Source organism: Lissotriton vulgaris, chromosome 4_1 (genome assembly GCF_964263255.1).
Source record: "Lissotriton vulgaris chromosome 4_1, aLisVul1.2, whole genome shotgun sequence".
In the NCBI taxonomy this organism is placed as follows: Eukaryota; Metazoa; Chordata; class Amphibia; order Caudata; family Salamandridae; genus Lissotriton; species Lissotriton vulgaris.
Window position 1 is genome coordinate 1,537,434,289 of NC_141691.1, and position 1,153,433 is coordinate 1,538,587,721.

The 1,153,433-nt window shown below is 45.6% G+C and overlaps 2 protein-coding genes across 2 annotated transcripts; one reads left to right on the forward strand and one right to left on the reverse strand.

The window, feature by feature from the left end:
- Positions 1-33,958: 33,958 nt before the first annotated feature.
- Positions 33,959-210,132, forward strand: SDCBP (syndecan binding protein). Its single transcript, XM_086965780.1, has 9 exons — positions 33,959-34,213; positions 66,485-66,550; positions 76,484-76,562; positions 102,468-102,568; positions 103,022-103,186; positions 117,423-117,598; positions 166,510-166,681; positions 178,268-178,359; positions 208,993-210,132. Exons 1-9 carry the CDS (start codon positions 33,974-33,976, stop codon positions 209,045-209,047), a joined length of 1,146 nt encoding a protein of 381 aa, XP_086821906.1. The 5' UTR covers positions 33,959-33,973; the 3' UTR covers positions 209,048-210,132.
- Positions 210,133-354,221: 144,089 nt separating this feature from the next.
- On the reverse strand, positions 354,222-960,596 carry NSMAF (neutral sphingomyelinase activation associated factor). The gene is made up of 31 exons (XM_086965781.1): positions 960,200-960,596; positions 915,042-915,131; positions 876,540-876,618; positions 863,712-863,779; positions 861,150-861,180; positions 856,909-856,959; positions 852,414-852,485; positions 841,022-841,069; positions 840,866-840,918; positions 805,587-805,716; positions 758,428-758,499; positions 728,480-728,588; positions 726,504-726,680; positions 656,532-656,611; positions 645,529-645,619; positions 585,570-585,633; positions 551,284-551,335; positions 551,070-551,190; positions 534,655-534,786; positions 505,139-505,181; positions 489,452-489,615; positions 484,066-484,174; positions 482,347-482,405; positions 452,503-452,570; positions 448,911-448,978; positions 448,552-448,675; positions 439,624-439,707; positions 401,127-401,277; positions 400,712-400,814; positions 373,125-373,234; positions 354,222-356,201 (listed from the first exon to the last, which is right to left on the reverse strand). Exons 1-31 carry the CDS (start codon positions 960,244-960,246, stop codon positions 356,107-356,109), a joined length of 2,745 nt encoding a protein of 914 aa, XP_086821907.1. The 5' UTR covers positions 960,247-960,596; the 3' UTR covers positions 354,222-356,106.
- Between the last annotated feature and the right edge of the window lie 192,837 nt (positions 960,597-1,153,433).

A 1,153,433-nucleotide genomic window follows, 5' to 3' on the forward strand; every position in this document is an offset into this window, starting at 1 on the left:
TTTAGGTTGCAATTACAGTTTTTGCTATAAGTTTTAGCTTCGACTTATTTTATGTTTTTATAAAAATCTTTGGACAATCTTACTTTGTTAGTTGTATATTGGTTTTCTGAGTTCTGTTCTCTGTTCTTTGTCAGTAAAGTATTCTGTAGTGGTAGGAGAAAATAAAAAGTAGATATGCATTAGTAATTGGATCATGTTTGTTATTTTTTACATTTTAGCAGTTAGTTTCATTTAGTTTATTTTAGTTACTTACTTTTAATTCACTGAATTTTAGTTTGAATCTTGATGTTCTTGTAGGTGTAGTCGAATTTATCCACAGTATTTTCTCCTGTCGTTTTATTTTTTTTGTGGTTTGTGTTTAGTGTTTAATTGTTTATATAGTCATTTAGAGTTAGTAATTCGTTTGCTATTGGTCGATTTATATTTGCAGTGTTTTTATTGGTTAGTTTGTATTTTTGAAAATATGTTTGGGTATTTACTTTCCATATAAGGCAAACACTAATTAATATTTTGGTGAGTTAATTTTATATTATTTATTTAAATAGTTTTAGTTAAATTTCTATCGTTTTTAATGTATTTTATTTGTGAAATGTAATTATATTTATAGTTTGTTATGAGAGATGTGTATTTTAGTGTTAATTTTATTTTTAAATGTTAAAAAGTATTATTATATATTTCTAATAATTTTCGATATTTATAAATTAACGATGTTATTGTTGTCGATAATTTTACTAACGATATTTTTTACTTAGTGTGTATATTTTTTAGTATTCGATATTTAAACATTTCGATATGAATGTTGTCGATTTTAGTGGGATCGATGTTTATGTAGGTCGATATTGTGTATCCGATATTTTTGTATGTTTTTTGTTATGTATAGGATGTCGATATTATTGTTTTCGATATTTTTGTGTCGATATTTTTGTAGGACAATATTGTGTCCTTCGATATTATGTCAGTGATACATGATATTCAATATTCACTGCTACCTAAGTCAGACCATGTTTTGTTTGTAGATTGGTCTTGCTTGAGAGATTTAGGAGGTACCATGCGAGCTGTCTATGCCATTTGTACCATGGTGGGTGTGTTGGAAGCATCATGGTTGAAAGCAGTGTATTCAGCACAAATTGCTGAACTAATTGATTTCACTTACCAGAACTTGCAGCCTCTCAGACCAAATGAGAGTAACCATATTTACTGACAGTCAGTACGGATTTGGGGTCATACAGGACGTTGGGCAGTTGTCATCTTAACGTGGGTTCATGACCTCTTCAGGTTCACCCATACGAAACAGAAAGTGGTGAAAAACCTATTGATGGCACTACAGCTGCTGGCACAAATTGCAGTGGTAAAATGTCCTGCTCATCAGACTGGTCATGATAACGTGACAGTAGGAAATTGATATGCTGATGAGATGGTGTGTTATTGTGCACCAAATTTGTATGCATTCAATGGGGAACCTTTGAAAGAAAAATCTGATGACTAAGAATGCAGCCTAATGTTTTCAGTTTTTGAGACTTTGGAATAGATCAGAGAATTGGAAGATACAATGCCACAGGCAGAAATAGAAAGGTGGATTAAAGCAGGCTATAATCGAAGAGAGGAAGATGAGGTGTGGGTGTACATAGATGGGAGACCAGTTTTACCAGACAGCTATCACCTATGGCGAGAAATTATCATGGTCCTGCACATATGGGGAGAGATGCAATGCTGCGCCTCTTTCGCCAAATATGGTACAACCCAAAATTAAAAGCCATTGCAGAAAGTTTGTGTCAAAGGTGTGTGACATGTCAACAACAAAATGCAGGAAGAAAAACGGTGGTTAGTATGAGTCACATTGGATAATCAGGAGGAACTTTTAATCGCATGCAATTGGATTTTTTTGACATGCCTCTTTGTAATGGTCTGAAATATGTCCTTGTGGTTTTTTGCTTGTTTTCTCGTTTGGTGGAGGCTTACCCAACAAGACGCAATGGCAGTCTAATTGTGGCTAAAGTGCTTCTTCGAAAACTTATACCACGGTTTGGATTTCCACATTTTAAATGTGGTGGTCTGCCTAATTGTGTACATGCTGAACACACTCGTCGAGTCCCATGTCCTCTTGAAAGTGCAGGGCCTGTTGTGGACGTTGCTGGTGGTTACAGAGAGACGTCCTAATCATACTAGGCATGAAGTAGAGGGGGTGCTAGCTACTGGGTCTCGAAACACTGATTCAGACAAGAGTCAAGGAGAGTTAATCTCGGGTGGTAACGAGGGTCACAGTGAAGGGGATTTAACTAGGCAAAGTATTGACTCAGATAACGTGAACAGTGAAACAGAAAAACCAGTGTGAAAAGGAGACCAATGGCCCAGAAAATCTGAAAGACTGAAACACATTTTAACCACAGGAACAATACAAGAGACGGTGATAGAAGTCTCCAGTCAGTCAAAGTGACACAGACAGAGAAGAAACTGCAGTGCGCTGATCAAAAAGAGCCAGAACACCAAGTCAAAGATATGCAGCTCCAGAGTGGACGTCCTTAGATGCTTTAAATGACTGAGAAAAAGAATAATACTCATTTTGTTTCAAAGATTGCAACTCACACAAACCACCATGAGAGTAGATTAGATTGATACTTGTATAGCGCACTACTCACCCGCAAGGGTCTCAAGGCGTTTGTACGAATACCACTGTGGAACCCATCCTGGCTTTCCCTGTGAGGCGTCCACTCCTGGGCACCCCCAAGGTGGAGGCCAGGCATCCTTAGCGTTGTGGGGGCCGTTGTGGAGATTAAGCAAGCTATTGCCCAGAGTTGCAGAGTGGGACTCCATGATTGGAATAGGCACCGAGGCAAGAATTATCAGGTCCATGGAATTTTTTGAGCCCAAGACCCGCCGAGGCGGGGAATTGATCCCTGGTCCCGGGCTAGACCTCTGCATCAGGGTCTGCCGCTCTAATCATTGAGCCACACTTCTCCTTCTCCTGAGAGAGAGTGGCTGAAGAAATAAAGGCCAAACAAAAAATAAAGGGACAAATGCAATGTAAATAAAGCATTGAAATAACTTCTTTGATAATTCTTATGATACAAAGCTTTATATAAAAAAATTTAAAAGGAGTATTTCGAACACTGAGAAGGAAAATCCAAACCTGTTATCACTAAGACGTAAACGTATATGTGCTTGCTCCCTAACTGCTTTTATTGCTAATTATACTAAATTTATTGCTAATAATCCTAAATCTACCTCATCATGTTTACTCTAATACTACAGAGCTAACCAACTATCAAACCCCTCTGCTTTTTCTGCCTCTGATTACTGGCTTTGTCTTGACTATAATCAACTACTTAGACTGAGCCACTCCACATCCCGTATGGATGTACTTTTCCCAGGGGATGTGTAGTGTTCCAGTCCTCTTTTTTTGTCACCCAAACAGTGGACCTAGTCATGACCACTAATGCATTTTTCGACCGTATCCAACCACTGAGTTACTCACTATCCCTTAAGGATATGTACATATCTCCTTTTGGGCTCTGTCTGCCTCCCAATCAATTCCAAAGAGATAATTATTTTACTATCCTAGACCACCTGATTTTGGTTTCCAATAACCATTATGCACAGCTAATTATTAAATTTCCATACAGGACCCACTTTCCGGGTTCCTTCTTATTGGGCTTTTTGCGCTTGCTGCTCATGTGCAATTTTTAATGTGCCTTTTTAGTTTCTAGTACATATTTGTCCCCGCTGTTTTCACCCCAGTGTTTCTCAGCGTATTACACATTTTGTAACGGCCTACAAGCACACCCACCGACTTTGTTGTCGTGTCTTGTTTGTTTCCACGGAAACCATGGTTTGCATCCCCGTGATTTTACTGCGGCCCAGGCAATATCGGTAGTTTCTACTGGTCTTCCATGGTCGCGTCACCAACGCTTGCGTGCTGGCGCTTTTATCTGATTCCGTCTTACACTTAGCCATTCGTCTTTATTCCGGCTCATGGAAAATGAGCCCTGATGATTGGCTTATTCCCTAAGTACTTTCCACGTCATTCTGACAACGCCGTTTCCAACGGGTAACCGCCCCCTTTAGGATCGGGTTTATAGGCACTACCGGACCAGCGCTTTATTATCTACGGGGTCCGGTTAAAAGAGGGTGCTCTCAGGTTCCAAGCGGGTGCCTGGCATCGTGGGCATGAGTCAAACCATTTACCAGCAGCTAAGTATCTTATTCTACTGCAAGTGACCACAATGTTTACCCCATTTTCTTTTCTTTCGCCTTTCTTTTGTGTTTCCAGGGTGTGCCATGTCGCCACCACCCCCGTTCCGTGACCCATGGCACAATGAACGATTGTACTGTTTGTAAGAACCTTATATCTCTTTCCAGAGACAATGATTTGCCCAGCAGCACTATTTTGTATGTTTGTACTGAACCTTTATTTTTCCCTAGTTCACATGTTACCAAGTAATGCTAGTCGGGCATTATGTACACCTTTTGCACCCTAGTCGCTTAGCTATACAACCACGATATATGAGCTAGATAGGGGACGGCTGTCCCTTTTCACAAGGATTTCGATCATAGTCCTTTATGTGCACGAGTTCACTAATGGCAGCACATGTGAACTAGATATTGTTTATAAAGTGCATCACGAAGAGCACATTTGCATGGTTTTTCAATTGTGACAACCTCTAGGAACACATTGACCAAACTCTTCTTTGTCTTTTTTTGTTCTCTGTGTTTGTTTGTCAATGTTTGTCACATTTTTAACCAGAATCAACTCGGTTCCTCTCTAATCCTGAGGGAATCTGAACTCTAAGTGTTTTTTAATCTTTTTTACACTAGTAACCCCTGGTTAGGGTGGGCCTTAGCGCGCCCATACAGCTGGGGTTCACCACTACACCTTGGTCCTGATGAAAGCCTGATTAACAATCACACATAGGCAGAAACATGTTGACCAGACCTCCAAGGATAAAACTGAACTTTTAATTTAGTTCTTTATCCCACACGATATATATTTTATAAATGTCTGATTGGCAAAACTAATAAAATAATTTTTTGACACAGTCTAGACATTTTTAAACTCACTATTCACTCTTCACCGTACACCAATTACCAGCTCCGCAGTAAACAGGCATTGAAGCACACTAGGGTAGCATTCGGCCACTCCTGGTGGGGCCTGATGATGAAGCATGTCACCAACCAGGTTGGTGAGTGAGGGCTTTTCTAGAAACCTAATGGGTCTTTCTCAACAGTAGAATCTCACTGTTACTTTCAACATGCTTGCTCTTCTCTTACTTTGATTGTACACTCCTTAGTTGATTTCATGATACTCTAAATACTAATCCACATGTGACTACGACAGTTGGAATAATAAGTGTGCAAGAAGAAAAGGTGGTGACTAATGAACTAACAGATACCGAACTACACCATGATCAGTCTATTAACGATTTTTCTTTAAATGTGTTTACTAAATTGCTTTATGGGTATGTAGATACAATGGATGCTAGGGATTGTTATGTGTGTATGTAATTACCTACTTCTGTGTCGGAAGGTGTTACTTATCACCATCTCCACTTAACCAATGGTATATCCTGTAGTGTACTAACTAGTTTGTTTTATGGTTAAGGACAATTTCAGTATTATTACTCAAACTACGACTTAAGGGCTGATTATGATTCGTTAGGAAATGGCTCCGACCATCGGTCGGAGCTGATTCCTAATGCACCACAATCAGTCGGTCGGATTCCTTTCCAATCGACCCATTTCGATGGTGTTGGTCGGAAAGGAATCTGACTCGTCATTCCGACTGGCCTACTACACGCTCGGTGGGCCCGTCCACCAGTCAGAATGACCTCAGTAATCCCAAGGAAGGCTCTTTCTGCCCGAGGGATTACAATGTTGGATTACAACAGCCTTTCTGTATAGGCCTTTCCGACACAGAAAGGCTGTCAGAAGTCTACTTTGGGGGCCCCCAGCAGGGCTCCCATGGGTGCACGGCCTCCGGTTGGTGGCCGAGGAGGCACCTATGGTGCCCCCTGTCGATTCATGCAACCTATGGCAGGTACCTTGAGGTGCCTGCCATGGGATGCAGGGATGAAATGCACCTCTGTCTTTGTTTTACAATGAAAGCATGCATTCTGATTGGAATGCATGCTCCCATTGTAAAGAATAGGAGTGCGACCAAACACTGTTCGGTCGCATCCTAATTGGTCGGTCGGGACCGCCGACTGGCTACCGGGCCGTCCCACGACCGAAACCATGTCAGGCAGACTTAAGTCCACCTGACATCGTAATTAGGCCCTCATTCTTTTCAGAAGTTCCAGTAAAAATAAATTTAAATGTAGTGCCTGATGCACACGATACTGAAATAATGGGGGAAGTTTTCCATCCAACAACACCAATTGATACTGTATATGCACATCAACACAATTTGACATGTCTTTTACACAATGTAGAAAAGGATTTTATTAATTCAGTAGAGGATCGGTAGGAGAAGAAAAAGAGAAAATCTGAAAAGGTGGCAAAAACACCACCTTGGGCACACAGAGAGGGTGATTATAAAAAGGGGGATATTTACGCTGCAATGACTCTGGATTGGCAACACAAAGGGAAGCATTGCATATTAAGCCACAAATCAGATCAAAATAATAAATTAATTGGCTCCAGTGAGTGCGACCATACCTTCCTATTAATGGGAGGTTGGGGATTATTTTTGTCTGGCTTGGATCCAGTATTTCCGTGAGTATATTTTGTTTGCTGAAAAAATGCATATATTATAAATTACCAAGACATGGGAGCTGTTATATGGGAATAGTATTTTCAAAGATATAAATGTAAATGAAAATGTTTTTGTACTTGTATAGCGCACAGCTACGCAGCGGGTTTCCCGGCGCTTGTACGAATACCGCAAGGGAACCCTTCCTGGCTTTCCCTGTGAAGTGTCCACTCCTGGGCACCCCCATGGTGCAGACCAGGCATCCCTCACGTTGTGGGGGCTGTTGAGACTAAGCAAGCTATTGCCCAGAGTTGCAGCGTGGGACCCATGATCAGAATAGGCACTGAGGCGAGAATATCCGGTCAGGGGAATTAAGGAGCCCGAGACCCGCCGAGGCGGGAATCGAACCCTGGTCCCTGGCCAGAGCTCTGCATCGAGGTCTGCCTGCTTTAACCATTGAGCCACACTTCTCCACATATACCATGTGAATGAAAACAATGGAATTAATGAAAGGAAACCAGCACACTTAAAAGGGGAGTAAGTGCTGCAGAAATTATTGGGGATATTTTTGGTACAATTATACCCTCAGTTGGGGTGGTATTGAACTCACATAAAATTCGACAATTGTTAACAGAAGTGGATTGGGTATCTACTGACACTGCTGGCGTATTTTTAGTGATTGATACTGAATTGGGGGCTATTAGGTCTATGGTTTTACAAAATCATCTTGCTTTAGATGTACTTTTAGCCAGAGAAGGAAGAGTCTGTTGCATATTAAAAGTTCAACAATGTTGCACTTATATTCCTGACAAAAGTAAAGATTTGAGGGGTTATATTAGCAACACTACTAATCTGAAGAAAGGATTAACTGAACTAATAGCAGATGGTACTTGGGAGGACGTTGCAAAGGGTTTTCATCCGTGGGAGGTTGGTGTGCAGCACTGAGAAGGAGCTTAGTAGGTAAAATACTGACACCACTAATAACCATTGCCTATGGCTTATTGTACTAATATATCAATATTGTATACGTAAGGAAAACAAAGAAGAAACTAGAGGAAGAAAGAGAAATAAGGCAGAGGTTGAAGTAGAGGATAGACAATTTGAATTTTATGATGACATGAAAAATCTCGAACAAGCTAGATTAAAAAGGATGAAGAAAACTGCATTTTAATGTGACATCAGATAAGATCAAAGGATAAAATAACAATTGAGTGATGGCTTGATTCAACATCAAAGGGAGAACTGATGGAGCGTAAATTGTTGAAAGACGTTTGCCTCTATCAATTCTCACTATTAAATATGTTTACGACAAATATTGCATATTGATGACATGAAAGCTAGATAAGAGGAAAAAGTGAGGTCTTAAACTGCATTGTAAAATCATGCAGAGTGCTTGAAAAACCTGATTTATGAAATACAAATAAGAGAAACAATGACATTGAGAGTATTTACATGATCTGAGAAATAAGATGAATAACGTAGAGCATGACATGATGCAAATAAATAAGCTTAATGTGTTGAAAATAATGATGCTTATAAAACGCTAAAGAAGGCTAAATTAATAAAAATATTTATACTGATATGCTCCGCAGCTGCTAAAACGAATACGAGATTTCTGTAATGTTTTACTGAAAACGGGAACATCAGAAATGACATGTTAATGGTGTACTTTGAAATGGTATGTTTATGAAAGTTTTTCTAAATAACGCCTAATATATATATATATATATATATATATATATATATATATATATATATATATATATATATATATATATATGCATCTAATGCCTTAAGAAACGATAATCTGAATCTCATTGAGAAAATATTGATTTTGCCTTTATTACTATGAACTGATCATAATGAATAATGTGACAGTGATTTAGCTAATTTTTATGTAGGCATCAAATGCTTTTCTCTTTTGTTCACATGTAAAGATCATACAATGTAGTCACTCTAGACGCTGTGGGACATTTTTGTGAAGTTTCTTTTTAACCAAGGATGCTTTTTCCTATCGGACAGTACATGGATCACATAGTAACAATCTAATAGCGAACCCAGGAAGAGTGCTTAGGAACGGATAAATTGTAATCAAAACAAAAGTTTCTTTAACTTCTGTGGAAAGGGTGAAAGTTTATTACAAATAACCTTTAATAAATCGGATGTTTTACAGAAACGATTACTAAACCTTCCGGATTTTTTGATTATGTATTGATCACCTCATGAACGGCCAATAGTAACTGACCAATGAAAGCTCAAAAATATGACTAAAGGAAACATTTGTGGGAGTAAACCGTGAACATTTAAAAGTATATTTGCTCTGTGGAGGAGGAGTCGGGTGTCTTTTCGAATTCCATGCCTAGCATGCTGAAGGACTTGTGCCAGAATTCTAAACTGACCTTTCTTGGACTGCGATGCTAACCTGCAATTTGCCGGCTGGTAAAGTTGAGCAGGAATAACCTTTCAGCTGAAGGGATACTGACTCCTTCTGTGGCACGCTGTGCTACAGTTTCTGACAGACTGAATCTTCAAAATTGCTTTGGTTTGTGTGATTCGAGATCTGAAAATCGAATTGTATTTTGTTTCTCTCCCCTTGTTTCCTACAGGCAAGCCGCTGATGTGTTGTTTTCTTGTAATGTGTTATGAGGCTACACGTGTTTATTAACCGAAATATTAAAACTGACAACAAATGCATTTTCCTTGTTTCTGTCCATTTTTTAAAAGAGGCTTAGATAAATGTTTTACATGAGCTATCTATATCGGTTTTGTCTCATTGTTTTGGTCATCTTTCTTGTCTCACGGTTTATTTATCGACGTTTGAGCACAGTGGTCTTGAAATAGATGTTGTGTTGGCAATTTCTTTATTCCAGGTCCTCATATTGAAATTACGTCACATTCTCTGAAATTCCTAGTGCCTATTAGCTCAACAAAAAGATCCTTCGGAGACCAAGAGTAAGTTGTAAATGCACACAAGGTTTATTATGATAAATAAAGTTGATGTTATTGATATTGGCCCAAACTGAATTCACTGATGGTGAGAGTGAATGAGAAAATTGTAAGCTTCATGCTGGATCAGGGTCAATACAGTCCGAGTTAAGTTAACCACTGAAGTTTTACCTTCTCAAGTTTTGTGCCAAGAGTCCTGTTCGCATGGAAGAGAATCATCAGGAGCAACTAGAGTGTCACTGGCAGTGGTCAGCGTGGCACAAGGAGTAGGCCAGGCATTGCAGGTGAGCGGCTGGAGCGTCATGTTGATGGTCCACACTGGCGATTGTTGCTTGCTGTGCGAAGAGATGTACTTGCAGCAGGTCACACTAATTTGACATGCAATCAGCACTGTTCCGGTGCGAATTGGCACCTTCACAGACACGAGGAGCCCATAAGCTTGAATTTAAGAGCTCAAGAGCCACACCAAGGGTCAGGGACCTGAAAGGAGCCTCTCGGGGGCCATGAACTCGCCAAAGACAAGTCTAGTAGCTGTGGGGGAGCCTGTTGTGTTCCTTAGGCTCAGATCAGCAGGCCAACAGACAAGCCCTTTAAGCCAGGCAGCATATTACTCTTGTCTTGTGCATAATTTGAATTGAGTCGCATCCAGGTGTTTATAGAGGGGCACAATTGGGCTGTAGCAGTTGGCAGTGCGGGTTTCTCTCAGTGGGGTAGTATGGTGTTCAGTGAGGGAGAGGATGTGGCACTATGGCCCAAGCTGCCGGATTTGGAGCTGGGGAACCAGGTTCAGCCTTCGTGACCAGTCCACCAGACCACTCTCCTGAGGGAGCACATTCCCATGCTAGACATTGGAAGACCTAGCTAGACCTTAGAAGCCCTGGTGTCTCAGCACCTTAAAGGTCTGTACACCACAATTCATACTGAAGTTCACCTCCAGTCTAGCGGGCAGGCCTACAAAGCAGTACTCCTTAGAGCAACAGTAACTGCCACTGAGGTCACAGGTCCCTTGAGGCCAGTCCACCTCACCCAATGGTACCTCCATTGACCTAGTTTCAGCAGTAGTAGTGCAACTTGTTAGGATTCGGTCCCCAGTCCTCTTTTGATGACCATGTTCTAACCGTCACATGACACACCAGTTGCATAAAAGGGAGTCCTACTATAGTGTTGATGCTTGTTATTGCTAACCTGTGGGTTCCTGCATCCTGGCTCCTGTGTATCCTGTTGGCTGTTGCTGTCTTTCACCGGCTCGTGAAGATACATTGGAGTATTCCCTTTATTCCTTTCTTTTTGCCTATTCCCGTGTCCTGGAGCTCCGTTATTGTACTTGTCCTTACCCTCCCTTTCCTTTACTTAGTGACTGTCCCTTGTAGGTTGTAGTTAGTCAGATAGCGTGCCTTCGTTTTTGTCCCGTTCCCCCATTTCCCTTTATTCTGAATTGTCAACGACATCCAGGGGCTCCTGTTTGTTCGTTGCTTTTTCCGCGTCTTATTTCATGTTTTCTGAGACGCTGAGAGGTTAGCTTTTGTACGCGCGGTAGTGCGCTGTACACGCGTTTAGATTGTGACCGGTCCGCCTCGTTTTGGGCGGAAGTGACGATTGCGGCCATTCCGCGAGTGGAAACCCGGCTGGGTATTGCCATTCGAGTATTCTGGAGAGAGAGCCATCACGTCCCCCGGATTCCCTTAGACCCTATCACTGTTACAAGAAAGACAGGGGTTTTTTGTTCATGCCATCTATTTCGGCGTGTTTTTTACCCTGCATTTCTTACATGCCCAAACCAATCACCCGAAAGATCAGTCCTGATTTTAATTCAGCCCAAGAGAAGTTATCTTGGGATAGTGTTCCTCTGGACTAGAACCTCCCCGAAGCAAACCCTGCATTCGCTTCTGGTAAGTGTATGTGTGGTTGTTGTTTTTGGATATGGTCATATTGTACAGAGGTAGGATTGGGGACTGAGAGATTACCGTAAGGTGTACTTTTGTTTCACTGTTCATGCAGGTGCAGAAGGAGGAGGAGGGTGTTCATCAAACTGCGATTCATAGGGGTGGAAGGTTTGGTGCCTTCATATATATTCCACCCCCTTTTCTGGGTCATCAGCTTACTCATATGTACCATCTAGTGAGTGGCTGGTGAGTCGGGGAAGTGGACTGGGACATACCTCGTTCCTGCAGTGTGTGGGTTGGGCAGGAGCCTAACAGAATAACAAGCCCACGTTTACTTACACTGCCCGAACTTGGATGGATGTGGATTCAGGGACCATGGCAGGGGCTGAAGCCCCCACCATGCTTGATGTAATGGGTGCCTTAGCTGCCTTACAGGCACAGGTGCAGGATTTGAGACAGGAGAACGTAGGGTTGAGACAAGAGCTGGGTGCAGTAAGGGCGCGTGAGCAGGTACAACAAAGAGGTCCGACACCCATTATACAGCCGGCTACGTTCCAGTATGGAGGGGCGGGACAGAGTAATCCTGGAGGCGGGACCCCTGTCGCTATAACTGTGACATCCCCTGTTCCTGTTCCCCTGGCTCAACCTGAACGATTCTATGGAGACAGTGGGAAATTTGGGATGTTCATGAATCAGTGTCAGTTACACTTTATGTGTAGGCCTGGTGCCTTTCCTGACGATGCGGCAAAGGTAGCCTTTACGCTTTCATATTTGGCTGGTACTGCTGCCCAGTGGGCTATCCCTTTAGTTGAAGGCAAAGATCAGGTGTTGCGTGATTATGATGCTTTCAAGGAGTTGATGCGGGGGTTATTTGCCAAACATGCTTTCATGCAAGCCAGTGACTCAGAATTGCTGAAATTGCGACAGGGCAGACAGGACCTCCTGACATATATAGCGACCTTTAATCGGTTGATTTCGGAGACTCATTGGCCTGCAGAAAAGCGGACCTCATTGTTTTACCAGGGTCTTAATGATGATCTGAAAGATGTGGTGTCACAGGTGGTGGATCCACCAGAGGAATGCGCTGCATTCATAGACCTGGTGGTTAAATTGAACCATAGGCTGTCAGAACGACGCGGGGATCGTGTACGTTTTCAGGTGTCCCGTGGAAATTTTGTGAAAACTGACATTAATACCGACGCTGGGGGAGCCGAAGTCTGTTCCGGAACCGATGGAGATAGGGGGAGTAAGGGGGCCTCTGACTCCTGAAGAAAAGAAAAGACGAAGAGATAAGAATTTATGTCTTTATTGTGGACAGGGAGGACATTTCGCAAGGGAGTGTCCCGTTAAACCGTCAGGCGTAGGGTATGGAAAAAAGGTGGCCTATGTACAGGTGGGAAGGTCGCAACTTACTGAGCACTCAAGGGGTCAGTATGAGGTGTTGGGGGCGGTGGATTTGGCGCCCAGACATTTTGTCATTTCTGCCCAGCTCTTGTTGGCAAAGCAAAGACGGGTACCAGTATCGGTGCTATTAGATTCGGGTGCCACAGGTAATTTTATAGATATCTCCCTAGCAGAGAAGTTGGGGGTTCCTTGCCATTATAAGAAGCAGCCGGAGCCTGTAAGAGCGATCGACGGAACCGAATTGTCATCAGTGTGCATCACCAGACAGACTGTGCCTCTGCGGCTGTTGTGTGAAAATGGGCACTTGGAGCGAGTGGTGTTTGATTTGATTGATGCGCCTTCTTTCGGTCTGGTGTTAGGGGTGCCTTGGCTTCAGGAGCACAATCCCAGGATCGATTGGGTACAGCGTCTAGTAACGTTGGATTCACATTACTGTTTGAAGCATTGTTATAGTGTGGCCAGAGAGAAGGTCCCTCCGCTATTCTGTGCAGCCATGGATGAAACAGGGGTCCCAAGACAGTATGCGGATTATGCCGATATCTTTGATAAGGGCTACGCACAGAGTTTACCACCACACCGGTCGTTTGACTGTAGGATCGATCTAGTGGAAGGGGTTCCTTTGCCCTGTAGTCGGGTCTATGCTCTGTCCGAACCTGAGGAGAAACACCTCAAGGAATACCTGGATGAGATGCTGGAACTGGGGTTTATCCGTCCTTCTTCTTCGCCCGTGTCTTCGGCGATATTTTTTATACCGAAGAAGGAGGGCACGTTGAGGGCGTGTGTGGACTACAGGACATTAAACAAGGCTACAGTGAAGAACAGGTACCCTCTTCCTCTCATCCCCGTGTTGCTGGATCAGCTCCGCAAGGCCAAGGTGTTTACAAAACTGGACTTGCGCAGAGCCTACCATCTGATTCGTGTGCGACCTGGGGATGAGTGGAAGACGGCTTTTAAAACTAAACATGGCTTGTTTGAATACTGTGTGATGCCGTTTGGCCTGTGCAATGCGCCAGCGGCATTCCAGTATTTCATTAACGAAGTACTGAGCGAGTACCTGGATAGAACAGTAATTGTGTATTTGGACGACATCCTTATCTTTTCAGAGTCAGGAGTAGAACATCACAAGCACGTACAGCAAGTGTTGCAGAAATTAAGGGAACATCGGCTATATGCCAAACTCGAAAAGTGCCAGTTTGATGCAGTAGAGGTGGAATTTTTGGGGTTCATAATATCAGCAGAAGGAATACGGATGGACCCAAAGAAGATACAGGCGATTATGACCTGGCCTGTACCATCCACGGTTAAGCACATACAGGTGCTTCTGGGGTTCGCCAATTTTTACAGGCGATTTATCGCTCGTTTCTCTGATATTGTGGCGCCTATGACTCGGCTTTTGCGAAAGGGGGTTCCTTTTGTGTGGTCCCATGAGGCTCAAGGTGCCTTCCGGTTGTTGTTGACGACCTTTACAACCGCTCCGGTGCTGGCCCATCCTGATCCTGCCTTGCCGTTCTATGTAGAGACAGATGCTTCCGCTGGTGCGGTAGGTGGGGTTTTGTCGCAGAGAGAGGAGGGCACGGGCCATATGCATCCCATTGCCTATTTTTCGAAAACCTTGTTGCCTGCCGAACGCAATTATACTGTGGCGGAACGTGAGCTGTTGGCTGTGAAATTGTCCTTTGAGGAATGGCGTCACTATCTGTGGGGGGCTAGACATACGGTTACGATCTATACGGATCACAAGAATCTGGAGTTCTTTAGATCAGCCCGGGCATTGACACCAAGACAGATGCGATGGGTTTTGTTTTTTAACGAATATGATTTTATCATAACCTATCGACCCGCGTCACAACAGGTTAAGTCTGACGCTCTGTCGGGGATTCATATGGATCCAGAGGAAGTGAAATCGGGGAAAGAGAGTAGGCCCATGATTGATAGTGGGAAGATTGTTGGAGTGGCATCTGTGGAAGAGTTTGCGTCTCAGGTGCAGGATCTGTTGCGTGGGATGGATTTGGGTCCATGGTTGCAAAGATCTGAAGTGGTGTTCCGGGATGGGTTGTTATATCAAGGTGACAGGTTGTTTGTTCCACCAGAACTAAGAGAGAAGGTGGTGGAGTGGTGCCACTCCTCCTCCTTAGTCGCACATCCTGGAATGGGTAAAACGAAGGAGTTGTGCTTGAGGTGGTTTTGGTGGGAGACAGTGGCACAGGATATTCAGCGCTTTGTGTCAGCCTGTCCTGTTTGTGCCATCAATAAGCCCTCACATAGGAAGCCCTCTGGTCTTTTGCAACCGTTACCGGTTCCTCCTTCCCCGTGGCATACTGTTAGTATGGACTTCGTCACTGATCTACCTTTGGTGTCTGGTTTTACAGCCATCCTTGTAGTAGTGGACTTGTTAACCAAGATGGCACACTTTATCCCACTTAAAAAGATTCCGTCAGCTAGGGAGATGGCCTTGGAGTTCATGACTTCGGTTGTAAGGTTACATGGGTTGCCTACAGCAGTAATATCAGACAGGGGGGCGCAATTTGTGTCCCATTTCTGGACGGAGCTCTGTCTGGTGCTCAAGATGGATGTAAGATTGACATCTGCGTATCATCCTCAATCCGATGGGCAGACTGAGCGCACCAACCAGACAATGGAACAATACTTGAGGTGCTTGATTATGTCTCTGTCGTGTGATTGGGTGACGGCGTTACCCATAGCGGAATTCGCCTATAACAACAGTGTACACACGGCCTTGGGAATGACACCGTTCTATTGTTCGATGGGATACCATCCTCGAGCCCTAGCTATCCAACCCACTGGGCGCATGCCAGCTATTGACGAAGTGTGTAAACGATTGAGTGACATCTGGGAAGTGGCAAGGGGTAGGCTACAGGAAGCCAAGGCAGCTATGAAAGCACAGGCTGATCGTCATAGAGTCTCGGCCCCTGGTTACAAAGTGGGGGATCAAGTATGGTTGGTGTCACGTAACCTGCGGCTCCAGGGGTCACGCAAACTACAGCCCCGGTATGTAGGCCCTTTTCCGGTGGTTCAGGTAGTCAACCCTGTGGCAATGAAGCTGTTATTGCCATTGGACTATAAAATCCATCCAGTATTCCACACCTCATTGCTGTACCGTCAGATCAGGTCTTGCCCCCTCCCGCCCCTGTGTTGGTGGATGGTCAGGAGGAGTTTGAAGTGCAGGCTATTCTTGATTCTAGACGTAGGAGGGCAAGGTTGTATTACCTGGTGGATTGGAAGGGCTACGCCCCGGAAGATAGGACATGGGAACCAGCTGGAGGGGTATATGCGCCGCGGTTGGTGAGGCTATTCCATAGACAACATCCCCGGAAGCCACGGCCTGTGGGGAGGGTCATTGGGGGGCGGTACTGTTAGGATTCGGTCCCAGTCCTTTTTTGATGACCATGTTCTAACCGTCACATGACACACCAGTTGCATAAAAGGGAGTCCTACTATAGTGTTGATGCTTGTTATTGCTAACCTGTGGGTTCCTGCATCCTGGCTCCTGTGTATTCTGTTGGCTGTTGCTGTCTTTCACGGGCTCGTGAAGATACATTGGAGTATTCCCTTTATTCCTTTCTTTTTGCCTATTCCCGTGTCCTGGAGCTCCGTTATTGTACTTGTCCTTACCCTCCCTTTCCTTTACTTAGTGACTGTCCCTTGTAGGTTGTAGTTAGTCAGATAGCGTGCCATCGTTTTTGTCCCGTTCCCCCATTTCCCTTTATTCTGAATTGTCAACGACATCCAGGGGCTCCTGTTTGTTCGTTGCTTTTTCCGCGTCTTATTTCATGTTTTCTGAGACGCTGAGAGGTTAGCTTTTGTACGCGCGGTAGTGCGCTGTACACGCGTTTAGATTGTGACCGGTCCGCCTCGTTTTGGGCGGAAGTGACGATTGCGGCCATTCCGCGAGTGGAAACCCGGCTGGGTATGGCCATTCGAGTATTCTGGAGAGAGAGCCATCACGTCCCCCGGATTCCCTTAGACCCTATCACTGTTACAAGAAAGACAGGGGTTTTTTGTTCATGCCATCTATTTCGGCGTGTTTTTTACCCTGCATTTCTTACACGCCCAAACCAATCACCCGAAAGATCAGTCCTGATTTTAATTCAGCCCAAGAGAAGTTATCTTGGGATAGTGTTCCTCTGGACTAGAACCTCCCCGAAGCAAACCCTGCATTCGCTTCTGGTAAGTGTATGTGTGGTTGTTGTTTTTGGATATGGTCATATTGTACAGAGGTAGGATTGGGGACTGAGAGATTACCGTAAGGTGTACTTTTGTTTCACTGTTCATGCAGGTGCAGAAGGAGGAGGAGGGTGTTCATTAAACTGCGATTCATAGGGGTGGAAGGTTTGGTGCCTTCATATATATTCCACCCCCTTTTCTGGGTCATCAGCTTACTCATATGTACCATCTAGTGAGTGGCTGGTGAGTCGGGGAAGTGGACTGGGACATACCTCGTTCCTGCAGTGTGTGGGTTGGGCAGGAGCCTAACACAACTGACCAGGGATCAGCAATGCAGGATTTGCTTGCACACCAAACTAAGTTTGCAAGCTTTACAGTCTCTCTGTTTCATGCACAAACACTTTCAAAATTGGAGTTGGACAGTGCTAATGATGAAGGAGAATGGAGTGGGATGGAACACAAACAGTATGACAGTATCAGTAGAGTTGAGGGAGTGACGGTGTTGAGGGTGTCATTTTCCTTTCTGCTCCGTGAGCCTTGCATTCATATGTACCCCAAACAAACACATCTGCTGCTTGCCAAGACTAGGAGCTTTAGTCAAGAGCTTGCTGCAACACATTGAAAACAACAATGTCCTCTATACTTTTTAGTGCCAGAGTAAGTGGTCACAGGAATGACTTTGGAACGAAGGGCAGGGAATCAGTCAGAGTACGTGACTGTATCTCTTTTCCGGCCTTTCCTTACATTTTAACTGGAAAAATGTGGCACTCTCGTCTTACTGTAGCAACCCTCAGTTTTCACACTGTTGCTTCACATTTACGTACACTTGATTTGCACAAAAACTGTTTCAGATTTGTCTGCTACGGTTTATTTTGCTGTAGTCCCAAACTGTCATTGTGAAGGAGTTTTTTGTTGTTCAATATCTTCAGACAATAACATAGAATATTAGGCCGTGCCAAACAAGCTGTGTTGCAATTACTTTAATACAAGGTAATGTTTCTTAACATGTAGTTCATTATGTGATGTTAATTGTGAATAACCTTTTCAGTATTTTTTTGGGGAGCCACATTGTTGAAATAGCATTGACATTCCTATTCATAGACATAAAGTGGTTTATAATCTGCTTTTGTAAAGGTAATTCATGAATGGAAGGTTCAGGTTTGGTTCTGTGGTGACAGAACTACAAGATGAAAAGTCAAAGTGGTGACTGGTCTTGAAAATGAGTAATTATAAACACAGGTGCCCAGTTAACTTTCTCCCACTATCTGTATATTGATAGAATTTAGATTCCTCGTTAAAATGTTTTCTGAAGACTACTTTTGCAAAATGTGAGAGTTCTGACACTGGTCTGCGTTGGGCTGAATTTGGGCATATCCTTGAACTTCTTTGGGCTTGGGATGGGTCTAAAAATCTGGCAAAGCTGGTTCTGGTTCAGAATGTTGTAGATGTCAGTTGGAGATTGCGGTCCTCTGCGTAGGACCTGTTCCTGTGCTCTCCCTTCTTATTACTTGAAATAAAGAAGTTTAACTTACTCACCTGCCTGCCGGTCCTACTTCACACGTACACACTTTTGATGGAGCAGATTTCATCTGCAGTCAGGCATTGTTTTATTTTTTGTGCTTCAGACAGACTGCATTTAAATTGCCACGCACCTTTTGATGCAAGTTAAAAACATGGCACATGAAAAACATGAAAGTGAGGCCTATTCAGTATGAAATGCTTTTGCTGAATTAACATGTGTTTTTGCAATGTAGAGAAAAGTGGCCTTTTTAGCTTTGAAGATTAATAGAATATGTTTCTCTCTTTCCCAGCTCATCCCTTATAATCTAAATACACCATTCCTGTCTTAAAAGACTTTGACTTGTTGCATATTTTGATAAATATTTTCAGTTAATAATACCTCTTTTTATAATGTGTGTGAATTAATAATGCACCAAACACTACACAGGGGGCTAAATGCTTTTTTGCATGAAAAGCTATCTAAAACACTAAAGCATGTTGCTGTGTGCGCTGTATTAACTGTGCGCGCTATATTAACTGTGTGTGCTTTTAAATTTTACACTAAAGCATAAAAATGCTATGTTGCACATTTATTTTGCATGTTGTCATAAATAATAGAAAAGCTGCTTTACACTAATAGCTTGGCTAGGTAAACATTTATAAGGGGTATTAGTATGGAGTTGGGAAACATAATGGGCTGATTTACATGAAATTAATATTCTATTTGTGTGTGTTTTATTGTTGGGCCTACCATTAAATGGCTGCCTGTGAAACCAGCAAGGCTATGGCTTGCTTTGAAAGAGAAGATAGCATGCGCAGACACCAGCTTGACTCAAACTGCGGAAGGAGTCAAGGACATCTTGAACTGTACATTCTTGTGATTGTGCCAATGTACCAGTTTGATAAAGTATCCGTCCTGCTGCTCTGTGGCAGGAAGGAAGGAAAACTATAGAAACATTTTCCCTAGCAATTGTTGCAAACTTATAAAATGTATTTATCATGTATGCTTCTTTTGTTAAAACTGGTAAAGTCAGGTTTTTAGAATGAGTCAGGGTAGTGAGAACTCATGCCATCATGACTGACCAATCACGTACAGGTTTTCCTGAAAATGAAACATTGTGTGTAGTCTGCCAAGGATTAGAGTATAAATATTGACCTCTCTGGATGGGGGGTGGCTTTTCTTAGCTCAGCTGGCTTCTTGCTCATTTTGGCTTAGGCTTTGCTTCATTCTATGGGTTAGGTACGAGAAACGTCCCGGGAGACTGTGAAGGGCGGGCTTGCGTCCGAGGAGAGTCAGGGGGAGGGTTCTTGCTTTCACGTCATATTTTGGCACTGCAGGCCACATTCCTTTGAGGTCTGGTGAAGGAGGGGCTGTCTCGCTCCTGTTTGCTCTTTAGACACAGAGATGCACAGAGCAGCAACAGGTAGAAAGGCTTTTTAGATTTAGATGCTAAACTATAAGTTTATGCTTTGACTAATTAATTAGGTCTGAAAAGAGTTATTTGACTTATGCATTTATTTCTCTTAATGGGAGATTTTTGCAAACTATTTGATTTTTGATTAGCCTTGCAAGACTATTTTTTCCTTAGAAACTCTTTAAGAGTATTGAATGACATTTGCGCCACATTTTCTTTCCTATATGTAATGCTTATATGCAGACTGTAATATGTTCTGTATTATTGCTATTTTTCCTGTTTTCCAAATTCTGTAACCTGATTGATATTTTACTAATGAATAAACTGTCAGAGAAAACGTAACTTTTGACTAGAAAATAAAACCCTTTAAATACTCAACAACTCTCTTTATTGGCTTAAAATAATAATTGCATTTATTTTTGACTGTTCATCTTTATTTAAAGTCTCCTAATACATGGTGTGAAGGGCCCAACACCTTTTGAGCTGTAAATTAGAGGTAGCATGAAGCTTTTGCATTGAGAAACTACCAGAAGAGATTACCGCTCCATCAGTTTTTGGTAATCAGAGGATGGTCATTATTGATTAGTTTGGTGATTAATGATTATTGATTTCACCATCAACTACTCAACTAATGGATCATTGACCTTAAGAGGGAAGTAAAATAATTGCCCAAGTTAGATAAATGTCCAAGTCCTGCTTCCTGACTCCAATGCTCAGAACCTGAAGACTGGCAAAGCAGTACTGGAAGGTGATGCAAGAAGTGGTGTGAGTATCAATAGGGTTGTGAAATGTTGTTAATATGCTAGGATGTATTTTTGAAGTGTTGAAAATATTACGTTTTTTTTACTGTTGGTGACATTTTGCTCATTTTGAATTGATGGTGTTATTGATTATATTGGTAATTTCATAGGATATAATTTGTTGGTTATTGATTACATGTTTTAACTCTTTATGTTAAGTTAGTGTCTTGTTCTATGTTGTCTGAACACGCAGGTATGCACACCTGTGGAATCCTGGGAAGGAATAGCGGGTGGTAAATGGAAGCCACACTGCACTGAGGTTACTCGTCTGTTGGAATAACACTGAGAAGCTAGGTAGGGCTGGCAGTGTTAAATTAGAGACTATTTTCTGTGTGAGTGATTGATAGCAAAGAGTTCGCTGGTGAAACTTTAGTCTATCACCTAAAAAGGGTCACACTAAAGGAGTAGCAGGTTCTTCTGAGCTTGATTGATAGCAAAAGGGTTCGCTGGTGAAACTTTGGCCTAAGATATATCCTGAAGGATAAGTCCAAAGGAGTAGCAGGTTCTTCTGAGCTTGATTGACAGCAAAAGGGTTCGCTGGTGAAACTTTGGCCTAAGATATATCCTGAAGGATAAGGCCAAAGGAGTAGCAGGTTCTTCTGAGCTTGAGTGAAAGGTAAGCGGAAGGGATTTACCTGTAGTGTTTGAAGAGTAAACGAAAAGTCTTACTTTGTGAAGGGTAAGCGGAATGTGTTACTCGCAGTGAATATAAATCTATCCTTTATTTAGCACAACAGACGGAGTAGCGAATGTATTTATGTTGTTACTAACAGAGTTATTGATTAAGAGAAATAGTACAGTAAGATTTTGTGGAGGGTCAGTAGTAGGAGTAAAACTGACTAAAATTGAGACTGACAGCTTTGGAAAAAAGAAATTGCATTGAACTATTGCAAAAATGAAATTGTTTGAAGGTTTAAAGAAGCTGTTAGGAGGTAAAGTGAAAAATTCGTTTTTTATTGGTGATGCTCCTGAAGGAACACCTGTGCATTTTATGTCTACCAATTTGGGACAAAATACATGTATGTGGGTTCACCAATGGTGCAAGATTACTGAAAAAGAGGGTGTTTTGATGTTTCCAAAGGATGGTACTTTTGAATTGCAAATTATTGACAAATTAAGGGAAGTCTTATGTGAAATAAAGACACCATCTAAAGCTGCACAATTTGAGGCCTTAAGCTTGTGGGAAAAGACAGCAAGAGAGAAAGCAAGTGAGGATAAAATGGTAAAGCACCAAATGCAGAAGAAGAGAATTAATGATGATAAAGAGCTTCAAATAAATAATGATTCAGGGGATGAAATAATGGATGAATTGTTAACTGAGTGTCCACCACTTTATGTGGTTCCCATTAAAAATACTGAAAATAGTGTACCAGTAAGCACTACAGTGGCTACTGCTTCTGTTGAACAGAGAAAAACACAGATTGAGAAAACTGTGCAAATATTTCAGATTGACCCATTACCTGTTGATTCAGCACTGACAGTGATACCTCCAGGTGTTACTGCTTCAAATGTGCCTGATTCAGTCCTAGAATTGCTAACTGCAGATGCACAGATAATGCATAGAAAAATTATGACTGTCCCAATTAATATGGTCCCTACTGAAAAGGTTCAAAGAGCTGCAGAAGGAGTGATTATGGCAGAGTTTATTTCAGAAACTCAGAATTCACTGATTATTGAACAGAAATTACCCCAAGCACTGAAAGGTGAGGGAAAAATGGCCTTTACAACATCTGCAGCTCAGGATAAAATAAATATATTTGAAAAGGGGATTTCTGAAACCTGCTTTGAGGAAGCAGCAGCGATTAAAAAGATAGAAAACATAGGAGAACATATTAACACAGGCCCTGAAAAAGAGAGACAGCTTAGTGTTTTAAATTCAGCACTTGAACATGGAGAAAATAACAGTCCATGCCGTTTAAATAATGAAAATGTGAACCAGTGTCAGGAAAAAGAATTAATTTCCCTGAGTAAGGAAACAGTTGCATGTGCATTAACTACACAAAGGGGTCGATTCCGATTCGGGAAAAACCGCTCCGAATAGCCGTTCGGAGCGTTTTTCCCGTACCAATCGTACCCTGCAACGTCCCCCGTACGTACGACGAAGTACGATTCGTACCAGGAGCCGTACTCCGTACGAGTCGTACAAGACACCGTACTACTCTAATCTCCGTACGATTCTCCCTCGGAACCTGCTGTACGCGACATCTGTACGGTTCGCGGCTGGTTTTTACGACCCAGCAAGTACGATACGTGTTGGGTACGCACCGTACGACTCTTTTTCTACGGGAGCTGAAAACAGCCGTAAAGGCAGAGTTCGTGCCGAAACAGGTACGGAACGCCCCCCCCCCCGGTACGGTGCGTATCCCCCATGATCGCAGGGGTACGCACCGTACCCCTGCGATCATGGGGTGTACGAGCCATACCCCCATTGTACGATCGGTGTACGAGCCGTACCCCATGTACGATCGGTGTACGAGCCGTACCCCATGTACGATCGGTGTACGAGCCGTACCCCATGTACGATCGGTGTACGAGCCGTACCCCCATCGTACATGGGGTGCGGCTCGTACACCGATCGTACATGGGGTACGGCTCGTACACCGATCGTACATGGGGTACGGCTCGTACACCGATCGTACATGGGGTACGGCTCGTACACCGATCGTACAATGGGGGTATGGCTCGTACACCCCATGATCGCAGGGGTATGTGCCGTACCCCTGCAATCATGGGGGGTACGCGCTGTACGGGGTGTATGTAATTGTGCGCTTTCCGTACGAATCGCCCTTACCTGACGTGGACCGTACGAATCGCGTCCTGATTCCTCGGTCCGGATCGTACTCGTTGGGTCGTACGGCGTGTGTACGAGTCATACGGTTCACAGTCTCAGCCTTGCAATACGTACGGATCGCGACGATTCGGACGGATTCACGGAATGCGGATCGTACTACGCGACTCGGACGGACGGGTACGATTCGTACGGAAAGGGCTACGAATACGAATCGTACGGTGGATTTTTTTACCGGATCGGAATCGAGCCCATAATGGCCTGACAGATTTGGCTCAAAAATATGAAACTGATGGTTCAGGAAGTTTTCCATGTCAGAAAGGTTTTAGGGTACATATGGATGATGAAGCAAATGAGAAAATATGTTCTTCTGGAATGCATTTGCACATTGCAGAAATAAAATATATTTTTAAATGCAATGGGCTTTAGCAAATAGGAGACAAATTGGCAAGAAAACATGAGAAGAAAAAGAAACCACCAGACCTAGCAAGGAAACTGGAAAAGGAAAAGAAGCCACCAGATTTAGTTGAGAAAAATAATAAGCAGAATGAGGGAGAAGCTTTTGCTTACTCATTGAGAGAAAAGGTGGGAGAAGTGCATGTTCCTATGCCACAGAATAAAAGTGAACTTGCAGCATTTCTGAACACATTCCCACAATTGAGAGACAGACATATGCTGTGTACCCACAAGTTGATGGATTTGATGACATTTTAAAAGAGCTGTGCATTAATTTGGAAATATTATTTTACATTGCCATGCAGAATGAATTGTGGTTTGAATCTAAAGTTATTCAAAGGCCAAGTGAAGAGGCAATGAAAAGGGTTTGCATGAATGCACCATCATTTTCTGTTGTTATGGGGGAATATATAGCAGTGATTATTTTCCTGAAGGGTGGAGTGCCAGTAAAGGATGTTGATTGGGTACAGATTAAAAGAACACAGGATCGAAGTAAAGGTGGTTTGGTTTGTGCAAATTCAGGTATGGATGTTGTACTGCTGGAAAATGTGTCCTTTTGCCATCTTTATAGCAGATTTGAGAATTGGAAGAAGAAATATACATTTAAACATGATGCGCAAAAACATGGAGAAATGCAGATGCAAAATATGCAAGCTAAGCAAATGCAAATGTCAGTTCAGAAACAGGTACCTTTGGCAGGAATTTTTCAAGCAAAGATCCCACAAAATATGGAAAATGCTAAAATGAATTTAAATAAGATGTCCAGAGCAAATGTGAATTATTTCCAGAGACAAAATCAGAACCCAGTCCAACAGGTTGCTGTGTTTGAAAATGAGAGTTTTAACCCTGACAATTCAGAATTTACCAAGTGCATTGTGAAGGCAGTGGAAAGTCCAGATTTAAATGCAGGAGTTTTAAACAAAGAAATTACAGTCCCAGTTTTAGAAAAATTTGCACCAAAATTAGGCCCATTTGAGGAAAACTGCAAAACTGTTGTCAGTGACTCTGGCCTAGCAGAAAAACAATTATTTTGCAAATTAAACAGCACAGATTACTGTATATCAGATAATGTTAATTTTCCTGATGAGGATGCACATTTTAAAATGGCCCAACAAGAAACAGCTGTAGCATTGTTTTCAGAAAAGACAGTTGAAAAATTACCTTTTGATTTTGAAAAAATAATAAACACAGAAATAAGAGAGTTCACAGAGAAGGATGCCAGATTAATAAAATGTGCAGAACATGTCTTATTAAAATTAGAACCAAGTGACATGTATTCAGGAACACCATCAGTTGCAGGAATTTTACCAATAAAAGGATTTTTGATGGAATTGATTAGAAGTTTATGTAACTTTCTGATCACAGGTTCACAGAAAATAAATGAAAAGAACAGAATAGTGCAGGAGATTAAAAGCATATTTTTTTCATGTTGTCCTGTGGTACCGAATCCAGCCAATATGTTTTTTCACATTCCATGTGCTGAAGAATGGCTTACTTTTATTGATGTTTGCAAAGCTCATGTCACAGTGCCAATGCATGAGAATAGTAAGGAGTACTGCCAAAAAGAAGATGAATATCTGGGACACAAAATTGGAAAGGGAGATAGAAAGGTGTCACCAGAGAAGGTGGAAATAATTTCCAAGAAACATCCACCTCAAATTCAGAATGAAGTCAGGAAATGTTTGGGAATGGTTAGCTGCTGTAGAGAGTAGTTACTAAACCGTTCCCTAGCGGCTAAGCCTTTACTGAGGCTGACACATGAGGATGTGTCTGATCCGCTTCCATTGGACAACAATTGCAGAAAAACATTCCTAGAGTTGAAAGAGAAAGAATGTCGCGCCCCAGCACTAGGAATGAAAGTTTATTTGAAAGAAAATACACCAATTTGCAGTGAGAGGGAGGGCTGCGCTCTCTCATTGCCTATTGAAAAAGATGACTGTGTTCAAAGGTCTGTGATGTATTGCCCAATGACCTTTGACCCTAACTTCACAGAAATGTCAGCAAATGAATTGGATTGTGATGAAACTGAATATGAGTGTCTAAATATCATGAAAATATGCATAAAGCCAAATTCAGACTTTAAGGATGAACGTCTGAGTCAGCCCAACAATGTCCATTTTGTAGATGGCCCATGTTTGAAAGGTGACACATTAAAAGCAGCACATGCTGTGCTCCTTATACATTATGTTGTCAAAGCTTCATGGCTTTCAGTAGTTACCTCAGCCCAAAATTCGAACTTGATTGCCCTTACCATAACATGCAGTATATCTGCTCAAATGAGAGTCACTGTTGTCATGGGAGAGAGAAATGCTAATTCAGTTGCACAAATGTGTGTTCTGTTAGCATATACATTCAATGGAATCTTCACAGTTGAATTAAAAGAGGCTCAAGAAAATGTTTTTGAAGCAGCACTACAGGATTGTATCAGAACTGTTTTTGAGAAAAGTGACAACTGCATAGTGGCAAAAGTGTTATTGCAAAGACTGATGCCCAGGTATAGATTCCCAGTTTCTCTGAAATCAGATCATAATGTGGTCTCAAAGATAATGAGTGCAGAACAACAGATTGGACAAGGAATGGATTGTAGCTATCTGCCTGAAGTGTCAAGCATAATAAAGCAACACAATGGCAGCACAGAGTTACCTTTTGCAAAAGACGGTGCTTCAGCATCACCAAAGTGGCTTGAAAATGCATATGCAAATGCACTTGTGGAAAACAATGATGTGAACACTAGCCATTGCTTTGTAGGTCTGGTTGATGTACAGTGTCCAGTTTCTCACCAGATTACAGCTGCTACACAAGATCTGCATAATGGATGGTGCAACAACTTTGATCTGAGAGATGCTGTGCTGAAAATTCTGAATCTGATCAAAGTGAAAATAAGAGTGAAAGGCCTAGGTTGAAAAAGTGCAAGAGATTGATGGTGCTCTGTCAGAGTTTCTCAGCATCTAAGTAGTCTAATTTGCATTGAAAATGTAGAGAATGCCACACTGTATGAGCCATTCTGATGGCAAGCTGATGACAAAGAGAAAAGAAATGCTGAAACTGTCCTGTTTAATTTTCTTTTTTAATATTTTAGTTACTTATTTTAAAGAAGACTAACTGTTCCAAGAAGCTACTTACAGAACTCTGCACTAAAACATTTGAGCTTGGCAATATATGATCTGATTACAGATAGACTTGTGTTTGCCTTAGAAATAGAAGTAAAATTGTTATATGCTCAGCTTTTGCAATTAAAAAAAAAATGTCACTTTAGAAAATGAAATATGTGTGATGAATTATAAATCATTTTATTATGATTTGAATCATCAGAAGGGTGGATTGATGGAGCAGATTTCATCTGCAGTCAGGCATTGTTTTATTTTTTGTGCTTCAGACAGACTGCATTTAAATTGCCACGCACCTTTTGGTGCAAGTTAAAAACATGGCACATGAAAAACATGAAAGTGAGGCCTATTCAGTATGAAATGCTTTTGCTGAATTAACATGTGTTTTTGCAATGTAGAGAAAAGTGGCCTTTTTAGCTTTGAAGATTAAAAGAATATGTTTCTCTCTTTCCCAGCTCATCCCTTATAATCTAAATACACCATTCCTGTCTTAAAAGACTTTGACTTGTTGCATATTTTGGTAAATATTTTCAGTTAATAACACCTCTTTTTATAATGTGTGTGAATTAATAATGCACCAAACACTACACAGGGGGCTAAATTCTTTTTTGCATGAAAAGCTATCTAAAACACTAAAGCATGTTGCTGTGTGCGCTGTATTAACTGTGTGCGCTATATTAACTGTGTGTGCTTTTACATTTTACACTAAAGCGTAAAAATGCTATGTTGCACATTTATTTTGCATGTTGTCATAAATAATAGAAAAGCTGCTTTACACTAATAGCTTGGCTAGGTAAACATTTATAAGGGGTATTAGTATGGAGTTGGGAAACATAATGGGCTGATTTACATGAAATTAATATTCTATTGGTGTTTGTTTTATTTTTGGGCCTACCATTAAATGGCTGCCTGTGAAACCAGCAAGGCTATGGCTTGCTTTGAAAGAGAAGAGAGCATGCGCAGACACCAGCTTGACTCAAACTGCGGAAGGAGTCAAGGACATCTTGAACTGTACATTCTTGTGATTGTGCCAATGTACCAGTTTGATAAAGTATCCGTCCTGCTGCTCTGTGGCAGGAAGGAAGGAAAACTATAGAAACATTTTCCCTAGCAATTGTTGCAAACTTATAAAATTTATTTATCATGTATGCTTCTTTTTTTAAAACTGGTAAAGTCAGGTTTTTAGAATGAGTCAGGGTAGTGAGAACTCATGCCATCATGACTGACCAATCACGTACAGGTTTTCCTGAAAATGAAACATTGTGTGTAGTCTGCCAAGGATTAGAGTATAAATATTGAACTCACTGGATGGGGGCTGGCTTTTCTTAGCTCAGCTGGCTTCTTGCTCATTTTGGCTAAGGCTTTGCTTCATTCTATGGGTTAGGTACGAGAAACGTCCCGGGAGACTGTGAAGGGCGGGTTTGCGTCCGAGGAGAGTCAGGGGGAGGGTTCTTTCTTTCACGTCATATTTTGGCACTGCAGGCCACATTCCTTTGAGGTCTGGTGAAGGAGGGGCTGTCTCGCTCCTGTTTGCTCTTTAGACACAGAGATGCACAGAGCAGCAACAGATAGAAAGGCCTTTTAGATTTAGATGCTAAACTATAAGTTTATGCTTTGACTAATTACCACCCCCTTTTCTGAATCGTTTTTGGCCACTATAGGTGTGGCAGGGTATACTCAGACATGAGTCCCTTTCTCACTGCTCCATCAGGATTCAAGCAAGCCGGGCCGAAGACGGCTGAAATGCCAGAAACCGGTCCCCGGTAGCTTGTCTCCTTTCTGGTGAAGAATTGGCTTGGTAGTTTAGTCTGCCCTGTTCCCATGATGCACTGGGCCAGGGACAGACTGATTTGCATATAGCCAGGTTCTGAGCTGGGATGGGGCAGTGAGATAAATAACGGTGATGGATCAAGCCCTGATCTTTGGACTGGGTAAGAGTGGTCTGCTTAATTCAGACACTCTGTTCATCACCACCCCCTTTTCTGAATCGGTTTTGGCCACTATAGGTGTGGCAGGGTATACTCAGACATGAGTTCCTTTCTCACTGCTCCATCAGGATTCAAGCAAGCCGGGCCGAAGACGGCTGAAATGCCAGAAACCGGTCCCCGGTAGCTTGTCTCCTTTCTGGTGAAGAATTGGCTTGGTAGTTTAGTCTGCCCTGTTCCCATGATGCACTGGGCCAGGGACAGACTGATTTGCATATAGCCAGCTTCTGAGCTGGGATGGGGCAGTGAGATAAATAACGGTGATGGATCAAGCCCTGATCTTTGGACTGGGTAAGAGTGGTCTGCTTAATTCAGACACTCTGTTCATCACCACCCCCTTTTCTGAATCGTTTTTGGCCACTATAGGTGTGGCAGGGTATACTCAGACATGAGTCCCTTTCTCACTGCTCCATCAGGATTCAAGCAAGCCGGGCCCAAGACAGCTGAAATGCCAGAAACCGGTCCCCGGTAGCTTGTCTCCTTTCTGGTGAAGAATTGGCTTGGTAGTTTAGTCTGCCCTGTTCCCATGATGCACTGGGCCAGGGACAGACTGATTTGCATATAGCCAGGTTCTGAGCTGGGATGGGGCAGTGAGATAAATAACGGTGATGGATCAAGCCCTGATCTTTGGACTGGGTAAGAGTGGTCTGCTTAATTCAGACACTCTGTTCATCACCACCCCCTTTTCTGAATCGTTTTTGGCCACTATAGGTGTGGCAGGGTATACTCAGACATGAGTCCCTTTCTCACTGCTCCATCAGGATTCAAGCAAGCCGGGCCGAAGACGGCTGAAATGCCAGAAACCGGTCCCCGGTAGCTTGTCTCCTTTCTGGTGAAGAATTGGCTTGGTAGTTTAGTCTGCCCTGTTCCCATGATGCACTGGGCCAGGGACAGACTGATTTGCATATAGCCAGGTTCTGAGCTGGGATGGGGCAGTGAGATAAATAACGGTGATGGATCAAGCCCTGATCTTTGGACTGGGTAAGAGTGGTCTGCTTAATTCAGACACTCTGTTCATCACCACCCCCTTTTCTGAATCGTTTTTGGCCACTATAGGTGTGGCAGGGTATACTCAGACATGAGTCCCTTTCTCACTGCTCTATCAGGATTCAAGCAAGCCGGGCCGAAGACGGCTGAAATGCCAGAAACCCGTCCCCGGTAGCTTGTCTCCTTTCTGGTGAAGAATTGGCTTGGTAGTTTAGTCTGCCCTGTTCCCATGATGCACTGGGCCAGGGACAGACTGATTTGCATATAGCCAGGTTCTGAGCTGGGATGGGGCAGTGAGATAAATAACGGTGATGGATCAAGCCCTGATCTTTGGACTGGGTAAGAGTGGTCTGCTTAATTCAGACACTCTGTTCATCACCACCCCCTTTTCTGAATCGTTTTTGGCCACTATAGGTGTGGCAGGGTATACTCAGACATGAGTCCCTTTCTCACTGCTCCATCAGGATTCAAGCAAGCCGGGCCGAAGACGGCTGAAATGCCAGAAACCGGTCCCCGGTAGCTTGTCTCCTTTCTGGTGAAGAATTGGCTTGGTAGTTTAGTCTGCCCTGTTCCCATGATGCACTGGGCCAGGGACAGACTGATTTGCATATAGCCAGGTTCTGAGCTGGGATGGGGCAGTGAGATAAATAACGGTGATGGATCAAGCCCTGATCTTTGGACTGGGTAAGAGTGGTCTGCTTAATTCAGACACTCTGTTCATCACCACCCCCTTTTCTGAATCGTTTTTGGCCACTATAGGTGTGGCAGGGTATACTCAGACATGAGTCCCTTTCTCACTGCTCCATCAGGATTCAAGCAAGCCGGGCCGAAGACGGCTGAAATGCCAGAAACCGGTCCCCGGTAGCTTGTCTCCTTTCTGGTGAAGAATTGGCTTGGTAGTTTAGTCTGCCCTGTTCCCATGATGCACTGGGCCAGGGACAGACTGATTTGCATATAGCCAGGTTCAGAGCTGGGATGGGGCAGTGAGATAAATAACGGTGATGGATCAAGCCCTGATCTTTGGACTGGGTAAGAGTGGTCTGCTTAATTCAGACACTCTGTTCATCACCACCCCCTTTTCTGAATCGTTTTTGGCCACTATAGGTGTGGCAGGGTATACTCAGACATGAGTCCCTTTCTCACTGCTCCATCAGGATTCAAGCAAGCCGGGCCGAAGACGGCTGAAATGCCAGAAACCGGTCCCCGGTAGCTTGTCTCCTTTCTGGTGAAGAATTGGCTTGGTAGTTTAGTCTGCCCTGTTCCCATGATGCACTGGGCCAGGGACAGACTGATTTGCATATAGCCAGGTTCTGAGCTGGGATGGGGCAGTGAGATAAATAACGGTGATGGATCAAGCCCTGATCTTTGGACTGGGTAAGAGTGGTCTGCTTAATTCAGACACTCTGTTCATCACCACCCCCTTTTCTGAATCGTTCACGTCATATTTTGGCACTGCAGGCCACATTCCTTTGAGGTCTGGTGAAGGAGGGGCGGTCTCGCTCCTTTTTGCTCTTTAGACACAGAGATGCACAGAGCAGCAACAGATAGAAAGGCTTTTTAGATTTAGATGCTAAACTATAAGTTTATGCTTTGACTAATTAATTAGGTCTGAAAAGAGTTATTTGACTTATGCATTTATTTCTCTTAATGGGAGATTTTTGCAAACTATTTGATTTTTGATTAGCCTTGCAAGACTATTTTTTCCTTAGAAACTCTTTAATAATAATACAGAGTTTTATAAAGCGCGAACAGCTACCTCACGAGGAGGTGTCCCGGCGCTATAGCAACAGTGTTGTGCCCGTTTAGGTAGAAGGGCTGGAGTCTAACGTGGTGCCTAGCGTGGTTGGGCAAACAGCCAGGTTTTCAGTAATCGCTTAAAACATGCTTCGGATGGAGCCTGTTGGACAGCAGGGGGTAGCGAATTCCATAGTACCGCCACATTGGCCGAGAAGGTGCGTCCACCTAACCTGGCTCTTTTTGCTCTAGGGGCTGTAATGCGAACACTGTTGTTGGATCTAAGGGACCGGGCTTGGGTGTATCTTGGTAGTCTAGCTTTCAGGTAATTTAAGAGTTTTGAATGACATTTGCGCCACATTTTCTTTCCTATATGTAATACTTATATGCAGACTGTAATATGTTCTGTATTAATGCTATTTTTCCTGTTTTCCAAATTCTGTAACCTGATTGATATTTTACTAATGAATAAACTGTCAGAGAAAATGTAACTTTTGACTAGAAAATAAAACCCTTTAAATACTCAACAACTCTCTTTATTGGCTTAAAATAATAATTGCATTTATTTTTGACTGTTCATCTTTATTTAAAGTCTCCTAAAGGTAATACATGGTGTGAAGCGCCCAACACCTTTTGAGCGGTAAATTAGATGTAGCATGAAGGTTTTGCATTGAGAAACTACCAGAAGAGATTACCGCTCCATCACTTTCACTTTCAAAGCAGCCACAGTCGGCCGTTTCTTTGAAGTGAAATAGGTCTCGCATTTACAAGACTTTCAACTATCAGCAATGTAAATGATGCCTTTTCTTTGTGTTGATTATAAAAACAGATGCATAAAAGGTATTGTTATTTACAATTCCAATAGCTTAAAGTCTCGCAAATGAGAGACCTATTACATTGCAAATGCTTGTTAATATATAGCTGGCTGTCTCTTTAATTTTGAATCATCGGCAGAAACAAAAGAAGCATTATGACAATTTCAGTGATGTCATCCTGTAATAAAAGCCCTCGACACCGGCTCCTAAGCCTCTTTCCTGTCACTAAAGCGAGAAGAGTAGTTGCCACAGGATGGCGAAACTTTTTAAGACCTACAATAATTGTTTTAATCAAGAAGCAAGGCCAGGACAGCAACTCCTGAGAGACCTGTGGGTAACAGACTCCACGTTTTCACGTTCAGTAGTGTATATTGCCTCTTTGCCCCGAGACTTCAGCAGCACAGACATCACAGCGTACATCAAAAGCATTCCTAATAAGGAACAGTATCTCTCAATAGATAGTGGAACCGGAACCCCCGATAGCAGCGGGGGAAAAAAGGCACCCTACGAGACTTTGCTGAGTCCTGCAGTCTGAACCCTTGCCTTTGTAACATCTTGCGCTCTTTGGAGATACGTCAATGCCTGGACATGGGTGAAAGTGACCCAGTATCGTGCGTGACAGACAGTTCCAGAAAGTCTTTGTGATTTAGCCAAATACAATATAAGCATGATGGATTTTTAAATTCCAGTCTTAAACGGAAAACGTGAAACTAAAAGCAGCATCATTCGTAGTGTTTTGGCGCACACGCCAGGACTGGCTGAAGGTGTAACTCGTGGCATGGATATTATTCTCTTGACTTGGTATAGCCAGTCATCCCTGCCCATAGCATCACTACCCGGCTTTTTCTTCAGTAACTCCAGAATACCAAAGACGAACCACTGAAAGTGAAACCCAACAGGTAATAAGAGTTCAATGAAATTAAAGGAGTGGCGCGACGTGTTTAAACTAACGGATTGAGTTATGGCGCTGGTGTGATATGTGAGGAGCTACCCCAAAGGGAAGCGCGTTTATCATCCACCTTGAAAGATCGCACCTCACGATAGGAAAATACTATGCTAAGGACCAGATGAGTAACACCTCTGCAAAATGTTCCCAAGCAGTTCGTTAAACGAAGCAGAAATGTGTTGTTTCTGTCGGGATCACTGCCAGGGATATTCTAGCTATACAAAGATTTTACCATTATCATACGGCGAACCCAAATCTTCTCGTGCCACCCACCAGGATTACAACCAATCATGTACGAGTAAACATATTCTATTAGTGGCTGGAACCTGTAGACGTCATGGATTGGCTGGAGATTACTTGTGGCAGGATTGGCCAACTGTTTTGGTCGCGTCATTCATTGGTTGAAGTGGCTCGAAGACTGTACTCTAGTTTTGGATTGGTTGGGAAAATCCTGCCAACTGCTTCTCAAGAATGCTTCTTGAGTGAACGTGATCGCGCACGTCACGGGCACCGGATAAAATTGCAGTGGAGCCGTTCGAGCCCTTGGCCTCCTTCGACTCAGCTAAGTCTAAGCCAGGTATGAAGGCACGGGGAATAATGTATCTGGTTTCCAGGAATCATAGGCTCTTGTTTTTATTTTGAGTAATTAAAATGTTGACGGGCAGGAATGGTAGCTTCCTCTTCCCTAGCCCCAAACTCCGTTGGTTGCTGTGCCCCCCCTCTCCATCACCGAAGGAACTGTACTTAAAAGGGAAGGCGCATATTTGTTTGCACCCTTCCAGTGTATGCGGAAACAGGTGACTAGTTTAGTCTTGTCATTGCCCTCCCTTTCCTTGAAATGGACAGTATTCTAATTATTTGTGTGTATACTTTCGTTTTGTTCCTCGTGGACCTTTCATTTGCTTCGAGCACAGTAAACCGCGTTACGGAGGCCCTCTGAATAATTTATTACAGCTAATGTGCCGTGTTTGCAGTACGGTCTGTACAGGAGATGAGAACAGTATGCTTAAATATTTTTTCTGGCATAGCAGAGCGCCTTGCAAAATGTATAACGGTTTCCAATGGAGTGAGATCAGTGACCTAGAGTTACCCTAGTAGAGTACCTGTTTGCTACTTACAATTCCTGCTGCTATTCGATTAAATGTCAGGTACGCTAAATTAGGAAAGAAATTAGTGCAGGTAATCCCTCGGTTTAAAGCGCTGAGTGTTATAGAGCAGCTCTGCCCAGGTACTGCAACGGCAGACGAGTTTGAAGCGCCGATGGTCCAAGATTACTGGCCTCTCTGACTGTCCCAAAGGTTGCTGTGTACCCGGCTGGCTCGTTAACTGATTAGATAGCCCCTCATCAAAAGCAGCGCAGAGAATTCCATACCTTTGCTCAGGGCTTTAAGTGGGCTGAACAAACTGGAGGGTCTCTGATAGGGACGTGGATGCTCTAATTAAGGGCGTGGCTTAAAACACAAAAGCAACAAAAAGTGTGCCGCCCAATTGGTATTTTGATGCTTCTGTCCATTCATCCAGATATACAACACAACAAGCATCATTACACCTACAACAAGCCAGGGCTATTGGCTTTGTCAATGGATGTAAGGTGCATAAGATAAATAAGCAACAACTGTCACTTTTGTTGTATGTAATCTTGAAAATGCTACTTGCAGGCAACATTGTGGCGTAAGGCTAGAGGAGCTGACCTGCGAGCTGAGAAAGCAGGTTCAAGCCTCATGTTGGCTCAATCAACATCCTGTGGTTCAAAAAATGAATATGCCTTTGTATAATGTAACCAGTGCTCATGTAAAGCGCTCTTAAGTTTGTGCTATATAAAACTGAAAAGCAAGTTGTTGTAAATGAATCTCCAGACTTCTCAAGCTTCAACAAGAGGTTTAATCAGGAGCACAGCAAAGTATAACCCAATGCCTGCTGACCGGTCTTCCAACCAGGCGCGCAACACCCATTGGGCTCACGGGGCTTCAGCCCCCCCGTCATGTGTGTCAGCCCGGGCTGACACAGCTTTGCGGGCTGGCGACTATCGAATTGCAGCCGCACCCGAGTACTTAACAGGTCTTTAAAAGACCATTATGACCATTTACTTGTAAATTAGGCTTTTGTTATGTTTTCACCCCTTCCTACAGCCACTATTTATTTATTTATTTACTTTAAGAGTTTTATATAGCGTTGGCTAGACCCGGAGGTATCAGAGCGCTTTACATGAGGTTCCACAAAATTACAAGATTACATCAGTTCCAATTTACATCATTTGCTAGACAAACAATTACAAGAGCCTAGAAAGCGAGATAAGTGAAGTGTAGCGGGGAAGGGGGTAAGGGCAAAGGGGTGGGAGGAGATATGGCAGTAAGACGAAGGAAAGTCTGCACAAAGTCCGGCTGGGTAGGTGACGGTCGAGGGGGAAGTCCCAAAACCCATCTCCTCTATAGCTATCAGGTAGCTCCACCGGGCTTTGGCCAAATAGCTAGGTCTCAATGGGAAACATTTAAGGAACATGGAGGGCAAAATAAATGGAGCGTAGAGGGGAGGGGACAGGAAAGGTGTTAAAGGGAGGATAGTGGAAGAGACAACAAGGAGAGACTAAATGAAATTGTCTAAAGGCCGACTGGGTAGGTGACGACCAAGGAGGGAGTCCACGGTCCATCTCCCCTATAGCTAAACCAGGTAGCTCCATCGGGCATCAGACAAAATAGTTCAATCTCAATACATTGAGAGAGGAGAGACGTAAATAGAGGGAGGATGCAGGAAGAGACGACAGGAGAAATGAAAGGAAGTCTGGCTAAAGACCGACTGGGTAGGTGACGTCCAAGGAGGGAATCCCCGACCTGTCTCCTCTATAGCTAAACAAGGTAGCTCCATCGGGCATGAGACAAAATAGCTAGATCTCAAATGACTAGGGAAAATTCACAGGTAAAAAGGGAGGGGACTAGGGCCAGGACAGGTGAGAGCAGAGGTCAGTACCCATGTGGTTAATTCTAAGAATATAATACTCCACGCCACTGTCATACTTGCCCTAGTGGCATGTACGGGGATACCTACTCACCAGTCGGTCTGCACGCTTTAGCAAGGCCACTCACCTTCTGCAGTGAGCAAATAGACAAACTTCTAGCATGGGCGAATCTCCTGTGAGTATCTCCGGTACCCAGTATTTAGGGAAATTATATCTTTCTTGTTAAAGAATTGTGGCGCATTTCTACCTTAGTACCACTTCAAAGGCAGCTATTGTCCTTTTAACAATGAAGTGCACCCACATCTAACCTATCCTTGCCCTTCTGAGCTGATGTACCTGTAGTGTGTAACCCTATGTTTGTTGCTGATGAACTTCTGAGATGCACTCCGCTATGAACAGGAACATAAATATGTACTATATGAAAAGGGATAATGTTGTGTTATTTATTGCTCTGTACATAATTTCACGAAAAATGCAAATCTTCACTGTATATAACCTTTATTAATGTAATCTGCATACTGTTCCCCACCCTTTGCCATATCACAACTAATAGGAACATAGGCAATAATTAGGTGGCAAGTGATGTCCTGTCATTGGCACATTTTCCATAGAGTGAGCGATGCTCTGCTAGACGCTTGATTATTGGGAAGACGCCGTTCACAGTTCTGGCGGTATCATTCCCTTAAGTATAGGCTTAACTATCCATTGTATATGCATATGTCCGCGGACATTTACTGCGAACACAGGCTTTTCTCCTCCCGATATATTCACGAATACTGAATCAGAATTTCCGCCTCACAACCTTTTGTAATATACCGGTTCCAATTTAAACATAATTGAAGCGCTAACCTCTCATTAAATTACGAAGCATACAGTAGCCGCGAACACGGGTCACTCTCATCCCCGTTTTACTAACGATGGTAGAATCAACCAATAATTGTAATTGTAATTTGTAATATACAGTTTTCAATTTAAAGATAATTGAAGCGCTAACCTCGCATTGCATTACCATATTTACACTACCAAGCGGACAGCAGCCACGATCATGGGTCACTTTCATCCCCGGGTTACTAACGTCGGTAGATTCAGCCACGTCACCCCGCGTTGGTTGCTTCGCAACCGACAGAGTGTCCGGAATGCGGAGCGTCCTCGGGCACGTCAAACTGGATTTAACCAGTGCTTTCCCTGACCAGCTGCATAGCGGATCCCAGCGCTACAGCGGCAGGAAGTAATTGTATGCCACGATGCATAAAGAAAAGGTGAGCAAATCGTATGTAGAAGGGATCTCACAAAAATAATTAACCCTGTGGATAATGTTAGGATGGATCCTAAAAAGCCATTATTCTTTTTCCCAGCAGATCCCATGTTGACCAATTGTTGAGACTGGAATTACACAGCCTCTATACAAATTGAATTTAGGTGAGTTTTATCCTGAACAGCACTGATCATGACTATATGGTAGCTCAATGAATGGGAGAGTAATCACTGTGCCCATTTCTCACCCAGCCTGACTTTGTGTAGGAGACACCGGGCTCCTGCTAGGATAACAGCCCCATCATTGAAAGTGACCCCAATGCTACCCCATGAGCCCTCCTGTGCTTGTTTAGGTGAGTCCTTACCCCTAGGTGCGCCACACCAGTATTCGGGCACCACACTGTTGAACACAAACCTGACCGCCAATTTTAATCTTAACAGGCTGTCCAATTTCTGTCCGAGTCCTAATGAAGACACGCACTGACACCCCAATAGTGCAGACCCTGGGTTGAAACGGTGACAATCGGCAGGCATCACGGGTTCAGCGAAGGATCTCATTGCCTCATTTCTCACCAATCGAGTTCAATCTGTTACCTTCGGCAATTTCAGCTCACCTTCTTTCACTCTTCCTTGTGGTGTACCCCAGGGATCTTCGCTAAGTCCGACATTATTCAACATCTATGTGTCGGACTTAGCGAGGACCATAAAAATCCATCACCTGGCGGTTACATCCTATGCCGACGACACCCAGATTGTCCTAGCCATAAACAAAAACGGAGAAGAAGTGGCCTCCAACTTCAATCTGGGAATGCTGGCAATAAGTAACTGGATGACACAAAACTGCTTGAAATTGAATTCCGATAAAACGGAGGTAATGTTGTTCGGAAATCTTTCCCCTGCCTGGTCTCCCACATGGTGGCCTGTCGCCTTGGGACCCCCCCCCCCCCCCCCCCCCCCCCCCTGTAACCAAGGCCAGGAATCTGGGAGTCATACTGGACACCAAACTCACCTTCATGTCTCACGTCAACACGGTAGTATCTTCCTCATTCTACACTTTGAGAATGATAAAAAAACTTCTACCTTACCTTCCAATGAATATAAGAAAAACTCTGATCAGCGCACTTATCATGGCCCGCATTGACTACTGCAATGGCCTGCTAGTCAATGCTCAAGAAGGTGTCTTAAAGAAATTGCAACTGGTGCAGAATGCGGCGGCCAGATTGATTACTGGATGTCCCAAGTACGCCTCTATCTCCGGAACACTCCGGGAGCTCCACTGGTTGCCAGTGAAGAAAAGAGCCAAGTTCAAGGCTCTCTGCATTGCATATAAGGCAATTCATGATCAAGGACCAGCGTATTTGAAAGACTCCTTTTGTCCTTACGAACCTACCCGATCCCTACGATCATCAACCGCTGGACTACTTCAAGTCCCCAGGACTAAGAAAGTTTCCTGGGGAGACAGATCCTTCATAGTGACCACCACTAAACTTTGGAATAGTCTACCATCCTACATCAAAACCTCCACTTCTCTGCTCGCCTTTCGCAGACAGATAAAAACCTGGCTGTTCAAGCAATAAACTCCTCATGAGCTAGTTCTCTCACCCAGCGCCGAGACACCCACGGGTAGTTGAGCGCTTAACAAATCGCCTAAATAAATAAATAAATAAATAAATCTAAACCGTGGACCAGTTAAGATACCCTGCGATGAGACTTAATAAACACGCAGAGTGTTTTTAAATATTGTGTTCTCTGGCCACCACCTCCACCACTCTTCCCCCAATCACCTTTGTATATACTACAGTCACCACAGCACTGAGCACCAGATGTCATCTTTGTCACATACTACTTGTCACAATGTATATATTCTTTGACAGCCTTGCAAATGTAAATTTGGGTATTTTTATGAATGAAGCAATTTATAAAAGCTCTTAAATATCCTATATGGTTTGTGTGTCTATTATAATTAATTTTTCATTTTATGTGTAGACTTTTTAGTAATATGAGTACCTCAAGAAATATTTCGCACCCGACAGAACCAATTGCATTCTAGTACATGATTGCCCAGGTTCTGAGGGATACTGAGTTACCCCGTTGTGTATAAACTGGTCTTCTTAGGTCAGCCAGGAAATCCTCGTTCGGCTGCTTCTCACGATCTCCAGCCATGTATTAATTTGTAGAAGGTACAGTGCTTGGGATATCTTGGGCAATGTGCTTGCTTGTGGGTATAGCAAGCTTGGTGCTATCCTTTCCAGCACCAGCATGTCCATGTATCATGGCTCACTCCCCCCACAAAGCTGTCCACTTTCTGTCACCCAGTCCTTGTGCCACTCATTTGTATGCTAACTTAAGACACCACCCACTTACCACATGTTCTCAAACAACCTTTCCCACAAATCCTGTTCACTGCAGCCACATAACACATCACTCACTTGCAGTCAGTGACACGTAAGGCAGATCCCTCCTGCCACACAGCAACGACTATGCCCCTTTCCCTATCGATGCACTAACTGTAGCACCACGTGAAAGGCGTGCATTGGGCCACATTAATGGCAGGCTGATCGTGAGAATTTCTGTCCAGTCACACATGGGCCTTTATGGAAGAGGATCCTACATGCTTGCTTTCTCTGTATCCTGTCTTTCTTGCAAGACCCTTTCTTCTGCCCATTTCGCTCATACTTAAACTGTTTCATCTCACCTTTCACAAAACTCGTTCCCCATCTCTTTGATGCAGCTATACCAATTCCTCTCACTTTCCATTTAGAGAAGTAAAGACAATTTGAGGCAATTTTGCTGGGCTACAGGGAGTGTGAAAGGAAATGCTGTAGTATGGCATTTTTTTAACTCGACAAAATGTAAAAATACCTTTACATTAACTGTGCACAATCAGCAATTAGAAACGCTAACGTAAATCATGTTTTTTGCAATTCTGAAGTGAAATGGAAATATATTTTAATAGGATCAAAGCAATCAAGTCACTTTGAGTGATGGACAAATGGTAAATATTTAATGGAAATTATTATGAAGGAATGGTGCGTGATAAAGATATCACGACCCTACCGAACGCACAGCATAATGTTAAATAATTCCTCCTTTTCTAGTTGTTTGAATAACTTTCTGTTACACACTAGTAGCAAGTTTTTCTTGATTCTTACATTTATTTTAAATCATTGTTTGGATTACCCATAAACTGTGAATAATCGTTTTTACAAGTGCGTATATTTCATTTTAACATTTCAATAAATCTGAAAATGCATTTGTTGTATTAGAAATCATACAAATAATATTTCACATTTCGACGATTGTTGAATAGATTGGCCCGTTGCATTTTGGGACCCTCGTCCCTTCCTCAGGGGCCTCTGCAAAAGATCATGTGCATAAATTAATTTTGACTTACTGTATTCACCATATCTATATTTTACATGTGTGCACTACTCAGTTCTGAGTACACCGCCCTTATCTTGTATATAAAAATACCAAACTGCCGTATTAACTGAAACTTACACTTGAAGTGACTAGAGAAATATCCATAATATTCTTCAATTCATACTATGTGTAAAAAGAACGAATCTAACATTGGTTACTGTTGCATCATGGTGGTACATAAACAGGTGACTAAACAATTGTAAATTAACCCTGCTTAAAAAATACATTGTTGCATGACACTGAATTATAAAAACAAAGAACACTCAGTGTTTGCTGAGGTTTGAATGTGTACACTTCTACGTGTGAAAATTCGTCCGAGTGAGTATTCTAATGAAAAATGAGGGAAAAGAAATAAGAGACCGCTGAAGTGTGTTGACAGATTTACATAGTGGCTAACCTTGCTGCCCTGGGGTATAAGTGTCATTACCTGCACTGCGTGAAGAGCAGCGACGTGTCTGTAAAAAACGGTAAACAAGGCTAATGTTAAAAACGGAGCTGTAAGAGATTGAGCGCAAAGAGCGTGTACGGACCGTCTGATGCTTACAAGAAGAAAGCTTACCTTGGATGTTCTCACGGGCGGTTATCCTGTGCGTATGAAAGTTCGTCCGATTGAGTGTTCTAATGGAAAATTCTTCGCGTCATGTGCCCTATATAGGACATCTCCAGTTATCCTTCTACTTCCCTAAACATCCAAACAGTTAATTATTCGGCACTCTAACATGGCCGACGGAACTTTAAGCCGCTTTCTTTGTTTGATGTTTAAGCCAGGTTCACGTAGCACGTTAATATAGAATGCACTCGCGAGAACAGTTTAAACAAACCGGAAACTCTGAAACCTGCCGTCAATCCGACTTACGAGCAGGATAACCGCCCGTGAGAACATTCAAGGTAAGCTCTCTTCTTGTAAGCGTGCGACGGTTTGTACACGCTCTTGGCGCTTAATCTCCTACAGCCCCGTTTTTAACATCAGCTTTGTTTAGCGTTTTTTTACAGATACGTTGCTGCTCTTTACGCAGTGCAGGTAATGACACGTATAATCGAGGGCAACAAGGTTAGCTACTGTGTAAATTTGTTAACACACTTCAGCGGTTTCTTATTCCATTTCCCTCATTTTCCATTAAAACACTCAATCGGACGAACTTTCATACGCACAGGATAACCGCCTGTGAGAACATTCAAGGTAAGCTTTCTTCTCGTAAGGATCAGACGGTCCGTACACGCTCTTTGCGCTCAATCTCTTACAGCTCAGTTTTTAACATTAGCCTTGTTTACCGTTTTTTACAGACCCGTCGCTGCTATTCACGCAGTGCAGGTAATGACACTTATACCCCAGAGCAGCAAGGTTAGCCACTATGTAAATCTGTCAGCACACTTCAGCGGTCTCTTATTTCTTTTCCCTCATTTTTCATTAGAATACTCACTCGGACTAATTTTCACACGTAGAAGTGTACACATTCAAACCTCGGCAAAGACTGTGAATGTTCTATGTTTTTATAATTCAGTGTCATGTAACAATGTATTTTTTAAGCAGGGTTAATTTACAATTGTTTAGTCACCTGTTTATGTACCACCATGATGCAACAGTAACCGATGTTAGATTCGTTCTTTTTACACATAGTATGAATTGAAGAATATTATGGATATTTCTCTAGTCACTTGAAGTGTAAGTTTCAGTTAATACGGCAGTTTGGTATTTTTATATACAAGATAAGGGCGGTGTACTCAGAACTGAGTAGTGGCACACATGTAAAATATAGATATGGAGAATACAGTAAGTCAAAATTAATTTATGCACATGATCTTTTGCAGAGGCCCCTGAGGAAGGGACGATGGTCCCGAAATGCATCGGGCCAATCTATTCAACGATCGTCGAAATGTGAAATATTGTTTGTATGATTTCTAATACAACAAATGCATTTTCAAATTTATTGAAATGTTAAAATGAAATATATACGTACCTGTAAAAACGATTATTCACAGTTTACGGGTAATCCAAACAATGATTTAAAATAAATGTAAGAATCAAGAAAAACTTGCTACTAGTGTGTAACAAAGTTATTCAAACAACTAGAAAAGGAGGAAATATTTAACATTATGCTGTGCGTTCGGTAGGGTCGTGATATCTTTATCACGCACCATTCCTTCATAATAATTTCTATAACCTTAGGGACAGGCAGCCCTCAGCCACCGAGCAGCACGCCAAAGGAGGACTAAAATTTTGCTCAAATTTTTCAACGTAGAAAACATTGATAAACAGGAGTGCCAAGAGCCAACTTTAACTCTTTGTAAATATTTATTTAATGGAACCTGATTTCCACACACCATTTGTGTGCAATATAATTTTATCAGTAAAAGTGATTGTGCAAATTTAGTGTCCATTTCAGTGGAAAATGCCAAGTCTGTAAATGACAGTGCATCATCACACGATGCATTAGTAACATTAAAAAATAGCCCACTTCATGTCCAATAAAATTAGACGGGTCAAAATTGTTAGATAGAATAATATTAAAAATGATCATTTACGTATTGCCCACCATAGCCTGAAGGGTATCTTCTGCTTCAAATAATATTAATCCCAAACTTGGCAGTGTTTATCTTTAGCAAACTGTAGAGTGAAATGATAAAGCAGCTCAAGTTAAATGACAGGTTCTGGCTAATAGTGTTTCACTATTGAGTTTTCAAGCTACAGAAAGTTGGTGGCAAAAACGCTTAAAATCAAGTAAAAATAAACTACAATTATGGCACTGTTGTCTAATTTATGCAAGACTATTTTAACTTTATTTTCTGCTTTCCAGTAAAGCTTTTTTATATAAATTGTGAAACTGCAAACCCGCCATGCCCTTGAGACTCTACTCTTTATTTGTGAGCGTCTCAATTGTCTCTTTATCAGCTGGCTTCACTGTGAGTGACAGCGTTCTGCTCTTTCACAAGGAGCATATCGGCACACAAAGTAGTTTTGTTCAGTGCCAGTAACTACTGTGGCAGTGTGCGCTATTTAAGACCAAAAACAATGTTTTTCTTTTGCCAATGTTTGTAATAAGGGTGATGGCCCGGCAGCACCCACACCAATAAGGTTTTACAAACCCCATGCCAAAACAATTCACACATTGACAAAACTAAAATGCTGACCACCAATTTCAGACCTACTGGCTTTGCCATTGTTTGTTCATTTTTATTTCCCATAATCTTATTGAAACTGGTTACACTGATTTTTTTCATTATGAATATTTTTGGGAAATACTAGCATGTATCAACACGTTACTAAATGATACTGCAAAGAAATGGTACCTGACATTTTAAAGTAGTTTAGCTAAATGCTTTTTCCTGCTTTTATTATTTTTAATGAACATTTTTTTTTAATGCAAAGAATTCTCTATCTTGCTTTCAAGCTTCTGCAAATATTTGCATCAAATCAGAGAGCATTCTGGGAGTATCATACAAATCCTCATATTGCTAAACTTTGAAAATGTGTGTACACATTTTTATACTGGAACCACTGTCCGTTTAGCAGTCAGCGCTTACAACATTTACTTAGAGCTCGCTCTCTAATAATCAAGGACTTAAGTTAATGAACCATGAATACAAGTTTGAACAGTGTTTCCACAAATAGACAAAAATATTACATTAACTGACAACCGTGCTCTTCCTGGATCCCTAATGTGGTACTGCAAACTGGCAGCCAAAGGGTTTGTGCTGCAGGGGGTTGGGCCTACTTGTCCCAAGGACAGAACACACATGAAAACTTGTTTCCCTTGACCCCAAACAATGTGTCCTGGGCTTCGACCTATAGTAATTCCACATCCATGCCCCCATATTTTGCCAAAGCCAATAGTCCTCATAAGCAAGACCTATTGGCTTTACCAATGCTTTTGTGTTTTTGGTGCCCAGCATCAGAAAAGTAGTGTCTCTGTCCATTAACCAGTAAGGGAAAGTGGAGCCTGACTTAGTTAATATATCTGTCCACCAGCTCCTATAGTCTTTCCCAACTCCTGGATAGGGCCACAATAATGGCAACTTGCTGTAGGTGCAGATACTTAGAGGCACATTAGGATGGCGGGTGGACTTTGTCCGCCCGCTATCCCGACGCAAAAAGGGACCGCCCGCCATAAGGGAGGGGGTCCCGTTTGGGCCATTAGGATGCATCCGCCACAGTGGCAGGCGCATCCACATTTTTAACATTGTGGCGGGCGCTGCTGAAAGCACCGCCCGCCGCAATGCTAAAAATGCACATCAAGCAGTTCATTGTACAACGTGACAGACACCGCGCGGTGCCTGCCACTTTGTATATTGAAATGCAGGGAGGTACCATAGCTACCCCCCCATGTGCACCCTCTAGAATCCCTGGGGGCCCGCAACGGGTCCCACAAGTGAATCCCTCATGCCTTAACGCAAAGGCATGTGTCCGCCCCATCATAATATGGTTGGCGGGGGCTAACAGACACCGCCACCATATTAAACTCTTCAAGTCGACCGGGCAGAAAAGCGGTGGACAGAGGTGGACGGTCTTTCTGTCCGCCGTGGTTCCCCCCCCCCCATAGTAATATGGCAGGGGGGAAATGGGTGGTGGGCGGGGGCGGATGTTGGGCGGATTGCCACTGCCATGCGGGGGGTGGCGATCCGCCCGACATCCTAATGGGGCCCTTAGTGTTAACAGTTATCTAGCATTATTGTCTTGATCACTCTCACACAAATGTTCTTATAAACTTAAAGCATGACAAACATACACCAGCAAAGCCAATAGTTCCTGCCTTTTGTGAGCAGTTGGCTTAGTCAGTGTTTTTTAGTGATGTTGTACACCACTGGTACTTGCAAATATTTTTCCAGGGACAAAAAACTACTGTCTGTGATGTGGCCTAGGGCGGGGCAGAGGGGGACGAGTCAGAGGACAAGTGGATGTACGGTAGGTGTCTGAAGCGAAGAATGTACGTTGTCTGGACTGTGAGTTGTGGAGTTGGGTTTCATTCCATACTGCCCTCTAACTTATGCCATAAGTCTCCATGAGTCACACCGAATTGACAATACTGTGCTATGCTGTATCTGAGTCAGTGTCTCTACCACACCCTGGGATGAGCGGTCTCTACTTGCTGTTCTGTCTGTAGTGAGTCAAGGGAGCAAAAGAAGCAACTTGGGTATTTGAAATGAAATTGAAGCTTTGGCCTCACTGTCTCCTCACTCCTTTAGCCTCTTATGTGTAAACATTAGGAATGGTTAGAAACCAACTCGGTTAAGGTAGCACATGGGATAAAAACTCCCTGCTTTGTCGAGACTTACACCATAAGCGTTGCTGGTAAAAGAAGCATATTCGGTAGTTCTTCTAGTTGTCTTTTGTAATATCAGTCACTTTCTCTATAGCTTTTGATTGGATCACTGACATAATATAGAATGACAAAATATAGACTTACCAAAATATAGTCACCAAAATATAGAATGACAAAATATCGAATTCCTATCTACAAACAGGTAAGTACAAAAATATCGAATCCAAAATATAGTCTGTAAAAAATATAGTCAGTCAAAATATCGCTTTAAAAAAAAAAAAATGTCTTAAAAGTAATTTAAAATTAATGAAATAATTAACTGAAACATACTTAAAAATAGTCAACCTTAAAATTAAGATATAATTAATTTAAGTTATTAATACAAAATGTACAATATTTTACCGTAGGATAGCAGGAGGGTAACATTTAATATTACCACTCCAGTGAGTGCAACAGTAGGGAAAGCGTTGGATAGCGTAGGGGTAAAAAATACTATTCCCACTCCAGTGAGTGCAACAGTAGGGAAAGCGTTGGATAGCGTAGGGGTAAAAAATACTATTCCCACTCCAGAGAGTGCAACAGTAGGGAAAGCGTTTGGCAAGCGTAGGGGTAAAAATTACTATTCCCACTAAGAGAGTGCAACAGTAGGGAAAGCGTTGGATAGCGTAGGGGTAAAAAATACTATTCCCACTCCAGAGAGTGCAACAGTAGAGAAAGCGTTGGATAGCGGGAGGGTAAAAAATACTATTCCCACTCCAGTGAGTGCAACAGTAGGGAAAGCGTTGGATAGCGTAGGGGTAAAAAATACTATTCCCACTCCAGAGAGTGCAACAGTAGGGAAAGCGTTGGATAGCGTAGGGGTAAAAATTACTATTCCCACTCCAGAGAGTGCAACAGTAGGGAAAGCGTTGGATAGCGGGAGGGTGAAAATTACTATTCCCACTCCAGTGAGTTTAACAGTAGGGAAAGTAATGATTTAATAAATTAAATATCAATCCCAATAAAACATTAATTGAAATTAATAACCAATTTAATATTATGTAATAATTAATTAGAAATACAACTACATATTAGTTATTAAAAATTAATAACCTATTCATAATTATTTAACTAATTAATTTTCAATAACAAAAACTAATACAAATAATACCAATTAAAAATTAACAGTAAATTAATTATCAATACACAAAGTATTTTTAACATGTAATTAATTACATTACTTCCCACCCTATTCCCCTATACACCCACATCCCACTACAGAAAATACATTAATACAATTATCATAATTATCAAATATTTAATTAATACAAAATAATTACCAATTAAAAATTAATTAACAATAAATTTAAAATCTATACCAATGAATGAAAAAAATTATTTACTTAATTACAATTAAATTACTTCCCACCCTATTCCCCTATAAACCCACAACCCGCTACAGAAAATAAATTTAGAAAATTAACGTAATTAACAATTAATCAATTAATACAAATTAATTGGCAATTAATAAAAATTCATTACCAATTAAAAAATAAGAATACATTCAAAATGAATACCAATAAATAAATAAAATTATTGAATTAATTACAATTAAATTACTTCCCACCCTATTCCCCTATAAACCCACAACCCGCTACAGAACTAAAAAGCAAAATGTAATTAAAAATTAATAATAATTGCTAAAAATTAATATTTAATTTAATATAATTAAATTACTTCCCACCCTATTCCCCTATAAACCCACAACCCGCTACAGAATTAAATCACGCAAAAATTAAACATAAAATTCATTACTTAAAATACATTAAACATACATTACAAAAATTAATATACACTTTTCACACATATACTAACATACAAAACACTTAAAAAAATTTATATTTAAAAATCGATATATTTAATGCCTATATTGTATACTTCGATATTTTGACTTCTATATTTTGAAAATCGATATTACTTACCTTAAATTCGATATTCTTAACCACTATATTGTGTCCATTCAATATTTTGTCCATTCTATATTTTTACTTCGATATTTTGTCCATTCTATATTTTGGAATCGATATTATGACTGTTTACCCTTTTGATTATATCACTGTAGTTTTAGATTCTTGTGAAACTGCTCCGAGTGTGTCCCTGCACTGTTGCCAGCGGATCCTATTGCAAATAATACTGTAATCTGTATGTATGGTTCATTGAGCAAGACTAGTCTTTTTCAGCATTTGTGTGTTAACATACTTTAGTGAAGTAAAAGCATAGAAGTACACACAGAACATTTGAGCAAATGCTATTTGAATTACTCTGCTTCCTTCAAGATCTACGTAGACAAAGGATAGTTGAAAAAAGTGTACAGACAAGGGCTCTACTGTGAATGACATTTCGCAATTGGAATGAGCCAGTGGTGTTGGAACAATTTTCAGAGTGGGGTGCTGCCATTATTGTTACATCACTGAAGTCCTAGGGGTTGTGAAAAATCCATGTCTCACACAAAATAAGTGTAGCAAATTTATTCAGCATGAGGGTGGTAAAGCTGTAATATGTAGCAGGTGGTATATTTTGGAGCACAATTTTGAGCATATTACTTAAGTGTGTTGTAGTAGCACACTGCTCTTTACAGACCGCACACTTCCATTGAAATGATCACTAGATTTCCCAGACCTACAGTTTTACTGATAAAACTATTAAACGCTCAAACAATGTGTGGAAATCGGCTTCCCCAAGTGTATTGATTTGTTTTGATTGTATTAAAATCTTCACTTCCACCACGCTTCAGAATTACAAAACATGTTCTGTGTACCTTCCTAATTGCTGATATATTTTGAAATATTTGTACAGTTCGTTTACAGGCATTTCAGTGTTGTTGTGTGCTAGAAAACAGTGACATCCTACATCCTTCCCTTTCACATTCAAGTACCCAGCAAGATTGTCACATAAATCCTTTCATTTTGTAGTCTGAGAAAGAAAACTGAACACCATGCTCCCCTTTTTAGGTCTGCGATTGCAGGGGTGAAAGCCCCTGCTGTCGCAGAGCGAGTCTATTGTAATCGTTTCAGTCCTTTCAGCTACCCAGAGGTGACAAGAGACTGTCACGCGCACGCAGCCTGCCGGAATCCGATCAGGTCGCGCGCATCAACACGCGCTCCGATTCCGGCAGGCTCTTCAGTCACCAGGGATCACTCACGCACACAGAGACACACACACGAGCACACATACAGACACACACCACCCCCCCCCAGCCCCCTCGCCGCCCCGCCCACACACACACGAGCGCACACACAGACAATTCCCCCCGCCGCCCCGCCCACACACACACACACACACACAGAGGCACACATACAGAGAGACCCCCCCACAACTAACCCCACTCACCGCATTGCCGGACTCTGCAGCCTCCGTGGAGCTCTCCCTCGGACATGGGAGCCCCGCGTCACCACTCCTCTGGCCAGGCACTCCGTGTGCGCGGGCTTCGGAAGTCCCGCCCCACACCAGGTTTCAGTTTCGCTCATCTTCAAGCGTCTCTGTAGTTCAAAACCGGGCCCCGTCGAACAGCCGCCTCTACAATCACAAGCCGCCCTAGGGTAACAAGGATCACAACCCCTACCCCTCCAGACGAAAATGAGGAGGAAGAAGAGGACGAGAACAACGAAGACGAGGAAGATGTGGGTGTAGAGGAAGTGTTAAACTGGAGCCAGCCGCCCTCAGGCGTAAGATTTAAACTATTGAGCGAAGAGCCGGATTACCATGAGAAATACTACAAGCAAGTCCTAGACCACTTCAGCTTCCTGGAACATGGCAGCAAGACTTTCTTCCAAGATACCTCATCACAGGTACGTGCCCTCTCTTTACATCAATGAGTGCTCCATTGGCTGGTCAGAGTTAACACGCTCTTTCTCTGAGTGCAGCCTTCCAGCACGTGTAAACTAACTGTTCCCAGGGCATGATTAAAATATGTGCCAGAGTTGGCTAAATTATGCTGTTAGAAAAGGCAGATTATGCGTCACATTTGGTGACAGTATTGGGACTGAGGGACCGCTTTTGGCGCGTTGCGTTTGCGGAAAAGGCTGCTTTATTGAAAGAAAGCAAAGGCCAGACAGACTGCAACCCAGCCTTAAGAGTCGCCGGCTCTGCATGCGGTAAATAACAATACGCGTCTTACACGTCTGTGCATTAATAGGCTTAGAGACAGTAATGCGAGCTGCGGCCGGGGTGCTGTGCCTGCGCTCATCTAGAAGCCGGGGTGTGAGGGCAGCCCCAGTGCGTGCGGCCACCTAGGAATGCCCGGTGCATGAGGGCACTGAGACGCTGGTGCGCGTGGGCACCGAGGCTTCAGAAGTACTTGGGGGCACCAAGGCAACATAGTATATGTTTTGAGGCAACGCTACGGCACAAGGGCAAGTTCACGGGGGCACCGGGGCAGACTCAGTGTATGAGGGCTCCGAGGCAGCGCAGGCACACGGGCACCGAGGATGCATCAGAGTATGTGGCCAGAGCTAGTTAGTGCTCGAGGGCACCGAGGCCAGTCTCAGTACATAAGGCACAGAGCATAATGGTACCGAGATAACCCCACTGCATGAGGGCACAGAGGCAACTCCAGTGCGTGAAATCTCCGAGACAGCGCAGTGCCAGGGCCGTAGCGCATTGTACCCGTGTTTCTTCCACCTCTTTCTTTTTTCTGGCAAACACAGTGCGTGCATTGCGGACTGCTCTGTCCTCCTGCTGCATCCAGGTCCTATCTCGTACAGCCCTAGTGAGTGCACTTCGGTTTCTGCTCACAGGGAGGCACATTGACTGCAGTCCTGCCTGAGAACCAACGTGTCGCTGTGCAAACCGTGCTGCACGAGGCAATGCTTCTGACACTGGCCCCCTGTGCCCAGTCAAGGACCAGCTCTGGTGCTGTGGCGCCTCCGGGAAAGTGGTAATACACATCAGTGGTAGTGCACTGGGACACTCTGCTTCCTCGAGCAGCCAGCGCCTCCCTCTCCACAACGTGCTGCCTGACGCAGTCCTGCTTACACGAGCCCATCCAGCTGTTGTGCTGTGGTACCTCCAGGATGTGGGCATGAACACCAGGGGCAGTGCACTAGTCCAACCAAGGGGTAGCTGCACACTTGCCCGTACAGCACTGGTGCCAGGAGGGGTCCTCCTCTTCAGAGGGGGCAGCGGGTTCCATTCGGGGCATGTGTTCCAAGAGGTCATTTAATGATTTCCCATTACAACTGCAGAAACTACTCTCGCAGCGTGTGTGCCACACATTCAGCGCAGCCCAAGTTTAGACCAGGCAGGCAGGGGTTTCCCTTTATAACCGGCCCCTTCAAGCTGGCGATGACACTGTTCGCCCACAATTTTCTGTCACGTCCAGGACTAAGCTTCCAAGGCCTCCAGTCTATCCTGCAACACTTACTTGTTTTTTTAGAGGGAACACTGAAGGATTAAAGCAAGAGTAATTACTGGGCTTTCAGCTATGAAGGGGCATCATAACTGAAAGAATTGGCTCAGCAACCACGCTGAGGAAGGAGCGACCTTAGCAGCAAAGAGCTCTCCAACACCCTGGCAGCACACTGCAGCCATAGCAACAGAGCAGGGCTGTCCTAGACAGGGCCCGCTGTACAAAAGCATCCATAGTTTGAATTTCGCATACAAATGGACTACATTATGTACTGAAAAATTGCGGAGGGAGTCAAAGTTCCTGAGGTGTGTGTGCAATTAATCAGCTACTGTGTATTACTCTTTACCTTCTGTCTTTGCACACCTCACAAGAGAGCTGGCAGTAAGCCACATGCAATGCTATCCCTGCTACACCCTCACGCTCACACACACCCTCACGCTCACACACACCCTCACCCTCACACACCCTCACCCTCACACCCCTCACCCCCTCACCCTCACCCCCTCACCCTCACCCCCTCACCCTCACCCCCTCACCCTCAAACACCCTCACCTTCACACCCCCTCACTCCCTCTCGAACTCGCACACCCTCACTCACCCTTACACCCTCACACGCCCACCCCCTCCCTCACCCTCACACACCCCGCACCCCCTCGCCCCCCACACCCTCACACCCCCTCGCCCCCCACACCCTCACACCCCCTCGGCCCTCACACCCACTCGCCCCTCACACCCCGTCGCCCCCCCATACCCTCACACCCCCTCACACCCCCTCACCCTCCCTCACCCTCCCTCACCCCCTCTCACCCCCTCTCACCCCCTCTCACCCCCTCTCACCCCCTCTCACCCCCTCTCACCCCCTCTCACCCCCTCTCACCCCCTCTCACCCCCTCTCACCCCCTCTCACCCCCTCTCACCCTCTCTCACCCCCTCTCACCCCCTCTCACCCTCTCTCACCCTCTCTCACCCTCTCTCACCCTCTCTCACCCTCTCTCACCCTCACCAGCATTGCAAAACACAGCATAGCATAGCAAAACAAAACACAGGATAGCATAGCAAAACAAAACACAGGATAGCATAGCAAAAAAAAACACAGGATAGCAAAAGATAGCATATCCTAATTATTCCCAACTCTCTTTATTATTAAGCAACATCTGACAGTTTGCAAATCATCTTCATACACTAATTCAGAGTTTTCGAAAAATATTATGCAACGCATTGTCATACACAATGCCAATAACTCATACTTTAATGCTGCGAGACCTATTGCATTGTAAATGCTTGTAAAATGTATAAGCAGCCATCTGTAAGAACGCAGAGCCGGACGTTTGACTTGTCTTTTGTACTGCTAATGTGACTAGATAAACTACTTTTGAAAGCCTCTGTATTGGTCCTTCGACTTCTGAACCACAGTGTGCTTATTTTGGGGGGTGCTTCAGCACCCTCTCCCCTCCCCTACTTCCAGCGCATGTGGCATTGGGCATGAAATTGAGGTAGATGATTATTTAAGTTGTGCTACTGGCAAAGAACACTGACCAAGATAAACAAGCTTGTATGCATAACTTTGTTCCTCACAGGCATGCATGATTAATGAACTAACTGGTACTGTCATAAATGAGTAGAATCACTCTTGCAAAAAGAAAAGAGGCAAGAAACCTTTTCAAAGAAATACAGCACATTTACGTCTTCCTGAAGTAGTATATAAAGGAAAACGCATGCATTCTAATGGAGTGCCTCTCGGAAAAGAGAGTTCCAGGCAAGCAATCACTTGTGGAAAAATAGTCCATCAGATAGGTGGAAAATGGGCTGTGCTCAATGGGAGTGACAAATCCTGCTTGAGGTCCTACAACAAAGAAAGCAAGTGAATAGAAAGCAAGGAAATTATAGACAAAAACACAGTGCCAATGGTAAGCGATGATGGCATGCATTTTTGGTAAGCTTTCAGCACGTCCCCAATGCAGCTGCAGGCTCCGACCTGAAAGACTGAACTCCTCCAGTCCCACTCCTCTATCTAGCCAACACTTCTTCATGCAGAATGAGAGCTGCCAGTCCTTATGAGTTTTTTCTGTCCTTTCCAGCCTGGCAAATAGATTTTGTATTTTCTTTTTATTATTTAAATTTTTTGTTGTCCGTCCATAATCTCTTAATACCCTCACAAGTCAAGACTAGTGTAAGCTGGCAAAGTCTCTGCTCAATCATTGCAAATACTTGTAGTTCAAAATCCTCCTATTTAGTTTGACCATAATCAAAATAGTTATGCTTGGTTCCTTTTCTCCCCGATTTGGCGCTACTTGGCAGGTGCGTAGCTCTCGCGGTTGAACCAAACCGCTGACCAATCCAACAACGTCTCCAAACAAGACAATTAAGCCGCAACTCCAGCCATTTTGTTTCTGAAATTTAATTTATTCTTGAATCCATTTTTAGTCTTTGCACAGACTTAACCAACGCGTTTCGGTAGCTCCGTCTACCTTGTTCACGGTTAATTAATCAGGTGATTACACACAGTTTAAAAACACTTCTCTACAGGAAGCCATGATCACCCAGCTTCCTGTTTGTCACGAAAAGGGGAAAGGCTACCCCCAAGGATTCTTGGCTCTGTAGTTTTATCACTTTTTTTGCGACCTTAATCATTTTAAATGCAACAGTTAATTATAATTTTTCAACACATTATTTCTTATTCAGTTAAAAAACACCATTGTCAATATTGTACAATTATTGCCAGAACTTGATTTTCAACTAAGCGCATGTTGTACATATAATTATACAACCAATATCAATAAAGTTTATCAATAAAGTTTTTTTTCCCCTCTCATTTTTTCCTTAGTGGGTTCTTGCTATTCTCTTTTTGCAAAATTGTAGGGACTGGTACGCAGATGTGCCTTTGCTACATTTGCTGAAAATTGCTCCAGTGGTTTTTGAAAATTAACTTCAAAAACACATATATATCTATATGCGCGCTTCGAGCGCTTACAGGTACGCGTACCGGGGAGCGCACCCGGCGCGCTACGGGAGTGCGCAAGCGGAAAGCTGATTGGCTGTCGGGTGTCTGTCAACATTCTAAACAGTCCGGAGAGTCCGCCATCTTGTGTCTCGGTAGAATCGAGACACAAGAGGTGAAAAAGAAAGGGGGAAATAATTAAAAGGGGGCAGAGTAGACACACCCTGACCCCCTAGGTTTTCTGAGGGGGGCTTAGAAGGGGTAAGCGCTGGGTGCGTTCTCTGGTACGCGCACCCTGAGCGCACCACGGGGAAAAACAATGAAAAAATAGTTTTTAATAATAATTTGGATTGCTTAGAGGTAGGGTAGCTCTAAAAAGAGCTGTTTGTGTTTTGTGAGTGATTTCAGTACCAATAAGTAGGTACTGATACAGAGTCTAAAATTGAAGAGCAAAATTCTGTTTTCCTCATCTGAGAAATGTATATTGTTTCCTCTGTAGATATCTTGCATGTTGTAATGCAAGTTATTGTGGTATATTCGAATCAAACCATAGTCTCTCAGGAAAGCAGAAACAGATCCTTTTGGGACCTCCTGAGAAGGTCTAGGGGGTGAGGGTCACTCTACCCTGCTCCCTTTTCAAGTTTTGAAGTATTACATTTCACTCTTTTTGGGAGAAGGGAAGTAAATGTTGCACTCTATACTAGAAGTCTCACTTTATACCGCAATCATTTCGCTACTATCTCATAAATTACAAATAGAATAATAAAAAATGTCTCAAACAATTTTTATAATTTCTAAATATAAATTTATTCTTCAGAATTTTCATAATTTAAAAGAACTTCTAACATTAACTGATCTGGAATCTCCTCATCAGAAGTCTCCATACATGAGTCCTTGAACTCAATATAGTTCAAACATTCGATTAATTCAGCATCCAAAGTTTCATCATTAAAATCCTCCATGCCATCTCCTCTCAAAAAAAGGTCTTCATGGATGGTGTTATCAACAGGATCATTCAAGACCTCAATAAAACTCTCCTCAACAGAAGTCGCAGAAATTTCAAAATTAATATCAACGGTTTCCTCATTCAGATCCATATTCTTTTCAAATTCCTTGCTGTAAATTGCAGAAAAAAATCACTTTAATGTATCGTTTTTAGTAATAGATAATATAAAACTAGCTTTATCAAGTATTAAATTCCCCTTACAAATTAACAACTCACCTTTTAGAAAGCAGTAGAAGAGTTAGTACTGTGTAAATTTCACACCAGAAATAGAACACCAAAAATTTCTCACTAATGTACCTCAAAGAGTACTATCACAAAATGGCTGTGTTTCCCTCTCATTTTTCATGTATATTCATGTAGAAAACCAATGAAACTTCATCACACACAAATTCAAAACCAAAGAAACATTTTAATTGGTTCTAAATTTCAAAAGCTACTTGGCTCTTGGGTGTCTGTAAACATTCTAAATGGTCTGCATAGTCCGCCATCTTGTGACTCTGAAGAACAGAGACACAAGAGGTGAAAACGTTGATAGGGGGCAGGGTAGAGACACCCTGCCCCCCTTATGTCTTATCAGGGGGGCCTAGGTTGACTCCGAAGAGCAAAAAAAGTTTTAGTCTTTTTAAAAATAAATTGCGGAGTAAGCTCAGGGTGCGCGCACATGGGCGCTTACCGGTACGCGTACCCTGAGCGCCGGGGAAAAACAGTGTAAAAAATTAGAGTAAAAAATATAATTTAGAGTGCTGTTCCCTCACTACCCTTCATTCTCTATCCTTTATTCCCCTTACTTTCATCCCCCAGTCACCTGATCTTAGTACCTGTGGTTCAGTCCTGTTCCCCTCTGTTCCCCTTCTTCGCTCCCTCATTCTTTACCTTTCTCTCACTCACCTTACTTAGCTTCACTCACTCCTTCTCTCACTCCCTCTGTCTTCTCACATCCTCACTCCCCTTTCCTCACTCCCTCTCTCTTAGCCTCACTCTCTCTGTCCCCTCACTGTCACTTCCCTTCTCACTCATCTTCAAACACTGACTGTCATCAACTCACTCTCAATCAGTCCACCTTCCTTCTCCCTCACTCCCCTTGCCTTACTCTCAGTCCCATTACTTTATCGTCCGTCACCCACTTTCTCTCAATATCAATCCCCTTTTTTCACTTGACTACTTTCTTTCCGTCACTCCCTGTCACTCTCCTTCGTTCTCTCCACTTCAACTCACTCTTGTTTACAACTCACCTTCTCTCACTCGTCTTCTGTCACTTGATCCCTCTATCACTTTCTCCCCTTCTTTCACTCATTTTATTCATTCATTTATTCAGTACACATTCTCTGAAAAAAAGAATTGTACAATATGTAAAGAATACAGCTCTTTTTTGAGAATTGGAGGTAGTTCTGAAAAGAACTTATTTTTTTTCTATTTTTTTTTTTATACTTTTTTATAACGATTTTATATACTTTTTTTTGTTTTTTTTCAGGGGAAAAACAAAACCAGGGATTCCAAAACTGCTCAACAGGAGCAAAAAAAAGGTGAAAAATTAGGGACGGGGAGGGCAGCGGTGTTCCTCTCTCTTCCTAGCAATGAGTTCAACGCTCTGCTCCCCATAACAGAGTAGTTCATCACAGTCCACGCATAGAAATTTTATGCCTGCAAACACCGGCTGCAGTGAAAAAAAACATAGGTTTCACAATCATTATAGTTAGGAATTAGCATTTAAAAAACCTTTGAAATTCACTGAAAAAACCATAGGTTTCACACCAGTTATAGTTAGCTGAACATTTTACTCACACAAAACCATTGAAATTCCCACGTTATAGTTAGTTGGACTCACTATAACTTGCGCGCCCGCAATCCACTGCTGATGATATCACATATTACATCATTCATGACATGGTCAGTGACATCACTGATGACATCTCAAATGACATCACTGATGACATCACTGATGACATCATTCATGTGACAATACGATGCACCTCCTCACACTCTAATCTAACCTTTGATACATCCAGTGTTAAATACAGACTACCATTCCAAAAACGATTGGCACACCAATACCAGTTACTACATACGCACTCACTGATTCCTAAGTCTACATACATATCCACTCATTCACACATACAATCACTCATACATACATACATACAGTCAGTCATCAATACAACACTATTATATGAACTCATACACCTATACAGACACTCACACACTGTCACTCATCCATGGAGTTACTCACACACCTAGTCAGTCATGCAAAGAATCAATCACACTCCCATTTTCTCATCTATACAGTTATACACACAAAACCTTACTTATTCAAACATAGATTAACACATAATTACTGTCTTTTAAATCACTGATAGAACTACACATTAATCCATACAGTCACTTACGCAATCACAGACTTTCATGTATAGTCATTTATATATGCCAACTCTCACATGCACTGTTTTTTAGGTCGAGGTACTATCCGGTTTGTCAGAACCGGAAGTAGCGAGATCTTATGTTTCTTAGAGGGGCTCTTCATCCCACCTCTAATTTTGGCTCTCTCCCATTGGCTGGCTTCCTTAATGGAGGCCAGCCATTGGAGGAGAGAGCCGTCACTCCAAATAGGCTCCGTCCTTTTCGGATTTGGAGGTGTGTTCGGTGTTCTTCTTTCCACTTTTTAGCCACGCCCACCGAACACGCCCCCAAATCCGAAAAGACGGAGCTTGCCGGCCGCCATTCAATGAAGGTGAGCCTCGCTGTCCTCTTGGGTTTTAAAAACCTTGGGTTTTAAAAACCGATGCCTTTCGTTGCAGTCGGCGCTTTTAATATTGTAATCGTGACTACAAATCCGAGTCAGACCTAATGGTGAAAGCTTGTCCCGCTAAGAGACTATGGGGAAACAAAAGCTGCCTACAATTACCTGGTTTCTAGAGAGCACTTGCCCCGTAAGCATCTGAATCCGTGAATTTCTATCTGCACACAGATTTTTGGAAAGCACACATCACTAGTAGCCGCCTCGCCCGGGGTAAGCGAGGCCGTGCAGGGTGAGGGCGGAGCGGTTTCGCTTGGCAGCCGAGCTCGGTCTGGTTTCAGTTCTTCATGAAGGGGCTGACTGGCTCCACCCCCACCCCCGCCTCTCACGCCCGGTGGGCTGCTTACAGTATACAAATTAAAATCAGAAAAAGAAAGCGAGACAAAGAAGGGAAATGTTTTCCGAAAACACACACGGCAAACGCTTACTGAGTGGGCTTGTGGGACCCGCCTGCAGCAGCGTGGGCAGAGTAAGAGGGGGGTGGGGGGGGTCGAGAAGACAACAGACATGGGGGAAGCCGTCTATTTATCCCTATGTGTGTAGTTAAAGATACCTCGACCCAAGGAGGGCTGCTTTACATGAACACCATTAGCTACATGACGAAGGCACACGCAAACTTTTTGTTTTAGATAGGGAAAGAATAAGTGATTTGCTCAGAATCACAGGATCTTGAGCCGACGCTGAGACTTTAACTTGGTACCCTAATTCCAAAGCCGGCTGCTCTGGCCGTGACGCCATATCCTGTTCCCTCTCACAGCACCCCCTGACTGCGAGTGTGTGTGTTTCCTGATGCACACCCAGAGACGCAGCCAAGGGGCACTTGGCCCTACTGCATTGAGGGAAAATGAGGCTTCGTGGGGTGCAATGGGCTCTTCACACCTCCGGCGCCCAGTGCTACTGCACCTGCTGCATGATTGCTAGCAATACCCAGTACGGGCCCCTCATTCACAACCCTTCTTACACACTGTGCCTTGACGTTGAAACTGCAGCAGCAGGAAACATGACCTTTACGCCACAGTCCACATTTTATAAACCAGGCTGTTTATGTAAAAACACCGGCATCAGGCCGAGGTATGTGTGCCCCCCACTTCACCCAAATCATGACTTTGGTTTACTCCCCAACAGGGGGAACAGACTCCACAGTTCTTCTTTGCATTGGAGAGCTTGTCTTGCTTCCAGCGCCACTGTCCTAGACAGGTTCTGAAGTGTACAGGACGATAATCAAAGCCTGCACTTTATACCACCCCAGCATCCCACTCGACTCAGAGAGGCGCAGTGTAACCCCTGGACACCGTGGGAGCCACAGCATGGTAACAGGACCTCTCTCTGGGGCATTGCAGGGGGTCGTGCTTAGCATCTGGTGAGCTCCGAACCATCACGGCGCGCGCAGGGGAGGTGGGATCGGGGCGCTTACAATGACAGTGTTGATCATGAAGGGAGAGCACCACTGCATGCTAATGAGTTGCTATAATATTCATTAAAGGTCACGGAGCAATCCGCGTCTTTATGCATCAAAACGCCTGACTCCGCACACAGGAGAACGTGGCAGTGATTTATGAATGTCTCAGAGCACACCCGCTTGCATTAAAAAGGAGAACATAAAATATGAATGTTTACCAGCATTTTGTGTGCGGGAGAGGATTTGGTGTTTTTGAACGCATTTAACTAGAATCTAATTGATAAAGTCAGTAGGTCTGCTGTGTGTTTACAGTGACATCATTTTGGGATAAGTGTTTTTAAGGTGTGCTTTAAGTGTGTAAGATTATGTTTGTGGAAGGGAGGTATTTTCAAACCACATCATTGATAAAAACGAATTGCCAAAGCCTGTAGGTTTGCATCTAGTGTGCTAACGTATACAGAAAATCACCTTAAAACCAGACAAAATGTAGAAACGAAAACCAGTCCCTATTGAGAACACTCTTGAATTCAGATCAATCCTGTTTTTATTTCTATGTAGTCCAATAAAGGTTGGGAGGAAAGAAAAGTCAGACAGCGAGCTATCGGCATGTACATGGAATGTAATTTTCTGGCATTTCTCATTGGTCCACTACATTGTCGCTTTCAGTTAGGTGTCACTGGATGTTTCACAATGTGTGCATTCACGTCACCAAGGGGCCATGTACCCTGAAATACAATATTTACAGTTACCTGCTACCACGCCTCGACTGTTTACAGTATCTCCAACACGCTGAAAAACACCAACAAATGTACGAATTCAATTGTCCTATTTGCAAGTGTGGGACCCTATTTAGCTTTCGGGTGCTCCAGGTGCACGTGCCTTTTTCGGTCCCAGTCTCACTCCGCTTAACAGAGGGCATGCAAGATACAGTCACAGCACCCTGGCTGCCCTTGCTCTCCTGCCCCCTGGCTGCCCTTGCTCTCCTGCCCCCTGGCTGCCCTTGCTCTCCTGCCCCCTGGCTGCCCTTGCTCTCCTGCCCCCTGGCTGCCCTTGCTCTCCTGCCCCCTGGCTGCCCTTGCTCTCCTGCCCCCTGGCTGCCCTTGCTCTCCTGCCCCCTGGCTGCCCTTGCTCTCCTGCCCCCTGGCTGCCCTTGCTCTCCTGCCCCCTGGCTGCGCTTGCTCTCCTGCCCCCTGGCTGCGCTTGCTCTCCTGCCCCCTGGCTGCGCTTGCTCTCCTGCCCCCTGGCTGCGCTTGCTCTCCTGCCCCCTGGCTGCGCTTGCTCTCCTGCCCCCTGGCTGCGCTTGCTCTCCTGCCCCCTGGCTGCGCTTGCTCTCCTGCCCCCTGGCTGCGCTTGCTCTCCTGCCCCCTGGCTGCGCTTGCTCTCCTGCCCCCTGGCTGCGCTTGCTCCCCTGCCCCCTGGCTGCGCTTGCTCCCCTGCCCCCTGGCTGCGCTTGCTTCCCTGCCCCCTGGCTGCGCTTGCTCTCCTGCCCCCTGGCTGCGCTTGCTCTCCTGCCCCCTGGCTGCGCTTGCTCTCCTGCCCCCTGGCTGCGCTTGCTCTCCTGCCCCCTGGCTGTGCTTGCTCTCCTGCCCCCTGGCTGTGCTTGCTCTCCTGCCCCCTGGCTGTGCTTGCTCTCCTGCCCCCTGGCTGTGCTTGCTCTCCTGCCCCCTGGCTGTGCTTGCTCTCCTGCCCCCTGGCTGTGCTTGCTCCCCTGCCCCCTGGCTGTGCTTGCTCCCCTGCCCCCTGGCTGTGCTTGCTCCCCTGCCCCCTGGCTGTGCTTGCTCCCCTGCCCCCTCGCTGTGCTTGCTTCCCTGCCCCCTCGCTGTGCTTGCTTCCCTGCCCCCTCGCTGTGCTTGCTTCCCTGCCCCCTCGCTGTGCTTGCTTCCCTGCCCCCTCGCTGTGCTTGCTTCCCTGCCCCCTCGCTGTGCTTGCTTCCCTGCCCCCTCGCTGTGCTTGCTTCCCTGCCCCCTCGCTGTGCTTGCTTCCCTGCCCCCTCGCTGTGCTTGCTTCCCTGCCCCCTCGCTGTGCTTGCTTCCCTGCCCCCTCGCTGTGCTTGCTGTCCTGTGTGTGGCTCTCTCTGTGTGTGGCTCTCTCTGTGTGTGGCTCTCTCTGTGTGTGGCTCTCTCTGTGTGTGTCTCTCTCTGTGTGTGTCTCTCTCTGTGTGTGTCTCTCTCTGTGTGTGTCTCTCTCTGTGTGTGTCTCTCTCTGTGTGTGTCTCTCTCTGTGTGTGTCTCTCTCTGTGTGTGTCTCTCTCTGTGTGTGTCTCTCTCTGTGTGTGTCTCTCTCTCTGTGTGTCTCTCTCTCTGTGTGTCTCTCTCTCTGTGTGTCTCTCTCTCTGTGTGTCTCTCTCTGTGGCTCTGTGTGTGTGTGTGTGTGTGGCTCTGTGTGTGGGGGGGGGGCTCTGTGTGTGTGGGGCTCTGTGTGTGTGTGTGTGGGGGGGGCTCTGGGTGTGTGTGTGTGTGTGTGGTGCTCTGGGTGTGTGGCGCTCTGGGTGTGTGTGTGTGTGTGTGTGGCTCTGGGTGTGGCTCTGTGTGTGGGGGGGCTCTGGGTGTGTGTGTGTGTGTGTGGCTCTCTGTGTGTGTGGCTCTGTGTGTGGGGGGGCTCTGGGTGTGTGTGGGGCTGTGTGTGTGGGGGGGGGCTGTGTGTGTGTGTGTGGGGGGGGCTCTGGGTGTGTGTGTGTGTGGGGCTCTCTGTGTGGGGGGGGGGCTCTGGGTGTGTGTGTGTGGGGGGGGCTCTGGGTGTGTGTGTGTGGGGGGGGCTCTGGGTGTGTGTGTGTGGGGGGGGCTCTGGGTGTGTGTGTGTGGGGGGGGGCTCTGGGTGTGTGTGTGTGTGGCTCTCTGTGTGTGTGTGTGGGGGGGCTCTGGGTGTGTGTGTGTGTGGGGCTCTGTGTGTGTGTGGGGGGGGCTCTGGGTGTGTGTGTGGGGGGCTCTGGGTGCTCTGGGTGTGTGTGTGGTGCTCTGGGTGTGTGTGTAGCTGTGTGTGTGTGTGTGTGGCTCTGTGTGTGGGGGGGCTCTGGGTGTGTGTGTGTGTGTGTGGCTCTGTGTGTGGGGGGGCTCTGGGTGTGTGTGTGTGTGGCTCTGTGTGTGGGGGGGCTCTGGGTGTGTGTGTGTGTGGCTCTGTGTGTGTGTGTGGGGCTCTGGGTGTGTGTGTGGCTCTGCGTGGGTGTAAAGGCAATAGGTCATGCATTTGCAAGCTATTGGCATTGTAAATGACAATGCCATCTATTTAACGATTAAGCTATTGGCAATGTAAATGACAATGCCATTTATTTATGATTAAAAAAAAAAGCCATGAGCAATGCCAATAGCTCTACCTTTAATAATGCCGAGACCATTGCATTGTAAATGCTTGTTATATATGTACTTACTTGGACGTGTAGCACTGAGAAATCCATTCACTCACCAACACACACAGTCAACCGCCCATACAGCTCTTTCCACATGCACTCTTGAACCCTTATACCAAGTGAATCAACTGCTCACACATCTATGCACAGTCACACACCTCCCAGGCACCCCACACACTCAGCCTCACATACAAATACTTGCGCAACCAATCAATAACCCATGTAGCCACTCGTATAGCTACTGATCAACACATGCAGCAGCTTACACAACAACAGACATAATGATGCACACATTCAGACAGTTTAGTCATTCAGTAAGACCCATTTAATCTCCCACTCATACAGTCAGTCACGCACCTACTAAATCCATTATCCAGACACTCGTACATACACTCATTCTTCAATATGTTAAACACATTTTAACTTTACAGGAACACACAGACACTGGATGATGTCATCAGTGATGTCATTTGAGATATCATCAGTGATGTCACTGACCATGTCATGAATGATGTAATATGTGATATCATCAGCAATGGATTGCGGGCGCGCGAGTTATAGTGAGTCCAACTAACTATAACGTGGGAATTTCAATGGTTTTGTGTGAGTAAAATGTTCAGCTAACTATAACTGGTGTGAAACCTATGGTTTTTTTCAGTGAATTTCAAAGGTTTTTTAAATGCTAATTCCTAACTATAACGAGTGTGAAACCTATGGGTTTTTCAGTGAAAAAAAATTATATATATATATATATATATATATATATATATATATATATATGTTTCACAGTTGCCCTCAAGCGAGGCGCACTCCTCCTTGGCGTCGTCAGGTCAAGGAAGGTTGAGGTAACACCAGCGTCATGCAGCAACCGACGCGTTTCACCCTTCTTCCAAGGTTTATGCTGCTCCCCACAGATTACCAACACACAGAACTGCCAGTGTACACCCTTCATTTATTAGATCCAAACGGACTCAGGTGAGTTAATGTCACTAAGGATTCTGGGACTGGGAGTTCTTTCCATAATAACACCCAAGTGGGTTGCTGGCAAACTGTGAGGCAATAGTCCAAATCCATCTCGTAGGTATGCCCACACTACCTTCCTTCATGCAGCCTTTCACCGGTTTAGCCCGCAACGCTGTAATGCAAAAACAGCAGCGGGACCGCCTCGTGCGCAGCAGTGCGCCTCCCGACCAGACCGGCCGGAAATATTTAAAGTTCACAGTTGCCCTCAAGCAAGGCGCACTCCCTCCTTGGCGTCGTCAGGTAAAGGAAGGTTGATGTAACACCAGCGTCATGCAGCAACCGACGCGTTTCGGGCATCTGCCCTTCTTCCAAGGTTTATGCTGCTCCCCACAGATTACCAACACACAGAACTGCCAGTGTACACTCTTCATTTATTAGATCCAAACGGACTCAGGTGAGTAAATGTCACTAAGGATTCTGGGACTGGGAGTTCTTTCCATAATAACACCCAAGTGGGTTGCTGACAAACTGTGAGGCAATAGTCCAAATCCATCTCGTAGGTGTGCCGAAGGGGAATGTTGTATTTTCAGTTAAGCCTCACATGTAGTTGGCAATTCTTTCAAAAGTGTCATTCAAAAAATGTAGGCAATGATACATGCTTTATTTAACAAGACATTCAAAGATTGCCGCCGCACTGTGGTTTGATACTCCTCTGTGAAGGAACTAGTAGTCCTACTTTTATGTTTGATTAGTTCACTTTATAAACTTTGAATGAAAGAACTGTTGTTACCCGTGACCAAGGTGCGGCTGCACCGAAACGCGTCTGGTGTTTTTGACATCCCTGTTCAAATAAATCTTCACGCTAATGAATTTGGGCTCGAGCTGGCTTCTTTTGAATGGAAAAGTTGTTACTCGGAATGAATAAATATATATATGCTTTTGCAGCCCTCCTACATTGTTTGTAAAAACAATTTCGTTTATGCATGCCACTTATCTAGATCATGCAGCATTTCACCTGTTTCTGTCCTACATCATTCTGTTTCTACTGTAGGACTTTTACAAATGCCCAGGCATACACCAGCCCTGCGAGAACTTTATTATAGGCTTGGTTCTCCTTTTCGAATTCTCATACCTCATTAGACCTTAAGCTGACGTGAACTCATAAATAAGAAGCCCAGACACAACATCTTATTATCTTTCCACTAAGGCTCATAACAGCGGAACACCATGGTGAAACCTCAGGCTGCATCAGACTCTGGAGGCGCCCAAATCCAAGGATCTCCATTCCTGTTCTCCTTTACCACTGCCACCCTCTGCGTCCCTTAGGTAGAGGCCTCCAGGTCAGGTATCTGCACTACTAAGGGCGAGTGATCATTGCAAATGCAATCTTAGTGAAATATCAATAGTTCATAATGCCAAGAAGTAGTGTTTCATCAACAAGAAGTAGTGTTTCATCAAGCCCGAGCATTCATGTTATTTTTAATTCTGTTGTCTTCTGCACCGTCTACTTCTGTTCTCCACGTTGCACATGTGGCTGTCGACTGCATGCTTCTGCCTTATTACTCCTTACCAGAAGAATGCTTTTTAATTGAAACTTCAAATTTTCACTATTGTATCATTATCAGACTCACTGCTTTTGAAAGTTTGTGATAAATAACACTATTAATTATCTAGTTGTCAAAAACACTTTAATTGTATTACAATGTTAAGTGCGTTCCTCTGAAAGTTTGAGGACAGGCAGATAGATGAATAAACAAAATGATCACAGCTATGTGGAGAGCAAGAACTTTTTTGAGGAAGTGAACAACCTCTACAAATCAAAACATGGCTCCGAAAATGTGGGTGGAGACAAAGCCCCTCTCCAATGATGCTCAAATAAGTTAAGCCAGATCATTAAAAACGATTGAATTTCTCTTGCGTCATTCGTAATTGTTTTTATAGTAAAGACTTGCATTAAAATAGATTTAAAGGAAAATCTCTGCTTTCTTAAGCAGTATCCGTGTTGAAGTATAAAAGACGCTAATTGAGCAGTTGTACCGTGGCAATAATTAATTCATCTGTGTAGCCCGAGGCAAAGTGTGCTTTATGGGGAATGTTTGTATTGAGTTTAACAATGCCCCATTGTTTTTCACAGGTACCCCTTTTCACCATGTCCCTGTATCCTTCTCTGGAAGACCTGAAGGTCGACAAAGTAATCCAGGTAAGTGGAACCAGATATTCTCTTTCCTGAAAGTGTATGTAAAACGCACTTTGAACTGTCTGACGTTTTGTGAAGACTATTTACTAGCCTGAGACTCTACCTTTTTTTGGGGGGTGGGTAAATCTTTTTATTGGAGTTTTAGGCATTATCAATAGACCTCAAACCGTGAGCAAATGATGGTTGTTGTCTTTCCATATATCCTAATTCTTCGCATGATAACCTTGCGGAATACTTCAACAAGAAACTGCCACTCCAAAAATCAAATGCGTTTTCAGCATTTAACTTGGCAGCCACCACCTTCGATTTGGGAGCCACCTGTTTGAGAACCACAAAAATCATACGAAGGTAATAGTCATTGACCTATGGGTGATGACTCTGGATTAAATAGGGGAAATTAGCTGCTCTAAATAAAGAGAAAGTAGTCACTCTGGTTTTTGCTGCAATGTTATTATCAAAATTCAGAAGGAATAGGTCCTATATGATGTGCAGAGATTGGGGTCCTTCCTGGATTTAATAACCGTTTAATCGCCCCCTCTCTCATTGTTGGCAGCAGCGCCCCCTGCTCAAGAGATTGGGCAGATAGCTCTAACAATATGGGGGCAAATCAGCGGCGGCCGCTCAATTAGAGCATAGGAGCGCTGCACCCCCATCTAATAAAACCGTTTTTAACCAGTTTTATTTGAATCCCCTGGATGTGTCCCCAGGACTCTGACATGTCTTGGGGGTGGGTCCAGGGGATGACTGCTGGTGTGGGAGTGAGGCACTCCCTTCACTGCGCAATAGATATTTGGCCGGCCGTCACAGGCTGGCTAAACACCTCATGTATAGTGAACCTCTCTCCAGCCCCAGCTGTATTGCTGGGGCTGGAGAGAGCAGGCACAGGCTCCCAGTCTCCCTGGGAGCACAAGTTGCAGGCGCTCGGGCCAGTCTTGACACTGCTTCCCTGCAGCGTCAGAATTGGATCCATTGTATTCTAGGAGCCTCTACCTAGAACTAGGAATAGCGCACTGGGGCAAAGACAGCGGCGTGAAGGTAAGATTTATTCATTTTTTTTTTTTTTTTTTTCATCCCCCAAATTAACTCCCTTTCCATCCTCTGGTTCGGCTCGCCGCTTTGGCAGGGCAAGGGCCGCTACTGCGGCTAATGGGCTAATATATACTTGTATGCCCTATAAAATCCAGCAGTGAGGTTGTCGGCTCCTGGGGCTTTATTTCCAGCAAGACTTTCAATAGCCGCCGCTCTCTTCCAACACAATGGGATTTTGTAGGAACTGGCAGTGGCTGTCTTCTAACCATTGTGTAAACACGTTTTTCCCTTGGCTCAGTTCAATAGCTATTGAAGCCCAAATACTCGTCTTGGACACAGGCAACTAAAGGTTAAATCATAAACATGGCAACATTCTTTGTATGAAAATATATAAAATATTTTATTAAAACAATTGTCAATACCGGACCATATGGACACAACACTTCATAAAAATAGAGTTGAAGAAGACTCTATGCGTAAATTATAAAAACATCATCACATAATTGTATTAAAAAACATGAAAGAAACATGTATATGTAGCATTAAACAAACAATTAATCAAAAGGAAGACCTACTCAGGTTCAGTAAGGACATAAAGGAAAGAGGTTTGGGGGAGAGAAACAAAACAAACACAGACAATCACAATTTGTCATTAGATGTTGCACATTAAATATCCGATCTAACTCAAACCCAGACCCGACTTGTTCTCGATGTTCGTGGGGCGAGTTTGGTTGTTTAATTGTGCATTAGTATGCGTCGACGCGTTTCGATGGTCTTTTTAGATGAATGCCATCTTTATCAAGACTTGTGAATCTTGTTTATTGCTCTCCTACAGTGGCACTGGATGGTTGCCTTTGTACATAGATCCTTAAATCATCTTTCTTGTGAGATATACAGCTTTAGGCATCTTATTATACTAGATAATACTCGTGGACGGACTTGGTCTGAAGCTTATATTCCTTTCGAGAATTATTGGTCACGGTCAAAAATTCTTGATCTTGGATCAGAAGATATGGAGGCATAAATGCAATCACACCTCAAATATTATTGTCCCAAGCTTGGTACTTCCGTTCCCTTCTGCTTACTGTTCACTGTATGATGGGATTTCCTCTCTTTTTTTACTTCATGTCCTATTGGTAACAGGCAAAAGAGTCTCGGGATCGGGTGGTAATAACAGTGAGGGGCGCCGTATTTCCTCGTCGGATTAGCCAGGTGTCCCCTATCGCTCTGTTTCTCCTGTCGTCCCGCCCGTCCGTATCACATCTGTCTTGCTCTCCGTCTTCCGAGAAAGTCTTCTAACTATACCAATGGAATTTTAGCTAGATTGTACTCTTAATGTATCACCAGTTTCTGTTGAGTGTGTGGTATATAATTGCTGACAGTAACTGACTGACTCCATAACAATATTGTCATTACTTGTTAAGATGTCTCACTTCTCCATTTGCAATTGAATTATGCGAGTTTGCTGTGTGGTACCCTTCAAGATCCAGGCAGAGGTTCTGCCCGGTCGCCTGTCCTCTGTAGTTTCTAACCAGAGCCTATTTGGCAAGATGAGAAATTTCTGTATCTGCTGGAACTCTATATTGCCGTAATAACTCGTGTTGCTATTGAAGTTTAAAGTTCTTTGGCAGTTCTATGATTTTAGGTCTCGCCTAGGCAGCGCTTTCGATGTCTCTTTGAGACGTGCTGTTTTCAGGTATGGACCTTAAGCTCCGCCCATTTTCCACCCATCCTAACAATTGGCTCCTCTTCCTGTTCTTTGTAAATGATGGCTTTTGGTTCGTGAGTAGGCTTAGTAGTGCCTCCTTAGTACCTCTGTCTCGTCTGTTCTTACCTCCCAATTTAGACAGCCCCTCTTACATGTGTCCTTACTCTCTAGCTTTCATTAGGAGTTAAGGAGCACTATTTACTTAATGTCTTGCTGAAGCAGGCACAACATGGTGTCTGAGCGCAGTGGCCGGCGCTTCTTTTATATCCCGCCCCAATTTTTACTTATTTTCTTTCAACACACTGGAGCTATAAATATGCATCTTTGGTTGTTCAAATTCATGTAAAAAACAAAATCAATTAAAGATGCACAACCAGGTAAAGAGCCACACACATGTGTGGCTCTTTACCTGGTTGTGCATAAAAAAGTTTTTTACAGAAAAATGAAATAAAATAAGTAAAAATTTAAATTTACGTGTAGACATGGTTTGTGTATGCCCTGTGGTTGAGAGGTAACTCCCATAATAAAAGTATTTATAGGTCAAGAGGGAGTCTTTCAGTTGTCTTGGTATCTCTTTCACCCTCTACTCCCTGACCTGAAACTAACCCAAAGAGGGGGTCCACCTCTCCAGAAAGTTTGGGCAGTCTGTCCTCGACTCCCTTCAGGAAATCCTACAAAACGGAGATTACACCTCCTGGAGCGACCCACTGGATCCATGGCCCTGCGCTCCAAGGCCACTGTTTTGGCAGAAACGTAAATGCTTCAGAGTGGAGACCTCGCCCTGCAGTTCAGTTACATTTTGTTCTGTGGCCAGGGATCTTTCTGCCACTACACTGAGATCAACTCTTAAGAGTCTAACATCCATTGAGACCGCGTCTATTTTGTCCTGTATACTGCAGCACTCAATGCCTTTATAGCAGCAAGTATCTGCCCCGGTGGGGTTCCTGCGGGGGCTCTTGCTCCTCTGGCGAAACCCCTCAGGCAGGGTCACCCTTCAGAGGGCCCCCCTGCATGTATTGATCCATTTTAGACAGCTGTGCCCCTTAGCGCAAAGGTGTAGTTGTCCCAGGAAGGTGAGCAGTCTGATGCTAATCGAAACTGACTGCAGATGCGACCATTGGGCAGCAAGAAGGCAACCCTCCACCAGAATGACAGTTCCAGGGGGAGAAGGCAGTGTGCAGCTCACAAGGTATCAGGCAAACTGCCCAACATAGGCAGCCTTTTGAATGTCCCCATGGCTATATGCTGTGGGAAGAGGGTAGGCACTTGCATGAACTGGGCCACAAGTCTGCACTCAACTGCTGACCTCTTCTGTGCTGGCCACTGCACCATAGATGCGTCTGGTTCCTTCCCCGTTATCACTGGTTGTTGCACCGCTGTCAAGGGAGAGTCTCAGTTCTCCGGTCCCTTTCTTCCGATGGCAGACCTCACACCCCACCCCTCCACTCAGTAATATACAGATAACAGACTGGCAAGCCAATCAAAGGGATTCTGATTACTCTTGGCAAGGGGGCACTCCCTCAGGGGGGCTGGGCTCACTTCCAGCTACCCACATCCGGACCGCAAGGTTTGGCTACCCTCCCGCCAATAACGCGGCCGCATGGTTCCAAGGCACAGAAGACAGAATCAGAACTTGGCAGCCCTCCTTCAGTTGTTTGGGCCGTTCACAGGGCCAGTGGGGTGCCTGCTTTTTGATATTTCCTCGGCTCCTAGGATCACAGAAGCAGCTCACACAGCGAGTCCTGGTGCAGCTCGCAGTAGAAAGCTGGACAGGGCAGCAGCGCCTCTCTCCAACAGCACAGACCTATCCAGCCCAGATCCTAAGGCTGCCAGTCTCTGGTCAGGTCCATCAGGGGAGCCACCACCAAAGGGCCCTGGCACAGATTAACACCTAAAGTGTCGAGAAGGGGCTCCTGGTGATCCTCCGACACGAGGTGAGTACTACAACACCTCCAGGACGTATATGTGGTGTCAGACATATCTGTGCACCGCAGGATCAGCTCTCTGTGCCCAGTGCAGTCTGTGTCTTTCGGCCCCCTCAGCAATGGCCCTGGGAGATTCCGCCTACTGCAGGGAAAATAATGTAGGCTACGGCTGTCCCCATGCGAATCTCTACAGTCACTGCCTAAAAGTTGCCTCCTCGGTCATCCTCTCTCCACTTTAGGGTACACTCACCCCCGAATGGAGATTTTTTTTGTTTTGGTCATTCTACATGGGTACTTTTATTTGGTGAATGTGCTTCCTTTGAAGATGGGCACCATGTTGGAATTGGGAGATCTGAAAGAAACACATAGAAGGGGAGGAAGTAGCCCCTTCGGACAATTTGCAGCACCCACTTGTCCGAGGTGATGTTGCGTCAGTAGAGGAAGATGATGGCGAATTCTGCCACCCATTGGTGTTTTTATGGGCCTGAAATTCCGGACTAGGAAGGCTTTGCAGTGGATGCTGCGGGGTGGACGTGGAGTGACCCGCCCGCTGGCCCCCAGAACCGCATGTCGGGGATCATATTGCGCTTCTTCAGAAGGAAGTCACTGACCTCTTGGCCAAGGGGGCCATCGAGCACGTTCATGGTCCAGAAGTAGGTCGTGGTTGTTCTCACAACTTTCTGGTCCCCAAGAAGGACAAGGGCCTGCATCCTATCTTGGATCTCAGGAACGTCAACTGCTTCCTCCGGGAGCAGAAGTTCAAGATGTTGACGCTAGCTCAGGTCTTGTCTTCCCTCGACCCTGAAGACTGGATGGTAGCGTTGGACTTGCAGGACCCATATTTCCACATCCCCGTCCAGCCGGCCCACCGGCGTTAACTGCGGTTCACAAGCATTTTCAGTTTACTGTGCCCCCCTTCGGTCTTACCAGCGCCCCTCGGGTGTTCACGATCTGCGCAGCTCATCTGCGCAGATCAGGGGGTTCCAGTCTACCCCTATCGCGACGACTGGTTGTTAAAGACGGTCTCGCCCCAGGTGGGCATCTCTCTCTCTCTCTCTCTCTCTCCTTCAGATCACGGCCGACCTCCTGCATTTGCTGGAGTTTCCCATCAATGTGCCGAAGTCGCACCTGATTCCCTCTCAGAAGCTCCTCTTCATCGGAGCGGTTCTGGACTCTGCGCAGTTTCGGGTTTATCCTCCCGAACAGAAAGTCTGGGATATTCGGGCTATGATTCCGATCTTTCAGCCTCTATCCCAGGGCTCGATCAGGATGACCATCCGGCTCCTGGGCCTGATGGCCTCCTGCATCCTGCTAGTGAATCATGCCAGATGGCATATGCGGGCTCTGTAGTGGGGCCTGAAGTTCCAGTGGGCACAGCATCAGGGCAACCTGTTTTCATGTCCAGATCTTGGAGGGCACTGCTCGACAATTGCAGTGGTGGCTCACGAATCGCGATTGGGCCAATGGCATATCCCTCTCCCTTCCCCAACCGGAACACACAGTTGTGACGGACGCGTCCCTTCTGTGGGCGGCCGCATGGGAGAGGTGGAGATCAGAGGCCTCTGGTCTCGGGCGTAATCCCGGCTCCATTTCAACCTTCTGGAGCTTCGGGTGATCCGACTTGCACTGAAGGCATTCCTTCCCTCTGTTGTGGGGAGGGTAGTGCAGGTGTTCACAGACAACGCCACCGCCATGTTGTACTGCAACAAACCGAGCAGGGTGGGGTTGTAGACCCTAAGTCAGGAGGCTCTGCGCCTCTGGACATGGCTCGAACATCAGGGCATTTCCCTGGTGATTCAACACCTGGCAGGTTCTCTGAATGCCAGGGCGGACAAACTCAACCGCCGGTGCATGATGGATCACGAATGGCGTCTGAACTCAGATGTGGAGCACGGTCTCTTTCTGCAGTGGGGAGAGCCTTTGTTAGATCTATTCGCCCCCGCAGAGAATGTTAGATCTATTCGCCCCCGCAGAGAATGCGCAATGTCATCAGTTCTGCGCGTTTTTTTTTTTTCCAAGGCGGCACTTCCTAGGTGACGCTTTTCATCGCGGGTGGAGTTGCGGTCTACTGTACGCCTTTCTGCCTATGCCACTTCTACCCAGAGTGCTGAAGAAGATCAAGCTCGACTGGGAGCAAGTAATTCTTGTGGCTCTGGACTGGGCTTGAAGAGTATGGTATCCCGAGCTACTCAGCATGGCGATCGATCCCAGCTTCGACTGCCTCTTCGGGAGGATCTTCTGTTACAGCAGCCGGGGAGAGTCCTCCACCTGAACCTGTCCAGCCTCCACCTCCTTGCGTGGAGATTGAAAGGCGGCAGTTGACGTCTTTTGACCTGCCTCCTGAAGTTTGTGATGTTATCTTGGCAGCCAGGCGTCCCTCCACAAAAACGATAAACACCTGCAGGTGGAACACGTTTGTGGAATGGTGCACAGCAAAGGCTATGGATCCCCTTTCTGCCCCTCTTTCAGAGGTTCTTCTATTTCTCCTTTCTTTGGCCCAGTAGGGCTCTGCTCTGGGCACTGTCAAGGGCTATCTCTCAGCCATTTCAGCCTTTTTACGGCTTCCAGATCATCCTTCCCTTTTCAAGTCCCCTGTTCTAAATAGATTCTTAAAAGGCATTACTCCTCTTTTCCCTCCTATTCCTTTCATAATGCCTCAGTGAGACTTGAATCTGGTTCTGACCTATCTGATGTGTATTCCCTTTGAGCCACTTCACAACTGTCCTCTTCGTCTTCTCACTTCAAGGACTGCTTTCCTGGTTGCTATCACTTCTGCCCAAAGAGTGAGTTCCAGGCTCTTTCTTCTAAACCTCCTTTTCTCTCTGTTCATCCGGACAAAGTTGTTCTAAGGACTCGTCCATCTTTTCTGCAAAGGTTGTCACTGCTTTTCACATCGGGCAGACCATCACTTTGCCCACCTTCTTTCCGCCTCGCATCCCTCAAAGGAGGAAGAGAGGCTCCACCGCCTGGACTAAAAACGTGCGCTCTCATGCTACCTGAACCGCACACAACAGTTCAGGGTAGATGACCAGCTCTTTGTTGGCTCGGTGGGCGCCAAGAAAGGTCGGGCCTTGCACAAACGGACCATCTCGAGGATAGGATGTTTGTCCCTGGCTTAGGATTTTCTCCTTGAGGATAAAGTTAGTATGTCTGGGGAAGTTCCAGCCGAGGGTCTCCTGGGACCAACTCTATGAGCACGGAAGATCTTAATCCCTTAATCGGGGGCATCTACAAGAATAGTTCTAAATAGCTCTGACACTAAGGCGACAGTGTCCGATCCATCTGGCTCAGGAGCAAACCCTCAGATGTGTATGTGATTGCGCCGGTGCCTATTCTGTAGGTTCTAGGCGTGGGTTTGAAGGTCCTGATGCTGGTCTCTAAGGCTTAGGATCTCTTGCTGGAGTTGCACTAGTTCTTCTTCACGCCCCTGCTTGTGATCCTCCAGAGAAGAGACTATCTTCTAGGCTTTCCACGTCCCTTCAAACCTCTCAAAGCTCTCCCGCCAGTTCTTTTTGAATAATTAGAGGTCGTCTCACAGCAATATGAAGAGTGTCGCCAGGTATGAAAGGGTACTGGTGCCTCCGCCTGTGTAGCGTCTGACGGGTACTCCATGCTCTAGTTTGAGGCTGGGTCTCCAGAGTGGGCCCCGGTCTGTTTAAGAAACATTTCTTTCACAGTCTCTTCCACAAAGCATTGGTGGGGGGGCCAGGAGGTCCACCGCCTTCCTCTGCAGAAGTCCGCGAACGGGGTGATCCCAGGGGCACTGGCGAGCAACTGTTAGTTTGTGGCGTCTGATCTCTGCCTCGGGGGTCAGGGGCGTCCAAGGGTATCCAAGATCAAAGCTAGACACCGGCAAGTTCACCCCATGTAGAGAAGGCAGAGAGAAGCCAGCAATAGGGGGGTGGGGCAGCCCCCACAATGGCCACGAACCAGGGGTGCAGACCCCCGCATCCCCCGTCTGGGACTGGCGATGGAGTCCAAAGCCTAGGCCAGGCAGCAGATCACGCGGACGCAAAGGGCAGAGTCCTCCAAGGTGCTCCCTCCAGAACTGGCCTGGACATATGAGGGCTGTGGTGCGATGGTATCCTCTGGGTTCGTCCTGCCACCAAGTCCGTTTGCGACCTCTGGAATGCCCCACAAAGTCCCCTGCACTGCCCCGCTTGTATCAGGAGGGTGCAGAACAGGGGGAGTGGGCTCACACAACAGGCTTTGCTACTGCCGCTCCCCTACCCCTCCTCACCACTGTGTCCGGCTTGGCCCTCCCACAGCTTCCCGCAGTAATGCCTCGTCCTCTTCCTTTCCTCTTCTGGGCCCTCCGTTCCACTGGGTCGCTGGTCCCACAGGCCCAGAAGCTTTATCGGCCCGGAGGGTGGTGTCCCTCTTGATCTGCAGGTGGGAGATGGCAGGTCCTCCGCTACACACCCTCCACTACACACCCTCCACAAAGCATACACTATCTGAGGAGGACTGTGGGTCTGCAGATGAGGCACCATCTCAGGCTCTTCCCACGGTCCTCCCATGTGTGCCCCAGCACCTCTAGGAGCCACGTCCTGTCTCGGGCTGATGGGTGACAGGGCTCTGGGCCACACTTAGCCCCCTACTCACCTGGGGACTCAAGATTGGGAGCGTGCAGCTTCTGGTGCTTCGGTCAGGTTCCAGCTGATGGCTGCCAAATGCATGACCGCACCCTGTACCACGGGCGTGGTAGGGCCGGAACAGCTGCCAAAGCGGCCCACCCCGTTCAAAGCAGGGGTGCGACTTCCGCGCTATAGAAGCTGCTTTCGGCGGGGAGTGGAGATGAACGAAATGTATCTCACCCATCCTCCCATCTTGGCCACGCCCCTGTTCTTTTGCATTTATTGCAATTTTCTTAGCACAAAATACAACCCTGTGCCCATTTTGGATGGGAGGGTGCGTATTGTGCTTAGTAAATTGTGGTAAATGCCGAGTTACATGAGGCAATGCGGAATCATGTGAGGAATGTAAATTTTCTGTAATTTTGCACCATTATGCTACCATAAATTAAATCCACTCCTATTTGACATAACCCGCTGATCAAAAAAAACTAAAAACACTTTCGTGATTTTTGTAAACTCCGGACAGGCATTCTGAAAAAGTAGGCTGCAGAAGTAGCCCTTATGTGGGTTTTTTTTTTTCATTTTATTTTTCAACTTATCGTTTTTCTAATAATTTCTGATAAAAACAAAATATGATTGTGCCTTTAATTTCAAAGATGTTAAATAGTGTTTTACGTTATTTTCTGATATTATATAGGCCCAAACTGCATTTTCTGCCAATCCTGCCAACCCAGCAATTCTATCTGAAGCCTCCGCTCCAATTTCTCACGATGGGGGTAAGTGTTGTGAGCTGGCAATGAAAAGTAATTTGATATGTCTATTGATGCTATGGTTAATGTAGTGTTCTTCTGTAAAGCAGTATAAAGCGGAAAAGTGAAATTTCATATCTGCAAGGCTTTGTTAATCGTTGTTTTGTGTCTTTGAAGCCCTGCTTTGTGATCCTCGTTTGGCATGCATTTTTTTTCTTTTTCTTTTGGGTATAATTATACACTTTACCTCCCATGTAGAAATGCCTTTAAAGACAAACCATTTGATCTCTGAATAAGGATGTTTGATGATAAACTGTCACATGGAATAATTAATCCTTTTCCTGGTCGTGGGGATGGTTTATATGGATCTCCATGCTAAACTTTATTAATAAACTCCCTTTGGCTCTAAATAAATCCATTTTATTGTGAAGGAGGGAGGTATTCCAGGCTATGTATTGTCCATTGCTGCTAAGTGTTGATGATATTTTTCTTTAGAAAGCGGTCTGAAATAGTTTAGAGTGAGGTATGGCTGTGGGTTGTACATCTTGGGTTTACAGTAACATGCAAACATAAACTTTGCACCAAACTAGTTGTGTGCTGGTTTGTTTTATTTGTAGAAAAAGAGTACATTGACTGAATATTTGAAGCTAAATTTATTGTGACAATTTGCCAGGGACTTTTTTTGTATATTCACAATTATAAGTGAGCAGGCGTTTATAGAGGTTGATTATTTGCAATGGTTAATGTCAACTGCAGGGACCCTTTTGAAACGTATATGAATTTCCAAAATCTCTTGAGCCCCCCATGACATTCACGGTATTCTCAACCATGGTCAGAAGAACAGTGTGAGAAACTAGCTTTTTATCTAGAGGGAGTGCAAAGTATGATCTCTCATCCAGTAAAGTAACCCAGTACCCTTCTAAGTCATGCTTTTATTCGACAGCCCTGGCACCTTAGCCTCTGCCGGTCGAAAAATCTCTCAGCCCGACTGTTAGAAATTCTTGCTGAATGCTCCCCAACTTTAAGGAGCTCTCCTGGATGGCATCAATCCATGGATGAGACATATTTGTCTACCCCTGCTTCATTATTGCAAAAGCCAAATGTTAAGTTCCACTACATGTGCGGAGTCCTTCAAGTACCCTGTCTGAATGAATGATCACAACCCAAGTCAGAGGGAGCCGTCACTAACTTAACCACTCGTCACCGGTTAGCTAGGACACAGAGCAGACAGGCTCCATTCTCCATTTAGCTCAATGTGTAAAGTATTTATGAGGTATCAAAACAGTAATCAGGACTAAATACAAAACCATAATCCCGAACCAAATTACAGAAATGGAGCAAAATGTAAAAAACTAAAGGACAAAAATCCATTATGAGAATCCAACACGAGAAACTATATATATATATATATATATATATATATATATATATATATATATATATATATATATATATATATATATTCGCTCCTTTTGCACCCTTACAGACAACGGGGCACTCCTAGGTGGGTGCCGTGTACACGGTGGTGCTCCGTGTTAATTATGCAGCTCCAAAGACCCCCTCTCCCAGCCGGGAAAGAAGAACCGCACTCACGGGGTGATCGTCAGTTGTAGTTTATTCACAACGCTTCACAGACTCGTTTCGGGAAACTCCCTTCCTCAGTGTGTTAACGATATGTGAACTGAGGAAACACTTATTTAAAGAAGTTTAGAATTCAGGAAGTAACAATAGTCGAGGTAGGACTGATCACCACTTTCATTTGGTGAGCACCATTTTGTAGTGTGCAAATGTCGCTTTTTTGACAATAAAACCAGTGTAAATGTTTAAATACATGGTCGTTATACATCCATTTAGAAAATATACATTAAGATAAAGGACATATATTAAAACCTGGATAAATAGCATACAAATCTTATATTGCACATTAGTAAAAAACGATCTAGCCGTGGATCAGCGTTTGGCGGTTCCATGCTATGGAGCCGCCATGTAACCTCTAAAATTAAAGCTGTATATCGGCATATCATGTGTACTTCACTGTTTATGACATCTTTCTTTAAGACATATTACTCACAAGTGGTTTATATAAAAGGATGGTCTAATTTCCTAGGTGGACTGCTAGTTCTTCTCCGCTGTTCAAACCTGTAGGATTTTTTGTTTGCAAGTCCATAATATACCTGGATTCTAACCTTCTGAGTTTTAGTGTCATATCCCCCCCTCTTATATGTACCGGGATATAATCCAATCCAAAGTATTGAAGTAAATCACAATTGCTTTGGTGCTTGATGGCAAAATGTCTCGCCACCGGGTAAGTCATATCTTTGTTGGCAATGGCACGCATGTGCTCTAGAATTCGTAATTTGACAGCATTTATTGTGCTCCCTATATATTTTAGCTGCATGGGCACATTAGACAGTAGACTACATGTGTTGTTTGGCATGTAATGAATTGGTTTATGGACCTTCGATTTTTTTTTATTTATTTATTTATTTTTTTTTTTTTTTTTTTTTTTAGGCCCGGAACCTCATATCCTAGCACTCTTCTGCTGAATGCACACGCTTTACACTTCTCACACGGGAAGAAGCCTTTCATTTCTGCAAGGGTGTTGGGTCTTGTTGAAGGAGTGTCTAAATGACTATGGACCAACTTATCTTTGAGGGACTTTGCTCTCTTCTACCGACTGAAATAGAAAATGATCTATAAAGATTGACAGATTTTCAGTAAGGCTTCCCATGGAAGACACTATAGGTCTACGTGGCGGAGCCTTAGTGTCTTTTTGTGAATTTTGGGTAATTGATAGAATGTCGGAATAATAGGGTTCATAGTTCTTAAAAACAGATATTCCTCTGTGCTTAACATGGTTTTATTATGCCATTTTTGAATCAAAGTGTGATATTCCATGATACTTTCTTGGTATCTCTTAATGGTTGTAAGTTCATAATGTTCTTTGTCAGTTAATTGTCTTAGTGCTTCTCCCACATATTGGTCTCTTGATAGTAAGACTATAATTCCGCCTTTGTCCGATGGTTTGTATATCACATTGGGATCATCTTGTAGTCCTTTCAGAGCGATGGCTTGAGCCTTAGTAAGATTTTTCATTTTTACTGATCCGGGCTTGGCTGTGTTACCCTTTGACCGGAATTTCACTAAATCTTTTATGACTGCCTCCGAAAAGATGTCAATGGCATCCTGTGGTGTTTGGGGCAGGAATTGTGATACTGGTTTAAACGGGCTGTGAAGAGCTTCTTGCTCTACTCCAAATTCTCTACTTCTTTGTGTTAGGGTCTCGGTGTTACCATCTTCCTTAGGAGTCCCGTGTCTCATTTCTTCAAGTAATTCCAGGGTTGTTAAGTCGTGAAGTGAAAATAGATCAGTGTCTTTGATTTTTGTTTTTATTAATCTTGTCTCTTTGATGGTTGGTTTTGTCTTGAAATGTTTATGCAATTTTAATTTTATCGTGAAATTAAAGAGATCTATTCTAGTTTGTGTGAACTCCAATTTTGTTTGTGGGCAGAAAGAAAGGCCAAGCTTCAGGACCGATTCTTCTGTCTGTGTTAGTTTTTTAGCGCTCAAATTCACGATTGTGAGGGTGTCTGATTTATTTACCATCTGCCTCTTCTCATGCTTCTGGTCACTCTTGCAGGCGTATTTCCTCTGTCTTTTCCGGCCTCCCCTCCTTGTTTTACGGTGTCTTGCTCCGGGGGTTTGCTTTTCCCCCCCCCCATCAGCCAGGATAGGCGGATTAGGCCGAATTCCTTGTGAAAAGGAGTCTTCTTTCGTATCCCAGATGGGCCAGCTACATCTTCTCCGGAGAGTTCATTTTCTGTTACTTCAGATTCTGAAGTCTCTTCTCTCACAGGCGTTTGCGCTGGGTTTAGTTTTTTCTTATTCATTTCTTTTCTGGGGCCGTCGAATTTTTTGGCGAATGTTATAATCCAACCCATAGAATAGTCTCTCTCATCTCGATCGAATTTTTCTTCTTTTCTTTGACGGATTTTTAGCTCATATTGTTGTAATCTTTTCTTCATTTATCTCTTAGTTCTTCCTGTTTGTCTTTGTTCGTATTGCTTTCAAGTTCATCTTCCAATGTTTTAATCTCTTCTAATGCTTTCGGTACGGTGTAGATACGCAAACCGCGTGGGACTCTCTCCTTCGATGTAATTTTGGAGGGAGGTCGCCTCCCACCATTTGCGGATTTCTCGTTCATACAGCCTCTCCAACTTTGTGTATTTTGCTGTCAAAGTGTCAGATGTTTTGGTATTTTCTGCAGCCTTGCTGCGCGTGGTACCATCCTTTTTCTTTTTGAATATGCCTGTGGCTGCTTCCTCTCGCGCTGACTCACTAAACATAATTGCAGTTTAGTAATGGAGTACCGATCCCGGTCTCCGTAGTAATGACGATCACCCCTCACCAAGCCCTCTCGATATCAGTGATATTGCGGCAGATAAAATAATGTCCTGCAAACTTGCAGCTTACCCGGCTGTCTTCTAGACTGATAGGTCTGCCACTTTGTCACAAGGATGGTATCATCAGTGATGTCATGAGTGATGTCACTGACCATGTCATGAGTGATGTAATATGTGACGTCATCAGCAGTGCATTGCAGGCGCGCAAGTTATAGTGAGTCCAACTAACTATAACGTGGAATTTCATTGGTTTTATGTCAGTAAAATTTCCCGCTAACTACAACGTGTGAAACCTATGGTTTTTTTCAGTGAATTTCAAAGGTTTTTTTAATGCTAATTCCTAACTAAAAGTCTCACTTTATAAGTAAGACTGTTAGCGCTCTAGTTGTTCTTTAGAACACTCTGGTACATACTATCATTGGGCTATAGTTGCGCTACATCTGGCTGATATTTGGGCTACATTTGTATTTTTTTGTGTCTGGTGGCCATCTTTGGGCTACATTGGGCTACATTTGGGCTCTAACATATATATATATATATAGCCCAATGTAGCCCAATATATATTTTTTAAAAGTTAATTTTCTTAAAAACAACTGGAGCATATATCTTGAGACATAGCAAACGCACATCGGGCTACCAGTCCTTACAATTTTTCAATTTTTTTTTGTTGTATTTTTTTTCCTTTTTTTTTGCCCTGGAGCGCTCCTGGTGAGCGCCCTTGAAAGCTTAGTATTTTGAAGCGCCCCGGTGCGCGAACCGGGAAGCGTCCCGTTAGCGCCAATGTCGCGATCGAAAACAACATCGTGACTCGTCGCGTAAGCGTGACGTATCCAAGATGGTTTCTTTCGATATGTGCTTACTGCAGCTTGCGCCTATAACAGTTCAAGGCTACAATGGCATTCAAATGCAATAATTCTATACACTGCATCCCACATTAGGCAGCTGACTTTTATGGCACTCAAACTGTTTCTTTGCTTGCTTACCCTGGCCTAACCCAAGTCAGATACACCAATTAGGGTTAGCCAATCTAAACTTGCTAGGTTTTAGGGTTCAAGCCCTTGCACTAAGAGGCACGTTATCTTCCCTGGCCCCAATTCAAATTATGTTTGCAAATCCAGTACTAAAAAAGTTAAAAAACAAAAAACCTAGGGAGGCCAAGTGAAAAGGCACATTTGTCTACTGAGTATTGCACTTAAGAAGAACATTTTCAGTGTTGCATACACAGGCTACTATGAAGGTAAATTTGGAGGGTTGGGAAGAGGGAGGCTCAAACCTGTCTGAATCCCTTTGACAGTAATTTTTGCCACACTAAAAAAACAGGAATTTTTTACAGTTTGAAGTCTCGATTAAATGCCTTCATTTAAAATTTTTGTGTGGGGTCTACAATGAACAATTGTCTCCTCCCTTCACTTCCTTCCCTTGCTACGCTGATCAAGTTAGACTAGCTGTTTTTGACGATTGGCAGGGCCCAAGATATGGCTTCTTTTGGTGTTCCATCATTTTAGGGATTTATCTCAGCCTCACATTTCCTTCCTAAAATGGTGGAATTTGGTTCCATCTTCACTCTTTTTCACTAGGATAAAAATCAAATCCTCGCTCCTTTGCCCATGCTGCTGAAGACTTACTTGAGGCGGTGTACAGGCTATGGTGAATTCTTCTCGTCAAATAATTCAAAGCAGTGCTGACATTACTGTTTGATTAACTTTGATCATGTATTTAGCTGTCAGTTCTGTGAAGGAATCCAGCTGAAGCTGCGGAAGAATTATTGATGGCTAGCGTTGCAGGAGACCATATACTTTGTGCCAGAACACCACATCACCTCCAGATAATAGGGATTTGTGAACTACACAGTACCCATTTGAGCATCACCCATCGATCCCAGTGTGAGGGCTGCTTCATATTGTGGCTCCCTTAACCACAAGTTTATCCTATTCTTGAGCAGATTCAGCAGAAACTTGACAAAAGGCAAACCTGGAAGATTATCCTCACCCGCACCAGCAAGATCTTCACTACCCCCTGACCGACTTTGCCTAAGGAGAGGAAACTCTCCTTTGAGAAGACTCTACAGCTGAATGCTCCTCCGCACCCTGTGCCCACTAAAAAGCTTGAGGATAAAGCTACAGGGGTCAGGCCTGACTCGGTAAGGAGTAAGCCGCAAGCAAGTGGGGCTCCTTGACGGAAGCAGCACTAACTCTAATAATCTCGTTCATCCCCAAAGCGAAGTTGGCCCTCACCACTTGTATTTTCACCCGGAACTGGTGTAGAGGTGACAGGGGGCAGATCCGGCGATAGCGGTGGTGACGGAGTGTGGGGGCGCCCTGTTACCTGGGATGGGCGATATCACTGGAGCTGTGGCTCAGCATGAGCAGACTTACCACAAGCACAGCGACTGTGGGAGTTTGGACTTGCGGGCTGTGGCACTCCTCCAGGCAGCAGAGGCTGCCTCAATTTAGAGGTAGAGGTAGATGAGAGCGGAAGTCCACTGTGATCCTGGAGCAGTAATAGCTCTGGTGCTGCAATCTGATCCCACAATAGCAGACTGGCAAGCTACACTCAAGTGTGGTGTTGGGTGAGGGGCGATCTAGGGGCTACTCAGCCTGCACACTAAAGACAACCCGCAGCACATGACAAACAGTCAGCTAGAGCTCCAGTGCAAATTGTTGAGCCCGCTTTGGTATGTGGCTTCAATGACTCTCTGGGCAGGAATGCAGGTTGGGGCAACAAACCCTCTTTATGATAGGCTACGCATCAAATTACTTGGGTGCTTCAGTGATGTCCCTGCAGATTCCCATTTTCATTGCTTTAGGAAAGAATGGTAAAACCCAAAGGTGCCCGAAGCTAGTGATACACAGGCCCCTAGATTTGCTGAGAGCACTCATTTACTAAAGACAGTTGGCACTGCATTAGACGGTCGCCTGGAAAATATGATGCTATCCTACAGGCCATCTGAGATTGCCCTTGAAACTACATTGATAACATCACGTTCGAGGTCAAATGGTTCAGTGCAGACCGTAGAAAGCTCTCAGACAGGATCAGTGAGAATGAGCACACTTTGACCACACTAAATCCCAATGTCCTTAAGCTTCAGGGTTGGGTTAAAGCATTGGAATACTCTATATTCTGACTTCAGCAAAGGATGTAAAAAAACCAAAGGACGCTCGTGCTGCAACAACATGCATCCCGTGGGAATATTCGAGCGGACAGAATTAAAAAATGTGGCTGAATTTCTTGAGTCATGGTTTTGGACGCATCTAAACAAAGGACATGTGTGGATGCCCCCACTAAGTGGCAATAAATGGGCAGTAGCTCCAAATGTAAGAAATCCTCTCCCACAGATCAGTTCACATACTGTTTATTTATTTATCATCATTTGTGTTTTTTAGATGGAGTATAGAAAGGAGAAAAAAATATTTTATGGACATACATCTTACAAACATTAATGTATAAACTACATCAATAATCATAAGACAGAAAAACAACCGGCAAAATATACAAAAGAAGTGCACACTATACAGAAATCCAGTTAACTAACAAATAAGTCAAAAACATACAACATTCACATAACAATATAAAGCTGCAAAGAAACATCACAATGCAAAACAATACACGATATAAATACAATACATACATCACATATAGAACAACCAGGGTGAAAAAGCGCTGACACGCGTTTCGGAAAATACCACTGCTTCAATCTTCCTTCATCAGGGCACAGCCTTCATAATTTTTAATTTCTAAGTGGCCAGAAGGTAGCCATCAACCATAAAAATACATAATATACATGTATAGTGTGTAAGCAGGGCAGAACGAACTGTCTGTGGGGAAAAAATAAAACCGTATTTACAAGGATTAGAGAAACAGAGGCTAAAACTAGTCACACTGAGCAAGAGATTCAGTACCACAGAAATGTACGTAAAGTTAAGAAACTGGTCCTCACCTAAAGTGCAAATAATTATTCCAGAGCACCCGAGGGGTGTCCTGGTGAATCAGCCTTATAGCCCAGAAGTGTGAAGAACACACAAAGTGAGATATAAATAGTATCTAGTAAGCACAAACCTCAACAGCCAATATAGGATAAATATAAGAACATTTATAACCAGTCTGCATTAATATCGACTTCAGGGGCTGAGTATTCTGGAACAAGTAAAGTAAGGCACCATGCTACCAGCAGTAGTTGGCAAATACTAACATCGCCAAAAGTGGAAAAAGGTAAACCCCAACATTGGTTTAAAAATCCACAGTGCCTAATATAGACGGCAAATATTGCAGGTATCGGTGACCAAACATTGTGTGCAGGCATAGGTTGATATCTGCACACAGAAGAAAAAGAATAACGCCAAAAGGTCATGAAACAGATCTACACTCCATTTTCCAATCAAGAAAAGTGAAAATAAAAGAAAGTGGAAGAGAAAAAAAACTTGAGACAATACTCACAATCCAAGGTGGTAAATCCTATCACTTAAATATGTCCAGCGATAAAACGCTGGTAACTTCCAAAGAGTGCCCGGGGGTCCGCAAGGTATAGGAAAAAGTATGTCAACGAACCAAAGCTCCGGATCTCTGGTCAACAAGAAATCATCAAAAGCTTAAAGAGAACAAACAAGAGATGATAAACCACGAAATAACCGCTGGTAATACAACAGACAGAGTGCCGAGATGTGTGAGAGAATAGAACCTACCTCAAAAAACTCTTCCACAAGGACGTAACGTGGGTGACACTGTAACTCGTACCGATGATATGGGCCGAAAGGCGAAGGAGGCTACTATAAATACACAGGCACCAAGTACTCAGTGCCCTGAAATAAGCAACACATGCTTGTGCTTAACAGAAGCTAGACCGCATAACAAATGTAAATGAGAACCAACTCTGTCGACCATCTTGGAATCCGGCCCCAGGCAACAGAGGAGCAAAGACATGCAGAGATCTAAATGTATGAGTCTAAATCGATAGACAGCAAAAAATAATAAGGAATAGAAAATAAATAATAAATGAGAACTACACTACCTAATTCCAAAACCGATACAATCCAAAAACCGTCCCGGAGCTAAATGAACCAGAAAGCGGATGGGCCCGCAATGTAGGCGGCACTGGTATGAACATAAAAAAGCAACAACACATAGGGCGAGCAATTATGAGGAACATCTGTCGGCCATCTTGAGGTTTGGACCGGGCGGGCTGGATGACAAAAACAATGCTAAATGAAGCCAGTAAGAATAAAAAAGAAAATACGTCAGCCCAAGAAACTGGAAAAAACCTACAATGGCACCATGTGAAAAACAAAATAATTAATTGAATATTTACAATAATGCCCCAGTATTAGAAAAATATCCCACTGCTGAATATTGCAAACCGCCACCCTTGACCCTTCCAGGTAGGTCGCTCCTCTTCCACACAGCACCGCATGTGTGTCCCTGCCCCAGCTGCCGCTGCTGAGGAAGTTCGAGGCCCTCCACCACCCGCAGGCTACCACTTGCGCCTCATCCCTGGTGGCCAGTGGTAGGGCATAGGTTTGCTCATCCTCCATTGTATTGCCTGTATTCTCTTTCATTGCTCCCGTTGTAGTGACTGCATTTTCATTGTTGTGTCTGTGGCTGCTGTTGTCTGTCTCTCCCGCTGCCTGTACGTGGTCTGTGCCCGTTCTCTCCCTCTGTTCCCCTCGCTGCCTCGTGTCTCTCTGCCCGGTTTCCCTTCTGCTCCCCTCGCTGCCCCCGTGTCTCTCTGCCCGGTTTTTCCTTCTGCTCCCCTCGCGGCCCCGTGTCTCTGCCCGTTTTTGCCTTCTGTTGCTTAGCTGCCCCTACATTTCTGTGACCTTTCTGCCCTTTCTTGTGACCTTTCTGCCCTCTGTGCCACTCGTTTCCCCCGTTTTTGTGACCTTTTTGCCCTTTCTTGGGACCTTTCTGCCCTCAGTGCCACTCGTTTCCCCCCGTTTTTTTGTGACCTTTTCTGCCCTTTCTTGGGACCTTTCTGCCTCTGTGCCACTAGTTTCCCCATGTTTTTGTGACCTTTTTTCTGCCCTTTCTTGGAACCCTTTTTTGCCTCTGTGCCACTCGTTTCCCCCGTTTTTGTGACCTTTCTGCCCTTTCTTGTGACCTTTGTGCCTCTGTGCCACTAGTTTCCCCCCGTTTTTTGTGACCTTTTCTGCCCTTTCTTGGGATCTTTCAGCCTCTGTGCCACTCGTTTCCCCCCGTTTTTTGTGACCTTTCTGCCCTTTATTGGGACTTCTTTGCCTTCTGTGCCACTCGTTTCCCCCTCAATTGTTGTGCCCTTTGACCTTCTGTTTCCTTCATCGCCCCTCGCCGCTGCATCCCCTACGGCCCGACCCCCTGACTGCCCATTCGCTGCTCCCGCCTCCCAGCTGCTCCTCCCTCCCACCCCCCCATATAGGCCTGCCGCTGTGTGGTGAGGAGAGCGAACCTTGACCCTTCCAGGTAGGTCGCTCCCCCTCCGCACTGCACCGCCTCTGTGTCCCTGCCCCAGCTGCCGCTGCTGAGGAAGTTCGAGGCCCTCCACCACCCGCAGGCTACCATCTGTGCCTCATCACTGGTGGGAAGTGGTAGGCCGTAGGTTTGCTCATCCTCCATTGTATTGCCTGTATTTTCTTTCATTGCTCCCGTTGTTGTGACTGCATTTTCATTGTTGTGTCTGTGATTGCTGTTGCCTGTCTCCCCCGCTGCCTGTACGTGGTCTGTGCCCGTTCTCTCCCTCTGTTCCCCTTGCTGCCCCCGTGCCTCTCTGCCTGGATTTTTCTTCTGCTCCCCTCGCGGCCCCAGTGTATCTCTGCCCGTTTTTGCCTTCTGTTGCTTAGCTGCCCCTGCATTTGTGACCTTTCTGCCCTTTCTTGTGACCTTTCTGCCTTCTGTGCCACTCGTTTCCCCCCGTTTTTTGTAACCTTTTTGCCTTCTGTGCCACTCGTTTTCCCCTGTATTCTTGTAACCTTTTTGACCTTTTGTGACCTTTCTGCCCTTTGTGCCACTCATTTCCCCCCTCAATTGTTGTGCTCTTTTGCCTTCGGTTTCCTTTGTCGCCCCTCACTGCCCACGCCGCTGCGTCCCCTGCTGCTCCGCCCCCCTGACTGCCCATTCGCTGCCCCGGCTCCCAGCTGCTCCTCACTCCCATCTCCCCATACATGCCAGCCACTGTGCGGTCGCGCCACTGGCGCAAAGTAAGCCTGTCTGCGCCCGTCTGCGCATTGACCGCGCCCAGCGCCAAAATCCCTGGCACCCGCCATGATGACGACCGCCGCCACTACGACGCCAGCACTGTTCACGCTCTCAACCCCGGACAGACCCACAACTGCTTCAAGGCCGCCCCGAAACGCACACACGGTCCTTTCACCTGCCGGAACTGCAGCTACACCAGCCAGAAAGCCGACGAACCACCCGCCAAGGAAGACCTCAACCACCTCCGATGCGTACTACTGAACACCCGTTCCCCACAAAACACGCCGTCGAGCTCTGGGACCTGCTCTACACAACCTCCCCGGACGTCACCTTCCTGACAGAGACCTGGTTGAACAACTCCTCTGCACCTGACATCGCCTTAGCCATCCCAGACGGCTACAAGATCACCCGCAGAGACAGCACCGACTGAGTCGGAGGAGGAATCTCCATCGTCCACAAGAACAGCATCAGGGTCTCGACTAGCACCAACGCCGAACACATGCATTTCCAGAGCCACACTGAACCCAAATCCACCCTCGGAGGCACCCTCATCTTCTGACCCCTAACCCCCCCCCCCCCCCCCCCCCCCCAGACCCCACCCCCAGTTCAGCGACTCCATCGGCGACTTCATCAGCACGCACACGCCCTGACTTCCACCGACTACATCCTCCTCGGAGACCTGAACTTTCACCTTGCGAACAACAACGACCGCAACTCCACCACCCTGATCAACAACCTCGCCAACCTCGGACTGAGGCAACTCGTCACAACGCCCACCCACTCCACCGGCCATACGCTCAACCCCGTCTTCTCCTCAAGCCCGTACGTCTCCGTCAGCCACACCACCGAACTCCTCTGGACCGACCATCACTGCATCCACTTCACCTTCCAGAAACCCACCACACACCACTGTACCCAAAAGATCCCACGCCGCCGCTGGAGCAAAATTACCGAAGACCAACTACATGCAAACCTCGCTCTCAGCCCACCCATCGAACCCTCAAACACAGTCACTGCCCACAACCTCAGACACTGGATCGAGGACTGCGCCAACACCCTCGCCCTGCTAAAGAACCCCCCCCCACCCCCCCCCCGCGGCACCAAGAGGGCCAGCTGGTTCACCCCAGAACTCCTAGATTCCAAGCAAGCCTGCCGGAAACTAGAGAAGAAATGGCACAGTGAACAAACTCCGGACAGCCACGCAGCACACAAGGACGCCGTCCGCAACCACCACCACCACCTCATCAGGGCTGCCAAGAAGACCTCCTTCAAAGACTGCCTTGACAACAGCACACACGACAGCAAGGAACTCTTCAACATCGTGAAGGAACTCTCCAACCCCACCTCCAACACCAACGACATCCGGCCGTCGCAAGCCCTGTGCGACTCCCTTGCCACCTTCTTCCACCGCAAGATAGCAGACATCCACGACAGCTTCAACACTCACACAGCTCCACAGACAGCAACACAACAGACCCTCCGCACATCATCGACCACATCCCCTTGCTAGCCTGGACCAGCATGAGCGTCTATGACACCATCAAGACCATGAGCACAATCCACTCCTGCTCTCCGTCAGACCCATTCCCGCACCACGTCTTCTACTAAGCAAGCAGCGCCATTGTACCCCACCTACGCAACGTCATCAATCTCTCCCTTGAGACCGCGACCTTCCCAGAGAGCTGGAAACACGCCAAGATCCACGCCCTACTCAAAAAACCCAAGGCAGACCCAAGAGACCTCAAGAACTTCCGACCCATCTCTCCGCTCCCCTTCCCGGCCAAGGTCATCGAGAAAATTGTTAACTGACAGCTAACCCGAGACCTCAAAGAGAACAGAATCCTGGACCCTTCCTAGTCCGGGTTCCGCAGCAACCACAGCACCAAGACCGCCCTCATCGCCGCCACCGACTACATCAGGACCCTGCTAGACAACTTGGAGTCTGCAGCACTCATCCTCCTACACCTCTCCGCCGCCTTCGACACAGTCTGCCACCGCACACTTCGCGCACGCCGCAGGGATCCGAGACCAGGCTCTGGAATGGACCACCTCTTTCCTCTCCGGCAGAACCCAGAGTGTCCGACTCCCCCCGTTCCGAAGCCTCCAAGATTATCTGCGGCGTACCCTAAGGATCCTCCCTCAGCCCGACACTGTTCAACATTTACATGGCCCCGTTCGCACACGTCACCCGACAGCACACCCTCAACATAATCTCCTATGCCGATGACACTCAACGTATCCTCTACCACACCAAGGACCCCATCACTGCCAAAGCCAACCTCCATGAAGGAATGAAGGCCGTCGCCGATTGGATGAAGCTGAGCCGTCTGAAGCTGAACTCGGACAAGACGGAGGTCCTCGTCCTCTGCTCCAACCCTTCAGCCTGGGATGACTCCTGGTGGCCAACGGCTCTGGGGGCAGGTCTGACCCCCACCTACCACACACGCAACCTGGGATCCATCCTCGACTCAACACTCTCAATGACCAAGCAAGTCAACGCCGTCTCCTCCTCCTGCTTCAACACCCTCTGCCTGCTCCGCAAGATCTACAGATGGATCCCGACGGATACAAGAAAGACGGTCACCCAGGCCCTCGTCAGCAGCAGATTCGACTACGGACAAGCCCTCTACCCGGGAGCCCCGACCAAACTCCTCAGTTGACTACAACTCATCCAAAACGCCTTGGCACGACTGATCCTCGATGTACCACAACACGGCCACATCACCCCCCACCTGAGAAACCTGCACTGGCTCCTCGTCAACAAGAGAATATCCTTCAAGCTCCTCATCCACGCACACGAGGCACTCCACAAGACCGGCCCAGCCTACCTCAACAGACTGCTCTCCTTCTACCCCCCCCAGACCGCCAGCAACGCTCCGCCGACCTCTTACTGTCCACAGTCCCGCGCATCCGAAGAACAACCACTGGCGGGAGATCCTTCTCCCACCTCGCCACCAAGACCTGAAACACCCTCCCACTGAGCCTACGACAGACCCAAGACCTGTTGACGTTCAAGAGGATACTAAAGACCTGGCTGTTCGATCAGTAGCGGCCTTCCCCACCCCCAGGGCCTTGAGATCCTCACGGGTATGTAGTGCGCTTAACAAATGATTGATTGAAACGGAAATACCAATAAAGGCACTAAATAGACAAAGGTACGATTAAAAAGCCCTATCAATGCCTGAGGTGCCACAGACTCCTGGACACAAAGATACCACCCAAAAAAAAAAGGGGGGGGGACTGGGAAACTATACAAAGGTTAAATAATGGCATTTTCCCAGGGTAGGCATTCATTAAGTCCATAGCTGGCAGTCTGAGTGAAAATCCGAAAAACCTCTTACATATCTGTGCATCCACATTTCCATCCTTCGGGCTGACCACCTGTTCCAGAATGAGCCATTTTAATTCCTGAATTGTATACTTTTGAACATGCCAATGAGCAACCAAAGGAGCACCAGCCCTTTGGTTGCGGATAGATGATTTGTGCTCACTGAATCGTGTTCTGAACTCTCTGCTCTTTTCACCAACATACCCTTTCTGGCAGGGGTCTATACAATAACGCTCCCTTAAGATTTGTTAGCTGGGGAATGTGCACATAGGATAAAGTTGTGGCCCTCTGAGCCCCTCCCAGGCCAATGGTGGCTTGTATCCTTGACTTCTGGGATAGAGACAAAATATTACGATTGACAAGATGATAGATGTTAGGCCTGGCACTATTGGTGTGGGTCTCCCTTCCATTTTTGCTGTTGCCTCATATGTTTTTGCTGGTGTGAGATTCTTTTGGGCACTGTGCCACTGCTCTCTCGTCTCCTTTCTTTGGCAGTCAGGCAACCACTGCAGGCCAATCCCCCCCCAAGCAGCACTTCAGCTTAGGGATAGTCTCTCCTCAGTTTCTTCAGGTTCCTCTCCTCCGCAAAGGTTTTTTCTTGTAGTCCAAAAGTGATCTAAATTTCTTGGGATCAGGGTCCCAATATTTGTACCCCAAAATCCTTTGTCCTCGGAGGGCAGAGGGGCCTTTGCCTAGTCCAAACCGGTTCTGGAGCACTCTGTTTGCAAGACTCCTTCTTTCCTTTCACAGTGCAGGGCAGAAACATCAGACGCCCCACAGGAGGTGAAGCCAGCATTGTGGAGGGAAAGCACAGCCTTGGAGCACTTTGTTGACCGGATTCCTTGTCTAATTTCGCTGTGCAGGGCAGAGATATCAGCAGCACCCCAGGAGGTGGAGCCAGCATTGTGGAAGGCAGGCACAGCCCTATTCAGGTCCCAGGTGCAACTCCTCCCACCCATTTAGATGCAGATCTCTCTATTCACCACTGGGCTGACTCATTCTCTCTCTTGGAATCCCCCAGCCCTGTCACTCAAACTCCAGGCAAGGAATACACAACCTAGCAGAGGCAGGCTTTGGATAGTTAGACAAGAAAATACCTGCGTTCTAAAAGAGGTATTTTCAAACACAGAATGTTAAAACCAACTTCACTAAAAGATGTATTTTTATCATTCGGAGTTCAGGCATACTAAACTCTAATTTCTACCATGTTCCCTGAAGTCAGTTAGATTATTACATTCTTATAATCCTAACTCTCCATTCTGGCCTATGGAGAACAGTTAGCCTTGCAATAGTGAGAAACGAAAATGGCTGTAATTCACTATTAGAACATGCTACACACGTCAGAGCATGTCCTACCTTATACTTACAATGCACCCTGCCCTTGGGCCTACCATATGGGTGTCTAATATGAAGCAAAGGGAAGGTTTAGGGACTGGCAAGTGGGTGCACTTGGCCAAGTCGACATGACAGTGCTAGACTGCACACAGGCCTTGCAATGGCAGACCTGAGACACACTTTACAAGCTGCTTTTTATGGGTTGCACAACCAGTGCTGCAAGCCCACCAGCAGCATTTGATTTACAAGCCCTGGGCACACATGGTGCACTGTACTAGGGGCTGACAGATAAATCAAATAACCCAATCCTGGAATAACCAATTAGTACATTAATTTAACATAGAGAGCACTTTCACTGTGGCACTGATTAGCAGTGGCACAGTGCTCAAAGCATAAATCCAGCAAAAACATATCAAAACAGAGGAGGCAATCCGTCAAAAATGGAAGTAGACTCACTCTAATGATGTCGGGTCTAACAGTCCTCACCCTTTTTCTACAACTCTCTCTTCTTGATGAGTGGGTGATAATTTACACCCTGCTCTTGGAACAGTGTCCCCACTTGTTATAAGGTCTAACAGTCACCAAGGGACAGGTTCTCAGCCTCCCCCTGAGAAAGCAAGGGGTCCCAGCAGGTAATCCTGTTCCCCAGGGACCCCTGAGATGTAACAAATGTGGGGACCTGGGTCACAAGGAGAGTGACTCCAGGTGCCGCCTATTTGGAAAAGCAGCACCCACTGGTGCTCACCCCGGCAGATGGTGAGTGTAGCCTTGGGGGAGGAGATTGGTGTCCAAGGTGAGCGGGGTCTCGCAGAAATGACCCTTGTCTCTTTAGGAGACTGTGAGGTGGTCCCAGAGACCCAACTGCCCAGGAACACTAAGTAATCTGGGCAATGGGTGACCATCAATGGCCACAAGGTGGAGGCTCTTAGAGATACAGGAGCCAGTGTGACAGCTGTCAAGTGTCACCTGGTGTCTCAAGAGCAGATTATCCCTCATGCATTTTGCAGAGTTGTTGCCGCTGACAACACAGAGAGCCATTGCCCAATGGCTCATATTCCCTTTGAGTGGGGAATGGGGGGGTCTCTGGTACTCTTCAGGTAGCTGTGAAACCCGCCATGCCTGTTGACTGTTTGTTGGGGAACGATTTAGAGAGCTCACCTTGGGGAAAGGTGGAGAACAGCACTCACTTGGAGATGGTGGGTCTGCCTGACTGGGCGTGTGTGACCACCCGGTCAATGGCTGCACTTAGAGGTGCTCAAGAGGACCTGGAGCCTGAGAGGGAGGCCCAGGAACCTGCCTTAGAGAGAAGTGGCAGGGGGCGCGGGAAACCAACCCCCAAAGTTCCCATGGCCCAGGAGGAGGTAGACCCTGAGGAGGATGCCCTGGAGCCTACCGGGTAACAGGTAGCTGAACTGGGGGACCTGCCTTAGCTGACCCATTGGCAGCAGGAAGGAGGTCCCTCCAGGGAAGAATTCTGCTGGGAGCAGAGAGCATGCCCCTCTCTTGAGGGCTTGCGGCGACAGGCTGTAAGCCAGGCATCAGGCATCAGGTGATCAGTCTGGATGACATTAAATCTACTGGGAGAATGGTCTCCTGTATAGTGAGCCTAAGGTTGCTCAGCCTGGGTCAGCCCGTGTGTTGGTGGTACCCCGGAGCTTCACAGCCTTCCTACTGAGGCTGGCTCATGATGTACCGTTGGCAGGACATTTGGGGCAGAACAAGACCTTTGAGAGGCTTGTCACCCACTTTCATTGGCACCAAATGCGCAAGAGTTCAGACACTCATTGCTGGACATGTCAGACTTGCCAGGCAAGTGGAAAGAGTGGGAGGAAGCAGAAGGCTCTTCTCCAGGCAGTCCCTATGGTCAGTACCCCCTTTGGACGGATGGGGATTGACATTGTGGGGCCTCTGGACCCCAAGACAGCCATGAGCAACAGGTTCATCCTGGTCTTGATGGACCATGGTACCCGGAAGCCATACCTCTGAGGACAGTGACGCCCCCCGTGGTGGGACGAGCACTGATGGGAATTTTCTCACGAGTGGGATTCCCTTGCGAGGTAGTGTCTGACAGGGAAACCAAATTCATCTCTAAGAATATGAAGTCCCTGTGGCTGGAGTGTGGGGTAACTTACAAGTTTACCACTCCTTACCACCCCCAAGGAAATGGGTTGGTTGAAAGGTTTAACCGAACCCTGAAAGGCATGATAATGGGTCTTGAGGAACCCATGAGGCGTAAGTGGGACTTCCTCTTAACATGCCTACTCTTTGCATACCATGAGGTGCCAAAGAAATCTCTAGGGTTCAGTACCTTTAAGCTTCTCTATGGACACCCAGTCAGTGGACCTCTGAGTCTGGTCAACGAAGGCTGGGAGCAATCTCCCAGGATGTATATAGCTACGTGCTGGCCTTCAGGCACCAGATTTGGCGTTTTAGGCAACTCGCTGAGGCGAATCTGGAAGCCAGCCAGGAGGAGATGAAGCGATGGTATGTTCAGAATGCCACTCTGGTAGAGCTTTAACCTGGTCAGAAAGTGTGGATCCTGGCCCCAGTGGAGCCCTGCGCGCTCCAGGATAAGTGGACCGGACCATTTTGAGGTTGTGGAGTAAAGGAGTCCAGTAACCTACTTGGTGGACTAGCGGTCTCCCAGGAACCCCTTGAGGGTCCTGCATGTCAACCGCCTTAAACCCCACTTGGAAAGGTCCGAAATGGGCATGCTCTTAGCAACAGATGCTGGAATGGAGGAGGAGACTTTAGCCTCTTCCTGACCTCCTGTCTGCAACAGAGCAAGATGGGTCAGTGGATGGTGTTAACCTCTCTTCCACCCTGACCCCTGGGCAACAGAATGACTGCCGCCATTTGCTGGGACAGTTTTCTGACCTGTTCTCCCTGGTGTCTGGTGTCACAGATTGGTGCGTCCATGATGTGGCCACAGGAGACCGCTTACCTGTGAAGCACAAATCTTACAGGGTAACTGACAGGGTGGGGGCTTGCATCAAAGAGGAGGTCTCAAAGAGGCTTACACTAGGGGTGATTGAGTCCTCTAGCAGTCCTTTGGCCAGCCCAGTGGTCTTGGTCCTGAAGGCTGCCGTGCCGGGTGCCTCACCCGAACTTTGGTTCTGTGTGGACTACAGAGGGCTCAATTCAGTCATGAAGACTGACGCGCACCCCATCCCCAGAGCTGATGAGCTCATTGATCAGCTAGGGGCTGCACTATACCTCCGCACGTTTGACTTGACGTCTGGTTACTGGCAGATCGCCTTGACTGATGGGGCAAAGGAAAAGGTCAGCATTCTCCACAACAGATGGGCATTTCCAGTTCCGGGTTATGCCCTTTGGGATGAAGAATGCCCCTGCCACCTTTCAGAGGTTGGTCAACCAGGTGTTGTTTGGACTGGAGGATTTCAGTGCCGCCGACCTGGATGACATTGCAGTATTCAGCGCCAGTTGGGAAGAACATCTGTGCCACCTCTGGGTAGTGTTGTTAGCACTGTGGAAGGCAGGCCTCACGATCAAGGCGAGTAAGTGCCAAATCGGGCAGGGTTCTGTGGTGTACTTGGGACACCAAGTTGGGAGCGGCCACATGGTGCCCTTACAACCCAAGATTAAAACCATCCTGGCTTGGGAGCCCCCAAAACCCAGACAGAGGTGAGAGCCCTTTTAGGACTCACAGGGTATTACAGGATGTTTGTCAAGGGGTATGGCAACATTGTTGCACCCCTGACAGAGCGGACTTCCAGGAAGGAGCCCAAGAAAGTGATGTGGACTGACACCTGTCAGAAAGCTTTTGAGGCCCTGAAAGCTGCCATGTTCACGGCGCCCGTGCTCCTGGCACCCAACTTCTCCAGAGAGTTTATCGTTCACACAGACGCTTCAGAGCATGGTGTGGGGGCTGTTCTGTCACAGATGAATGAGGAGGGCCTAGATCAACCTGTAGCCTTCATCAGTAGGAGGTTACTTCCACAGGAACAGAGGTGGAGTGCTATTGAACGTGAGGCATTTGCTGTGGTCTGGACACTGAAGAAGCTGAGACCATATCTGTTTGGGACTCACTTCCGGGTTCAGACAGACCACAGGCCCCTAAGATGGTTAATGCAGATGAGGGGTGAGAATCCAAAGCTGTTGAGGTGGTCCATTTCCCTACAGGGTATGAACTTTACGGTGAAACACCGCCCTGGTACAGAAAACGCCAACGCTGATGATCTGTCTAGTCTAGATTTTTCCGCCTTAGTGATGAGAACTCCCTGGAGGTAGGGTAGTTCTCCCCACATTTCAGCTGGAGGGGACACGTGTTAGACCTGGCACCATTGGTGTGGGTCTCACTCCCATTTTTGCTGTTGCCTCATATGTTTTTGCTGGTGTTAGATGCTTTGGGCACTGTGCCACTGCTGTCCAGTACAACAGTACAAGTGCTCCCTACTATAAATTAATGTATTGATCAGTAGTTCCATGATTGGCTGGTTTGGTTTACCTGTCAGACCCTAGTACAGTGCACCAGGAGTGCCCTGGGCTTGTAAACCAAAATGCTGCTGGTGGACTTGCAGCACTGGTTGTGCCACCCACAGAAGGTGCCTTGTCAAATGTGTCGAAGGCCTGCCATTGCAGAGCCTGTGTGCAGTCTGGGACTGTCATGCTGACTGGGCAAGTGCACCCACTTTCCAGTCACTAAACCTTCCCTTTTCTTCATATCAGACACCCCTATGGTAGGCCCAAGGGCGGGGTGCATTGTAAGTATACGGTAGGACATGCCCTGGTGTGTGTGCGGCATGTCCTAATCGTGAATTACAGCCATTTTCGTTTTTCACTATTGCAAGGCTATCTGTTCTCCATAGGCCAGAATGGGCAGTTAGATTATTACATTCTTATAATCCTAACTGACTCTGGGAACATGGTAGAAATTTGAGTTTAGTATGCCCGAACTCAGAATGATAAAATACATCTTTTAGTGAAGTTGGTTTAACATTCTGTGTTTGATAATACCTCTTTTAGAAAGCAGGTATTGTCTTGTTCAACTACCAAAAGCCTGCCTCTGCTAGGTTGTGTATTCCTTGTCTGGAGTTTGAGTGACATGGATGAGGGATTCCAAGAGACACAATGAGTCAGCCCAGTGGTGAATAGAGAGATCTGCATCTAGATGGGTGGGAGGAGTTGCACCTGGGACCTGAATAGGGCTGTACCTGCCTTCCACAAAGCCGCACCCCATGAGGTGGAGCCAGCATATGTCTCTGCCCTGCACAGTGGAAGAAGAGAAGGAATCCTGTCAACAAAGTGCTCCAAGGCTGTGCTTTTCCCTCCACAATGCTGGCTCCACCTCTTGTGGGGCGTCTGATGTTTCTGCCCTGCACTGTGAAAGGAAAGAAGTAGTCTTGTAAACAGAGTGCTCCAGAACCGGTTTGCACTAGACAAAGGCCCTTCTGCCCTCAGAGGACAAAGGATTTTGGGGTATAAATATTAGGACCCTGATCCCAAGAAATTATATCACTTTTGGACTACGAGAAGAAACCTTTGCTGAGGAGAGGAACCTGAACAAACTGAGTAGAGACAATCCCTAAGTTAAGTGCTGCAGTGGTTGCCTGACTGCCAAAGAAAGGAGAAAGAACTTTGTGTGCTTTATTTTCAACTTGTAAAGGATCTCCAAGGGCTTGGAACAGAGCTGGCCTCCTGCTGAAGTCTCCGGAACAACAGACTTCAAACCCAAGCTCCCCAGAGTTCTTTGGAAGTGCCTGCTACTGTTTTGGGGCCTTCTGAGGGACTGCATGTCGCAAGGAGCTGGAAGTGCGACTCAAGGTGGAAAAAGTGCGTCGCCGTCTCTGCTGCTGCTGCAGTCGCATCTTGAATGTCGGCGCTGTAGCTGCCGTATTGCACCGCATCGAGAGAAGCGTCTCACAACGAAGAGGAATCGTGTCGCCGTCGCTGCTGCTGCCGTTGCATCGAGAATGTCGTCGCTGTAGCTGTCGTATTGCACCGCATCAGGAGAAGAGTCTTGCAACAAAGGAAAAGCGTGTCGCCGTCTCTGTTGCTGCCGTCGCATTGTGGATGTCGGCGGTCTAGCTGTCGTATTGCACCGCATCGAGAAAAGCGCCTTGAATCCCCCGGAGAAGCGCGCTGCCGTCGGAGCTGCTCCAGTCGCATCTTGGATGTCACCGCTGAATCTCATCGTGCGGAAGCTTCTCGCAAATGCTGGAGAAGAGTGTCGCAGCTGAAGCTGTTGCCGTCGCATCGCGGAACAATTGTCGCCGCTGCAGCTGACCCATCGAACCGTGACTACTCGCTTTATCGGAGAAGCGTGCCGCATCTGGAAGATCTTCACGTCTTTATTTCTTTGCACCAGAACTTTGCTGCATTTCCATCGCTGCAACATTACTTGTTGTGGAAGCGCAACGCATCATAAGGTACATTGAACGCAAAGTGTCGCATCTTAAGAACTGAACTAAGCTAAAACTGCCATTTTTAAGTATAGTATTGTGGATTTCTGTCGTTTAATGGTCTTGTGTTTAAGTCTATATAAAGAATACTTATTTTTGATATAAACATTGTGTGGTATCCATTTGTAGTGTTGTCAACTAGAGACCCCCAAATCTAACAATAGATAACAGGCATGTCCGCATATTCCCTTGCATCACGGCTTCAGTGAAGCAGCAGCGGTCTTTTATGGCTCTCAAGCATCATCTATGCAGCGAGACATCTAGTACTCCCGCATGTGGCCCACCAGACTCAGGTTGGTGATTGATACCTCCCATTTCTTTGTGACCCTGAATGAGTCCTGGAATTGGCTAGAATCTAAAGGCCTAGTGACCTAGGAGTACGAATAAATGATATCGGCAACTCTTTTGAAATGGCAAGCAAACATACTGAGGTGGGCCTGGAGCACTGGGTGACCGATGAAGGACAAATTTGAAGGCTTATACATGCATAGGTAAAGACATAACACTATCTCTGGATGCCCTGGCTGTTACCACACACGTTGAGCACAAGTCATTCAGTGAAGACGCCGGGTCGGAGATCACATTTCACAATTATTTATTGGGAGGACGGCCTGTTGGTACCCTGAAGACTACAGATCCTGTGCACTAAGGTAGTTTGAAGTACTGCACATGCCCTATCCAGCTCAAAGCTACTACGTGAACAGTTTGATAGGTTATTGTGGAGAACAGGGGACAGCTATTGGGAAAAATCATATCCAGTGCATGATGCATGAACATTCCTCAGGGTGGAACCCTGCCAGACCCCGCGCCATGACTTTGATTGTGGTTCAGGCTAGGCGCACACCTCACAAGAAATGCACAATTGTGAATTGTTTGTTTGATTTTCTTTAAAGTGGTGAGGCCCTTTTTTTTCTCTTTTTTTTTTCTTTTTCTTCCAAACCTCACCTGCGGGATTTATGGGCAGACATCTCGTTTTATGTAGAATTCAAACTGTAAATACCTAATGCTAACGCATGTAAGACATATGGAGGACCTGGTTCCAATGCTGGTTGGTGGTGGGAGGATTACGTGGGTACAAGGGCCAGGACCTACTCCCACATGACGTATGTCCAATATAACTACCTCACTGTAAACATTAGGTGTAGGATCGCGCATCAGGCACTTCAAAATTTATCAATACCTGAGACTCAGACTAATAGAAGTATTATGCTTTCATGAGACACATATGATCCAGGCAGAGATATTGGTACTGAAGTAATGTTGGGGGCGTCCGGTCGAAGGCACCACATATTCCGCTTTCTCCAGAGGCACTCTGATATGGGTTACCCCTAGTGTACTTTCTACTATACATACTAAATGGATAGACACAGATGCTAGATTGACTATCCTAAAAAACAGTTTAGACATCCTGACCTTACTATTGTGTGTATCTTTGCATCAAGCACTAAACAAGTACAAACTACAAATTCCTGACTGCGGATGTACTGAAGCACTAGAACAGCAAATATCTGTGCGGGTTTGCTGGTGTTTGGTACTACAAGACAGTGATTTATGCCACCTTAGACCAATCATATACACCATTTCAGGCTGCTGTCACCAGAGCGTTATCCGGGAAACTAGCTACATGGCCATATCACTGCGGATTTCATTTTTGGGATTTCCCAGGCTATGGACTATACACAAGATTTAACATGTTCCTGATTAACTTGGGATGGCACACATGGCTAGGGTCACAGAATAGTTAGGTAAGACTGTATCAGATTGTAATCCACATTGAACTGAGGTAGACCACTCCTTTCTATTCCAACCTGGAGACTCCTGATGGAGAAGCTGGGAGATATGGCCTTTTTGAACCACTATTCGGGAACACCTAGGCCACTGTTTCAAAGAAAACGAGGGGGCAGCCCTATATGATGCAAGTTAATGGGGTGCCTTTTGAAGGGGTCATCGAGGGGGTAAGACGTTCTGTCGAGGGGTGTTTGCACACAATAAGCCCTAAGCATAGTGTTATCGCATACTATTCTGATGTATGTACTTCACTCCATGGCACTGACATATATTGGACATTCAAGAGTATTTGAACGATATACATCTTCCACAACTGACTAATGCCACAACTTTGGAGAGCCCTCTGCACAGGCCGAAATAGGGATTGCTATAGACCAGCCACCCTGGGGAAAGACTCCTGGTTGAGGATGGTCTGTGGCCTTCATTCTATGCTAGCTAAAAACTGGCTCTTAAATTCCTAAGGCTTATGAGAAGGGTATACTTCCAAATATTGACCAGAGAGGCAGTGATGGTGGTACTTCCTAAACCAAGTAGAGACCCCTTGCATATCCAGTCATACAGGCCACTTTTCATGTTGAACACTGAATACAAGATACTAGGTAAAGCCATAGCTAATAGATTGTTGCAGCTAATGGCCTTCCTCATACAGTCCTTGTCCGTGTAATCCCTGGGCATAACACTCATGCCAACATTGGATGCCTGTTCAGTGTATTGTACAGAACATCACTGATAGACCCAGGTGCCTCAGTTGCATCTTAGACCTAGAGAAAACCTTCAATACCCTTTATGTATGTAGGTTCTATGATGGCAGTAGCTCTAACCATACAGCTAAAGCTGTCTGGAGGTCATTCTTAAAGCTTTATACCTATTCATCTCAAACTCTGGGTCAGTGTCTTTGAAAGGACTAGTCCAATATGACCTTGGTCCATTTGTCTTGAAGCATTCTGTTGTAGCATGCATTGTAACCCAATAATCTGTTTTACTTACTTTCAAATGTATTCTGTCCAGTTAATGTGTTTTTCATTTCAACAAGTTGCTATCTCCTCCTCTCTTGACTCCCTCCCTCTTTCCAACTCTCTACCTTTACCTTTTCCTCAACAGATAGGAAATATTTGCATTTCTGTGATGTGATGTCTTTTTGCATGTGTTCAAGGGACCCTCTGCATACCATGCAAGCTGCCCCATACCTGTGTGTCGTTCATAGTAAAAGCCCAGGTTCTCTTGTATTTGCTTTGCTGACCATAGGTGGTGCTTCTTCAAACACTTGACCTCCACTTTGACACCTTTCCATAATTGAATGTGTATGATTCTGAGTTTTGCATCTACCCAAGCAATACTCGTTGCCTGGGACTTTGGTATTGGCATATGGTGAAAAAGGCTAGCTCTGGGAAGTGCTTTGTGATAAACTACTTTTGAAGTCTTTAACTAGAATTACGTTTGTAAATGTGTGTTCTGAAATAAATGTTAATTTATTAAAATATCTATTCCTTTGTAGGATTGTATCCCAAATTATACCCTGAGCTTGCTCAGTACATGGGATTGAGTCTAAATGAAGAAGAAATACATAGAAATCTGGCTATGGTGCCGTCACAGGGGGTATGAAAATATATTTTCCTAGAAGTTGTACATTTTAGTATGTTAAACCCACAGAAACTTATGTATTTTAAAGGAAAGTGCATTTTTATTTTGTGTTGCAAAATTCCAGACTTTGTGTAGTGTTTTTTTCTTTTTCTTGAAGATAAAAGCTAAATCATTTTTTCAGAAGAATTTCCTTTACTAGTATCAGTCAAACTTCTCTAGTGTCATGCATAGTACCATTATTCCTTTCTTAATATGACTGGAACCTTGCTGTCTTTTATGACTACTTAAGAGTATCTACTATAGGTCATTCAGTTTGGTTGTACCAGCTGAACAGTGTAGTTTAAATCCATATTTCAGCAATTGCTGTTTTTATTTTCCCACAGCTCGTTTATTGGGTATTTATTTTTTTTGATTTAGGGATATTTTATTTTCCATTATTTTGATGTGTTTCCATTTGTTGTTTGTTAGCAACAACTTGCAACAAGACCTTCCTCAATGAATTACATGGTAGCTCCGATAACTGCAAATGATGTTGGGATTCGCAGAGCAGAAATCAAGCAAGGTGTCCGTGAAGTAATCCTATGTAAAGATCAAGATGGCAAAATTGGTCTTCGACTTAAATCTGTTGATAATGTAAGTATTAGTTAAAAACATTTTTGATGCTGTAGGTAAAATGTATGGATACATCAACTGTGCCATATGCTGTTAAAAGGGAAGGTTAACATTTGGCAAAGACCAGCAATCTAAACATTGCGCTCAGATATTCCTAGGTTTTAAATCCTCAAACAAAGTATACAGTGAAAGCCAAATCTTAAGCCACATTAACAACGGGGCAACATGAACTAATTCTTTTGAAAAGGAGAGGCCAGACTCCCAAGTGCGTGATAAGGCTGGCTGTGCTCCTGTGTGTTGCTAAGAGCCTGCTGAAAAAATTATTTTACTCCAGTATTGGTACTTTCATAGATTCACATGCCTGAATCATTTCCCGTCGTCGAGCCGGGAGCCTCCGGTACTTTAAAAAGAAAGGCTTAGAAGTATAGCAAACTGAAATGAGGCCTAGGCCCATTTACCTTTTGCAACCCATAGCCTTTGTTATGTAAAAAGGCCCAAACATTTCCCTGAACCAATCAGAGCTCCTCACCCTCTAGAACACTCCTGAGAGAACCTTTGCCACTCAGATTTTCTACCGCACGTTGTGCTAGGGAGTCTCCTTTGAGCTCTGCTCAAACTCTTCATTCTGCTCATTTTGACTGGGATTTGAGGTGGTCTTTTTTCCAGATTTAATTATTTAAAACTCCTTTTTCTTCTGACATGGCTGACAAGGAGAAGAAACGTCTATTTAGAGCCTGTGCCACCTGCTCTAAGAAAAGGCTTTATACAGATGATCCCCATAAAAACTGCATATACTGCCTTTATCCTGACCATCAAGCAAAGGATTGTAAGGTATGCCGCACCTTCTCCAATAAAACCTTGAGGGATCGTGAAGGAAGGCTTCTACTTTGGCTCCAAAAGGTGAAGGCCACGAAGGATATCCTCTCAAGTGAGTGAGGAGGAATCTGCCTCATCCAGGAGATCTCAGAAAAGGAATAGATCTCCTCAGGCCCATACCTCAGGTGAGAGACCTGAGAAGGCCCCTAAAAAGACCAAACCAGGGTCTTCGGGCGCAGTCCGTCAAAAACTCCTTCAGGTAGAGCTATGGAGAAGAAGGGTCATGCTTCACAGGTGAAACAGGAAAAGAAAACTGCCTCAGAGCTCTCAATCTCATCCCAGAGTCAAAATTACCATCAAGAAGTCCTCTTCTACACCTTCTGAGGAGAAGGAGAAAAGGTCTGCGTCGTCGAAGAGGAAAATCACATCCTTGACGAAGACGGCGTCGACGAAGCCTGAGGTAAAGGCTGTGTCTAAAGCTGTATCGCCATCAGCCCTTCCACCGTCGATGACTGTGTCGACGACGAGTCCTTCGACGACAATGGCATTGACGACGACCATGACTACACTCGCATCATCGACGACTGCAACGACCATGGGACCGTCGACACAGACGGCGGTGACTACAACATCGACGGAAGCGGCAACTATTATGATTTCGGCGGCGACTATCTCGTCGAATGGCTCGTCTGAGGGAAAAAACCCTGGAAAAGCGTTTTTTTGGCCTGGAAAAGAACGATTACACCAGAAATTACGTCTCCAAGTAAGGTGTCTCCATTAGTTCCTTCTCACCTTCTGGAGGAAGAAGATTCAGAGGACGAAGATGATGGTGGTCCTTTTGGATATGCTAGTAGCCCATTCCAACTAAGGGTGAATTACCAGGAGGAGGATTTGCAGGATCAGTATGAAGAATTTCAGGATCATCCCCAACAACACCACCAGGAACAATGCGAGATGACAACTGTGCCATCTTTTTTATTAAAGGATCTTCAATTCATGCTAGAAGATTATAAGAAAAAATGTCCTACAACTCAGGCCTCTAAGGAAATTCCTGAGTTTACACCTCGACCACGCTCTGTACCAGGTACGCCAGTGCGTAGGCGGGAGATCTTGCCAGAGCCTCTCCCAAAATCTCCGCCACCAAGACCTCAGCAGGATCCTGACACTATGGATGATCAGGAAGAGGGGGAGATTACGGATCCTAGTAAGGAGTGGGACGATTACCTCATTCCTTCACCTTCCTCTCCCTTACCAAAACTTGTGGATTCCCCACCAGAGGACATTGGTAGTTTTCATAACCTGATGGAAAGGGCCACTAAAAGATTCGCTCTTTCCATGGTGGAGGATAAAGCGGAGTGTTTCCTATATGACTTTAGAGAAACCCATCGTAGATCTGTTTGGTCCTTGCCGATTGGAAGTCCTATTTGGGAAGAAGGCCTAAAGGTGATGGAATCACCGGCTACAGTGACTCTAGTACTCGCAAGACTGGATTAAAAATATAAAGCGCCTGCAGATGCTCTGGCCTGTCTTTTGGGTCACCCCAAACCGAACTCTGTTAGTACGCAAGCGGCGCACCAGAAGTCGAGAAATCCGTCCGCTCCGATTATGGCACCCCCAGACAGAGAAGGAAGAAGGCTGGACAGCGCAGGTAAAAGATTGTTCAAGGCATATGAGCTGCAGATCCTACATTTAGCAATAGATCGCCACCTTGTGTTTGGCTCGGATGATTGCAGGTTGTTGTTGTCTTCTTGGAAGAAGTCTTTTGTAGTCACGAGATAGGTGACTCCTCCCTTGGACAATACTGCGCCTGGTCATCGACTCCATCTTCAGATTGGTTTTTTTCCGCCTCTGGGTTTGGATGAAAGTTTTCCGCTCCAGCTAGAAAAGACTTTTTCTGCTCTTTCGAAGCGAGAAACTTCAAACAAACTTCTTTCGACATCGAATATTCTTTCGACACCACCAGCTACATTCCGGTGCGTCGACGCGGGCCGTTGGGCCCATCGGCGCCGTGCGGCCTACGCCTCATGGAAAGAACTCCATTCAAGAGATGCCCGGTATGTCGAGCAAAATTCCCTCATAGCGACCATCAGGAGGTTTGCAACCTCTGTCTCTCGCCAGAACACGACGAGTCGACCTGCACAGCCTGTGCCTCCTACCGATCGAAGAAAACAATTCGAGATTGGAGGGCCCGCCGACACGAAATGAGAAGATCAGCACCAGCACCGGAGGCCATCTTTGAAGAGGAGATCGACGAAGAAGACGTCTCAGAGGACGAGTATCCAATCGAAGATATCTCCAGAGACGAGGCTCCACTCTGCGCAGAGGAAGACTCGCCTGATCTCCAGATAATATCGGGGGCAGAGGATTCGGACGATTCGATCCCGTCTCGACAACCCGTGAGTACATCTGCCCCTGCACGACAGACTTTACCCAAACAAAAGGCAACGGTCCGCACTCCGCCCATGGGGCCCAGTCGAGACCGACATTTACCCTCTAACGCCCCGCCTTCGGGCCCGGCTCCGAAGAAAGACAGTACGCCTTCCGGTGCCTCGGCACCGAAAAGACACCATGTGCCAGTTGCACCTCCTCCATTGGCACCAAAACATCCTTCGGCACCGAAGGATTCGTCGGCACCAAACATAAAAAACACTTCGGCGCCCAAAGACACTTCGGCACCCGTACCATCGGCGCCAAAGACAAACACTGTACCAAACCCGAAAGCTTCGACCCCAAAACCTTCTGGTTCAAAAAACAAGGAGGGGAAGCCAATTTCCGGCGTCACAGGCCCAGCAAAACCTGTCTCCACGCCAAAAATTATAACACCGGTGCCGAAGACCCCAGTTAAGGTTAAACAACATTCGGCACCGAAATCATTGCCAAAAGACTCAAGTACTCCTCATAAGGCAAAAAGTACTAAACAACCTCTATCGGCTCCGAAAAAATCTACGCCGAAGAAGGTTATACAAGAGAAAGAACTGTTTAAACCAGATCCAAAACAGAAAAAAGTCCATATTAATCCAAAAACTGGACATGTGGAAGCAATTCCTCATAAGAGACCAGCAGAAACGCCACTTACACCTGTGGTCCCTGCCAAAAAGGACTGCAACTTCTCCAATGCACCCTTCCTCTCCTTCACCTTCTTCCTCTCCTGTTACTCCATATCAACCTATAACTTCTCCTATTCACTCTCCTGCATCATCACACCACACTGATGAGGAGTATGATCTGGGTGGAGGAGATGATGTTCCAGAAACACATACATACCCTTTAGATGAGGAGGCTAACACAGATGATGAGGATGCATATCATTTTTCACCAAATAATGCACCAGACATCCCTGATCCTCAGTACTACCCAACAAAACCTTCCCCTACAGAGGACAGTGTTGGCTTTAATCATTTGTTAAACAGAGATGCACTTTACCATGGGGTTCCCATGCACTCTGATGACATTGAGGAGGACTTCTTGTTAGACACTTTCGAACAGTCACAAAGAGCTACTCAAATACTACCAATGATCAAGGGAGTCATAAAACATGCTCCAGAGATTTTTAAAGATCCAGTAAGGTGTAGGGTGTTGAATCCTAGAATCGAGAAAAAGTATAGGCCAGCACCAGCTGATCGTGTATACATTAAGGGTCATCTGCCACTAGACTCCTTGGTAGTGTCTAATGCGCGCAAAAGGGCCAATTCTCAAACTTCTGGGGACACACCCCCGCCTGACAAAGAGTCCAAGATCATTGATGCGTCAAGGAAACTAATTGCTGCACAAGCAACAAACATATGGCGCATAGCAAACACACAGGCTTTACTCTCACGCTACAACAGGGCCCATTACGATCAACTAGAAAAGTTAATGGAACACCTACCAGATCAACACAAGGATCTAGCAGCGGAGCTTTTACAAGAAGGCAAATTAATTTCAAATGCCTCAATTAAATGTGCACTAGATGTAGCTAACGCTGCATTCAGAGCAGTAAACACTAGTGTTATTCTCAGGCGTCACGCGTGGTTACGCATCTCAGGTTTTAAACCAGAGGTACAAACTACCATTCTAAACCAGCCCTTTAATCCAAACCAATTGTTCGGGTCGGAGGTAGATAACACATTAGAAAAGATGAAGAAGGACACAGATACCGCCAAGTCTATGGGGGCGTTACAATACACCCAAGCTAGAGGTTCCTCTCGCCGCTCCTCTTATAGAGGAGGCTCCAAGCAGACCGGCGCAGACGCAACATCATCTTTTAAAAAACACACACAGACCTCCTCTAATAGAGGATTTTTTAGAGGAGGATACAGAGGCAATAACAACAAAGGAAGAGGTAGAGGTACTAACACCAACTGCTCATCTTCCGCTCCTAAACAATGACTTCCCTCTGCCTCCCCTACAGCACTCCACTCCTGTGAGGGGCAGACTTCCACAGTTCCTACCTGTCTGGAACTCCATCACAACAGACAGGTGGGTAAGACAAATTATCCAACATGGCTACTGCCTAGAACTCACAGCAACCCCCCCAAACATACCACCCAGGCAGCGTCCAATGTCGGCAGAACACATAACTCTGCTTCAACAGGAGGTTCTAGCATTCCTACAAAAAGATGCTATTCAAGTAGTTCCATTACAAGAACAAGGAACAGGAGTCTACTCCCTGCACTTCCTAATTCCAAAGAAAGACGGGACTTTAAGACCAATTCTCGACCTCAGGCCACTCAGTCACTACATTTATTTATTTATATTTATTTATTTATATTCTTATATAGCACTGGAAGTCAATCCTCGAAAGGGTATCTCCGCGCTTACGTATTACCAAAAGAGCCAGAAACTAGTAGTTGGACAGTGAGATGAGGGGGAACAAACGTAACAGGCGACAAATAAAATAGTTTTCAGGGACTTCTTGAAGGATTGAAAGTTGGTTGTATTTTGGAGAACAAAGGGCAATGAGTTCCAAAGGATGGGGCTTTGTAGGACAGGGCTCGCCCTCCCTGCCTGGCTTTTTTTATCCTAGGAACCTGGAGTTGTTGCTGGCTACTGGATCGCAGAGTTCGACTGGGTATGTAGGGTTTGAATATTTCTTTTAGATATTTGGGTCCATTGCCAAACAGACATCTATGAATTGTGCAGCAGATTTTAAGTTTTACACGCTGTCTAATTGGCAACCAGTGGAGTTTTGTCAGCAGGGGGAGTGAGGCAGACCTTGGCTGGGCGTTGAGGACTAGTCTTGCGTCAATGTTCTGGATCACCTGTAGTCTCTGTAGTTGTTCCTCATTTGCAGAGATCAACAGGCCATTGCAGTAGTCCATCCTACTTATAACAAGGCCTAAACGAGAGTCTTCCTATAAGAGTCTGATAAAAATGGGAAGACTCGTCGTAGCAGACCAATGACCTGGAAGCAGGAACCTGCTACTTGATTTGTGTGTTCTTTGAGCAGGAGTGTTCTGTCTAAGCGCACGCCAAGATTTTTGACAATCTGTTTGGGGCTCGGAGTTGGTCCTAAATCCAGAGGCCACCAATCCAGGGACCACAGAAGTGTGGCCTCTCCGAACAGCATTACCTCAGTCTTGCCTCCGTTGCACTGGAGGCGATTAATGGCCATCCAGTGGGATATTGCCCTCATTCCGTCCGCAAAAGATTTTTTTATTGCGGGTGTTAAGTTTTAAAGGGGAACAAAAGCTGGGTGTTAGCGTACGACACAGGGGTGAACCCATAAGATCTTACAATATCCGCCAAGGGAGCCACAAACACGTTGAAAAGTGTGGGGCTTAGGCAGGAGCCCTGTGGTACTCCCTTGGTGAGCTCCCTTGAGATAGAATGGTGGGAGCCCAATCTCACCTCTTGTTGGCGATCCGAAAGAAAGCTCTCCAGCCAAGAGAGAGCCACCCTTCCACTCTCCTCTCCTTCAGACGACCGAGAAGTATCTAAGGAAGTCCACACGTTAATTAGTGATGAATCTCCCTATGTCCTTTTCATTTGTGAAACGTGGCTGCGTGGCGATATGTCAGGGATTATCGGTCTATCTCTTCCGGAAGGGTACTTGATTAAGACTCTTAACAGAGACTCTAGGGGTGGCGAAATAGCGGTCATATATAAAGCGCAGTATCCCTGTTCCTTTGTGGTGGAGAACTTATGCGGTTGCGAATGTGCACGTTTTAGGCTTGAAATAAGCCCGCATTTTACATTCTCAGGGCTCTACATCTATCGCCCTCCAGGCCCTGCTTCTAAGTTTAGCGAAGCTCTGTTAGAGCTAGTTAGCTCACTAGTGGTGAGATCTGCTTATTTTTCTATTTTAGGAGACCTGAATCTCCACTTTGATCAAACTCTGGATCAGGCTATCTGTAATTTGCTAGCAGACTTGGCAGCCTTTCAACTTGATTTACTGGTACATGTTGCCACTCATGCAGCAGGACATATATTGGATCCTATCTTCTCCAATATCCCAGCAGTGCAGATTGACCAGCCTGTACCTATGGGCTGGACAGACCATTACTTAATTAAAGCTAGCTGGAAGATAGTCGAATCTCCTAAGATTGATAGGACTACTCTGGCGTTTAAAAGGCCTTGGCATAAACTTAAACTAAATGAATTTCACGCCTTTCTGAGAGAGTTTCCTGTTGGGGATTTGGTTGATCCTGAGGTAGCTTATACCGCCTTCTGTGATTGGAATGGGGAGGGGCTTGATGCTTTTATTCCAGCGAGATGGGTTAAGGGGCGTAGCATGGTCTCCAATCCATGGTATTCGGATGCTCTGAGAGCCCTCAGAAAGGAGTGTAAAAGAGCCGAACGGATCTGGAGAAGGAATTATGAAGATGGCCTTAAAACTGTTTATTTGGCCAAACTAAAATACTACTACAAAATGATCTGCTCCACACGTGCCAAGTTTTATGCCGAAAAAATTAGGGATAGTTCCAACCCCACGAAATGCATCTTCAAGATTGTTCAGGAGCTGAAGAACATCAAAACTTCGGGCTCCTATGTAAAATCGGCACAGCGATGTGAGGAGCTTGCTTCTTTCTTTATAAATAAAGTGCAGGAAATGTATGCTACATTCCCGCAGCTCTCCTCTGTCCCGAGCTCTGTCATGGTCAGTGAGGGGGTTTCTACCTTGACTGCTATACCCGAGATTCCTTGTGAGGAACTCGTGAAACTCTGTAAAAAGGTCAAATCGGGATCTCCATCTGACCCCATGAGGCTGGCGCAGTTTATGGAATCTATGGAGCTTGTTCAGAAGCCGCTAGGTCATATACTTAACCTATCTTTTGCCACGGCCAGAGTACCCTTGGCCTGGAAAACGGCTTGGGTCTCTCCTATCATTAAAAAGCCCACACTGGATCCTTCTTCTCCTGATAGCTTCAGGCCAATTTCTTTGCTTCCATGGGTTGCCAAATTGGCAGAGGCGCATGTGAACGAGGTGTTATCTCGGCACATGACCCTTAACATCCTGGACCCGTCGCAAAACGGCTTTAGATCGGGTCACAGTACCGAGTCTGCCTTGTTAGCCACCACTGAGCATTTAAGAACAATTCTTGACGCCGGTCAGAGTGCAGCGCTTATATTATTAGATCTTAGCGTTGCCTTTGATACGGTGTCTCATGACATCTTGTTGTACCGCCTGGAGGCAATAGGGATCACGGGCCAGGCCTTGGAATGGTTTTGTGCATTCCTGTCAGATGGATCCTTCCGGGTTTCGGCTCCGCCATTCTTATCTCAAGCCCATTCCATCGGCCAAGGGGTTCCGCAGGGCTCTGCGTTGAGCCCGACTCTGTTCAATCTCTATGTACAACCGCTTGCGGTAGTGGCAAGAGATTGGGGCCTAACGCTGGTATCGTACGCTGACGCTACTCAGCTGGTTATTACTTTAACAGAAGGCCCTTCTACAGCAGCCACGAGGCTCAGAGATGGGATGGCTGCAGTTGCTCAGTGGAGGGCTGACAACTGTTTACAACTGAATGCCAGTAAAACAGAAGTGATGCTGGTAGGGAAAAAAATCTCCCTCTGGAATGAGAATTGGTGGCCAGCCTCGCTAGGCACTATGCCAACATCTAAGCCACACGAAGAAGGTTGCAGCGACTTGTGTGGGCCTGTTGAGAGGTCTCCACCCTATCCTGAGGTTCTTTATTGCGCCAGTTCGGCAGCTCATTATCCAGGCTACGATTTTATCGCGCTTGGACTATGCGAGCGTTCTTCTTCTAGGCGCAAACAAAGCCGAGATTTTGCGGCTCCAACGAGTCCAAAACTCGGCAGCCCGTGCACTTGTGGGACTCCCACGTAGATGTTCCGCCAGAGCCACCATCAGAGCCTTACACTGGCTACCGATTCAAGCAAGAATCCAGTTTAAGTCTCTTTGTATGGCATTTAAAATCCTATACGGTACCAGCCCTGAGCTACTCCGCCCTCTTCAAATCCCATACATTCCCCAAAGTAGCTTGCACTCCTTGGGTCAACATCTGGTAACTATACCAAGGATTAAACTATGCCGTGCCGGGGACCGTTCATTTCGGCTCTTGGCGGCTAAATTGTGGAATTCTTTGCCAGTCTTCATTTGTGGTATAGAGGACATACTGAAATTCCGGAAAGCCATTAAGACCTTCCTTTTTCCACTGACTTAAGGATTTTGTCTCCTCGGCCTGCGTCTGCTATCTTGTACAATTAGACGGACAGCGCCGGGACGCCCCTTACCTGGGGCAGCTGTGCGCTTAACAAAATTATAACCTAACATAACATAACATGACTTGAACGGAGAACGTTACTTACTCAGTAAGCATTTGTTTATAACATGTAGTGCTGTAAATTCACATGCACCCACCCTACTCCCCAAACACCTGTGGCTGTTGCAGTCATTTTTCTTTCTCCTTTTCATCTTTCTTTTTATGGACATTTCTCTGTACATCACTTCGCTTTACTTTCCATCTTCTCTCGCAGTTTGGGAAAACAATCTAACCAAGCGCTTTACCAGCAGGAGGAGAAGTCACACTATCTCGAGACTCGAGTGACTTAGTCAAAGAAATACAACTTGCACACATCCGGACCCAGCACAAGATGGCAAGAGTAAGCACTGCATGTGAATCAAGAGCACTACATGCCACGAACAGATGTTTACTATGCAAGTAACATTTTCCTTCTCTATTGAAGTTTTTTCCCCCCCAGATAGATAACCGATTATCCTTCCATTGAAGGTTGAACATCTAATACAGAAGAAGGAACTGATGTGAAATGACTCCTAGGTTGTCAACTCTGAGTTGAAGTAAGCCAGACTCCCCTTAATCTTAGACTTAAGTGACACTTTTCCCTCAGGCCGCCGTTGGGAGTTTTTTTTCTTACAATCTATATAAAGGAAGTGAAAGAAGAAGCCAGGCAATAGGGACTTTTTCTAAAGGGTTTAAGGATGCTTTTGATGCAGAACTATCATTACTGGTAAGGAATATTTTCACTTTACTTTAAATGTCATGTATATCGCTTGCCTCAGCGACAAAATAGTTTGATAGGTGATCGTGTAAATATTGTGTGAAAAATTTCTGCTTATAAACAAAATATATGTAATGTAAAATAGCAGTAAATATGCATCATTTCAGCAAAGCATTGGCTATTGAGTTCCCTACTCCTAAAGTATCCTAACAGCTGTGACTTTCTTCTATTTTATTACACAGAAGAAAATTGGAAATACTCTTCAATGCTTGATGTTTTATCTTTTTTTGTAAAGGTCTGGTCTTTGCAAACGATTTAGCTGTTTCTCAAGACAAATATTTTTCTAATTATTGATGCATATTCTACATTCGCGGAGAGGCTTCGGGTCAGCAGCCGTTACACATTTTTGCTTCTGTCCACTACAGCACACAGCATGGGGAAACTGGTCAGTCCACTTGACCCATTGGCTTCCTTAACTTTGAGTGACCTCAAAAAGCCTGTGTACATTTTTCACATCTGCCTAATAATAGTTCATTTAAGTGGCACAGTTGCTTCAAAATGGGATTTTTGTTTGTTTTAACCTTAAATACCTGCTAATATTTTGCCTGCACTTCAATTGGCCTGCAAAAATGGAGATTTATTTTACTTCTGCTTTTATAAGTTTCTGTTGCAAAGTATTTAAGTGTCTTTGCAGATGCCAAAGGTTTGAGTGCTTGGTTAGGTTGTAATTTAATGGTCTCTAGGCCCAAGGTTGTGATTTAATCACCTTGCCAAAAACCATGTCCAGTATTTGTAAAGCGCGAACAATTACCCGAAGGTGTCAAGGCTCTGGGGGCCGTCGGGAAGATTAACCGAACTATTGCCCAGAGTCGCATGGTGTTGGGCAGACCCCTGCCGCCAGAGCCAGGGATCGAACCGTGATCCCCAGCGTCGAGCGTCCGTCACCCTGGCAGCTGTGCCACACCTCTTCCAGACAATAATGTTAAAAAGTGCATGGAGTAGTTTGGAAGGTTTGTTATTTAAAACATCCATAATAAGAGCCACTTCGATTATAATTTCACAAGTAAAAAAAATAAATGAACGTATGTGGGGTCCATGTTTGGCTGCAACATTTTTTTTCCTTTTTATTTTTGTGATGTATGCTTGCAATTTTTTTTTATTTTTTATTAACCATTGCACCAGCCTGCAGCCAGTTAACAGACTAAATGGCATACAATTAGTTGAGGTTCATCTAGGACAACTTGCCTCTTCTATTTACTTAAGAATTCATTCAATTGGTCTGTCTGCCATGTATAGCCATGGCATCCAATTAGTGGCCTATGGCGATGACACACAGCTGGTCATCTCGCTGTCAAGGGCACCCGATGTGGCGTCATCCAGCTTCAGTGCTTGCATGCAGGAGCTTGCATCCTGGATGTCTAACAACTGCCTGAAGCTGAATGGGGCCAAAACTGAGGTGCTCGTGGTGGGCGGTGGTCCAGATGTGTGGTCCTCGGCATGGTGGCCAGCATGCCTAGGCACCACTCCAGTGCCCTGTCGGCAGGCCAAAAAACTTGGGGTGATGTTTGACTCTGACCTATCGTTCACTCCCCAGATTGATCGAGTGGTTGGGATGTGCTTTGGAATACTCAAGATTCTGCAGAAGATTCTGGACCTGCTCCCCGTTGGTGTCAGGCAGACTCTGGTGCATGCCCTTGTGACATCGCGATTAGACTACTCCAACCTCCTCTATCTGGGGACCACGGTTAGAAGCTTCAATCGCCTCCAGGTGCTACAGAATGCTTCAGCCCGACTGGTGCTGAGGCTTCCGAGAAGAACGGCCTCTAAAGCGGCTCTGAAGGCCCTCCACTGGCTCCCTGTTAGGGAAAGGATCACTTTTAAAGCGCTATGCACGTGTCATCGCATCATCGGGGGCCGGGCGCCCGAGCCCCTGCATAGCCTTATCACTCCTTATAGACCTGAGCAGGTGCTTAGATCCTCTGGCACTGGCCTTGTAACTGTCCCCAAAATTAACAAAGCGCGCATGGGGGGCAGATCTTTCAGGCTCCTTGCCGCCAAGAGCTGGAACATGCTTCCGCTGGAGCTGCGTCTAGAACCTTATGAGGCCAAGTTCCGCAGAGCTCTCAAAACTCACCTGTTCCGGTTAGCACTTGTGTAACCCTCCCTGTCTGGCCACCTCATACTCTCTCACCTAGTGCGGGGACACGCCGGTGCGCGTAACCAGGCGCCTTACAAACTTCCATAATAATAATAGCCTGGTCTCAGGCAGATGAATTGGCCTCCAAGCTACATCGAATTACAGTAGGGCTTGGACAGTCAGTCAGCAAGGTACATGACTGTCCCAGCCTTTTCAGACTTCTCTTAGGACAGACAAGATCTGGCCATTTGTTCAGTCTTGGCAGGTGCTACTTTATGTGAGTATGTACATTCTAATGTCAGAAATGGCATAACCTCACGGAAAGTCATTTGACTCTTTACAGGGTATTCAGTTCCTATTGAAGTACAGTGTGACTGGGGCAGTTAAGTCAAGCGTATCATGTAGTTACTGCTATACGGGCAGCTTTTGAGAGATGTTGACCTATGACATTTGGCTGGTTTTGTTGATGTGTACTATACTTTCAGTCAGGTTCGGTCAGATGAATTCTTCATCTCTCCTGTTCTTTAGGATACAACAGCTTACCAACAAATCGATTCCTGTGGTCACTCTGTTTAGTTGAGTGAGTGTTGGCATTTTTACACTGTCTGTGGCAGAATGGCTTATTGGGAACAGTGAATTTTCAATCATGCTAAATTAGCCGCATCCTAGGCAGAGCATGACTGACACTCCAGCCATTACACTTTAATGAACGAATCTGCGGCATTTTTGCTAATTTGTATTTGCTTTGAGGACCAGTTTACTTCGGACACAAGTCTGATTGTACAGTTTTCACAAACTATTGCATTTAAACATTGTGTTGCATATACGTTTTTAGTCATTGCAAAACATGGGGCGTTTAAAATGTGATCCTTATTTGAGGAATTTCGTAAAGGATCCCTCAATAACAATTAGAGGGCAGTACCCCATCATTTTATTTGTGCACTATTTAACTGTCTGATCACTGTCACGCTTACATGTGATATTTTCAGCCCTGTGGTCAGTGGCTTCAACATAATTAATGCACTGTGCAACTAAATAAGAAATGTAGGTATCTTTAAAATTGATGTGCTTTACCAAGACTGTGGATATTTTGTGTTTTTACCTAGGGCAAAGCTGGACAGTGCCAGGCTATTGACTTTCCTTGCACATTTTGTGATTTTTTTTTTCCCCCCCATGGACTCGCTAGACTCTGTTGTGTGCCTCCATATAAGAGCTATTTGAGATCGGTGTTGGTGAAATACATGAGTTCTATCAGGTAGTTGTACTGACTTGTTAGGGTGGATAAAAAGAAAAAGTGTCCCTCTCTGATTATATTCCTCCTAGTAGACTATAATGACATGATCGTTAAAAGCACTGGAATCTGTCAATTCAATGGGGGCTGAGGGTTTTCCTGTTTATCTTTCCTTGCTTGCATAAGGGCCACACGAACCTTGAAATGATGTTGAAGGAACTCTGCTAGGACTTAGAGGATTTGCCTTATTGCAAGATAATGGAATTCAGGATAATTGAAGCATTGGAAATATCATTTTTTATAATAGAAAAATGCATTGAATTTATTTGCTGAATTACCTCCTAATAGGATAGGGCAAACGTTGCATCTTTTCTCTTACTTATCGTCATTGAGCAGTGAATTGTGTGTATTTTGCAACTTTTTCCGGAAACCACTGAATTAAGAAGTCCAGCACAATCAAAAAATCAATCTTCGTTATAAACATGTATGTGGATTTCAAAATGAACATTCTTTTTTGTCCGTTTTATTTGTCGCCATATTTGATTTGAGACAACCTGTGGACAAATGTATTCAGTCATGTTAGTTTGGGGTATTTCTGTGATGATAGTTGACTCAATTATTTTTTATATACTTCAGTATAGAGTATTAACTGCATTTTTTTGCCTTTTGAACAGGGAATATTTATTCAGTTGGTGCAAGCTAATTCCCCGGCATCTTTAGTTGGTATGAAGTTTGGTGATCAGGTTTTGCAAATAAATGGTGAAAACTGTGCTGGATGGAGTTCTGACAAGTCTCACAAAATACTTGCACAGGCTGCCGGAGATAAAATATCCATGGTGGTACGTGATAGGTAAGATGTCAGTCAACTAAAACATCATAAAGACTCCTGTGTGTCAAAGAAGGTTCAATGTTTTTGGCTGGATTAGTTTCACTTTTAATATTGCAGTATTAAGGAAACTCTCTACGCGACTGCACATCGTGTTTCTCTCAACTAGATTTCTTTCCAGCTTGAGAAATAACTTCTGTAGTTCCTGTTTCACTTAGTTTTTATGTTTTTTTATAATACATTTTATTCGCCTTTATAGTAGCAGTCCCAGGGAATCTGGGCTATGGGACTCACAATATATATTTAGGATATGTCAAGAACACCATAAGTCTCTCTGGTATATTATCAGTATACAATTTTTATCAAAACTGTATAAAACCCTCCGCAAAGCACTATTTATAATTTTCCGTGGGTTTATTGGCAAGCTATTCATGCTCGTATGTCCTTATCTCTTTGTCTATATAACGATCTGCTGTAGTGTCTCTCCATTGGTAGGTTTTTATAATTCTCTTTCACTTAGTTTGATCAGCCGCTTTTTCCTGTTCACTTCAGTTCAGTGAGGTGCATAGTTATTCAGGCAGGTGCAAAAACGAAGACACTTCAATGCACCAGGGACATAATTTGAATTAGGCGAGCCATGCAGAATTTAACAGACTGTGTGACATCTGCAGGATAGTGGACGTTGAAACCGAGAGCTCCAGTGTACAATATGGGAAATTAAGAGAACATGAAAATAAGGAAATTGCCGAGTTATGTTGTGGAACTTAGACACCATAGGTCTTCAGAACCTCCACCATAGTTTGTTTTTTATTTTTTGTTTTAGCTCAAATTATTAGTTTTCTTTGCTTTTGGAAAACTCTGTACACATAAGAAATCCTAAGCTTAATCAACAAAATACATTCTGAAAAAATACCAGACCAAATTTAGAAACTGCTAAAAGTTACATATGTATTAGATAAATTAAAATACTCCCAACATATACCAATTGCACTCATGTGGTTGATAACGTCAGCATTCATTAACCAAGCAAATATCATATTCACGTTTCTTACCACATCATCTACTATAGGTCATGGTACTATTTTGGCAGTTTTATCTCGCATAAGTCACAGTAGCTACAATGACTTTTATCACACAGGATTTAACATACAATAGCCTGATGGTCCCCTATTCAACTAATCTTTTGAAAAGAAACTGCTTGAGAAAGGTTTATAATATGACAAATGCAAGGATGGCACATCCCTTCAGGGCAAAGACCAAAGTAACATTTGTGTTCTGATTTCATAACAGGAAAGCCTTTAAAGGCTCGGAATCAAGCAGCCTATGAAGATATCTTCTCTTAAGCAGCCATTCAAAATGAGAAGCTCACATCATTGACGCTTTAGGACTCTTTCGTGGTTACCTTCACCTACTATGCCTTTTTTAAATCTGGCGCTTGTAGCTAAAGGACAGCATGGTGGGAAGTATGACGGAGACAGTTGGAAGACCGGGACAAACTCTCATTGGGTCATTCACTAATATAAGCCGATTAGGCATGTTTGGCTACTCAGTCTTTTGTCATTGTAGCATACAAAACCCACCAATTTCTGAAAACTATAGACCCAGGGAGTCCAGGGAGGTATGGCTTGCGTGGGTCCCCCAACGTTTTCCTACCCAGAATCCCCTGCAAACCTCAAATTTAGCTGAAAAAATCCCTTTTTTTCTCAAATTTCTGTGTGGATATGTTCTGGAATCTATGGGGATCCACAAATGTCCTACCACCCAGCGTTCCCCCAGGTCTCCCGAGAAAAATGGTACCTCACTCCCATGGGTGAGTCAAGTACCCGCGACAGGCAAGGGCCCAAAACGTATTGAGGAGACGTCAAAATGACCTATCGCAAAACAACCTGGTTTTGCAAGGGGAGTCACATGGGTTTTGGCTCCGGCTCGGCGGCCATCTTGGGCAACCTACCAAACCCACACATTTCTGAAAACTAGACACGCGGGGGAGTCCAGCGAGGTATGGCTTTCGTGGGCCCTTCAACCTGAGATAGCCCCACGAGCACTGAAACACTAAAACTGAAACTAAGTTTTCAATCTAATGACGACAGCGCGCCATGCGCTCGATCGTCATTAGATTGAAATCCAAGGAATAGCCTCGGGAGGTTGGGGAAGCTCTTCCCCCCCACCTCCTGAGGCCCCCCCAAAAAATGGAAATCCCTCTGCTGTTTACAGCAGAGGGATTTCGTGCCCCTGTCCTCATGACGGAATGGTTCCGTCCTGAGCACAGGAGCACTGGTGCTCATGACGGAACCATTCCTTCATGAGCACGAAGGGGTTAAAGGCACCTCTGCACCCGACTTCCCACAACTGACTGTGTCTCCACATCCCCAGCCATCCCAACTTACCTCTCAAACTGGTGGTCTCCTCCAGAAGATCTTCGTCCGGAGCTGCAGTTTTTGTTGCAACCTCAGAATCCCCATTGAAATCAACAGGTCACCCAACGCCAAAACAGCACCCTGTACCCAGCCACTCCTGTGCTGTTGCGGGTGCACTATGTGTGCTAACTCAAGATCCCCTTTGTCCTGAGCCTAACACCTGGAGCTTTGCTCCCAACAGCATTGTGGCCTGCTCGTGAGCAGCCACCAACAGGAGGCCCCCTATCCCCTATTGGAGAACACTGGGCCTCAGCAATCTGCTCCCATTCACCCTAGTGCAGCTGAGGGTGATTTGAGAGTGCATCTTCGACCCTAAGGGAACCCTGGTTCTAACCCCAAAAACCCAACTCCCACAAACAAGTACGTACCTGTAAACCAATAACTTCATTTCTTCCCATAAGATTGCATTGACTGCTTTTCTTTGGAAATTCTGTGTGGAGTTAGTTTGTAAAAAAAACTTGAAAACCTGCAAATATACAAAAACAATATTACTTACCTTTTTGTCTAGGAGATTCCCCAGTATGGTATCTAGACATATCACATGGTAGGCAAAAGTAACTTAAAAAGTAATCCAAGAAGTAACATGCACAGTCATCTGTCAAGTAACTGGAAAGTTATATTGAACTGTTGACTTACTTGTAAATTAACCAACTACATTTAAACCTACATACAACTGTAATTATTGCAAAATATTATTTCACTTACCTGCACCAGGCCTGGCTTATTTTAAAAATAAAATAACGAAATAATATTTTTGATCCAAACAAAGTGGTCTGAGTTCAGTCTTTGAGTGTGGGACATCATTTCTTGTTTGAGTTGGTACAATAAATGCTTAGCACTACCCTCTGATAAAGCCACACTGCTCGCCCACACTACCACAAATAGAGAGTAAGGTATTATCTTCTTTTACCTCTGCCTACCTTTGGGGGTCCACTGGACTCTGTATATACTATACCAAAGTGAAGTATAGTGTGCACAGACAACAAAGATCTGGTAACATCGGGCAACACCCATTTATTCTAAGTGACACTGGTATGGGGGTTTCTAACTCAACCCAACCATTGCTACATCAGTTATCAGAAAGAAACACGTAGTGATAGATTCCTTACCTTAGAATTTCCCTCAAGCGTCATTCTAGATCCGGAATGTGTTCGTCAGCAGTACCCCTGCACATCGGTAGGTGTCGTTGTGCGGCTCCGCGTGCATTGTTGGCGCTGAGATGACGCCGCTGGAGCTACTTAGACGTGCCGACGCACTCTGACGTTCTTTCTTTTTCTGCGCCAGGAATCTCACATCCGGGAAGAGCAAATACCCCCAGTCATTTTTTGACTGAGCTTTTTCGAGGCCTTTTACCTAATTTCTTATGTCGTTGGGATGCCCGGTTTCAAAAACTGTGGGGACTGTCACCGCATGATGTCGGTGACGGACCCACACCGCGTGTGTCTCTATTGCCTGGGGCACGACCACGACTCCAAGTCGTGCCCAGACTGCCACGGAAGACTTTGCGGTAGCAGTCCCAAAAGTTGCTGGAAGTCTGGCAATCGGCTCCACCCCGCTCGAGGGCCCGGTTGCAGGGCCTTCACCATCATTCTTCTGGATCGAAGTCTTCGCACTCTGGGTCAGTTAAGTCGAAGCATTCCAAAAAGAAGTCGAAAAGCATCGTCGCTCTCCGACTTCCCGTCGCGGGTGTGGGTGGTGCCACCCCTGTGGCCCCAGCTGGGCATTCAACATCGCCGCCGTCTACCCACCTTTTCCGGGTTAGTCACCAATGCCTGCTCAGGTGCAAGAGTTTCTTGCTGCCATGGCCCGACTCTTTGTTGATGGATGATTTAATAACTTGTCAGGAAAGGCTCGCTACATACGCAGAGCTGCTGCCAGTGGCTTCTAGGCCAAATGATATTTGGGCCCCCCCTAACGTGCTATTTACTTAATAATACGGCAGCTGACCAAAGTAGCGGAAACTCGGCCACAGTAGATGTGGGGACAGGAGAGCTTAACAGTAGAGCTTAACAGTGGATGAGGAAGAAGGGCAGGAGATGGCACTTTCTGTATACGGAATTCAGAGAATAGCGTAGTAATGTAGAAGGCATGTTTCTGTTGTTTTTTGCCTGTGTTTAATGTCAAACTTGGATAAACCCCAATAGGATCCGCACTAGAAGGTTTGAAGATCTCGGACATCTAGAAGGAACACGGGGGGCTGTACACCTATGCTGCAATTCCACTGATATATATGTTTTGATATTGAAATGCATATGTACCATGTTATCATTACAATGTAGAACACTGTTATGGACACTTGGACGGCTAAGATACTGTACTATGAGATGAATATTACTTAAACAATAAAAATAATTTAAAAAAAAAGTTTTAACAACCTGATCCCTATTGCACATTATACCGACCGATCGCCACAGACTTTACCATAAACATTTCACGGCCATATTGTCAGACCGGAAATGCTTCCATTAACCAATCCTGATTCAACACTTCTCCGTTCAAGGAGAAAAATGCAATTCAACGTCCTTCTTTACTAGGTGAGGCCGGGCTTAACCATGATAGTCTTACGGTTGTGCTTAAGTATTCTATCCGCCGCCTCCCATTCGTAAAAGATTGTAATTTCAAGTGTTCATATCCAATTATTACCGACTCAAATATAGACTCCATAATCGCTTTTTACACATTCTACCACCGATAGCCACGATTTTCCCATAAATATTTAAAGGTCATAATGTCCGACCAGAAATGTTTCAATTAGCCAATGCTATCAAGAAAAGAAATCAAAACTTCCTGCTTTTCATATGAATCAATCAGTTGAGATACCAGTGTTCTTTCCTCAACCTTATTCTGTAGCAGAACGAGCTCTACACACACTTGATGTTAGAAGAGCTCTACCATATTATGTTGAAGGAACAAAGGAATTTCGCAAAACAAAGCAGCTTTTTGTTGCTTTTTTGCCACCACACAAAGGCAATCCCATATCTAAACCAGGCATTGCAAGATGGATCGTGAATGCATCCAGACATGATATGTGAAAGCGAAAAGAACTTTGATAATACCCCCTAGAGCTCATTCCACTCGCAAGATGGGGGCTACTATGACCTTCTGACATTTGCCACACGGAAAGGGGCCAGACTGACCTGCCACGCTTGCTGCCACAATCGCCCCTGGGGACCTGATGCTGTGTGCTCTTCCCCGCCGCCGTTGCCTGCAACACAGCACGGCCGCAATGGGGGCAGACTACAGCTCCCAGCGTGCACAGGGGCCTGAACCGCCCACTTCCTGGCGGAGCGTGCCCGGAGGCGCTTAAAGATCAGCTGCCCCCTCGGTGGAGCGGGGACATTTGCCACACGGAAATGGGCCAGACTGACCTGCCACGCACTGCCAGCAAGTGCCACAATCACCGCTGGGGCCCTGACTCTGTGTGTTCTTCCCTGCCGCCGTTGCCTGCAACACCGCACGGCTGCAGTGGGGGAAGACTACAGCTCCCAGCGTGCACAGGGGCCTGAACCGCCCACTTCCTAGCGGAGCGCGCCCGGAGGCGCTTAAAGATCAGCTGCTACCTCCGCGTCGCGGACGCGGTGCCGGGCGGAGCCCGGGCAGAGGGCGGGCCGTCTGTGGCAGTCTGTGGCCATCCGGGGACGGCGAGTGACGGGACGGGCCTTTTCCCCAACATCTCTAGAACGCAAATATGGGTAAGCGTAAAATGCCTTCACCCACCAATGGAGGGGGAATAAAGGCCAAAGTACCCCGAAATGCATCTAGCATCATTTCCTATTTGACCACGGCAGTAGGGGCTTTGAACACTGAAATAGCGAACACTGAACGCGAACTGGGACTGGAAATCAATAAATCCCACATAGAGGAGGGGGGTAACTCAGCAAATCACCAGGTACCATTGGAGCCAAGGATTATAGTTGACCACCCCAACTCCACTGTTACTACAGATGTAATTTCTTTGCTAGACCCGGTCCCTGAAAATTGTGTAACTGTGCCCAGAAATAGCCCAGCAGAAGAGGTTTCAAATCCAGTAAGGAAACAGTGCAAAAGTCCATATAAAAAGGGGAAGACCCTAAAAAAGGATTTGATGGCTAAAGAATCTGTTACCCTGAGCCCCCTCGAATCTTCAATCAAGGACATGGTGGAAACTATAGTCACCCTGATTCCTTTGGGGGTTCAATCCTCCAATGAGTTTAGCGAACGGGTTGAGAGCCTAGTCCCATCGACTAACGTGGATATAGCTCTTGCTGAGCCCACCAGTAATCTACTACCCCCCCCCCATCTAGGTCTAGTTATCGAGGGACCTGAGCCACGGGGTCGAACTTTATTGTCCTGGGAAATAGATGTGAGGAAGGCCCCCATAATAAGTAAACCCCTGATCACCCAACCGACTATTACTTTGCCCCCGGAGGTTACACCGTATGTTGCTATTATTATTAACATTCCTCGCCTTGTAGCTGGTGAGAGGGAATCACCTGAGGCCCTGTTGAAAAACATAAAGAATTGGTGTGATGAAAACTGCTCAGGGGAAAAGAATCTATCTCGTAGTATATTAACGGGGAGACGGATGGGATGGTTGGGCCGAACGAAAAAAACTATAAAAGGAGATTGCCTTATTGTTAATTTTGCTAACCCAAAAGAGGCATCACGCCTCTTCTGGGATGCCTCACAACTAGACACTCTGGACCAAGGGATTCGAGCACTACATTGGGCTTTTTCTACCCAGATACTAGATTAGGCACTACGGGAGGGAGGCCTTTCCAGGCTAGGAATAGAGTAACCTGAAGCACCCTATGCACATTTTACCACCTTACCCTGGTAGAACACAAACATATAGCTGGGCTACCATAAATACGGGACTACGTTCAAAGACACTTAGCGATTCTAGTAGTAAGAATACAGGGGCCCTGGTCTTACAGAACCGTTTCTCCCCTCTGTCCCAGGTGGGAGAAATAGACTGACTGGTTGGCCCCCAGAGTAGGCCCCAAATAATTCATCCTAAAGAAACACCTGTCTGGGGGGGGGGGGGGGGGGGGCGGAGATAAAGGTAAAACTGCTGAGCTGGAACATTGCAGGGCTACGCTCATAAAGAGAAGATTACATTTGGCTCAATTTTTTAAAGCAATATGATATCATAGCTTTACAGGAGACCTGGGATAGGGGGTGTAATTTCTGGGTGACTGGATATTCCTCATATTTTGTTCCTGCGTGTAGCTCGGCAGCAGGGAGAGATAAAGGGGGTCTTATGTTCCTGTTATCAGTTAACATAGCTGGGACCGCCAAAAAGCTAGATACCGCCTCTGATTACTTAATAGTGGAATTTACTAGGAAAAATAATTCTAAACTTCTGTTAGTTAATTTTTATAATTGTATGCTAGATGGGCAACTAAATGAGCATCTTTGCTCACTAGGAACTTTTTTAAAAGGATACAAAGAGAATCAAACCACTTTCGTCCATTATATTCTAATGGGGGATCTTAATATTCATTTATGTAATTTGAAATGTCAATACCATGATCTGGAGGGCCCTGCACATTCAGTAGTCCAACACTTTGAACACAGTTCTAAAATGGAGGCGCTGGAGGAACTTATCTCAAAGATTGATCTGTATGAACCAGGATTTCACGATAATGAGGATCGTGTTGTAACGTACTCTGCTAGGGAGTCCGAATCAATTATAGACTATATATTTATTTCCCCGGGATTATTAAGTCATGTGATCTTCTATAACGCTGTTTTATCAGCTTTCAGCGATGACAACCCGGTAGTCTTGGAACTGGACAATAGCAATAATTTCCTTAACAAACCAACTAACAAAGTAGCAGTAACCGCCCTAAAAACCAAAGACCAAGGGAGGAGACTAAAGTGGAGCAAAGTCATTCCTGAAGACTTTTCTAATATTATCAATCAAAAGGCTGGCAATGAATTAAATATCTGCCTGGATCCATCTAGCCAGGGGGGGAAGTAATCTCTTATATCGAAGCCATTTGTCTCCTAGTGGACAAAGAACTTATGGTAAAAACCCGTCAAAATAAAACCCTTGATAAGGGGTGGTTTGACAGTAACTGCTCAAGAGCACATAGAATGCTTCTGGGGGCCCTCAAAAAAACACCCAGGGATAAATTGCAGGTTGTACGGTTAAGGAAAGAATATAAAGCTATAGTGCAAGCGCGCAAAAATGAACTAAAAAGGGAGGCATGGGAAGCCCTAATGGACAAGGCGACAATGAGGGATAGCTCCAGGTTCTGGGCCATTGTTAATTACCCCTCTGTTCTCTGGCGTAGATAACTGTATGTTAGAAGTTAACATCACAGAGGAGGATTGGTTAGTCCACTTTAAATCTATATATGGTAGTGACCTGGTTCTAGAATCTTTTGAGGCCGTTCCAATTATACCATCAACGCCGCCAATTTGTTTTTCGGTTGAGGAGGTCGAGAAGGGTATTATGACCACATCTGGAGGTAAGGCCCCTGGGCCTGATGGTGTCCCTGCGGATCTGTATAAAGACAATCCTAGCTACTGGGCCAAACTTTTAACAAATGTATTTAAGTCCGCAGTAAGCTCTGGGTTCCCTGCATAATGGTCAATGAAATGAAGTATAATGGTATTCATGAGGTAGATCCAAGTAGAGATTTATTAAGCAGTTACGGGATCAAGGATGTTGGTTACAGGATCAATTCAAGATGGTACAAAGTTAATCCAAGCTAGTACATGGCCCCACCAGGAGCTGATCTTCATAGCTCACCCACTCAATCCAACTGTCACTCCTCCAGTCCACCAGGCATACCAACATTCCACGCTGACATCTTGCACTCCAAGGTTCCATACACCCAGACACATGCACACTAGCTAAGCTGCTGTAAATGTAGTCACAACAGTCATGCTCAACAATTATTCCTGTATTTAAAAAGGGGCAAAGAGGGGACCCTAGATGCTACAGGCACATATCTCTTTTAGATTAGTCCTTCAAACTTTTAGGGAAAGTCATTCTGGCAAAACTAGATGACTGGGTTTCAAAGAAAGATCTCCTTTCTAATGCTCAATACGGGTTCAGGGCGGGTAGAGGGACCGAAGACCAGTGCCTCAACTTGCACTTAATAATAAACAAATACACGGTTGCCTCTAGAGGCTCGGTCTATCTGGGGTTCATGGATTTGTCCACAGCCTTTGACCTAGTTAATAGGTCAAGGCTGTGGACAATACTCCTGGACCTGGGTCTCGACAAGGCGCTTGTGTATTTCCTGGCAGAATTACACAGAGATCTATATGCCTCAATTAGAATGTCCCAGGAGGGTAAATGCACTGCAAGATTTAAGTCAGGGAGAGGGGTACGCCAAGGGTGTATACTAGCCCCAATTTTATTCCCCTTATATATAAACTCTCTGGAAGACGCACTGGGGAAGGCCACGCTTGATATACCGCGTATGGGAGGAACGCCGACACCCGTACTCCTGTACGCGGATGATACTGTTCTTTTAGCTCGGACACCACTGGGCCTACAAAGGCTATTAAACTCCTTTGGTGAGTTTATGAAGTCTTTGGATCTAGTGATCAATGTGGGGAAAATCACATGTGATGACAGTTGGAGCTAGAAAGTATAGCACAAATAACTTCCACTGTAATGGTAGTGTGATCTCCAGAGTTAAGGTTTTTACATATCTGGGTGTAGTATTTGACGATAGAGGCACTTGGGTCCCCCAAATTAAGTCTAAAGTTAACACCGTTAGAAGATCATCTGCTGCAATTTTAGGTTTTGCTAAGCGGTTAGGAGGGTAACCTTGCGAAGCAATCCTATCCATCTATAGAGCAAAAACCATCGCCATTGCCAGATACGGGGCTGCACTTTGACATGGGACGACCAGAAATCTTTACAAATCCTGATGCCCTGGTAAAAGCTGATTTAAAATGGATTAAAGAAATTTTTATTAAAACCAGAGAGCAGGAACGAGAGAAGGAACAAGTAAGAAAACCTATGGTTAGGGAGCACTACTTATTAATTTCGACTTTGTGTATCCAACCATATCTCACGATAGTGACGATTCCTTTCCATCGTTGGGTATTGACAAAGTTTAGATTTAATCAGATGCATATACTATTAACTGATTGTAAAATATGGTGTAAGCCAGAGGATGCTCCCCCCTGTAGGTTTGACGGCTATTCACTTCAGGATACTAGTCATTTCATGTTCTTCTGTTCTTTGTACAGACTAGCCAGAAGAAAGTTTATTGTTCCACTGTTAAAGGAAAAGGGATTCCTGCAAGTTAACCCAGCGCTACTTTATTTGCAGTTAATGGAATCCCCTGTAATCATGTATGGAGTGGCACATTTTTTGTGGCTTCCATTCGTTGTAGGAATCTGAATGCGATAGATTGACTGATATTGTTCCTGTACATTTATTTAGTCAAATGAAATATGTTTTTTAAAAACAAAAAATGCACATGTGTATATATATATATATGTTTTAACTGTTTTATGCGTAATAATGTAACCCCTCCATTTTCTGTATTGTTACTTTTATGATTTTTTATTAATCGAATAAAGTGGTATTGAATTGAATTGACCTTCTTAGGGATTATTCCCCTAGCTGACATCTGTAAGGCAGCAACATGGTCTACACCGCACACATTCACCAAGCACTATTGTGTAGATGTGTTAGAGAGGCAACAAGCTAGTGTAGGCCAGGCAGTCCTTTAAACACTGTTACAAACAACTTCAACAGTTACATGTTCGTTACCGCTTTGCTCTATAGTCTATGCAAAGCATGTGATCTACAGCTCACATGCCTCAAACGGATAATGTTACTTACCGAGTAAGCATCTGTTCTTGTCATGTAGAGCTGTAGAGTCACATGCGCCCACCTGCCTCCCCAAGTACCTGTAGATGTTGCAGTTTCTTACTTTACATATATACGTATGGACATCTCTATTCTACACTTACTAACTCCATTCTCCACCCTCTGCGGGAAAACAATCTAACAATAGAGTTTTAAAAAATATATATATTTGGATTAGCATTTTCAGCCATAAACACAGTACAGACTGCACATCACTTGCATTTCGCAGAATAAAACACAGTTTGGTGTCAGCAATAATACATAATCGTGGCCCGGACCACAAGTAGGGGCCCGCTGATATCCCAGTTCAATGTACATTCTCAAAGGTTGTGTCTACAGCAGTACATATTAACCAAAAGAGCATTAACAGAAACTTAAACAATATCCAACACCCACCTCCTTACCTTCCTTCTGTTTCATAACATTTCAGTCTGGTTATCTAATAATAAAGTTGATGCCCATGCGCACTATCAACGAAAGGAGTCACCTTACCTCATGACTGGAAAGACTTCTTAGAAGAAAAACATCTTGCAAACATCCAGACCCAACACTAGATGGAAGGTGTATGGAGAACATGTGAATCTACAGCTCTATATGCCAAGAACAGATGCTTACTGGGTAAGTAACATTATATTTCTTCCCATAGGATTGCATTGACTGCTTTTCTTTGGAAATTCTTCTAAGCTTTGAGTTGGCTTGTATGAAAACTTTAAAAAACCGTATTACTTACTTCTTGTCTAGGAGATGTCTCTGTGTGATATCTAGGCATAACACACTAGTTAGCAAAAGTAATCCAAGAAGTAACGTGCACTGTAATCTACACAGTAACTAAATAGTAATTTCGAACTGTTGTCTTACCTGTAAATCAACCAACTGCATTTGAACCTGCATTCAACTGTAATATATTGTATATGTATTGCAAAGTATTAGTACACTTACCAGCAACAGGCCTGGCTTGGTTCTAGAAATAATATTTTTGATACAAAGAAATTGGTCTGAGTTCAGTCTTTGAGTGTGTGATCTCATTTCTTGTTTGAGTTGGTACACTAAATGCTTAGCACTACCCTCTAATAAAGCCCTAATGCTTGCCCTTACTACCACAAATCGAGAGTAAGATATTATCTACTTTTACCTCTGCCTACCTTTGGGGTTCCACTGGACTCTGTGCACACTATACCTCACTTTGGTATAGTATTTACAGAGCCAGCTTCCTACAGTATGATTTTATTCCCCAGTATAATGAGGACAATTGGTATAAAGAATTGCAAACTACCAGTGGGCTGAATCCTTCTCTAGATGCTGGCCTCGTTTCTCCTCCGGGTTCTGCCACTGAGGAAATGGCTCATTCGCTGTGGTTTATGCATAGAGCAGCAGAATTATTAGATCTACAGCTCCCAACTATGGAAGTGAGACCTAATGTTTTGGCTGGTATTGCAGCATGGCCAACTCATACAGAACCTATCATTTATTGGGCATACCACTTTCCCTACTGCACACTGAAATGATGGTAGTGACGAAACCATTGCTTCTAAGTTGTGGAAGACATCTGGAAAAAAGCAAAAACTGACAGACTTTTAGCCACTGATTTCTTACTTCTAAATTTCCCAGGCGTTAGACTGGATCTGGAAGACTTTTCTTCTAACTATATCCTTGGGCGCTGGTAGGTGTCATCTGTCAGCACACATGTCGTCGGCGTAGTCTCTGCCGTTGTGAAGTCCGCGTCACCTATATAGGTGCCACCTCAGCGCGCGGATGTCAGTTTTTTCTTTCCTTGCCTGTTAGCGCAGATCCGTAAAGAAAGCTACACTCTGTCACTTTTTGACAGGCTTTTAAAAAAAAAACATTTTGTCGACTATTATTTGGCGTATAGAATGTCCAAGAAGGCTTGCGGACACACGCCATGTCTGTAACGGATCCACACATGGTGTGACATTTGCGTTTTGGAGCGCACTACAAAGTCATGCTCCGACTGCCGGGTCATAGCTCCGAAAGCTTTGAGGGAGCATTCCCTAAAGCTACTTGCGGCTCAGCAAAAATTATCAAGGCACTGCAGCTTTCCCTGATGCCGGGCCCCTCACCAAGACTCGCAACGCGCTGCCGGCCACCTACAGCGCCAGCCCCATTCTCGTCCTTGATAACCCGATCAGCGCCTGCCAGCACTGATTCCTGCACACCAGAACCAGTTTGTCCTAGGTCGATTCCTCGGCCTTAATCTGAAGAGCTAAGAATGGAGGAAGTTTGGAAGGGATCGCTGGACCCTTTACAAGATCAGTCAGAGTGCAAAATAGACTGGTACGAGGAATTGGGTTAGGCCACTGATCTGAACACCCCTCCAGGATCAGGGTTTGCTTTCTCCCCCCTACCATGGCTACAGAGGAGGGAGCTTCATATGTTATCGTGGTGTGAAGGACAGCTGAGGTTTTGGACCTTCAGCTCCCTGATGTGGCAGTCAACATCTTGACGGAGGTCCTGCAGCCAGGTACTTCCCCCTTGGAAACCCTCCTGCTAATCAATAAGGCCTTGACTGATATCCTGCTGGCAACCTAGTCTAAGCCCAGCCCAGGGACTCCTGTGAGTATGACAATCTCACTCTGCCAGCGCCCTGCAGCAACTTTTGCGTGTGAGTGGCTCTTTCTGACCTCATGGACCAGGCGGCCAGAGATCTGGTCAGTCTACGTCCCCCCTACCCTCACTCAGCCTTCAAACTCTCCTAGTCTGGTCCTTCAAGATCATGGGCGGCCAGTTGATGGCAGGATCAAAAATCACCTCCACCATTTGCAAACATCCCATCTGACATGTGGGATAGAGAGTAGAAGTTGATTTTTCCTATTTTTTTGCAGTTTCTTCGTACTTAGTTTGTGATGGAAATAGGAATGAAATCCATGGGTGACCCTAGAAAGGTGTACAATATGAAAAACTAGATACAATTCAGAGTTCAGCGTGGGGACATTTGCGTAGTTCTCTCATGTTATCCCCTAAGAAACTAATCATTAAAATAAAAAATGAAAATATGCAGGGAAAATGGGTAACCACGTTTTAATTTGTACATTTCTTTCTCCTGATTTACAAAAGTAATGGATAGTTCATCCTTCAGACCCTTCTGGTGGGAGTGATATACATAGTGCCTTGTTGTCCTAGAACAAGTGTTACCCAGAGCCAACAACTGAGCTGCGCGTATGATTTTTGATTGTGTACCAACCATGCATCAATTCATGTGGTAAAATCCAATTAGTGAAAAATGGGTATGAAGGAAACGTATGCTTTTAAAAAATCTGCCGAAGGTAAGAAGTTCAGGAATGATGGTTATTTGCACAAATCTGAATTTAGGATTCCCAAAATGCCATGCTCTTTACAGGGCATTTTGCTAAATTTGTTTGGTTTTTGCAGTGTAGCTTGGGTTTCTTGGCCAAAAATAGACAAATTCTATTGATAACCTATGGTCCATTTTGTAGTCCAACACTTCTCCCTATAAAAACAATACACCGCTTATATGGCTGTGCTTATCACCAGTGACCGGAAAACCTCAAAACACAACAAAGAAACATCAAGATTTCACCTTGCAAATTGTGGCTTTTCAGCTTCTGTGTGGAGCTGCAGTATTTGCTCGGGCTTGCCTACCATACAGTGCAACTAACCAAGCCCAGACATTTCTGAGATCAAGATACCCAGGGGAGTCCCTGGTGCTGCAACGTGCATGCAACTCTGTTTTCCTACCAAGAATATCTTGCAAACCTAAAACTTTACCTATATCACAGAATTTCATTACATTATTGCGAGGAAACATTTCATAATGTGCAGAGATCCAGAATATTAAGTCCAAGAACCTCTGTGAGCACAGAAATATCAGTAGAAAGTAGTTGCAAATCCAGGACTTCAGATGCTTTTCTTATAGCCATGGCAAAGGACAAGTGCAGTACACCTGGCCAGTGTCTAAGATGGTGTCTAGCTCACTTGCAGGTGGGTTACAGGGTGAGAGTGTAAGTCAGATGAGTGACGTGAACCCATGTGGTAGGCCTAGCTTGTGCAGTGTTGTGTTTAGAAAGGGCGAGTCTAAGGAGTCAAATCCTTTTTCGGCATCCAATAGGACCACAGCAGCAGGCTCACTTGGTGATATTCTATTCAGAACTGAAAACACAGTACACCTATTGAGTGAGGTGGGGCGATTAGGCAGAAAACCAGACTGCATGAATAAGAATTTGGTCCATTAGCAGAATTTTGGCCAATATTTTAAGGGGTGATATTAAGTATAATTGTGTAGATCCATACCATGCTTTAATAATGTGATCACTGCCTCGCGCAGAAATAGGGGAAGGGCCCTGGATCCATGGGCTTCAGCATACATTCCCAACAGATGCAGTGCAAGGAGATGCCTACAGGTAGTGTAAAAGACTCCTGTAAGGGCGTCCAGGCCAGGGGCCATTAAGCCATCTAGGGGTTCGATTCTTCTGTATGATTTCAACGAATACAGGTTCGCTAAGAAATTGCCTCTGAACATCTGTCATCCAGATCATAGCATTTTCCAATAAATATTCCACCCGCGCAGTGTCCTTGCTGTTTGTGTGTGATGTGTACAGATGGGTATAAAACCAAAGGGGCTCATCTTACATTTTACAATTATCAGTAATCCAGTTCTTGTGAGGCTGGGTATATAACCATTGCCTCGGGTTGGCCGTAGCAATCTCGCCACGGCCATATTTCTCCGGATTTGCCTGTTCGCACTCAGTCAACTCTTGACATTCTTCTAATAGTGCATGGTACAGTGCATATTCTTCTAATAGTGCATGTGGCAGTGCAGCTGGGGCCTGCAGTAAGGTTGAGCGTCTGCGTAATCACTATCTGTCAATTCAGTCTCAACACACACAAGCCAAACTGTTACGGATGTCAAGCAGCATTCCGGCATGTTTGGATATGCAAACCCAGCGTATGTACTCTTTAACCCCTTCGCTGCAGGGGTTAATCCCCCGCTGTGCTGGGGGGGGAGGGGGGCACGCACAGCATCCGCATGCTCATGACGAGCTGAGCTCGTCATGAGCTACGGTGCTCCTGTGCTCATGACGAGCTCAGCTCGTCACAGGTGTATTGCCTCCCGTGGAACGCTCAGCACAGCGGGGGAATTCTCCCCGCATCTGAGCGTTCCACGGGCCATGACGAGCTGAGCTCGTCATGAGCACCGGAGCGCCGTGGCTCATGACGAGCTCAGCTAGTCATGAGCATTCAAGGTGTTAAAGGTGTCCAACAGGCTAGCCTTATTGGTAACTAATCCCACTTTTAGCTCAAAATACTCAGTGACAGTAGTACAGTAGTGCATAGTTCCGAACAAAGCATTTATCTTGAAGGACTGTGCTTGTGAAGTGCTGTGGTCGCTTCACAGCCACCCATGACACCCCTGATAGAGCGCGCAGGTCACCCGACTGTGATTTACCAATACTAACCTGGGCCCATAAATTCTAAAACATAACCATTTATTTAATCCGGTAACCTGCACTCTACTACCAGTTTATTTAGTTCTACTAATTCCTATTATCATTGACTTACCAATCCTAAAACCACGATGAATCAGGGAGTTAAGTAAAGAAAGGCACTCAAAAATACCATAACATGTTCATTTGTATAATAACCACAGACTCTGGGTAGGTTCAAACTCTTTATCTAATCATCATCAAAAGTCATAAGCCATAAATTGAAAGCGATTAAACTATCAATAACCAAGATCAGAAACAGTGTATAGCTATGTAAAAGATAGATTATGCCAACCATTTAGAAAACTCGAAGTAAAGTGAAGGTAAGAACAAGGAACATGCTATTTCTAGAAACAGACTTTCGCAACTTAACTAAAGGAGGGTAAAGAAAGGGAACATACTAAACCTAAGAACTTTCGCAATTATTGACAGTTTAGAAAAAGCGAACTCGATATGCAAAATCAAGACTCAAATTTAGCACATAACTATAGGGAGGGTAAGAATTGGAACAAACTATAAATTCAGCTTAACTCCTTAAGGGGAGGGTAAGAAAAAAGGAGCATATACTATCATAAAAACATTTAGCATTGGCTAAAAGGTGGGTCGAAACGTGGAACACGCTAATAAACGGTAATACGTGAAAATATTTCATTTACCAAGGGACGGGAAAGAAACGGAACATATGCAATCAAAGCTTTGCAAAATCAGGGGAGGTAAAGAAAAGGACGCAAATTTAGAATGACAATTCCCCACAGATTATATTTACCTAGAATAGTGTGAAGACCAACCCTGGCCACGGGTCAGTTGGAAAGGACAGGAGAAACCCCAAAGACTTCAGTGCCAGTAGGCAAGCAGGTGCAGATCAAGAAAATCAGGACAGGATAACCCCAGAATTTGGATCAGGACCGGGCCACCAAAGGTTAAGACCAGCACCTGCAGTTTCGGTTGCAACGCCTGCGCTACTCCCTCTCTGCAAGGAATCACCCAAAAACCCCGATTGGGTTACAGCTTTCACCAGCAAAGTGCTTCGCCAGCACTTCAACTTCCCCAAAACCCCGATTGGGTTCTCGAACCTCCCGACAGAGTGCTCTGCACCTATTGAGTGCGTTGGGTCAGTGACAGGTCAGCTATTCAGACAAGTCGGACAGTTTCTCTAGCTAAACCTACGCTAATTATACTATTTTTCAGGTCAGTGAACTACCCCCCAATGTTGCAAGTGTAAGGATCCCCAATTTTGATTGGACAAAGGAGGAGGACAGGTAATCACACCACCTAATATTCTGAATTTTTCCATCTCCTATTCAAATTTTATGTTCACGCCCATCAAATTTAGGTTCTCAGGGTGTCTCCATTTCATATAACAATGAATGTTCTATTGACAAATACATTGTAGTCTTTTGACTTCTTCTAGTGGGGTCAGACACGAGTTCCCAGGCACATTTTGGCGGTGGCTGCCATCTGGCTCGGGTTCAATGACACAGAGTTCATCTTCTCGCTGCGGACTGTCATGCGCGGAAAAGACTTTCAAGATGGAGTAATAGGCACCTCCCAGGCCCAAAGATTATGATACATGAAAAGTAAAGGAAACACATTTAGAATACAGAATAAAATGATTACACTGTATACCATGAATATCTACACTATACCCATTACTCTATAATAAACTATAGCATTAGGATTAAGCAGAACGAACAGCTTAGCAAAAGCAGCAGAGCAAGCCTCTTGCATGTGAGAACACAAAGCAGCCATATTAACACTAGTGCGCATATGCGACAGACTTCCCTCCAAAACTGCGAGTACGTCATATCACGTGGTTAGGACCGACGCATGCGCAGTAGAAATTGCCGCGTAGCAGCAGCCATTTTAGACGCAAGCGTATTAGTATTAAAAAACACATAAGCAAGCTTCTCTCGGATACCCGATGTCAAAGCGAAAAGAATTAGTAAGACGTACATGTTGATTATATAGTTAGGGTTATTCGAGGCTCATGATACAAGCAAGTCGCTTTTCGTGCGAATCCTTGCTCCATCAATCCCCTCTTTGATGATATTTTATATCAGAACAAATTAATGAAACCGAAGCCAACTTCTCACATTTCACCCATTTCAATCGCTTCCAACTTTCTATTTTGCTTTTTCTCATTATCTTTATTCGGATGAGATTTTTTCATCTTTTTATAGATCTGACTATTCAATTCTTCTAATTCAAGTTCTTCAATATTTCCCTTCACTCCTCGCTGATTTACTGAATATTTCTTTTTATGTTTTCGACATTTGCAACAAATTATTATCCCTAAAACTAATAAACCTATTCCCGCCATTGGCATCAGTATTTTACTCACAAGACTTTTAACTAGATTAGAAAACCAACTACCTACAGAGGAGAGACCATCAGTTAGTCTCTTCCAGGCACTATCAACCTCCAGTGGTTTAAGCTCTCTTTCCAAATTAGTAATATTTCTCACATACCTCCTAATTTCAACACTTTTGTCTGGTATGTATGTGCAACAATGTTGCGCTTTCAACATTCTACAGACTCCGCCCTCTTGTGCTAATAACGTGTCAAGAGGAAGTCTATTTTGTAAAACCATAGATCTGATCGCAACCAATTCGGTACTGACCATCAAGAAACCTCCAGCAGTGTCAGTTGATAACCGATCCACCACTATTGACAATTTGCAAATTCTGTGTGTGTTCAGAGCCACTCCCACTGTAGGTATCAATGCACTAAATATATCCCTTATTATTTCTCCAACACTTTCTCTTTTACTACTTACTAATCCATTAGTTTATTCATTACTTCCAGTGATTTTACCCACATGGTATATCTTGGGGAAGACAATACCAAAATAACAGCTCCCATACCAATGGTCTGGTAGTTTGAAATAAGCCTTGTTCCCACATATATAATAAATTCCGGGAAACTCAGGTTCTAACCCATCTTTGAAACCCCAACCCCCAATTACCTTGTAATTGTGTTCACATTCACTAGAACCAATGAATACATTGTTATAATAACTAGTCTTTTCTCTGTGAAGACAGTTTCCCCTTCTTTCCAGCAACATAGCAGCATTAGCTCCATCATTTGTTGTGTTCCCTATACATTCAGCCCATTTTGGGGTTTTCTGATTCTTGTCATTTGCTTTTCTTTGGAAACTCTCTTCTTTTCTCTACCATGTTCAGAAATATCTTTTGTTTTTCGTGTAATAGACATGTTAAGTTATCTCTGTGTGCGTCATCTATATCTATTTTTCCTACAGTTAGAAAATATTCACTCATATAGCGTGCTACATCTCGAGTAGTATGGACAGGGTTTAGGTTTCTACGTATAGGAAGTTGAGAAAATATCACATCTATGTTAGAATAATAATACTTTCTTGTAAAATAAGCTAGCTAAAACACTACAGGAAATTCCATATGTTAGCGGCAAGTGGTGGTACGTCACACCCTCCGCTACCGAAGTAGGCAGCTTCATACAGACATAGCAGTCTTCTATTTCCATTGCTTCTATTTAGTGTACTAACAGGTTTGCAAACACATTTAAATGAGTTCTTTTGATTCTATTATAATGTAGTCCTTCCTCATCTGGTGCTTCGAAGTCTATTTTAGTTTGTCTAAGGCGAAGTGCTCTCTCTTGTGTATCTAATCTTTGTGGTGTATCTTTCATTTGCAGCTCTTCTGTGTCCATTGTCAATTGCTTAGTGGGGTACAGATTTGTATCTTTACTCTTCATGTAAGGAATAGCTATTGTTAGTCCTATCCAAAGTATAAGTACTATTGCTACACCACATAAACATACTTTGCAGCACGTCTTTAAACAATTTCTTTTCGGTCTTCCATTAAGTCGAATCAGCCATTGTCTGACTAAAGGAGTCTCAACCCCTCTTTGTACCTCTTGCACAGTCTTTACCCTGTGTGACTCAGCTGGGTCTCACTTCTTCGTCAGTTTGATAAGCAATTAATTCTTCATCATTTTCGTCACTTCTGTCTAGATTTTCAAAATCTTCCAAAGCTATGTATGTCCACTCAGGGCCTTTGTATTTGTTGTTCAGTCTCTTTAGTCGTGGACTTCTTCTTCTGGGTTGTATCACAGGTGGATCATTTGGACTGGTTACTTCATCTACTTGTTCAGGTTCTTCATTAATTCTCTTTAATCGCAGTCTCAGTCTTTTGACATATCTAGGCCATTTGTCTCCTTTTCTGAGTCTTTTAACTAGCACTGTACCTTGGCCCTCTTCAAATGCTCTTTTATTTTCGCTCAGTTGTGGCACATCGATTTCAGTGTTTTCTTCTTCTTCCCTCTCTATCTGACTAGTTCCAGGTCTTATTTCTGTTTCTTCTGCCTGGTTACTAAGCTGGCCTGGTTCAAGAATCTGGTGGAGTTGACTTTTATGTGCCTCACTTTCTTCGTCCTGAACACAATTTTCTATTCTTACCTTGTCCTGCTCAAGCACTTCGAACCCTTGATTTTCTTCCGCTTGAGCTTCCGACCTAATTTCTATTTGTCCCTTTTCGGATTCCGGAGTTCTGGGTGGAGTATCGATTACTTGATCTTTCCCTATCTGGTCCTCCTCAGCATCACTTTTGACATGGATTTCAATTATCTGAGTATCTTTTTCTACACCTGTCTCATCCTCGCTATCACTCTGTCTGTCTAGATAGGTTTGGATCCTTGTTCGAACGTATTCTGCAGGTATGTCAATTACTGGAATCCAATCATCTTGACTGGTGCTTGGTGGTTCTTCTTCAGCTACTTTAGGATCAATATCTTGGGACCCTTCAGCTGCGCAACCTTCAGCCTCAGTTTCCTCAGGTTCCGTCACCACCTTCGTGTGACTGACATGGATCCAGTGTGGAACTCCTGCACACTTTCCAGCTATGGTGGTAACCAGAATCACTTGACGTGGTTTACCCCACCTCGGTGCAAGGCAAGTCGTTCGAGTATGTTTCTTAAGTACAACCCAATCACCTGGGTTCAGGTCATGTGCTGGTGTTGCTGGTCTGGCGACAGCGCCTTCCCCAACCTGGCGAGAGATAGAACGCACTTGGTCAGCCAGTTCATTGCAGTATTCCAGTACTAAATCATCAGATATGTTTAGCAGTTTGTTTATGGGCACCCATGCTTGCCGCATTGCTCTTCCTATTAGTATTTCATGGGGACATAAGCCTGTGTTCTGGTCTGGAATACTTCTAAGTCCCATCAGAACAAGTGGCAGAGCATCTGGCCACTCCAATCGAGTTGACTCATACATTTTTCCCAATCTTGACTTGATAGTGCCATTCAATTGTTCTACCGCTCCAGATTCTTGTGGGCGATATGCACAGTGCACTTTTTGCTTAATTTTGAATGCTTCACAAATTAGACCCATTATTTCACTGTTAAAATGTTTTCCTCTGTCTGATTTAATTGTTACTGGAAATCCGAACCGTGGGATAAGCTCTCTAAGCAAAAGCTTAGCCACGGTGATGCTATCGTTCCTTCGTTTGGGGTAAGCTTCCACCCATTTTGAAAACAGGCAGAGCATGACAAGTCATATTTTAGTCCTCGACAAGGGGGCAACTGAATGAAATCAATCTGCAATCGAATAAAAGGGCCTTCTCCCTTTTCTAATCTTTCCTGGCAATACCACTGTTTTTTTCCCTGGGTTAATTTGCTGACCAATCAAACACCTCTGGCAGAGTGCCTCTGCTAGGTTCCTGAATTTCTTATTAAACCATGTTCATCTGAACAGACGTATCATAGCATCTCTTCCCAAATGTGAATCTCCATGAATCAACCTAGCCATAGGAGCAAGCAGACAGTTTGTTAATACTTCTGTTTCGTCAAGGTAAACAATGACACCATCTGCAGCCCTTCTCTGACACCCTAATTTCCTCCATTGTTCCTTTTCTTTAGGTTCTGCTGCATTCTGCAAATCTCTCACTTCTTCCCATGTATCCACACCATCCAGTAACATAAGTTGGCAGCTGTTCCGCCCACCTCAACCTTTTTGTTTACAGCCATTTTGTATTTTGCACAATGTTGGGCTAACTGGTCAGCATATCGATTATCAGCTGTCACTTTGTCATTGCCAGATTTGTGAGCAGCACACTTGACCACAGCTACTTCTTTTGGCAACTGGATTGCTTCCAGTAAATCTTTCACATATTGACCATTTCTGATGGGGGTGCATGCGGAAGTCAGAAACTCCCTTTGCAACCACAATTGGCCATAGTCATGCACAACCGCGTAACCATATTGGCTGTCGGTGAATATGGTTACTTTCCAATTTTTCCCAAATTTACAGGCCTTTGCCAGGGCAACCAATTCGGCTACTTGTGCAGACTTGACTCCAGGTAAATAGGATGCTTCCACTGGACCTCCCAAGGTACACACTGCGTAGGCAGCTCTTAAACCTCCTTCATGTCTCATGCATGAGCCATCAACAAACAGCTCAAAGTCCGACTCAATTAAGGGCTTCTCTCTTATGTCTGGTCTCGACTTTGTGCTGTATTCAGTCAGATCAATGCAGTCATGCTCAACTTCCTCCTTAAGTTCTGCACTATACGAATTTGGCAGTAGGGTTGCTGGGTTCAAAATGTTACTTAGCAATGGTTAAGTTTCCTGCACCTACAAGAATTCTCTCGTACTTAGTTAGCCGACTGGGTGTGAGATACTGAGTCTTAGTCCTGGTCAGCAAGATTACAACTGCATGTGGAACATACACGGTTACAGGATGTCACATAATAATTGAGTCACTCTGCTCAAGGCTCATGCAAGTTGCAGCTACTGCTTTCAGACATCCGGGCAATGCAGCTGCCACTGGGTCTAATGTGGAAGAAAAATAAGCCACTGGGCGTCGCACTAGTCCATGAATCGCCAAAATCGTGGAAAAACACGTACACATTTCCCTCTCCAATTTCCTTGAATCCCACAATCTGTTACATTCTACTCAATCCGACTTCCGTACCAACTTGAGCACCGAGACGGCGCTGTTGGAAGTTACGGAGGCGGTCAAGGAGGTATTGGATGTAGGAGGCAAGGCCATGCTGGTGATGTTCGACCTGTCGGCGGCCTTTGACACCGTCCCCCATGAGGCTCTCCACATCAGACTCAGTGAAATCGGTCTGCGGGGGACGGTGCTCAGCTGGTTTAGATCTTTCTTAGCGGGCCGCTGTCAAGCGGTCTGGGCCCCGCCTTGCTCTGCGACGGTGCCGCCATTGGAGGTCGGAGTTCTCTTTAACATCTTCCTGACCCCTTTGGCGACACTGGCGGAGTCTTTTGGGGCCCAGATCGTATCATACGCCGACAATACCCAGCTGCTCTTCACTTGTGGGAAGGGGTAAGAGTTCGACGGAGAGAGCATCCGAGATTGCCTTGGGGTGGTTTTTAAATGGTTCCAGCTAAACGGCCTCAAGTGCAACTCGGATAAATCTGAGGTGCTCTTTTTCGGTTGTCTGTCTGATCCGAGCTGGCAGGACTGGTGGCCTGTAACTATGTTTCCTCCATCGGCTGCATCTTTGATAGCTAAGAACCTCGGTGTTAAAAATCGATAATGGCTTGGCGCTGAAGCCCCAGATTCTCGGCATCACTGGAACATGTTTTGGCCTTCTCAAGACGCTCCGTAAGTTTCTTCCTCTGCTCCCGTTGGCGCATAGGAAAATTACGGTGCAGGCCCTTATTGGGTCGCGGCTTGATTACGCCAATGTCCTGTATTTGGGCCTGCCGGAGTATCTTCTCCAACGTCTGCAGGTGGCTCAGAACTCGGCCGCGCGGTCCATCTTTGGCCTACACAGTCGAGCCAGGACATCGGACCTCTTGCAGTCTCTTCACTGGTTGCCTATCCGGAAACGGATAGTTTTCAAAGCTCTTACTCTTGCTCACAAGGCATTGCACGCTTCTGGGGCCAAATACATTCAAAAACGTCTGGCTCTCTATCATCCTGTCAGATATTTGAGGTCTGAGTCGCCGGCTTTGGCTGCAGTCCCAGTCATAAGAAGAGCTCGGATTGGGGGTCGATCCTTTAAGTACCTGGCGCCTCAGCTCTGGAATACTCTGCCAATTGCTCTTCGCAGGAATACCAATTTGTTGGCCTTTAGAAAGGACCGGAAATCTTGGTTATTTGTTCAGTAGGCCATACCTCTTTCTAGCCTGCCCCTTGTTTCTGTTATAGGTCTCAAAGCGCCGGGACACTCTCCGGAGTAGCATTAACCACTAACATTAACACTCGTCTTTCCAGTGCCCCAACTTGCCACATCCGTGACAGGGGAACTTCTTTTTTGCATCTTCCCTATTGAACTTTCCCCTGGGCCTTCCCCCACTTCCATTGCCCTTATTTTGATTACTGGGCATTTGATTTAACTGTTCTTGTTGCTCTGCTAATTTCACTTGTGCCCACATGACTTTCTCTTTTAACTCTTTCCGCTTATTCTCTAGCTCATCTTCACAATATTTTGCATATTTAAGGACCTCATCTATGTGCTTAGCCTGCCAACAAATTTTATTGTCTTTAATCCATTGTGAAATTTCTGGTCTTAATCCTAACACAACTCGATAAATTAAATGCGTCATTTCTTTCATGTCAATGTTGTCTAATCCACTGTATTGCTTAAATGTCTGTAGTAGACGTTCATAATATGAATGCACTGTCTCGTCTTTATTTTGAGTGGTTCTATCTATTTTCATCCAGTCTGTTTCCTTTGCAGGCACCTTTCCTGTAAGGTAAATTATGACTTGATTGTACTTTTTCATTACATCTCGGAAGGTGCCCCTGTCTTTGGATCTCTTGGGTACTCATCGCTAGACCAATCCACAGCAATTTTGCATTCTGTCCACAAATCTACGGGGACTACAATGTTGAATAAACCATCTAAGTCTTTCAAAAGGCACTTTGATACTTTTACAAATCTCTCGACCTGTCTGTACCACTCTACAGGTTTTTGGGAAATCATTCGTAAATGACAAAATATCCTGTGGGGGCCATGGAACATGCACATAGCCTCACCTGGTACCTCTCGCATGGGACACAATCTTTCTACCTTTTCTACTTCTTTTAAAACATATTCTGAAGTCATTTGTCTTGATCGAATTTCTTCCTTTTTCTTTGCCCATCTTGCCTTCCATTTCTCTAGTTCTCCCCATTTTTGCATTAATGTCAGCAGCTCTCTTATCTGCACCTTTTTCCCTGACACATTCATGTTTTCTAAGTCTTTGTCAGATAATTCTACTCGGTAGGGTTTTTGCAATACTTTAGATTTACCAATGTCGATTCCCATGCTAGCTGCAGTGTCCATTAATTTCTCATGAAACACTTTTGTATTTCTAGTGATGCTTTTACAAATAAACAGTAATTCATCTTCACTAAGGGTATTTAATCTCTCCAATCCCACATCCCCAGCCATCATTTCTTCTATTTCAATCCTCAATTTGTATATATCTAGTGGCTTAGGCTGTGTCTTTGGTCTCTCTATTTCTCGTGTCCATCTGTCTATTTCTTCAGGAGTTACTACAGTGGCACTTCTCGTACCTGACGAAGTCTCTATCTGCACTTCCCTTGAGGTTGTAGGTGTGGTTTTTCCCATTGAACCACCTTCAGGTTCCCTTATTGGTAAATCCATTAAGGATATCACTGATTCGCACTCACTTGCCTGATCATCTACTATCAGTGGTTCTTTTCTTGACTGTACTACTAATGCAGTTATAACTGGAGCTTTTGGACTAGCTTGCTTATCTCCGTACAAAGGAACAACTGGGCCAATAGTCACTGGAATTGTCAAAGCCTCAGGACTTGTGTTTAATTGAGAGATTTTCTGAATCAATTCACTTCTCTGTTTATTTAAAGCCTCTCTTTCTTGTAATACCCTTTCAATGGAGGCCTCATGCATCACTTGTGGAATTAAAGGTGGCTTAAAAAACGGGGCAGTCGGATTTGCTGTACTTGACTCCTCATTATAAGGTGGTTTAAAAAAACGGGTTATTCGGATTCACTGTTCTTGGTTCCTCATTATAAGGTGGTGGATTTTTCATTAATAAATCCTCCAGGTAATCATCGTCTGAATCACCACTAGTCCTTAATAGTTTAGTTTTCTCAGTCCTTTTACCTCCCACAGGCTCCTCTACGGTTGGTACTGGTTAAAGCCCTTCCACTAGCATATTCTGTCTCCATTGTTTCATTTGTTTATCTTTGGAATCTCGCAGAACCTTTGGGTAAAATTTACTCCGACCTTTGTCAATTCTAGGTCTGTCTCGCTCAAAAGCCTCAATCTCCCATTCCTCTAATGCCTCATATTGTGTTAATCTGGGTCTGGGATGTTAATCATTCATTCGAGTCCTTAAATTAAACAAAATTCTTCCATTGGGTACCTTCTTAGGGAAATGCCAAAATTCTGTCCTTTTTGTATATTCCACCCAGTTTTCTAACCATACACAGGAATGGTTTCCCTTGTCAAACATCATGAATGATGCAGGAGTATTCGGTGGTGGAATAATAACTCCTTCTTTAGTTTTAATGGGCTTGTCTTTTTTAAAGTAAATCTTAACTTTGTCTACAAGTGACAATTTTCTCGTACTTCCGTACATTTTGTTAGGTCTGCCTCTTAACATCTGATCCTTAGCAAACCCTAAGTATCTTGGATCAGGTCGATTTTCTGGATGACTTGGATACCACATATACTTTGTAAAAATTCAAATCGTGCAAAAAATGCTTATTTCTGTTTACTAAATGGTTCCAATACTAGCGCGTCTTTTATTTTCTGACAACCAACCAGCACTGCGGTTTCAAGTAATTTCAACCAATGGGTGTGCGGCCTTTCTCGTTAGAGGAGTTCCCACGCTCCTGCGTTCACCCCTCCTTCACAATGCTATCTCAACTACACACCCGCTGTCTTGACCAATACCAGCGCGGCTCAGAGTGACGTCAGCGCAGCTCCGCAACTGACTCCCTCCTTCACAAGGTAATACGAAAACTGAATTCTTTTGAATTTTAAAGTGCAGATTTATTATTTAACGACGGAAAAACATTCGCCAATGTACCCGAGTGACTAGATGGGAAAGAAATATTTCACTGCAAGTAAATCCCTTCTGTTTACTTTTCATACACTACGAGTAGAACCCTTCCGCCTACCCTTCATACAAGCATTAAAGAACCTGCTGCTCCTTCAGACTTTATCCACTCCGAGATATATACTAAGACCACAGTTTCACCAGTGAACCCCTTTGCTATCAATCCAGCTCAGACGAACCTGCTACTCCTTCCGTGTGACCCTTACTAGGTTATATCACAATAGAAGTTTTGCTAGCAAACTCTTTGCTATCACTTATTCATACATTTACACAGAAACCCTAAATAGTGCTTCCGGTTCTGCCCAATCATGCACTAACTTCCTGCGGGTAAGTGACCTCGCAGCGATGTGGCTTCTATTTACCACCCGCTATTCTGCCCCCGGGGATTCCAGACAAAGCATTTAACAGGTATGAACAATTTTGGTTAATACATAAAATCCAATATAGCAGCATCAAAAAAACATTTCAATACTACCACATTTGATTGATCAATAAAATATGAATTGTAGCCAACTAACTAATTAACTACCTAACTTTAACTAATCCCTAATCATACTGCTGCTACCAAGAAACGAATACTGATAGAGCGCGCAGGTCACCCGACTGTGATTTACCAATACTCACCTAGGCCCATAAATTCTAAAACACAACCATTTATTTAATCCGGTAACCTGCACTCTACTACCAGTTTATTTAGTTCTACTAATTCCTATTATCATTGACTTACCAATCCTAAAACCACGATGAATCAGGGAGTTGTAAAGAAAGGCACTCAAAAATACCATAACATGTTCATTTGTATAATAACCACAGACTCTGGGTAGGTTCAAACTCTTTATCTAATCATTATCAAAAGTCATAAGCCATAAATTGAAAGTGATTAAACTATCAATAACCAAGATCAGTAACAGTGTATAGCTATGTAAAAGATAGATTATGCCAACCATTTAGAAAACTGGAAGTAAAGGGAAGGTAAGAACAAGGAACATGCTATTTCTAGAAACAGACTTTCGCAACTTAACTAAAGGAGGGTAAAGAAAGGGAACATACTAAACCCAAGAACTTTCGCAATTATTGACAGTTTAGAAAAAGAGAACTCAATATGCAAACACAAGACTCAAATTTAGCACATAACTATAGGGAAGGTAAGAATTGGAAAAAACTATAAATTCAGCTTAACTCCTTAAGGGGAGGGTAAGAAAAAAGGAACATGTACTATCATGAAAACATTTAGCATTGGATAAAAGGTGGGTCGAAACGTGGAACACGCTAATAAACAGTAATACGTGGAAATATTTCATTTACCAAGGGACGGGAAAGAAAAGGAACATATGCAATCAAAGCTTTACAAAATCAGGGGAGGAAAAGAAAAGGACGCAAATTTAGAATGACAATTACCCACACAGATTATATTTACCTAGAATAGTGTGAAGACCAACCCGGGCCACGGGTCAGTTGGAAAGGACCGGAGAAACCCCAAAGACTTCAGTGCCAGTAGGCAAGCAGGTGCAGATCAGGAAAATCAGGACAGGATAACCCCAGAATTTGGATCAGGACCAGACCACCAAAGGTTAAGACCATCACCCGCAGTTTCGGTTGCAATGCCTGCGCTACTGCCTCTCTGCAAGGAATCAGCCAAAAACCCCGATTGGGTTACAGCTTTCACCAGCAAAGTGCTTCGCCAGCACTTCAACTTCCCCAAAACCCCGATTGGGTTCTCGAACCTCCCGACAGAGTGCTCTGCACCTACTGAGTGCGTTGGGTCAGTGACAGGTCAGCTATTCAGACAAGTCGGACAATTTCTTTAGCTAAACCTATGCTAATTATACTATTTTTCAGGTCAGTGTACCACCCCCCAATGTTGCAAGTGTAAGGATCCCCAATTTTGATTGGACAAAGGAGGACAGGTCATCACACCACCTAATATTCGGAATTTTTCCATCTCCTATTCAAATTTTACGTTCACGCCCATCAAATTTAGGTTCTGAGGGTGTCTTTATTTCATATAGCAATGAATGTTCTATTGACAAATACATTGTAGTCTTTTGACTTATTCTAGTGGGGTCAGACACGAGTTCCCAGGCACATTTTGGCGGTGGCTGCTATCTGGCTCGGGTTCAATGACGCAGAGTTCATCTTCTCGCTGCGGACTGTCATGCGCGGAAAAGACTTTCAAGAGTAATAGACACCTCCCAGGCCCAAAGATTACGATACATGAAAAGTAAAGGAAACAAATTTAGAATACAGAATAAAATGATTACACTGAATATCTACACTATACCCATTACTCTATAATAAACTATAGCATTAGGATTAAGCAGAACGAACAGCTTAGCAAAAGCAGCAGTGCAAGCCTCTTGCATGTGAGAACACAAACCGCCATATTAACACTAGTGCGCAGATGCGACAGACTTCCCTCCAAAACTGCGAGTACGTCATATCACGTGGGTATGACCGACGCATGCGCAGAAGAAATTCCCGCGTAGCAGCAGCCATTTTAGACGCAAGCGTATTAGTATTAAAAACCACATAAGCAAGCTTCTCTCGGATACCGATGTCAAAGGGAAAATAAAAGAATAAGTAAGACGAACAAGTTGATTATATAGTTAGGGTTATTCGAGGCTCATGATACAAGCAAGTCTCTTTTCGTGCGAATCCTTGCTCCATCACCACCACCACCAGTGGCAATCTCCAGACTATCTGAATGGGGAGATATCTCATTATGTAAAAGGAAGTCGTGGCACAGACTCCAGCCAGGGGTTAACAATTGCTGATACAAACCAGTAGTCTGTGCTAGTCCTCACATTATAGGGTGCGGAGTAAAATGTATAGCAGGGGGATATGTGTATTCCAATCGTCTCTAAGTAGATGTGTCACTAAGATCTCCAAAGACCCTCCACGACTTGATGCTGTGCTCGTGAGTCCAATAGGGGGGGGGTCAAGAATCATGTTATCTCCTCCCATCACAACTAGGTCAATATCTACACGTCCCAGAACTGAAGAGAGATCCTGGAAAAAGTCTGGGGAGTCTACGTTCATGGCAAATGCATTTACTTGGATCATGCAATAACTCGCCATGGTCTCTGCCTCAAAAACATACCGTCCATCATAGTCAGTAATGTTAGCAGAGGGGTGAAAGTGTAAACTGTGTATGAGTGTACGCACTTCTCTAGAGTAGGTGATGTAGATGGAGAAACCTGTGGGCCCCAAGAGGAGGAAACTGTGAGAGTGGCCCCGGGGGGTTAGGTGCGACTCTTGCAAGAAGGGGATTGTAATGTCATGCCGACAGAGTTCAGCTAAGTGATCCCGACCTTTTCGTGCCACTGTCATGTATCATCATGTATGTTTGGGTACTTGTGTACAGTGATGATAGCAGCACTTTTCTGGATAACTCTGTCCGCAATCAAAAGCAAACACCCATTATCCTCCCTGGCCCCCCCGCCAACTCGCACTAGGCACCACTCTACAGAGTGACTCCCAAAACCTACAAGTTGAAAGACATATACCCAACATTATGCAAGTCGTATACATATCAAGATGTAAGCAACACACCGGTAGTTGGTATCCACATGCGAGAACTAGACAGTCTGGGGGATGTCCAGGTAAAGTAATGGGTATTAAGGTCATGGTGCACTGCTCAGTGGTGCATTTCAGGCGAGCAGAAAAACGTCCACCCTGACTGAAGGATAAAGATTCGGGGGGGGGGAATCCGGTGGGTCATGATGAGGAGGTGTCCTCTCTTTACCATACTGTGTACAGAAAGATGGGGTATCTGCCTGGCTAATACTAATCACCAGGTAGGGAGGAGGAATATCTGTCCATTCAGGTTCCCCATATAAACATTCAAAAATCAGAGAGAGAATGGACACTTGTAACTGCGTTACGTAGGTTTCACTTTAAAAAACCCTCATAAACGCAATGGTAAGATCGTTAGCGGTATATCTTGATTCTCCACTGTTACACATGCGTTATTGCATTATCATTGGGTTTATTAATTGTGCTGTATGCAAGCCTCAAGCTAGAGGCAACCTCTGGTTAACGCAATAGTGTCCAGAGATAGGTAATCGCCCTCAAAAATATTAAAAAACAAGCCTACTACCTAAAGTAATTTTTTTTGGTGCAAGACTTTATTAGCAGTTGTCAAATGTACATTACAATCCTTGTATGTCCGGAAACCATTTGTCATACATTTAGTGATTCGACTTCGGTGTTACACAGCTCTTCAGCCGACAACCTTCCTGTCCGGCAGCAATAATGGACAGTGTACTTAAGACATTTCAGTAACAATTAGAGAAAATTAAACGTCTTACTTTTTTTTTTTTTTATCTGAACACAACTATAGACTCATCTTTCTAGAATGTTCATCATTCCTAATATCAATATATATTCAACCTTTCACATCAGTGGGTTTCCCCGGACCACTGTTCTGTCTCTTCCCTGTGTGGGTAGTATAAACTAGCAATCACATGTGTACCTAAACCCCCTCCCGCTACTCTTCAGTATTCTAAGTGAGTCAGTCATCTAGCTCGTCCTCATCTCCGGAGCTATCATCGTCCTCTTCTGGAAGAGGTTCACACAGGTCACCCCGATAACTGTTTCAGGGTAGCCATATTCTGTTCCATTTGCGAGGGTTAGCTCTCATCTTGTACACCGCTCGCTCGGTTACCATCAATCTATCCATGTTCCTGCACCATTGTGCCAAAGTTGGTATTTCCGCCGCCGCCCCCCATTTCTGCGCTATATCACGCTTGGCTAACATTACACCCACTATTACCCACTGTTGTCCCTGACGTGTCAAATCATTCTTCCCCCCATAGGTTCAGCTAGCATACTCGCGGGTCCGGCGTGAGCGACACTTCTAGAGTTTGGGAAATGGTCCGCATAATGCGTCACCAATATTCACTGATAATCGTGCAACCCCAGAGTGTGTGTAGCAGTGTCCCCTCCTCTCCACAACCCCGCAGACAATTTGGATGGTCAGTCCTATGCAGTCTGTATAAGGTAGTTCTGGTATAATATACCCTGTGTAGAATCTTAAATTGTACCAGCCGGAAGCGGGCCGAGATGCCAGCCTCTCGTGGGGATGCCAGTGCGGCGTTCCAGTCTGTCTCATCCATTTCACCCAACTCTTCCTCCCATTTCTCTCTTAGTTTAGTTAGTGGATCAGGTAGGTTATTCAGCAATTTCCGATATGTGAGAGATGGGTCACCCGTTTGTATAAAATCAGTGAGCAAACGGTCCTCCAACAGGGAGGATTCGTGGACCTTTGATCCCGGCTCAATGGCCGTCATCAATGCATGTCGTATCTGTATATACCGGTATGTCTCGTTAGGACCTAGGTCATATTGCTGTTTGTAATTGCGAGAAAGGGGCCATACCAGTATTTGTCCACAAGTCCCCTACTGTGGTAATCCCTATATTGTCCCATTGGGTGAACCCCTTACTGCGTCTCAGACATCCTAGTAGCTTAGTGTCCCACAAAGGTGTAAGTTTAGTTATCACATCCCCCCCCATTTGAGTCTAGCCTGTGCTTTATGCCAGAGTACTACCGTGTGTTTAGTCTGGCCCATCAGTATTGCCAGAAGACTTTTATTGTACAGCGGTGCCAAAAGACTGTGTGTGCCTAACTGCGCTAGATAAGCTGGGTCCTCTTGTGGTGCGTGGATCCATTGGTTTATCACCTTGAGTTGCGACGCCCAATAGTACAACTGCATATTCGGTAAGGCTATTCCACCGTCGTACCAGCCTTGGTTGAGTTTTATATGTGCCACCCGAGCCGGACGTTCCCCCCCCCCCCCCCCCCCCCCCCCCATAGCAGACCTGTAACTACCGCCGTCACTTTTTGAAAATATGAGGGTGGCACTAGAGTTGGTGTATTTTGTAGAGTATATAGAAGACTGGGTAGCGCCTTCATTTTAAACAGTGCCGCCCTTCCTAGCAGCGTCAACTGTAGAGTTTTCCAGTGTCTCACGACATGAATTCCTAGATATTTGAACGAGGCGTCTGCAATCGCCAACGGGCAGTCGCAGGGAAGGTCTGGTAGCTGACCCCTCAGCTCATAGATGACCGATTTCGACCAGTTGATAGTATAACCAGAGTTAATACCATGCGTATTGCATATTTCTAGTTGTACCGGGATACCAGTGGCTGGGTCGGATAAGTAAATTAACATGTCATCTGCGTAAAGGGCGACCCTGTCTTCCCAATGTTCCCCCCCCAACGCACTCCTCTCATTAATGGGGTGGCTCTAATGACAGTCACGAACGGTTCTAGGACCAAGGCAAACAGTAGGGGGGAGAGCGGGCAACCCTGTCTCGTCCACCTGGCCAGTGGTATTTCTCGGGAGATGTGGCCATTGGCCACCACGTGCGCGACAGGATTTGTGTACAGAAGTCCTATCCATGAGATAAATGTAGGGCCGAAACCCATGTGTGCTAGGACTGCGAATAGGTATTGCCATTCCACCATGTCGAACGCCATTCTGGCGTCCAGCGATAGTATGGCTGCTGGTTCCGATAGTAAGGGGGCTCGTGCCAACGCTCCATGTACACGTCGAAGATTCAGTGCCGTGCTTCTATGGGGCATAAATCCCGACTGGTCCGGATGGATCAGGTGGGAGGGGTGGGGCATCAGCCTAGTGGCTAGTATTTTCGCCAAAATTTTTGCTTCAGAGTTGAGAAGCGAGATCGGACGGTACGATGTACACTCGGCGGGTGGTTTACCCGGTTTCGGGATGGCCACAATAGTTGCCATCCGTTGATCCAAGGGCAGGATCCCCGCTCTAATCTATCCTCTAGCATGGCCAACAAGGGCCCACCTAGTGTGTCTGCCATTGTTTGGTACCATTCGAACGGGATCCCATTGGGACCTACCGCTTTTCCTGTATGTAGTGCGTTGATTGCTACCTGTATCTCCTCTACCGATAGGTCAGCCTCCAATTCATCTACTGTTTCCTGCGGTAGAGTCGGGGTTCGTACATTCTGGAGGGCCAGTGTCACTGCTTCTGCTGTGACTTCCACTTCCGGGGTATATACTCCTTGGAAGTGGTCCCCTAGGATTTCTATTATGTCCGATGGGCGCGAGTGTAGCTTCCTAACCGGGTCTTTCAATTGCAATATGTTCCTACAACCCTCTTTCTTTTTATCCAACCAAGCCAGGAATTTACTGGCTTTGTCACCTATATCATACACTCTATTTGCTGTCGCAGCTATATTCTCAACCGTCTGCCGCCGTATGTGGTCATCGTGCAGTTGTTGGCAGAGATGAAGTGTGTGAAGTGCGTCCTCTGTTGGATGCGCCATGTGTGCCGCGTTTGCCTCTTCGAGTTTTAATTCTGGGTCCAGCAATTCTTTGTTGTGTGCGTTTATGCCCAGTTATCGTTGTAATTGCATGCCCTCTCAAAACAGTCTTATAGGCCTCCCATAGGGTCGTGGGGGATGATACCCAGGTATTTTCTGCAAAATAATGCCGGGTCGACTTTTTCAATTCCCTCCGGACATGCGGTATCTTAATATAACCTGGATAGATTGGGTAGATTCTATTGCGGGCTCTTTCTGAGCTCGAAAGGCTCAATGTTAGGGGGGAGCGGTCCGAAACACCCCTGGGTCTGATCTTCACGTCGTTTATGGTAAGGTGGCCATCACCCAGTGTAAGAAAGTAGTCTATGCGGGATAGGCTGTTATGAGTTGCAGAGTAATAAGTGTATTGTTGGCCCTCAGTGTTAAGATGCCTCCAAATATCTAGCAGTCCTTGCGCCTCGAGGAATTCCCTGAAACGGGACAGACCAAGAGTTTGTGACCGGACCGGGAATGTATCCTGTGTGTTGTGTGCCACTGCGTTAAAGTCTCCACCCCCACCACAAGGTCGCCCTCCGGGAGATCTAACGGTAATTTCCCCGAATCAGGAAGGGTAGTCTCATGTAATGCTGGAGGAATATATACTGAAACAATGTTGAGTGGTTAACCTTCCCATTGTCCAATAGCTGCCGCAAAACGGCCGTGTTCGTCAGTTCTAGTGGAATGTAAAATAAAACTGGATGCTTTTCTCATTAGGATGCCAGTTCCACGGGACCCTGAGGTGAAGTCTGAGTGCACTATCATGCTGTAGCCTCGTCTGTCTAACGCCTTACTGGCCGTACCCACTAGGTGTGTCTCCTGAAGAAGGATCAAATCAGGATTTAGTCGTTTAATACCCTGTAGAACCAACCCCCTCTTTATGTTGTCTCCCAGTCCCCTCACGTTCCAGGACATCAATTGTAGTGGAGTCACCGGCCCGAGCGAGCGCTCTCACCTAGGGTATCAGGTTGTACATCGTGTGCCATTGCATACCTGGAAGGACTGACATGGTATTCTCAGTGCATGGTTGCAGTTGTATCCGGCATATACCCATCTGCGTGTTTAGTTCGTCATGATGTGCGTTATCCTTATGAGTCAAACAAAACCAACAATGAAAAAACCCCCCTTTACCCTGAACACCCCCCCCCTCCCTGCCCCCCTGCTTTTCGGACATAGAACCGCCCACCCCCTCAACTTAGCAGAGTGCTTAACCCATTCCCCACACCAAATACTTGCTCGCGGGGTGAAGATTCTCCGGAGCCGGTGGCCCCTCTTACTCTCCTCGGATGCCCTCAGCCCAGTGTCCTGCAACAGACCTTCAGGCAGGTCACAAAGTTTAATAAAAAGTCATTAGTTGGCACCAGGAGGTTAGTGTTCCTTATTGGCGTCGTCGACCACAGTATCGCCGTCTAGTGAGAGTTCCTCTTCCGTTCTTTGAGATGTTTGTGAGCCCTCAGGAATTCCCGTGGTTTTGTTTTTTTGTGTCCTATTCGATCGGCGGGGCTGGGTCGACAGTCTCCATCCCTCCAGCCAGTCTCTCGCCACTTCAGGAGTGTCAAAGAACCAAGTCTCATTTTCTGATACCACTCTCAGCCTAGCCGGAAAAAATCATTTGAGTACGAGATCTCTTTTGCTCTCAGTTCTTTCTTATCTCCAGAAACGTCCTCCTGCGGCGTGCCACCTCTGCTGTGTAATCTGGAAAGAAGGCCAGCGTGGAGTTGAGGATCTTGACCGGAGGGGACACTCTCGCGGCCTGCAAAATGGCGTCTCTGTCCCGAAAGTTGAATAGACGGGCTAGAATGGGCTGTGGTGTCGCACCCGCTTTAGGTCTACCCCCGGTACTCGATGTGCTCTTTCTACCGAGAAAAAGGCAGACAGTCCCTTGGGTTGGAGCTCTTTTTTAATCAAGTCCTCCACATATAGGTCTGTTGCTCTATTGCCCTCAGATTCCGGCACACCAAGAATTCTGATCTTGTTCCTTCTTGAGCGACCTTCCTGATCATCCAGCTTCTCGCGTAGTGTTTTGTTCTCCACCGCCATTCGTTCCATCGCTGTTTGGAGACATCCTCTACAAGTGACTTCGTGACCACCTCCATTGATTTCACCTTTTCGGACATCTTGTGAAAGTCTGCCCTAATCAGTGTGATTTCCGTTGATATTGAGCCCACTGTGGCCTGCACTCGTGTTAACGCTCGCATGATGTCCTCCAGCGTTGTCTTTTGTGTGTTCGTCCCATCCGCCATTTTGCTGGCCGGGGTCCTCCCGTCCGATGGGGAGGAGGATACTCCTCCACTGGCAAATCTATCGATACGAGTCTGTGTAGTGCCTCCTCTCGAGTTCTTGCCAGCCATCTTTGCTTGTGTTGCACCACAAAAGTCTCGTAGGCTGCGTCTCTTAGCCTTTCAGAGTCCAGTGGACTTGTCCTGTAACTGGTCTGCGCCGTTCCCTCCGTACGATCAGTCTGAGTAGCAGGTCCACACCATCCGTATTGTGCGGGTTCTCGCAGTTTGTTAATCTGCAAGCTCCCGAACAAGTCGGAAGCAGGTATTACAAGGCCAGAGTTCCAGCTTCCAGGATGCTGATCACAGTTCTGTGGTGACGGCGCTCAGTGATGTCCCTTGTTGGTCTGATCGCAATGTGTTAAGATGGCGGACCGATCCTTTGTTTCACTGTGGTTTCGGTTTCACCTGTCCGCAGTCTGATTGTGTTTCTCCACGACCGTGGATAGTTTCCTTTCTTATATGCACCGAATTCCAATTAGGCCATACCGATCAGTCCGTGCAGTTATCGAACGCGTGGCCGCCTGTTTGGATCGTGATGGTCGAGTGTTTCCGGTGGTGTCGATCCGAGTTGCCTTCACTTCCTCTCGGACCATCAAATAGGATAGGACCTGGCTCGTCTCGACTGCGTAGGCCTCCGAGTCGCCACGACATAAGTCTAGCCTCCGGTGTCGGACAATGTTCAAAGTTGCTGCCCTGGGTTCTGCCCGGTCCTAGGCCTCGGGTCCCTCCGTTAGAGCATCTTTCCTGTACGGATAAGTAGTCGGATATTAGGAGAGGCCCTCCGATCTACGGAGCTCTTCTTTTAGGCTGCTGCCATGCTCGGCTGCTAGCCACGCCCCCCCTATAGTAACTTTAAATTAAGATTGGGTGAGGGTTGTAATTAAAACATATACATGGGTATACTGGTAGATCGTGTTACTGGATCCTATTATACCACTTAAAGAACGGTCGACATGTTTCTGCCCCACCATGCCCAGCCGGGTCTATGGGGCATTCATCAGGACATAAACAATGATACTCACACGATTTGTGGAGTAATTTAAGTGGTTTTTGTGTAGCCACTATGTTTCCTTTGGAGGAAATGATGCACTTGTAAATACAGAAACATAACCAAACAATGCGGAGTACGCATATATAACACAGCACACATTAATATGTAGTTCTTTGCTCAATTTGAGTTAAAACTGCAGTTGGCTCATTATAGCCTAAATTCTTACTAGAATAATGTAGGTATGGAGACTATCGTGGTTCAGCTATGTGTGGATGGTTGTTATAAAAGGTTCTGCTTCTATGATTGCGAGTGGTCCGTTGTCTTTGCCCACTTTGTCGGGGTATTCCGGTATTAAAATAAGTGTGTGTCTTCACAGTGTAAAGTTGCGTATTTTCAAAATATATTGGTGAATGGTAGCGTTTTCGCCTGTTACCGATTCTCCGTTTATTATCATGGTGACCATTATTACCTCTGTTAACTTTCATGCACGTTTCTTCAGGGGTTAAGGATACACTGATCCCAGGCTGTAAGTAAAGCAACAGAAACATAATTTAGTTAAAGCTTTACTTACGTGCTGGAAATCTCTCTCAGGTGTTCGTCTTACCCGCTTGCAGCGTTTCTGCATCTAGTGGAGAAGTGTGGCTCACTGGTTAGAGGAGGCAGACCTGGAAGCAGAGGTCAGCCCGGGACCAGGGTTCAATTCCCGGCTCGGCGGGGTCTTGAGTCCTAAAATGTCCATGGACTCGACAATTCTCGCACCGGTGCCTACTCGATTCACGGGTTCACACTCTGCGACTCTGGGCAATAGCTTGCTTAATCTCCACAACGGCCCCTCGCGGCGGGATGCCTGGCTTTCACCTTGCGGATACCCTGCCGGGGTTATCTCACAGGGGAATACCAGGACGGGTTCCCTAAGCAAGCGCTTAGAAACCGCTAGGTGATTTGCGCTATATAAATTCCTGTACATTTACAATTACATTTAGTGCTGACTCTGCCCCCGGACGTGGAATACACTTCCCGGGCGTCCTTTACTTTTACTACAAGTGAACATCAACATAGAAACAGGACTGGATACATTTGTAGTATTCTTTGTCTTCAGTCTTAAAAGTTTTTTTATCAGTAAAGGTGAAATTTCAAATACTCCTTTTTAAGCCTGCCACTACCTTCACTGTTTCGCAAATAATATTAGGTCAGTTATTTTACGTTCGTGTCGGTTGCGTGCCAATGAAGCATGAAACAATTGGTTCTTTCCAAGCAATGATAAACAGTGAGGACAGACACATGTGGTAGTCTGGGCCTTATTAGACATTAAGATCATTTCTGACCTGTTTTTCTACTTTCATAATACTCCGAGTATTCGTATCGTTAGAAGCTATATACATATTTCTCCTGATACAAAACCTTTGGACATCAGGCATCAAGGATTATATGATCTCTTATGCCACCCTTTTCATTTTCTAATTCATTTGGTGGTTGTGCGGATTATGATGGGGAACATTCGGTTGTTTTTCAAAACTGAATTTCATCATTTAGCAAATTGGTGCCAAGGCACATCGTCGTTCAGTCCTTCCATGTTCGTTTTTAGTTGGTCCACCCATCTCTGTTCCTTTTCGAACAGGATTCTTTCTGCGTTGTGGGTTTTATTTTGTAATATTTCTATTACAGTCCATCTAAGATCTTCTGCTTGATGTCCTTGTTCTACAAAGTGGGCACACAGTTTTGTTGTGTTCTTTTTTGTTTTGATATTACTTTTATGCTCTCCAATCCTAATCTTGATTTTTCTACAGGTCATTCCGATGTATTTCTTTCCGCTTGGGCATACAATCATATAGACGACATGTGACTAATTACAATTCGTATGTTGTCTTTGTGTCCAAAGCAATGATTCAGTCAGTTGTAATGTCTTTGTTACTGTAGTTAATTTACACACCACGCAGGTTCCACATGGGTAATGGCCTGTTATTGGGACCATACCTACATTCCTAGTCACTTCGATTTTTTTTTTTTAATGTTTCTGTGGTCGTGTGTGTACAAGTATGTCTCTTATGTTCTGGGTTCTTTTATTCGCGAATCTTTGTTTTGGCCAGTTAATTTTTCCAGATGTCAAAATTCGCCAGTTCTTGTTGACAATTTTCTGTACAGCGTATGACGCTGGATTATATGTTGTCACACATGTCACAAGGTCAGTGATTGGTTCTTTCGCTGTTGTTTGGAGCAGACATTCTCTAGGCTGATGTTTTGCCCTTTTCTAGCATTTCGCTATTATGGTTGATGGATAATCTCTTTTCCTCAATTTCTGGCTTCGTTCTCTAGCTTGCTTGTTGTAGTCACCTGTCTTACTACAGTTCCTTTTGAGTCTTAGAAACTGACTGTATGGTAGGTTTTCTCGTAATGGTTTTGGATGAAAACTCTTATAAAACAGTAGGCTATTTTTCGCTGTAGATTTGTAAAATGTTTTCGTTTCAATTAGTCCATTCTCAACAAAGATTGTTATGTCCAGGAAATCTAGACTATGATGATATGCTGTGAAAGTAAATTTCATGCAAGCGTCTCTCTGGTTGAGCCATTCAATGAATACGTTTATGTCTGTCATTTTTTCAAAGCATTATGATATCATCAATATATCGTTTCCAACACAAAATATTGGTGATAAATGGATTGGCATTGTTGAGAACATGTCCCGACTCGAACTCCCTCACATTTAATCCTGCCACCGATGGAGCGAACGCACTTCCCATGGCTTTGTACAAAGAGAGTTCCATTGTATTCAAAGTAGTTCTCTGTTAGAGCTAATCAACAGCACTCTAGTACAAAGTGGCGTGGGGTTCGATGGTTCCATTCTTCTAAAAATAAGATATTTTCTAGAGTTTGTAACGTCTCCTTTTGAGGGAGGCTGGTATATAACGACTTCACGTCTAGCCCTACCAGTAGCATTGTCTCTTCATTAAAGCTCATTCCTGTTAGTTGATTCAGCAGGTCTCGCGTATCTTTTAAATATGTTGGTGTTCGTTGAACTATTGGCTTGAGGAACTGGTCGGCAAATTTAGACAAGGGTTCAAGAACCGAGCCTATACCCGAGACCATCGGGCGACCAGGTGGGGGCAATCTGTTCTTGTGTGTCTTAGGGAGCGAATAAAAAAACGGTATCCTAGGTTCTCGTGCCACCAGGTACTCTGCTTCATGTTTCGTTATCCAAGTGTTGGTTTCTGCTTCATGTACCATTATACTTATGGTGTTTTGCAGTCTAGGAGTTGGATCAATCAAAATTTTCTTATAGAATTTCGTGTCTGAAAGGAGGGTGAGGCATTGTTGATTATACCCTTCTTTCTCTAAAATCACAATGCCACCCCCCTTGGCGGCTGGCTTTATGATCACATTCTCATTCCTCTGGAGTGCATCAAGAGCTTGTCGTTCCTTCTTAGTTATGTTCTGATAAAGTTTCTTGTCATTCCTCAGTTCGTCTGCTCCTTTCATTAGTGCTTGCTCAAAAGTCTGGATTTCTATTGGAACCATACTGCTAGGGGGTTGAACGTCAATTTTCTTTTCAGATTGGTGTCGCCCTCATTTGTTCGGGGTTCTGTGCCTGTAAAATATATGCTTTTAGTTTTAAAGTTCTGCAGAATTCTGCTAGTTCGCATTTAAGTCTGAAGATATCCAACACTGGTGTGGCGACGAATCCTAATCCTTTATTCAGAACTTTAATTTGGTCATCTGACAAGATGATATCCGTGAGGTTCACAATTAGTGATTCGTTTTGCTGGTCCCTGGTTTTTCTGTTGACATACTCCGGGTCATCCTGTTCCATTGTTGATCTTGCCACGTTAGGTTTTTTCGTTGTCCTCTTTGTTGATTTTGGCCTCTCGCTAAAAAAGAATGTTGTTGTTGTAAATCTTATGTTCCTGGCATCTGTTGTCCCATCATGTGAGGCGTTGGCGGCATTCCTTGATTTATACAGGTTAATCCACCCTAGATAGTGTGGCATATATGGCTGGAAGAACGGGATTTGATGTCCTGTAAAGTTCAATCTTGGCCACCTACTGGCACTTCATGGGTGTTGATAACGATAATTGTTTCTCCCTCTCTTGGGTGTTTGAAATTCTGAACTCCCTTCTGAAGTGTCGGATGAGTTCCAACCTCCAAATTCATTATCAGAGCCTGGGCCCGGTGCTGTATATTCCTCTTTGGAATAAGGATGCATTCTTTCTTGACTAAAACATTTTAGGTCTTTTCCCAGTTTCTGTAATTTGTTTTCCATTATGTAATCCTTTGTTTCGTTCATTTCTTTGTTAATTTCTTCAATTTTTTTTTATATCCGGTTGTATTCACTTTTTTAATTCTCTTTCACAAATCTGAATCTGTGCTAGTAGTTCATCAGATAGTCTCTTTGCAGTTTTTACTATCAGCACTAGGTAGTCTTATGTACACTTCCAGGATACTGATGACCAGTCTCGTCTAAACACCAAATTGTGCAGAAAAATTTGTGGGGTATTATTAACCCATAGACCTCTTGGTGCTGTTTTGGATCTTAAATATTCTGTCATGATTACGCCATGAATGGCTGTCCGAATTTGTTCTCTCTTCTTTTCTGTTAACGTATCCCAATCATCCGTTTGTGCCAGGGCTTGTGTTAGATCTGTATTTTGTAGTAGCGGTTGAGCAGACAAGATCTCGTTGATATCATATTCCGTATAGCTTAGTCCACAAATGTCATCCATACTTGCTTCTCCTAGTACTTTTCGTTGTACACCTTGGCCACTTCTCACAGTGGACCGAGGGAACTCCCGCAGCTGTGCGCTGCTTAATACTAATACTAATACTAATCACCAGGTAGGGAGGAGGAATATCTGTCCATTCAGTTTCCCCGTATAAACATTCAAATATCAGAGTGAGAATGGACACTTGTAACTGCGTTACCTAGGTTTCACGTTAAAAAACCCTCATAAACGCAATGGTAAGATCGTTAGCGGTATATCTTGATTCTCCGCTGTTACACATGCGTTATTGCATTATCATTGGGTTTATTAATTGTGCTGTATGCAAGCCTCAAGCCCGAGGCAACCTCTGGTTAATGCAATAGTGTCCAGAGATAGGTAATCGCCCTCAAAAATATTAAAAAACAAGCCTACTACCTGGAGTAACTTTTAATTAAGATTGGGTGAGGGTTGTTATTAAAACATATACATGGGTATACTGGTAGATCGTGTTACTGGATCCTATTATACCACTTAAAGAACGGTCAACATGTTTCTGCCCCACCATGCCCAGCCCGGTCTATGGGGCATTCATCAGGACATAAACTAGACTCACACGATTTGTGGAGTAATGAAGTGGTTTTGTGTAGCCACTATGTTTCTTTTGGAGGAAATGATGCACCTGTAAATACAGAAACATAAACCAACAATGCGGAGTACGCATATATAACACAGCACACATGTAGTTCTTTGCTCAATTTGAGTTAAAACTGCAGTTGGCTCATTGTAGCCTAAATTCTTACTAGAATAATGTAGGTATGGAGACTATCGTGGTTCAGCTATGTGTGGATGGTTGTTATAAAAGGTTCTGCTTCTATGATTGCGAGTGGTCCGTTGTCTTTGCCCACTTTTTCGGGGTATTCCGGTATTAAATGTGTCTTCACCGCGTAAAGTTGCGTATTTTCAAAATATATTGGTGAATGGTAGCGTTTTCGCCCGTTACCGATTCTCCGTTTATTATCATGGTGACCATTATACCTCTGTTAACTTTCATGCACGTTTCTTCAGGGGTTAAGGATACACTGATCCCAGGCCGTAAGTAAAGCAACAGAAACATCATTTAGTTAAAGTTTTACTTACGTGCTGGAAATCTCTCTCAGGTGTTCGTCTTACCCGCTTGCAGCGTTTCTGCGTCTAGTGCTGACTCTGCCCCTGGACGTGGAATACACTTCCCGGGCGTCCTTTACTTTTACTACAAGCGAACATCAACATGGAAACAGGACTGGATACATTTTTAGTATTCTTTGTCTTCAGTCTTAAATGGGGTTTTTTCGGTAAAGGTGAAATTTCAAATACTCCTTTTTATGCCTGCCACTACCTTCACTGTTGTTTCGCAAAAAATCTTAGGTCAGTTATTTTACGTTCGTGTCAGTTGCGTGCCAATGAAGCATGAAACAAAGAGGCACAGGGTCAGACTGATTTGCATATGGCCATGGCCATGTTTGAACTGGGGTGGCAGAGTGGGATAAAGAACGGTGATGGATTAAACCCAGATCTGTTGACTGGGTGTGAGTGTTTGATTGGTTCAGATACTCCGTCCATCACCACCCCCTTTTGTACCGCTTTGTTCGCCATAAGTTGGCAGGGTATGCTCCGACGTTAGTCCCTTGCTCACTTGCCACTGGATTCAAGCAAGCCGGGCTGAAGACGGCTGAAATGCCAGAAACCGGTCCTCTGAAGCTTGTTTCCGGTCCAGGGAAGGCATGGCTTGGCAGTTCGGGCTGGACTGTTTCCGTGACGCACAGGGTCAGACTGATTTGCATATGGCCATGTTTGAACTGGGGTGGCAAAGTGGGCTAAAGAACGGTGATGGATTAAACCCAGATCTGTTGACTGGGTGTGAGTGTTTGATTGGTTCAGATGCTCCGTCCATCACCACTCCCTTTTGTAACACTTGATGTAAGAGCCTTCAGATAAGGAGAGCAAACACATGGATCTTCCATGTAAACCTATAGCCGGGTGGTGAAGATCTTGGCGCCACTCTCAAGCTCTCCTTTGCCAATATGACCGTACTCCATGAGAAGAAAAGAGACACTTTGATTCATTTTAATATTTTGCAAAGAAAGAAAAAAACTAGCAGGTTTTAGAGATTCAGTATGATAATTTTGTGATCCGACTTTACGTTGTAGTGTAGAACAGCGTTCAACAGTCCTGCAGAATGGAGATTGGTAGAAATGAGCTTGTTTAAACTATCCGATCACCTGTAGCAGCTATGCAACCCAGGAAGCTCAATAACAATAGGTACAATTACAAGAAATGTGATTAAATCTAAATAAAAAGCCTCCCCAAAAAGGCGGGGATTAATAGTTTTTTTTCATGTATTTTTAGTTGTGGGAGCGTTGAGCACTCTCAAAGATCCCTCAAAAGTTAGGTGGTGGAAATCATCCCGGTAGAAATAGAGCACAGAGCTTGAGGCTCCAGGATCAACACCGACCTTGATTTGAGAGTGTTAATGAAAGAAGCATCATGAAAACCATTGCACAAATTTAATTTTTTTTAGTGAGTGATGTTGTTTATTCACATCCTCACTTGTATACACTTTTTATATATATATTTCATATAAGTTTAAAGTTGTGTCAAAGGTGAGGCGAAAAAGGGGGAAGGTGGGTAAGTGATTGTGAGGAATCAGGATGATGTAGAACTGTTTCAAAAGGCATATGTGGTCACATGAAACATTTTTTGTTGACATTACATGGGCGATTCGGTATAGCCCCATTCATTTCTAACAGTTATAAAGGCCTATCCCATATAATAGAAACACAGTGACAATGGTCTGTTGATTGTGGGTAGGTATCATTAGAGATGGAAAGTCGACGTTTCGACCCCTGGTCAGTGTAGGTTAATTGGCACCTTACTCTGGGGTCTTCATCAGGACTGGGGGGTGGTGGGCACCAAAAAGCCAACTTTTCTGAATGGCAGCCTCTGCGGCTAGTGGTAGGGCCAACAGTCTCCAGAGAAAAGAGTGTCGTGAACATGCAAGGACAGCAATTCCGGTTACTCCCCGGAGTCTGATCACAAGTTTTCAATCAACTCCAATCCATTGGGAATGGCAAACGTGTGTGCACTCCCAGCGATCCCCATCAGAATCCCTCAGGCTCACAGCAGGGGCAGCAGCTCGGAGCGGGTCACTCAAGAGCATTGATTTAAATTTACCGCCACGGCAGGCCGGGCGGTACGAGCAGCGCCATCACGCAGCCTAGGCTGACCACCATTGCACAATTTTGCGAGCTGGCTGTCTCTCAACCTTGGGTCTGTCAATTACAAGTTTTTCCAGAAACTTGTCTTTCATATCGGAACCATCTTGAACATATTTTGTTTTCCAGTATATCCAGTAGGTGAATACCTTCACTAAGCAACACAATCAAAGGGGAAATCAGAAGTGGGCAAGGTAATGTATAGTCTAGTTTTGACAGCTTAGCCCACACTTTGCTGCCTGTTCGCATGGCAAGAGCATAGAAGCGCTCGGATATGCTCGCAGCCGTTCAGACCTAGGCATTTCAGTTTGTCCCATTGTTTTCAGGTTCATGAGTGCATGTTGCTTAGCATATTCCAAACTAACATACTTTGATAGATCTATATCTACCACCCAAGTACCAGGCTAGGGATGGTTCGGTTTTGAGTTGTCCAGGGTGATCATGTGTAGATTGGCTGAATTGGAGGTAGCCATCAATTTTGTTGAATAACATTAAACCTCCATGTAGTGCTTGTGTCTAGTGTTTTATTAACCACGGTCAAAGATACTTGTGTAACCAAGACTATTTAAATTTCTTTTGTTTTCAGCAGGTGGGTGTTTTTTATCTCTGCCTAGGCTGAAAAGACAAAAATCCTCCCCTCAACAAAGTCACTACAAAAGGATACAGCTGACTGCCAGAAGCAGCAAAGAATCCACTTTGAAGTACTATTCCCTAAACAGTCGGGTAGAAGGATTCCAGGAATCCTGCAGAAACTGGCTACATCTCTGTGCCTTCCATTAATAGTTCAAAAGAATAATACTGTGGGGCATAATCCTGGCAGTAAAGGGCTCCAATCTCTTCAGTGCTCTTCCCCAATTTGAAATGCTGTAGGGCTATCAACTAATTAGATAACTGTTGAGAATTGAACTATTGAGTCAACTATTTGACTGAGAGTCGATCCCCCTTCAACAGCCCCCAGGCCTAATGGGGTACTTCTATTCTTCTATCCTTCTCAACATCCTCAGTATTAAATGCCTCCCTCAGATCAGCTGACCACTCCATGATAATGATAACGATCAGTGTGGTGGACTCTTAAAGCAGACACCTATGCAACCTTTTTGCTACTATAAGCAAATAAAAGCATAGCTTGCCTGCTGTGTTGGCATTTAAATAGCTTCTGATTTTGTTTTCACCTATTTCTTAAGCGAGTCAATTTGCATAGGCCAAACATTTGTCCTTGCTATGATTGATCTATATTGTTAATTGCTCAGTATTGTGGTTGTTTCCAGGAATTCTGGTTTCTCCTCTCTGGTAGGCCAGTATAGCAAGGTCACTTATGTAAAGCAAGTAAGGTGCAATCGTGATCTAACCACCTCCTGTCAAAGGATTTTCAGCAGTTGTTAAAATGATCTTATAAATCTCATTGTGCGAGTCTAGAAGCTGTATCGGCTCTGAGACCTGCCATGTTGGCCAATAGAACTTGGCAAAAGACCTGTTCTTTCACTTGCTGCTATTTGATTCAAGAGTAGGACACTCCTAATGGTAATCTCCTGACATTGTTCTCCAAATTGAATTTGTGTTTCATGATCTCACTGTGGAAACCTATAATAGACATGAATAACACCAACGTTTCAATTCTGCTGTGCACTGATGCATTACTAGAAAAATTAACCCAGTAAAGTAGGACCAGTGTATCAATCTGTTGAATATAAGCTGTAGGATATCACTCTTTTTTGTTTAACTTTGTTTTTATTATTGGTACAATAATCACTGTATACAGTACCATGAGGGTGTGTCACCATACAGATTGAATCTGTGTGAACAACTAATACAGTTGTGGTGTTCCGCAGTTCCACATTTCCAGCAACAACAACTTTTACAGGCTCCAATTGTGGGTCCTTAGCATGTTATCTTTGCATAGAGATTTAAACAATGAGTAAGTAGTTAAAAACAAATATACAACTCTAAACAATGTACCCCACCGCCTGGAACACCTACACTGAATCCCTGCACCGTTGCGTGCCCTACATCTGACCCACCGTCCGTGCCGTGGCAGCCCGCCTCACCATGAGTAGGATATCACTCTTAGCAACATATACAGCAGAAACTTTGCAAGAGTAGTAGCACTCAATGAGAATAGACACACCTAATCAATTTTATATTGTGAAGATTTTCAAATGCATGTTTGGTTTTTCTGCAACCAATAACCAGAAACACCAATGAAGCATTTTTTTCAAAGACCTTTGAGCAATAGCCCTAAATTTGTTCTGAGCCCAGTAGAGACATTTTTTATTCATTGTTTGTAGAGCACCATGCTGATCATAATAATGCAGCCCTTCATTTGGAAGTATAGTTAAATGGATGCTTGGGCATAAATACAGCAGGTGAATGCTTCCTTTCCTTTTGAGCCTGCTTTTGTCATGGATTTTTTTCCTTCAGTAAATCAGACCATTGACTAAAGAAATTATTCAAATCATTAGTTTTTCTACAATTATAACTTGTATAAAGCTGTCACTTTGTTTGAGACTGCAACTTTTATAGCTTGACGTTTTTGTTAATGTAAGTTTTTATGATAACAATTTATGAAACTATATATTGTATTTACAACAGTGGATGGTTATTCCAGACTTTCATTATTTCTACTTTGTTTTTTCACAGACCTTTTGAGCGAACCATCACCATGCACAAAGACAGCACAGGGCACGTTGGATTTATTTTCAAAAATGGAAAGATAACCTCACTAGTCAAAGACAGCTCTGCTGCTAGAAACGGTCTTCTAACTGAGCACAACATCTGTGAAGTTAATGGACAGAATGTAATTGGGTTGAAGGTACCTTTGTTTTTTTGTACTTTTGTGGTATTTACAATCGTAGATGCTGACTTCAGCAGTATTGATGCTGCCATCATTTGACATTATGAATACCCGATCCCAGTGTAGGTGAAGACAATTATGTTTACTCAATACTTTCAAAAACATTCTCTACACATTTCAGTGGTAATGCCTCTGCATCATTCTTTCACTTTTCTAGTTCATATCTTCCTGTGGTTAAGTGACCATTTCAGCTCCCCCAGTCTACTGCTTACCATGATGCCATGGCCTTTGACGGGAGGCTGATGGCTGATATCCTCGATCTTATGGCTAAAGCTTTTCCCAGTTTGGATTGTTGTCCATAGCATATGTTATTTTGTCTGCAATGACTTTAAATTTGATATGCCTTTTGTTTGAGTTAACTCAACTTTAGAAATCTGAAAGAGACACGTTAGTGATAGATTCCTTACCTTAGAATATCCCCAGGCGTGAGACTGGATCTGGAATTTTTTGCGTAGCCATACCCCTGCGCGTCGGTAGGCGCCGTCCGTCGTCGGCGTCGTTAGCGCCGGAATGACGTTGTCGGAGTACTTAGACGCGGCCCATGCGTGCTGACGTCAGTTCTTCTTTTTTCCGCGCCAGCTAGCGCAGATCCGGAGAAGCTCTACCCCTTGTAATTTTTTGACTAAACTTTTTGATCATTTCTTTCTTCGAGTCTTCGACTCTATCGGTGCCGGTATGGATGCCCGGGTTCAAACCCTGTTCGAAGTGCGACTGACTGATGTCTGTTACGGACCACCATTGCCAGTGCCTGAAGTGTTTAGGCCTAGGCCTCGACCACGACGACCGCACCTACTCCGACTGCCGGGCCCTGACGTCTAAAGATAGGCGGGAGCGGTCTTGGCAAGCGACTAGAGCTCCGGCAATCGGCCCGCGCCGTTCCAGGTTCCGCTCCCGGTCCCACGGGAGGTCGAGGGAGTCATCGCAGCTCCGGGAGTGGACATCGGTCGTCAGGATCCAAGTCCTCAGGTAAGAGGCATGAGAGGTCGGAGGGACGTCATCGCTCCTCCGACCCAACGCTCGCACAATGTGGCCGGGGGTTCGGGCGACACCGCCCACGCGGCTCCGAGGGAGTCGCAAGCGTCGCCGCCTGCCCCACACCTTCTGGTCCCTGGGCACGGCGCGACGCCGGAGGAGATCGAGCGGTACCTCATGGCCATGAGGTCCCTCCCTCAGTCTGGTTCCGTGGCGCCTCCGGGCCCAACGGTCCCGGCTGGAGGCCCTAGCGGGTCGGGTGCTTCGGCCCCGACGCCGTTGGGTGCTTCGACGCCGCCGGCGACTTCGGTCCCGGCACCGCAGGACCTCACCGGATCCGCTTCCGGATCCGGGTCGTCGCCGGTCGACCTCACCGGCGCCGGCCCCACGGATGTCGCCCCCAGCGCCCACTGTGGATGCCGTCCCCAATGTTCCCTTTGGTCCGACTCTGGCGCCGGAACGGCGCCGCTTCAGACGGCCTTTGAAGATTTTTATTTCCATGATGAGGCCCTGTCTGTTAATCCTGTTTTACAGGAAACGGGTGACGAGGGAGATTGGAAGGGGTCTGAGGACCCTCTGGCACTGGAGTGCCAGTCTCAACAGGACTGGACATATGAGCTTGGGGAGGCCAGTGGTATTGACACTTCGCCAGACACTGGATTTGTCTCCCCTCCGACCGTGGCTTTGGAGGAGGGGTCTACTTATAGTGTAGTGTTGACGAGGGCGGCCAAGGCCTTAAACCTTGAGCTCCCCGTCGCGGCCGTGAGGACTAACCTCCTCACTGAGGTCCTCAAACCGCAGACAAGCTCCAGCGAGCCTCTGTTGCCGTTCAATGAGGCCTTATGTGACGTTCTTGTGGGCACTTGGTCCAAGCCCGCCACAGGTCCGCCTGTGGATAGGAACGTGGCCAGACGCTACCGCCCGGCCCGGGGCGACCCTTGCTTTTTGTCCACCCATCCCACCCCCGAGAGTCTGGTTATCCAGGCCTCCACTTCCCAGACCGCATTCCCGTCGCCTCCGCCCGATCGGGAATCCAAGAGATATGAGCAGTTCGGGAAGAAGGTGTTGTCGCCCCTAAGCTTAGGGCTGCGGTCTGTCAATACCGCCTGTCTCTTGGGCCGCTACAACCACACCCTGTAGGACGCGGTCGCGGACGTGCTGCCACAATGTCCGGAGGAGGTCCGAGTTAAACTCGCCTAAACCCTTGTAGAGGGCCAAGATGCAGCGCAATATTCCATCCGGTGTGGGCTGGATTCCACAGACTCACTGGGCAGGGCGATCGCAACGACGGTAGCGGTTTGACGCCACGCCTGGTTGAGGTCTGCCAACTTTTCGGCCGATGTCCAGGCCACACTTCTGGACATGCCGTTTAATGGCCGTCGCCTCTTTGGCGACAAGGCAGACCATGCGCTTGAGCGTTTTAATGACTCCTGGGCTACGGCCAAGTCCTTGGGCCTCTCGGCCACACGCCAGCAATCGGGTGCCTTTCGCGGCCAAGGAAGGGGCTCCCCCACACGTGCTGCCAGCCACGCGCCGCAGAATGTTCAACAGCGCGGTGGCGGCCGTGGAAACCACCGTGGCGGCGGTCGGGTACAATGGCAAGGCCAGTCCACACCTCCCTCCGCAGCACCTGCCTCAAAACCTTCCTAGTCCGAGTTTTCAGGCCCATGTGACGCCTGTGGGAGGCAGGGTTCGCCATCACCTCTCCCACTGGCGCACTGTCACGTCGGACAGGTGGGTGCTGCAAATCGTCCGAAGGGGCTACTCCCTCCCCTTCGAGGCGACCTCTCCAGCCATGCCACCGCAATTCCACCACGTGTCGGGGGATCACTTGCAACTTCTGCAAGAGGAAGTCACGGCCCTCTTGGCCTCTTGCGCCTCTGGCAGTGGCTGGAACATCAGGGCGTGACCCTGGTGGTTCAACACCTGGCAGGCTCTCTGAATGCCAGGGCGGACGAACTCCGTTGTCGGTGCATGATGGATCACGAATGGCGTCTGAACTCAGACGTGGTGCAAGGCCTCTTTCAACAATGGGGAGAGCCTTGGTTAGATCTATTCGCCACAGAAGAGAACGCACAATGTCATCAGTTCTGCGCGTTGGAATTTCCAAGGTGGCACTCGCTCGGAGACACTTTTCGTCACGAGTGGAGTTGCGGTCTATTGTACGCCTTTCCTCCTATACCACTTCTGCCCAGAGTGCTGAAGAAGATCAGGCGCGACCGGGCCCAGGTTATCCTTGTGGCTCCGGACTGGGCACGAAAACACTGGTATCCCGAGCTACTCAGCATGTCAGTCGATCCCCCGATTCGTCTGCCTCTTCGGGAGGACCTTCTGTCGCAGCAGCAGGGGGCGGTTCTGCACCCGAACCTGTCCAGTCTCCACCTACAAGCTTGGAGATTGAGCGGCGGCAGTTGAGGCCATTTGACTTGCCTCCCGAAGTCTGTGATATCATTCTGGCAGCCAGGCGTCCCTCCACAAAGTCTGTATACGCCTGCAGGTGGAACAGATTTGCAAAGGCTGTGGACCCACTCTCTGCACCCCTTTCTGAGGTTCTCCTCTTTCTTCTTTCTCTTGCCCAGCAGGGCTCTGCTCTGGGCACTCTCAAGGGGTACCTTTCTGCCCTTTCCGCCTTCTTACGGCTACCTGATCAGCCTTCCTTGTTCAAGTCCCCCATTGTAAATAGGTTTTTGAAGGGCATCACACACATGTTCCCTCCTGTTCCCTTCGTGATGCCTCAGTGGTACTTTAATCTTGTGCTTACTTACCTCATGTGTGCTCCCTTTGACCTGCTCCATAACTGTCCTCTCCGTCTTCTTACTCTGAAGACTGCTTTCCTGGTTGCCATCACCTCTGCCAGGAGAGTGAGTGAGCTCCAGGCTCTTTCTTCTACACCTCCTTTCCTCTCTGTTCATCCGGACAAGGTTGTGTTGCGAACAAGACCTTCCTTCTTGCCCAAGGTTGTCACGGCCTTCCACATCGGGCAGTCCATTACTTTGCCCTCCTTCTTCCGCCTCCGCATCCCTCGAAAGAGGAAGAGAGGCTCCACCGTCTGGACCCAAAACGTGCGCTCTCTTGTTATCTAGATCGCGCACGCCAGTTCCGGGTGGATGACCAACTCTTCGTTGGTTACGTGGGCGCTAAGAAGGGAAAGGCGGTGCACAAGAGGACCATCTCGCGGTGGATCATCTTGTGTATCCAGGCATGTTACTCCATGGCCAAGAAGGAGCCCCCTGCTGGATTGCGGGCTCATTCTACTTGGGCCACGGCGACTACAACTGCTCTGGGCCGAGGAGTGCCCTTGCAGGACATTTGCCAGGCAGCTACGTGGGCCTCGCTGCACACGTTTGCACAACACTACTGCCTGGACAGCCAAGTCCGGAGGGATGGCTTCTTTGGCCGTTCCGTCCTCCAGGACTTTCTGATGTGATTATTGGTTCGCTGACCCACCACCGGGGTTGGTATTGTTGGGGTATCTATTCTAAGGTAAGGAATCTATCACTAACGTATCTCTTTCAGATGCACAAGTTACTACTTGTGTAACAATATATCTGGAAGAGACATTAGCTAGTGATAGATTCCTTACCGACTCACCCATCCTCCCCGTTCTGCGAACCGATATCTAGGGGTTCGAGGCATGTGGGCTGCTGAATTCATATCTGTGCATAGATCGCCGCCTAGTGTTGGGTCCGGATGATTGCACATTTTGTCCTGGAGGAGTCTTCGAAATATCACGAGATAGGTGGCTCCTCCCCTGGACTACAGTGCGCATGGGCATCGACTCCATCCTCAGATTGTTTTTTTTCCGCCATTGGGTTCAGATGTCTTTAATTCCCTCTTGTCGGAATCGATAGAAAAACTTTCTTGAGACCAAAAGGTCTTTAGTCTATACGTCGGTATTGTCTTGCGTTCGGCTTTACTTCTTCTAGCTCGGCTCCGAGACGGATTCTGTACTTCCGCGTGCTCTCGGCGCGGAAGGCCTAGTCGACGCTCTTGACCTATCGACCATCCATCATGGAACGAAGTCCATTCAAGAGATGTCCGGTCTGTAACTCGAAGTACCCCCACATTGACGTCCACCCGGTGTGCAACAAGTGTCTGTCGCCGGACCACGATGAGGACAAGTGTATGGCTTGTTCACGCTTCAGGTCCAAGAAGACGCTTAAGCTTCGTCGAGCTGCGCGCCTGGAGGCCCAGCAATCTGCTCCGGCGCCTGCGGACATCTTCGATTCTGGGGAGGTCGAGGACGAATATATCCAGGACGTTTCTGAATCAAACCCCGCGTCGGACGTCGAAGAAGGCTACGACGCTGATGCAGAGGTGTTCGAAAGCGAAGAAGTCGTCGAGGAGGTAGGAGACGACGACGGTGCCCTCGGGGCCATGGAGGATAGCTCGGACGAGGAGCTTCCTCAAACTGACTCTGGGGCCGTGCCTATTTATAAGGCCCAGGTCGAGGGATCGCCTTCGGGCCTTACCCAAGACCTCGATATTGGTTCCACGGCCCCGCCTTCGGGCCCGGCCACGGACATTGTTACCGAGCCACTCCCTGGCAAAACGAAACCGAAAGTGAAACCTACGGTCTCGACGCCAGATACTGCGCAGGTGCAAGCATCGAAACCGAAAGTGCGCATCGCTTTGGTCGGTTCAAAAACTTCGGAGGCTTCGGCGCCGAAGAAGCAGAAGGTGGCTGTCGAGCCGAAAAGGCAAGTCAAGGGCGTCGAGACGAAGTCTGCCGCGCCGAAGGCTAAAGTAACGGTGGTCGATACTGGCGCGTCGGCGCAGAGACCGGTCGACGCCGGCAAGGGCCTTGTCGACCTGAAGAAGGCTGTCGGCGAACCTAAGAAAAGTCTCGGTGACCCGAAGAAGCGACTCGATGACCCGAAGGTCCTCCCTACCCCGCGTCCGCACGACAAGGCCAAGGGCGCTGCGCCCCGTGAGTCGACTCCGAAAGTGGCCTTGAAGGTCTCTGTTGAACCGGCGCGTCCATCCACCTCGTTCACCAAGAAGGTGACAGACTCCCTGCAGCGCATCCGTGAAGGCACCGCGGCGGTCGAATCGGAGGACCCTCCGCCTGCAAAGCCTGTGGAGAAACCAGTTAAGGCGTCCACGCCGATCCACTTCACGTTGCCGCCTAAGACTGCGCCGAAGGCTTTCGCTCCTAAGGCAGTGGCCGGGCTGCCCGAAAAGGTCTCCTCTGCGCCGGAGGCGTCGTCGGTGGTTCACGGACCGAGACCTCGACGACCTTCGGGGGATGAGCGTCAGGAACACTTCATCGACGCCGAAACGAGCAAACTTTCCCTCCTGAAGCGGAAAATCACCCCGGAACACCAACTGGAGTCTTACAAGATCCCTCTCAAGAAGAAGTACTCTGCTTGCTCTCCAGTCTTGGTGGGACCCCTTTCACCACGGAATCATGATGTCGCCCACTTACTCAGATGTGGACGCTGGTGAGGGAGATGATGAGGATGAATACAGTTATCCAGTCTATACAGACCCTGAGGATACAAATGAGCCATGGGCCGCTGGTGGTGACCCTGGAGATCCTCATTCAGGACAAGACCCTCAACTCTTTTCTGCAAAGACTTCACCTACGGAAGACTCTGCTGCTTTCAATGCCCTCATTGAACGGGCTGCTAACAATCGCAATGTCCAGCTGCATGCTGACCCTGTGGATGTGGACTTCCTCTTTGACACTTTTTCAGTATCAGAAAAGGCTGTAAAAACTCTGCCTATGCTAAAAGGTGTTTTAAAGCATGCTGCTGAGATCTTTAAGGAACCTACCAGGGTGAGGGTGATAAACCCTAGGATTGACAAAAAATACAAGTCTGCGCCTACTGATCCTACCTACATTAAAGGACAGTTGCCCCTGGACTCCCTTGTCTTCTCGAATGCCCGGAAGAGGGCCAATTCTCAGACTACGGGTGATGCTCCTCCCCCAGACAAAGAATCCTAGGTCTTTGAGGCTTCGGGGAAGAGGGTGGCAGCACAGGCAGCCAACATATGGCGCATTTCTAACGCGCAGGCGCTTCTAGCGCGCTATGACAGGGCGCACTACGATACACTAGAGACCCTGTTGCAACACCTGCCTGATCAGTACAAGGAAGGGGCTGAGATGCTGATTCAAGAAGGGAAGCTAATCTCTAACGCTTCCATTAAGTGCGCTCTGGACGCAGCTGATACCGCGGCCAGAGCTATAAACACCAGTGTTATGCTTCGGAGACATGCCTGGCTGACAATCTCTGGATTTAAGCCAGACATCCAAACCACCATCCTGAACCAAACGGTTAACCCAGATCACCTGTTCGGCCCAGAGGTTGACACCACCCTAGAAAAAAATGAAAAAGGACACTGACACTGCAAAATCCATGGGTGCCTTACAGTCCCAGCAGTTTCGGGGTGGGTCCTTCCGTCGCTCCAGCACTAGAGGCGTCTCAAGGGGTCAGCTCTCCCAGTCCACGCAATACTACAAGGGCAACACCCAGACTTCTTACACCAACAAGAGTCGAGGTGGATATCGTGGCAACAGCGCCAAGGGCAGAGGACGTGGCAACAACAGCTCCAGGTCCGCTACCACCAGCAAACAGTGACACCTTGTCACTGCCCCCCGACCACACAACACCGGTCGGGGGGAGACTCCAGCAGTTCCTGCCCGTCTGGAAGTCCATCACCACGGACAGGTGGGTCAGAAAACTTATCCAATACGGTTATTGTCTGGAGTTAACATCCACTCCACCCAACATGCCCCCAAGGCACCGTCCTATGTCGGATGAGCACTTGCACTTATTGCAGCAGCAGGTCACCATCTTGCTGCAAAAAGGGGCAATAGAGCTCGTGCCTATGCAAGAAAGAGGCACAGGGGTCTACTCCCTGTACTTCTTAATACCAAAGAAGGACGGGTCCCTCAGGCCCATCCTGGACCTCAGGCCACTCAACTACTACATCCTGTCGGAGCACTTCCATATGCTGACCCTGCAGCAAGTGCTCCCGTTGCTCAGGCAGGGGGATTTTCTCGCAACTTTAGACCTAAAGGATGCGTACTTTCACATTCTACTGCACCCTTCACACAGGAAATACCTCAGGTTCACCATCCAAAACCAGCACTACCAGTTCAAGGTTTTGCCTTTCGGTGTCACCACGGCACCCAGGGTGTTCACAAAGTGCCTGGCGACAGTGGCGGCGCATCTCAGGAGACGGAACATCCACGTCTACCCCTATCTGGACGACTGGCTCATCCAAGCAAAGTCAGCCCAGCAATGTGCCGCCCACATGTCCCACACCATTCATCTCCTGCACGATCTGGGATTCTCACTGAATTACCCGAAATCCCACCTCCAGCCCGCCCACGTACGGCAGTATCTGGGTGCGACCATAAACACTCTGGCGGCCACAGCACAGCCAAATTCATTGAGGGTCAGCAGCATTCAATCGCTGATACAAAAATTCAGACCTCAACACTCGCTTCCAGCAAGAGTGATCATGCAGTTGATAGGCATGATGGCCTCCTGCATTTCCATAGCTCCGCACGCGAGGCTACATATGCGTCCGCTTCAGGAGTGCTTAGCACGTTAGTGGACTCAGGCTCACGGGCAGTTGAAAGTCCTAGTGTTGGTGAGCGGTCGGGCATACAACTCTCTGCATTGGTGGAATCCACGAAACCTTTGCAAGGGCCGACCGTTCCAAGAGCTTGTGCCACAGATCATCCTGACGACGGACGCTTCTCTCCAGGGGTGGGGAGCTCATGTACTCCATTACACTGTGCAGGGACTATGGACGCAACAGCAAAGGAAGATGCGCATCAATGTTCTGGAACTGATGGCGATCTTCATGGCACTAAAAGCCTTCAAAGTGCATCTGTGCAACAAGGTCGTGTTGATCCGGACGGACAACATGACGGCAATGTACTACATTCAGAAGCAGGGAGGAACACACTCTCCGCAGCTGTCTCATCTGGCTCAGAGCATGTGGAAGTGGGCCATTCAAAGGAACATCTTCCTTATGGCAGAACACCTCCCGGGCAAGGACAATCAGATGGCGGACCTGCTCAGCAGGCACAGCCACCAAATTCACGAGTGGGAGATGCATCCATCAGTACTCCAACCGTACTTCCAAAGGTGGGGTCATCCAGAGATCGACCTCTTCGCCACAAGGGAGAACGCAAAATGCCAAAGCTTCGCCGCCAGGTTCCCACACCCACTGTCGCAGGGCAATGCGATATGGATGAACTGGTCAGGCAAATTTGCGTACGCTTTTCCCCCAGCACCCTTGATACCGCTGGTGGCACGCAAGCTCAGGCAGCACTCAATGACTCTCATCCTGGTTGCTCCAACGTGGGCTCGCCAACCATGGTACACCACGTTTCTGGAACTATCCGTGGTGCCGCATCAGAGGCTACGTCTCACACCCAGCCTTCTGACGCAGAGCCATGGCGACATTCAGCATCCAGATCCGCAACAGCTCAACCTGGCGATCTGGCTCCTGAAGTCCTAGAGTTTGGCTACCTGCACTTGCCTTCCGACTGTATGGACATCATTCGGGAGGCGAGGAAGCCCACAACCAGAGCATGCTATGCGGCAAAATAGAAGCGGTTTGTCATTTATTGTGCAGACCACAACATTAACCCGCTAGATGCTTCTATTCAGAATATCATCTGTTACCTTTTCCATCTGTACAAATGTAATCTGGCCTATGCTTCCATTCGCATACATCTATCTGCGATGGCCGCTTATCTCCAGAATAGGCAGCACCTCTCCCTCTTCAGGGTGCCTGCCATTAAGGCTTTTCTGGAAGGACTCAAACGAGTCATTCCTCCGCGGACTCCACCAGCTCCGGACTGGAACCTCAATGTGGTCCTCACCCGGCTGATGGGTCCTCCCTTTGAGCCACTGCATTCCTGTGAGATTCAGTTCTTGACTTGGAAAGTGGCTTTCCTCATAGCGATTACGTCGCGACGCAGAGTTAGTGAATTACAGGCCCTAACCATCCAAGAGCCATTTATTCAAATTCATTCTAACAGGGTGGTGCTTCGCACTAACCCTAAATGTCTTCCCAAGGTTGTGTCTCACTTCCATATCAACCAGACTACTGAATTGCCTGTTTTCTTCCAAAATCCTGAGTCATTGCCGGAGAGAATGCTCCACACCCTTGACGTCAAAAGGGCCCTGATGTATTACATCGATAGGACCAAGGATTTTAGGAAGACTAAGCAACTCTGTCGCCTTTGCACCACAAAGGCAACCCTATTTCCAAATCTGCTATCTGAAAGCAAAACGTACTCTCACCATTCCACCAAGGGCCCACTCCACCAGAAAGTTGGCGGCCTCTGTGGCATTCCTTGGAAACATTCCTTTGGAAGACATATGTAGAGCAGCCACATGGTCTACCACACACACATTTACCAAGAGTTGATGTGCACTCCAAACAGCAGGCAGCTGTAGGGCAGGCTGTTCTCAAAACACTTATCCAGACTGCTGCAGCTGGCACGGGCGGCCGCCGCTAATGGAGGGACTGCTATGTATTCTATGCACAGATATGAATTCAGCAGCCCACATGCCTCGAACCGAATATGCTACTTACCAGTATGCATCTGTTCTTGGCATGTAGGGCTGCTGACATTCATATCGCCCGCCCTCCTCCCCGGCGCCCATAGCAGCTGAAGAATTCACATATACTTCTAGCATGGTCATCATTCACTGAGTTTCACTCCATCTTGGCCACAATGGCTAAAAACAATCGGAGGATGGAGTCGATGCCCATGCGCACTGTAGTCCAGGGGAGGAGCCACCTATCTCGTGATACTTCGAAGACTCTTCCAGGACAACAATGTGCAATCATCCGGACCCAACACTAGGCGGCGATCTATGCACAGATATGAATGTCAGCAGCCCTACATGCCAAGAACAGATGCATACTGGTAAGTAGCATATTCGTTAAGGTCATCCCCTTTCAGGGCCCTAGTTTCATGGCACCAGTGTTGGTTCTATCATGGCTCTGCGTATCTGGCGAGGAAAAGCTGTGTATCAGAACTGACGTCAGCGCGCATGGGCGGCGTCTAAGTACTCAGACGACGTCATTCCGGCGCGGACGACGGACGCGGAGCCACGAACGACGCCTACCGACGCGCAGGGGTATTGCTACGCAAAAAATTCCGGATCTAGTCTGACGCCTGGGGATATTCTAAGGTAAGGAATCTATCACTAACTTATGTCTCTTACAGATATATCGTTACACAAGTAGTAACTTGTGCTTTAAGTACTTTTAATAGCCACAGTATACATACCTCAGTCACTTTAGGGCAGCCTGTTTGTTTTCTCTTTAGTCTACTGTTCTGCATGAAAAACTGTTGAATATTCTGAAGATTGAGATGTCTGTTGATTGCATAATAATTGTTAGTCGCTCTTCTTCTGATCTGCCACAAAGTTAAAGGCTAGTGACCCGTTTCACAAATAATAGGATATTTTTGAATATTATAAATCTACCTTCTCGTGTAGAAATCTAAGTATGAAAGCTGTAAATGTGCACTTTTTCAAATAGAATGCAAATTTTCCGTCTCACCATGTGTTTATTTTGTTTTATCAGGACTCTCAAACAGCAGACATTTTGGCAACAGCTGGGAATGTGGTGACCATTACAGTAATGCCTTCCTTCGTTTATGAGCATATGATAAAGAGGTATGTGAGGGTGTGAAGTGAATTGCATTTGGAAACAGTTGACCAAGTTTTAATGCATTCTGGAATGTAAGAAATTGGGTTATTAGTTGCAAAAGATGTGAGTACTTCCCAAGTAATACGTCCACAGGTTTCCCGTTATTAGGAACCAAGTCCTCATTGTGCCCCCTTGCTGAAAAGTCTGATTTTGCTGCTCCCTTAGCGCCACACTCACCAGGTCTCACAGCCTCCTGGCTACTTCAAGGGCACCTGTTTGTGAGCAGAGTCAAGGGCAGTTCATATAAGTCCCAGGGGAACCATTCAAGGTCCCCCATCAGGCCCATTCCCTCAGTTGTTCGTCAGAGGGCACCAGGGGGCCAGCACTACTGACCTGAAGAAACCCGTCCTTGTCCAGGCTGCTAGATAAAAGTCAAAGTCCATCCTTGCAGTGGCATCAGTTGACTTCTCCTTTCAAATAGGTATTCTTTCACCATCATCACTCCCCGATGCAGTGGCTTATCAAATCTTTCATCCTTGTGCAGGAGTTTTGAAGTGGGGTGAAAAATTCAGGAAGGCAGAGACCTCTGCCATCTCCTAGGTAGCCATATCATCACTCCACCCCTGCTCCAGCTACCCTTCACAGCATTCTGAGCATTTAATCATGGCAACTTCAAGTGGTCTATGAAAAGATCTTCCCTAGTAGCCTCAGCTCCAACTCCAACTGAGAGCTGCCTAATCCCCTTCCACCAAAACTTCAATGAGGAGCCCCTCATGTTTGGTTTTAGAGGCCCGGCCTTACTCATTTGTTTTGGGAGGCCTGGACTTTCCCAGCCTTCGTTCAGTTTGAGGAGTTAAATAACACATGCAGACCTCCAACCACACATTTCTTTCATAGGAATTTGGTCAAGCACGGTTAATGGCTCTATTGTGTGGCGAGGACTTTGATCCTCCTGTTGGCCAGCACAGTAATTTGTAATACCCAGAAAGTAGGAAGAGGAGGCAACGAAGACCTGGAATTAAGTGTGGTTGAGCAAGGCAAATGTGCAGTAACCTTAAAGGGAAGACTCTGGTGGTAATTAGTGCACTCAGTCCATTTACATTGAATTTATTGTGAGTGAGACTGACTAACATTAAAGATCCAAAAACTGACCAGTGGGAAAAACAAATCCAGAAGGATTAAATGGGTAAAACCCATTAGCTACAGCACAAATGTATGACTGTAAACTTCTGCCACCATATCAGTGTGGACGTCTTGGGGCGGAGACTTGAGTACCAGATAACAGCACATTATAAAAAGTACCTTCCCTCATTTTAGCCTTCCGCTTTAGGGCATTTTGTATTGCAAGAATGAAATTGCAAAGTATTATTACATATATTTTTATAATTTCATTTGTGCATAAGCAGTATTTCCAGGTATCTTCTTAGTAATTTGGTACGGGTTGTTATTCATTTTTGGTGGTGGTGACTAGAATTGTTCATTAGGAAACTCACATCACCTGTAGCAAGGGTTGTCTTTTAGTTTTGCAACGCAAATCCTTTACTGGGTTCATATGCTGTGCATTTATTCCGCCATCAGGTTGGGTCCCGAATTATGTTTTGTCTCCTGTTTTTTTTGTTTGTTTTTGTGTGTATGCCTCGTCACCCACCATTTGGTGATACGTCCATCCCTTGTGCGATGCCAGACGGTGCCCCAGAAGTTCCTGTGTCACCGCCGCCATCTTCAGATTCTTTTTTCCAATGTTAGGTCTAAAAGCACACCGGAGGAGCTCAGTAGAATCTACAGGGATCTGCAGAGAAAAGAAAAAAAGGGCTCCAAAAGCATAGAGACCTTGAGGAACATTGTAACCCTCGAGGAGAGCTCCCCCTCAGGGATGGAGAACCTGGTACTGAATGGCACATGGCAAGAGCATGTAGAGGTGACAGATGAGTTATATGGAGAACCCCCCTTTTAAATTCTTTCCAAACTGCCACCACACGTGTGCAGAGGGATCCACACAAGGTTTGTAACCTGTGCCTTCCACCAGATTACAACGCCAAAAACTCTGAGGCCTGTGCAGTTCCTACCTAAAACGTTTCAAAGCCAGACCAAAGAAACGACTTGCACATCACTCCATGTTTAGCACTCAGAAACAATAGGAATCCCTAAAGTACTTGTGTCTCTCTAGCAACAATGAAGAAAACGTCAAAGAAGCTGAAACGGTGCAGGGGGGAAAATCCGACACCGAAGTGAGTGTTATTGATGTTGAAAAAACAGAAGCGGCGAAAGACGCAGAAAAGATGACCGTAACAAAACCACCAAAGACCCAGAATGCCATCTGCATCAACGTCAAAACATACGACAACTGAAGGTCGGCGCAAACACAAGGAGCTGCACGGGTCTCAACTAAAGGACACTAATGGAGGCATACCTTTGAAGAAAAACCAAAGGGGATGATGGACGGAGCGTGGACAATACAAACACTCACCCCCAGTCAACTGATCTGGGTTTAATCCATCACCGTTCTTTAGCTCACTCCGCCACCCCAGTTCAGACATGGCTATATGCAAATCAGTCTGACCCTGTGCCTCATGGGAACAGTCCAGCCCGAACTGCCAAGCCATGTCTTCCCTGGACCGGAATCAAGCTTCCCAGGACCGGTTTCTGGCATTACAGCCGTCTTCAGCCGGGCTTGCTTGAATCCAGTGGCAAAGTGAGCAAGGGACTCCCGTCTGAGCATACCCTGCCAACTTAGGGCGAACAAAGAAAAACCAAAAGGGGATGATGGACGGAGCGTTGGCATACCTTTGAAACAAGCCTCGATGCTGGAAAGGCACCAAGGAGATACCGAAGGAAAGGGCCAGAGAAGCAAAGTACACAAAGCAGAGTGCTTCAAATAGAGAACATCTTCCTCGACCGACGCTGAATACACGCTGAAGGGCGAAAGGAAAAGACGCTGACTTGAGGCTGAAACGGCCGCACTACTTAGGCGGAAGAAGGGAGTTTGCCGACTCCCTCAAGACCTTGGAGCCAAGGCATCTTCACACCAGGGTTGGACTTACCACCGAATAGAAGTCGATGATGACCACACAAAAAAAACTGGAGGACAAAACATGATTCCCGACCCAGCCACTAGATGGCTGAATAAATGCACACCATATGAATCAGTAAAAAACTCCTCAGGCTGCAATATTACTCCTTACTGGTAAGTAACCATTTCATTATGAAACCGCAACAAGAAATCTGTTTATAAATGGGAGTGTGCTTTGAAAAAGCAAATAACAAAAAACAAGATTCCTTTCTGTGTTGTTTAACGCTTTGTGACCTACTGGTCTACTTATAGTGTATTATACTACTAGCTAGACAGACAAGTTATATAGGTACTTATTATTACACCACACTAGAATAGTTTTCTTTCTCTCAACATTTTATTTTCATTTGTTAAAAACATTCATATAAAATTCATGACAGGATATTTCATATCCTACATATATATTTGAGCATTCCCTAGTCTAATACATATTCCGCCCTAAGTGCGCTGGGGATGCCCAGACGTGGGTCCCAGGCACTCCACACCACTGGAGTCAAGCTAGCCGGGCTGATGAAAGGTGTTACCTCGAAACCGGTCTGGTCCTCGGATGCTTGATTCCGTTCTGGGAAGGACATGGCTTTTGTAGTTCGGACTGGACTGTTCCCATGGGGCACAGGGTCAGAGCTGATTTGCATATCGCCATTGTCTAACCCAGGGTAGTGTGGTGTGCAAAAAAACGATGGATTTGGGCCCAGATCTTTGGACTGGGGTGTGTGTGTGACATTGATCCACATTCGGTCCATCACCTGTTGTGTTTGCATATTCCGCCCTAAGTGCGCTGGGGATGCCCAGACGTGGGTCCCAGGCACTCCACACCACTGGAGTCAAGCTAGCCGGGCTGATGAGAGGTGTTACCTCGAAACCGGTCCGGTCCTCGGATGCTTGATTCAGTTCTGGGAAGGACATGGCTTTTGTAGTTCGGACTGGACTGTTCCCATGGGGCACAGGGTCAGAGCTGATTTGCATATCGCCATTGTCTAACCCAGGGTGGTGTGGAGTGCAAAAAAACGATGGATTTGGGCCCAGATCTTTGGACTGGGGTGAGTGTGTGACATTGATCCACATTCGGTCCATCACCTGTTGTGTTTGCATATTCCGCCCTAAGTGCGCTGGGGATGCCCAGACGTGGGTCCCAGGCACTCCACACCACTGGAGTCAAGCTAGCCGGGCTGATGAGAGGTGTTACCTCGAAACCGGTCCGGTCCTCGGATGCTTGATTCCGTTCTGGGAAGGACATGGCTTTTGTAGTTCGGACTGGACTGTTCCCATGGGGCACAGGGTCAGAGCTGATTTGCATATCGCCATTGTCTAACCCAGGGTGGTGTGTAGTGCAAAAAAACGATGGATTTGGGCCCAGATCTTTGGACTGGGGTGAGTGTGTGACATTGATCCACATTCGGTCCATCACCTGTTGTGTTTGCATGTACCGAAGCCCGTAGCAAGGCCAGAAAAACCTGTTGACCCAAAGATAACTGCTCCAAAGACACCAGTTGATCCAAAAAAGAACATCGACTCCGAAAAGGGCACTCATCCAAAAAAGCCTACAGAGCACAAAAAACGCGTCGAACCGAAAGTTCCGGTCGACCCGAAGACACTCGTCGACCCGAAAAAAGGTCCCGAGCCGAAAAAATCCAACAAAACACCAAAACTCGTCGAAAAACCAGAAATTTAACACTCAACCCAGGACTGTAGAGGAAGAACTATTCTACCCAGATCCATCAGACGACCAGGCAAAGATATATAATAATCCAGAGACTGGTTAAGTTACTATCCTGCAAAGGAAAAAGAGGCCTTTGGACTTTGAACCTCAATCCCCTATTCCATTGAAGAAAAAGGACTTTGGGACTTCTCCCTCTAGACCCTTCATCCCTTTTCAACCTATCATGCCTACTACACCTTTTGCTCCTTACTCTCCTTCTCACCACGGGGACAATGAGGGGAACACAGGGGATGAGCCACAGCCTCTATATGATTTCCCACAGGATCCTGAACCACAAGAGGAACCCTGGGATGAGCCAACAGACCCTTACAACACCCATCCCATCCCTGATGTACCCACTTATCCTACTAGCCTTCACCTACTGATGACACCGTAGTCTTCAATCAACTCAGGGCAGCACAATTCCACAATGTGGACATACATAATGACCCTGTGGAGGAAGACTTCTTATTTGACACATTCCCTACTGCAGAAAAAAGTGTCAGAACACTTCCCATGTTAAAGGGAGTTCTAAAACACGCACTTGACATATTTAAGGATACAGCCAGGGCACGGGTAATCAATCTATGTAACAAAAAAAGGGAGTATCACCACTGAGAATCATAGATTCTGAATGGGATGTATCTTTGAGAAAAGGACAATTTTCCTTTTGTAAAAAACCCATCACTCACCAGCCTAGTGGTGACATGCTTCATCATTGGGGTCCACCCTGATGACCGGATGTCATCAGGGTGTGCTGCGACACCTGAACTACAGTGGAGCTGGTTATTGTGAGTGATAAGTGCAGAATATTTTTTTTTAATTGTCCTGGTATGACTTGTATGAAAAAAAAATATTTGGAAGCTACTGGACAATGTTAAAAAAGTGATGAGATACTTAGTAGGTGATTATGACCAAGAGTATCTATGTGGGTGGTCTACATGTTTCAACCTTTTTAGAACCCGCAAAACCTTTCCAAGGGGCGACTGTTCCAAGAGCCGGTTCCACAACTAGTACTAACAGCGGACGCATCACTGACAGGCTGGGGAGCCCATCTCCTTCAATACACAGTAAAAGGGCTCTGGACAACCAAACACAAAAAGCTGCATATCAATCAACTAGAATTGCTAGCGATATTTCTAGCCCTAAAAGCATTTCAAAAATACTTGTACAACAAGACGGTGTTGATCCGGACGGACAACCTGACCGCAATGTACTATATCCAGAAACGGAGAGGAACGCACTCTCCACAGCTGTCCCATCTGGCACAAAGCATATGGAAGTGGGCGATTCCAAAAAAACCTTTTTCTCCTAGCAGAACACCTTCCAGGGAAGGACAATCAGATTGCAGACCTTCTCAGCAGGCACAGCCAACAACTACAAGAATGGGAGATTCACCCCCAAGTTCTCCAGCCATTCTTCAAAGAGTGGGGTCACCCAGAAAATAGACCTGTTTGCCACAAAAGAAAACTCCAAATGCCAGTACTTTGCCTCTCACATCCGTTGTCACAGGGCAATGCGATATGGATGAACTGGTCAGGCTGATTTGCGTACGCTTTTCCCCCAGCACCGCTAATCCCGCTGGTGGCACGCAAACTGCGGCAACACTCACTCACGCTGATCCTAGTTGCTCCCACGTGGGCAAGACAACCGTGGTACACCACGTTCCTAGAACTTTCAGTAGTTCCTCATCAAAGACTGTGCCTTGCACCCCATCTTCTAACTCCGAACCATTGAGAAATCAGACACCCCGATCCCAATCAGATGAACCTAGCGATCTGGCTCCTGAGGTCTTAGAGTTTGGATAACTTAACTTGCCCCCAGATTGCATGAACATCATTAGGGAGGCAAGACGACCAACCACACGAACGTGCTATGCAGCTAAATGGAAGAGATTTGTTATTTCTCCAGTATTTGGGGTGTCTTTCATAGATTCACATGCCTGAATCATTCCCCGTCGGAGTGGGAGTCCCACAGTATATAAAAAAGCAATAATATGCCTATAATAACTAAAAAACCTTGGTAATAACCTACCAGGAAGTAAAGTAGCCCTCAGCTACAGGAGCAAAAGCTCCCACACTCATGACTATCCAAGTCATTATGTATAGACCAAACTGCAGCCAATCAGGCGACAGCACCCACCAGAATGTTCTCCCCCGAGGCTCAGGCTCTCAGATTTTCAACCGCACGTCGTGTGAAGGGAGTCTCCCTGAGCTCTGCTCAGTTTCTTCTTACTTTGGTTGGTTTTTTAACCTTCAAAGGATGTCTACTTCTAAATCCCTTTTTAGGGCTTGTGATTCCTGTGGAAAGCGAATGCTGTTCAAGGAGGATCCTCACAAAAAATGCATATACTGTCTGTATCCGGATCATGAGGCGAAGGAATGTAAGATCTGCAGAACCTTCCCTCAAAAGTCCCTCAGGGACAGAGAGGGTCGTCTTCTCCTGTGGCTGCAGAGGATAAAGGACAAGGATAAACCTGTTTCAGAGGTAGAGAGCATTGCCTCAGGGTCTTCTGTCTCCTCAAGGAAGAGAAAGACTGAGGTTGAGGAGGCTTCTCCTAGGGCGATATTGTTGAAGAAGGCCCAATCCTCTCAGGATTCTGGTTTGCCTACTACTTCCAAGAAGGTTTCCCCACCTGTGAAATCTGCGCCCACATGAAAATCTGGAGAGTCTACAGTTTCCTTCTGGCCATGGTAGAGTCAATAACAGCCTCATTGTCGCCAACTCTTCATGTGGCCACTTCTTCCACTTCAACAGTGACTTTCTCCTCACCAAAATGGTGATGTCTTCAGCCTCCTCACCGTCTACGTTGGTTCAGGTACAAATTAGACCCATCCCGTCGACGAAGATAGTTCCATCGATCGTCGACGCTCCACCGTCGACGAGAATCCTGAAAGTGCCGTCGACTAGCTCTTCAGGCGTCGATGAATATCTTGCCGTCGACGAAGGCCTTACCGTCGACGACATCCTCGACGGCGAAGTTACCGTCGACGACACCCTTGTCGACGAAGTTAGACAATTCCATCGACACCGTCGACGAAGAAGAAAACAACCTCGTCGACTAGTTCATCGTCGATGAAACCGCTACCATCGACCGGCGCTCTGTCGACGACTGATCTGACAACGCAGAGGGAATCAGGCTTGTCATCAGCATCGGTGGCTCCATAGACGCCTCCACTGTCAACCTGTACGGCAATGCAAGTGTGGTCAGCAAAAACATCCACAATACCTTTGTCATCACCAGCTACCACTGCTTCACTCCTACAGAAGCGTGGTTCATCCTCCACAACTTTGTCTCCATTAAAACTGCCAGATAAATTGTTGGATTCTGAGGAAGAAGAATCCTACGAGGACGACACTTTCCGTGCGGCCAGGAGCCCTTCGGACTTGTTCATAAAAATTCAAGATTTAGATCAGGAGGAGGAGGAAAATTTCCAGGAGCACTCTAGTCGGGAGACTGTGTCCGCACCTGGCATGCAAATGCCTATGGATTTGTTTCAGAATCTCCAATATATGTTGAGCGATTATTATCGCAGGTTTCCACCTTCAGAATAGAGTGATTCTCATGTCTCTACGCCTAGGCCAAGAACATCAACGGCAACTTTAGGACCTCAAGAATCAGTTTCTCAAATGACAACTGAAGAAGCACGGCCCGCACTACCTTCTTCACCAGTACCATCTCATCAGGCAGGGGGGTGATAATTTGTCGGAAGGCGAACAAGAAGACGGTGAATTGGACGACAAGTCAGAGTCGTCGGAGTGGGATGACTATCAGGCACAAACCCCTTCCCCAGCGGCCCCGTCTACGGCGGATTCTCCGCCGGTGGACATTGCCAGCTTTCATAAGATTATGGATAGAGCTACGAAAAGGTTCCTCATCACAATGGAACCTAAACAAGACGAATGCTTCCTATATGATTTTAAGGATTTGCCACAAAGACAAAGTTGGTCTATTCCAATCATTGACTTTATATGGAAGGAAGGTCTGAAAATAATGGCTACACCAAATTCTCTACCCGCAGTACTACCTCGGGTAGATAAGAAATATATAGCACCTAGTTGGTCACCGGCATGCCTGATTGGTCAGGCTAAAACGGAGTCCGTAGTTACGCAGGCAGCTCAAAGAAGGGTCAAGAATCCATCTGCACAGGTCTCTGCTCCCCCTGATAAAGACGGTAGATGTCTTGACTCAATAGGGAAGAATGTGTCAACTATTGCGGTAACCACGGTCCGAGCCGCAAATTCACTTGCAATACTTGGAAGGTATGACAGGCAGATGTGGTCTGACATATCGCCTTTCATCGAGAAGCTTGCAGAACCGGATAGATCTGAAGCAAAAAAGATCCTACTAGAGGGAGAGAGCGTTTCTTCTGAAATAATTGATGCTGCAGTGGACGTGGCAGCCACAGGTTTCATGCAGCTGGCGGGAACAGCTGTTCTCCGGAGGCAAGACTGGTTAAAGTCTAAATCTTTTTGTCTAGAGGTCCAGACAAAGATCATGGACATGGCCTATGATGGAGAGTTCCTTTTTGGTCAACATGTTGACATGGCATTACAAGCCATAAAGAAAGACAGACGGCACGGTCGCTGGGCTCTCTCCAATTTCGAAAGTCTTCCTTTCGTGGCGCAAGAGGAAGAGGCAATTTCTCTAACAGAGGAGGTTATTCACAGCAACGCTCCTACAATAACACCCAGGGAAATCAAAGATACCAGCCATACCGTCAACAAACATATGGACAAATGAGAAATAATTACTCTCAATCAAGAGGAAAAACCTCTTATCGAGGAAGAGAACAACAAGAGCAAGTGAGAGACACATCCTGCCACCACTTTGTCCCAGCCTGAAACAAATTGGAGGAAGAATATCCCGATATTACTCAAATTGGTCCAAGATTACCACGGACAAATGAGTCCTGGACGTGGTTTCCAGAGGTCACATTCTCTAATTCGTCAAAGCCCCTCCAAATTCTCCCCCAAAAGGACCACCTCCAGCTCATCTCAAAGAGCTGTTTTCCCAAATACACTCAATGATTCGGAAAGGAGCAATAGAAAAGGTACCTCAACATCAGAAGGGAACAGGGTTTTATTCAAGATTTTTCCTGATCCGCAAGAAGTCGGGGGAATGGCGCCCCATCCTCGACCTGCGTGCCCTCAACAAGTACCTAAAGAAATTATCTTTCAGAATATTGACGCTTCAAGAAATCCTCCAGTTTCTCTCAGTAGGGGATCACATGGCAACACTCGACCTTCAGGACGTATACTTCCATGTGCCCATTTTTCCCAGACACCGGAAGTTCTTATGGTTCAGAGTGGCTGGCAGGGACTTCCAGTTCAAAGTCCTCCCCTTTGGACTACGTTCGGCCCCCAGAGTTTTCACAAAAATGTTAGCCCCGGTGGCCGCACACCTGAGATTAGGAGTTCAAATTTATCCATATTTGGACGACTGCCTTATCAAGGCCAGTTCCATCGACTTGGCAAAAACTCACGTTCAGAGATGTCTATCACTATTCCAGAGCCTGGGTTTTTCGGTGAATTTCAAAAAGTCTCACCTGACTCCATCACCGAGGAAGTCGTTCTTGTGAGCCACGCTGGACACAAGACTCGCCCAAGTGTTTATATTAAAAGAAAGGCAGGTGAAGATTCGCAAGATGTCCTCATCACTACGAACAAGAAAGTGCGTTTCTGTTCGCAAGTTCAAGTCTTTCCTCTGGATGATCTCGTCCTGTATTCCTCTCACCCCCAACTGTCGCCTGCGAATGAGACCCTTGCAAGAGGAACTCCGTCGTCAGTGGGTATGAGTGGAACATGCAACAGAAAAAATGGCACATACATTTGCTGGAATTAAGAGCCATTTTTCTCGCCATGAAATCCTTTCAGGCGATCTTGGAGGGCTCTACGGTGTTGATACGAACGGACAACACAACCAGCATGCATTACCTGAACAAGCAGGGAGGCACAAGATCGGCCCGGTTGTCCCATCAGGCGCAGCAGATTTGGAATTGGGCCCTGGATCATAGCATCAATCTGTCGGCGGTCCATGTCCCAGGGGTTGCCAATGTCCTAGCGGACTCACTCAGCAGGTCCGCCGGAAGCAATCACGAATGGGAGCTACATCAACCATCCCTATATCAGATATTCCAAGAGTGGGGTCATCCCGACTTGGATTTGTTTGCAACAGCTCAGAACCGGAAATGCCAACGCTTTGCAAGCTGGATTCCCCGCAAAGACTCGTGCGGGATGCCCTTTCGATGAATTGGTGTCGAATATTTGCATACGCTTTTCCGCCAATTCCGTTAATTCCCAAGATCATCAGGAAGATGAGGAGTCAACCATGTCGTCTAATCCTATTTTGCTCCAAGGTGGCCCCGGCAATATTGGTTCACCGAGCTTCTTCTCAGAGTGCAGGCCAATACAACTGCCTCGAATACCGAATCTCCTGACAGTTCAGAGGGGCAAAGTGTACCATCCGGACCCAGTTTCTCTGAAATTATCAGCTTGGCTCCTCAACACAATGAATTTGCCCACTTAGGCATTCCTCACGATTATCAGGAGGTGCTAGCTAACGCCAGAGCACCATCAACGATTAAGACCTACAAACTCAAGTGGAAGCGTTTCTGTGCATGGTGCCAGACTGTTGATCTGCATCCCATTCATGCTAGACCAGAGCAAATATTACCCTTCTTCCTGCAACTGGCTAGATCGGGTTTGGCGCATTCAACTCTGAAGGTGTTTCTGGCCGCCATTTCCCGATTCCGTCAGGATGGATCGAACTCTGTTTTCGTCAAGAATAATCCAGCAATTTTTCAAGGGTCTATTTCGTATGTTTCCTCCGATTCGACGACTGCCTCCTGCTTGGCATTTGAATGTGGTGCTAGCCCAGCTCCTGCGTCACCCCTTTGAGCCGCTACATAAGGTTGACCTTAAGTTTATTACTTGGAAAGTCTCCTTGTTATTAGCTTTAACATCTACCAGAAGGGTCAGTGACATTCAAGCATTCACGTCTAAACTGCCCTTTTTACAATTTACCTCTGATTCGGTGGTACTGCGTACCAATCCAAGGTACATGCCCAAAGTCCCATCGGACTTTCATTTAAATGAGCCGGTAATCCTCAAGACCTTTTTTCCAAATCCACAAACTCCGGCTGAGCGAGCTTTGCACTCTTTGGACATCAAGAGATGCCTCAAGTTTTATCTTTCAAGAACATCAGATTTGCGCAAGACAGATCAGTTGTTTGTGGCTAATGCAGACTGCGCCAAGGCTGTACAGTGTCCAAACAGACTATTGCCAGATGGGTCTAGTCAGCAATTGGACTCTGTCATCAACAGGCAGGAAGACCCTTACAGGCCTTACCAAGAGCGCATTCTACAAGGGCAGTTTCCTCTTCCACTGCTCTGTTCGCTGGGGTGCCTCTTCTAAAAATCTGCAGAGCTGCAACATGGTCCAGCAGGCACACGTTCACGAGGCACTACTGTCTGGACTCAGCAAGTGATGCCGATGCTTCGGTGGGAAGAGCAGTTCTTCGCAATATTTTCCAATAAGGTGAGCCTCTGTTCTCCCGCCTCCTCTATGCTCTTTTTAGACGCTTTACCATGTCTTTTGCATTTTATCATTATGCATGTATACTATGATACTATTAGCGTTTATGAGCATTAGGTTATGTGTACTGCTGTCTATTCTGATTCAGGCATGTGAATCTATGAAAGACACCCCAAATACTGGAGAAGAACAATAGTTACTAACCTGTAATCTGTGGTTCTCCAGTATTGGTGTCTTTCATAGATTCACATGCAACCCGCCCACCTCCCCTCAAAGGCTCCCTCAGGCAATTATGTTGGTTTCACTCCTGTGCGAGAAAATCTGAGAGCCTGAGCCTCTGGGGAGAACATTCTGGTGGGTGCTGTCGCCTGATTGGCTGCAGTTTGGTCTATACATAATGACTTGGATAGTCATGAGTGTGGGAGCTTTTGCTCCTGTAGCTGAGGGCTACTTTACTTCCTGGTTGGTTATAACCAAGGTTTTTTAGTTATTACAGGCATATTATTGCTTTTTTATATACCGTGGGACTCCCACTCCGACGACCGGGAATGATTCAGGCATGTGAATCTATGAAAGACACCAATACTGGAGAACCACAGATTACAGGTAAGTAACTATTGTTCTTACTTCAACAATAACCAAATCAACCCTTTAGACGCTTCCATACAAAACATTGTATGTTACCTGCTGCATCTACAAAGATGTAACTTAGCATACTCTTCTATACGACTACACCTCGCTGCTATAGCAGCATACCTTCAAAACAGGCAACACCTTTCACTGTTTAGGGTACCAGCAATCAAAGCCTTCATGGAGGGTTTGAAAAGGGTGATCCGTCCATAACACCCCCCTTCCCCAGTCTGGAATCTAAATATAGTACTGACCAGACTTATGGGCCCTCCTTTCGAACCTCTACACTCATGCGAACTACAATTCTTAACGTGGAAGGTTGCATTCTTGGTTGCCATTACCTCACTCAGAAGAGTGAGCGAATTACAAGCACTAACAATTCAAGAACCTTTCATGCAGGTACATGCCAACAGAGTGGTTGTTAGAACCAACCCTAAGTTCATGCCTAAGGTTGTATCCAATTTCCATATCAATCAATAGAAATGCCAGTTTTCTTTCAAAACCCATCGTCAGTAGCTGAAAGAGCCCTACACACATTAGATGTAAAAAGAGCTCTATTTTATTATGTGGACAGGACTAAATCATTTAGGGAAACAAAACAACTATTTGTTGCTTTTGCACCACAACACAAAGGAAATCCTATTTCAAAGTCAGGAATAGCCAGATGGATAGTTAAATGCATTCAAATGTTATCAAAAGGCAAAACGCACTTTAACCGTCCCCCCAAGAGCACACACTACAAGGAAAATGGGGGCATCCATGGCTTTCCTAGGAAATATTCCTCTGGAAGTCATCTGTAAGGCAGCCACATGGACCACCATACACACGTTCACAAAACACTACTGTGTAGACGTGCAAGCAAAACAGCAAGCTGCTGTAGGCCAGGCTGTCCTCAAAACTCTTTTTCAAACTGCTGCAGCTGGCACAGGTAGCCACCGTTAGAGGAGATACTGCTATACAGTCTATGCACAGATATGAATTCAGCAGCCCACATGCCTCGAACGGAATATGCTACTTACCAGTATGCATCTGTTCTTGGCATGTAGGGCTGCTGACATTCAGCATTCATTTTGTTCTTTCAGTAGGACCATTCTCACCTCTTAGAAGAAGATTGCTCTCATTTTCTGCGTTTCTTTGTGAGCCTTCTGAGGAACACTTTCGTTTTCAAAGTTGCTTTATACTCATGCCTTTATTCATTCAGAGCAGTCTACCACCCTAGTCCGTAAACTGCACTATAGAGATAAAAAATCTAATTCTTTCAAACTGTGACTGCCATGCACCCCTGAAGAAGCTGGTCTGAGCAAATGGTGAGAGAACATCCAGTTTTCGTCTCTCAGAAGTGTGCAATTTTGAGTTTTGTACTGGTACAAAATATGTATGTGAAACCGGAGTATGACTCTGAATTTTTTGTTTGATTCATAGGTAGGCAGAGTGTGTGGACAAGTGGATGTCTTTTATTTTTATTTGTTGCTTTGTTCCTTTGGTTACATTTTAAAGCTTGTGAAACTTGTGTGTTTTGGAAGGCTGGCATAGTAATAGATTCCGTCCTGAAGTATTCCATAATATTCATAAATACTGAATATTTCCATCATTGTGTGAAATGAACAAGTTACTTATCTTTGGTAACAATCCTTCTAAAGGATACTATGTCTAACCACAGATTGCTCATCTTGTGAATACTCACAGGTGCCGATCTGGAGACTTTTTCTCAGCAATTCCCTTGTCCTCCGGTAGATGGCATTGTGTGGCTGTGCGCCGCATCCATCTTGCCCCAGGAATTGCGTCCGACCCACAATATAACTGCCACCTCCAGGCATCGATGTCCTTTTTATTCTGATATCTGTCTGCACCATAGAACATGGCTCCTTCAATGATTAGATGATTGTGCCTGTGTGCAAACTCCAGTTCGAATCTTTTTCAACTTGGTGCAAAGTAATCATTCCATAGAACATGGAGGAGGAAATATTGGTGTGGAATCTGTGGGAACCGTATCCACCAGAAAGATCATTTATGGAGGTAAGTAACTTTTACTTGTGACAGATACTTCTAATGGCAGATTCTTTACCTTATGAATAGATACCATAGCAGCATATCCCCAAGTGGTGAGTCTGTTAAATACCTTTTAGGTGCTGTGCATTAGCCTGGCCATAGCAGGTAGTAATACAAAGGATAATCCAACTGGAGATGATCAGTTTCTGTACTGCCTTTCCTTTCTTTGTTTCAGAGAACCATGGGGTAGTTCTACAATGACTACCCGATGGCCACTGGTACAGTCACTGTAGAACCTCACAGCTTTCTTAGAGGCCAAGGGATGTAGTTTTTCTCCTTGGAGGAGGAGGGCAAAAAACGCTAAAAAGGAATAAAATGCCTGTTAGTTTGAATTGTCGAACACGCTAGTCTTTATTTTCACCTCCGAACGAACGGGGATATTTTCAGTTTCTATCTTCCCGCGTCCATGTGACACATTACAATATATACGCCGTAGGCGGCTTGATCCGCCACTCGAACTGATGAACACACGGCGCGAGGAAACCTGGAATACTGAAACTCAGGTTAGTGACATCCTCCCATTATTGGGACACAGTATCTTGCTAGCGGTCAGTACGACAATTCAAACTGATAGGCATTTTATTCCTTTTTGCACAGCATTCGGAGCCTTCACATTCAGCGGCTCACACGTAAGTGCGTCACTCATAAACCATCATTGTACCGGCACGAAAATAGTCACGGGTTTAAAGACACCTCGCATTGCACCACAATTACCCCGATCAACACGAGCACAGTGATGAGATTTTTGCATGGTTTGCACCCCACTATTTGTTGTAATTTCGTGATAAACGTATACTATGACTGCAGATTGTGATTATGGTTATACTTTACGTTCTCAACAGATTTTGCTCCCTGAGGAAGGGCAAATAATGCCCGAAATGCATTGGAGCTCATAAAGCAAAATGTATCCAGGAATGAATTATGTTTAACCTCTTGGCTGCTAATGACAAGGGTAACTCGCCATGGACTTTCCATTGATTTCAATGGAAATTAAAGGAGAATTCAAATAATGCCTTAGCAGTAAAGGGGTTAAACAAACATTTGAAGAATATGTGAATATAATGAAAGAGGAATTACGATGAGAATAATCGTCAAAAAGTAAAAGTACAATCAATAAAAGTACAGAATTGAGAAATAGTTGGACTCTTCATTGAAGAGGAACGAACACTAGTGTGCCTGGACGGGATGTAACCAATGACCCATTGGCTACACATTTAGTTTATTGTCAAAGGACGCCAAGGCACGGAGAGCGTCACCCGACAGCAGCACCTTAACCCACGAACTATAACAAAAATAAATCAGAAATAGAGGCTGTGCATCAATCCCAATTCCTGAAAAACAAATCTTAGTGTAGCCGCCAGTTGTGATGCACTAGGCAATGGCAGTGAAGTTTGACTGCCCTGCAGTTTGAAGATTTCACCAGGTGTTGTACAACCAGGGAGCTGCCCAGTTCCAGTGGCATAATGCCTCTAGGCACAGGACCCACAACTCTAACTACCCTGCTTCTTGAAGTACCACATGGCTATGGTGTTGTCTGTAAGAACCTGTGCCGGCTCCCCTGTGAGGGACGGGAGGAAAGCCTTTAGTGGCAAGTATTTTGCCCGCAGCTCCAACAAGTTGATGTGGAGGCAAGTTTACACAAGAGACCAGGGTCCTCTGATCTCCATTTCTCGCAGATAACAGCCCAACAATAATGCATGTCACAACCCTTCATGTCGAGAAGGGTAGGCAAAGGTGTCTGTCCCGGTGCAATTACAGTACAGCAGCTACCAATGCAGATCTTTCACAGTTTCCTTTGACCCCTGAATTGAATCGGAGTTTCCCTTGGTGCTGAGACTTTACATCTCACTGCACAGCCTGCATATGCATCCTGGTGTGTTCCACTTGCAGGATGCAGGAGGTCTAGAAGCCTCAGAGCTGCAGTCACTGAGACCCAATTCAAAGGTTTAAACATAAAGATCATTGTAAAATCAATAAAGCATGCTTTTTTTAAAAGAAAATAAGGATTATAGCCCAAATATCCTGGACATGCTGAGGCGAAGGGAAAACTTGAAACATCATTGTGTCCAGGTTAGTACCAATGAGTGGAAGTCAGGTGTGACTTTGGTATGTTGAATGAAAATCCTAGGGAAGTCAACAGGTTGGCCATCGTCTGGAGGTACAAAACTGTTTGAGGTGAGCCCCCCTTTGGCAACAAGTCACCTAGGTATGGGGAGACTACTACTTACAACCTCCAAGTGTGAAGTGATCACCACTATCACTTAAACTAAGTGCTTGTGGCCTATCTAAAACGACAGGTAGCACCTGTGTGATTTCAGGAATGCGATGCGGAAATAGTCATCCGGCAGATCACACACCACCATCCTGTCGCCTGGATTCAAATCAGACAAAACTTGGGTCAGATTGAGCATTTTAAGCGTGTTATTCTTGAAGTTCAGGTGGCAGAGGTCCAGACTGTTCGAAGTGATCTATCCTTCAACCCACAAAAGCTGCCAGCTCTGACCTCTGATGCTGACACCCTCTTTTTGGCTCCCTTGTCCAAGACTGCTTGAATGTCTCCTCTTAGAATGGGCAAGTGATCTCTGGAAGTCGTGGCGTAGGAGGCTCATTTGCTGGGGTAAAAAGAAAAAGTATGGCGTAACAGTTTTGGGTAGTTTGAAGCATCAATCTGTCTGATGTGATGCTTTGCCACCCATGAGAATATAGGTGATCTTAGCTCCTACAGTGCAACAGAGCACCACTGAGGGCAACTTAATGTGCTTTAGCAGCGGCGCCAAAGGGGGAGGCCAGGGATAGGGTAGATTGATGCCTCTAGGGGCCTAGATGCTTCTGGCAGGATTCCTTGACCCTGGACTTGAAAGGTGAGAGAGAGGTGTGTTGCTGCTGAGGCAGACTTTGTCGATGCCTCTGCTGAAACCCTCTCCCAATACTTCAAAAGAGGTGAAATTGATGGTGAAGCTGTAGCATGTGTGGAGCTAGCTCCCCAGGGCGCACTGTTGCTTGGGCTGAGTCTGCCTTGACCCAAAGGAATGAGTGCCATCAAAAGACATGTCCATAACAAATTGTTGGACATCGCTAGAAAATCCAGTGGAGCAAATCCAAGTGAGCTGCGAAGCATCACGCTGGTACAAACTACCCTACTCAAGCAGTCTGTAGTTTCCAGGTCTATCTTATGTATTTCGCTGAATCATGGACTTTCATGGAGGATTTTCTGAAGGTTGGTTCGAGGATAGTAAGAGACCTGGTAAGATGTCTACTATCCTGCCCCACAGTGCATGCGGTTTAATGCTCCTGGATGCCCCTGGAATTCAAGGCCCTGAGGACTAGACTATCAGACGAAAACATTTGTTTGCGGAGTGCTTCTAGGCTTTTTTACTCTCGAACTGGCGGGGTAGTCGGAAATGTACTGGGGGATGAGCCTGATTGTAGAGGCGTGAACTACTAGGCTTTCAAGTCATGGGTGCTGTAGGAGCAAAGGTGGGTCTTCTGCAGCTGGCCTATGTTTCATAGTTCTTTACCCAGTCCCAGGAGCGCAATATTCTGACTTTGCCCAAGGTGCCCAGAAATATGGCTGTCAATGCCTTATTGTAAGGTAAGAGAGGTCCTGGGATGTCTGTCCTGGTAGTAGGACCTCTGTAAGACCACGTGGTTTTACTTCCACTGTTGAAAATTGCTAGTCAAGTATGTCAGCTACTCTCCTTATAACCATGGCAGATTCTTCAGTGAAAGGGCCAAATGGAAAATTGAAGCTAGTTTTCAGTGATGTATCAAGGCCACTTGTAAGTTAAGGAATGCATTTTAGCTGTTGTAATGTTGTGAGTTATCATTGACATCATCGTCCTGTGGCTCCAGGTCTCAGTATCTGTATTGTATTGTTGAGGAAGCGTACCTGAATCTGATTGGGTTTGAGTAGAGATCAAGAGGCTTGCGACTTCGGAAAAAGTCACATGGTTTCACCTGGAAACTCTGGTTGGATTGGGACTAAAGCTGGAATTGGTTCCAAGGTTTGAGATTGTAACTTGGAGTTACCCTCCAAGGTACTAGACTGTGACTTGGAGTTACTCTGTCCACGAACCTTCTCTTGGTGAGTGGCTGGACAAGGGGGAACTGTGTTTGGACTCTTTCTTTGCTTCACCTGAGGATTTTGACTGTGATGACAACCTCTCATGGGCATGAAAATGTGTCCTCGAGCTGGATTAGGTGTTTCAAGCCTTTCTATGATGCTTAGCAGCATAGAGTTTGGACTTGCAGTCCCAGATGGCATTTGAATGCATCCAATTTTGTTCGGTTCACGACTTGGGGTCTTTGAAGAACCCTAGACAGCAGAGACTGATCCTGTAACAGTTAGTCAGTGAAATCCTTTTGTGGCAGTCCTTGCAGCCTTTAAAACCTGTCATCCTTGGGAGAGACATAGCCCTTGCACAATGTAAAAAGGAGGGAATTGCTAAGGAAAAGATATTCAGATCCAGTCTGGCATGTAAGGGTATTCACAAGGTGAGGAATCTGTGGTTTGAAATATCCATTAGAACTTAGAAACCCTTAATTATTTGCTCCCAATGTAATTGAAAAGAATATTAAACCTGCTTACCAACTTCATCCATGCAACACACCCTTAAATTACCAAAGAGCACCAGCTCGAACTAAACAACTTCTGTCCTTACTGGAATTACTTGACAAGAAATTTCAAATAGAACAAAGTGTGTGGGGATAGCAAGGCTCAATATGCTGCATCTACACTTGGTGAGGTTCTGTGTGATACTAGACTAAGAAGAGGTGTCCAGAGGCTAGTATATATATATGGTAGATGTCGGTTTGTAGCGTACTCTTCCATCTAATCTTGGTGGTGGACGTTTGAGAGTTGTTTTTGTTCAACGTTGTTTTTACAAGACCTGTTGTGGTTTGACTTGGTCCACAGTGGACGACGACTCCACCTCAGATTGTTTTCTTCCGCCATTTGAATTGGATGCTCAAGTACCAGCTTTGGGACCAGTTACACTTCTTTAATATGACTTCAGTTCCAGCTACCAGGACTTTGATCCCTGCTATGAGGAAACTAACACAACCATCCTTGCCAGACACTTTTATCGACAAATGACCAGCATCGATATGGTGACCGAAGACTAGTCGCAGGACCCCAGCTGAGTACTTTAACCAAGTATTGGTGTCATTAACACCATTGGGGATTTAGGTTGCACTTAGCGAGTGCTTGTGAAGGAGTGTTATAGAGCGAAAACCATTCCAATTCTGTCATAGGTGCAAAACTAAATTCCCCTGCTCAGATCAACATAGGGTGTTTAACTTGTGCTTATTTCCCGACCACAGCTAAGCTGTCTGCACAGCATTCCAGTGCAAGAAGACCCTTTGGCACTGATGAGAGACCCTGTTTGCACTATAGGATGCAATGCCATGAATCGACCCAGGCACCTAACGTCTACAGGGTCGCAGAGAAGAAGCAAGGGTCCGTCTGACCTTACTGCTGCACGGGGGCAGCATACACCACAGGTGCAGTCTTCCGAGGCTTCTAAGTTAGAGCACAGAGAAGAAGTTCCTTGCCTGCTGGCCAATGGTTCCAAAGATAAAGATCACACCTAGAGAATCTATCGCTCCACACACACGTGTCAAGCCCAGATGGTTGAACCTCAAAAGCTAATGCAGACCGACTATTCTTAGGGGAGTCTGGCATTGAGTCTTGACCTTGAGCAGTTGAAACCACTCAACCACAAGTCATCCTCTACTTCAACCAAGCCGTCAGCAAACACCATTCACCACCCAAAGCATGGATAAATCATTGTAACTGAAGTGTATTCCTTTGTTGGCCTTGAAAGCACTCTAGACTCAGAGGTCACAGAAGCAAAAGGCCCACTCACGCTCCAGCTCTCCGATGTCTTAGACACAAGACAAAAAAGATATTCCACAGGGAAAGTCCTTACCAGGCCCCGACACAGGGGAACCCACACACCCTTCCAAATCCCCAAAAAGTGGAGAATAATATTAGAGGAGGCATTCTCTTTCTATATGTTCTTGCCCTCTTTCTTTTCCAGAGAAGATTAGAGACAAGGCTACCAGTTCATCGCTACTACCCCCTGCATTTAAAGTTCCTGCACCATCCCACTTACTACCCTTGCACAGTCCACACTGATTGAGTACCGCCCCAAGGACCCTTATTGTGAGCCTCTAGCACTTACGGTGGGATATGACCCCTGAGAGGGATGCCACACAGACCTACCAGATGACCGAGACCCATTCACCATTAAAGCTTCCCCCACTGGATGATACTACAGTATACCATGCAGTAATACAGAGGCCGAACAGCACCAGTGTTAACATTTTAGAGTAAGATGACTTCCTCATAAAGACCCTCTGACGAGAGGTCGGTGCATTACCTGTCATGCTTTGGGGCATGGACAAGACTGCCAAAGAGAACTTGAAGGAACCGATAAAGGCTAGGGCTCTCACCAACCCCCACCTCTTCGGTTGGAAAAAAGGGAAAATTCATACCCTGATGGTATATATTTGGGACAACACCTTGCGAGACTAACTGGTGGTCCACGTGGTGAGACAATGAGCCTAAGCACAGGCAGCTAGCATCAACTCCCCTCTGGAAATGGAGAGAAAACAAAAATATGCTGTGGGGAAGTGTGTAATGGCAGGGACCAACACTCAGTAGAGGATTGCAAAGTTTCTCAGCTTACCCTCCGGATACAGACGTTACCTTTGGGGAGAAATGGAGTTGATCAAACGCCTTCCTGAGGTTCACCGGAAAAGGGGCAAACAGCTAGTAGATGAAGGAAAGCTGATTGTCAATGACAACATTAGGGGTGCGTTGAATGCTCTGGACACCGGCTTGAGGAAAATAAATGCCAGTATCCTCTTGCAGCACCATACTTGGCTAAAAATGCCTGACTTACAGCCAGAGGTTCTGAAACTTCTTTTGAATAGGTTAGCATCTTTTTGGCCTGCAAGTCTATACCATTCTTGAAAAGAAGGACAGAAAACTACCAATGTGATGGGTTCCCTTCGGACTTCAGTTCTTGGGCCTACTTTACTTACATTTCAAAATAGAAGAGGTACAAAAAAAACGAAACCTCCCTCCCCCAAGGTAAGACTAGCAGCAGAGCTTCTAGGAGATCTCGCCAGCAAAGTATTTCTTTTGACAATGGTAGATGCAGAGGTAAATGGAGAGGAAGGGTTAGAAGTGGCTTCAACAGTGGCGTCTCTGCCTCAAAACATTTATTCCACGTGATTTTCCTGATCAAACACCTGTCGACTCAAAGTACTTGAACCCACAGTTCATTGGCAATGCAGTATGGATGAATTGGTCAGGGATATTTGCCTATTGTTTCTGACAGATACATCTGCCAGTGGGTTCCTCACCTTGTGAGTATCCCCTGCGTCAGCAGCATTCGGAAATTCTTTCTGTAGCTTCGCGCCGACGTCAGCTGCACGGCATCGCGCGCGACTCCGCTGACGTCACCAACACCACAATATGCCCACGCCGGCGTGATGACATCAGTTCCCTTTTTTCCGCGTCGTCTATGCTAACGGTTTCTGGGATCGTACAGTAGCTTTGTAGTAACTTTGTTACTTTGTGATTATTTTCACTGTATCTTCATCTTCTGTCGAGATGTCTTCGAAGAAGACTGGTTTTAAGGCTTGCGGGGAATGTGGCAAGACTATGTCCATAACTGACCCGCATGAGTGCTGCGTCTGGTGTATAAGCTCCGAACATGACGTCGAAGATTGCCAATCGTGCAAGAAAATGACTCCGAAGGCCCTTCGGGAGAGAGAGACAAAGCTCCTGGTTGCGAAGCTTAAGAACAAGAAAGAAAAGAAGTCTTCAAGGTCTCGAGTCGTCGTCTGCCCATGCTTCAAAGTCTTCTAGGAAGAAGCATAAGAAGAGGGGTCATGAGTCACGTCATCACTCAGGAAAGGACTCCAGTTTGCGACCGAAGTCGCAAGTGAGGCTTCTTCGAAAGGAAGTGGCGGTTTCGGCGTCGGAAGCTCAGGACACAGATGGTGAGGCTTTATGTCCGAATTCGCCAGGGTCACCGAAGCAGAAAGCGAATCCTTCTCCAAATCAGTCTAATCCTTCTGGTCGGGAGGATGAAGGTGAGGTGGAGGAGGTTGGTGATGATGAGTTGCAAGTGCCAGCGGGTTCGTCGACCCCGGTGCTGCAGGTCGACGTCGTGACGACTCCGCCTCCTCGAGAGCAACCAGGTGGACCTTATCCTGCCTTCCCGGCTCCTGGTCAGGATCCATCCCAGTTCCTGAACGCAATGTTTGGAGTATACTCCAGGGCGATGTACCCCTCTGGTGCACCTGTTGGTGGTCCCACGGGTCCTATGGCATTTAACTTGGGTGTTCCCCAGGCTTATGCTCCTGCGCCCTTCATGCCTTTTATGCCGGCTCTTACACCGCAATGGCATTTTCCGAAGCCGGCGACACCGCACCAGTCGACGACGATTCAATCGACGCCGGTGCGCACGACTCCGAGGCAGGATTCTGTTTGACCTAGACTTCGCCCGACTTCGGGTTTGATGCCGGCTCCGGCCCCGGTGGAGTCTGTTCCGGATCCGTCTGCTTCGTTTACTAAGGAGAGGTCAAGGCGTGACGCCCAGAGACTTCTGGAGGAAGAAAGGTATCAGTTTGCTGATGTTGAAGAAGGGGGAGTTACAGGATTCTGATGATCCTTTTGATGACCTGCGAGAGGCCAGTGGGCTTGAACTGTCCCCTGAGTGGGATTTGGCTTCTGTGTCCGATGTACCTTCCAAAGATGTGATGCCATATCATGTTGTTATTAAAAAGGCAGCAAGCTTATTGAATATCACTCTGCCCACGACGGAGTATAAGTCTAATCTTCTAACCGAGGTCCTACACTTACCTTCTTCAGTTATTGAGACAATGCTGCCGTTTAATGATGCTTTGGCTGAACCCATCTATGAGGTCTGGAAGAAGCCTTTGACAGCTCTAGCTGTTTTAAGGTCTGTGGCCAAGAGGTATAGGGTTGCGCCTGGTGACTCAGACTTTTTGTCAACACACTCTCTGCCTGAGAGTCTGGTTGTGCAGGATGCCTGCTCGAAGAAGTCTGTAGGGGCCTTTCCGCAGGTTACTGGGGAAAAGGAATCCAGAAAGCAAGACCAGGCGGCCAAGAAGGTCTTCTCTTCAGCCAGTATGGCGTTAAAATCTACCAACGCAACTTGTTGTATGGGACGGTACATCCATGCCTTGATGGATTCCGTAAAGCAGCTAGTGCCAAAAATTCCTGAGGTGGACAGAAAGGATTTTCAGGAGGTAATTGCGGACACTCAGGCTGCTGCGAGACAAGTTATACAGAGTGGGCTGGACACTGCGGATTCGGTGGCGAGAGTCATGGGCTCTTCGGTGGCCGCTAGAAGAGCTGCGTGGCTAAAAACATCGGAGTTTTCTGCAGATGTACAGTCTGCTTTGATGGACTTGCCATTTGATGGCTCAGGATTGTTTGGCAAGAAAGCTGACGCTGCCTTGGAACGTTTCATAGATAGTAGGGCCACAGCAAAATCTTTGGGACTTCAAACCAGGGGTACTACTGGAAGGCGCTTCAGAGGATTTGGAAGATCTTCCTTTTGTTCCTATAAAACATGGCAGCAGCAGCCACAACAGCAGAATATGCTGTATAAGTCCTATAGAGGAAGACAACGAGCTCGTCCAGCCTCCTCCTCCTCCTCCTCCTCCTCCTCCGGTTCGCAACCCTACCAGTTTGCGGTCCTTCCGTTTGGTCTTACTACTGCGACTCGAGTCTTCACCAAGGTGGTGGCTGCGCATCTCAGAAGGTCGGGGATACCTGTATTCCCGTATCTGGACGATTGGCTGATCAAAGCAGAATCTCCAGAGATAGTGCTGCATCATCTGCAGGAGACAACTCAGTTATTGCACAGGTTGGGTTTTTCGATAAATGTACCCAAATCTCACCTGGTGCCCTCCCAGCGCAACCTGTTCATAGGTGTGGTACTGGATACAACTGTGTGTCGTGCATTCCCTCCTCCTCAAAGGATTCGCGACATACAGGAAATGATTCCTTTGTTTTTCAATGGAGCGGTCATTCCAGTCCTGAAGGTCCTTCGCTTGCTCGGTCTGATGGCTTCTTGCATTCTGTTGGTCAATCATGCACGCGGGCACATGAGGGCACTCCAGTGGTGCCTCCGCAGGCAGTGGTATCAACACAACGGGGATCTCAGGAAGTCCGTGAGGATCTCCAGAGAAACTGCAGCGGATCTGACTTGGTGGGGCGTGGAAGGCAACCTGTCACAAGGAAAGCCTTTTCATCTACCTCCATCAGTGGCCACAGTGATAACTGATGCATCCACTCTAGGGTGGGGTGCTCATCTGGAGGTCAAGGGTCTTTGGTCTCCAGAGGAAAGGTTGCTTCACATCAACCTTCTAGAGTTGCGGGCAATACGTCTGGCACTCAAGGCCTTCCTCCCTTCCTTTCGCAGTCAGTCCAAGTCCTGACGGACAACACGACCGCGATGTGGTATGTCAACAAGCAGGGAGGAGTAGGGTCGCAGTGTGTCTGCATTAGAGTCTCTGGTCCTGGGTTCAGGACCATCAGATTTGTCTAATGGCAAATCATCTGGCCGGAGCGCTGAACGTGCGAGCAGACAGTCTCAGTCAGCAGTTCTCTGCCGACCACGAGTGGAGGCTTCACCCGCACTCGGTGGACCTGTTCGCCACTCACGAGAATGCTCACTGCCCGTCATTCTGCAGCCTCCAGTATCCAATGCAGGGAGCCTTTGGGGACGCGTTTCAGTTGAGTTGGGACTCGCAACTCCTTTACGCGTTTCCTCCCATACCCTTGATTCCTCGGATTCTGGGGAAGATGCGCCAAGACCGGGCCCAAGTTATATTGATCGCCCCGGATTGGCCAAGAAGGGTGTGGTATACAGATCTTCTCCACCTCTCCTCGTGCCCTCCGCTCAGTCTTCCTCACAGGCCAGATCTCCTCTCCCAGATGGAGGGGCAGGTTCTACACCCCCACCTCCAGACCTTACACCTTCATGCCTGGAGATGGAACGGGGCAATCTGATTTCCTTTTCTCTTCCGCACGATGTGGTAGATGTCATTTTGTCGGCCAGGCGTGACTCTACCAAGTCCATTTACTCTTATAGATGGTCTAAGTTTGTTGCTTGGTGCGGGGAGAAGTCAGTTGACCCTTTAAGGGCTCGTTTGTCCAATATACTTCAATTCGCACTTTCTTTGGCACAGCAGGGTTTTGCAGTGGCAACTATCAAAGGTTATTTGTCGGCCTTGTCGGCTTTCCTTTGTTTGCCAGACCAGTCCTCTTTGTTTAAGTCTCCTATTGTTTTGCGTTTCATTAAGGGCCTAACAAAAACATTTCTTCCTACACCATTTATTGTACCTCAATGGGACTTGAACCTTGTTCTTACATTTTTAATGGGTTCACCTTTTGAGCCTTTACACACGTCCCTTGAGACTTTTGTCTTTCAAGACTGTTTTTCTGGTGGCAATTACCTCGGCAAGGAGGGTAAGTGAGCTTCAAGCTCTTAGCTCTAAGCCCCTGTTTTTATCCATTCATGCTGAAAGAATGGCTCTAAGGACCAGGGCTGCTTTTCTGCCTAAAGTGGTTACTCCTTTCCATCTGGGGCAGTCCGTTACCCTCCCTACCTTTTATCTTCCCCCTCACCCTTCCAAGGAGGAGGAGAGACTTCATTGCTTGGACCCTAAGAGGGCGGTGAGCTTTTACCTGGACAGGACACATGAGTTCAGGTTGGATGACAAGCTGTTCGTAGGCTTTGCTGGCTGCAAGAAGGGGAAGGCGGTGCACAAGCGCACGCTCTCGAGGTGGATCATCCTCTGCATTAAGATTTGCTACGCCCTTGCGGGTAAGGACCCTCCAGAGGTTATAAGAGCTCACTCTACTAGAGCAAAGTCATCAACATCTGCTTTGTCTAGGGGTGTTCCGGTTGAGGACATTTGTAAAGCGGCGACTTGGGCCTCCCTCCATACTTTTGCGAAGCATTACTGCTTAGATGCCGAAGTGAGGAGGGAAGGCCTCTTTGCGCATGCTGTCCTCCAGGATTTTCTGGTATAGGAGAGTGGACACCCTCCTCCGGGAGTGGGGACTGCTGTGGGACTCTATTCACAAGGTGAGGAATCCACTGGCAGATGTATCTATCAGAAGAACAAGTTACTTACCTTTGGTAACGCTTTTTCTGGTAGATACAGTATCTGCCTGTGGATTCCTCACTGATCCACCCGCCTCCCCGTTGTCCACTCTTTTATACCTGAGTAACTATAATGTATTTACTTTGTTGTCAAGGAATTGTTTATTTCAAATGTTCAATTGCATTTGTTTCACACTGTGTGTGTTACCTTGATATTTGTGTATTGTGTATACTATGTATATCTCTACTGCCATTGGTCCGTCCGTGTGCCTCGAAGGCACGGAAAAAAGGGCGGAACTGATGTCATCACGCCAGCGTGGGCCTATTATGGTGTCGGTGACGTCAGCAGAGTCTCGAGCGATGCCGTGCCTCTGTGACGTCGGACCACGTTGGCGCGAAGCTACAAAAAGAATTTACGAATGCTGCTGACGCAGGGGGATATTCACAAGGTGAGGAATCCACAGGCAGGCACTGTATCTACCAGAAAAAGCGTTACCGAAGGTAAGTAAGTTGTTCTCTTCTCCACTTCCTCTAGTTTCTTGTTTGGCCAGGATAATGGGACAAGTGTCAATGACCCTCATCCTGGTGGGCCGAGTAAGTGAGAAATTATAGTAATCCATCATTCTAGAGTTCAGCTCATTCTCACAAAAACATCTCTTGAGGCTAGATCTTCCATCCCAAACAATGGGTCAGCTCAAGCATTCAGACCCCGAGACAACTCAATCTAGAGACCTGGCACATAGGGTTTTGAGAGTTTTTTTCTCTGTTTTTTTTATTTATTTATTGGCATTTCTTCAAACAGAATGACCTGAATAGCATACTGAGACATAGTACAGTTGCAGAACAGCAGGCTGCCATCCCATCCACTCCAGGTCAATGTTTCAGAACAAGACAAAAGAACTAATGCAGTAGTATGTATCACATAGCAAGGTCATAGTCATTAACAATCTTAAGTTAGGATACCTCAAACATCTGGAAGAGTGTTTGCCAGCCCTGCATGAAGTGCATAAGCCCACCAAGCACACCTGCTACGTTGCAAAATGTAAACAATGTGTCCACTACTACATAAGCTAGCACACAGAACCACTTAAAACCTCTGTTCTTGATATTATCTGCTACTTGTTACATTTCAACAAATGCTGTATTGGCATACACCTCTATCTGTTAACATCTGGATGTAGTTGTAGTCTACCTGAAAAATAGGGAACATTTGTCAGCCTTTAAAAATAATTATTAGGGCCTTCATGCCAGGCCTCAAAAGAAAGCTCTCTCCAAGGTCACTTAAAGCATCTGTATAGAACTTAAATGTAGTCCTTCCGAGGGACCTCCTTTTTCACAATTACAATCCTGTGACATGCAGTTCTGGTCACTGAAGATATTCATTTTTTTTTAATTTTTTTTGTGGCCATTTCCTCCCTAAAACAAATTAGTGAGTTGCAGCCCTTAACTATACAAGAAAATGTAATTCTAGTTCATAAAGATAGGCTAGACCTGAGAACTAACCAAAATTTCCTAACAAAGGTGGTTTGCCCTTTCCGTAACTACCAAACTATTAAGTTGCCCATCATCTTCATGCATCCAGATTCTGTAGGGAAAAGAGTGTTGCATATATTGGATGTTAAGAAGGAACTCATACTACATTGATAGAACCAAATCCCTTTTTCAAAGCAGTGCCACTGTCCGTTGCCTTTGCTAAGCCACGCTTAGGGAATCCTGTTTCCAAGGAAGGCATCGACAGATGGATTTTTGCATGCATTTAGAACTGTTATGCGAAGGCCAATCGTTCACTGCTTGCACACCCTAAGGTGCATTCCACATGTAAGAAATCAGCCACTATGGCTTTTTTGGGAAATATTGTTCTAACAAAACCTCTGTAAAGCTGCTACATGGTCAACACCACATACGTTCACCAAACATTATGTGGACATCCATGCCCCTCAGCAGGCTTTCTTGTCTAGACTCTGTATTATGAACTTTATTTCAAACATCTGCTCACTAGCCTCTTTGAACCAAAACAGCTTGTAGATGTCCACAACCAGCACTAAATGACCGGAGTATGTGAAGCATGTGAATCTACAGTGCTAGACGCTACAAATAGATGGTTACAGGGTAACGTTTTCTTTGGTGTATAAACACTCTTTAAGCAGCACATTCCTTCAGTGCCATTGTGCATAACAATGTCAAACATCAATTTCTCATTCTTTTGGTGGAAAGGGAAGGCAATGGCTCAATACCTGGTTGTGTCCTAACTGTTCTTTGAAGGACGTTCCTATCCACCCGAAATATATAAGACTAACTGTTGGTACATTCCAACAGGCCATCAGATTCTCTTTCCTTCCTGAAGCCTAACCCCAGTTTATGTCTCACTCGGGGTTTTCCCACTTACTCACAACATAGAGAAGGCGCCATTTAGTGTCCTATCCCAATTGTCCATCTTTTTCATGGTGGAGGGCTTCTGCTTATTCAGGGAGGCTACCTAGGAACAGCCCTTCTCTAACACCAACTATTATATCATATAAAATTGTGGGATAAGTATCCTTACTTTTCATTTAGTGTATTCTCTGTTAATTGGGAGTTGGCCAGATAATTTGGAAGCTGCTCCTCTGCCTGCTGTTTGGCACCTTGTCAGACCCTCGCTGAGACCGGAGAGAAAGGGGAAATGCCTTGTTTTGCACTATTTACATAGAAAAAGTAGTGTTTAACAATCTGGTGCCTTAAGCTATATTTGTTGTAGTCCTTAACTGTTGGAGTTTACCTACCAACTTTAAGATCATATGAACCTTAAATCATTTTGATGAGACCTGATAATTTGTTTTGAATTAAAATTTGGAGAAGCAATTGAATATTGTTCATGTTGGTCAACAAAGCCTGTGTGATGCCGGGGGGTAATTCCTTTGATCTGAATGATAGAAGCTTCTATTGGAGCTCTATGGAGCTGTGACCTGACCTATTCACTTTCTGAACAGTTGGGAAGCACTGCTTTTAGAATTGATGGGCAGTTTGTCTTGGTGGCATTGCACTTTTGTTTCCTTACCACCTCTATCTCCTTTTGACTTGGAGGCTGGACTTCATTTGTTTCAAGGATTACTTCATGAGATTAACAAAATGGTGTTCAGTACGCACCAAGCAACAAGGATCCGATTGTGATATGGTTACTTGCGCTCGTGAAGGTGCTTTAGCACCATCGATGCTCATGGTATTCTGCTGCTGTGCTGCAGATTTCTAAATCCCATTGTTCATGACGAGCTGGGCTCGTCATCAGTGTTTGAGGAGGCTACACCATGACGAGCCCAGCTCGTCATCAGCCTCGAAGGGGTTAAGAGCTCTTGAGGCAGCAGCCCATACAAGATTAAGTTTATTTGATTCTGGATCTTTGATTATTACTAGCAGTGGTTTATAAAGAACATTTGAGCTGATTGTCAATTCATTCTGTATTTGGACAGCAGTATTTAAATTATAGGTTTTTTTAGGCCTGTACATAGATAGTACTAATTATAGTCTCTTTATCCATAGAATGGCTTCCAGCATTATGAAGAATCTGATGGATCATGGTGTTCCCGAAGTTTAAATCTGGGGCCTTTTTTTCCACGTCTCTTGACATTTTGCTCATGGATAAAACGTATTCATTGAAACATTAAAAGTTGCATGATGGTATTTGCAATGTATAGAATGGTGGAATTACTACAGTTGAATACAATTAACCTATCAGTGTTACTCAGTATTAGCCATACAGCACTGTTTTGCAGCTACTAGTCTACAGCATGGGTTTTTGTACTGATTTGCTGCAAATCATTGTAATAGGTTGCACATACATTTTTCATTCATTTACCTGAAGGTATGAAAATGATTCCATTGTTAACATTTATGATGTAAAAAGAAAATACAAACGTTCCTATGATTTTCAACTGTTCTAACAATCAGAAAAGTAATTTCAAGCCATAAAAACTGGAACTTGGATGATACTGTTTTAACTGTATTTGGCTATACTCTGCAGGAGCAGACTTGTGATATTCACTCAGATAACTAATGGTTAAAGATCTTGGAACATTGTCATTTTTAAAATTATATTTGTGCTTCTAAAGCTTCGTATGTGGCACCTGAGATTGTTTCGAAAATGTTAAGATTTCTTGTCTTGGTTCTAAAACTGAATCATTGTGACTTACACACTGTATATTATTGGGATGAAATTTGCATCTGGTGTAATAGGACACTCTCAAAATGTTTCTGTTTCCTGGCCTAGTCTCGTTCTCAGAGAAAACCATTCATTCCAAACTCTGAAATAATGTTTTTGTTATTGCTATAGGTAGTAGTGTGGATGTTCTTCCAACACCCATTGGGCTGACATTTTAAACTTTAAATTAGAATAAAAAGCACCTTAATTATATGCTATCCAATTGACATTCAGCAGTTCTTGAATCACAAGTTGAAACCTTGAACAACATAATTATTGTATAGTCAGTATTATCATGGTTTTCATATTTCAGTAAAGTTTTATCATTTAAGGAGAATTTTGTTGTCATAATATGCCATTTTATCATATTTTGCATAACAAACCTCTATCATTCCAAAGCTTGAGCCAATCAAGTGTTAAACTGTAGCCTAATGCAGTGTAATCTGTATGTGAATGTTTCTATAAAAACCTTCAATACTCAATTTATGCTTCATTTCTACTGTATTAGCAGTGTTTAAAAAGTATTACATTTGTGAAGTACAGAATTGAGCATGCATATATTTTTATGCACGTTTTCGGAAATAACAAATGAAGCAATTTAAAACTGAGCCAACCATTAGCGCTTCGTAAAGTGTATCCTGGTATTTCATAGGCCATTTCCTTCATTCTTTAGGGGTTCTCCTCAACAGGTGTAGAGTTTACTTTTACGGGAAACCTAGATAATATCTAGCACTTCATACCACACTTCTGCCATTAATAGTAGAAGGATGGGTGACTGATATTGCTAAAATAGTTATGACACATAGTCTTTTCTACACATTATATATGTGGGCTTTATAATGTGGACCTAGATACAAATTAACAGATGTTCAAGGGAGGGAAGATTACAGAATTGGTGGTACATTGTAGAAGAAGGTGTTTGTGAATGTAGATTGGTATGACAATTGTGTGATATTAAGGTGGTAATGAGAAGTGTGATGAAAAGTGCCTTCATTTGCCCATTAAGGAGAAGGGTGAAGAGATTTGTTCTTGAATAACAATGTGCTAGATAACACCATCTCCTGTAACTAGAGGGTTTAGACTTTGTAGGTGTGATCACAAACAGATGTCTGTGACCGATCCCCACAAGGTGTTCTTTTGGTGTTTGGGTTTGATGCCCAACTCCGAGGGCTGTGCCCAAATGATCCTGAAGGCCATCCAAGAATGCAAGGCGAAGCTCTATATGGCAAAGCACTGCAATACCCCTTGCAGGCCCACTAATGGAGTGTGGACATTCTACAGAACTTGTTCAGGCCACATGACATGATCGCAGTCAAAGTCTTCAGGTAAATCCAAGAAAAATACATAAGCCCAAGCAGGACTCCTCCCCTTCCCACCACTCTAGACCACCAGAGAATTCATGAGGGTGTCATTGTTCCACTCTGCCTCGCTCCCTTTCCACCAAGGAGCTGATTCCAAACCTGGTCTTGATGCACCTGATATTTTGGGTCTGTTGATATTACAGCAAACAGAAGCCTTTAGGGAGGCTATGCTGCACATCTTTGGCATGCTTCTGGTTCCGCAGGGGATCTCTAGTCAAGTTAATGCGGGCAAATCCTTTCTATGTGCTATCTGTGCCCCTCGAATCCACTTTGGGGTCCGCACTTGCATCAGTGCTGACTTCAATTCCTGCACGAAAATCTGCAATAGTCCCTTTAACGCCAACACCAACTCCACCACTGCCAGAGGAGGATCCACCAACTATTGTGTCAGACTCCAATTTGAGTTTATCCAGACCGAGGCTGTACCCAGATCCTGACATTGTGCAGCAAATACACATTCATTCCACCACTGCACCAATGTTTTAATCTCCGAATCTGACCTAAGTCAGCCATATCGGAATGATAAGTGAGGATATTAGTTTTTACACTACACAGATTATATCCTTCAGTATGGCCAGGAACCTCTTCTTACAATGCGGCCCTCACTGACGACAAAGGATCTACCTCGGTTGACACAGCACCTGCTCCTGCTTCCTTCATGAAACAATATCCTTTCCAAACTCCCTGTGTGACACCAAAATGGTGCCTAAATTAATGTACCTCTTTCAGCTTACAGCCTGCAGATTCTGTATCCCTCTATGAATATATTCCTGTACGAATATTGATGCAACTGATAAGCCGACACAATCCACACAGCCTCTCCCCAGCAAAGGTTCACTAACAACTAATGCTTGAATCCCAGAGCCCAAAAGAGAAGCTTAGGCACAGTTTTCTATACCTACATAATTTTACATCATATTATACCTTAGCATATATCATATCATAGCACATCGTATCGCATCACAATACTACATAACCATACTATCCAGTAGGCTCGCTCCTCTATACTATCCGTGGATGTCCAAAATATGGTGTTTTTCGTTTGATGAGCAAAAGGATTACTATTAATGTTATGTGAGTTGATGGGCTTATGGCTCTCCTCTGCAACATACCTATGTAGCCTACAAGGCTTGTTTTAATTTTCTGTTTGCAAGTTCCCTTGTTAGTTATTCGTTTGCTGCTTGTTGCTGCCATTGATGGTGGTTCACACTCACTATTGTCTCCCTCTCTTACAAGGATTGGAGTAGATAGGGTTAGGGTGTTTGGGAGCTTGCAACTACTTTCTTGCCAGTTTTTTTCCATTTTCATACCTGTAGGTATACTGCTAATGCAGGTGTATACTCGCACTCAGTTGTTGCTTTTTGAAAGTATCAATTTCCTCAATTGGCTCTGACCACTTCCATTGTCGCTAGGTCACAGGTCTCCAGACCACACTCACTACTCGCTCCATTTTTCCAGTGGCTCTTTCTCATCATAAGCCATAGGTTATCACCTGCACCCATATAGCCATATTCACCCCCCTTCAGAATGAGTAATTCCCCCACTGTATACAAACTTAAAAATGGTATCTCTAAATGTGATGGGTCTCAATCACCAGATCAAACGGAAAAAAATCGAAAACTACCTTTTTAAGTTGAAACCGGACGTAATCCTGTTACAAGAAACAAAAATTACCCAAGGAGGGCTTGAGAGCTCTGGAAAGAGCTGGATCGCTGACATCATTAGCTCGTCCAGTGAATGCAAGAAAGGCGGGGTTGCCTCTTTAATTTCTAAGAATTCAGGCTTATCCACTGAATCATACTTGACTGATAAAAATGGAAAGTGGGCCCTATCTAAATTCATAGAAAACACGGGGCACTTCCAAGTCCTTAATGTATACTGCCCAAATGACCCTCAGTTTTGGGACTCATACCCGCCCCGAAGTAAATTACCTCGTTAATCTGGGTGGTGACTTTAAACTCCACATGGATGTAATCATTGATGGGCAGTCCAGGTCCATTCTCAAACCATATAGGGCACACACTACACAAACTCTGCGCTAGATTTGGCGTACACGACTCTTGGAGGCTTCTGCACCTAAACACCCGAGATTACACCTTCTTCTCCAACCCCCATAAATTCTATTTCAGAATAGACTAATGATCTCCAAACCCCATATTCACCTAATCGATCAAACAGACATACTAACGAGATTAGTCTCCGATCACTCCGCTATAACTCTCTCCCTCACGGCACTAATGTGAATACCCAGAGTAAGATCTGGAGATTCAACGATGAATCAAGTAGAGACCGTGCCTCAAAAGAGAGGATTGAAAAAACCATTTTAGACTACCTGGACGACAACATAATCACTGATACCGCCCCCTCCAATCACTGGGATGCCACGAGAGCCACAGTAAGGGTCACTGTAATAATATTTAAACTTAATACATATTGTCAAATTGTACCAGAAAAAAAGAATCCCATGGCATCTGAAAAAAGATAACGTGGACATGTGTTATCTCAAACGCTTGTAAAAAATAAATAATAATTGCCATTCTTACTTAGCACTTGATGCAATACGACATAGTTCTGATTATTTACACAGCAGGCTTCTTTCAAGTAATTTATGTTTTTATGCAGCTGGTGCAGGTAAAAGCGGTGGGGCAGTGGAGCCAGGTGGGGGTGATTTCGACGGACGATGACGAGGGAAAATTATTTATAGAATTGTCCATCATCATCAGTCTAAATCCCCCACCGCTCTTACCTGCACGGACCGCAGCTGCTTTTATGACCTTGTGCAATCTGTCCCAGGCATTTACTTAACCTAACCAACAGTAAGGCTTTTTTTCACATGTCAAGGGATTATTATTTTCTGTCCCAATTTAACAATATATATTCAATTAACTCAAGCCTTTCTGCTTTCAGATGACTATTTGCATTAGGAACTCAATGGATGTAAAGAGTTTGTCTATTAGATGGATGATGTCTTTTGATACAGCCAAGTTTATATAGTTTTTCGATTAACCCTACAGTTGGCACAAATTGACAACAAGGCATCTCCGGACTGCCACATGATTATCATATCTGAAAGAAACAGGTTAGTATTAGAATCCTTACCTTAGAATATCCCCAGGCGTCAGACTGGATCCGGAAACTTTTGCGTAACAGTACCCTTGCGCGTCGGTAGGCGTCGTCTGCGGCTCCGCGTCCGTCGTTGGCGCCGGGATGAAGTCGCCGGAGTATTTAGACGCCGCCCTCGCCCGCTGACGTCCGTTCTTCTTTTTTCCGCACCAGCAAGCGCCGATCAGGAAAAAGTGGTACCCTTAGTCATTTTTTGACTAAACTTTTTTGATAATTTTTGATCACTTTTCGAAGTCGAACGACTCCGAAGGTGCCGGTAGGGATGCCCGGGTTCAAACCCTGCGTCGACTGCAGCCGACTGATGTCGGTTACCGACCCCAATCGACGCTGTCTTCATTACCTGGGGCCCGACCACGATGACAAGTCGTGCCCCGACTGCCGGGCCTTGACGTCGAAGGTTAGGCGGGAGCCGTCCCGCAAGCAGTCCGGAAGGAGGTCAAGGGACCGGTCGCGGGGCCGGAGTCATCACGGCTCGGAGGATCAACACCACTCCTCGAGCTCCAAGTCCTCAGGTAAGAGGCACAAGAAGTCGAAGAAGCGACATCGCTCTTCCGACTCCCCCCGACGTGGTCGGGGGTTCAGGTGACACCAACTTCGGTCCCGACGCTGCAGGGCCCCGCTGGATCCGGGTCGTCGCCGGTCGACCTCACGACCTCGCCGGCTCCGGCCCCCAGGGTGTCGCCCAAGGCGCCGTCCTAGGACGTTGTCGTCCCCGGTCCTCCCCTCGATGCGGGTCCGGCGCCGAAGCGGCCCTGCTCGATGCCGCTTTCGATGCCGATGGGAGACTTTTACTTCTATGACCCGGCCCCATCATTTGACCCTGAATACCAGGAGATGGGTGGCGAGGCGGATTGTGAGGGGTCTGAGGACCCTCTGGCACGTGAGTGCCCGCCTTATCAGGACTGGGCAGGTGAGTTGGGGGATGCCAGTGGTTTGGACACTTCGCCAGACACTGGTTTTGTCTCCCCTCCTACCGTGGCTTCGGAGGAGGGGTATGCCTATAGTGTGGTGTTGACGCGGGCGGCCAAGGCCTTATCCCTTGAACTCCCCGTTGCGTCCCGAGTGACTAACCTCCTCACTGAGGTCCTTAAACCGCAAGCAAGCTCTTCGGAGCCTCTGTTGCCGTTCAATGAGGCCTTGTCTGACCTGGTCCAGGCCTGCTACAGGTCCCCCTGTAGATAGGAAAGTGTGCAGACGCCACCGCCTGGCTCCGGGTGACCCTTGCTTCCTGTCCACCCACCCCACTCCCGAGAGCCTGGTCATACAGGAATCTAACTCTCAGACCGCATTCCCGACGGCTACCCCGATCGGGAATCCAAGAGGTACGAACAGTATGGTAAGAAGATGTTCTCCTCACTGAGTTTGGGGTTGCGGACAGTTAACACAGTGTGCCTCTTGGGCCGATATACCCACTCTCTGTGGGACACGGTCGCGGACGTGCTGCCACAATGTCCGGAGGAGGCCCGGACTAAACTCGCCCAAGCCCTTGCGGAGGGTCGAGATGTGGCACGGTACTCCATCCGATGTGGGCTGGATACAAAGGACTCGCTAGGCAAAGTGATGGCAACGACGGTGGCGATTCGTCGCCACGCCTGGCTGAGGTCCGCCAACTTTTCGGCTGATGTCCAAAACACCCTTATGGACATGCCGTTTGATGGCCGTCGCTTCTTTAGCGACAAGGCAGACAGTGCACTTGAGCGCTTTAAGGACTCCAGGGCAACGGCCAAGTCCTTGGGCCTGTCGGCCCGCGCCAGCAACCTGCTGCCTTTCGCTCTTTTCATGGTCAAGGAAGGGGCGCCCCCACACGTCCTGCCAGCCACGGGCCGCAGACTAACATCCAGCGCGGTGGCGGACGTGGTAACCGCTGTGGCGGTGCCCGGGGACAACGGCGAAGCCAGTCCACATCCACCCCGCAGCATCCGCCTCAAAGCCCTCCTAGTCCGAGCTTCCAGGCCCACACGACGCCAGTAGGGGGCAGGGTTCGCCATCACCTCCTTCACTGGCGCACCATCACTTCGGACAGGTGGGTGCTGCAAATCGTCCGAAGGGGCTACTCTCTCCCCTTCGAGGCGATCCCTCCAGCCATGCCACCGCAGTACCACCATTTGTCGGGGATCACTTTGATCTTCTGCGAGAGGAAGTTACGGCCCTCTTAGCCAAGGGGGCCAACAAACGCGTTCCTGGGCCAGAAGTAGGGTGTTGTTGGTATTCCCACTACTTTCTATGCCCTATCTTGGACCTGCGGAACGTCAACGGCTTCCTCCTGAAGGAGATGTTCAAGATGCTGACACTGGCTCAGGTCTTAGCTGCCCTGGACCCGGGAGACTGGATGGTAGCGTTGGACTTGCTGGATGCTTATTTTCACATCCCCGTCCTGCCGGCCCATCGGCGCTACCTGCAGTTCATGGTAGGCCACGAGCACTTTCAGTTTACCGTGCTCCCCCGCGGCCTTACCAGCGCCCCACGGGTGTTAACGAAAGTGATGGCGGTGGTCGCAGCTCATCTGCGCAGATTAGGGGTTTCAGTCTTCCCTTACCTCGACAACAGGTTGTTGAAGGCGGGCTTGCCCCAAACAGTCGTCAGCCCCAAACAGTCGTCAGCCCCCTCCAAACTACGGCCAACGACCTGCACCTGCTGGGGTTCTCCATCAATGTGCCGAAGTCGCACATGTGTCCCTCTCAAAAGCTCCTCTTCATCGGAGCGGTTCTAGACTCGGCGCAGTTTTGAGTTTATTCTCCCGAACAGCGGGTTTGGGATATTCAGGCTTTGATTCCGATCTTTCAGCCGTTATCTCGAGTTTCGGTCAGGTTGACGCTGCGGCTTATGGGGCTGATGGCCTCCTGCATCCTTCTGGTGCATCACGCCAGGTGGCGTATGTGGGCTCTGCAGTGGGACCTGAAGTTTCAGTGGGCCCAGCATCAGGGCAACTTGTCCGACCATTTCTTGATCTTGGAGGGCACTGCAAGACAGTTGCAGTGGTGGCTCACGGACCGCGATTGGGTCATCAGCAGATCCCTCTCCCTACCCCAACCGGAGCACGTAGTTGTGACGGGCGCGTCCCTCCAGGGCTGGGGGGGGCCACATGGGAGAGGCGGAGATCAAAGGCCTCTGGTCTCCGGCGGAGTCCCGGCTCCGCATCAACCTTCTGGAGCTGCGGGCGATCCGGCTTGCACTGAAGGCTTTCCTCCCCTCTGTCCGGGGGAGCGTAGTGCAGGTGTTCATGGACAACGCCACCACCATGTGGTACTGCAACAAACAGGGCGGGGTGGGGCCGTGGACCCTATGCCTGGAGGCTCTGCGCTTCTGGCAGTGGCTGGAGCATCAGGGCGTGACCCTGGTGGTTCAACACCTGGCAAGTTCCCTAAACGCCAGGGCGGACGAACTTAGCCATCGGTGCATGATGGATCACAAATGCGTCTGAACTCGGACGTGGCGCAAGGCCTCTTTCAGCAGTGGGGAGAACCTTGGTTTGATCTATTCGCCACAGAAGAGAATGCGCAATGTCATCCGTTCTGCGGGTTGGAATTTCCAAAACGGCACCCGCTCGGAGCCGCTTTTCGTCGCGAGTGGAGCTGCAGTCTGTTGTACGCCTTTCCGCCTATACCACTTCTGCCCAGAGTGCTGAAGAAGATCAGGCGCGACCGGGCCCAAGTGGTCCTTGTGGCTCCGTACTGGGCACGAAGATACTAATATCCCGAGATACTCAGCATGTCTGTCGATCCCCCGATTCGTCTGCTTCTTCAGGAGGACCTTCTGTCGTAGCAGATGGGACGGTCCTCCACCCAAACCTGTCCAGTGTCCACTTCCATGCGTAGAGATTGAGCGGCGGCAGTAGAGGCTATTTAACTTGCCTCATGAAGTCTGTATTGTGATTCTGGCAGCCAGGCATCCCTCCACAAAATTGGTATACGCCTGCAGGTGGAACAAATTTGTGGCATGGTGCACAGCAAAGGCTGTGGATCCCCTTTCTGCACCTCTTTCAGAGGTTCTTCTTTCTTCTTTCTCTTGCTCAGCAAGGCTCTGCTCAGGGCACTCTAAAGGGCTACCTTTCTGCCATTTCCGCCTTCTTAAGGCTCCCTGATCAGCCCTCTTTGTTCAAGTCCCCAGTTGTAAATAGGTTTTTGAAGGGCATCACTCATATGTTTCCTCCTGTTCCTTTTGTGATGTCTCAGTGGGACTTGAACCTTGTTCTGACCTATCTGATGTGCGCTCCCTTCGAGCCATAACTGTCCTCTTCGTATCCTTACTCTCAAGACAGCATTCCTGGTTGCAATCACCTCTGCCAGGAGAGTGAGTGAGCTCCAGGCCGACGACTGACGCGGAGCCGCAGATGACTCCTACCAACGTGCAAGAGTACTGCTACGCAAAAGTTTCCGGATCCAGTCTGACGCCTGGGGATATTCTAAGGTAAGGAATCTAATACTAACTACTGTTTCTTTCAGATATATTGTTACCGAAGGTAAGTAACTTGTGCTTTAAATTACATTTAGTTAACCCGTTCAGCGCTGCGCGAATTTTCGCGCTGTGCTGAACGTTCTTAAGAACGGGCGTGGTCATGACGGAACGGTTTCGTCATAAGCACAGCCCAACCGGCGCTCATGACGGAACCGCTCCGTCATGAGCACCGAAGGGGTTAACATATAGTTAAACACAAGCCATCTAGAGCCTTGTGACTCTATAATGGCAAATTAATGCAACTGAGTGCAAATAGGCTTAGCTATTACGATTGATTAGGAAGCTAAATACCTTTTTGTTTTGCTTTGAAATATTCAAATTATTAATATCTATTCTCCAGATGGTTGCTTGTGAAATCAGTGAAAATATAAGGGTAGAGAGCGTCCCAAATACTACTTAAATCATGTCTTTCATGCTAGTATTTGAAGATGTGGTCCATGTGAAGACAAAACCGATTCCATTACTTTTCAGTTCATTTTGTGCCCCTTGGATTATGTTTTTTAGGGCCCCTAATTGCTTGATAGCATCTCTAGCACGCTTTCTCGAATTGGGCCACAAAGTGAACAGTTTTCTTATTAAATAGAATGATCATACTCAAACTAGATATAACACTGTGGTGGTTTACTCCAACATGCACTCTTTTTAGATAATATTATACTACTCATGGCAATGCCAAAAAAAGATTTTTGTAAAGTTGGGTAATGGTTCTCTATTTTTCACATCATCTCGAGCATGCTTAAGCTCTTTTTACAGCAGGTGTATATTCTTCCTTGGATCTTGAATCATGTTAGTTATAGTCTCTCTCTAACAGTTTATAGGAAGGGTCACCTATCTTGAAATATCTACAGTCCTGAAGATGGTCTCACCGATTTGTTAACGACCGGGACCGAAACATTGACGTACATCAAACTTCTTTTGTAGTCATTGTTAAATATGCCATATAAAGCCTAGTATACTTTTTGACAGGCGTAGCCCATGTACATAAGAAGTGGTTGTTTGATGTATTGCCATATGAAGTTAGATACGATTAAGTAATGACCAATGTCAATGTGTCATAAGATTTATTTTAGTGAACCCCAGTTATTGTATATGACTATTTGTAGCTTTTTCAATATAAAGACAATTTTTTAATATATACACCTACTTTTTTAAATGTTGTTCCTTTTTATGTTATTTGTAAAACGCCTTCAATTAACCCCTTTCTTGCTAGGCCTTTCCCTCCAGTGCTAAGCCTTTTTTTGGGCTATTTTGGGTAGTTTGCACTTCAGCCCCTCTAACCTTTTGTCCACATAAGGTATCCACGTCAAATTTGGGCCCTTTTTCCCTCCCAACACCCTGAGGATACTAAAGGTATCCAGGGTTTGTGGATTCCCCTGGAGTGGATCCAGAAATTAGCCAAAATACAGCTAAATTATGTTTAAAAATTAAAAGAAAAGAAAAATGGGGAAGAAAGTGCTGCAGAAGAAAGCATCTGGTTTTGTCCCTGCAAATTGCATCAACAAAGAGATTGTGGTGCTGAAATCACCATCTTCTCAGCTTTCAGGGACAGGCAGACTTTTGTCAGGAAAAAAACTTTTCTACACAGTTTTGGCCTTTTACTGGGACATAACCTAGTTTCCCTAATTGTTGTGCTTTCACCCGCCTTCCTTTTAGTGGTAGAAATGGGTGTGAAAGCAATAATGGATCCCAGAAATCTATACATTTCTGAAAAGTAGACAGAATTCAGCAAGGGGTCATTTGTGTAGATCCTTCAAGGTTTTTTGTTTAGAAACTAACATTGGAAATTAGAAACTATTGAAATTGAGTTGAAAAAAACAGCCATTTGTGGCAATGTTTTCTCCCGTAACTTCTTCTAAGTGTGACCGATTTTTTTTTTTTTAAGCAATATACCGTTACATCCGCTGGACCCTTCTGGTTTTGGGGATATATAGGACTTGTAGGATCACCAAGAAAGCGAGGAACCCAAAGCCAATAACTGAGCTGCATCTTGCAATAGTTTCCCATTATTTGCCAGGTATATAGCAATTCATTTGGTAAAATATAAGGGGGGAAAATAGGTACCAAGGAAAACTATATTTATATATATATATCTGATATGGTAACAAAATATAGAGTTTACAAGCAGTGGTTATTTGCACATCTACAAAATTGTGGGTACCCACACAAGCATGTGAATTAGAGGTCATTTTTCAAAATGACTTCTTTTTTAGAAATTGTCTTACATTTGGAAGGCAGAAATGTCAAGAAAATCCATTGGTAATAAAACGTGTTCTACTATTCTGTGTTCCCCTAAGTCTCCCTATAAAAATGCTACCTCACTTGGGTGGGTAGGCCTAGTGCCCGTGACAGGAAACAGCCCAAAACGCAATGTGGACACATCACATTTTTTCATTGAAAACTGACCCTTTTTTTGTAATGTGCCTAGTTGTGGATTTTGAACTCTAGCTCAGCCGGCACCTAGGTAAACCCAGCAAACCAATACATTTATGAAAACTAGACACCCAGGGTAATACAGGATGGGGTGACTTGGGTGGCTCTCACCAGTTTCTGTTACCTAGATTCCCTTGCAAACCTCAAACTTGGTCAAAGAAGCACATTTTCCTCACATTTCTGTGATGGAAAGTTTTGGTTGGAACATGAGTGGATCCACAAACTTCTATACATCCACTCCACACTTCCCAAAAGTCTCCCGATAAAAATGGCACCTCACTTGTGTGGGTAGGCCTTGTGCCCACAACAGGAAATGGCAGAAAACTCAAAGTGCACACCACATTTTTACAGTGAACACTGACTTTTTAGGTCTCGGTGAGCCAGCGCATGCGCTGCGAGACATTTAGTAAGCAGCTTTTGAAAGTGCCACCACAGGCTTTTGGTGGCCTCAAGCTTGCGTGCACACGCGCAGCTGCCATCACTTTCCTCCGCCACACAACTCCCGGTTCTCCCCCACCCCCACCACAGATCGCTTCTCGCGGCCGCTGGATCACTTTCGAGGCTGCGCGACCAATGCTTGTTGCCGTTTGCATGGGTGTTGCTTATTCTGTGCTCGGTTCTGTGTTAATAATGAAGCAGCTCTCTCTCTCCTCATCTTCGTCCCTCTGGCCCTCAACGGCTTCGGCGGGATGTGCATGACCTTCACATCACTCACCGTAAGTGCAAACTCTGTTACTCGTTACGCAGCCTGTGTGAAGTGTTTACTGACAGTGACTGATCGGAGCGGACAACGTCACAGCAGTGTGTTAAATGCAGAGACAAGGCTCATGCAAGCCTTCCCGCTCTCGACCGTAGCACCGGGGAGATGGCCTTGAGCTTTAAGGAGACAAGCGCATCTCCTTCCAAGCACCTCTCGAGGGCAGAGGTCCCCGAGGCAGGCGGCACAATGCAGTGCGCGTGCGGCTCTCGAGGGCAGAGGACACCGAGGCAGGCGGTATAATGCAGGTGTATGTGGGAAATACACTCCAATGGTGCACTTCAGTAAGGGGGGAGCTAATGGATTCTGGTATTGTGCCTCCACGTTTCTTAAAAGTGGATCGAGTAGTCAGGGATGTTAGCATGCATCGAGTCATGAGATTTAAATGTGAACCCTACAAAACTTTAGTGCCCGGCTTTTGAACTAGTGCATATCCTGCAGTTTGCTGTGGAAAGTTTTCTTCCTGAAATAGATTAACTATTTCTGCCAGGACATCTTTAAAATTGGTACCTACTGTAATCTCATGTTATGGTTATATTACAACTATCAATGTGTCCACTACCCCATTCCACTTAGGCGGGCACCTTGCATACCCTGGGTCACAGCAGAGATCACGGTAGACAAGAGAGGCCTTAGTAGGTGAATCCTCTTCCACTTCCTACCAACCCCCACACCAGGATAGCAACAGCACGGCTTGAAAGGTCATGCATACCTTGTGTGTCTATGACAGAAAGATGCTGCAAATGGTAAAGGTTATCCACCTGTAAGCATAGGTTTGCACCCTGTGCTCCTGTACGTTCACCTGGCCCTTCCATCTTCCCGAGCGAGAGGATAAGAAGAGGAAAGCAATCATAATACGTTTCACAAGAACACATACAATTCACAGGCCTAGGGAGGTTAAATCTAATAAAATTGGGTTTGTGCCACAGTATGTTGTGGATTTAAGGATGACATGCTCGCGAGTAAACAGTAGAAAGCCTGAATCTGACTCAAAAGACTTTGAAAAAAAACAGCTTGTAATATTACAGACCCACCACTAGATAGCAGAAGTGTGCTTAGGGTTGGATCTTCTGCATCCGCAAACTTGCAATAACAGATCATTCACACTTTCCTTACTGGTGCAAACTCCGGATTTCTGGAATCTTTGGTTTCATTTGTGATCGTCTCTGATCTTTGCTACAACTGCACACCTCTTTTTGTCTCCGGGCCTCCTGAACGGCCTTCACACTGCCTGACAGACCCCGAGAGATGAAGGGGGAGCTCCCTTGCTGCAACAGGCTCTCTAGCGTTTGTGCATCATATAAATATCTGAAAGAAACAGGTTAGTATTAGAATCCTTACCTTAGAATATCCCCAGGCGTCGGACTGGATCCGGAAACTTTTGCGTAACAGTACCCTTGCGCATCGGTAGGCGTCGTCTGCGGCTCCGCGTCCGTCGTTGGCGCCGGGATGAAGTCGCCGGAGTATTTAGACGCCGCCCTCGCCCGCTGACGTCCGTTCTTCTTTTTTCCGCGCCAGCAAGTGCCGATCAGGAAAAAGTGGTACCCTTAGTCATTTTTTGACTAAACTTTTTTGATAATTTTTGATCACTTTTCGAAGTCGAACGACTCCGAAGGTGCCGGTAGGGATGCCCGGGTTCAAACCCTGCGTCGACTGCAGCCGACTGATGTCGGTTACCGACCCCCATCGCCGGTGTCTTCATTACCTGGGGCCCGACCACGAAGACAAGTCGTGCCCCAACTGCCGGGCCTTGACGTCGAAGGCTAGGCGGGAGCCGTCCCGCAAGCGGTCCGGAAGGAGGTCAAGGGACCGGTCGCGGGGCCGGAGTCATCACGGCTCGGAGGATCAACACCACTCCTCGAGCTCCAAGTCCTCAGGTAAGAGGCACAAGAAGTCGAAGAAGCGACATCGCTCTTCCGACTCCCCCCGACGTGGTCGGGGGTTCGGGTGACACCAACTTCGGTCCCGACGCTGCAGGGCCCCGCTGGATCCGGGTCGTCGCCGGTCGACCTCACGACCTCGCCTGCTCCGGCCCCCAGGGTGTCGCCCAAGGTGCCGTCCCAGGACGTTGTCGTCCCCGGTCCTCCCCTCGATGCGGGTCCGGCGCCGAAGCGGCCCTGCTCGACGCCGCTTTCGATGCCGATGGGAGACTTTTACTTCTATGACCCGGCCCCATCATTTGACCCTCAATACCAGGAGATGGGTGGCGAGGCGGATTGTGAGGGGTCTGAGGACCCTCTGGCACGTGAGTGCCAGCCTTATCAGGACTGGGCAGGTGAGTTAGGGGATGCCAGTGGTTTGGACACTTCGCCAGACACTGGTTTTGTCTCCCCTCCTACCGTGGCTTCGGAGGAGGGGTATGCCTATAGTGTGGTGTTGACGCGGGCGGCCAAGGCCTTATCCCTTGAACTCCCCGTTGCGTCCCGAGTGACTAACCTCCTCACTGAGGTCCTTAAACCGCAAGCAAGCTCTTCGGAGCCTCTGTTGCCATTTAATGAGGCCTTGTCTGACCTGGTCCAGGCCTGCTACAGGTCCCCCTGTAGATAGGAAAGTGTGCAGACGCCACCGCCTGGCTCCGGGTGACCCTTGCTTCCTGTCCACCCACCCCACTCCCGAGAGCCTGGTCATACAGGAATCTAACTCCCAGACCGCATTCCCGACGGCTACCCCGATCGGGAATCCAAGAGGTACGAACAGTATGGTAAGAAGATGTTCTCCTCACTGAGTTTGGGGTTGCGGACAGTTAACACAGTGTGCCTCTTGGACCGATATACCCACTCTCTGTGGGACATGGTCGCGGACGTGCTGCCACATCACCACCCCCTTTTCTGAACAATGTCCGGAGGAGGCCCGGACTAAACTCGCCCAAGCCCTTGCGGAGGGTCGAGATGTGGCACGGTACTCCATCCGATGTGGGCTGGATACAAAGGACTCGCTAGGCAAAGTGATGGCAACGACGGTGGCGATTCGTCGCCACGCCTGGCTGAGGTCCGCCAACTTTTCGGCTGATGTCCAAAACACCCTTATGGACATGCCGTTTGATGGCCGTCGCTTCTTTAGCGACAAGGCAGACAGTGCGCTTGAGCGCTTTAAGGACTCCAGGGCAACGGCCAAGTCCTTGGGCCTGTCGGCCCGCTCCAGCAACCTGCTGCCTTTCGTTCTTTTCATGGTCAAGGAAGGGGCGCCCCCACACGTCCTGCCAGCCACGGGCCGCAGACTAACATCCAGCACGGTGGCGGACGTGGTAACGGCTGTGGCGGTGCCCGGGGACAACGGCGAAGCCAGTCCACATCCACCCCGCAGCATCCGCCTCAAAGCCCTCCTAGTCCGAGCTTCCAGGCCCACACGACGCCAGTAGGGGGCAGGGTTCGCCATCACCTCCTTCACTGGCGCACCATCACTTCAGACAGGTGGGTGCTGCAAATCGTCCGAAGGGGCTACTCTCTCCCCTTCGAGGCGATCCCTCCAGCCATGCCACCGCAGTACCACCATTTGTCGGGGGATCACTTTGATCTTCTGCGAGAGGAAGTTACGGCCCTCTTGGCCAAGGGGGCCAACAAACGCGTTCCTGGGCCAGAAGTAGGGTGTTGTTGGTATTCCCACTACTTTCTGGTTCCCAAGAAAGGCAAAGGGGGCCTATGCCCTATCTTGGACCTGCGGAACGTCAACGGCTTCCTCCTGAAGGAGAAGTTCAAGATGCTGACACTGGCTCAGGTCTTAGCTGCCCTGGACCCGGGAGACTGGATGGTAGCGTTGGACTTGCTGGATGCTTATTTTCACATCCCCGTCCTGCCGGCCCATCGGCGCTACCTGCGGTTCATGGTAGGCCACGAGCACTTACAGTTTACTGTGCTCCCCCGCGGCCTTACCAGCGCCCCACGGGTGTTAACGAAAGTGATGGCGGTGGTCGCAGCTCATCTGCGCAGATTAGGGGTTTCAGTCTTCCCTTACCTCGACGACAGGTTGTTGAAGGCGGGCTTGCCCCAAACAGTCGTCAGCCCCCTCCAAACTACGGCCAACGACCTGCACCTGCTGGGGTTCTCCATCAATGTGCCGAAGTCGCACCTGTGTCCCTCTCAAAAGCTCCTCTTCATCGGAGCGGTTCTAGACTCGGCGCAGTTTTGAGTTTATTCTCCCGAACAGCGGGTTTGGGATATTCAGGCTTTGATTCCGATCTTTCAGCCGTTATCTCGAGTTTCGGTCAGGTTGACGCTGCGGCTTATGGGGCTGATGGCCTCCTGCATCCTTCTGGTGCATCACGCCAGGTGGCGTATGTGGGCTCTGCAGTGGGACCTGAAGTTTCAGTGGGCCCAGCATCAGGGCAACTTGTCCGACCATGTCTTGATCTTGGAGGGCACTGCAAGACAGTTGCAGTGGTGGCTCACGGACCGCGATTGGGTCATCAGCAGATCCCTCTCCCTACCCCAACCGGAGCACGTAGTTGTGACGGGCGCGTCCCTCCAGGGCTGGGGGGGGCCACATGGGAGAGGCGGAGATCAAAGGCCTCTGGTCTCCGGCGGAGTCCCGGCTCCGCATCAACCTTCTGGAGCTGCGGGCGATCCGGCTTGCACTGAAGGCATTCCTCCCCTCTGTCCGGGGGAGCGTAGTGCAGGTGTTCATGGACAACACCACCACCATGTGGTACTGCAACAAACAGGGCGGGGTGGGGCCGTGGACCCTATGCCAGGAGGCTCTGCGCTTCTGGCAGTGGCTGGAGCATCAGGGCGTGACCCTGGTGGTTCAACACCTGGCAAGTTCCCTGAACGCCAGGGCGGGCGAACTTAGCCATCGTGCATGATGGATCACAAATGCGTCTGAACTCGGACGTGGCGCAAGGCCTCTTTCAGCAGTGGGGAGAACCTTGGTTTGATCTATTCGCCACAGAAGAGAATGCGCAATGTCATCCGTTCTGCGGGTTGGAATTTCCAAAACGGCACTCGCTCGGAGCCGCTTTTCGTCGCGAGTGGAGCTGCGGTCTGTTGTACGCCTTTCCGCCTATACCACTTCTGCCCAGAGTGCTGAAGAAGATCAGGCGCGACCGGGCCCAAGTGGTCCTTGTGGCTCCGTACTGGGCACGAAGATACTAATATCCCGAGATACTCCGCATGTCTGTCGATCCCCCGATTCGTCTGCTTCTTCAGGAGGACCTTCTGTCGTAGCAGATAGGACGGTCCTCCACCCAAACCTGTCCAGTGTCCACTTCCATGCGTAGAGATTGAGCGGCGGCAGTAGAGGCTATTTAACTTGCCTCCTGAAGTCTGTATTGTGATTCTGGCAGCCAGGCGTCCCTCCACAAAATTGGTATACGCCTGCAGGTGGAACAAATTTGTGGCATGGTGCACAGCAAAGGCTGTGGATCCCCTTTCTGCCCCTCTTTCAGAGGTTCTTCTTTCTTCTTTCTCTTGCTCAGCAAGGCTCTGCTCAGGGCACTCTAAAGGGCTACCTTTCTGCCATTTCCGCCTTCTTAAGGCTCCCTGATCAGCCCTCTTTGTTCAAGTCCCCAGTTGTAAATAGGTTTTTGAAGGGCATCACTCATATGTTTCCTCCTGTTCCTTTCGTGATGTCTCAGTGGGACTTGAACCTTGTTCTGACCTATCTGATGTGCGCTCCCTTCGAGCCATAACTGTCCTCTTCGTATCCTTACTCTCAAGACAGCATTCCTGGTTGCAATCACCTCTGCCAGGAGAGTGAGTGAGCTCCAGGCCGACGACTGACGCGGAGCCGCAGATGACTCCTACCAACGTGCAAGAGTACTGCTACGCAAAAGTTTCCGGACCCAGTCTGACGCCTGGGGATATTCTAAGGTAAGGAATCTAATACTAACTACTGTTTCTTTCAGATATATTGTTACCGAAGGTAAGTAACTTGTGCTTTAAATTACATTTAGTTAACCCGTTCAGCGCTGCGCGAATTTTCGCGCTGTGCTGAACGTTCTTAAGAACGGGCGTGGTCGTGACGGAACGGTTTCGTCATAAGCACAGCCCAACCGGCGCTCATGACGGAACCGCTCCGTCATGAGCACCGAAGGGGTTAACATATAGTTAAACACAAGCCATCTAGAGCCTTGTGACTCTATAATGGCAAATTAATGCAACTGAGTGCAAATAGGCTTAGCTATTACGATTGATTAGGAAGCTAAATACCTTTTTGTTTTGCTTTGAAATATTCAAATTATTAATATCTATTCTCCAGATGGTTGCTTGTGAAATCAGTGAAAATATAAGGGTAGAGAGCGTCCCAAATACTACTTAAATCATGTCTTTCATGCTAGTATTTGAAGATGTGGTCCATGTGAAGACAAAACCGATTCCATTACTTTTCAGTTCATTTTGTGCCCCTTGGATTATGTTTTTTAGGTCCCCTAATTGCTTGATAGCATCTCTAGCACGCTTTCTCGAATTGGGCCACAAAGTGAACAGTTTTCTTATTAAATAGAATGATCATACTCAAACTAGATATAACACTGTGGTGGTTTACTCCAACATGCACTCTTTTTAGATAATATTATACTACTCATGGCAATGCCAAAAAAATATTTTTTTAAAGTTGGGTAATGGTTCTCTATTTTTCACATCATCTTGAGCATGCTTAAGCTCTTTTTACAGCAGGTGTATATTCTTCCTTGGATCTTGAATCATGTTAGTTATAGTCTCTCTCTAACAGTTTATAGGAAGGGTCACCTATCTTGAAATATCTACAGTCCTGAAGATGGTCTCACCGATTTGTTAACGACCGGGACCGAAACATTGACGTACATCAAACTTCTTTTGTAGTCATTGTTAAATATGCCATATAAAGCCTAGTATACTTTTTGACAGGCGTAGCCCATGTACATAAGAAGTGGTTGTTTGATGTATTGCCATATGAAGTTAGATACGATTAAGTAATGACCAATGTCAATGTGTCATAAGATTTATTTTAGTGAACCCCAGTTATTGTATATGACTATTTTTAGCTTTTTCAATATAAAGACAATTTTTAATATATACACCTACTTTTTTAAATGTTGTTTCTTTTTTATGTTATTTGTAAAACGCCTTCAATTAACCCCTTTCTTGCTAGGCCTTTCCCTCCAGTGCTAAGCCTTTTTTTGTGCTATTTTGGGTAGTTTGCACTTCAGCCCCTCTAACCTTTTGTCCACATAAGGTATCCACGTCAAATTTGGGCCCTTTTTCCCCTCCGAACACCCTGAGGATACTAAAGGTATCCAGGGTTTGTGGATTCCCCTGGAGTGGATCCAGAAATTAGCCAACATACAGCTAAATTATGTTTAAAAATTAAAAGGAAAGAAAAATGGGGAAGAAAGTGCTGCAGAAGAAAGCATCTGGTTTTGTCCCTGCAAATTGCATCAACAAAGAGATTGTGGTGCTGAAATCACCATCTTCTCAGCTTTCAGGGACAGGCAGACTTTTGCCAGGAAAAAAAACTTTTCTACACAGTTTTGGCCTTTTACTGGGACATAGCCTAGTTTCCCTAATTGTTGTGCTTTCACCCGCCTTCCTTTTAGTGGTAGAAATGGGTGTGAAAGCAATAATGGATCCCAGAAATCTATACATTTCTGAAAAGTAGACAGAATTCAGCAAGGGGTCATTTGTGTAGATCCTTCAAGGTTTTTTGTTTCGAAACTAACATTGGAAATTAGAAACTATTGAAATTGAGTTGAAAAAAACAGCCATTTGTGGCAATGTTTTCTCCCGTAACTTCTTCTAAGTGTGACCGATGTATTTTTTTTTTAAGCAATATACCGTTACATCCGCTGGACCCTTCTGGTTGTGGGGATATATAGGACTTGTAGGATCACCAAGAAAGCGAGGAACCCAAAGCCAATAACTGAGCTGCATCTTGCAATAGTTTCCCATTATTTGCCAGGTATATAGCAATTCATTTGGTAAAATATAAGGGGGGAAAATAGGTACCAAGGAAAACTATATTTATATATATATATCTGATATGGTAACAAAATATAGAGTTTACAAGCAGTGGTTATTTGCACATCTACAAAATTGTGGGTACCCACACAAGCATGTGAATTAGAGGTCATTTTTCAAAATGACTTCTTTTTTAGAAATTGTCTTACATTTGGAAGGCAGAAATGTCAAGAAAATCCATTGGTAATAAAACGTGTTCTACTATTCTGTGTTCCCCTAAGTCTCCCTATAAAAATGCTACCTCACTTGGGTGGGTAGGCCTAGTGCCCGTTACAGGAAACAGCCCAAAACGCAATGTGGACACATCACATTTTTTCATTGAAAACTGACCCTTTTTTTGTAATGTGCCTAGTTGTGGATTTTGAACTCTAGCTCAGCCGGCACCTAGGTAAACCCAGCAAACCAATAAATTTATGAAAACTAGACACCCAGGGTAATACAGGATGGGGTGACTTGGGTGGCTCTCACCAGTTTCTGTTACCTAGATTCCCTTGCAAACCTCAAACTTGGTCAAAGAAGCACATTTTCCTCACATTTCTGTGATGGAAAGTTTTGGTTGGAACATGAGTGGATCCACAAACTTCTATACATCCACTCCACACACTTCTATACATCCACTCCACACTTCCCAAAAGTCTCCCGATAAAAATGGCACCTGACTTGTGTGGGTAGGCCTTGTGCCCACAACAGGAAATGGCAGAAAACTCAAAGTGCACACCACATTTTTACAGTGAACACTGACTTTTTAGGTCTCGGTGAGCCCGCGCATGAGCTGCGAGACATTTAGTAAGCAGCTTTTGAAAGTGCCACCACAGGCTTTTGGTGGCCTCAAGCTTGCGTGCACACGCGCAGCTGCCATCACTTTCCTCCGCCACACAACTCCCGGTTCTCCCCCACCCCCACCACAGATCGCTTCTTGCGGCCGCTGGATCACTTTCACTTTCGAGGCTGCGCGACCAATGCTTGTTGCCGTTTGCATGGGTGTTGCTTATTCTGTGCTCGGTTCTGTGTTAATAATGAAGCAGCTCTCTCTCTCCTCATCTTCGTCCCTCTGGCCCTCAACGGCTTCGGCGGGATGTGCATGACCTTCACATCACTCACCGTAAGTGCAAACTCTGTTACTCGTTACGCAGCCTGTGTGAAGTGTTTACTGACAGTGACTGATCGGAGCGGACAACGTCACAGCAGTGTGTTAAATGCAGAGACAAGGCTCACGCAAGCCTTCCCGCTCTCGACCGTAGCACCGGGGAGATGGCCTTGAGCTTTAAGGAGACAAGCGCATCTCCTTCCAAGCACCTCTCTAGGGCAGAGGTCCCCGAGGCAGGCGGCACAATGCAGTGCGCGTGCGGCTCTCGAGGGCAGAGGACACCGAGGCAGGCGGTATAATGCAGGTGTATGTGGGAAATACACTCCAATGGTGCACTTCAGTAAGGGGGGAGCTAATGGATTCTGGTATTGTGCCTCCACGTTTCTTAAAAGTGGATCGAGTAGTCAGGGATGTTAGCATGCATCGAGTCATGAGATTTAAATGTGAACCCTACAAAACTTTAGTGCCCGGCTTTTGAACTAGTGCATATCCTGCAGTTTGCTGTGGAAAGTTTTCTTCCTGAAATAGATTAACTATTTCTGCCAGGACATCTTTAAAATTTGTACCTACTGTAATCTCATGTTATGGTAATATTACAACTATCAATGTGTCCACTACCCCCATTCCACTTAGGCGGGCACCTTGCATACCCTGGGTCACAGCAGAGATCACGGTAGACAAGAGAGGCCTTAGTAGGTGAATCCTCTTCCACTTCCTACCAACCCCCACACCAGGATAGCAACAGCACGGCTTGAAAGGTCATGCATACCTTGTGTGTCTATGACAGAAAGATGCTGCAAATGGTAAAGGTTATCCACCTGTAAGCATAGGTTTGCACCCTGTGCTCCTGTACGTTCACCTGGCCCTTCCATCTTCCCGAGCGAGAGGATAAGAAGAGGAAAGCAATCATAATACGTTTCACAAGAACACATACAATTCACAGGCCTAGGGAGGTTAAATCTAATAAAATTGGGTTTGTGCCACAGTATGTTGTGGATTTAAGGATGACATGCTCGCGAGTAAACAGTAGAAAGCCTGAATCTGACTCAAAAGACTTAGAAAAAAAACAGCTTGTAATATTACAGACCCACCACTAGATAGCAGAAGTGTGCTTAGGGTTGGATCTTCTGCATCCGCAAACTTGCAATAACAGATCATTCACACTTTCCTTACTGGTGCAAACTCCGGATTTCTGGAATCTTTGGTTTCATTTGTGATCGTCTCTGATCTTTGCTACAACTGCACACCTCTTTTTGTCTCCGGGCCTCCTGAACGGCCTTCACACTGCCTGACAGACCCCGAGAGATGAAGGGGGAGCTCCCTTGCTGCAACAGGCTCTCTAGCGTTTGTGCATCATATAAATCGATCCGAACTCTAGGAACATAGGTTTATGAGGGTGGATATATTGTTGATGGACATATGGTGCATCATTCTGCCATCCTTTGGTAGGACTCAGTAAAGCGTCTTCTTTTCTTGAACCATTTTACTGGGCTTCCCCCTTAGACAGACAGCATGACTTGTAGTTATGCTGTCCCTAAACTTACAATGCGCCCCAAAGAAGGAGAGAAACGCAATGTACGGGAGACAGGAACTTCTTCAGCAACAAATGGGTTTGGATTCAAAAACTTGGGCTTATATGTGGTGATATTTTCCTAGTGATAAAACTCAGTACTAACATCAGAGCACCAAGATGACAGCCAAGGTTAAACAAGCATTGGCATAGCCAATAGGTCTCGCTTTTGGGACCTTTTAAGAGTTTAACCATGCAACAGTTGATGTTGCTGCACCAAGGATATTGTGCTGCATAACTAAATACTTATAAGGTCCCAAAAGCAAGACCTATGGCTATGCCAATGCTTGTTTTTTTTTTTTTTTTGCAAGTTGCCTAGCTGTAGATTTTGAACCCTAGATCAGCCGGCACCTAGGGAAACCTAGCAAACCTATACATTCGTGAAAACTAGACATCCAGGAAAATCCTGGATTGGGTGACTTGTGTGGCTCTCCCCAGGTTCTGTTACCCAGGATTCCTTATATACCGCAAATGTCAAATAAACACATTTTCCTCACATTTCTGTAATGGATGGGACCAGACTCTACGTGAATCCACAAATTTCACACCACCCAGTGTCCCCCTAGGTCTCCCAATAAAAGGGAATGGGATTCTGGGTAGGAAAACAGTGGATTCATGCAAGCCACACATCCCTGGACTCCTTGGGTGTCTAGTATTCAGAAATGTGTGGGTTTGGTAGGTTTCCCTAGATTACCGCCAAGCCCGGGGCCAAAAACCCAGGTGACCCTCCTTGCAACACCAGGTCTTTTTGTGATAGGTAATTTTGATCTCTACAATACGTTTTGGGCCCTTGCCTGCCACGGGTACTTGGCCCACCCACACGAATGAGGTAGCATTTTTATCGGGAGACTTGGGGTAACACTGGGTAGTAGGAAAATTGTGGTTTTTCTGATACCAAATTATGACACAGTAATGCAAGGAAAATCTGCGACTATAGCCACATTTTGAGGTTTGCATGGCATTGTAAGATAAGTCTGAGAGGAACACCACCCAGTACTCACCATTTTCTTTTAGTTTACAAAAATATCTAGTTGGTAGATTTTCTCTAGACACAAACTACACCTTAGCACAGAAAAACAGACAAGACAAATATAACTGCCTATCCATCTGTTCCTCAAGTACACACACATTCTGGTTGGATTTGGCACAAGGGTGAGTGAAAGGTTCAAAATGTATATTTTATTAACAAGAGATTTCACAGAAAGGCAATGCACTCCTAATTTAAAGGTTAAAAACCTGAACCAATGAGTCTCCGCTCGTGAGCTGTAAACCCACATCAATGATTCAGAAAAGGGGGTGGTGATGAACAGAGTGTCTGAATTAAGCAGACCACTCTTACCCAGTCCAAAGATCAGGGCTTGATCCATCACCGTTTTTTAGCTCACTGCACCATCCCAGCTCAGAACTTGGCTATATGCAAATTAGTCTGACCCTGGCCCAGTGCATCATGGGAACAGGGCAGACCAAACTACCAAGCCAATTCTTGTACTGGGAAGGAAACAAGCTACCGGGGACCGGTTTCTGGCATTTCAGCCGTCTTCGGCCCGGTTTGCTTGAATCCTGATGGTGCAATGAGCTAGGGACTCACATCTGAGTATACCCTTGCACTGGGCCAGGGACAGACTGATTTGCATATAGCCAGGTTGTGAGCTGGGATGGTGCAGTGAGATAAATAACGGTGATGGATCAAGCCCTGATCTTTGGACTGGGTAAGAGTGGTCTGCTTAATTCAGACACTCTGTTCATCACCCCCCCCTTTTCTGAATCGTAAACCCACATCAAGGCACCAACCTCTTTACATACCACACACATGTTCACAGCCCAGCTACGGGCCCAGCACATTGCAATATTAACATCAACAGTCAATTTAGAGGGTCGTGTTCTGGCCATGAGGGAAGATGGCTGCATAAGCTGCAAGCTCCGAGTCGGGCCCTGAGCAGATACAACTGCTTGCTAGATGCGGCTGGGGCCTCTTCCTGCACCTCAATCAGCTCCCGCAGACCCCTAGATGACAGCAGCACACTGAGGGCTGAAGTGTATGGTGGCTTGCCAGGGTGGTCATCACGATTGCCGAGAGCAGACAAGAGGCCTAAAGCCCATGCAGAGGCGGCGGCTCATGCGTAGTGACCTGGCCCTGTCCGTTTGCCGTGAAGCCTGAGCATCTGGGGCTCTGCTTTCGCGCCCCGCAGACAGCGACCGCCTGCCTTGGGACCAGCGGACCTGGCCTGCAAGGAGATTTCTCTCCCTCTAAACTGCCTGCATGGGAGTCGAAGCGAAGGCCCGACTGCAGGCCCGCACTTATTGGTGGCCGAGTGGGCCCACAGCAAGCAGACGCTGGCGGACATCAGAGGGGAGGCACCACACTGGTTCCGGACCTACCCTTGAAGCATGCGGGGTCCGTGTACAGCGGCCTGGCCTGGCCTTGCCCTTTACCCAGAGCCTGGAAACAGTGCACTTCTTGTTTTTGCAAGAAAAATGGGGGTATCCCCGACTATAGTTCCTAATTCGGGATAAACCAATCAGTTGAAGAAACAATAAATTAGGAACAAGTTCAATTGTGGACTAGGACTGACATCAGACAGTAATAAGTGTATCTAAACAAAAGATGTTGGTACAAAAATATGTGTTCTTTATTTATTGTTGTTCGATCATTGTTTAAAAGCAATCATTTTTAGCTGCTAGATATATATATATGTGATGAACTATCAACATATATAACATGCTATACATTTCAATTCATAAATGTTTGCATTACATTACAGTGGTTGTAGATCCAACTGAACATTATAATCTAAAACATGGCTAAAGGTTACAGGTTACTACGCGCGTTTCGGCTGTGAGCCTTCATCAGGAAGCCATGAGTATTCCAAGAAAACCTATACCGAAAAATATATACATAAAAATACATATCAGTATCAGTTTGTACATATCAGTGTCAGTCTATTGTCCTAAACAAATACATTCAACAAAAAAAGCCCTTAACGGTGTCTAATTATAAACGATATTTACAGATTTTTAGTCAAAGCAAGTGAGACAACAAAACTGCCTCACTTTCCTTATCTACATATATACAAATATACACATCCTACAACTTAGTGCGCATCTTAACTAGCTATTTACATGAACTAATACTTGTTCTAAGATCTATGTGTTCCATCAGGGAAGGGGGGGGGGGGGAGAGGGAGATAGAGGGGGGAAAAGGGGGGGGAAAGAAAAAAGGGGGAAAGGGGGGAGAGAGAAGGGTGTGTTTGGAAGATGGGTGGGAGAGAGTGGTTAATGCTGGTTGTATTGGGTACCTGAATGGAAGTTGATGGTATCAAGGGCGGCCTTAAAGTGATATATCGTAGCTGGGCAATAATGGCTGCAGGGAGAGATATCATTGGGTTCCAATTAGCACAAACTATTGGATCGAGGTTTCTAAACCCAAGAGGCGCAATTTAGTGATAGTATTAAAGAGATCTAAGTACCTTATTTGAAAAAGTATAATGTTGCCAGGTCCATTAATATGGATGTTGCCTGCGTGGTACACTATAAGATAAATGCTAAGGATGAAACAGGGAAAGGAAAAGGAAAAGGTTTTAGGATAAAGGATGCTTCAAATATGTTTAATCTCAGAAATAAAGTACACTAATGGGGCGGATACCTGTACACTGAATGTGTGACGCATTCCAATGTTGGGGTCTGTGAAGTGGATGGTGCAATCTACGAGAAGGATAAAACAGGAAAAGGGAAAGAAAAATGGTTTTAGGATAGAGTGTGCTTCAAATGTATTTAATCTCAGAGATGTAGTACACTAATGGAGCGGATACCTGTACCCTGAATGTGTGACATATTCCAATGTTGGGGTCTGTAAAGTGGATGGTGCAATCTACGGGGATAACAGGCAGTGAAACTTCTGTAGCCGGATGATCTGCAGATGGAGTGAAGTTATAAATGAAAGAAGCGTCAGAAGGCAGGTTGCTGGGAAGTGATGAAAAGACTGCCTATACATGTAGACACTATTTTAGTGTGGATTAAGTGGCCTAAGCGGTAACAAAAGCCATGGGTAGTACCTGTTAGGCGATCTGTCAGGAGGTGCTATTTGGGATCTGAGGATAAGGAGCTATAATCGCCACATTGTTTTTGAGTCGGGATTCCGTGATGAGATTATCTGAAAAGCCGAGAAAATATGTGGGCAAACATGAGACCGGCATACTCGAAAGAAGACTGGAATGGGCAGTGAAGCTCTATGTTAGCGGGGTCGGTATAGGTAAGGAGGTAAGGGTGGATAGGTACCTGAATGCGGAGTCCTGCGAGCGATCCTATGGTGGGGTCATCTGGCGCCTTGATGGTATGTCCAGGTCGAGCGAGAGCGCTGAGTGAATGGGCAACGTATTTATCTTCAGTTTGCGCGCGCAATGCAGCTAATGTGAAGGTGGAGTCCCGCTACTAGATGGTCGAAAGAGAGGAGGGACAAGGTTGAATATACTAGATGGCCCTGCGTCCGGTGTCGGACATCTTGGAACTGGTAGATAGAGTTCCGAGCTGAGTGTTAGCACTCCTACTAGGTAGGGATGAATGCAAATGGGTGGAATAATGTAACCTAACGTTCGGAGGTATCATTATTTTACATGACAACAAATGCATTGTCCAGAAAGACTATGATAAATTTAAATGATGATGGGGTGGTGAATAAAATGGAAAGAAAGGGAACCTAATGATGGCAAAGGTGCGGGGGGTGTGGGAAACTGGGGCAAAAAGAGGTGAATGAACGGTGAGTGATGGGTGGATACTGTGGGGAATGGAAAATTACTTAATATGTGGATATGCAGTTTAGGGAATAGCGGCGGGAAAAAAATATGGAAATGGATTAACTATGTATGATGGGGAACTAGCTTAGCCATGGTTATATTTGAGGACCTGATCCCAGGGTATTTTATTATTCAATCCTTTGGTATACGTATCCAAAGTGAAAATCCAGTACACTTCTCTGCATTTGCGTACTTGTGTACTGAGTGTCCCTGATGATTTACGGATTTTCTCCAAAATGTACCAGCGTATATCGTTTGGACTATGTTTTGCCTCAATGTAGTGTTTGACTAGAGGGGCTTGCGTTTTGTTTGATCGAATAGCTGATCTGTGTTCAGACCGACGAGTAGACATCATGCGGGCTGTTTCGCCTACGTATCCCATGCCACAAGGACATAGCAATAAATAAATCACATTTGTGGTTTTGCAATTCGTTAGGGTTTGGGATCGCAGGGATTTGTTGTTGAACATCCATTCTTTGGTCTCTATAGCAGAGTCGCGCGCAGTGCATGAGAGGCATTTGAAATTACCCACCACCGGGGTCATACTAGTGAGAGATCTAACTAGTCTTTGTGACAAGACATTCAACCATGAATGCAAAACTCCAACAGTTAGTCTTTGCTAACCGGCATATTCTGAATGCTACCAAATCCAAGGATAACCAGCTTCCAAAACCAGTCTTTGCCTATAGAAAAAACAAAAACCTCAAAGACTTAGTTGTACGATCTAGAATGGAAACAAAAAGCTATGCCCCCACCCAAAGATCTCTCACTAGTATGACCCCGGTGGTGGGTAATTTCAAATGCCTCTCATGCACTGCCTGCGACTCTGCTATAGAGACCAAAGAATGGATGTTCAACAACAAATCCCTGCGATCCCAAACCCTAACGAATTGCAAAACCACAAATGTGATCTATTTATTGCTATGTCCTTGTGGCATGGGATACGTAGGCAAAACAGCCCGCATGATGTCTACTCGTCTGTCTGAACACAGATCAGCTATTCGAACGAACAAAACGCAAGCCCCTCTAGTCAAACACTGCATTGAGGCAAAACATAGTCCAAACGATATACGCTGGTACATTTTGGAGAAAATCCGTAAATCATCAGGGACACTCAATACATAAGTACGCAAAGGCAGAGAAGTGTACTGGATTTTCACTTTGGATACGTATACCAAAGGATTGAATAATGAAATACCCTGGGATCAGGTCCTCAAATATAACCATGGCTAAACTAGTTCCCCATCATACATAGTTAATCCATTTCCATATTTTTTTCCCGCCGCTATTCCCTAAACTGCATATCCACATATTAAGTAATTTTCCATTCCCCACAGTATCCACCCATCACTCACCGTTCATTCACCTCTTTTTGCCCCAGTTTCCCACACCCCCCGCACCTTTGCCATCATTAGGTTCCCTTTCTTTCCATTTTATTCACCACCCCATCATCATTTAAATTAATCATAGTCTTTCTGGACAATGCATTTGTTGTCATGTAAAATAATGATACCTCCGAACTTTAGGTTGCATTATTCCACCCCTTTGCATTCATCCCTACCTAGTAGGAGTGCTAACACTCAGCTCGGAACTCTATCTACCAGTTCGAAGATATCCGACACCGGACGCAGGACCATCTAGTATATTCAACCTTGTCCCTCCTCTCTTTCGACCATCTAGTAGCGGGACTCCACCTTCACATTAGCTGCATTGCGCGCGCAAACTGAAGATAAATACGTTGCCCATTCACTCGGTGCTCTCGCTCGACCTGGACATACCATCAAGGCACCAGATGACCCCACCATTGGATCGCTCGCAGGACTCCGCATTCAGGTACCTATCCACCCTTACCTATACCGACCCCGCTAACATAGAGCTTCACTGCCCATTCCGGTCTTCTTTCGAATATGCCGGTCTCATGTCTGCCCACATATTTTCTCGGCTTTTCAGATAATCTCATCACGGAATTCCGACTCAAAAACAATGTGGCGATTATAGCTCCTTATCCTCAGATCCCCAATAGCACCTCCGGACAGATCGCCTAATAGGTACTACCCATGGCTTTTGTTACCGCTTAGGCCACTTAATCCACACTAAAATAGTGTCTACATGTATAGGCAGTCTTTTCATCACTTCCCAGCAACCTGCCCTCTGACGCTTCTTTTATTTATAACTTCACTCCATCTGCAGATCATCCGGCTACAGAAGTTTCACCGCCTGTTATCCCTGTAGATTGCACCATCCACTTTACAGACCCAAACATTGGAATACGTCACACATTCAGGGTACAGGTATCCGCTCCATTAGTGTACTACATCTCTGAGATTAAATACATTTGAAGCACTCTCCATCTCTATCCTAAAACCATTTTTCTTTCCCTTTCCCCATTTTATCCTTCTCGTAGATTGCACCATCCACTTCACAGGCCCCAACATTGGAATACGTCACACATTCAGTGTACAGGTATCCGCCCCATTAGTGTACTTTATTTCTGAGATTAAACATATTTGAAGCATCCTTTATCCTAAAACCTTTTCCTTTCCCTGTTTCATCCTTAGCATTGTGTTATAGTGTACCACGCAGGCAACATCCATATTAATGGACCTGGCGACATTATACTTCTTCAAATAAGGTACTTAGATCTCTATAATACTATCACTAAATTGTGCCTCTTGGGTTTAGAAACCTCGATCCAATAGTTTGTGCTAATTGGAACCCAATGATATCTCTCCCTGGAGCCATTATTGCCCCGCTACGATATATTACTTTAAGGCCGCCCTTGATACCATCAACTTCCATTCAGGTACCCAATACAACCAGCATTAACCACTCTCTCCCACCCATCTTCCAAACACACCCTTCTCTCTCCCCCTTGCCCCCCTCCCCCCCTTTTTTGTTCCCCCCCCCTTTTTCCCGCTCTATCTCCCTCTTCCCCCCCCCCCCCCCCCCCTCTTCCCTGATGGAACACATAGATCTTAGAACAAGTATTAGTTCATGTAAATAGCTAGTTAAGGTGCGCACTAAGTTGTAGGATGTGTATATTTGTATATATGTAGATAAGGAAAGTGAGGCAGTTTTGTTGTCTCACTTGCTTTGACTAAAAATCTGTAAATATTGTTTATAATTAGACACCGTTAAGGGATTTTTTTGTTGAATGTATTTGTTTAGGACAATAGACTGACACTGATATGTACAAACTGATACTGATATGTATTTTTATGTATATATTTTTCTGTATAGGTTTTCTTGGAATACTCGTGGCTTCCTGATGAAGGCTCACAGCCGAAACGCGCGTAGTAACCTGTAACCTTTAGCCATGTTTTAGATTATAATGTTCAGTTGGATCTACAACCACTGTAATGTAATGCAAACATTTATGAATTGAAATGTATAGCATGTTATATATGTTGATAGTTCATCACATATATATATATCTAGCAGCTAAAAATGATTGCTTTTTAAACAATGATCGAACAACAATAAATAAAGAACACATATTTTTGTACCAACATCTTTTGTTTAGATACACTTATTACTGTCTGATGTCAGTCCTAGCCCACAATTGAACTTGTTCCTAATTTATTGTTTCTTCAACTAACAGTGCACTTCTCACCTCTATGGGAAGTGGTGCCCCGGCCCTGATGTCCCTGCCTCAGCAGGCCCGGAGCCTCTGTGCCTGGGGAAGAAGGGTGCATTGATGTCCTACTGAACGTTCTTGGTTTGCTGGGCAGGGGAGAGCTCTGCAGGACCAAGAAAGTGAAGAGGGGACCCGGGGCGGTGGGGGGGGGAGGGTATTGCGGGCAACAGACTCTTCCTCCACTTCCCCCTCCTGCTTGGCCCTCCAGCCGCAAGAGACCAGGATAGGTGGTAAGGCTCTGGAACTCTCCTCCGCACTATGGCTGTCGCCCTTTAATGTTAACTCAGCGCCCTCTCAGAACCAGGCCATCGCCGGTGAGGCGTGGACCCCCATGCCAGACTTGAGAGTCTAATTATCTAATACGGGTGACAAATTGCAGCCAGTGAATCCTGGTGCCACCTGGCCTACAACAGGGCCACATCTCCTACATACCCCTAGGCCATATACCGTGCAGGGGTGGTGCTCTCCGCTCTACACTTTGCACTGTGAGGCCCCATGAGGGCATTGAAACTGCAGCAGTGGGAGGTGGCAAAGGCGGCTCTGTAGAGGAGGCCATACCGCCAAAGCCTATGGGCCCGCAAGGTGGCTGCAATTCTCACTGCTTCCCATAATCTGAGACCTTGTGGCAAACCTGTCCTGCAGCCACACTCCGACCCCACAGCACGGAGGTCTGGGAAAACCCTCACAGCAGAGTCACAGCCCAGCAGGCCTAGCACTCCCCCCCCCCACCTTCCCCCCCTAGATGCCGAGCAGGAGCTGACAACCCGGTCTCAGAGTACAGCTCCATTGCTGTTCCCTAGACGTTCCCCTCACTCTGAACACTGGGGGTACAGGAGCGCCAGAGCAGAATATCATACTATGACCTGGGGAAAATGTCCGCTAACAAGCCAATAAGCAAGTCCTCCAGACAGCTTCTATTTACGGAAGCACTTTCTGTGGGCAGTCCATCCCAGCCCCTGCCAGCATATTCACGGGGTGAAACCATGGATCACATACTGCAGGAAATCTCTGCTGTGAGTAGGCGCCTAGAAAGGATGGACACTAGCATCTCCATGTTAACGGAAGAGGCGAAGCCGAGCAGTGCAGACATAGCAGGGTTCCACTCGCGTGTTGAGGGGCTGGACCAAAGGTTGACGGCGGTGGAGGGCCACCTTGACCCGATGCAGTACGGAGACTGAGAGCTTCTCTTCCTCCGCAGTAAATTGATCAACCTGGAGGACCACAGTAGGAGAGACATCGTTTGTTTTTTTTGGCTTTCCGGAAGCAGTGGAAGGGTTAAATATCAAGGCGTTTCCCAGAGACACCCTTCTGGGTTTTGTAGTTGTCACCCTTGATCCAGCACTGGAGAAACAGCAAGCCCACCGCATCGGCCCCCCCACGCAAGGACTCGGATGCGCGTCCTCGACCCCTCATCCGGTTTCTTATGCTACAAACACACACAGCAATTGCTGACATCAGCACGTACTATAGGCCCCGTCACATATGATGGCCAGGAAACTCGCATGGCAGCGGATTTCTCCAGGGAGACCAACAAGCTCTGTAAGGTCTTTCTCTCCTTAAGACCCCGATTATGCTGATCCAAGACGTCCGAATACTACCAAGAGGTATCTCCGACCACTCCCCGCTGCTCCTTAGTACAGGGCTCCTCCCCCTTACTAGCGCCCAGTGAGGCGGCTGAACGCTTGGTTCCTTCAAGACAAGGAATTCAAGAAGGTGGTGGGATCAGAACTGCAGCAGTACTGCACCACCAATGCGGGGTCGGTTTCTTCCCCGGGTACTGTGTGGGAGGCAGGCAAGGCCACTATTCGTGTCTATGCCAAAGGCCACATCCAACGTCAGCGGCAGGCCCAAATGCTGCAAATTACCTCACTGGAGGCGCAGGCACTGCCCCTTGAACAATCTCCTTCTGCTGAAGGCGATGCCACTCAGGAGCGGCGCCTCACGAGCATTCGAGCTGAAATCAAGCAGCTCTCGTTGAAGGCTGCTAAGCTCCTGTGGAGATCTTCCGTAGCCAGAGTTTATTGCTGGGCTGACAAAAACTGTACAATCCTTCATAGGCTAGCCACGTACCCCAGAGCAAACCGCATCATCCCAGAAATATTGGATCTGGAGGGGTTGACACAACGGTCCCTGGTGGCTATGGCCGACGCTTTTGCCACCTTCTACCGTCATCTTTATGCCAAACAAACTCTAGTGCGGTCGCTCAGTGAATTGATGGACGCCGGGGGTGCCCACCTCCCTCAGCTGGACTCTACTGCCCAAGCTGATCTTGACCTCCCCATCGCCCACAATGAGATTAATGAGACTATTGCTTCCATCTTGTCGGGTAAGACTCCCGGTCCGGATGGCCTCCCCCAGGAATACTAGGCAGCGTACAGAGAAGAAGCCCTTGTGCCTCGCCTTGAGGACTTGTATGCCTTGGCATTGGAGAAAGGTTCCTTCCCGCCCGAGACGGAGATGGCCACCATCGTGGTCCTCCCAAAGTCTCAATCTCCATCCCCCCCAATCCTTGCCCAACGATTGAAGCCCTACCTTACCACGTTAGTCCACCAGTACCAGTGCGGATTCATGCTCCAGCGAAGCACCAGACACTGCCTCTGGCGGCTGCACCTGGCCCACCGCCAGGTGCTTTCCCCCTACCTGACGCTCCTTCTCATCGATTTTGAGAAGGCGTTCGACTCCGTGGACTGGACATACCTAGACGACGTGCTTAATGCAATGGGTTTCGGCCCCCGCTTCCGTCAGCTATTCGGGATTCTGTACACCCGGCCCCAGGCGCGCGTCTTGGTCAACGGGGTTCTCTCCGACGCCTTCCCCATTCAAAGGGAGATGAGACAGGGTTGCCCCATTTTGCCACTTCTCTTTGCTTTGGCAATGGAGCCTCTAGCAACCTAGATTCGGTCTGAAAGTCTTGTTCGAGGATGGGAATGGCCCAACTCCGCGGTGGACAAGATCCCTCTCTACGCGGATGATGTCCTGCTCTTTTTAACCGACCCCGCCCACTCTGGTCCTCGTTGTCTTCAGATTCTGTGTTCTTTTGGGCAAACCTCCGGCCTCCGAATGAATTCTAATAAGTCGGTCCTGGTCCCACTCCATCTCTCCAGAGAGTGCTTCGACTGACAGTCCACGATACCGCTTCAGCGTCAGTCTTTTAAATATCTTGGGATCTGGGTTGCTCTCCTCCTAGAACTGGCATGTTCCCTTAATGTCACCCCGCTTGTGAAAAAAGCTAATGCAGATCTCCACAATGGCAGACCCCTACCCCTGAACCTCCTGGGAAGGGGCACCTTGTTTATAATGAGGATCCTTCCCAAGTTTCTTTATGTCCTCCAAAATACCCCCTTCTGTTTCCCACGGACATGGTTTCGGGAGCTAGACACTATGGCTACTAAATTCCTCTTGGGGGGAGGGAGGGCCCAGCTGGCATTAACACTATCACTGCTGCAGCAATTCCCCCTCTGTGCTGCAGATCCATGGAATAGTACTGCATGACGAGCTGAGCTCGTCATGAGCATCAAAGAGGTTAAACACTTGCCAGATTCCACCATTCGACGGCGGCATGGGGATGACACACTTATACCTATACTACCTGGCGAGTCGTCTGCTGAGTATACATGACTGGTTCAACGGGGCTGGTCTGATCCAGCCTTTAGGCTTGAACTAAGTGAGCTTGGCTTGCCCAGAATCCACTCCCTACTGTACGGGGAACCCATCCCACCCACCTTGCCTGACGTCACGCACTCCGCGCTCTTAGCCTGGAGGGATGCTCTAAGACACACCCAGTGGACACACAAACTCACCCAGCACACGCCTTTATGGCATGGTACGTGGCTCAGGGAGGTCAGTGGGTTACAGGGGTTTCGAGCGTGGGATCTAATAGTGATCTCCCAGCTCGGTCAAGTGTGGGCAGGCAGCCACATGCGCTCCTTTTAAAGACCTTCAGTCCAGATATTCCCTGCACCCATCCCAATTCTATAAATATCTACAACTAAGACACGCCCTCCTTGTACACATACTGGCTGATATCAGGATCCCTGAATACAGTCCCCCTGAAGCACAGACAATGCTAGGCGACTTGGAGAAGGGGGGTATTTCCAGCATCTACCGGACACTGGTCAACAACACCCCGAGCTCACTGGACCACCTCAGGGATAATGGGAGGAGTGGAAAGGTCCTCTGGACGAGGCGGATTTGCGGGATGCCCTCATTGTACCCAGATTGATCACCACTTCCACTTGATCCAATTATATTATTTGCATGCCGCCTACTTAACCCTGAAATTGTTATTTTACGTGTCTCGCAACACTACTGGTACTATCTAATGTCGTTTTGCTGGTGCCTGTTTTTCCTTTTTGTAAAACAATAAAATTGGTTATCAAAAAAAAGACCCTGATTATGCTAACTGAACATCAAATATGGTCTCTTCGAGCTTGCCCGCTTCTACATCACTGAAGAGGGCTTCTATGACCTGGAGGATCTGCGCCGGTTCCTGGACACCAGAGGACCGCAGGAAATGGACACCGATAGTATTGCATCTATCCATGGGGGCCACAACTCCCCTTTCCCTTTAACTGAGGGCAGATGACAAATTACGAGTGGTTCATGGAACCGTGGGTGAGAGCAACACGGGGACAAATCCCACTTCCCCTTAAAGCCCAACTCTGAAGCTGACTGAGAGGATACGAACCATGTGCCCCCCCACCCCCCAATTAGAGGCAATCTGGTGAGCAGACGCTGCATCATGGAACCGGACGGCAACCAGATGTTGGACAGCTGAGTATTATCTTCACTTCGACTATTGCTTATATGATTGTCTGACTTGCATAATTGTTTAAGTTGCTCTACTGTTGCTTCATGATGACACAATGGCAATTTGTTGCTCTCACTACACTCAAAACAGTTGCTTGCTTGCTTGTTTGATTTGAGTTTGCCATAAGTCGTATGCCTTGCAATATGTTCCCACCCCTGCATGCCCCCTCCCCAGACGCACCAATGATGCTTTAATTACACCTCCCCAGTCACCATTTCATTATTACTAGTTGCCTATATCGCCTGCTGAACATGACCCCTGCCTGGTGTCTCTCGAGCCTGCATTCCTCTCCCCCTCGCGTCTCTCATTTGCTCCCTCTACTCCTCCTATGCTTCATCCCGCCCACAGGCTCGGTACCTTCCCCTCATCTCATGCTAATTGGGACTCCTTACCGGAGGCCTCCCCGCTGGAACCTCGACAGAGCAGAAGGGCTAGTTACCTCTGGAGCAATGGACCCTCAGCATGTGTCCACATTATTCTCAGAGCGCAGCAGCGCCTAACCCCCAGGCCCTCCTCTTCTATCCCCCATCCTATATATACATATATGTATCAAGTATTGGCATTATGGCTGCTCTGTACTGTATGCCCTGCAACCTGCAGGGACCCCACTGTAGATACTCTGACCCCTCCCCCCTGTTAGGATTATCCCCCAGCTCACCTTGCACCGCAGTACTATAGCAACCCCCCCCCCGCCCCCTTGATATTGCTCAGTACTCCCGAAGAGCCCTCCGCTCGGAGCGCTGCACCAGCTAGCCTAGACCCGCTGTATAAAGCCTAGAGTCCCCAGTGCTGCATAGACGATAGCAGCAAGTCGCTCACCATTTATCCCTCTTATATCCTACCCATTACATCCATCTTATCTCTCCTCCTATCTAGATTTGCACTCACCCCCTCCACCACCCCCCTTTACCTGCAGCTGCCCCTAATGTTTCTTCTATCATTGGTACCACAACTCAGCTACCACAGACACAGACAGCCTCCCCAAAATAAATTACACCCTGTGTGTGCCAGGGGGAACGCCTCTAACCATACCTTCCCCTCTCTCTCTGCTCCTCCTATCCAGGGCCTGCGACCCCCCCATCCTCTTCTTCCTATCTCTACTTCTACTCTGTCTCCAGTACCTGGCGCGTGCCTCTCTGTCCCACCCCCCCTTATCGCGCATTCTCAAGCACTCCTCACCCTACCAGCATGAAATGAAATGAAATGCCTCGCATTACTTCCCTTCTGCACATAGTTTTCAGCTGTCTTCCTCCCCGCGACCGCACTGGGTACGCACCTGATTTCTGCTGCATTCTAACACTGCACCCACCCTGCCCGGACCCTAACGGGCTCACATTGGTGCGCACAGCTCATTGGACAGCACGACCCGTGTCATGAGTGCCACACACCCTCTGCGTGCCATTACCTGGAACTTCAACGGCCTCACGGATTAGATATTAAGAGAAAAAAAGATGCTTTCTTACCTCCAATCCAAGCGAGTGGATGTGGCACTGCTGCAGGAAACACGTCTAGATGCTCTAGAGTCTGATAAGCTATGCAGGGACTGGTTGGGAAAGGTGATTCACAGCAGTGTGCACCGACTGACGAAGGACCCCCCTGCAAATGCAGAATGGCAATTCTCCTCCGCAAATCACTTAGTCACAGTGATAAAGGCAGGGTCAGATCTGGGTGGGAGACATGTGCTAGCCAAACTACCCCTAGGGGACAACCATATCTGCGTGGGTTCGGTTTACGCTTCGACAAGTGCGAAAAAAAAGTTTATCCTTCAGCTAAACCGCCTCCTAATGGAAATAGATGCCTCACAATATCTTATAGGCGGGGATTTGGAATTTGGTGAGGGACCCAGTTCTGGACCGAACTGGGCCCATTGACCGGGGTAATGCTGCAGACAGGGCATTGATGGACGACGTGCTGGCGGACAATGGTCTGGTGGATCACTGGCATCTCAGCCATCCAACGACGTCTGGACTAAGCTTGTGTCTCTTCAGTGCATGGCACACTCCAGGTTGGATTACTTCCTTGCCTCCCATGAAATGGTACAGCTAATCCGGGAATTCCACATACTGGAAGTAGCGCTTTCTGACCATTCCCGGGTTCTCATAATACTGGAGGTGGTGCTGGCCCGTCCAGGCCGTAAACCCTGGCGGATGAGCATCCAACCTCATTCGATACCCAAGGGTAATTCTCAGCTGAAGACGCACCTTAAAGACTACCTGTCCGACAGCCGAGAGTCTGGGAACTCCCAGAGAACCCTTAGGGCCACCGCAAAGGAAACCATCAGGGGCCAACTTATGAGAGACACAGCATAGGCCAACCGACAATCAGCTGTCTCACAGAAAGAGCTGGAGAGGGACATTGGGTACTTTACCTGCATCTACACGACCTTGCAGCATTGCAGCTCCTTGGAGCAGGTTCAAATGGCCCTTAGTAGTTGCTTCACCTGCAAAGCAGGATATGCCCTGCAGAGGATGAAAGGGAGACACTATGAGCAGGGGGAAAAAGCAGGTAGATTGATGGCGGCGCAGCTTCACCAGTGAGAGCCATCCATGGCTACCCCTGCCATACGATCAGAAGGAGGCATGACCCTTACGGGCCCTCAGGATATTCCAAGCGAATTTGCTTCATTTTATTCAGCTCTATACACCCCGGAAGACCATACCATGGAGGATGAATTGACATCCTTCCTCAGGGACGCAGACATGCCCGCTTATTGGACAAAGGCAGGAAGCTGCTGGACTGGGAATTTAGCAGAGAGGAGATTGCGCTGCGCTTTTTTTTTTCTTTTTTCTTTCCACAAAGCCCCTGGAAAGACTGCTGCCTAGCAGAATATAAGATGGGGAGGAGATAGTCAACACACTACAGACTGCATTCCAAGAGGCGGAACAAACTTCCTCCTTGGGCCTTTTCTTTAACAGGGTGGTGATTGCCGTCCTGCCTAAACCTTGGAAAGACCCCATGTTGTGCGGGAGCTACAGTCCTAGTTCCCTACTGAACTGTGCCATTAACATACTAGCTAGCGTCCTGGCCTTCCGCCTACTCAAAGTTCTCCCCTCTCTGGTGCATCATACACAAGTGGGCTTTGTACCTGGCTACTCCTTTAGGAATCACCTACGTACCTTAGCCCACACGCTCTGGTCAGCTAAAGATCTAACGCATTGGCTCTCTCACTAGAAGCCTAAAAGTTGTTTGACCGCATCAAAAGGAACTATCTTTTTAAGGTGATGAAGAGCTTCAGCCTGGGATAACAATTCATTGCTAAGGTGCGACTGTTCTATGATCATCCCACTGCGCAGGTCAACTGTGTGGGCTTCATCTCGCAGGCATACGACTACAGATCGGTGAATCCAAACTATCTTTATGCAGGTGATGTTCTGCACAACCTCACTGACCTGCACTGCTCATTGCCGTCCTTGCTTAAAATCATTGACGACTTTTCATCCTTTTCAGGCTACAAAATAAACTGGGACAAGAACAAAGTGCTCCCCATCTCAGCCGGCACTACCAAGGCGACCATATATGGGTATCCTTTTCGCTGGCAACCCTCCAGTCTTAAATATCTAGGAATACTGGTGAACAGTTATGGTGGGGATGACCCCGGACAATCTGAACCCATTGCTTACCCAGATGATAATAGGCCAAATTAGGACTCTATATGTGGGACAGAGTACAAGCGGTATGCATGGTAACCCGTCCACGCTTTGTCTACACTATTGGCATGCACCCTCAGATACCCCTTACCTCGCTTCGCCTCATCGATTCCAGAATAAGATCCTTTCTATAGGGCTCTTTGAAACCTCGCCTCGCTGCGTCAAAGCTCAAGTCCTCCTGCACCAGCGGAGGAATGAGTCTCTGGTCTATAGAACACTATGCCCTTGACCTCCAGCTTACTCGGCTAGCCTACATGATGCCGGGGGTCCCAGACCCACCGTAATGGGTGCAAATTGAACTTTATTAATTATCCTCAGACGTAGGCCTCACTGCTTTACACCGAACAGGGATGAGCCAGCAGTACCCCGACCATCTGGTACTATTTGCTATGAGCAAGGCCTGGCACCAAGCACATCACCTGCTAGCATCTAAACCCCACTTCCATGTGACATATGCATTAGCAGGCAAACCATATCCTGGCCCTGGTAGAAGGATGCAGGTATAAGTACTCTTGACCAGCTCCTCTACAATGGAGATTTTAAACCCTTTGCAGAGATCAGGGAGGAGCTTGGCCTACCTGTGTCACAAATGTGGCGACACACCCAACTGAGGCGCTGTCTGCGGAAACACCTAGGTCCGTGCCATGGTTCTTTTTGATCTCACCAGTGGTGACATACCTCCATACATGGGGTAAGCATGAAGGGGTGATGTCAGGTGTATGGTGTGCTCGCTTCTCATCCCTTTCTCATCTCTTCTCACAATCTCTATCCGAGCTCTTTATGACAGATGGCAAACTCGACAATCATTTGCTTAGGAGGAGGACGAGTGGGTGGAAGCCCTGGAGACCCTGGACAGAGGCACCATTGAGGCATGGCTGAAGTTCCCATGAGGCACAGGTCAAGACTGATTTGCATATGGACATGAATGAACTGGGGTTGCGTGGTAAGCAAAATAACGATGAATTAAACCCAGATCTGTGACTGAGGGTGAATGTTTTGCGAATGTGCAACATTCTGACCATCGTCTTGTGTGTTTTACGGCTGAAGTTCTGCCTTTTTAAGGTCCTAGATGACTGGCACTGGACACTGTTGAAGTTAAACAGAGCAGGCCTCCTTCCACAAGCAGACCGCTGGAGATGTACAAACAAACGCTGTGACACAACTCTCATCATATGTGAATGCCCACTGATGCAATCCTTCTGGTCATATGTAGGCCAGATTCTGAGTGCCTCCATGCCCCTGCCGCTTATCCCGTCTGCCATTATTCTCCACGAGCTGAGGCACTCACCAGAGCTGTCAGAACTGCAATGTTGCCTCTTTCACACAGCAATGGCCACAGCTAAAATTTGTATTCTTTGGCAGTGGAGGTCACAGACGCCACCATCACAGGAGCCATAGCTGGTGGCTATGATTCACACCATCGCCCATGAACATGAACAATTAATTTATAACCTACAAGACCGGTCTGAACAGTACCTCCAAACCTGGGCACCCTTCTTGCGCACGGAAGAAGACTGGGCAGGTGTGCATACGCTGGAGGTACCAGACCCTCCCTTTCATACTTGCCACGCACCCCCGTCTCACCCATAGTTTGCAACGCACCCCATACCGTATTCTAACTCCAATAGGTGATTGCCCCTTCTATTTCTTTATATCTCTATTATATTCTATTATAACCCTCTATGACCCTCACACTACCTTACCCCATTCCCCTCCCCCTCCCCCTTTCTTTCTCTCCTAGCTCCGTTCCATTCCCACCCCCTCTCCCCCTGGTCATGCAGACATGCAGCTCAATAGATCCTTAATCAATGGGGATCTGTGCCCACCCAGAGCTCTACAGGGGAGTCAACTGCTGAGGTCGAGTAGCTCCGTACACCCTGACCCATCCCCCCCTCTTTATTCACTCCCCCCTCCCCAGTCAGCACTCACCTTTGCAGCGTCCTAGGCTCCCATTGTCGCTTCTGAACAAAACACACCTGGATACAACCCATTGTCAGCAACATCCTCACCATACCATCCCACCACATACTCTGTACAGCCCCCTTTTGTCCCAGCAAATACAGAGGACCTTCAGACCCCCAACACCATCCCCGCTCCCCTGCTGAGCTCCACATGAGGCTGCCCTCTGAGGGGCATGCTCCTTCCTCCCCCCCTCTCCTCCTAAGCCCACGGACTTCCCGCCAGGGATCAACCGGGGGGATCTCGGGTGGATCGGCCTGCTCCCAGTAGCACGTACACTGGACTTTTGCCAACGTATCACCTCCAAAGGGACATGGTGGTAGTCAGTATGTAGACAACAATCCTGTCCCTAAATTTCACAGCTAGCAGTTCATCACTATGCAAGACACTAAACTGTCCCCTCACTAGCGTTTTGTAAACAAGCTCTTTGGGGTACCTTTTGAACAATTCCTTAAACCATTGCACAGTAGTGTAGAAGCTATGTAGGTACAAATGGTGACCCTTGTTAAAAAGACCTCTACCAAGATTCCACAGTTTTCTCTGAAACTCTAAAAGTGGCTGGAGAACCAGGGGGGTCAATAGCGGAATTCCTACCAGTGTACAACCGAAAAGTATAGACATATCTTGTCCTACTCTCAGACAACATATACATTCCAGAATGTGCCCTCTTGCTAGGAATGTTCTGCCTAAAAACCAAAAGGCCCTTGAACAGGACCAAAGACTCATCAACAAATATTTCTTTCCCTGGAGTATAGATCCTTGAAAATCGATCTACAAAGTGATCAAGGAGATGCTGAATCTTAAAAAAACGGTCACATACATGGTGATCTCGTGACAACGCCGAAGCATTATCCGCAAAATGCAGTATCCGAAGCAAAAGTAAATACCGATCACGATTCATAAGGAAATATGGCCATTGCCATCAAGGGACTGGTAGACCAATATGAAGACAGGGACGGCTTCCTTATCAAGCCCATCAGAAAAGTCAAACCCAAAAACCTCTTCATCTCATCCAGATTTGTGGGAGTCCACCGGGTAACTCTAGAGCGGGGCCTAAGTCTGGCTCTTTTGTCCCTCAAAAACTGTTCAGCATACAAATTAGTCTGCTCAACAATCTCAGTCAAAAATACATCATCCATAAACAACTCAAAAAACTGTAGAGGCAAAAGAAAATCACAATTCACTCTATAGCCCGCATCACCACTAAAGGCAGGCAACACCATGTTTTCATCAACCCAGAGTCCAGCACTTCCAAGGGGAAGCCTTGTAGTCCCAGGCTGCAATCCAGACGCCTCTTGCTGCACCATCGATACATCAGTGTCCTCCTGTAAAACAGGCACTTCATCCGCACTGAGAGTAGCTTCATCATCAGATGATTCCTCATGGACAGAAAACTCACTACCAGAATCTTGTACTTCCTCCTCTACCTCAGATGCACTGTCCGTCTCATAATCCTGGTCAGAGAAAGATACAGAAAGCATACCAACCACCTCCTGAGCAGTAATCCTGCGGCTAGCCAGAATTCTTACTAATAAAGGTAACTTGACAAACAAGTTAACAACAACAAATACTTTGTAAAATAAGTAATAAACTAAATGTGGCATTATCACAAAGGTATTCCAAAACTATACCACTCACTTGCCAGAAACATCTAGACTCACCATCACCTGCACAGACGCAGTAAGGACCAACAATACCCCGCTAAAAAAAAAAAAAGAACATTACACATGAGACAACGCAATACACCCTGCACAAATCCCAAAACAATTTCGCACTCAAAATATAAGCTAAATATACGGCTATTATGACACCACTTACAAAAAAATAATTCATGCATGACAATAATACTCATCTGGAGTAAACACAACAAAAATGTTTTTCGTACCAAACACCTGCAACTACGCAAACTCCAGTTCAGCCACTGCTGAAACCGCAAACAGGAATCAAAAGCTTTGCACTAGAATCAAAAGGAAAAAAAAACATTACAATCACATATGCAAATAATGCACCAGTCCACATACAATCTATCAGCCAAGCTGGTGGACAGATGAGCCTGAAAATAAAGCCAAAACATGCTCTCCCAAAAGGGGCCACTTCCCAAAAACAACCAGTGAAACCAACCACCCCGGTGTCTAGTGGCTTCTGCCCTCTTGGGGGCAACTGGGCCTAAAAGTATAAGGTTAATCTGCCCCTAAGGGGGGCAGAATCAGCCACCGTAATCACCCTCTGAAAGGGGAGCCACCCTTGCCCAAGAGGCCGCTCCCCAATAACAGCATTCAGTCATCCCTGATGTCTAGTGGCTTCTGCCCCCTTGGGGGAAAATGGCCTAAAAACATAAGGCCGATCTGGGCAGAAATGGCCAAAATAATCATCCCAGTAATGGGGAGTGAACCTTGCCCAAGGGGCCGACCCCCAACATTGCCAACATTGATCCATTAATAAATCCCTGGTGTCTAGTGGCTTCTGACCCCTTTGGGGTGCAGATGAGCATAAAAACATAAGACTGATCAGCCCCCAAGGGGGACAGAAATGGTCCCAAAAATAACCCCAATAAAGGGAAGCGACCCTTCCCCAAGGGGCCACTTCCCGACATCGTCAAAACTGATTTAAAAAAGAATCCACTGGTGTCTAGTGGCTTGTGCCCCCTTGGAGGCAGCTGAGCCTAAAAAAATATGGCCGATCTGCCTCCAAGGGGGGCAAAATAATCACCCTAGTAATGGGGAGCAACCCTTGCCCAAGGGGGCGTTCCCCGAAATCACTGACATTTATTAATAATAAATCCCACGTGTCTAGTGGCTTCTGCCCCCCTTGGGGAAGATGGGCCTAAAAACATAAGGCCGATCTACCCCCAAGGGGGCAGAAACGGGCAAAATAATCACCCCATTAATAGGGAGCTACCCTTGCCCAAGGGGATGCTACCTGATATCACCGACATTTATTAATAACTAGCTTACCCGTCGCGCGTTGCTGCGATCTCAGAAGAAAGGAAATTTAAGGAAACTTGTTATGATAACATTCAATTTACATTGTGTCATTTTTATTGAAACGTATTCATTTTAATATGGAAAACATTTTAAAGCGTTGTTTTAATTCTGTTTATTTATTCGAGTGCTTGTGGGTACACGGTATTTTTTGTTTTTCCGTCTGGTGCGTACACGAATAAATCAGAAGGTTTTCCAACGCGTGAGCTGGCCACATACAGTTGTCCATGTGAGAAGCACGGATTCTCCAAATCTAGTCCACACACTTGCAGCGATTGTCCTTGTGCTTTGTTGATGGTCATTGCAAAAGCAAGTCGCACTCAAGTCGCAGTAAACTGTAAACGTTCAGTATTGGAAAGATTATGAGGGGCCGGGGGGCCGATATTTAACAATTTTTTTTTGTTGCCAGAAACCTTAGCGGGAGTGTACTCAACAACTTTTAACAAATGTGTTTTGGGAGGGGGGGTGGGGGGGTTGCCAGAAACCTTCGCGGGAGTGTACTCAACAACTTCACAAAGTTTCATGGCGATCGGATGAATTGTGTAGTAATGCATAAAGGACAAACAGACATACTATCGTTTTTATATATATATTAAGATAAATCCCTGGTGTCTAGCGGCCTCTGCTCCCCTTGGGAGAAGATGGGCATAAAAACATAAGGCGGATCTGACCCCAAGGGGGGCAGAAATGGCCAAAATATTCACCCCAGTAATGGGGAATGATTCTTGCCCAAGGGGGCACTCCCCAACATAAAAAAAGAAATCCCTGATGGCCTAGTCGGGCACACGAAATAAAAAAAATCATGTGCCGAATGATCTGCCAACAAAGGGGGCAGAAACCGCTAAAATAATTGCTCCCCAAAGGGGAGCGACCCTTGCACAAGGGGCCGCCATCGCAATTACGAAGTTGATAAAAAAAATCCTTGGTGCCCTAGTAGGCAATTCGTCGCATGATCACGCCCCATTCGAGATCGTGCAGCAGGAATGCTACAAAGACATCAGAGGAAAGGAAAACCCTTTCCTTTCCTTCAATGCCTTTCTTTTAAACCCCCCTCCCCGAGGAGAAATTTACCTCCTTCTCATAGACGCACTGGAAGCAAATGGCTTCCAGCGCGTCCGACTTCATCTAATGACGTCGGTGCTTGGTGTGCAGTGATATATTTGATGACGTGGAGGGGTCAGGGGGAAAAGCAAAAGAACAGCCCACGGGGGAGAGCAAACTCTTCCCCCGTGGGTGGGTGCTAGGATGGCCCAGAGCCGTCTGACACACATGCCCACTGTGGTGTGGGGTGGCTCCCGGCCGTCACACGCATGGAAGGGGTTAAGTTTTAATGTCAAGCTTTGACGTATCGAAAAGTTTAGAAACTGACAATTTCTAAAAGTGGCATTTTGAAAATAGTAATAAAAAATCCACCTACACTAGTAGGTATGCTTTTTCACTACCATTCTAAACATACCAAGCATGGCAATGCTACTTTTTTCAGATCAGAAATTATCACTGAAAAACATATCCGGGAATTCCCAATGCAAACCTATTGAAGGAGCAGGCCTCACAGTAGTGAGAAACACAACATAGGCACATGTACTGCCTTTTACTTACACAGCACCCTGCCCATAGAGCTTTCTAGACCTACCTTAGGGGTGGCCTATATGTAGTAAAAGGGGAGTTTAAAGCTTGGCAAGTAGTTTTAAATGGCAAGTCAATGCGCACACAGGCCCTGCAATGGCAGATTCATGAGACCGGTTTTAAAGGCTACTTGCTGGGCCAATCTACGCTGCAGGTCTAGCAGTAGCATTTCATTTACAGGCTCTGGGTATATGGGCTACTGCTGTACAAGGGACGTACATGTAAATTAAATATGCCAAACAGGTGTAAACAATCATACCATGTTTTAGGGGTGAAAGCACATGTACTTTAGCACTAATTAGCAGTGGTAAAGTGCCCAGACTTTCAGGCTGTACTAGGGGTGTTCTTAGATACTCTTCTTTGGATCACAAGGGTCCAGTTGCTAACTAAAAATACATGGGGGTATACCATTAAGTATCCTTTTATCAGTGTGGTACATTGGGCATAGATAAAATAAATTACTGTAGGGTAATAGAGGGGTATGGCACGGATTTTGACTCCCCAACTGGACTCAGAAATTTGTAGAATATCTGAGAATTCCCTCGGGACAGCTCAACCTGAGGTTGAGTCCACCCTGATGGCAGTTTCCTACCAGGGTGGGACGAGGTGGCCTATGATGAAGAATATTACATTACGTGAGCCCACCTCGTCCAATTCTTGGGATTACCATTCTCAGGAGGAGACACACAACATAATACTGTTCTGAGCATAAGAAGAATATTGGACCCATACATCCTGGCTGCTGGCAATTTTCCTCAAAAGGCTTCTGCTGTAAGGTTACCACACCATTTTTGTTTTAAATAGTCTTTATATACAATCTTCACAAGGGAGTGAAGATATTTATATTGTTAGGTATTTGGTTGTTCAGTTCTACTCTTGGTTTTGTTCCTAACTCCAAGAAGCAGGTTCTGTTCATATTGCGCTGTGAAAGTCTTCAAATCAGGTGTCTTTCTTTTCATCTGTTTATCAGCAATGTTAGCCCCAAAACATTAATATGGACATTTAGAGGGAACCCTCTAGTTTGTAATGATCCTGTAACTTTTAAGACCCATTTTTCAATCTGAAAAAAACTTTCAGGGATCAAACATAACTATATATTCGTAGTATGAGGTTGCCTTTGTAGGAAACCCAACTCTCTGTGCAGAGAGGTTGAGGAGACCCTTACTGGTTTACAGAGACATAGGAAGATAATACTAACGCTCTATTTTGTGGTAGTGTGGGCAAGTAGTTAGGCTTATTAGAGGGTAGTGCTAAGCATTTGTTGTACTCACTGAGGCAATAAATGATACACTCAATAAACGAAGTCAAGACCAAATTAGAAAAATAGTACATCTTTTTATATAAATATTTGAAACAAAAAAATTCAGGTTAAAGGAAAGTATTTTTAGCAATATAGAAACATCACTGAAAATGCAAGATTCACAGTCTTGCACAGTTACGTACAATACATTTCCCAAGGAAGGAAAAAGGCAATTGGAAAATCAATGCAATACAGTTACTTTTGTGGTTCACCTTTTCGAATCTCAAGGTTATGGAGCCAAAGTTCCAAAGCAAAGCTCTCTAGAGATTCCCGGATTTCACTGGGAGCAAGGGGACTTTGCAGCTTATGCGCTACGAAGAAAAGGGGCCACATGCAAAAGTAAAGCAAAAATGCAAAGTGGATCTTGTAGGCAGTCCTAGAGCTCTCAAGGGAGAGTAGAGGTCACAAGGGCTGTGAGCCCACGAGAGCACAGCAGGTTCCATGATGGGCGGGCTGGGTTGAGTAGAGATGTGCAGCTGGGTAATTGCGCACACAGATGCACCTTGTGGTCAGGGGCTGGCACCTTGTAACTGCGATTCTGGATCTGCTGAGGTGGATCTCTAGAGTCCTGATGTCCCTGGTCAGGTGCTGGCTTGCTGTAAAGTTGAAGTCCTTCTGGGCTCAGTTTTTTGGGGCCTGCAGCTAAAGGGAAATACGTCTCTATCTCAGGTGAGCTCCTTGGAGATTTGCAAAGAGCTGATGATCCTCCGGGATTTGTGGAGCCACACGGTAATAAGACAATCTCAAGGATGGTGATTGTCAAGTTCTGTGGCAGCAGGCAGGAGTTTGCACCCAAAGTCCTCCACAAGATTTGCAGTACTCAGTCCAACAGCATTTCTTCGTTTGGCTTCTTCTTGTGTCCATGGATACTCTAATTCAGGGCCTTAGGATGCCACCTAAATACTAAATTTAGGGGCTTTTACAAGGGAGTGACAGGTAATGGCCAATGGCCCTTTACCTGGGGTGTCTACACCCTCTATTATGTCCAACTCCTGTGGGAGAGGAACAAAGCCCTATCTCGGATTAGAGAAGTCCCACCACCTTCAAGATGATGGGCACTAAAAAATGTGCTTCACCTCGCCTACAGCACCTGAGGGGTGGAGTTACCGGGGGGGGGGGGGGAAGGGGTACACCTCCTTCTTTTTCTGCATTTTCCCGCTTGTCTTCCTGCCAAAAAGGGTGAGGACAGGAGGGGGTGCTGCTCCTTCTATCAGGAGAGGCTGGGGTTGGGTTTCAAACGTGGCAAGGCCTTTGAAGTTTCCCGACACAGATTGCTTTTCCTGACCGGAGAGAGGTGTGAACAACTCTGCCTGAGGGCGGCATTGTTCTCTACCTCTAGGCACCCAGGCGCTCACCCCATGAGGTCAGAACCCTGTCTGGTGGTGACAGGCTAGCTAAGGCAAGTCGGTGTCCACACTAAGTGTTGGTAGGTTTCAGAGGACCCCTCTAAAGCAGTCCTCTGTGTGCAGTTATTAATAAATCTGACACTGGAATCAGTGCAGGTTTGTTAAGACAAGGAGTTTGGTACCAAACATCCCATAACACAGTGAAGCCACCATGGAACTAGTTAACTCATAGTGATGACTGTCCAGCCCATGTACTCCCTATGGCTTCCCTGTTCAGTTACAATATCCAGGAATCTACATAGATATTGCAGGGGCATATCTACACATGCAGATATGTCCGCACAGGAGATACATTGCACCCTGCCTTAGGACTCGAAGGCTGCTCTAGGGGTGTCTTAACTATATCCCATACAGTGTTTGTGGGCATGGCACACAGGGATGTGTGCCATGACGACTCTTCGGTTTTGTCTGAACCAAGGAATGCAGTCTGCAGTGGCAATGTGCATGGCTTAGGTGGAGGGACCTTAGGGTGGCACAATTTGTGCTGCTACCCTTGGGATCCCTCTTTCAGTGCCAATGCCCTAGGCACCGTGGTACCATTTACTAGGTATTTACAAGGGGCACTGAAGTTGTGCCAATTGAGAAACAAAAGATACAGTTTAGAGAAAGAGCTCTAGCACAGGGGACCTGGCTGGCAGGGACCCTGTGCACTTCCTGTCGAACTTGCATAATTTTCCAGGAACAAAGTGGGAGCTAACCATGTCCAAAAGAGGTACTTTCCTAAAACCGTAGATACATAGGCTTGGCATTATCTTGCCATCTAGTGTTGGGCTTGGACAATTACAAGTTGTTTTTCTTTGAAGAAGTCGTTGAGTCACGTGGTATAGTGACTCCTCCTCCAGTGTGCATTGCACATGTTGCTTGGCTCCTTTGTTAGATTGTGTTTTTTCCGCCATCAGGTTTGGACGTCGATATTGCAGCTCCAGGTCATTCCTTACTGAGGCCTTTGCAGGCACTTGTATTTTTCTCTCCAGTCCAACACATTTCATATATTCAAACGACAGCAGTGGGTGTGATCAATCATTAAGCATTTCAAGGTGTCCACCTGGGCTTGGGCCAGGCGTTCCACAGCTTCTTTGTCTCCATTCTACAAGACTATGTCCACGAGCGATGGAAAACATGCCCTTTAGCTTCTGCCCTAATTGCCACGCTAAATAAGGCCAACACGAAGTGTGAAATCTATGTTTGCCACCAGTTCACAAACAGACCTCCTGTGAGGCCTGTTTGGTGTTCCGATTGAAAACAACACTTTGGTAGCAGAGGGAGCGTTGTTGGGCCCATTTAACCATGCAGCGACACACAGAAGATGCACCCGATATCTTCGGGGATCAGTCACCAGACTCCAGTCAAGACATAGAAGACATGGATGAGCAGATGCCACCATCAGACATGCAGATACTACTTGCTAGCAGTGGGGACAGCTCAGACTCTGAGCGTGATTCTATATAGGGGCACATGAGTACCCCGGCGAAAGCCGCCCAGACCCCTCCCAAACCATCCAAGCAGGCTTTCGGAGCCACTCTGCCTTCGTGCCATATGGTAACCATCAAACGGCCCGCAAAAACAAATCCACTTCACCTGGAAAGCCTTAGACTCATGTCGAAAAATATAAAGCATTGACATTTGTATCTGAAAGAAACACATAGTGATAGATTCCTTTCCTTAGGATTACCCCCAGGTGTCAGACTGGGTCCGGAAAGTTTTCGTCAGCAGTACCCTTGCACGTCGGTAGATGGAGTTGTGCAGCTCTGCGTCCGTCGTTGGCGTTGTGGTCGATGAGATGACATCGCAGGCGCCGCCCATGCGCCCTGACGTCAGTTCTTTCTTTTTCGACGCCAGCAAGCGCAGATCCAGGAAGAGCAGGTACCCCCAGTCATTTTTAGACTGACTTTTTGAGGCCTTTTGTCTCATCGATTTTTCAACTCATGGTGCAGTTCGGATGTCCGGTTTTAAGTCCTGCGAGGATTGTCATCGCGTAATTTTGATGACGGATCCCACCGGGTGTGTCTTTTCTGCTGGGGCGCGACCATGACCCCAAGTCGTACCCCGACTGCCGGGCCATGGCGCCGAAGTCTTTGCGGAAGCGGTCCCGAAAGCTTCTGGAGGCCCAGCAGTCGGCTCCGCTCCTTTCGCGGTCCTGATCCAGTGGGAGGTCGATGGACCGTGCGCAGAGTCATCATCATCGATCCTCGGGATCCAAGTCTTCACACTCGGGGACAGGTAAGTCAAAGCACAAGAAGTCGAAGAAACGTTATCGTTCTTCGACTTCTCGCCGGTCGCGCAACGCAGCTGAGGGTGCCAGTGGTGCCTCCCCTGCGGCACCGGCGGAGCCTGTGGTGTCGCAGCCTGCCTACCCACCCTTTCCGGGTCCATCGCAGACTCCGGCCCAGATACAGGAGTTCCTGTCGGCCATGGCTCGCCTCTTTGGGCCGTCGGATCCCGCTGGTGCGCCTTCGGGCCCCGCGGTCCTCGCCTTCCAACGCTGGTGGCTCCGGCCCTTGCTTCGGCCCCATGCGCCGCAGGACCTCCATGGATCCAGGCCTGGATCCCGGTTGACCTCATAACACCTTCACAGACGCCGACCCCACCAGCACCACTTCCGACGTCGCCCGCTCCTCGAGACGACATTGCCTCTGGTTTCAGCCCCGAACGGGACGCGGGGTCGGGCTGGCGTCGGTTGATGCCGTTCTAGACGTTGCTTGGGGATTTCTATCCCCATGTCCCTGCAGCTTATTTTAGGCCTGTGGAACGGCCTGAGGAGGAAGGGGAGGACTGGGAGGGATATGAGAACCCTCTCACAGCTGATTGCGAGGATGACCAGGACTGGGCAGAGGCGTTGGGGGACGCCAGTGGTCTGGATACCTCACCAGACCCTGGCATGCTGTCTCCTCCTACCGTGGCTATGGAGGAAGGCGCTAGTTATGCTGTGGTGTTGCGTAGGGCGGCCGAGGCACTACAACTCATGCTCCCTACTGTGAGCATCCGGACTAACCTCCCGACAGAAGTGCTTCAGCAGCAGCTACTTCTGCGGAGCTGCTGCTCCCCTACAACAAAGCACTTTCCGACATTCTTTTGGGCACCTTGTCCAGGCCCACCACAGGGGCCCCTGTGGATAGGAACGTGGCCTGACGCCATCGCCCGGCTCCGGGTGACCCCATTTTCCTCTCCCATCACCCCAGCCCTGAGAGTTTGGTTGTTTAAGCCTCTGCTTCCCCGACCGCCCTCCCTTCTGCACCACCGGATAGGGAATCCAAGAAACTGGATCAGTTCGGAAAGAAGATTTTCTCTTCCGCCAGTTCTGCGCTGCGGTCCATGAACACTGCATGCCTCTTTTGCCGTTATTCCCACTCTCTGTGAGATACTGTGGCTCAAGTGCTGCCTCAGTGTCCGGAAGATTCAAAAGAAAAAGTTGATGGACCGAATGCTGGACAATGCAAACATTCACCCCCAGTCACAAGGATCTGGGTTTAATCCATCATTCTTTAGCTCACCACACCACCCCAGTTTGGACCCAGCCATATGCAAATCAGTCTTGACCCAGTTCCTTGTGGGAACAGTCCAACCGGAACTGCCAAGCCAGGCCATCTCTGGAATGGAAACAAGCATCCTAGGACCTGTTTCAGGGCATCACCCTTCTTCAACCAAGCTAGCTTGAATCCAGTGGTGTAGTGAGCACGGGACCCATGTCTGGGCATACCCTTCCCACTTAGGGCGAAATATGCAAAAGAAACAGTTGATGGACGGAATGCTGGACAATGCAAACATTCACCCCCAGTCACAAGGATCTGGGTTTAATCCATCATTCTTTTACTCACCACACCACGCCAGTTTGGACCCAGTAATATGCAAATCAGTCTTGACCCTGTTCCTTGTGGGAACAGTCCAGCCCGAACTTCCAAGCCAGGCCTTCCATGGAACGGAAACTAGCATCCTAGGACTGGTTTCAGGGAATCACCCTTCTTCAGCCAGCTTAGCTTGAATCCAGTGGTGTAGCGAGCACGGGACCCACATCTGGGCATACCCTTTCTACTTAGGGCGAAATATGCAAAAGAAACAGTTGATGGACGGAATGCTGAACAATGCAAACATTCACCCCCAGTCACAAGGATCTGGGTTTAATCCATCATTCTTGTGCTCACCACCAGATCTGTGTCCTGGGGTGAATGTATGACATTGTTCTGCAATCTGTCCATCAACTGTTGTTTTTGCATTTGTCACCCCGAGTGGTATGCTCAGACGTGAGTCCCGTGCTCTAAATGCCACTGGAATCAAGCTATCCTGGCTGATGAGGGCTGAAAGCACGAAACCGGTCCTAGGATGCTTGTTTCTAGTCCAGTGAGGACCTGGCTTGGCAGTTCGGTCTGGACTTTTCCCATGGGGCACATGGTCAAGACTGATTTGCATATGGCTGGGTTCAAACTAGAAAGGCATGGTGAGCAAATAAACGATGGATTTAGGCCCAGATCTCTGTACTGGGGGGAATGTATGACATTGTTCTGCATTCTGTCCATCAACTGATGTTTTTGCATCAGTGTCCGGAGGAGGCCCGGCCAGCTCTCTCTCAGGCTGTTGCAAAGGGGAGAGACGCAGCTAAGTTCATGATTCGTTATGGGCTAGACATTGTCTTGTCACTGGGCAGATCGATTGCAACGACGGTGGCAGTTCGACGCCATGCCTGGTTGAGGACAACTGGATTTTCGGGGGATGTCCAAAACACACTTATGGACATGCCCTATGATAGCCGTCGCCTCTTTGGCGACAAAGCAGACCGCGCGTTGGAGCAGTTTAAGGACTCACGGCCTATGGCCAAGTCCTTGGGGCTGTCTGCAGTCCACCATCCTCCGCCTTCTGCCTTTTGCTCCTTTCGTGGCACCAGAAGGGGCGCCCGCAGCGTTCGCAACGGAGCCACAAGCCTGCGCAGCAACAATGCGCATGCGGTTTCCGCCGTGGCGGACCAAGGGGCCAGCTGGCGGGCCAGTCCACCTCCACCCCGGCCACTTCTGCCTCCAAACCTTCGTAGTCCGAACTTTCATGCCCATCAAATGCCAGTGGGCGGCAGGCTTTGCCTTGACCTCCCCCACTGGTACACCATCACATCGGACATGTGGGTTTTAGAGACAGTCCGGAGGGGCTACTCCCTCCCCTTCAAGACTACCCCTCCAGCCATGCCACCTCTGTACCACCGCATGTCGGGGGATCACTTGGTGCTTCTTCAGCAGGAAGTTGCAGCCCTCTAGGCCAAGGGGGCCATTGAGTGTGTTCCGACGCCAGAAGTAGGTTGTGGTTGCTATTCCCACTACTTTCTGGTGCCCAAGAAGGACAAGGGCCTGAGTCCTATCTTAGATCTCCGGAACGTCAATCTCTTCCTCTGCAAAAAGAAGTTCAAGATGCTCACTCTAGCTCAAGTCTTGTCTCTCAATACTGGATGGTAGCGCTGGACTTGCAGGATGCTTATTTCCACATCCTAGTCCTGTTGGCCCACCGGCGTTACCTGCAGTTCACGGTAGGCCATGAGCATTTTCAGTTCACGTGCTCCCTTTTGGCCTTACCAGCGCCACTCGGGTCTTCATGAAAGTGATGGCGGTGATCGCAGCTCATCTGGGCAGGGGCTTTCATTCTTCCCCTATCCCGACGGCTGGTTGTTGTAGGCTGGCTCACCTCAGACAGTCGTCTCCCACCTCCAGACTTTGGCCGACCTCCTTCATTTGCTGAGGTTTTCCATCAACGTGCAGAAGTCGCACCTGGTTCCCTCTCAGAAGCTCCTTTTTACCGGAGCGGTTCTGGACAGTGGCTCAGTTTTGGGTTTATTCTCCCGAACAGTCAGTCCGGGATATTCGGGCCCCGATTCCAGTCTTTCAGCCCTGGTACCGGGTTTCGGTCAGAGTGACTCTGAGGATGCTGGGCCTCATGGCCTCCTGTATCCTGCTGATCGATCATGCCAGGTGGCATATGCGGGCTCTGCAGTGGGACCTGAAGTTCCAGTGGGTGCAGCATCAGGGGAACCTGTCCGATCACGTCCAGATCTTTGAGGGCACTGCACGACAGTTGCAGTGGTGGCTCACAAACTGGCATTGGGTCGACGGCAAATCCCTCTCCCTTTCCCAACCGGAGCTTACAGTGGTGACAGATGCGTCCCTCCTGGGATGGGACGGCCACATGGGAGAGGCAGAGATCAGAGGCCTCTGGTCTCCGGCGGAGTCCCAGCTCCATATCAACCTTCTGGAGCTTTGGGCGATCCGGTTTGCACTGAAAGCATTCCTTCCCTCTGTCAAGGGGAGAGTAGTGCAGGTGTTCACAGACAACACCACTGCCATGTGGTACTGCAACAAACCGGGCGGGGTGAGGTCGTGCACCCTATGTCAGGAGGCTCTGCATCTCAGGACATGGCTGGAACATCAGGGCATTTTCCTGGTGGTTCAACACCTGGCAGGTTCTCTGAACGCCAGAGCAGACGAACTCAGCTGCAGGTGCATGATGGATCATGAATGGCGTCTTCACTCTGAGGTGGTTCAAGGTCTCTTTCAGCAGTGGGGAGAGCTATTTGCCACCAAAGAGAACGCGCAATGTCATCAGTTCTGCGCGTTGGAATTTCCAAGGCGGCACTTGCTCAGCGACGCTTTTCATCACGAGTGGAGCTGCGGTCTGTTATACGCTTTTCCGCCTATACCACTTCTGCCTAGAGTGCTGAAGAAGATCAGGCGCGACCGGGCACAATTCATCCTTGTGTCTCCGGACTGGGCTCAAAAAGTATGGTATCCCTAGCTACTCAGTATGAGCATCGATCCTCTGATCAGACTGCCTCTTCGGGAGGATCTACTGTCGCAGCAGCAGGGGACGGTCCTCCACCCGAACCTGTCCAGCCTCCACCTCTTTGCATGGAGATGGAGCGGCAGCAGTTGATTCCTTTCGACTTGCCTCCTGAAGTTTCTGATGTCATTCTGGCAGCCAGGCGTCCCTCCACTAAAGTGTTATATGTCTGTAGGTGGAACAAATTTGTGGCATGTTGCACAGCAAAGGCTGTGGATCCCCTTTCTGCGCCTCTTTCTGAAGTACTACTGTTCCTTCTTTGGCCCAGCAGGGCTCTGCTCTGGGCACTATCAAGGGCTATTTTTCTGCTATTTCAGCCTTTCTCAGGCTCCCTGATCAGCCCTTTCTTTTCAAGTCCCCTGTTGTAAATAGATTTCTCAAAGGCATTACAAACCTTTTTCCACCTATTCCTTTTGTGATGCCTCAGTTGGACTTGAACCTGGTTCTTACATACTTAATGTGCGTTCCCTCTGAGCCCCTTCACAACTGTCCTCTTCATCTCTTGACCTTGAAGACTGCCTTCCTGGTGGCGCTCACCTCTGCTCGGCGAGTGAGTGAGCTGCGAGCTCTTTCTTGTAAGTCTCCATTCCTTTCAGTCCATCCGGACACGGTTGTGCTCAGGCCCATCCTTCCTTTTTGCCAAAAGTTGTTACAGCCTTTCACATTGGGCAGACTATTACCTTGCCCACCTTCTTTCCACCTCCGCATCCTTCCAGGGAGGAAGAGAGGCTCCAGCGTCTGGACCTAAAGCGTGTGCTCTCATTTTATCTCAATCGCACACAACATTTCTGGGTGGATGACCAATTCTTTGTTGGCTACGTTGGCACCAAGAAAGGTCAGGCAGTACACAAGAGGACAATCTCTCACTTGGTTGTGTTGTGTTTCAAAGCCTGTTACTCGTTGGCTAAAAAGGAACCCCCGGTGGGACTGCATGCTCATTCCACCAGAGCTACTGCAGCCACTACTGCATTGGGACGTGGTGTCCCCCTGCAAGATATCTGTCAGGCAGTACATGAGCCTCATTGCACACTTTTACTAAGCACTACTGCCTGGACAGCCAAGGCTTATTTGGCCGTTCTGTTCTCCATGACTTTCTGGTGTGATCTTGGTTCGCAGACCCACCACCGGGGTTGGTATTGCTGGGGTATCTATTCTAAGGTAAGGAATCTATCACTTTGTGTTTCTTTAAGATGATCAAGTTACTTACCTTCGGTAACAATATATCTGTAAGAAACATTAGTAGTGATAGATTCCTTACTGCCCCACCCATCCTCCCCGTTCTGCGAATTGTTTTCCAGGGTTAAGGGCATCCCTTTCAGGACCCTAGTTTCAATGCACCAGTGGTCAGTTTCTTGCATGGCTCTGCGTTACAGGTGCGGAAAGTCGTGTACAATACTGACGTCAGCGCGCGTGGGCGGCGTCTAAGTAGCGCCTGCGACGTCATCTCAGCGACCACGATGCCAATAACGGACGCGGAGCCGCACAACGCCACCTACCAACACGCAGGGGTACTGCTGTGAAAACTTTCCGGATCCAGTCTGATGTCCGGGTGTAATTCTAAGGTAAGGAATCTATCACTAATAATGTTTCTTACAGATCTATCGTTACCGAAGGTAAGTAACTTGTTCTTCAGTAACATTGAAACAAACCACATCTGCACAACCAAAGTCAAGCAAGGACTCTGACCCAATGCAATGTACATCGCATCCGAAAAAAAGCCTCAGAACTAAAAGACTGTCTATCTACAAACCTTTCAGCATCGAAACCGGTGCATAAGCTGTCGGCATCAAAACTACACATTAAAAAGACTGCAACCAGTACAAAAGGCTCTTCGTTGTCCTCCACATCTTTGATGTTGAAAAATACTAAAAGTAGCACAGAGCAATGGCAAAAACAGTAGCCCATTCTTGAATGCTTGCAAGACAAACTAGACAGAAGACTTTTGATACACCCAGACGCTGGTAAACTAGGCACTATGCCACCACCACCTGTTTCCCTTATGTTTCAAAAAAGGAAAAACTTGTTTGAGCAGGACATTGCTTGGCCTCAACCAAAGAAGAACAGAAAGGACAGAAGTAAAAGTCCTGTATGTTTCCCTCATTCTTCTCCTTCTCCTATTTGTTCACCTTCTATTCCATCTTCATCTACTCAACCTTCAAGGCCAGACACCCTCTCCAGAACACTTGCATTCTGTGCACCCACTTTGTTCACCAAATCAGTCACCTACTGGTGATAATTAACCTCAAGAATACAATATTCCTTATTTCACAGACCCAAAGGGAGATCCTAATACTGCCCCTGACTCATGGGATATTTAAGATTGTGATCCGCTGGATGAGACAAATCCTAGTATCTACCCATCCAAACCCTCACCACCAGATGATACTTCATCCTAGCATGATATTATCAGTATGGCTGCTGCATACCACAAAGTAAGCCTACACTCTATCCCACAAGAAGGTGAGTTCCTGCTTGAAACACTTAATAGGTCACAAACAGCAGCTCAATTGCACCCTATGCGTAAAGGTATACTATCATTGTTGGACTTGGCCCTTTTGGGCTGAAGTTCCTTGAACTTTTTGGCTTCCTCCTAGACCTTTTTCTGACATAATGTTGCAGATTTAGATGCGTTGGGCACTTTGTCACTGCTAATCAGTGTCAAAGTGCAAGTGTTCCCTGTTTAAAATGTTATGGTAATTGGTTGTCCATAATTGGTATGCTTGCCTTACTAGTAAAGTGCACTTTCTCCAGTATTAGGGGTGTCTTTCATAGATTCACATGCTTGAATATTCCCCGTCGTCGAAGTGGGAGTCCCACGGTAAATAAAATAGCAATAATGCTAATAAATATATATATATATAAATACATAACGTATCATATAAGTAGTAAAACAGATAAAATATGTACTGAAAAACCTTTACAAAGGTTACTACATAGGAATGCATTAGAGAGAAAAAACTAATTTGCAACATATCAGTGTCATTATGTTAGTCCAAACTGCAGCCAATCAGGCTCAAGCACCCTCTAGAGCCTTCTCCTCAGAAGCTCAAGCCCTCAGATTTTCTACCGCACGTCGTGTGAAGGGAGTCTCCCTAAGCTCTGCTGAGTTCTTTTCCACTTATCTACTCTTCTCAGTTTTCACAAGATGTCAAGTAAGAAGTCTTTATTTAGACCTTGTTCCTCCTGTGGGAAATTGCGTTTATTTGAGAAGGACCCTCATGACAAGTGTATTTACTGCCTGTATCCTGATCACAAAGCGGTTGATTGTAGGTTCTGTAGAACTTTCAATCCTAAAACCCTTAAGGACAGGGAGGGTCGCCTTCTATTATGGCTTAAGCGCCTTCAAGATAAGGACACGGTTGTTTCTGACGCAGAAAGCCTTCAGTCAGCTCCTTCTTCTGTGGCTTCTAAGCGTGGCAGTGTTCAGGAGTTTCCATCTCCTTTCCTAAAGAAAAGAAAGCTGGCTTTGACTGTGGCTGCAGTGCCACCTACTACTTCTGTGCCTGTAATAACTACGCCCACGAGACCTGGCTCTCAGGCGTCTTTTCCAGCTTCTATTAAAGTGGTTACACTTTTAACAGCGCGGTCGTCGACGGGCTCGTCGACGACCACTCCGACGACGAGATTGGCTGCTGTGGCTTCGTCTACGACTACAGTCACGACGACGTCGGCGTCGTCATCGTCGACGAGAGTCTCGACGACGGCTCTCACGTCGACGAAAGCCTCTGTTTCTTCAATCCCGTCGACGATCCCTATCATATCGTCGACGAAGAAGCCATCGTCGACGAAGAAACCATCGTCGTCAATTCCATCGTCGACGAAGACCTCGTCGACGGCTAAGCTCCCGTCGACGACGAAGCTCCCGTCGACGACGAGGATTCCGTCGACGGCGACGACGAAGATTCCGTCGACGGCGACGACGAAGATTCCGTCGACGAAGATTCCGTCGACGAAGGCGCCGTCGACGAAGGCGCCGTCGATGTCTAAGATGCCGCCTACAACACAATCACCGTCGACGGCCCAGTCGACGTCTACTACATCGTCGACGACAACAACGTCGACAAGCTCGTCAATGAGCACATCAGCGACAGTAGTGCCTAAGCCTTCTAGGTCTACGGAGACGCCTACAGACTCACCGTCTACGGCGACTGCTTCCAAATCGTCATCGTCTACGCAGGGCTCTGCGTTGACAGCAACTTCCAGTTCTTCATCCTACGCCAACATGCCTTTAGTGCCCTTGGACACTTCAGTTTCTGCTGTACAGTCCTCATTCAATAAGGAGGAAGATTCCGCTTTCCACTTTCAATCCCCTGCTCTACAACCGCCACTTCAGTTGTTCGTGTCAGACCATGAGACTGAGTCAGTTCCGGATGACACTGTTTATGGGGACGCCCGGAGTCCATCAGATTTGATAATTAAATGCCAGGACACTACTTCTGAAGAAGAAGAAGAAGATGGGCAGGTAGATCAGCACGAAGACCAATGCGTGCAAATTCCAATGACGTCTATTCCAATGACGCTTTTCTCTAACCTCCAACACATGTTGGACGATTACAATAGACGCTTTCCACCTACCCCCCAGGGTACTCCGGTTCATGAATCTGCTGATGTAGCAGTTTCGCATCAACCTCTACAAACACCTCCTAGACAGTCTGCTCCGTCAGTACATTTGAGTGCTCCTCTATCTCCTAATCCACATATGGACACTGACTCAGAGCCAGAGAGAGAGGAAGGAGAGGTTTATCAGGATTCAGATGGTGAGCAGGATCCTTATATGGCGGAATTCGATGACTATCGAGTTCAAACACCCTCGCCACAACAGGACACTTCAAGTGATTCACCTCCTGTGGACATCGCTAGTTTTCATAAGCTTATGGACAAGGCGGCGGACCGCTTCAAGTTGACAAGGGTCCAGCGAGACGAAGAATGTTTTCTGTATGATTTTAAAAATCAGCCTTATAAGCAGGTGCATACCATACCAATTATAGAATTTATTTGGAAGGAAGGACAAAAGATTATGAAGGCTCCTAACTCCTTGCCGGCCCAAATACCTAGATTGGAGAAAAAGTACAAGGCTCCAACAGGCTCGCCTGCTTGTCTGCTCTCTCATCCAAAGCCAGACTCTGTGGTGACTCAGGCAGCACAACGTCGTGCACGCAATCCTGCAGCGCCTGTCACTTCCCCTCCCGATAGAGAGGGTCGACGATTGGATGCAATCGGAAAGAAGTTTTCGTCCATGGCATCAACCTCAGCCCGTGCTGCGAATGCTCTCGCAATTTTGGGTCGTTTCGACCGACAAATGTGGTCAGACATGTCCATCTTACTTGCGCAGCTTCCAGAGTCATCCAAAGCGGAAGCGCTCCAGGTCCTTCAGGATGGTCAAAGAGCTTCGGAGGAGATTATAGACTGTGCTGTGGCGAATACTGCATTCCGTCCTTGCCAGTGCTGCGGCGCTCCGACGCCAGGGATGGTTAAAATCTACATCTTTCAGGCAAGAGGTCCAGTCAAAGATAATTGACATGCCGTATGATGGCGAATCTTTGTTCGGTTCCCAAATCGATGCTTCTTTGGAAACCATAAAGAAGGATACCGACACGGCAAAGTCGCTTGGATCCTTACAATTTAAGAAACAGCCCTTTCGTGCAGCACGGGGACGGGGCACCTCGTCCAATTTTTCCCGAGGAGGACAGTCACAGTACCGCCAGTACAATCAGGGAAACCAACGGTACTCAAATCAGCAATCTTCTCGTCAACAACAATCCAGACCCTATAGAGGAAAGTCCAATTATAGAGGTGCCAACAACGCCAACAAACGACAATGACTTGCCAGTTCAGCAGGATGTTGGAGGTCGAATCTCGCATTTCTATTCTCATTGGTCTCAAATAACATCAGACCAATGGGTGTTGGACATTGTGCGCAAGGGTCACGCCTTGGAATTCACAGAGTTTCCTCCTCCATCTCCGCCTTCGGGTCCGCCACCTCCCCATCTAGAAGAACTGCAACATCAAGTTCTACTATTATTAACAAAGGGTGCAGTCGAAGTGGTTCCTGTATCTCAGCGGGGGAAAGGCTTCTATTCGAGGTTCTTCCTCATTCTAAAGAAGACGGGGGAGTGGCGTCCCATTATGGATTTGAGGTATCTCAATCTCTTCCTGAAACAACAGTCCTTCCGCATGTTAACGTTGTCAGAAGTCTTGCGGTTTCTCTGCAGCGGCGATTTTTTAACGACAATAGACCTGCAAGACGCCTATTTTCATGTACCAATCATTCCTCAACATCGGAACTACTTGAGGTTCAAAGTGGGACACAATCACTATCAGTTCAAAGTCCTACCTTTTGGCCTCAGATCAGCTCCTCGTGTGTTCACGAAGGTTCTGGCCCCGGTCATGGCTTATCTGCGTCTTCAGGGAATCCAAATATTTCCTTACCTGGACGATTGTCTTTTAAAATCCCAATCCGCAAGCCAGCTGCATCACGACACACGTTTGTGCCTAACCCTATTCAATTCTCTAGGGTTGACCATCAATGTAAAGAAGTCACATTTCACACCTCTGCGAAGCAGGACATTCCTCGGGGCTGTTATAGACACGGACGTGTCAAAAGCGTTCATCTCCACCGAGCGGAGACAGAAGATAGTTCATCTGGTCTCCACCATCAGATCAAAAAAGTCAGTTTCAGTGTGAATGTTAAAATCATTTCTGGGGATGGCATCATCTTGTATCGCACTGATCCCGAATTGCAGGTTACGTACCCGTCCTATTCAGGAGGAATTGGACCTACAATGGCGACAGGTGTCGGGTTCGTTCAACGACCAAGTGACAGTCACAGCTTGCATGAAGACCAGTCTGCTCTGGTGGGAGCAACGAACCAATCTGAGCCAAGGGGTCTCCTTCCTTACCCAGCCTCCAGATCTGACATTGACCACGGATGCGTCCATGGACGGATGGGGAGCCCATCTCCTGGATCTTTCCATCAAAGGAAAGTGGACAGCGACTCAGAAAACCTGGCATATCAACAGGCTAGAATTGCTAGCAATCTTCCTAGCGCTAAAGGCTTTCTTACCAGTGGTGCACGGAGAATCGGTGCTGGTTCAAACAGACAACACCACCAGCATGCACTACATGAACAAACAGGAAGGCACAAAATCTCAGCCCCTGTCTTGTCTTGCCCAAAAGATTTGGGAATGGCACTTCGTCACCACATTTCTTTGACAGCAGTCCATCTGCCGGGAGCGTCAAACATACTGGCAGATTCCCTAAGCAGGTCTGCGTCATCCACTCACGAATGGGAGTTACACCAGCCGACTCTGGACCTCGTGTTCCACCAATGGGGTCATCCCAAGATGGACCTCTTTGCAACTCCAGTGAATCGGAAGTGCCAGACTTTCGCCAGTTGGCATCCACATCCAGAATCCAGCGGCAATGCCCTACTCATGGATTGGACCGGCCTATTTGCCTATGCGTTTCCACCACTCCCATTGGTGCCAAGAACGTTGTGGAAAATGCGCAGGCAACCCTGCCGCTTGATTTTAATCGCCCCACGTTGGCCCAGACAGGCGTGGTTTTCAGAACTCCTTCTAATGTCCCAATGCACACCCATTCGTCTCCATCCACGTCCGGACCTTCTGACAATGGACGGTGGACAAGTTTGTCACCCACACCCGTCAACGCTTCAATTGTGGGCATGAAACCTGAATTCATTGAATTTGCCTCTTTAAGTATACCTCAAGACTGTAGAGACATTCTAGCGTCAGCTAGAGCTCCATCAACCATCAAAACATATAGGTTAAAGTGGAAAAGTTTCTGTCATTGGTGCGCAGCATCCAACGTACACCCTATCAGTTCCACTCCAGACCAATTGTTACCGTTCTTTGCTCAGTCTGGTCTTTCACATGCCACATTGAGAGTCTTTTTGGCGGCCATCTCACGCTACCGTCATGATGGCTCTACGTCTCTCTGTTCATCCAGAATCATCCGACAGTTCTTTAAAGGACTTTTCAGGAAGTTCCCTCCGTTAAGGCGCCCTCCTCCAGCGTGGCACCTCAACGTGGTGTTATCACAACTTATGAAACCTCCATTTGAGCCAATTCATCGTTCACACCTCAAGTTTCTGACCTGGAAAGTGGCTTTGCTTTTGGCTTTGACTTCGTCTCGTCGTGTAAGTGACTTTCATGCTTTCACCATCAAACCTCCATATTTGCAGTTCAAACCAGATGGAGTGTCACTTCGTACCAATCCTTCTTTTCTTCCAAAAGTACCTACTGACTTCCATTTGAACGAGCCAGTTTTCTTAAAGACTTTTTTCCCGGATCCTAAATCCCCTGCGGAACAGCGACTACATTCTTTGGACATCAAACGTTGTCTAAAATTCTACATTTCTAGAACAGCCCCTTTCCGTAAATCCAATCAGCTATTTATAGCATATGGACTACTGCGCAAAGGACACTCAGTGACTAAACAAACAATAACACGATGGCTCTCTTCAGCCATATCATTTTGCCATCAGCAGGCTGGCAGGCCTTTACCTACTCCAGTGAGGGCACATTCTACGAGAGCGATGGCGTCGTCCATCGCATTGTTTGCCGGAGTGCCTCTACACCAGATTTGTCGTGCAGCGACATGGTCCAGCAGGCACACCTTTACCAGACATTATTGTTTGGAAGCGGTCAACGAAGCGGATACCGCAGTGGGGCAAGCAGTGCTTCGTCATCTTTTCAAATAAGGTGAGCCTCTTTCCCTCCTCCATTCTTGAGATTGCCTTGCTTTTATGCTATATATTGTTCTTCAATTGTTTGGAAATATTGCAATCTCAGCTCTAGGAGGTTACTGCTATCTATTCTATTCAAGCATGTGAATCTATGAAAGACACCCCTAATACTGGAGAAGAACAATTGTTACTTACCTGTAAACAGGTGGTTCTCCAGTATTGGTGTCTTTCATAGATTCACATGCGACCCACCCATCCTCCCCTCAGAGGCTTTTTTCTCCTCATGCGCTATTATTACTAGTGCTACGAAAATCTGAGGGCTTGAGCTTCTGAGGAGAAGGTTCTAGAGGGTGCTTGAGCCTGATTGGCTGCAGTTTGGACTAACATAATGACACTGATATGTTGCAAATGAGTTTTTTCTCTCTAATGCATTCCTATGTAGTAACCTTTGTAAAGGTTTTTCAGTACATATTTTATCTGTTTTACTACTTATATGATACGTTATGTATTTATATATATATATATTTATTAGCATTATTGCTATTTTATTTACCGTGGGACTCCCACTTCGACGACGGGGAATATTCAAGCATGTGAATCTATGAAAGACACCAATACTGGAGAACCACCTGTTTACAGGTAAGTAACAATTGTTCATGTGTACCAGGGCTGGTAATGCAAATGCTCCTAGTGGGCCTGCAGCACCAATTGTGCCACCCACACAAGTAGCCCTAAAAAGAGATCTAAGACCTTCCACTGCAGTGCCTGCACGCAGTTTGTTAACTGCCTTGTTGTCCTGATAAGTGCACCCGCTTGCCTGGCCTTACCTTCCCTTTTTATGCACATTAGACACCCTTATAGTAGGCCCAAGGTACACCCTGGGCATGGTGCAGTGTACGTGAATGGTAGGACATGTACTGAGGTGTGTACCATGTCCTGACAGTGAAATAATGCCAAATTCGTTTTTCACTTTTGCAAGGCCATCTTGCCAGTAGGACAGAATGGGGAATGCTGTGTCACGTTTCCAGCATATCTTCCCATAGGCAGAAGATGGAGAGATGGAATTTAGTGTGCCTGAACTCTGAATTTAATAACACATCTTTTAGCAAAGATGGTATTTGAATTGTGTTCTTAGAAACCACACTTTTAGAAGTGGCTGGTTTCTTGTCTTCTGTGTGCCTCTGCCTGTATGTGTATTGACCCTCTAGGTGGATGTGACAGGGTCTGAGGAGTGTCCTGCCCTCAGAGAGGGGTAGGTGAGACAGCAACAGGCTGGCCTACATTTGATGTTAGGGAGGAGGAGTAGCCCCCCTGGATGTGAAGAGGGCTGTGTTGCTGCCACAAAAGGATGGCTCCACCTCCTGATGAGCATCTGGGGCCCAGACCTACACTATCAAAAGTAGAGGGTGTGCACTGGTTGGAAGAAACCCTGGTCTGGTTCGGACTGGGGTCAGAGCCCCCTGAACACAAAGACTTCAAATGCATTTAGGGGTATAAGTGTGAGAACTGACACCCCTGAACTCAAGACTGAAATCCAGATTGAAAAAGGATTGAACCTACTTCGTGATCAAAAGGAACCTCTTCCAAAGAAGAACAGCTGAAGAGACTGAAGAGAAGGACTGCCCTTGCTGTGTGTTCTGGGGCTGGCCTGTAGTTTGCTGATTTGACTAAGGTGGGGACAAGGGACTTTGCTGTGTGCTGTGTCGCCCTGCTTGTGAGGACTTTGCTGTGTGCTGTGTGCTGTGTGCTGTGTCCTGAAGTAGCGTGTCTCTGAGGGCCCGAGGAGAGCTGTTCCCCTGTTGTGGAAACTTAGGAACATAAAAGTTTCCAACCAAGTCTCAGCGACGCTTGGTGCGTGGTGCTTTTGCATGCCTGAGACTGCTGTGTTGTCCGTTGTACTGTTTATGAGGTGCCCCGTGATCGCATTACCCAAGCAGGGTGAAACATCGTCCATGCTGCTGTATTGCTGTTTATGGCCCGAGCCGTCATCGTAACTAAGGCTGTGAGTGAGGATCACCGCCGCTGGCCAGAGCCGCAGTGTGCTGCAGGATTTCTGGAAGACTGCCATGTGGTCCGTGGTACTGTTTACGAGGTTCCCCTTTGATTGCATTGCCCCCGCAGCGTGAAATATCGTCCACGCTGCTGTATTGCTGTTTGTGGCCCGAGCCGTCATCGTAACTGAGGCTGTGAGTGAGGATCACCACCGCCGGCCCGAGTTGCAACATGCTAAAGGATTTCTTGAAGCTAAGAAAGCTGCAAGGTGAAAAGGATTGTGATCGTTGTTCACAGAGAGGAATCTGCCCAAGATCGTCAACGAAGGTGAAGGCAGCGCCGTAAACAATGGAGCTGAACGTCATCGGGCCGCCCAGCAAGACGTCCCACAAGCGGGGAGAGAGGGAGAGCGAGAGCGAGGCAGCGCACCCCCTCAGGTAAGGACTCCAGTCAAGAGCCGCAAGCGTGTGTGGCCTGGGGAGGCATGCAGGAGGAGTACAGGAGTGCTCCGAACCCTTCCCGCTGCTCTGCAGTAGACGCGCTGAGTCCCCGAGCAGCCCATACCTGCCCAGCAGTACTGGGGCCGCCCCTTTAAGCTTATGACCATTGTCTCTGGTGTTAGGGCCTAGTGGGGGCCCGAGTTGACAGCGGAGATTGTCGTACAGCTTTATTCCTTGCATTACGAACTGCCTGATTTTTGCATTACAAATTGGATTATTCTTGCATTATGAACTGCCTGATTCTTGCATTACGAATTGCATTGTTCTTACATTACGAACTCCCTGATTCTTGCATTCCGAATCGCATTATTCTTGCATTATGAATCTCATTATTCTTGCATTACGACCTGCATTATTCCTGTGTTACGAACTGCATTAGTATGTGCAGTAAGGACTGTGTTATTACTACATTACGAACTGCATTACAAACTACATAGCATTGCATTAGGACTGCATTAGATCATTGTGAACTGCTCATTAATACCACAAGAACCTATAAGTGATGGCTGGCCTAATCAGCAGAGTGATATATTACGAATACGCATGTGTTGGATTTCTATCATCTGGTATCATCATATTCCTTTTGATAAAGATACTGCTATTTTTATAAAAAACAGTGTGGGTTCCATTTGTGGTGTTATCACTGTGTTACTGGGAGTGTGGTTGCAAATACTTTACACATTGCCTTGGAGATAAGCCTGGCTGTTCGTGCCAAGCTACCGGGGGGTGAGCAGGGGTTATCTAAGAGTGTGTCCCTCCTTACCCTGACTAGAAGCAAGGGTCCCTATTTGGACTAAGGTACCTACCTCAGCCAACTAAAGACCCCAGTGCTAACAATCAATCATCCTCACACAACATATTTAAGCAGCCTGTGAAATCTAGGGTTGTCACCACTCGTATTGAAAAGAAATTTAAGGCATGTCCATTGGCCCCTGAATATATTACGGGCCAAGTCACACCAGATTCATTGGTGGTACACACAGCCAGGAAAAGAGCAAATTCACAAAGCACATGGGATGCGCCTCCTACAGATAAAGAGAAGGAAATGATGCCGCAGGTAAACGTGCTGCAGCACAAGCAGCCAACCACATTTGTATTGCAAATTCTATGGGCCTACTTTCCTGATACAATTGGGCCACATTGGTTGAAATGCAGGAACTACTGCAACACAACCCTGATCAATACCAACAATGTGCAACACAATTGGTAGAAGAAGGCAGGACTATATCTAATGCCACTATACAATGTGCCTTAGAGTCCACAGTCACAAGCGCCCACGAAGTTAACCCCAGTATCCTCATCAGATGCCATGCAAAGCTCAGAGTCTCTGCTTTTAAGCCGAAGTACAACCCCACCTTCTCAATTTACCTTTTGATGGGCAAAATCTATTTGGGCCACAGGTGGATGAAATACTAGAGAAGTAAAAAAAAATACACTGAAACCGCTAAAGCAATGGGGGCCCTACAAACATATCAACACTGTGGTTCCTTTCATAGAGGTCAATACAGAAGTGCAACCAGTCAAATGTTATATTGTTGTTGTTCGGCTCTGTTTCCCACTTTAGTTTGTTACGAGTATGGGCTTCACAGGGGTTCAGTAGAGGGAGTTTATATACCTTGGACTCTGTGTGTCCATCTTTGAGTATGTGCCCAATTAGATTGGATAGTGAGGGATTATCAGTCTGTAGTATGTGATTTGAGATCTGTACTCCTAGTCTCAAGAATTTATAGTAGTCCATGCTACCTAGTCTGAATCGTGCTTGTAGCATAGAGAAGGGTTGCGAAAGGTTTCCCCCCGAAATGTCCCTGATTAGATTGATTTCTTTTTTAGATGAGTCAGACCAGTATACCAGCTGGCTTTCTATTTTGAATATAGGTTTGAGCCGTATGGATGCCTTTGTGGAGTTAAACATTTTGATCTTTTAGAGGTAGATTATTCTTAAGAGAGCTTTTTCAGAAATGGAGTATGATATATTAGGAGTGAGGGAGTTGAGCAGCCAACATTGTCAGGAATACAGTAAGGAGTATATATGTTTAAAGGTTGATTTTTTCACTGCTACCCAAACTGGTTGATATCCCATTCCTTCATAAAACCAGTTAGTGCCCGGTTTAAAGAGATAGGCTGGTTGGTAGTTTCTGAAGTTGGGGAGGCCAAGACCCCTCCTGTCTTTGGCAGTCTGAGGTTTTTTGAGTTAGATTTGCGGTTTCTTTTCTTACCAGAGATATGTATTTAAGGTGTTGTCAATCTTCTCTAAGAAGTCTTCAGATAGGATCATAGGTAGCATACCGATTAAGTAGTTTACCAAGGGTGTAATCATAATTTTTTGTGTTTCAGCTCTCCTCCTCCATGAAAGGAATTTAGGAGACCATCCCTCAAGACGTTTATGTATTTTGTTTAAGGAGGGAGCTTTCTTTAACAAGTAAATTTGTGATAAAGTCATTGGCAAATTCTATTCCTCAATATTTAATGCAGCCAGGTTTCCATGCCAGCCCAGAGCTACCTATTTGTCTTTATTTCCACTGTTATTAAAAAGTTTGGTCCATATTATCGAGACAGGCGATAAAATTATCGCCGCTTTAGCAGCAGAAAACTGCAGCTAAAACAGCGAGAATGGGCTTCATAATATGCTCTATGTAATTCCAATTGAAGCCCATGTTAGATGTGAAGGACATCTAACATGGGCTTCAATTGGAATTCCATAGAGCATATTATCAAGCCCATTATTGCCGTTTTAGCTCCAGTTTTCTGCGCTAAAGCGGCGATAATTTTATCGCCTGTCTTGATAATATGCCTCTTTAACTTCAGAAATCTCAGAGAATTCTTGGATTGTTGACGTCATGACTGAAGGGGCCTTCTTGGAGACAACTAAGATATCATCTGCATAAGCGGCGATTTTGTTTGTGGTTTTTGCGAATGAGATGCCGGGTATGTTCTGCTCCTCTCTCAAATTATATAAGAGAAGTTCTAGTGCGAATAGAAAAAAAGGAGGCGAAATGGGGCAACATTGTCTGGCCCCTTGTTTCTAAGGGAGGATAGAGGAGATATTGCTTCCCCCTCTAACCTTAGCGACTGGTTTGTGATAGAGGGCCATGATCATGCGTGTTCTCTGAGGTTGAATTTTTCCAAGGTTAAATTTAGGTATGACCAATCAAATTTATTGAATGCTTTTTCCGCATCTAATGTAATCACTACAGTGGGTGACCGTTATTTTTGTGTTTCTCAAAGACATGGCACAAAATTCATGTTTTATCGCAGGATAGTCTGTTTTTCAGGGATCCCACTTGGGAGGGGTGAATGACTCTAGTGATGTATCTTTGTAGTCTATTAGATAACATCAAAGCACATATTTTACAGTCCATATTGTTGAATGAAAATGGCCTGTCTAGTTTTTTTGGGAGCAGGGTATCTTTACCCTCCTTTGGGATTACTGTTATAATCACCTCAGCTGGAGTGCCTGTAACTTGACCTGCCAAGGCAAAGTGGGGCATAGAGCTTTAAATGGGGTGAGATTATGGATGTGGAGAAAAACTTAAAAAATTGTGCATTATAGCCATCTGGGCCTTTGCCAGACTTCCGTTTTTGAATGGCTTCTGCTATTTCCTCATGTGTTATTGGACCTGCTAATCAACTCTTTTTCTTGTTCTGTTAGTGTAGGTAGTTTAGCTTCCTCTAGGTAACGCTTACATTTGTATAGTCTTATGTAGTATTATTTTCATATAGTTTTTGGTAGAAGTCTTTGAATACTTCTGCAATCGTATTGATATGTGTGAGGACTTTCTCATCTTTGATGACATTGATAGCATTGTTTTGTAGTTTACATTTTAGCTATGATGCTAGCATTTTGCCAGCCTTGTTGTACTCGCATAACCTAATACTTTTGTGTTTATTAACCCATATGCCTGTTCTAGTGCTTATGATTTTATTATATTTCTACTTTTTACTCACAATCTTCTTTAGAGCAAGGTTGTCTCTACTGATGATATGTTGTTTTTCTAGCTCTGTGATATCATTTTCCAGTTTTAGGAGTTTGCTGTTAACTTCATTATTCATATTCAACCTGATTTTAAGGAACACGTCTCTCACTGTTGCCTTTAGTGCTTCCCATCCTGGGAGGTCAGAAGAAAATGTGTCTTTTATTGTCTGTAAAGAAGTTCTTAATTGAGCCCTCAATGAGTTCTTTGCTGTTTTGATGAGATAGAATCTCATAATTAAATCTCCAATGCGTTTGTTTTGGGTTTTGTGAGGGGTCTGTTATAGAAATAGTTATACAGGAGTGGTCTGAAATGACTCTTGGCTTGATTGTGGTTTGATCTACCTTACTTAGCGAGTGTCCAGAAATGATTATATAATCAATGCATGAGCATAAATTATGGGTGGGAATGAGTCGAAGGTATTACAGGACTCTGTTTTCCATGCATTAATCAGATTGAATTTATTACACGGGGTTTTAAGTGCTTTATGTGATTTATTAGGGTGGAATACACACTGAATACCTATCTAGTATAAGATCCAAGGGTAAGTTGAAGTCTCCTGTCAATGTGAGCGTAGCAGAGTCAGGTTTCACCTTGATTTGAGTCAAAAGCTCATCCCAGAAGGGAGGGGTCATCTTTTGTGGGAACATATACATTGATCACAAATATCTCAGAATTGTTTTGAGATAATTTGGAAATAATCCCTCTCCCATGTGTGCCTTAGAGATTTCTGTTCTTGATTTCTTCATCAGAACCCCATTTTTCTTGCCAATTGTGGCGGAGCATGCAACGTTGGTTATTTCTGAGGGGAGTGATCTGTGTGAAATAAACCTTAGTTTCTTGAAGAAGGATGATAACCTCTTTCTGTTTGTATAGATAGTCAGTGATTTTCCTTTTTTTATCAGGTGGTTGATTCCTTTTCTATTCAGGGAGATTATCGCAATGTTTCGTAGGGGATATGTCATCAGAACTTTTGAGTTCATGCAGATGCATATCTGAGTTACCCGCAGTTAATAGTGTACTAAAAGGTTCTGTAGGCCAGGGCTGTTTGTGGGGTCTGGGTGGAAATTGAGTGTGGTGTGAAATAGGTATCATCTTCTCTAACGGAGAGACTGTGATGTCCATATATGAACCACCTTTGGCTCCCGAGTGTGATGTGAGATTTTTTGAACCTCACACTTACCCCAGTACAGGAGGACCACTTTATAAGTGTGTTACAAATTCCAATAATTGTAACCGTTCAATCAATGTTACCCTGTAGACTACAATTACCGGTGTGGTGGAATTAATGGCCTCGTAGGATTTGAAAAAATTAAAATCTGGGTTGGAAGCCTCTCAATGAGGAAGTGCTTCAGAACGTGCAGATGCTCTGCCTGAGCTGTTTCTTTCCGTCACGGTTACAAGGTATTGGTATTACCACTTCACTTACGATTCCACTATTCTCCATTGGTCCTTCTGAGCGTCCACCTGGGTGACCTTCCATGGCACCCTTTATTATTGGCACACCTCCTACCGTGTGGTGAGGTTCCACACCATCTCCTGGGTCCACATAGATACACACTTGTATATCATGCTCAGCAATTACAACTTATTTGTGTAATTGTTGTCCTGAAGTTGACTTGAAATCACACAGGTCGAAACGCAGTTGACAAAAACTCAGCATACTTATGGCTTCTGGCACATAGCTTTTCTATGTAAATTAGTTTCCTCCTCTTTCATATGTTATTTACTGTTTTTAAATCACGCCTTCTGGCTGTTTAATTTCACCATGTCATGTGCCTCACATGCGCCATTCACTTTTTTACAAGCACTATATGTGCACTTACGTACAAATAATATTGATATTGCTGTCTGAAATGTATTTCTGTGCCCATGATTAAATACAGACCGTGATAGTCAACCTTGGCGTTTCTCACATTTCTCTTTGTTAGCTTGTAATTTATTATATGGTGTAATAATTTGTCTTAAGAATACTACCAGTTGAGACATTGTTATATGCTGTTATAATCACCCAGGTCGCAACTGGATTTACGGGCTTCTCCTGCTGTGATCACTGTGACACATGGGTGGATAGCAAAATAAGTCCTCAGACTGTCATAAATCTAACTTCTGCTTCTTTGTGTGCCAGAGGAAATGACACTGGTAATGTAGGGCAGAATATTGGCTGTAAAATCACAGTTTGCCATGCTGTCATGCAGGGGGGCACACCCAACCTCACAGACTTTTACTGGCAGTGCGGAGAACTGCTGTATGCCCAGTTAATAAAAATTGTTGTGGAATCACCTCCATTGTGAACAATAACAACAGAGAACCTCTCCTTAACATTTAATTAATATTCGGGTGATACCTACATCATCAAAAAATGCATTGTCCCACTATTGCATTAGTTATTCCTCTTTTTATTTATCAAAAATATTTTTGTTTTATATTTTATCTATATATATATATATATAGTATTCTACCTGATCCCTAAAGTCCACAAATGTGTGTTGCCTACGCCTGGAAGACCGATAATATCGGCTATTAATAGTGTTTGTGAGAATGTGGGACAATACATCGATTACTTCTTGCAGGACATGGTAAAGAGCCTACCTAGCTACGTCCGGGATACAAGTGACTTCCTGCAGAAAATCAACGAACTGGAATGGCAGGAAGACATGTTATTAATTACACTGGACGTCGAGTCCCTCTATACAAGCATCAGGCACACGGATGGGCTGAGGGCAACCAAGTACTTTTTAGATAAAGGATCTGCAGAATTTTATGAGCACAACAAAGCTATTTTGAGTTTAATGGAATGGTGTCTTAATAATAATTTCTTCATCTTTGGGAAGGATGTGTGGAAACAGTTAAGAGGTGTGGCAATGGGATCCTGCTTCTCCCCCAGGTACGCGTGCTTGCACATGGGCTGGTGGGAGGAGCAGGTCCTTAACGCCACACATGCTGTATGGGTGAATGAAAAAATTGTGAGGTTTTTAAGATATATTGACGATGTCTTCATTTTGTGGCGGGATGAGAAAGAGGAGGCCCTGCTCTTTATTGAGGAGATCAATAACAATGCTTTAAACCTCAAATTTACATCCCATATCAGCAAAGAAGAGATCGAGGGGCATATTATCAAGGGGGTTTATCTCCGCTTTTTTGGCTTTAAAAGCCAAGAAAGCGGAGATAAAATTATCTCCCTATTACCAAGCTGTCGCTAACACCAGTTAGCGACAGCTAATAGGAGATAGCGACCATCTTGGGCCCCGCTTTGCATGTCAGTGATATTTATCACTAATGACATGCAAAGTGGGCGTGCCAAGATGTTAGAGACTGGAAACAGTCGCTAACATCGCTATCTCCTATTACCAACTTTTGGAGATATTCGCGCTAAGCGCGAATATCTCCAAAAGCTAACACCTGCCCTGAGCAGTTCTTAGCCATGTTATCCAATGGGAGGTGGATAACATGGCTAAGAGCATTTGCTCGATAATGCATGAATATCGCTGACTTTTCAGCGATATTCATGCATTGCGGCCGTTTTTTATCGTATTTGCGATAAACCTTGCTAATAGCAAGGTTTATCTGCGATAAAAATCGCCGATGTGCGGCGATAATTTTTGTCTCTAAACAAGTTAGAGACAAAAATTATCGCTCGAATTCCTTGATGTTAAGGTCTATGTCAATACCAACAGACTAGAATCCACCCTTTTTAGAAAACCTACTTCAGGAAATACTACGCTGCATGCGTCTAGCTTACACTCTAGGCACACCATCTCCAGCATCCCATATGGGGAGATTTTAAGGATTAAAAGAATTTGCAGCTCTCCTAGTGACCTAGAGACCTGTATTACCAGTCTCAGAGCTCGTCTGAAAGCACGAGGCTATTCTGATAGGATTTTCAATCAAGCTTTGGCTAAAGCTAGATTGAGAACTAGAGAGAGTCTGCGGCCTTTTGAAAACTATGACAGCAGATACATTGGAACCCGACTCCAATTTATGTGAATAATCCATAAGTTGTCCGAGATTTATAACTGCTTTTAGTAACGAAGAACACAAGATTAGAAACATCATTCAAAGAAATTGACCTATATTGCTTACTTACAATATATTGAATTTGGCCTTACCCAGTAAGCCTTTGGTTACATTTCGAAGAGCTAAAAGCATGGGCGCTACTCTGGACACTACCAGTCCAGAGCTAAAGCAAAAGAACACATGGCTGCAGCCCAAGGCTGGGTTCCGAAAATGTTCTCACTGCAGGGCATGCAAATTTGGTGTGAATAATCACACACCCTTTGACCCGAAAGAAATTCCTATCAAAGGAAATCACTCATGTAAGACTGACTTTGCAGTTTATGTCCTGACGTGCACCTGTGGATTAAATTACATCGGAAGTACAAAGGCACAGGTGCACGTCAGGATTCTCCAACACCTCAGAGCCATACTACACAATGATACCGCATATCCGGTAGCACGGCCCTTTGCCTCTGGTTGAAGCGGTCCCTGAGGGTTACTGCCTAACTCGATTTGACAGATTAGGCCGTGTTGGCGGTGGTCTGGCTATTTTATATCAGGACAAATTTCACTGCCACACTATACCCCTTTCTGACCCCAAGGACACATTCCAGGTCCTATATTTTTCCCTCTCCGATTCTGCTAATCCAGCATTTAATGGAATCTTGGTCTACCGCCCCCCTGGCCCAAGAGCAGGATTTGGGCTGAAATTGATGCAGGTTCTGGAACCCTATTTTGGCCGACAAAATCTGACCATTCTAGGTGATTTCAATTTCCACCTTGAGCTATTGGAGGCTCACGACACCATTTCCCTGGTAGAAATAATGTCAGCCTGCGGACTCACCCAGCTGGTGAACGGTCCCACCCACCGAGCGGGGCACACGCTCGATGGCATCTTCTCTAACGACCCTAGGCTGACAGTTGCCAGCCCCTTCCATCTCTCCTGGTCGGACCATCTGGCCGTTCCCTTCAATATGATGTATCCCTCACGGGGCTATATTAGAAGGGCCTCGAGCACCATGGAAGTGCGAAGGAACCTCAAAAAGATCAGGGAAGACTCCTTCCATCCATGGACAACCAGTCTGTCCATTCCTCGGGAGGCAGATACCTCCACTGCGGTCTCTATATTTGAAAATACCATTGCTGAGGCCTTAGAGGAGCTTGCTCCTGCAAGGTCTTGCTATTCTGCTAGGAAAAGACCTTCAGCTCCCTGGTTCTCCGAACAGCTCCGGCTTCGGAGACAGGAAGTAAGAAGGCAGGAACGCTTATGGCACTCTAGTTGGGCCCCTAAGGATAGAGAAGCCCATAGGGTCCTGCTTAAAAATTACAAACTGGAAGTTATTAAGACCAAGCAGGAATACTTCACGGCACTCACTTCCTCATTGTCATCTCCTAGAGAACTCTTTAGGATTGTCGATTCCCTTACGACCCTTCAGACACCGGATCCTGTGGTTGCCTCTCAGGACCTGTGCAACAAGATAGCTGCCTTTTTTCAGTCAAAAATCGCCGACATCTATGCTGCTCTGGAGGTCCAAAAATCCGTGACCGCCGTTCCTTTGCTGCCTGCTCTCCCTGAGCTCAGTGTTGCTGAATCCTCTCAACATCAGGATTTGATTTCCTTTCCTCCCCTTTCCTGTCAGGATCTTGAAATCCTGCTTGATAAAACCAAATCTGGCTCTCCGTTGGATGTCTGCCCGCTAAAGATCCTCAAGCAGTGCAGAGAATCTCTCCTTCCTCCTCTGGTTGACATCATGAACAGAGCGATGAAGGAAGGCATTTTTCCCCAGCAGTGGAAGAATGCTGTAGTAAAACCTTTGCTTAAAAAGCCTTCTCTGGACCCCGGGGTGTTAAAGAACTTTCGCCCCATTTCACTGCTCCCGGCTCCCGCAAAGATGCTCGAAGCCCATCTAAATAAACACCTGGCTGCATTTGTGGAGAGCTCGGGCTGTTTGGATCTCTCCCAGCATGGTTTCAGGAGGGAACATAGCACCGAGTCTGCCCTCACCATAGTGCTGGATACCATCCGCACTAGAGTTGATGAGGGTCAGACCTCCCTCGTGATCCTTCTAGACCTCACAGCGGCCTTCGATACCCTGTCTCCTGTGGTGTTAACATCTCGCCTGAGGGAGATTGGGGTCCGCGGGCCTGCTCTGGGACTCCTTTCCTCTTTTCTCGACCATAGAGAACAAAGGATAATGCTGGGACCGTTTCTATCTCCATCCCTGTCTGTGCAATGTGGGGTCCCTCAAGGGTCAGCGCTCAGTCCTACCCTTTTTAATATCTATGTGACCCCCCTTGCCAGACTCATTAGATCTTTTGGGATGGAGGTAGTTTCCTACGCGGACGACACCCAGATCTTAGTCTCTCTCTCCCAGCCAGCTACGTCAACTGCCGCCAATTTTAGATCTTGTATGGAGGCAGTTGGCCAGTGGATGATCCATAATTCACTAAAACTGAATGGGGAGAAGACGGAGGTGATGGTCTTTGGAGGAAAGGAACCGATCTGGTCGGCGGAGTGGTGGCCGAACTCGCTGGGCGTATGTCCCGAGCCCACCTTGTCAGCAAAAAACCTGGGAGTTATGATCGACCCCAACCTTAGTATGTGCCAACAGGTCAACAGGACTGTTTCGACCTGCTGGGGGATTATCCACATTCTGAGGAAAATCAGACACTTTTTGTCACCCCAGGCAAGAAAGCAACTTGCTGTCGCTCTTTTGGGTTCGCGACTGGATTACTGCAATGCGCTGTATGCAGGGCTGAACAAGAGTCTTCTACAGCGCTTGCAGGTGGTCCAGAACGCGGCAGCGAGATTCGCTCTTGACCTACCAAAACGTGCCTCTGCCACCGAAGCCCGAAAACAACTGCACTGGCTCCCCGTTGAATACCGGATCCTTTTCAAATCCATGTGCCTGGTGTATAAAGCCTTAGCTAAACCCAGCCCTACAAGCATGGGATCCATTCTTTCTCGGCATAACCCCAGTAGAAATCTTCGCTCCAGTCACAAACTTCTCCTCTCTGTACCCCGTGTCAGAAAAGCAAGATGGGGAGGTAAGGCCTTTTCCTTCCTGGCACCTAAGTGGTGGAATGCCCTCCCTTTGGAAGTAAGATCCAGTCCCTCTCTGCAAACTTTTAGATCCGCGCTTAAGACTCACCTCTTTACACGTGCATACCCGTAGTGGTGCTTTGTATATTCTGTTTATTGTTTATTGATTTTGATAGGCGCCTTGATACCTTCGGGTTTAGTCTGCGCGTTATAAGTTGCATAATAAATAAATAAATAAATAAAGCATAATAAAGAACTAAGTTGCCTGTCCTATTATGTGGTAGGATCAGTCCCCAAACCTCGGAGAGGAGGGAATAGGTCACTGTTACTGAGGCAATTGGAGACCTGTTTTATTTTGGAGTTCGACAGCAAGTGGCCTAATGGCCTTAATACCACTGAGGACATCCACAATTTTTTGTAGATCCTTCTGTCCAACTACTCTGTTCAGTCTGTCTAAATACATGGGTGTAAGCCTATTGACATGAAGAGTGACAGAATTCCTATCTTAGTTTGGCTTAAATAGAGTCTGGTTAAAATATGCTGTTCCTTTGCCGGTATTATTACTCAGGCTCCCGGTTTTATGGTATTTATTTTTTTGCCATTTCCGTCTGTATTTATCCACATTTATTTTTGCCACAAGCAAAAGATGACGCTACAGCTAGTATTTTTCCACATTTATTTAAATTGACCATGCAACGCGAGGAGCTTGTAAATAAGCCCAAATCTGTGATCTCTGTCGAAGGCCTGGAGGCAGGCAGGACACAGGTCATGTCGGGTCATTAGATTCCTGCTTGGGGAGAAAGGAAGATTGCTGTTGGGTAGAACTTAACCCCCACTCTTTGTTCCTGTTTAAAAGATTTAAGCCTATTGGCTTGAATTCCCTTGATACAAACGTGCAGAGCTGTGTTCAGTCAATAACCACAGCGTCCGTTGTGATTGATGCAGACCCAGCGCGCGTTCATTAGCCCTGGGTCTGTGTGTCACTGGACGGCCATGCTGCGCCTGGGACTACTCACTGGACTGGCGCAAGCCTAGAGGGATCCTATCACTGATACGCCTTGACAAACCCCCGAATTATGGTATCCTGCGGTGGCTCGCGGGTGAATTCATGAGCCTGCAACCACTGCCTTGCAGAGAGACGCTGCTTTAGTAATTAATGGAGCCGTCCTCGCCACACTCCAAGTTGGGACTCTGCTTCCGGCCCCGGCCCAAGTAAGTACCAGCTTCTGTAAGCTTCCCTTCCTCCCATTCCCTCACTCCCCTTCCCTCACTCCCCTTCCCTCCCTCCCCTCCCCTCACTCCCCTTCCCTCACTCCCTCCGTTACTCCCCTTCTCTCACTCCTTCCCTCACCATGCCTCACTCCTTCCCTCACTCCCTCCCTCCCTCACTCCCCTTCCCTCACTCCCCTCCTCTCCCCTCACTCCCTTTCCCTCTGTCTCCCTCCCTCTACCTCCCTCTGTCATCTCACCCTGCCTGTGTGTCAGCCCAGGCTGCTTTCCGGGCACGCACACACAGCCGCCCGAGCACTTCACAGGTCTTTAACCCCTTCGACGCTGATGACGAGCTGGGCTCGTCATGGCGTAGCCTCCTCGCACGCTGATGACGAGCCCAGCTCGTCACGTAAAGTGCGTTTTTTAAAAACCCAGCGTGCGAGCGGAATTCCGCTAGCGCGCATGCGGTTAAAAGACCATTTGCATGTTAATGGGGCTTTTGTATTTCACCTCTTCTTAGGCCCCCACAGAGCGGCAGAGTCTCCCAGAGTCGCGCTCCGGTCTGGTTGCAGTCAGTCTTTAATAAAAAAAATGTTCAGCTCCATCCTGACATTGTTAGAATCCATTAAAAACCTTTGACAGGGCAAAATGTTCTGTGTGACACTCGATCTTATTTGTAAGGTGTTGGTGTGATTATTGGAGGCGTCGTTTAGAGCTCAATGAGGTTGTGTTATCTTTGCTGCATTGAGCGGCCAGCCATGAATGTCAACTGGGTAAAATAACTAAAATGTGTAATATCGGTTCCAAGCTTTGCAATACTCATCCCTTTGCCACCGCTCTGATCCTGCATTGCCAAAAAGCAGGAAACTTCTCAAAACTAAAAAGAAAAAGCAACAAAAAAAAAGTTTTTTGTTACGGCCTGTTCAGCTGCAGCGCCTTTAAGCTTCCGCACACGTGTGATTTATAAATAAAATGAACATCACATCATAATATTATTAGAACAGAAAGGTAGACATAAGGTTGGCTTATGCACAGGATGATGGTGAATTATTTTAGCTGACAGTGTAGGGTTGACTAAACGTTGCAATTCATAAACTGTATTCACAGTTAGACAGTTCTTGTGGGCTCGTTATAAAACTGCGATGTCGATGTTGATCAATGGCTATGGAGACAGGTTAGAGGTCTCTGCAAAGCAATGTGGAAAATGTATTTGAAAACTTCTGTTCGAGAAATCAACGCATGGCTGTATATAGAACAATCCCTTTTAACCAATCCCAAATGCAGTGAACTCCATATTCATATGTCAGTCTTAAAATTTTTTTTTTTAAAACAAGTTTGCGATGACTGGAAGGTCTGCGGGCCACCAGGGAAGGCTTGCCGGGTCGTACTATGAGTACCCGTGTTCTAGAGGAACCGGGCCGTCCCGCCAACCTTAACAGTACGGTAAGGTTACAAGGGAAGTGCCCTTCAATTTCTGGTGCTCTGCTGCAGTTTTAAAATCTTCTTTTTCTAGTTGCTTAAATGGATGCAAATTCTGATACTTATATCCTGTCTCCCTATTATGCGTTGCTTTATTTTGCGTGTGAAAGTATCACTCATGGTAGTTGAAATGTCACGCTTATTTACATAGCAATCTGAAACCTTGGCAGCTATGAAGTCCGTCCTATTCTGACTCTGGCAGGGGCTCTAAAAGGGGTTTAACCCCTTCCATGCTCATGACGAGCTCAGCTCGTCATGAGGCACAGTGGAGCTGTGCTGATGACGAGCTCAGCTCGTCATGAAACTATGTAAATCTGAAGCCTTCAGCACCGGAGGGGAAAATGTGCAGCAGCGATGTGGTTAATAACAAAGCAGCCTCATTAACAAGTAAATGGTCTTTCAAAGACCTGTGAAGTACTTGGGTGCGGCTGGCAGCTCTGTGTGCACATGGGAAGCTGGGGAAGCTGTCACCTCTTAAGCCTCTAAGGAAGGTGAGACACCAGACGGCAGCAAAGCAAAATATACTAGTATTTTCCTGTTTTTATATATAAGTACAGATAAAGGAAAACTTGTTTTCCGTCTGTATTTATATGAAAAAATCCGTAAAACCGGGAGCCCTAATTATTACATATACCCCACCAGATTGGTAGTCAGGTTCCCTGTTGCTCATCTGGAATGTCTGTTCCCTAGGGGGTCATCACTCTTTGTTTGCTCTTGATGTTAATGGATAGTCAGGTTCCCTGTTATCTATGATATTATGAAATTCCTCTTATTAACAAGTTGTTCTATCATCAACCTGTCTGGACTTCCAGGTCCACATATTTTTTTCCCTCTTTTAGATAAGCATTCACTTGATTTTCGCACACTGTATATAATGATAATGGATTATTGGTTTTTAAAATGTTTTAGATTTACCTTTTACGATAATAATAAGGCTTAGTCCAATTTGTTAGAGAGGTAATATTCTGATTCATTTGCTGTATCCAGAGAATTATTGATTATTTATTGTATACTTCAGCACTTTATTGGATATAGATGTGTTTTGCACAGTATTGAAAGCTTCTTTGCACATTAGGTTGAGAAGTTTAGCCACTTGTATTGTAAATAATTTTCAGTATACGAGACACTTTACAGCCTACGTAATTCCCAGCGAATTAGAATTGTTTCTTTTGGGAACAATTGACTTTGTACTAATAATTATTTCTTTGGAACAAGTTGAGGCCTGTTCGGCATAATGGATTTATCCAGTGAGCCATTGAAAGGATAAGAAAATAATTTTTTTTTGTACATATATGCTCATTTATGCTAACTGTAAATGATGGGTTCATTTATGTGTAATTGCATTTATGCAAGTCATATTTGTTGTTATTTCCTGTGTGGTTCTATCATGTTTGAAACAACACGAGCATCCCAGTTTGAATTTGGCCTCTACTACAGTATTTTTACCATGTCTAGCATGTCACATGATCAAGGTGGAGGCGGGTTGTATAGCACTTTAAAAATAATGACATTCTGCTACTCTCTGCATGTGAACAAGGGCCGTGTGGCCCGAAACGCGTCATCGCTGATTTTTACATCTGACCATTTTTCTGCAGTAAAGAATTGTTACCCTCAATTGTGGTCCGTCTCCTGCTTCGCCGATCTTGTGGGATTGGAGGTGGCTGTTGGGAGTTCTCTTGGAATATATATATATATATATATATATATATATACATATATATATATTTATATTCATGTTTTCAAGTTAATTACATAATCTCAACAACATTTTTTGAGCCCAACGAACAAGTAAATTGAATATCTCACAGATGCACTCAAACACCACCAAACACACAACTAACAATCATACACAACACAGTCATACTCCAGGACATAACTAAACATATTGATGCACATCATAGTTCATTTCATAAATACATGCAATAAACAGAGGGGGAAGAGAAAGCAACGGCGCGCGTTTCGGAGTGGAGTCAAAAACCCCACAGTCCCTTCGTCAGGGCGCAGCAAATCAGTTATTCATAAGGTGGTCAATTGTATTCCAAAAACCATCCAGGTACTTTCTTATACGTGGTGCAACAAGGGCTCAATGTAACAATTGTTTGGGACTTTAAAAACAATCTTAATTTCAGAACGTAGTGAGGACTATGTCTTCCCAAACAAATGTACATTTCAGTTCCAAATGCCTAGTGTCTTTACTTCTAGGTATTGTGACCATGGGATAAAGTAATTTGAGTCCCTAAGGCAATCCTCAATGGCAGGGATAATACGGGTCAAATACAGTTTCTACAAAACAAAATGTGTTGCTGAAGCGTAAATACTCTCAGCAGATAATCAGGTCAATTTTGAAGAGGTTCTATGATATGTCAGCTGGAATATCCAAAAGTTACAATCCATATTGGCTATGGTCCTGCTCCACATAAATAAATAAGTACATCTCGGGGCAAGGTGACAAGGCACTGTTGCGTGCATTCAATTCAGCGGACGGGATATTGCCTCCATACCTTCAAAAATCAGGCACACCTATCACCATCAGTTTGTAGCCCATGTATGAACAGCCCATGAGCCATTCAACGACCTTGCTGTGCCATAGCTGAAGGAAAAGAACTGCAGAGTACTATTGCAAAAGCACTTGGAATGATGTTCCCCAAGAGTACCACCTGTTCAGCGATGCTACGCTCTTCTTTGGGATGTTTGTTCAAGGTAAAGCAACAGCTCATTGGATCCATATAACGAGGTGGAAGCTCTGGAAGGTCATAAATTCAACCAACAATGGTTTCAACGTCATAAAGGAAGAACTGCGTGCCATATGAATGATGGCAATGCAGCATCGCTATGTACTGGACCTCATGACAGCCATGCAAGGAGGGGTATGCAATGAAATTGGAGCAGTGTGCTATACTTTTATTCCAGAAAATGATGCAGACAATAGGACTTTATCAGAGACTATACAGACACTGCGTAATCTGCAATGAAAAATGGTAGATGAAGGAGGTGCCCCAGATAGTGGGTTTAGTGGTTAGGTTTCATCACAGCCATCCTGGATGACGGGATTGTTAGGGACCTTGTTGCCAACTATTGTGGTCTTACTGCTAATATATTGTGTTGCACAATTAATCCTAGCATGTTGTAGCAGAATAGGTGCAAAGGCGGGTGGGATGGCCCCACTTAGGACACCAATGCAAGAATTAGTTTCCCAGGGTATCTAGTACAAACTAAGGTATAGATGAAGTCGTTAAAATATCAACTAGAAAGGGTAATTTTGTAGGAAATACAAAAATAAACACACCATAGAAAATGTAACACATGAGAACATGACGCAACAACAAACCCAAACAGAAAATACACACCTATTCATGTTAAAAAACAGTTTAGGTCCAAATCTTGCACTGATATGAGTAAGGTGAGAAGTTCACTTGGGAACACAATGGAATAGGAAACTTAAAAGGGTTTCAGCTAAAGGCCAACTCGTGTTTAGCAAGCTGAAAGAAATGATGGTTTTGACACACAACTCTACCGGCACATACTTTGTGCTTCCAAACAGATCATGGCCTGATTAGACAATAGGTGTAGGGAAGTTAATTAGTTCAAAGAGGTCTTAGGTCCACAATGCTGAAAGCACACACTTCACTTAAATTACATTTACCATGGACACACCTGCATAATGAGCAGAAGAATGCTTCTTTTAGCAAATATTGTCGGGAATGCAGAATCTGGGTTTTTGGGGTCACAGCCCTTTGAGTGTTTTTCCGTCCTAAATTTGTAACTAGCAAGTCAATTATTATTCACAATTTGTAAAAAAGCATTGTATACCCATGTATAAAAACAGTTGCATGTGAGCAGCAATTAGAGAAATACTGAGAAAGGTTGAAGTACAGTCTGTGTTGTGTGTGTTGAAGGTTTTTATCCAGTTTTGGGGTATCTTTTATAGATTCACATACTTGATTCATTCCCCGTCGCCGAAGTGGGAGTCCCACTGTAATACAAATAAAGCAGTAGTAAAAAACTTTCCATAGGCTATCTTGGTACCAACCATTCATTTAATAGCCTATCTACCTCCTTTTTAAAAAATAAAAAAGGACCAAACGTTAGATATAATCAATCAACAACTAGCACCCTCTAGAAACTTCCCAATAGAGGCTGAATCCCTCAGATTTTCACTGCATGTCGTGTGTGAAGGGAGTCTCCCAGAGCTCTGCTCAGTTCTGTCTTATTTTTCACAGATAAGTGATATTTCCTTCTGGATATCTATAATGTCTGACAGGAAGGGGCTAATTCACCCTTGTAAGTCCTGTGGGAAGAAGAGGGTTCATATTGATGATCCCCCTAAGGATTGCATCTATTGCCTCTATCCTCCTCATGAGGCAAATCAGTGCGAAATCTGCCGCACTTTCTCATCCAAAACTCTGAGAGATAGACCAGGCAGACTTTTGTTTTGGCTGCAGAAGACAAAGAGAACATCTTCTTATGAGGAGAGCGACACTTCTAATAAATCCCATAAGAGACCCAGGTCGCCTGAGGGTAAATCTCAGAAGGTCAAGAAACACCCTAAAACCTCCCATCAGACCAAATAAGCTTTTAAAAAGGAGAAAGATTCTAAAGTCTCCTCAGAGCTAGTCTTGCCATCTCATTCTGGGACTTCTAAGACTAAACTGTAGTCTGCCAGCTCTTCAGGGTTTTCTCGGCATAAATCCAGTCACCGATCCCTCTCGGCGTCTGCATCACCGTCGACGCCTGCAACTTCAACGACGACAATGACTACCCACTCATCGTCAAGACAGTCTAATGCACCAACTTCATCTACTGCAGCCATCAATGCCCCAATATCGTCTATGCATCCAGTGGCATCAACAAAGACCTCAATGATGACAGTGCCACCGTCGACCTCTGCAGTAACGGCAAGGTCTCTACTACCACCGTCGACGAGCACACCACCATTGACGATGACATTGTCGACCACGGTTTTACCATTGACTAGGAAATCATCTTCGCCGAAGGTCCCGTCGACGATGGATCCTTGACACCGTTCTCGTCAACGAGGTCAACATCGGTGTCATCACAGACAATACTGTCAACACCTCCACGGCAGGTCTGACTTTTAATCACCAGGCAAGATTTCACCTAAACCCCCGAGCCACCTACTGGAGACAGAAGAAACGGACGATGACGGTCTTTTTGGGACTGCTCACAGTCCTTCAGAACTCAGCGGCAAGTGTCAGGAGGAGGATGAAGACTACTATGACGAAGTACAGTACTTCCAGTACTACTATCCAGTTCCTCCTAAACAATACCAACACTACAGGTATTATGTTGATCTCCCAAGACAGGAACCTGCTAAAATACCACCTTTGTTAATCCAAGATCTGCAGGCCATGCTCACAGACTACAGTAAAAGGGACCCACCCCAAGAGGAAGAGACTACTGCACTGCCACCTCAGCCCCTGTCATCTATGGTGCCACCTACGCCAATACTGTCTCCCCCTTCTACTCCGAGGCTGACACCACAACACATCATCCCAGTTCCTCCTAGGGATGATCTGTCCTCTTCTGAAGACGACACTGAAGAAGGAGAAAAATTCACGATTTTCCACCGCCCACTGATAAGCTGGGTTAGTTACACCCCCTCCTCCTTATCATCCTTCTGACTCTCCTCCAGTGGGCATTAGAGAGTTTCAGAATATGATGAACAGGGCTGCCTCCAGATTTTATCTGCCTACAATAGCGAAGCAATCAGATTGTTTTCTTTATGACTTTAAAGAACAATCAGGAAAATCAGGAAGGTCTATACCCATTATCGTCCATATCTGGCAGGAGGGCCTCAAAGTCATGATGTCACCAGCCACTTTGGGGCCTGTATTGCCAAGAATAGACAAAAAGTTCAGGGCGCCTGAGGATTACCCTGCATGCTTTACGGGTCAACCCAAACTGGATTCTGTAATTTCCCAAGCAGCACAGAGGAGATCAAAGAATCCTTCAGCCCCAATACCATCCCCACCGTACAAGGAAGGACGTTGCTTGGACACCATTGGGAAGAGGTTCTCATCCATGTAGGCAATTACCGTGAGAGCTGCTAATGCACTGGCCATTCTTGTCCGCTATGATCGGCAGATGTGGTCCGACAGCAGGCTATGCTGGAACTCATACCTGATGAAAATAAGCAGAAATTTTGGAAAGTCCTAGCTGAGGGGGAACCCACAGTGGCTGAAATATTAGACTGCATGATGGACATAGCCACAACAGGCTTTAGACCACTAGCGTTGCAGCTGTTTTAAGGCGCATGGGATGGCTTAGAACAACATTGTTTCCTCCAGAAGTACAATCAAAGATAGTGGACATGGCATGCGATGCCGATTGTCTATTTGAAAAGCACATCGACAAAGCTCTACTAGCAATAAAGACCAATACAGACACGGCCAAGGCACTGGGAACCATGCAGTATCGTAAGGTGCACTTTCGAGGAACACGAGGATGAGGATTCTCCGGATATAGAGGTGCTTTCTAGCCCAACCAACACTATCAGTCCTTTAAACCACAATATTGACAAGGCTACCAACAACATGCCTATCTATAGCCAACAATAGCTGGTTTCTATAGACAAGGCTCAAATAGAAAACCACCATCACCAGTACGCGCCTCAGGTCCCAAGCAATAACCACATCAGGGTACCAGCCACTACTCCTTCCAACCCCCCAGCCAGTACAAACATTTACAATCATATCCATCAGTGGCAAGATATTACAACGAACAGATGAGTCTTGGACTTGATATCTTATGGCCACACTGTAGAATTTGTCCAACGCACAACAAACACTCCACCCAGGAGATCTCACCCCCCTCATCTTCACTTACTAAAACAAGAAGCAAATAGTATGCTACTGAAGGAGGCAATAGAGAGAGTTCCAGTAACACAAAGAGGAAAGGGGTTTTACTACCATTATTTCCTGATACGCAAGAAATCAGAGGAGTGGAGACCTATTTTAGACGGCTAAACAAATTCCTCAGAAATCCAACCTTCAGAATGGTTACACTCTAAGAGATCCTTCAGAGCTTCAACAGTGGAGACTACGTGACATTGCTGGATTTGGATGATACTTATTTCCTATACACCCCAAACAAAGAAAGTTCCTCAGATTCACAGTGGCTTGTACCCATTATCAGTTTTGAGTCATTCCCTTTAGCCTGAAATCCGCTCCGTGGATTTTCACCAAGTCCCTGGCACCAGTGGCAGGGGCCTTTACAGAACCAAGGTCACAAAGTATTTCCATATTAGGACGACTGGCTCCTGAAAGCTCCAACGGCTCAACTATCTGCTACGGCTACAGATGACTGCATACATTTGTTCCACTGACTGGACCTTATCATAAAGCAACAAAAGTCATCAGTTGTTCTAAGTCAAACAATGACTTTCCTAGGAGCCGACCTAGACACCACTCAGAACAAGGCTTTCCTCTCACGAGAAATGCAGGAGTGGTTGCAAACCTTGGCTCTCAGACTATCAAAAAGACAGTGCACTTCAGTGAGGACATACAAGTCTCTTTTGGGCATGCTGTCTTCAGAGATCGACCTAACGCCTCTAGCTCATCTTCACATGAGGCAATTGCAAGAAGAACTTCAATGTCAATGGATTTAAACAATGGCATCCTTCAACAATGTGGTAACTATCACTCCATGCATTAGAGAGGCATTCAGATGGTGGACTATAAAGTTGCACCTTTCACAGGGCCTCTCCTTTCTGCCTCTTGTCCCAGATTTCATCGTCACCACCGATGCTTCCATGGAGGGATGGGGAAAGCCATCTTCAAGACCTCCAACTTCAGGGAAAATGGTCCTCATCCCAATGACAAATGTATATCAAAAGGCTCGAGTTAAAGTCAATTCTTTTCTCTATGCAGTCTTTCCTTCCCGGGATAAAAGGCTCATTGGTGTTAGTCCATACGGACAACACCACAAGCATGTTTTATACCACAAACAGGGAGGAACCAAGTCTCCTACTCTCTTTCAAGAAGCTGAAGAGCTTTGGAGTTGGCTGACGGTTCATGAAATAAACCTAAAAGCGGAATATGTTGGAATATGTTACAAGGCTTTGAAAAACACTGGCAGACACACTCAGTAGGACAAAAGACAACTGCCACGAGCGGGAGCCAGAGCAAGACCAACTGGACAGGATTTTTTCACACTGGGGGAACCGGCGCTGGACCTGTTTGCGACCCACACCAGTACCAAATACCGGTCCTTCGCAAGCAGATTCCCTCTCCCGAACTCTCATGGGAATGTCAACACCCTTTCAATGAGCTTGCGCCTTACACCCCCCTTTCCACTGATCCCAAAAGTCCTTACAAAAATGAAAACTGAACACTGTCGCCTTCTGATAGCCCCCAGGTGGCCCAGGCAGTACTGGTTCATGGAGCTCCTCCTCCTCCTCCTCCTCCTCTCGGAAGCCCAACCCATCCATCTGCTACAGACACCAACTATTAACCAAGAACCAAGGTCAGATGTGTCATCTGGAGCCAGCTTCTCTCTGATTGCACACATGGCTCCTGAATTCTTTGAATTTAAGGATTCTACTATTACAGAAGAGTGTAAAGACATTATTGCCAGGTCTTGTGCGAGAAGCACCAACAAGACGCGCAGGCTGAAATGGAAGCGATTCTGTCCCTGGTACCATCAAAACAATGTTCATCCATACCTCTCTTCTCCAGAACAATCCTACCATGCCTTCTGTCCTTGGCTAAATCAGGACTGGTATATTCTTCAGTTAAAGTTAATCTTGCAGATATATTTTGCCCTGCAGCCCCTCCTGCTTCCCACTGTACATTGACTTTTCTCCTTTTTTAACACATTAGTGTGCCTTGTCTGTGCCTTGCTTTACCTTTTGTGTGCCCTGTTTATTGTGCCTGATCTCTTCATTGTGCCCTGTTGTATTGTGACTGCCGTTTCTCCAGTTTTTTTCCCCGCTCCCCCACCCGCCGCTGCTGCCACCACGGCCCCTCCCCTCTGCTATTTTCCCGCTCCTGCCTTCCAGTTCTGCCCCTCCCACCTCCCCGATTTATGCCAGCTGCTGACCCCTTATCCCCTCACATTTACCCCTATCTTTCATAGATTCACATGAAACCCACCCTCCTCCCTGGAGAGGCTCCTCTAACATTTTGGTATTCTTATGCAGACGTGCTGGAAAATCTGAGCGATTCAGCTTCTCTTGGGAAGGTTCTAGAGGGTGCTAGGTGCTGATTGGTTATATCTAAAGCTTGGTTCTTTTTTTTTTTTAAAAGGAGGTGAATAGACCATTAAATGCATGGTTCTCACCTGGACAGCCTATGGAAAGGTTTTTTACTACTGCTTTATTTGTATTATCGAGGTACTTCCACTTTGACAACGGGGAATGATTCAAGCAAGTGAATCTATGAAAGATACCAATACTGGATAACTGCAGTTACAGGTAAGTAACTTATTTCTTCTCCCTGTTGCGACAGTAAATAGCTGTATTCAGATTGCCAAGAGGAATCAGTGCCTTTCTTCATTTTGGAGAGTTTTTGTCATCCCACAACACCCACTGGACCCCTAAAGAACAAAGCACATCTTTTGAAGTGCTCATTAGACATGTAGCTGAGGCACTAACCTACAGCTACTGTCAGTGGAAGTCGAAACCAACTGGTTTAAGTTTTGATGTTGAGGCCAGCTTCATTGAACCCTAACTCACATTTAATGAAGTCTTAATTGACACCCTATTGGGTACCTAGGATAAAACCCTGTTCTTGCCTACCAGTAAACAGACAGGTCACCAGAAGCCATCGACCTACCCCAGGTGATCTGGACATTCTCATGCAGCACTGGACTCCTGAGTGTATTGTGGTTCAGGTTTCCACCAGTAAGGTTAATGCAAATGCATTCATTACTACGCCTCTGGACAGAGAATCGAAAAAGGTTCGAGGTATTTGGAAAACTGATCTTATTATCTGCCAACTTGGCATTGCATTCAGTCCATATGGTCTGCCTCCCGGGCCATTATACACATGACATCTGGGATATGGCTAGTGACGTCTTGCTGGCAGTTCCAGAGGAGGAGTTCGGGCATCTTCGCTCAAACCATTCAAGATGGCCAAATATGCCATCCTAACAGCTTGGGGCGTGTAATGGGCAATAGTGTGGTGCTCTGCTGCCATGCTTTTCTGAGATCCACTGGCTTTTCTGGTAATGTGCAGGTATCCCAAATGGATTTTTACCTTTTGATGGGTCCTTCCTTTTTTCATGAAAAAATGGATTCGGTCCTCGAATGCTTTAAGGAGAGCAGAGCCACCAGTGTTCCTTGGGCTTCTCAACCCCGGCCCAACAGTTTACTTCCGCAATTTGTGTCCCTTTCGGGCTGTCCCAGAGGGCTCTCATATAGGCGCAACCACAGCAATTACCCCCAGCAAACAGCACACAGGTCACCACGAACAGCTCTCCAATCAATCCACTGCCCATGTGATATCAACCTTGAGGTCACTTAGTGGAGGCAGAATCAGACATTTTCTTCTAGGGTGGCAGGACATTACATCCAACAGATGGGTCCTATAGATAGTCTATGGGGCTATGCTCTGCCATTCCTTTTTGACCCACCTCAACTTCCTTCCACATCAGAGCAGCTTTCGGAGTAGCACCTTTCCATCTTGTGACAGGAGTTGCACGCTATATTGAGGTGCTATCTAGACAATACGTACTTCAGAAGTAGGGTCATGTTGGTTCGTCCTTATGCTAACAGAGGCCATCCTTTGAAAGAACAAATTCAAAACACTTATTTTGGCATAAGTTCAGTCTGCTTAGGATCCAGGAGACTAAATTGTTACCTTGGAACTGCTGGATGCATGTTTGCTTTCATGTGCTAGAACTGCAGAACCAGTTATCTGATAGAGACATCTTGCTTCATATTCCTTTCCTTAGAATATCGCAGGCTTCAGGCTGGGTCCGGAAACTTTTGCTTGAGTAATATCATTGCACACCGGTAGCTGGTGTCAGTCAGCTCCGCGTGACGTCGTCATTCGCACCAGAAGTGACCAAAGGTTTACTTGGTAAGATTCTTGTATGAGTTTCAGTGATGGTCAAAGCCAAAGACCTTTTGGTGAGATGAATTAGATATGTATTGGTGAATTGTACTATGAAGATACATATTATGGTGATGGTTTAAAAGTTATAAAGGGAAGTCCCAAAACGTTTTACTTTTGATGGTTAATTCATACCAAACTTTTGATGTGTGAAACGGACAAAAGGTCACCAAATGTTAACGTTTTTAAGAGACATGATATAAAATGTGAGTGTAGAATTTGCATGTGCCAATGCGGTCTTCTTCTTTGTTAGTTGAGTTCTCAGAGTCCACTGGGGAATGCATTGGGAAGGATGCTAAGAACAACTTATTTACTTTTGGGCATGCTCTTTCTGGTGGATACTCAGTTTTGCTCTATATTTAGTCGTCAACTTTGGATTCCTCCCAGGTGCCTGACTGGATCTGAAAGCTTCTTTAGCAGTTGCTCCATGTGTCTGAAGGTGGTGACCTCACCCAGCCTATGTAAGTGACAATGCAGATGCTTGCATAGGCATACCATTAGTTTTAAACTACACATTACACATCCTCAGACATGATGCAACAGTGATAGATTATGAAACATGACAGTGTCAAAGTCTAACTCATGACCTTAAGAACACCTAGAAGACCACACCACAGAACAGAGTGAAGGGTGGTAAGGAATCTGGGTATCTATAGCATATACACCAGAAAAGGTGTTAACAGAGGTAAGTAACTTATTCTTATGACGCATACTTTTAACTGCAGATTCCTTACCTTTTGAATACATACCAAGGCAGTTCCTCCTAAAAGATGGCGGGTCGAATGAGTTGACCTCCCACCAGAAAATTCCTCTAGAACAGAGCAGGCAACATGTCCCTTGCTGCAGATTAAAAGTCAAGGCAATGATGCCGGGTGAAGTTGTGGATGGATGGCCATGTAGTTGCCTGGCAGTTGTCTAGCACTAGAAAGCCAGTGGCAAGGCTGTAGTGGTGCATTCTAGTAAAATAAGTCTAAAGGCCCTCAAGAGACTTCTTGTTGGCCGAGGTCCAGCACATTTTTATGCAAAGAATGATCCATCTGGATAAGGTTTGTTTCTGGACTGCATTGCCATTGTTAGGACCAAAACACCCCATGAAATGTTGGTTATCCATTTGGTGCTCCATAGTACATTTGATGTAAAAACTAAGGGCCCTTCTGGTGTCCAACCAGTAAAGCTTTTTCTCTTAGAGGGTCGTGTCATAGAGAAAAAAGCAGGGAGTGTGTAGGACTGCCCCATAAGGACATGAGACTCCACATTTGAAAGACATTATGCCTAAGTCCTGAGCACTAATTTGTCTGCAAAGAAGGTTGTATATGATGATTGCAATGTATGGGCTCTCTGAAGTAATTAAATGCTCGAAAGGCATACATGTAAAGAAGGTAAAAGCCAAATGATGGTCCAGCTACAGCATAACAAAGGGCTATATATATATATGCGTGAAGGGGAAAAATTTGAGCATGATATATAAATATATATATGTTTTACTTGCTTGATCCTTCTGCTTTCCCTCGCCCTTGCAGTGGATTGTAAAAAGTTGGCGGAGCACGCCAACATTAAATTCCAAAATAAAGCTGCAATAATAAGATCACAAAGAGTTTAAGGTAGCCACCAGTGTTGGTAATTTATTTCAGGTTACGCGTTTCGCTCGTAAATTGAGCTTGGTCACACAGTGATACCTTGGAAAGTAAGGCATTACATAGGCAAACTTGAAAACTGACGTAGGACCAATACAAGGCACATTGTCACATAGCCAAATGGCATCCATTTTGTAGTGTGTTTCCTATGTAAACAGTTGGTTGAGTATTCACTCATACCCACACCCTCACATCATTTGGTTACTGCTGTTTAATCCATAAATGGTTATAGTATCAATTTCTATTAGCAAATCAAACTCAGGAAAACCAAATTTATAAATAACTAATATGCACTTCTGTATCATATTTTTAACAAATGTGAATAGATAAACATTTCAGTAGAAAAATATCCTACTATCTCCAGAGTTAACCTTTCTTTACGATGACAAACATTGCATTCGGACTAGTGTCCATGAAAGGTAAGGGGGGGAATGCTTTCTTCAGAGAATTTTGCTCAGCATAGTGCTATAGTCAATTTTACTTTGTTGGAACATCCCACCACTCAAATAACTAATTATAACAGAGGAATTTCACTGGTTTTGTATGAGTGAAATGTCCAGCTAACTATAACATTCCTAAAACCTATGTTTTTTTCGGTGAATTTTAAGTTTTTTTAAATGCTAATTCCCAACTATAACCTGCCTGAAACCTATGTTTTTTCAGTGAATTTCAAAGGTTTTTTAAATGATAATTCCTAACTATAACCTGCTTGAAACCTATGGTTCTTTCAGTGAATTTCTAAGGTTTTTAAATGACAATTTCTACTTATTATGTTGACCACTTCCCCATATTTTTAACCAGAAACCAAATCTGCAATGCTACGTAAAAAATCAGGCAATAGTTTCACTTACCACTAACAAATGAACATCAACATTTAACTACTGTAAGAACGTCGAACATGTACTACGTGAATTACATCGAACTCACACATGTTTAAAGAGCAATATGTGTTAGAGATTGTAATTATACACTTCCGACACCCAACAAAATAACAATACTCAGCCCCACTACCACTACAACCACCCCCATGGATCTCTCCTTCCTACTACCTCAAAGGCAGCGCAAAACAGGACAACGAACCTTTCCAAAATAATATATCCCCTCAACAGCACACTAGCTTAATCTACAGAGATCTGACAAACACATATGTATAAGGGAAAGAACTCTAACATCAACAATAATGTACACAAAGCTAAGACTACCGGTGAAATACTAAACACAATTCACTATAGAAATCAAAAACTTTTCAGTGTGTAGATATACCACTGATATGTGTAGTGTACTGAATAGTGGACACAACCATATTATCTCAGACACTGGGGAATATTTCGTCATGTAGCTGTGTTCACCCCCCCTTTCAAACAGAAGCGGAGTAGGCTAGTCCAACGTAAACAACATCAATGTACGACTATAAATAATTAGGCTAGGTTCACTTCTGTAAAGAGAAGAGACTGCGGTGCTGCGAAAGTCCACACCCTGCCACGTGGCTGCCGCCATGACCGCGTGCTTCCTTGATACAGGCCGATTGCGAACTCAATGCCACAGCACCGCAGACTTATGTCTGTATCGACTAGTGGTTTCCATCGACACTGCGGACAGCAGGGTTCACAACTTGAATTCAACTTTGGATCTAAATTTGTCTTCAGTATCTGTGCTGAGAACTGCCTTCAATCCATTCTGCGATAAGTAGAGTTGACAACTTGATACCAGTTGAATTCAGCTTTGCATCAACACTACGGACAGCATTGAATCCAGCCTTGCTTTATTTAAGGCAGAGACAATTGTACTGTGTCCTCAGATTCTGTTAACTGTGACAAAATAGCATTCATTGATCTTTGTGTCGACTACTGTCTTCAATCTACACTGCGTACAACAGGGTTCACAACTTGAATTTAGCTTTCCATCTACACTATGGACAGCATTCAAGATATCCTTGATTTATGCAAGGTAAAGATTATTTTGTTAAAGGAGGTCACAAAAAACATTCCTCTAACTGTAGTGAGTTACTTTTTCAAATGTACAATGCGATCAAAAGAGTTTACCGCTAGATACCAGTGGCGCATAAGCACAACAAACAACATAAAATTCAGTCTCGATTTATTTAAGGCAGAAAAATAGTACTGTGTCGTCAGATTTTGTTCAAGTATGTAACAAAAAAAAAGCATTCCTCGATGTCTGTGTCAACTACAGCCTTCGATATACTCTGCGGACAGCAAGGTTCACAACTTGAAGTCACCTTTGCATGTATACTACGGACAATAAGGAATTCAACCTCAACTAATTTAATGCAGAGACAATTCTATTGTATGTGTTCAGATTTTTTCAGATAGAATAACAATTGTACAACACGCATTCCAGTAGACAAGAGACACGACCACGAATCATCACAGGGTACACACACGCTGACTTCTTTCGGTACCACTAAATCACTGCACCACAAATAATTTTCAGTAGCCTTATTAAAGCAGAATTCACTAGGCAAGAAACATTGCTCCCAGTACAGCCCCCCTGCATTATGCATTATCGCAGGGTACGTACAAGCTCAGCGCCAAAGATACTACTAACTCAGTGCACCATAAATAATCGGAAAGAAAAGTTAACAGTTTTATGTCAGCAATGAGGCATTCTATCACTTTTAAGTGTCATTCATGCAGAATCCAATCGACAAAAGACATTACTCCAATTACTGTGCCCCCCAAGACCACGCATCATCGCAGAATATGTACACGCTAAGCATCAAAGGTACTAATAACTCAGTGCACCAAAAATGATTATCATGTGGCCTTACTAAGGCACCATTCACGACACAAAAAACATTACTATCAGTACAGCCTGCCCGGACCAAGCATCATCGCAGGCTCCACAAAACCTTCTTGTTTTAGATACCACTAAGTCAGTAGAAACCAAACTAAGTACAACACCTATCAAACCTCACACAATATCCCTTTATTATGCTTCCTTGAAAAACTTATTTTATATCACTTATACATTAAGTTGAATATTAAAATGCACGCTGCATACATGTTCGATCTTCCACTTCCACTATGATTGCTGATGATGCACTCCACCCTAAGATCTACACTGCGGACAGCAGGGTATACAACTTGAATTCACCTTTGCATCTACACTATAGACCGTAGGAAATTCAACCTTGATGTATTTAATGCAGAGACAATTATACTGTAGGTATTCAGATTTTGTTAAAATAAGTGGAAAAAACATTGTTCTATAACTGTACTAACTACTAGCTTCTATGTACACTGTGCACAGCAGGGTTCTCAACTTGAATTTACCTTTTCATCTACACTACAGACAGCATTAAATTCAGTCTCGATTTATTTAAAACAGAGAAAAAAGTAGTGCTGTTGCACTGCTAGTATGTACAAGCACCTTCAATAGCTGCATCATGTGAACTATGATAACAAACAATGTACAAGATTGCGCCAAAATGTACCTCCACCATCAGCAATACCAAGTACCTCTGGGGTATCACCTTCAACATCGCCACCAGACATACGTCCCCAATTTGTGAAAGTTGCAATGCACTGCGTGAAGAGGAATCGTTTAATTTGTTATGAGGAGCAATCAGTACACCTAGTTTTCACAGCAATTGATAACCATCGATGCTAGTTTTTTTTCCCCCTCAAAGTTCATATACTCCAGTATGCAACAGTGAATGATTTCAGTGCAGCCCGTTCAGACCACGCATCATCCTAGTGTGAGTACACGATAAACACCAGACGTACCACTAACTCAGTACACCGTAAATGATCACCACTTGCCCTTGTTAAGGCAAAATTCAATAGTCAAAACACATTTTTACCAGTGCGGTCTGCCTGGACCACGCATCATCGCAGGCTCTACACAAACTGCCCCTACCTCAGTCCACCACAACTCATGAACTCTTTGCGATAGAATCTTCTGTGTATTATTTGACATACAATGCTCCTACCTTTGTACAGCAGAAGTCAAACTGTGTATGATTAAATATCTGTATATGATATCATGATTACCATTCTACTTCTTACCAACAACAATGTAATAAAATGGAGTCGAGCACATGTGCCGGTACCCACTTCAACTATCTATCTGTGTCTGTGTATTTATTGTGTTTGTAAAATGCTGGTCCTCCGCCCTACCACATTATATTGTGCTATAAATAGCATATGCAACCATCTTAACCTGTGACAGTAAGTGTGGGCTATTCCTCTTTTTTTTTAGCATATTTATATAACGCAAAATCAACCCAACACTAATACATTTTCAGGCACACGTACATTACGTCATTACTCTACAATAACAGCATGTGGACGCAACTCCGAGGCTCAAACACTGATTTCCAGCACTAAGTTCTACAGTGTACCTGAATAACCACATACGTACGTATATATATATATATATATATATATATATATATATATATATATTAGCTGCCCTTCATGTGCCAAAAACTGCAACTTAAACCTTTCACAGTCCTGTATTACTACTGCTACAACACTCCACTGAATGTACAACAAAGATTCATAATCGCAGAATTGCGTCATGTCCACCATCTTTTATGTGTGCAACTATGAACGAATATAGAGTCAGTAATACCCCATACCTTCCATGTTGGCCAAGTTGTGGGACTTTACAGATATACTGACACATTTCTTTTTAAGACCCGGGTGACGTCAGCAATACAAAATGGACACCCGAATCACTTGATTTCTCATATAGCTCACGACAGGCCCACGACAATAGCTCCAGAATCATGGTTCAGAGCCTCGCGCAGCAGTGGCATACGTCAGGCCAGCCCACTCCACTTACGCTTCCAGGAAAATATAACAACGAAACATTGCCCAGATTTAATTGTAGTGATTTCTTAGTTCCAGGTCTAGTTGTCAGAACGGCACACATACACTCCCTCATGGCTGGTATATACCCACACCACACCCATCCAGCACCTGCGACACAACACACGTGACCCTACCAATAAAAAAGGACGGGGCGCACATGCTCTACGCCATTTTAGAGTTGCTCCTATCCCAAGCGCTGTGATGGCCCGTCCTAGTGATTCAAACGCCTCATGTTGACCCTAACCACCGAGTAGGGGGGCCGCCCACTACGTGTGTGGCCTCTTTGGTCACTGAGTTAGTGGTAACAGAAGCACTGAGTGGGTGAGGAACCTGCGATGATGATCGGAGCACGAGTACGTCGTTAGCCATACCGATATCAAGACTCTGCACCATATATGAGACTTCTTAGTGGCAGATCGGGACTACATGATGCAGAAGGTGTCCTGCCCATGAAAAGGTGAGTAGTGAGGCCTGGGTGTGCATCAGAGGGAGTCGATGGGCTGCAGCAGACTGGATACAAAAAAGCAACGCAGCAATTTAGACAAACGCAGTCCTATATAGTGTATCAATTTACATGTACATTTTTTTTCCAATAGCAGGAACGTTTTTATAATTGCTCCAAGGTCCGGAATATAAACTATCCAAATAGTATGTGAGAGGGAACGTGTGTGAAAGGCCAATGTTATTCAACTCCACATTAAGATATTAACAATTACCAAACATAACATCTTTCTTTTACTATCTTTTAGATGTAGAGCTTCAGGGTGCATTATGTCCCAGCACGTGGTGAAAAACACACTGTGACAGAAAGTTGAGTTGCGAATATTCTTTGCAGTCACTCTCTCACTTCCTCTCTCCTTTGATAAAAAAATTACACACAATGTTAACTTCCTTTTTATCTTACAGGTTGTGTTTCACAAATTAGCGTCCCCCCCCCCCCCCAACACCTCTAAAACTCAACGTTCGAGGATTCTGCAATGATGCGTGGCCATCGTAACAACGTTTGAGAAGGCTGCTACAACACGTGGTGCACCCTCTTTGAATCACACCAGTGGCACAAGGTGAGAAAAAAAGCTTCTTTCGGGAACAACGACAAGTCATCTGTGAAAGGAGAGAGTGGGTAGCTTTACTGCTTTGGAATGTACAATTACCTCTGAGCAGTGACAATAGATCGATTACAACAGTCGGAGAGGCAAATCTACAAGCCACTTACGACACTTTTGTATGTACTATACTATGACTAACCCTATATACTATATTTCAGATCACTAAACTGGAGGGTGCACTATGAACCAGCACATACTTGGACACACAACGAAGGCAAAAGGTGAGCTACGAGTATTTTCTCCACTATTAACTGCTCCATCTAGAACTTTCACTCTCTCACAATTTTAATGTTGTTTTCTCTCTCTTTCTCTCTCTCCCTCTCACATCATTTCTTTTTCTCTTTTAAAGTTATGGACGCTGTTGTCCACTCTGCCGTGCCAACCAAAGCTGAGTTCAAGTTGTGAACTCTGTTGCCCACAGTGTTTACACAAGGTAAGCAGAGCAACCTAGATATACAATGCCTCCGATTAAATGCATTAGAAATGAAAGCCTTATTTACAAGCCCCTTCCGCCACTTTTACGTCACTTTCAACATGAGAAAAGTAACACAAAACTGGCGCAAGAGTCTTGTAAATAAGCCCTAAAGAAAATTGTCCTACATAATGACTTGATCTCTCACCTAATTCTGTCTCATCTCTGAATCATTTTAAAGACCTGTTGATCTGTAATGTAAATCTCACGCAGTAGGCTCTTCCATACAGACACCGCTTGAACACAAGCCTATAAGACAAGTGAAATGTATCAGGCACACTGCACACGTTAAAAGAAGGAAATATCTTCAACTGTTAATTTGACTTGACCTCATTTAGTCACATTGATCTAATTTTAAACACATTTTCTTTTTTGTTCTGCAGATTACCTACCGTACTTCTATTGGACTCCATATCACATTTTGTTTATTATATTGTTTTGTTAAAGTTATGTTTCTAGTTATTTATTGTATTGTTATCTTTAAGTTACGTTTCCAGTTATTTATTGTTTTAATAAAAGTTAATTAAAAAAAAGTATATCGTCTTTTTTTGGGGGGGGGGGGCGGGTAAGCAGCCCCCAATAGAAATGATATTTATAATTTGAAGTATAATTCTAAGGCTAACTCTTTACCAAATGTTTACCAGAGTCTATACTTACGACTAGCGGTTCCTATGGAAAAGTTTAAAAACTCCAGCACAGTAACTTTTTTCCATTACCAACATAGTGTGGTGAACTTCTAACCTCTGTGCTCATTTAAGTGGTCCATGAACTGTTACTATGGTAACAGGCAGAACACCGTTTGGGGGGTAGAGTTTAAAGGTACTGGCTGTACAAAAAACGTTATATTGACCCTGGATCCTCTACAAGACCAAAAAGGAAAGCAAACTAAAACAAAACACTGTGTACCAGATTTACAACCCCCTTGCACCACTTTCGTGTCCAAGGCCCCCCCTACAAAATTAGAAGTGTGTGGGCCTCAACAACCCCCCTCAAGCCCCAGAAACCACCACGCCCGGAAATTTGTGTATTGTGAGAGACAGACTCCGTGACCCTATGCCTGAAGCCCTCGAGAGCCCTGGAGACCGCATCACCCGCCGGCCGGCTCATGCAATGGCGGGAGTCTCACGGCTCCCGCCCTCCCATAGCAGACTTAGTTTGCATTTTGAAAGACAGAGCAGAGAAATCTGTTCTCACTTTCAAAATAAAAAGCAGATTGCATTTCCACATACAAGTTAGCATCTTCCCTTGCGGAAAAGCAATGCTGACTCCCAAAGAATGCGGGAAGTTTGCGAGATCGTGGGGGCATTGTACCTCCCCTCACGATCCGCAACATTTTTTATAAGACCCGGGGGATAGGGGGTCCCCGAAGATATTAGAAATTACTGATAGGAACTATTTTTTATGGTAAAATTACAAGTTGCGCACTCAGCGCAGCGCTCAGTGCGGCCCCCTGGTGTGCACGCGCTGGATGCACGACTCATAATCTGTAGGGTGCACGACTCCAATGCCTTTGAAGCACAACTTCTACGCGTTTGGGACTCGGCATTACTTTTCCACATCACAAGCTACTAACATACAACTCCCCATGTGGAAAAGCAATCTGATTTTGAAAGACAGAACAGATTTCATTGCTATGGGAGGGCGGGATGGACACCCGGAACACTGCAGGAACCGGCCCTCCCACAATACATAAAGCCCCGGGTAGTGGCAGTCCCCGGGGCTTTGGAGACCATACAGCCCCCCTCTCTAGCCATACTTTTTTTTGTAGCCCCGGTGGGTAACGGGGCCCTCAAGTGCTCCAGGAGGTGAGCCACGTAGTCCCCCTTCCACAATACATAATCCCCCGATGGGTGATGGTCCCCTCGGCTTTTCAGGACCTACGACCCCTCCCCCCACCATTTTTGTTCATTTTAGCCCCGGGCGCTGACAATCCCGAGGCTGAGGGTCCCCTCTGGGCCCCAAATAAAATTTATTAATTTTGCCCCTGGAATTTAACCCCCTGGAGACAAATTATTTTAAAAAACCTCCTTTTTATTTTATTAATTTTACGGCACAGTCCATGCACCTACACACACCCCATTTTAAAAAGAAAAAATGTGGGCCCTGGGGGTCCTTCTAGGACCCCCTAAGCAGGTCTGCTGGGTAAAATTATTTCTACCCTGCCCCCTTTCTCCGTTTTGAACAAATATTCCACTGACTTCCTCAGCCTTGCTTCTACCGAGGCACCAAATGGCTGCCATAAGTTCCTGGTTTTGAATGTTTACAACCGCTTGACAGCCAATTAGCATTGAGCGCGTGATCAAGACGGTGCGCTTATGCTACAATGCCAATCCTCGCACAATCCGCAGATACACCACGCCCATAGATATATAAATGACTTTAACCGTAATTTTCTCAGGAACTACTGAACAGATTGACACCATATAAGCAAAAGGCACAAGTCGGAACTGAGGACTACCTACATATATATATATATATATATACATATATATATATATATATTACCGCAAAAGTTTCCTCAAAGACAGAGCCCGACACAGGTAAGTATTGCTCTCTGATTTATTCATGACTGCAGCACAAGTTCTAGGAAATAAACTGCACGACAATGAAGTCAGACGCGTTACGGCCTCTGCCCTTAATCATTGGCTCTTGAAAACTGGAACGCAACAAACGGCTGGTGCACCTGTGATTTATTTAAGTCCTGCGCCTCTGTGGGCGTGGTCGCATACACGGCCTCCTGGGACTCGTAGTGCACCTTGGTATTTCTCAAGAGAACTGTCTTGCATGCCAGTAAAGAATTCATAAATGTTCCCCCAGTGGGTGGTTATACAATCCTCGTGACATTGTGCTCACACCTCCATGTCATGAACAGCAGCTCCTGTCCTGCTGTGATGGCAACCTCTTGGTGACATCCAGGTCTGCTGAAACAGCAGCGGGGCTCTCTCACGGCTAGGAAGGCCGTTCAAATTATACTGCTAAAGTTTCCTCAAAGAGAGCCCCACACAGATAAGTATCGCTTTCCGATTTATTCATGACTGCAGCACAAGTCTGTAGGAAATAAACAGAACGTCAATGAAGCCAGACGCATTTAGGTCTCCTGCCCTTAATCATTGGCTCTTGAAAATTGGAACGCAACAAACGGCTGGTGCACCTGTGATTTATTCAAGTCCTGCGCCTCTGTGGGCATGGTCGCATACACGGCCTCCTGGGACTCGTAGTGCACCTCGGTATTGCTCAAGTGAACTGTCTTGCATGCCAGTAATGAATTCATAAATGTTCCCTCAGTGGGTGGCTGTACAATCCTCGTGACATTGTGCTCACACCTGTAGCACAAATGTCACCCAGATGTAGCCCAAGAATAGCCCAATGACAGAATGTCCCAGTGTTCTAAAGAACAACTAGAGTGCTAACAGCCTTACTTATGACAAACGTATAGCACACTTGAAGCCATCTTGATTGGAATAAAGTGGTAACTCTTAAAACATTTAATTTAAAAAGGAACAAAATGAGGGGGTTCATTTTGCCATATAAAGTAGGATTAGTGCTAGAGTGAGTAGTAGAGAGTGAGTAGTAGAGAATAGTAGAGAGCGAGTAGTAGAGGGCAAGTAGTGGAGAGTGTGTAGTATAGAGTGAGTAGTAGAGAGTAGTAAAGAGTGAGTAGTAGAGAGAGTAGTAGAGAGTAGTAGAGTTGTAGAGAGTGAGTAGTAGAGAGTAGTAGAGAGCGAGTATTGGAGAGCGAGTAGTGGAGAGTGAGTAGTGGAGAGTAGTAGAGAGTGTGTAGTTGAGAGTAGTAGAGAGTGTGTAGTAGAGAATGAGTAGTAGAGAGTAGTAGAGTGAGTAATAGAGAGCGAGTAGTAGAGAGTAAGTAGTAGAGTAGTAGAGAGTAGTAGAGTGAGTAGTAGAGAGTAGCCAAGAGTGAGTAGTAGAGAGAGTAGTAGAGAGTAGTAGAGTAGTAGAGAGTGAGTAGTAGAGAGTGAGTAGTAGAGAGAGTAGTAGAGAGTGAGTATTAGAGAGTGAGGGGTAAGAGTAGTAGAGTGAATAGTAGAGTAGTAGAGAGTGAGTAGTAGAGAGGTAGTAGTAGAAAGGTAGTAGTAGAGAGTGAGTAGTAGAGAGTGAGTAGTAGAGAGTGAATAGTAGAGAGTAGTAGTAGAGAGTGAGTAGTGCAGAGTAGTAGAGAAGTAGAGAGTGAGTAGAGTGAGTAGTAGTGAGTAGTAGAGAGTGAGTAGTAAAGTAGGAGAGAGTAGTCAGTCAGTCAGTGTCAGTCAATCAGTGTCAGTCAATCAGTGTCAGTGTCAATCAGTGTCAGTGTCAATCAGTCAGTGTCAGCTAGAGCATCTCTGCTGACCTGGTTCTCTGGCTCTAAAGCAGTTTCTGCTGACCTGGTTCTCTGGCTTTAAAGCAGCTCTTCTGACCTGGTTCTCTCCCTCTAAAGCAGCTCTGCTGACCTGGCTTCTCTGGTTCTACAGCAGGTCTGCTGACCTGGTTCTCTGGCTATAGAGCAGCTCTGCTGATCTGGTCTCTGGCTCTACAACTGCTCTACTGACCTGGTTCTCTGGCTCTAAAGAAGCTCTTCTGACCTGGTTCAACGGCTCTAAAGCAGTTCTGCTGACATGATTCTCTGGCTCTAGAGCAGCTCTGCTGACCTGGTTCTCTGGCTTTAAAGCAGCTCTTCTGACCTGGTTCTCTCCCTCTAAAGCTGCTCTGCTGACTTGGCTTCTCTGGCTCTACAGCAGGTCTGCTTACCAGGTTCTCTGGCTATAGAGCAGCTCTGCTGATCTGGTTCTCTGGCTCTACAACTGCTCTACTGACCTGGTTCTCTGGCTCTAAAGCAGCTCTGCTGACCCGGTTCTACGGCTCTAAAGCGGTTCTGCTGACATGGTTCACTGGCTCTAGAGCAGCTCTGCTGACCTGGTTCTCTCCCTCAAGAGCAGCTCTGCTGACCTGGTTCTTAGGCTCTAGAGCAGCTCTACGGACCTGATTTCTCTGGCTCTAAAGCAGCTCTGCTGACCTGGTTCTATAACTCTAAAGCAGCTCTGCTGACTTGGTTCTCTGGCCATAGAGCAGCTCTGCTGACCTAGTTTTAAAGCAGCTCTGCTGACCTCGTTCTCTGGCTCTAAAGCAGTTCTACTGGCCTGGTTCTCTGCCTCTAAAGCATCTCTGCTGACCTGTTTCTCTCTCTCTAAAGCAGTTCTACAGTAGCTCTGCTGACCTGGTTCTCTGGCTCTAGAGTAGCTCTGCTGACCTAGTTCTTAGGATCTAGAGCAGCTCTGCTGACCTGGTTCTCTGGCTCTACAACAGCTCTGCTGACCTGGTTCTCTGGCTCTAATGCAGCTCTGCTGACCCAGTTCTATGGCTCTAAAGCAGTTCTGCTGACCTGGTTCTCTGGCTCTAGAGCAGCTCTGCTGACCTGGTCCCTTGGTTCTAAAGCAGCTCTGCTGACCTGGTTCTCTCCCTCTAAAGCAGCTCTGCTGACCTGTTCCTCTCACTCTAAAGCAGCTCTACTGACCTGGTTTCTCTGTCTCTACAGCAGCTCTGCTGACCTGGTTCTCAGGCTCTAGAGCAGCTCTGCTGACCTGGTTCTTAGGCTCTAGAGCAGCTCTGCTGACCTGGTTCTCGGGCTCTAAAGCAGCTCTGCTGACCTGGTTCTATGGCTCTAAAGCAGCTCTGCTGACCTGGTTTTCTGGCTCTAGAGCAGCTCTGCTGACCTGGTTCTCTCCCTCTAAATCAGCTCTGCTGACCTGGTTCTCCGCCTCTAGAGCAGCTCTGCTGACCTGGTTCTATGGCTCTAAAGCAGCTCTGCTGACCTGGTTCTCCGGCTCTAGAGCAGCTCTGCTGACCTGGTTCTCTGGCTCTAAAGCAGCTCTGCTGACCAGGTTCTCTCCCTCTAAAGCAGCTCTGCTGACCAGTTTTCTCTGGCTCTAAAGCAGCTCTGCTGACCTGGTTTCTCTGGCTTTACAGCAGCTCTGCGGTCCTGGTTCTATGGCTCTAAAGCAGCTCTGCTGACCTGGTTCTCTGGCTCTACGGCAGCTCTGCTGACCTGGGTCTCTGGCTCTACAACGGCTCTGTTGACCTGGTTTTCTGGCTCTAAAGCAGCTCTGTCCACTCCTACAATCATCCTGACAGAAGCATGTCCTTAACTAATCACTCTGCTGAAACATAAGTGCTTATAAACATATCCTGCTGTCAACTACTAGCACTCTAGGAACACAGTCACTGTCTATACACTGGCAGAATGTCACATGCATTGAGACAAGCAGTGTTATGGTCAAATGTGCACAATATATGCGGTCCCTTAACCCCTTGCAGACTACTGATCAGTCCTGCAAAAGTCCAGTAATAGTCATGCTTGTCTGGAATCACACTGTGAGTCTGTGTCCACTCCTACACCATCGCGACAGAAGTATGTCCTTATCTAATCACTCTGCTGAAACATAAGTCCTTATAAACTTGTCCTGCTGTCAACTACTATCAGTCTGGGAACCTATTCACTGTCTATGCACTTGCAGAATGACTCAGGGATTGAGACAAGCAGTGTTACAGTCAAATGTGCACAATGTATGCAGTCCCTTAACCCCTTGCAGACTACTGAGTCAGTCCTGCAAAAGTCCAGGTAATAGTCATGCTTGTCTGGAATCACACTGTGAGTCTGTGTCCACTCCTACACTCATCCTGACAGAAGTATGTCCTTATCTAATCACTCTGCTGAAACATAAGTGCTTATCAACGTATCCTGCTGTCAACTACTAGCACTCTAGGAACCCAGTCACTGTCTATGCACTTGCAGAATGACGCAGGCATTGAGACAATACCTAAGAACTTATAAATTAACTGAGCACTCTGTTTGCAGCACTGTCATCATTCTAGTTACTAGTGATGTTCTTATAGAATGACCTTGGCACCAACACAAGTACACGTACAATATTCTGTGCACAATCCGTACGTACCTCTAAGCAGATACATACTATTGGTACACTCCACTGAATACTGAAGTAGTACTCATGCAGCCTAGGATACCTCCTGTCAGTCTCATGCAGTTCATCAATCAGCCATCCAGCACTATGCTCTTATTGTATCACTCTGCTAATACCTAAGCCCTTATGGGGCAGATTTACAAGCCCCCTGTGCCACCAGTACGTCACTTTTTGTAACGTAGGGATGGCTCTGGGGACTCCTCCATATTTACAGGGAGAGGAAAAGCCACCCTGCTTGGCTTTTCCTCTCCTTGAAAATTCGACCCATTCAAACGCATCACTTTGCATTGAAGGGTGTTCCATGGGTGTTGCTGTATCTGTTCCCACACAACACCCATGGAATAACCATCTCAAGACTTACTAGAAAGTGTAAATCTGTAGATAAGTGTGAATGGTGCGCCACCCTAGAGGTGGTGTAGCAAGGCACAACAAGGAGAAATGTTTTCATTTCTCCTTGTTTTTCCTCTTTCAATGCATGCTGCATTGCACAGCACACATTGAAGGAGGAAAATGCCTTTAGTGATTGTTTTTGTGCAGGTAGTAGTCCCTTCCTGCACAAAAACAATCTCCCCACGACACAGATATCCTTGCACCATGGTGCAAGGGTGCCTGCATCACTGCATGGCTGCAGTTTGTGTGCTAGTGCAGAGGGAGCACAGAATTGCGACATATTCATGGAAATATGTCACATCCCTGTGCTTCAGAAGTGCTGCAGCACGGTGCAGCTAAAGGGCTTGCAGTGTCATGCTTAGGCACTTCCTCATAGATCTGCCCCTATAAATTCACCATACAGTACTAATGCATGCTTTCAGTCAATCATGCTCTACACATACATTCAACCAAACGTTCAAGCATTACCATGCAATTATAGGTATTTTTAAAAATCAGATAAGGTAGTTCTGAACTTTTTTTTCTTCTGTTTTTTGTTTTCTATTTTTTTGTAGTTTTTTAACAATTTTGTACTTTTTTTTGTGTTTTTTAAAAATTGAACAAAAAAGGAACTAAGTAAACCGTTAGCTTTTGGAATTCAACATCATTCCAAAAACAAAAAAATACAAAAAATGTGCATTTGTGGTTCCTTTGAGCTGCACAAATAGTGTCTACTGACTGTTCACCATAACAGATGTTGGTTTTGCACATAGTGCAGTGCTGCTGCAGAAAAGCAAATTCTGGGCGAATGACTACTGGTGGTGCTGAAGTGGACGCTCCGGAGGTGCTAGCAATGCCTGGTGGTGGATTTTTTGCTGCATGCCTCATTTCTTCTCGTGCCAGATTCTTCGGGTGAATGGTTCGCAGATGTTTATACATACTCGCTGTTCCACAGGTGTATTTCTTGTCACTGCCTCGCGACAGGACCCTGTCACACAGCAAGCATGTGACTTTTCTTGCGTTGACCTTTTTTTCTCTGTCAGGAAAGGTGAAAAATGTCCATACCACTGATTCAGGCCTCTGCTTGGGTGGATCTTCCTCCAAGATATCTTCATCTGAAGAATAATAAGGAGCTTGCGAACCAGATGCCATTTCTCCAATACAATTTTTTAAAAACACCAAAAAAGTTTCAAAACCAGATCTGGAAAAAGAAGAGATGTCTCATCAACTGCTCCAAACAGAATAATTAAAATAGGTGGGGTCCTTCAATAGTTACAGTGGGAAATGTTATAAACCAATCAAATCTTTTTTTTTGAGGTTACATGGGATCCGTGCACCGTGCGCTCACGAAGCGCGCTCCCGACGAGACTTCGTGAAAATATATTTTAAAATAATATGTTTCTTACAAGTAGAAATATATTATTTTTATGAATACCTTAGATAATCTTTTGCCCTAATATGTACATTAAAGACATGTGCATATCATGTAAAAACATAAAAAATTTCACGGGAGTCGCGCGCCCCAGCACGTATATGAAGTCACCTGGGGCCCGCCACCACGCAAGCTTCGCATACCAGAATACGCATGTGTCGCGGAAGCAGGTGTCGCGGACCGGTTGCATACCGGTCGCGCACACCACGTAACATTGTATGCATATAACGTAACTGAAAAAAACACGCACTCGTCGCTCTCCATACATTGCAATTATCAGAAAAATAAATAATAATTAATAAATAAAATATTTATAAATAAACAGTTATAAAACTGTAGAAATTCAGTACAAAAAAAATAGGTATAACTACTATTGCACTTAAAAATTTGCATTTAAAAAACCTTTGAAATTCACTGAAAAAACGATAGGTTTCAGAGACATTATAGTTAGAAATTAGCATTTAAAGAATCTTTGAAATTCACTGAAAAAACCATAAGTTTCACAGACGTTATAGTTAGGAATTAGCATTTAAAAAACCTTTGAAATTCACTGAAAAAACCATAGATTTCATGAGTTTTATAGTTAGCTGGACATTTCACTCATACAAAACCATAGAAATTCCTCCGTTATAGTTAGTTGTGCTAACTATAACTTGCACGCCCGCAATGCACTGCTGATGAATATCACATATTACATCATTCATGACATGGTCAGTGACATCACCGATGACATCATCCATGTGACAATCTGATACACCTCATCACACACTAGTATAACCTTTGATCACTCACTGTAAAATACAGAGTACCATATTTGAAAGCATTGACACACACATACCAGTTACTACATACGCACTCACTGATTCCTAAGTCTACACACAAAACTGTCCATTCACCCACAGAATCACTTATACATGCAGTCACTGATCAATGGTAACACTATCAAATGTACTCATACACCTATACATTGACACATAAGCAGTCATCCTAGTCGGTTATGCAGTGATGCTACTCACTCATGAAAAGAATCAATCACACTTACATTTACTCACCTACACAGTTATACACACAACACCTGATTTATATATACACATAGTAAATCATAGTTACTATGTTAAAAAATCACTATCAATTATACACTCATTCATACAGTTACTCTCACAATCACGGACTCTGACGTATACTTATTTATATACACCAACTCTCATATACAATGCCTTTTATTTTTCTACTTTATTGGAGATGTACCACTGACACATATATTCACTTACCAACACACAAATAAACACACTCAGACACCCAAACAACTGTTTCCATATACACTCCTAAACCCATATGCCTGGGCAATCATCTACTCACACATCGATGCATAGAGTTACAACTACCCCACACAACCACAGATGCACTCAGTCTCCCTTATAAATACTCAGCCAATTAATCAATAACTAATATAGACACTTGTGTAGTTAGTGACCAATTGATGCAGCAGGTTATACAACAACAGAGACAGTGATACACACATTCACATAGTTTGGTTACTAACCCATATATTTAGTGAGACACATTTAATTACTCACTTAAACAAACAGTCAGACAGCTACTACATCCTCCATCCAGACAGTTATATATCCACTCAATCTTCAATACATATTGGTATATATATATATATTAGATATTAAAATTTAAAACAAAACCACAATCACTGGATGAAGTCATCAGTGATGTTGTTATTGTTAATTTGGATTTGTAACGCGCCCAATCACCTACAGGTCTCTAAGCACTCGGAAATCGATGTTATTACAATAACTTGGCTCAACACATCAGAGAGACACAGCTACCAGTTTACATTGCGCTCAGAACTTTACCAAACAGCAGTGTTTTCAACGATTTTCTGAACCGCAAAAGATTCACTTCCCTGCGTAGCCTCTCAGGCAGCTTATTCCATAGCTGAGGGGCCAAAACGGAGAAGGCTCTCCCTTCCTTGGTTACTAATTTGTAACGGGGGCAGACCAGCAAATGGGAATCCGATGATCTAAGTGTTCTCTTTGGGCTGTACACCTCCAGGCGGTCTTTAATGTAGACAGGAGCATGGCCGTAAATCGCCTTGTGGGCTATACATAAACTCTTAAATTCAACCCTCTCTTTAACAGGGAGCTAATGAAGATTTTGTAGTAGAGGGGAGGCCTTCGTTCTTCTAGGTAATCCAAAGATCAATCGTGCGGCGCGGTTCATCACGACCTGTACTCTGTTAGTCAGCATTTTTGGGAGGCCAAGATAAAGGGCATTCCCATAGTCAATCCTTGAGATGACGGTCGCTGCTACAATTGAGCGCATCATAGATTGAGAGAGAAAGGGGGCTAACTTTCTCAGTTGCCTGATAATATTCGTGCAGCTTCCCACAACGGAAGATATTTGGCTGCACATTTACAGATCACAGTCTAGTTTAATCCCCAAGCTCTTTACGTTCACACTTGGCTTTGGGGCTAGTCCTAGCTCTGAAGGCCAGTACAGATCACTCCAGGGTGAGGTGGTAGATGGAATTACCAATTCCTCGGTCTTATCCGGGTTGATCTTTAACAGGTTTTCCGTCATCCATCTTACGGTATACCTCAAGATGTTCTGGGCTTGAATGTGTGCTGCCCCTGTATTATCGACACTCAGTACAAGCTGAGTGTCGTCAGCATAGTTAAAGACTCTGCAGCCCATATTGGCCAAGGATGCAATCAGAGGTTGTAGGTAGAGATTGAACAGAAGCGGGGACAGTGCAGAGCCCTGTGGTACCCCGCACTCTAAGGTCCCCACCTCTGAAATCAAGTCCCACAGTTGTACCCTCTGTGTCCTTCCCGAAAGGAAGGATTGCAGCCATTTAAAGGCCAGGCCTCTGATCCCAAAGGCCTCCAGTCTTTCCAGGAGCAAGTCATGGCTGACAGTATCGAACGCCGCTGACAGATCTAATAAAATCAGGGCGCCCGGTTTCTTGCTGTCAGCCATGCCTCTTAATTCATCCAGCACCGAGAGCATCACTAACTTGGTGCTGTGATGCGCTCGGAACCCCGCCTGTCGCTCATGTAATAGACCATGGGATTCCAGGTACAGGGACAAGGACTTCAGCACGTGTTGTTCTAAGATCTTTGAGAGGAAAGGCAGCTGGGAAATCGGCCTGTAGTTCTTCAGAACAGCCGGGTCTGCGCCCGGTTTCTTTAACAGGGGCCTAACTGGAGCCTCCTTGAGTTCGTCCGGTAGATACCCTGTTTCTAGGGACCTATTAAGGAGAGAGATAGTCCGATCTTCCAATAGAGGACGTGCCACACGGAAAACACTCGGGGCACACGGGTCCGCTGGGGACCCGTGTCATTTCATTTGAGATGTCACTGACCATGTCATGAATGATGTAATATGTGACATCATCAGCAGAGCATTGTGGGCGCGCGAGTTATAGTTAGCACAAGTAACTATAGCAGAAGAATTTCTATGGTTTTGTACGAGTGAAATGTCCAGCTAAATATAACACTCATGAAACCTATGGTTTTTTCAGTGTCACTAAAAATAATATATATATATAAAAAATTATTAAATATATTAGGACATATTTTATGTTTATGAAATGAAATTACTGGCATTTAAGCTGTAACTTGTATACATTGCGATAGAGTATGTCTTCTATGTCTATGCTATGTCATGGAGTCAGGGAGTATGATTGCACTTTTAAAAATAAAAAAAGGGGACACTGCCGCCCATGCGCTGTCAAATGAACAAGGCCGGTTGCTTCCGGCCGAAACGTGTCATGGTGACAGGGTGTTAGCACAATAAAACCACTGAAAACTATTTGGGTCTGCACTTACCTTTCTTCGGGTATCCAGGGGATAAAGTGGCAAGCGTGTTAATATTGTTTCCGGATTGACTGCCTCTGGCGTAGCAGACCCCCTCTCCACAAGACGGCTCCGAGGTTGGTGGTCTATTCCTTCTGCGTATTCCCGATTGCTGGTGACTGCGGCTCTGGTGAGAAGCATCAGCCGGCAGCGGCAGTACCGGAAGGATTGCAAACGATTTCAGGGTCAGGAATCCACGGAGCCCCCTGTGTTTGGGGGACAGTAATAGAGAATCTTGGAGTGTGCCTGGGACCAAAAGGTGATTCGCGGACAACGCCAGCAGCGGCTCAGCTGAACAGCTCGGGAGAAGCGTTAGCGGCCACCGTTGATGGACTCAGACACCCGGAACCAAGGTATCTCCTTTGAAACATACACGCAACAACAACACACAGGTGGGGAGGTTATAGCTGTAATTCCGGTCCCGGGGACACTTTAATCAGGACTGTATCCTTTTCAGCTATTAATATAGAGAACACTGTTGTGCTATCACCATGTCGGCCGCAGCGCTTAGAGATCGGGAAAATGCGGCAGAGGAAATGTTTTTGGATAATCCTCTTCAGCAACAGCAAAGCAATGATCAAGGTGCCACAGTAACATCAACGGCGGTGAAGGGACTAAGAGATAATTTTCGCACATTGGAGAAGTTAATGAAACAAGAAACTGCCAAATGGTGGGAGGCTAAGTCCCTGCAAAAATATTTAGACGCAGGTAGAATCCCAAGGGGACTGAGAATTATGTTAGCCCCCAGCTACGACACACCCAATCCTTGTATGATGGCTGAGCGAGTAGAATGCAACCTGGACTCCTCGCGTAAACTAGTGGAAATATTGGTAAAATAAGCGAAGGAGGACAGGTTGGAATTATACCCAAAAAATAGAAGACCAAAGTGCGGAAATTGAACAACATGGTGACACACAATTAAAGAAAAAATATAATGAGGACATGATGACAAGATTAAATAAGGAGGAAGAAAAGATTAAACAAAGAAAAATATACAAATTTCAGCGAGACAAGAATGATTATGCCAACGGGCAGATTTTTACTTTTGCTCGCAAATATGATGTGTACAAAAATAAAACTTTGAGAGGCAACCGAATACAACAGCGGGAACCTAATCATTAGCGAGGAGCATCATCAACCTCAGCGTCTGATCCCAGTTCCGCAGCAGAGAGCGAGACTGATATAGAAGGTACCAGAAACAGACCGTTAATGGGTGGAATTAAACCTTCCATAGGAGAGGAATTAGGTTGTCTCAGAATGAGTCGCAGGGACACCCTCAGACCTAGGGCCACCCAAACGTCAAAAAACGAAGGACAAAGAAAAGAAGGCAACGAAGGAGGGCAACAAGAGAAAGGTGGCAACCGTGGAAATTCAAGAGGTACAAAGGGTCGGGGAACATGGAAGAAGAGATAATAATCAGAGAAAACCAAGACAACAAAGGGATAACAGAAGCAATGGGTCACAACACCACCATTATCAATTTGACAAACATGCAGTTGAACCCCTCTGAACAACAAATCCTTGCGCTTGGGTTATCTTACTGTCCCCCGACAGACTTTGACTATACAAATACCCGGGCCGACCTATACAGATTTGTCAGAAAATTAAAACTACAAAAATGTCACCAAATTATAGAAAGCACCCCACATTTGCCATTAATAACGGAAATTAAGGGGACAGATGGTCTTAAAGTATCTGACCTTAGCGCCTTCAAGGACTTACACTACCTGGGTGAAGAAGGTGCAACTTCAGATGAATGGGGTCCAGGTACAGGCACTGCAGCACATGTGGATCCGGCAACACAGGATTTACTTTCACCAGGTTTTTAAACATGTGCCAAACCAGATACCACCTTCAAGGAAAAATCAAAATTCACGCCTATAATGCCTCATGATGCCATTGATTTATTTAACCCCTTCCATGCTGATGATGAACCCCAGCCGTCATGCACTACGGTGCTCGTGTGCTGATGACGCCTGGGGTTCGTCACGGCCCGCCCCTGTTCGTGTTGTTAACAGCACACCAGGGGAATCGCGGCCGCATGGAAGGGGTTAATGAGCAAGCAGTGGTTGAGATCAAATCACTTTATATAGAGATAAACACAAAAAAGACACATCCCAACAATGAACAACGTAAATACCACCAACTGATGCAAAAAATCAATTAAAACAAAAATGTGTTGTGAGACAAGCGGACAAAGGGGGAAATGTGGTGTTATGGCCACTAGAAGATTATTCTGAAGAGGCAGCAAAGCAATTGAACAATACGAACTGTTATCGGAAAAGCTCTATGCAAAAATTCAAACAGATGCAAGACAATTTCTTTAGGAAACTGTTGGCATGGAAGAGCACAGGCCTTTTAAATCTTCAAGAATTTAAGTTTTTTTTAAAAAAAAGAACCCCACTATCCCCCAATTATATTTTGTGCCAAAGGTACATAAATCTATGACAAAACCACTGGGCAGGCCTATAATATTTGCTTGCGAGGGCCCATTGGAAAATATGTCTATATACATTGACTTGTTTCTACAACATCATAATAAATCATTAAAATCATATGTGCAGTACACAAGTGACTTCATCTGTAAAATTGAAAAGATTGGTTGGCAGAAGGACTATTGCCTGTTGGCCCTTGATGTAACAACATTATATACTTGCATCGGCAATCATGATGGAGTCAAAGCGGTGGAATATTTTCTAGCTAATCAACCCTTAAAATTTGCTAAACATAATCAAATGTTAATTGATTTATTAACATTTTGCTTGGAAAATAATATCTTCCTTTACAAAAATTAGGTCTACCAGCAGATACAAGGTGTGGCAATGGGGGCCAGCTTCTCCCCCAGTTACGCCGGTCTCTTTATGGGATGGTGGGAGGAGCTGGTCCTCATGAAAAAACATATCCACACCTTTACGAAGAATATAGTCTGTTGGTTACGATTAACCCTGGGCGTAGTGTGCGGAGTGGGGCTACGCGGAGCTACGCGAAGTGGGCACAAAACTACGCCCACCCGCGCACTCCACTCGTGAGAAATGCGCATGAGCGGGCGCCCGCGCATGCGCATTAGTATTTGAAATGGTGGCGCGAATCCAGGGACGGCGAGAGGGAGCCCCGGGGACGCGGCGGACAAGGTAAGTGTTTTTAAAAGCTTTTTAGCCGTTTATTGAAGTATTTAGGGAGGGCGGGAGGGAGGCGGGTGGCGGCCGGCTACGCACCGTCTGCGGAGCGTGTGTAGTGCCGCCTGGCTACGCCCGCTACGCAAAATGCGGAGTAGACGGCACTACGCACACTCCGTGCACGGAGCGTAGCTGGCCGCCCACCCCTAGTTACGATTCATTGATGACCTTTTTGTAGTTTGGGATGGGTCAATGGAAAGTGCAAATGAATTTGTTTCTGAGCTAAACGTGTACAATATGAATTTTAAATTTACATGTGACATTAGCCGAGAACATATCACATTTTTAGACACTAAGGTACATGTATCTCGAAATGGCCTGACAACAACCCTGTTTAGAAAACCCACAGCGGGCAATTCGATATTGCATGCGAAAAGTGCCCACCCCCCTCACTTAATCAACAGCATCCCCTATGGGAAGATGCTGCGAATTAAAAGAATTTGGAGTGAGGAAGAAGACATGAGGGAAAAGCAGGAAAAATGCAAAAACAGATTCCTGCAACATGGATATAAAAACCATACCATAGAAGCAGCAATATCGAAAACTAGAGCTCAGACAAGACAGGAACTCTTCATATATAAGACTAGGTCTAACACTGCCACAGATGCTAATGTGAAAGAACCAGCAAGATTGATATTGGGATATAACCGGCAGGAAGGACAGATAAGAGCCATTATAAGACGCAATTGGCCCATCCTTAGAGGAGACCCCCGATATAGGGGGAGCATTGCCCAGGAAACCTTCCATAACTTTTAGGAACAGTACTTCGATGGGCAACTCACTGGTTAAAAAATAACCCTGAGGATATAGAACCCAATACATGGCTGACTCCCAGATTAGGCTTTTATAAGTGTCCAAACTGCAAGGCTTGTCAATATGGTGTAAATACTAAGAATTACCAAACGGCCTTTAGTCTAAAAAAACACACCATATCTAAATACTTGTCTTGTAAAACTGATTAATCAGTTTATGCCTTGGTATGTAGCGCTAACCTTTCATACATCGGAAGCACCAAATTGCCTGTACACAGAAGAATCTTGCAACACACCAGAGCGATAGTGAACAAGGATCCAAGCTACCCTGTGGCGAGACATTTTCAAAAACAACATCAGAGCAGTCTCAAATATTTTAAATATTATGTGTTAGACACAGTACCTTTCAACAAAAGAGGTGGAAACAGAGAAGCCATATTACGACGTTTAGAGACCAGATACATATTAGAATTAGATACTAAACATCCCAAAGGTCTCAACACTTGTGAGGATTTACATACATACCTGTAAGCAATCACCAATGGTTTATATTCTTGTTACTTGCACATATGAGGCCCAGTGATTTTTTATCCGCTATTCAAATATGTATTTATTTATTTATCTACTTATCTATTTATTTACGTATTTATTTATTGGGTATTTGTCGACGGAGTCTCTTTGTACACAATGGAATTTTAGATCGTTGATTTGTTGAATAGTCTTAATTGTCTCTATCATGCGGGGATATCACTGGAACAAAAACTTTAGCCCCAGCATTGTTTATATTGGAAAAGAGATACCTCATTACTTGTATATTTTGCACTTTTGATTATGATCTGTACTTAGAAATATTCCATTTTTCTTTTCAAATTCTGAGTTTGGTTTTAGCAGGATTTTAGGTAATTTACTGGAATTTTAGATTGGAATGATTTTATACCCATTTTTATAGTGTATAGATCATTATGTGGGAACCAATCTATTGATTTGTCCATGTAATTATTACCTAGTTGTTCTTCCTTTACTTTAACCTCCCTCAAACCTAGTCGTAACTGGCACACCTAAGTTATTAGGAACTAGATATTATTTAAAACTTACACAATAGTTTATCTATTTGCTAACGCTGCTTGCACTGCCTTTGCACTAATAGATTTATCATTTTGCACTTTAGCACAAAAACTTTTACACAAGGGTCTCGTTTGTCTAAGACCATGGCGGGCATTTTTCTTTCTTTTTTTCTTCAGCACTTAGTCACTTTATCATGACACTAGCAGACATATCAGTATAAAACTGGGGTACAGGGTTTGATCATATGATGTCAAATATGACTTTACACCCACAATCAGACAAATGACCAATTATATCCATGCAGGATTTTTCTCAAAACTGATTAAATGTTGCCTGTATTTTACAGTAACATGTATATAATTATCATGCAAAATAGGTCATTTGGTTTGGGATATACTCCGTTTTCTAAAGTGAAGTTTACATGCATTTATGCTGTCACAAAAAATAATATATATATATAAAAAATTGTTAAATATATTAGGACATATTTTATGTTTATGAAATGAAATTACTGGCATTTAAGCTGTAACTTGTATACATTGCGATAGAGTATGTCTTTGCTATGTCATGGAGTATGGTTGCACTTTTAAAAATAAAAAAAGGGGACACTGCCGCCCATGCGCTGTCGAGTGAACAAGGCCGGTTGCTTCCGGCCGAAATGCATCATGGCGACAGGGTGGTAGCACAATAAAACCACTGAAAACTATTTGGGTCTGCACTTGCCTTTCTTCGGGTATCCAGGGGATAAAGTGGCAAGTGTGTTAATATATATATATGTTGGAATGTTGTGAAGTGCTAATAAAGGCTTCTTAAAAAGTATCCGGTTGTGCCGCCCTCCTTGTGTTCTATATATATATATATATATTAAGTATATATATGTATATATACATATATATATATATACCCTTTAAAACAAATGCATTATAGCTGAGACTTAACCAAAATGGGCTGATCAGGCAAACCGAAAAGTGGAACAGGCCAACAAATGATCCTAATAGTGCCCACAACAAGATTATTCCAGGCCAACGACAGGACAACTAGTAGAACATCTGAAAGTTTAGCAAGCAGTGTATCAACCCAACTGTCCTCTTGTGTTGCCACACACTTTGCCCAATGTCCAGAAGAGATAGACTTTGTCGATGGGTGACAAGCAGCCAAGATGACACCCATGACTTACTTTGCCAAATTGAATCTACTAAGCTGGTTCCACTCAATCTTCATTCATGGAGGTATAAATTGTGAAGGTTCAAGTAAGAATCCTGCCCTTTTGTTGGGAGAGTGGGTCCTTCCAAAGATGTCCAATGAACTGGAGACAAATGCTCACACTCAGGAGCTCAGAGTATCAGACCCTCCATACCTAGCCCCTCTTGACTTTCTTCAGAACCTGAGGAAGCAGCTCCAAAGTCAAACACAAGAGTTACACAGTATGCTAAATGTATCTCCCATGGAACCTTGAGGCAAAAGCTCAACAAGCATTCTCAAAGGTGGCAAAGAGATCTACCCAAGGCGTGCCCCTATATACCCTGAACACCCTCTGGATGCGTATAAGGGGCGGTATATCTACGCATCTTACAACATTTGCGGGCCATAGTAAATGCAGATCCCACCTATCCGGTGGCTAGGCATTTTCAATTGGTCCACAAACAGAATCTAAATCACTTAAAATACTTCGTGATAGATGCGATAATCCCCAACAAGAGAGGAGGCGACAATGAGAAACGCTTACGCCAACTGGAGTCAAAATATATAGTTTTGCTCAATAGTAAACATCCTGGGGGTTTGAACACAGGGGAAGATCTGCGCAATTTCCTGTAGGCCATTTCATACTCAGGTTACCTATATGTCATCAACACAAGTGCATTAGACATAGGGTTTGAGCTATAATGGGGAATGTGAATTTGTATGGCCGTACTAGAGTTCCAACATGTGTCCAAAGTTCGCATTGAATTTGTCTACAGGTACCATAATTTCTCTTATAGGTCACATGTGTTAGAAATGTCCAGTACAGCTTGTATTAAATTAGACAATCTGAGCAATTGTACATTAATAGTAACTGGGGCATTTAGATCTTTTTTTCTTGTAATTGTTTGTTTATACATTCACACTTCAGCACCTTATTAGTTCAAACGCACATTATCACGGCTCTCATGATATTTATATGAGTAGTACCGTTTTTAAGCCTTCACTTTTTTTGAGTGTTCAACATGTAATATAATGACCATCCCTGCATAATAGATGACGAGAAAAACTGATTTAGCGATGATAAACTCATTACAGTTGAATTATTGGGGAACACAATGGTTGGCTAATTCTTATACCATTGGCCACATTTGTGGGATCATCCCATGTAAGATATTCAAGTTTGAGGTATTATTGTAAACACATTTCATATCAAGTACCAAGGGGTCCGGTGTATATATGGAATTATATCTCGACCTATATCTTTTTGTCTGATTTAATTTATAGACAATTATTGCCAATAAATTTATTGTCTTAAGAATTAATGTAGACACATTTGGCTTTCGAGTTTCCAAACGTATTTGTACGGACATTGCCCTCTCGTCTTTAATTTTAATTTTAATAACATGCAGTGGCATTCACACAGTGCATCGAGTAAGTTGACTTAAACAGGACATGAGACTATCGCCTTGTCGTACAGTCATAGTATGAGGAGACAAATATACAACAATGAATTGTTCAGTTGCAATTGGTATACTGTGAGGCACTTATAAAAACTTCACATAGCATGTCCATACGGTTTTGCGAAATGTGCCAAAATGCTCTCCTCTTGTATGTATATATGTCACAAAATCATTCATTAATTTTTATGACATGTTTTTATTTTTATTACACTCGATGTAACCACAATAATGCAAATTATTTATGCATGTGATGGTCTGAGTACGCATTTATATTCAACTGAATACCATTACAAAATGGCGCCCATCATTTAGGGCTTGGTATATGACTTCACATGTGAGTCCACCAACTATGTTTAGCTTTTTGATTCAGGCGCGAAATGCAAATGTGTACTAACTCTGTATATATGGTTGACCTCCATTTCACTCGCTCATCAGTGAGCAAGGACGTAAGTCCGAAACGCGTCTGATGACTGGCGCCACCTTTACCATTTGATCGGTAATAAATTCCTTTGCAACAGAAGCCTGGTTTTGCGGTAATTATTGAAGCAGTCTGTGTACTTGTGTGTGCTGGCTGACGGCTGCCGCCGGCAACAGGTTGGATTCTATATATATATATATATATATATATGTATATATACATATATATATATATACCCTTTAAAACAAATGCATTATAGCTGAGACTTAACCAAAATGGGCTGATCAGGCAAACCGAAAAGTGGAACAGGCCAACAAATGATCCTAATAGTGCCCACAACAAGATTATTCCAGGCCAACGACAGGACAACTAGTAGAACATCTGAAAGTTTAGCAAGCAGTGTATCAACCCAACTGTCCTCTTGTGTTGCCACACACTTTGCCCAATGTCCAGAAGAGATAGACTTTGTCGATGGGTGACAAGCAGCCAAGATGACACCCATGACTTACTTTGCCAAATTGAATCTACTAAGCTGGTTCCACTCAATCTTCATTCATGGAGGTATAAATTGTAAAGGTTCAAGTAAGAATCCTGCCCTTTTGTTGGGAGAGTGGGTCCTTCCAAAGATGTCCAATGAACTGGAGACAAATGCTCACACTCAGGAGCTCAGAGTATCAGACCCTCCATACCTAGCCCCTCTTGACTTTCTTCAGAACCTGAGGAAGCAGCTCCAAAGTCAAACACAAGAGTTACACAGTATGCTAAATGCATCTCCCATGGAACCTTGAGGCAAAAGCTCAACAAGCATTCTCAAAGGTGGCAAAGAGATCTACCCAAGGCGTGCCCCTATATACCCTGAACACCCTCTGGATGCAGATACATCTCAGCTAAATTGCTCTTGCTGAGCTTGTCAACTCTGGCATTCAAGGACCATCTGATGGCTGACAATCGAGGAGGTCTCTCAAGGTTCCGGCCATTGTCAAAAGTCTCCGCACCTACCGACACAGTGTATGTGACTCCACTTAACCTTATGTGTGTCTGTCAGTACCCCATTGAAGCAAGGCATAAAGGCCTTGAGAGCTGACTGGATGGCATGCAGCTCCAAAAAATTGATGTGGTGCTTCTGTTCTAGCAGAGGCCAGAGGCCTTTGATCTCTATATCAAAGTGGTCTTCTCAGCCCAGAGTTGATGTATGCACTACCACTTTGAGCTTTGGATATGATAGGGAGTAAGGCCTGCCGAAAGTAATGTTGGAATTGTTCATCTCAGGTTTCCTGGAAAACATCGGTTGGTTCGATGAGGCACAGTTTGGCTTCCGCCCCGGGCACAGGACGGAGTCCGCGCTGGTAACCGTATTGGACAACCTTCGTTCGCCTGTCGACAGTGGCCGGGCAGCCTTTTTAGTGCTGCTTGACATGTCGGCCGCGTTCGATACAGTCTGCCACCGGACCCTTATCAGGAGACTGGAAGAGTGTGGGGTCACAGAGGATGCAAGAGACTGGCTCATATCCTATCTTGGCAGTCGGCAACAGGTGGTCTCGCTCCCTCCATTTTGTTCTGAGCCAAGGGAAGTAGGGCAGGGGGTCCCACAGGGCTCGGCCATCAGCCCATTACTTTTTAATCTGTACCTCCGCCCCTTGGTCCAGCTTATAAAATCTTTTGGTGTCTCGGCTTTTAATTATGCCGATGACACCCAGCTGGTCTTTTCTCTGGAGGGCAACAATGCGGTCTCGCTGGAGACATTCCATCGCTGCATGGCAGCCACAGCGGACTGGCTACGGGCCAACTCCTTACAATTTAACAGCGCAAAGACGGAGGTCCTCTACTGTTCCATAGATCGGATCTCGCGGGCACTTCCAGAGAACTTTTGGCCTGCCTCCTTCCCCGAGCCAGTGTCAGCTGCGGTATCTGCTCGCAACTTGGGGGTGATCTTCGGCCCAAATTTACAGCTTGACATGCACGTCAATAAAACTACGTCTACGTGCATGATGCTGTTACGCATGCTGCGTAAAGTTCTGCCCCTTCTCCCCGCCCAAGCCAGGCCGGAAGTAGTTCGCGGTACCATTCTAAGTCGCTTAGACTATTGTAATGCGCTACTTCTAGAGGCCCCAAAAAATCCTGTGGGGAAGCTACAACGGGTGCAGAATATGGCCGCCAAGTTGGCTCTCTCACGCCCTAGGTCTAGTTCTTCTACCCTAGCTTTGAGAGAGCTACACTGGCTCCCGGTACATCTGAGAGTGCTGTACAAAGCCGCCTGTTTGGTGTTTAAAGCAGTACATCAACTGGGCCCGATACCTCTGCAGAATATGTTCACCTGGTACTCTGCCCCGCGACTTCTCCGTTCCTCTTCGGCGCATTTGCTGGTAGTCCCGAGGTTTCAGAGAGTCAGGATGGGTGGCCGCTCTTTCAGTGTTGCAGCGACCAAACTTTGGAACTCCCTGCCACTCTCCTTGAGAAGCCACAGAGACTACCTTCCATTCAGGAAAGCGTTAAAAACGCACTTGTTTCCTAAAATTGTTGTGTAAGTGAACAGTGCCACCGCTCACGTTCAAGCGCCAGGATGCCCTGTGGGTGACAGGACTGCGCTCTATAAATACACTAAATAAATAAATAAATAAATCAACCATTGGAGGGCCAAAGCTGTCCCATCGACACAAACAGAGGTTTTCTGTAAGCATCCAAGCCATTGAGCCCACTTAAGACAGAGATTCTGCAGCAGATCCAGCAGGATTTGGGCAATAGCAAAATACAGGAGGGCAAGAAGTTTCAGATCTGACTGAGCCTGAAACTTGCGGATTCATTGTGGGGGCTTTGAACACTATTGTGTTCAGGGCAGCCCCTCTAAAGAGAATCTTCTGCACTGGGCGAAACTCGCCTTTAATAGCCATTTCTGTTATGGGTATAAATGAACTACTGCCTTCTGAAGATAGGTTGCAACTACTACCATGACCTTCATAAACATTCTTGTGGCTGACATTAGGCCGAAGAGCAGGACAACAAACTGAAAATGTTCCTTTCTTACTACAAAATGAAGGCTCCATCTGTGGGACTGAAGAATTGGTAGATGAAAGTAGGCAACAGGCAGGTCCAAACACCACCCAATCCCCAGGTTCTAAGGGGTGGAGAACCTGGGCCGGAGTCAGCCTCTTGAACTTTTGTCTCCGAAGGAATGTGTTCAAGAAATAGAGGTTCAACATCGGTCTGAGCCCACTGTCCTTTTTTGGGCATGAAGATGTAACGCGTAGCAACCCACTGGCTCTTTATAAGGACTCTATTGCCCCTTTGTCAAGCAGTGGCTGAACCTCTTTGGCAAGGATGGATCAATTTTCATGGTCTGAGTAAATACAGGAGGAATTCTAGGAAGGGTTTATAGAAAGTTATGGGTGTAACCGTGACTGACAACCTGCAGGACACATTACTCCGCGGTAAGCACACTGAAGCTGGGCAGGTAAACACATGTTCTGCTTCCAAGGGTGACTCGTAAAGTGGGAATAACAGCAGTTTTGCCACAGAAGAGGGAGAGTGGCCCTGTTGATTGGCGTAGTCCTCTGCTACAACCATGCGCTGCAGCTGTGAAAGGACTGGTCAGCCTGCTGCACAACTGAGATGGCTGCCTCTGGCAATAAGTTAAGCCTCAGTAGTAAACTGTGAACTTCCGGTATTATTCAAGGAGAATTGGGCCTTGGTGTTCCTATTTTTACATCTATGTAATGCTGAATCCACTTTGTCACAAAAACACTTTCAGCCTTCAAAGTTTATATTGCTGAAGGATGCCTACAGTCCCAGGAGAAACCTGTGGTGTGCATCTAGATGTGGCAACGGAACACCACACCTGGAGCCATTACCCACCCTACAGCATTTGCTGTGAGTGCGAGCTCTGGCTCGCCAGATCCCAAAGTGCATGCACGTATCTGCCCAGAAGGCAGACTACATTCAGAAAACGCAACACCAAACTGGTGGAAGTGAAACCCATCTTGGCAAGCCCATCAGTGTTCTTCGATTCTCCATGCGGCGGACGAGTATAGAAGGCATTTGGGTTGACTCTGCTGGCAAAAAGCCTGCACCACAAGATTTTCTGGTGTTGGGTGAAGGCTGGGTCACCTGGAGAAGGCCCATAGATCCTAATGATGGGGAGACTTACTGGCAGAGCCAAGCAAGGCTTTGCCGATGCTGCAGTTAGAGTGTCTGTCAAAGCCTCATCGCAAGGCACCAAGGGCTCAGAAGTTGAACGGCCAGGTTGGAAAACGTCAAAAAGAAGGTTAGCCACAATTTTCACCATCTGCAACTGCAAACGTTACCAAATAGCGAAGACCAACTATCATTAAATCGAGGCAAGTACTATTGTTGGTAAGTAAGCTTATTTTTTTATTTGAATGTAAAATGTGTTTATATTTAAGTGTTTATTATAGTTATATAATTAAGCAAATAAAGTATTCCTCTCTAAGTCATTTGATAACAATTGTGTGTTTGTTAGTTTAAAACAGTATGTTTTAGCAGGTCTGAATGTCAATGGTACCAAATGATGTGACTGACCATGTCATGAGTGATGGTATATGTGAGGTCATAAGCAGTACATCGCGGGTGCGTACGTTATAGTTAGCTCAGGTAACTAGAACTGCTGAATGTCTATGGTTTTGCACAAGTGAAACCTGAGCCTAACTATAATGTCCCTGTAACCTTTTTCTTTTTTCAAAATTTTATTTACCTTTTAACATACAGTTTACAAACCAAGGAGTAATAACAGATATAGCCCATGCCGTGTACACAATAGATCCCATATATAGCCGTTTGAATCCGTTAACGATATTGACATTTCAAACCATTTGCAACAGTAATTAATGCTATACCCGTTACTTTAGACACATGTCCGGTAAGGACATATATGTGTATGCAGTAGTGGCGGGGCACCGTGTACCTAACTGATTAAAGCTCGGAATCAGGAGTGTAGGAAGAGTCATCTTGTGCTTCTAGCAGATACAGGGCCGGACTGGTAACAGAACCCGGCCCTGGCAAACTGGTAAGCTGCCGCCCCTGGAATGAGGGGGAGTGCAGCTGAGTAGTTTGCGAGGGCCGGTTTTGGCTGATTTGGTGACAGGGGGCTGATATTGCCGACCCTCGGTAACAAAAACGGCCTCCCAGGGGCCCAAAACCGGCCCTCACCCTAGCGGCCTACTGGGGAAACGCCATTTGCATGCAATGGCCAGTCCGGTCCTGAGTAGATATGTCTGGAGTGGTTGCTAAATGTCCTTAGGGCGTTGAGGTTGAGAATAAATATCGCTATTGGAGCTACAATATGTTAAGCTAGCGATCCAGCTTTTCAATATCAGTGGATAGTTACCCCCCCCCCAGTGTATAGCGTTTTCCCGATTTGCTAATAGCAGAGCTATTGCCACGTATCTGCATACTGCTTTTGGGACAGTGAGGACAAATCCAAGCAATGCTGGTAGTAGATTAGGTGTGAGTGTCTGGTTTATTATGCGCGATAATTCAGTGTATATGGTTGTCCAAAAGCTGACTTTTTCGCTGCAGGTCCAAGACATATGGAGGAAGTCGGCATGGGGAGACCGGCATTTAGGACATGCGTGCGAGCGGGAGTTGTCTATTCAATGTACCTTGTAGGGAGTCATGTATGCCCGCCATATAAATTTTAAATGTAATAGCTTATGACGATGGCTCATCGAAATTTTAGCGGTAACAGCAGAGTATAAAGTTCCCCAGGGAAAGTGTGACAGAGTGGAGAAAAGAGTCGGTTTCACAAGTAAAGTAACTGGAAGGGTTCCCTTGTCGGAACTTAGAGAGCCTCACACACCCAGAGTATTAGGTGTGAAACACACCCTGACTGGAGGGTGTCCAGTGTCATCATCGACTCACTGCCCCTCGACAGACCGGCGCTGCAATGTCTGACGGAGCACCCAAAGGCACTCTTTTGGCGGGGTTCTTTTGTTCCTTGCCGATGGTGGGTGTGAGTGAGGATGAAAGAAAGTGTAGTCGGTGCAAAAGTGAGTGAAAGTTAAAAAGGGTGATCAGTCCACACTGACTTTTATTAACGTGGCTGATTCCCTGGTTAAAAGGGGTGAGAGGGGAGCTAGAGACCGTATAGGTATACAGAAAACTAACTCAACCCCCTGGTGTGGTCAACATGTTTCTCGCCAACCGACGATTCGTCAGGACCTCAACAAAGTACTACACAAAAACACATGCTCATTCACTTTGAAGAAGACAGATACAACCTCTCTGGGTCGGAGGTAAAGAGGGCCACGGGGTCCTGCTCTATTTAGGCGACCTAGAGATAGGGTAAAAAATGGGTTAAAGACAAGTCAAGTTAAATCTCACTTAAGTGACTTTCTGCTCAGAAGATATAACGTGACTTTGATGACAAAACTCCACACTGTGAGGGGTGAAGGGGGGTTTTATGTGAAGGGAAAACAGTCGTACCGGACATTGGGTGTAAATTCCCTTCTAAATCGGTCTAATAATGGCATGATGAATGTCTCACATTGGAGGTATCCCAGAGTGCTATTCAAACACAAAACTGAGGTGTGAAGCCAAAACTTTCAAGAGGACACACATTCCTAGGAAAAAAACAGGCATGTTCTTACCCTAAGGGAAATGAATAGGGCCTCGCAGCATACTCCCGTGAGGCCAGCCCTGATAGGTTGGATGCACCTGTGGGGTATGTAAGGGAGGTATAGGTTGGAGTATAGTCCAGCAGGGTAGGGTTTGAGGAAATGTGGTGGTGGAGGCTGGTTGGAAAAGTGACCTCTATAATGAAACCCCTGGATATCGTTAAATACAAGTGCCAAATAAAATGCCAAGATAAATTCAAAGGCATGGAGGCGGGGTGCCCACTCTATCAACCCCAGGGTTGTCTGGAGTATGATTCTAAGATCAAACTGCATACTCCAGTATCCAGCGTAGTGCTGAAACCGGCGCTATGGTGAAGGACTTCAACGCGTAGATCCCAGCCTAACGAGTGAACATAGAGGTGAATGGGAGTCAGTTCCAGTCATGCATAGCGTTTTAATGTCACTCGCGCTTTGTTAAGAGAATGACCCGTGCCGAATTTCGCCTTCAAAGGTAGAATCGACCCGGCGGCATGGGAGAAGGAGGGAGAGGAACCAACGAAGAGAGGGGGTGGAAACACCCCAGGGTACTGCCCTTACTCCGTATGGTTCTAAGCCATGCTGCGTGGAAGCGGGAAGTGGTGATGGTAGGGTTGGGCGTTAAGTGCACTGCTGCCAGGGCCAACTGACTAGCGGGACAGAGTGAGGTAGTGATAGAATTGCGGAGAATCGCAGCGGTACTAGTTAGATCGCCAGGAGCAATGCTGGGTGCTATCCGTGGAGCTGAGCTTAAGGCAACAGCACGAGGCTCGGGGATTAAAGTAGGAGCTTACCTTTAGACAGGCGCTGGATCGGCAGAACACCTACCCCTCACGCTCACAGCACCTGGTCAGGGTGCGGAGCAGCTGGTGAGGAATCCCTCTGGTGACCGCCTATATGTAGGTTTATGTCCTTTGACGTCGGGGCAGCAGCGGTAGTGGCGCGTCTGTCGCGCGTTCTGCGCATGCGCAAAACCGATGCATTAGCCTAGACCTGAATCTAAATTCAGATGGCACGGTGTGGAGGCCATCTTGGAGGAAGCGCTAGTGCTAAGGGGTAAGGTCTGCTGAGGTAGCGACAGACCAGGCGACGGGGGAATGCATATGGGTCTGAGAAATATGGTAATAGGAGGTAGGTAGGGCGGTTTGCCATCGTGCGCCTGTCTCGCAACCTACGCATGCGCACAATCGATACAGTGGCTTAAACCTGTATCTGAATTTAGATGGCAAAGTGTGGCGGCCATCTAGGGGGAAGTAATAATGCCACGGGTGAGGTATGGAGCCCTCATCAGTGTCATGGGGGGCCCCTCTATTTGGCCGGATTATGTGGTTCTTCTGGGAGATCGCAAGAGTCAGGTGTTTGTGGGGCCCCCGGGTAAGGACTTCATATTACTGATGGAACAGCGGAATTGTGGATTAATGATCCTCTGTTGGGGGAATTGTTATATCAGGTTCAAAATATAACCATCAGGGGCTGGAATGGGTAGTTAGGTGACCTAAAGAGCTGGCCAAGGATGATAGCTTGAGGTGTAAACCCCGGAAAAGTTACCGGAGAGCCCTGCGATTTTACGCTGCCAAAGGAAGTGTGATTGTGAAGCCAAAGGGCATGCCAAGAGCCCTCTTTCATGGGAAGAATAATGTCTGTGTGTGTCATATTATCTAGGTAGGGGAGAAGGGGAGCGGGGGAGCTGGCTTCGGGATCTTATCTTGAGACGGTAGCCCAGGGAATAGCATCATTGAGCCCTATTGTATCAAGCTGGAGACGGTGAACCCATCTCTGTTCAAGCCTGAACAGTGCTTGTTTGGTCATGGCTGGTTGGGACTCAAGCACTAACCATTGGATGCTATCAGCAGAGTGATTGTGTACTTGGTAGTGTTCATACAATCTCGTGTGGGTCTTTGAGCATCGTATGTTGCTTTTGTGCTCCGTTATTCTGAGCTTCACATGTCTCATGGTCATCCCTACGTAAAATTTGTCACAGGGACAAATAAGAAGGTAAATACACTTAGAGCTGTGGCAATTCGTATGTCTGTTAAGTTTCCATGTGAAAGAATCAGTTAGCTTGATTTCTTTGCATTGTTTAGACTGAGGACAGACCGCACAGCCCCCACATGGGTAGTGTCCAACAACAGGTGGGAGGTCCCACAGTGTCCGTTGTCCAGCACCGGGTTGTTTTTTAGGACGTGTGTGTATCAGGGAGTCTTTTAGGTTAGCCGTGCGCTTAAAAGCGAACCTAGGCTTAGGTAAGTCAGTGCCCCCTGAGTTGAGGATGTCCCAGTGCTTGTTCACTGTTTTTTTAATGAAGTTAGAGTTTCTGGTGAAACTTGTGACGCACGTTATTAGGTCATCACGTTCTTTTTGATGTACTTCAAGAAGGGCCTCCCTATGGTTGTTAAGGTCTCTCTTACTGGAGTCACGTATCAGTTTGGTGGGGTACCCTCCATCATGTAGTTTGTGTTGTAGGGTGTTGGCTTCTTGCCTGTAGTCATCCCTAGAGGAGCAATTTCTACGGACCCTCAAGAATTGGCCAAAGGGAAGGTTTTCGCGTAGTGCTCTAGGTTGATGGCTGTTGAACAGAAGAAGGCTGTTTCTGTCCGTCTCCTTACGGAACAGGGTGGTGCTCAGACCAGCTGGTCCCAGCCGTATCGTGAGGTCAAGAAAGGGCAAGGCTGTCTCTGACATGGAGCCTGTAAATTTCAAACAGGGGTTCTGTTGGTTGATCCAAGTGCAGAACTGGGTGCAGCTATCAGGTTTAAGCCACTGTATCGATTGTGCGCATGCGTAGGTTGCGCGACAGGCGCACGATGGCAAACCGCCCTACCTACCTCCTATTACCATATTTCTCAGACCCATATGCATTCCCCCGTCGCCTGGTCTGTCGCTACAAGCTCTTTAAATACAAAGAAGAGCCTTTAAGGTTTACTTGGCTAATTAAATTCGGTTGGAACCAGCGGCCATTCCTGAAAATTAGCTTCTTACATTTGATGCACCCAAGGGGTTTTTACTTTATGAAAAGCTTAGTCCTGATGATGGTCTGACAGATGAAAACATACAAGACCGAAACGTCGACCTAATACATCAACTCCTCAACATTATTCGTATTGAAGGACACCATGATGCATTTATGTTTTTGGTTTTCCTTTGTTATTATTGGAGTTGATGCACTGTTATGAACTGATTAGTTGATCCAGACATACTGTCTTTCATAACTTTTATGTTAAGAGTTTTGTCCCATATCTATCCCCATGAAATTTTCTAGCTGATCAATTTCAATATAAATAATTTTGAATATATTCTCTTCTTGCTGTGTGTTTATTCTCTTCTCTTAATAGTATTTGTTTACTGTTTGAAATTGGTGATGAACATTAAAGTAATCCTGAGGATACATTAGGTTCAATTTGTTAAAGAACCGATAAATAACATATCATTTCAGTGAATCAAATTTGAAAACAAAATCCCTTGTTACAATAGACCAACTCCCTCTTTACATTACTTACAGTTGTTTCTACTTTGTAAACGCCTATATTCAAAATATACTCATTCATGCGGGGAGTAATCATTAAACGGTGTACACAGCATTCCTCTGTTTTTGTTCCACGCCCCCCAAATCTTGGTCCACTTTTGTGGGCATCCTCTCCCCCCTTTGTTTTTAAAGTGAATTTCTAATGTTTCTCAATTTTATTTCCCAAGTGTAACCTGTAACCTTTGAGAGTGAGTGTGTGAATGAGTTCATGAGTGTCAGTGTGTGTGTGTGTGTGCATGTGCCAGTCCTTGGGTGTTGAGGGCCAAGAAGCCCTATTATTGCCACCAGTTAGTCCCTCACAGTAGGATTGTTGTGACCGCGTTGGAGGCCCACCCCCTTTGTCAAGCACTCTCCTGATGCGCCAGGTGGCACACTACTGGTTGTGGGTGGAGTCCCCTTGGCTGCTGAGGGCCCATGGGGGCCAAGTAACCCTATTGTTGCCACCAGTAAATCCCCCCAAGATTGATTGATGCGACCTCATTGGAGACCCTTGCCCCTTTCTCAGCCACTCTGCAAATGTGCCTCCTGGCACACGACTGGTTGGAAGATGAAGTCGCCATAGCTGCTAAGGCCTCTTTCTGCTTGTTTTTGACCTCTATTTAGCCTCTTTCAGCTCATTTCAGATCTCTATTTTTCTTCTTTCTGCTCTTTCCTGACCTTTATTCTGCCTCTTGCTGCTCTTTTCTGACTGCAATTCTTCCTCTTTCTGCTCGTTTCTCACATTTATCATGTATCTTTTTGCTCATTACTGACCTTTATTCTGCCTCTTTGTGCTTGCGTCTCACCTTTATTTTGCCTCCTGCTCGTTTCTCACCTTTATTTTTGCCTTTTGCTGATCGTTTCTGTCCTTTATTCTACCTCTTTCTGATTGTTTCACACTTCATTTTGCATCTTTCTGCTCATTGTTGACCTTTATTCTGTCTCTTTTCTGACCTTTATTTTGTCGCTCTGCTCGTTTCGCACCTTTATTTTGCCTCTTTGCTCGTTGCGGACCTTTATTCTGCCTTTTTCTGCTTGTTTCTCATCTTTATTCTGCCTCTTTCTACTTGTTTCTCTCCTTTATTTTGCCTCTTTCCGTTTGTTGCTGACCTTTATTCTGCGTCTCTCTGCTCATTGCTGACCTTTATTCTGCAGCTTTCTGCTTGCTTCTCAACTTTATTTCGCCTCTTTCTCATCATTTCCTCAAGGCCCCCACGGTCTTTGCCGGCTCCCTACTTTCTGGGGGAGCCAGCATTGCTCCTACACAGAGGGAGCTGCTGAAAGGCAGCTCCCTCCATTCAGGAGAAATCCTTTCATCTGTATCCCTCCCCACTTTTTTTTTTTATATCTTTATTAAGACTTTTCATAAAGGAAAATACAGCGAGATAAAACAGCACAGCTCTCAGAAGGCACTGACACTTTCCCAAGCACTACAGCAGATTAAAATACTGGTTACATAGCACCAAGCAGGTGTACAATTACTACAGCAGAATGTCGTGACCCCATGTGATGCGTCATCTCTTGATTCACATACAAGGCACATGGACTAGCCATACGGGAACTCCCAGGAGTACAATGGAAACGACAATGAGGAGAGGGCTGTGGTGAGGAAGGTGTGGAGCGAGGGAACATTCATCCGTTTGTGGACTGGGCGTCGGAAGTAGACGTCCCCGGGGGAGAGGTGTCCTCAGTCTCCGGTCCCTCCAGTGCAGGTCTACTAGATACATAAAGTGACCAAAGGTTTTTGGGCCTATTCCGGGGAGGGAGTAGTTCACTGTACGTCTCAGTCTGTGTGCAACAGAACAGCATATCCCTAGACCATACCGTCATTGTAGGGATCGGGCCCCTCATCCAGCACATGGCAACACATCGCCTAGCAACAAGAAACGCCATATCCACTAGTCTCCTATACAATTTTGGGAGTGGCTTAGAGTAACCCAACAGGGCCAATAGGGGGGTCAGGGGTGAGCGCCAAGTCTGTGATGCGGTTAACCTCAGTAAACACCGCCCCCCAGAAGGAAGCAACGCCCAGGCAATCCCAAGCCACGTGCTTGAAGTCTGCAATCTGCCTACCACACCTTTCACATTGCGGACTCTCGCGCAAGCCATAACGATGCAGGCGTTCCGGGGTGTAATACACCCTGTTCAGAAACTTAAAGTGAACCAGTCTATGTCACATCCCTCCCCACTTGACAGCGGGCAAGGAAACGGATGAAAGCTCTGCCTCCAGCAAGCAAGAGTATTGATCAGCTCTCGCTTGCTGGAAGCGGACTGTTTGCTCTGACTTGTCGGGAGCTATCAAACCTCCTACAAAGTCACAGGAAGCAGCTATGTCCTGGGGGGGTGGCACACCTGGGACGTAGCAGGAGTCAACCCTGGGGGGTGGTGGTCCGCAGAGCGCCATGTATGGCTCCAGGGAGGGGGGGCTGTGTGACCCTCCTCCTTTGTAGTTCAAGAGAGGTGGTGGTCCCCAGGGCCATATATGGCCCAGGAGGGGGTGGGCATGCAGCCCCGCTCCCATTATAAAAAATAGTATTTCAGCTCCAGAGAGGTGGTGGTCCCTGGGGCCAAGGGGGGTCCTGAGGCCCTCCCATTACCAACTTTTTAATGTGGTGCAAATCTGTACATTAGTTATATCTCATGCTGAGATCTGATTGGGTGCCAACACTGCAATCCGTTCAAGCTGTGGGCAGACATTTTGGAACTTTGCCTTAGCCGAATTCCCCAAACAAAAGTAGAAAAAAGAGAAGGGGGCAGGGTAGGAATACCCTGACCCCCTAGTCCTTGTGCTCGAGTCCCCATTAAAAAAACAAAACAATTCCCACGAAAAACCGAAGAGCTGCAAATCTCGTGGTATGGGAGGTAGGGACAACTGCGGTCTTCTGTCCTTGTTTATAGTTGAGCCCCCAGGTGTTTCAGGTCCTGGAGGCATATAGTTTAGTTATTTGGAGGAGGGGGTTCATGCGGCCCACGTCCCCATGGCCAATATCGGCCCCATGGACCGCCACCTCCCCAGGGCCAGGCCAACCTTAAATCAAGAGGAGGAGGGCTGTGTGCCCAACCCCCCCCCCCCAATTCCCAGGCCATTTATGATATCCCTAACAGAAAAACAGTTGCAGAGATTCATATGTAAAGAAATACAATATCTATACTTTGATTGTCCAACTGGACATCATTTTCAATGAAAAAATAAAGAAAACATAAAAGTAGGGACATGTGTATCAACAAAACGTAAAAAGGCTCAGGCAATACAAGTAAGCGTGGCCAAAAAGGATAATAGCTGTTAGGCCAACATCAAATATGTGACAGCACTCTTAGCACACATTAATACAAGGTATACATTTTATGTCAGAGTGCATATAGTCTGTATGTTAGGGACCTCTGTTCCTTAAAATATCACCCCAGGGCTGGCTCCCTATGTCCCACAGTGCCCACCCTCAGGACATATTAGTTTGCTGTTGCTTGGCAGGAGCTTTGACAGCTCCTGCCAAGCAAGACCAAACAGCAAGTCTGCTCCCAACAGGTGGGAGCAGGAAAACTTCTCTTTTTCGCTGGAGTGGACTTTTTATCTGTTTTCCTACCCGCTGTCAAGCGGGCTGGAAAACAGATGAATAAATTGCTTGCCGTGGGGAATTAAGGTTCCCCCCACGGTCCCTAAAACTGCACACTGGGTGCCCTAGGTGGGGCCAGGGCACCCATGAACAAGTTACCAGCCCGAAGGGAAGGGGGTTCCTGTGGCCAATATCGGTCCTCCTCACCTTTAACTAATTGGCAGGAGAAGGGGGTAGCCATGCGGTACCCTCTTCTTTCACTTATTCGCATGGACCCGGGAATGAGGTCCCCAGGGTCAAAATTGGCCTGGAGATAGGGGTGGTGGACACCCCCTTTAATTTTTGTAATTTGGTGGCCACAGAGGATCGAATCCTCAGGCCGTAATTGGCCGGGTGCGGGGGGCTGCTTGGCCCCCTCCCAGGTGTTAGAATTGAATGTGTTATTGCCCCATCATTTATGCTTTATACTGTGTTATGTTCGCAGTCATGAAGCTAATTTGCATTAACTATTATTGCACACACATGTGTGATCAGTTCCTACTAATATTGTGAGGGGTAAAGTTAGCATCTGTGACACCATTTTCTGCCATGTAGCCGCCATATTGCAGTGATCAAAACCAAGCATTTGTGCCCCTTTATGTCTGCCTCAGCAGAAAGCTGGTGTTCGGTTATTTCCTCTTATCATATGCAAGGCTGAAACTCAGATGTACTAATGAATAGTCTATTCTACCTTTGCAGGCCTATCCCTGGTCATAGCTACGCTCCCACGCTAGAGAGCTGAGAGCAAACAAGACGACCTTGGGAGTCTGATAACACGTACCCATTTTGCAGGTGGTAGCTCATCTTTCTGTGCCTTCCTTTGTTCAGCCTTTGCCCAAGATGTATTTTTCCACCAGGGATGGGACTTGGGGTGGTTGGAAAACGTAGTTAGTGTTACCAAGTGTTTTGAAGTCAGTTCCTCTACAGCTATCCCATGAGGCTGGTAAGACCGGACTCTGCTGCAGTGTATTACTAATAAAAGAGTTAGGTTGTATTCTCCACCGCCGTCCTGATTCTTCATTTCTTGGAAGGCAAAGAGGAGGTCGCGAGTGACCTGGGTGGCACGTTTCAGGTCACTTCCTTCAGTTGGCGCCCAAACAGGGACTCCATCAGGCTGACCATCTCGGCCGCAATCGGGTGTGGAGGACAGGGCCAAGTCGGGTTGGATGGGGGATCCCCACACGAGAGCTTAGTTCTCGCAGCTGCTCCACCTGTCTGATCGGGCGGTGCCTCGCCCAGCGGTCATCCCGGCTGGGATCCTGAAAAGGCGAAACCTTTGAATTTGACCGTTTGGTCTGAAGAGTTGGTGGTGGAGAATAACTTTGCTTGACCTGCGTGCAACAGGTGAGTTTGTCTGGGCTCTTGGTAAATATGGCGCAATCTTGAATAATCTTGACTATGGTCTGAGGACCATTCCTAGCTTGCTTGAACTTGGTGGGTCTGTGGACCCTTGAGTTACAGAGTGTTTGTGAACGCTCTGCCAGGCCACCTGCTGAATTTGGCTTACTCTTGAAAAGGCCTGGGGCTAGAGCCGATCTTCTTGTCTTGGTTCAGTCTTCGGACTGTCTTGTCTTGGTACAGTCTCCAAACTGTCTTGGTTTTGGTGCAGCCTGCAGGCTGCCTTTAGAATTGTCTTTGTTTTGTGTGGGGATTGAATGTGTCTCATATTAAGATGCCTTGTCTGAATAAGCTATGGTGTTCGATATGCATACCAAGCACAGCATTGACCCCATTATGTTTAGTACACTATGGCACAAATATACGAGGGACAATGCTGAGCTTCAGTGGCCACCATCTGGTACCTATGATGAACAGATATTGAAGTATTTACAGGATAAGCTGTTTGTCAGAAGAAGCAGGCAATCGATGTTTGATTATCTCAGGGTATGGCAGATGGAAGCTAGGCAGAGGCGCGTGTGAGCAGAGAAGGAGTCCTGGAGAGGGAAAATGCAAACAGTAACTCAAAGCAGTAGCCTACGATAGAGAGAAAATAGAGAAAGGTATAGAGTGTGCGGATAGGAAGTTCTGATTGCAATGTGACAAGTCCAATGTTGCCTCAGAGGAAGGTGATGCTTTTGTGGAGGAATTATTAGAAGCTCGACCTCCGCCTCCCTTCGCCCCACAGAGGATATATCCTGTTATTCCGGCATCCCAGTCTTCTGCCCCTCCTGTTTCTGCATCTGCTCCTTCTGTCTCTGAGTCGGCCGCTCTAGCTACGGCCTAGCCTGCCTCCTCCCTGGCTTTGCAAACTACAGGTTTCTGTGGCTGCAGGTCTTCCCAATGTATCTGCGGTCCCTGTTCAGGCTTCTACCCCTTCTATCACACCTTCAACACAACCATTGTTAACATTAGTGCACGCCTTTTCACCTGATGAGTCCTTTCCGAATATTTCATCCCCAGTATCGTCGGGTGCTGGGACACCAGTGCATGGGCAGGATGAAGGGAATTGGGCAGCGGCACAGGAGCGAATGGAGAGGGTGCTGATTTGATCTGATGTGGGAAATGAGGAGATAAATATGGTGGCTAATCAGGTTGCACAGTGGGCATGGAACAAGATTTTCAGTGTGGAGGACATGTGGAGTGTGGTGAAAGATGTTGAGCCATTTGTACAGTGCATTGCCCTCAAACATGTCGGCTACGTTAATTGGGGTTCGACAACAGTGTTTCGGTGGTGTAGCACCCCAGATAATTTATGACATCCAAGACCGCAAATATGCTAGTGACATGGCCGCTAATGAATGTCTTTAGTAATGTTGCAACTGTGATTGGTTCCTGGGGTAGGTTGCATCAGAAAAAACGGTGTCCCAATTTGACATGAGGGAGGTGCATCCTATTTTCCATCCTGAGATCCCAGAGTGGCGTAATGCACAGGACATTGTTGTTCAACAATGAGTAGAGGCTTGTTTTCAGGAACAATGAGTTTACACTCAATTGAAAAGGAGTGAGGTGTTAGCCCTTAAGAGTCAGCTGCCGGACCCTAGAAAAAAACAACTGCATATTACAAAGAATTAACGGAGGGCGCCTCATCGACAGTGATGACGCTGGCAGATATTGAGATATTTTTTGGGTTGTTGGTACCAGTGGACACATGGAGGCAGGTGCATATTCAGGACCATGTTGTGGAGTTGGGTGACACTTGGAATGAGATTTGGGCTTGGGATCAGGAGCGCAAGCCTGGTGAGAAGCCTAAGGGTGAGATACTAGCTTTGACAAGTCTTATCATTACCTACATGCATTCTCGCATCCCACCTAGGAGAGTAGATTGGGATTAGTTAAAGGCATGTCATCAGAAGGAAGATGAAAGTGTGTCTGATCTTTTCACTCGGTTTGAAGGGGTGTTCCTGGATTTTAATGGACAAGATTTGTCAGTAGAAGGAAGTGTCCGGTTGTTTGTTAACAGATTTGTAACAAATCCGCTGCCCAAGATTGCGACTCGGTTGTAGGCTTCTGAGAGTACTTGGACTACCTCCTCCCCTTCAGTGATATTGAGTATTGCCCAGTACTATGAGCATAGGGAGAACGAGGAGAAGGAAAGGGTGGAGAAGAAAAATAAGGAGTTGAAGACTAAGCGACTAATGCATGCAGCAGGGGATGTGGCACTGGTCCGGCCCAGTGGTCGCGTGGCACTGGCAGAAACAGCGTGCCTGTGGGGCCGAACTAGTGTGCGTATTGTAAAAAGGAGGGACACTGGCGGAGTGAGTGTCCAGAGTTGTTGCACAAAGTCACGCCCCCAGTGGTTGGGGTTCTAGTGGACGAGGTCGTGGTTTGAGTGCTCGCGATGGCAGTACTATCATGACGATTATGATCTGGATGAGGTGACCGGGATATCCCACAGCTAGGACAGCCAGGGACAGGGTGAGGGACCAGTTCAAATACTTGTAGATCAGCGTGGTCCTTCTGTCACAGTGGATTTGCATGGCTCAGCTAAAATGTTTTTGGTGGATACAGGTGAAATGAATAGCTCTGTTTCTCGTTCACTGGTCCCCGGGGCAGCTCTCCCTGGCCACAACAATGTCTCTGTAGGCTTCTCAGGTGTACCGGTTGTGAGCCCCATTTTCAAACCCCTTGCTTTGACTATTGACCCTTTCACTGTGGACTCACCATTCTTGTTGACGACAAATTGCGGAGAGAATCTGATGAGATTAGATTTGTTGAAGAAGTTGCATGCTACAATTTCATGTTCTCCGGATGGTGTTTACATGACTATAGGACCAAACGTAGCTAGTACCAAACAGTGTTTTTTAAAAGGATGTGCCGCTTTCTGCTGAATTTAAGGATGTGCCGCCCACGTTGTTGGGGACAGAAGATATGGATGTAGGGCTGTTGCGGATACCACTAGTCTCTATTACGATTAAGGATAACGCTGTGCTGCCTCGCATTCCCCAGTATATAATACCACAGGCGGGGGAACGGGGTTTGCTGCAGATTCTACAGGACTCGATTAAGTCGGGCGTGGTTTAGGAGACAATAGCGAATGTGTGTAATAGCCCTATTCTCTCCATCCTTAAAAAAGGCACCCTTTGATTCCTCTGATGCTCATCCTGATGTCTATTGATTTGTGATTGATTTGCGGGAGGTTAACAAAATACTGGTGCTTCAGTTTCCAGTGGTCCCTGACATTACTGCTCCCTTGACAATGAATACTTGCACAGCCAAAATATTTTCTGATTGATCTGAAAGATGCGTTCTTTAGCTTTCCCATTCATCCAGATAGCAGGCACCTTTCCGGTTTCACCCTGGCCGGCAGGAGTTTCCAATTCTGTCGAGCTCAAGGGGATACCGAAAGCCCTTGCATGTATAGTCAAGCCTTGAAAAGTCAGTTGGATTCCCTCTCCCTTCCCTCAGGTAATGTAGTACTAAAATACATTCGATATTGAGGAGGGTTGCAAGGATGCCATGGTCAAATTATTACTACATTTGGAACAGCACGGACATAAAGTGTCCCTTTTAAAGTTCAAATATTGTCGACAGGAGGTCACCTATTTAGGTCACCTACTGTTGAAGGCGGGAAGGAGGCAAACACCTGACCGAGTTGATGCCATAGGCATCACCTCGTATTGTCGTAATTGGTTATTCTTTACTTACAAAGCCTTTGCTTCGCCTAACAACTAAAGACATGCATAAACCCTTACCCTGGACGCATGAATGTCAGCAAGCTTTTGAGCAATTAAAAGTGGCGTTTTGCTCTGCACCTGTGATGGGTACGCCTGATTATCAGAAGCCTTTCGTGTTGTGCATACACAAAACGGCTGGATGTACACTTTCTGTGTTAACACAAGCCTTTAGAGGTAAGCAGAGGGTGTGTGCTTATTTCTCTGCCCTTCCTGATTCTGTCACCAGTAAGAGCAGCCGCGGCCGTGGCCGTCTCTATTCGACAATCGGCAGATCTCTTTCTTAATACTGATCTCAGAGTAATGGTACCTCATGCAGTGGACACACTTCTGACAAAGACGCAGCACCTTACCAGCGCTCGCCTGACTATCTATGAATTGACTCTGTTTGCCCCACATATCACCATTAAAAGATGTACCACTCTGAACCGAGCCACTTTACTACCCCTCCCTTTGGAAAGTGAGGACATAGAGGTCCATAATTGCTTATTTCGAACGGAAGAGAAGACGAACGGATGGGTAGACTTGACTGATGTTCCCTTATCTGACCTTCAAGGGGAACTATATGTTGATGACTCCTGTTTCAAATTGGCAGATGGCACCACTACCTCAGCGTATGCTATTACTACGCTGCACACTGTAGTTGAGACATCACGTGTTCCTTACCAATCAGCACAAGCTGCAGAGCTAGTTGCTCTTTTGCGAGCATGCAAATTAAGTGAGGGATTGGCTGGCAATATTTATACTGGCAGCCAATATGCGTTTGGAGTTGCCCATACTTTTGGGAGGCTCTGGGCGGAGAGGGGATTCCCCACTTCTCAGGGTTCCGAAATTACAACACTGCCCCTTGATACTCCGGCTTTTAGCATCTCTGACGCTTCCAAAACTTCAACTCGAAAGTTATTCGGCTGGTGTGCGACGGTCTGCACATTAAGCAAAAATGTCATGCAGAAAACCATCCCCAGTCTGCAGGCCTAATTGAGAAGTACAATGGTACTCTCAAGTTGAAAATGGCAAAGATAAAGGAAAGCAGAGGATTGCAATGGCCAGACGCTCTATCCCTCGCCCCCTTGTACACAAGGGTGACAGCTCATTATAAAGTAGGAGTCTCCCTTCATGAAGTGGTTTTTGGCTGCCTTGCAAATGTGTGGGGCGTCCCCAGGCCTGTCACTTTTCTGATATTGAATACCTGTTACTTGTAGATTACTTGTATGAGTTCACAATCAATTTGAGTTCTATTTATCAACAGATTTATGAGACACTCCCTCCAACACCTGAGGGGCCAAGGCACAGCATCCAGTCCAGTGATTTTAGTTTGATCCGCAACTATCAGGGGGGGCAGAAAGCGCACTAGCCCCCAGGACTGTCGAAAGCATGCTTTCTGAGCTAGAATCTTACACAGTATTTGAAATGGAAGATATGTATTTGAATTCTACTAATTATGGTGAAATGTTTTGTTATCATCACTATGTCCATGACTATTTGCACAATAGGAACATTACCCGACGCCACCAGTGGATAGTTCAAAAACTTATTTGAAAAAGTTTGAGTTTTTTTCTGGTCACAATCCTTTAGATCCAGTTTCTTAATATTAGAAGCTTACCCCTTCCCCAGAGAAGAAACATATGCTGACTCAAGCAAGGTTAATGTATTCACTTCATTTATTTCTCATTTGGTTGTACAGGGCTATGAATAATGGAAGAAAAACATTGATTTGAAATTATTTTGGGGAACATGACACCAGCAACTCAAGGGCATTAATGCTTTATTTAGGGCTTGTGTGATCCCCAGACAAATTATCTTTTTGAACAAAACAGTGCAGCAAATTACTCACTTAAGTTTTGCTAAAACTGGGGGGGGGGGGGGAGGGGGGGGGGAGGCGCTAGAGAGCCTGAAGCAAGATGGCCACACATTAGTGCTGCTCGGCCAGTTGGGGCCACAATCCGATTAAAAATCCTACATTAGAGCGACCATTAAGTACAGAACTGCACAGGGACAGTGCAGATATGTCCCAAAGGAAAGATTGACGGCCTGCAAACGCAAATCGAGCCAGCCATCCCTTGCTCCAGACAAGTGCGGGTACCTGATAAAATGGTGGCCTCCATACGAAGTTGCTGAAGCGGCGAGTGTGGGACACACGTGGAGTGTAGCCACGACTGCCGTGCCTGCCAACCGGACCTGCGGTGGGACTGGCCTGATGACAAATCATGAGTCGCATACCTCTAGCTTCTGTTTTTTGTAGTCAATACCTAAGGTTTTTTTTAATTCTATTTATGAACTATAACATACCTCTGACCTTTGGTTTATCAAGTGAGTATATATATCCTCATTTTGTATGTTCACCCCCAAAGTTTTGGACTGATGCTGGTATTTAGGTCGAGCCTTAGAGACAGGGTGCATGCGCTGCTCCAAGGATACAGTGTCTTGGAGCTGACCAGCACTTCGCGCACGAGAGAGCAAGCTTGTGCTCGAAGTCGTGACATTCCATTGGCCTTTGCGTGCGTCTTTGTAAAAGGACAGCACGCAATTGGCCAAAGGCGCATTTTTGTCCCACCTTTTTGTCCCAATGTTGACCCCCACAGCTTAATGCTTGCGGTTACCCGCACGGGCGGCATCTGGTTTGAATTATCGTGCCCAGACACAGGCGCAATAATTGAAAACAGATGGGCTGCTCACTGTCGCGCGCACCCTCTGTTTCCCTCTCGCTTGGCACTCTGTAATCTTGTTACATCCTGTTCGCAATTCTCCTCAAAACCATCAAATTCCCCGGCAGCTCTAATGCCTTCCACTTGTGTGATCTCCTATCGCATGATCTTAATAGAGCAAGAGTCAGCCAGAGGTGCTTCTTGGTAAAACAAAATCCAGTTTAAGCCCCATACATACTGTACCCAAACCTGTTCTGAATGTGTGTGGGGAAATTCCGCTCATTTGAAGGCATGCGTAAAGGAATTAAATGAGCTTTTAACACTTTCTTAGCAACAATCTTCCCTTCTTAAATGTAGAGACTACTGTTTATGTACAGCTGCACAAACACAATGTGCGGGGAAATTCCGCTTTTTTCATGTCATGCGTAAAGGAATTAAATGTGCTTGTAACACTTCCTTAGCAACAATCACTGAGAAAGCATGCATTACAAAGGGGTTTAGGGGCAGCAAGGAGAGAAAACGTGCGCCGAGCCCTCGAGCAAGTTTGCTTTAAGTGTGCGTCTCTAAACACACGGGAACAGTACATGGAGTCACCCCACATCTGTGCATTGTGAGTGTGACATGTTCCATCTGTGTGTTGTGAGTGAGCATCTCAAAACTCACAGACTGTGTAAGCATTATATCGACCTGTGTGCGTTGAGAGTGTGACAAACTCGAATTATACCTACATCAGTGCGTTGTGTGTGACAAAACTCACAAACTTTATCAGCATTATACCTACAAATGTGCGTTGTGTGACAAAACTCACACAGTGTATAAACGTTATACACACATCTGTGAGAGGTGAGTGTGACAACTCAGACTATGTCACCAGTGTACCTACCTACAAGTGTGTGTTGCAAGTGTGACAAAACTCACACATTGTATCAACATCATACACACATCTGTGCGTTGTGAGTGTGACAACTCGCAGGCTGTCAGCATTATACCTATATCTGTGCGTTGTGACTGTGACAACTCGCAGACTGTGTCAGTATTATACCTACGGTACAAAAGGGGGTGGTGATGGACGGAGCATCTGAATCAATCAAACACTCACACCCAGTCAAAAGATCTGGCTTTAATCCATCACCGTTCTTTAGCCCACTCTGCCACCCCAGTTCAGACATGGCTATATGCAAATCTGTCTGACCCTGTGCCTCATGGGAACAGTCCAGCCCGAACTGCCAAGCCATGTCTTCCCTGGACCGGAAACAAGCTTCCGAGGACCGGTTTCTGGCATTCCAGCCGTCTTCAGCCCGGCTTGCTTGAATCCAGTGGCAAAGTGAGCACGGGACTCACGTCTGAGCATACCCTGCCACACTTATGGCGGCCAAAAGCGGTACAAAAGGGGGTGGTGATGGACGGAGCATCTGAATCAATCAAACACTCACACCCAGTCAAAAGATCTGGCTTTAATCCATCACCGTTCTTTAGCCCACTCAGACTGCATCAGCATCAACCTACAGCTGTGCGTTGTGGATATAATATAATTACACCCATTTTGGGAAACATGAGTTACCCTGGGCCTCCGGGAGGAGGAGTTTACTGCTTGGCGAGAATCAAGGTGTAGGAGAACAGGCCACTTGTTCGAGCCAGAGTGGATTATATCCTTTGAACAACTGAAAACAGGCTATGGAATCTCAAAAAAGGAACAACGTCACTACTGGCAGATATGACACTGGATCTCCAATCCTGAGATCAAGCGGGTGGCCAATAGCTCACTACTACCGTTGTAGAGATGGCTCTTTACTAAAGCAGATACTTTCAGAACTATATAAATTCATGGGCCATGGAAGGGAAGACAACAGTTCATCTAAGATGGGAAAAAGAATTAGGCAGAACACAAGGGGAGCTGGAAAGGAAAATGGTTATCCAGCGTATATCCTCCACAGCACACACACGCCCCCTCAAAGAGTCTCTTATCAAAATAGCGTCCTACCAGTACTACACCTGAAGCGGCTACACCAAGCAAATGCCAATAAAGCTGGCACTTGCTGGAGGGGGTGTGGGCAGTCGGAATCAAGCTTACCAAATATTGGGAGAAAATATTGAACGATATATATAATATATTTAGCACAAAGATACTGAGATTCTCTGCCCATGTAATCCTGGGGGTGGATGACAGCCTTACCTACTCTCTACATGCCAACAGAGGCAAAGTGATGAAATTATTACTGGGTGCGGCCAAGCATGTGATACGGAGTACTTGGGGGCCTACTCATGCAGAAGATCACCAGCAGTGGCTATATAGGATATTTGAACTGCTGGGCATGGAGAAAAAAATTCAATGATACTTAACCAAAAAAAAGATTAATTTGCGGAAGGATGGCAACCCTGCATAGACTTACTCACGTCCAAGTTTAGAGAACTCACTTGTCTCCAGGGTCTTTAGACTTAGTGAACAGAGGAAAGGAGATCGAAGTGGACTGCATGGGCACAAGGGCTAACACGGGGATGTTGCCAGGATGTATATTATTTGAGTATTGGCAGTGGGATGAATGACGCACTGGGACAGGAGGGTGGAGAGGGAAGGAGAAAATACTTTTGGATTCCTTTGGTATGTTTCCATGGTTACACATATTCTCTCACACTTTCCACTCAATTTAGTTGAGCCACCAGTCTCCAGGATGTGGGCGGAGCATGCTGTTTCCTAGTTTCACTGAAAAACCAAATAAAACAAAATTGATTCTAAAAATACTCCTGTTCCATTTTATTTCTATTTCTCCATTTGTATGCTTTGATGAAGCAGACACTTTAAATTACAACTGCCAGCTTAAAAATTACGCAAAACACCACATGCATGAAAAAAGAAACACTTTTGGGATAAATGGAATTGCTGCTGGAAAACTGAAATTGCATGTGGCAAATGCAATATATGTTTTAAATCGAAATCTTAAATAAGGGTATTTATTTCAGTGTAAAAGAAAAAGTTCACAAAATACTGACTTGGTTTGGTGGATAAGCAAAGTATTTTGTTGATAGAAAAAATACAACTCGAACACAAAGAAATAAGAACTGGTTTACATGTGTGCAATATCAGCAGGATATGACCATAGGATTAAAAGTAGCTTGATTATGCTGCCTCGAAAATGGGCACTGGCTTTGGGCATTATACACAGAGAGAGTACCTATACACAGGAGAAGCCTGCAAGTTACACTGTAATTCTTTGACCATTCAATGTAAACACAAGAAGCGGCAGTACATTTATAATGTCTCAGAACTGCAAGCGAATATAACGATTATGTATATGGTTATGTTATACTACTCCAATAATAAATTGCCAAATGATGGGCATTTCTTGAGGTTTCTGTACTGTACTTATTTAGTCGGCTCTCCAATTAATTGCACGGCGAGGCTTTGGTTTAGGCATGTCGACTAGTAGTAGTTAAGAAAGGATTTCCACCAACTCCTTCTTGGGTGATGCTGGCTGTCGCTTTACACAGTTATCTTCTTCATGTCTTTCTGTGGGCTGTCCTGAGTTTGAACCGGTTTCCACAGTCATATACACTTGTTTTGTGCTCAGTAGTTCCTTCACCTTTCACATATTGCTTCCTTGCATTTCTCCCTTCTCGGGTCCAGGCATGCCACAAGGGTAGTGCAGGTAAAGGAGTATTGCTTTAGCAGCAACTGGACCCTCAAAATTCGAGTCTGGTGAGGCCCTCAGGAATCTGTGTCCCATGAAAAGTATTGCACAAACTATTACTGCTCCGTTGTCACATGTAGGTTGCAGTATGAAAAGTGCCCGATTCTAGATCAGTGCTGCAGTCACTCATACTTTAGCCTGCAATATTTGACACTTTATACTTGTCACATTACCAGCAGACCTTATGCACCACAACTGGGAAACAGCTACATTTGGTAACTGAAGATTATTTCAACAGATTTTCAGGGCACAGCTGAATAAACCTGACGCCGCTGATGGTCCTCATCTTAGTCGATAATTGAGTCCTCTGAGGCACCACCAATTGCCTAAGACATCTAGGTCTAGGAAAGTTAGATTCCTTAAGGTGGCAAGAATAAGTCCAATTTCCATTGTCCGTTATAAAAGACTTACACGAAAACTTAAAGACCATGATTAACGTAATAACAGGCAGTCTTTTCTTCAATTACAGTAAAAGAAAAGTCACGACTTTTCTAAGCAGGGTAATGCTGTGGACTTTTAACACTCAAAACTCTTGAGTCCAGGCCATTCGTCTCTGGTTGGCAAAGAACATCGTGGAGTAAACGAACACATTTCATGTTTTAATTACAAAAAATATTGCATTTACTTGCAGCATTTAAGGCATACATAATATTTCAAGCAGGTACACTTCCTAACAGTTCAAAACTGAACTAGAAACTAGTACTTACATATACAATGTAGTACACCCGAACGGATCGATCAAACCAACAATTTCAGTGCAATTGCTTAAAATACCTAACCAAGCAAAAACCAAGTGATTTGGCTAACAGTCATATTTGAAAATATGAGAACTCCTTTTAAAAATGTGATTTAAAATACAGTAACTTCAGAAAGCTCCTTTAGTTTAAATATTTCGATAAGGAAAAGGGGATTTGTGATTGGTGGAACTCAAAACACCAGTTTCCAGAGTATGACGTTTTTATCTTCTCCGCCTGTGATGATGGTGTTGCACTGCTCGTTCATCCATATACAAGTTACCGCCCCTGAATGAAACATGAATGAAAGTGATGATTATAAATACAAATCCTATTTGAATACTAATCATACTTTTTGAATAGTAATGTACATCTCAAATAGCAATGCCTATAGCCCAACAGTAGTTGAATTAGACCTAGGTTGCCTAGCAGCAGATGTTACATTCCTGAATAAATTACTCTCTTCCACATGCCTACATATTTTGACGTCTGATTTCTCATCATGCACTTCCTGTTAACACTACACACTGGATCCAAAACGTTTCTGCAATACCAATTTGACAGTGTCAGGTGAAATCAGTGAGACAACATGACCAGATATAATGAAGCATGTCCATAAAGGCACCAATTACAGATGTTCTGATTAACTGCCCCACAGAGAAGACAACAGGAAAATACCATGCTATTAAATACACACAAAAACCGAAATGAAAACATTACAAAATAATTAACAAGCCTTCAGCAGAAGGATAGTGGCCGGGAGAGCTCATTTATCCACAAAAATATTACTGAAGTGGCACAACATACCCGTCTGATAGATACACCTTCACGCAGCCCTGAAGATGAACAACTCACAGAGTTTCATCACATAAGGAAGAGGACCTGGACTGCACAGGGATCTCTAGAAATGCCCAGCCATATATTTCCAACACTGGATTCACAGCAAAAATGCAAGGTGAAAATATGAAGAAAGGACCAGGTCATAGCTTGACGGATGTGCGTAAATGGTAGCCTCTATTAGGATTAAAGTACCTCTTGTTGAATGAGCTTAGATACCCACTTTGGTGCCAGTTCACAACATGCTTTGATGTCTCTGAACTGCTTTTTCCAGTTGATCACCACTGAACCCACAGAACAACCAGTTGTCATGCCTACGTTCCTTGGCTCTCTCCCAAAAATACCTAAGGGCTATGCTATAGTCCAACCTGTGGGGACGTTCCTCTATCTCACTGCATGAGATAATCGATATAAAAATAGAAAATTATTGTACTGCATTATGTGGAATTCTATACCTACATCAGGAACTTTTAACACTTAGTGCCAACTCTGTCAGATTCTAAACAGTGTTTTTTTTTATTGTTTTTTTTTAAATATTTTGGAACGGTAACAAACAGTGACCTAGAGTGTAAATACCAAAGCCCCCCTCCCATCCCACAAATTGTCAGTGCATCCCCATGAAATCAATCGTGCATCCTCTTACTCTCAAGTGAATACACAGCCATTTAGCCAACAACCCATTAAGCAGGGCAGGCGGCGCCTACAGTACATAACATTGCTAACATATGTAATCCTGACAGTGTCAGCCAGCAACAACACCGACATCCATTGCGCCAGTCCTCTAGGTCAGAAGCGCACTCAGTGTCCCAGGCATGTCACCCCAATACCAGTCGGACTCAGACTCCCTGCGACTCTGTGTCAGCGGCACTGTCCCCTTTATCTGCAAGATAAGTTTGGTAAAGCCGCCAGAAGTTCTTGGGTCTACTGGTGGGGGGGAGGAGTTTGCTATAGTTCTCGGATTGCGTACAGCAATATACCATCTCGTGTGCCCATCTTTTAGAAGTCGGTGCAGGGCCTCTCATCCAGCAGCATGCTACTACTCTGCGCGCTATTAATAGCTCCATGTCCACCAGTCTACGCACTGATGTCGGAAGCTGTTTGGTGTATCCTAGCAGAGCCATCATAGGGTCTGGCGCTATGTCAATTTCTACAACTGCGCTAATTTCAGCAAAGATCTTATCCCAGAAGTCCCATATTCTAGGGCATTGCAACGCTAAGTGCAGGAAGCCGGCATCAGGAGCGTGACACCTCTCACAGTCCGCTGTGGCTCTAAGGCCATACCTGCAGAGTCTGTCTGGTGTATAATATATTCTATTGAGGAATTTGAAGTGTATCAGCCTATGTCGGCAATTTAATGAAAGCTTCCTAGTGTTGATGCAACAGTATCGCCACATGTCATCATCCAATACCGTTTGTAAATCTGACTGCCATGCCAGTCGTGCTTTAGTGTACGTGTTTTCTCTATGTGTTTGTGACAGGGCTTATAAGTGAGACAGTAGTTTCTGGGGAGAAGTGGCCTTGATAACGTATGTGAGTTCTCTCACCTCTGGTGGCTCCGCCATGTCCCCTCCCAAAAGCTCGGAAAGCGCGTGGCGGACTCTGTAAAACTGGTACCTCATTAGAAGCGATGGCAATTCAAGGCCAACTACTGCTTGCTCCCAAGTCTTGACAACTCCATCAATGAATAGGTCTCCCGCGACCTTAATGTTCAGTTTCTGCATTTCAGTTACCACCCCTCTCTCCCGGAGAGGAGGCAGCCATCGGGCCCAATCGATAGGCATAATGGGGGAATACAGCAGTGCACCATTTTGTACCTGCAAAAGACTAGACCATGCGTGATTCATGGTCGAAATTGAATCTAGTATTCCAGTCCTACGATCTGTCGGTTCGAAAATCGTGTGAGGGAGTGGGAGAGGCCGGGCAAACAGTCTCCATTTTCACATGAGGTATGTCTCGGTTCCCGTGTATCCAAGTGTGTAAGTGATTCTAAAACAGTGTTGTTGGAGATGTGGAAAGTGCTTGTAGCTCTTTCCAGTTTTCAGTCAGGTACCTGAGGCAACATGAGTGCTTGGGTGCAAAAGGCAAACCCTTTAAGAATGTCACAACCAAATCCCATGATAACACCACAAATGGAGGAGATGGAAAAGAAATCCATTCACCAATCAGATGTCGTATAGACATTGCTGAATCCTTTAATGAATAATTATGTTAGTAGATTGCTGTTGTGTGGGAATGACCAGCCACGTCATCAGTGTTAGGGAGAAATCGAAGCCATGTTTTCTAACAAGTCAAGCAAGAGGTGAAAGGTAAACATTAGTGAATTTCAGACTACACCGTGATCCCTGCAGACCACCTTCCGGCTCAGCCTGGAGAAAAAATTTACAAGAGATGAAAAATGCCTGAAAGCTGCCTCCAAGATGTTACCCAGTCCGGTACACTGCTTCCCATCTGTCTTCTGTAACATGGACAGTAGAATAGGTTGAGAGAGTCTCAAAAGAGGCCGACAGTTCTAAAACAATCAGGAAGGCAGGTTCTAGAAACCAGCAGATATCATTTAGTTGCTGCATTTTTATAATGCAGCAACTACTTTTGAAAGCCTCTTTTGCAGGCCTGGATTCTATGCGTTTTATATGGAAGAACTTACATGCATTTAAAAAGGCAGGTTTGTAGGTGTATGATGACATGTTGCTTCAAGTTCATTCAATCTACACCGGAGGCATTATTTTTACATTTCTGCAGATTCCCATGATACGTGGGGACCAGGAAGTGGCAGGGTGTTGTTTCTACTCCGCACAAAGGAGCTGTAGTGAGCCAGTAAAAATACGCTACTGCAGCGCCGGTGTGTTACCCGTCATTGTTGGAGGAGCTCCAACAGTACCCAACAGACAGACAGTGTTAATTATAAATCACTATCCCTTAGCAGTCGAGGTCTTGCAAAGGGGATTACCACTAGGCATGGGCAGAACAAGGGAAAAGCATTATTGATGAAATGATTGAAGTAGGTTTAGAACATGGCTAGGAAGACACTTTATTGCAGATACTTTATGTCACAACCAAGACAGCAGGAGCTTCAAGACAATTAGCTGTTTCAGCTCAATCAAATGCATCTGTCTATATAGTAAAGTCTCCAAACATATGGAAATATGTGAGTTAAGTGCCAAATCTACTATAAATACAATAAATAGAGTACGAAGGCAAGATGCTGAGTCGCCTGGATGGCAGTACACTTAGGAGAACGGGCAGTGGTCTGAGAAGAGACGATCAACTCAGCTATGCGGATTCTGGATGCTGTGTTGGGACAATACCGATTGTCAAACTGCAATGAAAAAGTCATAACCCGCCTCCAAGACCGGAAAGATGATCTTTATGATAAATATTGTAGCCTACTGGAATCGCTAAGAAAATATCAGATGGTGAGCAGTCCCTTTGCCATGTTTTGGATAAAAACCTCTAATTGTGTTCCAATAGCTCCCCTATTTCAAGTGCATGTTTGCAGAGTGGGAGGACATTCATTGGTGCACAACTCAGATATTTGTAAGTGGATTAATGGGTGTAATGAGGGTGGAAAACAAAATGGAGGTTCAACGTTATATTCGGACAATAAGGTTGAGGACATGTAGTTATCAAGTTAGGTTCAGTGTAAGCTGTTAGGGGGGAAAAGATAACTGACCAAAGGAATGTTGAAAGGCAGCATTCTGTATGCAGCGCCAACCATAACGTGGCCAGGTGCCGATGAGCTTGCCTTGCGTGTGCCCATGGCATGCCCACAAAGTAGCAACACCTGGATTGGGGAATTTAACTCCTTCAGCACGGAAGATGGCAGCGTGAATGGCCAACGTTGCTAAGGCAACCGATGTACAGTATACACTGTAATAGTAAGTTGCAGCAAAGAACAATAATATGAAAAGCCACAGCATCTCTGCGCGTCGGGGGACGGCACCACGTGACTCGCCCCTGACGTTGTCCGCGTATGTGACGTCAGCGAGGTCACATAAGTCCCACCCCGGCGCGCGGACATCAGTTTTCTTCAGGGAACTTTTCAGTGCCACAACGCGGAGCCATCACAAACAAAACTGTGAGAGAATGGGAACAGTGTGCGAAAAAAATCAGAGAAACAGGGAAGATGCGAATGGTGAGGAACAGCACCATTAGGGACAGTGACAGGCACCGTGTCACGGAAAGTCATGGAAGGAAAAGAGCAGAGCACCGCTCCGAGGAGCACCCCTGCAAAGCAAAGGCGATATCCTCCCTGGAAGCAGAAAAAACATGTGAAAAATGCCATGACAGAAGACAAAGTCTGCAAACAAAATCTATAACAGTGAAGGAGCCACAAACCCGAAACAGATGAGTAACGACAAGGTACCCCAAGACACCACCATCAAAGAGTGTTGCAGCCCCTGTAAAGAGCTAATGCCTGAGGCGCAGCCAAGAGACCCCAATTCAGAGGACTACAGAGGAGTCAGAAACCCTAAGCAATAAAACAGAGAGAAGATTAAGAGTAGCTCCGCACTGGAATGACCAGGGTGTAGAGAAGTAGCAGCACACATGAACCTACCATCCAATTACCAAAAAAGGAAAGAGTGGAACAATTAAACAGAACAAACCACCCTGCCAGGAAGGAAGTGAAAGAGGGCACTCGCAGAAGACCAAGCTGACGTTGCTCGCAGAACGGGGAGGAAGGGCGTGCTGTGAAGAATCTGCAGCTAGAATCATCTCTACCAGATACATCGTTACCGAAGGTAAGTAACTTGTACATATGATAGAGACTACTAGCAGCAGATTCCTTAACGTAGAATAGATACCCTAGTCATACCCGGAGGGGAGGAGGGTCTGCGAGAGAATCTCACCAGCTGGAAAAAACACAGGGCCCCAACAGGGGGATGTGTCATGGTGACAGGAAGGACGGCCCAGCCCCTACCAAGCAGAGTAAGTAAGAACACGAAGAAGGGAAGGCCAAGATACCACAAGCCTACCGAGGTGCAAGGGCGTCTGCCAGAAACCCTCGGAGGGACAGACTGCACCAAGAGAGTGCAAAAGGAAGAAAAGAACCACCCGCAAAATCCAAGGAGAAGAGGTGGAAACTAAGGCAGAGCCCACCGCAGGAGAACATACCCACATGAGGGGATAGCTGAACTGGCATCAGCCCCAAGGCTGCGGACAAGGCAAGAACGGCCCCACAGCCGAGAAGCGCAGACGTGAGAAGGAAGACAGTCGCGCAAAGCTCCAGCAGAGCAAGGGGCAGGAGCACACAAGTACACGCCGAGGACCACGGAGGTGGACCACAACGACCAGGCGTGCGCAGCTGGTAAATACTATGGAGTAGTGTGCTCAGAGCAAGCCAAGCGCAAGACGAAGGCAGAGGCAAGGGAACCCCAGAACAAGCCCCAGAGAAGGACCTTCCCAGTGGCACAATCTGACCCATGAAAAGAAGTGGGACCGGCCAGAAGATAAAGAGGAGAAATATGTAGTACGGACCTAAAGCCGTCAACTGAACACAGGAGAACACCAGGAGTATCCTAGCCCCCCTGGAACACAAGGCAGAGGACCAGGCCAAAACGTCATATAACAAGATGGAAACAACACGACACCATAGACGGCATGACAGAAGTCGGTCTGGTGATCCAGAGGCTGAAGAGGGAAGGCAAAACACACAGAAGCAGATATCGCGCAGGAACAAAGGACAAAATGCACGACAGGCAAGCCCTGTAGACGAAGGAAAGAAACACCATCGTATACTGAGCAGGACAGAACCTGGAGCAGCGCAAGCTGCGCTAAGATGGAAGAAAAAACACTGCACCAAGCGGTATAAAATGACGCGAGGAAAGGTGAGGAACCCGAGAAGGCTTATGACAGAGCTATACAATAGCTACAAGTACCCCACCTAGGGTATAACACGTCCCAAAACAAAACATGGGAACACCTCTTAGGGAAGAAACCCGCAGCAGATGTCAAGAACATAAAGGACCTGTGGGTAGCACTACAGGCGGCTTACCAATCAGCCAAAAATTACACAGATGGTCCAATCTGAGTGCCTACAAGGCTTCACTAACAGCCCAAAAACACACACAAGCTAAAGGGCTGTACCAACAGCCAACGGTACAGGGGAGGCAACTTAAGGACCCTGAAGGCTTTCCAAGTCAGACAGAACACACAGACTGGCCAACTGAAACACTAGGCTCAAAGGGAAAGGTGGAATAAACGCCTCCCATAAGGCACCTGAGGAGCGACAAGCCGAAGCTTATGGAGGGGGGGGGGGGGGGGGGGGGGGAAGGTCGGATGGAGCCCCGCAAGGAGTCGCTGAATGGTGGAGTTCTCGTGGGTGTTAAATAAAAGAATCCCATCAAAAGGCAGGTCAACAAGACGCTCCCTAATATTCTCCGGAAAGATGCCATCCTGCAACCAAGCATGGCAGCGGAGAGCCACAGAACTCACCATAGCGCGGACGAGAATCAGAAACATCCAAGGCCGAACGAAGAATAAACGCAGCTAACTCCCGACCATCCGACACATGGTAACGCAGATCATCGCAGACCCCTTCATGGGAGGAGCGAGACAGAAGGGACTTCACGGAATCCCAAGGGCCGGAGGTATCCCTGGCCAACACACAAAGTGTGTTGAGCGCGCGCAAAGCAGCACTAGACGAAGCAAAGATGTTACGCCCCCAGGAGTCCAACCACCGGGACTCCCGTGACAAAGGGAGCAACACTGAAGGCAACAAAGGAAAAGCAGACTGCAGGACAGAGCTCTGGGCCGAAGGGTGGGAAAAAAGGCAGACTGGATTGCGCGGGGCAGAACAGTGGCATTGGAGAAGCGGCTGAGGCCCCGGATCTCCCGTAGCAGGACACCCCCCAGATCCCCAGAAAAGAGTTGTGGAGCTAAGCGTCAAATGGAAGAAGCAGCTCCCTTCCACCAGAGCCCTGGTGGAGAACCTCCGACAAATGGGCTGGAGAAAGTAGATGGACTGGGGTGCCCGTTTGCAAAATGCCAGCGGCCGTGGAAATGGCCCGGACAAAGGCCGCACTCACCCCCGTAGGGCGTCGCGGGGGAGAGAGCAACTCTTCCGTGGGCGAAGGCTGCAAACTAAGCCGCCCATCCCGAGCCCAGTTGGAGGAAGAAACGGCCAGCCCCTGAATGATGGAAGACCCATGGGTCAGTGAGGGCCCTGAGTAGTCTCCGGAAAAGGCGGAGAAGACACGAGGTGCGGTAGAGAGGGTCTGGGAGCTGTGGCCGCGTGGACGGCGTAGAGCCCACCATTGAAGACGCCGGGGAAAAGGCAACGACGCAGCGTCCAGTCTCCGGTAAGAGGAGACAAGGAGATGACAAACCTCCGGAGAAGAAGAGACATCCAGAGACGAGTCCGCCGTGGGCACCGGTGTGTCCAGGTGTGACAAGTCGACCTCCACCATCACCACGTGCATGACAGGAGAAAGGGGCAGGGTCAGAGCTGAAGCGGGCAAATTAACAGCGCCGAAATGGCGCCGGCTCGACCTACGATGAGGCAGCCACCTACGCAGAGGACCGAGAGGGACTCGGGGAGGTGCCCCGGGGCTCGGCCTCCACCCGCGGTGCCGCCAGGGCCAGGGAGGAAAGCTGTCGGTGCCGGTAAGGCGTCGGCTCGGCCTCAGGTAAGACAGCCGCCTGCCCAGAGGACCGAGGGGGACTCTGGGACGAACCGAGAGTCCCGGTGACCTTCTGCGAAACCACAGGGAACCCGGCGGGGTTATGAGGCGAGGCAGGGACACACCTCGACAACACCACACCTCCAGAACCTGAAGTCAAACTCGTCAGCGCTGGGGAGTCCGTGGAAGGCCCCACGCAGGGCGAGGGATCCGCAGAAGTCTCAGGAAGAGGAGGGGGGCCCAAAGAAGCCTGCAGGGCCGTAGCGTAGGCCTCCATTTCGGCCCTAGTCACCCCCATGCCAGGAAACAGCGGAAAGGGTGGCGAAGGCGAGAGCGCACGTCCCGATAGGAACCAGCGCCCTCTGCAGAACGAGGACAAGGCCTCGGTGACCAGCTGTTCCCAACGCAAAGGCGTTAAAAGAAGGCCTTGAAACAGGTCAAGGGAACTCAGTCTGGATCCGCGTTGCACGAAGAAAAGGAAACTGATGTCAGCGCGCCGGGGTGGGACTTATGTGATGTCGCTGACGTCACTTACGCGGACATCAGGGGGGAGTCACGCGGTGCCGTCCCCCGCCACACAGAGATGCTGTGGCAACAATTTTACGGATCCAGTCTCACGCCTGGGGATAATTCCACGTGAATCTGCGGCTAGTAGTCTCTATCAGATATTATTGTTCACATCCAACTTATCTGTTGGTAGACGGGTATGGGTGCCCTGGAGAGTCTACCTCATTCTTTAAATCTACCAGAAGCAAGAAAGGGTGGGCCTTTTCCTCTGTAGTGGTTATATTAACAGCTCAAATTCGGTGGCACACAGTTCCGAAATTGATGTAAAAAGGAACCTAAATATTTTGTTTGTGCTAGCAATTGAGTATATTCAGCATTTCAGGTCCAGAAAGGCAGAGTGTAAGACAGTCCTCATTTCACACTCTTAATTTTGAAATCACAAGGCATCGTATATTTGCTCGTAAAGTGCCTGAACTACTAACAAATCAATACTGGATCAATTCGGATATTATCAGTAGTGCCAAAGAATTTAGGAGTCTTTTTTAGGAATAGTGGTGTAGAGAAGGGGTATGTGCATTGGGGCAGCCCTGTCTCTTGCTTAAAGACAGAATAACCTGCTCACAAGAAGATGGAATAAAGGCATTTGCATGCATTCCCTTTGTTATAATGGTTAGTAGCGGGTTCTAAAGATATTCAAACTGTTTTTAAAATTAAAATTCTGTACTTATAAACCATAAGCACAATGCCATATTACAGCTAGTGACTGTTACAAAGATGCCAAGTGCAGCACCTTTGACAAACATCATATAGGTAACCACTTGCTACTGCGCTGACTTATGGACATGCAACATTGTTGAAAAGGGGATGGAGCTAGCCGCCATGCCATGAGGAGCAGATAGCGTGCTTCTATAGTGGCGGGATGCAAGAGCCAGGTACGAGCAGCGATCGACTGGCAGCAAGATGGTGGATCCATGGTAAGACGGAGGGCATGAAAGCTCGCCAGAGCCACTGCGGGCTGAGATCGGGTTAGTGTGCCAGTCTTGATCGGCTGAGGCACGCTTGGGTGGGAGCCCAGACAGATGTGTGTCCCCCTCCCTTTCTATGTTGACCGTTCGGGTCTCAGATTGTATTGTTGCCGAGCCTGGGTCCTAGGGAGGGGCTTCCACCTCCTGCACAGCACCGGCAGATGTGGGAGACGACATGGCACACTGAGAAGGCTCCATGATGCCCGTCGAGGATCTACGGATGCTTCTGCTGGCCTAAGTTGAGGGGATAGTGGCTGCCAAGCCCGACCTCGGTCTTGTGTTTCCCGTTTCTGCCTATTTTTGGACACCGGCAGTAGAGACTTCGGGCCCTGAACACCAGGCCTCTCCAGTATGGGGCTTCTTTGGTCTTTATGGGGAACGGACTGGTTCGCCTGTAGGCCCCTTCTCTCCATGGGGCCCTTATATTTGCTGTGTTGGGGCAGGGGTCCCATGACCAGGTTGCCAGTTCTGCATGTATAAAAGCCTATGGTGTGCACCCCAGTTTCCGCTTCAGTGTTGCTTGTGATTAAAGGATGGCGACCTGCCCTTCCCCTGGATAGCTTGGGCATTGGACAGTAGGTACCTCTCTGGTTGGGACTCGAGGGAGAAACTACCCGAGACTTGGTTATCTCTGATGGCTAAGTCAAAGTCTTCCTCAGGACCAGCACTATTGTGGTTGTGAATGACTGTATTGCACATCTGGATTCAGCTGCTCTCATCTCTGTTGGCTGCAGATACTGGGCTGCTCTCACCAGAGTCCATCAAGGGTCACAAAGTTCTAAAGATGATTCCACTATGGGCACCCCTCCGGTCGGGACCAAGCAGTGTACAGGAGGCGGGGATACCTCCCGCACTGAAAGTAAATTTGAGAAGCTCTCGGCCACAATTGTTGCCTCAGGAGCGCCTGGAGGGTACAATAGACTCTACAGTGGCTGAACTGGGCCTCAACCGTGAGGATTCTAGGAAGATATCTAAGTGAGTCACTGCTCTGGGGTTGTAGGTGAAAACGCTGGTGCCTGATGTCCAAAATACAGACCACCATCTCATGGAGTTGGAGGCGCATACCCGGCTGCTGACAGCCAGGCTGGATGATCAACACAGGCGGGCCCACTGGCATAACATTAGGGTAATGGGACTGGCGGAGAGAGGGGACGGAGACTCACTGTTAAGTTTTCTGGCGGAATGGCTTCAAGAGGTGGTGGCGCTGGAGGGCTTCTCTAAGTTATATGCCCTGGAATGGGCACACAGAGTATCAGCTCAGACCAGGGGCTCCACCCCATCCAGGGGTGGCCCGTCTCAAGCATTTCCACAACAGGGACTTCCCCCTACAGGTGGAAACTCGGATGGCTTCATTCTTGGCAGTCAAGAAGATACTTCGAGAGCTGGGGCTGCTCTGTTCCCTGCTCTTTCCAGCATGTCTGCGGATACAGGCGAATGACAAGACTTCTTTTTTCATAGACCAGATTGTAGTGTGGGACTGGTTGAAACTGTATGATATTGAGAGGGTGAGACTGGATCAGGTAAAACATCATTGGCTGCAGCGCCCGAGGCAGGAGCGGTCCCATCACATCAGTCTAATAAGCAGCAGGTGGCCCTGAAGCCGATGAAGTCAGTTGAGACAGTGGCATCCCTAAGATCCGGCGAGAATTCGTTCCAGAGGGTGTTCTTGTTTTTGTTTGCCTAATGTTTTTCTGTTTGTTCCTCTACAAGGGTGTGTGCAACAGGTGGGAATACACTGTGCCTGGAGACTAGGGCTTTTGTGGTATGGCTGGAGCAGGGCGTTGTGGTTTGCTACTTGCCAGTGGGTTTGACCCGATTGCAGACTGGATTAGATTGATCGCACTGAATGTGCGGGGCTTGTCCACTCCCTCCAAGTGTTAAAATGTTCTGGCCTATCCGAAACGTAGGTGGGCGCAGGTTGTGTTTTACAGGTGACCTGAGGGTTGGGCCCGCGATAAAGATGGAGGGGAAAACTGTATAACACTACTTACTCAGCGTTTGCTGGAGGTCCCTTATTCGGATTAGGTGTGGGGTACCCTTCCAGCTGCACAGGTCAGTTACTGACCCAGATGGCCGTTATGTGGTGTTTGGTAGGTTGGATAGGTTGATAGGTTGGATGGTACGGATGTCGCATTGCTTAATGTGTACACTCCGAATGTGGATCAGTCCTCCTTCCTGACCAGCCTTGCACCCCTCCTCCCATTGATGCTGCCTTACTCGAAGATAGTGGGACAGGATTTCAACTGTGTAGTGGATCTCGCCTTGGATAGGTCATAACCCCTACTGCACCAGCACATACAATCAAGTAGTATGAAAAGCTACAGCCAGTGTATCGCCTCCCATCAATGCTTAACGCAGACAATAAAATCTTGAGTAAGATTCTGGCAAACAGGATTTTGCCACACACAGACACCCTGATTTACCCAGATCAGACAAGTTTCATACCTACCTGCAGCACTTTACCTAATATTTGCCAATTGCTTTATATTTTGGACCAACAGGGTGCCTTAATCCAGATTCTCTAGGTTAAGTTGTAGATATTCAGAAAGAGGGCGATTCACTCCGATGGGAGTTCTCATATGCCAATCTACTGGGTATGGGTCTTGCGTTGCCTTTCGAGAGGTTGACTAAGCCGTTGCACACTCACCCAATGTCTAGGGTCCAGACTAGAATATATCATTAGAGAAGTGAAAGGTAGAGCAGGGCACCCTGCAGGGTTGACCTTTCTACCCTTTATTATTGTCACAAGCATTAGAACCATTTGCACAGACAATTCGTCAGAATGGTCATTATCTGAGTCTGCAGGTCTCGGGAGACAGTCTGTACATTTCTTTGTATGCTGATAATATCCTGTTATACATGAGGGGTGGCACATCTGATTTGAAGGAGGCAGCTTTGTTAGAGTTTGGGCATTTGTGGGGCCTGGATATTAACTAGCACAGATCCTGTGCATACCCATTGGGAACTGATGCAGGAGATGTCCGGTCCAATGCTGCAGTACCACCGCTGCGGTCGAACCCAGTTACTATTTGCTATTTGGGACTCGCCATTTATCGTTCTGAGGAATTACTTTATGAGGGTAATTTAGCTCGGGCTGTTGCTGCCCTGAGGCAGTTGGTGAGCTTTTGAAGTACCTTGCCATTGTCAGTCGGTGGGTGGATAACCATCTCTAAGATGGTAGTTCGGCTGAAGCTACTTATTTGCAGCCCTGCCGGTGGTGCTTCCACTGGCGTTTTTTCGGGACATGGAAAGTATTCTTCTTACCTTATATTGGGGGTCCTTGAGGCGTCGGGTGGCGTTGCAGAAATTAAGTTTGATAGTTGATGAGGGTTGACTGATCGCACTGGATTACAAGCTTTATTATTTAGCCACCCACCTGCAATGGATTGCTTGGTGGCGATCGGATCACTGGGACTCGTAAGGACAATGCAACTCTGGGTTACTGTCTAAAGCCCTTTTGCCTAGAATTTTGTTAAAACCTGCCCCTGCTACAATGGGGTATGATAGGAACGTGTTGGTTAGAACAGTGAATTATGTGTGGGTGCAGGTGTTACAGAGAATGCACACCAGGGCCCTTCACACATTCAAACTTCCCTTGACAACTGTTCGGCACTGGCAACAAGAGGGAGGTTAGGATGGCCTTCACCAGTGGATGGACGAAGGGCTTCCTGTAATTGGATGGTCAATTTGCAGTGGGGTTGGGGTTCGGGGGGGGGGAGATAGGGAGAGGTTAGTTTCTTCCGGACCTGAGAGAAACATCGGGCATCTCAGTGAGTCACTTCCTGCTGCAAGGGACCTTGATTTCAGGGTCTGTGTGTAACCCCTGGAATATGAGTTCTTGCATTACTTGTCCTCATAACGAGGAGAAAGAGGGCTATCACATTGCTCTACTGAAGGGGGCTCGACCAGAATTGTCCTAGCAGTGGAGGTAGATTTAGGCCCTTTGCTCGATTAATTGGCTTCAAGGAAAACACCTGGGCGAATCCCAGGTGTCCCGAAATGCTAGATTTAAACTTATACAGTTTTACTATCTGTGTAGGACTTCTCACCCTCAGATGTTTATAAGCCATGTTTCCTGGTGCTGAGTCGACATGTCCCTGATGCCATGAGGTTGATGTGGAATTCTACCACATGGTATGGTCTGGTCCGACTTTGGCGCGGTACTGGGCTATGTATAAATTATATTGTTGTGCTACAGACAGTCTCTAAGATTGTGCCCCTCAACTGTGCCTGCTGGGAGTGCACAGCTGCAGTATGACCCGAAAGGTGACAGATTTGGTGCTTATACTTGCCTGTAAACACCTGATGATGAGTTGGAAACCTGCCAATGGCCCGACCTGTATAGATGGGGGAAGGAACAGATGACGTGGGCGGAATGCAAAAGGGAAACGATTTGGCGAGAAGAACACAGTGCTTAGGGTTCCAATATTACCTGCTTGGGATGCTATTTTAGTGGCTTACCCCAGAATTGATGGTACAGGACATATAACGGATGACGAGTTGCCCTCTGGGGCTTCCTCACTGGCCCCTGTTGCAATACTGTAACCCCTGGACCCTGCGGCTGTTTCTAAATGCTGGTGGCCATGTGTCTGACGTTGATCCAGTTGTCAAATGTGGATGGGAGTGGACGGGGATTGCTGAACACCTGTATGAGACTCTGCTTACAGTTAAATACTATTGTCTGACTTTATAAGTTACCCCGTCATTGTATTAGCATCTACCGGCTTCACTTCGCAGCCGCTTACTGCATCATCGGATGACTCTGTCCTGTCTGACTGTTCTCAAACACCTTTGTGACCTCCCATGCATGTCCTACTACGTTTTTTAGTGTAGAAATGTTTAGATTTAAAATCACAATAAAAATATATATATTTATAAAACACCATTAAACAAAAGAGGGGGCCCCCAGAGGCCATGGGAAGAAAGGATGTCTCTGGGATCAAGTACTACAGGCACAAATGGGAAGAGGGCAAAAATGATTCTATAAAAAAAGAACTCTAACAGACTCTTTCACAAGCATACCCAGTTTGGTAGTCACATTGACCACAATTAATAATGCCAGCTTGCACTGGAGCGGTCTGAAGGACAGATCCAGTTCTTTAACTGCATACCCAGGGAAGACGATGTTTGAGACCCAGGATGGTTTGAGGAGGAAGACAACGCTTTGAAAACAAAAAGGTGGTATACATTTTTTTCCTGCTGTTAACTAACATGTCTCAGGATAAAAAGTGGTTTCTGTCTTTGAAGGAAGAAAAGTATCCATAATTTACCTATTTTAATGGGAGTCTGTTTTACCTTCTCCTCGTTCGTACACGGCCACAAGCTCTGGAGGATGCATCCCACCAAGAAGCCTTTTTTTAATTGTGCTCTGATTCCTAAGTTATTATGCTCAGACCCGTGTGCTATATTTAAGTGCCATGGGCATCCATTCAGCATAATTATGCTATGAAAGCCTAGAGAGCACGTTTTACGAGTTAAACTGCTAAGACTAAAACGTTGTTGGCATGGCAACATAAGAGTATTACAACTCAATTTCAGCATTTATGAAAACGATATCAATGATTTATTTTGGCTGATCTCTTGGACCGGTTAATAAAAATACAACAAAGCGTTCCATATTAATTTTTTTCTCCCTCTTGTTCCTATGCAAAATACATATGTAATATGCCGCAAGAGTGTTGTCCCAGGCAATAAAGAAAATATCAGTTGTATGCATTTTTGCAGTTGTGCTGGCTTGCACGCAGGTAACACTGACGAATACTAAAGACCATTACGTCTACACACGAATTAAGATGCATTAGAAACTCACTGACTGGATGTTTTCCTTCTTGTGGAGCATTTCTTGTACCATGGGTAGCCTACGCAATCCAGCCCTAACCCTCAATTCCTTTTTCCTCGTGCACTCCCTGTACCCTCTGGCAATGCAGGAAGGGGTTTCTAGAACTCGGTGACCATACTTTAGCATTCAATGTCCCTGCCTAAAAAACAAGTTATTTTCCTTGGGGCTTTCTTAAACATTGCATGTAAAAAATTGTACTTTCTGTACAAAGTAAACATATCATGATACAGTATTCAAAGGATAAATGATCAACACATGAGTGTGGTCTAAGATGATAAACTACATAGCACAGTCCAAGTTAGAAACCGCGTTAAAATAATTTTCTTTAACCCTCCACGCATATGGAAGGTGATCCACTTGATACCCCTTTATTATCAGCAGCTAAAAGTGGACACCAAATTAAACTCCCACCTTGGTTACTTCAACAATCTCCATGCCAGTATCCAGTTTTATTTAAAAATCAAACTACACATAGCCCATAATGCTTGAGTAAAGATGGCGGGGGCATAGAAGGTTTGATATGAGCGACACAGATTTCTCTGTTGGTTTTAAGTGGAGGTTTAGGTCCATTTAAAAATCCTGAGCTGGGAAGGGAAGTAGCCAAATATTTGTTCTTTAAACTAGGCATAGTCACTCAATCCCGTAGGTAAAACGATTTTGGCTACCAACACATGCCATTTGGAATGAATGGGCGGAATGAGTCTTTCAGTTTGTTTCCTAGCTAAACTTCCCTGTTCAGTAACCGCTCACATGTTCAAATGCTCTGCAGTTCAATTGTTAATCCTTACTCAAACCAGATGAACTGTAGTGAATGCTAAAAAGGCTCCATCAATATTAAACATATTCAAGAAAAAAAATACAATGGAAAAAATAACCCTAGAAATACTTTAAGCTTTCCTTAACTGAGAGCAGAGTATGAGTTCCACTTGATATTTTTGGATCACTATGGAAAAGACACCTGGGAGAGGTGTTATAGAGAATATAGAGCTAGTGTGATCAAGTAGCCAGATTATGCAATTCTAAAGAGAGGGAATGACAGCACAGTGGCTTCATTGGTAGAGCAGAGATTTGTACACAAAGTACAAGTTTATCCCCAAGGAGTGCTAAATCAGCCTGCTACCCTTCAAATGGCATTAACCCAATTTCACTAGATTGGTTTAATATAACACAGTCTACTTGAGAGTCTTGAGACAATTCAGTTTTTATAGTGTGTGTTTTATAAAGATCAATATAATGATGTGTTCTAATGGTTTTTAAAAACCAAACATTACAAGCACAGGCTATTTTGTTCATAGCAGGCTAGAACATAAAAGTAAAACACCCCCTCATCAATTCTGCATAGTCTCTACCAATACCCCCCATAGCATCAGACTTTATTTTGTACCTGAGTGTCCCTGTATTTTGTCCACAACTTTTGCACCTAGTAGGTCCCACACTAGTAATTCACCAGAATGACTTCCAGATAAAACGACGTTGCCATCCCAACAAAAGCACCTGTGAAAACAGCAAACGGTTAAATTCTGCTACGTCATCATTCAAATCATGCACACAAAGATGGCCACTGTCCCCAACATTCAGCTTGATTAAAAGAGAAGGGACACTTTCAGACTCCGAATGCAGGGTGTTGCATTAGCATATGTTGTCACTAAACAGTGAGACAAGCCTATATAATTATTATCCAATATTTTTATAACAGCATTTGCAAATGGTTGTATTTGCCATTTTCGACTTAAACAAGGCAACATCATGTTAAATGCTGCAGCCTTGAAAAAGCATTGCATCTATTAAACATGTGGACACAGTAGCTGGATTTTGAATATGTAAACATTTGTGTATGTTTCAAAATAAATCAAGTAAGAATATTGAAGAATACAGCACATTTCTTTATTTTAATGACAAGCTAAGTCAAGCAGTTACTGGCAGACTTTTATCTATTTTCAGAAGAAGCATTTACAGTGATCAGAAATGTCTCGAGTTATCAAGACCTGTATTAGACATTTACTAGTTTTCCTTTGCTAAACATTGTTCTTTTCCAAGGATCATCAATATTGTAAGCAGTGTTCAAAACAATAAGCCATGTCGCCTTCCTTAAAGCAAATAATATGAAAGCTCTTATTTTCAAACCACACACAAACATGTCCATATCTTAGCAACAATAGACCAATATTGAACTTACTTTTATGTGGAGAAACTGACTCGCTAATACTCATAACAGATTTGTGCTCAGTAATTTAAGCTTATTTTACAGTGCACTTGCTCCTTTGGAAGAACCCTGCAGGAGGCTTCAAACACTGATGTCTCCAAGGATCTTATAGTGGTAGCAATGAAGAGGGATCTTGGGAGAGTCTGATTTATGCGTTGGTGTTATCAGCACATGATTGATTGCGCTGAGACGGCTGGTAGGTAAAGGTTTGCCATACAGGAGCCAAACTGATTTTAAAGAGGGTAATGGACAGGAAGGCAGCTTCATGTTCCCAAATGAGTATTAACTTATCTGGAAGCGAACGGGCCAAGGGTAATTCTTTGGGAGTGCGGCCATCAAATCAAGAGAAATCATTTCAAATGAGAATGGTTAGCATGACCTATTGCGGCAAGTCTCTATAACAAGGGCCCGCTGTACCAGATGTCGCCCAGAGGACCAAGATCTCACTCTCACCTTTCTTCCTCTTATTCATCCACTATGCGCAGGCATCATTTCCCCTTCAACCCGTCCGATATTCAATCTCCACCCCCTTTACTCTTCCTGCCACTATACTTCACCATCACTGTTCCATCGGTGCAATCAGCCACTCTTTGTACTCTTCATTCAACTCTTCCTCTACTCCCTCCTTCACCACATCGCCTGGCCTGTCCTCTCCTCTCCCACTTCACCACCTTTCTATTCTGTTCATCCTACCTTAAACCTTTCATCACACCAAATATCAACCACACAGCCCATGGTCTAACACTCATGTTTCTCACCTCACACCTCCCTCTGTCTTTTTTCCTCTCAAGGCTTTCTCTACGTCCTTCTGCTCACAAGTTTCTTCTTTCATCCTCTTTCCCTCTGCTATTCGTCTTCCAGAAAATGATGCTCAGTTATCTCGGCCTGAGTGGAAAACAAACTGCACTCTCTACCTCCCACCACTTCAGTTTCTCTTCATCCCATCCAGCCTCATTGCGAGCTCATTTAGATCATATACTTTAGTGCTTAAAACCCTGTCTCAGTGCATGCTGCAGCTCTACCACACACACAACCTTCTTTGTCCTCTCATTCTCCCCCTCTGCTCATCCACCACACACTGCCCGTCTCCTGACACCAATGCTTCCTCTCTTTATCATCTTCCTGTCCTTGGCCTTTTTTTTCTCATTGTTTGCCACAGTGGTTCTTAATCTTTTCAATTATGTGGACCCCTCTTAATCACTACAGAAATCCGGGGATCCACTGTATCATTATTGGAACTTAGCGACCCCCCCTTGGAGTCATTATCGAATCAGAGGATCCTGGCCTAAACAATTTCAATGATTTGAAAAGCAAAACAATAAACAAAATTACAGAAAGAAGCATTCATCAAATGAATACATTTATGATGAAATATTCTAATAAATTCTCGAAGAAATATTAAAATATTAACATTTTAAGGGGAAGTTTTGAGTTTTTCGAAATTCAATTCACGCCACCCACTTCCTTACTATATTTTGTTTGATGCACTTGCTCTGCTCCCACAAATCAACTGTAGAATGTCAATTGTATATTTGGACTCCAATTTCAAACTTCTTCACATTTACAGAACGTTTTAAAAGTTTCCTTCTTACATTTTGCATCTTTATTTATATATATTGTAGCAGTTGAGGACCCCCTGAGTGGGTGTTGTAGATCCTTAGGGGTCCCTGAACCACGAGTTAAGAGCTGCTGCTATACCACTTAACTTCGATTTAGGCAGCCTTTGCTCGTACTCTCCTCAGCCCATTGTCTGCCCCTCATCTTCCACCACACTAACCGCCCTTGCTCCAACGTTCTTCCTTCGATATTCACTCCTCCCTCCATTCTGATTCCCTCAGGCATACTTCTCCCTTCTTCTCCCAAACACTCCTTCCGTCACCTATTCCTCTTTTAGAGGGCACCAATGAAGTGCACCTTATTTAACTGTGCCTCTTCCACCCACTAACCCAGCTCCCTTCCACAAAACCGGATTACATACTACTCACCAGTTAGATCTTATAATATATTGGCTCAGTAAATGCTGCAGCTCAACTATGCCTCAGCAGGCTTATGCTTGAGAATAGCTAGCTCATGATCGTAAGCAATGACTAGGCCAAATGCAGTCAGATTGCACTATGCCTTATCTAGATCAACCAGACCTCAAGAAAAATAAGCACATCTGATGTAAAGGTCATAACAAAAAGCCAGACTAAACCTTTAAAATCACAGGAAACCATAGTTCAGGAGGTAGAGTGGTGTATATTTCAGATAGGTGCCACCAAATGTGGCAGACCTGCAGACACTAGTGAAAGTGGCCAGCAAGATGTGTGGCTCTTTGTAGGACTATCAAGGCCACTGCCCAAACTACATGAAGGTTCTAAGGTTTTTGATGCGTTGATGTGCCTCAACTACAGAACCAGAGTCTTATGCAGATGATTTACAAGCAGAATCTATGGGTGCTTTATGTGTTCACTGCCTATGCTGCAAACTGCTGCACAGGCATAACAAGGGGTTGCTGTTCCTGGAACAGCACTATACTATGACTTATTTTTAGAAGATGTTCTCCATGAATGGCTCTTGGCTGGACTCTGTATGACACACAAACATCAGCGTGAAATCAGGACAGGCAGGGAGGCTTTATAAAGAAGCTGCGTACATGATTTTTGTTTGATAGACTGGGCTATGTTATTGCCCTCAATTTCACTTTGACAAAGGAGTAAGAGACAACCCCATATTCTGCAATGGTCAAATTCCGTATGTTGTTGGTACTTGAGCAGGAACACATTCTAAAAATTTTCGAGTATTAAATAATTGCAACTGTCTATACTGCAGAGCCAGAATAAATGATAAAATACATTCTTGGTGTACTGGGAATCCCTGAAGATTGTGCTTGAACAACAGATGAAACACTGCTAAGGATGGACTCCATGTAAGCAAAGGAGGGGCTCTGTATTAATACTCAACACCCAGCACCCCCTTTATCAAAGACCTCAAAATAACATCTGGAGTGAACGGTCCACCTGGTTCCAAAGGGACTTCATAATGGTGTCAGCCAGGGAAAGGAGTCCCTCGCAAGTGAAAAATTAAACCAAAAGGAGGGAGATATTTTATTCTTGGAACCATCATCCTTTCCAGTCTAGGTATCAGGCATAGTGTCAGTAGATTAAGAATTAAAAGGGATGCCGATTTTGAAGTAAATGGAGGTCAGTCTTGTGCTGGACAGATACAGCTCTTACATCTGCAGCCAGAGAGATTGCAAAGACATCTAGCCAAACATAAAACCACTAACTACTTTAAAACACTTACCTACATTCGTTTACATGTTTCAAGCAATGAAAAACACAAACTGTTGCATAGCTTTTTGTACAACATTGTCAACAAATAAAATTGAAGTGTGATGCATACAAAACAATGGAGGGAAGAATAACTGTAGAAGCATTGGAGGCGGCTGATTCCATCGATGGACGGTGCTCATGAGAAGCATATTTTACCAGCAACTTCTTTATAGCCAAAAGCACTCAGCAAATATTTCCCACATGCCCCAGATATGAAACTCTGTCTTTGAGGGTGATGCACAAGTTACTTACCTTCGGTAACGATATATCTGTAAGAAACAGTAGTTAGTATTCGATTCCTTACCTTAGAATATTCCCAGGCGTCAGACTGGATCCAGAAACTTTGGCGTAGCAGTACCCTTGCGCGTCGGTAGGCGTCGTCTGCGGCTCCGCGTCCGTCGTCAGCGTCGTTGGCGCGGGGATGACGTCGCCGGAGTACTTAGACGCCGCCCTCGCGCGCTGACGTCAGTTCTTATACACAGCTTTTCTGCGCCAGAAACGCAGAGCCATGATAAAAACCAACACTGGTGCCATGAAACTAGGGCCCTGAAGGGGGATGACCTTAACCCTAGATATCGGTTTGCAGAATGGGGAGGATGGGTGGGGCGGTAAGGAATCTAATACTAACTACAGTTTCTTACAGATATATCGTTACCGAAGGTAAGTAACTTGTGCATCTGAAAGAAACAGGTTAGTATTAGATTCCTTACCTTAGAATAGATACTCCTGCAATACCAACCCCAGTGGTGGGTCTGCGAACCAATAATCACACCAGAAAGTCCTGGAGGACGGAACGGCCAAAGAAGCCATCCCTCCGGACTTGGCTGTTCAGGCAGTAGTGTCTTGCGAACTTTTGCAGCGAGGCCCACGTAGCTGCCTGACATATGTCCTGCAAGGGGACTCCCCGGCCCAGGGCAGTAGTAGCCGCCGTGGCCCGAGTGGAATGGGCCCTCAGCCCAACAGGAGGCTCTATTTAAGCCAAGGAGTAGCATGCCTTGATGCGCAAGACTTTCCTTCAACAATTCTATGTAGGTGGGCACAAGCCTGTCCCCTAACACATACAGATTGGCATGGTGAAGAAGGTCGCAAACAGTGAACACAAGGCTTTTAGGCAAAAACTTCAGATTCCTGTAGGTAATAATGCAACAGAAATTCCAGTCACACCATTACAAATATATAACACTTGGTATACGTTATAAGTATATGGTGTACAAAGAAGTCGACGGCGTTTCGATCCCGCTATCTAATCATGGGGATCATCATCAGGACATTAATAATGCCTAAACAATTTACACCTTTATAGCCTAGAAAGAAAATAAGGAGAAAGACAATTTTTACAATGGTGACACAAGAGTAATGAATTACATACAATAGTGCAGTGGGTGCCCGTGGGTGGTGAGTCATAATACTCCTAAAAGGCTATTGACTAAAGTGAAATGGCGGTGTTAAAATAAGTGCAAATCCCGGACCATTTGAATTGCTATGGCGAGCAAGAAAGTGGGGGAGAAACCGTGTCTGGATTCCGAACCGTGTGATAGGTTGGAACGTCCGAGTTGGGCAGTGAGCTAGGAATACGTTAAGAAGGGCATTTAGAGAATGACTAAAGGTGAGTATATATGGTGAAAATGTGGTTAAAATCGCGGGCAGGGTTAATAAAGTAAATTAGCGAGACGGCGCAAAAGGAAAGTGTGAACCTTACGTGGTGCAAGAGAGGTAATACCGGGATTGTGTGGCACGCACTCATATAGAAATAGGCGCAAAAGGGCGTGTGAGCCGTATACGGTGCAAGAGAGGTAAAACCGGGATTGCGCCTATTTCTATATGAGTGTGTGCGGTTTCTCCCCCACTTTCTTGCTCGCCGTAGCAATTCAAATGGTCCGGGATTTGCACTTATTTTCACACCGCCATTTCACTTTAGTTAATAGCCTTTTAGGAGTATTATGACTCACCACCCACGGGCACCCACTGCACTATTGTATGTAATTCATTACTCTCGTGTCAACATTGTAAACATTGCCTTTCTCCATATTTTCTTTCTATGCTACAAAGGTGTAAATTGTTTAGGCATTATTAATGTCCTGATGAAGATCCCCATGATGTTGTGACTGGAATTTCTGTTGCATTATTATCTACAGGAATCTGAAGTTTTTGCCTAAAAGCCTTGTGTTTTCTGTTTGCGACATTCTTCACCATGCCAATCTGTATGTGTTAGGGTACAGGCTTGTGCCCCACTACATAGAATTGTTGAAGGAAAGTCTTGTGCATCAAGTCATGCTACTCCTTGGCTAAAAAGGAGCCCCCTGTTGGGCTGAGGGCCCATTCCACTCGGGCCACGGCGGCTACTACTGCCCTGAGCCGGGGAGTCCCCTTGCAGGACATATGTCAGGCAGCTACGTGGGCCTCGCTGCACAAGTTCGCAAGACACTACTGCCTGAACAACCAAGTCCGGAGGGATGGAAATTCCTATTCATTTTTTTGTGATAAGTAAAAAGATTGAGACCTCTGTCCGGCTGGACATGCCTAAACCCATTATAGTAACCATTGTGTCTATATTGACTACTGCCTGAATTTTGATTATGCAATGGGACCATTGTTGCTTTCATAAATATGATCCTCGAGGTCCCTTGCTGACTCGTTTGGGTGCCCTTGTTGACTTCTAAATATATTGATGCACAAGACGACCCACTGAGAGATGGTCCGTTTGTGCACCGCCCACCCCTTCTTAGCGCCCACGTAACCAACAAAGAGTTGGTCATCCACCCGGAACTGGCATGTGCGATCCAGATAGTATGAGAGCGCACGTTTTGGGTCCAGACGGTGGAGCTGCTCTTCCTCTTTAGAGGGATGCAGAGGCGGAAAGAAGGTGGGCAAGGTGATGGACTGCCCGACGTGGAAAGCTGTGACTACCTTGGGCAGGAAAGAGGGTCTTGTCCGCAACACACCCTTGTCCGGATGGACAGAAAGGAAAGGAGGCTTGGATGACAGAGCCTGGAGCTCACTCACTCTCCTGGCAGAGGTGATGGCAACCAGGAAAGCAGTCTTAAGGGTAAGAAGACGGAGAGGACAGTTATGAAGCGGCTCAAAAGGAGCGCACATCAGGTAAGTCAGAACCAGGTTCAAGTCCCACTGGGGCATCACGAAAGAAACAGGGGGGGAACATATGAGTGATGCCCTTCAAGAACCTATTTACAATCGGGGACTTAAACAAAGAAGGCTGATCAGGTAGCCTTAAGAAGGCGGAAAGGGCAGAAAGGTAGCCCTTGATAGTGCCCAGAGCAGAGCCCTGCTGGGCAAGAGAAAGGAGGAAGAGGAGAACCTCAGAAAGGGGGGCAGAGTGTGGAACCACAGCCTTTGCTGTGCACCATGCCACAAATCTGTTTCACCTGCAGGCGTATACCGACTTTGTGGAGGGACGCCAGGCTGCCAGAATCACATTACAAACTTCAGGAGGCAAGTCAAATGGCCTAAACTGTCGCCTCTCACTCTCCAAGCATGGAGGTGGACACTGGACAGGTTCGGGTGGAGGACCGTCCCCTGCTGCTCCAACAGAAGGTCCTCCTGAAGAGGCAGACGAATTGGGCGGGGGGGGGATCGACAGACATGCCGAGTAGCTCGGGATACCAGTATCTTCGTGCCCAGTTCGGAGTCACAAGGATCACTTGGGCCCGGTCGCGTTTGATCTTCTTCAGCACTCTGGGCAGAAGTGGTATAGGCGGAAAGGCGTACAACAGACCGCAGCTCCACTCGCGATGAAAAGCGTCTCCGAGCGAGTGCCGCCTTGGAAATTCTAACGCGCAGAACTGATGACATTACGCGTTCTCCTCTGTGGCGAATAGATCTAACCAAGGCTCTCCCCACTGCTGAAAGAGGCCTTGCGTCACGTCCGAGTTCAGACGCCATTCGTGATCCATCATGCACCGACGGCTGAGTTTATCCGCCCTGGTGTTCAGGGAACCTGCCAGGTGTTGAACCACCAGGGTCACGCCCTGATGTTCCAGCCACTGCCAGAGGCGCAGAGCCTCCTGGCACCCACGCCGCCCTGTTTGGTGCAGTACCACATGGCGGTGGTGTTGTCCGTGAATACCTGCACTACACTCCCCCAGACAGAGGGGAGGAATGCCTTCAGTGCAAGCCGGATCGCCCGCAGCTCCAGAAGGTTGATGTGGAGCCGGGACTCCGCCGGAGACCAGAGGGCTCTGATCTCTGCCTCTCCCATGTGGCCCCCCAGCCCTGGGGGGACGCGTCCGTCACAACTACGTGCTCCGGTTGGGATAGGGAGAGGGATCTCCCGCGGACCCAATCACGGTCCGTGAGCCCCCACTGCAACTGTCTTGCAGTGCTCTCCGAGATCAAGACATGGTCGGACAAGTTGCCCTGATGCTGGGCCCACTGAAACTTCAGGTCCCACTGCAGAGCCCGCATCCGCCACCTGGCGTGATGCACCAGAAGGATGCAGGAGGCCATCAGCCCCAGAAGCCGCAGCGTCAACCTGACCGAGACCCGGGATAACGGCTGAAAGATCAGAATCAGAGCCTGAATATCCTGAACCCGCTGTTCGGGAGGATAAACCCGAAACTGCGCAGAGTCTAGAACCGCTCCAATGAAGAGGAGCTTCTGAGAGGGACACAGGTGCGACTTCGGCACATTGATGGAGAACCCCAGCAGGTGCAGGAGGTCGGCCGTAGTCTGGAGGTGGCTGACGACTGTCTGGGGCGAGCCCGCCTTCAACAGCCAGTCGCCGAGGTAGGGGAAGACTGAAACCCCTAACCTGCGCAGATGAGCTGCGACCACTGCCATCACTTTCGTGAACACCGGTGGGGAGCTGGTAAGGCCGAAGGGGAGCACGGTAAACTGAAAGTGCCCGTGGCCTACCGTGAACCGCAGGTAACGTAGGTGGGCCGGTAGGACGAGGATATGAAAATAAGTGTCCTGCAAGTCCAACGCTACCATCCAGTCTCCTGGGTCCAGGGCAGCTAAGACCTGAGCCAGTGTCAGCATCTTGAACTTCTCCTTCCGGAGGAAGCGGTTGACGTTCCGCAGGTCCAAGATAGGGCGTAGGCCCTCTTGCCCTTCTTGGGTACCAGAAAGTAGTGTGAGTAACAATCACAACCTACTTCTGGTCCAGGAACGCGGTCGATGGCCCCCTTGGCCAAGAGGGCCGTAACTTCCTCTTGTAGAAGTTTCAAGTGGTCCCCCGTCACGCTGTGGTACTGCTGTGGCATGGCTGGAAGAGTCGCCTCGAAGGGGAGGGAGTAGCCCCTTCGGATGATTTGCAGCACCCACTTGTCCGATGTGACAGTGCGCCAGTGGAGGTGGTGATGGCGAACCCTGCCCCTCACTGGCGTCACATGGGCCTGAAAGCTCGGACTTGGAGGGTTTTGAGGCGGATGCTGCAGGGGCAGGTGTGGACTGGCCTCGCCGTTGTCTCTGACCGCCGCCACGGCGGTTTCCACATCCGCCACCACGCTGGATGGTAGTCTGCAGCCCGTGGCTGGCAGGACATGTGGGGCGCCCCTTCCTTGGCCACAAAAGTAGTGAAAGGCAGCCGCTTGCTGGCGCGGGCCGAGAGGCCCAAGGACTTGGCCGTAGCCCTGGAGTCCTTAAAGCGCTCAAGCGCATGGTCTGCCTTTTCGGCAAAGAGGCGACGGCCATCAAACGGCATGTCCATAAGGGTGTTTTGTACATCAGCCGAAAAGTTGGCGGACCTCAACCAGGCGTGGCGATGAATCGCCACCGACGTTGCGATCGCTCTGCCCAGTGAGTCCGTGGTATTCAGCCCAAACCGGATGGAATACCGTGCCGCATCTTGACCCTCCGCAAGGGCTTGGGCGAGTTTAGTCCGGACCCCCTCCGGACATTGTGGCAGCACGTCCGCGACTGTGTCCCACAGAGAGTGGGTGTAACGGCCCAAGGGGCACGCAGCGTTGACTGACCGCAACCCCAAACTCAGGGAGGAGAATACATTTTTCCCGTATTGCTCATCCCTCTTGGATTCTTGATCAGGAGGAGCCGTCGGGAATACGGTCTGGGAGTTAGAGGCCTGGATGGATGACCAGGCTCTCGGGGGTGGGGTGGGTGGACAGGAAGCAAGGGTCGCCGGAGTCGGGCGGTGGCGCCTGGCCACGTTCCTATCTACAGGCGGACCTGTAGCGGGCTTGGACCAAGTGCCCAGAAGAACGTCTGACAAGGCCTCATTAAACGGCAGCAGAGGCTCAGCCGAGCTTGCCTGCGGTTTAAGGACCTCAGTGAGGAGGTTAGTCCTCACGGCCGCGACAGGGAGCTCAAGGCCCAAGTCTTTGGCAGCCCGTGTCAGCACCACACTATAGGCAGCCCCCTCCTCCGTAGCCACTATAGGAGGGGAGACAAAACCAGTGTCGGGCGAAGTGTCCAGACCACAGGCCTCCCCAAGCTCACCTGTCCAGTCCTGAGAAGACTGGCACTCACGTGCCAGAGGGTCCTCGGACCCCTCCCAATCCTCCTCGCCACCCATCTCCTGATACTCAGGGTCTAAGGATGGGGCCGGGTCATAGAAATAGAAATCTCCCATCGGCGTCGAGGCTGGACCCGAATCGAGGGTAGGACCAGGGACAATGTCGTCCTGGGACGGCGCCGGAGGTGACACCCTGGGGGCCGGCGCCGGCGAGGTCGACCGGCGACGACCCGGATCTAGCGGGACCCTGCGGCGTCGGGACCAAAGTCGCCGACGGCGCCGGGGCTGAAGCACCCGACGGCGCTGGGGCCAAAGCACCTGGCCCACGTGGGGACCCAGTCGGGCCGCTTGGCCCGAAGGCGCCGCGGAACCCAACGGAGGATCGAGTGACCTCATGGCCATGAGGAACGCCTCGATCTCCGGCGTCGCGTTCTGCCAAGGGACCGGCGGGTATGGAGCAGGCCGCGACGCCTGCGGCTCCAGCGGGGCCGCGGGGGCGGTTTCGCCCGAACCCCTGGCCATGTTGCACGAGCGTCGGGGGGAGTCAGAAGAGCGATGACGCCTCTTCGACTTCTTGTGCCTCTTACCTGAGGACTTCGAGCCCGAAGACTGGTGACGACTCCAGGAGCTTTAATGACTCCGACCCCGCGACCAGTCCCTCGACCTCCTCGCGGACCGGGACCTCGAGCGGTGCGGGCCGACAGACCGAGCTCGAGTCGCTTGCGGGACCGCTCCCGTCTAGCTTTGGACTTCAGGGCCCGGCAGTTGGAGCAGGACTTGTCATCATGGTCGGGGCCCAGACAGTGAAGGCACCGGCGATGGGGGTTGGTAACCGACATCAGTCGGTTGCAGTCGACGCAGGGTTTAACCCCGGGCATCCCTACCGGCACCGTCGGAGTCGATAGACTTCGAAAAATGATCAAAAAGGATCGAAAAAGTTAGTAAAAAAATGACTAAGGGTACAACTTTTTCCGGATCTGCTTTTGCTGGCGCAGAAAAAAGAAGAACTGACGTCAGTGCGCGAGGGCGGCGTCTAAGTACTCCGGCGACGTCATCCCGGCACCAACGACGGACGCGGAGCCACAGACGACGCCTACCGACGCACAAGGGTACTGCTAAGCAAAAGTTTCCGATCCAGTCTGGCGCCTAGGGATATTCTAAGGTAAGGAATCTAATACTAACCTGTTTCTTTCAGATATAACTAATGAAGAACTCTGGGCATGACAAATACAATACTGTGCCCTTATAGTGAAGTATGGGACTATCCTAAATAAACTGACAGCTATCGCTGCTAAATCACAACCTTTTTTTAGAGATAAGAATTGGTCTTAGCTGTTATTCTAGAAGTCTTTTGTGCCTTTGAGTGGAGAGGTGGATGTGAAAAAATTGCTTGAGTGTAAATATTAATACCACCAAAGCTTTGGTACTTGTAAGAGTAAGCCAGATGTCTTTTTACTACAAGCTCTAGCTTCAATAGGTATCTCCTCTGTGCTTGTAGACCACTTGAAATCTGTTGACGAGTTCCAGGCAACCCCACTGCACGTCAACACCTCTTTAATTACTCTGTTTTGTGTCCATCCACATAGAATCTATTCTGTCACCAAATAAAAACAATAAGATCATGCACTCAATAGCTACTAAAAGATTTGACAATTTTAAGATAATCTGTACCAAACATCCCTAACATGGCTGTTCATTATATAAGTTAGAAGTACTATTAGCAGAAAGTGGCTGTCTGGAACTCAATATAAAATAAACTGATTTAGGTTTCTCTATATTCGATACGGACCCAGGGGTCCGATAAGCGACAATCCAAGTAGTCTTTAAGACACATGGTCATTTTCTAAGGGCAGCAACTTTAATTTGTCCTGTGAACAAGGCTTGGAAGCAAAGCTGACACATGTTGGGACTGATCTTTGCAGGCTGCCCATTAATTGATTTTGTCAAATAAGGCGCTTGGATTCCTTGGAACTTTTTTTGTTGTACTTCTTAGCCAGAGGAGTGTTATGTTTTGAAAGGACAGCGCTATCTGTTGTTTGATATATATATATATAATCACCAAACCAAACTTTCCATCAAAATAAGTCGCTGACTCCGTGAATCATAATCCAAACGATATTTAATGGCTCATTTGCTGCTTAGACGCGTTTCAGCGGCTTTCTCCCGCCTTGTTAACTACATCTGCATGAACATTCTGTTAATATATATATACATATATGTTACATGGTCACATAGGCATTTATGTGTTACACAAGTTTCAATTGGCTGAGGATTGCTATGGTTACAGGTATATGAACCTCATGTATGGACATAGAAGAGTTCATGACTTGCACATTATTTCATCATGGCAGTCTCTTACACTTTTTTCTGAAACTTTGTAGAGTACATAGGAAACACAGTTCATAAAACGTCTCTAAGATACTTCATGTTTGTATAATTCACACCCGTATATTTTTTGCAGAGAGAACACTCTAAATTAACTTAAAGCGTGCACCAACACTATTTACAAGTTTAACCTTCATGCGTGTTATTCTGCCATTGGCCTGCTCCATTGCGCCTGAAGTTGTTGTGGTTGACATTAACATTGTGATCCCAAACCCGGCCAAGTGGCTGTTGGATTATGGCACGTGCGACTGAAGGTTGGTCGCATTCGGAGTTGAGCACTCCTGGGTGTAAGCCCATTTGCAAAACACACTGAATGGTGTATTCAGGTGATTCTACAACGATGTGAGCACCAAGTTGCATTGTTACATATTCAATCTATGTTATCAACTGTTTGCGGCATATACAATTGGATTGACAATGTTGCTAATAGTCATCTTGCGTACAATGTTATTTATTGTTAACATGATTTTGCGCATGCGTAAATATATCACAAGCTGTACTTCTGCCATAGTGTCAAACCTTTCTTAAAATCTCAGCATTAGAACATTGCACAATGGACACAAATAGTCTCCAAGTGGAGTAGGTGGCTAGAAACTTGTATAGTGTACCTTGGGAAGTGATTGGTGAATAATGGTGAATCTAAGTGAAGTGGTGAATTAAAGGGAATGTGGTCGTGGTGTCCTAATGTGCTCGTGATTTAAAACAATTAAGTAGTAGTTGAACTGCAGATGTTAAGAATGGGTATTCAGGAAAGAAAACAGTACAGACTGGTTACAGATGTACGTTCAGGGATTCATCCGCTTTCAAACCGAACGGGATTTTAGAGTTCAGAAGGATTATGTATCTGGACTCTAGGCGACGTAAGGCCAGTTTACGATTGCCTCCTCTTATGCTCCTGGGTACGTTGTCGATGACATAGTATGATAGGCTTTGGGCATTCCCTTCATGTAGCTGATTAATGTGCCTAGCTACTGGGTACGTTGGGTCTTTGTTCGCTATTGCCCTTAGGTGTTGTAGAATTCTAACATGTGCAGGGTGAATGGTGGAACCTACATATCTTTTCCCACATACACATGTCACATGTGGTAAATATTTAATTTACCGTCTTAATTTCTATGCAGGTAAGTACTTAATCAATAATAACTCAATCGGAAAGAAAGAGGCAGAGTCCGTGGTGTTAGAGTTCTTAGGGGTTTTATTCCTTAAAAAGGAATCGTTCTAGAACTGGATATCATGTTCCTGCAACCACAGGGGTTCAGGAAGGGATAGAGCAATATTTTATTGACAATACATAGCTTATATACTTGAGTTACATTATAGACACCAATGCAGGAGGCGTAACAGCTGAGAGAAACAAGATAACAGCATGATAACAGCATCCACGTGTTAGCAATACGTAATTAGAAGGCGTGAACTGGGCGTGAACACAGAGGTGTGTGCTAGAAACGTCACAAGTAGGTGGCGACAAAGCAGAATCTTGTAATGTCAGCAGAAATCAGAGGCATGGATGCGCGCGCAGCTGCATGACGTATGATTGACGTGAAACAGACGGGTGCAGGGAACTTGACATTTACACTGGCGGAAAGAGACAGAAGTCTGGCATGTCAGATCAACTCGTACTTCTATCATATCTGATATCTGATGTTTGGGAACCATACTATCTAGAGGGAAAGGTCTCTGGGGCAGAAGCTACTCTATACTGACTGTGAGTGCGTGTATAAGCGCCTGAGTGTCTGCATGAGATGCGGGGGCATGGGCCTTCCATGGAAACAGAGGCTATGAATTACTTGCGTGGAGACAGCGAGGCCGGGCCCTTCGCCCTGCAGCTGGGGGAATGTTTACTTAAACTAGTAGGCAGGAATGCATTTTCGAGGAGCGGAACAGATAATTCGAAGGGTGAATACAGTCTTGGCAGGCAGCAGGCTGAGCTAAGCGCCATGAGCCGCACAGGGAGTAAGGCAGAGTTCAGAGATACAGGTGGGGGCTGTGACTTCGGAGCGTTTCAGGAGGCTCGAGGCCTGGACTTGCATCTGGGCCTTGCGGAGCCTTAGAAACGGGTGCAATTTGACCATACATGCACCATATAAAGACGTTGGCATGGCATACTTAGGAACTGAATTATCGATCCATTCATGGTGGATCTGAAAGAGGACATGTTAACGTTGGACGCAAATGTATTTGCGTCTTCATAGCTGGCACAGGAGGGAAGTTACATGCACTTTAGGCTGGTACATGGAGACGGTGGGGTACACGTTAGGGAACATTACTTGACCATAAAATTTATATTTCCTCATTCCCTCCTTGTTCCCTACGGACCCTTCATGATATATCGATTCTCATAAACCGATCAGTCTGTTCTTGTAACATCATTTGCTCTTCTTTCTTCTTTTCGCGTTTTAAGTGAAAACTGGAATGTTCAATACATGAAGTGACGCACAGGCCACAAATCGCTGGCCCACACTGTAGGCACAGGCAGCAACTGAATACTATAGCAAGGGCAATGCCCAGGAAGGATAGGAGCTTCCATCCCCAAGCGGTTAACGTTGTCCAGAACCAACCGGACCAAGTCCAGGTGCCTGGATTCTGATGTATCAGATTTGCAATTTTATGAAGACGTGTAATAGCTTGATATACTGTTGGCGCGTTTTCTGGAATGAAAATACAGCAACTTGACCCGATGACCTTACAAGCTCCGCCTCTGTCTGCCAAGATGACGTCAATAACAAGACGATTCTGAAGAACAACAATCCGTATAGCGGACTGCTCCTCTGTTAAGTTACCTAGGGCGGAGGCAGTTTCATTCACTACTGCTTCAAGTGTTCTAGTTAATCTGCGAATTAATTTACTATTTTGGACGGGGCCTGTGAAGAAAAAGAAACCTTTATTGAAATCTGTGTATTGCTCCCATGCCGTTTCAGTATAGTCGACAATCGGGAGATCTCTTCGGAGTCTATTCTTTACTAGATTTGTATTTCTGTGATAGTCAGGAGCTAGGAAAACAGGTGGCAGAAGGAATGCAATGTAACAGGTACCATCCCAATCTAGAGGTAAACGTATGTATGCGGTATGACCACAAACAAAGTAGGAATGACGAGTTGCTCTGAAGGAAGACTTGCCTTGATCACTGAATTCGACCACAGTAGTACATTTACTATGACCTAAGTGTACGGAACCTTTCTTACTGACACATAATTCACCAGTGACTGGTAATACTGACATAGCAGAGAGAACTGGTGCAGTTTCGGATTCAACAGTGAGAATCATAAGGTTAATTGTATAATTACCTAATCCATATACTTCATTTTCTAGATCAGTTCCTATTCTAATGGGAAGTCCCTTCTTGTCAGGATAACAGGCATTAAGCAGAACTAAGTTCAAGTTTCCCCAAACCCAACTCCCTTTAAAAACAGCAATATCAGGATCTACGGAATTTATTATTCTAAACCAGGCTCCACAGGAGCCATTGTGAGTGAATGGGTACGGGAAGAGGGGCAGAACTCCCTTGTATTTCTGATAGGGAGGGAGTCGGCCACATATCCAACAGTTTGTAGCATTGTTAGTCTGATGGGAGTGATGTAACATACTAATGAATGTGTTGTTGCGCAGCGCAAGTCTGTAAGAAAGTTCATGGGGAGGTAATTTACTAAAAGAATGTTCAGCAGTGACATTATAAACAGATTGTTCACGCTTGAAAATAGGGTAATATATAGAAAGCAATATACTTGCAACAATAATCAGAAAACTTAGAAAAAACATAATCAATAATGTCACTATACAGTGACTACGTAGTGATTTACAATATGCGTGTTTCTTGAGTTGTTTCTCTCTCTCTCTATCTCGATCTAGGGGATACATGTCAGAAACTATTTAACCGATTCACCTAGGGGAGGACTTAAACAATTAAACTGTCTGACTTGCTAGATCGGAGTTTTAGTTTATATTCCTCTTGGGGAGTTGTCTCTTGTTTCGGAACTTTAAAGTCACTAGGTTCGATACAGTCTTTGGAAGGGGTGGACAAGTCTTTTCCTGGCATTAGTTCATTGTATTTTTTCACATGACTTGTGTGGATCCACCCCTTTCTGCCTTCGATCTTTATAGCGGTCCTCGTGGTGAGAAGGACGATCTTCGGCTCTTTCCAGCGGGGCTCCAGCGGACTTTTCCTGTCGAAGTTCCTAATCAGGACCAGATCGCCTGGACGGACATCATGCGGCTTTACATCAGTGTTGTCAGGGAAGGCTGCGGCAACCTGTGAACGACATGATTGGAGTGCAGACATCAAGGAGGCAAGGTAATCTGTCAGCATATTACAATCAACATCGGTAATTTTCTTCGGTATGGGCGTCCCCCACATATTCGGTGGCCTGCCAAAGACCACTTCATACGGGGATAGTCCTGATCGCGAGTGGGCGACCATCCTCATGTAAAACAGTGCAACTGGCAGGGCGACTATCCAGTCGACCCCTTTTTCTTTACAAACTTTAGCAAGACGGGTCTTTAATGTCTGGTTATGCCTCTCTACAAGGCCTGCAGCTTCGGGATGTCGGACACAATGGAATCTCCACTGATATCCTAGCAGCAAGGAAACCTGCTTCATCAATTCGGATGAGAATGGCTGTCCGTTATCTGAGTACACGACACGAGGCAAGCCGTATCGTGGGAAGAATTCTCGAACCAGCTGCCTGGCAGTGGTCGGAGCAGTATAATCTGGGACTGGATATGCTTCGGTCCAACGGGAAAGTGCACAAACAACTACGAGGACGTACTTAAAACCTCGACAACGGTCCATCTGGATATAATCCATCTGGAGGACTTCAAAAGGGTGATCAGGAGGATGAAATCCACCTTGCTCTACAGGGACGCTTTTACCTGGAATGAACTGACAACAGATCATGCACGTACGCACTTTCTGTTTTGCTGCTGCTCGTAAGTGTTTGTTATACCAGAGATTCTGTATACTGTCTAACATCGCTTTTTCTCCTAGATGTGCTGGACTATGTGCTGTATTGATTATGACTTGAACCATAGAGTCGGGGAGAAACCATGTAGATTTTCCCTTCGTCATCCATCCTTGATCTGTCTGAATCCCTCCTAGTTCGGTCCATTTCTTTATTTCATCTGTAGTAGCATGTGTCTGAATATCGATTACATCTAGGGCGGGATCCCTAACTGTCATACAATGTGTCGGTACTATTGTCTTTGTCACGTCAGTTGTCTGAGTGTGAGTCAATGCTGTATGTTTTGCTGTCTGGTCTGCCAGGTCGTTACCCTGGGAAACGGAATCAGTAACTTTAGTATGTGCTTTACACTTCATGACGGATATACCTGAAGGCAGATGTATTGCTTCTAACAGTGCTTGAATGAGGGGACCGTGCTGGATCTTGGCACCATGAGAGGTCAGGAAACCTCGTTCTTGCCATAACACTCCGAAGTCGTGTACAACTCCGAAGGCATAACGTGAATCTGTATATATATTAACATTTCTGTTCTTGGCTAGTATACAGGCTCGGGTCAGAGCAATAAGCTCTGCCGCTTGAGCGGACAGTGTATCAATACGATATGTTTCCTTTACTTCGGTTTCAGTGGTCACTGCATACGCGGCCACTAACTCTCCTGTATTTGTTCTCATACATGAACCATCCACATAAAGTGTCAGGTCTGGATTTGTCAATGGAACATCGGTTAAGTCTCGTCTGGGCTTTGTTACTGCATTAATGATCTCTATACAATCATGCGGGGCTGGATCTGTCATAATTGAAGGTAACAATGTTGCGGGGTTCAGAATACTGCAGCGTCTGATTTCTATGTGTGGCTGGAATAGCGTTAATTCATAACCTGTCAGTCGTGCTATAGTCAAGTGTTGAGTCTGGGTTCTGTTTAAAAGAACCTCTACAGAATGTGGAACTTGTACTGTTAATTGATGTCCTAAAACAATTGAGTCGCTCTGTCTGATTGCTAATGCTGTTGCTGCTACTGACTTCAAGCACGCAGGGAGTGCCTGGGCTACTGAATCCAATGTACTTGAAAAATAAGCGCAAGGCTTATGTGAACCTGCTTGATCTTGAGTGAGGACAGACAGCGCTGTACCATCACGTTCTGTAACAAAAAGTGTAAAAGGTTTGCTGTAACATGGTGTCGCTAAAACTGGTGCTTGACATAAAGCTTTCTTTAATTCTTCAAAGGCTTGTGTATGTTCCTGAGTCCAAGGAAGGACAGTCGAAGTCGCTGCCTCCTGTGTTGTCAACTGAATGAGTGGTTTAGCTAGAAATGCATACTGAGGAATCCATTGTCTACAGTACGAGGTGAGGCCTATAAAGGCCCGCACTTCCTTTTGTGTCTGGGGTTGTGGCATATTTACAATTAACTGAATGCGATCAGGAGTGAGCTGTCTCCCCACTTTGGACAGCAAGTGACCCAAGTACACAACTTGCTGAACACAGAATTGTAGCTTCGAAGGAGACACCTTGTGTCCCTTGTCGGCCAGAAAATGTAAAACTGTCAGTGATGCTTGCTCACATTCGGGCTCACTTCGTGCGGTGATCAGTAGATCATCGACGTATTGCAGTAAAGCGGTGTTAACTGGCATTTGAATACAATCGAGTTGTCTTTTCAGTGCTTGACTATAGATGCTGGGGCTTTCTGTGAATCCTTGAGGTGCGCGTGAAAATTTGAAACTTCGTCCATTTAAACTGAATCCGAAGAGATATTGGCTCTCTGGATCAATAGGCACACTGAAGAAGGCGTTCTTGAGGTCAATTACAGTAAAGAACGTTGCTTCTGGATCAATAGCAGTCAATAGGGAAGAGATGTCGGGAACCACAGGGTACTGTGGAACGATGCATTTATTCAGTTCTCGTAAATCAATCACCAGCCGATATACTGGCGGAGCATTGGGATCAGTACGTTTAAGAATCGGAATGATAGGGGAATTGCAGATATTGGAGTCGGTCTCTACGACCACTCCTTGGGCAATAAGCTCTTCAATGATTTTCAGTAAAGCCACTACAGCATCGGGCGGTAACTTGTATTGTCTGATTCTCGGTAAAACAACACCTGGTTTCAGTGTAACACGGTATGGGGTAATGTGCATGCAGCCTACATCGGTTGGGCCTTGTGCCCACAGGTGGTCTGGTACATTTCTCAATCTGACATCAAACTCTCGTAATACATAGTGACCTTTAAAGTCACGCAAGAAAAGTCTAACTCCTTCCGGAGAGCAACATATCACTGCTCCTAGAGCCTTCAATGTCTTTATTCCTAACAAATTTTCTGGACATGATTTCGTAAGTAATAGGTCTGTAACACATGATAATGGACCCACAGCCAGGGGAACTGGTTCTGATACCTCATTTACAATAGGCTGTCCTGAAAAACCAAGGGAAACATTCTGTGAGCCTGAGAGGGGTGCCCCTGGGACTTCGTCATGGCTGATTGTTGTGCGGCTTGCCCCTGTGTCAATTAAAAATTTTCTGTCTTTTCCCAATACTTGACTGTGTACATAAGGACCCTCTTGATCTACAGGAATCTCAATAAGAGGCAAGCCAACTTCCCTCTCTAGGCTGTTTCATGTGTATCGTGGATAATCGGGGTAAGCAGATTGGGCATACTGATACATTTGTTGTGAAACTTGCTGAGTCGCGGCAATGGGCTGTGGCTGTGGTACCGCTGCGGTCTGTGCTGTATGTGATGAAACATGCGTAGGCTGTGTATTCTGTGAAGTCTGTTGCTGGACCTGGTCTTGTCTAGGTGGATGCGGTCTTTCCTTAGTTTTACCTGTTGCTATATTATGTTGCAGGACTGGACATTCATGTACATAGTGACCTGGCTTCTTGCAATAGTTGCATGTCCCTTTAACGGGAGCTGCTGAATTTCCTGTCTGTGTCGTACCTTTTCTCTGGCCGTCGGCTGGAACCGACTGGGCCACTAACATTTTCATTTTCGTGTCTTTCATACGTTTCTGTTCATGATCCTGTTCTTCTCTAATTCTGTTCTGATGATATTGTAACATTTGTAACATCTGTGATGGCGTATTTGCTTGCCATGTACTCTCAACCTTATATACACGGTTTTTAACTGCTATCAGGGAATTTTCTACTAACTTTGATACAAAAAGGTGCGGGTACGACTCGCTACTCGGTTTTAGACCACTATTAATAATGAAACATTTCTCGAATATTGAATAGAAGTCACTAGTATCTTCATCTGGTTTCTGTTTACAGGCTGAGATTGCATCCCAGTCTTCCTTTCTAGTTGTCAGTAATCTTGGCAGAACTTGTACTATTAAACCTGGTAATGCTTTAGTTTTTTCCCCAAGGCCTAGCCCTGGGGTACGTTTTTCCTCCTCGTCTTCTATTTCTGCCCATACGATCTTTTTGTCTCCCACCTCCCATTCTTTTTCCTTGAGCTTCTCGTAGATGCCCGTGGGCAGCAGTACCTTTAACATTTTCATGATATCTTCATATGTGTAATCCCCCATCAGTAACATGTCTTTAAGTTCTCTGTGAAAACCTGCAGGGTCTTTATCGTGGCAGGGTACTAGCTTTTTCATTTCCAATAATTCTAACTTGGTCAGAGGTGTGTGTACATACACACGTTTCAGATTATTATCGGTACCCATAACTGGATGTACTTCTCGTAAAGGGTTCTGACTTTCAATACCATGTAGACGTTCCATATGATACATTTTTCTTTCTGGGGGCGGAGCGGAAACATATTGTGAACCTAAAAAGGTATTATATCTGTGTCGTTGTTCTAGAATTATTTGTATTAACTTGGTACTCAGACCTCTCCATCTATCCATGAGTAGTGCTTCTAATGTATCGTGTAAGGGACCTGGATCAGAATTTTGGTTTCTGTATAACGTGAGGAGGTGCTGAATCATGTATACACCTGCTAATTTCTGTTCGTCTGGGGAGAGGTTCAGAAATGTCTGTGCTACTGTGTCATCATTATATATATTAGGATTGTCAGCCCATAATACTGCTGACCGGGCTAGTTCTTGTTCATCCATAGAATTGAGTACGTGGTACCCCATTCGTTCTCGAAGCATTTTATCAGTGTCTTGGAACTGATGTTCAGGAGAATTCGGTTTTGATATGCCAGAGAGAAAAACTCTCTTGCTTTCTGGACGGATACTTTTCCTAAGATAAGTTCCCTTACCTACATACGCTATCGTATCTGTAGTTTTTTCTGGTTCTTCAGGTTCTTCCTCCTCCTCGGAGGAGGCTTTCTCTTTTTCTCTTTCATGTATTTCTATTACTTTTTTTCTTATTTTCTTGTACATACTGGCTATGCAACCCCCTTTGTCATGTTTTCCTTCGGATATATTTTTACCCCACTTATTTAGTGCTTCCATTTCATCCTGATCTGTCTCAGGCCTGTCTCGTTCTCTTATTAGGCAATTTATGAAAAAACGCAATATATGTGCTTGAGTGTCAACTTTCTGATGTGACATGGCCTCCTTAATACTGTCAGGGTCTTCCCCAGTCTGGACAAAATGATATATTCTATCTAGGTGTTCTTTCATTCCTGGGAATAATATTAGGTAATCTGTAGCTTGTCGCAATCGTAGTGATGCTATCAACATCCTATCGTCTTTGCCGGGTACTGGATCGTATCTGCAAACTGGAAGCGGTTCTTTGAGTATGTCGAGACGGGGTGATTGGAACGTGAACGGATTCTGTAGGTCCCTAAGGTGTAATCTGTGTGTTGCTGGCGGGGTCTGGAAACCCCCTGTTGCACCTCCTGTGGCGGAAGCTTGGACATTATCTCTCTGTGGAGTCTGTATGTGTACTTGAACTTGTCTTTTAGTAGGATCAGGTAGAAGCGGTTTCGGTATATCAATCTTAGGTGCAGGAAGTGGTGGAGGTGGGGGAACGACAGGCTGTCGGACGGGATAACCTGATTGCAGTAACGGTGGGTTCTGGTCTGGAGGCACGTTGCCATCTTCGTCACCGTCAGTAGGCGGGACGCGGACACGTGGATTGGTGTAAGCGGGTGCTACATCCTCTAGATAGGAATTCAGAAATATGTCTTTAGTAGTTCTATGATTTACTTTAGTTGGAACCAGTGGTGGCGGCAGATTTTTCGGTATTTCTGAAGTGGCCTCAGGCGAACCCTCGGCCACTAAATACATGCCATTTACGAGATTATTTCGTGCGCGGTCTATTTGTTCTGTTTTTACTCGGATTCCTTCATTAACTAATTCGTTTTCTTGGGCCTTATCTGATTCTTTAAGTCTGTCTTCTCTACGGAGTGCTTTTTCAGCACGCTTATGTGATTCTTTACGCCAAAATTCTATGGCGTCTTTCTGAGATTGTCTGGCTTTCTTTTTCCATAGTGCTTCTTCTACCTTCATGATGCACTCGGCATCCCATGTTCCTGTAACAGGCCATCTGTGTCTCTCGTCTAGATGCTTAGTATAATCGGCCCATAAATCTAGATACAATATGGCGTCTAAGCCATGCTTGTGGTACATAAAATTTCCAGGAGTGTCCCTAGGGGGGATCGGAATTTCTTCTTCTAGTATCCCTTTCCTAGTTCCTATCTGCTTTAACTTGTTGAAAAACGGCATCTTGTTTACTTAATACTGAATGCTCAATCTTTGCTACTTAATTCTGAATACAGCTAGTTACACAAGAACACAATAATGCACATAAAAAAACAGTCACACTCATACCACGACATTAATCACATGGAAACATTTGGAACATATATCTCTACCCTGGATAACTGATGTACTGCTAAACAGCACAGATACACTGCCAAGAACAGTGCAAAAACTTGAAAATAACTGATATACTGCTAAACAGTACAGATACACTGCCTAAAACAGTGCAGACCGCGTTTGTGTACCCAAACCCGTCTTGATACGACCCAGCAATGGTACTCACCGGGAAGCACGGAAATCGGAAGGCCTCGGAAAACTCGACTGGACTGGACCGGACTGGACTCGACTCGACACGTGGATACTTCGGAAAACTGGTGGGCCTCTTGACACCTCGGACCTTGCTTCTTTCGGCTAGGCTCTGGTCGGGATCCTCCGCACTCCTCACCGCCTCGTCTGGGTGCTGATCGCAGTCTTCGTCACCTCCGTGGGCCAGAGGGAGATACAGGAAATCCTGCCAGTACGCGTAGTTTCCGTCTAACTGATGGCAGGGGACAGAGCTTGCAACGCACCAACCGGCGCGTGGGGTGGGGGAGGGGTCCCTATTCGGGCGCCAAAATAATGTGGTAAATATTTAATTTACCGTCTTAATTTCTATGCAGGTAAGTACTTAATCAATAATAACTCAATCGGAAAGAAAGAGGCAGAGTCCGTGGTGTTAGAGTTCTTAGGGGTTTTATTCCTTAAAAAGGAATCGTTCTAGAACTGGATATCATGTTCCTGCAACCACAGGGGTTCAGGAAGGGATAGAGCAATATTTTATTGACAATACATAGCTTATATACTTGAGTTACATTATAGACACCAATGCAGGAGGCGTAACAGCTGAGAGAAACAAGATAACAGCATGATAACAGCATCCACGTGTTAGCAATACGTAATTAGAAGGCGTGAACTGGGCGTGAACACAGAGGTGTGTGCTAGAAACGTCACAAGTAGGTGGCGACAAAGCAGAATCTTGTAATGTCAGCAGAAATCAGAGGCATGGATGCGCGCGCAGCTGCATGACGTATGATTGACGTGAAACAGACGGGTGCAGGGAACTTGACATTTACACTGGCGGAAAGAGACAGAAGTCTGGCATGTCAGATCAACTCGTACTTCTATCATATCTGATATCTGATGTTTGGGAACCATACTATCTAGAGGGAAAGGTCTCTGGGGCAGAAGCTACTCTATACTGACTGTGAGTGCGTGTATAAGCGCCTGAGTGTCTGCATGAGATGCGGGGGCATGGGCCTTCCATGGAAACAGAGGCTATGAATTACTTGCGTGGAGACAGCGAGGCCGGGCCCTTCGCCCTGCAGCTGGGGGAATGTTTACTTAAACTAGTAGGCAGGAATGCATTTTCGAGGAGCGGAACAGATAATTCGAAGGTTGAATACAGTCTTGGCAGGCAGCAGGCTGAGCTAAGCGCCATGAGCCGCACAGGGAGTAAGGCAGAGTTCAGAGATACAGGTGGGGGCTGTGACTTCGGAGCGTTTCAGGAGGCTCGAGGCCTGGACTTGCATCTGGGCCTTGCGGAGCCTTAGAAACGGGTGCAATTTGACCATACATGCACCATATAAAGATGTTGGCATGGCATACTTAGGAACTGAATTATCGATCCATTCATGGTGGATCTGAAAGAGGACATGTTAACGTTGGACGCAAATGTATTTGCGTCTTCATAGCTGGCACAGGAGGGAAGTTACATGCACTTTAGGCTGGTACATGGAGACGGTGGGGTACACGTTAGGGAACATTACTTGACCATAAAATTTATATTTCCTCAAGTAGTTGAACTGCAGATGTTAAGAATGGGTATTCAGGAAAGAAAACAGTACAGACTGGTTACAGATGTACGTTCAGGGATTCATCCGCTTTCAAACCGAACGGGATTTTAGAGTTCAGAAGGATTATGTATCTGGACTCTAGGCGACGTAAGGCCAGTTTACGATTGCCTCCTCTTATGCTCCTGGGTACGTTGTCGATGACATAGTATGATAGGCTTTGGGCATTCCCTTCATGTAGCTGATTAATGTGCCTAGCTACTGGGTACGTTGGGTCTTTGTTCGCTATTGCCCTTAGGTGTTGTAGAATTCTAACATGTGCAGGGTGAATGGTGGAACCTACATATCTTTTCCCACATACACATGTCAACACGTACACCGCAAGTTCTGTTTTGCATGAGTATTGTGCTCTAATGGTGTACGGTTTTTGTCTGAAGGGTACACTGACATCAGTTGTGTTGATGCCATGGTTACACGCTTTGCATTTGCTGCATTTTTTGAAGCCTTTCTGGTTTTGTAACTAATTACAAGGCTTTTTTATTGCTGGGGCATTGCAAACCAACTGGCTGCGCATCGAATTGGCTTTTCTGTAGGTTACAAGTGGCGTTTTACCCACCGCCTGGCCGATCGTTGGGTCATTATGTACCAATGGCCAGTGTCTCCTAAGGATCTTACGGAGATTCATGTGGTGCCTGTTGTATCCCGTGATAAGTCTAGGTGGCTGCCGTTCGCAGATCACAGGACTCTTGCTGTTTTTGGGAGGGAAAATGAGTTCCTGCCTAGATTTCATATTGCATTTGATTTCTGCTCTCCTACACGTTTTATCAGTGTATCCCCTGTTCTTGAGCCTAGTGAAGAGGCTCTTTTTGGCCTCTGTCAAATCTTTTGGGGTGCTACAGGTTCTAGTCATCCTTAGGCATTCAGCATATGAGATGGATTGTTTCAAAGGTGTGGGATGAAAACTTTGCGCGTGCAGGAGGTCATTGCCCGCTGTAGGTTTTCGGTATGTGCGTGTCTGTATACTGTTGTTTCGGACAAATAACTCTAAATCAAGGAACTGTATAGTGGTAGGGCTAATGTTACAGGTGAATTTTAAGTTTAAAGCATTTTCATTCAATTCACTAGCAAACTGTTCTGCACTTTCAGGGCTGCCCTGCCACAAAATAAAAATGTCATCAATGAATCGTTTATACACCATAATGTTGTTGGTCATGGTTTCTGCGTGAATAACTTGCAACACCTGCTCCACCCACCAGCCCATATGCAGATTCGCATAGCTGGGGGAGAAGCAAGTACCCATAGCTGATCCCTGCATCTGCTTATAATGTAGTTTGTCAAATATGAAGGTGTTGTTGGTCAAGCACCATTCTGTCATATCAAGTAGCATGCAGGTATGTTTGTATAAGTTTATTGGCCTTTTTCCAAGGTAATGTTTGAGGGCGTTGAGGCCATCTTTATGCCTGATGCTTGTGTACAATGATTGTACATCTAGAGTCATGAATAAGTAGTTCTCTTTCCATTCCACATCATAGATTTATATATATATGCTTAATACTTACCTAATGCATTTAAAATGAATATGCCTTTACCAATCATGCCTCTATAATGAAATTCGCTGTAGAGGGATGCATGGTAAAGGCATATGCGTGGTAATGGTACCTGCATTGTAACAGCCGTGTTGCAATGGTAATGCGTGGTAACAGCCACGTTGTTATGGCTGTTTTCCATCATCTGCACCTAAAGGTCCCTGCAATACAATTTGCAAGCAAAGGTCACATGCTGGCTTTTAGAGGTGATGCTTCGGAGCACACTACTGTTGTTTCCACAAATAGAGCCATAATAATTTCCCCCAAAACTGGCAACAATGTATGCAGCTAAACAGGGCATGTTCTAAAAAGTTTTTTTCTGCCTTCAATCTGTCAATTTCACTTGCTGTTCAGCTCTTTCATTTGTCTTTAATGTTTTAGATGACTTTTTCTTATGCCTTCTCTCCATCAAAGGGCACTTAAGTTATTTTGATACTATGAAGTACTTTTCAAAACATGAAAAGAAAGCCTCTAGAAATGTGTTTTTGCATATTACTTAGGAAAGGTCACATAGATGCTGGTGCTGCCTGTAGGGAAGGACAGGAGCTGAAAGTAAGAGGGTTCCTTTTTACAATGAGCTACCCCTTAACATCCATCAGATAAAAACACATCCATTACCTCTGCGGTTGTTCTGTTACGATGGAAGTGATGAGTGTTCCTGTTTGTACATCAATCACTTTGAGAAAACCATCTTCTCCTGAGCTGAGTATATGTCTGCTGTCTGTGGGCAGGGAACAAAAACACATTTAAACTGACTGCTATTTGCCATCATGGGGGCATTATTTAAAAACAATGGAACATAAACAACCTACAACTACAAACATTTTTTTTACATAATTAATTGATAGAATTGTTTCATCTATGAATGTGCTTACACTGGCCAGATACCAACCAACGACAAAATAATTTTTATACAAATAATAAAACAATCTTTGTCCAGCCCAAACTGACAAAGCATTCTTTTACTGGCGAGACCAGTTATTTAAACAGTTTGCAACAGTAGAAATGGTAATAGCACAAATATTATTCATACCAGGACTAAAGGCAGTGTCATACACTATGCCAGAGTGACATCGAAGCTGGTGCAAGAGTTGATTTGAAGCAATGTCCCATATACTGACGGTGCCCTCCTTGGTGCCCGACACCAGCAGCGAGCCGACATAGTTCAAGTTCATGGAATTAACCTGGAGAAAACATGCAGGTGTTCATGTGATCCATGTGAGACAAAGGCATGGTGTGCACAGGTTTTTGAGTTACATTTGCACTCTACAAACAGAAATGCCATTTTCAAGGAGCCACCCAGTAAATTTTGTTACAATGGATATCCAAAGCAAAGCAGACATTGAAAAAATACACAGTATTCTAGAATGCCCATTGTTGATTATTGTTTGTGATAGAGAACCGGGTAAAGGAGCTGTTTCATCTCTACTCTTGATTGTCCCTTTAACTCTTATACCACATCTTGGCTGCACAAACCAATAGAACAGTCAAAATCATAACCATTAAGCTTGACAATTTGGCAGATTACCAAGTTTCCTCTTATTATCCCCATACTGCATTGTATGACTTTCAAGTACTTTCAATGAACAGGTCTGGCCTATCTCGAAAAGAACAAGTTACTTACCTTTGCCGACTCATCTTGTGAATCTCCCCAGCACCAGACTGGATCTGGAAAACTTATCAATAGCTCCTGCTTGTCAGTAGGTAGTGCCATTGTTCTACGCCACTCCTTTGTCCTGTCTCCGGACATAACGACGGAGCCGCTAACCAATGGCACCTCTACACGTGCTGACGTCAGTTTGTTCACTGACATTTTCTGTAGTCCCTGATGCGCAACATAACTAAAAAAATGAGAGCCTTGAAGGCGTGTGCAAACCAAATTGGAACCTTATGACTTCTGAAAGTGCACTCCAAAGAACAGGGAGAAGGATGGACAATCAGAAATAAGTCAGATCAAAGTAGCAAAAAAAGCATGCTTTACTGCCCTGATTGAAGAGGCCCAGTTTGTTTCAAACATTATATTTAATATCGCTAAATCCTTTTTACAATCTAAGGCATTTGCTAGGGACATTCCCCCTTACCAATTGCTATGCAACCAGATCTCTTCTTTCTTTGAAGAGAAAATACATGCCATTCAACAGGGTTTCCCATCCACCATGCCCCATCTGACTGTGCTTTATTAGAAACCCCTTCTTTAAAGGTGGGGATTGCAACTTTGGTAGCCTTTCAGGAGATTACACTCTCACAGTCACAAAAAGCCATCCTCTCATGCAAATCTAGTTCTCCCAATGACCCTTGTACCCCTACTATTCTTCCTAAGGTTGTTGACATTGTCAACCCTTTTATCAATAAAATTCGTAGCAACTCATCAATGGCTGATGTCCCCCCAAACTGGAAAATGGCAGTTGAGAAAACCCTACAAAACGAATCTCTTGCATACCCCACCACAATGTCGAAACTTCACCCCACCTCACTGCTCCCCGCATTAACCAAAATGCTTTAAAGCCTTTTCAATGGCCAACTAATTTCCTTTGTGAAAAATTCCAATGCACTTCATTCCTGGCAATCTGGCTTTCGGCCAAAACTTTCCACAGAATCGGCTCTGTTGGAAGTTTCCGATGCCATAAAAAGACCCTGGAAATAATGCGGTGTTCATTTTACTTGATCTCTGCGCCTTGTTTTCAAAACCAAGTTTATTGAGCATAGGAGTATCAAGAATGTGGTATCTCCACACACCAAGATCACCACAACAATATCAATGCATCTATGACATATGCAAGAAGAGTTGAAGTAAGTACAAAATAAGCTCAGTTTAGAAATGCCCCAGCAGCCTACTCTAACCCCCAACTACTCCTCCCCCCCGTACCAACACTCCCCCCCAACCCCCCCACCACACGTGTACAAAAAGGCAACAGAAAAGGAAATATACAAAGAATAAGCAGGTATAGTGCCGCCAGGGCTTTGCCGCTGCAGGCCAGAAGTGTCACTGTGTTCAAATGTCCTCCTCCTGCTCCGCCGGGGGGTCCAAGGACATGCCGCGGTAGTCGGCCCACCGCTTCCAGATATTGAAATGTTTGCGCGGACAGCCCCGCGCCTCAAAGATCGGCTTCTCCAGGCTCATGAAATAATCTAACCCAGCCTTCCAAGCAGACAGGGGGGGGGCCCGCACAGACTTCCATGCCCGAGCCAGGTCCCGTTTGGCCACCACCAGCCCCAGGAGCAACAGGTGACGCTTATATATGTTGCCCCCAACCCCTTCCATAATATGCAGCAGGCCCAGCCGGTGGGTACGAGGAAGATCCCAACCCCGGACCTCAGCCAGGCAACTCCACACGCCCCTCCAGAATCCAGTCAGGCGACCACACGACCACACCGTATGCATTAGGGAGCCAGGCACCGCCCCACAACGCAGGCATTCCGGGGACGCAATCAAGCCAGCCTTCCACAGACGTTCACACGTATAATAAGCACGGTGCAAGTACTTGAATTGAATCAGGCGGAGCCGGACCGCAATGGCGGTGCCGCGCGGGGACTCCAGCGCCTCCCTCCAGTCGTCCTCGTCCAGGGCGCCCACATCCACCTCCCACGCCTCCCGAAGGGAGCGGAGAGTGGAGGAGCAGTGGATAACAAGCGTCTGATAAATCTTAGAGACCTTCCTGTCTCCCAAGTCTCCCACAAACACTTTTGCCTCAATCGGGCTGAACTCCGGCAGGGAGTCGAGGCCGGTAATGCTCGAGGCGAGGGCATGCCGCAGCTGGAGGTAGCGGAAGAATTGGGACTGAGGCATCTGGAACTCCGCGCGGAGTTCCTCGAAGGACTTGAGAGTGGTGCCGGACACGACCTGGCCCAGTTGTGTAACTCCAATGGCCTCCCAGCCCTCAAACCCGGCCAGGGCCGCCAGTTCCGGAAGCAGGCCATTGTGCCATAGCGGCGTTTCAGCTGTTAATTTGCCCCACCAACCCATGCGGCGCAGGGATTGTCGCCATACCGCAAATACTACTTTAGTGACCGACGGCAAACCACGGCGTATTCGAGCCGAATAAAGAATGGTGTGAAGCGTGCGATCACCCATGAGCAGTCGCTCCAGGGCATAGGCCGGATCACCCCTGTCCCCATACCACCATTCATTAAGGACAAGTAGGTGGGACGCTTGGTAATAGGAGAGGAGGTCCGAGGTGGCCAAGCCACCACAGTACGTGGATAAAAAGCACGTCTTCAAGGCCACCCTGGCTGCACCACCATCCCATAGGAAGCGGCCCAGCACAGAATTAACCTGACGGAACCACTCCACTCCAATGGGGTGTGGGAAGTTTTGGAGCTGGTATAGAAGCCTCGGCAGCGCCACCATCTTGAAGATGGCCGACCTCCCAAAAATGGTGAGCGGCATTCTGGACCAGGTTTTAACATCAGTCTGGACCCGTTCCCACACCGGCAAGACACCACGTGTCCAGGCCACGGCCCGCGAGTCCGAAAGAAAAACGCCCAGATATTTCAGGCCATCTGCCGCCACACGCAACTCGGCGGCCCATGGGTCGGCGACCTCTCCGCCACCCAAAATCCACAGGGTCGATTTGTTCAGATTAAGATGGAGACCTGAGGCCTCGCCAAACACCCGCATGATCTCTAGAACCCGGGGACCCGAGCGCCGCAGATCAGTGAGGAATAGAAGGACATCATCTGCATACAGTGCAATCCTATCCGTCAGGTCATCGTCCCAGACAAAGCCACGCAGCTGGGCATCCGTCCGTATCCGCGACGCCAGGGGTTCCATGGCTAGGGCAAATAGGTAGGGGGATAGCGGGCAACCCTGCCGAGTACCGCGACCGATGCGGAAGCGCCCAGAGACAGCGCCGGCCACGCGGACCGAGGCCGTAACATTAGTGTAGAGGAGACGAATATATGACAGGAAGATAGGCCCCAGGTTAAGGCGGGTTAACAAGGTGAACAGATATGTCCAACTCACCGAATCAAAGGCTCGGTCCATGTCCGCCAGAAGGAGTGCCGCCTGTTCATCTCTAGCCCCCATGGCGTCTACCGCCGCCTGCGCCCGTCGGATATTGTGCCGGGTGGCCCTGTGCGGCATGAATCCGGCCTGGTCGGGGTGGACCAGGTCAGCAATGTGAGGCAAAAGGCGGTTCGCCAAGGCCTTCGCCAAGATCTTGGCCTCGATGTTGAGAAGGGAAATCGGCCTGTAAGAGTCGTGCCGGTCCGGCGCCCTGCCCGGCTTCAAGAATACCACTATTTCGGCATGACGCCAGTCCGGTGGCAACTCACCCCGAGCCCGTGCCGCCTCCAGGGCGCTGCGAAAGTGGGGTCCCAGCTGGACGTGAAACTTTTTATAAAATTCACTAGGATAGCCGCTCGGGCCGGGCGCCTTGCCAGTATTTAATTGCCCAAGGGCCTCCCCGAGTTCTTCGGACGTAAGCGGGGCTTCCAAGGCGGTTCTGGTCTCGTCAGGGACTGCCTGCGGGAGCAGGTCATCCAGGTATGACGCGATCTCGTCCGCCATCAAAGGATCACGAGGAGCGTATTGCGCCTCGTAATAACGGGCGAAGCTAGTCGCCAGCAAATCTGGATCGGTCATGACCGAGCCGTCGTCCGCAGTAAGGCCCGGCAACACTAGGGGCTGGAAAGTCGCCTGGCATAGCCTATGGAGCATGGTGCAGGACTTGTCGCCCCACTGGTATACCCTGCTGCGCGTGGCGAGCCACGCCTGTCGGGCCTCCTCGTACAGGACTGAGGCATACACCTGTTGGGCCTGCAGGAGCTGTCTCACGACCCCCTCATCACCACGGAGCCGACCAAGCTGCTCCAGTTCCTCAACACGAGCCGCGGCGGCCACAATGGCCTCCCGATGCTTTCGCCGAGCTGCCACACACCAAGCTATATCGACGCCCCGGAGTGTAGGCTTCAGCGCTTCCCATACAACCAGCGCGTCCACCTCCCCCACCAAATTCTCGCGCCAGAAGTGGTCAATCGCCTCGCGTAAATGGCTCACATACTCAGGCCGTTGCAGCTGCCAGGAGGACATACGCCAGCGAAAAGGTTGTCGTTTCGAAGGGAGGGTCACGGTAGCCAGGACAGGGGAGTGATCCGAGAGGCCTCTGGGGAGTATCGCGGCATCCCGGACACGACTCAGGCAGGCACCCGGCACAAACAGATAATCTATTCTCGAGAAAGACCCATGCACCGCCGACACATACGTGAATGCACGCACCGCAGGGTGAAAGTGCCGCCATACATCAACCCAGCCTAGACCACTCACAGTCGCACGCAACCTGGTGGGAGCAGCCGCGGGGGGGGGGGGGTCAGACACAACGGGTACTCGTCTCAGGCGATCCAGGCCCACATCCATAACCTCGTTCCAATCGCCCCCCACCATGGTCAGTACCTCCGGAATCTCGTCCCACAGCGCGAACAGCCGCTCAGACAAAGCCCACTGCAGGGGGGGAGGGGCGTACACACTACCAAAAACCACTGGCTCGGAACCCAGCAGGCCCTTGATAAAGACATACCGGCCCTGAGGATCAATCCATTGTTTCTCATGTACATAAGCCACCCTACGGTGTACCAAGATGGCCACCCCCCGCGACCCCCTTGTGAAGCCCGCATGATAAACCTGCTGATATCCAAACCTCTGGAGGCTAAGGGCCTTAGAGCCCAGCATGTGAGTCTCCTGGAGCAGGAGCACGTCCACCATCTCCCTCTTCCCCGTAGCACAGCCCCACGCTTGATTTTATCCAGGATACCCCGCACATTCCATGTCACAACCCGCAGGGTCTTTTGAGGAGGCATAGTCACAGTATCAGCCATTATCGTCACAAAGTCTAAAATCCGGTCCACCGTCCCACCCTGGCACAACCCACAATGCAACAAAAACCCAGACCTTAGACACGTGTGGTCCCACCCCCCCAACCCAAACACTCAGCAACCCCCCCCCAATCCAGATCCCCCCCAACATTAGCAACAAAAGAACCTCCCCCCACACCCCACACCCACCACCCCAATACCTCAGAGAACTTTGAAGTATCTGTCGCGGCATGGAGGGACCCGGGTCCAAAACAGAGAACCCAGGGCCCGCCATACCAATGGATCCCAACAACCCAACCATGACACACTCACCACCCCCCCAACCACACTCACATCCGTGAGGGTCTGAGGCCCACAAAAGGTACCCCCCGAGCCCCACTGCGTCCCCATGAAAACCAATAGGAGTCCTCACATGGGAACCGACTGGTATACGAAAGACACAAAAGAACAGTCTCACCAGCCAATGTAGGGCAACTCAGTGTCCAGCAAAAAAGTCCAGCCCCAGCAATGTTCAGCTGCCGGCATCAGAATGCTCCGAGTCCCTGGCACCACCCGACTGCGATGCACTGGCGGAGGCCGACCTCTTCTTAGAGCGAGACCTCCGATGGCGACCCTTCCTGTTCGAGCGATCCGTCCGCTCCGGTGACGACCCCCGGGACCCGCCCGGGTCCAGTCCCGGCTGGGGGTGCAGTCTGAGTCGCACCGCCTCATCGGTCCAGCGGAACACCTCCTCAGGTGAATCAAAGAAATGGGTCCGGGACTGATACACCACCCGCAGGCGGGCTGGATACAGGAGAGAGTATTTGAGCTTGAGGCCCCTCAGCTTGGCCTTAGCAGCCACGAAGGATTGTCTCTGCTGCTGCACCATCTTCGTGTAGTCCGGGAAAATCATGATGGTATGATTTTCGAAGGCGAGCGAGCCCTTGTTCCTCGCCTCCCGCAAGATAACATCCCGGTCATGGTAATTTAGCAGCCGAGCGATGACTGCCCGCGGGCGCTCACCCTCCGGCGGCCGCTGGGACAGAGCCCTGTGAGCCCTCTCAATCACGAAGCACGCTGACAGTGCCCCTTCAGGGAGCCAGCTCTCCAGCCACTGGGTCAAGAACCGCTCCATGTCGTCCTTCTCGCACCGCTCCGGAAAGCCGACGAAGCGGAGGTTGTTCCTCCGCGCGCGCCCTTCGGCATCCTCCACGCGGGCCGCCAGTGTCTTTTGGACTCCCTCCACCTCCGCCAATCGTTTCTTCAGGGCGCCAATGTCAGCCTCGGTCACTGTGATGCGGGACTCAGCCCCGGTGATCCGCTCCACCGCGTTGCGGAGGTCTTGGCGTAGCAGCGTGACATCCGCCCCGACCGCCCCAATTTTGGCATCAAGCATGTCCCGGGACTGGGTGATGGCCGCCAGTATAGCTGCATTGTCCGGCCCAGGGCCACCGCCGCCACCGGCCGCCCCAGAGCCGCCACTCGGTCCAGTGAATTTGTCGATAGGGCCATGTTTAGGCGGGCCACCTCCCCTATCCCTGGTCATGGCACACGCTGGGCAGGGCGAACACCACCCCCGACCAGGCTTAGGGACCCTTGGGCACTGTCACAAGTCCTGAACGGAACGGCAGCAATGAAGTCCCAAAGGAAAAGCGGGCCGGTCGGCACAGATCCGGTGTCGCGAAAATCGAGGTCCCGGCCTCACCCAAGCGGAGCAGGCCCCATCCACACTCGTCGTCACAAGCGGCCGTTCAAGGCTCAGAAAGAAGCTGCGGCTCCGCGACCCGCGGGCGGCCGTAGCCCGGGAGCCGGGCCAAGAGCGGTGTAGCGGATGCCACCACTGTCCGCCAGACCGCCACCGGTCGCCTCGAAACTCAAGGACCCCGGTCTGAAGCCGGTCACGAGGCCTCGCAGTGTCGTCGCCTCCTTTCGGTCACACGGGGGAAGAACCGTCCTCCCAAGGAGCAGGAGCAGGCGGCACCGTCCTGATCTGCAGGCGGCCGCAGCCGTAGAGTTGAGCCAAAGGCGGTGCCACCCGCACCCGCCAGACCGCAACCGCCACCAGGCGTCTCGAAACTCGAGGACCCCGGTCTCCGGCCGGTCACCAGGCCGCACGTCGCCGTCGCCTCCCTTCGATCACAGGAAGGGGAGAAATGCAGGATCGACACACCAAAGCAGACAGGAGACTTCGCCAGATCGATGCCAACCATTGGGTATCAACAGCGGGCTCGGGGGCCAGGATAAATGATCGGATTAAGTCCGGGCCGGCGGGAGCTCTACAAGGCTGCGACCGCCATCTTCGCCCGCCAAGCCACGCCCCCGCGCCTTGTTTGATACCATCTCACACTCCATACTCTTCCAACGAATCAAGGACTGTGACATTTTACACTTGTTACCAATACATAAAAGGATCCTCTTTAAGATCCTTATACTGGTCTTTAAAGCATTTAAAGCCACCAGACTTAAACACTAAATTGACAGATTCAATCACTATACAACCCAAAGAACTTTGAAATCTTCTCAGGCTAATCTTCTCAATCCCCTCCCTCTTCAGACTTAAAACTCAAGACGGCAAATCCTTCTCAGCACTTGGATCCAAGGCATGGATCCAACTCCCCAGCCCATTGGGGTTCATAAAGTCGGAAGCTCAATTAAAAAAGCACTTGAATACCTGGCTCTTCCTGGCCACTGATGCGCTATGTTATCCCCTCATCTAATTTATCCTACTTTCCCCCTCATCTGGGATTTGGATTTAAACTTTAGCACTAGTAAGTTCTACTGCGAGTGGCAGTGTACTTTATAAGTTTTAAATTAATTCATGTATGGATGAAAGTCCACGTGGGGGTTTGGACGGTGCAGAAAACAGGAAGGCACTTAGCTAGGGCCATAATTGCAGCATATGCCCCAGTTGAATGAGTAGTAAGGTCCTCAAGGAGGGTTCTTTTTGGTTAAGTCATAACTTGGTTTCATATATAGGACTACCCACTATGATAAGATCAGTTTTAGAACTGCCTTTTTTTTCTTCGTACAAGTGAATTGCAGAAAAAGCTGATCTGATGTGAAAGACAGCAGGCAGCGTGATAGACTGCCTCACATAAACATGTAACATTGCTTTCATAAGGAAAGATGCAAGTATTTAAAGCACCAACCTGTCGGAGAAAATGGTGGTATATGAATGCAGGACTGAAAAGGTCTGTATCTCACGGACGCAAGATGTAGATGTTATGGCAATGATGAGCACTGCCGTCAGAAGCAAGAGCGTCAGTGCACAACAGTGCATAGGCTCAAAGGTGGTACACATCAGAAAATTAAAAACCCAATTATAACCCACGGTAGCATAATAAACTGAGCAGGGGAACATGTGAATGCAGTTTAAAAACAAATGCAGCACAGCAAGGGAATTGAACAGAAAGGGTGGATCTGGTCAATGCATAAAGGCTGAAAGGGCTGATAAGTAGGTTTTAACTGGCACCCTGGCACAAACTTACCACGTCAGTGATAAAACACACAGTAGGACATCAAACATCTTCGCAACCTGCTTTTCCTTGCACTAGAGGACACATTTATACAATTTGCCAGAATAAAGTGGACTTGTGAAAGACATGCACCACCAGGGACTTTAGTTCAAACCCTCTTTGTTGTTCCTCTCAATCTCCATGCATGGAAGTGTACATTGTGGAGATTCGAATGCAGGAGCCTGACTTGCTCCTGGAATATCAGTCCCTCTCAAAGAGGCAGTCAAAGCAGAGGGCTTTATGCGGAGATTCCAGAACTCTGAATACCAGACCTTCTGAGCCCATTTAATCAGATTGAGCTGAGCTTTATGTAATTTGACATTCTTTATGGCCTGTGGGTAAGTAGCAGAAGAGCAAATGTGCAAAAGACACAAGCCCCACTGAAAATTGAAAACGTCTGCAAGGTACCTTCGAGAAGGAAACTAAAGGGTGCAAAATGTTGGGTACTGAGTATTGTTGCAGGAAATCAGTAGATCTACCACAGGCACGCCCACTGTAGAAAATACCCCATGCCACACCTCTGATGCATAGGACATTGACCACAGTACCTTGTTCTTCTTGGGGACCAAGAAGTGTAGGGAATTGCCCTGCTCCTCTCCATTTCAGGTACCACCTCAACTGTACCATTGGCAAGCAAAGCAACACCTGAACATATCTAGAAAGAATATTGGCATGATCTGCCAAGGTTTTGTTCTTGACAAAACTGCCAGGAGGGACTCAGTCAAGGCCTCAATATTAGATGCAGGTGTTCTGAAACTTGACTTGGTCTTTTTATATGTTTACTTATATAAGTTTTTAGAATTTGCCCTGAACGTATGCAAAGATGGCAGACCGGAAACTGGACCAGAAACAATCTTGCAACATAGAGCAGGATTGACCTGGCTTCTTATGTTTGACAACATAAAGTTTGGCTATCCACTCCCTGACAGAGCATTTTTAACAGAATTTGGAGGCGTGTTCGGCGCTGAAGCACCTGAGGCAACAACTGCTTGCGACAAGCGCAGCATGGCCTAAATCCTGTTATTTTGGAGTGGGGGGAGGGGGAGGAAGACATCCATGCACACTGTCTTGGAAGCTCTGGATCCACATCATAGGGCACGGAAAAAAAGGAATGGCGGTCATGTGAGGCTTCATGCTGTCATGTCAAGAGGTGGGATGAAATTGTACTGAATGCTGATGGTGCCACCTGCTAGCATGGGGCAGCTATTGCAAATACTTTTCCGGATTCAGTTTGGCACCAGGAGAGATTCACAAGATGAGAAATCTGCAGTTAGAAGTATCCTTCAGAATCAATGTATAGCAAACCACATGCAAACATAAGTGAAGCCAGCTGGCATTTTCACGTTGCCACGGTCTTGTTTCCACTGGCAACGAAAAATGCTAATAAAGATGTTAGGTCCTACATTTTGTTAAATGCATATTCACTACTTGCCAGACTTTGGTGTAATTGAAAAAAGAAAATGCTTTTAACTATTTGATGTCTAGATATCATTAGGTTTTTAGAGTGCAAACTAGAAAAAAAAAATATGCACCAAACACCCTAATACAGTGATTTGGAAATGGTGTAGCTCATCTTCTTGGCACAAGGCGTATTCAGAACACATCCTGTCATTTCACTTAGTTACAGGGGGCTCACCCTATTTATCAAACAAACATCACCTCTACAATATCAGGAGAAGCAGCCATTACGTAGGTCTACCATTACAAAACCATACAAACAGCATAAGGTGAACTGTTGTGCCAAAAGCACAAGAATGTTCTGGTAAGTTTTAGATGATTACAAAAAAGCAAAGGCTACCCTCAGTTAATCAAACACTCACACACTGCGCTAAAAGCACAAGTTACTACTTGTGTAACGATATATCTGTAAGAGACATTAGTTAGTGATAGATTCCTTACCTTAGAATATCCCCAGGCGTCAGACTGGATCCGGAAACTTTTGCGTAGCAGTACCCTTGCGCGTCGGTAGGCGTCGTCTGCGGCTCCGCGTCCATCGTCGGCGCCGTGACGACGTCGTCGGAGTACTCAGACGCCGCCTCCGCGTGCTGACGTCAGTTCTTAGACACAGCTTTTCCATGCCAGAAGCGCAGAGCCATGCCAAAAACCAACACTGGTGCCATGAAACTAGGGCCCTGAAAGAGGATGACCGTAACCCTAGATATCGGTTCGCAGAACGGGGAGGATGGGTGGGTCAGTAAGGAATCTATCACTAACTAATGTCTCTTACAGATATATCGTTACACAAGTAACTTGTGCATCTGAAAGAGACACGTTAGTGATAGATTCTTACCTTAGAATAGATACCCCAGCAATACCAACCCCGTGGTGGTGGGTCTGCGAACCAATAATCACACCAGAAAGTCCTGGAGGACGGAACGGCCAAAGTAGCCATCCCTCCAGACTTGACTGTCCAGGCAATAATGTCGCGCAAACGTGTGCAACGAGGCCCACGTAGCCGCCTGGCAAATGTCCTGCAAGGGCACACCTCGGCCCAAGGCAGTTGTAGTGGCTGTGGCTCGAGTGGAATGAGCCCTCAGCCCAACAGGTGGTCCTTCTTAGCCAAGGAGTAACACGCCTGGATGCACAAGATGATCCACCGGGAGATGGTCCGCTTGTGCACCGCTTTCCCTTTCTTAGCGCCCGCGTATCCAACAAAGAGTTGATCATCCACCCGGAACTGTTGTGTGCGATTCAAATAAAACGAGAGCGCACGTTTTGGGTCCAGACGGTGGAGCCTCTCCTCCTCTCTTGAGGGGTGCGAGGCGGAAAGAAGGTGGGCAAGGTGATGGATTGCCCAATGTGGAAGGCCGTGACTACCTTGGGTAGGAAGGAGGGCCTCGTTCGTCACACAACCTTGTTCGGATGGACTGAAAGGAAAGGAGGCTTACAAGATAGAGCCTGGAGCTCACTCACTCTCCTGGCAGAGGTGATGGCTAAGTGGCTTAAAGGAAGCGCACATCAGAAACGTAAGAACCAGGTTCAAGTCCCACTGAGGCATCACGAAGGGAACAGGAGGGAACGTGTGAGTGATGCCCTTCAGGAATCGATTAACGATAGGGGACTTGAACAAAGAAGGTTGGTCAGGCAGCCTCAGAAAGGCTGAAAGAGCTGAAAGATAGCCCTTGACAGTGCCCAGAGCAGAGCCCTGCTGGGCAAGAGAGAGAAGAAAGAGGAGAACCTCAGAAAGAGGGGCATTAAGGTGATCCACAGCCTTTGCTGTGCACCATGCCACAAATCTATTCCACCTGCAGGCGTATACCGACTTTGTGGAGGGACGCCTGGCTGCCAGAATGATGTTATAGACTTCAGGAGGCAAGTCAAATGGCCTCAACTGTCGCTGCTCAATCTCCAAGCATGGAGGTGGAGACTGAACATGTTCCGGTGGAGGACCGTCCCCTGCTGCTGCGACAGAAGGTCCTCCTGAAGAGGCAGACGAACCGGGGGATCGACTGACCTACTGAGTAGCTCGGGATACCAGTACCTTAGTGCCCAGTCCGGAGCCACAAGGATGACTTGTGCCCGGTCGCGCTTGATCTTCTTCGGCACTCTGGGCAGAAGTGGTATAGGCGGAAAGGCGTACAACAGACCGCAACTCCACTTGCGACGAAAAGCGTCTCCGAGCGAGTGCCGCCTTGGAAATTCCAACGCGCAGAACTGATGGCATTGCTCGTTCTCTTCGGTGGCGAATAGATCTAACCAAGGCTCTCCCCACTGCTGAAAGAGACCTTGCGCCACGTCCGAGTTCAGACGCCATTCGTGATCCATCATGCACCGGCGGCTGAGTTCGTCCGCCCTGGCGTTCAGAGAACCTGCCAGGTGTTGAACCATCAGAGTCACGCCCTGATGTTCCAGCCATTGCCAGAGGCGCAGAGCCTCCTGGCAGAGGGTCCACGACTCCAACCCGCCCTGTTTGTTGCAGTACCACATGGCGGTGGTGTTGTCCGTGAACACCTGCACTACACTCCCTCGGACAGACGGGAGGAATGCCTTCAGTGCTAGACGAATCGCCCGCAGCTCCAAAAGGTTTATATGGAGCCGGGACTCCGCCGGAGACCAGAGGCCTCTGATCTCCGCCTCTCCCATGTGGCCTCCCCAGCCCTGGAGGGACGCGTCCGTGACAACTACGTGCTCCGGTTGGGGAAGGGAGAGGGATCTGCCGTTGACCCAATCGCGGTCCGTGAGCCACCACTGAAGCTGTCTCGCAGTGCCCTCCGAGATCAGGACATGGTCGGACAGGTTGCCCTGATGCTGGGCCCACTGAAACTTCAGGTCCCACTGCAGAGCCCGCATCCGCCACCTTGCGTGATGCACCAGAAGGATGCAGGAGGCCATCAGCCCCAGAAGCCGCAGCGTCAACCTGACCGAAACCCGGGATAAAGGCCGGAAGATTGGAATCAGAGCCTGTATATCCCGAACCCGCTGTTCGGGCGGGTAAACCCGAAACTGCGCCGAGTCGAGAACCGCTCCGATGAAAAGGAGCTTCTGAGAGGGACACAGGTGCGACTTCGGCACATTGATGGAAAATCCCAGCTGGTGCAGGAGATCCGCCGTAGTCTGGAGGTGGCAGACGACTGTCTGGGGCGAGCCCGCCTTCAACAACCAGTCGTCGAGGTAGGGGAAGACTGAGACCCCCAACCTGCGCAGATGAGCTGCGACCACCGCCATCACCTTCGTGAACACCCGTGGGGCGCTGGTAAGGCCGAAGGGGAGCACAGTAAACTGAAAGTGCTCGTGGCCTACCGTGAACCGCAGGTAACGCCGGTGGGCCGGCAGGACGGGGATGTGGAAATACGCGTCCTGCAAGTCCAACGCTACCATCCAGTCTCCTGGGTCTAGTGCAGCTAAGACCTGAGCCAGAGTCAGCATTTTGAACTTCTGCTTCCGGAGGAAGCCGTTGACGTTCCTTAGATCCAAGATAGGCCGTAGGCCCCCTTTGCCCTTCTTGGGTACCAGAAAGTAGTGGGAGTAGCAACCACGTCCTACTTCTGGCCCAGGAACGTGCTAGATGGCCCCCTTGGCCAAGAGGGCCGAAACTTCCTCCTGCAGGAGCCGCAAGTGATCCCCCGATACGCGGTGGTGTTGCGATGGCATGGCTTGAGGAGTCGTCTCGAGGGGGAGGGAGTAGCCCCTCCGGCCGATCTGCAGCACCCACCTGTCCGAAGTGACAGTGCGCCAGTGAGAGTGGTGATGGCGAACCCTGCCTCCCACTGGCGTCACATGGGCCAAAAAGCACGGACTAGGAGAGTTTAGAGGTGGATGCTGCGGGGGAAGGTGTGGACTGACCTCGCCTGTTTCCCTGACCGCCTCCGCGGCGGTTTCCACGGCTGCCGCCGCGCTGGACGACAGTCTGCGGCGAGTGGCTGGTGGCACGTGTGGGGACGCCCCTTCCTTGGCCACGAAAAGAGCGAAAGGCACCCGTTTTTCTGGCGCGGGGCCGAGAGGCCCAAGGACTTGGCCGTAGCCCTGGAGTCCTTAAAGCGCTCAAGCGCGTGGTCTGCCTTGTCGCCAAATAGGCGACGGCCATCGAACGGCATGTCCATCAGAGTATTCTGGACATCTGCCAAAAAAATTGGCGGATCTCAGCCAGGCGTGGCATCTCACCGCCACTGTTGTAGCCATCGCTCTGCCTAGCGAGTCGGTGGTATCCAGCCCACACCTGATCGAATACTTGGCTGCATCTCGGCCCTCCACAAGGGTTTGGCCGAGTTTGGCCCGTACCTCCAACGGGCACTCTGGCAGGACCTCCGCCACCGTCTCCCACAGAGAGTGGGTGTAGCGGCCCAAGAGGCATGCGGTGTTGGAAGACCGCAGTCCCAAACTAAGGGAGGAGAATATCTTCTTACCATAATTCTCATACCTCTTGGATTCTCTGTCCGGCGGGGCCGGCGGGAATGCGGTCTGGGAATTAGAGGCCTGGATGACCAGACTCTCGGGGGTGGGGTGGGAGGACAGGAAAAATGGGTCGCCCGGAGCCGGGCGGTGGCGTCTGGCCACGTTCCTATCTACGGGCGAACCCGTAGCGGTCCTGGACCAAGTGCCCAAAAGAACGTCGGTCAAGGCCTCATTAAAGGGCAGCAGAGGCTCAGCCGAGCATGACTGCGGTTTAAGGACCTCTGTGAGGAGGTTAGTCCTCACGGCCGCGACGGGGAGCTCAAGGCCCAAAGCCTTGGCAGCCCTCGTCAACACAACACCATAGGTTGCTCCCTCCTCCAAAGCCACGGTAGGAGGAGAGACAAATCCAGTGTCCGGAGAGGTGTCCAGGCCACTGGCCTCCCCAAGGTCTCCTGCCCAGTCCTCATGAGACTGACACTCCTTGGTCAGAGCGTCCTCAGACCCCTCCCAATCCTCCTCTTCACCCATCTCCTGAGACTCAGGGTTGTAATTGAATGAGGTCGGTTCATAGAAGTGGAAATCTCCCAGCAGCGTCGAGAGCGGCGCCCAGCGGCGCCGCTCCGACGTCTGAACCGAAGCAAAGGAGGTATCGGGGGCGGCGCCGCCCGAGGACGGCACCGGAGGTGACACCTGACGGACCGACGCCGGGGGGGTCGTAAGGTCCACCGGTGACGATCCAGAGCCCGAGGAAGGCCCAGCGGCGTCCCGCGGCACCGGGCCCGAAGGCGCCGGAGCCGCTGTTCCCTGCGGCGCCGGGCCCAGAGGCACCGGCGGTGTCGGGATCGTGGGGCCCTGCGGCGCCGGCGGCGTCGGGGGCCGAAGCACCCGACGGCGTCGGGGTCGAAGCCCCCGACCCGCCAGGGCCCCTAGACGGGTCCACTGGGCCCGAAGGCGCTGCGGAGCCCGTCGGAGGAGAAAGGGACCTCATGGCCATGAGGAAGCGCTCAATCTTCTCCGGCGTCGCGTCCTGCCCAGGGACCGGAGGGTGTGGGGCGGAACGAGACACCCGCGACTCCGAAGGGGCGACTCTGGGCGGTGTCACCCGAACCCCCGGCCGCATCGTGCGAGCGTCGGGGGGAGTCAGAAGAGCGATGATGCCTCTTCGACTTCTTGTGTTTCTTACCTGACGACTTGGACCCGGAGGAGTGGTGCAGACTCCCGGAGCTGTGACGGCTCCGTCCCCGCGACCTGTCCCTCGACCTCCCGTGGGACCGGGACCGTGATCTCACCCGGCGCGGGGCCGACTGCCGGAGTTCGAGTCGCCTGCGGGACCGCTCCCGCCTGGCTTTCCTCGAGAGGGCCCGACAGTGGGGGCAGGCCTTGTCGTCGACGCCTAGACAGGTCAGGCACAGGCAGTGAGGATCCGTGACCGACATGGTGCGGTCGCAATCGTCACAATGCTTGAAACCAGGCATCCCTACGGCACCGATCGGAGTCGCAAGACTTCGAGAAGGATCAAAAATGATCTCAAAAAAGTTAGTCAAAAATTGACTGGGTTACTGCTTTTTCAAGATCTGCGCTGGCTGGCGCGGAAAAAAGAAGAACTGACGTCAGCACGCGGAGGCGGCGTCTAAGTACTCCGACGACGTCATCACGGCGCCCATGACACCGACGACGGACGCGGAGCCGCAGACGATGCCTACCGACGCGCAAGGGTACTGCTACGCGAAAGTTTCCGGATCCAGTCTGACGCCTGGGGATATTCTAAGGTAAGGAATCTATCACTAACGTGTCTCTTTCAGATTGGGCAGGACAGGGCTTAGTTTCTCCACCTACTACTTCTACACCGATTCAGCCTCTCTTTCCTCTTAACTATTTATCTGTCTACCTTTCTGGCTCACTTTTGTTTCTTCTTGCTTCCATGTGACATACGTTTCTCGCTCTCACTCATCAGTTATAGTTATCACAAATAACTATAACTTGCGCCCTAAAGTACCTATAACTCATGCAGTCACGTTATCAATTATGTCTATATCATGTCATGAGTGACGCACTATGTGGGGTAATTAGCAGTGCATGGCAAAGAAACGAGTTATAGCTACTTTAGGTCACAAGTTATAGTTACTTGACATAACTATAACTGGTGAATTTCAGTAGTTTTGTTTCTTTATTATGCTTTAACTGACGTGCACACCTAACTATAACGTCCCTTTCAAATTTGTTTTCTTCAGTGACTTTCTAAGGTTTTAAAAAAAATTTAAAGTAAGATATAACTACAATTCCTGACTATAACCTTTTTCTCTTTCAGTGAATTTCTATTTTTTTTAAACAAAGTAATATTTTATTATAATACACAAGGCCAACCCCATGCCACATTTGGCCTTTGCAGACTGTGCATAGAGTCTACTCCTTCCATACACACAAAACACTATTAGGGTGGGCAAGCCTCTACTATGCAGTCAGTGCTAAGTGCACAGACTGTGTGTAGAGCCAACTCCCTCCAGAGACCTAAGCCCTGTTAGGGGGTAAGTCCCTATTATGCAAGTCTGCCCTTAGTGTGCAGTCTGTGCCTAGAGCCCACTCCATCCTCACATGCAAGCGTTACTAGGGGGGAGCAAGCCCTTACTACACATAGTCAGCACTGAGTGTGTAGATTCTGCATAGAGCAAACTCACTCCAGAGACCTAAGCACCTACTACGCATAGTCCGCGTTTAGTGAGCAGACTCCCTCAAGATATACAAACCCCATTATGTGGACAAGCTACTACTACGCACAGTCTGCACTCAATACACAGACTGTGCATAGAGCCAGCTCCCTGCAGAGACACAGAGCCAGCTCCCTGCAGAGACTCAAGCACATTAGGTGGGCAAGCCCCAATTATGAACAGTCTGTGCTCAGAGCCCAATGCCTTCAGACGAGTAAGCCCCATTAGTTGGGCAAGTCCATACTATGCAGAGTCAGTGCTCAGTAGGCAGACTGTGTGTGTGTGGGGGACGGGGGTAGGAGAGTCGACTGACGACAGGATAGGTAAAATTACATAAAAAAACTAAATAAAACCACTTATCTTGCGCTCACCCCATCGTAGAGTCAGCAATGCGGTGAGAGCAAGGGAAGTGGTTTTATTTTTTTTATTATTTAATTTGACCTGTCCCGTTGTCGGTCAACTCGCCCCGTCTCACCACTCTTGCCTGTGCTGGCCGCGCCTGCTGCCGACACATGAGAACAATTGCGGTTGTAAGTCTTGACCCTATTCGAGCACCAGGGGTTATTCTAAAGGTGAGGAATCTGCTGTAACAAGTACCCACTGTAAGCCAGTGACAGTTTGGGGTTGGTCCACTACGAGATCTCTGAAATCTAGTAACTTGCTAAAGAAGCAGATTGGAGGAACGAATCAATCTGGGAGGCCAGTGTCTGATCAGAAAATATATTTGGGCACTCTTGCATACCAAAGCGATATACAATGCAGAGTATCTTAAAAGACATTTGAGCCTGTGTGGGTAGCCAATGGAAAGATTTCAGTATTGGGGAAGCTCGACAATCCAGAAGCACCCATAAAATAGCATGAGCAACCTGGGTTTGTATACACTGGAGACGATTAATCAGTGAAGACTTGATGTCCCATTACTATAATCACACCTAGCACCAATTAAGGCCACAGCAATGTCTAGTTTTCCTTCTATAGGTTGAAAAGGTAGATAAGGAAGAAAGTATAGGCCAGATGTTTGTCACAAAAATAGAAGAAGGTCCAAGATCCAACCTGATTATGCATTTGAAGGGCAGGGTTTTTTTAATCAATGATCAATCAATTAACTTGTTGAGCGCACTACTTACCCGTGAGGGTCTCAAGGCGCTGGAGGGAGGGGGTGCTGCTACTGCTCGAAGAGCCAGGTCTTGAGGAGCTTCCTGAAAGTGAGCAGGTCTTGTGTCTGCCACATATGGGTGTGGAGGGTGTTCCAGGTCTTGGCGGTGAGGAAGGAGAATGATCTGCAGCCGGAGGTTGTTCGTTGGATGCGTGGGACGGCGGCAAGGGCGAGGTTGGCGGATCGGAGCTGGCGGGCGGGGGTGTAGAAGAGGAGTCTGGTGTTCAGGTAGGCTGGTCCGGTGTTGTGGAGTGCTTTGGGTGCGTGGGTGAGGAGCTTGAAGGTGATCCTCTTGTTGACGGGGAGCCAGTGCAGTTCTCTTAGGTGGAAGGTGATGCGGCTGCGTTGAGGGATGTGGAGGATCAGGCGGAAGGAGGCGTTCTGGATGCGTTGCAGCCGTTGTAGGTGTTTAGCCGGGATTCCTGCGTAGAGTGCGTTGCCATAGTCCAGCCTGCTGCTGACTAGGGGTTGGGTCACAGTTCTTCTGGTTTCGGTCGGGATCCACCTGTAGATCCTGCGAAGCATGCGGAGGGTGTTGAAGCAGGAGGAGGAGATGGCGTTGACCTGCTTCGACATGGAGAGGGAGGAGTCGAGGATGAATCCTAGGTTGTGTGCGTGGTCCGTAGGTGTCGGTGCTGTTCCCAGTGTGGTCGCCCACCAGGAGTCGTCCCAGGCATAGGTTGTGGGGCCGAGGATGAGGACTTCCGTCTTGTCCGAGTTCAGTTTCAGGCGGTTGCTCCTCATCCACTCGGCGACGGCCTTCATTCCCTCGTGGAGGTTGGTTTTGGCGGTGTGCGGGTCTTTGGTGAGGGAGAGGATGATCTGGGTGTCGTCGCCATAGGAGATGATGCTCAGGTCGTGCTGGCGGGCCACTTGTGCGAGGGGGGCCATGTAGACGTTGAACAGGGTCGGGCTGAGGGATGAGCCCAGGGGTACGCCGCAGATGAGTCAGTGGCTTCGGATCGGAAGGGTGGGAGGCGGACTCTCTTTGGCTTCTGCCGGAGAGGAAGGAAGTGGGCCTTCTCCTGGATTCCGGCCTCTTGGAGGCGTGCTCTTAGTGTGCGGTGGCAGACCGTGTTGAAGGCAGCTGACAGGTCCAGGAGGATGAGGGCTGAGGTTTTCCGTTGTCTAGTTGGCGCCGGATGTGGTCTGTGGCGGCGATGAGGGCTGTCTTGGTGCTGTGGTTCCGTCTGTATCCAGACTGGGACGGGTCTAGGATGTTGTTGTCCTCGAGGTGGCGGGTAAGCTGCATGTTGGCGATTTTCTCGATGACCTTCGCCGGGAAAGGGAGCAGGGAGATGGGAGGTAAGTTCTTGAGGTCCTTGGGGTACGCCTTGGGCTTCTTGAGGAGGGCGTTGATTTCAGCGTGTTTCCAGTTTTCTGGGAATGTCGCTGTGTCTAAGGAGATGTTGATGACCTTCCGTAGTTGGGGTGCGATGGTTGCGTCTGCTTTGTTGAAAACGTGGTGCGAGCAGGGGTCTGACGGAGATCCTGAGTGGATGGAGTTCATGATCTTGCGTGTCTCGTCGTCGTTGACGTGGGACCAGGAGGTCAGCTGGTTGGTGCAGGTGGCGTTCGGAGTGGGGTCTGCCGTGGTCCGATCGGGCGAGGTGTTGAAGGTGTTGTGAATATCGGCGATCCTGCGATGGAAGAAGGTGGCCAGTGAGTCGCACAGATCCTGCGAGGGCAGGATGTCATTGGTGTTGGCGCTCAGCTTGGAGAGTTCCTTCACTATGTTGAAAAGCTCTTTGCTGTTGTGTGCATGGTTGTCCAGGTGGCCTTTGAAGGAAGATCTCTTGGTTGTTCTGATGAGGTGGTGATGTCTGCGGATGGCGTCCGTGTGGGCTGCGTGGCTGTCAGGTGTGTGGTCGTGGAGCCATTTCTTCTCCAGCTTCCGGCAATTAAGGTTGGAGTTCTTTGGTGAACCAGGCGGCTTTCTTGCTGGAGTGCCTTCCCAGGCCAGGTCGCCCCCACGCTCCTCCTGCCGCTCGTGTCAGTAGCTGACCTGTGACCTTCCTCCTGTTTATTTTTTCTACCGCAGCAGGCGACCCAGCCGCAGCTGAGCCGCCCGCACTTGTTCCTCGCACTTTTTCCCGCCGCTGCCTCCCTGCGGCCCCGCCCCCCGCCGGCCGATTGGCCACCCCGCTCCCGCCACCCTGCGGACCCTCCCCCCCGGCTCCCTTCTTATGATTCTTATGATGCCCCCTCGGGTGCGCCGATTGTGCGCCGAAGGCTGCGCCCATCCGCGCCTGGACCACGCCCAATGCCAGGACCCCTGGATCCCGCCGAAGCAAGACGACCCGCCGGACCTACGACGCTGCTACTCTCATCGCACTCAACACTGGCCGGAACCCTGCCTGCTACCAAGTCGCCCCGAGACGCACCCACGGACCCTTCGCCTGTCAAGCCTGCCGTTTCTCCTGCCACCGGACCTGCACGGCCCCCGCCAAGCCCGGCACCAGCAGCAACCACCTGAAGTGCATCCTGCTCAACACCCGCTCCATCCTCAGGCACGCCGTGGAACTCTGGGACTTGCTCGACACGACAGCACCGGACGTCGCCTTCCTCACCGAAACCTGGATGAACGCCTCCTCAGCACCCGACATCGCCATAGCCATCCCGGACGGATACAAGATCACCCGGAAGGACCGCATCAACCAGACGGGAGGAGGCATCGCCATCGTACACAAGAACACCATCCGCATCTCAACTAACACTGACGACACCTTCACCGCCGCTAAACACCTGCACTTCCAGATATACACCGACCCCAAGACCACCCTCCGCGGCACTCTCATCTACAGACCACCGGGACCACGCACACAATTCAGCGAAGACAACGCAGACTTCATCAGTCCGCACGCCCTTCCCTCCGCCGACTACATCCTCCTAGGAGACCTCAACTTTCACCTAGAGAACAACAACGACAGAAACACCACCGCCCTGCTGGACAACCTCGCCAACCTCGGACTCAAGCAACTGGTGAACACCCCCACCCATTACGCCGGCCACACGCTCGACCCAGTCTTCACATCCAGCAAGCACATCTCCTTCAGCCACACCACCGGACTCCACTGGACCTACCACAGCTGCATCCACTTCGGCTTAAAAAAAAAACATGACTCACCACCACCCGCAACAGGTCCCTCGCCGATGCTGGAGCAAGATCACCGCCGAGCAGCTCACCGCCTCCCTCAGCCAGAGCATTCCCACCAGCACAACGGACCCCAACGAAGCAGCCAGCAACCTCACCAAGTGGCTGACCGCCTGCGCCGATGACCTCGCTCCACTAAAGAACCCTCCCAGCAGACACGGCAGCAAGAAAACCCCCTGGTTCACCGACGAACTCAAGGAATCCAAGAAGAACTGCCGCACCCTCGAGAAAGCCTGGCGACTCGACAACACCACAGACAACATGACCGCCCTCAAGCACACCACCCGCAAACACCATCAGCTAATCCGCGCCACCAAGAAGACGGCACTCAAAGAACGACTGGACAACAACACCCACGACAGCAAGGAACTCTTCAGCATCGCCAAAGAGTTCTCTAACCTCAGCGCTGGAAACAACGACATTACTCCCTCGCAAGACCTCTGCAACTCACTCGCCTCGTTCTTCCACCGCAAGATCGCCGACATACACAACAGCTTCGACGCACAGACCACGCACCCTACCACCGAACCAACGCCCGCCACCACCACCCTCTGCAACTGGACCCCGATCAGCACCGAAGACACCACCCGCACGATGAACTCCATCCACTCCGGATCACCAACCGACCCGTGCCCACACCACGTCTTCAACAAAGCCGACGCCACCATCGCACCCCATCTCCGAGACACCATCAACTCCTCCTTCCACACAGCCACCTTCCTGGAGAGCTGGAAGCACGCCAAGCTGACCACCCTACTGAAGAAACCAACGGCGGACCCCACCGACCTCAAGAACTACCGTCCCATCTCGCTCCTTCCTTTTCCGGCCAAAGTCTTCGAGAAGACCGTCAGACAACTGGCCGCCTTCCTCGAGACGAACGGATCCCTTGACCCCTCGCAGTCCGGATTTCGGGCCAACCACAGCACCGAGACCGCCCTGATCGCAGCCACCGACGACATCAGAGCCCCGATCGACAACTGGGAAACAGCGGCCCTCATCCTCCTTGACCTCTCTGCGGCATTCGACACCGTCTGCCACGAACTCTAGTGAAGCGCCTCAGCAACATCGGAATTCGAGAAAAAGCGCTGGAATGGATCATCTCGTTTCTCACTGGAAGAACCCAGAGAGTCCGCCTCCCTCCGTTCAGATCCGAGGCCACCGAAGTCATCTGCGGCGTACCACAAGGATCGTCGCTCAGCCCAACCCTCTTCAACGTCTACATGAGCCCCCTCGCAGCCATCGCACACCAGCACAACCTCAACATCATCTCCTAAGCTGACGACACCCAGCTCATCCTATCCCTCACCAGCGACCCCACCACTGCCAGAACCAACCTACACAAAGGGATGAAAAACGTCGCCGACTGGATGAGGAACAGCCGCCTCAAACTGAACTCGGACAAGACGGAAGTCCTCATCCTGGGATCATCACCCTTCGCCTGGGACGACTCCTGGTGGCCCCCGGCCCTGGGCACCGCTCCCAAACCGAAGGACCATGCACGCAACCTGGGCTTCATCCTGGACTCCTCCATATCAATGACCAAACAAGTCAACGCCATCTCATCCTCGTGCTACAACACCCTGCACATGCTCCGCAAGATCTTCAGATAGATCCCCACGGAAACCAGGAAGACCGTCACCCAGGCACTCGTCACCAGCCGACTGGACTACGGGAACACCCTCTACGCCGGAACCACAGCGAAACTTCAAAAAAGACTCCAACGCATCCAGAACGCCTCTGCCCGACTCATCCTCGACATCCCCCGACACAGCTACATCACCGGACACCTGAGAGACCTGCACTGACTCCCCGTCAGCAAGAGAATCACGTTCAGACTCCTCACCCACGCACACAAGGCTCTCCACGACCTGGGCCCCAAGTACCTCAACGACTGCATGACCTTCTACACGCCCACCCGCCAGCTACGATCGACCAGCCACGCCCTCGCCACCGTACCACGCATCCGCAGAGCCACTGCCGGAGGAAGATCCTTCTCCTACCTGGCAGCCAAGACGTGGAACTCCCTCCCCACCCACCTCCGGCGAACACAAGACCATCTTGCCTTCAGGAAGCAGCTCAAGACCTGGCTGTTCGAGCAGTAACTTTCCCCTCCCCCAGCGCCTTGAGACCCTTCCGGGTGAGTAGTGCGCTATATAAATGACGTGATTGATTGATTGATTGAGTGGCTGATGGAGGGTTTCTTGAGCGGGGCGAGAGTGTTGGCGCAGTTGTCGATCCACTGTCTGAGGTTACAGGCGGCGGCGTCTGGGTCGGTGGATGGGTTCTGGGCGAGGGTGGAGTCAGCTGGTCTTTGGTGATTTTGCTCCAGCAGCGGCGGGGTAGCTATAGGGTGCGGTGGTGTGTGGTTGGTTTCTTGAAGGTGAAGTGGATGCATCGGTGGCTGTCCGGTGGAGTTCGGTGGTGTGGTTGAAGGTGGCGTGAGAGCTTGTGGAGAAGACGGAGTCGAGCGTGTGGCCGGGTGCAGCGGTGGGTTTGGTGACGAGTTGACGGAGGCCGAGGTTGGCATGGTTGGCGATCAGAGCGGTGGAGTTGGCGTTGTTGTTGTTGTTCTCGAGGAGGAAGTTCAGGTCCCTGAGGAGGATGCAGTCCGTGGAGGCAAGTGCGTGGGTGCTGGCGAGTTCGGCGACGGAGTCGCTGAAGAGGGCCCGGGGTCCAGGAGGTTCTGTAAATGAGTGTTCCTCTGAGGGTGGTGTTGGGGTCGGTCTGGATCCGGAAGTGCAGGTGTTCGGCGGAGTTGAGGGAGTCGTCTGCGAGGGTGTGGACCTGGAGGGAGGGCTTGTGGACGATGGCTATTCCTCCTCCCATTCAGTTGGTTCGGTCTCTGCGGGAGATCTTATAGCCGTCCGGGATGGCTATGGCAATGTCAGGTGCCTAGGAGTCATTCCACCAGGTCTCGGTCAGGTAGGCAATATCTGGGGCGGAGGTGTCAAGCAGGTCCCAGAGCTCAACAGCGTGTTTGCTTGTGGAGCGGGTGTTGAGGAGTATGCAGTGAAGGTGATTGGGTCCGGTCCTTGGGGTTTTGGTGGTTCTGTCGCATGTGAAGTTGCAGGAGAAGGGTCCTTGGGTGCGTTTCGGGGCGGCCTGGAAGCAGCGTTGGTCTCGGCCGGTGTTGAGAGCGAGGAGAGTGTTGGCGTTGTATCGGATTCTGGCGTCGCAGCGTATGCGGGGTCCAGGGGTTCTGGCGCTGGGCACGGTCCAGGCGCAGACAGGAGCAGACGGGCTTTCCTTCGGGGCGCAATCGGCGCGCCCACTGTGCCTCCGGGCAGCGGCCGCCATTTAAGGCAAGGAGGGAGGGAGGAGCAGCTGGGAGGCGGGAGCGGGGCGGCGTGGCCGCAGGGGCAGCGGCGGTAAAGAAGCGTGATACAGAAGAGAAAGGGGGAGGGGGGAGCGAGATAAGTGTTAGCAAGCAGCGAAAATACAATACAAGGCACAGAAAATACACTCAGAAAATACAGCAGCTGGGAGGGAGGAGCAGCTGGGAGGCGGGAGTGGGGCGGCGAGGGGGCGGGCCACAGGGGCAGCAGCGGTAAAGGAGTGGGATACAGAAGAGAAAGCGGGGGGGAGCGAGACTAGGGTCAGCAAGGCAGCGAAAAGAAAATCAATAATCCAGAGAGAAAGCACAGAAGCTAAAAAGCTAAGAATGTAGAGTGCTAAGAACGAACCTCGTGACAGCAGGAGCGAACTCACGCTCGGGAGGGCAGCGGCAGCAGGACTGACACACAGGCCGAGCTGTGCGGCAGTGGGGGAGCGACCTGGCCTGCAAGCAGGGTCAGGGGTCACTCCCACTGTCGTGCAGCGGCCACTATTTAAGGCGTGGAGGGAGGGAGGAGCAGCTGGGATGCGGGAGTGGGCGGTGAGGGGGCGAGGTCGCGGGGGCAGCGGGATACAGAAGAGAAAGGGGGAGGGGGGAGCGAGATAAGGGTCAGCAAGCAGCAAAGATACAATAATATAAGCCACAGAAAATACACTCAGAAAATACAGCAGCTGGGAGGGAGGAGAAGCTGGGAGGTGGGAGCGGGGCGGCGAGGGGGCGTGGCCGCAGGGGCAGCGGCGGTAAAGGAGCGTGATGCAGAAGAGAAAGGGGGAGGGGGGAGCGAGATAAGGGTCAGCAAGGCAGCGAAAAGAAAAACAATATTCCAGAGAAAAAGCACAGAAGCTATAAAGCTAAGAATGCAGAAAGTGCTAAGAACGAACCTCGTGACAGCAGGAGTGAACTCACGCTCGGGAGGGTAGCGGGGCTGACACACAGGCTGAGCTGTGCTGCAGTGGGGGAGCGACCTGGCCTGCAAGCAGGGTCAAAACATTTTACATGTTGATAAAAGTGATGGAATAGGAGAAAGTCTTGGGCTCATAGGAACGAGCGTCACAAATCCGTTACCCCCTTGCTCCACCCAGTGATCAGAATTTCAGTCTTCTCTGTGTTAAGGTTTAGCCAGTATTGGCTCATCCGTTTTCTAACTTCTGAAAGACAAAAGTGTTAGAGTGACAAATCCTAAAGAAGGCAGCCTCTAAATCCGAACACTAGTTGAGGGTCATCAACATAAGGGTACAATTGGAGACTACCAGACTGGATCAGGGATGCAAGAGGCCTAATTTATACACATGGCCACTGGAAATATTCAATTGCGTGGCCACAGCGTTTTTCGCATAATTATATATTTACTGCATTTGCCACAATTCATCATCTGCTGCATAATCTGCAGATTGTAATAAAAAATAATATTGTTTCTAGCTCAAACAGCTCAAAAGTTAGTAAAAAGGTAGGGACACGGAGTGCCGTTGAAAGCCTTTTCCAAAAACTGACTAGTTACCTTTCTCTTGCTTATTGCCATTTGAATGTTAAACTGGTACTGAGGTGCAACCAGAGTCAAGAAAGTGTAAAACTGTCAAAATAACGAAGCAATCCTATCGCAAAATGTGTCGCATTACACCGAGGAATATGCCTTTTCTTGCACCATAATTTGCTGAATCCTGTTGCATAATTTGCCTATCCCCTGCCACCTAATTCCAGTGGCTCTGCTTACACATTAAACAAGTAGGGAGAAAGGGCATAGCCCTGCGGCACACCACAGGAGATTTTATTCATGGAGGAGAAGAAGGGCCCTAGTGTTACCTTCTGAACCCTCTGAAGGAAACAATGCCCAACATCGCTCTGCCAATGTTATCGTAGTGCTACTCATTTAAAAGAAGAGTACGATCTGCATAGCACAATGCAGACGACAGGTCAAGTGAAACCAGAGCATTGACTCTGTTGACATCAGTGGCAAGTGTGAGATCGCCCAGAGCCGATGCAATAGTAGTTTAATTTCTACTCGGGCAAAAACCTTATTGTGCATCATCAACAGCTCCGCCAAATTTTAGAAATGAGCACAACAGTTTAGCTTGAGATTCTAGAATGTTTCACACTGCAAGGGGAATAGAAATAGAACAACAATTAGAGGTTTTTGAAGCAGTCGAGTCCTGATTTCGTCAAAAACAAAAATGTGCACCACTTTTTAAATGAAGCAGGAACAAGGTCTGAGGATAGGGACAAAATCAGTACGTCAAAAAGAGGTTTTTATTATAAATCCTTTTAAAAAGGGAATACATCTGGCAGGAATTGCATCAACAGGAGATCTGCATTTACTTTGACCGAGCAACTGAAGTAAAGTGGACTCGTCCAACTACTTTAACCTGTCCATAAGACAGAGGCAGCTTGCTAGAACTAGGAAGAGCAGAGGGGCTCATGGTTTGACATCATCAAGTCATATGATAGTCACAAAGGATTAGTTACTTACCTGTAATCCTAGTTCTCTTCCAGGGGTATACTCATTAAAGTCATAAGCACTGAATTATATCCGCCCATGAGCGGGGACCCGGAACACAAACAAAATACATATATATGTGTAAATATAACCAAACGTACATAGTACTAAGTAATTATACACATATACATGTATAATAACCATAATATGCAGCCTAACATTAATACATAGGCTAATCAAACCAAACCGTACACACGTTCTGAAGCATGAAAATATGCTGTATATAAATGCAATAAACAGGCATGAGCCTAAAATGCATTTCATAACCAAGAAAAACCTTTTATTTTCATCAAAGAACCTGTTGTAAACAGTTATTAGCCTAAAAAGGCTGCATATGAAAAAATGTCTGTGTACAGAAAATCAGACTGGCACCTTGCCTTTAAGGCCCCAGAGAATCTGCACACTTTGCCTTTAAGGCCTCCAGGAGAACTCTGTTCCCATCATGCCCCACAGGTGACAGTTAGGTCAGTTCTTTTGTACGGTACAGTAAACTTTAGTAGGAATCTGCACTTAAAACCTTCATAACCATATTGAAAACGATAAACCTCAATGCTACTGCTCGGGAGGGAGGGTGCTTATGACTTTAATGAGTATACCCCTGCAAGAGAACTAGGATTACAGGTAAGTAACTAATTCTTCTCTTCCAGGGGATACTCATTAATAGTCATAAGCACTGAATAGAGTAGCAAGCTCATACCCACCAGAAGCGGGCGAACAGATAAAAGCATATCAGGGTCAGAGCTGATTTGCATATCGCCATTGTCTAACCCAGGGTGGTGTGGAGTGCAAAAAAACGATGGATTTGGGCCCAGATCTTTTGACTGGGATGAATGTATGACATTGATCCACATTCGGTCCATCACCTGTTTTGTTTGCAATACCGCCATAAGTGCGCTGGGGATGCTCAGACGTGGGTCCCAGGCACTCCACACCACTGGAGTCAAGCTAGCCGGGCTGATGAGAGGTGTTACCTCGAAACCGGTCCGGTCCTCGGATGCTTGATTCCGTTCTGGGAAGGACATGGCTTTTGTAGTTCGGACTGGACTGTTCCCATGGGGCACAGGGTCAGAGCCGATTTGCATATCGCCATTGTCTAACCCAGGGTGGTGTGGAGTGCAAAAAAACGATGGATTTGGGCCCAGATCTTTTGATTGGGATGAATGTGTGACATTGATCCACATTCGGTCCATCACCTGTTTTGTTTGCAGATAAAAGCATAGCCACACTTTAAAATCACAGTGTTTAACTAGAATTAGCAAACAAATTTCTGAGTGATGCTTGTCCCACTTGTGCATCAGTCTGCGCATCAGAATCAAAACAGTAATGGCGTGTAAACGTATGCACTGAACGCCAAGTAGCTGCTTTACATATCTCTGACATAGCCACATTCCTAAGGAGAGCTGTGGTAGAAGCTTTCCCCCTCGTAGAATGAGCCCTAGGTCTACCTGATAAAGAATTGTGGGCTAGCTGATAAGCCAGTAAGATACATGACACTATCCACCTAGAAATGGATCTCTTAGATGCTGCCAAACCAGTATTCGTAGGACCATAGTTCACAAACAGACGGTCCGTGTGTCTCAAAGACTTTGTTTTATCTAAGTAAAATTTCAAAACCCTTTTTAGATCTAATGAATGTAAAGTCCGTTCTGCAGGACTCGAAGGGTTCGGAAAGAAAGTAGGTAATGTTAGGGATTGGTTAATATGAAAATCCGACACCACCTTAGGTAGGAAAGCAGGATGAGTCCTGAGCACCACTCTGTTTCCATGAAAAACTGTGTACGGTTCATTGCAACACAAAGCCTGGATTTCGCTCACCCTACGAGCAGAAGTGATGGCCACCAGGAACGCTACTTTCCAAGACAGGTGTTGCAAAGACGCTTTATGTATGGGCTCAAATGGGGGACCCATTAACTTAGTCAACACCACAATAAGCTCCCAAGGTGGAGAAGGAGACCTGACTGGAGGATACACCTTCCTTAACCCTTCCAGAAAATCCTTCACCACAGGCACCCGAAAGAAAGATATCTGTGTTGGCGATTTTCTAGAAGCAGTTATTGCAGCAAGATGGACTTTGATGGAATTAAACTGCAAACCAGATTCAGCAAGGTAAAGAAGATAAGGCAAGATCACCTGTTCTTGACCATGAATAGGGTCAAGACCCTTACTCTGACACCAAAGGTAAAAGCGTTTCCACTTAAATCCGTAGGATTGTCTCGTAGAAGGCCGCTTTGCCTCCTTAAGGATGTTCATACACTCCGGATTCAGCTGTAAGTGCCCGTACTGGATGACTTCAGGAGCCATGCTGCCAAGCGCAGGGAGGGCAGATTGGGATGAAACACTCGCCCCTTCTGCTTGGACAGAAGATCCGGGCGACACGGCAATCTCCTGTGCGGTGTTATTGACAACTGGAGGAGATCTGGGAACCACCACTGGTGTGGCCATTCTGGGCAAATCATTATCATTCTGGAGTGAGTCTTGTACAGCCGACTGATCACTGCTGGTATCAGCGGTGTCGGTGGAAAAGCGTACAGCAAGTTTTGACACCAGTCTATCAAAAGGGCATTCCCTTGAGACCCTTTCTGGTAGAACCTGGACGCGAAGACGGGGCATTTTGCGTTTGCCGCGTCTGCGAACAGATCGATGTCTGGTGTTCCCCAATCCTGGAAAATGCTGTGCGCGACGTCTTCGTTGAGAACCCAGTCGTGCGCTTCGATGAAGTCTCTGCTGAGGTCGTCTGCCTGTGAGTTGAGACTCCCTGGTAGGTGAATTGCTGTTATGGACAGGTCTTGTGCAAGTAACCAATGCCAGATGGTCTGGGCTTCTATGGAAAGAGTCCTGGATCTGGTACCCCCCTGCTTGTTTAAGTAATACATTGTCGTTTGCACCAGGAGGGACCGAGCCTGAAGCGATGGCGCCATGGACTTGAGAGCAAGATGGACCGCTCTGAGGTCGAGTAGATTGATGTGATATCCTTTCTCGAAGTCTGACCATAGCCCTTGTACCTGCAGAGGGCCCATATGCGCCCCCCAGCCTTGGAGAGAAGCATCTGTTATCAGAGTCTGCGTTGGTGGGTCCTGATGAAAAGGAACTCCCTTCATCACATGCACCTTCTTCATCCACCACCGGATGGAATCTCTTGCAGACTGTTGGAGATGAATTCGGTCCTCCCAGCATCCCGTCCTCTGTTTCCATTGATCTTCCAGACACTGTTGTAGAGGACGCATCTGCAAACGTGCGTTTGGCACGATGAAAATGCACAACGCCATGGACCCCAGGAGAGAGGACACTTGCCGAACTGTCGGACGTGCAGACTGAAGGAGAAGCAAACACTTCGCCTTGATGGATGACCACCTCTCCTCCGAAGGACACACGTTTTCTTCTTCCGTGTCCAACTGAGCACCCAGGTAGTGGATCTTCTGGGTGGGGTTCATTATGGACTTCTTGTAGTTGACTTGCAGACCCAACTTGTACATGAGTTGGAGGCATATCGACAGATGTTCTTCTAGAAGCGATGGGGATGAACTCTTCAGAAGCCAGTCGTCTAAGTACGGATATATGAAAATCCGCCTCCTTCGAAGACAAGCCGCCACTATCGCCTTACATTTTGAAAATGTTCTGGGAGCTGATCTCAGGCCAAAAGGGAGCACTGCGTACTGATAATGACTAGCCGCTACTTGAAACCTGAGAAATTTGCGATGTTTTCTGGATACCGGAATATGAAAATAAGCATCCTTCAGATCGATGGAGCACATCCAATCCCCCTGATGTAATTGAGGGAAGATCTGGTGAAGAGCCAGCATTCGAAACCTTTCCTTCCGAATGAATTTGTTCAATCGTCTCAAATCCAGAATGGGTCTGAACTCTGTAACTGGACCTTTTTTCTTTACGAGAAAAAAAATCGAGATTACAGGCCTTGATCTCTCTGCTGAAAAGGAACTGGTTCTATGGCCCTCTTCTTCAGAAGGACGTTCGCTTCCTGTTGTAAGCGCTTTATATTCCACTGTACCATCTTTAGAGGACGCATGACAGGAGGTGGCTTCTTGAATCTCAATAGGTACCCGCTCTGAATGATACCCAGCACCCATCTGTCCTTCGTGATCTGTTTCCACTCGTCCAGATAACGCACAATACTTCCTCCAACCGGAGTGGGACACGGTTGTAGAGGAAGCATCCGTTCATTGTTTCTGAGGCTGCTTGGTAGCAGATGATTGCTGCCTATTCCCATTGCCTCTGCCTCGTCCAGGCCGTCGCTGTTGGAATTGCGATCTCTGTTGATTCTGGCCTTGATTTTGCGAAGACCAATTCGTCTGTTGGCTCCTTTGCTGAAAAGATCTCTTGTCATAGGGACGAAAATTACCCCGACGTTTAAATTCTTTTTTCTTCTCAAGGCCTACGGCCTTAAGGGTGTCCAACTCCACCTTCATTTTAGACATCTCGTCGTCTGCGTGAGATCCAGACAGAGTCGAACCATTAAACGGTAAATTCACCATCTTCCTCTGAGCTTCCGGCTTTAGCCCCGTAAGGCTAAGCCAAGCTGTACGTCTTGCGCAAACACCATGTGCATAACCATGAGCTGACAAGTCCGCCGCATCAGCAGCCGCCCTCCTTAGGGAGTTTATCTGCAAAACGAGCCACTGAGTCCCAGAGCAGACGGTCATAGCGGCCCAATAGAGCTGCCGCACTGGCCACTCGCATGACCGACCCTGAGGTATTGCACATTCTTCGCCCCAAGGAATCCATACTCTTGCTATCCTTTTCAGGTGGAGCAGAAGAGGTAGATGCTGCAGAATGTGCCTTTCTGACTGCAGCTACAATCAGAGAGTCTGGTGGTGGGTCAGACCGCAAAAACATTGGATCTTCTTCTGGAGCCTTGTACTTCTTAGCAATCCTAGAAGGACCTGAACCCACCGTGGCGGGAGTTAGGAATGTTCTCATTGCTGGTTCTATCAACCCGGGCACTAACGGCAGAAGAGGCCTGCCAGTCGTCTTGTGATGCAAGGTTTCGAAGATGACCGACGTTGCTACTTGGGGAACTGCCATCTTGATGTTGAATTTACTCGCTCCACGACATAACACATCATTAAATGTGCTCAAATCGTCCACGGGAGACACTCTGGAAGGAGGAGTAGATGATATAGTTGGAGAATAGTCTCCATATGAAGATCTTGAAGAAGACGAAGATGATGTAGAAGATGGAGTAGGGGTTCTACGTCTTCTCTGAGGAGTTGCCGATCGCTGCCTCCTACGCTCCCTTGAACGTGATTTCTCTCTCACTAAGGATCTTGAGCGTGATCTTCTATGCAGCTCCGTCCGAGGGACCGGAGCTCTCTCCCCCATTATCGGACGCATCTTCCAATGCCTTAAACTTTCCAGCCACCTCGGTGACAAGTTAACAGGCCGTTCTGTATGCTCAGGTGAAGCTTCAGGTGACACCTGCACAATATTCAGCCCTGCTGAAGACTTGGAAGCTCTGGAAGCTGCACGGTGTTCAGAGACCAATGAACCAGACGGAGTCCGTTGCCTGGGCACCAATTGTCTGTCATCTGACACCTGCCCTGAGGTGGAGCCCGCATGAGCCACCACAGAAGAGTCCTGGTGCACTATCTCTTGCCCCACTGCAGATCTGTTGTCTTGCTGATCATGCGGGGAATGTTAATGTTAATTGATTTTTTGAGCGCACAGCTGCCCCAGCGAAGGGGCGTCCCGGCGCTATATCTGAGAAGGTAACATAACTAACAAAAGCAGACAAAGTAGGGAAATTTTAATAAGGCAGGGGGAAAAGGTACGTTTTAACAGCTTTCCTGAAAGCGAGGAGATCTTCTAAAGATCGAATATGAACAGGGAGCGCGTTCCAGAGCTTGGAGGCCAACACAGTAAATGATCGGCCGCCTAGTCTGCATTTTTGGAAGCGTGGAACAAGTGCTAGATTTTGACCTACAGAGCGAAGGCTACGTGAAGGAGTATACAGGGTCAGGAGGTGCTGGAGGATGGTAGGGGTATCAGTTTTGAGAATTTTAAACGCAAAACACAGAGTCTTAAATTCTATGCGTCTAGTTACAGGCAGCCAGTGCAGTTTGGAGATTGTACTGCGGGCTGAACAGAAACGTGGCAGGCCCACCAGGGCCCTGGCAGCCGCATTCTGCACCCGTTGGGAGTCGCAGGAAATCCGCCTGATTGGCACCCAAAAACAGTGAGCTCGCGTAATCAAGCCTTGATGATACGCTAGCTTGAATCACCATCTGGCGAGTGGGGGCATCAAAAAATTTGAGGATAGGCCTCAAACCACGCAGAATGCCGAAGCACGTAGATGCCACCTTCTTAGTATGACACGAGAAGGTTAGTTTGGAGTCCAACCACACGCCAAGATTTTTTTGTTCGGAGACCGGTTTTGGGGGGGGTCCCAGTTCGTTAGGCCACCAGCTCGCACCCCACAGATCAGGATGTTTCCCTAATACCATCACCTCGGTTTTGAGGGCGTTGAGCTGTAAACAGTTGGCAGTAAGCCAGCCAGCAACAGCCCTCAAACCATCCGCAAAGTTTGATGCCAATTGGTCAGAGTCCCCATTGAGAACCACCGCCAACTGGGTATCATTGGCGTATGATACCATTGTGAGACCCCAACTCTTCGCAACCGGCGCCAAAGGTTGAACGTATAAGTTGAAGAGAGTGGGGCTCAACGCCGATCCCTGCGGAACTCCTTGAGTGATGGCATGAGGCTTCGATCTGAACGGTGGCACTACTACCTGAAAGGATCGTTCCGAAAGTAGCGATTGAAACCAATCCAGCGCCTTGCCAGATATGCCGGCCTCACCAAGCCTGCGGATAAGAATGGTGTGGGATACAGTGTCAAAGGCGGCACTGAGGTCTAATAAGACCAGTGCCGCCGTTTGACCTGCATCTAGTACAGAGCGGAGGTGTTCAACCATATATAGGAGTGCCGTCTCTGTACTGTGCCCAGGTCTAAAACCATTCTGTGTAGGATCCAGTAGGTGTGCAGAGGTCAGATGTTTCGTTAAGATGTTATTCACATGAGCCTCTGTGATCTTTGTCACCCATGGAAGGAGGGAGATAGGTCGATAGCTCTCCGGCTTCACTGGATCCAATCCCGGCTTCTTTATAATGGGCATGACACAGGCAGCCTTCCAGCTAGATGGAACTGACCCGGTGGTGAGGGATTGGTCCACCAGTTGTCGAATCGGAGGGAGGCAGATGGACGCCGAGTCCAAAAATTGGGCCGGTCTTAAAGGGTCATCCGGTGAGCCAGACTTGACCTTGGCGGCTAGGAGACTAAACTCCTGTTCCGATGGTATGGGAAGCAAGGCCAAGCACTGAGAGGTACGCAATGTAAAAATCGTACTATCAAGATCAACTTTGGGAAAAGAGCAATAGATGGTATTTACTTTTTCCACAAAGAAGCTGGCTAACGACTCACAGTGAGCAAGGGAACAGATCTCCGTAATAGGAAGTCTGTTCACTGTGAGCTCCTTCAAGACTTTAAAAACCAGTTTGGACGGATTGGAACTCGCCTGTAACTCTCTAGCATAGTAGTCAGCTCAAGCCCGGCAGACAGCTCTATGATATAACTTTACCTTAGCCAGGTAGCATACTTTTAGATCTCTGTCATAGTTCTTCCTCCATGCTCTTTCGGCTTGACAGCAGGTGGCTTTAGTCCGCCTAAGTGCCTCCGAGTACCAGGGGTTAGGCTGAGAAGATCGATTTCTGCTCCAGCTGGCCGGGATTAGTACATCGAGCGCTTGAACAATCCAAGCGCAAAAGATGTTGTACCCAGTTGCGACGTCATCCGTAAGAACCAGAGGAGTAATGGCCAAGAGACAGTGGAAGTCCTCCAATTTGAGCTTTTTCCAGGGTCGCCTGAAAGATGTTTTATCGGGCTTCCCGGTAGAACGTGTTACCATTGTAACAAAAAGCTCAATGAGATGGTGATCACTCCATCCCATAGGTCTAGGGGGAGAAACCTCGGCCAGTTGGAGGTTTGTAAAAACCGGGTCAAGAATATGACCACCCTCATGGGTCGGAAGACGGACCAGTTGGGATAGCTGCACTGCTTCAAGATCGTCCAGCAGGCTTCTAACCACTGGTGACTCCATGGCGTCAAAATGTATGTTAAGATCGCAGATGATGGTAATATTGGAGGAGGACAGAGAGCTAACCAGCTCAGGAAGGGCTTTCCTGAAGGCACAGTCACTCCCTGGAGGGCGATATATCAGAAGGCCTGATAATGTTTGAGTCTGACCAATGCTGATTGAAAAATGGGCACACTCAGCACCAATCAAGTCCATGGGCTTCCAGGTACAAGTGTAGCAAGTTTTAAAAGCCACAGCTATGCCTCCTCCTCTCCCCTTGCGATTTAATGTATGGATTGCGTAGCCTGGGGGAAGGGCCAGATTGATAATGGCCGCGCCCTCATCGCCTAGCCAGGTCTCCGTCATAAAGAAGACATCAGGGCCTTCTAACGAGATAAGCTCGTATATGTCTCGATGATGTTTCGACAGGGACCTGACTCCACTATAGGTTCGGGACTTATTTCTGACCTCGACAAAGACCTAATTGAGGTCCGAGAGGCTGGTCTTGATAGTCTCGACGCCGACCTATGTTCAGGTGGGGGAGACCTAGACACTCCATGCTTCGAGCCCGAAGCAAGCTTCGACGTCGACCTACGTCGCAATGGAGACCTTAACCGTCTCTTTTTAGGTCTCGACGTCGAATCCTTCGACGCCATTCTTCCTCTCGACGTCTACCTTTTCCTCGACGACGACGTACGTCTCTCTCTCGACCTCGGTCTATACTTCGACGTCGACCGATGACTCTTTCTCGACGTTGACACTTTACCCTTTGACGTCGACACACGATCCTTTGATGTCGGACGTCTCTCTTCCCTCGACGTCGACCTCTCACGATCCTTCGACGTCGAACGTTGCCCTCCCGATGTCGTCCTTACTGCAATCGACACCAATTGTCTCGACGTCGAAAAGGATTTCGACGGCGACTGTCGAGACGCTGAACCTTGCCTCACCGGCGAAGTCCTCGACGTCGACGGAGCCCTCTTCGAGGCCGACGGCGATCTGGATCTCGACGTCGAGCGAACCTTTTTTGACGGCGACGCTATCTGGAGTCGATGTTTCTTAGTTCTACCTTCTGGAGACGCTGATCTTCGATGTTTAGGCTGAGAAGATGGCTTAGCAGATGATAACAAGCCTTTGGAACTCTTCTCACCACGGTTTTCTCTCTCCAGAAGGCCCAGCAACCTCATTTTCTCCCTTTCTTTTAAAGTTCTATTTGAAAGGTTGAGGCAGTGAGAACACTCTTCCACCTTAGGAGAAGCTGGAAGACACACCACACAAACAGCGTGTGGGTCAGTTTTCGACATCTTCTTCCCACAGGAAGGGCATTTGTAAAATAAAGGTGGCATTCTGACTAAAAAACACCAACAGTTTAGTCAGAAAAGGATAACAAACCACCACCAAAGCTATATGTTGTCAAAAAATGACAAGAAAAACCAACTTCTGACAGAAAATACTACAAATAAGCAGAGCTCAAGTTCCAGGTTCCTCACAGAACAAGCCGGAAAAAATAACTGACCTAACTGTCACCTGTGGGGCATGATGGGAACAGAGTTCTCCTGGAGGGCTAAAGGCAAAGTGTGCAGATTCTCTGGGGCCTTAAAGGCAAGGTGCCAGTCTGATTTTCTGTACACAGACATTTTTTCATATGCAGCCTTTTTAGGCTAATAACTGTTTACAACAGGTTCTTTGATGAAAATAAAAGGTTTTTCATGGTTATGAAATGCATTTTAGGCTCATGCCTGTTTATTGCATTTATATACAGCATATTTTAATGCTTCAGAACGTGTGTAAGGTTTGGTTTGATTAGCCTATGTATTAATGTTAGGCTGCATATTATGGTTATTATACATGTATATGTGTATAATTACTTAGTACTATGTACTTTTGGTTATATTTACACATATATATATGTATTTTGTTTATGTGTTCCGGGTCCCCGCTCATGGGCGGAGATAATTCAGTGCTTATGACTATTAACCCCTTGCGTGCGGGGCGTATTTTCCGCCTGTGCTGACTCCGCCTTGCGCGGGCGGAGTCATGACGGAACGGTTCCGTCATCAGCACAGCTCAACCGATGCTGATGACGGAACCGTTCTGTCATCAGCACGCAAGGGGTTAATGAGTTTCCCCTGGAAGAGAACCCGAGTTCATTACCGTCGCTTGTTCTGCTTGCTGGCCGGAGTACGAATCTCTAGGAAAAATGGGGTGCAAAATACAAAGTTATAAGATTACTGAGCTGGAGGACCTCGGAAGGTCGCATCTATAGGTCTGTTTCCGACAGACATTCTTCGAGATGTTAAATACGTTTTTCTCATGAGGTTTCCTTAAATACCCAGAAAAAAACAAGAACATGAAATCATACATTTAGTACAACAGCAGCATGCATTATCCACTCACAAGTAACATGTTAAACCTGGAACTAAACTGTGAATGGAACACTGACTAAGAGTAGCTACATCTGCTTACTCACACTGGCGTCATGTTCCAATTCGGTTAACAAGTTAAAGTCGTTTCTCTTAGCAGCGGAAACATCTGAGGGTTTGCAACTCCACACCTAGAACAGAAACGAGGCATTCATGGTTAATAAGAATGCAGGAGGCATCAAGCAATCGTCCTACCTCAGAAACAGAGAATGAGGGAAACAATTCGCATTGTGCATTAATGTTCCTTTTCCTGATAGGACAGTGCCAGCGCCCCAGTACATAAGTGCAGTTACTGGTCAACATTTCACATTCCTCTGAGAGCAGAGCAGCCCATGAGGTCACACACGGTAGTGACCACACAGACCATGTTGTTGCTGGCTCTCTCCTCCCACTCCCTTTAACCCAATATCTTCTACTCTAGCACACCCATCTTTCTGCAGAATTTCTTGTAGGACCGAAATCTTGGTCTACTGTATTAAGACAGAGAGATCTGCAAGTCAGCTGCAAATAGGTGCTATGGCTTGTGGTCAGAGGTGGTCCCCTTGCTCACTGCCCCACAGGATTCAAGCTAGCCCAGCTGATGAGGAGTTATACCCCGAAACCGGTACCAAGATGCTTGTTTCCGGTCCAGGGAGGACCTGGCCTGGCATTTCGGGCTGGACTGTTCCCATGAGGAGCTGGGTCAAGATTGATTTGCATGGCTGGGTCCAAACTGGGGTGGAATAGTGAGCAAAAGAACGATGGATTAAACCCAGATCTCTTGACTAGGGTGAGTGGTTGAAAGGTTTCAGCAACATGTCCATCATCCTGTTGTGTAAGCTTTAGGCTCAAATAAAAGAAAAAACTCCTGAAAGTGCTGGTGGAAACCTGAGGACAGAACTTCCAAGTGTTTATATAACATTTCTTTAGGGCCTACCTTAGGAGTGACCTATATGTATTAAAAATTAAGGTCAGGCCTGGCGAGAGGTTTATTTTGCAAGATCAAAATGGCTGTTTAAAATTGCACTACAGGCTGCAGTGGCAGGACTGGGACAGGTTTTAAAAGGCTGCTTTGGTGGGTGGCACAATGAGTGCTGCAGGCACACTAGTAGCATTTAACTTACAGACCATGAGTATATGTAGTACTATTTACAAGGGGCTTAAATGTAAATTATATGTGCCAAATCGGTGTAGGCCCATTGTACCATGTTTTCGGGAGAGCACAAATGCATTTTAGCTATGGTTAGCAGTAGTAAAGTGCCCAGAGTCTTAAAATCAACTAAAAAAAAACTCAGCAAAACAGGAGGGGTGAAGGCAAAATGTTTGGGGGACTACCACCGAAGGGTGTCAGGTCTAAAATAGCTGCCCCAAACAGAACATCTCAGTACTTGTAAAATTACTACATGATACAGATGATAATCAAGTCCAAAGTAGAGACAAGACACATATTGCCAGAGTTATTAACAACATTCACCTTGGAATTAAGGGCCACATGCACAAAGGTAATAGTTTGGGATTACCAAATAGAGAATCTTTGCAAATCGCTATTTATTAATTGCAAATACCAATGTACAAATGTGTCTTTGACACATTTTGCCATTCCCAGTGGGTCACAAATTGGCCTACCTCATTATTATTAATGAGATGTGTCTCTATTTACAACCCATTAGGAATCAACAAAATCATAGAGATGGTGGCCTTCTGGGGTCAGCAGACCACCATGCATTTTACTGATTTTCAATATAGCAATATTTTTTTAATGCAGCCTGTTTTCCTTGAAGGAAAACAAAATGAGTTTATAAAAATAAAAAATGAAAAGTTTTCTTACAGTTTTTGATTCGTTTGACTACTGCCTCCTCTTAAAAAATGTTTTTACAAACATTCACAAAGGGGAAGGGGTCCCTTGGGAACCCCTTCCCATTTGTGAATTGGTTACCACCTACTTGAAATAAGTAGTAAAATGTGAATGTTTTGCAACTGCATTTCGGTCGCGAAACATTCACACATACTACTGCGATTCATTATTAGGAATGCCTGCCCTAAGCACGCCCCTTTCCAAAACCGAACTGCAAACCCAATTTTGTGATTTAGTAATAGGTTACCGAATCACAAATAGGACTTTGTAAATGCATAAAAGGGTTTTCCACTTATACAAACAGATTCTGAAAATTGGCCTGTATGCGACCACAAAAAGCCTTTGTACATGTGGCCCTAAGAGCTGGTGTAGAAGCAGATAAGAGATTGCAAAACTGAGAAGATGATAGTTTGAACCAGTGGCTGGTAATGATAGGAATAATGGTGCTGGAAGAGACCCCAACATCTACCGGGATGCAAAATAGGTATGGCACAGTGGGTTAACCATATTAGAGGAATAGGTGAGGCTAGCTCAAGGTTGATTAAATTAGTGAACACCGGATCTGAAATATGGCCAGCTACATGAGTGGGGGCATTAACACGATGTAAGAGCTGAATGTCTTTAAGGTCATTGAGAAGGTAGCAGAGGTCAAAAGATTGCTGTCAAAGTAAAGATTTAATTTACATAGCATAATGAATTTGGAAAATTGTGTAGTGTGGGGTGGGGGCGATAGCCTTGGGTAGATTGAGGGAAATACCTTGATATGGCCCCGGGGGTTGGGGAGGGGACACTGTTTTGGATCAGGATATATAAGGGCTCCAGAAAAAAGAAACTGCAAATTAACTTTAGTGAAAAGATTAAGCATTCACTCTCAAGAACTTGGAGATTTGAGATGGATCAATTGAGATGGAACTTGAAAACAATGGTCAAGTTACAGCCCTTTTTGGCAGTGCAATCTTGCCTTCCAGATTAGCTTGTCTTATGTCGGGCATCAAAGCTTCATTAAGCCTCTTGTCCGTAAGAAACGGTGCATTGGGTTGTAGTTCAGAACATTTAAAATATCCAATTTCTGTTTAATCATGGCTCTACAATTAATACTAAAACAGTGAGAGTTACCTTTGCAGAGTGGTGCCTGTCCCATCTCCGCTGGTAAAGCTGAATTTAGGGAGACGTTGCAATAATTACAGGTGTTATCCATATTAGAAAGGTTTAAATGGAGTGGGTACCAGACTTGAAGGACCCTATGCTAGCTGTTCAGAGGCAGAGTACTTAAACAAGGCACTCTTCTGCGGACCAGAGTTCCTGGCGCACGTTGTAGTCCGGGCAAATACAGTCTTGCCTTTGGCATGCCTTCGGTCAGCCAGCAGCACGGATGCCCACTGCCCGAGTTAAATAAGAGCACCATTAGAAAGGGGAGTGGCGATGGGTTTGGACACGATTGTGTCCACAATAAGTGGATAAAACAAAAAGCAACTAGAGCCAAGCAACTCACCAACCTACTGAAAGGCCTCACTTCCAGTGGGAAGTGCTGTTAAAACAAAATAAATTAAATGATGAGAAAAGCAACACATTTATACAGCATAATGGCAACATTTGGAAGCAAGAAAGAGGGACGTTTAAAACGAATCAGAGGAATTTATTTTACTTGCATTGATTTGGGGGCAATTTTAGGGAGGAGAGAGCAAAAATAAAGCTGTATGTGATTTGAAAAATCGTGAGTCACCCTGCAGAGACCGGTGGGTTGGCACATATGACATGGATAGAAATGGAAGTGCATGCAAATATTCTTCAAGAACAGAAACACTTTGGCAATGGGGCCTCCATGCATAGGGGTGCTATCTAGCACTGTAAGAGGGATAAAAAGGTTTGAGTGGGTACTCTAAAAAAAGGCATGGGCAAAGAAGTGTAACTAGGAATATTTTATTAGAGGCTCTGCCTTAGTAATAAGAAACACCCTTCGCATAGGATTATAAAAGTTTGGGATCCACTGCATTAACTCATTAAGATGGGCAGCTCAAAACAAAGGTGTCTCGAAACTGAACATTACATCAATATTTTATAAATGGCATGGTTTATTTATCAAAATGTCACGTAGGAAAGTGTCAACAGAGTTTAAAAAAAGCCTGCTACCATAGACCCAGTTACACAAATAAGACGAAGGGTTTACAAGAACGTAACACCTGTCAAAGCAAGTGTCTGAATTTAAAGGAATATGTCTGCTATTTAATTTCCACATGGCTTAGGTCTGGAGAATATGCTGTGGCCATCTAGTGTTCTGTAACAGTCTGGGGAGCAGATTCATGAGCCCTCGAGGAAAGAGACATCTATACAGTCACTCCAAGTAAAACGTCTGCTGAAAATGCAGGCTGAGTGAGTACAATAGCCTGCCCTCTCCCTACAGTGCCATTAATGCTGCCTTTGTGTGCCAAAGCTTGGACTTTCATGCAACAGGTGGAAGGCAGGATATAAAAGAAAACCAAGCCAATCAAATCTGCTCTTTATTGGAACCTGGCAAAAAGATCTGTTGCCGACGTGTATGGATGAGCTGTGAGTGGTGGGTAGCAGCACAGAAAGCCTGGAGGAGGAGAGGAAATGGTGATGTGAGGGGGGAAGCTTCACAAAGGGGAGAGAGAAAACAAACATCCACTCCTATGGAGCGCTCAAAGAAAAAGAAAAAGGAAGTTCATGTGAGGTGTGGAAGGATGGAAAACCATGCTCAGGAGAAGGACAAACACAAGAAGAGGAAGGAAAGCCAGTGAATAAGAAACAAGAAAATTATACTTATAAGAAAGTCAACAAATTAAAAGTAATGAGCTGACCCAAAATCCACTGTAAGGATTGGAACTGAACACAATAGGTCTAAAACAACACATAGGTAAAAGCTGTCTGTAGGTGAGACCTAAAAAGCCTCTTGCCCCTTTCCTCACTAGAGGACTATAAAGTACGAGCCAACTCACAGAGTTTTTTTTAATGTCTACTCCTGCGGACACTGCTTTACATTCCAGACTTATTTTGGACCTGCTACTTCGCTTACCTTTAGCCTCTCCTAGCTCAATATTGGAGAGCAATGCAATTGGGTGGGCTGGCCTCCTCCATTCTATTTTTGTAGTTTTCGGTGGTCAGTGCTCTAAGCTACTATCTATGTTCTGGTAAGGGCACACTGCAGGGTCTTTCGGGTAGCAAAGCCTGACTTCATGGGAAATGCATGTGGGGCTTGGTTGTTGTTCCAGTATAGTTCAAGCGTGGGTTTGTTTCTCTGTCAAGTTCTACATTTTTGTGTACCTGGCATTTCTTTTATCCAGGGGCAGAACTTTGATCTTTTTCCCTGGTTGGTGTGGGAATTCTGGGCTGTACACTATGGTTTTGTCCTGGCTGGAGTCCGTCTGTGTTTCTGGGTAGTATCAGCCCGAATTAACAGGTTTGGCATATCACTGTTCTTGTGTTACAATTGAGTCACTATGGGCTTTGGTTTGGCATGTTCAGCTCAGGGGCTGTATGCCCTACCGCAAAGCCTGGGGTGGTTGTTGTCCCTACCTCACTAATGGGTTGGGGGTGTATGGCTGTTGTGGTAATTTGCTGGTCCTTCCTTGGCTGCCTGTTGGGAATTCCTAGCCATTGCTTTGGGGCTCATGGGTACCTACTTTTAATTTTTCATAGGCTATCCTTTGGTTCAGAGGGTCCTTCAGGTTGCTCTGTGTGTGTTTGTGTTGTCTTCCAGTGGCCCTCTCCTTCAGAGCATTAGCCTCTAGTTTTCTCTGTAAAGGTCTTGGTGGAAGGGGGGAGGATTAGGGACAGGGGTAGTAGTGATCCTCTGGATCGAGTTGGGCACAGAATGAATCTCCGAGGCCTTTTCAGCACTTATTAGTGGCTCAGAGATGCAAGATAGTCTGTGTCTTGGTCAGAACCCCCTCTCCTGTCTAGGTGGATGAACATATAAGCTTCTGTCCTTTGGTCACTTCTTGGCCATGTTGACCATTGTTCTAAGTCTGCTTTGGCGTGTCTGGTGGCTTTGGCCACTCTGGCTTCCCTGTGGACTTCCTACTTGGCTTGAGGATCGCCTTCTGACTGCTTGGATTCTTCTATTGGCACCTTGTCTCCTTGGACCCTTGTTCTAGATTTGCTGAGACAAGGGTTGACAGCTTTCCCTACCCTGGCTCTCCCTGTGCTCCCCTGCTGGGCTTGGGTTGTCTTCTGTCTGTCAGACTCCTTTTTTTCGACCCTAGTTTCATTGGATGTTTTTATTTTGATCAGGCGTGTTCTGGTATTTTACATGCCCTGGCTTCTCCTGGTGCACCCTGCTGGGCTTGGGGGTTGTGGTTGCCTTCTGCCTCCCAGTGTCCTTCTCTTGGGTCCTACATCGCTGGGTGTCTGTTGGAATATGGTTTTTGGGAATTAACTGTCCTGGTTCCTCCATGTGCTCAATGTTGGACTCACAGGTTGCATGCTGTCAATCTGGATACTTCTCTTAGGCCCTCATTTCCTTGGCCTTGATTTATCCTGGGCCATTTCTTAAGGTGATGGGTGCTCTGCCTGCTCTTATATCCCTGTATGCTCCCTGCGGTTCTTAGACTGAAGGCAATTATCCACGCTCAATTAGGGTCCTCTTTTTGAGATCCTTCACACCTTGGTCCTGTGCTTGTGGTCGGTATGAATGATGTTTCTAGGCATCAAACAGCCTGGTTCTCCTTGTGCTCAATTTCGGGCTTGCCTGCTTAGACCATTCCCCTGGACAGCCTCTATTCTGTTGCATCATGTTTGTTATGAGCTGTTGCGGCAAGGTTGGTGAGCTCCCTATTGATTTTTCTATGCACTTGGTACTTTGGGATTACATTTCTGCCTGCTGGGATTCGTCTAGTGACCAAGTTTTGTCTCAGTTTTCAGTTTTGGGTCAGTTTCCCTGGTGGTTGGTGGATTTCACTTCATTGAAGTCCTTATATCTTTCCTGCTGGGCTTGGAGCAGAGCATTACCACCTACCTTGCGACCCTTGGTAGACGCCTTGTCTCCATGGTCCTTTGTTCCGGGGCTTTGTTGAGATGTAGAGTTTGTGGCTTTGGTCACAATGCCTACCCTTGCGCTCCTTGCTGGGTTTGAAGCTTTGGAGTTGCCTTCTACTTGCCTGTATACTTTTCCTGAGCACTCCTATTTAATGGGTTCTTTGCTCAGGTCGGCTAGGAGCCATTGTAGTGGTTTTTGCTGCCCCAGCTCTCTTTGTGCTTCATGCTGGGATTGGGAAGTGCTTTCTGCCAGATTGGTGCATTCTCTTGGGCCACCAATCTCTTGATCCTTTATGCAGGATTGGTTTGAACACTGTTGTGGGTATTCCGTTTGCTCTGCCTTTCCATTATGCTGCCTGCTGTGCTTGGTGCCACTCTCTTTTGGTGCTACCTCCGTTGGTCTGGGGTATACTGGTCTTCACATGAAAAATCTGTGGTTTGGCAGGTTGGGCATGTGCCTCTGTTGAGTTTGACTTGCTGACTAAGTGTGTTTTGCCTGGTATCATGTGTGGGGAATATTGACTTTCTGCCCTGATCAAATGTTCAATTTCCTTTCTTTTAGTTGGGTTGGCCTTGGGGTCCCCCACGCTTGTGCTCTCTTATGGGTTTTGAGCCTGGGGTGTTGTTGCCTAGGCTGCCTTTTTCAGTCAAGCCTTTCCCTTCCCTTAGCTTGTGGAATACTGGGTCTGGTTTCTAATTGTTCTAGGTTTCTTTAGGGCTGGGCAAGCACCATTTGGCTCTCATTGATGGAAATTGTTTTCTGTCTTACAGCTGCATTGCCTTAAAGTTTCCAGAGTATTTTGGTGGCCTCCTGTCTCTCTCTGATTGGGTGAGAAGGTAGGAAGTTTCTCCGCCCCTTTACAGGTTCTTTAGTTCAGTATTATTTCTGCTTTCTAGCATTCCCTCTGACTGCCATCCTGTTGTTGGACTTCGCATGTTAGGCTTGGTCAGTCCTCTATAACTTACCCCAATATTCTTTGGGGCTTATCTACTGGGTCTTTTACATGTGGGTCCCCAGTGCAGTGCAAATCGAAGAGGATTTCTTCTTTTGACAAGGCTGATGTGCTCCTTTTTAGGTGGATTTCCTCCATCTGGTGTGGTCCTGCCTTGTGTCAATCGATTGCCAAGCTCCATTTTTGATGCTGGTCCCGGTGAACTCCTAATTCTGAGTGAGGGTCTGGCCTTGGGCTTTCAGAGGTGCTTCCAGCTGGAATTGAGCATATGGGCTGTTTTTTTCTGCTCTGATTGCACCTCTGCTAGTTATCTATCCCCGACATCTTACCTAGGTTCGATGTTGACGTGGGGATGTCCCTGGATCCTTCCGTCTTCATCAGAACTGGTTCTGATTTCTATTTTGGCTATTTGGTGCGCCTCTTGTTGAGTGACTGGCTTGTGAGCACCTTTACCTTGACTAGTCCCGTTTTGGATTTCTGGTCCTTGTTGGTTTGGTACTGTGGCGCCTTTCTGTGGCATTGTTGGGATAGTATTCTTTTTCTATCTGGGAGAGTATTGCTTTTCTATCTGAGCTCAGCGACTTCTGTTCGAGGGCTAGTCCGCCTCTTTAGGACTGCTGCTGCTGTTTGATTCCCACTCTTGTGGCAGGTGGGTGATTGCTGGTCTCTGACTGCATGATTGGTTTATATGCCTGTAACCTTTCTCCCTTCTTGTGTTTCTTTTGTTGCAGCAGTGTTCCTTTCTAGAGGCATCTTGTGTTGCTTAGGGGTTGTGTGTGGTTTCTGCTTAATGCTATCCTCACGAAATGTAAGGGCTGGGATGTTGAAGGGTTGCTGAAGTAATGCCCTAATTACTTATCTAGTAATCTCCATTACTCTTCTCAGTCCCAGTACTTACAACCTTCTCCCCCTGCCTGTTGTCCTGACCTTGAGTACCAGTGCTTGAGGTCAGAACATTTTGAAGGTTCGGCTGCTCCTTGATGGTTCCTTGGTGAGTGGAGGAGGTAGAGGAGGACAATGGAGAATGGGGGTTGGAAGAGAGGCTTTTTAGCATAACTCGGTCAGAGGTGCCTAACCGCACTAAATTTAACTCCTGTTACAAGGAAGAATAATTGGAGAAATGGAGATTACCGATTAGTAATAGGCATATTTCACATTATTAAAGGCCAGTACATGAAGTAAAAAAAACACACCTTTATCGTGGAATCCCAGGAAGCAGTATATAACCTGTTATCATGCCAACAGAGCTTGCTGACAGCATCATCATGTCCCATTAAAGTGTCGTGTCGTCTTCCAAATGCTATAGAATAAAAATAACTGAGACAAAACAAAATTACGAGTTACAGGTAGTAAACATTTTTCCAATGTCACGTCCCACTAGCTAACTTCATAAAGAATGCATGTGGGAAAAAACAGCGGTCACATTTAGAATCTTAGGAAAAGATGACAAAAGTGATAAAGGTCACCATCTATCAATTACTTTCATTAAGCATTCTCCTGAACACAGCATTGTGAATATGGAAACACATGAATGCGGGTGCAGGATACTTACACATGATTATCCCATGAAGAACATATGGCTGTGGAATCATCTGGTAACACCAAACAAGATGACAAGGCCTACAAATCATAAGAGGGAATACTTATTCTGTTATCAAATTTTATTGTCTCTTTTTCAAAACAAGATAGATCAGCATAAAATGAATGACCAGGATAATTTCGCTCTTCAATGAATTATTTTCACACACTCAGTAAACTAATATCTGTGCATGTCAACAGGCCCACTTTATAAAAATACATAGGGATTAAACTAATTTCCCTCTAGTTTCCCTCATGGTTCCAGATACATTTTTAATACTGTTCATAACAATTGTACAAGCACAGTTGCCATTCAAATGTAGTACACATGGTCAGCCCCCTTGAAAATATCAGTGGGGGCTCCCTTTCGCTCTCTAAAGACAATAGGCTTGATTTAGAGGGGAGCGTCATATGGACAGTCAGCACAAAAATGGCGGATGTCCCATTCACACTCCTCTCGGTTCTTCTGCTTGAGAAGTCGGGGGAGAACCGTGCAAACCTGTACTATGTACAGGGGTATAGGTTATAAAGGAGAATGTCACTGACAACATTTAGCAATTAGGCTCTAAGGGTCACTATCTGATGCTAGGGAGACCAAACAAATGGAAATGGCCCCTTTGCATAGAAAAAAGTAGCAGATGAATACCTAACACTGCTTTTTTCTCTTAGACAGATTTAAAGATTGTGCTGGAAGGGAATTTCTTCAAAAGGCACACTATGTTATCATTCTAAGTGTCATTACGAATACTAACCTTTTGTCAGAATAAAGACTGTGCATAATGTATACTAAATTAGTCAATAGACCAGTGAATCTGTTCAATTGGCATATGGATAACGAACCAATTGGAAACCACTGTCTAACCTAAAAAGAGGATAGCAAAAGTTCTTCTTTGAAGGAAAGGTTTGTGAAAGTCCACTATTAGCAGCTGTTGATTGTGAGAGAGTAGTCTACATAAGCTCTAGTCATTACCAAGATTTTTAGGACAGGTTTAGATGTACTCGTATAAATCCCACCTATCAAGCATACTGCACATAACCAATCTTTCTCATTGGGGGTACTGTGTCTGAACTTTATGGTGATCTATACATGTTTTTCATATTTCCCCACATATCCAGATTGCTTAAGTTCTTTTTAACATTGGTTGTTCTAGAATGGCCGGTAAAGAGATAGATATTTTGTGCCAGCAAAACCATTATGACTTCTCTCACCTGTTTCAGAACAGCAATCATCTCAATCTTTATGACTGAGCCGTTCATAGATTCTCATACTTATGAAATATTCCCTACAGTCAGACCTGGTAATTGTTAGTGTATTGAACACATCGGGATCAAGAACATACATTAAACTAAGAAACCGTAGGTGTACGTGCGCTTTACAAATTTTATTCATCATATCATTAAATACATCACTCTATGCACCCTTTTGCAAGTCAGAAAGGTATTCAAATTGAGCCAAGTAAATATACACTTAAGTTTGTACTAAAAAAAGCTTAATGAAAATATTTTGTTAAAAAAACAAAAAAACATTCTGAATTATAATGCGAAGGCGGCAAGAATAAAGTGTCTGCTCCCAACTACAAGTAACAAAGTCACAACAGCATCAATGTTTTATAACTGCAATGGTGGCTGCAAACCATTGAAAAGTTACTAATTCCTCAAAAGAGGTGGTAACTAATTTGTAAAGGAGAAGGTGCCCCCATGCAACAGCTTCTCTTTTGGGAATCATAGTTGATGGCATCCTAGGGAGCAGACTGAAGTGCAGAGGATGACTGTGTGCTCCCCCGGATGTCTTCTCAAATGGGAAACGTTTTTTTGAAATGGCACCAGCTCCAGGTCCAAGTAGCTATAAAAAACACATTATAGCTTGAGAATGCAAATGCTGGGATGGCACTCTGCTATTCTTTGCAGGCCACCACCTGGCATTTGTAGAAAAGCGCAAGGGATTGCAAATGGCAATCCACCTTATTAAAATGTATGTGGTTTAACGACCCACTGTGAATTGGAGATTTGAATTACGAGCTATCAGTACAGTGGGCGCTTTGCAAACTGCAAACCAACCAATGTGTATTTGCACGTTTGAAAATGGGGATAGAAAAATCACACCCTTTGATATTAGGGTCTGCTCTGTAGTCAATAAACGTTAGCATTAAACTCCACGTCCTGGTGCCCATCTTTAGAATTTCATAGCACAAGTGTATAAGGAACCACATATCAATATATGAAACATACCAATGCTGGAGAACTTCAGATATATACAAGTACTTTTTTTGTCTCCAGAACTGGATCGTTAACGCATTTAGATGTATACAAGTAAACTTTGATGCAGCCTTTACTTGTAGTGAAAAAAAGGTATGGGAGGGGTCTTGCTTAGCTCAGATGTAATTCCACAGGCGACTTAAAGGGCCAATCAAGGATTGGTCCACAATCGAACTGTTTCCTCAAAAGATTTGATGCATGGCTCTTTAGATGAGAAATTAGCACTCTCCCAACCTATCTTACTTACTTACTGCCCAGTAAGAAATCTGTGTTCCATGACATATATGTGCTTTCAGTCAAACAAAAAAGTTGAAAGGGGTAGGTCAGGACTATGGTTCGCTCCCAAGATGTAATTCCTTTGGCTCACTTAGCAAAGGTACGGACGGGACCCGACATGAATTCTTTCTTGACTTTGTGTGGAAATAGAAATATAACCTGGTTGCATAAAGACATACCTGTGAGAAGCACTCATATGGAGAATATTTCAAGCTTGTGCACGAAAACAACTATAAGTAAGGCAGTAGTGGTCATGGTTGTGATGTAATCAAATGGAAATGTTCACTCCTTCAATAGTAGCAAAACCACTATCGTTTTAGAGCATATGTAGCTTCAAGTGCAGTTCAAGATATCCGTACATTCAGAAGTGTGGTACTCAGCACTAAGAGGTTGAGAATCAAAGAGTATGCAAAAAAATCCAAAATATATCGGCTACAAAACCAGTCTGAAACCCCTGACAAATGAAAGGTGGGGTGTAATCTAAACCTTAGGCCACAAATAACAGAAATCTTGAGTGTATCGTCATCAGCCAACATGGGGAAATATAATTCTACCACCTCCCTTGATCACAACAACCATCCTGGGAAAGATTTGTGATCTATCTAGTCAATTATAAAACAGATGTTCTTGGTTGGATTCAAATCCACATGGGTGGAATTGAAATGAAGCACAAAGTATACTGCATTTCTCCCTACTAGATTACTCATCTCCCACACAGAGGTAGCATATACAAAACATATCAGGCCAATATTTTTTCATCATGCACCTTCTTCTCTTGTGTCTATAGAAGACCAAAAAATGTAAATGTCCTACAACACATAGCCATGAGATACCTTTAAGAGTGCCTATCATTTTTTTGCTAACATTAAATTGTAAAATGACTGAATGGTTAAAGGATTTACATAGTTATGTTTAATAATGTATCAGAATGTATATCTCATAAGTCATGACGAGAGCTAACCGGTTAAAAATAATTAGGGTTGTCAACGGGTACAACATATAACAAAATCTTCAAGACCAATATTTAAACTCACCATATTTGAAAATGATATACTTCTTTGGAGTGATTTGAGCTCTTTAGAAAACATCTTCAGTGTAGAATCTAATGCAAAAAAACAATATGCAAAAACGGAGTCAAACAAGTCAAATGCATATTGCGTCTTCATGGGGGAAAACAGAAAAACTGATTTCTAGGAAAAAAAATGTAATTTCATAACTTACTTTGAGATATATTATATCAGTGTTATCACTCCCTATCATTTAAAAGTGTTTACAAATCGTGTTTGAACCATATGTAGGTGTAATCAATTGAAATAACCAAAATAAGCAGAGCAGGATAGGAAAATTAAGGACACCATGAAGGGATGACAGGATGCACAGGGGGCTTTTAAGTCTCTGCAGTTCCCTATGTGTCACTGGCAGTCAATACATCTTGAGTGTAGTATGCTTCAGCCTCATTCCCAAAAAGAGCCAACTTAAAAGTGAATAAGAAATCTATTCTTGTAGGCTAACCATAGCTTCTGCAGGCCAGGCCAGTAAAGAAAAATAAACAGTCCTACATTTCCAAGAGTACTATCACTTAAAAAATGTATGCATGAAAGCTAGTTTAAATTTTCCACTAGGTAGAAAATTCATATGGCTAAGCTATGCGGAAATGTGCATCTGCACAAATATTATGTTTTTGCTAAACAAGGATAATAGTTTTCTCTTTGAAGAAGCCACTTCCTCTCTACTATCATTTAATATTAGAGGATTTCCTTCACTTTCTACCTTCGTTAGGAGCATACTTCATTAATGAAAGAAGTAATTGCGCATGCGTTTCCACTTACAAAAGTTTAGGAATGCCAAAAAACAAGCGCTTGAGGGTGGTGTTAACTCAATTTTGCATCATCAAACCCTGTGCTACAGCACTGCACTTTTATTGGTCACAAGTGCAACAATGTCATAAAATGTCACAAATGTAGATTATGTTTTCCTTAGACTCAAAAAATATTATTTTTAAGTGTTTTTTGCACACCTCAGTGAAACACAGGTGCACTGCATTCTTTGTCAGTCATGCCTATATATTGCACACTTTTGCAGAGGCTGGTCAAACATAAAAAAAGAAGGAAAGAGAGAGGGTATGAGGAATTTGAGGAGACACGGAAAACCAATCAGACCTAAGGTCATAAAAGACTTCATAAGAAAGTACAATCAACATTCTGAAGAGGGGAATGATGGAAGTTCAGAGAACATAGACTGTAGTCAGAAACTGCAACACAGAAAAGTGGTTACTTGATAAAAGTCTGAGAGCAGGGAACCTTATAACATAGATGAAGTATCTAACTGATCATTAGTCAACAGTGTAACACCAACTATTCACCATGTCATTACATACTTTATTCCAAGCACCTGCCCTCCACAACATAGATCCCTAAAATTCACAAGGCTGTTTTATGCACCACATAGCTGTTTTATGCACCATGAAAAGCTGTTAAGTTAAACCTCACTCATGCAAGGGTGAATGGAGAAGTATAAATCCTTCTGAGGTCGGGCCCTTGCAAATTTGGAAAGGCAGGGGAATACTTAATTTATTAAGTATGACTCAATAGTGACTTCCACTGCTGCATGAGGTGACTTTGAATAGCAAATAGGAGGGGATCTTTTATAAACCTTGCTGAATTGGTGCCTTTGAAAGTGGTCAATATCAAAGCCATGATGCTTAATCCCATCTTAACTGCAAATTAAAACGGTGGAGGCGATCCAACTGCAAGAGCATTTTAAGCATACAGATTAACTCGAATTTTAAAAATATTATCATATGCAGGTTATACTGAAGGAAATAGTAAAAAGTGAGGAACTATTTGCTGTGTTGTGCCAGATCACACGAGGCCAACAAAATAATGAAATCAAGAACACTGAACTGGAACAGACAACAAGCCTACATTCAGTAGTTAGGCCAATGTACACAGCTCTACTGACAGGTCTTTCTCTGACTACAATGCTATAGCCTCTGAAAAGTCTTGGCGAAGTTAGGTATCCCTCTCTCCGACCAAGCTTGAAGTGGAAGACTATTCCAGTTGCAATACAGTAAAGTGTGTCTCCGCAAAAGACGTTCTAGTTTTGAAGGCAGAGAGCTTCTCAATGCAAGTAGATCATATACCTAATGATACCAGCTCCACTTGGAGGGAATGAAACCATCATCATGATGAATACAAGAACTCACTGAGAGTCACAAGATCCAACATAATCAGGAAAAAGATGTACAAAAAGAAATCGGTCAAATTAGAAGTTACATTTTCTTTAAAATAATTTTCCACAGATCAAACAGCCATGAACTAATATAGTTCCCATTCACTAATGGCCACATTTTCCATGTTGAATGCATATGCCTCGAGCTTTCTTTCATAGCTAGATGAAAGTTGACAAGACTGGGATGCCAGAATGCAAAACACCTATTCACACATTTGAAAAGCAAAACGTATGCTGACTGAAAGACACTTCTGTGTCAATCTGAGGCTGTCGCTTCTCGTTCACAGATCCTTTGCAACAGTTCTTGCTCAGAAAGACTTGAGTACTCACAAGTATTGTGACACAGAGCACCCAGCAAGTTGATTGAATCTTATTAGATGCCATAATCAGGCAACTCCTACTGAGGGGATACTTTTCCCATAAAAGCCCTAATGTAACTGGGTACTGCAGGCCCAATATGTGGGGCTAGCCAACAAGGGCTCCTTCCAACTTCTATCTGCCCGAGAGCCCATCACTTTAACATTTTCTAAAGACACAATGTCACTTTCAAGGTAATTCTGCATCGTCCCTTTGCATTATATCTAAATTAAGTGCTGGTTGTTAACTTATCAGCTGTCTTACTAGGAAATTAACCGCATCGCTGCTGCGGCGATTTTTGCGCTGTGCGGCTTTTTTCGTTTTACCGCGTTACATGACGAGCTCAGCTCGTCATCAGCACACGCCACCCGTGGCTGATGACGAGCTGAGCGCGTCATCAGCAGCGAAGGGGTTAATAGGGCACGCCTAGGGAAAAGGATATGGTGATATGTCTCTCTTTATATTCCAGTCTGTACTCCATTCCTGGGACGGTCCATCTTTTAGCCATCTCAACACAGAACTCCAACCTATGATGTGGATGTCCATTCCTACACCAAAGCAGACCCAAAGATGAAGCACATAGCAGTTTTACATTGCAATTTTAGTACACAACATTGTGTTAGATATACGGTTGATCCCTTAGTGCAGTGGAATTAGAGTACTAGTGGATCCCTTGCCTGTAGAGGCAATAAAACCAGACCCATATGGAGATGACGGATATTACAGAAGATGGTACACCACTTCAGCAGGGTTTTATCAGGACTCTGCTGAAGAGGGTGCAAAAGGACTTCCCTCCATCAACTGTAGAATGCTCTAGCCTCTGAAAGATTCACATATAATAAGAAGGACTTATAATTTTGGTGTGTCTAGTATTACAAATGAAATACAGAAATAGGGCTCTTGTGTGCTGGGCAACATTCAGATTTACCACCTTTTAAACATAAATGGACCATACAGAAATACTTTAACAACGCCATGGTGGCAGGGGAATTATACTACTCTTGTGTCTTCCTGGGAAACACAGCATAAAAGTAACTGGATCAACAACGGTATTGAATGTGAATTCACAACTGGTATTCATTCATACGAGGCGTATGTATTTAATGATGTAATGGTTGTACTTTTATTGGTCAAAACAAGTCTTGCTTTGAAACAAAAAAAGTGAATTATTATCCTGAGGCACAGAAGACCTCCTCCACCCGGCTTCATGGAAAAGTTTAACTATAAGGGTGCCCAACAGCCATCAGGTCTCTATCCAGTAGAGAGGCAGTAACCATAAAGAATACCGATGATGCTCTTCAGAACAGCAACAATAGGGACACAATCTCTTCTCCCTTCTTGGCTGCACTGAACAATGTCAAGTATTGTGTCCCGCTTAACACCACCTTCATTGCAGGCCAAGGGATGCTCCTTTATCTTGAAAGATGGCCAAAGACTCCATTACTTTAAAAGTGATTTCTTTTACCTTTACAGGGAACCCAGTGGCGTATTCTGGGCAGAGAAAAACATCAAGATGAATTAACATGCAAATGATACTCAATCTACTTTTAAAACTCTTCTCGGAATGAAATCACTTGCCTGAAAGACAGTCTCTTCATTAATAGCCTGTGGGTGTCAAATGTCTATTTAGAGTTCAACCTGTGAAGATGATGTTTGTTCGAATCACTACATACATGAATCGCAATCGTTTCACCACTTGACTGTCAAAGATGTCACATTACTTTGTTTACAAATCCATTTCAGCGTTACCTTTAATATATACTTTGCAAACAAAACATAGGTAGTCTTGGACCAGCTATCATCCTTCTCTGCAGGTTCATTACTCATGAAGCCAAACTTAAGAATATTTATCTAGGTAGCTCTCCCATGACATCTGATGAAGACAAAGTCCTGCTTGTTGGCATCCCAGTCTGTGACCTAACCCTCGTAAAGAGTGTTGTCCACAGCAGCATGACTTAAAGGGCTAAGAAATTATCAATGCCATGTTCAATAAAGTTCAGTAGCTCCCTATGGCGCCATTCAATGAACGACTGCCAACCTGTGTACATGACTAAGCAGCACACCTTGCAATCCAAACTGATTTTTGGATACTATTAAGAAACACAATTTGGAGAGGGAGGTGCCAAGGTGGCGACCAAGATGACCGCTTAGGCTCCCGGCTCCGCAGACCTTCTCATCCTGCTACAAGATCCTGCCAGTTATCCTGTGCCTATGTAACTCTCCCGGGTAGACGAAACGGAATAACGCTACACCGAGTGACCCCGAAAGTTCCACCTGCTTCGAGAACGGAGAAACTTTGACTTGAAGTTTGCGGCCTACATCAGCATTGAAGCCGGGGCCTCGAGTAAGAATGCAGCCGGCTTCTAGTTGAACAACATCGGCCATAAGAGATCGGGAGGAGTCGGTCCACCGGAATGGAAGTACATTTTGTCCGATTTCAACATCAAACATCCGTATGGATTAGCGCCAAAGTGGGGCACCTCAATGACACTGCGGGTGCGAACTGAATAATTGGTTGTCGGAGCCCGGAATATAAACGGCTTGGTACCGTCTAAACTGCGACCCGATGGTTTCGGGTATATCCTGAAGACAGCTCCGCAATATCCTTGCATGCAGAGGGGTTGGAACGCGTATCTTTGCTTCTGATTCTACTGGGTCTATCCCTAAGGGCCCAAGGATAGACCGTGAACGAAATGCGCGAAATGGCACTCAATATCGGCCTTTGTGTGAATCGGACCCGATCCTCTGAGAGGTCTGGGAAAATTCGAACGGATGACCTGGAACGACATATCCTATCTAAGGGATCTTCGAGACCGGACCAGACTTTCCCTATCGAGGGGGACCAACTAGTGCTGACCAGGGTTGAACCTACGCTTGGGGCTATAATGGCGGCGATCGAGGGTCTTCATCTCTCCCTGAATTAGAAAGCCCAAGCCTTGGAGCACAAATTGGATGCCGTGGCTTTTGGACTGGGAAATAGTGACATAGCTTTTGTTCAATTCAATGACACTGCGGAAGTAACATCATCCACACCACCCGGACTGATAGCGGCCAGCAATCCCATAAAACGAGTGATGCGAGAGACCCTGGATTGCAAATTAGCTAATGCCCGTGTATCGGAGGTCCCGGTCATTTCAGTGCTCACAATATTGTTATCGACTGAGGGTAAATCGCACCAGGCAATGTATCTGATGACTCATGTGATGACTCAGGAGTGGATCGACAGGTTGGCCCTTTCTCCCTTTCCGAACTCAGTGCACCTGGACTTTAAACAACATCCGTGGTTCTTATCGACACAGATGGGACCCAGTGACAATGAGGCTGAGAAAGCCCAGCTATTTCCGGCTCGCTACTGGTCTTTCGAATTTTTCAAGATAGCGGCGGTTCGGTTGAAGAACATTCGTGTACCTGATCGAGCGGGTCAAGGCTGAGAACGGCCTATTGTTTCAAGACTTTTATTCAAATGGTGGCAGTGTGGGATTCACTCTATGATGTTGGTACCGGGAGGCAGTGTAGGCGAGTAATGTATCCCCCGATTTTCGCTTGATAGTGAAATGATAATCTATCCGTAATAAGGGGAGGCTTAGAACTAGCGGGGGTGGGGGGAGGCCGGGAGCCTGTACGAAGGCCCTCCTCCACTTATTTCTTTTAGTATTTGTAGATTAGATGGGGCGACAGGCACACTGCTAGTTGGGGTCAGGCGTAAGCTGCATGCAGGGGTGCAGGGTGGGGTGTTGCGCACGTTGCGGTTTTTTTTTTTTTTTTTTATTTCTTTATTTACTGGATATCCTGACTCTGTTTTCAGTATTAAGGTGCCAATGCGAGCTCTATTATTTTGATTTGTTCATTTTTGCATACAAGTGTCTGTACTTTATCCTGTTTACGATTTTAGTATCGAGGGGCGCAATGATCATTGATATCCTGATTTTGTGGGTGGATGGGCCTGTGGGCATCACGCATTGATATAGGCTAACTCAGCTAGTTTTATAATCCTGATTCGTCAAATGTGTGTTAGAGTCTCGGTGTCCTGCTTCAACAGCTTCCGATATTGCGACCTTTCAATTGTTTGATTCCTTGTATGTTTTGGACTGCACTGCACTTGATACGCTCTTATTGTTTTTCCTTTTTTATAACAATAAAAAGATTTACAAAAAAAAAAAAAAGAAACACAATTTGCAGTGGCCTACAAAACACCCACAGTAGAACAGGCTTAAGCTAAAAGACTGCAAGAAAAATAAGCCTATAAAGCAAATATTTTTCTCTCAGATTTGGAAATCCACCTGATGCAGCTCAGACAAGCTAATTCCCTTTTTCCTCTTAAAAAAAGAAGACTCACTTGATCAAGGAATACCTTATGTGTACTACTTTAGCTTGGCTTCAGATGTTACATGAAGAGACAAAATGCCTTCTGTAAGTTCCATGCTTTCCCATTACTGCATCCCTCACAAGTAACTTGCACTGTGCTGTTGCTTTAAAGCTATGTTCATGCTTCAAAGATTTCAGAAGATAATCCTCACAAGCAAAAGACAGGGTTCCTGTTATTTATTGCTAATATTCTATTGGTGTAAGAAATGGTTCGCTGGCCACAAAGCCTCAACAGTGGCGGCTGCAGCCTTTTACCACTCGTGTCCTGGGGTCTCTGTCCTACTACGATGCTGGAAACTGGGCTAGGAACAGCCCTTCCACACTGGATTCTCAGAGAAAAAGGGCAAGCAGTCCAATGCAACTAAGGGAGGTGTAAAGTGTACAGATTCAAAACTCAAGCAATGAAACAATAGGCACAATAAGAGAATGTCCAGCCACGTGTGTTTCTGTAAAAAAAAGGGAAGTATTTTAATTACACCAATACATAATATGATACAGTGAGAAAAGCTAGCAATACCAGGATGCACACAATAGGATATATGGGGCTCACTACACAAAAACAGAAAGTTGCAGACTTGAGCGCAGGTGCAAGCTCACTAATATGAAGTGGAGCAGCTTTCTTGTATTCTGTGAACTGTAGGGCAGTCCATAATTTTGACTATGCAGCTCCTGAATGGAAGCTGCAGTTATCTTTAAAAGTCCCACCAAAATCCATTTAGACAACATAAATGTCAATGTCAATATCTCTCAGGTGAGTGTGTTTGCCTGATGTAGAGAGTACTCTGGATTTCCAAGTGAAGTGTGCAGCTTTTGTCACAGGGTGCAAGGGGTCATGCTTTAAGTCACTGGAGCTTATTCATGTGGCCAGCATCCTTGCTGCATAGGGCTGGTGAAGACTGCAGCAGCTCGTCAAAGGCAATCCTTACAGGTGGTTCCAGCACTCGTAATGGGAGATCTTCACCACCAGTTTGGGGTACACACTTGCCAATCTGATTTTTCTGGGCAGCATCTCTCATCAGACTCATTGACTGAGCTTCTTCTCTTCAGGTATGCAGCTCATGCGGGGCAAGGCACTCCCTTCTCAGCAGGCAGGCAATCAGGCAAATATGTCTCAGGCAGTCCCACAACTTCTCTAGCAAGATGTGAAGACTTCACGTCCAATAGCATCTGGGAAACAGGCTAGCGATAATACCAATCCTGGCTCACAGCAGTTCTTCAAGCTCCCTATGATGTACCCTCACATTCTTGCCTTGGGACTGGTACTAAGTAGGAAAGTTTTGGTTTGACTTTAATCCACAATTTCCAGACAGCGAACCTGGATTCACTGGCTACAGTCCAAAACTAGTTAGGAGGTGGGGGAAGGGGAGGGGGTTGAATGTTCTTTTCCTAAGTTCATCTTCTTTCTACTGTACGGATAACATCTTTCTGTATGGTGAAGGCTCTCACAGCACGCAGTGATGTAGTTGGTTCTATGTAGAAGTACCTATAACACTTACAAGCTCTGCACCGGAGTGTCTTCAGCCTTTCTGGATCGTCCACTGAAGGGAAGACAAAAGGCTGGGCTCTGTCTAGAAACTCCCTCTCTCTAACACATTTATGTAATATAACTCACCCTCATTCCTTGACCAATCAGTAAAATGTTTGTGCTCAAGACGGACATATCAGCAATCCTCTGCTAAACAGGTCAGATCAAATGTCTAAAGGTAGCCATGTCCCCATCCCTCCTCACTAGAGTGTCTAGAGCAACATGCTCCATCCAGCTCATGAATGCAGGCAATACACTTCCACTGTCTAGGGAGACTGTTTCACAACTCCATCTTGTGCCACTTCAAAACCAGGGAGAAATAATTTATAAGTAAACAGAATTTATTAAATGAAAGAATTATAATTATATGTGCTCTATAATGTGTTCACACTGTACTCAAGTGACATAAGTGAGAATGTGGTACATAGGCAGATAAAAACAGCTGATCCAAGGACTCATGTTGACTGAAGCAGGCAGCAGGCACTCCTCAGAGGCAGCTGATCCAATAATCGTCAGACAACTCTTTTACTGTAATTTAGTCTGCTGTTACATCATAGCTGTCCCATTCTGACAGTTTGAATAATGTTTACGTGGTAATGTACTGAAATATCAGATTATTAGAAACATAAAAGCCTGAAAACATTATCTGAATGAAACTTCAACCAATCTTTACAGCTTAGAATATTAATATTTGTAGTGTGCCATTAACTGAAAATTCATTGACAAGACCGGGGGCGAAGGTTACCTTTACCTCTGGATTAGTTGTGATAACAACTGGCATTTTTTAAAACTACAATCTTAAAGGACTACAATAACATGCACACATCACATCAATGTGCCCCATTTAGTCCACCTCGAGGAACGGCCTATTTCTTTTCAAATGGATTTGCAGTTAAGTGTTATGAGGGAGTAGTGACCAATGTAATGGTCTGATACTGATAACGTGGCTCTTTGTATACTGCATCTGGCAGCCACGCGTGGCAGTAACCAGAAGGTGCATGCTGACAGCATCAACCCACCCTCACATCCGGCCCTGATCATCTCCTTTTTTCAAAACCAGAAGTCACATGTAGGATCCTCTGAACCATTGATCTGCCTTTAAGGGGTTATCACAGATATGGGAGGGGTGTAAATGACTGGGACATTTCAGTCACACCAGCTTGGTGTCATTTAACCCCTTTCCCCCCACTATAACAGCTCCTGATATCCCCTTCCTTGGTGCCAAGGGCAATATGATTTGGTAGCTGCAGGAAGCTGTAGCAGTTTGTACAAAGTGTTCATCAGGTTGAAGATGATGGTCCTCCCCCACTCGGGATTCAGCATATTTAACCTTAGGGAGCTAGCTAGTAAGGTATGTATTTGTTTCCTTATCTCCTATGTGTGTTATTTTATACTGCTATCCCCCCTTTTCATTGAGCAGCTGGCATTCATGTCCCAGAAGGAGATCCATCAACCGGGCAGCCATGTCAGACTAGGATTCTGAGGCTTTATTAGGTGCTATGAGCAAAGCATGACTTCCTGTGCATTAATGCTGACATTTGTAAGACCATATGTTTCACAGATATGGATGCGCAAGGTCAACTGGGCATGGTGAACACACCACCCACTATCCACCCACATATCTTGAATTGGCTGGGGAGGAACAAGCAGGTGCAGCACATCAAACCACAAATGGAGTGCACCAACAGACTCATGAATATCTCTGTGCTATGGCACAACACTAATTAACCTTTCAGATGAGAATTCCTGAGCCAGTGCACAGTTTATTCAACTGACAAAAACGAGAATAATGCATTGGAGAGCGGGTCCTCCCTAGTGTGATTATGAAGAGGAGCTGATCAGAGGGAAAACAGCCATTACAACAAACTTTTTTAACTCATGCTGTTACAGCGCATGCCAGCACAATGCAAGAGCCGTTGCAACCCAATGCCATTATAATGCGTCATTACAATGTATATGCCTCTAAAACACATGCCTTTACAACGAACTTCGTTCTAAAGGCATGAATGTTAAAGGCATACGTTTTCATTTATTTATTTTTATTTCTAGAGTTTAATATAGCGCTAACTTGACCTGGATGTATCGGAGCACTTTACATAGATGGGAACGTAATTGTTGCACAAGTTACATATGTGTAGATACAAATACATAGGATAGGGTCGAATAAAAATCAACGTACAGTTGACCAGTGAATAAATTATACATAAAACTTTTTAAATGAAGCGGTTACAATGGATAAACACAGATACACGTAAGAAAAAGAGTAGAGGGGGATAGGGAATTGAGCATCCGGTAGATGGATTCATCCAGGCCCAGCAGACCGGCACCAATTAGGGTAACACCCGGGGTCAGTCCCTCCAACCGGGCCAGAACAAAGGCAGTCCATTCGAGTCCTGTGGTAAACCCTCAAGCGGGCTGGGGTCGTGGCACCATGGTTTTCTTCCAAGCTCCGTGAGCTAAAACAAACCTGTAAGAAACTTTAAAGTATATGGAGAAAGGATTTCTCCTCAGTTAAGAAATTGAAATATAGGGAGGCCAATCAAAATGTATAGAGCAAAAATCAAATTGGCCCAGGCCTCATATTATGAAGAAATAATTTATTTGGCAGCTAATTCACTTCGCATTGTAAAAAAAACTTCTGAGAGCCCCCCCTATCTCCAGCTACAACGAATGACACCTGCTCTCGTAATAATCTGGCAGATTTCTTTTATTAAAAAATTCAAGCCATTTATACGTCCTTTCCTCTTGCCGATGGCCACAGACATTTTTAAACACTGAATATTATTCCTCAGAGCAGGGAACATCACTTGGAGGAAATTCCCTTGATGGACCCCGAGTTGTTGGAAACCATCTCGGCGCTCGTGAAATGTGGGTCGCCAAGAGATTCAGCTGCACCCAATATTTTGAAGCAGGCATCCAGAACTGTCTCCCCTATTATATTGGAGCTGATTATTGCCTCCATTTCTACTGGAGTATTTCCTCCTCTGTGGAAAGTGCCATGGTGAAGGCATTGTTAATAAAAACCTAGCCTTAACCCTGATCTCCTGGGAAATTTATCGTCCCATCCTGATTCTCCCAGGGATCAGTAAAATTGTGGAAAAACATGTTAATTAAGCCCTTTCTACATTTCTGAAGTCCCACAATCTTCTCCACCCAACGCAGACTGGCTTTCGACCACTACAGGGAACAGAAACTGCCCTCTTAGCAGTAGTTGAAGAGTCCAAGAAGATTCTGGACGCCGGAGGCACCACTGCTGTTATCCTTCTGGACCTCAGTGCAGCCTTCGACACTGTTAACCACCAAATTTTGGTCCATAAACTCAGAAATGTGGGGGTGACTCGGGGAGCTATCATTCCTGGAAGACAGGGATTTTCAGGTCTTCAAAGGTGATACCACTTCAAAACTGATGTCCCTCCGCTGCAGGGTCTTGAAGGCATCATGCCTGAGTCCCACCCTGTTCAATGTTTATATGAGCACGCTAACGGAGATTGTGCTTCCTTTTGGGGTCCATATAGTGACCTACGCAGACACTCAACTTGTTGTGGCCCTGAACCATTTTGCCAATTCCTCTCTTGACCTACATCCTTGCTTGAAGAAGGTGGCCAAGTGGATGGATCATTCATATTTGAAACTGAATGGAGATAAGACAGATGATGCTTTTTGGGAATCCCTCCATTTTTAATAGCAGAAGTAATGTGGCTAGTCTGTTTGGGCTCCGTTCCTGCTCCAAAGAACCAGATTAAAAGTTTAGGTATCTGCTTGACCGTGATCTGAGCTTTAATGCACTGGCTCGGATTGTGGCAGCTTCCTGTTACGGCATCCTAAGAATGGTTCGGAAAGTCCTCCCACTTCTACCCTTTCTTTCAAGAAGGCTTATGGGCCAGGCTCTCATTCTTTCTTGCCTGGACTACGGAAATGTTCTCTATTAAGGAGCCCCTTGTGCTAATATCTCAAAACTCCAGAAGGTGCAAAATTGCGACGCAGGGATGCTTTTTGGGACCCCAAATGTCAATTTGCGAAGCCAGCCCTGAAATCTCTTCACTGGCACCCTATTCAGGAGAGTGTTAAATTTAAGGCCATGAGTATCTTTCACAAGATGCTAGCGGGGAAGGGACCGTCCATCAATCGTTCCATTATTCTGCCTTACCTCTCGAATAAACGCCTACATTCGGCCGACCTCCATCTTGCCGTAGTACCCAGGATCAACAAGGCTAGAAGTGGTGGCCGTCTGTTTTCTTACAATGCTGCCAGGATATGGAATACTCTTCCACTTCAACTATGCAGTGAATCTAATCATTTGGCTTTCGTAAACATTTGAAAACTTGGGTTTTGTCTTAATGTGGTTGTGGTGTCTATTGTTTTAGCACTGGGATGCCCCCAGGTAGCTATGCACTTAATACATGCTTTTTTCATTTCATTTCATTCCATTCAGTGGTTTATTTTGTGTTTTTCATCTAAGTACAAGGTAAATATATATGGATTAGGGGCGGTTCAGTTTTTGTGTGGGAAGGGCAAGTTTAGAGTTTAGGGTGGGTTGGGATTTTGGGTGAGGAGGGTCATTTTAGGGTGTGTTTGAGGTTTTGAGTGGGGAGGGTAATTGCATGGTTTAGGGTGGGTTTGGGATTTGGGTGGGAAGAGTAATTTTAGGGTGGGTTTGGGTTTTTAAGTGTTAAGGGTAATTTCAGACTTTTGGGCAGGTTTGGGTTTTTGGGTGAGAAGGGTAATTTTAGGGTTTACCGCAGGTTTGGGTTTTTTGGGTGGGAAGGGTAATTTTAGAATTTAGAGTGGGTTTGGGTTTTTGGGTGGGAAGGGTCATTTTAGGGTTTAGCGTAGGTTTGGGTTTTTTGGGTGGGAAGGGTAATTTTAGAATTTAGAGTGGGTTTGGGTTTTTGGGTGGGAAAGGGTAATTTTAGGGTGGGTTTGGGTTTTTAAGAGAGAAGGGTCATTTTAGGGTTTTGGGCAAGTTTGGGTTTTTGGGTGGGAAGGGTCATTTTAGGGTATAGGGTGTGTTTGGGTGGGGAGGGCAATTTTAGAATTTAGGGCAGGTTTGGATTTTTTGGGTGGGAAGGATAATTTTAGGGTTTAGGGTGGGTTTGTAATTTTGGGTAGGAAGGGTAATTTTAGAATTCAGAGTGGGTTTGGATTTTTATGTGGAAAGGGTAATTTTAGGGTTCAGGGTAGGAGTGGGTTTTGGGGTGGGATGGGTAATTTTAGGGTTTAACTAGCTGTTTGGGTTTTTGGGTGGGAAGGGTAATTTTAGGGTTTAACGTGGGTTTGGGTTTTTGGACAGAGTCTATATCCCAGACCTCTGGCATATACCCATGCATTCCTATGGAAGCCACTTGACAGAAAGATTTGAAATATGCTAATTTGGAATTAACTGTGGGGGAGTGCCCCTATCTTCTACTGAAGTCAGAGTTACTGAGATCCTGAAGATTGACCCGAAAATGTTAATGTGTTTTGCAAAGAATGCCAGGGGCCTGAAGAACGTTACTGTAAGCCTGTGGTGTCATTTTCCAGATAGCATACTTGATATTTGCAGCTTCTGATTAAAATACTAGAGGTGGTAGATTAAACCAGGGCTGCAATATCCGATATTCTACTCAGCTGGACACATTTACCCATATGGTTAATAGGCAAGGATAATTGCACAATTGTGTCTAAATGAAGCAGAATTTTGCTCCTCTAAGAAGACTCTAAATTAGGGACGCCGTACACTTCAAATACTGGCCGTGTCAGTATGGCTTTTTGGCAAGCCTTACAGAAAGGATCTAGAGAAGTATGTTAGCATCTGCATGAATAGGTACCAGAAACGGTAAAATACCGTCACTCCGCATTTTTTACTCCGCATTCCTTTACTCCTCATTCCATGATAACGCAGGTACCTTTACTCCGCATTTTTTTACAACGCATGCCTTTATATATTATATGCTTTTATCACGCATGCTTTTACAACGAAAATCGTTGTAAAAGCATGATTGGTAAAAGTATATGTTTTAAGGTAAGTTGTAAGGTAAGTATATGGTTTTTGTTTGGGGTTTTGGAGTATATGTTTTTTGGGTTCAGGAGTATTTTAAGGGTGGGTTTGGGTTATGGGGTGCAGGGGTATTTAAGGGTTAAGGGGTACAGGGGTATTTTTAGGGTTCAGGGGTAGGTTTGCGTTTTGGGGTACAGGGGTATTTTTTAGGATTCAGGGGTTGTTTTGGGTTTTGGGGTACAGGGGTATTTTTAGGGTTCAGGGCTGGGTTTGGGTTTTGGGGTACAGGGGTATTTTTAGGGTTCAGGGGTTGTTTTGGGTTTTGGGGTACAGGGGTATTTTTAGGGTTCAGGGGTTGTTTTGGGTTTTGGGGTACAGGGGAATTTTTAGGGTTCAGGGGTTGTTTTGGGTTTTGGGGTACAGGGGTATTTTTAGGGTTCAGTTGTTGTTTTGGGTTTGGGGTACAGGGGTATTTTTAGGGTTCAGGGGTAGGTTTAGGTTTTGGGGTACAGGGGTATTTTTAGGGTTATGGGGTAGGTTTGGGTTTTGGGGTACAGGGGTATCTTTAGGGTTAGTGTTTAAGGGTGCTGGGGTATTTAAAGGGACTAGGGTGGGATTAGTTTTTAGGGTGTATAGGGTAATTATTAATTAATAAAAATTAAATATATATATATATATATATATATATATATATATATATATATATATATACATACATATATATATATGTGTAATATTAATATAGTTCTAAATATAATGTAATTTTAAAGAAATAATGTTTCATTTTAATTAAAAATATATATGTGTGTATATATATATATATATATATATATATATATAATATTTATATATATATTTTTAAAAATAAGGTACTTTTACAAAGTATATGACTTCACCACATATGCATTTGCGTTGTAATTGCATGCGTTGTAAAGTCATATGCGTTGTAAAAGTTTGCGGAATTATGGCTTGAGGAGTAATGGTTTTTGCGGACTAAAAAATGCGGAGTGATGGTATGCGGGATTTTTGTTTGCGGAATGGAATCATATATTCACCAGAAACAGTACTTCCACAGAAAAGTATTTTATCGCAAGGTTTTCACAGGAAGCAGACAAAGCAGAGGCAGTCATCTCACAGATGTAGTAATAAGGTTCCTAAAAGTCCCCCAGAGGGGAGGTTACCTGTAGGAAGAACAAAGAAAATTCAATGACTTCTACTACTTCCTAAATGCAGACGTACTCCTTTTGTCAGGTGAGTCTACACCATTCTCCCTTTGCAACAGGCAGAGATTGAAGAGTTTTATTCACAACTGCGAGCTCATCACCAATGATTGCTGTGTCTTGAAGATCATGCATGGCTTTAAACAGAATTCTACAGAAGGCTCATTTGGCCTGCAAGACCGAGACCAATCTTTTTTTCCCAAAACTAGCAGGAAATGTCTTATTTTGTTTCCAAAAATCTTTTTATTAATAGTTTTTTATTCATATACATAAAGAATTGTGCATGTTGCTCTCACATAACTGACATTTTACAATATCATGTTTGAGTACATGGCAAGTATTCATGCACTAACAAGCATAGAGGTGTGCAGTACAGAGGTTACTAGCGGTTAGGCATCTACTTTCAGGGATCAGCGTGACCATTTGGTGATATCTTGAATCACATACAGGTATAAAATGCTGTGTCTTAATTGGAGAATATTATCTAGATTATCTTCTTTCAGGGAAGACTGACGCTCACTGAGCAGTGTCGCAGCAATTCGAGATTGGGTATTTACGCAGGCCCCTGACATCCTCCAGGCGTATGGCAGTGATCTGAGCCTAGGCCTTCATAGAGTGTGCCCAGGCAATGTGTTAGGGGGGTGAGTGACTCATTTACAGGTGATCAACCATTTAGCCAATAAAAGAGCTAGATCCAGAAACCGCGAAGTCACTATATACTTTTTGGTGTGGCGAAACATACCCAGAAGGCACACCATTCATGTATGCTATGAGAGGTTCCCTGTACAGCATGGCAGGAGATTTTTTATACCCAGCAAATACTGGGAGAGTGTGTGCATGACCAGTACATGTGTAGAAAATCAGCATCTATTAAGAAGCATCAGGAGAAGGCTGTAGCTGAATGGTGAAAATTGCAGTTGATTTTGTCTGGAGTGAGGTATGCCCTGTATATTAGGTAGTATTGAATTAACTTGAAGCATGCATTGCAAGGCACCAAGGCCGGATATTCCAGAATGTCCTGGCATTCCTTGTCCGAACAGCCCAGCTCACAGTCCCAATGGCGTCATAATGGAGTGAGTGGTACAGCAGTGTGTGTATGTAAAGAGCTAGCAAACCATTTTATTAAATGACAACCCACCCCGCGACATGTGGATATTGGATCGTTAGGTGTGTTGTGAGTTCTTAATAAATTGTCCCACAGTGCTCCCCAACATACAGTTGAGGAAGTTGTGCATTAGATATTTTCCTGGGTATAGTCCAGCGTCGGTAATGAGATCCTCCAATGGGAGGAGAACACCGTTCTGATAAAGATCCCCCAGACTATGGCTTTCCACTGAATGCCAAGGGGCCATTTCCAGTAGGGAAGTAATCAACGCTCCAAAGGGTGTACCAAGCAATGGGAGCACTGGAACATATGGAGTCACCAAGAGGGTGAGTTAGAGGCTCCTTCGGTAATAGCAACATGCCATCTGTAAAAGGCAGTAGCGAGGTGGTACTGTTTTAGTGAAGGTGTGAAAGAGGTGTAGCATTATAACCATCTAGCCACCCACTCTAGTGTGATGCCAGATAGTAGTGTTCAAAGTGCGGGACGTCAGAGCCACCTTGATTGAACAGGAGGTAGAGCTTTGTGAGTGCAACCTACGCCGTGTTGCATTCTAGATAAAATATTATATCTGTTGTTTGAGGGAGCGAAAGAAGAGCAGAGCAATATAGAGAGGGAGATTCGCAAAGAATCACAAAACGCATGGCAACATCACCAGCTTTGTAAGAGCTACAGCGGCCTGCTTCTGAAAGTGGCAGAGTCTGCCAGAAAGCTATCTGTGTCTGTGAGTGCAGTAAGGTCACAGCGCGTGAGATTGCCATCAAGGAGGTCTGCAGGAGTGCGGTATATTCTTAGACCCAGAAAGGGATACGTGCACCTGTCAGGGTAAGAGAGTGCCATTTATTTTAAGAGCAAGGTCTGTCGTGGTAGCTGCCAATGGGAAGAAGTAAGATTTAGCCCAGTTGACTTTGAGACCTGATATACTTGCAAATTGATCGAGTGCTCGCGCTATGCCTACCAGAACATCGTGGATGTCCCTCAGGGAGAGGAGCAAATTGTCCAAATTGTTTGCATAGAGTGAGGCTGAATGAGTTCTGTCATTGAGCGGGGAACCACTATGTATCGATACAGGGTCAGAGATAAGACAACCAGTTTTCACCCTAGTGGTGGATTGAGTAAAGGAGTTTCATTATGCGGATGAAGTGGGCGTCTAGACCATATTGTGGTAGCACCACAAATACGTAGGTCCATTCCAGAGATTCAAAGGCTTTTTCTAGATCTAGCACTAGACAACAGCCTACCTGCTGCCAGTAAGCAGGGGCATACTCCAGTATACAAAAGAACCAGTGTAAATTGGGGGTGGTGTTTCAGGCCATTACAAACCCATTTTGGTCTGGATGAACCAATTGAGGGACTAGGGGAGCCAGATGATCGGCTAGGATCTTAGCAAGTATTTTGTAATCTGCAAAACGGTTTGCAAGCGGCTGATAAGACTCCATCACAGAGGGATCTTTGCCAGGTTTGGGCAGTGATATAGGAAGTGCTTTGCGAAGCGAGGGTGGAAGACAAGCAGTCGCCATAGCCACGTCGTATAGAAACTTCAGGCGTGAGGAAGGAGGGGAGCTATGGTTTTGTAAAAATTACGGTGGTAGCCCATCAGGGGCCGGAGGTTTCCCAGAGGCAAGCACGTGTATAGCCTTGTTGATCTCAAGTGAAATGAAGCTGGTAAGTTCCTCCCTCTGTCCCAGCAGCGGTCGGGGAAGAAGCAGAAAGGTTACAGAGGACTCGAAACCCCTTTGCTGATGCAGTGGATGCAAACTCGTACAGTGAAGTATAATGTCGAATCAACACAAAATGAATATTGCTTTGTGTATGTATGAAAGCACCAGACCCTACCACATGGCAATTATGGGACATTGGGCTGGTCCTGTCAGACAAGCCAGGCCAGCAGCACTCCCGATGTATACACTTCAGACTATCTTCACAGAGTGCTCTGCATAATTAAAACAGCAAAGTCTCTCTAATAACTCACTGCACGCTTGGCTAAGACACTCCATGCCCTCAGTAGAAGTTTTCTGCCTGTTTCTCGTAACCAAGCAGTGCCTTCTCCACTTGAAAGGGATCACCTTCGAGCTGGCCGTGTGTATTCAGGGTGCTGCCTAGAACAATGCCCTCGGGCTCAATCGTAAAGGCATCCCACTCGACCAGTTAAGATGAGACAGTGTTTGCATTAAGGTTGTAGAATTTTGATATAGTATTGCTGCGGGATGCACGAAAGGTACGGTCGTCCAGTGCCGCTGTTAGTAAGTGCCATGTTGGGATTGGAAGAAAGCTACATTCCCAGCACAGATGATGAAGTTAAGGGTTATGATCAGAGTGAGTTCGCCCAAGGTAATCAATGAAAATAATGTAGGGAGCTAAATTAAGCATGATGATCTATCCAACCATGTGAATGAGAATAGAATGGATAAACCCTTGCTGAAGCATTTCACAGGGGGGGGAAGGAGCAGTCAAGAGCAACATTCAGGACAAAGTTGAAGTCCCCACCGAGAAACCAGGGGAGCCCACTCCAGTGAGATAGAGATTCCAGGAAGGCCACCTGTTCAGTGTTAGGGGCATATATCACACAAAGTAACATATTTCGGCCCTCCAGCCTGTCCTATATGAAGACATAGTGCCTCCCTGGATCAGCCACTGTGGTCCAGCAAGAAAAAGGGCTCTCTCTTTTATCCACACCAAGACCCAACAAGCATACGTGGAACAGGTAGCAGAGAATATCTGGCCTCTCAAACTCTTTTGTAAGCTAGAAACCTCTGCTTGAGTGAGATGGGATTCCTGCAGAAATGCATTGTGTGTTGCTGGTCAGCGTCAGTAGGAGTATACAGCATATCTACAGGAAGGAGTATGCATGTCCTGAATGTTCCAGGTAAGTATGTTAGTTTGAGCCATTATGGCAGTTGCCGGAGAGGTGGTATCTGGAGTAGAACGGGGTAGTGTTAATTGGCTCACCTAGGAAAAGAGTACATACCAAAGAGAGTGGAAGTACAACAGGCTTCCGTCCAAAAATGTGAACAACTGGCGCCAGTGAAGGCAAGCTAACAAAGACTGGTGACAGCTTTTAGTGTGTGCAAGAGTGCAGTCACCCCCTTCATTTCAGGTGGTGGAATATCCAGTATACTCTTCATAATCTATACTGGCGCAGGGCCTGACAAGAACTGCAGGGGCATGTGTTAAGGAAGGGGGAAACATGATGTTAATCTAGCTCTTGAAGAAAGTTAAAGGAGGTGGTCTGCTGTTTGGGGTTTCATGTAGCCAGAACCCAATGGGGTAAATCAGGATGTGGAGGAGCCCTCATCGCTGGAAGATGTAGTGCTGTCTCTGTCATGGTCTGAAGAGTGTCCAACTCCTCTCTTGTATTACTCCAGATTGGGTGAGCACGCCAGCTGCGATTCATGCAACGGCCTCGGAATCCACGTCGTTGTCTGTCGGAGACCTGGGAGTCCACTGCCGGTAGCAACGATGAAGAGACCCCCCCAGCCTGGTTCAGCTCTGCCCAGTTAAAGGCCTCCTCAAGATCAGTGAAGAAGAGTGATGTGCGATCTGTCAAGACCCATAGCCATGATGGGAATAGTCGAGAGTATTTGAGATCAGATTCCTAAAGTTTGCATTTGACAGCAAGAATGGAGCTCCGCTGTAGCTGCACTGCTAGTGTATAGGCAGGGAAAAATCATCACTCATGCATTTTCTACTGTTAGATTGTGAGAAAGCATTGCTAGTGCCAGTCAGGTAGAAGATTCTGCCTGCACATTAGGGCCTGCTTGTGATCGCCAGAGTATGTTGAAGTGCTGCACAGCACGAGCAGCCCAGCAATTTGGACGGCTCACTAGTTAGGTCGCTACCAGTCACAGGGAGGAGACCAGGAGCCTACTCAGAGCAGCACAAGGAAGGCCACGGCTACCTTTGACAGCGGATACCCCCAGATGGTCGTATCCGGCTCCCCAGGACTTGGGTTTGCTCTTTTATAGGTAGTGCCCCATTAGGCCTGGCCTAGTGGGCAAGGATGTAGGCTGCAGCAGCACGTCACCGGTCAGGGAAGGCGAAGGGCGGTCCCACAGTATCCACCACTCCAATAAAGTGCTGCCAGGTCTAGGGGTCCTTCCAGGCAGCCCCATTCCTATGTGCATCTTCCCCACTCACTGGCACTCCAAGAACAGGTATTTCAGCGGTCGAGGCAAAGGCCCAGAACATTTAAAGTCCCCAGAGCCTGCACAAATGAGGGGGGAAGAGTGCTGAGCCTGCACCATAGCTCTGCTGCCCAGGAGTACCGCTTATGGTATCGCAGCCCCACCAGTGGCCGATCGGCAAGCACTCCTGTTCCGAGCGAATGGTCCAGGAGACGAGTCGGTCTCCTCCATGGGTAGGCATCCGCCTACCGCCATACAAGGGAAGCAAAAGTGCGATCCACGCCTCTCTCCGCAGCAGCCCAAGACTCCTCTGACAGGGTCACGGCACTGCTATTGCTCAAGGAGTAGCGTGCTGCTAAGTGGAAGGGAAGATGCCTATGCAGTAAGCATAAATGAGCCGGACAAAGGGCTTAGGCGTGGAGCCTTGCTAGGGAACGCCCACCACTGGAATTTGTTGATAAAACCTGGGGGGGGGTGTTAATCTATCCTCTGATACCTCCTATAATAGAAATTTCTAGGAAGGAGGTTGGCTTGCGCAGCCAGGATGGCGGACGATCCCTAGCGAAGCTCCACGTTTAGCCCCTTTGTCGGGCTCAGCATCTGAGGAAGGGCATGACTTACATGGAAGAGATGGACTTGACAGAGAAGGTCAGAATGGAACTTCCATCGGGATTAGACTCTATATTCACTTAGAAAGGTTAGGCCATCTTCAGGAGAACCTCCAACATGGTCCCAGCATATGACTTCCACATATCCAGCTGGTAAACAAAGTGCAGGCAGATTTTGGTTGTCAGGAAATGGTCTAAGGATGAACCTCCTCTTCATATGAATTGAATGGAGCTCTTTTGGTGGTACAGTACATGCCAGGGAACCAGTTCAAGTCTTGCATTCTCATAAGAATGCACAATATACCAGCAGTCAGAATCATCAAACAGCTGAAATAGAAGAGGTCAAGAAACTTTGGGGAGCTACTGTGCAAATATTGCCATTTTTGCTTGGACATCCAACAATCCATTCAATCAAAATACTCCCCCCCTGCCCCCCCCCCTAGGTTATGAAAATGGTGAACTCTGAATCGTACATCCCGACAAAGGTAGCGCCTGCATACTAAACTGACACCAGTTCAAATGCATTTGGGGAGATGGAACCCAGTTCATTGGCTGGTTCCAATGTTCTTCCATTGGCAACTAGCCCCGGAAGAGGCAACAGTACGTGCCTTTGTGCAGGATTGGTCAGACTGTCCATTTAAGCCTTCCTTCTATTTGTTATGATCCTGACATTTGCTATGATTCTAAACAAGTATTCAAAATGCAGACGTGATCTTGGCAACCTCACTCAAGTCTCAAGCTTGGTTTCCAGTTTTTTTCTGATGCCTCTTCCACTATTATAAAGGATTATGATGGGTTATCCATGCAAGCCTCGTCCCCTGGTGAGGGACTGGCTTTTTTAGCCCGTGTTCTGGTGGATTGCTAGGGACAATGAAAAGACCTGGTAATTTCAAACAATGCTATTGAGCCTTCAGAAATAACAATGTCCACAGATTATTCTGGAATATCTGGCGCACTTAGCCCGATTGGTGCCTGGAGAAGGATTTTGATACCTTGGGAACTGGTTTTATGTAAATGGTCAAGTAGCTCTCATTCTGGCTGGATAGGGTTAATTGGGGAAGTCACATGCAGTCCCCTTCTGGTGAAGTCCTATTGGTGTGCAGAATCCTGACAGAGATCTCACCTTTGTTTCCTCCTCTTTACCATTATGATAGGCTTTAGGATCTGAACCTCCCAAAGCCATATAAGACTATTTAAAATATGGTTTCCATCTTTCTCTGTGGAAAACATCTCTAATTTCTTTATGTTTTAATGTTTGGTGGGGTGGGAGAGTTAGAAAATTGTACTTGAATATCATATGTAAAATCATCTGAAATCGAAATTCATTCTTACCATGGCAAATTAGATTCTATAAGTTTTAAAAGAAATTTGTAACCGTCTGGAAAACTCTAAAATACATTTAAAGTACTTTAATTTCTTTATGTGTACATTTCAATACAGATGATTACAGGCCTTTGATTGATTTTTCCTATATGTTTACCAGCTTTAACATGAAAATACTGACCATGCTGGTAAAATACTGGAGTATTGCAACCCTGCTTGTCAAGTATGCAGCAAAGGTTCAGTTGATGAGTTCTGATGAAGGTCTTCTGATCGAAGGAGCTCTATGTGATTCTGCCTGGAAGTTTATATGGCCAGTTCAACTGTTTGGCTCAGTGCAAAGAAATAGGTGTTTTATGGGGCCTGGACTAGTAGAGTGTACTGGAATTTAGCTGTTACTCTTGGTCAATAGTATATTTGTAGTCTTTTCCAAGATTTGTCTAGATATCAGTTTTTGTAAAAACATTACTATATCTGATAGTCTAGAAATATAGGAAGAAAAGCACAATCCTATAGGTATTCTTTACAGAATTGTACCTTTCCATTGCAATTGCTAGAAAATTTGACTTTCGGGTTAAGAAGCTGCCAAATGAGGCATGGCCCTATTGTCACTCACTAACAACATATGACGTATTACAATGTCGGCTTGTGTAAGCTTTGGATGAAGTACTTCTCCGTACACCAAGAATGAATTCAAAGCAATATTTTTAAATACAAGCACTAATTATACATTTTGATTTAACTCACATAACATCTGTACTCATCAGAAAATAGTGCACCAATGGAAAACTATAAGAATGACTTTTTGTTTGCTTGCTGTTTGTGCAGGACACCGGGGCTCATGTACCGTAGATCCACGGCCGGGCTTGGCTCCGCCCCCAACCTCATCGGACGACCGGCCGGGCTTGGCTCCGCCGGTCAGCTCAACTACACTACCCAGAATTCCCGAGGCTGACGCCACCACCAAGCGCGCCAGGAGGCGCTTAAAGCTGCGCAAGGGCCCTCGTCCCGCGAGGACGAAGCCCGGACAAAGGGCGGACAGTCTTAGACAGTCCGAGACTGTCCGCGACTGGACTGGGCCAGAACCCCTGCTTAATTGGTGACAGAGACAGATTTTCGAAGTAAGACTTCATTGCTTAATTGACTGCATTGTATCTAAGGATATTATTTGACCTAGCTTCTTCCATCTCATACTGTGATTGTTCTTTGGCATTCACCCTCTTTTAATTCATGTGATTGAACATTATGTCTAAAAAACTTCCTGCCCCCGCTTCCAATACTATGGAAAACTATCTGGTTCAGGTGGTAACTAAAATCAACAGTGAAAGAAGGCAGTCGTTAGGACTGAACCAATCTCCCATTCTTTACCCCCCCCCCCCCCGAGTCAAAATTCTGATTCACCACCAATAGTAGTACCATTGCCTGCTGTAAATAGTGACGCCCCTGACATTGATCTTCATGTTAATAAAATTCCCGACCAATGTAGCCTGTTGTTGGTCGATGCTGATACGGACGTCCTTACTGATCCTGACACACAGGTGGATGCGATCACTGAGCAAGCCCCCCCCCCCCCCCCCCCCCCCCCACCCCTGTAACTAGGGCAGACAGGATATGTAGGAAAACACAGCCCAAGCGGGGGGGGGGGGGGGGGGGGGGGGGGGGACTACGATCTGGGAGAAAAAGGGTTACACCGCCATCGAAATCCAAGGAAATCAGTACGGATCATGAGGAGGATAGTGCCAGGCAAACCATGGGTGATGAGCTGTTTGATAGGATAGCGGATATGCTTGACTGTAAGATAAAGGCGATTATCAAACCACTGATGTGTAAAATTGATAAGCTCACCGCCGAGGTAAAAAGACTGGGTGGGGTACAGAATAAGATTGCCGAGGAGGTGGGTAGTATGACAAATCTAGTATCAAACTTAGCCGATATAAATAAAGAGTATACTGCAAGCGAGATACAGGGTAGCGGAAACACCGCATTGACTATCCCTCCTGGGCAGGCACCAGAAAACCTAGATAACGAGGCAGCAACAAGAGAAGATCTTACAATAAGATCAACTGCACCAATTGCACCGTGCCCGGAGATAGCTTCTCTCCAATTAATAGCAGAGGCCTCACCTTTGGTGCTGGTGTTGGCCAATGTACCTGTCTTACAACCTAGCCAGTCAGAATCTGTTTCATCTTTGACTAGCAAGGCACTACACTGGCTGTCAGGTAATATGCAGATGGCTCCATGGGGGAAACAACAGCTAGCTGGGGAGATTAAGACGGCTAGGAGGGTAGCCTGGATAGGGAGCAGACCTAAAAAATGTTCAAAGGTGACTGTGTGGTGTTGAATTTTTCTAATACGGCTGTATTACCTAATGTCTTGTCAAACATTCTCCCCCCCAACGTAGGAGTGGAACTATTGTTCCCCTTACTCTTGAATTTTTTCAAGGCGAGAAGAAAGGTGTGATACAACCGAATATTGTAAGGCCTAGGTGGAATGCATGGGCGCACAGATGGGATGCGGGTGTTTCTACAAATGACTGGGGGATGAATTCAGGAAATAGATTTGGGGCTGCACATTCTAATACTCCAAGGCACAGGTGGAACACAGGGGCATACAGAAGGGATGTGGGTGCCCCAGTAAACGATTGGGAGATAAGACTAGAAAATAGATTTGGGATACTGTCAGGTCTAAACGACTGTGATTGACTCCAGAGGGGCCATATCATGGCACGCAGTAGAGTACCTGACGACCATATAGCATGCGATTTCATATCCCAGAGAATTGTCTCTACAAATGACATTCCTATGAATGAGACAAACATGGTGGAAAATTGTAATATACTTGAGGATCTAGAAAGGCTAAATTGTGTTAGTCCAACTTTTAACCACAATGTCCCTGATCTACCTAGCTACCAGGGGCAAGAATCGCAAGAATTAGCAGCGATACTGGGCAATTCATTGGCTAGTGAAACATCTTTGTCTATACTAGATGATGAGATTCGAAATGACCTTAAGGCCACGCATCCATCGATCTTAATGACTTGCTCAGTAGACGCAGCAGATGTAGATCCACCAATACTAGATACCCCTACGAGTACCACTATGGCTTCTGGGCATGCGTCCAGTATTAAAACAAGGGAGGCTAGGCTAATCTCCTGGAACATCGCAGGAATAAAAAAGAATCTGCCTGACCCAGTTTGGCACCAATATCTCGAGAGCGGGGACCTCATTCTGTTCCAAGAAACCTGGGGGTTAGAAAACTACTATAAAATTGGATATAGGTCTTTTTTTATTCCAGCTGTTAATACACATGGCGGCAGACCTTCTGGGGGTCTGATGATTTGGGCCAGAATAACAATGGGGGTCACATTTAAACAAATAGATTAAAAAAAAACCGATATATTGATCTTAGAATTAAAAAAACCCAAAGGACCTACACTTTATGTGATCAATATTTATAGTAGACCGCATAACCCATGTAAGGAGTCACCAGTAATAACGCAGCTATGTAACATTATCTCGGAGCTGGGCGACAATCCTATGTTAATTATAGGTGGTGACTTTAACAGGAACTTTGAGCCCATTCTAGGTCTGGAAGATGTTCACAGGGATGAGGATACAGGGATGAGGATACCGTTAATAATATTCCTTATATTGATGCAGAGTACAAAGTTGCATGTACAACAAGTGCCCTACAAATTCTAAGCATGACACTTGAACATAGACTACGTGAATGTAATGGGTGATTTCCCTCCGACTGTCCTACTCGACCAACATTTGTCAGAGGGGTTTGCATAAGCCATCTAGATTATATCTTAGTTTCTCTGGCCTTATGGCCAATGCTAGTGGATATAAGGGTAGACAAGCGTACTGAAAGTGATCACTTTCCACTTTCCTTGTGCACTCAAGACTCACTTTTTATCTCCTCTAGCGTAAAAGGTAGTACGGACCTCATATCCTCACGTGAACCTATAGAATCCAACAATCGCAGGTGCCTGAAGTGGCCCGCGGTATTGGGTAGTGGGGGCACTGTCAGGAAGGTCTATCAACTCTTTGTTAAATACATGACTCCATTAGTTGATGCTGACGTTGTTATTGATAACTCACTTGTCATGGAGACCCATGATCAGTTAATTTCCGAACTTGGTATTGCTCTAACAAAGGCGATAAAAAGGAAGGACTCTGAGCGCCGGTCTCATACACAGGAAAATCTTGTGTACAACCAAGCTTGTAGACGAGCTAAAACAAATCTTATCAAAGCTGTGAAAGGAAAACAATTAGACATTGTTAGAGCTAAGAGGACACAGTATAAAAAAACTGTTCAGATAGCCAAGATGGATTGGGATGAGAGGGTCTGGTCGGATCTGCTTGAGGCCTGCAAACTAAACGATCAGAACTCTTTCTGGAGCCTCATTGCAAGGGGCACGAAAGGGGTCACAGTGGCAAATGACAGATTTCTTGAAGAAAACACCTGGGTCAAACACTTTTCCTTGCTCTACTCTTGTAAAGGAGAAGAGGAAGACTGTGTAATACAACGAATCAGGTTAGCCCCATATGAGAATCCTTTAATTTTTAACTTAATGGAGACCATCTCAGCAATTAAGGCGGTGAAATCGGGTAAAGCCCCAGGTCCAGACAGAATACCAGGGGACCTCTGGAAGCATGAGGATTTTATTTGGGCTCCCTACATTAATTTACTTACAAATAAAATAACCAGAGGGGCCCCAATTCCGGAGACCTGGAGGGTCGTGAATATATTTAAGAAAGGTGATAGGTCTAATCCATCTCATTATCGACCTATCAGCTTGATTGATGTGCTGCAAAAAATATTTTCCCGCCAACTTCTTAGTAGGCTTAATGCATGGGTCGAGGACCACTCCATTCTTACAAAGTACCAGGCTGGTTTTAGACCTAGAATTAGTACAGTGGACCAGGTTTTTAGATTTTTATGTTTAATCTGGAAATATATTAACATAAAGAACTCCCATATGTATGTGGCCTTCGTTGATCTAAGAGCAGCCTTTGATCTTGTTCAGAGGGGGAACCTCTGGAGAACGCTAAATGATATGGGTGTCCCTTGGAACATTCTCCAACAACTGATCAGACTGCACGAGAAAAATTTTGCAAGGGTCAGATGGGGGCCAAACGGGGAGCTGAGTGAGAAAATAGACATAGCGAGAGGAGTTAGGCAAGGATGTGTCATAGCGCTTACTTTATTCTCCCTTTATGTTAATGACATCCCTGACACCCTCTTGGGCTGCGAGCATGACTTTCCCAAGTTGTGTGGTCAAGCCGTTCCGGCACTATTATTTGCGGATGACACTATTTTAATTTCCCAAACCCCTAAAGGACTCCAGAACCTTCTTAATAAATTTAGGTTGTATTGTCAGGACAAGAAGCTCGAAATTAACTCGTCCAAAACTAAGGTCATGGCAATCAACCCACATAAAGGTTTTAACAAAACTTTTTATATAAATAATGAAAAAATTGAAGAAGTCCAAAGTTTTAAGTACCTGGGTATCACTTTACATAGTAAAATATCTTGGAAATCTCAACTAGAAACCTCAAAGATCAGACTAGTTCAGAATCAAGCTCCTATTTTAAGGAAACACAAAAATAGTCATTATAAATCAGTTACTCCAGCAATCACTTTGTTCAAATATAAAGCACAATCTGCTTCCCTTTACGGTGCAGAACTCTGGGGACATATCTCGAAAGGCACTTTCTTGGTCCAGGAAAACAAATTTATCAGACAGTTGCTAGGTATACCTATCTCTACTCCCCTTAATCCGGTTATATGGGATCTTAATTTTCGCCGATCAGATGACCATGCTGCATTGCGCCCATTGTTATATTGGGTCCGTCTCTGGTTCACTGACGAGCTAGTGGACTACAGAGAGGCTCTAAAGGAGATAATGGCAATAAAAAACTCTACATGTTTAATATGGCTGGCCTACATCGAAAAATGGTTAACAAAGCTGGGTTTAAGTAGTTTATGGTCAGATCCGGATTTGATTACCAATAACTCTAAGAAATTGTTAAAGAATAGGTATTGGGAATATATTAAAGATTCTGTGTTGAGAAATCCTAACCTGGGGACTCTGACCCTTGGGTTCTTCGAATTACAAATGGATATGAAACTAGAATCTTTTATGGACGAAATCTACCCACCAATGGCCAAATCTTTATATCTAAAATTTCGCTATAGTGCCCTCCAAATTAAATCTAGGACTTCGAAATGGCACTGCAATAAAGGACCAGGAGGTAGCACTGGATCCGATTTATGCGAAATGGGCCTGAGGTAAGACGAGTCCCATGTGTTATTTATATGTCCCGCTTACTTATATGCAAGGAAAAAATGGCTAAAACCCATATGCCAACTCCTGGGCCTTCGCCATATTAAAGTTGGCGAAAGAGTGTTTAAAGGTGATACTGCATGCCCAATAGTATTCAGTCTAAGCCGCTTCCTCCTATCAGTAGCAATAGTCAGGAAGAGAAAAGGCTATAAAATGTAAAGTAAATAGAGAGATGGCATGACTGTAGTTCAGCAGCTGAATGTATCCTGACTTGTGCCTATTGTATTTGAACTAATTGCGCATACGTAATCTTTACTGGAACGTGTGTGCATTATGTAATTATCTAATGTAACCCAACTGATATTATTACTAACAAGTGGTGCATGTAACTGAATATGATCTAGGCTTATATTGTAATTGAATACGATCTAGGCTTATACTGTAACTTTGACTAGATAATGATAATAGGAATTGGCCTGATCTTAGTGTTTACTGGTACTTTGTTTTTATTGTTTCATAACATCTTTTTAAATATTATGGATTGCTATTTATTGAATGTTCCTCGAATATGTGCACTGATTTAACTGAGAAGGACCTTGCTGCTAGTTCTCCTTTATTCTTAACCTGGTATTTTGTAGATATATATATTGTATTATAATGTTTTAAAATGTATTGTATTGCATTCTTTTAAGGTTGTTAACCGAAATAAAGAATAATGAAATAAGAATGACAATGAGTAAATGCTACTCAGACATACCTTGGGATGTTGTGAAAATTGAACCGCCGTTGTTTGACACAGCAATACCCGTAACTGCCCTGTAATTAATGCAAAATAGTATTAAATATGAGAATAAGTGTTTGTAGTTGAAACTATTAAGTACAACGTAAGAAGTACATTTGTCAATTTATTTTACTTCACAGAAACCATGTAAGTAGTTAGAGTTCAACAAATATTTCTAAATGTAGACATATAGCAAGCTTGTAGCTTTCAAAGTATTAGTTAGCTAAAATGAAGATGTGTATATCAACTATCCCGTATAATTATAAAAACAAAAATTACTGTTCATAAAACTCATTACATTCTACTCTCCATTCATTGCAACTGAACTCACAACAAAAAAAGCTAACCAACTTCAATCCCTATACAGATACTAGTTAGCTTGGTTTAAAATATTTTTACATTTTCAAGAACTCCATACCATATTATGCTATCTTTATAAACTTTATAAACTCTCTAATGAAGGTGGCTGACAACGCAACTCTTCTTCGTAACAAGACATGCAAATACAATTTGTGAAAAGCTTACACCTGTGTTTATTTATATAGCAGTAAAACCACCACTAATGAAAATGTCATCAACGACAAGGCAGACTGTTATTGTTTTCAGAAAGAAGCAGGCTTTCTTGAGAAAAATCATTCCAGAATTTTTTCCCCATTATGGCTAAAAATCAGTCTCCTTAGTTGGATCGCTTGAATCTGTGGCTCACCAGTAAAGCCTTTCCAGGCTGACCTTGGTTCTTCTACTGAAATACCTACAAACACCTTGCCATAAAGATTCCTGGGAAGGTCATATGACATTACCATTGATATCCAAATTATGCTGCAGAGTTCTCTATATTGCTAGGAAAATATTTATCCCTGGTGGTGGAAGCCCTTCTGTACACTCCCACCATATCTGTGCAGGATTCATTCCCCTTCCCATCGTGGAAAAGGACTTATGCCAGCCCAGTACACGAGTAAAAAGAAACTTACAGTTTACAGACTGGAAAGGGGACTACGAAGAGTTTGTGAACGGTCTGTGGAATTTGCACACTTAAGGGTGACCACACCTTGAAACACCTAAGAACACCCATATTTCCCTTCCACTGAGTGGCATTTCCACATGCACAGAACTTGTGACAGAGATCTCCGTGCACGCAAATGGACTCATGGCTGACAGGAATCCGTTTTGTGAATTCCTGGCGGGAGTAAAAAAGGTACATTCAGTTGTAAACTTAATTTTGTGCCAGAATTTACCTCCGTGAATAGAGCAACTTATTTTCTCCAATTGATTGCTGTACTGATTTGATCAAGTACTGGAGCAATGAAGAGCAGGGAACTGTACAGAGTAGATGTGCTTCAGAGACAGTGTCCAGGTCCTCACTGGTGTCACAATCTATGTATCACAGCGTGAGGTATTGAACTATTATCTAGAATTATTGGATGCCATGCCATTTGATTGGGCCACAGCTCTTACTTCAATGCGATGGAGAAAATCCATGTACTTAACATTCTTTATTGCTCCTAGAATTTGGGGCTAATGCAAATTTAAACAAACAATTGTAAAACTTTGTTCTAGTCCCCCTTGGGAAAGCAGGATCGTTCAGCTCAACAGTGTGTAAAGTACAGAGCACTCAGGTGACACCCTAATGGTTTTCATAAACCTCACAAATATATTACAAAAAAAGTCTCCAGTGTTCACATACTGAAAACTTACTCTTTGTGTATCTGAAGTTGGTCCACAATCTCTAGTTTGCTGATGTTGCTCCATGCAAGTGTTTTACTTTCTTCTGTAAGATCTTCAAATGATTCCTCACTAGGAGAAACTGCAAGCACAACATACCAAAAAGTAAACTAGTAAATGGAATCCAATCAGTAATCAAATGGGACAAGCATTAACAAACAAGGTTGAGGTTGATAAACAAAAGCAGAAAAACTGGTGTAAATCTGGTTCTTTTACATATTATAAGATTTTATGTGTGGAGCCTGAATAAGATATGACACCATTGATTAAACCCCACAGACCTACACAACAAACTATGTGCCAAGAGTGTAAGCTGTGTAAAGAAGCTGCACTGGTGCTTTACTGGTTATAGCAGTCATTTGTGGAAGGGAATACTTTCCTGTTGCTATCAGGGCTGCAGCTGCTCTGCCTGGAAGGGAATCCAATTTCTACCTCTGCTCCATGTGTTGAAGCCTCCACTGCTAGTTCACTGATTGTAGCTAGTCTGCACTGAAGGGACGCTTGCACTGGTACTATCAGTGCTGCATCTGTTCTGTGCACAGGGGAAGTTTGCACTTCAATAGCCTCTGCTGTTCCAGTTAAGTGCCAGTCTGTGAAGGAAGCCTGCAACTGCTATTTGCATTGTAGTAGTGCTAATGAAGACAGAATCTATAAATGCTGTGTGTTCCACATCTACACCATCTGCTGTTCCAGACAAGTGTCAGTGTGTGAGGGAAGCTTACACGGCTAGATTTGTTGCAGCTGTCCCTGATGAGACAACATCTTTATGTGCCATCTGTGAATTGTGTACAGCTTACACTGCTTGCTCACTCAGAGCTACTGGTGTGCAACAAAAGTTTGCTCTGCTACCGCCAGTGCTATACCTGTTCTGTGGGTGAAGGACGCCTGCACGTCTATGTCCTTTACTGTTCCAGTTAAGTGTGTGCCTATGAGAGAAACTTGCACTGTTGTTTCTTCCAGTGATGTATTTTATCAGCACAGGAAGGAAGCTTCCATTGCATCTGCCTCTGCTATGTCCAACAGAAACAACACAGACACCATTGGAGATTCTTGCATTGCTTCCGCCCACTTTGGGTCTTTCTGACAATTCTTCTACTGTTACAGCACCAGCGCGTTGAGGGAAGCATGAAGTGCTGCCAATTTGGTAACTATTATTAAAGCTTTAGAAATAAGCTTGCATGCCAATATCGATGCTGGCTGATCCTTGTTTGTGATTGCATTCAGCTGTTTGTGTAAAATGTGTGGTACTGCCCAAAGCCACTATGTGTTATTTTTCCAGAATGATGAAAAACAAATAGGCAGTACTGAATTCACAGCAAGAGGATATCCTTGTTATTCAATGCGGTTAGTTCATTGGCCAACACCACACAAATCTCTCTAATACACACAGGGCAAGGAAGGGTGAGGATGACTTACCTCGCTCCAAAAGGCAAAGAGGGCGTTAAGGAATTCCAAGGTTTGCTCTATTCTGAGGAGAGCAGATAAGTCTAGGGGATGACGGTGGGGGGTATGTTCACTAGAAATATATGTCAGATACCCAGTAAAGCGTTTTTATGGTCAGGCTTGACGGCGCAGCTGTTTCCAGACTGTTATGTAAAGATCACTAGAGAGGGGCTTTGAGTCAGTCTACGTGTTGGGAGCCAGGAGTACATGTTTTGATTAGGCAAAGTTTGTGGACTTCAACAAAAAAGTGCTTGCCCTCCACACGCTGGGATCATTTTCTTTATCCAGTTGATTGAGCTTGAACTTTTAAGGGCAAACACATGACATTGTAAAGCTATTAAAGTGTCTTAGAAAACTAGAAAATTGGTGGTATTTTTCTCTGACAGCGGCACAGATGGAGTTAGGCAGCCACTTATCTTCATGGATGTTTAGGTCTGGCTTGAAAGGCTCACCTGACCTTTTAACCTCAACTAACATTATTATACAGTTCTTTGCTTCCACATAAATACATATCTATTCCCATGCGATTTACTACTAATGCTTAGGATTACTATACAATATTTCTTTAAAGTTAGACCTATTGCATTGCCAATGCTTGTTGTTACATTTGAACAACAGAAGGTCTGGGAGCGCCGGCCAAACCAGGAGCAAACCCAGATGAGGAAGCATGCCACCAGTAATGGTTGAGGGCTTGTGCTCCTAAAAAGGAGCCACTTTTGATAACCAGGACAGGTCCAGTCCCGTTGGCTGTTGTCCTGCCTTTGTTATGGAACAGTGAGCTTGTTTGGTTAGACCCTCTCAATGGCTCCTTTGGCCAGCAAAGGCTGCAAAAAAAAATGGTGCTCTTTCAGCCGTTCTGTGGATGGTGGCAAGTTAGGCAGCGTTTCCGGAAGTGGAAGGGCATAACCCCATTTATGTCTGGTTGTGCTTAATCCTGCCAGCAATGGGATGAGTGTGCTGTGTTAAGGACCTATTAAAGGTTCAGAGGCTGTGGTAGCCGGAAGGGTGGGGAACTGACAATATGCTCGGTGTGGGTTCTATGTCCTCTTTGAGATTTGCGACCCCAGCCATGAAAGCACTGGGAAGCTTGCTGGACTAGGGGGGTAAGAGTGGTATTGCAGATGCCCATGGGAGGCCCAGCCGTGGATACTGAGAGTGAAGACTGTTGCTGTTTCCGGAAACCCAAGGAAAGTCTCAGGGGTCTGGCAGTGACCCTGTTCCACTTGACGTGTCAGCCTTGTTGCCGAAGAGGTGGGAGCCGTCAAAGGACATGTCTATCAAAGAGAATTGGGCAACCAGTGAAAATCCAGTGGACCTCAACCAAGCATGACGGAGTGCCATTGTAGTGGCCATGGTACTCCCTAGTGAGTCAGTGGTGTCCATTACACATCAAATCGTGAACTTCCCTGCATCCTGGCCATCAACTAATGCCTGGTTCAGAATGGCTCAGCCCTCTTCAGGAAGCACAGGCCGCAGTTGCACAACAGAATCCAACAAGGCATAAGTGTATCAGTCCAATAGACATGCAGCATTCACTGACCGCAATGCCAAGCTGGTGGAAGAGAAGATCTACTTTCCAAAGATATCCAGCCTCCTGGATTCCCTATCTGGAGGGCTAGTAGGGAAATTGTTTACTTTGCCTGTCGAAGCATGCACCAACAAGCACTCAGGAAAGAAATGTTGGAAAGGAAGACTGGGCCTCCAGGGCCAGGACAATACGGGCAGGCAATCATTCTGTCCATGGCAGCCCCAGTGCGGGGTTTGGCCAAGGCCCCCAGGAGAACATCAGTGAGGGCCTCATTAACGAGAATCAGTGGCTCTTTAGAACTTTCCCCCAGTTGAAGCACCTCTTCAAGACATTGGTCGTGACCTCGATGGAGGGTAGCTGTAGGTTAAAGACCTCTGCCACCCAGCGCATCACTACAGTTAAAGATGCGCCTTCCTCCACGGCAGGACCCAAGGAAGAAATCAGGCCAGAGTCTGGAGAAGTGTCCAGGCCTTTGGCGTCAACCAGCTCCACGTACGAGTCGTCCTCCAGTAAGCCGTAACCCTCTTCATCATCCACTCCTTCTGGAAAAGAAGGTCTATCTAGGGGTGGCAAGTACAGGAGCTGACATGGTCCGGGCGGGGCAGATGTCGACATCGAGTGGACGTCTTGTTGGAGTTGGAGAGGAGAACTGGTTCTTCAATCAGCGCCGATGGTACCAGAGAATGAGTCAGGTGGACTGGGACCGTGAAGGGTTGTGGCACCAGTGTTGGAGTCAGTGCGGATCCGTGACGGATCCAGAGGGCCTGGCTCGCGTCGAGGGCATACCTGCCAACGGTAATCCAGCAGAGGCAGCTATCGCCTCCGTAGGACCAAAAGGCGTGCCAGAGGGAGCGGTTAGCCATATGATAGGAGTCCAAGAATTGTACAACTCCTTGAGTTTGCCAGGTCTGGGGAACTCAGGAAAGCAAGGAGAGGACCCAGCCACCGGCTCCACTTTTGGAGTGCAGGAGTGTGGCCTAGAAGCACGGTTGTTGCTAGGAAAAGTCGAAGAACGTTTCAACTTTTTATTCTTGTTCTTCTTGATCGTACTACACTTTGAAGACGCTGATTTAGAATGTGATGAGAATAGTCTGCAAGATTAGCTGGATCAGCTCCGAGAACGAGCATGCAATTTCCAACGGGAGGCACAGAGCTTTTTTCTGCTGATCTGCCAGGAGCTTCATCGCAGGCTTGCAAAATCACCTTCAGCTGCAAGGACTTGCAGTTGGAGCAGGCGTCATGGCCCAACCCCATATTTTACAAAGACAAGGGAACCCAAATAGTGGTCGGGTACCTTGGGTTTGAAATCTTTTAAGGAACAATGGTCCCTAATGGAGAAGCTTTTTTGAAAGAACATGTATATAAAAATGCAATGATATCTATTTTTGGCTGTCCAACTGGACATAATCATTAAATGTAAACAATTAAGGAAGACAAGTGGAGATATATATATCATAAGAGCAGAAAGGAGCTCAGGCAAAACAAAAGCTGTGGCCAGACATATTGCAACAATTGGGCCAACAAAGAATACATTATAGCATCCTAGCACATAATAATACAAAGAATACGATTATATCAGAGTGCAAGAAGTCGATGACATTTGAGTGGACCTGAAGGAGGAGCCTTACGCAGAGCTGAAAATGATCTGCACTGAAGGCAAAGTGATGGATGGCAATAAGAGCCAGCCCGGAGCAAGGGGAGCCTGCAGCCAAATCATAGTGGCCAAGGACATCTGCAAAGACATATGGAACCATCAAAACACTGTAGAATTTAGAGAATGTGCACTTCTGCTGACACACCTAACATTCCTGCCTTTTAGGGAACCTATATGACATTTCATTTTGCCTTCCGGTACCCCACCACTCATATTGTCAGCAGATGTTTGCTATGATTCTGGAACCTTTGCAGCCATCATACTACTAAATTTAGTTTTAAAGTTGTTGCCATTTTTAAGTGGGATAGGACTCTACACCTACACCCTCCCAACAGATACTGTAGCAATATAACCATCTATAACAGCCACTTCCTCACTACTCACTATAGATTAAAACAGTTTCATGTCGGTCTGCTGTACTCAAAAATTCTACCCTTACTCTCCATGCCCAAATTGTGATTTACAGTGCTCTACTGCCTTCAAAGGCAGGTTTTAATTTTATTTAGTCTCAGTAATCTTACAACAAGTTCTTATAATGGGATGATTAGGAAACTATCACACTGGAAACCGGATCTGCAGACACAACCCTGCACTACCAGAAAATGCGATTGGATGTTAAATAATACAGAGAAGCCATTTAACAAATGCTAGGCCTGCATTATGCAAGGTACACTCTAACATTCCGTACAAGAGACATGTTTATCTGCAAATAACTGGATATGATGCACACTCACCAGGATAGTCTACGAAGGATGCACTTTGGCTAGATGACCGAGAGATACTCCTCCATTTGTGTGTTATCCTTTGAGGATGAGGTTTTGTAAAAAGCTGTTTTGGGGTCTGTCCAAATTCCAGAATTTGCGTAAGCATTGCTATTTCATGATCGGGATCCTCTATACTTTTAAGAAAAAAAAAAAACATTTTTAGAAAATGGGGCATTTTCAATCTATTTAAACTCTATTCTGTATGTTCACACTGCAACAATGAGAATGCTTAAAGAAACATGCTAGGAAATGTAATGCAGGCACCTTTGCGACAAAGAACATCATGCATACTCCCAAACCTGGGGAGACAGTGGGCCTCAAAGAATCCCCAATAGGAATACAGATATTAACCATAAAAAAAAGGTTTATCTTGAACATGCTACATAACTGGGATATGAACGTGTTATAGGATTCCTCTGAGGGTGCCCAATAAAAGTGGGCGTTTAAATAAGACATTCACAAAAAATGCAATGCGCCTAAAAGAGATTGAAAGACTAACCGTGGCCTAAGCATTTTTAGTCTCTTTTGCAGTGGTTGATATATGAATGTTAGCGATACCGTGGGGTTGATTTGTGGATCCCCCAGATCAATAGACTGTGTAGAAATGCCTTAATAGATTATGCTGGGACAAACAGCCATATATTCAACTAGATGACTGTTAATACCGCATACAGTTTACTTTTTAATATTTGGTATAGTGTAAACCTAGCTTCAAGGAGCAGTGCTGCCTGCGCTTTACAGAGAACATTTTAATTGCAATAGGAGTGTCTCAAACATGAGCTGTGGAACAGTGTGGCATCCGTTTGGGAATGGATTAGAGAAACCAGAGGTTATAAGAAAGTGGGTGGAACATAAAACAGGGGAAGGGCTAGGCAAAACATTGTAAAGATGGTTTTTATATGAGAAATACTGTACACATATAGCATTACATGGACATACACAGAAGAATAAAGCAATTTGCATTGAATCACATGGTTCTCAAGACTCTTGAGTGAAATTTTCTAAGTTAAGTGGCTAAGGTCCCTTTGCATAGGTTGCCAAAAGAGGGCTGAAGATCAAATTCATAAGTGAACTGGGTAGGCTAGATGGGCCTGGCCCTCCTCTCCTTTGCACCCTGCCTCCGCTTTAACCTCCCCTGTCACTCACAATGCACTCATAGATCTTGATAAGTTTTTGAAGTGGAAGTATTTTCATGAATGCATGATGAGAATATGTATACGTGATTACAAGTATGAAAAATGTATAATTTGTAAGCCACAGGTATTTATTTTAAGCAATCTATGATTTCACTGTAAATAGAAATGAATGTAATTGATCAGACAACAACAATACTGCACCTTTGCCCAGACATATGGACAATTTTGTGTCTTGCTGCCACTTCACATCTCTGCCAGTGTTCGTATTCCACCCACCATAGTGGTGTATGTTCAAATGTTTTCAGTTTTAGAATCAGGGAGAGAGGGAGGCTAACACTATGAATTCAGCAGTGGATCGACTGATTCACTAGTTGAATGAAGCCCAGGTTATATATCTAATTTCTTGGGTGTCTGACCAGAATGCAGCATAAGCTGATATCATTCAGGAGGAATGTCTTTTTGGAGCTAATGTCTAGTGTGGAATTCACAATATCGTCTGAGGAGGAGTTTGCATTTTTTAGTCCTGTAAACGAGTGTACTGCCTTACTATTTCACAATCAATAAGGTATTTGAAGGATTAAGAGGCAAGCACTTAAATGTGCATGCATCCACCAAACTTTAGACGACGTATACCTCTCTCTCTCTTTCTTTAATATGTGTGAAAGGTTTTTGCCAGCTGAAATGTTTTTAGCAGCTGAACTAGTGTTAACGAGTGCTCCCACAGAACTAACTGGGTGAGGTGGTCTCCTACTTTTCTACTGTGGCTGTAGAAATCAGCCTTATGCTGAGAAAAAAGATATCTATATAACATGTTGCAGCTTTTTAAAGGGGCTGACCAAAATGAAGTAGCTGCGTGGCTGGGCTATCTACCTGTAGCCAGCGTAATGGTGAGGGGTTGGCTACTTCTTAGGTTCAATAGTCAGTTGTGACGAGGGTCCCACGTCTTGTTGGTGGTGACTTCCCTTGCTGAGTCATTGTGATTCTTGTAGATGATTTCCAGTTGGATATTTGTTATTATTCTTACATTACTATGTGCACAGTCTTTATTTATCAGGTGGTGTAGGATGGGTAGTGATGGAGGGAGGTTGAGAGGGAGGATGATTTTTCAATTGTCTGGCGATTTCTTTAAGTAAGACAAAACATTCGTCAATGGCTTCTAGGATGACTTGGCTAGCTTTCATCATGATCCTACCATAGTTAAACATGTTTATAGTTGAAGGCTAAGCCTTTAATAGCGAATGATGAAAATAAACGGATGTTTACATTAGCAATTGCATCTGAGCGCAATAACAGGAAAGCCTCCTGACGATCAGGTCTCAAGCTGTGTTGCTCCTACTTCCTTTCTTTGGCCAAAATAGAAGTTGCGTAAGGCGCAGTCAAATTATAGATCAGCAATTCAAAAAGCTATATGTGCAAATACAAATAAAGAATTTGATAACATTCTCACTGGATTTCATAAACCTAATTGCACAGAAGGCACTCATCCTCTGACTCATGAATTTACTAACAAACTGGCAAACCATTACATAACCAAAGCAGACATGTTGGACTCCTATTTAAAACAAAGAAAACCACCAGCAGTAACCCGTTCTTAAGAATCCCCCCAAAGTGTAGCCTATCCCAGCCTCAGCATTCCTTCAAACACCAATCGCAAGATTAATTTATGGATCTGGTCAAAGCAAGCAAGCCAGCCGGCTGCCCTTCTGACCATTGTCCACCAACAATCTTCAAGAACATTCTTTTAACTACCTCTGCTGCCACACCAGTAACCAAAAATCCTAAAAAATTAATTAAATACAGGAATCTTTCCAGAAGACTTAACAAGCATTTACAATGCAATGGTCTCGTCTTTGTTAAAGTTAGAGCTATTGGCATTGCTCATGACATTATTTTTGTTTTTAAAACATGAATAAATGGCATTGTTATTTACAATGCCAATAGCTTAATCTCTCGAAAATGCGAGACCTATTGCATTTGCACCCACACACACACACAGAGCCACACGCACCCACAGACACACACACAGAGCCACAGAGCCACACAGCCACACACAGAGAGCCACACACACACAGAGCAACACACACAGAGCCACACACACACACACACACACACACACACAGAGTCACACACACACACACACAGAGTCACACACACAGACAGAGCCAAACACACACAGACAGAGCCACACACACACACAGACAGAGCCACACACACTCACACAGACAGAGCCACACACACTCACACAGACAGAGCCACACACACACACAGACAGAGCCACACACACACACACAGACAGAGCCACACACACACACACACAGAGCCACACACACACACACAGAGCCACACACACACACACAGAGCCACACACACAGAGCCACACACACAGAGCCACACACACAGAGCCACACACACAGAGCCACACAGACAGAGCCACACAGACAGAGCCACACACACACAGACAGAGCCACACACACACAGACAGAGCCACACACACACAGAGCCACACACACACACACACACACACACACACACACACAGACAGAGCCACACAGACAGAGCCACACACACAGACAGAGCCACACACACACACACACAGACAGAGCCACACACACACAGAGTCACACACACACACAGAGCCACACACACACACAGAGCCACACACACACACAGAGCCACACACACACAGAGCCACACACACACTACACTGCATATTCCTAAACAGCTGCGCTAACATCCCATGGATCTCTAGAAATGTACAATAGCTGCTTAATAGGCAGCTGCAATTACATTCCCTGGGTGTTTAACAGTCTTTAATGACATTTCCACAATCGTAAAGAATCTAGAATTATGCGGTTAGGCTTCCTTGTAACCTTTGACATTGGTAGTCACACTGCAACTGTAACGGGATATATATAGCTACATACTACAGGGACATTTACACACATACGTTTCCTGGCTGTGGAGGTTACATCATCTAGTAATTTCAGTGTGTACACATGTATGGTTACATTCCAAAGTCATTCCCTTGTATTAAGACATCTGGGACGGTACTTTTAGGGCATCCAGGCGTCTACAGCAACAATGCTTTGGCAGGCAGCCATCTAGGCTTACATTCCCATTGTAGGCAGGCGCTAGTTACATTCCCTTCACATACAGGCCTCTTGGCACTGTCCCCCGTGAGGACAGACCTCTAAGGTTACACCCCCTTGGTAGGGAGCATCACTGGTTACATTCTCTGGCTCTCTAAAAGAACTAAGAGGAGTCTCTGTAAAGCTATATCAAAGGCTTTGAGCAGTGGTGCTGCTGCGGAGTTTAGGTTTTTTTTTCACCCTCAGGGTGAGGGCAAAATTGGAGAGCCCACTAGGGATCAGTCTCAGCACCTGCTTTTAAGAACTACCGGTGCTCGGCAGGACCCGGCCCACTTAAAGCCCTTTTCACCAGTCCAACCCCGTTTGGTATTACTGCAAGGTACCTGCAAACTGCATCTTGGTCAATATAGTTTTACCCCGCCACCCCCAGGTTTCGCAGGCCTGCACCACAGACTCACCGGTGTTGTAAACAAGCAGCTCGTCCACTATCCCTACGTTGCCGCCTCCGAACAACACGATGAGCTCCTTGATGGACACTGCGCGATGTCCGTGCCGGTGCCTCGGCACCGGGCTCGAACAGCCCACCACCCGCTTCCAGCAGGGCTGCAAGGCTTTGGATGGGGGCTCGGAGGTGGGGGCCGCAGGGGGGGTAGCGGCAGCCATTGCGTCCGAGTAAAATAAACCGCAAATGTGACGTAGTCAGGTGCGACAAAAAAAGTACAGAACTGGGTTTAGACTGGGGGTACTCTTCGTTATTGGGGGGCTTCATGGGAGCACCGGAGGGGGCTGGTTTACAGGCCGGACATGGAGCCTGTGGGAGCCGCCATCTTGTGTGTTTGTTACGGCAAACTCCACCCACCCTTCAAACTTTAAAAAAGGAGGCGGGGACACCGGGAGGGAGGGCAGGCGACCAAAACAAAGAACCGTGGTGTCTCCAAAGTAAAGAAAACAAACGCTCTGACAAACATATGACAGCTCGGCCCAAGGTGGAGGGGTTCTTTGTCTCTTCCCAGCGCGCGCTGCCGTACAGAGCGGGATCTCCTCAGATCTCGCAGGGAGACGCCATCTTGTGACCATTAAAGGAAGTTTTTTAACAAAATTACCATATCAAAAAATAACATCTTTTATAAATATAAATATGTCAGGGAGCAGCCATCTTGTCATCTTCCTCCTAGAAAATGGCGGCCACGAGTGTTAATATCACTTTATTTTTCTCCACTTGTATCAGCGCTGGTCATGTGCTGTGCATCGGATATTGCATTCTTTCCAGCTCTGCCGTGCTGTATTCCAAGTGCGGGGAAGGCAAAACTGGGAATTGTTCAAATGTTTCTGTTGGTTATTGCAGATCCTCCTACCGATCTTTAATTTCTCAACTAGTAGTTACCTCCGACTGTACTGTTGTGTAGGACGAAAGTTGATCAGAAGCGACAGTAACGCCAATTTGCTTTAGCGAAGGCATCTATTTTTTTCATGCCGAAGGACCAGGTTTTTAGAACCTAGCGGCGCCAGGGAAAATGCCCGATGCCTTCGAGTTCCCCTGCCTTGGCAAACAGAGACACGGGACGCTTCTTGATGACGTCAAAGACCAAAGTTTATTGGCTGCAACCAGGAACAGAGATCTACGAAGCACAACACGGGTGGTTCGCTAGAGACTGCACAAATTCAAGGAGCGGAGCATGGTCTTTTATGCCAAAAATCACATTCCAAAGGTGGCATCAGTTACATACAAACTAACCAATCACATGGTGACATTTCAAACATATCGCATGACGACAATCCCACTTTCTGTTGTCCAGCCCACCAGAAGTGACCAAGCACATTCCAATTTCTTGTTCGATCAGGCCGGACAAACCCATCATAAAACTTCAACTTTATCTGGCCAGCTGCTTAACAAGGAACTGGCTCAGCGAGGTCAGCCTCGGGCAAGGGAGTCAGTTCGGACAGGTCATTCAGAAGTCAGCTAAGGTGTACCTGTCCCAAGGATGCGCTTGGCCGTAGTCATCGGCCTATGTGAGGGCAACCACACAAAATGGCTGCCATTCACAAAATGGAACCCGAAGGTTCAAACGAAATCCCTAAATACATAGTGTTCTCTTTGATCGATTAATGCGAAAACACTCGTACATACCGCACTCATGATTTGCGGTCCGCTGACACCAAAATCGTCTATTTCCGACGACCTACAACGCCTTCCCGCGCAGGGCCAAATCTTTGGTACTCCCCACTTTCCAGCACCAGTAATGGCGACAAATCCCCGGATGTTGCGTTACGTGAATTCACGCGTGGCCACACACCACAAGAATACAAATACAGCTAAAAAATAAAGGCACCTTTCACATCCAGATATACACTTTCTGGAGTGAAGTAGTGTGCGCGTTTATAAGTGATGTGTGTTAAGGACGATATCTGTGGAAGGAACTAAGTCCCGTCCTTTTCAGACTGGGGGCGTGGTTTTCTTTCTCTCCTCTTCCCATTGGCTGGAATGTAAACAACGGCCGTGTTTTGACTTGTTGTTGTTTACATTCCAACCAATGGGAAGAGGAGAGAAAGAAGCGAAAAAACACCCTTCAAGCCGAAAAGACGGAGCTTAAATTGAAAAACAAATCTCTTCTCCAATAGCTGGTCGCCGTTTAGGAAGCCAGCCAGTGGAGAAGAAGGGCGAGTTTAAGCCTCACTACTAAGAAACATAAAATCTCGCCAGCGAGACTGCGCATGTGCGCAGCCTACGCTAGCCAAGACCTAAAAGGTATACATACATCCGCTATCAAAGAAAGCGAATCTGGACACATATCACCCAGACAACTACAGACCGATTACAAATGGACCTTTCCTAGGCAAAGTGATAGAAAGAGCAGTATTCGCCCAGTTGTCAGAATGCATTGAAGAGAAGTCCTTAGTTTCGACCTCCAAACAGGATTCTGTCCAGGAAGAGGCATTGAATCTGCCCTCATCGCCATCTGGGATGACCTTAAAAACAAAGTAAACTGGAACGGGGTTGCTGCACAATTCTCTTTAACCTTTCATCTGCCTTTAAAAACAGTTGACATTGACACTATTCCAAAAACTCTGCGAAGCCGGCATATACTGCTCTCGACCTTCAAAACAGGACAAACGTCATCCACACTCCCTCTTTCTCATCCAAACCATACTTCACAAAAGCAGGGGTCCCTGAAGGCTTTATCATCTGACCCGTGCTTTACAACATCTACATGATGCCATTACCGGCAATGATCAATGAATGTCAGCTCACATGCTACAACTATGCAGATCGGTACCAAAGGGGGTGTTGACTGGGTGTGAGTGTTTGATTGGTTCAGATGCTCCGTCCATCACCACCCCCTTTTGTACCACTTTGTTCGCCATAAGTTGGCAGGGTATGCTCAGATGTGAGTCCCTTGCTCACTTTGCCACTGGATTCAAGCAAGCCGGGCTGAAGACAGCTGAAATGCCAGAAACCGGTCCTCGGAAGCTTGTTTCCGGTCCAGGAAAGGCATGGCTTGGCAGTTCGGGCTGGACTGTTCCCATGAGGCACAGGGTCAGACTGATTTGCATATGGCCATGTCTGAACTGGGGTGGCAGAGTGGGCTAAAGAACGGTGATGGATTAAACCCAGATCTGTTGACTGGGTGTGAATGTTTGATTGGTTCAGATGCTCCGTCCATCACCACCCCCTTTTGTACCGCTTTGTTCGCCATAAGTTGGCAGGGTATGCTCAGACGTGAGTCCCTTGCTCACTTTGACACTGGATTCAAGCAAGCCGGGCTGAAGACGGCTGAAATGCCAGAAACCGGTCCTCGGAAGCTTGTTTCCGGTCCAGGGAAGGCATGGCTTGGCAGTTCGAGCTGGACTGTTCCCTTGAGGCACAGGGTCAGACTGATTTGCATATGGCCATGTCTGAACTGATCACCACCCCCTTTTGTACACAACTATGCAGATGACACACAGATATTTCTTAAACTGGAAAGCCCCAAAGAAATTGGAAACTCAAAAATCGTCAGTTGCCTTATAGCCATTCATCAGTGGATGTCATGGAGCCACCTGAGATTGAATGCTTCCAAAACTGAAATATATATATGTGGCAACTGGAAAAATTATGAACCTCTCTAATGCCTGACGATCTGGGACCACCAACTAAAGTATCTAAGGAAGTAAGAAACTTTGGAATTACCATTGACTCCTAATTATCAATGAATGGCCATGTGGACAAGTTAGCAAGATCAAGCTTAACTAAGTTAGCAAGATCAAGCTTAATTACCATGAAACCTCTGTGATGCATCTCCCCACACCTAGGATTTCCACACAAAGTCCAGGCTACTATCTCTCTTGTACTGTCTAAATGTGATTATGCCAATGGTCTTTAGCACAGACAATCTTTATAAACTATGAAAAAACTACAACAAATTAAGAACTCTGCTGCCAGACAACTCCCACATGTAAACCCACAAGCCCACATCTTCCCTGCCTTGAAGGCCCTACATTAGTTACCGGTTGCCAGAAGATCCACATTCAAGCTGCCTTGTATCACCCATAAAGCAATACATGGAAGAGGACCACTTTTTCTCAGTAAAAAAATCCCTAAAATCCCTAAAGACATACAACTAAGGAACCTCTGCTCAAGGCTGACGCCTCACCTCAAAACAACAGCATGCAAGAAAACAAACATGGGTGGTAAATATTTCTCGGGTCAAGCAACCAAACTATGGAGTTCATTACCCCCAAACATAAGAGCCACGGTTAACTATCTTCTCTTTAGAAGACTACTCAACAGCGGACTTTTTCCTATTATAGTAATTAATATATATATAAAAATACACAAATAAATTAGCTTTTACGTACAGCAACACATGAACGTCTGAATTTCGATCTATGTATGCATACTTGCACATATGTAACTTTATGCAATTTTATATCTCTTTATTATTTGCCTTTATACATGCATACCCTTTCTATGTAGTTATGTATCTACACATGTTATTACTTCACTCCTCCTAGAGAAAGAAAAAATAATAAAGAAACCTCAACTTAACTCCCTTCAATGCACTACCCTAGTCTCATCCTATACCTCTACCTCCACTCTCTGACTTATCCCAAACCTCATTCTACCACTATGATCTTCCTAAGATCCTTTCTTGACTCTTTCCTCCTCTGTCCCTCCATTGACTCACCCCAAACCGGTCCACTACTATGATCTCCTATGTAACACTTTCTAGACACTTTCCTTCTCAATCCCTACTTTGACCCACCCGAACCTCATTTTACGACTATGATCTCCAAGATAACACTTCCTCGACTCTTCCCTCCTGTATCCCTCATTTAACTCATTCCAAACCTCATTTTACTTCTATGAAATTCCTACTTAGCCTATCTAGGCTGTTCCCTCATCTATCCTCACTTTGACTCATCACAAACCTCATCTAACTATTATAATTTCTCAAATAACACTATCTACGCTCTTTCCTCCTCTATCCCTCCTTTATCCTATTCAATCAAACTAACAGACTCACATGTCCACAGCTCAAATTAACTACATATATTTCCCTATAATAATTCTCCACTACTCCTTTCGATTCTGGGGTTGTGTGCTACTTGCCGAAAAGCACCTCAACGCCTTGTCGTGGTTAGCTATATACATCTACATGTAGATGTAGATGTATATAGCTACATGCTGGCCTTCAGGAACCAAACTCGGCGTTTCAGAGATCTTGCTGAGGCAAATCTGGAAGCTAGCCAGGAGGAAATGTGAAGCGGTGGTACGATCAGAAAGCCACTGTGATTGAGCTTCAGCCTGGACAGACATTTTTGGTCATGGCCCCTGTGGAGCCTTGTGCGCTCCAGGACAGGTGGACCGGTCCATATGAGGTGGTGGAGCGCAAGAGTGATGTCACTTATCTGGTGAACTTGCGGACTCCCAGGAACCCCTTGAGGGTCCTGCATGTGAACGCTTGAAGCCCCACTTAGAAAGGTCCGAAGTGGGCATGCTCCTAGCGACAGATGATGGAATGGAGGAGGAGACTGAGCCTCTTCCTGACCTCCTGTCTGCAACAGAGCAAGATGGGTCAGTGGATGGTGTCAGCCTCTCTGCCACACTGACCCCTTATCAGCAGCAAGATTGTCGCCAGCTGTTGGGGCAATTCTCTGATCTATTTTCCTTGGTTCCTGGTGTCACAGAGTGGTGTGACAAGGTCAGGGCTTACATTAAGGAGGAAATCTCCAAAATGTTTGTTTTAGGGGTCATTGAGTCCTCCAATAGTCCTTGGGCCAGCCCAGTGGTCTTGGTCCCAAAGGCTGCCTCGCCGGGTGCCACATCTGAACTCCGGTTCTGTGTGGACTACAGAGGGCTCAATTCAGTTACCAGGACTGATGCACACCCCATCCCCAGAGCTGATGAGCTCATTGATCGGTTAGGGGCTGCACAGTACCTCAGCACGTTTGATTTGACGTCTGGGTACTGGCAGATCGCCTTGACTGATGGGGCTAAGGAGAGGTCAGCATTCTCCACGCCAGATGGGCACTACCAATTCCGGGTTATGCCCTTTGGGATGAAGAATGCATCTGCCATCTTTCAGAGGTTGGTCAACCAGGTGTTGGCTGGGCTGGAGAATTTCAGTGCTGCCTACCTGGATGACATTGCAGTGTTCAGCACCAGTGGGAGGAACACCTGCAGCACCTCTGGGAAGTGTTGATGGCACTGCGAAAGGCAGGCCTCACGATCAAAGCAAGTAAGTGCCAGATCGGGCAGGTTTCCGTTGTGTACTTGGGTCACCAGGTAGGAAGCGGCCAGGTGGCACCCCTACAACCCAAGATTGATACCATCCTGCCATGGGAACCTCCAAAGACTCAGACACAGGTGAGAGCCTTTTTAGGACTCACGGGGTACTAAAGGAGGTTTGTCAAGGGGTATGGCAACATTGTTGCACCCTTGACTGAGCTGACTTCCAGGAAGCAGCCCAAGAAAGTGAACTGGACTGACACCTGTCAGGAGGCTTTTGACGCCCTGAAGACTGCCATGTGCACAGCACCCGTGCTTCAGGCACCCAACTTCTCAAAAGAATTCATTGTGCAGACAGACGCTTCAGAGCATGATGTGGGGGCTGTTCTATCACAGATTAATGAAGAGGGCCTAGACCAACCTGTAGCCTTCATCAGTAGGAGGTTACTTCCATGGGAACAGAGGTGGAGTGCAATTGAGTGTGAGGCATTTGCTGTGGTCTGGGCACTGAAGAAGTTGAGACCATACTTGTTTGAGACTCACTTCCGGGTTAAGACAGACCACAGGCCCCTCAGATGGCTAATGCAGATGAGGGGTGAGAACCCAAAGTTGTTGAGGTGGTCTATTTCCCTACAGGGTATGGACTTTACGGTGGAACACCGCCCTGGTACAGAACACGCCAATGCTGATGGTCTGTCCAGATTTTCCGCCTTAGTGAAGAGAACTCCCAAGGGGAAGGGTAGTTCTCCCCACATTTCAGTTGGAGGGGACACTTGTTAGACCTGGCATCATTGGTGTGAGTCTCCCTTCCATTTTTACGTATTGCCTCCTCTGTTTTGATATGTTTTGCTGGATTTATGCTTTGGGCACTGTGCCACTGCTAATCAGTGCCACAGTGCAAATGCTCCCTATGTTAAATTAATGTACTAATTAGTTATTCCATGATTGGGTTATTTGATTTACCTGTCAGCCCCTAGTACAGTGCACCATGTGTGCCCAGGGCTTGTAAATCAAATGCTGCTGGTGGGCTTGCAGCACTGGTTGTGCCACCCACAGAAGCAGCTTGTAAAGTGTGTCTCAGGCCTGCCATTGCAAGGCCTGTGTGTAGTCTAGCACTGCCATGTCGACTTGGCCAAGTGCACCCATTTGCCAGTCCCTAAACCTTGCCTTTACTTCATATTAGACACCCCTATGGTAGGCCCAAGGGCAGGGTGCATTGTAAGTATAAGGTAGTACATGCTCTAAAGTGTGTAGCATGTTCTAATAGTGAATTACAGCCATTTTCGTTTTTCACTATTGAAGGCTACCTGTTTTCATAGGCCAGAATGGGCAGTTAGATTATTACATTCTTATAATCCTAACTGATGCAGGGAACACTGTAGAAATTCGAATTTAGTATGCCTGAACTCAGAATCATAAAGTACATCTTTTAGTAAAGTTTATTTTAATATTGTGATTGCAAATACCACTTTTAGAAAGTAGGTATTTGCTTGCCTAACCATTTGAGCCTGCCTCTGCTGGGTTGTGTATTCCTTGCCGGGTTTGTGAGTGACAGGGCTGGGGGATTCCAGGAGACAGGCTGGGGCAGCCCAGTGGTGAATAGAGAGATCTGCATCTAGATGGGAGGGAGGAGTTGCACCTGGGACCTGAATAGGGCTGGGCCTTCCTTCTACAATGCTGGCTCCACCTCCTGTGACTTGTCTGATGTCTCTGCCCTGCACTGTGAAAGGAAAGGAGGAATTATGTCAACAGAGTGCTCCAGAGCTGTATCTTCCCTCCCCTGTGCTGGCTCCACCTCCTGTGGGGCGGCTGATGTCTCTGCCCTGCACAGTGAAAGGAAGAAGAGAGTCATGTAAACAAAGTGCTCAGGAACTGGTTTGAACTAGGCAGAGGCCTCTCTGCCTTCAGAGAAGAAAGGATTTTGGGGTATAAATATTGGGACCCTGATCCCAAGAAATTAGATCACTTCTGGAACAAGAAACCTTTCTGCCAAGGAGAAGAACCAAGGAAGCTGCAGAAGTTTTGACTGCCCCTCTGCCAGTGTGCTGTTTGCTGGGTTGGCCTGCCGTGGTTGCTTCTTTGTCAAGGGAAAGGAGAAGGAACTTTGTAAGGACTTTCATCTACAGAATATTCTCCAAGGGCTTGAACTGTGCTTGCCACCTGCTGAAGTCTCAGGGATAAAAGACTTCACCTCCAGCTCCCTCCTGAATTTCCTTGCTGGAAATTCTGACTCCAGTCACTTGCGTGCCGCTGGGAGCTGAAGCGCGACACATCGAGAAGAAGGTTGTCTGCGCCGCATTTCCCTGGAAGCGTGTGTTCATCGAAGCTGCCTGCTGTAGCATCACTAGAGAAGCGTGACACCATCGAGAAAGTCACCATCGCTTCACCGGAGAAGCGTGTCGCAGGGCCTGTCGCGGCTCCAAAGTACAGAGTCGTCGCAAGGCTGCCAGGGCGTCATCGCATCGCCGCATCAAGGGCGCCATCTTCTCGCATCGCAATCGGATTGTCGCATTGCATCAAGTCGCCATCTTGCGCACCGCAACGGGCCCGCAAGCCGAGAATCTACGCATCACCTCCGCACCGGTAAGGCTCACGACAAGTACCCTACTCTGCGCAAGCATTGAGGAAGGAGGCAACCGTTCCCCGGGGTCACGGAACCGACGCATCTCCCCTTTGGCGAACCTTTTGTTCACTTTGAGTTACGCATCCAGGCACTTTGTTGAGAACTTTGTCGCATTTGCCAACAACTTGAACTAAGAGACTTTAATCATCTTTTATGTAATCTTAAGTGTAGTATTGTGGATTTTTGTCGTTTGTGGTCTTGTGTTTAAGTCTATATAAAGAATACTTATTTTTACAAAACCTGTGTTGTGTCCATCTGTAGTGTTTTCACTGTATTACTGTTTATATTCTCAAATGCTTAACACACTGCCTCTGAGATAAGCCTGTCTGCTCGTGACAAGCTACCAAGTGGGTGAGCTGGGGTTCTTAAGGAGTGTAATCCCCTTATCCTAACTTAGAAGTAAGGGTCCCTATTTGGACAAAGGTGAACACCATTGCCAACTAGAGACCCCCAGATCTACATACGGATCCCAAGTACGCTGGTGTGGTCGGTTTCACGCTGCTGAGGTCTGCGCGTGGGTTTGGATGGATTCAAGAGGTGCTTGACACACCTGGTACCGACCCCAACTCGCATGGAAGGGCGCCTTTTTTGTCAAAACTTTTGAACTTTGTGTGAAACAAACCTGGGCGCCCGCCGGCTAAAACAATTATCACGGAAAGGTGTCGGATGGATGAGGCTTTGTCATGAAGCCCGCTTCACCCTGGAAATGAAGTATTGAATTTGCCAGAGTCTGCAGAGGGTTTTTCCCTTAAGCACAGCGCACAGACGAACTTTTTTGAGGCAAAGAAGAACCAGCAGAAAACGGGATGGTCGCAATCCTTTCGACAGTATCTCTGACCATCACATATAGCCGTAATATGGTACTTTACCTGAGAAAGGCTTGTGAAGGTGTTGGAGAAACGCTGTGAGAGTCTGCCAAAATCTACATTGGAGTAAGCTGAAAAATCGGAGTACCGACAAGAGGCATTGTGGGACATGGAGTCCAAATACCGAACAATGAAGGCGTACAGGGTGTTAAGGTGAACCTGGAAGAAATTACAGTGAGACCCTAGTATTTTACAGTAAAAAGATTAATACAAGTACTGCCTAATGCAACCCTACACTGTATTTTGAAAATGTTTGAAACAGCCTGCCTCTTTAAGCAAATTGACATTGGTCCTACTTCAATGTTTGAGCTACGTTTTAAAGAACTAACGAACCCACCCCCAATGCTGTGCATATGATTAAGAGGTGTGTTACCTCGAAACGCGTAATGCATTTTTGCCGAAATAAACGGATCCCAAGTACGCTGGTGTGGTCGGTTTCACGCTGCTGAGGTCTGCGCGTGGGTTTGGATGGATATATATATATATATATATATATATATATATATATATATATATATATATATATATATATATATATATATACATATATACACACACAAACAATAGCAACACAATACAATAGGAAAATGTCAACTATGAACCAAGCAACTCTTGAATCGAGAGCTTGAAACTGAACCCTAACAGTTTGGTAATAGAGAAAACTTAAATCTTTGAGACCTTATGCGAAGACAGAGTAAACTTATAGGGTGCTCAACCAGGTTCCAGAGATTTAAACTAAACCTGCAAATCAGGTACGCTGTTAGTGGATGTAAGGATTATGTCAAGCCCTTGCACAAACGCTTTCGATCTGGGCCCAGAGTCTTGAATAAAAAAAAACGTAAAATAGCAATTTCTCATATTCATATACATGTGCCCTCGCCTCCCAAAAAAGAAACAAATGAAAATAAAAAAGTTTTTAGGAGATTTTCCTCCTTATCACGACTTTGCTTAGAAGCCTCCTGAGTATTTCAAGTTTAGCGCCGATACTCGAAACTATGTGATTTTAAAAAGCATCAATCTATTAATATCTCTTGCGAGAAATTCTTTGAACAACGTCCTCAGACAGCTTCAAGAAAAACAAACCTTACTTTCCATACACAAAAAGACTAAACAGAAGGTTGAGGATAATCAGCACAGAGTGTTTTATGTAGTAATAATTGTAAATGCTTAATTAAGAGGGTGGTCACCCTCACTCAAAGAAATTCAAAACATACATACTTAACAATTTGGTTACCTGTTTAGGTCTACGCCTCCTTCGTAAGTCACTGGATGAAATACTATAAGAAATAAAAACAATGTTTAACAAGATTGAAAAATTACCGCCACCACATTTTAAATGTTCTTTCAATTATTTATGCATATACAGCTATGTTCTGTTTTGGGGCGACAGATGCTTCTGGGATGAAAGTATGGGGTGAGGGAATGTTCTTGGGGTAGTTTCTTGTTTGCGCTTGCATTTTCCTTTCCACACATACCGCACCTTCCCTTACCGCGTTTGATTTCTGGGGCCCTGGGCACTCTGCTTCCTGTCTGCTGGGTTGCATCAGCGTAGTTCTCGGACCCTCACTTTGTATAGGTCCCTTTGTATAGGTTGGTTGCTGCTCCTCACAATGTCACTTGAGGTTATGTCTTGGAATGTGAACAGCCTGCTGGAAATTATAAAGTGGACTGCAGAGCTCAACTATGCCAAGAGGTCTCAGCCGGCGGACCTCATGCTCCAGGAAACCCATTTATTTGGAGAACACTCTCCTTTCCTCTGTCACCACGGGTATGACAGGGTATAACAGTCTGGATTCACCCAAGGCTCTGGGGGGGTGGCCATCTTTTAGCGTAAAGGCTTTTCTTTTGCGGTAACCAACATCCATAATGATACCCTGGGCTGTTGCGTAGGTAAGAGGGAATAATGGAAGTCAGGCACTAAACCTTAATTTGTGTGTATGTTTCGCAGTTCCTTCTCCCTCAGACGCTACATGCGCTAGCTCGTCTTATATTCTCATCCCTGCAAGGCACCATACTTCAGCAGCCTATTACACCAGGTCCCATATTGATCTTTGGATGCCCACAGTGGACGACCTTTAGATAACTGATGCAGTGATTCTACCCCAGGGAATCTCAGACGTTGATGCGGAGTCTCCGTCCTATGTGGTGCATTAAAGCGTAGCATCTGACAGACACCGTGTGCTCGGCCAATGTGGAGGCTGAGCTACAAACGTATTTCAAGGAAATTCGAGGCACTATTCAGTGACCCTGTACCCTTTGGGCGCCAAGTTAACAATCGGTGGTCATGCTAGGGGGTTAATCAAAGCTCAAGAGAAACGTCAGCCTGCCAAGATTACTGCCCTAGAGATCCCAATATCATCACACGACTTCCAGTGCCGGTTGGAAGCTCCCCCCGTACCTTGCTCTTAGGCTGGCTGCTGCCCGGGAAGAGTTTAGACAGCTCTTGCTCGAGCAGGCCCAGCATGCTGGAGGGACTCAACACCGAGAGTTTTCGAGTTTGGTGATGGAAATTGCTCTACTGGCTGGCAATCAAGGAGGATGCCTCCAGAGTGGTGCTGTATATTTAGAATGCGAGGGGTGGCCTCCATACCACCACTCCTGATATTGTGCAGATGTCTGCGGACTACTACTGGGCCCTTTACAGTCATCAGGAGGTGCCACCTCCCCCTGGGACGGGCACACCCACTTTCGGCTGATATTCCACTGCCCTCTATCCCCAGCTCCCTGGCTTGGGATTTTGACTAGGTCATCAAGGCTGAAGACATTGGGGAGGCACTGTTGGATATGGCTGCAGGAAAGATGGCTCGCCTGGATGGGCTTGCAGCGGACTATTACCGTCAGTACAATGAGCTTTTGATTCCTCTTCTACTGGCACTGTACAGAGTGGCAGTGGAGGCAGTCACCGTTCCTCCGGCCCTGGACGTGGCCACGATTGTGGTGAGACCCAAATTGAATGTGTGTGCTGCGTACTGCTCAATTTCTCTCATTAATATTGATAGTAAACTCTTCGCTAAAGTGCTGATTAACCGGCTACAGCGCGCCCTTCCATATCTGATCCACATGGCAGTGTGGCTTTATGCCAGGGTATATCACCGGTCACTGTATCCGCAGGGTACTGGTCGCTCCTCAGGCCAACCAAATGCAGCACCCATCAACCTTACTTTTAATTGACTCCTAGAAGACTTTTGACTTGGCTGATTGATCTTAAGTAGCATATTCTTTCCCCCTTCTCCTTTAGTCATGCCCCAGTGATACCTTAATCTGGTCCTGACTCTGCGACAGGCACCGGGGAGGAGGGTGGGCAATATGAATGTCAGCAGCCCTACATGCCAAGAACAGATGCATACTGGTAAGTAGCATATTCCGTTTGAGGCATGTGGGCTGCTGAATTCATATCTGTGCATAGAATGCATAGCAGTTTCTCCCCCTAGCGGTGGCTACCTGTGCCAGCTGCAGCAGTCTGAAATAGAGTTTTTAGAACAGCCTGTCCTACAGCAGCTTGCTGTTTGGAATGTACATCTTCACAATAGTGTTTTGTTAAAGTATGTATGGTGGTCCAGGTGGCTGCTTTACATATTTCCTCTAGAGGAATGTTTCCTAAGAAAGCCATGGATGCCCCTAGTTTGCGTGTGGGATGCACCCTTGGGGGAACTGTTAAAGTGCGTTTTGCTTTAAGATAACATATCTGAATGCACTTAACTATCCATCTGGCTAACCCAGATTTTGAAATGGGGTTGCCTTTATGTTGTGGTGAAATGGCAACAAACAACTGTTTAGTTTTCCTGAAATCTTTAGTTCTATCAATGTAGTATAGAAGAGCTCTTTTGACATCTAGTGTGTGTAGAGCCCTTTCAGGTACTGACTGTGGATTTGGAAAGAACACTGGCAGTTCTATTGTTTGACTTATATGAAAATGGGATACCACTTTGGCATAAATTTAGGCTTTGTTCTAAGAACTACCCTATTTGCATGCATTTGGATGAATGACTCTTGAATGGTTAGGGCTTGCAGCTCACTAACTCTTCTAAATGAAGTAATCGCTACAAGAAAAGCTACCTTCCATGTTAGGAACTGTAATTCACATTAATGCAATGGTTCAACTGGTGGTCCCATTAGTCTGGTTAAAACAACGTTTAGGTTCCAGACAGGTGAAGGTGGGTGTTTTGGGGGGATTATTCGTTTGAGTCCCTCCATGAATGCTTTAATTGCAGGCACTCTAAACAGCGAAAGATGCTGCCTGTTTTGAAGATAAGCTGCATTGGCAGCTAAGTGTATTCTTATAGAGGAATAAGCTAGATTGCAATGATGTAGGTGCAAAAGGTAGCATATGATATTTTGTGTTGAGGCATCTACTGGGTTTATGTCATTGTTATTACAGTAAATGACAAAACGCTTCCACTTAGCTGCGTAACAAGCTCTTGTAGTAGGCTTTCTTGCCTCCTTGATAATGTTCATACAGTCTGGAGGTAAGTTTAGGTACCCAAACTCTAAGATTTCAGGAGCCAGATTGCAAGGTTCAGTTGTTGCGGATCTGGGTGCTGTATGTCTCCATGGCTCTGAGTGAGAAGAGTGGGTGTTAGCCGTAGTCTTTGATGAGGCACCACGGAAAGTTCTAGAAAAGTTGTGTACCATGGTTGCCTTGCCCATGTTGGAGCAACCAGGATTAGTGTCAATGAGTGTTGGCGTAGTTTGCGTGCCATTAGCGGTATTAACGGTGCTGGGGGGAAAAGCGTACGCAAATTTGCCTGACCAGTTCATCCATATCGCATTGCCCTGCGACTGCGGAAACCTGGTGGCAAAGTACTGCCATTTTGTGTTTTCTTTTGTGGCAAACAGGTCTATCTCTGGTTGACCCCACTGTTGGAAGTACGGTTGTAGCACTGTGGGATGAATCTCCCACTTGTGCATCTGTTGGCTGGGTCTGCTGAGCAGATCCGCTATTTGGTTGTCTTTGCCTGGGAGGTGTTCCGCCATGAGAAAAATGTTTCTTTGAATGGCCCACTTCACAGCTATCACATCTAGCCCAAAGCATGTGGGAGAGTGTGCCCCTCCCTGTTTCTGTATGTAGTACATTGCTGTCATGTTGTCCGTCCGGATCAACGCGGTTTTGTTGCATAAATGTACTTTGAACGCTTTCATTGACAAGAAAATTGCCATCATCTCTAACAAGTTGATGTGCATTTTCTTTTGTTGTGTCGTCCATAGGCCCTGCACTGTGTACTGAAGGACATGGGCTCCCCATCCTGTCAGGGATGCGTCTGTTGTCAACACTGTCTGTGTTACAGGCTCCTGGAACAGTCGTCCCTTGCAAAGGTTTTGTGGATTCCACCAATGCAGAGAGTTGTATGCACGACTGGTCACCAACACTAGGTCTTTTAATTGTCCTTGAGCCTGGTTCCACTGCTGTGCTAAGCACTGTTGTAGCAGACGCATGTGCAGCCTTGCATGAGGGACTATGAAGATGCACGAAGCCATTATGCCTATGAGTTGCATAAACACTCGGGCAGAGAGCGAGTGTTGGGGCTTGAACTTTTGGATGAGCAGTTGCATACTGTTTATCCTTGCAGCGTTTGGGTATGCTTTTGCCTCCAGAGTATTTATTGTTGCCCCCAGGTACTGCTGTACATGGGATGGCTGGAGATGAGATTTTGGGTAGTTCAACGTGAAGCCTAGACTGTGCAGGAGGTGAATGGTCTTTGACATGTGACTTTGCTTGTATTAGCCAGTCGTCCAGGTAAGGATAGAAGTGAATATTTTGTCTTCTTAAATGTGCAGCTACTGTTGCTAGGCATTTTGTGAACACCCTTTGGGCTGTTGTTACACCAAATGGAAGGACTTTGAATTGGTAATGTTGATTTTGTATTGTAAACCATAGATACTTCCTGTGAACAGGATGTATTGGTATATGGAAGTATGCATCTTTGAGGTCCAAAGTTGCTAGGAAATCTCCTTGTTGCAACAGTGGTAAGACTTGTTGTAGAGTTAGCATATGGAAATGCTCTGATAAAATGTACTGATTTAGGGGCCTGAGGTCCAATATGGGTCTGAGAGACCCGTCCTTTTTTGGGGATGAGGAAGTATAGTGAGTATACCCCTGTACCCTGATGTTCTAATGGTACTAGTTTTATGGCCCCTTTTTGCAGCATGCTGATGACTTCCTACTGCAATTAGTTTAGGTGTTCTGCAGACATAGGACGGTGTCTTTGTAGTATGTTGGCTCTAGGCAATAGCCATTCTGGATAATTTGCCTTACCCACTTGTCTGTAGTGATGTTTTGACAGACTGGTAGGAACTGCTGTCATCGTCCCCCGACTGGTGTTGTATGGTCTGGGGGTAGCGCTAAGAAGTCACTGTTTTGTGTTGGTAGAGGATCTGGTGGTATTATTCCCTCGTCCTCTGCCTTTGTTGTTATTGCCGCGGTATCCACCTCTATTGTTTTTATTGTAGGTGGTTTGCGTATTTGCTTTAAAGACTGAGGTTTGCTGTGATGAGCTACCTCTTGCAGCACCTCTGTAATTGGAGCGACGAAAGGAGCCTCTATTCTGTTGGGATTGTAAGGCTCCCATAGACTTAGCTGTTTCAGTGTCCTTTTTCATTTTGTCTAGGATTGTATCTACAGCTGGACCAAACAAATAGTCAGGATTTACTGGCTGATTTAATAAAGTGGACTGGACTTCGTTTTTGAAACCTGAGATGCGAAGCCAAGCATGTCTCCTGAGCATAATACTGGTGTTAATTGATCTGGCCCCTGTGTCTGCCACGTCTAGGGCACATTTAATGGAGGCGTTAGTTATTAGCTTTCCCTCCTGTACTAGGTCTTCAGCCTGTTCCTTGTAAGGTTCAGGTAAATGTTGGAGAAGTGTCTCTAGGGTGTCATAATGTGCCCTGTCGTACCTAGCTAACAGGGCTTGTGTATTAGATATTCGCCATATATTAGCTGCTTGAGCAGCTACCCTTTTTCCCTATGCCTACAAGATCTTTTTTTTTTTTTTAAATTGTATTTATTAAAGATTGCATAGTAAAAATGCAGCATTTACATATTATACCAACATGTGTATATCAGATGAATCAATCAGTGTGGAGCTGCTGCATAAAGCAAATCTGACATTACAGCATTTAAGTATCAAAAATAGGATGAGCAAACATATCTCATGGAGTCAATAAGCAGTATTCAGACCAATCTTATATCTTTACATGTAAACGGGTGACTATACCTTCCTTTATCAGTTAGGCGCTGGGGTGGGGAGTAAAGCACTCCTGGGCCATTCACATCCCATCATCTCCACATTTGTTATAAGTACGGTGCATTTATGTAGACAAAACTGAGGGCAATCACATCAGTTCGGAATTATGCAGTCGGGTTTGTGGGTGTAGCCAGGGGGGAGACCACTCTACCACGTGACCACTGCAAGAATGGCTCCCAAATGTCTCTAGGTCGTGAGGCAGTTGGCATCAGATCCCAATAGGCTCCCAGTTGCGTGTGGCGATATGTAACATCAGCCAGCCAGTCATTAAATTTAGGCTTGGTTTTACGCCCCCAGTTCATGGCCACTCGCCTTTTGCCATACAGTAACAATAGCGCATGTAACTTCCGACCTTTGGGCTCAGTGTTTTCTACCAAACCAGAATGCCTAGGAGCGGAGAAGGAGCATCTGCTCTATTCAGGATTTGATTGATAGCAACAAAAATTTCAGACCAGTAATCAAATAAAGCCGGGCAGTACCAAGCCACGTGTAAAATGGAAGCACCCTCCTCCCCGCATTTCCAACATTTGTCATCGTCTCTAATGCCCATGCGATGGAGAGCTAGCGGGGTGCGGTAGAATCTGTGGAGGAACTTGAAGTGTATAAGTCGGAGTTTGTAGTTTGGGGAGAGTTCCAACAGCTGTCTACAGCAGAATGACCACTGTTCGTCAGTCAGGGGCGTCTCCAGTTCATTGTTCCACAGTTGCTGAGACTTGGGCACCACTATGGGGGATTGCTCTTGCATGGAGTTGTATAGACGCAACACCAGTTTCTTCCGGGACGCCCTAGCTAATATGTTTTGTAGAGCCTGCAGGTGTGGCGGCTCCTCAGGGAACCGGTCCCACATCGCCTTGCATGCAGATTTGAGTTTGTGGTGTGTGAATCTGTCTCTAAATGACAATGGTCCGTCCTCGTCTGCGACCGGCAGATCCAGGCATGTGCCATCAGGGTATATGTCCGCGAATGTGTGCAGTGTGGATCCAGCGATGGTTACCTCGCCTCCACCGTCTTCCAGGCACGGAAACATAGGATTCTGTTTAAGGGGGTTCGCAGGCGCATATAACAGAGATAGGGCAGCTCGCTTTAGCAGTTCACGCCAAGTCCAGCGGAGCATATTGGCTGAGTCTATGTCATGCAATGGCCTGGGAGTTTTGCGGTAGAGGGCCACTCCTAAGGGAAGCGGAGCAACCATGTCAATCTCAACTGCCACATGAGGTTGGTAAGGTGTTGGGTATGCCCAAAAGTTTAGGTATTGGGCTTGTACACAAAGTGCGTACAAGTGCACGTCTGGAGTGCCCATGCCACCATGCCTAAGTGGAAGTGTTAGCAATGCCCATGAAAGTCTAGCTTGACTCCCAGCCCATACCAGTGTCAACAAATGCGAGCGCAGACAGGTGAAAAAATGTTGTGTCATTGGGATCGGTATGTTTGTAAATAGGTAGAGGAATTTAGGCAGCACAATCATTTTTACCAGTGCAATTCTACCTGCTAAAGAGAGGGGGAGTTTCGACCATATCGCCACCTTGCTTTCCAGCCAGGATATCGCCCTGCCAAAATTCAGAGTCCAGAGATCTTGGACATTTCGGCTAATCCAAATGCCTAGGTATTTTACCTCATCTGCTTCCCATCTCAGAGGGTAGACAGAATGTACCTCGGAGGTGTTGTCAGTGAGAGAGAATATAACTGACTCAGACCAATTTATGGAAACGCCCGACAGCCCCCCGAACTTAAACTCTCGCAATAGTGGGTTTAGGTTCTCAGTTGGATTGTTCACATACAGAGTGACATCGTCGGCGTATAAGGAGATAAGCAAACTCCGGGTACTGAATCCAATACCTCTGGCAGTATGGTGTTGCCTAATTCTGGCAGCCAGTGGCTCCATGGCAATAGCGAACAATAGTGGGGACAGTGGGCACCCCTGTCTAGTGCCTCTGGAGATTGGGAACGGGTCAGACACCATGCCGTTAACTCTAACCCTGGCTTTAGGGGCAGTGTAGAGTAAGCGGATTAGATTTACGAATAACGGGCTAAATCCCATACGCTCCAGTATAGTGAATAGATACGGCCACTCAAGCGAATCAAATGCTTTCGTGGCATCTAGAAATACCACTGCCGCTTGTGTATCAGAGTGTAGATAATGTAGTGTCGAAAAAACAGTCCTTAGGTTATGAGTAGTTGCACGGCCAGGTATGAACCCGAATTGGTCCGGAAGGGCCACGATTGGGAGCAAGGGTTGGAGACGATCACCTATTATTTTCGCATACATTTTGACATCCACGTTAATCAGAGAAAGGGGCCTGTAGGAGTCCATATGTTGGCCATCCTTATCTGGTTTCAGCAATGTAATAATAAGAGCCTCTCTCATCGAGTCTGGCAACTCTCCCACCTCCTGAGCCTCAGCGAAAACAGCATGTAATCGCGGAGCAAGCTCCTCCACATACGCCTTGTAAAAAGCCGCCGTGAGACCATCAAGTCCTGGAGCTTTGTTTAGCGGAAGGGCCTTGATAGTAGTGGCAATTTTCTGCACTGTCACGGGTCGATCCATATACTGCCTGTGCGTATTATTAAACCATACAAGTGCTATGGACTCTAAAAAGGACTCAAGGGCGTCTTTCGACTCAGCATGAGTGGACTCATATAGCTTAGAGTAGTATGTAGTGAATGCCTGCAATATTTCGTGTTGTCCCGTTGTCATTGCCCCTGCAGCGTCTACAATTGTGTGTACATGTGTAGGTGGTGAGGTGGTATTTATCATCCTGGCCAGTGTGAGACTGGGTCTGTTTCCCTCCCCGTATCTACGAGCTTCGGCCTGTTTACCAAGGAATTTTAGCTCGCGTTGTGCTTCCTCGGCAAAGTCTAGTAGTTTGGTTTTAATCTGGGAAGCCAATTCTGGTGTAGGATCCTCACAGAATAATTGTTCAAGAGCCTTAAGTGCCCTCTCAGTCTCAGCCAAGGTATTTCTTATGGCTTTTAGAACCCCTGCCTTTCGTGCTATGCACTGCCCACGTATAACAACCTCAAAGGCGTCCCAGAGAACTGCCTCAGTAGTAACCAAGCCTGTATTGTTAGTGAAGTAGTCTGTGATGTCACGTCTAATTTCCTCTGTAAAGGCAGCATCCTGAAGCGCATTAGGTGGGAGGCGCCAGGTAAAGGCCCTAGTAGGGGCACCCGGAATGTCCAGCTCTAAGAGACAGGGAGCATGGTCTGATAGGGATCGGGCCAAAATGCCAACAGTAACAGTCCAGGTGGCCACATCCTGAGATACCAACCAGTAGTCCAACCTGAACCAGGCCGCATGGTGTGCAGACATGCATGTACCCACTCTAACACCCACATTTCGGGATCTCCATATATCTATAAGTGAGCCCTCATTCATTATGTCTCTCAGAGCTTGGCTGGCATGCGAGTGTAATTGCCTGGATGTGCCCTTTCTATCCAAGGAGTCGTCTATTACCACGTTGAAGTCGCCACCCCATATAACTGCAGAGCAATCCAGAATAGTAACCTGAGCCCACACTTCCCTGAAGAACTCCGAGTCGTCAGTGTTTGGCCCATACACAGCCACCAGGGTCACGTTTTTGCCGAGCAGGGCGCCATGCAATATTACATATCTGCCCTCAGTATCACTGGTTAGAGAGTACTCCCTCCAATCCACAACACGGCGTAGAAGGATAGTTACACCCCTTGCGTAGTTTGAAAATATAGCTGAGTATGTGGATCCCCACCTTGAGTGCCTAAGTCTGGGTGAGCACGTGGAATTAATGTGTGTTTCTTGCAAGAAACAAATATCTATGTTATGTCTGAGCAAGTAGCTGTGCATAAGCCTTGACTTTCTGTTATCATTTAGGCCCCTTATGTTCCATGTTAAAACTCTAGTCAACCCCATTGTCTGTGCTTTTCTGCAGTGCGCCTGTACTCCGCCTGACTCACATTGGGAATATGTAAATCAAAAAGAGCATGCAGATTTGTATAAATTTGACGATATACCAAACATCCCATTACCCAAAACCTCCCCCCACCCACACCAACCCCCCAATCAGGTTGTGTCATAAACCCCCCTAATACGCCGATGGCGCACAAACAATAGAACAGTTGAATTGTGGGAGACACCCCTCGGAGGCGCGGCATCTCAAGCATACACCCCTGTTCGCACAGGGTGGCTGCATTATCTTTGGCATCTTATAACACAGTAATAGGAGCAAAATGGCAGTTTTGGTGTTTCCAGGACAATGACATCATTGACATGGTAAGCAAACCCTGGGGCATGACAACAGCAGGGTATTTAGAGTTCAGTCATTGTCACTCATTTGGCTCTCGGCTTCAGCCCCAGTTTGAGCCTTCCTCTTGGACCTGGGTCTACATATATGCTTCGCAAATTTCAAAGCGGACCCCGCATCAAGGAAATGGTGCGTCGTACCATTGTGCACGACCCTTAGTTTAGCAGGGTACAAAAGAGAGTATGGGACTTCCGCTTGGAGCAACAGTTTTTTGGCAGTCAAGAATTCTTTGCGAGCAGCTTGCACCAGCGGCGTGAAGTCTGGATAGAAGGATATGTTATTCCCTTTGTGTGTTATCCCCCCTTTCTCCCTCGCTAAACGTAGTATTAGTTCCCTGTCCTGGTAATTGAGTAGTTTAGCTAGGATCAGCCTTGGCGGGGTGCCCAAGGGCGGCTTTTTCCCCAGTGTTCTGTGCGCCCGCTCCACAGTAAAGACCGGGGAAAGGTTAGGGTCGAAAATTTTGTGTATCAGTTCCGTTACAAAAACCTCCATTTTCCCCATCGCCATGGTCTCCGGAATACCTGTGATACGAACATTACATCTCCGAGAGCGCGCTTCCAGGTCATCCGCGCCTTGGTGCATAGCGCTTCGATTGTCTTTTCTATGTTAGTGATGTGCGCTTTGGTATTTTGCAGGAACTCACAGCATTCCGTGTGTCTAGGCTATCTAGGCGTGTTTCATGTGTGGCAACCTGGGATAGCACATTTTCAATTTGGGCCGTCATGTTATCTAATTTTGCATCGATACTCTTTAGGCTGGAGCGTACCTCAAGCATTAGGGCAGTTACATCGATTTCTTGAGGGGCCTCCTGTGATGTCTCCCCTGCAGCCATGGAGTCCTGCTCAGCCTGCTTGGACTGTCTTTTCTGCTCAAACGTGAGCTTCGGCTGGTGAGTGTCGCCCTTTCCCATGGTTAAGTGCCTGAAGTCGGCGTTTCCTGTAGTATATTGCGTCCTGGTTAGCTATCACTAAGATGAACTCACTCCTCAAGTAGCTAAATGCGGGGTAGTGCACATCGCGGGTGATTAGGCAAGCAGGTAGCACCTCTCCACTCTTGATGGCGGTCACCCAAGCCCTCAGGATAGCCAATCAAGAAGTCATGCCTGAGTAGCACCGCCGCGGTAGGATGGACCCCTAAGGAAAGGCAGGGCTCGCGAGTGTCAAATACCACCAGGGCCCCGAGCCCCACAGGTCAGTGTCCCCAGCAAACAGGTCTCGCGGTGTGCAGGGTGCAGCTCCGGTCGGGAGCACGTACACATCAGCAAGGTCCAGCGCACTTAAAATGCATGAGAGCAGACGGGCACAACCAGCATTGAGATCAGTCACACTAGAACAAGTCAGAAGCGGTATCTTCCTGTAGCAGTTTTTGCAAGCCACCCCGCCACTCCGGCCTGTCTCAACAGCCAGCACCCACACCTGCCACGTGCGCGGCGCAATAAGCAAAGACATTCTGAAATATGGGGCCAAATCACCAGTTAACTGTTCCCTCAGGGTGGCAGTGGGTCAGCGGGTATCCCGACTTTCATGCTCACAGATTGGAACCCGTCGGTTCAGTCCCGCATTCGGCGCCGATCGTGGCGACGCAGCCCAATCCAAAATGGCGGCAACTCTCGCTGCCGCTTCTTACAGCTAATTTTGTAGCAGTTTGGAAGTTCAGTGGGCTCTCATAAAGGCTTTATTTGTGTGAATTATCCTCTGCTTATCCCAGAGCCTTACCCCACCTCCACACGTTTGTGTCCTGGGTCGTCTCTCGATGTACTGCCTCACCCTCGATCAGGCCTGTGGGGCCGCGCTCTCAATTAGCACTCTGCGCCCGTGCAGGCTACCAGCGCCGCCGGATTCCATCGCGAGCTTCAGTCGGACCAAGCGGCCGGGTCTCTTCCAAGCGGTTCCAGTTGACACAGGGCGCCAACTCTACGGTCGATTGTGCCTCAGGTCCTCCGATGCAGTTGCGTACTAGTACAGGGTGTATACGATCAAGAACAGCCAGGATTTTGGAAGGAAGGATTTATCTTGCAGCCGGCGGAGCTCGCTGGTTAAGCGGCCATCTCGCTGCTCGTTCGACCACGCCCCCTGATGCCTCCAAGATCTTTGATTCTTTGTCAGGAGGTGGAGCTTCTCCAGTGGTTTGTGAGTTTGCACGTTTACGTGCGTTGGATACCACTAAGGAATCCAAAGGCAGTTGTCCCTTAATATATGTGGGGTCTACTGGTGCTGGCCTGTACTTCCTCTCTATTCTGGGGTTAATGACCGTGCCCTAGTTGTTTCTTTGAATATGTCATCTGCATGTTTAAGTACCCCTTTTAACATTGATAGTGTTTTGACAGATCTTTCTTATGTGGCAAAAGTATCAAAGAGGAAATCCTCCTCAATGGGTCTGCATGCATCTCAACATTGTGATGGAGGGCTGCCCTATCTATAAGCGCATTAAAAGCAGCTGTATCTTCTGTAGGAGATGCCTTAGCAGGGTATGCAGGTGCATCTGGAATGGGCTGAGAATCACCAGGATGTATTCAGTCAGCCCATGGTTGAGCTTGACTGTGTTGGTCAGGGTCCACTGTGTAATTATATTCCTCATTATCCTCATAATCCACCTCTTCATCTGAGTGTGTGGGTGTATAGGAGTATGTGTGTGGTATAGTTTGTTTTATAGGCTCAAATAGAATAGGTGAGGTTGCACAGTCCCTTTTCTTTTTGAGTGGGATGACATAAGTCACCTTTTCAGTTTCTGGTCTTATTTTCCTTTTGTAGAGAGTGACTTTGCCAGAATTAGGGTCAATGGAAAGTTTTGACTGTTCTTCTGTTGAGGGGTTTTGATATAAGATCTCCTGCTCAGTAGTTCTTGTTTGTTTTGCCAATGTCTTTGGTTTACTTTGTTTTGGCTCGATGCCGGTTTTCGGGTCGACTGCCTTAGTTTTAGAGGAAATTAGAAGACCAAATTTGATGGGTCCGAGAGTTTTTTGCGTTTCAACAGTCCCTTTAGGCTGTGCCAGCTTCTTTTGAGCCGATGTTTTTATAGTTTCGACAATCTTTGTCGAGTCGATAGTCCCCTTATGACTTTGTAGCATCTTCGGAACTGGTGTTTTCGGAACGATGCTTTGCTGTCTTGGCTCGATACTTTTCTTCGGGTCGATTTTCTTCGGCTCGATATGTTTTTGTTGCACATCCATTGGTTTGTCGACTCTCTGCTTCGGTTCGACAACCTTTTTTGGATCGAGTCCCTTCTTTGTGTTGTCGACTGTCGACGGCGATTTCTTCGGTTCGACGGCCTTTTGTTTTGGAGTGGATGTAGGTGCGCCGGCCTTCGGCTCGACGACCCTTGTTTTTGACTCCGATGGATCGACATAGTTAGGTCCGAAGACCGTATTGTCGACGATTTTCTTTGGGATCGATTCAGATGGCTCGATGTAGTTAGGTCCGAAGACTGTGTTGTCGATAAGTTTCGGTTTCGTTTTTGGTTCCATCACTTTTGGTTTCGATACCAACAACTTTGGGTTACGTTGATTCGATGGCTCTTTTGTAATTTTCTTAGCCGAGCTGTGTTGCGGGGCTATAGAATGTGTTTGAAGATCTTGGCTAAGGCCTTCTGGCGATGCCTCAACCCGAGCCTGTGGAACCAAAGAAGTATATGTTTGGGCCGGTGTACTCCCGGTTGGCCCCGATGTAGTTGGCCCCGTTTCATCACTGGAGTCGTCTTCGACGGCCCCGATCCCTTGTTCGTCGTCTCCTACCACGACGATGTCTTTGTCGTCGTCGAAATAGTAGTTGGAGTCATGGTCTGAATCTTGATCCGACTGTTGATCTGAATCTTCGGCCTCGATGAGATCTTGTTCATCGTCTAAGATATTTTCGGGCTCCGGAGCTGGTTTCTGCATGATTTGCCATGCGGCCCATCGAACCCGAAGTGTCTTTTTAGATCGAAATTGCGCACAGGCTAGGCAGTCTGTTTCATTATGTTCTGGAGATAAACACTTGTTACATACAGGGTGTTTATCTATATGTGGGTATTTAGAATTACAAAGAGGGCATCTTTTGAATGGACTTCGTTCCATCGACGACCGATCTTCTTGGCGTCGAGAAGGCCTACGGCCCGATTCGACGTCCTGAGTTGAATGAACTGTAGATAAAGCTGTCGGTACCGATCGAAACAATACCTACGAGTCCAAAGGCCTTTTGGCCTTTTAGAAAAGTTTTTTTCGATTCCGAACTTCGAGTAAAGGAAAGTACATCCGAACCCAATGGCGGAGAAAAACAATCTGAGGATGGAGAGGATGCCCATGCGCACTGTAGTCCAGGGGAGGAGTCACCTATCTCGTGATACTTCGAAGACTCTTCCAGCACAACAATGTGCAATCGCACAAGTTACTACTTGTGTAACGATATATCTGTAAGAGACATTAGTTAGTGATAGATTCCTTACCTTAGAATATCCCCAGGCGTCAGACTGGATCCGGAAACTTTTGCGTAGCAGTACCCTTGCGCGTCGGTAGGCGTCGTCTGCGGCTCCGCGTCCGTCGTCGGCGTCGTGGGCGCCGTGATGACGTCGGAGTACTTAGACGTCGCCTCCGCGTGCTGACGTCAGTTCTTAGGCACAGCTTTTCCGCGCCAGAAACGCAGAGCTATGCCAAAAACCAACACTGGTGCCAGAAACTAGGGCCCTGAAAGGGGATGACCGTAACCCTAGATATCGGTTCGCAGAACGGGGAGGATGGGTGGGTCGGTAAGGAATCTATCACTAACTAATGTCTCTTACAGATATATCCTTACACAATTAGTAACTTGTGCATCTGAAAGAGACACGTTAGTGATAGATTCCTTACCTTAGAATAGATACCCCAGCAATACCAACCCCGTGGTGGTGGGTCTGCGAACCAATAATCACATCAGAAAGTCCTGGAGGACGGAACGGCCAAAGTAGCCATCCCTCCGGACTTGACTGTCCAGGCAATAATGTTGTGCGAACGTGTGCAACGAGGCCCACGTAGCCGCCTGGCAAATGTCCTGCAAGGGCACACCTCGGCCCAAGGCAGTTGTAGTCGCTGTGGCTCGAGTGGAATGAGCCCTCAGCCCCACAGGGGGTTCCTTCTTAGCCAAGGAGTAACACGCCTGGATGCACAAGATGATCCACCGCGAGATGGTCCGCTTGTGCACCGCTTTCCCTTTCTTAGCGCCCACGTACCCAACAAAGAGTTGGTCATCCACCCGGAACAGTTGTGTGCGATTCAAATAAAATGAGAGCGCACGTTTTGGGTCCAGACGGTGGAGCCTCTCTTCCTCTCTCTCGAGGGATGCGGAGGCAGAAAGAAGGTGGGCAAGGTGATAGATTGCCCAATGTGGAAGGCCGTGACTACCTTGGGTAGGAAGGAGGGCCTTGTCCGTAACACAACCTTGTCCGGATGGACTGAAAGGAAAGGAGGCTTACAAGATAGAGCCTGGAGCTCACTCACTCTCCTGGCAGAGGTGATGGCTACCAGGAAGGCAGTCTTCAGGAGAGAAGGCGAAGAGGACAGTTGTGAAGTGGCTCAAAGGGAGCGCACATCAGAAATGTAAGAACCAGGTTCAAGTCCCACTGAGGCATCACGAAGGGAACAGGAGGGAACGTGTGTGTGATGCACTTCAGGAATCGATTAACGATAGGGGACTTGAACAAAGAAGGTTGATCAGGCAGCCTCAGAAAGGCTGAAAGAGCTGAAAGATAGCCCTTGATAGTGCCCAGAGCAGAGCCCTGCTGGGCAAGAGATAGAAGGAAGAGGAGAACCTCAGAAAGAGGGGCATTAAGGGGATCCACAGCCTTTGCTGTGCACCATGCCACAAATCTGTTCCACCTGCAGGCGTATACCGACTTTGTGGAGGGACGCCTGGCGGCCAGAATGATGTTACAGACTTCAGGAGGCAAGTCAAATGGCCTCAACTGTCGCCGCTCAATTTCCAAGCATGGAGGTGGAGACTGGACAGGTTCGGGTGGAGGACCGTCCCCTGCTGCTGCGACAGAAGGTCCTCCTGAAGAGGCAGACGAACTGGGGATCGACTGACATACTGAGTAGCTCGGGATACCAGTACCTTCGTGCCCAGTCCGGAGCCACAAGGATGACTTGTGCCCGGTCGCGCTTGATCTTCTTCAGCACTCTGGGCAGAAGTGGTATAGGCGGAAAGGCGTACAACAGACCGCAACTCCACTCGCGACGAAAATCGTCTCCGAGCGAGTGCCGCCTTGGAAATTCCAACGCGCAGAACTGATGACATTGCGCGTTCTCTTCGGTGGCGAATAGATCTAACCAAGGCTCTCCCCACTGCAGGAAGAGACCTTGCGCCACGTCCGAGTTCAGACGCCATTCGTGATCCATCATGCACTGGCGGCTGAGTTCGTCCGCCCTGGCGTTCAGAGAACCTGCCAGGTGTTGAACCATCAGAGTCACGCCCTGATGTTCCAGCCATTGCCAGAGGTGCAGAGCCTCCTGGCAAAGGGTCCACGACCCCATCCCGCCTTGTTTGTTGCAGTACCACATGGCGGTGGTGTTGTCCGTGAACACCTGCACTACACTCCCTCGGACAGACGGGAGGAATGCCTTCAGTGCCAGACGAATCGCCCGCAGCTCCAAAAGGTTGATATGGAGCCGGGACTCCGCTGGAGACCAGAGGCCTCTGATCTCCGCCTCTCCCATGTGGCCCCCCCAGCCCTGGAGGGACGACGCGTCCGTCACAACTACGTGCTCCGGTTGGGGAAGGGAGAGGGATCTGCCATTGACCCAATCGCGGTCCGTGAGCCACCACTGCAGCTGTCTCGCAGTGCCCTCCGAGATCAGGACATGGTCGGACAGGTTACCCTGATGCTGGGCCCACTGAAACTTCAGGTCCCACTGCAGAGCCCGCATCCGCCACCTGGCGTGATGCACCAGAAGGATGCAGGAGGCCATCAGCCCCAGAAGCCGCAGCGTCAACCTGACCGAAACCCGGGATAAAGGCCGGAAGATTGGAATCAGTGCCTGTATATCCCAAACCCGCTGTTCGGGCGGGTAAACCCGAAACTGCGCCGAGTCGAGAACCGCTCCGATGAAAAGGAGATTCTGAGAGGGACACAGGTGTGACTTCGGCACATTGATGGAGAACCCCAGCTGGTGCAGGAGATCCGCCGTAGTCTGGAGGTGGCTGACTACTGTCTGGGGCGAGCCCACCTTCAACAACCAGTCGTCGAGGTAGGGGAAGACTGAGACCCCCAACCTGCGCAGATGAACTGCGACCACCGCCATCACCTTCGTGAACACCCGTGGGGCGCTGGTAAGGCCGAAGGGGAGCACGGTAAACTGAAAGTGCTCGTGGCCTACCGTGAACCGCAGGTAACGCTGATGGGCCGGCAGGACCGGAATGTGGAAATACGCGTCCTGCAAGTCCAACGCTACCATCCAGTCTCCTGGGTCTAGGGCAGCTAAGACCTGAGCCAGAGTCAGCATTTTGAACTTCTCCTTCCGGAGGAAGCCGTTGACGTTCCTCAGATCCAAGATAGGGCGTAGGCCCCCTTTGCCCTTCTTGGGTACCAGAAAGTAGTGGGAGTAGCAACCACGTCCTACTTCTTGCCCAGGAACGCGCTCGATGGCCCCCTTGGCCAAGAGAGCTGAAACTTCCTCCTGCAGGAGCCGCAAGTGATCCCCCGACACGCGGTGGTGTTGCGGTGGCATGGCTTGAGGAGTCGTCTCGAAGGGGAGGGAGTAGCCCCTCCGGACGATCTGCAGCACCCACCTGTCTGAAGTGACAGTGCGCCAGTGAGAGTGGTGATGGCGAACCCTGCCTCCCACTGGCGTCACATGGGCCGAAAAGCACGGACTAGGAGGGTTTAGAGGCGGATGCTGCGGGGGAAGGTGTGGACTGACCTCGCCGGTTTCCCCGACCGCCTCCACAGCGGTTTCCACGGCCGCGCTGGATGGCAGTCTGCGGCGAGTGGCTGGCGGCACGTGTGGGGACGCCCCTTCCTTGGCCACGAAAGGAGCGAAAGGCACCCGTCTGCTGGCGCGGGCCGAGAGGCCCAAGGACTTGGCCGTAGCCCTGGAGTCCTTAAAGCGCTCAAGCGCGTGGTCTGCCTTGTCGCCAAAAAGGCGACGGCCATCGAACGGCATGTCCATCAGAGTGTTCTGGACATCTGCCGAAAAATTGGCGGATCTCAGCCAGGCGTGGCGTCTCACCGCCACCGTCGCAGCCATCGCTCTGCCTAGTGAGTCGGTGGTATCCAGTCCACACCTGATCGAATACTTGGCTGCATCTCGGCCCTCCACAAGGGCTTGGCCGAGTTTGGCCCGTACCTCCAACGGGCACTCTGGCGCACCTCCGCCACCGTCTCCCACAGAGAGTGGGTGTAGCGGCCCAAGAGGCATGCGGTGTTGGAAGACCGCAGTCCCAAACTAAGGGAGGAGAATATCTTTTTACCATAAGTCTCATACCGCTTGGATTCCCTGTCCGGCGGAGCCGTCGGGAATGCGGTCTGGGAATTAGAGGGCTGGATGACCAGACTCTCGGGGGTGGGGTGGGAGGACAGGAAACATGGGTCGGGCGGTGGCGTCTGACCACGTTCCTGTCTACGGGCGAACCCGTAGCGGGCCTGGACCAAGTGCCCAAAAGAACGTCGGTCAAGGCCTCATTAAAGGGCAGCAGAGGCTCAGCCGAGCATGACTGCGGTTTAAGGACCTCTGTGAGGAGGTTAGTCCTCACGGCCGCGACGGGGAGCTCAAGGCCCAAGGCCTTGGCAGCCCTCATCAACACCACACCATAGGTAGCCCCCTCTTTTTACCATAAGTCTCATACCGCTTGGATTCCCTGTCCGGCGGAGCCGTCGGGAATGCGGTCTGGGAATTAGAGGGCTGGATGACCAGACTCTCGGGGGTGGGGTGGGAGGACAGGAAACATGGGTCGGGCGGTGGCGTCTGACCACGTTCCTATCTACGGGCGAACCCGTAGCGGGCCTGGACCAAGTGCCCAAAAGAACGTCGGTCAAGGCCTCATTAAAGGGCAGCAGAGGCTCAGCCGAGCATGACTGCGGTTTAAGGACCTCTGTGAGGAGGTTAGTCCTCACGGCCGCGACGGGGAGCTCAAGGCCCAAGGCCTTGGCAGCCCTCATCAACACCACACCATAGGTAGCCCCCTCCTCCGAAGCCACGGTAGGAGGAGAGACAAAACCAGTGTCTGGAGAGGTGTCCAGGCCACTGGCCTCCCCAAGGTCTCCTGCCCAGTCCTCATGAGACTGACACTCCTTGGTCAGAGGGTCCTCAGACCCCTCCCAATCCTCCTCTTCACCCATCTCCTGAGACTCAGGGTTGTAATTGAATGGGTTCGGTTCGTAGAAGTGGAAATCTCCAAAGGGCGTCGGGTGCGGCGCCCAGCGGCGCCGCTCCGACGTCGGAACCGAAGCAAAGGAGGTATCGGGGACGAGGACGTCGACCGGTGACGATCCAGAGCCCGAGGAAGGGCCAGCGGCGTCCCGCGGCACCGGGCCCGAAGGCGCCGGCAGCGCCGGAGCCGCTGTTCCTTGCGGCGCCGGGCCATAAGGCACCGGCGGTGTCGGGATCGTGGGGCCCTGCGGCGCCAGGACCGAAGGCGCCGGCGGCGTCAGGGCCGAAGCACCTGACGGCGTCGGGGTCGAAGCCCCCGACCCGCTAGGGCCCCTAGACGGGTCCGCTGGGCCCGAAGGCGCCGCGGAACCCGTAGGAGGAGAAAGGGACCTCATGGCCATGAGGAAGCGCTCAATCTCCTCCGGCGTCGCGTCCTGCCCAGGGACCGGAGGGTGTGAGGCGGGACAAGACGCCCGCGACTCCGAAGGAGCCGTGTGGGCGGTGTCACCCGAACCCCCGGCCGCATCGCGCGAGCGTCGGGGGGAGTCAGAAGAGCGATGACGTCTCTTCGACTTCTTGTGCTTCTTACCTGACTACTTCGACCCGGAGGAGTGGTGCCGACTCCCGGAGCTGTGACGGCTCCGTCCCCGCGACCTGTCCCTCGACCTCCCGTGGGACCGGGACCTCACTCGGCGCAGGGCCGACTGCCTGAGTTTGAGCCGCCTGCGGGTCCGCTCCCGCCTGGCTTTCCTCGGGAGGGCCCGACAGTCGGGGCAGGCCTCGTCGTCGTGGTCGACACCTAGACAAGTTAGGCACAGGCGGTGAGGGTCCGTGACCGACATCGTGCGGTCGCACTCCTCACAGTGCTTAAATCCGGGCATCCCTACGGCACCGATCGGAGTCGTTAGACTACGAGAAATTATCAAAAATTGATCCAAAAAGTTAGTCAAAAATTGAATTGGGTAACTGCTCTTTCCAGATCTGCGCTGGCTGGCGCGGAAAAAGAAAAACTGGCATCAGCACGCGAAAGGGGCGTCTAAGTACTCCGACGACGTCATCACGGCGCCCACGACGCCGACGACGGACGCGGAGCCGCAGACGATGCCTACCGACGCGCAAGGGTACTGCTACGCAAAAGTTTCCGGATCCAGTCTGACGCCTGGGGATATTCTAAGGTAAGGAATCTATCACTAACGTGTCTATTTCAGATATATGAATCCAACACTAGGCGGGGATCTATGCACAGATATGAATTCAGCAGCCCACATGCCTCGAACGCAGGCCTTTCAAAAATCACATTACCCGTGAAGACTTAAACAACGAGGGCTGATCGGTCAACCTTGACAAGGCCAAAGGATAACTCTTCACTGTGCCTTAAGAAAACACTTGCTGGGCAAGAAACAGAACAAATAACAGAATGTCAGATAACTTGGCCTGGAGGGGGTCGATCTGGCTCGTGCTGCACTAAGTCACACATTTATCCCAACAATAGGTATACACAGTTTTTATTGAGGAATGCCCGACTGCTAAGATGATATTAATCACCTTAGAAGGTCGAAGTTTTCAGCTGTCGCGTCTCAATCTCTAAGCATGAAGGTTGAGACTGCAAAGGCCCAGGTGCAGGACCCTGCCCTGTTGCTGCAACAGCCGGTCCTCCCGGAGGGTCAGCCTGATCGAAGGACATATGCTTAGGAGTATAGGATACCATACACTCCATACCAAATCTGGAGCCACTAGGACGACAGATTCCGAGATCTCAGGGCAGCAGTGCTATTGGAGGAAAGGCATACAGGAGTTCTGAGTTTCACTTACCAGAGAACCCAGTGGATTGCAGCCACACATGGCGCAGAATGGCAACACTGGTTCCAACAGCCTGTCCGATGAAATTGGTGGTGTTAAAGCTACAACAAATCATGAACTTGGTCGCATCGCAACCATCTTGAATCACCTGAAACTGTATAGAAGTTAGGTCTTCAGGCACACCAGGGAGAACTTGTGCCATAGGGTCCCAAAGGGCGTGGGAATAACAACCCAACAAGCAGCTGGCATTGACCGAATGGAGGGCAAGGCTGTTGGAAGAGAAGATACATTTTCAGAACATTCCCACTTTCTTAGTTTCTCTGTCGGGGTGGGGGTGGATGAAAAAGTACTGGGGTTGGAATGATTTGTGAAGCCAGGTCGCCAGGAGCAGGCGATGACACCATGGTAACCTGATGATTGACTAGCAAGTCTGAACAAGATTTGGCCCAAACAAGGTGTTGGTCAGTGCCTCGTTAAAGGTAGGAGAGTTTCTGAGGATGTCTGCCAGGCTGGATAAAACGCTGATCTTGACCTCTTGGGTAGGAAGCGGTAATCGAGAACTTAGACGGCCCTATTCGTTATCACAGTGTAGTAAGCGGATTCAATTGTGGCTGGCCCTAGAAGGGGGGTGGGCGGGGTGACAGTGCTGTCTCAGGGAGGTATCAATTAAGGCCTCTTGCAAGTCTTTGTATCAATGATCATCTTGATAGGGTTGAGCAAATTCATCACCCAGGTCATAATAATTGTCTGAATCAGTTCTGAAAAGAAAATGCATAGTGTTGGCGGCTCTACGGATGCTGCGGGTGAGGGGGTTATGGGGTTGAGTGGTGCCTCAGCTGGATTCGAACACAGCATTGAACCAGGTTCTGACTAGCTTTGACTCTGCACCGGAAAGAGTGATCAGATCCACTTCAGGTGGCGAGGTCGACATCTGTCGATGTATCTGGGGCTGGCGTGGTCCATGATGGGGGGGGGGGGGGGGGGGTCGGAAGAGGAGCCTGAGGTAAGATGGGCCGAGGAGCCCAGCTGGCGCTGAAGGTGAACCTCTTGGCTCATTGGTGCCTGAGGGCGCACAAGCAGGAGTCATCAGGGATCCAAAGAGTCAAGCTAACCTGGCTGATGAGGGCGATACCCCAAAATTGTCCTAGGATGCTTGTTTATGGTCCAGGGAGGACCTGGCCTGGCGGTTAGGGCTGGACTGTTCCCATGGGGAGCAGGATCAAGACTGATTTGCATATGGCTGGGTACAAACTGGAATGGCATGATGAGCAAACAATGCATTTAGGCCCAGATCTCTGTACTGGGGGTGAATGGATGGCATTGTTAAGCATTCTGTCCAACAATTATTCTTTTTGTATTTGCCACCCAAGTGGGATGGGTATACCCATATGTGGGTTCCATGCTCACTATGCCACTGGAGTTAAGCTAGCCTGGTTGATGAGGAGTGATACCCCGAAACTGGTCCCAGGATGCATGTTTCCGGTTCAGGGAGGACCTGGCCTGGCAGTTTGGGCTGGACTGTTTCCATGGGGAGCAGGGTCAATACTGATTTGCATATAGCTGGGTCCAATGTGGAATGGCATGGTAGGAAATAAACGATGGATTTAGACCCTGATCTCTGTATTGAGGATCAATGAATAACATTGTGTGGCATCCCGTCCATCAATTGTTCTTTTTGCTTCCATCCGCCTTTCGCACATGGAAATAGCTTGAGTAATAATCAGTTCCTATTTTTGAGGCTGACAGCGCCTCTATGGCCTCTTTGGACAAGAGAGTCTGTACTTCCTGCAACAAAATGACCTGGTTCTCCTCTTAAAGCCGCTCTGATGTAGGTGAAAGATACAGTCGGTCAAAAAGGAATGGAAGGGCATAGCCCTTTGAGGACTCATCTGTTGGATGTCATCCTTTGGGTAGATACCACAGGGTAAGAGGCCTGGGATGATCGCTCTCCTTGTTGACCTGTATGTTGTATGCCTGATCCCCATGCTCAAACCCAAAAGGACTGGGTTAACTGTTGCAGGGGCAGACAGCGTATACGCCAGCCCTCTGAAGTAACCTTGACAGGGACAAAAGTGCTGCAAAACTGCCTAGCAGATGTCAAAAGGACCAAGGAACATGCTGTGACTCTGCTTTGATTAAAGTGTGGCAGGCTAGAATCTGCCTTCTCGCCTAACAGGAGAAATCTGCCAAAAGTCATATCTATATTGGACGTCTGGACATCCCCAGAGGAGCCAGTAGATCTCATCCAGGCATGAGAAAGAGCACCACACTAGTGCAGACTACTCAACCCAAGCAATCAGTAAAGCAGCTAGACCTAATTGCACATTTGGCAGCATCTTAAACCTTAAGAATGGGAGCCTGAAAGATCTTCAGGGTCTGCTGACAAGATCTTGCTGACCATGTCCTAGAGGATTTAAATATATTGGTAAAGTATGCAAATGGCATTAACAGATCTCAAGCTATTTCCAGAATTCCTCTATTCTATGTGACTCCCTGTCGGGGGGGGGGGGGTATGGGTGCTGCTGGAAGCTTAAACCACAAGAGTCTCTGTTGTCAGATGTTGAGCCAGAACACCAGGGTCGCATGGTGGCATTCTATGGTACGAGGAAACTGGTCTGTTCACTGAAGAACAAAAAAAAGACTTTGCCCATGTGCCCCTCACTGTATCAATAACAGTTTCATTGAAGGGCAGAAAAAAATCTCTGAACCATCTTGCTCAGACTAACACATCTGCGAGGACATAAGTCTTTACCTGCACAGAAGGGAGTTGTAGGTCCAAAACTTGTACGTAATTTCCTCTGTTGGTGGTCCGGCTGGGGGAACTCAACCTAGTATTGGGGAAGTATCCAGCCCACTTTACTCCCGGAAGTCCATGTAGAGATTGCTGCCTTCATAAGAAGGGGCAGGCCATCCTCATCATCTTCATTGTCAATTCCGAAGAGTGTCTGATTCTGATCTGAATTGGAACATAAAAGTTGGAGAGCACCATAGGACGACTCCGTAGCAGAGGCTGTGTTCTATCTGAATCTGACTGAATGGGGACCTGGTGCATAAAAGTAGATTTATGACACAAACTCAGTTGAAGCAGAGAGAAGTTCGTCTTGAAATCGAAAACCATCTTAAGTATACGGTCCTCGATCAGTGCCTGTGGTATCGGGTCCGGAGTCGAAATCGAAGGGTAAGGTGAGGATTTTGGAGTCTGAATGGAAGTTGGCATCAAAGGCAGTGTGGAACCCGAAGTGGGCTCTAGAGGCACAGAGCGCAACGAGGACAGATCCATCAGTTGTAATGAAATGAAAGGAAAATAACATTTATAAAGTGCTTTAAAACCCAGAGGTGTCTGGGTGCTGACCTTAAAGAGAAAGAACTACCAGATAGAATAGTGGAGGAGCCCAGTTCCTGAATTTATTAAAAACGTGGAGTTTTACATTTTTACTGCCTTTCTTAAAGCAAACAGATAAGTCTTCATTTTAAGATTGAGAGGCATGAAGTTCAACAGCCTGGCTGCGCAGGTCACAAAACTCCTACCACCCCAGTTTGATCTCTTGAATTTAGTCATTTTAGATAATCAGGACCTAGATTGTGCAAAGACCTGAAGGTAATACAGAGTGTCTTGAAGTCAATGCATTCCTTAATAGGAAGCCCTTGAAGCTGTGTCGAGGCTTGTGACACAGATTTATGTTTAGGTATGCCTAAGAGCAGGTGGGCCGCTGTGTTCTGTAAAATCTGTAGCTTCTGTAGATATCGTTTCTGAATGTGAGAGAAAAATACATTACAGTAGTCTAATGTGGAGACAATGAGAGGGGAAACCACATCTTTCTGCAGTTCCTATGGAAAAAAAGGAAGAGCGTTTCTAAGCAGTTTTAATAAGAACTAGCAGCCCGCCCCGGCCTTGCCCGGGGCTGGGCGCAGCATCGCAGCAGGAGAGGCGCAGCAGAGCGGCCACTTCTGCCCACGCTTTGTTTCCCCGACGTCCCGACTTTGTGCTCACTCTCTGTTTATGGCCCACGCCCGTCCCTCGCTGCGCACCCTTTATTACTCACTGTTCATGGCCCCCGCCCGTCCCTCGCTGCGCACCCGCGGCTGCTTGACTTACCTCATCCGCCGCTCTTCCCCGCGCTGCTGTGTTTACCGCTCCACTGCTCCTCCGCTTCTCGCCGCTCCTGACCGTTTGTCCGCTACCTCATCCGCCACTCCTTCCCGCGCTGCCACTGCTCCTCTGCTTCTCGCCGCTCCTTTCCGCTTGTCCTCCGCAGCTCCTCCCCGCGCTCTTGTCCTCCGCTCTTCCTGTTGCTCCTGAACGCCGCTCCTCCCGGCGCTCCCGATGTCATCACGCAGACGTCGCGGCCGGCGCTACTTTCTAGGGACTTCTTTATTTTTATTCGTAAATATTTTAAATAACGTATATTTTTTATTTTTATATCACCTATGTCCTTCTGCTTCCACTGAGGTTTTCATAGATGTCTTGGGTGTTTAGATTGGTGGTGTACTTTTCGAGTTTACCTGGCTCAAAGGACAGACTTCTCTCTTTATAATAGTAGTATAGATAAGGAGCAAGAGGTAATGAAGTTCATCTGGTCATCAAAGGACAATTTACTATCAAAGAAAACCTTGAGGTTTTAAACATTTGTGACCGGGGTGGGGAGAGAGCAAAGTTCCTGAGGCCACCAGCTTGGAGACATAAAGGACCAGTTTCTGCCAAATAACAGGACCTCGGTTTTAGTAGAGTTCAACTTTAAACAGTTTCTGCTTATACATTTGCCAATTTGCAAGATGCATGTAGCCTTTGGGTTACTAGCCATCGACACCACAATTTGGGTGTCATCTGCGTAGAATACCAGTGCAAAGCCGAAAAATGTTATCAAATTCACCAGAGGGGTCATATAAAGGTTAAAAAGGGTAGGACTCAAAGATGATCCTTGTGGGACCCTACATGGCAGAGAGAAAGGAAGTGAACTGAAACAGTTTGTTCTTGTCCAGTAAGAAAGGATTTTAAAAGGGAGAGCGCTTGGTCCCTGATACCTAAGAAGGCAAGATGGTAAATAAGCAAATTACGATTGACAGTGTCAAATACTGCTGACAGGTCTAATAAAATCAATGCAACATTTCCTCCAGCATCAAGAGTATGTCAAAGTTCTTCTAAGGCTGTGATAAGGGCCAGTTCTTTGCTATGATGGCTTCTAAAGCTGAACTGCATTGGATCTAACAGATGGTTTTCGTTAATAGGATGTCAGTTCTAGGTTGACCGCTTTTTCAACAATTTTTGCCAGGAAGGTCAACAATGAAATTGCCCGATAGTTATATGGGTCTGTGGGGTTCAAATTGGGCTTTTTAAGAAGTGGGAGGGTGGATGCTTTTTTCCATTCTTTAGGAAAATAACGAGTGTTGAATATCTTGTTAAAGATTTCCGTAAGAAGTTTAGCCGTAATTTTGGTGCTAACTGTACGATCTTAGGAGGGCAAGGGTCACTGGGGGCACCAGATTTTATTGCCTTAAAAGACCCAGGGCTAGGTTCACCGTAAAAGGAGAAAAAGTGGTCCCCATAGTAGGTAAATCCCTATGTGGGGAGCCAGCAGAAGACGTAAAGTGGGGGGTCTGCTGTGGAATCTAGAAGAGCGTCTCTAGCTGCTGTAAGATCAAGAAAAGCATCTCCATAGGCAAAAATGTATAACTGATCCAATGGAATTGGGTTGTTTGCTGAGGCATCACCAACCACTGAACGGGACGAGTTGGTACTAGATAAGGAGGAAGTGTAAACTACTTTGACCTTATATTGGAAGAAAGTGGCCAGACTATTAAACTGCTGGCTGTCCATATTAGTTTTATTTTCTGGGAGTTTCACCAATTTTTTAATTATCACAAATCCTTCTTATGAGGAATTCTTAGCTGAATCAATTTTATGGGTGAAGTAACAAACTTTTTCCTCATAAATCATTACTTCATAAACTTGGACAGTTTGTTTATAAATGTCTTTTTCTTTAGGATCGTTAATTGGTTCTCCACTTTCTTTTGAGCCTGCAGAACTTCTGTTTTTGACGCCTAAGATTATCAGTGAACCAAGGTTCCATTAGGGTGATTCTGGAGCTGTGATGTACTTTAGAGGGGATCAGCTGGTTAAGAGTGGAGTGAATCCATTGATGGTAATTGCCTGCAGCAGAGTCCAGATCTCCAGGCACCACAGGCAGAATCTGAGTTAAAGCCTTGTTAAATGTGTCGGCATTAAGATTGTGTCAGGGGGGCTGACTCCTGATTGATTTGGAGGTATTGTTTGGATCTCTCATCATCCATTTAAGCTCAAACATCAGCGGAAGGTGGTCAGACCAATCAAATGGAAGAGACAATGCAGATTTGTCTGAATAGATTCCATCCAGTAAATGTCCTGCCGTATGAGTAGGCCCATTAACCAATTGGAACACTAGCCATTAGATTGATATGGTGGGCTGAGCCCTTAACAATCGGATTTCTAGATGGAACTTGAAATCCCCAAGATTCGTAAGGTCTGGAAGGTCAGCTTTTGTTCCAAGTAATTGGCTGGCATTGTTAATGAATGCCGCTTTGGGGCCAGGGGGGAGGTATATCAGCAGTCCATTGAATGAGTGATATTTATAAGGTTCTAAAAAAGAGCGCTTCACAATACTGGACTATGGGGAGCTCCTGAGTTAAATTTTTAAAATGCTCACAATAAATTAGAGCAAGACATCCATCCCTTTTTCCCCTAATCGATCGAGCCTGCAAATCAGGAAACTGGGTGGTAGAGCCAAAATCAGGTCAGGGCCTGAGGTGTCATCAGTTCAGGTTTCCATTATAAACGTCAGATCAAGGGATTGAGAGTCCATAAAATCAGCAAATTTGCAAAGGATCTGGCATTAATTAGAGTACATAGGCAGCTAGTGGTCAGTGCATTTTTTTTCCTTAGCAGCTATAGGTGGGTGAAGTGCCTTGATTTTAAAGTTATTTAGGGTGAGCTTACAGGTAGAACAAGTCAGCGTATCCTCGCTGCTAGAGGGCTTCAAGGGGGAGCCGGAACATGTCTACCCTTGGGGCCCAAAGTAGTGACAGATGGAACTGAAAGAATGCCAAAGATGCGCAACATGTCCATCATAAAGGCCTCAATTTGGTGCAATGTCTAAATTGACCTGGGGAACCTGGGGTGCATCAGGACCAATTGTGGATTCAGCTCCTCAGTGGATCAGGAGGGAGACCGTGTAGCAGGTTTACACACTTGCTACTTTTACAGAGAAAGGGAGTGGGGATTTGGGCCAAGTCCTTCTTGTGTTTTTTCTATCACTTTGATTTGAATTTACCTCAAAACTTCAACCTCGACAAGCAGTGGGAGCGAATCCACTTTCTCGACTTTGAACAACAGCAGGACTTAGTTCTAGGGAATCATTCATCGACCTAGAGCTCTGTTTAGTAGTCTCTGGCTGTTACCTTACCCCCTGTCATTGGTACTAGCATCGAAAATGTTGGTGTTACTACCAATAATGATCTAACCTTTTGCCCGCATGTCTATAAGTTCACATGTACATATTATTCCCTTTTAAAGAGTTTAAGGTAATCTCTTTCTTACCTCCGAGGTGAAGGGCAAAAGTTGGTGATACAGGTAGAGATCTCAATCCGTTTGGATTACAGGAATGAGGTCTTGATTGGTTTATCTAAATGTCTTGTCTGTTGTCGTCAGATTGTGTAACATGCAGCTGCCATATCTGTTGCATCATTTATTTTTGCACACTTCTGTTAAATACCAGTTGGACTTCCTCCACAGGTTAACAGTGAATAAACATCTTTGATAGGACACTTTGCCTAGTGCACAAGGGTCTTGCTAGCACTACCTCAGCGGTAGCTTCAGCACTACAGGCAATCCCACATTCTTCATTCCTATTCTCATAGATCATCACACCAGAACAGGCAAATGCTCTTTCTTGGATATGGCTCCTGTTCCCTGTATGCAAGAGGTAAACGACCCTGCACATGTGAGTGGAAAGTGATCGGTGTGGAGAGTTCATCACATTAAAGACAAACCTACTGGCATTGCCAATGCTTGTTCTCTATGCAAATTAAATTATCACCAGAATCAGCTTCAATAAACAAATCTCCAGTTTTAGGATTCACTTACCATTGTGTGCAGCAACAGCATCATTTCCTTTTTGCTTGTAGCCGAATATTAAATCAATCCATTCATGAAGGTGCTCCGACACGTACTGGCTTTCCAAAGCCTCTCGGTTCTTCTGAAGATAGTCATCCGGATCTGAGGAATTAAAATCAAAAAGATAAGTTTCTCAGTTTTCATCTTTTCACGTCAGTTTATGAGCTAAGCGTAAATCATCTTAAAAACAAATTTGAGATGACCAAGTAGCCGGAAAGAATAAGGAAAGTGACAGAATAAAGCATTTCTGAGCTATCATGAAGGAAAGCTACAATTCTATTAAGACACATAGGCTAGTATTGTATGTTCCTTTCTTTACTGCAAAAACACTGCAGTCAAGTAACGAAACTAACACATCCATACATTGTGCCCTCTTTGCATGTCGCCAGAGTGCAATGGTATTACAGAAGGGGCCTCAGATGCTTGTGCATCCCCTTCTGTAATACAGATAGCGCTGGTGCACATGTTGTGCCAGGGCTATCAGAAGAGGGCGTTCCCAAGAGAATGAGGAAATTAGTGCAATTTTATGGACGTGGGCGCAGAGGGAAACCTGCTTTAGGAGGCGCACGGTCAGTGCATCCCTGAAAGGCGAGCCTCTGGAAGGAAGAAAGGGGTCCCATGCACCCCACAACCATTTGCAGGCGGGTGCAGCGCATTCTTTCCAATACATGCACTCTCCCGGTTTGCAACCTGCACACCTTCAGAAAGGTGCCCCATGGAGCAAACAGAAAAACTGTGCCGTATTCACAATACCTCCCATGTGACTAAAGTGTCCTATCAGTGAGCATCAGTCCTAGAAATCCCATTGTCAGCGCACTTTCCACTGATGGGTTTGTCATGTAGCCCTACGTTGAAAAGCATCATAAAACAACTGTTACAGACTTTTGTCTGTCTGTTTTTGCGCCTTGATGCCCCTTGGGTCAACGTTTTGCGCGTTATAAAACGCCTTTCATTCATTCATTCATTCATTCATTCATTCATTCATTCAACTGCATTACTCCTTTCATTGTTTCCAGAGCATTCATATAATTTACTAAAACTAAATCATCATACCAGGAACATTACTTGTATGTATGTATAAAACACAATTGTAGCTGAATTAGTGGACCCCAGTACAGGATTAAAGCTCTGAATAAATCTAAGTGGGGAGAGGAGATCAGTGAAGTCATGATATAGTGTTTAAAGAAGCGTATTTTCAGCTCTTTGTTACATTTAAGAAGTGTACAGGTGGGCCTGGTTGATACAGTAATGGTTATTGGATGGTGAAGGGCTGTTACCTAGGCCTTCCTTGTACTTCTTCAGTTCAAGTGTGGTGGTGTCTGGGTGCGGTGGCACCCAGAGCCACCACAGATGTTGAGCTCATTAGCCAGATAAGCTGGGGAGGCAGTTGTGATGGATACGTAGGTCATACAGCTGGCCTTGAATGTGATATGGGCGAGCCATGGTAGCCTGTAGAGTTCCATTAGGGTGGTGGTGATGTGGTCATATTTCTTCAGGCCTTTGATGAGGAATGCTGCAGTGTAGGGTTCTTGTAAGGTGTGGTGTCTCGAAGGCCAGTGAGCAGGTAATACAATCATCCACCAATCTATTACCTTCTGACAGGATCCCTTTCATTAGGAGAGAAACCTGGTACCATCCCATCTGTTTTCTTGGCTACATTATCCTTGAGGAGGGGTCAGCGTCAAGAGTGAAAGTGAGTGACTTGACATGGGTCTTTTGAAACCATCCATGTTCATGTTGTTGAGCCAGGTTAGGTCAAATTGTTGCTAGTTCAGTTATTGTGGACAAATGTAGAACTTCAATTCTTGTTGGTTACGTTTTGGGTAGGTGTTGGACATTTTGGTCTAGTGTCAACTGCTTTTATATGTTTTATGTTCCAGGCCTCCAAAGCAAGAAAAGAGAAACTGATATATTTTTTTCTTTCAAACAGGAACAGTGTTTTATTTGTATAATGGACTGATTGTATGGATTTGAGACAAGGGAGGTTCATATATGAAGACTTATTTGTTATTGATGAATCCTACTGACATAATAAACTGATTAAAGATAATTATGTTTTTTCCAACTATTAGTGATCATGTGCATAGCTTACCAATATACGTTTTTGAAGTGTACTGATACACTGTGTATTTACAGATTGATAAAAACAAATTCTAAGATTTAGTGGGTACTCTGGTACCTTTACCCTACACCCTACAGTAGTCCTTGTATAATTTGAACATTACCACAGGACATGATTGAATTCTGGGGACTCTGCAGGTGATTGGAATTTCTGGAGTTTTCTATTTGAATGAGTTAATGTCAATTGGAGAGATAGAAGGAGATCTAGTGGAGGGTATAATGAGTGAATACCATTTAAGATTACGTTTGGGGATGAGGGTGGGATGGTTATCAGGGCAGAAGGTGGCTACGGGCCCAGCAGTTTCAGGAGACATCTGGGGTCATGAGTGCTTTGTTCACAATTTGTAAGGCAGCTGTTGCTGTACTGCAATGTGATCTAAAGCCATACTGGCAGTCTAGTAGGGAATGGTGTGCACTGATGGTGATGTGAACTTAGAGTTACACTACAGGGGCAACAAATGTCTTTCGAAAACCACCAAGTTTTATGTGGGTGGGACAATTCTAACTTTCACTGGCATTTGCTAGTACATTTTACATTCTAGGCAGGACCAGAGTTCAGGATTATGCTACTTCAAAGTTTACCACCAACAAAGCTACGCTGATAACTGGATTGGAATACAACTTTTGAATGCCCAATTACTTGACCAGCTCCATGTATTTCAAACAGATTCCCAACAAAAGAGACCTTAGAAGCTATGGCTACCCTAGGCAGTGCAAAAAACACAGTTGATGGACAGAATGCAGAACAATGTCTTACATTCACCCCAGTACAAAGATCTGGGCCTAAATCCATAGTTTTTTTGCTCTCCACACCACCCTAGGTCAGACACTGGCTATATGCAAATCAGCCTTGACCCTGTGCCTCATGGGAACAGTCCAGCCCGAACTACCAAGCCATGTCTTTCCTAGACCAGAATCAAGCATCCAAGGACCGGTTTCTGGCTATCAGCCTTCTTCAGCCTGGATAGCTTGACTCCAGTGATGTGGAGAGCCTGGGACTCACGTCTGAGCATACCCAGCCCACTCGGGGTCAAAATTGCAAAAAACACAGTTGATGGACAGAATGCAGAACAATGTCTTACATTCACCCCAGTACAAAGATCTGGGCCTAAATCCATCGTTTTTTTGCTCTCCACACCACCCAAGGTCAGACACTGGCTATATGCAAATCAGCCTTGACCCTGTGCCTCATGGGAACAGTCCAGCCCGAACTACCAAGCCATGTCTTTCCTAGACCAGAATCAAGCATCCAAGGACCGGTTTCTGGCTATCAGCCTTCTTCAGCCTGGATAGCTTGATTCCAGTGATGTGGAGAGCCTGGGACTCACGTCTGAGCATACCCAGCCCACTCGGGGTCAAAATTGCAAAAAACACAGTTGATGGACAGAATGCAGAACAATGTCTTACATTCACCCCAGTACAAAGATCTGGGCCTAAATCAGTCGTTTTTTTGCTCTCCACACCACCCTAGGTCAGACACTGGCTATATGCAAATCAGCCTTGACCCTGTGCCTCATGGGAACAGTCCAGCCCGAACTACCAAGCCATGTCTTTCCTAGACCAGAATCAAGCATACCAGGACCGGTTTCTGGCTATCAGCCTTCTTCAGCCTGGATAGCTTGACTCCAGTGATGTGGAGAGCCCGGGACTCACGTCTGAGTATACCCAGCCCACTCGGGGTCAAAATTTCAAAAAACACAGTTGATGGACAGAATGCAGAACAATGTCTTACATTCACCCCAGTACAACGATCTGGGCCTAAATTCATCGTTTTTTTGCTCTCCACACCACCCTAGGTCAGGCAGTGGGCATCAAAACGGAACACATCTACGCCTGTAATATCCAACACACATTTCACACTATACAGATTGTGCTACAGCACGTGGAATACAATTGAGCAAAAGGGTTTCTGTAAGGGCATCAACTACCTTCCTCCTCAAGGTCTAGGTCCCTCGTCACCTGTTCAAACTCCGAAGCAACACATCACAGAGACTTAACTCTTCCCAAAACTATCTCTCCTGAGTAAAAAAACCTTCCAATCAAGTTTTGTGGTTGTGTATCGGAGACACTCCTATAGGCTATGAAACACATCAACATGGACAGCTTGGTAATCTTCTTGCTGGATATGTCTTCATTAACCAACCAATGTTGGGACTATGCTTATCTCCTACAGCTAAATTTCTTTTCAACAGGTTGCACACCACAGGGTGTTCCCCTCTGAGGTTCCTTGCCACATGGTCAAGTCCTTCTGAGATGGCTAATTCATACAAATTAACTCAGGGATGGGTTTCGCCCTAATCAACCAACTGTGATGAAAAAATTACCACATAACCATCTTTGCCCTTGTGAGACTAATGTCCAGCTCTAAAGACCAACTATGCCATCTACTCCTGTGTTCCAGCAGCCTAAGCCATTTTTCATTACCCATGGTACTTTGAAGTAACTGAAAACCAATATATTGTGCCATATTAAACTAGGGTTAAAAAATAACCGCTCGATAAAAAAAATGATCTGCTGGACAAGTCTCCTGAAATCCACCAGGCCATCAAACTCATGAGGCTAGCTATTGGCCCCTCCATCAAGTTAGACACATTAACACACTGAGCTCCCTTGCCCAATCTGCTGGTGTCTAACTTTGAAATGAAATGAAAAAGAAACTTAATAAAGCGCACTGCGGCCAAGCGGCTTCCTGGCGCTGAGACCAAACTAGACTCTAAGGAGGAGACCAAGGGAGTTTAACAGGGGAATGCCTGGGAGAACAGAAATGTTTTCAAAGCTTTACGGAAGTGAGCATAGTTGGGAATAGAACGAATAAAGAGAGGAAGGGTATTCCAGAACCGGGGGGCCAGAACCGAGAAGCGAGTGCCCCCCGTTCTAGATTTACGAAAACGGGGGACATGCAGGAGGGAGAGAGAAGAGGAACGAAGAGTTCGGGTGGGAGTGTAAGGAGTAATCAAAGAACTAATGAAGAGGGGGGCTGAGTGTGTATAGGCCCGAAAGGCCAAACAGGCCAATTTGACAAATGATCTGAGGTGCACGGGGAGCCAATGGAGGGACTTAAGTGGAGGCGTGATATGGGATGATTTGGGGAGGCGGAGGATGAGACGGGCAGCCTGGTTTTGGATGGCCTGTAGGCGACAGATTTCATAAGCAGGAATGCCTACGTACAGACCATTCCCATAGTCAAGGCGAGAGGTGATAAGGGCCAGGACTATGGTTTTAAGGGCGTCCGCTGAAAAATACCGGGAGATCTTCCGGATGAGACGAAGGGACAAAAAACAAGAGGATACCACGGAGCTGACTTGGGCATGCATGGTAAGGTCATGGCTGACCTTAATGCCCAAGGTCCGAACAGAGGGGACCGGAGAAGGGGGGGAGCCAAAAGAGGGGGGCCAGTGAATCGAGGACCAGGGGTTGGAGGGACCACCCGTGAGGACAAGCTCCGTTTTGTCAGGATTGAGCTTTAAATGATTGGTGCTCATCCAATCAGAAATAAAAACTAAAGTGGAGCAGAATTTAGGAAGAGAAATCGAGGGAGAAGAAAGATCAAAGACGAGCTGGAGGTCATCCGCGTAATTGTACACAGAGACCCCCAGCTCGCGAAGGGAAATAATAAGAGGGTGGATATAGAGGTTAAAAAGAAGAGGGGAGAGGGAAGAGCCTTGAGGGACCCCACAGGTGACTGGACGAGGGGGAGCGGAGAAACTCGAGAGGTGAACCGCTTGGGACCTGCCCGAAAGAAAGGACTCCAGCCAAGAAAAGGCTACGCCACAGATGCCCGCTGCGCTGGTACCCCAACCCCTAACTTTATTAGGATATTTTGCTTGGTACCCCAATATGGCCATCCAATTCCAGTTTAGTCACCACTCGATGTAAGTACGGGCATCATCAAACAGAACAATCACCTATTAGTATGAAAGACACTTACTGAGATGCATTATTTTCACTCTATGCAGAGCCAGAACGTGCAAGGGTTGAGAAGAGATAGCCCGGCGAAAAGTCTCAAAGAAGCATTCGGACAGCACACGTTTCTTGATTACTGCCAACAAATCTTCCAGGAAGTCCAGAAGCTATGTGTTCCTTTTGGCTACCAGGTTAAACTCCAACTGCTGAATCACAAAACCAACGCTGTCCAAGAGGACCACTGCTAAATTTAGCTGACAGCACAAAACATCCTGTTTATGATCCCTAAAAAACACACCGTTGCAGTTGATAACCATTCTAAATCTGTTTAACCTCAAGAGGGCCACGGCCAGCTTGAGGTGCATTAAAAAACACCAGTGGAACAGACAGCATGCCAAAAAGGATAACTTTGAATTTTCAAATCTATCCCTTGGTAGTCAAAATTGAGGCACTTCTGATGGAACTCATAACCAGATACGTCCGGGCAGGGGCCAGATCTAGTAAGGTCAATCATTCCTTTTATATCAGACTGTCTCACAGGATGCGAAAGCATTCCATCTTGAAATGTCGATACACTCGCTAGGTGTTCATCTCTCAGCTATATAACAGGACACACTCCTTTTTCATTCTTTTTTACTAAGACCATTTTGTCCAGGTAGCCGGATTGGTGAAAGTAGGACACATGAATGACCCCTTTGTTTTTAACTCTGAAATCTATTGGCCAGCAATCTCTTCCACTGTAAAACCGAAACAGTCTCTATTATACTAGCTCCACAGGGATTAATCCAGAGAACATGTACCATTTGCAGGAGAGGTGCATTTATTGTAATTTCCCACTATTGGTGGAGGAAAAGTCTTGTCTCACCCTACTTTTACATGGTAAAAAGAGGAAGACATGCCTGCAAAGGATCCCAAACTCTCACCAGAGTCTATATCGAAACATCATTAGCTACATCATTAACATGTTGAGAAAGGTAAACATCCTTAACCATGATGTATAAATAACGACTTACTGGAACAACGAAGAGTGAACAACGAAGAGGGCTGAACCACGAAGGTAACATCCACGAACGACGGAACAACGAAGGATGGAACCACGACTTTTAGAACATCGGAGCATGCTAGGAAAATGTTCAAAAGGGTAGATGGGGGTGTGGGGGGACTCCCCCCCACAAATACGATAAAAAAATATATAAAGATAGAAATATATGTAAAGATTAAAAAAGAAATAGTTAAAAAAAAAACAGCAAAGGTTGTTGAAGAAATTAGTTTACATTAAAATTACCAGTTTATGACCGGAGATGGCAGTGTTGCTTTGATTTAAACAAAATGCCATTAAATCTAATTATTTCGTGGTTTAGGGAGTAGTGGTTTAAAATGTAGTGGTTAAGTAATGGTCGTGGTTTAGCCTTCGTTGTTCCAGAAGTCGTGGTTCAGGCAGTACTTGTTAAGTCATACAATCGTTGAGAAAAGGTTGTTAAAGCATCTTTGATTTTTCTCACCTCTGACCATCAGATCATTCTTTTTCATTCTGTCATATCTAGCCACTCTACAAATAATTGCTGCAATGACCCTGAGCATGTACTTCTGCATTTTGTCCAAAGCACAAACGTACCTGGTTGTTAAACCAGGCCTCCCTAAAGTAGAAACACTGAGCTTTGGTACCACCCTTCGAAGAGGTAACATCCCATACTTTGAAGTTCACTCCAATAAAAAGGTAACCTTGACATTCTGCAGATACAGTACAATCTTAATTCAAAATGTAAAGGGCTCTGAAAACAAGCAGATTGCTTCTATCTGTGCACTCTATCTGTTGAGGACTGTCGAACAGAGCTACATGCTACAGAAGACGCATCGCGGTCGTTCTGGCTTCAGTACTATGTTGATGCCGGCCAGCGGTCCTACTTTAAACTGATTGGGACAATTCATTTTCATACTTCCTTCTGAGATTACGTTGCTACTTTGATTCATGGCTATCATGGAAACCAGTTCGATTTAGTACCGTAGCTGTTATTGGCTCACACGCCAGTCGGTTGTATACATCTCATTGTTTTTTGGAGAAGAGCGAATCCTTTTCTGTCACTCTGGATACTTTTATTTTATATCCATTTTGAGAAGCTTTATTCAGCCTTCATTGCATCTGTTCTTCAGAATTTCATCTGCCATGCTCACTAGAATCCGCCATTACTTACAGAAGCCCTGAAGAAGTCCCTAGTTTGGGACGAAACGCATCAGCTGTATGGTGCCTCATCTATTTTTGAAATAAAGGAAAAACAATCTGAGGAATTTAACGCTTTCTGGGACTCTTTGAAATTGTTTAATCATATGTTAAATGTAGTGGTGCACCTTTGCTTTTATAATCAATTGATTTAGTTCAGTAAGGAACGAGCACAGTTACAGTGGGTGCGGTCCAGTGTGCACACAATCCCCCGAGTAGAGTATAGGGATATTAATTATCATATGGGGTTATTTTTTGTTAGGTGCTGCTCTTCAGAAGGTTCCACTGTTAAGTCTTTTTTTCGATATAGCTCCTAACCCATTTTTATTCTATTCTTTGTCTTCACTTTGAGCCTAGCAACAAGTGAAAGTATTCTCTTCAGGTACACAATCGTACTTGCACCAAAGCATTCATTGTAAAAAACATTTACTGGGCTACATACACTAGCCATTTATTTATGCATTGGTTCAAATCAAACCATTTTTAAAAGCTGTGAAAATGTCCATTGTGAAAAGCATGACCATACGCTAGATTTTGAGCCGTTTCTTCAGCCTAAAATCATCAGGTGTATTGTAAAATCTCCCTAGGTGACATAAAACGGTACTTGCCAAACACAAGCAAAGTGGTATGGAAGAGACAGAGCTTATGAGGGGCAGGGTTAAGGTTCATATGGAATGCTAATATTTGTTCCACCTGTGGCAAGGTTGACCCAAACGTTGCCGATGGGCAGAGGATAAAGACTACAATTCTACCTGTCTGGTTTAAATACTACACAAAGAGACACAAAGTTTGTCTTATGCCCACCTAAGCTTATGATGGAAATTAGTTCAAATAACTTGTAAAGAATGCTAATACAATCACTCCAAATTAGATGGCATCTTCAAACTTGTACAAACAAATTAAATAGTTTCATCATGAAGTTTGAGAGGGAGAGAAAGACGGCTTGTCAAAATATATGAAGGAAACATCAGCAGTCACATAGTACAAACATCACTTTAAAAGAACAGGTTGCTCCCCACACTTATTTGAGAAGACTCTGTGGTCATGGAAATCACTGGGTGCGGCTCTTGGTTCCAGTAATGAGTAGAAGATGTTAGATATGGCACATTCTGATAACAGAAAAGAGAAACGCCTTAACACAGAATGCAATATTCCCCAAAGGATTCTGAAATCAAACTGCTGGGATATTGGAACAAAGTGAAATCTTGAGAATTCCTAGAAAGCCAGGATCCTGTCTCATTAAAGTAAGCCAGTCCCAGACAATCTCCAGGATGAGACTGATAGAGAATCAAGGGCCTGTCTATTGCCAAGACAAAGTCAAACATAATTTGTCTTTGTTCAAACAGATCCAAGAACTAACAATAGAGATGTCACATGGCAGAAAAAAAAGAATCTCTCTTCAGTGAGATGTTTTCACTAATTAGGTGCTCTAATAGGTGTGTGTGTGTGTGTGTATATTTTGTAGGAAATCACAAGCAGTGTCATCCTGAACACCATGGGTGTAAAGGAGGAATCCTCAACAGTGTACCTGGCCAGCACACATTTGAGGTATTACTGTAAGATCTCTAAACGGGAGTATGGGTTATGCATGGTAGGGGAGTAACCATTTCAAGTTGCTGGATGGTAAGAATGTTGTTCCCAAAAGATGAAATCTTACACAAAAAATCTAACTTTTGTATTACACTGCTGTATGCAGTCATTCACTTGACAACTTGTTACTGTCTTGAAACTCTAGGATAATTTCCTGCTTCTTTTATTTGCAGTTAATAAAAATAAATGTTGCTATAAAAGCCTGTGGCTTTATACAGTTTTCCATTACATCTTAATTGCCCAAGTGCATTTTGCTAATTTAGTTTGATCCTGCTGTTTTTCTACGTGCCCCATTCCACTTCTGAGCAGATTAGGCTCACTTTAAAAACCAGTAAGAAGAGACCAAAGGGTATTTTCTTGTGCACGAAAAATCATGTTAAAAATGAGTGACCATATTTAAATCATTGTCTTCTGTGGTCAAATGCTCCCCAGCCTTAATTGACAGAAAATGTTCCAGAGCTAGTTTATAAATGAGAGTTACATCACTAGTGTATCTAGAGGTCGAACCTTCTGCATTCTCTTAACTATCATCACCAGAAAGGCAATCAATAGAGGACTTGACCAAACCATTTGCACAAGCATATTGCCCTTTGGTATGAATTGGTAATCATATGTTTGAATGAGTTTCGAAAATGATGGGAAGAAATATGTTTTACTGGAAAATTCAGTATTGATTGATAAAAGAATTTGGAGAATTGACAACTGACAAATGTCACAAGATGCACTTGGCCAACGTAAGGAGTCAAAGTAATAATTCACAAGAGCTCAAAAGGAAAATCCTTACAAACTGACTAAGCTGCAGGTTTACGCTCTTGGCCAACTGAAAGTGCAGAAGTAAGTAGAGGATGAAAAATAAAAATGAATGCCTAACAGTAATCATTTTACCTCCAGGAAAGATTAATAAAACGGTCAATCATAAATTTACATTTTCTATGTATGTTGGTTTTTGAGTCCGCAATATATATAATGTTTGCGTATGAGGTTAAATTATATTATTTGCTTCTTACCAGAGTAAGTCAGTATGATTTATATGTTGCAAAATAAAAATTGACCGCCCATGTTCTACCACAGTGCATAAAGAGCAACTTTAGTTATAAGGGGAGATACACATACAAAGCAGAAACAACATGACACAAGAAAAACACGTTTGGAGAAAGATGTTTTTAATGTAGTACCTCATTCCGAAAGAGAATAGATTTTAAAACACTTTGCATGGTAGATATAATAAAACACAGAGACCACATATCTTGAAACAACCCTTTGTTCCGTATCATAAAACACAAAATCTAAGGTCAAACAACCATTTTCTACTGGTCACCCAGAGACTAAAAAGGGACAGAAGCAGGTGCGAACTTTTGCTTATCTGGCATCCAAGCTCTGGAACTTTCTCCCAATCAGTCTAAGAGCTAAACAATTTTCTCAGTTTTAGAAAGCAGCCAAAGACCTATCTATTTATATAGAAAAAATGCTATCCTCTCACGATCCCTGTTAGCGCTGGGAAGCCATGTACTCTACAAGAACTAGAAAACAAGAATATCTAACTGCCTTCCTCTGGCTTTATATGTTGGTATTGAAGAGACTTTCCCGAGCAACAGATGGGGGTGTAGCTGAAGCCTGGTGCACTGTCCATTATTTAAATTGTAACCAATGAACATTTATCTTGTTCTAGCCTAAACTTTGTGGGTGTGTCTTCGCCTCAGCCCAATGTCCTGTGCAACTCTAAATTAAAGGTTCTTATTTTGAACAATATGGTAAGCCATCGCTCATCACAAAATTAGAAAAAGACTGCAAAGTCTTTTAAAGTCTGGTTTAAAAACAAATGCAAAGCAACATAGTTTGTCTTATGTGCACCACAGTCTATGACGGAAATTAGTTCAAATGACTTGTGAATATGGCTAATAAAAGGACTAAATTAGATGACACCTTCAAACTTGTACAAACAAATAAAATAGTTTCCCTATGAAGTTTAGGGGAAAGAGAAATACTGCTTGTAAAAATATCTGAAGGAAACATTAGCAGTCACACAGGACAAAAAGCACTCTAAAATAACAGGTGACCCCCCATTCTTACTTGGGAAGTCTGTGTGGTGATGGAAATCACTGGTTCTAGAATATGAAGATTATCTCAACTAACTAACTGCATTCCAGCTATCACTGCTGCAATTTCTTCACCAGCACTCTAGAAATAAATAACAATCAAAGCGGAGGGTTCAGCTCTTGATTCCAGCGATTAGTTAGAATATGTTAGATATGGTACATTCTGATCTGAGAACAGAGAACCACCTGAATAGAGAATGCCATAAGCCTGAAACGTTTCTGAAATTAAACTGTTGGGGTATTGGAACAGAAAGTGAAATGCTTGGGATCCCTTTACAAGATTTCTGTTGAGTGATACTGTTCCAGGGTTTAATGGAGGAGGGCTGCTGAAAGAAAAACATTAAAATGTAATATTGTACCCACGTTCACAATCTACTGGACCAACCGGTCCAAGATCCACCCTATCAACTCCCCAGCAATACCTACACAATGGCTACATATGTTGAGGGTTATCAGAGGTAAGCTATCAGCATCATGCAGATCATCTAAAACAAACTATAACTGACGTTATATGTCTGACAGACTCCCAGCTTAACGATCACAGCCATCCTGTAATTGATAAACTGGTCCCTAATGATTGCTAAATGTGTTGTTCTAATCCTCTTAAGCATTGTGTATCTTGCTACATACTAAGATTCAAGTTGAATTTTGCAGCTCCTATCCCCACTCTTGATTATCTTGTCAGCTCTTGTAAACTAAATGAAACTTTTACTACATTCATTTATTGACCGCCAAGCACCTCTACTGCCACACTGCCTATATTAATTGAGGAAACCGACCAATGTGCCATTAGAGTTTTTTTTTTATATAGTTACGAGACCTAAATCTATGCTCCCCACAGAAGTGTCTTTCCAATAAAAAAAAGTATGATTTATAACCTTCTGCTAGCCAATCAACAAAATAACACCTACATCTGGATACATAGTGGATCCTATCTTCAGTGATCATGTTCTGTTAGCATGGAGAGATAATTTTGCTATTCAATTCGATATTCCTATCCCCGAGCTTCCAAAATTGAAACCTCAAACCACGTTCCAATGCAGAAACAGAAAAAGCTGTACTCCTGGCTCACCAGCCATTCAGACTTCTCATAATGTTACTACTAGTAATACGTTACTTTTTAATGCCACTTGATGGAACAGTAAACTTATACGGTTAAATCCATAAATCCAAACATCAAAAAGCCATGGTTCACTCCCAATCTTATTAGGTTGAAACTACAAGCATGCAAACACAGATGCAAATGGCATAATTTATATCCGCCCAATTTAAATGTTAGTTATACCCATTTTATAAAACCTAGAAGGAACAGATCAAAACAGTGTCTGATCGGATTGCCAGAGTTCTTAATAATCGTTGTAGGTTTATAAATAATTCTCAATACCCTCTTGCTGGTAAAACATCAGTTACTAATTTTTGTTCAACAATCTTGAATACCTCCATGGATTCTGGAATTATGCCAGCCTCATGGAAAAGAGCAGCTGTCAAACTGCTTTAAAAAAATCTACATTAAAAGAGAGAAAATTAAAGCAAATCCAGGCCTATTTCACTACTCTCATTTTAGGATAACATCCTGGAGAAACTTGTATTTGCTCAATTAAAAAAAATCATGTTGTTAGTAATAACATTCTGGTCTGGTGCAGAACGCTGCTGCTCGGCTCATTTCATTTAGCCAAATATTCTCATATTTCTCAGCTTAAACAGTCTCCCTGGCAGCCCATTAAAAGCAGGGTTATTTTCAAAGCCAAGGTGATCCCACACAGATCTAATTATCAAAGTTACCCTAACTTCTCTAAGAAGCTTAAACACTATGCCCCTAATAAAACCTTTTATTCAATGTAAACAGTGATGAATTTTTGTTGCAAGAAGCTATATAGTCACCTATGGGAAAAGAGCATTTTCATTCAATGCCACAAAGATGTAGAACTCCATTTCTTGTAGCCTACAATAGTAACCAAATCTCTTACTGTTTAGGAGACTTCCGAAGAGATTTAAGCCTGCCCCCAAAGGTATTACTGCAATCATGCTATCACAGCGCCACTATGCTTGAGCGCTTTCTATAGAATTGTCAATAGAGTATTTACCATTTACTCTGGCTTTTGCACCTGCCAAACTTTCTCTACTAATTTTCCGCACATTCGAAGCATCAATTTACACTCTTGCTTGGTATTAAAGGTTAAATATGTATTAACAGTACTAATAGGTCTAGTCTTTGGTAACTGTCGGCTTTGCCAACAGTTTTTAGAGATGCACTATGTGGCCACGGCAGGAGCGTAATTTTGTAGGCACACACTTGACGTATGCATGCGCCTTTAAAATTACACAGGTGCATTTACTTTCTTTGTATGAACGGAGTAGGATCGGTAAATAAAAACATTTTGAGCAAAAGGGTTTAGTTTTTTTAAGTGGACGGGGAAACAACACAGAGGGTGCAGGTGGGGGACAGGAGCAAGGAGGAGGGCATGGAGAAGCAACATGGAGGGTGGCAAAAGAAACACGGAGGGAGAAGTACACGACAGGGGTGAGAGAGAGCACTGTCAGGCATGGGAGGAGCACACAGGCGAGAAAACAAAGCAGAGGAAACCCATACAAGGGAAAGCGTCGCACATAAGAGGTGCAGAGGGAGAAGAACACAGGCAAGATAGAGAGCAACACAAAGCTCGGATGAGGTGAATGATTTAGAAAGCAGTAAAACACAAACATTCTCATGGAGTACTCAAACAAAAGATAAAAGAAGTGCCCGAAAAGTAAGCAGTGGAACAGAACAAGTAATGAGGCTATACTCCAGGGGAAGAGCAAACATGAGAAGAGGAAGGAAAGGCTACACAAGCTAACAAAGAAAAAGCAAGCAAATGAGAGTGACAGTAAGGACAAATAATGGTAAGCAATGGGCAGGCTCTGCAAAATGACAATAGGTCTTTTTGCAAGTAAACAGTTGGTGCTGCCCGGTAGGAGAGACAAACAATGTCAGGAAGCCCTAAAATGCTAGCTTTCTGTCTGGAATTCTCAAACCTTTCTAATGTCTACTTGCTCAACACCCTAATTCTATTCAATTAGATGCTTGTACAAGATTTTAAACTGCATGCCAGTGAATACATCTCTCTCGTGAAGCCATGAGTAGTGTCACACCGTTGAGGAGGGATCAAGAGAGTACAACCAACACAGAATTAAAAGCTTGGATTTCTTGGTTTCAAAAACTACTAGCTCGCATATTGTTGCCATGTGGACAGAAGTCAAAAAGTACATTTTCTGCAGCTGCAGCCATAAAGAAATACTGATGTTGTGTCATGTTAAAAATGTCATTTTTGTATCTCAAAGAAAGAGATCTCAATCCCCATGGCACAATTTATCCTGAACTTGGTCTGGTGGCAAGTTTGTAAATGTACTAGCCTTTGGAGCTGGCTGCATGAACCACTAAGGAATCCGCTATCAGATAATTTGCTCATTAAACACTTCACTCAGCATCGTTGATTCTCACTCTAAGGTTAGAGCCTGTGCAACAAAGCAGAACTGTCCAATGCACTCATTGCCACAGACTCCACTCTGTGGAACAAATATGGCGGTGGACCCTGAAGCCAATTGCTTTTCTATTTCAGACAACAAAGAAAAGATCTCGCTTATGAAAGACTCAAGATATCAAAGAAATGAGGCCAGTTACGAAAGACTTTAAGTGCAGCAGCCATTAGCCATTTAGGGCACCAAAAACACTAGAGGGGCCCTTCTCTCTCTGCACTAGATGTTGGGCTAGGAGCCTACTCCGCGAGGCATTAACCTGACAACTCCAGGACCATTGCCAGTTCCACAGTGACATGCAGGAATGAATAACTTATTTTTCTCTATTCCCTAAGAAATAATGGTTCCTTGAAGACTGAGATTCACAAACGGATCTGATGACAGTCCTGGTCACCCAAGCAGAAAAAACAAGCTTGTTCCATACTCTAGAAAGCTCTTTGGCTGCTTAGACAAACTAGCTCACACTGGGCAGAACAATAGTTCTTGGATTGTCATAACAGCCAAGCATCAAATACAGTAGCTAATAGTTTTGGTTTAAAACATCATCCTCATGTACCTGTTACAATGCCTAAACCCTGAGGGCCTAATGCGCTTGATGCGGAAACAGACAAACATATTAAAAACCCAATTAAACTGAACTTATGTAAGAATTGGAAACATCAAGCCTTGTAAACATGGACCAAGTCCCACTGCCTGGGTGCAGAAAAGAGAACTGAAAGATTTTCAGCAGGGGCAGTCCCAGTGTAACACCTGGGACTCAAGAGGAACTAACCACTGACATAGCTGCGTTAACATGGTTTCCGAGGGTCTGCAGCTGGGACATTTTTTAAGATAAAGACCAGTATCCATTAGTATAAGACTGTTCTGTTACAGGAGACTTCAAATGTTTCCATATAGAGATAGATAACCATATCAGGCACCAAAGAATATTTGCGTCCTGTTACCTGCTGCCCATGGAGGAATTTGTACATCATCAACCAGCTCTCCTCCCTGCTTTTTGCCCAAGTCCAGCTTCAAAGTGTTCTCCAAAAAGCCAACATCGTGTCCATAGAACTCAGGAATCAGCTAGTTGTAAAGAAAACAAAAACGACATGAGCAGCTGAAAGAAGAACATTGCTACATCCAATTACATTTTGACGTTGACTACATAAAACATACCTCCTTGAAGTCAGTGGCACCCTCTAAGCAGTTTCTCCAGGTTTCTGAAATACTGCAGAACAATTTGAATCAGTACAATTGTGTTTAAATGTATTCACTTTATATTAGCAGGAAAACTATTAACAGTCATATTGCCATAAAAAACATAACTTTAAAAATGCTATTAAACATTTACATTTGCTAATAAATGACACACAACTGCACGCCGACCTACTACGCTTCTTAATAAAGTGTTCAATTAAGGAAGTTCATCGCCCAAGATAATTTTAGGATATATTGCTTTCTCCATAAATGCGGCTACGGTTCCTCATTCGAACAGGAACAATAGAAATGGATGACAATTACTATTGTATAAACATGCACTTTCCAGTAGTCATCTTGCATTCGATGCCTTTCAGCCTCAGATGAGATGCCCGACTCAGAAAGCCATTTGCTCTAGTAAATTCCAACTAAACGTGTAAACGTTTCGATTTATGAGTGAAAGGATTCGATTAAAGGTGACTTTCAAATTCAATACCATTCTTTCATGAGAAATATTACCCTAAGATTATATGTTACTATGACTAAGTAAATCGTTTTCTAGGCATGAGAAGTACAAGTTCCGCAAGGAAATGTCTTGGAAAGTTTGCGCTTGAGTCGGCTTTAATAACCTTTTCATGTGCAACAAACAGTTAAAGATTTACTTCTGCAAGGGCAAGAGTTAATCTCTTAACAGGTAGGGTAGGGTTTACTCCAATCATTGGTGGAGAGGAAGTGATGTGCCTACTGAGAAAAAAATCCAGAGGGGAAAATAAAAGTTATAGCAAGCATTGTCAAAACCAATAGGTGTGGCATTACCACTAACCTTCTGTTTTATTGCTGGTTAACTAATTTACATATGTTCATGGTCAGTGATGAAAATATAAGAACAGCTTGTTAGCCAGTGGCTGTGTTGTGTGTAAGGTGGTGTCTCTGTTGTGTTTTGCTCACTCTAACAGAACAGTGCCCTATAGAGACTACGTAGTCTGGGAGGAAAAATGATCAGTGAACACACACAAGCAAGACTTTGTTTAAATAAGTGTAAGAGCACAGCATTTAAATCAGAGGTTGAAGAAAAGTCAATGAGGAAGCCTTTACTGATTACTAGAGGCAGCAGATAACGAGAGGCTGCAGCTGAGAGCCGGTCACATCCCACAGGGGGCTGGAAGAGTTTTTCATCACTGTGAACTGCTTTAAAAATGTTAAACCATTTCATTTTATTTTAAACTAAGCCTCACATAGCGCTTTATAATCGCCTTTAAACAAGCCTCATTCTTACCGTCTCTACCGCCTTGGTCCATCGCGGCTGTGTGCCGATTGTTTGGAGGGTGTGGCAAAGCAGAGTGCAATTACCCACACTTGGTTTTCAGAGGAGGAGTTTCACTGAGCAACACCCTACTGAACTCTGATGTGCCAGCGGAGGCGCACAGCAGGCGCGCCTAAGGCAAGCCCGTCTGCGCCCGACCGGGCCCAGGGGCCAGGACTGGCTGTGGGTTAGCCCATCACGATGTTAAATACACAGCGAATGAGCTAAAGAGCCTGATGTCACCCATTATGGAGATATGTAAACACAATTTACACGGAGACAAGGAGGAACTCTCCTGCGGCAATTGCAACAAGTATTTCACCTCAACAATAATGAATACTCAACAGAGAGAGGGACTGTCCTTCCTCCTGCTGAATTGTAGATCCCTAACTAAACATAAACATGAAATTCACAATATACTGGCGGAACAAAAACCCAACGCCATGTTTTTGACTGAAAACTGTCTCAATGACAGCCCTACCCCTGATATCCTAGATGCCTTACCGGAATGCTACGGGATAGCAAAACAGGACCGGGTTGGACAAAGGGGGGTGGTGGGTTGGGGGGTTTGCTGTACTCTATAAATCAACGATAAAATGTGACATTAAAGAATCAGACCTTGACAAATGTGACAGGATCTTTTTCATGCTTTTAATAGCAGTTAACAATACCATAGCTGGTTTCCTGATTTACCGTCCTCCAGGGCCAGAAACTCAATTCATAACCAGCTTAGGTGAAAAAATCATACACACAGCCATACGTCACAGGGGACCTTAATATACACTAAGATGAAACTACTAGACAAGAGGCACAAACTGTGTGTAAAGAACTCATGATCTTCAACCTTGCCCAAAAAATGTACGCACCTACACATCAAGCAGGACACATTTTAAATCCTATTTTACTAACATAACTGACATGGAAGTAGGAGCATCTTGGTCAATCCCATGGTCCGATCACAACATAATCCCTTTTCAGATCCCACACACAAACCCAAGAGTCAGCTTACCCAAAAAGTCAATAAGCCATAGGAAGTGGGAGAAGTTTAATCCTGACTCGTTCACTCAGGCGCTACTGGACAAGGATATTAAAATAGACAACAACAGGTGGGATCATGGATAACCGTAGCGCTGAATTAAATAGCACCCTGGACGAGCATCTCAGCTCCATGGTTCAATGACACCTTAATGAAGGCCAAATAAAAGAGCAAACAGTTGGAACGCAGGTCGCGTAAGAACTACTGCGCAAACATTAAAGGAGAATATAAACAACAACAAAAAACATACTACGCTCTGATAATGAAAACTTGTTGTGAGTTCTACACTGGGAAAATTGAAATGGCCAAACACTCCTCAAAAGAGATGTATGCCAGCTTAAAATCCCTACAGTCAGCAGATAGACTAAGCCCCCCCTCCACGTCGGAGGAATCCTGCAATAGAATTGCTGACTTCTTTGCAGAGAAAGTGACAAAGATCTATGATACGTTCCCCAGAGAAGGCTGGATACTTTCCCCAGGGAGGAAAGAGCTATGTGAAGCTGGCTTTAGGAAAAGGCTGAAAACTTGTTTTTTTCCCCCCATCTATAAACCTGAATAGACCTTGAAACATTACCTATCTCGTGCCATTTCTGAGTTTCTGCTCAGCGCGGGGACACACAGTTGGTGTAACCAGGCGCTCTACAAATGCTGCTGATGATGATGATGATGATTATGTTTTGAATGACCACTTCATCAATCAAATATCTGAAATACTGTTCTTGTTCAGTGCACTTGGAAAGGAGTACGAGGCTGTCAGCTAGAGATCCTTTTCCAATAAAATTTAAAGGCTCCTTCAAATATGAAAAATCACTAACAATCATACTAGAGAGAAATTGTGGAGGTTTCTGTCCAACTAACTGAAGGAGATAAATACTAAATTCCAAACTGCCCTTGGTCTGGCAGTAGAAGCTAAAACCACTCGTTTAATCAGCTAATCACAGTACATACTAACAACAAGGATATTATTATTCCCTGTTAAGTATACTGTTGTACCTGGCTCTCTCTGCATGGTCACCCCATACTTTTTGCCTTCACTTCCTTCCTTTTCAGAATTTGTTTTTGTTGGCTTTCAGTGCTCTGTGCACTTTACCACTGCTAACCAGTGCTAATGTGCTTTTGCTCTCTCCCTAAAACATAGTACAATTGGCACCGGTTTTTAAAGTTAATGCCACTAGTGGGCCTGTAGCACACATTGTGCCACCCACTAAAGCAGCCTTTTAAAACATGCCTCTGGCCTACCACTGCAGCCTGTAGTACTGTTTCAAACTCCCATTTAGATATGTCAAAACATACCTTTTACAAGGCCTAAACCTTCCTTTTCAATACATATATGTCACCTCAAGGGAGGCCCTAAAGGCTCATAGTGCAGGGGACATTGTATTTAAAAAGTAGGACATGTGTGCTTAAGTGTGTCATGCCCTAACAGTGAAAAAGGTCTAATAAGTGAGAACTTTGGATTGGGAGTAGATAGAGATAGGTTTATTACAATCAACTGACTTGAAATCTAAAACACTTTTTAATGGAGAAGTCAGAATTTCTAACAATGTGTGCCTTCTGCCAGTGTCCTGGGTGACATAACTGTGAATGGCTCTGCTGATGGGGTTTGAGTATCCCTTCCAGTATAATGACACAAAGGGGCTTAGGTTGGACAGAATGGGCCATTCTGACAGGATGACTGGAAAAGCTGTCCCCAGCCCTAAACACATCAAAAGGCTTTGCATTCTGCCCACACAAAGGATCATACCTGCTCTGCCTTTTGTCACCCCCAGACAGTTTGGAACCTTGACAGGGGAAAAACTTTTCGGAAACAGATGTGGGGGTACAACAGATAGTACAACACAAAGGCTGGCACCAGGTATACATATTGGACCATCAGAACATACCTGGGACCTGTGGAAGTTACGGAAGGACTGCCCTGTTGCAGGAGGGTTTGCTCTGCGGCTCGAAGGACTGCCTTGCTGTCTGAGAAGGAAGTATGAACCTGCTTATTTATTTATTTAGGAGTTTTGTATAGTACTAGCTGGACCATGGGTATCAGAGCATTCACAGCATATACAATAATGTACAAACAGATGATACAGGAGAATGGTAGAACATGGGGGTTAGAGCAGGAAGGGAACAAGTATAAGGGCGAAGGAGGAGAGGAGCAGAGGGTGCAAGTCAAATATGATGATCATCCGAACATAATCAACATTCAAACCGTTTATACACAAAAAGTTTTCTTGATCTGAGTCAGTGTTGTCAATCTAGAAATTTAGTAAAGACGGAGTGTCGGTTGGGGAACTTCCTAGGCTCTATCAATTCGCTCGAGGGAGGTCGAGGAAGAGGGCTTTGAGTAGGTTCTTGAATTTTGCAAACAAGGGGGTTGTTCTGGTGTGGGGTGGGATGGAGTTCCAGATTTTTGGTGAGTTTCCAGCAAAAGATTTGGCTGTGGTTCTATGTTTGCGAGTTTTTGGCGGGATGAGTAGTAGAGAGTTGGAGCTCCTGAGGTTTCTGGACTAGCCTGCCCTTTTGAGTTTGACGGCCAGGTATTCCGGTTTGCCTGTGTGCTGGGCTTTGTGCGTGAGGCAGGCTGCTCTAAAGCTGGCTCGCAACTCAACTGGGAGCCATCTGAGTTCTCTGAGGGCTGGAGAGATGTGCTTGAATTTCTTAATTCCGGTGACCATTCTGGCTGCTGCGTTGAGGGTTGTCTTCAGGGGGGCGAGGTGGGTTTTTGCTGGCCCAGTCAAGGTAGCGATCTAGTAGTCTATGCTGGAGAGGACCAGCGCTTGGGTGGCTTGTTGAAGGTCCTTGGGTGGGAGGAAGGGTTTTAACTTGTATAGTAGTTTTAGGTTGGGAAAGGCACTTTTAGCGGATCGTGAGATGTATTTCTTCATGTCAAGTTTTGGGTCTAGGGTGATCTCTAGAGATTTAACTGAGTCTGCCAAGGAGAGGTTACCATTGAGGGCATCAATGGCTTCGAGCCATTCTTCGAATTGTGGGTTATCGTCTTTGTTGGAAATGAGTAATATTTCCGTTTTTTCTTGGTTAAGTTTCAGGTGAATGGTTGTGAGCCAGTGTTGAACCTCCTTGAGAGTGTTGTTTAGTCTCTGGATGTCGTCAATTGAGGTGGTTTCCAGATAGAGCTGCGTGTCGTCTGCATAAAGATGAAACAGGATGTTGGATTTCCTAAGTAGAGAAGTAAGGGGTTCAATGTAGATGTTGAAGAGCTGGGGGGAGAGTACTAACCCTTGTGGAACACCTTTGATGACAGGGTGGGGTCAGACTCGAAGTTTTCGATTTTTATTCTTTGTGATCGGTTGTGGAGAAAGGAAGAGAACCAGTGGAGGACCGTCTCTTGTAGGCGGTCCTTTTCTTGAAGAACCTTTATGAGCAATTTGTGGTCAACTGTATCGAATGCGGCCGATAAGCCTGGGAGGATCAGAAGGCAGCAATGATCCGAGTCGAGTGATTTGAGTAGGTCGTCTATGACACTGAGGATTGCTGATTCAGTGCTGTATCCCTTTCTAAAAAGCCCGATTGATGGGGATCTAGTAGTTTAATGTTTTCCAGGTGTTGGGCTAGTAGTGGTAGTACACATCTTTCCATGATTTTGGACAAAAAAGGAAGGTTCGAGACAGGTCTGAAATTATTCAGATCCTCAGTGTCCTGTTTTGTTTAGCAGAGGGCTGACTTGTCCTACTTTGAGGCAGTCCGGTACGATTCAAAAGCTCAATGAGCTGCTGATGATCTTGCACTGTAGTGGGGCTAGGACGAGCTTCAGGTCTTTGGCCAGGTGAGGAGGTAGCTGATCCAGGGAGTGAGATGAGGGCTTAGCATTGGAGATTAGATTGACTATCTCTGCTTTCTGGATGGGAATAAAGGAGGACCACTGTTTTGGAGATTTCACGGAGGCGCTAACAAGAGTTTCGGACATTTTGATCTCGCGGGAGAAGATGGGATTTGTGCCAAGTGCAAGGTCAATCTTAGCTATTTTGTCATTGAAAAAGGTTGCAAAGCTGTCGTATCGATCTTTGAATGCCTGAGTTGAGGAAGGTATGGGTTTAGAGGTTCCTTATGATATTGAAAAGCTCTTTGGGTCGTTTTTTTGCGTTATCTAGTGACGAGCAAAAGAGAGCTGACTTTTTGTTCTTAATGTGATTTTTGTACATCCTGCGAGCTGCTTTGAGTTTATCGTGGTGGAGGGCTGACGGATTATTCCTCCAGGTTCTTTCTGCAGCTCTCAACTGTCTTCTTTCTTCGTTGATGTCAGTGGTGAACCATGATCTAGAGGGGATGTTCCTGGATTTCTTTAGCTTCAGGGGAGCAATTTGATCCAGGGTGAGTGTCATACTGGAGTTGTAAAGAGAGGTGAGTTCATTAGTTAAGAGGTGGTCAGTCGAGTAGGAGAGCAGCAAGCTAATTCTTTCTTCTAGGTCCGCTCGCGAGATCTGGGCAGTGTTCCTGACCCACTTGGGAGGGTCTGGCTTGGGAATTAGATTGGTGAAGATCGAATGGTTGTTGTGAAAGAGAACTATGTGATGGTCGGACCAGTCAACGGGGAGGATGTGGTCGATGGAGATTGCCTTGCTTTCGGCTATAATTGCGTCAAGGATAGCTCCTCTGTGATGTGTTTCTTCTGAGCAGTGTTGGGTCAGATTGTTAACTAGTAGTAGGCTGTTTGTTTCATTCCATCTTAGATTGAGGTCGCCCAGAATTATGTTGTTAGAGTTGCTGAGTGCGCAATGGGCAATCAGGTCAGAAAGGTGAACCCTGAATTCTGAGGAGTTGCCTGGGGGGTGGTATAGAAGATGGCAAAGGGTAGGCCTGTGACAGAGACATTCAAAGGAGCTGTATACACAAGAGGAAATTTCCGTGATGGAGATGTTGTTCTTGTGGATAATTGCTATGCCCCCGCCTCTTTTCACTTGCCTGTCTTTGTTGATCATCGTGAATCCGGGAGGTACCAGCATGTCCATGCTAGGGTAGGAGAGGTTATTGAGCCAGGTCTCTGTTATGAATGCTATATCTATGTCATGGGAGAGGATGGCTTCTGCTAGTTCGGATGCATGTTTGGAGACTGATCTGCAGTTTAGGAGCATGCAGTTGATGGGGGGTTGGTTTTTATTTGTACCTGTTTTCACTCGTTGGACTCTAGGTAGGAGGGCTAGGTGGGCAGGGGGTCTGGCTAGAGTGAGTTCCTGACCCCCCCCAAGAGGTGCCCCTCAGGCCCTGGACCCTTGGCCTGCATCAGTGTGAGCTTCTCCAAAGAAAAAAATGTAAAATTCTAAAGTCTGGGCTCCTCGCAACCGTGAACTGACTCGTTTGTGCTAAGACTCTGGTGTTCGCGACGACCACTGACAGAAAGGTCTGGTGAGACCTGTTCTTTACCTCAAGAGCGATCACCAGTCTCGACCAGCAATGCAAGACTGTCATGGCGGGCTAAAGCAACAACAGCCAGCGATGACAGCCAACACGAAGCTCCAGCAACAACAGTCTGCAACACCAGGCCTGCTCTTTGCGCTACAGTGAAGACCATCCACTGATCTTTTCCTGCTCCTTGCAAACTCCTCCATTATGAATGGAACTCCTCACGTCAGACCTTGAAGTTAACTTTCCGGAGGGACTACTCTGGTCCCTGTATCTGACCTGCACTCCATCGCAATCAGTCTGAACTTGTAACTTTCCTCTGGTCTAGTGCAACCAGCTGACAAAGAGTGGGACTTTGTTCATTTATGGAATATTTTCACTTCAATCTTTAAAATTGCACATCTCTGGTTGTGCGGATTGGGTTTTTGTTGTTTTGGTATCATTTTATCTATTAAACTTTACTTTTTGTTTCTAAATTGGATTGGGATTTTTCTTGGGTTGTGTTTTAACTTTATAACCCCACTCATTAGTGGGGCTATGTGAATTCATGTGAATGGTTTTTGAGGTGAAGAAAGAGGCTAGAGGAGATTAGGTATTGTTAGGTTGCAGGGGAATTATTCAAATGAAGGAGAGGCTATAATCTATTAAACGTGTAGGCAATTTACAGAACTGCTATAATAAAGAATAAGGCAGAAAGATATACATAGGATGGGGCATGGTAAGGGTCATTTGATAGAAAGAACAAAAAGAAAAGAGTGTGCTAGCAATAGTAAATTATTATTTTATATGAATATGTACATATATATATATATATATATATATATATATATATATATATATATATATATATATATATATAGGATAGTTCGGTCATATATACATATATATAGGCAAGTGCTATTTTTTAATTCATCAGTCTTGTGGGTGTTATGGATACGCTCAAGGGACTGTAGTTAGAGTAACAGACTTTGTAAAATAGGGACAAGCTTGAAATCAACGTATATTCCTAAACTGTATTTGATTATAGTTGTGTGCTGAGCCATTAATTTTCCATAGGGAACATTTGACAACGATAGAGGAAAACCAGCTTTACAGAACTTTACCAAAGTTAGCAGAAAGCTTGGTATTCACTCAGAAAGAGTGCTTTTTGTGATTTGGTGTAATTCTGTTACGCGGTTGTAGAGAAATTGAAGTTTGAAATGTATCGATATATTTTGCTACAGGACTCCTGTGGGGATCCTGCAGATAAACCAATAAGCAATAAATTCTGCAGCAGGATCAAACAATCTGGTAGATGGCCGCAACATGAAGTAAAATGTTGTGGCCGCCAGTACAAGACTCTGAGATTGGGTCCCTGGGTCCTGCAAATATGTTTTAAAACATATAGAAGGTGACAGGGTAGAGATATCCTGACCCCCTTGTAGCCCTTGTGAGGGCGGACAGAAGAGTCCGAGAGGGACACCCTCAGGGGTCAAAAAGGAAAAAATATATTTCCCTGAGGTGAGGCCCACATTGGCGTTGCGTGACGAAAACAAAACTTTAAAAAAGAAGAAACTGGCAGCCAACCGACTGTTCACCCCTGGGGTCTATGGTCTTGGGTTGGGCGCAGGGCCAGGCTTAAGGTTGTGGAAGGCGAGGGGTTGGTCCCAAACGTATTGCAATAAGAGATTACTTTACATTAAAAAACATAGAAATTCACTGAAAAAAGCAAAGGTTGAAGTGGAGTTATATGTGAGGAAGGTAGAAAGATTTTAACGTACATCAAAAAACCTTATAAATTAACTGAAAAAACACTACTCTTTGAAAATCAAAGAACAAGAGAAATGCACTACGTATACGTAACTGACAGAAGTATAAATTGCACCACACACAAGCAATTATAAATGAAGTTTTACATACATTTGTGCAAGAAGAATGCTTCATTTTAGTGGTAAAAACTAAGAAGCACGCTGGAGGCGTGTGGCTGCAAGCAACAGCAAGGTAAAACGGTGGCTGAATATCCTTACCATTCCACAGTCAACAGCAAATTCAGTAATTAATGTTCTTTCTTATTTATCTTTTTGTGAGAAATGGTGTTTCTGGTTGGTTAGGGTTTGCTCCTAAGCCAGGTAGAACCCACCACTCTAGTCAGGGCAAGTAAGTTACAAACCAAAGATAATTCGTGCTCACACCCTTAGTAGCTTGGCAACAGCAGTCAGGATTAACACAGAGGCAATTTGTAAAGTGTTTGCACAACACACTCACACCAGTGACACAATAATTACACCACAGAAGGTGATTGCACTGGGTCCCCCATATGCAGATTGGCAAGGTGGTAGCCATCTGCGAACGTGCAGAATGGCTACAGAGGGCTCCAACACTATGAGCCACTGTGCACATATGGTATCAGTGGGAGAGGAGAAAAAGCATAGCGAATGATCCCTGAACAGTTCATCAACCAATCATTTCCCATAGACTGAGTGTGTTGAAACCTGGTTTCCAAGTTTGGGCATTTTGCCTTTTTGTATGTGGCAAAAAGGTCTATATTTGGGATACAAAATCTCTGAAAGTAAGGGTGTAGGACTTGCAGATGCGTTCCCATTCGTGGACTTGTTGCTGTGTCCTGCTTAGCAAGCCTGCAAAGTTGTTGTTGACTCCCAGAAGAATTTGACAGACAGCTAGGGGGAGTGAATGCCTCCTTGTTTTGCAAAATAGAATATGGCAGTTATGTTGTCTGGGCGCACAAGGACTACCTGACACCTAATCTACTAGAGAAAGGCATTGCAAGCTAGGTGCATGGCTAACAGCTCCAGGTGGTTGATTTTAGGCCACACTGGTGAGGTGGCCACAGACTCTGGACTGTCATGTCGTTGACACAAGACACATCCCCTCACTTGACTAGAGATGTGTCTGTGGTGGTGGTCACTTGAGGAGCCAGATCTAAGAAGGGCCTCCCCGCAACAGACTGTTGCTGTTCCACCACTGCAGAGAGAGATGGGTGCTGGCCCATATCAACACTAGATACTCTAATTGAGTATACAATATGGACAGTATGGACCACAGGCATGACAGGCACTCCTGAAGTTGGCCCATATGCAGTCTGGCATGGGGCACTATGCCAATGCATAAGGGCATAATTCCTAGGAGACACATTATAGTGAGCACTGGAAGTGAACAAAGTGGCTGAAAAAGAGGCAGACGTTCTTGAAATGAATGTACCCTGTGCTGAGCTTTGTCCTCAACTGTGTTTAGGACTGACCCTTTTAAGAGTTGGACTTAAAGTGGTTCCAAGTGAGATTTTGTAGAAGTCACTGTGAACTCCAGGCTGTGCAGAAGGGAGAATGCTGCCTGGGCAGACATTCCTTTCTGCTGTTCATCACCCAGTCAATTAGGTAGGGGAAGACGCAAGTTCCTCCTCTCCTGCAGTGAATGGGCACCACTGCTAAACACTTGGTGAAGACCTTTGGAGCCTTGGTGACACCAAAAGGGCAACACCTTCAACTGGTAGAGTTGACCACTTACTGTGAAGCGGATGTAGTGTCAATGAACTGTATGGATAGAGATGTGAAAGTAGGCATTCTTCAAGTCCAGTGTGACCATGAAGTCACCTTGCTGCAGCAGGGGATGACATCCTGTAGGGTGACCATGTGGAAATGTTCTGACAGGATGTACCTGTTGAGAGGGAACGAGAAAGGATATGGAGTAAACACCTTGGCCCTGGTGTTGACGGGGCAGAGGTTCAATGGGTTCTTTGAATAAGAGCACTAGAACCTCCTCTTGCAGTAACATGAGATGTTCTGGGCTGAGGATATGAGTTCAAAGTGGGAGATTTGATGGGGTTGAGGTAAATTCTAGGCAGTAGCTGTGCTCGATTATGGATAGGATCCATTGGTCTGTGGTAATTTCCTCCCAGCAGGAAAGAAATCTCTGAATTCTCCACGCGGCATGTGCTGCGTGATTCGGGGGAATACAGGTCAGTTTGTTCCTAGAGGTAGAGGCTCCCTTAATGGGAGTACCTCTCTTTGGCCTTTGGAACTATTCCCATTAAAGGAGAAGCCTTTGCTACCATGTTGGTGATAACCCTTGCGCTGCTGCTGGTAGGATTGGGTTCGTTCTGGGGAAGTGGCCTTAGATCCACCTCAAGCCTGTTGCTTTCTCATGGTAAAGTATCCATACACTGGGGTGCAGCGACACCCCCTACAGCCAAACAGTGGGAAGGGAGTGTGACATACTGTAAAACACACTTGAGTAACTATTGGGAACTCTTGCCGCCCAGATCCAGGCTGGCGGACATTTGGGGCACCTTCGTGGAGTGGCTTGGGACAGGGGCAGCAGATGATGTAAACTCAATGTTGTAAATCTTGCATGGAGTATTTTGAACCATAGAAATGCCGGAGGGTGTGTGGGACCACCAATCGATGCACAATTGGTGATATGGGGTGGGACGGGTGGGGCCTGATTAGTTGGTATGCATTTCAATATATATGGGACGTGTTTCGCGACAGGACTTGCAACTCCAAACTGGACTAAACTTGGTATATGAATTATTTTTGTGGGTAACTATTTGTCATGACTTGCACTCGCCGTTCTGAAGGAATGCACTGTACTGATAGTTTCTTCTTTTTATTTTACTTTGTTTGTGTATATTGTTATTATGACAAAATGCAAAAAAAATACAAAAAGCCTGTTGCTTTCAAAAGAAGCCTCTGCTGAAATGGACCTGGAGGGCACCCATCACCTTAGCAGTCTTCGTGTCCTCCTTAATTTTCTTAAGCATGGTGTCAATCTGAGGTCGAACAGGAGCTTCCCATGGAACAGCAAACTGTCAAGCTGCTGTTGCACCTCTGGCTTGAAGGCTAACACACGGAGCCAGGAGTGGCACTAGAGGATGATTGAGGTGTTCACCCTTCTGGCTGCTGTATCTGTAGAATCCAAGGCACACCTGATAGTAGCAGTGGAGATAGCTTTTCCTTTTTCAAACAAGTTCTTTGCCCCTTTTATGGTACTGATCTGGAAGGAGCTATAGGAGCCCCTACATCTCCTCCCAGTGAGCTCTATCATGCCGGGAGAATAGGCATACGGAATGTCGATGCGCCAATGCAAACTCACACCCACTGCTACTATCTTCCCTGCAGCATCTATTCACTTGCTGTACTCGTCAGAAGGTGTAGTATCGCACATGGCTTGGAATGTTGACCTTTTCCTAGCAATGGCGACAACCAGGAAATCTGGTGGGACATTAACCCTAATGTACAGTGGGTCAGAGAGCACTACTTTATACTTTATCTCTAAATGAGGTGCGACTACCCAGGTCCGTTGTACTGGCCTGCAGAGCATTCAAAGGCACCAGTCCCAAATACTTGACTGCCAGGTTCTTGCATTACATAACCCTAAGAACCCTCAGGTCCTTCTCAAGCCTCCATCATTCAGACTTAAACCCTGAGGTGGCAAATCCATTTCAGTGCTGAGGTTCAATGCATGGAATCAGCTCCCCAGTCCTCTTCGGTTTATAGAATCCGAAGCCATCTTTCAAAAAGCAAAGACTTGGCTTTTTCTGACCCAGATGCACTTTGCCACTCCCTCATCTAGTCAGTGCTTCTGAGTTATCAGCTCTAAACTTGCAGCACCAAGATGCTCCGTGAAAATCTCAGGGGCAGATTTTATTATACCATTGAGTATTGGGAGGTATTGAATGGAACGATCTGTCTTTGAAGGAGTCTCCACCCAAGAATCGCCATTGTCAGGGGTGACAAAGAGGTCCGCCTTTTTGTAGATAGCTGCAGGTGGAATAACGCTGTGATACGCCATGGTGTCATCCAGCTTGGAGGCCCTGACTGGGCGATGTTCTAGATCTGGTTCTGTTTGAGGGTCCACGTCGTAATCCTCCCAAGGATCATCTGAGGGGCCGGAGTAGACCAGGGCAAAGTCCTTAGCTGGAGAATAGAGGCTCGGACTGCCTGTATTGGAGTATGACTCTGGTGATACCAGAGGAGAGGTCATTGGTGAAGAAGGAGGGGAACTTTGAGGTGAAGGTGGAGGTTTTGGTGGACGAGAGGGTGGAGCAGAACTCTTGTCCTTAGGCATCTTTGAGGGTAAAGGAGGCGCAAAAGAGCCTGGTGGCCAGCCTGTATTTCCTTTGCAAGTTCTTTTTTGAGGCAGAGATCTTGCCTGTGCATGGGTGAATGATGATCCCCCTGGGTCTCTAGTACAGCTCTCACTGTAGCCTGTCAAGGACTGGGCTATCCTTGATCTCATGAGCGGAGGGCTTCCGAGCTGACAGTGGTTTTGGCGTTGACTGCAGCTGTTTCAGTTCTGATGGCGCTTTCGACATCAATGGTCGGCCGGGCTTCGAAGTGTCTCCGCTGACAGGCGTTGTCAGACTCGAGGCTTGCAGAGTGTCGAGGCTCTTATGGACTTGGAAGGCTTTTTCCACAGCTCTGAGGCTTTGCTTAAATGTCGACCAACACTCAAGGGTGGTGGCGCACCAGAATATGGTGGTGGCTTAGACACATCGATCAACGCCTATCCCCTAGAGGGGTCGGTGCTCAGCTCTGACATGCGACCGTTTCTGGGTACCGAGAGAGGTTTGTGCATCGCTTACCTCACGCAAGGCGTGGTTTTCAAACGGGTACTGGGGTCAACTGAGGTGGATGGAGTGTCCTCCGATACCTCTTCTTCCAGGTCTTCCTCCTCTGGCTCCGAGACAATGGATTTGATGATCTTGAAACAAGGTTGGTGTCCTGGGAGATCAGGTGGCTCACCCAACCCCTCTTATTTAGTGCAGAGTGGGTCTGTCTCGCTGACCATGTCTGGCACTTCCAAGGTGGACCTAAACATTCTGCCGTGGGCCCACCGTCTGTCTTGTAACTAACGTACAGTATTTTTGTGGTGGAACATCGAGCAGGAGTGACACCGGCTCTTGTCGTGCTCTGAAGATAAGCCAAGATTACGGACGGCATGGAAATTGGCTCTGGGGTGTTTAGAATGGCACTGTGAGCATTTTCTGCAGATTGCAGGTTCCATTAACTTGAGCCCACCTTCATTCTCCAAAGGTAGTCTGGAGCACACTGTGAAACAAAGGGCCTTGAGGGCCGAATGGTCTAGTTGCTCGCCAACAATAAACTTAGATGAGCAGAGAAGGAGCCATAAGAAGAAAGACAAAGTTTGTAAAGAGTCTTCTTGCAACGGGATGGAAGGCAACTGACTCCAAGACATCGACGGGAACTGACCAACTTGTCGAGACCAGGACCAATGCTGGTCCACGTCCAAACCCGATGGCAAAGAAAAACTATCTAACAATGGAGTTAGTGCCCATGCGCATCAACCACCAGGGGAGGAGTCACTGAGACTTTGTCACTCGAAAGACTTCTTTGAAGAAAAACGAGTTGCATTTGTCCAAGCCAAACACTTGATGACAGGAGTATGCAGAGCATGTGTATGTACAGCAGCACATGTGCGAGCGCGAAAATCGTATACAAAATTCACCAAATAATGTCACTTTAAACTTACTTAACAAACCTGAAAGTTCTGTGCCTTCCTAAGTCGAAGAACCTTTGCCACCATGTTAGAATGGAGGCTCTTCACAACATAGCCAATAAAGTCAATAAAGAGAGGTTTGTTGACGTTTCAAAAGTTTCTTTTCTTTTATAGCGATAAGTTGGTATTTTGCTCCTTTTTTATTCAAATTAGTCAAATAAATCAAATACAGAAATAATAAAATAATCAAAATAGGTTGGTTATAACAAGCTTTAAAAATAACAGCATGTTCCATTCAGAATATAGGCCCTGTTCTAAAGTAGAGGACCTATCCTATCAAGAGAACCCATAAAGAACTCCTTCTGTAAATTAGCAAGTAGATTTTCGAGCAAAGTCAGATACCTACGAAAAGGATCACACTCCCCATAAAGGGTAATTTTAGAGACTCAGACGAGTACTCCGGACAGTTGTAGTAGCAAATATCTAAACGTCTGGTGGTAGATTTAAATTACAGAACTCTAGGACTTTAGGAGCCAGATGGCTAAATTAAGTTCTTTGGGATTTGGAGTCTGATTTCCCCATGGTTCTGTGTGAGGAGCCTGGAGGTGAGGTGCAGCTTTTGATGTGGAACTAGAGCCAGCTCCAACAGGTTGATGTACCATGGTTGACGTGCCCATGTGGGAGCTACTAGAATTAGTGTGAGGGATGTTTGCCTAAGCTTCTGACCCAGACACGGAAAGAGTGGGAGGTGGAAAACATAGGCAAATATCCCTGACCAGTTCATCCAAAGGGCGTTGCCCTGTGTGAGCGGGTGTGGGAACCTGGAGCAGAAGCTTGGGCATTTTGCGTTGTTGGCTGTGGTGAACAAGTCTATTTGTGGGAATCCCCATTGTTGAAATTATGGAAGGAGAACTTGGGGATAAAGTTCCCACTCGTGAATTTGCTGTCTCCTATTGCTGAGGAGGTTGGCAATCTGATTGTTGATGGATGGCTCATCTCCAAATGGTCTGAGCAAGTCGTTACAGGTAGAGAGAGTGCGTCCCTTCCTGCTTTTGCACATAATACATTGCTGTCATGCTGTCTGTTTGGACTACGACCGTTTTGCCTTTTAGGTGAATTTGAAAAGCTCTGAGTGGTAGAAAAACTGCTAGAAGCTCTAGATAGTTTATATGGAGACTTTTGTGCTTGCTGCTCCACAAGCCTTGTATTGTGTAATCTCGGAGATGGGCACCTCAACCTGTCAGAGATGCATCTGCTGTGAGCACAATCTGTGAAATATGTAAATGTAAATGTAAATGTAATTTGTACTTGTAAAGCGCACTAATACCCTGGGGTGTCCTGGCGCTGTAGCGCATACCGCTGTGGAACCCTTCCTGGCTTTTCCCTGTGAAACGTCCACTGCTGGGCACCCCCAAGGTGAAGCCAGGCATCCCAGCGCTGTTGGGGCAGTTGTGGAGATTAAGCAAGCTATTGCCCAGAGTTGCAGAGTGGGACCCATGATTAGAATAGGCACTGAGGCGAGAATTATCAGGTCCGAGGAAATTGAGCCCAAGACTCGCCGAGGCGGGAATTGAACCCTGGTCCCGGGCCAGACCTCTGCATCAGGGTCTGCTGCTCTAACCATTGAGCCCCACTTCTCCATGAAAGGTCGATGAAAGGTTGTCCTTTTGATAAATTGTGTGGGTTCCACCACTGCAGAGAGCGATGAGTACAGCTGTCTACCAACACTAGATCGGTTAATGTGCCAAGCACTCTTGTATGGGACGCAAATGAAGTCTTGCATGGGTTACAATTGCAATACAATACGCCATCATTCCCAGTAGTTGCATGAACACTCTGGCTGGTAAGCCTTGGTTGGACTGAAACTGTAGTATCATATACTAAATGTTGTGAATTCTGGCTACATTGGGAGAAGCTAGAGCAAAGGATGGAGGTGAGAATTTTGTGCATTGATCGTAAAGCCCAGATGATAAAGTAGGTCTATTGTCATTTGAGTAGATCGTAGATAGTTTTGATAAGGGCTCGCTTTGATGAGCCAGTCGTCTAGATAAGGGAAGACGTGAATATGCCATCTCCTGAGATGAGCAGCGAATACTGCCAGGCATTTGGTAAATAGTCTGGGCGCTGTAGTCACTCCAAAGGGAAGTACTTTGAATTGTTAATGCTTGCCTTCTATCACAAATCTGAGGTATTTGCGGTGGCTGGGGGAATTGGAACATGAAAATATGCGTCTTTTAAGTCTAGAGTAGACATAAAATCTGCCTTCTAAAAAATTGGAAGTACCTGTTGAAGGGTCACCATGTGAAAGTGTTATGACATTATGTATTGGTTTAACTCTCTGAAATACAGAATAGATCTTCGGGAACCGTCCATTTTGGGAATTAGAAAAATACAGAGAGTAAACCCTTGAACCTTGGTATTGTAGTGGAACCGGTTCTAGAACTCCTCTTAGTAAAACTGATTGTACTTCCTGTTTGAGCAATTGCAGGTGCTCTGTAGACAATTTGTGAGAGCGAGATGGTATGTTTGGAGGATTGCTGGTAAGCTCCAGGCAATAACCATGTTGGATAATTCTAATCACCCATTTGTCTATTGTGGTAGATTGCCAAATGGGGAGAAATTGTTGAAGTCTTCCCCCGACAGGTGTGGTATAGTCGGGAGAAGCATGGGTAAGTCACTGGGTATTAAGGGAAGGGGCGGTACGGGGTGTGTAGCCCTTAACCCCTACCTTTAGAGCTGTTCCCTCCATAACCGCTTCGAAAAAAGCCTCTTGAGGGAGAGGACTGGTTATTACCTTTGTAGATGGAGGTATTCTAATCTGAGGGTGTGGCTTAGGAACCCGCTTGGTAAAAGGAACAACAAAAGGAGACTCTGTTTGAAGGAAACTGGCGTGCTCCCATGGGTTTGGCCACTTCAGTGTCCTTTTTCATTTTTTCTAATGCCTGATCGATGTCAGGACCAAAAAGATGTTTATCAAATGGATTAGATATTGGGGGCGTGGCCAAGATGGCGGAAGGCTAGGGCACATTTCTCGACTGCTCCGAGCCGCTGCCAAAGCTCATCATTTGCGCCCGCCGACCCACTTCCAGAGGCCCCTGGGAGTAAATACTGGTGCCAGAAGGTGGGAGGCATTAGCAGACTCCAGCGAAGATGACCGGGCCCGAGGCCTACAAGCTGGAGCCCCGAGAAGCAACGTCCAGTGAAGCAGCGGGGTGCAGCCGCAGCCTGCAGAGTGCGGCCTTCCCCGAACCGGACAGTGCGGCGCAAAGCCCATCGGAAATACCAGCCTACTATAGTTAGCGCGGAGGTGAAGGCAGGGACTTAAACAAGTGGCGGGACAGCCTCAGGCTGAGGGAAAGGCTGTACGCCGTAAAGGGAAAGGCTGTACGCTGCGGAGGGGCCCGTTCCTATCCCAGACTAGACGGCACAAGCGGGCGTCCGCCTTTTAGGGGTCACTTTCAGAGGAGGCAGTGCGTGGGAGGATGGTAGAGCTTAGAGTGGAGCAGAGGACCCCCGCACGCCCGGTCTGCAGAAAGAGCTCTAGTAGACACTGCTACCGCTCCCTCAATCACATAACACCCTGATGTGAACCGGAGCACCCCTACCCACCCATTAGAGACCTTCCTGAGATAGGACCCGAAGAACAGACGGCATTCACGTACGGGCCCAGCGACGCGGCCAGCTGCCAGGATTGTGGGAGCACCCCGAACAGAGTGAATAGCGAAAACCAAGAGCGCAAAACTGGACATAATGACCAGGACCAGGACAAAGAAGGAGCGATCTCTCAACGAAATGTTCGGGAAAACAGGCAAAACAGGGTAGGAGGATGCACCCACAACTCAAAGATTGGAAACTCGACTGGACTCAGATGATGGGGAGGGCCCAATCACCAAAGCATACATGGAAGCATTATTCTCCTCCCTGTGCACAGTCCTTCAGGCATTGGAAACGGAAATTGTCTCTGACCTCTGAGAGGTACGACGGGATGTGGAAGTAGGAGAGAGGGTGGCTGAGCTTGAAGACAGAGAATCTAGCCAGGTGGAGGAGCTAGCTTGGCTCCAGCAAAAGGTCTTAAGGCTGAGAGACCAACAACTAGAGCACAATGAAGATCTGGAGAACAGATCTAGGAGGAGTAATATAAGGATAGGAGGTGTGCCAACCAAAGCAGAGGGCCCCAACGAACGCGAGTACGTCACGGACCTCCTTCGACATTTTTCAGGCCTCCAAAAGACTTCTCCACTACAACTGGACCGGGTGCACAGGGTGGGTCCTGAAAGACCAGGAAAGGGACTCCCAGCCGACATTCTGGTCTGTGTCCGCGACTTCCAGATTAAAAAAAGACATCCTCAGGAAAACCAGGGACGAACACCCATTCCACTTCAAAGGACACTCCCTGACCTTTTTCCAAGATCTCACAGGGATCACCCTCCAGAAAAGTAGGGTGTTCCACCCGTCACAGAACACCTGCAGAAAGCCAAGATTCCCTATGCCTGGGGCCACCCTTTCCGTATCATATCCAGATTTGAAGGGGTGCTTCACCAGATTAGATCCATCACAGAAGCCTGCGCTCTCCTACACATTGAGATCCAGGAAGACCCCCCGGATCAACCCACCTCTCCTAAACTTCAGGGACTGGCTTGGAAGAAGGGGACAAACAGCCACGCGGGCCTGGACCCGACTCAGAAACCATTAACAAAGAGAGGTGGGCCATGCTGCAGGCCCTATCCTCGGAATTCACCATCCCCATGGCATCGTGAATTAGCAACGTTCCTGCCCCCGGGGGCTGGGGTGGGTCCGGTGAGGACTTAGGTGAGCCGGCGGAGGGACAGTCGACCGGCACGATGATCCACTCTCCACACGCATGGTGGACCCACACTGTCTCTTCGGAAGTACTTCTCCAGAACAGTTCCTTCCTGGCCGTATGTGCCTCACCCCGACTCTTCGGATTTGACAGACTTTGGCCTCCTGTTAAAGTTCTTCCTTTTATTCAAAGTATCCTGTGTGTTAATTAAGGGGGTCTATCTATCTTCATTTTCTTCTTCTCCTCCGCACCAACCAAGGCTCTACATGGGCGGCAAGCATAATGAAACCCATACAACAGGACACACCCGAGCGGCTCTGCAGCAGCGGCAAGGGCACGGCGACCACAGGGCAAGGGAGCATGTTAAACTACTAGGATGCATAATATTCGTCTAGTGAGCCTTAATGTGCGAGGCCTCAATAGCCCGGTGAAGCACCAAGCTATCCTATCCTACCTAGAGCACTCTGGGGGAGACATTTGCTTACTACAAGAAACTAACCTGCTCACCACGGACACCCATTGCATGCGCTCCCCCAGGTTACCCAGGCAATACTGATGCTCGGATTTATCTAGAAGAATGGGGTAGCCATTTTACTTGCACAGAACTTCCAAGGAAAGGTTACTGAGATCACAGCTGAACAAAAAGGCAGAGCACTAGGGCTTAGAATACAGTGGGGCCATGCACAGTTCACATTGGTGTCTATATACGCACCGAATGAGCATCAGGAGCCCTTCCTACTAAATTATCTTACACAAGTGTTGGCCACACCGGACCGTGAGGTGGTGACTGGGAGAGGCCTGAATTTAGTAATGAATACAGCTCCGGACAACGTACAACACAAGCAGGGATGCTCTCACAGACTGGACATCACTGACTTACAAATAGCACGCTCAATGATATATGGAGGCTGAAACACCCCCCACTAGAGACTACACATACTTCTCTGCAGCCCATAAGACTTACCACTGTATTGACCACTTCCTGATTACAGATGCACTGGTGGGATGCGTAGCAGAAGCAACTATCGAGCCGGGCTCTTTCTCGGATCATGCCCTGATCATGCTATCGCTGAACCTGGGCGCCACCCAACCACGCTCCTCCCGATGGCATCCTTGAAACCCAATGCTTCACTCAGACCAGATAACGAAAGTGATCCATAAGTCACTCAGAGACTATCTCACCAATAATGACTGTGAGGAGGTGAGCACAGCATCCTATGGGAGGCTTTAAAATTAGTGACACATGGAGAAACTATAGCTATATCAGTCGGTGAATATAGACTCAGAAAGGTGCACAGAAAGGAAACAGAGGCAAAAGTGGTGGAATTAGAATCCATATACAAGCGCACTGGTCCCCCACGTTTGTGGAGGGAACTTGAAGGGAAACGGCTCATACTCCGCAGGCTGGACCTCGATAGAGCAGAATACACCCTGCTACGCCTACGGCACAAATTCTTCCTCAGTGGCAACTGCTAAGGCCGCATGCTCACCCATAAATTGCACCAAAAAGAGATTTCAGGGTAGGTCCCAGCAATTAAAGCCTCGTCTGGGAAAATAGTTCATGCAGATTCAGAAATCGCAGAGGCCTTCCACACCTTCTATTCCAAGCTTTATTTGGGAGACTCCCCCAGCGGTGCATTGGCTGCTTACTTCCAAGATGTGCAGCTTACTACGTTGCCGGCGGCCACAGCTTCTCACATTGACCGTCCTATCCAAGTAGATGACGTAGTTGCAGCGATAGCTCGTCTCAAAACGGGTAAGTCACCGGGCTCAAATGGCTTCACCCCCTTGTTCTATAAGAAATTCTGCCAGGTCCTCGCTCCCATACTAACACATCTTTTCAACTCATTTATTGACACCGGGGCACTACCTGATTCCTTTACGGAAGCCTCAATATTTGTGATCCTAAAACATTCAAAAGACCCCCTGGAATGCGCGTCCTACTGCCCGATCTCTTTACTTAAAGTTGACGCTAAGATTTTTAAGGGTATCTTGGCTGCTCGCATGAATCCATATATGGCGGGGCTCATCGACCCGGATCAAGCCGCTTTCATGTGGGGACAACACTAAGCGCCTCATACATCTCACAGATCTCATTGACCGCTCCCGAAAGGAGGCCCTCTTACTGTCCGTCAGCCCAGAGAAGGTCTTTGATAGGGTCCACTGGCCATTTCTGATGGAGACGCTCTGCCGTTTCTGCTTTGGGGAGAGGTTCCTTGGTTGGTTAGGGTGCATATATAAAGCACCCAGGGCATTGCTCAGAGTTAACGGATACTCCTTCGAGCTCTTTCCTATATGCAGTGGAACGCGACAAGGGTGCCCACTCTCCCCCCTAATATTTGCTTACTATATGGGGCCAATAGCCCAGAGGGTTAGAGACAATCCAGAGTTTTCTGGGATCCGCTTAGGAGCAGACACACATACTAGCAGCCTATAGGGTGACAATGTGATTCGGTCCCAGACAAACCCAGCGGCCTCGCTCACAGCCATAGTACGAGAGTATGAGAGTCTCAAATAATAAACCTATCTACAACCCCCACCACTGAGGAGGCCCTGGCTAGACAATTCCCATTCTCCTGGGCTAGCCATCATATACCATACCTAGGGATTCTCTTACGGTGAACACCTGCCAAAACTCTGAAAGCTAACTATGGCCCACTCCTAGAACAGACTAACAAAACCCTAGCGGCTTAGACACGGTCAGGTCTCTCTTGGGCGGGTCGTATCGCCGCAGTCAAGATGACGATTATGCCACGTATACTTTACATCTCTCAAACAGTACCTCTTACCCACCCCCGGCCACACTGCAGAATCTTCAATGTGCTATAAAACGCTTCATCTGGGGTGGGAGGCAACCACAAATTCATTTTTCACAGATTACAAAGCCTAAAACTGGAGAGGGCCTATAGGTCCCGGTAGTATCATGATATTTTCAAGCATCACAACTATGTTTCATCCTGGAGTGGAATCGTCCCCTCTCAGAGGGGCACTGGACGTTCATGGATCAAACGATAGCAGGAAGAAATATTTGGGGCAAGATTTGGAATCCACGTAAACATAGGGCATGGGAGCTGTACTCCTCTCCAGTCATGGCAACAACTCTGAGGGTCTGGGATGCAACTGCGATTCGTCACAGGCTCACCTCCTTTGCCTCCCTGATGACACCGCTGATTGATAACCCAGAATTTCCGCCGAGGTGTAATCGGAATCTTTTCAGTGGTGGCGTGAGAAGGGCTACAAAAGGGTAGGTTCCCTTTTCGATCAGGAAGGAATCATTCCTTTCGACAAGCTTCAGGTAGACTACGCAATCCCCACTTCTGATCACTTCATATATCACCAAGCATGTCACTGGTTTACCTCTCCGGAGAAGAGACCAGGGGTCCTCCCGCCGGTTAACCCAGTTAGAAAAGTGGCTTGTTACTAAGGACAATGACAAACGCCTCAATACAGAACTACACGCTTTCCTCTCAACAGACGCCTCTTACATGAAAACCAAAGGACAGTTAAGATGGGAGGAAGAAATAGGCAGACTCCTTACAGACAGAGTGGCAGGACATCTGTTACAGATCACACCATACAGCTCACGATATCCCAGGTGAAGAAGCAGCATACAAGGTAGCTACGTACTGGTATTTAACCCCGGCCGGACTAAACCACTGGAACAAAGACCGCCCGGCTCACTGCTGGCGGGGATGTGGACAGACTGGCTCACTAGTGCACCTACTTTGTCATTGCCCTCAATTAGTGAGATACTGGGATATGATACACCAAGACATAAATAATGGCTTTAAAACAGATATCCCACGATTCCCTGCCTACATCTTGCTAGGTCTCTCCAATCATCTGACCTGCCCCCTGCGCTCCATGAGAGGGAGGCAGATAGCATTGCAGTGTAGTTCCTATATTCCAGATAGGCTCTGCGCATTGGAATAATATACACTATAGATTTGACATAGTCGAATGAGACATACTGACTTCAGTCCTATGTTAAACTTAATTGTGTGTGTGCCAGCTATCTCAGAGGTCACTAGAAACTTTCTCGAATAAACAAGAAGGTATTAGTCTCTGACTACCGCATAAACATGACAACTTTGTTTCCCCTTGAACCGGAACAATATCTTCAGAGTCATGGAAACAATAGATAACTATTTCACTCAGTCAATCATGCATGCTTCGTTTCTACAGAGTTGCAGAGAAAAAGAGAGATGGGCGTTTCAATAAAAAGGGTTTATTGAACAGTCTTATTTCTCATGCAAGAGATAGGAACTGCTACAATCGTTAGACAGAATGCAAAGTATAATGCGTACAGCGTAAACAGTAATATAAAATAATACGTTAATAGCATTGTCTGTTGCTATGACATACGTAAAAATACATACATAAATAACACAGGCTAAAATACTCAACTGGTGCTTCTAAAATACGCCTACCTAACCTAGGACTAGTACGAGGGAAGAAGTAGGTGCTGTCTTTAGCTATAGTTTAGTTCTGCCAAGAATTGCCAAAGGTTTCTCTAGGTTCTATTCAGCTCAATACCTTAGAATAAGAGAGGTTGGTATCTCTTTCCCTGGACTCGATCTCCCAACACCCCGCAAGGGGAGTCAGAAACACTGGAGTTGGATTCTCGGCAGGAGGATGACAGCATCTAGTCAGTGCGTCAGCTGGAGAGTTGGATTCCTTCGGTACTTGCTGTGGCGGGCTGTGTCGTGCAAGGATATAGTCGAACTGCACCGAACCACACCAAACTTTGCCATAGCAAGTGAAGGTATATTTATACCTTGGAGGTGTTTAGGAATGCCAGCATTGACGTAAAGTCAGGCATATTAACGTCATGAATGAACTCCTAAGGAATAGATGTTCATGCATAATAAATGAGTTCTTGGAGAAATCAATATTCAAGCAAGGGGAAGCCCCTAACAGCTTAAGAGTCTGGTTTTCCTAGAACTCATTGTGACGTAGATGAACGGATGGAAGTAGCCATGCCTGTATTTGGGTAGCATGGACTATGCCTAAATAAGGACTGGATATCTATGCCTATATAAGGGCAATGTGAAATGTACCTATATCAGGGCATGAATCGGGAAATGCATACGGAATCTAAATCGACATACAACACCCACTCCACTTTCTTATGTACAATACTAAGTCCTAAACATGTAATCTTTATCTAAATCATACCTATACATCTAGTGCTAAAAGCATGTTTCAAATACATTGTAATGATGTATACAAACTAAAGAATTGGTGCTGTACACATTAAAGCAAGTATTCATTCTAAGCACATGTTGACATTTTTAAATGCTCACTGAATGAATAATGAAAATATACATTCATGAAATGGCTCGTAAATACAAAAGAAAAAGGTGCCGAAACCATCTCATGTCAGATTACATAAAACTGTATGTATGTGGACAAGGTCATATTTTGTCTCTGGAAGTTTTCAAAGAATTCTTGTTCTCTATGAATAGTTCTACTATAAGCAGATTACTTGTGCCAAAAAATGAAAAATTCAAATTTGGAGAAATAAACAATTAATCACAGGAAAAAGAGTTCCAAAGTTAGTACCTTTTTTTGAAAAAGGAAGGTCAAATTCAAAGTCTCTCAGAACACTGTGTGCCAAAATCAAAAGTCAGTGTTGGGCCTTGGAGAAAACATGAAATCTTCTGTCTGTTGACAAAAAATTGTCTACCATTGTAGGTGAAAGTTGGATTACCTCGTTTAGAAGACTAACCGCACATAGATGTGAAGCATCGCCGTCAGCATTGGTCGCATTAGCAATGTTCGTATTGGATGGTACCAGCGCGCCTGTTTCCTCTCGTACCTCAGCAGTTGCAATTTGCGTCTGTGAGATCTCAATGAATGCCGTCATCAGAATTGGTAGCCTCTGGGGACAACACAGAGCATGGGCCGTTACTGGTTCAAGCAAAGTATTAGGAAACTTGAGAACGTCCCACAAGGTTACCGCAAAATGGGTAGGAAATGGAGTAGTAAACTGCAATGCGTTTTGCAATACCTAGCAATACCTGCGATATACTTCTATTGGTTGTCAGGACATAGAATACAAAGTATACGTTCAAACTTATACCTATTGTACCACCAGAAACTGTAAATGGAATTGCATACATGCACACAAAGCATCAAATGTAAAAAGAAAAATCGAAGAATAATGTTTTAGAAAAATATATATATATTTGTCAAGTTATTCACAAAAAGTACATTATCAAACATAATTATAACAAATCATTAAAAAACATACATATTGCATGTTGTTACATTTATTAAAAAATTTTTTTTTTAAAAAGACAACTCATAAGCATTCAGGTTAAAAAGTTCAAAAGAACAGGGGTCGACGCGGCGTTTCGGTTACAGTGAGATAAACAACCTTCTTCAGGACCAAGTTCTTATAGGTTTTAGTAGCCTCCAACTAAATCCAGGAGGGCACTTTGGCGGTTGTATAATCCGATATGGGAACTGAAAGTAATTCCTCTTGTAGTTCTATAGTTCCTCACGGTATCTTAAGATTTTATGTGGATAAATCTTGTGTGGGTAGTAGGAGCCACCGATAAATATTTCCTGTGTTGCCAGGTTTAAATTACTGGCAGTAGTGGGTGATGCACTTGCTTTTCACTATGCTGGTATAACAGCTATTTAGCATTCAATTCGTGGTGGGCATTGTCCTGCCACTGGTTCTCGAGCTTAATGTTCGGCCTCCCTGCTCCTACTCCCGTCGCCGTTAATCTTCTCTTTATCGTGTAAGCGCTTACACAATAAAGAGAAGATTAACGGCGACGGGAGTAGGAGCAGGGAGGCCGAACATTAAGCTCGAGAACCAGTGGCAGGACAATGCCCACCACGAATTGAATGCTAAATAGCTGTTATACCAGCATAGTGAAAAGCAAGTGCATCACCCACTACTGCCAGTAATTTAAACCTGGCAACACAGGAAATATTTATCGGTGGCTCCTACTACCCACACAAGATTTATCCACATAAAATCTTAAGATACCGTGAGGAACTATAGAACTACAAGAGGAATTACTTTCAGTTCCCATATCGGATTATACAACCGCCAAAGTGCCCTCCTGGATTTAGTTGGAGGCTACTAAAACCTATAAGAACTTGGTCCTGAAGAAGGTTGTTTATCTCACTGTAACCGAAACGCCGCGTCGACCCCTGTTCTTTTGAACTTTTTAACCTGAATGCTTATGAGTTGTCTTTTTAAAAAAAAAAAAATTAATAAATGTAACATGCAATATGTATGTTTTTTAATGATTTGTTATAATTATGTTTGATAATGTACTTTTTGTGAATAACTTGACAAATATATATATATTTTTCTAAAACATTATTCTTCGATTTTTCTTTTTACATTTGATGCTTTGTGTGCATGTATGCAATTCCATTTACAGTTTCTGGTGGTACAATAGGTATAAGTTTGAACGTATACTTTGTATTCTATGTCCTGACAACCAATAGAAGTATATCGCAGGTATTGCAAAACGCATTGCAGTTTACTACTCCATTTCCTACCCATTTTGCGGTAACCTTGTGGGACGTTCTCAAGTTTCCTACGCTATCTCCCCTGTCCCAAAGTTGACAGTTAAGGGGGCCTCCTTTTCTTTATTTATTCAAGCAAAGTATTAACATCCGTTGGCATGACTGATGGGAGTGTGAGACATGTGTCTAACACGCATTCTTCTCCACACAGCAGGCAGCGTAGAACAGGTAAGATGCAATCTTGCCAAATTGGTCTGAATGACAGAAACCATGTGGTGTTTAATTCTTGTAGACGAGGTAGTCCCACAATTTGGACGATGCACTTACGACACTTCGTAGAGTTGTCTCCATGGAGAACTGGGTGTCGCTGGTGAATTGGCTTGCCATATCGCAGCAGTAGGAGCAAAAATAGTATCCCTGCAACGAGTCCCAAAAGGAGGGTCAATCCACCAAACACAGAGTGCACGAAGTTCGGAAATATTCCTAGGACTGCTTGATAAGTTGCTAACAATCCGGAAAATACGGTCTTAAATACATTTACAATGCCGCTCGTATCAGACATGTTTAAGATACAACTTAACATTTCTGAGAAATGTATAGGGCAGTTTTTATTCGAAAGGGCATGTATTTTGGCAGAAGTCCTTGAGATTTGTAGATCATAGGTTTCATTGGCCGAGGTCAGCGGCTCAGTTTTTTGCAAAAGAATGGCTTTCATTCTGCTTAGAGTATCAATTCGTGTAGAAGAGATGTTCAGTGAAGGCCATAAAGGCGACTCCCTGGCTGTCTTGGTTTTTGGAAACAATACTTGCATACAGCAAGTGACCCTGGCTGACTCAGTTACTAGATATGGTATACCTGGCAACATGCCACAGCAGCTGTGATCGTTCAACATGAGGTAACTTCCATTTGAAAGTTTTCCAAAAATTGGATCAATCATGCAGCTGGTGAACCTTGCAGGTGACAGGATAAGTTGTTAGAGGAACCATCGCAGGGCCCGTGTAAGTTTATACCCTGACAAAGGAGAGAATCGCTTAATGCGTTTTCACAGTTTGTACCGCTAAGAAACACTTCACGTCCCCCCACTCCAACATCTTTGAGTGTATGGAAAATTCCAGGATGTCTTGATGTATTCTTTACCCAACCTTCCATATGTGCCTGCTGGTATGTGTTTTAGGCAATAGTGAAAATGGAAAATTGTAACAGGCAGAGTGATTGTTCCATGTATTAGCCATTCAGTAGCTGGTTTCTCGGCCACTGTAAACTGTAATCATCCATTTTTTCACTGCTCAGCACCATATAGTCTGCTCCCCTTTGTGCCCATTTGATCTGTTTATCAGTGAGATTGAATTTTGAAAATAGTGACGTAGTGTTGATTAAACGCCAAGGCACATAGCCTAAACAAAGGTTTTGTAACATCCAGCCTAAAAGCATGATAGAACGTAATTGCGACTGACCATGTTGCAACATGACCAAGTCCTGTTCCATGATGTCAATGGCAGAAGACACTATGCTGTCCAATGAATATATCCTGGACGACAGTCGTTAACCCATTGTCAACTACCGAGAGAGATTTCTCTAAATGAATACGATCAATTTCTCGTATTCGTTCTGCATTCTCTGCTTGCGTAATCTTCCATATTTCGTTATATGCAGCATATATGCTGGCATATATAAAACGTTTTTGACGTGTTTTCTTGGTTCTAGCAAGAATTCCCTAAGATCTGCGCCATCTTTAAGTAAAGATAAGTGTTGCTTTACATCCTTAAGTGTAGATCTTTGTAGCCAATCAAGGCAGAGTTTCCCTACACTGTATGTTGTTTCTATCCCAGGATGCTGTCTTTGAATATATCTTGAGTCTGGCCTATTGAATGTGAAACCCTGTGTTTTGTTTAGGAACCTATCTTGACAGTTGTTTGTGTCTGTGGGCCAGATCAACCATTTATTTCAATCTGGACCTGTTCTGATGTGATGCACTATAGTATGTACGTCGACCTCCTCCTCTGAAGTGTTATCACTATCAGGTGTAGGTGTAGGTATGGACAGATTGTTCATGTCTTTGATCTTGGCTAACCCATGGCTAGACGTCTGTTGGACAGTGTCATTCAAAAACATAATTTGCACAGGGATGATACAGGCACTAAACATAGCTTCTACACCATGTACAATGTTGTCTTTTCAAAATAAATTCAAAACCTAGTTTAGACAGTTGGGCATAAAAGGCTGCAGAATAAATCTGTTTTGTATTTGTCAACATACTTTTCATTCCTGTTTTGTTCACATTTTTAAAGTAAAACGATTCAGCATTCGATACATTGAACCCTAAAATGTATGGAAATTTCATAGCAAATTTTTTTGAACTAACCTTTGGTGGCGTAGGACAATGTTCCCATTGGTTATACATTAACACATTTCTAGGACTTGCAGATTTGTGCAAGAAATGATGTCCATAATGATTATAACAATACGTTTGTTCATAGTCTGATGAACCTTCTAAATATTCATGATTTGTAAATACTGCAGACATTTCTAGGTCGGACATCATATTATTAACAGTCTCGAAATCCCAATCATCAGAAAAGGTACTAGATGAAACAAAGTCACAAAATGAAATCTTGAATAAGTATGGAATCTTCAACAGCTCAGACGGGCCAAAAATGTCATATTCTGTTTTGTCCCAAGCTATACTATCTGGTACAGGAACGGCTGTGATGTTCACTGATGTCAAGTCTCTTTGTTCACGATGGGATGATTTGTGTGGCTTTAGGAGTAAGTTGATGTCCTTACTTGCTGTGTCCATTTTGACATATCTTCCATTTATCAGCATACCCAGAGTTATTACCAGAGTCAACCAAAGTAGAAGAAAAAATATTCCCAACACAATCCATAGCTCAATCCATGGTGAAACTAGATAAGTCTTTTCCAAGTGATGAAAAAGGTAAAAAGGTGCTTATTCTTTTAAAGTTCTTTTTGCTGGCATTGTTTCAGGTTCGGTGGGATCCTCAGAAAACGTATCAAATTTGATGAAATAGCCAGAGGCAGTTCTGTCAATTGTTGGGATTGCTTCAGGAATCATTGAAATCGATGGAACCCCTTGATCCGTGGATAGCTAGGACAGCTACTGGTTGTCTGTAAGAAGGCCCAAATTCTTTCTTGTCCGCAATCTTTTCTCTGACTAGATCACAAATCTTTGGGATCCAGACAGAATGATACTGTGGCGGTAACACTTGCATGAGCAGAGGCGAGCCCTTCATGTGCTGCTAGGATTAGTCCTAATCTATGTTCCATGTTTGGAATTACCCTATCCCCCACTCCAGATAGCAGGAGTATGCAAAGCATGTGTATCTACAGCACACATGCCTCAAACACAGGTGAATAAGCCATCTGCATCCATTGGAGGAAGAGATTCCGATGGTCTGTCGTCTTCGTTTCCCACAGTAAACGCCCATGTCGGCATAAAATTATTTAGAGGTGGCCAGCAGTGGCCGGTGCAGGTAAGAGCTTTGGGGCAGGGTGGGGGACGGGATGACGACAGAAGACGAGGGAATATTATTTATTTAATTTTACCTCGTGGTCGTCTGTCGAATCCCCCCCAACCCGGCCCCACTGCTCTTACTTACACATGCTGCGGCTGGAGGTGGCTACAACGTATTACAACGTTACATCTACATAGGTTCTCATGATAACCATTTGCAAGCCTACTCTATTAGATATTTAGTGTCCCATCTTGTAACAATGAGCTGCTCTATAGAATTAAACATTTGATTTCTGGTATGTCCTGGTTAGATCACAAAATGTAAGCTACATCAAGCATTTTCTTTTCTTTAACACGCATGTTCATTATATGTGGCAAAGAAAATCTAAATACAGTGAAGTCATGTGGTATGAGAAAAAGAGAAATACATTTTGCAAGAAACAGCACGTTTCACAAAAAGATCAGGCTCTATAATTCACTTATTACAATAAATCACTATTTATGAAAATCTTTTTTTTTCTTAAAGGGACAGAAAAAACGAATAGTGTGTTCTATAACTTGGAGAACGATATAAATTAGAGCTTTCTGGAGAAATTAAGCAGCATTTTCCACTTTGTTCACATTTAATAAAAGCACATTTACTAATATCTACTTAATTATGCATTCCTATGTTGCCGTTTAAGCACGTTTCTATATTATTATGTGGTACATTTTTCGTTACATCTTTCATCTTCCTCACATGCTACGATCATTTACTTTTTGACCCCTTTCCCTCTGGATCCCCTCCCAGAAGTGCCATGGGACCAAGGTACCCTTGCCCAGCCACCCTATATGTGATTTCAATTTTAACTTCAGCGATTAAGTTCCAGAGTCCTGTAACGTTAGATGCAACATTTTTCTTCATGTGGGCAGCCAATCAGATCACACTGTCCCCAAGTGTATATGGAAAAACGTAGTGACAGGTTAGCTTTGGTTCATTGAACACAAACCTCAAAAAGCCATGAAATTCATCAGTTACGGTAGGCAAAGCACACCATAACTACTACAACTTGCCATGCTTGCTCTTAGTAGAGAGCCTTTATTTCCTGTGCCTGGCAAAGTAATGTACTGAACATGGCAGAAGGCCATGCCAACTTTCTTCCATGCCCTTCAGCGCCAGCCTGTGAAAATCGGGGAAAGGGTTGCCTGTTCCCCAATGCAAAATCGTGGCCACAAACACAGGAAAATTCATAATTTTTTTTTTCTTCTATGCCCATTGCCACATTCCTGAATGCCACGAGCACTTGCCTGGGGTCAGACACCTCTCACAGTGCCTTCCCTTTGCTGTGGAATTATTTTTCTATTAAGTTAATATCGCAATCTCGACCAAAATCATGATTTTCACAATTGTAAGGAAAAAATGCAATTCCCTCCATTGGACAATTACATTCCTCAATTTTTTTTTTACATCTGAACGATAGAAATTGCAATTTTAGAAATCAACATTTTTAATGGCCAAGACATACAAAAGTATTAACCCTTTCAGGTCCATCTGGCACATTTTTCAAATGTGGACCTCTCAAAATCTACTCAATGAATATATACCAAATTACGAAAAGCGTGTTTTCGGAGTAAAATTATACTTTCGTGCCATGCGATAAAATGTTCCCAAGGGAGCTAAAATTGATAACACATCTTCTTTGGACCCCATGGCCTCATAGCTTTCTTTCTCCTGCACTGAACTGCATGCCGGACCTTAGCTGCATATTCCCGAAATTGTTAATGATCTATACATGAGGACCAAATGTATAGGTAAATCAAAAAATGCCTTTCCAGTTTAAAGTGCTACTGAACCATAACTTTTTAACGGTGACCGATTCATTTGAGTGCTCTTAGTGAACAAAATGGAGGGGTATAAGAGTATAAAAACTCGTATCGCAAGAGCCTGTGAAATACTTCCTATTGTTTTCAGAAATGATGTCCTAATTAGCAACAGATTTGCAGAACCCTCCACCCCTGATGATCATTGGCAGCACTTTGGATGAGTGATATGAAATCGGAACAGTAGATTTAAAAATGGTTTTTTTAAATGAAGGATAAGCAACGCTATTTAGCCCTGCTCAGGCATCAAGCCCACAAATACTGTGCACAATGAGTTATGTGCACACTGGGCCTGCACTCCGCTTACCCTTATTTCTTTATAAGGTTCTAATACATGGTTTCTTGCCTTATTGTCTCAGGTGGATGGCTTGTCCAGGTCACACTGTGGATCTCACTGGACTGGTTCTACACAGATTATAAGGTGTAAATGTACCTCCTATATAGAACCCAGCACTGTCTTCCTTGCATTTAAAGAGCAAGCAATCCCTTTGAAATGCACCCGTGCCAAGTGCCACTATCAGACATCAAGGGGGGCTTTTTCAGTCCAGTCATGAACTAATTCTCAATTGAACTCAATTCCATAGACGATTCATGAATTTACTCGACAGTTACCGTTTGTTTTTTTGGAAATATAAAGTAATAATATTCTTATTACCATACGGTTGATAGTCTAAATTGTATTTTTATGACATCAATAGAGGTCTCAAATAACTGTCGTTTAAGCGATCGGAAATATCCCGGAGGGCTACAGCCATTTCAAGACGACTTTTCAAGGCCCAGGCTGCCGCGTGAGCATCTGTAGTTCTCTCCAGTTCCAGGGGGGTTACTGCAGCACGCACAGCATAAGGAGGTAAGCGACGGGGCGTGAGAGAAAGGAAGGGAGGTAAGCAGGGAGGGAGAGACGCAGGGTGGGTTTCAACCTTCAATGCCACGGATGCTTTGGTTCCCAGTCCAGCCCTGATTTTAAATAGTGGTTACAAAGGCCAAATACTGCGCTCAACACCTGGCATTTTGTTGAACTGACGTCCATGTTCACTCATCAAAGAACTTAAACGGCGCCCCATTACCGAACAGGAAGATCCCCGCCCACTCTACTGACCACACTCTCCACAAACAGAATCAGATTGCAGTCCCTCAAGGAAACACTAGAAACATTTCGAAAGGTCACTCTCGGACTCTCGAAAAGCGCTGCAATGCCATCCAAATGGCAGATTAAACTTCCAATAAGGTGTGATCAATCTCCAGGGATGCGGATTCGAGTCAGAAACCCACTCAAGCCATGACACCGCTTCATTATGGTTTCTTCTTTCAGAACTTTAATTAAGGGGACATATTGGCTCCCTAGGCCAACAAAGTGGCTCTTACACAGCCCCCACATGCCACAATCCACCAGAAAACATGTGTCTTTTGCCACAATCATCTACGATATTCATACGAAAAGACTGATTTTGATACGAAATTCAGAAAGTTCTTAAGACCAAAAATTACAAACCTGCTGAACATTCTATCAGCGTGGTCAAATTTTCCATTTTGTATACAGAGCATGTATTCTGGTGCTAGGAAGAAAAGAGTGGAGAGACATTAAAACAGTACTGTAATTGATGCCTTTTAGGGTATCTCAAAAAAAGTAAAACTATACATTTTGTAAACATATTTGTATTAGGTTTTATAGTTACTATAATAACAGTTGATCTTTGCACATGAATGATGACAAAAGAGATACATATTTATTGGTCTAGGAGAGGTTGTAGTTAAAAATCCCTCACAAATTACTGTAAGCACAGAGCATGTCGAAAGTAAGGAGCCGAGCTCCAGTAACCCCTTGTATATAGTATTGAAAAGGGATATGAAAAAGAAGAACAAAACCAAATAAATGGAACACTTTGACATAGCTTCACGACGAATAGAATGAGACTTAGCAGGAGACATTCATCTATGGATGGGAAACAAGCCAACGAGGATCAATGATCATTAGCGACTAAGGAAGAGCCATCAGACAGTAAAATCGGTGGGAAAGGGTGTCAGGAGACCATATTCTGAGCCCATGAGGGAAAGGATAGGAAAGGATCATACCCCGAGGCTAGGGAGAGTATTTGCAAAACCTACTCCCAATGATATCCGGGCAGCATAACCTTCTAATCCAACATATATATTCACAGCTCAAAGTGTAGCGCCTCTGAGAGGTTTGGCAAACCAGTCTTCAGATGAAAGAAGATGGGGACTGGGTGGAAATACTGGAGTCCCGGGGGTGGAGTGGGCCGAGAGGTCCGAAGGAAGTCCAGTCTTTTCAAGATCCTGCAGGGCTGGCATAGGAGGCCAGCTCCACAGGGGCTAAAATCTGCATACTGCGTCACTGGCGTGCTCCGCAGGTCTCAACTCATGAGGAATGGCTTGCGGCCATGTTTAGGACTGCCTCCTACGAGAAGGTGATCTATAACCTGATGGATAGGGCTGATGAGTTCCTTCTTATTTGCTCTCCCTTCTTAGGCGAAAACTAACCTTCCTTGGCCGCCCTCCCTGGCCTTGTTTGCCCAGCCCCCTTCCCTTTATCTCTCTTCACCCCCGCTCGCTTCTTCCCCTGGTTTTTTGCTTGCTTACCTGTTACACTGGCTCTGCCCTCTCTATTGTCAAATTCATATGTAGCACACTTGGCAATTGTATCACTCTCTTATACTTTTGCTGCTTGTATTTGCCTTTATCATGTAGGAAGTTCTTCTCAAAGAAATAAGTAAGCAACTTCAAGGTTTGCAGGTTTAAGTAAGAAAATTTAATTCCATACAAGAGACCCACGACTGGTCCAGTCAAACAGCAGGTACATAATGAAAACATGCACTGTTAACATTCCAGATTAAAAGAATACTTAACAACAATACATTCTATTAAAGGTGTACACTGAAATAACCAGAATACAACTCTCTACACTCTGCCCTCCCTATTGCCAAATTCATATGTAGCACACTTGGCAATTGTATCACTCTCTTATACTTTTGCTGCTTGTATCTGCCTTTATTTTTATTTGAATTTGTGAATTCAACAAAATAATTTTAACAAAAAAACAAAAACAAAAAAAAAAACACTCCCAATGAGGGAATACTTCTCAGACACAGTGGCTTAGTGGGTGCAGAGCCAGTCACCATCAGGGGTAATTGTGGGGGGAGTAGGGTATTTAAGAAGCCCTTTCCCCTCTTGCCCATCCAGGGCTTTACTTTCTGCTTGGACCCAACACAATACCACAGTATGCCGGAACACGGTCAAGGGAGGCGCACCCACTTTCCATCACATAGTAATAGATCCTCATAGAGATAGATCCTCCTTTGCCAGGAGGAGACCTAAATTCAGGAATCGAGTGGCTGCTCTGCTATTTAATATTTGTGTAATGGTCGTGCACAACCTCAGGTTTAGTGCATAATATAGTGCGGGCGCGCAACACCCATTGGAATGACCGGGCTTCAGCCCCCCCCCCCCGTCGTGTGTGGCAGCCCGGGATGAGACAGATCCCGGGCACACACAGAGCCGCACCCGAATGTTTCACAGGTCTTTAAAAGACCATTTGAATGTTAATTAGGCCTTGCAGTTGTTTCACCCCTTCTAAGAGCCCCTGCTGCTCCACTCTGCCTACTGATTAAAGGTTCAGCCCCCCCTAATTTTTTTCTTAGCCCGCCAACACCCCCCCCCCCCCCCCCCCCCGAAATTTGTCTCTAGTTGCGCCTCTGATATAGTGAAGATTCTTATGGGTACTCCAATTCTTTAAGGGTGCTCCTCGGGCGGCGTCTTCCAACCTAAGACGTTTCTGAATTAATACTAATTAGTGCTTCCAATAATCATTGGTTGCATCCCCTCGGGCACACCTGGGTGTCCTAAACAAGGATTTTGTAAAGTTCCTCTTAATAAATATTAATCATATATTGATACAGCAATTCAACTTTATTCTTTGATAATTCATGAAATTAAATCAGTTTCAATTCAATCAAAATAAGGATCCTGTGATATCATCATCACTCAGTTTGGCTCCAGTGCATTTCGGGCAGTGAGCCCTCCATCGGGGAGCATATCTACAAGAAATCATGTCACATTTACAGTTCAAAACAACCCTATTCAAATGCATCTCAAATCATAAGGCTAATACTTGAAAGGTGCTTTTGTGTAATGTGCACATTGTGACTGTCATGCTATTTAGTACGTAAAAAGTTGTGAATACAGGTGCATCAATAGGTGTGTACGGATCTCAAGTGATCGAAATTAGCGTGTGGTGACCTCGGTGTGTTTAACATTAATAATACGCGGATCGTGGGCAACGTGCGGTCTCTAGTACGCAATCTACTTACGTTACTGAGCACGAATACACTTGGGTGTTTCCCTGAAAGTTAAGCGACAGGGTAAACTTTAAACATAAAATAATGTGGGTTCAACAAAACGACTGCAATATTATTAGCGTATCGCTTCCAATGAACCTTACTTAGTATAAAGAGCAGCGGGTCTCCGGGCGTTTCATTCCAAATCAGCATACGTTCTGATCGGTCCGGTGTATGTGTTACGCTGAGTAGTCAGCTGTTATTGACGTACAAAAGGGGGTGGTGATGGACGGAGCATCTGAATCAATCAAACACTCACACCCAGTCAAAAGATCTGGGTTTAATACATCACCGTTCTTTAGCCCACTCTGCCACCCCAGTTCAGACATGGCTATATGCAAATCAGTCTGACCCCGTGCCTCATGGGAACAGTCCAGCCCGAACTGCCAAGCCATGTCTTCCCTGGACCGGAAACAAGCTTCCGAGGACCGGTTTTTGGCATTCCAGCGGTCTTCAGCCCGGCTTGCTTGAATCCAGTGGCAAAGTGAGCAAGGGACTCACGTCTGAGCATACCTTGCCACACTTATGGAGGCCAAAAGCGGTACAAAAGGGGGTGGTGATGGACGAGGCATCTGAATCAATCAAACACTCACACCCAGTCAAAAGATCTGGGTTTAATCCATCAGTCCAGTGGCCATCATCATGGACTGTTCCCATGAGGCACGGGGTCAGACTGATTTGCATATAGCCATGTCTGAACTGGGGTGGCAGAGTGGGCTAAAGAACGGTGATGGATTAAAACCAGATCTTTTGACTCGGTGCGAGTGTTTGATTGACTCAGATGCTCCGTCCATCACCACCCCCTTTTGTACCGTTATTGACGTACAGGCATTTCCGGCCTTTCGCTCGTGTAATGCTAGATAGTGTAAAAGGACTAGATTTGCTCTTGAAAAGCAGCGGCCATTTTAGAACCGAGTAAATAACACCAAAAGTGTTATAGAAAACATATAAGAATGTATGTCGCATAAGGATATACTCTACTAAAATTAAAGTTATAGAACAGTGATCAGTAAGAAAATGTACGCTAAAAAATAGAATGAGTTTCTGATAAAATGTGGTGAAAACAATACAAGGGTTAATGTGTTAGTCTCCAGGTACGTGCCTTGGAACAGAACTATAGGTTAGGTCATACCTGGCCTGTCTATATTATTCAGTGTTTTACAGAGTACATAGTTACAGATAACATGCAAATTCAATACGTTCATTAAGTCCATGAGGTTTGCAGGAGTGCATCTTCATTATCCAAAAATTCTATCTTCTTAGCAAATGTTTATTATTGTCTATTCCTTCTCTTTTTTGCATTGATTCTAGAACAAGAAATGTGAGTTGTGATACATTATGGTGCAGTTCACACTTATGTAAAGGTTCAAAGGGGGGTTCCATGAGCCTGGTAAGAACAATGTTTAGGTTCCACACTGGAGAGGGTGGTAACCTAGGAGGAATGATTAGTTTTAATCCTTCCATAAAAGCTTTGATTGCAGGTACTCTAAATAACAACATATTTTGTCTATTTTGTAGATATGCTGCAATTGCTGCAAGATGTAAACGTATAGATGAATATGCTAGATTACATCTTTGTAAATGGAGAAGGTAACATATTATATTCTGGATGGAAGCATCTAGAGGATCAATTTGATTATTAGTGCAGTAAATGGCAAATCTCTTCCATTTTGCAGGATAGCACGCTCTAGTAGTAGGTCTTGTGGTTCTTTAATGATATTCATACAGTCTGGTTGCAGGTTAAGGTAACCAAACTAAGACTTCAGGAACCAGATCACCAAATACAATTGACTTAGATCTGGATGTCTGATGTCTCCATGGTTCTGCATTAGCATGGAAGCTGTCAGACACAGTCTTTGGTGTGGAACTAGAGAGAGTTCTAGCAGTGTGGTGAACCATGGTTGGCATGCCCATGTGGGAGCTACCAGGATCAATTTGAGAGATTGTTGTCTCAGCTTGCGTAGTACTAGTGGTATTAGTGGGCTTGGCGGAAAAGCGTACGCAAACCTGCCTGACCAGTTCATCCATATTGCATTGCTCTTGGACAGCGGGTGTGGAAACCTGGCGGCGAAGGTTGGGCATTTTGCGTTTTCGTGTGTCTCAATGGTTAGAGGCGGCAGACCCGAAGGCAGAGGTCGGCCCGGGACCAGGGTTCAATTCCCGACGCGGCCGGGTGCAGGACCAATGTCAGCGGGCCCGATAAATCTCGCCTCGGTGCCACTCTAACCATGGGGTCCCACGCTGCAACTCTGGGCAATAGCTTGCTTAATCTCCACTCCGGCCTCATCACCGCCGGGGATGCCTGGCTGCACACCTTGGGGATGCCCAGTAAAGGGACCATCTCACAGGGAAAGCCAGGACGGGTTCCCCAGTGGTACAGCGCTGGGACGCCTCAGGGTAACCACGTGCTCTATAAATCCAACATTCATTCACTTGTGAAAGAATGGTAGAAGAACTTGCAGATGTAGTTCCCATTCGTGAATCTGTTGTGTCTATCGACTTAACAGATCTGCTATCTGATTGGGAACTCCTGGAATGTGTTCTGCAAGCAGATATATCTTTTATGGATTAGCCCATCTCCAAATGTTCTGTGCGCGCTGGGACAGTTGCAGGGAATGTGTGCCTCCTTGTTTTTGAATACAGTACATGGCTGTCATGTTGTCCGTCCGGATCAAGACAGCTTTCTTCTGTACATGTACTTGGAAGGATTTTAGTGCTAGGAATATTGCTAGCAGCTCTAGGTGATTAATGTGAAGCACCTTTTGTTGAGCGGTCCATTTTCCCTGAGTTGTATGGTGGAGCAGATGGGCTCCCCATCCTGTGAGGGATGCGTCTGTTGTCAGTACTATCTGTGGTACAGGTTCGAGGAACGGCCGCCATCTGTACAAGTTTTTGGTGTTCAACCACTGCAGAGAGCGATGTGTGCGGCTGTCCACCAACACCAGGTCTGTAAGTTGTCCTTGAGCCTGATTCCACTGATGTGCTAGACATTCCTGCAATGGGCGCATTTGCAGTCTTGCATATGGTACAATAAAAATGCAAGATGCCATCATGCCTATTAGTTGCATGAACACTGGCTGGGAGAGAGTGTTGGTTTTGAAACTTTGTGACTAAGGCTTGAATACTCTGTATCCTGGCTGGACTGGGATAAGGTAGAGCTGTATCGGTGTTTATGGTAGCCCCTAGGTATTGCTGTATATGAGAGGGCTGGAGATGTGATTTGGTGTAGTTGATGGTAAACCCCAAGTCGTGCAGTGTTTTAATTGTTTGAGATGTGTGTTGGACACACTGATTGAATGACTTGGCTTTTATGAGCCAATCGTCTAAGTATGGGAAGACGTGGATATGTTGTCTTCTGAGATGTGCTGCTACTACTGCTAGGCACTTGGTTAACACTCGTGGTGGAGTTGAAACCCCGAATGGAAGCACTTTGAACTGATAGTGTTGTCCTTCTAGTACAAATCTGAGATACTTCCTGTGAGAAGGATGTATGGGAATGTGGAAGTAGGCGTCCTTGAGGTCTAGTGTGGTTAGGAAATTGCCTTGTTGCAACAATGGGAGCACTTGTAAAGTGATCATGTGAAAATGATCTGAGTGTATATACAGATTGAGATGCCTTAGGTCTAGAATTGGTCTAAGTGTTCTGTCCTTTTTGGGTATTAGGAAATAGAGTGAGTAAACCCCTGTTCCTTGATGTTGCAACGGAACTAGCTCTATTGCATCTTTTTGCAGCAATGAGAGAACTTCTTGTTGGAGCAGCGTTAGATGTTCTGTAGACATTGGACGGTGTCTGGGTGGTATATGAGGAGGGGTAGTCGTGAGCTCTAGGCAGTAACCATACTGTATAATTTGTCTTACCCACTTGTCTGTTGTGATGGAATTCCAGACAGGTAGGAACTGAGTTAGTCTGCCCCCTACAGGAGAGGAATGCTGTTGGTGAAGCAGAAGGAAGTCACTATTTTGTGTTGGGAGAAGTTTGATTATTGTTATTTCCTCAACCTCTTCCCTTGATGTTGTTGCCTCTGTAGCCTCCTCTAAAGTATCCTCTATTGGAGGATGTTTGTGTATTTGTTTTAAAGGAAGCTGAATTGTCTGCTCCAGCTTGTTTGGAGCCTCCTCTGTAGAAGAATCGACGAAAGGAGCCTCATGATTGGGTGGACTGCAGAGCTCCCATAGACTTCGCTGTGTCAGTGTCTTTCTTAATTTTTTCAAGTGCTGCGTCTACCTCTGGACCAAATAATTGTTGTTGGTTGAATGGTTGATTTAAGATAGTACTTTGCACTTCTTGCTTAAATCCTTAAATGCGTAGCCACACGTGACGTCTAAGGAGGACACTGGTGTTTATTGCTCTGGATGCAGTATCCGCTACATCAAGTGCGCATTTAATGGAGGCATTTGATATAAGCTTACCCTCTTGTATGAAGTAATTTGCTTGTGCCTTATATTGGTCAGGTAGATGTTGTAAGAGCTTCTCTAACTGATCATAGTGAGCCCTGTCGTATCTTGCGAGGAGGGCCTGTGTGTTAGCGATGCTATTTTTTTCCCTGAAGCATCTATGATCTTTCATTCTTTATCGGGAGGTGGTGCTTCACCTGATGTTTGGGAATTTGCTCTTTTCCTAGTGTTTGAAACTACTAGGGAGTCTAAGGGTAAGCTGTCCTTTAATGTAGGCAGGGTCCCCAGGAGCCTCTCTGCACTTTTTCACTATCCTTGGCTTTATGATTCTAGCTCTTACAGGATCTTTAAACACTTCTGGTGCATGCTTAATGACTCCATAAATCATTGGCAGTATTTGTACAGATTTTTGGGAGTGCTCAAAAGTGTCTAATAAAAAATCTTCCTCTGCCTCATCTGAATGCATGGTGATATTGTGATAGATGGCAGCCCTATTAATCAAGTGTCCAAACCCAATATTATCTTCTGGAGGAGAAGGTTTAGATGGATATGTATGTGGGTCAGGAATATCTGGAACATCCTGTGGGTTTGGATACTCCCAGTCTGGTGAACCTGTTGGGTAGGGAAATGGTTCATCTGGGTCTCTCCCTCCCCCCATGCTATACTCTTCATCATCATCATCCTGAGGAGGTGTATGTGTTGGAGATTGAGGAGGAGAATTTTGAGGTGAAATGTTTAAAGGAAGAGGAGGAGAAGGAGATACAGGAGAAGAAGGGTGCTTAGGAGATCTGGCAGAGTCCTTCTTCTTGACAGGCACTGGAGGTGTAGGTGCTGTATCCGACTTCCTCTTCCTGTTTGGTGTAGTGGAAACATGTCCTGTTTCTGGATCAATGTAGATCCTTTTTTGTGAAGTATCTGGTTGGAAAAGCTCCTCTTCTTAAGGCACAGCATTCGGCGCCGATTTTTTCAGTTCAGAACCAGTTTGTTGCTTGTCTTTAGCCTTAGAAGCTGATGTTGAGTCCTTTGGCATAGATTTCGGTACTGAAGATATTGTCTTTGGCGCCGAAGCCTGTTTCATGGACTTGGAAACATCGGAACTAGGCTTTGTCTGTTTCGGCATCGAGGGTATCGGCTTCGGGGTGGAAGCATCGTTGTTTTCGGAGCCGTTTTGTGTCTGAGTCGACGGTTTCGGCGTGTCTTTCGAAATCGGGACTTCTTTTTGTTTCGGTGCCGAGGGAGCAGGTGGTACATGCGGTTTGCTCTGCAAGGAGCTACCGGAAGGCTTCATTATTTTCTTCGGAGCCGGGCTCGATGGTGGGGCTTTTTGAAGTGTTTTTTGGTCTCAACTGGGCCCCGCAGGTGGAATGTTGACCTTTGCCTTCGATTTTGGTGTTTGGGCTGGGGTAGGGGCAGTGGTAGTCACGCGTTGACCCGAAGGTATGGAGTCATCGGAGTCATCTGCCTCGGATACGATCTGGAGATCATCGGAATCTTCTTCTGGGATGCATGGACCTTCGTCGAAGATATCCACCGGTTCCGGAGCTGATCTCTGCATATCGTGTCGACAGGCCCTCCGATCTCGAATGGTCTTTTTCGATCCAAAGGATGCACAGGCGGTGCAGCTGGATTCATCATGTTCTGGCGATAAGCACAGGTTACAGACCTCGTGATGGTCACCGTTTGGAAATTTTGCTCCACACTCGGGGCATCTTTTGAATGGCGTCCTTTCCATGAGGTGTAGGCCTCACGGCGTGGGTAGGCCCAACGGCCCGCGTCGACGACCGGAATGGAGCTGATGAAGTCGAGTCGATGTTTATCGGTATTATGAAAGTTGTTTGGTGAAGTTTGAAGAAACTTTTTACGCGTCGAAGTACTTGAAAAGTAGATTTCGAACAGGAGCGGAAAAGTTTCATCCGAACCCAGTGGGGGGAAAAAACAATCTACGGATGGAGTCGATGCCCATGCGCACTATCGTCCAAGGGAGGAGTCACCTACCTCGTGACTACAAAGACTTCTTCCAAGACGACAACAACATGCAATCATCCGAGCCCAACACCAGGCGGTGATCTGATGCACAGTGTGAGATCTGCAGCTCATATGCCTCGTACATACAATTATAACAATGAAGAAAAAACCCATATCCCAACAATAAAACAGGGTACAGGAGAGCAATTCCCGTAAAAATAGACAATTGTAATCCCAGTGTGTTACTTCAAATATATCTATTATAACAATAACTGCAGTGAATCAAGGGCCCTCCTACTTTAGCAATGATTAGTATAAAGCCCCTGAACTATCTCTTATTTCAATCTCCCAGTGTGGTATTTAGTGTAACTGCATCTACATGCACACTTCAATCTCCATCAAGGGGATATTTAAGTAAGTAGTTCTTCAGTGGTTGCCAAATGTCACGAGTGTGGCAACAGTGTGGCATACACTTCGCTCATAGTTTCGCAGTGAATCACGTCACGGAGCCAGGCCCTCACCGTTGGCGTTTGTGCTCTGCCACAGTGTAGAGAAATTTTTCGTTTTGCGATAAGCAAGGTGATTGCAGTGAACCTCCTGATACTTTTTTTAGAGGCTGAATATACCCCAATAATGCAGTCAATGGTATAGGTTGTATAGTTTGTTCTACCATGAGAGACAAGTGTTGAAAGATTTCCCTTCAGTACTTCCGCACTGATACGCAATTCCATCAAAGTTACAGGAAGTTGGTCTCGGGGGCAGAGCATCTAACACATGTGTGTGATATGTTAGAATACATCCTTGATAGCATTTTCGGGGTTACATAAACTCAATGTATATATTTAAAATGTAATAATTTATGTCGATGATTGTTCGAGATGTATTGTGTTTGTGCACAACAATAGTGCCATATACTGTCAGTTATTGGTGTGTCTAGGTCTCTTTCCCAGGCTGCCCATGCTTTGGCTCCAGCTACAGGACGAAGGGATAATGATAGGTGATACAGGCATGAAACCAAGTGAGTACTGTCCGGCAAGGTTATGACTAGGGTGAGAGGGGGAAAGTCCTCCGGCTCCGTTGTTGCATCCCACGTACACAGTCATGAGTCTTTAAACAGATCTCCAATCTTCTGGAGTCCATGTTTGGTTGATGTGCGTTTGGTAAGAGCTTCAGTGGTGGGGGTAGCCACGGATTTTCTGCTAATGGTATATGTGCCGAGTATAGAGACCGTCGCAATTTGGTCCATACCCAGCAAGTGGTGGGCAGCATCTGGATCTCAGCGGGGCAACGCAACAAGCCCTGTGGTAATATAACGGAGAGCGGATTAGGATATATTTGAGAACACTCAGGCTTAAGATATTGGAGTCGGGCATCAGGGTGACACTAATAATATGTAAAGTGGATTTGAGCAACAAGGTAATAGAACTAAAAATCGGGGACTCCGAATTCCACACACTCATAAGGCATATGTAGAGTGTTCCAGCTTATACGTGGCTGCTTACCTGCCCAGACAAGACAAATAAGTAAGGACTGGAGTCTGTTGAAAAACTTTTTTTTTATTTAACCAGTGTTTAAGAAGTGCTTTAAAGTCCTTTCACAAGGAACCTTATGTTCCAAATGGTGGGCTGTAGGAAAGCACCTATGAAGTACACTGAGATAACCTATCCTTTTTTTCACCTTCACAGCATCAATTTCGCCTGGCGATAGTTGTAGTGAATTCCTACAGACACTGAAAATAACATGTAATCTATGAGTGAATAGGATGAGAAAAGAACATGTAAAAGGTAAATATCAATTTCCGGGATCCACGACATCGCTGGTTCAAACTAATCTACTAATTCTTCTTCTGTTACCTATGTAAACTCTATATCCGGCTGCAGTACTCAGAGCCAGTCAGGGCAGAACTTTGAAATCTGGCCACATGTCATTAGGTTTTGGCACGATTCTATAACATAGGAGATAGGTAGTAATCCGAATGTGGAAATCAAGTTGTTTCGACAACCATTAAAGAGGGACATTGCCACAAGGCCAAAGAGGGATTGCTATCTGTTAACAAGCTCACATTAAGCTTCCACAAAGCCATATGGCTACTCCCACCAACCCCCAAACATGAACCTTGCATCTGCAAAAGCACCTAGGCGGAGTAAATGAGATTTCTCGCCATTCGATTTTTCAGACTAAACTTATTGCTTTTATTTGATATGTACAACTTAAAATTAGGTACAAGAAATGTACTTCAAATTAGGAGTGGTGTTTGATAGTCAGTCACTTATAATATTCACAGCTGCATGGCAAAAGCTCAGTTCCAGCAGTTATTCCATGGTTCTCCAGTCCCACTGAAGATATGCTGCATGCTGGCACTCGGCTAGTAGTGGGTGTGTTCAGGTCTGACATATCCTGCACACCTCTAGATTTCCAGAGAAGCAAAACACCTTGGAGACAGGCTCCTTCCTCAACAACTGGAAGCAAACGCAGAAGTCAGGCCCCTGCTCAAGAAGCCCTCAGCAGACCCGACGGAACTCAAGAACTACTGGCCTATCTCGCTCCTCCCCTTTGTAGTGAAAGTCCCTGTGAAGACGTCAATGCAGAACTGAAAAGTGTCATTGAAAACCACGTCATCCTTGACCCTTCTCAAACCGGATTCCGCAGCAACCACAGCACAGAGACCACCCTACTCGTTGCTACCGACAACATCCGCACCCTCCTCGACCAAGGCCACATCGCAGCCCTGATTCTACTCAAACTGTCAGCAGCATTCAACACTGTCTCCCACCGCACACTCACTGCCAGACTACACTACGCCAGCATACAAGGCACCGCCCTAGACTGGATCCGATCGTTCCTCACTGGCAGAAGCCAAAAGATCAGACTGCCACCCTTCCTCACCGAACCCACGGAAATCAACTGCAGAGTCCCACAGGGATCGTCTTTCAGTCCAACCCTCTTAAACATCTACATGGCTGCCCTCGCCGTCATCGTCCGACAGCACAGCCTCAGCATAGTCTCCTACACCAAGAACACCCAGCTCATCCTCTCCCTCACTAAGGACCCCACCACCAATAGACTCAACTTCCACTGGAATGCAGGACGTAGCAGCCTGGATGAGCAACAGCTGCCTCAATCTCAACCAGGAGAAGTCAGAAGTCCTAGTCCTCGGAACCACCCTTTCAGTATGGAACACCACCTGGTGGCCCACCGCCCTCGGCAGCCCCCAACACTCACAGACCACGCCAAAAACTTCAGCTACGTACTCAACCCCTCCCCTTAACATGAACCAACAGGACAAAGCTGTCGCCTCCAGTTGCTTCAACACCCTCCGCGTCCTCCGTAAGACTTTCAAATGGACCCCCCACCTCAAGGCAAGGAAGCCAGTCACTGAGAAGTGTGGCTCACCGATTAGAGCGGCAGACCCTGAGGCAGAGGTCTGGTCCGGACCAGGGTTCAATCCCCGTCGCGGCAGGGTCTTGGGCTCAATGTCCTCAGACCCGATAATTCTCCCCTCAGTGCCTACTATAATCCTGGGTTCCACTCTACAACTCTGGGCAATAGCTTGCTTAATCTCCACACCGGCCCTAACAACGCTAGGATGCCTGGCTTCACCTTGGGGTGCCCAGGAGTGGACACCTCACAGGAACAGGCCAGGAAGGGTTCCACAGCGGTATTCATACAGTGCTTAGAGACCCCTGGGTGATAGGCGCTATACAAATCCAAATTACATTTACATTTACTGATGCACTCATTACCAGCAGGTTGGATTACGAAAACGCAATCTACACCAGTATCAACAAGTCCATACTCTGCAAGCCCCAGACGATTCAGAATACGACCGCCAGACTCGTTTTTTGGTATTCCTCGACACAAACACATCAGCCGACACCTACGCAAGCTCCACTGGCTCCCCATCGAGAAAAGAGTCACTTTCAAGATACTCACCCATGCCTACACAACACTGGACCCCAATACCTCAACGACAGAATCACTCTCCATGTACCCAAAAGAAACCTCAGTTCCACCTACGTCTTCCTCGCCGAAACCCACGCATTCACGGAGCAGGGGGAGATCCTTCTCCTACATCGCGGCCAAGACCTGGAACGAGCTCCCGACCAACATCAGACACGCCCCTTCCCTGAACACCTTCAGTAAGGCTCTGAAGACCTGGCTCTTCGACTGAACGTAACTGCTGTCCTCCCCACCTCCCCCCAGCGCCTTGAGACTCTCACAGGTGAGTAGTGTGCTTATAATTCCCCTTATTGATTGTTGCTTGGCTTAACAAGATAATTTTCTATCAGGGAAGCAGATGCCAACCTGGTTGTTCCTGGAGATTCAGAGATGTTAGACAGGAGTGGTGGTATCTTGAGGTTGAGGATAAACATACTTCAGTTGTAGTTCAGAGCTACCCTTCAACGAACTTTGGAAATCTCCCAGCTTATTGTATTTTAGGAAGATATTAAAAGCCAACATGTATTCGAGGTAGAAATGGTCCCTAAGATTGTGAATCTGAGCTTAGATAGGAGCTCTTCAATAATTTTGTAAACTGTTTTACTGATTCGTCATATAGTGCTGCTGTATTTTACCTAGCATTTAAATGTGTCCTGTACATGCCAATAAAGTTAAAACTGAGAGTGACTATTGTACGCATAAGAAGTGGCTATACAAAACAGCTTACAGTACTGGGGTGAATGTATGACATTGTTCTGCATTCTGTCCATCACCTGTTGTTTTTGTATTTGTCACCCCGAGTGGGACGGGTATGCTCAGACGTGAGTCCCGTGCTCTCCATGCCACTGGAATCAAGCTATCAGGGCTGAAAGCCCAAAACCGGTCCTACGATGCTTGTTTCCAGTCCAGAGAGGACCTGGCTTGGCAGTTCGGGCTGGACTGTTCCCATGGGGCACAGGGTCTAGACTGATTTGCATATGGCTGGGTTCAAACTGGAATGGCATGGTGAGCAAAAAAACGATGGATTTAGGCCCATATCGTTGTACTGGGGTGAATGTATGACATTGTTCTGCATTCTGTCCATCACCTGTTGTTTTTGCATTTGTCACCCAGAGGGTTACGGGTATGCTCAGACGTGAGTCCCGTGCTCTCCAAGCCACTGGAATCGAGCTATCGTGGCTGATGAGGGCTGAAAGCCTGAAACCGGTCCTACAATGCTGGTTTCCAGTCCAGGGACGACCTGGCTTGGCAGTTCGGGCTGGACTGTCCCATGGGGCACAGGGTCAAGACTGATTTGCATATGGCTGGGTTTAAACTGGAATGGCATGGTGAGCAAAAAAATGATGGATTTAGGCCCAGATCTCTGTACTGGGGTGAATGTATGACATTGTTCTGCATTCTGTCCATCACCTGTTGTTTTTGCATTTGTCACCCAGAGTGGGACGGGTATGCTCAGATGTGAGACCCGTGCTCTCCATGCCACTAGAATCAAGCTATCGTGGCTGATGAGGGCTGAACGCCCGAAACCGGTCCTACGATGCTTGTTTCCAGTCCAGGGAGGAACTCGCTTGGCAGTTCGGGTTGGACTGTTCCCATGGGGCACAGGGTCAAGACTGATATGCATATAGCTGGGTTTAAACTGGAATGGCATGGTGAGCAAAAAAACGATGGATTTAATCCCAGATCTCTGTACTGGGGTGAATGTATGACATTGTTCTGCATTCTGTCCACCACCTGTTTTTGCTGTATTTTACCTAGCATTTAAATGTGTCCTGTACATGCCAATAAAGTAAAAACTGAGAGTGACTATTGTACGCATAAGAAGTGGCTATACAAAACAGCTTAATATCAATTCTTCTATCTTACCTCTATAGCATGGAAGTAAGTATAATCATTGAGGAGCCGCGTGTAAATACTCAAACTTGCAATTCTTTAACAAATCAATATTCACTAATACAATATTATAAATTATATTAACTCTTAATAGTGCATCTGAAAAACTGTATGGCTAGGTTAAACCAAAGTACAACCAGTGAGCAACTGAATACAGGGATTCAGGGCAGCCACAATTTGGATACTAGCCAGAATCTCTGTGTACAATTCCTGGAATTACAAGTTAAAACTCTTGGAATGGGGGAGTAACTGTGCGTACTCCGAATTACTGTGTTTTTTTTATACATGAAAGTCCCCATTCCAGAGGACAGAGGTTTAAAGCAGACATTTACCAAGTGCTCAGAGCAGGTGGAAAATGACTGCACAAGTTCTAGGTGGGGAAGGGGGAAATACAGTCAAAAGAGGATGAGAGAGGGAAGAGGAGAATATTGGCCAATTGAGTTAGCATTATACACTGACCAAGTGTCTTGCCTGAGGGTTAAGCAGTGGCTAGAGAATGGCTTCAGGCTGCAATGCAGACCATTCCCTATGAGATTTTACAGGTTGGTAAAATTGGGTAAGTGCCCAAACAACATCCAGTGTTCTGCTCCACACAATTACAAGTTTTCTGGTGTTTCTATAACTGGATTTTGCTCTGCACCCCTCGTATTTGGGATCTTCATGTAATATATATCATGTTAGAATAAGAATGTCCCCACATGTTGAAGAAGCGTGTACCACTGACTGACTGTGAATCTTGGATTCGGACAATTCCTTTGACCCTAGCGTAAAGCAAATCTAGCATCAGCACAGTGCCCTTTGTATGTCCCTGACAATGTGAGGTACAGGACCAGCCCTGTAAACTGGAGTAGTGCACCAAGACTGATCTTATAAAAGGCAGTTCGCTACTTTCACTCTAACGGGTGAATCGCGTAAAACAGTGGTGGTTGGGTGAAGGGTTTTTATAATTGCAGTGTGATCAGAACTTATTTTCTCTGTGTTAATGAGAGATCTACTAACCCCTCTCGTCTAAATTGAAGCTAATATGTGAATTAGGTGAATGTGTGTGAATATGGATAAGCATGCCACATAACCTTGCACTGATATCCTGTGTGCATGTCCGGTATAGGCAAGGGGGTGGGGGTGCGAGTGTGAGATTGAAATTATGTGTTTGTGTGTTTCTGTGTGTGTGTGATTAGTACTTCTGTAGTGTAGTTCCTAGTTTCCCACTAGGCCCTGCGCATTGGAATAACATAAACAGTAGTATCGACGTGGAACTGCGGATATTCCAGGCCTCCACTGACTATGCTAAACTTAATTGGGTTGTGTTACCAACTAGCTCAGAGGTCACTGGAAACTTTCTTCTCTGCATAGGAAGTGATCAGCTTCCTTGGCACAGACAAGAAGGGATTCAGTTTTCCAACAACCGTGCAACATGACAACTTTGCTCCTCAGATCAAGAGTCGATCTCTAGGGTCGTGTGAAACAATAGACATGTATTTCACTCAGTCAGTCTAATGCAGTTTACTTTCACAAGATGTAGAGAATAGAGAGACGGGCGTTAGTCAATAAAGGGTTAACATTTATTGAACAGTCTTTCTTCTCGTACAAGAGAAATGTATTGCCACAATTGCAATAATTGTTATTTATAAAAAGTACGTACAGTAAGATAAGTATTGCGAAATAGAACTGTAAAAGCATTGATATGGTTTCTTAGCCATACAATGGTTTAAAAGTAATAAAACATATATACAGTCATATATACATTTGGCTAACGTACTCAACTGGTGCTTCTAACTAAGCCTACCCCAGTGTGCCTGACCTAAGCCTAACACGTGAGAAGGGGAGTAAGTAAGTAGCTTTAAGTTAAGTTGGTTTTGCCAAGGTTTGCTTCAAGAATTCTCGTCTAAGGGTTTAGTCAACACCATACCTCTGAATAGAATGATGGAGGATTGGTATCTCCTTCAGGGGTCTCTCTCGATATCCCAGTCACCTGCGAGGGTAGACCGGAAGCGCCGGGACTGGATTTCTCTGCACGAGAAAGGCAGCGGCTTCTCTTCAGCGCGTCGAGGAAGGAGGGGTGACAGCGTCCGCGGGCAGCTGGAATCTGCTGGATGTCTTCGCAGAGGACGGCTGTTCAGCTCCTTAAGTGTACTGCACCATAGTTCGCGCTGTAGCGGCGATAATGGTAATCAGCAGCTTCACCACCACAGGATAGCAGGCTGCAGCGACAGAGTGCTAGTTTTTACCAACACAGGGTCATGCAGGCAGCTGGCATCAGCAACAGGCAACGAACTCACAGCTCGTATCTCTCTCATTGCTTAAGGCAACGTTGGTAATATTTATACCTGACAGGTGCCGGGTTTGACGCAAGTTTGCTGGACATAAGACGTCAATTAAAGATGTCACTAGGAAGTGACAGTTATCAGTTGCTCATTAGAGTTCCATTACTAATCAAAACATAGCAAGCGGGGATTTCCAGGTTTGCTAAGTTTTTATCTTGTTGAAGAACTCGGAGTGTTATCTAGGAATATCAGATAGTGACTGCTGCTCTGTCATTGCACTAATTGGTCGCAAAGGAAGTAGCAGAGAGTCATGCTGGAATGTGGCTCTGTTCGTGTGAGGCCAGAGATGACTTTTCAGAAAATCGCACTTGAACGGTTATGCCAATATAGGGAATAAATGGATTTATAGCCGAATAGGGGCATAAGGTCACAGTATCGATCAGGAACCTAGATAAGCACGCAACACCCACTCCACGTTTTCATGTCCATCAAAATTACTAAAACTAAGCAATAAGATGCATGTGTAACATTGCCCACCCCAAAATACATAAATGCATTTGAAATAGGCGTACTTGTAATACATGGAATTTAGGTACTGTACGTTTTTTTAAAGCATATTAATCATTCAAAAAATTATTGCATATGAAGTCATTGAACGATTATGCAAAAGGAATTACACATGAAGTATCTCTGACAGAAGAAAGGCGAGATAAATCATCACATAAAAATGCGTTGTAATAACATGTGTGCTAGAGGCTGGTGTTATGTTGTTATGTCTCTAGATGTGTTTAGAAATAGAAGTGTGAAGCTTCTGTTCTCTAAGAATAGTTTTTACGTTAAGCAAAGAATTGTTCGTGCCAAAAAGGGTCAATATTAAAAAAATTGTCCAATTCAAAGAAAATAGATTTCCAAAGCTCCTGGCAGTTTTTGTTGATCAAAACTGAAGGCCGAATTCAGAGTTCATGGGAACGCTGTGCGTCGGAAAGCTTCTCAAAAAGTTATTGTTTCTCTGTGGGTGAGAACATCGTATCAGACAGGCTCTCAAAGAATTGGTCTACAAATTCAGGTGATAGTTCAACCAAATTAGATAGCGCTGTAACTTGGCAGGTGTGAGAATGATTGCTGTCATCGAAGGCAGGACCAGCAATGCTCACAGAACGTTGTACCTGGATGATGTTGCTTTTGTCACTCGCTCCACTGATACCACTTGGCTGTAGTACAGGAGTCTCCACAAATGCCGTCATCAGGATTGGTAGCCGCTGGGGACAACACAATGCGTGAGCCGTTATTGGACTGAGCAAAGTATCGACGTCCATTGGTACTGCTGATGGAAGTGAAAAACAGATGTCCAACACGCATTCATCGCCGCAAAGCATACACCGTAGCACAGGTAAAATGCAATTTTGCCATATCGGTCTGAATGAAAGGAACCAGGTCATGTTTAGATCTCTCAGCCTGGCCAATCCGAGGACGTTAGTTATCCTGTCCCTGTAGCGCATTGCTAGGATTGTCTCTTCCATTCCCATGGGAGCTATGTCTGAGCCGAGGCTTGCCATAACGTAGCAGGATGGTCAAAAATAGAATCCCTGCAACGAGTCCCAAAAATAGTGGAATGCCGCCAAAAATGGAGTGCACAAAATTAGGAAAGATTCCCAAAATTGCCTGGAAGGGTGTTAGCAGTCCCGTAAAGACTGTCTTAAATATGCCTGGGATGCTTGTTGCACTAGACATGTTAAGGAGTTGGCTGAACATTTCTACGAAATGCACGGGGCAATTTGTTGATAAAAGGTCATGAACTTCAGTAGCCGTCCTTGCGACTAGAAGATCATACGTCTCTTTAGATGACGTTATAGGCACTGTTGTCTGTAAAAGTACAGATTTCATTTTGCTTAATGTATCAATTCGTATAGAATAGAGATTCAGACGAGGCCAGAGGGGAGTCACTATGTCTGGAGGCCCGCTCGGAAACAATGCTTGCATACAACATTTGACCATGGACGTTACTTGTATTAGATAACTTTTCCCTGGCGTCAGGCCACAACATCTGTGATCCGTTCTAAGAATGTAACTCCCGTTTGCGAGTTGCATAAAGAAGGGCTCTATCTGAGTTGCAGGTGTGACTAGCTGGTGGCATGAAAGGTTGTTTGAATTTCCATCACATGCTCCGTGTAAATTAATACCCTGACACAAAAGTATACCGCTTAGTGAGTGTTTACAGTTGTCACCACTAAGAAATACATTTTTGTCACTGTCACTATAGCAAGAATGAGTGTATGGTAATTTCCATTCGGATTTTACATATCCCTTACCCAATTGTTCATATTGGCCAGCAGGTATGTACTCAAGGCACTTTTTAAATCGGAAAGTTGTTATCGGAATTGTGATAATTCCGTGTATTATCCATTCAATGACAGGACTCTCTGACATTGTCAATGATAATCTCTCGAGTTTTTCGATGCTCAGGATTGTATAGTCTGCTCCTTTCTGTGCCAAACTGATCTGTTTATCAGTAAGGTTAAAACTGGAAAACAATGACGTTGTGTTGATTAAACGCCAAGGCACATAGCCTGAACGAAGATTTTGCAGCGTCCAGCCTAATTCTATAATAGAGCGTAATTGAGATTGGCCATGTTGTAACATTAGCAAATCTCTGTCTATCACATCAAAGGCAGAGGATACAATATTGTCCAAAGAATATATTCTGGAAGACAGAGTCATTAACCCATTGTCTACCACAGAAAGTGATTTCTCCAAATTAATACGATCAATTTCTCGTATTTTTTCAGCAGTTTCAATTTGCTTTACTTTCCAAGCCTCGTTGTAAGCAGCATAGATACTGGTCGCTATGAAACGCTTTTGACGCTGTTTGCGTGGTCCAAGAATGAAATCGCGCAAATCAGCACCATCTTTTAGTAAAGACAAGTGTTGCTTAATTTCAGCCAGTGTGGATGTAGTTAGCCATTCAAGGCAGAGTTTCCCTACACTGTATGTTGTTATAATCCCTGGATGTTGTCTCTGGGAGTATCTAGGGTCTAATCTGGTCATTTTTAACCCCTGTGTTTTATTCAGGAATCTATCCTGACAGCTATTTGTGTCTGTAGGCCAGATTAACCACTTTTTCCAATCAGGATGTGTTCTGTTGAAATTTAAAATTTGTGACACGTCTAACTCAATATCTGCTGTTGTATTCTCAGGTATTGGCTTTGGAATAGACGGTGTTTTAAGGTCTTTGATCTTAGCTAGGCCAAGACAGGATGTTTGGTGTACAGTGTCATTTAAAAATAACATTTGTTCTGGTATCATGCAGGTTCTAAATAGTGCTTCTATGCCTTGCACCTGCCAATCTTTTGTACCCCAAATTGTTTTCGTTTCAATATTATTTTTCCAATAATCAAAACCAAATGTCATCATTTTGTCATAAAATGCTTCTGAATATATCAATTTAGAATTTGTCAGCATTGTTTTCATTCCTGTTTTATCTAACAGTTTATAATAAAACGTTTCTGCATCACTGGTGTTAAACCCTGAGAAGTATTTGAATTTCTCAAAAAATGCTTTAGAACTGCTTTTAGGTGGTGTAGAACAATGTTCCCATTGATTATACATAAAAACATTTCTAGGCTGTGCAGATTTATGCAAGTAATGATCCCCATAATGGGTGTAACAGAATAACTGCTCATAACTAGATGAACCTTGTAAATAATCATGATCTGTGAATCTAGCTGACATTACTAAATCAGACATCATGTCATTAATACTGTTAAAGTCCCAATCATCAGAGAATGTACTAGGTGTCACAAAGTCACTTAAGGAAACCTTTAGTTGATGAGGATACTTCAGGATTTCGACCGGACCATAGATCTCATAGTCTGTTTTCTCCCATACTACCCCACCAGGTATTGGAATTGCTGTGACATTTACTGTTGACAGTTCTCTTTTCTTCACGTGGGATGATCTGTGTGGTTTCAGGACTAGGTTGATGTTCTGACTTGCTGTGTCCATTGTAATATATTTTCCTTCAATGAATTTTCCCAAACACAGTACCATGATGAGCCAAAGCAGGAGGAAAAATACACCTAGACCAAACCAGAACTCTAGCCAAGGGGAAATTAAGTAGATTTCCTTCAGTTGATGAAAGAGTTCCGTTGCTTTTTCTTTAAAAGACTTTTTTGTTTCTGGCATCACTTCGGCGTCGTTAAAATTTTCAGAGAAGTTGTCGAAGTTGATGAAATAACCAGAGGCAGTTCTGTCAATTGATGGGATTGTTTTTTCAATCTGTCTCTCGGTAGCACTTTCTGATGCCACATTAGTGTAGACTGGTGTTGTTTCTTGACGAACTGTTTCAATCTGTGTTTCAAGAGGCACGAGTTCCATGGCATTATTGCATAGTCCTTCATTGTGCACTGCAGGCTGATCGAATGTGATGAGTCTTTCAGTTTGAACCTCTTGGATTGTTGCAAGTTTGGGTATTCTGTTGTTTCTTGGGAGTCCACTGGGCCTACTGTTGATTATAAGCCACATGCTTGTGGTTTTACCAGATCGATAGACACGACTCTGTTCTCCTTTTTACCAGCAAGGGGCGGTAGCACAACTGATCTTGTTCCGGTGACTGCTAAGACAGGTACTGCTTTTCTGTAAGAAGGCCCAAATTCCTTCTTAACCGCGATCTTTTCTATGACTAGATCCCCAATCTTTGGAATCCAGACAGGCCTTGCTGGGGCTGTTGCGGGTGGTGCCTCGTCAGTGGTACTTGGCTGTTGCTTTAACTTTATGTTGCTTAATGATTTTCTTGTTTCATTCAGTTCCTGTAAAACAGCCAAACGGTCTTTTACATCAAACTGCGTTTTTTCTTCTTGTACCACTGACATCTGACTATCGAGGTCCTGAACGTTCATTCTAATTCCGAACAATAGTTCGTATGGGCTGAAACCTTTTAGAGAATTTCTTGGCATGTTGTTAAGACTAGTCTGGACACTTATTAAATGTTTGACCCACCCAGCGCCTGAACCTAATACCTTCGCTGTTATAGATTGCTTTATGTCACAGTTTTTTCTTTCTACCACACTATTCCCTTCGGGGTGCGACGGACAAGAATACCGCAACCCAATTCCCATGCTGGCCATGGCCTCCTTATAGGCTCGAGAGCTGAAAGCAGGACCCTGGTCAGAATGGAACGTGGTAATTGCGTATGTGCCGATAAAGACTCGCAAATCTTTTATAACCGTTCTAGCGTCAGCCGAGCGCTGGGGACCTCATTTTTTAAGTGCTTTTCGTCTTAACTGTTAATAGGACGCAGGATGGGGTGTAGGCAGCGTTACGCTCTTTCTGATGGGTAGCCGGTAGCAAGGTTCGCTACTGCGATCCCTATTGCAGTTTTCACAGTTGTTTGCATATATTTGGTGTTCTACACTCATTCCCGACCACCAGAATACTGATTGTAATTCAGTCAGTGATTCCTTGATCTCTCTGTGCCTTAGACCCAAACCCATGTGTGCGTCTGCTATTAAAAATATTCTCCTGTTCGTGTTTGGAATTACTCTGTCCCCCACTCCAGGGATTCGAGCAAAAGGAACGGAGTTTGCATCGATTATGTATGCATAATTGAGTGGATAGTTTACGGGTAGTGCTGCACAATCGCCTTTTACAGTCGTTTTTACTGCCAGCATGGTTTCCCCGTCTATGTACTTATCTGTACGCTTTTTTGTGGCTACGGAAGCCGGGTTAGTTGCTTCCGCTTTGGCTGTATTAGCCAATGAATTCCCTGCAACGTGAACGCCATCACGTTGAAGACTCTGTGCGTGAATCACGTGAGTCTTTTGTAGTTCTTTGAGTAAAAGAGCTACCTGTTTCCAGAGCATTTTATGCTTTATTGTGGCACCTGTGTCATCTTTGTAGTCGTTTTCGATCCAACTCTGCAGTTTGTTATTGTAAGAGTTGACGCAAAAATGAGAATCGCACACTATAAGTGTCGGGAATTCACGTTCTGCATTTTCGAGCGCCATCTTTAAAGATCTGATTTCAGTTCTCTGAACCGAACAGTTTCTTACAGATTCAGTTTTTGTTACTTTCGGTCTGAATTTACCGCACAGCCAACGACCTTTAATGATCGCACATGCTGCATCGTAGGATTTTCTCTCTACGTTGAAATGCTGTACAAAGCTATCTGTATAGATTATACAGGCATATTGTGGGAGAGGCAGAATTTCGATTGGCAGAGGATATTCTTCTTCATATTCTAAATCATTCAGTTCTTCAAATTGCGGGGCGAAATAGTATTTCACATCTTCCGCTCCTAGAGAATCTATGCACTGTATCCATTTCGGATCCAGTGACACTGTAGGCAGGTTTACTGGGCTGAATAGCGCCTCGAAGGCGGATTCCGCTGTAAGGATATTAATCCGTTTGCCGTGTGCTAGTTCTCGTTCATTTGCTAGTGCGATTTGCACTGCGTTCACAGTTCTTTCTGTGTGACTGAATGTTTTTTCTGCTTGTGTGTACAAGTGAGATTTAATTGAAATTGGTACCTTTTCTCCCTCATTAGAGGTTAGGTACGTGAATCCGCATCTTCCTGGGATGACTCGGATTACAAGATCGATCGTTTTGTCACGTGTATCTAATTTTGTTTTTGCTAACATGTCTGTTTGCAGTGATCTCAAAATTTCTGTGTGTTTTTGAGTCCAATTGATTTGTTTAAAATCAGGTTTAATTAGTTCGTAGAGAGGTTTAACCCTCTCTGCGTAATTTAGTATGTAAGTTCTTCCGAAATTCAGAAAACCTAGTATTGATTGTAAATTCTTCAGCGTTTTTGGAGCTTGGAGTACAGCGCACTTCTCTAAGAAGTTGTCCGCTAGGCTTTTCCCTTCACTTGATAATTCGTACCCTAAGAACAGTACTGTCAGATGGGCAATTCGGGACTTTTTAAAGTTGAATTTGTAACCCTCTGCTGCGAACCCAAGTATAATGGTGTTCACTCTTTTCAAGTGAGTATCCAAGTCGTCGTCTGTGAGATAAATATCATCTACGTAAGATAATGCTTCATCATCATAGATTTGTAGTAACTCTGTTACCCTAGCTGAGAATAGTCCTGGGCTGTTCTTGAACCCCTGTGGGAGTCGACAGAATTTTTTCTGTGACCCAAATGCAGAGAAAGCGGTCAAATATCTGCTTTCTGGTGCAATGTTTTGACAAAAGAAACCATTAGAAATGTCTAATGTCGTTTTATATTTTTTCCTAACTATGTTATTCATTAGGGCTGCACTATGCGAGTTTTGTACTGCAAAAGTTTTGCAACACGTATTAAGATGTCTGTAGTCCAAAACTAGACGATATGAATTGTCTGGCTTGGAGACAGGAAACAAAGGATTGTTCATTTGAGAGGTGCATGTTTCAATCACCCCCTGGTATTCAAGTTGATCTAAGATCTCCCTGACTTGTTTTTTAGCTTCTTGCTTTATGGGATACTGCCGTTGGGCAGTTGGTTCACTTTTTAGTTGGATTTTGTGAGGAGGAGAATCCTCATCCCATCCTACATGATTTTTATATAATGCAGGTGCCTGGGCTACTGCCCATTTCCTTGCATATGTATATTTTTTATGAATCGGAATGTGATTCGAGAAGGCAGGCATAATCACTTCTTCGCCACGAGGGCACTCCCTGACAAACTCTGGGGGCCAATCTTTTTCAGCTAACAGAATATCATAGCCTTTTGAGAGCTTATCCCAAAATAGACCCTTAATTTTCCTAGTCTTATCACCCTCTATACGCAATGTTATTTCGTATATTTTATGGGGCTCGCTAAGTCTGGCGTCGGCAGTTTCAACCTGAATGTATTCATTCGTGTCCACTGTCTCCAGATGACTCATCAAGATCTTGCGCGCTATACTGATTTCTGCTGCACTGTCCAACATTGTCAATGCCCACTCCCCGTTTTTCAACTGTGTCCTCAGTATTCTTGGCATGGTTGATTACTCTAATACTGGCTACCTTCTTTTTCTGAAATTGAGATTTCTTATTTTGAGCAGGTTCCTTGTCTTTGGACTTGGTGTGCTCTCCTGGGTCTGACCGTCCTCTTCTTTCCGAATTCTGTGGAAGAGATCGAGAGGGACGTGTATCAATACTTTGATATCTATCAGGTTTTTTTATATTATCCCTATTTCTAAGGTTATATCTTTTCTCAGAGGGCTCCCGTTGGGGAGACTGGCGTTCTCGAGTCGGAGTTCTCTCCCTCCGTCGAGGAGACCTTCCTCTGGACTGGAAAACTTTTTCCTTGGGAGTGGATTGTTTATTTCCATCCCAGCTCTTTTTAGGAGTATTTGAATTATTTTTAATAAATAATTTTTCAGGATTTTCGAGCAGTTGGGGCTTAACTGGTTTCCCACCCAAGCTGTCTCTACCTAATTCTTCATAGCACTTTTCTATGATTTTTGCAAGCTCAACAGGATCTTTTATATCTGTTTCCCTCAACTTCTGGCGGATCGCCACAGATGCTGCTTCTCCCTTTATGTTGGCTAATAATATAGCCGTGACCTGCTTGAAGTCTTTCAGTAATTTCATACCTAGATTTAAAGCGGGCTCTGGACCGAATTCATTTTGAATCTGTTTTAGCACTTCTGGTATTACCGCCATAGACGGAACACCGTGTGTTTTTGTGTAAATGGAAGCAAAGACTGTACCCCAAGTGTCGCAGTCCTCCACGTGTGGTGCGATTCCCATAGGAAGGCAGATGGTCAAGATTCTGTGTTTCTCAATAGGGGTAGTATCAGGAAATACTGCCTCTATTTGAGTGATTTTCTGGGATAACCAGAAAGGAATTTGTTCCCGTTTTGCGGGTGTTTTACCAAGACATGACTGTATGTTCTGTGGTGTAATTTTATTTGTGTTCCCCTGGTGAGGGGTCAGCTGGTGTGAATTAACAGCTGGCTGGACTGTTGCAGTCCGCATTACATATTTGGACTAATTGCCTATGTATTTTTATTAATGTGTCTAGCTGTGCTAACAGCTCTTCTCTAGACATTCTTGCAATGTCAGGATGTGGTGTGTAGCTGGCTAGAACCGGCCACGTGGCTCCTGGTCTACCTAGTGGACCGAGCCTAGTTATGTGATCATTGTGTTTTAGGGCGCCATTAAACCAGAGCAGGTGCTCTTGAAATTTAAGTGGGATTTCAATCTCCTCGAAAGGAGCGTACTCTCCCGGAGGTTCCTCTATTTTGTAATAGTGAAACTCTTTTGTTCTAGCGTTTACCGCTGGAAAGTTTATCCATGAATAGAATACCTCTGTCTGCCGATACTCGTGAGCCTCTATCACGAAAATTACTGTACCACCTTGTGGTGTCAGTCCGTTCTCTATAAGTTTTAAAGTTATAGATCTTCTTAAGTGGACCGGGATGATAATAGCATCCGGGTCTGTGTATTCGGGACCTTGCTGAGTCGCATCTGCTGCGGCCCCAGTGGTTCCGTTTTCTTCTACTGACATTGTATAAATGCAGTTTTGCAGAGTAGGTCTCCAAGGAGACAAAGATTAGGTGCACAATATTTTGGAACACTGTATCCTTCAACGTTGAATAAACCAGAGCTTTACATAGGAATCTCTTCCTACTAAGGTCGGGCGGATTTTAACCTTTCACCCACTCCAGACGTCTATTGGAGTATTTACGGGAGAAAGGGGTCTGTGAAATATGCACGACTGAGTTACTCTATAAGTCTTGCGTTAGTTTATCGCCTTACCAAACGTTTGGGCGCCATGTAGTGTAGTTCCTAGTTTCCCACTAGGCCCTGCGCATTGGAATAACATAAACAGTAGTATCGACGTGGAACTGCGGATATTCCAGGCCTCCACTGACTATGCTAAACTTAATTGGGTTGTGTTACCAACTAGCTCAGAGGTCACTGGAAACTTTCTTCTCTGCATAGGAAGTGATCAGCTTCCTTGGCACAGACAAGAAGGGATTCAGTTTTCCAACAACCGTGCAACATGACAACTTTGCTCCTCAGATCAAGAGTCGATCTCTAGGGTCGTGTGAAACAATAGACATGTATTTCACTCAGTCAGTCTAATGCAGTTTACTTTCACAAGATGTAGAGAATAGAGAGACGGGCGTTAGTCAATAAAGGGTTAACATTTATTGAACAGTCTTTCTTCTCGTACAAGAGAAATGTATTGCCACAATTGCAATAATTGTTATTTATAAAAAGTACGTACAGTAAGATAAGTATTGCGAAATAGAACTGTAAAAGCATTGATATGGTTTCTTAGCCATACAATGGTTTAAAAGTAATAAAACATATATACAGTCATATATACATTTGGCTAACGTACTCAACTGGTGCTTCTAACTAAGCCTACCCCAGTGTGCCTGACCTAAGCCTAACACGTGAGAAGGGGAGTAAGTAAGTAGCTTTAAGTTAAGTTGGTTTTGCCAAGGTTTGCTTCAAGAATTCTCGTCTAAGGGTTTAGTCAACACCATACCTCTGAATAGAATGATGGAGGATTGGTATCTCCTTCAGGGGTCTCTCTCGATATCCCAGTCACCTGCGAGGGTAGACCGGAAGCGCCGGGACTGGATTTCTCTGCACGAGAAAGGCAGCGGCTTCTCTTCAGCGCGTCGAGGAAGGAGGGGTGACAGCGTCCGCGGGCAGCTGGAATCTGCTGGATGTCTTCGCAGAGGACGGCTGTTCAGCTCCTTAAGTGTACTGCACCATAGTTCGCGCTGTAGCGGCGATAATGGTAATCAGCAGCTTCACCACCACAGGATAGCAGGCTGCAGCGACAGAGTGCTAGTTTTTACCAACACAGGGTCATGCAGGCAGCTGGCATCAGCAACAGGCAACGAACTCACAGCTCGTATCTCTCTCATTGCTTAAGGCAACGTTGGTAATATTTATACCTGACAGGTGCCGGGTTTGACGCAAGTTTGCTGGACATAAGACGTCAATTAAAGATGTCACTAGGAAGTGACAGTTATCAGTTGCTCATTAGAGTTCCATTACTAATCAAAACATAGCAAGCGGGGATTTCCAGGTTTGCTAAGTTTTTATCTTGTTGAAGAACTCGGAGTGTTATCTAGGAATATCAGATAGTGACTGCTGCTCTGTCATTGCACTAATTGGTCGCAAAGGAAGTAGCAGAGAGTCATGCTGGAATGTGGCTCTGTTCGTGTGAGGCCAGAGATGACTTTTCAGAAAATCGCACTTGAACGGTTATGCCAATATAGGGAATAAATGGATTTATAGCCGAATAGGGGCATAAGGTCACAGTATCGATAAGGAACCTAGATAAGCACGCAACACTTCCTGGACAGTGCACTGCCATTTCGTGGATGGGTCAGAACTTCCAGGACAGAACTGCTGTTTCTGGTGTTCAAGGCAAGGAATATTCTAGACCAGACCTTTTTTGCTTCATAATTACTGTTTGAGGAAGGCGGATGATGGCCAGGTGGAGAGATCTGCGAGCCAGCCCCTATGATATCTACTGTTTGAAGCATCACTGTACACAAAGGCTGTGTCTGGAGAACAGCATAAAAGGACACTTGAAAGAGAACCAACACAAAGCAATTCTGAAGTCTATGACATCATTACCACCAACTCCAACCTACAATCGAACGATATCTTCTTAGGAGACTTTAATATCCATTGGAAAGATCAGGCAGATAGTCAAACTAACATCCTTAAAACATTCTTGGTAGAACAATCGCTAGTCCAAGAATGTAATCTCCCTACCCACTCTAAAGGATCCACCTTAGACTGGATCCTAGCTAGAGAGAAAGCAATAGAGAACATTGTAATCACACCATGTGACTGGTCTGACCACCATATAATCACATTCGAAATTCCCTTCAAGAAAACCAAAGCGTCCTCGCAAGCTACCAAAACAAAAAAATGGATGAGGGACACACGAGGATCAAATATGGAAATGATAACCGCACGCTGTTCATTAGATTTACAAATACCCAAAAACATGGATGGCGTCAATGACCTCACCCTGCACTATAACAAAACAATGTCAAATATCATCGAGGACATAGCGCCTCTAAAACTGAAAAGGGTCACCGACAAAATCAAAAACCCATGGTTCAACGATGCCCTTAATGAAGAAAGAAGATCAATGAGACTAAAAGAAAGCAAATGGCGACAACATCCTTCCTCACCCCACTTAACCATACTAAGACAATCGAGGAAGGCTTACAATAAAAGCATCATTAAATCTAAAAAAGACTTTCAAGAAAGAATTAGACCGTGCAGGTAATAGACCCAAGAAACTCTTTGATCTCCTTAAAGAACAATCCAATAAATCTGCTAAAGCAGCACCACCCATTAACATTAACAGCCTAAATAGTGAGGATTTCTCGACCTTCTTTACAGATAAAGCTGACTCGTTGGAAAAGGAATTAAAAAAAGCAGCCGAAGGCACTGAAAATACAGCTGATTCGAAGGACGAAGAACTGACTCAACAAGAAATAAGGAAACCAAAAAACAATGCCAAATGGTCAGATTTTAAAGTAGTCAACGAACCAGACATATCAAAGATCATGTCGTCCACTAAACCCAACAACCACTATAATGAACCATTACCTGCAAAATGCTGGCCCTCCTTAAACCATCTCCTAATCCCATTGTGGACTAAGGTCTAATTCCAACTTGCCTTAAAACAGGACAAGTCATCCCGTTACTGAAAAAACCCACAGTACCAAACAATTTCAGACCTGTAACTAACATCGCCATGTTAGCCAAAGTCCTGGAAAAATGTGTCCAACAACAATTGAGTCGACATGTCTGAGTTCAACCTGCTAAATATTTGCCAATCGGGTTTCAGTCCAAACCACAGCACAGAAACTGCAATCTTACACATCGTAGATGATGCACTGCTGGCTCTTGACCATAATGAAACCTGCCTACTAATATTGCTGGACCTTTCTTCAGCGTTCAACACGGTGAACCACAAAAAAATTATAGACCAGATGAAGAACAGAATGGGCCTAGATGGTACAGTCCTTAACTGGTTCAGCTCCTTTCTTAAGAACAGATCACAAAAAATCATGGTCAACCAAACCCTTTCTGGCCCTACAAATTATACAATAGGAGTTCCACAGGGATCAACGCTCTCACCAGCGATATTTAATCTTTAAATAGATATTTAATCCCTCCAATGGCTAACCAAGAATCATCTGAATCTAAACCCACAGAAAACCGAATTCTTACTAATCACACCACATAAAAGCAATCAAAACTTAACAGAATGGTCCAAACTTATCACTGCTCTAAACTGTACCCCAAAGATTGTAGAGTCCACCAAGTCACTGGGAATTACCCTAGATAAAAACCTGAATATGTTAGCACATATTAATGCAATGGCAAAAAACGCCAGGTTCCACCTGAGCTACTTGAGAAAACTTAAACCCTTCCTGAGCAAAACAGATCTTAAAACTGCAGTACAAGCACTGGCCATTTCAAGGATCGAATATGGGTGCACGACCCTGGCTGGTCTCCCTAAGATCGCAACTGCTCCATTAAAAGCTTGTCTTAATGCAGCCACAAGATTGATAGCAGGTTCAAAAAAAATTCGACCACATCTCACCTCACCTGAAAATGCTAAACTGGTTGCCACTAGAAGCAAGAATTCAATTCAAATTGGCATGTATCACTCACAATGCTATTCACCACAAAACTCCAGGTTACCTGGCCCAGAAACTTACACCATCAGGAGGTAACAGACCTTCCAGGAGCAAATCAGACTTTCTTTTGAAACCGGCTCGCTTCTGCAAGAAAAAGACATATGACCGAGCATTCTCAGGAGCAGCATCGAGAATCTGGAATGCACTCCCACCAAACATTAGAGAAATTACATCCATTGCAACCTTCAAAAAGGAATCAAAATCGTACTATATGAGCAAATTTCTTCCAGAAAAACCTTGGGGGAAGCCTGCTATCCTTAAACATTCCAAAGTTATCACTGAATGTATATTGATCTATATACTCTACCAAATTGCTTTTCTTTATGACGGATGAGACAATTTTTATAAGCTATGTCACTCCACACTGGATCATGAACAAAGATGATCATGTATTTCTACTGTGCCTGACAACTGTATTATTGAATGTATATATTTCTATATGCTAAACGGAAGTATGAAACATTAACAGCGGATGAAACTCTACTGTAAAGCACTCTGACACCCTACGCTGGGTCTAGTTCACGCTATAGAAAACACTAAATAAATAAATATAATCTGTCAGAAAAATGTGTATACAAGTGGGACTCAAACCATCACACTTTCTTCCAGTCCCAACTTCTTCTTGACCAAGGAAGAGCTAATGTGTAACCAGGGCTGGTGTCTGTCTGACAGCCAGTCTCCAAGAGGTGTGACAACATCACCTTAGTATGTACTTCTTGCTGGAGGAGCCGAGGGTCTACCATCTTGCTGATAGAGGGAAGTATTGTGCCTGGCAGTGCATGAGTAGAGACTTCCCAGGAGGAGAGGCTAGTATGTTTCCGGCTAGAGGAACACAGAGAGAAAGCAGACTGCTTTGGACAGTGAAGCCAAGAGTGGCCCATAAGGTGAGACGGTCTCTCAATCTCTTTGTAGTTCCTGCTTAGAAATGCCCCAAAGACTTCATCAAATCAAGTATGGCCGCAGCCAATGCCAGCTACTGTGAGCCATTAACTGTTGCTGCAACTGCTGAAACCAAAGAATAACAAGAAACATCATCACTAAGTGGAGCCGGTTCAGCCTGAGGACTCAAATAAAAGTTGCAGTTGAGTGAAGCTAGATCAACCTGGGAGGCCCAACTGAAGAAGACACTGTGGCATGACATCCAGACCTGCCATTCTGTAATAATCTTTCAAGAGCAATGCAGAACAAAGACTTCTTCAAAGACAGAAAGCAAGGGCTGCACCCATCATATCACCTGATCTACGACCAACATGCAAGTATCACATGAGACTGGAGCATGGGACACGCTCAGAGGTAAACCAGCACAAAGAATTGAGACTTTTTGACTAGACTAAACCTGGTGAATAAATGCTTGATTTATTTGCACATCTAAACCTGTGGTGTAACAGTGACATAACCTGTATCTATGCCAAATATATGCCTCTGCCACAGGGAAATATAGCACTAGGATCACCCAAAAGAGAGGGAAAACTGTAACGAGATGTGTAGAGCATACTGAGATAGTAACCAGCAATACAACCCTATATTCACTAATTAAAAAGAACTGTGAGGTATTTAGCTCAGCTGTATGATTAAAAGACTTGTTTTGTTTTTGGTTTTACTAAACGACAGGCAGGGTATAGCCTGTAGACTTTAGAAGACTCATCTGTAAGACATAATAGATCACCAACAGGGAGGAAGTGCAGAATCCTGCCTCCTTCTGGGTGGCATAAGCTGCTAATATTAATAATAAAGCTACTTATAAAGTGCATAGCTACTCCCAGAGGAGTGTTCCAGCCCGAAGTTCAGATACACCAACGGACCGCTCCAAGCACAAGAAACATCAGACATCTAGTTCCCAATAATTATGGCACACTAAACCAGTTTGGTGGCTGCTGTAGTAGAGGAAAAGTAATTAGAGGACTGATGCCTCCGCTAACTGGCACAAGGTATGCAGTTCCATGCCAGCAGTCCCAAAATCACAGAGCTGTCTACTGCATCTACAGCTAGGAAGGCTGACCGTGCCTATACACCAGCACTCTGGAATGCCTCCTAAATTTTCTGAACTGATGCAAAAATTGTTTAACAGCCCAAAGAAATGTACTGTACCTTTACTGTCCATGAAGAGTTCCAAAGTGGACTCTGCCTTCTTCTCAAACTTGTCCCGAACCATCAAAGGGCATGTCCATTAGCGAACCCTGTACATCGCTGTAGAAACCAATGGACCTCATCCAGGCATGGCTACAAAGGACAACACTGGTACTGACCATCCTGCTAATGCATATCTGTGGTATCCACTGGCACAGATAACACATTTAGCAGTGTTCTGCCCATCATGTATCATCTGAGCCAGAGAGGCAAGATCTCACTGGCTGTATCCTAAAAGGCGTGAGTGTATCAACCAAACAGACTGGGCTTAATGGATCACAGTGTCAAGTTAACAGAGGAAAACATATGATGTCCAAAGTGTCAATCCTATTTGATTTTCTGTCGGGACGATTGGTTGAAAATGTGTTAGGCTTCACCTTACTGGTTGAGGCAGTATGAAAAAGGGTGCTTGGTAAGAAAATTGAGGTCAACAGGCGCTGGTTGATGACATTTTGCCAGCTTCATGATCAAAGGTGGGAAGATCATGGTTTGAACCAGATTATCTGTGAGGGCATCATTAAATGTGAACAAATGCTCAGACGTTGCTGGCCCAGGCTGTAAGATTTAGGTCACAACATTTGCGAGTAAAGGCACTTTTTTGCGTTGGCGACCCCATGTGGGTATTTATGCTCTGATGTATTAAGCCCACTAGCATTCTGTAAATCAAGGTTTAGAGCAGTATCAGTGCAATAAGGGGAGAGCAAGCTATCCTTCTCTCCAAAGCGATCATCAACATCTTTAGGTGTATCCTGCTCTTGCACACGGTCAGAATCAAGGACAAAAATAAAATTGCCACTGTTGATAGCTGTGATGTGGTAGAGGCACAGAGTTAGAGCCAGGGTGCAAGACAACAGCTTTTGTAATCTCACAGCATGACATCGGTTATGCTCAAGCTGTCAACAGTTCCGGATCCAACAAGCAAATAAGCACCAGATTACCCACTAGCACCAAGCCAGTGAGGCCTGCATGAATCTCGGGCTTGGAGTGGAATTCTGTATTGGAGTTGGTAGTTCGTCAAGTAATGTCAAGTAATGGGCCAGAGAGGGCAAACTGCTGTGGGGAGGGAAGACGGCGATAACCCAACTGGAGGCCCTTTCAGTTCAATGGGGCCTGAGGGGGTCCAAGGGGAGCCAGAAGCACACTGAACATTTGCAGCATGCCCTCTTTGATGGCCTGAATCTGCTGAGTTGTCAATGAAGGCCCAGAAAACTAATGGAAACTCAGGACCAACCGAGTAATATGCTCCATGGCCAGTGACCTCGATGAAGTGGAAGTGACAACTTGAAGGCCTTGCACTTTCTCTTTCGAGTCACAGTGGTGGATTGGGGTTGAGTTACCCTAGGGTTTTTTATGCTTGTATTTATACTTGGACTTCTAGCGGGAAGTGGAGCAATCGTGGGATGTAAATGAAGGCCACAAATTCTTTTTGTATTTCATAATATACAACTTTATCTTCCAATCTCAAATCACCATCAGGTGCATAAGGGCGCACTTCTCACATGACTTGAGTCTTGTCCCAAGGGCATACAATGTGCAGGTAAGTAACTGACATCTGCCTTCTGCAGTCATGGTATAGTTTGAATTCTGTTGTTATCATTGGGGACAACGGTCCCTAGATCAGTATGGAAAGGCTTGTAGTCAGAAAATCAACAAAGTCGCAAGCGGAGCTCCGGATCCATTTAGGAAGGTATGTATAGAAAGGAACGGACACCTGCAAGAGCTGGAGTGGCGCTAAAATGCGGGGCGGTATGGAGTCATTGACAAGCCACACAATGTCACCTAAACGGGTGCACATGGGGGCATCGATATAAAGAGTCTCTGGATTAAGTCTGGCATCTATGGAATATTCCAAGTTGGAGAATGTGTGGCTAGATGCAAAAAAAATGTTATTACATTTAGGTGGACTGTACAAAGAAATTAAGTTTCTGTACAGTCAATAAACAAGTGGAATGAAGTATTTATTTTTTCCCTGTTACGCACCTATTTTTAAAATGGCTTTCCAAATTTATTTTAGTTATTCACACTAACTACAGCTGCATGTGTTTATTCACCATGCAGATAATTATAAAAGATTTAACAAGCTTCCCCTTCAGTCTTATAGTAATTTCTTAATATAACTACTTTGCAGATTGTGTTTTTCTTAATTACTTTCTAGAATTCTGAGCTGAAGCTTTCTTTCACAGCAAGTCACCTCAGCTTGTAAATCAAAAGAGTCATTACACAGAAAGATTGGCTTCAGCTTCTATGTAAACTCTTCCCGGCTCATGGAATATGGCTTTTATTAGTGGAAATACTGACATCTCTATATTATATATCTATAAACTGGATGGTCTTAGTAAAATGTCCGTGTCTTTGATGCGATCTTCCCTTTAATGGGCTTCACTCTTCCTCTTTCTTTTCTCAGAGAGACCATGGGTTCCCAGGAACTTCACTAATAATGCCCTAGCCCTGCTTCGGCCATTGCTCAATGGTCATGCCTTGCCAGCCTACAATCCTTGCAATACAAACTACATAATAAGGAGGATTAATGAATTGCCATTGTAGGGAAATGCCTCTTTTTGCATGTTCACCCCCACAATGTTTGACTGAGTATGCTGTTTTTTTTCAACCTGGACGTATATGTTGAATTGTCTGTCCCCAATTGGCACAGACTGATTTACTTATAAGTCTCTAGTATGCGGTGCCTAAGGCATGTAAGACAGTGTCTGCTTGTGCCACCCTGTGTGTGACAATATACAAAATGTCTCCCAACCTACCACTGCTAGTTCGGCTTTGCCATTTAAACCAATGGCAAAGCCCCCCTCTTACCCTAACAATATACATACATCTCTCTTAAGGAAGACCTACAGCCCTGAGGCAGGGAGCTCTATATAATTAAGTGGTATGTGTACTTTTCTATATGCCCTAACAGCAAAACTTCCAAATTGTGGGTTTTGCTATGGAAGAGTTAGTAGCCCCAATGCCTAACACAGAGTTACAGGCTGACCACTCAGTCCGGCTAACCTCAAGGTATCGAATGAATTGTGGCATTAAACCAGACTTGATGCCCAAGTCGAATTTAATGTCACCTTTATGGAAAAGCAACTTTTAGAAAGTTGCCACTTGGTAGTCCAGTTTGTTCTGAGACCTCATGTGGTCACTGGCCACTCAAAAGCATTCTGTCCTCCTGGAAAGTAGTGTGATGAACTTCCTGACTCAGGAAAAAAAGCAGCCTGCTACGGGGAGATGTGTTACCTCCCTCTTGCAGGAACCTACTCAGGGTGTTGGCCCAAAAGAGGAGCTTCAAAGGCAAAGACACCTTTGGTGCGCAAATGAAAATCACACTCCTGTAGGATTGCCCCTTTGTTCAGGTAGACAGGTTGGCAGTGGAAACAGAGAGGGCAGATCAGTGCCCAAACTGGTTTCCCCGTGGTGTGTAGCCCAAAGGTAGCCACACCTCCAGGGTGGGCAACCAAGCTTCTAGCGTCAAAGAAAAGGTTCAAACACTCTTGAGAGTGGGCAGAATAGTGTACCCTGGAATTGCTAAATGCAACACATAGCCGGACGTCATCTCAGCGTGGGAGAGATCCTGGTAGCCCACTGACTAGTGAACACATCAGTGTACGTTCTGGGCATTAATATGCCACCCCTGGCATCCTGAACCTCAGTTCATGACAGAAATGGAAAAAAGATTGAAGGACTGCCCAGCTGACCCATAGACTTGGCAAAGAGGCTGCACCGTCTGCTTGACTGCACATGCCACGCCTTCGGATTGCAAAGAAAGGAATGCGCCATTGGCTCCTGGCTTGAGGAAAAGTAGCTCCCCTACCCCAGTCTAAAGAAGTGTCTCCACGGGTCAGTCGGCTGACACCCTGGAGCCTGCACTAGTGGTATCAAAGCTGAAGTAGTCCAACTCAGCAAGTCAATAGCTGCTTCTGGGAAATCACTACTGAAAACTGCTGGGTGGCCCTAGAGGCCGATCCTCAGCAGCCAAAAGATGCACCCGAGCCTGCTAGACCCAGAAGAAGGATAATAACCTCCATTAAAGGATATAGCTGGGTCCGCTGTGGACGGAGACTGGTAGGACAGCACCAGCTGGCCTTCTACTGGCTCAAAGAGGACTTCAAGGAGGGGAGTGGCCAAGATGGTGCCCAGAGCAGTCTTGTTTTCATGAGCTCCATTCTCTGACTCACTGCAACAATCCTAGAGTGGATCCTGCCCCAGCCTGAGCCTCAATTGTTGCTGCAATCATTGGTGTCAGTCTCTCGGAGACCAGCAGGTGGATTTGGCGGACCATGCAACTTCTTGGGCCGACACTACATTCTGGTGCAGAGAGCAGGGCCCAGACTTGCAGAGCTGTCGGCTTAGGAGAGGACACTGGAGACGTGCTTGGGAAGTAGTCCTAAGTGCCACTGCATGCTGGGCTGCTCTGTGCCCTGGCACGGTACGCCCCCTCAGCCAACACAGTTGTTGCTTTACCACAAGGACGCCACAGTACAGCATGCAATGACTACAAGCAGGGGTGCTTGAGGTCCCTGTGTGAAGGCATTGCAGGCCCCGGAGGGAGAAGACGTGCACAGCATAACCCCCTCTGCCTCCCCGCTCACCACGAATGGTGCTTGTGCCCCTTTGCATTTTTCTTCAGGACTGCAGATGTTAGTGCACTCGCTGCTAGAACATCATGACGCAGAAGGATATCACTGGAACCTGACTGGATGCACATGCGGCATGTGTGGAGGCACTGTGCCCCTAGAGGTGTGGAGAGGTGCATGTGACGTACCTCTTCACCCCAAACTTGCTCAAAAACTTCGATACTTTGGCCTCTGTCCCTTTGGCTTGAGGGTGCTGCGGTCCACGGTGGAAGACACCATGTTATATTATGAAGTATGGAGGTGACTGGTTCGAGAGTGGCCTGGCAAAAGTCAACAACTGCATGAGTGAACAAAAACGCTTCACACTGAATCGGATTTCCCCCTGCCCTTTGTCTGCCTGTTGCACTGCTCCTCCAGGAGCTGCAATTGGATTGCGGTGTATGTGAGGCCTGCAGGAGTACAGCAGACCTACTGCAGTCCGTGGGCCTATCAAGGGTAGAAACAAGAATGGGGTGCACATCTGAATGGGCACTACCGTTGCCCAGGGGCCCGAATCGGGAACTACTACCTACCGGATATGGTGAGTGGCTCGTAGGGATAGTCCAGATGAAGCAGCTCAAGATCAAATACGCCCTGGAAATTCCAACTAAACTTAAGTTCATGCATAGGGGTATCACCACCTGTTGTGCTACTTTGCTGGAGGTATTGGCTTAGCTGGGCCTTCCACTGTGCCCCAGAATGGATTACTGGTCGTCCGCGGTTAGGGGCCACCATTCCACTCTCAAGAGGAAATCTTGCCCAATGAAGGTACAGGCTGCCATGGAAATACCTCAAGAGGTATCAGAGGAACACAGTGTATCAACCTCTTCCTGCTCCCCCACCAAGGAGGGAGAACTTGGACTCTGAGATGTTGGTCTTGCACTGGGGGATGCCTTGCTCCGTGGGGGCAGAGAGCTCCAGCCTATGACAGCGAATGGAGTGCTGTGACCTGAAATGTGATTGGGGGATACCCCCAGAACTCCCTTTACAGGTTTCAACTGGATTTCAGTCTTTTGTAAGGCCTCCGTCGTCCACACTTGTGGGCTCTGCTATTTTTGAGGGCTTCCTGCAGTGAGTCACTCACCTCTTCCATCATAGGCTTTTTATTTATTTATTTTTGTCATTTGTAAAGCGCCTGACTCACCCCACATGGGGTATCTCCGCGCTGACACCACATGCAGGTGAGGCAGTGGGAGTTAAAAGAGTAAGGTTTTGAGTTTTTTCCTAAAGCTTGGATAGTTGGTGCAGAGGCGTATGTCCAGTGGAAGCTGGTTCCAGAGTTGAGGGGCAAGATAGGAGAATGATTTGCCTCCCAATCTGGTTAGTTTGATGTGTGGGATGGCAAGAAGACCTTTCCCGTAGGAGTGAAAGGTGCGCGATGATGTGTGTCTGATCAATTTGTTAGCCAGATATATGGGACCCAGCTGGTTAAGGCCTTTGAACACCAAAACAGCAGATTTTAAATTGTATTCTTATGCGGATGGTTAACCAGTGAAGCTTGCGTAGTAAGGGCAATTACGGGGTTCGATATGGTGCACTGGTTACCAGGCGGGCTGCTGTGTTCTGCACCACCTGGAGGCTGTTTAGGGCAGATTCTTTGGCAGATATCAGCAAGGCATTACTGAAATCCAGGCGGCTGAGTACTAATGCATGAACCAAAGTTTTACGGGTGGAGGTGGGAAGGAAGTGAAAGACTTTGTGAAGCAGGCTGAGTGCGTGGAAACAAGCTCTATGGTTGTAGCTATGTGCTCATCAAGGTTGAGTTTGCTGTCCATTAGGACCCCCAGGTTTTTGACCACTTGCTCAGGGGATGGTGCCGAGCCCAGTTCTTCCGACCACCAGCTAGGAGACCAGCTGGTGACTGCATCTTTGAAAAGCATTATTTCAGTTTTCCCTGTGTTTACCTGCAGGAAATTGCTGCTCATCCATTATGTTATAGTTCTCATGCCTTCTGCAAATATGCTTTTGATATTGGGGGTGTCTTTATCAAAGGTGAGAAGGAGCTGTGTGTCATCTGCTTAGAAAATGGGGGTAACCCCGATTTCCCTGAGGAGTGCTGCAAGTGGGGCTACATATATATTAAATAGTGAAGGGCTAAGACAGGAGCCCTGTGGTACTCCTTTGGTCACTGGAGTGATTTTTGAGCTGAAGGGTCCGAGGTTCATGGTTTGGGTTCTTCCTTTGTGAAAGTCCCTCAGCCAGTCTAGTGCAGTATCCTGGATGCCTATGGATCCTAGTCCTTCCATCAGGATCTGGTGCGAGATGATATCGAATGCGGCGGACAGGTCGAGCAGTATGAGAATTACTGCTCGGCCGGCGTCCGCCTGCATACGAATGTCATCAATAATATTGACCAGGGCCGATTTGGTACTATATCTGGGGCGGAATCCTGACTGAGTGATAAAGACAGTTGGAGGATTCAATGAAAGTGGATAGAAGAGTATCGATATGTTTTTCCAACAATTTGCTGTACAAGGGGAGGAGTGAAATTAGATGATAGTTTGCTAGTACATCGGGAGACAATTTATTGTTTTTCCTGATGGGCATTATCTGGGAGGCTTTCCATTCTTCGGGAAGCCTACCTTCTTTGATTGAGCTATTCAGAATAGCACACAGAGGTGCTGCCAGTTCAGCTGCGAGTTTTTGGGCAGTTTTGGCTGGTTTTAGGTCTTTAGGAGAGCCCGATTTGGCTGAATTTAGCAGGGATTCAGTGTTGTGGATAGTGAGAAGAGGGAATTCTTTAAGAGTGGTAGGGCTTGGTATGACTTGAGCAGGTTCAACGACCGTATTGTGGCAAGTATTTGCATTGGAGACAGAAATCTTATTGTAAATGTCATCAATTTTTTGAGAAAAGTGTTTGGCTAGGTCATCGCACAAAGATTGGGTTGGCTCTTCTTCAGGGCTGCAGGCTTTGGGGTTAATGGGGCTGTTCAGGACCTGGAAAAGGGTTTTAGATGTGTTGTCTGTCTGCTCCAGTTGGTTAGCTATGTGATATTTCCGAGCAGTTTTTATGTTCTTGTGATAGGCGTCTAAGACTACCTTATATTTTTCTTTGTCAGAGGGGTCCTTGGTGCGGCGCCATTGACGCTCGAGCTTTTTGCGTTGGCTTTTTTCTACCTGGAGCTCTGATGACTACCAGGGGGCCTGGATGTGTTTGGGAGCAAGGAGGATTTTTTCAGGGGGACTATAGGGTCAATAGTGGATTTAAATGTGTGTATGGAGGACCATCAGAAGTTTGTCCTCTGTGTCCGAGGTTAACTGATATGGGGGGGGATAAATGCTTCCCGGAAGAGGGCGGGTGTTAGTTTGTGCCGCTGTCTGTAGGTCCATCTAGCAGGATTCTGCTTAAGAGTGCGTTCGTGGGGACCTCTTAGGTCAAATTCGATTATCGAGTTGTCGGACCATATCAGATGGTTAGTTGGTTTATAGATTGTCTCGGGGGAGTTGGAGAGAACCAGATCCAGCGTGTGGCCTGCAATGTGCATAGGTGCATCATTTATCTTGATCAGATCTAATGCTGCCATCTTGGTCAGAAGGGTAGCTGCGTCTGGGTCTTTTTGGTTCTCACTATGGATGTTAACGTCACCCAGACGGAAACATTTGTTGGAGGATATCACGTGGGGGGGGGGGGGAATCATATTTAGAAGATGAGATATGGAATTAAGGAGGGGTCCAGGAGGACGATAAACAAGGGCTCCCTTCCAACTCAGCTGTGGGTGAAGATCTATTCTAAATATGAAAATTTCAATTATGTCGCTGCAATATTGATCTAGCATTATGGCTTTGATTGGGTCTTTGTATATGACAGCAATGCCACCGCCCTTCTTGCGTGGTCTGTCTACGCTTAAAATGCGGTAGCCATCTGGAAGTGCAGTGGCAATGGCTGGTGTAGAGGACGGTTTGATCCATGTTTCTTTTAAAAATCCAATGTCTGGGAGGGAGGAAGAGAGTAGGTTCCAGATATTGAGGGCATGTTTGGGGAGAGAGCGAACGTTAGCCAAGAAGCACTTCCAGCTCGCTCTAGTAGCGTCTGGATTTGCAGGCTGGGGTATGGTTCCGGGGTCGTTCGAAGGAGGGAGAGGTATGCTCTGAAATCTGCAATATATGCATGCTGGGAGACCTTCAACAGAAGAGGGGAATTTGTAAATACATCGATGGGTTTCCTTTGTGTGCGGTGGACGGGGGAGTATGGTCCCTTAAGGATGGTAGCTTCTATCTGGAGTATTTAACGTTCCCCTTGGATTGGTTAACCCAGTTTTGTGGTAAAATTGGCAGGGTCCCTGGCTCCTGGTGATGGTCTGGCGCGGACGGGCGCAGATGGGCTTGCCTTTGGGCAGAGCTGCCAGCCTTTGCTTTTGAAGTCTACCTCCCTCACCTCTAGCCCGGAAGTAAAACCTGCCGAGCGCTCCCTCCACATCATTCGGGAAAACCTGCAGTGGCCCAGGGAGCGAGAGGCGAAAAGAGGACGTCAGAGGACGAGAGCAAGGTAGGAGCTGTGCAAACAGGCAATGAATAAAAGTATTTTTAACCAATTTCAATTGTAAAAAGGGTTTAACAGTCACCCTGCAGTAAAAACGCCAAGCGCTTTCACCAGCATGCGTACGCAAGACCCTAGAGTCACTGGCCCGCACCACTTCCTTTCCCTGCTCTACTGAGGGAGTCACAATTAAGGCTAATACAAACTATATGGCCTGGTGCCTGTGGATGCCTTGGCCTGGGGAGTTGGGATGTTGATATAGTAGTCTATTTGTTTTTTCTCGGTTTTTGCTCCGCACATCCTGTACTGATGGCGATTATTCATAGCTTATACTCATTGGGGATTTTTACTCTAAATGTGGGCGATGGGTTCCCCTTGGAACTGTAATTTCCATGCCGTGTGACAGCAGCTGGGTCACTCACAGATATCACCTGTTGACTTGGAATGTTCAGGGTATGGCGGGTTATGTTAAATACTGCAAATCTACCAATATTTAAGGCGTACTAATGTGCATATCGCTTGCCTTCAGGGGAGACACCTCTCTTCTAGTGTGCTGCTGAGACTTCGGAGGAGATGGAGGGGCACAGCGGTGGACGCCACATATTCAAGATATGCTAGAGGAGTCCTAATAAGGAGGCCGCTGGTGTGTCTCTTTCAATTCAACAGTCACAGGTAGACGCTGAAGCCAGATTTGCGGTGCTTGAAAGGGTCATGAATGGTACACCATTGTCAATAGTGGTGCTCAACTCAGGTGGCTTTCTTCAACACCCTCACCTCCGCCATACTTACTAGTACACTTTGACCAAGTATCTGGGGTGGGGACTACAATTATATTCCTGGAATAACTTTGGACAGATCACTGCAGCCAGATTCAGGGGCTCAACACCCAATATTCATACTACTCAGGGTGCATGATCTGCGGGCCACCATATACTTACTCTAGTGTACCACTAAAGCAGAAACAATAGAGGGGGCGGAATATTTAGGTTGCATAATATCGAGACATAACCCCCTGCTACTTATCCTAAAACTGGGGGGGATGGGCGGCCACCTATACTTTTGTGGCATTTCCCAGTGGAGGCCCTACTCGACACCGCATTTAATGACACCATGGCGGAGCGCCTAGAGCATTATTTTTGCTTCAATGGGGGAACTGCTACTGATCTACTCATAAATTGGTAGGGCCTTTAATATAGGCCTGTGGGGACACGCCATTAAGTTAGTGTATGGCTCTAAACTCAAGCTCTATAGGGATTTTAAAAAGCTGGACCAGGAAATGCTCATCCCATTGAACTGAACCCTTGTGGCTCAGTTGGCGTAACTGCAAATCACATTCAGATCTACTCGCACAAAGGTGGGCTCCCTGGAAAACAGAAAATACATGGCCTGCCAACATGCAGAGGAGGACAAGGTGGGGAAACTCCTAGCCTGGCTACTCCGGTCGGAGTCTCCCTGAAGTACAATTTTGGTGCTGAGAACACCACAGGGGAATATTGTTAATACCCAGAGGCAATCAACCAGGTGTTTTGTACATACTATGCCAAACTGCATACCACCATGGAAAACACAGATCTGCAAGCCTTATGGGGTTCTCCCGTAAGCTACGCCTTCTGAAATAGCAGGCACCCCAGTTGAGATCTTGAGGCTCTGGTGTCCCGGGAGGAGATTGTGCAAACGATATGACAAATGGCGTGGGGCAAGACCCCCTGTAGTGCAGGTGGTTGGCCAATGGAATTCTATGCCACATATGCTTAACATCTAACTGTCAAGACTTCAAATTGTCTTACCAAAAGTTTGCGCAGGAGCAGAGATGCTGATTCCCAACTCCCCCTCAAGAATGCTCCGGAGATCCAGTAACTTAAACTAGGCTCCAAAACACCCCCAAGGGGGAAGGGGGAGTGGACAAAATAATCAAATCAAGAAGAGACTGTTCCTGAAACTTGTCCTCTCTATACTAGTCTACTTCTTCCTTAGTTCAGCAGACCGTATTCTTCAGAGAAAATCTAAAATATAAATGACAAAAATGTTAACCTACTCTACTCTGGTTCTATTCCTTAATCTCCGGCTACTTCTACCTACCCCTAGTTTCCAGGAACTGAGCCTCTCCTCTATTCTTCTGTTTAATTGCTTCTTCTGTTATTTATTTTATTTACAGCCCCATGAATATTCACCTGTAATCACAAACCTCTTTAGTATTGTGTCTAACTGTTGTTTATTTATATCGAAGTATTTTCTTTCACTTACTTCTATTATGGCGCTTGTTTACTTGTAAATGTGTCTTATTGTTGCTCCAGTTCTAGCACTAATCTTCAGTGTATAGCTACTGTCTAATGCTAACTGTTTGTTTCTGACTTGTCTCTTGCAGATATGTATTTGCCTCTGACTCAGGTAAGTAAGTCTTACTCCTATGTTTTATCTTATTAATTCAGATTTCCTCTTTCTTTAATAACTCCTGTTATCCTCTTTATTTTTTCTTAGGTTAAACACTGACTTCAGTTCTGGTAAGTATCTAATTATATTCTAACTATAAACAACATAGCTGTAACTGCATTTGGTTGCTTCGACATTACTAGTTAAACATATCAATGATTTAGCTCCGTCTTCTTTCTTCTCAATGCTAGGTGGCGCTGGATACCACAACTCCGTCTATGACAAGAAAGAGACGGACCAACATTCACAGACGGCTCGTTTCTTTCTCTTCACCACGAACTTCTGATGACCTTCTGTCCTAGCTACTCCGACACAAATTCGACGAAAGAACTGGACGAATGCGCAACGTAAATATCTTTTCCTAACTAACTGTTATAGCACGACTTGTTCTTTGCTGCGTATTCATGAATTTCCCTCAGTGAAGTGCGCATTAGCTCATTAGCGCGAGCTTCACATCACCACAATTGCACCTGAGAGAGAAGACTAGACCGCTCTAGAAACTAGAGGCAGCGGCCATCTTAGAGTTTCTAAATTGGTTCAACCTCGACCGACCATTACTCGTAGGTCGTCTTTACCACTTTTGACCATGGCCTTTTCAAGTCAAGGCACCTATAATAGGTTTAACAGCCAGTGGAGGTCTGACAGTACCCTCCAACAAAGGAGGTCCTCCCATTTTTGGTTTCCTTGGCAATCGTTGATGAAAAGATTTCACCAATTTGGGAGCATGCACATCCGACTCCAACTCCCACGAACGCTCCTCTGGTCCATAGCCTTTCCAATCTACCAAGTAGTATAGATTTCCTTTCACTAACTTTGAAATCTAAAATTTCCTTGACCTCATATTCAACTCCAGACTCAATAAGGACAGGTTTTGGAGGCAAGGACCTACGCAGCTCTGGAGGTGCCTTTTTCAACAGAGAGACATGAAAAATAGGATGAATTTTCAACTTAGTGGGTAATTTTAACTGATAGGTAACTGGAGTATTTTTTTTTATCAACCAGATATGGCCCTATGAATCTGGGTTGAAACTTTTGGTTCCCTTTCAATACAAGATTCTTTGTACTTAACCAGACACTATCTCCCTTCTCAATAAGAGGTCCTTCTCGTCTCTTTTTATCTGCGTATGCCTTATACTTCCTTTTAGCTTGTTCTAGATTATGAATCGCTGTTTGATGGACTTGTTCCAGATGAGACACTAAATCCTTTACCGCTGGAACTGATATATCAGTCTGTCTTATTGTAGAATTTGGGTGTCTGCCATAGTTCAGATAAACGGGTGAATAACCAGTAGAAGCATTTTTGGCGTTATGTGCAAATTCTGCGGCCCATAAATATTCTGACCATTCACCTTCTTGTTTTAAAAGAAACTGTCTTAAGTATTGCTCTAATTCCTGGTTCACTCTCTGTCTGTCCATCAGTTTCGGGTGATAACTAGTCGAGTATCTAGCTTCTATACCCAAACGTTTCACAAAAGCCTTCCAGAAATGCGACACAAACTGGGTTCCTCTGACAGATATGATCATCTTTGGAATTCCATGTACCTTCACTATTTATGTACTAAAGTGATGAGCTAACTTTTTAGCAGTGGGGACCCCTTTTAAAGCCATAAAATGTGCCATCTTAGTTAATGCATCTACAAACACTAGAATGGTGTTAAAGCCTTGACAAAGGGGTAAGTCCACTATGAGATCTAGTGAAACTGTGTGCCAAGGAAAAGGTGGTGTGGGCAATGGTTGTAGTAATCCCTTAGAAGTTTGCCGTTCAAACTTTCTCTGAGCGCAGACCTCACAGTCTTAACATACTTTTTAATGTCCTTGGTCATATGGGGCCACCAATAGTGTCTCTTGACTATCTCTTCAGTGTTTGCCTCTCCCTTATGTCCCGCTAAGAGATTGTCATGGCATTTGTACATAGCTTGGTTTTGTAGCTCTTTAGTGGGGAAGTACAAGGCCCCCTTAAAATAAGGCAGTTGATGTTGGATTTATTTTTTCAGCATCTTCTTTTACCCAATCTTGCATTTCATCCGGACTCATGATCTTGAGTATCTGTTCTTTTAGATCAGTTGAGATCGTAGCTCCAATTATTTTTGAACTTGGAATTATAGTTTGGTTTTTGGTTAAGTTCCTCTGGTCACTGATCCCTAGTCTTGATAAGGCGTCCGCCTTACCGCCTGGTTTGAAAGTTATCACGAAGTCATAGTCTGCAAAATACAAAAACCACAGGAGTTGTCTCCGGGTTAGTGTTCTAGCTGATTGCAAGAATTTTACATTTCTATGATCTGGGAAAACTGTTACTTGATGTTGAGCTCCCATAAGATAGTGTCGCCACTCTTTAAAAGCATCTTTAATTGCCAATAGCTCTTTTTCCGTTATTGTGTAATTCACCTCGGCTGGCGTCAGTTTCCTTGATCTGTAGGCGACTGGATGCAATTGCCCCGTTACCTTATGTCGCTGAGACAACACTCCTCCAACTGCTTGGTCCGAGGCTTTTGTCTCGACGTAAAATAGCTCCATGGTGTCTGCATGTAAGAGTATTGGGGCAGTAGTAAAGTCCTTCTTTAAAGATTGAAAGGCCTGTTCAGACTCTTCAGACAAGTTAAAACGAACACCTTTTCTGAGTAAACGTGTAAGAGGAAGTATTTTCCGCGAGAATTCACTTATAAATCTTCGGTAAAAATTTGCGAATCCAATGAAGCTCTGGACTTCTTTTACACTCTCAGGGGATTTCCAATCAATCACAGCCTTAATTTTTTACTCATCCATGTTTATTCCAGTCGGAGACAGGACAAACCCCAAAAACTCTACCTGTGAGACATTGAATGCACATTTTTCTAGTTTCACAAACAACTTGTTCTCTCCGAGTTTCTGTAAAACTCCTCTCACTTGCCCTTGATGTTTATCCTTGTCAGAGGAATAGATTAAAATATTGTCAATGTACACAATTGTACACTGATCGATATAATCACTAAGAACATCATTAGTGAAGTGTTGAAAGGCCGCCGGGGCATTGCACAGACCGTATGGCATAACTTGATATTCAAACAGCCCAAATCTCGTTCTGAAGGCGGTCTTCCACTCGCCTCCCTCGTGCATTTGAACAAGGTGATTGGCTCCTCTGAGGTCCAATTTGGTATAAATCTGTGCTCCTTTAACTTGATCCAACAGGACTTAAATGAGAGGGAGCGGATACCGGTTTTTCTTGGTGATCTTGTTCATTGCGCGGTAGTCAATACAAGTCCTCAGATCTCCCTCCTTTTTCGGCACGAAGAACAAGGGCGAAGACAATGGCGATTGCAATGGTCGAATAAAACCATTTGCCAGGTACTTGCTTAGGTACTCCTTCAAATGATGATGTTCTTTTTCGGTTAGAGCGTAAACCAGACTGCAAGGCAGATTTGCACCCGCCTCCAAATCTATCTTACAATCATAAACTTGATGAGGTGGTAGCTGTTATGCCTCGGTCTCATTAAAAACATCTTCAAAATCTTTGTATTCTGGTGGTATTTCCTGTGAATTTAAAACATATACGGATATTCCAGTCATACATAAGGAGTGAGCTGGATTGCACTAATTTTTCTTTTCGTTGTTTCAAAAACAATTCTTCCAGCAATACTCTGAATCCATTACTATAGTTCTAGAACTCCAATTGATGGTTGGGTTATGTTCTGTTAGCCATGGTAGACCTAAGATAAGCTGGAACTGGGGTGCATCTATTAAATTAAATAATTTCCTTATGTCCGTCATTAGAGATAAATTGCACCTGTTCTGTGTGACTTACAATGGGTCCCGATGATAGGTTCGTACCGTCCACAGCTTGGACTGGCTCACTCTTGGGTTTCAGAATTGCTCGTAATCACACCTTGGCTGCGAATTTCAAGTCACAAAAGTTCCCAGTAGCTACGGAATCTATCATTACTGACACCTCTGTCAGGGTCACTTGTCGAAACTTGAGTACCATAGATAATATCAAATGCGGGGCAGAAGACTGCAGGGTATTAGCCACTTGATGCTCTCTTGGAGTTGATTTTTTATTAGCATCCACCGGTCCAACTCCCTCTACAGGTGGTGGTTCCTATTTGCATAGGTTCAGAGCCCTTTGATCCTTCGGAAGTTCTGTTTCCTTCTGATCGAGCCCGATCAAATCTAGGGACTATTTTTTTTTTAAATCACTTTTCTTTTCTTTTCTCCTCTCCTTTCGCCTTCCACTAACTCCGAGATTTCCGTAGGTCGATTGGGTATTTCACTAGCACATCCTTGAGTTCATCTCTCAGACCTCTATAAAATACTGCGGCCCGTTTACTTTCTGGCCAGTCAGTCTCAACTACAAGCTTATTAAATTGAGCCAGGTATGCTACAAGGTCTCGGTTTCCTTGTCTTAAGTAAAACAATTATCTACAGCTTGGGAAATTCTCAGTCAGTTGAAGATCCGAAGAAATTCTTGCTTGAAGTTTTCATAGTTCTGCAATATGGGATCGTCACGAGAAACTAGAAGCATTGACCAGGACGCCGCGTCTCCACTAAGGTATGACAAAACAAAGGCCACTTTAGACTGCGCATCAGGGAAAATTGAAGGGCGACACATGATATGTAAACTACACTGTGTGATGAAGATCTGTGCTTTCTGTGGGTCCCCACCAAATCGCTCCGGAGGGGCTAACGAGATGACTGGGGACAAGGAATGGATGAATTGTGTCGTCATTCTATTTGGATCTTCAACGGAAGGATTAGATGGGTCTCGTCCCGAACCAAAAGGCTGTCTTAGTCTCTGGGCCAATTCTGCTGTCTCTTTTCTAGAGTTTACCACTTCCTGACTCAGGCTTTGGTTTTCCTCTCTTACCGCCACTAACTCTTTTTGTATAGTTTCCAACACCGTTCCTAAAGTCTGCAAGTTTATCCCTTCTGCCATCTCCGCTAGGGCACAAATATACCACTTGGGCACTTGACTCTGTCAAGACTTCAAATTGTCTTACCAAGAGTTTGCGCAGGAACAGAGATGCTGATTCCCAACTCCCCCTCAAGAATGCTCCAGAGATCCAGTAACTTAAACTAGGCTCCAAAACACCCCCTAGAGGGAAGGGGAGTGGACAAAATAATAAAATCAAGAAGAGACTGGTCCTGAAACTTGTCCTCTCTATACTCGTCTACTTCTTCCTTAGTTCATTAGACCATATTCTTCAGAGAGAATATAAAATATAAATGACAAAAATGTTAACCTACTCTACTCTGGTTCTATTCCTTAATCTCCGGCTACTAATATCTACCCCTAGTTTCCAGGAACTGAGCTTCTCCTCTATTCTTCTGTTTAATTGCTTCTTCTTACGTTATTCGTTTTATTTACAGCTCCATGAATATTCACATGTAATCACAAACCTCTTTAGTATTGGGTCTAACTGTTGTTTATTTGGATCTTAGTATTTTCTTTTACTTACTTCTATTATGGCGCTTGTTTCCTTGTAAATGTCTCTCTTATTGTTGCTCCAGTTCTATCATTAGTCTTCCCTGTATAGTTACTGTCTAATGCTAACTGTTTGTTTCTGTCTTGTCTCTTGCAGATATGTATTTGCCTCAGACTCGGGTAAGTAAGTCTTACTCCTACATTTTATCTTATTAATTCAGTTTTCCTCTTTCTTTAATAACTCTTGTTATCTCTTTATTTTTTCTTAGGTTAAACACGGACTCCAGTTCTGGTAAGTATCTAATTATATTCTAACTATATACAACATAGCTGTAACTGTATTCAGTTGCTTTGACATTACTAGGTAATAAATCAATGACTTAGCTCTGTCTTCTTTCTTCTCGATGCTAGGTGGTGTTGGATACCACAACTCCGTCTATGACAAGAAAGAGACGGACCAACATTCACAGACGGCTCGTTTCTTTCTCTCTTCACCACGAACCTCTGATGACCTTCTGTCCTAGCTACTCTGACACAAATTTGACGAAAGAACCAGACAAATGCCCGATGTAAGTATCTTTTCCTGCCTAACTGTTATAGCGCGACCTGTTCTTTGCTGCGTATTCATGAATTTCCCTCAGTGAAGTGCGCATTAGGTCATTAGCGCGAGCTTTACATCACCGCAATTGCACCGGAGAGAGAGAAGACTAGACCGCCGCTAGAAATTAGAGGCGGCGGTCATCTTAGAGTTTCTAAATTGGTTCAACCTCGACCAATCATTACTCGTAGGCCGTCCTTTCCCACTTTTGACCATGGCCTTTCCAAGTCAAGGCACCTATAATAGGTTTAACAGCCAGTGGAGGTCGGACACTAACCCCCAGACCTACAGGTATATAAAGCTGCCAGGGTAAAGTCTCACTTCCACAATCAATGAGGTAAGCTCTGTTGGAGGTCCTGCCTTAACCTGACAGGAACAAGCTCTCAATGGGTTCTTACCGCCCACTGTCACTACTGAATAGTGACTACAAGATCCTGGGAAAAGCATTAGCTAACTGTCTGATCCCAACAGCACAACATTGATTCATCCAAATCAAAATAGTTTCATCCCCATGGGAAACTCTTTCTTGAATGTATGTCATCTGTTCAGGTTAATGGACTGGGCGTGCACCTCTGAGACTCAAACCTGGATATCCTCATTAGACATATGGAAGAGAAGGCGTTTGATACCTTAGGGTGGCCCTATCTTATGGTGGTGCTCCGTATAATGGGGATAGGACTCAAGCCTCTCTCGTGGATAACCCTATTATACAGTGATCTGACGGAAAGAGTGATAACAGGTGGGAAGATCTCTGACCCTATTTCTAAAATGCGAGGCACAAGACAGGGCTGCCCCTTGTCGCCAATAATATTAGCCCTGGCCATGGAACCCCTGGCTTGTGTGCTAAGGGCTCGAGGTCCAGGTTGAGGGGTCCTAATGGATGACTGATGGCACATAATCTCATTGTACAAGGTTGATGCCTTAATTTACATCAGGGAAAAGGAACAGACGTTACAACTCCTCATCATCCTATCGGAGAAGTTTGGGAGTTATTGGATGTCAAGGTGAATTGGGACAAATCCTGTTTATACCCTCTTGCTGAGCTGGCGGAGGATCAGAGAATGCCACTCCTCTCCCTTGATGCTTTGACACTTTTAAAATCCTAGGGGTCAGGATGTATCACAATGAGCAGGATTTATAGATGGCAACTTGGGTAGAGCACGGTTGGCAATTCAGGCATCCCTTCAATTCTGGACAAGTTTACCACTCTCACCTTCGGGGCGAATAGCCACCTTCAAGTTGCTTGTGCTTCCACACCTGCTGTATTTTTCTCAGCACTTTCAGACTTGTTAGACAGAGGCTTCTTCAGGAAGCTGCCCTCTTTATTGATATCATTAATATGGGGCTCTGATAGGTGGAGAATAGCAATTTCCAAATGTTACGCTCTGATTTCTGAGGGGGGCCTTGGAGCTCCAAATTACATATATTACTAAGCAGCGGCCAACCTACAGTAGCCGATGCGCTGGTTGGGCAGACAAAGTACCTTGGGGTTGGGGAGGTGGTTTGAGGGCTTCCTAATGCTCGATAAACTGATATGGTTGTTGGGTTCTAATGTGGTGGTCCCTAAGGGGGAGGGAATATACAGATGAGGACAGCAAAGACCTGACCAGATAGGCAGGACTTATTCACAGAGCCATGCTTCGACCTTTTTGAAAATTTAGTGAAAGCCAATAACTTGCGTTCAAGGAACTTCCTGTCTTCTACCCTTACTAATCTACTGAATCAAACTTGGAAAAGGACTCTTAATGTTTCTATGATGTTCCCTCTACTGCAGGTCCTCCTTACACATGGTGGTGCCAGGCCTGCAGTGACCAGGTTACACAACGCCATGCGGCATGCTAGGCACCAACCATTCATATCATTGAGAACATACTGGGAAACAACGCTATCCCAGGACTTAACAGATACTCAATGGGAGCAGTGCATACGCATGGTCAAGTACATTTCCATACCTTTCAGTCTAAAACCCGTTCCTTTGTGGCCCACAGCACTAGCCAGTAACCTTGGGTGCTCTTCCAGCTTCTGCACCCAAGGAGAAGAACCTTTGCTTTTGGTTGGATACAAAGTTGTCCATGAAGTTGGATGGCATTTGGAGGTATTTAGGAGTTGCAGGTGTGACCTTTATCTTGCTCCCTGCTATTCCTGATACTTCCTGTGCAACACCTGGCCTCAGAAGGAGCAAAAAATGTGCCTCCTCTGAGGCCAGGGGTCACAAAGGAAGTGCCAGGAGTAGCAGAGTACCAGCTAGCGGTCACAGCTGTAACCCCAGGCTACCTTCAAATTATGTCCATGCCATGAAGCCTCAGGTTGTGAGGGTGACTGCTCTCTGTTTTGCGGTCCTGAAATGGCTGCCTAAAATTCTTTGGATACTTCCATTCTCAGACCAAAGAACAGTCATCCAGGCATGTATTCTATCTAGACTTGATTATGACAATTTTCTTTTTTTTTTGCAAACTGAAAAAGCTTCTAAGGCTACAAGAGGTCCAGAATTTGGCAGCCTGATTACTCTACAGGCTTCCCAAAAATGCTTTGTCTTCCTCATTTCTCCGGGAGCTACACTGGCTTAGGGTTGAGAAATGCATCAAAGCCTTGTGATGTACATAGAGCAAGATCAGGTATCATCCCTCATTATCTCCAGGAATTGGTGAGATCATATCATCCGGCCCGTCCACTATGCTCGAGTGATCTTTCCTGGCGTTTTAATCCCAGCGCCAAGCGTACTCACCTGGGAGGTCTTTACTTTGCTTACCAGGGCCCAAAGATTTGGAATGCACTTCCAGAATATTTAAGATGCTGCTCTACTACCTTTCAGAAACAGTTAAAGTCCTGGTTGTTCGGAATCAGCCAGTGATAGATATATCCTTACCTGCTTCTTAAAACGCCGGGAAACCCTGTGTGGGTAGCTTCCCGCTATACACGTCTTTCTAATAATAAAATGTAAACAATGTAACTATTTGCACCATGACGATTTGACCTCGGAGCAGGTAGGCCTCAGGGTTTTGGATGCTGTCAACGCTGTTCCACAGCAGCAGACAAATGTTATTCTAGGGTGTGGACTTGCTCAGCTATTAGCGCATATTGGGATAAGATACTAGCACGTGTAACATATAGATCAGGTAAGCAAATCACCCATGGTGGCTGTGCACTGTTTATTAAGGGCTAACAAAATGCACCAAGAGCCACAAGGGTTCACATACGTTCAATGACTTAGTCTTCATGCAGGCTAAGTGCCACGTAGCCCTGTTCTGGAAATAAATCACTGTCCCCCAATATCACTTTCGCTCACAGCTGAGTTTGATGCACTACATAAACTTAGCCCAACCGTCAGGAGTTGTGCACCACCAGTCGACTGGGAGGGATACTTGGTCACAGTTGTAGTCAAATCTGATGAATGCCTGCCCTAAACAGTCATAGAATCCCTTTGACAACTAGCACAACCCGTAAATGTACTCCCACCCTTCACTCAGTTGCTTCCCTCTCCAAAAGGCATGTGTAAGTAGACTACTCTATTATTCCTTCATAGCGGACTTCCAACCACACCAGACGTTGCCCTATGTCCACATAGCATCACAGTAATACCTAAGCCATCATAGGTTGCTGGTACACCCATTAAGTCCTTAGGAAAGTTTAGAAAGGTTATATATAAGTTTTGGCTGGGATCCTGGCCCATTGGGTACAATGACAAAGAATACAGTAACTGTTTGCCCTAAACTATTGTACAGCCTGGATTTACTCAATAACCAGTTAATGCCATACTTTATCTGGCAACACATTTTCTTAGCAAGTGTCAGTTTGACGTGATGAAACCCAATAAAGATGTACTAAATAAAAAATATACAAAAAAGAGGTCTTCGAGGGACAACCAACCTCTGTGGGCAAAGTTGACTCATCTGGACCGTGGACCAAGGAGTAACCACAAGGACATCTCTGTCAACCGCACAGGACCCACAGCATCCTCCATTTCCTGCATCCTCAGTATCATCACCACTCCAGTAAAGTCTATGGCAGTCATGTTGTAAAATTCAGAACTGGACAGGAGAATGCTTTGGTACCAGGCAACTGTCTAAATACTCCTTAGTGCCCCCCTCCTCCCGACCTTCACCCTGCCGGAAATGGTCGCCCCATTCGGGTCAGAGTAGTCAAACCTAACTCTTACAAACTTTTCAAAAGTTTCTAAACGTTACGCTTATTTGTGGTTGTGCTTAAAAGTACTGAGAATTATATGTCCTTTAAAAATCCGTATCTCCAGAGGATTTTGTTCATCTTGAACCCTAAACCTTCATACAAATATCATCTAGATTTACAAATTGGTGTTGGATTTCTGTTGTGTTGAGTGGCTTTCTTATTTTAATGTTTGGTGCTTCTAAATGCTGCTCACTATTTCCTTTGTTCAAGACTTGCTGCTGGAGGCCACAGCTAGCCAGGGTTGAGCTAAACATTGTGCAAAGGAGCCTGACTGGACCCAAGACAGTTTTTGAAAGTGTATTACACGGTAAGGATGCACAACCATACATATAATGTACCCAAATCCGCACAGCCATGTACGCCAAACCTACTAAGGCTAAAACCTTACATAAATTAGAAGTAATTTCAATCCATTGCAAATAATGGATCCAGGCCTTGGATCAATGAAAGGGAGGTCAATATCACATTTTAAATGCAAATTACCCTGAAATAAATCGTACATGTCCAAACATAAAATGAACATTCTTAGTCTAAAAATGCATTTTAGATGAATTACTATCACAATGTGTTTCTATTTTTAATTTAATACCCCATGCCGCACTGTTTTTTGCGCTACCATATGGTGGTAGTGTTGTCAAAGAGCACCTGCACTAGCTTTCCCTTAGATGGATGGCAGAAAGGCTTTCAACGCCAACAAAATTGCTCTCCGCTCCATAAGGTTCATGTGGAGCCAGGACCTCTGCTGGAGACCAGAGGCCTCTGATCTCCAAGCCCTGCTATTTGTCTGCCCCAAACCAGAAGTGATGCATTGGCCACCACTGTCAGCTCTGGGTGGGATAGGGATCCGCTGCTGACCTAGTCGCAGTCGAGCATCCATCAGTGCAAGTCTTTTGCAGTCTCCTCAAGATATGGACATGATCCAAGACTTTTTCTTGATGTTGTTACCACTGAGACTTCAGATTGCACTACAGAGCTCACACACTCTGCCTGGCGTACTTTGCCACCAGGACGCAGCATGCCATCTGTCATGGCAGCCTCAAAGACGACCTCTCTGAAAGCCAGGATGGAGGCTGAAAGATCAGGATGATTGTCTTTCCAGAGAAAATGCATGAAAACGGACCACGTCTAAAATGGCTCAAATGAAAGGGAGTGTCTGAGAAGGAGTCAAGTGTCACTTTAGCACGTGGATAGTGAATCCCAAAAATGCCAAAAGGTCTACCGTAATCTGGAAGTGGGTGATGCTGCGTAGGACAAGCAGGCCATCAGCAGCCAGTCATCAGAAATGGGGAAGACTGGTACCCCTGATCTCAAAAGATGTGCCGCCACCACCGCCATCACTTTTGTGAACATCCGAGGGGTGCTGGTGAGACCAAAGGGGAGCACAGTGAACTGAAGATGCTTCGATCCATGATGAACAGCAGATAGCACCTGAGGGCTTGAAGGACAGGGATGTGAAAATAATTGTCCTGCAGGTCCAATAATGCCATCTGCTATCCAGGGTCAAGGGGACAGAAGACCTGGGCCGGGGGGGCATCTTGATTGTTTCCTTCAGTAGAAAGACACTTAGAGGGCCCAGGTCTTAAATATAACGGAGGCCTCCGCCCTTTTTTCAGTACCAGGAGTAACAACCACAACCCACTTCCACTGCAGGCACCCTCTCCACAGCCCATTCGGCCAAAAATATAGTATCAAAGGAGAGGGTTAACCCAATAGAGTCACTGGGACCTGGGTAATATAGCGTTAAGAATAGAGGGGTCCCAGTAAGGGAGCAAAGCGTATTGTTGCAACCAATTAATTGAATCAAATAAACATAAAATGCATCTATAATGTTTAATTCACATTATAGGAAAGAAGCAACCAAAAGTAAATTCACACATTGCAGTTGTATTAGTGCCCCTGGGGGTAAGGGGGACGTGCAGTCGTGAGGGTAGTGTAGGAGGGGATCGTGACAATAAAAACACGTATCTATCAAACATTAGTACGAATTCAATGTAGGATAAACAGTAAAACGGTCACAAATCAAACCAATAATTCAAGTTACACATGCCCCATTGTCCATAGTATACAGGAATAGTGGGTAGGAGGAGGCTGTGTTATAGGTCAGGGAGTGTGTCGACGTTTCGACCCAGATGAAGCAGGAATCAATGGAATCCTTGCACGGGGGTCTTCATCAGGACGGAAGAAGGGTAGTGGGGCAGACAACCTAGTTTAAGGAGTAATAGATCCAAATTATTACCATTATCAAAGCTGTCTGAATCGCAAGAGAAAATATAGGAGTAGACACACCATATGAAAAAGCATACCTGAGTAAATCAGTGTTTGTGGTTAATGATCAGGACAGGAATCGATGAGAAGCATTCAATCCTGAGAGAAATCACGAACAGACCAATTAAAACTATATTTTAAAGAGGGCATCATAGTGACAAAAATTAGAATAAATCAGACTTACTTGATAAGTAAAGTCCGATATCCCGATAGGATAAGGCAATGGATCCGGGCACTGGGCATGGGGGACCACTCTACGTATCCAGATTAACACGGACGTAATCCTTTGAAAATCGGGGACACAATGCAAATCTCTACGCTACTCGGTAAGCTATCCCGCCCACTGACCTCTCGCCCTGAGTGATTACACATTGGCTGGCCTTTGCTGAATATTGTTCCCTTTACACAGATACGTAGAGTGGTCCCCCATGCCCAGTGAGTGATTTACTCAGGTATGCTTTTTCATATGGTGTGTATACCCCTATATTTTCTCTTGCGATTCAGACAGCTTTGATAATGGTAATAATTTGGATCTATTACTCCTTAAACTAGGTTGTCTGCCCCACTACCCCTCTTCCGTCCTGATGAAGACCCCCGTGCAAGGATTCCATTGATTCCTGCTTCATCTGGGTGGAAACGTCGACACACTCCCTGACCTATAACACAGCCTCCTCCTACCCACTATTCCTGTATACTTTGGACAATGGGGCATGTGTAACTTGAATTATTGGTTTGATTTGTGACCGTTTTACTGTTTATCCTACATTGAATTCGTACTAATGTTTGATAGATACGTGTTTTTACTGTCACGATCCCCTCCTACACTACCCTCACGACTGCACGTCCCCCTTACCCCCAGGGGCACTAATACAACTGCAATGTGTGAATTTACTTTTGGTTGCTTCTTTCCTATAATGTGAATTAAACATTATAGATGCATTTTATGTTTATTTGATTCAATTAATTGGTTGCAACAATACGCTTTCCTCCCTTACTGGGACCCCTCTATTCTTAACGCATTCGGCCAAAAAGGCTTGCTGTTACATGAACAAATGATCCTCCTTCAGGCATTCTGGGGCGGAGGAAGGGTGGCCATAAAGGGTAGGACATACCCCTCCTGAATTTGCAGAACCCACCTCTCTGATGTTATGTCCTACCAACCCAGTAAAAATGTTTGATCCTGCCTCTAACTGGGTAGCTATGTTCCACTTATGGCACATTAAGGTGGTTTGGCCAGTGGGGACACACTGACTGACATGCTGTCCCCGACCATGGGGTCGCCACGGTCTTTGCCACCAAACAGTTGGGAACCCTGCTGAGGCTGAAGTGGCTATCTCTTAGGAGCACCCCCTGCCTGAGCCCCAGAAGGATCGAGGGGGCTAATGAAGTTGGCGTGGAAGAGGAGAAAAGGTCATGGAGCGCATAGGAATCCTGCTTTCTTTGAAGTGCTCCAGAAGAGAGTCTGCGTAATCCCCAAAAAGGTGATTGCCCTCAAAAGGCAACAGGGGTTCATTATTGGTTTGCCCTGGTTGGTGGACTTCAGTCAGCACAGGTTTTACCTTCCAAGGTGGGGAGCTGGAGGTCGAGATCTTCAGCCACCCTCCGCATTACCATTATGAAGGACGCACTATCATCAGTTGCTGGGCCTGTGGATGAAACTAGGGGGTGTCATGAGAGATGACAAGGCCACTAGTATCCTGGAGGCCTTTGTACCAGTTTTCATTATGGTAGGGTTGCACAAAGTCATCCTGGGGCATCATACACATTGACAGAATCGATCCCAAACAAGAAATGCAGTGTATGAGACCTGCCCATTTTAACCAGGACGTGGTTCAGATGAAGGGGCAAAGGCTGTGGTTCAGTTGACGACACCAAGTGCAGCCTTGGTCAAATTTGAGGCGGAGTCGACTTAGTCAGAGAACATAATAGGATGCATCTTGTCCTCCGGCGTCAATGGAGTTGGCACCAGTGTCAACATTCCAGGAACAGGCATGGGTCACGGAGCTGGAGTCGCTGAAAGCACTAGTAGAGGTCTGGCAGCAATAACAGAGGGTCTAACTAGTGCCTTCTCAGGTGCATAAGAACCGTGGGAAGGGGTCAAACCCTGCATGGATTTCTTATGTTTTATCTTGGGCTTATCCAAAGATTTGGTATGTGACAAAGAACGACAGACATCTGGAACGGGATAGGGAATGACCTTTTGACTTGGACCGGTCCTGACACAGGCCTTCTGATGCTTTGTGACAAATAGATTTGACTTGCATTTCAAAATGGCCTTCGGATTTAACAACACAAATTCAATGCAGGCCTTTGAGTCATGGATCGACCACAAGCACCGCAGGCAAACATGATCTCAATCTGTAATAGACATTTGCTTGAGGCAGTCCTTACTAGGTTTAAAACCTGTTGTTGTAGGTAGCTACATTTCCCTTGCACACTGTCTAAATTTTGAGGTAAACAGATTTCGAAAGAGAAGAGTGTTGGCTGCGTCTGGTAGCATAGAAAGCAAGGATTTGAAGTCAGCACATGAGGGGCGCCTAAATTGGCTCCGCATATCAATTCTGGAGTGCAACGGTGTCAGTGCAAACCTGCATAGCACATCAAACAGGCATGCAGAGGTACTGCTCAAACGTTTCCAGATCCAGCCTGACATCTGAGGAAGTTTTCAAAAGGTGAAACATCTGCAGTTAGAAGTCTCTATCAGAACCACTAGCACAATAAATACTATTTGTCTTGCAAGTCACAAATCTATCAATGAAATATACACTTTAAATAAATACATGCATGCTACTTGTTATCAGGAGTCTAACTTGGGTTTAAAGGGCACACTTTTTATGCCAACGAACCAAAGATTATTTTTTTCTTCTTATAATAAAAAGATTTACTTACCAACTCTAACAAGGTAAAATAAGACATAGCCTGGTGATGAGTAGTGACTTCCATACATAAACTTGGGCTCTGGCATTTCCTCATAACGAGCCTGCAATATATATTAAATGCAGTTAAATATTTGACTTCTACAATTTTCATACAGTTATGTTTTTGAAGTTAACAGGAAAGATTTCAACAAATTAAAACTTGTGAGCTATTACAGCTATCTGATAGCCTGGGCCAAAATATAATTATTCTGTTCAACACCGAAGAGGGTGCTAGAACAGATGTTGTAGCATTAACATGGCTACTTTTTCCCCATGTACATAGAAACCTGCCCAAGCCCCGTCATCAACTCACTAAAACCCAACCCTATTTTCTCTCTTTTTTATGACTAAATAAAACCAATTCACCAACTCTGATCATGATGGTTTAGGAAACAGCCACCATCAGGAAGCAAAACATGTTTGGGTTTGAATTATTTATAAAATACAGGAAACTGCTTCTTCAGTCTTCGTGGTATTGATTAGCAGTGAAACAAGATCTTGAAACTAATCACAACTATTCTTGGAAATGAGACAACCAAGTTCTTATACTATCAGAGTGATATATTCTGTACATTGCACTACCTTTATCATTAGCACTAATTAATTCAGCACCACATTTTACTTGTGATGTGAATATAACACTGCCACCCATGAACTGGTAGGAATTAGGATAATAGGGCCATTCTCCACTAAATGGTTCAAACTGGCATTAAAAACAAAGATAGCATGTGGTCTATGGTGTCATCTGGAGCCTCAAGGTGCATAGCACTAGGATACTGATAGCTCCCCATCTCATAGATTCCCCCCCCCCCCACACCATGAGCACCCCTCCGCCACCCAAAGATGATAAAATGGACACGTTGGATTAGGGGAGTGGTGTTAAGTGAAATGCATACAAAATAAGCTTCTCGCTCAAAAATATGTGACCTCTTGGTACTGAGCCACCTCCACCATGCCCCCCTACTTCATACAAACATGATATTTGGTGGTTTACACCTTCCCTCATATCTCGGGGCTTTACTCTTGCATTCCTTGGAAACCCATTAGGAAAAAAATCTGGTGTTTTCCATCACCTCTTTCTTGCCCTTGTTATATATGCGAAAAGAAAAGGTATCCTGCTGGTGCTGTCCCCACCCGCCTTTGTCTGACATTAATTACCCCACCCTCCTCAAGTGTGGCACTTCTGACTTCTTGGCAGAGCCAGGGGAAGGCACAATGCCAATCAGCGATGGTCAGTCAAAGTCACTTTTAAGCCAAGAAGACATCTGACGCTTCTCAACGTTCTGTAAGGTCAGGTAGAAGCAGAGGTACCTGAAGAGTGTCAACAAAATAAGATCTCTCTATCAAACTCTTCCTTCAGGTCTATACAGACCCATGGCCTGTCAGAACTCCTACTCCAAGCCCACTCAAACAAGCTGTGTCAGGCCCTATGTTGCCTGGTGTGACCTATAGCGAAGTTAAAGAGGAGGCATAAAAACATTTAATGGTTCTCACATTTTTTCAGAAGATCTGCATGCGAGCTGGCGGGCTATACAAAGCCCAGTTTATGCATTCCAATTAGTATGGATAATGGTCAACCAGTGCCAAAGTTATTAGAAAATATAAGTTTTTATGAACTCCCTATTTCACTTTGCCCAACCCTCCTATTTCACGGATTTCCACTAAACTCGAGATGTTCGTTCTGGGCTTCATGTCGAATTTGTCTGCCAAATGTAATGCAAACTCATCAAACTGCAGCCAAATTATTAACTAATGAACACTTTTAGAACGAAGTTTTAACTTTTCTCTCTCTTGACAGATCTGCATGAACCATGACATACCAACAGCAAGCTAAATCTCTTAAGTATCCCAACAAATTCAAGGCATATTCATCAAATGGAACTAAGAAATTCAAACGTCTGAGATTGGTAAACTGGTGTGATAGTTAAAATGAAAAGAAGCAAAACAAAGACACTCCCTTATATTCTTTGTAGAACAACATTTCTATGAACTTTAATATTCTTTTTTTTTTTAGTAGTAGTAATAGCTTTATTCGATAAAAAACATATCATAAAAGCATTTCTTACATCTTTAAAAAACATTTTTTAACAGCAATCATCACATAAAAACATTTTATATACAAAGCAGCATATTGGGTGGGGGGGCTCGGTCACTGGATTAACAGTTTTCTTGCAGTTCTTAGACGCCAGGCCCAGCCCAAGAATTTTGCCATGCAAGTGGAAAAGAAGGGTCTAGCATCTGTACGTAAAATACGCAGGGCTTCTAAATGAGAACGAGTTCCCAGACACCTGCAAAGGGGCTTCAACCACCTACGTCTCGGGGCTGCATAGACACTACACTCAAACAACATATGGGACACAGACTCTACCCTTAGGTCACAAAAGGGGCAGTAAGGTACGGTTTGAGCGGGCGGTTTCCAGGTGGACGTGAACTCACATAATGGAAGCACCCCCACCCTAAACTTAATGTACAGTGATCTGTCCCATGAGCTCTGAATGGTGTCTAGATAAGGTTCCCTTAAAGGTGACTCTTTGACCGACAGAAACAGGACTACAGATTTACAATGGTTTGTGCTTCGAACCCTTTCGTTGTCTACCCATGCCCAATAAGCCTTCTTTAGCTGTTGTTTCAGGGGTGCAGATTTGTTGGCCCAAGCCTCTCCTAGTCCTAGTTTATGGAGCAGCTTTTTGACCTCCCTAAGCCAGATGATCTTATGTGAACCCGGTAGGGACATGATGTCATTCAAGGCTTCTGCATAACTTCTTAGTTCCTGCACATTCCAGATTCTGGACCATAACAGAAGTGGGCGTAGTTTCGCTTGATCGCAGATTGCCCGGGTACCTGCGTCTAGCAGCAGTGGGATTGTTGGCGTGCTGTGGGGCAAACCCATTAGGTCTTTATGGAAGTTGTTCTCAAGATGAGCCAGAGTATCAACTCTATGAGTGCCCCACAGCTCGGCACCGTAAAGTGCCGCGCTTACAACCCTTGCCCTATAGATATCTAGGGGGGCCCCAATAGGTTTTAGTGATGAGGCTCGCTGTTCCTTGAGCAAGGCACCTGCCACCCTTTTGTGAGTAAGGAACATTTTTTGGTGGTGTGCCTTCCAGCTCATGGTGTCACTGATGCGTATACCCAGGTATTCAAATTCTTTGACGCGATCAAGTGGGACAGAATCTAGGACCGGGGGGAAGACAGATTTTTTGGGCGGGTTGAGGACTAGAAACTTAGTTTTGCCTATGTTTATAGCCAAACCCCTTCCATCACAGAAGGCCTTGAAGCTGGAGAGCAACGATTGGATGCCCATTGGTGATTTCGAGATTAGGAGGGTATCGTCCGCGAACAGGAGCGTTGGGATTTTCCTTCCAGCCAGGGTGGGTGCATCTGATGGTCGTTGGAGAAGATGCTCCACCACTCCGTTAATGTAAAGAGAAAACAGAGTGGGGGCAAGCACACACCCTTGGCGAACGCCCCTGTCCACGGGGATACGAGGTGTTTTCTCTCCCTGTGCACCCCATCTAATTTGGGCAAAATTCCTGTCGTGAAATTTTACAAGCAGCGACAGCAAATAGGAAGGGAGGCCTAACCCATCGAGGACGTTCCATAAAAGTGCGCGTGGTACCAGGTCGAAGGCAGTCCGCAAGTCAATAAAGACTAGATACAAACTGCCCCCTCCCAGCACCACCACTTTCCAATAGATCATTAGAAGGCGGAACGTCTGCTCGATTGTGCCTGTTCCTGTTCTGAAGCCCGCTTGAAGATCTGACAGGATATGATTTTCATCTGCCCACTGGATGATCCTGCCCAATACCACCTTTCCTGCTACCTTTTGAGAAGAGTCCAATAAACTAATTGGTCGGTAGTTCGCTGGGTCGTCCCTAGAACCTTTTTTAAAAATAGGTACGACTTCAGCGCCCCTCCATGAGTCAGGAAAGACTCCACCCAACAATACTTCATTCAAAAGCGAGGCAATTAATCTACTCCAAGAAGATGGATAATTCTTGATTAGGTCTCCTGGGATTCCGTCAGGGCCTGCCGCTTTGTTCGAGACAATACATTGGATTGCTCTCTCTACTTCTAAGCTGGTAAATAGACCATCATGGCACGGGAGGTCAGTTTTAGAATTAGGCAATAAACCCGTGGGTGGGCAAGCTAACTGGGATGGTCCTGGAGGAGCGGAGTACAGTTTCGAAAAGTGGTCAAACCATACGCCCCCTGGAATGTTGCAAGTTAGCTGCTGGTCAATGGGCTTTTCCCTAGATCTTAGTAGGTCCCAGAACCTCTTGGCATCTTTCCTAATGCTTGCCTCTACTAGATCTCCCCAGAAATTAGAATCATAATCCTGCTTGGCTTCGGATATGGTTTTTTTGTAAATTTTTCTAGCAGCCCTAATATCAACTGCGTCTTTGGACTTTAATGTGACAACAAGTTCCCTCTTGGCTGCACGACATTTCGCAGTATACCACTTATCTTTCTGTTTGGGCAAGGTTTTCGAGGGACCCCTACGAGTGGTTTGAGGAACAATAAATAAGTCACTCAGTGCCAATACAGTCTCAGTGAATAGGGGTAGGATCTTATTATCAGTTAGACTTAAGGTGTCCATCCGAGGCTCCACTCCTTCCAAAATAGTCCCGGCTTGGGCCATCCTTGTTTCATCGGCTGAGACTTTTGCCCACTTCAAGCGCCTGCTACAGTTTGTGGGGGCTAATTCATGGGAAGATTTCCACTTATAGCCGGGTGGGCCTTGGGTTCCAACTTGCCAAGGAGATGAAATAGTTAGCGATAAAGGGTTGTGGTCGCTATCACCCGACACTATAACCTCCATGTCTAGATGGTGTTGCCAGAGGTTATAGTTAAGCATGATGAAATCAATCCTAGATGTATGGTCTAGTCTGTTATATGTGTGAGCACCCATATGGTCAGATTTGGATCGGCCATTTGTCGGTCGCAAATTGTGCTCCATACAAAGAGCATTGATCTCTATTGCGTTTTGCGACCATTTAGGGATCGGGTCAAGGTTCAGAATAGGAATACCTCTCCTGGTGTCCTCCTCAAAAGTGTCCAAGATATCTTCTCTGGCCAGGGGCTCAAAACAGCAATTGAAGTAGCCTGCAAGCATTACATGGGAGTCCGCACTGCAGGCAGCCAGGTTGCGGTTTAGGCCTGTGGAAGGTAGATGGGATACACCGCCTTTAGCACCCCTCAGGTAAATATTGAAGACTTCCATGCTTCTTCCCCCTTTGTGGGTTATCGTTAGCCACTGGAGATCAGGTGACTGGGTGTTTCTTTCTTTTACCCTGAAGCCTAGAGCAATACTAATCCATATAATAAGGCCGCCTGAAGGGCGACCTTTAGATCCTTGTTCCTGGGCGGCGGGGATAAAAAAGGTGGAGATACCCACTCGGTGTCTTGGCTCCAAACACCAGGTTTCCTGGAAAAGACAGATGTGATAGGGTTCCAGAAAGTCATTCCATTCGGGGATGTCAAAGTTGCGACCGAGACCAGCCACATTCCAACATAGAATTTTTAGAACAGAGTCACCGGGTGGAGAAGCCTTGGTAGAGGCAGTAGGCATAGGAGAAACAGTCGTGACCACAAGTTTAGGGGACCTCACAAGTGGCTCGGTTTGCTGGTGATTAGAGGTCACATAGGGGGCAAAGCAGGTAGGACCAGATGGTTCAGTAGAAGTAGATGCAGGGGGGGTCATGCAGGGTAAGTGTAACCAATCTTCCCTGCTGCGATTTTCTGTTGTGTCGAATGTGGATGGCTCCCCATCAAACCATGGACTGTTAGGTCGTCCTACTCGGCTTATTGCAGGCTCAGGAGCAGGGCAATCAATGGGATGATGCCTCTGCGATGTTAAAATTTCCCTTCGGGGTTGTTTGGCTGGTTGCGCAGGGAGTCAATCCACCTCCTCTAAGCTCCCGAATCTGTTATAGGTAGAGAGACCATTCCAATGTAGGAGGGTCTCCTTGTGGCCCCGGGACTTATTCAGCCATGGATGGTGTTGTACCAATGTCCAATTATCCCCCTGGTTTCGGCTTGGTCGAGGAGGATAGAAAAAGGATAGTGGTTTAGGTATAACTAAGGAGTCATCATTACTGGGCCAAGAGCAGATGTGGTGCGCCGTATGTGGATCTTCGAAAGTCACTACTATGCAGTCCCCCGGACTGGATTTCAGCGTTGGACCTACCCAGGGAGTTCTGCGAACCATCAGTACGCGACTTCTTCTACCATTGGGGATTGGTCTGTTGACATTTAACCAGTGCATTATTTTATTTTTCAGCGACCAGTGGTTTTCAGCTTGGCCATTGCCTATCGTGGGAACACCCGTCAGAACAACCACATAGTCGTTTGCCTCTGGGGGAAGGTCAATATAGCCACCTCTAAAGTTGTCTTTAACTGGGGGGACCTGGGTTTCACTGAGAATCGGTCTGTTGGGTATTTCATGTTTGGAGTGTTGCGGGTGGCGTGTGGAGCCACGTGGGGGAGCCTTTGGTTTAACACGAGCTTGCTCCACCGTAACGGTCCTTGGTTTAGGGACGGGCTTTATTGTGGGTGGTACTGAAGAGGGAGCCTGATTAGTTTGGGGTGCGGTAGGTTGTGGCGTTGGGTCAGCTACAATAATACCCTGGTTTTCGAGACTTTTCAACCCAAGAGTGGCCAGAGCAATAATGCTCTTCTCCATTTCTAACAAGTTATTTTCTATCCTTGATAGTCTTAGATCTAGGGGTGACAAAAGTTTTTTAAGTGTGTCCCAAACCACCTCTATAAATTCTTTATTATTTTTGGTTAACCCGTCTACTTCAAGGTCCTCACCTGCTGGGGTATCAAAGAAGGGAATAGATGAATCCTTTCCCTGTCCCTCACTAGATGGCTGTGCATTAAGAGTATGCTCTGCGCCAGCATTAGGTGCTGTGATGTTAGTCATTGGCAGATCTTTGGGAACAGCAATTTTCGCTTTTTTGCGGAAATAAGCAGAGCGAGAATTGCGTTTCCTCTTTGGTTGCTTGCCACTGGAGATATTGTTAGACAAATTTATCGGAAGAGATACAATGGGGACAGGGTTGTGCACACTAAGTGGTGTCGGTGGAATTACCTCATCTTTACTTCCTGAGGCAGGTTGGACAGTAGCCGGGGTCGGTGAATGATGTACATCGACCTGAGTGACTATACAATGCTGGCGGGCTGGGCGCTCAGGGGTGACAGAAGTGGCTATGTGGCCTAAAGAGGATTTCTTGGAAAGTGCAATTACTTGGGACACTCTTCTGGCGGCTTCTAATTCTAGCGAGACCCGGGTTTGGAGTTTAGATATCTCTTCGTCTATGGCTATGTTGGTGCGGGTAATAAAGTCATCCATGGGGCCACTGATTTGTGACCCACCTTTAGAAGTCTTACTACGGGTTACCCTTGAATTCATAGCGCTAAGGGCACAGTGACGAAGATAGGTCTTTTTCCCCTCAGTTATTGATTTGGCTCCCAAAAATATCGAGCGAAAAGGGGTGGGCCAGTCCAGTCCTCTCAGTCCTCAAACGGCCTCAAACGGCCCGCTCTTTGCCCGGTCTTAGCCCCGGACGCTCCCGCGCGCTCCCGCGCAGCGTCACTCTCCGATATTTATGGGCCAGAGACCAATGGGCCGTGTTGTAGGAAGGTGGGGGCGGGGCGTTCAGGGAGAGCGGGGCCAGGTGACTCAGCTTCCGGGACCGGGACTCCTGGGAAGGTGAGTCCCGGTTCACGCTCGCAGCCCTGCAGCCTCACACGCCCCCACAGAAGCAGCCAAGCAGGTAGCCAGAAGCAGGCGGTCAAGCTGATGGAAATCCGAAGCGGGACCCGCGGAGCGGGTTCCGCGAGTCGTAGGTGCAGGCAGCCCTTGGACACTCACAGCGCCAACCAGGTCAGGAAAACAGCGTCCCACAGAGGAAGGATCCAGGCGCCTTTTGAGTTGTAGGAAGGTGGGGGCGGGGCGTTCAGGGAGAGCGGGGCCAGGTGACTCAGCCTCCGGGACCGGGACTCCTGGGAAGGTGAGTCCCGGTTCACGCTCGCAGCCCTGCAGCCTCACACGCCCCCACAGAAGCAGCCAAGCAGGTAGCCAGAAGCAGGCGGTCAAGCTGATGGAAATCCGAAGCGGGACCCGCGGAGCGGGTTCCGCGAGTCGTAGGTGCAGGCAGCCCTTGGACACTCACAGCGCCAACCAGGTCAGAAAAACAGCGTCCCCATAATAAATGGTCTACGTACTGAACTATATCTAGTCTACTACCATTGCATCTTGTTCAAATGGGTGATAACCTTTGTGGTTCACTTTTATCACTAGCACTGTGGGTTCACTTTGTTCACTGAACACTTACTTTATTAATTCAGTCTGTTCGAACGTCCAACCATTTAATATAATATGTATGACTGTTAATCTGACGATAAAGCAGATTATTTATAATTATAACATATGACCATGTTGTTTTCTTCCATGTATTTGTTATGCTCCTTACACTTTTTATTTACAATTTTAGTTTCTAACAAATGGTTTAATCTGTGTCTTGCGAGTTACACCTTTTTGGATACGGACATCAAGACAGAGGTCTGGGATTAGAGTTCTCTGTATAGCCACTGGTTGCACTTTCATGATTTCATAACGTGGTGACCTGGAGCAGGCCAACAGTTTGGTGTCAGAGACCGGTGATAGGACTCGATCATTGAGCGGCACCAGTCAAGTTGGTACAAAAGGGGCAGGCATGGCCTTGGCGCTGGAGTATAAAACAGTACCAAAGCCGGCAATGGCACGAACACAGCATCTCGGGCAGACCCACCGGACAGAGTCCAACTGGCTATCTCTGCAGCTTAGTGGAGCCCGAAGAGGCACAAGAGGGAGTTGGAATTTTACCCAAAATCTGCACAAAGGCCACTTTGAAGGTTGCTAATTCCTGTTAGCCAATGACAATCTGGGAAGCTCCGGACACGCAAGGACAAATTGCAGGATCAGTTTGGATATAGGGGACATGGGGGAATTCGATCTTTCACAGGAGTAGCCTTGAGACTGGGATCACAAGTGTGCCCGCGACCTGGAATGGGGGCGGATTAATGCTTTGAATGCAGCCTCTTTTTATGTTCAGTGACACACACTTGCTGCATGACTTAAGACTCAAAGACTGAGCACAAGTACCATGGGGGTATCTTGTGCAGCTCCGTAACTAACAAGTGTATGCTGTAGTTTAGACAATGCTTGAATAATGTAAATTTCTGAGGTGACATTGTTAACTACCACATTGATTTTCCTAGAAGACTGAAAAAATTAGGAGCAGAACTCCGTATGCTCGTCCAAGGACACAAAAAGAAAACAACTGAGATCAGCATGCAGGGGAGGCAATTATATGAAGTTCCACTCCGGGGCACTTCAGAGTCAATACAATGCCATATACAGGTACATGGGAGCAGTGCTATGAAATTGTCCAGATCCTATCTGGTGCCATAGGATATTTTAAAGGTGAGGAATCTGCAGTTAGAAGTATTCATCAGGATGTAACTTTTTATTTTTTTATTCCAAGCATATGCCACACAAAGAAAAGGAAACGTTACAACCTAAATGTGGCATCCATATGCTTTCAATAAAAAAATGCAAATAATTAGTACCATTACATATAATTTTATTAGCATGGGTGCTTTCTAGCAGGCACCTGTACTGTTCAAAAAACCTTTTGGTTTAGTTTTAAATAAAGGGAGAAGATGGTTCTTATTGGTGCAAAGAAAAGGTGCCTCTGGCTTTGAATTATCATAACTTGAAAAAGTTGTTAAAAGACATAAGGATGCCCAAAAAAATACAAATATTACAGAACAGAATAAATGGAAAGGAAAGTTTGGAGTGTGCTCAGACCGAAAAGTCTTGTAGATCCGAGCAGGCAAAATGCCATTCCCGGTCAGTAACCTGCCACTAAAATCAACCATGCCACTGAAATATAGTTCTTTACATGTGGAAGCGCATGTGATCAGGAAAAATGCCATCAATCTCAGTGCATGATTGCCACTGGCATAAGTGGGTAGACCTATTGCCCGATGCTGTAATAGTCAGAAACAAACTGTGAATGGCAGTGGAATAGATCAATGGATGAGGAGGACTGAGCCAAAGCCTCTTTCTTTCACTCTCTCTCTTTTCATTTTACTTTTTGTAAAGCATCTCGTTTTCCTTTAAGGAAAACAGGCTGCTTTACAAAAATAAAATTGCTTTATTTAAAAGCAATCACGGACATGGTGGTCTGGTGGGGGGTCGCAAATTGCGAACTACCTCATTAACATTAATGAGGTGGAGCGATTTGCGATCCTCTAGGAATCACTATCCGAAACTCTAAGTTTTATACATTGTAAATTGCGATTACCTAATTGCGATTCTCAGGAATTCGCAATTAGGTGCTTGCAATTTACAATTTTGATACATGTAGCCCAAGGTTGTAAAATATGAAGAAAAAAGGGAGAACATTAAATAAGAATATACAGTTAAGGAATGGGCAAAATGAATTACCATTGCTCACAGCAAAGGTACATTAATAGAGAATCAGAAGATGCGTAATCGAAAATGTGAGTAAATAGTGAGAAGCATGGTAGCAATTGAGAACTGTGGATAAAAGTGTAACATGGAAACCGCCAACAAGGTGGAGAACACAACAATCCAAGCAAAATAATTGTATATAATTGGAGATCAATATGAACTAATAAAACAATCAGGAACGTTGAGAATCATACACAAGTAACATAAGAAATTAAAAAAACTGAGAGGTTAAACATACTGAAAGACAAAATAAGGAAGAGAGGTAGATAGTGGATCAAAGGAGGAATTCATCTTACAGAGGATATTTTGGAAAAGGACATGTGCTGCATAACATTAATAATAAATAATTGAGACTACTACACAGGCAGTAAATGGATGAAACAACAAACAGAATATCGGATTCTAAAAAAAGGGTGCAGGCATTATCAGAATGAATTGAAGCTTACCAACAATCTGTCCAGCCGATCTTTATGAAGTGCACCAATTGGTTTGCCAAGGTCTCTAAATGTGTCAGCATTTAGTAGATCTGAAAAAATAAAAAATACAACTGTGGTGACCAATGCCAGGAAAACAAAATCTACAGTTCTCAAGTCATTTAACATCAATAACATTACAATGTTACTATTCACTCAAATGTTTTTTTTTTATAACAAAATATCAACCATAAAACATTTTTGGTAAAAATATTGCGGGCCAGACCAAAATATCAACTTTACGTATTGGGAAATATAATAATATTGACTACAAAGTATGGTGGGCCAATACATTAAAAGAAAGTTTACATTTAAATGTCAATAATAATAATAATAATAATAATAATAATAATAAAGTAGTTTATAAAGCGCATGGTGACGCCATCCCAGCGTGTCCCTGCGCTATGGAGAGAAGTACAGCAGGCAGCCAAAATGAGGACAACCAATCAATCCCCGAGCTTTATGAGCTGTAAAGGTGAGTTTTTAAAAGACCTCTGAACTTGACTTCAGATTTTTCCAGCAAAGCGGAAGTTTGTTCCAATTTTGAGCTGCTAAAACTTTAACATTACTATAACTTGAAGATTTTATTTTTTAATTAACACTTTGTTGAAAATATGTATAACAAATTAAAGGGGTAAACATTAATTTGATAATTTTATAAAATAATTCAAATGACATATATATCTTTAAAAACGTTAACAATTATTTAAAAATTCGAAAATTTTAAAACTGTCGCCAAGATCTTGTCAGCAATATCTCACGAAGCATGGTATACCTTACAAGCAAGCAACTGGCTGAAAAAAACATCTGTTTACCAAAGGTCACAAGTAGTTTCGACTCTTTCAGGGGGAATCGTGGGGAAAGAACAGGGTTCACCATCCTGGTAAAAGCTTGAACCACCAAACTTTCATGTATAGGGTGCTGGTGCAATCCTGTAACATCTGGCAACCTGCCTTATTACCGGGGGGAGGGGGAATAACAGGGCTTGGACACTGTCCATAAGGGTGTTAGTAAAGGACTGATTAAAAAGTGTTTCCAGGTTGTAAAACCTATGTTAAGACATTGGTTTTGACCTCCACAGTAGGCAACTGAAAATCTAAAACCTCTGCAGAGCCTCATTATCAAAGCAAAAGAGGCACTCTCTTCTGCTGATGACACAGGGGCGAAACACATCCCAGTGTCTGTGGGAAGTGTCCACACCACTGGAATCTTAAAGTCCACATATAAATTGGCAGCCTCATTGGCATTATCATCATCAGAAGCAGGCTCTCTCTGGTCATAATGCAAACTGACAAGTTTTATCTCGATTCAGAGTTGAGATAAGAGTTATAGTCTTGCATGAATTGGCGTAGACTGGTACAGGGTACATTTGTACGTCATTGAAATGCGACCTTGACTGAGGTAAGTTAGAGTCGTCTCGGAGTCCGGAAGGACGAAGGTCGACCTTTGGCGCCGGCCTTGATGTCACAGGGACGCATAGATCTTGGTGTCGGACTGGAAGTCTCCTTCAGCGTGGAAGTAGAACCCTATGTGGGTACAGGAGGCACAGATAGCACAGAGGGAGAACACGTAAGCGGTAACCCGACTGGAGGCCTCTGTGGATCCTTGGGACCCAAGGCACACCAGAGAGATTCAGAAGGGTTCCAGAAATTCGCAACACTGTCATTTAAAGTCTTCAATCTGTTGCAGTGTTGCTGACGGCCACAGTAACTCAGGTGCACTGGGATCTATTGGGATCAGTTGCAGAATCAGCTCTTTGACACAGGAGCAAGAGTGAGACAGACGGGTACCCTGACTGAGGTCCTCATGACTTCTCAGGCTAAGAATGGAGGGACTGGATGAATCCCATATGGTATTTTTGTGCTTCAGTTTAGACTTCGACTGACTGGAAGATTTGGTTTTCAATGACTATCACAGAAACTTAGTCATGAGTGGGAACGGGTACACACTCTAGACTTACAGTGGGAGTAGGACTTCTGAGATTTCTTTTGAAGTTCGGTAGCATACATCTTGGCTTTGCGTTCCCAGGTTTCTTTTGGGTTCATAAGGGCACGTTCCTCACAGGACAAAGGCGGAATCATGGAGACCTGTCATAGACATATGTTTGTGACAGTTCCTGCTGGTCTTATCCGTTCTGTTTTAACAGACGTTCTAGTTCTCTTGCACACTGGGAAAAATCATTTTGAAGAATAACTCGTCAAAAGAGAAGGAAAAAGGTGGAAATGAGTTCTGGATCAGTGTATGAAGGTGTGGAAAGAAAAGAACGGAAATCTGCGCATAGGGGTGCCACATAGATGCAGCTCTGTTTGTCAATTCCTGGATGGAAAAAGGTCAGTGTGGGTCCTCACGTCACCACCTAAGGGTGTATAGGAGTATTGTTGTTAAATCTTTCAAATCCATTCGAGCACCTGGGGATTTTACTTTAAATATGAGGAATCTGAAGTTAGAAGTATCCAAAAGAAATAATACTCTTACTTCAGTCAAGCAAATATTGAGTGCATGTGTTAGAAGCGGGTCATAATTATTATTCTAGTGTCCAGCAAATATTTGACAAAGTGGATTTTAAGGAAGAGTGGTCACATTTACTAGTCTATTAACATTGTAACAAGTTTTGGGGTATGGAAACATTTAAAACAAATATGGAAAGTGCATACACTGGGGTGGAGGGGGTCAGATGAAGAAATTACTTGCATTCGGGGACATCCTTTATGGTGGATACTTTAGCCACAGATTCCTCACATTTAGATTATTTCGCAGGTGCCAGAGTGAATTTAGAAGCTTTTTTCAGCAATACTCCTGTGCACCCGAAAGTGATGCTGTGTGGGTCAGTGGTGGCTCCATACCTCCCTGGATATGACAGAGGAGAGACTCGTATAAGCACCACCCTTGCACTCTGACCTCAAGTTCCTGCTTGCTCTTTCTGCACAAAACAATTGTCAGTACCAGTGTGCAGATCTATAACTTGAAATTGTTTAAGGTGGTAAAAAAAAAAGGCCGCACACAGAACAGGGAGGTAGAAGGGAAGTCAAAAATCTTACAGTTAAAGTATCTTCCAGAAAGAGTGTGACCAAAGGTAATAACCTATTCCTCTTATGGATATTTCCAACGGCAGATTACTAATTTTTAGAACAGATACCAAAGCAGTTCCTACCAAAAGTAGTCAAATGCCACTGCTCAGTTTCCAAGAATGGGGATGTATATTTTGTAGGTTTGGGAGAAACACCATGTGCTGCTGGTGCTGTGACACATGATCCTCCCAAAGTAGTAGCCTGATCGGAGAGCAGATGCTCATGCCCAGAGGTTCTAGGCTTCAAACTCTCCCTGCCCAACTTGGACTCTAATCTTTTTCAGAACTCTGGGTAGAAAAAGTAGGGGCAGGAAGACCTACAAAAGTGCTGATTACATTCCAACTGGAATGCATCCTATAGCGAGTCTCTTCACAGAAACTCCAAGACACAAAACCTTTGGCACTGCAAGTTCTCAACTGTGGCAAAAAGATATAGCCTGGGTTGCTACCCACTGCTGGAAGATGCCTTGTGCAATAGCAGGATGTAGATGCCATATGTGATCTCTCGGATGCCGCCAGCTGAATTTGTAAACCTCGGTGTCCAAGGATCCCAGACAGGGGGTTCATGATCAGGGGATTGTCCTGACACTCCAGCTAACTCCAGAGGTGCAAAGCCTCTTGGCTTAGGACTCAGGACCCCCCTCTGCCCTGCTTGCTGCAGTACCACATGGCAGAGGAGTTGTTCATGAGGACCTACACCGCCTTACACTTGATGGAAAGCAGGAGGCCTTCAATATCAAACGAATGGCTTGTAACTCCAACAGATTGCTATGAAGCTAGGTTTCTGCTGGACACCAGAGTACACTCATTTCACCTCCACAAGATGGCCTACCCAATTCAGCAGTGCCCGACCAATCAACACTATAACCTCTGGGTGGGAAATAGAGAAAGTGTGTGCTGCCGGTCTAACTGTGGTCAAGCAGCCACCACTGCAAATCGTGTACAGTTCTGCAAAATATGAACCATATCGGATAGGTTTACTTGGTGCTGAGGCCAATGGAACTTCAGATTCCATTGTAGAGACCTCATGTGTCACATGGCGAATTCGACAAGAATGACTGACACAGGAAGCTAAACGACCACAAAGCCTCATGGTTGCTTGCACTCACAGGAAGCCGCTGCGAAGTAGTCTGGTGCGACTGCCCTTAACATCTTTTAACAGCCAGTTGTCAAGGATAGGGAAGACTGGAATCCTGACCCCTGAAGACAGACAGCAACCATCATCATAACTTTGGTGAACACCAGATGGGCACAATTTAGGCAGAAGGGGAGCATGGCAAACTGAAAATGATCCTACCCTACCTTGAACCGCAGGTAATGGAAATCAGGGCTGCCAGGAACCGGACTATGAAGTCGGCCACCTTCCTAGTCACTAGTGGGCAAGAATAGTGCTTTGGCCAGAAGGCACGGAGGGCTTTATTGAATGGGAATAAGGGATCACATGTGGCTGGTCCAGCCTGTAAGATTTCTGTAAGGACCTTTCTCTTAAACTAAATAGAAGGCAGCTGTAGGTCCAAGACCTCAGCTGCTCATCAATCTACCACTGTAAATTAATCAAGTCAGGCAGATAGTGAAGTATGTGTCGAAGTCGGCACCCGAGCTGGTCCAGAACCTGTGATGGTCCAAGGGGTCCGACAGTGCCAAGGAAGGATTCACTGGCAGTAACCTGATTGAGGGCCCTACAGTTTCTTACGGGACAAATTTCTGCAACATGGACTTCTTAATGGCTTCGATATACTGCCGCATCACCGATGGCTCATGAAATTAGGCATGTATTTGGGCCAAATGTGGAATCAGCTCTGCAACTGGAGATCTTAAGGGAGACAAACTGATACCATGAAGGCCTTGTGCCTTCTCTTTAGATAAAGAGAGGTGGGATGGGGTTGGGTCCAGCTTCTCTTTCCTGGGGTTTACATTTGAACTTCGACCGCAAAGTTGACATCTTGTGAGAACGAGACTGCGCCTTTGACATGGACTGGGACTAATGTGAAGCCAGAAACTTTGTCATTGGTTCGGCAACGTACACCTTAACTTCAGTCTCAGACTGCAGGTGGGTGTATGAGGTTGCACTTGTTGCACAATTTTGAGTCATGCTCGGAACCCAAACACCAGAGACGCATCTGTGACGGACATTTGTTTTCTACAGTCATGGCATGTTTTGAAATCAGTAGTCATAGGAGGGGACGCGGTTTACTCTCACACATGATTTCTGTCTGAGAAGTCATCAGAAGTCCAATGAAAGTGGGAGCAAGGCTCCAAATCAGACTCTAAAGGTGCTGAAAGAAAGGAACTGAAGCCGGCATGCAGTGGCATGTATATGCAGCCCCACTCTCTAATTTCTGTGGTGGTATGGAGGCAGCACGGAGCTGCACGCTGCCACCTAGCAGCACACAGGAGTATTGCTGAAAAAAGCTTCCAGACCCAGTCTGGAGCCTGGAGAATATTCTAAAGGCGAGTAGGAGTATCCATCAGATTTACTATTCTAATTTTGATCAAACATTGAAGAAAGTGTATTCGTGGAGTCTCAATCACTACACCCTCATAATGTAAATATTACATAAAAAATAGAAAAACATTAAATATTTTGCTAAACTGATTTTTTTGTAAATATAAATATAAATATTTATTATAACATTATTTTTTCAAAGTTTACCTCAAACTCATCCATAAAACACAAACATTAATAAACATTCTCCATGATAGAAAATAATTACTTACAAAACAAATAATTATTTTTTAAAAAATTATATACCATTTTTTAATTTTAAAACTATAAAAAATTAAATTGCCATTTTTAAATGAAAATAACTATATTAATCAAGCCTGATTTATAAAAAGGTTATTTAAAAACGTACCCACCCAATACCCCAATAAATTCCACATCCAGATCTTAAAATTTAAAATATAACTATGAAACCTTAAAAGAAACAACAAATGTATATTAATATATAAATTAACAAGCACTACCCACTCAAAATTCCAATAAACTTCACAAGCAAAGCTTAAAGTGTAAACAATAAATTACAATTGTAATAAATTAAGCAAATAAAGAACAAATAAAACATGTCATATCTTTGCCAAATTGATTAACAATATGCGAGTAATAGGAAGCACTACCAAGCCAATCCAGCAATAAACTGACCTAGAAATAAAAATGTATACAGAGCTAAAGTATATTTAAAAAAACAATATATATTTTGCAGTGCAAAAACAACAGCACAAACAGCAAACAATATAGTGTTTTTCTTGAGAATCAGACAGATTTAAGAGAAAAATCATCACTTCCATACCTCGACATGACACAGAGCTCTCAACAGCACTGAGGCACTATGATAATAAAACACAGAAATTAAAAATACAAATAGGATGGGGTCAATTCCTGATCTTGTCTTGTTAGGGTTTGTGCTACCGTCACCAAAATAAATGTGCGATACGGGTAAGGTGGGTGCCGGAATTTCTTAACTTAATGCACCCATGTGCCCTACATCCCCATACCTCCCCACCACCCCCACCAGAATGATCCCCGAGGGGTACTCGCCTTAGGCGATGACCCCTCCAGGGCCATGGCGTCGGGACCTGGGGCGTCTTCTCCCTTCTCTGGCCCGCCGGGTATGCTCGCTGTACACAGTGCTCTTCTTGTCACCTGCTTTGCTCGTTCCTTCACGCCTCCTCCGTCCCTCTCCTTGCTCCACTTCGTAATCGCCGTCTTCTCTGCTCCTCCGATGTCTTCTTCCGTCTCTGTTTTGCTCTGGAATGGCCGTCCGCTCTGCTCCTCCAATGTTGCCTTCCATCTCTCTGCTTCGCTCTGGAATCGCCTCCTGTTCTTCTCCGATGCCGCTGCACGCAGTCTCCTCCTCTTGTATCCTATTCGGGCATTTCAATTCCGCATTGTCACTAGCCCCTCCCTCCTGGCTTGCTCCGCAACTAGAATGCGGTCTGCTTCCGGTGGGGATGGGTTTGGCCCGTTCTCCTCCCACTTCCTGTCCGCCCCGTTCATGTCCTCATTACACATCTCCCCCCTTATGAATGGACAGTGGGGCCATTCAATGGAGAGATTTCTGGACAAGTAGTCAGCACAGATTTGTCGGGTGCTCGGAACATGCAGGGTCTGAAATGAAAAGGGTTGCAATGCCAGAAACCATCTTAGTATACGCGGGTTAGAGTCTTTGTTTTTCACAAGCCAGGTGAGTGGGGCATGATCAGTGAGTACTGTGAATGGTCGTCCTAGCAGGTAATATGAAGAGCCTCAATCGCCCGTTTGATGGCTAAACACTCTTTCTCAATAGTTGAGTATGACATCTCCCAGGAAAAAAAAGTGTCCTGCTAATGTACAAAAGAGGTTTGAGATCACCATGTGAGTCAGGCTGATTTAACATGGCGCCCAGACCTAGTCCCGAGGCATCAGTTTGTAAAACGAATGGTTTGTGGAAATCAGGGTAATGTAATACTGGTGCTGTGCAAATGTCGTTTTTTAAACACCGAAAACTGTTTTCGAGGGTGGCACTCCAGGTTGTTATTCAGGATGCATGGGTTTTAGTCAGGAGGTTGGTTAGGGGGCCGGCCAAAGAAGAGAAATTGAGGATGAACCGTCTATAGTAGCCAATGAACCCCAAGAAGGAGCATATGTCACGTTTTGTTTTGGTAGTAGGGAGGGTTTTGATGGCCTCAACTTTACTCATTTGGGGTTTAATAAGACCCCCCTGGATCATGTATCCGAGGTATTGTATGGAGTCGGTGACTAGTAGGGATTTCCTTGGGTTTATTTTGAGACCAGTGGCTTGGATGGCTGAAAATACAGCAGCCAGATGTTCGAGATGTTCCCTCCAGCTCGGGCTAAACACGACTATGCCATCCAAATAGGTCGCAGCGTATTCTATATGGGGCTTCAGTAAGCGGTCCATTAACCGCTGGAAGGTCGCCGGTGCCCAATGGAGGCCGAAAGGGAGTACTTTAAACTGATAAAGTCCGGAGGGAGTGGCAATCCCCCTCTCTGTTTCTCCCGGACTTTTTGGAAGTCTTGGCCATTATCACCGTCAACAACTCTTCCATTTTGCTTTTGGGTGACTTTAATTTTTGGCCTTCTGACCCAGCCGAATGCCCATCTTCTAAGGAATTTTCCGACACCCTTCACTCTCTTAATTTCATATCACACATCCACTCTCCCACTCACATCAAGGGTCATACCCTTGACCAGATTTGGTCCCTAAACTGCCCCGTAGAGTCCCCTTCTATCTTGCCCTGTACCTGGTCTGACCATCACCTGATTTCCTTTGCTCTTTCCATTCATCCCCCGGTCAAGCCCCCACTCCCCAAAAACATCTGGGTTCGCGCCTGGGGTCGAGTAGACCCTGATAGTCTATCCTCCCTACTTACCACTTCCCTTCCCTCCCTGCAAGGTCTATCTACCCGTTCCCAGGTCACGGCCATTGAACAATGGCTCTCTTCAGGCTGTGACTCCGTTGCCCCCTTGAAACGGGTCTCAACCAAACGAGAGAAGGACGCCAATCAGTGGTTTAATCAAGATCTTAAAACCACTAAATTGGCGGTACGCCGAGCGGAGCGGGCCTGGAGGAGAAACTATTGCCCCCTTTTGCGTTTGGAGTTTACTAACATCCTAAATCTATATAAAAAAAACATCCTGGAGGCTAAAACCATCTATTTCTCCTCCAAAATCCTCGCAGCCGAAAACAAATCCAAGGAAATATTCTCAATCGTACACAACCTGGCGTTTTCGGACAGAACCTCCCTTAAACCCACTCCTTCCCAGGAACTCTGTCACTCCCTCAATAACTTCTTTATTCAAAAAATTGTCACTATTAAAGCTAACATCCCCCCTCCTTCCCCTACCTTTGTGGACCCTCAGTGTCCTCCCCCCAAGGAACACCTTACTGCCCTCCCACCTCTAACTAAGGAAGCTCTGACTGCCATAATTCCACTCGTCAAATCTGGTTCCCCGCTAGACCCCTGCCCGGCTCATATTCTCCGCCACATCTTCTCTAGCTGTCCAGACCCCCCCCATCACCTTCTCAACTGCTCTCTCTCTCAGGGCGTGGTACCTAACTCACTTAAATCTGCTGTCATCGTCCCCATCTTGAAAAAACCAGGCGCCGACCCCTCAGTCCCTGCTAATTTCCGCCCTATCTCCCTTCTACCGTTCCTGGCCAAAGTACTCGAGCGCCACGTCACCTGTGCCTTGAGCTCTTTCGTGGAGAGGAACGGGGTTCTCGCCCCCCGCCAGGCCGGGTTCCGCCCCGGGCACTCCACGGAGTCCGTAGTGCTTTCGGTCCTTGATAACCTCAGGGAGGGAATGGACACCAACCAACCTCAGGCCTTGGTCCTCCTCGATCTCTCAGCCGCCTTTGACACGGTGGATCATTCAATCTTACTTTCCCGTGTCGGGGCGGCGGGGATCGGGGGCACTGCGTTGGTCTGGTTGTCCTCCTTCCTGAGGGGCCGCACCCAGGCAGTTCGCCTGGGCGATTTTACTGCGGACTTCCGCGATGTTCGGTGCGGAGTCCCCCAAGGTTCCTCCCTTTCCCCCCTCTTATTCAACCTTTATATCTCCCCTCTTATCTTTTCACTGCAACAAATGGTCGCCGTATTCAATTATGCGGACAACCTCCAACTTGTTTTCAATCTTTCCTCTTCCCCCGACTCTGCTCTTAATTTTCAAACCATCATGATCCACATCCGAGACTGGATGAACCACAACCATCTTAAACTCAACCCAGACAAGACTGAGCTGGTGTTGACGGGTGGTTCATCCAGCCCCTGGTGCCCCATCTTTTGGCCCCCTTCCCTTGGTCCCCCACCTGCTCCCTCTACCTCAGTTAAAACTCTTGGCATTAAGCTCAATTCCCAACTCACCCTTCACTCCCAGGTCAGCTCCGTTGTTTCTTCTTCCTTTCTGGCACTGCGAACCATTCGCAAGGTGTCCCGTTTCTTCTCATTTGATGCCCTAAAATTGATTACCCTTGCCATGGTCGTATCCCGCCTGGACTATGGGAACGCCCTATATGCAGGTATACCTGCTTATAGTCTTCGGCGTTTGCAGCAGATACAAAACCAGGCGGCGCGACTGGTGTTCAAACTCCCAAAGTCCCATCATACCACTCCCCTTCTAAAGTCCCTTCATTGGCTTCCCGTCTGTGCTCGTGTCCAGTTTAAGCTTGCCACGATCACCTTTCAGGCACGACTGGGCACGGCACCGGCCTTCATCTCCTCTGAGATTATCCCCTATGTTCCCTCCAGGGAACTACGTTCGTCTACCCAATCTCTCCTTACAGTTCCTCGATTCCGGAGAAAGAAATGGGGAGGCTCGAAGTTTGCGACCCTCGCCCCCATTTTCTGGAACTCTTTGCCCCTGGAGCTCAGAGCTTCAACTTCCTACCTGCTGTTCCGGAAACAGCTTAAGGCTCATCTTTTTGCTACTTTCTTTAATTATTACACTAGTTGTTCATCCCCTTTTCCAATTTTAGCTCCTGTTTTTCTGCCCAGTTCTCGATCAGCTTAGCGCCATGAAACCGCTGGTGTACGTGCGCTGTATAAATAATTTTAAATAGAAATAGAAATAGAAATTTCTCTCTAGCTTGCGGTGTCAGGGGTATTTGCTAATAACCTTTGGTGAGGTCTAAGGTTGACATATATTTGGCATTCCCCAATTGCTCAATCAATTCATTGATCCGTGGCATCGGATAAGAATTTCATTTTGTGATGCTACTCACCTGACGGAAGTCAATACAAAAACGAAGACTTCCGTTCGGCTTTGGTACTAACACGATTGGGGAACACCAATTGCTTGTAGATGGTTCTATGATTTGTGAGTGTAGCATAGCTGTTACTTCTTTCTCTACAGCTTCCCTACGCGCGGCAGGAATCCGATATGGTTTCTGCATTACGATGGTTGGGGCTAAAAATATGATCTTGTGATGAAAAATCGATATCAACCCTGGTACGTAGGCAAAAAAGGCCGGGAAACTGCTCCAGGATCTCCTGTAGTTGGGACTGTTGCTTTGGGGATAATAGGTCTCCTGTGGGGGGTTTCTCTGTTAAGGTTCCTGAGTGTTTAGGGTGGAGATTTCTAAGGGCCTTTCGGTGCTTACAGATAGTACTGATCCTCCCTTTTTATCAAACTCTGCAGAGTCATTCCATTTCTTTAACAAATTTACACGATACATTTGTTTGCCCCCAGGCCGCTGTGGCAGCAAGACGCTATAGGTAACGGGAGTCACTCTTTTTTCAATGATATAGAGAACGTGCCATTTTGTCAATAACTTTGTTTCTGAGGACGGGAGTAGGAGTACCTTCTCCCCTGGTTTGAACTCTCTCCGCTGAGTATTACGGTCATAATACTGTTTTTGAGTGTTTTGAGCCTTTTCCAGATTCTCATGAACTAGACCCCGAATCTTAGTGACGGCCGACTTCAAATCGGCTGCATACTTGGTTAGAGGTTGTCCCTCCTCATCCTCACTTTCCCATTGTTCCGCTGCCATATCTAACAAAGTTCTTGGTTTTCTCTCAAACAATACCTCGAACGGGGATTGGCCTGTTGATCTTTGCTCGTGTGTTCTTATAGCAAAGAAGATAAGGGGTAGTTTCTGGTCCCAGTCCCTCCCAGTTTCAGAGATGACCTTGCGTAGCATGTGCTAGATGGTCTTGTCATAGTGCTCCACAAGTCTGTTTGGGGATGGTAGACAGAAGCATGGAGTTGACGAATACCCAAGATTTCACAAACTTGGGTCATGATACAGGACATGAAAGGAGTTCCTTGATCGGTAGGGATTTCGGACGTAAATCCCACCCTTGAGAATAACAATACCATGGCCCTGGCTATGGCAGGGGAGGTCATTGTAGAGGAGGGAAACGCCTCCGGATATCTACTCGCATAGTCCACAATGATCAGCATATACTTGTGTCCTCTGGCCGAGGGTGAAAGTGGACCCACCAAATCCATGCCAACCCTTTTGAAGGGAACATCTATGGGCAAGGGACATAAGGGGGCCTCATTTATACCTTCGGGGTTCGTGTATTGACACCTCACACAGGCTGCACAATGCTTCGCCACATCCCTATACACTCCTGGCCAATAGAATCTATCCAGAAGATATTGTAGTGTATTCTCCTTCCTGTAATGCCCACCCCCCATTTGGTTATGGGACAGGTGTAACACGTGTTTGTGGAAGGGAAGGGGTACTAGTAACTGTGTTTTGGAGTGTATCCCCCCTTGTACTGATCTATACAATAACCCCCTTTTTACAAAGAAGTAGGGTCCTACCTGATAAGGCTCTTGTACGTGCGCCCAAACATAAATAAGGGGGTTGTAGTCTCTCTGGGTTGACCGGAAGCTAAGTGGGGCTGGTTCAACGGGACCTGTGTTGGAAGGAGGAAAAGCATGGTTGAATGTCTGTAGGTATTGTGTCTTCTCTTTTCTCCTTTCATTCTCGCTCTTCCTATCCTTTCCTACAGTCCCGTCCAAGCCACAGTCGTGAAAAGGAGCCTCATACAACTAGGTCATCTCTCTTTTTTTTTTGTCTCGTCCAGATATTGTTCGAACCTGGGGTGGTCGGTGCCTATGATTACTGCTTCAGGCAGGGAGGGTATAACCCCCACTCTTCGTACTGGCGGGTCACTCGATATTTCCATAAAGACCTCTCCCACAGGGTATGTCTTGGTGTCTCAGTGTACACAAGTAACATATACATGTTCATTCTCTTCTATTTGTGGTTGGGGTATTAGAGCCTGATCTACGACCGTCACATGGCATCCGGCATCTAAGAGAGCTTTTTGATTTTTTCCGTTCAAGAGGATATCTTTTCTGTATTGTTGGGGACCTTCTCCCGTTACCATTATACGCCCCCTAGAGTAACCTACATCCATAGGCTCAGCTACTGAGGCCCGGTGAGGACACTGTCGGGCAATATGGCCCCACTCGCCGCAGTGATAACATTGCAGCCCTTGTCCGCTGGGGCCAGGAGTGGGCTGGAATGGTTTAGATAGGATTTGGGGAATTGCCTGGGTCTTTGTTTCTGGTCTGGGCGTGTTCCTGGGGGACACAAAAGTGCTCCGTGATATACCCGCCTTCATATCAGGTGATCTATGGAAAGCGCATTCTAGTGCCACTGCGGTTATAGACATCAAGTTAGGGTGTTGTTTCACCCATGAAGGAGTTGAAGCAGGTAGGGCATCCAAATATTGTTCCAGAATTACTTTTTCTGTAACCTCGTCCATAGTAGAAAGTTGGGGTGTAAACCAACGATGTCCCAAGTCTTTGATCATATAATACAGGGCCCGTGGGTTATCACCAGGGGCCCATTTGTCTCTCCTGAATTTGTTTCTGTAGTACTCCTGGTCACATCCTAATCTTTCAAGTAAGGCTCTTTCACCTCCTCGTAGGTGGTTGCACCAGCAAGGTTGGCTGCCTGATAGGCTGCTTGAAGTTCTCCTAATAGGAGAGGGGCTATATATTGGCTCCACCTGTCTTGAGGCCATGCAGCCGTAGTACAGAATAACAACAGAAGGGAGGTAGAGTAAAGAGTTAGGATTCTTACTCCACGGGCACTGTTACATAAACAAAAAGAATCCTACTCACAGTGGACAAGGGGAATGTCGACCACAAATGTGGGGACACTCCGTGTTTTGTAAAATACCCCTCACACACCAACAGGCCCCTTGGTGTCATGCTTCATCATTGGGGCCTTCGCACCCCTCTAACGGGATGCGGCGTGCTGCGACCTACGGCTACGCGGGAGCACTGGTAGTATAGATTATGTGTGGTGCGTATGGTAGAAGTGCTTGGGTATTATAAAAATGTGAGTGGTGGGATATAGTGAAGATTAAAAAGTACCTGGCTCGTAGGTGTCAGGGAAAAAAACTTTATTCACAACCTCGGGCTGGTACTAATAAAAGAAGTGCAGGTTGAGGTAGTTAACTGTTGTGACTATGGACAGTACCTCTGGCGTGCGTCGACATGTTTCGGAGCTGGTGCTCCTTCTTCAGGACGGGGGCACAACTTCCCTACCTTACTCACGTTTTTCTAATTGGTGTATAATTAACCAAAAAGTGAAAGAATATTTACAGTGTTTTTAAAGGAAAATTAAGGCTATAATGTGCCTACAGCGGTATAGGAACATGCAGTTGCATAACCTAGAAAGATAAAAAACAAAAAACAAAAAAGAATGAATTTGGTTGCCCTGATTGGGCTAGCTCAAACAGGTGCAGTCACCTGGAGCACCAAAGATGCATTGATCCTGTAAAGGAAAAAGAGACACACAAAACACACAACATAGAAAACACATATTAAGTTAAGGAGGCACTCTGGTCATACCTATTGTGTAAAGTTTTCTTGCTTCATGAGCATGAAAAGAACGTCAGGGGAGTTGTTGCTAAATTCGCAATCTAGATGGACAGAAATTAGATTTCAGTATTTAGTACTCACTGTTTGGGTGGGAGATGGTGTTTTGTGCACCCAATACTTACAGGCTCGGGATAAAATTACCTCCGTGCTACCCCCTACGCTGCTCCGCTGGTAATGGCTTAAGGAGCTCACCCTCTTGTTTTTATGCTCGAGATACTTAATTGCTTAGCCGGTCATTGGCTAATTGTCGGATGCGCTTTAAGCCCTTATAAGGGTAATCCGATCGCTGACCAGTTAATTGGTATTCCTTATTTGGTATGTCCGGTTCGTATTTATAATCAACCGTAGAATAGTGGAGAGAGCTGAGGGAGCGCTAGCGCGAACTTGTATTGATTTGCGCATGCGTATGCGAAGTGTTTGTAGACACGTGCAGTTTAACGGAAAAAGCATGCGCGAAAGAGAAGCGTCTGTGCCTGTTTGTCAGTGCTCTCTAGTGCTATGCGTAGTAACGCTAATCATAGTGCAGCCCGAGTGAGCCTGAAGTTGAGTTGACAAAATGATTTTGATGGACAGATGGTTTAGATAAACCTTGGAAGGTGCTTAAGTTTCCGGATCCCTAGGGTGTGAAAAGGGGCCAGAGGGTGAAAAAACCTTACAATAATGCGTAGGTGTACTATTAATTAAATTACTATATCGGTGGGATGCCCCATCAGTGAGTTTGGTCATTTCTTGTATAAGCAAGTAGGTAATGGGGTCAAAGAGGACCTCAGGGTAACATGTTAATAATGAGCCTGCAGGAAAGATAGGGTTCAGAGTCTGAATTAGTGTGAGTTGGACAGCTGGCTCCAGGGGACATCATCATTGAGACCATGGGTGTGAGTACCCAAGCGGAACACCCATCGTTGCTCTTTCTGAAAAAGCTCCGATTCTGATGGTATGTGTTCGATTACTGTCCATCGCAAATCATTCACACAGTGTTGTTTTTCCAAGTAGTGAGACGCCATTTTGGTAGTGGATTTTTTGCAGCGTACATTGCTTTTGTGTTCTCCCACTCTTGTTTTCACAGCTCTAGTCGTCATGCCTACATATTCTAAACCACATGGGCATGTGATCATGTACACAACATTTTTCGTATTGCAGTTCGTGAAACGTCGTTGTTCCCAAGTTGTGCCATTCATGAATGTTAAGGTGTTGCTTTTTTGCGTTAGGTGACAGCTGCTGCAGTTGCCACAGGGAAAATGTCCCTGGAGTCCAATTGTGGTTTGTCTCATCGTGAGATTCTGTTTGGGTCTTGTGTGGACCAGTAAGTCCTTGAGGGTCCTACCCCGGCGGTGTGCATGCATTGGTTTCTCTAAGTTCATGCTTCCACAGTTTAGTATCCTCCAGTGTTTATTTATGATCCTGGATACCTCATTGGATATGGTGGAATAGGTCGTGACGCATATTTGTCTCTTGTTCTCATCTCTATTCTGTGGTTTTTCTTCCAGCAGTGCATCCCTATGGTTGTTCTTGGCTCTTTTCATCGCCTTATCAATAATCGTTGCGGGATATTGTCTTTGCATCAATTTCTTTTTTAAGTCACCAGCTTGTGTCTTAAATTCACTTGTTTCTGTGCAGTTGCGTCTCAACCGTAAAAACTGTCCATATGGCAGATATTCCCTTAGATGTCTGGGATGAAAACTATCATACCTCAGGAGGCAGTTCCTGGCAGTTGGTTTGAAGTGTGTGGTGCTCTTGAGTCTGTTGCCTTCGGCATAGATATTCAAGTCCAGGAACACCATCGATTGACTTGAGATCGTGCTTGTAAACTTCAAGTATGCATTCTGGTTAATCAGCCAGATCACAAAGTTGGATGCAGTTTCGAAGTCGCCGTCCCAGATGATGAAGACGTCATCAATATACCTGTTCCAGGTATTGATGTGGGGTCTATATGGATTGTCCGTGTGCAAAATCTTGTTTTGCTCTAGGTGGTGAACGTATAGTCCCGCTATACTTGGAGCAAAAGTACTGCCCATGCTGGTGCCGTGGGTCTGTAGGTAAATTGTCTGGTTATACTGGAAGAAGTTGTGTTGTAGTGCCAGGGAGATGCATTCGAGCACTAAGCCACGGGGAGTTTGGTATTTCCATGAATTTGTGAAAAGTACTTCCTCAATGATTTGTAGTGTCTCATCATGTGGTAGACTTGTATATAGACTTTCCACATCGAGGCTTAACAGGAGTTGTTTCGTTGGGTCAAAAGTCTTCTCTTCAAGTAATTGTAGTACTGACTTGGTGTCCTTCAGGTAGGTATTGGTGGATTGCACAAGAGGACGCAGGAAGGCGTCAGCAAACTTGGAAAGTGGCTCAAGGATGGAGCCAATACCTGAAACTATGGGTCTTCCAGGTGGGTTGGTGATGTTTTTGTGAATCTTGGGGATGCTGTAGAAGTATGGAATTCGTGGTGACGGTTGTTGTAGGAAGTCTCATTCTTTTTTGCTCAGTCAGTCGTGAGCTAGGCCTTCCTCTACCATACCCCCAATCCTGATGCGTAACTTTTCTGTAGGGTCTTCCAAGAGAATTTTGTAATTTCGTTGGTCCGATAATAGACGCATGCATTCAGTATCATAAGCTTTTAGGGTTTGAAGGACGATGGCTCCGCCCTTATCTGCCGGCTTTATGATTAACTCTTTGTTGGTAGTTAGCTCTCTGATGGCTTTTTGTTCCTCGCCACTGGTATTGTGGAAAAAATGTATGTCCTTCGCGTTGAGTTTATTAACCTCAGTGATGATGGCCTTCTCAAAAGTGAGGATTCAAACTGGCATTGCAGAGTCCGGAGGAGTGAATGTAGACTTCAGTTTCAAGCCAGTGTCTGTGGTTTCTTTTGTTGCTGGTTTGTCTTGGAAGTAGGCTTGTAATTTTAATTTTCGTGTGAATTCCTGAAGTTCCATATTCAATTTGAAGATATCAGGTTTTTGTGTGGGCACAAAACCTAGTCCTTTATTTAGTACGTTTCTTTGTGTGTCTGTCAAAGGCCAGGGCGTTAGGTTGACTACTAGGTCCCCTCTTGCTCGTTGAAGGCTGGTTCGGGAGGGATCCGGTCATGCTCCTGGCCTAGATACAGAATAACAACAGAAGGGAGGTAGAGTAAAGAGTTAGGATTCTAACTCCACGGGCAAAACAAGAGGGTGAGCTCCTTAAGGCATTACCAGCGGAGCAGCGTAGGGGGTAGCACGGAGGTAATTTCATCCCGAGCCTGTAAGTATTGGGTACACAAAACACCATCTCCCACCCAAACAGTGAGTACTAAATACTGAAATCTAATTTCTGTCCATCTAGATTGCAAATTTAGCAACAACTCCCCTGACGTTCTTTTCATGCTCATGAAGCAAGAAAACTTTCCACAATAGGTATGACCAGAGTGCCTCCTTAACTTAATATGTGTTTTCTATGTTGTGTGTTTTGTGTGTCTCTTTTTCCTTTACAGGATCAATGCATCTTTGGGGCTCCAGGTGACTGCACCTGTTTGAGCTAGCCCAATCAGGGCAACCAAATTCATTCTTTTTTGTTTTTTGTTTTTTGTCTTTCTAGGTCATGCAACTGCATGTTCCTATACCGCTGTAGGCACATTATAGCCTTAATGTTCCTTTAAAAACACTGTAAATATTCTTTTACTTTTTGGTTAATTATACACCAATTAGAAAAACGTGAGTAAGGTGGGGAAGTTTTGCCCCCGTCCTGAAGGAGCACCAGCTCCAAACATGTCGACGCACACCAGAGGTACTGTCCATAGTCACGACAGTTAACTACCTCAACCTGCACTTCTTTTATTAGTACCAGCCCGAGGTTGTAAATAAAGTTTTTTTCCCTGACACCTACGAGCCAGGTACTTTTTAATCTTCACTATATCCCACCACTCACATTTTTATAATACCCAACCACTTCCACCACACGCACCACACATAATCTATACTACCAGTGCTCCCGCGTAGCCGTAGGTCGCAGCACGCCGCATCCCGTTAGAGGGGTGCGAAGGCCCCAATGATGAAGCATGACACCAAGGGGCCTGTTGGTGTGTGAGGGGTATTTTACAAAACACTGAGGGTCCCTACATTTGTGGTTGACATTCCCCTCATGCAGCCGTAGTGGCAACCCTCTCGAAATTAGTAAAAAAATAATCAGGGTCTTCCCCGTCCTGAAACTTCTGGAGAACCGACCCAGGTACATTGGGGTGTACTCTAGTGCTCACTATTGCATCCGTAAGCCACAATATAGCCGTATCCTGGAGCTGTTGGTTTGAGGTAAGCAGGGCTGCTTGCTCCCTTAAGGCACCGTGCTTCCCTGTCTTGTTTAGCGGTTTGGACCTGCTGCTCCAATACCAGCTGCAGGTGTTGTTGTCCTTCCGCTAGCTGGTTGATGATGCTTTCAACGGGCATGGGTTGTGTCATGGTTCAACACTTTGTGCAAGAATCCCACTTCTGACACCACTTTGTGGCCGCGAGGGCGGTCGTGAGGATATGAAGGATTGCACAAACGTAATGAAATGGAATACTTGGTCTTTATTGCTATACTTGTGATGGAGATTTGGTCCAGGAATCACATATACTAAAAAGGGTTCACTCAGGGGTTAAATCACAACAAGAAAGAAAAGTTCTCTCCTCGAGGTCTGAGTCGTGGCAGTCAGGATCTTCTGGTCTCTCTCCTCTTTGGCTCTTGTAACCGGTGGGCAGGGAAGAAAAAAAGAAAACAAATAGGATGGGGTCAATTCCTGACCTGGTCTTGTTAGGGTGTGTGTTACCGTCACCAAATTGAATGTGCAATACGGGTAAGGTGGGTGCCGGAATTCTTTAACTTAATACACCCATGTGCCCTACCTCCCCGGACCTCCCCACCACCATGATCCCCCGAGGAGTACTTTGCTTGGGCCACAAACCCTCTCCAGCGAAGTTGCGTCGGGACCCGGGGCGTCTTCTTCCTTCTCTGGCTCGCCAGGTATGCTCGCTGTACACAGTGCTCTTTTTGTCTCCTGCTTTGCTCGCTCCATCGTGCCTCCACCGTCCCTCTCCTCACTCCACTCCGTCTGCTCCGCTCCTCCGATGTTGCCTTCCGTCTCTCTGCTTCGCTCTGGAATCACCGTCCGCTCCGCTCCTCCGATGTTGCCTTCCGTCGCTCTGCTTCACTCTAGAATCGCCTCCTGTTCTCCTTCTACGAAGCCGCCGCACGCAGTCTCCTCCTCTTGCGTCCTATTTGGGCGTTTCAATTCCGCATTCGTCACTGGCTACTGCCTCCTGGCTCGCTCCGCAACTAGAATGCTGTCTGCTTCCGGTGGGAATGGATGTGGCCCCTTCTCCTCCCACTTCCTTTCCGCCCCGTTCATGTCCTCATCACAGGTCCATTGCACTTCATTATTCAGCCACTGTGGGTAGGCTACTGCTCCTCCAATGCCTGGCGATATCTTTTTTGGCTAACACTAAACCGTTGCCCACCAAAGTCTTGGTATTATTGCTACCATTTCATTCATCCATTACCCCGGGAATCACATCCTTGGGGTCCACTGTCACTCAACGACCCACTACTGCAAATATGTCCTTATGAATCAGCTGCAAATAAGCCACTATGCTCTATGCATGGGCAGACCCAGCCCCGTGAACAAACAATGCATCAAGATCATCGCAACATGGCTAGTGAGAGTTAAGCGCTCGACCCATGTACCATAATCAAAGAGGGTGGTAGTATATTCTATTCAGGTATTTAAATTGTATGAGGCGCAGAAGTGCAGAGATGACCAGGTAGCAAGGAGCCATCTCCGCTTGCGTCCACTCCTCATCCCCCAGTGAGCCTATATCTCTCTCCCTGTAATCTCAGAGTGCTGGTAGGGCGGTATGGGATATTAAGCAGATGGGACCTATATATTCTAGCGATCCCAATGTGTTCTATTGTGACCTTAATTTCTAACGGGTTAAAGCCAGGTAGAGCCTCTAATTGTTCGTTATAAAGGTCTACAGTACCAGATTCCAAATATCTGTAAAATTGTGTTTTGTAGAGGCCAACGTGGCCACCAACCCAGAAATCTCCACAGTGGAAATTTCGATCAGCTCCCACATTCAAAAACCTCACCGAGCAGTGGCCTGTGGAAGCCAGGTGCCATGCCACAGAGGTGCTTCCCTGGTGCCACTGGATACTTTTTAGCGCAGGGCTCCAGCTCAACAAGTGAGCCGTAATAAGGGGTCGGCAGGGCACTCTGTACTGGTGCTCCTATAGCATATTGTGCAGAACATATCGTTTCAGCAGGGATAACTAAGCGCACTGCAGGATCAGATCTGTTGCAGAATACACAGTCACTAATGTATATTAGTTGCAAAGCTCAGTGATACTTTCAAATGTCAGGAATGCCAAGCCCTCTGCATGAAAAAACGTAATTGGAATAGGCTTGGGTAATATTGAAAGGGAGTGCAACCATTTTAAGCAATGCCCCAGAACCCTTCATGTATAAAAGCAAGTGCGTGCAGTCAAGCATGTCTCGCCATGCCCACACCAACATGGGGGCAATGTTAAGTTCCCAACTTTCGTTTTTTCAATGTGAGCGATCATCAAGCTGAGGTAACGGAAATGACCCATGGTCACTACTATCTCAGGAGTGGCTCTCTTGACTGGCAAGTAAATGATCTCGTCCAGATAGCATATGCATCATACGCGGTAGAGAATGGGCAGGGCGATATATCAAAAGATTATCAGCATACAAGCAGGATCGTATCCCCTATTTTCATCACCCTTAGGCCACTGAAAACCGGACAGCTGTGTGTTGTGGCGAGGCCAGTTCAAAAGTGGCTCAATCACTAACACACAAGAGCGTAGAAAGGGGGCATCCCTGCTTTGTTCAGTGCGCAACCAGGAAGGGGTCAGATAGCAACCCATTCGCTTGGACTTGGATCTGTGTATGTATACTCTTCTGCAGTATTTGGTGCATGAAGGGCCAGTGAACTGTATCAAAAGACTTTGCTAAATCAATCAACACTAGTGCTTAAGTACCATGGAGATCTCTGGAGCGCGTCAGGTCAGTCTACAAACGTCGCAGGCAATGTCTAGTGTCTCTCCCAGGCATAAATCCATTTTGGTTGTGATAGACCAACTTCTAAATTACCTTGGTCAGTCTAGTGGGCAGGATCTTGGCCACAAACTGCAACTCAATGTTTATCGATTAAATCGGGCAGTATGAGGAGCACTGCATGCCTGATTTCCCCGCCTTGGGAATAACTGCGTTTAATGCCCCACTCTAATAATGAGGGTGCATCCCCTATGCCCATGCCTGCTCATACAGTGCAAGAAGATGTGGTAGAATCAGAGAGGCATACTTTTTACAAAACTTCACATAAATTCCGTTGGGACCTGCCACCTTCCCCGTGGGCAGCAAGACTGACCTGATCCTCTGAGTTTGGTCACTGGCATGCCTAAAGCTATTAGACGCTCCCATCCTATGCAGTATGCAATTCAGTGGGGGCAGTGCTCAGCATATACATTCTCATAATACCAGGGTGGCCCCCTTCGTCTGATATCATTGGCATTATTTGAGATTCTACGTCCTGTTCAGGGAGCCAGTACAGAAGTTTGCCCATTTATTCTTTCCATTCATATATTCAATGTAGGGTGCACTTCTGGCCATTCCAGGCTGTAGCAAACAGCAATTTTTTAAGGGCCTGCTTAGCTTCGGCCAATGCTCCTGTACTGGACACTCCTCCAGTGCTATAATCTGCCTTTTCAGCGTGTCCATGTCTTGCACCTGGTCACACTCCTGATCCCTATAGTATGTCAAGGCACATCCACTGACCACCATCTTGGCCTCCCAAAGTGTAGTATATTTGGTAAGCCAGACAAAACTATGTTAAAAAAGTTCTGTTATTGTATTATGTAGAAGGTCAAGGTGGTGCTCATCAAGAAGCCACCAAGCTTTTAATTGCCAAATACCACGTGGGCCCCTGTCAATACCTCATAAGCGCATCTACATCAGGGAATGATCAGAGATTTCCCATGGCAAAATGTCCTCGGAGACCCTGCCAATCTTCACTACTGGGACAAAGAAGCAGTCAATACGTGAGCAGGAATGGTGTGCATTGGAATAGTAAGTGTATTGGGCAGTGTCACCATGCATCCACCAGGCCAAGCGATGAGACCCACATGGTCAGAGTCAATGGCCTAGCCAGGGTTGTGATATATGGACATCCAAAAGAGAGTCTATCACTAAATGAAAGTCACTCCAATCAGCACCATACTGGGACGTTCAGTAAGTAAGTGTTCTGTAATAATCTGCAAGGTAGAATACTGGGGAAAGATATACAATGATCCAGGGTGGCCTTCCAGCAGCCCATTAACTATGACGTAGCGACCTAGTGGGTTTAGTCGTGTGCATATCACTGTAAAGGGAAATGTCTTGTGTAGCAGGATAGCCACCCTCACTTAACTCGAGGCAAAGCCTAGTGAAAACACCCTCATATAGCTGCTATGGCATATGAATTTACAATGAGTGCCTAGCAGGTATATTTCTTGGACTAGGAGGGCATCTGGAGCATGGCGCTTAACATATAGCATCACAGCCCCTCTCTTGATTTTATCATCTGGGCCATTCACATTGCAAAATAGAATGCAAAATTGGCTATGCGCCTTAGCACTAGTGTTGGCTTGCATGCAGGGAGCACTGAAGTGCTAGGAGCATCCTCTAAAAGTCCGGAAATTCATCCCCAGCCGGGGGCACCTGTTTGGCTTGTCATACCAGGGGCAGGAGTGGGGGGGCCTGTAGTGTAAGCTGAGATCAAACTCTTCTCATGGTTGGAGTTAGGGCACAGTAGTCTAATCTCAGCATCTGTACACCAGGAGCCTGTCAATGTTTTCAAGTGAAAAAGAACAAACATCAAAACCACAAAATTTCCATACAACCCCCCCCTGTCAATGTTTTCAAGTGAAAAAGAACAAACATCAAAACCACAAAATTTCCATACAACCCCCCCCTCCCCCCCCCCCCCCCCCCCACTATCCCATCTCCACACTTTCTCTTCAGAAGCATCGGTCAACCTATAAAAAACAAATACTCCAAAATAAAAAATCAAAAGGGGGAAGGGATGACAACAGGCATGCCCCCTCCAAAAACAAGAGCACACAATGAGTAGAAGTGCTCTGAGTCCCAACCATCCCCCAACGGTGAGTGCAAATGGTGGTGGCGTAAGCCAATGCGGGCCCCATTCAGGTAGCAGACTATGACAGCATTTATGCACTTCCTGGTCATAGAGAGCTAATGAAAGCATCACAGTCACAAATCACCAGTTAAGCAAGAGACCTGTAACGTATTACTTATGTGGCATACACCGCGTGATGTTTCATGCGGCGTATGACCTTTCTGTTTTACGGGGATCGGCTCGTGATTCACACGAGCCGCAGCCCGTGGGTAAACATGTTGTCCTTTGAATGTATTGTTTCTCGTGCATGGACGCCTGATCTTCGGTTGGCCATTGTAACCGCTGGCTTGCCGCTGATCGGACGCTCCGTGCATAGGTGGAGTTTTTTACCTTGGAATAAACTTACCACCTAAATGTACCGAAGTCTCCTGGCCATTTCATCACATTTTTGGCGATGATCGGGAACAAACTCCACCTTTTCCACGCCGAATTTAAATTTATTTCTTCAATCCGGCACCTCATTCCGGTATTGGCGTCTTAAAAAGGCATTTCCTGTTGTACAAGGAGCAAGATCTTCACAAGACAGACACGATTTTCAATAGGCTAAAGAAGGTTTCAAAGGCGTTCCTTCATTTTATTGGTTTGTTTTCTTTTTACTTTTAAGAACGAACCCTTCGCCTATTGGACGGTTTCAATCTGCTGTTTGAAACGTCCCTTCTCATTGGTTCTCCTTTCTTCACACTGTCCAAGGTTTCGTGTGACATTTAAGGAGCCGACAAACGTTTGTCCAGCTGAAGGTATCGTTTAATTCATTTATTATTCACAAAGCTTATCTTCAACGATACGCACGTTTGACTTTAAAAGCGCATTTGATTACCGCGTATTACTACAGCTTGACTTTAAAAGCGCATTTGATTACCGCGTATTGCTACAGTTTGACTTTAAAAGCGCATTTGATTACCGCATATTGCTTCAGCGATACGCACGCTTTCTCAAACCTGCATATTTATTATTGATTTATTACCGCGTATTGCTACAGCGATACGCACGCTTTCTCAAACCTATATTTACTATTGTCAGTTACTTCAGCGATACGCTTGCTTCATTGGAATACATCATTAATTACCACGTATTGCCACAATACATGTTACTACTGCGTGTTGCTTCAGCGATACGCACGCTTTTCTAAAACTGTTTACTTCAGCGATACACACGCTTTGCCAAATCTGTGCATCAGCAAACATTTTGCTAAATCTGTATAACCATTACTACGTTTTATTCACTGTGTTTTATATAATTACAGTCTTTTATTTTAAAACGTTTGGCCTCAAAGTTTACCACACTTTGCTTACATATATTTATTGTTATGATTTCATATATATATTCATATATATATTCTTCAATTTATATTCAATTTTAACTCATTTATTTATCATTATATTTATTTGCTGATCCTATTGTTGTTTTTAAGCATGGCTAGTAGTCAATGGCATCAAATCACCCAACCACCACCCTTTTTGAGTAAACCAGGTACTCCCGATATTATATGGTCAGAGTGGTTTGGCTTATTTGAGAACCATTTGATTGCTATTGATGCTGCTGATTATTCTTCTCAAAGGAAATTTGCTATTCTTTTTGGTTGTTTGGGTCAAGCTGGTAAGCGGATTTTTAAAAGTATTGTTCCTATAGCCCCTCCTATTTCTCAAGATGAAAGCGGAGATAATCCTTGGAACGTATATATTGAAGCCATTGCTAGACTTAAAAAGCAATTTTGTGATGAACCTAATATCATGTTTGAGCGTCACAATTTTTATTCCAGGAAACAAAAGGAAGAAGAGAAGGTAGAGGAATACATTGCTGCTCTTAGAGTACTTGCTATCACATGTAATTTTGAACCTTCACCAGACAATTTTATAAGAGACCAATTTGTGTTCCACTGCGTCTCTAGAAAAATTAAACAAAGGATCCTTGGATGTAAAAATCCATCCTTGAGTGAAGTCATTGACCTTGCTCTAAGTATTGACCGCTCTACTTTGACTAGTAAGGTTGTTATGGAACCAATCAAACAAGGTATTAATGTTCTGGATTACCCTGATTCTGATCAAGAAGGAACTGTTTGTTCAATTAATCCTAAAAACAAAATTCAATCCAACTATAAACCTTTTCAGAAGAAAAAGAATTTTTTATGTTACAGATGCGGTTCAAAAGACCACATAGGAAATGCTCCAAACTGTCGAGCACTCAAGAAACGTTGCTCTATCTGTAAGAAAATTGGCCATTTTCAAGGCGTTTGTAGATTTGCAAAGAAACCTCCTAATGTAAATTCTATTGATATAGATTCTTATTCAAATTCTTTTAGAAACATTGTAGTTACCTTAGATTTCAATGGCGATGTGGACTCTATTAAAGGGCCTTTATGTGCCGCTATTATTGATAATGTACATTTACAGGTCATGGCAGATTCGGGTTCGCCATTTACAATTCTCAGAGATTCAACTTTTTATGAGAAATGGGACAGAAGAGTTGAGTTAAATGAGTCTGATGTTAATCCAAGAGCATTTGGTGAGAAAGATATTAACATGTTGGGTTATTTTGAAGGATTGGTCCAGTGCCTTGGGAGGGAAACCGTTACTAAGATCTATGTAGCCGAAAAAGGTAAAAACATTGTCGGTTGGAAAGATCTGGCCAGGATGGGACTTTACTTAGTTCCAGGGGATGATAATCCCATCAAGGTAGGGGATTTACCTAAGTTCAAAACTGTTTCCAATGATCTTCCTATTGCTATTGTAGAAAGTCCTAATGTGAATGTACAGGACATTGTGTCGGAATTTAAACCTCTTTTTAAAGAAATGGTTGGGAGCGTGAAAGGATTCGAACACAAGATAAGATTAATACCCGGAGCTCAGTCTATAGCACATAAAGTTAGAGCAGTTCCATTGAGTGTTAGATCTGAATTAAAGGATATGTTAAATGATTTATGCAAACAAGGCATTATTACACCTGTCAATTCCTCACAATGGATCGCACCAATTGTAGTCGCTCGTAAAAAAACAGGAGAGATTAGGCTATGTGCGGAGTTGCGCTCCTTAAATAAAAATATTATCGTCGACTGTCATCCACTTCCGAGGATCCATGAACTTCTGGCGAACATTGGGGAAGCAAGATGGTTTTCGCTGATCGATCTTAAGTCAGCGTACCATCAAGTTTCATTGTCCAAGGAGTCCCAAGAGCTTACATCCTTTATCACTCCCTTTGGGGCCTTCAAATTCCTACGCCTCCCTTTTGGTTTAGCGTCTGCAGGTAGTGTTTTCCAGAAGTTGATGGATGTGTTATTTCAGGGTATAGCAGGTGTACAAGCATATCTTGATGATATTTTGATCTTTGCCAAAACTTTAGATGAGCATAATAAAATTCTTAGAAATGTTCTATCAATTTTGATGTCCAGAAACATGACAGTTCGCAGCGATAAGTGCAAATTTGCGGTGAACAAAATTGATTACTTGGGTCATACTGTCTCAGACCAAGGTATTACCCCCAAATTCTCAGTTATCAGGGCCATTGAGGATGCGAAACCTCCTTCGGATAAAGACGCTTTGCGATCTTTTCTCGGCTTAGCGGAATATTATGCTAGGTTTGTGCAATCATATTCACAACTAGTCGAGCCCTTAAGACTTCTTTTAAGGAAAGGGTCCAATTTTATTTGGACCGATGAGTTAGATAAAGTTTTTTGTGAAGTTAAGAAAATGATAGTTTCAGCAAAGGCCATACATGCTTTTAGGGAGGACGCGGTTTCTGTTATCACAGTAGACGCAAGTATGTCTGGACTAGGGGCTGTTCTCACTCAAAAAGTCTATGGTCAGGAGCAAACAGTTGTGTTTGCTTCTAGAGCCCTTAAAGATTTTGAACAAAGGTATAGTACAATAGAGAGAGAAGCTCTAGCTTGTGCCTGGGCGGTTCACAAATTCAAAATGTATATTTGGGGGAGGAGATTCGAGTTGGTTACCGATCACAAACCCCTAATTTATATCTTTAACAAGTCCAACTCTGCTTCCATGTCGGCACGACTTATGAGACTAGTTTCGAAGTTACAAGAATTTAACTTTACAGTTAAGCATATTGTGGGAGGCAAGAATTTTTGGGCTGATTGTCTGTCCAGGATGGCTATGGTTAAAGATGATGAAGAGGATTTCCTAGTGGAAGATGTGGAGTGTGTTACTTTAGTGGACACTGTAAATGAGATTAGTGACGTTATTTCTGAAAATGATTGGAAGGAGGCCACCGCAGTTGACAACGTGTTGTTGAAAGTTGTGGAATTTACTACCCATTGTTGGCCTGAACCTAGGGGTTTGAGCGGGGATATACGTAGCTTCGCTCAAGTTGCAGAAGAACTTTCTGTTGAGAACGGCATAGTTCGGAGAGGTGAGAAATTTGTTCCTCCTTTTAAACTGAGGGAATCCATTATTAATAAGGCTCATCAGGGTCATTTAGGAGTAACTAAGACATCTATGTGGATTAAACAGCATTATTGGTGGCCATCAATGGATATTCAGGTCAAGAATTTGATTGATTCTTGCCCTGAGTGTTTGTTGTCCGACAAGCATTGGCGTACTTTAAAAGTGCCTTTACACACCACTGTGTTTCCTGACTCTCCCTGGGAGAAAGTTGGGGTAGATTTCTCGTGTCCGTATTCCATTTTACAACAGGAAAATAAGTATGTAATCCTGTTAGTCGATTATTTTTCGAAATGGATGTATTTCGATTTTGAAAAATAACCAGACTCAGATTCTACCATAGCTTTTCTTAAGAAAATTTTTGATTTAGAAGGGTCCCCTAAGTCTATCGTCACGGATAATGGGACACATTTCGTGTCAGACAAAATGTGTACATTTTTGAAGGAATTGGATATTAAGCAACTGAAGGTGGCGTTATATTCCCCATCCTCGAAAGGTCTTGTGGAGAGGGGCAATACGGTAATTAAAGAGGGTATCCAAACTGCAGTGTCTTGTGGTTACAAGGTAGGGGAGTTTGTTAAACAAAAGGTCTGGAACTATAATACGTCTCCTCATTGTGTTACTGGAGTATCTCCTTTTTCTCTTTTGAGAGGGAGAGAGAATCGTTCTGTTTTGTTTCCTTCATGGTTACACCAGGGTACGGTAAGGAAAGCTACTGATTTACATTCAGTTAGGAAGACAGTGGAAGAGAAACAAAAGCATATGAAGTTACATTTTGATGGTGGTCTGGATGGTAAACTTGTGGATGTTCTGGTTGGTGACTGGGTGTTGATTAAGAATCCTGGAAGAGTAGTTAAAGGTCGTTCGAAATTCTTTGCACCTGTTCAAGTTGTGAAAGTTAGCAAGGGATCTGCTTTCCTTGGTAAAAAGGGTTGGTGGAATAAGCGCCAATTCGTTAAAGTGTCAGACCACCAAGCTGAAATTATCAAAGGTAAAATGTGTGGGGGTAGTTCTGATAATCTGGATTGGAGTTTTTGGCTAAATGTCCCTAATATGCAAAGTGATCCTCTTGTTTCTAACAGAACCTGTGACCAGCTTCCTGTCAGGGATTTAGTAAGTCCACATAATTCAGTCTTTGACCAACTTCCGCAGAATTCTGTCATTAACCAAACATTTTCTTCTTTTGGCAGGCGTATCAGAGCACCAGAAAGGTATAATGAATTTGTTAGATTCTGAATGTTTCTTTATTTTATTTATTGTTCGCTGTTGTAAGGGGGAAGGTGGTGTAACGCATTACTTATGTGGCATACACCGCGTGATGTTTCACGCGACGTATGACCTTTCTGTTTTACGGGGAACGGCTCGTGATTCACACGAGCCGCAGCCCGTGGGTAACCATGTTGTCCTTTGAATGTATTGTTTCCCGTGCATGGACGCCTGATCTTCGGTTGGCCATTGTAACCGCTGGCTTGCCGCTGATCGGACGCTCCGTGCATGGGTGGAGTTTTTTACCTTGGAATAAACTTACCACTTAAATGTACCGAAGTCTCCTGGCCATTTCATCACAAGACCCCATCCATAGTTCACTCAGATGGAATATAAGGGTCGCCATGGGTGGAACCCTCGTCAGAGGAGTTGCCAAGTTCATCATCTTTCTCCTCCCCCACTAGGTTGCCCTGGAACCCCACCGCAATGTGATTTCTTCCTGCTCCGACTGGGGCGACCTTGGCTCTTCACAGCCATCACCACTGACTCAGCGCTTCCAGGGTAAGGGCAGAGCACTTTCCTTTCCTCAACTCACTCCCAGGCCGACTCAGGGGTGTTGAAGAAAAGGATTTTACCAGAGAAGATGCCCTGGAATCATGTCGGGAGCAACAGCATGAAGTCCCACTACATTACACACAACCTCTGCTTGACCACAGTGAAGGAGCATCTCTGTTGTTGCACAGCCCTCGAGTAATATGGAAAAAGCATAGTTTTATGATTTTAATAGTGCATCCTGCTCAGTTACTGTGCTTTCAGAAGGATCGTGCCTCAGTCTTTGTAGTTGACGAGGCACAAAATGACCGGCTGGGATGGTGCCCCTGCCCTGGGCCTTGCTGCCAGATGCCATGGGCCCTTTCCACCACAAAGCAAGATGGCAATTCTGACTCCATGTTTGTACCCCCAGTCCTTTCAGGCATGCCCACTTTCTGCACATTATTGCACTGCCCACTATCCGCACATTATTGCACCTAGATCTACTTTCTGCATCCACCACTCGGTCCTCCAAGTGATCTGTCATTTTTAATAATATTGCAATTTGCCCTGTGTGTCCTGGAAATGATCCTATATGGCAGAAATGTGTTTCCGCCTCGGTCACTTGCTCCACAGTTTTCAGAAGATCGTGCCTTATATCAATGAGGTGCTCAAGTAGATCATATTTTAAATGACACAGAAGCCCAAACAGATCTGCAAGTGTACTGATCCAAACAGAGCATACACTCTCTGTAAAGGGAGTTGAAGAGGCTTTCATGAAGACTTTCTCCAGTTGCTCAACAAAACTGTGCAATGAGCTTCCTGTTCATTTGTGGACAATACTCGCCCTACTTCAGGAAAGCGCTAAAAACGTGCCTTTTTGACATCAAGTAATTCGCATTATGCCTTTTTTGAGAAGATGCATCTTTGTTATGACAACACCTTTCAGTTGCTCCAGGCCTGCCTGTAGCCATGTCTTTGTTGGGAATGTTTTGTTTTAGTGATAGGACACCCATCAGAGTATTTGTCTAGCTCTACAGAATTAACAACTAAACACCTTTGAAAAGTGCAATTGAAGGTTTCAGGTACCTAGTGATGGTTATAGTCAACAGTGAACCATGATTACCAGCAAGCAATATGACTACACCATTGGATATATGAATAGAGATCTCCATTTTGTGCTGCTGCTCATCCCTGATGTGAAGAGTAGCACTGGTTAAGATGGGAGCACTATGAAAGGGCTCTACGTCAAACAGACAAGTGCATAAAGAATCCTGTTCCAGCTCTTCAAGCGCCCCACTATGATGATTGGACCATTCCTCTGTAACAATGGGATTTACAGAATGGCCATGGCAAACTGTTTTAAATCCATGGTTAAAGGAGTTTAAGTATGGCAGACGTTTTGGCCTGCTACTATGCATAAAAACTAGTGGCACCGAGTGATGGGGCCTCATGGGCAGAACCAGCCTTACAAAAATTTAATAAGGACGAAGGGTGGACTCTAGGAAACCCTGGAGGGAGAATTTGGAGACCTTCAATACCAGTTTTTTTATTACTTCCAGCTCAATCTTGTACTGTTGCCTTACCTGACCACATACAAGGAACAATCCGAATTAAACCCACTGAAGGCGAAACTCAAAATATTTTAACTAACAGATAAAAAAAGATCTCACTAATTTACACATTCACCCAGCACATTCCAGCATTCATAGGAGACAGACTTTTGCCCTCTGGGTAACAGGGATTGGAAAACAACTCAGATGACCCCTAGCTAGATTACCATTTCCTCTTGTTATAGGCTCAGACAATTCAATTACCTCCACTGCATATTATTCACTAGAATAACCCTCTGGCACATACAAATGATTCTTCCCCCGCATGTTTGCAGATGCCAGGTGGAAGACGAAAACTTCCTTCACACAGTACGGGGATGCAAAGGCCCACAAAAATACAATAATATTAGGGGTGCATGAATGGAATACTGAGGCGGCCCAGCTTAAAGGCTCCATTTCATATGAACACAAGGCTTGCTGAAAGTTACTCCAGCTATCCCCTGCATACAGGGTGATCACATATCGCTCATACTTCTATGTTTGTTTTGTAAATGTTTGTTGTTTTATGTTTATCGAGGTGTATTAAAAAAAGAATACAAATATTTTGCAGTTTTTGTCATTGAAGTTGCGTCCAGCCCCTTGTTCATATACAATGCAATATAATTAATGCTATAAAGGAATGACAGAGAACAAAGCCATAGTCTGCAAACAGAGCGTAACAAATGTTTTTTCCAAAAAGAGCTCATCAACTAGCTTCGGCCCTGGCTCGACCCATACAGCGTCTGCTTCAGCTCCAGGATACCCCCCAGGTGAGTTGTGCACAATACAAATACACATAACATAACATATCAAATTAAAAGTGGGCAAATGAGTGGAGCATCAACACAGTTTGACCTAGCATCATTGGTGTGTTTTTTCCATGTCTTTTTGCTTCGGACGTCTCGCTTTTTGCCTGTGTGCTGCATTTTATTTTGGCTGTTTTTGTTCTCTGGGCACCTTACCACTGCTGATCAGTGCTAAAGTCCGAGTGCTCCCTGTGTGGACTGTGATCATGATTGGTTATTCATGATTGACATATTTGACTTACTGCGAAGTCCCTAGTAAAGTGCACTGGATTTGCCTAGGGCCTGTAAATCAAATGCTACTAGTGGTCCTGCAGCACTGGTTGTGCCACCCACAAAAGTAGCTCTGTAAACATTTCTCAGGACTGTCACTGCAGGGTCTGCAAGTGCAGTTTTAAACTGCCACGGTGACCTGGAAAGTGTACATACTTACTAGGCCTAAACCTTCCCTTTTACTACATTTAAGGCACCCATATGGTAGGCCTTAGGTAGCCCAGGTGCAGGGTTCAGTGTATGTGAAAGGTAGGACGTGCACTGGTGTATTTTACACGTCCTGATAGAGAAATTCTGCCAATTTCGTTATTTACTATTGCAAGGACTAGCTCTCCCATAGGTTATCATTGGAGCTGCCTTGTAACTTTCAATTGGGAAGGGTTGGAGATTTGGAATTTGGGCTTTCTGAAATCAGGATTTAAAAATACATCATTCTGTGAAGGTGTTTTCCAGATAACGTGTTTAAAAATGCAACTTTTAGAAAGTGGGCATTTTCCTTTTTTTGCCATACCATCCTGTGCCTTTGCCTGCCTGTGGAATAAAGGTCTGGTTTAGACTGACAGCAGGGTTGTTTGTGCATTCACTCTAGACAGTCACACAAAGTGAGCTGAGGTGTGCCCTGCATGTCCTGATTGCCCATCATCAGGCTGATGGGCCTACCTGAGCTAGAGTGGTGGGAGGAGTTGTCACATACACCTAAATAGGGTTGTGCTTGGCCTCCCAAAGTGCTGTCTTCAGCCCCTCTGTAGTGTGACTGGAGCCAAGACAGGGCAAGGCAGTTTCTGTGCACCATAAAGACTATCCTTTGAAGTAAGACTACTTCACAGGGCAAAAGGGGTAAAAGTATTGCACCTAAAACCCCAGACTTTTAGAACACTTCTGGATCAAGAGGAGACTCTTGACAAGAGGAAGAGCTGGAGTGCTGTCAGGAGGAGTACTGCCCCTTAGATGTGTTGCTTTGCTTTGCTTGGCTGAAGACGGCTGGAATGCCAGAAACCCGTCCTCGGAAGCTTGTTTCCGGTCCAGGGAAGACATGGCTTGGCAGTTCGGGCTGGACTGTTCCCATGAGGCACAGGGTCAGACTGATTTGCATATAGCCATGTCTGAACTGGGGTGGCAGAGTGGGCTAAAGAACGGTGATGGATTAAACCCAGATCTTTTGACTGGGTGTGAGTGTTTGATTGATTCAGATGCTCCGTCCATCACCACCCCCTTTTGTACCGCTTTTGGCCGCCATAAGTGTGGCAGGGTATGCTCAGACGCGAGTCCCTTGCTCTTGCTTTGCTGAGTTGGCCTGCAGTGTCTACATCTTTTTTTAAATAATTTGTATTGATTTTTTGGGAACATAGGACAGAGCATATACAACTTTGTTCATGCCTGGTATAACAAAGCAGTAAAGGTAAGTCCGGTTAGGAGGGCAGCGCCAACATTGTTATGATCGTATAAAAAAACATTAAAGTAGCCTATGACCTCCATTCTATTCTAGAACCCGGCAGTCGATGAAGGTCCCAGAAAGTGGTAGATACATTATATTTTGGATGCAACTTCCCCCAAACCTATGTCATAGTATTCTATCCATGGGGCCCATATTTTGCGGAACTTTCTCTGGCACCTTTATATCCTGTATGTGAATTTTTCTGTGGCCATATGCACAAGTTACCACTAGTGTAACAATATATCTGTAAGAGACACTAGTTAGTGATGGAATCCTTACCTTAGAATATCCCCAGGAGTCAGACTGGATCCGGAAAGTTTTTCTGGCAGTACTCCTGCGCGTCATTAGGTGGCGTCGTGCGGCTCCGCATCCGTCGCCGGCGTCGTATGTGCCGAGATGACATCACGGAGACTACTTAGGCGCCACCCATGTGCGCTACAGTCAGTTCTGTGCACGACTTTCCGCGCCTAGAACGCAGAGCCATGCAAGAAACAGACTACTGGTGCCATGAAACTAGGGCCCTGAAAGGGATGACCTTAACCCTAGTAATTCGCTCGCAGAACGGGGAGGATGGAAGGGGCAGTAAGGAATCCACCACTAACTAATGTCTCTTACAGATATATCCTTACATAAGTAGTATCTTGTGAATCTGAAAGAGACACGTTAGTGATAGATTCCTTACCTTAGAATAGATACCCCAGCAATCCCAACCCCAGTGGTGGGTCTGCGAACAAGATTACACCAGAAAGTCACCGAGAACAGAACGGCTAAAGAAGCCGTCTCTCCGGACTTGACTGTCAAGGCAGTAATGCTTGGTAAACGTGTGCAGCGAGGCCCACGTAGCTGTCTGACAAATGTCCTGCAAGGGAACGCCGCGTCCCAAGGAAGGAGTGGCTGCCGTTGACCTGGTGGAAAAGGCACGCAGCCTCACAGGAGGCACCTTCTTAGCCAACGAGTAACAGGCTTTGATGCAGAGAACGACCCACGAGAAATGGTCCATTTGTGCACGGGCGGACCTTTTTTGGCACCTACGTAGCCAACAAAGAGCTGGTCATCCACCCGGAACTGATGTTTCTGCTTCAGATAGAATGAGAGCACACGTTTTGGCTCCAGACGGTGGAGCCTCTCTTCCTCTTTCGAAGGATGCAGAGGCTGAAAGAAGGTGGGCAAAGTGATGGTCTGCCCGATGTGGAAGGGCGTAATAACCTTTGGCAAGAAGGACGTACGGGTCCTTAAAACCACCTTGTCTGGATGAACAGAAAGGAAAGGAGGTTAGAAGAAAGGGCCTGGAGCTCACTCACTCCTCTGGCAGAAGTGATAGCCACCAGGAATGCCGTCTTTAGAGCAAGAAGACACAAAGGATAGTTATGAAGAGGCTCAAAGGGAGCCCACATCCGATATGTCAAGACAAGGTTTAAGTCCCATTGAGACATTATGAACGGCAAGGGAGGAAACCTGTGCGTAATGCCTTTCAGGAAACGGTTAACAACCGGGGACTTAAAAATAGAAGGCTGATCAGGAAGCCGCAGAAAGGCAGAGATGCCAGAAAGATAACTCTTGATAGTGCCCAGAGCAGAGCCCTGCTGAGCCAGGAAAAGGTGGAACGGAACTTCAGAAAGAGGGGCAGAAAGGGGATCCACAGACTTATCTGTGCACCATGCCACAAACTTGTTCCACCTGCAAGCCTATACAATTTTTGTGGAGGGATGCCTGGCTGCCAAAATTATATATCAGACTTCAGGAGGAAGATCGAAAGCTGTCAACTGTCGCCGCTCAATCTTCACGCATTGAGGTGGCGGCTGGACAGGTTCGGGTGGAAGACCGTCCCCAGCTGCTGCAACAGAAGATCCTCCCGAAGAGGCAGTCGGATCGCCATGTTGAGTAGCTCGGGATACCATTATCTTGTTGCCCAATCCGGAGCCACAAGGATGACTTGGGCCCGGTCGCGCCCGATCTTTTTCAGCACTCTGGGCAGAAGTGGTATAGGCGGAAAGGCATACAACAGACCGCAGCTCCACTCGCGTCGAAAGGCGTAGTCAAGCGAGTGCTTCCTGGTAAATTCCAAAGCGCAGAATTGATGTCATTGAGCGTTCTCTTTGGTGGCGAACAGATCGAACTAAGGCTCTCCCCACTGCAGAAAGAGACCTTGCATCACGTCAGAGTTCAGATGCCATTCGTGATCCATCAAGCATCGGCGGCTGAGTTTGTCCGCCCTGGTGTTCAGAGAACCTACCAGGTGTTGAACCACCAGGGTAATGCCCTGATGTTCCAGCCATGTCCAGAGGCTCAGAGCCTCCTGACAAAGGGTCCAGGACCCCACCCCGTCCTGCTTGTTGCAATACCACATGGCAGTGGTTTTGTCCGTGTACCCCTGCACTACACTTTCCTGGACAGAGGGAAGGAATGCTTTCAGTGCAAGTCGGATCGCCTGATGCTCCAAAAGGTTGATATGGAGCCGGGACTCCGCCAGAGGCCTCTGATCTCCGCCTTTCCCAAGTTGCCTCCCCGTTGGGTGCATGAGATACAGTAGGATGTCATCTGCGTATAGCAAGATACGCTCATCTTCGGTCTCTCCAGGCATCCTGCGGAATCCGGATATGCCAGAGTGGGTCCGGATTCTGCATGCTAGTGGTTCGAGCACTAAAGCAAATAAAAGGGGGGAAAGTGGGCAGTCCGGCCTCATCCCTTTTTCTATGGGAAAGTCCGAGGACATCTTGCTGTTCAAGCTCACATTCGCTATTGGGTCTCGGTATAACAACTTCACCCACATTACAAACGGTTGTCCACACCCAAACCTTTTCAGGACCTGTACCATATAGGGCCAGTGTACAGAGTCAAATGCTTCCTCAGCATCGAGTGATAGAAAGATGTGCAGGTCCGTTCGCATATTGGCCGTTTATAACCAATTGTGTTAAGCCTTGTCGATCTTATGGGCGTAAAGCCTGACCGGTCTCTATGAATCAGGGGGGGAAATAACTTGTACCAGTCACATGGCCAGTATTGTAGCCAGTATCTTTGTCTCTATGTTTAGGAACCATATCAGGCAATATGAATTGCATTTATTATGCGGTTTCCCAGGTTTGCCAGGTTTGTGGATTACCACTAAGGTGGCCTGTCTGAGATCTGGCGGAAGGGACCCTTCCTGTCTGGCGGCTTTATACATTTTCAATAGGTGAGGGACAAGAAGTCTTGTATTTCTCTTGAAGAACTCTGCCGGTAGACCGTTTGGTCCCGGGGTTTTCCCAGTTTTCACTCTGCCTATTGATTGTGAATCTAGACCAATGTAAGTTCTTCCTCTAGCAAGGCTTGTCCTCAACTGTGAGTGTTGGGATGATAATTTCTTCTAGGTAGGCGAGTATTTGGGCCATATCTGCCACGGTACAGGCCTCATAAAATTGTGCATACAATTGGGCGAATTCTCGAGCTATGTCTTGGGCCTTGTTAAAAGACTTGTCCTGGTTGTTCACTATTTCATGTACCGACCGCGGCTTTCTCTCTGCCTTATCTCCCACATCATATGTGTGTTGTGTTGCCAGGATCTGCTTCTTAACCTCATCGTAAATAGTACCAGGCACTAGCCAACGAAGTATTGCCACTTTGCGTTGGTTAATGGGGTCTGTCACCTCCTCAGGGGCAGCCTCTAGTGCCAGGAGGCGGGGTTCTAGATATATAATGTACCGCACCACTATTTTTTTTTTAGGCGAAGATGTTTTGTGCAGTGTCCCGTAATACTGCATTGTAAGCCTCCCAGGCCGTGACCACCGAGCTCCACAGGTGTTCATTTTCCATAATGTATAGCTCTGAGTCCACTCAGAGTTCATGGGCAACTGTCTCGTCTCGCAGATCATGGGCATTTAGCCTCCAACTATTTCTCCTCCCATGTCACCCTGTACCCATTGCGACCCAGAGAGGCAATGGTCCGAAAGGTTGCTCACTAGGTATTGGGCCTTGCTCACTGAGTGGACTGCTCCTGTGGGAGCAAGAATATAATCCAGTCTAGCGAATGCTTTATGGGTGCCCGAAAAGTAAGAATACTCCTTCACGCTCAAGTGTGTTTGAGACGCCAGAGGTCAGTCATTCCTAGGGTGTATACAAATGTAGCCAGAGGTGTCTACTTTGTTGTCACCCTTGCGGGGCCAGAGGAGTCCATGGAGGGTCAAGGACATCATAGAGATCTTCTCCCATAACATGTAGGGATGAATGTGCCTCCAGGCCATCCTTGTCCTGGCGATGGACCCTCCATGTTGTGGATTTCTGCTAGTATCGGTGGCCATCATCTGACTCCGATGAGATCTCCCTCTCAAAGGGGTCTGGTGGGGTCAGGCCCCGGGTCGACCTTCGCCCAATATTGTTCGTAGTCTCTGGCCATCGATTTCCGCCCTCCGTATCTGTGGAGCGACCCAACTGTGATCCTCTACTCTCAGTAGGCAAGGGTGTCTTCCTCAGCCTCTTATAGGATATGTTGATTCTGTGACATTACCCATGCCGTGGGGTCATCCAGGTGGTTTCTCTCTCTTCTCGGCCGCAATGACTTACGTCAGGCTTTTTGGGGCTTTTAATAGAAGTCTCTCCTCTATCCAGTTCCATGCCTCCTCAGGAGTCTGAAAGAAGTGAGTCTTTTCCATTCTTTTCCATGTAGAGCACCTTGAGTTTTGCAAGGAATTGGAGCATATATTGTATATGCAGTGTCCGCAGCTTCGCCTTTACCAAATCGAAGGAGTGTCGTTTCTGCACCTCCCGGGAGTAATCAGAAAATATAATTATTTTGGAGTTCTCATAATGAACATCTCCCAGTCTTCATGCCTCGTGGAGTATCATGTCTCGATCATGATAGTTTAGGAAGCGGGCAAACACTGGCCTTGGCAGAGCGCCCGCAGGGGGTCTCATTGTCAGTGCACGATTGGAAGTTCTATCACAAAAAAGGTAGAGAAGTGCACTTCTGGCAGGGAGGTCTTCAGCAACTGTCCTAGGAAGTGACACATGTCCAACTTCTGTGCACTCAGGGAAGCCGAAGTAACGCAGGTTGTTCAGTCTTGCACGATTCTCCACAGCGTCAACCCTCCAGGCCACCTCCTTCATCTTTCCCTGAACGTCTGTGACTTCTTCAAGCAGGGTCTGCAAAGTGTTTTCAAGGTCTGAGCTTCTGTTTTCGGTATTTGTGACCCGTTGCGCAACATTAAGCAGATCTTGGCAGAGCAATGTGACCTCGGAGTGTACCTCCCCAATTTGTCCCTCAATGGACTCACAAATGGCACGGATAGCTTGCAAGAGTTCCCACATTGTTGGGCATGGCTGGCGCTCCTTCTTTTGGATCCACATGGGGGGTTATGACCCGTACAAAATTATGGAGCTTCCCCTGTTTGGGAAGCTCCTATTTGAGTGCTTCAGTCTCTGTGCCATGTAAATGCTTGCCCTTTTGGAATGATCCCATGTAAATAATGATGCACTGCCCGTGGTACATGGAACTGCAAATTGGTGCTTGCATCAGGTTGCTAGATCAGTTTTGATAAGTTGAATACGTATTGAATATTACGTTTACAAATGGTTACTATAATGCATGCTAGCCAAATTGGTAGAACTGAAGGAAATGAAGAGTGCATCTTCTAGATTGCACAGCTTTATTAAATATTACACCTGGTCGAAAACATGCTATTTTGTTTAGATGGAGAAACGTTTGCACCCAAAAGATACATTTTGTGTTTGTGATCTTCATATTTGTACTTAATATTTAATGTTCTCTTTTCTATTGCCTTTTTCAGAAGCTTACATGAAAAAAGTGGCAGAAATTAATTTAGGCTGCTCTCCTGTCAAACATTTTCACTAACTAGTGCTTACATTTCCCTTCACAAAATCGGTTCATGCTACAACAGCTTTAACCCCCAACCCACCTCGCTCAGCCGCGACAACTTCATCCAACCAGTGAACCCCAGCCATAACTACCTGGTCCCCATAGACGTCCAGACAACCACGACCATCATGTCCTCCGTCCACTTCGGGCGCCCATCGACCCCTGCCCCCAGTATCTCGCCAACCTTGGATCAAACATAATCTGCTCTGAACTCACCAACATCCTCAACGCATCCACCTCCATCGCATCATTCCCAGATGGATGGAAGCACGCAGACATTTGACCCCTCCAAAAGAATCCCTCCGCCGATCCTAGCCACCTCAAATATTACTGCCCGATGTCCCTGCTTCCATAACCAGACTAAGTACTCAAGAAAGCCATCAACCGACAGCTCACTGACTACCTAGAACAAAACCACCTGCTCAACGCATCACAAAAAGGTTTCCAGGCCAACCACAGCACTGAAACCACACTCATCGCTGCAACTGCTATCAGAACCCTCCGCGACCAAGGAGAAACAGGGAATTTGATTCTCCGCGACCTGTCTGCAGCATTCAACACCATTGGCCACCACATCCTCATTGATAGACTCCACCACATAGGCTTTCAACAACACACCCTCAAGTGGATCATCTGATTTTTCTTTCAACGCACCCAGGGCATCCGTCTACCTCCTTTCACCTCCACTCCCAAGCCCATCATATGAGGTGTGCCCCAAGGATCATCCCTCAGCCCCCTATCTGTTCAACATCTAGACGACCCCCCTTGCGGACATCGTCAGATCCTAAGACTCAACATCATCTCCTATGGCAACAACACTCAGCTTGTTCTCTCGCTTACCAAGGACCCTTCTAACACCAAAAGCAACCTCCGCAACGCCATAACAGATGTAGCCGACTGTATGAAAAACAGCTGCCTCAAACAGAACTTCGACAAAACTGAGGTACTGATCTTCGGAAAGAACCTCACTGCCAGGGACCACAGCTGGTGGCCAGAAGAACTCAGGCCCACACCAACTGACCAAGCTTGCAACCGTGGCATAATTCTGGACAGTCCACCGACCATGAAACAACAAGTAAACCCAGTACCCTCTTCCTGCTTCCACAACATCCGCAAAATCTTCAGATGTAGCCCAGTAAACACCAGAAAGATCGTCGCACAAGCCCTCGTCACCAGGCGCCTCGACCACGGCAACACGCTCTACATTGGAATCTCCATCCAACTCCTCAGAAGACTCCAGACAATACAGAACACAACAGCCAGACTCATCCTGGACCTCCCCAAGCGTACCCACATCTCTACTCACCTTAGAAACATAGTCTGGTTCCCAGACCAGAAAAAATACCAGCTCAAGACGCTCACATACATCTACAAAGCCTTCCACAAACAAGGACCTTCCTACATCAACCACCGGCTGAACTTCCATCTTCCATCCAGATACCTGTGCTACACTTCACTCGCCCTCGTACATGTTTCGCGCGTTCATTGCACCCGCAGAGGGGGCCTAGATTCTCTTACATTGCAGCAAAGGCCTGGAATGACCTCCCTCCTACAACTCCCAACGGCACCTTCCCTGGCAGTTTTCAGAAAGAAATTCAATACCTGCCTTTTCGATGCAGTCGCCGCAACCTCAGCGCCCAGATACCCTTAGGCGTGATAGTGCTGCACTTTAGAAATGATTTATTGATTGACTGACTGACTGATTGAACATACTAATGTTGTTTAATCTTAAGTTAAATAAATAGGACAGCTATGCTGCTTTGATAGTGAATGCATGCTACAGTCAGGCAATGCAGTGATATACAAACATTTTATTATAGGAAATGCTGGACCACAAAACAGTTAGGAGTAGTTCTCTTTTACCATGCCACGAATAAAAGCGACAAACCACATCATTACGGTAAAACAGTCAACCGTCACAAGCATGCATGACACGAGCATACCTTTTTCGCTGCTCCAATCAGACTCTACATTTCCACATAATACACCTGGGTCACTTCTTATATCTCCAAATAATTTGGCAGAATGGATGCAAGCACAATTAATTAAGCCAAACCTAAAAGGGAAAGGAAGAGGAAGGAATTGCAAAGCCCTGACTCATAATGTATGAATTTCAGCTTTTTAAAAGTACTTATCATCTTATGGTGCTCTAAAACTATCTATTGTCCCAGTGATCCCTTCTCTTATGCATTGACAGTCTTAAATGTAGTCAATGTTTGCATATGTTGCCTGGATATCACTGAACCACCAAATCATCCATGTCCACAATTTCAAAAATGTATGAGGACCAACTTGATTTACATACAGGTTTTAGGATAGTTTAGTAATGGGTGCACCCCTGTGCTCTTGACCTGTAGCAGATTAATTTTCCAACTTTAGGATAACAAAAAACAAACTAACACAACCATGCGCATGTTTATCAGTTTTATCAGTTTTAAGCTGCTTCATTTGTTTTAACTGGAAAATGTCTGTTTCCGTTTGATTAAGTTAGTAACATACATTATTAGTCATTCCTTCTTTCCTTTTACTTTGCTGAGTCTATTTAAAATATGTGGTGAGAAGAGGACTATTATTGTCCACCACTGTTTTTATGAATTAATAATGTCGTTGTGTATATTTGATTAGATGTTGTATTTTCTTTCATTTTATGTTATCAATTTTAATGCTTTTAACTTGAGTATATATACATAATAAATATAACATTTTGTTAATTTTTTAAAAAAACTATTTCTTGTGTGCTTCATATTTACCGTTGTCTCCCTAGCGATATTATATTTGAATGTAAAGTTTGTTGTTTTTTTTTTGTTTTTTTTCACACTGCATCTTCATGAAATGTGCATGAACGCATTTCATGATGTTCCCTCTATTAGCGAACTGCTAATGAGATAGTATAGATCTGTAAAAAGGTGCTTGATCCCACCTATTACGGCCATTATTAACATCAACAGAGGATTGTGTCAGCAGACAGGAGTATTTTGAAGCAAGAGAGAAGGGAAATTTTAAGAAAGAGGCATGTGTGGAACTGGATAGGATGATAACCCTTGGTAAGTCTTTCAGACATGGGGCTAAACGTACATGACTTCGCTTCTAAAGAAAAGTGTGCCATCAGCCAAATAACACAGATGGGAATTTAACCTAAACAGACACCAGATATCTATGGTGAACCAGCTTCCAAGCCCAAGTCAACAGAATAACAGCCCTAGATAAGAGGCCTCAGAAAATGTTCATGATGTGGGATGCGAATGCGGCAATCGCAGAGTCTGAAGATGTATAATAAAGGCAAAATAACAGAGCAACTGGAGGCTGGAACCATCTCAAAGCAAGGGTCTTCAAAAAACACAATATCCCATCTAAAGATAAATGGGTGTGAGTCCCAGGTCTGTCGGCCACAAGGAGGAGTCGCATGGAGAGGTCTTGCTCCAAAGGTCAGTACCACTGTTTTATCTGTGTTGTGTTCAAGGTGGTTCTGTTTCATCCAGTTTGCAACATTTCACATGCATGTAGTGACATTGGTCCTGGTGGCATGGTTGTGGTCTGTGAGGAAGAGGATGTGCTTGGTGTCATCTAAATAGAAGACAATATTGATTCCACGGGATCTGATGATGTGGGGGAGTGGCACCATGCAGACGATGATCCTGGAGGGACTCCGCAGATGAGTGTAGCCTGACTTGGTGGGTTCTGTCAGAGAGAAAGGAGGGCAGACATCTCAGGGCGGGTTTATGTACCCCTGAGTCATGGATTCTTGTAGGGAGGGTACTGTGGGAGTTGGTGTTGAAGGCTGCCGAGAGGTCAAGCAGTGCGAGTGCTGCATTTTCCCCTTTGTCCACGATGGTCCGGATGTCATCCGTTGCTTTGATGAGTGTTTTCTGTGCTGTGGTTGCTGCAAAACACAGACTGCGAGAAGTCTAGCAGGTAGTTTTCTTCAAGAAGGTTGGAGAGTTGTTTGTTCATAGCTTTCTCTGCTGATTTCTTTTGGGTCCGCCGTGAAATCTTTCAGGAGAGCAGTGATTTCTGTGCGTTTCCAGTTGTCCAGGAAGGTTCGACTTTAGATGGAAGGGTTGATGACGGTTGTGAGGTGGGAGTTGATCAGAGTACTTTCAAGATTGGCGATATGGTGTGGGCATGGGTTGGTGGGGTCCCTGGAGTAGATTGTTCTCATGATTTTTGTGGTGTTTTCTGAGTGAGGGGTTTCCAGTTTGTAATCTGGTGGTGGTGGGAAGCTGGTTAACCTCATCACTGCGGCGCAAATTCTGCCGCAGTGCTGAAGGTTCTGATCGTGGGCGTGGTCAGGACGGCTCCCGGCCGTGATCAGCACACGTCCACCGTGACGAATGACGGCCGGGAGCCGTCATCAGCATCGAAGAGGCTAATGAGTGCTTGTGCCTTGGGTTGGTGGTCGAAGTTGCTGTAGACTGTGAGGATTTTGTTGTGAAAGAAATCAGAGAGGTTGTTACAGAGGTCTTGAAAAGGGGTGATGGAGTTGGTGATGGCTGGGGGGGGGGGGAATTGGAGAATTCTCTGACGATGCTGAAGAGCTCTTTGCAGTTGTTGAAGCTGGGTTCCAGTCAGAGCTAGGCCTGTTTTCTTTTTGACTCAGAGTTGTGTGAGGTATTTCCTGAGCGCAGACCTGCGTGGTGTTGCTGGTGGTTCTCCATTTTCTCTCCAGCTGTTTGCAGTGGCTTTGGTTCTTGTGTCATACGTTTTTCAAGGAGGGCTAGGATGTTTGCGCCAGTAGTGATCCCATCATTGAAGGCTTTGATGTCAGCATGCAGGTCGTCATTGGTGGGCATTGAGGGTGTAGATCCAGTCTCTGTACTTTGTCTTGTTCCAGCTACGTTTGAGGATGTCCACTGTCTTGGCTGTGCAAGGTTCCTCGATGAAGAGGTATACGATTAAGTGGTCTGTCCAGGTGAGCGAGTGGAGTGAGGTGGCAGAATCTGACTTTGTTGCTGGCTGTGGAGATGGGTGTGTCCTACGTTGTGGCTAAAGCCTTAGACTATCTGAGTGAGTCTCCGGATCTAAAAGTTCTCGAGCAGGGCAGTGGAGGTGGGATCTTTCCAGTTGTGAAGGTGGAAATTGAGCTCGCTAAGTAAGATGATGTAATTTGAGCTGATGGTGATGGGGGTGTTGAAGTCTGTGAGGAGATTGCTGAAGGTAGAGTGTTATTCTAGGGGGTCGGTGAGCTAGGGTGCCTTTGATGGTGGTGTGGTTGCTGGTCTATAGTTGGAAGTGCATATGTTCCATGAAGGTTGAGTTCTCCTCAGTAGTGCAAGTATTGGAGTCCTTGGGGATGAGAGCAAGTCCTCCTCCTGGCTTGTTCGGACTGTCCATGCGGAAGATCTTGTGGCCCAATAGAATGCCTGTGGCGATGGTGGATGCAGATGCGGTATGTAGCCAGGTCTCTGTCAAGTAGAGGATGTCCGGGGTGTGCGTGTCGATGATGTCCCAGATCTCAGTGGCATTTTTGCTGAGAGATATAGTGCTGAGGAGCATGCATGCCACACGGGGCGAGGCATGTTTGGGGATGGCGTGTTGGTATAGGTGAAATGGCAGTGAGTGCATGAGAACGGTCCTACAGTGCAACGAGGTGAGGAGCTGAAGCAGCTGTTGTGGCGGCGTCTGGTGTTGAGTGCATACAGGAGGGGTGTAGTGGTGGTGTTCAGTTGAACTAGGATCTGTGACAATGGTGCACTCCAGGCTCGGAAGGGCTCAGACGGGCTTGCCTGTGGCGCGTCAGTGGGGCGCCTGCTGCCATTAAGTAGGTCCTGGGAGAGAGGAGCATAGACGGAGGGTGGGGCTAGGAAGGGGTGGCCCGCATGAGGCGGGAGAAGGCATGCGATAATGGGCACGAAGAAAAGTGCGCACAAAAAAAACATGTGAAAGAGAGACAAAGAGAGAGAGTGGAGAATGGAGAACGGGCCAAAGAGTGAGTGGAGAGCGAAAGAACTGACCCAAAGAGGCACAAAGAAAGACAGTAGACAGTAAAAAACAGGCTCAAAGACAGTGGAGGTGAAAAATGGGCCCAAAGAGGCACAAAGAGAGAGAGAGAGAGAGAGAGAGAGAGAGAGAGAGAGAGAGAGAGAGAGAGAGAGAGAGAGAGAGAGAGAGAGAGAGAGAGCTGGGAGTGGAGAGACGGGTCCAAGCAGAGAGAGTGGAAAGTGAAAAAAGAGGCACAAAGAGACAGAGTGCAAAAACATGCACAAACAAGAGCGAAAAAACGGGCACAAGGTCAAAGGCAAACGAGTCAGAATGAGAGAGAATAGGAGAAGACCCAGGACTGAATGGTGAGAGGAAGGAGCAGAGAGAGAAGGAGCAAATGATGAGGCGGTCCTTGAGGCAGTGAGACCATATTCGAAAGAACCCTAGACTGGGGTTTGCGCAGCGGCCACCATTAAGTAGGTCATATGAGGAGGGTGGAGTGTGGGGGGGGCAAGGTTGGGAAAAGGCAGGGCGCAGGAATTGGGATAAGGCACATGTGGGAAAAGCAGGTAAGGAGCATGGAAATAAGGTAGGTAAAGTGCGGGAGGAATGGCATGAAGGAAAATCTGGCACAAGGAAAACTGACAAAAGAGACAGAGGGAGTTCAGAGTGAAGAAATGGGCACAAAGAGAGAGAGAGTGAATAAAAGGTCCACAAAGTAGCACAAAGAGTGGAGAGTGTGTTGCAGGGATTCTGCGGAGTCACAGAACTATGCTTGGGACCATAGAACTGTAGTAAGCAGGGACGGAGTTATCCTACCATCTTAGTACTCATGATGTCAGGGCCGACTAGCAATAGTGTCTCCCTTGCCCTCCTACTAACTCACAGGGGAAAGAAGCGATTAGACACCCCAGAACACAACACTCCAAACTTTCTCAGGAATCGCAGTGACAGGACACACCCTTTTGCTCCCACACTTGTACTTGTCCACAATAAGATCTGACAAAGACAAGAAAAGTTTTAAATATTTATTTTAACTATCGTGCTATAGAATGCAGTATACGTCCACAACATGTAAGAAGATGCCTAACACAAATACGGTCAGCATAGCAAGCAATCCATAAATCATAAAAGGAGCGGTCATGACACTAGACAGTGCAGACTAACCTCCCTCCCACAGAAGCAAAGTGATTATGTATCAGAAGATCCCTGGGTGTTTCCAGCGGACTCAGTACCTTCGCATGTATAAATGGAAGTTCTACATATCCGGTGTAGTAGTGATCTCTTCTCTGAAAAAGCTCGCTGCAAATGTGTATCTGCATGTCTTTTCAAATCTATATGACAGAGTATGGGTTCCCAACCAACAGCTGCATTTGTGTGTTTTGTATCGGTGCTAGAGCCTGATCAAAACAGAATACCAAGGGGTATTGTTTGACCTTGTCTACTGTGTTTAGACTAAATCCCAGGAAAGAGCAGAACGCAGTAATCAACAGCAGTTTCTGTGTGAAAGTACAGTGTGGCATGAAGCAAAATACGTTTGTATACTAACATGTGCAAAGCGGAGAGCAGCCTGCAACGTGCTCATGCTAACATAGGAAAAAATGACAATGGGCCTGCATGGAACACGACACCCTCCCCTTGATCAGGATGGTAGCCCCAATGGGATGATAGAATTTAGGAGACAAGCAAAGCATTTGAACTTCAGTGCAGTCATATTATTATAGACAAAAGGCACAATAGTGAAATACAATAAATTATTATTGTAGCAAATGAGTCAATTACAGCGTGACACCGGGACCCAAAATGTGGGGTGGCAACTGAGAAACCAACTATTCCAATACGAGATCCAAACCTTTTGAGATACAAATATCAGTCATCCAATTGAGCAGAGCAAAGGAACAAACATGCTCTTCAGTGCCTGTTGTCGATAAGAGGATCATGGGGCAACTTGCATTGAGTTAGATGAAACTAAGATCCAGAAGACGCTGGTCCGTTGCACAGGGCCCAATGCCGGCCAATGGCCATAACGCCAGATGATGAACGAGTCACATACCCAAGGAACAGTCTTGGAAATGGGCCACTAAAGGACTCATCAGCAGTTCAAAATCGAGGGCAGCTTGTGATGGCGTAGCCAGGCAGAAGTCCTGATCCCACTGAAAGGGGCACCGGATGCAATAAAACAGGTTGCACACAGATGAAGAAGGCATAGCAGAAGGTTAAACAGAATTCGGTGTCTAGAGCCACCACACCAAAGAGCTGTAGCATGTGCTCATAGTACAGCAGCAGCGATGCTTGCCCTAGAAGGTCCACAAAGGGAACATCCATTGTGGAACAGCAGGAACAGCACTACAACTCCCAAAATCAAGACGACCATCAGCAAGACCCACTGAACACGCTGGAAAAAATAGAATGTATAAAAGCTGGTATTAATCCAAAAATAGTTTGAAAAGATATCACGAGGCCGGAGCTCACGAGTTTCAAAAAAGTGTTCCAGACGGGTGTATCAGATGCATTAAATATTTGATGTATTATTTCACCGAAATGTAGGGGGAGATTTGTGTTTAACAATAACTGTATTTCACTGGAAGTTCTCACCATGTGCAATTCGAAAGTTTCGCGAGCTGAAGTGAGAGCCTCTTCTTATTGAAACAATAATGCTTTGAGTCTGCTTAGCTTATTGAAATCTGTTTTCAGAATTGGAATGGAAGGCCATAACAAACTATCTACACTCCTGTGCGGAGGAGGAAACAGGATTTTGTTGCAGCAAGTGACTAACTGGGAAACGGACACCACATATGGGATTCCTGTACACAAACAGCAGCAGTCCTGATTATTAAGGACAAGATAGCTTCCATTCGAAAGCAATGTGAGAGTGGAAATAATAGCAGGAACAGGCATTCCTTTTAAATAACAAGCCATATTAGGGGCAAACACATTACAGGCGCCATGAATCTTTATATGTGGAGAAACAAGGGAATGACCTCCCTGTAAGAAAAACGTCTCTCTCTGCCCGGTGACAACGATACGTGAATGGCAGGGACAACAATTCATGTATTTAGCTGTTCCCAAGAGGTTCATATCTACCTATCAAGAACTGCACCATGCACGCGGTGAACTGAACGGTCGAAATGGGCAATGAAATAACCCTGTGTATTAACCAGACTGCGGAGGTGTTTCCGCTATAGTGAATGCAAGTTGTTCAAGTTTCTCTATGTGTAACATGGTGTAACTTGCATCTTTCATAGCCAATTGATTTTTGTTTATGGGTGTAATTAAAGGGCAAGAACAAACTAGAAGAATTAAGATAATGCCAAGGAATGCGCCCGTTCTTAAGTGTTTGCAGTGTCCAGCTAAATTGCATAATTGATTGAATTTGAGTTTGACCATGATAAAATATAGATACATCACTTTGCACAAAATCAATTATAGACAATGCAATATTTTCTAAACTGTATATACGATATGACAAAGTATTAATACTGTTGTCTACCACCGCAAGCACTTTGTCCAAATTATCTTGATCAATTTGGCGTAAACGTACTGCAGCTTCCATTTGCAACAATTTCCATTATAAACTGCATAAACAAATCGTTTGGAACAGGGGGATTTTTGACCCAAAAGGAAATCACATCTTCGGACAGTAGAGAAAGATGTGGTTTCACAGCGGACAATGTGGAACATTCTAATCATTGTTGACATAACTTACCCACAGAGTAAGTGGTAACAGTGTTAGGGTTTGTGGATTGTGAGAATGGAGGATAAGGTCTATTTGGTTTGAACCCAGATGTGGAATATAAAAAACGAGCATGACAAACATTAGTGTCAACCGGCCATATAAACCACCTACCCAGAGCCATAACTGAAGAATTAAATGTAGTGTTTGTATCATACTATTTAGTTGGTCTTCAGTATTTGTGTAAGATTGCCAATCATCAAAATGGTCAAAGGAAGGAATAATAAGAGTACTTCAATCTTTAATTTTAGCCAATCCCAATAGTAATCAGAAGAACTCAGTTTAAAAAAAGGAGGCTGTGATTCTGCAGGTAGACTTGGGGCTTGCGTTGTAGCAGGGGTCTCGACTGGAGAATCAGAAAAAACAATGTTCATTACGGACTGTGAAGAAGGTGTAACAGGTACCAGGTCAACTGAAGACTCAATATCCTCCTCCGGCAGCCGGGGAGAATCAGCAAGGAGGGTGCTCACAGGCTATAAAGCGACATTCTGCATATGGACACCACTGGGCATACTATTTAGATTGCCCATATGGTGTAGCTTGACATGTTCAATGAAAACAAAGCGATTATCTTTGTAGCCTGGAAGTGGAGGTAAAATCACAGTTCAGGTACCCATAAGACCAAGCACTGGAACAGGAGCACGGTAGAAGGAACCGAATTCTTTCTTGATCGCCACCTTTTACCGAACCAGATCACCAACTTTGGGAAGCCAGCCAGAAACAGAAAACTGAAGCGCTGCATCCACTGTGACACTCGAAGACAAATGACTGTTAGCCAGAGCATCACAAAATTTTTGTAGATCCTGTAAGACAGCACAGTGGTAAGCTACGCCAAACATTGCGGCTGCCGCCACGTCTAGACCATCAAGGTCTGGAATATACATCTTGATGCCAAAGAACAATTCATATGGGGTCTGCCCACCCAGAGCTCTTTTAGGGAGGTTATTAAGAGATCGTTAAACCCCATAAAGATTAGTTAACCAGTCACGACCCATACCTAATACCCTTGCTGTTAAAGACCGCTTTAAGTCACGGTTCATCCTCTCCACAACAGAAATGCCCTCAGGCCTATATGGAGACGAGAAATGCACGTGCACCCCAAAGATGTCAGTAAACCAAGGTACGCCTTTGAGGCAAAAGCCAAACCCTGGTCTAAATGGAAAGCGCCACAGGTATAAGTCCTGACAAAGACCTGCAGATCTTTAATAACAGCCGAGTGTCAGCCGAGCACGGTGGCCAGACCAGAGCAATCGAAAGCAAGAATCTACTGCAGCCAAAATATATTTGAATGCATAGTCTGAGACAAGAGGACCACAATGATCAAGATAAATACAGCCAAAAGGCTGATTTGAAATATAAAGATGTGTCTGAGGTGGACAAGATACAGTAGAACACTTAATTTGTTGATAAAAGTCACAACATAGGACATAATGACAAGTTTGCTGGTATAAGCCTCGCCACCAACAACGTTGCTGTATGACTGAAACAGTGGCACCAACTCCTGCATGCACAGAAACTTTACCCTTATGAGTGGACACTATCAAAGAAAGTCTGTGGTCTAAGTTGGGTATCCAGCGATCACCAACCCCAGGAATTGTGACAAAAGGGAAATTTGCCAGCATTTAATCGAGAAGTGTATTTCAAAGGAAATCCTTGGGGAAAAGCAGTACCATCCTGAGATATGGCAGTCAGAATGTCATCATCAATTTTAGTCAGAGCGGGTAACAGCAGCTACTTTAGTTGTGGCTACAGAGGATTTGGCTGCTTCATCAGCCAATGAATTTCCACACCAGCGTGCTCTCTCGCACGTTGATGGCCCAATGTGTGTACAACATGTGTAAGAGGTAGGCGGTCTTTAAGATTAGCCACCTTGAACCAAAGCATTTTATGCTTTATTGTGCTACCTCTAAATCCAGAAAGTCATTTTTTCCCCAAAATTTATATTATTATTAAAAGATTTTACACAATAAAAAGAATCGCACACCACAAGGGTGAGCGACTCAGGATCAAAATGCTCGAGAGTCAAAAGCAAAGCTCTCAACTCTATCAATTGTGCCGTACAGTCGCTAAATGACTGTGCAAGAATCAAAGTGGAGAGGAAAACTCAATCGATCATAGTGCCTACAACAATAGCGCAATCCGCAGAATAAGTCTGCTTCGAACCAATGGCGGGTTGTGCCGAATAGTCAGTGTCAATAGTACATTTATACTGATCAAGAGGAAGAAGCAAAGTAGGCAGAGGATGAACAAGTTCATATTGAAGAAACTCATACATTTGCAAGGAAGGGTAAAAAACAAAGGATACTTCAACAGATGTCAAAGACGAAGCCTATTGAATCAAACGGGGGTGAAGGGCTTTAGAATTAGGAGCACTAGCCTTTGTGACCACCTCGAAGGCAGGTACAGGTGAAACGGCAAAGATGTGCTCACCTTGAGCAAGTGGCCATTCTTTAAGGCCGACATTGTTTACTGTGGGTCACTCTCTTTTAGAGTGGTAGCGAATATTACTGGACTCGATTTTGTAATCTTTGTATATCAGATATTTTTAACAACTTATGTCTAAAGCTGAGACTCTCTCTTAAACAGATGAGTATGTACTTAAATTAGCAGCTGGTTCGTCCCTTCTGGGCAACAGGGGAGTAGCAATACAGTTAAACTATGAATCAGACCTTAATCAATTGGAGAGATTGAGAAAGAAACTAGTCAGAACTGAACTCCACGCAAAGTTTCTGACAGATTGTTTGAATTCAAATATTATTCCAACTGGCTTACAAATCAAGAACATTTCCATTATATTTATCGATGAAGATTTTAAAATAGGGTTTAGTTTTGCTGCAAACAAATGCTCCGGCACCTGGATGGTGCTGAGCATTGAAACTGCATTTAAGCAAATTAAACTCCTGATTAAGGAAATTGAGACCGTAGAAAATAAAATTAATGGTGATGCCAATATTACAAATGCAAAGACCCTGCTAGAGAAAGTGGCACAGACTATAAAGGAGTTTGAAGAGTTTAACTCCCACAAAAAGACTGATAAGCTGCATAAAGATATCAGGAAGTATAGTAAGGAAAAGACCTACCCTAACCTCAACAAAGATTTCTATCAAACACAAGGTGCTGTCCAAGAAAGTAACCGAGGATATAGTAAAAGAACAACATTCCCAGACACAGGCTCTGACACTGATGGTGAATTGACATCAGCTGGACTCCACAGACAATTGTATGATCAGCAATCTACAACTTCAAGACAATCTTTTTTAGGCCAGGAGAGGCGGGGCTCAGGACGTCCCCAGAGACCCCGAGGTACCAAAAGAGGATGGCTTCGCAACCAGTATACACCAGGCCAGAGACAGACTCGCAATCAGTTCTACGAGTGGTAGACAACACTCAAACAATTCCTATTTTTAATTTGTCTAAACATCTTCTAGCTGAAGCAGAGATAACAGTTCTGACGGCTGGTTTATCCTTTGTTCCAACAAATAGGAATAACGAATTTCAGACCAAACTTGAACTCTATAGGTTTCTTCGTATGGTGAGGCTTAAAATTTTTTTGCATGTAAACCTACCAATACAGAAAGAAACATCACTGGTTTACATCCTCCCGCTACTTTTTTTCCACCGAATTATCTAGTTTCTAAGTAGATTTTAACCTTTGAAAATGCCGTACTCCTTGAAATAGAAAACCTGTTCAAAAAGAACAACTTTATTAGAAATAACTTAAAGGAAGAACAACAGGCTTTGAAGAATCTTCAGTCCTTGACTGATACCATTATAAAACCAGCCGACAAAGGCGGTGGAATTGTTCTTTAGGACCGTGATGCATACAGAACCGAAATGCTAAAACAGCTAACAGTTGAGTCTAACTATAAACAACTAACATGCAATCCAACAAGTCGGTTACAAAAACTGATCGCACTATTAAGTCAAAGAGGTCTGGAAGGAGGTTGGCTTAGTGTGAAAGAGTCTGCCTTTTCTTGTGAATAAATCTCCAACAGTACCGGTGATTTATATATTACTGAAATTACATAAAAACGCCAAGTTACCACCAGGCAGACCGATTGTGTCAGGGTGCAATTCAATACTCAAGCCCCTGGCACAATATTCTGATTTCTTAATTAGACCCTTTGTGACTGAGTCACCTACCTACATCAAAGACACGACTGCAGTCATTAGAGTTCTTGAAAATCATGAGTTTGATCCCACCTGTGAGCTCTTAGTGTCCATGGACATTGAGAGCCTCTATACGAATATCCCACAAGAAGAGGTGTTGTTGATCATAAACGATTTGTTGGAGACTAGAATAAGACCTCATAATGTGCAAACTGATTTCATAACGGAATGTATTAAAATCTCTCTGTGTGAAAACTTTTTTTCTGTTTGAGAAAACATTCTTTCAACAGTTAAAAGGTGTGGCAATCGGGGCAGTTTACGCCCCGATATAGCTAATATCTATGTGTCCAATTTCGAAATAACATGTCTATGATGCTTTAAATCCTTTTGCAGCCAACATATCATGTTGGCTGCTTACATAGACTATGTTTTCCTAATCTGGCGAGGAATTAAAGAGCTATTGTTGGATTTTCATAAGTGGCTTAATACCCGGAATCCTCATCTGAAATTCACACTTGAAAGTAGCAATGAAAGCATGAATTTTCTAGATATTACTGTGAAAGTAGGACCGGACAATGTACTTTTTACTACGCTGTTTACTAAACCGACAACGAGAAACACCCTCTTGAAATACAGCAGCCACCATCCACAGTCCCTAAAGGATGGTTTGCCCTTTGGGCAATTTCTCCGTCTACGGGGAAATTGCACCAGGAGATTGGACTACTTTCGAGAAGCAAAACTACTGAAAGATAAATTGCATGATAGAGGTTATCCCAACAAGCTGCTCAAGAGATCATTAAAACGGGCATGGTATAATAAGAGGGAAGCTCTTCTAGAAGCAAAAGAGAAAAACAATCAAACACGACTGGTATGCATAGACATTTGGAACAGCTACTAACCAGATCAAAAAGACAATTAATAAACACTGGCCTTTACTTGCAGCATTGCCAGAATTGACTGAAAAGCCCATGTTTGTCTTTAAGCGAGGTACTAATATTAAAGACAGATTAGTGCATGCATAGAACACTCAAGAAACAAACACAGTGGAGAGTATGAGACAAATAGTACCTGTGGTTGGGCACTACAAGTGTAATCGGTGTACTGCTTGTGCCTCGACAAAAAACATTAAAGCTTTTGAACAAAATGGCATAACAACGTCAATCAAGCATTTCTCAAATTGCATTACCACTAATGTGGTTTATTGAATTATCTGTCCTTGTGGCCTACCCTATATGGGCAAGACCACTCAGATGGTAAAAAAAACGGATATTACAGCATCAATCCAGGATTCGTTGCAAAACGGAAAATGCCCCACTGGTTGAGCATTACAATCAGCTCAGACATACAGAAAAGGAAATGTCCTGGTGGGTCATGGAGGTAATTAAGCCGAACATCAGACAGAATAATGTAGATAAAAGTCTGACAACGAAAGAGAACCGATGGATCTGTAGGGCGGATAGTATTAAATTTGGTCTGAATTCCATTACAGAATGGCACACTCTGGCGTGCATAATTTGAAGTACTAGTCAGGTAAACTATTAGGCACTAGAGTTTGTTCACTCCTCTTCTTTTATAAAAATGATGTACCATCCACTGTAGTTTGATATGGATATTTTTCACTATGTGAACATTTGCCTGAGCTTTGTATGTGTAATTGTCAATTGCCTAGATTGTGCGTGTATGCTCTCTTGAGCAGCGTCAGTAATCACTGTGTTTTATTCTACTTGTCATAACCTGCACTGTAGTGGATTACACGGACATCTTGTGTTTCAAACATCAAGACTGAGTTTTAACAGCCTTAATGAATAATTTATACTTTTTGACCTGTGATATTTGTTAGATTGCACAAGAACTACAATTGAATGTCTGTTGCATTTCTAAATGTTCGCTTTATCGGTCTACATGTTACTGATAAACCAACATGCGATAATTAAAGCTAGATAAGTTGCTCACTTCGAGCTAGGATCAAGAATTTGATGTGAAGCAGTTTGACAATGTGTGTAGTACGGTTAATTAGAACTTACATTTCTCTTCTAGATCAGGTTATTCAATTGAATTTCTCTGTGATGTATAGGAGGCTATAGTATCTTACTAAAATAGTAAGTAATGGAATCATTCTTCTATGCTAGCGTAGTTAAACAATACATTCTTGGCACTTTAAGATGGCCGACTCTTTGTTAGATTGCACAAGAACTACAATGAAATGTCTGTTGCATTTTTATAGGTTCGCTCTATCTGTCTACATGGTACTGTTAAACCAACATGCGCCAATTACCGTTAGCTGCTTACTTCAAGCAATAATCGAGAAGTTAATATGAAGACTGTGCGTGTAGTATGGTTAACTAGAACGTACATTTCTCCTCTAGATCGTGTTATTTAATTGGATTTCTCCGTTACGTACATAAGACTGAAATATCTTACTAAAATAGTAAGTGATGGAATTATCCTTCTATGCTGGCGTAGCCAAACAATACATCGTTTGGCACTTTAAGATGGCCGACTGTCTGTACAAAAGAATAACGGGCCCACATCAGTATACACTTCCAAGTCGTATGGTTTAAATATCCAATCCGGTCGCGGCGTTCTTCTGAGGTCATCCTGGATGCCGTCTGCCGTGAACCCTGACTTTGCCTGCGGGAGATTACTTTCTGAAAGTAAGTTTGCGGGGTGTGTTATGGTTTAATATACCTGCCATTCTCTCACCTGACTTCGTCACCTCAATATATACGGGTCGGTTAAATTTAAACGCTATTGTTACAGGGCCCAACTGCGTTAGCTTTTATCCGTTGCAAGTTAACCGATTAGGAAAACTGCAGTTTCAGCAGGGTGGGCGCAACAATATAGGTTTAAGATATTTTGAATACCGATACCGTTATGACAAGGCTTTCTTTGGACGGTCAATTTCAACGACTATTAGTGAGTCCAATTGTTATTTAATAACTGTACTTTTGGCTTTTCTCATAACCGTGATTAGATTAGATTATGACATGGTTTTTAATGAAACAAGGATCATCGTATCTTCAGAATAATTCTCCGGAAATATGTTTCTATGTCACAAAGAAATTAAATAAACAGGTCATCTTTTGACCAACAGTTTTTGGAAGTTTATAATAAACGATATTACACTACTTTAGCTAATATGCTAAAATTGATAACTTTAGGTATATTGTAATATCCCTGGAAGTCAATTGGACTTCAATTATGATTGTAAGACTACATCATTAGGTGATGCACTAAAAGAAATGCACTAATAGTAAATATGATGTACCATCTTTTACTTAGATTTGAAGAATCAAAACTATTTTGTGACGATTGAACAAAGCGCGATCATCTCTGTAGTAGCCTGGATATTTTTAAACCGGTAATGACAACCTCGTGTTTTGATTCTGAATATGACGATAATCAGTGTAGATTGGTTACTCATGATTTACATTGACTTTGAATCTTAGAAACACCAGGAACCATTATAGAAACTTACCTCTACACAAGTGGAGACCAACAAATTCATATTTGGACTTTTCTGTGAAGTAAGCTATTTACTACTTGAAAGCCTTAAGTGATGAAAATGTGATGTAAGAAATATGAAGTAATAAACATGATGGAATGATTCTTGATTTCTAAACAAGATTTACCATAACTTGGTTACTTTTGCACAATAGAATAACCTTGGAATTTGAAGATATCTGTAGACATGGAGATTTTGATAATGTTTTAGAAATTGTTTAAAATTGAGCAACTAATTTACATGATATATGAGTAATTTTCTGTATTCATGATTTTAGGGGTCACAACCGTTTATTTACTTTACTGTCCTGAGGAAGGTCTTACGGATTAACTCTACTGAAGACCGAAACGTCGACTATATAGTCCTTCTCCTTTTTTCTTTGATTAATGCACATTGATGATTTTCCTATTATGATGTAATAGATGTCATCCTCTTTGATTGTTTTAGAATTGGACTTTTTCTACAAATGAATTATAGTTTGATTGTACAATTCTCTATTTCATTTGTATAATACTGTGTTTCTACCAGTAATTGTTGATCTTTACCCTATTTTGACTTGAATAAGCAACATATAAATTAAAGAACATTTTATCAAAAGATTTACCACTTCGTGTCTTTCTCATTTTTATTTTTGAGTATTTACACATTTAGGCTGGTTGAATGCTCTTTTTACTATACTTACTTTGGGAAAAAAATTGCTACAGTTTCTGATTAGTCAGATAAGATTAAAAGATTGTTGTAACACAGAATATTTAACCGGAAAGCAATTTTTTTAAACGAAGTCCCTTGCTGGCACCATTAACCTTAATCTTTAAGGTTGGCAATTTGGACCCCAGTCAAAGTTTTCTCAGTAGAAGTAAAAACGCATTTCAGCAGGAGTAGACAGATGCGAATTATAAGCGATGGGGACTGTGTCTCCCTCATTGAATGTCACATAAGTGAAACCAATTGCAAGATCCGGATGACCATATTTGTGGTATTAAGCCTGGTCTGTAGGAACTGCATTGCAAGTAGATCTGACTTCAAGTCACGTAAGACCGCAGGATGTTCTGGAAACCAGGTCAAAGTGGAAAAAGTAGGGTGAATCAAAGAATAAAGAGGTTTAGTTCGCTAAGTATAATCAGGAATATATGTTCAGCCGAAATATAAAAACCCAAGCAGAGACTGCAATTTTTTTTAGGGTAGAAGGGGGTTACAATTGTGCAAATTTTTCCCAAAAATGAGGAGTCAAACCCCTTTCTTCATTGGTTAACTCATAACCAAGAAAGAGCACAGGACAAAACGCGATGTGCGACTTTGCAAAATTGAACTTGTAATCATGTTCATCGAGTCGCGTAATAACGATATCTACTCTCACCAAATGAGGAATCCGATCATCTGTAAGGTCTATGTCATAGACATAAGACAAAGCTTCTGGATCAAGGTCCTGTAAAGGGACACAATATGTGCCGCAAAGACACTAGGGTTATTCTTATACCCCACTGGTTAATGGGTGTATCGCCTCTGGGAACCGAGGCGGTAAAAGCATCATGGCTCTCAGGAGCCAAGTTGTGACTGAAAAAAACGTTAGAAATATCTAATGTAGTCTTATATTTTTTACGGACGATATTATTAATCAAAGCCATACTATGTGTGTTCTGCACCACAAATGTGGGTGGATGACTGTTCAAATGTCCATAATCTAAGACGAAGCGATAAGAACTGTCTGGATTCAAAACCGGAAAAAGAGGATTATTCATAGGAGAGACACAGCGCTCAATCACACCCTGATACATGAGTTGCATAAGGATGTCTTTAACTGAAGATTTAGCATTGCGTTTAATTGGATATTGAGGTTGAGGCTGTGGGGTGGAACATATTGAATAAAAGGTAATGGAGAAAACAGCCTGGTTGCAATATAAGGCAGGGGCTAGAGCCAGGGCTCACTCAGAAGTATAAGCATACTTGGTCTCATCCAGGACGAAATGTGAAAAAGAAGGGAGAATCACTTCCTCGCCTCGAGGACAGGGGAGAACAAAGGTGGGAGGCCAATCAACCTCCGCTAGCAAACTGTCATAAGAAGAAGTCAGATCATCAAAAATTGATTGCATGCAAATCATATTGCCGCTCAGAAGCGTCCGGTAGCGGTGACCGGCCATGAGGCCTAAGCTTCTGTTGTTGTTTAGATTTACCGCAAGACTTCTTCGGAAAAATCGGATGACCCTCCTTTTCAGGAGGTGGTTTGCCTAAAGATTGCGCCGATGGTCTGGACCCAAAACTATTACGACCCAAAGACGTATAAACATCAGGGAGGATAACTGGCAATTCAAACGCGTGGTCGGCTGCGGCCACGGTGGAAACACGTTGGTGTATAACATAACATGTGTATTTGTGAAGCGCACTTATCACCCATGGGTCTCAAGAAGCTGATTAACAGATGTTTATTGTTACCCAACTCAATGGTACTCATTTTATCAACCTCAAAAGGATGAAATGCTAAGTGGACCCGCCGGGATTTGAACATGTGATAATGAGGTCTAACACAGGCCCCTGCAGTGGATGCATTAGTCCACTAAGCCACCAGACCCGGCAAGTCAAGAACGTTGCTTCACCTTTAACATTAGAAAGCATAATTGAAGTCCTCTGCGTCTTTTCTCAATCCATTGCGATTTCGGTCTCGACCCCAGCTGCCAGTCATCAGTGCTTTTAGTCCCTTCTTTCCTGTCTGCTTGCCATTGCGGTTGTTCTTCTTCCCATGTGCACGCCTTTTCTGGAGTCTGAAAGAAGAGTGACCTATTTTCAAAGAGGGCTTAGAGTTTGGCTGGGAACAAGAGCATGTATTGAATACTCATTGTTATGAGTTTTGTCTTTATGGAATCAAAAGTGAGTCTTAGCTTTTGCCCATCACTGGAGTAGTCAGGAATATAATTATTTTTGCCTAGGCACGTTGAAGTTCCCACAACCTTCTCGCCTCTCTCAAGATCAAGTCTTTATCTTGGTAGTTGAGGAATTGGGCAATTAGGGGGCGTGGTGGAGCCCCCAGAAGTGGCTTGGCGCCGAGTGTCCTGTGAGCCCATTCTATCACAAAGCAGGATGAAAACTGGGCTGTGGAGGGGAGGAATCATTCCCTCAGGAATCTTTTAACCATCCCCTCAGGCATCTGACCCCTTCGGGGAATCCAAAGAAGTGAAGGTTGTTTTTCTGAGCATAATTTTCTGCATCATCTACTCTACATGCCACCTCTTTCAAAGTTGCGCGCATCTCAAGGACATCCTTGTGCGTGGTGCGAGTCGTATCCTCAACTGTGTCACTCTCTCGGACACATGCTGTAGGTCTTGATGCAGTAGGGTGACCTCCGATCGGACTTCTCTCTTTGCCTCTAGGGTGTCTCCAGAGGCAAGTATGGTCTGCAGGAGCATTGCATTATCCAGTAATTGGGCGGAGTTTCTCCTTGCTCTGCCTGGGGGTTGACTGTTTTGGTGTATTTATCCATCTTGCCCTTCCTCTGCAGCTTGGGTTCTTTATCTTTGGCCACAGTTATGTGGTGTGATACCATGTGTGCGTGACCTGTCTATTCACCAGGTTGAAGGCTATGGCATCCTTGCGAATCTAAGGGGGGAGTAATCAGTTTCTTTTCCCTTCAGGGCCAGTTCTCTCTACACAGGTCTTATAATTGGGTGTGCCTTCCCCTCTTTGGCTGTCCTGTATCCTTGTTTGAATTTGTCAGGGTGCTTCTCACTAGGTGTCATTCTGTGATGGCTTTCGCTCCCACTGCTCTTAAGCTCCCGGGGGAATAGTGGGCCTGACGTCTTTTGAACTGGGGCGGATTCTCTCTAGTCTGTGCCCCTTTATTTCATCAGACGTTGTAAGTCTCTGCGCATTATGCACCAGCACTTCTCTGAGTCTAGTGTCCCACTCCCGGGATGCGCAGAGGGCATATAGGTCCATATAGGTTCAGTTAGCCCCTCAAGACTTGTCTCAGGACTCTCCCACAGTGCTGCTCTCCACCAGAGGTGACTCGTGCCTTTCCCAGGCTTGGGGCCAGGCTCTGTGGCTGTTTGATGGCTTGCGCTTTCCCAGGGGCTCACACTCCAATGCATGTCAGCAAGGTTGCTTCCTCACCGCTGCTCAGCTGTACTCCTCGCTGAGCGTGGGTCTCTTCTGGACACTCGCTCACTCTGTGGGTGAGGCGGGCATGCCGCTGTTGTGCAGCTCTGGGAAGTGGCCCCCTGCTGTTCACCCCCCCTCTGCTCTCACCTCGTATTGCTCCAGCTCCCGGTGGCCGCCTTATGGTCTCTCCATGGCTGAGCCAGGGCCCCTCGGTTCGAGATTGATGCCGCTCTTCGAGGCCTGATGGGGGCCCACCTCCTACTTTCTCGACAGCGATATCCAGGTGCTCCTTCGGGATCCAGAATCAGCATCCCGGCGGTCTGACCCAAGCGAGCCTCGCCTGGCCCGTTCGCGGGATGAGGGCGCGCCCAGTCCTCACCCCGCGTTGCATTCCAGAGGACGGGCTGGTCTCCGATGCTAGTCAGGCCCTCACCTTGTGGTCGCCACCTTGCTGCAGTGGGCTCTTACTGCGGTTTCTTCCGTTCGGCCTCTCCCGATTGGCAACTCACCAAGGACAGATTCTGTTTTCTCGGCAGGTGATACTTAAGTGTTAGGGGCTCCATGGTGGATCAGATTGGGTGGTGGGAACAGGATTTGAGCATGGATTAAGTTGTGGGCCAGCAGAGCTGGCATAGAGAGCTGATAATCGGCCATCTTGTTGGCCACTCCCCTCGGTGAAGAAGTTGAACGCAGATCTGCTGTTTAGAAAGTGAAGCTCTTAAGGAGACCGCCCAGTTGAGCATGCACAAGTGTTATTTCAGAACTGCGGTTGGTGCGGGCTCTTTGAAGTGTTCACGATGAAGTAAGGAGGAAAGTGAGGGAGGCTGGTGAAACAGACATATTCTATATTTGACACAGTGAGTCCCCAATGAGTGCCCCTTATCACTTTGTTTCATGCATGTTCTGTACATTACTGTCCTAGTTTGCCTGACCCTCCGGGGCACTTTACTCCTGACCAGTTAGTAAGCTGGCATGAACCCTCCATTGACACAGTTGGGAATTTGTTCCAGGACACAAATTTACTGCAGTTTGACCAAATTTGTCAGAATTCTAGCATTCCGCCAAATGAGTTCCTTTTACATTCACAGTAGCTGGGAGCACTCAGAATACTGTGGGGTGTGATTGATGTAGAGACACCCACCCATGCAGTAATGCATATACTGCACATCATGGAAGAAGGACGACATCTAATTACTTTAATATAGCAATTGGGGAGAATACTGGGGTCTCACTAGCTCATCTCCGGTACGAAGGGTGGAAGATCTAGGGCCGCCCTTACATGATACGGAATGGGTACAGGTACTTGAATCTCTGCATCTCATTTCTAGAAATGCAAGATTTAATAACATGCAATATATGATACTCCATAGGGCATATTTTACACATGTATACATCGGTCAACCTGACTTGTTCCAGATATCAAACACATTCAGCAGATTTTCAACGTATGCTTTGGTCTTGCTCTAGAGTAACGGGATACTGGCATTCTATACACACTGTACTGGCCACTGTTACAGAGCTCACTACACTCATATCATGGGAAACTACAGCATTAGGCATATTCCCCAGGAGAAAGAGTCATAGGGTGAGGGTATGTTTTCTGATCTGGCCTTTCTTTTGGGAATACGCTGACTATGCATTGGCGAGCGGAGCAGCCACCAACTTTTGCCAAGTGGTGCTGGGCTCTGTGCCGCTGGGGTGATGCAGAAAGTACTCCGCTGCACTGCGAAGAGGTCCGTAGAATCTGAATCGCCCCATTGCTACAGTCTGGGACACCATGTTATTACAATTCCAAGAACTCATGTCTGAAAGGTTCCCAGCATCTAATGCATCCTGTGCGATTCCTTATGGTGTGCCTGGACTTCCCCCTGCTTCTTAACCATTGCTCTTCCAGGTGGGTGAAGATCCGTTTGTATTTGGACTTACACCCTTGCCCACGAAATCCCTCCTGACTTTTTACAAGCCTATTTTACCCATCTAAGCTATGTTAAATGCTTGTGCACTCCTTTCTGTTCCCCCTTTTCAAGTTGAAATTATCAATGTATACCTGGTATGTAATCAGCGAAATATGGGAGACTAAAAGATTTAGAATAATTTGAGACTTGCCTAAAGTGAGACATAGTTTGAGTGATTACAAGAGAATGCAACTTTATATTTATTAATATGTTTGCCTACTCTAGAGTGTTCACTGTGGAGTGATGCTCATTGAATTGGCTTACAATGTAGAACAGAACTTGTTAATTGTAAAACCCAATAAAAAAATAATTCAAACACCAGAGCAATTGGAGGAACTTGAGACTCCTATCATCCAGGATGAAATCATCTACGCTATTTAACAACTCAAAGTAGGCAAATAACAGTGTCTGTATGGGCTTTCTGGTAATTTATATAAGGTGTTTGTCTCCACTCCAACAACTCATCTAACATACCTATTCAATGTAATCATAAAGGAGAGGAAAGTAACACCATCCATTGGCAAGAAATATGTCCTTCTAATGCTCAAACTAGGAAAAGGTGACAAACTATTTCACTCTTAAAGGCCTATAGCATTTCTTTTATAGAAGTGATACTGTAGAGGAAAATATTGGCTAAGAGATTAGATATCCTACTTCAATACTTGATCTAGGACAAGCAGGATTTACTAAAGGAAAGCAAACACTCAATAATATCTATAAAATAGTCGAAATGCTCGAAAAAGTAAAAAAGAAAGCTATTCTGGCAATAGTAGCATTACTAGATTCAGAAAAAGCTTTTGATTGAGTGGACTGCTTATTTCTAGCAAAGACGTTGCATAAATATACATTTTGCCCCAGATTCACAGTTCTAGTATTAGCTGGTTACGAAGCAGTAACTACAAAAATAGTCATCTTCTGTGAACTCTAAACTCATTTAGTTTAGTAGAACAACAGGTGGAAATGCCCCTTCCACCCTTTCTTTTAGCACAAAGTATTGAGTATTTTGAGGCAATGTTAGGGATGATCGAAATATACAAGGTATCCAACTTGGACAAGATACGTTGTTTGTTAAGAACATCGTGCTACATTTGACACTCCCAAAACACATCTCCACCACAAATACAATCATAAAACAACCTCACAATACAATCACAAAATGTAAGGTGGTACCTAGGTTTTAAATAAATCTATAACAATTGTAAATCCTAAATGTTACACTCACACCTGCACAGGCAACATGATGTAAATGTAAATGTATTTGAGCTTATATAGCGCACAGCTACCCACAAAGGGTTTCCCGGCGCTTGCTTAGGGAACCCGTCCTGGTATTCCCCTGTGAGATAACCCCGGCAGGGTATCCACAAGGTGAAAGCCAGGCATCCCACCGCGAGGGGCCCTTGTGGAGATTAAGCAAGCTATTGCCCAGAGTCGCAGAGTGTGAACCCGTGAGTCGAGAAGGCACCGGAGCGAGAATTATCGAGTCCGTGGAATTTTTGAGCCCAAGACCCGCCGAGGCGGGGAATTGAACCCTGGTCCAGGGCCGATCTCAGCTTCCGGGTCTGCCGCCTCTAACCCCTGAGCCACACTTCTCCACATGATGGGCACCAAGTTCTCCTTTAAATAGACAACAAAATCCATCAAATACTTAGGAGCTCAGATAAATCCAAACTCCGCGGACCTTTACAGAGCAAACTTCAGAAAACTTCTAGCCTGGGATCTATATCCATCTAAATTACATAAATTCTACCCAAACGCCAGCCCATATGTTCAGAAGCCCGTTATTAAACCGTTTTGAACAGAACTTGAAGCTGCAATGAAAACTATTCTGACATATAACATATCCTCCAATACAACACATATACAACTGGGACTATGCTCCCATACCTTAAAATATTAAACCAAAGCCGACTGCCGTCTATAATGGAATTGCTTAGGAAAGGAAAAAGAAAGAAACTCCACAGTGGTATTTAAGGCTTTTGAATTTGGTTGCAATGGAAAATGTGTTAGACTCACTTTCCAAGTCGTACAAGGGTTTGATGCAATCGGAGGTCTTCTAGATTACATGGAAAAGGGCATCCTGAGAGTTATCTGCCTCGACTGAGACCTCAATCTCTTCTATTATTGCCTGCACAACATGAAGGATGATTAGATCAGGAATCAATAAGATATTTGAATGATATTATGTAAAACACAGGATTTAAATGACTCCATCACTAACCCAGCCTTTATTCTCTTCCCCCCTCTTGATTTAGAACCGTATAAGTATTTAATTGAAACTCTCCTAGCATACCTTGTATAACCCTTCCTTTTCAAGTTTGGGGTGGGAGGGGTGAGCGTGTATAGGAAAGGGACAGTATTCAAATGTCAAATTTCCTTCCATAATCTCTCTATATATTTGACTCTTTATATTTTTAAATTAATATGGAAGTCATTATGATGTTTGCAATTAAACTGGCAAAAAACAATAAAAACAGCATGTTTAAGAAAAAATACAAAAATAAATAAATGACCATCTCCGTTTGATTAGTGCAAAGAAATACTTTCGGCAGTCAAGTACTTTAGGAACAGACTTTATATGGACTTGAATTATCTGCAAAATGTTAGGTCTCTCTCTTTTGCACTTCCACTAGGGGGCTGCAAATTGGTGAGTGTAACGCTAAATATGAATGTGAAAGTGTTCCGCTACTGTGGGAGTCTAACACATTTTCTCTTTTTTTTTAGTTCCCTGCATAAAATGGCATAGGAAACTTGGCTAGTGTCACTTTTCAAAAACTGATATTTTCATATTACTGTGAGCCTTTGTGTTTATGCTATAATATTCACTCACAAGTGGTCATTTTCGAATCTCTAGGTTTTTGGCATCTGTGGAAATCACATGGTCAGGCTAATTTCTTATGAAAGTGTAGTAGCAATGGGCTAACCCAGAATCCCTCAGAATCTGGGCAATCGTATATAGAGAAAACAACTGTTCTGTCGGGTAACACATTACTTCAACAACCGAAAAATCAATGAGTTATTCAATGTTAACTTTGAATCAAAAGAACACACACGAAGATCATATGGGGCATTGCGTCATTTTTTATAAATTACTTCATTTACAAATACCCCAACATTCTTTGTAAGGCTGTCAACAAACAAAGCGAAATATATTGTGATATGTGACAAAAGTGACATCTAGTGCTCAGTGATATGGTGGTGGTGCACAATATGTACAAGGTGATTAAAATATGTACAGGAAAATAGGTGGCCAGAACACAAATATTGGAAATTAATGATTCTGCGAATTCAATGAATAGGTCTTTTTTCACAGAGCCTTAGGACTGGTCAAGGGGATATTGTCGACGTTTCAACAAAGTGTATAACATAAGTAGCGCACAAAAATGCCTCCAAGGCATACAAAGTAAAGTCCCCGAAAACAGAGAACAAGTCTACAGCTGAACCACACAACATAAACAGAATACCTGCAAAAGAGTAAGTACTCTGGTAGGAAAATACAAGCAGTAACAGAAGCCAAAGAACAGACTCCCGGGAGACTGCAAAGTAAGATAAGTTCCAGATGGCTGGAAAAGAAACCGGTCACCGACAGCAGAAAAGAGACAAAAAAATACCTCCCTGAAGGGGAGAGAGAACTCTACCCTAGGAAGGGGAAAACAACTCCCCGATGACCGTAGTACAACAGAGTTAAGACACCGGACCACCACGACTATCCCTGAACCAGCAAAAGTGGAGTCAACGTGCGCACCAAAATGGGAGGTTCCATCAAACGGCATGTCAATGAAAGCAGTTTGCACAGCCTCTGAAAACCTGGAAGTACGCAACTATGTGCGCCAGCAAAAAATTAACAGACAAGGCCATAGCTCGACCAACAGAATCTGTAGTATCCATGCCATAATGTATTCTGAATGTGGGAGCTTGCAGCCCATCTTGTACCAGGGGAACAAGAGCAATCCGGGCTTCCTCTGGAAGGGAGGGAGGGCAAGAGGGGCTCCACAGAGTCCCACAAGGCATGGGAGAAGCGGTCGAGCACACAAGAAGTGTTCAGAGAACGCAAATCAGCGCTAGAAGAAGAGAAAATATGCCTACCACAAGTGTCAAATTTCCTGGCCTCCCTTTCCGGATGGTCAGAGCGGTTGACAGGGTGAAGAAAATCAATATTCTGCGTGGCTAAAGCTGCCTGAATCAAAAAGCATTTAGTAGAGGGATGTTTAAGGAGACAGGAGGGATCCTCCGGGGTTAGGCGATGCCTGTGAGAAATTGAGCGATCCACAGTGAGCCCCGTTTCGGGTTTAGTCCATGTACCCAACAGGATATCGAAAAAACAATCACTATAAGGAAGTACAGGCTCAACATTAGACTGGGCAGGGCATAGGACACCAATTAAGAGGTCTGTTGACAATTCCACTGAAGGAAGGAGTAAATCTAGGGCAATCGAAACTCGATTGAGCATGTCCACCAGCACATATGTCGCCTCTGTAGCCAAACTGGGAGGAGTCAGAAGTCTCAGATGCTGGTGAAGATTTCAAGCCACTTGCATCACCTAAGTCAAGTAACCAGCCAGATTGTATAGGCGGTGGTACCATGTCCGGTATTGGAAGAGGACACATCACACCTTCTGTAGTACTTCCACAACCATGGTTCTCAGAAGGCAAAAACCAGAGGAATGGAGTATGAGACGGTCAGCTCCATGGGTGCCAGATAAGACGCCGTAAACAAAGCCAGTCGACGCCGAGAAGGCGACACATCGACATCAGAAGGAGAGTTGATCAACACCACCATTGGAGACGGCAGACAAGAGTCTGTTGCAGACACTGGAGGCTGTTAACCAGAAGCAGAAGCTGCAATAGGCTTAAGACCGGCTCCGCTGAGGTGTCAGACACAAAAGGTGACCTGAAGCTAAGGGAGAACCCACCGGCGGAGTAACAGGCACGACCTCATGTACTTCCGTGGAACCCGATGGCACCCCAGAGGAAGGCGACGATCCAAGAACAGAAAGAAGAGATTGAGAATATTGTCTCATCTGGGTCAAAGACTCCCCAAATCCAGGATAGGTGGGGAGACTGGCGGACTCATGTCTCGGCACTTCAACAGAAGAGTGGTGATCAGGCAGGAGGTGCCGTGACTTCGACCACCAGCGCCGAGACTTATCCCCAGATGTCGAAGGTTAAGGACGCCTTCGGAAACGGTTCCTAGAACGGATGCGCGGTCGGTCCCTACAACACTTAGAGGATCGAGGACAATGGGAAGACCTCGAAGGCTGTGACTACCACGCTGCCACAAGCTTCATGCGACGTTCCCTGCATGCATTCAGTCGGAGCGGTTGACAAGAGTCTCACTCGTCCGAGTAGTGGTGCTCACCCAGACTCCACTCCACATGCAAATCGAGGTTGGATCCGTGGTGGACATTTGTCGACCACAGGTCTCATGAGGCTTGAACACCAAGGACATTGAAGGACGACACACTGTTCCGTCAATGAAAGAAAAATATCAAGTAGGCCTAAAACGGCCAGAGAACCTGCAGTGTGGATTCGCATGTTAGCGCAGAAAAGAACGAACTGATGTCAGCAACGGCTTAAATGGACTCAGGTGACGTCACATTCCAGAGATGACATCACTGCAGGGTCGTTCAAATCCCTGTACCGACGCGCAGAGGTGCTGCTGAGAAAATTTTCGGATCCAGTCCGGTGCCATCGGAGGATTCTAAGATAAGGAATCTGCAGCTAGATCTCTCTATCAGACTATAAATGCTTATAAATACAAGAACATTGGGGCAACACTATGATATCAAAGTTCTATACATCATTTTTTCTATAATTAATACACAATTAAGAAGTAAATTAGTGTTAAACTTCGATGCACATGGGGTACCACTATGAATATGAACATACCAAACACCGCTACTACCCACAAAATGTTCCCCAGAACCACTAGGAGCTCAAAACCAACCAGAATATGTTTAAATGCTACCCTCATATTGCAATAACGACACTGGAACCCTCCAAGGTGAACTGCATTGGGGACAACGCGAGAGGGCGCATTTTGATTCTGCACGCATTATATTTTCCATATAACTTGAACAACAATTCGAGTTGCGGCAACATTTCTCCAGTTTATTGTCTATGGTATAGGTTTGACAGGCAGTTCTGAAAAGAAACTATGAAACTTTCCTTAACTTGAGAAACAGGCACAGTGCATAGAATTGTTTCAGTGCAGCAGCAAACCGTGTAGGTGTCCATATGAAACTGCGTGTTGCTCCACCCGAACCACTTTTAACGTGGTTAGGCACTTCCGGCTCAGCCCATTCAGTCATGAAAGCAGTCCAGTGTTTTCACTAAGCCCCGTTTTACCAGGCCCACTATTGCAGAACTGTCGCTTTAGGTGGGCCTAGTCCTGTCAGTGCTGAGATGGGTCCCTAGTGGGCTCTCCATTTTTGCCCTTATCCTCGGTGAGGAAAATAAACCTTAGCTATGCAGCAGTGCTACCATTCACTGCCTTTAAAGTAACTTCGAGGAGACTCGTTATCATTCTTTCACAGTCATTTCAGAAATTAAGCATTTTCAATAGCCTACACCACGAAGCCATAGTTGCTGCTTATTTATTTTATGCAACTAACAACTATTGACAAAGCCAATAGTTCTGGCTTGTTGCAAATGTTATGTTTTTGTTATATTATATATCTGGATGCAACGACAGAAGCAGCAAAATACCATTTGGACGGCACACTATGCTAAACACAGATTTTCAGTTTGTGTTTTAAGCCACGCCCGTAATTACGCCAGCCACGCCCCTTTGAGAGACCCTATAGTTTTTTCATCTCACTTAAAGCCCTGTATATTCGAGCTCTTATCAAGACACATAATCGACACAATGTGTGCTAATGACCTTCTCCAAAACAAACTGGCGTCGTTTTGTCATTTTACAATGCTTAATAGTTTTACCTAATTCAGAACTCGTGTAATCTGCAATTATCCAGGGAAAGACGGGGTACTGGGAGAGATCGTTACAGCTGCGGTCGGCCAGGTTGTTGAGGTGCAGGAGGTACTGGTTGTTTGTGATGTGTCCCTTCTGCCACTGCAGCATGTAGCTCTCAGCCGTGTGCTCGGTTACATGATTCTCTGTATAAAAAAAAGGAAAATCAGATACGTGAGCATCGTTCTTATCTCAGCCATCACCACGCAGTTCCCTGATACAGCGGAAAATATGAGAAGAGGAAACTAACTTCTCAGATAACCAACTTCCTGCAACAAGCCAAAGATCATCATCTGAAACCGCCAATGACAGTTTCAGGGCCTACATATTTAGCAGAATGACGGGCAGAAGCATGATGTAGAAAATGGATCGCTGATAACACATTCATTATTTTAAAAAAATTAAAAAGCCATTAGAATTAAATTGAACAACAAACTGACATGATTGATGCACTAGGAGTAGAGCAAGAAGTGTAACCAGGTGTAAGCAATACAGAGAGGTGTTGGTGAGATAGCATCATGCTATCTCACAAAGACTCCTCTCTCTATTAGCATGGGGCATGGGAAGCGGACGATAGCTCTATAATGTGGCAGAAACTGGAATCAATGCATATGCCACGATGCATCAAGTGGCTCTCAACAGGCAAGAAGAGATGAAACGAGCATGTTCTGGAACAGACATGGTCCGCATTACTAGGCTCCGGGAATTAGGGCGTGGTTGTACTGGGCCCGGAATTACCGGCTAGAGACTAACTCCACACCCATCTGATGTTGTCAATATAAGTCCCCAGAATGAGGAATAATCACAAAAGGGTGGGTCAAAACCTGCAGGCTTTCCCGATTCCAGGGACTTTAACACACACATTTACCACCTGCTCCGAGCAGGGTGTTAGAAGTTGCTGTGCAGGGACCGTGGGTTGGGCAGGCTGTCAAGGGCAGGAGTACAGTCAATCAATCAATCATAATACTTGTAAAGCGCACTACACACCCGTGAGGGTCTCAAGGCGCTGGGGGTGTGGGGGGTCCTGCTAGTGATCGAAGAGCCAGGTCTTGAGGAGTCTACTGAAGGCCACTAGGTCCTGGGTCTGTCGTAGGTTGGTGGGGAGGGTGTTCCAGATCTTGACGGCAAGGTGGGAGAAGGATCTGCCGCCGGTGGTCGTTCCTCGGATGCGGGGGACTGTGGCGAGGGCGAGGCTGGCGGGTGGGGGTGTAGAAGTTGAGTCGAGTGTTGAGGTATGCTGGGCCGGTCTTGTGGAGAACTTTGTGTGCATTGATGAGGAGCTTGAAGGTTGTGTCTACATTATTGCTGAAGGAGGGGGTCAGACTGGGGCATCGGTGCCTACCTCAGAACGTTTGTTCTTTTCACAGATGCAGATCTGAACATTTAAATATCTGGCCCAGTATTCTCTCACCCGGTAATTTTGGGTGTGGGAACTCCTGGCTACTTGGAATCTGCCGGACTCAATGATGGCCTTCAGGGAGTGCCCCCTGAAACATGTGCTCAACGCAGATGTCGTGCATATAGGAGCTGTGAGGGAGAATGGGGAGTAAATGCTGATTAGGTCACCTGCGAGTGAACATAGCTAAGAGCTAAAAGTGAACAGTGAGAAGGGATTTGTGGACTACCTTTACCACACTTGCAAGTAAGAAGGTTGTTTTCTTGTTACTACTGTTATGTTGGCTAGAATACAGAAAAAACAGTAACCCGTTTATGTTATTCCAAATGTCAATATTAAATAAAATTTTGGTAGGTGATTTGGTAAATATTTTGGGTTTAGGCTAATGGTGATTAGTGACCGTTGGAAAGAAACAGTAATGCATACATACTCATCGACAGCAACGCAAATAAAGAGCAGTTAAAGATAGATTTAAAAATATAGATAAAGAGGAAACTTTTTGATGCCCAACAAGGAAGAACTTGTAGGATAAATGTAAAAACAGCAAACCTAGATATCGTGCGATGTAGAAATACAGCTCATCACGGTCTTGAGATTTGTAGAATTTAAGGTAAATGTCAGAGCATAAGTCATTTTCTGTGCAAAACACTTCTAAACCCTGGGAGAAAAGGAAGAAGTATTATATGAAGTGAATACTGCAGTGAAATATAGCTTACGTTAAACGTTGAAAGGACATGAGATAGCACCAGTCGCTTAAGGGAATATATTTATAAAGGTCATCTAAAATCAACACATCATTCCAGAGTACATGAATCCTATTCGTACTGTGTGCTGTTTCCTACTTGCCCTTTAGAACTGTACGCAAATACAGCTTCTTTGCTACAGAAGTTGTGCATCTCCGGGAGGGATTCATTTTATGCAGGCGCATTAGACATTATGCTTTCAGTGTAAACAAGCGTCCACAGTCGAGCAAGAAGAGCTTTTCCTATATGGTATATCATTTAACGACACATGCCATTGATAAACATAGCAGTCAAATGGAATCACTCCTTAAAGTAACATATAAGGATTAAAATCCTGTAACATCGATCTGTTCTGGTCCCCAGTTGCAGAGATTTGTCAACATCTCAGGCCTGGTAATTGGTGAAAACAAGATAGTATTGTTTACTTTGACAGAATATGCAAGAATACCATCATACGAGCTGCAGAACACAATGAGAAACTGAGAAATCCTGTTATCTTGGCATTCAAATCACCCATACGGCGGAAAAACAATACTCCTACAGCATGGAAAGGGTTGAGGAAGTCAATTCTCTGTGTAGCCAGCCATGGGTAGAGTGCTTTCAGTCAAGGGCAGAGTTGCAGTTGCAAAATGGAGGTTCTTCCGAGGTGCCTGTACACTTTGCAAAACCCATGTGCTCAATCCACAGATCGACATTCAAGGAAACGGACCATCTATTGAGATCATTAGTATGGGTGGGTTGGAGGGGCAGAGTGGTCTGAGCAGAGAAGTTTTTCCTCCAAGGTAGCTATATGAGACACTTTCACCAGTACGCCTGATAAATGGGGCAGTCAACCTGTAGGTACCCTACACACAGTGAGAGTAGTGGCACTAATGTGGAAATATGCAGTAAAGAGTGTCTTAAAACGCCCCCAATCTCTAGATCGTTGCAGATTTGGTGGCTACAGCCGTTCTGCAGAATATCTGTCAGCATGTGCACGGCACAATGGAAAAACAAGGGGCACCTTACACTGGTCGGCCAGTATCCTACAGATACAATTATCACCTTTGTACATGCGTGCAATGCATATGGAGTTGGCCGTACGCCATTCTTAAAATGTGTTCAATTGTTGGAGTGTTGTTGGCGACAGAGCACAGCAGTAAATTGGTATCAGAGCTACAAAAGGCCTTTAAGACCGATAATCAACCCCCCCCCCTTTGTTTTGAAGGTCAGAAAACAGTGGGAGGAAGATCTGCAAAAAATCCTATCAGATAACAAATAGGAGTCATTCTATTCTTTAGAACTGATAGCTAGCAATGCTACATTTAAATTATAGCATTTTTACTTTTTGAATCGTACTTATGTCACTCCAGTAAGACTTAATAGGCTACTCAAAGACCGATCCCCTGTGTGTCCCAGTTGTGGTGGAGTTGCCGCCATGTTTCTGCATGTGACATGGGAATGTGGTCCTATAACAAGCTATTGGAAGGTTGTAACTAAAACACTGAAGAGAGCAACGTCCCTCAACTCTACTTTAAAGCAATTTTTCTTAGAAAGTATTCACAAATTCAAGACAGGCAAGGTGTCATATATTTTCACTATGTTGGGACTAGCACTGGGTAAATGAAGAATAGCGATACATCGGCTTTCTTCCAGGTCCCCTACAGAGTCCATTTGGCTGAAAGATGTGACTCAATGGACGTATGCAGAAGAACGGTGACAGAAAGAGGTGTGGAGGGATGAGAAAGCGTGCTGAGGTCATAGCATGGATGGAAAACATGACTAACTCGCTCTCTGCTGCACCTCAGGCAGATAAGCAAACTGAGGGTCTGGAATTAGACCATCGCTGAAGGACTGATTAGGAGTAGACATCACCTGGCCTGTAACATAAGACCCACTTGGTAATATGTAACTGTATAGCTGGAAATGGATCCCTGTTGACCTTTCTCCGGTGTTAGGATAATTCTCATTATGATGATTTTTTGTATCTAAGTTACTTTCATAAAATGTACTGCACAAATCTTAGTCGCTCCCAGTAATCAGGAGGGAGCTCAATTATATCAATGTGACATTGTAATTTCCTGTGCTTTTTTCTTGTATTGCATTATTGTTTTTTATTGGAAGTTGAAATGTAACTATATAAAGGTTGTAAAAACAGATAGGTTTTTTTCCTATCAGGGCTGCAAATACCACTCTACAATGTCAACATTTTGCTGATTTTGTAATATTTATTGTTTCAGGCGTTTCGGAACACACCTACTTGTGGCAACCACTCCGTCAGTGAAAGTCAAAAGATCTGCCTTGAGTGGTGTTATATGTTTGAGCGCTCAGGACATGGAATGAATGGATAATCTAAGTCTACAGGTAATATTCAGGTAGGCAAACAGTTCCATTCATCCTTTAATGAGGGGAATGGGTGGGTAAATTAGGATGTATCTTAAGATGCAGCAGGAAAACTCTTCTCAAGGCATTAGGTTGGGCTCTACACTCCTCATAGGTGGGCCTCAAGCAGCTAATATTATTTTCTCCTGTTCACTCTTTACACTGCTTGAAATTGGACTGGCGTGAACAGACTAAAAATACGGCAGAATCAAGAGAAATTGTTTAACGGGGCAGTGAATTTCTGTACTTCAAAAACTACGATGTTGATTTACAATTCCCGCCTATTTCTCTGGATAAATCTCTCGAGATAATGAAGGCTTCCCTATGGACCCTTGTCCAGCACGAGTACTGATGTCTATTGCAGAAGTAATTAATCCAGTGGTGAATCGAGTGTTGAACTCTTCACTGGCGGAGGGAAGAATGCCGGAGTGCTGGACACACACTAGAATTCTCCCATTGCTAACAAAACCTACAGCTGACCCACTGATGGCGAGTAACTACAGGCCCATTTCACTGTTGCCTTTTTTCTCCAAAGTTTTGGAAAAATACGTAAACAGTCTTACCACAGAGTTTATGGAGGTTAACAACATATTACATCCGAGTCAGTCTGGGTTCAGATCTAACTTTAGTACTGAGACAGCCCTACTAGAAGTTTCTGAAACTATCAAAACCACCTTGGATAGTGGGGGGAATGCAGTACTTGTACTACTAGATCTGTCGGAGGCCTTTGACACCGTGCCCCATGACCAACTCCTGGATAGACTCCAGGATTGGAGGCACGGTTTTCAAATGGTATACTTCCTTCTTAACCTCATGCGCGCTAGCGGAATTCCGCTCCTGCGCTGAGATTTTTAAAAACGCACTTTACGTGACGAGCTGGGCTCGTCATCAGCGTGCGAGGAGGCTACGCCATGACGAGCCCAGCTCGTCATCAGCGTGGAAGGGGTTAAATGGCTGCTAGCAAACTGTATGGTCCCCTCCGTTCTCAGCCCGTATCACCCCCATGAAAGTGGGTGTTCGACAAGGCTCTGTGCTTAGCCCAGCCTTGTTTAATATGTATATGGTCCCACTTGCACTTTTAGCGGAGCAATAAGGCGCTAAAATTGTGTCTTACGCCGATGACATGCAACTTCTGTTTACCAGTGAGAAGGGCAGCGTGTTTCGAGGTAGTGAGATAAACATCTATTTAACGGAGGTCGTCTCCTGGCTAAGGGAGAGCCAACTAAAGTGTAATCCCAAAAAGTCGGAGATTATTTTTTTTGACTCGACTGGAGCATAGAGTGGCGCCTTTGGTGGCCACAGGACATGTCTCAACCCAAGTGTTCAGTCACTTCAGAAAAAAAATCTTGGGGTAAAGATGGATTCGGACATGTCCATGAAGACCCAAATTCAAACTGTGGCCGGCACCTGCTTTGGGCTCTTAGAAATGCTGAGGCCCTTATTGCATCTAGGCTGGACTATGCCAATGTCCATTATTTAGGCCTACTGAGCCGCCTCCAGGTGATCGAGAATTCGGCAGCCAGAGCTATTCCTATGACTGCACCCAGGGATCACATGACTTCCCCACTTAAAATCTCTCCACTGGCTTCCGGTGCGTAAGAGGGTCCAGTTTAAGGCCCTCATTTTGGCCTTCAAGGCCCTATACAACTCTGGGGCCCATTACATTAGGAAAAGGATACAGCATTATGCCCCAAAGCGGACACGGAGGTCCTCGATGCAGTATCTGATGACCATTCCTAGGTTTTCCTGTTCTCGCAGGGGCGGTCGCTCTTTCCAATGTTAGCGCCCTGCTTATGGAACGGTCTCCCCATTGCCCTTAGACAGACAACTGACCTAGACGAGTTCAGGAGGAAGTTAAAGACCTGGCTATTTCGATAAGTAGCATTAATCCTGGAGCTGTGTGTCCTTTTTCTGCCTGTTTTCAGTGGTTATTAGCGCCGGGACACTCCATGGAGTAGCCGCGCGCAAATACCCAATTACAATTACAATCTCCGTAGCAGAGGGTATTTTGAGCAGAGGGAGGTGACACTACCCTTGAAAATAACAAATACGCAAGGTGCAAATTTCCCCAGTGATGTATGGCTCTTCATTACAAGTCCCACAGATCACAATGTTGGATTACATGGAAATACAACACATTTTTACAAGTTCTGACCTGAAAAAAAAATTCACAGCTCTGTGTAATAATTAACTAATTTGCCATTTTTTTCCTGGTGACCTCTGTACAGGGAAAAACGCCTAGGTAAGTATTTATTTACTTACTCATCAGTTTCACACTACTATTCTGTCTCTCTGCCGCTAGCCCCACTTTTTCTCTCACATTCTAACCAGATTCCACTACTTAAAGCTGTTCCTCCATCACATCAGCTGAATTTCCTCCAAACGCTCTCCCACAGTCCACCTGGGTCAGGGCTTTTAGTTGGATGAAAAAACTGGCGGGTCTCTCAAAGGGGCGTGGCCAATGTAATTAAAGGCGTGGCTTAAAAACACGCAAGCTAAAAATCTGTGCTTTTTGTTTCTGTAGGTGGGTTTAGTGAGGGTGACTGATGGGGAAGCTATGTACGTCCTGGCACCAGCACGGGAAGGGCATATCGGCAGGTTTGGTTGTTGCTGGTATATTGCTCCTGGGTGGGGTTGGGGGGGGGGGGGGGAGTTGTTGTTAGGGGAAGTTGTAGGCATCGCATGTATGACACGTCGGGCACGGGACTGGAGGGACACAGAGTAAAGTATGGGGGGGAGGCGGGACACGTAGTTGACCATGGGATACAAGTTTGTGAGCTGGAATGTGAGGGGGCTAGGTACTGGCACAAATCGATACAGAGTACTGTATTGGCTCCGTAGGCATAGGGTTGCGATTGCCTGCCTTCAGGAGACTCATCTTACTGAGGAGGGGGTGCAGAAGCTGGGTAAGAAATGGCGGGGCCAGGTGTTCCATTCTTCTTATTCTTCATATGCTAGAGGGGTGTTGATTTGGGTGGCGCCTGGGGTCCCCTCTGCAGTCCAATATGCAGAGGCAGACATTCAGGGAAGATATTTGCTCCTTAGGGCTAAGTTGGATGGTAGGGAAGTTACCCTCCTGAATACATATGCACCGAATGTGGAGCCTCTGAGTTTTTTTCCGGCTCTGCAGGATGTTCTGGTTGACGACCTGGGAGTGCCGCTTTTTTGGCTGGGTGATTTTAACTGTGTTCTGGACTCGGCCCTTGATAGGTCTCCGCCACGGGAGGGCACGAAACCCCGAATGACAGTACAGCTTCACAAGGTTATGGAGAATATAGGGGCTGTCGATATATGGCGGCAGGCCAATCCGACGCTGCAGGTATACACCTGCTTTTCTCCCACTCATAATACACACAGTCGCCTTGATAGAGTGCTAGTAGCTAATGTAGAGAGCAACAGGACTATGGAAGTGACACATCAGGCGCGCTTTCTGTCCGACCACTCCCCGGTGGTTTGTCTGGTGCGATGAGGAGCTCCGGTTTCCCGTCCACGAACTTGGAGGTTCCCAGTAGATATCCTCCGTGACTCCGTGGGAAGGGCACATGTCGAGAAGGCCCTAACAGGCTATGTAGACCTTAATTGGGAGGTGGGAGACCTATCGTTGGCTACTAAGTGGGAGGCCCTGAAGGCAGTGGTGAGGGGAGCCTGTATGGGATTGATATACGGAGTCCGGAAACAACTTCTCAGGGACTTGCAGACGGCAGAGGAGGGGCTCTTGCGTGTCCAGACTGCGGGGTCTCCTGACGGCCTACAGCGAACGGACGAATGGGTAGCCCAAGGGAAGGTCCATGACATTCTAGACCGACTGGATAAGTACACCCTAGGCCAGGGCTCGATAAATCAGAAAAATTGTACTAGTCCTGCAGGTCTAGTACCTTGGAACATCCCCTCGACCTGACTGCAACCCACTTGACCTCCGTCTCTGAAAACGGAGCAAAAGTGACAAGATAACAGGATTTAAAGGCATTTTTATTGCTCATTCCCTTTGTGAGCAATAAAAATGCCTTTAAATCTTGTTATCTTGTCACTTTTGCTCTGTTTTCAAAGACCGGAGTCAAAAGTTAGTTTATCTACCTACTCGCCAGAAAGGGCGAGTAGGACCTAAAAAGAGCTCATCCTCAGCAATTCTTCCTCGCAAATGCGAGTTGGCGAGTGGATTTGTCGAGCCCTGCCCTAGGCCAATATAGGCAGAGGCTTCACAGAGAGGGAGACAAGTCGGGGCGACTGCTGGCCTGGATCCTCCGTAAGGAGCAAACCCCGGAATGCATTGTGGCTCTGGGGATGCTCATGGGACTGTGGTCCACTCGGAAGAGGCGATTCTCAAAACTCTTAGGTCCCACATTCAGCTGGTATACACTGCGGACCCGGACATCTCCGAGGCCGTTTATTCCCCTTATTTGCAGGGGCTGACCCTCCCATCTATCTCCGCAGCCGATCAGAAGGTCTTGGATGTGGCACTGACAGCAGACGAGGTGCAGGCAGCCCTTGCCCGCCTGCCGCGCGCAAAGTCACCGGGTAGTGACGGATACCCGCCGGAGTTTTGCCAGGAGTTCGGAGCCATGATGGGGCGTCTTTTGGTGCAGGTCTACGCCGAAGTTTTTGAGACCGGATCTCTCCCGCGGAGCATGTCCAGTGGAGAAATTTGTATAATCCTTAAACCAGGGGGGGACAAGCTCGACCCTTCCGCATATCGCCCTATCACCATGATCAACACAGACATAAAAATGTTGACTAAGTTATTGGCCACCCGGTTGGCCCCGTATATGGCGCAGTTGGTCCACCCGGACCAATGCAGCTTTTTACCAGGGCGTAACACCGGCATGAATCTGAGGCGTTTGTAACAAATCATACATGAGGTCCGGGGATTGGATGACCAGATGGTGCTCGTCTCGGATGACCTGGCCAAGGCGTTCGACATCGTGGACTGGGCTTACTTGCAAGAGGTTCTCTGGGTGGTGGGCCTGGGCCCAAACTTTTGCCGTTGGGTCCGCATTTTGTACAACTCCCCCAGAGCTTGGGTGAGATTGGGAACAGCACGTTCGGAGGAGTGGCAGTTGGGGTGGGGTACACGACAGGGGTGTCCCCTTTCACCACTTCTCTTTGCTCTAGCGATAGAGACTTTTTGCTGTCCGGATCCGTGTGGAGATGTTGCAAAGGGGCATACAAGTGGGTAACACGTGTAACATTGTCTCCTTGTATGCAGATGATGCCTAGTTTTTTCTGAAGGCCCCAAGGGAGGCGCTCCCGGTGTTGCTCCATCAGTTGGATCGGTTTGGGGATGCGTCGGGACTGCGACTCAACAGACGTAAGTCTTTGATTTATCCGTTGTCGGGCTTAGGGTCAGTGCCCAGGGACGATTTGCCGGAGCTCGGGCTCCGTTGGGAGACAGATCGTTTTTGTTACTTGGGGATTCAGGTGGCGCCTACGGAGGCGAGATCCCAGGCCTGCAATATTGATAAGGTGCTTCAGTCCCTGCAGTGCTCCGTGACCTTTTGGAACCCCCTCCCGCTGCCTCTAATGGGCCGACTTGCTGTCGCTAAGATGGTAATCCTACCTAGGACACTTTATATATTGCAAAATACGTTGTGTCCCCTCCCCCCTAGAGTCTTTCGTACACTGAACATGCTCCTTACGTCCCTACTTTGGGCGAACCGGCGTAGTCGGGTTGCCCTCCACACAGTGGTGAGATCCTATGATGAGGGTGGCCTGGAGGCCCCATGCTTTGACCTGTACTATTATGCTGCGCAGCTGCTGCCGGCTGCCAGATGGTTTGCGGAAACGGATGTCTGGGAGACGCAGCTATTGACGGGTAGAGCACGGTGCAGGAGCTCCAAGTGGAGTTGATGAGGGGTATGGGGGCAAGAGAGACTCTGCCCTACATTGTGAGGCATACGGCAAACGTTTGGCACCGCTTCGTTGAGAGGGTGCTTCGGGCAGCGCCCTTTCACAGGGACTTGCAGCTTTGGATCCTGGCGCCTGTGGTGTTGATGGAGCAACAGATGACCTTCCGGGCCTGGCGGGAGGGAGGCTGTGAGACCTTGGCAGACCTATACCCAGCCGACACCTTTTTGACATTTGAACAGGCAGAGGAGGCTTTCGCCCTGGGTAGAGGACAGTACTGTCTAGACGGAGGCGGCAGAGCGGTCCTAATTTTATTGGACCTCTCTGCCGCGTTCGATACCGTCCCCTATGAGCTTCTCCTCGCCAGGCTGTCTGCTATTGGCATTGGGGGAGTTGTGCTGGCCTGGTTGTCTTCTTTTCTCTCTGACAGGTTCCAGCAGGTCTGGATGCCCCCTCACGCATCTGAGCCCAAACCACTTCTCACGGAGGTCCCTCAAGGATCCACTCTTAGTCCCTTACTGTTCATTGTTTACATCACCCCCTGGTTTATCTAGCGGAACAGTATGGGGCTAAGATTATAGGGTATGCAGATGATACCCAACTGCTGTTTACCTGGCCAGACGACAATCTGGATACGTCGCCAGTACATAGGTGTTTGTCCTCTGTATTTCGCTGGTTAACCCAGGCCCAGCTGAAATGCAACGAGGACAAATCCGAGGTGCTTTTTTATGGTACCTTTCCCTCCTCGTTTAAGAACACACTGTGGCCCCCTAATATTCCCAGCCCGAAAGAAATGGGGAGACCTGCAAAAAATCTTGGCATCTGGTTTGCAGAGGACCTCAGATTTGAGGATCATATTAAAAAGTTGACAGGTACTTGCTTTGCCACGCTGAGAATGCTCTGCAAATTCTTTCCTCTGCTCCCTAGGGAAGCCAAGGAGATGGTTGCTCGGGCTCTCATACTGGCAAGGCTGGATTACGCGAATGCGCTGTTCAGTGGCATCCCGGCCTACCTGGTGAAACGCCTGCAAATTATCCAGAATGCGGCTGTCCGTCTGCTATTTAATATCCCAAGATGGAAGAGCGCGCGCGCTGAGATGCGCACCCTCCATTGGCTTCCGGTTGCACAGCGCATTCTGTTCAAATCTCGGGTGCTCGCGTTCAGAGCAATCCATGATCAAGGCCCCCTGTATCTGAGAAAGAGATTCATTTGCTATGTCCCCGCTCGTACTCTCAGATCATCCACCTTGTTCAAATTGTCTCTTCCCCGTTTTAAACGAGCCAGGCTCGGCGGACAATCGATCTCTGTGATCGCGGCTCGGGCCTGGAACGCTCTCCCCCTCCACTTGCGGTCCACGCAGACTGTGGCGCTATTCAAGAAAAATTTAAAAACACATTTATTTAAGAGTGTAATTTAAGAGGCTTTTCTGCTGTTTTGCTTTCTGTCTCTACCATATCGCGCCAGGATACTCTCAAGTAACGGAGCGCGCTATAAAATGGTTTATACATACATACATACATACCTGCATTACCAGGGATTGCAAGAGGTGGTGCGGTCACTATGAACGCAGTATCTAGAGATTCCCCCAATGACTCATACCCTGGACATCATACTATCTTGTGGCAGAGGACGTCGACTTGTTTCTCTGCTGTATGCAGCCATGCGTAGGGACTCTGCCCCGCCGGTTCCCCCGGCGTGGGCGGCCTGGGAAGTGGATTTGGGAGCCCCGCTAGAGCAGGGTCAACGCACGCGAATAGGGGCCCTTACAAGGAAGGTTTCCTGTAATGCGCGCTTAAAGTTGATACATTTCAATTTCCTGCACCGCACCTATCTCACTCCGATCTTGTTGCAGCGTTACTCCCAGGGTAGGAGCGATGATTGCCCCAGATGTGCCGCGGAGGAGCGGGGTTCCTGCACCTGGCCTGGGGTTGCCCAACGGTCCAGAGTTTTTGGGGGAGGGTAATGGAGCACACTGTTGCCACAACGGGGATCTGCATTGCACGGACACCTTTACACTGCTTGTTGGAGTTGGTACCTAGGCCAAAGAAACTTAAGTTGTCTTATAAATTGATGCAATTGATGCTGGTGCTGGCCAGGCGTAGGGTGGCGATTACTGGGATGGGCCAGAGGGCCCCAGAGGTTCCCAGGTGGCTGAGTGATGTGCGGGAGTGGTCCCTGGCGGAGGAGACACATATGCAGAGCTGTAGGAGGGATGAGAAGCTGCAGGAGGACCTGTGGCCTGGCGCGTAATGTGTGCCACGATAGGGGTCTTGGAACACGTCTCCCATGGTGATTCAGAAGGGACGAGTGGAGAGTTATTCTCACCGATGGGTTCGGGCACTGAGGAGGACAATGGAGACGCCCCCGGAATCACGGTGGCGGTGGGGTGAAGTGTAGGGACGAGCCCGGTGCTCACAGGACGCTATCTGTTGTCTGATTATTTGCAATGTATCTTGGGTAACTATGTATCTCAGTGTGGCCTTAGGCCAACAAACCGTGCCTTAATGAGTCAGTCGATGTGCATATGTGAAGTTTTGATGCCAAATGGGGGGATGTGATAGTTGTGTATTTTTCACAAAATGACAAAAATAAAGTTAAAAAAATAATAATAATAATTACATATATAATTAATTTTACACATAGGACAGCAATATTCATGTAGACTGAATGTATCGGACTGCACATTCCATGGAATGCATCATTAGAGGCGGGGAGAGCGGTTGTGTAGCTGAGCTGTTTATTGAAGGCAGACGAGTTAAAGAAGTTTGGCATAAGTGCTCTTGCAAGTAGATGATGATGACAAAAACCGGCATCGCGCATTGACAAGGAATTAATACCAAGTAAAGAGACATTTGATAATACAAAGATAAGTGAAGATATGTGAGAAGTGTAAGAAAAGTAGTCAGGGAAATTAAAGATAAAGAAAGAGAGAAGCCAAAAAATAACAAGCATTTACAATGCAACGGTTTCGCCTTTGTAAAAGTTACAGCTATTGGCATTGTAAATGACAATATTTTTTATTTATGTGTTGGTTTTGAAAACAGATAAATTAATGGCATTGTCATTTAGAATGCCAATAGCTTAATCTCTCGCAAATGGACGATACCTTACACGTATTGTTTCTAAGCACTGTATTAAAGGTAGAACGATAACAACACATTTCACGAGCACTTAGATACATTTGATATATTGAAAACGGTTGCTAACATTTCTAAGACAACACAAAACATGTATTCACACAACTAACACACAATAGATCGTTTATAGTAATCAAATGGTACATATACTGAGAAAATGAGGGCCAATGGGGATTCCGCAGCAGCAAGTGGCCCATAGGAGGGGCCACGTGTGGTGGGTCTTTGGGGGGGGGGTGGGGGGGTGTCTGTCTATTGTTCAGCACCCTCATGCCCAGGGGACCTTAACCCCAAAGGTGAGGAATTTACATCAACTGCACCTTGGGGTGCCGCCTCCTTATGTGTTAAGAGTCTCCAGCCATATTGTTGAGAGCACTACATAATATTCCCTGAAATGGTAGATGAAAGCCCGGGGGAGGGGGGGCAGGGGGGGCACACTCCTCCCTTCTGACCCTTGCCCCGAGGAGCTAACGAAGTAGCAAGGGCAGGGTCTCCCCCGGGAAAACGAGCCAGGAGGGCAAAACCCTGTCCCGGAAAAGTGAGAAAATCGGAGGCCAGAAAGAGGACAACAGCAAGCGCCATTTTAGTTGTAGTTACCGTCTCTGGTCGTGGACTGCTGCAACCACAGGAATACCAAGATACCCCACGCTCCAAAAATAGACTTACATTGGATACATGCGCCTCTAATTAACACACAGGGCGTGGGCCAGCACCATGTCTTGACGTCATGAAGTGTGGTGTCACCCCTAATCGAGAATGGCAGAGCTCTGTGGTCAATGTTCGGGCAGATGCGGGCAAGGTGTATTCTGGTATTTGGAGTCCTACATTCGAAGGTGAGAGATAACTACAAGTACCAGAGCTGGCAATCACCAGGGCTGGATTAACTACTAATGGTTATAAATGCATGTAAGCACATTTGAGGATCAGGCCTCTTGGCGCTAGGTAAACTACGGACTGGCACAAGGAGAAAACAGTGGAATTCGAGGCAGTTTTAGATGAACTGAATGATGCACACAAGACCTGCAGAAGAGCACACAAAAACGTACAGACTGTACACAGTCAGTATGATTGTGCATGTCCCATCAGTGATGCACACATAAAGAAGGCAATTGGTATGTGTGGTTATGATCAATTAATAGTGTTATTTTGTTTTTGATAAAAACACTTTTTTAATTTAAAAAAAAAGAGAGATCACCGAACACTAGGACTTTATTACAATTATTTAGCTGGAGAGAACAAAGATTACGGCCCCCAGAATGCACTGGTATGCTCCATGAAAGCAGAGGTTGAAATACAGCCTTCTGCATGCGACCCCTAGGAACCCACAGGGCACCTGCTGCTGCACACACAGCACAGGCATGTTACTCATTCGAGAAGCCATGAGTTTGCCATGGACAGTACCCCAGGTGTAATGCTATTTGATATGTTCGGCTAGGTGAGGGCGAACCAGGCAATACCAGAAATTTGCCTACACCACAAAGCCCCCTTTTCGAAGTTCTGAGTGTATAAGGCAATGGTGCATGTGTACCTTAAGTTAGAAGCACTACAAACGTATTTAAAAGAGAATTTATCAACATTTAGTTTTAAAACTCCCCCAAAACACTTAATGGAATGAATGTTCTAATCCCTGTGCAGGAAAGCCATCATATGTTGGGAGGTGCAAGCGGTAGGACGGGGATACATTATCCGACTGGCTGGAAGTAATTGTATACATGTTTTCAAACTAATGAGGTCCCGCAGAAAAGTGTTCTCACAAGACAGGCCTGGGATTTAATAACGCCCCCACCAAGCGCGGTACAATATGACTGTTCATACAGAGATGGGCTGCGCTGGAGCCCCTCAGACAGCTAACTACACCTCAGGCCCAGCAAAGGGAAGCTGTACAAGGGAACGTATGAAAAACGCGAACAATACCGCCAAACCGGGGCAGCCCGGACAGAAAGTAAAGCGCAAAACAGCAAACATTGAATTAGTGTCTTAATATCCTCCCCTCCGCCCCCCACAAGCAAGGCTTTTTAATTACTGAATGTAGAAACTAATACCTCCGTTAAGCATTCATGTGCATCGGCCTATCAAACCATGTACTCAAATTAAATGTGTAATCCTTCAAAATGCCTGCTTCTAAATTAATGAGTTTAAGGAGCGTGGAGTTCACCTGAAAGGATCTGGAGGCCCTGATCTCTATAATTCGCGGTCTAATTGTGCTGGGAGTTGGTGAAAGGGTGTTCACAGGCGGGGAGAGCTTGGCCAGCTCCGACAAAGCAGACCCCCCCCCCCCAAAAGAAATCTCCTAGTTCGAAAACCGTGAACAAAACTCCGTTTCGAGTGGACTGTGTTGATACAGGAAGCCAGTGTCTGTGACCAGTGCTAGATTGTCAACCTAACAACCCAAAATCAGCCACTCATCACTGTCGGAACAGCAGCGGAACTGCAAACTGGTGTACACTTCTGCTTAATGTTTGTGAGGTAGTGTACAACATAACTTAGCATGTGTATTTGTAACGTGCACGTTCACCCAGAAGGGTATCTTGCAGCCGAACGACAGATGTTTATTATTACCCAGCTCAATGGCAATGGCATATATTTGCAATAAAAAATATTCATTGCACCAGCTTGCAAAGGCTACACTTTTTCGGCCTTGTCAGTGCTTTTTTGCACTTCTACAAATTCTATAAAAGTATAGTGCCACCTAAACGAAGTGTCGTTATTACAGAACAGAAACACTATAGACATATGATAAACATTTTTCTACAACAGAAAAACTATAGCCATGTAATATATATTGTCCTATCTGCGCATTGAATTTGCAGCCTTTTAGAACATTCTCTAACAGCATTAGTTATTAACAAATAAAAAAACTGCTTTTATTTTTTTAATGAAAACCATTATTTGACACTGCAATAAATTCTAGATACCTGAACTAGGTCCATGAGCAGGCCCGCTGCCACCATCCCCAGCCCGGCCAGGAGGATGGGCAGCAAGACCTGGCTGGCGATACTGAAGGAGGTCTCCGGGAGAAACCCGTCTACAGACCTGGTGAGTTTACAAGTGAACCCTCGCAGCTTCTTGCCATGGTAGCAGAACTCCAGCTCCAGCTGAGTGACCACCATGGTCAGCACTGCTAACCCATCGCCTCGGAGTCAGGGACGGAAGACGGTGCCGCGTGCTGTCTGAGCCCCCGCATCCGCTCAGGTGTGCTGCCCGGCTCCTCGACAAGGGGGCGAGTTCAGTGTCAGGAGAGAGGTGGTGACGTCAATAATCGCCGGGTCGAGCTAAAGTCTGAAAGTATTCTCTCTAAATGGAACTAACTGGAAACACCTTGATATATGTGAGTCAGGTGAGCGAAGGGCAGAACAAGAAATACTTGCTTTTTCTCTAGTGCAAAAGTCCTTTATGATGTGAACCGTGCTTTAGAAATAGTTCCAGCCAACAAGATAGTTTGTCAGGCACCGTGCGGCAGTGGTTACATGGTTGTGACGTACTGTACGTCGACCGATCTCCAAACTGATCTTTGAAGCGCTGTGGCTTCCATTGGTGCGGCGGGTGCAGTGGCACCGGGGCCCAGAGACCTGAGGGGCCCACTGAACCCAGAATATTTCAGTATTTTATAACTCAAACCCATGACTCATTGGCCGCGCTGCAGATGCTTTGTAATTCCCACGCATAATCTCTTCCTCGGAGGTCTTCTTTTTAAAGGTGAAGAAGGGTCAAAGGCAGAGAAAATTCCCACGAGCATGAAGAGTTGATACAGAGAGAAACCTGTGAACGCAAGGGCCGGAAGTTACCCAAAAAAGAGACTCTTGCTCCAGTGTGACTGCTGCTGCAGTCTCAGGGTGTGAGATGGCAAAGCTGGGAAGATCTGCTCGTGCCGGGTGACATCTCTATGATGTCCGGAGGACAGAGAAAACGGCGGACCAATGAGCTTCAAACACAAACCTATCTGCTGTCATCACTTGAGCGAGCAGCTAGTTACCAGAAGCCCAGATAAGCGGCACCGTTCCGGGAATACATTTAAAGCAGTGCTCATAACACCATGACAGAAAACAGGCCACTAGCGCGCGTGTAAGGTGTTTTACAAACGCCACCAGTTACCGTTTTAAATTACCTGAGAACTGCGATCCCTCGTGCTTCCTGTAGGCCTAAAAAGTGCTAACTCGGCGAGTGGAGTGGGAGGGAGGGAGGAGGCACGGACAGCGGGAGGGAGGGCGGGGGATAAACAAATGGATTGCTGAATGAAATAAAATAAACAAGGCCGAGAGAGGGAGGGCGAGGACAGGGGAATGAATGGACGGGGGCGGGATGGGAGTGCGTGTAGGGATTCGGGGGCGTGTTTTTCGTGGTCTCCCCTTCCCATTGGCTGGAAGGTAAAATTCCAGCCAATGGGAAGAGGAGAGGGCGGTACTTAAAAAAAGACACAGAAACGCCCCCGAATCGCGTTTTCACGGGAAAGCGTGATTGACAGCCTCTGTCTCCCAATGGCTAGCGTCCATTTATGGAGCTAGCCAATGGGAAACAGAGGCGGTCCGAACATCCATACTGTTGACAAAAGTTTTCGATCTGGGCGGGGCACTGCGTGCCCTCGACAGGTCGAAACCTAAAAAGACAATGTGATGAATTGAATATATATGGGCAATATAGAATTATAGTAACATATCAGTGATCAATCTCGGTGATGAGTTTTACCAAATAACTCTTTATTGATACATTTAATTGGAAATGTGTTTCATAATTTAATTAAGTTCTTATAAGTAGTGGATGCTTTTTAATTTCATCCCTTTTTAGGTCTTGCCTGAGCCAATGCGCTTGAGCATTGCTCCGGCGAGATTATAGTAAGGGGAAAAGAATAGTCTACCAAAACGGCGGATTAGACACAGTTCATGTGATCTATGCGCATGGACAAACCAGCCATGTCACACACCACCATTTGTCTGTGCCTCGCATCAGACTTCAAAGGCTGCCGCTCCCCCCCAATCAGACTTCAAAGGCTGCCGCTCCCCCCCCAATCAGACTTCAAAGGCTGCCGTTCCCCCCCCAATCACCCAATCAGACTTCAAAGGCTGCCGCTCCCCCCAATCAGACTTCAAAGGCTGCCGCTCCCCCGCATCAGACTTCAAAGGAATGCGCTCCTGCTCCCCCGCAGCCCCGCCACACCAATGCAGAGAGCTTGTTTTGCTTGTCTGCTTGCATCTTCCTTCCTTGGCCCTGGGTGTTTTCCGTGTTCTCCCATTCAGTGCCTTCTCGGCCCCACACTGGATTGCTGTCCAAGCCCCAGCACTTGCTGCCTCTATCATTATACACTCTCCCTGCGCTTTGTAGCACTCAACTCTGCGTGTTCTTAGTTTGAGTCTCTGTGCTGCTGCACCACATCACTCAGGGACACCACCACATCACTCAGGGACACCACCACATCACTCAGGGGCACCACCACATCACTCAGGGGCACCACCACATCACTCAGGAGCACCACCACATGACTCAGGGGCACCACTCACGGGCACCACCACATGACTCAGGGACACCACCACATCACTCAGGAACACCACCACATGACTCAGGGACACCACCACATCACTCAGGGACACCACCACATCACTCAGGGACACCACCACATCACTCAGGGACACCACCACATCACTCAGGGACATCACCATCACCCATGGAGACCACCACATCACTCAGGGAGACCACCACATCACTCAGGGAAACCACCACATCACTCAGGAACACCACCACATGACTCAGGGACACCACCACATCACTCAGGGGCACCACTCAGGGGCACCACCGCATCACTCAGGGACACCACCACTTCACTCAGGGACACCACCACATCACTCAGGGGCACCACTCACGGGCCCCACCACATCACTCAGGGACACCACCACATCACTCAGGGACACCACAACATCACTCAGGGGCACCACCACATCACTCAGGGGCACCACCACATCACTCAGGGGTGCTTCTTTGGAAGGCGAGAGAGGAGAATATGAAGCAAGTGGCAGAGTGGACGACATGCTTCTAAAGAATAAACAACTACTGACAATACACTGTTTGGTTCCCTTAGTCACAAGGTGTTAGAACTGGCCCTTTTGGTAGGTTTATCCCCAAACTTTTTGCCTTTTGCCTCCTATTTTTTCGGACCCGTTTTTGTTGGACATAGGATTCTGGGCATTTTACTACTGCTGATCAGTGCTAAAGTGCATATGCTCTCCGTGTAAATTGTGATAGGATTGGTTATCCATGATTGGCATATTTGATTTACTGGTAGGTCCCTAGTAAAATGCACAGTGTGTGCCAGAAACTGTAAATCAAATGCTACTAGTGGGTTTGCAGCACTGGTTGAGCCACCCACATGGGTAGCCCTGTAAATGTACCTCAGACCTTCCCCTGTAGTATCTGCATGCACAGTTGCGAACTGCCATGTTGTCCTGGCAATTGCACCCACTTGCCAGGCCCAAACCTTCCCTTTCCTTACATGTAAGGCACCCTTAAGGTAGACCCAAGGTACCCCATGGGCAAGGTGCAGTGTATGTGGAAGGTAGGACATGTGCTAGGGTGTGTGACATGTCCTGATAGTGAAATACTGTGTCATTTGTTTTTCACAGTTGAAAGGCTATCTGTCCCATAGGCTTAACATTGAAGTTGAACTCTAACATGCTTACATGTGTAACTTGCAATAGGGATAAGATAGGAAAATTATGTTTAGACTCCCTGAACTCAGAATTTATTAAAGCACCTTGAAGGTGGTTTTTAAATCCTGTGTTTGAAAATGGCACTTTTAGAAAGTGGGCATGTTCTTACTTCACCATTCTATGTGCCTCTGGCTGTTTGTGTATTCATTGTCTGGTGTGGGAGTGACAGGATCTGAGATGTGCATTCACTCTAGACAGTCACTGGGGAGGGGGTGGGGGGGGCGGGGGGTTTGAGGTGTGCCCTGCCTTGCATGGGTGACTCATCGCAAGCCTGACTACACATGGTCTGCATTTAGAGTAGCAGGAGGAGATGTGATTACACCTGAATTGGTTGGGTTTCTGTTCGAACAATGCTGTCCCAGCCCCCTGTGGTCATGCTGCACCAGTTAATGCAGAACTGGTTTGGGCTGGGTTCAGCAGTTTCCGACGAGAGCAGACAACCACAGAGTAGTGAGGACTACAAGGAAGGCCCCGCCAACCCGTTCGGCCATTAAAAAGAACTCACCACCACCTGATGGTAGAGCCGTGACCATCGGAAGGAGAACCTGGTGTGGTCGCTGTACTGCGAGGTCACGGACTGCCAGTCTTTTCTTGGGTTACTAGGGGAGGTCTGCCTGCCTTCGTGGGCAGCGTGGATGCCTCCCCCTTGTATTGCATGTACCAAGGGCAGCGGCGACCTCGAATACCTGCGGGGGCTTAAGCCTCCCTCACAACCAGTCGCAGCTGCACCACTGTTAGGGCCATTTCTTTACTGGCCGCATCCGCCATGGTCAGATGGTAGGCAGCCCGATAACCTGCTTAAGCCACATCATGGATTGTAATTTACGCCAGGAAGACAGATAGAAGTATTGTAATTCGGGTAGTGTCTCTTCATGGCTTGTACTCCAAGATGAATGTTGGTTTTCCTCCTCCTGGTGACGGCATGAGTAAGGGTGTGTGACAGGATTGTTTATAATGTACAGTAATGCTTTTCTAATCACAAGCGTAGCATATATGTCCTTCTGTTATTACCCTACCTGTGATGCCATGTTAAGTACCTAGTTGACAAGGTGCTTATGCCCCAAGCTGATGCAAAGTACTCAATGTGCATGATGGCATGATCTGCATTCTTAGGACCAATGCCTAGTGGCACAGTAATTCACGTCATTGTGGTCTTATGGGCCTCATATGCATCCTTATGACAAGCGCCTAGTGGCGAAGTAATTTGCTCTCTGGTCTAAATGTGTTTTACATGCTTCTCAGTGATTTATGGTCTAATGTTCTTTGTGTAAGTGTAAATAATACAAAGGCTATTTTTATATAACCTTGTGTGCCGTCTCTTTTGTTGTGCACCTGGTGTGTCATTGGTATGTGTGTGTGTTGCACAAATGCTTCACACATTGGCTCTAGGATAAGCCTAACTAGGCATATCCCAATAAGGCCTCCAGAGTACTTAGCACCAAATATGTCAGAAAACAATATTGTATAGGGCAGTTACAGCAACTTTACCAATGACTCACTCACTTGATAAGCTGCCATGGCCATAATGAGAATGACTTTTTCAAGGTTAAGAGATGCAACTATGCACTGGCAATGTGACATCATAAATGGTTTGAGAAGAAAGATGCAAATTATGAAGTAAATTAATATCCCATGGTTATTAATTAGTCCATTTCCAAGGATGGGTGGACGAAATTGATAAATATAGATGGAGTAATGAGTCCACTTAAGGTCTACTTGTCCAAGGTTGGCCTTCTAAGTGTGGTGCACTTAGTGAAGAGCTAAAAGATTACTGGGACGTCGAAACGAGAGGAACTTAATGGATGAAATCGATTTAGGAAAAACAAGTCTGCACCCCATGTGGAGTTACAAAACAGCATCACATACCTTGTCCATGAGGGTCATTTAGGCAGGAACGTACCAGAGTAAGATGCAATTATTGGTTCCGTAGAATTGAGTTCTTAGTAGTCCAAAAGGTAGAACAATGTACCAACTGTACTACTAGTGATAAAACTAAAACAAACCACAACTTTCCTTTCGCTGAAGTGTCCATTCCTGAGAAACATTGGGACGAATTTGCTTGAGAGACTTTTGGACCCATCGATAAAAAAAAGTGTTCCTAAGCCTTTTATTTTTGTTTTAACTGATTACCAGTCACACTAGGTTTAGGTAAATCACACAACAACAGATGGGTTAATTAATTGTTCAAGAGATGCACTTTTCATTGAAGATGTTCTTTGCATATTTATCATAGATAATGGAGTGAAGTCCTACCTCTAATGCCATAAGTGAGTATTAATCCAAATGGTTAAATAAAATATCAGAGAATGACTGAGCATTGCCTCTGGCAAATGGTCTGGTGGTAAGAGCTAACCGAAAAATAAAGGATTGTGTCAGACTTGACCACCTCTGCAGGGTCATCTCCAAAATTGTATTCCTTCCCCCTCCTGTTTTCTGACCTATATTTGATAGCAGTCAGGACTCTGCACACTTAACCACTGCTAATCAGTGCTAAAGTGCTTGTGCTCCCTCCTTTAAACATTCTAATTGGCACATTTAATGTATTTGTAAGTCTCTGGTTAAGTGGTAAAAAATGTACACAGGGCCTGTAACTTAAATTCTACTAGTAGCAAGCAACATTAATTGATCCTCTCACTTAGCCCTTTTGAACATGCCTCAGGCCTGGCATTGCAGCCTGTGTGTGCAGTTTGTAACTGCCATTGCGACCTGGCAAAATAAACCTTTTGCCAGGCCTAAATATTCATTTTTACAATACATATAAGCCACCCCTAGGTTAGGCCCCAAGTAACTCATAGGGCAGGGTGCAGTATATTTAAAATGGTGGACATGTACTTTTAACTTTTACATGTCTTGATTGTGAAAAACCCTTACATTCGTTTTTTCAGTACTGAAAGGCCTACCTAGCCTGTAGAAAAAAATTGATTTACCTCATTCCATTTAATAAGTGATAACGTTCACTTGGGAGCAGATAGGAATGTAGAGTTTGATGGCTAAAGAAGTATAATTTAAAACCCTCTTCAATGGTATAATGAAGGAGTCAGTTTTCTGAAAACTCGATTTTTAGAAAGTTGGAATTTTCTTGCCCCAATCATTTGGTGCCCGTCGCCTGTATCCTGGGCCACATGACAAGGTGTAGCTGGCAGTTGGTCTTTGTGCATTACTCCCAGACAGTGAAACAAAGGGGGAATAGATGTTGGCAGGGTGGGCCATCTCAAACTTGATAGGTGGTGGGGCTGTCACCTACCACACTTGCACATCACAAAGGCTTTGACTGAGCACACTCACAAAGGGTTTGACAAAAGTCTTTGGTGTCCCCAGACAAGCTGGGGCCAGTGCAGGGATGCAATGAATTCCAAAGACAAACGAGGTTGGAAACCTCCAAATCCTTCTTCTACTTCAAAGCTGGCATCAGGAATAAATATTGGAACCTCAGACCCAACTTTTCAGTACACCTGTGGACATGGTGAATACTCAGAAGGACGGCTGTGCTGCAATGCAAGAACGACTGCTATTCCGCTGCCTGAGTGAGGACTGGACCTACATCTTGAACTCAGGACCTCCAGACTGACTTCAAAGGATAGTTTGCAGGAATCCTAATCAGTCTCAGGGACCGAAAAGGTTCCAACCAGCTTGAACCCAACACTTGGACTCTGCCTGCTGTTATTCTTGTCCCCTTCTCCCCCCCCCCGCCCCCCAAGTGGCGCCATCCTAGTCCTCAACCCTTAGAAATGGAGCTGAAGGTGTTGTGCCAGCCCAGCTGTGTTTTTTTTTAGTAGAACCAATATAGGTCAACGCATTGCTTCGCAGCCGCACATTGGAACCACCGCTGCACAATGCATCCTTGACGCAGGAACTCACAATGCAGCCCACAGCTTCTCAACCGCCACTGTGCCATGCATCCCTGACACAAGATTTTAGATAACAAGCCCCCCATAAACTACATGCTCGATGACGCAGGACCTTACATCCCAAGGCTTGTTGATGAAGTCATTGAAAACGCCGTTGCGTGATGCATCTCCGATACAGGACCTCACATTGCAACCCACAGCCTCTCGGACCGCCACTGTGCATCGCATCCTTGACACAGGATCTCACAATGCTATGCAACTAGGATTTAATGTACTTTGTGCAGCAGGCTTAACTTGGTCTCGGTATCCAACCTGGCTAAATCGCAGTCAGTCTAAACTTGTGACTTTGTCGCAGTCCAGCCCTACCAGAAAACCACAGTTGGTGCTTCATGATTTTAGGCACTTTTTTCACTTAAATCTTTAACATTGCATATCCCTGGTTCTACTGATTGGACTTTTGCCGTTTTGGTCTTAAATAATTAATTGAATTTTGTTTTTTTGTAAATTGGGTTGGGATTTTCCTTGTGTGCGTTTTTACTTTATTACTGTTTGAAGTGCTGCATAAATACTTTACACATTGCCCCTAAGTTAAGCCTGACTACTTTTGTGCCAAGCTACCAGAGGATTAAGCACAGGTTAATTTGGGGGTTTGCTTGTGTTTCACCTGGACAAGAATTGTGGTTGCTGATTGAGTAGGGTTTAACCCACCTCTACCAGTAACCCAATTTTCTACAGACTGTATCCAATTAGCTTGCATAAACAGAGACTCTGAGAAGTTCATTCAAGACATTGTATGGGGTTACCACATAGCTCCCAAGCTAATCACTGTAATATCCCCAATTTTGTCCAGTCAGGGGCAGGAAAACTTTCTATAAATTATGCCCTGGCTGGTTGGGTGGAGGAGTACCCACAGGTTTTGATAAAGAAATAGGGAAAAACAAAATATATAGACATCAAAGGAAATATAAGAATTGGTACGATTCTAAATATTGAGTGAAATGTCAACGTTGAGTTGTGTGTGATAGTGCTGGGCCTGGTGGCTCAGTTGACTAATGCATCCACTGCAGAGGCCTGTGTATGACCTCATGGTCACAGGTTCAAATCCCAGCGGGTTCACTCAGCCTTTCATCCATCTGAGGTCGATAAAAGGAGTACCATTGAGTTGGGTAACAATAAACATCTTTTATTCAGCACCAAGATACCCCGTTCATCATGAACGTGCGCTTTAGAAATGTACATGTTCGTTAAAAGACCCATTAAATTGGAAGGTAGAGAGAAAATTCTCCAAACCATTGAGTATTGATGAAGTCAAATGAAAAATTGCCATAATGGACAATGGTCAAATGTATGTGCATGACATATAGGTTAAATGCCCTTCAAATGTTGAGAAAGTGCACGGGGAAACAGAATGATCCCCTGTAGTAGAATGTGACTTAGAAGGTAATCTGTCTACCAATAGATTTAGAAGTAATCCTTGTTGGTAAATGGATTTTTGTATGGTATGATCTTCTAGATAGTTTTCCTTGTTTACCCAACGTTAGGAGATGCGTTGTAATTTACTCCTTTATGTTTAACTACCTGTGTTCCTGCTTGACCCAACTATCTCATCCAAGTCAGCATTTCAATGTATTTCAACCCTCCCCCCACATTCCCTGTTGTTACCTTCTGACAGTTGGTAGAATGCTCCAGCTGTGGTAAATCTTTCCTGTGCGCTCAGAGACAGAAGAATAAAGAAGTCTTATTTACCCGCTTCTTTTTACCAGTATCATTGCTTCATAAATCTTTAATATACTAATCTCAACAGGTGATTTGAACAAGGACAGTTGGTCCAGTAAATGAAGAAAGGCTGAAAGGGCAGACACATAACCTTTTACAGTGCTCACTGAAAGGCCTTAATGGACTAAAGACAACAAAAACAAGAGAATGTCTGGCAGAATTGCCTGCAAAGGATCAGTATCTAAGGCACCCCACTAGGTTACCAATTTGTCTCAGAACCCAGCAAAACTTAATTTTGTGGAGGGGCATCTGGCAGCATGAATGACATCCATCACTTTATGCGGCAAGTCAAATGCACTCAACTGCACCGGCTCAATCTCCACACATGGAGGTTAAAATTGTGTAGCCTCCGGGGTGGAGGACTTAGCCTCCAGGGCAGAGGACCTTGCCCTGTTGCTGAGACAGCCTGTCCTCACAGGGTGGCAGACTGATCGGAGGGCAGATGCTCCTACCCAAGAGTTCCATGTACCACACCCTCCTGACCAAATACAGGGCCACTAGGATGACGTGGGCCAAGGTAGTTCCTGATGTTCTTCAGAACTCAAGGCAGTAGAGGGCATGGCAGGAAGTCATACAGGAGTACCCTGTTCCATTTCCGCCTCAAGGCATACCCTAGCTCTGTTGTATAGCGTTTTAGGACCCTAGTGTAATTTTCCCAATTCATGCCCTTATATAGGTATAATTCACATTACCCTTATATAGGCATAGAAATCATACCCATTTTTAGACATACCCCATCTAGTCCAAATACGGCATGGCTACTTCCACTAGTTCCAAAAAGCCACAACGATTTCTTGGAAAACTCTGCTTCAGCAGTCATGGACATCCCCTTTCTTGAATATTGATTTGTCCTAGAAATCATGGCGTTTTCAAAGAACTACCATTCCCTTGGGGTTCTTTGGAGACGTTATTATGTCCAACTTTACGTCAAACCAGGCACCTTCAAGGTATAACTATGCCCACACTTGCCCTAGCAAACACACAGTGCTTTGGAGCAGTTTGACTATCTACTTGCCCGACGCCTCTCGCTACAGCAAGTGCCGAAGGAAGCCGACCCTCCCGCTGACGCACTTACAGAGAGGCTGCCTTTCTCTCGCTGAGAATCCAGCTCCAGTGTTTCCAAGCTCCCCTCGCGGGGTGTTGGGAAATCGAGTCCCGAGACAGAGATACCAGGCCTCCTTCATTCTAAACCAAGGTACGGAGCGGATTAGACCCTAAGAGAAATCTTGGATAGATTCTTGGCAAAGAAACTAAACCCATACTTACTTCTTCCCTCGTACTAGACTTAGGTTAGGTACATTGGGGTAGGCGTATTTTAGAAGCACCAGTTGAGTACTTTTAGCCTTTGTTATTTATGTATGTATTTTATGTCTTGGAAACCATACCATGCTTTTACAGTATTCTTTTATAATACTCTTCTTGCCGTATGCATTATACTTTACAGCCAGTATTACAATTTTAGCAGTTCATTTCTTTTGCATGAGAAAGAAGACTGTTCAATAAATACTTTTATTGAAAAGGCCAGTCTCTCTATTTCTCTGCACCTCTGGTGAAACGAAGCATGCGCGATTGACTGAGTAAAATATCTATCTATTGTTTCCACGACTCTGAAGATCAGTTTTATTTTGGGGAAACAAAGTTGTCATGTTAGTGGGGTTGTCAGAAACGAATCCCTTCTTGTGTATTCAAGAAAGTTTCTAGTGACCTCTGAGCTAGCTGGCACTCACAATTAAGGCTAATATATTCGATAGAGACCTAGTCGACCTAAGTCCTACGTCAAAACTATAGGATATATTATTCCAAAGCGCAGAGCCAATTGGGTATATAGGAACTACCATACAGCTCTAGTGTGCAAACTTCAGTGTGAAAAATTGAGGACACGGAGTGTTTGTGGCAGTGGCAAATAGAAGTTCCAGGCACTTTATCCATGTTGAAAATTATTCTTATGGAGTGGTCCTAATGCATGGGATGAAGGATGCTGAACATGCTATAAGAATGCTGTGGATGTGACGCAGTCAACTGGCTTCTTCCTGTAGGGATTCCTCGGTCCACGAAGATGATGAGGGGGTCCCAATTGTAGTGGTGACATCCCACAAAGTCCCTTATAGTCTGACAGAATTCCAATCACCACTGGACTACCAGTCGACTGTTGCAGTCGCATGCCAACCCTTCCAGAGTAGATAACGCACCTTCTGAGGGTCCCAGCAACTCTTCAACTGCACGCACGGACTCAGCGAACTCGGGTGCTACTATGTGTATTGGGTCTTGGTCCGTGGTGCTGCAAAGCGGTGGTAGTAGGGGCTTGAAGACTTTTGGCTACCACCTTGGCCCAGCAGACTTCTTCCGCTGTTGTGTCGCTGTGCTGCGAACAGGAGGCCAATCAGCTGGCCCTTTGAGTTCTCTTGGCTTGACTGGGTTTTGGAGACAACTTCTCCTTGAGCTGGACATGGCAGACAGTCCCTTCTCTTTGCTAGCCCCAGGTGCAGCCCTGTCGGTGCAGCCTCTCATTACTGTTCCCTTGGTGCAGCAGGGTTGTCCTTCTCCCGTCCTTTTTCTAAGTTGGTCTAGATCTGAGGGCTGGGTGCCGGGATGCCTCTCTTATGCTCAGAAAATGCCCACAGAGACCATTTACTAGGAACTTTCGAGTAAGTTAGCCATTTTAAATTGAGTATAGCTAATTCTACACATACTTTTAGAGTCAGGGTACTGACAATGAGGTTAAGTTAGCAGGCCTCAGTTCACTCTCAGACGATTAACCAGCAGGATCAGTCGAAAAACTTAGGGATGAACGTACACCAAGAGGCATGTCCTTACAACAACGTGATGTGCCTTTTTAATATATTAGTGCGACGTTGGTAGAGCTCTGGTCAACATCAGTTTGGGATTCGACAAGAGCGTCTGCACTTAATCATCCGCCAATGCCATAGTGAGGACAGAGTAAATGTATGCACCGGAGTCATTACTTGCCCAGTAACGAGTTGTAAGGAAACAGGTGGTGCTGTGGAGAGACCCTAAAGTGGTAACTTAACCGGAGGATCCTGCACTTCCATGCGCTTGAAAGCAAGCCAGTGTGCCCCGGATGCACACAGAAAAGCCGCTGCGGGTAGGATGACGGCCCAAGAAAGGTGCAACCGAATCAACTGAGGTATCAGCTCTGTGATAGTTGACCTTGATGGGGTGCAAATGACATTGCCACACCTTTGTGGCTTCTCTTTGGAGGGGCAGGAGGTAGGTTGAATCCCGTTTTGCATTTTGAGGCATGAGTTTGGATTTTAACTTACTGAAGGACTTCCAGAGCTAATTGGAGTAGTCACAGTCTCAGCCCTGGAACCTGGCCCATACGTTAGATTGGGAGCAGGTTCTTCATGAGGTCCACCACCTCCTTCTGTGTTCGGCGACATACAACTTCCCTTCCCAGTCTCAAATCGCCTTCAGGTGCATTAGTGCGCATTTATCACACTTTGAGTTGTCTCCTGAGCCCAGGAATCAAAGTCAAGCACTGTGTGGATCTGTGATTGACCTCTGCTTCCAGCAAACATATCAAAGTTGAATTCCTATCATTGTCTGTGGGGACATTGTTTCCTAGCATACTATAGGAACATTTGGAAACGTAAGAAGCCAACAAGTCAGGAGAATTCATGCAATACCAACCTGTTGTGGGTAAGTTTATCTGCTAGATTTTTAAGCAAGTGTGTCCAGTGTTATGTGCCTGAAATCTGTTATTAAATAATCAACGTGCTCCTTGTTTATTCACCCTGCGTATTAACAGATATCGTTGTGGCCATGCTGCACAGAGTAATCTTGTTAGTGATGAAAACTCAGTTAGAAAGCTTGGAGTGTCAGTCGATTTGCAATTAGTTCTAGGACGCGGAGGTGTAATCTCCATCCTTGTGGTAACCACAGGCTTCAAGTGAATACACTTCACAGATGAGGACCTCAGCCACCCAGGGAACTGGTTTCAGGCCCCAAAAGAATAGGCCACCTTCTAGGTTTCGAATGTGCAACAACCTCTTTTTAGGTGTTGGTAAAGCTTTATAATGTGATGCAAGTGACCTTCATTTTGGTGCCACTGAACATCCAGTTTCTTCTAAACTCATCTCACATGCGAGCAGCTTTGTGATAGAGCAGAATGCCACAGTAACTGGTAGGGACTTTGCGTCTTTACTTCTGCATTTTGAAGGAATAAGTTTCCAGAGTGAAAAACGTGTACAAGAAAAGTGATTCTATGGCTCAGGCTAGCACATTCAACGATGAGCCTGGTCACAGCTTCTAAAATGTGGTCATATGACACAGTGGCAGAAGGATAAGCAACACCTTTCCTCTCTCCTTGAGCCAAGGATGGGACAATACAAGGGCCATCTTCGTAATATGGTTTCTGAATTCAGCGTTATGAAGTAAGCCTGAAGAAATACAAACATACTTTGCAGCATTTGTTAGTCTTGGGTAGTACATGTCGGTTGGTTGGCTTAGGACTATAACATTCAAAATACAGTACAATAAGGGACCATCTCCTACTAATACCAAGGAAGTGCTAGCAATCCGCAGGTGACATTTTAATAAATGGTCTGTTACACTTACTTTGACAGGTATGTCTAGGTATAACAAATGCAACATCTGGCGGTTTGAGGTATTCATAATTCAACCGAGTCAAAGCACCCAGGCCCTGAAACAATGTACATCTTTTGAACTGTACTTGCTTTTCTAACAAGTTTACTCGAATTGGGTTGAGGATTTAAAATTCGACTTGCACCTACTGGTCTAAAACAAATGTTCAAGGTTACAGCTCTCTTCTAATTGTATGTATTGGGTAAGACTTCTATTACCGCAGAAGTAGCCGGACTTTAAAACAATATTTGCAGATATCAGAGCAGTTTCGGACTTAAAGGGTCAAGAGAAAAGACCAAAGTCTCTCCCATTTCTTATCCAGTAAATCTAGGTCCAGATACTTATACACTTCTTAATAAAGAAAGTTACTTAAGTTTGCGTCTAAGACAGTCAACTTATTAAGAAGGGCGAGATGAAAACAAGAGACATATTACATACTCAGATTTGTGTCTCAAATTATTTCATTTAAAGGAACAAGTAACATTTCTCATTCAGAGTAATCTAAAGTAGATTTTCAATAACCAGATTTGGGCAGCTAACAAGAGAAGCTCACTGAACAGCTGGACCAACGAAGTGTACCACCCCCAGCTGCAGAATGAGATTCCAGTACAGGCATGTAATGGACCGGGCATATCCCAAAGTGCTTTTGTTTGAAAGAGTGTACACCCTCCTACACTGAGAGCTTTCCAAAATACTCTAAGTAGCAGCACCACTTACTTACATATTAGATCGGATCTTGATAAAACGTTCACAACGTGCCACCACTGTGCACTTCCTTACATATTCGAGAATTTTGTTTACCCGGTTACAAATTACCTTCATTTCTCCTATGAAACTCTAAACAAAGAGAGGTGAGAACTTCTACCAATTATACTTAGTGTGAAGTTGTGAAGACATGTTTCACGAGTTCATGCAATACCTGTATGCAGTTGGCTTTGCTAGCCAACCTTTTCACACACCCCACACCAAATGCAACTACGGTATCATGTTTTTATAGAGTGAATATGGCTACGCAGACTTAAATAGCATTCTTTGTAAGTTAATACTGCAAAGGCATAAGGGTATGAACTGTGGCTTGCATCAAGAGTGTAACAAAACAAGACGAGAGATTTTAGTTTTTACACTTTAAGAGCTTCAGGAACAAATCAACCGTAACAACCTCTGGCAGCCATTTGCCTTGCATGTCTTAAAGTTCAGGTGTTTAATGCAACATACAGATTTACTTGAAGATTGGGATAGGAACTGTAGCCTAAATAAAAACACAAAGTGCCTGCCGCTACAATTACTTGCATCTATTCTGTGTTAACAATAATACACGCATGTTAATGAAATCGGTGTTTTGGAGTGGAATAACCATGCAGTCTGTAGGACAATCCGTTTTTCAGATACTGTCTCACACGGAAATAAAGACCTTCTTGGTTTTGGCTTCAAAACCCACCGTGTCTAACTGAGCAGGTTGAACAATCTTGATTGTGTAAATAGTGTTTGGCTCACCAGTGGCATTAGGCTATGCCTTCTTTTGTAAATACGACGTATATCTTCAAGCTTTATCTGAAGAACCGGTTTCTGAAATGAAAACAAAACAGGAGAAATCCAGGTTTAAGAAACATATAATTTATTTATTGCCAACATTTCTTTATTGGGGCTTGTATAATGAAGAAAACTAGAAAAGATACAGGACTGAAGTATGCAGTTATAAGGTACAGTATAATGCACATATTAAGCAAGCGTGCATTGCCTAACATGAACAGTACAGGAATTACAAAGTCTAGAATTATTCCGATGCAAACCATGAGGGTGTGAAGTAACAAGGCAGTATGGGGTTAACAGGGGTGAGGGAGGACCATGGTACCTACGTTCCAAAGGCAGTAACTATAATAATAATGATGGTTACTATCATGAATTAGCAACGGTTACTATGGCAATAATGAAAAAAAGTCGGAAATATCCTGGTCACCTTCACCAGTATTGACAATAATATGGCTATTTATGTCTATATTAAGATCTCAATGTTTGTGCACATGCAAATCAGGTGCATGAAGTCTATACAAACCATCTGCAGACCATCTGCCGACTCGAGCTAACTCAAGAACTACCCCACCATCTCCCTTCTCTCCTTTCCTACCAAAGTCCCTGGAGCAGAACCATCTCCTAGATACCTCCCAATCTGGATTCCGTGTCAACCACAGCACAGAGACTGCGTTGATTGCTTTTTGATTGCTGCCACCAATTACATCAGAGCCCTCCTTGACCGGGAAGAAATGGCGACTCTGATCCTCCTCTACCTCTCAGCAGACTTCAACACCATATCGCATCACACCCTGATCAGAAGACTTCATAACATCGAAATACAAGGTACCACCCTCAAATAGACTTCAAGCTTCCTCACCAGAAGAACGCCGAAGGTCCACCAACCACTATTTACACCCAAACCCAGGGACATCATCTGCGGTGTCCCTCACATATCCACCGTCAGCCCCACCCTTTTCAATACCTACAAGACCACTCTGGCCAACATTGTCAGAGCCCACAGACTAAACATCATATCATGCGAGTCAAAACTCAGCTCATCCTCTCGTTAACACACAAGAAGCAACTTCCATAGGTGCATGAAGAGCATCACCAACTGTATGAAGGGCAACTGCCTGAAGCTCAACATGGACAAAACGGAAGTGCTGATCTTCAGCAACAACACCATCACTGAAAACGACTCCTGGTGGCCCTCGAAGTAAGACCATCACTCAAAGCGACCGACCACGCCAGCCAGAATTCTCAGTATAATCCTGGACAGCAAATTGACCATGAAGTCCCAGATCAACGTAGTCACCTCTGCCTTTCTCATACTTTGCATGCTCCGAAAACCACACACCTTCTGCAGAGACACCTGACCATACAGAACTCTGCCACCAGACTCATCCTCAACCTCTCCAGACGAACCCCCCACCTTAGAAAACTCCACTGGCTTCCTATACAGAAAAGATGCCAATTCAAACTTATTGTCCATGCCTACAAAGCACTGCACAACCAAGGACCAGCCTACATCAACCATCGCCTGAACTTCCACCATCCTAGAACTTCCACCATCCTAGAACTTCCACCATCCTACCAGACAACTACACTCCGCCTTCCTCCACTCGCCCACATACCTTGCATCCACTGAAGCAACAGCAGAGGATGCTTCTTCTCCCACCGCATAGTGAAAACCTGGAACGACCTACTGCTGCAGCGATGGACCTCCATCTCTCTACTGGAATTCCAGAGAACACTTAAGACCTTTACTGCTCGATTGAGTCACCTGAACTATCATGACTCAAGCGTCTGGATACCCTCTCAGGTGATTAGTCGCGCTATATAAATCTACTGATTGATTGATCCATGTTCTGGAACCGGTATTTTATGTGGGGTCATAGGTACAAACAAGTAATTGCCCTGTCCCCAAGTGAAACCAGGAACAGAGTTGTCAGGGGTAGAACCAAAGGTTAGTCAGAGAGGTCAGTGCGTGTTATAGGTAAGATAGTGAAGTGCAAGAGCATGTTTCAAAAGGATATTTTTGCCCACAAGGCTACATGTCCTAACAAGGTGTTCCATTGCACATCCTGCCCCAAACACTGCCACTGTCCCCCAATTATCACCGTCCCTGTCTCCCACCCTGACAGAGGTTTCATAGTACTATCATTGAGGTCATAGGTGAGTGAAGTGTGGAGAAGTGTGACTCACTGGTTAGAAGAGGCAGACCCTGAAGCAGAGGTCTGCCCGGGACCAGGGTTCAATTCCCCGACGCGGCAGGGTCTTGGGTCAATGTCCGTGGACTCGATAATTCTCGCCTAGGTGCCTACGCTAACCATGAGTCCAACTCTGCAACTCTGGGCAATAGCTTGCTTAATCTCCACAACGGCCCTAGCAGCGCCGGGGATGCCTGGCTTCACCTTGGGGGTGCCCTCTCACAGGGAAAGCCAGGACGGGTTCCCCAGCGGTATACAGCGCCAGGATGCCACTAGTGATGGGGTAACAGTGCACTTTACAAGTATACATACATTTACATTTACATAGGTGTGCAGTTACTTTTAGACTCCCACTGGACCCGTTCTACTCTGCCGAGAAAGGGACCCCACATTTACTTGCATGCACTTATCATATTATTATATATAGGACTCATTATATACAATGTTCCCTAATTCTGTGAGCCATTAATCTTTCGATGGAGTGGTCCCTTGCCTCCAGTGGTGGAGGATAAAATTCTTCGCTTTCGCCAAAAAGGTTTTTAATAATCTTTGTGAATGTGAGTCTAGATCATGTATGTCTGTTAAAACGTGCAATCACGCTGTGTGTCCAGAGACCCTGATCTGGAGAATATGCGTTCTAGCCACTTCTGACCACGCTGCCTGCCAATATGGATTTAAAGCACCAGAAATCATTCTCTTAAAGGATTCAGGCATCGCAAGAATTGTGCGATTCATTAGAAGTCCTTTTTTCAAAGGCAAAATCGAACTTCTTTACAAGAACTTTCCCTGCTTGCTCGATCAGACTTACGTCGAGCTCAATTTCAGTTCTTAGTAAAGTTTAATTTTTTTACTCCGGTACTAATCCAAAGTTCTCCTGAAACATCCAAATCTGGCTATCCTCTGGATCTATGCCCCCCTAAGATTTCAGCACTACTTCCTACAATATGCTTCTTTTTAAATCTACCAACTAGCACAGGGAAAATCCCCTTGGTCTGGAAAGCTGTGCAAGTCTTGCTCATACAAAAGAAGGCCAATATTGCATCCACAAACCTCAAAAACTATCGCCCCATCTTGTTCCTCCCACTGTTAGGCAAGTTGCTGAAAGGCCAAATTAACAAACAACTATCAGATTACTTAGAGACCAGCATGATCCTGGAACCATCACAATCAGGGTTTTGTTCCTCACACAGTACAGACATACCTTAGTGGCAGTCACAGATCACATGCGACTAGCTCTCAATGCTGATATGCCATCTATTCTTGTGCTGTTGGATTTATCCACAGTGTTAGGCACTGTGTATAATCCCAAGGTACCCCAAAGGTTTATGAAATTAGAATCTATGGGACAGCTCTGCATTTGTTCTGTGACTTTCGAAATAACAGAACCCAAAGAAGACTCGCAATGAGACGATCCACACCGCCCTTATTAACTGTTATGATGCTATCTGACGTTTTGTTTGTTGGGTGGTAGGTCCCACACCAAGGTTCATAATCGGTATTTGTATGATGGGATAAGTTGAGCCTATATAATATACACCGGGCAACCACTGCCCTCTAGGGTCCGGATGTCCCACCTATGGAGGACTCTGGGGGCAGGGGATGTCTGTGTTACCGCCTAGAACGGCCCCCGATGGGTATCCCCCCTGGGTTTGTAAGCTACATGTTAGTTACAGGACCTGTAAGAATGATTTTGTTTGAAGTGGGTATGGGGGAGGGCGTGTGGGTGATTTTTTCTGGCAAGTTGGGGCTGCTTCAGTGGGTGGGGGAGGGGAGAGAGGGTTTTTTTCAGTTTTGAGGAGAAAGGTTGCGCATCAGGAATCTCCTTGCACTAAAACTGCACGGATACAAGTAAAGCCGCCAATTGAGCATCACAAATGGCTGAAAGCTATACTATGCACTGGGGTGCATGGGAGGGGCTGCACTCCCTTGATAACATGCAGGTTGCTGAGTGGAATTGAGACCTATGGCTGATGAGGAAACGGAAGCGCTAAATGTCATTACGTGGAATGTAAGGGGGCTGGGGGATCCACAAAAGAAAAGGCAAATTTTGACATACTTGGACAGGCATCGTGTGCACATAGTTATGCTGCAGGAAACGCACTTCGCTCCTCAGAAACCAAATACTTTTGGGCAGAACTTAGAATATTCTCCTCTTATTACTCTTACGTAAGGGGAACGGCGATCCTGGTTAAGAAAAGTGTACCGTTCCACTTAGGGGGAGCCACGTGGGATTCGCAGGGTCGCTACTGTCTGGCATGGGGGCGGCTGGGTTCCGTGTCCATCACGCTGGCCTGCTGTTACGGGCCGAATGTGAATGATCCAGATTATTTTGTTACATTATGGGCCAAGATCCTCGATATAGGCTCTAGTCATATAATGTGGGGTGGTGATTTTAATGTTACACATAACCCTAGTTCGGACAGGTCGCACCCTAGCCCCCACCATTATTGTGCACAGGAAGGTTTAACACTTCACAGCACAGGCGACATCATGGGCACGGCTAGATTATTGGTTGTTGTCCCGTGGGCTTGGCCCGGCAGTGGCCAGTGTGCAACACTTGCCCAGAACGTATGCAGATCATGCCCCAGTGGCGCTTAGTCTTTTCTGCTCTGAATTTGGGGTAACGCGCAGCAGCTGGCGGCTTTATGCCCCTAGTTTGTTGGACAGCGCTTTCCATGAAGAACTGCAAGAGGAAATACAGGATTTCTTTGTTCGCAATTAAGGAACGGTGAATAGTGTTGAAACCATTTGGGTGGCATTCAAGGTTACACTCCGTGGGTTCTGCATATGAAGGGGTTGGGGTTCTGGAGTGGTGTGGCTCACTGGTCAGAGGCGGCAGACCCGGGAGCAGAAGTCGGCCCGGGACCAGGGTTCAATTCCCGACACGGCAGGGTCGTGGACCAGGGTCAGCGGACTCGACAATTCTCGCCTCAGTGCCTACTCTAACCTGGGGCCCCACTGGGCAACTCTGGGCATTAGCTTGCCTAATCTCCACAACGGCCCCATAAACGCCAGGGATGCCTGGCTCCGCCTTGGGGATTCCCAGTAGGGACCATCCCACAGGGAAAGCCATGACGGGTTCCCCAGCGGTATACAGCGCCGGAACACCCCTTTGCTGGGGCAGCTGTGCGCTTTACAAGTATACGACATTTAACATTTAAAGATATAACTAACGCACTGTGGGTATTGGAGGTAAGGCTGAAATCATTAGAGGAGGAACTGGCCACGGACCCGAGCAGCTCCGCTCAAAGCCAGTTTCGGGAAACTCACCGAATTTATGGACACAGTACAGCAGGAGACTCGATTTAGGGGTAAATACTGGGCGGCCCAATGCTATGGTGAGGGGGAGAGACCAGGACAGGCTCTAGCGCAAATTATTCGTAAACCTCGGTACTCTGGCTATATACTGGAAATTAAGGGGTTAGATTGGGTGGTCTATCGAGACACGGCTAATATTCTTAGTGCCTTTACGCGAGGTTAAGTCCAACAATTGGGTCAGTGAGGCGGAATTTAAGTTTTTAACAAATAACAATGCTATAAGTCCCGCGATCTATGGACTTCCAAAGATCCATAAGGATGCTTCTTCCCCCCCATGAGACCAATAGTGAGTGGTATTGACTCCCTTCTGGAACCTTTTAGTCAATACGCTAACTCTTTTTTGAAACCATTAGTAGCCAAACAAAAATTGTATGTGAGGGATTCGGCACACATTATCTCTATGGTCGAGGGCACCAGCTTTAACGAACACAACCAGTGGCTGGTGACCCTCGACATAGAAGCACTCTATACAAACATCCCCCAGGAAGACGCCTTTAGGGTTGGTAGTGAATTACTAACTCCTGAGGCTGTGCGAAGTGCCAATGTACATTTTATCTTTAAATGCAGGACTCTTGTGCTCAAGAATAATATATTTTTGTTTAAGGAAGATCTTTATCTTCAACGCAAGGGCACGAGCATGGGTGCTACCTGTGCACCAAGCCTGGCATGCTTGTATGCAGGCAGCTTCGAGGATAGGCATATCTACAATGAGGCGGCGCCATTTTATGAGAACATCTTGATGTGGCGCCACTTCATTGATATCTTTTTTATCTGGGCCGGTGAGGAGACAGTACTCCTCGAATTTCTGGAATGGCTTAATTTGGGGGACCCAAACCTTAAATTTACAGCCCATCATGACAACGAAGTTGTTAACTTCCTTGACATTTCAATCAAGAATACCTGTGGTACTCTTACTGTGGAACTTTACTCAAAGCCCACGGATAAGAACACACTCCTGCATTACAGGAGTTATCATCCGCGAGCCCAAAGGGATAATATATCCTTTGGGCAATTTCTCTGCTTGCGGAGAAATTTCACCTCTCAGGACGATTTCTACAAACATGAGGAAAATCTCAAAAGCAAACTTTTGGATCGCAGATATCCTAAAAAACTTATAAAACAATCCTATAAAAGGGATCAGTTCTATAGCCGTGAGAGTATGCTGGAGAGTAACCATTTGGAGGGCAAGAAAAAAGAGGAAACTAATGACAAAAGACTGGTGATTGTGACACAATTTTCAAGCATTGGCAACAAAGTGAAGAATGTGGTTAATGCTAATTAGAGCATTCTTAACGAAGGTCAAGAAATTAAACTTCCCAAACCCTTGGTTGCTTTTAAACGGAACGATAACATTAGGAAAAATCTGGTGCACACATATAGGAGTAATAGACCTCAAACCCAGCTAACACTTCAAATGGATAGGGCATTGGGTAACTTTAACACCATGCGTGCTAGCGGAATTCCGCTCCTGCGCTGACTTTTTTAAAAACGCACTTTACGTGACGAGCTGGGCTCGTCATCAGCGTGCGAGGAGGCTACACCATGACTAGCCCAGCTCGTCATCAGCGTGGAAGGGGTTAAGTGTGGCACTTGTAGTGTTTGTGACCATTGTTTGGTCGCAAAATCAGTTATCCACAATGACTTCACTATGACAGCAAGGTGTATAAGTATTGTAGAAGCAGCAATGTTGTATATTTGGTGCACTGCCCATGTGGATTAGCATATGTGGGCGCGACGGGTAGGGAACTTAGACTACACATGCTTGAACATAGGTCATCTCTGAAAACGAATAAACACAATGCCCCCCTTGTGGAACATTACAAGTCAACAAGACATAAATTTACCGACTTTGAATGGTATGTAATAAGAGAGAATTACAGGCAACACAAGAGGTGGTAACACGGAGATTAAAAGAAAGAACCGTGAACAATGGTACGTTTCCCGTTTGAATACCATGCAAATGGTTTAAATTCGAAAGAAGACTGGATGAGACTTGTAGGATAAGATGTGATAGAAATCAAAAGTCCTTTCACCGGTTCAAATAATTTTATTGTGTCATTGAACATTTTTCCACGGCCTTTGTGACAGACTCACACCTGCCCCCGGTAGTGAGTAAATGGTTTAAGACAAAAAATGTTTTAGGAACACCACATGGGTTATTGTGATGAGGGGTTTTGAAGTGATATTTTTATATATCACTATACTCTTCCCTGTAGCAACGGTGGTTTATTTACACATATTTAACAACTAATGTCCAACTAATGTCAGAGATAGTATACAAATATTAAAAGAAATTGTAACTAGTTGTCTTTCTTTTTATTTAATGAGAAGGTTATATATGTATACACTTCTGGTTAAAAAGGTTTTGAATTTCGTATGAAGTGCGGGTGAATATTTTTGATTTAGTCATCTTATTTGTCGAACGGGCAAAAATCACCCACTACAAGATGGCGCCCACATCGCAGGCACCCAATAGCAGGGCTCTAGAATTGAGCTGACATCATCAGTTTCAATGGTCTTTGGGTCTCTGATGACATATTTAAGAGCGTTGATACTTCAGCACCAGTGTTTCACCACCAACGTACATACGCGGTGTGAGGAGGAGTATACACGGCACAGCAAGAGCTTTACGGTAACCAGGTTCTCGAAGCGCGGCCATATGCTATTTTCTTTAGTTTATAAATAAGCAGATAGAAGGGGAAAGCGTTATGAATAACTATAGTAGGCTTGGCTTACATGAGGGGGTCGCGCTTTCTAGCGACAGAGTTTAGACAACGTTGTTCATCATTTTATAGACAAAACTTTAGTGGTCTGTTTCATTCTATCTATCCAGTGTGCCTTCGATCACGCTCCATGCTATGCTCCCACTTAGTGTGATTTAATACTGGGGGTCTCAGTCAGTTTTTTTTTGAAAGAGTTAATATTTTATTGGCTATATATCAATAGATGCAGAAAAAATGTGTCCTTACTAATAATATACGGGCTGTGTAGATGAAAGAAAGGGGTATTAGGTGACAATTAGATAACGGCCTAGTCTCTCCACATTTCTATTATAGAGCCCAGGCTCTCTCTCGAACAGGAGGAGTGCGAATCATAGTTGACCCTCGATTTATTGAAGCATCGCTAACAGCTTCTATACGCGATAGACTTAAGGTGAGATGATATTGTGGATTAGACACTTTTTGTGTGCTTATGATGTAACCAGACTTGCATTATTTAGTTGTGCTATCATTGGATTCATTCTAAATTTTGAACTTATTGACAAGAAGTTCAGGATGAGGAGATATTCCCACTGGATTGGTGACTAGAAGTGTTAATCTACCAGAGGTCAATTGAATCCGTGCATGTTACTTTCTCGAGGTGAGGACTTCACACAGTGTCCCGTTTCTAAGCCCCAATCTTGCTATTCCTAAAATGGAGCAATATTCTGAGGGTGGCATTATTCTTCCCTACAGGAAACTGCATTTTTTTTAATGTTCAGCTGGCTCCGATGACACAGAACTGCCTGAATGTATGACACGATAAAAGTTTAACCAAGGTATCTGCTTTATTTCCGCTAAACCCATTATAATGTATGTAGTCATGTGATCACTTCCTTTTTTTTTTTTTTAACTTTATTGTGCAATACCAATGTCATTACAAATATGGGCCTACAACCATAGGGGCCGGCCGCTAGAAAATATAAGGCAATCGTAAAACATCACATAGCAGCGACTGATCTCCTAGAGGTCCAGCAAAATACAGGATACAGTTCTCTGCAACACAGGATGGAATCAGAATATAGTTATTTTTATTTTTTTTAGAAAAGAACAAAAAGAAAAACCAGACAAACAAATCTCAAGGCGGAAAGCATTATGGACAAGGTCGAGCTCCGACGGGTGGGACCTTCAGTACAGGATAGATAATCAAGAAGGCAATAGAGATGACCAGGGGGAGGGGGGGGGGGGGGGTGGGAGTCAGTGGGGAAGTCAGACAATCAGGAAAAAGAGTACATTCTTCGGGAACGTCAGGATTAGGGAGACAGAGAAATGTCCGGATTGTCCTCAAACGGGGGTGTACAGATGTTCCCACAGTAGGCGTTCCATTGACCCCAGAGTTTATTCCACGCCCTAGGCTTGCCCCTAGCCAAATATACAGTCTTCTCTCGAAACATACACCAGTCCATATTTTCCTCCCATACTGACACGGCGGGGGCCGTTGGGAACCCCACAGCTGCGCAATATCCCTCTTCGCAATCATGTTCCCAAGGGCCGCCCACCGGGCCTGAGCAACGTTGTAATCATTCGGCCCCCCACACATTCAGCAAGCACCTCCGAGCCTCAGGCAGCAGAGCGCGACCCCGGTGACACACTCCATTACCGCATGCACACGATTCCAATACGCCGCCACCTCACGGCATTTCCAAATGATATGGAGAAAGGTAGCACTCAATCCACACCCGCGCTTGCATAACCCATCCGAGGAAAAGCCCATAGCAACCAAACGATGACCAGTAACATATACCCGATGAAGAATTTTGAGTTGGACGAGACGGAGACGGGCGGGAATGGCTACCTCTTTCGGGGAAGACAGTGCTGACTGCCAGTCTTCGTCATCCAACTCCAACCCGTCTCCAGTCCAGGCCACCCTGAGAAGCACAAGATCTGCCTGATTGTTGATTAATTTCTTATAAATCAATGAGATAGTACTATCGGGCAGATGACCATCAAGTATACGGTCCTCGAGTGGGGAGGACTCGGGAACATTAGCGTCGGTAGCAAAGACCGACGTCAAAGCATGGCGGACCTGTGCGTACCTGAAGAACTCTCTATTACTCAACTCATACTCGCTCTGAAGCACCTCAAAGGTCTTGACCGCGCCTTTCACCCAAAGGTCACCCACTCTGCTTATACCGATCATATCCCATTTCTCAAAACCTTTCGTTGTCCAGAGGCATCCCAGTCTTTCAGAAGCATACAGAGGGGTCGCTCGTGTCAATCGATCGTTCCATCCCATGACCGCGTTTGCATCCTTCCACACAAGCACCACAATCTTGGTGGGTCCCGTTAGGTTCCTCCCCGCCGTCCGAGAGTAAAGCGCTCTATTGAAGTTACCGCCGGGTAACTGGTGTTTATCCATCTCGAAAGCCGGATTTGGACCGGGCGCATACATTGCAAGGTTGATTGCGGACAGCTGGGAGGCCCAATAATACTGCCTGATATCCGGGAGCGCCATGCCCCCGTCATACCAGGGGAGAGTTAGCTTTGCAAGGGCGATACGTGCACGGCCGTCCCAAACGAGCCTCCTCTGTAACCCTTCCACCTCCCGAAAGTAGCTCGCCGGAATAACATCGAACAAGTACTGGAGTGCGTATAGAAACTGGGGACATCATTTTAAAGAGTGCCGCGCGACCGAGTGGCGACAACGGCAATCTACGCCACCGAACCATGTCTAATTTCAATCGTCGGAGAGGAAGAAGGAGATTGTGCTTATGGCGGGCAGCTGGGTCTAGCGATATAAAGATCCCCAAATACTTGAAGCCGGATTGAGAGATCTGAATGGGAAACCTACTTGGTGATGGGGGAAGGCCGCCCGAGGTGACCTATACACAACATTTAGACCAATTTATGATCAAACCAGAGTTCTTTCCGAACGAGGTGAGAACGTCAAACAGGACGTTAAGGGATTTACGAGGGGAGGTGAGGTACAAGAGGATATCGTCAGCGTACAACGAGACTCGGTCTTCAAAATCGGGGGCCCACTGAATGCCCTTTATCGATGGCTCCCATCGGAGCCAGGCTGCAAGCGGTTCTAAGGCAAGGGCAAAAAGCACGGGGGACAGCGGGCACCCCTGCCTAGTACCCCTCCCGAGAGCAAAGGACTGGGACACTCGACCATTGACCACCATCTGAGCCAGAGGTTCCGTATATAAAAGTTTCACCCATCCGACAAACTCCGAACCAAAACCAAATTTCGCCAGGGCGGCCCAGAGATAGGGCCATTCTATCGTATCGAATGCCATCGTGGTGTCCAAGGACGCCAAGATGGCCGGCTCCGGAAGAGACCCCGCCCTAGCGAGAACACCATGTAGGCGCCGCAAATTGAGAGCAGTGTTCCGGTGTGGAATAAAATCGGATTGATCCGGATGGATCAGGTCACAAATTACTGTAAGTAGACGATTAGCGAGGACCTTGGCGAGAACCTTAGGCTCAACATTCAACAAGGAGATAGGTCTGTATGATGCGCAACGATCACGAGGCTTGCCCTCCTTGGGAATTACTACGATCGTTGCCAAACGCTGGTCACAAGTGAGGGTGCCAAGATCACGTGACTCCATAAACATATCGCGAAGATATGGTGGGACTTTATCCGGGCGCAGTTTGTACAGCTCAACAGGCAAGCCGTTTGGGCCCATAGCCTTGCCCGAACTGAGAGAACGAATTGCGGTTGCGATCTCGTCTACAGACAACGGAGCCTCCATGCACTCTTGATCCTCCTCAGAAAGGCAGGGTAGCGCAATGTCCCGCAGCAATGAGTGGGAGTCATCCTCGTCCCTATCGGACACCGGGGAGTACACCACACGAAAATAATCAGCAAAACACTCCACAATCTCGCTAGGGTCAGTCACACTCACACCATCCGAAGTCTGAATCACAGGGACCACACGATTCGCTCTCTCCTTGTCAAGCCAAGCAATCAATTTACCCGCCTTATCCCCAACATCATACAGTCTACCCTGCTGTTCCCTGTACATTGTCTTGGCAGCATCCGTGACAAGGGATTTATAGTCAAACTGCTTCAGACCAAGGGCGTGGAGTCCATCCCGGGTAACGCCTAATTCTAGGTCAGCCTCCAATTCCATTATTTCCGCCTCCAGACTGACGACCTCCTGATTCCTAGCTTTCTTGGCCTCAGCTATTAAAGATAGGGCCTGACGGGCTGAGGACACGGCAGAGGTTTTCCACTATAGCGAAAATTGATGGGGAAAATTCCTCTATGAACACATCTTCATGAGATATCTATCCAGCGGCCGGTACGAGTGAAATGGCCGTGAAAGGTTGTGCAGACTAAATGGTCCATATGCAGTGGCATTAATATATATGACGCCCTGAAGAAATTGCCAAAATCTCTATATGGCAATGAAACATGTCGGCAAGTATAGTAGTGGTGGTTGGATAACTAGTGACCTCACTTACTATTTTTAGATTTTCACACCCAACACAAGAAAAAGAATAAAGTGATATATCTGTGTTGCTGTGTGTTATGTGTTTTTACATGTTGTTGGACTTTGTGTAGATCACTACTTTGATCTTCTTTTTTCACTGCACATTTTCTTTACACAAATCCTTTGTGTGTTCAGGACACTTTTTCTTTCCTTTTCTGAGCTTGAAAACACCAATGATGACAACAGGGCAATCCTGGTGAGTACCTGCCAGGTTCCCGTTGGTGGTGCGCCCGTGAGGTGTTTTCTCGCTCTCACTCACATTTTTTTGTCATTGATGTAACACGGGTGACACTAAAGTGTATGTGTTTGTGTCTCTCAACTGATTTGATGTTTTTGGAACAAGCGTTTGTTAAATAAGGCACCATCCAGGGCTATACCTACTACCCCAACTAATTAAAGACAGGGGAGTGTTTTTTTGCAATATTGTTGTAAAAACTGGTATGTCCTCAATAGAAGGATAGGGTTTTATGTGCCTAACAGGTCTAGGTCTTGTATTCGTATGTTGGCAGCATCCGTGACAAGGGATTTATAGTCAAACTGCTTCAGACCAAGGGCGTGGAGTCCATCCCGGGTAACTCCTGATTCTAGGTCAGCCTCCAATTCCATTATTTCCGCCTCCAGACTGACGACCTCCTGATTCCTAGCTTTCTTGGCCTCAGCTATTAAAGATAGGGCCTGTCCATGAATAACAGTTTTAAAGGCTTCCCAAAGGGACACAGAGGACAAAACGGACCCCTCGTTCTCCAGAAAATAGTGGTCTAGGGTGTTTGTCAGACTGTTACGAGTCTTGGGATTGCGCAGGTACCAAGGGTTGATAGGGGCGATCCGCCCCGCAGCGTACACCCCAGTGTCCATACAAAGCCATAATGGAGAATGATCCGAAATACCCCGGGCCAAGTGTCTGATCTCCCCAACAGAGGAAGACTGGGCGGCCGGCATAAGGATGTAATCAAGCCTGGAGAGACTCCCATGAGCCCCAGAGTGAAAGGTGTACTGACATTGTGTCGGATGCATTAACCTCCAGCAGTCCACCAGACCAAAGGTGTCCAAGAACCCACTGAGCCATGACTGGGAATTAGGAAGATCCCTTGGGGGGTGGCGGTCCATATTGCCAGAAAGCACAGAATTAAAATCCCCACCCATAAGGAGATTACTATCCGGGAGCTCCAGCATCACCCGGCCAACATCTGAGAAGGTAGAGGTCTGGAGACCCGGGGGAACGTATACAGTGAGCAATGAAAGAGTCTTACCCTCCCACCTACCAGTGAGGGCGGCGTAACGCCCTCTGTCGTCGAGGATTACGTTATCAATCTCTAGAGGGAGAGAAGACCGAACCAGAATACCCACCCCTCTAGAACCAGTGGTGAACCTAGAGTGTGCAACAAGGCGATAACCCCACCTATTCATAGCATGACACATATTTCCCACCAAATGAGTCTCCTGCAAAAGTACCACATCAGGAGACAAGCGACGCAGATACTGCAGTACAACACCCCGTTTTATGCGATCACCCAATCCATTGACGTTCCAAGATAGTAACCTCAACCCACTACCCCCCATCCCCACAAGTGATGCATGAGTCACCCCACAAAGAGCAGGACACTTGAAGCAGAGCAGAAACCAATACATCGCCTTGCGATAGAAAAACACATTTACAAACACCCCATCCCAACCAACGCCCGTTACAACTCCCCCCTCCCTGTTCCCCTGCAGTAGACTAAAAAGCCACCCCAACATGCAGTGTGCCTGTCGCCCTAACATTCCCATTCTACAAAAAGACCTTGAAGGAGGAAAGAGGCCCGTCCCTCCCGCCACCCGGAAGGGGACAACAATAAAACATAATATACAGAAGAAATAGAACTCAGATGAGCAATGTCTAATATTCAGAGATCAGGGGCCGAAAGGTCACTTCTGTGTGGGCTCACCACCCACCAGGGTGCTCCGTCCGGTCGTTTCGGCCAGGCAGGGAATCCAGCCAGTCACTCACATTTTCCAGCCGATCAAAAAAGAATGTCCGTTCCTCGTATTCCACACGAAGCCTAGTAGGGAAAAGCATCGCGTACTTCAATCCTAAGTCCCGGAGACGTCGTTTAACTCCCTGAAAGCCCATCCTTTGTCTCCGGACAAGCTGAGTAAAGTCCGGGTAAAAATTAAGCGTGGAATTTTCAAATTTCACCGGGCCGCTCACCCTCGATGCCTGCAGGATAGTATCACGATCCCTGAAATGAAAAAGTTTTGCGATGATGGGCCTCGGAGGAGCGCCCGGCTTAGGCTTGCCGCCCGGAACACGATGGGCACGCTCCACTGCGAAAAGCTTGCTCAGTCCTGAAGGAGCAAGATGGTTCAGGACAAGATCTTCAACCAGGAGGTCAAGCGAGTGAGTCTCAGGGTTTTCCGGAACACCTATGACGCGGATGTTGCTGCGTCTTGCCCTGTTCTCAAAATCCTCCAGCCGATGGGACATCAAGTCATTGGCAGATTTCAGATTGCCAAGTTCAGTCTGAAGTTGCTACACATCGGCCGTGAGGCTAGAAGTCTTCAGATCCAACAACTTCACCTTCTCATTGGTTTTGGACAGGTCGGCCCTGATCAGGGTGACATTAACGGCATCCGTGTCAATTTTATGAGCAAGAGCCTCATATTGCTGGCCGATGGTCTCCTTCATGTTGTTAATGGCGCCCATGATGTCCTGCAGGGACAAGTCAGTAGGGGCGGATGGGTCCTCTTTGGCATCCTCCGGGGTACGACTGGAGACTCCAGGGGATCCTTTGGCTTGAGTGTACCGGTCCATAACGTTGGATTGGACTGGTCCCCCACAAAGGGGCGTCTTAGTCTTCCGTTTCTCGCCGTCGCCCCTGGCTGCCATGTTAGAAGATGCGCCACGGAGGGGCCCGCGAGACCTAGTGAAAATGGCCGCCTACGGGCAAGGCACCAAAAGTCCACAAAAACTGGTTCGTGCGGCCAAGACAAAGTCACGACTCGACCCAAGAGGCTGTGATGGTGAGGTGGCACTCGCACTGAATGGAGGCTGGACAGGTCCCCGACCAAGCGAAACTGTCTCGTAATCAGACCATGCCAGGACCCAGAAACGAAACCGAAAGTTGGAGTAGGGCTACTGAAGATACCCCACTGCTGTTCCACTTCGTCTCGGCTTCACAAGTCACCAAGTCCCAGCTAGCCTCAAGGTGGGCCTCAAAAGTTCAAATCGCTGTAATTTCGGATTCCCGAGTCCGAATTAAAATCTGAAAAGAGTTATGGACTCAGTCGAGGTTCATCTTCGAGAATCCGTCCAAGAGTTCAGAATGTTATCAGTATCAGTTGCGAAGAGTGGCGAGGTTCCGGGGAGCCCTGTGCTCACGCGACCATCTTGGATGCGCGCTAAGCTCCTCCTCATGTGATCCCTTTTCCAGCAGGCTCCACTGCTATATGTTGGGCGGTGACCTTAATCAGAATGATAAAAATGAATGGCTGATGCCTAAACAGTTGATAATTGATTACAATGTGGGATGAAGTATAAATGTGACACAGTGGGGTGTTGTCAATTGCTACAGGATATCAGAACACCTCTATAGGGGAAATATGTGGAACTATTATGTGCTCGTTGTACTATAGAAATATCTATTGTGATGGTGGTTCTGGGGGGTATTTAATGTATTGTTTTGTAAGATTATTATTCTATATTGTGTTAAGATGTTGAGACATAGCACATTGTATAAAGTGAGTTCTAATACTTAAATCGTGCTAATATTGTTTTTAATTGATTTTATATTTGTTTTGTTAGATATACAATTTGAACTTAAGGAATGAGTACTATTTATTCAAGTCCTGAAGAAGGTGGCATTATCAAGTTGGCACCACCGAAACGCGTCGCGCATTAGATTTGTGTTAAATTTGAATTAGGACAAGTCGCACAGAGGCCAGAGTTTACTGTCCCTTGCCTTGTTCACAACTATTCGAATTAACCTCACAAAGGCATAGTTGGGTTGCCTCTCTTTTTTATCCTTCCATGCAATATTTAGGTTTTGCTAGTCTTATGAATTGCTTCGTATAGGATATTTTGTATTGTAAACTTGTATGTCTTTCACTATTAGAGTGGGCCTAGTGAAATGTTTTTATGATGTACTGAAACTAATGATCTGATATTGTATTTTTTATCTTGATGTTTTATTAAATCATTTTTTTTTCCTGTTTCATTGTATTCCTTATGGAAGTGTTCCAAGTACTGAATACATTTTTTTGACATTGTTGTGATTTAATAGAGTGAATTGGTGTTGGTGTGTCCAAAGGGAATCTTTTTTATTTGCTTGCCTTTACGCAACACTACAATCACATCTACACTACTCAGCGGACGGACAACTCAATTTAGAGAGTTTTGGGGGAGATGTGTCACCGGGCTGGCTCAGTGATGTGCAACGTACCTTTTTATGCGCCCCATTTGAACTGGATGAGGTCAGAGACCCCATAATGAGTATGCAGTCGGGAAAGGCCACGGGGACGGACGGTATCCCTGTAGAATTCTATAAAACGTATATAGAGATTTAATGGCCCCCATCCTACGTGAGGTACATGAAGACGCTCTTGAGGTTGGTTACCTCCCCACATCCATGAGGGAGGCTCTTATAATATCGCTATTGAAGCCTGGGAAACCGACTCGGCAGTGTGACTCCTGTAGACCCCTTTCCCTCCTAAATTGCGATGCCAAAATATTAGCAAAACTAATCGCTACCCGACTGAGCTTGTTAATGGAAAACCTAATCCTCCCAGATCAATCGGGCTTTGTGCCCGGAAGGGCCACCTTCCATTACCTGAGAACACTTTTTTCCATTTTAAATAATGTCTTGAAGGATTTGCCTTTGGCTGCAGGTTTTTTAGACGCCACTAAGGCTTTTGCTTCCAATGAGTGGGACTAAATCTTTGGGGTAATGCTGCAAATGAGTTTCCTGCCTCTGTTCCTCTCCTGGATCAAGCTGTTATATCAGATGCCGGTTGCAAAGGTGCTCATTATTGGCCATATATCACCCACATTCCAGATCACCAGGGGCACTAGACAGGGGTGCCCACTTTCCCCGTTGCCTTTTACCATCGCAGTAGAACCGCTAGCGGCGAGACTGAGGCAGCATCATAATGACAAGGCCTTATGATGTAATATGCTGCAAATACTTATATCACTATATGCCGATGATATCGCCTTATATATCCGTGACCCGCAGCACAATTTGAACCCAATTCTCAAGGAATTTATAATCTTTGGGAGGCGGTCAGGGATCCAGAAAAACTGGGGGAAATCTAGTATTTTCCAGTTGATAAATGCAACAACTCGCTTTCCTCTGGACTATCCCTTGGAATGGTGCGATGAGGAACTGCGCTATTTGGGAGTACGAGTGACGAGACAGGGGGGAACTTATGAGGATAAATTATGGTACTGCAATGACCCGCATAATAGAATGCGTTACCCGTTGGATTGCGTTGCCCCTGTCCATGGTGAGACGGGCATCCCTCAATAAAATGGCGATACTTCCCCAGTTACTCTACCTCTTTTTAAATATTCCTTCCTACCCAAGGACTTTCTTCTTCAAAACACTCCGGTCAGAGCAGACGCGGCTTGTATGGGGAGAAACAACCGAGACTACAATGGAATGTCCTTATTAGACCGTTCTCATGGGGATGGTTCGGAATACCAAATTTTGAACTGTACTATCTAAGAGCACATGCTCATTATGCTTGGTTTTGGGTGTCACAACCACGTTATATGCCACAAGCAGCAGCGGAGCATTGCCTTTCGCACCCTATCCCCATTGATGGTGCTCTGTACGAATCGATTGGCACTAGAGAAAAAATGTTGAACACCATTACATGCACAAGATCAGCATGGCAGCGCATAGGGCACACGTTGAACGATACTATCCTATATTCTCCATTATTGCCTCTCACTTATCATCCTAACATGCCCCTTTTTCAAGAAACACTCTTTCACACTTTGAGAGTGCACCCACATTCGCACCTGGGGGACTTATACTGTGAGGGCCACTTCCGTACTGCGGAACAGATATTTCAGGGACTACAGCACACCCCGCTTGACACATTTCTTCATATCCGCCTCAGACAGGGGATCCGGTCTATCACCCCGGACTTCCGGATGAACCACAGACATTAGAACTCTTACAGTTAATGATGCACGTCGGCTAAACGACTTGTTTCCCAGACATATAGGATGGTACATACGCAGAGTGAGCTACCGGCTGCACTGTACCGCATTCGGTGGAATGATGAATTGGGGTTTGAACTGACTGATGACCAGTGGGAGTTCTGCTGCTTACAAACGGAATGGATCTCGGCCAGTGGTAGACTTCGCATAACACATTATAAATTCCAACACAGGATATACTACACCCCGGCCAGGCTGTACAGGTACCAACATAGAGAACCAGACAGATGCGATAGGTGTCGAGCTCCTGGGGCAGATTTTTTACACTTGGCGTGGGAATGTCCTGTAGTGAATGAATACTGGGTACAAGTGTTTGCGGCTCTGACACTAATGATCAACAAGCACATTGACCCCACCCCGCTGATGGCCCTACTCAGGTATGTTAAATCTCTGCAGGCGGCACACCGCAAGTATGTTGCTCTAGCACTGCTTATGGCCAAGAGGTGGGTGGCCTGCCACTGGGGCAGGGGGCGGGCACCCAAATTTAAGGATTGGATCACTGACTTAGTGACTTGTGAGGCGCAGCTCACTACATATGCTGAATTACTGCCTAGTGTTTCAAGGCCTAGAGATATCTGGGCCCCCTTAACATGTTACTTACTGGCACACCCACGTACTCCCTCGTAGTTTAATGAAAAGACACATATGCCCTGATAAGTCTGGAAATTGCATGACAAACAGAAGGGTCGAATACCGGTTGGGATGCGGAGACCAGATGTGTTGGGTATATATTACAGGTTGTATAGGACTGCCTTTATCGTAAAAGCAAGATATGATATGGTGACCATGTGATATCTATGTACGAGTTGTGATGTGCCCGTTATGCCAACCCCTGGAAAATTGTTAATGTAACGGGAGGCTCAGCCACTTCATATGCAGAAATTACATATTGTATACATCATGGACGCGGAAGACACAAAGATTGTATCAGAGGATGTTCGAAAAGATGCTATTGATGCTTGTTGTGTTATTAAAACCTAATAAAAAAGAAGTTTAAAAAAAATAACAGAACCCAAACCATCTGCTGATAGACAGGTGGTGCCCCAGGGCTCATGTTTAAACCCAACGCTTTTTAGTTTTAAATGGTTTTTATTGAGCCAAGAAGCATAGTAAAGCATCGCAGTACAAAGTACATGTAACAGGTAGACCAGCTGAAAGTGATAAGCCCGTGTCCACATAACGCTTTGGAAGAAATGGCAAAGGAGATGGTCACTCGAGAAGAGCGATGTGATGCTCAAGAGGCGAATGACAGGCAATGTTAGCAAACAAGTTTGAACAAACCAACCCCACAAAACCCCTCCACCCCCCCAGCCTACCCCCTGTCCCCTCCCCCACCAGTGTGCCGTATGCAGGAGAGCCATTGTCCATTGGTCAGAAAAGAGCTGTCCTGATTACCCCTGAGGTGCCTGTGTCCCAGTAGCCGGCTCTGTAAGGCGTAGCAGTCGGAGGTATTTCAGGCAGGTAATTTCGTTGAACTCCTTAGACAGGAGCGATAAAAATGGCTGCCAAGTCTTTTGAAATACGTCCGTAGTTTGGGAGAGGGTAGCCTGAATGCGTTCCATGCCCAAGGTGAACCAGAGTTTGTGTAGCCACCCTGTGTGTGTGGGTTTGGATGGTGACCCCCAGAGCGATAGGATATGTTGTGTAGCTGCTTGCATGGCAATGCCCATCTGGCGACCTCGGACGGATTTCAGGGGAAAGGTAAGTGCGTTAGGTAGCCCCAGGATGGCATATGCGGGAAATCGAGGGATCTCGGTATCAAAGGTAGCATCGATATCATTCAAAACTGTGTCCCAGTAGCCTCGAACCTCCCTACAGTCCCAGAGGATGTGTGTCAAAGTGCCCTGTTCCCCGCACCCTCTCCAACAGAAGTCGCTCCTTGATGGGTTTCCCTTGTGAAGCCTGGCTGGCGTAAGGTGCCAGTAAATTGCTAATTTCACGGCCGTTTCCCTGCCCGCTGTATTGCGTGTGGTGTGTGATGCCCTGTAGTATATCTGGCTCCATTCCTTAGGTGATAGTGTTCTACCTAATTCCGTTTCCCATCTTTTCTGACCCTCAGTTTTGTTCAACGCCACAGGGGGTGTGAGCATTTTATATAAGTCAGATATCAAGTGGCGATCAGTGTCTTTGGTCAGGAGCCACTTCTCGAAAGGGGTCAATGGGCGCCCCACCAAGGCGACAGTCGCAGGATCAGTAAGCCAATGGCGTAGTTGAAAATATTGAAAAAGGTGAGGATCTGTGATGTCGGAGCCTTGCTTGATGTTTGAAAGAGTGAGGAAGCCTTGTAGGTCAAAGAGATCCCCAGCGCATCTGCATGCCGTGCCCCGCCACTGTGCAAAGGCGCGGGGGTCATTGCCCGGTGGGAATTCTGGGTTGTCTAAGAGTGGGGTGAATGGAGAGGGAAATGTGGTTAGGCCGCGTTTGACTGCCACCGCGTCCCAGACTTTAGTGACCGTACGTGTTATGGGCGAGTTGGTGAGGTAAGTCGGTCGATGTTTCCTGGGCAAAAAGGGAATTGCCCAGAGGGATCGTTGGGCCATGGCTCTGTCCTGGAAGAGCCACCTCTTCTCTGACTCTGGTCTATACCACTTCACCAGATATCTGAGCTGTGTGGCATGGAAGTATTGTAGTAAGTTGGGGACTCCCAGGCCTCCCTCATCCATGCCCCTGTGGACCAGTTGTTTGTGAAGGCGCCCCCGTTTGCCCTCCCAGACAAAGTGATGTAGTGCTGCCTGAAGATCCGAAATGGTGCCTTTCGGGGGGGCTACCGGGAGGGTCTGAAAGACATATAGGATTTTTGGCAGGGTCGACATCTTCACAGCCGCGACTCTACCCAGGAGGGATAGAGGTTGTTTGGACCAGCGTGCTAAGTCCGCTCGGATCTGATTGGTGAGAGATTTATAGTTGAGAGCAACCGTCGATGCCGTCGAAGGGGTAAGGGTAATCCCCAAGTAGGGGAGTTCCGTGGTGATCTGGAGGTCACAGCCATAGGTGGAGGTTGGGGCGTGAGGGCGGGCATTACCCCCTAATGGTAATATTAGGGACTTCCCCCTGTTGATCTTAAAGCCTGCGACCATACCGAATGCTTCCAGCTCCGTTAGGAAGGCGGGTATCGAGTGGGTAGGTCGGTCAAGAGCGACTATGATGTCGTCTGCGTACAGACTGATGGTATGCGGTTCACCACCGAAGGTGACACCAGTAATGTCAGGGTTGTCTCGAATTTTCTGCGCCAAGGGTTCAATGTAGAGGGCAAACAGAAGGGGAAACAAGGGGCAGCCCTGTCCCGTCCCGCGTTAAATATCGAAGGGGTCCGAGCGCATCCCGCCCAACCGGACCAGGGCCTGGGGCCGATGGTAACAGCAGGCGATCCAGGAACAGCAGCGGTCGCCGAGTCCGAAGCGTAGCAGCACCCGTTGTAAGTACGCCCAGTCAACGCGGTCGAAAGGTTTCTCCGCATCTATGGCCACGAGCGCCGCGTCGGATTCCTGGAAGTGCGCCTTATCTATTAGATGCAACATTCTTTTGGTGTTATCACTGCATTGGCGATTGGGCACGAAGCCTGACTGGTCAGGTTCCAGGATTCCGGGTAGGAGCGGGCCCAGGCGTGCTGCTAGAACTCCGGTGAAGAGCTTTAGATCTAAATTCAGCAAGGAAATCGGGCGGAATGCCGAGCATTGTGTCGGTTTCTTGCCCGGTTTGGGTAAGACGATCACCTCGGCCGCTAGCATATCAGGAGGAATGGAGCCAGGTCCCTCAAAAGAGTTAAAAAGCCGGGTAAGGACAGGAGCCACTAGATGGCTGAATGATTTGTAAAACCCAGCTGAGAAGCCGTCCGGACCAGGAGATTTCAGTGGGCGAAGTCTGGATATAGCCGCCGTGACCTCCTCCAAGCGAATGGGAGCATCTAGCGCGTCCGCGTTGGACTGGGACAGCTCTGTGATGGCCGCCGAAGACAAGTATGGGTCAATACCCCTGAGAGATGGCGCGTCAGCACTGTATAGTGAGGCATAGTAGGTCCGGAACTCGTTTGCTATCTGGGGTTCCTCTGTGAGGGCATTCCCAGAGTTATCAGTGAGGCCAGTGATTTTTGTGCGGTGGGATTTAGCTTTAAGGGCGCTGGCCAGTAAGCGTCCAGTTTTGTTGCCCCCAACATAGTATGTATGTCGAAGGCGGAGCGCCGCAAATTCCGCCCGGTCTGTGTCAAGGGAGGCCAGTTGGGCCCTAGCGGCCTTCAATTGTCGCCATATTCGCGGGGCGCCTGTGCGGCTGTGTACCCTCTCCAGTTCCGCAACCTGGGTCGTGAGTTCGGACCTTTTCTCCTTCCGATCCTTAGCTTCTCCAGCCGCAATCGCAATCAGTTCCCCGCGAACCACCGATTTTAAGGCTCCCCATAGGGCCGACAACGACACCTCCGGTGTGTCATTATTAGTCAGGTAGTCGACAATGCAGTTATTTAGGCGTTCGCGGACCGCTGGTCTTTGCAACAAGGTTTCGCGGAGACGCCATGTGCCACGAGGGCAGGAGGGAGCAGGGGCATTGATGGTTAGCTCAATTGCATCGTGGTCCGAAAGCGCCGCGGGCACAATGTCAATGTCAGCTACGTTAGGAAGTAACTCAGATGATCCTATGAAGTGGTCTAGCCTGGCGTAGGTATGGTGGACGTGGGAATAGAAGGTGAATTGTGTTGTGGTCGGGTGTGCAGTGCGCCATATGTCCACCAGGCCTCTCTCTCGCAGCCACTCCGCCCCAGCTTTGGTAATAGCACCGGCGTCCCCATAGCGGTGTCCCGACCTATCCTTGTTGGTGTCCATGACTAAATTAAGGTCCCCCCCGATGAGTAGGAGTGTGTTGGATAGCTGAAGGGATTCAGAGAGAGCGTTTCTCAGAAAGGTTTCTTGGCCCGTGTTGGGAGCGTATACCGACCCTATCGTGAGGCTCATGTTACCAAGTTGGAAGGTGTGTGCGAGAAGACGGCCCCTAACTTCCCCCGCTTTGGTCCCTATCTTTCCTCTAAAGTGTCTAGAAACTAAGATGGCCACCCCGGCTTTCTTAGTGGGAAGGGAAGAAAAGAATTGTTGGGGAAAGGCACGCAAGCGCATCCTGTGCCAGTCCTTGGGCAATAGGTGGGTCTCTTGGAGCAAGCATAGGTCAGCCCCAGAGTGTTCCAGATAAGAAAGTATCGCACGCCTTTTAATAGGGTTGTTCAGGCCTTTGACGTTAAGCGTCAATAACTTCAGTTTGGGGCTAGCCATTGTTGTAGGAAAGGGGTCGGACAGCGTCCTGTATAGCAGTGGCAATCAACTCAGCAGCAAGAGAGATGGCCCGGCAGGGCGAGGGGAGCTCCGACCCCCGTGCGTCACAGAGAGAATGTGTGTGTGTTCTCGGCCTGAACGTGTGTCTATGTAGAAACACCTGTAGGGTGAAGTTTAGCACGGAGGCAAAGATGTAGAGTGCTGCAGTATCGTGTGGAGGGGTGTTCCTCAGGGCTGCATGTTTAGTTTAATAGTGTAGGAACCATGCATAAGATATCTACCTATAGGTTCCTGTAAAAATACATAGACAAACATTCTGGCAAGCATCTTGCTTTCAGCTGGGATGGTATAATGGCAATCAGTACTCAATTGAGAGCACCCACAGGAATCCGTTGAGTCGCAGCTTTTAGGTTATGAACAATACATAACGTCCTTGCCAAGGAGCAGTGGAAGATAACCCTAGAGTAACAGAAGTCCATCAATAACATTAATATTTAGGGAAGCCACCATGAATTGTTGACAATCAATCACAGCATACATAGATACTTGCATAGGTCCAAAGGCAAACAGTGATAACAGACAGGCCGCCAAACACCAAAGTTCAGTAAGAGTTAAACCAGTTAAAGGTTGGGGGATCAGCTGGAATTTTCTCAAAAATCCATAGGCATGTATTGTAAACCCATAGCGTGGGTCACTTGTGGAGACTGCCTCCCCATACTTGGGTTGGTGCCTACCCAATTGACTGACGCATGGCTTTACTTCATTACCTACCCTAACGAATCATGGCACCAGACTGCTCTCTACTACCTTTGGGGTCGCTAAGTTAGGCACTTTGTGCCGCTGGAAAACAAACACCCAACATTTCAGTCATGGCTCGAGAATATGTATGAAATAACGTCATTTGAGAGACTGGTCTATAAACTCAATGACAAAATGCAGGTTTGTCAAGGAAACCCGGGGACCCTTTCGTAAGGATTGATGCCATTCTCACAGAGATCACGGTTTTAATACTGACTGCCATGGTCCCACCACACCCGACATTGGTTACTTATCCATCCTAACTTTCCCTTTGTTCTGCTTAATAGCCTGGTTGCCCCTTTGGCCCTTTATGACGGCTTATTCAGTGCGTTACATGCAGGACGTTTCTAGAAGGGGGTTTGTCTGTATGGATGTTGGGTGGGGTGGGTCACTTTTGTTGAAACTGGGAAGCTGTTCTATTGTTCTTTGAGATATATTTGGATATGGGGCATTGATGATGGCTTTCCACGCTTATAGGTGCTACAGCCCTGTGAAAAAATGTTTTTTGTTTCAAAAAAGCTCAACGAGAGTCTATCCATTTCCATGCGGCATCCTTTAGTGGGGATCTCGATTTACCTTTTTCACCATATAGTTACTCTACAACTCTGTTAAGAGTATCTTGGTCTGATCAGCAGTTTAACAATCCTTCAGTCTCCCGGGAGCCATTATTGTCTGCCCTATGTTGAACGTTGGTTACCACAGCTGCTGTGACAATTGGGGTTATCTCCAGATCTGCAGATTCCAGACCTTTTAAGAAATTCTACAATTTTTCTGAGTCTGTATCCTAGGTTGTCTTTCCTCGTATAGCAATTATCACTGTGGCAGTGTTCAACAGAGCAAATTTAATGTCCAGCTTCCGAAGACTGGGCCACCAAGCTAAAAACTGCCCTCTCTTCAAGTTGGTCTCAATGGAATAGTCTGATGAGATATAGATTGCAGTTCCATCTGTTTAAAAGGGGATTGTCTATGCTTTGCTGCGGGAAATATTTTCTTTGAGTGTTAGCGAAGAAGACCTACTATTATTGGATGTGTTTTTCATTAACCCTTTGCTGACGAATCAGGATACAGTGAGCTCTCTGTATTTCCAAAGGGTCAGGGAAAGTTAATCTAGTGAGACAAGGCATGAGCATAGTCAAGATGCCCATCATGTTATCTTTTTCTGGTCTCTCTGGTATGCCATGCAATTGTATTTTTGGACTTGGCACGCTCTTCATAGTCACCTGTAATCCGGTTTTCTCAACAACAAAATTGTTGGCATTAGGACTCTGTGCACATTAACACTGCTAAGCTTTGCTAAAGTGCTTGTGCTGTCTCTTTTAAACTTGGTAAAATTAGCTTACACACATTTGGCACATTTAATTTAGTTAGAAGTCCCTAATAAAACGGTCCCACATGTACCCAGGGACTGTAAATCAAAGGCTACTAGTGGGCCTGCAGCAGTTATTGTGCCACCTACTTAAGCAGCCCTTTAAAACATGTCTCAGGTATGCCACTCCAGCCTATTTACACACCCTCCGGTTTTTTACTTCAGGCATCTCGCTTTCATCACTCCAGGTAACTGGTTAGACCTGACCCGTTTCGTGGCTTTCCCTCTTTATCAAAGGTCATATGCAAATTGAGCACACCGGAAGTTCTGCACGCACGTTTTACTCATATATGATATACTTGCTTTCGGAGGTCTGGGGCCCACTCAGGGTGAATACAATTACAGTGCAGTTGGATGCACACAGGACTGACTTACAGATGAATGACTGTTCTTAATGGGACTATAAATCCCAGCATGCACTATAATGAAAATGCACTCCGCAATATGAATAAAACGTGAGTGCAGAACTTCCGGTGTGCTCAATTTGCATATGACCTTTCTAATTCTTAATGAAGCAGCATTGGGCTGAAAGCCATTGCCAAAGAAAATGGATCCCAAAGGCGAGACCTATTGACTTTGCCACTGCATGTTCGAATAGTAAAGGAAAAGTCAAGTTATTGTATTTTTGGTGATGCATTTCTACATCAACAAACAAGCTTCTTTTCTTTTCTTATTACTGATGCAGAACAGCTTCAGCAAAAAGAATTAGCAACACCAATTTAAGGCGAGACCAATTGGGATTGGGGTAGATTGAAGTGAATTGGGTAGACCGGGGTAGATTACAGAGCAGTGGGATGGTGCGGGGTAGATTGGAATGCAATTGGATAGATTGGGGTGGGTTGGAGGGGGACTGGGGTAGAGTGGGGTAGATTGGAGTGGTGTGGGTTGGAGTGGTGTGGGTTAGAATGGGGTGGAGTGGAGTAGATTGGGGTGGAATTGAGTGGAGTAGACTGGAGTGGGGCAGAATGGGGCAGACTGGAGTGTGACAAACTGGAGCAGGCAGATTGGATTAAAGTGGCGTAAACTGGAGTTAAGTACAGTAGAGTGCAGTGGGACAGATTTAGGTAGATTGGTGTGGGCTACACTGGAGTGGATAGGAGTAGATGTGAGCGAGGTAGATTTGAGTGAGGTGGAGGGCGTAAATTGGGGTGAAGTGGGGTAGATTGGAGAGGAGTAGATTGGGGTCGACTGAAGTGCAGTGGGGTAGATTGGAGTCGGGTGGATTTGGTTGCACTGGTGTAATTGGAGTAAAATGGGGTGGCGTGGGTAGATTGGGTGGACTGGGATAGATGGAACTAGAGTAGAGAGGGGTAGACTGGAGTGGAGTGAGGGAGATCGGAGTGGGGTAGAGTGGAGTGGGGTAAATTGGGGCAGACTGGGTTGCACTGGAGAGGGCAGACTGAGGTAGATTGTAGTGGGTTGTGGTAAATTAGAGTGTGGTATATTCAAGTGCAGTTGAGTGGGGGTAGATTGGTGTGGGGTAAATTGGAGTGGCATAAATTTGAGTGGCGTAGATTGAAGTGGAATGGGGCAGACTGTGATGGGATATACGGGGATAAACTGGGGTAAACTGGACTGGGGTTTGATAGATTAGAGTGGTGTAAACTGGAGTTGGGTAGATTGTAGTGAAGTGGGTATATTAGAGTGTAGTGGGGTAGATTGGGGTAAACAGGAATGGAACGGGCAGGGGTGAGGAAGATTATAGTGCAGTGGAGTGTGAAATATTTGGGTGCTGTGAAGTGACCTGGGGTAGATTGGAGGGCAGTAGATTGGAGTACATTGGAGTCGAAAGAAGTAGGGTAGCCTGGGGAAGATTGTAGTGGAGTGGGGTGGAGTGGGGTATAGTGGAATGGGATACATTGCAGTGGAGTAAATTGTAGTGGGGTAGAGCGGGATAGACTGGAGGGAAGTGGGGTCGATTGGAGTTGAGTGGGATAGACTAGAGATGAGTGGGATATAATGGGATAGAGAGGGGTAGATTGGAGCTGGGTGGATAGGAGTGGGGTGGATAGGGGTAAACTGGCTTAGATTGTATTGGGGTATACTGGAGTGGGAACGATTGGATTTGAGTAGGGTAGATTGGGGCAGACTAAGGTGGAGTTGGGGAGAGTGGAGTGGGGTAAAGTGGTGTGGGGTGGAGTGGGGTAAAGTGGATTGGAATGGGGTAGACTGGAATGGGGTAGACTGGATTGGGGTGAAGTATACTGGAGTAGAGTACAGTGGGGTAGATTGGAGTGGAGTGGACTGGGGGAGATTGAGTAGACTAGGGTAAATTGGAGTGAAGTGGGGTAGAGTGGAGTAGAGAGGGTTGGAGTGGGTAGATTAGTGTGAAGTGGGGTAGATTGAAGTGGGTTGGGGTAGACTGCTTAGAATGGAGTGGGGAAGAGTGGAGTGGGATAGACTGGAGTTAAATTGGGTATATTGGGGCAGCGTAAGGTGGAGAGGGGCAGAGTGGAGAAGAGTAGTGTTGTAGAAACGGGTAAACTGGAGTGTAGTTGTGTGGATTGGGGTGGACTGGAGTAGACTGGGGTGGGGTGAAGTTGAGTTGGATAGATGGGAGTGATGTGTGGTAGATGTAGTGGGCTAGATAGGAGCAGATTAGAAGGGGTCCATTTGGGTCAAGTGGGTAGATTGGAGTGGAGTGAGTGAGGTAGATAGGGGTGAGGTGAGTGGGGTAGATTGGGGTGGGGTAGATTGGAGTGAGGAAGATTGGGTTAGAATGGAGTAGGGTAGATTGTGGTGGAGTGGGGTGGGATAGGCTGGAGTAGGATGGGCTAGAATGGAGTTGGGTAGATTAGAGTGGAGAGGGGTAGATCAGGATAGATTGGAGTGTAGCTGGGTAGATTGGGGTGGATTGGAGTGAAGTGGTTGGGGTGGGGTAGATTGGAGTGGAAAGGAGTGGGGTAGATTGGAGTGGAGTGGAATGGAAAGGAGTGGGGTAGATTGGAGTGGAGAGGGGTAGATTGAAGTGAAGTGGGGTGGATTGGGGTAGACTCGATTGGGTAGATTGGAGTGGAGTGGAGGGGGTAGAGTCTAGTCTCAGTCCAGTGCATGATAGAAGGAAACTCGCAGAAGCAGCTAGAGCAACTTAGCTTGTCCTTAGGTCTCATATTAGGAAAACTGCTGCCGAGTTAAATTCGCTGCAATCTGTTTTTAGACGTGAGTGCTACGTTCTTTTTAAAAATTCTTACCCTTCTAAAAATTGCTTGAGCATTTGTATAATTTGAATCTGGTCACCATAACAGTACCTTAGTGCCCGTTATCCCTGTTCCGACGCGGGAAGTCCCGTTTGTTGCGGAGGGAGAGCATGGCAATTTCGGGTCTCCGGAAAGAGCACAGCCGCCATCTTGAGACAGGTGGGGACGCGCTCTAGCTGCCGCGACTTCCGGGGAGAGCCTACTTAGGCAAGACTCGGCCGGACGCGCAGCACTAGAAGGAAACTCACAGAAGCTGCTAGAGCAACTTAGCTTGTCCTTAGGTCTCATATTAGGAAAACTGCTGCCGAGTAAAATTCGCTGCAATCTGTTTTTAGACGGGATTACTACGTTCTTTTTAAAAATTGTTACGCTTTTAAAAATTGCTTGAGCATTTATATAATTAGAATCTGGTCACCACAACAGTACCTTAGTGCCCGTTATCCCTGTTCTGCCGCGGGAAGTCCCGTTTGTTGCGGAGGGAGAGCAGGGTAATTCCGGGTCTCCGGAAAGAGCACAGCCGCCATCTTGAGAAAGGTGGGGACGCGCTCTAGCTGCTGCGACTTCCGGGGAGAGCCTACCTAGCCCCATGCTCGGCCGGAGGTGCAGCGGGCGCGCCAAAGGCAAGCCCGTCGGCGCCCGTCCGCGCCGGATCCGCGCCCAAACCCCTGCCTGTTCTACTAAAACTCCTACGAAAATTAGTATTTTCAGAAATAAACTACTGGAACTAAATCCTAGATTCTGTAAGAGCCCAACCATCATGCTTGACCACGATACAATAAGCACTGCTACCTGCTCGGCTTGTGGCTTTAGGCTCAAGAATACTCTATTACATTACATAGATGGCCATCAACCCATCAGCAGCTCATAGTCCAGGCCTAAAAATCTGACCAACTATCTGTCCAACACCGGTAGGCAAAATGATAACCTCCGGAAAACACTCAAATGCATATTAATTAATGTAAGATCAATGCCTAGACATAAACACGAGTTAGGAATGTTAATAACAGACAACTCGGCTGACTTGATTTTCCTCACGGAAACCTTGGCTTCTGACTCGTCATGACCGGATTGGAACATAGCTGTCCCCACCGGCTACTCTGTGGCACATGTAGACCGAACCGGTGCAATGGGGGGAGGAATTGCCATTATTTATCGTTCCTACCTAAAAGTAAATGTCCTTCCACAACTAGGTCTCGAAGCAGAAACCCTAACGTTTAGAGTCAAGGACAGAAACCAACCAATATTATCAGGCTTACTGGTCTATAGGCCCCCGGGACCAAGAGCCCAGTTCATTAAAGTGCTCCAAACCTTCTTAGAATCCACTGTTGACACAGCCACCTTCACGGTCCTAGGTGACTAACTTTCATTTAGAGGAGAATAACAACACCGATGCAGCCACCCTAGTCGATAACTTCCAAAGCTTTGGGATGGAACAGATAGTCCTAAAACCAAAGCATATAGCTGGCCAAACACTTGATGGTATTTTTACGAACAATGACCATATTAGGATAACGTCTATTATGCCAGTACCATGGTCGGACCATGCAGCCATCTCCTTCAATCTACTAACTAATCTTTCCATTACTCGTCGAAGGGACCATTCTCTTCCAGTTAAAATGCGTTCCTGGAAGAAAATTCAAGCTAACCAACTCGCCAATGCCTTATCGCAAAAACCCCCTCTATCTGATTCCTACGACAGCAACAGTGGGGCCAATAATTTCAATACATGGATTAGCCAGGTAATTGATGAGCTAGCTCCAGAAGAAACCAACAAACCTAGAAGATGCTCAGCTACTTCCCCTTGGTACACTTCTGATGTCAAATTAATCAAACTTAAATGTCGCCATTATGAGCGGATCTGGAGATCAGATTACAGCTCCCATAGTAGGAAGGAATACACCTCCGTTCTACTTGAATATAAGATAAAAATACAACAGGCTAAATCAGCCTATTTCACTCAAAAAATCCAAGAGGCTTCAAACTCCCCCAAGGAATTATTTAAAACGGTCTCACACTTGGATAAGAGCCCTCGTGACACTATCTTTGTTCCAGATCAGAATTTTGTGGAAAACCTGGCCTTGTTCTTCCAGCACAAAGTCCAAGCGGTTTATGATGATCTTCACAATCAATCTAATACAACAGTATTGAACCACAAGGAACCTACAGGAACAGCTAATAATCAATTCTCTCAATTTTCACTTTTAGAAGAAAAACAGGTAGTCAGCCTGTTAACCCAGATAAAATCAGGCTCACCTCTGGACCCTTGCCCTCCATACATACTTCATCTGGTACCTGAGACTATCAGCTTAACTCTCACCCCTTTGCGGAATGAGGTTATCAGATCCAGTATTTTTCCCCACAGATGGAAAAAAATGTGTATAAGGCCCATCCTTAAGAAAGAAGCCTTGGACCCCCTGGAACACAAGCATTATCGTCCTATATCGTGCCTTCCAATACCGGCTAAGATTCTTGAAAAAGCTATGAATCAGGAGCTTATGGAATTCATAGACCAAAATAATTTATTAGATGCCACTCAACATGGCTTCAGGTCATGCCATTCCACAGAATCGGCTTTAATCATGGCAATAGAGGAGATTCGGAGGACTATGGATAACGGAGGAAGAGCTGCCCTCATTTTGCTAGACCTAACAGCGGCATTTGATACTGTCAATCATGGGGTTCTATTGGACAGACTGGGACTATTGGGCATCACAGATGCCCGACTACAGCAAATTCACTGGGGAGGCCTCCAATCTGGAGAATTCTCTCTCCCATGTGGCGTCCCCCAGGGATCGGCGCTTTCTCCGACATTATTCAACCTATATGTAACCCCATTGGCAGTACTAATTAAATTGCATGCTCTGCATCTAGTATCTTATGCCGATGACACTCAATTAGTAGTATCACTAATATTTAAATTTACATTTATTTACATTTACATTCATCACTCTCTCAGACGGTGGAAGCAACAGCAGAGCGTTTCCGAAACTGTCTCCTTGGCGTCAAGAGATGGATGAGTGAGAATTTCTTAAAACTCAATACGGAAAAAACCGAAGTGATAGAATTTGGTCAAAAACCTTCCATCTGGAGTCACCTTTGGTGGCCTCCAGAAGCCGGTGCATGCCCAGTCCAAGCACAGAAGGTGAGGAACCTCGGGTTCATAATTGACAAGGAACTAACATGTGCAGCTCAAATCAGCCAGGTTACTTCGACCTGTTTCTTCACAATCAAGGTTCTTAGAAAAATCCTACCTTACATTCCTCCCACTTTGAGGAAAACAGTGAATGGAGCTCTGGTAATGTCCCACGTGGACTACTGCAATGCACTGTATCTAGGCACAGGGGAAAAACAGCTTGCAAAACTCAAATCAATCCAAAATGCGGCAGCCAGAGTATTACTGGGTCTCCCCAAGTGCCATACCACATTGCATGCCGTACGCCAACTTCATTGGCTTCCTGTCAGGCGTAGAGTCCAATTCAAGGCTCTCTGCCTGGTCCATAAGTCCCTCAACGCTACAGAACCAGAGGATATAACAAACCTATTTCCTCGCTATGTGCCATCCCGCACACTAAGATCTAGTAGCCAAGACCTAATTTGCGTGCCTAAAATAAGAAGAGCTCGATGGGGCGGCAAATCTTTTTCTTACCAGGCAGCAAAACTGTGGAATACTTTGCACTTCACGATGCGCTCGGACACTAATAAAACCAGTTTTAGGAAAGCACTAAAAACCTGGCTATTTTCCATGCTTTAATCAGGCTAATCATGTCTGTCTTCCGTTCTGCAGTGCCAAGACGCCTCAGCATAAGCGCGCTTTACAAATAATTCAGTCAGTCAGTCAGTCTTTAAACAGACCTATACTTTGCATGCTTAAAGAAGAAGCACAGCCTACAAGTAAATGTAGTCACACAAACTGCTTTAATATTCCGAGCCATTTTCTTGGTACTTTAAAAGGAAGTGCTGAATTCCAAAACAAATTGAGGAAACAACAATCAAACCTGAAGGACAGATTTTAAAAGCAACCTAAAAGTGGAGCATGAAAGTGGAAATGACGGACAGAAAATTGGAGAGAAAAAAAACACCCTGTATCACAGTGCGAGCAGCAGAAGAATAGCTGAAGGATACTATCAAATGTAATCAATTAGTACTTTGTCCATGCTCTGGAAGAGGGGATATGAGGCATATGGGGGCCAATTAGGAGGCAGTTGAAAAGAATGACAATCAAGTCAGCAAAAGGTAACTATGGGCGTACTCCAAGTCCTTTACTGAATACAATACCTCTCACAGCAACGACGCATACTCGCCGTTAGGCGAGATCTAAAATGATGGCCTGGTACAGATCTCTCTTCTAAAGAAAGTCAATTTGTTTCTTTCAATAGTTAGTCAAGTCCTTATATTTTCACATCGGGGTGGTAGTAACATCCTACCCAGTGGCCTTCCAGAATCTACACTGACACACTGAAAGCATGTCTCATCCACGGCATGAAAAAATATGATTGCATCCAAACTCCATCCTGATGGAACTCAGTTGTCCTTTTTTGTCGTCTCGCACAATCTTCACAACCAGCTGCATCAAAGCCATCAAGACCAGCCCACCTGCTTATCTTTCAGACTAACTCATTATTTCTGGACACCAACAGACTCCAGCTGAAGAAGTGTATAATCGATGCAACACTAGAAATGTACGATGCCCAGATTGATAAAATACTATAGTATCAAACTTATGGTTGAAGGTGCTATATCAATGCATAATGAAATGAAATTAAATGAAAAATTGCATTTGTATAGCGCATAACCGCCCTGGGGCCTCGCAGCGCTTGAAGATAAAATGGTTTTAGCGCAGGCTCGGGGCAGATCAGAGAGATTTAGCAAACAAATGCGTTTTTAGGGCCTTTCTGAACAAGAGGAGGTTGCTGTTACCCCGGATGGCAAAGGGGAGGGCATTCCAGAGTCTGGTCGCCGAATGAGAAAAAGAGCGGCCACCCCAACGGGCTTTGTTAATTTTAGAGGAGGTGGCCAGCTGCAGGGTACCAGACCGAAGGGGGCGTGTTGGAACATAAGGCATAACCAGAGGGTGCAGAATCGCTGGGCCTACACGGTGGAAGGATTTGTGCATAATGCACAGAGCTTTGAACTGCACTCTGGCAGCCATTGGGAGCCAATGAAGGTCCTTCAGGGCCTTCCTCGCCGACTGCCGACGGGACAGATTGAACAATAGACGGGCCGCACTGTTTTGTGTGACCTGGAGCCTCTGAAGGACCGAAGCCGGTGCTCCCAGGTAGAGAGCGTTCCCGTAATCCAGGCGAGAGAGAATGAGGGCCTGGACCATGATCCTCCTCGCCTGGAAAGGGAGCAAAGGGAGCACCCGCCGGAGCATCCTCATTAGTCCGAAGCAAGTGGCAGCAGTCTTAGTAGCCTGGACAGAGAAATCAAGGGCAGTGTCAAGCCAGATCCCGAGGCTCTTTATCTGGGACTTGGGCGCAGGAGGAGCGCCAAGACATGGTGGCCAGACGGGTGCAAGAGCAGACGGGGAGGGATTTCCAAGGAGAATGATGTCTGTCTTCTCCCCGTTAAGCTTGAGACAGGAAGCTTGCATCCAATTGGCAACAGCCTCTAGACAGGGGCCTAAGGTGTTGGATGATCCATCTGCGTGGTCTAACGAGACCACCAGCTGCGTATCATCCGCGTAGGTGACTATACGCACACCAAAGGGATGGGCTATCCTGTCCAGAGGTTCCATGTAGGCGTTAAAGAGGGTCGGGCTCAGGGAGGAGCCCTGAGGGACCCCACACCTGAGAGGATGTTTAGGAGAGACTGTCTCACCCTCAAAGACCCGGAAAAAGCGCTCACTCAAAAAGGAGGTGAGCCAGTCCAGAGCTGCGCCCGACACGCCCATGCCCGCCAGTCGGTATACTAGCGTGGCATGGTTCACCGTGTCGAACGCGGCACTAAGGTCTAACAGGATAATGGCCACCTTTCCTCCCCGATCCAAAGTCGTTCTTGCTTCCTCTGTGACCGCCAACATGGCAGTTTCTGTGCCATGTTGAGGGAGAAAACCTGTCTGGGAGGCACGCAACAGACAGTTGGCCTCCAGATAGTCTGTTAAGATATTGTTGGTGTGCCTCTCCAGCAGTTTACTCAACCAGGGAAGCAACGAAATGGGGCGGTAGTTGGACAGGTTGTTCTGGTCCAGGGAGGGTTTCTTGAGAAGCGCCCTCACCATGGCACACTTCCAAGCGAGTGGGACCGACCTGGACACAATGGAGGTGTTTAAAGCTTCCAGGATCACAGGACGAATAACGTCCAGTGCCTTGACAAGGATCCGGGGGGGTGCCGGGTCATTGGGGGAGCCAGAAGAAACTTTGGAGATTAATCTATCCAGGCTGGCGGCATTAAGAAGCGGAATTGTGTCCAGTTTGCAGGGAACCGAGGAGTAAGCTGGCCTAGGAGGGACGGAGGGGGTATTGACTGTAGGATTACTAAAAGATGAATATATGGTCGAGATTTTCTTGGAAAAAAAAGCAGCTAGCTCATTACAGCGGTCTTGTGCCCCTTCAACAGAAGGACGCTCAGCCGGAGCTGAAATGAGGGACTTAGCTATCCTAAAGATTTCTCTAGGCGCATTTGCTGCAGCACTAATTTTACCTTCATAGAAGGAGGTTTGCGCCATTTTAATCTCTGATTTATAGAGCCTCATTGCGGACCTGTATTCGTCTTTCCTAGGCTGAGAATGGTCCTTCCTCCACGCTCTCTCTAGTTTGCGGCAGTCAAGCTTTAATAACCTCAGAGCAGGAGTGTACCAGGGTGCAACTTTAGGTCTTCTGATGAGATTACAAGGGCGTTTGGGAAGAACTTGGTCTAAAGTGCTGGAGATCCAGTGATCAAAGTTGCTAGAAGCTGAGGCAGGGTTCAAGGCCTTTCTCGGGGGGTCTTGAGTAAGGGCCGTTGTCCAATCGGTGAGGGGAAGTGAGGACCATTTCCTGCCCATGTACTTTATAGAGGCTTCAGGAGGGGGACAAGAGTTAGAAAGCCAGGTGAACGGTAAGAAAAAATTTCGGGGGGGGGGGCTGAACTTTTAATCAGTAGGCAGAGTGGAGCTGCAGGGGCTCTTAGAAGGGGTGAAACAACTGCAAGGCCTAATTAACATTCAAATGGTCTTTTAAAGACCTGTAAAACGTTCGGGTGCGGCTGTGTGTGTGCCCGGGATCTGTCTCATCCTGGGCTGCCACACACGACGGGGGGCTGAAGCCCGGTGAGTCCAATGGGTGTTGCGCGCCTGCCTGCAATATATTATCGTGGATTGTCACATTTTGGAAACATCTCAACGGTATTAAATATGAAAGCCTTTAATATTCAGGTCTCAACTTGCTTAAATGGAGCAACAACAAAAAAGGACAAGAGTGTTTAAAAAATAATGATGACCTGGTTTAAAATTAAACTTGGAGTCATATGGGCCGAAGGGCTCCATCGACTAGGCTGTGTATCTGCTGAACTACATCGTTTACCAGTTTTGTCAACATATTGATCTACCATCTGTGGCAGATGGGGACACTGGAGCTGAAACACTTTTCAGATTGGGGTGCTGGTCTGTGGCATTGGTCCACCAAAAACACAACAATCAAAAAGGCTGATGACTTGAACCTCGATCCCCTGCTCCAAAGCTGGCAGCTCACGCCGTTAAGCCACATCCACATTTCTCTGTTTGTGTATGAATGTCATACACAAGTGGGATGGTTTGTGTATGATCAAGGATAGTGAGCATCTGTTGAAATGACGTTGTTTAGTACTCCCGGAGTCTTGCTTGGGAATACTTGCAAGAGTTTGTTTTAAAACCGGACTTAAAACCATTGTTCAGCGCCTTCGCACTGGCGCACAAACAAGGCTAATCATTATAACATTACTTACATAGACCAGGTCTTTCATGACCTACCAAAAATCGACTCGCAACCCACCAGTGGGTCCTGAACGACAATTTGGGAAACACTCTTCTAATGCATCTGAAGTCTATGGTGGTAGTAACAGCAAAACAAAAACATCAAGAGATATACACTTGTTCACCATTAAAAGAATTTCACTGAGAAAAATATATACGCTAAAAATAAGATCCTATTAACGATGTCAATAGGTTGCATGTGTCATAAAAAGTAGGCAACCGCTTCAAAATAAACTAGAGTCACATGTTAAGCAAATGTTAACCATATAGCAAAACACCAGCAAGGAGCACAAAATAATGAACAACAATCTTTTGCACTTCACAGCATTAGGCCTGCAGAAGTACACAACAGGCTTCTTCTATAAAGTGAATATAAAAGATGGGGCAGCAAATAAATGCTGCAAATTAGAAGTGGGGATGACTGGCAGGCTAGATGAAAGGGCCGGTTTCAAAGCGTATCATTTGCAAGGGAACAAGTGCCTGTTACCTAGAGACGGGAGTGCAGCGCCACGGCGGACACAATGGACGGGGTTTTCAATCCTGCTGAAGCCTGCCTTGGAATACACAAGGGCAGAACATTTAGGAACGAATTTAACCACTGCTGGCAAAAAGCAGCGACGGGCGCTGGGATTTCAGACTGCATTTACGTCCATTTCTTGGAACAAATAAGAGATTTTGCTATGTTGAGTTATACCACAGGCTGAGCCGCTAAGGAGCGTTCTTGTTGCCTGCCTGCAGGAGTATTTGGTTGCATCGTTTGTGTCCCGTACTTTAAGCGTCATTTGACTATTAACTAAGTATCGTTTATAAACGACATTCATTGCAGCTGGTACGGTGAACTAGCTGCGGTCAGCACTGCCGTGCAATGGCTAGTGACTCCGGTTTGCACATGACAGAGAATGTTCTTGTTGTAGTTAGTATAACAGACGGATGAGCTACACAGCCACAGTGCCCGTTGCGCTTTCAGGGCAATATATACAATCTTAAAATGGCAAAAGGGGAAACTTGGAATTAGTTCACTCAACCGAGGCAGACATTACAGATGCGATCCTCGCACGTGATGGCTGGTACATGTTCTGCATGGCAGACCCTAGGATGCCTCTCCTGCAGTCCGGCTAGCTGGGGAGGGAGGCTCGCAGGCTATACTGGAGTAAGTCTTGATCTTTAAATGATCATACGGGTATCTTCCTGGTAAGGAGACGTCCTGGGCTGTACTCTGTTAACGTGAGACCCATTCTTCGGTCCCCGCGCTCGCCCGATTTGTACTCTTTGGGTCCGATAACATCGGACCCAAAAGCAATCACTGCCTGATAACGGCAAGAAGCAAACCGGTTGAGGGTCTGAACCAGCAGAACTTGAGTGATGTTACACGGTGCAAAGGGATGCAATTGCCATGACAACTCAAAAGGATCCCAATTCCCGACAAAAACCGTTCATCTTTGCAATGTGCACTGCTTTGACACAAAAAGGTTGAAGGTGCATTTAAAGAATGGTGACAGAAAGTGTGGGCACTGCCCGTGTAGAAAAGGTTTTCGTTAGAACTTAGAATGGTTAATGGTCTTTGCTTGCTTATTCTTGGTGTCATGATGGTAGGAAAATGTTCAGGGCTGTTAATGTACAGGGGTACATCTGGGTGGCTCCTAAAAGGAAGTAGCAGCTCTCGGACTGTGCCTTCCCTAAAATTCAGGACAGAACAAACATTGGCAAACCCAATAGGTCTGGGATGAATGTGGTAACGCTGCAACTTTATCACACTGGAGGGAATAAGTAGCAGTGGACACGGAGCTTAACAATTGTAAAGAAGTCCCCTCATTCAGTTCAATGAAGCATTGGGTGGAGCAGAAGAAAGCACTCGCACAGCTAAGCAGTGGGTAAAGAGGAACACTCCGCCGGGATAAGACAAGACGTCATTATGAAAGTTTGAAGCTGATGGTAGAAGACGCTGTCGAAAAGAGTCAGTGGTGAGGGATATCCAAAATTTCCTCTGTGAATATCGATAGCAATAGGTGAATTAGATAGCTGGGCTGTCAGAACTATAACTACAAAGGGAATAAAATGCTTCAAGCCTGCGGAAAAGTAAGCAACGAAGTGAGGAGGAAAACATGGCACAATGCTCAATAGAGGGAAAGCAGTCATTGTAGAGGGAAAGCAGTCATTGTAGAGGGAAAGCAGTCATTGTAGAGGGACAGCTCTTAGCTGGATCAGTTTCATACTCTTCCTTTGCAGCACTATTATCAGATCATTAAGGTTTTTTTCTTACCGGATTCTATCTATCAATCATTCAGGATTTGCAGAGCAAGGCTGCATCACCCATGAGGGTCTCAAGGCACTGGGAGGACATGCTGCCAGTTCTTCTGTTGGTTGGACATCCAGGTCTTGAGGTCCTTCCTGAACTGCTGGCGAGATGGTGAGGCTCTGAGGTGCAGGGGATGGCAATTCCAGGTCTCACCTGCCAGGTGGGAGATGGAGCGGCTTCCACTGTACATCCGGCGAATGAGTCAGGTGGCTGCTAGAGAGAGGGATTTGCAGTAGAATTTCCTGGTAGGTTAGTGGAAATTAATTCGATTGGTGAGGTATGCCGGTCCTTCGTTGTGTAGTGTCTTGTAAGAGTGGGTGAGATTGAACTGGTATTTCTTTGCGACTGGTAACCAGTGGAGTTTCCGGAGGTGAGGGGTGATGGGAGTCCATCTGGGGAGGTCGAGGACGAGTCTGGCTACTGTGCTCTGGATAATCCGAAGTTTGGTCATGAGTTGGGTGGTCATTCCTATGTAGAGGGAGTCGTCATATTCTAGCCTGCTGGTGACTAGAGCTTGGTTGACTGTATGTCTGGTGCTGGGTGAAAGTCATCTGAGCATTTGTAGGGTGTGGACGCAGGCGGAAGAGAAGGCGCTGACCGGCTTCTTCATGGATAGTTGGCTGTCGAGGATGATGCAGAAGTTGCGGGCGTGTTCGGTAGGTTTGGGCCCAGCTCAGGTGACAACATTCGTTGTTCCAGAAGGTATATTTGTCTTTCCCGAAGATGAGTACTTCTGTTTTGTCAGTGTTGAGTTTGAGACAGTTGTTCATCCAGTGGCCACATATTTTATGCATCTTTGGAACTTGTTGTTGGGTGGTTAGTGAGAGGATGAGTCGAGTGTCGTTGGCGTAGGAGATGATGTCCATGGCTCTTGACGATATTGAACAGGGGTGTTCTGTAGATGTTGAAGCGTTAGGCTGAAGGGTGAGCTTTGAGGTACACCGCAGGTGATGTTTTTAGGGAGTGAGGAGTAGGACAGTTGGATGACCCTCTGCGTTCTTCCTGTGAGGTAGGATGCGATCCACTTGAGGGCTGCTTTATGGATTCTGATCTGGTGTAGTCGGTTTATCGGTGTGTGGCAGGATACAGTGTGGAAAGCTGCTGAGAGTTCGAAGAGGAAGAGGGCTGCTATGTCTCCGTGGTCTAGCAGCATTCTGGTGCCATCTGTGGTTGCGACTAGGGTTGTCTCAGTGTTGTGGGCAGCTCTGAAGCTGGATTGGGAGAGGTCCAGAAGGCTACGGTTCTTCAGATGTGTAGTGAGCTGGATGTTGACAGCTATATAAATGTCCTTGGCTGGGAAAGGGTGCATGGAGATGGGTCGGTAGAACTTAGGTTCTCCTGGGTTCGCGGATGGCTTCTTCAGCAGCGGCTTCACATCGGCATATGCCATTTCTGGGGTAAGTGGGCTGTAGTAATTGAGGAGTTAAGGACTGTGTTAAGTTCTTTGCGGATGGGTTGATTGCAGAGTTTGGAAGTATTGTGTCTGCTGGGGCTCTCGACTGGATGATCTCATGATGGATGCAGTTTCCTTCACAGGGAGGGTGTTCCAAGAGTTGAGCTGGTGTGGATATGCATCAGTGGGCATGATGTGGTTGATGCTGTCCTCGTCGGGCAGTTGGGGTGCTAAGTCTAGGTAGATGTTGTTGATTTTGTTGTAAAAAAAAAAAAAAATCTGTGAGGGTGTCGCAAAGATCTTGCAAGGGTGTGATGTTGTTTTCAATATCAGAGGCGTTGGTGAACTCCTTGACTATGTTGAATAGTCCCTTGATGTTGTTGGAGCAGTCCTTGATGCGGGTGGCTAGGGCGGTCTTCTTGGTGTTCTTCAGGAGGTGGTGGGATTGGTTGAGGGAGTCTTTGAAGTGTTTTCGGTCCTCGAGGGTCTTGCTGGCGAGTCATCATCCTTCCTTCTGTCTGCAGTCACGTTTCTGGATTTTCATTTCTGCCATGAATCAGTTGGAGTGTTGTGTTCAATTCTTGGGTTTGGCGAGTTCCTTCGGTGCGACTTCATCAGCGCTTGTCGTGATACAGTTTGCAAAGTTGTTTGTCGGTTGTTCTGGGTGCTCGGTGGTGGTGGTGGTTAGGCAGGAGGTGAGTGCGTTTGTCCATTGTTGTTTTGAAACCTTTGACTAGCAGCGCCGGCTCTTGCTGGCTGTGGAGTCAGGGATTTTGGGGGGGGGGGGGGGGTTCCAAGATGACGAAGTGGACGCAGTGGTGGTCGGTCCAGGTGAGCTCCTCAGTGTGGGTGTTTTTTAACTCTGTTCCCGGATGAGAAGATAGGGTCGAGCGTGTGTCCTGTGGTGTGGGTGGGGTTAGCGACCAGGTGTTTGAGTCCAAGGTTGGTCATACTTTCTAGGAGGGAGGCCGTGTTGGCGTCTTCAGTGTTTTCAAGTCGAGGAGGTTGTTGCAGAAGGAAGGGCAGAGTCCTGGAGGCCTGTAGCGAGGATGCCTCTGATGGGATTTTGCAGTTAATTCAGAGTTGTTAGTGGAGGCGCTCAATAAAGGGGGATGAGTCATCTGTTGTATGTTGCATGGTACATTTATATAGCGCGAAAACTGTCAACCTACGGGTATCCTGGAGCTTTAGATTTGGTGATGGTCAGCTCGTTACCAGCCCATAGTAGGCAATGAGAGGACTAGTTTTCCATCCGTGGGAACAACCAGGTTTTCAGATTCTTTCTGAAACAGGCCCACAAATTGGCCTGTCTGATGGACTGAGGCAGATCATTCCATAATCGTGCAGCAGCCACTCTGAAGGCTCTGCCCCCCCATTCTGGTTTTCCTAAACCTAGAGGTCTTAATAAAATTTGCGTTCGAGGAGTGAAGTTGTCTTTTCGGATTGTGCCATATAAACCTCTCCTGCAGTGGGATAGGACCCTCCTCATGTGCCGCTTTGTACACAATGCAAAGAGATTTAAAGCAAATTCTCTCTTTAATAGGCAACCAGTGTAGGTCTCTTAAGGCTAAACTCATAGAAGACCTACGCTGCCTATTTAGCGCCAACTTAGCTGCCATAGACTGGACTCTCTTCAAGCTCTTTAAAATGTATTGTGGGACTCCCAGATACAGAGCATTGCAGTAGTCCAATCTGCTAAGAATTACGCTCCTCACTATAAGCAAACAGGTTTCTGTAGGCAGGAACGGAAGAATCTGTTGCAACATCCACAACAGGGAGAAGCAGACGCTGACAGTTTTATTTGCCTGAGACTACATTTGGAGACTACCATCCACTAATATCCCCAAGTTGCGCAATGTTTTAGCGGGGACCAGGGGATCCTCTTCTGGGGTAAGCTGAAACTCTGGTATCGAACGTAGCTGTAAACTAGTGGGAGTAGGGCAAAATATCACCTCTGTATTCCCCCCATTAAATTGTAGGGAGTTTTTCCTGAGCCAGCTTACTGTCTGGCGCATGCACTCCTGGAACTGATCTATGGACACCGCCTGTTTCTCTTCCAGGGAAAACACCAATTGGGTGTCATCTGCGTAGTTAATCAAGTCGATTCCGAAGGACTTAACAAGGGAGAGTAGAGGACGCAAATAGTTATTAAACAGGTTCGCAGATCCCTGCGGAACCCCATGATGTACCGGAGAGTTATTAGACTCAAACGGAGGCATAGTCACCTCCTGTTGTCTCTCTGATAGATAAGATTGAAGCCACTGCAGGGCTCGTCCTTTAACCCCCAGGCTATTCAGTCTTTCCATGGTTCACCGTATCAAATGCGGCTGACATATCTAGTAACACTAGCACTGGTCTTGTGGTAGACCATTTGAAGGTCTGTTCGTAGATTATGGCAATTCCTCCATAGTTTCTGTTGGATTGGTCCTGGTGTGCAATCTTATATCCGGAGGTGGCGATGTCTGGAGCCGATGCAGAGTTCAGCCAAGTCTCTATGATGACGACAGCATCCTGAGCATGGGTCGAGATAGTGTCTCAGATTTCCTTGGTGTGTTTTCCAAGTGAGAATGCGTTGATCAGCAAGCAGTGGATCTTTCCTGAGGTGTTGCTGATGGGCGTGGTGTGGTTGATATCTTAGGTGATGCAGCTGAAGCAGCAGTTCTGGCAAAAAAAGGACCTTCAGCGGTCCTGGAGGAGGTATGTGCACAGTTGTTGTTGTTGTTGTTGTCCTGGCATCAGGGGTCCAGGGCTCGAAGTTCGTCCGAGGTGAAGCAGTTACAGTCCTTGGGGGGCTGGGGACCTCCACAGAGGAAAGTACCTGGTATGGCAGAGAGAGTAGCAGGAGGCGGGAATGCTGGGGACTACTGGCTCAATGGGTCAGTTGGATGGGCAACAGTGGTTCAGCAGGACAGCAGAGCAGTAGACAGGGCAGGAGGCAAAGCAGACTAGGCAGCCCCGGGGGGTGGGCAGGCAGAGGGTATGCGTTGCAGGCCAAGGATGCCTGGGGTTAGGGGAGCGCTGCAGGTTAGCTAGCTACTGTGAAGAGAAATAAACTGGTGCCGGACAGGAAGAGGGGTGATGCTGACCGCAGATATAGGGAAGGCGAGGTGACTTTACCAGACCTACGGTGAAAGGGGAGTGGCTTGGCCCAGCCTAGTCTCAGACGGGCACGGATGGGCTAGCCTGTAGACGCTAATCCTCCAATTGGTCCTCACTACATCTCAACAGAATAATATGATTTACAATACTGTTTGAGTAAATTGAAGTTATTGCTGGACCAGTGTACCTAATTGCATGTTTTCACGAAACTGTATCACTATAACAGTCACCATTAGTCACAGATCACGTTTATTCACCGCAGCACTTATTTATTGTCATTATATTTTCAATGTATATGGACAACCGTTTTTTAAATATTCAAAAAGAACAAAAGTTTTGCAAAGTGACTGAATAATTACAACTTTGCGGACTAGAAAAATAACGTTTGGTGTGTGCTTTTTCTTCAAAGTATCTCTATGTTTTTCATGAAAAAAGTATATATGAGAAATTTGTGAGCTAAGTAATTGTTTGAATCAAAGAGATTGAGTACAATCCGACAGAACCACTTTTTGCATATAAAGCGGGTGATGGCAGGAAAAAACCTTCATAAAGTCGGTCACAGTGGGAAACGCTGCTGGGAGGTGTGATCCCCCTGTGAGGGTCAGTCAAGTCCCGCAATGCAAGAGTCATCATTGGCCTATAAGGCGGGTGGTGGCTGGTACAAACTTTCAGCAAGTTTTCTCCCAGTGGCAGAGCCTGCTGGGACATGTGGTCCCCTGTGCGGGTCTATGATGTCCTCACCAGGGGGTGAAAAACATGTTGGTAAATCTATGATCCATTAAGAACTGGCATATCTACTAAGAGCTTTTCGACTCTGAATACAATTCACTATCATATAAAAGATTGACTGGATACTCTACGAAACAAGAATTTTTATATATTGTTTGAAAATGCCCACCTTAATTTACAATTTCATCATCGTCTGAAGCAAACTGATCCTTTCGTATACAGAATGTATTAATAGCCTCTTGACCTTGCTATTACAAGACATTTTAGAAAAAGGACAAGATATCTTCAATAATCAAATTATGATTACAAATCCAGTAACTTTGAAATAAATGGCACTGTCAGCAAACAAATTTCTGAAATGTATACCAGATTATTCCTCGAAAATGTACTACTGGAAAAGGATGGAGGGATAAAGCGATGGATACCATGGTTCTAAAACAGTTTTTTATCTACATGAGGGTCTGGAAAAAACCCAGAAATGTGGATATGCTGACAAAAAAATAGGTACTTTATACACAATAATAAAAAAGATATGCTAAAACCCGAACAAATGATGTGGGGAACAAAACAACATTCAGTTTAAACACATCATTTATTAACATTTAAAAAGAAATTAACTTACTGTGATTCGATATAATTTGATAGTCCTTTTCATCAATAAAATAGGAGCAATCGCTTCAAAAATTAGGAGTAACCTGGGACAGAACACCTCTTACTATCACATGCAATGGGTAACACCAGTTGGATTCTTCAGATTAAAGTTTACACTACTCCTGTATCAACGCAGAGCAAATGGAACCCTAATCCGTGGTGGAGGAGTTAGAACAATGAGCACAAGCAACCAGGACAACCAAACAAAGGAAGAAAAAACCAGATGGAACATAATTACGGTTTAACAAGCACTTTGGCAGATTTGATAACAGTCCAATCATCTTGTCTTCTATTAGCACGATTCACTGTAATGAATATGTCAACTGTTAATGCCGATAAATATAAAACTGTGGAACTGTTGACATAAAAATTAATGTGCTTATGAAGGCCCACGCCAGTTTGATTGCTTAGTTGATGCATTAGCCGAAGAAATGTTTGTATGCCGTGAATTGTTCACACTTCACTTCTCAATGTTGATATGCTTTGAACACTCGCTCACTGATTTCAATAACATGTGTAGGATAATGTGATACGCATTTTATAGGATGACTAGGATCCCACAAACAGGTAATTCCTTTCTCTAAAAAGGCCACATTTAAAAGCATAGCGCCACGAGGAATATAATTATCCAACTGATTTCGCAAGCATTCTGCACATAATTGTTTGTTGTCATTTTTACTCCTCTTAACATGAAATATATTCATGTGCTTGACATAAATGTACAAAATATAACATTCTCCATTTATTGACTTCGCAACTAAGATTTTAATATTTTCCTTTCTCTTCCTGTGTTTCTACATCACAAAACGAACCAATACGATTTTGTTAGGACATTTGCTTCCCAGTTACCCAGAGTTAGGCTTTTTGAGGAAGTCAGCTAATGCCCCATCCTAAAAAGATTTTCTCCACCCACCACCTAAATATGCATTGTTATGAAGCCTGGGAACCTCGGATCCATTCCAAAGTGCGGCCTGGCAGTGGGGTGGGAAATTCCGGGTATTCCCCAGGACCCGGGGATGTCTGCTTTCTAAGAAGACAAGCCGTCTCCATCAAGCACATTGTAAGTAGCTGTATTTTGTTTTATTCATACCAGCGCAGCCAGTGCTCACCTCTAACCGGGTGTGGGGAAGCAAGCACACAGACAAGCGTGCACTACATAACTGCTAACATTCAGCACTCACTAAAGTATGCATTTCCACTACTAGTTTTATAATAGAAGAGCAAAAACAATTAAAGTGAGACTTGAAATATGGTTAACAAATCTTTACACATGCATACAAATGTGCAGCTAATATGAGATATGGTTAAGAGTCTGGCATCTCAATTCAATCAAGTATTAAGTCCAATCATTTTCTATCGACATTTGTGAGACGGGCTTTGGATATCTGCACATTTTTAGTAGGTCTGACAGATTTCAGAACTCACGCAAAGGCACAAAGCACATTGATGACCATATTGTAAAACATACAAATAAGTAAGGAGTTCTCACTTACAGGATAACCGTTTAGAGGCTGGAAGTACAGGCATTTATCTGTGATGCAAACATGCCCAGGATTGGATACCAAGGGGGTCACCATTTCCGCACTACATTCCATTTGTGAAACTTCAGTAATACTATGAAGCCTAAGAAACACATATCAAACAATAACTACAAAGCCCAAAAAGAAAAAAGAAATGACATACAATATTCAACTATATTTGTGTTATACAATTACCAAATACACAAATTCACTGTGTGGGGAAGAATATAGCAATTTTGTTAATAAGGCTAACTCTTTTACCACGGAGTGAAATGTCGGCTACATGGAGGAATTAAAAAGGTGCCAATAGGATAATTTGCGACTTGCTCAGTTGCTCTGGGGCATCATCCTGAAGAAAAAGTTACTTACCTTCAATAACACTATTTCTGGTGGATAGTCTATAAAACCAAAGATTCTTTACCTTTAGACTATCCCGGGCATCATAATGAGTTTGGAGAACTATTTCAGCAATACCCCTGTACAATGGCAGCGGGTGCTGCACCAGCTCCATAGTGACTCTATACTTACTAGGAAAAGAAGAAATAGAGCCACATACAAGCATCAACCCTGCGCGCTAACGTCAGTTTCCTGTGACTTTCTCCATCTGCGCCCTCAGACGTGGAACTGAGAACAAATTGCCCGAGACAGTGCTGATTCCTAACTCAGACCCTTTTAGATAGTAAAGAGCCCACTCCACAAAACAGGGAATTGGGAAAATAGTGGGGAATCTATGGTTAGATAAAGTTTCCACCAGAAAGTGCATTATTGAAGGGAAGTAACTTGCTCTTTGTGTTGTATAGCACGAGATAGCACGAGATGTGACTCGTGTCTATCTCGTGTTGGTTGTTGCTTGGTGCACATGCATGCTGCATCATTTGAAAGGTGAGGAGTTGGGTGGTTGGAATGATGCGGGCATAACTACCTTCACTGGACTTGTAACCGGATGTCTTTCTATTAAACTCCTGAACCAACTTCATCCTGCCTTTTTGGTATCTTTTCCACACTGGCGACGAGGGGAAAAGAACTCTTAAATTGGATTTTAGGAGAAGGATTTTCATCAATTTCAAATCTATTCATTTTATTATTTATTTATTTTTTTTAAATCGGAGTTTATTTCATCGAAAATTCATTCTACACTGGCAGAATCTCTACGACGACGGAATCGCTATGATCCTATCAAGGTATCTACCTAATTTCATTTGGTTCATTTACCTTCTTATTTTCATCAGCGCGAGGTTCTTTTGAGCACGAGCGTGGACATCTAATAGACGCTCAAACAACAAGCGTGTGACGTCAAACGCTGGCAAAACAAGCTCTACTTTCCCTAAAAAGACGCTCAAACAACAAGCGTGTGACGTCAAACGCTGGCAAAACAAGCTTTACTTTCCATAAAAAGAAGCGTGATAACCACGGCGGCCATTTTGAAAGAGTAAACTCCGACTTTAAGTATTTTTCACCGTTTCTTGAACATTTTGACTTTATTACTGATGGAATCCTCTAATTAAAACTCATAATACGATTAAGTATTGGATTAAGGTACCAATTAATTCTGGATGTTTGGTTTTACTTTGTTTATTATATATAAAAAAAAATATTTGAATACATTATCAAAATAGTAATACAATATTAAACAATGAGTGGTATTGTTCCTCCTCCCTCATTTTTGGCAAACAAAGGTGACCCACCCATGGACTGGGAACTATGGGAACCAGTTTTTTTAGCCTATGTAGAAGTTTTGGAAGGGGCAGAATGTGAACCCGAGAGAAAACTTTCTCTTTTAAAACATTGTCTTGGGGGAATTGGATTAAAAGAATTTCTCACCCTGCCTGCTTTAATCAATCCTGGTGATAGGAATGTTTATGACCGTGCTGCGAACAGTTGAAAATAAGATTTGGCAAGAAAAAGAACGTTATGGAGAGATTTATTTTCTATTCTCGTAAACAGCTTGCTGATGAATCAATTGAAGATTTTGTATCTACTCTCAGATCTCTTGCTGTTACTTATGACTTTGAACATATAACTTATGAACAAGTATTGAGAGACCAAATACTAATGAGAACAAATAATAAAGTTCAGGAAAGACTTTGGACAGATATGTCTTTAAATGCCGCTATTGATATTGCGAGGTCAATTGAACATTCCGAGAAGTTTGTGAAGGAAATAAGAGGAAATGAAAAAGGAGATGTTTTTAGTGTTTCAAAAGAAGGAGAAAAATTTTAAAAACCTTTTAAAAAAAACGACTATTCTAATAATAAGAATGATTGGAAACCTAAATATGCTAAAAATGATGAAAGGAAGAACACTCAATGGATTTGCTTCAGATGTGGAAGTCCCAACCACTTAGCAAACTCTAAATCCTGTTCTGCTCTTGATAAAATGTGTTTAAAGTGTAATAAGAAAGGGCATTTAACTAAATTTTGAAAATCTACCACTAAGCGAGTTAACATTGTTCAAGATGTTGATGATTATGAATTGCTAAATGAAAATGATATCAACACTGTCATTAATATTTGTGGAAGTGAGGGCGTAAGTTAGTTTCCATCTTGTGATGTGATTATAGATGGAAAGATGATAAACGTATTTGTTGACACTTGTGCATGGTATACTCTAATTGGTTTAGATGTGGTAGAAAAGAATTGGCCAAATAACATTTTACTCGAGTCTGACATTTCGCCAGGAGGTTACACAGGACACAAAATTTATTTGGTAGGTTTCTTTTGGGGGAAAATTACGTTTGCAAGTGAATCTACATATGGAAAGATTTATGTTGCAAAGTCAGGCCAATCTTTATTAGGATGGCCACACCAAGATCAACTGGGTATTAAGATTGACCCTAGAGCTAATCCTCCTGTGTATTCTATTGTAGGCACTAGCGATTCTGATGGGAATGTTATGCTTAGTAAATTGAAATCTGAATTTTCAAATGGTTTCAGTGGAAAACTTGGTCAGTATCAGGGTTTCAAACACACTATAAAACTTAATGATGGCGTTGTTCCTGTTCGGCACCGAGTCAGAAATGTCCCTCTTACATATAGAGATAAACTTAAAATTCTGCTCAAAGATTTGTGCGACAAAGATATTATTGAGCCCATTGAGTCGTCACCTTGGGTTTCTCCGATTGTGATTTCGGTTAAATCCAACGGCGAATTGAGACTATGTGTAGATTTTCGCAGCCTAAATAACTCCATCTGGGTTGATGCACATCCTTTGCCAAATCTTCATGAGATGGTCTCAACATTAGGGGTGCTGAGGTTTTCTCATGCATTGATTTGGCAAGTGCTTATCATCAAGTGGTCTTAGATGATGAATCCAAAAACTTGACGGCCTTTATTACTCCCGAAGGTCTTTTCAGATATAAACGTATGCCTTTTGGATTGGCTAGTGCCGCCTCAGTCTTTCAAAGACTTATGAAAGAGACACTTGATGGTTTGACAGGGGCGATCGCTTTTCAAGAAGATATACCTGTATTTGGGAAAAATGTTGAGGAGCATGATGACAATTTAAGAAAAGTGATATTTGCGCTGTCTGTTAAAGGTCTTACTCTTCGTCTTGATAAATGTAAAATCAGAGAAAAAGAAGTAGAATACCTAGGGCACTCCATTAGTGGTGCCGGGATTAAACCGAAGCAGAACCATGTTGAAAGCATTATTAAAGCTCCTGTACCCATTTCAAAAGAACAATTAGTAGCTTTTTTAGGGCTAATGGAATTTTATGCTAAATTTATTCCAAATTTTTCATCAAAAGTAGATCCTTTTAGACTTCTTTTAAAGAAAAATGCAAGGTTTTTATGGTCTGATGTGATGACTGAAGCATTTCAAAGTCTCAAAGCTTTTATTGTGAATGCACCTTGTTTGAAACCTTTTGTTGTTGGGAAAAAGTGTACTATCATGGTTGATGCAAGTAGCACTGGGTTAGGTGCTGTTCTCATGCAAAATGATTGTGGAAAGGAATGTATAATTGCATATGCCTCAAGGGCATTGAGGGATGCTGAGAAACATTATTCAGTTATTGAAAGAGAATTGTTGGCTTCAGTTTGGGGAGCTGAACATTTCAAAACTTTCTTATGGGGCACAAAGTTCACAATAAAAACTGACCATAAGCCTCTTATTTATTTGATGGCACCTGGTGGAGGTCGTACCATGTCAGCCCGTCTAGCTAGACTAGCTTCCAGACTACAATCGTTCCATTATGAAATGGTTTATGTAAAGGGGAAAACTAACGTTCATGCGGATTGCATGTCCAGACTGCACACTTCTTGTGAAGTTCCTTGTGACGATGATGAATGTGAGGTTGCATTTACTTCCCAGGATGTCATGTTGGTATATGGGGAGAAATTTGATTTAAGTAAGGAATCTTGGACAAGGGAAATGGAAAAAAGTATTGAATTGACTGAAGTTAAGAACTACATTTTGCGAGGGTGGCCAGAACAAAGGACATTTTCAGGCGAGATGATGAGTTATGCTAAAGTGCAAGATGAATTGGCAATTGAAAATGGTTTGCTCATGAGAGGTGACAAATTTATCCCTCCTCTTTCCTTGAGGAATACTATTATTAGCATTGCTCATGAAGGGCATTTAGGAATTTCGTTTACTGGGAGACGAATAAAGATTTTTTTTGGTGGCCTGGTGTAGATAGCTGTGTGGAACACTATGTCCAGAAATGTTTAGATTGTGCCAATAGTGACAAGTCTGCTGTTCCTTTGCGTTCTGAACCTTGTCCTGTGGAGTATCCTTTTGGTCCTTGGCGGAAGTTAGGTCTTGATTTTATTGGTTCGTTTGCTGTTTTACCTGAACAAGGGAGGTTTGGCATTGTTTTGATAGACTATTTCTCGAAATGGCCAGAAGTCAAAATGGTAAGGGACATAACAACTAAAAATGTGATGGAGTTTTTGGATGAAACTTTTTGCTTGGAAGGAATTCCGGAAGAGTTAGTAACGGACAATGGACCTCAATTTACCAGTAAGGATTTTGAGTGTTTTATTGCTAAATGTGGGATAACACACAATAAGATTGCTGTTTTCCATCCAGAGGCCAATGGCCAGGTTGAAAGATTCAATAGAGTAGTTAAGGAGGCTATCCAACTTTCTGTTTAAGGTAATCTAAACTGGCGTAATGCTCTTCAGTCGATGTTGTTGTCTTATAGAACATCACCAAATTCTGTCACGTTGGTCAGCCCATTTGAACTCTTAAGGGGTCGAAAACCCAGTACTCTATTAACTCCGTGGTGGTTAAAAAAAAATCTGAGTGATCATTGTGGATTTTCAAAGCTTGACTATGATTTGGTTCGCAATAGAGTGAGTGCATATAAGGATGAAATGAAGAAAAGGATGGAGAAGAAGCAAGGTTCTGTGAGTAAACATGTGATTTCTGTTGGTGATTTAGTGCGTATTAAGAGGAAGGAAGGTGTTTTGAAAGGAGGTTAGATCTGGTCACATCCTAAAGGAAGTTATTGAGGTTTATAAAGCATGCTGTTAGAATTGATGATGGAAGTGTTTGGAATTTGAACAGGGTTTCTATATTTAAGGGCAAGGAAGCTGTTAGATTGGATGGTGACAGTCATGTATTTTTGGATTTTGAATCTAGCAATGAAGGAAGTTCTCCTAATGGAAATCTTCCGCATGGAGATGTTACACCTACGCTTCCCATCATTTCTTCAAAAAAATGTTCCAGAATTCATCGTCTTCCTGAAAGGTACAGGATTTTGTAATGAACTAGTATTACTATTGATGTTACCTATTGTATGGACCAATGTTTACTGTACATAGTATGTTCAAGATGAATTTTGTATATATGTTACATCATTATATTATGTGCATTTTATTTTTTTGTTGTTGTTTTTTTTTGTTTACAGAAAGGGAGGTGTGTTGTATAGCACAAGATAGCACGAGATGTGACTCGTGTCTATCTCGTGTTGGTTGTTGCTTGGTGCACATGCATGCTGCATCATTTGAAAGGTGAGGAGTTGGGTGGTTGGAATGATGCGGGCATAACTACCTTCACTGGACTTGTAACCGGATGTCTTTCTATTAAACTCCTGAACCAACTTCATCCTGCCTTTTTGGTATCTTTTCCACACTTCTGATAAACACTTCTAATGGCAGACACTTTAGAATAGACACCACATCAGTACCTCCCACAGTTGGAGGATCTGGGAAATGGACTCAGACCAAAAAGTCCTGCGAAACTAAACAGACAAAGTGACCTTTTCACCAGACCATGCTGTCATAGCAACAGTGTTTTGTGAATGTAGGCACTAAATTCCATGTTGCAGCCTGGCAGATATCTAGAACAACCACCTCTCAAGCCAAAGCTATTGTAGCAGCCTGATTGAATGGGCATACATGCCTTCAGGGGGTCGCCTCTTGGCCAGTGCATAAGAGATATTGATGCATCACACTATCTAACTTGATAGGGTCCTTTTCTGAACTGCCATGCTTTGCTTGTACCAAAAAAAACCACAAAGAGTTGATCATCCAGTGTGAAGCTGCTTTGTTCAGTAGATATAAAAAGCCTTGTGCACCCTTAAGAGTCAAGGCGATGGAGACACTTTTCCTCTTTCATGAAGATCCTTTGGCAGGAAGGATGTATCGATTTGTTCAGAAAGAAGGGTATAGGGCGGTTGCACCAAAGGTGCCTGTAGTTCACTTATGCAGCATGGTGATATTATTGTAATGAGGAAGACTGTTTTTAGTGTTAAGTGCCTGATGAAAAAGCTATGCCTAGGCTCAAAGGTCAAGCACATGAGAAAAGTCCAGAGCGAGTTCAGGTCCCATTGAGGAATATCAATGGTTTAGGGAGAGAAACCAACAAGTCCAACCTTTCATGGAATGCATCACAACCAGTCTCTTAAAACAGTTGGGTCAGGTAAGCACAGAAATGCCAAAAGAGCTAACAAATCACCTTTCACTGTGGCATATCAAAGCCTTGACCGGCTAACAAAAGGACAAACAAAAGAACTTCACAAAGTTTGGCTTGTAGAGACATGGTGTTTTGAGCACCACACCAAGCGACAAATTGTTTACAGCACCCAGCATAGATCGTCTTAATGCAAGGGTGACTGGTAGAATGTATAACATCAACTACCTGGGATGCAAGAGAAATGCATTCAGTTGCCACAGCTCAATCTCCATGCATGAAGGTTGTGTACAGTTGTGTGCAAGACCCTGCCCTGCTGCTGAGAAAGGAGACCCTCCTGAAGTGGACACCTTGTCAGAGGACTAGCAATTAGGCCTATGAGCTCCAGAGGCACAGCACTTACTGACACAAGATCCAGGACCCTACTCACCTGGCAGTGATGTTATCCCCAAGGACAACCAGCCTCCTCTCCTTGGCTGCCATCTTCAGCCCGGGAAGAAATGCAGTACTTGGTCTCTTACAAGCCAGGCATAAACCTGTGAGGGTAAATTAAAGCTCAATTGAAGCTGGCGCGGCAGGGGGTGAAGAATCTGAGGATTGCTGTTTATGCTGGTTTCAACAGTGTCAACTGGTACTTGCGATTGCGGCCTATAAAGGACTGGGTCAGCTATTGCAGCAAATGTTTGGGTAGGGTAGCAATGTCTGTTAGCCATCCCTCTAGAATAGCCTCTAATTATTTTTCGTTTGCATCAGTGGAGAAATTGTGTCATCCAAAGAGCCTAGAGCCATTGAAGCGCACATCCATTAGGGACACATATACATATCCAGAAGACCTGGGTAACCTAATCCAGTCTTGCCTTCTGAGTAGGACACTGGCGTCAATAGCTCGGCGTATGCAATCTGTAGTGTCCAGGCCAGCTGGGAGCACATATTTGGCTAAATCCTAACCATCTTATATCATTTAAGCCTTAGAGGTCCCATGATCCCTCTGGGACGACCGGAAAAATAACTCTGACATATCCCATAATGTGTTTGTACCTACCCAAGAAACCAGCTACATTGGTAGACCTATAGGCTACATTACCCAAAGAAAACGTTCTCTATCTGAAAGCATGAAGTCTTTTAGATTTCCTAACCAGAGGAATGGTTAGAAAGGAAAATTGAATTGAACTTATTTGTTGAAGCGTGAGCAATCAGATGAATTGCTCAGAGGAAGCAGGCTCTGGTTAAGGAATTTCAATAAACACATTTGCTTTCCTCTCAGTAGTGTACAACTGCAATTCTAGTGCCTCAGCTGCACTTCAAACCACCAATGCAAAAATGCTTAATCCCGGGTAAATTTAGGGTGCACAAGGGGACACTTGTAATAGGACTCAAGAGTTGTGGCCTGAGCCCAAGCACCATAGGAATACCTTGTTCAAGTCATGACAGTTACTGCTTCCAGCAGCCTTGGCAAGGCCTGAATCCAGTCATTGTCAGTGAGGACATAAATCCCTGGTACACTGTGGTAATTCTTTTTTTTAGCTGAAAGCAGTCCAATTAAGCGGTGGATGGAGCTCTTGATCCGCATTGTAGAATGCGGAAAGTAAGGAACTGACGTCAGCGTACAGAAGTAACGCTTATATGTGGCTTCGCTCCGTCACTTTTTGGGCTCTATGGAATCAAGGCACAGCCATATGGCACAACTATCCGTATTCTGCAGCTTTGCTGGAAAAATTCTTCAGAACCAGTCTGCTATCTGAAGATATTCAAAGGTGAGAAATCTGCAGTTAGAAGTATCTAACATAAGCGGTCTTCTTAACTTCAAACACTGAGCAATGTCATCTACTGATGTTTTGAAGTATTCTGTTGCCCAATGAAGGTTATTAAGCAGCCCACTGAGTCGTGGCTCACTGATTGTGACGTTTGTAGCAATATTGCTGCATCTGACTCGCAGACTATGTGTGAGTCGGATTGGTGTCAGTACAACGCGAAATATTACATCGCATTCCGTTACAACGGAATTTTTACAACGCAGGATCCATTACATCGGATGCCATTACAACGCATGGCATTACATAGCAGATGGTATTACAACGCATGGCATTACATCGTAAGTATAGGTAAGTATACCTTTTTTTAAAAATGTTATTAAGTTAATTTAATTAATTTAATTTAATTAAATTAAATAAAATACATATTAAAATAGCCATTAATTTAATAAAATAATATCTATTTAATAAATGTAATTGTAATAAAAAATGGGAATAATTTAATTTAATTTAAATAATAAAATTAACTTAATGTAAATATTTTTAAAATTGATATGACATTTAATTAATTGAAATAATTTATTTAATTTAATTAATTTAATTTAAAAATGTAATTAATGAAATAAAATTAATTTAATTTATTAAACATATTTTAATTAATTTAAAAATGGTAAATATAATTTAAGTAACCCAAAACACAAACCCCTGTACCCCAAAATCCAAATCCTGCCCTAAAACCTAAAAACACCCCTGTACCCCAAAACCCAAACCTTGCCCTAAAACCTAAAAACACCCCTGTACCCCAAAACCCAAACCCTGCCCTGAAACCTAAAAACACCCCTGTACCCCAAAACCCAAACCTTGCCCTAAAACCTAAAAACACCCCTGTACCCCAAAACCCAAACCCTGCCCTAAAACCTAAAAACACCCCTGTACCCCAAAACCCAAACCCTGCCCTAAAACCACCCCTGTACCCCAAAACCCAAACCCTGCCCTAAAACCTAAAAACACCCCTGTACCCCAAAACCCAAACCTTGCCCTAAAACCTAAAAACACCCCTGTACCCCAAAACCCAAACCCTGCCCTAAAACCTAAAAACACCCCTGTACCCCAAAACCCAAACCCTGCCCTAAAACCTAAAAACACCCCTGTACCCCAAAACCCAAACCCTGCCCTAAAACCTAAAAACACCCCTGTACCCCAAAACCCAAACCCTGCCCTAAAACCTAAAAACACCCCTGTACCCCAAAACCCAAATCCTGCCCTAAAACCTAAAAACACCCCTGTACCCCAAAACCCAAACCCTGCCCTAAAACCTAAAAACACCCCTGTACCCCAAAACCCAAACCCTGCCCTAAAACCTAAAAACACCCTTGTACCCCAAAACCCAAACCCTGCCCTAAAACCTAAAAACACCCCTGTACCCCAAAACCCAAACCCTGCCCAAAAACCTAAAAATACCCAAACACCCCAAAACATATACATCAGTACCCCAAAACATATACTCCTATACTCATACTTATTTAAAAAATTACTTAAATTAATATATTTAATTTATAATATTTAAAAACGAAATAAATATTTTTCTTTATAATTAATAATAATTAAATCAATTATAAAATATTAAATAAAAAAAAATAAAAAAAAATACTTACCAATACTTACGATGTAATGGTATGCGTTGTAATACCATCTGCTATGTAATGCCATGCGTTGTAATGGCATGCATTGTAATGGTATTTGCGTTGTAATAGCTGCGTTGTAACAGCATTACGTTGTAATAGTTGCGTTGTAAGAGTAACACACCGTGTGAGTCCAATGTAACAACCATGATGCGGTTGGGCCAGAGTCTAATAGCAATTGGTATGACTTAAGGGACAAACCTACAAGAAACAATAAGACTAAAGCAAACCCCAACCTGGAACTACAAAAGGTATGAAAGTTAATGTATTCTGCAACCCTTTCAGAAAGCGGACCATAGAGGTTAGCCCAAAAAATATATCCTTGCACTAGAGAGAAGAAACAGTCAGAGCAAACAAAGCAGCTTTCTACTGCTCCAAAATTCAAACCCTTGAGTAGCAGTAGAAAGCTATCCAGATGACATGGTCTGTTTGCCTCCTGATCTTCTGTATCACCTCTCAAATCTAAAAGAATGGTAAGACATCAAGTAAAATGTGCCCAGTAACTAATTCTGAGAAAATCCCAACAAACCGAAGAAAAGACACCGGTTTGCATGAGTTGCAAAAAGATTCACTCACAGAAATAACCAAAACCCTGAAGATTTCCCGCTGAATATCCACTAATATCATTGCTCCACTAATGAGATATAATGGATTTGTAACAAATATAAGTTTAAACTAAGGGAGTTTACATACTTACTCTTACAAGTCATTGACTGTATGGTCCCACCATTGCAGCTTGAGAGACACATTTATTGTCTACTTGTCATAAGTTAGCCATAAAATCGCAGCGAACAATTTCATTGCAGGGCCCCTTTCCCAAAAAAACTTGACAGCAGAAAAATAAAACAGGTCCTCAGATCTAGTAGTTTGAGCACTTCTCTGCCGGAGTGCCAGTAGCCTGCAGGAAAGATCATTTAATGAATGTTTTGTATTCTCCCCTCCAATGGGATTCAAGCTGACTCACAGCTAGCTACAAACTCTGACCAGCTGCCACAGAGAAAATATACCACTGTAGCAGCCTACCATCACATGTGTAAAACCTCCAAATACAGGATTAGAGAACCTACACTAAACTGCCTGCTGACAAAGTTGATGGTGGTTGTGTTTTCGTAAGGATCTGGAGAAGGCAAAGAGAAATCCCCAAAACTCAACTGCAGAACATTTATGTGCAGCAGTTCGTACGACATAGACCGAAAGCCATGCATCAACATGACACCCGGATAACTGCCACAGAACAAAGAGGAGGTGCCTGTAAGCATGGTATTTGGCAATTATGGAGGAATGTAGGGCCGACCTACTGTGAGGTTGGAGGAGCGCATCCACCACTGTAGGTCTAGGAGGACAAAGTGAAATCTGCACTTGAGCTGAGACACTGCCCCTGACCCAGCACCAATGAATGTCAACCTCTGCCTGGGAATGAGGTATGCTTTTTGGGTTGACGGTGAGACCCAAGTGATGCAGGAGATGTTCCAAGACTAGCACAAGGGAGATGCCTTCACCAGTCATCCTCTCAAATATGAAAATACTTGGGTTCTGAACCCTAATAGCAACACTTTAGTGAATACGATGGGACGATTGTCAGCCTAAATTGCAGATCCATGAACTGAGAGTGCTGAGACACCAGAGGATTGGTAGATAAAAACAGGCATACTGGAGATCCAGGGGCACCAACCAATCCATTACTACACAGGCGCTAGTATACATGCAGATGATTTGATTATAATGTTATTTATTACCATTGTTGGAGGAGGGGAGAGGTTAATGACTCACCAGAAGAGAAGCTTCAAATGGGTTATTTTGCCCTTGCCCTCCCCTCAAGAATTGTAACAAATAGCATATTACACCAAGTGTATCTGAATATATGGTTCATGAGGGGGCATTTTTTCATGAGAATTTTTTTTAACAAAAATGTTAGTTACCTGTAGCTATCTTTTTGCAGCCTGTGGTGCTATGGACTCACATTTTTTGCAAACTCCTACCATCTATTGTCTGATGTGGACATTTCAAGTTGCTGTTCTTTAAAGTAAAAAGTGTTTGTTTAGCGGTGACTCCTGATCATTTCCTGACACCCACAATCAATCCATCAGGATTTATAAAGCGCAGCTAATCACCGACAGGGTATCCAGACTTTTGCAGCCCCAGAAGCTTATTCAAACAGGCAGGTGTTGAGGGTCTTTCGGAATTCCGGAAGTGAGGTAATGGCCTGGAAGTGAGTGGGAAAGCTGTTCCAGGTCTTTGCTGCGATGTGGGGAAAAAGCGCCCTCTACTTCTGCTTCAGTAGATGCCGGGAGTTTGGGCAAGTGATAGAGAGGTTGAGCATACTCTTCTCGATGGTTGGTGAAAGTTCAGGCGGTGGTTAATGTAGCTGGGTCCTTGGTTATGTAAAGCCTTGTGTGCGTGGGTCAGCAGCTTGAATTGACAGCTCTTCTGCATGGGGAGCCAGTGGAGTTTCCGGAGGTGAGGTGTGATGTGATGTGGGTCCAAAGGGGAATGCTTAGGATGAGTCTGGCTGTGGTGTTCTGTATGATCTGAAGTCTCAGTAGAAGGTGTGTGGGGACTGCTACGTAGAGGACATTGCCATAATCCAGTGGGCTGGTGATGAGGGCTTGTGTCACGATGCGTCTAGTGTGTAGGGGTAGCCTCATCAAGATCTTACTTAGCATGCCCAGGGTGAGGAAGCAGGCGGAGGAGAGTGCGTTGTAGTCAGCTTATTATCAATGATGAGGATTCCAAGGTTTCTGGTGTGGTTAGAGGGAGAGTGTGCGAGTCCTAGGTCTGAGGCCACCAGGAGTCATTCCATGTTTTTCTGCTGTTGCCAACGATCAGTACTTCCGTCTTGTCTGTGTTCAGCTGCAGGCAGTTGTTCTTCATTCAGTCAGTGACGTTTGTCATCTGTGGAAGTTGGTTTGGATGGGGGTGGGGTCGTCAGTGAGTGAGAGGATCTGTTGGGTGTTGTCTGCATAGGGAACTATGTTCAGTCCATGGGATCTGACAATGTTGGCCAGTGGGGTCATGTATGCGTTGAAGAGCGTGGGCCTGAGGAATGAGCCTTGGGGGACACCGCAAGTGATCTTCATGGGATCAAATGTGAAAGGTGGGAGGTGGATCCTCTTGGAGGTGATCCATCTGAGCGCGTCCCTTGGATGCAGATGTGGTGGGATACTGTGTCGAAGGCTGTCGAGAGGTCAAGGAGGACCAAAGCTGCTGTTTCTACTCAGTCGAGGAGGGTTCAGATGTTGTCGGTGGCTGTGATATGGGTGGTTTTGGTGCTGTTATTGCTGCAGAAGCCAGATCTGGAGGCGTTGAGTAGCTGTTTCTGCTCCAAGTGTGTCATGGGTTGATTGTTGATGATCTTTTCCAGTACCTTCGCTGAGAATGGTAGCATGGAGATTAGCCATTAGTTTTTGAGTTCGCTGGGGTCAGTTGAGGGTTTTTTGAGCAGTGGTCGGACTTCACCGCCTGCGGCGGCTGTGGACGATGGAGTGATCAGTCCATGTGAGATCTGTGACATGGCTGTATTTGACGCAGATGTTGGAGGTGAAAATTGGGTCCAGGGTTTTGTCCCGCTGTGTCTGTATGGTCGTGGACAATCTGGGTCAATCCAAGGCTGCTCATACAGTTAAGGTGGTATTTTTGCAATTGGGGTCGTCGATGTGGAAATTTAGGTCACTGAGGAAGATGCAGTCCTTGAAGTCTAAGGCTAGGGGCACAATGAAGTCTGCAATATTGTTTCAGAAGCTGGAGCGCGGGTCTGGGGGAGGATTCACGAGGATGCCACGGATGGTTGTCGTGTCATCCATGTGGAACTTGAAGTTGTAATATTCCCTGGGGGGTGGGGGGTGGTCGGTGGTGGTACACTGTATGGCTGTTCCTCCTCCTGGTTTGTTGGTGCGGTCCTGGCGAGTGATTTTATATCCATCAGGGATAGCTTTGTCAAAGTTTGGGGTGGATGTGGGGTTGAGCTAGACTATGTTGAATGCAAGGGTGGCGATGAAGGTAAACTAGCATAGAAATCGTGTGTTGTACAATGGGCGCAAGAACAAAGACTTCAACTTAAATTGTTCTGTCACTTGGCCCGACTAGAAACAACTGAATCTTTATGCTCATGTTTCTTAAGTTGCCTTCTTTCTGCAACACAGTGACTTTTGGCGTGCATTTGTGTACGTGTCAGTACAGGATAGGATTCCCCCAAACTGCATTTGCTTGGATTTCAATTTTGTAGGCACACTATCAAGACACCTTGAACAGAACAATGTGTAGAGTTCACTGCACAAATGTCACCGCTTATTGTTGCTCAGTAGGCACCAATGCTATCTAGCTAACATAAACAATGACGGCCTGACAAAGACCTCAACATACCAGTATGGGCACTGTTTATTATATATAAAAAACCACTTCCTCGTTTAATCAAAGGACCATTCCGCTGACACTTTGAGGTCGAGGCACACCGGAAATAGAACTCAGCGGATCCTGGCCATCTGCACAAGGAATGTCCCACTCTACACGAAGACGGACAGCCTGATGACACCTGTCTGCAGGTAATGGGGAGTTAGCCCTCCTGGCAGGAATTCTTAGCAGAACACCCTCCCTAGGCCAAACTATGCTAGAAAGCGGTAGGTAGGAACACACTGCACTATACTATATTACACTATGGTGTAGCCCATGCAAGTGAGAGCGGTGGGCGGGGTAGTCATACGACGACGAGGGAAACTTTGAAGAGAAATAAAGAAAACCCTGGTTTTCTTTTCTTTTTAAATTAAGTTTCCATCGTTGTTGTATGTCTACTTTCCTCCCACCCCACACTACATATATGCCAGCATATATTTATTGGTTTAGCACAATGGTGGCGTTATTCAGTCTGTCCACTGTTCCTTAACTGCTAATTATGATTATATACTTTAATAAATTGCAGTACAAGTATTTTACTTACGAATCTCACTGCTTTATTAAATATTGAAACTGCAGGTTGTGTATTTATTGTGTATTTTGTTTGGGTATGCATGAGAGTCTGAATGAAAAGGTTCTAGATCTGTTACCACGATTCCTTCGGGAGTCAGAGTTGTCATGTTCTGAGGTTGCACACACATTTGTTACCTTGTAAGGTTAGGGCTGCGAATGGTGCACTGTTAACTGGCAGGACTGTAGGCCAACATCTCCTGAGGGGGTGCGGGGAATCAGACTTGCACCATCCCAACGTTTAGGTTTCTCCGTACAAACACACAGTTTGTACTGAGAAAATATAAAGCCGAACGACATAGCGCCACCAGCTTTAGAGTTTTGGCTCTTATTTAATGGCTCACCAGAGTAATTGTCTTTTGAATACCCAAAGAACCCTACTCACTTATCAAACAGAGAGGTCTGAGGGGTTACGGAAAAATCTTCCTCAGCTAAGTAGAGATCCCTTATGTATTGGCTGTAGGTTGTTCAACCTTGAACTTTTCAAAGGATTGTCCCATAGAGGCACCCTCTCTGATTTCCATGTACTCTGATGGCCAAACCAGTGGCAATAAACGCAGATGAAAACTTCAGATATGCATTTACTCAGATGCTGCAACAACATGGTCTTGCACTCAAGTGGGGATGTTTCCTTCATTGTGGAGGCTCACGTAGATTTTAAGATGGAGGTGTTCTATTTATGGGTTACATTTCCAGCAGCTGACGGCCCCTCAAGATTGTTTCAAACATACAATACAACTGATGTTCCACATAACTACACAGCTTATGAAGATCTAGGAATACCACAAACAAACCAAGAACACCAAAATTGGTTTAATGGCGCCCTTCCACATAATATAGAAGAAGGTAGATGTCATCCTCTTAGCAATGAGGGAGCAACATGGCTAGTTTTAGAAGGCTACACACCACATCAAAATATTGCTAATTTAATAGCAGCACAAGTATGAACACTATATAATAGTTTAGTCAGAATATTTAGAAGCCTGACAGTTCATTATGTGATGAATGACTTTAAATCCTGTAAGGTCTGTTCAAGCTGCACAACCACGTTTGTCTACACGGGGCATTAGAGCACAAACAATTAATGCAGTCATGGGAACAGTTCCCATCAGGCAGAAGGACATTTTGTTCTGGATTGCAAAGGAAAGAAGTCAGCTTGAAGCAGTGTTTTCCAATACGGGACCCTAGGAAAAACACAGGTTACTTACCATATGGTTGCGGATGGGGATGGCTCCCCCTGTATAGGATTGTGCCATTTGGGGCACAGTCTTCGCTGCAGTATATACCAGAACTCATGGTACATCCTCATTAACTGTTTTACCAGAAGGGCTAAAACAGATCCAAAAGGAGTACGGGGCAGACCCATCCCTGGACTTGGGGATGAAACTAATGCGCAATTTTGCCGGAGTGTATGACATAATATTAAGTAACATTTGAGGGGAAGCAGCAGCACTGGCTATAAGGCAGCGCTTAATGGATTTGCCTCCGGGACAGCAGAAGAGCGAATTACTGAAAATTATTGAAGAAACGTACGCAACAGTTTTGCGCGCCAGACCTAGTAAACCCAAATTAAGAGAAGCATAGAAACTGAATCTGCCTTCCACAAATGCCTAAAAACCTATTTGTTCAGCCAATAATACCCTCTCTCCTGTTACTACTTGTGGAAGTGTTTGGACACTCAATTTTGAGTAGCTGTTTCCGCTATACAAATAATGTCATTCATTCATTACCACTGACAGCAACATTATCATTTTGCAAGAGGTAAATGCTCTGACTCATTTTTCCTTTTAAAATTCATAACATCTGTTTGTCTTCTTTTTGGTGTCTAAATGGACATATAAAAATCTGCTCTATTTTTATAAAATGGGGTTGGATTTCTTACGAGTCATCTCAATTACTTATTGTCCATATTGGAACTCTGTAATGTTTAGCACATTTTCCTCCGGTAAAGCCCGACTGCTCTGTGCCACACTGACAGGACTGAGCTAGGGATTTATTAGTGTGAATCCAAAGTACTATTTGGGGTAATGTGAAGGCATTGCGTAGTGAAGCCTAACCAGCCTTCTGTAGTAGGGGATCTCTGTGTATAGTCATAATCTAGTGAATAGTCCCGCCCATGTGCATGGACCCCGGCAATCAAAAATAATCTCTTAAATTGTCAAAACATGCAGACCCTGCAAGATACTTAAGAGAGAATTTAAAGACAAATAATGCAGCCTATATCCACAGGCTACACTGTCCAGTACTTCAACTAGAAATTCCACCAAACAACACCACACAACCCAGCCTGCAGTTTCTACCATAGAGAAACTTGCCTCCACCAGTAAAAGACTCTGGAATGATAGAGAGGAAGGCATGGATAGACAAGCCCCATAGGCTGCCATTATGTGGATTAAATAGGATACTGTGCCTTTAAGAGAACTTTCCAGAACTTTCTCCCAGTATCCCAGAATGCATAGCAGGTCCCTCTTACTTTCAGTTCTTTTTTCCGGCTCCTGCTAACAGGACCCTGGCATTGAGCTCTCCCTTGTTTCAAGGGTTTATTGGATTTGTCACTTTTTTGGTATAAAAGTGTTTGAGTTTAGCTTTCTTGGTGCTTTTCTTCTCCCCTGTGTGTTGGTTAAGGCGTTTTAGGGCTCTAAAATGCCTGGTCTTTTTGACAAGTGCCCAGCATGTGGAAGGAAGAAGGCCAAGAGTGATCCACACGACGTCTGCATCGTCTGTCTCCCTGAAGAACATGTCCTTGAAGACTGTGACATCTGCCAGCAGTTTTCAGCAAGGACCCTGAGGGACAGGCTGAAGATTAGGCTTCAAGGCCTTGAAGAGAGACGTCTGCAGGCTGCAGGTGGGTCTGGGCAGGCTGGGAAGGTTCCCTCTGCCTCTGCTGAGGCCTCTGGGGGGCTCCCCAGAGGCAGGAAGGCTAGCAAACGGTCCCGGTCTCTGTCGGCGGCGAATGCATCGAGGACGACGTCGAGAGGGATGACGACCGTGTGTTCCCCTCCTCCCCGGGGCTCCGGGTCGAGACGGCGTGACGATTCGACGTCGAAGGGCCTGGAGAGGCCGCCGTCGAAACCACCGTCGACGGCATCGTCATCGTCGGAGTCGACCTATCGACGTCTAAGACGGAGCGTCAGGCATCGGCGCTCGCCGTCGAGGCGACACCGCCGATCGCCGTCGAGACAACGGTCGACGTCGAGGGGCTCCTCGACGTCGAGGACCTCAAGAAGGAGGAATCGACGCTCGTCGTCGAGAACGGAACGCTCGACGTCGCAGAGGCGGCGTAAAGAAAGAAGAGGTCGACGTCGCAGAGGCGGCGTTCGACGTCGTGGAGGAAGAGATCGACGTCGCGGAGACGGCGTTCGACGCCGGAGTCGCGGAGGCGACGTTCGACGCCGGAAAAGCGACGCTCAGCGTCGAGAAGGAAGAGATCGGCGTCTAGGAGTCGCTCCACCTCTCCTAAGCGGCGCAAGAGGAGTTCTGGCGCCAGAAGTCAGACTGGATCTAGTGGAGGACGCAAGAGGAAGCGATCTCCTGCTGAAGGGGCTGGATCTCAGCCCCCTTCGCCGAAGGGGTCACCGGGCTCGGTGTACTCAGTGGTATACACACCATCTCGGCCTAGGTCGCCACCTCCGCCTGTACCTAAGGAGGACCCTCCCACCAACCCTCCACTTCCGCCAGGCCGACCACTACCACCGCTTCCACCGCATGGGCCTGCCCCTCGGTCGGTGATACCTCCGGTCCCTCCGCCGAGGTCCACGTCATTACCTCCTCTGCCGACACCTCCTAAGGGGACACCGAAACCTAGACCCCAGGAGGAACCGAGGAAGACTCCCCGACGGAAACCTGTGGAGCGGCCACGGGCTGGCAGATCACGCTCTCGCTCTAGGAGGAGGGAGCGATCGTGCCACAGATCGTCCACGCGGCCGAGATACCGCCATAGGAGGCACAGATCTCGCTCTCACACGAGGTCCTCAGGGACCAGGGACTACTCTCCGACCTTGTCGGGATCACCGGACACGAGGGTGTCTCCGATTGATGACCTGGTGGCGTTCCACGATGTTCTTTTGAGAGGCGCTGCAAAGTTGGGCATATCTTTGACGGTGCCTACACCTAAGACTTCAGTCATTTTCGAGACATTGCACCAGAAACACCTGTCTCGTCCACTGCTGTCTCTGGTGCCGGGCCTGGAGGAACCGGCCATGGCCCTCTTTCTCACCCCTGCGGGTGATGAAAAAGTACCAGGCTCCCGATTCGGACCCAGCCTTTCTAAGGGCGGAACCTCCTCCGGATTCTGTGATTGTGACGGCGGCCCGCAAACAACATGCCACCACCCAGTCATCCACGGTTCCCCCGGATAAGGAGTCTAGATGGATGGATTCAGCAGGAAGGAAAGTATGTGGAACATCGGCGACCTCTATGAAGGCTGCGAGTACCACAGCTTTGTTGGGACGCGCCCTCTGGGACCCCCTCCAGCAGTTTGCGGAACACTTGCCTCGCGAGAAGCGGGAGGACTTCCAGGAAGTGCTGAATGAAGGGATGCTGGTAGCGAATCAAATTATCAGCGCTGCGGCAGACTCATCCCTACTAGCGGCACATGGTTTTTGCCATGGAGTTAACCAGCGATGTCACGCCTGGCTCCGCCTTACGTCATTGAAACCGGACACACAGCAGAGGGTAGCCAACCTTCCATTCTCTGGCGAGACCCTCTTTGGGAAACATGCGGATGACGAAATGGCCCGCATGAAGGCAGAGGCCGAAACGCTCACGGCTGTGGGCCTGGAAAAGCCCAAAGAAGTGAAGAAATCGTACCGCCCATTCCAACGGCGGTTCGGTGGGCAGGGCAGAGGACGTGGCCACCTTCGGGACAGTCACAGCAACATCAACAGTTCCGTAAGCCGTTCCAGGAACGCCAGAAGGGCAGAGAAGGCCAACAATCGGCTCCAGCGACCAAAGGCCCGGCCGGGTCTAGGCCCTGAGCACTTACTTCCCCCGGATCTGTTACCCACTCCGGTTGGGGGAAGCATTCAATTTTTTCTGGCAGAGTGGAGAAAAATTACTCAGGACAAGTGGGTGCTGAATATTGTTTGCAATGGATACAGTCTTTGGTTCACCAGCCCGCCTCCAGCAATTCCACTGGTCAGCTCGCAGTTTCAGCTGCGCGAGCTTCAGGCGGAAGCGGATATCCTGTTAAGGAAAAGGGCGATAGAAGACGTACCTCTGTCTCAGATAGGAAGAGGTCTGTACTCCCGGTTCTTCCTGGTTCGCAAGAAGGACAAGAACGAGTTCAGGCCCATTCTGGACTTGCGACAGGCAAACAAATGGATTCGCAGGGAAAAGTTTTGCATGCTGTCGTTGCATCAGATTTATCTTCAGTTGCAACAGGGAGACTGGCTATGTGCTATAGACCTACAGGATGCGTACTTCCATGTGCCCATTGCACACAAACACAGGAAGTTCCTGCGGTTCCAAGTCGGCGCCAATCATTATCAATACACAGTACTCCCATTCGGACTAAAGTCTGCACCGAGAACATTCTCGAAGTGCATGGCGGTGGTAGCAGCACACCTGCGAAAGAACAAGGTATTTGTCTACCCGTACCTGGACGATTGGTTGATCAAGGCATCCTCCTTCTCGGAAGCGCGAGCACACTTCCAGAGGACGTGTGTTCTCTTGAACAAGCTGGGGTTGCACATCAACATGTCCAAGTCTGTCCCGACTCCGGTCCAATGCATACAGTACTTGGGAGCCTCCATCAATACGCTGTCAGCAAGCGTGTCTTCTTCGGAAGAGCGACGATTATCTCTCCTTCGGAAGGCTCAGGCTCTTATGACAACTCCATCTACAACAGTGAGGACGGTGTCTTCTCTACTGGGATCGATGGCCTCTTGTATCTTCCGGACGCCACACGCACGGCTGCACGAGACCGCTGCAGGAGTGCTTGGAAGACCAGTGGGATCAGAGGAAAGGATCTTGGGACAACAAGATACGACTGTCTATGCATGCTCTTCAGTCTCTGAAGTGGTGGTGTTCAGCGGAGAATCTCCTCAGAGGGGTTCCCTTCCACAAGGACATTCCCTCGCAGACTGTCGTGACGGATGCTTCTCTCCTGGGGTGGGGAGCGCACTCCGGGAACCTACAGATTCAAGGAACGTGGTCACCGATGGAGGCCACGTATCACATCAATTTCCTGGAACTCAGAGCTGTTCACTTGGCACTGAAGGCCTTTCTTCCGTCCTTCCAGACCAACTCTCTGCTTGTACAGACGGACAATACCACCACGATATATTACCTCAACAAGCAGGGGGACTCGAGATCACGCACTCTGTCGCAGGAGGCGCAGGCGATCTGGCACTGGCTCCTAGCCAGAGGACTGACGATAACGGCTACCCATCTGCCAGGTGTGCAGAATGTTCAGGCAGACGCACTGAGCAGACTGGTTCAGGAAAACCACGAATGGGTCATAAACGACGAAGTACTAGGAGAAGTCTTTGCAAGGTGGGGAACTCCAGACGTAGATCTGTTCGCCACCGCCGAAAACAGCAAATGCAGAGACTTCGCCTCCAGGTACTACCAGCAGGGAACGCTGGGGAATGCATTATGGATCAACTGGTTGAACAGCTTTCTGTACGCTTTTCCTCCCATTCCCCTGATTCCGGCAGTGCTCATCAAGCTGGCCCGGTCCAGGGCTCGGATGATACTCATTGCCCCGGAAAGGCCCAGACAGTGGTGGTTCACGGACCTACTTCACCGGTCTCTCCTTCCTCACATTCGGCTGCCGTGCAGGCCGGACCTTCTCACGAAGTTCGGGGGACGGATGTTACACCCCAACCTCTCGTCCTTGAGTTTGGCGGCATGGCTCCTGAGATAGTGCAATATGGCCATCTGAATCTGCCCGAGGATTGTATAGACATACTGAAGGAGTCTAAGAGACCTTCCACTCGGACTTCCTATGCTTACAAGTGGAAGAAGTTCTGTATCTGGTGTCAGTCTAAGAACCATGACCCGACGACGTGTAAGGAAGATGTCATCTTTCCTTACCTTCTACATTTGGCGCAGTCTGGACTTAATGTTCATTCCATTACGGTTCATCTTGCTGCATTGACTGCCTACAGGAAATGCCCTTCACAGACTTCCTTTTTCCAGATCCCTGTGATCAAAGATTTTCTGAAAGGATTGAAGAAAGTATTCCCTCCTGTAGGGCTTCCTTCGCCTTCATGGGAACTGAATGTGGTGCTGTCCAGGCTGATGAAGGAGCCTTTTGAACCTATTCATAAGGCCTCGTTGCAGCACTTGTCCTGGAAGGCGGCGTTCCTCGTGGCCATTACATCGGCCCGCAGGGTGAGTGAAATTCAGGCGTTGTGTTGCCAAGAACCTTATACTGTATTTCATGCTGCTAAGGTTGTTATGCGTACTCCCCCTAAATTTCTTCCCAAGGTTATTTCTGATTTTCATGTCAACCAGACCATAACTTTGCCTACGTTTTTTCAGAATCCTTCATCTCCAGCGGAAAGGTCTCTCCATTCCCTGAATGTTAGGAGGGTGTTGAAATTTTATCTGGATAAAACCAAAGATATTCGCAGGTCTGACCAGTTGTTTATTAATTATGGATCAGTCAGGACGGGTCTTGCTACCTCTAAGCAGTCCATTTCTAGGTGGATTGTGTCCTGCATACAATTGTGTTACCAAAAGGCTAATAAGACCTTAGTAGGTAAGCCCAAGGCTCATTCCACCAGGGGCAAAGCTGCCACGACAGCCTTGCTCCGTAACGTGCCGATTGCTGAAATCTGCAAAGCAGCCACGTGGAAGTCGGTTCATACCTTTGCTAAGCATTACTGTCTGGGCACTGATGTCAGGGCAGATGCTCAGGTTGGACAGGCTTCGCTGCGGAATTTGTTCGCACAATAGTGGTGTTAATTTCCTTCTCCACCGCCGCTTTGGTGTGGGGATGGGCTTGCCATTCTATTCACTAGATTATGACTATACACAAAGATCCCCTACTACAGAAGGAGTAGTTTCTGTCCTGTAACTCCAGTTCTGTAGTAGGGGTATCTCTGTTATAGTCATAAGCGCCCGCCCTCTTCCCCGGTGGAGATAATTCGTCATGTAAGGAATGCTACAGGTGTGGCGTGCTACGCCTTCAAAAAGAACTGAAAGTAAGAGGGACCTGCTATGCATTCTGGGATACTGGGAGAAAGTTCTGGAAAGTTCTCTTAAAGGCACAGTATCCTATTTAAGCCACATAATGGCAGCCTATGGGGCTTGTCTGTCCATGCCTTCCTCTCTATCATTCCAGAGTCTTTTACTGGTGGAGGCAAGTTTCTCTATGGTAGAAACTGCAGGCTGGGTTGTGTGTGGTGTTGTTTGGTGGAATTTCTAGTTGAAGTACTGGACAGTGTAGCCTGTGGATATAGGCTGCATTGTTTGTCTTTAAATTCTCTCTTAAGTGTCTTGCAGGGTCTGCATGTTTTGACAACTTAAGAGATTATTTTTGATTGCCGGGGTCCACGCACATGGGCGGGACTATTCACTAGATTACGACTATAAAAGAGATACCCCTACTACAGAACTGGAGTTACAGGACAGAAACTACTCCTTACTACGCAATACCCCACTTTCTTAAATATAATATCAGGACAATAGGCTTACTGAGCGACTGTGCTGACCGCTGTCCTTTATACCAGCTGTATCGATCCTTCAACTCTCCTTGTTGAGTGGTGGTACACTCCTAGTACTGTGTAACACAGGACCATTTCTGGCTAAATTAGGTTAGGATACCTCTGGTTATAACTCCTTATGTATGCTGTTGATTAGGCGCAGTGGGGGTTTGCCATGCAACCAGTTACGGGCAGCTGCGAAGAATAAGTGTCATTAGAGGCAACCAGTTTATGTCATTTTTGTTGATAGTTCTCAAACAACACCTTTGTGGTGTTTTTTTTGGGGGGGGGGGGGGCAATGGTTTGGCTTGCTTTTTTTTTTTTAACAACCGCTGTGAGGAATACCACGTTTCTATTCTTTTTGCTGATGGGGCTCCCTGCAAAGTTCTTCAATTTTCTGATTATCAATTTATCAGTTCTGTTCTTCAAACCATATGTGGACCTTGCACCTCAAGCAGCAGAGCGCAAACATGTCAGGTGCAGATTGTTATCCTTAGGTTCCTTCTCCAGGATCTCTTGAGGAACACTGGCACTTTGGTCCTACTGTGCTTCAGCACGTTCTCTGCATCTGTGACCTTGACTACTCCTTTACATGTGTCGACTTTAAATGTCGCTGCAATACAGTGCATATTCTAAATTTGGGGGGCAGTGAGGTAACACTTCAACAGGCTCATGAGGCTCTCAATTTATTTTCTACAACACAACATACAGATGTTTCTTGGCGTCATGTAATGGCCATACTAACAAAAACATGTTTTGTTGTGGCCAGCTAATCAGTTTGATCCAGTTCAAAGACTCAACCCAGATCTCTTAGTCTGCATAGGACCAAGAAATAAATGCTTCCCTTCTCCATACTTATTCCTTGATGTTTTAAAGTCTGTTAGACAGACATAAAAAATACAAGATTACAGCCCAACTGACAAAGAGCTACATACTCTTTAAACCTGCTTTTTTGGCCTACCACTTAAGGGCCCGATTAAGAGCTTGGATGGACCTGCGTCCGTCCGACATCATTTGGGAACTGGGACTGACCCATTCCCGCAAGTAGGATGTGACGATGGAAGCATGCATTCCAACCAGAATGTATCCTCTCATTGTAAAGAGTTAAAGTGCAGTTCATCCCTGCACCCAGTGACAGGCACCTCAAGGTGCCTGCCACCGGGTGCAGGGATCAACAGGGGGCACCATGGGTGCCCCCTAGGCGGCAATCCGGAGGCCTTGCACCCATGGGGCCCCTGCTGGGGGCCCCCAAAGTCAGATTCCCACAGACTTCTTGTGTCGGAAAGGCCGGCACAGAAAGGCAGTGGGAATCAACCATTGTAATCCCTCAGGCGGAAAGAGCCACCCTTGGGTTTACAGGCCCCTTTCTGAATGACAGACGGGCTCTCCCAGCCAGTAAGCCATTCGGAAATCCTGTTTGGATTAATTTCCGACCGACTCAATCAAAATGGGTTGGTCGGAAATTAATCCAAACAGCATCGCAATCGGGCCCTAAATCTTGGCCTGTCTGCCATCATTGTAAGTTACGCAAACACAACAGCTTCGAGGTGTTACCTCGAAACCGGTCCGGTCCTCGGATGCTTGATTCCGTTCTGGGAAGGACATGGCTTTTGTAGTTCGGACTGGACTGTTCCCATGGGGCACAGGGTCAGAGCTGATTTGCATATCGCCATTGTCTAACCCAGGGTGGTGTGGAGTGCAAAATAACGATGGATTTGGGCCCAGATCTTTGGACTGGGGTGAGTGTGTGACATTGATCCACATTCGGTCCATCACCTGTTGTGTTTGCATATTCCGCCCTAAGTGCGCTGGGGATGCCCAGACGTGGGTCCCAGGCACTCCACACCACTGGAGTCAAGCTAGCCGGGCTGATGAGAGGTGTTACCTCGAAACCGGTCCGGTCCTCGGATGCTTGATTCCGTTTTGGGAAGGACATGGCTTTTGTAGTTCGGACTGGACTGTTCCCATGGGGCACAGGGTCAGAGCTGATTTGCATATCGCCATTGTCTAACCCAGGGTGGTGTGGAGTGCAAAATAACGATGGATTTGGGCCCAGATCTTTGGACTGGGGTGAGTGTGTGACATTGATCCACATTCGGTCCATCACCTGTTGTGTTTGCATCATTGTAAGTTACAGCAGAGTGAGTTAAAGGTAAACAGTTTCAGTGTTCAGTCTCAGAGAGATATTCTGTAGTCAATTATTTTATTATTTTTTACTGAAACTTATAACAGGAAGATGAATCTAGGGTGATAATTTTTTTTATACTGCTTCGATCCTCAGGTCTACCACAGTTGATATGGTATAATGATGAAAGATCTGCAGGACTTTATGAAGCAGCATTGTTAGTGTTTGCAGTACACAGCACATCATGGTCCCATTCAATGAACAGAGATGACCGCAGGTCATCTCTAAATGTGACTGATGGTAGTCCGTCAGGATGGCAGAGGCAATGTCCTATGACACCCTGACATACAAAGTACTGTCCATCAAAAGCTAAATCAAGCCCTCAGTTTGTAAAGACTTGCTCTCCATGAACCAATTCTAAAATGTCCTTGATTAGGGACAAAGACCATCTGTGCTTGACTGCAACCTTATTTAGTCCTCTATAGTTAATGCACAGTCTTAGACCTTGATTTATCGTCAATACAGAAAAACATAATGCCCCAGCAGGGGCTGAAGATGGAACAACCCAACCATTTTGAAGATCACTCTGCAAATAGCATAGGACTTCCTTCTCAACTAGTAAATAAATGTGCCTAAAAGGGACAATAGCCTCTGGTAAAGCTGCAATAGCACAATCATAATCTCTATAGGGTGGAAATACACTGAGGTCAGGGTCAGAAAAAAAATAGATAAAGCATGATGCTGCAGGGGCAAAGTAGTCAAATTAGCCACTATCATCTGAGAAGTAGCATCTCAGTTCACCTGACAATGACCAATAACTTGCACAGGCATAACAATGGTCATGACAGTACTGTGAAATCACATAACTAACCACAACCAATATGAAAGATCACAATCATTCTTTGAAAATCATACCCATGAAACCTAATAATATCTAATTTCCCATAACGCATCTATTAACCTCACCGACTAACTGCCTGAATTCACATAAATCCCTTTTCCCAATGTTCACACTTAACTCCCACTAATTTAATATACCAGAAAGAAACTTGAGTGTATGCATGGAATAGTTTGCTTGTGAGCACAGGACTAATTCCAAAAAACAACAATAACAAATAACACTGGAGTATCATTTACCCTTAGGTCCCGGAGCAGGGTGCTGCGTGGTGTAAAACTCTTCAACATTTCGTCACTTTAGTGATTTGGCTTGCAAAGATGATCATCTTTTTAATTTTGGGTTTTAAAATACTGGTTTTCTATCAGCAGCTAATATAAAGGTCACACCTAATTTTAGCAATAACTGCTGAAATAAAAGTGTCACCCCCTTGTGACCACATATCGAAGCACTTGTTAAAAGATATGCACCAGATTCAAGTTTGTCTACAGACTATTTACCTCTTCAATCGGACCTCGAAAAGCAAATCTTAATATCCTTACATTTAGTAAACAATAGGGCAGTACTTCTTTTCAGACGTTCTGGATAGGAAATTACTGGAATTAACAGTCTTGGATTAGATCATGGGAATTCTTTCTGTACTGGGATTGTGCGTCTCCTGCAGAAAAGAAATATGAAGGTTGTTCTTCAACACCTACAACATTGTTTTGCTTTATTTTTAAGCCTGTCAATGTCCTATGTAATACATTTGCAATTGTGCTTTGGCCATTTTGTGTTTTGGCCATGCTGAATTTAACGTTTATCTTTAATATGAATCCATCTAAATATAAGAGATCTAGGATTCCCCCAATAACTGATAATTCTCTTAATAATCCTCTTTAACAAAAAGTTTAAAAAAAATAAAAAACCCTTATAAACGTGACGCAATAATAAATAAAACACAGCAGCCGTCAGATTGACACCATGCAAATTTAGAAATTATATACAGTCACTAAGGAAGTGATCGATAATTTATGTACTAAAATATGTTTCCATGCTGAAGTCCTTCTTGTACAAAACCGACAACAAAGCAACCAATAGCACGGAGTCGATTTTGATCCAGACAGAAATAACAAAAAAATTAAATTATTAATTAAAAAGATAGGCGTAAATTCAAACAAGATAGTTTGCTGTTAAGCACCAACTCTCAAACTGCCTTTCACACACATACACAAGATTGTTACAATTATGTTTTTTGAAGTCACTTGTAGGGCACTGTAGACTCCGAACCGTTTCAGGGTGCTTTCCGGGCTATGCCTTCCTTTGCTCCGATCTTCTGTGAAACGTATCGCACTGATACATAAAACACAGCAGCCGTAAAACGGACACCATGCAAATTTATGAATTATATATTCAATCGCTGAGGAAGTGGTCCATTATCTATGTATTAAAGTATGTTTCCTTTCATAAGTCCTTCCTGTACAAAACCAACAAAAATGGCACATAGCAACAATAAAACCACAAATAAAACCACCGTACAGTGCACGTGAGAAAAAGGAAAGAAGGGAGCCATGTGTGCAGCAGACATTGCCAGCATGGTTGGCAGTTGTTGAACACACTGGGAGGTTGCTGTAGGGCCTGTTTAGCCCAAAGGGCGGCGACATGGAGAAGATTATGGCACACTCATATATTTTGTTTCGACACTGCATCAGTATGGAGTCACACGTCGTCTACAAGGGTTGAATAATTACAGACGTTGTTTTAAAAAGAGCCTGCTGAAATAAGTAACCAATGTTTTAGGGTCAGAAAAGATTATCGTGAGGACAATATGCATACAGGATCTTTAGAGGCACCCAGCAATAATATGCATTCCCATCAATCACCGGATGTTAACCCGGCCACTGAGGCACTGTCACTAGAACCCAAATTTTAAAGTAGGATTCAACAGCAATAAAACCACGTCTGCTGTTTCGTGTCATAGTAAAATTTTGCACTAACTGTGTGACAACCTTGAGAGTGACGGAATCATACTTTGTTTTCTTGGCTAAGGGAATCTCCTGTATTAAGACTGCCTTACTATTTGTTGATTTTCTCTCTCTACGGATATGAAACACACAAGCATACCAAACGCCAATCCTCCACAAGCTACACTCTTCCCAACCGAAGCCGAACTGAGCAGAAAAACAGAAATAGTGCGCTGCAATAAGCATACATTGGTAGGATTGAAAGACTACATGTAGGAGGGCCAGACGTCAGGGGATGGAACCAAGCGCAGAAAGGAGGGAACAATGTAACCAATGAAAAGCCAGCATTTTACAATGTCACACAAAATAACGAATGGGAAGCATGGGCGTGCCAAAAAACCCAGAGAGGGATTACACCATGCCCACACAGAGCAGCACATGTACATGCACGCTGCCTCTAGGCTCCACCGAAAAATGCCAGTGTAACTTCTCCCTTTCCACACCATTACCCACCAATTGCTACTAAACATTTCCAGCTGCTTTTGATGGGCTTACAAGAGCCTTTACAATGAGATGATGAAGACAATACCTATCAGTACAACTCAAGTTCATGTTTGAAACAACAACACATGGCAACAACAGTCGAGATGCATTTTTTTTAAATACTGTGCATAGTTTTAGGTTTGATGGCCTGCTCACAAAAGCAGAAGCAGTGGAGTTGCCAAAACTTAATGACACACACCAGAATAGAAATTCTGGTAATGTGTCACCATGAGTACATGGTGTCATCCCTGAGTAATGGGCACTCCTTAAGTTCTTGTAAGACAAGACTCCTGGTTTCGTTTTGCGATTTTTACTCGTTCATTTATTCACATCATCATTGTACTTCATGATAGCATTACGTCACTTCAAATCGCTGTTTCAATTATTTCAATTTTTCATGAACACATATATACATCCGGTTGCTCCAATGCATTTCGGGCAAACGTGCCCTTCATCTGGCAGCTTCTACAAACATAAAGAGAAAGACATAGCGCTAAGGGTGTGCTTACGTCCAACATGGGAATTACATAAATTAGTTAAAGCGGCATGCGAGATCATGGGGTGTGCCGAGTTAATCGGGGTGAGATAAGGTGGATTCAAAAGGGGGTTCAGAGTAGAGTTTAGATCACATGCGGGAAAGGTGATGTGAAAGGAGGGATCATGCTAGTAGAAAACGTGCAGGCTACTCAGAATCTCGGTGGGGGGAGGTAAAGGTGTTTTGGTCCGTAAGTGATAATCAGGTGGGTTCGCGTTTCTGTGGATAAGCCCATAGGTGTGAACTGAGTGGATATCGTCGTTAATAAAAAACGAGTGATCTGGTGACGTGGGTTAGACTTACTCGGTGTGTTGTGATCTTCGGCTTCGGTCGTCGGTGTGGCGGTTTCTGTGCAGAAGTGTAGTTACCGGAAGTGGTGTTATGTGTGTGTTTACGGAGTGAACATAAACGACGGGCTAAGAGTATAGGTACTGGTGTCGGCCATATTGAGAGGAGAACAGCTACATGAGTGTTAAGGGTGTGAAGTGGGGTTAGAAACAGAGATTAGGAACAAAATTGCATGTTAGGAAAACAATGTATGCAGCTTATAGTGTCTTATATAAAACATGAAAATTCTAAACGATCATTAAGGCCCATGGGCTTCATTGATTGCATTCGATAAATCCAGGCCATCTCTCTCTGCAGCAGGTATTTACTGTTATCAATGCCCTCGATCTTTTGAACCTGTTCTAAGACCAAAAACTTAAGTTGGGACACATTATGTCGGTTTTCATTCAAATGTGTCGCTACATTCGATTTGGTGTTCTTAAGTCTGATGTTTGATTTATGCTCGTTAATCCGAGTCTTTATTTTTCTCTCAGTTTTGCCAATGTAACACTTCCCGCATGGGCATTTAATAAGATATACGACATTGGAGGTGTCGCATGTAGCGTTAACATGTAACTTTACGGGAGTCCCTTTCATGGGGTGGTTCCCTACAGTTCCAGTGATAATGTTGTTGCAATTTCCGCAATTTCTGCACGGTCTGGTGCCTTTCGCGGGCAGTCCCTCAGGGTGCTTTTTGATTAGAATTTCTTTCAAGTTGGCGCTACGAGTGTAGGCGAATAAAGGTGGTTCTTTGAACGTGGTGCGAAAGTCGGGTTCAATGCTCATGATCGGTTAATGGCGTAAGATGATTCGTTTAAACAAAAGACTCATATTCGAGAATTTGGACACCAGTACCATCCTGTTTTTTTGTTCACGTGGTGTTCTAGAAAGTAGTTTTTCCCTTGGTGTTTCAAGAGCTTTCTTTTTTGCACTTTCTATGAGGGACTTTGGATATCCTCTTGCCTGGAACCTCTCCCATTTCTTGTAGTCAGATTTCAGTCTGTTTGGGATCAGATGAAATTCTCCTAACTCTCAGCATTTGAGATATCGGTAAATGTGATTTTAAGGATCCTTGGTGGTGGCTGGAAAAATGTAACGCATTGTTTCGGTCAGTTTTTTTTCGAAACAGACCCGTTTCAAAACAGGTGGCTGTAGCTGTAATCTTTACATCAAGGAAGGTGATTGTGTTTTTATTGATCTCCCAAGTGAATTGGATACGTTCATTAGCTTGGTTCAATAAGGTCAGGGCTTGTGATAAAGATTCTTCGGTGTTCTTCCAGATGATGAATACATCATCTATATACCTTGCATACATTTTCATGTTGTTTGTCCAGTTTGGGTTATCGTAGATGTTGGTTTGTTCAAAGTGTTTCATATAGATATTTGCATAAGTCGGCGCAGCGCAATTCCCCATTGAGGTACCGGACAGCTGTAGATACCATTCGTTGTCCAATTGAAAATAGCTTTGGTACAGCGTGAAGATCGTTAATTCCATGAAGAATTGTTGCATGCCTGGTTCAAGATTACTTTCAAGAATCGATTTTTCCATGGCTTCTATGCCCCGGCGTGGGGGATCGATGTGTAAAGCGAGCGGACGTCCGCTGTGCATAGTACTACATGTTCTTCTTCAGAGATGTCAATGCGAGCCAATTTATTCAAGAAATCAGTCGTGTCTTGGATGTAACTATCCATCTGTCTTACTGTTGGTTGTAAGTAACGGTCTATGAATTTTCCCACGGGTTCATGAAGTGAACCCCTGGTGGAGACGATAGGCCTGAACGGAGGGTCTTCTAAACACTTGTGGATTTTTGGTATCAGGTAAATGGTCGGACTCTTTGGGAATGGTTTCAGTAAGTATTTCTTGGTTCTGTCGTCAATAGTTCCACATTCATAAGCTTTTTGAACAATGTTGGCCAAAATTTCTTTGAATTGTGTGGTGGGATTACTAGTCAGTTTCATATAGGTTAGTTCATCTTGTATGTGTTCTTGTACCTTCCGGTTATACATGGTGGAGTTCATTACCACTAGGGCGCCGCCCTTGTCGGCTTTAATACATTTGATTTGCTCGTTATTGGCTAACTTTTTCAAAGTGTCATAATCCTTCTGGGTGATGTTTTTGTGTCCTTTCTTGTTGTAGTTCAATTTGGAAATGTCTTGATTTACAAGACTCTCAAATAAGTCAATGCTTTTGTGGCTTATGGGTGCTTCAAATGTGCTGGCCGGTCTAAGACCCATCAGTTGATCTGGTTTCCTCGGTAACGGGGGTAATATATGGTCGAAGTAATGTTGTAGTTTCAGTTTACGTGCAAACTTATATGTGCTGACTTGTAGTTCTCATTGATTGGTTCTGTAAGTTGGTATAAACGAAATGGGAGAGAGGTTCCAGGCAAGAGGATATCCAAAGTCCCTCATAGAAAGTGCAAAAAAGAAAGCTCTTGAAACACCAAGGGAAAAACTACTTTCTAGAACACCACGTGAACAAAAAAACAGGATGGTACTGGTGTCCAAATTCTCGAATAGGAGTCTTTCGTTTAAACGAATCATCTTACGCCATTGGCCGATCATGAGCATTGAACCCGACTTTGGCACCACGTTCAAAGAACCACCTTTATTCGCCTACACTCGTAGCGCCAACATGAAAGAAATTCTAATCAAAAAGCACCCAGAGGGACTGCCCGCGAAAGGCACCAGACTGTGCAGAAATTGCGGAAATTGCAACAACATTATCACTGGAACTGTAGTGACCCACCCCATGAAAGGGACTCCCGTAAGGTTACATGTTAACGCTACATGCGACACCTCCAATGTCGTATATCTTATTAAATGCCCATGCGGGAAGTGTTACATTGGCAAAACTGAGAGGAAAATAAAGACTCGGATTAACGAGCATAAATCAAACATCAGACTTAAGAACACCAAATCGAATGTAGCGACACATTTGAATGAAAATCGACATAATGTGTCCCAACTTAAGTTTTTGGTCTTAGAACAGGTTCAAAAGATCGAGGGCATTGATAACAGTAAATACCTGCTGCAGAGAGAGATGGCCTGGATTTATCGAATGCAATCAATGAAGCCCATGGGCCTTAATGATCGTTTAGAATTTTCATGTTTTATATAAGACACTATAAGCTGCATACATTGTTTTCCTAACATGCGATTTTGTTCCTAATCTCCGTTTCTAACCCCACTTCACACCCTTAACACTCATGTAGCTGTTCTCCTCTCAATATGGCCGACACCAGTACCTATACTCTTAGTCCGTCGTTTATGTTCACTCCGTAAACACACACAACACCACTTCCGGTAACTACACTTCTGCACAGAAACCGCCACACCGACGACCCAAGCCGAAGATCACAACACACCGAGTAAGTCTAACCCACGTCAGCAGATCACTCGTTTTTTATTAACGACGATATCCACTCAGCTCACACCTATGGGCTATCCACAGAAACGCGAACCCACCTGATTATCACTTACGGACCAAAACACCTTTACGTCCCCCCACCGAGATTCTGAGTAGCCTGCACGTTTTCTACTAGCATGATCCCTCCTTTCACATCACCTTTCCCGCATGTGATCTAAACTCTACTCCGAACCCCCTTTTGAATCCACCTTATCTCACCCCGATTAACTCGGCACACACCATGATCTCGCATGCCGCTTTAACTAATTTATGTAATTCCCATGTTGGACGTAAGCACACCCTTAGCGCTATGTCTTTCTCTTTATGTTTGTAGAAGCTCCCAGATGAAGGGCACGTTTGCCCGAAATGCATTGGAGCAACCGGATGTATATATGTGTTCATGAAAAATTTAAATAATTGAAACAGCGATTTGAAGTGACGTAATGTTATCATTAAGTACAATGATGATGTGAATAAATGAACGAGTAAAAATCGCAAAACGAAACCAGGAGTCTTGTCTTACAAGAACCCAAGGAGTGCCCATTACTCAGGGATGACACCATGTACTCATGGTGACACATTACCAGAATTTCTCTAAGAGACGTGCCTAGGACGGACACGTCACCTGGTGGAGCACCCGACCTACTCAGTTTTCAAAAGAAATCCCCTTCAAGTTGAAAACATGGTTCTCAAGCTGTGCGCCACCCACCCCTTGTTTAGACACACCAGTATAGCACACGGTCCCCCTTAAGGTGAGGGATGGTGGACACTATACTCAGTCATCCATGCTGTACCCAGGGCTTAATTTGAGCCAGTAGTTGCAGTTGTGGGTTACCAGCATTCATTTTTGGAGAGAAGCCTTTATTTTTCTTCATCAGATTTTGACCCAGAGAGAAAAAAAAACACGAGTGGGAAATAAAAAGGAAGAGAAAGAGGGAAAACTATAACAAATAAAGGAAGCAAGAACATTCTCAAGTGAGATAAATTGGCAGGGAGTGTCTAGTGGTGGATTAAAGAGGCATCAGGTGGAATCAAAACTCTGCAGCCTTAGTATTCGGTAGGCTAACATTTAATAGCGCCCGTTACAGGCTTCTGAGCAAAACTTTGGGCCACAGCACTTATTCTTTAAGAAATGAAGCAATGGCTTTGCCAGTACGATGGAAGTCTAGTCACATTTGTGAAGCTCGAGGATAGACTGTATGTGTCCTCTCCCAGACTCACATTACAGACTTCCTCTAAGCGTTGACATTCATAACATTTTCTGTCCAGGACCGCCTTGGTTTCACGTTCTCCGACAGGATGGGCACATGCAGAAATGAGGTCTGATAGGCCAACCTTAAGTGGGCAGCCAATTACACACTATTCCTTTCAGTTTCAGGAGTCACAAAGGTGTTTGTTCCATAGTACTCTTTTATGAGGCGCGTAAAAGAAAAGCAGGTGGGGCAGATTGGACTTTACTTTATCTGGCAGCTGTCTCTTGATTACCATCTCTAAATGAGGTCTTTGACACTCAATAGCCAATGTTATGTTGTTGCTCCAGTCACAAAATACACTGGTTATTAAATTTGAAAAACCAACCTGTGTTTATCAAATGATGTCCTTGCCAAACGTGATTGCAAGATGGCAGTTATCTGATAAAGGGAACCACAAGAAAAAAAAACATTTTTATTAGTCCATCAGTCTCAAAGCAAAATGTAAAACAAAATGAAAAATAAGGTATTAGCTAACTCTTACCATTGCTGTTTGATCTGCAAGACGATCCAGGCGAGAAGCCCTGTGGAGCTGGAAAACAAAGAAAAGATTAACAATTACTCTAGAGTTGCAAACGTGCACTGGTGTCACACCAATATCATCAATTCTCTTCAGTAAAAAATGTGTATGTGACAAATTACAAGAATATACACTTTAAAGATAAAGCAAGGAGATTTTCACTCTCATCACACTTGGCACAACATTTCTTAGAAAGCTACATCTCTACCAACATATAAGCTTAAAGCTCACTAGAAGCAAAGCACAAGAAGGGGGCGCGGACCGCTGCTCTGGGGCTTTAGAAATACGGAAATACATTACTCCCTATTTTTGCAGTTTTATATTGTGCAAACCAGACCCAGGGTTGTCTCTCCACTTTACGAGAGGATGACAATATTGCACACAAGATTACAAACTACTTTGGTAAATGCAGTGATATACATTACAGTTACTATCTAGTGGATTTTGCAGTTGATCAGTGTTAGACATGACATACATTGGGGAAAAAATTGTGTTAAATTCTGTCACACTTTGTAAATGCATCCCTCAGAAGTGTAGAAACCCTAAAGATTTGAAGAAAGCATGGGTGATGCCCATCATCAAAAATACCTCCAAGGTCCCGTTCGAGCCTGAAAACTATGGGCCAATACATAATGTTCTCATCCTCTTGAAGGAAGCAACAATTGAGTTGCAGAGCAAACTGCAGACCAAGCAGAAACTTGGAGGATGCCAATCTAGTTTTCGGCCAGACAAGGGAAGAAACCAGCACGCTTAGCTGATCAGATAATTCTGCTAAACAGGATGGACAAAGAAGGCCCACAACTCATTGATGCTTCTGGACCAATCACCAGATTCCGATACACTAAACTACTGTTTCTTAGACCGGCGGGGAGGGAAGGAGTTTCAGTAAAAGCAGGGTTATGGCTTTAAACCTTAAACATTTGAACTGTTTGTGAACTTTTTACTGTGTATACGCAAAACAAAATAAGATTCGATTGATTTCACCAGAATATGTATACGAGAAGAAACAGCATCCACAACTTGTGTTACAAGTTACCAGAGCGCTCCTGCTGGTCTACAGTGTTATTCAACATCTAAACCCAACAACTTTACGATCTTCAAATGTCTAGTTTCAGAACCATGCAAATGACAACCATATGATATTCCACACAAGCAGAGAACAGGATCTGGATCAAAGTGACATCAATAGCATGTTTAATAACATCCAGAGGTGGATGCAGGGCAAGGGCTCGCTCTCAAAGAGAAAAAAATGGCTGCATGGGTGAAAGTGTTCAATGAGCGGCTAGAAGCAAGGACAGGCTAAATATAACAGATACTTTTAATATTAGCGATGTATTGGCTGGGTAATGTTGCAATATTATGCCTTTAAAAGTTAGATCCATCTAAATCTATGAAATGACATCATGTGCATTGTTCTTATTATGAATAGTTGTGAATTATTTTGTCTGAAATCCAAAAGGTGAGGGTTCATAACAGAAGTGTGATTTGGAGAGCTGGTCCTTTAAAGTCTCGGTGTTACCACCATACCCCGTGGGCTTGACTTTTTGTTATCTGGTGCTAATTCTTCTCAAACCTCCTCGAACAACCTTGAATGCAGTATTTTCACATTGTGTGGGTTACATGTGAGGTATGAATAGCAGGACAATGCTTATTGATCCTGTATTATTTTGTCTTCAATTCAAAGCCTTTGCTTCAGTATGCATCTTTGGGTTTGCCCCAGGCCACCATTTCTGTGCAGGGCTCTGCCAATAAACTAGGCCAGTGCATTGGTTCTCTGGGCCGAATTAGATGAACCTTGCATAGTAGGGTGTGTGCATGGACTGGCTTCTCCTTTGAGAATTCACTGTCAAATGGCGGGTGTGTGGAATAGAGTGTGTGGATGGACCAGCCTTTCCTTTGGAGGGACTGACCTCTCCTTCGAGACCTCTCTCTTAGATGACAGGTGTGCGCAGTAGTGAGTGGGGAGGGACAGCCATTTCCTTCGCGACATTTTCTCAAACGACAGGTAGGCGTAGTAGGGTGTGTGGAAGGACTGACCTCTCTTTTCAGATTTCTCTTTACAATGATGGGTGGGCATAGATAGGTGTGTGCTTGGACTGCCATCTCCTTTGACACCTCTCTCTCAAGATAGGTGTGCGTAGTAGGCTGTGTGCAGGGACTTGCCTCTGCTTCCAGAGCCCTGTCTCACATAATAGGTGTTCCTGGTAGACGGTATGGATGGACTAGCCTCTCCTTCGAAACTTCTAAGGTGACGGTTGTGCATAGTGGGTTGTGTGAATGGATTGGCCCATCTCATTTGAGACCTCTCTCTTAGATGCCCAGTGTTCATAGCAGAGTGTGTGCATGGACTGGCCTCTCTTTTGAGACCTCTCTCACAGATGATGGCTATGCGTAGTAGGGTATATGGGGAGCAACTGGCCTCTCCTTAGAGCCCTCTCTCTCACATGATTGGTTTGCATAGTAGGCTGTATGGGAGCAACTGGCTTCTCCTTTGAGACCTCTCTTTCAGATGAACAGCGTCTGTAGTAGGGTGTGTGGATGCACTGGCCTCTCATTCAAGACCTCTCTCTCAAATGACGGGTTTGGATAGTAGGTAGGGGGTATGGAGAGCGACTGGCCACTCCTTTGAGACCTCTCAGATGACAGGTGTGCATACTAGGGTGTGTGGGAGGATGGTCTGTCCTTTCAGACCTCTTTCACGGATGACTTATGTGCGTAGTAGTATGTGAGGAGGGTCTGGGACTGCCTCTCCTTTCAGAACTCTCTCTCAGATCACAAATGTTCATGGTAGGGTGTGGGGAGGGACTGGCTTCTCCACTGAGAACCCTTTATTGAATGTTGGGTGGGCGTAGTAGGGTGTGGGGAGACTTAACTCTACTCACAACTCTACTCTAAGGGTATAAATAGTAGACTGATAAAAAAAAACATCTCCACTAAGACTCCTTCCTACAGTAACAAGTGTGTATACAAGAGTGTATTCAAAGATCACCTACTCCTTTTTATTTTTCACGATCCCGCAAGAGTCTGATTTGCATATGGCAGGGTCTGTGACTAGGGGTGAGTGTCTGAAAAGTTTCAGCACTCCGTCCATCAGCTCCTAGTGTTTGCTTTAGTACTGGTGATGGTCATAAAGTATTTTCATAAGAGCATTTACAGCAAAAAAAATTAACTTGTCTCAGCCTTATTTTTAACTTTTTTCAAGCCACAAAGTGCAGCTATAAAACTAACCACAAGGAGTCTCTGCACTCCAGCAGAAGAGCATGTAGGTCCAGCTTAGAATGCTTTGAAAATAATGGTAAGCTCTCCTGGGGTCATGAATTCAGTGATTTATTAGACTTACTGAGATTTTTGTTACAGATGTTAGGCGGTGCTGCTGTGCTCACTGAAGCTCCCACAACAAATTGATGGTGCCTGTTAGAAATGTGGATCTCTGGTTGGCTAAGGCTTGCGCCAAAGCCAGGCAGACACCACCACTCTAGTCAGGGAAAGGGAGTTACATGCCAAAGATAACCCCTGCTCACCCCCTTGGTAGCTTGGCACGAGCAACTAGGCTTATCTCGGTGGCGATGTGTAAAGCATATGCACAACTCTCACAGTAATAACACACAGACACACCACAAAACACAAGGTTATATAAAAATAGCCTTTGTGTTATAATAAAGCACATCAGATAGTACTCACACAATGTACAACGTGCCAACTGGCACAAGCAATATTTACAAGGGATTATTTACACATGACAGGACCACGTGGGCCACTGTCAGAATTAGCACTTGGTAAAGAAATAGTAAAAGTAAGAATATATCTGAACTTAGAACACAGCCAGTAATCACTGGCAGACACTATACTCAGCGCCAACCTGGAATAGAAATCATAACAGGCACAGTATCACATAAGGCGAGAACTCTATTCTGCTTCAACCTCATAAGCTAAAATAGGATAAACCATAATCTCCTAAACATCAGGAAATACACTTAACATAACCTGCAGTAGGGAATAAATCAAAACTAGACCACAGTAGAGAATCAAAAGAAAGCATAAGACAGTAGGTAAAACCTAGTAAGCACAAAAAGCACATCTATCATCATAAATCAAGGTGCATAAATCATACTACAAACATTACATTTCCTAGTACATATAAAAATTACTTTAGGACCTAGCGCCCTACAAAACCTAATAGTCCCCTGGGCCAACTAGCCATCTATAAGGGGCTTAAATGCCCTCTGTCCACAAAGTCAGGGCGTGCTGCAAAGGCAGCGACAGTCACTGGGGCGCACTTGGCGCAAACCTAAATGTGGCAGCTGCCCAATACTTGCTGGGCAGCTGGGAAGCTCAACGAAGGCCTAAACGTTGCAGCTGACACTAAGTGCTGCGCAGCTGTGCAGGCAGAGATGGGGCAAAGGAGTGCTTCTCACTCCTGGGTTAAAAGACATGTCCCCTGAAACAAAAGTCCTAAACAATGCAGCTGCCCACTACTTGCTGGGCAGCTGGGGAGTAGAAATGCGGCATGGGCCCTCACTGGCCCTCAGAATAAATTGTGCCCAAACGTAGGAGCCCTCTGGCTCTGAAATAAACCTGTCTCATGTAGCACCCTGGCTCCTGAAATAATTAGGCCACAATCAAGAAGAACAACTTGCCCCCAAAACGTGGAGTGAACTGGCTCTGCTAAAATGAATTGGGTAGGGCTGGAGCCATCTAGGCTCTTGAAATACACATGGTGGAGCCACACGGGGCTTTGAACAACATATGCCCTCAAGTCCCTCACGGGGACTCCAAAATAACTGGGGGCCTCGTTGAAGCCATCTGGGCTCGGGGAAATAATAGGGACTTTAAATACATCAGGGCCAAAGCAGAGCACACTGGCTCCGTAAATCATGAGGCTAGGTTAGAGCCACACCGGCTCTTTACACAAACATGCCCAATAAAGGGAAAGAACTTGCCCCCAACGGTGGAAAGAACACAGGCCCTTCTAGCCCCTCTTATAAGTCATGGCCCCTTTAAGCAATTTGGGCCCGCAAAGTCAATATGTCCTGAACCCTTCACAGGGGATCTAAAGTAGATAGTGGGCACGTGGGAGCAGGCTGGCGCTCAGAAAACAAAATATGCCCACGAGGTTGGAGTTATCTCGCTCCTGCCATCCCCACTCACTGGCAATACGGGGATCTTCACTTGGATGCGGCGGGGGCAGGCACCGGCAATGTGCCTCGCGCCCCCTCGTGGGAACAGGCTGCAGCGCCACACTTCGCCCGGTCAATGTGGCAGCGCGACACCTGCGGGGCTCTCCCTTTCCCTCGGGAGCCCCGCGGAACAGCCACAGTGCCTCTCCTCTCGGCAGGCGGCCCCTCATCCTGCAGGCTGCCAAACGCGGGCTTCCCTTCCTTCCCCGGAAGTCCCGCCTACGGGGACACAGCCTTGTTTTCCTTCCGGGTCGCGCTGGGCAGCGGCCCGGGGGAGGCTGTATCGTGACTCGGGCTGCGGCGGAAGCATGAAAGGTAGGCTCCCTCCGATTTAGAATATGAAGCAGGGTGGGCTCCTGCTATATGAAACATACAAAAAGTGGCAATGTGGGGTGGGCTCCCACGAAGAAATTAGCGAAAGCGGGGGAGTCCCTAGGTCGGGATTCCCTCCGGACACGCTGCAGCGCAGCGCTGCAAGGGCAGTACAAAGAGGGTCCTTCCTTAAAATAAAGAGGCTCCAGAAATAGTAAATAAAGCGCTCTCCATCAGCTGGTATTGTTAAAGTGAAGTAAAGCGCCAAGCTAAAAAGGTCCTGGGGCAAAGAGATGGAGCAAAACAGCTCCCAGCAAAGGAAAGTCCTCCAGGTCCCCCATGCAAGGCAGAAGGGTCCCAGAGAGAAGTCATCCAGGCATCCAGGGGCAGGGCAGAGCCCAGGGAGGCAAGCCAGCAGCACGTCCCTGGCAGATCCCAGTCAAAGAACAAGAACAGTTACTTGGGGTCACAGCCCCTCTTTTATACACAGAAATCCTTTGTCTTAGCAGTGTAGGCAAGGGGAGAGCCAGATGCAACAAGTTCTTGAGCTCTTTGCTTTGCTCAGCCCCTCTCCCTATTCACAAGACAGGCCAGGGACATCAGACGCACCACAGGGGGTGGAGCTAGCATTGTGGAGGAAGGCCTAGCCCTATTCAGGTCCCAGGTGCACTCCTCCCTCCCATCAACATGCAGATCTCTCCATTCACCACCAGGGCAGACCCATCCTGACTCCTGGAGCCAGGCACACCAGCCAGCTCCAGCCAATCACAACCCAGACAGTCAATTCACATTCACTGCACAGACATGCACTTCTACACTAGACACAATAAATCTGCGCACATCATCGTGCAGCATTTAATCTCACGAGTTCGCACATACCAAACTCGACCCTGCACTCCCCACACATCAGGAACTACCATGGACACACATATCCCCCATGCATTCCTATGGGAGGGCAGGCCATCTCAGCACACACACACTCAGAGTGCGCACGCACTTTACACTGGGCCACAGTGCTAAAGTGCGCAGAGGCCTAAAATCACTACCACTATGCCAGAGGCTAAAGGCAAAAAGTTGAGGGTGAACCTGCCAAAAAGGCCCAAGTCCAACAGTGCCCAGCCCCTTATAGGGGCACCACAAGCATCCAAAGCTTTTTTTTTTTTTTTAAAAACCCTTATAGGGCATTACGAGGCATACCCCAGCTGGAGTAGAGAATCTGAAATGATAGGCTACTCCACTCATTTCACATTCACTACTTTCAATGTATTTTTTATTTGGTGAGGGAGGCGGGCTTGAGCGGTTTCAAGTTGCAGACCGACCCCATCACCCATTTTGTTTTTTGGGCGGGGGAAGTGCGTCCTCCATCCAGAGCCTTATCAAGGCCCGGGGACCCCATCTCCTGCATCCAGGTTTTTACTTCTTTAATTTGGGGAAGGGGAATGTGGCCCTCATCTTCGCACCTTTTCAAGACACCGAGGATGCCATTTCCCAGGGTGGATCTTTTCTTTCTTTGTGTTTTTTTAATGTGATGGGGGGAATGCGCACCCCCACCCCTCCCCCCCCAGCCTTTTCAAGGCCCTGGGGGCTACATCCCTTGGACTGGTGATGTGTTTTAAAATATGAGGAGGGGGGCATGGGGCACCCTTCCCCGAGGCTTTCAAGGGCCCTGGGCCCACATTTAGGTGACAGACAGGGCGAAATTCAAATCACTGCCCACATTTTTGTGGGTAGGGAACACAGGTTTGCTCCCACCCAGCAAGAGCAGAGAGAAGTGAATGTAACCATCTTCCAATGCAACAGGCATGGGTGTAGGCAGGGAAGCCAGCAGGGGCCGCAGGGGACCTGGGACTCCTCCTGCGGCCCAAGGGCTCAATTTCCGTGGTTGCCTTGATTGGGACAGGGGCACCCTCAGCAACTTTAAGTTTCTTCGGACACAGCACAGTGAATGGGGTCACCAGGGCCATCTTATGAGTTGGTGAGGGCGGCCCATACACCTTCCCCATAGAAAGTAAAGCGGCTCAGGGGAGTGGGGTCCCTAGGATCTCAAAATGACTCGGGCTGCATGTCCCCGCCACTAAATATAACATTTATCTTGGAGGATGGAGTCCCCGGGGCCTCTTAAAAGGTTTGGGGAAAAGGGCCTCATGCATCCCTTCCCTAATAAAAGAATGCACTGACCACAGGGCCATTTGTTTTTTTTCTTTTTAAATAGGAAGTGAGTGTGCCCGTTTATCTTTTTTCAAATTTGACCACGAATCCTCCACAAATTCACTGCAACGTTGTATTTTACCCTGCCCCCCACAATATATTTTTCATACTTTTTGTAAAACAGGGGACTGAGTCCCCGAGTCCTACAGTGGCTGGTGCCACATCTTTGTTTATTTGGTGGCAGCCAATTTGATCTTATCTTTTGGTCTGTCAGGTCCATGAATTCTCACTGACCTAATGTATACAAATATTTTTAACAGGCCTCGAGAAATCTACTTGACCACTCACTATAGTGAGCCTTCTTGTATTAGGGCGATCTATATTTAGAGCCTACTCGCCCCCTTATGGCAAGCTGACAAAGAACAGGTATCCTGTTCACTCAGTAAGGGAAGGAACAATATAGATGCATTTAAATCTTATTTTTATCCTGTCACATTTGCTCTGAGAATAGAGACAGAGATCAGAAGTCAGCTTACATCTTGTTACAATTACTTTTGGATTTTGTGAAGTAAACTGTCTGACATGCTGTACAAAGAATGTGAAATGAAAGGCCGTATGGTGTCAATAATTATGAAAGCCCATTTTTTATAATTCTGTGTCATGAAAAAACATTTTAATAGGATGAAAACAAATCAGAACACTTTACTTGGTGTTGTACAAATGATAAATATGTTTGCTGAAACCCAATTTCACAGATTGTTTTTACACTATACAGTTTGATCATTAAAACTGCATGCTAATAGGAAAGTGTATGGCCATTTCCATGGGGAATTTACTATCTGTAAATTACTGTGTGCTTTCACATCATGCTTTAGTAATATATTCATTAAACATGAGTTTTTAAATATGAACTGAGAAGCAATCCTTCATGCCCTTGCACAGATGGCAATACTATGAGAGAACTAAGAGTGAAGTCAGATCATGTATACAGCAGAAATGCTGAACTCACATTTTTGAAGGGCTCACAAATGTGATAATAAAGAAAAAGGTGGCTCTACAAAATAAAATGTTTGCCTAGGATTACAAAATGTGAGACCAGTTTACAGGTCAAGCACATTACAGTTAGGTCAAGTAGATTATTCAAGTTACTAGACTGGCAGATCTAGTTTTTATGATTTTGAGAGGCCGGCTTGACCCTTTATTTCTTAATCTATAAAACAACAAAACAGATTTACACCAAATCACAAAAAGCACGCTTTCTGGGCAAAGATCTAGCTTTCTGCCAAATTTTATGTAATTTCGTTAATCTGTTTAGTTGTAGCGTAGTCTAATTTTCCTACAGTAAATTGCATGGGGAAAACGTGTTTTGGGACACTCCCTTTTTTTCCAGCCTCCACCTGAAGGATCACACTGAAACTGTCCAGGAAGAAACAGAGGCGGATAAGACATTTTTTGGGAAAGTTTTGTTAAGATTTGCCAAACAGTGCCAAAGTTATTAGCAAACTAAAATATCAATTTCCTCTGGAAACGTGGTCCTAACTAGAATCATTATTTCATACACACCAACATGTACCCAGTGGTTATGTACAGCACCAGTATATACAAGGGATTCTTGTAGATCACTAGCATGTGCCACTTGGTCATGAACAGCACCAGCATTTTCCAGGTGGACACATACAAGGTCCATTGCAGTTACCAACTGTGTCTTTCTTCATTCTCTGCCCATGCACCTGCTGGTAGTAGATAGGAGAGAGGTGGTCAGGAAGGGCTGGGACCTCTGCTCTGTCAGCTCAGCAGCACTGGTTACAGGATTCTAACCAATAGTTGAGTCCCACACTCTGCCAGGCAGGTGCTGCAGTGAAGATGATTGCCATCGGTGGCAGACTTGTGTGATGGTTCCCACATTCAACACTGGTTCTAAATGTGAAGGCCAACTTGAATATGCCACATTCAACACCAGTCAGTTGCTCCTGATAGCCTTCTCCCCTGAATCATTTGACAGGTGCAGTTAGAGATTCCAGAGCTAGCTGGGCATTCTTTCTCCACGGCCCAAACCTTTGCAATGCCAAAATGGCAGCTCTCTTATCAGCTATGATCTCAGCCTTTATGAGTCACTACTATAAAGTCACAATCTGATCCCTCCAGCGATCATCATCCGCTCCCATGATATCAACGTCCTCTCCTATGCAGACGAAGCACAACTCATTCTCTCCCTCACGTGGGCAAGACGCCCAGTGCCCAGATAAAGTTTAATGCCTACAAGACTGAAATTGCCCACTGGATAACGAACAACTGTCTGAAGCTGAACACCGACAAGACTAATTATGATAGTCAGAATGAGCACTTCACAGAGGGACTTCACCTGCTGGCCATCAGAGATAGGACCGACACCACATCCACCACCCATGCCAAAGACCTTGGGATTGTCATCTACAGCAAACTCAACATGACCGCCCAAGTCAACGCTGTCATGGCACACACTTCCATACTCTGAAGTTTTCAAGTGGCTTCCAATTAGCACCCGGAAAACCGTCACACATGTCCTGGTCACAAGCAAGCTTTGCTACAAGAACACCCATGTCTTGATCAAGACCACACCTGAAGGAGCTCCACTGGCTCCCAATACACAAACGTGGACAATTTAAACTAATCACCCACAGTTTCAAGGCACTACATAATCCTTGCCCAGCATACCTCAACAATTACATCTGCTTTCACAAATCTTCCAGACAACTCCGCTCGTCCAAACTCCTACTTGCACACATCCCACGCATATAGAAAACTAGGACCGGCAGTAGAGGTTTCTCCTAAAGCGTGGAACGACCTGCCACTGCACATAGGAGCCTCCTCCTTATTTCTTGAATTCTGCAAGAAGTTAAAGACCTGGGTTTTCAAGTGGTATTAGGTTTGGCTAGACTCTCACCAGCTCAGCACCAGGATACCCTCTGGGGCGATATTATGATCTACAAATCTGCGTAGCATAACAATCTTCAAAATGTCATACGCCATGAATAAAACTCAGTAGTCCTAATGGTTTGGTGTCAGCTAATCTAAACATATTACTGACACTTAAGCAATGGATGAAGGGGAGCTGACCAAAAAGAAGCAACAGCTAAAGAGAGCTGCCCAACTGACCCTCTCTATGTAAAGAAAAAAAATATATTTACAGGAGATGTAACACATGTAAGAGGTTTGGTGTAGCATCGGGTAACAATGTTAACACAATATGAAGTTCTATAACCTTGTGACACTTGCGCTAAGTTGCTGGAGTACACAGAGTTGAACTAGGGGCACATATTCATTAACTGTATCCCCATTTGTATGTTTGTTTAGCAGAACGAAGTGGATGACGTCAGAAAAGCACATCCTGAAAAAGGATATGATGTATCCGAAATGCATAGAGGATTTGGTAAAAAACTAAAGCAAGGATAATTTCTGAGTAATTTAGTTTGAAAACATGAAAGATATGAAGAAATAAATGCAGCTGTTGATGCCATGGAGTTGAATTCGAAAACATTGAGGATGTTCAGTAAGAAAGTGTACAGTTGGCTCCATATAGCTGTGCCTCATGGTAATCTCCTTGACTACGACACCAGAGGATATATTTGTTAAACTATATACATATGCATTGTATTTTAAAATAAAAATTAGCACAATCCCATGCTTTTCAGTGCAAATCTCAACAGATTCTTTAGAATTGATAGGAGTCCACTTTATACCTGAAGCACAGTTTGCACAACATCATCAACCTTCTCTGCCTGTTCCAGTTGAAAGATGTATCCATTTTTACCCTACAAAATTGAAGACAACGAAAAATACAAGTCAAGATTCCCCAAAGTATGTTGCACTCAGCTTAGCCAGGCCGACAAATACAATACAAATCAATGTGATTCAAAACGTTAACACCATAACAGTCCCTGAGAATATCATAATACATAAAGCACAGTTAATCATACATTTTTTTATGAAAAGTAACATTTTATTTGGATTCAGCTGAAGCAAGCAGGCCAGAATATTTTATTATTCAAACCCCTAACTTCTTTAGTTTTCTAGACCGCCAGCATTTTAGATGCAGCTGAATACTAAATAGAACCTGAGGTGGTTAAACAACGTGTCAGGGAATCCTTGCATCATATTGTTCTGTACAGTTTAAATAAAGAGACAATGTTGGACCTAGCCCGCTCTGCAGAGCCACTCCCAAACCTTTTGCCTTCCTCCTCCCTTTCTTTGTCACCTTGTTTATGTTAGTTTTAGGACTCTGGGCCCTTTAGCACTGGTAATCAGTGCTAAAGAACGAATCTCTCACCCTAAATGTGGCAATATGTATTTAGCCACAATTGGCATACATAATTTGCTTATAAGACCCTAGAAAAGTGCACTATGTGTGCCCAGGGCCTGTAAATTAAATGCTACAAGTGGGCCTGCAGCACCGACTGTGCCACCCACTCAGTGGCCCGTTAAACATGGCTCAGACCAGCCATTGCAAAGCCTGTGCGTGCAGTTTTAAACTGCCATTTTAACCTGGCAAACTAACCTACTTGCGAAGCCCAATCCTTCCTATTTATTACATGTCCTTCACCCCTGAAGTAGGCCCTAGGTAGCCTCATTGGCTGCGTGAAGTATTTAAATAGTTGAGCATGTACTTTTAACTTTTACATGTCGGGGTAGTGAAATACTCTTAAATTCATTTTTACTTCTGCAAGGCCTATCTCTCCCATAGGTTAAGATTAGGATTGACTTAAACACCTTTTAAGTGTAATTTCAAATTGGGAGTAGATAGAAATTTGGAGTTTGGTGTTTCTGGATTCACAATTTAAAATCACAATTTATGGTGAAGTCGGATCTTAAATTGTAACCCTTCTGTGCCTCCTCCCGTCTCTGGATACACGTTTGGGTTGGGTGACAGTTGAGATTTGTGCATTCCCTCTAGACAGTCACAGAAAGGAAGAAGGGGTGCGGCATTTGCATCCTGATTGTCCACCACCAGGCTTTTGCGCCTTTGAGGTAGATTGGAAGGGAGGAGCTGACACTTGCACCTGAATAGGGCCGTGCCTGTCCCCACACAGAGAGATGCATACCCCCCTGAAGTGAGTAAGGAGCCAGGGCAGGAAAGACGGACCTTGTCATCTTCAATGGCCTCTTTGACGTCTACCCCACTTCAAAGGCACAGTTGGGTATAAGTACTGGAACCCTGACACCACCAAATCATAACTTTGCTGGAACTAAGAATATTCCGCCTGAAAGAAGAGCTGCTGTGCTGGAGGAGCGACAGCCACTTTGCTACCTGCATTGCTGTGTTGGCCTGCTGATTGCTGTGCTGTAGGAGGGACTGCCACTTTGTACCTGCTCTGCTGTGTTGGACTGCTGCTTCTTGTCCGGACCTGCCCTCTACATCCTTGAACCCAAGTTTCTCCAAGGGCTTTCTGGCTTGCCTTCTGTTTTCTGAAGTCTCAGAGGCCCAAAAGACTTCCTGCAACTCTGCTCTAGCTGCTGGACTCTGCAATCTGTGCGTCCAACCCTTGCCCAAGGTGCCACTTCCAGTCCTGGGCCTCAGAAGTGGGTTCTGCAAATGTTTTCTTTAAAAAGTCAACACAGTAGCCCCTTTGCGCCTAACGGAACTGACGCAGTGCTCTCCAACGCCGCGCTGATTCAACATTGACACAGGTCCCGACTGTGAGGTTCGATGACACAGCAGTGCCAATTCTTCTACATCGTCTAGGAGGCTTGACGAGGACACAGTGACCAGACTGCGTGGAATATTGTGACACATCGTGTGCTCAACCTTACACTTTGCTCCAGACTAGATACTTTCTCAGCATGCCCTGCATGGGTTCCCTAGCCGGCCTGCCCTCCATAGCGGTTGGCCTGAACTTTGGATTTGCACAGGTCCCTTGCGACCTGAAGTAATCTTTTGACTGCTAGTGACTTCTAAGCACTGTTTTCACATATAATCTTGACAAATGTATATCTCAAGTTCTACTTGTTGGATTTTTCCTGTTTTGGTTTAATCAGATAAATAGCCTTTATTTTTCTAAACTGGTGTGGAGTCTTTTTTGTGGCGTTTTCACTGTGTTACTGTAATTCAAGTGTGCACAAATGCTTTACACACTGCCTCTTAAGTTAAGCCTGACTGCTCTGTGTCAAGCTACAAAATGGTGAGCACAGGTTAAGTTAGGTTGTTTATCTGACTTATCATGACTAGGATTGCGGCTCCTGCTTGGACAGGGTGTATACTAAACAACATGAATTTCTGACAGACTAGATCAAGCTCCATTCACAAAAAGCATAAGGTTTGTGACCCCTGCTTCAAATGAGCAGTGTAAGCATTAACTGGAACATAATATGAACAGCAAATACAGGTAGGCTATGTTGTTGCATTTTGGGAAGACTCGCACCCCTACATAGTCTTGTTGCTCAGATGATAATACAATCAGGTTACAATACAACCGGCAACCTGCATCCATCACAGGCTGTCCTTTGCTTTTGGTCAACCAAAAGCTAGGTTTCATATATTGAAGTAATGCTACAGCAATGGGTTGTTCAAAAGCGCAGAACAGGCAATGTTTACTATTGTGTTTTCCAAATACCTCAATCACTGAATCAATCGATATTTGCCTGATGTTATCTCCATATAGATTCCATGCACGCCACGAAAGTCCTTAACTTGCAGCGTTTTCAAGTAGACTAAGGGTTGCAGTGCAAACCAATCAGAAGCGGTCATCAAGTCTAGCTCATATACAAGCTGAAATAATGGTATACCCCATCAGAGTTCAAAGTGGCCATATAGAACTGGACACTTACTTGTAAAGCAGTGAAATCTGCGACCCCACCAGCAGTTCAGCACAATAAATCAAAGCAGGTTTTGCTTTTTCCAGATACACCTGAAGCACCGATCTCGCTAGTTGTCATCTGTGGACTTTTTTCTTAAACCTTAAAATTGCGCCAGATTCATTGGCTCTCGGGATGAGTATCAACATTAGAGGAAAATGTAATGAGGTGACAGACTCCTCTAAATTAATAGTGATCCTAAAACAAGATGGCAAGGGGTGCTGAGCCCGGATGCAGTTTGAGAATGAGGCATGGTTTGGCTTGGAGTGCGGACACATAGCGGTACCCTATCATTAGCAGGTGAATGTTGGCTAACAGTGGCCATACATTTATCATAGACATAGAGAAGAGATGGAGAAGAAATGGCAATCATGAATCAGCCAATCGCTCCTGGAACCCAGACTCAAAAAGGATACACAGTAGAAAGACGATGGCAGTGATCAGAAAAAAATCTAAGAATTACAGGACGTAGTGAGATGGCTGATGAGCAGACCAATAGGGAAAGCAGGACATTTGTCCACCCAGGTTATACTGGTGAAAAAGAAATATGGAAGAGGCTGGCGATATGAAGGTGCATTAACTGCTCAGAAGAAAAAGAGAGAAGACAGTGCTAATTTCATACTTAACAATATTACCTAGAAGGATAACAGCAGGTGGCGTCTCTGGGTGAAATACTGGGAGGAAATGCAGAATACCCAGCAGAATTAGGATTGTCCTGTTACTTCTTCATTTCTAAGGGACTAATTAAGGTTCCACTTGTAATGGGCTAGTAACTCCACGTTATTTCAGCCTTCATTGCTGAAAATTATTGTTCATTGTTCTGCCAGTCTCCTGGCTTACTCTCATATTCGGATTATACTGTAGAAGCATGCGCATAGTTCATCAAAGGTCAGTTGTTCTCTTATGTTACTCCACCATCAGAAGATGGGGGGCTGTCCTGAATGAGTGGTGGTGTCTTGGTGCATCTCTATTTGGTGTGATCTCTGCCACCTACTGATCCTTGCTGGTTCTGACAAACGTTAACAATGCACCCATCAAATCTGAAACCCACTCTTTCCATTAATAAATATTGCGTCTACTTACCTAGTCTCATTCTATCATCATATTTTCATGCAAAAAGCGAAAACATAAGTATATTTGGCAGTTGAAAATAATGTCGATTTCTCAAACTGACTCTGCAAATACCTTTTTGGTCAATAAAGCAAAACAAATATTAAAATGACCAAGTGCATCAAAAACGCTGAATGTACAATCATGTATTGGAACAATTAACTGACACGTATGCCCCAATGTTTAAGGTATAACAATTACTTTCAATAAACCGCCTCTCTGAGTATTGAAAATAAGACATAGTTTGAACTTTAAAGAAAGTGAAAAGACACTTACCCTTAAAACTTTATACGGTGTAACAATGTTTTTTTCTTTGATGAGACACACCTAAAATTGGCAAACCAAATAGGTAAGTGAAAAGGAATTCTGTGATAAAAGACATCTAAAACAGTCATTATGGTACCTTCGCTTACAAGCTGTGTAAAATGGGTTGTTCCATATCTAATGAGTTGTATTAATATATTAGGGAAGAAAGTGATCATATACAATGAATCGATCAAAAAACACTGAGGTACTTGTTCATGTGGGAGGACTATTCAAGTACCTGGACAAGTATAGGTCTTGGCTCAGTATTCTGAAAAATACCACACTTCTACTGTTGCTCCTTGTACGAAATGCTTTGTTTGTAACTTTCAATGTTCATTAGATCAGGATTACTCACATTTGGGGACTGGACCTAAAGTGGGGCTTGCACATAGCTGTTAGCCAAACTCTTGACTCACCCAGGTTAATCAATTACAAATCCTAACTAGCGTAAATCCTAATTTGTTTACAAGTGATTAAACAGAAAGTAGAAAGGTTCCAAAACAGTTATGTTTGTCAAAGAACAATTTGGTCACAGAAATGAAGTGTCTAAGACCTGCATTAAATTACTAAAGGTTTGCAGGGCAGAAATTCCTTCTCTGTTCACGCCCATGCAGAAGACAGATTTCCTGACGATAGGGTCAATAATACAGCAAGAAAAGCAGACAAGCCACCATCAGCCAGATCATCACCTTAAAAGCTGTAATATGTTTACTCCACCTTTCAGGAATCTCCAAAGTAAGCAGGATACAGGAATTTGTGCAGCATTACAATGCACACGTGAAACCACTTTAAGGCGTAACATAACAATAAAAATGTCACGCGTATTTACAAAAGTGCATGATAAGAGTCTTGAATTTCTAGAGTTCCAAAAAGCTTGCTTGATTGCACATTATGATGTTGGCGTGCTTACTATTGGTGCCTATTAGCAGCAATCCACCACAAAACTGGAAGCATTCACGCCTCCATGCTACAGAATGACCTGACCTGCCAACATCTATGCTATACAAGAATCCATGCTTCTCAAGGTCACAGAGCAGCCGAATAAAGTGGTAGACAATTACTCCCAAGCAATCCTCACACTTCTGTATTGTACTGCTGCTATCAAGACTGCAGACTATTCTAGCATATTGCAAAGTACCAAACATTGAACAGGTAAAAAGTAAAAACAAAAAAGGAATTTCTCACTGAAAAGTCCCATTTTATTAAACCAGTGTATTTAACTTGGCTGCTTCATGTTTTCTTTCTACCCTCATTTCTTTTCAACTCTGTGCTCCACTGGCACACATAACCAATTATTAGGCCCAGAAAAATTAACTTTGCACCAACGTAATTAGCTTAATTTCGCATTATTCTTCCTACGTAAAATTCCACAAATTATGCTATTTTGACACATTATGTAATTACGCGCTATTCATAGTAAACAATTACTGAAAATGTGGCACTAGTAACAAAAAATTACCATGAACCCATGGGAATAATGCAAAGGGCAGAGCAAGTAGCTGTTGTTTAGGGGTGTGAGAAATTTGATTAATTTGCTTTCCCCTTAATGCCACAAATTTTCAACATAATTACATGAAATTCCACGTAAATAAACAAAATGCAAATCTGCCACTAAGCTCTATATTTTAACGCAAAATGCCTCCTCATCAATTTGTGACAGGGCACATTTCGTTCTAAAAAAAACGACAAATGAACGGCGAACAGCATTCATGGGATAACGCCTCATATGTTCAGGAGGAGGGGGAAATGGAATATATACCATGGGACAAAAGCCTGGTAAAAGCGGTAAATGCTTCAGTTGAAAAGGCTAGATCAGATCCACTAGTGGTGAACAAGGCTTGTTAAGCTGAAACTCGTTAGTCTGCGATATTTGCATTTTTTACAAAATTTGCCGTACCACGGAAGTGCTGTCTCTGAATTATTTTTTTAGGGGCAGATATATAGATATATATATATATATATATATACACACACACACACACAAACTTATTTTGCGTTGTAAAGGCATCTATAATAAAGGATGCTTGGTAAAGGGACTGTGTGGTAAAGGCTATTTTCCTTCAACACATGCAGGACCCACTTCGCCCTCTTTCAAGTTTAAGATGTCGGGAAATACAAGAATTATGAAAACAAAGCACCAATTTAATTGTCTAGCTTGTGTTTGACCAGGAACCAGGTGTGATTTCAGGCTTGTCACGATGGAGAGAGGGCTCAGGTAACCCAAGAGGTCACACTAGTCAGTGTTTTTACTTTAGAACGTTACCTTTTTCCTGGAGCTCCAAGCCCTCCAGCAGAGTAAGGCAAGAAGCTGAAGCCTCAAAGTAAAATACTATGACACTGAGCTCATGCAGAAGCTTTTGGCTTTGGTGCAAAAAGCTCAGAGTGAGTGAACTGGATTGCATAGTCGCAAAGGTTGCTTCACTGCTTGGATCAATTTTTAGTCTCGCCCTGGTAGAAGGTTTTTATCTTTGACTTAATCATTCTAGTTTTGGTTCTCAAGGCTACAAGAGGACAAGGGAAAAAGCTGTAGCTAGGAAAGGCTCCAGGGGCCCATTAATCTTTACCACACCTTCCCACTTAACAAGTTGTTAGCACGACAAAGCTCTCAGAGGAACAAACCTAGTTTTCGTGCGTATCGAGGTGCCCTCAACTGGGAAGCCTCAGCACATTGATCAAGTCATTTGGAGGTTTTTCAGCTGCTGAATAAGTTGCTCCTAATCACTTCTGCGGCCCTCAGTTCATCAGACAGGCATCTAGGAACCAGGTCTCTCTCTAGCCGAGGCTTCAACAGAGTAACGTCTACAGCAGTCAGCTATGCCTTCATGTACTCCGTTGGCTTTTTATATCCCTGTAGTTAGCAACAGGAAGTCAGGCAATTGACTCTTGGGGAGCAGTTCCAATCCCTGAGTCTCAGCAGGAGTCTTGTTGCTTTGTTAATCTTGTTGCCTACACTCTCTGGTAGTCTTCTTTAATCCGGATATTTTCTGGTCTGGTCCATGAATGTTCTGAGGAAGTGGAACTGAGATGCCAGCTTTATCCTGGGTACAAGTAAGGGATTGGAGAATACTTACCTTTTTTTTAGCATTTCCTCTTTTGGTTTACTGCAATTTTTCTAAAAGACCGATCTCCAGCCATCTCACACATAAATAAGCTCGTGGCCTTCCCCTGGCCACGCTTGTACCGAGAGGAGGTGGTCTCCTCTTGGTTAGGTCTTAAACTGGTTTTCCCTCTCGCTGGGGATCGAGGCAAAAATCTAAGGCGGCTCTGGGAATCAATTATGCCAGTTCCTGGTAGCTAGATTTGACATTTTCAAGCCAAAGGAAGAACGGGAAAGGCTACCCTCTGTTGTGTCACTTGGTCATTTGTAAAGAATGTGTTTCCAACACCAGCCCAGCCTTCCTGCTGCCTGAGGCCATCACATTGTATTCCAAGAAGATGGTCATTAGCAAATCAGCCAAGGATGTGTATTCAGTCTCTGGGCAAGAGCTGAAAAGTCAATTTTAAACCAGTTTCCTCTTGGGTAGCATAACTTACAGTTTCCTAAAGTTACTTATTTACAAGATTATCAAAATCTACTTTCACCACTGAGTTACATTTTTTAAAGCAAGTGAAAAATAAGTTTAAATCAACGCTCTAACATTTTCCCGTATTTCTTTATGAAAATGAGTGGTTACCTATTAAAGAGGCACAATTTGCTCTAGCAACAAGGCAATTTAATTTTCTAGAGTAATAATTGGATTCCAATCACACCATATTTAATGCATGTTGCAATTCCAGCACTAATTTTCTTTTGGATCTGAAAAGTGGGAGTAGGTTTTGATCAATGATGTGCTTCGACAGCGTGACAAGCGACAGTAAGCAACATAACATTATCAACTGATCCTAAAGATTGGGTTGTTAGGCCTGTAATGTGCATCCTTATGTTACAACAGGACGCACACAATGACCATTAAAAGGAGTCCGAAATCATAGAGGACAGAAAATCCTACTGCATGCATCATATTCAGAAATGTGCTTGTATTGAAAATCTAAAGGTGTAACTTAGCCAGCAATCATTTGGAGAAGAAAGCAAAGAAAAGAACATCAAATTGTTTTGTAATATCGTCCTTGCACCTTGCAGTATTTTCTATGACAGTATGCAAGACTGATAAATAAATGACTGGTTTTGTATCAATATAATCAACTAATTATGGAAGGAAAGTCTTTCTTACCTGGGTAAATATGACAGAAAACAAACCAAACCTAAAATCAAGAACAAGAGAAAAAGCTAATTAAAAAGTGTATGACTCATTATACTGAAACCCATCAACTAAAAAACATGTGGTTAATAAATATTGCTAATTTCCCACACAAAATTACTGAAGCAGATACACAATATTAGCACGGTATTAAGAATAATCCTCATTAGAATAGAGAATGATATGGGAAACTGGTGTTTTTGCAGATTTCGGCATGTCATTCTGCAATTCTGAACCAATTTCTGACGGCTAATTCCTCCTTGCATGACCTGCTAAATTCAACACCCTAAGAGCCTTTGAACATTTCACATGCACTAATATCACATGCAAAATGTCAGCAAAACGTGCAATGCCGATTTGGTTCGAACACACATGTTTCCATCCAAATCAATATAAAGAGGCCTCTCAGAACGAGAGCCTGGGATGATTGGTTTGAAGGGCAAATATGAACAACACAGCCACTGACTACAGAGTTGCATTTGACTGAAAGGGCTTTGAATTACAACAGTGAAAAAAAATGCATAGTAGTGTGCCTTTAGGAACATGAAGCGCAAGAGACAGAAGGATATTTTACTTTTAAAACTTACCGTGTACTTTACTGAATTCTTTATTGCAGATGTGTATAGCACGCTGTGTAACGTGGGTGGTGATAGGTCTTGTGGTAAGACAGTCAGTAAGCAGGCATGACCTGCTCCTCAAAGTTTGGAAGCTGTCAGTATAATGCTCGCGCAGTGTAGCAACAGGGAAGAAGGGTGGCAGGCATGTTCATAAGTGTTCTTTGGGGTAATCTGGACATTGCTCACCATGCTGAGTGGGAGCAGCCTTATTGGCCTACATCACCATTTCCAACCAGGTGTAATGCTCACGCAATTTCTACATTTCCAGTGTATAATTTCTGGAAAAAATTGAAGCTTTCTGTACCTCTCCATATAATTTCGCCCAGAAAGAAGATTGAGTCCTTTTGTAGGAACTTCTACAACATGCAAATTACCAAACCTTCCATTTATGCCAGTCGACAATATTGTATGTGTGCACCGAAAAACGCGGAGTCCTAGGCTTACCTTACTCTGAAAAAATGTTTTTTGATTTTCCACCTACATGTTTTATCTACACAATAGAAAAATAAGTAGGTGGAACCTACTTGTAGCGTGCACTGTTCCTATTGGAAAAGAGACCCTTTTCAAACACTTTGTGTACTAGTTCTAGTGAATCAATAATAACTTACAATTATGTGGACTTTCACATTCTGTATTTTTAATTTCACTTCATACTTTTGTTATTAAACCATTTTTGCAAAGAAAACATCATTCTTATAAATCTTTTTGTGTATAGAAATACAGGTGTATGAAAACAAACAATAGTTTATGCTTTCAGATTCAATCAGTTGCAAACCAACTGTAATGTCAACTTATAAAACACCCGTAGTCCATAATAACTTATAGTTGATTGGATTCAATTTTCTGAAGACATGGTGCCCAATGCATTTCCGGACCCTTTAGCGCAGTCATAAAAACGCTACGTATGTCTCACTGGTGTAGCTGACGAGGTCTAAGTTTTTGGAAATAAAAAGCAAACGTGCGACCGGACTTTAGTGCCTACAGGATTGTTTGCTTTTTATTTCCAAAAACCTAGACCTCGTCAGCTACACCAGGGAGACATACGTAGCGTTTTTATGACTGCGCTAAAGGGTCCGGTGATTGATCGATTTTAAATACACAAAGAGTTAACACCAGAAGTTTTCTTGAATCAGTGAGATTCACGACGTTGTAGGATTTTTCCCCTGAAGAAGGGTACCTTCAGGTCCCGAAATGCATTGGGCACCATGTCTTCAGAAAATTGAATCCAATCAACTATAAGTTATTATGGACTACGGGTGTTTTATAAGTTGACATTACAGTTGGTTTGCAACTGATTGAATCTGAAAGCATAAACTATTGTTTGTTTTCATACACCTGTATTTCTATACACAAAAAGATTTATAAGAATGATGTTTTCTTTGCAAAAATGGTTTAATAACAAAAGTATGAAGTGAAATTAAAAATACAGAATGTGAAAGTCCACATAATTGTAAGTTATTATTGATTCATTAGAACTAGTACACAAAGTGTTTGAAAAGGGTCTCTTTTCCAATAGGAACAGTGCACGCTACAAGTAGGTTCCACCTACTTATTTTTCTGTTTAGTCAAGTTTGTGTAGGCTAAACACAACAACGTAGCGCAGCACCCTTGGATTATATTAGGTTATTTGTTTAAAATTCACGAGTGCTCCTCAATTCCCCCCTCCTTATCTACACAATAAACACAGTGCACAGACCACCCTGAGAAGCTTACCACCGACACATACGTGTCCACTCATATACTATTCTTCTATATAGTAATCTCAGACACTGCAAAAGCAGCCTAACGGCAAAGCTGCTCCATCTAATTGTAATGAAAATATAGAGTTTTTTTTGTGTAACACACACAAGATGAGTTCTCGTCTGCCACTCTTCCTTTTTGTAAACTACACAAAAGTAAAATAAATAAATAACCATACTGTGTAAAGGGGTTGCGAGGCTTTTTGTCTTCCTTCACATCTATTGTTACACAGTCCCTCAGAGCGATCTGAAACAAAGAGAAAGAAATATTCTTACCACGCGGATTACTTCATTCAAATATACAAGCATAAGCTACATCTGCGTTTTACATGACTCAAATACTGTTTAAACACAGCCTCAAGATTGTGTTACACATTTTAAACGAAAGTGATCATGTAGAACAAGACACATCTACCTTTGAAAGGTTCATGCAGTAGCAGGTTCATTCCAATACAACCACAAGCAATGGCAAAGGCGGTCTGGCTTGTTATACGTGTTTGGACTCGAATTTGATAGTTGTGGGATTTGACTGGATGCAAGAACTGAGAACGCACTTGCAGCCACGCCCAGGCACACTGACATACACATACCCTTACTTCGTAGTCAGGAACTAGGAAATCTGCCCACATCCGCCAAATAATGTGCATCATCAGGTCAGACACAACATGGAGGAAATACAATGAGAAGCTATGGAGATTAGCAATGGAACAAGCAGTGGGAATGTGAGTAAACCTCAACAGATTTGAGCTAAGAAGGGTGCCTCTTTTTTGGAAAAGCCTTCAACCTGGAAAATTGATTGCAGAAGAGCCCTTTATATCCAGAAAGGTCCAAGCCCACCATACGAGCATGTAACAGACTGACCAGAATATATATCTGGTTTTAGCACTCCAGCACTACAGATTCTACAAAAGGATTGCAAGAATGCATCGGTAGGTCACAAAACGAACTATGCACAAGAGTGTGCACAAGTTGTCCACATCGAAAGGCTTGTCTCGCTTTCACAGGGGTGCACACAAGCCGTAGTAAGAATGGGAGGCCTGCTAATGTTCCAGCAATACATTATTCGGGCCCAGTTGCCAGGATCAGCATAAATGGGGTATTATCCCCCCAAGTTCACAGAAACAGGGGCGCCTGCCAGGTATGTGCCTGCTATCCCTGCTGCAGTACGCACAGACAGGAACATCACTTGAAAAGGGGCATCACATTTTCAGGGGGAAATATAATTATACTGTTATATGCAGACTACATTTTATTAGACGTAAGTGAACCTGAAGCCAATTTTTCCCCAATCGTGCACAAGATCATTAGCTGTCATGGGGTTTGATATTGGCCCTTCTGCTGCTGGTGTTGGGTCTCAGTCAGGGTAGTTCCTTGGTGTGGTCCTTGGTTCTCTGGGCCGGTTGATCGGCTGAGGGACTAGAAGGCCTCAAAATCAGCTGGAGCAAGTCTTTCAATTTTCCACTGACTAGAAGAATAACCCGCTTTAGAATGTAATTTCTTCAGCAATGGACGGATGAGTATGCATGCTACCTAGGCAACAGGCTGCACAAGGATGCTTCTATTGCATTATGGGAGGACTATGACGTGGAAATAGATGAGGAAAGCACCGACTGCTGGATGTGACTTCTGCTCACTCTGGTCAGGGTGGAACAAATCATGAAGGAGCTGGTTGCCCCTAGATTTTCATATCGCTTTCTGAACATACCTATAACCCCATTGCAAGCCTCCTTCAATACGTTGAAAATCACTAATGTTAAAACTGGCAAGGGGAGGAAAACAGCCTAGAGTAACCTGGAGCATCCTAAAGCTGCCTTATGAGGCCAGAGAGTTCATCAAGCCCAGATCTCAAACTGCATTCCTATAAAGCAGAGGCATGATTTGCATAATTATTAGTCCAAAGCCGTTGTGAGTTGCCAAATCTTGCAGTCTAGGCTGCTTCGTCCTGTCTCTGGAGTACTGGTTTGTTATGCTGGATCCAGAGACAAGGAGTCGGGATGGATCCAGTGTTGTGTGTGATGATTAGTGATGCAGAAAAGGGGTTATGGGTCCTGGTGGTGTCTGTCCTAATTCAATGGGCTATTTCGTTGCTATTAGATGCCCAAAATGGGAAACCCTTTACCCATTGATATGAGGAGCTTACTTTAGGGGTAAGGACAGAACTGGTGACTGAATATAGTAGTAAATCCCCTACCAGAATGGGTAGCTGTTACAGAAGGTAATGAATCTTCAATTTTTCCGAGTTTTTGAATAATTTATTTGTGATTATTGTTTCACGGTAATCTGGTAATCCGAGTAGCACAACGAAAGGAAGCGCAGCCAACACTTGTTTCAGCCCTTTGTGGAGCACAGGCCTGTGACTTCCTCAAGGCGTGGATATTGAAGTCCCGGCCGAGTGCACATATGTGTGGCTACAGCTAGGTCAAGTCCTTATGAGGAGGCAAGTTCTGCGGTCCAAGGCTTATGCAGTAGGCTGTGTCTCTAGACGTTCGTGTTCAGTGTCTCAGAGGTCTCGAAAGTGTCTCTAGTGTGCACTTGAACAGAGATTTTCCTCTGAGCCCCAGGTCGCCTCTCCCCAGAGAGGAAATCAGAAAGGTTGCAGGTAATGTGCCCACCAATGATGGAAGAATTTTTAACACACTCACAGGCATGCCACTTTCTCATCAATAAACAATGACTTTGGTGGCTGAATAACAACGTAGGGAGTCAGGTGGTTAGAGAATTAGGAGCAGGAGATTTGAGATCCTGCACCCATACTGAATCCAGCCATCCACCCCCTAGCCCCCCTGCCACCCACCACTCATCAATGTTTTAAGGCAGATCTGTGTGTGGTCTACTTATCTGTGCACAGAGTAACCCAAATCCTCTTAGATCAGACTCAATGGCCCAATATACATGTTGAATAAGGACATGGTGAGGATCCAGCAATGAGGGTCACAACACGTTATTTCAGAGCACCCTGAGATGCATTTCCCAATCTTTTCCTCTTGGTGCCTCTGTTGCAAAATATTAAAAAATTAGCCCAGAACCTAACCATAGAAGCGCATGTAGTGTTCTAGGGCTTCTGTCAACCTTCCCAAGATCAAACGTATCAAAAGCCACTGACAATTCTAAAACACAAGTAAACAGGAACAGAGGCGAATACATTGATGACGTCTGGATCAGTGATAAGAAGACTGACAAGGTTTCCTTTGTAATGTGTAGGCTGATTGGAATATTGGTGTAAGACTTGTGCCTTGAGACCCCTAAGGGTGAGTAGTCACGCTTAACAAACCCCTGATTGATTGACTTGGACTATTGCTGGATTATCAAGGGTGGCATAAGATTTACATTTAGCATTGCTTAAGTCCAGAGCGAAGTTTATGGATAAGATATTTTTGTTAGACTTCATTTCGTTTGAGGCACCACATTCAGATGACTGGTAGATGAAATTGGATTTGAGTTTGGATACGTGGGACATGGTGCTTAAGTAAATGTAAACCTGCATTTGAGGATGTATCTTTTGATTCACAGATTGTGGTGGGTATAGGTCTGCAATTAAGTGGGTCTTTCTGAATGACGGCTAGGCTGCCTCTCAAATTATGTTGTCTGCCAGCACAAATTATTTTTATCCGTAAGGAATTAGAGAGCCAAAGATAGACTGGGAATGTGACTTAAACTAAACTTCTTTGAAATAGGGCCTGGCCACGCAAGAAGGCAGATAGCACATGTTAAGCTCTAGCCCCAGACATCATCCGTAATTATCTGGCCTTGAAAACACAGCAGATGGGCAAGTGACCTTCACTACAGCCCAGCAGAGAGACACAACCAAATTGGTCCCAAAATAAGCGGCCCGGAAGCCCCAAATCAGCAGTGTGAACAGAGTGACTACAGCACATTAGATTTTGAAATGGCAGTCACGCACTGGGGCAAGGCAGAGCAGAGAAACACACCCTGCACCAAACAATGATGCAAGTATAGGTCAGGTGGATGGGCGACTGGCAATCAGACCTGAAGAGCCTGAAGGGAAAAAGCAGGGTTGGGCTGGTCGAACTGGCAACGAGGAGGCAGAGTGCTGGACTAGACAATTGAATGGCATGGAGAGACTGGTCTCCTAGGCCCCAGGCTGCCTTTCCTGTAGAGTGCTGTGGTGGGGGCCTGAGCCCAGTCTCTGAACATGCGTGCACAGTACTGCACGGGGGACCCCTGCCCTGCTTCCTCTTCTGAGACCACAGCACAAGGCCCCCGCACTAAGAGCCTCGAACCCACCTCATGGGGATCTGAGCTTCGTCCGAATCGACCCTTGCTAGGCAGAGGCATCCATAGCTTGTGTGTGTGCCACTAGCCTGGCCTCTGATTTGAGCCGGGATTCGCTAATTGAGTTGTACCTCACCGACCCGAGCAGTGGCTCTATTGACACCCTCCTTCCTGGACTCCTCATGGCCACACTCAGCCCCAGGTGGGGACGTGCCATGGGAAAAGAAAAACCGAGCCACAATGAGGGGCAAGGCACTGTGGATAAATACACCAAGGATAACACTTTGGCAGGCAACCACCAGGACTGAGAGGAGTGAGGAGGCACAATGGGAGAGGCCGCTGACACGATCCTCTAGGTCATAAAGGACACTCGCTCCTTGCTTGAGACCAGACCTGGCGACATCAGCATGAACCTCGCCCTCCTGAACAACGACTTCTGTAATGCAACTGAAATAGTGAACAGGAAACTAGGCTCTCTGGAACAGAGGACACCATGAAAACTTTCTGAAACTACGTTATGCAACTCCTATACACTACTGGTGAACACCAAACAGAAGACGCAAAAGGTTGATCCAGCAGAAATAACCTCCAGATAGTGGAAATACCTGAGGGGAGGTAGGGCCCTCAACTAGTGTAGTTCATTACTGCATGGCTCCTTTCTTGAATTCAGCCAGAGTCCTCAACAAGTACTACGTGGTGAAAGGGTTCACCAATCACGGACTGTCCCCCTCCTGTCCGCCCCCTCCCCCAGCCCAACACAGGCCTCACCATGACGATTCTTTGTCCTGTATCCTATTTTTCAGTCAGCCAGAATAAACTGGATGCCTCCCATTGTTTTTATTCCCGTCATGATCCCCCCAGACTATACGCTCAACATCCAAAAACAACATAGGTCATTCTCCAAAGTCAAACAAAAACTCAAAGTGATGCAGCTCACATACATGTTGTTCTTTCTGGTCCGGCTAAAAGTACTCCACAACTGCAAGGCACACTTCTTCAAAACACCTGAGGAGGCCTGGGACTAGTTGGAGGTGCACGGAATGTAAATTTAATGTAAATTTAAATTGATACTTGTATAGCGCACTACTCACCCGCAAGGGTCTCAAGGGGGTATTTACGAATACCGCTGTGGAACCCATCCTGGCTTTCCCTGTGAGGCGTCCACTCCTGGGCACCCCCAAGGTGGAGGCCAGGCATCCTTAGCGTTGTGGGGGCCGTTGTGGAGATTAAGCAAGCTATTGCCCAGAGTTGCAGAGTGGGACTCCATGATTGGAATAGGCACCGAGGCGAGAATTATCAGGTCCGTGGAATTTTGAGCCCAAGTCCCGCCGAGGCAGGTAATTGAACCCTGGTCCCGGGCTAGACCTCTACATCAGGGTCTGCCGCTTAAATCATTGAGCCGCTCTAATCGAGGAGCCTCATTACCCCGGAAAGACTATAGTGTGATCAGTCAGCCAAGACGAACGGGCTGCATGGGCAAATAGAGCTCCCGCCAACGTAGATTCAAAGCAGCACTCCATGTAATCCTGAAGGCTACCATGAAGAGCTCTCAGACTGGAATCAGGATACAATTGACAATCCCGCTGATGCCCATTACTTAGATGGCTATGGACCCTGGATATGGGCAGACCATTGGGAATGGAGGAAACAGGTGTGGGCGCCCACTCACACACACAGGTGGCACACTATCTTCTAAAATGCACGGGACTGAACCTGTGCAAACCCCACATTACAAGTGTATCCCAGATCTGAACTATAATTGACATTGCCAGGGCAAAGGTTTCACCTGTAGTTCTAGTTGATACAGTTTAATTGGAGACCGATGCTGCTCGGGCTGAAGTGTGGAAAGAAGGAGTTGACGGTTGGGGTTATTAAGTTAAGTTGGAATATTACTCCCACAGTTTAGACAGATTATACACTGCAACGTTCTTCTATCTAAGAAAACTCCATGACTCAGGCTGCAACACACTTTAATCTACATACAATCCTCTCCAGGACTGTAAATGGTCTTAAGGATAAAGTCAAAGGAAGTGCTGTAATGCAGTTTCTTAGGAGGCACTCTCCAAATAATCTTTTCCTTTAGGAGACTCACCTGAAAGGGACTAAGTGTGCTTTCCTAAGCAGATACGTGCATGATGTGGTATATCATGCAGGATTCCCCTCAGGCTCTAGGGGGATGACCATCCTTCTGCAAAAAAGTTTTCCAGTGATATTAAAGAAACCAACCAAAGACTCACTGGGCAGATATGTTGTGGTGGTGGGCTCACTGCATGACCAACACTGGTCCCAGAGTTGTGCCTACTCCCCCTCTTTCCTCCTTCTCACAACATTACATGCTATCACGGATTTCATGATTGGTTAACTAACTGGAAAACTAGTATTTGGGGGTAACTTCAATGCAGTTAGGAAAAAACCGAGATATATGTGGCACACACCACCCTGATAGGCCACTTACATTGGATGACAATGCTGTATGGCAGTCAAGGGGAGATGGAAAAGGTGGGTACATGTATCATCAATAGTGCATAATTCACTATCCCACCTTGATTACATCTCCTTACCAGAAGGGTGAGGGTAGTCGGGGTGGTGTGTTGGGGGTCACTGAGGTCCTTAACAAATTCAGGCTTCCCACCTCAGACCACTGCACTCTATTAGAACTACAAAGCCCTGAATGCAGATCTAGCTATTTTTGGTAAGTTCGGCTACTATGTGATGACTTTGCTGCATCACTGAGGGTTGACACTGAAGAATACTTTTGTATGAATCCCACATGAGTAGGCTCAACGATTACACTATGGTAGGCCTTTAAGTCTCTCATACATGGAAGGGTCATGTCCCTGATTGGGGCAGAATGCCAACGCCACAAGGCCTGTATTGTGGCACTTGAATTAAGGTATTGTAGCTGGAGAGAGAGAGGCAATACAGCCGGTCTCTCACTCCCTTCTCCAACAGCTAGATTTGTTGAGAGCAGAGTTGAGTACCATACCTATGGAACCCGCTAAACAACTAAGGTTGGCTTACCAAAGCCGTATATACAAATTCGGCAACAAATCAGGAAAATTACTCCATAGTTTAGCAACCAACACAACACACCCTAAGCAGTTTTGACCAGCAGTGATAGTGGCAATAACACACTCTCAAGACATTGCAGACGCAACTGCAGCTTACTATCAAGCACTATATGACCAACGCACCCCACCCCAGGATGAACTAAATCATCCTTTTATTGCAGTCCTCCCCTAACAATCATTATCTAGAACAGATAAGGAAGGCTAGGATTTGTACGCAACATTGCTGGAGATCTCAGAAGCAACTACTGCTCTGCAATGGGGAAAAACCCTGGTCCTATTGGTTTCCCGTTGGAATTTGGTTTTAAATTATCAGTCCTTAATCAAATCCTCACTATTCCAAAAAGAGCTTCAGAAAGGTTGCTTCCCTAAAGACATGCAGGAAACCATGGTGCTAGTCCTATATAAACTCGGAAGATTACTGGAAAAGTGCTCCTCATACCATGTGATATCCCTTATCAACATGGAAATGAAGATCTCTGCTAAGATCCTAGTGAATAGTTTGTTTAAAGTCATAATCTCCTTAATTATCCAGGACCAGAATAGCTTTATGCTAGGGGGAGGTACCTGCACACTGCCTTCGGCGGTTGCACCAGATTATAGCTCGATTTCATGAACTAATACATCATTATCCACTCTTGCTGCAAGACTTTGAAAAGACGTTCAAACACCATCGGGTGGATCTCTTAGTTCGGAAGTCCTAAAAAAGATTAACTTTGGTCATTATTTCTTCTCATACCAACAACCACCATACTCCAAGCCTAGTGCACCGGTACGTGTTAATGGGCGTCTGTCGGGCTCATTTCCGATAAAAAGAGGTACGACACAAGGATGCCCCCTTTCCCCCTCTTCTTTGCCCTAGGAATTGAGTCCCTGGCTGAATGGCTTCGGAGAGATGCACAAAATGTGCCTTTAAATGGCTCAATCTTCCAGACGATCGTGCGTGTCTCTATATGCAGATTTTTTTTTTTATTCTCCAAGCCTCACAGCACACTGGCACCAGACTCTTACTAATCTTGATGGCATATGAACTATCCCCTGGACAAGTCCACTTTGGTACCAATCGCATGCTATGTTTTATGTGGATAGCTCAGTGGGTTACTGCTTTTGACACAGAGATCCATTTGTTACTTGCAGTTCATCAATTACAATCCTAATATAGCACAGAGACCTATGAACTGTCACCAAAGAGCTTCATGCAGTCTTCATGGTATAGGTTAGAACATTATTTTTTTTCCCCTAGTCTTTTCATTATCTTTTTTTGTTTTAAAAAGGGCTTGTTTGGGTAGAAATACATTCTTATCAGTAAAGCCAACTCCAATCACTGGGGTATGTTTTAAAACCTGAGTTTGTGTTTCTCCAGACCACACACTCTTAACATATACTGACAACTAGTGTGGATGATATGCGATTGCTAAACCTTGTAATCCTCATTTTCATATGTAATATTTCCTATAGAAGACTGATTTACACGTCTGATTCATTGTCTCTGTATAATGTGTTGGAGATGAGGGGCACTGTTGGAGTGTGGTAGTGAGGGAATCCGTGGAAAAGGAGCTCATGGGGGTGGGGGGAGGCAAAAAAGATTGTAACACCGGACGCCACAAGCACTAAAGATGGCTCTACTATAAAGGATGTAGTGGCTGCTCCATCTGTTGTACAAAACTTGAGTCTTTGAGGGGGCTGGGGAGCGGGATAGGCGAGCTTCTCTCCTGGGCCTCCGGAAGGGCAGGTTATGGAGGGAGCAGGAGACTTACATTGCTGGCTCCACTTTTTGCGGAAGATGCTTTTTCCTAGGAGTTGGGTTCCTAACGGGCAACCTTGAACACAAAGCGGCAAGCATCTCCTATGGAGCACGGGGAGCAGTGGGAAGCAGAGTGAGTGGAGTATGTATGTATGTATGTATGTATTTATTTTTATAAAGCGCACATTTCACCGGTAGGTCTCACAGCGCTGTCAGTGAGAGATTCTCTGGCTTATCGCTGTGTGCACTTCTCACTTACTGCCAATAATCTTCAAATACTTTTTGTGTAGCCATCAGGTTTTAGTTTGGTCCTGTGGCACTGACAGTGCAGCTACCAGTTGGCAGCTTTGCAATTTTGATTGGCCCAAGAGTGGTCTAGGATTTATGTGTGTGGTCCATAAGTCACTTCATGGAAATGGACCTTGTCACCTGATTCACTAGTATATGCAGTAGACCTTTGTACTTTCTACCATTCCTAAGTGACTCTTAGAGTATATCCATTTGTATCTCTTCCTTGAGTGACTTTACTACTTGTACATTTGCAATGTTTCTTTCTATGTGTATCTACTCCTTGTGTGACTTTACATCTTGTACATTTGCAATTGTTTCTGTGTGCATCTTTTATGTAACACATGTAATCCTAAGTCCTTATGTTTTTCAACTGGTTCTTATGTAAAGCGCTCAGACACCTTCGGGTAAAGTTTGCGCTATATAAAATTGCATTAAATAAAATAAAATAAAATAAAAATTCAGCGACTCCGCTGGCATGTACCTAGAAGATTATTGCATTCTTCAGAAGCAAAACTAGTTTCTGTACCCTGCGTAAAAAAAGCTAACCGGGGTGGCAGAAACTTTTTCGTTGCTGCAGCCAAAGCTTGGAATGACCTTCCTCTGCCTCTCAGAAGCATGACAAAACTATTAGACTTCAGGGAGGCCTTGAAAACATGGCTGTTCAATGCCAATGACTAGTTGTAACCCTCAGTGCTCGGGCCTCAGCAAGACATCAAATACAGTGCCAGGACACCTAGGGTAGCAGTGCGCTCAATACATATCAATAACATTACGTGTTTCGACATGACCAGTGCAGTCTTTGCTAAAAGCGGTGTGAGTACTATCGACATGAACTGCTTAGTCGTATGAGTGAACTAGATGCACACAACTCTGCAGATGCCGCCTGACAAATACTCACCTGAGAGCTAGTGGAAAGCCATGTTACTTGAATAAATGTGCTATTCTTTTATGGATATTATTAAAAGCACAACAAACATGTGGTGAAACAATATCGTCTTGATGCTTTGTCCGTTTTGGGGTAGTTCACCAATGTCAACAAACATGTATCAACTGTTCCACTGAACCTTTTTCGGGTGAAGTTACATCACAATTTTTATAGCACCATGTTCAACATTGGGCAAAGTCATAGCGCCTGAAGCCACCTCTCATTTATGTAGGTTACTTCCATAATTGTGTTCTATCTACAGGAATATAGTTCTGCCATTTTTTCCCAAGCAGGTTATTCCCAGAACCTTTCCAGGAATCTTTTGGAAATAGTTTTCACTTCCTACTGTACAGATTAGGTGTTATTAATAAGCAAAGGTTGGGTGACAGGATGAACATGCTTACAAGGGATTCTCAAAATTCCTTCAATATTGACCCTATTATCATGTAGTAATTTCGACAATCAGGCAGAATAAATTAATGTAAAGTGCATGAGTTCTATCCCTCACTCTTGTTCTTGCCACTACACCCCTAGGCACAGAAAACCAAGACAAAATAAGAGTATCCCCGGTTGGGGAGGAAGAGGATCCATTTTGGGCATCACTCGGTAATATTGTAGCACCTTGTTCAGTTAACATTAGTAACGTCCCGCGAGTGGTGGCAAAATGGACCCCACTGCAGAGGGTCTGGCCACTCCCGCAGATCTATCCTCTGCCTTGACCGGATTTGTCTTCAAGAGACTTATTCAGAAAATGGCTTTCATTTAAATGGGTATTGCTTGTACTGTATCTCAGCAATTCCTGCACCCTGAGGGAAGGAGAGGGGTGTATTGGCTGTGCTAAATACTACCAAATGTAGTAAGGTGTAAATTAGGCCCCCAAGTTCCCTCCTGTGGAACCAATTGTTGTTATTCACTGGATTAGGCACTGTAGACTTCATGATCGTGAATTTTGATCATAACATTTTTTATCAGCGTAACACACAAGTCGTTGATAAGCTAAATGAGGCGATCATTAAGGCAAACACCCCAAGTTACCTGTTGTATCATACTGGTAGGGGATTTTAATTGTTGGATCTGTGCTCGCATCAATGTAGGTTAGAAAACAAGGTGGGCCTGCCAAGGACTCATTTCAAACATATTGTTTATGGGAACGTTTTAAAGAACATTGTGATCTCAAATTACTTAATCCCCTTATTTGACTGTGTAAAAGATACTTCTGCTTATTGTCCTTCTTTTGTGGGAGGAGGGAAATTGAGCACAATTGATAATATACTAATAACTAGTGATTAGAGCGGCTTGATCTTAGATTTTAGGATATCTTCAAATTGTGCAAATCATCACAATCCCATAAAAGCACACTTTAACATAAAACCAACGATAGGGGATGTGAAACTTCATGTTCCTCCTATTGAATATAATAAAAACAAAGGACTTAGGTTAAAATGGGACTCAGTAAATCTGCATATTTAACAACAAGGGGTGGTGATGGACAGAGTTTCTGAATTAAGCAGAATACTCTCACCCAGTCAAGAGATCAGGGCTAGATCCAACACCGTTTTTTAGCTCACTGCACCATCCCAGCTCAGAACCTGGCTATATGCAAATTAGTCCGTTCCTGTCCCAGTGCATGATGGGAACAGGGCAAACCAAACTACCAAGCCAATTTTACACTGGGAAGGAAACAAGCTTCCGGGGACCGGTTTCTGGCAGTAAATCTGCAAGCCTTTGAATCAAAAAATATTAGGAAAAAATTGCCCTCATTAATAGCTGTCACTAAGGGTGTTACTGCTGATCAAGTTGGAGAATTTGAGTCATTATGTTTATCAATATCCTTGGGTTTAGCAGTTAAACGCCCCCCTACCATTGAATGCAGTGATGAGTATCTCGAAGCCAAAGTCCTCTCAGATTTCCTTTTCCTAGTTTCCTTTGAAACCACATGGTTGCCTGCTAAAGATTAATGTGAAGAAGGATAAGAAGGCCCTACTCCACCAACAAAGCCACAATATTCTCAACCTGAAGTAAATCCAGAATTCCTAGTCCTTGAGTGGCAGTTTAGAAACTACTTTATGAAAGAAAGATGCTATCAAGACGGTCTTCAGTGCCACAAGGACGTTGAAGGCAAATCAAGGGTATGGGTCCATGCACCTCTGAGGACACAATGAGTATCTTCCTTGAACTGCATGTTTTACAGTAAGCCAATAAGATCTGCAAAAGTTAGAAGACGATACCCACAAGTTGTGGGAATGCAGGAGTCCGAATAAGAAATACTGCCATGGTGGGGAATGCAGCCTTTGAATATACATGGTTAAAAAAAAAAAAGTCACAAGAACTGAAGTGGTAAGTAAGAAAGCACAGAGATGCACCTGTCCAGCTCCTTAGCAAAACCAACATTGATTAATATCAGCACCAACTGTACTGAAATATGAGAAACGAGAATTAAATAGGTCTTACAAAGGAAAACATAGACCTGTTGGGTACATTTCTCAAAGCCCAACACGTAAGACAACCTGCCCAAAGCATCATCCCAATATACCTAAACAAAATTCCCATAATGCCTTATTTGTAAAAACAAACTCCCATAATGCCTTATTTGTAAAAAATAATCAGTAACGGCTTGTTACACTATGTGTTGTGGGACGATGCTTCTTGGCAAGTTGTGTGCATCAGTTGGGATTAAAAGGAGTTTACAGTTCAAGATGGACAAGCATTTTCATACTATAATTCTGCAATGGCAACCTAGCCTTACCTTAATAATGGGTCTAGAAACTTCATCTGGCTCAAAAATAAGTGATTTTGAACAGATTTTCAACGACCCCCTTACTTTTCTGAAAAATATAAAGAAAGGAAATTATTTTACGATACACAATCAACAATAAAAACACATTAATTTTAAAGTAATGCATCAGTTTATTTTTCAACCGCAGCAACAGTGCATTACCGAGTGGTGTGCATGTATCTGGCTCGGGAGAAACACTGGGGTTTAGGAAATCACGGACTATAGAAGCTAGGATGGAAATGCAGCTGTAATATCAATGTTTTACTAATTGTGTTGTTGTAATTGGACGATTGTGGTCGTAGTTTTAGTGTTGCTGTTGCATTATTACAGGTTATTCTTAGAACGTAGTACTATTGCAGCGGTGTCATACTGTGCAGTTGTAATGTTACTGTTGTACCAGGTAACTGTTTGTGTGTTGCCTTAAATTGTGTACTGTCGTTAAATCTGCTGTGGGGCTCCAGTATTCAGATATGTGCAGCCGAGCAGTAATAGTGTTTTAGATTCACCGTTGCAGACTTGTACTGCTCATGTATGCGAAGTGTTGGCTTTGTCGAGCTGCAGAATCCGTGAATCTGCATATTGCGTTGAGAGAGTTGATGTGCAGTTGTGCACTTGCAGAGGTGTGCTATTTTATAGTTCCAGAGTGGTGCATTTAGAACTCATTTGTGTTACGCTGTATCGTTGTAATTGCTCGGGTGTAGAGTTGTTTATTTTGTTAAGTGTAATACTTGTTGCAGAAAAGAAATAAAGAAAAGCCCGGGAGACAAAATAGTTTCTACCCATGAATGATTCGTGTGCTATAACTAAATTAGATGCGCTGAGCCACAGAGGGCAAGCACACAGCAACGCTACTTTGCTTTCCATTTATTTTCATGTACAGCAAACGTCTCACCATCAAAGTAATCCTCACCCCCCCCCCCCCCTTTCCGCACGTACACACAAGCACAAACCCCGCCCTTCGCCACCCACGAATAGGTATGGCCTTAATGATGTAAGGAATTTTTCATGCAAACCTGAAAATCATGGTACAAGTGATCAAAAATCACCAGAATAGACATGCTACATACCACCTCATTGCTATCGGCCACCAACAATATAGTGAGATTTTGAACCAGACAAGGCTTTCTGGTTCACATTCTACAGTAGACTAACAGTGGCAATTTATAAAGTTTGCCACATACAAGTCAACTAAATGCACCAGGATCGACAATTGTTAGGTGGATTTGGAAAACCCAATGCCTCCTCTGCTGTAAATTATTTCCCTAGATATTAAAAAGCATGCGAGTAAAAACCTAATGTAATACAGCCAATTGACAGGTTGGGAGAATGCTTACTAATGTTGGTTGCTCCCAATCCCAATAGCTCCCGGTGGCATTGACTCACTGAACACACGTTTTCATTGCTCCCAAATAAGGCTCATGGATAAATGTGGGAAAGGAATACTAAAATTCTAGCTAAGCAGAAAATAAAACATTATGAGTTTCAGAGATGGTACACACCTGCATACCTTATTGGAACAATGGTGTTCTTTGCTCAAAGAATTAGCAAGGACTGCTATTCTCATGCCACATGCTGGCTGAACTGATAACTCAGCACACGAAGGCCAAGTGCATCCTGGTCTGCTAGCCTTCAATATGAACTGGAGATATGATGCACAAACTATCCCAGAGACACCTGGCATCAGTAGCGGCTGCTCCCGGGAAGCAGCAGCAGTGGGGAAATAGGGCTAAAAAAAAAACTCACACAAAACCCTTACCTGCCTGCCAGCCAGCTGGCCGGTCCCCGCGCTTCTTCTCCGTCCTCTGCCTGTCCTGGCTTCTTCTGTGGAAAAAGATAGCACTCGGGCTACCAGGCCCCCCATAGCCAAATCACAACGCTGCAATGCAGCATTGTGATTGGTCTGAGCGCCATGGTCCAGCCCTCAGCCAGGGAATGGAAACCTGCACATGTTCTCCATGCAGGCTGTAATGCAGCTTGCAATGATAACATGCAAAGTGCGCATGGATGTTTGGCCGTCCTGAATGCACACCACTCCTCTCCCTTCTTTGTGAGCAGAGCAGATCTGCCCCGCCAAGAGGCAGCAGCAGGAACAAATAAAATTAAATGAATGCGATTTATTTTATTTTTCCTTTTTTTTCCACTGCTAAAGGAAGTGGGGCGCCGCTCCTCTGCCTTGGCGAAGGAGCCTCCACTGCCTGGCCTGAAGATTCCTCTCTGACCTTCACTTTCTGAGCTACACTTTTATAACAATCTCATTGGGTTTAGAAATCTTAGTGGCAAAAATTGACAAGTGGCCAATGCCCTTTCATTTATTTTAATACTACAATTGTTTGCTCTTTTGAATATGAACAAAACAGACACACAGTTATCTTTCTAGTAAATCACATAAATTAATAACAAGCCAATGTAAAAATGAAGTCAGGATTGATAAAGCAATACAGATATATTCACAGAAGCTCGACTGTCACACTGCAGAACATAATATAAACCAAAAGTGAATTATAGGAATCGTGCTTTTTAAGCACCGATTAATAGCTTAACCTGTGGTCTCTTGGGGAGTCGGCACTGGCCTGTCCTTGCAGACAGCGATGTACTTATTGTTTTTTTGTCAAATTTATACATTTTATTTTGTTCTATTTATTAAGCCAATTTAAAGTCTTTGAGGTTCATGAAGTGCAGGGAATAAGCAGCGAAGAGGTGCAGGAAAACAATGGACGGTTACGTGTAATATTAGCTTATTTTATACTTCTGGGTGTGGGTTAATAGTTTTATGACTAATGGTGGGAGGCAGCATGAGATGATTGGGATTATTGGGTGAATGTAGTGGGACAGAAGATTTAACTTGCTTAGTGCATATGGTGGATTCCAACTGTCGATTCTTTTAAATGCGGATGTATATGGTGATTACTTCTTTTATGTAGGTTTTCTTGTATTTATGTACCTTTTATATCTATTTACGCGCAGAATAAAGTGTCACAAACAAATAGCTGAGCACATTTAACTCAGCAGGGAAATGCCCATGACAAAGAACCTGCAGTGCGGGACCCCAAACACCACCGTAGCTGCTAGGAGGGCCGGTCGGCTCCTTCTCAGATGTACTTCAACCCTGCCCTTCCAATTGTCGCACTCCACTGGCACATGGAAAGTCCCCTCTGAGATGGTACACTGGGGTCCATTTTGGGCTACTTCTCCTTTGAGAAATGGAGCACACATTTCAGGGCGAGATACAGTGTCCAGGGGACCTCTGTCACTTAAACATTCCAAACAAGAATAGCAGCCCTCTGTTTCCTTTAAAAAAAATCATCTTCCCTTAAAAAATAAAAGACAAGTTTTTTTGAAAAACTATCAGTGATGGTGTTCTGTTGACCCTTGCAGGCTTCAATCCCTGTGATTGCGACCAATTCTAGAGAGTCACAAACTGCGGCCTGCTTAATGAATATTAATTAGGCAGGGCCTTCAACTCACTATGATTGCTTATTTTGAGAGCTGTTAGTATACTGGCCGGTTTGACAAATAAGTTTCTGAATGCAAAAAGTATAGTTGCAAAGTATGACTGCTTTGCACAAGACGAAAAGTTACTTCTTTGGCAGCACCCTTACTGGTGGATTCTGTATCTAACCGCAGATTCCTCACTCTAGGCACCAGACTGGATCTAGAAATCTTTTTAGGTCTCACCTAGTGTTGCAGCACGCAGTCGCTGCTCGCTCTGTGAGACATATTGGGGTAGAGGAGATTTTTCAAAGGACTTGAAGCCCCGCCCCTAATTTTCACTGGGTCGCGTCAGCGTTTATGGTAAACGCTGGCTTCCCATTGAAAAGGAGGCTACTTGGTAACCGCCCTCTCTCCTTTTTCGTCCGGCCCATCCGGACTGGATCGTCTGCTTCACGGCTGTCGTGAAGCACTTTGATATCTTTTGGAGGTGTGTACTGCCAGATCAGGTTTCCGGTGAGCTCATTGCAGGCACGCACGGCTCCTCTGTTGTTCTCTGGTGAGTGTTCCAGCTGGCACGAGTTCAGCTGTGTTCGGAGCACAAGGGAAGAGGGGCTTAGGGGGCTTCAACAAATGAAGGCTTGGTGGCAGCGCGCTCGTAGGGGACATTGGTTGACTGTCTGTGGCGAGAAAAGGCAGGGCGAGGGGCGTTGTCCCATGCATCTCATTTACAGCCCAGAGTTCACAGGCAGGTCAGCCAGCTCCTAATGACATCATTACCCTTGTTTACCAGTCACGGAGGGGAAGTGGCGCTCTGGGCTTGAGGGAATGGGGGAGGGCCGGGTCCACTTAGCATGTCACTTTAGCCTGCAGCTCTGAAGGATCAGATGCCTCCTGGAAACCTCTGATCATTGAGTCTCTTCCGCCTTAAAGTAAATCTGTGACTTTACTTTTTGTAAAGAAGCAGGCTGCACTAGATTTGATTACTGCAGATTTATTTGCTTAGCATTGACAACAGAAATGCTGTACAAAGGTCACATCAAATAGTTTGTTAGCCAGGCTGTGGACGGCAGCTGAAAACAAGTGTTTGACAAGTGAGATTTTGAAAGGCCGCCGAAAAGTGTAGACTCTTGATGGGGTGCTGGGCTTCTTGGTCTAGCAGTGGCCGTAGGGCCAGTACTTTATATGGGCAGGTGCATTAAGGTACTGAGTCCCTGCACTTCGTTCATTTGAAAGGGAGAGTACCAGCACTTCTCAGAGGCAAGCGGGTACTCTGGAGTAGTGAGTGTCCCCACTTTTCTATTTCCATGCAAGGTACTGCGTGGCGAGTGGCGAATGTGAAGCTAAACAACATTTCTTCTAATTGGTTAATTCATTCCTGGTCATGGTAGGGCTACAAGGATAATTAAAATTTGTAAGCTCTACTAAGCCTTCATTCCGAGGGCTGGAAACAGGCATAGCGGTTAGAAGGTCTGTTAAGGTGAGGATCCGTTCCAAAATGTTGCTCTTCATACTTTGCCCACACATAGCCCTTACATTAATGCCTGTCAACTTGCATGCATTGATTGTGTCAACTTTTCACTCATATTCCCCCTTCTGACCGAAAAATTCCCCATAAACTTTAGTAGGGGTGACCCGATTTTTTAAACTTATATCACCTTTCAAAAATGTCCATTCTCCATTCGCCTTATTGGGATCACCCTCTTGAAGGCTGATTTCACATTATTTTTGATTCAAGAGTTTAATAGGCATGTAGTTTAGTTGGTAGGCGAAGAATGTTTTGTCCAGATCCTTTTGAGTAATTGTTTTGTCATAAGTGTGTAACCTAGAGTAAGAGGAGCTGTGTTGTTACCAGTGGTCATCTTAAACTGGTGTATTTTTAGGTGCTCTCGATTGTGATGATAAAGGAAGTATAGTGACATAAGTGCCTAGGCTCACACAATTTAGACATGCGGGGAAGCAGGAATTGAACCCAGGTTTCCTTCCTTAATGTTATGCAAGTCATCCTATAGATAGAGGGGAATGGGGCTTAGCCAATGAGACAAGTGTGCGAGACAGAAGCCACTTGGCGCATGAAGGCTTGGCTCGTTTTTGGCTCGAGGTTCTAAGAGGACCTTGAGCCAGAACCATCGGCTTGCTCGAGCTGTCAATGGTTCTCCCATCTCCAAATAAAATGCTGATAAAACTAAAACTACATAAAACAAAATTCTAATTTGCAACGTCCTGCTTTTATTTGCTAACCATAATCCTGAACATCTGAAAGTGGCCTATAGTGATATTGGAATGTCCTACAAATCTGGTCATCCCTAAATTTAGCGACATAAACATATTACACTTGATTGACCCATGGTTTGAGTACATGTGGGCGTAAACATTTCCTTTATAAATATAGAATGTAGTAGCTCTAGGGCTAAGCAACACAGAGTTTTTCACAGGTGTTTGCCTTCAGTAAGGACCCCTAGCACGCTGGTAAATGTAGTCCTTGTTCTTTTATCGCACCTGTATGTCTTTTCCTTGTGTAGCTTCACAAAAGGCTGAGCTCCTCTTATTTCTAACTCTTACTTTGGGTATAAGGGCTGGTTAAATATTCCAGATGTTTCGCAGCTAAGATTTCCAGATGCAGGAACATCAGCCTGATATTTCTGAATGAGTTTCTGCATTGTATACAATATTCCCATACTCTTAGTAAGGGCCTCAGAGTACATATTAAATTACAATGCATTTTATTTATGTTTTACAAAAGAAAAACACAAAACAAAATGTCATTTACAATGTCTATAGCTTAAAACAATGTCAGTGCGAGACCTATAACATTGTAAATCTTATTTGAATGCATTTAATGTGCTAATATGAGAATATACATTTTATGTTACAATTTAATTTAGAACAGCGGTGAAACTATAGAATTGTTGCAAAATGTTTAAAATGCGATTGTCAGATATTCCTTTTTATGACAGGCACCTGCTGATGAGCTTTGCGGGGGTCAATAGGGGGTAAAACACATTGTCATTTAGAACGCCATTATTTAATTAATGCTTCACGAAGGGAGAAAAAAAACAATAATATTTTCAATGCCAATAGCTCAAAACAATGTAATTGAGAGACCCATTGCATTTTAAATACTGGTTTTCAGCAGTCATCACGTGTGCCTGCAGGCAGTATTCAGACACACTACATTGGCTCTGTTCAGCCATGGAAGTAACAAAGTGGCATGTAAGCACCACCTTTATGGGCTGACGTCAGTTTCTTATTTGCATTTCCTCAGTCAGGAAGGGTGAACATTTGTTGGTACCAGTGTGCTGATCTGCAACTTTTTAGATTTTAAAAAGGAGGCCACTCTACAGAACAGGGAGAGGAGTTGGCCTAACAGCTCGTGCGGTCGACCTCAAATCTGAGCGAACTGGGTTCGAGTCTCAGCAATGACGCTGAACATCCTGTGATTGTGGGCAAATCAGTTAATCTCCCCATGCCTAACAAAAATGAATGTGTCCTCATGTAACGCAACTGGTGCTATGTAAAGCGCTCTGATACCCGATACTTCGGGCCAAGCTCTCGCTATATAAAAGTCTGTAAAAAAAAAAAAAGTAATGGGGAGGTGGGCGGGTGGTGTGGAATTTGCAGTTAGTGTCCACCAGAAAAAGCATTACCAAAGTTTAGTAACATAGTCTTCTGATAAATACTTCTAACTACAGATTCCTCACCTTGGAATAGATACAAAATCAGTACCCCTCAGGAGGAAGGTCTGTGGAGTAGAGTGGATTTAGACCAAAAGGTCCTTTAGGACCGAGCAGGCAAAGTGTCCTTCCTGCCGGACTAGGCCATGAACATACCCATTGACACCCATGTCGCTGACCGGCAGATGTCAAGAACAGGCATTTCTTGAACAAACACAGTGGTAGTGGCCTTTGACCCGGTGGAAAGAACTCTCGGACCTTCCGGGAGGAGGGGGGGGGGGGGGGGGGGGAGGGAGTTGCTCCTTCACAAATGTGTTGCAGGTCTTGACGCAGAGGGCCATCTACCTTGAACGTGTTTTCTTCTGCACAGCCTTCCCTTTCATTAGTCCAGCATAAGCCACAAAAGCGAATTGTCCACATTGTGTGCCTTGAGAAGATCGATATAAAAGCTTAAATCCCTTTTGGGGTCCAGCGGATGGAGTCTCTCATCCTCCTCCTTCACAGGGTGAGAGGGAGCAAAGAATGAAGGAAGGACGATGAATTGCTTTACGCGAAAGGGAGTCACAAATTTTGGTAAGAGTGCAGCCCAAATTCTCAGCATCAACTTCTCTGGGAGAAAGGCAATGGCACTGAAAATGTCTGCAGTTTATTCATGCAATGAGCTTACGTAATCGAGGATGATATTCTTCAAAGTCTGGAGACGCAGCAACTATGCATCGACTCAAAAAGTGTACACATTAGAAACATCAAGACCAAGTTAAGGTCCTACTGTGGTATTAAAAACAGCTTGGGAGGGAATGTTGTGCCAAACCTTTACTAAATCTCATCACAATAGGTGATTTAAACAAGGGTCATTGGTCCAATAAATGTATCAAGGACAGACAAATAACAATTAATAGTGCCCACAGCAAGGCCTTTCTGAGAAACCGATAAAACATCCAAAAGGACATTCAACAGCTTTAGTTGTAAGGAATCAAGCTTACGGGCGTCACACCAGGCCATACATTTGCCCTAGTGTTCAAGATTTCAATGAAGCAGGGGTGTGGCCGTTAACATGGCCGACTAAGACGTGTGTGCCATGAGCTCAGGACACCAGAACTGAATCCATCATTAATCTGACCATTCCGCACCTCTATATTGCACAGAAAGCTTAAGAAAGAGCTGCCGCCTTCATCCGGCTTTCATCTAAACACTCACTGAAGGCTCGCCAAACCGGTGACAGACACGGGAGGGCGAAGAGGTGCCGTCCGCACTCGGGTGTAAAATGGCGACCGGATTGGCAGCACCTAGCAGCAGAGGGAAGACGCCAGTGCACCAGTGCGAGATAAGTGCAGAATGGTCCCTAAGGATCAAGGATTGATGCTGGAGACCCAAAGTGCAGCAATCCAGAATCTGTTGGCCTTTGCGGCCTGACTGAGGCTCCGGGGCCTTTTTTACAGCTGCAGAGTTGGGTGGCAGAGGAGTGCTGACGCTGGGGCACTGCCTTGCCACGGAAGTGATCCCTAGGCTCTAGAGAGGAGATCTAGTCATGGTCGTGCGCTCAGGAGAGTAGGAAACTCACAAGAACTGGACCCCTTCCTGCCAAACTCCGCTGGTGGGAGAATCCCTGGAGTGACCCAGAATACCGTGGCCACCCATGAGAGCTGCCTGGCCCGCTACCGGAGGCGGCCAAGAGATAGTCGGACGCTACAAAAATAGAAGTGGTTGACTGTGGAGCGGGGAGGGGGGCAGGTAATAAACTAGCGATAATGGAGTGGATACACCCCAGGGAAGGCCCCCTCTCCTCTTCCTCCTCTTGTGGTCCGAGGACACTGGGGAGGCCTGTGATGGGCATCATTGCTCCCAATACTCCCTTTTGCATGGCGTCTGCCCCGGAGCCTGTGGAGCACTAGCCAACCCAACTGGGACTGCAATGAGGAAGATAGCCCAGCACCCCAGAGAGAATCATTGAGCAGGAATGCCCAACAGGATAGTTGGAGAGTCCTGTCAACCTTCTGGGCTATACCCCCACCCTAACCTAGTCTTGCATTTGCTGGGCACTTCATCTGTCCTCTAACGGTCCACTCAGCAGCTGCTGATCGGGGGGCTATGTGAGTGAAGGGCTTAAGACCAGAGTTCGTAACAGCCTTTATTACCCAATTGCCACATTACATTTCTATACTCTCTTGGGAACTCCCTTACTGAAATGGTATAAGACAGCAATACAAATAAAATTATACCTCTGTGGCTGCCAGCGGTCTAGGAAACCCCTTCCTACCCCCTCCGTGAGACAGACAGGGCTCACCTTCACTCAACCAAACAAAGGAATACTGTTTCACTGCTGATCGAGCAAGGAAGACTTACCAGCAGCAGGGTCAAGGACAAGGACCCCAAACATTCCAGGCAGGGCAATCTAGCCCGCTATGCAAGGGTGGTTACATCCCCAGTGGGCCAAGAAGAGATAACCGCCCCTACCCAAGCAATGCAGAAATACTGCAAGCCATACATTGCTCTACAGCAGCCTTGGAAAATAAAATTGAGAGGTACGATCGGAGGTTTCCTTCCTGCGACAAGACCTCTGCAATGTTGCGGACAGAGTGACAGCGGCAGAAACGAGACTCTCTGAAATGGAAGACATAGTCCAGGGGCTAAAAAAAAGAATCGGAAAAGCAGCGAAAGGTCAACGCTTATGTCCTATGGCGGATTGAAGATGGAGTAAATAGGGCCCGCAGCAATAATCTCCTATTCACCAGATTTCCTAAAGGAGTGGAGGGAGACACCACTAGCGAATTCCACAGCTCATGGCTGAATATGATCTTATCTGGTGAGCTCTTTTCCAAGTGCTTTGTAATAGACTGGGTACATAGAGCCCAGAGAGGGAAGCCCCCTCAGGAGCCACCCCACGTCCCATCATTGCAAAGTTCCTCAAATGTCACGTCTTCCAGACACTAGACCTAAAGTCAACCCCTGGTCCTATAAGATGAGGACCCGAAAAAACCACGACAACTGGCTGAAAGATCTCTATCCACTAAACCACAACAGCTTCAGCATTTGTTGTCCGAAGCTAAAATTGATGCAAATCTGAGCGCATATCGGTCTCGAAGCTGTTCCTCACAGAACTCTTAGTGGCCCCAACTTCACAAACCCAGTTCGTCGGACACGGAGGGTATCCACCCCTTGGCTGAGACAATACAGCTCTTGAACAGGACTCCACACTGGTGCAAACTCATCCTATGGACACAGAAAATTAGAGTGAGGAAGTGACAAGTGACTGATCGGTGAAACTCACGACAACCTCACAGAGAAAACCTACTCTGACCCCGAGAGGACACTCTAAGTTGGACATCACCTATATCCATCTGCCAACAGGGAGTGGCTTCTTTTGGTACACCTCTTCACTTTAATTATCACTTTTCTGTGTGCACCTATTTTCCACTTCCCCCTTTCTCTGCTCTCCCTTCCCCTCCCCTCCCCTCTTTTCCCCCCTGTACTATTATTCTCAGTCTCTAATCTCTTGCTCCTGTCTGACTTGATTACTGTTATTTGAAGACTTGCAATGGGGAGGGAGACAGGTCCCCGGAATTGGGCCTGCAAAGTGTCTTCTCTGCCTGTTGCTGGCGGGCGCAGTAGTGGGACTGGGGGGTTGTGGTGGGAGTTAGTTATGGGCTTGATTGTTTTACATGTTCTATTGTTCATACTATCTCCTGAACAAGATAAGATACTGTTGAATTAGATGTGGTCCTTGGAGTTGTAGTTCCCCACATTCCGGCAGGAACACTCCCCTAGCCCAATTTGTGACCTCCCAGTGTCTTACTGACTTATGGAGAAAGCACCATTCATTGCGGCATGACTCCTCCTACTACTCAGGGTCCCTCAAAGTATACTCTCGACTTGATTATATTTTCACACCAGCGAGCGAAGCAGGGCAGATATTTCGGGCAGAATACCCAGCGAGGGGCCTTTCAGACCACACCCCACTTTGGGTGTTTATAAGGTGTAAATGCCACTCTGCCACCAATATTTGGAGACTGAAAACTTGGGAACTTCGAGATATACAATGCGCAAAATTCAAACCGAAACAGAACTAAACTTATTAGATAATAAAGACTCGGTCGACTCCGCGGTTACAGTATGGAAATCGTACAATGCAGTTATGCGAGGTAGGATCCAGAATATCATCGCCTATAAAAAGAAGAAGGCAAATAGTGAAGAAAAAAATTTCATCGAGGCTGCTGAGAGCAGAGGCCAAACACACCCTCCAAACGCGCCCGTTACTAAAATGAATAATCGACACCCTGAGATCGGAGTATATAGAACTGGCCACTGATGCAGTTCGTCAACATATGCTTGCCACACAGCATCAAATTTACTAAGTCTGAGACAAGGCAGGGAAACTTTTAGCCTATTTAAATCGGCGTGAAATGGAGGTCCAGTGGATTTCCAAAATAGAGAGTGGGGAAGACCCCCTTTACTCCACTGATGACTCTCTCGATGCAGAGATATTCCTAGAAGAAGTGCAAAAAGCTATCCTTCACTTAAAGTCAGGCAAGGCCCCCCGACCCTGTTGGGCTCCCAGCAGAATTTTTCAAAAAGCAACATTTCTAGCCCCCCACATGCTCCAACTCTCCATCAAGGCACGTAGGGACTGCATCCTCCAGCCAGACCTCCGTAGGACCACCATTATAGTGATCCATAAAACGGGGAAGACCCTCACCTCCTGCGCCTCATATCACCTCATCTCCCTTATGAATGTTGAAACTAAAGTCCCAGCTACCATTCTTGCCACCCGGCTCCGAAGCATAATCACTACCTTGATATACAATGGCCAGTTCAGTTTCAGGCAAAAACGATCCACCAGAGTGAATCTGAGCAGGCTCCACAACTGAATTGCACATGTTCAACATAGGTCTAATCCCCATCTTTTACTTTCACTGGATGCTGAGAAGGCCTTTTATGATTCAGACCTTGCTGAGGATGGGATTTGGTCCCGGTTATGGGTAAACCTGCTATACACGAAACCGACAGACGCGGTCAGAGTGAATAACATGCTATCTCCTGACTTCCGTCTTTAAAAGGGGAACCAGTCAAAGTTGCCCACTCTCCCCACTCCTCTTTGCCCTGATGTTGGAGCCATTGATATGCCTGATTCATGCCTACCCTGAGGAGAAAATCTCCTTATATACAGATTACATTCTGCTTTATCTCACCCAGCCTACAATCTCAATCCCGATGGCCTTCCTAGTGTCTGTGAACAATCGTTCTCACTCTGGATATACAATAAATTGGGATAAGTCCGTGCTCTTTCCCATAGGTGCCTCCTTTGACCTGACTGATCTCTTGCGAAAGCTCAAAATTACTGGGGAAGGATTCCACTATTTAGGAATCTATGATACGTCAAACCCGGAGTGATGTATTCAACATATTATAAAAACAATTTTGACTTCCAATCAGATACAGCCCACTGGAAGCAACTCCCCCCGACACTCTTGGGAAAGCTGCAATGTTTAAGATGATCACCCTGCCAAAACTCATATATGCTTTCCAAAACACATATTACATTCCCCCGGAGGAGGTATTTGGCCTTTTCAAGACTAAGCTGAGAAAAACTTGAGGAATGACAGACATCCGAGAATTGCACTCTGTAAGCTTCAATGCAGCCCATATACCAGAGGCATTGGCCTCCCCCCCACCCCAGGACTACTGCTGGGCAGCCCACTTAATTGCCATGAATGACTGGCGGTATGTAGACAGGAACCATTCCACTTATGCCCTGGTACAGATCCATTCCAGACACAATCATACCATCACTTTCTTTATGGCGGAACAGGAAAATCCAACCTCCTATCACAACTCAACTTACTTTGGATGCCTGAGACATGGCAAATTTTTATACTGGATAGAAATACAATATTACATGGGAAACCACTATGGTTGGGCACAACCCTAAAAGAAGTCACAACACTCTAGGGTTTTGCTTACTGAGATAATATAGAAACCTCCAAGGTGGGTGACTTACTGGATGGTGGTGCCCTCATTCCCTTTACCTCCCTACAGCGGGATTTTCAGCTTCAAGATCGCCAACAACACAAATACTTACAGTTAGCACATGCATGGAAAGCCAAGAATATTCCTCAAGACCTCCCATAATATGCCCCCTTAATCAATCAATACCAACATAACGAATGCCTTTCGTAAATTGAGGCTAACATGGGAAGCAGCGGTGGGTGTTCCCGAGAGAAGTGGCGATCAGGTTTTGGCTACGCCTCATAGAGCAAAAAATCTTTCACAGGATATATTATGACAGGGCCTGCCTATAAAGAAGCAGAGCCCCTTCACCCAAATGTCTGCAGTGTGGGAGGGACCGGGGAGACTTAATCTGCACCTTGTGGTGATGCCCCAGAATACAGAAATACTTGGGGCAAATACGGGCAGAGTTGAGTGCGATCCTGGAATCCCAAATTCCTGATGACCCCAAATACATCCGATCAGGTATACCTAGTGATATTGACATACCACGTATGACACTATTGTTATGCAATCTCAGATTGGTGGTTGCTATACGAGATTTGGCCAGAAAATGGGGGTCTCCCGTGACACAGAATCTTACGGGATATAGGCGAGGTATGGATTTCTTTAGGACTGTGGAAAGAGTGACATTCAAGAGTTGGGGCTACCTGCCTAAATTCCCCAAAATACAGGGGCAGTGGATATACTACTATTGACTTGCTGGCAATGAGGGCGCTGCCATTCATTTGTCTCAGTAAATATACAGTGCCATGCCACTTTACTTATTTTGCTTTACTGAAAAGGTGTTTATCACAGTCACGTGTCCTACAAGGACACTCTATACTATTTAAAAACGTACTGTCTAGTTGTCTCACTGACATGCTTGTATGTTTTGAAAAACAAAATAAAAATGTTTGTGGAAGGAAAGATTTCATGGAAGGGTGCCCAGAGACAAGGATGAAATCAAGCTCAAGCAGCAGGCTAAACGTAGTCTGTTTCCACTACTCAATCTCCATGCAGGGGTGTAGATTGCACAGATAAGGCAATCATTTCTGCCCTGTTACTCTGATAGATGATTCTCCCGAAGTGGTAGCCTGATCTGGCGAAAGATGCTTCTCCCCAGATGTTCTGGGTACCACACTTTCCCGGCTCAATTCAAAGTCAGGATTATGACTTGGCCTGGTCGTTCTTGATCATTTTCAGAACTTTCAGAGGTCTGCGCAAAAGAGGGAGGGGAGAGAGGGAGTACAAGAGTCCTATGTTCCATTCCAGCCAGAATCAATCTCCTAATGAGTATCCTTATGGAAACTCCAACATGCAAAACTATTGGCTTTTCAATGGTGGTGAAAATATCTCAGCAGGGTTCTCCACACTGTTGGAAGTTGCCTTGTGCCTCCTCAGGGTGTTGACGTCACTTGTTGTCTGCAAGACGCCTCCTACTCAAACTTGTCTGCTCTGGCAGGTGGTTCACTATCAGGGAAATGTCCTGATGCTGCAACCTATTTACCAAGATGCAGAGCCTCCTGGCACATGACAAAGAGAACCTTATTTTGTTCCGTTGCAATACCTTATGGAGTCGAGTTGTCTGTGAGAACCTGCACCACACCTACCTTTGATGGACATTAGGAAGACCTTCAGACCGTGACAAATGGCCTGAAACTATAGCAAATTGATGAGGAGCCGAGTTTGTGTTGGAGACCAATATCCATCTCCTCCTTCCCCCGCATATCAATGACACATCAGTCACCACTGCCAACTCAAGAAGAAAGAGGGGTCTGCCATTGTTACAGTTTAGTTTGAGCAGCCACCATTGCAGAACATAAGGTGTCTCCTCTGACACACGCATGACATCCATTAGATTTCCTTGATGCTGGGCCCACTGGAATGACCGATTTAATTGCATGGGTTGCATATGCCACCTGGTGTAACTAACAAGGAGCAAGCAAGGGGGTAAGAGGCCAAGACGTCTTAGAGCTGCTCTCAGACTGATCCAGGACGGAGGCTGAAACATTGGAATGCCCAAATGTCCTAGACTTGATGCGGTGGAGGGAAGTCCTGAAAATCCAATGTGTCTAGAATACATCCAATGAATAGAAGCTTCTGGAAAGGGGTCAGGTGAGTCTTTGGCTCATTCATAGCGAACTCCAATGTTGTCAGAAGGTCTGCCTCATCTGAAGGTGGTCTACAACTGACTGTGGTGAGCCCGACTTTAACAACTAGTCATCAAGGAAGGAGAAGTCTGTTATACCGACATCACTTCGAAGGTGAACACCCAAAGGGTGCTGGTAAAGCCGAAGGGGATCAATTAAAAAATCTCCTGGTCTACCTTAAACCGCATATAACCTCTGAGGACTGCAGGACAGGTATATGAAAATACGCATCCCGCAGGTTCAAGGACACCATCCAGTCGTCTGGGTCCAAGGCAGACAGGATCAGGGTCAGGATAAGCATCTTGAATTAGTCCTTCTGCTGGAAGGCATACAGAGGCTGAGGGTTCAAAATAGGCCCGAGACCACAATCCTTCTATGGAAGGAAGGAAATAGCATCCGGGACCCTCTTGATAGCACCCTTGGCGAGCAGCACTAGCACCTCTTGCAGTAGAATGGACATGTACTGGTTTGAAATTTGCTCTGATGTAAGAGGATTAGTTGGTGTGACAAAAAGAAAAGGCAGGGCTTACCCTTGTTGAACAATTTTTAAGACCAATATGTTGAATGTGATAGATCCAACCCCATACAGAATGGACATGCACCACTAATCGCAAACTAAAACTGTTTGGTGGCTGTTGTGTGAGGTAGCGATGTAAGGACTTCTACTCTTGCTGGCCTGCATGCTGCCAGCCAGACACTGGGTCACAGCCTCAAAAGGACTAGGGTGACTCCTGTACTGGCTAGGGAGAATGCCTTTGTCTGTACGCCAAATCTCTCGAACAGGATCCGACTATTTGGAGTTGGGGTGGAAACTGTTCAGCAGAGGTCAACAGACCTAGGCAGCGTGCGGAGGTTCCATTTCCTAAACCCCTTCGATGCTCATGACGGAACGGTTCCGTCATGAGCAACGGTCGCGCTGTGCTCATGACGGAACCGTTCCGTCATGACCACACCCATTAACATTGCCCCTAAGCACAGGAGGGGAAGATCTCAAGCAGTGATGGTGTTAAAGAGCTCCAGCGCAGAATCTGTCTTTTCACCAAATGGCATGAGCCATCAAAGGGCATATCCATGAGAGAGGTTTGTAGATCACCGGAAAATCCAGAGTAGCCCATCTACGTTTGTCAGAGAAGTACAACAATGGTGCCATCTGCCCTCCACAGACAATCCGTAGTATCTAGGCAAGTGCAGATTACCTATTTGGCCGCGTCTTGTGTATAATGAATTAGCTAAAGTCTTTCCGAACTGCTGGTAAGATTCTGTTGGCCATATCTACAGGGCAAGCATGTAGAGAACTAGACAGATTTAACAGATCTAGACTGGTGGATACTTTCCAAAAGCCTTGATCATCTTAAGACTCCAAATCCGAAGAATCATGGGGAATTGAGCTTAACCTTACTTGTTGAAGCCTGAATCACGAGGATCTCTGAAGTAGGAGGTTTAGTAAGGAAATTGGGATCACAAAGAGACAGTCTGTGATGCTTGACTACCTGCCTATTTATTTGTGCACAGAAACAAAGTTTTCACCAGTGGCCATCAAGTATCAGTGACGGCTTTGTTAAAAGGGGACAAATGCTCAAATGTGACTGGCCCAGGTTGCAAAATGTATGTAAGGACACTCGTTTTGGTTTTGACTGAGCTGCCTGTCAGATTACCACTGCAAAGGGGACCCTTTCTTCCGCCGGTGGCCCAAGTGGCAAGACAAATCTTGTCTAAAGGGTGGTGTCAAGCCTGCTGGCCTTTTGTAAACTAATATTAAAGTTATCAATGGTTTAATGGGGAGAAACTATCTCCATCATCATCATCATCATCATCATCATCATCATCCCCATCCTGGGATGTCACCTGTTCAGAGTCAAAGCCAAAAGGATAATAAAGTCTCTACTGGCATATCCACTCTAGTAGAGTGACCAGGTCAGCTTCAAGATGTAGGATGAAAGTTGTCTTTTTGTAACACCATAGGCAACATTAGTCAAGATATAGCTAAAGGAGGTTCGGTGTCGGACACCAGAATCAGCACACTACTCTCTTCTGGCGCCGGTGGCATTGGTACTGGCATCAAAGTGGAAGGAAAACAAAGTGTAAAGAAAAGAGGGATCTTGGAAAGAAATATAGGCAGGGGTCCAGGACAAACAGTAATCTAAAAGTATACCTCACGCTTCGTGAGCTGACTTTTTCTAATAGCCCCGGCCGGACTAAAGCTTTGGACAAACCCGCCGCGTCACTACCTTCACAATTGTACTCCTCAGGTGTACTACCTGGTGGCATCATATACTACAGACAAAATGTACTCATTGCCTGAAGCAGAAGGGTAATCAAAAAGACCAAATATGTCTAAAATCACCTTCGCAAATAGCATACTGATCACAGGTAGAAGTACCAACTTTGAATACATACAGACTTGCTGCTCGTTTACTAAGCTGGCAGGTTCTGTAAAACCTTCCTATATCGTGGCGAAATACCTTGTTCAAAGAACAAGGGTTTGACCTATCCCTGGTCTTCTTGATGCCCATGTGTCCTGATAATACCTTGTGGGATAGTGACAAGAAAAAGTTTAATTGTGCTTGAGGAACCACCAGTCTCTTGCTGGCTCTGGATCCTTTGTCCACAGGCTCACTATAGAGCAGCCTATTTATTTTTCCCAGCACAGGCGGTGTGTGCCCACTGTTAAACCCAGCACCAACGTACCCAAGGTGCACCTTATATAGACCCACAAAAGTAGGACACTTGTCCCAGGGTTGGCGAAACCCCTCCTGTGACAGTCTTCCAGAAACTAACAACTCCTTCAGCTTTGGTAGTGACACAGACTCCAATACGCACTCTTCTGGAGCAGGTGCGATGAGCACACAGGCTGGTGCCTTTGGAGAGCTTGAACTGGTCCACAGAATCCCAGTTCTTAGAATTCTGTCCAGACAGGGACCCTTTGGAACCATTTTGGTCCTGCCATTTCGGTGTGCAACTTCCCAGCTGGGAGCTCCTATCCTCTTCTCGTCTGTAACCATGCTGCTCCAGTTGCTTGTTCACCCGGTTAACAAACTATCTGTTAGCTTTTATAGATCCCTCTCAGAGATGTCAGACAGGTCCTGCCTTAGCAGTGCAGGACACTCTTTCCTGAGTTTCTTTGCAATCATTAACTGATTTAGTACCCACAGACTGTGCCCCACTCAGCCAACAGTGTGGTCTATCTACGAACATTGAATGATGTATAGGCGCATTGCTTATGTATGGGTAGAGTCTACTATCCAACAATATTAATAATGAAGAGACTATAATGTAATACTCAGATTTAAGTCAGCAATTAATTATACACAGTAGACCTGAATGTAAACACCATATATAAATCCCCCTAGATTGACACTTTACGTTTTTCAATTTTCTTTGTTCTCTGGTTTCTGTTCACATTTGGTGCTACATATACATGCTGGAGAATAGACATCCAAAAACATGATTTGCGCAGGCCTGGGGCTTCTAAGCCAGTGAGGGGAAAAACACGTGTTCCTGCTTAGCTTGCATGATGAATTAGCAATGTTGTAATCTTTTGCCCCAAACCTCACACACACACTCATTCCAACCACACACAATATCATGGAATCAATTCTCAAACAGAACTGCATCCCTATTCTTGGTCTCACAGAACGTTTGTACCAAAACCGTCTAATCAGAGCATCCTTCATGTATTCATGTCAGGCTGACATTCCCAAGCATTCTTCCAATGACCTCCATCCCTTCAAAAGGAAGCAGAATTACCAGAGCAGGGCTACTCTAACCTATCATTTATTTATTTATTTATTTTATAGCATTTGTAAGGCGCACAGCTACCCACAAAGGGTTTCCCGGCGCCGAAATCAGCAAAGACACAAGGCACAACTGGAGAGAGAGCAGATCCTAAGGCAAGGATTATTGATCAAACAGCCAAGTTTTCACACTTTTTCTGAAACTCCTGTAGTTTTCTTCTTTGCGTAATTGGGTAGGCAGAGAGTTCCACAGAGTTGGGCCCAAAAATGCAAAGGATCTTCCGCCCACTCTAGCCCGTTTATACCTTGGTACCGCAAACTTCGCAGATGTAATTGAGCGAAGATTGCGGTTTGGAAGGTAAGGCTTGGCAAGGTCTTGAAGATATTTGTGCCTTACAGCTATCTCATTTTTTAAACACTTAATAACTTTGCACAAAATAATGCTACATTTGGAAATCACAGCAGTGAAAGAATAGAATATTAATGAGCAGAGGCATGTTATTTTCACATAATAACAAAAGAGAGAGTAAGGGGTTATCCACGGGGGTGGATGGAGGTACTCCTAGTCCCTTGGACTTTGGATATATAAAAAACAGAAGGAGTATCCCAGCAGGACCAACCCAATGGTCCTAAAAAGGGAGACGGAGATGCGGAAAAAAAGAAAATTATTCTTTTGTTTAGAAACCCCTCACTCACCAACCTGGCTGGTGATATGCTTCATCATCGGGGCCCACCTGGACAGCCGAGTGCCATCCAGGTGTGCTGCGACACCCGACTACAGTGGAGCTGGTTATTTTGTGAAATAGAGTGCAAAAAATAGTGAAGTTAAAAATTGTCCAAGTATGACTTTCTTGAAAAATTCTTTATTCCGAAGCTACTTGTCAATATTAAAATACGGTATGAGATACTTCAGTTGGATACAATGACCAACTGTATCTATGTGAAGGTGAAAAAGGTCTACATGTTTCAACCTGTGGTGGAAATTGCCAGGTTTTCGTCAGGACCAAATGTGAGGAATCTGGGCGGTGTACACACACTAACGTGCACCAAACCCTTGATACCTATACCTTACTGTATACTCGCAGTAGGAGTCCTCCCAACCTAGATTAGGCGAGGAAAAAACGGAGAAACCTGTGGAAAAAAGAAAATCATAAACAAACAAATTACGTGCCAGTAACGTGGCGTAGTTTCTCACTAGATGGCATGCTCCAAACATGCTCCAAACATGCTCCAAACATCAGCTTTGTGATCCTAATATGCTAGCATATTAGGATCACAAAGCTGATGTTTGGCAACACTTAATGCCACATAGTATGCACCTTATGGGCTATTTGATTCAGCATGAAAGGGATTCGCATGGAGCATGGCATCTAGTGAGAAACTACACCACGTTACAGGCACGTAATTTGTTTGTTTGCTGGCGCAGCATTCGTCACTCCAGTAGAGGTCCGTCCCAGCCCAGTAGTGTAACAAAGATGTGTGGCCAGAACCACCCCCCCCTTTATATACCCGAAGGTAAGGTGACGAAAAAGGCGGCCAATTCTGGCAGGAGCTAGGGGGGTGGAAGGTTGTGGAAGAATCTAGGGTCTCTGTGGTGTTCCCTAACTACTCAGTCCTGTCTGTCTACGGCGACAAGAGGCAGGGCTGTAAGGGTTACAGTAGCACCCAGTCCCAGCCTACTCCAACTACTAGTGCGCAGATAGGAAGGTGGCCTCACTGCAGAAGCAGGGGCCTGTGGCAGACATGTCTGTCACCATGTTTTTAGGAGAGAGCACCTGCACCTCAGCACGGTTTAGCAGCGGTAAGGTGCCCAGAGTCCTATGTTCAACAAAAATGGCGATCAGATAAGAGGCAAAAAGGGAAAAAAATGTAGGGGGAAGACCACCCTAGGGCTGACAGGTCTAACAGGCGTCCCCCCCCCCAGCTGAAAGTGGGGAGAGCTACTCAACCTCTAGGGAGTTCTCGTCACCAAGGCGGAAAAACCTAGAGAGACCGTCAGCATTGGCGTGGTCTACTCCATGTCGGTGTTCCACCTCAAGTCCATACCCTGGAGGGAAATGGACCACCTCAACAATTTGGGGTTTTCGCCCCTCATTTGCGTGAGCCAACAAAGGGGGCGGTGGTCAGTCTGAAACAGGACGTGAGAGCCAAAGAGGTACAACCTCAGCTTCTTCAGGGCCCAGACCACCGCAAAAGCTTCTCTTTCTATAGTACACCACCGTTGTTCCCGGGGGAGTAGCCTTCTGGATATGAAGGCCACGGCCTGGTCTAGGCCCTCCTCGTTGAGTTGCGAGAGTACTGCCCCAATGCCATGTTCAGAGGCATCCGTTTGAACAATAAACTCCTTAGAGAAGTCAGGGGCCCTAAGCACAGGAGCAGTGCACATGGCCTGCTTGAAGGAATCAAAGGCTCTCTGGCAAGCTTCGGTCCAAATCACTTTCCTAGGTTGCTTCTTGGAGGTTAGCTCAGTCAAGGGAGCCACAATGGTGCCATAACCCTTGACAAATCGGGGGTAGTAACTAGTGAGGCCCAGGAAAGCCCTTACCTCCGTCTGGATTTTGGGTGGATCCCAGGCTAGGATGGCTTCGATCTTGGCCTGTAGGGGCTGCCTTTTCCCTCAGGTAGGCTACTGATCCCTGTCCGATCTGGCATTTGCTGGCCTTAATGGTCAGGCCAGCCTGCTGCAGGGCCTGAAGCACCTCACGAAGGTGACACAGGTGGTCCTCCCAGCTGCCGCTGAAGACGGCTAGGTCATCCAGGTAGGCAACAGAGAAGACCTCTAGACCTGACAGCACCTGGTTTACCAAATGCTGAAAGGTGGCGGGAGGGTTTCTCAGTCCAAAAGGCATCACCTTAAACTGTAAGTGGCCCTCCGGGGTGGAAAAAGCGGACTTTTCCTTGGCTCCTTCCGCCAGGGCGATATGCCAGTACCCTAACGTGAGGTCAAAGGTACTCAAATATTGGGCAGCCCCCAGCCGGTCAATGAGCTCATCCGCCCTAGGGATGGGATGAGCATCCATCTTGGTCATGGAATGGAGTCCTCGGTTATCCACACAGAACCGAAGTTCAGGTGTGGTGCCCGGTGGGGCAGCTTTTGGTAACAAAACCACCGGACTGTACCAGGGCCCGTTGGAGGGCTCGATCACCCCCAACTCCAGCATCTTAGTGACCTCACTCTGGATGCTGGCCTTCACCTTATACGACAGCCTATAAGACTTGGTTTTAACAGGGAGGCTGTCTCCAGTATCCACATCATGGGTACACAGGTGGGTAATTCCAGGGTTGAGGCATAACAAAGAAGAGTACTGCTTCAATACCTGGCGGCAGTCCCTCTGTTGCTCAAGGGTCAAGGACTGGGAGAGAACCACTCCCTCCACCGATCAGTCTTGCTCTTGGGACGCCAGAAGGTCTGGAAGAGGCTCGCTCTCTTCCTCCTCGCTCCCATCAGTCACCATCAGGAGGTTAAGCTCAGACCTCTCATGGTGTGGCTTGAGGCGGTAGACATGCAACACCCGGTGAGGTTGCCTTGGGGTCTTAAGATCCACCACGTAAGTGGCCTGGCCCTTCTTTTCCAGTATCTCATACGGGCCAGTGCATCTGTCCTGGGGGGCACTAAGCTCTCCGGGTTCCATGACCCACACCTTCTGCCCAATAACCAACTCCACAGGATGGGCATTCCGGTCATACCACTCTTTCATGACCGCCTGGCTGGCCTCCAAGTTATCAGATGTCTCTTTCCACAGCTTAACCAACATGTAGCTCACTACATCTTGGGGAAGCCTCCTAGGAGTCTTCTCCCACCCCTTCTTTACCAAACAGAGAGGTCCCCTTAAAGGGTGTCTGTACAGAAGCTCAAAGGGGCTAATGCCCACCCTCTTCTGCGGCACCTCCCTTTAGGAAAACAACAGGCAGGGCAAGAGGACGTCTCACTTCTTCCTAAGGCAGATTCCTGATCATGCCATTCAGGGTCTTGTTGAATCTTTCAACACGCCAGTTGGTCTAGGGGTGGTAAGGGATGGAGAACTTGTAAGCCACCCGACACTCCTTCCACATGGCATGCATATAGGGGGACATAAAGTTGGTGCCCCTGTCCGACACTACGACTTTGGGGCAACCCACCCTGTAAAAATCCCCATCAGGGCCCGTGCCACCGCAGGTGCAGTAATGGTCTGCAGCGAGATAGCCTCTGGGTACCGGGTGGCATGGTCCACCAGAACCAGGATGAACCTGTGTCCAGAAGAGGTTGGCGAATCGATAGGCCCAACGATGTCGATGCCTACCCTCTCAAAGGGGGTACCAACGACCAGTAGTGGTTCTAGGGGGACCTTCAATTTGGTCCCCATCTTCCCACTAGCTTGACAGGTCACGCAAGTCCTGCAAAAGATATCAGAGGAAATCCTCACCCTGGGCCAATAAAAGTGTGGGACTAGACAAGCAAATGTTTTATCTTGGCCCAAGTGTCTCGTCAGGGGAATCTCATGAGCTAACTCCAACAAAAAGGCCCAATAGCATTGGGGGACCACTAAGGCCATAGATGACCCATGCACTAGCCTTGGTTGACTCCCTTTCCGGGCAGCCATGGACCGTGTAATCGCACAGGTCCATTCTGGTAATCCCAGCATCTCTGAGTGTGCTTTGAACTCTACCTCCTTCCAGGCAGTGTGCTCAAGATAATTTCTTAACAGACAGTCAACTGGAATGGCAGGGCTTACTGCAACTCTCAGAAGGCCTGAAACCCCTCCCCACTCGAAGGGAATTTGGGCCACGGGATAGTGACCCACATTGTAGTCAGCCATCACAACGGGTGAAATACATCAGGAATCACTTGCTCCATGGACACCAGCTGTTTCCTTACCATAGTCATGCTGGCACCTGTGTCCCTCAGAGCCTCAACCCCTGACGGTTGATGCTGACCCACTGCCTATGCTTGGTGGTATTTGAGGGCACATGGGTTTGTGGGACCATCTCACTGTCTTCCAGGGATACTATGGTCAATCCTGCCCTCTCACCCCCATTATCTAGGAACAGCTCCTCCCCCAGCTAACACTAGCCAACCCGGGGTTCTAACCTCTAGTAGGGGCTGGGGTCCTTTTACGACACTGGGGATCCCCCTTGTAGTGTCAGATTTCCCCACTCCTAGAACCCGACCATTTTGGGCTGCTGACTTGTCAGGGTAAGTAGGCTTCTGGTAGCCAGATTGGGGCGGGGATCCAAACCCTCTCCATTGCGATCTGTTTTGGGGCCTTTGGAGAACTCCTTTTTTTATCTCCCCCCCTCTCTCTTCTGGGGGAAACCCTGTCCACCCGTTTGGGGATCCCCCAGATCCCTTGTTGGACACCTTAGTACTGGCCCAGGTGTCCACCTCTTCCACAAGTTCCCTCGGATCAGTCAGCTTGCGGTCCACCAGGTGTTGGGGCAGCTAGGGAAAATATTTCTCTAGAAGGTGCTCTCTTAGGAACAAATCATACAGCCCTTCATAATCAGTTACCTCGCTGCCCAGCACCCAACCCTCCAATGCTTTGCGGGCGTAATCCGGGAAATCTACCCAGTTCTGTGTGGGAAGTTTGTGGCTATTCCTAAACTTCTGCCTATACTTCTCAGGGGTAAGACCAAACTTCTTGACTAACACTTCCCTCATGACAGGATAGTTGGTCTGATCCGCCTTGTCTAGTGTAAGGAGTGTGTCCCTCCCCACGGGAGGCATGTATCTGTACAGGCTACCCCCCCCCCAATAACTCTTGGGGACCCCATGGGCTCTTAAAGACACCTCATAGGCTGCTAGCCACTTGTCAATATCATCCCCCACATTAAAACTGGACGCAACATCTTTAAGCATATAGAACCTGGACTTGCGTGAAGCTTCAGTAGGTACGCTGCCACCATTTGTGTTGCTGTTAGCCCCTATTTGTAGGGCTCTGATTTTCAGCTCCTTCAGGCTGAGTTCATGGGCAAGTTTTCTTTCCTCCATATCCAGCCTCTTCTCTTCACGTTCCTTCTCTAACCTGGCAAGCTCTAGCTTAAGCTGTCTCTCCTCCCTCCTGTCCTCCAATTCTTCTGACAACCAGCTCCTCACTGAGACACTACTACCTGCCCTTGAACGCCTTCCTTGCCCTAGCAATACATTGTCGCTAGTATCTATCTGCAGTAGGTCCAGCTCTCCTGGAGCGTCATGCTCTCCCCGCCCCTCATCCACTTTCCACTCCGGGTGGGCCAATGCCCATGCTCTCAAGGATTTTTGAAGGTCTTCCCTCTTGGTGCCTCGCTTGAAGAACACCCCTTTCCCCTGGCAGAACTCCTTAAGCAGCGCCACAGTGTACGTTTCAAGGTTGGCCAGCTCGAATTCCATCTTGCTAGGTAGGGCCTCAGACGTTCTCTGGGAAAACCACTGGGACTTAGGCAAACAGGCTTTCAACAAGAGCACTTGCAATCAGGCAGAATTTCGAGCTTACGTTACGTCAGGTGTAGGATTGTGGGGCACACTGGGTCATTATAGGGCAGCGGTCTTCAATCTGTGGGGCGCGACCCCCAGGGGGGTCGTGGAGTCCTGGGAAGGGGGTCGCAGATTCTGCAGTTCCTGGCGTCGGGCTGATCGAGGGTGCTCACGGCCTAATTCACACCGAGGTGTGAAAAACATCAACGCCTCATCAACAAGTAAAGGTCTTTCAAAGACCTGTGAAGTACTCTGGTGTGCCTTTGTGTGTGTCCAAGCTGTTTGAGCCAGGCTCACATACACGAACTGGGGGGGGGGGGGGGGGGGGGGGGTTTGGGGGGGGGAGGCTGGGGGAGAAGGCTGTAGCCCTTAGAGTTCAATAGACTTAGATGTGGGTTTATTTTTCTTTTTAACGTTTGTTTTATATAGCGCTAGTTTAACCCATAGGTATCAGAGCGCTTTACAAACACAGTAAACAGCAGAAGGACATTACAATCATTGGTTCAAGTCCCACGAGCCCTCATACCTGGTGCCTGCACGGTGAGACGTTTATACAGCCTGTCGCCTCCCCCCCCCCCCCCCCCCCGCCCCCCCTCCCCAAGCAGGGAGGCACAGAGATGCCCTCCCATGAGAGAGGAAGAAGGAAGACAACAATGCCCTCCCATGATAGAGGAAGAAGAAGGAAGACGACGCAGAGAGATACTGACCCCCCATGAGAGAGGCACAGACAAGGTGGGTGAATGAATGATGGGTGGATGGATGGATGGACGAAAGGGTGGACGGATGAAGGATGTATGGATGGATGAAAGGGTGGATGGCTGTATGGATGGACGGATGGAAGGATGAAAGAGTGGACTGATGTGTGAAAAGGTGGGTGGATGAATGATGAGTGTAAAGATGAAAGGGTGGATGAATGGATGAAGGATGGATGGATGTGTGAAAAGGTGGGTGGATGGAGGATGGATGGATGGATGAAAGGGTGGATGGATGAAGGATGTATGTATGGATGGAAGGATGAAAGGGTGGGTGGATGGATGTATGGATGGAAGGAAAGAAGGATGAAGGATGGATGGATGTAAGGATGAAAGGATGGATGGATGTGTGAAAAAGTGGGCGGATGAATGATGAGTGGATGGATGTAAAGATGAAAGGGTGGATGGATGGATGTGTGAAAAGGTGGGTGGATGGAGGATGGATGGATGAAAGGGTGGATGGATGAAGGATGTATGTATGGATGGAAGGATGAAAGGGTGGGTGGATGGATGTATGGATGGAAGGAAAGAAGGATGAAGGATGGATGGATGTAAGGATGAAAGGATGGATGGATGTGTGAAAAAGTGGGCGGATGAATGATGAGTGGATGGATGTAAAGATGAAAGGGTGGATGGATGGATGAAGGATGGATGGATGTGTGAAAAGGTGGGTGGATGGAGGATGGATGGATGAAAGGGTGGATGGAAGGATGAGAGGGTAGATGGATGAGGGATGTATGGATGGATAAAAGGTTGCATGGATGAATGATGGATGGATTTGTGAAAAGGTGGGTGGATGAGTGATGGGTGAATGGATGGATGAAAGGGTGGATGGATGAAGGATGGATGGAAGGATGGAAGGATGAAAGTGTGGATGGATGAAGGATGGATGTATGGATGGATAAAAGGTTGCATGGATGGATGAATGATGGATGGATGGATGTGTGAAAAGGTGGGGGATGAATGATGGATGGGTGGATGGATGGATGAAAGGGTGGGTGGATGAAGGATGGATGTATGGATGAAAAGGTGGATGGATATATGGATGGAATAATGAAAGGGTGGATGAAGGATGGATGTATGGATGGAAGGATGAAAAGGTGGATGGATGAAGGATAGATGTATGGATGGATGGATAAAAGGTTGAACGGATGAATGATGGATTGATGGATGTGTGAAAAGGTGGATGGATGGATGGACGGGTGGATGTTGGGTGGATAGGTAAAGGATGGATGTATGGATGGAAGGATGAAAGGATGGATGGATGAAGGATGGATGTATGGATGGAAGGATGAAAGGGTGGATGGATGGAGGATGGATTGATGTGTGGAAGTGTGGGTGGATGAATGATGGATGAATGGATGTGATGAGGTCTAACAGGCGCATTTATGGTTGTCGATAGTTGTTTATGATGAGGAGTACCAGTTTCTAGAATTTTTTGTCGGAAGGGGGTCCTTAAGCCTAAAAAGGTTTTACAAGGGGGTCTCGGCATCAAAAAGTTTGAAGACCTCTGTTATAGGGTGTTGCTGAAGCACAAGTCCTAATCCCACCGCTGCCACCAATGTTAGAACCGGGGTCTCCAGTTTGCCAGAGTCTGCAACCTAGTCCAAGTAGGGACCACTCATTCCGACCAGGTAGCTTGGCGCGAGCAGGTTGGCACGCACGAGGCAATGTGTAAAGTGATTGTGCAGCACACATCCACACAGACACAGTAAAGCACACACAAAAGAAGCGCCACTCCAGCTTTATGCAAAAGCTTAGGTATATTTATCTCAAGTTCAGGAAAAATCGGTTATAAGGACATGCACGCATAATCATGACTTTCCTCGTGCTGAATAACCACAACAAAATTTACAGGTTCAATGAGTCCTTTGACTCTGACAATTATGCAGGATAGATGATTCCTTGGTAAGGGACATTGTTCATCAGAATCACCAGTTCAGTCCTTTAGGCCCACAACAAAAAGGTTCCCTAAAGAGTTCCAGTAGCGAACCTGCAGATGGTCGTGGTGATCTACTACACAGGTACCAGCCAGTCTCGGAGAGCCAGATGGGTAACTTTGTCAGAGCTGGATCGGCTCTCTGGTGGTACCTCTAGGAATCTTCCAGCGCCAGTCCCCAGTGGGTGGTACCATCGTTCTCCCACACCTACTGCCTAGACTCCGTTGATGGTCTGCAACCCACCCCAGGGGTCCCGAGGTCCAGTAGCTCCAGGCACACGCTACTCTTACCTGGGGACGGGCACCGGCATGAGGATTCACTGAGCTCCCCAGGGAACGGAGGTCTCTTCGGGCTGCACAGAAGATCAGCCAGGCCGCCCTGCAGGAATTCCTCCACAGCCGGGCCCCCGGACGAGCCCCTTGGTTGCCGGGCAACCCCCGGCCGCGGAAACCAATCCCAGCATGGCTTCCCCCGGAGGTTCGCAATGCCGCGCCCAGGGCTCCTGGGTCGCAGTGGTGATCTGTAGCAGCGATTCAGGCGGCCAGGACTCAGGCTCGCAGCGGTGATTCTGGGGCAATCCAGTAAGGCCAGCAGCGGAGGCCAGCCCAGAGTCCCGCAGTCAGAGGGTGCTGCTGCAGTCCACTAGCAGGTCTCAGTTCACAAAGGGGGCGGCGGTGAAGAAGGCTTGCACACCCTGCTTAGCAGTTCGTTCAAAGCCCTACACCATTCGGTAAGGTCCCCAGGCAGCGGCGGGGAGTTCTGGGCACAGAGCTTCCTTCCCTTCACAGCACTATGCTGTCCCGTCAGAATTCCCTGGGCAGCGGCAGAGATTTTGAGGAGTACCGCCCTGCAGCAGACAGTCTGTGATGTCTTGGCTGTCCCGTAGAAACCTCTTGACCAGGAGGTTGGACCCCCCTACTGGGGAGACACTCTGGGCTATTTGGGGGAGTCCTCTCTAATCTGGGCCCGATCAGCAGGCAGTAGGGCGTCAAACCAGAGAGAGGGGCAGCAGTTCCTAGGAGCCGTCAACCTTGCTAGAAGGGCAATCCTGCTGGCGCAGCCGTCGTCACTTCAGTAGAGGTTCGTCCCAGCCCAGTAGTCTAACAACGATGTGTGGCCAGAACTCCCCCCATCTTATATACCCCAAGGTCAGGTGACCAAAAAGGCGGCAATTTCTGGTGGCAACTTGGGGGGTTGGAAGGTTCTGGAAGAATCTAGGGGCTCTGTGTTGTTCCCTAACTACTCTGTCCTGTCTGTCTACGGTGACAAGAGGCGGGCTGTAAGGGTTACAGTAGCATTCAGTCCCAGCCTACTCCAACTACTCGTTCGCAGATAGGAAGGTGGCCTCACCGCAGTAGCAGGGGCCTGTGGCAGACATGTCTGTCACCATGTTTTAGGAGAGAGCACCTGCACCTCAGCACTGTTTAGCAGCGGTAGGGTGCCCAGAGTCCTATGTCCAACAAAAATGGCGGTCAGATAAGAGGCAAAAAGGGGGGGAATGTAGGGGAAGACCACCCTAGGGCTGACAGGTCTAACATCTCCCTTGAAGAACTTTGAAGGCAGCCCCCTTCTGGCAGGTTAATCAAATCTTTCCCAGGTTTCTGGTCCTGAACCAGGCAAGGAAACTTGGTAATCACCATCCCAACCCTGGAGCTCAAATGATTCTTCTGGCAGCCACTGGTGGGAGACCCCAGGCTTCTGGTCAGGAAATCTTGGCACATCGATTGAAATGTTCTGTCCCATCTTTATAGTCAAGCTGCAGACAGATTTTGTGTATTCCAGCAGTTTAGTCCTGAGACTGGTTTTGGGCAATCCCTCAAATTTGCTATTTCCCTCTTACTAACTCTTAACCTTTGGGTGGTAGCCCTTTCAGAGAACGATGGGTCGGGAAGAGAAAATGGAAAACATCATAGTTCCAAAGGGACCCTCTGAGATTTAGAAGGCCAAAAATGGCTTGATTTTAGCGGTGTCCTGTCCAAGATTGCCTCTGCGACAATAGATGTCAATGGTGAAACACATCTCTCAGATTTGTTTTTCAAAATCTCGCATTTTCCAGTTTAAAATGGTGGCATCTATGAGTCTCCTCTCCTAAACACTCTGAACCATGTGGACCACCTATGGAACAGGTAAGGAGAGAGAGTCCTGTAATGAATATATATTGCTGGGGTTCTCCTTAACACAACATCTTGGGTACAACTTGCTTTTTCGATCCTCAAGCCTCTTCCACCTGCATACAACAAATGCATGCCCACTTCCATGCCCGGCATGGGTGGGCAAAAGAAATAGTTTCAGGAGACTGGCAGACAATATAAAAACACAGGAGCTGCCAGTAGGCCCACTCCCTATCAGGTGATAGTTAAAATGGCCTGCCCCGATGACTATAATTGGAATTACTGTTCATACGGTCAGTCCACCACAGCCCAGTGAGAAGACTAGTCGATCCCCTAAGAGGAGGGAGTACTTAGTGCGCCCCTCTGAGTCTCACTCCATAGGACAACAAAGACTCCCTATATGTGCAGGTTTGCAGGGGGAGGGGTTGAACATTATTACAGATTTATGGGAAACTTGAGACAGGTTGCATGCTCTCAACAGCATGTAGAGGACTTTTTGCCATCCCAACATATCCTCAGTTGGGCCTTCGCAAACCTTTTGAAAAATATATATACTTTGACATGAACTTTGGACACTCACATTTTGCCTTATTTCTCCGAAACGAATAAAACGCACGGACTTATATATATATATGTATATATATATATATATATATATATATATATATATATATATATACACACACATATACACACACATTTCTTTGGGAAATAAGAAAATGTGGAAGTCTTTAGATGTCGTCCAATAAATACATTTTCTTCTTCATGCACTGTAGTGATAAATGAGTGAATGTGAATTTAGTAGTATAATTGCTCTAAATAAAAGGTTATTATACCACATTTCTTTTCACTGCCTGTAGAAATGGTGCATCACTGTATTAAAATATTAACATTTGTGTGTACCGAAGCAACTGCTACAGCTGATGTGTTAACAAAACAGTAACGGAATAACATTAGTAGAATTATTTCCCTGGTGTTAAATAATCTTAGAACATAAAATTAGCTCAGTAAGTAAGGGCGACAGAGTAAAGACGTGAGCACCGCAGGCTATTCCAGTAAGACTCATTCTCTGCAGCATAAAGTTAATTTTGTAAGGAGATAAGAACCAACATAAAATCAAATTAAGAGATTAAATTATACTTTGAATCAAGTTTGATCAATTAAATCACGTTAATTAACTAGATACATTGGGTAATTTGCATGCTCCATCAAAGCATTTCAAGCCAGGGCAGTGTTCAGTCCCACGATAGTTGAAAGGGACTGGATAGCTAGCAGCCTGTTAAACACAAAAAAAGCCTAGCAATCGCCATTTCCCTATGAGACATACGGATCGGATACTTTCGGCCTGCTATCAGGCCAGTAAACCCAAAGAGGCCAAATAGCTTTCAAATGTGCATTATTCCAACTTTGCATACACCAAGTGTGTTCTTAGTCCCATGGGAAGATAATGCCACGGGCTTGAGAGAAGATCAAAATGTTGCCTAAACACACCACAAAGTAAGTATCACCGATCAACTGTTCAAGCATGACTGAATAATGCAGAGACCGAATGGCATAATCAGATCATGAAATGTCCATACTAGGTTTTCTATAAAGTCTTTAGCTTCCCCTCTTTGTATACGAAAACAGACTGGAGGCACCATAGTTAATTTCAGAAAAGAACGTTGCTGATCGGACCTGCTCATATAAGACTGAAATGATTCAAGGCGTAAAACAATTTTTGATTGTCACCTCACTAAGCGCATACAAATCCATGCTAAGATGAAGTTAGCTGTCCATTGGTTTGGGTACAAATATACAAAAAGCATAACCCGGTGAGGCCGATTTGCAGATCAAGCACTTGGCAAGGCTTCTTATTTATTTCTTGTCTTGAGCTTCTCAGACCATGAGACAATATACATAAGCCCTTGTGGCATTAAGCCCTATGTTATAGGTCAAGTATACAACTGTATAGTATCCGAAGAAGCAACTGGTCCATCCACTTTTCACTGATAAAATATTATGTGTATTGACAGATCTTTCTGTTATGGACTTCTAAAGGACATGTGGCTTTCTGTGAAAATAAGTGAATCACAAGATGGAAGACGTGAAGCTAAGGTGATGGTATTCCTTGATCTGTCAAGAGGATTGTGCTGATGGAACTGTAGTTTCAATAAGGACAGACCTGACTTGGTCAATGAAATCCAGAATCATGGTCCCTACAAGGAGTCACTACCATGAAGGAGGGAGTTTTCCTAAAATACACTTTTTTATATTAAAGGTATTGGTTCAACATGGTCTTGAAAACCAGGGGTATACTTTGTCAATAAAATACATTCATCTGTAAAGCAGCAAGACACTCCAGAATTCCGAAGCACAACAAACACAGCACATTTACTAAATAAATAGATCCTGATCAGAATAAAAGAGAATGACTGAAATAGGTATCCAATTAATCGCCAAAGAAGCTCCTGATCCTGGTCTGTCATTCAGAATTGTGCATTGCTGTTTCCCCAGAAGATGTGATCACTTATTTACATATTCAAATTATTTTTCTACTGGTATATGGTTGTCTCACAATGCTGACTTGTACACTTAATTCAGGGACCAGGAGGTGGTGGTTCCATAAATAGTCGAAGAGGTGCCGCAACTTCCTATCATCTTGCCCCGTGCCACTTTCACAAGCTGTTTGATGCCTATAGATCTGTGTAACTAGCTCAGTTATGTTTGCAGAATTTTGCGGCCAGGCTATGTCAATTCTATTTTTTAGAGGGCATGATCAATGAGATTTACACTCCCCTCTTCCTCATCTACTCATGCTTGCAACACATGGTACAGCCCTATGACTACCTTTTGGGAGTCGATCTGGAATGACTTACAATGGAAGCACCGAGACCTGGGTCTGTCGGGATAGACTTCAGGAAAAATAGGCCCATGAGGAAGAAGGGTAGATTAAGGGCCAAATATTCATCTGATGGTATCACTGAAAACACAGACTCAGCTGGAGAAGGTAAAATAATGGGGATGAGCTTGTAGAAGGAGGGAAGCAGTTATATAAATCCTGATGTAGCCTGTAATAATTTTAATACCGAGCTACAATTATTTGTTTATCTTGTTTTATAGTGCACTGAAGCAGCAGCCTGTACATGGCAGATCAGATGCTTGAAGGAGATCCCTTCTTCTTTAGGTCCATTTAATTTATTTAGCCTGCATTTACTATAAAGGCACGTAGGGAACCTTATATAACACATTTAATCAATTGACTCCTTCATAAATTAAAAACCTAACAATGGAATGTTTTTTTGCAACTTGTGTCAGTGTGGCAAGTCAATTTTCTATGCCTCACTGGCAATACATGTTTAGTGACTCAGGTCACCTGACAACATGCAATAAAAAGCCCACACAACGAGGTAGGCGGTGCCAATTTATTTGACCTGTCATATTTTCTGCTGGTAATTTACCACCTTCAGAGAGTGCACATGATGGCCTGCTGCTAGATCGTAAGGCTGTGACAGTGTAAACAATCTCACTCAAGGCAAAGCAATAAAGGGGGTTTGAGCAAACATAATTGTTTTGAATGCTTACTTTTAAAGGGCATGTACCCTTGAGGCAGACTTGCAGAGAAATCAGCATCAAGGGTGTGGACATCTACAGAACTCCAGTGGAGGGTAAGAAGAAATGGAGTCCCTGTGGGAGGAAGACCTCTGACACTGTACTGATAGATGGTTTCTTGTTCCTTTCGAGATCTGCTTAACCAAGCTTATGATGATTCAATCACATGCATGACGGCCTTCTTCCCAGTGCCTTATTTTCATTAGAAACTGGGAGGTTTCAGCAAGACAGCGGTAGCGAAGAGCTCATAACTCTGTATCAAGCAAGCAAAGTAAGCAGAGAATATGAAGTCTGGCTTATACCAGAAGAGAGAGTACAAAACAGAAAGTCAGTCCAAAGTTATCCTATTTTTTCTCTCTAATCAGGATGAAGATCATGAAAATGTTTTGCTTTTGGAGAGAGCCAGTCACCCAAGCATATTCTAAGAGGTGACAAACAAAATTGGAAAGAACAGATGCTGGAGTTTAGATATATAATATATATTTATTATTGGGTCTTAGCCAACATCGGGTAGCCAAACAAAAGGTAATATTAGAGGAAAATGTAAGTTTGAGAGACAGTTCAGGAAATCTGTAAAAAATATTTTTTTCTACAACAAGTAGATATACAGGATTGACCGTCACAATTAAATAAATTCGATAATTTATCGGTTTCAGCGCATTATCCAATGGAATATCACCCTTTAGAACAGAAAGACCTTATCAATGCTCCTGTCTCAGAGATGTCATTCTCTTTATAAACATATTCACGCTCCCCAACTGCCAAAATCCAACCCAAACACCTACCCTCATAACAAACTTCTCTCTTTTTTTATTTTATTCTCTTCCACCCTCTCCAAAATGTGGCTGTATGAAAAAGGACTAACCTCGTGTAAAAAGGACAGCATGACACCTTTCACAGCAGGTACTCAGGTAATTTCATCCCTTAATATTGATTTTGTAGTGCAAAGGAATTTCGACAAAGGAGACAAACTGCCAGTTGGTAAAGAAGGAGTAGACCCCATCTAAAAAGGAGGTGATAAACCAAGTGACTGGAAGGGTTGGTGACCATTATAATTTGTCCACAATAACCTCTACGACCAACTTACAACACATTTACCACTACAATGGGGTAAGTTACAATGCAATTACGGGGTTAGGGTTGTGTATAGGTGTTGTGAGTGTTTCTTAGGGTTTAGGGGTGGTGGTGTTTAGAGATAGTGTCTTTTAGGGTTCAGAAATGGATAGTATTGAGGAGTATTAAAGAGTTTTTAGTGTTCATGGATCTGTAGGGTATAAGGGTAGTGAGGATTTGTGTAGGTTTAGGGAAGAGTAGTATTTGGGGGAGTATTGAGTGTTTAGGGGAGGGTACTGCTGTACTGTTGAGGGGGAGGTAAGGAGCATTTAGGGATCAGAGATGGATAGTTTACAGGGATAGTAAAAGGTTTTAGGGTTCAGGAATGGAACCTTTCTTAGTTATTTTTTGTGTATATAATACTATTCTGTGTTTTACTGCACGGAAAGTCATTAAAAAAATCTATTTCTTTTAGTTTCACCCTTGACTTGCCTTGATAAGGACTATCAGCAGGCAGCTCTTTTTTGTGACCACATGTTGATCAACTCTTGAAAACAGTGTGCTACACCATCCCCAAATGCGCTTCAACCTACAAGTCAGTCCCACATACCTACAAGGGACAGATAGGGGGATATCAATGGTCCTTTGTCTCGCTTGAGTTTAAATAAGAGGAGTTTGTGTGCTGTAAAAGCTAATCTTTGCTATGCCTGTGGCAGTGTTGAGGAAGTACAGCTCCCCAAATAAAGTCAGAAGGAGAGAGCATTAACCTCCCACAATACATTTAGACAACTCCATGGGGTAATGCTAAATAAATAAACAAACATGCTCTTTCCCCTGCTTGTATTTTTATTCATTGTTAACTATGGGCTGGCTTCTGGAACTCGAACACCCTTGCGCAAATTTCAGCAGGTCAGTGGTCATTGCAAACGATGCAAATACCCATGGAGTTGTATCTTTGTTGTTATCTATAAGCATTTGCAATGCGTTTTCTAACACTTTTCTACAATTAGGAACTTATAACCAAAAGAGTAAGACCATAAGTGGTGCAGGAAATGTAAGAAACTGCATGGACAAATTCATTTCTAGAGGTGAAGTTAGGAAAGACTTAAATAAAATAAAAACATTCATGTAAAAGAAAAAAGTTCCAATAAAATATACTAATGCAGATTTTCGGACATCTCAATTCTCGGCGTTCCATGGGTTAGTTGTAGTACACATATACCAAAAAAAGCCCTACAAACAGTATAAATGTTCACTGTATACAGGTCATGGAAGTGTGTATCAGATACAAACATTATCATCTCAGCTATATGTAGGACTATGGGCACACACAGAGATACAGATTTTTTTTCAGATTAGCGTAATCTATGTGCAGTCAAAACAACTAGTCAGCACAACAGCAGTGGCGGAGAGTTCATATTTCACAATAAAAAATAACAGGGGAACTGGTAAGAGTGAAGTAAGTTGTTCTTTTTTATTTTTGCTGCAAATACCTTGCAACTCTATTAATCCATTTTTCTTAACCATGCATCCGGAAAAAATGAAGAAAGGCTTTTATTTTTTTAATAGTTTCTACACTCAAATCCATTTACCCCTAAGTTCAGGTGACATGATGCCGTCCACCAGTACCTCTGCAGTGCAGAGAATGGGAACCACATAGATAGGTGAATCCCTCTGGTGCTCACTTGCAGCCTATTGTGAAATTGAAAGCAACCTAAGTTTTGAGGTTCCGCGGCTTGCTGTATGACAAGAGCTCAGAAGCACTGATCATAATAGGAGAGGTACTGCTGGAAAGGGGGATGAAAGTGGGGGGCAGGTGCAGTTGAGACAAGGGGCAAACAAAAACACATGAAGGCCCTGTGCTCACATCCTATAACTGGAATAGAGCCCGAGTAATTACCAATGGCTGTGATTAATCTAAGCATTCCACGCATTACTGTGTTGCTTACTTTAGTGTGACACCCCAAGTGTGAAGGGTTTGTCCAGATCCAGGTCCTGAGCTTACTGTGCCACAGGAACCAAGCTGTATATGACTGACGAGCTCCAATCAGGGCGAAACTGGTCTGAGTTTGCCTGTATTCTGGACTAGAGAGCCTGGCGTAGCAGTTTGTGCCTTTGTGTTCCTACTGGAGCAGGACCAAGGATGATTTGCCTATAGCTGGATTTAATATGAGGTGGATAGTAAGAAAATAATAATGGACTGGAATGTGGCCGGAGTAATTATCAGTGGTTGAGAATAATTCAAGCATTCCACCCATCATTGTTTTATTTGCTTCTAAAATCGCAAGAAGGCCAATACACCACATTACGATTCATTCCTGTACTTAAGGGTGGTACACAGAGCTTTATGCTGAGCACCCCTCAGTTCTTTATAAAGTATACTAAGCTAACAATATTTTGCCAGAGGATATGGGCAATACTAAGCTGTATTGGTTTTTCCTCATTATATGGGACAGTATAATTCCTTCTGCCCTACAGTGTATTTTTGGAAGGAATAAAGTGAGTTACATAAACTGGTAATCTGCAATTTTCAATCCGCTTCACCTCTACAAGTAGCCAGGATCACATTTTTATGTGCTACAAAAGAACCATAAGGGGTAGGTATAAATAGGATTGTGTTTCCATAGGAAATCTCTTTTGTTTTGCCAATAACTTTGGCACTGTTTGACGAATTTCCACAAACCTTTCCAGATAAATGCTACTTTTTGACTAGTTTGTGCACGGAAAGTTTTGGAGTGTACTGTCAAACGGGGGTCCCAAAACACAGCCCCACTCCCCGAGCCATACATGGGCCCAGGAGACCCTATCCTCCCAGGCCGGCTCAGTGACGGTGTCCTTGAGTCCCCAGCCCATGGAATGCCATGTATTTCACTGCCCGAAGCTCCTCCCGCCTGTTGGGAGAACAAAGCATTTCCCTGAAGGTTGGCTTTACATATGGTAATAAAATATTACTTTAAGTTAAAAAAAATAAGAAAATCGCAGAAAAAAAACTAAGGTTAAAGTAAAGATATATTTACGTGAAATTTTCCCTAATAACGTAACATTTTAAATTCTAAAAACCATAGAAATTCACAAGTAATAGTTATCTTAAGTAACTATAAATCGTGCCCCAAGGTAACGATAAAGCGTGTCCTCACTATGCACCAATTACCACACATATCACTCATGACGTCTTCTATGACATAATTGATAATATCACTGCAGCATTTGGAACGTAATTATTAATGAGAAAACTGTAAATGGCTGGGGCACGAGTAATAGTTACTGTAGGGCACAAGTTACAGTATTTTAAGATAACTATAATTGGGGAATTTCTGTCATTTTTAGAGTTTAAAACATTACGCTGTTACTGAACATTTTACCTAACTATAACGTTACTTTAAATTTCGTTTTTTTCAGTGAATATAATATATATATATATATATATATATATATATATATATATATATATATATATATATATTTATACCTAGTCACAATGCACATTCCATATGAAATTAATGTGGAGTCCAACAACGCCAACTATTTCAACAAAACTCAAGTATAACCAATTAAAGCATTAGTAAAAACCACAGAGGATGTCAACTTATCTATTAGTAAAAAAAGAAATGACTATTCCATACCTTTGATCACCACGGTCTGGGTTTACTACATGCCATGCTATGTGTTGTTCAAAGAAATATTCCTCCAAGTCAAGAAGCAGCAGGTTAAACCTAAGTAATGAAAGCAAAAAAACACATAAAAAATTAGAAGTAATGTAGGCTTATAAGGCAGTATACCTTTTCACATGGATACAATAACATTGTTAATTGAATATTTGCAACTAATGACTTGGGGATAAATAGTATACTGACTAATATAACACCAGGACCCTTGGGATTCTTTTGTAATGAAGGCATCTCAAGTACTGAGTCAGAACAAATCTGGTTTCGCCCACATTATGAGTTTCTCCAATCAGCAGAACACTTTGAAATCTTCCTACTTTTATTTAAAATCAAGGCAGTCCTTGCAAAAGAAAATATTGATGTAGAGGTAAAACGTTCTGAAGTGAGACCGCAAACTGGAAAGTAGAGTTTGGCTATACAGGGAAAAGACAGGTAGGAATGTCAATGCTGAGGTGGAGAATTGAATTCATTCATGACATGACACATTTTTCAATTCTATTATTTTTAAATAACAGTGAATAGGCTTTTATTGATTCAGCACTTTTCGTTGGTAAATGTAACTATCAGCTCACAATTTTTACAGATAAAGTGACTAGGGCATAGACTGATAAATCCTCTGGTCTTTGGATTACAGGGATATTGCTAAAGAAGGCACATTAGCAATCTTAAGAAAAGTATAAAGCATTGGCAGCGCCAACAGGTCTGTCTGGCTTGCATATTGATCCGGACCAAAGCATTAAAGATAGAATGATACACAAAACAGCCAATGGCATAAAATGAGATGAGTCAGTAATGCTCCGGGTGAAGCAAAAGCCCACAATCTCTATATTTTCAATAGCTGGTAACAATAGATTACTTAATTAGCTGCACTGTCAAGCTAAACCTAAACAGCGAAATATTTTACAACAAGATTAAAAGAAAAATAAGAAAGAAATTGCATATACCCACAAAGCAGATTAGGTCTTATAAATAACCACATGTTTGTTGAGGATACAGTACTGAGCTATGATGCAGACGAATTGTAAAAAGGAAACAGAATTGCCCTTTGTTGTTCTTTAGCAGGTGTAGTTATTCAGTATCAAAGCATTGTATATTTAGACATCTCTTAAAAACTTGACACTGCTAAATATTGATTGCGTGCTATCTATTTCACTCTACGTTTTCTCATTTATTGAGTAGATGAAATATATCTTTGTTAAACGTGTAGGCACAGAGGTAGGTTGGAGTTCTAGCATGTTTATACCTACTTTCCACAATTTTGGGGGGTCTATGAAATTGGCGCAATATTGTTAGGATGGTGAGGACACCTGTTTTTCATATTGGCCTAACGCTACTTAGCAGTAATAGGGAATTTACAGTTTGGAGAAAGTAATGGGTCATCTGCGATAGGTGGGGCCTGAGATCTGAGCTAGATCGCCCCCTTTAATTATGCTAGACATGACCAAAACTACATTATGCTTACTGTAGGCCCAAACTCCATTTCCAAAGTGGGAATATAAAATGTAACCAAAGTCAAACACAACGACATGAATGTGTACCAGGTATACCCAAACAACTGGAAACCCTAAACATAGGTCGTTATATGGAAATACCAGGTCTGTATGAGATATTGTGAAGTTATTAAATACTGTACTTCCCCACTTAGCAAATTTGTGTGATCCTGACTTAATCACTTTGTCTTCTCAGCATTTTTTTCTGCCAAAGGTAGCACTCAGAAATATTCTCCAGTAAAAAGTGCAAGATGTCTATAAAAATGTGGCAAGGGAGTAGTGAGGATGGAAGGACATAGATCCAGAAGACAAATAAAGGAAGCAGAAGAGGTGGCTATGATAATGAAAAATGCTGTGAGCGAAGGGTGCAGTGCCTTCTGTGTATAACTGAAAATTAACAGTCACACAGCATGTACGCCTTCAATAAATGCACCCGGCCCTTAGCAGAAGGCAGCAAAAGTAAAGTGGTTTGTGATTTGGAGGTAACCAAACACTAACATCCAATTCCATTAACATGGTTGTGCCCAATAAGTAAGCATGTGTCCCCCACGCGACAGGCATCCAGTTTTAGAACAAGAAGTTAAAGACACAAATTAGGGTGATGGGGAAAGGGTGAGAATATAGAGAATAAAAGCAGCTGCTTCATTTTTCTCTACTGTCGTCTTGAGATTGTGCCAAATGAAAACTGTTGCCGACCCCGGGGCCCTTTGAGGCAGTATTATTATAGGCTATTTTGTTCCATGATTAGAGCTAGCTGGTGGTCAGCTGTTTTAACATTTAGCTGAAACTTAAATTGTCTTTTTGCAACTGATCTTTATTTGCACAGATAGGAGGTGCCCAGGCTCTGCTTTCTGAGAAGTTGTATATGTATGATGATTCGAGGACCTGTCGCTACTGTTCGAAGAGCCTGGTCTTGAGGAGTCTTCTGAAGGCGAGTAGGTCTTCGGTCTGCCGTAGGTCAGTAGGAAGGGTGTTCCAGGCCTTGGCGGCGAGGTAGGAGAAGGATCTGCCGCCTGAGGTTGTTCGATGGATGCGGGGGACGGCGGCAAGGGCGAGGCTGGCGGAGCAGAGCTGGCGGCGAGGGGTGTGGAAGCTGAGTCTACTGTTCAGGTAGGCTGGTCCAGCGTTGTGGAGTGCTTTGTGTGCGTGGGTGAGGAGTTTGAAGGTGATCCTCTTGTCGACGGAGAGCCAGTGTAGGTTTCTCAGGTGGGGGGTGATGTGGCTGCGGCGGGGGACGTTGATGATCAGTCGGGCGGAGGCATTTTGGATGCGCTGTAGTCGTCGTAGGTGTTTGACTGGGATTCCGGCGTAGAGTGCGTTGCCACAGTCCAGCCTGCTGCTGACAAGGGCCTGTGTCACCGTTCTTCTTGTTTCAGTCGGGATCCACTTGTAGATCCTGCGGAGCATGCGGAGGGTGTTGTAGCAGGAGCAGGAGACGGTGTTGACCTGTTTGGACATGGAGAGGGAGGAGTCGAGGATGAATCCAAGATTGCATGCGTGGTCGGTGGGTGTCGGTGTTGTCCCCAGAGTGGTTGGCCAGCAGGATTCGTCCCATGCGGAGGGTTGGGTCAGAGGATGAGGACCTCCGTCTTGTCCGAGTTCAGTGTCAGACGGCTGCTCCTCATACAGTCGGCGATGGCCTTCATTCCGTCGTGGATGTTGGTTTTTGCGGTGCGTGGGTCCTTGGTGAGGGAGAGGATGAGCTGAGTGTTGTCAGCGTAGGAGATGATGTTGAGGGTGTGGTGGCGGGCCACTTGTGCGAGGGGGGCCATGTAGACGTTGAACAGCGTCGGGCTGAGGGAGGAGCCCTGGGGGACGCCGCAGATGATGTTGGTGGCTTCGGATCGGAAAGGTGGGAGGCGGACGCTCTGGAATCTGTCGGAGAGGAAGGATGTGGTCCAGTCGAGGGCCTTCTCTTGGATACCCACATAAAGCAAAATGATGCCTAGGACACTAATAGCAGAATCTATAGTTATAGGTGAGATAGTTAAATTGTCTCCCCCTACGACAAATATATGGTCTTGAACAACATCAATTTTTGTATTTGTTTAAATGAAATTTCCCACCTCCACAGAGAGAACAATAAATATTGATTTCCTTATTAGTTTTTCACTTTAATTGAAAAAGAATTGAATTGGGGCTTATGTAATTTGTAAGCCCATTTAAAACGTGTTCATTCGTTTTGGGAAATTTCATTTAAAAAAATACAAAAATTGATGTAATATAACAATATAACAATATATTTGTCGTAGGGGGAGACAATTTAACTATCTCACCTATTAATATAGATTCTGCTATTAGTGTCCTAGGCATCATTTTGCTTTATGTGTGAATTTATTTACCCACATGCCTGTAGCTTACCGGGTTTGCCCTGAAGTTGAAAGAATTCTCTTGGATACCATCTTCTTGGAGGCGTGTTTTTAGTGTGCGATGGCAGACCGTGTCGAAGGCGGCCGAGAGGTCCAGGAGGAGGAGGGCAGATGTTTCGCCGTTGTCTAATTGGCGCCTGATGTCATCTGTGGCGGCGATGAGGGCTGTCTCGGTGCTGTGGTATCATCTGAAACCGGATTGGGACGGGTCCAGGATGTTGTTTTCTTCGAGGTGGCGGGTCAGTTGCATGTTGACGATTTTCTCGATGACCTTCGCCGGGAACGGGAGCAGGGAGATGGGCTGGAAGTTCTTGAGGTCCTTGGGGTCCGCCTTGGGCTTTTAGAGGAGGGCGTTGATTTCGGCGTGCTTCCAGCTTTCTGGGAATGTCGCTGATTCGAAGGAGACCAGGTTTGCAAGGAGACAATACACAGGTCTTGGACACACATTCTAAATGCCTGAGGAACATTTCGGAGAAAGGTATGTGGTTAAGTACCCAAAGGCAAAGAACAGTAACCTGTTGTTAAAAACTTCTTTTTCTAGGGGTAAGAGGTCCAGTACTTGTTCGAGACTTTTATTTATAACAAAGATAAAAAAACAGACTGGCTATAACTGCAAGCAAGTTTGGGAGCATTTGTATTTGTAGAGCGCAACATTCATCGAGGCACTAAGAGAGCATAATCCTGAAGTGGGAAGACAAATGTAATCAGTTTCAGGGTGAGGAGTCAGTGGATTATTGGTTGCTTTAGTTATAGTCTAGGAAACAGGGAGGTTTTTAATTTCTTCCTGAAAAGCGGATATCCATCTGTTAGCCGTAACTCTAGTGGAAGTTAATTCCATTGGATGATGGCAAGTTTGGAAAAAGGTCGGTCTCTGGCTCTTACTCTTTTGGTCCATTTGATCTTCGCCAGGGCCTGATGGCGAGACCTCAAGTTTTGTGGGGGAGCGTAGATTTCTATCTTATCTTGCAAGATACATTGGGCTCTCTTGTGTAGCGCTTTGTGTGCGTAGCAAAGGAGCTTGAACTTGGCGCTTTGATGTACTGGCAGCCAGTGCAGCTCCCCCAGACTCAGAAGCCGAGCTATGCTTGCTTTTATTGGAAACCAGCAGAGCAGCTGCATTTTGGACCACCTGCAGGCGAGAGAAGAGATACTCAGGCATGCCCACATAGAGCGCATTCCCATAATCCAGTCTACTAGAAAGTAGGGCCTGGGTAATAGATGTCCTGCAGTTTAAGGGGATCCAGGAAAAGAGTCTATGAAGTAGTTTTAGTGTGGCGAAGTTTTTTCCACACAGCGTTCTAACTTGAGCTTGCATGGACAGTGCGTTATCAAAAAGGATGCCCAGATTTTTATCAACTCGCTTGGGTTTGGGACGCCTCCCAGCGCCCGGGACCACCAGGTACTGTCCCAGATTAGGTGTGCTACACCGAAAAGTAGAACCTCCGATTTTCCGGCATTTAACTTTAGACAGTGTTCCGTCAGATTAGCAGTTGTGTGTCATCAGCGTAAGAGCAGATATCGAAGCCCCAATTCCTGCTAATCGCTGCTAAGGAGGAGACATAACGATTCAGAAAAGGGGGTGGTGATGAACAGAGTGTCTGAATTAAGCAGACCACTCTTACCCAGTCCAAAGATCAGGGCTTGATCCATCACCGTTATTTAGAACCTGGCTATATGCAAATCAGTCTGTCCCTGGCCCAGTGCATCATGGGAACAGGGCAGACTAAACTACCAAGCCAAGCCAATTCTTCACCAGAAAGGAGACAAGCTACCGGGGACCGGTTTCTGGCATTTCAGCCTTCTTCGGCCCGGCTTGCTTGAATCCTGATGGTGCAGTGAGAAAGGGACTCATGTCTGAGTATACCCTGCCACACCTATAGTGGCCAAAAACGATTCAGAAAAGGGGGTGGTGATGAACAGAGTGTCTGAATTAAGCAGACCACTCTTACCCAGTCCAAAGATCAGGGCTTGATCCATCACCGTTATTTATCTCACTGCACCATCCCAGCTCAGAACCTGGCTATATGCAAATCAGTCTGTCCCTGGCCCAGTGCATCATGGGAACAGGGCAGACTAAACTACCAAGCCAATTCTTCACCAGAAAGGAGACAAGCTACCGGGGACCGGTTTCTGGCATTTCAGCCTTCTTCGGCCCGGCTTGCTTGAATCCTGATGGTGCAGTGAGAAAGGGACTCATGTCTGAGTATACCCTGCCACACCTATAGTGGCCAAAAACGATTCAGAAAAGGGGGTGGTGATGAACAGAGTGTCTGAATTAAGCAGACCACTCTTACCCAGTCCAAAGATCAGGGCTTGATCCATCACCGTTATTTATCTCACTGCACCATCCCAGCTCAGAACCTGGCTATATGCAAATCAGTCAGGATCAGACTAATTTGCATACAGCCAGGTTCTGAAACTGGGATGGTGCAGTGAGCTAAAAAACGGTGTTGGATCTAGCCCTGATCTCTTGACTGGGTGAGAGCTTTCTGCTTAATTCAGAGACTCTGTCCCTCACCACCCCTTGTTGTAAATATTTTTGTCCACTCTAAGCGTGGAAGGGTATTCTCAGATGTGAGACCCTTGCTCATTGCACCATCAGGATTCAAGCAAACCGGGCCGAAGACGGCTGTAATGCCAGAAACCGGTCCCCGGGAGCTTGTTTCCTTCCCAGTGTAAGAATTGGCTTTTGTAGTTTGGTTTGCCCTGTTCCCATCATGCACTGGGACAGGAACAGACTAATTTGCATACAGCCAGGTTCTGAAACTGGGATGGTGCAGTGAGCTAAAAAACGGTGTTGGATCTAGCCCTGATCTCTTGACTGGGTGAGAGCTTTCTGCTTAATTCAGAGACTCTGTCCCTCACCACCCCTTGTTGTAAATAAGGAGGAGACATAGCCATTGAAAAGAGTGGGGCTCAAAGAGGCTCCCTGCGGAACTCCGTGTTTGTTTTGGACTTGATGAGTAGGGGCCCATTTGAATTTTTTGTGCTCTATTTTGTAGGAAGGAGAAGAACCACTAAAGAGCTTTCAAACGTATTCCTTTTTCATGGATGATACATAGTAGGTTATTATAGGATGAAATCCGCCGTCAGATCTAGAAGGATCAGTGCCACAGCCCTACCCTGGGCCACGTAGGATCTAATGTTGTCTGACACGGCAAGTAATGTGGCTTCTGTATTGTTGGCAGCTCTAAACCCTGTTTGAGAAGAATCTAAGAGGTCATTGGTTTCTAAAAAATTGACCAGTTGTTTATTGACCAATCTCGCCAATACTTTAGATAAGTATGGTAGTTACAAGATTGGTCAGTAATTTGCTGGATCGTAGATTTCCAATCCTGCTGGTTTTAAGCAGTGGAAAAACCACAGTTTCCTTCCATATGACTGTGAATGACGCTGACTCCAGGGATTTGTTGAAGATTTGGGTAACATGTGGGCATAGAACTGATACAAGAGAAGATAAAGTGAGGGCAGGGGTCAAGTGGGGATCCTGCTTTATCTCGACCATGTCTTTTGCAACCTGGTCTTTCGAGAGAGGGGCCAGGGTGCCTAGATAGGCATGTGTCAGAGGATGTGGTGCTAGTGTTTCCCAATCCATATTGTCAACCACTGACTGGTTGTTAAAGGAGTTGTACATTTTGGCCATTTTATCAGAGAAAAAGTTGTCGATTAGCTCACAATTATCAATTGTAGGAGCCATGGTCTGGGACATACTAGTTGGTTTACAGAGTTCTCTTACTATTTTATATAGTTCTTTAAACAATTTGCCGTTGTCTTCTATTCGTTTTGCTTGATAGTTTTTTTTGCATTTTTTAAGGAATTATGATAGCTTTTCAGCTCGCCTTTGTAAATCTGTCCATTATTACTATCTTTGGATAGTCTCCACTTGTGTTCCCACGATTTACATTTTCTTTTCAGTAGTTTCAGTCCTAGTGAATACCACTTCTCCGATTGTGCTGACCTGCTAGTTTTGCTTTCTAGTTTAGGGGCACACTGATCCAGCGCATTTGCAATCTATTTATGCAGGCATTCTGTCTCTGCCTTGGCAGAAAGTGTTTTTGTGGTGCTGGTATCATAAGAGGAAAAGTGGGAAGCAAACAAGTTAGGGGTAATGCGGTTCTATGTGCTTTTTCCCGTTGTTGGCCATGTGGTAGCATGGTTATGGTTTGAGTGGCAGGTTAAAAGAGAAGGAAATTAAAGAGTGGTCAGTTCAGGAAAGAGGCATCATATCGGAAACATTGGTGGTCTCAATGTTGGAGAACAGTAGATCTAATGTGTGTCAGGCTGTGTGAGTCGGCCCTTTGGTCCACTGATTTAAGTGCAGTATCAGCATGTCATTTTCCAAGTGTTTAGCCTCTGGATTCATTGAGTTTTCAAATTAGATGTAGAAATCACCAATGACTAGAAAGGGTTTTTGTTTTAGGCAGAGAGGGAAGTGGGGAGACAACAATTTCAGGGTAAAGTCTGGCGGGTAGCCAGGAGGACTGTAATTTACTGCTCCCAGAGTAGTTTGTGTTCACCATTAAACACTGAAAAAGCATAAAACCTCATGTTAACCTAGCTGGGCCACTGCCTCGAGGATGCAAGTAAAGCACTCTTTAAATAGGACAGCCCAAGGATAGAGCAGTGGCAATATGGGACGGGTATTGTCATCTAGCCATTTCAGTAAAGAATGCCAGGTCAGGTTTTAAATCTGCTAGGACGTCCCAGATCTCAAGGCAGTGTTTAGGCATTGATCTGGAGTTGAAATAAATGCAAGTCATATTGAAGCAGTCTAAATTTGTAGTTTTCCTCATGTATAGTACGCACGTTATTTGGTAGCCCCATTTACAATGGCGGCATAAAAATGGACCTTCCAGATCTCTAGGAGAGGATTTAGCACCAAGTTCATGGTGTTGCTGTGATTTAGCCAATTTTAAAAGCATTTATCTAGAATAATTGTGTGGTGCGTTTAGGTTTGGCGTTGCAGGAGCAGGGTTCCTGGCACCTGGTCCTATTCGGGCACGGACGGGCACAGACAGGTTTGCCTTTGGCACGCCTTGGGCGCAGCTGCACTGCAGCCTGTAGACTGTTGCTCCTACTTCAGTGCCGCTACCGGTGACTTCCGGTTTGCAGTGGAGCTTCACTGCGGTTTCGTGCCCTCCCGATCATGCCGATGCAGGTGAGTACAATTCAATTTCAATACAAATTCAGTTCATTTTCGTGCAATTTCATAGTGTTTAAAGTTCTGGCAAGTTAAACGTTAATAAAGTGCAAAATTAAGCCAATTCTGACAAGTTAAGTTTCTAACAGGATAAAAGTTTTCAAGTGTTAAAACATTCAACAAGTACTGTATTATGGTCACTGCAGAATTCAAAAGGGACTGAACTGTGACATTAGCTCTTTACAAAAGTCTGTAAAAATAGTCTGCAAGCGGATCTACAATAATAAGACGCAGGTTTAAAGTAAAACTGTTAGAATGTGAAACAAAGTGGCACTGCATTGCTGTCAAGGGTGGTAATGTGATAAAAAAATAAACCACAGAGCGATGGCTCTTTAACTTTCGACTCTGCAGACCCAGATTAAAATCATTACTGGAATTCGTGGCCCCTCACTGAATTCTTATGGGAATACGCGGTTACTGGTATAAGTCTTGTGCTCGCAAAGAAGAGAACGTTTAAACTGATTTGGTTTGTTCCTTCATAATACAACTCAGAGAATCTTGATCAATCCCTCTCATTACCCTGGTAACAGTTGGAGTACTGCAAGGCTCCATGCTCTCACCTACACTATTCAACTAGTTCATGGAACCTCTTATAGACATTTTGTAGCTCTCAAACATTCAATACCACATGTACGCTGATGATACACAATTGTACTTGAAAATCTCCTTATCTGAAGATATCAAAATGCTCAACTGCACTCTTCCGACAACCCAACAATGACTGACCCATAATCACTCCATGCTCAACACCTTCAAAATGGAACTCCTCTTGATCACAACCCAATTTCTCTGCCCCCATAGAAGAATAGCTAAAACAACTCGCAGCTCTCAACTGCTCCCCCCACATTATTACCTCTACTCGATCTCTAGGCATAAAGTTGCACAAACATCTGAATATGCAATATCATACAAGTGCAAACATCAGGTGAGCCAATTACCAAATTAACATTCTAAGATCAATCAAACCCTTCCTTCCCCCTGTGGATTTTCATTTAGCAGTACAATATCTAGTTATCGCTCGATTAGATTCCAGGAGTGCTACTCTGGCTAGTCTCCCTAAAGGAAATACGACCCACTAAAAGTCACAATGAACTCAGCTGCCAGATTCATAACGGGTTACAGGAGAATCAGCCACATTACTGCAGACATAAAACATCTAAAATGGCTCCAGTTTGAAGGATGAATTTGGAATGCACTACCATCTGAAGCCAGGACAAACCCATCGACTGCCTCCTTCAAAAAAGATGTAAAAATGTTTTTAATCCATAGATTACTTTTCTAGGAGTCTCAAATCTTCTCAGCGTTTCCAGCATAGTGTTTTATAGAACTGCTATGCTCAGGGATTTACTATTTATGTGTAGCTCCATGCTTATTTCTCTCTGATGGTCATTTGCTTTTCTCCTTTCTAGTTGTGTACGACTCGATTGCTATTTGTACAAAGCTCTGATACCAGACGGGTCATGCTCGCACTATATAAAAATCCGAAATAAAGAAACACCAGTTTTTTTGGTAAACTAAATTAACAGGAGTTGACTGCTCACAAGAGCAAGAGGGTGGTGAGGTATGCAAATTAGTTGAGGGGGTCATATAGGTAGGCTAAAGGAGATTACGTATTGTGGAGCAGATTAATTTTAATCTGCTGGTGCAGGGTCACCACTCTTGCCACAGGTTCTTATCAAGTAAGGAGGAATGAACACTGGAGCGAAGTCAAACCATAGGTCATTTATTAATCACTCATGACTGGGTCTCCATCCAACGAGCATCATGGGGATACTCAAGGAGAGAGCACACTGAACGATGGTTATATGGGTTTTTATAGCAAAGATCACAGACAAGGAACACCCAGAGGTAAATAGAGCTCTGGGAAGAACAAACAAATGAGACAATCTGTGAGAATCAACAACCTTGGTGTCTTGTGTAACTGTCGTGTCCTGAAGCTGTACAACAAGATAGGCTATCTGAGCAAACTTTATCTAAGGCTGTACCACTGTTTAAAGAACCAAGTGCGGACATCAGCTGTTCTTTTGTGCTGACTTTGCAGGTTTACACAGCCTACAATGTCTCAATTTAGATTTGTTACCTAATGTTTATGCAGGTGTGGTGTCAAGGATAGAGCCAGGCTGAAAACAGAACATAGGTGAGCATGGATGAGGCACAGCGGATTTAAAAAACGAAAGAATCAGATTTTACATTTTCACAGTATGGCTAAGTTGCCGATATACGGTTTCAAATCCAAAAAAGTTGTAATATGTAAAATGATGGCCTCAGCAATTAGCAGAAATACTATAACAGAGAATAAGACAAACATACATATGACTTAAAGTAGGATACACTCAGAGAGGAGGCACGCAGAGGAAGGAAGATAAGGAGAGGCCATTGAATAGTAAAAAAAAAGATTAGAAACACAAATAGGTTGAAGTGAAGGGGAATTTTTCATCCAGGCTTTTAAGAATCGCCCTCACTCTATCCATCCGTCGCCCTCTCTATATCCATCCGTCTCCCTCTCTATATCCATCCGTCGCCCTCTCTATATCCATCCGCCGCCCACACTCCATCCGCTGCCCACACTCCATCCATCTATCTATCGCACTCCCTCTATCGCACTCCCTCTATCTATATATCGCACCCCCTCTATCTATATATCGCACCCCCTCTATCTATATATCGCACCCCCTCTATCTATATATCGCACCCCATCTATCTATATATCGCATCCCCTCTATCTATATATCGCACTCCCTCTATCTATATATCGCATTACCACAGCATCACTCAGCACCACCACAGCATCACTCAGGGGCACCACAACATCACTATGCGCTGCCACAGCTTTACTCGTCGCCACCACAATAACACTCAGCGCCACCACAGCATCAGTCTGTGCAACTATTCAACAACAACTGGTTCAAATAGGTTCTCTCAATGTTTCAAGCTTTATTGCAAATGCCACAAAAAGATGTTAATATTTCACTTCGGTTCTTGGATTTTCGACACAAAATACACTGAACATAATCTTCACAAAAGTTATTTACAAAAGTTTAAGCTATTGCCATTATAAATTACAATAACTTTTATTTAAGTATTAATTATTTTAAAAAAAAAAATTTATTTGTAATATCAATACATCTAAGTAATGTAAATCCAACGCATATTGCATTACAAATGCTATAGGTCTCACATTTGCGAAAGTTAAACTATTGGCATTGTAAATGACAATGCTATTAATTTTGCTATTTTCAAAACAAACACATAAATAAAAAGTGTAATTTACAATACCAATAGCTCAAACTTTCCTAATGCGAGACCTATTGCATTGCAAATGCTTGTTTTTCTTTCAGCCATTCCCCAATGCAGTCAAAGGGATTTGGAGCACCCTTCTGACACGTCACAGCTGAATTACCTCATGCATCATGGTCGATGTGGTTCAATGTTGCTCGCACACAGTTCTCACAGTTTGTTGGCCAGTGCCAGTAACAGTATTCTTTTCAAGTGAATCCCCAGACACGTGTTTCTAGATTCCTCTTTCATCAGTGGGGAAAAATGTTCGTAGGTCGCTGGACGTGCTGCCGCAGTTTCCTCAGGGTTAGTGCCACTCTCAGCACGCAGGTGCTCAAAGAGCTCGTCAGCTCACGGCCCACGGGAGCCATCTTAAACAGTCAAAGGGATTTGGAGCACCCTGCTGACACGTCACAGCTGAATTACCTCATGCATCATGGTCGATGCGGTTCAATGTTGATCGCTTCACACACAATTCTCACAGTTTGTTGGCCAGTGCCAATACCAGTATTCATTTCAAGGCCGGTGGTGGAGTGGGCGTTGTTGCTGTTCTAGAGGTGGAAGTTCAGGTCCCCGAGGAGGATGTAGTCCGTAGAGGCGAGTGTGTGGGTGCTGGCGAGGTCGACGATGGAGTCGATGAACTGAGCCCGGGGTCCGGGGGGTCTGAGATGAGTGTTCCCCTGAGGGTGGTGTTGGGGTCAGTGTGGATCCGGAAGTGCAGTTGTTCGGCGATGTTGAGGGTGTAGTCTGCGTGGGTGGCGACCTGGAGGGTGGACTTGTGGACGATGGCTATTCCTCCTCTGATTCCGTTGGCGCAATCCCTGCGGGTGATCTTGTAGCCGTCTGGGATGGCTATGGCGATGTCAAGCGCCGAGGAGTCGTTCCACTAGGTCTCGGTCAGGAAGGCCACGTCTGGGGCGGAGGTGTCTAGCAGATCCCAGAGCTCGATGGCATGTTTGCGTGCGGAGCGGTTGTTGAGGAGTATGCAGCGGAGGTGGTTGGGTCCAATCCTTGGAGGTTTGGTGGTTCTGTCGCAGGTGAAGATGCAGGTGTGGCAGGAGAAGGGTCAGTGGGTCCGTTTCGGGGCGGCCTGGAAGCAGGTGTGGTTTCGGCTGGCATTGATTGCGTGGAGGGTGCTGGCATCGTAGTGGATTATGGTGTTGTGGCGTTCGCGGGGCTAGGGGTTCTGGCGCTAAGTGTGGTCCAGGCGGGATGGGCGCAGACGGGCTTGCCTTAGGAGCGCCCGCTGCGCGCGGCCACTGCGCATATCCCTTTCTTAGTCACCATTCTCCTTCTATATCACACTATTTTCCCTACCTCCCTCATCTAGCTCCACTACACACTCCTCCCTCTGCCTCGCCCCCCCCCCTCAGTTCTCCACCCCACTATTTTATTGTCAGCTCACTTATCACATCACCTCAGCCTCCTATCTCTACATCATTAATCTGGCCACTTCATCCTTCTAATTCAACTGCACACCCCTTTGTCTCAACCTTTCTGCCCACCATTCATTTCTCCAGCACACCATTCTTTTGGAAGCTCACCAACCACATGACCTCAGTCTCCTCTCTTGCTCTTCTCTCCACCTCACAACAATGCCCTCTCACACAAACCCATGGCTCATGTTGCAACTATTCTGTACGTATGAAGATGTGTACTCTTTCTGCCAGTGCTAATGGTTCTATGAAGAAGCTTGCTCTGCTGCTGCATATGATGTACCCATTTTACATCTCTCAGGAAACATTCACAGTTGCTACCCATTTTGAACGGGTTATGGTATGTCTCTATTAGGAATCTTGCACTGCTGAAGCAGCCAACTGCCCTGTACCTTTTATTTGAGTTAGTCACGTGCTGCAGCGATGCACATTTTCCTATGTTAGTCAAGCTTGGTAAAAGCCTTTTCACTATAAATGGGTCAAGAAATCGCACTGCCATTGCTTTTGTTTTCTTAGTAAATGTGTCGCAAGATCTTTCTCAGCTGGAAACACGATGTCTTCATTGGCTGCAAATTTAGCCAGGCCTGTGATCACAAGAAATGTGTTTATCTGCGCTAACTGTGCCTTCCAAATAGCAGCTAACCCACCAGGGCAGGAGGCTGTTTTACTCTTTCCTTTATCTTGGAACTCAACTGTTGTCAAACAGGCAATTCAGTCTAGTCAGGCAAGACCCTCAACTTGAGAATATGTTTTCCATTAGTTCATAACAATAAAAGCGAGCTCACTGTGAAAACTACACACGCTCTAAAGACCAGTCAACACTGTAAAGCACTCATCTGTGTAAGAGGTACTATTAAAAACTCGTAATACGACTAACAGCATATCGCTACAGGTCTAAAAAAACAAGAGCGTTTCACTACACCCAAGGATAAACTCAAAGAAATTGTTAAAAGGAAAGAGGCAGGAGTTCTTAAATCCTGCCACGTCAACGGACATGCTTAACAGACATATCCAAAGCCCTTATTAAACCTATTCTCAATCATATGTCTGTCAGTGTCCCAGTTTTTTGGTTTTTTTGAGAGGGAAAATGGTATTGCGTGCCAAACCAGTAGAATTGCATCTGCTATACAGATAGGGGTGCTTTCGTATAGAATGCAGGAATTCATGGAATGCATCTGATCAAACCCCCTTTCAGCACAATTTCAATAAAAAAAGTTTTTGAAGAGTAGATAGCAATACAACCATACAAAAATATTTCTATTCAATTTTACATTACCTATCATAATAAAAGATGTACGTAAGATGCTGACCTTTTGCATATACAAACATTGTGCAGGTTCAACACTAGTACAGTTAACCCCTTCCTTGCTGCCGTCGGCCATTGGCAGCACTACCTCCCCAGTGCTGCCGTCGGCCAATGGCCGACGCGGCCCGCCCGTTTTGCGGAAGTGCCGCACTGCAGGAAAATAGGGGCCGCAGTAAACGGGTTAAAAAAAATTATTTTCTATTTGAGCCAGTATGTATCTTCTTCCTTGCAATATAATGGTTCTGGGTAATCATATCCCCATGTAGGTTGAACCTTGCAGTAGGTAATCAAGGGTAGTCTGAGATACAATACATTAGACCTGAATCGGATTTCACTATATCTCAATTTTCACAGGAGCACTCCTTACACCATCTTACTATCCAAGATTAACTTTGTATTAAATCTAAACCAGAGTATAGATTCCCGTTTTTACCCTAAGAGACCAGAAGATCATCCTGTTTATAACTGTCTGCCTTGGTGTTAGGCCCAAGTGCAGTCTGTTGCGTAAAACCACCTCATCTAAAAATGTGGTTTTTATTTTGTTAGCCTTAATTTAAAAATCTTTAATATTAGAATACTTGTGGTGCACTGTCATTATTACTCTGTATGGTAATTATAAATGGAGGGTAGACAACTTTGAGCATGTAGAATTGCATTGCTGGAGGCAGATTGGCAAAATACCTTTGTAGGTAACTGATTAGCCAGGACAAATCAAATCAGATATAAACAATATTTTTTGTCATAGCTGTATGAGTAGGTACGTTTATTATTATAATAAGTCTCTTTCGGTGCTACAATAAAATCGTTAACGTCACTGATGCCTCATTCCCTAATAAGAATGTATACTTCAACCCCATAACTACCATATCTCACTGTCACTGGACTTCACAATCTTTTTGCAAAATCCCATCACAATATTGGTGATGGTCTGAATAAGTAGTAACAATATGAGAGAGAGGGAAAAGGGACACCCTCAGTCCCCCGGGCAATCTCGATCAAACAACAAGAGAGTGTCAAAAAACAAAGGGAATTAGCACAAAATCAGAGATGAAAATCTTCCTGTAGGATTCGCATTGGAAATCACTAGGGATTTATTGGAAGCCCTCACTCACTACCCTGGGTGGTGACATGCTTCATCATCGGGGGCACCAGGAGAAGTCGAGTGCCTCCCAGGTGTGCTACAACGCCAGAATACTGCGGAGCTGGATTTTTGTGACAGTGATGTGAAAAAATATGTGATATTAAAATTGTCAAAGGACTCTACCATAAAGAAACATTTATTCAATGGTCAGCCTGACAAGGTTAAAATATGTGTAGGGAAATGTGCCAATTAATGTATTGGTTATTTCCACTTAAAGTGGGGTCGACATGTTTCATCCCTTATGTGTAAGGTTACTGGGCTTTCTTCAGGAGCATGGGTTGTGTACCTCGGCGGTGTGGGCACGCTAAGGTCCACCCTACCAGAGGACGTGAAAGTTAAAAATTTCTGTGTAAAAAATTAGTGCAGGAAACAAACCATCAAGTTGTGGGAATTACCTCTACTTTAGAGGAACCTGTATAGTTTGTACCTAAAAAGATCCACGCCCCATAGGTCTCGGGAGGTGGGTGGGGCGACAATGGCACACCGCCCGCAACGCCCTGCACCCACTCGGCACCTAGCGTCTCCTGCTACCGGACCTCGTCACCGTCACAAAAATCCAGCTCCGCAGTATTCTGGCGTTGTAGCACACCAGGGAGGCACTCTGTTTCTCATGGTGGGCCCGATGATGAAGCATGTCACCACCCAGGGTGGTGAGTGAGGGCTTCTAATAAATCCCTAGTGATTTCCAATGAGAATCCTACAGGAAGATTTTCATCTCTGATTTGTGCTAATTCCCTTTGTTTTTTGACACTCTTGTTGTTTGATCGCGGTGGTCTGTATAATACAAGACTCCATAACCACCCCGCATACTTGCAAATGTTATTCCCCATTAAAGATGAACCTGTTCTTATTCAGAAAAAACACTGCGCTATCTTTAATAACAAGAAGTAGTGGGAATAAAATGGAAATCCCCAGCATGAAAAAATAATAATTTAACACTAGGAGACTCACTGAATGTATGCAGGCATTTAAAGAACTCACATCTAGGGTAACAATACAACAATCTTTAATTCAAAGTAAATTATTCAGTCTGTTAAGGACTTACACAGAATATCAAACACACAAAGCTAAGACCATTATAAATTTGCTTGCCTTTCCTGTTCTTCATGGATCCTCCTGCCCAATCCCATCCATCTAGATTTTTAGTGAAACTATAGACCCTCACAACCTCTGGAGTGACAGCTAGCCACAACCTCCAGGTTATGTATTATTTAAAAAATGAATGCACTGCAAGTGAAACAAGTTTTGGAAAAGCCAATAGGTTAGGCGTGCGTTCTGAGTTCTAAGCCATACCCAGTGTCTCTGACAATGATTGTTAATAGTGGACAGTTGACAGGATGAGAAGGAGCTGTCAGGCATGCTGAACAGAGGCAGCAGCTCTGTTGCAAAGCAAGACTGACAGGCTGGATGTAATTAGAAGGTTTAATCTTGGACATGGGAAGGAGCGGACCTTATCCAAGGCCGGCCAGTCACTACCTGCCAGTCACAACACCAACCAACCGTTCCCAACTCTCTAGAACACCCAACAATAGGCATGACATATTATGCATGAGACATGCAGAGCGCGAACACAGCATATCACATCCCCTTCAATTGAAATGCAAATATTGTACAAGAACATAAACATTCTTTATAATTCTTAGAATTATGAATGAAAGAACAGGGAAACATGCAAGAAAACAAAAAGGAAGAAAAGAAACATAAAAGAGAAAATGGAGAGAAAACCATTAAGATGAAAAAAAATGCTGGATAAATCTTAGCAAAATACAATGTTGGACAAATTAAACAACAGTGGAGTCTAAATACTATTCATTCCCACATGATGAACAAACTCACATACAAAATCTTTTTAAACACGCCGGCGGTTTGTGATCTCTTACACCTCTCACGCTTCCAAACATATTCGGGTCTCCAAAACTGGTGCTCTCCATGGGCACCAAAGATGTTTCACCTCCTCCACTCTGAAGGACACAAACCAAAATCCCCATCTTTCATTCACATAGAACCACAGCACTTCTCCGATCTCTTTGATACAAAGCCACCCTACGTCAATTCCAACGTTCACCATTCTCCAAGTCCACATAAAACATATATGCCTGCACTACTCTATGTGGACCCTTAAATTTGGATAAACCTTTCACAACAAGTCCAGTCCGAAGTTTTACCTAGTCACCTTTAATGACTGCACCTCTGGCTGGAATTTAAATCTATAGTCAACTCGCCTCCTGTAGCTACCCACTCTCTCATCCAAGAGGGTACCATTGTGGTTCCTGGAAGTGCACCCCTCATCAGTTCAAAAGGGTATTTGGACGTTGCTTCCTGTTCCATAGTGCGATAAGCCCAGACTAAATCTTGAACAGCCATTTGAATCACTTCCTTCACCATTCTGTTGACCCTTTCACCAATGCCATTTCTTTGTGGGTTGTAAAATCCAGTGCAATGATGAGTAATGCCATTCAATTTGAGAAAACATTCCATGTCCTTTGAAAAACTGTGTACCGTTGTCTGTGATACGTATGGATGGAGTCCCTTCCTTCAAGAAAATGTTCCTTAGCGCCACAATAGTGGCATCGTAGTGATTTTTTTCATGAATACTACAGACAACCACCTGTAATACACATCAAACGCCAAAGGCAAACTTGCAATCATCGTTTCACTCAGATATAGATGTGATAAAGTCGATACAAACACTGTGCCAAGGCTTGCCCGGATTGGTGATATCTCCCATAACAGACTGCTTACCCACCTTGAGCCTTTTCTCTTCCTCTTTGCAAACACTCCATTCTACTACCCTTGCAGCAACTGGATCATCCATACCTGGCCACCAGAATTGAGCTTTAAGAAAGTGTGGTGTCAAACCTTGTCCTAGGTGTCCCTCGTGTGCCATACTAGTAATACTCACTCTCAAACCCAAACTCACTCTCAAACCCAGAGGGGGCACAAACCTATCACCTCTCATCAAAACCTTCTCCCCACCATTAGATCATATATGATCTTGACAAAATGTGGCACAGACAAGACTACATAACTTTCCCTCCTGCTTCCAGAAGCTACCATATGCATCACAATGAGAGTGCAATCTTTCTCCATTTCCTAAAACCATTCTTTCATAGAAAAAGCACTGGCCCCCACACTCACAACACCCTGTACCGAGGCAAACGGTTCATCATGTTCATCACACTCACCAGAACCACTACTAAATTACAATTAACAGATAACCAGAACAAGCAATCTGCCTGAAAATTACGCCAACCTGGTATGTACTCTAGAATGTACTGATATTCCTACAGTATGGCCGCCAATCTGTCTAATCTTGCAGACCCCTTACCAGCTCCACCAGGTAAAAGAATTTTAACAAGGGGTATGTGGTCAGTTCGGAATACACACTCCGTACCCCAAACAAACGTTTGGTAATTATTCTACTTAGCACGCAGCAGCCAAGGCATCACTCTCGATGATCGAGTAGCTCCTCTCAGCACTCATCAATGTCCTTTATGTGAAAGCAACCGTTTTCTCACCACCTGCATGTTTCTAAGCAAGAACAGCCCCAATCCCAGTAGCACTTGCATCCACCATTATGATAGACTTAAGCCCAATATCAAAAGGAACTAAGATACCAGCATGACAAATGTAGTTCTTAATAGCATTAAAACATTCCTCCTGTTCTGGCTCCAAAGGTTTTGACAGCTCCTCAACAATGCCCTGAGTGCCTCGGTCTTGTCCGTAAATCTCTGCACAAAATTTGAATGATATTCTGTGTGACACACCAAGGATCTCAATTGTTCCTTGTCTGTAGGTCTCAGGGTAAGTTCAATAGCTTTCAGCAAGTTTTGTTTAGGTTTGACACCATCAGTTGACAAAGTATATCCTAAATATTCCACACTTTCCGTCACAAATGAAATTCTTTCTTTTCGCAATGTAATTCGAATGTCTGCAATTCTCTGGAAGGCCTGCTTCAAAACTAAGTTGCACCGTTTTTCCAAAAATCAACATGTCATCTTGGAAGTAAAGAATGTTGTCTATTCCTTTGAACACTTCTGACATCATATGTTGAAATATGCTTGCCGCTAAAAGGAAGACTGAACAGCATGCGACTGTACTGAGAAGTTCCTTCCAAGGTGATAAATGCAGTGAGCACCTTTGAGTCTTGACGAAGCTTAATCTGATGGTATAAGCTCTTGGGATTTAACTTAGAAAAATACCCCTCCTTCAACATTAGTACAAACCCATTGATATTCGGTAGGGGATAGGTATCTGCCACAATGTTCTGGTTCAATGACCTCAGGTCCACACAGAATCAGATTTGCATGTGATAACCACTGGTGAAACCCAATTGAACGCAACCACAGGCTCTATGATCCCTTCATGCAACATTTCCTTTAATAATTCTTTTACACCTTCCCTGTCAAAAATAAGGACTCTTCTCAGCTTATGTTGCACAGGGACTGCTCCCTTCTTGAGTATTACTTTGTGAACATATCCTTTCAACATGCACAATTTTCCATCAAATACTTGTTTCATAGAACTCAAAATATCAGAGACAGACTCATCCTCCACAACCATTACTTGCATGGGTGCCCTCAGGTTGATAATTATGTGAAGGTCGTATTGATGTACCCATCTTAAAATTGCGGGCCTCCTTCAGACACATAGACAGGTCCTACCCACAAACTCTATTTCAGATTCCATTAACCCCACAATGTCAATTGTTTCTCCTTGGTAACCAGTAGGAGTAATGTCCGTGGGTTTCAATAACGTACCACCCCACAATTGTGAAAATAATGTTTTGGGCACAATGGTGTACTTTGATACTGTGTCAACTATAAGTTGTACTGCACATCCATTGACCTTCAACATCGCTTTAGGACTATTTTTCCTACGACCATCAGTATCCATGTCACCTTCACTGTCTCGACTTAAAATTCTATCAAAAGACCCACATGGGTCTTCAGTGACACAAGCTACGTTCCCCCGACGCGTCATCCTGCATACCTTCGAAAAATGACCAAAGTAACCACACCTTCTGCACTCTTTGCTATTGGTAAAACAGAATTTAGTATCAGAAGCATGACCCACACTGCCACATCGATTGCAACTCTTTGGCTGTGTGGATGAAGCATACGCTCTCCCTTTAAAAGTTGTAGGTTTTACAGGCGGGAAAGTATCATGAGCAAACTTACTTACAGCTCCAACTTCCAAAACTTCCAAGTTCTGGTCCTTCCTCTCTAATTCCTTCATTCACAAATCTGATTGTTCCAAAATTGTGCATAAGATGATGGAGTGGGGGGGCTGAAACTTTTCATCTACTCAGCCCCAGTCACTATTAGATCTGGGTTAAATCCATCATCATTATTTCGCTCATTTCATCACCCCAAAACTTTATCAATCCCTATGGCATCATTCAAAGTTGGGTTCTTCGCTGCCCACAATCTCTCTTTAATTTTTTTTATTATGACACTGAACGATGAGTTGTTCCTAAATAAGTTCATCAGTCATCACCCCAAAACAACACTTGGTGGACAACTCATTCAGCCTAGCTACAAACTCACCTATACTTTCTTCTGCCCTCTGGTGTGGAGTATAAAACGTATATATAGTCATAACTAAGTTCTCTTCTTTGGCATAACGAACCTTTAATCTGTAACTAGACTCCTTTAACACATCCTGGATGGGTTGACCGTTCACTTCAACAGCTGGGGGAAGGTATCGAACACCGCTTTGACCTTCGTTACAAGTAGCACGCAACAGTAATGCCCTCTTTTGTGATGGTTTAAACACCAGCCAATCTAATGCTGCCAAATAATTATCAAACATTAGAATCCAGTCATCCCAAGGCATGGGTGGAGTGCCAAACTGCATTAAAAAGCACGGTGGGGTAATAACTGATACATGTGAACTTGCAGGTATTGGTATAACCTGACCATCTCCTGATGCTTCCAAAACTGGAATAATGTTACTTACAAATGGAGAAGAAATGAAAAAAACCTTTTCCCTTGTTTCAAAAAGGTAATTTAGAAGTTAACATGGGCCAAAAAGAAATAGCATTGATAAAAATATGAGTCACTTTTGATCACCTACAATAAACAAAGAGTACCTCAGAAAGCATACAATGACGTCCCTTCACGGTGTGCACATCACCGCCATAAGCATATGTACACCAGCATCATCTCCACAAGATGTTCACATCACTACTGCTTAAACCACTAGTGGAACTCCCAAACACTGCATGGGTGCAAAAGCAGTGTACAGGCCATTTGTACACTGTAGGCGCTCTTCCAAGTTACTGAAGCGAAACTAAGATGGCCTCAGATTACGCATGCAGTGCATTTCATTCCAAAAATAAAACTAGACCGCGTCTAGTGTACCTTCACTGCTCAATGTACACTCGCTGCTCCGATGGCGTCATTCAACAAGCAGACACCAACGCCGTTCCTGCCAATGACGTCACTCGTCTGGTGATCTGGCTTGAATATGTTGAACAACAAGGGCCTCCTCACATCGATATTGATCCCTGAGTCACACCAACGAAATGCACCAATACTCGAAATGCACCATCACGGGGTCTCGCCTCCGTTCAACATCATCGATTACTGCTGTGCCACTAATTAAACCACACAACCTGAAAGGCTACGCCGAGCTCTTCACAGCTGGCTTTCCGATCATCGCCAAAATTGTTGCACAGGAAGACACTGACACAATGGATGTAATGCGAAGGTTTACTTCTGGACACAGGTCGAATCGGACCTTAAGCCAGTCCGGCCAGTCACCAACTGCCCGTTCCACCAACCAACCGTTCCTACCACTCTAGGACGCCCGACAATAGGCATGACCTATTATGCGTGAGCTCAACATAATCACAGCTATATGAGTAGGTATGTTTAATATTATAATACGTCTATTTGAGTGATACGAAAACATTGTGGAGGCCACAGAAGCCTCCTTCCCTAATAAGAAGGAAGTCATTGATATACCTCAACTAAATAACTACCATATCTCATTTTCACTGGACTGCACCATCTTTTCACAGAATCACATCACAAAATTGGTGAATGTCGGTGCACCACAAGACCCCATAACCACCCCACATATTTGCAGATGTTGCATACAGACATTTAAAGAACTCACATCTAAGGTAACAATACAACACTCTTTTTACTCCAAAGTAAATTATTCAGTCTGTTCAAGACTTACACAGAATATCACATGCAAGGCTAAGACAATGCTACTCTTGCTTGCCTTTCCTGTTCTTCATGGCTCCACCTGCCCAATTCCCATCCATCTAGATGTTTAATAAAACTAAGGAGCCTAGCAACCTGCGGAATGACAGGTAGTCAAGTCAAGTCTGAGGAACGTGTTAAGCGCACAGATCACCCATGGGTCTCATGGCGCTAGCGAAGACTCCGTGGAGGCTTACAGTTGGATTAGCAAGTTACGAATGATCGAATAGCAAGGTTTTTAGTTTTTTGCAGAAAAGCTTATGGTCTGTGATAGAGAGGAGATGAGATGGCAATCTGTTCCAGACTGCAGGTACGAGAAAGGAGAAAGATCAACCGCCATTTCTGGCAGTGCAAATTCTGCGAGGGGTAAGAAGACATATGCAACTGGACCCAAGCGTCCTGCTTGGTTGATACCAGCCAAGTTTCTTAGCTAAATAACTTGGCCCCGTTCCATACATACTTCTTTGGGCAAGACAAAGGATTTTGAAGCGGCAGCGCATTTCAATTGAGAGCCAATGGAGGGTCCTCAGACTAGGCACTGATGGTGCTCTAGCTGGGAGGTTTAACACTAGTCTGCCGCTGCATTTTGTAAGACTTGTAGCTTGGAGTAAAGCTCCTCCTTTATGGAGGCTAAGCGGGCATTACCATAGTCAATACAGCTCATGATGAGTCCCTAGACAAGCGGTTTCCTGGATTCAATGGAAATCCACAGAACAATTTTGCGTACCTTACGTAAAATGCCATAACAAATGCGGAATGTGTGACTTATATGGCTTTTCATAGACCGCCGATTGCCAATGATCACTCCAAGATGTCGTACCACGGATTTGGGCGATGGACAAGGGCCCAGCTTCTGTGGCCACCAATCACTGGACCAGTGTTCATCCGCCTTACCAAAGAGGATGACCTCTGTCTTACTACTGTTTAGTTGTAAGTGATTTGTACACATCCAGTTGTCAATATGGGTCATGCAGTTTTTAAAGGGAACCTTAGTGTCAGACGGGTCAGGGCCGAGGGTAATCAGTAGCTGTGTGTCATCAGCGTATGACACCCCTTCAAGACGGTAGGACCGGATTACCCTGGCCAGGGGTGTCACAGGTTAAAAAGCATAGGGTTCAGGATGGAACCTTGAGGAACTCCTATGCTTACAGACCGACTGCAAGAGGCTAGGGTGCAGACTCATACTGTGGTTTTTCAATCCATTAGATAATTTCTGAACCAGTCTAAGGCCTTGCCCCTGACACCCACCTTCCAAAGCCAATGTTCTAAAATGCTGTGGAAGATGGTGTCAAAGGCGGCCGACAAGTCCAACAGAACAAGCATTGCTGACTGCCCGTTGTCTAAGGTAAGTCTGATGTGGTCTACAACCTCCACCAAGGAGGTTTTGGTACTGTGTGATACCTTGAACCCTGACAGTGATGGATCACGGAGTCCATGACTCTCCAAATGTATGGTAAGCTGTTTATTGATCAAAGATTCAAGTACCTTACCAAAATATGGGAGCAACGAGATAGTCCGATAGTTACTAGGTTCCTTTGGATCAGCTAGGCTTAACCTGTGCTGCTTTCCTTCTAACCGGGATCTCTGCTTGGGCTAGTGACATATTGAATAAGTCTGTACGTTTATCCGTAAGAACAGGGGCAATTTTTGGAAAGAAGCGATGTGAGAATGGATCAGATGGAGATCCCAAATTGATCTTTGCCAGAGCAGTTGAGACTTCCTCTAAGGTAAACATAGTGAATTCTAATAAAAGGGGGGTAGTGGGATCCAGATTGTGGGCTGAATTATTATCGAAAAATGTTGTATCGAGAGCTAGAAAGGATCGGTGGATAGAATTAATTTTTGTTGTCTCAAAATGTTGACAAAGTGTCAACCCATTCTTGCGATGGTATATTAATGTTCTGGGCAGAAGTGGGAGTAGAAAACTTGTTTAACATTTTATAAAGCTCCTTATTGGAATTGGCGGCTTTATTGATCCTATCAAAGAGATACAGCTTTTTGATGAGTCTAATGCGGGCTAAATAGCCTCGAATCTGCTTATATTTTTGTCGATCTTCTACGGTCTTAGTTTTTCTCCTTCTACGCTGGTCATTCCTACTAGACATTTTTACAGCTTTGAAGACTTCTGTGAACCAGGGTGAGTCTCTGGGCTTGACCTTCACCTTTGACAAAGGTACTACTGTGTTCAAGGCCAATGAGATTGCGTCCTCAACAGCCTTTACTGCATGGTCAATGTTTTCAATGTGAGCTGGTGGAGGGGGGTTAAAATGAGCTTAAAAAGTAGCTAGCGTCAATTTATGACTGGCGTTCTCCATGTGTGTTCACTGTTGGGAAGAGATTTTTTAGTGTCTATTAATAGTGCAAATTTAAACAAATTATGATCCGACCAGAGCAGAGGGACAAGGGATTCTATGGCAGGACCGGAGGCTTCTGATTATGCTTTCTCGTTTCTTTACTGCAACAACAGCAGCCAATGAAAATGAAAGTACACATGTAAAAAATAACATTTCTCATGAGGCTTTGAACCACGCCTCTCTTACAACAACCAATCACAATGGTATCATGTCTATAAATCCTGGAGACACTACTCCGGCCTCCTCTTTCTTTGCTGCTCCGCAGCCCAGATAAGTGCTCTTTCCTTTCATGTTTGCTTTATCACTTGTGACTTATGCCTTTTTCATTGTTTGGTGCCATTGATTATTGTTTCTTCATTATTCGTGTATATTGCATGATTTGATTGATCGCTTCACGCTCTCTTTGGCACTGTTTATTCGTACATTGTCCGATTTGCTCTTAGATTGGGGCCGGAGCTTCGCTCCGTTCCCCGTTCCCCTTGGTGGCGCGTGTTGCGCACTTAGGCCCGTCCAACCCTTTCCCCCGACTTCCAGTCATTGCTGCCCGCGGCGCACGCTTCGGCTAGCCGCACTAGTGAGGGGTTTAGCCCCCCCCCCCTCGGGGACGAGCGTACGTTGGAGCCGTTGAGGCCTTACGTACGTCTCGGGGAGCCCGCGCACGCCGTGTTGGCACGCGCAGTTCTCGAAGGTGCCAGATCGACGCTCTGCCCCCGGCTGAAGTGGGGATCGACGCAGCTTGGGCCAGGAGCCGTGGGCGATTTCCGTGCTTTGGCAGCTTACATTGGTTCAGGCGACGGTGCCTACCTGCTTGACCTTGTCCTTCCAGAGGATTCAGGGACCTTTTCATATTTTCCTCCGTTAGTCCTAGAGTGGGACTATACCTTGCTCTTGTCTTTCCTAGTATTTCCGGCTCCTGCGCCTGGCACCCCCCACCATCGACGCCCCTGCTTGAGCTGGTTTTTGCTTCCCGCTGGGGATTAGAGTTGGAATTTCGGATTCCTGATTGCGATGGCAGACGCTGAGTACTGCGGAGAGGAGGATGCTGCGTATGGTTATCAGGGCCAACAAGAATTCTATGAAGGGGAGTCCATGGAGGAGATCATAGACAAAAAACTCGATGCCAAATTGGATAAAGCCCTTTCCTCGGCCCTCTCCCCTTTGGCCAAGAAGTTGGACCTGCTAGTCCCGGGTAAGCCGATGCCCGCTCCGGGCAAAGATCCCCTTCAACCTCCCCCCCCTAAGAAGGCGGCTCTTGACCTATCCTGGCCTCATGCCCAGTCTTACGACAAACTTTATAAGTCTCAGGAGTCCCGGTCCCAAGACAAGCCTGTTACCTCTCCCCCCAATTCCCCCCTGGTTATCACCACTACGGATACTGGCACCGATACCGATTCCTCGGATGCCGCCCCCCCGCAAACGCACTAAAAAGCGTAAGCACACTTCACCGGTCATTCCCACCCCCTTTTCATTTGATCCGACGGACATCGTCCACCCCAGATCATCCGACTGGGTTACCCCCCCTGCTGTGGCGGCCTATCTGGAGACTCATCTCCGCAAGGGATTCGACAAGGAGGTTCGTTCCCGCCTGAAATCTGAATGCCCACGCCCTGATTTACCCCACAAAGTGGCTATCACGTCAGATATAGACCCCTCCATGACCACTTTTCTCAAGAAGTACAAGAAAGACCCGAAGAAAGGGATTGATCGCGCGCTCAGAGCGTGCCAAGATAAGGTCCTCGACCTTTCGGGCCCGTTGGCCAAGATCCGGGAGTTGGCCCTGCAGGCGCAAGAGACTGGTGCCGCCATACATCCTGAGGTTCTGGCGGGTTGGGCTCAGAGGGCCATTTGTATGCTGGGCAACGCGAATTGCGCCCTTGCCTCTGAACGACGGAAATCCGTCCTTCTCCGAATTGTAGCCCAACTGGTGGAATTGGCTTCCTCGGAACCGGGTCCTTTGGCGGAAGGACAGTTGTTTGGGGACAATTTTGTTAAGGATATTGCCAAGTTTGTGAACACTTTTGCTTCCTTGGACAAGTCTCAGGCCTCGCTGAAACGTGTTCTGCAGGTCTCTGGTAGGGCCGGGCGTGGCAGAGGACGCTCGACCGGCCGCTACTCAAATCCCAGTCCTCAAAGAGGCTACGCCCCTAGACGGGGAAGAGGGTACACACAAGAACCGGATCAAGCCGGATTTCACCCGTCCCGATCACGCGGCTTCAGGGGCCGCTATAACAAAGGAATCACTCGAGGCTACAAGAACTTCGATAACCAATCTTCCGGTAAGTCTCTCTCTTCCTTTACTTCCGTTAGGGGGAAGATTGCGCTATTTTGTCAAGAATTGGGCAGTTCTCACTTCAGATGTGTGGGTCCTTCGGACCGTCCAGGGTTACGAGATAGAGATGGTGTCTTGCCCCATTCAGCCCTCCCCCCCCCCGTCCTCTCCTTTTTTCCCATCTCGAACAGAGTTTTATAGACTCAGAACTGGACGAGCTTTTGGCAAAACAGGCCATTGCTGTAGGACCCTTCCTTCCGGGAGGCTTCTGCAGCAACGTCTTTCTTGTTCAAAAGAAAGGAGGCGGTCAGCGCCTCGTGTTAAATCTGAGGGATTTCAACCCCTTTGTCACGTATCGCCATTTCAAGATGGAGGGCATCCATCTCTTGCGAGACCTTCTCTTAGAAAACGACTGGATGGTCAGACTGGACCTGAAAGATGCTTACTCGACGGTCCCAGTCTGCCCATCACATCAAAAGTTTTTGCAGTTCCCCTGGAGAGGGCGTTGGTTTCGTTACGAGGTACTTCCTTTCAGACTGTCCTCGGCCCCTTGGGTGTTCACCAAACTGCTCAAGCCGGTGGTCTCCCGCCTCCGGGAGATGGGAGTTCGGCTGATTGTCTACCTAGCCGATATGCTGATCCTGGCCCAGGACCGGTCCCTCCTTCTCACGCATTTGGAGTGGACGACGTCCTTATTACAGAATCTGGGATTCGTGATCAACACCAAGAAATCGGTGCTGATACCGAATCGGCAGATGGAACTCCTGGGCTTCCTGATAGACTCGGTCTCAGCCCAGCTTCTCCTTCCCCTTTCAAAGATCAGGTCGATCAAGAGAGAGATATTTGGGAGAAAGGTAATTAGGAACTGATTTTAAGTAGAGGGCAAAGGCGGACAATTGACAGTAAGAACTGTGAGAGAACAAGGTGTGTGATACAAAATTGTGACTTTTATTTTATTAAATTATTGTTCTGATAGAAGACATCATTATTTTATTGCAAGTAATTATCATGTGCATATCTTCACTATACATGTGACTTTCAATCTACATATATATACACATATTGTTGCATCCTATACAAATATTGAGGTAGTTCGTTTAAACTTGAAAGTTATGTGGAGAAATATTTCAGCAAACTATACATAAAAACATGGCTAAGAATGACATCTACGCGCGTTTCGGCTGAGGGCCTTCATCAGGGAGCCATGTGAGTATCCAAATGGACCTGAGTAAATAGATGGTGTCGAATCTCACAGGAGGGAAGGGGGAGAAATCAGCAGACCTACAGGATGCTTTGTCTTTAAGGCTGGGGCGCTGTGTGGTTATTTTCTTTTTCAATGGACGTCTTGTTAGATTAGGGGGCGCTTCGAGTTTTTAAGCTGTAAAGATGGTTTTGTATAATGGTAAGGCTACGTGCTCCGAGCGCAAGAGTGATGGTATGCAGGTAACCTGTAAGGTGGGTTCATAAATCCTGTAGGTGAAGTCTCTGCACGTTTCTTAAGAGACTGACAATCTTTGGCGTACTTCCACTGTGTTTACACTGGGGGTCTGTGGGCTTCTAATGGCGCTGACAATCTTTAGGTTATGTCCACTGAATTTACATTGGGAGTCTGTGAGCTTCCGTGGTTAAGCTGGCAAGTGCCGTCATGTTGGAGGCGGTGCGAGGACAATCTAATGGTTGTCTCCTGTTCGTTTTCCGATAGTGGGGTCTGCCGGCGTCTGGTCAGGTAGAGGCAGGGATCGAGAGAGAGATTACAGCTACCCTGGCCAAAGAGAAGATTTCTTTGAGGGTTTTGGCACGAATTGTTGGCCTTCTGGCCTCGTCGATTCAGGCCTTTTTTCCCGGACCTTTGCATTACAGAGCTCTGCAGAGGCTCAAGATCTTCTACCTGCAAAGAAACTTTCACTACGATCATTTGATCCCTCTCTCCCCCGAGTCCAGGGAGGAGCTTCAGTGGTGGCTGGACCACATGTCAGCCTGGAACGGCCGAGCTATTTTCGGCACGGCCCCGGATGTGGTGGTGGAATCCGACGCCAGCCAGTGGGGCTGGGGCGCTCGCTGCACGAACTATCACTTCACATCAATTGTTTAGAGCTTCTGGCAGGGTCCTTTGCCATCAGATCTATCTCACCGCTGAAGAGCAATTGTTGTATTCTCCTTCGGATGGACAATGTCTCCGGGGTGCGATACATCAATCGATTGGGCGGGACGAAGTCCCGGATGTTGGTGCACATTGCGAAGGAATTCTGGCACTTCTGCCGGGATCGCAAGATCTCCGTGGTGGCGGAATACCTTCCCGGGAAACTCAATCAGGTAGCGGATTGGCATTCCCGATTTCTCCGGGACTCCAGCGATTGGAGACTCCATCCATCGCTGTTTTCCCAGATCATGTCATTACGAGGCCCATGTCGGATAGACCTGTTTGCCTCGCGCCTCAATGCCCACCTTCCCCTGTTTTACAGTTGGAGACCGGACCCGATGGCTCTGGGGACGGACGCGTTCCTTCATCATTGGGGACATCAGAGGAATTATGCGTTTCCACCGTTTGCACTGATCCCGAGAGTAGCGGCATTGCTACGCCGACAGGAGGCGACGGTGGTGTTGGTAACGCCTTATTTGTCGACTCAGTCGTGGTTTCCCACACTGTTGGAATTGTCAATAGACCTCCCCTTCCGGCTCCCAGTCTTCCCAACGCTTCTACAGGACCCAGTGGGAACGTGCCACCCCCTGGTCCTGCAGAACCAACTGTCATTGATGGTATGGACGCTCTCCTGAGACATGAACGCCTTGCAGGCCTTTCACGAGAGGCTTCCAGTTTTATGTAGCAGGCGTGGGCTCCTTCCACCCGAAAACGATACTCTGCTTCTTGGAAGAAGTGGGTGGGTTGGTGCCTTTCAAAACAGGTGGATCCCGTGGGATCAAATATAACAGAGGTATTGAACTTTTTGTCAGAGTGCGCGACTTCTGGCCTGGCTTACAGGTCGGTTAACAACTTCAGGTCTGCTATTTCTGCTGGTCACGACCACATAGATGGTAAACCTGTGGGGATGCATCCCTTGGTATGTAAGTTGCTTAAAGGTGTGAGTGTGGCCAACCCTCCTCGGCCCAGGTATTCCACCATGTGGGATGTTAATAAGGTTCTGAATTTGTTGGAATCCTGGCCCGATAATGGTGATTTGTCGCTGAAACAGCTCTCTGCCAAGCTTACTATGCTGTTGTGCCTTATTTAATGTCGGAGGGTTTCGGATGTCAGAGCTTTGGATTTGGCTGGGAGGATGTTTTCACCCCAAGGTCTATCCTTTGTCATTACTAGAGGTACTAAGACCATGTCCCGTTCAGTTGATTATCCAGCCTTTCCTCATAACGGCAGGCTGTGTGTTCTTCAATGTCTTAAATGTTATGAGGAGCGTACTAGTGTACACAGGACAGATCCTCTGGGGCAGTTATTGATATCTATTCAGAAACCGTTCAAGCCAGTCGCTGCTGCTACTTTAGCCAGATGGGTTAGGAGGATCATGTCGGAAGCCGGCATTGATATTTCTGCTTATGGGGCACACTCTGCGAGGGGTGCGATGGCTTCTAAGGCTTACTTACTGGGTTCCCGCTTGGAGGACATTCTGAAGGCAGCTGACTGGTCCTCAGATTCAATGTTTAAAGTGTTTTATTACAAACCGATTCCTCATGTTTCTGATGCTGTGATTGACGAGCTTCAATGTGAGCTTTGAATCAGCATAATCAGAAGCCTCCGGTCCTGCCATAGAATACAAAATTTTCTAGCTATCGCGACAAGAATTTTAGATTCTATTAAGGACACGGAGGCGAGGATTATCCCACCCGTTGGGACTGTTATGCAACTGTTGTTGTTTACGTGGTTATCTAACAGTTTTGCCCACCCTTACAACGAGCTAGGTTGTGGTGGAAACTTTTCTCAAACTTCCTTTTTCTGTTCTAGGGAACGACTCCAACAAGAGTTGAAGACCGCCTGTGGTTTTGGCTGCCGCTCCTTCCGGATGGAGGTTTTCCTTTGCGGTTCAAATTTTCTCCGTTGAGACTTCTGGTGGATCTGTTTTCCGTTGCAGAAATAAACTTTTCAGTGTGATGAGACTGTTACTGACTGTTCGCGCAAAGAAAGAGGAGGCCGGAGTAGTGTCTCCAGGATTTATAGACCTGATACCATTGTGATTGGTTGTTGTAAGAGAGGCGTGGTTCAAAGCCTCATGAGAAATGTTATTTTTTACATGTGTACTTTCATTTTCATTGGCTGCTGTTGTTGCAGTAAAGAAATGAGAAAGCATAATCCTCATTCCGTGTCCTTAATAGAATCTAAAATTCTTGTCGCGATAGCTAGAAAAATTTTGTATTCCACTCCTACATTGGTTGAGTTGGTGAACAAAAGATCCAGAGTATGGCCAGCCAGATGTGTGGGGCCCATCGCCCTCTGGGCTAGTCCCAGTGTGTTCAGGTTTGTCACCAGTTGACTTGTGTCGTGGTCAGATAACTCCGCGTGATAGTTAAAATCACCAATTAGGAGATAATGACCTGAGGCTAATACATGTGGGGCAATAGTCTCCAGTAGGGGGTTTACAAAATTAGTTTTCTGGCGTGGAGGTCTATGCACTAGGGCACCTCTCCAGGTTCCTTTTGATGGAGTGTCGGTTTTAAAATTTTAAATATCTGACATTTCTGTGGTTGAGGTGTCTAATGTGGTGATGCCTAATCCCTCCCTGGTGGCTATCGCAATCCCGCCTCTTTTTGGTTTCTCTGTCTAATCTAATTAGATGATATTCTGCGGGAAATGCGGTTGCCACATCAGGGAAAGCATGTTCATGGAGCCAGGGTTCCGTAATAAAACAGATGAACAATAGTTACTTACCTGTAATCTGTGGTTCTCCAGTCTTGGTATCTTTCATAGATTCACATGCCTGAATCATTCCCCGTCGTCGGAGTGGGAGTCCCGCGGTACATAAAAAAGCAATAATATGCAAATAATAACCAAAAAACCTTAGTAATAGACAACCAGGAAGTAAATTAGCCATAAGCTACAAGAGTAAAAACTTCCACACTCATGACTATCATAGTCATTTTGTATAGTCCAAACTGCAGCCAATCAGGCGACAGCACCCAATGTTCTCCCCAGAGGCTCAGGCGCTCAGATTTTCTACCGTACGTCGTGTGAACGGAGTCTCCCTGAGTTCTGCTCAGTACTTCACTCTTTTGGCTGGTTTTCACCTACCTTTAGAATGTCATCGACTAAAAAATCTCTCTTCAGGCCTTGTGAATCTTGTTGGAAGCTCCTGCTTTTTCCAGAAGATTCCCACAAGATGTTGACGTCATATTAGCAATAACAGCTAATTAGGGAGGTCTAGGAAGGAGAAGACAACAGGGACAAACTCCACCACAGAAAATCTGCTCCTAAATCTGATCTCCGAGATGAGAGAAAAATGTACAATTTCTGAAAATAACCAAATGAAGATTCAGGGGACCTGTGAGGCCCTGGAAGTAAAAGTAAATAACATCTTGGGTAGAGAGAAAGCGGTGGAAGCCACCGTAGAAGATCTCTTGAGAAGGGTCACGGAGAATGCAGTGGAGATTAAGAAATTAAAATCAAAAGATAAACTCTGGGCTGACAAACTGGAAAGTTTGGAAAACAACGCAAGACGAAACATCCGGATTCAAAATTTCCCCAAGGATCTTGAGGGGGGGGGGGGGACATTAGAACTTTTATAATTGATCTCCTAAATGACCTCCATCCAGAAATTGAGAAAGCGAAGCTAGAGGATGACCTTCAAAGGATCCACAGAGACCCCTTCAGTAGGCGGGCAGGAAAAAAGAACCCCCGAAAAATCCTAGTGAATTTCAAGTCTTACTCGTTAAAAGAAGTGGTCCTCTTGCAGGGGCTAAAAAAGGGAGTGTATAATAGGGCAAGCTGGTCATTCCGTATATCGGATACAACACGCACCACACAAGACAGGCAATGGAAATTGGGTAAACAGATACAGGAGCTGAATAGCTTAGGAGCCACCGCGAAACTCCAATTCCCTGCCACCTTGAAGGTTATGTGGAGAAACAAAATGTATAATTTCAGACATCCTGAAGAGGTTAGCTCCTGGATTCAACAGGCTAAAAGCTCATCCAATTAAGGTGTTTAATACTCAATAAATTTCCTTACCCGATAGGAGAGTGTGAGAGACATTAGAAGAGAGGCGTTAGTACGCCCTTTAGAGATAAGGGAGGGTTCCCCAGGGAGGGGAGGGAGAGGGCAAGGGAAAGCACCAAAATCAAAATATAAAAAGGAAAAATTTCAATCACAGGGTGGGGGAGCATTTTGGGGAAAAAACAAAACAATTGTCCTCATCCACAAAAAAAAAAAAAAACACCAGGAAGTAGGATGGTAGGGCTAGAGGGTCTTTTTAAGAAATGTGGTCTTATTAGTAACTATGAGTAGACCCCAAGTCTTAAAAATCCTTTCCTGGAACGTAAATGGCCTAAGGTACACTCCAAGAAGAGAGAACATTTTGGAATATCTTCGACTCTCTGATTATGGTATTATATTTATCCAAGAATCTCATCTTGTAAAAGAAGAATGGCAGGAATATGAAATAAACATAAATGGATAGAGCACCGTTTTGTTTCATCACAGACGGTTGCGATAAAGGGGGTAGCTATCATTTTTAGGAAACGTAATCAGCTAGTTATTAGGAAGGTGGTGACGGATGCTCATGGTAGATGGGTGATGGTTAGGGCTAAAATCAATGCAACTTGGGTAACCTTGGTTAGCTATTATGGAATGGAATGGAATGGAATGAGGATTTATAAAGCGCGTTGGCTACCCGGGGGCGTCCCAGCGCTATAGGGAGCTTGAGCTGATTCAGAGAGGCGGGAGGGGGGGGCGGAGTGGCGTTTTAGGCCGAAGTTTTGCTGAATAGCCAGGTTTTGAGGGTTTTCCGGAAGGTGAGGAGGTTGGGTTCGGATCTGATGTGGAGAGGGAGGGAGTTCCAGATCCTAGCCAGATTGTAGGAGAGTGATCGACCACCACATCTGGCCTTCCTGATGCGTGGTACTGAGGCGAGGTGAGAGGTCGCGGATCTGAGAGAACGTGTGGGATGATATGCTTTCAAAAGGGGAGAGTTGATGGGGGGGGCCTGTTCCCCAATAAGAGCGATGTGCAATGCACATGCTCTTGAATTCGATTCTGGATCTCACCGTGAGCCAGTGAAGGTCTCTCAGTCTGGTTCTTACTGAGGTTCGGCGAGGAATGTTCAGGAGGATTCTTGCCGCACAGTTTTGAATAACCTGGAGTCTGTTGAGTGTGAACTGGGGAGCTCCAAGATACAAAGCGTTACCACAATCGAGGCGGGAGAGGATCAGTCATTGAACCATAATTCGTCTCGAGTGGAATGGGAGGAGGGGAAGAATTTTCCGAAGCAGTCTCATCAACCCAAAGCAAGTGGCAGCTAGCTTGGAAGCCTGATGGTTGAAGGTGAGGGTGTGGTCAAGCCAGATGCCCAGGCTCTTGATTTGCTCCTTGGGTTGCAGGGGGTTGCCTAAACAGAGAGGCCAGATGGGGTTGATGGTTTTTGTGATGTTTCCAAGGAGCATTATCTCCGTTTTGTCCCCGTTAAGTTTGAGACAGGAGCCGGACATCCAGGTGGCGACTGCTTCCAGGCATTTGTGTAGGCTGTGATGAGAGTTTAAGGGGGGGTCCAATGATACCACTAGCTGCGTGTCGTCCGCATAAGAGACGATCTTCACACCAAATGGGCGGACGACATCAGCTACGGGACGCAGGTAGACATTAAAAAGGGTGGGGCTCAGGGAGGAGCCCTGAGGTACTCCACAATTAAGAGGTCTACTGGCAGAGGAGAAGTCCTTCTCAAAAACCCTGAAGGATCTGTCAGTCAAAAAAGATCTCATCCAGCTGAGAGCGGTCCCTGACAGTCCTATTCCCTCAAGACGATGGAGCAGGATATTATGATTAACAGTGTCGAAGGCGGCACTCAGGTCGAGTAGGGCGATGGCCGTGGATCCACCATCGTCCAGGATCCTTCGTGCCTCCTCCGTCACCGCAATCAGTGCCGTCTCCGTTCCGTGACGGGGCCTGAAGCCGGTCTGGGAAAGATCTAGGATGTTATTGATTTCTAGGAAGTCGGTGAGAACGGAGTTGACATGCTTCTCGAGGAGTTTGCTGAGCCATGGTAAGAGGGAGATGGGCCGGTAGTTAGCCGGGTTAGATTGGTCAAGATTCGTTTTTTTTAACAGGGCACTGACCATTGCTCTTTTCCATAAAGGAGGGACAATGCCATTTTGGAGAGAGGAATTGAGCAGGTCTAAGATGGTGGGCGAGATCAGATGTGTAATCTGGGTGAGAGTACTGGGGGGTGCTGGGTCAGCGGGTGATCCAGATTTAACCTGTTCCATAAGTTTCTCCAACTTGGTAAGGTCTAGAGGGGGAAAGCTGTTGAGATCGTGGGAAGGGACTGTCATACACCCTGTGTTGGTGAGATCTGTGGGTAGAGTGACTGGGTGGGGGAAAAAAGAGTTAATGATTTCTATTTTCTGGTGGAAGAACTCAGCTATTTCCTCACAGTGGGTCTGAGTATTGTTATGGTGCTTTGATTGTTCTGGAAGTTGTAGAAGTGTTTTGGCTATTTGATAGATCTCTTTCGGTTTAGAAGCTGCGTTCTCGATCTTGAGTTCGAAGTATTTAGCTTGAGCTAGATGAATTTCCATTTTGTAGTTTTTAATTGCTGTTCTGTAACTGGATTTGTGTGATGGGAGGTAACTGAGGCGCCATTTCCTCTCCAGTCGTTTGCAAACACGTTTGGCCTCTCGTAGTTCATTTGTGTACCACGGGGCTGTCGGATTTCCCCGCTTTTGGTGGTAGTTTTCTAGCGGTAAAACTGTATCAAGGGAGCTGGTGATCCATAGGTTATAGGTATCATTGTCTTGGGTGGGGATGGATGTGGTAGTGGGTTTGGTACCTTGTTGGAGATCCTCCCACTCAGATAAGTGGAGTTTAGACCAATTGCGTGATCGTTGTGCCTTCGGGGGTTTGGGGGGGGGGGTGAGCGGGCAGGGTCCAGGTAAGCGGGATGAGAAAGCGGTCGGACCAGGGAAGGGGAGATGAGTTTCCAATGTGAAAGTTATTACAGTTGCAGAAGATGACCCTTTAGATGGGTGGGCCCAGTGACACGTTGGTGTAGTTCGAGGGTGCTTAAGCCTAAGGATAGTTCCCTTGCTATAGAGTCATTTGGGTCATCCAAATGGATGTTAAGGTCACCCAAAATTGTAAAATTGGCAGTGCTAACTGCAAGATTTGCCGCTATGGAGGTGAGATCTGTCAAAAACTGCCTTTGTGGTCCGGGAGGACGATATATAAGCATACCTGAAAAGGTATGTGTGGCACTTAATTTTATGAAGAAAGGAAGGCATTCGCAGTCAGGGAAGTCTACAGTGGTACTGGTGGCGATATAATCTGATTTATAGATTATAGCTATACCACCGCCGACGCCCTTTTTTCGGTCGAGGCGGAGTATTTGGTAGCCAGGTGAAAGTATGGACCTAATACCGATGATGCAGCCCATCTCTAGTCCTTATTTCTCCAGTTAGGAGACGTGAATGACCAAATTATAATGGGAGGGGACTTTAATGTTGTACTAAACCCTAAGTTTGACTCCACGTCAAAAAAAGCTGGGGAGGCCACACCAAAAACGAGAAAAGTTTTGAAGCGTTTAATGATAGAGGGTGGCCTGCATGATGTATGGGGAGAAAAAAGACATACGAGAGGGCGGATAGGCGGTGACTTTACATACCATAATAACATAATTATGCTACATGTTTATACAAAGCAATAAACAAAGATATGTACATATCTATAGTGAAAATAAATGCTTACATACAGAGGAATATGCTGTAAATTTCTCTTTGCTTATGGTGCTTATGTGGGGAAGAGCCAATTCTTGAGTAGTTTTCTGAAGATAAGGTGGTTGTCAGTGGCTCTTATGTTGGGGGGGTAAAGAGTTCCATAGTTTGTCTGCTTGAACAGAGAAGGATGTGCCACCCATGTTTTTTTTCTTGTATCTTGGGATTTTGAGGCGAGATGCCCCTTTAGAGCGTAGGCTCCTTTGTTGAATGTGTTTGGTGATTTTATTCCTGATGAAGAGTTGTCCCATTCCATGTATTGCTTTGCGGGTGATACAAAGTAGCTTGAATGTGGATCTTCTGGCAACAGGTAACCAATGCAGGGCTTTCAAGGCAGGTGAGATGTGGTCTCGCGGTTTGATATGCAAGAGTAGTCTGGCAGCCGAGTTCTGAATTCGTTGTAGTCTTTTCATGGTTGTTAAAGGTGATCCGTGGTAGAGGCTATTGGCGTAATCGAGTTTAGACAAAACAAGGGAGATGGTAGCTTGGACCTTGTGTGGAAATACCAAATGAGGGAATATTTGTTGCAGCCTTTTTATAGTGACAAAGCTTGATCTTGCTAGTTTGTCCACTTGGGCCGTCATCGAAAGCTTTGAGTCCTGGTCATTCCGAGGTTTCTTACTTCCTTCGATACTTTAGGCGGTGATCCCAGTTCATCAGGCCAGGCAACAAGCGGGTCGTAATGTTTCCAATCGCCACATGTTATATTTCCGTTTTTGAACAATTCAATTTGAGAAGGCTCCAAGTCATCCACTGATCAACGGCTCTGAGGCAACAGAAAATTGGGGATTTTTCAATGTCCTTGGGGCATTCCAGTTGAATGCAAGAGTAGTCTGGCAGCAGAGTTCTGAATTTGTTGTAGTCTTTTTATGGTCGTTAAAGGTGATCCGTGGTAGAGGCTATTGGCGTAATCGAGTTTGGACAAAACAAGGAAGATGGTAGCTTGGACCTTGTGTGGAAATCCCAAATGAGGGAAAATTTGTTGCAGAGTTTTTATAGTGACAAAGCTTGATCTTGCTAGTTTGTCCACTTGGGCATTCATCAAAAGCTTTGGTCATTCCGAGGTTTCTGACTTCCTTCGATACTTTAGGCGGTGATCCCAGTTCATCAGGCCAGGCGACAAGTGGGTCGTAATGTTTCCAATCGCCACATGTTATATTTCCGTTTTTGAAGCATTCAATTTGAGATGGCTCCAAGTCATCTACTGATCCACGGCTCTTAGACAACAGAAAATTGGGGATTTTTCAATGTCCTTGGGACGTTCCAGTTGAATGAGTATTTGTGTGTCATCTGCATAGTTATAGCACGCGAGGTGAAATTGATTGATCAGTACCGGTAATTACTTCATACAGATGATGAAAAGCATGGGCGAGATAATAGAACCTTGAGGGACGCCTGTTTTTGTGGAGTATGGTTTGGACGAGAAAGGTGGGGTATGGAAGACATTAGTTCAGTTTCGAAGGTAGGACGAGATCCAGTCTAGAGCAGTTCCTTCTATGCCGGCTTCATAGAGTCTTTGTTTCAGAGTATCATGGTCAACCGTGACAAAGGCAGCCAAGAGGTCCAAGAGAAGTAGCGCAGCAACCCCGCTGTGGTCAAACTGTATTCTTCAGGTCATCCCAAATGGTAAGGAGAGCAGATTCAGTGCCTCTTCCCAGACGGAATCCTGTTTAAAGTCTGAGAGTATGTCATTCTCTTGAATGAATTGTGACATCTGGGCGAACGCTGCTCTTTCTATCAGTTTGCCCAGGAAAGGTCAATTTGTGATGGGTCTGTAGTTGTCAGGGTTCAGCGGGTCCAAGTTTGTTTTCTTCAGTAAAGGGAGTATGTGTGATTTTTTTAGTTCTTCTGGAAATATTCCGGTAGCTAAGGAATCGTTGGTTATTCTTCTTACTAGAGTGGCAGTAGAGGTTGTTAAAGGAATTGCCTTGAAAGTTTGTGGTGGACAGGGGTCAGAAGGGCTGCCGGCAGGCCTGCTTGCTTGGACCAGGTCCATAAATTCATTGTGTGAGATGTGTTGGAAGAAACGGAGAGGCTGGGTTAGAGTATTCTAGGAATGTTGTTTTGTACAGAGTTAGTGCTGGTGCTTTGTTTCTGTTTTAAGTCGAAGCCCAATGTATCTACTTTGTCTGTGTAATGATTTGCCAGTTTGTCTGTGAAATCTTGAGTAACAGGATGAGTTCCTTCTAGGCAATTTGGTTTGCGAAATTCATTTTATAGAATTCTTTATTTACACATTTAGCATTTTGAATTCTGTCCGAGTAGTACCTATTCTTAGCTTTTTTGATAGCTGACTTGTATAAATCTGTCAATTTTTTGTAGATAAAGTTTGTCTTGTTTGCATATGTTTTGAGCCAGGTACGTTGCAGCTTTCTAATTTGTTGTTTTATGTCTTTTATATTTCTAAGTATCTCCAAGGTGTTTTTTTTCTTTTGTGCCGTGGTGTGCTTTTGAGTGGTATCAGGATGTCAAAAGCTTCCAGTAGCCACTCATATAGATTTTGAACCGAAGTTATTATTTCCAGATTTGTACTTGATGCTAGTTGTGTTTCAAAATTTTCAAAATGTAGTTTGTTCCACAGCCGATAGCTGGATGGATATAGGCTAGTATTAGGTGAGTCCCTTAGTGTTGTTTTATGTTGGAAAGCAAGCAAGTGGTGGTCTGACCATGTGACTGGAGTTATAGTTTGAAAGATAACTAGTTCAATATTAGCAAAAATGACATTTAGGATATGTCCAGCGATATGTGTGGGTTTGTGGACAATCTGATGCAGGTTCAGTGCGCCTAGGCCAGTGATTGTTTTTGGATGGGTCATATTGGGTTTGTCAAACCAAATGTTGAGGTCACCCAGAATGCATAGGTTGGAGTGTATTGTTATCAGGTTTGAAACTGTGTCTAGAAGTGTGTCTGGGATTGTCGCCTTGCTAGGTGGAGGTCTGTAAAGGAGCAGGAAGTTACTGGATTGCTGACAGCAATTGCTGACAGTTGTTCCAATCTAAATACATGTACATATTTACAAAATGCACCCATCATTTTGTGGTTCTTTATCATAATGCCAGAGTGTTCTTTATTATTTGCAAATATTTACACAAAGAAGGAAAATGTGTGATTTTATTTTGAATAAAACAAGGTACAAAAAAAAAAAGGAAGGCAGCAGACAGTTTTGTTGTTATTAAGTAACTTGTTTGCTTTCAAACTGAAAGGCACCCGTGAAATAGTCGCAATTTGAGAAAGAAATGGACGAAGGTTACAGATTTTGTTGCAAAATTACAGTGCACTTTTTAGGGCTTAATGTAAAAACATTTCTCTAAGGCATCACCTAACAGAAAATGTTTCATGTATGCCAATATTTAAAACAAACATTAGTAAGTCCCACAGGTGTGTGGCCTTGGTGAACTGATGCAAAGATTTTTGGTTCTATTTTTTTTACTACAAACATATCAAACAAAAATCAGAAGAATGTGTGCTTTGGCCTAAAGGTGGGAAAAAATTTGCTTGCAATAAAAATCTTAAATTGACCTTACAAATTAAGGGGTCGATTCCGATTCGGGAGAAAAAAAACGTCCGTACGATTCGCATCCGGAGCCCTCTCCGTACGAATCGTACCCGTCCGTCCAAGTCGCGTAGTACGATCCGTATTTCGTGAATCCCTCTGAATCGTCGCTATCCGTACATATAGCAAGGCTGAAACCGTGAACCGTACGACTTGTCCACATGCCGTACGACTCGATGAGTACGATCCGGAACGTGTTAGGAGGACGCTATTCGTACGGTCCACGTCAGGTAAGGGCGATTTGTACGGAAAAGCACACAATCACATACACACCGTACGGTCCGTACGCCCCATGATCGCGAGGTCAGTGCATACCCCTGCGATCATGAGGTGTACGCATTGTACTACTGCGATCGCAGGGTGTACGCACCGTACACCCTGCGAACATGGGGTACGGTCCGTACGCCCCAGGATCGCGGGATATGGTGCATACCCCCCCATGATCACAGGGGTACAAACCATACCCCAGCGATCATGGGGGTATGCACCGTACCCGGGGGGACCGTTCCGTAACTGTTTCGAGACGATTGCTGCTTTTATGGCTGTTTTCGGCTGTGGTAGGAAAAGGGTCGTACGGTGCGTACCTGACACGAATCGTACTTGCTGGGTCGGAAAATCCAGCCACGAACTGTACGGATGTCGCGTACAGCGGGTTTCGAGGGAGAATCGTGCTGAGATTTGAATTGTGCGGTCTTTGTACGATTCGTACGGAGTCCTGCTCCCGGTGCAAATCCTACTTCGTCGTACATGCTGGGGACGTGGCAGGGTACAAATTGTATGGGAAAAACGCTCCGAACAGCTATTCGGAGCGCTTTTTCCCGAATCTGAATCGACCCCTAAATGTGATTACAATGTTGCTGCTTCATAGCCGCATCAAACATTTTAATATGTAGGAGGATAAAATTTATGATAGGGGTAGAAAGCTTACTTATAAAAATGGGCAAAGACTGAAGGCTCAGTGCCACAAAGGAACTAAGTAGAATTTTTATGAACTGAAAAAGTTTTTTATATGAAATATGTTTTATATGCTCTATGGTTTGTGAAAACCAATTAAAGTTATTTTTTGACTGACTGACTGACATAGCCGTGAGTTGTACGGAGATGAGGTAAAGAATCCCTTTTTTCGTTTAAAGCAAGTCACGGGCAAATTGGATTCTTGCTGGTGCAAAGAAAGGGCCCAATTGGCCAACCTTAAGACATAACTTAAGCACAAAAAGGTGACAAAAATGATAAAGAATAGAAAGAAAAAAGCACTGGCAAAGAAACATTTAAGCTCAGCAGTGGCCTGTACTTATTTTAGGGGGTAAGTGAACAAGTGATCAAGTAAAATGGCTTTCATTCACAATGTGAGAGACCTACTACCATGGGGGGCTGACCGTTTGCCCCATGCTATATGCAATGGTAGGTGAAAGCAAAAAGTGAATGACAGTTATATAGCGCAAATATTGAAGAGGGCTGACCCAAAGTCTTTCTAAATAATCTTTGCACGTGCAAGCCAAACTCAAGACATGCTGCAACATTGTCACTGGATATAGCTTTGTAGAATTTACCAAACATAAATGTCGAAATTAACCTACCACTAGTAATTAGCACTCATTAGCAGCAAAGAAGGGAGATGTGGCACAGTGAGAGGAAGTACATAATTTGGTCAAATTGAGAAGGTTGATCTTCTGTTGGCTACCATGAATTTGATTACAAATTGGATATGAGGCTATTTACAGTAACATTTTGTAAAATGGAGTGAATGTATGAAAGTATATTTGCCTAGGCAATTCACAAGACACTTCCTTGAAACCTAAAGTAAAAAAAAAACGATGTTACAGTTTGAGCAATGATATAATCTTAACTCTGCTAAAATCAGATTGCCGACCTATTCAGGGCCATTCTGGGATAAGAAAACAAACCTAAACCGAGTCTCAGCACTTACGCACACACAGAGTCTGTGGATGTTCTAATATCCGACATAAAGCCCTGGTGAGTCTGAAAGGTGACATCAGCCTTGATGGAATCCAAACCCACAAACTAGTATGGGCCCCAACAATCAGAAAGGCAGCTATCAGACTTCTGAAATAATGAGAACAATGCAGTAATTTATCACCTCAATGTACTGCACGAAATAGGGTAAGTAGATTTCTGAGGCATTTTGTCCATGGGACAAACTGGTGTTTTAAAAAATAAAAAACCTTGCTCCTCAGTAGTGCATATATTATAACCAACAGTAAGCATCTAAGTGGCTAGACAGGAGGAAGAAGAGGCAGGGTCACAGTGTCATAAAAAGGGAGAGTACCAATGGCAGTAGACAATAATGAGAATAGGACAGTTCTGGTTAAGAGAGATGTAGAAGTCCTTGGAAAGAGCAAAAGGTTGGGTGTCCCAAGTAGAGTCCGTGAAAGAGAAATTAAATGTTTGAGGAACTGCGATAGTGACTCAGAGAACTCAACCTACAAATATAGTAATAAGGGTCCTCTGTTACGCAGTGAACTCATAATCCTTTATTGCCACTCTTCCGCCTGGTGTCAAGAACAAGAACCGGACTAAAACCGCATTCTTACCCTTCACTTTAATGATCTTCCACAAACCTCACTAAATTGTTTCCGCAGTAGTGACATGGAAATGTAGAACTTTGCCTTTAAAGTTACACCAATAAACCACACCTGGCAGCATTAACAACACAGTGTGCACAAGTGTGAACTAATTCTGAAGTGTGCGAGACAGTGAATGTTTAGCACCTAAGAAACACACAAACGTGCATAAATAGATACATTAACGGTCAAACTCTCACACTGCGTGCAATGGCAAGGTTCACAGGGCTAATTTAGGAAATAAGAAGTTTCAGTCTTCCTCTGAAGTATGTAAACTTGAGGACACAGCATTGAATTGGCTAACGTGTTGGCGAAACTCAAGCAAAACCTATTTCATACTCATACAAAATAAAGGAAACCTAGCGCTCAACTACATCGTCAACAGTCAAATAACTTTCAGGCATGCCCGATTTTGTGATACCACCACTAAGCAGGTTGGGACTGGGAGCTGTAGGACGTTAGCCATGACAAGAAGCGCGGAACTACCACTACCAGCATGCTAGCCATTCCAATTAAAAAAAACATGCCAGTCATAAAGTCACTCTCGTGACATGAGGCCATCGTACAACTATGATTAGATGAGAGTCTCTTTAGAGGGCTAATGTATATGGCTTCCCAACAAGGCTATTTCCGGAAACACCAGCGTTCGTTGCGTTTTATCCCGTGCCTTAAGATCCGACTCTCTCACAAGTACGTAAACGTTAGTGCCCCCAGGCAGGGCACGGAGGGAGGTGGGTCTGGTTGCAACCCGGGTAAAGCGGGGGGTGCTGGGGCCGCAGGTACGCAGCCAGGGCGAGCAGTGGGCCTTAAACGCACCGTTCCCTGCAACACAATACCAGCTGTCAGCTGCCCGCTGAGGCACACGAGCAAGCACGCTGTAAACAAGGAGCCCGGAAGACGCGCCGAACAGTGCCGCCTCCCTACGCTCCAGCTCCTGGCCCGGGAGCCGTCATGCAAGACCTCCCCCAGCCCACGCACCCCCAGTTTAACGGGGTCACGCACCTTTCCTTGGCGTAGCGCTGCTCCCGGCTCCGCTGCAGGAAGGCCATCGGGATGCGAGTTCAGACAGCCCCGCCGCGTCCGCCAGGAGTCACGCGGAGCGCCGCCTCCTTTGAACAAGCCGGCCGGGCAACGTGATCTGGAGACGCCGCAGCAGCCCAGCTCAGGCTGCAGATACCTCGGCCGGTGGAAGTGGCCCGGCGCGAGTGTATTGTTGCTGGCTGCTCACATTACCAATAAATTGCATAAAATAAATTACGGAGCACAGGAGAAGGGTCGTCTGCTGTTCTAGTGGGCTCAGCGCAGGGAAAGAAAGAAATGTGACTCGCGTGTTTCCTTGTCGTAAAGTTTGGAGCCGCCTGCGGCTCCCTTGACCTCTTCTGTCCTCCCCGGAAGGGGGAGGATGTTGTTTAATTTTTTTGCATGTTGTGTTAGGCAAAAAGGCCGATGTAAAAATCCGTCATTGCTTTCGATTGCTGGATTATTCATAACCAGTAATACTTCTTGCATATATAATTGGTATGCGTTGGCAAGAACAATTATGTGCGGAAATGCCTCTACATTAGAACACATCAGTAATCTAGGCTCCAAAGGCAGTTTAAGCGCTCGGCGCTTGTGACGTCTTCAGTTTCTCGTCGGATGACAGATTTAAAACTCTTGTTCCTGAGCCCTTATTTCAACTGCACATGCTGACGTTTAAACATGTTTATTTTTACACACGAAAAACACCTACTAAACATACTTTCTTTTTTGTCACAAAATGGTGATTTTTTAGTTTGAATACATGTTTATTAGGGTTTCAATTGACAAAACAAACATTAATGAACAGCTCCATCCGCGACCTCCAAAATCCCCCAGCCAGCGACCCCCACAACGAAGGGATTTATTCAGATGGATATCAAGGGTCCGTCAGATCGGTTCTCTCCTATTTTTTTTCTGCTCTGGGTTGACAGCACAGCTGTTGCCAGCAGCCAGACAATTATGTGAGCGTCACTGGAGGAGCTTTCGCTCCGCCCACTTAGTGGGAGTCGGGAGTACATTTTTTGATTGTGCAGAAGCCCTTTTTTTTTGGTAGAAGCACACAACTGTGATCATTTTATTTATTCAGCTGGCTGAGCTTGAACTTTCAGGGGAACACAGATGACAATGTAATATAATTTGTTGTTTTTCCCCTGACAGCAGGCAGCAAAGATGGAAGGTCAGTCATTAACCTACATGAATATTCGAGTCCTACACCAAAGGTCAAAAAACTAGGTCGCCCTTGGGGTGCTCTTTCTAGGTACATAAGCATGAGTTGGAACATAAGTAGTTTACCGCTACTGATTAAGTCTGGGCGGGGAACTCTGCTCCGCTCGCGGAGTTTGCAGAGTTTTTCACACACCGCGTTACCCGTAGCTTGTGGAGTTCCGAAAAACTCCGCTTTGCGGAGCAGAGTTTTTTTCCTTGCTCGCGTTCATCAACGTTAGGATGGCGAGTGCGAGCTACAAAAATCCATCTTCCTGCGAGATTTTTCCTTGTTCGCGATCGTCCCAAAAAATAAAGTTGGCAAGAGCGAGCATGGAAAATCAAACTCACATATGCTCACGACCGCGCGTGTTGAGAAACCGTCCAATGCGTTGAGAAAGCTACAGCTCGAGTAAAAATCTACCCGAGCGGCAGAAAGGAAGCAGCGCCCGCATGTGCAGAGCATGGTGCCGTTCGTGATGATTGCACGGTGCGGACAAACACCTGGCACTGAAAATCGCCGCAAACGGCATTTATCTAACGCACTCCACTGCTCGCGGGGCTCTGTGTACTGCAGCAGAGTTTTTTTTGCACATCGTGGGAACTGCGAACTCTTCCCAGGTTTACTTCTGATAACTCATCCTGGGATATCAGCTGTATGCATAGAAGGAAGGCATTAAATCACAACTCGCAACAAATTAAATTTACATTAATGCAAGACCACAGGGAAAAGGGCAATGACAGAAAAACTAAGCCAAACATTCATGCAAATAAAAACATGCAACATAAACACATATCATACTGATAAAGGATTTTTTGAATTCAATATGTTTATTTGTGAATACAAGTGTACAGGTGATGGCTATGCCAATCTACAAAAAAGATACTATTGTGTGGAAATATAAAGAAAAAAGTCAAAATAAAAATAAAAATGGACCCAGTGAGAATTTAATGTTGGAAAGGCACCTTAAGAAGGTCAACTATGGAAAGGAAAGAAGAAAGGAAACACACAGAGAGAAAAGGTTGTACTACTTTTACAATGAGTTATTTTACACTCTAGCTTGTTTTATTTAAATTCAAGCTTCTCAAACAATATACTTTGTGGCATTGTAATTCCCTTTCTGGCTCCTTCGTTCATATATTTTTTCTATGTTCTAACATAGCTAATTTTGGGGTTCAGGTATGGGCTAGAATTGTACCAATTACTGGAATATCTATCATTTTCTTTCAATAAAATATTCCTTGGTGGATTACATTTCATATGGTCAGAATTGAGAGTAAATTCATAGAACTCTTATTAGCTATTGGTTTACAGGTGAATACATCCGACTATAAATGTACAGACTATCACAACATGCAACAATGGTGGAATTTAGTATGTCATTATGATGGACTAGATAGACATAATCTACATTTTTTTCCATTCTTTATTATACATGATATTCTATGGTCACCTCTTACTACTTATCTTTACAGTGCTGCAATTTCTTATGCTCCTTAACCTCTACTAATGATTTTTCTGTTGTGTTTACTATAATATTATTGCAGTTTCTGTCGTTTATGGTATTGTAATGACTTCTCAGAAGTTTATAGATATTGTTATGTGAAGGTTATACAGCTTCATTAACTTTTGCATTGCAGCAGGACTGAGAGTCGTAAATGGGTGATTCTCGGATGACATTCCACCCTCGAGAACAAGGAAAACAGAGAACTGTGTTTCTTACTAAGCCTATATGTTGGCAAATGTCTCCCTATTTAGTTACATCCAACAGTTTAGACTAGAGCAACAACCAGAAAGTGATCATCAACTGCAGATTATCATGTTGACCATGAGGACTCCAATCCTCCTTATGTCAAAAGTATTGCTGGCAGAAGCTCACACTATAAACATGAAGAGACTAGGCAGGGGTGAGAATCCACCAGAAATTCTCAGCTACTGCATATTTTTTCACACAAGGGATATATGAAGAAGAGGCTCAACTGCTAACTGGGAGACCTTCACCGAACACATCACACTAAAATACCTGTACAAGTACCGAAAAGGGGCAACACTGTGGGGACACGAGTGGAAAAAGTGGGGCACCCTGGAAGTACTACACATTACAAAGCCTTAAACAGATATCTGCGTCAGTAACAAATCTCTCTTCAAAACTGTTACTTGAAAATGACAGTGAACCTACTTAAGAAAAATATGAAAAAGGAGCTATGAATAGTTAAGAAAGCGTGTTATGAGAAATTCTGGGCCAACTTTATCTGCACCTACAAAATTAAAACATTGTTAATCGAAAAGAGCATGGGCCTCATAAGACAAACAATGCAGACATTAGCGAACAGCAATTGGTAAATTAGGTAACAAACCGTCTCGCAACCAGAGAACCATAGAACCTGACCAGTCTATGTCAAGTCCAAATACACAGAAAACTCTGAAAACTTCGGACTCCCAAATGCCTGGCTGAAGGGCAGGCATCTAATGAAGACTACACACTCTACCTGGCTGAGTAAAGCTGGCTCTAATTGTAATGTCATGTATGTCACTACCTTTCTCTCTCACTCCCCCAATCCTCACAAAGCGCACCCTACTATTTCCTGTTTCCTTTCCCCACCTCGTGGGGGACTTGATATAATACGCTGTCCCAGATTTATTCTGATGCTCAATATGATTAAATATTATTGAACAGTTTATTGTGTTATGTAATTTGAATTAATGCCGGCTGGCATTTAATTACGTGTTTTCTGAATTGTAAAACTGGGACCACCCTTTTTCTGTACTGTATTCTACCCAGGTCTTGTCTGGGTTTACCCTTCTTGTGTAACTATGCCTGCAAGGCAGGCATCCAATGAAGACTAAACACTCTACGGAAGAAAGGGAGGAGTCTGGGCAGATCAGTGCGTAAAAAGACTGCACATCTAGAGACCTAAGCTTCACCAATGTTGATATTCAGAAAATAGTTGCAAAATCTCCCTGGATTGTGCACCAGGCTCCAATGGGATTCCCCAGGCACTGTTTAAAAAGGACCCTATCCTTAGGGGTGATAAGCTCTCAACCCTATGCACTCATACTCTTCAAACATGCCGGGTGGAAATTCTTGTATCTCAGTCTTCAAGTGTAGTTATTAAATAATCCCTGCTATTGGTCGTACAGACCTTTTTGTTTGTCGACAAGGAGAATTGAGAAGGAGAAATTATATACATCAAACACCATAAACAATGAAATCCAATTGTGACTTCTCAAGAATTGTTAAAGAAAATTGGTTTGTGTTTAAAGGGTTTTATTACAAAATAATTTAACTTGATTTATTTATTCAATAAGTAGTCATCATCCTTACAGATTCAAATAATCCACTAGTCCATATTACAATACAAAGTAAAACACAGTATTCATGAGTATTACAAAAAAATTGAGAAAATACAGAAAGTGTGTTCCATAAAGGAATTCTCTAATTTAAATTAATCAAATTTTCAGCATAAGAATTGCAATTTATTATATAAGTAAAGAAAGGTGTAAGATCAGAAACCCAAATGAACAGTTTTGACGAGAGAATGAAAATGCATAGGAATGAAGCCTTTGCACTTGAGCAATAGAGAAGTTTGCAAAGCTAGAAAGTATTCTCGGCTATAAATCAGCAGACATCTCTGGGTAATAAATAATAGGTCTCAGAAGGGTCTCTTCTAAAATAATCCCATCCTGCTCTAGGAACACAGGCTAATATAAATCTGCTAAAATATAATTGCAACAATTGATACATTCCCCGTTCCCAGTGTACTTTCGATTCTCAGTAAACTCTGGGAGCACCTGAACTATCTATTATGGCACATGTTCACAATAGGCTGCAGAACCACGTCCCTGAAACAATACATCGTCCACATCTTGTGTTTGAGAGAGTTTTTTTCACAAGTTGCATTTTCTGCCATCTCCTCTCCTCCTGGTGAGAACCTCAATATCAGTTGTCTAATAAACAACAAATGCCTATTCACTAGCTAACAGAATGCTCTGCAGTAGAAGAGAAAACATCTTGTGCAAGACAGTAGTTTAATGCATAAATGCATAAACACATCTTTTAATCCTAACGTTTAAATCAATGTTAATATGGCACCAGTAGTTAGGCTAACTTAAGTCAGTACATTATTTGACTTTAGCTGCATGCTTGCATTGCCTAAGTATGGTTATCTACTACAATATTTGCATTTATTTTACGTGTGCTACTTAGCATAAATTTTATATTTTCAGTTAATATATTTAATTAGTAAAAATTCGGAAATTCGCTCTTATCAGCCCCCCGATGGCATGATTAACCATGACACTTTATATCAAGTACATCTATAAGGTGAATCTTTCTTTATTGCGGAATCATCAATTTTTCTCTTTAAGGATTTCACATCCTTCAACATCTTCTACGTCTTACTCTTTCCTTCTTTCATTTCTGTTTCTTATTTCTTTTGCCTCTTTCCTTCTTTATTTTTTAGGTTGATCTAGACCGCGCATGCGCTGTCTCTTTGAGACCTGCTTTAATCAGTTAATGGGCTTCAAGTCCATCCCCCCTCTTGCCATTACTTTTCATTTGTCTATGTCAGTGTACCTTAAAAATCCTGGCTTGCTAATGGTCAGTCCTGCCTCTTTGTCCCTCCTTTCTCTCTTCTGTTCCTCCCACAGAGCAGGGACTTAGTACTGTCTCATTCCTCTATGGTTCTTTATCTGTTCTTTGGGGGCCTATTTTTCTCTTGGTTTCCTGCTCGGTTACTGTTTGTCTGTGCCTCGCTTTAGTGCCCTAGCTTCTTACATTCAAAAATACCATTCTTCCTCCCACCTCCGCTTAATGCTACAGTTGTGTTACAGCTGCCTCCCACACCTGTGGCTCCTGCTCCATTGCTTGAGCTTTTTCTGGAAGGATATTCGTTTGGTTTGGGCTTCCTTTTAAGAGGGATTAGGCTTGTTTTTTAGGTATCGTCTGCAAGGGGTTAATATCCCGCCCCCTCTCTTTCCTGGCTTTGCCTTGGTTCTTGTGTGGGCCTCTTACTTCTCCTCCAGTTCTATTGTCCGTAGCATATGTTCCTGCATTTACAAACGCTTGTGTGTTTTTATTTTGAGTGCGCCAATGGTTATAATTTCACCTTGGGCCCCAATCTCATGCGCAGGCTGGAAGTTTCCATAGAGGCATGGTTCTACGCGAGCAAGCCCTGGGAGTGATTAAAAAGAGCTACCAAGAATGTTTCCGGCGCTGGTAATTGTCTGAATTCCTGGCTCGCATTACTAACCTGCCACTGCTCAAAACATGTTTTGCTTGTGGCCCAAGGAGGGGAAGTGAGCCCCGAGCACAGCCTGTTCTAGAACCACAACATTTCTCACCAGGATGTAAAGGCTGTGGTTAAATCGCACCATAGAAGTGCTTGTTGCTGGCAGTGTGTATAAAGTGGCCTATGCAGTGTAGATTTTAACATATGAGTGGTTCAGTACAGCAAAATGCATGTAACGAACTTAGCGATCATCTGTGAGCCTTTTTCCATGAGCTGCAATTCAGGATAGTTTAGCTCAGGCCCGGCAGTTGCTTCAGCCAGGATCCCAGCGGTCACATACAGTGAGTGCATTTACGGGAGGGGCACCATCAGTCGTGCTCTGCCATTACTCAGCAGAAAGACCTTCCCAGGATACTGCTCTCCCTCCACTCGTAAGGACACCATCCTAAAACAAACACGGATTAAAAGTGTGCACAATGAAGACCCATTGCCGTACACATGTACTTTTATTGTCCTGACACGTCGTGTCACTTGTCACCATGGTACCCATGCATGCAGTATATCACAGAGCTCACACTAGTGTAACTGGGGAATATCACATGGAGACAGCACAGTAAAAGGAGGCAGACCTTGGCTGGCTGATCTCCAATGCACCACAGACCCCTTCCGTTCACGCTTCTTCCTCATACTATGTGCTATAATGACCGGGTACGTCTGAAGCACATTATACAGACAAGGACTGTACCTCAGCCAGCGTTACAGCAATAGTCCAGTTAGATATAGCACCAAATGCTGCACCTCTACCGTTTCTGAGCATTGAAAAACATTCTGTTGTACCTAGATTTAACAGCATCAGAAGGATGAATCTGGCTTGCTGGTAGGATTGAAACTCTTCACTCCTAAGGCACCGCGTTTGTGAGCTGTGAGTTTTCAGGTCGCTGAGCCAACCTGACAGCTAGTTGCAATGTTTATCTCACCGCCTTCCCCAGGTAATCTTAAGAAAGTGCTGTTTGCAATTTACTTTCATCCACTATTTGCAGTATGGACACCCTTGTTGACAAGTTGCAAGCGATTCAATCTGGTACTAGTTGCCTGTATATGTTTGTTTGAAGAAATAGACCAGCAGTCTAGTGAAAGAGCTAGGACCAAAAACACTGTTGTTCTGCTTGTACTTCGCTATGTAAATATGTGAAATTTAAATAGGAAGCAATCCGCCCAGGTAGTTTTTATAGCAGCATTTCCTTCAGTTTCCCCAGTATTAACTGGTCAACACACTGTTCTATCTGCATAGCCTTATAGTTGAGACAAGAAAATGTTATATATATACTGAAAGATCTGTGTCCTTGTTAGAACTCGTTATTGGTTACAGTTGTTGTTTTTATCTAACTAGCGTGTCTTCTGTTCTTTCTCATATATATTCAACTCATTCTAAAAGCCATATTCTTCTAAGAGAATCTATAGAAACCATTTGTAGCTGATGATGTGGAATTTACAGCAGAGTAGTAAACTTAGTATTTTATTTGCTAAACCCTGACATTCTTACATCATCATGGTGAGCATCTGAGAAATAAATAATGAGGGAGGTACAAGTACAAAAAATGAATTGTTCTTGTGTAATGTAACTAGTGCTCATGTAAAGGGCTCCAATCCCTTCGGGCCGTGATAGCGCAATATAAAACTACATAAAAACATGTGCTTTCAAACAAGAAGCCTGAAAGCCTACATTACTCCCATGTATCTTATTAATGTTGATGACACAAAGCTCTATAAGGAGAATGTTTTGCTTGATTGCCCCTTTAGTCAGGTGCACGAGAGACCCTCCACACACGCTTTCGCTACTTGCCCCCAGAAGATCGATTGCCTTCCGTGGTAGAGTGCCACTCACTGCTACTTAAACGTGTCAGCAAAAGACCAAACCAGGCTCCTTTCAGACCAAGCCTTTTTTCTGCCAGCAATATGTCAAATCCAATCTGTATCGAAAAACCACTGATGTATTGGCTACTACTTCTGTATTAACCGCTAGCAATGCACCCCATGTGCTATTGACTTATTTATCTACTCCTGTAGAAAGCTTTCTGATTTTCTTATCGTTTAGGACTACTCCAACTGGGGAATGACTGCACCAAAAATATCTCTCAATAATGATATCCCATTAATTGCACTACATATGTGTCATAGAGATGGAGTCATTGTTACAGCATCGATACTATTTACATGATACATTTTAGGGAAAAATAAAACTAAATTACAAACACCCTTCCAATCGGCTGATAACTGGGAAAACATCCTGTGGGAAAATAAATACACTCCAGGGATAACTAGTTCCTCCTCAGTTGATATTTCAATAGGTCCTCCAAGAACTTCACAAGTATGTTCACAGTTACTTATCTCCATATGTCTGGTTCTAATGCAATCCCTCCTTTTGTGTAAATATAATTTCCCTTTCTGCCATCTATCTCATTTCAATTTGGGATATATAGTTTTCTTTTTATATTCAGCTTCGTCTTCTTTCTGCACATTCTTTATTACATCTTCTTGTTTTTTGCCTTATAAAACATGAGCTCTTTCCTCTAATGCCTGTATACATTTATTTTCTAATGGTACATTACGCATGTCAAATTTTGTTAATTTTACTTAACAGTGTCTATCTTAGTTTGGGATCTAAAGAAAAACCAAGCTGTCTCCATGGCCTTAGCTTGTAGGTGAGGATTCATTATTTTGTGACAAGGAACTTCAGAAAGGATAAATTCATAATTGTAAAATTCAAATTAATTTTGTCTCTAAAATAAACTAAGTAATATATTACTTGAACTGCATATGAGAGTGGCCTGTGATGGTCGCTAACATCCTCGGTAGCTGAAGCAGGTAAGTGTGTAGAGACATAACAATCCTTGGCATCTAGAGCATGTGTGTACTTGTGATCTAATCTAGAATAAACATTTGATAACCCCATTTGAAGCGTCTATGAATGAAGCTTTTAATTTTCTCTCTATTGTATATGCATGTGATGTAGATGCCGGTTTAGATCCAAGTATTTCTACCTCTGAGGTAATAATCATGTCAACTACAAGAACTATGAATGCCAACATAACAACTGTTAGTGTAACAGCAATTAGTACTCTACACCCAACCCAATTTTTCAGGGGCAGGAAATAGTCCCAGGGACCACTACCTGCCCTTAATAAATGAAACAAAAACGTTTCATATTTCTTTTTTTAAATGCATCCAGTTTTCCTTTAAGGAAAATGGGCTGCATTAAAAAAAACTGCTTTATTTTTGAAGCAGTCCCAGACTTGGAGGTCTGCTGAGCCCAGCAGGCCACCATACCTGGGAGGGCCAGCCATTCCCAATGGGGTAGCAAATTGCGAACGCCTCATTAATATGCATGAGGCATGCAGTTTGCGACCCCATTGGGAATCGCAAACCTAATGTTGCAGACACTGTTGTACATACCAATTTGAGAGTCACAAATTCCTTGGTCGTACATCTGGCCCATTCTCTGTATAATAAGTCCCTTTAAGTGCTGAGTAGCTGCAACAAGGTACTCTTGCTCTCTAAGATCTCCTTGATGTCTGTTGAGCTCCTTCTTCTGTATCACTTACACCACTAGATTCTGTTTCTTCGATGGTTAGTGGTATGCGTTCAGCGGACACACTAGATTTCAATATTCATACTTATCCTTTACCAGGGTCCTTCGATTGTTCTGTTGGAGATTCAGTAACCCCCCTTCTTCCAGGTCTCAAATCTTCATCTTCAGGGGATGCATCCACACAACTTTTGTGAGAATTCAGGAACTTGGACAGATGAGGAATTCTGGTGAACATCACCACCACCCTGCCCCCTCTGGCCTATCAAGACGTACAGGGACAGGAGGTTGTGGACTTGGCTCAAATGTCACCACCTCATCAAGTGGACAACTCACCCACTGGGTTTGGGATGCATGAATACATTTGAATATTCCTGCACATTTTACGGTGGTGTTAGTAATCCGGATCACCTGATAGGTCAATTTACATCTTGGCTCACAGCTGGATTTTTTAACATGCTTTTTAACAAGGACTCAGTCACTGAGGATAGGATTGTAGGATTACTTCTGACTTGGGATGGCAGTTACAACTCCAACCTGTTGAGAGACAGAACACACCCTTTCAGTGGGCCATGGGGCAGGCAGGAGTTACTTGGCCCACCCGTGGTGGCTGAGGACTTTTACTTCCGATGTCCTGGGGGCTGACTTGCTATGAATCGAAATTTGCCTAGCATTTGTAACGGTAAGTTTCAATTCTATTAAGGACACGGAGGCGAGGATTATGCTTTTCTTTCTTCGCATTTATTACAAATTAGAAAACACAGCAGCCTTAGAAAAGCTCATAATGCAGAGAAATGCTTCAAAACCAACAATAAAGCATTTTTTGTTATATAACTTCAAGGAAAACAATGTCTCTGGGACTACAACTCCCATTACAACAATATAACAGTCCGAAACAGAGTCCTTCCTCTATGTCCACAATCCATAGATAGGCAGTCCTTTCTCCCTGTTCCTCCTCTTTCTTCGCGCAAGTTACGCCATCAGTTCATTGGTCTGGCTTGGAACCATCATTTCCTAACAGAAGAAACAGAACTGCGTCAGCGTCGTAACGGACAAGTCAGGATTTCACAATTGAGTCAACTATGCAAGGTGTCAGATTTAACCATGATGGAAAATTTCAAAACCTGATTACTTACTGCCATACGGGGGGGTGTCGCTTGACGATATACTGGGTGGGATAATCCTCGCCTCCGTGTCCTTAATAGAATTGAAACTTACCGTTACAAATGCTAGGCAAATTTCGATTCTATGGCAGGACCGGAGGCTCAGATTATGCTAGTTCAAAGCTTACTTACCACCAAGCTTGCAATATCCACCACCGGCTTAAAGTAAAACCTCTTAAAGGTGGAATCGGAGGACCAGTCCGCGGCCCGCATCAAATCCTCTAAACGAGCTCCTGCAGAGAAAGCCTTAGAGGCCATGGCCCCTCTGGCAGAGTGAGCTCCGAAACGTTTAGTATCAATACCTGCCTCTTGCATGACCCAACGCACCCACCTGGCTATGGTGGGGGAAGAGACCGCATGGTGTGGTTTACGCAAGGCAATTAACAATTGTCTCTCGCCCGGAGGGCGAATGTCCCAAGTCATATCTTCATAAGCTTTCAGACACTGAACAACACATAGCTTCGGGACATCCATGAAAGCCGGGTACGAAATCGTTCTAGAAGCCGACTTTGTGCGGCGACCAATTGTGAATGTGACACCATCTGGTGAGAACACTCGTGCTGAGACATCTAGAGCACGCACATCCGACACTCTCCGGCAGGACACCAAGCACAGCAACATAGCCAGTTTCGCCGAGAGTTCCTTGACCGATAGGTACCTGTTAGGTTGCCAGGACAAAAAGAGATTCAAAACCAAATTGACGTCCCAAAGGACTGAGTACCGGGGCTCTGGTGGCAACGCTAGTCGGACGCCCCGCAAAAGTCGGCATACGAAAAGGTGTACTCCGATCGGAGCACCGTCAACTGGGTGATGCGCCGCCGATATAGCGGAACGCACAGCATTAATCGTGCGGTAGGCAAAACCACCCACGGCCAATTCCGTCAAATAATTCAGCACGGGTACGAGTCCTGCGACCAAGGGATCCAAACTCCGTCGAAGACACCAACGCACCCACTTAGACCAAGCGGATTTGTAGCGCTTCGACGTACTGGCAGCCCAGGCCTTGGATAACAGACCTTCAGCTGTTCTCGAAAGGCCCGGGAGCGACCAACGTCTCCTGAAAGCCTCCATGCCATGAGGCGGAGAGAGCCGTGAACGATGAGAGGATGAGGATCCCGATCCGGGTTGAGTAGCAGGTGAGGAGACCGGGGGAGTAGGATTGGAGAATCCCAGGAAAGTTCCAGAAGAACTGGAAACCAGACTTGGTACCTCCAGAGCGGCGTCACCAACACCAGCTCCACTTCCTGCCGGCGAACCTGCGCCGCCGTTCGCATCACCATCGAAAAAGGTGGAAACGCAAAGGGCTTCTCCTTGCTCCAGTCCTGGAGAAACGCATCCGTGGCCTCTGCCAGCGGATCCGGCCTCCAACTGAAGAATCTCGGGAGTTGGTGATCCAAGCGGGACGCAAACAGGTCCAGTGAGAAAGGACCCCACAGCCCGTTGAGCCAGCGAAAGACCTGGACATCCAACATCCACAGACTGGAATCTCGAAGGTACCTGGAGTGCCAGTCTGCCACCTGGTTGGCCTGACCCGGCAGGTACTCCGCCGTCACCGATACGTGATGGTCTAGGCAGTAATCCCAGAACTGCTTTGCCAAATTCGCCAGTGCCCGGGACCTCGCGCCCCCCAGGTGGTTCACGTACCGCACTGCCGAAACATTGTCCATTTTCAATAGTACGCACGACTTCACTGAGTCCCTGGTCCAGCAGCGTACTGCAAAGGAACCCGCCAGAAGCTCCAGACAGTTGATATGCAACTTCTGTTCCTCCAAGGACCAAGTGCCGCCTGTTGAAAAATCCCCACAGCGCGCTCCCCAACCGACTCGGCTGGCATCGGATTCGATGACGAGGTCCGGGGAAGATCCGAAAATTGCCCGACCATTCCAGGCTTCCATGTGGGTAAGCCACCACAACATTTCTTCCTTGACCTCCTCCGATAGGGGAACCATTTGGTCGTAGGACACGCCTCTGCGTAGATGATAAGCTTTGAGGCGCTGGAGGGCCCTGTAGTGCAGAGGGCCCGGAAAGATGGCCTGAATCGAGGACGACAGCAGGCCCACCACTCTGGCAACTTGACGCAACGACGTGTGAGACCTCGCAATTGTCTGTCGCAAGACGTGCTTGATCTTGGACATCTTCCGGGGCGGAAGACTCAGGGAAGCATCGACGGAGTCTATGACAAACCCCAAAAATTCTACTCTCTGAGAGGGTACGAGAACCGACTTGTCTCCATTGATGACGAAACCGAGCTCTTGGAGTAGGTCGATCGTCCGGTCCAGCTGAGAAAGCAAGCTGTGTGGACATTGCGCCATCAGTAAAATGTCGTCTAGATAGACAATTAGACGAATTCCCTGCGCTCGCAAGAACTCCACCACGGGATGTAACACTTTGGTGAAACACCACGGGGCCGAGGATAGACCGAACGGAAGAGCCGTGAATTCGAACACCTGTTCCCGCCAAAGGAACTGGAGGAAGCGACGATGAGGAGGGTAGATCGGAACCACAAGATAAGCATCCTTGAGATCCAACCGTACAAACCAATCCCGTGGAAGGAGGATATCTCGAAGGAGATGAATTCCCTCCATTTTGAAATGATGATAGACCAACCACCCATTGAATTCTTTGAGGTTGATCACTGGCCGACGACCTCCACCGGGTTTGTCCACTAGGAAAAGATTGCTGAGGAAGCCCGACGGGTGCCGAGTTGATTGGCGAACGGCCCTTTTGCGGAGAAGTTCCGCGACCTCTTCGTCTATCAACTGGGCATCGGCCACGGAAAAGATTATAGGGCGCGGGGCGCATTCCTGAAAAGGTTGATCGTAGAATTCGATATGAAACCCGCGGATAGTTTGGAGCACCCAAGCATCTGCCGTAAGTTCCACCCACGCCCTCCGAAAGGCCGCTAGGCGACCGCCAATCTGGACCTGCTCTGCGGGGATAACACTCACCGTGTGTGTTGGAAGCGTTGGAGTTCTTTCTGAAGCCTCGACCTCCGAAACGCTGCCCTCTTGTAGGATAGAAGGAGTTGAAGTTGGCTGAGGTGTTGTACTGACCTCGCCCGGAGCCTTGCCCTCTGTTGCCGGCATTCTGCCCGCCACGGCCGGTCCCGCGGCCCCTACCGCGACCGGCCCCTTGAGAGAAACGCTGCTGGAACACGCGTTTGATACTGGACTGAGCTCTGTCAAGGGACGTGAAGGTAGACACGAACTTCCCTAACTCTTTAATGAACGGTTCTCCGAAGAGACCACCTTGGGCAACCGCTCCTGCCTCCGAAGAGGCCAAGTCTCCTAACTTAGGATCTAGCTTTATTAGGAAGGACCTCCGCCGTTCGGTAGAAAGGGCGCAGTTGGCATTGCCCAAGAAGACAATCACCCTCTGCGCCCAATTTGACAAGACGTCGGGGTCGATGGCGGAGCCAGTAACTTTAGCCTCCTCCGCCATGTCAAGGATCTTAGTAATGGGCCCTACTGCGTCGAGCATTTTGTCTTGGCATGACCGCCAGGATCTGTCAATGCCCCTACGCGGATCCTTCATAAACTTTGCCAGAAACGTTGCCATCTTTGCGTCTAAATCCGGTGTCATGGCAACTTTTCCCTCCAAGGTGGGCCTAGGACATTCCCCACGGAGACATCCCCTGGCTTCCTGCTCCAGAGGTTTGCGCAACCGACTAGCCACGAACTTTGCCACCTTGTCGCCCAGGGCCCAGGCTGCGGACCGCGGATGCATTATTTCATCCGGGTCCAGCATACCTGAGCTGTCCCGCGGTAACTCAGTGGCCGAGCTCGAAGGTCGCCAGGAACGCACCGATTCCTCGTCCCCGTCCGAATCCTGGGAGTCCCTCGGAGACGAAGGGGCAGTCCCAGTAGCCACCACCGAAGCGGGGGCCGCAGGCTGGTCAGGTGGGGACTCGGTCGCCTTAGCCAAGAATGCGTCACGCAGACGTTCAAAGGCACCCTTGTCCACCCCCTGAGCACCCTCCGACAACCCCCCTTTGCAGGGTTTCTTAGGAGCAGGGGGGCCCTCACCTGATGAACCTGGGAGGGCATAAGGGATTCCTGACTGCGCCTGCGCTAACTTGGCGCACTCCTCCACTATGCGCGCCGAAAGACGCTCCTCCATAGGGGTTACTACCTCTGTCACGCAGCGGTAGATGGAGCTATCAACTGCTTGATAGAATTCCTCATCCTGCAGATAGGACTGAGAATCACCCCCATAATAGTCGTCCTCCATGCTGTACACACGAAGCTTTAGGGGGGTTCACACTCTACCCAATAGCTTGGGTGTCACTTAGAATTTAGGGCAGACCAGAGGACTGCAGCAGTTTTGGTTGCCAGGGACTGGCAAAATTAGGGTGCACTCACAACCCCCAGCGCGCAGACCCACCCCAGGGGGACCAGGTCAGCTGCCTCACCGCGCGCTGCCACACCAGTCAAACACGAGTGCCAAAACCTGCCAAGTCGGCGTCAACGCGGTAGAACACCGCAGTACAGACCCCCACCGGGGCGTTCACACAAGGGCCAAAAAGGTACAGACCCGGTATACGGGCGTTTAATGAGGCAGAGTAGAGGGCTCGGCTCCGCGGCGGTTGGTCTCCTCAGCGCGGCTCCCCTGTGAGGAGAAACTCGCGCTGGAGACCAACGAGACGCGGCCGCGCCCCCTAGCGGTCGACTGCGCACCGCAACACACACACCGGGAACAGTCGCGAAGGAAGCGAAACGGCGCTTCCGCGACTTAAATGGGGCTCTGAAATGAAAGAGAACAACAGAGACCCATAGCCCCAATAAAAACCAACATTACAGTGCATAAATACAGTACAAAATTCCCTTAACAACAACAACTGTGAGAGGGAAAGCAAAAACACTTAACTGGCTGCGGAAGCAGCGAAGAAAGAGGAGGAACAGGGAGAAAGGACTGCCTATCTATGGATTGTGGACATAGAGGAAGGACTCTGTTTCGGACTGTTATATTGTTGTAATGGGAGTTGTAGTCCCAGAGACATTGTTTTCCTTGAAGTTATATAACAAAAAATGCTTTATTGTTGGTTTTGAAGCATTTCTCTGCATTATGAGCTTTTCTAAGGCTGCTGTGTTTTCTAATTTGTAATAAATGCGAAGAAAGAAAAGCATAATCTGAGCCTCCGGTCCTGCCATAGAATCCTAGTGCACCATTGATCTTTATATTTACTATGAATCCTGCTCAACTGGGCCAAGCACCTCTTCTGCACCTGACTCTCCACGTCAGACCAGCAGTCAAGGCTCCTTCAGGGGGAAGCACAGATACAGATCAGTGAACAAGATTCATAACTCCGTGTGCAAGCAGTCAATGTCCAGTCAAATACTTTTTATATAAAAAGAAGATTTTTTAATTGTAAACACCATTCAAAGGCAATAATGCAATCCTGCTTGATGTCGGGGCTCTAGTACTGGCTAGACCACTCCCTGTCCCACTTACTTTAGTGCAACAGGTTCAATGCTATATCCCATTCACTGATGGCCACATCCAGGGAATGTAAACTTTTAGGCCTTACTCAAGAGTTCTCCCCTCTGACTCCTTTCGGAAGTTCAGTCACAAGAGTCTACATAGTCACAGTACTGATAGCAGTATTCATCCCTTGGCCCCAAAGGCCTAGTTCATGGCTTACTCTCTCCTGCGGTGTGGAATCCCTCAACGACAGTGCAAAATCCTGCTCCGGATCGGCAAAGTCTGTGGCAGCACCCGGAAGGCACAGGCTCTCTCCCCTGAGCCGTGCTACCAGCTGGTTTTAACGATCAAGGTTGTTCCTTTTTCAATGATTATATTGTAAGTCACACTTACCATAGCCTGGGGGGTGGAAGGTTTGATCACCTTGCTCCGAAGTGGCTCCAGTGATGCCCTTTGCTCCGCTGGATGCTTTCAGTGCAGTTTGTAGTATGCGGGCAGGACCCACTTTAGTCTCAGGGAGACTGCCCAAACCCTTGGCCACAGAGTCTCAGGCAGCCCCTCCTGGCATATGGGGTTGCTGCCATGGCACTCATAAGTCTGGTTAATTTAAAGTTTATAGAGTCCAGGCAATAATTTGTGAGTTTTTCGACGTCAGGATAAACTCTATTGTGGCTACTCCTCTTATAGCTCCTGGAATAACAGAATTTAGAGCATGGTGGTGCAGTTGTAATGGGAATTGCTAATGTCTGAGCTGATACGAGTTGTGACATTGGTACAGGAACAGTCACAATAGGATCTGTAACACCTGGAGAAATTACAGTAGTGGCTGCTTCAGCAGGTGCAGTTGTTAACTAGAGTGTTGTAAGTGATCCTCCAATCTGAATTGTAATCAGGTCAACAGGGGCTGTAGCCATTGTTCCGCTAGAGGTTTTAGCAGTCTCTTGACCTAATGATGGAGCAACATAAGGCAATGGGCTTGAGGACAACAGAGCATCTACAAGGTCATCCCCAGAATTACTATCAGTCTTTTTTGCGGTCTCCTCATTTTAATTTCCCTGCTTTCGATCCTTTTTGGCTTTACTGTCACCAATGCTTGGTACATTCTAGCTCCCTCAACTGCACATTTTCCCCATCTATTCTTCATTCCACTTAGACAGCGTAATCATGAACAGCTCTATTTGCTCCATTCGGACACATTTCTTTCTCATTGGTATGAGCTACACACTCCCAAGCATTTAATGCTTCATAATGTGCTAGTCTCGCTCTCTGTATCATCTCATATAGCTTCTCTTAAATGTTTAATACCCTTTAAATCAAATGTACCATATTGTCAAAATCTTAATGCTCCCTTATAGAGTGATTTTGTTAATGTTTTAATGATGTTACAGCTTTTCCTATTGTATGCAGTGTGCACTTTGTCTATTCACAATAGATAGTGCTTTTGAGCATCCCCAAATTAGTGAGTGTTGCTAGACTTTACAGATGGTGTAGCGGACCCTTTTAGAGCTTTTTTGTAGGTTTCTTTGTGATGTTTTTGTCCTTCCGGAAAATGTGTTATCACAGAAGTACTCCATTGGGCCTTTAATTGAACACACAGATCCAATAGGGTTTTAAGTTCTTTTACCTTACTTGTATTGCTATGAATTTGTGTATTTGTTCATCATGTTTTTTATTTATTATTGAGATGTTTGTTTCTGTGTACTTTTATGGTACTCTGAACTGAAATAAAGTTGTTTGATGATGTGGCGTACCTTTCAGTGGTACCTTCTTGCCCTCGCAGACAGGGCCTCATACATCGCCTCTCATTAAATGTTTAAGAGTTTTGAAACATTTCATGATTACAAGGATTCAACAATAAATAAACAAAATCGATTCAAATAATTTCAATGCTTTTCTTCAAATCACGGTTCAATACAAATCAATATTTGCTAAAGCCAAGGCAGCCATTTCCTTCGCAAACCTTTCACAATACGGCACTTGTTGATTAACCAACCAATCCCAGTGCAACACTTGGCACTAGATGACCTATCCCAGCTCTGTTCTTTCTGATATAATTCTCACTCCTCGCAGTGGGCATTTGTCCCTTGCAATTTTATCATACACTAAATTCCCCAACTTTTTAAGCAAGCACAGTAAACAAATAACTTGTCTGCTCCACTAAAGAACGAATAAAAACTTAGTGCTTCATTCACAAATGAAACAGTTGGAAATAACACTTTTCCTACACACAGATGAAGTCTCGACCACTGGGAATTCACCTAGATATAGTTTCCCCTTTGTGCAACAGGTTTCACTAACACCAGTCACTATTAGTCCCATCACAACAATTTATTATAGTTCGTATCTCAATTGTGCTGTCAATGGCACCTCACGAACCAATAGTATAAAACTGTAACAGGCAAGTAAAAGCCCCATATCTCTTATCCTTTGTGGGTTCTTGGTCTATCTTAAGTCCGACAACAACTTAAATTGCTCAGCTTCGAACACTTATGCAAAGCTAGACCATAGACATTACTAGAATGCAAGACATAGACAATTACCTATTAATATTCACTTCACCACTGTAAAACAACTTCAGACATGCAAACTCCTTCAGAACTGTAAACTGCTTCAGTCTTCAAGTTCAGGATTTGAACTTAAGTGTCATGGGTAGTTGTAAACTTGGGCAATTTAATTATTTTAGCTCTTTTTCTCCTGTGACATGAACCGTAAATCTGCTACCTTTTGCCAGAGCAGGGTATTTTTGCATCTATCTCCGCCGTCGAGTGTAGTCATTAAACAATTCCCACCATTGGCCATATGGACCTGTGCTCGTCGGCAAGGAAAATTGAGGAGCATTCATTTACATCAAACACCATGAATAGTGAAATCCAATTGTGATTTAACAAGTATTACTAAAGAGAAGTGGTGTGAGTTTAAAGGTTTTATTTAAAAAAATGTAGCTTGATTTATTTATTCATTGAGTATTGATAAGTATCAATAAGATGTTTGCTCATCAGCATTACAGATTCAAATAATCCATTAGTCAATATTTCAATACAAGGTAAAATACAATATTCGTGAATATTATAGGTAAAATACAGCAAGTATGTTCCATAAAGAAATACCCTAATATAAATGATCTAATTTTAAGCATAAGAATAGCAATTTCTTGTATAAATAAAAAAGGTGTCATTTTGGAAACCCAAATGAGTAGTTCTGATGAGAGAATGAAAATGCATAAGCATGAAGCATTTGTACTGCAGCAATAGAGAATTTTGCCAAGCTGGAAAGTATTCTCAGCTATACATCAGCAGACATCTCGGTGAGAAACAGGCTCAGAGGAGTCTCTTCTAAAAGAATCCCATCCTACTCTACGAACACACACTAAAATAAATCTGCTAAAATATAATTGCAACAATTGATACAGTCTCCATTACCTGTGTCCAGCCTGTTCTCAGCAAACTGAGAGCAGGTGAACTCTCTAGTTTGACAAGTCTTCACAATAGACCACAGAATCACATCCTTGAAACTATACATCTTATAGTTCAGACAGTTTTTCCCAAGAGTTACCTGATTTGAATTTCTGGCCCCGCTAACAAAGTCACGTAAACAAGCCAACTTTAGTTACTGGGTCCATATCCAAAATAGCTGAGTCCGTTTTATTGCAAAAGACAGTGTTTAAGCAATGGGAAATTCAAATTTCAAAATATTATAATCATGCATATCCCCATGTCCTAATAACACATAAAAGCAAACTGTCAGTGACTTCAACAAGATAATATCATGTTCATCTTCTCAATATTATACAGTCCGATAAGGAAAACAGAATCTGAAGAAAAAGAGATCCCAGCCCGATGCATACATCAACTTCTCTTGCTCCAAGCAACACTTCAATAGAGTCTGACTGGAGCTGGGAGAGGTGTGGCCCCGCGGCCAGGGTGACTGACTCCGGAATCTGGGGATCACAGTTCGATCCCCGGGGCCTGCGGCAGATTAGCCCAGCCCCATGTGACTCTGGGCAATAGCTTGCTTAATCTTCCCGACGGAGACCCTAACGGGTGATGGTTTGCGCTTCACAAATGTGGATTATTATCAAGTGCGCTAATCCATTGAGCAACCAATTGAATGGCGCTGGATAAAACTGTCGTCAGCCCAGACACATTTATTTTTTTAAACTTTGCTCATGGAATGTGGGTGGGCTTCCATATAAAAGACAGGACCCTGAATTAATGAATTTCTGGAGACATTTCAGATCTTAATCCTGCAAGAAACATGGTCCTCAATGTCCGTCCCTGTGGTCAGGTGATGGACTACCCAGCGGCATTCAAGATGGCTGACACCTCGCTCTCTGAGGAAAATGACTGCGCTGTGCTAGACGCACATGCCAACATCACAGGTCCTATGAAGTACACCAGAAACATAAAGGATGAACTACGTGAATTGAGTTTCATCGATGCTCCGGACTCTGAGGCCTGTGGAGGTACCAATCGTTGGACACACAGGAGGACGACAGCCCGGCTGAGGAGGAGTACAGGGATGCCAAAGACCAGAACCTGGGAACCTCGCAGGAGACCCCAATTCCGGACCGACACCAGTCTTAGAGACGACGAGAATCGCTTAATGAGCTTCTCCCTTGAGTCCAGTAGTCCCAGAGAGGAGGCGGGCACTGAGAGTACTGACACTGCATCGCTGGAGGGCCATGGCTTTAGTCAAGTCTACTGAGGTGGTAGGCTGGTGTACGCACTGCACTAAGGGATCACTAGAGAACTAGGAATCACGTACCTGTAGTTGTTGTGCACCGCATGGGTCACAGGTTTGGTGACTGGCACGGAGGGGTGAGCGCATTAACCTTATCTGCAACAAAACTGACTCTGCGTGTTATAATTAATTTAAGGGTCATCGTATGCCCATTCGCTGCACCTGGAGAAAAGAAAAAGAGGATGGAAGAACGCTGACAGAGAGAGTCGAGAGATGTATCCATACAAGAAAAGAAGACCCTGTGTAAAGGTCAAAAACACGTACCAAGATCTGGAAGTAACAATGTTTAGACTAACTGTCTAATTGGTTAAGAGAAATGATTAGAGATACCAAGGTGGAAAAACTTACCTGTGATTGGCCCTATCCTTCTTTAGAGTGAGGGGAATAGGGGTGTGACCACAGCCCCATTAATCCGGTTCATAGAATTCAACAATCCAGCCATTAAGTTAAGAAGTAAAGGATGCCCAAGGGGGTGGGGGAGGGGCTAACAATCAACATTAGTTCTGACATTAACACTGTATGTACGTGTGTGCAGTTTAAGGAAACCTGGCTCATTGCAGTTCTTGAGCCAGGCAGAGAAGAGGAAATTGTCCCTGATGATTGTTAACATTTGCATCCATAAATCATATAAGTACAAGGCCATGCCCACTTTAGTCTTAGTCATAATTACGTTAAAGCAAGATCACAGTTCTTCATATATGGTAATTTAATACTTTAACATGAACTTGTTTTACAACACATATGATGTTGTTCAAATTTGCGAGCAAGCTCTTATCTGGAACATTACAGTATGGGTTGCTTCTAATATAAGACAATGCGAAATGTTTGGAAAAGCCCTATCCTCGAGTCTAACGCAGGCTGGTCTGAGAATTCTTAATGGTTGACTACAGGAAGATCAGTCACCATCCTGGACTCATCACAGCTACATGAAATACAATTATTTACTATACAATAGTTAATCTAGACCTCTGGAGATTTATTTGACTTTTTCAGATTGCTTCGATTAGAAAGCGATCACCTCCCACAATCTATTGGGATAAACATTGTGCTACCTTATTTCTATATGGCGAACTGTCTAGTGGTTCTTTGGTATACAGATAATAATGAACGATTAAAATGGAATAAATAAATGATCCTAGACATCAAGCTGTTCTGGGAGCTATTACAATTCTATTCTTGGAAAATACTGAATGCAACCCCATAATAAGCTGGGATTCCTTTATTAAGGGGCTTCTGGCCAAAGTTCAAAGCATCCAATCTAATAAAGCCAAGAAACTCATTCCAGGGCGGAGTGCTAGACATTTGCAAACAAAGGACATAAGAGTCTTAAACATTTTTTAAACATGCATTAAGATGTCTAAGGACAAATCTGAAAAATTATAAATTATTAATTAACTTAATAAAGGCTGGAACATGTTTCAAAAACAACTCTGGCAAGTAAAGAAAGAACAGTAAGACATATTTTGAGTCAAACTACTCCATGCCAGTTAGAATAAAAATCAAAACTCTTTGTGGAATATCGTACACCAGATAGTGAGAGAAATTAGAATTTCAAATAACCAAAATGTACCTGAGTGGAAGTGGCCAACCATCTAAGTGCTCAATATACAGTACAAATGGAGGGATATGGAGACTCTTGAAGCCCGTGGGCCCCTGACATGAACACCAGACAGTCAAGGTTAGCAGACTGTAGTTCTTCAGATATAATAGGTGTTCCAAACTCATTTGCATATGGAATGCCCAAATTGCCAGCATTCTAAATACAATTTGTGAAGATAGTGCACCAGGTCCAAATGGCCTGCCACAGGCCTTAGTTGTGAAAAAAGTTGAATCCCTGTCAAACTGTAACAATTGTACAAGTTTGTATTACCAAATTAGGTGATCCCATATTTTATGAGAGGAGCACTTGTGCACCCAATTTATAAGAGATTAAAAAGGCATTGCCTGATAAATGTAGTTTAATATCTCTCCTAGATAATGATGCCAAACACTTTCCAACCCTCCTATCAAAAGATTTAACTAACTGGGCTCGATCATCTCAGATAATTCCCTTGAACCAAACGGGTGTTTGCTAATATACAGACAGAGTTGCAAACTTGCTAGTGCTCTCGTTCAGTATTGATAAAACCTTGCTGTCAAGGTCTTCATTGTGTTGTAAATTTTGTGGACTTCAAATCTGCATTTGACTATATGCTTAGGAACCTATTATGGGCGAAACTGGTAAATTGGGGGATCCCCGCAAATCTACTTAAAGCAATTCAGCTTCTGTATAGCAACACTTGGATCGGAGTGAAGTTTGGAGACTGGAGGTGCATCTTGCGTAGAATTACAACATCCATCAGCCTAAAGCAGGGCTGCATCCTATCAACAGCTATTTCAACTATATTTATGTGAACTTTCCAATGAGTTAGAACGAACACATTTGCATCCAGTGAAGTTGGGTGGCAAATTAATTTTCCATTTGTTGTACACCGATGACGTGATCCTCGTAAACAAAAGATAAGTCGGTCGTCAAAGACTCCTCACAAAGTGATATGCTTATACTGTTCTCAATAAGATAGAGTTTAATATAGAAAACCCAATGATAATCGATAATAATAAAAAGGAAGTGTGATTGGTTCCTACAAAGTAGCCCATTAGAGAGGGCCAATGAATATAAATGCTTGGGTGTAATTATTAATACCTTTGGAACATTCCTCACTCACCTACAGAAAATACACGCAAAGGCATGCTGTCATCTCCATCTCCGTATATAAAACCTTGAAGGGACCCATACTCAACCCTTTATTGAAAAATGTAGATGTTAAGTTGATACCTACCAATAGCTATCATTGCAAAGCCTTCCACGGCAGAGAAATAACTACCTGTACAAAATAGTCATAAGAACATTCAAAACTCTGTTCTATATAACAAGATCCACGTCACAGGCACAAATCGGTCTGGAATTTGGGATTATTAATAAGTGATAGCCAGGCAGGGAGCCTTTTCAAAATGTTGTTTTAAACTTAGATTTTTAAAAGAACATTATTTAAACTAACTTCTCTCGGTCAAAATAACCAGGAGTGCTGTAAACTTTCCGGCTCTGCGCTATATAGAAGAGACCCTGACTGCTCTCTAAGCACATGAACTTTGAAATGCATTAGTCACTTTACAGGTCTTTAAACGACTTCTCAATGGAAGCATGAGGAAATTATTGCGTTGACAGGACCTACAAGGTTTGACAAAACAATTGCATGCATGGATGGTTTAAAATAGTTACGCCAAACTGCACCCTCAACCCTACAGTTCTGTGGGGTAATCAACTTTCATAAAACACAAGCTCTTGTCCTATTGTTTTTTTTTTTTTTACCATCTCTTTGATTACACCCTGAAGTGGGATATGGCGAGGGGAAGCAACTTATGCAGACTCTGCGAACAAGTTGGAAGAAACATTGATACACATGGTTTGCTTTTGCCAGTTTTAGAGAGAAGACAACTGCTCAAAAATCTGTTCAATTTCAAGGAACATACCACATTAAATAAATTGAAGGCCGGCCTGGCAAAGACCAAAATAATCATATTTGGATGAAGATTCATTAAATGGGACACAAGAATGGTGAAAGCATCAACAAAGTCTTGATATAGAAATACCTAGGTGTATGGCTAGACTCCAGAGGCTAAAAGAAGCAATCAAAATAAATCGAAGCAATCAAAATGAAAGCTTACGCCTTGCAAGCCGCTTTCAAAGCCTCAGGCGAAACACTATGGGGTCACAGCCTGGATCCAATTCTTCAAGTCATCAGGCCAAAGCTCACTCAATGATCGAATGTCAGTGAAATTATGCAGGTTATGGATGTGAAGCTGCTGGATGCACTAGCAGCACAAATTTATGAAATCGTCTTCCATGTGCCTAAACTCAATCAATCAGTCATACAGTTTTGTAGAGCATGGGGGTCTCCAGGGCCTGGGTGGCAATGTGAGCCTCGTTCAGAGAGGAGGTGGTCAGAGAGCCAAGTCTTGAGCTGTTTTCTGAAGTCCTTTAGGGATGGGGAGGTACAAAGGTGGAGGGGAAGGTAATTCAAGGACTTAGCGGTAATCTAGAAGAAGCGACCTCTGCAGCGGCTGTGGGCCAAGACGAGGGTGGAGGAGCGGAGCTCTCTGGTCGGTTGGTGGAAAGCCAGGTGGGTGTTGATGTAGGGGGGTCCGGTTCTGTGTAGGTTTTAGTTTGTGTGTGTGTGAGATATCTCTTCTGGACTGGGAGACATTGGATGGCTCTGGGATGCGGGGTGATTCTGGCTCTTCAGGGGAGGTTGAGCATAAGTCTGACCGCCAGGTTCAAGATGGTTTGGAGGTGGTTCAGGAGCTGTTTGGTAGTTACGGCATAGAGTGCATTTCTGTGGTGGAGTTGGCTGGAGATGAGGACTTGGGTAACTATCTTGGTTGAGATGAGGATCCATCAGTAGATCTTGTGGAGCATGCAGAGGGTGTGGAAGCAGGCAGAGGAGACAGCATTGATCTGTTGCTTCATGGTGAGATGGAGTCCAGGATGACTTGAAGTTGGTGGGGGCGGGTGCGGGGCCTAGTACGAAGGCCACCAGGTGTTGTCCCAGGGGGAGAGGTTGTTTCTGAAGATGATGACCTCTGTCTTGTCTGTGCTGTTTCAGATACATGGTCTTCATCCAGGTGCCGACTTTAGCCTTGGTGGTCTGGAAGTTGGTTCTTGTGGTGTCTGCGTCTGCTCTGTGGGATAGGACAAACTGGCTGTGGTCGGCATAGGAGATGGTGTTGAGTCCGTGGGTGCAGGCAATGTTTACCAGAGGTGTCATGTAAGTGTTGAAGAGGGTGGGGCTGAGGAAAGAGCCTTGCGGGTGCCCCATATGATATCCTTCAGTGCAAAGGAGAAGGGAGGAAGATGGAATCTCTGAGTTCCGCCGGACAGGAAGGAGATGATTCAGTTGAGGGACTTGCACTGGTGTCTAGGTGGTGTTGGATGGTGATGAGGATGTGGTGGTAGATGGTGTCAAAGGGTGCCGGTAGGTTGAGGAGGATGAGGGCGGCTGATCGCCTAGGTTGAGGAAGCATTTGATGACGTCCGTTGCTGCGATTAGGGTGGTCTCAGTGCAGGGGTTGGCCCGAAGCCTGATTGGGAGGGGTTGAGTAGGTGATTTTCTTTGAGGTACTCCATGAGCTGGTGGTTGATGCCTTTCTCCAGGACTTTGGGAAGGAGCAAGATGGGTTGGTACTTTTTGAGTTTGTTGGGGTTGTCTCAGGGTTTCTTCAGGAGGGGCTTGACCTCGATGTGCTTCCAAGTGTCCGGGACAGTGGCTTATGGTGATGGAGGTGTTGAGGAGTACTGTGAGGTGGTCTCCGATTGAAACTTGCCTTTCTGGCTCATGTACACATTGAATTTGGCCTCCTCATCCACAAAGTGGGTAGGCAGTGCATGGTCTTCAAGCTCTGCTCCAAAGTGAGAACTTCACAGCTCTACACACTAGACAACATTATTTGGCAAGAGCTAAGGAAGCCCTAGAAAAGCCTCACCCCACGGCCCAAATAGGCATGTGAATTTAAAAAAGGAATAAACGTTAGTGCTAGGCAGCTGAGCAGATTGCAAGATTGGCACAGGGCTCTCATGAATGAAGAATTATAAACACCTACAATGTAATGAGAAAACAGTTATATCTGGGATCCAATTATCTGAGGTACATAAAAAGCAAGTTCATGGTATTCCAGTTCGGGCCATTGCCATTGCCAACCCTGGACTTCAAACCAAAGTGGCAAACAATGTCCACAGGAGACAAATGTAGACTCTGCAAAACAGAAACAATAACTCACATCCTGTATTTGTGTCATGCTCGTAGAAGAACGCAGACTTTTACTACGTTGGCCGTTTAATAGCTTGAAGGTCCGAGCATGCAGGCGTCAGTCATCTAGGCCTTAAACCCTACTATCAAAGAGCTGAATATTAAAATAGTTAAATTAATTGTGATATTTTTGTAATTGTCTCTTTTACAAGATAGGCAGGGCCGGACTGGCTACTGGGCAGTTTGAAATGCTGCTGAGCTGGGGGCTGATTTTGTTAATGGGGACCTGCGTGAGCTAAACAAAATTTGTTTTGCTTTCAGTATTTCGAAGCACATGCAGGTCTCCATGAACGAAATCAGCCCCCACTGCAGTAAAATCAGCCCCCAGCTCGGCAGCATTCCAAACTGCCCGATAGCCAGTCCGGCCCTGAAGATAGGCATGGACAGTAGATGATTAAGATATATATTGGGATAAATATAACAGGAATTAACGTGTTAGCTTAATACAAATCTACCTTGATTACCTCATAAAAAACTAATTTGTCATGGGTGCCCCAATGTAACTTTTAACAGTAATTTCCCCTATTTTATTGCATGCACCATTATGCATAGTTTTATTTAACTAAAGCAAGAGAAATAACGTTTACTTCATAGATGTTTACGTCTGGCTTTACAGTGCATTTGTCACCTGAACTTTTAACCTATGTCAATATTATTCTACAGTTCTTTGCAAATACATCTCGAGTCCAATGCTATCTAGTTGTAATGCCTCACATTACCATAAGATTCAGAAAAGGGGGTGGTGATGAACAGAGTGTCTGAATTAAGCAGACCACTCTTACCCAGTCCAAAGATCAGGGCTTGATCCATCACCGTTATTTAGCTCACTGCACCATCCCAGCTCAGAACCTGGCTATATGCAAATTAGTCTGTCCCTGGCCCAGTGCATCATGGGAACAGGGCAGACCAAACTACCAAGCCAATTCTTCACCGGAAAGGAGACAAGCTTCCGGGGACCGGTTTCTGGCATTTCAGCCGTCGTCGGCCCGGCTTGCTTGAATCCTGATGGTGCAGTGAGCAAGGGACTCATGTCTGAGTATACCCTGCCACACCTATAGTGGCCAAAAACGATTCAGAAAAGGGGGTGGTGATGAACAGAGTGTCTGAATTAAGCAGACCACTCTTACCCAGTCCAAAGATCAGGGCTTGATCCATCACCGTTATTTAGCTCACTGCCCATCCCAGCTCAGAACCTGGCTATATGCAAATTAGTCTCTCCCTGGCCCAGTGCATCATGGGAACAGGGCAGACCAAACTACCAAGCCAATTCTTCACCGGAAAGGAGACAAGCTTCCGGGGACCAGTTTCTGGCATTTCAGCCGTCGTCGGCCCGGCTTGCTTGAATCCTGATGGTGCAGTGAGCAAGGGAATCATGTCTGAGTATACCCTGCTAAAAAACGGTGTTGGATCTAGCCCTGATCTCTTGACTGGGTGAGAGTATTCTGCTTAATTCAGAAACTCTGTCCATCACCACCCCATGTTGTTAAATATCACATTACCATACAACATTCCTTCAAAAGCAGACCTGTTGGCATTGTCAATGCTTGTTACAACTGTTAAATCGATTAATCTGCTCTAGAGTCCTTATTTATGGTAGTAATGGCAATCGATTATGTAGGTCTCGCAATCTCTTATGGCACCAGAGGTCCTTGAAGTCTTTATCCAAATAGTTGATTAATAGCCCCCATTGTTTCTACAATTTTCTTTCCTTTTTCTGACTTGTCTTTGACATTTGGTCCATACCTAGTATCCACCATACCCTTCCCACTCAAATTCCAACCCATGGTGTCATTCAAATTCCCCAGTGTGTTAAAATGGCTTGTTTGACTGATAACAGAATATGGGATATGATTTTACCTTTCCTGTTGTATAAGGGGTATATTTCTTATGACGGAGTCGCCAACTATATACCCTCTGGCCACAGTGCTATTTGAGTTTCTGTTTTTTCTTCAGTTTGTAATTCTGTTTGCTGAAAGTGTCTAAACTCTGGACAAGACCAGAGGATGGGGGTCAGAGATCCTAGTTCAACACAGCCAGTCCTCCAAAGAGCTCACACAAAGTGGCCCATGGCACCTAGTCTAGCCGGTGTACAATACCACTGATTAAGTATTTTCAATAAAGTTCCTTCTCTCACATGACTGGTGACTGTGGTAGGATGTCATATCATTGAATTGTTTCTAACGTTATGTGGATTTCTCTTTCAAGCCTTTTTGAAACAGGAACATATCCTCCTGTCGTATTTTTTGCTGGTATAGTTTAGAAAACACATGTCACTCTTTGTAGGATATTACCATCTTTTGCATTGTGTACCCATAGAGTTTTGCCCTATCTGTTTTTTTTGCTGTAGAACTCTGAGCACTTTCCCACTGCCACCGCTGTCTCCCTTTTATCATAGTTAAATTTGTATACTCCTAAATGGCATATTAAACTTGTCTAAAAGTCCCCAGTATTTGGTACAAAGTGGGCACAGACCTGGAATTTAAATGCCATTAGTGGACTGCAGCAGTTATTGTTGCATCCACTACAGTGGCAGTGGAAACATGGCTTCAGAACTGACATTGTAGCCTGAATGGAGCAGTGTAAAAACTGCAATTTGACCTGTCAAAATAAACCCTTTTAACAAGTCTAAACCTTCCTTTGGAATAATAATAAATCACCCCTAAGTAGGCCTTGTAGGCCACAATGCAGGGTGCAAGGTATTTAAAAGTAGGCGATGCAGACATTCGGTGTTAACATGTCTGGAAGGCCGGCTGACCCATAGACAAACACTGAGAAACAATATTAAATATTTATTTTCCTATCTCGGTAGGGACTAGCTAAAAATATGATTCAACAACTTTTTTTAATATTGATCTAAATCCTAACTTAATTGTAAAGTGGGATGCTTGATAAATATTAAGCAAAATAATCTCTTAGAAAGTTACCTTTTCCCTGCCTGAAACTCCTAAAGGATAATTTACTAGAGCCTTCCAACGGTCACCCAGCTGATGAGTTGCCCTGAATCAGGTGTGAAAAGCGATCCCATAGCAGAGAAAAAAAAAGCCTGGGTGTGGGGAGGTGTTTTTGATTCACTAGCAGGATGATCATTTGACTTGTGTTTTGGATCTTAATGTGCTTTAAAAGGGCCTTCCCTATCACAGGAATATGTCGGGTGGCACCTGAACAGACCCCTTTGTTTGTCCCCCCATCAAGCATGGGGGAGCTGTCCCCAAAACTGGTATGAAGTGACAATAGAGGCGGGCTGCTCTTTACCATGGCCACACCTGGGTGGGCATACAGGCTTTGTATAAGGGGAGAAGGGATACTCCATTTTGAATTTTAGGCATGAGGGATTGTTTGCAGAGGACAGACAAGAATTGCTGCAAAAGTCGAAAAGTCGGCAGAGTTAGCCTAGGGAACTTTGACACGACTGGTTAGGGAGGGGGCAGGAATCACCAACTCAAAATCGCCTTATGCTAAATACCCTGAAGACGGAATTCCTCCTGATTGCCCCCAAAATCATCCTATCCCCATTCAATACTGGCTCAAACAACTAACAGCCTTCAATTGCACTCCACATGTTGTGGATTCCACCAGTCCATTAGGCATAACACTGGACAAACACCTGAGCATGAAAACCACATCAGTGCAACAACTAGAGGAGCCAATCACTAACTCAACACTTTAAGGAAAATCAAACCGTTCTTGCCTCCTGATGACATGCAGCTAGCAGTCCAGTCCCTTGTTATCTCCCACTTAGATTACGGAATTGTGACTCTGGCTGGGCTTCCCAAATCTAGCCTGGCCCCTTTAAGGGCTATCCTGAACTCTGCAGCCAGACTCATCATAGGTTCTAGAAAACGTGATTGCATCATACCGGGCCAAATTCAGCTCAAGCGGCTCCCTTTCGAAGCAAGGATCCATTTCAAGATAGCCTGCCTGACTCACAAAGCACTGCACTATAACACTCCTGCCTATCAGGCAAAAACATGAAGTATCTGCTTTGAATTAAGCGCTAAGGAGTTCTAATAATCTACTGCTGAAGCCTCTAAAATTAAACAAAAAGAGAACTTAAAACCGATCCTTCTCTGGTCTTGCTCCAAGAATATGGAACTCTCTTCCTCTCGAAATCAGAACTAACCCCTCAATCACCACATTAAAAAAAATAAGTCAAAGGGTTGCTCGTGAATAGCTACTTGCAATAATAGTCCTGAAGCCACCCAAACGTACTGCACGTCCTGTTTACTGCACTGTTTGTAATGTTCTACAATGCATTTTATACTGCTGTTTACCTCCCATAACCTGGGCTATTCTTTATCTTCTCGTGGTTATATTACTTGCTTGTATGTACAGCGCTCTGAAACATCTATGGCTAATGTTTGCACAATATAAAACCTTTCAAATAAAAAATAAATTGACAAACTAGTGTCCGGTATAAATGTGGCATCCCCAGTCACCCTCTTCGGAACACTTTCTGGATCCAAGGAGGAACACAAGACGTTTGGACTTGCGGTTGTGACCTAAGAGGAGCCAGAAGGACTGGAACTGTTCCCTCTGGTACCCAGGACAAAGAAGGGTCATAAGGCTGACCTCTTGTTCAAGCTACAAGAGGCCTTTTCCTGCAACTGCTCATCTGACTAGTTCACCTGGAGCTTTCCTGACCCTGCTGTTGGTTGGAGTTAGTCCTGACCCCCAAGCACTGTTCCTTAGGCACTGGGGCTCTTAGTTGTGTCTGGCTGGGCTGGTTCTAATACTCCTGAAAAACTGAGAAGTTGAAAATGTCTCAACTTCAACACGTATGTAGGACTGGGACCAACCTGCCAATCCTCACATGGTGTGTTGCAAAATTTGAAACATTTCACTGATGAACAAGCGCTGATGCACTCTTGGCACCAGTTTTTGCCCTGTGGGACATGTGAGTCGGAAAAATAAATGTGACACAAGGCTAGCATGCTGCGTTGCCGCTGGGCTAAGAATTCAGATTCCCCCCACTCAAAGTTTCACTGCAGCAGCAAATCTTATGTGAAGTATGGCTTGAGGATCGAGGTTGGCATGCAGTGCCTTTTTGGCACTATTTTTATTTAAAACTTTAAAAAGTAATATCTCTGGTTCTACTTATTGGATCTTGTTATTGTGGTGTCATTTTATTTATTAAAATGTACTTTATACTCGTAGCATGTGTTGGCTGCAGATACACATGCTATGCACATGCCTGCCATCTAGTGTTAGGCCTGAACTTTAAAACGTATTTTTCTCGAAGAATTCTTTGTTACTGACGTGATGTCGAGACTCCTCCTCAATGGCTCCATTGTTATTTTGCTGTTGTGCTTGGACAGATAGCACTAGAGCGCTGTGTAACTTTGGCGTCCTTACGACATTCAATGGCAGAACGGAATCGACTGAAACAGTGCTGCTCTGCAGCGATCGCCAGCAGTGTATCTGACAACCTTCTTCGGAATATCCACTCAGGCGGCTGCCTTTCCTCTACCTCTTCCTCCGTGCCACTAAGAATGCTCGGCTCCTGGTAATGGAAGGTAAAAAAGACAGACTGTTTACAAAGTGGCCACAGTGGGCATAGCACGTGTACTTGGATTGGGGATTTGGGGGGGGCGGCCGACCAGCGGGAGGCCTGCCACCCCCGGGGAGTTTTGGGGCCGGGGGAGGGGGGGGGGGGGGGGGGGGGAGTAGAGCCAGCACCGTACGTGGGCTGGTTTTTGGGCTACTTGGTAGCCTTGGGTTGGGGGTGGGCTGGTTTTGGGCTGTTTTGGGCTGGGTTGGGCTGGCCACGCAAAAACCCGGACACCTCGTGCACCAGCCACCATTTTAGAAAGAAGGTGACTGGTGACACAGCAGCCGGGCGGGGGCAGCGGAGGTAATTGTTTTGAGGTAATTGTTTTGGTGATTAATTTCGACCGTAAGGTTAATGCATGGTGGTTGTGCGTTTCTGGAGGACGCGTGCGTCGGGTACTTGTGTCGATCGAGGGTGTTAATTGGCTTGTCCGTTGGGCGCGCAATGAGCGCGATGGTTACACTGGTGCTGTATTTGTTGGGGCCGGATAAGGCGGTTTCGTATTTTGCGGGGCGCATGAGAGGTTTTAGGCTTGCGGCGTGTGTTCGGGCGGGGGGAGGCGCGGTGGTGATGTTTGTGGCGGGGCGGGCGAGAATGGTGGCTCCGGGTGGCGGCGGCGGAATGGGTTAGATGCTGGGGGGGCTTGGCCTCGGTTCCTTCATCTGGGAGTGCCCTGGCTCTGGAGCGTGCTTTCGCCGTGCGGCCTCGCCGGGGGTCGTAAACCCCATAGCCTTCGGTTTTCGTGCGGCGTGGCGCCGTGTTGGTAATCGGCACGAGCGGTTTTTAGGTCTGTACAATACACGCTCTGGGAGTTGCTCTCGTCAATCGCACTTCAGGACATGTGTGAGGGAGGCGGAGCACGCGCTTGCACGGCAGTGCAGTTTGAACTCGGGTACACTGTGCTAAAGCAGCGACTTCTGCCATTGAGGTTCCGTGGCCATGGCGTCAGGCGGAGAGGCGGTTTGGCTGCTCTTCGGTGGCAAGAAAATAATTATTCTGACTGACTAATGTGTTTTTGAAGTAGTTCAATTAAAATTCAGGCTTTGACCATGGACTCAAGGGGCTCGCATTAGCTTACACACGATTTTCAAGAGGAAGTGGGAACTGTTTCTTGTGTACGCAGGGCAGGTGTATGTCGGTTTTGAACACGTGGATTGTATATTGCAATGGGTGACTGCGGAGCAATGGCGGACGGCCTTATCAGCCCCATGTTCTTGGCGCGGGACGACGGGGGAGTGTGCTGCGGCGAGGTGCGACGGGGGGGAGGACGGGGTTGAGGGGAGGGGGCGGGGCGAGGGGGGAAGCGAGAGGGCCTGGGTGAGGGGAGGCCTTCGAGTGAGGGGAGGGTGTCCGGCGGAGAACGGAGGTTGGGCGGGTGCGGGGGGGTGGAGGCACGGCGAGCGCGCGGGGGGGTTTCGGCGGGGTGTTGGGGGCTTTGCCGGGGTATGGGGGGGTTGGTTCCCCGGCATGCTGTACTACACCTCTATTTCTGGACAAGGACGCGGAGAGCGGCGCTCGGGAGAGCAGCATGCGGCTCCACTCGACCGAGAGGATGGGCCGGCTCGGCCTGGTACGGGCGGTCGTGCTCCCACGAGGGACCATTTTTGGACCACGAGGGGTAGCGGGGCGGTGCGCCCCCGCCACTCCCACCCCGAAGGGTCAGGACGGCCGCCGGGGTTTGGGGAGGACGGCATGAGCTGTTTCACGATGCAAATTATTCTTTATTGATGCATGCATTTGTTAATAAGAACATACTGGGTACAGGGGCATTGCCAGTGAATGAATTGATTAAGTAAGGTTAGTTAGAGTATAGGAGGCTGAAGTGACAAGCGTGTGGCCTGATGCCAGGATAGCTCAGTTGGTAAAGCGTTAGACGTTTCAAACAAAATACAAAGAAATGCAAGAGTGAGGGTTACGGGGCGTGGTGGCCCCGTGAGAGTTTTGAAACGGACAGATGTGGTGGGGTTGGTACGGGGTGTTACACTGGACCAGTGGCGTGGGCATGTTAACTAGAGGCCCGATCAAGGGGGCGGGGTAGTGCTGCAATAATGGCAGTCGCATGGAATACGCGTGCCCGATGGAGCGGAAATTAAATAGTGGGGGAGCCAGGAATTTTCTAGCCCATGGGGTCTGCCAGCAGGTAATAGTGGGGGCATGCTGTACCGTGGCAGGGCCTTGAGGGTGGCGAACTTTGAGGTCGGTTTGGGATGCCGGGGAGGAGTTGGGGGGGTGTCGCTAGATAGGGGGGGTAGAGGAGTGAGAGGTTTCGGGGGTGGGGAGTATTGCGGTAGTCCAGTCTGGGTGGGGACCAGCGATGGGACCAGGGTTGTAGAGGTCGTGCTGGGGGAATAAGCGACGGAGATCAACAAAAGGGCGCGGGGGTGTCGAGCAGGCTTGGCATTGGTGGGACTGGGGTGGGTAGATTGTGTAGTGTGACGTTTAGGCCCCAGGGTTATGCGCTGGCGACAGTGATGGGGGAGTCGTGTCATAGAGGTGTTGGATCGGGGAGATTGGATGTGGTGGTGTCAGGAAATGACAGGGGGAGTAGGACGGAGCCAGAAAGGGGGGATTGGGGGACAAGTTATCTCTTGATTTAGGCGATTGTATATAGAGCAGACGTTACCCGAAGGTGTCAGGGCACTGCACAATAGGACAGGTTGGTACCGAGGTAACAGTTACAAAGGAGCAAGTTACGTAAGTAAAGTGGGGTTACATGGGTCGAGGGGGCCAATAGTGAGCAAAAAGTGATACGTGGGCAGGTTACAAAACGTGCAAAGTACCAGTGGAGGTATGAGGCGGCAATGGGTGGGAGACACGCAGACAAGAACAAGCGTTATAGGGGCAATGGTGGCACTCGTGAAAGTACCTAAGCAAATAAAATACAAAGGTGGCAAACTGTTGTTACAAGCCAAAGGTGGTAAGGGGGCCCAGTGCTGGGCGGGAGGCCATGGGCCATTGTAACTGGTGGAGGAGTTGGCTATATGTGACAGACACTCAGGCGCAAGGACAAGGGTTACGTGGGCAATAGTGGCCCTCGGGCACGACCCTGAGCAAACAAACTGCGAAAGGTGGCAAACGGTTTGTCACAGGCGACAGGTGGAAAGAGGGGCCCAGTGCTGGGCAGGAGGCCATGGGCCATTGGAACTGGTGGAGGAGTCTGAGGAGGCCAGGGGCACTTGAAGTATGTGGAGGATTCGGAGGGGGAGTTGGGAAAGGGGGGGTGCAAAGTAACGGTGTTGGTTAGTGTTGTTTCAGGTATGCCCACGGCAAGGAGCGCCGAGAGAGGCGCCCCCCCCGCCTCCGCTGGTTAGGCGGCGGGATCCAGTGGACGCCGGCCTTGACGCCAGGTAAGGATGGTGGTGAAGTGGGGGAGTGGTTGGAGTAATCCTCGGCTGTCGGTTGGTGCGGATACCGGAGAGCTTGGGGGGGCGCCGGGGAATGGCGTGGGTGGAAAGGGTGCCAAGGGGGGGCGGGGAGAGGGGAAGAGGGGTCAAGGTTCGGGGCATAGGCCCGTCGACGGTGGGGGTGGAGGAGTTGAGCCGGCAATGCGATCACGGGCCAGCGCGGGCAGGTGTATAAGGAGGAGAGCGGGGCGGGGGATGGGGTCCCCCCTCCTCTTTCGGTTGGAGCCGCGCGGCGGGGTTGAGGGTTCTCCTGCAGGGTTGGGCGCAGGAAGGAGCCTGGCCGGTCTCGGTTGTCCAAGCAGCGTGTGGGGTCGGGGGGGGGGGGGGTGGGGGTCAGTCGGTCGGGACTTTAGAAGTGCGGAGTTCGGTTGGCGTCCTGGTGGTGTCGGAGGCACGCGGGGGATCACCGGTCGGGGGGGGACACGGTTTGACCAGGGGGCCTGGTGGGGGTCAAGAGCATGGGGGGCTTTTGTTATTTCGCGGGAGCGTTTGGGCGTTAGATTTCTTGTTGCAGTGGGTTTTGCCTGGCGGACAGACCCTGAGACAGACACACGATCTGGAGGACTTCTTGCTGGTGGGATGGCCGGGTTCAGCACACTGTCGGCGGTGGCTGGTCAGTTATGGGCCTCGTGGCTTGCCTGGGGGGGCGCCCCTGGCGCCAGGGAAGATGTACGGTCCCAGTACAGTGCTGTCCTTGGTTGGATAGAGCTCGACTCCGGGCCATGGAAGCGCGCCTGCCAGAGGAGGGGGCGGCAAGGTTGGCATGGGGGGGGGGGGCGACAGCACGGCACATGGGCTGTTCAAATTTTGGTGCGCTGGGTGCGCCATTAGGTGGATTTTGCAGTGGGTTTTTTCCTGGCGGACAGGCTCTGGGCGGTGACGCACTATCTGGTTGACGTCTCGCTGGTGGGACGGCCGGTTTTCGACGGATTGCCAGTGGAGCTGGACGGTTTTCCGGGCATTGTGGCTTACCTGGGGGTGCCCCGGGCACCAGCAAAGATGCACGGTCCCAGTTAGAGGCTGTCATTCCTTTGTATAGAGCTCGACTCCGTGGCCATGGAAGCACGCCTGACGTAGGCCGGGGGGATGGCAACGTCGTTGTTTGGGTCTGACGCTGTCCGGTTTTGACGCGGCCGCATCCTCGGGTATGTTGTCGGTGGGGGGAAAAGGGGGGATTGGCTGGGGACAGGCGTTCGGGGGCATTTCCTGGGTGTGCATATGAGCGGACGCGGGAGGTAGTGCGGCGGTCTGGTGAAGTGGGGGCAGGGAGATGGACGGCTTCCGCAGGAGCGGGTCTCGCGGTTCGGGTTGAAGTAGGTGGACGGGGGGCTTTCAGGGGGCGATTCGCCATTGGCGGGGGGATTGGGGGGACGTAGGTGGCACAGGTATTAGGAGTCCTGCGGCACGCCCTATGGTTTATGGCTGAGGACCCGAAGGTGCTACGGAGGCATTGTATCGGAGTGGGGGCGGCAACGGAGGCGGCGCAGCAAGGTTGAAGGGGGCCGCGGGCCCTGCAGGTCGGACTGTTCCGGGGCAGATGCAGGCTGCGGGGTTGGGAAGTGAACATGCGATATGATGGACAATTTCTCGCCTCTCACATGTGTGTCTTTTCAGGTGCAGGGGAGGGGCCAACTGCAGCGGCGCTGGAGAGTTCTGTTGGGCATACTCAGTTGTAAAGCAGGCCGAAAGGGGGACTGGGTCAAGCAACGGAATCAGTGGTCGGAGTCGGACCACAGGTCTCAGGGTCAGCGGCAAGGATAAGGGGGCATGAGCGGGCATGCGTCGGCAGGCTGTGGGTGCAGTGGAACAGGGGAGAGGGTGCCTGACGTGGGCTTGGTACAGTGAAAAGGGTTTGCGTGGGTTCAACAAGTGAGGAGGGATCTGGTAGAGGTACGGCGCGGGTAGGCGGGGTGTCAGGTCGAAGGGTCAGAATCTGGTCCCAGGAGGGTGGTAGGGGGGTGAGAGGCCAGCGGCCATAGATTGGACACGTAGGGACTTTTCAAGGAAGTAAAGGTCGGGGAAGGTAGACGGATGGAAGGATGTGGCACCCAGAGCTGCGGCACGGGGCAGTGAACTGGCAGGGGATTGGGGTTTTTTCAACCTGGGGTACGGAATGGAGTCTGTGCTACACTTGAGGGAGGCACTGGAGAGGGTCGGAGCGCAGATGGCTGGAAGGGCTGGATTCCTAAGGGGGGGTCGAAAGCCGTTAGCACGTCTTTCGAGTGGTGGTTCTTCCTAATATATGGGGGAAGTATAGGAGTACGGTTGTTGGATTAGCGGGGGTAGGTCAAACATAATAAAGGATTTAGCCAGGTGGAGAGGCAAATTGACGTTTATGCTAATTGTTTACTGTTTGTGGATTGGGGGAACCAGTTAGGGGAGGGGGTGGGGGGCTTTGTAAGGAAATTGCATATTTAGTGAGGTATAGTTTTGTACGGCACAGGCCAAGGGTTTCATTGTTAAGGTGCACCTGCTTCCAATAAAGCGGCCTTTATCACACCTAATTTTGAGTCTCTGGTCGGTGCTTTTCCTCCCCCCTCTCCCCCTTTAGGCCCCAATGGGGATTGAGGGGGGGCGGCCGACCAGCGGGAGGCCTGCCACCCCCGGGGAGTTTTGGGGCCGGGGGAGGGGGGGGGGTAGAGCCAGCACCGTACGTGGGCTGGTTTTTGGGCTACTTGGTAGCCTTGGGCTGGGGGTGGGCTGGTTTTGGGCTGGTTTTGGGCTGGGTTGGGCTGGCCACGCAAAAACCCGGACACCTTGTGCACCAGCCACCATTTTAGAAAGAAGGTGACTGGTGACACATTAGCCGGGCGGGGGCAGCGGAGGTAATTGTTTTCCCACCCTCCCACCCTGGGTTTTCAATCAAGTGGTTTTGGGGGGGGGAGGTTTCAGGTACGGGGCCTGGGGGGGGCAGGGGGACGGGTGAATGCTTTCTTCAGGGCATAGGAGGGGTTTGGTGGTGTGCGGTGGTTTTTTGGAAGGAGTTTTCTTGGGGGCCGGTGCATTTAGTTTTGCTCAATGGTTGTGAGGTTGGTGGTGTCGCTGGAGCAGGTGTGGGGTGAATTTTGCCTTGGGCGGTTCTTCCTATATATGGGGGAAGTATAGGAGTACGGTTGTTGATTAGCGGGGGGTAGGTCAAGCATAATAAAGGATTTAGCCAGGTGGAGAGGCAAATTGACGTTTATGCTAATTGTTTACTGTTTGTGGATTGGGGGAACCAGTTAGGGGAGGGGGTGGGGGGCTTTGTCAGGAAATTGCATATTTAGTGAGGTATAGTTTTGTACGGCACAGGCCAAGGGTTTCATTGTTAAGGTGCACCTGCTTCCAATAAAGCGGCCTTTGTCACACCTAATTTTGAGTCTCTGGTCGGTGCTTTTCCTCAACCCCCCCCCCCCCCCCCCCCCTCTCCCCCTTTAGGCCCCAACAACACTGTGTCTGCAACCTTTGCCTGTCACTGAAGCATAAGAAACAGGATTGTATAGCCTGCTATCTGTTTAAGAACAAGAGATTGCTTCACCCTCAATGCGATCGATGCCTAGCTCACAACATGGAGATGGCGGCGGAGGCAGAATAGTCCGCCAAAGAAGAACTCATTGATGCAGGCGCAATGAAGGCTCCGAACAACAGGAGAAAGAATGTCAGGATGAACCTCACTGCCATCTCTAGTGCTCCATGAAGATCCCACAACTGCAGTTTCCGAGCCCAGAATGAAGACCACTCAAAGGGTCATGAGGACTTGGAGTCATCAGACCCACCCAAACACCTCACAATTATTCCCCGCGCCCAGTGAACACTTCCTTGGTGCGCCACAGCCTTCGGGCTCTGGTCGACACTAAGATAGCCCATTGGAGCCAGACCGCATCACAGCGTTAATCCAAATCGGGCTCACAGCATACAGGGCAAAACTAGATGAGACATTCAGACTGGGAAACTAAAGCAGTATTCGGTCCTGACAAAGCCATCAATGCCTGCAGAGCCTCAGACGCCGAGCAGCCATCGGCGCTGTGTATCTCTTCGGTGCTGACAAAGTCATTGGAGTTAGCTAGACATATGGCTTCAAGTCCAGATGCATCATTGATACCGACACATAAAAAGTCATCAGTATTAAAGACATTGCCGACAATGTCTTCGGCTCCACAGGAGCACAAAATAAAAAAGTACTTGGCACATAACAAAGTTTAAATCCCAGTCAACCCCGAGGCTGAAGGCAACATCTATGAAAATCTCAAATGACTTATGAATAGAAAAAGTATTTTGGAGGCTGAACATTTACAAGAAAATTCAAGTCCTAAAAGGTTGAGCAGGACATTGCTCATACACAGCCTCCTTCGAAGAAAAGGAATATGGAACACAAAGCACTTTACCACACTTGATACTTCACCACAATCCATGTCACCAGTTTCAACACACTCAGGCGACAATGACACAGGAAGCCCTGCACAGTACACTCAGGTCAATGACTCTCAGGGAGTGCTCCCAGATAATCCAGATCTATTAGACACCTATGAAGTCATTCCACCAGCCCTGGATATAGATGTCCTGACATCAGTTCCAGCAGAACCCATTGTAACTATATACTGATGTATACCCAGTTTCTGAGGGGCAAAGGATCACCCCATTTTAATGAATGGTCTAAAGGTGCAGGCTTCTACCTGCGAGAGTTATACCTTCATTCACAGTAGCTAGAAAACTATTCAACAACTGAGACATGTCAGAGAAGGAAACACTCACCTAAATTGAGGAATACACTAACAAGCTCATTCAGGGCCAAGATGGCACATTTTTTTACCACAGCAATGGCACCAGGAGACACCACTCTCATTGATAATTTGATCAAACTAGAATTTATTTATTTTAGAAAAAGTTAGTCAGAAACAGACTACATGGTCACTTACTTACTAAATGTCTTCAGGCAAATATCATTCTTATAAGTAAGAAATAAGCCTGCGATTTTTGTTAATGATCCTTGGTTCAGAGGACTTTAGTTTTGTCGTAAATAATTGTTCCAGGCACTGGATGGTGCTGGGGGTACACAGCACTTGAATATATAATTAAATTGACCAGGGAAATAGCAGACTTAAGAAATGAAAGTTTAGAGGACAGGGCTTTAAGTAATGCCAAAGAGGCATTAGAAAGACTTGAAAAGACTCTCCCTGACTTTAACCTGATCATGCAATCTAGAAAATCAGACAACTTGTGAAAGACATAAAATCTTAATAATAAAAAGGCAACATATCCCTATTTATTAGATGAATCCTATAAACAAGACCATCAGGGCCGATGCACCAACAGGGGAAGGCAAAACTCCAAGAGGTACACAAACTTCTCTGAGTTCTCATGATCGAGTGGCTCAGAGTGACAATGAATAACCAAGTACAGGCACAGGTGGACACTCACACAATCAAAGCTAGGGTCCACAGAAGAAGAGGTCGAGGTCGAGGTCAGGGACAGGGTTGGGGCAGAAGCAGAGGTTGGAACCAGTGGTGGAACCGATTGAGGAACAGAGTTTGAAGATCTGTCTGGTTCTTCCCACAAGAGAGCCATGGAGAAATTCAAGCCAGGAGGCAATATTACAGATGATAGCACCACCCATGGATGCTAAGAATACTATCATCAACCTTTTCGATTACACATTTACTAAGGGAGAACACGAAATTGTATCAAATGATCTTTCCCTTATACTACTTCAATGCCTTGTAAATTTAACATTAAAGTGGAAGTCCTACAATTTTTCATGAAAGTGCAAATAAGGCATTAATTTATTTACGAAGAATCCCAGTCCCACCCAGAAACAGGAGCCACCAAGTTGAGACCACCATCTATATTCACATCTCCTGCACACTTGATGTCACGCAAAATACTACCATTTAAGCAGGTGGTGCTCTGTGATGTTACGGAACTCCTTATTCACAGAAAATTAATCAAACATAAAATCAGTAAAGAGGAGCCCTTGAGCTTAGAGTCACTATAAAGAAATACTGATATTGTTATCAAGTCTCCAGACAAAGGGGAGCTATAGTTACTATAGTTATACAGAATATGGAAGACTATAGCTCAGAAGTACTTTTGCAATTGAGTTTACAAAAAAGCTTCTGTAAGTTACAGAGTGATCCAATGCAAGAAGTCATAAAGTTGATTCATTGATTAACGCAGGAAGGTTTAACTAACGGATATCTGATTTTCAAAACAAAAAATGTCCTAGGCTACCCACAATATAAACTCTCCCTAAGATACATACAAATTTGGAGAAACCCCCAGGAAGGCCTATAGTTTCCGGATGTGGCTCTGTACTAGAGCCACTCTGTAAATACATAGATTTCTGTTTAAAACCAAGGGGGTAGAACACTAAGTCCCATGCAAGAGACAGCATGCGAGTCATCCAAATGATTGAGAATCAGCCCTTTGACCCAGCTAGCAAACTAGTGGTTACCTTCGATGTAGCTTCTTTGTACACCAGCATTCCACAGGAGCAAGCCCTGGAGGTGGAACATAAGGTCTGAACATGAGAGAGAGAGCCACCTGGGTCCCAACAGAGATCATAGTGAAATTGCTAAGAATAGTGATAACAGATGTGTTTCGCAATTAATAACATTTTCAATCCAAGGGAGTAGCTACGGGGGCCAGATTCGCACCAGATCTAGCCAACCGATACATGGACAAAAAGGTGGGCACTCCTATATACACTAGTGACAACCCCTTTCTGGAGAGTATTATACTAGGGTAGCGGTATATTGAGGATATACTGATGAAATGAACAGGGGAAGAACAGACACATAGTTTTTCTTGCGGTTAAATGAGAGATCCCAGGATATCAAATTTACCATCACTTACAGTAGTGATGAAATCAGTTTTCTAGACTAAATTATCAAAATAGAGGAGGCAAACTGTCCTCTATAGGAAACTCAGTGAGCGCAATACACTGTTCAGGTACACAAGCCATGACCTGAGAATCTGCATGATAATCTGCCTTACAGGCAGTTCCTCAGAGTCTGTAGGCACTGTACCTATAGGAAAGATTATTTCAAGGAGAATGACTTCCTGCTTGACAGATTGAAGGTACAGGGCTACCCCAAGAGCCTGTTGAAAAGGGCAAAGAAAAGAGCATGGTATTGCCCATGTGACACTTTACTTGAGACAAGTGATGAATCAGACACCGCTGTGAAGAGATTGAATAGTGTCACTACATTCTACACACAAAGTGATGACATTAGAAAGATATTCAACAAATACTGGGCCCTAGTGCCTTATGAATTTAACATGTAAGGAAAACCACTATATGCCTTGAAGAGAGGTAGAAATGTGAGGGATTTGTGTTTACTTCCCTACTCAATTCACCACGGGCCCCTGATCTGAGATCACAATTCAATTTACCCCCATTGGTGGGGTACTACATTTGCGGGAGGTGTAAGGTCTGTGAAATGACGATTGAAAATTAGGAATTCACACACATGAATCGCAAATATACCCCGAAGCACCATACCAACTGTAACAACACAGATGTGGTAAATGTGATTAAATGTCATTGCGATAAACTCAATGTGGGCCAGACACATCAAAACGCAAAGGCGAGAATCCTGCAACACTGTGGGGCCCCACTGGTGGAGCACTTTAACACAGCTAAACACTATGCAGAGAACTTGAGATGGAGGATTCTAGAAAAGATCATTCCTAACCCTAGAGAGTACACATTTGACTCTGTAATTTGACACTGTCAACCAGAGTTTGAATGAGTTTGAAGAGATCTCTAGGCAAGTGGCATTGCTAAGCAATAGTTGAATCTGTTACTTGTCCACTACGATGCAATACGTGAAACGACTCTTTGAATGATGTTTTTATTATATTTCACAACAATATTATAATGTACAGACTCTCCGAGTAATGATTTTTTTAAACGTTCTAGGTGTCTACCTATGCCATATATAATACATGTATACTGTAACACCTGAATATTAATAGTGTATTTTAATTCACTGTACAAGCACTGACTTGTTTATCATTCTTTTGTTTTAAGTGCTTTATACTATGTATTGGATTGCATTAAATATGTTTATTTGATGCACTGTATGAAATGACATACCAAACCACTGTACACTTCCTACATGTAATTTATACTCCATTTCTTGCCACATTTGAATATGATACGTTGGTACACGACCCATACATTTTAAGGTAAGCAGTGTGTTATGGTGTATCTTCTATGAATACCTCAATAGTACTTAATAACTACCAGGGGGGGCAGTGTATCTACTCTGAACATGGCAGAAAGCACCTACAATTAGCAAAGCTAGCCTTTGTTGTACAAATTTTCAAAAAAATCAAACTGGCACGGTACTGATGTAACTGATGTATGTCACTGAATGCGTTGTCTTCCTTATATCATTTAGATCACTTGATCGCATTGCCCGAGTCTGTACAACACCTGTCAAGGCATCATCACCAGATAACACTAGTTCTTCTCATACTGTGCTCCAGCGTGCAGCAGAATATCACAAAGTTCAGATGCACACCATGGAGGAAGAAGTAGACCTTTCAGTCAAAACACTGTCCGAGACTGAGTGCTCAGTGCAGGTTTTGCCCATGACAGGTTTAATGAGCAAGTTGAAACAAGGGTATAAACAACTCGTATTGAGTGAAAATACGAACCGTCATCTAATGATCTGCTCCATATTTAGGGGACATCCTATAGCAGATTCCCTAGAATTCACAACAGCTAGGACAAGGGCAGCTTCCCAAAGTACTGGTGATGCATCTCCTCCAGAGGAGTGTAAGGGAATAGATGCAGCATGCAGATGAGTGGTGGTAGGATATGCCAATCACTGGCACATAGTCAGTTCATTCGGTCTACTCACATTATTAGAGTAACCTGGGATGACATAGAGGAGCTGTTACACCATCTACCAGATCAGTACAAACAAAGAGCTGAGGAATTAGTGTTGGGGGCCAAACAAATCTCCAGTGCGACTAATCACTGTGCCTTGGGCAGGGTAGGCACTGCTGCCCTAGGGATTAATTCCTCAGTCATTCTGCGCAGGCACTCTCTGGGCTTTAAACCTGCGGTTCATAAGCACCTCTTAAACTTCCCTGTGGCGCAGCGGCCAGTGCAGCTGACTCTGGAGCACGGGGCTCAAGGTACGATTACTGGCAAGGGTGGCAGCTCAGCACAGTGCCCTGTGACTCTGGGCAGTAGCTTGCTTAATCTCCCCAATGGACCCCAGTGCCTTGAAACCCTTAGGGGTAATTAGTATGCGCTTTACAAATACCAGGTTATTTTGATGGGAAACATGTGAAATCCATGCGAGCTCTACAGTCCACAGCACCCAGGCAGAAGGTTTCAGGGCAAGGGGGCAGCCAAAATTGCCACCACTAACTCAGAGTCCTACCAGAAACAACAGCAGGCATACCACCAGCAACTTGATAGGGAGTACTATAGAGGTGGCTACAATGGGGGTAGTCAAAGAGGGAAAGGAAAGGTACCTGGAAAGGGAGCCTCTAGCTCAAAACAATTACTCACCAAAACGTACTGCCCGATCACATGCCAGGGGAAGACTACAGCAATCCCACCACCTCTGGCCCAAATTAACATCCGACCAGTGGGTTCTGTCAATTGTTCAGCATGCATACTGCCTAGCACTTACCTCCCTACAGCAAAACATACCACCGTTCACTACCACACTCAACCCACCACACCTCCACCTTATCAAAGAGGAGGTGAAATTTCTGCTGCTGAAAAACGCCATAGATCTAGTTCCAAAAGAACACCTTGGAAGAGGAGTGTTTCCATATACTTCTTGATTCCCAAGAAGGATGGCACACTGAGACCAATACTGGATCTCTGCCTCCTCAATCAATACATAGTATCAGAACCATTCCATATTGTAACACTGCAGAGGGTGATATATTTGCTTCAGAAAGGCGACTTCATGATGGCACTCATCTTGAAGGACGTTTAATTTCACATCCCCATTCATCCAGCACATCATTAGTGTAATAATGCAGGTGAGCATGCTAATGGTTAAGGGGTGGAGACGTGGGCAGGACCGGAAAGGGAGGTGGCTAGAAAGGAAAGAGGCAGAGTAGAGTAGGGACACGAAGGGAACAGTTGTGTGAATAAAGCATGTTAAAGAATAATTGAGTTCGTGTCCAGTTATTGCCGATAGGACTCTACAACTGGCGACGAGGGTGGTGAGGTAGCGCATGGCCTGAATGCTCTGCTCCCCGAATTCGGTAGACCTGTTCCCGTGACGCCGCGTGTGTGGTGTCACCGCCGCGGTGAGCGCGGTCGTCTGGGTGCCCACCCCAGCCGAGCTGACGCTGCCAGTGTCGCCTATTTTCCCCGAGCTCCCTGGTTCGTAAGCTGTGGGGAGTGGTGTCTGTAAGCGAGGATGTGCGCCGAGATCTGGGTGTCCACCCCAGCCACGTGTTCTGCCCAGGAAAGTAGCTGCCTGACGCCAGGAGCCCACTCCGGTCTTACCTGCTGCCCAGGAGTTTACTGATTGATGACGTGAGCCCACCCCGGTTTGCTGTACTGCGTGTATAGCATCGCTGCGGTCGTCTGCCCGGTGAGTGCCTGACAGTGTATGCCGAAGCCCCCAGAGTGTGAGGAACTAAGCCAAATCTCATGGGAAGTGAGATTTCGACGGTGGCGGCCATTTTGAGGTCAGGCATCTGCACCTATCCTCTGCCAGGGATAGCTGGCGGCCATTTTAAAGTCAGGCAGCAGTGGTTCTTTCATCAAGCACAGGCAAATGCAAGCCTGAAAACTGCAATTTTATTGCCAAGAGCTTGCGCAAATACTGTTGTGGTACAACAAGGGGAAAGAAGACAGGCGTTCCATAAGCACATTGCAGTGGATATATGGATTACAGTGGATATATGCAGTGAAACCTGCAAGTGCGTAACTGAACGAGCTTGATACCGCCGCAAGTGACTGTCTGAAAGTACAAATACGTAACAAAGCTATTCCTAAGGATGTTAGGATCACCATCACGTCAAGCCCAAGCCCCAGCCGGCACTAGCCGACCAGGCATGATGGGTGTTTCCTTCCTACGCCCACCTGAACCGCTCGCACTTGTGGCTGGAGGAGGAATGGGCCTTCAATGGCAGGAATGGCTTGAGGACTTTGAAGACTTCATGCAAGGGTCTCATGTGACGGAAGAAGATCAAAAATTAATTGCTTTGCATAACCTCAATGGAAAGGAGGTTGGTCAACTCATAAAAGAACTGCCCACTGGGGATGCTGGGTCATACGCCAAAGTGTGCGATGCACTAAACAGGAAGTTTCTAGACGAAAGGAATGTTGACTACGAAAGGTACACTTTCAACCTAGTCTCACAAGAGAAGGAAGAGCCCATGAGCACATTCATCACACGTCTTTGATGGTTGGCTCGATATTGCGAATTTGACACATTCTCCACTGAAGATGCTCTTAAATTACGCATCATAGAAGGCTGACAATCGGATTCACTAAGAAGGCGACTTCTAAAAAAAAGTTACACCTTAGATGAAATTGAGGAGATGACTAGAGTTCATGACCAGGCGGAGGAACACACTAAGAAGATGGAGGCAGGGCGTAATGAGAAGTGTGAACAAGCCTTCCGACTTCAATCTCGCAGCACCCGCAGGTCCTCTAATGATAGGCAAAGATCGTCTAGTCTTAAAATCCATCATCAACACATGGGTCGCAGACGTCGCAGCTCAAGCAAAACAGACAAGAGACGGGAACGTCAGCTCAAGTGTTATACATGCGGATGCGACTTCCCTCACACTGATGCATGTCCTGCCCTTGAACAACAGTGCCGGAAATGCGGGAGAGATAATTTTGAAAATGTCTGTGGAGAATATCGAAGAGACAAGCAGAGGGACCATGGTAGGTCATCTCGTCCAACGACTACGCGCCATCACGCCAAAGCAGTTCGAGATCGCCGATGATCGTCCACTGGATCCTCACAATGAAGCGGGGCATCACACAAATCATATTGGTCGAGGAGAATCGAGGTCACCATCGCCTGCGTCACAGGACAGTGATGAATACATCTGCATGGTGGCAGACCCTGATCAACTTAAGAAATACCCGCGACTCGATATCCGTGTGGGTCATCATGCGGCTAAATTTGTGCTTGACAATGGCGCCTCCCTAAATTACATTCCAGTGACAGAATATTGCAGAATGCATCCAACCCCTTCACTGAGCCTGGCGCACGTGAGGGTGTACACATGGATGTTAAAAAAAACACTTCCCTGCCTAGGAAAATTTGCAACCACTCTCACCTACAAGGATCACACCGTGCCCGCTCACATACATGTGATCGAGGGACCAGAAGCAGATTGCCTTCTCAGCCTTCCCACAGCTGAACGACTCCGACTGGTAGAGATCCTCTACAGTGTAAGTGACGACCCGGACATCATCCACAAGTTTCCCAAATTGTTCACCGGACTCGGGAAAATGGTTTGCTGTCAAGTGCTCCTACACATCAATGAACAGGTGACTCCCATAGCTCAGCATCACAGAAGGGTCCCATTTCAACTCCAAAGGGCCGTTGAAGAGGAATTACAAGAGCTACTGCAAGCTGACATCATCGAACGGACAGATGCACCCACTCCAGGCGTTTCTCCAGTGGTGATTGTGTGAAAAAAGAGTACCCCGGACAAAGTGCGCCTCTGTGTTGACATGAGGGTACCCAACACCGCCATTGTGCGACATCCTGGGCCGCATCTGAGTGACATGATTGCGTCCCTTAACGGAGCTCAAGTATTTTCCAAGTTGGACCTTAATAAAGGATATCATCAACTTGAGTTACTTGAGAAATCACGGTACATCACCACGTTTGCTACTCACCTCGTACTCTTCAGATACAAGCGGCTTAGTTTTGGGGTCTCCTCTGCAGCTGAGATCTTTCAAGAATCCATAAGAAAGACAATCCACCACATTCTAAATGCCCTAAATTACAGTGATGACATCCTGGTTTATGGTGCAACAGTGCAGGAGCATGACACAGCACTAGACAGGGTTTGTCATGCCCTGCTGGACTCTAATCTCACTTTGAATAAAGAAAAATGTGAATTTCATAAGTCCACGTTGAAATTCTTTGGACATATATTCTCCGGTGCAGGGATGAAGCCAGACCCTGAAAAGGTAGCAGCTTTGAACGACACCACGAGCCCTCAGGATGTAGGAGATGTGCGATCCTTTCTAGGAATGGCGAACTATGAGGTTCTATAAATTGCGAATTCGTTCGTGCTCAGCCTCCATTTTGTAGTCGCCGCCATCTTGTGTTGCCCTCACTCAGGCAGCGCGGCGAACGCAATGTTTTTGTCGTTTCTGCATTTACGTGTCAGGTGGCTTCTTTGCCTATGTTTACTAACGAGTGTTAGGGTCTGGCCGAGTACACTAATTCCTGTCTGAGCTGATTAATCCCCATCCAGACTATTTGTTGGTTCACAACTTTCTTTCCTCTACAAGAGGCCTTTTCCTGCAACTGCTCATCTGACTAGTTCACCTGGAGCTGTCCTGAACCCTGCTGTTGGCTGGAGTTAGTCCTGACCCCAAAGCACTGTTCCTTAGGCACTGGGGCTCTTAGTTGTGTCTGGCTGGGCTGGTTCTAATACTCTTGAAAACCTGAGAAGTTGAACATGTCTCAACTTCAACACGTATGTAGGACTGGGACCAGCCTGCCAATCCTCACAAGGTGTGTTGCAAAATTTGAAACATTTCACTGATGAACAAGCGCTGACACACTCTTGGCACCAGTTTTTGCCCTGTGGCGACATGTGAGTCGGAAAAATAAATGTGACACAAGGCTAGCATGCTGCGTTGCCGCTGGGCTAAGGATTCAGATTCCCCCCACTCAAAGTTTCACTGCAGCAGCAAATCTTATGTGAAGTATGGCTTGAGGATCGAGGTTGGCATGCAGTGCCTTTTTGGCACTATTTTTATTTAAAACTTTAAAAAGTAATATCTCTGGTTTTACTTATTGGATCTTGTTCTTGTGGTGTCATTTTATTTATTAAAATGTACTCTATACTCATAGCATGTGTTGGCTGCAGATACACATGCTATGCACATGCCTGCCATCTAGTGTTAGGCCTGAACTTTAAAACTTATTCTTCTCAAAGAATTCTTTGTTACTGACGTGATGTCTATACTCCTCCTCAATGGCTCCATTGTTAGATTGATTTTTTTTTGCTGTTGTGCTTGGACAGATAGCACTAGAGCGCTGTGTAACTTTGGCGTCCTTACGACTTTCAATGGTAGAACGGAATCGACTGAAACAGTGATGCTCTGCAGCGATCGTCAGCAGTGTATCTGACGACCTTCTTCGGAATATCCACTCAGGCGGCTGCCTTTCCTCTACCTCTTCCTTCGTGCCACTAAGAATGCTCGGCTCCTGGTAATGGAAGGTAAAAAAGACAGACTGTTTACAAAGTGGCCGCAGTGTGGGGCCTAGCACGTGTACTTGGATCAACACTGTGTCTGTAACCTTTGCCTGTCACCGAAGCATAAGAAACAGGATTGTATAGCCTGCTATCTGTTTAAGAACAAGAGATTGCTCACCCTCAACGCGATCAATGCCTAGCTCACAACATGGAGATGGCGGCAGAGGCAGAATAGCCCGCCAAAGAAGAACTCATTGATGCAGGCGCAATGAAGGCTCCGAACAACATGAGGAAGAAGGTCAGGATGAACCTCACTGCCATCTCTAGTGCTGCATGAAGATCCCACAACTGCAGATTCCGAGCCCAGTATGAAGACCACTCAAAGGGTCATGAGGACTTGGAGTCATCAGACCCACCCAAACACCTCACAATTATTCCCAGCCCCCAGTGAACACTTCCTTGGTGCGCCACAGCCTTCGGGCTCTGGTCGACACTAAGATAGCCCATTGGAGCCAGACAGCATCACAGCGTTAATCCAAATCGGGCTCACAGCATACAGGGCAAAACTAGATGAGACATTCAGACTGGGAAACTAAAGCAGTATTCGGTCCTGACAAAGCCATCAATGCCTGCAGAGCCTCAGACGCCGAGCAGACCATCGGCGCTGTGTATCTCTTCGGTGCTGACAAAGTCATTGGAGTTAGCTAGACATACGGCTTCAAGCCCAGATGCATCATTGCTACCGACACATAAAAAGTAATCAGTATTAAAGACATTGCCGACAATGTCTTCGGCTCCACAGGAGCACAAAATAAAAAAGTACTTGGCACATAACAAAGTTTAAATCCCAGTCAACCCCGAGGCAGAAGGCAACATCTATGAAAATCTCAAATGACTTATGAATAGAAAAAGTCTTTTGGAGGCTGAACATTTACAAGAAAATTCAAGTCCTAAAAGGTTGAGCAGGACATTGCTCATACACAGGCTCCTTCGAAGAAAAGGAATATGGAACACAAAGCACTTCACCACACTTGATACTTCACCACAATCCATGTCACCAGTTTCAACACACTCAGGCGACAATGACACAGGCAGCCCTGCACAGTACACTCAGGTCAATGACTTTCAGGGAGTGCTCGCAGATAATCCAGATCTATTAGACACCTACGAAGTCATTCCACCAGCCCTGGATATAGATGTCCTGACATCAGTTCCAACAGAACCCATTGTAACTATATACTGATGTATACCCAGTTTCTGAGCGGCACAGGATCACCCCATTTTAATGAATGGTCTAAAGGTGCAGGCTCCTGCCTGCGAGAGTTATACCTTCATTCACAGCAGCTAGAAAACTATTCAACAACTGAGACATGTCAGAGAAGGAAACACTCACCTAAATTGAGGAATACACTAACAAGCTCATTCAGGGCCAAGGTGGCACATTTTTTTTTAACACAGCAATGGCACCAGGAGACACCACTCTCATTGATAATTTGATCAAACTAGAAAAAAATTGAGAAAAAGTTATTCAGAAACAGGCTACATGGTCACTTACTTACTAAATGTCTTCAGGCAAATATCATTCCCATATGACTATAAGTAAGAAATAAGCCTGCGATTTTTGTTGATGATCCTTGGTTCAGAGGACTTTAGTTTTGTCGTAAATAATTGTTCCAGGCACTGGATGGTGCTGGGGGTACACAGCACTGGAATATATAAATAAATTGACCAGGGAAATAGCAGACTTAAGAAATGAAAGTTTAGAGGACAGGGCTTTAAGTAATGCCAAAGAGGCATTAGAAAGACTTGAAAAGACTCTCCCTGACTTTAACATGATCATGCAATCTAGGAAATTAAGACAACTTGTGAAAGACATACAATCTTAATAATAAAAAAGCAACATATCCCTATTTATCAGATGAATCCTATTAACAAGACCATCAGGGCCGATGCACCAACAGGGGAAGGGAAAACCCCAAGAGGTACACAAACTTCTCTGAGTTCTCATGAGCGAGTGGCTTAGAGTGACAATGAATAACCAAGTACCAGCACAGGTGGACACTCACACAATCAAAGCTAGGGTTACCTAGTTTGGATTTTTTTAGGACACAGAAGATGGATGCTCCACAGAAGAAGAGGTCGAGGTCAGGGACAGGGTTGTGGCAGAAGCAGAGGTTGGAACCAGGGTTGGAACCGAGGGAGGAACAGAGGTTGAAGATCTGTCTGGTTCTTCCCACAAGAGAGCCATGGAGAAATTCAAGCCAGAAGGCAATATTACAGATGGTAGCACCACCCATGGATGCTAAGAATCCTATCATCAACCTTTTCGATTACACACTTACTAAGGGAGAACAAGAAATTGTATCCAATGATCTTTCCCTTATACTACTTTAATGCCCTGTAAATTTAACATTAAAGTGGAAGTCCAACAATTTTTCACGAAAGTGCAAATACGGCATTAATTTATTTACAAAGAATCCCAGTCCCACCCAGAAACAGGAGCCACCAAGTTGAGACCACCATCTATATTCACATCTCCTGCACACTTGATGTCACGCAAAATACTACCATTTAAGTAGGTGGTGCTCTGTGATGTTACGGAGCTCCTTATTCACAGAAAATTTGTCAAATATAATATCAGTGAAGAGGAGCCCTTGAGCTTAGAGTCACTAAAAAGAAATACTGATACTGTTATCAAGTCTCCAGACAAAGGGGGAGCTATAGTTATACAGAATATGGAAGACTGTAGCTCAGAAGTACTTTTGCAATTGAGTTTACAAAAAAGCTTCTGTAAGTTACAGAGTGATCCAATACAAGAAGTCATAAAGTTGATTCATTGATTAACGCAGGAAGGTTTAACTAACCGGTATCTGATTTTCAAAACAAAAAATGTCCTAGGCTACCCACAATATATACTCTCCCTAAGATACATACAAATTTGGAGAAACCCCCAGGAAGGCCCATTGTCTCCAGATGTGGCTCTATACTAGAGCCACTCTGTAAATACATAGATTTCTGTTTAAAACCAAGGGTGTAGAAAACTAAGTCCTATGCAAGAGACAGCATGCAAGTCATCCAAATGATTGAGAATTAGCCGTTTGACCCATCTAGCCAACTAGTGTTTACCTTCGATGTAGCTTCTTTGTACTCCAGCATTCCACAGGAGCAAGCCCTGGACGTGGTACATGAAGTCTCAATATGAGGAGAGAGCCACTTGGGTCCCAACAGAGATCATAGTGGAACTGCTAAGAATAGTGATAACAGATGTGTTTCGTTATGAATAACATTTTCAAACAAAGGGAGTAGCTACGGTAGCCAGAATCGCACCAGATCTAGCCAACCTATACATGGACAAATAGGTGGGCACTTCTATATACACTAGTGACAACTCCTTTCTGGAGAGTATTATACTAGGGAAGTGGTATACTGATGAAATGAACAGGGGAAGAACAGACACATAGTTTTTCTTGCGGTTAAATGAGAGATCCCAGGATATGAAATTTACCATCACTTACAGTAGTGATGAAATCAGTTTTCTAGACTAAATTATCAAAATAGAGGAGGCAAACTGTTCTCTATAGGAAACTCAGTGAGCGCAATACACTGTTCAGGTACACAAGCCATGACCTGAGAATCTGCATGATAATCTGCCTTACAGGTTCCTCAGAGTCTGTAGGCACTGTACCCATGGGAAAGATTATTTCAAGGAGAATGACTTCCTGCTTGACAGATCGAAGGTACTGGGCTACCCCAAGAGCCTGTTGAAAAGGGCAAGGAAAAGAGCATGGTATTGCCCATTTGACAGTTTACTTGAGACAAGTGACGAATCAGACACCGCAATGAAGAGATTGAATAGTGTCACTACATTCTACACACAAAGTGATGACATTAGAAAGATAGTCAACAAATACTGGGCCCTAGTGCCTTATGAATTTAACATGTAAGGAAAACCACTATATGCCTTGAAGAGAGGTAGAAATGTGAGGGATTTGTGTTTACTTCCCTACTCAATTCACCACGGGCCCCTGATCTGAGATCACAATTCAATTTACCCCCACTGGTGGGGTACTACATTTGCGGGAGGTGTAAGGTCTGTGAAATGACGATTGAAAATTAGGAATTCACACACATGGATCGCAAATATACCCTGAAGCACCATACTAACTGTAACAACACAGATGTGGTAAATGTGATTAAATGTCATTGCAATAAACCAATCCAATCCAAAAATTCTTTATTTCGGCCGTTTAAGACCATAAAAGATGCAATAAAAACATGTAAAACACATACAAACATACAATATAAAAAAAAATGCAAGGAAGCGAAGGACTAATTAATTCAGTGCATACAAGAATCTGGGAAACTAAAACCCTATTAACTACAGTTAGTTGCAGTTCATTTCACATTTAGAGGTTAAGAGTTACCCTTTCAGTATTTTTCCCCTTATCTGCCACATAGCCATTAAATACTTGGCTATAGCAAAAACAATACAGTGCAGGGTGCTTGTCTTCAGAATTCTGTATGATTGTAGATAGTTTCTGAAGCCCAGATTCCTACATAGTGGCACTAGCCAGTACTTTCTCGGTCTGATGTAGGCAGGGCAAAAAAACAGCGCGTGTAGTTCGTTCTCCACATTCGTGCTGCACCATGGACAGATTTTGTCGTTCAGAATTGTCCATTTACTTGTAAAGGCTTTAAGGGGCAGTGTGCCAAACCTCCACTGGATAAAAAGTTTCCTTGCAGTGATAGGGAATATAATATCCATGTATCCTTCAAAGTAAAACGAACTTTTGGTGGCCAGGAATTGTTCAGTGAGGGAGCCTGTTTTCAGGGCACACACAAGTGAAGTTAGGCTCTTGTCCTTGAAAGTCTTGGTGAGCGTTTTGCGGTACACCCCTAAACAGCCTCTTTCGGGATCATCCCACAGATCAGCCAGTCCCAGTCGATAGAATTCTCGCTTTACATATGCCACCCATGGAATTCTGTCGCAGGAGTTAAGACTCAGGACGTGTTTCAGATCTTGTCTATAGTGGGAGAGTTCACTAGTAGACCAAAGCCTATGCCAAAACCTCAATGGCTTTAAAGCCAGTTCATCCCCTATTGAAGGGAGTCCCAGATCTAATCTCAGTGGTAACAGGGGTGTACCTTGTGGTAAAGCCAGCAAACGTCTAAGGAAGTTATTTTCCACCTTGACAAGTTCAGTCACAACATTATGGCCCCACAGCTCACCACCATAGGATGAAGCTGCTCTGGCTTGGGTTTTATACATCTCCAAGGCTGGACTAACTGGTTTGAAGGTTGATGAATTCGAGACCTTTAGAATTTCCCCCACCATTTGGGATAACTTTAAACAGGATCTTGCTATCTGTGGACCCCAGGATAGATTTTGTGTAGAGTTACCCCCAAATACTGGAACGTTCTAACCCTTTCCAGCCTATCAGATCCCAAGGTTGGATTAGGCCTAGTGGTTGTCGAGGGATTGAATACCATGAATTTGGTTTTTTCTGCGTTGATCTCAAGGCCATGTGCCCTGCAGAAATCCCCAAATCCATCTAGTATCCGTTGTATCCCCATCGGGGATTTGGAGAGAAGGAGGGTATCATCGGCAAACATAATTGCCGGAACCCTCCTGCCCGCCAGCCTGGGGGCATCGTTGTTCCTAGCATTGTCAAGGTGAGATATGACACCATTAACAAAGAGGCAAAACAGGGTCGGTGCAAGGACACAACCCCCTGGAAATCTAGATGACAACGCCCCCTCCCTCTCGCACCTGACCTGGGCAAAATTTCCATCATGGAGCCTAATTATTGCCTGTGTTAGCTGTGGAGGAACACCTAGCTCCCTGAGGACCGCCCATAATTTCTTGTGCGGTACCAAGTCAAATGCGGACCTCAGGTCCACGAACACCATGTATAGACTCCCCCACTCGATCCCCACCGTTTTCCAGTAGAGAAGAACAAGGCGAAAAATCTGGTCCATGGTGGACGTGTTCTTCCTGAAGCCTGCCTGGAGTGGACTAAGAATCGCATTGTCCTCCATCCAGTCAAGGAGGTGGTCCAGCAGGAGACAGGCGAAGAGTTTTTGAGGTACATCTATAAGGCTGATCGGCCTGTAGTTGGGAGCAGAGGAGAGCCCTTTTTAAAAATCGGTACCATCTCTGCCCCCAGCCAAGTACAAGGGATCTCCATCCCTCTTTAAATAGAGTTGAAAATAATAAGCAAATAGGGACCCCTGATCTCTGGTTGGTGTCTAAACAAGTCTCCGGGGAGTTTGTCGAGACCTGGAGTCTTACCTAACGTTAGTCTCCCTATAGCATTTAATACCTCACCCAGTGTCAACTCTAGGTTTCATTGGGCTCAGGGGGGCTATCGAGAACTGGCTCTGTGGGAATTACGGAGTTATCTTGATACAGTTTACTGAAGTGAGATTCCCATATTGGGGCAGCGATGTTTGGCTCCACAGCTGATTTCGGTTCCCCTGCACCTGTATAAACTAGTGACCAAAATTTTCTTGAATCCTTGGTTTCGAGTGCCAATGATAGGTCATGCTATCTATCCCAATCCCAGTCGGACTTTGCATGGGCCATGGCTTCCCTGTATTTCCGTCTCATCTCAGATATTTTGTGTTTATCAGTGCCAGACTTGACCATAAAGATCAGCTCTGATTTTATCTTTTTACACGTGGAATTGTACCAAGCTGAGGTTGGTGTCCTCTTCTTCCTGCTCACGGTCTCGGGGTAAAAAACCTCTCCTAAGCTTCCCACTAGGTCTACATGAATTTGACCTAGTTTCTCGTTAAAGTCAGTAGCTTTGGGTTTATTAATCAGTTCATCCATTTCAACTAACTTAGGGAGCGCCAATTCATAGATTTTCGTAATGCACTCTGTTGAACTGACTAATTTCCCCCATCTTACCCTACGTCTGTTATTAGATAGAACTAGGGTCCCTGTGTCTTGCTTTGGGACATTAGGTGGCGTGCCTTCTTTGGGCCCTGGGTGTACCATATCCAAGCAGAGAGCATTATGATCGCTTTCTGCTCTTTCTATCACCCTGAAGTCCAAAACTGTGGGCCACACACTTGTTTCTACAAAAATGTAGTCCAAACGCGATTCCTGGTCCTTCCTATTGAAGGTGCACACTGAAGGGGCATCAGATGGTGTGCGCCCATTACAGGCCCTCAAAGCATGATTCAGGGTAAGGGACGTGATCTGCAACGCTAAGGGGGACCATGATTTCGGGTTTGGAGATTGACACGGGGGAATCCCCCAGTAATCATCCTCAGCTGTTAAGGCACCCTCCTTTAAACCTTTTAGTGGTTCAAAGTGGCAATTGAAATCCCCACCCATCAATATCTTACAATCAGCGGGTAGTTGTCCCAGAAATGAAGATAGACCGTCTAGGGTGGATGATTCCATGGACACACTTACTGGACGGGAGTACACATTCACAATCGCCAGGTTGTAGGCGTCTGGCCATTTAAGAAGAACACATTGTATGTCTTCCGAGTGGGTTGGTATTATCTCTGCTATACAGCCTATGTGACTAGCGACCCAGATAGCGCGACCACCGGAAGGCCTCCCTTTACCGCCCCACCTAGCATGGACATAGAAAGTTGCATAACCCACCCTGGGGTAAGCTTCCCTAGCCCAAGTCTCCTGAAAGAGACAGATGTCATTACTATCTACTAGGGACCCCCAGTCGCTGGAATCTACTTTATTGGCGATGCCTGCAACATTCCATGAAAGGACCTTCATCCTCTTCGGACCTGGCTTAGGTGCTATTCCCCTCACTCTCTCGCCATCTATATCTGTACATGGCACTGGAGACCCGTCCAAAGTTACATGCCCCTCTTGGACCCCCAAGTCTGTTACTTCTTGGAGCAGTATATTCTGGTGTAGGATTCTTGGTGGTTGATCAGTAGGGAAGCCCTGCGTACTAATAATAATTGGCCGTTCTGGTGATAGAGGGTCAGAGGTACAATTTCCAGTGGCATCTATCCCTGTCCCTAGCTGAACAGAATGGGGGACCACCCCTTCGGTACTCCCAGTGCATACGGCCCTCGAAAGTCAGTCAACCTGGACAAGGCAGGTATATCTGTTAGCATGAACATAATTACTATGTGTAAATGTGTCATGTCGTGGGGGCCTATACCTTGAACCATCAATAGCAAATCCCACCCTAGTCCAGCCGTCATTTACCCCAAGATGCGAGTCATCGGTTCTTGGGTAAAAAAACGACAGCGGGACCAATTCAATAGATGTATTCCCCGTGTACCCCAGCCAGTTACAGATATGGGGGACAATCTGGGAATTCCTAAAACTTCCAAGGATACAGTCACCCCCTATTTTCTTTACCGTGTGACCAACCCATGGAACCCTCCTGACCATCAGTAAATTTTATTGTAATGGCCTGTGAATGTTCAACCAACTAATAACTTTATTGCGTAAGGAGTCAAAAGATTCCACCGCAGAGTTAGAGAGCTCAGGTACCCCAGTCAGGATTACAGTGTGGGCCGCCGCCTCTGGAGGCAGATTGACTACAATTGGCCGGGGACGGTCAGCCATTCTAGTGGGCGACTTTTCCTGCCTCGTTGTAGTAGTCGGATTAGGCAACTTTGACTTCCGGACTACAGGCACAGGGGGGAGTTGCCTTGGAGGGGGTGGTGGGTTGGGTTGCGGTATGGTAGCTATAGGAGCATTCCCATTAGCAGTGGAAGTGGGCTGGTTTGGAAACACAGTTCTAGGAACATTAAGGGGAGGGGAAATACCAGTGTTTATCACAGTTACTCCTTGGGTGTTGGTCCGCAATCCCTGCTGATCATCCATACCCCCAGTTGCTTTTTCTATTGCTAGGAGTCTGGCGTCAATACAATCAAGCCTAACCAACAGGGGGTCTAGCAATTCTTTAAGGATATTAGTAAAGAGGTGGATGGAATGGTCCATACTACTACAAGCCCCCTCTCTGAAAATAAACGGGCCAGGCTGAAGTGGCGTCTGAGTGTGGGCAGGGTGCATTGGGCTCACCATTTCGTTGACATTCACGGCGGAGGAAGTTTCCGTGACATCTGTGATGTTAACAGTGGTGTTTGGGATCTGATCCAATTTTGCCCTCTTTGCGCCTTTTGACTGTCTAGGTCTCTTTCTTTTCGGGACAGCGCCCTCACGAAGACCCCTTAGATGTGTTGGGTTAGTATCACTCCCCTCTTCCCGAGTCAGAACTGGATGGGATATTGAAGGTGGCGTCGTCTCAGGCATAGTGAGGAGTGAGTCTCGATCTCGGTGTGAATTGGAGGGTGTCCTCAGCTGCTGTAACACTGATTTGATTGTTTGATCGATACTATCCATAAGGGATAGATGGGTAATGTCCAAAAGTTCTGGGGATCTGGCATTCGTGGTTGAGCCCAGGGAGGATCGCTGTGTACTTTTGATCCCCTCTACTAGCTGTTTTTCCAGAGCTGTGAGTCCATTGTTTACCACAGTATTTGCTTTATTGAGAAAGCTATCCAAAGTACCTGTTACCAGAGTAGCTGCTTTACTCCTTGTCTTCCTCGTTGCCATATTGGTCCGATCCTAGTTGACACAAGACCAGTCCAGGTTGCAAAAGTGTGGTTCAGACAGTCCGAGGGCAGCTGGGCAAGGACTTAGAGAGGTGGCCCGGTGCGGTCTCTATCGGGCTCGAATGGGCTAGAACGGGCCCGCCCTAGGCCCGGGCTTCGCCCGGCGCCGTCCCGCGCGCGTTCCGCGATGCGCGTCAGGGGGCATGAACTTATAGTCAGTGTGGGGGCAGGGCACCCAGGAAGGAGGCGGGGTCGGTCGGGAAGAGTCTCCAGGTGCGGCTAGTAAGCATGCCGCTGACACTCCTGGGACTCGCAGTCCCGCTCCGGCTTCTTCCGCCCAGCGATGGTCCGATGGCACAGGTAGGGAACAAGAACTCCACTGGCAGGCACACAAGTACGAGCGGCACCCGTTGCGATAAACTCAATGTGGGCCAGACACATCAAAACGCAAAGGCGAGAATCCTGCAACACTGTGGGGCCCCACTGGTGGAGCACTTTAACACAGCTAAACACTGTGCAGAGAACTTGAGATGGAGGATTCTAGAAAAGATCATTCCTAACCCTAGAGAGTACACATTTGACTCTGTAATTTGACACTGTCAACCAGAGTTTGAATGAGTTTGAAGAGATCTCTAAGCAAGTGGCATTGCTAAGCAATGGTTGAATCCCACTACAATGCATTACATGAAACGACTCTTTGCACGATGTTTTTATTATATTTCACCACAATATTATAATGTACAGACTCTCCGAGTAATTATTTTTTTAAACGTTCTAGGTGTCTACCTATGCCATATATAATACATGTATACTGTAACACCTGAATATTAATAGTGTATTTTAATTCACTTTACAAGCACTGACTTGTTGATCATTCTTTTGTTTTAAGTGCTTTATACTATGTATTGGATTGCATTAAATATGTTTATTTGATGCACTGTATGAAATGACGTACCAAACCACTGTACACGTCCTACATGTAATTTATACTCCATTTCTTGCCACATTTGAATATGATACGTTGGTACACGACCCATACATTTTAAAGTAAGCAGTGTGTTATGGTGTATCTCCTGTGAATACCTCAATAGTACTTAATAACTACCAGGGGGGGCAGTGTATCTACTCTGAACATGGCAGAAAGCACCTACAATTAGCAAAGCTAGCCTTTGTTGTACAAATTTTCAAAAAAATCAAACTGGCACGGTACTGATGTAACTGATGTATGTCACTGAATGCGTTGTCTTCCTTATATCATTTAGATCACTTGATCGCATTGCACGAGCACTTCACCTTTTTTCACCTTCGGAAGCAGCCTTGCTTGACTTTTTTCTGTAACTTCTATATATGAATGACAGTATACAAAGGAAGCTCAGACTCTTGTGTTGTTAATCATTTATTGATATGTCAAAATGAAAAAGTATGAACTGTTGAAATATTCCTTTCCCTCCAGAACCCATTGTAACTATATACTGTACAACACCTGTCAAGGCATCATCACCAGATAACACTAGTTCTTATCATACTGTGCTCCAGCGTGCAGCAGAATATCACAAAGTTCAGATGCACACCATGGAGGAAGAAGTAGACCTTTCAGTCAAAACACTGTCCGAGACTGAGTGCTCAGTGCAGGTTTTGCCCATGACAGGTTTAATGAGCAAGTTAAAACAAGGGTATAAACAACTCGTATTGAGTGAAAATACGAACCGTCATCTAATGATCTGCTCCATATTTAGGGGACATCCTATAGCAGATTCCCTAGTATTCACAACTGCTAGGACAAGGGCAGCTTCCCAAAGTACACGTTATGCATCTCCTCCAGAGAAGGGTAAGCAAATAGATGCAGCATGCAGATGAGTGGTGGTAGGATATGCCAATCACTGGCACATAGTCAGTTCATTCGGTCTACTCACATTATTAGAGTAACCTGGGATGACATAGAGGAGCTGTTACACCATCTACCAGATCAGTACAAACAAAGAGCTGAGGAATTAGTGTTGGGGGCCAAACAAATCTCCAGTGCGACTAATCACTGTGCCTTGGGCAGGGTAGGCACTGCTGCCCTAGGGATTAATTCCTCAGTCATTCTGCGCAGGCACTCTCTGGGCTTTAAACCTGCGTTTCATCAGCACCTCTTAAACTTCCCTGTGGCGCAGCGGCCAGTGCAGCTGACTCTGGAGCACGGGGCTCAAGGTACGATTACTGGCGAGGGTGCCAGCTCAGCACAGTGCCCTGTGACTCTGGGCAGTAGCTTGCTTAATCTCACCAATGGACCCCAGTGCCTTGAAACCCTTAGGTGTAATTAGTATGCGCTTTACAAATACCAGGTTATTTTGATGGGGAACATGTGAAATCCATGCGAGCTCTACAGTCCACAGCACCAAGGCAGAAGGTTTCAGAGCAAGGGGGCAGCCAAAATTGCCACCACTAACACAGAGTCCTACCAGAAACAACAGCAGGCATACCACCAGCAACCTGATAGGGAGTACTATAGAGGTGGATACAATGGGGGTAGTCAAAGAGGGAAAGGAAAGGTACCTGGAAAGGGAGCCTCTAGCTCAAAACAATTACTCACCAAAACGTACTGCCCGATCACATGCCAGGGGAAGACTACAGCAGTCCCACCACCTCTGGCCCAAATTAACATCCGACCAGTGGGTTCTGTCAATTGTTCAGCATGCATACTGCTACACCTCCACCTTATCAAAGAGGAGGTGAAATTTCTGCTGCTGAAAAACGCCATAGATCTAGTTCCAAAAGAACACCTTGGAAGAGGAGTGTATTCCCTATACTTCTTGATTCCCAAGATGGATGGCACACTGAGACCAATACTGGATCTCCGCCTCCTCAATCAATACATAGTATCAGAACCATTCCATATTGTAACACTGCAGAGTGTGATATATTTGCTTCAGAAAGGCGACTTCATGATGGCACTCATCTTGAAGGACGTTTAATTTCACATCCCCATTCATCCAGCACATCATTAGTGTAATAATGCAGGTGAGCATGCTAATGGTTAAGGGGTAGAGACGTGGGCAGGACCGGAAAGGGAGGTGGCTAAAAAGGAAAGAGGCAGAGTAGAGTAGGGACACGAAGGGAACAGTTGTGTGAATAAAGCATGTTAAAGAATAATAGAGTTTGTGTCCAGTTATTGCCGATAGGACTCTACAACTGGCGACGAGGGTGGTGAGGTAGCGCATGGCCTGAACGCTCTGCTCCCCGAATTCGGTAGACCTGTTCCCGTGACGCCGCGTGTGTGGTGTCACCACCGCGGTGAGCACGGTCGTCTGAGTGCCCACTCCAGCCGAGCTGACGCTGCCAGTGTCGCCTATTTTCCCCGAGCTCCCTGGTTCGTAAGCTGTGGGGAGTGGTGTCTGCAAGCGCGGATGTGCGCCGAGATCTGGGTGTCCACCCAGCCACGTGTTCTGCCCAGGAAGTAGCTGTCTGACACCGGGAGCCCACTCCGGTCTTACCTGCTGCACAGGAGTTTACTGATTGATGACGGGAGCCCACCCTGGTTTGCTGTACTGCGTCCATCGCATCGCCGCAGTCGTCTGCTTGGTGAGTGACTGACAGTGTATGCTGAAGCCCCCAGAGTGTGAGGAACTAAGCCAAATCTCACGGGAAGCGAGATTTCGACGGCGGCGGCCATTTTAAGGTCATGCATCTGCACCTATCCCCTGCCAGGGATTGCTGGCGGCCAGTTTGAAGTCAGGCAGCAGTGGTTCTTTCATCAAGCACAGGCAAATGCAAGCCTGAAAACTGCAATTTAGTGCCAAGAGCTTGCGCAAATACTGTTGTGGTACAACAAGGGGAAAGAAGACAGGCGTTCCATAAGCACATTGCACTGGATATATGGATTACAGTGGATATATGCAGTGAAACCTGCAAGTGTGTAACTGAACGAGCTTGATACCGCCGCAAGTGACTGTCTGAAAGTACAAATACGTAACAAAGCTATTCCTAAGGATGTTAGGATCACCATCACATTGAGCCCACGCCCCAGCCGGCACTAGTCGACCAGGCATGATGAGTGTTTACTTCCTACGCCCACCTGAACCGCTCGCACTTGTGGCTGGAGGAGGATTGGGCCTTTGATGGCAGGAATGGGCCTTCGATGGCAAGAATGGCTTGAGGACTTTGAAGACTTCATGCAAGGGTCTCATGTGACGGAAGAAGATCAGAAATTAATTGCTTTGCGTAACCTCATAGGAAAGGAGGTTAGTCAACTCATAAAAGAACTGCCCACTGGGGATGCTGGGTCATACGCCAAAGTGCGCGACACACTAAACAGGAAGTTTCTAGACAAAAGGAATGTTGACTACGAAAGGTACACTTTCAACCTAGTCTCACAAGAGAAGGAAGAGCCCATGAGCACATTCATCACACGTCTTCGACGGTTGGCTCGATATTGCGAATTTGACACATTCTCCACTGAAGATGCTCTTAAATTACGCATCATAGAAGGCTGACAATCAGATTCACTAAGAAGGCGACTTCTAAAAAAAAGTTACACCTTAGATGAAATTGAGGAGATGACTAGAGTTCATGACCAGGCGGAGGAACACACTAAGAATATGGAGGCAGGGCGTAATGAGACGCGTGAACAAGCCTTCCGACTTCAATCTCGCAGCACCCGCAGGTCCTCTAATGATAGGCAAAGATCGTCTAGCCTTAAAATCCATCATCAACACATGGGTCGCAGACGTCGCAGCTCAAGCAAACAGACAAGAGACGGGAACGTCAGCTCAAGTGTTACCCATGCGGATACGACTTCCCTCACACTGATGCATGTCCCGCCCTTGAACAACAGTGCCGGAAATGCAGGAGAGATAATCATTTTGAAAATGTCTGTGGAGAATATCGAAGAGACAAGCAGAGGGACCATGGTAGGTCATCCCGTCCAACGACTACGCGCCATCATGCCAAAGCAGTTCGAGATCGCCAAAGATCGTCCACTGGATCCTCACAATCAAGCGGGGCATCACACAAATCATATTGGTCGAGGAGGTCGCCGTCGCAAGAATCGAGGTCACCATCGCCTGCGTCACAGGACAGTGATGAATACATCTGCATGGTGGCAGACCCTGATCAACTTAAGAAATACCCGCGACTCGATATCCGTGTGGGTCATCATGCGGCTAAATTTGTGCTTGACAATGGCGCCTCCCTAAATTACATTCCAGTGACAGAATATCGCAGAATTCATCTAACCCCTCCACTGAGCCTGGCGCACGTGAGGGTGTACACATGGATGTTAAAAAAAACACTTCCCTGCCTAGGAAAATTTGCTACCACTCTCACCTACAAGGATCACACCGTGCACGCTCACATACATGTGATCGAGGGACCAGAAGCAGATTGCCTTCTCAGCCTTCCCACAGCTGAACGACTCCGACTGGTAGAGATCCTCTACAGTGTAAGTGACGACCCGGACATCATCCACAAGTTTCCCAAATTGTTCACCGGACTCAGGAAAATGGCTCGCTGTCAAGTGCTACTACACATCAATGAACAGGTGACTCCCGTAGCTCAGCATCACAGAAGGGTCCCATTTCATCTCCAAAGGGCCGTTGAAGAGGAATTACAAGAGCTACTGCAAGCTGACATCATCGAACGGACAGATGGACCCACTCCATGCGTTTCTCCAGTGGTGATTGTGCCAAAAAAGGGTACCCCGGACAAAGTGCGCCTCTGTGTTGACATGAGGGTACCCAACACCGCCATTGAGCGAGAGCGACATCCTGGGCCGCATCTGAGTGACATGATTGCGTCCCTCAACGGAGCTCAAGTATTTTCCAAGTTGGACCTTATTAAAAGATATCATCAACTTGAGTTACTTGAGAAATCACGGTACATCACCACGTTTGCTACTCACCTCGTACTCTCCAGATACAAGCGGCTTAGTTTTGGGGTCTCCTCTGCAGCTGAGATCTTTCAAGAAGCCATAAGAAAGACAATCCACCACATTCCAAATGCCCTAAATAACAGTGATGACATCCTGGTTTATGGTGCAACAGTGCAGGAGCATGACACAGCACTAGACAGGGTTTGTCATGCCCTGCTGGACTCTAATCTCACTTTGAATAAAGAAAAATGTGAAATTCATAAGTCCACATTGAAATTCTTTGGACATATATTCTCCGGTGCAGGGATGAAGCCAGACCCTGAAAAGGTAGCAGCTTTGAACGACACCACGAGCCCTCAGGATGTAGGAGATGTGCGATCCTTTCTAGGAATGGCGAGCTACGAGGTTCTGTAAATTGCGAATTCGTTCGTGCTCAGCCTCCATTTTGTAGTCGCCGCCATCTTGTGTTGCCCTCACTCAGGCAGCGCGGCGAACGCAATGTTTTTGTCGTTTCTGCATTTACGTGTCAGGTGGCTTCTTTGCCTATGTTTACTAACGAGTGTTAGGGTCTGGCCGAGTACACTAATTCCTGTCTGAGCTGATTAATCCCCGTCTGGACTATTTGTTGGTTCACAACATTCTTTCCTCTAAGTTATCTTATCTGCTGTCCTTGGTTACACGTAAGCATGGGCGGAAAATCCGTTACGCTCGCGGATTTTGCGGATTTTCGGTAAATTCGCAATCCGCGAGATCCGCGAATTTCCCGCAAAATCCGCAAATTCGCACGCAGCGGATTTTTTTTTCTTGGTGATACAATTTTGCTGCGTGCGGTGTAAGTTCGCAATTGCGAACTGGTACAAAACCCTCGCGAACTGGCAGAAATCCTTGCGAACTGGCAGAAATGCTTGCGAACGCAAAAAAATCCTTGCAAACTGGCAGAAATGCTTGCGAACACAAAAAAAGCATTCAGCAGGTTCAAAAGTTCAAACTCATCATTAGTAACCATTCCCTGTAGTGCTTCCTGACAAGGGCCCCTCCAGAGTTCAGTTGCTAGTTGCAACAATTATATGACCCTGCTCTGACCCTCACAGCAGGCTCATAGAATAGCTACAAGTAGGCCACAAAGGTCCTGGAAAAAAAAATTGCACTGCAACAGAAAGCAAATTACAGATAAGGAAGCAGGTGCCAGACTGGAATTTTAAAACAGTGACACATTAATAAATCAACCCCAAATTAATTCATGTCAGTTGAAGCAGGCAGGTGTGCTTGCTTTTCCCCCCCATAATCTACAGTGATGATGAACCAGAGGGTGGCATTGATGCACCAGAGGATGGCATGGGTGAAACAGAGGGTGGCAGGGGTGAAACAGAGGGTTCTGGGAACCTGTGATGATGAACCAGACGTAGAAACAACATAATCGTGACCGTTGCGAGTCGACATGTAAGTTCGCAATTGCGAACTGGTACAAAACCCTCGCGAACTGGCAGAAATCCTTGCGAACTGGCAGAAATCCTTGCGAACACAAAAAAAGCATTCAGCAGGTTCAAAAGTTCAAACTCATCATTAGTAACCATTCCCTGTAGTGCTTCCTGACAAGGGCCCCTCCAGAGTTCAGTTGCTAGTTGCAACAATTATATGACCCTGCTCTGACCCTCACAGCAGGCTCATAGAATAGCTACAAGTAGGCCACAAAGGTCCTGGAAAAAAAAATTGCACTGCAACAGAAAGCAAATTACAGATAAGGAAGCAGGTGCCAGACTGGAATTTTAAAACAGTGACACATTAATAAATCAACCCCAAATTAATTCATGTCAGTTGAAGCAGGCAGGTGTGCTTGCTTTTCCCCCCCATAATCTACAGTGATGATGCACCAGAGGGTGGCATTGATGCACCAGAGGATGGCATGGGTGAAACAGAGGGTCGCAGGGGTGAAACAGAGGGTTCTGGGAACCTGTGATGATGAACCAGACGTAGAAACAACATAATTGTGACCGTTGCGAGCCGACATGTAAGTTCGCAATTGCGAACTGGTACAAAACCCTCGCGAACTGGCAGAAATCCTTGCGAACTGGCAGAAATCCTTGCGAACACAAAAAAAAATCTGCAAATTCGCGAGAATTCACGGATTTTGCGGATTGCGAGTTCGCAAATTCGCAAAATTCGCGAACGCCAGATTCGCAAAATTCGCCCATGCTTAGTTACACGTCTAATGCATTCTCTTGTTTCATGACTATCCTTCTAGAACATACAACTGTTTTCTCTACTTGTAAATCGAATTGTGTGGATTCATTTGTAATTTGCTTAAGGGGTCGAGTGACAAACATAACCGGGAACTTGAGTTGCTTTGGATTTAAAGCATTGTCTATAACACTTGCCTATGTCTCATGCTCTTGTGTGATTTTGCATTGTATTGTACCATATATAAACCTGTGTGCCACGGAGTTAAGTGGCAGTCTCTTTTGAACCTCGTTATACCAACGACTTCTAAGACCACTGTACTAGCTGCAGCTAATAAATACAATCTTCTACGCCAGACGAAGAGTCTGTGTCTCTGTTTCTGACAAGGCAGGTGAATCCCGGGGATTTCAGGCGTACCCTGCGCCGCCGGGCCTTAAGGCTGCGGTTCTCCAACTGGTGCCCAACGTGGAGCAACTTCAGCGTTAGCGGTTGAGCCCGAGGGTCGTGAGGAGCCCCGCAAGAAAATTCCGGAGGAAGAGCACCACATGATCGGCCCCTGTATGTCGAAAGTGGACCGAAGGTCTTTTACAGCGCGGCTATTCCTTTCTGACGGCTGCTGACGACTGCTGCCCTGACTGTCGCCTTGCCTTGGACCCTTTGATGATGTTTGGTAAAGCGAGACGATAGACGGACCTTCGCTGGTGTAGGACGATCCTTAGTTAAGTATTTGGTGGGTCGCTCCCACAAACTTTGTTTTGTCTTGTTTTGGGGTTTTTATTTGGGTATTGCAATAACCGAAGCCAAGGGGTAAGTACGTTTGTGCTGTTTCATTGATTTACACCCCTTGTTGTTTGTGAGCAGTCTAGAGAAGTAACGATGCCTGGACTGAGTAAGTTTAAAAGAATTTGTTGCTTAGGTTGTACTAGGGATTTCCAGTTAGAGGAATCATGACCGATTCCTCCAGCTGGAACTCCCACTTATGAGCTCTATTCGAAACATGGTATTGGTCCCATTACCTTTAACCAGCCATGGGTCCGATACACTAAAAATAGTGGAGTTTTGAGATGGCCCCAAAATGGTAGTTTTGACCCCGCCATACTAGATAATTTGGAAGCGATTCTGTTTAGAAGAAAAGCCCGGACGGCAATGTTTGACTCTTTTCGCCTTTGGCGTAAGGAAGCCAAACAGAAAGAAATTAAGCAAGCGAAAAGAGATAAGAAAGCGCAAGACATGTCAATTATACAGGCTGCTCAGCAGTTTAATGAGATACTGGAGAGACAACATTGCATGGCGATAGATAGATGCTATCCGATGCTGCCTACTTCCCCTCCAGATAAAAGTAGGGAACTGGAAGAAGATTCCCTAATGTCTTGTTTATTGAATTCACCTCCGCCCTATGCCCAAAATCCTAATGCACCTCCGTTACCCCCTCCTATTGCTCAACCAGTGGTTGCTCAGTTGCCGATTGTTCAGCAACTGGCTCAGCCTACTTATGCTCCTTTGCCTGTCTCTGCTCCGCCTTTGCATCCTGTAATTCAGCCCCCACCTCCTCTACAATCCCCTGCTCTTGTTTCCCAGTCGGCTACGTTTCAGTCTCCGTTGCCTTCTGCATCTGTAATGCCTCCTGTTCTCTTAAGGGATTCTCCTACCTCATATAGGAAAATAGCAGATGCTGTCTCAAACTTATTTTCTCCTCTTCTTGGGTCTTTGAATCTGTCTCCAGCTTTCTCTAGACGACAATCTCATTGTCAACTTCCTCTTACGGATGAGAAAGTAGTTTTGGGTTCCCTTGCTCGTAAATGGATTGAGAATGGACTAAGTTTAAGTTTAAATCACTTCTAAAGCGCACGTACACCTGACGGTTTCATGGCGCTAGGGTTCACTTAAGCCTCAATTAGCAGGAAAAGGAGCCAGGAAACAGAGGGTAACTCATTGGGGAAAGGTTTGTGAAAAAATAAAAGTTTTTAACGCTTTACGGAACAGAGGATATTGCGTGAGGGACCTAAGTTGAGGGGGGAGTGAATTCCAGAAAATAGGAGCAATGGTGGAGAATTTGGAACCACCCCATTTTTTTTTACGAAACCGGGGGACAGCCAGCAGATGTTGAGAAGATGATCGTAGTTCTCTGGCCGGGGTATAGAGCTTTATCTCTGACGAGATAAAGGCCGGGGCGAATCCTGAGTGAGCCTGAAAGGTAATACAACCCATCTTGAACAGTGAGCATTCACGGATAGGGAGCCAATGCAGGGATTTCAAGAGTGGGGTAACATGGTGTGACTTGGCCAACTTATAGACTAGTCAAGCGGCCTGGTTCTGGACCAGTTGGAGCCGTCGAACACTGTAGGCGGGCATATCGCAGTATAAGGCATTGCCATAGTCTAATTTAGAAACGACCATAGCCAGTACAATAAGTTTTAGAGCGGGGAAAGAAAAGAAGCGGGATACCTTACGGATGGTGCGGAGGGAAAGGAAAGAAGAAGACACCACCGAGCTCACCTGGGAGTGCAGTGTGAGTTGATCGTTGATCTTGAAACCAAGCGCTTTAACGGAAGGGGAGGGAGAAGGAGGGGAACCGAGGGAAAGGGGCCAAAAAAGAGAGGACCAGGGACTGGCACAACCACCTGTCAAAACCAGTTCGGTTTTATCTGGGTTAAGTGGTTGTGGCTCATCCAGTCCCGGATGAAGATCATGATGGTCTGGAAATTGGATATAGAATCTGGAGATGAAGAAAGATTAAAAATGAGCTGGAGGTCATCCGCATAGTTAAATACGGAGACCTCCATTTGTTGAAGGGCAAAAATAAGAGGGGCGATGTAAAGATTAAAGAGTAAAGGGGAAAGAGAGGAGCCCTGGGGAACCCTGCATGGAACCTTGCGCGGCTCAGCCGAGAACTCTCCCAGCCGCACTGCTTGGGTGCGGTCCCTTAGGAAGGAGGATAACCAGACCAAGGCTACTCCGCCGACCCCAGCCGCCCGACACGGGAGAGTAAGATGGAGTGGTCCACCGTGTCGAAGGCGGCGGACAGGTCGAGGAGGACCAGGGCCTGGGGATGGTTGGTATCCATACCTTCTCTAAGGTTGTCAAGCACGGAAAGCGCCACAGATTCGGTGGAGTGAGCAGGCCGGAATCCGGCCTGACGGGGGGCTAAAACCTGGTTTTCTTCCACAAATGAAGTAAGGGCTCGAGTTACATGCCGTTCCAATACTTTCCCTAAGAAGGGAAGCAAGGAAATAGGTCGAAAGTTGGCAGGGGCAGAGGGGTCGGCACCAGGTTTTTTCAAGATGGGAAGAATAATGGCTGTTTTAAGAATCGGAGGAACAACGCCCTGAGATAGGGAACAGTTGAGAAAGGAAAGTGGGGGTAGCACACAAGTTGTGAAAATGAGCCTGAGGATGTGAGCAGGACAAGGGTCTAAAGGGGAACCTGATTTAACCAGAGGAAGAAGAGAGAGAAAAGATTCTTCTGTTAAGAGGGGAAATGAGTCAAAGCAAGCCTTTGGAGAAGGGCTAGGAGGATTGTGGAAGGAGGGAGATGGGGGAGGAATGTTCACTTTGATTTTTTCAATTTTGTCCAAGAAATAATTATTCAGTGAGTCACATAGGGACTGTGACGGGGGGGTTTGAGAGAAGTTCTATCAGCATAGGCAAGATTGTGGACTATGGAAAATATTTCTTTAGCCTGATTGTCGGCGGTTAAGATTTTAGAGGAGAAATATTCCGATTTGGTAGTTAAAATGTTTTTTTTATACTTGGACAAAAGAGAGGTGTACTGTATTTTGAGGTTAGGACAGTATTGGCGTCGCCAGGCACGTTCGGCATGGCGAACTGAGAGTTTCAGTGCCTTCAGTTCATCACTGAACCAACGGTTAGAATCATTGGGCCGTTTGGAAGAGACTCGTCGAAGAGGAACAATAGAGTCACAACCTGACACGAGCCATAAGTTGATAGAATCAGCTTGGGTTGTAAGTGGTAATCCAAGTAAGTCTGGACAGAGGGGAAGGAGAGTGGAAGCCACCAAGTATGAATCGATCCGGCCCCAGGAGCGTGCCCAAATATTTTTGGGAAGTGGGGGCTTGGTGGTTAATGCAAGGGGTAAGGAAAAATAAATCAAAAAGTGATCAGACCAGGGGCAGGGGGAAATAGAGAGGGACATAACCGGGCAGTTCAGAGACCAGATCTGGTCAAGGGTGTGTCCCTTGGTGTGGGTGGGGGAGTGAACGTGGGAACTAAAGTTAAGGGAGCGAAGGGTGTCAGAAAATTCTTTAGAAATAGCGCATTCAGCTGGGCCCGAGGGCCAGAAATTAAAGTCGCCTAGCACCATGATGGAGGAGTTGTTAACCGCTAGGGTGGCCACCAAGTCTTGGAACTCAGGGAGAAAGGCTTGGGAAGGATGGGGGGGGGCGATACATAAGTAGACAAGTAAGAGGGACTTTGAAGGAAAGGGAGCGGATTACTAGAAAATCCGATGAGCCAATAGGGGAAAAAGTGAGGGGCTGGGAGAGAAATTCCTTCTGAGCAATCAATGCGACACCCCCGCCCACTTTGTCCGAGGATCGATCAGCTCGGAGCGCGTAATAGTTGTTAGGGAGAGCCGCTAATAGGGAAGGAAGAGAACTATCACGAAACCAAGTCTCTGTGAGGAATAGGAGATCAGGTTTATGTAGATCTAAAAGAACAAAGAGCTCATGAAAGTGCTTAACAGCGGAACGCGTATTGAGGTAATAGATGGAAAGAGAAGCAAGTGGGGGTGCAGTCGGGTGCTTAGAGCAGGAGGCGGGAGGGAGCAGAGGGAGAGGTAAAGGGGGTGGGGAAGGAGGGGAGAGTGAGGAGGGTGTGAGACCCAAGCTGTAAATAAGGGAAGTCACAGATTCATTAATCGTCCATGGGCCTTGAAGACTGTGAAGTTGAGTCGGCGTGTAGTGTCTTACTAGGGCAGGGAGGGGTGGCCCTAGGTCCGGTCGGTCGCGGACGGCGCAGACGGGCTTGCCTTAGGCCCGCATTCGGCGCGCAATCGTCGCGCCCGCTGCGCTCGTCCGCTGCGCTTCCGGTAGGGACACATACTATATACAAGTGGGGGAGAGGGTTGGAAGGGGGCGTGGCCAACGCAGGTGGGCGTGTCCTGCTCAATGTGGAAATGGCGGCAATGATGACCAAAAACACCTCGCCCGCTGCAGCGCTAAATCCGCTGTGCAGGGGTGTCCATGACCGAAGAGAATTAGCTGCGCCAAGGGTAGGTAAGTGTGCAGTTTAAAAACACAAAGTAATACAGTTTTTAAAAGTAACAAGAGATCGTAGCTCCCGGCTGTGCCTCAGGAGAAGTAGGTGAACAGGGCGGCGCTTGTACTCAGCGCTATAAGTAGGCTTGGTGAAGGGGGTGTGGTCAACGCAGGTGGGCGTGTCCTGCTGAACGCGGAAATGGCGGCAATGATGACCAAAAACACCTCACCTGCTGCAGCGCTAAATCCGCTGTGCAGGGGTGTCTATGACCGAAGAGAATTAGCTGCGCCAAGGGTAGGTAAGTGTGCAGTTTAAAAACACAAAGTAATACAGTTTTTAAAAGTAACAAGAGATCGTAGCTCCCGGCTGTGCCTCAGGAGAAGTAGGTGAACAGGGCGGCGCTTGTACTCAGCGCTATAAGTAGGCTTGGTGAAGGGCCAAGAATAGAATATAGTACAGAAGACATTATGAATTCCTTCTATCAATGGGTTGAGCCCACGCAGAGATACGTTTTTAATGTCATGTGCCAAACTCTTATTAAAGGATGGGAAGATATGGAGTTAGATACAGTTCCTTCGGAGCTATTGAAGTTACAAGCTGATTTTGATAAAGGTTTTATTGTAGGACCACGAGTTGAAGAAGCGGTGAATAGACTCGTTGCGTTTCGAGCCATGTTTTTATCCCTGACTTTTGCCGAGGCTGATCCTGTTAATAAACAGGGCATTAAGAATTATCCGATGCGTGAAGTTCCTCCCGTATGGAGAGAAGCGGTGCTTGGTCCACCTCCTGTCTCTGCCCATTTCGGTAAACATCGTTTACCACGATGTTTTTACAACGCGGTACCTTTACCACGCGGCCGTGACAACGCAAGTCGTTACCACGACTTGCGCTGGAGGGCGCTAAAGGATTACAAATAGTTAATTTACTATCCCAACACCTTCCCTAGGGTCCACGGGGACTGGTGTTAGAATAGTAAATTAAACTATTCGAAATCCGCGCCCCCAACGCAAGTCGTGGTAATGACTTGCGTTGTCACGGCCGCGTGGTAAAGGTATGCGTTGTGACGGTACGCGTTGTACCGTCATACATCCGCCCATTTCCAGCGTATATAGGTCCACGAACCCTGGAAAAGGTCTGAAGTATTGGCACTTAAACAGACTCTTCCGGACCCCCGTAAAAATCCTGATGGATATTATAAAGAATTGTCTCAAACAGTTGAGGCTTGTATTATGAATTTGGCCGATATTGATATGTTATTTGGAAATGTTGTTCCACAAGCATTATGGGTGTGGATTCGTAGGGAAAATCATGTTGCTGAATTAGGTGGGGATTGGGCTGCTCTTAGAGCCGCCGATGCAGGTCAAGTGGGTGGTGCGAAACCCGATGATTTGATTACTGCCTTACCAGGCAGAATAATTGAATTGATGAAGACAATGATGCCTGCGGTGCGAGTAAATTGGGATAAGCTGGCCGCATGCAAGCAAAAGAAAGACGAGAGCGTCTCGGATTTCTTCACTCATTTTAAAGAGACGTTTATTGACCATAGTGGTCAGGATTTGAGTGTAGAGGGTGGTCAGCGGTTGTTTGTGGATAAGTTTGTATATAATTTGCTTCCCGAATTTTCAAACAAATTAAAGAGTTCTGAAAGTGCATGGGCTGTCTCTTCCCCTGCTAAAATATTGGCTACTGCACAGTATTATGAGAATAGAGATAAGGAGGAGAAAAAGAAACAAGAGAAGAAACATAAAGATTTGAAAACTAAGGTTCTTTTACAGCAGGCTTATCCTCCGCATCCTGCACAGCCTCAGTTTTCTCAACCTCCACAGTTTCAGAAGGTGTTCCAGAAGCCTGAGTCTTTTGTACCGCGACCTTTGTTAGGTCCTAATCAATGTGCGTACTTTAGGGAAGAGGGACATTTCAAGAATAGTTGTCCGGTTTTATTACAGCGTAATAATGGGATGTCTGCTCCACAAGGTCGTGGTAATTTCCAGTTAGGATCTATTGGTAGAGGACGAGGTGTGTCCTCTCAGAAACAGCGTTCTTTTCCTCCCCCTACAACAAATTTCTTTGATCAGCAGAGAGTTCAGTCTGCACAGTATTATAATGACGATTATCGTGTTGAAAATAGGGCTGACGATTTTCATACCGAATAGGACAGCCATGGACGAAGTAAGGGAGTTGTGTCGATTCCAGTAGATCAAAATGGGCCGTATGTCACTGTCAATACTATGGGTGTTTCAGAACCGTTTCTTTTGGATACTGGTGCAATGAGAAGTTCTATCATTCATTCTAAACTCCCTGGGGCACCTTTGTCTGGCTTAATAAATACTTCTGTAGGATTTTCTTGCGCCCCAGTCCGTAATCCAGTTTCTTGTCCCTTGCCTGTTTCGATTGGTCCTTATGACTTGGATGCTCCACTTATTCTGACAACTGGTTGTGGTGAGAATCTGCTGGGTCTGGATTTGTTGAAAAGACTACATGCAACATTGTATTGTTGTCCTTCTGGTGTGCATCTTACGTTAGGGAAGAAATTGACATCTTCTATGTATTTGTCCCGAGACCAGTTTCCACCTGAGTTGCTTTCTCTTCCTGAAAGTCTTTGGGCTACAGGTCCAAATGATGGGGGCTGTCTTACGATCCCACCATATGTTGTCACAGTTAAAGAAAATGTTAAAATGCCGCGCATTCCCCAGTACCGTATCTCTAGTGATGGTGAGAGAGCACTCTTGGCTATTGTTGATGATTTTATTCAGAAGGGCGTGGTTGAAGAAACATGAGGCAATGTTTTGAACAGCCCTGTTCTTCCGATTCTTAAGAGAACTGATCCTTCACAGCCTCCTGTTTATTTATTTGTAATTGACCTTAGAGAAGTCAATAAAATTGTTGTGCCACAGTTTCCTGTTGTTCCGGACATTGAAATGAAATGAAATGAAATGATTGAAATGAAATGAAATGATGAAATGATTACGCACTTGTATAGCGCACGACTACCCGTAGGCATCTCAGCGCTTGTACGAATACCGCCAAGGAACCCTTCCTGGCCTTTCCCTGTGAGGAGCCCACTCCTGGGCACCCCCAAGGTGAAGTCAGGCATTCTCAGCATTGTTGGGGCCGTTGTAGAGATTAAGCAAGCTATTGCCCAGAGGTGCAGAGTAGGGCTCATGATTAGAATAGACACCGAAGCGAGAATTATCAGGTCCGAGGAAATTGAGCCCGAGACCCGCCGAGGCGGGAATTGAACCCTGGTCCCGGCCAGACTACTGCATCAGGGTCTGCCGCTCTAACCATTGAGCCACACTTCTCTACATTAAAGGTTTGTTGACGATGATTCCCGCCTCGGCAGCTTGTTCTCAGTCATAGATCTTAAAAACGCTTTCTTTAGTATTCCTATTGCTGACGAAAGTAGGGATATTTTTGGTTTCTCTCTAGGTGGCCGAAGTTTCCGATTTAAAAGAGCACCTCAAGGTTATTGTGAAAGTCCCTCCATCAATAGCAAGGCTCTTAAGTGACAACTTGATGCTTTCTCCTTGCCTCCAGGCGCTACCCTTATTCAGTATGTGGATTATTTGCTGGTGGCTGCTGATACGGAAGATGTACGTAAGAGTGTGACTGTTGCCTTGTTGCATCATTTGTCTGCTCTGCATCAAAAGGTGTCGCCCTCTAAGTTGCAATATGCCCGCCAAGAGGTTACCTATCTAGGTCATCTCTTGTCGAAGGAGGGAAGGTGATTGACCCCAGAACGTATTCAGGCTATTTCACAGATGTCTGTACCTACCACGCAGAGAGAAGTGCGTGCCTTTTTGGGTATCACTTCCTACTGTAGACAATGGATTCCCAATTTTTCACTTTTGGCTAAACCATTGTTGGCACTTACGTTGAAAGATACGCCCCATCCCCTCCCTTGGACGGATGAATGTCAGAAAAGTTTTGTTGACCTGCGTACTGCTCTGTGTTCTGCTCCAGTGTTGGGTACCCCAGATTATAGCAAGTCCTTTACACTGTACGTTCACGAGAGAGAGGGTTGCCCATTGTCAGTCTTGACACAGCAATTTGGAGATAAGCAGAGGCCATGTGCCTATTTCTCCGCTACACTAGACTCAGTAGCTAAAGCTTTGCCCAGTTGTCTCAGAGCTACAGCAGCTGCGGCGATTTCTATTAGACAGTCTGCTGGATTAGTGTTGGATAACACACTCATTGTTATGGTTCCACATGCAGTGGAAACCTTGTTGAACCAAACAAGAACACAGCATCTCATGAGTGCTCGTTTGTCTGGATACGAACTGACACTTCTGGCGAGTCATGTGCATACCAAAAGATGTAACACGTTAAATCCAGCTACACTGTTGCCACTCCCAGATGAGAAAGATGTTCAGGAAAAACATGATTGTTTTCTTCGAACGGAAGAAGAAACAAAGGGTAGGATTGATTTGAAGGACACTCCGCTCAAGGAACCGGATGGGATCCTATGGGTGGACGGTTCTTGTTTCAAGCTTCCAAATGGGGAGACTACTTCTGCCTATGCTGTCACCACCTTATGCAAAATTGTTGAGACGGCACGTATCGGACATAATTCAGCTCAAGCAGCTACATTTATAGCCTTGACTAGAGTGTGTGTGTTGTCAAAGGGAAAGAGAGTGAATGTGTACATTGATAGTCAGTATGCTTTTGGCGTTGCACATAGCTTTGGTAAAATATGGAGGGAGAGAGGATTCTTTACCTCTCACGGGACAAAGATCCAGCATGGTCAGTTGGTGACTGATCTTCTTGAGTCACTTACTTTACCTGCACAGATAGCGATCATAAAGTGCAGTGCACATAGGAAAGTTACAGCTGATGTGAGTCATGGAAATGCGTTTGCAGATGAGGTAGCAAAAACTACAGCTAGAGACACCACTAGCCGAATGTATGTGGCAGGTCCTGCAAATTGGGTTAGGGAAATTGGAATGTGTGAAGACACGATTGAGAGTGTGAAAACGATTCAGGGAGAGGCTACTGAGAAGGAATTGAGTATGTGGAAAGAAAGTACGGGAATGTTAGATTCGATGGGTTGTTGGACGGAGTTGTCGGAACATCAGCGATGGTTATTACTGGACGCTTATGTGTTGCCGGTTGTGACTATGGCTCATGGTCCAGCTCACATTAGTGCGAAAGGCATATGTAAGCTCTTGGCTCCTGTGTGGCAGAATGAAGGAATCCCGAAATGTGCAGAGAATGTGGTTAAGCATTGTATTGTTTGTCTAATGCACAACCCAGGAAAGGGTACCCCAACCCCGGCAGGTCATTTTGCTCCCCCGTCGTATCCTTTTGAGGTGTTGCAGATCGATTACATTCACATGGATTGATGCAACAACCTTAAGTATGTTCTGGTGGTGGTATGTGCCTTTTCCCGTTGGATAGAGGCCTACCCCTTGAAAGATAACACTGCTCTATCAACTGCTATAGTGTTGCTTAAAGAGTTCTTTCCCAGGTTTGGTTTTCCACGAATTGTCTGGAGTGACAATGGAAGTGAATTTGTGGGTCAAATTATGCAGAAAGTGTGTTCTGGTCTTGGTATTAGACAGAAGTTCCATGCGGCAAACCATCCACAGTCAGCGGGTTTGGTTGAGTGTAATAATGGTACACTCAAGCTTAAACTAGCCAAGATTCAAGCCAGTACGGGCCTTGCTTGGTCTGACGCCTTGCCCCTAGCTCTTTTGTCAACCAGAACTACTGTGCACTCTCGTATGGGACTTAGCCCATATGAAGTGGTATTCGGACGCCCAGCTAATGTTTGGTGTGTCCCTCATCCCAGGAAATATTCAGACATACCATATCCTCTGTTAACTGACTACCTGCATGATTTGACTGCTAAATTAAGTATTATTCGCCAACAGGTACAAAGTGCTTTGCCGGAGGCCTCCACAGACCCAGGTCACACCATTTTGCCTGGTGACTGGGTTTGCACGAAGAATTTTCAGCGGACTAACACTTGGAGCCTCGCTGGTCTGCGCCTAAACAAGTCTTGCTCGTCACCCGAACAGCTGTGAAAGTGGTCGGGAAGAAGAATTGAATACATGGCATGCACTGTAAAAAGGTGCCACTGCCATTACCCTTCGACCAGTGAATCCGCAGTGGCATAAGGGAATCTGAATCTGCAGCGATTCCTTGTTTTGTGCCTTTCAGTGACGCTCAAATTTATGGAACTCAGTCTGAGAAAGTGGATGACGACATTCTTCAAGCCGCTGTGCCTGCGCATCTTCGAATAGACACTACCAATCCAGAGACTTTGTTTAAGGACCAGACCGTGCCGAGCAAAACACGCTATAATCTGAGGCCAAGTATTGACCAAACGAACTGAACACTGTTGAACACTTTTCCTTATTACCCAAAGACATTTTGTTTTATCTTTTTGCCTCCTTGTTTTTTGTGTGATATTTAGTATTAGATGTGCCATCTGTCTCCGTCACAGGGTCATGGTAGGAGACTCAGACTGTAACCTGGTTTTTTGTTCTTTTAGCAAGTGGCTACTGCCTCAGGATATACAGAAGTGAGTAGCTGAGTGATTGAGGAAGATTGCCGTGAGCGACATTTTTTTTTAGATATAGATGGATGGTACAACAACCATAGATAGGGAAAATAGGAAGCAGGAAATGAAATCGAAGTATTGTAAATTATTGCGTAGTTGATTTGGTGTAACTTTGTGTGTTTTTATGTTTTTGTGTATTTTATTAGCTTGCACAGGTTGGATTGTACATGTTCTGCAGCAGAGAAATGTTGTTAATTCTACAACTTCTTTGCCTTCTCGTCTTTCTGTCCTTTCACATAAAATGCATACTCTATCTCCGCATGAGCAGATAAGGAGAGCTGAATATATGAATAACACGTTTGTCCAGTTGTTACACCAACATCAGTTGGCTATAAATATAACTGACTGTTGGGTGTGCAGACTTATGCCACACAATACACGAAAGGGAATGCCATATTTGGTTCTTCCTTTCTCATATGAAGGTTCAGTTTGGGCCTATCTGACTATGTTTTCGGACGCATACCACAACAGACTTAGAAGCCCTGCTAAAACTTTTGGGAATGGATTTGATTTTAGCCACAGCTCTTTAATTAAGGGTATAGTGGTGATGGCTAAGATCGTAGAGAAGAACAAGATCCCATTAGACGAGAAGAGAGCTTATGAAGGATGGAATGCTACCCACTATGTTTCTAGCCTTGGTGACAAAACTAGAAAGGGTGAGTCTTCTCCAGTATGGACTGTACCCCATCAAGGTAATTTTTGTCTCCAAGTCAATAGCAAGAAAACTGACGGCAAGCAGAGTTGTCTGTACACCTACATTTTCTCGCCCCCTGATTTCCCTCCGTTGGTTCCGTCTCAAGGAACATATTTTGTTTGTAATGACAGAGCTTATACACGGTGAAGTGTAGTTCCTATTTTCCCTATAGGCCCTGCGCATTGGAATAACATAAACAGCCGTGTAGACGTAGGACTGCGGTCTTCTAGGTCTCTACTGACTATGTTAGACTTAATTTAGGTTTTTCGTCAGCTAGCTCAGAGGTCACTGGAAACTTTCTTGACTGAATAGGAAGTGATCAGCTTCCCTGGCTCAGACAAGAAGGGATTCAGCTTCCGACAACCGCATAAACATGACAACTTTGCTCCTCAGAATAAGAGTCAATCTCTAGAGTTGTGTGAAACAATAGACAGCTATTTCACTCAGTCAGTTGTGCAGATTTACTTTCACCAGAGTGCAGAGAATAGAGAGACAGGCGTTTTTCAATAAAATATATTATTTATTGAGCAGTCTTCCTTCTCATGCAAGAGAAATGAATTGCCACAATTGCAAGACTTGTTATTATGAAAAGTGCGTACAGTAAAAGGAGTATTACGAAATAATACTGTAAAAGCATTGATATGGTTTCTTAGCCATAAGATAGTTAAAATGAATAAAATATATACATTCATATATGCATTAGCTAACGACCTCAACTGGTGCTTCTAACTACGCCTACCCCGGTGTACCTGACCTAAGCCTAATACATGGGATGGAGTAAGTAAGTAGCAATTTAAGTTAAGTTGGTTTTGCCAAGAGTTTGTTTCAAGAATTCTCTCTAAGGGTTTAGTCAGCACCGTACCTCTGGAATAGAATAAAGGAGGTCTGGTATTTCCTTCTTAGGACCCGATATCCCAGTCACCCGAAAGGGTAGGCTGGAAACGCCAGAGCTGGATTTTCTCGGCAGGAGAAAAGACAGCGTCTTTCTCACGCGTCAAGGAGGAGGGGCAGCGTCTGAGGGCTTCTCACATCTGCTGGGCTCTCTGCAAGGGGACAGCTGCTCCAGTATTCACCACCACCGTGTGCTTGCTTAAGGCAACGTTGGTATATTTATACCTTAAAGGTGCCGAGTTTGACGTAAGTTTTTGGACATAAGACGTCAATAAAGATGTCACTAAGAACTGGTCGTTCTTACAGTGCTCGCAGGAGTTCTATTACTAATCAAAACAAAGCAAGTGGGGCTTTCCCAGGTTGCTGGGGGTTTGAGATGTCGAAAGAACTCGGTGTGCTATCTAGGAATCTAAGGAAGTTGCTTCTGCTGTGTCATGGACTGTCATGGACTGCAGAGGCGAGTTACTGAAATATGGCTCTGATTGTTATGCCATTATAGGGATATGTATTGATTATAGCCGTATAGGGGCATGAGGTCACAATATTGATCGGGGTCCTAGATAAAACACATCAATGGCTCCATTCTAACTTTTCTGGAACCTGTTATATAGCTTTCCTTCTTCCCCCTACATATACGGCTCCGTCAGACCACCACAGATTTAGATATAGCCGAGGTATATTCGATGCCAAGGACACGGCAGGACAAGAGGGAGGAGACTTCCTTAAAGGATTCCTTCCCTTTTGGGGCCCAATGGTCAATAGCAGAAACATCAGGCAATTGGTTCGTGTGGATGAGACCACTATTAATGTTACTGCAGGTGCAATAGGTAACATTACGGCAGAGCTTCAGGCTGACCGTCTTATGACGTTGCAGAATCGGATTGCGCTAGATGTGATCTTAGCAGACCGAGGAGGTGTCTGTAGATTGATCGGATCTAGCTGCTGCATCTATATTCCAGATGATGCTCCGACAATATACCAGGCCATTTCCAAATTGCATACCATCCCCAAGTCGATTCATCAGGACGAAGGGGATTGGTCTTTTATGGGATGGTTTTGGGGAATATTGTCAACTTGGTGATGGAAGATCCTAACGTTCCTTGGAGCAATTTTGGCCATCATATTCTCTTGTTGTCTGTGTGTCCAATGTGGTCCTGCAGTTTGTGGCCTACTGGCTACTTTATGTGTTCCACAACCTGCAACTCAGAAGACAGAGAATATTAGGATGATGGTGCAGCAACAGCTTGAGGGTTTTATGAACATCGATGTTGATTCCGACTCAGACTAGCATGAGTTGGTTTGTTTTTGCCTGAGTAATAGCAAAAGGAGGGTCTGAGGTTCTGTAAATTGCGAATTCGTTCGTGCTCAGCCTCCATTTTGTAGTCGCCGCCATCTTGTGTTGCCCTCACTCAGGCAGGGCAGCGAACGCAATGTTTTTGTCGTTTCTGCATTTACGTGTCAGGTGGCTTCTTTGCCTATGTTTACTAACGAGTGTCAGGCTCTAGCTGAGTACACTAATTCCTGTCTGAGCTGATTAATAACCGTCTGGAATAATTTGTTGGTTCACACCATTCTTTCCTATGAGTTATCTTATCTGCTGTCCTTCATTACACGTCTCATGCATTCTCTTGTTTCATGACTGTCCTTCTAGAACATAAAACTGTGTTTTCTCTACTTGTAAATCGAATTGTGTGGATTCGTTTGTAATTTGCTTAAGGGGTCGAGTGACAAACATAACCGGGAACTTGAGCTGCTTTGGATTTGAAGCATTGTCTATAACATTTGCCTATGTCTCATGCTCTTGTGTGATTGCATTTTGCATTGTATTGTACCGTATATAAACCTGTGTGCCACGGAGTTAAGTGGCAGTCTCTTTTGAACCTCGTTATACCAACGACTTCTAAGACCACTGTACTAGCTGCAGCAAATAAATACAATCTTCTACACCAGACGAAGAGTCTGTGTCTCTGTTTCTGACAAGGCAGGTGAATCCCGGGTATTTCAGGAGTACCCTGCGCCGCCGGGCTTTAAGGCTGCGGTTCTCCAGCTACTGTGCTAGGTACATAAGAGACTATGCCACCATCAGCTATCCATTACATAAACTCACAAAACAAGGGCAGCCATTCCAATGGACAACACAATGCGAAAAAGCCTTCAGGAGATCAAAAGCGCGGTTGAATCTGCCAACAACTTGGCATACTTTAATCCTAAGAGGAAAACGGAAATCGCGGTTGATGCGAGCCCCGTTGGCTTAGGAGCCATACTAGCCCAGTTTGATCATGACACTGACCAACAACACATTGTTGTGTACGCCAGCAGGAGTCTTACGGACACAGAAAGAGCCTATTCTCAGCCCGAGAAGGAGAGCCTAGCCATTGTATGGGCATGTGAACACTTTCACATCTTTGTGTATGGCAAACACTCCACATTGGTAACGGACCACCCAGCCTTGGTCACCATATTTGGCAATCCACGAGATAAAATGCCTCCTAGGATAGAACGATGGGGCCTCCGTCTCCAAGAGTACACATACACCATCATACACAAGCCCGGGAAGGCTGCTAATCCTGCTGACTATATGTCGAGGCATCCCAAGGTCACAATCACATCGGGACCCTCCCTAGCTGAAGAGTACATCCATTTTGTGGTTGACCATGCCCCCCGCTCCCCTTCAAATGTCCACACTACCCAATGGTGTCTGGCAAGACGTTGCACTGGACTTCTTGGTCTTCTCCAATCGGGAAAATACATCCTAGTTATCATGGACGAATACTCAAGGTTTCCCACCGCCCAGTTTGTCTCATCAACAAAGGCTGCTATTACTATAGCTGTCCTCGATGAAGTGTTTACTGCATGGGGCATACCGAAAAAAATCAAAACGGATAACGGACCGCCATTCAACGGGCAGGAGTTTGGGGAATTTGCCAAGCATCTTAATTTCAAACATCGCAAGATTACCCCTCTGTGGCCGCAGGCCAATGGAATGGTCGAAAGGTCTTCGTCCACTGAGCCACCAGACCCGCATAGACACATCTCTCTGTCTTGCTCTCTCCCTCCCTCCATTCCTCTATCTATCTATCTATCTATCTATCTATCTATCTATCTACCTATCTATCTATCTATCTATCTATCTATCTATCTATCTATCTATCTATCTATCTATCTATCTATCTATCTATCTATCTATCTATCTATCTATCTATCTATCTATCTATCTATCTATCTATCTATCTATCTATCTATCTATCTATCTATCTATCTATCTATCTATCTATCTATCTATCTGTCTGTCTGTCTGTCTGTCTGTCTGTCTGTCTGTCTGTCTGTCTGTCTGTCTATCTATCTATCTATCTATCTATCTATCTATCTATCTATCTATCTATCTATCTATCTATCTCTCTGTCTCCCTCTCTCTAAATCTATCTCTCTATGTTCCCTCCCTCTATCTATCTCTGTCTCCCTCCCTCCATCCCTCTCTCCGTCTCCCTCTGTCTCACTCTGACTGCCTCACTTCCTCTCACTCTCTCTCTCTCTCACCCTCTCTCCCCCTCTCTCTCCCTCACTCTCCCTCACTCCCCCTCACTCTAACTGTCTCACTCCCTCTCTCTCCTTCCCTCCTCTCCTTCCCTCTCCTTCCCTCCCTCTCCCTTTCCTTTCCTTCCCTCCCTCATCCTCCCTCTCCTTCACTCCCCTTCCCTCTCCCTCAGTCACCTTCCCTCTCCCTCCCTCCCTCCCTCCCCTTCCCTCACCCTCCCTCACCCTCACTCCCCTTCCCTCACCCTCGCTCCCCTTCCCTCATCCTCACTCCCCTTCCCCCACTCCCCCTTCCTCCTCTCCCTCCCTCACCCCCATTCCCTCTCTCCCTCCCTCACTCCCCTTCCCTCACCCTCACTCCCCTTCCCCGCTCCCCTTTCCCCCTCTCCGTCCCTCACTCCCCTTCACTCTCCCTCCCCACTCCCCTTCCCTCACTCCCCTTCCCTTTCTCCCTCCGCCAATCCCCTTCCCTCACTCCCCCTCCCTCTCTCCCCTTCCCTCACTCCCCTTCCCTCCCTCTCCTTCCCTCACTCCCTCCCTCACTCCCTCCCTCCCTCCCCTTCCCTCCCTCACTCCCTCACTCCCCTTCCCTCACTCCCCATCCCTCCCCCTCACCCCCCTCCCCGCTCCCCCTTCCCCCTCTCCGTCCCTCACTCCCCTTCCCTTTCTCCCTCCCTCACTCCCCTTCCCTCACTCCCCTTCCCTCACACCCCTTCCCTCACTCCCCCTGTCACCCTCTGTCATCTCACCCGGCCTGTGTGTCAGCCCGGGCTGAGACAGCTTCCTGGGCACACACACACACACACACAGCGAGCACTTCACTGGTCTTTAAAAGACCATTTGCATGTTAATGGGGCTTTGTAGTATTTCATCTCTTCTTAGGCCCCTGCAGCTCTACTCTGACTATCGCTGAAATGAATCACCCGGCCCCCACAGAGCAGCAGAGTCTCTCGGAGTCGCGCTCCGGTTGCAGACACTCTTTAAAAATGTTTTTATAAAACATGGGTACTGCAAGGTCCGCGGACCGCCAGGAAAGGTTTGCTGGGCCGATAGCGGCCCGCGGGCCGTACTATGAGTACCCGTGCCTTAGAGTGAACTTTCGGGGCGTGTAGTTGTTGACTCTAACCTGCCCCTGGATGTCAGTATACAGCAGCCTCACCCACCGTAGGTCCCCCCAAATTTTGAAGAGTGTTTTGACATTACAACAAGTTGATGGTGTAATTGTTAAAGAAGCCATATGTTCAGCCATTCGCCCAGATTCCCCTGCAATAGAAATACATAGGGCAAAGGGCTTGGGCACAGCACTATATGGGGCAGAACTTTGGGGTTTAGAGAACACTAAACAATTAGAAGTTGCTGGAAATAAATTCTTAAGAGCTCTTTTTAACATCCCAAAGAATACGCCCCTACTACTACTACGCACCGACCTTGGCTCAAAATCAATCTCCCATTGTGCTGTCCTAAAGGTGATTGTTTTCTGGGTAAGACTATGGACAAGTAAAACCCAAATACTCGTAAAAGATGCTGTGGAAGAATTTCTGTCCATACAAAGGAAATCAGGTCTCTTGCCCTGGTTTGGGAAGTTCAAGTGGTGGCTTTTAAAAATAGGGATGACTACCCTCTGGGATGACTCTCGCTCCATATCAAGGAATATGCTTCCTCAACTAAAAATAATGTATTGGAATTTCATTAATACTGGTCGCAATGAATTGAGGTCACCAGGTATTTTTTTTTTTCACAACAAGTTTATTGATAAAGATGAGCACATGTAATAGAGTGGCCCCCTACAATCAGGATGGCACCACCAAACATACCGATACAATCATGAAAATAGGACTGAGTGTCCAGTCAAGAAATCATTGCAATACAAGGATACAAGAAACATCATCCCCGTCTTTATCTTTTCAGTTACCCACTCACCCAACTCCCAGAACCCTCCCCTGGATCCCATCCTAATCCCATGCATGTGTGTATATACCGTGTCGATTTAGATTCCTAGTGTGGCAAGTGTATGTGTGGGGGAACGGGGTCGCCAGGCCACATGGGGCTAAAGATCTTCCTCTGGTTCTGCTGGGGGGTCCAGTGTCAAGCCCCTGTAGTCCGCCCACCTTTTCCATATCTTAAAGTGCTTACGGGGGCATCCCCGAGCTTCAAAGAGCGGCCGTTCCAGACCCATACAGAAGTCTATGCCAGCCTTCCACGCACTCAGGGGGGGGGGCCTCACATCCTTCCATGCTCGGGCCAGATCTCTCTTGGCCACCACCAGCCCCAGGAGGAGCAGGTGCCTCTTGTAGATATTGCCACCAACCCCCTCTAGGATATGTAGTAGGCCCAGACGGTGGGTACGGGGGAGGGTCCAGCCCAGCACCTCTGATAGGCAGCCCCACACACCCCTCCAGAAGCCAACCAGCCTAGGGCACGACCATACTGTGTGGAGTAACGTACCCATCTCCAACCCACACCGCAGACAGTCCGGGGACTCAATCAGTCCTGCCTTCCACAGACGCTCACGTGTATAGTAGGCCCTATGAAGAATTTTGAATTGTATGAGTCGAAATCGTATTGCAATAGCCGCACCCCTCGGGGATTCCAAGGCCTCTCGCCAATCATCCTCATCCAACTGACCGACGTCGACCTCCCAGGCCGCCTTCAGTGGGAGGAGGGTGGAGGAGCAATGGATGACCATAGTCTGGTAGATGCGTGAAACTTTTTTATCTCCAAGATCGCCCATGAAGACCTTTGCTTCAATCGGGCTGAATTCAGGGAGTGAGTCAAGGTTGGTAAGACTGGGCAGCAGCGCATGCCGGAATTGCAGATATCGAAAAAATTGAGATTGGGGCATATCAAATTCGGTACGAAGGGCCTGGAAAGATTTGAGCGTCGTGCCGGACAGCACATGGCCTAATTGTGAGATACCGATCGCGTCCCAGCCATCGAAGCCCGATAGCTTAGACAGTTCCGGCAGCATGCCGTTACGCCACAGGGGCGTTTCCGCGGTCAGTCTGCCCCACCAGCCCATGCGACGCAAGGCCTGTCGCCACACTGCAAAAACAAGTCGCGTAACCCTCGGCAGCGAGCGACGCAGTCGGGGTGAGTAGAGGATGGTGTGGAGCGAGTTATCGCCCATCAAAGCACGTTCCAGGGCATAGGCTGGGTCTCCACCATCGCCATACCACCAGTCATTCAGAATGAGGAGATGCGCGGCTTGATAGTATGACTGCAAATCCGAAGTGGCCAAGCCCCCACAGTAGGTGGACAAAAAACATGTACGTAGCGCAACTCTGGCGGCACCCCCAGCCCACAGAAAGCGGCCCAGCACAGAGTTGACCTGTCTAAACCATTGAGGCGGGATAGGATATGGATGGTTCTGCAACTGGTACAGTAGGCGCGGTAGCGCCACCATTTTAAAAATAGCGGAGCGGCCAAAGATTGATAGGGGCATCCGAGACCAGGTTTTAACATCCGACTGTACCCGCTCCAAGACTGGTATTAGATTACGGTCCCATGCAGTGTCCGCCGAGTCCGAGAGAAATACGCCCAGGTATTTCAGCCCGGTCGTAGCCACTCGTAGCCCCGAAGCCCAGGGGTCGGTCACCGTGCCTCCCTCCAGTACCCACAACGTGGATTTATGGAGGTTCAGATACAGGCCTGACGCCTCTCCAAACAGTTGCATAACCTCCAGGACACGCGGGCCCGAGCGCTGCAGGTCGGTAAGGAAGAAGAGGACGTCATCTGCATATAACGCAATTTTATCCCAGTCACCAGGTATTTTAACAACACAATTTTTAAATGTTAAAAGTTGCTTCAAATTTGAAATGTACATGGATGATGTAGAACCACCGCAAGCATGTGCAGTTTATATCCAGTTTAGATTTGGCATCCTTCCCCTAAATGCTGTAAGAAGCAAGCGGTTGAACTCCACTCTCACCTCAATGTGCCAATGTTGTACTTCTGCCTCCAAAACTATTGCTCACTATCTTTTTTTTTTGACCTGCTTATGCTACTTTGAGGAAAAAGTGGTTTGTTCCTGCATGCTGTGTGTTGTTTTTTTACTTGCCACTCAGATGCTTTGCGTGTTTTTAAATCGGACAGTACTAAATGGCTTGTTTTGACTTTATCCAGATACCTCCTTTATGCATGGTGGCTGAGGGCCAAAGTGGTTAAAAGAATGCTTCCCACCGGGTTGAGAGGTACTCTAAGGGATAGCCATGACTGAAGGCCTGTGTAGCATGTTAGACATTTTTAGGTTTAAAGTATTTTATTAGAAAGGTACAGCGGCAAAAGAAAACAATTATACAAAGAGTCAGTGCTTATGCCAGGGGGCGTCCCAGGAATATAGTTCGAGTGTCCCAGCCCTGGAAGGCCGCCCTAGTATCCTGCGCCGTGCGTGGAGATGTGCAAAAGAATCAAAGGAACAACTCCCCCACTTTTCGTACCCTTCTTTGAATAAAGAATTCCCCCCAACAACCCCCTCCCCCCCCCTCCTCCCACCCTGTCCTGTGCTATGTAATATAGAACCTAGGTATTGTCTCGGTCATCCTCTCCTTCCCCCGCATCGCTCGCAAGGTCACACTCATACCCCCCCCAATCGGACAGAACATTACAACGGTGGCGTGAGCCTCATAAGTCTCAGGTATCTCGGGCATGTAATTTCCTTGAATTCCGTGGCTAGTAGTGTGTGAAAAGGCTGCCACATCTCCTCAAAGCTGTCCACTTCCCCAGCTAGTGTGAGTGAGAGCTTTTCCATCCCCAGAACATGCCACAGCCTGTGTAGCCAACCCGTAAGAGAAGGAGTGGTCGGCGTGCGCCAGTGTATTAGGATATTCTGAACAGCTGAGCCCAGCATAATTGCGATCTGCCTCCCCCTTCGAGATTTCAACGGGTACATTAAGCCATTGGGGAGACCTAGCAGGGCGTATGCCGGAAATCGGGGCAGTTCAATATGAAAGCATGTATCTATCTCATCAATCACCTCCGACCAGTATGCCTGTAGTACTGGACAGTCCCATAGGATGTGTGTCAATGTGCCTACCTGCCCACAATTGCGCCAGCATCTGTCATCTATGAGCCGGTTCATCTCGTGCAGTCGTTCCGGGGTATGATACCAATAAGTGGAGACCTTGGTGAAGGTTTCGGTGAGACCTACATGGTAAGCTGAATGTCTTGCCCGGTATGAGATTTGTTCCCATTCCTTGTGGCTAAGTGTTCTCCCTAGTTCTCTGTTCCAGTGTTCCCTACCAGGAATATGGAAATGGGAGGGTGGGAGCTGTAGCATCTTATAGAGGTCGGTTATGAGTTTTGTGTCTGAAGTGCGTGTCACCAGCCACCTTTCATACGGCAACAGCTTCCTGTCTGCCGATTCTCTAACCTGTGGTTGCAGAGCCCAGTGTCGAACCTGCCAGTACCTCATGCGGTCTGTTTCGCCCATCTGATAACTGTCTTTAAAGCTCTGAAAGGGGATAATCCCCTCTTCTGCGTACATGTGAAAAAGCGCTCTGCAGCCCTTCACCCTCCAGTGCGAGAAGGCCCCAGGTTCTGTCCCCGGTGTAAAGTCTGGATTGTCCACAATAGGTGTGAAAGGAGATGGGAATGTGGTGAGATCGAATGTTCGATTGGTAGTGTCCCACACTCTCAGCGGTACCCGCGTTATATAAGAGGCATAGAGATTCGGGGGGCGGTGTGACCGGCGGAGAAACGGTATTTCCTGTAAGGAGTGCCCAGCTACCGCCTGATCCTGGAAGAGCCAGTGTTCGTCTGACTCCCACCTACTCCATTCCACCAAGTACCGCAATTGGGATGCCTGGAAGTATTTGCGCAGGTCTGGGACCCCCAGTCCCCCTGACTCTGCGCCAAAGTTGTAAGGGCACGGCGCATTCGGGGTTTGCGGCCCTGCCACACAAAGCGGGACACTTCAGTTTGCATCTGCTGAATCCATCCTCTAGGGGGCTGTAGGGGCAGTGCTCGGAATAAGTACAGAATTTGGGGTAAGACTGTCATTTTAGTCGCTGCAACCCGGCCAAGCCAGGATATCGTCCCTTTGTTCCATCTCCCCATTTCTTCCTTAACTTTCTTACTCATCGCCTCATAGTTGATGGAAACCATCGCCTGCAACGTTGGTGCCAGCGCAATCCCTAAGTATTGCACTTGGTCCCGCGACCAACGCAGAGGGAAGAGCCCCTGTAGTTCGCGTCTCGTGCGGGCGTTAGGGAAACATCCAGAGCCGTGGATTTCGCCACGTTCATCTTAAAACCTGCTACACCCTCAAAGGCCTTGAGTTCAGCCATACTTGCGGGCAAAGCCCGCCTCGGGTTCTCCAGTGTGAAAATTACATTGTCCGCGTAAAGGCTGATCGTGTGGGTGTAACCACCCATTCGTACTCCGGTCACGTCAGGATTCTGTCGCACTCGTTGAGCAAAGGGCTCTATGTAGAGCGCGAAGAGGAGAGGGGAGAGGGGACATCCCTGTCTCGTTCCGCGTTCAATATTGAATCGCTTCGAACCGCAGCCGCTCACACGCACCACCGCAGATGGGAATTTATAGCAGTTAAACACCATGCGTCGAAATTTCTCTCCCATTCCCAGCCGTGCCATCATTCGCTCGAGGTAGGGCCAATGCACTCGGTCAAACGCTTTCTCAGCGTCAACCGAAAGCAGCATCCTCTCCCCCGGAATACGCGAGGCCTTTTCCAAAACGTGCACAATTCTTTTAGTGTTGTCCACAGTTTGTCTTCCAGGAACAAAGCCAGATTGGTCCGGTTCAATTAAGCCGGGGAGGTACTGCGCCAGTCTCGCTGCTAAGATCGCAGTGTAAATTTTTTGATCCACATATAGGAGGGAGATCGGTCTATACGAGCTGCACTGGGTCCTGTCCTTCCCTGGTTTGGGTATTACCGACACCGTTGCCTGCAAGAGGTCTGGAGGAATAGCCCCTGGGTCGGAGAAGGAGTTAAACAGCTTAGTCAAAATTGGTGCTAGTGTCGAGCTAAACGTTCTATACAAGAGGGTAGTGTAACCGTCCGGGCCTGGGGCCTTTCCATGTTTAAGTCTGGAAATCGCCGCAACAACTTCCTCAATCCTTATCTCTCTTTCCAAATAGTTTGCTTGCTCTGGGGTCAGGGACGAGAGGGGCACCGAGTCCAAATAAGCCTCCGGCTCCTCCATCTGCGCATCCTCTGCCGCATACAGTTCAGCGTAGAACCGGCGGAAGGCTTCAGCTACGTCAGCGTCCTCCGTAATCCGTTGCCCCGCTTCCCCCTCTATTTCTTTCACCTGGCGACTCTGATGCGCCGCTCTTAGTTTGGCTGCCAGTAGGCGGCCACATCGATCCCCCCCCTGTATAATAGGCATGTTTTAAACGCAACGCGGCATATTCAGCCCTATCTAAATCTAGTGATGACAAGAGTTTCCTGGCCGCCTTCAGCTGCTTCCAAACCCTGGGAGCCCCGGTGCGGCGGTGTACCTGTTCAAGTTCCCTGACCTTCTGCGTGAGCTCGTCCAGTTTTAGTTTCCTATCTCTATTGTCTGCCGCCGAAATCGCTATGAATTCTCCCCGCAACACTGCCTTAAGAGCACCCCATTGAGTCGACAGTAGGGTATCTGAGTTAGAGTTATGCTGCTGAAAGTCTTTCACCGAGTCAGTTATATGCTGCACTACCGTTTTTTTTATGTAGGAGCGTGTCCCGAAGCCGCCAAACCCCTCGCCGAGCAGAATTCGATGGGAGAAGAAAGGTTCCCGAGACCGGCGCGTGGTCTGAAAGAGAGATAACCCCTATTTCTGAAGCGGCGGCCATGTCTCGGACCGGTCCAGAGACCAGCAAGTGGTCCAGTCTGGCGTATGTCTTGTGTGCATGTGAGTAGTAAGAGAAGTCTCTGTCTAACGGGTGAAGCCCTCGCCAGAGATCGTGCATGTCCAAGTCAGTTAACTGTGTTTTCACTGCGTGTGATAGTTCCCCAGTTTGTGGGTGTCGCTGCGCTGATCTGTCCGTGGAGGAGTCAAAGACCATGTTAATGTCCCCCCCCCAGTATTATGTGCCTATCTGGTGATGCTGTAATGTCCTCCAGTGCAGTGCGTAGGAATCTATCTTGCTGCTCGTTCGGGCCATAAATCGTTCCTACCGTGAACAGTAGGGTTCCCAGTTTGAATCGGTAGGCTAGAAGTCTTCCTTTCTGCTCTACAAGTTTGTGCAACACTTCCCCCTTAAAGGATTTGGACAAAAGGATAGCTACCCCGGCCGTTTTGGTTGTGTTGGAAAAGAAGAACAGTGTAGGGAAATGGCGGGACCGCAACCTGTGACAGTCACTAGCCAGTAGGTGGGTTTCTTGAAGCAGACAGACGTCTGCTTGTGAGCCTTCTAATAGTGATAGGATTGCCCTCCTCTTTGTGGGATTATTCAACCCCTTAACATTCAGGGTCAATACCTTCAGTTCCGCCATAGTTTGTCGGGATTACCTTCCTTATGCGTTAGATCTGAAGTGTGTGGCATCGAAATGACATTCAAATTAGCTCGTGTCCCGAGACAGATATGTGTGGACGCTTCGGAAGCACTGGACAGGGTAACCCCAAACTCCCCCCCCCCAAATCCCCCCCTCCCAACTTCCCAACTCCCCCTCCCCCCCCATTCTCTCAACACACTCACCAACCTCCCGGCCCGTCCCCCCCCCCTCCCAAACTCCCAACAACTTCTTAAAGCAGTCCCAGACAAGTCTGAGAAGACCAGTCCGTGGTATGTTACCTTAGTGGACGTCCAGCCACACGTGTCCGAACCGTCGCTCCCTCCCCCCGACCCCAAGCCGGCAGTTGCAGTGATGCCAAGGTGAACTCCCCCCGGAGCACTTTCAAGCGGTCAGGGCTACTTCCTCCGTCCTTCCCAGCTCCCCGGAAGCTATCCGGACAGCGTCCTCCATTTCCGCCCTGATGGTTGGAGATCCCGGCCTCCGGGACATCCCCTGCGTCCTTCTCCGTGCGACTCTTTGCCATCCTCCATCAGCTGTGCGTCTTCTCCGCGGTGTGGGGGACTCCTCTTCCTCCGTGGTGATGCCCAGTACTTCGCAGGTGTCTTGCAGGGATCGCAATTGGTGGGTCTCTCCATGCCACTTAAAGATAATACGGAAAGGGTGACCCCAGGAGTAGGGCGTTTCATGCTGCCTGAGGAAGTCCGTCACTATCTTAAATGCCTTACGCTTTTGAAGCGTGATTGTGGAGAGGTCCTGGTACAGTGCCACCGGGTGACTGCGAAATGTGAGTGAGCGTTCCTTCCGTGCCTCCGCCATTATTCTTTCCTTCAGTGGGAAGTCCGGGAGGAATGCCAGAATGTCCGGCGGGGGGCCATTTGCCCGTCTAGGGGGTCCGACCCTGTGTGCTCTGTCAATCCTGATGGGAAAATCAGTCCCTTCTCCCAGAACAGCTCGAAAGAGTTCCTGCAGGTACTTGACTATATCCGGGTTCTCCTCCGAGGATGGCACACCCCGGACCCTTATGTTGTTTCTTCGCGACCTATTCTCCAAATCTTCGTTATGTAATTGAAGGTCCAGTTGTTGTTCCCTGAGAGTCAACACCTCCTGCTGCAGCAGAGTGATTTCCTCGTCCTGTCGTTGCGTGGAGCTCTCAACTGTGGCCACCCTCTCGCCCAAGCCGTCCACATCCCTGCGTATTTCTCGCACCTCACCTGCCACTTCCTGTTTCAGGGCCTGGAAGTCCTCCCTTAGTGTGCCGAAGAGAGATTCCAGAAATGATCTGGTGACCGGGGGCTCCGCCGTAGCAGCAGAGTGCGAGCCTCCAGCCGCTCCAGGTGAGGAGGGGGTCTTATCCCCTTTGCTTTGAGATCTGCTGAGCATCTCCGGTAGCGTGCCGCCAGTGCGTTTACCACCCCTCTGACCGGCCATGTTGCTGGCCCTTCCACAGTCCCGCGTGCCTTTCGCTGCTTTGGACCCTCCTGATCGGCACCTCTTCAGGTTTCTGCTCCCAGTCCGGGGTGAATGCCGTTCTGCGCCACCCCCAAAGGCTGTTGATGATTCGGCTTACCCGCCGCACTCCAGGCCGAGGCGGGAGATCTATGTCCTTTTTTTTTTTTTTTTTGTAAGTGCCCCAAGCGCTGTACCTCTAGGGCGGTCAGTGGTGCAGAGCCCTCAGTGCCGTCCCGGCCTCCGGGTCCAGTTTACCGGCCGGGTCCCAGGGTCAAGGCAAGAACCCCACCAGTAGTCCTCCCCGTGGCTCCCCGTGGCGCCCCGCGCCGATTTCTCAGTGGGTCCCCAGCCGTTCCCCCGCTCCGATCAGCGCCAGACACTATCTGCAGTTACGTGTGGGCGAGGGCTGCAGCACTGGGCTATGAAACCCCCCTTCCGACTGCTCCGATATGCCTGTGGGAGTGAGGGCTGTGTCGGAGGGGCTTCCTCTACACCGCCGCTGGTCCCGTCCTGTCCTGTGCGCAGCTTAGTCCTTTCAGGGCCCCGCTGGTGAGGCCGTACAAAATTAGCTGGTGCCGGAGGTAGTGGGCGCCATCGGTCGGTCAGGCACAGAGGGTCTCCGGGCTCCAACCGGTGCGTGGGTGGTTCGCGGCGCCCCGGCCTGCCGTTCTTGGTCGCCAGCAAGGCCTGTAGAGGGCCCCCAAGCCGGGTACTCGTGTGGCTCCGACGCCGGCCAAGCCAGTGCCCCAGAGTGAAGCAATCTCTAGGCTCCGGCAATCGAACCTGCTGTTTCAGGCTCCCCGCCCGCTCCTCCGCCTTGGGCTCTGACCTGATGTCGATGATCGGCCGCTCCAATCTGCCCATCCGTCGTCCGGGCCTAGCACTCTCCGCAAGTCCGGGCGAGAGTCCCGGCCTCAGCTCGCCGCCATCTTGTTCCCCGGGGGGTGGGGCAGGAGCTCCTCGGACACTGCCCGGCGCCGGATACCCGCAACTGGCTCCCCGGTCCGCCGTCGCCGACCTGCACCTCTCGCTTCAGCTGGCTGGACCCTCGCTTTCCTGCAGCCCCGCTGATTGCTGCCTCTTCCGGAATGAGGAGCTGCGCCGGCTCCAGTCGGCACCGATCAAACACTCGGTCCTCCGGCCTTAGTGAGTACGTGTTCCGCGGGGCTCATCCGGTGCGGTCGACAGGCCGCCGCTTCCCTTGCTGTCTCAGCTCCACTTTGCGGCTCCGGGGGGGAGAGTTAGCTCAAAGTAGGGCTTGGGGCCTGGGAAGGGAACAGGAGCTCCGGAACACACGTCCTCCTACTCCGCCATCATGGCCACGCCCCCTGTTAGACATTTTTAGACATCTTTCTAACTAATATTTGGTATTGCATGATTGTAACGCATTTTTACTCTGCGTCAAACATGATAGGTGATTCAAGCTGCTATGTTCTTTTAAATAATCTTTTATCTCTTGTGTTCTTAAACTCTTGCACTGATTATTATCTATTTATATTTGCTGTATTGTATGTATGATATGTGTGTATGATCTTGTCACTGATCGAATAATAAAAAAATATACATAATTATTCGTAGCCATAGATGACCTCAGTTCAGCATTGGACTCGGTGAACTGTTCCAAACTTTGCAACATTAGGACTGATATGGGAGTGGAGGGCAAAATTGTTCTTGTCCTGATGGAGAAACTATGCAGACGTACAAACTAAACAGAAGTGTGGGTCGGGTGTATCCTAGAACCTTTTCTATTCATCTTATATATAAATGGCCTGGAAAAAAGAATATAGTAAAGGCATTGCTCTGTGCAGTCGATGTGATCGCCCTTTCCAGGAATCCATTAGACCAACAATTTTGCATTTTTTCTGGCAAATTTAAACCTTATAGTAAACCAGGCCAAAACACATATTATGGTATATGGATTTACAAAAATAAAATTATTTTACTGTCAAGAATAAAATGAAATTGTGCAATATCCTCATTTCCTTATCTGTGTGTTTTAGTCGGCGATATGCTTAGATGGTGTCTATTTGGGCAGGATAAAGCAGCTGCCTTTGCAAGCAACATTGAGGCCATATTTATTTTTGCCTCAAAGTTTAGCATCAGAGCTCTTGAAGAATTGATTACAGTGTGTAATGATACATGTTGTTCGGTTGATACTTATGCTGCTGGTGTCTGGAGCAGGAAGGATAACCCTCTCATACAGAGGATAGAGAATTGGTTCATGATAAGATTGCTGGAAGTACCCCTGAGCACTGCCACTTATTAATGTCACGCGGAATTGGGGCTTGATTACATCAGGCGTGATAATTACTGCAGCAGATAACATCCCACAGTGATTGGAATTTCATTGGTGCGATGTTTATTGCCTATTATAAGGTTTGAAGTCAAAATGGGTAATAACATGCAGTAATTACTGGGTGCGTGTGATAAAAATTGCAACTCCTATAATTGCGATCCCTGCACGAACATCCAGTTTGCCGGGACACTCGTGACAAGGGCCTCAGATTATGTTCTTCTGCATTCATGAAGCATGCAACATACGTCCCACCAGTAGTCGGATCCACGTCACTTCCTCTTAAAAATCGGATCTTTGTTCCTCATGAAACCCTTTTTAGGCATAAAAACCTTTCTCAAGAAACCGAAACCAAAACATCCGGCCAGCCTGCTATTTTCAGTCTTTTCTGGAAAGCAAGGGCTAAAGATAGAACACTTTACAAGAGTCTTGCAAAATATACTTTCGAAAACTGTTTCACTGTAAAAGCGCGCAGGGTTCACGGAACATGCACAGAGCTTTTCCAGGTCAGATGCACAGAACTTTCCAAGGTCATACTATACTTGACGAGGTAGGATAAACCTGTTAAATACAAACATCTTCTTACATTTCATTAGCAGGGTTACAATGCTAACTTTCTTTGTCAGAGCGCATTTAAATGTAGGCATGGCCGAGCTATCCAGCACGGCTCGATTTTACCTTAGGTTTCTTAATTAGAGATTACATTTCTTGATCCTGGGTTAGATTTCTAGAATACTTTTATATCCTTTGACTTTTTGTTACATGGAATATTGTTTTGCTGTTCATGCCGGCTTTTCCTAACGTCAGTCTTAAGAGAAGCACCTGAGGAAGACTGTACATTTCATTTTTTTTAAGTTTGACATTTTATGAGAAACACATTTTGTAAGCAAAGGTGAAAATTTCCCATCCATATTAAAAGTAGGCCTCAGAGAATCATTAAATCTAAAACACAATTGTAATTTGCTAATGATTCTGTTTCAGAACAAATGAACGAAAATACCATAGCAAATTGAAGTAAAATATATATATATACTAGCAGCCCGTCCCGACGTTGTTCGGGTATGAATTGCTGCCGGCCAGTAGTATATTCTTTTGTAGGATTTCGTTTTGATAGCATTTCTTATCTGTGACAGGCCTGTGAAACGCTCCGATTCACAGTGCACTGCTGATGCACTTAAGAGTGCGCGTTCAGTAGTGTGTGAACTCGAGTTTCCCTACTTTATTTTTCCTTGCAATTTTATATAGCGCAAACTCGACAACATGGCATGAGCACAATTTACATTACAGAAGAACACATTCATTTGTGGTAGGCACGGGGAAACAAAGCGATTTGCCTGGAATCACAGGATGTTGAGCTGATGCATATATTCAAACGTAGCTCCCCAGCTCTAAAGTTCGCAATTCTAGAACTTGTGGTGGGAGGTGTGTCTAAAAGTGTATGTCGGTGCTGGCCATCAATGAGAGAGACCTGTGCATTTTTCAAATGGGTGGTGAAAAAATATGAGTATGTTGCTGGAGATGTGGGCCGCCGTGCCACCAATGTACTTACCGGAGGAGGCTAAACACCCATTATTCCGCAACTTTCTTTCCGCATACCATCACTCTGCATACTTACATTACGAAAGTACCATGACTCCGCAATGCCATTATAATGCATGGCATTACATTTTATATGCTTTTACCACGCATACATTTACAACGAAATTCGTTGTAAATGCATGAATGGTAAAAGCATGTTTTTTTTTAATGTTTGGATCAGGTAAGTATGAGTATAGGGGTATATGTTTTGGGGTACTGAGGTATATGTTTTGGGGTGTTTGGGTATTTTAAGGGTTCAGATATAGTTTTGGGTTATGGGGTACAGGGGTAGTTTTAGGGTTTAGGGATAGGTATGGGTTTTGGGGTACAGGGGTATTTTTAGGGTTCAGGGCTAGGTTTGGGTTTTGGGGTACAGGGGTATTTTTAGGGTTCAGGGCTAGGTTTGGGTTTTGGGGTACAGGGGTATTTTAGGGTTCAGTGGTAGGTTTGGGTTTTGGGGTACAGGGGTATTTATAGGGTTCAGGGCTAGGTTTGGGTTTTCGGGTACAGGGGTTTTTTAGGGTTCAGGGCTAGGTTTGGGTTTTGGGGTACAGGGGTATTTTAGGGTTCAGGGGTAGGTTTGGCTTTTAAGGTACAGGGTTATTTTTATGGTTCAGGGCTACATTTGGGTTTTGGGGTACAGGGGTATTAGGGTTCAGGGGTAGGTTTGGGTTTTGGGATACAGGGGTATTTTAAGGGTTCAGAACTAGGTTTTGGTTTTCGGGTACAGGGGTATTTTAGGGTTCAGGGGTAGGTTTGGGTTTTGGGGTACAGGGGGTATTTTTAGGGTTCAGGGCTAGGTTTGGGGTTTGAGGTACAGGGGTATTTATAGGGTTCAGTGCTAGGTTTGGGTTTTGGGGTACAGGGGTATTTTTAGGGTTCAGGGCTAGGTTTGGGTTTTGGTTTACAGGGTATATTTATAGGGTTAAGATGGGTTAGTGTTTAAAGGTGTTGGGGTATTTTAAGGAGTAAGGGTGGGTTATGATTATGGGGTGCAGGGGTATTTAAAGGGAGCAGGGTTTACACCCGGAGCTGGAATGTACAGAACCTGGGAAGAAAAAACAATGAAATATTGGGCACAATGCTCGCTTTTATTTCCCGTAATCCCGCGCCCCGTACACACCCCCGCCCACAGCACACAATATGAGACATGGCATGAAGGGCGGGACTTACCACACACCTCCAGCGTTTGTCACACCCCCAGCACACGCCCACAGCACAACGCAGACACGCCCACAAGGGACTACTTTACTGGTACGGTTCTTTTACCTTGTAAATGTATATGGTGGGCGTCTTCATAGCCTATTTCCTTCTGCTGCAACTGCCCTTTCCAACGCTGTATTGGGTTTTGTGTTTGGTGCTGTGGTTCCTAAGATTACCCGCCTCAAAGGTTTGGGCTCTCTCTTTAATATATTAGTATAGATAGATATACAGATTGAGAATTACATCAAACGATATTCTATATGTTAATTTCATGCCACAGTTTACTGAAAATGAACCTTTTATGAAGTCATAAACACTCATTCGCAAAACCTACTACCGCAAAAAGTTCAATTTAATCCTGCATTTCCTAAATCCTGATTCATAGGCGCCCGTTATGAAAAGTCTTTGGGTCTGATCCACAAACTGCGTTTTGCAGTATGATGTGTAGTACTACAAAACTTACTACAAATTGCTATTCACAAACAGAACTTTTGTTGTAACTTACACTGTTGCATAGGTTTACTACTTTACTGTATTCACAAGCTGCACTTTTGTAGTAAGTCTCTACCTCCATTATTTCCTATGGGAGGCTGTTTCAGTACCAGTGGTTGGTCATGTGCAGTACAGTTTATGAATACCAAAAAGTAGTAAACTCACTCAAATTTATGAACTTACTAGTAAGTGTAAGTTACCTTTGTGAATCAGGTCCAACATCTCTCACCCTAAATCACACCTGGGACCATGGAAACTTTTCTGTAGTTGTATTTTATGGTTTTGGGTTGGAATCAGGGTTTTTCCAGGGGTAGGACGGCCATTACGAAGGTAAACCCACTACTCATAGTTTCTCATATCCAGTTTGCATGCTTACAATTAATGATGGAAAAGGCTAGTTATCATCGTTCTCCTCCCCCATCATCATCGTAATATTTAGATGATTCTGAAGACCTCAAAGGCACCTAAGTAGGACAGGCATTTGCACAGTGAGCCATCCCCTCATTCCGAAGTGGAGCATCTTCGGCACCTTCTTGATGGGACGAGCTGATCTATCGATCTTCGGTCATCAGGGATGCTTAGGGTGACCAACCATCCGTAATCTACATGGACTATCCACATATTACCCCTCTTGTCCTTCTCTCTTGTTTAAACGGACGCCATTTGTCCGTAACTTTAGCTTTTCTGTCAAACGAGAAAGGTAAATTCTGACACTTAAGGTGCTACAGCTTAAGAGGGAAGGGAGCCTCCTGTAAGGCCAAGGGAGGGGCAGGTTGCTTAATTGCCCTCTTGCCAGGGTGCCTGCTGCCTGGAAGAAATGTAAATGTGCACACTTGGTTAATTTACAAATGTAAAGGCTGCTTGGAAGCCAGTATTCCTTTCAATTGATGGAGTCACTTGAAGCTTCATAATGATAACAATGTCTTCTTTTTGAGAGGTGTTGTAAGGGCTTTACCAGCCGAGATTTGGTGTGCCTGCTTTTAATTGGCATTTCCAACAATTTTCTTTGCACTACATACATACTATATTACTAAAAATCTATTCTTTGTAAGTACTTTTTTTTTATTTTAACCTTATTCTTTTGCACATTTTGTGGCAGGCTATGTTATACTGTTTGTAACGCAAGTTTAAAATAATGACGTACACTTTCACAGTGCTTTCTGTCACAGGCACGGTGACCACCCATCTGTTATTCACATGGACAAGTGCGTAATTTTGGACTCTGTCCGTAATGTCTTGTTTAGCTGAGGCAGCTTGTCTGTAATTGTTAAACAATGCAGGGAGACAGCCAATGATGTGGCTGGATTTCACCCTCCAATGGCCTTAAAGGACTGTGGGCACAGCCTGTAACGTTAGCGAGATTGGCTTGTATGTGATCAGCCAATTAAAAGGCTTTTAACCCCTCACCATCAGAATGGTTTCATTGGTCCTGTTGCTTGGGGCTGGGCTTACTTTAGGGAGTGTCAGGCACACCTTCATCCTTTTGCTTCCCTGGTTCGAATGCAGGTGAGAGGGCTTTTTGAAACCTGCTTTGCACATTTGTAAATGTTCTTCCTTCATGTCAAGTAAGGGGATTGTAAACAGAGCAGCACAACCAGAGAGGGGGCACTACTGAACTGTAAAGCGGCGGTCTGATGAACGAAATTGTGTGATCCTAGGCAAATATTTTATACGTAAGAGATGCCTTTATTATTGTGACATTTTAGAGGTGGGGGAGCCAACAAATTAACAGGGAGTGCAGATGTCGCCCATGTGTGCAAGAAGCATCACGTAATATATATTAAAATCTCTTCAAAATTCAAACAACTGTGTTTCCTTATCATGCAGAAGCTTGGACCTTACTACGTGTTTTAAAAGTAATTGCTTTTACACATGAACATGGAACCATTCCTGCCACTTCTGCACCCTGGTGACAATGCCATTAGTGACCTATGAGACAAGTCAGTTGTCATGTGCATACTGTATATGGCCACATTCTTATACATAAGGCAATATCATAGTCTAAGAAATGAACACACTCGTTTTTTACAGCGTATATTCTGAGTTCATGAATTTGAAGATGATTTCATATGTGATAATGAAGTGATTGGTGAAATAATTTTTTTATCTAAGGTCACACCATTTGGTTAAGTGGGAAGCCAGGATTAATCCCTAGTTCTCTGGTTACAATTGTTATAAATCAATCACTAAATGGATATTTATTTGTCTGTCCTTTTAACTTTAAATGTTAATGCTTTTATGTTAACTCTTTCTCAAGAAGTGTGGGCAGCAGGCAGAAGTCACAGGAAAGCTCGGCTTGTTTTGGGTTCGAGGCTACACAAGGGCCTCTAGCGGAGCAAGGCATCTAGCTAAAGCCTGACTCAAGCTTTCAGTAACTAGCTGTTAGAAATTGGGTTTCTGGCTGGCTGAGATATGCACCTTGTCCAAGCAGGATCCACAGTCCTAGTCAGAGTAAGTCAAAACGCACCCTAAATTATCCTGTGCCCACCCTCGGGTAGCTTGGCACAGAGCAGTCAGGCTTAACTTAAGAGGCAATGTGTAAAGTATTTTTGTAACACTTCAAACAGTAACACAGTGAAACCAACACAAAAGTATTCCAGACCAGGTTAGAAAAATAGAGAATAATTTTATAAATCAAAACGCCAAAAATCTAACAAGTAGAAGTTTAGATAGAAATTGTCAAAGAATAAACTCTAAATAGTGCTTGCAAGCAATAAGCGCTTAAATTGGATATCTGGTCGCACTGGACGTGGGAAAAGTCAAAAGTTCAGGCCGACCGCAATGTAGCACAGGCCAGATACAGGAACCCACTTGGGTCCGCTAAACCATAGTACTTAGATCTGGGATTCATCGTTGTCGGCGAAGATGCAAGGTGCAGCCAAAGCGATGCGTCAGTATCGAGCAACACAGTGGATGAGATGCGTTGATTTTCTCCAGGCAACTACGGCTATGCGTCAGTTTCGAGTGTGATGTGCTGGTTCCGAATGCGATGAATGGCTACTGCTTCCGCAGTAGAGGATGCATTGATTCCGAGGGCAATGCACTTATTCTGAGGGTGATGCTCCTGGTCCGCTCCATGCAACGAGAAAGGATGCACTGGTTCTGACTCATGCAAAGGCGAAGATGCGCTGGTTGTGATGAGGATGGGTGGGTTCTGGCTGAAGCAGCACTTTATACCCACTTCCAAGGGCCCAGGACTTGGTTGGCACCACTAGGCAGAGCAGGCCCTGCAACAAGCAAAGTCCAGGTGCAGTAGCAACATGAATTGAAGTCTTTGATGCCCCGGAGACTTAGAACAGGAGGCAAGCCAGCAAGCCCTTGGAGTCACTCTGGGTTCAAGTGATGCAGGTCCAGTTGTTCCCTTCGGGGCAGGAGAATAGCAGGCAGCAGGGCAGCTCAGCAAGGCAAGAGGTCAGTAAAGCAGCAGTCCAGCAGATTGGCAGTCCTTTCAGCAGCACAGCAGTTCTTCCTTCCGGCAGAGTGGTCACAGGTCCAGAAGTGTACTGAAATCATGGTGTCAAAGGTCCAGTACTTATACCCAGTTGTGCTTTTGAAGTGGGGAGAATTGAAAGAAAGCTTTGAAGTGCACAGAGGTCCTCCCTTCCTGCCCCAGTTCTAGGCTCGCTACAAGGGGGTTTGCAGCTCTTTGTGTGTGGACACAGCCAATTCAGGTGTAAGTGTGAGGCTGTGCTCTGGTTCTCCATTCCATCTCACTGGAAGGCCCATCAAGACACTCCTCTGCTTCCTTTGTGTGTGGCTGTTTAAAGGGAATACCCATAGCCCAGCTGTTACCCAGCCTAGCTTGATCAGAGACAGGCAGCAGGCACCAAATGCCTAAAGTAAGTAAATGCCAACTTTCTAACAGTGGCATTTGCCAAACTGTGTTTTTAAAATCTAACTTCACTATAAGTTGTGATTTTAAATTGGGAGTACGGTGACATCAAACATGAAAAGTCTATCTCTTCACTATTGGGAATCCCAATGTTATCCCATTGGATAGATGGGCCTTGCAGTTGTGAAAAAAGAAATTGGGAGTGTTTAATCACCAATACATATAAAACTTGAAAGTACATGTCCTGCCATTTAAATACATGGCACACTGCCCTGTCGGTTAGAAAGGGCCTAACCTTTATAAGTATAAAAAGGGAAGATTTAGTCCTGGCAATAGGTTTAGCTTGCCCGGTCAAAGTGGCATTGTAAAACTGCACATACAGGCTCTATAATGGGAGGCAGGAGCCTTGGTTATATGGCTACTATAGTAGGTGGCATAAGGAGTGCTGCAGGCCCACTAGTAGCATTTAATGTACAGGCCCTGGGCGCATGAAATGTACTTTACTGGGGACTTGTTAGTAAATTAAATATGCCAATTGAGGATATACCAATATTACTATGTTTAGGGGATCTGTCAGGTTGCTTCTTCCCCAGGGTCTGGAGTGATGATATAAGGGGCCCACCTCTCAATACCTCCAACTCTGATTGTAATGATTACACAGAGTATTGAAGTGATTAAGCGGGGGGAAAGGGAATTAGGAAGGGAACAGCTGGGAAGGAGTTCTGAAAAGGAAAAGTTATTCACAAACAAAAATACACGCACTTTCCTTTGCACAAAAGACGTAAGTTAGGACATCAGATTCTGTCCTTCAATCAGGAACTAGCTTAAGAGCTTCGTGGCTTGCGTTTATTCAGACAATCAGAATCTTAGTTGGCCTTTCTTAGATCCGCTATGTTGTGGCGATAACACTTCACTTCAGTATCAACTGCTCAAAGGCATAAGCAGCAGAATTTGGTTTAGGTCTTTCTATGACTAGGTTTTCAATCACCTAAACAATCAGTGTCTTATATTTCCTTATTTTATGTGCTTTTAAAAATATTCCCAAAAACATTCATGGAACTACTATAGAACAAGAATCACACTCGTGAATATGATAATGAGCTAGAGAAAACATGCATAGAATTTCTACTGAACAAGACTCACACTCGTGAATATGGTAATGATCTTGAGAATCAAAACGAATGTTCCTTATAATTCACTGAGATGGTTTTAGCAAGATTCGCAATCTTACCTGTAGAGTACGACCTACTCTACTACTGAATCTGGGTTGGTGACAGGAAACCTCCAAAAGCTAGCCTCACCGGGAGCCGATCTAGAAGAGAAGCCTCCGCAGATTCTGAACTCCTCCTGAAGCTCAACGAGCGTTGCAGCAGTCTTCAGGCACCAAGAACTCTCCACCGATCAAAAAGAAGAAAGCTGGCCACACCGAGAAACGGAGCCCCAAGATCCGCTTCCTCCTTCACCAACAGACACTGAATAGTGAGCACGGGGAACTGGGCGCGGCCGCCGACGTCATCGTAGGCACGCCCATGCCAAATCTCACGCATCTCGCGTGAGATGCCAAATCTCACGCATCCTGAGTGGGAAAAAGTTAGTAAAGAGAACAAACATACTTAGGACACATGAACATGCATCTTTAAACTTTTTCGCCACCACAATCCTCCAGGGGCTACTCTATGGTGTTTACCACATAAGGGTTGATCGCACAGGAACAGGCGTATGTGCCTACAGGATGGGGCGGGCCCTAGACCGCAATCCGCCCTAGTCCTGACAGGGGAGAGAGCACAAGCACTATACCACTGGTTAGCAGCGGTAAAGAGTCTTAAAGCCAGCAAAAAACGAGGTCAGAAAATGGAGGGGGGGTACACAAAAAGTTGGGGGAAGACCAGCCTAAGGCTGTCAGGTCTAGCACTAGCATACCTCTATGATATATGAGAGCACCTTCAAATATGCCAGTCTGGTTCATGACTATCAGGAAAACATTTGTGCCCATCTGAACAACTGCGGTTCTGAGATATAATTTCAGGGAGAGAGATACATTTCTTCTTTAAATGTAAGGGCCGTGTATCTGCAGTGATTGCATACATCATTAAGCTAGATTTCTTTCTCAGCTGGAAATAACATTGTATTTCCCCTTCACATAGATTTATTTATAGCTTGTATATCTAATTTTTTTTTTTTTTAAAGGTTCTGCAATTTGCCTTTTATTTAGCGGGGATGACTTCACACATGCATTATTGTTAACTCTTGTGACCTATCCTTCTGATGTTACTAAAATTGTCAGCCAAGTGTTTGTTTCCGAAATCAGGTCGTTAGTGTGTGCAGAAGAGTTTGTGATTCTTGAAAGTACCCTACTGCAATGTTCTAGATGACAGCCTGCAAAATAAAGAAATATAGAAAAATTCCAGAGTACATTTGCTTTAAGCACTATTAAAGAGAAAAGGCTGGGTTCATATTTGTATCTATCAATGGGATGTATGTGTTTGCTAAACTTAAATCTTACTTTTCCAGACAGTGCCCTACTGTATACAATATGTTTAATCCTGATGTTGTGGAGTTTACTGACAAATAATCGGACACCCATGAGCATGTTGTGGGTCTGATCAGCGCATCACGTCTGTCACAAAACGTTTACAAAGGAAGACGTGCATTTGGATTGCAGGTTATAGTTACTATTATATTAGGAAAAGGTCATGGGTTTAAATGACAGGAAGATGCCAGTTAGGTTTTATAATCTCAAACTATGCTCAAATGCGGTGCAACTAAGCTTCCGAAACTGCTAAAGGTATTATTTTGATAGAGGATTAATATTTTATTTATTACTGACTCCAGTGCTAATGTATTTTACGTTTATAAAACATTCCTGTTATGGTGGATTCTCTCCTGAAATCAATTTCTGAGATGCCTTTCTGCTATTATCATAAATATAGTGGCTGTGTCTCGCTCATCCTGCAAGCAAGCTGAGCTCCTGTGCACCTTAGCCCTCTTCGTTTGGAAGGCCTATATTTTTCACAGTCAAGCTGATAGAGGGAAGCATTGTAGCTCAAAATGAGATAAAATAGTTTTAAATTGCATATTTTAAGCCTACCAAGTTTTAAAGTAACTAGTTAGTTGCAATGGTACCTTCTTTCTTTTAATGCATTTAGCTTTTTTGTTTTTGAATACAATGCCAGCTATACTTCTGAAACTGCACCACAAAATGTACTGATGGCAAAACCAAGGTTATGATTTTTATTGCTGACCTTGATTGAGCACATAAATATTGGCCGTATTTATCTTTCAGCTTGATAATGCTTTGTAGTACATTTTTAAAAAAAGGAGAATTCAGGACAATGTTTTACAATAATATCTACTCAAGCAAGAGAAATTCATTTGTAAAAGAAGTACTGTCACAGTCCTCTTCGTGCCAGTGTTTGCTTCTGGAATGCAGGCAATACATTTCCACTGTCTGGGAACCTATCCTTGACCTCTAACGTGTGCTGATACAAACTAGAGGCATCGAAATAGATCCTGATCTTCTTTGTAATGATAATATGAACAAAACATGAGGATGAATATTAAAAGACGCCCACTCCAACATTTGCATAATCCCCTTTTCAATGTGGACATTACTTGGTCCATGTATTTTCTCACATTGCTATGATCTTGAGGGTAGTACTTCCTTTGAGTGCAGCCCAAAGCTCTTGATATTTCGCGACATGTATAACCAGCCAGTACATTTAGCTTCTGACCCTTGCGCAAAACAGCTGACCTGGCAGAAGTGATGGTCTAGCATTAGCCCAGTAGTAGAAAAACTATTTACCTGATCTGGTGCGTATGACAATACTTCATAAACCGCATTCTGCACATGTAAATACTGTTGTTTCTTTCTGCAGTCTTGCAGCCTCAATCTGCATACATCTAAAAAATATCTGCAATCCGTCATGAAAAACTGACCTTTAATTAAAACATCTGAACGTCACCTGTCCATTTTTCTTTAAAATGGACAGGTGACATTCTCTGTTTCATTCTCTGCATGCCTCTTCTCTATCAGCATAACCAGCTGTCACACAATTGTTTGCCTTAATCTTTACTATTGTGTATCTGCAAATTGCTCACAACTCATTTATAAGGACACAACATCTCTTTCATCTGAAAGTCATGCCCCTCCAACCCAAAATACCAGATTGTTTCTAGTTTACCTGTTAAACTCACCAACCATGTGCATGAGCTCACACATCTCCCCCCCCCACTAGTTATTTAATCCACCACAAAGAAACTTGAGTGAATGCATGAAATGGTTTGCTTGGGCACACAGGAACAATCCCAGGAACCAGCAATAACCAATATTAGAACATTGGAATATTGGGAGCTCCATTGCAGACAATGGAGTGCTCCCTGCTTCTACGGGCCGGTAAAGGCCTGCAGAGCAACATTCCAATGTTCTACAAAGGCTTCTCGAAGCTCGAGGAGATTTATATCCCCTCGAGCTTCGAGAACCCTTTGTTTAATTTGTTAGAACATTCTGCCCTCTAGTGGCAGAATGTTCTAATAGCCTTGTAGCCCTTCGTAGCAGGGCTATACCGGCAATTAAAGTCCCGCTGTCTCATTAAAGTCCCTCGCCTTCGGCTCGGGCCTTTAACGATTTAGCGGGCCTTTAATAGCCGGTATAGCCCGCTACGGCGGGCTATAAGGCCATAATACTGGACTAAGCACCGATACTTGGATTTCAAAGCAACATGCTGCTTGGCAAAAAGCGCTTCAACTCCTCATCAGGGGTAGTAAGCGCTATTTAACTACAATTACAATATGTAAGTTCAGGAAGTGAGCTGTACAAAAACTTCATGTTTGATTTAACAGACTATAATGTTGCTCCAGGTGTAAGATTCTAGTCCACATATAGCTTACCCATAACATCCGACTAGTTCATTAATGGCAATTTTGTTAAGGCATGGGCACAGGAATATTTCTAAGTTCATGTTTAATATCTATCCCTTGTAATACACACCCATCAATTCAGTGTAACTCAACTGTAAACTTCATATTATACTTCTGCTTCCAAGATCAATCTGCAGAAAGGGGAAGTACGCTATATAGGATGTATATAATACTTTCAGCCAACACTCGTAAGCCCTTAGTCTGTTGTTATTTTACTTCTACCCTAGAGTATGTAGAATGAGGCACTGCCCAGGACTCCATGTTCAACAAGAGTGCTGTTTCTGGTACCAACATTCACGTTAAAGAGGCAGAATAGTATGAAAACTATTTCTTATATCAGTGGTCAAATCTTGATTAATGTACATGTTTGCTTATTTTTTTAATCTTCAAATGTGTCATTACATATAAATGTGTACTAAATACTCAATGTATTATACAGACCATATAACATAAACCTATTTGGAATTGTGCTAGTGCTAGGTTCCCATTTACTTATTTATTATAATACTATACGACACCCGCCAACGTGTCCATAAAATTGACCCTTTATCCTGAATTTTTGTCCTGAATTTTTACACGGACTGTCCAGAATTTGCCTTCATAGCAGCTGGGCACCTTAGGGATCCTGTTTCATAAGGGAGCAGCTATGTTAAGGAGCATCGACTCACCTTTTTTTGGTAACCCTTTTCAGGGATCATCAATTTCTTGTTTGCTCATGTATGTGAAGACATTATGAGCTACAGAGTTTGGAGATTATTTTTCAAATAATCTTGTGATTTCTTGTAAATTGTATAAGCACCCGAATTTTAAAGCCATTTCTAATTGAAGATGCAATGTGGGAGAAATATGGTCATTCCTATGCGGATTAACCACTGCCCTGGTCAATGATTTATAAACAACTTCCAATTTATGCAAGTTACACTTAGGGCCTAATTACGAGTGCCAGACTCGTGGGGATGTGGCGATGGCAGTCCAGCCACCACCACACTGGCAGTCTGGCCACCCATTACGATTTGGGCTTTCCAAATGCCATGGGACTGCCGCCACCGGCAGGGGACAGCCAGTCCCTGGTGTTCTTGCAGCAGTCCTGAGGCTGCAATATGCGTGGCACGACTGCAGTGGTCCCACCATGCATATTACGAGTTTCCTCTCCACCACAGTTTCAATGGTGGTTCCACCGCCATGAAAACTATTGTGGAGAGGAAACAAAAGGAGCCCCACAGGGCCCCCTGGTGCCTCACACCATGTGGATGCACACAGGGGGGCAAACCTGTGCCACCCTGTGTGCATGCACACCAGTTCCTGCATTGACTTAACTTAACAGTCTATGCTGTGTAGGAACTGTTTTTGCCATTCCCATTGCGGTGCCCATTTTTAGAGGCTCAGCTGTGGCTACTGCAAAAAAAAGCCCACCAGATAGGAGGAAACTCCTAATCTGGCGGGTTGACCGACCACGGCTTTGGTACAGCGAGGCATGTCAGTGGCATACCGCCTGCTTTCATTGCACCAAAAGTTGTAATCAGGCCCTTAGAGGTGTCACCTAGGGCCTAATTATGAGTCTGGCGGTCTAAGGACTGCCAGACTCATGGTGGTGCGGAAGTGGCGGTCCATCCATGGCAGCACTGGCGGTCTGACGGCCCCATCACGACTTGGATGTTCGGACCACCATGGGATCGCAATGCTGCCAGGAAACCGATGTTCCCTGGCAGTGGCGCAGTGATCCTGAAGCTATGGCGGGACCATCATATTGCCGCCAAGCATATTACAAGTTTAGCGCAGCAGGAGCGTGGCAGTAGTGTACCGCCTGCTGCGTCAAAAGTCGTAATCCGGCTCTTGGTGTTCTTTCTATTTTGCCTGTTTTCTTCTCCAGGAGACAGCACAATGTTTGTTGCAAGTGAAGGTGGTAATTTGATAAGGAGATGAAGTTAACTTGACCACTTATAGACATGCAAAAGTTCAATGTCAATTCCAATATTTTGGCTTTATCTTTTATCAATCTTCATCCCCTGAGTTGTGTGCCATCCTTCTATTGTTTTTCTATAACCAATTTTATTAAAAGTTTTGTGGCAAGACACATAGTATCACAAAGCGAAAGATGTGTACGAGCGATAGCATTGCAGGAACTGGCATCAGTATAGCAAAACAGCATGGAATCACAATGACAGTTCATAATGGTTGCACCATTTGCCCCATATTCAGTTGTGCTTCTGAGGACAGCCATGAGCCACAAAAACCAGCTTTTTCTGATGCGAACACAGTCCACCCCATCCTTCCACTTTTTTTAACCATGCATTTGACCCGTACCATCAGAACTTAATTTTTGTTTTATTCAGTCTCAGCCAGTGGGCATCCACCCATGTCTGGATTTTAGATAAAGCCGCCTTCACTCTTTCTGTATCCTTTCTGAGATTATGCACCAGATGGGACACCACTTGAAACGTGTGCATAATTTTAAAACTATACCTCAAGATCCTTTCATATACTGAATAGGTGTTTCAAGTAGATATGATAGAGAGAGGAAGGAGGTCTTAAGGACCTCATACCTACTATAACTTCCTGAACTTTTCTTTCAAATAAATACCAGTCACAATTCATTCCAACTATTTTATGGACAGAACTGATAGCCCTGCCTCACTCTTACTCTAGTAGGATCGAGTGATGAGGGTTTCCAATGTTGCACCATCATTAAGACTGGGTTGCCAGTATCCTCAATACGAAGCACGGAGGGGTGGCTCCACTGAGAGAGGATTTGCTGTCAGCAGAGAAAGTCAGTTACAGGACAAAAGCCATTTTGCTTCCTCAAGGTACTTTCACCTTTCTTATGATCATCACCCTGTCCTCTAAAACATGCAAATCTAGTGAAAATATCTGTTGCTGATTCCTTTTGGTCTTGTTGAGTGAATACATGATGCATGTAGTGAAATGTGATTTATAGGGCACCAGAGAGATCTCTAATGTCATGCAGGCGGCAGCAAATAAATTGCCGAATATTGCAATTTCCAGCCCCTCTCAGGACCCCCATAATTCTCATGTTTCAACAAGCACACTTTACAGCTCTTCTTGCTTGATTTTAGTTCAACATTTTACTACTCTAAGGCCCGAACGCTGGTCTACAGTTAGGCTTTTTTCTTTAGTTCTGTCATCCACTAAACTTTCCAAGTCCTCAACTATCCTCCCAGTTCAGTAATCTCACTCTTTCCAAGTCAACCCTGACTGAATTCACCTCACTGCAGATTTCTCTTGGGATGTTTTCCAAGTTTTCCCCTGTGATTCTGGTGGGCTCTGTTTCACCAGCCCAGAGGGATCGCTGAGTGCCATCACTACAGAGCTTGCCATTTCTTCAAAGCTAATTCAGCCCACAAGTCAGTTACCAAAAGCTCTTGATGGCTCCTGCCTTGAACCATGCCTCTGGTGACTAGGTGCCTCACCACATCACCCAGCTAAAGCACCTGCTCATCCCCTGCCAGTCCTTAGTGAGCGGTATGCACTTACCTACTTTCTGTCTGTCGAGACTGGCAGGCTCAGTCCTTGTGTCCTCCCCACAAAGTGTGGTGTCTCTTAGAGGGTGCTATGCTTGCCCACTACTGCCTGGACCATGTTGGCTGACCAGAATTAAGCCTCAGCCAACCCTCTCATTCCACAACAAGTACAGCTAATTCAAAGGTGCACTCTGCAGGCTATGCACGCTCTGCTGGAGCACTTTAATTGAGTCTAAATGCAATCATAAATTTCCAATCTGTGCAAGCAGTGTTCCCCTGGCTTTGTGGGATCTCTACTTGACAGACAGCCGGTCAGTACTCTCCCCCTCCCCATCCCCCCAAGTGGTGTGTCTTCGGTAGGGTCAGTGGTGGGCTGGCATTGATTGGTCTGGACCTCAGTAAGCCTGTCACCTGAAAATTTGTCTTGGAGCCGTTTTCAAAGAGGTGGGGAGACCCTCCTCTGCCACAAAGGTCACAGACCCTGGAGGGCTGCACCTAGGATAGAGGAAATGTGACTGCCACTGCACTGCATAGAGGGGGTATGCTGCCAGCATGTATCAGCCCCAGGGTCACAACAACAGCTTTGACTTTTGGCTCCTCCTGGTGCCCATGAGCAAAGTGCCTACTGTGTCAGGTGTGGGCCAATCCTCTGTCCCCATCTCCCCACAGATGATCAATGTGCTGCAACATCTTCCCTGGTCACTGACAATGTCCTCATTCATCAGCGCAGAGGCATTCCTGCTATCATCAGGTGAACCCCGCTACACCCTCTTGGTGTACCATCGACTGCATTGCACCACACTAGATCGAAGTTCCAGGCTTTACACTGTGTTTAGTTTGTGGATATAATCTGAAGACCTCGGGCCATATTATCAAGAAAGGGCGATACATTATCGCCGCTTTTATCGGCAGGAAACTGCCGCTAAAGTGGCGATAATGGGCTTGATAATATGCCCTTGTGAATTCCCATAGAAGCCCAGGTTAACACCATAACCTGGGCTTCTATGGGAATTCACAAGGGCATATTATCAAGCCCATTATCGCCGCTTTAGCCGCACTTTCCTGCCGATAAAAGCGGCGATAATGTATTGCCCTTTCTTGATAATATGGCCCCACCTTCCTTAAAGGTGCCCATGTGCCAAAATATTCCTCATCATGTTGCAGATGATTTAAGTCACCCTTTCATCTGGTTGATGTGAATTTTCTTCCTACTGCCATTAAAGATGGCTGTGGATCTATTCAATGAGTACTCCTGGAAAGCAGAAGAGGGCCCCTCATTTTGGCATCCTACACCATGCTCGGCCAGATCACTCCCCCCTAAAGTTACCCTTTTTGTAGTTCTTATATTTCTTGCTGAAAACTAGTTTTCTTTGCTCTGTGGAGCTCTATTAGCGTTTCTGACATCATTTTTAAACAGTGATAGGTTTTCAGAGAACCATTCATCAGATTCCTCTGTCTCTTGGGAAGCCCTGTTTTCAGTAGGGGAAAATTCCTCCACAAAAGGAGACGATGTGTTGTTATACCATTTCACCATTTGTCTTTCACCAATTGGCCCTTTCTGAAATTAGGCTGAGTAAGCACTTTAAAGTTCCAAATGTTATTTTGTAGTAAGTTCTAAACTTGACTTTTATATGTTTCACTGAAGACTGAACAGTATGAATCAATGATATGAAAAATCAATTTCTTCCAAATGTATTCTATAGACAAGACCGTCTCTGGTGATTCTTGACATACCCACACCTAGGACACCATCAAATTACAGACTATGAAATGTAAAAATAAAAAACATAGTAGCAGGCCTTTTCTATCTATGCTCCCTGGGTCTGGAATAACATTCCCAGCTTCATCAGGATCACACCAACCCTGCTCCAATTTAGGAAAGAGTTGAAGATACACCTCTTTAAAGAACACTACGTCACACCAGCCCATACACACCAGCCACCTTCCTATCACTTGCTGACTTTGTTTGTTTGTCTTTAGCCTTGTACAACTTTCCATTGCCTTTTGACTTGGTTCGCTCCCTTGCTTTAATTTTAATAGCAGCCAAGATACAAAAAACTACAGTTCCCAAGAAGCTTGGAGAGAAAAAACAACTAGTAAAACACATTTGTAGTAAGCCAATCAGTGTATAGGAATTCCAATAATGCAGTTTTCTGTAAGCATTCAAGCTCTTTTTTCTGCACAAGAGCAGATCAATTACTAACAGAACACAGATAGTAACATTTACAATGAAAGCAGCTAAAACGCAAATATTTCTTGTCTGAGCTCAACAAATTACAATGGATTGTGAAATATTCATTCAGATTGTTTGAGATCCTATGGAAATGAAAACAACAAATTCTCTGAAGAGCCTGGATGAGAGTAGACTAGGACCCTGTCGTCTTTGAAGGAGGTCAATCTCTTAAGAGCTGGAGGTGCTAAACTGGTTGTAACTGAAATGAATTAGGGAAGGTGAAAAGGTGTTGAACATTGAGGTACAATACTGCTTGCAGGTTTTTATTATGCCTGTTTAATACAAATCAACATCAGAAGTAGCAAAGTGAGGCACAGGTTTACAGTAAAAGGTATGAAAAGTTGAATAACTGGACCAGCCTGCCAATATAAAAATGTATTCAAGGTTATTTACTGACCAAAAACCTTTTAAAGCCAGGACACATGTAGTGCAATGAGCTCCTAAAATATTGCCATCTCTACGTCCTACATGGCTTAGGACCCAATAAAGCCACCAACCTAATGTAGGAGAATAAACTAGTTTATGTTGTCTACAGCATGTACTTTCTCAAGTAAAACTAAGCATTTGTTGGACAACATAAATGTTTGTTGGACAACATAAACATAAACTGGTGGAGGATTAATTATGAGCACCCTCAGGATATGTTGGCCTATAGCCCTGCTAGCTCACTGTGCACCATCTGCACCCCTAACCCTACAGGGTAACACATGTGTGTGCAACCTCAGAAGATGACAACCCAGACTCCCCAAGGAATTTGTTGTAACAGATCTATAATCCTTTCACTCAGTTGCTTATGCATACCCAAAGAGATACACAAGAAATACACAACATGCAGTTTCAACATTTATTGAAGCATTGTGATTCTTGAGTAAAATATGTGCGCTGCAAAGATTAATAGAAGGAAACAGAACAATGTTATTAGTATTACAAGAATGGTGAAAAAGATGAACCATTCAACCATTTTTGCAGGTTACAGAAAACTATATACCTGCATACAAGTACTGTAATATAGTGTACTCCTAGCTATCACATTCTATCCTATTGTGTCTGAGGTGGGTGAATCTGCCACATCCCTATCCAGGCGATCTAAATCTCCATTACCTGTAGGTAAGAGTCAGTGAGCTGCCCGTATTGGGGTGGATTTGGACAGCATCCCTCGCATGACGCAACAGGAATCAGCTGAGCTGAACTTAGTGCCAGTGAAATGCTCCTCTGAATAACAAAAGCTTCATATCATATATATAATAACATCCTCTATTTTGCCATACCGAAGCCCCAGTCAGGCCACTAGTGTTGATTCTATTATGATAGTTCTGTTGCTGAGTGGCCTAAAACAAATAACGACAGTCTTTTTGCAGGTGCACAGCCTATGCGTTCATTGGTTATTGTTTTATTGAGTTGATTCGAATTTTTTGGGTGCTCCACGGGTGGCGTCTTCTGTCTGTCAGACGTCGAAGATAACTGAAAAAATGTGCTTCTAACCTAAATTAGTCGCATCCCCCTGGGCACACCTAGGTTCCTTCAAAAGAAATCGGACTCCACAATTATTTGTGTAGTTTCTAAGGTACTCTTTATTGTTCCTTTATTTGTTAGATTATTCATGAAATTTTCTTCATTTCATTCTTTGTTAAAAATGTTCTTCAAAACATCATATTCTTTACGTGTGGCCTTTTTTGATAGCTCCTATGCATTTCGGGCTGAAAGCCCTTCTTTAAAATGTTTTCACAAATTGTGTAGTGGGATTTTCGTTGAGCTTCATATATGTGGTGGAGTCTAGTATGTGATCCTTAACCTTGGTTTCATACATGGTAGCGTTCATGATTACTAATGCTCCCTCTTTATCAGCCTTTACACATGTAATTTGTTCATTGTTGGCCAATCTCCTCAGTGCATCAATATCCTTTTGTGTGATGTTTTTCCTTGTCTTTCTGTTAAAGTTGAGTTTTGACAAATCCTGTTTTACAAAATTCTCAAATAGATCCAAGGTCTAGCCAGAAGACCTCAACGAAAATCCCACTACACAATTCGTGAAAACATTGAAGGAGATAGTAGATAGAGCTCATGACAAAGGAGTAATTAATGACAAAACAAGGAATTTGTTGATCAAACAGAACCAAAAGAGTCCCACATTATATATGATCCCGAAGCTTCATAGAAACTTAAAAGACCCACCATTAAGACCAATAGTATCCACACGAGGGACGTCTTCACGAACCCGTAGGACAATTCCTGGACATATATCAGCAACCGGTGGTGAAAAACATGAAAACCTACATGAAGGACAGAAGCAGTTGAAATCGAGCAGGAAGAGAGTTTACTAATGTGCACAGCCGATGTAAAGTCTCTCTATAACTCAATTCCGGACCTCCAAGGCATTGAAGCTATGGTACAAGCAATAATGAATAATGACTTGGAGCTATTGATGCAAGTATTCTTGATGGAGCTTATGTTTTTTACCCTATATCAGAGTTACTTAAGATACAAAGAGGAGTGGTATCTCCAATTAGTGGGAACTTCCATGGGCAATTGCGCCGCACCGGTATATGCAAATCTATTCATGAAGCAGTACGAGGAAGAGAATATTTTAGCGAAACCCGAATGGCATAACAACATTAAACTAATAGTGAGATATATTGATGATGTCTTTATATTGGGGAAAAACACACGGGAGAAGCTTGAGGGAGCATTGAGACAATTGAATCAAATTGATGAATGTATACAATTCCCATGGGGAATTTCTAAAGAGAGAGTCACATTCTTGGATGTGGAAGTCATCCTCACCCAAATGGGATTGGAAACTGATGCGTTTCGAAAACCGACGGATAAAAACAACACCATGCACTACACTAGTTTTCACCCGATGTCACTGAAACAACATCTCCCGATTTCTCAGATGATAAGAGTCAAAAGGATAGCATCGGATCAGATTAAATCTGATCACAGGATTGAGGAAATGGGTCAAATATTCACAAGTAGGGGCTACCCACAAGGCGTGATAGATGTAGCCAAACAACGCGTACATTCGATGAACAGAACCGACTTGTTAAAAAAAGTCACAAAACCGGAAAATACCAGAATGCTAGTGGTGTCAAAGTTCTTAACTTTGAGTACTAACTTCAACAGGATAATAAAAAGGCATTGGCCAATTCTTGGTATGGAACCCGACTTTAATTCTTTATTTGCACAACCACGTTATTTGCTCACACGAGGAGCAAAAACATGGGAGAGATACTCAAACGTAAGAAAACTGAGATGATATTGGCAAAAGGAACTAGACCATGCATGAATTGCAATAATTGCAATAACATAATAAGGGGCAACACCATAACACACCACATGAAGGGTTATAACATCAAATTAAAAGTTTCTGCCACCTGTGACACATCCAACGTGGTATACTTACTAAAATGCCCATGTGGGAAGGTATGCGTGGGAAAGACTGAACGCAAAATCGAAACAAGCATTAACGAACATACATCTAATATCAGAACACAAAATATGAAATCTGCTACGGCAACACATTTCTTGGAAGAACATCATAATATCTCACAAATGAAATTTCTGGTTTTGGAAACAATTGAAAGAATTGAAGGAAGGGACAACAATAAGTATTTACTGCAACGTGAGAATTTTTGGATAAGCAAATTGAATTCTAGCAAACCGAATGGTCTTATTGACCGCATAGAACTTGCATGTTATCTGTGATAAATTGCGAACAGCTACATGCTGTTTAATTGTCTGTCCACCTTGATGGTGGTGTATTATCACCAGCATGTATTTTTATCAGCATGTATTTTTTCACCATTGTGCATTTTTTCATTGTACAGCAATGCAAACCACCAGTTTGCTCATACAGTTATTGCCCATTCAACAACACATTACACTGATTGGGGTCAGTTTGCCACTTTTTTAATTGTTATTTCAATTCGGGATCTTTATTTCACAATTGCGAGGTAACACTTATTTTCGCTTTTTAACACAGTTTTTTTCTTGTACGATTTTTCCTATCCGATCTTTGTACAATATTGGCTGATGTAAGCAAACTCATCAGCCGCTGCTGTTTTCTAGACCGCGTTATTGGTTAGTCTGTTGTTCAGATCGCTTACACATGCAAACACGCAACCGCATTTGTTTAACCAATAGTGGGAAATCAAGAAGGAGACACGGAAGTGCCGCCCGTGATCAGCGTTCGGCACAAACGAGGAGTTTTTCAGAACAACAAACATTACGCCTGTAAGTTTTTGACCGTCTTCCGGCACGTAGCGCTATTTAGAGCCCAGTATTTTTGCAATGCTCACTGAATGTTTAACCTCTCCGTTTTCATCTAAACTTCCAGTAGATAAACGGGATCAAGTCGAAGCACCGTAAGTTTAAACATATTTTTTTAGTTCACATCAGGGCACATGTTGGGAGCACAATATTCAAACTGATGCACACGGTTTCACACATGGGAGTAATTGACTTCAAAGGTTGTCAACACTTTGCACCACTGTTTATAAGGCTCATAGAATTTATTGCTAATAATGTATGTGGAATTTATACAATGGACAAACACTTGTGCTATGATTTTGATTTTTAGTGATGCTCCCTGAAGAAGGGCTTTCAGCCCGAAATGCAAAGGAGCTATCAAAAAAGGCCACACGTAAAAAATATGATGTTTTGAAGAACATTTTGCACAAAGAATGAAATGAAGAAAATTTCATGAACAATCTAACAAATATTGGAACAATAAAGAGTACCTTAGAAACTACACAAATGATTGTGGAGTCCGATTTCTTTTGAAGGAACCTAGGTGTGCCCAGGGGGATGCAAGTAATTTATGTCAGAAGCACATTGTTTCGAAAATAAATAACAACATCTTGTGGACTGAACTTACCCACTGAACAGAAAGTTCAAGGTTTCTTGATAAAGTGCCTACAAAATGATGTTGTAAACAAACTGAGTTTATGCACACAAATGAATGTGTGTCAAATGTCATTGTGTTTAGGGAGAGAAGGCAACTTAAGAATGTGTGCATGTAAAATGGCGATTTCTTAACCGGGCCTAATACTTCCACTTGAAGATGTGGTTTTCTAAAAGATATTAGGAGCTGTAAAGTGGAGGACATTATCAGATTTTCAATCTTCTGCTCAATATTTTTGAGACAGATAGCCAAACATAACTTGTAGAAGAAAATATGGACCATCAGTCAGTGAATGGTTCAATATTACAAAGGTCCTGCAGAAACAGCCAGGATAGAAAAAGCTTGGAAACCTACTTTTCATGATAAAAGTCCTAAAGGTATTGTGGACTTGTGAAAAATCTCAAGAATCTCTCCTTTTATTAATGCTACTTTAAATTGTGCAAATTGTTGAGTGACTTTCTCTAAATCCATTAAAAAAGCAGTTCTGGATCAACTGGATTGCAGAATGGTAGAAAGGGAGAAAAGTGAGCCGATAAGCCTGACCGTTTCATCACAATTATAGGAACTTTCTTCTCATTTTATGGACTGCAATTGTGAGGTATGTGTTTTAGAGGCCTTGGGGAGATATCCACTGTCATAGTAAAAGAGAGTCCCTTAAATGTACATTCTTTTCCATTTTGAAATGATGATTTTCTACAAAATGAATGAAAAAGTTTAGATTGATTTCTCTCAGGTTTTATAGATGATAGTGTAATTCACCAAAAGGAATATAAAAAACAATCCCAAATGTATAACTATTCAAACCAAGGTACTGAATAATAATACATTAGTTAGGAACCCAGGAAAAAATGGAGGTAAGGGAAAAGGCACAGTAGTCACTGTTGATAATGATGCCAACAGCAGCCTAGGATCATCTCCTAATCACTGCTCAGAAATCTTCAAGAGAGAAAAAAAAAGTATGACATTTTGTAAGTTAATAAACACTGAACATATCAAACCAGTGGCATTTATAGTTTACCTCTTCCTTGGTGAGAAATTACTGATCTCACTGTAGTTCTTCCAGGAACCAGTCTGGACTGGACCTAAATAGCCACGGAGGGGATCTAGGATTGCTTGAATGGGGTGAGGCAGCATGCAGTTTCAGCATCATGATTTCAAAGGTTACAGCAGGTGCTTATACAAACACAACGGTAGTACTGGGAAATCCAGAGCAGCAACACACTTCTAGATACAGAGCACACAGAGGTAAGGGAGTAAAGAAACTTAATAGGAACAAAAGTGTATATGGAAAAACAGAGGAAAAAGACCACAGGGCCCAGAGGGCAAGCAAGGGGAGGCAATCAAGAAGGGTGAAAACAATAAACAGTGAGGGATTGAAAATGCTGAGTGAAGAACTTACAGATTTTCCCAGACATCAAACCAGTGGTTGCAATGGCCTATTATTGGCACTGACCCATAAGACCCCAGAAGAACTGCCGATCTGTGAGTACTAGCCTAGCTTCCATGTTCCCATCCGCAGTACTTGCCAAGCTTGACCTCTTTGGAACTCAAAGGAGAGAATACGTTCTGCATTACTGAGTAAAGGTATATACCAAGAATGATCTTTCCTGATATTCCTGTAAATTAGCAGACACAATTTCTTGTTCTTTTGCTGGACTAAAAAAATGTGCTCAGGAACTTGTGGAAATGAAGTGAGTTAGCTCAAGTGCCCCATCGTGATGAAGACAAATAGCTTATTGAGATACAAGCACTTTGTGTCCTTCAGAAAAACTTGGTGGCTTTGGCAAACTGTCCTAAAAAGGAATGGTATAACACTATATAAAAATACTCGTGAACTGTGTTTAGCACCCAAGGATTTCAATAATTAGCTGCCTTGCTTGAAGAAAAAGAGCAAACTGTCCCCTGTGGAAGAGGACCATAATCAGAAGGACTCACCTGGGGAGTGATTTTTTTTCTTTGAGCCCGAAAGCCCTAGTTTCTTTTTTCTTTGCAGGTTTAATGGAACTATTGCAGTTTGAAATCCTGTGTTTGGTCTGGGAACCTCCAAAATTGGAGCTAAACTTTAAATAATGCTGGCTAGCAGAGTGGTTCCATAGTCTGCCAATCCAGGCAAACATCTGGGGCCCAAAAACTATTTGAGAGAGAGCTGGGAATTTTTGAGTGAAGTAAATGTAGTGACACATTTATTCAGTTTTTTAATACATTGTCAACAAACAACATGCTATGAACCCGAGGACCTGTCTCATTTGAACCATATTCCTCAACTGGGTATCAATTTTTTGTAAGAGCCCTTTCTTGAACTATAGCTGGATTTGCATTACCAAGCAGAGAAACTGCCCTCTGGCCGAAATTTGATAACTTAATAAGTTCTATGTCTGAGCCATCCAGCCATGCCTCTTCAGCAATATCCAGTAGTCTAATACCAGGATCAATCACATCTAATATTTTATCTTAACATATTGTCCGGGCACAAAGTTTCATTTCCTTAGCGTCTTTGGCAAATTTATAAAAGAAAAGCAAAATATCAGGTCAGTGGAATGTGTGACATTAATGTAATTGGGTAAATGTGGATGAGCAGCCACTGATGTAACCTGTTGCTTGTTTGTTTGTCTAAGGTTATTCATAATCTGTGGAGTGGATGAAAAAGATGCTCATAAACCAAAAGTGTTGTCAGCAGCAGCTTTATTCCAAAAAAGTATAAGGGGTCCAACACTGACAATCAGGACCATAACACTGGACTAATTGACCAGTAGCAGACCTGAACATTTAAAGCATAACATTCTGTACAATTATATGTAAACAAGAAAGAGAATGTGTGATAGATGAGAACAGGATACTACACACCTTCCTCCTTAATAAAATCATTAAAAAAATGTACAACTATGCACGTAATAAGACTCATATTACATACTTGTCATCAATTTTAGTAACTATATACGTAAGATAATAATACATGAACTTAGGATACATTAAGTGATAAAATAATAACCATATCAGAGTTAGTATTCAGGTATTACATAATGTAGTCCTTCAATTGGCAGGGAACCTTTGGTATCATACAATCCTCTTCATACCTGAAACACTGCCTTCTTTACAGTCTAAATGTGGAATCACACTTCTTGTTCCTAAACCAACACTCTTATCACTGGGTTCCCCTGAAGCCCATCCCAAAGTTGCTGCTCTGCTCACATCTCTTTCCCCATGAAAATTCAAAAATACATTATCATTTGCATAAGTAGAAACATTTAACTCACCCTGCTCCCAAACTTTCTCATCACACAAAGACACACTATTTAAATTCCATACAGCACCACATTTAATCCTGATGGCAATATTGAGTACCTCAGTTATTTAGACAGAGTCAGACCAATCCATAGTCCAAAGCAAATTTCAGTCTCATCCAATCACACACATTCACACAACCACTACTACATTTCCTCCCACTCTTAAGTTCTATAAAATTCTTCATCCTACATTTGTACATATTAACAGCACACCTGATAATCGGTCTCAAAACTCTTACCACACTTATTTTTCAACCACCAAGGAACAAGCTTTGATCCTGCTTTACGTTCTCTTAGTAGTTCAAATGGATATAGTTTGGTGACTTGATTGCGAGTGATCGTGTATGTGAGAAGTGTGGCTTGTATAGTTTTTCTCCAATCTATACCCCCTTTGACCACTAACTGAATAGCTTCCTTAATGATTCTGTTGAATCTCTCCGCTTGACCATTAGCCTCGAGATGGAAAACAGATATTCTCTTGTGTATAATACCACATTTCGACAAAAAATCTTGCAAATACTTACTGACAAAGTGAGGATCATTATCTCAGAGAATAACTTCAGTTAATTCTTCTCTACAGAACAACTCAACAACAGATAGATTCTGAAGTGATTTTCCTCATCATCCTCACCCCTGGCCAATTAGAATATTAATCAACTATACTTATGCCAAACACTTCTGGTCTAGGGAGTACAGAAAATGGGCCCAAAATATCAATACCTAGTTTCTTCCACTTCTCATCAATGAACTCAGCTACTAGTGCTTTAGGTGACTTGTCAATCGAATCACACAAATAACAGGACTTCACCCAGTCCTCCACCATAGCATCCAACCCAGGCCACTAGTATTGTTCACATCCTCTCCTCCTTGTGCCTGAAATACCTATGTGACACACATGTTCATATTCAATTATTTTCCCCCTTAAATTGAAAGAAAGAATTACTTTATCTCCTCCAAGAATCACCATGTATTTCATCACGAATCTTATAAAAGCTCATATATTCACCGGAGATACACCACTCTGCAGGCCATCCTTCAGTTGTTTACTCTTTCATCTTCTTCAGAGGCATAACTTTTTTAACTTCGTCAAACCATTTTTCTTCTTCTATATATTCTGACTTTCCACAACCAATTTTAATCTTAGAAACATCCAAAACTCAGAAAAAGTAAAATACTCAGTTTCCTCATTCACGCACAAATGGCCTATCTCCAATGGTAGTCTGACATGCAGTGTGTGTGCACATTATTTTTTCCTGGCACATTTTCAATCCTGCATTGGAATGCTTGTAATTTGGAAGCTAATCTAGATAATCATGCAGTCAATATCCTGCTTCCCCCGAAACAACATATTAACCTGAGGTTTGTTATCCATTCTTATGTCAAATTTAGTCTTCAATAAGAATATCCTAAAGTGTTCTGTTCCCCGCACACAAAATAAAAGTTCATTCTAAATGAGTGAATCATTTTTGGGTGAATCACCTAAGGCTCTCGAGCCATAGGACACAATCCATTCCTTCCATCATTTTCACTGAAGACCACATTCAAAGACTAATTTCTGCACTGTCCCTGTTCCCTACTGTAAATTTGAGCACAACTGCCAAACAACAGAATGAGTCAGAGAAACTACTAAGGCTACAGGAAAAACAGATTAGAACCGAACTACACGGGTACTTACTTTTAGAACACCTTAAGGCAGGCACAGTCCACTGGGGTCCACAAGTGAAGAACATTCCCGTGATCTTTACTGAAGACCCTGAATATAAGAAGGGCTTCAGTTTCATCAGTACTACGTGTAGTAGAGATCTAATGGTGCACTCTATAGAAACAGCGTAAAGACTTTGAGAACACAAGCAGATGAAATAGAACAATTTATTCAATCCATCAAGGACAATCACACAGTCTCGGAGGCAAAAAGTTTGTTGGAAAAGATCGACAAAGAGATTGCCACTTTCAAGGACAACACTATAAACTTCCAAATTCCAAATTTGAACGAGGCAGGAAATCTTTCAATTTAGAGATCGTTTACCCATATTTAAGAGAAGACTTTTATTCGAGGGAGGAATCCCACAGGTTCCTAACGGAATTCTGAGGCAGATCAAGAAGAACGTTTTTGTCGTTTTCCGAAACATCATTGTCTGATTCCACAGGGGAATCCGACGCAGACAAAGGACCATCCCACTCCAACCAGCAAAGAAAGAATAACAATAATTTTTAGGGGCAGGCCAACAACAAAAAAGAGAGTGGTGCAAACCCCAACCATGGGAGCTGTGCACCAGGTGCCAGTATTATAAGTCATGATGAAATCAACCATCATCAATCTATCTAATAAAATCTTGTCGAAAGAACAAGAAGCAGTCTTGGAACTTGGACTGAAATGTATTCCTAGCCAAAAACAAGATTTGGTTCATCTCAAAATATAAGTGATGGAACTATTTAGAAAGATCAGGCTTCATTCATTGTTCAAGGATAAGGAACAGACTAGCGGGGTTGAGACCTCAGGACTACGCAACAAATCCACTTTCTGTCCCCCCACCCACAGTCTTCCAAAAAGCATTATTACTTTTGAAAACACTGTCCTCTCTTCTCTCAATCAATTCGATTCAACGCAAGATGTCCCTAAAAAACAACATGCCATTGGAACAAAGATTGGCCATTAAAGAACTGAAAGAGGAGAACGAGATTATTATCAAACGAGCCGATAAGGGCAGAGATACAATCATCTGGTCCAAAGAGGCATATTTAAACGAAGAAAGGAAAAATGTGCGCAATCAAACATGGTACAGGAGAATTGCCTCAGATCCAGTCAAACAGATCTGGAGCGAGATCAAAACAATTGCGGACGAAGGGTTAAAAGCCGGAATTTTGGGCCCTAAGGAATATGAATACCTGACGAAGAAACACCCAAGAACACCTGTGATTTACTTTTTACCTAAAGTACGCAAGAACAACAAGGTACCCCGTAACACGTGTCCAGGGATGGCGAAGACAGCGAAGATGGCAGAAGATCGAAAGATGATGCATCGCGAACACTTTACTACATTGACCAGAGTCCTTAGGGGCGACACCGCCAGTGTGTGAGTAGTGTGCGACCCCACCCCCATCTGTAACTTTAAAGCTCCCGTGAGCAGTGGGCTGACGAGCCTGGGATCCCGCACCTGCGCACCTGAGTGGTACTATACCTGGCAGATATTGGCAGCCATCGGCAACCCCAGTACACGGCCTATCCCAGCTGACGAGGGGTGATACCCCGAAACACGTGTCCAGGGATGGCGAAGACAGCGAAGATAGCAGAAGATCGAAAGATGATGCATCGCGAACACTTTACTACATTGACCAGAGTCCTTAGGGGCGACACCGCCGGTGTGTGAGTAGTGTGCGACCCCACCCCCATCTGTAACTTTAAAGCTCCCGTGGGCAGTGGGCTGACGAGCCTGGGATCCCGCACCTGCGCGCCTGAGTGGTACTATACCTGGCAGATATTGACAGCCATTGGCAACCCCAGTACACAGCCTATCCCTGCTGACTAGGGGTGATACCCCGAAACACGTGTCCAGGGATGGCGAAGACAGCGAAGATAGCAGAAGATCGAAAGATGATGCATCGCGAACACTTTACTAATTGACCAGAGTCCTTAGGGGCGACACCGCGGGTGTGTGAGTAGTGTGCGACCCCACCCCCATCTGTAACTTTAAAGCTCCCGTGAGCAGTGGGCTGACGAGCCTGGGGTCCCGCACCTGCACGCCTGAGTGGTACTATACCTGGCAGATATTGGCAGCCATCGGCAACCCCAGTACACAGCCTATCCCTGCTGACGAGGGGTGATACCCCGAAACACGTGTCCAGGGATGGCAAAGACAGCGAAGATAGCAGAAGATCGAAAGATGATGCATCGCGAACACTTTACTACATTGACCAGAGTCCTTAGGGGCGACACCGCCGGTGTGTGAGTAGTGTGCGACCCCACCCCCATCTGTAACTTTAAAGATCCCGTGAGCAGTGGGCTGACGAGCCTGGGATCCCGCACCTGCGCACCTGAGTGGTACTATACCTGGCAGATATTGGCAGCCATCGGCAACCCCAGTACACGGCCTATCCCAGCTGACGAGGGGTGATACCCCGAAACACGTGTCCAGGGATGGCGAAGACAGCGAAGATAGCAGAAGATCGAAAGATGATGCATCGCGAACACTTTACTACATTGACCAGAGTCCTTAGGGGCGACACCGCCGGTGTGTGAGTAGTGTGCGACCCCACCCCCGTCTGTAACTTTAAAGCTCCCGTGGGCAGTGGGCTGACAAGCCTGGGATCCCGCACCTGCGCGCCTGAGTGGTACTATACCTGGCAGATATTGGCAGTCATCGGCAACCCCAGTACATGGCCTATCCCTGCTGACGAGGGGTGATACCCCGAAACACGTGTCCAGGAATGGCGAAGACAGCGAAGATAGCAGAAGATCGAAAGATGATGCATCGCGAACACTTTACTACATTGACCAGAGTCCTTAGGGGCGACACCGCCGGTGTGTGAGTAGTGTGCGACCCCACCCCCATCTGTAACTTTAAAGCTCCCGTGAGCAGTGGGCGGACGAGTCTGGGATCCCGCACCTGCGCGTCTGTGTGGTACTATACCTGGCAGATATTGGCAGCCCTCGACAACCCCAGTACACGGCCTATCCCTGCTAACGAGGGGTGATACCCCGAAACATGTGTGCAGGGATGGCGAAGACAGCGAAGATAGCAGAAGATCGAAAGATGATGCATCGCGAACACTTTACTACATTGACCAGAGTCCTTAGGGGCAACACTGCCGGTGTGTGAGTAGTGTGCGACCCCACCCCCATCTGCAACAAGGTACCCCCATGTCGCCCTATAGTCTCAGGGTGTGACTCAGTATTAGAACCCATTCCCATTATGTGGATTTATTCCTTAAGCAATTCTTGAAATTCGTCACATCATACCTGAGGGTTACAATGGACTTTATTAATAAAGTCGAAGGGTTCAAATTCAATTCTGATCACCACAGACTAGTCACGCTTGACATTGTGTCATTATACATGCAAATTCCACATGAAGACGCATTGGAAGTCCTAGAATCCTACTTGGACAGCAGGGAATGCCCCCATCAAGTTCCCACTCAATTTATTTGGAGCCTAACTTCACTGGCACTCAAGCGCAACTATTTCAAGTTTGAGAATGACTTCTTTTTCCAAGTTAAAGGGACCGCAATGGGATGTTCCTTTGCACTGGAGATGGCAGTACTCTATATGTCAATATAGGAAGAAACATCTATAATAAGAACCCTTTCGGCAACCGCATTGCACAGTGGCATTGATACATCAATGACATTTGGTGTATATGGACTGGAAGTGAAGACGACCTTCTTAAGTTCCACAGTTGGTTAAACAACAGGAATCCTGATATTCAATTCAGCCTAGAGCATAGTCAAAAGAACCTTACATTCCTGGACGTGGAGTAAGACCGACAGGTATGGGCTTGATCACAACGTTGTATACCAAACCAACTGACAAAAACACATTGTTACACTTCAAGAGTTTTCACCCCAAAAGCCTAAAGGACAATTTGCCCTATGGCCAGTTTTTGCGTGTGCAGCTCAACTGCACACGCAAGGAAGACTATGAAATTCACTCAGAAATGCTGACTGAGAAACTAAAAGAAAAAGGGTACCCCTCTAAACTACTTAGACATTCACGAAAACTGGCTTGGCACACACCACGTGAAGTATTGCTGCAGAAGAAACCTGCAACACATATGACATGCCTCGTATCCGTCTCCACGTTTGGCCCTTATACTAATACCGTTAAAAAAATAATTCGCCAAAATTGGCACCTCATAAAAGATGCAGATAAAGATCTACAGATAACACTCTTTGCATTGAAAAAGAACGCCAGCATCGGGCAGCGCATCATTCGGGCATCAGATGAATCTCAAAGAAAACCAGACTCGTTACGCCCATTTCTAAATATGCAACCCATCCTTGGACATCATAAATGTGGGAATTGCCAAGCATGCAGCTCAACGATGGAAGGTACTGAATTCATCAATGGTTCTGAGAAATGGTTCCATAAAGAATTTTCCACCTGCAAAACCAAGAACGTGGTTTGTGCCATCACCTGCCCTTGCCCTCTGATCTATATTGGCAACACCTCACAAGAAATACAGCTTTGAATATCCCAACATCGCTCAAGAATCGAAAACAAGGTCCCTAAAGCTCCTCTTGTCTCTCATTTCCAGGAACTCCAACACACTGAGAAAGATTTTTGCTGGACCATACTCAGCGTCATCAAATCTAACCCCAGAGGTGGTGACCTAGAGAGAGCACTGCTTCAAAGAGAAGCATACTTGATCATGAAATGTAATACTGCCTCCCGGGGTCTCAATGAAATGTCTGAAATCAGCAAGCTTTAACTTCTATGTGCGATTGAGCCGACATTGACTCTGCAAAATCTGTGTTCTGATTATCTCCACTCTCAACAGAAGTCCAGATCCCAACATGCAATGCGCCACAACCCCCAGAGAGTCTACAAGTAATGTCTGGCAAGCAACACCAACCACTTCCACATTTTTGAAATGCCGCGGACGCCGCAACACCAGAAACCCTGAAACCCAGGCAAGTGCAATGTACGCGCTGATTCGCAATTCCATAACGCAACATCAACACCATAATCATAAGCGCTAACATGATCTTCCCCGCTGCACGGGAACACGATCAGCTCCCCGTCGTCTCAGGCACGTACTTCTGACACCAAGGGGGATTTGGGGGGCAGCCGAGCCACGAGGTCTGCCCCCCGGGCAGGTTTGGGAGGGGGAAGGGGTTTCATGGGCGCGGCCATTTTGCCGCCGGTTGGGCTGCCTGGGAGAGCCCAAAGGCAGCCCAAAACCTACCAGCAAGCCCAAAAACGGGCTACATAAGGGGGCTTCACTTCCGCCCAGCCACCATTTTAGGTATTGTAACCTGGTGGCTGGGTGTGAAGTACTTTAGCTTGTCGTCGGTTGGGCTGTGTGGTAGTTTTTCTTTCAGGTCGGATCGTGATGGCAGCGGAGGATATACGGGTGCTTGAGGCCATCCGCCTGCTGAGTGAAGCAGGGCGGATGGACATCTTGGTGGGGCCGCGGGAGGCGCGGCCGGTGAGGCAGGCGTCGTTTCGGGTGGCGGCGGCCGTTCTGGCCTGCTCGCCACCGAGGAAGGCGCAAAAGCTTCAGGTGAGTCGCCGGGGCCGCGCCGATGTCAGGAGCGCGGCCCCGGATGATGGAGGATCGTGGGCGGGGCGCGTTGCCAGGGGCGCCTCGCCGCGTTTCCAAGGAGCGGTGGGAGGCGGGAAAGATGCAGGAGATGGAGGCCGAGCGGGCGCGCGTGGAGTCGCGCGGCCGCTCGGCGGACTGTGAAGGTAGCGGGGGGCCGGGAGGGGGGGCGGGGCCTTGGACGAGAGCGGGAGGCGCGAGGGAGGGGCGGGGGATAGGGAGAAAGGAGCGTGGTTGGGGCGGTGGGGAACGGAAGAAGGCAAGGTCGGGGAGGAAGCGTGGTGGGGGACCAGGCCATGAGGAGGCATAATGAGAGCCCCTCGCCGGCCCGGCAGGGGGCGGGAGAGAGGGGCAGGAGCACAGTGAAGAGAGGAGGGCAAGGGGGAGGGGCGGGGGTTGCAGGCAGGGGGCGGGGCCAGGTGGGGACGGCAGTGGGGGGGCTGGGGGGTGACCAGGGGCATAGGGGGGGGTCCCCGCTTCTTTTTGATTCGGAGGAGAGCGAAAGGGAGTGGGAGGGGCTGGATGTGTTTCCGTCGTGGGAGGAAGGGATCAGAGAGGCCCGCATGGCGGCGGAGGAGAAGCAGGTGGGGGAGGCGAGGTCGGAGGGGGCAGGGCCGTCGGGGCGGGCGGAGGTGGTTTATGGGCAGGGTGGTGGCGGGGGGAGGGCGGAAGGGGGGTGGGTCGGGGCCGGGGTGGAAACCGCGGGCGACGCAGGGGCAGGAGTAGGGGGGCTCTGTTGGAGCGAGGACGAGGAGGAGGGGGGGCAGGGGAGAGCTGGGGGAAGTGGCGCTGGGCGGGCGAGGCGGAGCAGTGGCAGGGGACCAGCACACCAGCAATACCTTTTTTATTGCAGGGAGTTGGCCGGCGAGGGGAAGCAGACTTGGTACGGCTTGGGGCGGCCCAGCGACACCAAGGAGAAGGGAGGGTGGAGCCTCCGGCGGCGAGCCTGGAGACCACGCGGGATCACGGCGCGGCTTGCTCAAGAAGGCCCCAGGCGGGCTCGCCGGTCCCAGCACCCACAAGGCCCAAGCGGCTTGGGGAACAGCAGCAAGCATGGAGCAACGACAAGGAGGACTATCTTACTTTGAGCGAGGGCAGAGGCGAAAGGAGGGCCTCTGGCAGGTTTAGGTCGGCGCCGCCGGGGGCGCGCCGGAAGTATAGATGGGGAGGTGTGGAGTTGATGGAAGGAGAAGATAGTGCAGAGGAAGGTGAAGTGAGAGAGGGGCCGGGCGGACGGGGGTCCGGTAATGGTGTTGGTTCTTTGTTACAGGTGTCACGGGGCCTGGGTGCTGCGGCGGCCCGGACACAGTCGGGAGGCAGATCGGCGGACAGGAGAGTCGAGGAGCGGCGAGGGGATGCTTTGCTTGCAGGTAAAAGCGGGGAGACGCCGCGGATGGTGTCGGTGGGGGTGGGGGGAGGAGGGGAGGTGGGGGCGGGTGATCGGTTGTGCAAGGGGAGGTATGTGGTGGACCGGGATGTGGGGACGGATGCGGCTGCGCTTGGAGGTAAGGGCGGGGGCGCTGCGGGGTTGCCGGAGGGGAAGGTGGAGAAACCGGACATGGGGGGCAATGCAGACAGCGCAGCCGCGGGCGGCGCAGCAGCGGGCAGCGCGCCAGCGGAGGGGGAGGGTGCGAAAAAGCCTGACAGCAAAGAATTAAAGTTTAAACGGCTTCCTTATATGGGGGTTACGAAGCCGCTAGGGGCGCATTTGATGGCAGCTACTAAAGAAAAAATATGGAAGGGAGAGTATGTGGAATTGTTGAAGCTGTTGCATAGGGAAGTTCGGTCGAAGGAAGGGTCCAAAGAGGAGGAGTACGAGCTACAGAAGCGCCCGAGGGTGCCGCTTACAATTGAGAACTGGACGGCGGCATTTCTGATTTTCGCAAGTGTGTATTGCGAGAAATTCCCAGAGAGGTCGGTGTCCCTGTTTAAGTACATGGACGTTATCCGGAAGGCGCAGATTACTGGGGGTGGGTTTGCGTGGGCACAGTACGACGAGGAGTTCAGGGCGAGAATGGCGTGGGACACGGAGGCGAAGTGGGGCGAGCTGGATTGCGATTTGTGGCAGCACACGATGGGTCTGGCGGGGTCGGGCAAAACTATCTTTACCGCCAGCGGGCTCCCGATAATATATCACCCCTTTCAAGGGCGCCCCACCCGAGGAGGGGTGGGGGCGGGAGCCAAGAGCCAGCCCGGGACCGCGGGACCCTGCTGGGACTTTAATAGAGGGACGTGTGCAAGAGAGCACTGTCGTTTTCGGCATGAGTGCTCGGGGTGCGGGAGGTATGGGCACCCTGCGACACGGTGCTGGGGCCCGCCCGGTCAGCAGTATGGCGGCGCACACACGGCGGCAGGAGCGGCACGACCCGGGAGCGGGCAGCAGTCGGGAAGCGGCAGGGGTGGAAAAGGGCCTGGGCCAAAGGGCTCATACGCCGGTTAGGGTGGATAAGTTGACGGCGGCCCTACGCAATTACCCAGACGCGGGGGCCGCGGAACGTCTGCGGAACGGGTTTCGAGACGGTTTTCGGCAGGGTTACGAGGGTCCTCGGGTGCGTCGGTGGGCGGACAATTTGCGTTCAGCGCGGGAGCACCCGGAGGTGATACAGACTAAACTGGACAAGGAAGTGCGGGAGGGGCGCATGGCGGGGCCTTTTGGGGACTGGCCAATGACTGACTTGATAGTGTCCCCTATAGGCGTGGTGCCCAAGAAGGAGGCTGGGCAGTTCCGGCTCATACAACATTTGTCGTGGCCGGACGGCGAGTCTGTAAATGATTTTATCAGTGAGAGTGAGGCCACGGTTGTGTACTCCTCGGTGGAGGCGGCGATGGCCTTGGTGGTGAAGGAGGGAAGAGGCGCAGTGATGGCCAAGTGTGACATCAAGTCGGCTTTCCGGTTACTGCCTGTTCACCCAGACGACTGGGGCCTACTGGGGATCCAGTTTCACGGCCGCTGGTATGTGGACAAGGCGTTGCCGATGGGCTGCTCAATGTCCTGCGCGCTGTTTGAATGTTTTAGCACGTTCCTGCAGTGGTTTTTTACGGAAAGCACGGGTCAACAAGGAGTCACGCACTACCTGGATGACTTTTTCTTGGTCGGGGCACCGGACTCCACGAACTGCCAGGTGGCTCTGGACAGGTTTCAGGAGATCATGGTGGACCTGGGGGTGCCGCTGGCACCGGAGAAGCCAGTGGGGCCAGGCACGGCGCTGTCGTTCTTGGGTATCGAGATAGACTCACAAAAGATGGAAGCAAGGCTGTCCGCGGACAAAAAGCAACAGATGCTGGGGCTGCTGCAGGTGATGGTGGCCAAGAATAAGGTGACAGTGTTGGAAGTGCAAGTGCTGCTGGGGCACCTCAACTTCGCGTGCAGGGTGGTGCGGGTCGGTAGGACGTTTTGCAGACGCCTAGGCCGGGCGTTGGCGGGGCGGAGGCCTCCACATCATCACGTGCGCGTGTCGGCGGGGGTGAGGGAGGACCTGCGGATGTGGCGTTTTTTCCTGCACCAGTTCAACGGAGTGCCCTTACAGCGGGACGTGGACTTGGTGTGGGATGTGCAGATCTTCTCGGACGCTGCGGGTAGCGAAGGTTTCGGGCTCTACTGGAACGGGAAGTGGTGCGCAGAGAAATGGCCCCCAGAGTGGTCAGGGGGCGGAAGGAGCATTGCGTTTCTGGAACTCTTCCCTTTGATAGTGGCAATCTGGCTGTGGGGAGAGGTGCTGGCGCATCGCCGAGTGACGTTCAATGTGGACAACATGGCAGTGGTGCAGGTGGTAAATCGCCAGTCCGCCAGGGATGAGCAAGTGCTGAAGCTGCTGCGGGTGTTTGTGCTAGGCTGTTTGCGCCATGATATTGCTTTTCGCGCGGTGCATGTCCCAGGAGTTGACAATGACATTGCGGACGCTCTGTCTCGTTCGCAGTGGGGGAGATTCCGTGGGTTAGCCAAGGACGCAGAACGGGACCCGACTCCACTGCCGGCGCGGATGTGGGACGTAGGCAACACCGGATGTTGCAGCTGGTTCTAGGATCCTTGGCAGAGTCAACCAGAACAGCGTATGTGGCAGCCTGGGGGGAGTTTGTGGCGAATGGGGCGCGGTGGCGGCCGCCGGGCAGGGACAGACAAGAAGAGGTGGTGCAGTACTTGCTGGAATTGATTGGAAGGGGGTTGTCGAGAGTGACGATAGCGGGTAAGCTGGCAGGGATCGGGTTCATGGGTAAGCTACTGTGGGGGTACGCCCCGTCCGCAGGTGAATTGGGGTCCAGGATGTTGGAGGGTTGGGCGCGGGAGTGCGGGCGGGGGGGGGAGGTGCGGCGGCCGGTGTCAGTGGAACTTTTGGGCAGAGTGGTGTCGATGCTGCCGCGCGTGTGCAAAGATGACAGGGAAACATGCTTGTTTGGGACGCTCATGGTGTGGATGTTCGCTGGGGCCTTCCGGGTGTCGGAGCTGTTGGGCTCCAAGGCTGAGAGGGGAGTGGAGTGGGCAGAGGTCCGAGTGTCGCAGTCGGAAGTGCGCTTGTGGTTGCGTAAGTCCAAGACAGACCAGAGGAGTGTGGGGGCCTGGGTGACCATGGAAAAGGGGGGAGGGGACGGTGAGTGCCCGGTGCTTTGGGGCAGGAGATGGAGGGCGGTGGGGGATGCGAATGGTCTGGTGTTTCAACACACGAATGGGAAGGGGGCGACGGGGCGTCAGTTGTTGGGAGTGTTGCGGAAGGCATTGGAGAGATTGGGAGTGGATGGGCGGCATTTTGGCACGCATTCCTTTCGAATAGGGGCGGCATCTGAAGCGCACCGACGGGGGCAGGGAAGGGGGGCCATCATGCGCTTGGGTAGGTGGACATCAGATTGTTATCAACGCTATGTGCACGGCGCAGACCAAGCGGGTGCGCGCGGGTTGGAATTGGGAGGACAGTGTTGATTGACATATGTTTCTAATTCCAGGTTCGGTGGCGGGACCCGAGTCCCGAGAGATGTTGATCTGGATTGTGGGTCATTCGTTCGTGAAGAGGGCGAAGCTGCAAGCGCAGGACAGCTATTTTGGGGATGGTTTGGGGTTCAATCCTGATTTGTTCAAGGTGTTTTGGTCAGGGAGGGGGGGGGATGAGATGGAAGGAGCTGGTCACAACCCTGAATGGTTTAGTTTGCGGGGGGCGGTGCCCCGACGTGTTGGTCCTCCATTTGGGAGAGAACGACCTGGTACAGGAGACAGGCCTGGTGCTGATGAGGGCGATGCGGCGGGATCTGGCGGAGCTGCGCAGGTGTTGGGCGGGGTGTACGGTGGTGTGGACTGAGTTGGTACCGCGCAGAGTGTGGCGAGGAGCGGTGAAGCCGCAGGCGGTGGACAAGGCGAGACGGAAGATAAACGTGGAGATGGTGCGCTTTTGTCGCCATTTGGGTTTCACACGCATATGGCAAAGGGACATCAAGTATGATGCGCCGGAGATGTTTAGAGGAGATGGTGTGCATTTGTCCCGGATGGGAATGGATCTATACCTGTTGGAGCTTCGGGAGGTGTTGGCGAAGTTGTTGGGGGTGCGACGGGAGTGATGGGTTGGTAACGTGCGCAGAGGTGTCGGGGGGGGTTGGGGGGGCAGGGAAAGGGGGGATGAGGTGTAACCACCTACCCCACTTTCCCTGGGTGGCGGAGTTTGGGTTGATGTTGGCCAAGTCTGGCTGGAGTTCGGTTCTTTATCAGGATGTTTGGGTATTTGGGGAGCGGGAGCGGGGAAAGGGAAAACAGTTTTGGAGTTACATTAGAGGGGCTTAGTTACAGTTGCAATAAGGCAGATAGGTCTGCAGGTTTGACAGGGTTTGGAGTTAAGATGTAGGGGAGAAAATGGATACATGACGATGTTATGGAATTGTATATCTGTATATGCAGGGTGGGGGGATTGTATCATGTGGGGATCGTAGGGGTGGAGGGAGACACAAACCTAAGGGGTCAGGTAACTCGATGTTTAGAGAGGTGTTAGTTTTGTGAGGCGGTTGCCAGTTGGTAATACATGTGATGTGCACCTGTTTCAAATAAAGCGGCCTTTTACACACAAAATGGTAGTCGGTCTTGATTGCCCCCTTCATCCCTCCCAATACAAGTGAGTTGCACGCATTGCAAATCTGTACACCATTTCTTTGTGCAAGTTGTTAGACTTTGACATGAGCTCTGTTCTCATAGGTTTTTTCTGCCTTCGAAGCAATGACACGCTCACTGAAGCCCGACTCCGTCATATATGAGGCAAGTCACTTCACATAATCGCTTTCGCACAGCCAATTTTTACATGAGCGCTTGCTAATGCGCCGGCTTATACCCCCTTTTTCCTTTAAAGAAAAGTAATTGTCTGCTGTTTCATAGAGTGCACATCTTCCAAAGCTGATGTATGCACAACTTACCAATTTTTCCAATTTATTTCCACTCTTTGTAGAATTTCCAAATTCACGTGGACATAAGCTCCATTTATTGGAAACTGCCATCGTGTTCCTTCAACACTCAATAATGGTAAGGATAGACTCTTTCCCTGAACCAAAGTTGGTAGGGTTTTTATATCACTTGGGGCACAAATCTGATACACATTTCCACAATTTACAATGTTTTTTAGTGTCTGACCAAGTCCCGGTCTTGAGGAGAACCCCAAAGAAGAAAAGGGTTCTGAAATACATCGACATGACCCAGCTAGTCATGATTTATATTGTTGTTTACATTGAACTGCACAGAGTAACACAGTGCACAAACAGGGCAATCAGCCTGTTGTGATTGTATTGTCCCGACCAGCTTTATTTGGCAGGCTTTATTTGTTGAATACTGCAAAACGTTTGTGCCGCCATGTTTTCTATTACAAATCAAGGACTAGTCATCTTTGTATTGTCATATGGTGTTACCTTACTGGTTTTGTAATTGTCACATTTAATTTTTTTTTGCTATTGATGTCTTTCTAAATCATCAAATTGACTGTTCTTCTTTGTGTGACATGATTTAAATGTTGACCCTTTGCTTTATAAAAATATTTGAATAATGAATGTGTATTAAATAACACCAAAACCACCCTAGTTGTTGCAGTGGTTTTTACTCAAATGCTATTGATTTAATTTACACACCCAAACATCTATTTGTTTAATGTTGTTGATGAGGCCTAGTTTGTGTGGTGATAGAGGCCCAACCCCTCTTTGTTCACAACATTATTTTTTCCTGGCACATTTTCAATCCTGCATTGGAATGCTTGTAATTTGTAAGCTAATATTGATAATCTTGCAGTCAATATCCTGCTTCCCCGGAACGAACATATTAACCAGAGATTTGTGATCCATTCTTATGTCAAATTTAGTCTTCCATAAGAACATCCTTAAGTGTTCCGTTCCCTGCACACAAAATAAAAGTTCATTCTGAATGACTGAATAATTTTTTCGTGAATCACCTAAGGCTCTCGAGCCATAGGACACAATCCATTCCTTCCATCATTTTCTAGCGAAATTGCACCAAGGCCACAACTTTTTAGAGTCCACTGCAATAATATATGTCTACCCTTCAGTAAATGGTTTTAGAGATAGTGCATTGATAATTTCTTGTTTCAGTAATTAAAGGCCTCCACTTGTTTTTGTTCCCAATGAAAAATAGAAAAAAATCTTTAAAAGAGATCCCAGATGCTCCACTTTGGTAGAAGAAACTTGTATGAATTTAGCATAAAACTGAATAAAACCCCGAAATGCTACGAGCTGTTCTTTGGTGGTAAGAGAAGGAGCTTTCACTATGGATTCTACATGGCCATTTTTGGTTTTATTCTATCACTTAATATGGTATGGCCTACGTATTCCACTACACGTTTACAAAATTAGCATTTTGAAAGTTTTAGAGTCAAACCTTTCCTCTGTAAGGCAAGGAATACATCATGCAAGCTTGTATCATGTTCAGTGATGTCATTAAAAAAACTAAAAAAGTAGGATTTACCTATGCCTCTATGTACATGATTGCAACATTTAATGTAACTCAAAGAGAAAACCACACTGTTAGTTAACTCAGACAATTGATTTATGTCAATTATTTTTCGAAGCTCATAAATTGTCCATGATTTACGACAAGAGAAAAATACATAGTCAACTTTACATTGAACACACAAAAGAAGATTTTTGCAAGGGAAAAAGCACAACAAACAACGTGTAAACCATAATTGTGTGAATTATAGTGAACATATCACCAAAAAGTGCATATACATTGTACACAGTGATTGAGCAATTGTATCAAAACAGTAAACAACAGACTTTCATAAATTATAATGAGATAATGAACAGATTTGGGGGTACGTCTTATTCAATACCTGCCCAACTTCCTGTAACACTATTTATTATGGAATTATAATTGTGAGAATACAGGAAAAAGGAAAACCCAACATCAATTAGGACATGCCAATAATTTTGGGCAAAACAATGATGCTAAATGCCAACGCGTTTCGAATGCCAATGTATAAATCATCGGATTCTCATCAGGGCGTGGAGTTTATCCGTTGGTACTGTTTGGGGAGAGAGGACAAGGAATTTGATTTAGAAAATGAACATTTAAAATAAGGAAGCTTTTTCCATATGAATGCATCGTCTGATGCAGCATACCTTATGCGACCAAAGAATTATGGTCGTTTGGGTCTTTTAGGAAATAGTCATCGTATGCCGTGGGAGTCGACCTGCAATGTAGTGACATTGGCATGGTAAGTATTTGTAAAATGAAATACAGGCAGGCACTGATACGTGCATGCATTTGTGAAGATTACCTCTGTGTCTGGAGCAGCCGCTCCGAGGTCGAGGCCGGGAGGATGCGGTTCTTAGTTCAATAATGTCCTTTTATAAGAATCTAAAAACACAAGGGGATTGTGTGTTAGCGAGGGCGCGTGGTGTGTCTTATGCCCCGGAAAAATAAAGAAAATGGTGAATCTCTTACTTTTCTCCAAGGATTTAGAAGGCGAAATATATCTTCACCCTATTCTGTGAAAAAAACGGAAAACAGGCGGGAACTGATCAATGCCCTGTCTCTAGTTAAACCAAACAAAGAAGAAACAAATTCGGTTGTACGCCGTGCGGCGTCTTACCGTGGATTGTGACCCTCGGTGCATCGGGTCACCCGTCTGCTTGAAGGGAAAACGTCTTGATCAAAAATGATTCCTGTGGGGGAGGGGAACCAAGCAGGTTAATGCCCGGTCACGCCCGAGAGAAACCGCGTGTATGTGCGCCAGTTGAAAAGCGGGTCTTACCTTAGGTTGTTGGATGACAGCTTTGTGTTTTCGAAATTGGGATGGACACAACAGCTCGCCGCCGCGAGTGAAATAGACTAAGTTGTGTCTGTTGGTCACATGGTGCCGGGAGCCAACCAGCGCGAAGGGCCCTCTCGCTAGGGATTGTGGGATATGTAGTTTGTAGGAACATTGATAAAAACCGATGATGGGAAGCCAGTTATATTCTAGTGACTTCACTAAGCACATTTAGCCCGTTGTTAACAGTATTAAATTTCATAATGAGGTAGGCCTCCTTGCGTAGTAGTGCCGCCTCAATGTCCTGTGCATACTGTTTAGGATCCGCCCATGTAAGGACCGTCCATTTGAAATCATTTTCCCCATGGTTATGACTTGTGAAATGTTCAACCATGGGTGCAGAACACACTTTTTTCTTTATTCGAGATCGGTGTTGTGTGATGCGTGAATTTACAGGTTGACAAGTTTTGCCTATGTACACTTTGTCACAGGGACAAACCACGGCATAGATGACATTTTTTGTACGACAATTGGTAAACATCTCATGCTTCCATATGACCCCGTCATGGTCAAATGTGTTACCTTCCAAGGTAGAGGAACAGGATATACAATTGCCACACTTGTGATGCCCGCTTATGGGTTTTAAGTTCCATTGCGAAATCAGATCGCTTTTGGGTTTTGGAATGTAGCTGTCTGCTCTAATCAGTTGTTGACCAATGCTTTATTTTTGCGCATGGCAAAAATGGGCTTTTGTAGGGGACTTGGTAAATCTTCCAATAGGTGCCAATTTTTCAAAATGATACGTTTAAACTGATTTGTGTGTGATCCATAAGTTGTGACACACACCAGCTCAGTCAGTTCATTTTTTTCTTTTTTCACCAGGAGATTCTCCCTAGCGGTGCATCTGGCACGTTTTTTAGAATGGATAAGAAGTTTCTTTGGGTAGCCCCTTTTGGCCATTTCTGCGCAAAAATTTGTAGCATGTTGATCAAAGTCAGAAATTTCAGTACAGTTCCTTCTTATTCTTATTGTTAAGAATAAGAAGGAACTGTACTGAAATTTCTGACTTTGATCAACATGCTACAAATTTGAATGGTGAATCTCTTACTTTTCTCCAAGGATTTAGAAGGCGAAATATATCTTCACCGTATTCTGTGAAAAAAACGGAAAACAGGCGGGGAACTGATCAATGCCCTGTCTCTAGTTAAACCAAACAGAGAAGAAACAAATTCGGTTGTACGCCGTGCGGCGTCTTACCGTGGATTGTGACCCTCGGTGCATCGGGTCACCCGTCTGCTTGAAGGGAAAACGTCTTGATCAAAAATGATTCCTGTGGGGGAGGGGAACCAAGCAGGTTAATGCCCGGTCACGCCCGAGAGAAAGCGCGTGTATGTGCGCCAGTTGAAAAGCGGGTCTTACCTTAGGTTGTTGGATGACAGCTTTGTGTTTTCGAAATTGGGATGGACACAACAGCTCGCCGCCGCGAGTGAAATAGACTAAGTTGTGTCTGTTGGTCACATGGTGCCGGGAGCCAACCAGCGCGAAGGGCCCTCTCGCTAGGGATTGTGGGATATGTAGTTTGTAGGAACATTGATAAAAACCGATGATGGGAAGCCAGTTATATTCTAGTGACTTCACTAAGCACATTTAGCCCGTTGTTAACAGTATTAAATTTCATAATGAGGTAGGCCTCCTTGCGTAGTAGTGCCGCCTCAATGTCCTGTGCATACTGTTTAGGATCCGCCCATGTAAGGACCGTCCATTTGAAATCATTTTCCCCATGGTTATGACTTGTGAAATGTTCAACCATGGGTGCAGAACACACTTTTTTCTTTATTCGAGATCGGTGTTGTGTGATGCGTGAATTTACAGGTTGACAAGTTTTGCCTATGTACACTTTGTCACAGGGACAAACCACGGCATAGATGACATTTTTTGTACGACAATTGGTAAACATCTCATGCTTCCATATGACCCCGTCATGGTCAAATGTGTTACCTTCCAAGGTAGAGGAACAGGATATACAATTGCCACACTTGTGATGCCCGCTTATGGGTTTTAAGTTCCATTGCAAAATCAGATCGCTTTTGGGTTTTGGAATGTAGCTGTCTGCTCTAATCAGTTGTTGACCAATGCTTTTATTTTTGCGCATGGCAAAAATGGGCTTTTGTAGGGGACTTGGTAAATCTTCCAATAGGTGCCAATTTTTCAAAATGATACGTTTAAACTGATTTGTGTGTGATCCATAAGTTGTGACACACACCAGCTCAGTCAGTTCATTTTTTTCTTTTTTCACCAGGAGATTCTCCCTAGCGGTGCATCTGGCACGTTTTTTAGAATGGTTAAGAAGTTTCTTTGGGTAGCCCCTTTTGGCCATTTCTGCGCAAAAATTTGTAGCATGTTGATCAAAGTCAGAAATTTCAGTACAGTTCCTTCTTATTCTTATTGTTTAGAATAAGAAGGAACTGTACTGAAATTTCTGACTTTGATCAACATGCTCCAAATTTGAATGGTGAATCTCTTACTTTTCTCCAAGGATTTAGAAGGCGAAATATATCTTCACCGTATTCTGTGAAAAAAACGGAAAACAGGCGGGGAACTGATCAATGCCCTGTCTCTAGTTAAACCAAACAGAGAAGAAACAAATTCGGTTGTACGCCGTGCGGCGTCTTACCGTGGATTGTGACCCTCGGTGCATCGGGTCACCCGTCTGCTTGAAGGGAAAACGTCTTGATCAAAAATGATTCCTGTGGGGGAGGGGAACCAAGCAGGTTAATGCCCCGTCACGCCCGAGAGAAAGCGCGTGTATGTGCGCCTGTTGAAAAGCGGGTCTTACCTTAGGTTGTTGGATGACAGCTTTGTGTTTTCGAAATTGGGATGGACACAACAGCTCGCCGCCGCGAGTGAAATAGACTAAGTTGTGTCTGTTGGTCACATGGTGCCGGGAGCCAACCAGCGCGAAGGGCCCTCTCGCTAGGGATTGTGGGATATGTAGTTTGTAGGAACATTGATAAAAACCGATGATGGGAAGCCAGTTATATTCTAGTGACTTCACTAAGCACATTTAGCCCGTTGTTAACAGTATTAAATTTCATAATGAGGTAGGCCTCCTTGCGTAGTAGTGCCGCCTCAATGTCCTGTGCATACTGTTTAGGATCCGCCCATGTAAGGACCGCCCATTTGAAATCATTTTCCCCATGGTTATGACTTGTGAAATGTTCAACCATGGGTGCAGAACACACTTTTTTCTTTATTCGAGATCGGTGTTGTGTGATGCGTGAATTTACAGGTTGACAAGTTTTGCCTATGTACACTTTGTCACAGGGACAAACCACGGCATAGATGACATTTTTTGTACAACAATTGGTAAACATCTCATGCTTCCAGATGACCGAGGGTCACAATCCACGGTAAGACGCCGCACGGCGTACAACCGAATTTGTTTCTTCTCTGTTTGGTTTAACTAGAGACAGGGCATTGATCAGTTCCCCGCCTGTTTTCCGTTTTTTTCACAGAATACGGTGAAGATATATTTAAGAATAAGAAGGAACTGTACTGAAATTTCTGACTTTGATCAACATGCTACAAATTTTTGCGCAGAAATGGCCAAAAGGGGCTACCCAAAGAAACTTCTTAACCATTCTAAAAAACGTGCCAGATGCACCGCTAGGGAGAATCTCCTGGTGAAAAAAGAAAAAAATGAACTGACTGCGCTGGTGTGTGTCACAACTTATGGATCACACACAAATCAGTTTAAACGTATCATTTTGAAAAATTGGCACCTATTGGAAGATTTACCAAGTCCCCTATAAAAGCCCATTTTTGCCATGCGCAAAAATAAAAGCATTGGTCAACAACTGATTAGAGCAGACAGCTACATTCCAAAACCCAAAAGCGATCTGATTTCGCAATGGAACTTAAAACCCATAAGCGGGCATCACAAGTGTGGCAATTGTATATCCTGTTCCTCTACCTTGGAAGGTAACACATTTGACCATGACGGGTTCATATGGAAGCATGAGATGTTTACCAATTGTCGTACAAAAAATGTCATCTATGCCGTGGTTTGTCCCTGTGACAAAGTGTACATAGGCAAAACTTGTCAACCTGTAAATTCACGCATCACACAACACCGATCTCGAATAAAGAAAAAAGTGTGTTCTGCACCCATGGTTGAACATTTCACAAGTCATAACCATGGGGAAAATGATTTCAAATGGACGGTCCTTACATGGGCGGATCCTAAACAGTATGCACAGGACATTGAGGCGGCACTACTACGCAAGGAGGCCTACCTCATTATGAAATTTAATACTGTTAACAACGGGCTAAATGTGCTTAGTGAAGTCACTAGAATATAACTGGCTTCCCATCATCGGTTTTTATCAATGTTCCTACAAACTACATATCCCACAATCCCTAGCGAGAGGGCCCTTCGCGCTGGTTGGCTCCCGGCACCATGTGACCAACAGACACAACTTAGTCTATTTCACTCGCGGCGGCGAGCTGTTGTGTCCATCCCAATTTCGAAAACACAAAGCTGTCATCCAACAACCTAAGGTAAGACCCGCTTTTCAACTGGCGCACATACACGCGCTTTCTCTCGGGCGTGACCGGGCATTAACCTGCTTGGTTCCCCTCCCCCACAGGAATCATTTTTGATCAAGACGTTTTCCCTTCAAGCAGACGGGTGACCCGATGCACCGAGGGTCACAATCCACGGTAAGACGCCGCACGGCGTACAACCGAATTTGTTTCTTCTCTGTTTGGTTTAACTAGAGACAGGGCATTGATCAGTTCCCCGCCTGTTTTCCGTTTTTTCCACAGAATACGGTGAAGATATATTTCGCCTTCTAAATCCTTGGAGAAAAGTAAGAGATTCACCATTTTCTTTATTTTTCCGGGGCATAAGACACACCACACGCCCTCGCTAACACACAATCCCCTTGTGTTTTTAGATTCTTATAAAGGGACATTATTGAACTAAGAACCGCATCCTCCCGGCCTCGACCTCGGAGCGGCTGCTCCAGACACAGAGGTAATCTTCACAAATGCATGCACGTATCAGTGCCTGCCTGTATTTCATTTTACAAATACTTACCATGCCAATGTCACTACATTGCAGGTCGACTCCCACGGCATACGATGACTATTTCCTAAAAGACCCAAACGACCATAATTCTTTGGTCGCATAAGGTATGCTGCATCAGACGATGCATTCATATGGAAAAAGCTTCCTTATTTTAAATGTTCATTTTCTAAATCAAATTTCTTGTCCTCTCTCCCCAAACAGTACCAACGGATAAACTCCACGCCCTGATGAGAATCCGATGATTTATACATTGGCATTCGAAACGCGTTGGCATTTAGCATCATTGTTTTGCCCAAAATTATTGGCATGTCCTAATTGATGTTGGGTTTTCCTTTTTCCTGTATTCTCACAATTATAATTCCATAATAAATAGTGTTACAGGAAGTTGGGCAGGTATTGAATAAGACGTACCCCCAAATCTGTTCATTATCTCATTATAATTTATGAAAGTCTGTTGTTTACTGTTTTGATACAATTGCTCAATCACTGTGTACAATGTATATGCACGTTTTGGTGATATGTTCACTATAATTCACACAATTATGGTTTACACGTTGTTTGTTGTGCTTTTTCCCTTGCAAAAATCTTCTTTTGTGTGTTCAATGTAAAGTTGACTATGTATTTTTCTCTTGTCGTAAATCATGGACAATTTATGAGCTTCGAAAAATAATTGACATAAATCAATTGTCTGAGTTAACTAACAGTGTGGTTTTCTCTTTGAGTTACATTAAATGTTGCAATCATGTACATAGAGGCATAGGTAAATCCAACTTTTTTGGTATTAATAGGCCCTACCTACCCTCTTCCCTACTGGGCCAAACCCCTCCTTTCTTTGCATTAAAAAAACTAAAACATTTTCTTGGAATGCAACTGTCCCTGGAATCACCTTTAAAGTTTCCTTCATCAACCGTTGAAATACAGATGTCACACTAGCTAAACCAAAAGGCATTCTATTATAGTGGAGCATGCCTTCAGGAGTCTCAAACGTTGTTAAATATTTGGATTCATCCTCTAGAACAACCTGGTGATACACACTATGGGGGTCATTAGGATGGAGGATTTTCCGCATTCTCCGGGCCGGCGGAAGCCACCGCCGGCCCGGAGGATGCGGAAAATCCTCTGCGGACCCACCAGGACCCACCGCCACATTAGGATGGCTGGTGGCTCATGGTTTAGGTCGCAGCTTTTCCGCCGCGGCTGGCTTACAACCGCGGCGGAAAAGCACTAAAATGTTGAAGTTTTCTCTTAGACACCGTCAGCCAGATTAGGATGTGCTTGGGAACATGCTTTTCCGCGGCGGCTTCTCCGCCGTGGAAAAGCATGTGTAACTGCACTGCAGGGGCCCGTTGCGGGCCCCCTAGGTGTAGTGGGGGTGGGGGGTGCACACGGGGGGTACCTATGGTACCCCCCTGCATTTGCGTGCACAATGCAGCAGGCACCGCGCGGTGCCTGCCGCTTTGTGCACGCAAATGCTGTGCATGCATTTTTAACATTGCTGCGGGTGCAGCTTGAAGCTCCACCCGCAGCAATGTTAAAAATAGAGGATGTGACCGCCACCCTGGCGGTCACATCCTAATCTGCATAGAGGGAACGCCGCAGCCCATGCGGACGTTCCCTCATGCTCTGGGGTCGCGGACGGACTCAAGTCCGTCCGCGATCCTAATGACCCCCTTAATGTGGAAAAGATGGATGCTCCTGCTAAGGTAGATACCATTTAATGCAAATTTGGCAAGGATTGTGAGTCTACCCATACTTCATCATTAAGACTGCAAAGATCAATACATACCCTTAGCCTGAGCCCTGAGCTTTTAACAGAATTTACCACTGGAGGAACTCATGAAGATGATTCTACAGGTTCAATAATTTATTTTCTCATCAAATCAGACAATAGTTCTTTGAGTTTACTCCTATAAGTTAATGGCACAATTCTTACTTTATGTTTAATTAGAATGACATTTTCCTGAAAACTATTTTTTTGTTTAAAACCTTCAAATTGGCAATATTTATCATTAAAGATAGCTCTAAATTTCTCCATAAATTATACTAAAAGTACATCACAATCTAAAGTGGTACCCTTACTTTTGGTTTAATCTGAATTGATAATGTATTCTGGAGGATGAGCTCTTGGGTCAAATTTAATGCTCATCTCTTCCTGATGGGGTCTTGTTGTAACATAAGACATTGCAGTAATGTATGGAGTGTGCAGTACTTTTAGGAACTTGTTATGTGCGAGTGAGCTCCTGCTTTGCGGAGCGAGCTCGCTTGTCAAACGTAAATGTATTCCGGGTGCTGTGTTTCCTTTTAAGTTACTGCGTTATGGCCCGTGCTGCTGTCCTGCATCGTTTGCTCATTTTTTGTTGGGTGTCTGATCCATGAGGACAGGCTGCATGTGGGCTCCACATTTATTACCTTTAACTTCATGAAATAAACACTGTACTTATCTCTGCTTGACTCCCGAAGTCTCTATGTTACATTAGGCAATGATTTATCAAGAAATGTGATAATTTGGAGCCTACAGCTTACTCCGGATAACCCACGCAATTATCTATATCATTCCACCTGTCAAAGCCGTCACCCGGTGAGTACTTTTTTGTACTTCCTGGAGCCAACACAACCCAATTCTACTTTTGGGCTATTTCGAGCACAGCTCCACCACTTCCTCATTTCGACTCTGTGTGCTCTACTTCTTCCTCAACATGGGTGAGCAACCGAGCCAGCATGCTTGTATATGCGCTTGATATAATTTCATCCGTTCACATGCCTGTCCTGCAAGTAAATACTTAGCTGTCCTATTTACAAATGTCCTCCTGGCACTAACTTCACATTTCTGCTCTGTTTCTGCTTTAATTATTGATGATGTGCCAATATGTTCATATTTCAATGCCAGTGCAAGATTGCTTTGGATATTTCAAATTGACAGCGACATTTCTTTCAAAGTTGACAGCTTTTATTTGAATTGGCTCAAATGAACTTGGAAATACTTATCAACTTTTCAACTGTGTTGTTACCTTTATCACCTTTTCATTGATTGGGGGCATCTTAAACAATTGTTTTCAATGGCTTGTAACAATTGAGCTCAGATCGCACCATTTCCTCAAATTTCCTCAAACAGGCATGCTAAACATGTTGCACACAAACCCAGACCTGTCCAGTTACGTGTTAAGAGCTGAATTGAAAAACTCATTAGAGACATTTGACCATGACGGGTTCATATGGAAGCATGAGATGTTTACCAATTGTCGTACAAAAAATGTCATCTATGCCGTGGTTTGTCCCTGTGACAAAGTGTACATAGGCAAAACTTGTCAACCTGTAAATTCACGCATCACACAACACCGATCTCGAATAAAGAAAAAAGTGTGTTCTGCACCCATGGTTGAACATTTCACAAGTCATAACCATGGGGAAAATGATTTCAAATGGACGGTCCTTACATGGGCGGATCCTAAACAGTATGCACAGGACATTGAGGCGGCACTACTACGCAAGGAGGCCTACCTCATTATGAAATTTAATACTGTTAACAACGGGCTAAATGTGCTTAGTGAAGTCACTAGAATATAACTGGCTTCCCATCATCGGTTTTTATCAATGTTCCTACAAACTACATATCCCACAATCCCTAGCGAGAGGGCCCTTCGCGCTGGTTGGCTCCCGGCACCATGTGACCAACAGACACAACTTAGTCTATTTCACTCGCGGCGGCGAGCTGTTGTGTCCATCCCAATTTCGAAAACACAAAGCTGTCATCCAACAACCTAAGGTAAGACCCGCTTTTCAACTGGCGCACATACACGCGCTTTCTCTCGGGCGTGACCGGGCATTAACCTGCTTGGTTCCCCTCCCCCACAGGAATCATTTTTGATCAAGACGTTTTCCCTTCAAGCAGACGGGTGACCCGATGCACCGAGGGTCACAATCCACGGTAAGACGCCGCACGGCGTACAACCGAATTTGTTTCTTCTCTGTTTGGTTTAACTAGAGACAGGGCATTGATCAGTTCCCCGCCTGTTTTCCGTTTTTTCCACAGAATACGGTGAAGATATATTTCGCCTTCTAAATCCTTGGAGAAAAGTAAGAGATTCACCATTTTCTTTATTTTTCCGGGGCATAAGACACACCACACGCCCTCGCTAACACACAATCCCCTTGTGTTTTTAGATTCTTATAAAGGGACATTATTGAACTAAGAACCGCATCCTCCCGGCCTCGACCTCGGAGCGGCTGCTCCAGACACAGAGGTAATCTTCACAAATGCATGCACGTATCAGTGCCTGCCTGTATTTCATTTTACAAATACTTACCATGCCAATGTCACTACATTGCAGGTCGACTCCCACGGCATACGATGACTATTTCCTAAAAGACCCAAACGACCATAATTCTTTGGTCGCATAAGGTATGCTGCATCAGACGATGCATTCATATGGAAAAAGCTTCCTTATTTTAAATGTTCATTTTCTAAATCAAATTCCTTGTCCTCTCTCCCCAAACAGTACCAACGGATAAACTCCACGCCCTGATGAGAATCCGATGATTTATACATTGGCATTCGAAACGCGTTGGCATTTAGCATCATTGTTTTGCCCAAAATTATTGGCATGTCCTAATTGATGTTGGGTTTTCCTTTTTCCTGTATTCTCACAATTATAATTCCATAATAAATAGTGTTACAGGAAGTTGGGCAGGTATTGAATAAGACGTACCCCCAAATCTGTTCATTATCTCATTATAATTTATGAAAGTCTGTTGTTTACTGTTTTGATACAATTGCTCAATCACTGTGTACAATGTATATGCACTTTTTGGTGATATGTTCACTATAATTCACACAATTATGGTTTACACGTTGTTTGTTGTGCTTTTTCCCTTGCAAAAATCTTCTTTTGTGTGTTCAATGTAAAGTTGACTATGTATTTTTCTCTTGTCGTAAATCATGGACAATTTATGAGCTTCGAAAAATAATTGACATAAATCAATTGTCTGAGTTAACTAACAGTGTGGTTTTCTCTTTGAGTTACATTAAATGTTGCAATCATGTACATAGAGGCATAGGTAAATCCAACTTTTTTGGTATTAATAGGCCCTACCTACCCTCTTCCCTACTGGGCCAAACCCCTCCTTTCTTTGCATTAAAAAAACTAAAACATTTTCTTGGAATGCAACTGTCCCTGGAATCACCTTTAAAGTTTCCTTCATCAACCGTTGAAATACAGATGTCACACTAGCTAAACCAAAAGGCATTCTATTATAGTGGAGCATGCCTTCAGGAGTCTCAAACGTTGTTAAATATTTGGATTCATCCTCTAGAACAACCTGGTGATACACACTATGGGGGTCATTAGGATGGAGGATTTTCCGCATTCTCCGGGCCGGCGGAAGCCACCGCCGGCCCGGAGGATGCGGAAAATCCTCTGCGGACCCACCAGGACCCACCGCCACATTAGGATGGCTGGTGGGTCATGGTTTAGGTCGCAGCTTTTCCGCCGCGGCTGGCTTACAACCGCGGCGGAAAAGCACTAAAATGTTGAAGTTTTCTCTTAGACACCGTCAGCCAGATTAGGATGTGCTTGGGAACATGCTTTTCCGCGGCGGCTTCTCCGCCGTGGAAAAGCATGTGTAACTGCACTGCAGGGGCCCGTTGCGGGCCCCCTAGGTGTAGTGGGGGTGGGGGGTGCACACGGGGGGTACCTATGGTACCCCCCTGCATTTGCGTGCACAATGCAGCAGGCACCGCGCGGTGCCTGCCGCTTTGTGCACGCAAATGCTGTGCATGCATTTTTAACATTGCTGCGGGTGCAGCTTGAAGCTCCACCCGCAGCAATGTTAAAAATAGAGGATGTGACCGCCACCCTGGCGGTCACATCCTAATCTGCATAGAGGGAACGCCGCAGCCCATGCGGACGTTCCCTCATGCTCTGGGGTCGCGGACGGACTCAAGTCCGTCCGCGATCCTAATGACCCCCTTAATGTGGAAAAGATGGATGCTCCTGCTAAGGTAGATACCATTTAATGCAAATTTGGCAAGGATTGTGAGTCTACCCATACTTCATCATTAAGACTGCAAAGATCAATACATACCCTTAGCCTGAGCCCTAAGCTTTTAACAGAATTTACCACTGGAGGAACTCATGAAGATGATTCTACAGGTTCAATAATTTATTTTCTCATCAAATCAGACAATAGTTCTTTGAGTTTACTCCTATAAGTTAATGGCACAATTCTTACTTTATGTTTAATTAGAATGACATTTTCCTGAAAACTATTTTTTTGTTTAAAACCTTCAAATTGGCAATATTTATCATTAAAGATAGCTCTAAATTTCTCCATAAATTATACTAAAAGTACATCACAATCTAAAGTGGTACCCTTACTTTTGGTTTAATCTGAATTGATAATGTATTCTGGAGGATGAGCTCTTGGGTCAAATTTAATGCTCATCTCTTCCTGATGGGGTCTTGTTGTAACATAAGACATTGCAGTAATGTATGGAGTGTGCAGTACTTTTAGGAACTTGTTATGTGCGAGTGAGCTCCTGCTTTGCGGAGCGAGCTCGCTTGTCAAACGTAAATGTATTCCGGGTGCTGTGTTTCCTTTTAAGTTACTGCGTTATGGCCCGTGCTGCTGTCCTGCATCATTTGCTCATTTTTTGTTGGGTGTCTGATCCATGAGGACAGGCTGCATGTGGGCTCCACATTTATTACCTTTAACTTCATGAAATAAACACTGTACTTATCTCTGCTTGACTCCCGAAGTCTCTATGTTACATTAGGCAATGATTTATCAAGAAATGTGATAATTTGGAGCCTACAGCTTACTCCGGATAACCCACGCAATTATCTATATCATTCCACCTGTCAAAGCCGTCACCCGGTGAGTACTTTTTTGTACTTCCTGGAGCCAACACAACCCAATTCTACTTTTGGGCTATTTCGAGCACAGCTCCACCACTTCCTCATTTCGACTCTGTGTGCTCTACTTCTTCCTCAACATGGGTGAGCAACCGAGCCAGCATGCTTGTATATGCGCTTGATATAATTTCATCCGTTCACATGCCTGTCCTGCAAGTAAATACTTAGCTGTCCTATTTACAAATGTCCTCCTGGCACTAACTTCACATTTCTGCTCTGTTTCTGCTTTAATTATTGATGATGTGCCAATATGTTCATATTTCAATGCCAGTGCAAGATTGCTTTGGATATTTCAAATTGACAGCGACATTTCTTTCAAAGTTGACAGCTTTTATTTGAATTGGCTCAAATGAACTTGGAAATACTTATCAACTTTTCAACTGTGTTGTTACCTTTATCACCTTTTCATTGATTGGGGGCATCTTAAACAATTGTTTTCAATGGCTTGTAACAATTGAGCTCAGATCGCACCATTTCCTCAAATTTCCTCAAACAGGCATGCTAAACATGTTGCACACAAACCCAGACCTGTCCAGTTACGTGTTAAGAGCTGAATTGAAAAACTCATTAGAGACATTAGTCAGAGGTGACATGAGCAAACTCACTGACTCCTCTGCATGGGTAAGTCCCAGTGTAAATGTGCACAAAAAAGAATGGTGTGCTGATCTGTGCGCTGATCTTCACAGTCAGCACAGTTCTGCACAGTCTCAACAGGAGCATTGTGGTTAATTGCCATCCTCTGCCCAAGGTTCAATACTTGCTTGCCAACATTGGAGAGTCTACATCTTTCACACTTTTAGATCGCAAATCAGCTTACCACCAGATCCCATTAAATGAAAGGCCCAAGTGTTAACCACCTTTGTATCTTCTTTCGGAGCATTTATGTTTTGTAGACTCCCTTTAAGATTGGATTCAGCAGCTACTGTTTTTCAGCACCTCGTGGATAACATATTGGAAGGTGTGAGTGGGGTCCAAGAGTTTCAAGATGAGGTGTTGATATTTGCAAAATGTTTACCTGAACATAACCACACTCCATTGAAACAGTTTTCAATAAAAATAAAGAGCTTGATATCACTCTTCACACAGATAAATTATAATTTTTTGTAGAAAACATTCACCACGTAGGAAGGACACTATATCACTTCCAATGGAATTTCTCCGAAATGTTCATTGAGATGCACATCCACCCAGTGACAAAGATACACTTTGCTCCTTTCTCGGGCTAAGCATATACTATTCAAGGTTTGTGAAAGGTTATGCCTTTTATATGTGCAGCCCTTGAGGAATTTACTCAAGAAAATAATGAAGCATATCTGGTCTGATGATGTGCAAGAAGCTTTTCAGAAAATGAAGAATCCCATTATTTGAGCTCCTGCTTTAACTCTGTTTGTAGCAGGCAGAAAGTATATCATAACTCTTAATGCCATTCAGGTTTGATTGAGGGCTGTATTTTCACAGTTATCTCAGGACAAAGAAAACACTATTGCCTTTTTCTCTTGGTCTCTCACTAGTGCGAAAGCCAATTATAGCACCACTGATCGAAAGACTTGGCATGCTTTTGGGCGGCGGAAAAGGTTCAAGACTTTCATTTGGGTTCCCATTCATTTTGATCTATTCACGGGCCACAACTCATTGCTTTACCTGATGAGTGGCAATGTCCCAAATTGTTACAAATTGGGGTCTTTAGTTGGCAAAGGGTTGCACACTGTCCAAGTACAAACTCCTATTGTAATCAAGGTAAGGGAGTCATACAGCTAATATAACCCCTTCTCACCCCCTTGGTAGCTTGGCATGAGCAGTCAGGCTTATCTCAGAGGTAATGTGTAAAGCATTTATACAAACACACACAATAACAAAGTGAATACACTACAAATGGATGTCACACTAGTTTAGGAAAAATAACCAGTATTTATCTGAATAAAACAAGACCAAAACGACAACAATCCAGCATACACATGTAAAGATATCACTTTTAAAAGGTTTAAATAAGTTCAATCCATAGGAATTTATGGATGCAACACTTGTAGCACAAAGTACCTGGGACACATCAAAATCAAAGACGAAGACAGGCACAGGGGAGGTGAGGCATCAGAAAAGCAAGGTGATGTGTCAGTTTCCTACTACCCAGGGGAGGTGATGCGTCAGTTCCTTACTGCCAGGTGAGGTGCAGTGTTTGTTCTCTCCTGCAGTGCAGGGGAGATCACGTGTCTATTCCTTACTGTCAGGAAACGTGCTACATCAGTTCCTTAATGTGATGGGAGGTGATGCATCAATATCTGGACACAGTTCCTTACTGCAGTGTAATGTCGATGAAGAACTTGGCACCCAAGAACAATGTGTCAAAAATCCTGATGTGCTGTGTTCAATTTCACAGCTGCAAAGTAGGTGATGCATTGTTTTCTTCAGCCACACAGTAGGGCCAGAATCTGAGCATGCGCCGTGGAGATCGGTGATGTGGTGCTCAGGACTCGGGTTGCGGTGATCTTTCAGCCACACGGCAGGCGCTGTATTGATTCTTCGTCTGCACAGCAGTGATGTGTTGTTTTTTCAACCTCACGGTGGTGCTACGTCAGAAAAACAGGCACTGAAAGTCGATGCGTGTATTTTCTTGCTTCTCCAAGGTCCCAGAACTGGAATTGCTGAGAACGGAAGGTCAGAACTCCCAGCAGAGGAGGTCAGGTGGTGCAGATGAAGTCTTTGAAGGCCCTAAGACTACTTAACAGGAGGCAAGCACACACAAGCCCTTGGAAAGCAGGATGCAGAATGCAAAGTCCCGTTCTTTCACTCCCAGGACAGAAGCAGCAGGAAGCAGGCAGGCACACAAAGCAACAGGCAGAGTGCCAGTCTCCTTCCAAAGCATCCAGCTCTTTTTCCAGGCAAAATGTCCTCTTAGTCCAGAAGTGTTCTGATTTTGGAGCATCAGAGGTCCAGCACTTATACCCCTTTCTGCCCTTTAAGTAGGCAAATTTCAAAGGAAAGTCTTTCTGGTGCACAAGGCCCTGCCTTTCCCCCCTGACCTGGCTACAGATACACTACAGGGGGTGAAGCCATATTTGTGTGAGGACAGGCACAGCCACATTCAGGTGCTAGTGACAACTCCTCCGACTACTGTAGCTCAGGATGGCACATCAGCCTGGGGACGGGCCATCAGAATATGCAGGGCACACCTCAGCTCCCTTTGTGTGACTGTCTAAAGTGGGTGTACAAGAGCCCAACTGTCATCCTAACCCAGATGTGTTTTCCACAAGCAGACAAAGGCACAGAATTGTTAGGCAAGAACATTTTCACTTTTTAAAAGTAGCATTTTCAAACACACAATGTAAAAGTCAACTTCATTAAAAGATGTATTTTTAAATTGTGAGTTCATGGACCCCAAACTCCAAATGTCTATCTCTTCCCAATTAGAAGTTACACTTGTAAGAGGTTATAGGACAGCTCAAATGATAATCTAAGGGAGAAATAGTTATTGCAATAGTGAAAAACTAAATTATGAGTATTTCACTATTAGGACATGTAAAACACACCAGTACGTGTCCTACCTTTCAAATACACTGCACCCTGCTCATGGGGCTACCTTGGGCCTACTGTAGGGGTGCCTTACATGTAGCAAAAAGGAAAGATGTGGACCTGGCAAGTTGGTGCACTTTCCAAGTCGACATGGCAGTTTAAAACTGCCCACACAAACACTGCAGTGGCAGGTCTGATACATGTTTGCAGGGCTACTTATGTGAATGGCACAATTAGTGCTGCAGGCCCACCAGTTGCAAAAACAACAAGTGATGGACCGAATGTGGATCAATGTCACACATTCCCCAAGTCAAAAGATCTGGGCCCAAATCCATCGTTTTTTTGCACTCCACACCACCCTGGGTTAGACAATGGCGATATGCAAATCAGCTCTGACCCTGTTGCCCCATGGGAACAGTCTAGTCCGAACTACAAAAGCCATGTCCTTCCCAGAACGGAATCAAGCATCCGAGGACCGGACCGGTTTCGAGGTAACACCTCTCATCAGCCCGGCTAGCTTGACTCCAAGTGGTGTGGAGTGCCTGGGACCCACGTCTGGGCATCCCCAGCGCACTTAGGGCGGCAATTGCAAAAACAACAAGTGATGGACCGAATGTGGATCAATGTCACACATTCCCCCAGTCAAAAGATCTGGGCCCAAATCCATCGTTTTTTTGCACTCCACACCACCCTGGGTTAGACAATGGCGATATGCAAATCAGCTCTGACCCTGTTGCCCCATGGGAACAGTCTAGTCCGAGCTACAAAAGCCATGTCCTTCCCAGAACAGAATCAAGCATCCGAGGACCGGACCGGTTTCGAGGTAACACCTCTCATCAGCCCGGCTAGCTTGACTCCAAGTGGTGTGGAGTGCCTGGGACCCACGTCTGGGCATCCCCAGCGCACTTAGGGCGGCAATTGCAAAAACAACAAGTGATGGACCGAATGTGGATCAATGTCACACATTCCCCCAGTCAAAAGATCTGGGCCCAAATCCATCGTTTTTTTGCACTCCACACCACCCTGGGTTAGACAATGGCGATATGCAAATCAGCTCTGACCCTGTTGCCCCATGGGAACAGTCTAGTCCGAACTACAAAAGCCATGTCCTTCCCAGAACGGAATCAAGCATCCGAGGACCGGACCGGTTTCGAGGTAACACCTCTCATCAGCCTGGCTAGCTTGACTCCAAGTGGTGTGGAGTGCCTGGGACCCACGTCTGGGCATCCCCAGCGCACTTAGGGCGGCAATTGCAAAAACAACAAGTGATGGACCGAATGTGGATCAATGTCACACATTCCCCCAGTCAAAAGATCTGGGCCCAAATCCATCGTTTTTTTGCACTCCACACCACCCTGGGTTAGACAATGGCGATATGCAAATCAGCTCTGACCCTGTTGCCCCATGGGAACAGTCTAGTCCGAACTGCAAAAGCCATGTCCTTCCCAGAACGGAATCAAGCATCCGAGGACCGGACCGGTTTCGAGGTAACACCTCTCATCAGCCCGGCTAGCTTGACTCCAAGTGGTGTGGAGTGCCTGGGACCCACGTCTGGGCATCCCCAGCGCACTTAGGGCGGCAATTGCAAAAACAACAAGTGATGGACCGAATGTGGATCAATGTCACACATTCCCCCAGTCAAAAGATTTGGGCCCAAATCCATCGTTTTTTTGCACTCCACACCACCCTGGGTTAGACAATGGCGATATGCAAATCAGCTCTGACCCTGTTGCCCCATGGGAACAGTCTAGTCCGAACTACAAAAGCCATGTCCTTCCCAGAACGGAATCAAGCATCCGAGGACCGGACCGGTTTCGAGGTAACACCTCTCATCAGCCCGGCTAGCTTGACTCCAAGTGGTGTGGAGTGCCTGGGACCCACGTCTGGGCATCCCCAGCGCACTTAGGGCGGCAATTGCAAAAACAGCAAGTGATGGACCGAATGTGGATCAATGTCACACATTCCCCGAGTCAAAAGATCTGGGCCCAAATCCATCGTTTTTTTGCATTCCACACCACCCTGGGTTAGACAATGGCGATATGCAAATCAGCTCTGACCCTGTTGCCCCATGGAACAGTCTAGTCCGAACTACAAAAGCCATGTCCTTCCCAGAACGGAATCAAGCATCCGAGGACCGGACCGGTTTCGAGGTAACACCTCTCATCAGCCCGGCTAGCTTGACTCCAAGTGGTGTGGAGTGCCTGGGACCCACGTCTGGGCATCCCCAGCGCACTTAGGGCGGCAATTGCAAAAACAACAAGTGATGGACCGAATGTGGATCAATGTCACACATTCCCCCAGTCAAAAGATCTGGGCCCAAATCCATCGTTTTTTTGCACTCCACACCACCCTGGGTTAGACAATGGCGATATGCAAATCAGCTCTGACCCTGTTGCCCCATGGGAACAGTCTAGTCCGAACTACAAAAGCCATGTCCTTCCCAGAACGGAATCAAGCATCCGAGGACCGGACCGGTTTCGAGGTAACACCTCTCATCAGCCCGGCTAGCTTGACTCCAAGTGGTGTGGAGTGCCTGGGACCCACGTCTGGGCATCCCCAGCGCACTTAGGGCGGCAATTGCAAAAACAACAAGTGATGGACCGAATGTTGATCAATGTCACACATTCCCCCAGTCAAAAGATTTGGGCCCAAATCCATCGTTTTTTTGCACTCCACACCACCCTGGGTTAGACAATGGCGATATGCAAATCAGCTCTGACCCTGTTGCCCCATGGGAACAGTCTAGTCCGAACTACAAAAGCCATGTCCTTCCCAGAACGGAATCAAGCATCCGAGGACCGGACCGGTTTCGAGGTAACACCTCTCATCAGCTCGGCTAGCTTGACTCCAAGTGGTGTGGAGTGCCTGGGACCCACGTCTGGGCATCCCCAGCGCACTTAGGGCGGCAATTGCAAAAACAACAAGTGATGGACCGAATGTGGATCAATGTCACACATTCCCCAAGTCAAAAGATCTGGGCCCAAATCCATCGTTTTTTTGCACTCCACACCACCCTGGGTTAGACAATGGCGATATGCAAATCAGCTCTGACCCTGTTGCCCCATGGAACAGTCTAGTCCGAACTACAAAAGCCATGTCCTTCCCAGAACGGAATCAAGCATCCGAGGACCGGACCGGTTTCGAGGTAACACCTCTCATCAGCCCGGCTAGCTTGACTCCAAGTAGCATCTGAAGTACAGGCCCTTGACACATACAGTACACTTTTCTAGGGACTTGCCAGTAAATCAAATAGGCCAATTATCGAAAACCAATTACAGAGTCAATCAAAAAGACGGGGGGGACTAGGAGCAAGTTAAAGGTCTAGAATGAATGCTCCCATTAAGCAATGTATAATTCCAAAATGAGGGTAACTATTCTTATTGAAAGAGAGAAAAAATAAAGAAAAGTGTAGGTGGAAAATCCACCAGCTGAGGGGGGTCTTCCTTATTGGACGATTGAGTCCTCTCACACCCAAATGGGTGTCAAGCTTCCCTATAGGGCTTATCTCCTTGTGGGACCGGTGTTGCAGTGCCACACGGGCCCCGCAAGAGGGCTCTTTGGTGGAGATCTTCTCTTTAAGTTGTATGGATGAGTGACTTAAATCTACTGAAGGACTATCATCAACAATGTTTATATACGATCCCCTTGGCAGGGTTAAAAAACAAGAGTGCGAAAAATTGTCACTGTGGTGTAATGGGCCGTGGCAATTTTGACATATGAAATTATTAAGAGGTCGACATATTTCACGCCTGCATGGTCCAGGAGAGATCGGTGGTGTTTCTTTAGGACAAAATGAATGAGTAATCCCTACTCTACGTAGGGGCAGGTTTATGTGTATTGGGAAAAAGGAACAGCCTAAAGGATCTAAAGAAATATTCATAAGTAAACTGTACCTGATTGTGAGGTCCCGAAATGAGATAAAGATATCCATCTACACAAAGAAATTAACATTTTAGAGAGGTTTTCACAAATACAATATGTATGCAGGCTTCTTTGCCAAAAAGCCTCCTTAAAAAGATTCAGGTAAGTTTTAGGTAATTATACATATATTAAGATTTCCTGGCCAGAGTCCCTGCTCTTCGCCCCAGCAGCTCCGCTGTTGTGCGGCCTGCCACTGCCCCCTTCACCTCTCTCCTGGTAGGTGTTCGAGTTGTCTGTCTGCGTGTTTTGTGCCCGTTATTGTCTTCTTGTCTGTCTTGTTTATTGACCGTAGTTAGAAAGAAATCCCCCTTTAGGCAGATTATTAAAACCAGGCAATGACTCACATCACAACCAATCAATCACCAGAACAAAACACCAACACCCTCAAAAGGCCAAGTGTTAACAGTTATGGAGATATTTATTTTAATAAAAAAAATATTTTCATAATAATTATTCATCTACTGTAAATAATCACATAATTTTTCAAAAGTTAAATACATTCTTCAGAAGGTTAAAAACAATCAAACATTTAATACACATATTTAATACTGGGAAGAACCTGCAAGAAAGATACTTTCTTATTGATATTGAAGGCAAAAACATTTGTTCTACATAGAATTGTTATTCTGAATACTTGATTGGCTAGAATAACAAATGTCTCCACAATCTACAGTGTTCCTGGTAGCTGGGGCGTGGGAAAACATGGTGGCTGGCTAGTCGCGGGCTGCGAGTGTCCTGCGGGTGGTGATTATATGATTTTTTACGTCCCGAGTGGAGTCTGGCGAGCAATAGTAAGGAGTCGGAGGATGCGGTGATTTCGCATCCACCGTAATTTTGAGCTTAAAGGCCAGAGTAGGCACAGCAGCATTTGCCGGGTTTCAGGACGCAGGTTATGCATAGCGGGATCGGCTCTCGAAGGCGTACGGAGTTTGGTGAGGCAGGAGGAGGACATAGATGAGGAGCCCACAAGTCAAGCAGAACTCAGCTGGGAGAGAGCGGCGACAGAGGTCTGAGAGGGTCGCCGAGCTGCAGCCAGGATTGTTTTCCGAAGGGTGGAGGATGGGGGAGAGGCAGGCAGGCTAACAGAAGGAGTGATAAAAACACGGAGGAGCGGCTTTCTTCGTCAAAGGCACCAAAGGTACACTTTTTCGCATTCACGCACCAGCCCAGGAACGGTCTCAGGAGATTCTGGCCTGCAGGGTAAATAGCAAAGATAGCGAAGGTTCCAAGGCTGTGAACGTTTGCAGTCAGCCGTGTTTGGGGAATTCTGTAGAGACTAGCAACCTTGTAGTTGGGGCAGAGGTAGGTGAAGGCTCAAGGGGCATTTCTAGGTATGTGCTAAGGAGTGCGGGGAAAGGGGCACAAAGTTCTCACTTAATCAGGGGGGCTATCCCGATTCAAATAACAAGGAGCAAATACAGTTTCTCAACCTGAGCAACGCTAGTAAGTACAAATGTCCAAATCAATAACAGCCTTTTCCAGGTATTATGAATTCCGTGTCTTCTTTATTTATTCCAATTCATATTCATAGTTCAGTCCAATCACCGGGTACAAATAATAAAGGGTTCTTCAGCATTACAAATAACCAACAGATTTTGCCAACACGTATTTCGTCTGGCTCTTCGGCCAATGACTTTGTCAGGGCTAAAAGTAAGCAAAATATATCCTTAATTCACATAGGTACATAGGTACATACCAAGAAAATTTCACATGGATGATCTATTTACAGGATAAAAGAAAAACCTACAGAGAAGAGATGATAGAACAGAAGTGCTCAAAAGAAATCACATCCCAAGTGATAAACCAGCAATTCCAGTGACAATAAGAATATCTAAATATAGTAAAGTGAAGTGAAAAGAAGCCAAAGAAAGAACCTAGACTTCTTGTGTATAGGGTGCCAATAAGAATGAACCTATTAGTGAAGAAATGATAAAAACAAGTGAAGTGAAACTTAGTGCCCCTAACACTTCACGATCAAGTCTGAACATTTACCAAAAATCAACTTACCAAATTAATTATATTTCAGAAGCAATATCAAAAGGGAGTAAGATTCCAAATTCAAACGACCAGATAAATATAAGATACCTACGAAAAAGGAACAAAGTAATCAAACAGGCAACACTAGTCGTGAATACTATTGTGTATCTATAAAGAAATGGTAATGGTACACCTAATTCAACTAATAGTCAGTCAGCTATTAGTTCCAATTAAAACTGTCTGGGATCACTAAAACGCAGTCTAAATCTTTTTTATAATAGAGGCAGGGTATATGTCAAAATCTCTTAAGGGCTGCGCACATTTCAAATACTAGTCAAGTTAGAAATTAGCAATCAGATACTAGCTAATAACAGATCCGGAAAAACGTGAGTACCTTGGAAACTTATCTCCTAATCTGTAACCTGTTGCATAGGGCCTACCACTAACACTTCACATAGACCTGACAAGTCGAAGATTAATTATTAAAAGAGAAGAGAATACCTGAGTGGTGATAGTTATCATTTTGTCATCTTCTATAGACAAGGCAATAACAGCCAATATTTCGACCGATGTATTGAATTCAAACCTAAGAAGTAATAATATAAAATCACGGACATTAGGTTACATCATGTCTATATTTGATAAGATAATAATGCTAGAAAATTAACTATCCGAATATACCTCAACTAGGGAAATGTGTCACATCTAGTTGAAAAGGTAAACGGTTCTCGTAGCTCGATAATTATCTTAAGCTCGGACCTAAGAAAAAATCATAAACCGATAGCACAATATTATTGCCAAAACCACTGGTATAACGTAAATATACTAATTACATCTAAAAGCCACTATCGCCCTGTAAAGATGAGTCCAGGCAATTTGAAGAAGTAAAGTCTTTATTGTAGAGTAGTAGTAGCACCTCCAGCTTCATCCACACCCTGCTTCACAGCTCAGCTCAATGCTTTCTAACAATAACATTCTAAGCTGCTAAGCAACATATCAGAATTCCAAGAATGACATCTCTACACATCTCCCCCCATATATACAACAATTAAAAGAAGCATCAGAAGCAGGAAAATATATACAATGCACTTCACGCAACACCCATCTGGGAAGAAAAACATTTAGCAACATTACCGAAACTCCAAGTTGACCCATCACACAATACTAAAACATTCCTCTTCACCTCCTTCACTTGAATAGGTTTAGCAGGGACTCCGAGGACCAGGAGTTCCTGCGCGCCCTCAGGATCAGCTGGGCTGCTCTCCCTGCCGGCCCCGCCCGCCCGCTCTCTGAATTAAAAGGCGGCTGCACCTGGGGAAAAGTGCTTTCCGTGCATTAACACGCTGGTCGCTGACACATCGCTCCTCCCAGCTGAAGTCTTTTTCTTTGCTCCTCGGACCTTCCGACCTCGCCGGACCCGCTGCGCGGGTCCCGCATTGCCCCCTGACATCAGGCATCAACACTTAGACAATCTGGGGCTGCGAGTGGAAAACCGGCAGGGCTGCGAGCTACAGCAGGGACTCCGAGGACCAGGAGTCCCTGCGCGCCCTCAGGATCAGCTGGGCTGCTCTCCCTGCCGGCCCCACCCGCCCGCTAACCGTCCTATCAGTTAGGTTGTTATATAAAGGTGGCGTAGATCCCGCTGCGCGGGAGCGCGCCGGGAGAAGCCCGGGACAATGGCGGGACCGTCTGTGGCCGTCCGGGGCTGAAGGAGGCTGGGCTGGGCCCACTCTCTTTCGCCGGCTCCCTTCCGATAGTAGCCGAGCTAAGGAATAGACCACTACCATGCCCTCACCTGCACTATGTGAAACTCCAACAAGGGTGGGGGGAAACAACACCGGGACCCTGGATAATTATTTTAAATCCGCTAAGGGAGAAGGGGGTAAAGAAAGCTCCTTGGAGAAGCGTAGGGCTGAACGCCGCCGCTCAATTGAAATCATGAAAACCAGATCCCTTAGCGAGATAATTCCCTATCCTATCTCCCAAGAGGAAGGCATCCCCAATGACAGTCAGGATCCATCAACTCAAGATGGCGCCCCCCTACTGCTAAGGGATAGTATTACCACGCAGGACACATTATCCGAAGAGATTACGGAGGCTATACCACCTTCAACCTCTACTAACATGGCTGTCGATCTGGTCACCCAAACCCCCCCTTTAAATAAAACCAAGAAAAATAAACCCAAACACACTGTTGTGGTGGAATTGCATGGCCCCCCACCCAGTAAGCGTAGAAGACAGACGATGAAGGGACAGGGGAAAACCAAAATTACCCACTTAGATTTTGGTAAAAAACACAAGCCTGCACTCACTCCTGTTAGGGTCAGAGATAATGTGAACACTATTTCTACTAAGGATACAGGTGCTACCGCTGTTGTTACGAGTAGTGACTCAGTGGCTAATCCACCCAATGAAGCTCCCCCTCTTATATCTACAGGGAGCATAGAATTTCTACTACGTTCACTCTTGCAGCCCATTAGTGAAAGCCTGAGAAAAGTAGAGATCAGGCTTACCATCTTGGAGGCAACTCTAACTACCCTGAATACCACGGTCAGCAAGCAGACCAGAACCACGGGGCCTAATCCACCCACAGGAGCTCTCCCTAATAAACAAAATCCCCCTTCCAAAACAGGAGAATCACAGCGCGCCAATGTGGGAGCCCCACAGGGCGCTACCACTGCCCCACCCTTGCAGCCACTTATGGCTATTCCAGTCCCGACCCCACGAAGCATCCCAAATATCTTGCCTCCTCAGTTAACAGACCCGGCCCTCCTCAATCTAGAGCCCGGCATAAATCATGGGCTTCCCCCCATTGCTAGTATTCCCTCTCCCCCTCCTGGCCAGCCCGCTCAAAGACCGCGGAGACCAGATCTGCCACCGGAAGCCAATACTCTTATGGTGGTTTTAGAGGGTGCCCCCCCCCTCTACGAAGGGGTGAAAACGAAGATTTCCAATCCCTTAAGAAGAAAGTCATTAAATGGCTCAATTGGAACAGACCCCTACCACCACACTTTAATAATGAGATTATTATGGTTAGAAGGGTGCCATGGTTGGGGAAGACGAGGAAAACAATTATGGGGGACTGTATAATGGTGACTTTCAGGGACCCTGGCACTGTTTTACATATCTGCGCTGGCTCAATTAGATCATTGGATTCCACCATGCAGACCTTGCCAGTCTCCTTCTTTTTTCCACCCATCCGCATGTACGATGATCGACCACAAGGAAACTGGACAAGGGTGGAACGGAGACCAAGATACAAAGAATATGTCCGACGTCCAAATTACCAGCCACCTGAAACACCCTATTTCCATTTCAACCGCTTTAGTTGTTTGAGCAAGCTTGATGGGGTTGATTGACTGTCCACCAATAACTTTGCGACATGGGACAATGGTTCTTGTAATCTCCTTGAGCCATCTGAATCTGCCATGGCCAATGTCCTTGATGCAATAACTGGTGCAACACCTGGAACTGTCACCCCCCATTCTCCCATGCCGGCCACTCCAACCATTGAACATTTGAGACTAATTTGCTGGAACGTGGCCGGACTAGCTAACAAGCTGGCTGCTCAAGATTGGGAAATTTATATTGAGACTGGGGATGTTTGTATGTTCCAGGAGACCTGGGCAAGGGAAGACTATGGGCACAAAGGTTATCAGTCATTTTTCATCCCGGCCAGGTGGGAGGGCAAAGGACGCCCTTCAGGTGGGCTCACAACCTGGGTGGCGTCCCACCTAGGCGGTGAGGCTACACGGTTACCGGTCCCTTCCGATGACATCCTCGTGGTTCTATTGTCGTGGCCAAACCAAGCGAAACTTGCCCTAATAAACATCTATTCTAGGCCAGTTGGAATTGCCAGGGAATCGTCCACCATAGACGAACTTTCGGATTATCTATCCGAAATACCAAATGATCTACCCTATGTAGTGGGAGGGGACTTAAATTCCCATTTCGAGCCATTACCAGGACTGTTAGAGGGTTTTCCAATGGAAGAAGAGGCCAGGTGGCCAGTGCCCACGGTAGAAGCTCCCCCCCGAAGGCATGGACTCCTGTAGCATTGCAGATCACAGCTCTTACCCTGAAGTTCGGAATTAGAGCCTGTAATGGGCGTATTAGATCTGACATACCCAGCAGAACCACCTATAACAGAGTGGGAAGAGAATCTCGCTTGGATTATGTCTTGTTACAGATAGCGAACTGGCCAGCTATTCGGGACTTTAGGGTTATGGAACGGCTAGATAGTGATCACAATGCCCTCGAACTCGACCTCATCCACCCCGGGCACCGAACCCGTGCGGCATCTGGAGAGGGGATTAAACCTGAACTTCTACTGGAAAACAACAGGAGAAGGTTCAGGTGGGAACAACTGGCCTCAAGTGAGGAAAAACTCCCGAGGCTTTATGCAGGGATAATCCCCATTCTGGAAACTGTGGGAGGCTTGGCTACCGAGGTGGGAAATAAAGACTCACAGGCCAAACTACACCAGGCCCACGAGGATCTTATAAAGGCTGCGGCTCCCGTCCTCTTTAGTAACGTGCAGAATTCAAGGAGGGGGCAGCCATATAAATCCTCATGGTACAATGCGGCCTGCAGAAGAGCAAAGGGGGAACTCCTTAGAGCGATCAAAGAGGGTCTAGGCGGGGAACAGATAAGAGAACGTAGACGGGCATATAAAAAACTCACTGCCCACGCCAAAACTGAATGGGAAGAGAATCAATGGGAAGAGCTCACTAAGTCCCTAGTGACAAAAGATCACCGAATGTTTTGGAGAATAGTAAGCGGGGGGTCGGGGAATCTCCACTCGGCAATTGAGCCAAACATTGCACCAGAGGTGTGGCAGGCACACTTTCAATCCCTTTACAGCTCTGAACCGGGAGAATCCACCACTGACTCCGGTGCTGGTTGGCCTGACTATGAGGGAGATCCAATAACACTGGGCGAGGTCAGGGTTGCAATAGCAGGACTCACCTCGGGAAAGGGGCCAGGATTGGACGGCCTACCCGGGGACCTGTTCAAGCAGGAGCTCAATGTCTGGGCGCCCTACCTTGCCACGTTGTTTAATGGAGTCTTCAGCGGTATGGAAATCCCCAGTACTTGGCTGGGGGCGGAGGTGGTCCCTATTTTCAAAAAGGGCTCGCCTCTTCTCCCGGCCAACTACAGACCAATCAGTTTAATCGATGTGGCACAGAAGCTGTTTGGTAGGGTATTGTTGAATCGGCTCCAAGATTGGGCAGAAGAGTTGGGTGTCCTTAGCCCGTACCAGGCGGGATTTAGAAAGGGTGTTTCCACAGTGGACCAGGTTTTCCGACTGAATATCATTTACTGGAGGGCAGCGGTATTCGAGGGCGGCAGCCTATACACAATTTTTGTGGATCTGCGGGCCGCTTTCGACCTGGTGCCCAGAGGGAAACTGTGGAGCGTCTTGGCTGAGATGGGAGTTCCCCCGGACATCCTGATAATCTTGCAGAGATTGCACGACAATAACTATGCCCGAGTGAGGTGCGGGAGGTCTGGGGCTCTGACAGATAGATTCCCCGTTGACCGAGGGGTTAGACAGGGTTGTGTGCTGGCACCGACCCTGTTCTGCCTCTTTGTCAACGGGGTGATCGCCCATCTAAATGCAACTGAATACACTGACGCCCCCAAATTAAATGGCAGGAGGGTGCCTGCAATTATGTTTGCAGACGAACATCCTGCTGCTTGTCAAAACCCCAATGGGGATACAGAGGATCCTCGATTCATTCGTGGCCTTTTGCACTGATAGAGGCTTAGAAATTAATGCGGCCAAAACTAAGTTTATGGTTCTGAACCCAAGTCATAAATTGCGCCCAAATCCGCTATTGGGAGCCTCGCGGCTCGAGAGAGTTTCCACCTTTGACTATCTTGGCGTAACTCTCAATGAAACTATGTCTTGGGGATCACACCAGAGCAGGGCCAATCTAAAATTGATACAGACCACAGGGGGTATTGCGCGGATGTTAAATGGTTCCACATACCGACCACTGGGGCCGCTCATCCAGATCTACAAGGCGCAAGCCAGGGGTGCTACTATGTATGGGGCAGAATTGTGGGGACACACATCTTGTCGTAGTCTTTCCTTAACAGAGAATAAATTCATCAGACAGATAGTCGCACTTCCGCCCAGCACCCCGCTCCTCCCCCTGAGGCTAGATCTGGGTTTGCGCCCCATAGCTGACGAACTAGGCTTGAGACCCATAGCCTTCTGGCTAAGGCTGTGGAGTAGCAACGAACTTCTAGCCTATAGGGCGGAACTAATGGAGCTATTGACTCACCCGAAAGCGCTATCGATCCCCTGGATAAAATACATCCAAAATCCTTGTATGGTACTGGGGCTCCCCGACCTTTGGTCTAACCCTGCTAATGCCTCATTAAACATCTCAAGGAGAGGTCTGGCTAGCGCTTATTATGAACATAAATTAGCCACGGCCCTAGACAGTCAGTGTGAAGGGTCACTAACTTCTGTTTTTTTGCAAAGCAAGGACTTGTACAGGCAGGAGAGAGTTTTAGATGCCATCTCCCCCGTGCTGGCCAGGAAGCTGTTTCTCCAATGGAGATACGGCACACTGCCTTTACGATCCTTTACCAGCTCCTGGTCATCGCCTCCCTCTACCAAGCAGTGCCCGGCTTGCACTGCGGCAGAGGAAAGTGATTTACATGTGGTCCTGTTTTGCCCAGCTTACAAGGCAGCGAGGAAATACTGGCTCCTACCATTGATCAGAAATCTGGGTTGTAGGGAGTACCTCCCAATGTATAGAATTCTGAAAACTGATGCCTCTAGTTTAATTGCATTTGTACTAGCAAAATTCCTCACTAATGTCTGGCACACTCGCACCCGTATTCTGAAGATGCAGGCTCCCTCTTAAATCTTAAGGTTTACAGTTTTTTACGTAGTTTTATTAGTATGTAATTGCAAGGTTTTATATTGTGATTGATTATGTATGTTGATTTTATAGTGACTATACATGTTTTACTGTATATCTTTGATGGCCAATGGCCGAAATAAAGATTGAATGATGATGAATAGGTTTAGAAAATTTGCTATCTCCCTTAGCAACAGTACCTCCACGTTTCACCACCACCCAATCACCCGATTTGATATCAGGAATTTTGACCCCTTTGGAATGATCATAATGTTTGGCAACAACTATTTGTTTATTAGCCACTTGCTTCCCAATCACATCACGATCTACCCACACACAATCTTTGTCCTTCTGATTGAGCAGATTTCATCTGCAGTCAGGCATTGTTTTATTTTTTGTGCTTCAGACAGACTGCATTTAAATTGCCACGCACCTTTTGGTGCAAGTTAAAACCATGGCACATGAAAAATATGAAAGTGAGGCCAATTCAGTCTGACATGCTTTTTCTGAATTAACATGTGTTTTTGCAATGTAGAGAAAAGTGGCCTTTTTAGCTTTGAAGATTAATAGAATATGTTTTTCTCTTCCCAGCTCATCCCATGCAATCTACATTCACTATCTCTGTCTTAAGAGACTTTGACTTGTTGCATATTTTGATAAACATTTTCAGTTAATAACACCTCTTTTTATAATGTGTGTGTATTAGTATGAAGTTGGGAAACATAATGGGCTGATTCACATGACATTAATATTATCTTTTTGTTTGTTTTATTTTCGGGCCTACCATTAAATGGCTGCCTGTGAAACCAGCACTATGGCTTGCTTTGAAAGAGAAGAGAGCATGCGCAGACTGTGGCAGCTTGACTCAAACTGCGGAAGGGGTCAAGGACAGCTTGAACTATACATCCTTGTGGTTCTGCCAAATGTACCAGTGTTAGTTAAAAGTGTCCATCTGACTGCGCTTTGGCAGGAAGGGAGGAAGACTATTGAAACATTTTCCCTAGCAATTGTTGCAAACTTATAAAATGTATTTATTATGTATGCTTCTTTTGTTAAAAACTGGCATGGTCAGGTTTTTAGAATGAGTCAGGAAAGAGACGTCATGCCATCATGACTGACCAATCAGTACAGGTTTTCCTGAAAGTTGAAACATTTTGTGTAGTCTGCCAAAATTTTGTGTATAAAACTGACCTCTCCGGAGGAGGGGTTGGCTTTCTCAGCTCAGCTGGCTTCTAGGCTCATTAGGGGGTGTGTGAGCTCTTGAAGAGAAGGAACAGATTAGGCCAGACAGCCTATAGGTTAGGTACGAGAACGTCCCGGGAGATTGCTGAAGGGAGGAGTGGTGTCCGAGGAGATTCAGGGGGAGGTTTCTTGCTTCCACGTCATATCTTGGCACTTGAGGCCGCATTCCTTTGAGGTCTGGTGAAGGAGGGGCTATCTCACTCCCTGCTTGCTCTTTAGACACAGACAGACAGAGAGTGCAGCTGATTAAATAGAATTAGATGCTAAACTTTAAGTTATGCTTTGACTAATTAATTAGGTCTGAAAAGATTTTTTTGACTTATGCATTTATTTCTCTTAATGGGAGATTTTTGCAAACTATTTGGTTTTTGATTAGCCTTGCAAGACTATATTTTTCTTAGAAACTCTTTAAGAATTTTGAATGACATTTTGCGCCACATTCTTATATGTAATGCTTATATGCAGACTGTAATATGTTCTGTATTAATGCTATTTTTTCTGTTTTCCAAATTCTGTAACCTGATTGATATTTTACTAATGAATAAAGGGTCAGAGAAAACTTAACTTTTGACTAGAAAATAAAACCCTTTAAATACTCAACAACTCTCTTTATTGGCTTAAAATAATAATTGCATTTTTGACTGTTCATGATTATTAAAGTCTCCTGAAGGTAATACATGGTGTGAAGGGCCCAACACCTTTTGAGCGGTAAATTAGAGGTAGCATGAGGGTTTTGCATTGAGAAATTACCAGAAGAAATTACCGCTCCATCAGTTTTTGGTAAGCAGAGGATGGTCATTATTGATTAGTTTGGTGATTAATGATTATTGATTTCACCATCAACTACTCAACTAATGGATCATTGACCTTAAGTAGGGAAGTAAAATAATTGCCCAAGTTAGATAAATGTCCAAGCCCTGATTCCTGACTCCAATGCTCGGAACCTGAAGACTGGCAAGCAGTACTGGAAGGTGATGCAAGAAGTGGTGTGAGTATGAATAGGGTTGTGAAATGTTGTTAATATGCTAGGATGTTTTTTTTAAAGTGTTGAAAATAGTAAGGATTTTTACTGTTGGTGACATTTTGCTCATTTTGAATTTATGGTGTTATTGATTATATTGGTAATTTCATAGGACATAATTTTTGGTTATTGATTACATGTTTTAACTCTTTATGTTAAGTAAGTGTCTTGTTCTATGTTGTCTGAACACGCAGGTATGCACACCTGTGGAATCCCGGGAAGGAATAGTGGGTGGCAAATGGAAGCCACACTGCACTGAGGTTACTCGTCTGTTGGAATAACACTGAGAAACTAGGTAGGGCTGGCAGTGTTAAATTAGGGACTATTTTCTGTGTGAGTGATTGTAGCAAAGAGTTCGCTGGTGAAACTTTGGTCTGATATCACCTAGAAAGGGTCACATTAAAGGAGTAGCAGGTTCTTCTGAGCTTGATTGATAGCAAAAGGGTTCGCTGGTGAAACTTTGGCCTAAGATATATCCTGAAGGATAAGTCCAAAGGAGTAGCAGGTTCTTCTGAGCTTGTGTGAAGGGTGAGCGGAAGGGATTTACCTGTAGTGTTTGAAGAGTAAACGGAAGGTCTTACTTTGTGAAGGGTAAGCGGAATGTGTTATTCGCAGTGAATATAAATCTATCCTTTATTTAGCACAACAGACAGAGTAGCGAATGTATTTATGTTGTTACTAACAGAGTTATTGATTAGGAGAAATATTGCAGTAAGATTGTGTGGAGGGTCAGTAGTAGGAGTAAAACTGACTAAAATTGAGACTGACAGCTTTGGAAAAAAGAAATTGCATTGAACTATTGCAAAAATGAAAATGTTTGAAGGTTTAAAGAAGCTGTTAGGAGGTAAAGTGAAAAATTCGTTTTTTATTGGTGATGCTCCTGAAGGAATACCTGTGCATTTTATGTCTACCAGTTTGGGACAAAACACATGTATGTGGGTTCACCAATGGTGCAAGACTACTGAAAAAGAGGGTGTTTTGAGGTTTCCAAAAGATGGTACTTTTGAATTGCAAATTATTGACAAATTAAGGGAAGTGTTATGTGAAATAAAGACACCATCTAAAGCTGCACAATTTGAGGCCTTAAGCTTGTGGGAAAAGACAGCAAGAGAGAAAGCAAGTGAGGATAAAAAGGTAAAGAACCAAATACAGGAGAAGAGAATTAATGATGATAAAGAGCTTCAAATAAATAATGATTCAGGGGATAAAATAATGGATGCATTGTTAACTGAGTGTCCACCACTTTATGTGGTTCCCATTAAACATAATGAAAATGGTGTACTAGTAAGCACTACAGTGGCTACTGCTTCTGTTGAGCAGAGAAAAACACAGATTGAGAAAACTGTGCAAACATTTCAGATTGACCCATTACCTGTTGATTCAGCACTGACAGTGATACCTCCAGGTGTTACTGCTTCAAATGTGCCTGATTCTGTCCAAGAATTGATAACTGCAGATGCACAGACAATGCATAGCAAAATTATGACTGTCCCAATTAATATGGTCCCTACTGAAAAGGTTCAAAGAGCTGCAGAAGGAGTGATTATGGCAGAGTTTATTTCAGAAACTCAGAATTCACAGATTATTGAACAAAAATTACCCCAAGCACTGAAAGGTGAGGGAAAAATGGCCTTTACAACATCTACAGCTCAGGATAAAATACATTTCTTTGAAAATGGGATTTCTCAAACCTGCTTTGAGGAAGCAGCAGTGATTAAAAAGATAGAAAACATGGGAGAACATATTAACACAGGCCCTGAAAAAGAGAGACAGCTTAGTGTTTTAAATTCAGCACTTGAACATGGAGAAAATAACAGTCCATGCTGTTTGAATAATGAAAATGTGAACCAGTGTCAGGAAAAAGAATTATTTTCCCTGAGTAAGGAAACAGTTTCATGTGCATTAACTAGACATAATGGCCTGACAGATTTGGCTCAAAAATATGAAACTGATGTTTCAGGAAGTTTCCCATTTCAGAAAAGTGTCAGGGTACATATGGATGATGAAGCAAATGAGAAAATGTGTTCTTCAGGAATGCAATTGCACATTGCAGAAATAAAATATATTTTTAAATGCAATGGGTTTGAGAAATTAGGAGACAAATGGGCAAGAAAACACGAGAAGAAAAAGAAACCACCAGACCTTGCAATGAAACTGGATAAGGAAAAGAAGCCACCAGATTTAGTTGAGAAAAATAATAAGCAGAATGAGGGAGAAGCTTTTGCTTACTCATTGAGAGAAATAGTGGGAGAAGTGCATGTTCCTATGCCACAGAATAAAAGTGAACTTGCAGCATTTCTGAACACAATCCCACAATTGAGAGACAAATTTATGCTGTGGTACCCACAAGTTGATGGATTTGTTGAGATTTTAAAAGAGTAGTGCATTAATTTGGAAATGTTCTTTTACATTGTCATGCAGACTGAATTTTGGTTTGAATCTAAAGTTTTGCAAAGGCCAGGTGAGGAGACAATGAAAAGGGTTTGCATGAATGCACCATCATTTTCTGTTGTTATGGAGGAAAACATAGCAGTGATTATTTTCCTGAAGGGCAGAGTGCCAGCAAATGATGTTGATTGGGTACAGATTAAAATAACACAGGATGGAAGTAAAGTTGGTTTGGTTTGTGCAAATTCAGGTATGGATGTTGTACTGCTGGAAAATATGTCCTTTTGCCATCTTTATAGCAGATTTGAGCATTGGAAGAAGAAAAATAAATTTAAACATGATGCACAAAAACATAGAGAAATGCAGATGAGAAATATGCAAGCTAAGCAAATGCAAATGTCAGTTCAGAAACAGGTACCTATGGCACGAATTTTCCAAGCAAAGATGGTCCCACAAAATATGGAAAAGGCTAACATTAAGTTAAATAAGTTGTCCGGAGCAAATGTGAATTATTTCCAGAGACAAAATCAGAACCCAGTCCAACAGGTTGCTGTGTTTAAAAATGAGAGTTTTAACCCTCACAATTCAGAATTTACCAAGTCCATTGTGAAGGCAGTGGAAAGTCCAGACTTAATTTCAAGAGTTTTAAACAAAGAAATTACAAACCCCGTTTTAGAAAAATTTGCACCAAAATTAGGCCCATTTGAGGAAAATGACAAAACTATTGTCTGTGACTCTGGCCTAGCAGAAAAACAATTCTTTTGCAAATTAAACAGCACAGAATACTGTACACCAGATAGTATTATTTTTCAGATTCCTGATGACGATGTACATTTTAAAATGGCCCAACAAGAGACAACTGTAGCATTATTTTCAGAAAAGACAGTTGAACAATTACCTTCTGATTTTGAAAAAATAATAAACATAGAAAAAAGAGAGTTCACAGAGAAAGATGCCAGATTAATAAAACGTGCAGAACATGTCTTATTAAAATTAGAACTAAATGACATGTATTCAGGAACACCATCAGTTGCAGAAATGTTACCAATAAAAGGATTTTTGATGGAATTGATTGGAAGTTTGTGTAACTTTCTGATCACAGGTTTACAGAAAATAAATGAAAAGAACAGAATAGTGCAGGAGATTAAAAGCATATTTTTCCCATGTTGTCCTGTGGTACCGAATCCAGCCAATATATTTTTTCACATTCCATGTGCTGAAGAATGGCTTACTTTTATTGATTTTTGCAAAATCCATTTAACAGTGCCATTGCATGAGAATAGTCAGGAGTACTGTTAAAAAGAAGATGAATATCTGGGACACAAAATTGGAAAGGGAGGTAGAAAGGTGTCACCAGAGAGGGTGGAAATGATTTCCAAGAAAAATCCACCTCAAATTCAGAAAGAAGTCAGGAAATTTTTGGGAGTGGTTAGCTGCTGTAGAGAGTGGTTACTAAACCTTTCCCTAGTGGCTAAGCCTTTACTGAGGCTGACACACACAGGTGTGTCTGATCCGCTTCCATTGGACAACAATTGCACAAAAGCATTCCTAGAGTTGAAAGAGAAAGAATGTTGCGCCCCAGCACTAGGAATGAAAGTTTATTTTAAAAAAAAGACACCAATTTGCAGTGAGAGGAGGGCTGCACTCTCTCATTGCCTATTCAAAAAGATGACTGTATTCAAAGGTCTGTGATGTATTGCCCAATGACCTTTGACCCTAACTTCACAGAAATGTCAGCAAATGAATTGAATTGTGATGAAACTGAATATGAGTGTCTAAATATCATGAAAATATGCATAAAGCCAAAATCAGACTTTAATGATGAATGTCTGAGTCAGCCCAACAATGTCCATTTTGTAGATGGCCCATGTTTGAAAGGTGACACATTAAAAGCAGCACATGCTCTGCTCCTTATACATGATGTTGTCAAAGCTTCATGGCTTTCAGTAGTTGCCCCAGCCCAAAATTCGAAATTGATTGCCCTTACCATAACATGCAGTATATCTGCTCAAATGAGTCACTGTTGTCATGGGAGAGAGAAATGCTTATTCAGTTGCACACGTTTGTGTTCTGTTAGCATGTACATTCTATGGAATCTTCACAGTTGAATTAAAAGAGGCTCAAGAAAATGTTTTTGAAGCAGCACAACAGGGTTGTATCAGAACTGTTTTTGAGAAAAGTGACAACTGCATAGTGGCAAAAGTGTTATTGCAAAGACTGATGCCCAGGTATAGATTGCCAGTTTCTCTGAAATCAGATCATAAGGTGGTCTCAAAGATAATGAGTGCAGAACAACAGATTGGAGAAGGAATGGATTGCAGCTATCTGCCTGAAGTGTCAAGCATAATAAAGCAACACAATGGCAGCACTGAGTTACCTTTTGCAAAAGACGGTGTCTCACCAACACCAAAGTGGCTTGAAAATGCATATGCAAATGCACTTGTGGAAAACACTGAGGAGAACACTAGCCATGGCTGTGTAGGTCTGGTTGATGTACAGTGTGCAGTTTCTCACCAGATTGCAGCTGCTACACAAGATCTGCATAATGGATGGTGCAACAGCTTTGATCTGAGAGATGCTGTGGTGAATCATCTGAATGTGATCAAAGTGAAAATAAGAGTGAAAGGCATTGGTTGAAAAAGTGCAATAGATTGATGGTGCTCTGTCCGAGTTTCTCAGCATCTAAGTAGTCTAATTTGCATTGAAAATGTAGAGAATGCCACACTGTATGAGCCATTCTGATGGCAAGCTGATGACAAAGAGAAAAGAAATGCTGAAACTGTCCTGTTTAATTTTCTTTTTTATTATTTTAGTTACTTATTTTAAAGAAGACTAACTGTTCCAAGAAGCTACTTACAGAACTCTGCACTAAAACATTTGAGCTTGGCTATATATGATCTGATTACAGATAGACTTGTGTTTGCCTTAGAAATAGAAGTTAAATTGTTATATGCTCAGCTTTTGCAATTTAAAAAAAAAAGTCACTTTTAAAAATGAAATATGTGTGATGAATTAAAAATCTATTTATTATGATTTGAATCATCAGAAGGGTGGATTGATGGAGCAGATTTCATCTGCAGTCAGGCATTGTTTTATTTTTTGTGCTTCAGACAGACTGCATTTAAATTGCCACGCACCTTTTGGTGCAAGTTAAAACCATGGCACATGAAAAATATGAAAGTGAGGCCCATTCAGTCTGACATGCTTTTTCTGAATTAACATGTGTTTTTGCAATGTAGAGAAAAGTGGCCTTTTTAGCTTTGAAGATTAATAGAATATGTTTCTCTCTTCCCAGCTCATCCCATGCAATCTACATTCACTATTTCGGTCTTAAGAGACTTTGACTTGTTGCATATTTTGATAAACATTTTCAGTTAATAACACCTCTTTTTATAATGTGTGTGTATTAGTATGAAGTTGGGAAACATAATGGGCTGATTCACATGACATTAATATTATCTTTTTGTTTGTTTTATTTTCGGGCCTATCATTAAATGGCTGCCTGTGAAACCATCACTATGGCTTGCTTTGAAAGAGAAGAGAGCATGCGCAGACTGTGGCAGCTTGACTCAAACTGCGGAAGGGGTCAAGGACAGCTTGAACTATACATCCTTGTGATTCTGCCAAATGTACCAGTGTTAGTTAAAAGTGTCCATCTGACTGCGCTTTGGCAGGAAGGGAGGAAGACTATTGAAACATTTTCCCTAGCAATTGTTGCAAACTTATAAAATGTATTTATTATGTATGCTTCTTTTGTTAAAAACTGGCATGGTCAGGTTTTTAGAATGAGTCAGGAAAGAGACGTCATGCCATCATGACTGACCAATCAGTACAGGTTTTCCTGAAAGTTGAAACATTTTGTGTAGTCTGCCAAAATTTTGTGTATAAAACTGACCTCTCCGGAGGAGGGGTTGGCTTTCTCAGCTCAGCTGGCTTCTAGGCTCATTAGGGGGTGTGTGAGCTCTTGAAGAGAAGGAACAGATTAGGCCAGACAGCCTATAGGTTAGGTACGAGAACGTCCCGGGAGATTGCTGAAGGGAGGAGTGGCGTCCGAGGAGATTCAGGGGGAGGTTTCTTGCTTCCACGTCATATCTTGGCACTTGAGGCCGCATTCCTTTGAGGTCTGGTGAAGGAGGGGCTATCTCACTCCCTGCTTGCTCTTTAGACACAGACAGACAGAGAGTGCAGCTGATTAAATAGAATTAGATGCTAAACGTTAAGTTATGCTTTGACTAATTAATTAGGTCTGAAAAGATTTTTTTGACTTATGCATTTATTTCTCTTAATGGGAGATTTTTGCAAACTATTTGATTTTTGATTAGCCTTGCAAGACTATATTTTTCTTAGAAACTCTTTAAGAATTTTGAATGACATTTTGCGCCACATTCCTATATGTAATGCTTATATGCAGACTGTAATATGTTCTGTATTAATGCTATTTTTTCTGTTTTCCAAATTCTGTAACCTGATTGATATTTTACTAATGAATAAAGGGTCAGAGAAAACTTAACTTTTGACTAGAAAATAAAACCCTTTAAATACTCAACAACTCTCTTTATTGGCTTAAAATAATAATTGCTAAAGCTTCTTTCTCAATCACAGAATAAGATCGTTCTGAGCCCTGCAACCTCCTCAAAGCAAATCCAATAATTCTTTCTTCACCACCACAAACCTGTGTCAGAACGGCACCGATACCCACAGCACTAGCATCCGTAGTAACATACGTCTTGGCCTTAACATCAAAATGTCCCAAGCTGGGCGCAGATAATATACCTTTTTTCACCTGCTCAAACGCATTCTCACAAGAACTGCACCATATAAAGTCAACACCAGTCTTCATCAATTTACGCAAAGGCTCAACGATATCAGTAAAACTCCTTACAAATTTAGAGCAATATTCTGCCAAGCCCAAAAAACTTCTAAGTTGATCCTTATTAGTAGGGGTTGGTGCATCTTTAACGGCAGAAACAATACTCTTCTTAGGTTTAATACCTTCTTTAGAAATCTCATGACCTAAATAAGTGACTAGGGGCCCGATGTAGGTGGCCGTTTCACTAGAGACAAAGCAACACTGCCACCTAGTGGCCAACAGGCGATATCGCGCCCAGTAGTCTAATAAACAGTACCAGGGCTGCAATAACGTGAAGAATACTGAGATACAAAAGCGAGGCAGATCCAGGTAGTTTAAGACAAATTAATGCCCAGCAGCACAGAATTGATTGGCAACTGCACATAGCCTAAAACCGAGAACAGGAACACTGCCACGCTCAAATGGCACCAAGCAAACACACAGCCAAGGCTACGTGGCCCACACAAGTGACGCCCAGAGACGGATAGAGAACCACCTGCTGGCAGGTGGCTACTCCCAAGAAGATAGGAACGCGCCACAAAGCACAAGGAAGGTTTGCAGCAAAAGACTACGAAGGGCAGCAACCTACCCGCCATCACGTCCAAAGAAGTATACAAGCCATCACACTGCCGAGGAGGAAGAGAAAAAGTAATGGCGCAGGAGCGCGCCAGAAGCACAAAAGAGCACGAAGACAACCCCAGGAACGTGCCAGAAACCCCAGAAGCGCGTCAGGAGTACAGCAACTCCACGCAGGACATTCTAAAGGATACGCAGCACCTTGCCAGAAGAAAAGCGAACAAAGAGCGCAGCCACTAGCGCGCACAAAATGAAAGACCAGAAGAATGTCAACCGAGTGGTGACGCAACCCTCCAAGAAGCAACACTCCCGAAGCACCTACGCCACGCCAGAAGAGAGCACAGCGATGCCTGGTGGCTACAGGCCATCGCTGCAGCAGTATGGCGAAAGTAGAAGCACCACCACACGAACCGACGATGGTTCTGGAACCCAGCACCAGGAAGTGCGAAAGCGCATGACGCAAATGCGCAGCAGTGCGGACAGCACTAGCCCAAAGCAGCAAGTCACAAGGGAACACCCGAAGAGCGCACCCAGTTGCGCACCAAAGCAATTAAACTGTGATGAAAAGAAAATGGTTCCGCAGACAACCCGCAGCATTGAAGATCCAACACAGAAGCAACCTGACCACTCAGCCTGGTCACAAAGCAAGAATCCGACCAGCCAGATGGCCGCACCACAAAGCCTACCTGCCGGACATCGGCAGAAGGGACCAGCACGAGGTCCAAGAAGCTCAGCACCCATGAAGTCTACCTGCCGGACATCGGCAGAAGGGACCAGCACGAGGTCCAAGAAGCTCAGCACCACGAATCCTACCTGCCAGACCTCGGCAGAAGGGACCAGCACGAGGTCCAAGAAGTTAAGACAAGGCGCGGTCCGAGGACATGGACCCACAAACTTCAACCAAACAAATTAACAAAAGCGACAGGAAGAAGATGTGAAGGTCGTGACGCTAACCCTGGGAGTTAAGTGACAAGAAGATAGTGTCCTAGGACTAGGACAAGACCGGGAAGACACATGCAGAGTGCGCGCGCTGCATGGGGAAGCCTGGCCAGAGAAGATGAAGAAAAGGGGACCAGGGTACGTCGCGAGAAGAGGAGAAGAGAAGAAGAAAGATCGGAGTGGCACGCCACCACCGAAGACAGGAAGAAAGGAGAAGTCAGAGTGGCACGCAGTCACTTCAAGAAGAAAGGAGAAAGAACAGAGTGGCCACCGCCACTAAGAAGAAAAGAAGGAAGAAGTAATCAGAGTGGCACGACTGTCAGGTTAAGAAGAAGGAAGAAAGAACAGAGTGGCTACCGCCACTAAGAAAAGAAGAAAGGAAAAGTCAGAATGGCACGCTGCCACTACAAGAAGAAGCCGCCCCTGCGGAAAGAAGGAAGGTGACAGGCACTGGAACACCTGAGTGCAATGGAAGACAAACCTGGCAAGAGCACCGGCAGCGCAGACCAAAGACAACCACCTAAGAGCCATCCATCCACATGGCGAACGCAGAGGAGAGCAAGATAGACTGTTGGCGACATCTACCTCTGAGGTTGAGCGGAAGATTGGATGGCGAGAGTGCTCACACATCCGGCTGACGAACTGACCACTCCACACCGACCCGCGGCAACCCAAGAAGCAGAGGCCTCAAGGAACTCTGGTGGCAGCAAGTCCCGCACGGGAGACAGATCTACAGAAGCACGTCTGCAGGACCCAAGGGGATGAAAGCCTCATGAGCAATGAAGAGAGTCGACAACTCAACCTTCAGGTGGAACTAGGACACGAACACGCCGGGTTGTACTCATGGATCTGTGAGGGACGTCGAGTTCTCGGGCAGACGGGTGCAACACCAGGCTTCCGGTACCACGGTACGGGGAGGCCTTTCTTGAGGTGCGGCACGAACCTTGGTATGCAGGAGCGCAAAGAGAGACAGTCGGGTACGTGACGACGTATGGATCGTCCGAGGCTATGAAATGCTCTCCGTGCAGATTCTGGCTGGAGAAGATGAGAGGTACACAGCGCGCTCCGTAAGCGGCGAGGTGACAGGAGAGCAGGCGGCCCGGCACTGAAGCGGAGAGCGGCTCAGGGATGAGCGGGGCTCTCTATGGCGGGGCGACCAAGCTCTGAGCTGTCACGACCTGGGAGGGGGCGAAGGCACCCGAGTCACAACTCTGGCGAGGGAATAAGAACTGAGGCCCAACAGCAGACGGGTAAAAGCAGATAAAACCCAATGGTGCTGGGGTTCCGTTCAGGGGGCAAGCTCTCGATCAAGCCCTTGGAGATCGTTTCAGGCACAAGTCTACAAAGTCCTCTCTGGTCCTTTCCTCTCCGTTCTCAGCAAGGCCCCACTGCAGGCCAGTCCAACAGGATACAGACTGGTTTCCGTCCTTCAGCTTCTCTTGGTTCTTCTAGTCAGGCAGAGGTTCGTCGTGGTCAAAACTGGATCTGATTTGTAAGGAGCGGAGCTCCTATATTTATACTGCATTTCTTTTGTCTTTGCAGGCCAGGGGGCCTGAGCCTGGTTCAACCCGGTTCTGAAGTACTTTGTGGCCAGGACGCTGCCGTCTTCTTTTAGGTTGCAGGGCAGAGACATCAGACGCTCCGCAGGAGGTGGAGCCAGCATTGTGGTGGTGGAGCACAACCCTATTCAGAGTCAAGGACTACTCCGCCCACCCATCCTGGTGTAAGCACCCCATTCACCACCTGGAGCACCTGACTATCCCCGTGAATCTCCCAGCCCTGTCACTCACACAAATCCATACAGCAGATACACATCCTGGCAGAGGCGGTCTGAACAGTTAGGCGAGCAATGGCTAACTTTCTAAAAGTAGCATTTGCAAACACAGGATATTAAAATAAACCTTACTAAAGGAAGCATTTTATTATTCTGAGTTCAGGCATACTAAACTCGACCTGCTACCGTGTTCCCTGAGCCTGCCGGGACTATAGCATGTAATAGCTCCGACAGCTCATCTGGCCTAAGAGAACAGGTAGCCCTTCAATAGTGAAGAACGAGAAAGGGCGGTAATTCACTACTAGGACATGCCACACTCTAGGCTTGTCCTACCTCACGCTTACAATGCACCCTGCCCGTAGGCCTACCAGAGGGGTGACTGATATGAAGGTGAGGGAAGGTTCTGGGACTGGCAAGTGTGGGCACTTGCACAGTCAGCGTGACAGTATGAGACTGTACGCGGGGTCAGCAATGGCGGACCCGAGACATATCTTACAAGGCCGCTTCTGTGGGTGGTGCACCGGCGCTGCAGGCCCACTAGCAGCATTTGTATCTACAAGCCCCGGCACGCCTCGTGCACTTTACTGGGGACTGACAGTAAACCAAATAATCCAATCGTGGAAATCAATTACACATACACTTTACATTGGGAGCACTTGCACTGCGGCACGGATCGGCCGTGGCGCAGTGCCCTGAGAATCAAACACCAGCAAAGCATCTGAGGCACATCAGCAAAAAGTGGAAGGGAAACTCACGCCAAGGTGCCAGGTCTAACAACTGTATTTAAATTATCTCCTCCATATACGATAAGATAGCGATACTTGTTATATGTAAGTCTGATTTCTATCTCTAAAGAAGATAGAGTATAAAAGCTTAACTCAAGATGGCGCTGATGCTAGACACCATTGTTAACATGTGCTGTGAAGAGAAATAGTGATTCGATTTACTAGTAAGGCCCTTACGGTGCGATAGTAAGAGGGGAGATAGTGGCTTTTAGATGTAAGTATTATGTTTACGTTATACCAGTGGTGTTGGCAATAATATTGGGCTATCGGTTTATGATTTATTCTTAGGTTCGAGCTGAAGATAATTATTGAGCCACGAGAACCTATACCTTTTCAACTAGATGTGACACATTTCCGTAGTTGAGGTATATTTGGATAGTTATTTTTCTAGCATTATTATCTTATCAAATATAGACATGATGTAACCTAATCTCCTTGATTTTATATTATAACTTCTTAGATTTGAATTCAATACATCGGTCGAAATATTGGCTGTTATTGACTTGTCTATAGAAGATGACAAAATGATAACTATCACCACTCAGGTATTCTCTTCTCTTTTAATAGTTATTCTTTGACTTGTCAGGTTTATGTGAAGTGTTAGTGGTAGGCCATATGCAACAGGTTACAGAATAGGAGATACGTTTCCAAGGTACTCGCGTTTTTCCGGGTCTGTTACTAGCTAGTATCTGATTGCTAATTTCTAACTTGACTAGTATTTGAAATGTGCGCAGCCCTTAAGAGATTTTGACATATACCCTGCCTCTATTATAAAAAAGATTTAGACTGAGTTTTAGAGATCCCAGACAATTGTAATTGGAACTAATAGCTGACTGGCTATTAGTTGAATTCGGTGTAGCCTTTTAACCATTTCTTTATAGATACACAATAGTATTCATAACTAGTGTTGCCTGTTTGATTAATTTGTTCCTTTTTCGTAGGAATCTTATATTTATCTGGTCGTTTGAATTTGGAATCTTACTCCCTTTTGATATTGCTTCTGAAATATAATTAATTGTGTAAATTTATTTTGGTAAATGTTCAGACTTGATTGTGAAGTGTTAGGGGCACTAAGTTTCCCTTCACTTGTTTTTATCATTTCTTCACTAATAGGTTAATTCCTATTGACACCCTATACACAAGAAGTTTAGGTTCTTTCTTTTGCTTCTTTTTACTTCACTTTACTATATTTAGATATTCTTATTGTCACTGGAAATGCTGGTTTATCACTTGGGATGTGATTTCTTTTGAGCACTTCTGTTCTATCATCTCTTCTCTGTAGGTTTTTCTTTTAGCCTGTAAATAGATCATCCTTGTGAAATTTTCTTGGTATGTACCTATGTGAATTAAGGATATATTTTGCTTACTTTTAGCCCTGACGAAGTCATTGGCCGAAGAGCCAGACGAAATACGTGTTGGCAAAATCTGTTGATTATTTGTAATGCTGAAGAACCCTTTATGATTTGTACCCGGTGATTGGACTGAACTATGAATATGAATTGGAATAAATAAAAAAGACACAGAATTCATAATACTTGGAAAAGGCTGTTATTGATTTGGACATTTGCAATTACTAGCATTGCTCAGGTTGAGTAACTGTATTTGTAATTTAGGATAGATATTTATTTGTCCGTTGTTACAAGCTTTTGGTAGGGGTTGTATCTCTACCTTAGAGCATATACTAGTTAAAGATATATAAAGAGTAAATATAATTACACTATTTTGCGCATCATTCCCTACTGCCATTCTTTTGTGAAGTGCTAAATAACAAGGAGGTTAGGGAGGTAAAGGCCAGAGGAAGGCGTATCGTATAAAATAATAAAGTCCACAACAAACTGGCAAGGGGGGGACTCACTAGAGCACAAGATAAAGTTGACACCCTCCCTCAGGTCCTACTTTAAGGTGTTACCAAAGACTTTGGTGCTGAAGGGGAAATCTCTGACAAAGTCAATCAGGTCAGTGACACCCCCCAAGGACAGAGAGGTACATCAAAGCCGTGAGAGTAGCCTGGCTAGTGATGGGAGCAGTTTGGGTGAGGTGTCTGATTCACATTTGGTCGATTGGTCCAAACATTTGAGTCCTAACCGATTTCAGGTCCTGTATTTAGACATGGGTGACGATGTAGTACAAGGTCAGGATGAGGCCAATTTAAGGATATCACAAATTGGTTCTGGCTCTGAGAGCATCTGGTTCTGAAGTAACTGTAGTCTTAGCAGAATGTGGAACTATATTAACGACGGGTGATGTTCAGTCTGACCAGCAGAGGGAGGCAGAGCAGGAGATTAGTGACTTTTCTATAATCACCATGCTTAAAAATCTTAATCTTGAGATGCATAAGAGATTTGAGACGTCAGAGTCGAATCAGGAAATTATTAAGGCGGCTTGTGGTTTGTTAGAGGAAAAGATAGATGATTTGAGCAGCCAAATGATTGGATTACAGGTTGAGGCTAGGGATCTTAGAGATGAGGTCATGGCTAATCGGAAGGAGCTAGAAGTAATCAAGATTAACGAAAGGGAGCATGAGGAAACGGTAGAAAGATTGGGGAATATGCAAAGGAGAAATAATCTGAACATTTTAAAACTCCCAGAGGGTAAAGAAGGAGCGGATATTAGGAAGTTTGTTGTGCATTTGCTGAAGAGCGAGTTGCAGTTGGAAGAGACAGAGGAGGAAATCTCTAGAGATATTCAGAGAATACATTGCGATCCCTCCAGGCTGAACCCTAATTGTGCTAAACCCAGGAGAATTCTGATAAACTTTATGATGTTTACTTTGAAAGAGAAGATTCTAGTGAGTGCTCTTAAGAAGAAAACATTGGAAGTAGACGGTGCTAAGGTTGAGGTAAGATCAGATTTATCAACTGTTACTGCCAATAGACAGTGGGAGCTTGGAAAAAGGATAGAGCCGTTGAAGAAATTGGGGGCTTAGGTTCAATTGAAATTTTCAGCCCCTTCAAAGGTGATGTGGAATAACAAGATGCACTCCTTTCGTTTTGTAGAAGATGTAGACACATTTTTGGAACAGTGTCAGCCTGGTAATTTTTTAATCCTGAAGTTTTAGGTTGTTTTCATGCTGCTCTGGCTGCCCCTTTAAGGATTCTACTCGTGTATTTTCTGCTTAAGATGTAATGTTTATTAAATGCACCGCCCGTGAAGGGGCACTCATAGGGCTTAATAGCCATGGGTAGTTGGAAAGGATTTTCCTGGGAAAGGGGGTGTGATGTAGGTCTTTTTCAGGGTGGGGAAGGGGATAGTAAGGAGAAAACGCAGAAAAATCCTCAGAAGCATTTTTGCTGTCAATGGAAGCGAGGGTGTGAGAGATTTTTTTTCTTGGTTGGGATGAGTGGAGGTAGCTCAAATGAGTTGAAAGTTCTGTCATGGAATGTAAATGGAATGCGTGTGAAGAGAAGAAGGGATTGATTTCGGAATATTTTAAGGATTCTTCGGCTTAAATAGTTATATTACAGGAGACCCATTTGACCAGGGATGAGAGTAAGAAGCTGTTTTTATCTCAACGGTGGTTGGCTCATGCAGTATATACTCCACAGACAGCTGTGACTAAGGGAGTGGCAGTTTTAATTAAACAAGGCTTGAATATCTCAGTGGAAGGAAAGGCATCCTGCGTAGGAGGGAGGTGGTTGATTGTTAAGTTTTTTTTTTTTGGTAGACCTTTATTTAGACCAGCAAATAAAAAGTATACACAGCCGGGAGCCTACAACCCTGAGGCTGGCTGCTTTATTATGATTGAGCGTTATAATGCAGATATTACACAGCCATTCAGCCGACAACATCCGTCCGGCGGCGTAAAGCACATAAATTAGGCCTTTTTTTTTTTTTACATTTTTGTTGGTGTATTAGAACATACACAGAAAGGAAAAGTCAAAGAAATGAAAACAAACCATTAACCCCAACAACGAGACCTCCACTGTCAGCTGTACACATGTTGAAGTACAATTGTACATATGTCCTGTCATTGTTCCCGGACCTCTCATGTCCCCCCACCCATCCCTGCCACTACAGTCCATACACAACCCTTTCATCCACCAATGTCACTCCGTGTCACTTTCCACTGCGGCCAAATATTCGGTGAAATATAGCCAAAAGTCCTTAGGCCTAGAGCGCAGTGGTAGGCTCTCCTCGTAAGTCAGTAGTTTGTCCCTACAGCTGGACATGTCTTGAAGCCATATCAGAGCGGTGGGTGTCTGAGTGGAGTGCCAACATCTCGAGATCTGCCTCTTGGCCAATAACAAGGCGATTGCGCAGAATTTACGTTTAGTGGACTGAAGATGTGGCACAAGTCCCAACAAGCAGCAACGAACTGTACACTCAACCTCCACCCCCACCATCACGGACAACTTAGTGATTACCTCTCCAGTACTCCTGAATTTTGGGGCAGTACCAGGCCAAGTGGACAAAATCAGCATTGTCTGCCCTGCACCTTCTGCAGTTGCTATCATCTTGCAAACCAAATCTGCACATTCGCGCAGGGGTATAGTATGCCTGATGTATATGTATTTGAAATGCGTGAGTTTGAGATTACCGTTGGGGGACAGAATCTGTGTGCGTGCGCATGCCTGTTCCCATTCTTTGTCTGTCAGCGGGTCATCTAATATTAGGTCCCATCTAGCCTTGGCCTTATCTGCAGAATGTGGGAGTTCAGCTTGTGCTGAGAAGTATAGCCGTGATGTGAGGTGTGATAGGTCCTGTGTGGTAATGAGGAGCTGTAGAGTGTCTAGTGTGGCCGGTTCCTCAGGAAAAGTAGGGTAGAAGTCCCTTACCGCGCGCTTCAGCCTATAATGTGTGAAGTGGAACATCTGTGATTTGTTGTGAATATACTGAAGGTCTGCAGTGTCTATGAATCTACCCTCCTGATACAAGTCACGCATCTGTAATGCCCACCTGTTGTAATAGCGACATTCCCACCTTTTCGTGCGTAACTGATAGCGCTGAATGGTCGTGTAACGGCATGTTGCGTGCGTACAGTGGGGTTTTGTGTGACATTCTGCCAAGTTCTTGCCACGCCCTAACCGTTGTGTCGATTGTATTTATGTCATGGGCGTGTAGCGGCGGACGTTTGTGTGAAAGGATGGCAGTGAGAGGGATCGGATGTGCATCTCCTTCTTCTATCGCTGTGTGCGTTAGATACGGCACCTTGTGGAACCAGTAAGCCGCATACTGTGCCTGCGCGCATATATAATATAGCTTAAAATCTGGCACTCCAAAGCCTCCTTTTGCATATGGGAGCGTCAACGTTTGGAGATCGATCCTCGCCTGTTTACCCGCCCAAATAAGCTGTAACACCAAGGAGTTGATGCGACAAAATACTTCTCCCTGTGGGGTGATGGGTATGTTAGTGAATAAATATAGTAATTTGGGCAATATATTCATTTTAGTTATCGCAATACGGTCTCCCAGGGACAGTGGCAGCTGTATCCATCGCTTCACTTTATCTTCCAATTTAGCTATTGTTATGCCATAATTTGCTCGGATCACTACGTCTGGGTCTCTGTGGAACATTACTCCCAGATATCGCACCGGGTCTGCCTGCCATTCTAGGGGGTAGTCAATGTCAAAAGGAGACATAGTGTCCGTGAGGGGGATGACGGAGGACTTCGACCAGTTTATTGTTAGGCCTGAGTGTCCACCGAATTTGATGTATTCACGCAGCAGCTGGTTTAGGTGTGTAGCGGGATCGCGCACGTAGAGCACCATGTCGTCCGCGTATAAAGATATGTGGAGAGTCTTTAATTGCAGTGTGTATAGCGTCCTCGTACAATATGTCTGTCAATGCTCGTGAGTTAAACCTCCATTGATAGGGGGGTGGAACATGATCAGGAACGGAGAGCGTCAATAACACCGGGTTGTGATCCGATAATGACCTCGGAAGGGTGTCTATTTTATTAGTCCAATGTACCATGTCCCTAACACCCAGCCAGTAGTCCAGTCGGGACCAGCTGCCATGGCATGCAGAAACGTGCGTGGCACCTGGCTCCATGGGAAATTTGTTTCGCCGTATGTCTGTTAGTTGTATGTCAGCCATTATATGTTGTAATTTTGCTCTGGTGTTCTTGTGAGGTTCCATGGATTGGGCAGATCGGTCCAACCCATCAGCAATCGTGACATTCCAGTCGCCCCCACATAGTATCATAGTGTGTGTAAAGTGTTGCAGATGTCCCCACAGAGTCTGAAAGAAGTCGGGGGAGTCTACATTGGGGCCATAGACATTAAGTAAAGTTATTTCCTTACCCCTCAACTTCCCTGACACAATAACATACCTCCCTCCTGGGTCCTGTATCACCTATAGCACCGTGAAATTCAGCCCTTTACGCAACAGCAGCATCAACCCCCTGGAATAGGAAGAGTATGTAGCAACATGGACAGATTCGGCCCATTTCATGCCTATAGCGTGATGTGTGTTCGGAGCAATGTGCGTTTCTTGAAGAAACGCGATATCTACGGAATGTCTATTTAGGTATGCAAACACTCGTCTGATTTTTTTGGGTTGAGTCAATCCTCGCACATTCCATGTTAGGAGTTTTACGTGTGTGTTAGCAATCTGAGTCGACCTCTGGGTCATCGGCACGGCAGTGGTATCTGTATGAGGTGCGCTATGTAGTGGTGTCGGGGGACATTCGAGAAGTGTCCAACTGCAAACATGTACATGTAAAAGTTCCCTGGTCTCATAAAACATAGGTGACAGCCATAGTTCTCTCGTGAAGTTCTCATAGTATCAACAAGTAACTCTCCCCACCCACCCCCTCCCACTCCAGCAACCCAAACATGCCGAAGCCATTCTCTCCCTCCCAGTGCCCTCGACAACAGATCGGGGCTAAACATCAAACCCATTTCCATCAAACTTGTGTGGGGAACTCCCTTGTGGAGGTCCGCTGGAGGCCCAATTCTCCTTCCAACTAAATGGAAGTGGACGGCATTACATGCGTTAGGAAAAACATATTCGCTGTGTCATAACACCCAGGCCGCCCCAGCCCTTCGTATGAGTATATAGTAGTAGGTTTACATATGAGAGCTCGGCCAATGTCGTTTGTACCTCGCCCGAACTCAAAGGAGAAATTGCATTTCAGAACAACCCAATCAGGTTTGGAAAAATTAGGATCCCAATGCATCTCTCTGCAGATGTACCATGTCCCCTACTCACATAGCATAATTGTCATAGAGTGCAGAAACAGTGACAACGCAGGGATGGTCATACCCATAACACTAGTACATATCAGTAAGTATGTCAGACGTTAAGTATTGAAAGGTCTCTAGCGCAGGTAATGTGTTGTACATTGATTCTTCATGTAATATGGTTGTCTTTTGTCTTAGTCCTTTCTTTGTGTTTTCTTGTTCTCTGTCTACCACAATGCCTATGTATGTTCTGACTTCTACCTGGAGAATTCCACTAGTGTCAGTTGGTGGTCTGGTCAGCTGGCGAGGTTTGTGTACTCGGCTGTGTCTTACAATAAATCTACATGTAATCAACTAGAAGTATCCTGTCATCTATGACCATCTTATTTACAAAAGAAATGGGTAGTAGTGTTAGTGCTGCTCTTATTAGTCATTGCCCATGTCAGTTCCCAGGTTATCTATCCTGAGGTGTACCCTGTTTAAGGAAAGTTGTGTTATTACTTTCTTGGGGTATGTTGTGTTTCTCCCAAGAGTCTATGTTTATACCTACCTTTGTTAATAGGGTTTCTACCCGGTTTCTCTGAGGGAGGGGGATGGAGTGTAATGATATTTCGGATACCTGATTGGTGTTGTGTATCTTGTTATTGTACACCATGGGGTAGGTGTTGTTTGGTCGTTTGAGTGTTTTGTTTCACCTCACTCTTCACTCTTCATCCTGTGTCTCTGATTACTCTTTGTCTTTGTGGTTGTCGTTGCAGTCTCTTGTTTTGTAATCTTTGTTTTCCTTTATTTCTTTTCTTTTCTATAAAGGAGGGAGATGTGTTGTACATTGATTCTTCATGTAATATGGTTGTCTTTTGTCTTAGTCCTTTCTTTGTGTTTTCTTGTTCTCTGTCTACCACAATGCCTATGTATGTTCTGACTTCTACCTGGAGAATTCCACTAGTGTCAGTTGGTGGTCTGGTCAGCTGGCGAGGTTTGTGTACTCGGCTGTGTCTTACAATAAATCTACATGTAATCAACTAGAAGTATCCTGTCATCTATGACCATCTTATTTACAACATAATGCAACAAAAAAACATAGTTGAAAACATCCAGGAGAGTGTACCTAAAACTCCTTCGTTAGTCCACCATGAGTCCCTCCCATAGAACTGGTAACAGCAGGGAATTAAGCACCCTCGCAGTGGCTAAACGCTAGTCCGGCTCCGGTCTGTTTGATCAACAGTCCCCATCAGGTGGCTCAAAGTAACATGGCTATTGCATGCACGCAGAAGCTAATCTCGCAGGCAATATTAGATAGGTGTACCTGTGGAGCAATAGGCATTGACATACTCACTGACAGTCTCGATCATCCTGGGGACCACTGTGTTCATTCCGTGTCAGCTTGCCGGTCCTCACGAGCCCCAGATTTATTTTGTAAAAGTATTTTTTTCACAAAGTCCTGCACAGCTTTCGGAGTCGCTAATATGACAGGCTTGCCTTCCCACAGCACCCGCAATCTGGCCGGGTATAGCATGGAGTACTTGACTTGAAGTTCCCTGAGCTTGGATTTCACCGCTGTGTACTCCCTGCGAGCTTGTTGTACGGCCACAGTGTGATCGGGGTAAAACTCCAGCTTATTACCTTGATGGGTGGTAGGGCCTTTCTCTCGTGCTAGTAGCAAGATGGTGTCCCTGTCCCGATAATTCAGGACCCTTGCGACGATTGGACGTGGTGACGCCCCAGGAGGCGGACGTGGTGCAAGGTACCTGTGCGCCCTTTCTATTACAAAAATTGGCGACATCGAGTCGACTCCAAAGATGTCTTTGCACAATTTCTCGACATACTGCTCCATGCGGCCTGTATTGGTCGATTCCGGCAAGCCCGTGATGCGAATATTATTGCGTCTAGAGCGCGATTCCAATTCCTCCTCTTTCGCTTTGATCACCTCCAGAACCCGTTCCATAGACGTGCACTTAACAGTGGTGGCATGTGACTCGTCCTCAACTGCCGAGAGTCGTGTTTCCGCCGTCTCTAGCCGCTCTCCATGTTTCTCCAATTTGGCGGCCATGCCATCCATTCTGCATGTCAGATTGTCCAATTTACCATTGATGTCTTGCAGGTTGGATTGGATCGCGAGCAGTATCTTTTCCATATTGCTACCAGCAGTCTGTTCGTTCGGTGATCTGCTCATCGTGACAGGCGTCGTGTCGGTGGATTTGGGCGTCTTTTTTGAGTCAAAGGAGATTTTCTGCTGCTGCTTGTCTGGCCTCACCATTGTCGATGAAGGGGGGGTGAGCGCCGTCTCGTCCCGCGGAGTGGATCTCGTTTTCCTGCTGCCCGTCGCCGTGTTGGTTCTTCGCAGAACGTGCCGGTTCTGGCACTGGTGGTCTGTGACTGACGGCGAGTAGTGGAGGAGGGGCAGCTGGGTTATGGCAACCCAGGGCTCCCCCCGATCTTCGGGGCACACTCTAGACCTCCAATGCCTCTTGCGTGTCGTCCTCAGCAGTCTGCGCAAGCTTCCGGCCCGCAGGGACTGGTGCCTGTGAAGAGGGATGGTGTCGCGGCATTTTGAGGAACCCTTTCGCGTAGCTGTGGTAGATAACGCGCTCCAATAGCCAAGTTGAGGTAGTGCGACTGGCCGTTATCCCCTTCGTGTTTCGCACCAATCAGAGTGCGTCGCTAGTAACTGGGAGGCTATGTGTGCAGCTCCACGCAAGCTAGTGTACCATTTCTGAGGGCAACATGGCCAGGTCCCCAAGTTTCAGCAGGAGTCGCGCTCCACACGTCGGCAGCACCCCCCCTCGAGCAGGTTTCGGCAGGCTGCGTTATGGTGTAGCCTCAGTTGCACACGTCTCAGTACACACCCTGGTGTAGCTATCGTCGGCCACCCGTGAATGCTAGCGCACATCCCGCCAGGTGCACTCACCGCTGTAGTTCAGACTCGTCTTTCTTGGTGCCGCCATGTTGTTATGCTCCTCCACCCGGTAATCGGCTCCAAAGCGCTTGCTCCGCGGCGCGCTGAAGTCGGACCGGCAGCGCGCTCCACCCGCACTTGTTGGCGGCCTCCGGCGCTGCCCCCAGTCTCAGTCAGGATGATCGCTGCTATCGTCAGTGCGCTGGCTCTAGTGGCGAAGCGGCGGCCGCCATCTTGTTCGCTCCCGGCCGTTGGGCTATCTTTACCGCTTTCTTGCGGTTAGATCGACCGCCAACGTCCCGCTGCTACACCATTCTGTGCCGATAACGTTCACCCACACGGGACGGCGCTCTGAAAGTGTGTGTTAGGGCATTTTAGCGGTACTGGGCATCACGTTCTGGACCGTCCGGCGGAGCTGCGGTCTTACCCAGCCATTCCGCTGTGCGCCCCCTAGCGCCTCCCCGTTGATTGTTAAGTTAAAGGTGTTTGGGCAAGTGCTTATTGTGGTGGGATATTATGGCCCGAATCAGGATGACACAGGACCACTAGATGACCTAGCCATGGAATTACTGAACTTTCATGGGCATATCATCATTGCAGGGGATTTTAATACAGTTCTGGATCACAAACTAGATAGATCTGAAAATAGTAGAGCGGCTGTGAATCCCAAAATGTCAAATAGAGTTAGACTGCTGATGAGTCAGCTGGGTTTATGTGACATTTGAAGATGTAGGCTTGGTCAGCAGTTAGGATTCACATTTTATAATAAAAAGTATAATCATACATCCCCGATTGATCATTTTTTGGTGGACCGCAGGATGATTGGTTTAGTTGCTCAGGTTGGGCACATTGTAGTACATCTTTCTGATCACTCAGCTACTTCTCTTCGGTTGATATAGGGGATAGTACATTGGCTTCAATCTGGAGGTTGGACCGAACGATACTCTCTGATCAGGAGGCTGAGGAGGCTCTGAAGGAGGAGACAAAGGAATTTGTTGAAAGGAACCGAGGTTCCGCTAAGACGGAGATTGTCTGGGATGCATACAAGGCATTTTTGCAAGGGAGACTAGGAGCCTTGGCAGCTAGGAAAAGAAGATTATATTACAGTAGGGTCTCAGATTTGGAGGAGAAGATTCACAAGCTGGAGGCGGGTCTAGTAAACGTAGGTAACAGGGGGGCCAGTGAAAAGGAGTTACAAGATCTTCTGGATTTAGAATCCATCATTTTTAATTTATTAAGCAGTATAGTATCTCATTACACAGCTCGTCTGCCTACATCCACCGGCCGCTAGGGCGAAGGGCAATTATCATGAAACACAGCCTGTGGGCCTACACTCCGGAGGGCGACCCAGCGTGAGCAATGCAGGAAGGACGACCAGCATTTTCGGCACAGTACTGCATTAAGAATGAAAACGGAACAACAGAACAAAACCAGACCACCTCCCCATGCCCTAATTCCCTCCGCCAACCCTACCCCCCCTCCCACCGCCCTCCTCCGCATCAGTCTCGCCTACCCCCCAGCCCGTGCACTATCATCCCAATCTCCCTACCACATGTCCACTCCACTCCACCTAAGTTATTGGCCTGCGCTCTGGGTCACCACAGGGATAAGTTGCAATATCTGCAGATACTTTGGGCAAGTTACTTCGTGCAAGTCTCGAGAGAGGAGATGAATAAAGGGCTCCCACAGTTCCGCGTAGACCTCTCCCCTACCCTCCATGCCCAAGGAGAGTCTTTCCATTG

Bases quoted from the DNA above. Each gene is read 5' to 3' on its own strand.
- SDCBP (XM_086965780.1), top strand. From the start codon at position 33,974: ATGGATTGGCTGGAGATTACTTGTGGCAGGATTGGCCAACTGTTTTGG. The intron at 76,563-102,467 runs GTAAGTGTTGTG...ATTCCTTTGTAG, and splicing joins TCCAATTTCTCACGATGGGG to GATTGTATCCCAAATTATAC. The intron at 117,599-166,509 runs GTAAGATGTCAG...GTTTTTTCACAG, and splicing joins TCCATGGTGGTACGTGATAG to ACCTTTTGAGCGAACCATCA.
- NSMAF (XM_086965781.1), bottom strand. From the start codon at position 960,246: ATGGCCTTCCTGCAGCGGAGCCGGGAGCAGCGCTACGCCAAGGAAAG. The intron at 852,486-856,908 runs GTAAGTGTCTTT...TCAATTTTGTAG, and splicing joins CACCGTATAAAGTTTTAAGG to GGTAAAAATGGATACATCTT. The intron at 728,589-758,427 runs GTGAGCCAAACA...CTTTTCTCCCAG, and splicing joins GGCATAGCCTAATGCCACTG to GGTTTAGAAGTGTTTTGCAC.